The sequence below is a fragment of the Mobula birostris genome, chromosome 2, assembly GCF_030028105.1.
Source record: "Mobula birostris isolate sMobBir1 chromosome 2, sMobBir1.hap1, whole genome shotgun sequence".
Classification (NCBI taxonomy): Eukaryota; Metazoa; Chordata; class Chondrichthyes; order Myliobatiformes; family Myliobatidae; genus Mobula; species Mobula birostris.
Window position 1 is genome coordinate 207,171,990 of NC_092371.1, and position 979,284 is coordinate 208,151,273.

Sequence of the window (979,284 nt, forward strand, 5' to 3'; positions counted from 1 at the left end):
GCACAGATGTAGACTCTAAGTACATTTCCAGTGTGCTTGTTTTCTGTTAGTATGTAGCAAGTGTGCTGAGAATGGGTTCAGAGTTAGTGGCATGTTCCTTGTGTGAGATGTGGAAGGTCTCAGAGACTTCCATTCTCCCTGATAACTATATCTGCATGAGGTGCATCGAGCTGCAGCTCCTTAGAGACTACAATAAGGAAATGAAGTTACAGCTCACTGATCTTTGGGAGAATGGGGAGATGATAGATAGAAGCTACAGGGAGGTACAATAGTCACCCCTAAGTTGCGGGACACAGGTTCCTGGGTGACTGTGAGGAGGGGGAAAGGGAACAGCAGTCAGAGCAGAGTAACCCGGCGGCAATTCCCCTCCATAATAAGTCTACCGCTTTGGATACTGTTAGGGTGGGGTGGGGGGAAATGGCCAACCAGCAAGAAGCCGCAGCAGTGAGGTCTCTGCATTAGTGGCTTGGAAGGGCAGGGGCCAGTTGCAGTGATAGCTGGTTCAGGGAACAGAAAGGAGGTTCTCAGATTGAGTCCACAGCTTTCTTAAATGGGAGGGTGAGCAGCCAGAGGTCGTTGTCCATGTCGGTACCAATGACATGGGTGGGATGGATGCAGCGGTACAGCAAAGTGAATTCTGGGAGTTAGGTGTTCAGAAGTTGGTGCTGGAGGGAGAGCTTCAGAATTTTGAATCATTGGCTCTCTTCCAGGGAAGGTGGGAACTGTACAAAAGGGTTCATTTGCACCTGAACTGGAGGGGCTAATATCCTAATAGGAAATATTAGGATTGCTTTTGACAAGGTCCCACACAGGAGATTAGTGTGCAAACTTAAAGCACACGGTATTGGGGATATGGTATTGATGTGGATAGAGAATTGGTTAGCAGACAGGAAGCAAAGAGTGGGAATAAATGGGACTTTTTCAGAATGGCAGGCAGTGACTAGTGGGGTACCGCAAGGCTCAGTGCTGGGACTCCAGTTGTTTACAATATATATTAATGACTTAGACGAGGGAATTAAATGCAGCATCTCCAAGTTTGCAGATGACACGAAGCTGGACAGCAGTGTTAGCTGTGAGGAGGATGCCAAGAGGATGCAGGGTGACTTGGATAGGTTGGGTGAATGGGCAAATTCATGGCAGATGCAATTTAATGTGGATAAATGTGAGGTTATCCACTTTGGTGGCAAGAACAGGAAAACAGATTATTATCTGAATGGTGGCCGATTAGGAAAGGGGAGGTGCAACGAGACCTGGGTGTCATTGTACACCACTCATTGAAAGTGGGCATGCAGGTACAGCAGGCGGCGAAAAAGGCGAATGGTATGCTGGCATTCACAGCAAGAAGATTCGAGTACAGGAGCAGGGAGGTTCTGTTGCAGTTGTACAAGGTCTTGGTGAGACCACGCCTGGAGTATTGTGTGCAGTTTTGGTCCCCTAATCTGAGGATAGACACTCTTGCCATAGAGGGAGTACAAAGAAGGTTCACCAGATTGATTCCTGGGATGGCAGGACTTTCATATAATGAAAGACTGGATCGACTAGGCTTATACTCACTGGAATTTAGAATGCTGAGGGGGGATCTTATTGAAACGTATAAAATGCTAAAGGGTTGGACAGGCTAGATGCAGGAAGATTGTTCCTGATGTTGGGGAAGTCCAGAACGAGGGGTCACAGTTTAAGGATAAAGGGGAAGCCTTTTAGGACCGAGATGAGAAGATACTTCTTCACACAGAGAGTGGTGAATCTGTGGAATTCTCTGCCACAGGAAACAGTTGAGGCCAGTTCATTGGCTATATTTAAGAGGGAGTTAGATCTGGCCCTTGTGGCTAAAGGGATCGGAAGGTATGGAGAGAAGGCTGGTACAGGGTTCTGAGTTGGATGATCAGCCATGATCATACTGAATGGCGGTGCAGGCTCGAAGGGCTGAATGGTCTACTCCTGCACCTATTTTCTATGTTTCTATGAAAGTTTGCACAGAAATGGGGGTAAAGCTAGAGTTGCAGAAGTATGTGGACTAGAGCATCAAGACAGATAGTGGAGTGGTTATGGAGAAAGATGTTGTTAAGCCTACATACAAGTTCAGGAATCAAAAGGTTGAGCATGGTGAAACTAATATTCTGAGCTGCATACAGTTCAGTGCCAGGAGTATTGTAGGAAAGACAAATGAGCTTATGGCATGGATCAGTGCATGGAAAAATGACATTGTAGCCATTAATGAGACTTGGTTGCAGGAGGGACAGGACTGGTAGGTCAATGTTCTGGGTTCCATTCTTTAGACATGAGAGAGCAGGAAGGATTAAAAGAGGAGGGATAGCATAATTAGTCAGGGGAAGTATCACTGCAGCGCTCAGTCAGGGCAGTCTAGAGAGCTCGTATAGTGAAGCTTTATAGGTAGAATTGAGCAATAAGAAAGGTATGACCATGTTAATTGGATTACTTTACAGACCAACCAACCATTGGCAGGATTTAGAGGAGCTGATTTGTAGAGAGATCGCAGACTGTGCAAGAAACGTAAGGTTGTGATAGTAAGTGATTTTAACTTCTATATATTGACTGGGACTCCCACACTGTAAAAGGGCTGGATAGAAAATAGTTTTGTCAAATGTGTTCAGGAATTTTTTTCTTAATCAGTACATAGAAGTCCCAACTAGAGAAAGTGTAATGCTAGATCTCCTTTTAGGATTGAGACGGGGCAGGGGACAGAAGCTTGCATAATCAGGATGAGATCCTAAATTGGAGAAGGGCAGTTCTGGTGATATTACAAAAGCTCTGATAAGGTGGATTGGGGATAGTTTTTCTTCTGGCAAATATGTACTTGGTAAATGGGAGGCCTTCAAATGTGAAATTTTGAGAATACAGTGTTTGTATGTTCCTGTCAGAATAAAAGACAAGAATAACAAATTTATGGAACCCTGGTTTGCGAAAGATACTGAGGCCCTGGTTAAGAAAACGAAGAGTTGCACAGCAGGTATAGGCAGGCAGGAACAATAAGGCACTCGTGGAGTGTAAGAAATGCAAGAGAGCACTTAAGAAGGAAATCAGGAGCACTGAGCGTGTATAAGGAAGTCATGGTAAAAGTTTTGAAATTTGGAAAATGTGTTTCTGGCGATATTTTGGGAATTGAATACTACTGGGACAATTCACTGTGGATTGTTTTCTTGATTCTAAAAAAAGTCTTAATTGATTGAAGGTTCCAGGAGGGGACAGTTGAAGGGTCCCATGGTATTGATGAGAACCTGGAATAGCATAGAACTTCGGATAAACTCTTAGTTACTTCAGCAGTATCAAAATAAAGCAGATGGAGCAGTCACGTCTCCCAAGGGATTCAAAATACAGCCGTGATTTGAAAAAAAACATAAAGCTGCTCACTAGTCAATATTTTTGTGAGATCAGCAAGGGTTTAAACTTCGTTTTTACCATATCAGTTCAGAGCAGTTGTCAAGTTTGTTAGCATCAGTAAAGTATAATTCTTGGAGGCAGCTTAACAAGTTAGCTCTACACCTCATTGACTTTATACCATCTGCTGGTTAAAAATAAACCCACAACTGTTCTGAATATCATGTTAGCCTGTGAAACTGTTTCATTGTTTGGATTTTTAAAATTGTAGTTGGATGATTTCTTTAGTTTGGCCTGTTCCAGGAAATTTTAAATCTGCCGGAAGGAATTATTATTTTAATCTCCACTTCCAGCTAAATTGTGACTATCAGATGGACTGTTTGACTTTGGTGGGGATATGAAATGGTGGCAGTGGACTGACACCCCAAGTAGTCTGACTTTCTATTCTGATAACATAGGGTAAAGACTTGCACATTTAATTAACTTCCTCTCCCACTTCTGAGCCCTCCTAAAAGCAGCATCAGAGCTGACCCTTGGGGAACTGAAGCCTGCAAACTCCATCTTCTATTCCATGTTTACGTGACACCCGTTTTTAAGTCCCAGAACAGCTGACAGACTATGGAAAATCACAGACCATATTTATTGCCATTATAACAATCAGGTAATTGAACATCGTACTTTCAATTTGCCACTGATAACTCAGAGAACTTGACTATTAACTGCATTCTGACATGGTATTTTTGGTTCAGGAGGAATTGGGGATTGGCAATGAATATTGTCATTAATAGTGATACCCACATTGTTTGAATACGTAGCAAGAAAAGCCAGCTGGCATAATGCTTTACTGCAGGAACTCTGTTTACCATCTGCTGCATTTATACGCTGACACATCTGCCAGAAATACCCAACCACCAATACCAGGACTATAGGATTTAAGTGCCAGCACTAACACCTCTGGAAGCATTGAATGCCACATAGACAAAATTTTCTTGAACAACCACCAATAAAATGAAACATTAAGCTGCCTGCCCACAAGTTTGTTTGTGCAAGGCAATATCGACACAGGCTATCCCTGACTTCAGCAAAGGCCCTCAGACAGGAAGCCCGTCACATATTAGTCTTTGGGAACCAATTACAAATACTGAGTATAAAATGAAAATACTGGGAAAGATCAGAAGGTCTGGCAGCATCTGTAGAAAGAGGAACAGAGGTAATTTACTGGAACATGAATTGCACATTAATCCTGGTTTTATTTCCATAGATGCTTTTGGACCTGTTGAGTGTTTCCAGCATTTTCTGTTTTTGTTTCAGAATTTTGGCATCTATGGTTTTTAGAATGATGAAACCTGAGCTTGTCTGGCACCAGAAAAGGCAGCAATACAGGGTATAAAATTTTATAACATTTTCCCTAGAGAGGATTTCACACACCTGCATGCATGCCTTTGAGGCTGGAGGAGCAATGCTAACAGCACTGGAACTGGGAAAGAATAGGAGCAGCTGGGGGAGAAGGAGCAGAGTACTGTTCAAGCATACAAAGCAACAAAAGATACAGCTGTTACCACAATGAGTAAAGGGAACACAGTTTACAAGGGAATCTTTCTGCCATAACTGGAGCCCTATATCAGTCATTAGCATCACCATTGTCAGGGATGTTCGCGGTTTAACTCTGGGCTTATTTAGACACCTGAAGGTAATGACACTGATATATCACAGGTTCCTGTGCTCCTCTACATTATTGGAATGATGGTGGTCCCCTTCTCTTAGAGGTACACACGTGTCATCTTTCACTTGGGGAAAAAGACGTTGGAATTGGTTTAATATTGTCACACATACTAAGGTACAATGAAAAGCTGTTCTTGCATGAAGTCCTACAGATCAAATCATTACACTTGTTTCATCAAAACAAGTGGGATGGCACAGTAAGATAGTGGTTAGCGCAACACACCACTGTCTGTAAGGAGTTTATACTGTACATTCTCTCCGTGACCACATGGGTTTCCTCCAGGTGCTCTGATTTCCTCCCACATTTCAAAGGTGCATATGTTAGTAGGTTAATTGGTCACATGGGTGGAATTGGGTGTGAACGCTATTACCAAGGAGGAGGTCCTTTGGAAGCTGAAAGGTGTGAAGGTAGATCAGTCACCTAGAGAAGATGGATTAAACACCCAGCATCTTGAAAGAGGTAGCTGACGAGTTTGCTGATATATTAGTAGTGGTCTTTTAACAATTACTAGATTCTGGAATGGTTCCGGAAAATGGCAAATGTCACTTGTAGGTATTTACAGGAATAAATGAAATAAAATAAAATTTTATGAAAACTATACATAAACAAACATTGACAACTATCACGAGCAAAAGGAGAAAAACTGTGCAAATAAAAACTACGGAGAACATCAGTTGTAAAGAATCTGTAGTTTGTAGAATCAGTTCAGAATAGTGGTGAACTAAGATCTCCATTCTGCTTCAGGAGTCTGATGGTTATCAGGTAATAACTGCTCCTGAACCCGGCGGTGAGGAAGCTGATGCATCTGTAACTCTTGCCCGATGGTAGCAGTGAGAAGAGGACATGGCCCAGATGGTGGAATCTTTGCTAATGGCTGCTGCTTTCTTGCGGCAGCATTCTATGCGAAGGTACTAAATGGCAAGGAGCGTACCTCCTGCGCTGGACTGGGCTGTATCCACCACTTTCTGTAACTATTTTTGTTCCTGCATGTTTGTGTTTCCATACCAGGTGGGTATTCTCTACTATGCATCTACAGAGGTTTGTCAAAGTTCTAGATAACATGCCGAATCTGTGCAAACTGCTAAGAAAGTAGAGGTACTGTCTTGCCTTCTTTGTGATGACACTTTGTGATGGTCACAGGATAGCTTTTCTGATATGTTGACACCAAGGCGTTTAAAGTTACTGACACTCTCCACCTCAGATCCCACAAAGTGGACCGGCTCATGGACCTCTGTCTACTTCATCCCGATGTCAATAATCAAAGCCATGGCGCTACTGACATTGAATGAGAGGTAGTTGTTGTGGCACCACACAGCCAGATTTTCAATCTTTCTCCGATGTACTGATTTGTCCCCACTTTTGATTCAGCTGACAACAGTGGCGTAATCAGCAAACTTAAATATATCATTGGAGCTGTACATTATCACACAATAATAGGTATAAAGCAAACAGAGCAGGGGGCTAAGCACACAACCTTGTGGTGCACCTGTACTGATGGTAATTGTGGAGGAGAGGTTGTTGCCAATCCATACTAAGTGGGGTTCGCCAGTGAGGAAATCAAGTATCCAGTTTACAGGGGGATACCCAGACCCAGATATTGGAGCTTAGACATAAGTTTCAAGGGGGTGATGGTGTTGAATGCTGAGCTTGAGCCAATGAATAGTAAGCTGATGTATGCAGCTTCATTGTCTAGGTTTTCCAGAGCTGAATGAAGACCCAGTGCAATGGCATCCGCTGTTAACCTCTTGTGATGGTAGGCAAATTGGATTGCAACCAGGTCACTCTTCGGGCACAATTTGATAAGCTTCATGACCAAGCTCTCGAAACATGACATTGCAGTGGATGTAAGTGCTACTGAATAATAGTTACCGAGGCAGACCACGTTTGCTCAAAGCAGGTGGGTACCTCAGACTGCCAAAGTGAAAGGCTGAGCCCGTCCATAAATGCTCCAGCCAATTGATCAGCACAGATCTTCAGTACTCAATCAGGTACGTCATCTGGGCCAGATACTGTACTTTCTATGGATTCACCTTTCTGAAGAACGTTCTCATGTCAGCCTCAGGGTCTGGGTCATAGGGGCCTATGGGGGCTCACAAATGGGTCTCCGTGTTCTGTTGGTGAAAGCAAGCATGAAAGGCACTGAGCTCATCTGAGAGAAACTTTGTTGCTATTTATGTTATACAGTCCTGATGAAGGGTCTCAGCCCGAAATGTCAACTCTTTACCCTTTTCTGTAGATGCTGCCTGGCCCAGCATTTTGCGTGTGTTGCCATTTATGTTGCTTGGTTTTGCTTTGTAGGAAGTGATGCCATTCTGGCCCTATTATAGTTCTCACGCATCCCTGTTATACGTTTAATTAGTCCAGAGTTGCCACTTTTGCACATGAGATGGTTTTCTGGAGGTCATAACTCTTGTATTTTCCTGATCACCAGTCCTAAATGCCAATCCAGCCCACAGCAGATTGTGAACCCTTTGGTTGATCTAAGCCGTTGGGTTGTGGAACACTGAATGATTTTGTGGGGATACACTCATCCATCCATGTCTTTATAAAGTCTGTGACACCTGTCGGGTATTTGGTCATGTCCTTTGATGGGTCCTTGAACATGGCGCAGTCCACCAACTCAAAGCAATCCCATTACCAATTCTCTGCTTCCCATGACCACCTATTTGTTATCCTTAAATTTGGTGCTTGCTCTTTCGTCTCTGCCTATACACAGGTAGCAGGACAACAGTCTTTTTATTTACATTACCTTCTTAGTATTAGCACTGTTTACTTCATTTGATTGGTTAGGGAAATTCATAGTTGCTAGTCATGTTCGCTCAATTCTTAGATGTCCTGTTACCCAACCTGTGATGTTATCATTCAAATACTTACTCTGGAAAATATTTTCTCTCTTCTCACTGCTACCAGCAGGCCAGAGCTGCAGGAGTCTTGGTTCAAGTGCGGGAGTAGTTGTTGCCCAGCAGCCATCGACATACTAGACCAGCTGCACTCGCCTCAGCACTAAACTGGCTCCATGTCTGTTGACTCGCCTGTAGCTGTGGACTCACTTTCAGGGATTTTGCTGGTCATGTTCTCTAGCTTCAAACTGATGAGATGAATATTGACTGTTCCTTCTGATAAAAAAAGTTTTCCATCCCTCTCTCTTCTTCTTCTATTCCCTCCTCTTCTCACCTGCCTATCACCTCCACCCACCCCTACCCCCTGAGTCCCCTCTTCCTTACCTTTCTCCTATGGTTGCCTCTCCTCTCCTATCTGATTCTTCCCTCTCCAGCCTCTTACCTTTCCTACCAACCCAGCTTTGCTCATCATCTTCTAGTACCCTCCTTCTCCTCCCCTTACTTTTTTATTCTGGCATCTTCCCCCTTCCTTTCCAGACTGGCCCAAAACATCAACCGTCTATTCATCTCTATAGATACTGCCTGATCTGCTAAGTTCTTCCACCATTTTTTGTGTGTTGTTCTGTGTATTATTTACTTACTTTTTTATTGTTAGCACAATTTGTTCTTGTTTCGCACATTGGATGCTTATCAGCCTTTGTTATGTAGGGCTTTTCATGGATGCTATTGTGTTTCTTTGTATTGTGGCTGCCAGCAAGTAGATGAATCTCAACGTTGCAATGGGTATACATACTTTGATAATAAACTTATTTCACACTTCAGTTTTTGAACTTTGAGCATGCAAGATCAAGCCTAAAGAAAGGCAAATGACAATAGATTTGTTCTTACAATGAATTGAACTATTATGAACAATTAAAGAATCTTTTCCATTTCAATAATATTTTGACCTCAAAACACCAAGTATTTTGTAATTAGCTTCTTGCCTGTTGTATTATTTTCCCTTATGTTATATTGTACTTTCAAAACACTCTTTATTTTAACATGAAACTGAAATTATGGTGCAGTCCAAGAAAACACCATTCAAATATCTGTGAGAATCTCAATTTGCTTCCAAATTAAAGTCAAAGTCTCAAAAGTAGAAAATGGGTTTCAACTTATCAACTCAATTTTGTTTTATTTAGAACAGATTGGATTTGTGTGTGGTTTTCATGGATGAAGATGAGTAATTAAAATATTTGTCTCTTGCCTTTGGCATCCAGTTTCCACATAGAGTAAAATTGCTGAATCTGTGAGCTAAAATCACAGGTCTGTTTAGGTCAAAAGTCAAGGTTTTAAAATAAGTTCTTAAGCTAGAACCCAAGCCAGAATGCATGATCCCACTTCCTGTTTCAACAGACCTAAAATGGACTGTAGATAGTTGATCATTTTGATAGGATAAGATAGCAATTTAAATATGACAAATGACATGGCTTGCTTTGTCAACCAAGTTTCTTAGACCTTATGAAAGCAAGAAAGTGAAGTGGAACCCACCCACAACCTTCCATCCTCTGGTCCCACCTTCTCTCCTTGATTGTGGCCTTGTATTGCAGGCCTTGTATTGAAGGAATTATTTTGTGAATATTAATTTTGTTTCTCTCTGCATTTTCTGAGGATCTTTTACACCACATTAAATTTGGGAAAAACAAACAACTCTTTCCAATGTAACTTTTGGACTGTTCATAAGGCAAAGAAACAAAGTTTCCTTCACTCCCTGCAGCAATACCTCATCTGTGCTTTAGAACTTCTCTGGTTGACCAGCTGACATCCAAACGCGCTGAACAATTCTCACGGGAAAAATATAAATCCTCTTACTCCACGTTGCATTTCATTTTGTGCTATTGGATTTTTCATTAGACAATTTTAAAAAAACTATTATTTGAGTCATGTAAAGGAATTAGCTTAGCTATTACAGAATAATTTCAATCTAAAGATAACCCTAAATGGAAACTCAGAATGAATTGAGGTTTTCCTGGAATCACTTTTGTGATTAAATTATTATTTTTACCCTCCACTTTGCTTTGTACTACACACACCACAAACGTAGGAACTATAACATTTCTGGGAACTATAGCATTTCTGTAAAGTAAATACACTGAAACCTTTTCGATGGCTGGAGTAAATTAAACATGAAGAAGATCTGATTTGTATTAGATTTGAATTACAGCATACAAAGAGTTATGTTCCCTTCCTTTAAGCTGTAATTGCTATTTTTAATGATGCCAATTTGGAAAATACTTCTTCAGCTCTACTACATAATAAAGCAATTTCAACTTATTAAATATAAATTAGGACTAATGTAGATTGCCAAAACCCGAGGGTAAAGACAGAGCTGTCTATATAGTTTAATAGATACTTTGTTTAACTGGAAAATGTTTGACAAACATTTTAAATGTTGGTTTTATCACGTGTACTTGATCCATTGAGCTATTTTTTAAATAACACTTGGATCTAAATTCTGCAAAAAAATTAATTAAATGTGACTTTGAATTTAGCTTGTCTTTGTAAAAGTACTAGAGATGACTGCCAAGAAATAATTTGATAGGGAAAAGAGCCAAAATTAAGCTGGGAAAAGAAGTTCCACAAACAATACTAGTAACACAGACCTCCAAGGCAAAAAATATGACATGAAATGGTTTTGATATTAATCTCAATTTAGTTACATTTACTTACACTGCCTCTGCCTCTGCGCTTAAATCACAGGTCAATGATGTCAAATGCATCAGGTGTAAACAGCAGCAACTAGAGCAAACGTGTTTGCAGAAATCTCAAACTCAATTCAAAGTGTTTTCTTTTCCCTCTTCAATGTGCAGATGGCAAGCACATTTGGAGCATCATTTTTTAATTAAATATCTCAAACCCTAGTCATCTAATCTAAGGAGATTAGTGGAACACAACAGCATTTTTATATAATTGTTACCATATCAGCTGGAACAATCCTGAAAGTCTGGATAATCAATGGTTGCAGGGAAAACTGTGATCTTTTTTCTTTTTTAAAACCACAGTGCATTTCTGCAGCAAATGTGCAATGCTACAGTGGAGAACTGCTTCCCAAATGTTGCATCATTCAGAAACAACCAAAATTAATAGTTAATATATTTTATACCAATTCCATCTGACTCCGTTTAATGTTCTTATCCACATATTTGCTTCATGGAGCCTACTGAGAGGGTGAGGTGGTATCTATAAGAACTCATCCTGTTATTTATTTAGTTTCCTTAAACAATTTTTCACACAGCTATTGTTGTAACTATTTTACCTAAGTGATTGTGGGGTATTCTTGTCATTCCAATTGTCACATGCTAACAATAATTCAGTCATATGTGGTTATCTATTACAACTAGAGAACTGATTTTTAGTATTAGTTTGACATCTAAATTAGGGCTGTTAATTACAGGAGTGATAAATTAATGACAGAATCTAACCAGCAATGCTTTTAAAGGAATCTTGCCACTGGTCCAACATCACCTAAGGATTCTGTTTTCAAAATATTTGTATTCATGCAACATCATTAGTAAAAAAAATAGAGTTCGGTTTTCCTTTGCACATTAAGCCGGTACAACACTCAGATAGTCTGGTGGAGCTTGGGCTGCTAAGAGGGAGTGCATGAATCAGCATACAAAGAGCCAGATACCAAACCATCAGGATTTCCAAACAATAAGCGAAAGTCAAAAAAAATCTGCGGATTCTGGAAATCTAAAATAAAAGAACTAAAACTGCTAGCAATGTTCAATTGCCCACATCTGGAAGAAGTGAAGCAAGAGGTAACATTTCAGGTCAAGACTGTCCAATTTGAGATTGCCCTGGTGGAGGGTCTCCTACCTGAAAAGCTAACACTGATTCTCTTCCCAGAGATGCACCTGACCTGAGTATTTACAGAGGTTTCATTTTACTTTTGCTTTGATTTACCAGACAAATGGCAATGGTTTATTGAAGCTTTACCATAAAAGACAGACACAAAACCTGAAGAATACACAGTGTCTATTTCCATTTTATTTAATTTTATAAATAAAGGTTGATCTGCATCAGTGTTAGCTACATTCAGAGTTTAGACAATTTATTTTGTTGCCTATTTAACATGTTAATGGAGCAATAAATATATTAGGGATTGTATATTACATTTTTAAAATGCTGATGATGATGCTTCGCTTATTTTTGAACTTGGTTGCAGCCAAAGGCAACTTCACAAATTGGATCCAAAATTAGCTTTCTGATAGCAGTCCCATAGAAGGCTCCCAGCATGAAACATCGACTATCTATTCATTTCCATAGATGATGCCTGACCTGCTGAGTTTCTCCAGCACTTTGTTTGCTTTGAATAGAAGATACAATGTGACAGTAGTGTTTTTGGTTTTGAGTCTGGACAGTTTTTTTTGAGTCCAACAGTTTGGACATGAATATAGGAAGCATGATTGTTAAGTTTGTCAAAGTTTCACATATATATGGAGGAGTTGCTGCATCTGGGAAATTATGGACACTCACACACTGCCCTCACTGGGAGAAGTGAAGTTGGGAGCTGGATATTTTCTTACAATAAAAGTTTATTGAGAATTTATTAGACTAAATCTACACCACTTGGTCAGAAGTCGCACAGTTCCTCGATAATGCCAAGAACTATATATTTTCTATTGAAATTAAAAGCACAGAAACTGAAGCTATCAGAAGGATAGATTCAAACTTAATTTTCAAAATATAAAGTTATAGTGACATTGAGTCAAGCATACCAATCACAGATGTAGGGAACAAAATGCAAAATTAGAATGGCAATAACAGATCAAATAAAAAAAATAACATTGTTATGTACGTGAGCATTTATTTCACTTGTATGCAGCACAATCATCATATAAGTGATTTATGGCACTTCTGACTCCCACCCATGGACAAGCAGTTTGTCTTCCTGGACGGGAATTCTCCTTTTACATCTATTCTGCAGGCAAAGCTGGAGAAATAAAGTCATAGAGCATTATTTTTGTGGCATTGGTGAAGATGATTGAATATTGAACAAGGAATTAAATGAGGAGTGATTTGAAACTCAATAATGAAAAGGACTTCATTATTAATAACTTAATAGGGGATAGTTGGATATGTTTCTCAAGAAAGAGGGCCAACAGAGAGATGGGAGTTGTAAGAATGAGAGTAAATAAAAATTCTCCATGGAAAAGTAACCTGTATTGTTGAAGTTTTCACTGTCCTGGGAATGTTTATGTTTTACAAAGTGTTAAAGGTAAGGTCTTATTGTTCTTGTATTATAACTGTGGAATTTCACAAATTCAACCATTTTGTACTTGCCCTACACAAGTAAATAAGATGGTTTTAATAAGCCTCGTTGTTTGAGATCATGTACAGTAATCAATAAATTACTAAATTTTTAGGTTTGATTGTGTAAAACTTTGGCATTACTGATCCTTCGAAAACAAGCCTGTTTATCTTTGACTGTATGATTCTCATGGAAAATAAGATATAAAGGCAATTTGTATAAATCTAACTCTGATTTGGTGCAGACCTTGGCATCAGTTATGCTCACATTGCACTATATTTTCCGCCTTCAATTTTGCCTTTGTTCAGTGTTCAGTCAACATCTCTCAATACCACAAATAGGGTTTTGGATGATGAAACTGCTGTGTGAACTAATTTCTCCCATTTATCTGGTGAAAATGCATCTTGCAGTTAAAGGAACAATCCAATTAGGAAACAGTTCAGCAAATATTTTTCGATCTGTAAAAGAGCAAGTAACAGAACTACAGGCACCAGATTCTATGGGTAAAATTAAATTGATTATCCTTATCATCAAAGTAGAAGCTGAGCAAATATCGTCATAAGATCAGAACTGGGACCATTTGCAAATGATTGCACCATAGCTAATTCCATTCATAACTACTTAGTAAATAAAGTAGCTTAAGCCTGCATGCAGCAAGTCCTAAATAACATTCAGGCCAACAAGCAGCAACCATACCAGCTTCCTTCAGTTATCATTATCACCTCCATTATCCTGTCTGAGTACTTTACCAAAATCCTGAGTGTCATCAATGACCTGGAACTAAACAAATAATAAGGATTGAAGGATTGGCTCTTATAAGTACCAAATGAATGGGTATTCATTGGCACTAAACACAAGTCAACCTTCATATTAAGAATTGTCTTGTAAATTAGGGTGTCAGTGAAGAACTCACACAAAAGTGATGGAATTGCTCAGCAGGTTATGCATCATTACTACTGCAGTTGTACAAGGCCTTGGTGAGACCACACCTGGAGTATTGTGTGCAGTTTTGGTCCCCTAATCTGAGGAAAGACATCCTTGCCATAGAGGGAGTACAAAGAAGGTTCACTAGATTGATTTCTGGGATGGCAGGACTTTCATATGATGAAAGACTGGATCGACTAGGCGTATATTCGTTGGAATTTAGAAGATTGAGGGGGGATCCTATTGAAACGTGTAAAATCCTAAAGGGATTGGACAGGCTAGATGCAGGAAGATTGTTCCCGATGTTGAGGAAGTCCAGATCGAGGGGTCACAGTATGAGGATAAAGGGGAAGCCTTTTAGGATCGAGATTAGGAAAAACTTCTTCACACAGAGAGTGGTGAATCTGTGGAATTCTCTGCCACAGGAAACAGTTGAGGCCAGTTCATTGGCTATATTTAAGAGGGAGTTATATATGGTCCTTGTGGCTAAAGGGATCAGAGGGTATAGAGGGAAGGCTGGTACAGGGTTCTGAGTTGGATGATCAGCCATGATCATACTGAATGGCGGTGCACGCTTGAAGGGCCGAATGGCCTACTCCTGCACCTATTTTCTATGTTTCTATTACAGATTTTATGTTTCAGGTTTACATGTAGCAACTTGCTTTCATTTGAAGCCTATGGATCTAACTAAATCAGTAATATGGATATAAGAAGCTAACAACCTGAATGCAAGGGATGAGGCATTCCTAATGCTACATTCTTCCAGATTTTAAAAATTCTTTCATTCTACTCTGCTGGATCATTATTCCCTTCTATTGTAAGTGTTAAACAATTATGGTATATAAATGAAATGGGTATAAATGAACAGTATTATGTTGGAGTGTTCCAATCCATTTCTAAATGAACACTGGAAAAACTTCTGTAGCCTCATAGGCTGCCCATTAGATCTTGGGCATTTATTATGAAGTTGCATTGTAGGACAAGCATATATTTTATGATTCATTATCTCTCTTCTTATTGTCATAAAAAAATCAAAACCTTTATTCAAAGGTCTTGTTCTGATAATCACAGGCCTTATTTTTACGTAAACAAGGAAATCCTGTAAAAGGGGTGGTGAATTGTGATAAAATGGGACTGAATTAAGTAAAGATAATTTAGACGGACACTTTTGTCACTGATAGTAGAAGGATTTGTAAACAGCCAGGGGATTGTAAAGAAGAATGCGCATGGGGCGAATGTAGAGGAAAAAATGTGACAACGCATGAACAAATTGTTGAATAGAGAAACCAAAACAGAGAATGTTGGATACATCAGTGTCTGAACTGGAATAGCTTAGGATAGATTTGAAGTCATCAGCAAACAAAGCTTGAGATATTATGATGAAAGTACCTCAGTATTGCCAAGGAAAACAAAAACCCTATTGGTCTTTGGAAATCAAAAAACAATTTGCACTTTGAAACCCCTCTGCCATTTACTTAGTTCATAGCTGTCCTTCATCTTCATCATCATTCTTCTGCTCAAGCCTCAGTTCCCTTGATGATCTTAACTCCTTGAAATCTATGGATCTTTGTTTTGAAGAAATTCAATGACTGGACCTTCACATCCTTCCAGGAGAGAGAGCACCAAGAACTCATCAACTTCTGTATAAAGGAATTTCTTCTCAAAGGCCATTCAATTCTGCAAATGTGACTCCCATTCTGTATTTCTTACCCAAGGAGACATATCCCCTGCATCCATCCTGTTGAGACCTGTGAGAACTTTGTACATTTCAATGAGATCTCCTTCTCAGTCGTCTGACCTTTAGAGAATATAAACCCAAGCCTCTCCATTTTCTTCAATGAATCTGCCTTTCTGGTAAATTATTGCTGCACTCTAATTCTGGCAAGTTTATTGATTTTATATGTAGATAAGGAGACCCTTTTAACTGCTCACTTAAAAGAATGAACTCTTCAAATTCAATGAGGTGAAAATACACTACAAGATAATGTAAGAAATAAATATATTTTCAGTTGCGGCACACAAGGTGTGACTGCCAGCTCTGAGTTCAAGACTACAGTCACACTCAGTGCTCCATGGAATTCCAACATTCCTCTCTGGACTTGGGTTTACCTGAATACATACTTTAAATTGTTATTGCAACCAAAGGAAAACACTCTAACCTCAAATACTTAAGGGCTCAGGTAGAAAATAGTCCAGTTTACTTGTACTCCAGTCTGCTGAATGCAGTTAGACTAGTTGTGTTGAAGCACAATGTAAAAGCTTCAAAAGCCTCATTCACAGATGAAATTCCTGTGTGTGGATAACTATGAACATCTGGAAGAGATCTACCAAGCCTGCACTGACCTCTTTCTTGGTTTATTACTCAAGCCAAAACACAAAAGAGAAAACTGCAATTTGGAAAGATTGATCAGGATAAAAAGATTGAGTCTAACTTTTAGGATCTTTCCCACCTTTATTCCATTAAGCCAGATATCAATAACTACACCTGTGATGCCTAATTCATGCTTATATAGTTATTCCTAACTAATATCCAACTTGCAAGTCTCTTGTGTGCTTCTACATCTTATCCATACAATCTGATTAAATGTATGATCATACACTAGATTGTCTTTTTAAGTTCACCATAAAACTCTCTCTGAGACCAACCATTTGGACTTGATATAACTTCATGTGATCATCTTTGATTTGTGTCAGTTCTGTTTATTTGTGTTTCTGTGCATTATTTTTAGTGTTCTTTATGAAATCAAAGGAGTAATGAGATAACAAGTCTTTGCTGCTATTAGAGGCATGATCAGAACCCACTGAGGTAATAATCAAGGAAATAAAACAGTTTAACCTTTCTGTATCCTTAAGATACTGAGAAATGTTGTCAATTCAGCACTAAACAACCAGCATTTCTCACCAGGTTGCTGAGTTTCAAACTCTACAATGCCTATGTGAGTCCTAAACTCATTGTTGTAGTTTTACAAAGTGTAGATTGACATGGATTCCATTGGCAGAGCATGAAATTGTTACGGCAGATGTTGGAATTTATTTACCAAATCTATCCTCTGATTTGTTTAATTGGTTCATTGATTGTTGATAGTTTTTAAAAATATGTTTTTGTATGTTTCAGAGATAATATTTCATGTCTGACAGCAGGACTCATTCAGCTGTGAATCTCTTTTCCTGCTGTTCAGTGGACAGTGCCTGTTTGAGATCAGGATACTGTACCTCCGGACAGCAAGTGAATGCCAGCAGATCAGGCACAATAAATCACTGGTGAGCATGAGCATCTCAGCACTAGCAGCAAGTTCGAGCCCATTAGACCCAGAGGTACTTGCACAAGTTAAACATATTGCTAAATCAGTGTAATATTTTTTTGGCATTCAATGTATATCTCACATCTGAATCTAAAACATTAAATTGAAAAAGGGAGTTTCCATTCCATACTCTGAATACCACAGTTGGACCTCACAGGCTTCAAAGTAGGTGTTGTAAAATTTACTGATTAATCAATTACATCTGCAACATTCTAAGATGTTGAGGCTAATCACTATTTATACAGATGCCTTTTGGGGTACTTTTGAGATTACATCATTTTCCTTACAGTCCAACTAGTCCCATATCACTTACATTGAATCACAGATGAAATCATACATGGTTAAGTCATTACATCTTACCTGGCAAAAAGTGAGAACGGAAACAATCAGCAAAGTGAAATATAGTTGTTGTACTGAATAGATTCATATCTTCGCTGAAGTGGGTTAAAAGTTTAATAGAAATTCTTCAATTAAACTTATCTTGTTACTTATTTAAGTTTTGAAAAAAGCCATAGACCAATGAGCCTGAGGTTGAGGATGAAAATGAAACGATAAAAGACCACACTGAATGAAACCAGTACACTTCTGGTTCAAAATGTTTATCCAGAATATATTAAAGTAACTTTTCCCTGTTTTAATATATTGAAATAAAAGAAAAAGATTGTTGCACCTCATCAAAAGTTAGGAAATACTCAGAGCAGGCAACTTGATAAACTTCTTTGGGTGTGAAATGTTACATTTCACATTGTTGCTTAAACCCTTGCCAAAAATAAATTGGATTGTGAATTGTTTTATCTTTACAAGAAATTATGTGTCTATAACTGATGGGATTAAATTTAGTTAATCATCTTAATAAAAATATAATAAAAATGTCGATTTTGCCACTCAACTGAATAGAAGAAGAAGGCATTCACTCCTACTGGAATGTATTATTAGAACTTCATTCTATAAGTATTAACTAAACCAATGAATACTGGCAGGATAATAACCACGGGAATAAAATACATACTTGGCAAGGATCTCTTCTGGACACCATCAGCATTTCTAGTCTCAGTATAACTCTTGAACATAGGGGCTATAAAACAATTAATTTGGCTGGTGATCCCATAATGCGCGATGCTCACTGTTCTTTGAATGTGTGAAATCTGCAGTGAAGATGAGAGCAATGCTTTTTGGGAGAATGTCAACCAATCTCACAACAGATGTTCTTTGGGATCCAACAACACGCTAATGTTGATTAGTTGAGTTTGGCCTCATTCTATCTTCTGTTCCAAAATATGGTGAAGACGATTGTAAATCATTTAAGTGCCATTTTTCTGAATTCTTAACAGCTGGGCTTGTTATTAACAAGCACCTGGCTTCTGTTGTTTCATTATAATTCTATACAATGTCCTACTGGTATTGGTATTACGATCATGCACAACTAATTTTTCAATGGGTGATTATTACTTCCATAAAGAAAATAGTAGTTAAAATCATATTTTTCAATAAAGGTACTTTTCAAATTGAAAACTTACACTTGGCTATACTTCTACTCTCAGTAAATAGGCAGAATCTGAAGACCGTAGCACCAGTGGTGAGGACAGCAAAGGAATCATCAAGGGAGGCAGAGGAGCATTTATAGGACAGCTTTACAGGATTGTTTTGAATCACCGGACTGGACCAGGTTCAGATTTGACTGAACGACACCAGCTGTCTCAAACTTCATCTGTGTGGATGAGTGTGTGCCTTGAAGGACAAAGCTTTTCCCAAACCAGAAGACCTGAGTGAACCAGGATACTTGGAGCCTGCTGAGGGCTAGATCTGTGGCATTCAACATCTGTGATTCAGATGCATGCAAGTTGTCCAGGTACAACGTACAGAAGACCATTGTGAAAGCAAAAAAAAAGTATGAAATTAGTGACTCAATCATATGCATGACAGCTGTGGTAGGGTTTGCATGCCTTTACTTCCCATAAAGTGATACCTAACAACATAAGTGGAAGGGCGATGGGATCTAGAGTGATAGGTCAGATGATGGAGCAGTTGGTGTAAAGGTAGAGAGACTGTGAGGAAGGATGGGCAGTGTATAGGACACCTTTACTATCATTTGCATGGATTGAAATATGTATTTTAGTTTGAGAAGTAACTGGGGACAAGGGTGATGATAAACAGGAAAAATTCTGCAGATGCTGGAAATCCTGAGAACAAACACAAAATGCTGGAGGAACTCAGCAGGTCAGGCAATATTTATGGAAATGAATAAACTGTCAACAGTTTGGGCTGAAACCTCTTCTTCAGGACCGGAAGTAAAGGGGGAAGACGCCAGAATAAAAAGGTGGGAGGAGAGGAGAGAGGATAGCTGGAAGGTGATAGGTGAAGCCAGATGGTAGGAAATGTAAAGGACTGGAGAGAAAGGAATCAGATAGGAGAGGAGAGTGGACCACAGGAGAAAAGGGAGGAGGAAGGGAACCAGGGTGAGGCGATAGACAGGTGAGATGTAAGAGGCCAGAGTGAGGATTAGAAGGGGGGGGGGTGAAATTATTTTACCGGAAGGAGAAATTGTTATTCGACCATGGTTGGAGGCTTCCCATATGGAATGAGAGATGTTGCTCCTCCACCCTGAGGAATGTCTCATCATGGCACTAGAGGATGCCACAGACCAACATGTCAGAATAGGAATGGGAATCAGGTTTAAAATGTTTGGTGACCAGGAAGTTCTTCTTTTGGTGGATGGAGTGAAGGTTCTCCCGACAGATCTCACCAATATAGAGGAGGAGGCATTCGGAGCACCAAACACAATAGAAGACCCTAGAAGATTCACACATGAAGTTTTGTATCACTTGGAAGGACTGTTTGGGGCTCTGAACAGAGGTGAGTGAGGAGATGAATAAGCAGGTGTAGCACTTTGGCTGCTTGCAGGAATAAGTGCCAGGAGGGCGATGAACTTAAAACATAGATTTTCTATGTTTCTATGGATCAATATTTGGAGCTATGATGTGATCATTACAAACACTTGACTGTCACAAGGGCAAAAGTGGCTGCTAGGTGTTTTGGGATTTAAAAGTTTTGAAAGGGACAGGGAGGGGAGGAGGTAAAAGAGATGGGAGAGTAAAATTGCTAATTAGGGACAGTATCACAGCTGCAGAAAGGAAGAAAGTTATGGAGTGATCGTCTGCTGAGTCAGTATGGATGGAAGTCAGAAACTAGAAGGAAGCAGTCACTATAGTCAGAGTATTCTACAACCATCTGCACCTCCCCCCACCCCCCACCTCCAAACAAATAGCATCATGGACACTGAGAAGCAGATTAGTAGGCAGATTTTTAAAATTGCAAAATTAATAGGGCTGTTGTCATTGGTGACTTCAACTCTCCTAATATTGATTGGCCCCTCCTTAGTGCAAAGAGGTTTAGGTGGGACATAAATTGTTAGGTGTGTCCAGGAAGAATTTCTGACACAATATGTGGACAAGCTGACTAGAAAGTATGCCATTCTGGATCTAGTACCAGGCAATAAATCTGATCAGGTTTGTCCTATTGAGACAGAGAAAGGATAGCAGGGTGAAGGAATCATGGTTGACAAGAGATGTGGAACATCTAGTCAGGAAGATAAGGAATCATACCTAATGTTTGGTAAACAAGGATCAGATAGAGTTTTAAGGTAGCTGGAAAGGAACTTAAGAAGGGACTTTGAAGAGCTAGAAGGGGACATGAATAGGATTAGGGAAGATTCCAAGGCATTCCAGAAGAACAGTAGGATGACTAGAGTGAGTGTAGGACTGATCAGGGAAAAAAAAGGAAATGTGAGAGGAGGTAGAGAAGGTCCTTAATGAATACTTTACTGCAGTATTCTCAAGTGAGAGGAACCCCTTGTCAAATGTGACGGCAAAAGTCATGTAACATGTCCAAATTAACAAAGAGGCAGAGTTGTAACTTTTAAAAAACATTAGGACCAGACATATACGCCAGGATACTACTGGAAGTGATGGAAAGGATTGCTAGACGTTAGTTATGATCTTTGTGTGCTCATTGGCCATTGAAGTTGTTTCAGAAGATTGGAGTTTGTCAAATGTTATTCCTTTGTTCATGAAAGACAACATAGATATTTCTGGGAGTTATAGACCTGTGAATGTCACATTAGTGGAGGGCAAACTATTGAAGAGGATTCTTAGAAACAGGATTTATGAACATTGGATGAAGCATAGACTGATTAGGGAAGTAAGAGCAGTGGTTGTGGTGTATATGGATTCTAGTAAGACATTTGACAAGGTGCCCTGTGGTATGCTCAGTCAAAAAGTCCATAAGCTTGGGACCCAGGGAAACTTGACTGCATAGATTAAAAATTTGCTTTCCCACAGAAAGAAGAGGGTATTAATAAATGGAGCATATTCTGCCTCAAGGTCCATGGCTAGTGGTATTTTGCAGGGATCCGTTCTGGGAACCCTGATCTTTGTAATTTTTATAAATAACCTGGATGAGGAATTGGAAGGGGAGGTTCGTAAGATTGCAGATGATACTAAGGTTGATAGTTTTGTGGATAGTGCAGAAGGTTGTCATAGATTGCAGTAGGACTTTGACAGGATGCAGTGCTGGTCTGAATAGTAGTAGATGGTGTTCAATCCAGAAATATATGACGTTACAAACAAGAGAAAATCTGCAGATCTGGAAATCCAAGCAACACCGACAAAATTCTGAAGGAACTCAGCAAGCCAGGCAGCATCTATGGAATAAAGTACAGCCAACATTTCGGGCTGAGACTCTTCTACAGGACTGGAGAAAAAAAGGGTGAGGAGTCGAAGTAAGAAGCTGGGGGAGCGGAGGAAGAAACACAGGGTGATAGGTGAAACCTGAGGAGGGGGAAGGGGTGAAGTAAAGAGTTGGGAGATTGATTGGTGAAAGAGATACAGGGTTGGAGAAGGAGGAATCTCATAGGAGAGAAATAAAGGCCATGGAAGAAAGCACAGTGTGCCCATTCAACTTATCTTTGCCCTTCATTGTTTTATAAACCTCTCTAAAGTCTCCCCATCAGCCTTCTTTGATCCAAACTGTCTGCTCTCTCCTTGTGGTCGGAGTCGGGGTCTCGTTTGATATCGCCGGCATGTGTGGTGGGCTTTGTGGCAGCGGTGCAATCTGGTGCATGATGGTGGAGAGAGGGAACTGTGGATTACCGTGGGTATATAGATATCAAATAGTTAAATTAAATGTAGCCCCCTGGCACTGCATTCAGGGTCGCTCAGCTCGCTGTCATTTAGGGAAACAGCCCTCGGCCCCGCTAAACTGGGTAATTAGCTTGTGTGAATGCTGTGCGATGTACCTCACTCCACCCATATAACAGACAATACACCAGATACGATTAAATGAATTACAATTTATAGATATTACTGGAACTATATAATTAATAGAGATAAAATATAAAAGGAAGATTAAAGGTGCCACACTTATCAAAGTTCAAGTCTTCGTGCACAAACAGTTGGAGCTCAGGACCCTTCTTCTTCACCCTGCAATCCCCTCGGACCACTCCAACCTGCCGCCTGGACCAACGATGGTGGTCAACCAGACGTTCCACACGAGTCCATCTCCATCTCCTCTCCTCGCCGAACACCCTGGACCTCGGAATCCTGCTTGGGGTCCGACCCCGTTAACCGACTCACAGCACCTTGTCCATCCTCTCTCTCTCTCTCTCGCACCTTCTCCCCCAAAACCCACGCATCACAATAACTTACACACTAGAAAGAATAACATCTATCCCAATTGGTTCTTTCACTCTATTATCACCAACCTAACCCAAACAAACTTCTAGCACAAGAACTTTATCAGCATTTATTGATGGAAAGTATTCTTAGAGATGGTATATATAATTTTCTGGATAGACAGGGTCTGATTAGGAACAGTCAACATGGATTTGTGCGCAGAAGGTCATGTTTGACAAATCTTATTGGATTTTTTGAAGAGGTTACTAAGGAAGTTGACAAGGGTAAAGTGGTGGATGTTGTCTATATGGACTTCAGTAAGGCCTTTGACAAAGTTCCACACAGAAGGTTAGTTAGGAAGGTTCAATCGTTGGGCATTAATATAGAAGTAGTAAAATGGATTCAGCAGTGGCTAGATGGGAGATGCCAGAGAGTAGAGGTGGATAACTGTGTGTCAGGTTGGAGGACGGTGTGTAGCGGTGTGCCTCAGGGATCTGTACTGGGTCCAATGTTGTTTGTCATATATATTAATGATCTGGATGATGGGGTGGTAAATTGGATTAGTAAGTATGCAGATGATACTAAGATAGGTGATGTTGTGGATGATGAGGTAGGTTTTCAAAACTTGCAGAGAGATTTAGGACAGTTAGAAGAGTGGGCTGAAAGATGGCAGATGGAGTTTAATGCTGAAAAATGTGAGGTGCTACATTTTGGTAGAACTAATCAAAATAGGACATACATGGTAGATGGTAGGGCATTAAAGAATGCAGTAGAACAGAGGGATGTAGGAATAATGGTGCATAGTTCCCTGAAGATGGAACCTCATGTGGATAGGGTGGTGAAGAAAGCTTTTGGTTTGCTGGCCTTTATTAATCAGAGCATTGAGTATAGGAGTTGGGATGTAATGTTGGATTTGTATAAGGCATTGGTAAGGCCAAATCTGGAGTATTGTGTACAGTTCTGGTCGCCGAATTATAGGAAAGATGTCAATAAAATTGACAGAGTACAGAGGAGGTTTACTAGAATGTTGCCTGGGTTTCATCTCTTAAGTTACAGGGAAAGGTTAAACAAGTTAGGTCTTTATTCTTTGGACCATAGAAGGTTGAGGGGGGACTTGATAGAGGTGTTTAAAATTATGAGGGGGATTGATAGAGTTGACGTGGTTAGACTTTTTCCATTGAGAGTGGGGAAGATTCAAACAAGAGGACATGGGTTGAGAATTAGAGGACAAAAGTTTAGGGGTAACATGAAGGGGAACTTCTTTACTCAGATAGTGTGGTAGCTGTGTGGAATGAGCTTCCAGCAGAAGTGGTTGAGGCAGGTTCTATGTTGTTGTTTAAAGTTAAATTGGATAGATATATGGACAGGAAAGGAATGGAGGGTTATGGGCTGAGTGCAGGTCGGTGGGACTAGGATAGGGTAAGAGCTCGGCACAGACTAGAAGGGCCGAGATGGCCTGTTTCCATGCTGTAATTGTTATATGGTTATATGGTTAAAAGGGAGAGGGGCACCACAGGGAGGTGATGGGCAAATAAGGAGATAAGGTGAGAGAAGAAAATGGGAATAGGGAATGGTGAAAGAGGGGGTGGGGGTGGCATTACTTGAAGTTCGAGAAATCAATGTTCATGCCATCAGGTTGGAGGCTATCCAGATGGAATATGAGGTGTTGTTTCACCAACCCAAGTGTGGCCTAATTGCGAAGGTAGAGGAGGCCATAGACTGACATGTCAGAATAAAGATACTTTTTAAAAGATCCTGAAGAGATACTGGATTAATACCATCCTCAAACCCTTAAGGAAGCTCGATCACAACTTATGCAGGTCAAAGGTAACCTGGGACTCAAGACGGCTGGTGATTACAGGATTCCCTGTGAATGCGGACCAGTGTATATTGGCCAAACAGGACACACAGCAGAAACCCTCATCAAGGAGCACAGGAGGTGGATCCATTTGGATTACCTGGAGAAATCAGTGGTAGCAGAACATTGCATTCTCAATGGCCATGGGATTGACTTCAACAGCGCCAATAGCTTTTGGGACAGCCTCGTGAAAGAAGCCATTGAAATAAAACAAGAGCAAAAGAATTTTAACAAAGAGGAAGGTCCCGCTCTAAGTAAGAGCTAGCATTCGATTGTAAACAAAGTGGGACAGTGGAAACCTGATTGGATGAGGACAAACCAATGAGGAGGGGTGGACGACAGGGGTATATATATATAGGACTTTATTCCTTGGAATGTAGTAGATTGAGAGGAAATTTAATAGAGGTATGCAAGATTATGGGGGGTATAGATAAGGTAAATGCAAGCAAGATATTTTCACTAAAGTTGGGTGGAATTACAACTCGAAACCATGTGTAAAGGGCGAAAGGTGAAAAGTTTAAGAGGAACATAAGGGGAAAGTTTAAGAGGAAAAAACTTCTTCAGTCTGAGGGAGGTGAATGCGTAGAATGAGCTGCCAGTGCAAGTGATACATGCAAGATGGATTTCAACGTTTAGGAGAAGTTTGGATAGGTATGATAGTAGGGATGGGGAGGGCTATGGTCCAGGTGCAGGTTGATGGGAGTAGGCAATTTAAATTGTTCGCCAGGGACTAGATAGCTGAAGGACCTGGTTCTGTTCTGTTTTTTTTTCTATGACTATGGGCCCTGGCAGAGATATTTAAATCATCCATAGCGACAGGTGAGGTATCCGATGACTGCAAGCTATCTCATATTGTTCCACTGTTTAAGAAAAGCTCTAAAACTAAACCAGGAAATTATGGGCTAGTGAGTCTGACATCAGTAGTGGTAAAGTTATTGGAAGGTATTCTAAGGGACCGGATATATGAGTAAGGACCTTTTTCTGTGCTATATTTTTCTATGACTCTGACTCAGTGATTCTTTGCTGCTGACTGAGTTTTCCATCTGCTTTGGAAAGGAATCAATCATACCAATGCCCAAGAAGAGCAGAGTGAACTGTCTGTATCAAATGAATAGAAGCACTCACATCTAAGGTGATAATATTTTTCAAGAGCTTGGCTATGGCTAAAATTGACTCTTGTATAAGCAAGGAACAAGATCAGCTGCAAATTGTCTTCAGCACATGCAATCTCACTAGCTCTCCACTCTGCTTTGGAGCACCTAGTCCTCAATAAAATATACAACAGGCTGCAGTTTATAGATTACAGCTTGGTGTTTCATATTGTCATCCCCTCAGTACTAATCACCAAGCTTCTAAACCTGAGCCTCTGTACGTCCCTCTGCAAATGTATCCGTGATCTCCTCATTGCAAGATAGCAGTCAGTATGGATCAGTGATAATACATTTTCCTTGGTGACGATCGAGACTAGCGCACCTCAAGGATACATGTTTAGCCTATTGCCATACTCCCTCTATACTATGTGGCTAAGCACAGATCAAATGCCATTAATTAACTGGCAGAAGACAAACCTGTAGTTGGTAATATTTCAGATGGTAACAAGGAAGCATACAGGAGTGTGTTACTTCAGCTGGTTTAGTTGCAACAAATGTAATCTAAAGATTTTAGTGGTTTTGTAGGCACAGTTGTATTCTCTGATCCAAGTACAAGGCTTTGCGGGCAAGTTTGTGAATGATATAAAGAAACGTGAAGGGACAGGACTGTTAAGTAGGCAGGAAGTCTGTAGAAGGACTTAAAGACAGATTGGGAGAATTGGCAAAGAATCAACAGATCGGATATAGCGTAGGGAATTCTATGATCATGTACTTGGGTAGAAGAAATAAAGTCATGGGTGATTTTCTAAGCAAGGAGAAAATTCAAAAATCAGAGTTGCAAAGAGGTATGGGACACATCATGCAGGTGTCTGTAAAGGTTAACTTGCAGGTTGAGTCAGTGGTAAGGAAGCCAAATACAATGTTAGCATTTATTTCAAGCAGTTGAGAATATAAAAGTAAGGATGTAATGCTGAGGCTTTATAAGGCATTAGTCAGAATGTAAGAACATTAGAACATTAGAAATAGGAGCAGGAATAGGCCATCTGGCCTGTCGAGCCTGCTCCGCCATTTAATAAGATCATGGCTGATCTGGCCATGGACTCATCTCCACTTACCCGCCTTTTCCCCATAACTCCTAATTCCCCTACTATACAACAATCTATCCAACCTTGTCTGAAATACATTTACTGAGGTAGCCTCCACTGCTTCATTGAGCAGAGAATTTCACATATTCACTACTCTCTGGGAAAATAGTTTCTCATCTCTGTCCTTAGATCTACTCCTCTGAATCTTGAGACTATGTTCCTCAGTTCTAGTCTCACCTACCAGTGGAAACAACTTTCCTGCCTCTATCTTATCTATCCTTTTCATAATTTTATACGTTTCTCTAAGGTCTCCTCTCATTCTTCAGAATTCCAGCAAGTACAGTCTCAGGCAACTCAACCTCTCACCATAGTCTAACCCCCTCAACCATGTCTGCAGTATTATAAACAGTTTTGGGAACCTTATCTGAGAAGAGATGTGCTGGTTTTGGAGAAAGTCCAGAGGTGGTTTATGAGAATGATTCCAGAAATGAAAAGGGTTATCGTATGAGGAGCGTGTCATGGCTCGGGCCCTGTAATCGCTAGAGATGAGAAGAGTGAAGGGATCTCATTGAAACCTATCGAATATTGAAAAGCTTAGATAGAGTGGATGTGAAGACGATGTTTACTGTACTCTTCACCCTCTGCGTCTGGAAATGATTCAAAATCTATATCAAGCCACTTCTCTTCCAGGACTGGCTCTGGATTTCCTTTAGGTACTACAACACTCAACAGATGTGCCAGCAAGTTGGCCAGTGATAGGCTGCCATCCTCCTTGTTGCCAACCAGCTGCAGTGCAAGCAGTGGGAGATTATTTTCCACCTGATTGCTGGAAGCTCTATCTTCCTGACACTGAATTTTTTTTCTCTCCAAAAATACTTTATTCAGAAGTATTACAAAATAAAGTTATATACATATAAAAAAACATTCGTTGACCCTGAGTCCTTATTCAATAAATCAAGTTATTTACAATAAAATTATGCGTTGACTCTCTGTTCATTTACAAATGAAAGATGTTTACAATCAACCGTTCATTTACTCTCAACCCTTGGTCAAGAGTTAAGACTTATTAACAATAAAATTATCAACAATAAAGACAGGAGTTGGTTCTAATGCTTTTTCCAGATTAACAATTCCACCCACTCCTTGGGCACCATGTTGATTATCTGTCCACACCACTGATGAGGGTTAGTCTCCTCCCCACCCAACCCCTCACACTCCCACAGGTGATGAACCTTAAGCTGTGGTAACGTCCCCACCGGGCCTTTGCGGTGGCTGCACCAAGCTTGAGTGCATCCTGCAGCACGTACTCCTGCAGGCGAGAGTGAGCCAGTCGGCAGCATTCAGTCACGGACATCTCAATGTGCTGGCAGACCACCAAGTTTCGGGCAGACCAAAGCGTGTCTTTCACCTAATGATGATCTGTCAGCAGCACCGGATGTTTGTCTCCATGTGCATTGCCGGGAACAGCCCGTAGATCACGGAGTCCTCGGTAACGCAGCTGCTGGGCGTGGATCTTTGTACTGTCCCTTCCATTCTCCTCCACACCAGTGTGAAAAGAGGTGAGCCACTGACTCCACCCCATTACAGTCCTCCCGTGGGCAGTGGGGTGCGGAGACGACATTCCGGGTGTACCAGAGGGATCTGACTGGGAGGGCCCCTCTCACCGCCAGCCAGGCGAGGTCTTTGTGCCTGTTGGTGAGATCTGGCGATGAGGCATTTTGCCAGATGAACTGGACGGTCTGCTCAGGGAGCCACCCCACTGTGTCCATCACGTCCTTCTCCTGCAGTGCCTGCAGGACATTACATGCCGACCACTGTCTAATGGCCTTGTGGTCAAATGCGTTGGCCTTGAAGAATTTTTCTACGAAGGACAGGTAAGGAGGCAACGACCAGCTGACAGGGGTGTTGAGCGGGAAAGGGGCCAGACCCATCCTTCATAGCCAGGGCGACAGGTAAAACCTGGGCACATAGTGGTATTTTGTGCCCACGTATCTGGGATCCACACACAGCCTGATGCAGCCACACACGAAGCTGGCCATCAGGGTGAGGGTGACATTGGGGATGTTCTTGCCCCTGTTGTCCAGGGACTTATGCATGACAGTCTGTCTCACCCACTCTATCTTGGATCCCCAGACGAATCTGAAGACAGCTCGGGTGATTTCCGAGCTGCAGGAGTGGGGGATGGGCCACACCTGCACCAAGTACAGCAGCCCTGAGAGCACTTCATACCTGATGACCAGGTTCTTGCCCGTTATCGACAGGGAGCGCCCTCCCCACAGTCCCAGTTTCTGTTTCACCTTGGCAGTCCGCTCCTGCCAGTTCTTGTCGCACGCCTCAGCCCCTCCGAACCAGATCCCCAACACCTTCACGTGGTCAGACCTGATAGTGAAGGGGACGCTGGATCGGTCGGGCCAGTTGCCGAAGAGCATGGCTCCGCTCTTCGTGCGGTTGACCCTGGCCCCCGACGCTAGCTCGAACTGTTCGCAGATGCCAATCAACCTGCGAACTGACCTCGAATTAGAGCAGAAGACGGTGACGTCGTCCATGTACAGGGAGGTTTTAACTTGGATCCCACCACTGCCTGGCAGTGTCACCCCTCTTATGCTCTCATCCCTCCTGGTGGCTTCGGCAAAGGGCTCCATACAGCACACGAACAAGACAGGGGAGAGGGGACAGCCCTGCCTAACTCCAGACCTATGGGGAAGCTGTATGTTTCCCTCCCGTTGACCTGGACTGCACTACGGATGTCTGTGTAGAGCAGTCTGATCCAATTCCAGACTCCCTCTCCAAATCCCATTTTGGAGAGCACGTCCGCCATGTACGTGTGCGATATCCGGTCGAAGGCCTTTTCCTGGTCCAAGCTGACTAGGCAGGCAATCACCCCCCTGTCCTGCACGTAGGCGATGGTGTCCCTCAGCAGCGTGAGGCTGTCTGAGATCTTCCTGCCTGGTACAGCACAGGTTTGGTCCGGGTGGATCACCTGTCCCAGAGCAGACTTGACCCTGTTGGCGATAGCCTTGGACAGGATCTTGTAATCCATGTTCAGGAGTGATATGGGCCAAATGAAAAATGCCACATCCCTGGATACCACAGCCTCCACTGCTGTGCTGGCTGGCCTTCCAGTAGAGACTAACAGGGGACAACAAGGAACAGATTTGTCTGGTAGCTCTGGTAACAAAGAAGATTCTGAGTATATATACAAAGAGGCAACAATCGATACCTTGACAACACCAAGCAATGTCACAATGGCTTCATACCTGGCATTATGACTTCATCAAGACCCAAGGGAAAGGGGACAGCTTTCCTCGAAACAGAATCACTAGCTTGTGCCTAACAACCAAAGGGGAGAACTACCTCTGAAGAAGGGAGAGGTAGGGAGTCAGAATGAGGAAAAGGGTGGGTGGAGTGACAGACAGAGAGAACGTGACAGTTGCGGAAACAGGACAACAGCCAGAGATGGGCAATTCAGAGGCATCATTCCCAAACTTGGGATTTTTCAAAGGACTGTTGCAAAAGAACTAAACACAACCATGTTGCAGTGAATGAGACTGGACATCAAACAATCTGACAACACAGGTTATAAGCAAAAGGATAGAACCAACACCCACTCATTAAGACCCAAACCTCAAGTCATAATAAACAAAGTCCTAACACAAAGCACTGTCCTTCACCTAATCCTCAATTTATAATCATCAGCTCCAAATCCCTAAACACTTACACCATCTCTGATCAGAGATGTAACTTGTTTATCTAACCCTAATCCCTAACTCTAAATATTGTTCCTAACCCATAGATGACCTGTGGAACTAACTCCTCCTTAACACTAAATCTTGACTCATAACTCAATTTATAACACTACTCCTTATCACTAACCCAAATCCTGCCCCTGACCCAACGCTCAACTTGAACCTGACCCGATAACTTGTTTTACCTGGATTTTCCGAAGGCCTTTGACAAAGTGCTGCACATGAGACTGCTGAACAAGATAAGAGCCCGTGGTATTACAAGAAAGATACTAGCATGGAGAGAGCATTGGCTGAATGGCAGGAGGCAAAGCGTGAGAATCAAGAGGGACTTTTCTGGTTGGCTGCCAGAGTCTAATGGTGTTCCACAGGAGTCAGAGTGGGACTGATTCCTTTCACTTACAGTATATGTCAAAGATTTGAATGATCGAATTGATGGTTTTGTGGCCAATTCTGTGGACAACCTGACCATAGTTGCAGGAGCAAGTAGCATTGAAGAAACAAGGAGTCTCCAGAAGAACCTAGATAGATTAGGTGACTGGGCAAAAAAGTGGCAGATAGAAATGTGGCAGTGGTAGGGAAATATATGGTCACCTACTTTGGTAGAAGGAATAAAGGCATAAGCTATTTTCTAAACAGAGATATTTCAAAAATCAGAGATGCGAAGGGACATGGGAGTCCTCCTGCTGGATTTCCTCAAGGGTAACTTGCAGATTGAGTTGGTGGTAATAAAGGCAAATGCAATGTTAGTATTCATTTCAAGAGGACTAGAAAATAAAAACAAGGATGCAATGCTGAGGCTTTATAAGGTATTAGTCAGACCACACTTAGAATATTGTGAACAGTTTTAGGGCCCTTATCTAAGAAAAAATGTGATGGTGTCCAGGGGAGGTTCAAGAGAATTATTCTGGTAATAAAAGGGTTAATGTATGAGGAGAATTTCATGGCTCTAGGCCTGCACTCTGTTAAAGTTTAGAATTATGAGTAGAGATCTTATTGAAAACTATTGAATATTGAATAGAGTGGATGTGGAGGGGGTGTTTTCTGTAGTGGGGGAGTCTAGGACCAGAGGGATCAGCCTCAGAATAGGGAGACATCCACTTAAAACAGAGATGAGGAGGAATTTCTTTAGCCACATGGTAGTGAATCTGTGAAAATCATTGCCACAGATGGCTGCGGAGGCCAGGTTATTAGGCATAATTAAAATGGAGATTGATAGGTTCTTGATTAGTTAGGGCATCAAAGGGTTATGAGAAGAAGACAGATGAATGGGGTTGGGAAGGATAATAGAGGAGAAGACACAATGAGAAGAATGGCCTAATTCTGCTCCTATGCCTCATGGTCTTATGGTATTATGGTCTTTGAATGACAATGATAAAACAACACTAACAAACATTGATTAGTTTATCCCTTCGCCAAAAGGGCAATTACTTGACCTATTTTTTTATTGAAATTATTTAGTATAGTGATACATTAATAACCAATTATTTACAACAGAATTACAGTAAAAATTATTTACTGTAAGGCATCTCTACTAAACTTGAAGAGTCAGAAAGCTTTAGGTCCTTTCTCAGCTGTTGCTGCAGTGTGTTTCTGACGCCTGCCTTCCAGGTTTTAAAACACACTGAAGAGCATCGAAACAATGCCTCAATGGCTGCCGGAGGATTGGTTTTGGACACTGCCCTTTTCCTCGATTGATGGGAAAGCTCAATTACTGATCACAGAGGGTGTCGGGGGAGGGAGTTAATTGAAAACAGTCTCCTACTTAAGGTGGTAGCTACCCTTTGACATGATTTCACAGCCCAGCAGGGAGCAGTGGCAGAAACGTTCTCACCATCCTGGTACGAGAGGGAAAGCAGCCAGAAGTCATGATACATGTTGGGACCAATGACATAGGCAGGAAGAGGAATGAGGTCCTGAAGTGTGAGTTTCGGGAATTAGGCGGAAGGCTGAAGAACAGGACCTCAAGGGTGATATTCTCAGCACTGCTGCCAGTGCTACGTGACAGAGATGGTAAGAATTGGAGGAGATGGTAGTTGAATGCATGGCTGAGGAGTTGGTGCAGGGAGCAGGGTTTTAGATTTTTGGGTCATTGGGATCTATTCTGGGGAAGGTGGGACCTGTACAGATTGGATGGGTTGCACCTGAACTCGAGGGGGAGCAATATCCTTGCAGGTAGGTTTGCTAGCATGGATCGGGAGGGTTTAAACTAATTTGCGAGGGGGATGGGACCCACAGCGATAGAGCAGTGAAAGAAGTGCATGGAGTAAAGCCAGATCTAACATACAGAGAGGCTTTGAGGAAAGAGAAGCAGAATAAACAGTGTAAAGACAGTAAGGTAGAAGGGCTGAAATGTGTGTACCTCAATGCAAGAAGCATCAGGAACAAAGGTGATGAACTGAGAGCTTGGATACATACATGGAATTATGATGTAGTGGCCATTACAGAGACTTGGCTGGCAGCAGGGCAGGAATGGATTCTCAATATTCCTGGATTTCAGTGCTTTAAAAGGGATAGAGCGGACGGAAAAAGGGGAGGAGGGGTGGCATTACTGGACAGGGATACTATTACAGCTACAGAAAGGGTGGGTAATGTAGCAGGATTCTCTTTTGAGTAAATATGGGTGGAAGTCAGGAACAGGAAGGGAGCAGTTACTCTACTGGGGGTATTCTATAGGCCCCCTGGTAGCAGCAGAGATACAGAGGAGCAGATTGGGAGGCAGATTTTGGAAAGATGCAAAAATAACAGGGTTGTTATCATGGGTGACTTTAACTTCCCTAATATTGATTGGCACCTGATTAGTTCCAAGGGTTTAGATGGGGCAGAGTTTGTTAAGTGTGTCCAGGACTGATTCCTGTCACAGTATGTGGACAGGCCGACCATGAGGAATGCCATACTAGATCTAGTACTAGGTAATGAACCGCGTCAGGTCACAGATCTCTCAGTGGGTGAGCATCTGGGGGACAGTGACCACCGCTCCCTGGCCTTTATAATTATCATGGAAAAGGATAGAATCAAAGAGGACAGGAACATTTTTAATTGGGGAAAGGCAAATTATGAGGCTATAAGGCTAGAACTTGGGGGTGTGAATTGGGATGATGTTTTTGCAGGGAAATGTACTATAGACATGTGGTCGATGTTTAGAGATCCCTTGCGGGAAAAGGGATCAATTTGTCCCGGTGAGGAAGATAAAGAATGGTAGGGTGAAGGGACCATGGGTGACAAGTGAGGTGGAAAATCTAGTCAGGTGGAAGAAGGCAGCATACATGAGGTTTAGGAAGCAAGGATCAGATGGGTCTATTGAGGAATATAGGGAAGCAAGAAAGGAGCTTAAGAAGGGACTGAGAAGAGCAAGAAGGGGGCATGAGAAGGCCTTGGCGAGTAGGGTAAAGGAAAGCCCCAAGGCATTCTTCAATTATGTGAAGAAAAAAAGGATGACAGGAGTGAAGGTAGGACCGATTAGAGATAAAGGTGGGAAGATGTGCCTGGAGGCTGTGGAGGTGAGCGAGGTCCTCAATAAATACTTCTCTTTGGTATTCACCAATGAGAGGAAACTTGATGATGGTGAGGACAATATGAGTGAGGTTGATGTTCTGGAGCATGTTGATATTAAGGGAGAGGAGCTGTTGGAGTTGTTAAAATCCATTAGGACAGATAAATCCCCGGAGCCTGACGGAATATTCCCCAGGCTGCTCCACGAGGCGAGAGAAGAGATTGCTGAGCCTCTGGCTAGGATCTTTATGTCCTCGTTGTCCACGGGAATGGTACCGGAGGATTGGAGGGAGGCAAATGTTATTCCCTTGTTCAAAAAAGGTAGTAGGGATAGTCTGGGTAATTTTAGACCAGCGAGCCTTACGTCTGTGGTGGGAAAGCTGTTGGAAAAGATTCTTAGAGATAGGATCTATAGGCATTTAGAGAATCATGGTCTGATCAGGGACAGTCAGCATGGCTTTGTGAAGGGCAGATCGTGTCTAACAAGCCTGATAGAGTTCTTTGAGGAGGTGACCAGTCATATAGATGAGGGTGGTGCAGTGGATGTGATCTATATGGATTTCAGTAAGGCATTTGACAAGGTTCCACATGGAAGACATATTCAGAAAGTTAGAAGGCATGGGATCCAGGGAAGTTTGGCCAGGTGGATTCAAAATTGGCTTGCCTGCAGAAGGCAGAGGGTGGTGGTGGAGGGAGTACATTCAGATTGGAGGATTGTAACTAGTGGTGTCCCACAAGGATCTGTTCTGGGACCTCTACTTTTCGCGATTTTTGTTAACGACCTGGATGTGGGGGTAGAAGGGTGGGTTGGCAAGTTTGCAGACGACACAAAGGTTGGTGGTGTTGTAGATATTGTAGAGGATTGTCAAAGATTGCAGAGAGACATTGATAGGATGCAGAAGCGGGCTGAGAAGTGGCAGATGGAGTTCAACCCGGTGAAGTGTGAGGTGGTACACTTTGGAAGGACAAACTCCAAGGCAGAGTACAAAGTAAATGGCAGGATACTTGGTAGTGTGGAGGAGCAGAGGGATCTCAGGGTACATGTCCACAGATCCCTGAAAGTTGCCTCACAGGTGGATAGGGTAATTAAGAAAGCTTATGGGGTGTTAGCTTTCATAAGTCGAAGGATAGAATTTAAGAGTCGTGATGTAACGCTGCAGCTCTATAAAACTCTGGTTAGGCCACACTTGGAGTACTGCGTCTAGTTCTGGTCACCTCACTGTAGGAAGGATGTGGAAGCATTGGAAAGGGTGAAGAGGAGATTTACCAGGATGCTGCCTGGTTTAGAAAGTATGCATTATGATCAGAGATTAAGGGAGCTAGGGCTTTACTCTTTGGAGAGAAGGAGGATGAGAGGAGACATGATAGAGGTGTACAAGATAATAAGAGGAATAGATAGAGTGAATAGCCAGCACCTCTTCCCCAGGGCACCACTGCTCAATAGAAGAGGACATGGCTTTAAGGTAAGGGGTGGGAAATTCAAGGGGGATATTAGAGGAAGGTTTTTTACTCAGAGAGTGGTTGGTGCGTGGAATGCACTGCCCGAGTCAGTGGTGGAGGCAGATACACTAGTGAAGTTTAAGAGACTACTGGACAGGCATATGGAGGAATCTAAGGTGGGGTTTTATATGGGAGGCAGGGTTTGAGGGTCAGCACAACATTGTGGGCCGAAGGGCCTGTACTGTGCTGTACTATTCTATGTTCTATCTGCTTTTGGAAGGTATTCAAGATCAGGAGAAGATAGTTTTGAGGAAAAAGAGAGTCTGCAGAAGGACTTAGACAGATCAGGGGAATGGGCAAAGAAGAGTCAGATTAAATATGCTGTAGTGTAGGCAAATCCATGGTCATGCACTTAGGGAGAAGAAATAAAGCATTGACTATTTTCTAAATGTGGAGACATTTCAAAAATTAGAGGTGCAAAGGGATATGGGAGCTCCTGTGTTGGATTCCCTAAAGGTTAACTTGCAGGTTGAGTGGTAAGTAAGGCAAATACAATGTTAGTGTTTATTTCAAGAGGACTAGAATATAAAAGCAAAGATGTAAAGGTAAGGCTTTATAAGGCATTGGTCAGACCATGCTTAAAGTATTGTGAGCAGTTTTGGGCCCCTTATCTGGGACGTCCTGGCAATGGAGAGGGTCCAGTGAAGGTTCACGAGATGATTCCAGTAATGAAAGTGTTAATGTATGAGGAACATTTGATGGGTCTGCCCTGTACTCACTTGAGTTTAGAAGAATGAGAAGGGGATCTCATGAAACTTATTAAATATTGGAAGTCCTAGAGCTGATGTGGATAGGATGCTACCTATATTGATAGAGTCTAGGACCTCAGAAAAGAGGGATGTCCCTTTAGAAGAGAGATGAGAAGGAATTTCTTTAGGCAGATGGTGAATTCCTTGTCACAGATGGTTGTGGGGGCCAAGTCTTTGAGTTTATTCAAAACTAAGGGTGATCGGTGTTTGATTCATAGGGGCATTAAAAATTATGATGAGAAGACAGGGAATAAGTTTGGAGGTATAATAAATCAGCCACCATGGAATAGTGGAACAGACTCAATGGCTCCTAATTTTGCTTATGATCTTATAATCTTCTGAGAGACACAGGCATAGAAAAAATGACACTTGCATAGCAATCAATATGCGATGTATAACTCTATGAATTTATTCATAGATCCATGGAGGTATACAGCACTGAAAAATCCACTTGCCCCAACTCTTCTGTACCAATCAAGTTGCCTAGCTATGTTAATCCTCTTTGCCCTGCATTTCGCCCATAACCCTCCAAATCTTTGCTATGTACGTACCTGTCAAAATGCCTTTTAAATATTGTGGTTGTACCTGCCTCTACTATCTCCTTTGGTGCTTACTGAAGATACCTATCACCCACTACATGAAAAATTTAGCCCTCAGCCTTAGCTTATCAAATCTCTCTTTATAACTCAAGCCCTTCAGTCCATACAACCTTCCGATGATTCTCTTCTACATTCTCTGTAGTTTAAACTCATTGATCCTACAGTACGACAACCAGAACTGCATACAAAATCTGAAGCACAACTCAACCTGTGATGATGTTACACCTCTTCTGTTCAATGTTGAATACACACAGAAGCACATCCGAAATAAAGCCTTCTCATCTTCTGGCACTTGTCAAAAGATGATATAGTAAAAATCAAGAAGAACCAAGGATTAAGACTTTTCACTTGTTTTCAAGCTGGCTATGTCCAGACTTTTGAAATCGTTGCTATTACATCCAAATATGGCATCACAATAAAAATAGAAAATGCTAGAAACATTCAACAGATCAGACAGCATCTTTGGACAAGAAATAGTTAATGCTTTAGGTCAGTGACTGACTAAATTCAGATTCAGACTCAGATTTACTTACTGCACATCGAAACATACACTTGCATCAACAACCAAAACAACATAAGGACGTGTTGAGTTCAGCCTGCCAGTGTCACCACACATTCTGGTGCCAGTACAGTATTACATGCCCACCATGTTTGCAGAATACACAAGCAACAACAGAACTCCAGCAAGAAAACAACAACAAAATCAAGCCCTGATCTCCCTCCCACCCACCCACTTGAAGTTAAAATTTATTCAGGGTATATACATGTCACCACATACAACCCTGAGTTTCTTTTTCCTGCGGGCATACTTAGCAAATTGCAGGACAGTGACTGTAAACTGCAAATATCAGGAACTGTGAACAAGCTGTGCACATGCAGATATAAGCAAATAACAATAAATGATGAGTCTGAAATACCAATATAACAAAGTCCTTAAATGAATTCTTAAATGTGTGTAGCTATCCCCCTTTGTTCAAGAGCCTGATGGTTGAGGGTTAGTAAGTGTTCTTGAACCTGGTGGTGCAGGTCCTGAGGCACTTGTACCTTCTACCTAATAGCAGCAGTGAGAAGAGAGCATGGCCAAGGTGGGGAGGATCTTTGATAATGGATGCTGCTTTTCTACAGCAATGTTCCATGTAGATGTGCTCAATGGATGGGAGGGTTTTACCCGTGATGTACTAGGCTAAATCCATTACCTTTTGTCAGATTTTCTGCTCAAAGGCATTGGTGTTCTCATACCAGGACATAATGCAGCCAGTCAGCACGCTTTCCAGAACACATCTGTAGAAGTTTGCTAAATTCTCAGTGACATGCCAAACCTCCGCAGTCTCCTGAGGAAGTAAAGGTGTTGTCATGCTTTCTTTGCAATAATATTTATATGATGGGTCCAAGGCAGGTACTCTGAGATAGTGACACCCATGAATTTAAAATTATTGACCCTCTCCATCTCTGATCCTCCAATGATTACTTGCTCATGGCCTTTGGTTTCTCTCTCCAGAAGACTACAATCAGTTGTTTGGTCTTATTGACATTGAATGAGAAGTTGTTGTTACTACACCTCTCAGCCAAGTTTTCAGTCTCCCTCCTGTATGCTGATTCAACGCCCCCTTTGATACAGCCCACAAGAGTGGTGTTGTCAGGAAACGTGTATATGGTGTTGGAGCTGTACTTAACTGCACAATCATAGGAGTAAAGCGAGTAAAGCAGGGGGCTAAGTACACATCCCTGCTGTGCTCCTGTTCTGATGGAGATTATGGAGGAGATGTTTTTGCCAATCTGAACTGACTGGGGTCTGCAAGTGAAAAAATCCAGTATCCAATTGCACAAGGGGGTATTGAGGCCCACGTCTTGGAGTTTATTGATTAGTTTTGAGGGGATGATGGTGTTAAATACTGAACTGCAGGAGACAGACACATACATAGTCAGTCCTCTAATAGGATTACTGTAATCCTATTGGAGTACTGTGGGCAGTTTTGGGCTCCTTATTTAAGAAAGGATGTGCTGACGTTGGAGAGGGTACAGAGGAGATTCACTAGAATGATTCCGGGAATGAGAGGGTTAATATATGAGGAACGTTGATCCGCTCTTGGACTGTATTCCTTGGAGTTTAGCAGAATGAGCAGGGACCTCATAGAAACATTTCGAATGTTAAAAGGCATGGACAGAGTGGATGTGGCAAAGTTGTTTCCCATGATAGGGGAGTCTAGTGCGAGAGGGTATGACTTAAGGATTGAAGGGCGCCCATTCAGAACAGAAATGCGAAAAAATTTTTTTAGCCAGAGGGTGGTGAATCTATGGAATTTGTTGCCACGGGCAGCAGTGGAGACCAAGTCATTGGGTGTATTTAAGGCAGAGATTGATAGGTATCTGAGTAGCCAGGGCGTCAAAGGTTATGGAGAGAAGGCGGGGGAGTGGGACTGAACGGGAGAATGGATCAGCTCATGATAAAATGGCAGAGCAGACTCGATGGGCCGAATGGCTGACTTCTGCTCCTTTGTCTTATGGTCTATACCAGCCTGACCATTATTCTGAAGATAGTTCTTGCTGTTCTTAGGAGGATGCAGGTTAATTGTTATTTAAACTTTGCTCATTTTACATTAATATTTTAAAATATCTCTTATAATCCAACATAAATTATTTTAATTGTTATTTATTATATTTATTTTAATAATTTTAAAACAATGCTAAAACAATATCAATACCATGGATGGTGTTGCGAAACCTTTCAGCTTTGACAAGAGCAAAGGCTCCACTCTCAGCCTTGCCCTCTGTAACAAAAAGCTATGTGTCCAGGAGCAGAGCCTCAGTTATTTACCATAGAAGCCTCACTACATCTCGGCACCCGGTTCTTCATTACTACAATTAGTTTTAATTGTCATATGTACATCAAAATCTCAAAACATACAAACGCATAATTCCGTCATTGACACACAAACTTATTACAGACAGCTGCAGGAATTATACCCGGGACACTGGCTCTGTAAAACATTACACTAACCGTTACACTACTGTGCTTCCTCCATATACAGTACTGTGCAAAAGTCTTAGGCACACATATATAGCTAAGGTGCTATATATACTGATATTTGAGTACACCAGTTCCTCTTGTCCTTACCAATTTTTGAACAGTTGAAAGCTTATTTATACTTGAAGGCAGGACCAAGTGTAAACTGAAGTTAAGCCACACATTTGCTTGAGGGCTCAGAATCATTCTTCAAAATGAATACCATGACAACTGAAGAAAATTGAGGGCTCCTCTTGAAATGAAAACGTTGGGGTACGATGGAATGAACAGTCCATCATGAAAGATATTTTTCCATGCCTCATTTCTGTGAGTCGAACAATTTTTCTGCAGTTTCTTGATGAGACTAGAATTGCAGGTGATTGTGTTGTGTTGGCTCTTTTACCACAGCCAGAGTGCATGACTGTCCATTTTTGCAGTGCTTGAGTTTATTAGCCACATCAGCTATAGCAAGGCATCAAACATTTGTTGAACAGGATTTAAAGAAGAGCTGATAATTTTGACTTGTTTTTTTTCTTTAAACCATCACTGGGTAATTTTGGTATTTTATTGACAGATGTGTTGTTTTGCATTAGTCCCAGCTTTGCTGCAGATCATTTGACTCAAAGGGTGACCCAACATGTTATTTCTCATCAAAAACCTAGTGCATGGATGAAGCTGGAACTCAGTATAAACTAGAAAATCAGTTATAAAAGAGCAAGTCAAGAGTTAATCCCAAGGTCACTCAATGCTGGGCAGAGCCAACAATTAATGCTCAGATTAAAAACTGTAGATTATTGTCCTGTCAGGCCAGCTACTGATATACAAAAAAAACTGAAGGTAATGCTTTACAGGAGGAAAGTTTGCTCCTGAACTGCAAATTGGAAAAAAGCTTCTAGTTGATGCAATGCCTCTGGCCAATCTTTTAGAAAACTCAAAGAAAATATGACACATTTATCTGGCTTCTGCCCTGCGGCAGGTTCTATGTACTTCAGAGCAAACCCTGCTCAGAAATGGAACTACTGTTCAAAATGTATCACATCTGAGCGTGCAGAGAATTTCCAAGAAATTTTCATCCAAGCTTTGGCATGGATGGATAAAATTCATCAACAAAACCTTGCTGTGGAAATCTCATATGCTGTCTGTGTTCTGTACCCCATGGAAATCCAGACAATGGAAAGAAAAATACCAGCACCTGTCTTTAATACGTGGATGGTGCTCAACATCCACTGTTAGCTGAATTTTCGGATAAGGCAGCTTCCAGAGCTCTCTGTACTAATAAAAGGATTCATTTGGTTTCACTGTCAATCATTAATGTTGAAAGGATGCTTGCCAGTTTACTCACTTCATGCTGGACTCTAACCAACAACAGCGGGATGTTCCTATCAATGCTGAAAGTTGAGCTCCTTCAACTGACTTCATGTTGTTTATTTATATATAATCTCCTGAGGTGAACTTTTTTTGGAAAATGTAATTTAAGAATAAACATAACTTGCTATAAATCTCTTTTGCTTCCAGTATTGTGGCTGGTCCGCAATTTTAGAAGCAACATTTCCAAGGAGTTTAACTACATTTCCAATGGAGCTGCTTCAACTAGTTATATTGGCAGTTCTGAAGAGAATCATTGACGTTCAGCCCCTGGAAGATTAGAATAGACTGGTTTTACCCCGCTAGCTCTGCCATTAGTCTGTGATGAGCTGAGGGAGAACTGCTGGTTGATTTATCCCTCTGTTCCTTCACTGCATTCCATTTATTGAAAACTGGAAAAAATGCAAATGGTGGAATTCTGTAGTAAATAGATAGTCTTGGAAACAATCGGCCGGTTATCTGGTTTAGGAAAAATTACCTGAAATATTAACCCTCTTTCTTTCTCCACCAATGCTGCCTGACTTACTGAATGTTACAACTACTCTCTGTTTTCTTTATTAGATTCCAATATGCCAAGAATCTGCCCCTGCAAATACACAATAACAAGACTTGGTGAAGGATCACAACCTCTATTCTGATCTCCAAGCAAGAGATTCAGAAGAAAAGTGTATGTTCTGGTATTTATTTCCCTTATTTTGTTTTTAATGTTTTCAGTTTATTTCTTTGTTTTTAATGAAACGGTCTTCTAAAATTATTTTTAAAATATTTTATGATATTTCAATACCTTTTAACTTCATTTGTAATGTTACAAAATCCCACAGACATTAGTAAAAGGCAAGAGTCCATGGGGAGTGTGGTCTCAGCCTTTCACTACCTGATGCCTAAATGATCCTCGAGGTACTTCACTGTTCAAATCCAGATCAGGATACTCTGATGAGTGTCCCACTCACTCAAGGAATATTGTTCTTTCACAATAAAATTATCTGCTTTACTCTGTTTCATAAAGACCAATCTGAAGAAAAATTCAAATAATATGGTTATAGCACATTCGCATCTGAACTGTTTCCAAACTTGTTTCATAATTATGCTGTCTGTTTCATGTTTGTATCATTCCTTATTACTAACTAGCAATTTGTTCTCTGGTACAATGTTAAATAATCATTGAGTATAAAAGTAATTCAGACCTTAGATTGACTATTTCTGTCAAACTTGGAGACACAGTCAGTTCATATCAAAGATCCTATGTCGAAAGGCAAACAGAAGATGGACTGGTAGTCTTGTCATAAAAATTGCTAAGTTCCATTCATATTATTTCTGTCTGAATTTATTCCAGATGAATGGGATGAATTTCTCTTCCCTTTGCCAACAATAATGGTATTAATGGACTAAGTTTGGTTATTCTTCATTCAGAAGCTTTTCTACAATGCAAAATCAACCAAAATTCAAAACATTGGCAATTTTTCAGAGGACTGACTGGTGGTGTGCAAACTGAAACTTACTTCTAAAACAAAAATTATAATTTACTGCAAATTTGTTTCAATTCACAGCCAAATCTAAAATATGTGAAGTACTAAAACATGTCATAGAAAATTATTTTGTGCCGATCTCTCTAACCATTCCTTCTTCAAACTAGTTTAGGAGTGTTGGATTTCTTGAGAAACATTAACAGATCCTCCTTATTTGTCAAGAAACCTAAGATGCACATCTAGGCCTGCATAGTTTGGACTGGCATGCACGTTACATACAAATATGTACATATCAATAAATATCTATCTATCTATCTTTCTATATATATGTGTGTATGTGAGTAGTGAGGAGAGGCTGCTCATGGGGTAAAATTGCAGTCAACAGAATGAGTTGCAACATAAAACGTGGACAAAATCAAGAAGGGTGAACACGGGACTGAAGGTGTTGTATTTGAATATGCACAGAATACAGAATAAGGTAGATGAAGCTTGCAGCACAGTTGCAGATAGACAGGTATGATGTTAGGCATCACTGAATCATGGCTGAAAGAAGATTACAGCTGGGGGATTAATGTCTAAAGATACATCTTGTATCAAATGCACAGCAGGAAGGCAGAGGGGCTGGTGTTTCTCTGTTGGTAAAAAATGAAATCAGATCATTAGAGAGAGGTGACATAGGGTCAGAAGGTGTTGCATCATTGTGGATAGAGCTAAGGAACTACAAGGGTAAAAAGACCCTTAATTGTCAGGTTTCTTGACAATTAAGGAGGATCTGTCAATGTTTCTCAAGAAATCCAACACTCCTAAACTGGTTTGAAGAAGGAATGGTTCGAGAGACTGGTACAAAATAATTTTCTATGACATGTAAAGATATGGTCTAGAAATTACAATGGGAGATAGAAATTTCATTGCAAAAGGGAAATGTTCCAATAGTCATGGGGGACTTTAATATGCAAATAGATTGGGAAAATGAGGTTTGGACTGGATTCCAGGAGGTGAAATTTCTAGAGTGCCTACAAGATTGCTTTTTAGAGCAGCTCGTGGTTGAGCCCACAAGGGGATCCGCTATTCTGGATTGGGTGTTGTGCAATGAACAATTAGAGAGCTTAAGGTCAAAGAACCCTTAGGGGAAAGTGATCATAATATGATTGGATTCACTGAAATTTGTCAGTCTTTGTGCAGACTTTTTCATTGATTTGTTTGTATTTTTTGTTCTACAGCAAATAACCACAAGAAAATGAATCTCAGGGTGATATAAGGAGACATATATTGTACTTTGATAATAAATATACTTTAAATTTTGAAATTTGATAATTGTAGCATTTTAAAACACATGCTAAGGGAGGTGTTATTGCAACTGGCCTATAGTGTCCTGATTTCTGTCATCCTTTCCTTATGAAGAAAGGAATTAGTTTTACTATTTTCCAATCTAATGGAACATTTTCCCAAATCAATGGTATTTACGATCATCTATCTCAGTAGCCACTTCTTTTAGAACCCTAGGATGAGGTTCATTAGAGCCAACAATTAGCTTGGTGTCACTTTCCCAGTAATTATTGTTTTCTTGATTTCCTCCCCCCTTTTAATTTTTGACTTCGTAAAATTGGTTGCAAGTGATTTTTTTCCAAGCTACATATTGTGACTATAGTTTTATTAGTCTAAAACAGTTCTTTGAATAAGTTAAGCCTTTGAGAATTAAACAATCCATCTAACTTTGAAAATAAGCATACAGTTTCCTGTATAAAATCAAATCAAACTAATATTTTAGGAATGCCAAATAAAGGAGTAAGACTGAACCACTGAACATCTCCATATGCAGCGCATTTTCTGCGTAAAATCAGAAACAAACTATAGCTATTTACATTTTTATGCTGTGATTGAAATACAGCTACAGACCTCACATCATTAAAGGTAGGCGGGTCTTGCAACTGTATCTTCAGACATCTCCTGTTATATGTCTCTGCTAATAATAAAACAGAGTGGAAATTTTAAAATAGAAATCCTCACGAGCAAGACTGATTTATACTTTTTACGCGGATTGTGCTATTCAAGAATTATTGCAGTGATATTGCACACCTGGTTGAGATTATGATATGAACAACTGTATGACTGCCAGTACTGAAGACTACAGGAAATGAGGTAAGTAGATTTTTTTACATTTTTTCATTTATGTATTTTGAAATTCTTTTATTAGAAATAAGCATTAAGTATTTCAAATTATTCTTTTCCTTCCTTGAGGATGAATGTGATTTGATTCAGAATCCGATGATTTATCATGTTGAGAAAAAAATTAACAATCTCTATTGAACCTTTCCAACTAATCTCAGGGTTAAATCAGACCAAAGAGAGTAAGGTTTAAAAACGCAAGCACAACTTGGATATACCTTGGACTGTAAATTATTGCGACATTTAAATGTGTCTTACCAAGGGAAGGATGTTCTGCAAGTGGCAGTCAGTGGGAGGTTTGGTTCGTGGGTTAAGTGAGCTGCAAATCAAAAACCCAAGCAAATCTGCACCTTTGATCTTTCCTTCCTTTTAGCTTAATTTTTTCCCCATTTTGCCATTCTTACACTTCTGTTTTTTTTTTTGCTACTGGCATGTTAACTTGAATGTAGTCACTGACTTTTTATAGAATTTCAGATTCTAGTTTCAAAGCATGTGTTTCTGATTTAGATTATTCCACAGATGGGATATGCAACCCAAAGACTTGGAGGGCAACACTGAAAACTATTCCTTTAAAGAACGATGTCTATTTTTTTCTTATTGGAGATGTTTGATGTACTTAGGTATGTACAAACATTACAAAATTATAATGGGAGAAAACATGTCTTTTTTGCAATATATTAGAAAATAATAATAATAAAGATTACAGACATGTGCAAGGATCACTCATGGTATTGAACATCTGGCCTCAATGCCAAATTCTCACTGTTCTTTAAAACAAAGTGAGCTAACATATAAGATTATAAGAATCTTATATCTGATAACATATAAGATATAAGATTCTAAAACAATGGAGGAACAGCCACCTATGGCAATGAATTCCAAAGGTTCACTGACTTCTAGCTAAAGAAGTTCCTCCTCATCCCTGTTCTAAATTCACATCTCTCTAGTCTGAGACTGTGCCCTCTGATCCTAGACTTATCCGCTAGAGGAAACATCCTTGCATCCTCTATCCAGAAATTTCAATATTCAATAGGTTTCAATGAGATCCCCCCTCACACTTCAAAACTCCAGTAAATACAGGCCCAGAGCCATCAAAATGCTCCTCATATGTTAACTCTTTTTTTCCAAAATTATTCTCCAATGTCAGCACATCTTTTCTAAAATAAGGGCCCCGCAATTGCTCATAATATTCCAGATGCAGTCTGAACAATGTCTTCTAGTCCCCTTGAAATGAATGTTAACATCCCAGTTGCTTTCCATACCACCAACTCAAACTATAAGTTAACTGCAGGAAACTCTTCACGAGGACTCCCAAGTCCCTTTCCATCTCTGATTTTTTAAAATTTTCCCCCTGTTTAGAAAATAGTCTACACCTGTATTCCTTCTACCAAAGTGATTGATCATACAATTCCCTGAACTCTATTACATCTGCCACTTCTTTAACCATTCTCCCAATCTGTCTAAATCATTCTGTGGACTCCCTGCTTCCTCCACACTACTTGCCCTTCCACCTATCTTGTCATCATCCGCAAACTTGATCACAAAGCCATCATTGCTGTCATCCAAATCATTCACATATAGCATGAAAAAAGTGGACCCAACATCAACCCCCGTGGAACACCACTCTTCACTGGCAGCCAAACAGAAAAGGCTCTCTTTATTCCCACTCCTGCCAGTCTGCCAGACTTCTATCTTTGCTAGTATCTTTCCTGTAATACCATGGGCTCTTATCTTGTTAAGTAGCCTCATGCATGGCACCTTGTCAAAGGCCTTCTGAAAATCCAAGTAAACAACATCCACTGACTCTTTTTTCTCTATCTTGCCTGTTATTTTCTTAAAGAATTCCAAAAGATTTGTCAGGCAAGATTTCCCCTTAAGGGAACTATGCTGACTGTGGCCTATTTTATCATGTGCCTCCAAGTACCCCAAAACCCCATCCTTAATAGTGGACTCCAGCATCTTCCAAATCACTGAAGTCAGGCTAATTACAATCTTTTTTCTGCCTCTCTCACTTCTTAAGGAGTGGAGTGGCATTTGCAATTGCAAAATCTTCCGGAACCATTCCAGAATCTAGTAATCCTTGAAAGATCATGATTAATTCCTTCTCATCTCTTCAGCTACCTCTTTTAAAACCCTGGGGTGTAGTCTATCTGGTCCAAGTGATTTATTTTACTTCAGACCTTTCATCTTCCTAAGCATCCTCTCCTTAGTAATACCAACAACACTCACTTCTGCCCCCGACACTATCAAATTTCTGGTATGCTGCTAGTATCTTCCATAACGACAACTATTGCAAAATTCTTGTTAACTTCTGGCACTATTTCTTTGTCCCCCATTTCCACCAATCCAGTATCATTTTCCAGCAGTCTGGTATCTGCCCTTGCCTCTATTTTACTCTTTCTGCAGTATACTGTATCTGAAAAAAAAAACTTTTGGTATCCTCTATTATATTATTGGCTAGATCCCTTCATATTTCATCTTTTCTCTCCATATGGTTTTTTAGTTGCCTTCTATTAGTTTTTAAATGCTTGCCAATTATCTAACTTCCCACTAATTTTTGCTTTATTGTCCTCTCTTTTACTTTTATATTCTCTTCGACTTCCCTTGTCTGCCACGATTGCCCCATCTTCCCTTTAGGATACTTCTTCATCTTTAGAATGTATCTATCATACACCTTCCAAATTGTCCCTAGAAACTCCAGTCATTGTTGTTCTGCCATCATTCCTGCTAGTGTCCCCTTCCAATAGACTCTGGCTAGCTCTTCTTTCATGCCTCTGTAATTCCCTTTACTCCTCTGTAATAATTCACTTTTAGCTTCTGCTTCTCAAACTACAGGGTGAATTCTATCAAATTATGATAAGTAGGAGTTCCTTTACCTTAAGCTCTCTAATCAAATTTGTTTCAGTACACTACACCTAATGTACACCTTTCCTCTAATGGGCTCAAGCACAATCTTCTCTAAAAAGCAATCTTCCAGGTATTCCCTCTCAAGGGATTCACAGCCAACCTGATTTTCTCAGTCATCCTGCATATTGAAATCCACCATGACGATTGTAACATTGTTTTTTTTTACTTTCCTTTTCTACCTCCCATTGTAATTTGTATCCCACGTCCTGACTGCTAGTTAGAGGCCTGTATACAACTCCAATCAGGGTCTTTTTATCCTTTCAGTTTCTTAACTCTACTCACAAGGATTCTACATTGTCTGATCATATGTCACCTACTTCTGAGGATTTGGTTTCAATTTTTATCAACAGAGCCCCCCTCTGCCTAGCTGCCTGTCATTTTGTTACAAGGTGTATCTTTGGATGTTAAGCTCCCAGCCATGATCTTCCTTGAGCTACAACTCAGTGATGCCAACATCATACTTGACAATCTCGAATTGCGCTACAAGATCATCTACCTTACTCCGTAAACAGTATGCATTCAAATATTACACCTTCAGTCTTGTATTCATCACCCTTTCTGATTTTGACCCATGTTGCACTTCAACTTATCTTACCAAATGCAAACTTACCCTAACATCTGCCTGCACTTCCTCACAATCTCATTACACACTGCATCTATTTATATACCAGCAGCCCAATTATAAGCCCTATCATTCTAGTTCTCACACCCTGCCAAATTATTCAGCCATAGATCCCAAATCCACACATTGAACAACAGGCACAAGGAGACACTATCACTGCAGGTTCCTCTCCAAATCCCACAAAGTCCTGTTTCAGAATAACACTCAGTGGCCATTTTATTAGGTACATTTATACACCTGCTCATTAATGCAAATATCTAATCAGCCAATCATGTGATAGCAACTCAATGAAAAAACAAATCACTCAAAAATGGCTGAGGTTCACTTGCTGTGCAGAGCAACATCAGAATGGGGAAGTAATGTGATCTAAGTGACTGTGACCGTGGAAAGTTTGCTGGTGTTTGACAGGGCGACTTGAGTATCTCAGAAACTGCTGATCTCTTGGGATTATCATGTACAGCAGTTTCTACCTTTTTTACGCCATGGATGCCAACCATTAACTGAGGGGTCTGAGGACCCCAGGTTGGGGTCCCCTTTTCTAGAGTTTACAGAGAATGCTGCAAAAAAACCCTAAAAAATATATCCAGTAAGCTGCAGTTCTGTGATTGAAAATACCTTGTTAATGAGAGAGGTCAGAATAGTTGAAGCTGACAGTAGGGCAACAGTTACTGAAGTAAGAACACGTTGCAACAGTGGCATGCAGAAGAGCATCTGTGAACACATTTGTTGAACCTTGGGGTGGATGGGCCACAGAAGCAGAAGATCACAAACACACATTAAGAGGCCACATTATTAGATACAAGAAATACCTAATAAAGTGGACACTGAGTGTATACTACTGTTCCTTCATCACTGTTGGTTCTAAATGATGATTTTCCAAAGTAGCTCTGCTGTTGGATGGGTGCCATCCCGAATCCGGGGTGGGCGGCTATGCACCTCTCTCTTCTTCGATCTTGCGACAGCACCAAGTACAGCCTCTCCTCCAGTTAATTCTCGCTGGCTGCCTTGGCATCGCCTGCCACCACCCCCGCCGAACTTGAACCCGAGGCCGTGTCGGCCTGCAGCCGCAGCTGCTTCTTCTAGCTTGGCCCTTCCTTAGGCCGAGGCCTTGGGCAGGTCCAGGCACACAGTGCAGCGCCCAAGTCATCATCTCTTCTAACTAGGTGCATAGCATACAATTCGTAGATACGTGGTGAGGCTTTAATCTCGTCCATGGAAGATGGCCGATGGCTCAAGGAGCTCATCCGCCCTTTGTCAGGTCTTGTTTTTTTTTAGTCCTGCTGGGTGTCCTCACACCCTCCTCACCAGACTAAGTCCGGTGGGGGAGCCGGCCCAAGTCGCCGACCACTCGACCACGGCCCCCCGCCAAATCTCTCTGAGCGTCCAGCACCCAACCGAAAACCATGGTCGGTATATATGAATGTTCATTACCAGCACCAGAGAGAGGATCAGAGTTAGCATCACAGGTTGATGACATTGTATCAGACACAGGAAGAGTTAGATGCAGAGAAAGCTGGGGCAGAAAGGAATGTCAGGGAATGCCAGTAATAGAGCTGAAGACAGGAGATATTAAATGACAAGAAGGGGGAAAATGGAGGCAGGAAGATAGTGATATTGTGCAAAGAAGGAAAAAAAAAGAGATCAGCCCTGAGGAAATGTAGGTTGGAGAAGCTGAATACTTCTTCAATATTACCAAAATAAAATACTCTGAATGCTGTGAAACCCTGCTGGTTTTCTTGGCTGCGTAAGTCTAGAGAATACACATGCCAGTCCCGCCAAACCAGTGAGATTGAGCTGGCTCTCCTACCCCAAACCCCGGGTTGTGTGGATGCTGTGTAATTTGCTATCCTATTATAACTCAGTGCCAAGATATAACAGACAGCACACGGCATACAATTAAAGGAATTATATTTATGAATCTTAACTTAACTAATGGGTTAGTAAAGAAAAGAAGGAAAAAAAGATTAAAAGGGCCCATTATAATTAAACAGTCAAATATGCACAAGTTGGAGCTCAAATCCACCAAAAGTCATATTTACCATTCCTCAGTATACCCCATCACCTTGCTCCATCAAATCACGATCCCCCACCGGATTGAATCTTACGACTGGTTCTCTCCAATGTCTTCTGTCTTCATCTCCCACTGAACAAAAAAAAACCAAGATCAACCTTAGTGTCCCTCACAAAACCTCCCGGTTCCACCATCCTAATTGGATGACACACATCCCTCAGCATCCCTTATCTTCAACAATAATCCAAACAGACTGAAAGCCAAACAGACTGCTCTTACAGAACTGCTAAAATTAAGTACCCACAGCATAGCAGTAAAACTGTGAACCAGGGTGTTAAGCTATAAATCAGAAGTGGTAATTTATGGGAACACTGGTTATCTGAAATTGTTGCACTTAATGTTGGACCTGGGATGTTGTGATTGTCATTCAAAATATAAGGTAATGTTCCAATTTGCCATATTTCAGATTCAGCACTAAGTTCAGCAATTTCAAGTCATCACATTTCCTCTCATATCCCAACAACACATGGGTTGGTAGGGTAACTGACCATTAGAAATTGCCCTTAGTGTTTAGGTATGTGGTAAAATCTGGTGGGAGGGGGGAGTTGATGAAAAAAAAGCAGTTTAAAATAGCATTATTATAAATGTCAGCAGTATTCAGTGGGCTGATAGGCCTTTTTCTGTGACTGTAGCACCACTGGCAAGTATATTTTCCAAAAAATTACAAGTATTCTGAGTAGACTGCCAAAGAAAATGAGGCAAATTTGGTATCAATTCTGCTTAAATTCAGGACCTGGCTTCTCCCCTTTGTTTATTTTCTGGTGGAAGACATCTATTTGGCACTTCAGATTCACTTAAATTTAAAAGAAGCCGATTTGTGTGAAATAGAACAGTGGAGAAGAAAAGTTTACACTCCAAATCATTTCTTTCCCTCTGCAAGCCTTAAGAGAACAGAAGCATGTTCTTTAAAGCCATTCAGACCAGAAAATCACACATATTCTCAAAAATTTATGACAAAGAAAACTGACTACCACAGTGACGTGTCGAAAAATACACAGAGCACAAGTCTGTTTCACAATACTTCAAAGCAGCCACAAGAATGAAGGAGAACTTTAGTTTTCCTTTTATTTTGGCCGTGTATTGCTTTCATGGAGTTGCGGTACCACCTGTGCAACGTACAGATTCTGGTGGCTTCTAAGAAAGTTGCTTTGGGGCTCTGGATTATTTTTTTTTAAATGTCTGCAAAGTTTTACTTGTATCGAATGTTCTCAACAGAGGTACTCGCTGCCATAATCAAACTTCACCTCTGACACTGGGATGGGTGAAGTTTCATCTGTAAGCTCTATAATTTCATTTCACTGTCATCGTGCTTTTAGGTGCCGTTGGGTGGCAAGACCAAAATTAACCACCTCAAAAATATAGAATATCTGTTAATCCTAGCTTTCAGCGCCACAGCTTACTGCACTGATGAAGGAGCCCACCCACACTGGAGACATACATGGCTCCTACTATCCTTGCATGTTCTTATTTATGAAGACCTGCTGCTTCTCCTTTACCTTCAGCTTTGGTACATTCTTGACCATCATTCTTTTCTCTGTGGTTATCAAAGGTCCAGATTTTGTTGTTTAAAAAATGAATGCTAATTTGATGTACCAGCTCCAACTGCTTAATGGTCTGTTGCCCATCAATAGATCAAGAATAGGGATGATTGCATGTGCTGAGTTCCTTTGTGACTAATCAGAAAATGAAACAGCCCATACCAGCCTGCAGCAAGACCTAGAAAGCACTCAGTTATACTCAAATTATAAGCAAGTAACATCACCCTCAGAAGTATGACATATATGTGATGAGCCCATTAACCTGTTCCTGTGCTGTATGTAAAGTACCAGGCAAAGGCCATCACCAGTAAGAGAGACTCTTGTCACATACACTTGCTATTCAGTGGCATTACCTTTACTACCATCTTCATCTGTGGGGTCAACAGTGAAAAGCGCAAGTTAGAAGTTGTGTATCCTGAGGCAAGAGACTCACATCTTGACATTCCAAAGCCGTTCCACTATCTAGAGAATGGTCAGGAGCAGATTGGAATTCTTTCTACTTGCTTGGATGAGTCCCCTTACAAGAAAGGCAAAGTTGACACCATCGAGGACTTAGCTGCCAGTTTGATTAACACTCCATCCACCACCCTAAACATCCATTCCCTCTGCCATCAGTGCGACGTTTATCAGCAAAATGCACAGCAGTTACTCACATAGCCTCCTCTGTCAACACTTGCCAAACCCTCATTGTCTATTACCTAGAAGGGCAAAAGCAGAAAGCTCATGAGGACATCAAACTGATGTTCAATCTGGGAAAGTGTGAGGTGCTGCTCTTTGGGAGGTCAAATATAAAGGGAAAATATGCAGTCAATGGCAGGATCTTTAATTGCAGTGATGGACAGAGAGATTACAGGGTCCAAATGCATAGCTTTCTGAGAGGTCCACACTAGTAGATGGGGTGGTAAAGAAGTCAAATGGTTTTTGTCCCTTCATTGGTATAGGCAGCCGGCCGGTGATGTAGTGGCGACAGCACCAGACTTCATGGCGAATGCTCCTGAGAACGAATCCAGCCACCCCCTCGCACACTTTCCATCTGTGCCCAGTTCAGCGTCAAGTTAGCAACCCGGCCTGGTGGAAAAAAACAGTCAAATGTTACGGAAATGGCAAAAATGACACCCCATGTGCCACAAGGCATGAAAAGGAACAAAAACATTGGTATAGGCACTGAGACATTTTACAGCTATGAGCTATGTAATGCTTTTGACAGTCTTCACTTTGGCTATTGTCTGTACAGTACAAAAGAGGTTTACGAGAATCCTACCAAGATTTTGGCCAGTGGCGTATTGGAATCTGCACTGGACTTTGAGGTGGTGGTCCCACGTTCGAATCCAGCTGGCTCTTTACATGCATTCCATCCGTGCAGGGTTCAACTCCCAACTAGCAACTCAACCTCTAAAGAAACGGCAAGGTAGGCGGTCGACGCACCAGAAGTGAAGGATAGGAATATAATAATTAGCAACACCTAGATTAGAGGGTATGAGCAATAAAGAGAGGTTAAACAAACGTGTTTTCTCTGCTGAAGCATTAGATGCTGAATGGAGACTTGATAGTGAATAAAGTTATGAGTGGTATAGTTAAGGCAGATAGAATCATTTCTTTTGCCCAGTTGGACATCTCAGATACTGGAGGATATGCACTTATCCTGAGAGGGGGAAGTGTAAAGGAGATCTGTGAAGCTTGTTTTTAATAAAGAGCGTAGTAAGTGGCAGGAATGGGCTGTCAGGAGTAGTGGTAGAAGCAGACAAGATTGTACCATTTAAGGGGCTTTTAGATAGAAGCTTTGGTATGCAAGCATTGGAGGGATATGGATTATGTGCAAGCAGAAGAGATTTACATCAGTTTAGCAATGTGATTAGCACGGAGATCATTCAGCACTGATATCACAGAAGGGCCCATTCGCCTACCAGCCCCGACTAGGAGTTGACGATGCCATCGTCTACTTGCTGAACCGTGTCTACGCCCACCTGGACAAGCCAGCAAGCACTGTGAGGGTCATGATTTTTGACTTCTCCAGTGCGTTCAACACCATCCGCCCTGCTCTGCTGGGGGAGAAGCTGACAGCGATGCAGGTGGATGCTTCCCTGGTATCATGGATTCTTGATTACCTGACTGGCAGACCACAGTACGTGTACTTGCAACACTGTGTGTCCGACAGAGTGATCAGCAGCACTGGGGCTTCACAGGAGACTGTCTTGTCTCCCTTTCTCTTCACCATTTACACCTCGGACTTCAACTACTGCACAGAGTCTTGTCATCTTCAGAAGTTTTCTGATAACTCTGCCATAGTTGGATGCATCAGCAAGGGAGATGAGGCTGAGTACAGGGCTATGGTAGGAAACTTTGTCACATGGTGTGAGCAGAACTATCTGCAGCTTAACGTGAAAAAGACTAAGGAGCTGAGGTACCGGTGACCCCTGTTTCCATCCAGGGGGTCAGTGTGGACATGGTGGAGGATTACAAGTATCTGGGGATACGAATTGACAATAATCTGGACTGGTCAAAGAACACTGAGGCTGTCTACAAGAAGGGTCAGAACCGTCTCTATTTCCTGACAGACTGAGGTCCTTTAACGTCTGCCGGACGATGCTGAGGATGTTCTACCAGTCTGTGGTGGCCAGTGCTATCATGTTTGCTGTTGTGTGCTGGGGCAGCAGGCTGAGGGTAACAGACACCAACAGAATCAACAAACTCATCCATAAGGCCAGTGATGTTGTGGGGATGGAACTGGACTCTCTCATGGTGGTGTCTGAAAAGAGGATGCTGTCTAAGTTGCATGCCATCTTGGTCAATGTCTCCCATCCACTACATAATGTACTGGGTGGGCACAGGAGTACATTCAGCCAGAGACTCATTCCACCGAGATGCAGCACAGAGCGTCATAGGAAGTCATTCCTGCCTGTGGCCATCAAACTTTACAACTCCTCCCTTGGAGGGTCAGACACCCTGAGCCAATAGGCTGGTCCTGGACTTATTTCATAATTTACTGGCATAATTTATATATTACTATTTAACTATTATGGTCCTATTACTATTTATTATTTATTGTGCAACTGTAACGAAAACCAATTTCCCCCGGGATCAATAAAGTATGACTATTACTATGACTATGACTATTCCTGTGCTATATTGTTCTTTGGTCTATCTCAGCACCACTAGGCTCCTCCCCAGTATATTAACCTGAATTAGAAATACATCACTGTATCTTCATTAGGACTTCATCTAAATCCTGGACCTCCTTTTCCAACAAAATACAGGATGGGGTATAATTAGCAAATTTTTAGATCACAAAAATTGGTCTTGGCATTGGGGGTGAGTAAGGTAGTCTAAGGACACAGCAGAACATAGATCAGATGGAAAGATGGGTACAGCAGGTGAAATTTAATCCAAACAAGTGCGATGTAATGCAGTTCAAGTAGTCAGATTCTGTCAATACACAGAGTAAATGGCAATGATTAAAGGAACATTGAGGCAGAGAGAGAGTTTAGGTTGCAAGTCCATAGTTCACTGAAAGTGGTGACATAGGTGGATAGAGCAGTGAAGAAGCCATTTGGCATGTGTGCCATATTTGACCAAGGCATTGATTATAAGAGTTGGAACATCACATTGCATATGTATGGAACATTGATTAGAATGCACTTAGAATATTGAACACAGTTCTGGTCAATTTATGACTGGCAAGATGTGGTAGCAATAGAGAGAATGCAGAAGATATTTAATAGGATGTTACCTGGAATATAGGGTGCGGGATACAGTAAATTTGATTTATTTTCGCTGCAACATAGGAGGCTAAGAGATGACATTATAGAGATTTATAAAATTATGAGGGATATAGATGGGATAAAGAGTCAACGTCACTTTTTTCCAGGGCAGGGCAGGGGAGGGGAGTCTAGAACTGGAGGGCATGGATTTAACTGGTAAGTGGTTTACTGGTACAGTGGAATGCTTTGTTTTGCAGCCATCCAGACAGACCATTCCAAATATAAGTATATCTATGTCAAAATCAATGATAGAATGCAGAATATATTTATAGTTACAAACAAACTGCCATGCAGTTAGATAAATAACATGCAAGGCAGACTGAAAGATCAGGAATTCATCTTTATGAATTACCAATACTATTCAGGAGACATATAGCAGAGGGATAGAGCCTGTTCTTAAAGATGGTGGTACAAGGGGTGACAGGAGTAGAGCTTAGGAGACGAAAGCGCTTATCGGAGACTCCTCTGCTTGCACCTTCGGAAACAGTTCTATTTCTATCTTTAATATCTCTATTTTCCCTTTCAGGATTCTTTCGAAGACCCTGACCTGGAGTTACACACTGACTTTGGTTCTTTGCGGGAATGGGATCTGCTTTCGGGGTCTCATGACTGGCCGTTATTCGATATACCAAGGACACAGCATAGAAGACTAGTGCGCCTTCAGGGTTTTGGGATCTTGTGGCTCTGGAGGCAGGCAGACTCGAGGTCGGTGCCTCTGCAGGAATTCGGTGTGTCGTGGGAGATGGAAGATCTCTGGCTGTGTGTCTAGAGACCCAAGTTCTTTGGGTACAGACCTCGGAAAGAGCGATACAACGGACTTTTTACGATGATTAACATCGTAAATCAGCGAGTTGTTTGTTATGTCTCCCTTTCGCTGTGAAATGGAGACATCCCTTTTTCCCTTATTATGGCGAGAGAGAGCCTGTAGCATGTCAAATTACCGGGTGAACAAGAAGTCTTTGAGGTACTGCAAGTCTGTGTCTTCATTGATGTTTTGCTGCATGCTTCAGTGCTCGGTGGAGGGTGCCAAAGCTTTTCTTGGTAGTGGGGGAGGGGGGATCATTGCTTTGCTGCTGATTACGCGTGGGAAGGGGGAGCTGGAGGCGGCTTTGGGGTTCTAACATTTAACTGTCATTCATTCTTTGGGCACTCTGTTTTTCTGGATGGTTGCAAAGAGAAAGAATTTCAGTATGTATACTGTATACATTTCTCTGACATTAAATGTACCTCTGAAATTTTGAAACATGTTTTCAAATTTTTGTATATTCTACCTGATGGAACAAGGGGACAAAGAGAATTTGCAGTGTGGGAGGAGTCTTTGATTATTTTAGCTGCTTTCCCAAGAGGTCTAATTGGGGAATATTTAAAAGCGATCTGAGGGATAAATTTTTTACATAGAAAGTGGTGAATATCTGGAACAAGTTGCCAGAGGAAGTAATGAAGGAAGATACAATTACCACGCTTTAAAGGCATTTGGATTAGAATTTAGTTATAGAGGAATTATGTGTCTAATTATGGAATCGGTGTAGAAAGGAATCAAGGTTGGCATGAATGAGGTGGGCAGAAAGTGCCCATTTCTGTACCAAAAATTGTGAGAACCCTTCACAAAAGGACTCCAGCAGTTCAAGAAGTTAGCTCAGCACCACTTTGTCTAGACAACAGCAATCAGTATAATATCCACTTCCCAACAAATAACTAGAATTCTTGAGTGAGGAAGTTTACATTAGTCTTGGAATAGTTAAGCATTGATTTACTAGAATCATATCTGGAATTCAGGATTAACTAACAGGAGATTATGGAAAGTAATTCCGCATTCTCTAACATCTGGAAGTTTAAAGATAAATCTGATACAGTTTTCATGATATTAGACAAACTGATAGAAGAGGCAGAGAAAAATGATCTTTGCAGGCTGCAGTCTCAGCCTGGGTTGGTTGGTCTAAGAACAGGGGTGGCACGGCAGTATAGCAGTTAGCATAACGCTATTACAGTATTAGCAAGCCGGGTTGAATTCCCACCTCCGTCCACAAGGAGTTTGTACCTTCTCCTCATAATCGCGTAGGCTTCCTTGGGCACTCCCGTTTCCTCCCACATCCCAACGATGTATGGGTCACAACTGTGTAATTGGGCAGAATGGGCTCATTGGGCAAGAAGGGCTTGTTGCTGTGCTGCATAAATTAATGTATCATTTTTTAATGCATGCATTACTAAATGACAATAAGAGAGGACTACGTGTCTTCATATCATTTTAAATAATTTAAAAAAAATTAGAGGGCAAGAATTTAAAGAGAGAAGTCGTAAAACACTTTCACAGCAATAGTAAATGTTAGAGCTAACTCCTGCAAACAATAATTGGTGTTAGTCAAATAATTGGATACAGGAGAAGGGATGTATGTATGGAGCTATTTCACAAAATAGCCAGAGCTGTTTGAACAGGAACCCAGGTTCAAGTGAGTGAAGAGCACTTGTTCCCATGATCTTACCAATGTCATGGAGTTGATCTATTATTTATTCTTGCTTAATGCCACCAGCAGAGAACAGTGCCTAATGCAATGTATACACAGTGCTTTATTAAGGATGAGAAAGTAGTAGACTTCAAGAGTCAACCATTAAAAGAAAGATGCCTGAAAATTGAATGACTGATGGTCTCCAACAGTCTACTCTGCAAGAAATTAAGAGAGTAGAGTGATGCTATAGAGAGCAGAGTTACCCGTAATATGGAGCATTAATACATTGACATTTCTAAGTATGTCTGTTCATCAGCATTCCTTTTGATATAGCATATAGCTGTATTAAGCCTTTTAAGCCAGATTTGATCATTTGCACTGTGGATCCTGATTTTTGAACTAGATGTATCTTCCTCTATGAGCATGTCTAAATTCTAGATGGAAGAAAAATGGCCTTACACCTTCCATGCTGAAGTCTTCAAAGAAATATTTTACAAAATTGCTAAGGGAATATTTGAAACAGTTCTTTATGGTTCTCACCAGGCTGATAATTAGTGTGTATATATTTTTCTAATATTGTAAAGTAATGCTAACATTACTGTTGTTCCTGTTAAATTACTAACTAGGCTATAAAGGTGAAAATTACCTTCATATTATCCAACTTAATGCAATGCAATGCTGAGTTAGAACCTGTTCTTCAGAGCTATAGGTCCCAACCAAAGCCACATCTCCATTCCAGAAGAACTGAATGTTACCTAAAATTGTGGCATCTATTATCTTGCATGATTCTCATCTGGTATCTTTGAACATAATTTATTCATTAAGTTGAAAAGTTAGAAAATTCCAGAGCTAGCCATCTCTTTAGAAGATCTTAAATTATATAGTTAGGCTTGATTTGAACTCTACCAATCACCCATCCAGCCACGAGTTTGCATTTGGATATGTTTTGTAACATGGGATGACTACAGAATTTAAATTTGGTCAAAGCCCCATAATTTCTTGGTGCTTCCAACACTAACCAAATAAAATACTTGGACCTCTGTTTCTTCCTTGTTGCTTTTTATTGAGCTTTGCTATAGAATTGAATTTTCACTGAAGACCCAAGTTCATCTTTAGATCTCAATATGTTTACAAATCTTTTGTCTGAGGCAGACAGCTGGCAAAGCAGTGGGGATAAATCTGCTGCAGTGAAGAAGTGGAGGGATGAATAAATACGTTTGCACTTAATTTTGGTCCATTTAGTTTTGATTATGTATAAGGAGTTAACTGCAGGGAAGCAGGTCACCTACAGGCCAAATGTCCCAACCAACAGCTGCTGGGAAACTGCTAAGACCATTGAGCATTGGGAGGAACGAGACAGTAGTAGCCAATACTCCCAACCCTACAGATTCCGGTGTTATGCTGAAGACAGAGATCTCCTGAGGAAAGAACCAGTGAAAGGTGGACTCTGGGGTATCTAGTAACTTTCTGGAATTGGGGACAGCCCACTGACTCAACATAGCTCTGCAGGAGCTGAGTCAGCACATAACCGCAACTGTGCTGGACAGACGTCCCCTCTCTTGGGTCATACAGGAGATGTTGACTTTGCGAATGAGGATAGGGAAGCCCTAACAACTAAGCCTGAAGGAACCAATTGCTAAGTCCCATTTAAGGATAAGACTTCTAAACCTAGATTCTCAGAGTCTTGTCCCAGGAGGACAAAGACAATTCCTAGGGCCTTGCCATCGTCTGAGGATACAGATGAAGATTTGGACTCTGATTTGGTTAAGTCTCTGGAGTCGGATAAGGACTCCAATTTGGACTCTGTTTCAACAAGGGACTCTAGAGAACCTAGAGAGGAGACTATGGAGTCTGCTGAATTGCCACAGTACCTAGGGGGTCATCCTCAGAAGGATGTTCAGGGATGGTTGCAAAACCTGAGCCAGTCAAAATTCCCTCCATCTACAAGGATTTGAAACAGGTCCTCACTGTTAAGAAGCTTCTGGATTCATGATCTGTTCAAGGTGAACAGTAGTTCAGTGTTGACTGGATAGAGTTTGGACACGAGGTACGGTGCTAGGCTCCTAAAAGGGGCATCCCAAGCTCGACACTGATCCATAATTAACGTCAATGTCTTCCTGAGCAGTCAGCACTGACAGAGGTTCGCAGCAGGAAGGAGGTCCTATTACAGGACCCCGCCAACCACACCAGCCTCTGGGGTTTAGACACTCCAGTTCTTCTGAATATAGATAGCTGATGCAGTCCCTTTAAAAATTCTGACCTGCTCCATTAATTGGAGGCCATGTTTTGGCTCCAAGATTTGGATATTTAAAGAACTTAAATTTGGTTCAGGATTTCTGGATTTCTGTCTCATTTGATTACTTGTCTAGTCACATGAAGTTCTCATCAAGCATTTAGTCAAAAACCTTGTTCTCATTTCAGTCTTGAAATCTAGTCTCGGATACTCCAGCACTTGGGTGCTTACCATCCTTGCCCAGGCCTCTCACCACACAACCCAGCCCATGTCTTTTGCTGAGTTATCCATTATATCTAAACTTTCCACCACCAGTTCTGGTCAAAGACTAAGTAGGAGGAAGTGATTCTGATCCCCGTTGATCAAGGATAGAGCAGTGCTCAAACCCGAAATGGAAATGGTCCAGAGGAACTCACCTCATCATCCTGAATAATCAGTGCCTGTGTGCCTTATGCAAACCAGTCTAACATTGGTTTGCTCTTTCAATTCACGTGCAAAATAAAAGAACAGAAAACAAGAGTTAACTAAATAGTTAAGCATTTTGATTGGATGCTTCTGTCTGAAGACAACCCTGCCACTATAGCCTTCTATTCCCAATGATCAAATTCACCCTTCTGTTAACAAAGGCTCTGAGCCAGAAATACTCACATGTGCTCTTTGTTCTTGGTTAAGGCCAGAATTTTATGGCCTCCATTCTTATTCCAGAATTCTGAGATTTTTACTGATGTTTGGGGATTGCTTTACACTATTCCATCCATTTATAATGAGGGCCATTAGTTCATGGTGGCTGAATAATCAGGTTCAGTATTTTACAATGTGGGATTATGGGATTTCCTGGGATTTCATTCTGGTTACTTAATATCAAACTTCGTTGTATGTTACTGTATGAGGAATTACAAAGAACACAATATGAAGTACACATTGAGTAATACGTACTGAAAACTGAAATTAAAGGATTCAGTTTTAGTCAGTAATTATTTAGTCAGCTAGGATAAGGTTTCTACTTTGAGTGCAATTGAAAAATTGCAACTAAAATGTACTTGAAATTTTACTGATTAAGTTACAATTTAAGTTGCCGATAACTTTGCTTAAATTCACAGACGTAAAATATTCGAATAATGGGAGCTATTTGGGATGCATAATAGAATTAAATGTAGTTACTTTCACATTATTTTTTGGTTAAGAATATTTAAGTGAGCCATAATGGAGGTGTTTCGATGGTGCATTTGAAAATATGTTTACTATCAAGAATTCATTCACTCATACATTACGTGTGTGTCGTATGACATGGGTGATCATGATCTTGACCATAATTGTTCTTGGCAAATTTTTCTACAGAAGTGATTTGCCATTATCTTCTTCTGGGCAGTGTCTCTACAAGAGGCATGACCACAGCCACTATCAATACTCTTCAGAGATTGTATGCTCAGTGTCAAGTATCAAGAATAAGGCTTTTTAATAAGAGAATGCAGTCTTTTCCTGCAAGTAACTTATTTTAAAATGATTAAAAGTTATTTTAACAATGTTAGAAAACGACCTGGATGAGGGGGTAGAAGGGTCGTTTGGCAAGTTTGCAGACAACACAAAGGTTGGTGGTGTTGTAGATAGTGTAGAAGATTGTCAAAGGTTGCAGAAAAACATTGATAGGATGCAGAAGTGGGCTGAGAAGTGACAGATGGAGTTCAACCTGGAGAAGTGTGAGGTGGTACACTTTGGAAGGACAAACTCCAAGGCAGAGTACAAAGTAACTGGCAGGATACTTGGTAATGTGGAAGAGCAGAGGGATCTGGGGTACATGTCTACAGATCCCTGAAAGTTGCCTCACAGGTAGATAGGGTGGTTAAGAAAGCTTATAGGGTGTTAGCTTTCATAAGTCGAGGGATAGAGTTTAAGAGTCACGAAGTAATGATGCAGCACTATAAAACTCCAGTTAGCCCACACTTGGAGTATTGTGTCCAGTTCTGGTCGCCTCACTATAGGAAGGATGTGGAAGCATTGGAAAGGGTACAGAGGAGATTTACCAGGATGCTGCCTGGTTTAGAAAATATGGATTATGATCAGAAATTAAGGGAGCTAGGCCTTTACTCTTTGGAGAGAAGGAGGATGAGAGGAGACATGATAGAGGTGTACAAGATAATAAGAGGAATAGATAGAGTGGATGGCCAGCGCCTCTTCCCCAGGGCACCACTGCTTAATACAAGAGGACATGGCTTTAAGGTAAGGGGTGGGAAGTTCAAGGGGGATATTAGGGGAAGGTTTTTTACTCAGAGAGTGGTTGGTGCATGGAATACACTGCCTGAGTCAGTGGTGGAGGCAGATACACTAGTGAAATTTAAGAGACTACTAGACAGGTATATGGAGGAATTTAAGGTGGGGTTTATTTGGGAGGCAGGGTTTGAGGGTCGGCACAACATTGTGGGCTGAAGGGCCTGTACTGTGCTGTACTATTCAATGTTCTATAAAGAATTTAAATAAAATTGAAAATCTGGTTTTGGGAACATGCGTAGAGTTTGAAGAAACTTCCCTAATAGATGCAGTCTTTAGAAACTTATAACTACAACAGGGAGCTTGGCTAGTTTTATGGATGGAACCAAACTTATGCACATTGAAACATGAACACTGCAAAACAAACCACTTTTCACACAATGTGACTCCCCTCAGTTCAAAATACCCCTATATTTCAGATTGCTTCATTTATTTCATAGAATTTCCATTTATTTCCATTTATTTTCATTTATTTCCACTTAAATTGCATTTGTTGTCAAAGAGGACAATGTTTGACCACGTAGTCCAGTGGCTCTTCATCTTTTTGTACAAAACCCCATTTATTGAATAAAATATATGTCTCCCAACACCCCATTAAGTAACTGATACATAAGGAGCTACTTCTTTCAGGGTATTAAGTCTGTACTAGAAACTCCCAAAAATTCCCAACAACTCTTTGGCTGGAGTACCAAGAACACAGGGTATATTTTTAACTTGTGAAGAATCAAATCAGATTGCACAATGACTTGTCTGTCCTTGGCCTGCTCTACTGGCATGATAAGGCCAAAAGCAAAGCTGAAAAATACTTCATATTCTGACTGAACAGTCTACAGCTCACACTGGATTTTCCACTTCCAGGTAATTGACTCGCACCTGTCCACCTGGGTTCTCAGACCTTTGTTAATCTGTGTTAATCTTTTCCATGCACGCCCTTCATCCTCCATTATCCAAAATCATTCCCTAAATCCATTATCCTGTAGAGTAATGTATTAGTGATGGATGGCATATATTGTTCATAACAGAAACTGTTCTACATAATTCACAAACACTGTTACTGAGTTGTTGTGTCCATTTTAAGAGACAATGTCTGATGTAATGCTGACAGAGCAAGGCAGCTACCTTTGGTTTGTTTGCAAAAGGCTGTGGCTTTTGTTAAGCACATAAAGTGACTTTCGCAGGATTTATTCACAAAATCTGACAATCCTTCCCCCAGCTGACTCCATGCAACTATCTGTCTGGGTTTCTTTTCCCTTAACCTTCCTCTCCTAGTCCCTTCCCTACAGGCTCCATCTGTTCTTATCCTGCCTTCATCTGTTTCCACCTGTAACTTTCCACCCTCTTGTCACTATTTTCCCATCCCCACCTTCCATTGTTTTGACTTTATCTGTGTTCACCTATCTCATTAAAGCATAAGATATAGGAGCAGTAGGAGGGCATCTGGCCAATTGAGCCTGCTCTGCCATTAATTAAGATCATGGCTGATCTGACCATGGACTTATCTCCACCTACCTGCCTTTTCCCCATAACCCTAAATTCCCCTATTATGCAAAAATCTATCCAACCGTGTCTTAGATATATTTACTGAGGTAGCCTCCACTGCTTCATTGGGAAAAGAATTCCACAGATTCACCGCTGTCTGGGAAAAGCAGTCCCTCCTCGCCTAAGTCCTAATTCTTCTCCCTCAAATCTTGAGGCTACGTCCCCTAGTCCTGCTATCAACTAACACTTCTGTATTTTATCTCTCTGCACCTTCTCCCCTTCCTGGCTCCACCTGACCATCTCATTTGGTCAACCAGCTCATTTGGTTGGTCTATCACCCACTAGTCCCAGTCTTTCTTCTATACTAGACACCTGTACATTCACAATCCAAATGCAGGATCTTACCCTAAAGCGTCAAATATCCCTTTGTTTCCACTCATGCTGCTTGGCCCACCGAGCTCCTTTAACAGTTTGCTTTTTTTTTGTTCTAGTCTCCAGTACCTATAGTCTCTTGTGTCTCTACATTTACTTTGTTTTGCTTCCAGACAAACTTTGAATTTGTACAGCTTTCATAAAAGCTAAAACAAGAGGTCTCAAATGAAAATGCAATGCATGGAAACAAATTTCTCATAGTTTTCAGAGAGAAGCAAGTGATGAATAAGTGCCTGCTAAAATAATAAAATAATTCACTGGAATGTTAATGTTCATTTGTTGAGTATTATTTTTTTCCACATAATTGCTTTACAAATCAATGCACCACAGTGAGAACAAATAAACTTAAAAATATAACAAACAAGTAAACAAAATAACAATGTCATAGATGGTTTCATCCGTGTGAGTTGTTTAATTATGGTGATTAACTCAATATTTCAAATTGCTTACTAACAACAACAATTTTCATTCCAAACATTTATTTCTTGTCCCTCAACCAAAGCAGCAAAATAGAGTTGGCACTTCTCATTGGTCCATTCCATCACCCCAGCTACCGCAGCAAAATAATAATGCGGTTTGTTTGTTCAAAACGTTGTGTTCAGAATCAGAAGACAGCCTTGAGCCAGAAATGTTCCAAACTCTGTGCTTTTTTTTAATGTGACTGGGATTACATTTTGGGACTGTATACAATTCCTATGCCATGCTGAATTTTTGGTATATCTGAAGCATTTCCCTCAGGTGTGGATATTTAATCCCATTCCACCTGCCCGATGAATCTCCCAATGGGACACATTCAGTCTATCAGCCACACTTATCTCCTACCAAAAAGTCACAAATAAAACTTAAGAGAAGAGAAAATTGGAATTCTGTTCTGATACTCAAAAGTTATCATGTAAGTTCATCAGGCCAGCCAAGGGACAATTTTGTTTATTTTGTGTTCTGCAACTTGCAGAATATTCTAGATTTCCATCAAATGTTAATTCAGTTTTCTCTGCTAATCAGTATTTTGCTATTAAGGATACATGATGGAACATAAAATTGTAATGTTGGCATTCATTCATTTTATATTTTCCTGTAATACGTGAAGTCATGAGAACATTGTAGCTTTGGAAATGTTTCTTAACCTCAAGGTATTGTATGTATGTAAAGCTATTCTGTACTCTGCTCAGAACAGCCCACGAGTAATCCAGATCAACATTACAGTTTCTTCTGGAACATGAAATTCAGGCCACACTCCAATGGCAAAGAACTGAGACGCCTGTCTCATTGACATCCATCTAAAATCTACTCTGTCAATGTCAATAAACCTGAATTGCAGGAGCATTTTTAGTGCAGTTGTACAAGTGATGGAAACATTGTGCAGCTGTGTTGCAAGTTGCAGAACACAAAATATACAAGACTGTCCCTTGGCTGCCCTGACTAACTTACATGATTAGCTTACTTATTTTAACTATGATGTGTAGTACAGATTGGCCAAAAATGTGAAATGCTGTCATACTGATTCTTTAAATGCAAGTCCACCACGCAGTCCTTTATCTAACATTAATATGATAGATTTATTCATTAAGAAGGAAAGTGAAGTAGTCATTCTGAAATGAAGGTCTGAAATCTGAACAAAGAAACTATGAAGATATTAGGACTGAATTGGTTAAGATTGATTCAGGATCTTATTAAATAAAGTGGTTACAACAATGGAACAAATAGAGGAACTGAAACAGTTATACATGTCTGATACATATCCTTTCTTGCAGCAGACTGCTTGTTGCTTCGTTGTACATTTGTACCTGGTGTAAGAACGTAAAAAGAAAAGGGACTCGACTATAGCAAACCAAAGAGATAAGGACAGTGGTTAATCCGAAAGGGAGTTGTTTATGAGTGCCAGACAAAGCAGCATATCTAGAAACTGGGTAATTTCAGCAAAGAAATCAATTAATGGAGCAAAAGCAGGGATACAAAAGTTTTCTACAAATTTGTAAGAAGAGAAAGGTTAGAAGTCAATTGTAGGTCCCCTAAAATCAAAAAATGAGAGAATTCATAATGGAAAACAAAGAAATAGCAGAGCAACTAAATAGATGAATGAGAGATCACTGAAGAGGACACAAGTAGCTTTCCTGAAATGTAAATGAACCAAGAAACTAATGAAAGTGAGGAACTACAGGAAATAAGCATTAGTGAAAAAAAAGTTGAAAAAATTAATGACACTAAATGCAATAAGTTTGCAAGGCCTGATAATTTGGTCTCAGACTACTAAAATAAATGGCCCAAGAAATTGTGGATACATTGGTTAACATTTTCCACAATTCTAAAGATTATTTATTAGTTTTCAGTCTTCAAAATATAGATTATGTAATCCTACTTTAATAAATGAGGGAGAAAGAAAGGGAAAGTAAGATTGGTTATCTTAACTTCAGCAATTGTTGGTGCATATTATAAAGGATGAAATAATAGGACACTTTGAAAATATCAACAGGATTAAGCAAAAACAACTTGTATTTCTGGAAGGCGTATCATGTTTAAAAACCATCTGGATTTTTGAGAATAAATCTGGTAGAATAGATAAAGGAAAACCAATACATAGGATGTACTTGGATTAAATATGTGGTAAATAGTTAGTGTACTAGACTAAGTCACATCATTTTGGGATTAGAGTATTGACAGACAGGAAACAGAGAGGAGGAATAAGTAGGTTATTTTTGCGTAAGGTCGGAGGAAATGTGTTGCGTGCAATTCAGCTGTTCATTTACTGTATGTACCAGTGATTTGGATGAGGATACTGAACATAGTATTTCAAAGACTGCTGATGACATTAAGCAGAGCAGAGATGTAAATTTGTGGAGGATACAGAAAGACTTCAAGATTGATTCAATAAACTGAGTGGACAAAAACATGACAGATATAGTATAACAAACAAGAGAAAATCTGCAGAAGCTGGAAATTCAAGCAACACATACAAGATGCTGGACAAACTCAGCAGACTAGGCAGTAGCTATGGAAAAGAGTATAGAATCCTGATGAAGAGTCTTGGCCAGACTGTACTCATTTCCACTGACACAGTATAACTTGGATGGATCTTGAGATATCCTTGATAAGTAAAGAAAGGCTCCATATTGCTTAAATAGTGCTAGATTTGGAAAAGATGATCTACAGAGACTCTGGTCTTCTTGTTCTCCAACCACTGAAATCAAACATGCAGATACAACAAACAGCTAAGAAGGAAAATTCTGTTCTTCATTATAAGAAGATTTGACTTCAGGTCTACTACAATAATACAGGAACTGGGTGAGTCTACAACTTCTTTCACTTATTCAAACATAGGCTCCAGCACAAGCTCATGATATTCACAGCTCAAACTTAGAGCAAGCTAAGTAAAAATAATATTTATGATGCCTCAGATGGCCATGGCAGGGAACTCATGCTGTATTGGGAATCTTGGGACAGGAGCAAAGATCTCCCTTTCAGGAGAAGTTTACCAATTGACATCACATTCTACTTAGATTTCTCTAATAGGCAGTCGATTTTGCACACTCAAGTTTTCAAAGGATGCCATTGCCAAAATATGAGTCATTCTGTGGGAGACTCTCAGCCTGGAAAGCTGCCTCAGTGGGTGACAAAATGTTATTGATGCTCATCCTCCACATAACTGGACCCTTCAAAGAGTCTATCATATTGCTGCCTGTGTTCTCTGAACTTGCTGATCACTGCTGCTTCAGAGAGGGCTCTGGACAAGTGTACTTGTGAAGAAATGATTTTAACTGCATAGAGTTCAGGTGGCCAGGGGATCTCAGGCTCTGAAACCTGCTAGTAATTCTCATCAGAAAAGACAGCCTTAACTTCATTTATGTGTCTACCTGAGTTCCCATTAATAACCCTAGTTTTTCCACCCTCAGCAAAGGTTTCCACTTCTCAATGTGCAGTTTATTGGAGATCATAAGAAGTGTTTACTCCATGTTTCTAGGAAGCACATGTCATTCTTAACCCTCAGGGAAATCACACTAACAGACATAATTCCTACTTCAGTGGTTGGTAAATGGTTGTTTAGTTGGTTGCTTAGTTGGTTAGTTGGTAAGTTGATGGAGAAGATCCTGAGAGGCAGGATTTATGAACATTTGGAAAGGCATAATATGATTAGGAATAGTCAGCATAGCTTTGTCAAAGGCAAGTCGTGCCTTACGAGCCTGATTGAATTTCTTGAGAATGTGACTAAACACATTGATGAAGGTAGAGCAGTAGATATAGTACATATGGATTTCAGCAAGGCATTTGATACGATACCCAATGCAAGGTTTATTGAGAAAGTAAGGAGGCATGAGATCCAAGGGGACCTTGCTTTGTGGATCCAGAATTAGCTTGCCCACAGAAGGCAAAGAGTGGTTGTAGACGGGTCATATTCTGCATGGAGGCTGATGACCAGCGGTGTGTCTCAGTTCTGGGACCCATTCTCTTCGTGATTTTTATAAGTGACCTGGATGAGGAAGTGGGGGGATGGGTTAGTAAATTTAGTGATGACACAAAGCTTGGGGGTATTGTGAGTAGTGTGGAGGGCTGTCAAATGTTACAGTGGGACATTGATAGGATGCAAAACTGAGCTGAGAAGTGGCAGATGGAGTTCAACCCAGATAAGTGTGAAGTGGTTCATTTTGGTAGGTCAAATATGATGGCAGATTATAGTATTAATGGTAAGACTCTTGGCAGTGTGGAGGATCAGAGGGATTTTGGGGTCCAAATCCAGAGGACACTCAAAGCTGCTGCGCAGGTTGACTGTGTGGTTAAGAAGGCATACGATGTATTGGCCTTTATCAACCATGGGATTGAGTTCAAGAGCCAAGAGGTAATGTTGCAACTATATAGGACCCTGGTCAGACCCCACTTGAGTACTGTGCTCAGTTCTGGTCACCTCACTACAGAAAGGACATGGAAACTATAGAAAGAGTGAAGAGGAGATTTACAAGGATGGTACCTGGATTGGGGAGCATGCCTTATGAGAATAAGTTGAGTGAACTTGGCCTTTTCTCCTTGGAGCGACGGAGGATGAGAGGTGACCTGATAGATGTGTATAAGATGATGAGAGGCATTGATCATGTGGCTAGTTAGAGGCCTTTTCCTTGGGCTGAAATGGCTAACATGAGAGGGAACAGTTTTAAGGTGCTTGGAAGTAGGTACAGAGGAGATGTCAGGGGAAAATTTTTTATGCAGAGAGTGGTGAGTGCATGGAATGGGCTCCTGGCGACATTGGTGGAGGTGGATACAATCGGGTCTTTTCAGAGTGTCTTGGGTAGGTATATGGAGCTTAGAAAAATAGAAGGCTAGGTAATTTCTAAAGTAAGTACATGTTCGGCACTGCATTGTGGACGGAAATGCCTGTATTGTGCTGTAGATTTTCTATATTTCTAAGTTTCTATGAATGAAACATTGTGGTACTCATAGCCTCATCCTGCAGCTCACTAGAAGGGAAGTATTGTTGGAATTAGCTACAAGGAACTCCCAAAGGGAAAAATCTCATCAAGAGCATAAAGAGTCTCCTCACATTCCACCTATTAATTGTCATAATACGCAGCCAGAAGAGCTTAGATAACATCCAAAGGTCCCCCACGGTATGTTTTTCAAGTTCATCTGAATTGATATTAACACAAAAATAAATCTGAGTACTGAAATGACTACCTTAGTATTTCTTGATGAATGGTATTTCACTGAAGGAATTTATACCTGTAAAATTTCTGCTCTGTAAACAGGAATATGCATATCATCCTGACACATCTTGCTAGGGCATGAAGTTTCTCTCTGCATTGATCTACTGTATTGAGATTGTTGCATCTGGAAAAAAACCAGTGCAGCCACCTCCTGCCTAACCCTTCCTATGGTAGGCTTATTGAGTCTGCCTGGCAGGGAACTGATTTAATGTGGAAGGCATTTCTCTGTCTCCTTCTTAGCAGTTGATGCGCTGCTGCTGCTGTTTGGCTACACATGCATGGTGACTTCTTTTAAACAGAATCTGAACATATTTGAAATGGGGTGAGTTGCCATTTGAAATTATGCTGGTCTTGTTTCAGTAGTTATCTCTGAGTACAAACCATAGAAATTATGTTTTAAACTTCCTTTTGGCTACTTTCAGCATTTTTGCAGGAGATCCAATTAAGTATTGGTTGTAAATGAAAATATATTGTAACACACAAAATATCAATGGAATCTAATTTTATTCTTGTCTTTTTTTTCATATTCTGCTTGTGAGAGATTGGATGTTTCTTATGCTTTTTTCCAGTATGATAGAGTAATAACTCTGAAGTTTGTGGCTGTCTACAATTTAAAATGTCACTGGAGGAGCAAAGCTGCAAAATTTATTTCAGGACAACAAAACTCATGGAAGTATTGTTTGTTGGCTGTCCATCATATCCAACGATGACAGAAGACCTGCACAGGAGAGTTTTTAAAGTGGAGAGGTCATTGCACGGGGTCAGTTCCTCTCTCTCAACCTGAGAAGTCCGGGTCCAGTGGTATGAGTCACAAAATAGGGTCTTTCTTCTTTGCAGTGGGTGACCATGACTTCCTCTGTGCCTTGTCATGCCCTGCGGTCGCCATAAAGCATTGCAGAACTGCCTTCCTGGCCTTTGGATCTCACTGTTACCACCCAGTCCGCTGGAGCTGAGTTCACGAGCTAGGGCAGATGTGTCCCTAGCTCACTAGGGTATGAGGCCCACCAGCTATCATCATCTGTTTTATCCCGCTTGTCAAAGTGGTGCAACAGCGTGTGGCTGCTGTCACATGCCGACAGCTACTTGGAGCCACAGGTGAGTGCTGAAAGGGGCCCAATGGTGAGTGAACTGTCCAGAATGGACATGATCCCCTTCACCAGAGATGCAGCCTTCCGTGGACACCCCAGGTATCCTGCTTCAAAACATCTACCTTTGCCCTTGTACCTAAAAAGTAAGGTGTCTGAATGACTGGCGTCCTGTCACACTCATCTTAATAATAAGCAGTGCTTTGAGAGGCTGGTCAAGGACTACATCTGCAGCATGCTACCACCCACAATGGACCCCCTACAATTTGCCTACCGATGCAGCCGATCGACAGATGATGCAATAGCCACAGCTCTACACACCATCCTTACACATCTGGAGAAGAAGGATGCTTATGTGAGAATGCCATTCTTGGACTATAGTTCAGCATTCAACACCCTAGTTCCCTCCAGGCCTTACAAGAAACTCAGAGACCTCAACCTTCACCATGCCTTGTGCAGCTGAATCCTGGACTTCCTGTCAGATTGCCAGCAGGTGGTAAGAGTGGTCTCCCTCACCTCTGCCACTCTGACCCTCAACACAGGTGCCCCTCAGGGCTGTATCCTAAGCCCCCTCTTTTACTCTCTATACACCACGACAATGTTGCCACCCATAACTCCAATCTGCTAATTAAATTTGCTGATGATTCTACATTCATTGGCCTTGTCTCAAATAATAATGGAGCAGCCTACAGAGAAGAAGTCATCACCATAACATAGTGGTGTCAAGAAAGCAACCTCTCCCTCAATGTTACAAAAACAAAGGAGCTGGTTGTGGACTACAAGAGGAATGGAGACAGGCTAACTCCTATTGACATCAATGATCTGGGGCTGAGAGGGTGAACAGCTTTAAGTTCCTGGGTGTACACATCACTGAGGATCTCACGTGGTCTGTACATACCGGCTGTGTTGTGAAAAAAACACAACAGTGCCTCTTTCACCTCAGATGGTTGAAAAAGTTTGGTATGAGCCTCCAAATCCTAAGGACTTTCTACAGGGGCACAATTGAAAACATCCTGAATTGCTGCAATTCTGCCTGCTATAGGAACTGTACTTCCCTCAATCACAGGACTGGTGCGGACAGCCCAGCACATCTGTAGATATGAACTTCCCACTATTCAAGACATTTACAGAGACAGGTGTGTAAAAAGGGCCCGAGGGATCATTGGGGACCAGAGTACCTCAATCACAAACTGTTCCTTCTTCCACCAGGCCATCAGACTGATTAATTCACACTGATACAATTGTATTTCCAGGCTATATTGACTGTACTGTTGTACATAATATTTATTACAAATGACTATAAATTGCACATTGCACATTTAGAAGAAGTAATGTAAAGATTTTTACTCCTCATGTATGTGAAGGATGTATGAAGTAAAGTCAATTCAATTTAATTCATACAACCCCATATAAGTATTATTAAACTCCTAAAATCGTTAAATAAAACTTATGCTGATTGGGCTTGATGGCCTTAAAGAAAATGTTGATTTGAATAGGAATTAAGGAAGTTGCTGAAGTTGCTGCTCTGATTAAAATGGTGAGCTTTGCAATTTACAGATAATGTTTGTTGAGAAAGTTAATCAACCGTACATAATAAGTGTTGTAAGTGGAATATCTTATTGTGCCTTTTATTCTGTGCATGTCAAATCTGCCACTGAGTTTAGTTTGAAAATGTATTTGCTCATGACTATGTCTAATCTTATATATTTCATTGGTCACCAATAACATATCTTTAATTTTTCACAGTATTTGATAAAAGTCTATCCACTGTCTCTTGAGTTTTTTATTATCTTCATTAAATTGTACTTTATCCAGCACTAAGCTAGTTACTTTAGCTGTGATCCTGCAAGCTGACTCTGACTTGTGATATCAGAGCAAAGCGTGTGCAGAATGCTCAATTAGCCAGAATGCATTGATGTTCACCAATGAATGTAGTCTCGTGAATTCTTTTGTGGCTATTAATCAAGTTCACGGGGACATAAGTGCAAAAGTGTTTCCAGGTAGACTTGATGACTGTTATGTTTTCTTGAACAATGAAATTCTATATAGTCAACTTTGATCTTATTGACAGGCAGAGCAAACAATATAGGGTCTTATTTTTATCTCTGTTTTTATCTCTTATATTTTTATCTCTTATTAGGGTAGGCCAAAAACAAAATTTATTTTGTGCTGTGGTGTGCAAACCAGCTGATATATTGAATGAGTCGCACTGTTTTTTTCTTCCAAAGGAATCCCTTTACTTTATAATTCAGTCCATGCATGACCCTGACAAAGTTTGTGTGGTTATTATTAAAGGAATTTATGTTAGACAACTGCTGTGGGGGCAGAGGCGGAATCTTGTATTTGACCTTAGTGTGTTGGTGATGCTAAAAAGTCCAAATTTATTGTACTCTTCCATTTGTTATATATCTTCATTTGTCTTGAAAAGATTGTGTCCTTCTCCTCAAGCCACTGTGGTAGTCTGTTAACAGGAAAGTGCAGAGCTCTCAGATAAGGAAATCCAATGTATCACAATATTGAAGAAATTTTACCTCTACCTGAAGCTGGATGGTGTACAATTCTATAAGTAACAGGCATCTGATTGTATGGTTTGTTGTGTGTCTGTAGGTGAAGGAGGATGCGGGGGAAACACGTACTGCTAAAAAGTTAGTCATTTTTCAGTCGGTCAATGGGAAGGGTATTGAATCCAGTGACTGGCTTGTACCATACAAACTCTTCTGTTCTCATTGTTACCTTATTAAGTGCATTCCTCTCCCTGAAAATCCCATTTATTCTTTTTTTAGTTCTAAGCTTGACTGTTGCAATGCATTCCAGACAGATCAACGATTTTCCACAGTCCATATTTTAATACACACTGTTCAATTTACCCATGTGATTGTTGGCCTCCACAGCCTCCTAATTAAGCTACACTTCATTTTTTGTTATTGCTCTTCACTTTCCTTTATGCTTGCCATTCTTTTGCTTTCTGTTTAGAGACACATATTTTCTAATTACTGACATCACTGAATTTAATTGCTTCACCATTGCTAGACATACCTTCAGATGCCATTCCTAAAATTCTCTTCCCAATCCACAATTTTTCATCAAATGGTAAATTGTACAAACCACTAAAATAATGGCACAGGTTAATAAACATACAAATTACTGAAATTCATCTGAAAGAAGTAGATGGAAAACTAGGGAAGTTATGTTTCACATGTATTGAATCATACATCACACCAGATTTGGATATAGTGAGACAGGATTTGAAAAGATATCATTAGGCAGCTATACCTAGCAGGAAACATTGAACAGGCTGGGGTACTTCAGCTCTAAAATTACAAAAGCAATTGATAAAATAGAAATAATGATAGGAGAGGAAAAGGGAAGAAAGTTAGTGTTCATCTTCATAGAGCTTCATTACCTCAGTAGACCGCTCCACAGAATCAGCCTAACTTGCTGAATGTCTTCAGTATTTTCTGGTTTCCTTTCAGATTTCCTGTGTCTGTAGTTTTCTTTTCACGACGAAAGGGAGTGCCTGCGAGAAGCATAATGCCTGACTTGTGCAGGTTGAGCTGAGTGATCCAGTTCCGTGTCTAAGAACATCTTTACACTTTGTACCAAGGGTATTGCCAAGTACACAGTTGAGAAGTCAATCACAAGATTTGGATGCTTCCGTGCAATTCCTGATTGCCACTATATAATCCAGTGAGAATTAGAATCAGGATTCACATCACTGGCACTTGTCATGAAATTTGTTATTTTGCAGTGGCAGAACATTGCAATACATAGTATTAGGGACTATAAATTACAATAAGAAGTATATATTAAAAAAATTAAATAAATCATGCAAAAGGAGAGGGAAAAGTACTGAGAAGGTGTTCATAGTCCATTCAGAGATCTGATGGCAGAGGGAAAGAAGGAGCTACTGAAACATTGAAGGTGTGTTCTCGGGCTTCTGTACCACCTCCTTGCTGGTAGCAATGAGAACGGGCATGTCCTGGATGATGGGGATCCTTAATGATAAATGCCACTTTTTGAGGCATTGGCTTTTGAAGGTGTCCTGGGTGCTGGAGAAGCTAGTGCCCATGAAGGAGCTGGCTGAGTTTACAATTTTCTGCAGCTTTTTCCAATCCTGTGCAGTGGCCCCGTCCATACCAGATGGTGATGCAACCAGTTCAAATGCTTTCCGTGGTACGTCTGTAGAAATATGTGAAACTTTGGTGAGCTACCAAGTTCCCTCAATCTCCTAATGAAATAAAGCTGCTGTCGTGCCTTCTTTGTAATTGCATCAATATGTTGGGCCCAGAATCGAACCTCAAAGATGTTGGCATTCAGAAACTTGAAAGTGTTCACCGATTTCATTTTTGATCCCTCAATGAGGACTGGTACGTTTTCCCTTGACTTCCACTTCCTGAAGTCCACAATCAATTCCTTGGTCTTACTGATGCTGAGTGCAAGGTTGTTGCTGCGACATCCCTCAACCAGCTGATCCACTCACTTCTGAACGCCTCCTTGTCACCATCTGTAATTCTGCCCATAATAGTTGTATCATCGGCCAATTTATAGATGGTGTTCAAGCTGTGCCTAGCCACACAATCATGGGAGCAGAGAGGTGCATCCTTGAAGTGTGCTGTTGTTGATTGTCAGTGAGGAGGAGATGTTATTTCCAATATCATCTCCCAACAAGGAACTCGAGGATCCAGTTGCAAAGGAGGTAAAGAGAGCCAAATTTTGGAACTCATTGATTAGAACTAAGGGTATGACTGTGTTGAACGCTGAGCTGTAATCAATAAACAGTAGCCAGATGATCCAAGGTTGAGTGGAGAGCCAGTGAGATTGCATCCACTCTAGAGCTGTAGAGCTACTAGCATCAAAGGTAAACAGAGTTAGAAAGTCAATTTGTTCAGTATTTTCAGTTTGGAGGTAAGAATATAAAAATTAAATTTATGTATCATCAGCAAATATCCCTCTTAGGAGCATAATCTTACAAAGTTTAACACCAAGCAATATGTTAAGGCCTGTGGCAAAAAGCTAGCTCAGAAAGGTAGGTTTTATGAAACAATTCAGCAGAGGAGAAAAAGAAGAGTTAAAATGGAAATTTCAGAGCTTTCATTTTAAGTAACGAAATTCATGGATGGATTACACTTCAGACAGAGTTCCCAGACAGTTAATGGCTGTTATGATTGTGAATGATGATACACATCGGTTCCTCATGTGGGATAAACTTTTGGGTATCTACGGTCATTTTTTCTCCTTGGGCTTCTCTCCTATGAGTGTAACAAGGACATCACCACAGCAATAAGCTTTGCAGAGCTCAGCAAACCAGAGATATGCAACAATGAACATTCTCCTGCTGAGCAAACACGAATTGGCACCAGGACCCTCTGCATGAAAGCATATTTGTACAAATTGCAAATTTGTTTTCTTGCATCTAGCGAAGAAAAAAAAAAGAGGCTCAAAATGTCCAAATCACTGCTTACAAGTCTCACAAGTTCTGTTGACTTAAACTCCTGCAACTGCTCTTTGATCCTGGCCTGTGGTACTGCCTATGTCTAGAGTTCTCCCTGTGACCATGTGTGTTTCTCTCAGTGCTCTGATTTCCTCCCATGCCTCAAAGAAGTAATGGATTGGTCAATTAATTGGCCACAGTAAATTGCCTCTAGTGGAGGTGGGAAATGTGGGATGAATAGATTACAAGAAAAACTAGTGACTGAATGGCACTGCTCTGTGAGCCTGCATAAAATTGATGGACTGAATGGCTTCCCGTATGCCATAAAGCAATATGAGATTATGTTTGAGTCTTTCCAGTTCAAGGTTTCTGAGCCACTCTTTCCAGTCTCTGTCAGACCAAGCCTGGAGGAGCACCTGGCCAGAGATGCGGTCATTTATCCAGACTAACACAGTGACTGGTGGAATTGCTGGCTTGATCTCTCCTATTGCATTATTAACTAGGAAGGCCATGCCAGGGAAGCAGTAGGAGGTGTGTTCCCTATCCCACAACCTAACTACTATGACTGGCTCTACATTCCCTTGGCTGCTGCCAAAGCGACAGTGGAAGTAATGTCCACAGTAGAGTTCTGGTGGGTCAAGTTGCCATCTGTGTTCCTTGGGATCTAGACTTAGCATATTGAAAGCCTAGTGGGAGGAGGATCCAAACTGGAAACTGCATGATTGTATTACGTTGGACATCTCTTTTTTGACCACTTTGTGTACTTCTACTTTAACACCGTGAATCATCTGAACATACCCAATGTTTCAGATGTGGCAATAAAGAAACCACTATTACTTAAGATAAACAGTGAGTCTATGTAAGTAATGTCAGGAATGTACAAGGACTAATCAAGAGCAGTGGGAATGTAATACCAATTAATGCAATTACAATTGGATTGAACATACTGTATGGGTGACTAGGCATACAGGACGTCTATATATTTTACAGTTTGTAGATTTCTTGCAGTGGTCTCTGCAAATAGGTCAGTCTGCCAGTTAGTCCTTGTACTGCTGAGAAGAAAAATCTGCACACTGATTCATCCAGATCTGTGTGTTTCAACCTGTGTGTAGATAATGGAGTAAATAACTGTACCACTTAGTCTGTTTACTGCAGCAGCATTGAATTTAGATGCTGCTAAGATTGTCATAGCCATGCCTAACCTAATGCCATTTGGCGTGTATTCCAAGACATCTTCATTCCTTTTCCTCTGGAAAAAAAAATTGGCTTTGCATGTTTAATGGGACAGAGAAGGGGTTTAGAATTTTAAATGCTGTATTTAAAAACTTTACATCTGTACCATCATAATGCTGAAGAGTTCAGAGTACTTAATAAACATTGTCCATTACTCTAGTGACTACACAGAAGCAAGGAATGTCCTGATTGTAGAGTCTACTGCACAGCAATTATTTTCTATTGCAAAAGGCAAGAAGTAAAGAAACTATGTTGAGGCACGTTATCTTGAGTGACTTGCCAGAAAATGCTGAAGACACAAATCATTCACTGAAGGAGGGATTTCAAAGTAACTTGAACAGAAACCTTGCAAAAAGGATGTCAAATTGTCTGAATGGTTTAAATTAGTAAAATCAGTGCCAGATATAGAAAATACATCTGGAGTAAAAGGTACTGTGTGAATAGAATTGGAATACAAAGCACTTATCAGAGCAGAACATTAGACTGAAAACCACCAACAGAGAACCTCTCGATAAGCAGAACTGAAATTAAAAAAGGGAAAATTTGTAGATGCTGGAAATCCAAGCAGGCAAAATGGTGGAGGAACTCAGCAGGCCATGCAGCATCTATAGAAACATTGGTTAGAAATGTTTATTCTTTTCCATTGAAGCTGCCTGGCTTGCTGAGTTCCTCCAGTATTTTGGGTGTATTGCTTAGAACTCAAATTAATACTATTTTATTGTGCTGGAACCCAATACTGAAAGCAGAATATATTTCTCCAGTAAAATGCTAAATAATGCAAAAGAAACTTCTCCTGCTGGCTAATCATTTAAAATCATCACCTATGCAGAATCTGGAAGCCATTGTAGTGTTGATAATGATGTTTCTCAATGCAAATTTGTTATAACCATATGCACCATGATGGTAAGACAATCATAAACTTCTGTAGAGCAACTAAAACATAGAATTAATCAAAAGAAAAACATGAAGCTGGGAATAACATGTCTAATTCGCTTTTAATTTAAGTGAGTTGCGCACATAGGACATGCTGCCATAATGACATGCCATTCACCTACTTCGGACATATAACCTGTGATAAATTATACACACAAAAATAAAGAATGTTTAATCAAACAATATAATTACACACACACACACACACATATATATATATATATATATATATATATATATATATATATATATATACACACACACACACACACATATATATATACACACACACATATATCTCAAGCAATATTACTGAAATGTTTATATCCACACAATATACAGTATACAGACCTCTGAGGATCTAACCTGGTCCCAACATATCGACACAGTTATAAAAAAGCCAAGAAAGGGACTATACTTCATTAGGAGTTTTAAGAGATTTAGTATGTCAACGAAAACACTCAAAAACTTCTATATATGTACCATGGAGAGCATACTGACAGGCTGCATCACTGTCTGGTATGAGGGGGGGAGCTACTGCACAGGACCGAAAGAAGCTGCAGAGGATTGTAAATCTAGTCAGCTCCATCTTGGGTGCTAGCCTACAAAGTACCCAGGACATCTTCTAGGAGCAGTGCCTCAGGAAGGCAGCACCCATTATAAAGGATCTCCTGCACCCAGGGCATGCCACTTTCTCACTGTTACCATCAAGTACGAGGTACAGCTTCTTCCCCTCTGCCACTCAATTCCTAAGTGGACATTGAACCCTTGAACACCATCTCACTTTTTAAATATATATTATTTCTGTTTTTTGCACAATTTTAACCTATTCAATATAGGTATTCTGTAACTCATTTATTTATTTATTTTCCTTCTATATTATAGATAGCATTGAAGTTTTGCTACTAAGTTAACAAACTTCATGACACATCCCGGTGATAATAAACCTGATTTTGATTCTGATTCTGATTCTATATAATACAACTACTCTATAGACATTCACAGATTTCCAACAGAGCACAGGTAGCTCGAATGAGCGACAACACGAGATGAGACGTTCTCCAAAACTAGGATCCCGCAATAGTGTTAATAGAACATGAAAATATGAACAATTCACCAATCCAAGTGCTAAAAAACCCCTGGAACCCAGTGGTCTCCAGCTCCCTGCTCAGCTCTCCAGGCCGAGGATTTTTTAGCACTTGGATTGGTGAATCATTTATATTTCTATGTTGTTTATGTTTATAGATACATTATACAATATAATACAACCATATATAGGCATTCACAGAATAGTGAACTTTAAATTGTCCCATTCAGGCTTAAAGATATAATTGATGTGGAGGATTTCTTACTCTTGTGGGTAATGTGATTCAGCATTTCTTTGTTTTTCTAAGCTCACATATGATGTGATGGCATAATTATGTAGGCCATTCACATACTTGTTACATACAACCCACAATGAATTATGTAAACAAAGAAAGCTTAATCAAACAATATATTTACAATATTACTCAATTATTACTGAAATATTAAATACATTGCACACCCCCCTGTTTAACTATAAATTCCAACCCAATACAGAGTGCATATCAACTCAAATATGCTACATATTGCTAGTCATATATATTGCTAGTCACAGTATACTACATAATATAACTACTATATAGATATCCACAGCATAAGTAAATTTTAAATCGTCCCATTCAGGACTAATAATGTATCATTGTGAAGGATGTCTTACTCTTGTGGGATAACATCTTTCCTGACAAGGGGAATCACTCTGCTTGGCAGGTGAGACCTGTGGGTGTGAGACAATCTCAGCTTCTGGGACCTTCTCCATGGTGGCTGTAGGACTTGTCTCTGGGACTGCATGCAGGAAGTGGTTGTGACAGCTCTGAGCACTTTTCTCCTCTCTCAATTGACTCCGCTCTCCTCAACTGATCGATGTTGTCTCCAGATGACATCAAACGCAAACTCCACTGTGTCCAGTACCAACTTTAAATTATCCCTGTAGTTTTTTTGTTGCCAGGACTGCTTGACCAGGAGTGAAACATTGAACCTTGTTGTTTGAGAAGTCCTCAATTTGTCTCAGCTGTTTGCCCTGCATACTCCAGCTGACATTGGGTTTGAGGAGATCCAACGATGAGTGAAAATGATGACCCAAGAACAGAATAGCTGGTGAGTCGGTGATTATGGGGTGTGCAGCACTGTGATATGCAAAGAGGAAATTTGCGAACTTCTGATTCAGTCTAGTGTGTTCTGTTAACATTGTTTGCAGTGCACTCTTTAGATTCTGGATGAACCATTTTTAGCTGGGTGATGCAGTATGTCTTACTCCATTCATTTTCAGCAATGGCTGAAACAGTTTCATAACTATGGTCCATTGTCACTAACTAAGTGTTCTGAAAACCAGTCCTTGAGAGAGACTTCTCAACATATCAATAGTGTGTGAGGCTTCTGGCCACTTTGTAGCTGCATCGACTACTAACAAGAAAATTGTTCCCATCAATGATCTGGCAAAAATCCACATGAATCCTCTGCCAGGGCATTCCCAGGGATTGAGAGGTGCTGCTCCATGCATTTTCTGGGTGTGTTGGCATCCCAAACAATGCACGGCAAACTGCTCAATCTGCTGATCTATCAGACAAAGCTTCAAACCAATGCTTTCATTTTGACCATGCCTAGATGACAAGCATTAGCTCGTCCAATACTTTAGCTCTCAGATTGATGGTACAGTTCTTAATCCTCACATAAGGCAACCACATCGAGGGCAAGTTCATCCAAGCACTGGTAAAAATGAGGGAACTAGAAGTTCTGGCTGAACATTCCAGCCATTTTCGGTTGCCATGAAGAACTGAGAGAATGTGGGGTCTTTTCTGCTTTCCCTTTAGATCATTTCTGCCATAGAAGGGAGACTTCCAATTTGCATTAGGTAGAATCCATCAAGCGGAATGTCCTCTTCTGTAAATTTTTCAGATATTTCCTCTTCCAAGGGTAAACAGGACAATCCATCAACATTTTCACGATTAGTTGTCCGCTAGAATTTGATCTTGTAATTGTGTTCTCCAAGAGACAGAACTCATCTCTGCATTTGTGCTGCTGCTGTCAATGAAACAGCCTTCTGTGGAACGAAAATGGACACTAATGGTTAATGATCTGTAATGAGGGTAAATTCTCTCTCATGCAGGTACTGGTTGAAACATTTTACATCCCAATGCAGACTCAAGGCCTCTCTGTCAATCTGTATGTACTTTTTCTCTGCAACAGTAAGGGAGAGTGATACAAAGGCTGTGGATGTTCACCTCCATCACTCATAACATGAGACACGACTGCACCCATACCACAAAGCGAGGTATCACAGGCAAGCTTCACTGGATGAGGTGGATCATAATGTGTGAGTATAGTGTCTGACATCACCATGTCCTTTGCCTTTTGGAAAGCCACTTCGCACTGTTTTGCTCTGTTGTAATGAGTTCAGGGAGTGGAGCACAATAGCCAGGTTTGGCAGGAGCCTGTTATAGCAATTGACAAATCCAAACTTGGATTTGTGATACAATGTGACATCCTTCGGCCGTGGGGCACACTTTCTCAGCACACTTTTATAATCCTTATGCGTCAATAGTACGACCACAATAATTGATGCTTGGTTTAAAGAATTCACATTTGTAGTGTCATCACAGATCCAGAAAGTCCCATCCTTCTTGGCTATTGGGACCACTTGCATTGTCCATCAGCTCCATTCAACTCTGGAAAAAATTCTTCAGTCTCCATGTAATCTAGCTCACTGGCTATGTTACCATGGTTAGCATAAGGAACCGGATGGGCTTTGCAAAACTTGGGTGTGGTATTTTCATTCAACACTATTTTACTCTTGATACGTTTGAGGTTTCCAATGCATCCTTGGACCATGCTACGTCATCATCTAGTACCTTTCCTAGTTCGCTTTCAGTTAATTCTATTGCAGGGGATATGACATGCAAATGGTAGATAGATCTCCAATCAATTTATGGTTGTCTAGGCCAATCGTGTCTTCACAATATTGGCTTTCCTGTTGTTATCACATACAAGCCCAATGTGGCCTGATGGTTGTGGTACTTCACTGTTACAAATGTCATTCACACAAGATTAACCTTTTCTCCAGTATAAGTTCTTTGTTGCATATCTGCAGGCTTCAGTTTAGTATCTTTGAAATGCTGTTGAGACGCATTTTGTGGAATGACTGGAACAGCCGAGCCAATATCCAATTCCATTTTAATTAATTTGCCATTCACTTCTGGTGTAATCCACATTGCTGGCCACATGCTAGTTAATCTCAAGACTATCCAGTCCTGTGTCACTCTTATCATTATCAGATTTTTTTTCAACAGCATGCAGGTAAGTGCTATTTTTGAAACTGTAACCTGACTTTTTATCTTTTTCTCTTTATTTATTTTTGTCTGTCCAACATGCTCCTGTATGCGTTCTACTTTGTTGCATTTTTGTAACTTTTGTCTGTAAGCCTGCATTGGTCTGGCGTATGTGAGCTCCAGCCACAACAGTAGCATAATTTGTTTGGCCAGGCAGATTTTTGTTCAGATGTTGCAATTTTGTTCATGCACACTTACATTCCTGACTGCAGCTCATTTGTGTTTCTATCTTCTATTTCCATTGATACAATGATTTCAACTGTTCTTTTAAATGTGAGTTGTGCTTCAATTAGGAACTGTTTTTGAATGCTTTCATGTAAGATTCACACAAACTAAATGATCTTTCAGTGCATCATTAAGCCCATCACTGAATTCACAATGCTCAGGCAAACTCTCCAAATCAGCCACATAAGCTGAAATCAAGACTGCTTTCTTTTTTATGCCCCCTATGTAACTTCAAGTGCTCTGAAATACTTTCACAATATCAGCAAAGCGCATTTTGGCTGGTTTCGATAGGTACATATATTGTCAGAGAAATGTATACAATATATATCCTGAAATTCTTTTTCTTCGCAAACATCCACAAAAACAGAGGAGTGCCCCAAAGAATGAATGACAGTTAAATGTTAGAACCTCAAAGCCCCCCCAACTCCCCCCTCCTAGGCATAAGCAGCAGCAAAGCAACACCACCACCCTTCCCCCACCAGCAAAAGCACATCGGAGCAGTTAAACTTCTAAGCAAACGTATTCTTCCATCTATTGCACTCAACAAAACTGGCACTCACTTTTCATTGGCTATTTCATTTGTTTTTAAAAACAACTGATCAATTCATTCTGTATACATATTCCTTTGCAATCAAACATGTCTATCTTTCCAAATTAGCCAGCAATTTCAATTTTTATTTATTTATTATTATTATCACCTGGTACTCACTGTTTAAGAACTTATAAATTTTGTCCATTTTCTGCTTTTCTTTAACTGAAGAGACATGTACTGTGTTTTTTTAACTCAACCGTCTCTCTTCTTGAGAAGGAAAAAAGCACAGCGCTTCAAAAGGTAGGTAATCATCTCAGGTTTGTTTTAGAATTTACTCACTGTGACTCTAAACCATAAAACTAATCAAGAAAAACACAGAGCCTGGGATAATGTATCTATTTCATTTTTACAGTTAGTGGAGTGCACACGTATGACATGGTGTTATAATGACATATGCCATTCACATACTTCTTACATATAAACTGTAATGAATTAGATAAACAAAGAATGCTTAATCAAACAATATATTTATAATATTACTCAAATATTGCTGAAATATTAATTACACAACAGTGACGATATTCCCAGATTCCCAAAATATTGAGGGCTGAGTGCCATTTGAGGCATTTAGCATTTTCACCTCTGCCTCTACAGCAATAACTCTGAAATTGTGATAGACTATCCAGTGCAGATCAGTCTGTTAACAAAGCAATCAGCATAACACTGAACTGCACCAAAGCAAGATGCTGAACCTGCCCAGTTTCTTGGGTTCTGGCAATAAAGAGAGCAGCCATTGTTTACATATTGCTCAACAGCAAGCCTACCTAATCAATTACAGTTGCAAAGATTAATAGTTGCAGTGTACAGAAACTGAACCACATTAACTAGAGACTTCTATAGTTGACACTTCAGGGTTGTTAAAGTTATTCAGGGATGAAGCTGGCCATTTATGATTGGAAATAATGAATGTTGTATATAAAAATATGGGGCTGATCTCCTGTCAGGGCATTGCACCCAGGAGCATGCTGAAAGAAATAGTGCACACCCAGTGATACACAGTAGTAAGTTCAGCAAATTGGCTGGTCATTGGAAGGCCCCCGTAAGAAATTTGTTCAAATCCTCCATGACTGAAGAGGTACTGTGAATTCATTCTGAAATGTATGCATAATTTTGTTAAAAACACCAGAACAAAGCTTTCTATGCTGACTCACAACAGTAGACAGAGTGGCCACAGGAAACTTCAGTTTTGTGACCTTAATCTTACTGTTTCCCCTCCTTCCCAAGGGATGTACTTAAACACACCACATTATTAAACTGATTTCAAAACAGTCCATTTTTCTTCTGTTTATTTTCCAGTTTCGCTTTTTGGTAATCCTCCTGTGGTTTGGATTGTAACATTTGAATAAATGAAAGCATTTGTCATCCGTATAAATTTTCACAAGCACAAATCTTTTCAAAAATCCCATAATTAGCAATGCATGAAAATAGTTGTACTGACAAGGCTTATCCTATAAAATCTTTAGTTTAGTATTCTTTTTATGAATGTATATAACTAGCTCTTCAAAACTGTACAAGCTTGAATTGCAATTCATTGAAAATTTAGTAATAAAATTCCTTCTAAAAATGAAAGGAAGGAAGTGGTGTTTTATATCTTGTACAATTTAAACTTATGATAGATATTTCAGCTGTTTATAGAGAATTTCATCAGGCAAACATTTAAGTTGTAAATATGACCTTCTCTTTCATCTTACATATTTACTGCCTATTTGTAGAGTTCAGCCCCATCAACATGGTACATGTGAGTCGAAAGAAGTCCAACCTTCCCTTCAGTTTCTGTGTGGTTCTTATTGACTCCTGGATGACCTTTAGGCCATTGTGAGAAAATATAACTTTAATGAGTACAGTAGGATTATCTTATTCCAATAAAATAGTCTGGTTCTTGGTTTTGTCTGGGAGTTGGCATACAAACATGTGCCAGAGGTGATAGAATTCAGTTTTTTACAATTCCTGGTTAGATCCTTTTTTGTGTCTTTCATTGGTTTCTGTAATGTAAGTCCAAATTGATGTTGAATGAGAAAGAGCCAAATGTCTACTTAATCATCTGCAAGCTGACTGAAACTGAAGCATTTATGACGCTTCAATGGGACACGAAGAGCTTAACAAAGAGGGAATTTTATGAAGGAGCTCTTACAAAATTTCACTGCTGTTCAAGGAGCAACAAGACGTCTGAAAGCAAGCTACAGAGTCCACTGGCAGCCACCAAGTCACATTAAAATTAACGATGTTTGTTCTTTATATGTTTGAATTGTTGTACATGAAAGTATAGATACCATAGAGATCAGTTGCTGCAAGAGAGAAACCATCCATACTCATCATTATGCCATTAACCATATCTGCACATGTTGTCAAAGTTAACTGAATCCATAAACTCCAGCCCAGCAGGCAGATTATTACAGAGCTGTGGTATTCATTGAGAAGACAACTGAGAACAGCTGAAATCATAATGGTGGCGCTGCCTCCATTCTCACCTTCTCTAAGTTCTTAATGGAGTCACTTTCCATCAGCAAGAATTTTAAGCAACAAACAATCTGCTGGAGGAACTCAGTGGGTTGAGTAGACCTGGTGTGAAGAACAATGTCAGTGTTTTGGGTCAAAAGCCTGCATTAGGATTAATGGTGGAGAGGGAAGATGGCCAGTGTGAAGAGGAGGTGGGAGGTGTTCTGACATGGATCAGTGGATGATTGCATTGGTATACTAAGGGTCAAATGATAACAGGTAGATTGAATCAGGTTGGGGAGGAAGACAAAAAGAAATGGGCTAATGAAACCAAGTTGAGGAAATGGAGAGTGAATATGGGGACAGCTAAGAGGCTGGTAAACAGGAACAGGAAACTCGTGCTGGTACATGGATGGCAAAGGGGTATTCCACAATTCTTCATAATCCTGTCAACAAAGAAAAGACATATTTGCAGGGTGACCAAACGCTTGGTTAAATGGAATGACTTTACAGAGAATCTTAGACTGCATGGAGGGAATTCTTAAAGGATCAGGTTAAAGTTGATGAACATCAAATTCAGAGACTGGACTAACAACTCATATGCACCATGGTAACTGTGGGATTTAAATTCAGATTACTAACCAGGAATATTAAAAATAAACAATAATTAGTAATGATGACTGGAAAGAAATTACCTGAATGTTTATTAAAATTAATCTATTAATCTGGGGAGCAAATCTGTAATCATTGCCCGGTTTGGCCATTATGTGACACCCCCACATCACTGGTGACCTTTCCTAATGGTGAAACAAGATTTACCCAGGGACTGTAAGGGAGCAGTTTGAAAAGGTCTATGTAAGGTACTATCCTGTGAGTATGACTGTGTGGTTCTCTCTACAATGTCTTCATTCTACCATTATTATAATGTACAAAGAATAAAACTGGACAGACTGTTTTATTTGACCTTGGCACCAAGTTCAGATATGACAAATTTGTTTCCAGCTCTGTCAACCTTGCAAGGTCCTCTCCACAGCTGGGACAGGTGTCTAAATTGGGTGTGCCATCCCAGAAAGGTATCATCCAACAGCCTAACATAGTGATTATCACAGGATCACATTGCACAGTCATTGCATCAGTCTGTGCCACCACAATCCCCACACAGAATGACCCACCAGAGATGAAGCAAAGTGGTATTCATGTAGGAGGAGATAGCCCTTGGGTTCCAGACCCAATATGGCCTCATGACATCAGGCCAAGATGGGCAAAGATCTCTTCCTAATTACCTCCAACCATCTTCCCTCAGTTCCTGGATTCAATGAAAGTGACAAGGCTACAGAATATTCTCTGAATAGGGACTTCAGTGCTATTGCCAAGAGAGGCATTGTAGCATCCTAAGACCATGTTGACTTAATGCTGATGGAAGTGGCTGTGAAAGTGGGTGTGTGGCAGGTAGTGAGTGAGCCAACACAATTCTTACCAAACTATCTCTGGCAGATGTCCAGAATGGCATTTGCACAAGTGACCAATTATTGCAGGGACTAAGTTCCATCTTCGTACCAAATATATCCTCCACTGTGTTGTACGACATGAGAGTCAAGATATGTTAGAGAGACTTGGAACAAATCCGGCAGCTCGCAATGTGAGCTTCCATCATGGAGCAAGAGCAGCAGCAGAGTATAAAACATCACATTCTATAACCTTGTAGCCTGGCATATCATTACACCAAAACCTGATGGTCAACCATGGTTCAGTGAGGAGTGCAAAAGAGCAGGCTGAGAGCTGCACTAACCATCTCTAATACTAATGAAGACCAACATAGCAAAGGTGCAATATAAGACTATATGTATCTGCCAAATGGCATACAAAAACAGAGCTAAACAATCTCATAACCAAAAGATCAAATGAAGTACTGCATTCCTGCCACATCCATTCATAGACATAAGTGGGTAATTAAACTACTATTAGAAAGCGGAGGCTCCAAGAACATTTCTATTCTTGCCAACGACAAGAGCCAGCATGAGAGTGCTGAAGTCAAGACTCAAGCATTTGCAACCATGTTCAGCCAGAAGGACTGAATTCATTCCACTCTCTTCTTGAGATCCACAACATTACAGAATCCAGTCTCTTCAGCTAATTTGATTCAGTCCATATGATGAACATGTTCAGACACAGCCAGCAAAGATCCTGAGAGCAGGCAATTTTCCAGCTGTAATACCAAAACAGAAATTGTGGAGGATTGTCCTGTTATGTCCTATTCACAGAAAGCATGAGGAATCCAACCTAGTTAACTGTCGCTCATTCCATATATTTTCAAATATCAGCAACAGAATGTGTCACTTAACGTGCTAACAAATGGCATTTACGCACCAACGTGCACTTTGTGTTTACCTTGACCACTTGGTTCAAGACCTCATCACCACCTTGGTCTAAGTATTTCAGAGCCAAGGTGAAATGACTGTGCCTAATGTCAAAGAAACAGTTGACTTATTTTGGCATCAAGAATCCTTGGTACAATGAAAATCAATGAGCATCCAGAGAGAACAATCTAGTGGTGGAGTTGTAATTTACAGAAAGCAGGGCAGTTGTGGTTGTTGGGAGCTGTTCATAAAATACAGCATTACATAAGCTCCTCGACAGTACCTGAGGCCCAACTACTACCAGATATTTCAATGAGTCAGTGCAAAGTTCTACTGATGATTGCGCAATGACCAATTCCATTCACTCTCTGAGGACCATAGGTGCATCTAGCAAGACAATATTGTTGCATGAATTTTAGGTGGCAAATAATGCTCATGCCAAGTAAATGACAGAATCTTCCTTGAAACATCTCCTTCAAGAAAGAATGTAACTCTCTTTCCTTGATATTCAATTTCATTACCATTAATAGCTACCACGTTATCAACATCTTGGCAGTCATTGTCAACCAGGAACTCATCTGCAGAAGGTGTACAAATACTGATGCTTCAAGGGCAGGTTAACAGCTGAGGTATCTTGCATTCACCCCTTGACCCTCCAAGCCTTTACATTATTTACAAGGTGCAAGCCAAGAAAGTGATAGAATTTGCATGAATGAATATCTTGCCAACAAATGCGGTATCGTCCAGGATAAAGCAGCCTGCTTTAGCCATCTTAAATATTCATTCCTTCTACAACCAAAGTACTACAGCTGTGGTGGTTATCATCTACAAACAACATTCAGCTCTTGTGGCTTGGTTACTCTGACAATATCTCCCAAGCCTGCAGCTTTTGTTTGCATAGGATAAGGGCAACAGGCACATTGGAAATATTCACTGTTCTCTAAGTCACATACCATCCTCACTGAGAAATACTGTATATCACACTTCATCAACTTCACTGTCTAAATCCTGGAGCTCCCTCCTCTGCAGGACTGTGGAAGCACCTTCATCAGATTTCACCAGGACTGCAGCGATGGTAACTGCCTGCCACTAACTTCTCAAGAAGAGCCGATATTTAGGTACATGGATCAAAAAGGTTTAGGCGGAAATGGGTCATCTGCAGGCAAGTGGGACCAACTGATGTGGACAACTTGTTTAGCATAGGTGGGATGGGCTGAAGGGCCTGCTCCTGCGCTGCATTATACTGTCTCTGAGGGACTCAGGGATGAGTACTTAACATTGTCCCTGCCAGTGATGCCAGATCCCACAAAATGGATAAATGAAAAACGTGATCAACTTTCCACACTCTCTCCACCAGAACAGCACAACGTCTCTTTCAGGATGTTTTGAGAAGATATTGGACACTTGTGGGAGTTGCATTGCTACATTCCTTTTTATTGTTATAGCTGTTCATGGAGCCTCACTGAAGAATTGGAGTATCTTGTTTGATTCCTTTCCAAAAGGAAAGGTGACACTAATGGGAGAAAAAGAATATGATCCAGGAGCATTTGTTTAGATCTTACTCATCTTGTCCACTTTTTTAAAAAAAATGCACTCAAGTAATATAATCTATAATAAGTGACAAAATGTGGAACAAAAGTAAAGGGATGTTCAATCGAGGGCAGTTCAATACAGTCTTGGGCACTACTCTACTGATAATGAAACTCAAATCTGAAATGCCTAGTTTTAGATGTACTAATAGGTTTAAATATACGCACGTAAAAGAAGTACAAAGTGTCTGCTCTATATCTTACACAATCCAACAATCCACATAGTGCAATCAGTCATCATAATGTCGTAATGTAAGATGTCGGTTAACCTGGAAGCAATGAAGAACTTCAGCGTAATTGCACTGAAACTGCACTAGAACCCAATTAGACTTCCGGCTGTTCTATGTGAAACTAGTGTTGAACTCATGACCCCTTTTTTAGTAAGGGGTAAGAGTTCATCAATTTTATGAGCTTCTAAGTGTGACTCCGATTACTACAGAGTGATTCATTAGGTTCTGTAGATTATCAGGGCACATAAACACATCCTCTCTTCAACTAAAACACCAGGGGTACATTTTACTCCATTAAGGAAATAATTGTTTGATTTAGAATGAAAGTATAGTGAAAGAATTTATATGTGTAGGGAAGGAAATTTATGTTTATGAAATAAGTACTTGGGTCGTATCCTGGAGTTAAAGGAAATGGACAGAATTTTTTTGAAAACACAGGCATACTATCGCACTGTAAAACTAATCAGTAGATAAATATATCCACTATATTGAGGCTTTCCATTGCTCTGGATTGACCATGGTTGTTGCTTCCTAACTGTCTAGGTAATATACAAGCCAATACGCAAACCAGGGCAGTACGATCTGGAGAGCAAGCTGGTACCCATGCAGCTGTCTCCCCCTCTCCATGCAGCTGTCTCCCTCTCTCCATCCAAAGGAACAGCAGAGCTTGATCCAGTTTGACATCAGCAGCATCAGACTCAGAGTTGCCAGTCAGTGTTGAACTCAACATAGAACCGTCTTAGAGACACCAGCTCTGGATTTTTCCCTCAGCATTTACTCACAAAGCCTTCCCCATGAATGGTTATAGCCTCAAGGCAGTGGAAGTTAGAGATCAGAGTTTTCCTTTTGCTAGATGAGCTGCCAACCGCAGCTGACAAGCTCCATCTGCCCCAAGTGACTGGTTCTAAAGTGCCAGCATTCTCCTGTCAGTAGAATCAGTTCCACCGGGCTTAGTAGCTAAGCCACATGTGAAGGCCAGGAGCTGGACATGGTTGTCAGTGGCTTTCTGAGATGCACGCTATTGGAAGCATTTAATAGGGAGTGGGAGCATATCCCTACTACCTTCCCCTGGCCATGACAACCTTAAGGAACCACATCTACTATACAACAGAGCAAAAATTAACTTTAATAGCATTCTAAGATTTTATGACATTAAAGAATAAAACATAGTTTAGTACTTGGCTCAATGTGGGGATTCAGATGACATGACATAACCATGGTCATGACAGAAGGGACTGTATGAGAATATATGAGTTTCCATCAGCTGTGTTAAATGGTAGTAATTATATTCAGCTTTGGAAGTGGAACCAATTTTAAGTAATGTTTCAAAATACTTGGAATGAAGTACTTTTACAGTCATTGTCAGAGTTTCACAAATCAAAGCTAGTCCTGTTTAATACAGATTATTTACTCATTTATGCCTAATTTGGATTTGAATGCAAGTTCTTGAGGCTTCTCTATTTATTGGTACCAGACCAGAATAGAAATGTAGAAACATAGAAAACCTGCAGCACAATACAGGCCCTTTGGCCCACAAAGCTGTGCCGAACATGTCCTTACCTTAGAACTACCTAGGCTTACCCATAGCTCTCTATTTTTCTAAGCATCCAGGAGTCTCTTAAAAGACCCCATCGTTTCCACCTCCACCACCGGCAGCCTATTCCACGCCCCCTCCACTGTCTACGTAAAAGACTTACTGCTGACCTCTCCTCTGTACCTACTTCCAAGTACCTTAAAATTATGTCCTCTTGTGCTAGCCAATTCAGCCCTGAGAGAAAGCCTCTGACTAGCCACATGATCAACGCCTCTCATTAACGTGTATACCATAAATGTTTTCATATTTATAAAATCTGTATTTGGTTTGTCCTGACGAAGGATCTCGGCCTGAAACGTCGACTGTACCTCTTCCTAGAGATGCTGCCTGGCCTGCTGCGTTCACCAGCAACTTTGATGTGTGTTGCTTGAATTTCCAGCATCTGCAGAATTCCTGTTGATTGGTTTGTTCTGGGACTACTTTGCATTATAGTAACAAATAATTAACAAAGATGAAGTACATTTTCTCCCCCTGCTGCCAAATTAGCACAGATTTTGAAAGATTTTGGTTCTTTTCCAGTTCTGCACAAAAAAATAGTTTGCGCTCTGGTACAGATTTGCAGGCTGATCTGTAAAATCACACCTGCCCATTACTTACTAAGAGTTCCTCTACATCTGGAAGAGAAATGGTTTGATCATTAAGTGGCTGGCCACCATGAAAGGGTATTACTTTCAATCGGCACATAGAAGTCAATTAGACTCTTAAACTGCAAGCGAATGTGATGTCTGTCTGCTATACTTGTCTTTTGGTCACAGAATACTTTGGGATCCTGCTGAGGGGTAAATGCTCTTTTACAGCTTTAGCTGCAGTTATTGTGTAAACACAGTAAAGTTTTATGAGAAAAATCACTAGTTTACCAGTGAAATTGACAGCTCTTTGCCTCCTTTACAGAAAACAGGTATGGTATAAATGAGTAAATGTGTATTTTATTAATTTTTTGTGTATGGCTATCATTAGAAATATTCAGAAATCAACAGAACTTCTTGACATTAGTAAATCAGGAAGGCTTATTCCACAGCTGCTGGGCCTCAGCAATGATAGGAGAACTAAACATCTAAGGTAAATACTTACTAGTTTCTTCTGATCAGTCATCCAAAGAAGAGTGATGGAGTAGAAAATAGCACTTCATATGTGTGTAGGCAGGGTGTTACAGGATGGTTTCTGTAAGTCTTAAAAAGTTTCATTTGAGAGATGATATGTTATGTGAAATGTTTTGAGGACCTAAGTGAAGATCAGTCAAAAAACTAAGCCAATATATTTAGTTTCCAAACCAGCGACTCAGAGTATAAAAAACATCCTTGGTGTCAAGGACATGGATACATTTTAAATTAACAATGAGGATTATATAATTTGGAAGTAAAAATTCTAACTTACTCACATATGTGAAAGAAAAAAGTTCATCATTATCCACAATTTATGATGACTCTTCTGCTTGGATAATTCAGTGATATCCCTTTATTCTGATTAAGGAACTAAATGGAACCAATCCCTTTTATTAGTTTGTTTTTCTCTATCTTCATCCGAAATATCTAATTACAGGATGTGAATTGATTGTTCATGCAAATCACCAGTCTGCTGATCCTGATTAGCAACATTTTAATAACATAACATGTTCAAAGCTGCCTGTGTCTCCATTCAAATTTTAGTCATCAACCAAAGCACATGGAGTCCATTACTTGCTGACAATTAGAACAGGTCTCAACACCAAAATGCCTTGGTGTATTTGCTCAAGATGATTTTGAGCCTTGATGTGAGCTAATTTCAGTAAATATTCTAAGCTCCAAGTCTACTGGGTACTGGCGCCCAAGAGGAGATGAGACCTGGGGCGAATTAACTAAGATCATATTGAATGTGGAGTTGATTTAATTACTCTTCATGCTGTCATCATGTTCACATGTCTTCAAAGTAAATCCATACAAAGAAAACTAAGGAAAGTACCATGCAAGAGTATGTGGAAAGGCTTCAAGGGATTTTGTGCTAATCAATTAGAGCTAACAAATAGATTTTTTAATGGTCTGTTGACAGAGAAGCACCATTATTCATTTGATCAGATTAACAGCAAGTTTTTCCTTCCATTTTTTTTTAAAGGAACTGACTTTTTAGATTTAGATTTAACATTTTTAAAGAGGCCTTTCTTGAAGAACAATTTCAAATGGACAGCACAAAAAATAAATCCTACTGAGAATGTAAATCCCTTTCTAGTGAATTGGCTGCATATTATACCACCCATCCAATATTTTGTCTTCCATTTCCTTCGCATCCAAATGTATAGGCACTGTTTTCCCAAAGACCACCAAGACTATATAGACTGCAGATCATAGTATCAATTCTATTGAAAACAGACCTCCCTTACGAAGAGTCCCGGTCCTTGAAATTCAACCCAACTTCTCTTTCCACAATTGCTACCTGACCTGCTGAGTGTTTCCAACACTTTTTGTTTTTATTTTTCTCACTGCCAGATATACTGAACATCTGAAAAGCTTTATATGCAGGACTGTTCAAGTTGAGGCTCAGCTTCCAAGAGTTTCCTGTCTACTTTCTCAGATGTTTTGAAAGATAGCAACTGGAGGAGTCTAAACCAATCATTAGCTCTAGCTAATTAGAGTAGGTCAATCGGAGATGAATAAAATTCCTAGAAACCATAGCTTGTCAGCTGCATTGTACTTGGCTCTCAGACCTGCTAGAAGTGTACAAAGCAGTGTTTACAGTGGCAGTAGATCAGAATTAATGAAGTACGGTATTGCCCTCATCTACAAGCAGAGGGAAAAAAGCAGAAATTGACAGCCAATTTAAATGCTTAATGATCACTACAAAATTCCATCCAATGTTGCTAATACAGCCAAGTTGAATTAAGGGCTGGTAATTCATTCAGTTTAGATCTGTGCTGTACTTGTCAGATTGTTCTCCAGTTGTCTTGAGTCCAAATTCCCACCCCCCGCCCAACCCTTCACTGGGGATTTGTTTATGATGTTTCTTTGAAAGACCACTTCTGATCTCCAGGTGAAATGAAAGTCTTGTCAGTTGACTGCTGCAATGCAACACCAAGAATGCATTTATTCGCAGCTTAAGAATGCACTTATTCCAACAAAACCGAAGGGTTCACTGCAGTCATAATCCTGGCTTTCACTTCAGTTTGGCTGTAAACTCCATCGACCTCTTAGTGCCCTTGTTACCTGCCCCAGGTTTGAATTATATTTCCACAGACAAAGCATTGTCAGAATAATTATCAAAAAACATGACCTCATTTGTACTGTGATTGACTCTGGTGCCCAGATGAGGTCATCGATGCTCAAAGATCTACAAGGTGACAGTTGATCCATGTCAATTATGTCATTCATGCACTGAAAGACTTTGAAGTGAGTGTTTGAAACTGTTATTTACATCTTTAATAGGTTTTCTTTCCTTGATAAAGCCACTGTTTAGGAGAAACCAATTCCTAGATTTTCAGTAACTGAACCAAACCTCACCCAGCCAAGCATTTAAATATCAAACAATATCACTCATTTCAATTCACAGTACATGAAACAAAATTAATTTCATAATTCTAGTTAAGTTAAAATGCCTTTTAAAAAGCTCAATTGACTTAGAAGCAAACATTATAATTAAATTCCTTCAGTTAGTCCTGACGAAGGGTCTCGGCCTGAAACGTCGACTGCATCTCTTCCTACAGATGCTGCCTGGCCTGCTGCGTTCACCAGCAACTTTGATGTGTGTTGATTATAATTAAATATTAACTTTGGAGCCTCTACTCACTGTCATTCTACACAGACACAGATAAAAGAAAGCTTGACATTCACTGGAGTTGCAACTTCAACTTCAACTTCAGTATAAAATTCCTTCCAAGAACAAAGAAATTCACAAATTAAGAAAAAAAACACATCTTCATTCAACAAACATTTGATCCATAAAAAAACATAACTGTCAGCTTGTGAGTTTGGGAAGCCACAAAACGCTTCTACCAGTTAAGTCAACTATAAAATGAATACATACTACAAGGATTTCAAAAGAACAGAAACAAGTGCAAATGAACACTTCCAACAAATAAGATTGCAAAAAGTTAACAGCATTCAGCTATCTGCATAACAGTGAAGAATACTGAACACAAACTATAGACACTTTTTGACAATGCAGCATTACACAAGGAAGATTCATTTTCGAAACCACTGCATCAAAATATTCCTCAAAGTTGAAACACAATTATGCATGCTTTAAAGAGACCTTTAAAAGCTAAGGCTTTACACCAAAGGAATCACTATCAGTGAATCTTTCAATTGCTCAAAGTCCACACCCTCCCCCTATATACCCACACTGCAAAGCATTTCATATACTAAACACATATACTAAAAAAAACCCCTTGTTTGAGGTTTAAATACTTTATTTACATCATAAGTCGTTCAGAGACTGAGCCTAGAAAAGTTCAATTGTCCACCATCATATATCTATTGATCTATTGTGTTAGGTATTCAGTGTTGCTGAGCAGAGAGATTTTGGGATCCAAGATCATAGCTCCTTGAAATTAGCTACACAGGTTGATAAGGTTGTTAAGAAGGCTTATGGAAGGCTTGCTTTTATTAGTTGAGGCATTTTCAGTTCAAAAGTCAGGAGGTTATGTTGTAACTTTATAAAACTCTGGTTAGTCCACATCTGGAATATTGCATACAGTTCTGGTCGCCCTACCATAGGAAGAATATTGAGGCTTTAGAGAGTGTGCAAAAGAGATTCACCAGGATGCTGCCTGTTTTAGAGGGCAGGTGCTAGCATGAGAGGCTGGATAAACTTGGGTTGCTTTCTGTGGAGCATCAGAGCCTGAGGGGAGATCTGATAGAGGTTTACAAGATTATGAGAGATGTAGCCAGAGTGGACAGAGAGTATCTATTTCCCAGGGTAGAAATGTCTAATACCAGAGGGCATGCATTGAAGATGAGAGGGGTAGCTTCACGTGGAATGTGAGAGGTAAGTTTTTTTTTAACTCAGAGTCATGGATGCCTGGATTGCACTGCCTTGTAGGGTGGTAGAGGCAAATACATTAGAGGCTGTAAGAGATTTTTGGATAGGCACATAGATGTAAGGAAGATGGAGGGATATGGACATGGATGCTTTGCTGCACACTTGAGTGCTTGGTGGGGGGTGCCAATGCTTTTTTGCTGGTGGGGGAGGGGGGTCGTTGCCTTGCTACTGCTCGTGCAAGGGTGGGGGAATTGGGGGAGCTTTGGGGTTCTAATATGTATCTGTCATTCATTCTTTGTTTTTGTAGATGTTTGTGAAGAAAAAAGAATTTCAGGGTGTGTATTGTATACATTTCTCTGACATTAAATATACCTATTTAAACCTATTGGTGTAGATAGAAGGGGTGTTACCAGGTTCAGATATGGCCCAAGTGTGGAGTGAGAGACACTAAAGCAGGTCGATAGTTCACAGACTTTAAGGCAAACAGTGTTAGAGGGAAAATAAACAATAAATGCTTGGCCAAATGGGGCCATTAACTAAAATGGGAAACAAAGCCTACACTGCAGCTGAAAAGAAATTCTAAGCATTAAACAAATACCGCTCGTCTTCAGAGTCAGTTGACTCGAAAGTCCAGTTTCTCAGGGAAGGCTGAAAGCAAACACGCAGCGAAGCGTTGCTGTGCTCTTCCCAAGTCTCAACAAGCACTACGATGACAAGTATGGAGTTAAATACTATCGTGATTAAATAATAATTAGCCATCACATGCAAAATCATAAGCGCAATTGCCGTATCTACCCTGCTGCTGAATCCATGGTTGTGACAAGGGATAGTGTTTGGGTGTTTTTGATTTGCTTTTTAGCTGGTTCAGCAGAACATTGCAGGCTGAATGGCCTGTCTCTGTGCTGTATTGTTCTATGTTCAATGTTCATAGCTCACACCATCACCACCACCATCCCTTCAGCTCTTGTTGATTACAAAATCCGTATGCTCTTAGATGGTCCTGGCCCTGCTATCACTAATGTAAGCTCCACACAATGTTCAGATGTCCAAGCAACACAAACAAAATGCTGGAGGAACTCAGCAGGCCAGGCAGCATTTATGGAAAAGAGTACAGTCAACAGTCCAGGCTGAAACATTGACTACTCTTTTCCATAGATGCTGCCTGGCCTGCTGAGTTCCTCCAGCATTTTGTGTGTGTTGCTTGGATTTCCAGCATCTGCAGGTTTTTTCTTGTTAATGTTCTGATGTCAACAGTTTACAAGGCTTTGCTCAAATGTGTCAGAAATTTACTTCATTGAGAGGCAAATTCTGGACTAATGATTATCAGGAGATTGATCAGATTGACAGAGATCATAGAAAGCCAAAAGTGGCAAGTGATAAGTGTAGACGTAAGGGTAGTCTGTGCCTGATAATTTTATTGCGTCCATTAATGTTTATAAAATCAAATGGTTTGTTCTGAATACTTTTGACAAACGTATATACTTTCTTTGTTAGGAGTGCTAAAATTCCTGTCAAACGTTTCACAAAAGCAGTTCAAATCATTTTCAAATGCAAAATCCTACATGACATGGAATCACAGTGGAAACATCTGAAGAATAATTCTGGTTTAGCCATTGAGCACCCAGAATTATAATAACTATCCACTCCATCTGTATGAATGGTGAAGTTAGGGCAAACCTTCTGAATGGCAACTTCAAAATTAGATGCCATTTTTTAATTTAAACATTATATAAATTCCGTGAATTGTTCTAACTTTACACATAGACCACCTTGGACTAGAATTTGTCTTTTACGCTGACTATTCAGTAAGGGTTCCTCTTTGAGTGCCCATCTTGTGACTTTTGCTGACACTATGCAGAAATATCTGTCAATAGGTTTGGGCTCCCTTCTTAAGTTACTAATGGATGTCACTGAGGAGGCTCACACATGAACTCCAGTAATTTGACAAAGATTTCAGAGACTAACTGGCATCTTTGGAACCACATCCAACATAAATTAGGACCAGATAGGGAGGAGGTGCTCTTTGCCTCACCAATAAGTCTTTCAGGGTATTGAATTTTTAATTTTCATTAAATCAAGTAAGAGTTAACACATGTTGTCATTCATTGCATAGAATGCACTACTTTCATGTTGTGCAGGATAGCTGAGAACTTCTCCAAGGCAAGATAAAATATAGCCGAGTATATTTGTCATTAACTCTATGTTACCCTCCCCCTCTTATTTTAAAGGGCATCTTCAAAGCGGATTTTGTCACAAGATAGTTACTTAGAAACTCAATGACTGTTGAAATACCATGGCAATATTTTTCCTCAGACCACTCAATGAACATCCATTGTTGATAATAACAGGCTCCCATTTCTTAAGAATTACTTATAAATTAAACCAGAACAGGAAAACTACATTGTGCATACATGTAACATAAAATGACTGAAATCAGAGCGTCCCAGACTTACTGTACTAAAAAAGGAACTCAATATTTGGTTGTTACAACTTCTGATGTCAGATAGCTACATTGATTAGGTTACAGACCTGAAGTATAATCTAGCCTGTTTTCTGCATATCAAGCATAGAAAGCCAATACATGGTCAAAACGAATTCTAACAGACAGATGGAGACAAATTGAACGATTGGATGAACTTATAGTTAAGATAAATAATTATATAGAAATTCAACTTCTGGAAATTCGTGTTGAAATATCATTGAATAAATGTCAAAGAATTTGCCTTGTTTAATGAAAAGGAAACAATTCTTGTAATAATAAATAGCAATGTGGCTGTAAAAGTTTATGTTGTGTGAAATGCTCTAATTGATGTCAGATTTCTGAACAATGTTTAAAGGACCGATGATGTAGCAAACAGAGGTTGGGATTGGAAATTAACAGAGTTTGGACAAGGTGAAAGTAGGAAGTATTAGGGAAGTAATGTTTTCTGTTCAAAAATATATAAATTGAACAGTTTGCAATTAACATCTGTAGAAGATATAAAAACTAAAACTCATATTGCCAGTAAATCTCAGGGTTCTCACATGCATAGTTTTCAGCTAATTGGGTGTAATCGGAATTTACTGCATAACCTTTCTACTATAAATGCAAAATAAAACTTTATTACTCTTGTAAAATACAAGCTGTGCATTCTGATGCTCCTGTGCACTGACGACTTTAATCATTCCCTCCACACTGAATTAAATGAGTCAAGCGAGTGCTTAGCTACTTTCCAGATATCTGTTTAAGCACCTAAAATGCTGAAAGGGAAGCAAAAGCAATAAAGGAAATATGATAAAGTTTAGTTTAAGGAAATTAAAGCGGAGAATATCAAAAATATATAACAGATTCAGATCAGCATTTGAAGCAGATAAGTATATTAATATGTCAGAAATGGAATTCCACTTGATTGCATGTTCTGGCTGGTCGGTGTTACTAAATGAAAATTTTCCTGATTAATCACTGCTGCTATTTCTGATTGGCTATCCCCAAAACACCCATGCCATTTAATTTCTCGCATACTTTTTAATCTTAGATTTGTCCTGCCTTCATAATGTTGTATGTGGTCCAGGGAAGACTAAATAAATATTGTTTTACTGCTGTACTTTATTGAAACTCTTGGGAATGTTCATGCCCTATCCAAAATCTTAGTTCCCATAATAGTTTTTGATGTTAACATTCAAAATGGAAACTGCCAATAGAAGAACTTGTAATATGAGAAACCTGGTAATTATTTCACTTGAATTACTTACTGAGGAATTCAGTATGAACTTGAAAATTGGATACTGTTGCTATGCCGGAAGGGCCTGTTCCATGCTGTATCTCTAAATAAATAAATAAACATTTAAATGATGGCTTGTATCAATGCGGTCACTATCACTATCACAGGCAGCCCCAATGCATTTTATTGACCATAAATTTTATTTTGAAGTGCAGTCAATGTCAAATGCTAAATTGCTTCTTTCCCACCTCTAAGCAAATCCATTGGATCTATTTTGGGAGACAATTGTCAAAAGCTTATCTAACATTACTTTGAGGAAATCAATCAGCCACGGTAAAATGGTGGAGTAGACGCAATGGTCAAATGATTTAATTCTGCTTCTATTTCTTATGGTCTTATAACATTTACATGAGTGTATGAGGGATTTTCTTTTCAATATACATGGGCTCCCACCAGAGCTTAGCACCAGATCATGATTAGAAAAACATCTAAATTTCTAATTGTTTTAAAAGAAATTAAATTAAACGGAAGCATCTAATTGTCATTTTACCTTATTCACAAAGATTGTGAAAATTCTGTCACTTAATGAATCAGAATCAGATACAGGTTTGATGAATGAACTCTTCTCAGGCTTCCAGCTGGGTACAAGTATTGATTATAACCGACGTTATAATAACCCTTAAGAAGATGGCAGAGTTTCTCATCGAAACATCAGTTATAATCAATACCTGCACCCGGCTTGAAGCCCCAGAAGAATTTATTTGTCATATTCACCAGGAAAGCACTGGATCTTTTTTAAGATTTGCGCTTATTATCATTGTCTTAAATGACGTGAAATTAATCGTTAGGCAGTAAAGTGCAGAAACATAAAATTACTCTAAATTACCAAATAAATAAGTAGCGCAAAGAAAAGGGAATATGAGGTAGCGTTTATGGGTTCATGGACTGTGCAGAAATCTGATGACAGAGGGGAGAAGCCTGCTTCTGAATTGTGAGTCTGCCTCTTGCCATCCTGCGCGTTGGAGTCTCTCTACCAGGCTACAACGCGAACAGTCAGAATGCATTCCACCATACTTCCATAGACAAAATACTGAAATGCTCAGGTAGAAGTGGGTCATAACCATAGAAACCTTAGAAACTACAGCACAGAAACAGGCCCTTTGGCCCTTCTTGGCTGTGCCGAACCACTTTCTGCCTAGTCCCACTGACCTGCACACGGACCATATCCCTCCATACACCTCCCATCCATGTATCTGTCCAAATTATTCTTAAATGTTAAAAAAGAACCCGCATTTACCACCTCGTCTGGCAGCTCATTCCATACTCCCACCACTCTCTGTGTGAAGAAGCCCCCACTAATATTCCCTTTAAACTTTTCCCCCCTCACCCTAAACCCATGTCCTCTGGTTTTTTTCTCCCCTTGCCTCAGTGGAAAAAGCCTGCTTGCATTCACTCTATCTATACCCATCATAATTTTATATACCTCTATCAAATCTCCCCTCATTCTTCTACGCTCCAGGGAATAAAGTCCCAACCTATTCAACCTTTCTCTGTAACTGAGTTTCTCAAGTCCCGGCGACATCCTTGTAAACCTTCTGTGCACTCTTTCAACCTTATTTATATCCTTCCTGTAATTTGGTGACCAAAACTGAACACAATACTCCAGATTCGGCCTCACCAATGCCTTATACAACCTCATCATAACATTCCAGCTTTTATACTCAATATTTTGATTAATAAAGGCCAATGTACCAAAAGCTCTCTTTACGACCCTATCTACCTGTGACGCCACTTTTAGGGAATTTTGTATCTGTATTCCCAGATCCCTCTGTTCCACTGCACTCCTCAGTGCCTTACCATTAACCCTGTATGTTCTACGTTGATTTGTCCTTCCAACATGCAATACCTCACACTTGTCAGTATTAAATTCCATCTGCCATTTTTCAGCCCATTTTTCCAGCTGGTCCAAGTCCCTCTGCAGGCTCTGAAAACCTTCCTCACTGTCTACTACACCTCCAATCTTTGTATCATCAGCAAACTTGCTGATCCAATTTACCACATTATCATCCAGATCATTGATATAGATGACAAATAACAATGGACCCAGCACTGATCCCTGTGGCACACCACTAGTCACAGGCCTCCACTCAGAGAAGCAATTCTCTACCACCGCTCTCTGGCTTCTTCCATCAAGCCAATGTCTAATCCAATTTACCACCTCTCCATGTATACCTAGCGACTGAATTTTCCTAACTAACCTCCCATGTGGGACCTTGTCAAAGGCCTTACTGAAGTCCATGTAGACAATATTCACTGCCTTCCCTTCATCCACTTTCCTGGTAACCTCCTCGAAAAACTCCAACAGATTGGTCAAACATGACCTACCACGCACAAAGCCATGTTGACTCTCCCTAATGAGCCCCTGTCTATCCAAATGCTTGTAGATTCTGTCTCTTAGTACTCCCTCCAATAACTTATCTACTACGAACGTTAAACTCACTGGCCTATAATTTCCCGGATTACTTTTCGATCCTTTTTTAAACAACGGAACAACATGAGCCACTCTCCAATCCTCCGGCACTTCACCCGTAGACAGGGACATTTTAAATATTTCTGCCAGGGCCCCCGCAATTTCAACACTAGTCTCCTTCAAGGTCCGAGGGAACACTCTGTCAGGTCCCGGGGATTTATCCACTTTAATTTTCCTCAAGACAGCAAGCACCTCCTCCTTTTCAATCTGTACAGTTTCCATGGTCTCACTACTTGATTCTCTCAATTCCATAGATTTCATGCCAGCTTCTTTAGTAAATACAGATGCAAAAAACCTATTTAAGATCTCCCCTATTTCCTTTGCTTCCACACAAAGCCGACCACTCTGATCTTCAAGAGGACCAATTTTATCCCTTACAATCCTTTTGCTCACAATAACATTTTCCCATGACCCACCTCATTCATTGTGGTTAACTGAATCCTCTTCATTGAACCCCTTCTGGTAACACTTTGAAAATTTGCAACCATTTGTTGCATATGGAGATTTCTCCTCAAGTCATCTCTGATATCTTTGCTGATCTGGCTTCTTTGGTTCCTGGTCCCTCCACTAATGGAAGCGCCTCCTCCCGATTCACCCTGTGTGTACTCTTCGTTACTTTAAAAGTCTGGAGAAGGATTGCCAGCTAATCTCATTTATAGCCAGGAAAAAATCTGCAAAGATGTAGCATCATTAAAATAATTCAAAGGTTGAACTGTTCAACCTTCTTCAAAAAAAAACTAAACACAGACCTGCAAATGCCTGCTGCTTCCTTCAGGATGTGAATGCGTTGTTGCACAGAGAAATTTCTAAGCAGCACTTTGTTGCAATGAATTCATCTCTGTGAACAGTTTGCAAGACAATTTTTCACTGTACATGTGACAACAATAATAAAGCAAACCAATTTCCGTCAGCAGTCTGTTGTGAGATCTCTGTTTAATGACACCATGTTGCCTGCCAGTGAAAGTTATTGTTGGCTTTATTTCGCCAAAGCTCCCAAGTAATTTGGGTGATTTTTAATCCAATCCAGGCAGTACTGTTCTTAAGAGATACCTCAACTACTTCTACAGGCAATTCCATTCAAGCTTTTAGATGCTTTGTAATTTGCTTAAACAAATCCAGCAAAGTCCCTCCATAAATACGCAAGTTGGCCAACCAGTAAATGAAAGCCCAGACATTGCTTGTCTTTCGCTCCTTGTCAATCTGAGCAGGAGCAAGTCAGCCAACATGACAATGAAGCTATGAATTTGTTCTTGTTTCAATCCTTTTTCCATAACATAGTTTAATGTTGCCCTGTACAGAATTGAGATCTATGATAGACATTTCAGCTTTTACAAAAAAAATGTAAATTGAAGTTCAAAGTTCAAAGTAAATTATCATCAAGGTACATATACGTCAGCAGACCTGAAATTTGTTTTCTTACAAGCGTTCACAGTAGACTAAATAAGTACAATCAAATCAATGAAAAACAACACACAAAGATCATTCCAAATTCGGGATTTAGGAACTAATAGCAGCAGGAAATGAAACCTTATTTTGTGGCGAGGTTCAATTCTAGTCAGAACTTCTCAGAAAAAAAAAAGAATAGCCTATGCTTATGTGGAGAAAGACCTGGAAAATATTCAGGAATATTCAGGCAAGTAGCCTTCACATTATACACATCAGACAACGTCCATTTCCAGTAAAGGGGCCCAGCCAATTTCCCTTGATATCCAATGACAATACCATCGCTGAATTTCTTTTCATCAACATTCTGCTGGGTCACCAGTTAGCAGAAATTAAATCTTATTTGTGACATAACTGTTGTGCCTGCAGTAAAAAACAAGAGTGCATCTTCGAAGGTAAGTATATTATTACCAGGCTCACAAAAACCTTCCCCCTCATCTGCAAGATACTAGTCAAGTGTGCGGAGGAATACTCCCCTTGTCTTGAATGAGTACAGCTGCAACAATATTAAAGAAGCACATTACCATCCAAGGCAAAACAGCCTGCTTGATTGGCATTCCCTCCTACATCCCAATGAGTGGATTAAATATTGCTGGATCAGAACTACTGGCATTCAGTCATACACAAAAGATAAGTCCTGGACTTCTGCTAAAGCACTGCCAAGAGAACTCAGTGGAGCACAGTTTTGCTCCAACTCCTCAGCATTAATTGTTATTCTGTTCTTAGGTTAGGCCAGAGCAGAATAAAATCATAGGTTCAATTCATCTGAATGAGGAACTTAAGTGCTTTTAAAATAGTTTGCTTTCATTTAATGGTTTTAATCATCTTGATTTTCTGTTCTCCAATTTACATCATTTTTCTAGTCTCTTAGTGCCTCTGAATGTCAGAAACATTGAAAACGTATTTATTTGCCACTTTGACAATGAGGGTGGTTTTTTAAGTAAGACTTCAAGATGAAACCACACAAGGCCTCACCGCTAGGACCTTATACCCCTTGTGATCCAGAGATCTACAGCAAAATTCCACCCATATCCCTGTGTTGGTTAGGTACAGGTAAGGGGTGGAGCAGAGATGATGATTTTGTGTCATTCTAGAGCAGTGGTTCCCAAAGTGGGCAATATCAGCCCCTCCGGGTGTAGTGACAGTTTCTAAGGAAACCATAAAGATAAAGGGGATGGTGGGGAAGAGATCTCCTCAGTCGCAAGAGAGAAAGCTGAGGGATTACAGGATTAATTTAAAAAATAAATTACTTATTATAAGCAATTGATCCTCAGTGCCTCATAATTGATTATAATGATCACATAATCGCCTCATCTCTAGCTAACCCACCATTCTCTTAGGTTTTGCTCAAAGTGCGCTATTGTTGTTGAAAAGAAACATAACACTTTGTATTGAGCATATCATGTGAAATGTGTACTGAAGAAATCATGTTATACCCAGGCCCAGCCCACACATTATTGCTATTCACTACTGGAATACAAAGTTAGTTTGTATGATTTCCATACTCTAATCACGTACTGACAATTCCTGTGAATTAGGATATGTTGTTCAATGGTGTAAAGATCAGCATCAGCCCTTTGAAATGGTCTTGAGTGCTTTTTTCTAGCCCAAAGCCCAACCAAGATATCACTGCCCAACTTTATGTACCTTCAGGCAGAGTCAGACTCAGAGGGTCAAAGAGCTATGATGACATCTTAACTTTCCCTTTTATTGATTGCAGTACTTGAGGTTGGACTGAAACGATAGGCAATTTACTATGGTTGATAATCCATAATGAAAATGGCAGGAGGGGGCCAAAAGGAAAACAAGTGTAGACCATATACTGTAGAGTATCTGAAAAATGGATTTATACCAGGACCAAGCAACCAACAGCATCCAATAAGTCTGTTGTGTGAAAAAGCTTTCTCAAATAAGGCAATGAAACAATCCAGACTCCTTGAACACTTGAAGAGAATACGCACTGATAAAGCAAACAAGAACCTGGCTTATTTTCAGTCACTTTGTGAAAACTTTCAGAAACTGAAAGCACTTCAAAACATGTTTGCCAGTACCTCACAACAAAACAGTGATGGCTTGCGTGCTTCGTACAGCATTTCATTGCTGATTGCTGAATCTGGAAAGCCCCATTAAATTGGAGAAGAACTGACTCTGCCAGCAGTAAGGGAGGTTCTGAGTACAGATTTGCATAAGTCTCCAGACCAAATAATTTAAGTGATTCTATTCAGCATTAACTCTGTTCGAAGACAAATGGACAAAGTGTCTGAGAATGTGGAAGACACATTGTGCAACATACAAATGTTTGTACTTAAGAAAACAGAATTTGCTCTGCACATAAATGAGTCATCTTTGCCAGGCAACAAATCTTTGCTTCTTGGTTATGTTCACCTCCTATAAGATGAAATCATGGTTCAAGAGCTGTTATTTGCAAGGGGAATAGAAACAGATATGAAGGGAGAGTCAATATGTTGGATTGTTGAGAAATTTTTCAAAGAGAAGGACATTCTGCTCACAACATTCTTGCTTGTACAACAGATAGGTCACCACCAATGACAGGACACCACCAAGGGGTTATACTCTTTTGAAAAAAGCTGCATCTAACATATTTTCCATTCACTGTGTAATTCACAGAAAACATCTTGTCGCAAAAAGCCGAAGTGCCAGCTGCACAAACCATTAAATACCGTTATCACAGTGGTAAATAAAATCAAGCCCCATGCATCAATTTTTGTATATTTCAAGAGCTTTGAATTGAGAACGATGACCGGTTTAAATGCTTGTTGTTGAACACACAAGTTAGATGTCTCTCAAAAGCAAACCAACAGAGACAATGTACATATAATGCTGGAGGAACTCAGCAGGTCAGGCAGGATCCGTGGAAATGAACAAACAGTCAATGTAGCAGGCCAAGACCCTTCTTCAGGAGTAGAAAGGAAGGGGGAAGATGCCAGAAGTAAAAAGCTGGGAGGAGAGGAAGAAGGATAGCCAGAAGGTGATACGTGAAGCCAGGTGGGTAGAAAAGGTAATGAGCTGGAGATGAAGGAATCCGATAGGAGAGGAGAGTGGACCATAGGAGAAAGGGAAAGAGAAAGGCTACCAGGGGTAGGTGATAGGCAGGTGAGAAGAGGTAAGAGACCAGAGTGGGGAATAGAAGAAGAGTGGAGTGAATTTTTTTTTACCTGAAGGTGAAATCGATATTCATGCCATAAAGTTGGAGGCTACTCAGATGGAATAGAAGCTGTTGCTCCTCCACCCTGAGGGTGGTCTCATCATGGCACAAGAGGCCATGGACTGACATGTCAGAACGGGAATGAGTACGGAATTAAAATGTTGGGCCACCTGAAAGTTGTGCTTTTGGTGGATGGAGAGGAGGTGCTCAATGAAGTTGTCCCCCAATTTATGATGGGTCTCACCAACGTAGTGGAGGCTGCATCAGGAGCATGAGATACAGTAGATGACCCCAGTAGGTTCACTGGTGAAGTGTTGCCTCACTTGGACGGTCTATTTGGGGCCTTGAATGGAGGCAAGGGAAGAGGTGACTGGGCGAGTGCAGCATTTTGGCCGCTTGCAGGAATAAGTGCTGGGAGGGAGAATAATGAGGAAAGACAAATGGACAAGGAAACCATGGTGTGTGTGATCCCTGCGGAAAGCAAAAAGTTGGGGGAGGTAAAGATGTGCTTTGTGGTAGGATTCCTTTGGATATGACAGAGATTGCAGAGCATGATGTGTTGGATGCAGAGGCTCATAGGGTAGTAGCTAAGGACAAGAGGAACTCTACCACAATTAAGGAAGATGGGTGAGCCCAGATATCCAGGAAATAGAGAAGATGCGAGTGAGGACAGCATCAATGGTAGTGGAAGGGAAAGCCTGATCTTTGAAGAAGGAGGACACCTCTGATGTTCTGGAAAGGAAAGCCTCATCCTGAGAGTGGCTGCAGTGGAGATGAAGGAACCGGGAAAAGGGAATAGCATTTTTACATGAGACAGAGTGTGAAGAGGTTTATTCAAGATAGCCTTGGGAAAAGTAGATTTATAAAAGATGTCAAACAGCTTGTCTCCAGAGATGGTGACAGAGAGATTGAGAATGGGGAGAGAGGTGTCAGAAGTGGACCAAGTGAATTTGAGGGCAGGATGAAAGTTGGAGGCAAAGTTGATGAAATTGACGAGCTCAGCATAAGTTGTCAAAGCAGTACAAATGCATTTGTCAATATCATGTGGAAGGGTTGGGGAGCAAGAAATCCGGGCAAGGCTTGGAATATAGATTGGCAACAAAAGGGCAGGTATTTGTCCCCCTTCACCTGCATCTTCACCATTTTTACTGACCCTCTCCTCGCTAAGATGAAGCATTCTGTCCACAACAAGGGCCTTACCTTTGACCCCTTTCAACCGCACTGAGTGAGTTCTACGTGTCCCATCCCAGTGCCCATGGCTTCCCCTCGAGTCTGGAGAAAGTGGGAGGAGCTAGAGGAGAGATATTTTAGGGTGAGGACCAATTCTGCCAGATGGAGGAGGGTAGTGGTTTCTTTTATTGAGAAAGAAGCAAAGAGCTTTAAGGCCTTCTCAATAGAAAAAAGTGTATAGGATTGGACATCCATGGTGAAAATGAGATGTTCAGGGTTAGGGAACTGAAAGTTAGTGAGGGGATCAAGAGCATGAGAAGCATCACAGATGTATTGGGAAGGGACTGAACCAAACTTGATGGAATGAAGGTATGAGGACATTAGTTCAAGGGGGCAGGAGCCGGCACAGACAACGGGCCTGCCCAGACAGCCAGTTTTATGGATCTTGCGTAGGAAGTAGAAGCCAGCAGTGCAGGGTAGGGGAACTATTAGTTAGATGAGTGTTCTCCAGAGTTGATGATGTCGGAAACAGTTTTCTTTTGGTCTGGAATGGGATCTTCTTCAAAGGGTAGGTACGAGGAGGTGTCTGCAGATTGCCACCTGGCCTCAGCAAGGTAGAGATCAGTCTGCCACACTACAACAGCACCCCTTTGTCTGTGGGTTTGATGGCAAGTTTGGGATTGATGTGGAGAGAGTGGAGGGCAATGCATTCAAAGGAGGTAAGGTTCGAGAAGGAGAGAGGAGTGCTGAAGTTGAGGCAGTTGATGTCTCACCAGCAATTAGAGATGTAAAGAGCCAAGGCAGACAGAGAACCAGAATGGGGTGAACAAGAAGGGAAGGGGGATTGGAGATGGGAAAAGGGATCATCGGTGTGGGGTAGGGAATTCTCACTAAAGAAGTGGGCTCAGAGATGGAGGCAACAGAAGGAGAGTTCAGCGCCATGGCGGGCATAGAACTCACTTGGTGTGGGTGAAGTGGTTCAAAGGCCCTTGTTGTGGACAGAATGCTCTGCCTCAGAGACAGAAGGGTCAGTGGGAATGGTAAAGATGCAGGTAAAGGGGAACAAAGATAACTGTCTGACACACTTCTATGCACTTTCTGAAAATGGGATGAAATTCTTTGAAGACTAGAATGCTTCATTCAGTAATCAACTCAAGAATATTAGGCATGACTGCTTATTTGTCAGAATTACTTGCAAAGTTTAATGAAATCAATCTTCAATTGCAAGTATACAATGTGAATTTTATAAAAGTCAAATCAGTCGTCTCCACTTTTCTGCCCAAGTTAATCATATTTAAGTGCAATATTGGCTGCTGCAACCTCTTCCAATTTTGCAGCCTTTTAGCTAAAGACAATCCTCAAGTATACTGTGCCCACCTGGGTGAGCTGCATAACAACATATCAGAGATATTTCAGGATCTTCTCTCAATCCAAATTGCATATTGGGTAAAAAGTCCACTCCTGAACAGTTGCAGTGAAGAATTACCAGGTAGGAATGAGGAAGAACTGATCTCGCTACAAAATTACTTTGAGCTGAGTCCGAGGTTCAACCAATTTTATCAAGATTTTTCGGTGCACAAAGAAATCTCTGAACAATATCTTGCACAATGAATGTTCTTTATTTCCTTCACAACATAATATGAGCATGGTTTCGGTGCAGTTGCCTAACTTCTTTTAAGGCAAAGAAGCAGGCTGCAAATGACTGAACATGGGGATCTGAGACCCCTTCTGAGTGACGTTCAGCCTGATTTGAGAAGCTGATATCACTGCACAAAGCTGATCCACCTCACTGAAAGGTGAAAAGGCAACAAATTTATGAATAGTTGGATTACTAATGCACACTCTAATATTATTGATAAAAACGTTTCACTGTAATTAAATAAAGAAATAATTTCATCTCTCGCTTTAAATAGATTCATATAATTTTGGCAATTATTTGTCACTGCTTTGAATTTGCAGTTCACTGTGCATCGTAAATCAAAATGCTTCATAGTTTTTTACGTAATAGCTGGGAAGGTGGGGGGTTGGTGGTTGCTGAGGATGTGGTCTAGGAGTCAAGGGAATGGAAATCCAAAAAGGGTCTGGAAGCCACTGGTCTAGCAAGAAGTCTCCTACTCATTCTATGCTTCACTGGGCTACCTGTGGTTGTACTGCAGTGATCTGGCAACACCTCTGAAACTCATTGCTACCTCTACCGCTCTGAGAGAAAAGAGTGGGAGTTTCATAAGAGGCCACCATTTGCAACTGTCCTTCAAAGAGCCCTATGATGTTGTTACATAAGCGCTGCTCCAGTTGTCCATAAAATAATATGAGTAGCTTTGTTTGTTTCCATTATTCAAGAGTGTTCTTGGGCAATATTCCCTCTAAATTTTAAGGACCAGTGTGCGCAAAAATCTTGTGCTGTGCAAGTTTTTTTGCCCAGTGGCAACAACATCTGTGCACTGAATAATTTCTTCAATAAAAACAGTATAAATAAACCAGCTCTAAAACCCGACGACAAATCATCGAAAGCTCCAAGCTGTCAACACAGTCCACATCAGAAACCGCAAAAGGGAAAATGTGACTTTGTACGATCGTGAAATATACTTAACATGCCAACGGGGTAGAGAGTGGCAACCTTTTGCGTGGAGTTTTAAGTCCTTTGTGCGCTAGTAGCAGAAGATGTGTGGGCGTGCGCACCTTAGAGGAACATTGTCTTGAGCATTTGTCTCTGGGAAAGCAGCAAACACAGCATTATGTAAAGTATTTGTCTCCTTGAGTGTTTTCTAATTGCATTGTTTTCCTTTAAATAAAAATAAACTTCTCCGTGCAATAAACCCTGGATCACTAATGCTCGTTACATTCTTCTCCAAATCACAGTCCATCATGACAGGGTCTAAATATAGGAACACTCTCCCCACAGCTCTGCTGGGAATGCCTTCACCAGTGTGGCCACAGCAGTTAAAGGGTAATTAGAATGTGCTGTACTGTCATTACCCACATCAGTCATGTGAATTAAAGTGGCCAGCATTCAAAAAAAGCAGAAAAAGGTTATTCACGTTATACATTGACCAGGTTATTATAAGAAATTAAATCTCATATATGAGTGTAGATATAGAAATACTCCTACGCAAACATCAAAGTTTATACTATGCTACCTTTGGCTTCCTAAATACAGAAATTTAGTTCTGGTTCAGTTTAGATCCGTCCCGGACTAATACACATAATTCAGTAATCTAATCTGAAGAGAACTGGAGTCTGAATCTATTAGTTTTGTCCTGGGCCTAGTCTATCTTAATTTTCCTCTCCAGATGGGAAAAACTATTATGTCACATTTTGGCATGAGAAGCTTCAAGCAGCTGTGTCAGACTTTCTGATAAACTTAAGTGCATTGTGATCTCACGTGGGACAAAGAGGAGGCTCTGATCTTTTTAGCATATGGAGATCAGGCCAGGCTTTAGCAAACTAAGAATTTGGCTGTCTTTTTGCTGATTTCAGCTATTTCTAATCAAAACATTCAGGTCAGTCTGATTTTAATGCAGTGGAAATGAAGCAGTAACATTGAGTAATTATGATAATTGAACACATTAGCCTTTTGGGCTGGAAATTAGAAATCATTGCAGAAAAAAAGGGCACCTATCTTAGGTGTTTTCTAGATGCCACTCGCCTTTTGTTTGACTGTGGACAAATACACTCTGTGGGCACATTATTAGATACCTCCTGTACCTAATAAAGTGGCCACTGAGTGTATGTACATGGACAGCTGCTGCTGCAGCCCACTCACTTTAAAAGTTGATGTGCTCTATATTTAGAGATTGTCTTCTGCACACTACTGTTGTAATGCATGTTCATTTGAGTTACTGATCTTTCGGTCTGACCTTGAATCAGTCTGGCCATTCTGCTCTGACCTCTCTCATTAACAAGGCATTTTTGTCCACAGAATTCACGCTCACTAGATGTTTGCTTTTTTTCACTTTTTGCAACATTCTCTGTAAACTTCAGAGACTACTCTGCATGAAGTCAAGTCAAGTCACTTTTTATTGTCATTTCAACCATAACTGTTGGTACAGTACACAGTAAAAACGAGACAACGTTTTTCAGGACTATGGTGCTACATGAAACAATACAAAAACCACACTGAACTACGTAAAAAAAACACAAAACTACACTAGACTACAGACCTACCCCAGACTGCATAAAATGCACAAAACAGTGCAGGGATTACAATAAATAATAGGCGAGACAATAGGCACAGTAGAGGGCAGTAGGTTGGTGTCAGTCCAGGCTCTGGGTATTGAAGAGTCTGATGGCTTGGGGAAAGAAACTGTTACATAGTCTAGTCGTGAGAGCCTGAATGCTTCGGTGCCTTTTGCCAGATGGCAGGAGGGAGAGGAGTTTGTATGAGGGGTGCGTTCGGTCCTTCATAATGCTGTTGCTTGACGAATGCAGCATGTGGTGTTCTCAGATCAGTAGTTTCTGAGATACTCAAACCACACTGTCTGGCACCAGCAATCATTCCATGGTGAAAGTCACTTACATCACATTTCTTCCCTATTCTGATGTTTGGTCTGAACAACAGCTGAACCTCTTGACTACATCTGCTTGCTTTTATGCATTGAGTTGCTGCCATATGATTTACTGATTAGGTACTTGCATTAATGAGCAGGTGTACAGATGTATCTTATAAGGTAGCCACTGAGTGTATATACCCCACTATATACAGTATGGTTTCAGTCTGAGCAATCTATGTATTCACTATTAATGAAATAAAATGTCAGAATATTCCGTCTACTCAAGAAACAAAACTGGGTGGCACAGATGGTTTGCAAACCAATCAAAAATAAGTTGAAATTGGGAAGATGGTGACCAGTGGGGTGCCACATAGGATGATGCTGGGTCATTCACTTTGCTTAGCAGAACAGGAAAAGCTGAATATTTCTTAACCTTCTGGGAATCATAATAAATAACAATGCATGTGTGACAAGCAGTTAGGAAGAAAGATATCTTTCATTACAAGGTGTAAATTATACATAAGAAAGATTGTAAGGAGTTTGCTGAAACAATATCTGGAATAGTGTGTGTTGCTTTGCTATACATACATCACATAGAGTCAATACAATGTAGATCCACCTGTTTAGTTTCAATGATGACAGGGTAGTACAGGGAAGAGGAATTCAATGTGTGTGCCCTATTCTCAATAGAGTAGAAGAGTGTCAGATAATCATTTTAAAATTCAGGATTCAACATACATACATACATAAAGACATGAGACAATAGATGCTTTGTTGTTCACCATATGTATGTCCTCCACGAGGACCACAACCTTGTCCTGGTTTAGAGGCTTGCATGCCTCAATGACCCAGAGTTATGCTGGCTGGAGCCAGGGCTTTGTGCTTTGGCTTCTGGTAGGGTCACCTATGCCAAACAGGTCGAAGGGTAGATGCCAGACTAAGAGCGGTCCACTGGTCCTCCAGGTTTGGGGGTTCAGATCAAGGCTAACAACCCTGACTGGTAAAACAAAATTGTTACGGAAACAGCAATCAGAAATCCTTCTACATCTGAATGCAAAGATATTCCTGAGTCTCCACCCGGTACTTGCATGACTGACAGCAGTGAAAACCGAGAAGAAGCTACTGACATGATGAAGGAATCCCAGGGATGGAGGATCTTCATTGCTGCCCTAAATGTCAGTAGTGTAATGGGCAGTAAGTAAGCAATATATATATATGAAATTGACAGGAGAGATGCTGAATGATTTGTTCCTCAACCTAGAAAATCTAGAATTATAAGTATGCTACACAGTAAAGACTTGGCCATCTAATCAATTTTGTTAAAATATACAAAAAGAATCCAAAGAGTGGATACAGATAACCTGTCTCCACATGTGGGAGAACCCAGAATGTAGAAATTATACATTATACAATTTAAACTAGATCTAGGGTTTTCAGGAATGAAGGTTCTTTCCACTGGTAGGTGAGACTAGAACTAGGGGACATGTGTTCAAGATTCAAGGGAATTGATTTCTGATAGAGATGAAGAGGAACTGCTTTTTCCAAATCTATAGAATTCTCTTCCCAAGGTAGCAGTGTGCACTATGTCATTAAAGATACTTAAGAGCAACACACACAAAATGCTGGAGGAACTCAGCAGGTCAGGCAGCATCTATGAAAAAGAGTACAGTTGAGGTTTTGGGCTGAAACCTTTCAGCAGGAGGATTAGCCCCGAAACATCAACTGTACTTTTTTCCACAGATGCTGCCTGGCCTGCAGAGTTCCCCAGCATTTTGTGTGCGTTGCTCGGATTTCCAGCATCTGCAGATTTTCTCTTGTAGGTGAAATATATTTAAGACACAGTTTGATAGATTTTTGAATATTAGGGACATTAAGGTTTATGGGGAAAAACCAGGTGGAGCTGAGTCCATGGCTGAATTAGCCACAATCTTATTAAATGGTGGAGAAGGAAGGACAGACCATATAGCCTACTCCTGCTACTATTTCTTATGTTCTTATATTCTTTCTTGAGTGCTATTTATCAGAAATTTGAAATACTTGATGCCTTGTCAATTACAATTTTCAGTCCTAAGATTAATGGATTTTTGTTGAGCAATGGAGTCAAGAGACGTGGAATAAAACTGGTTGTTTCAATTGAAGGTATAGAATAATCATGTTCTGGTTTGAAATATTGAACTGATCTTTTCCTTGATAATGATTATCTTGATAGATAGCTGTCCAGCCATTAGAATTATGGTTATAATTTTGTTTTATCCTTGAGCCACGTATTGGAAGCATCAGCCATGTCTCTAAGAAAACAGTCAGCCTTTGCCTAGGTTGGTTTGTTCTCCCTTCCCTTACAGTGACGTGGATTCCACTGGTAACAAGGTACTATACCCTACCTTTGGGATTTAGGACAAGGTCATAGCAGGGACAAAGCAGCAGGGGGATGTTCTGGACTATTTAGTTTGCATTTACACACATTCTCTGAAATTTAGATTATCTGGATTTATGTTAAATGAACATGTGAATAGATTAAAGCCAGAGAGCACCATGTAATAAGAGACTCCAACGTCTTATTGCAGGAAAGAAAATAATTACAGATATTTAAAATCATAAAATTAAAAGGAAGAATGAAAGTTTACCAAGATACAACAAGCAACTTGCTTACAATAAAATAAAACTGGATATTCTGGTTAAAGAGCAGACACTGAGCTAGACACAACGAGCCAACTGGTCTCCTGTGCTGTAAGTCATGTGCTCTAATGTTAAAGCAATATATGAAGTGATGTGGGTACTTCTGGGGGATTTGGCTATATAATTATACTGCTTTCTTTTCTTTAATTTGCCAAGTCAGTAAAAATTAAGCAAGTGGAAAAAGTTTTGGAAGAAAATTAATGAGCTATTATGAGAAATACAATTTTAACCTCCTAATCTACTTTTTTCATATGAAGTGAGAGAAGTACATTATAAAGTAGGGATCACACTTTGTCTAAAATTGCAGGAAATTGCATTTGAACAGTATTTGAAAAAATATATACACATAAAGGAAAATCCCAGATTTTCCCTGTTGTTCATTTTCAGCCTTAAGGTAACGGTGACTTTTTAACAAGGGATGGAGCTCTCCAAGATGACAAACATCCAATAGCAATATTAATTGATCTCTGATTGGCCTTGGGACCTATTTAGTTCTCTTTCCTGCAGAGAGTATTAAGCAGACAGGTCAGGAGAGCAGAGAGACAGTACAATGATATTCCATGTCCTACCATGGATGTTAAACACAAATCATGGCAATATTAGGAAAGTATATATTTTATTTGTGACATTATTTCCACAAAGCTGTCAGCATTATATGTATTTATCCATGATTTTTATGTTAATATTAACCTGCATAACAAAAGTTTATGAACAAGTATTGTGCTGTACACTGATGTATTTAAATGTGAAACACCTCGAAAAGTTTCAAAGATGTGATGAGCTCCGTCATTATCGAAAGTATTTTATTTTTCTTTCAGTAGATAGTGTAACTAATGCAGAATAACAGTCAATGATGTCTTCTGTACAGATATTGTACTGGGAAATGAGCAAACATAAAATTATTCTACATCACCACTGTAAGTCTTCACAGAAGAGTATGAGATTTGTATTTTTAGAGTCAAGTGAAATGAAAGCACACACAACATCATTGCACTCTTGAATAAAAAGCATAAATGTGATAATAAAGAAATGGTTTCCAAAACTGAGCCATCTACTACTTGCAGTTAATCTCAATTCACACTTGAGCATTTTCAGCCAAATGGAAATCCGCCCATGATAGACAAGAAACTGAGGTATCTCACATCCAATTCCTCTACTGGACTCATCAATGAGCTCACTGCCAGGACACTGATGTACTGTAGTCAGAGGTCCCTTGACTCCCTGTCATTATTTGAAAGGAGTTGTCAACCTTGTGGGAAATGGAAAGGACAGGTGTGTGAGTAATTTTACTTTATTTGATTTCAACTTAACATTTCTAATCATTCATATTGTGAGATGTTTTGCTTTATTTTGATTATGTTTAACCTCTTTCAAAATATCCTGGGGCCTACTCACCACTCAGAGCCCAATATGCTCCATAAAACTCCTCTAAGGAACAGGGCATCAACTTGGCCTGGCTCTGACTTGAGAAAGTTCAGGTGGCTGAGCACTGAGACCAGAGTGTCTGAAACATTTTTAATTTGGGAATCTCCCTTGAGATTGTAAAATTCCCCCGGCACTGTCACAATTTCGGAAGGGGAAAGGCTTTTGGGGGATTCTAGATCCATTAGATTAACTTCAATTTTGAGGAAGTTACAGTACAAGAATCTGTTATTTTGGACAGAATTGTTGTGTATTCATTCGTGTAAGATGGTCAGAGAGAGCCATTGTGACTTTTTAAAGGACGAGATATATCTACCAGACCTGATTGAGTAAGTAGCTAATGTGGAATAGCTCAATAAGTGTGTGAATATGACTGTCAGAATTCTTCATAAAAATTAAGTGCACGCCACAATGCAGGCAATCTGGTAGGGTAGATATGGAAGCAAAGAGGAAATCAGTATGTATTGACAAGTGATATTAATATACTGAGATAGACAGATGTGATGGGTTTTGTCTCTCAAGGATCAGTAGTGTAGCGATTTCTTTTTATTCTGTGTAATAATTAATAATTCAGATAGAACATAGAACATACATTACAGCACATTACAGGCCCTTCAGCCCACAATGTTGTACCAACCATGTAACTTGCTCTAGAAGCTGCCTAGAATTTCCCTACCACATAGCCCTCTATTTTTCTAAGCTCCATGTACCTATCCAAGTGTCTCTTAAAAGACCCTGTGTATCTGCCTCTACCACCTTCACTGGCAGTACATTCCACACATCCACCACTCTCACTCTCTGCATGAAAATATTACCTCTGACCCCTTGTACCTACTTCCAAACACCTTAGGACTATGCCCTCTCATGTTAGCCATTTCAACCCTGGGAAAAAGCCTCTGGCTATCCACATGATCAATGCCTCTCATCATCTTATACACCGCTCATCCTCCATCACTTCAAGGAGAAAAGGACAAGTGCACTCAACCCATTCTCATTAGGCATGCTCTCCAATTCAGGCAACATGAGGGACTTGAATTGTACATCTTTTATAGGTGGTACAAAAAATCATGTAGATAGCAACAGAATGTTTCCAAGCAACATTGAGCTATTATGCGGGGAAAAATAAACTCTTGCATTTATATTGTGCCTTTCATTAGCCCTAACAGTATACTTGGAACACCTTACAGACATTTGAAGAGTAGTCACTGTTACAATGTGCAGCTGGCCAGAACAGTGACAGATAGAGTTCAATGTGAGATCATATGTTTTGGATCTAAGAAAGATAAATTTTTATTTAACTGGCAACTAGTTAGAAAATGTGGATGAGCAGAGAGATTAGTTTTATTGCCTTTTAATGGTGTTAAAATAACATTCAGTGCTATCCTAATTGTTACTACAAGTCTCATAAAAATCAAGACTGCAAGTTTGCCAGGTTTCCCAATGTAACACTAGTGTCTTGACTTTACTTTTGTGTTCTGTAATTATCTGCCAGTATTTAGCCTTTCAGGTGTTGCTATGAATTACTGTATGCTGAAAAGATCTAAGCATGAAGGAAGACTGCTCTTGGGATTGAGAGAGATCTGGACAGGCTGGTGAAGAACAGTGTATATGGCAGGCATGTCCTTTGAGGAAGGTAGCCATGGACACTTGTGAATATAATATTTCAGTAATATTGTAAATATATAATTTGAATAGGAAGTCTTTGTTTAAATGATTCATTACAGATTATATGTAAAATTATATGAATGGCATACATCATTACGCCACCACATCATTAACTGCGCACCTCACTAAAGTAACAATGAAGTAGACATGTTTCTCCCGTGTGATGTTGCTTACTGAAGTGACTGTGTATTTCAGCTGTAGTGCTCTAAACGGAAATACAGTACTCGATGATTCCCATCAGACCTGCATGCCATAAACAGCGCCATTTAGGGGAGCAACTCTTAGATTAGGAAACTGGGATTGACCATGATCTTGATGTTTCTGAGCAAAGCAAACATTTGAAGTCAAAGAAAGCACAAACATGTCAGTGTGAATTGAGAATAGAGTTTAAGAGTTGCCCCAAATAGTACAGTTTCAAAAGGTAGAAACCTTCTTGCTTGATTTAATATCTACTATATTAACATATGTCTAAAACTACTTCATAACATTCCTTCCTCTTGGCCCTGGACAGAAATGTGTCTCAGGAAGGCCAGCCTATAAAAGTATCGAATTAAGTAGGGCAACAGAAAAGCCATTCCAATCAGTTCCTCGATTATTAACCTATCATGGCCCTAGGTTGATCTACATCTACACTATAACCCCTGACTGACTATCTACAAGTCGAAGCAGAGGTGGCAATAAACCATTGCAAAAATTTGATCACATCCTCTTCTTGTCCTCTCAATGTCAACCTGTCTTTAAAATGCAGATTTGTCATTCATGTCCTTGTTGCCTTGTTCCCTGCTATCCCCTGGCTGTTTACATATCCTTATCTTCACTTCTTCAATATCTGATAGCTAAAACTCAGCAGTGGCTATCAATAGTTACTCTGTGGGCAGGGGCCACAGCAAAGTAACTAAGTTTCAGGTTCACAGGCAACAGCTTACTTTCTATGCCATGATAGTGAATTGTCAGAAAAATCTGCCAACAAATCTCTCAGTCCCTTTGATTGATCTACAAGAGGGTTTAGGTTTGTCTCTATTGAAAAAGCTACAAGGACCGCAGCAGTGGCATCCCCTCCCAGACCTCTCCAGTCATGGGGAAGGGTACATCAGTTATCAACTCTGATGACCGTGTGTCCACTAACATATCATATTGCCAACCCCCTAATGCAACTTTTGTATACATCCGTAGGTGACCAGTACTGGCAATGGAGGATACTACCTGCCATTCGTCTGACCTGGATACTGTCCTCACCAGCTCTATAATCTGGTTGGCAGTCAAATAGGACAGAGAGGGAGTTGCTCTCATTTCTGCCCATTTTGGTGAGTGACTCTCACACCTTCTTCCATTTTTAGGACACTGCCTCCAATGATGGCCCAACAGGGACAGCTGCAACATATCATCTCCTTTATATATCTATTTTGGCAGTTTCTTGCTAGGTGCCCCGATTGCTGGTGCACAAAGCAAGTTCTCTGTGTCTTCGCAACAGTTACATCCACTCCAGCCATTTTATGACCTATCTTCCCCCTGATCTGGTCTACCTCACCATGGTAGGTTGATCCCACTTCTGTTCCCAAATTTAAAACTTCCCGGTGGGCTGAGCTCAGGCCTTCCTTTAGTATTTGCTGAAAAATTGGATCATAACTCCCTGGATTGTCCAACCCTGAGTACTCTTTATATCCCTAAGGACGTAACTTGGACGCAACATATTGATGCAGCTATAAAGAAGGCAAGACAGCAGCTATATTTTATTAAGGGTTTGAGGAAATTTGGTTTGTCAACTGAAACACTTGAAAACTTCTACAAATCTACTGTGGAGAGCATTCTGAATGGCTGCATCACCATCTGGTATGGGGATGGGGTGACTGCACAATAACGAAATAACTTGCAGAAACTTGTAAAATTAGACAGCTCTATCATGAGTATCAGCCTCTATAGTATCCAAGACATCTTCAAGGAGAGGTGCTTTAGGAAAGCAACAGCCATCTCTAAGGGCCCCCACCACTCAGAACATGCCCTCTTCACACTGTTATCTTCAGGAAGAAGGTACAGAAGTGTGAAGGCACACTTTCAATGATTCAGGAATAGCCTCTTCCTCTCTGCCAACCAATTTCTAAATGGACATTGAACCAATGAACACTACTTCTATTATTTTGCACTACTTATGTTAACTTAACTATTTAATAAACATCTATACTAATGTAACTCAGTATTTTTCTCTATATTTAATTATCATGTATTTCATTGTACTGTTGTAAAGTTAACAAATTTCACAACACATATCGGTGATATTAAACCTGATTGTGATTCTGATATGCTTAATGTTTATGCTTTCATATATCCATGGTGGTCTTTGGAGAAAATGAGGATGTTGTTGAGGTAGACGAAGACGTATCTGCGTAGCACGCCTTGGAGGATCTCATTGACATTACAAGATGGTGCCAGAAAACCACAGCGATGTTCTGCAGGCTACAGACAATATTTCTGCATATACCCCTTTCAAGTTACTCACTACAAACTGAAGCATGTAATTTCTTTTTTTTTTGCATGTGCGCACATGCGTGTGCATCTGCATGCATGTGTGATATTGGCAGGACGATGTCCTTTTCGTGCCTTTACACGGTGTGGAGCGAGCGAGAGAGACTGTGTGGCTCGCCACTCCTCACACAGACATTTCTCAGTATTTTTCCCTTTATTTTACGAGGTCAAGTTGTGATCTCGACACTCAACCCGGCACGGATGGAAAGCGTACGCGGGAGCGAACCGGGCTGGGTTTGAACCCGGGAACCTCCGTTCCAGAGTCCGGCGCTGATGTCATTATGCCACCAGCCGGCCCACCAGCAGCATGTAATTTCCCTGTAAACATTGTACTGTACTTACAAATCAACTTAATGATCTACAAATCTCATGGTTATCTGAAGGACTCCGCGAACCAAGCAGGTACTGCACCTTTAAACAGACGAAGGTTCGTTGCACTGGCTGGAAGTGAGTCAGGACTGGGGAACTCCAAGCCAGGCTGAAATGCTGAGGGATGAAGACCCCTCTAGCAAGCATCTTGCTAGCAAATGTGAATCACTGGAGGACAAAATTGAGGACCTGAGGTAAAGAATGCCATATCAGAGTGAATTGAGAGATTGTTGTGTTCTATGTTGGCATGAGCGAGGAACTGGCCAAAGTTGACTGGAAAGGGACATTGGCAGGAAAGACAGCAGAGCAGCAGTGGCTGGGGTTTATGCGAGAAATGAGGAATGTGCAAGACAGGTATATTCCAAAAAAGAAGAAATTTTCGAGTGGAAAAAGGATGCAACCATGGTTGACAAGAGAAGTCAAAGCCAAAGTTAAAGCAAGGGAGAAGGCATACAAGGAAGCAAAAATTAGTGGGAAGACAGAGGATCGGGAAGTTTTTAAAACCTTACAAAAGGAAACCAAGAAGGTCATTAAGAGAGAAAAGATTAACTATGAAAGGAAGTTAGCAAATAATATCAAAGAGGATACTAAAAGCTTTTTCAAGTATATAAAGAGTAAAAGACAGGTGAGAGTAGATATAGGACTGATAGAAGATGATGCTGGAGAAATTGTAATGGGAGATAAGGAGATGGCAGAGGTACTGAACGAGTATTTTGCATCAGTCTTCACTGAGGAAGACATCGGCAGTATACCGGACACTCAAGGGTGGCAGGGAAGAGAAGTGTGCACAGTCACAATTATGACAGAGAAACTACTCAGGAATCTGAATAGGCTAAAGGTAGATAAATCTCCTGGACCAGATGGAATGCACCCTCGTGTTCTGAAGGAAGTAGCTGTGGAGATTGCAGCGGCATTAGCGATGATCTTTCAAAAGTTGATAGATTCTGGCATGGTTCTGGAAGACTGGAAGATTGCAAATGTCACTCCGCTATTTAAGAAGGGGGCAAGGAAGCAAATAGGAAATTACAGACCTGTTAGCTTGACATCGGTGGTTGGGAAGTTGTTGGAGTCGATTGTCAAGGATGAGGTTACAGAGTACCTGGAGGCATATGACAAGATAGGCAGAACTCAGCATGGATCCCTTAAAGGAAAATCCTGCCTGACAAGCCTATTACAATTTTTTGAGGAAATTACAAGTAGGCCAGACAAGGGAGATGCAGTGGATGTTGTATATTTGGATTTTCAGAAGGCCTTTGACAAGGTGCCACACATGAGGCTACTTAACAAGATAAGAGCCCATGGAATTACAGGAAAGTTACATACGTGGATAGAGCATTGGCTGATTGGCAGGAAACAGAGAGTGGGAATAAAGGGATCCTATTCTGGTTGGCTGCCGGTTACCAGTGGTGTTCCACAGGGATCAGTGTTGGGGCTGCTTCTTTTTACGTTGTACATCAACGATTTGGATTATGGAATAGATGGCTTTGTGGCTAAGTTTGCTGACGATACGAAGACAGGTGAAGGGGCAGGTAGTGCTGAGGAAATGGAGAATCTGCAGAGAGACTTGGATAGATTGGAAGAATGGGCAGAGAAGTGGCAAATGAAGTACAATGTTGGAAAGTGTATGGTTATGCACTTTGGCAGAAAAAAATAAACGGGCAGACTATTATTTAAATGGGGCAAGAATTCAAAGTTCTGAGATGCAACGGGACTTGAGAGTTCTCATACAGGATACCCTTAAAGTTAACCTCCAGCTTGAGTCAGTAGTGAAGAAGGCGAATGCAATGTTGGCATTCATTTCTAGAGGAATAGAGTATAGGAGCAGGGATGTGATGTTGAGGCTCTATAAGGCGCTGGTGAGACCCCACTTGGAGTACTGTGGGCAGTTTTGGTCTCCTTATTTAAGAAAGGATGTGCTGACGTTGGAGAGGGTACAGAGAAGATTCACTAGAATGATTCCGAGAATGAGAGGGTTAACATATGAGGAACGTTTGTCCGCTCTTGGACTGTATTCCTTGGAGTTTAGAAGAATGAGGGGAGACCTCATAGAAACATTTTGAATGTTAAAAGGCATGGACAGGTGGATGTGGCAAAGTTGTTTCCCATGATGGGGGAGTCTAGTACGAGAGGGCATGACTTAAGGATTGAAGGGCGCCCATTCAGAACAGAAATGCGAAGAATTTCTTTTCGTCAGAGGGTGGTGAATCTATGGAATTTGTTGCCACGGGCAGCAGTGGAGGCCAAGTCATTGGGTGTATTTAAGGCAGAGATTGATAGGTATCTGAGTAGCCAGGGCATCAAAGGTTATGGTGAGAAGGCAGGGGAGTGGGACTAAATAGGAGAATGGATCAGGTCATGATAAAATGGCAGAGCAGACTCGATGGGCCGAATGGCCTACTTCTGCTCCTTTGTCTTATGATCTTATGGTCTATGTCTACGTGGCTTTCTCTGGGCATGCCAGATACAGTGATCAAACTGGAAGGCTCTCAATTTACCATATGGACTGAATTGCTGATTCGGAAAATGCAAAACGTGAAGTTATGTCCTTCATGATAAATTCTCAGTGGTGCTCTGATGTGATGGCTTTATTGTACACAAGTTCCCCTCAACCTTGAACACCTAAAGGTCAAATGCTATCCATTCTATTTACCAATGGAGTTCTCCTCCATAACCCTGACTATAGTTTACATACCACCAGTGGCCGACTATAATCTAGTGCATGAGACACTGCATGATGCTGTCTCCAAAGCAACTGTCCATCCTGACGCATAGTCTGGGACTTCAGCCAGGCTTGTTTGAAGAAAGCCCTGCCCAGTTACCATCAGCGTATACCCTGTAGCAGAAGAGTTCCCAACACACTAGACTACAGTTATACTAAGATAAGGGATGCCTACTGTACCATGCCCGGACCACATTTTGGTAAAGTGGATCATTTGGCTGACCTTCTACTTGCATACAGGCAGAGGCTAAAGAGGAAAGCTCCACAGATTAGAACAACGAAGAGATGATCACAGGAAGCAGAGGAGCAGCTACCGGACTGCTTCAAGTCAGTAGATGGGGCCGTGTTCAAGAACTCATCTGTGGATGTGAATGAATACACAGGTTGTCACAGACTTCTTTAAAACAGCTGTAGATGAGAGTGTCCCCTCAAAATCATTCAAAGTCTTCCACAATCAGAAGCCCTGGATGAATAATGAGATCTGCAATCTGCTGAGGGCCAGATCACAGGCATTCAAATCTGGTGACAAGAAAATTATAAGAAGTCCAGGTACAATCACGTGAAAGCCCCTCAATGGTGAAATGGCAATTCTGGACTAAACTAGAATCAACGATAAATGTTCAACAATTGTGGAAGGGCTTGAATACTAATACCTCTTATAAAGCTAATTCAAGCAACATTGCTGACACCTGGGCTTCTCTTCCAAATGAGCTCAATGCTTTTTATACTCACGCTGACTGTCAAAACATGGAGGAACCACCACAAATTCCCACAGCCCCCCAGTGATCCTGCGATTTCAGTGTCTGAGGGCAATATGGCAGCCGCTTTCAGGACGGTGAACCCAGGAAAAGCATTTTGCCCAGACGGAGTATCTGGCCAAGAACTAAAGACCTGTGCTCATCAACTGGCTAGAGTGGATACTGAAATCTTTAACCCCTCACTTCAGCAGTTTGAGGTACCAACTTGCTTCAAGCAATCATCAATTATACCGGTCCCTAAGGACCTGGTAACCTGCCTCAACGAATATCCAATAGCACTTTTACATCCACAGTGATTAAGTGTTTTAAGAGGTTGATGATGAAACACGTCAACTGCTGCCTGAGACGCGACTTGGATCCACTCCAATTAGCTTCCCAGAGCAACAGGTCTACAGCAGATGCCATATTATTGGCTCTTCCCTCATCCCTAGAACATCCAGACAGCAATGATGCATACATAAGGAGGCTCTTTGTCAATACCATCAGATTTCAATACTATCATCCCCTCAAAATTGATCAATAAGCTCCAAGACCATAGCCTCAATACCTCCTTGTGCAATTGAAACCTTGATATCCTGACTTGCAGACCCCAGTCAGTTTGGATTGGCAACAACATCTCCTCCACAATCTCCATCAACACAAGTACACCACAAAGCTGTGTGCTTAGCCCCCTGCTCTACTCGCTTTACACTTATGACTGTGTGACTAAGAACAGCTCCAATGCCGAGTTCAAGATTGCAGACAACACCACTGTTGTAGGCCAAACTAAAGGTGGTGATGAATCAGCATGTAGGAGGGTGATTGAAAGTCTGTATCAGTGGTGACATAGCAACGGCTTCTCACTCAATGTTAGTAAGACCAAGGAGCTGACTATTTACTTCAAGAGATGGAAACCAGAGGTCCATGAGTCAGCCCCATCAGGAGAGCAGTAGAGAGGGAAAGCACAAAACATTCCTCAGTGCTATTATTTTGGAGGACCTATTCTGGGCTGAACATGAAAGTTCAATTACAAAGAAAGCACAGTAGCACCTCTATACCCTTAGGACTTTGCAAAGATTCAGAATGACATCTAAAATGACAAGCTTCTATAGATGTGCAGTGTAGTATATTGACTGGTTGCAGCACATCATGGTATGGAAACACCAATGCAATGAAAATTCTACAAAAAATAGTGAGTAAAGCCCAGTGCATCACAGGTAAAACCCTCCCCAGCACTGAGGACATCTACGTAGAACATTGTTGCAGGAAAGCAGCATCTATGATTGGGGACGAGGGCATGTTTTCTTCTCAAGTTGCCATTGGGAAGAAGGTACAGGAGCCTCAGGATATACACCAACAGGTTCAGGATTAGTTATTATCCTCAACCATCAGGCTCTTGAAGCAAAGCGGATTACATCACTCAACTTCATTTGCCCCAACGTTGAAATATTCCCACAACCTCTGGACTCACTTTCAGGGACTCTTCATCTCATGTTCTTGATATTTATTACTAATTTATTATTGCTGTTTCTTTCTTTTTGTATTTGCCCAGTTTGTTGTCTTTTGCATATTCGTTGAACACCCAAGTTGCTGTGGTCTTTCAATGATTCTGTTATGGTTATTATTCTATTATGGATTTATTGAGAATGCCTGCAAGAAAATGAATCTCATGGTTGTATATGGTGACCATGGAAACCATAGAATCTACAGCACAGAAACAGGCCTTTTGGCCCTTCTTGGTTGTGCCAAACCACTTTCTGCCTAGTCCCACTGACCTGCACATGGACCATATCCCTCCATACACCTGCCATCCATGTATCTGTCCAATTTATTCTTAAATGTTAAAAAAGAACCTGCATTTACCACCTCGTCTGGCAGCTCATTCCATACTCCCACCACTCTCCGTGTGAAGAAGCCGCCCCTAACGTTCCCTTTAAACTTTTCCCCCCTCACCCTTAACCCATGTCCTCTGGTTCTTTTCTCCCCTTGCCTCAGTGGAAAAAGCCTGCTTGCATTCACTCTATCTATACCCATCATAATTTTATATACCTCTATTAAATCTCCCCTCATTCTTCTATGCTCCAAGGAATAAAGTCCTAACCTATTCAACCTTTCTCTGTAACTGAGTTTCTCAAGTCCCGGCAACATCCTTGTAAACCTTCCCTGCACTCTTTCAACCTTATTTATATCCTTCCTGTAATTTGGTGACCAAAACTAAACACAATACTCCAGATTCGGCCTCACCAATGCCTTATACAACCTCATCTTAACATTCCAGCTCTTATACTCAATACTTCGGTTAATAAAGGCCAATGTACCAAAAGCTCTCTTTACGACCCTATCTACCTGTGACGCCACTTTTAGGGAATTTTGTATCTGTATTCCCAGATCCCTCTGTTCCACTGCACTCCTCAGTGCTTACCATTAACCCTGTATGTCCTACGTTGGTTTGTCCTTCCAACGTGCAATACCTCACACTTGTCAGTATTAAACTCCATCTGCCATTTTTCAGCCCATTTTTCCAGCTGGTCCAAGTCCCTCTGCAGGCTCTGAAAACCTTCCTCACCGTCTACTACACCTCCAATCTTTGTATCATCAGCAAACTTGCTGATCCAGTTTACCACATTATCATCCAGATCATTGATATAGATGACAAATAACAATGGACCCAGCACTGATCCCTGTGGCACACCACTAGTCACAGGCCTCCACTCGGAGAAGCAATTCTCTACCACCACTCTCTGGCTTCTTCCATCGAGCCAATGTCTAATCCAATTTACCACCTCTCCATGTATACCTAGCAACTGAATTTTCCTAACTAACCTCCCGTGCGGGACCTTGTCAAAGGCCTTACTGAAGTCCATGTAGACAATATCCACTGCCTTCCCTTCATCCACTTTCCTGGTAACCTCCTCGAAAAACTCCAACAGATAGGTCAAACATGACCTACCACGCACAAACCCATGTTGACTCTCCCTAATAAGCCCCTGTCTATCCAAATGCTTGTAGATTCTGTCTCTTAGTACTCCCTTCAATAACTTACCTACTACTGACGTTAAACTCACTGGCCTATAATTTCACGGATTACTTTTCGATCCTTTTTTAAACAACGGAACAACATGAGCCACTCTGCAATCCTCCGGTACTTCACCCGTAGACAGCAACATTTTAAATATTTCTGCCAGGGCCTCCGCAATTTCAACACTAGTCTCCTTCAAGGTCCGAGGGAACACTCAGGTCCCGGGGATTTATCCACTTTAATTTTCCTCAAGACAGCAAGCACCTTCTCCTTTTCAATCTGTACAGTTTCCATGGTCTCACTACTTGTTTCCCTTAATTCCATAGACTTCATGCCAGTTTCCTTAGTAAACACAGACGCAAAAAACCTATTTAAGATCTCCCCCATTTCCTTTGGTTCTGCACAAAGGCGACCACCTTGATCTTCAAGAGGACCAATTATATCCCTTACAATCCTTTTGCTCTTAATATACTTGTAAAAGCTCTTAGGATTATCCTTCACTTTGACTGCCAAGGCAACCTCATGTCTTCTTTTAGCCCTCCTGATTTCTTTCTTAAGTATTTTCTTGCACTTCTTATACTCCTCAAGCACCTGATTTACCCCCGTTTCCTATACATTTCATACAACTCCCTCTTCTTCTTTATCAGAGTTGCAATATCCCTTGAGAACCAAGTTTCCTTATTCCTATTCAATTTGCCTTTAATCCTGACAGGAACATACGAACTCTGCACTCTCAAAATTTCCCCTTTGAAGGCTTCCCACCTACCAATCACATCTTTGCCAGAGAACAACCTGTCCCAATCCACGCTTTTTAGATGCTTTCTCATTTCTTCAAATTTGGCCTTCTTCCAGTTCAGAACCTCAACCCTAGGACCAGATCTATCCTTGTCCATGATCAAATTGAAACTAATGGTGTTATGATCACTGGAACCAAAGTGCTCCCCTACACAGACTTCTGTCACTTGCCCTAATTCGTTACCCAACAGGAGATCCAATATTGCATCCCCTCTAGTTGGTCCCTCTATATATTGATTTAGAAAACTTTCCTGAACACATTTTACAAACTCTAAACCATCTAGACCCCTAACAATATGGGAGTCCCAATCAATGTATGGAAAATTAAAATCCCCTACCACCATAACTTTATGTTTCCTGCAGTTGCCTGCTATCTCTCTGCAGATTTGCTCTTCCAAGTTGCGTTGACTATTGGGTGGTGTGTAATACAATCCCAATAATGTGGCCATACCTTTCCTGTTTCTCAGCTCCATCCACAAGGACTCAGTAGACAAGCCCTCTAATCTGTCCTGCCTGAGCACTGCTGTAATATTTTCCCTAACAAGCAATGCTACTCCCCCACCTTTCATTCCTCTGCCTCGATCACACCTGAAACATCGGAACCCTGGAATATTAAGCTGCCAGTCCTGCCCCTCCTGTAGCCAAGTTTCACTAATTGCTACAACATCATAATTCCACGTGTCAATCCATGCCCTCAACTCATCCGCCTTCCCCGCAATACTCCTAGCATTGAAATATATAGAAGATTTTTACCACCACTCACCACCTTTCTATCAGCGGATTTGCTTAAACTTTCAACATCATTTACTTTCACCCCAGCCACACTGTCAGCTCTGGTACTCTGGTTCCCATCCCCCTGCAAATCTAGTTTAAAGCCTCCCCAATAGCACTAACAAACCTCCCTGAAAGGACATTGGTCCCCCTGTAGTTCAAGTGTAACCCGTCTCTCTTGTACAGATCCCACCTGCCCCAGAAGAGGTCCCAATGATCCTGAAATCTGACATGTATGTTCTCTGATAATAAATTTACTTTGAACTTTAAACTTTGATGAAAGCTTGGAAAACGCTGAACTGCTGGAAAGTCTGGAAGGCATCATTAAGTCTTCATAGTCAACAGTGATATTATATAATCATATAACCATATAACAATTACAGCACGGAAACAGGCCATCTCAGCCCTTCTAGTCCGTGCCGAACTCTTACTCTCACTTAGTCCCACCGACCTGCACTCAGCCCATAACCCTCCATTCCTTTCCTGTCCATATAGCTATCCAATTTAACTTTAAATGACAAAATCGAACCTGCCTCAACCATTTCTGCTGGAAACTCGTTCCACACAGTTACCACTCTCTGAGTAAGGAAGTTCCCCCTCATGTTACCCCTAAACTTTTGCCCTTTAACTGTCAATTCATGTCTGCTTGTTTGAATCTCCCCCACTCTCAATGGAAAAAGCCTATCCACGTCAACTCTATCTATCCCCCTCATAATTTGAAATACCTCTATCAAATCCCCCCTCAACCTTCTACGCTCCAAAGAATAAAGACCCAACTTGTTCAACCTTTCTCTGTAACTTAGGAGATGAAACCCAGGTAACATTCTAGTAAATCTCTGTACTCTCTCAATTTTGTTGACATCTTTCCAATTATTTGGTGACAAGAACTGTACACAATACTCCAAATTTGGCCTTACCAATGCCTTGTACAATTTCAGTATTACATCCCAACTCCTATACTCAATGCTCTGATTTATAAAGACCAGCATACCAAAAGCATTCTTCACCACCCTATCCATATGAGATTCCACCTTCAGGGAACTATGCACCATTATTCCTAGATCGCTCTGTTCTACTGCATTTTTCAATGCCCTACCATTTACCATGTATGTCCTATTTTGATTAGTCCTACCAAAATGTAGCACCTCACAGTTATCAGCATTAATCTCCATCTGCCATCTTTCTGCCCACTCTTCTAACTGGCCTAAATCTCTCCGCAAGCTTTGAAAACCTACTTTGTTGTCCACAACTTCACCTATCTTAGTATCATCTGCATACTTACTAATCCAATTTACCACCCCATCATCTAGATCATTAATATATATGACAAACAACATTGAACCCAGTACAGATCCCTGAGGCACATCACTAGTCACCAGTCTCCAATCTGACAAACAGTCATCCACCACTACTCTCCGGCATCTCCCATCCAGCCACTGCTGAATCCATTTTACTACTTCAATATTAATACCTAATGATTGAACTTTCCTAACTAACCTTCCATGTGGAACCTTGTCAAAGGCCTTACTGAAGTCCATATAGACAACATCCACCACTTTACCCTCAGCAACTTTCCTAGTAACCTCTTCAAAAAATTCAATAAGATTTGTGAAACATGACTGTCCACATGACTTTTATGAACTTGTTTTTCCTTTTATACCCTCTGGCAGATGCAGAACAGGCTGTATACACGCTCTAAATCCAGTTTGGTGAAGATCTGGCAATGTGGTGTCTTTCAAATGCACTATTAATCAAGGATGAATTGTAATAATTCTTAACAGTGATTTTATTGAGTCCACAGTAGTCAAAAAAACAAAGATTCCCATCTTTCTTCTTGACAAAGAAAAATCCTGCACCGGCTGATGAATGGAATAGCTGTATGAAACAGTGCTGTAATGCTTTGGCAATATAGTCGTTCTTTTGCAGGGAATGGGGTGAACCCAAGCACAGGACACTGGCACGGAGTTTGAGTTAGGATGCAGACGAGGGTGTGAGAGTGGCTGGAGCTGAACGGCAAATAGGAGGATGAACAGGAAAGCAGGAGGCAGGCAAAACTTATCTTGACATGGAGTGTAGAAAGGCAAGTGGTAGACAATACTTTTCTTGACATGGAGATACAGAGTTACACAGGTAAACCTCAGTACTGAAGTAAAACTTAGAATACTTAACTTGACACGGAGAAACAGGAGTTACACAGGTAATCCTCGGTACGGAAGTAAAATTTAGAACACACAATCCTAAGCGGCTGGAAACGTTAATTACCACACTGTCTAAAACAACGATCTGGCAACGAGTGGATGCAAAGCTGGGGTTTTTATGCTGCAGGTCTTGATGACAAACAGGTGTGCTGCCATCAAAGGGAATTAGGAGAAAATGGGGAATTAATGGTCAGGACCGTGACATATTCATGGCTGGGTCTCAGGAAGGGAGAAGGAGAACAGACCTCAGGGAGGAGTGGTGCCCGAGACGAGGTCGTTCATGTTGTCGTGTGGTCTGTGAGACGGTAGAGCGCTGCCCTCCTTTTACTGAGAGGGATGGGCAAGTCATGGGAGTTTGGTGAGCATGAGGGCTTCCTCTGTCACCACGGATTTATGGGGTGAGGTCAGCTGAGGTTGTAGGTATGTGGGTCCCCAACTCAGCTGTGAACGAGATGGCCAAGTCAACTGAGGATTGTGAGTGGAGAGACAGGAGTAACCAACAATGAGAGGAGTTTTGTGAGAGAAATTGGATGGACTCGCTGTGGTGTCCAGTGCTCATGAGAACAGGTTGTACGTGTACTTGAACTATCCCAAACGTCAAGGGACATCCATCAACGGTCGTGATACTCAAGGGGTGAGAGAGAGGATCGGTAGGGCATCCAAGCTGCACACGCAGAGACCAATCTGGAAAGTTGCCTGCTGCACCAGAATCCACCAGAGCCTCTCAAGTTCATAGAGCAATTGGAGTGTGGAGGAGACCAGAGAGAGTAAGTTGGGCAATTGTGCTGCAGTGGTCATTTGATGAGCGGGCAATGGGTGGCTCTGCAGTAAGTGCAAAAGTTGTTCCTCCACCAGTGCTCACGCTCTTGGGGGGAGGGGCAGGGTTAAGGAAGCGCTCCCTAGCTGTGTGTGTTTTGGAGGCATTACTGATTAGGGTCCTGCAGCCTGAAATTGTTCTGGGTTAGGAACTGAGGTTCTGGCAGATGATCAGAAAGGTCATTCTGTAAGGTGTTTGTCAATTCAAAGGGCCAGAGTGATTGGGCTTTTGAGTCAATAGATACCTCCTGGCTGGACAGCTTGTCATTCAAGTGCTCAGAGAGTCCATGATAGCAATATGGAAGTAACACTTCCACATTCCAGTTGCACTCTGGCGTGACGGTCCTGAATTCCACAGTGTAATCCAGCACTGAGCATTAGCCTTGCCACAGGTGAAATATCTGATCTACTGTTTCTCTTCCACTATCTGAATGGTCAAAAATCCAGTGCATCTCTGCAGTTAGATTCCTCATCATTATTGCAAATAGTGGTTTTATTATCCCAGTTAGCGGTGGGCCAGGTCACCAGTCAGAAGAGAGTTAATGAGGTGAATTTTGGCTTGCTGCATAAAATACAGAGATGGCTGGAGCTCGAAGTGCAAGATGCACTGGTACAGGAACTTGCAGCATTGTGTTATGGATCCATCAAAGCGTTTGGGCACTGGGATCGGCTCCAAGGGAGGAAATTGATCAGCGCAGGGATGCTGTATCAAGACGAAGAGTTGGTTGAGAGTGGCAAGCAGATGGTCAGTCTTTTTCTACTGCTTTGGGATCGCATGGTTCTGTCAACAGTTATCTTCCTTTCGGCAAGCATACACTGCTGGGTCATTCATTGGCTCACTCATCCTATCTGGAAATGCAGAGGAGGCTTGACCCAGATGCATTATCGCAAAGATGATTTAATTGTGAGTAATAACTTTAATAACAAACTGCAAAATAATTAGCAAAATAATTAATTGGAATCATGGGAGGAATAGAATACATAGGAGTGAATTTGTGTTACTGCTTGTAGAAAACACCAGTTAAATCCGCCTGGTGTGGTGTATTAATTTCCTGATGTATCAGTTTAAGGCAGGAACTGTTGATCTTAGATGGATTATAACTTAGGAAAATATCAGGACTGAAAGGCTTTAAACTTAAGGATAGCTCCTATTAATAATTAAATTGAATTGAATTGACTTTATTACTTACGTCCTTCATACACATGAGTAAAAATATTTATGTTACCTCTACATTTAAATGTGCAATGTGCAATTTATAGTAATTTATAATAAATAGTATGTACAAGAGGAGAGTCAATATAACATAGAAATACAGTTGTGTCAGCATGAATTAAGCAGTCTGATGGCCTGGTGGAAGATGATGTCCCAGAGCCTGTTGGTCCTGACTTTTATGCTGCGGTAACATTTCTCAGATGGTAGCAGCTGGAACAGTTTGTGGTTAGGGTGACTCAGATCCCCAATGATCCTTAAGGCCCTTTTTACACTCCTATCTTTGTAAATGTCTTGAATAGTGGGAAGTGGTAGTGGAGGATTGCTTCTCTGAGTGGAGGCCTGTGACTAGTGGTGTGCCACAGGGATCAGTGCTGGGTCCATTGTTATTTGTCATCTATATCAATGATCTGGATGATAATGTGGTAAATTGGATCAGCAAGTTTGCTGATGATACAAAGATTGGAGGTGTAGTAGACAGTGAGGAAGGTTTTCAGAGCCTGCAGAGGGACTTGGACCAGCTGGAAAAATGGGCTGCAAAATGGCAGATGGAGTTTAATACTGACAAGTGTGAGGTATTGCACGTTGGAAGGACAAACCAACGTAGAACATACAGGGTTAATGGTAAGGCACTGAGGAGTGCAGTGGAACAGAGGGATCTGGGAATACAGATACAAAATTCCCTAAAAGTAGCGTCACCGGTAGATAGGGTCGTAAAGAGAGCTTTTGGTACATTGGCCTTTATTAATCGAAGTATTGAGTATAAGAGCGGGAATGTTATGATGAGGTTGTATAAGGCATTGGTGAGGCCGAATCTGGAGTATTGTGTTCAGTTTTGGTCACCAAATTACAGGAAGGATATAAATAAGGTTGAAAGAGTGCAGAGAAGGTTTACAAGGATGTTGCCGGGACTTGAGAAACTCAGTTACAGAGAAAGGTTGAATCGGTTAGGACTTTATTCCCTGGAGCGTAGAAGAATGAGGGGAGATTTGATAGAGGTATATAAAATTATGATGGGTATAGATAGAGTGAATGCAAGCAGACTTTTTCCACTGAGGCAAGGGGAGAAAAAAACCAGAGGACATGGGTTAAGGGTGAGGGGGGAAAAGTTTAAAGGGAATATTAGTGGGGGCTTCTTCACACAGAGAGTGGTGGGAGTATGGAATGAGCTGCCAGACAAGGTGGTAAATGCGGGTTCTTTTTTAACATTTAAGAATAAATTGGACAGATACATGGATGGGAGGTGTATGGAGGGATATGGTCCGTGTGCAGGTCAGTGTGACTAGGCAGAAAATGGTTCGGCACAGCCAAGAAAGGCCAAAGGGCCTGTTTCTGTGCTGTAGTTTCTATGGTTCTATGGTTTAAGTTCACATCTACAGATGCACTGGGCTGTCCACACCACTCTCTGCAGAATCCTGTGATTGACAGAAGCACAATTCCCATACCAGGCATGATGCATCCAGTCAGGATGCTCTCAATTGTGCCCCTATAGAAAGCTCTTAGGATTTGGGGGCCACACCAAACTTCTTCAACTGTCTGAGGTGAAAGAGGTGCTGTTGTGTCTTTTTCACCATGCAGCCGGTATATACAGATGATGTAAGATCCTTGGTGATGTTTATGTCAAAGAACTTAAAGCTGTTCACACGCTCAACCCCAGATCCACTGATGTCGGTAAGGGCTGGCCTGTTTCCATTCCTCCAGTAGTCCACAACCAGCTCCTTTGTTTTTTTGCCATTGAGGGAGAGGTTGTTTTTTTGAGTCCACTGTGTTAAGGTGATGACTTCTTCTCTATAGGCTGCCTTTTTATCATTTGAGATTAGGCCAATCAGTGTAGTGTCATCAACAAATTTAATAAGCAGACTGTAGCTGTGGGTGGCGACACAGTCATGGGTATTCAGGGAGCTAAGGAGGGGCTTAGTACACAGCCCTGAGGGACACCTGTGTTGAAGGTCAGGGGGGCAGAGGTGAGGGTGCCCACTCTTACCACCTGCCAGCGATCTAACAGGAAGTCCAGGATCCAGCTACACAAGTCAGGGTGAAGGCTCAGGTCTCTGAGCTTCTTGTCGAACCTGGAGGGAATTATGGTGTTGAATGCTGAACTGTAGTCCAAGAACAGCACTCTCATATAAGCATCCCTCTTCTCCAGATGTGTAAGGACAGACATGTAATACCTGGAAAACTGAAAAAAAGGAAACTAGTCAACCTCTATATGGGAAAACAGGAAATAATTCCCACGTTCCACTCTTTCCCTGCAACACTTCAATGTTGGCTTCTTTGAAGAATTATATTTTTCCCTTTAGGAGGCTTCATTGGAACTTAATCCAACATCCTCTCAGTGCTTGCTTCCCAAATCCTGACTACTCATCCTGTAAACAGATTTTCCTTATACTGTATTCTATTGCTGATTCTCTTGACATCATATATAATCTCACTTCTCTGGTTATTAGCCTTTCAGTAATTGGAGATAATTATTTATTTTATTGATCTCACCCATTCATGCTTTTCAAATCTTTATCAAGTCTCTTCTGCCACCAGAGAACAAATCCTGCTTTTTAATTCTATTTACATAATAATATTCCCTTAAATATAAAAGTGAATCTATTTGAGATGTTTGAAGTTATTTAGAAACTTGGTAGGGCAAATGGAAACAAGCTGGCTTTCCTTGTTGGGAAAGTTCATAATCAAGGATATAACCTTATAAGTAGCACAATGCCAACCAAAAAACATTTATTCACAGAAGCCTTGTTGGAATTGTTGGACTCTCACCCAGAGGATGGAAAGCAACTGAAAAGTTTGAAATTCTGATCAACATGCTTAATATTCAAGGCAGATCAATGAGATTAAGATGAAGATGTACTATGATCTAACTCAGGGACAGCTGAATGGTTATCTTCTCTGTTAAAAATATAGCTGCTGAAATTTTTCTGGCATTGGCCAAGCCATCAATCTTCTGATAAAAGATATTTGTCTGAATAATCCAAAAGCAAATGACTGTGGATGCTGGAAATACTCAACAGATCAGGTAGCGTTTACGGAGAGAGTTAAAGGAAGTTAATGTTTCATGTCGGTAACCTTTCATAATATCTGATTAAAGATTTCTGTGTTTTGTTTTCAGATTCTCATTCCAAATTAATTTCATTCCAGGAATATAAATGTATCCCACTGAGTAAAACAAAAATATTGAAAACAATTCCCTTCAGTTCCCAATGGTCCACCAGAAATAACATAACTGTGTACCTCTATTCATAGCTCAAAGGTACTGGATGTGGACTTCCAGCTGCTGTGGTGTTGGACAACTTACAGCAAACCACTCAAACACACATAAATATTTATTAAGCCGTTCTTAAGCCTTTCCAAAATGACATATATTTTCACAACTAAACCAAAACCAAAGCTAAATTCCTCTCCTCCATCCTTGGATCTTTGGTCTGGCTTCAGTCAAAAAAAAAATAGAAAATGTTTTACACACTTAACATGTTAGGCAACATTTGTGGAAAAAGGAGCCGGGTTAACATAATCAGGCCAGAGAGCCTTTTTCAGTACTGGAAAAGATTCTTCAACCTAAAACTTTAACACTGTTCCTCCATCCACAGATGTTATCTGACCTGCTAAATCTCTCTGATATTTTTTGATTTTATTTCAGATATCCAGCAAATGCAGTTCTTTTTTAATTTTTCCATTCTATTCTAGCTTAATCCTCTTCCAACAGGTCTGCACTGTTGATAATAGTCAACGGGTTCTGAAGTGAATGCCACGACAAGATGTTGAAATCTGTTTCAATACATGAGTACTTTAATACAAAGTCAAATCAGAATTCTATTCAGTACTGATGCCCCAGCAAAATATGGCCTCTCTTTTTGTGAATTGTTTTAGAGAATAATTACATGTTAACAATAAACTTCCTTCAGCTTTTCAGCATGGCCTGTTCTTCATCAAGTTACGGTATTGTTGCACTGTTGTAACTATATGTTATAATTATGTGGTTTTTGTTAATTTTTCAGTCTTGGTCTGTCCTATGTTTCTGTGATATCACACCGGAGGAATATTGTATCATTTCTTAATGCATGCATTACTAAATGACGATAAAAGAGGACCGTGTGTCCTCATAATCTAATCTGATCTATTTATGTTATAGTCAAAATGAATCTGTAGTTAACTTTTCAGAAAGTAATGAAAGCTTTTAGAGCACAGTCACCCTAATGCCATTTATCCTGCTGCCCCTAAAAAGCAGCTGTGCAACTATCAGAAAATTGATCAATGGTCTGCTTTCTGAATATTTCATGCAATGCCCAGACAACAACGATGAGTGTATACAATGGAAACAATGATTTGGTAGCTCTTCTTGCTACCAATGTAATCGGTGAGTATGGCTCTCACTGGAATGACAGGAATGATTTGAATTTCAGGCAACACTTAAATTATTCAATTCCAATGAATTCTATCAGTGTTCACTCAGGTAAGTTTCACAAAGGCTTATCAGAATTCAAAACTTCTTGTTTGCATTTTGACACAAAACTCAATTACCTGACTTTATTGGAATTTGATCTCAACTTGACTACTGTCTGAATACCAGGAGATCATTTTTTATCTTATACATGAGCCTTGCTGCTTGGATGTTCTTAAACAGTACATAGAGGGCCCAACTAGAGAGAGTGCAACACCAGATCTCCTAGTGGGGAATGAGACAGGGCAGATGACAGAAGTTTGCCTAGTGATCATAATGTCATTAGTTTCAAGGGGATTATGGGAAAGGATAGTCTGGTCCTAGAGTTGAGATTCTAAATTGGAGAAAGACCAATTCTGATGGCATCAGAAAGGATCTGGCAAGTTTGGAATGGAGCAGCTTGTTTTCTGGAAAAAGTGTACTTGGTAAATTGGAGGCCTTCAAAAGAGAAATTTTGTTACTGTAGAGTTTGTATGTTTTTGTCAGAAAAGAGGCAAGGATAATAGGTTTGTCGAACCTTGCTTTATGAGAGATATTGAAACTCTGCTTAATAAAAGAGGGGGAAAAGCATGTATAGGCAAGAAGAAGCAAATTAGGTACTTGAGGAGTATAAGAAGTGCAAGAGAACGCAAGTGTAAAATCAAGAGGAAAAAAAAGAAAGCATGAGGTTGCTCTAGCAGACAAAGTGAAGGACAATTCCAAGACTTTCTACAGACATTTTAAGAGCAAAAGGATAGCAAGGAACAAAATTATTCCTCTGGAATATTAGAATGGATATCTATGCATGCAGCCCAAAGAGATGGGGACAGATCTTAAATGGATTTTTTGCATCTGTATTTACTCAGGTGATGGACACAGAGTTTATAGCAGCAATGCAGTCATGGAGAGTGTACAAATTACAGAGGATGTGGTGTGTGCTGTCTTGAGACAAATTAGGGTGGATGAATCCCTGAGGCCTGACAAGTTCCCCCTCAGACCCTGGTGGAGGCCAGTGGAGAAATTGCAGTGGCACTGGCAGAGGTATTTAAAATGCCCTTTGCCATGGCTGAGGATGACTAAGGAAGGCTCTAAGAATAAGCTGGGAAACTATAGGCCAGTGAGCTGGCATCAGTAGTAGATAGGTTACTGGCAGGTATTCTAAGTGAATGGATATATAATTATTTTGATAACAGCGACTGATTAGGGATAGTCAACATGACTTTGTGCGTGGTAAGTCATGTCTAACCAATCTTATAGAGTTTTTTGAGCAAGTTACCAGGATAAATTGATGAAGGCAAGGCAGTGAATGTTGTCTATATGGACTTTAGCAAGGCCTTTGACAAGGTCTTGCATGGGAGGTTCGTCAAGAAGGTTCAGTTGTTTGGCATTCAAGTTTAGGTAGTAAATTGAATCAGACATCGGCTTCAAGGAGAAGCCAGAGAGTGGTGGCATTTGGTTGTCTCTCTGAATGGAGGCCTGTAACTAGTGCTGTGCTGCAGGAATTGGTGCTGGGTCCACTGTTGTTTGTCACCTACATCGATGATCTGGATGATCAAATCTAGATGAACAAATTTTTGGATGACACCATTACTGGGAATGCAGTAGATAATGGAGAAGCCTATCAAAACTTGTAGTGGAATATGGACCTGTTGGAAAAATGGGCTGAAAATGACACATGGAACTTAACGCAGACAAGTGTGAAGTGTTGCATGTTGGGACAACAAACCAGTGTAGGACTTATATGATGAAGGAAGGGCACTAAGGAGTGTGGTAGAATAGAGGGATTTGGGAATACTTACCTATAATTCATTGAAAGTGGTGTCACAGTTAGATAGGGTTGTAAAGAAAGCTTTAGCTCATTGGCATTACAACTGGAAATAGAAAAGGCTTGTCAGAAGGGCAGTGTTATGATAATTGTGGGGGATTTTAACATGCGAGTAGATTGGAAAAATCAGGTCGGCACTGGATCTCAAGAGAGAGAATTTGTAGAATGTCTGTGAGATGGCTTTTTAGAACAGCTTGTTGTTGAGCCCACTAGGGGATTGGCTGTACTGGATTGAGTATTGTGTAATGAACCGGAGGTGATTGGAGAGATTGAGGTGAAGGAACCCTTAGGAGACAGTGATCATAACATGATTGAGTTCACTGTGAAATTAGAAAAAGAGAAGCCGAAATCTGATGTGTCGGTGTTTCAGTGGAGTAAAGGAAATTATAGTGGCATGAGAGAGGAACTGGCCAAAGTTGACTGGAAAGAGACACTGGCGGGAAAGACGGCAGAGCAGCAGTGGCTGGAGTTTATGCGAAAAATGAGGAATGTGCAAGACAGGTATATTCCAAAAAAGAAGAAATTTTCGAGTGGAAAAAGGATGCAACCCGTGGTTGACAAGAGAAGTCAAAGCCAAAGTTAAAGCAAAGGAGAGGGCATACAAGGAAGCAAAAATTAGTGGGAAGACAGAGGATTGGGAAGTTTTTAAAACCTTACAAAAGGAAACCAAGAAGGTCATTAAGAGAGAAAAGATTAACTATGAAAGGAAACTAGCAAATAATATCAAAGAGGATACTAAAAGCTTTTTCAAGTATATAAAGAGTAAAAGACAGGTGAGAGTAGATATAGGACTGATAGAAAATGATACTGGAGAAATTGTAATGGGAGATGAGGAGATGGCAGAGGAACTGAACAAGTATTTTGCATCAGTCTTCACTGAAGAAGACAGCAGGATACCGGACACTCAAGGGTGGCAGGGAAGAGAAGTGTGCACAGTCACGATTACGACAGAGAAAGTACTCAGGAAGCTGAATAGGCTAAAGATCGATAAGTCTCCTGGACCAGATGGAATGCACCCTCGTGTTCTGAAGGAAGTAGCTGTGGAGATTGCGAAGGCATTAGCGATAATCTTTCAAAAGTCGATAGATTCTGGCATGGTTCCGGAAGACTGGAAGATTGCAAATGTCACTCCGCTATTTAAGAAGGGGGCAAGGAAGCAAAGAGGAAATTATAGACCTGTTAGCTTGACGTCGGTGGTTGGGAAGTTGTTGGAGTCGATTGTCAAGGATGAGGTTACAGAGTACCTGGAGGCATATGACAAGATAGGTAGAACTCAGCATGGATTCCTTAAAGGAAAATCCTGCCTGACAAACCTATTACAATTTTTTGAGGAAATTACCAGTAGGCTAGACAAGGGAGATGCAGTGGATGTTGTATATTTGGATTTTCAGAAGGCCTTTGACAAGGTGCCACACATGAGGCTACTTAACAAGATAAGAGCCCATGGAATCACAGGAAAGTTACATACATGGATAGAGCGTTGGCTGATTGGCAGGAAACAGAGAGTGGGAATAAAGGGATCCTATTCTGGTTGGCTGCCGGTTACCAGTGGTGTTCCACAGGGATCAGTGTTGGGGCCGCTTCTTTTTACATTGTACATCAACGATCTGAATTATGGAATAGATGGTTTTGTGGCTAAGTTTGCTGACAATACGAAGATAGGTGGAGGGGCCGGTAGTGCTGAGGAAACAGAGAGTCTACAGAGAGACTTGGATAGATTGGAAGAATGGGCAGAGAAGTGGCAAATGAAGTACAATGTTGGAAAGTGTATGGTTATGCACTTTGACAGAAAAAATAAACGGGCAGACTATTATTTAAATGGGGAAAGAATTCAAAGTTCTGAGATGCAATGGGACTTGGGAGTCCTCGTACAGGGTTCCCTTAAAGTTAACCTCCAGGTTGAGTCGGTAGTGAAGAAGGCGAATGCAATGTTGGCATTCATTTCTAGAGGAATAGAGTATAGGAGCAGGGATGTGATGTTGAGGCTCTATAAGGTGCTGGTGAGACCTCACTTGGAGTACTGTGGGCAGTTTTGGTCTCCTTATTTAAGAAAGGATGTGCTGACGTTGGAGAGGGTACAGAGAAGATTCATGAGAATGATTCCGGGAATGAGAGGGTTAACATATGAGAAACGTTTGTCCGCTCTTGGACTGTATTCCTTGGAGTTTAGAAGAATGAGGGGAGACCTCATAGAAACATTTTGAATGTTAAAAGGCATGGACAGAGTGGATGTGGCAAAGTTGTTTCCCATGATGAGGGAGTCTAGTACGAGAGGGCATGACTTCAGGATTGAAGGGCGCCCTTTCAGAACTGAAATGCAAAGAAATTTTTTTAGTCAGAGGCTGGTGAATCTATGGAATTTGTTGCCATGGGCAGCAGTGGAGGCCAAGTCATTGGGTGTCTTTAAGGCAGAGATTGATAGGTATCTGAGTAGCCAGGGCATCAAAGGTTATGGTGAGAAGGCGGGGCAGTGGGACTAAATAGGATAAAATGGATCAGCTCATGATAAAATGGCGGAGCAGACTCGATGGGCCGAATGGCCTACTTCTGCTCCTTTGTCTTATGGTCTTATGGTCTTATGGCATTCGGGAATCAAAGTACTGAGTACAGGAGTTGGGATGTTACACTGAAGTTGTGTAAAAAGTTAGTGAAGCCTACCTGGGAGTATTGCGTGCTGTTTTTTTTTATCACCGTTCCTTTTCCGTTTTGTTATGAAAGAGGAGAGAGGTTTAGGGGTTGATGTTCAGGCCATGTTTTTGTGTGGGGGAGGTGTTGCTTGTCGGTGGGTCGAAGTTCCTGTTCCATTTTATGTGGATGGAGGGGTAGTCAATGATTGGGATGCCAATGTTTTTTGTATAGGGATGTTCCTCTTTTTTGATGTTCCTCTCTGAACAACTTTCGTGTCCTTTCTTTGTTTCGTAGCTATCAGGAAAAGACAACTTTCAGTGTTATATATAAATACATGCTTTGATAATAAATGAACCTTTGAATCTTGGAACATGAGGGGAAGCGTCTTCACTCAGAGCATGGCGAGAGTGTGGAACGGTCTGCCAGTGAAAGTGGCGGATGCAAATTTGATTTCGACTCTAAGGAGAATCTTGGATATGTACATAGTCAGGAGGGGTATGGAGGGCTATGGTCTGGGTGCAGGTCAACAGAACTAGGCAGATTAATATTTGGCATGAACTAAATGGGCCAAAGGGCCTGTTTCAGTGCTGTAGTGTTGTCCGATTCTATGATTTTATGATTCTGAAGTTCTGAAAGCAAATGGAGCCATGTGTTTGTTGCTTCTGTTGAAGGAAATTTATTTCTCACTTAGTGGCCTTGCCAGTTTTACAAAATACTGCTTGATATGCCTTTAGTCAGCATTGTAATTGTTGAAAATTTAGGCTCATTTCAGAAAACCTCTGTGTAATTTCCTCCTCAAAGTGATCCAGAGTTTAATCCTTTTATCCCCTCCTGAGTTTTCTCTTGCGCATTAAAGATGGTTGCAATCTAGCTTTGTAAATGTCCCAAGTAATTGTTCACTGTTCACTGATAATTTTATTGTCTAAATCCAGTACTTAGCAAACCACAGAAGAATGTCTACTATTTTTAGCACTCTTTGGAAAATCTTTTCTTCGTGAATGTATTCCATTTTCTTCAAATTTTAATTTAGATCAGATAAAAAAAGATTGGCTCTATTTTCAAAAATCCTTAATTTCAAAACCTCTGAGTATGCAGTAATCATCATTTATTGGTATGTTACAAATCTACCAAATAAATAGGAAAAATGACACTGGTCATCAACGATTCTTCCTCTGATTTAACTTCTGCATAACTCTTGAAACATAGGAAAGCAGTGAGTTAGGAACATCACCTTGGTCCGACAATAGTCATTTATATCGGGCATTAACTATAATTCTAGCATCCAACAGTGACTTTTCACAAGAATCATGTGAATTTTTCTGGTGTGAACATCACGATTTTGATCATTAGAAAAACTGAATGATACGTGTGTACTACACACAAATTTCTGGCGGATCTCAGCAGGTCAGGCTGCATTTATGGAAATGAATTAACAATCAATGTTTTGGGCCAAGGGTGCTTCCTGACCTGCTGAGTTCAGATAATATTTTGCGTGTGTTGCTCTGGATTTCCAGCATATGCAGGATCTTTGTGCTTATGATCATTGTGCACTACCCATTTCTATATTCTTGAATTAGTGAATAAAAGGACATCTTGTCTATAATTAGTATCCATTCTCTGCTTTTGGTCGACATGAAGCTCTTACCAGTCAATCTGAACAAGTGCTTAAACACGTTGAAAACACATGGCTTTAAACCAAAATAAACTAACATTGCACACTCTGTGAAATGGCAACATTTAAAATCCTACAGAAGAGCACAAATCATTTGTTGATGGACTCAGAGAAAAGTAGGTGGGATCACTTCCAGTTTCACTCACATCTACTGTGATGACTTGCTTTGAGAGGTTGGTCATGGCCAGAATCAACACCTGCCAAAGCAAGGAGCTAGGGCCAGCTGCAATTTGCCTGTCACTCCCTAGGTCTACACCAGATGCAGCCTCACTGGCTCTCCACTTGGCCTTCAATCACCTGGACAATAGTAATACCTATGCCAGACTGTTGTTTATTAATTACAGCTCAGCAATAAACACAATCTATACCTCCCTCTACAAGTGGATCTTTGACTTCCTCATCAGGAGACCACAGTCAGTGCAGATTGGAAATAACATCTCCTCCTTGCTACACACATCAAAGTTGCTGGTGAATGCAGCAGGCCAAGCAGCATCTGTAGGAAGAGGTGCAGTCGACGTTTCAGGCCGAGACCCTTCGTCAGGATTAACTGAAGGAAGAGTGAGTAAGGGATTTGAAAGTTGGAGGGGGAGGGGGAGATCCAAAATGATAGGAGAAGACAGGAGGGGAAGGGATAGAGCCAAGAGCTGGACAGGTGATAGGCAAAAGGGGATACGAGAGGATCATGGGACAGGAGGTCCGGGAAGAAAGACAAGGAGGGGGGAGGGACCCAGAGGATGGGCAAGAGGTATATTCAGAGGGACAGAGGGAGAAAAAGGAGAGTGAGAGAAAGAATGTGTGCATAAAAATAAGTAACAGATGGGGTACGAGGGGGAAGTGGGGCCTTAGCGGAAGTTAGAGAAGTCGATGTTCATGCCATCAGGTTGGAGGCTACCCAGACGGAATATAAGGTGTTGTTCCTCCAACCTGAGTGTGGCTTCCTGCACGCATGCAGAACTCGTTGACTTTATTAACTTTGCCTCCAACTTTCACCCTGCCCTCAAGTTTACCTGGTCCATTTCCGACACCTCCCTCCCCTTTCTAGACCTTTCTGTCTCTGTCTCTGGATCAGCTTATCCACTGATGTCTACTATAAGCCTACTGACTCTCACAGCTATCCGGACTATTCCTCTTCTCACCCTGTCTCTTGCAAAAACGCCATCCCCTTCTCGCAATTCCTCCGTCTCCGCCGCATCTGCTCTCAGGATGAGGCTTTTCATTCTAGGACGAGGGAGATGTCTTCCTTTTTTAAAGAAAGGGGCTTCCCTTCCTCCACTATCAACTCTGCTCTTAAACGCATCTCCCCCATTTCACGTACATCTGCTCTCACTCCATCCTCCCGCCACCCCACTAGGAATAGGGTTCCCCTGGTCCTCACCTACCACCCCACCAGCCTCCGGGTCCAACATATTATTCTCCGTAACTTCCGCCACCTCCAACGGGATCCCACCACTAAGCACATTTCTCCCTCCCCCCCCCTCTGCTTTCCGCAGGGATCGCTCCCTACACAACTCCCTTGTCCATTCGTCCCCCCCATCCTTCCCCACTGATCTCCCTCCTGGCACTTATCCATGTAAGCGGAACAAGTGCTACACATGCCCTTACACTTCCTCCCTTACCACCATTCAGGGCCCCAAACAGTCCTTCGAGGTGAGGCAACACTTCACCTGTGAGTCGACTGGGGTGATATACTGCGTCCGGTGCTCCCGATGTGGCCTTTTATATATTGGCGAGACCCGACGCAGGCTGGGAGACCGCTTTGCTGAACACCTACGCTCTGTCCGTCAGAGAAAGCAGGATCTCCCAGTGGCCACACATTTTAATTCCACATCCCATTCCCATTCCGATATGTCTATCCGCGGCCTCCTCTACTGTAAAGATGAAGCCACACTCAGGTTGGAGGAACAACACCTTATATTCCGTCTGGGTAGCCTCCAACCTGATGGCATGAACACCGACTTCTTTAACTTCCGCTAAGGCCCCACCTCCCCCTCGTACCCCATCTGTTACTTATTTTTATGCACACATTCTTTCTCTCACTCTCCTTTTTCTCCCTCTGTCCCTCTGAATATACCTCTTGCCCATCCTCTGGGTCCCCCCCCACCCTTGTCTTTCTTCCCGGACCTCCTGTCCCATGATCCTCTCATATCCCTTTTGCCTATCACCTGTCCAGCTCTTGGCTCTATCCCTCCCCCTCCTGTCTTCTCCTATCATTTTGGATCTCCCCCTCCCCCTCCAACTTTCAAATCCCTTACTTACTCTTCCTTCAGTTAGTCCTGACGAAGGGTCTCGGCCTGAAACGTCGACTGCGCCTCTTCTTACAGATGCTGCTTGGCCTGCTGCGTTCACCAGCAACTTTGATGTGTGTTGCTTGAATTTCCAGCATCTGCAGAATTCCTGTTGTTTATCTCCTCCTTGCTGACCATCAATACTGGTGCACCTCAAGAACGTGTGCTTAGCACACCAATCTACTCTCTCTACATCCATGGTTGTGTGGCTCGGCGCAGCTTAAACACCATCTATAAATATGCTGATGACACAACTATTTTTGGCAGAACTTCAGATGCTGACGAGGAAGCATACAGGAGCGAGATAGATCAGCTAGCTGAGTGGTGTCACAACAGCCATCTTGCACTCAAGGCCAGTAAGACCAAGGAATTCATTGTGGACTTCAGGAAGAGGAAGTCGAGGGAACACACACCAGTTCTCTTCGAAGGATCAACAATGGAAAGGGTAAGCAGTTTCAAGTTCCAGTTTCAACATCTCTGAGGATCTATCCTATGCCAAGCATATTGATGAAATTACAAAGAAGGCACGAGAGCAGCTATATTTCATTAAGAGCTTGAGGAGGCTAGTATGTCACTAAAGACTCACATATTTCTACAGAAGTACCATGGGGAGCATTCTAACTGGTTGCATCACTGTCTGGCATGGAGGTGCCACTGCACAGAAAGCTGAAGAAAGCTGAAAACTCACCAGCTCCATCATGGGCACTAGCTTCCCCAGCATTGAGGACATCTTCACAAGGCGATGCCATGAAGAGCACATCCATCATGAAGGACCCCATCACCCAGGACATTCCCTCTTCACATTGCTACCGTCAAGGAAGAGATAAAGTATGCTGAAGACACACACTCAACATTTCAGCTTCTTCCCCTCAGCCATCAGCTTTCAGAATCACAGTACAGTAAACAACCTTGCTGTTTTTTTGCTCTTTTTGCATTGCTTATTTAATGTTGTTTATACATTTATTTATTGTCATTTATAGTTGTTTTTTTTATATTAGTATGTATTGCAATGTACTGCTGCCACAAAACAACAGATTTCACGATGTACCGCATGCCAGTGATATGAAATCTGATTCTGATTTATATCTCAAGAAAGTAACAATGAGTAACTTTGAGATACGTAATTTGCCACTGGGGACCAAAGCTGAGTTTTAAAATTAGAGAAGATTTAAATGTAAGGATAATTTGGTATTTTGTTCATGAGTGGAAAATGTGAACTGATGAGAGAAACAAATTCTGAATAGGGGAAGATAATTGGTCACATTTGTTAAAAGTTGATACGCTCTATCTTTCTGTCCGATGTGACTAACATTCTTAGTTAAAAGATAAGTAAGTATTTTTTCTCCTGTACTATATTTTTTTTTTGCAGTTTTAGAAACATAGAAATATAGAAATAGCTACAGCACAATACAGGCCCTTTGGCCCACAAAGCTGCGCCGAACATGTCCTTACCTTAGAAATTATCTAGGGTTACACTTAGCCCTCTATTTTTCTGAGCTCCATGTACCTGTCCAGGAGTCTCTTAAAAAACCCTATCGTATCCGCCTCCACCACCGTTGCCAACGACCCATTCCACGCACTCATCACTCTCTGTGTAAAAAACTTACCGCTGACATCTCCTCTGTACATAAGACATCTCCTTTGTACCTAATTTTCTTCATTTCAATTGAATAATTCTTATGCACTAAAACAACGAAAGGTACCTTTTTCTATTTACTCTGTCCATCCCTTCAAAGAATCCTTGGGGATCTGTGAATTAATAAGATTGTAATTGCCAATTCAAGTGCCATGAACACACAGCTCATCATTTGATTGTGTTTCTACTAGCAGACAGTCTTGTTCAAAATAAATTTGATCTGTGAAGATCTGAGTCATGTTGAATGGCTGACTTGAAGAATCTTTGGCCTTGGACAGAGGAGAACAGGTGAGATCCATAGTAATAGGGCTTATCATGTCCATGCCACTCATCAAGCACCTATTCATAATCTCATCTACCAATTCTAGGTCTCCAGTCTCCTCCGGTGTTTGGAGTACTCACCAAAATGCTGCTTAAATGCTGTGAATGTCCCTGCATCCACCACTGCCTAAGATATTCCAGATTCCAACCACACTCTGGCTGAAAAAGCACTTTGTCCAATACTTTTCAAATTTCCTATTAACAAAGGTTTTAGGCACTTCTATGATGGGGGTGTTTAATATTTTCTGCCCTATTTAGATTATTAGATTAGATTATGAGGACACGCAGTCCTCTTTTATTGTCATTTAATAATGCATGCATTAAGAAATGATACAATGGTTTTCCAGAATGATATCACAGAAACACATGACAAACTGACTGAAAAACTGACAAAAACCACATAATTATAACATATAGTTACAACAGTGCAAAGCAATACTGTAATTTGATAAAGAACAGACCATGGAACGGTAAAAAGTCTCTAAGTCTCTCGAAAGTCCCATCATCTCACGCAGACGGTGAACCTCCAGCGCCGCAAACTTGCCGATACAGCATCCTGGAAGTATCCGACCGCAGTCCGACTCCGAGTCCGTCTGAAAACTCTGAGCCTCCAACCAGCTCTCCGACACCGAGCACCGAGCACCATCTCTGCCGAGCGCTTCGACCCCGACCCCAGCAACAGAAAGGTAGGCAAAGCCGAGGATTTGTGGCCTTCCCCTCCGGAGGTTCTCAATCACACAGTAGCTGCGGCAGCGAAGCGGGCATTTCAGAAGTTTCTCCAAGTATTCCTTTGTGCTTCTCACAGCTGTCTCCATCAAATCAGGAATGTGCACGGCCCCTAGTTAACACATATCGATATCATTCAGAATGGGCACGCGTGCTGCGTCGCGCTGCCATCTTCTCCTCCCTCTGTTTTACACCCTTCATGATTTTGTTCATCTCTAACAGGTCTTCCTTCAGCCTTGACTGGTCCAAGAGAAACAAACGTAGTCTCTCTTAGTAAATGAAACTCACTTTCTCAGGTAACATCCTTGTGAATCTCCTCTGTCTAGTCTCCAGTATATTCCTATCCATCCTATTGCGTGGAGTACCAGTACTCTATATGATACTTCAGCTCTGGCCTGACTACCATTTTGTAAAGTTGTGTCATATCCTCTTTTATATTTCTGTGCCCCTGCAAATGAAGACGAGCATCCTGTATGCCACATTTACCACCATGTCTACCCATGCTGATACCTTCAGTAATCCTTATACACCACAGTGCCTCTATTCTCAACCAGCCATAGGGCCTACCATTCACAGTGCATATCCCACTCTTATTAATGTTCACAAGATGCATTACCTCATAAATTTCATTTTCCATTGCTCTGATTATGTTAACAAAAGGCCTATAATAGCTTGTAAACATTGAATTATCTTGGGGTTGGAGGTTAGTTGTGTCAGAGTGACTGAGTATAACTAAAAGGCTTGCATTTGTATATCTTTCAAAATAATTCTTCTGAGGAGAATTCTTAGGGAGAGGGTTTATGAGCATTTGGAAAACCATATCCTAATTGGGGAGAGTCAAGGTGGCTTGTACCGTGCAACTTGTGTCTTACTAACTTGGTGAAGTTTTTTGACAGTGACGAGGGTGATTGAAGAAGGTAGAGTTGTGGATGTTGTCTAAGTGGATTTTAGTAAGCCATTAGACAAGTTCCCCCATGGGATGCTTATCCAGAAGATTAAGATGCATGGGCCCCATGGTGAATTGGCCATTTGCCTTCAGAATTGGCTTACACATGGGAGACAGAGAGTAGTGATTGAAGGGACTTATTCTAGCTAGGGGTCTATCATTAGTGGTGTTCAGCTAGGATCTGCACTGGGACCTCTGCAGTTTGTTATATATATATATGAATGAAAATTTAAATGGATGGGGTGGTACGTTTGCAGATGATAGGAAGATTAGTGATGTTGTGGATAGAGTAGAAGACTGGCATAGAATACAGTAGGATATAGATCAGTTGCAGATATGGGCGGAGAAATAGCAGATGGATTTCAACGTGACCAAATGTGAAGAGACAGTTTTGATGAGCAGAGTGATCTTGAGGTCCAAGTTCTTAGTTCCCTGAAAGTGGCTACACAGGTTGATAGGGTGGCGAAAATAGCAGATGGCATGTTTGCCTTTATTCGTCAAGGCATTGAGTTCAAAAGTCAGGAAGTTATGTTGTGGCTTTATAAAACACTAGTTAGGCCGCATCTAGAGTATTGCATACAGTTGCTCTATTATAGGAAGGATGCTGAGGTTTTGGAGAGGGTGCAGAAGAGGATTCTCAGGATGTTGCCTGGTTAGAGGACAAGAAATTGCATAGATTTGGGTTGTTGTTACTGGAGTGGCAGGAGCTGAGGGGAGATCTAATGAAGGTTAATATGAGTATGAGAGGCATAGAGAGAGTAGATAGACATCACCTTTTTCCCAGGGTTGAAATGTCTAATACTAGAGGGCACGTATTTAAGATAAGAGCAGATAATTTCAAAGGAGATATGAGAAGCAAGTTGTTTTACACAGAGAATGATGGGTACCTGGAATGTGCTGCCTAGAGACATTAGCGGCATTTAAGAGACATTTAGATAGGCACATGAATGTGAGGAAAGTGGAAAGATATTGACATTATGTAGGCAGAAGAGATTAGTTTAGTTGGCCATTTGATGACTAATTTAATTAGTTTGGCACAACATTGTGGGTTGAAGGGCCTGTGTCTGTATTACACCATTCTATGCTCTATAAAAAATTTCAGAGAACATCTAAGGACTTAACGGGCAAAGAAGTTTGTTTGCAGAGTGGTCACTTTTGTGAGGCAAGAAATTATAACTAGTTTTGCACAAAGCAAGCTTCATAGGACAGCAATGTGATATTGGTGCAATAACCTGTTTCAGTAATGTCGACTCTGAATGACTGGGATTCAATGGAGAAATCCTTTTGTTCTTCACACTTTTCCAAAGAACTTATAACATAGTAACACCTTCCAAAGTTAGCTGTAAGGATTTGTGGAGTTATTTTCTGGTGTATATATAAATACTATTTTTCACTTTGTGTTGCCTTTCCTGATATTAGAGATTGCACAGTCTAATGGCATTTTCTCATCTTTTTTTTTTCTGTGTTAATTTCTGGAAGCAGAGAAACATCACCTGAGAATAACTCAGCTATCGAGTGTTGGATTTAAATTTTTCAAGTTAGTTGGAGGTAATGATATTTAACAACTTGAAGTAAGCGTCCTGAGTCTCTGTGTTGCAAACATTCAATGCAGAACCTGGCACATGTGGTATTGGCAGCATTACTTTGTGCTAAACTAAAGCAGGCACCATGTGTCAAAGGTTACCTGGACAAACAGCTGTCTGTGCACATCCAAAGGTTTTAAATTTTATCACAGTAGCATGCAACATAGTGCTCGAGCCTTCAGTTGAGTCAGTCGTTATCGCCATTCATGTACACTTTTATTGCCTGCTGCATTAAGCAGATAGCATCTGAGCACTGGGTGACAGTCAGTGAACAAATTGATCCCATAGGAGAAATGACCCAGACCTGAAGTCTCCTCTACTCACAAATGGCAGTATTAATTGGGATGTTTGTTTATTATTAGGCTCTTTGCTTTCCTTGTTTATTTGATTTAAATAGTCATTTAAATTTCACGATGGGAGGCATGTACGCCTTGAACTGAAGTAATTCCCTGTGCAACATTAATGGATTAAACATGTTTTTCGCTGTATCATGTTGTAGAAAAGGTCGCAAACTATTATTATTGTGTAGAATATTATTTGAAGGGTAATGTACAAGGGAATTTTTTTCCAACCAGTTTAAAATATTTTGCTGTCCTTTGAATTTGATGGGACACATGATATTGTCAAAGTTACAATGACATAAGCTTTCATCTCAGCTGTAATTTGAAGGTGGTGAGGAAGCAGTAAATTTAGTATCAATTGTTAGAGATCTTAAATGTAAACATAACACTTATATTTATTGAGTCATTTATTGCAAAATACTGTATGGAAGGAGATACAGTATTCTGTATACTATAGAATTATCATGAAGCACTTTATTTCTCTAATAACTTGTCACCAAGGGTCAGTTTAGATTTCCTTCAGAATCATTCATCTCTAGATCTCATCACAGCTTTGGTCCAAACATTAACCAGGGAATCAAATGCCTGCGATGAGAACAGTTGTCAAGTCATCAACATAAGAAGATAAGAAATTGGTACAGGAACAGGCCGTTCAGCCTGTCAAGCCTGTTTGGCCTTTCAGTCCTCAATGACCTTCTACTTCAGCCCCATTTTCTGACCTATCCCCATAGGCCATAAGTTTCTCTAATGTCCACAAATCTATCAGTCTTGGTTTTGAACAGACAAACATCCATAGACCACAGGGGCAACAAACTCAAAATTCACCACCCTCTGAATGAAGAGTTGTTCAGTGCTAAATAGCCTACCTCTTTTTGTGACTGTGAATGAACCACTGGAAGATTGGAGCTGTAGATGTAGAAGATCTTTGTTCAACATGACAAGCAGGCAATCTGGAAGAAATGCTCAGAGCATTTCTGAAGAAATCTCAAAGGTTATTGAGGTTTTATACTCTTTAACTACAAAAATAACAGCAAGTTATTGAATGCAGCTTCAGTGTTTACAGGTTGCTTCAACATCTGGGTGCAGACATGTGCCTCCATAGAATTAGATGAAAATGCATTTTGATTGAAAAGACGTCTTTAAATATTCAAACTTCAGTGAATGACCAACAGAGTTTTGAACATCTAACACTCAAAACATATTTATATTAGCTAGATAGATAAATACTTCATTGATCCTCACTTCGGGAAGTCTGACCACCTGGTTGTACTTCTACTCCCTGAGTTTAGGCAGAGACTGATGACTTCAGCACCGGTAGTGAGGACCAAGGAATTATGGACAAGGGAACCACAGAAGTGCCTACAGGACTGCTTTGAATCAGTGGACTGGACTGTATTCAGGGAATCATCTTTGAACCCAGATGAGTATGCTGCAGTTGTTACCTACTTCATTAAAACCTGTGTGGATGAGTGTGTGCCTACAAAGACTTACTTCCCAAACCAAAAGCCGTAGATGAACCAAGAGTTACGATGTCTGCTGAAGGCTAGATAGAACCATAGAACCATAGAACATTACAGCACAGGAACAGGCTTTTTGGACCTTCTTGGCTGTGCCGAACCATTTTTCTGCCTAGTCCCACTGACCTGCACATGGACCATATCCCTCCATACACCTCTCACCCAGGTACCTGTCCAAGGTTTTCTTAAATGTGAAAAGTAAGCCTGCATTTACCACTTCATCTGGCAGCTCATTCCAGACTCCCACCACTCTCTGTGTGAAGAAGCCCCCCCCCCCAATGTTCCCTTTAAACTTTTCCCACTTTTCCCTTAACCCATGTCCTCTGGTATTTTTCTCTCCTCGCCTCAGTGGAAAAAGCCTGCTTGCATTCACTCTATCTATACCCATCATAATTTTATATATCTCTATCAAATCTCCCCTCATTCTTCTATGCTCCAGGGAATAAAGTCCTAACCTATTCAACCTTTCTCTGTAACTCAGTTTCTCAAGTCCCGGCAACATCCTTGTAAACCTTCTCTGCACTCTTTCAACCTTATTAATATCCTTCTTGTAATTTGGTGACCAAAACTGCACACAATATTCCAAATTCGGCCTCTCCGTAACATTCCAACTCTTATACTCAATACTTTGATTTATAAGGGCCAATGTACCAAAAGCTCTCTTTACGACCCTATCTACCTGTGACGCCACTTTTAGGGAATTTTATATCTGTATTCCCAGAACCCTCTGTTCTACTGCACTCCTCAGTGCTCTACCATTTACCTTGTATGTTCTACCTTGGTTTTTCCTTCCAAAGTGCAATAACTCACATTTGTCTGTATCTGTGGCATTCAAGTTTGGCAACCCAGGTATAGACCAGAAAACCAGGTATGATTTGCAGAGGGCTATTTCAAGGGTGAAGAGACAATTTCGAACGAGTTTGGAGGTAACATCTGATGCACAGCAGTTCTGGCAGGGTCTGCAAGACATTACTTCCTACAAAGCGAAACCCAATAGCATGAATGGCAGCGGTGCTTCACTACCAGATGAACTCAACGCCTTCTATTCCCGCTTAGAAAGGGAGAACACAACTACAGCTGTGAAGATTCCTGCTGCATCTGATGACCATAAGACCATAAGACAAAGGAACAGAAGTCGGCCATTCGGCCCATCGAGTCTGCTCTGCCATTTTATCACGAGCTGATCCATTCTCCCATTTAGTCCCACTCCCCCACCTTCTCACCATAACCTTTGATGCCCTGGCTACTCAGATCTCTGTGACCCTGTGATCTCTGTCTCAGAGGTCGATGTTAGGTTGTTTTTAAAGAGAGTGAACCTTCGCAAGGTGAAAGGTCTATATGGAGTACCGGGTAAGGTTCCTAAAACCTGCGCTAACAACTAGCTGGGAGTATTCAAAGACATTTTCAAACTCTCACTGCTACAGGCGCAAGTTACCACTTGCTTCAAAAAGGCAACAGTTATACCAGTGCCTAAGATGAATAATGTGAGCTGCCTTAATGACTATCACCTGCTAGCACTCGCATCTACAGTGATGAAATGCTTTGAGAGGTTGGTTATGTCTAGACTAAACTCCTGCCTCAGCAAGGAACTGGACCCATTTCAATTTGCCTATCGACACAATAGGTCAACAGCAGATGCAATCTTAATGGCTCTCCACACGCTTTAGACCACCTGGACCACACAAACTCCTATGTCAGGATACTGTTCATCGACTATAGCTCAGCATATAAAACCATTATTTCCACAATCTTGATTAAGAAGTTGCAGAACCTGGGCCTCCCTTTGCAATTGGATCCTCGACTTCCTAACCAGAAGACTACATTCTGTATGGATTGGTGATAACATATCCTCCTCCCCGGCGATCAACACTGGTGCACCTCAGGGGTCTGTTGTTAACCCACTGCTCTACTCGCTACATACACATGACTGTGTGGCTAGGCATAGCTAAAATACCATCTATAAGTTTGCTGACGATACAACCATTGTTGATAGTATCTCTGATGGTGACGAGAGGCGTACAGGACCGAGATATGCCAACTAGTGGAGTGGTGTCGCAGCAACAACTTGGCACTCAACGTCAGAAAGACGAAAGAGATGATTGTGTACTTCAGGAAGGGTAAGACGAAGGAACACATACCAATCCTCATAGAGGGATCAGAAGTTTGAGTGAGTGAGCAGTTTCAAGTTCCTGGGTGTTAAGATCTCTGAGGATCTAACCTGGTCCCAACATATCAATGTAGTTATAAGGAAGCCAAGACAGTGGCTATACTTTATTAGGAGGTTGAAGAGATTTGGCATGTCAACAAATACACTCAAAAACAGCTATAGGTCTACCATGGAAAGCATTCTGACAGGCTGCTTCACTGTCTGATGGAGTGGAGGGGAGGAGTGGTGTCTACTGCACAGGACCGAAAGAAGCTGCAGAGAGTTGTAAATCTAATCATCTCCATCTTGGGTACTAGCCTACAAAGTACCCAGGACATCTTCAAGGAGCAGTGTCTCAGAAAGGCAGCCTCCATTATTAAGGACCTCCAGCACCCAGGGCATGCCCTTTTCTCACTGTTACCATCAGATAGGACGTACAGGAGCCTGAAGGCACATACTTGGCGATTCAGGAACAGCTTCTTCCTCTCTGCCATTCGATTCCTAAATAGACATTGAACCCTTGGACTTTATTTAATATACTTGTTTAATATACAGTATTTCTGTTTTTTGCTTGTTTTTTAATCTATTCAATATACGTATACTGTAATTGATTTACTTATTTATTATTTTTTTCTCTTCTATATTATGTATTTCATTGAACTGCTGCTGCTCAGTTAACAAATTTCACGTCACATGCCAGTGATAATAAACCTGTTTCTGATTCTGATCCCAAAGGAAATTACAGTGTCACAGTAGAAGTGTTGAGAGATGTCTCCCTGGATGTACAAACATCCCAAATATTGATTGGCAGAACAAGTGGAATATCTCCTTACCAGTGAGTCAAGTGACAGGATAATTAGGCTTTTTTTCCACTGATGCTGGGTGGGACTACGACAGGAGGTCATGGGTTAAAGGGAAAAGTTGAAGGGGAACATGAAGGGAGGCTTCTTCACTCAGAGGATCGTGAGAGCATGGAATGAGCTAGCAGCGCAAGTGGTGCATGTGAGATCGATTTCAACGTTTAAGAAAAGTTTAGGTAGATACATGGATGGTAGTGGTTTGGAGGGCTATGGCCCGGGTGCCGGTCAATGGGAGTAGTCACCTGTGTTGTACTTTTCTATGACCCTATGACTCTAATTCCTTCCTTGATCTCATCCTTTGGATTTGTAGAGCAGACTGGTTAAGGTTAACATAAATGTTCACCTATTGCTTTGCCTTGCATAGTTAATGTTCACAAAACCAGAACGTCCACATCTAATGGCTGATTTCAATGTCCTTAAAGAATTGATGGATGTTAAATAGTGAACAGGTTTTGTTTTGAAGACAGGTTTTCCTTTGCATCCACATAATTCTTGACAGATGCCCCATGTTTAATAATCCATATCATCATTAAGTTTGATGAAGATTTGACTGAGTGTAGCATTAAGAAGCCCAAGTGAAATGGAGGTCAGTGGAACCAAAGGGAAAATTTATAGCTACAGTCATGATGCAAAGGAAAGCGGTGTAGTTTTTGGAGGTTGCTCCTCTCAACCCCAGTACATAAATGAATGGTGAGTAACAGTTATGTCACATAAATGCCAGACAATAAGTACTTTCAGCAAGAGAGAGCTTACCTTTACATTCAATAACATTATTCACTTCCAAGCTCCTACCAGTAACGTTCTGGGGGTCACCACTGACCAGATGCAGATTGGACCATAAAGAGCATCACCATAAAAGCAGGGCACACATCATTTCAACAATACTTGACTCCATCCAGAATCAAACATCTACTTGTTTGCAATCCCATTGAACTCTAAATATTTATTGCCACAAGTGCAGTGTGTACCATCTACAAAATATCCTGTTGGTATCTGCTCAGGCTGCTCCAACAACACTTTTTATACTCATGATCTTTACCACTAAAAAAACACACCACAGTCATTTAGAATCACCATAACCTAAAGGTTCTCCTCATGATAGAACATATTGATTTAAAATTAAATCACCATTCCTTCATTATTGATGCCCTATTTTTTGTAGCTACTCAACAGTGCTGTGGAGATACCTTCAACAGAAGTTCACAGAGTGATTTTTGGGTTTAGGTCGTTTACATTTAGCAAATGTCTTTGCTAACCAGTCTTCTGCCTTTGAATATGTATTGTAGATTTTATTTGGAGTACAGGTCTGAAACAGACGTTCCCAAAAGCTGTGAAAAGTCTTTTCACCACACAGCCGGTATGTAAAGACCACGTGAGATTATCGGTGATTTTAATGCCGAGGAATTTAAAGCTGTTTACTCTCTCAACCCCAGATCCATTGATGTCAATAGGGGTTAGCCTGTCTCCATTCCTCCTGTAGTCCACAACCAGCTCCTTTGTTTTTGCGACATTGAGGGAGAGGTTGTTTTCTTGACATAACTGTGTCAGGGTAATAATCTCATTATTATTTGAGATTAGGCCAATCAGTGTAGTGTCATCAGCAAATTTAATTAGCAGATTGGTCTATGGTGTGCGTGTGAAGAGGGAGGTGTGAAATTTGTATGTAGTTTCAAAGAAAGCATTGACTATACTTTGTAAATATGAAATAGTCCTTTATGTTTAACACAATAGATTATTAGATTATGAGGACCCTCAGTCCTCGTTTATTGTCATTTAGAAATGCATGCATTAAAAAATGATGCAACGTTCTTCCAGAATGATATCACAAGAAAAACACAGGACAAACCAAGACTAAAACTTACAAAACCACATAATTATAACATATAGTTATGACAGTGCAAAGCAATACCATAATTTGATAAAGAGCAGACCATGGGCACGGTAAAAAAAAGTCTCAAAGTCTCGGTAGCCTCATCATCTCACGCAAGCAGCGGAATGGGGAAACTCTCCCTGCCATGAGCCTCCAAGCACTGCAAACTTGCCGATGCAGCACCATTGGAAGCACTCAACCACAGCGGACTCTGAGTCCATCCAAAAACTTTGAGCCTCCGACCACTCCCTCTGATACAGCCTCTCAAAGCACCATCCTCTGCCGAGAACTTCGACTTCGCCTTGGCCGCTGAGCAACAAGCAAAGCTGAGGACTCGGGGCCTTCCCCTCCGGAGATTCTGGACCACACAGTAGCAGCAGCAGCGAAGCAGGCATTTCAGAAGTTTCACCAGATTTTCCTCCATGCTCTCACATCTGTCGCCATCAAGTCAGGATTGTGCACGGTACCCTGAATCAAGAGGTGTGAAGGTTGTACATAGTTTCAAAGAAAGCATTGTCTATAGTTTGTAAATATGGAATTGTCCTTTGATGTTTGGCACATAAAATATCAAGCCCCACGATGGGCCAGGAGACCTTTCTACTGAAAGCATCTCCATATGATACCTGTGGTACCTTGTTTTGTTGAATAAAGTAGCTGCTTTGTATCTACGAGTAATTTTCTCCAGCAACTTCATTCACACAACAACACTAACGACCTAAAGATTCATTTTCTTACAGACATTCACAGGAAAACATAGAAATACAATAGAATCAATGAAAAACAACACACAGTGACAAACAAAGTGCAACTTTTTTTTTAACTCTTCGAAGCTTCAGCAGAGAGGCTTCAGTCAGAAAAAGCAAAAGAAACGGAAAGTTCCAGGTAAAGTCTTTTTTCCTTTTCTTCTTTACATCTGCACAGTTAGGACAGTAGAGATGTCATGCAGGGTAGTTGAATGCTCCTCTTGGCGGGGTGTGAGAAGGGAGGAAGGTCGCCAGTGTTCCTGACAACCACAGCTACGAGAAGTGCATCCAGCTGCAGCTTCTAACAATCCATGTTAAGGAGCTGGGTCTGGAACTGGATGAACTCCAGATCATTTGGGTGGCTGACAGGGTGATAGATAGGACATACAGAGAGGTAGTTACACCCAAGGTGCAGGACACAGGAAACTGGGTGACAGTTAGAAAGGGAGAGTGGTTAAACAGTCCGTGTGGAGTACACCTATGGCCATCTCCCTCAACAACAGGTATACCTCTTTGATTACTGTTATGGGGGATGACCTATTTCTATGTTTTCCTGTGAAGTCAGAAAGGTTGGGTCTCTGGCATTGAGACTGCCTCTGTAGCTCAGAAGGGAGGGGCAGAGCTGCTGAGGAGCAGAGTGTTCTGAGCTGCATATATTTCAATGCAAGAAGTATTGTAAGAAAGGTGGATGAGCTCAGGGCATGGATCAACCCCAGGAATTATGACATTGTAGTCATTAATGAGATTTGGTTGCAGGAGAGGCAGGACTGGCAGCTCAATATTACGGGACTCTGTTGTTTTAGACGTGACAGAGCAGAAGGTTTAAAGGAGGAGGTGTGGCGTTACTAGTGAGAGAAAACATCACAGCTGTGCTCCATCAAGACAGACAGAAGAACTCGACTATTGAGGCAATATGGGTGGAAATAAGAAATAAGAAACGTATGACCACGTTAATATTACAGACCACCCAACAGTCCTAGGGACTTAGAGGAACAAATGTGTAGAGAGATTGCAGACTATTGCAAGAAACATAAGGATGTTATGGGAATCCCATAATGTAAAAAGACAAGATGGGATAGAGTTTGTCAAATATGTTGAGAAAAGTTTCCTTATTCAGTACATAGAAATCCCAATGAGACAGTGTGTGATACTGGATCGGCTGTTTGGGATTGACACAGGGCAGGTGACAGAAGTTTGTGTAGAGGAATATTTTGCATCCAGTGACTACAATGTCATTAGTTTCAAAGTAAATATGCAAAAAGATAGGTCTGGTTTGAGGGCTGAGATTCTAAACTGGAGTAAGGCCAATTTTCATGGTATTGGAAATGATCTGGTAAGTGCAGATTGGGACAGGCTGTTTTCTGGCAAAGGTATACTTGGTAAGTAGGAGGCCTTCAAAAATAAAATTCTGAGAGTACAAAGCTTGTACATGCCTGTCAAAACAAAGGGTAAAGATAACAAGTGTTGGGAACCTTGGTTTTCAAGAGATATTGAGGCCCTGGTTAAGAGAAAAAAGGAGGTGCATTACATTTATAGACAAGTAAGAATAAATGAGATGCTAATGGAAAACAAGAAATGCAAGAGAATATTAAGAAAGAAATCAGGATGACTCAAATAAGGCATGAAGTTTCTCTAGCAGGCAAGGTGAAGGGGAATTTTAAGGGATTCTGCAGACATGTTAAGAGCAAAAGGATTGCAAGAAATAAAATTGGTCCTCTGGAAGACCAGAATGGTAATCCATGTGTAGAGCTAAAATAGATGAGGATTATCTTAACTGAATTATTTCCATCTGTGTTTAGTCAGGAGATGGATACAGAGTCTATCGAAGTGAGGCAAAGCAGCGTCAAATTCATGGACCCTGTACAGAAGAGATATTTGTTACCCTGAGACACATCAAAATGGATAAATCCCAGGCCCTGGCAAGGTGTTCCCCCAGACCTACGGAAGGCAAGTGCAGAAATTGCCAAGGCCCCAGCAACAGGAAAGGTACTAGTGAGTCTGATATCATTTGTGGGAAAGTTATTGGAAGGTATTCTAAGGGTCCTGATGAGTATTTGGATAGACATGGACTGATTAAAAATAGTCAGCATGGCTTTGTGCATTGTAGGTCATGTCTAACCAATCTTATAGAGTTTTTGGAGGAAGTTACCAGAAAAGTGGATGAAGGCAATTTGTCCACATGGACTTTAGTCAGGCATCTGATGAGATCCTGCATGGGAGTCTGGTCAAAGAGGATCAGCTGTCTGGCATTCAGAATAAGGTAGTAAATTGAATTAGACATTGGCTTTATGGGAGAAGCCAGAGAGTGGTTGTAGAGAGTTGCCTCTCTGACTGGAGGCCTGTGACTAGTGGTGTGCTGCAGGGATCGGAGCTGGCTCCTTTGTTGTTTGGCATCCATTAGGACGATAATGTGGTTAAATGGATCAGCAAATTTGCAGATGACTCCAAGTCTGGGGGTGTAGTGGACAGCGAGGAAGACTATCTTGGCTTGCCAAGGGATCTGCATCCACTGGAAAAATTGGCTGAAAATGGCAGATGGAATTTAATGCAGACAAGTGTGAGGTTTTTCACTTTGGTAGGACCACAGTAAGTAGCAGGGCACTGAGAAGAGTGGTAAAACAGAGGGATCTGGGAATACAGGTCCATAATTCATTGGAAGTGGAGTCACGGGTAGATAGGACAATGAAGAAAACTTTTGGCCCATTGGCCTGCATAAATCAATATATTGAGTGCAGGAGATGAGATGTTATGTTGAAGTTGTATAAAACATTGGTGAGCCATGATTTGGAGTATTGTGTGCTGTTTTATTCACCTTCCTACAGGAAGGATGTAAACAAGGTTGAGAGAGTACAGAGAAAATTTACAAGAATGTTGCCTGGTCACGGACCTGAGTTATAAGGAAAGGTTGAAAAGGCTAGGACTGTATTCTTTAGAATACAGGAGATTTGATGGAGGTATACTAAACTGAGGAGCATAGATTGAGTAAGTGCAAGCAGGCTTTTTCCACGGAGGTTGGGTAGGACAACAACCAGAGATCATGGGATAGGGTGAAAGGTGGAAAGTTTAAGGGGAACTTCTTCAGTCAGAGGGTCATGAAAGTGTGGAAAAAGCTGCCTGCACAAGTGGTGCATGTGAGCTTGTTTTCAACGTTGAAGAGAAGTTTGGATAGGTACGTAGATGGTAGGGGTATGGAGGGCTATAGTCCTGATGCAGGTCAATGGGAGTATGCAGTTTAAATAGTTTCAGCATGGATTAGTTGAGGCAAAGGGCCTATTTCTGTGCTGTACACTGTGGCTTTATGGCTCTAAATAAAAATGAGAATAAACAGAGACATAATGCTGAGAACATGAATTGTCCAGTTCTTGAAAGTGGGTCCACAGGTTGTTGAATAAGTTCAGAGTTACACTGAGTGAATTTATCAATGCTGGTTCAAGAGACTGCTGATTGAAGATGGAAAATGGATTCAAAAGTTAATTTTCTGGATGAAAGTCCCAACCCCTATAAAACTCTTAAAAGGAACCTTATACATTGTAGGCAGTGCCTACCAACCACCTTACATTTGTATATGAAGGGTCCAAATCATGGCTTCTATTTTTTTTCTGTTAAATTTTAAATTGTAATCCAGAGCAAGACCTGGATATGGTCCACTTCTAATTCTCAGGAGCTGCTGGTGCTAAAGAGGTAGATATCAACACAAGATGAGCCTTTTCAAATAATCCTGTGAAACCAGTCAAAGCAAGTCAGCTTCCCTTTCAGCACAATGTCCTTGTTCAACCTGCCAGTCTCCCCCTGGGTGTCAGGCAAGTGGCCTGGAAAGTGTGCTTTTTAAATGGGTGAGCTACCTGTTACAGATACAATGGGCAGCTGGGAAGGTGTGGAGTGGATGTGGGGGAGGGATGTGGTGAGGGGAAGGTTCTCCCAGCTGTATTTATTAAAACCCAAGGCCCCACATTTTTGGCTGGCCTTGAGCCTCCCATTTGGACCACAGGCTTCCTGTGAGGTGCTCACTTTGGGGCAGGAAGCAGGCCTGAAGCGATTTCCACCTAATAGTTCTTTTTCAAACATAATAAACAATGGTTTTCCCAAACCTGCTGTCTGCAAATTGGCAAAACTTCTCTGTCATTCAGATAAATTCTGCTTGAAATGTAAACGATGTATGTCAGCATGCTTCTCTATATCAAATTCATTTTTCACCATTGGAGAAGTAGACAGTGCTGGGTCACAGAAAAGACAGATCAGATTAAAAACAGGTGGTCAGTTTTTAAGAACATGTTAAAATACTGTCTAAGTGTTGACCCTGCTTGACAAAAAACTGTCCAGATTGATATTGAAATGCTAAAATCAAATTCAACAGGATGGCTATGGAATAACATTCTTATGGAGTAGCTGTGATCTTTGAGAGTTCTGATACTTCCAAATACTCTGGCAAATAAACACAATCATAACTACATGGTGTAAGTTCCATTAGGGCAAATGTGAAATGTAGAAGATGACAATATGATGAAAATTAAATGGCATGTACTTAGATGAGGAAGAATAAAAAGCTCAAAAGCTGTTTTGAAGGTAGTGAAGTTAAAATAGAAAAGGTTATCAATAATTTCACGTGTAACCATAATACTGTGAAATGGGAAGTTTTCCTGTGTTTCCTTATTCACATTGGATTTGCGCTGCTTGCGCATCAGGGATGAGTTTTTTTATCCTTTCTTCCATCTGTCCTTAACAGGAGGGAAAATGCTGTGTGGAAATTTAAGACCCTCCTACACCAAACCCTCCCCCCACCCCACCCACAGTCCCCAACCCCCTTGCAATCATCCACTTTCCATTATTTCTAAAATTGGCTGGGTTTTATGGGATAATTAATCTTGGTAACTGAAGATCCTTGCTGAATCTGATCAAATCACACAATTACAACACCGATCCTACCACCTGATAAATGCCAGTCTCTGCTTCCAAATTCTACTGCAGGCAGTACAGATTCAGAACTGTTGCTTGAAAGGATTGCCATCTAAAACTACAAAGCATGCATAATCAGTTGCACCCATTAGTGCAGATTCTGAAATGTTAAAAGCCCTGCTTTGTAGTTTGTTAATTGGGGATGTTCCCAGAGGGACAAGTGGAGGAGCAGGACAAAGGAAACTCCTTTGGATGGGAGTTTAACAGAAGGAAGCATCTCAAATAACACATAACATAAATTACAAATCAAAGTCGAGATACTTCTGCACTGATTCTCTGAGGAGCCAGTGATACCGTTGTATCATATTTATCTAAAAGACCATTCACATTGACACAACTTAAACACTTGTCTCAATATAAATCTGGAGAGTCCTGATTAAAGTTAAAACCACAAGACTGAAAGATATAGGAACAGAATTAGGCCATTTGGCCCATCAAGTCTACTCCACCATTTCATCATGGCTGATCCAATCTTCCTCTCAGCCCTAAATTCCTGCCTTTTCCCCATATCTCTTTATGCCTTGACCAATCAAGAACCTATCAATCGCTGCCTTAAATATACATAAACACTTGGCTTCCTCAGCTGTCTCTGGCAAAGAAATCCACAGATTCACCACTCTCTCTGGCTAAAGAAATTCCTCCTCATCTCCAGTCTAAAATGACATCCCTCCATTCTGAAGCTGTGTCCTCTGGTCTTAGACTCTCCTACCATAGGAAACATCCTCTCCTTATCCACTCTATCAAGGCCTTACACCATTCAATAGGTTTTAATGAAATCACCCCTCATTCTTCTGAATTCTAGTGAACACAGGCCCAGAGCCATATGACAAGCCATTTAATCTTGGAATCATTTCTGTGAACCTTCTTTGAACTCATTCCAGTTTCAGCACAGTTTTTCTAAGATAAGGGGCCCAAACCTGCTCACAATACTGCAAGTGAGACATCACCAGTGCTTCATAAAGTCTCAACATTACTTCCTTGCTTTTATGCTCTAGTCTTCATGAAATTAATGCTAACATTGCATTTTCCTTCCTCATCCCAGAATCAACCTTCAAATTAGGAAAGTTTAGGAATCCTACACAAGGACTCCCAAGTCTCATTGCACCTCAGATTTTTGTACTTTCCCTCCATTTAGAAAATAGTCTTTCCAATATCCACTTTTGCCTCACTTTTACACTTAATGTACCCGAAGAAACTTTTGGTGTCCTCTTTAATATTTTTGGCTAGCTTACTTTCGTATTCCATCTTCACCTTCTTCATCACTTTTTTGTCACCTTCTGTTAGTTTTTAAAAGCTTCCTAATCCTCTAACTTCCCACGAATTTTTTGCTCTACTATATGCCTTCTCTTTGACTCTTATGTTAGCTTTGACTTCTGCTGTTAGCCACGGTTGTGTCATCTTTCTTTTAGAATACTTCTTCCTCTTTGGGAGATCTATATCTTCTGCCCTCCCAATCGCTTCCAGAAATTTCAGCATTGCTGCACTGCCACCATCCTTGTCGGTGTTCTTTTCCAATCATTTCTGGGCAACTCCTCGCTCATGTCTCTGTAATTCCCTTAGCTCAACTGTAATCCTGATACATTTAAGTTTAGCTTCTCCTTCTCACATTTCAGGGTGAAAGCAATCATATTATATTCACTTGCCCCTAAGGGTTCTTTTACTTTTAAGTTGGCTGATCAATTCTGGTTCATTGCACAGCACCCAATCTGGAGTAGCTGATCCCCTTGTAGGCTCAACCATGAGCTGCTCTAAAAAGCCATCTCTTAAGTACTCTAGAATTTTCCTTTCCTGGAATCCAGAGCAAACCCGATTTTCCCAATCCACCTGCATATTGAAGTCTCCATGACTATTGTAAGATTGCCCTTTTGACATGCATTTTCTATCTCCCATTGTAATTTGTAAGCCACATCCTTACTACCTTTTGGGTGTCTCTATACAACTCCCTTCGGGGTCTTTTTATCTTTGCAGTTCCTTAGCTCTGTCCAGAACAATCCAAAACCTTCTGATTCTATGTCACCCTTTCTAATGATCTGATTTTATTTTTATCACCCTCCCCCTCTGCCTTCCTGCTTGTCCTTTTGAGACAATGTGTATCCTTAGACATAAAGCTCCCAGCTATAATTTTCTTTCAGCCATGACTCTGTGGTGCCTACAATGTCGTAACTGTGCTACAAGTTCATTTACCTTATTCTGTATACTGCACACATCCAAATACAACAGCTTCAGTCCTGTTTTCACCCTTTTCCATTTACTCTTCCTTTTATGTTGCAACCCATCCTGTTGACTACAATTTTGCCCTATCAACAGCCTCTCCTACCTACACACCGCCTCTGTTTGTAAACCAGCTACCTCATCTTCAGCACTATTATCTGCATTGCTGACAATACTTCTTGCATTGAAATACATGCAGCTTAGGATCACTAGATGCAGCATGCTCAACCATTTGATACCTAACTTTGCATTTGCCTCCATAACTTCTCCACTAACTGTTCTGGCATTCTGATTCCCAGCCCCCTGCAACTCTAGTTTAAATCCCACCATGCAGCATTAACAAACCTTCCCACTAGGATATTAATCCTAGTCCAGTTCAACTGCAAACTCTCCTTTCTGCACAGGTCCCACCTTCCCTGGAAGAGAGCCCAATAATCCAAAAATCTTATGCCCTCCCTCCTATACCAACTCCTTACCCACGTATTAAACTGTATACTCTTCCTAGTACTGGCCTCACTAGCATGTAGCATAGGTAGCAATCCTGAGACCATAACCTTTGAGATCCTACCCTTTATTTTAGCACCTAACTCCCTGAAGTCCCTATGCAAAACCTCGTCACTTGTCCTACTTATGTCATCGATTACTACATGTACTACGACTTCTGGCTGTTCACCCTCCCACTTAAGAATGCTGAGGACTCAATCCAAGATATCCCGGACCCTGGCATCTGGGAGGCAACATACCATCTGGGAAGCTCATTCTCACCCACAAAGCCTCTTGTCCGTTCCCCTAACTAATGAATCCCCTATCACCACAGCGTGCTTCTTCTTTCTCCTTCCCTACTGAGTCACAGAGGCAGACTCAATACCAGAGACCTGACCACTATGACTTTCCTCTGTTAGGTCATCCACCGCACCCACCCTCCCTCCCCCCCCACACCCTGACAGTATCCAAAGTGATATTTCTGTTGTTGAGGGAGATAGCCACAGGGGTACTCTGCACTAGCTGTTCATCCCCTTTTCCCTTCCTGACTGTCACCCAGTTTCATGTGTCCTGCACCTTGGGTGTAACTACCTTCCTGTATGTCCTATCTATTACCCCTTCAGCCTCCCGAATGATCCGGAATTCATCCAGTTCCCATCTCCAACTGCCTAACACAGACTGTTGGAAGCTGTAGCTGGATGCACTTCTCGCAGCGGTAGTCATCAGGGACACTGGAAGTTTCCCTGCCTTCCCATGTCCCGCAAGAGGTGCATCCCACTATCCTACCTGGCATCTCTACCGGCCTGGTTCAGCAGATATAAATAAGGGAAGAAAAAAAAACTTGAACGTTTCCTGTCCTTTGCCTTCTCTGACTAAAGCCTCAAAGTGCTCAAGCCTCAAGATCACCACTCTGATTCTGTCCACTTAGACGGCAGCCATTGCACTTGCCCCTGCCTTCCTTTAATTTGCTCTTGCTAATCAACCCCAAATGACAATTGGTCACTAGGCTCTTTTTTGTTATAGCAACCCACTGCTGCCCTTTGTACTTGAGTACTTGATTGGACCTTATTGAAGTCCCCTGCTCTTAAAATTTCTGATGTCCGATTGGAGACAGAATTGGTTGCTTGTCAGCTCTGGCAGGGTATACAGGTGATCAGTTTCTCCAAGGTGAAACCTAACTTCATGAATGGCTTGATGCTTCACTCCCAGATGAGCTCAAAGACTATTATGCACACTTTGAAAGGGAGAATAAAACTACATCTCTGCAAATCCCTATAGTGACCCTGTGATCTCTGTCTCAGAGGCCAACATCAGCACATCCTTCATGAGAGAGAATCCTCCCTCATCAGGCCTGATGGTGTACCTGACAGAGCATTAAAAACTTGTGCCAACCAGCTGGCAGGGATGTTCAAGCACATCTCCAATCTCTCACTGCTGCAGCCCAAGTTTCCTACTTCATTCAAGAGGGTGACAATTGTTCCAGTGCCCAAGAAGAGCAGAGTGAACTGCCTCAACAACTATCGACATGTTGTTCACATCTTCTCTGATGAAGTTCTTTGAAAGGGTTGTCAAGGCCAGAATCAATTCCTGCCTAAACAAGGACCTGGATCCGCTGTGATTTGAGAGAGAGAGACAGAGATTTCATCACAAATAATAGACTAAGACAACTGTGCTGCTCCAAATAGTGTCATATGAGGTTATTCTTACCTTCGGCCTTCAGGCTATATAATGAGTCGACCTATAGCTGGGGAAGTGATCTTGTAATCTTTGACTTGTAAATCTTGTACATCTTATTTTTAAGGTAACTTATTTTTGTTCTTTCTTACCTTTCTTCTAATATTTGTATATCTGTGAACTTGTAATGCTACTGTGACTCTGCAATTTCCTTTGCAATCAATAAAGTGTCTATCTATCTATCCATCAATACATCTTCAATGTAAAACTAAATTGCTTTCTTTCTTTTCAATTCTAATCAAGAGTTTCAGTCACAAGAAAAAAAACTGTTCCTCTTTCTAGCAATCCTCCGGCCATATTAAGTGTTTACTTGTGGGTTCCTTCATAATTAGCAGGATGGAACTAATGTGTGATGACCAAGAGCATATCATGCAATCCCCTGTTTGGCTAACCACAGTTGTCATTTGCAATTATCCACTGCGACATTTGCCATCCCAGGCTTGGCTGCTGGGAGAGAGGGCCAAGGCCTACACATCTAGACTGAAGATCTTCTGAAGGTTCTGAATTAGAGGATATATACTAAAAGAGAGAAAGGCAAAGCTTTCAGACTGTTTTTTTTTCCTCTGGAGCAGCAGAGGCTGAGGATAGACCTAATACAAGTTTATTAAATTATGAGTGGTGTAGGTAGAGAAGACAGCAAGTACTAAACTCCCAGGGTCCAAATATCTAATACTTGAATGCATCCATTTAGGGTAAGAGGGGGAAAGTGGAGAGAAGGAGGATGAGAGGAGACATGATGGAGGTGTACAAGATATTAAGAGGAATAGATAGAGCGGACAGCCAGCACCTCTTCCCCAGGGCACCACTGCTCGATACAAGAGGACATGGCTTTAAGGTAAGGGGTGGGAAGTTCAAGGGGGATATTAGAGGAAGGTTTTTTACTCAGAGAGTGGTTGGTGCATGGAATGCACTGCCTGAGTCAGTGGTGGAGGCAGATATACTAGTGAAATTTAAGAGCCTACTAGACAGGTATATGGAGGAATTTAAGGTGGGGGCTTATATGGGAGGCAGGGTTTGCGGGTCGGCACAACATTGTGGGCTGAAGGGCCTGTACTGTGCTGTACTATTCTATGTCTAAAGTTTAAAGGAGATGAATCAAATGAAGATCTTGGGCAAAATCTGATATAGATAACAATAAGCACCCTCACTAAAAGAGGTTTATATTGCAGCCTTACACTCTCCAAAGACCATTTATTCTCCATGGCAATTTAAGTTGCCAATATTCACTATTTGCGTAGTGGGCATTCCCCCTCTACCAAGTGATACAAGTTTAAATTTACATACAATTATTAAAACACCTTTAAGACTCATAGAGAATTTCTGTCTTTTAAAAGGTTTCCAAATTACAAATGATTTCTAAAATACACAGGATTTCCAAAACACAGGTACAATTCCTACAACTGAAAAAGACATGTGGTTGTGGATGAACAGGTCTCTGTCACAGAAACTAAAGGCAGAGGAATGGATGTAGTCACCTTGCCTTTCTGTCATTCTTCATGTCATTCCTTGACCATTCCTAACAAGCCTGACTTCTCTCTAACATTGATAGTGTTTTTGCTATTTTGTGATATCACGTGCATGCACAATTTATTTCAGTTACATTCATCAAGCCAAGTGAATGTATTGTTCAATTAAGCTGAAGTGGACCCCATTGATTTTTCTTGATGAAATAATGGGCCAACAAGGACCTATTGTTTACTTGTTTACAACAAGAGGCTGAGCAAGGAATATTAGTTGGAAGTTTAATTTATCAAACATATCTCATTGACCCCTGGAAGAGTTACCCGCTGTGTTAGAAAGCTGAGCTTGGCAAATAAGCTTCCCAGGCACTGAAATGCACTGCCAAGTGTGGTGGTGGAGGCAAATACAGTAGAAGCATTTTATAGGCTCTTAAGACTTGAACATGCAAAGAATAGAGGTTGTGGACACTGTGTAGGCAGAAGGGACTAGTTTAGTTCATGTTTAATTAGTTCAATTCAACTTTGGGGGCCAAAGGGCCTGTTCCTGTTCATTCTGTCCAATATTATATTTCGTGTGCAGCTGCAGATTACTACTGCATGTTTTAAATGTAATCTATACTCAAGCACCAGTTTGGATGCTTACATTGAATGTTATGTCTTCCTGCAAATTGGTTCAGATCGGAAAAAGTGTCCAGTTATTAAGATTTATGTATGAAGGTCATACTTCCTCTGCAGTAAAATAAATGCATGGAGTCATCATTGGATTAGAATCTTCATGAGGAGAGGGCATAAATAATGTCAGGGAACGGGTGGGGTAGACCCAAGGGATGACTTGTTCCAAAGTTATTTGGCAGCTGTACAGTGAAGACAGCTTTAGCTAAATAATCTGCAGACATCTGCATTATTAGTCAGATACCTTCTACAAGAACTCATATCTACTCAAAAATATTCATGGAAATTAACATTGCAGAAGTATAAAATATGAACACATAAGCAAGAGAGCTAGGAGAAGACATCTGGCCCCTCGCATCTGCTCTGCCATTTTATAAGCCCTCAGTCCCACTTCAAGTTCTATGGGAACATTGTTTATACAAAAGCATTCAAACAACATGATAATTTTGCCGGAGTGCTAAAAATGATTGGATCAAGGTAACTGTTTAAAGTGTCCCTTTACATTCTATAAATTGATCCCACAAGTGACTGTGAAAGAAAAGTATTTTGCATCATTCAAAGCCTCATCAGATTGTTGTGAACAGCAAGCAGATAAAAGCTGGGGTCTATAACTCTCAAATTGGAACAGTTTCTTGATCCATGGACGTCGTAGGCGTTCTGACTCCCAAGGGCAGCCATTCAGGGCTCATGTGGGATATGATATCATGTTCCATTCATTTTTCTTCATGCTATGATTCAGATGGTCTGCAGTAAAGTCTGGGAGGTATATCTGTTTCACCACAGGTAGGATGTGAACTTTCCAATATATTATCTCATCCATCCGATGTCTTTGCTCCATCCACTTCCAGCAGGGCATTTATGGCCAGCAGGTCCCCTTTGCATTCTTTCCTCAAGCTTATTTTGTAAGTCAAATGAGTTACTGTTTTTGTGATGGTCCACAATAAACCAGAGGGGAAAAGGATCTTGTGCTTTCCCGGTGCATATGGCGCATAAATTCTTAGAGCAAGACCTTTGTCTTTGTTGAAATTCTTATTCCCTAGTCTTATTTCAATGGCTTCCTTCACCAGGTGGCACCAATAGCCATTGGTGTGGCACAGTAGTTCTGTGCCGTCAAAGTCAATCCTGTGGTCATTGCGAATGTAATGTTCTGCTGCCACAGGTTTCTCTGAGTAACCCAAACTTCGATGTTCCATGATGCAGGCTTCCACTGTGCACCCCATCTGGCTAATATACACTGTTCCGCATTCACAGAGATTCAAGATAAGACTAGAGAATAAGAATTTCAATGAAGACGAAGGTCTCACTTTAAGTAAAAACTGGAATACAGTTTTAATCTAGGTGGGATTGATTGGCTGAGGATTAATCAATCAGGAGAGATGGACAACAGGAAGTGAGTATACATACCATTGGACTAGACATGCCTAGGCATCATCCCTGAAGAAGAGGGTGGAGTTTGTCAACAAAATGTTGGTTATAAATCAACACCTGGACCCAGCTGGAAGCCCAAGATGAGTTTATGCGAAACTAGAGGGAATTCTTCTTCATTTCTGAGGCAGGAGTGATACTGACTTACTTAACCTACTTATACTGATGAATGAAGGGTAAGAGTTAGACTGCGAGCATAAGGTTAAGCACTGGCACAACTGTGCCAATGTAATTCTTAACATAGAATTTTGAGCATTAAAACAAAATAAGTGGAAATGAAATGGAAAGGAAAAGATATTTCTATTGCTGAGAGGCGCGCCTCTACAAATCATGTTAAAGGCAATCTTTTCACTAGGGTTGCATTTGTATTGAGTGGAAACTGCTGAGCTGTGTTCTCACAGTTTGCATTGCTACTTCCTTTATTTGTGAACTTCTTTCCCCAATGTCTCTGCAGCTAAATCAAAATCAGGTTTATATCACTAGCATAGTGTATGTCATGAAATGTGTTGTTTTATAGCAGCAGTATATTGTCATCCATAATAATAAAAGACTATAAATTGCAATATGAAATATATATATATAAACTGAGTTAAATAACTAGTGCAAAAAGAAAGCCAAAAAAAAAGTGAAGAATTGTTCAGGGGTTCATTGTCAATTTAGAAACCTGATGGTTAGGAGAGGAAGCTGTTCCTGAAATGTTAAGTGTGTGCCATTAGGCTCCTGTACTTCCTCCTTGATGGTAGCAATGAGAAGAGGGCATGTACTGGATGTTGGTGTCCTTAATGGTAGATGCTACCTTTTTGAGGAATTGCCTTTTGAAGGTATCCTCAGTACTGGGGGGCTAGTGCCCATGATGGAGGTGGCTGAGTTTACAACTTTATGCTGTCTTTTCTAATCCTGTACGGTGGCCCCCCCATACTAGATGGTGATGCAACCAGTTAGAATGCTCTCCAGGGTACATCTGTAGAAATTTGTAAGATCCTTTGGTGACATACCAAGTATCCTTAAATTCCTAATGAAATATAGCCGCTATCGTGCTTTCTTTGTAATTGCAACAGTATGTTTGGCCCAGGATAGATCCTCAGGGATGTTGACACTGTAAAGCTTGAAACTACTCACCCCTTGATGAGAACTGATGTGTGCTCCTTTGACTCCCTCTGCCTAAAGTCTACAATTAATTCCTTGGTCTTATTGACGTTCAGTGCAAGGTTGATGCAACACCAGTCAACAAGCCAATCCATCTCATTCCTGTACAACTCCTCTTCGCCATCTGAAATTCCATCAAGTCAAGTCAAGTCAAGTTTATCATCATATACATGTATATAACAATACTGTATTATGTACATAGAAACCGGATGTTTCTTCAAACCAGGGTGTAAAGCACAACAGTACACATAACACATGATAACTTATGAAGGTACGAATAAAATCCACAGATGGATCACATAGAAAAAGCAAACTAAAGTACATTAATATTAAATATTGTAAGGTACGGAATAGATTAACCAGTGACACTGAATACGATGCGGCAAGGAGTTCAGAAGCCTAGTAGACTGGGGGAAGAAACTTTCTAATTCTAACTGCTCTTGTTTTCATGCATCATAGTCTCTTGCATGATGGTAGAAAGTCAAAGAGGATGATAAATGGATGGATGGGCAGGTTCCTTGATAATACTAAGGGCCCTGTACATGCTTGCATCAATCTTCTTAGGAAGTGGAGGTGCTGCTGTGTCATCAGCAAATTTATAGATGCCATTTGAGCTATGCCTAGCTACACAATCTTGGTGTACAGGGAGTAGAGCAATAAGCTAAGCATACATTCTTGAGCTGCGCTGATGTTGATTGTCTGGGAGTAGATATTATTTCTACTCTGCACTGACTGTGGTCTCTCGATGAGGAAGTCAAGGATCCTGTTGCAGAGGGAGGCACAGAGACCCAGATTCTGGAGCTTGTTGATTAGAAATGAGGGTACAATTCTGTTGAGCGCTGATCTGTAATCAATGAACAGCAGCCTGACATAGGTATTGCTATCGTCTCAGTGATCAAAGGCCAAGTGGAGAGCCATTGAGCTTGCATCCGCTGTAGACCTATTGTGGCAATAGGCAAATTGCAGTGGGTCCAGATCCTTAATTAGGCAGGAGTTGATTCTGGCCGTGACCAACCTCTCAAAGTTCTTCATCACAGTAGATGTGAGTGCAACTGGGTGATAGTCATTGAGGCAGCTTGCCATGCCCTTCTTGGGGATAATTGTGACCCTTTTGAATCAGGCAGGGACCTCTGAATGCAGCAGTGCAAGATTGAAGATGACCTTGAACACTCCCGCCAGTTGGTTGGCAGAGATTTTCAGTGCCCTACCAGGTACACCATCATGGCCTGATGCCTTGTATCTGAAACCTTACCAAATGAGACCTTGCCTCTGCATTGTCATAATGTTGCATCCCTTTTTTGTCACAAAAATATGCCTTCCCCCGGCCCCCTAACCTACTTAACCAGGATTGGTCCCATGGTTAAAGCATCTGGTGATCACAGCTCTAGGCTTTTCTGTAGTGTGGTGAAAATCTCCGCACTGTGTAGGGTGAAATATAATTGACTAATTTTTTAAGCAAGTGAAAAAGAAGATCCACTCTGCATATGTTGTAAGTAATTTCTTATAAAAATATTTTCACAAAAATTGGTATAGAAACCAATATTTCATTCCAGAAATGTTGGAGGAATTTGTGTAATCAAGCATCTAATTAGTTGCCTTTCTACTCTTTGCTATTATTAGTACATTTCTATGCAATGATTGTTTAATTTTTTAATACTATGCTTTGAGTAATTTGATTAATATATGTTAAATAATATACAACTGAACTTCACAATGAGCATATCAATCAATATATTAAACTTGGTCAGAATGGAATTTTATTTCACTGCAAAAATTATTGGCTGGATATGGAGTTAATTGCACAAAACCAGCAAGGAAAATTTGATTTAAAGCTAAGAAAATTTCAGACTAAATATCTCCATCATTATTTTTGACTTGATGATTAACAGTAAGGAGTGGTTGAATTTAAACAGTCTTTTTTTTAACTTCGTGATTCCACACTTAGTCACCTACTGTGGGTCAAGCGAGATGGAAATTGATCATCTCAATACAAGGATGGTGGGTGGCAGTTGTGGATTGAAGGTAGGCGGTCGAGGAGATTAGTGGTAATAGCTGTGATGCACTGCAGTCTTTTCCTATTACTCCCTAATACCTCTGATTAATGCAGATCAGAAATGATTTTGCCACTTCCTTCAGCTAACGTGAAGGCCAGGTTTGGTAGATACTGGCTCAGGACATCAAAGGCAAGAACTTGGTGCCCCTCACAATGTTGTTGTAAGCAATCTCTGAATGTCCTCCCCGTGGAATAAATGAGTTTCCCAGGTGCTCCGGTTTCCTCCCATTGAGTAAATATGTACTGGATAAGTTAATTAGTCATTATAAATTGTCCCATGATTAGGTAAGAGTTAAATCGGGGTTGCAATCGGCTGCTGGACTGGAAGGGCCTACTCTGTGCTGTAACACTAAAGAAATAAACACATTAATAAGCTGCTACTCTCTCTTTAATACTGTGCATGTCATGCACTCAAACCAAACTGCCAGTCTGAGAAACAATGTCTGCCAGAAGCCTACTTGATTGAGTACAAATTTATCAGAACTGTCATGCATCAATTACAATATACAGATTCAAAGCTCTTGTGCTGTGGAGAGTGTGATCCATCATCAGGGCACAGTGAAAGAGGATTTGAATCTACTGATTTAATTAAAAACACATGTTTCACATTCCTGCACTTGGAGTTAGTCCCATTTTTTTCCTAGGCTGCAAAGTCAGAACTTTCCCTCAGATGATGTATTTAAAAAGTACATAAGAGAGGAGCAGCAGGAGACGAATTGACCTATGGAGTTTACTCCATTATTTAACAACATCATCCCTGAACTTCTAACTCAACTTCCCCGTCATATCTTCATATCTTTTGATTCTTCTAATATCCAAAATCAGCTGATTTTTACATGGACTCAATGACTGAGAATGACAGCCTTCCAGAATAAAGAATTCTAAAGGTCTACCACCCTTTCAGTGAATAAATTTCCCATCATTTCACTATCAATTGGCCTGCTCTTTATTCAGCCTCTAGTTCTCAATTCTTCAGGCAGGAGAAATGCTTTTCCCATTCTTTGCCTGTTGAGATCTTCAAGAATGTTGAAAGTTTTAATGAAATCACCTCTGATACTTCCAAACTTGAGTGCATAGAGGCGTAGTCTTCTTTTTCTCTCCTCATATGACAAACTGTCATCTCAAAAGTTAGTATGGTGAATTTTTACTATGCTCTCTCTAGATCAAATCTTTCCATTTTTAGGTTGGTTGGTTGGTGGTTGTCTCTCGGGGTCCGAGGAAGACTAAGCATTGTGCAGTCATCTGTGGATACGCATGTGGCTTTGAAGGCTGAAGGCCAAAGGACACATGTGGTTGCAGGTTGGACATGGAATGGCGGTTGTTAGAACATGTGCATACACAGCTTTCTGGAGTTGGTCTCGTGCTGCTGCAAGGCGCTGATTTCGGTCATCCTCAAAGTCAGATGCAGCTTTTCTGGTCAGGGCGCACCACACAGCCCTGTCGGCTGCAGACTCCTCAAGTTGTCGAGGCTGGGGGTCTGCCCATTTGATGTATGATTTCAGATTGTCTTTGAATCTTTTTTTGGGGTGGCCCTGATTGCGACTGCCATGCTCAAGCTCACCATAGAGCAGCCGCCTGGGGATTCTTGTTTCACCTATGCGGATTACATGGCCAGTCCAGCGTAGCTGGGCCTGGAGGATCCTTGCCTCAATTCTTCTGCTGTTGGCTCTGTCAAGGACTTCCTGGTTGGTGATTTGGTCCTGCCATCGAATCCTCATGATCGACCGCAGAGAGCGCATGTGAAACTGCTCCAGCTGTTTCATGTGCCTGCAGTACAGGGTCCAGGTTTCTCAGCCATACAGGAGAGAGGTGAAGACCACAGCCTTGTACACATTGAGCTTGGTTGAAAGCTGATTGTCTTTGTGCTCCAGAACTTTGACATGGAGTTTCCCGAGTGCCTGGCTGGCTTTCCGGATCCTTGCTACGATCTCTTTGTCACGGGATCCGTCACTGGAGATGGTGCTTCCTAGATTCTTGAAGCTCTCCACATTCTTCAGGACAGTGCCGTCGATGGTGATGCATGGCTGAGGAGGGTGACTGTTTGGTGCAGGTTGTAGGAGAACTTCTGTCTTACCGAGGCTGATTGTCAGGCCGAACAGCTTTGAGGCTGCAGAGAACTTGCTGACAATCATCTGCAGGTGGTTCTCCTGGTGGGCCATGAGGGCACAGTCATCTGCAAACAGGGCCTCAGTCATGAGCCTCCTCAACATTTTCGTCTTTGCAACAAGGCGTCTCAGGTCAAACATCAATCCGTCTAGGCGATATCTTATGTAAATACACAGGTCTAGGTCCTTAACAGCATGCTTCAGCATTTGGGTGAAGAAGAGGTTGAAGAGCACTGGTGCTAGAACGCACCCTTGCTTCATGCCATTTGAGATGTTGAAAGTCTCAGATGGGGAACCATCTGAGAACACCTCTCCTGTCATGCCATCATGGAGCAGGTGGATGCGTAGTGAATTTCTACGGGCAGCCAAGCTTCCTAAGGATGATCCACAGTGCCTTTCTGTTGACCGTGTCAAACGCCTTCATCAGATCAATGAAGACAGAATATAACGTCATGTTCTGTTCCAGGCACTTCTCCTGTATCTGTCTCGCTGCGAAGATCATGTCGACAATGCTGCGTTTGGGACGAAAGCCGCATTGCGACGCAGGAATGTTCTCTTCTGACACTGTTGGAATCAGCCTGTTGAGGATGAAGTGGGCGAGGATTTTTCCGGCAATGGAAAGTAGTGAGATGCCTCTAGTTGCCGCAGTCGGTCCTTGAACCTTTATTTTTGTAGAGGGTGATTATTGTTGTGTCTCTGAGGTCAGGAGGCATCTCTTCTTCTTCCCAAATGCTAGTCAGGGTGCTGTGGAAAGCCTCAAGTGATTCCTTGTTGAGTGCCTTGTACATTTCAGCAGGTATTCCATCCTTGCCACTGCTCATCTGCGTGATAGCCTTCTTGACTTCATCTATTGAGGGAGGAATATCTAGTTCCTCGTGAATAGGCTGTTGGGGGCTTTGGTCCAGAGCAGACTGGTCGACCGTTGAAGGGCGGTTCAGGAGCTGGCTGAAATGCTCTTTCCATCTGTGTTGGATGCTCTCTTTGTCCTTCAGCAGTGTGGTTCCATCAGTGGACAACAGTGGAGATGAGCCTGATCTTGAGGGGCCGAAGATCATCTTGATGGAGTTGAAGAGGTGCCACGAGTTGTTGATGTTGGCAAAGCGTTGCACCTCTTCAGCTTTCCTATCCCATCACAGGTCGTGCATCTTCGTGAATTTCCCATTGGGCATGGGCCTGAAGGGACTTGAACTGCTCTTTTTTGAGAATGGAGCTTGGGTGGTTTTGCCACTCCATGAATGCTTTGCTCTTCCTGGCCAGGAGATCTTTGATGGCACTGTCATTCTCGTCGAACCAATCTTGGTGGTTCCGGTCTTTGGGGCCGAGGACTGATTTTGCTGTTTCCGTCACCATCTCTCTAAACTGATTCCACTTCTGGGTTGGCCCAACAGTTAGTGGTCCATTGGCAGACAGCTTCTCATCAAGGGTGGTCTGGAACTTGCGAAGATACAGAGGCTCTTGGAGTCTGGCAGTGTTAAAAGCTGTTCTGATGAACTTAGGGCGCTTGGGATGGTGGGGAGCAATAGGTCGCTTCAATGTGGTGTGGACAAGCCTGTGGTCAGTTCAATACTCCGCTCCTTGCATGGCTCTGGTAATGAGGACATTCTGGATGTCTTGGCGATGTACTATAATGTAGTCGATCATGTGCCAATGTTTGGATCTTGGGTGCATCCATGTTGTCTTGTACTTGCTTGCCAGCCTGAACACTGTGTTTGTGATGAGGAGGTCGTATTCTGCACATTTGCTAAGGAGCAAGAGGCCTTTGCTGTTCATATTGCCCATGGGATATTTGCCTAGAACCCCTTCGCAGCAACTGTGATCGCAGCCTACTCGGGCATTGAAGTCACCGAGCAGGATTAGTTTGTCGTTGGCAGGGACTGAGCACAGAACAGAGCTAAGGTCTGCATAGAACTGTTCAATGGTCTCGTATTTGCTGGTCATGGTGGGGGCAGAAGTGCATGACATTTATGCTGACTGTTGTGTGACGTTTGTGGCTGAGGGGCAGACGTAGCCACATAAGCCTTTCGTTGATTCCCACCGGCAGGTCGGAGAGTAGTTTCAGGAAGCTGAACTTGACTCCATGAATCCCCTCTTCAGCTTGAGCTTTTCCTTTCCAAAAAAAATTGTAGCCGCTGGTGGTTTCAGTCAGGGATCCCTCCTCCCCAAGCCTCGTTTCACTTAGAGCTGCGATGTCGATGTTGTAGCGTGCAAGTTTCTTGGCAACAAGGGCTGTTCTTCTTTGGGGTCTTGCTGAGTTCTCTCTGTCCATGAGCATGCAGACATTCCATGATCCTAACAGAAGTTTCTTTCTTCTCCGTTGAGTGTAACCACATTGGTGGATGAACTGCCAGCCACGGCAAGCTGGACAGTTACCTGTCTGTAGGGCAGGCAATGTTTAGGCCACCTATTTTAGGACCCTGCCTATCAAAAGGTGAGCAGTGCTGTCCTGAAAAGGGCTGCTCAGTCGCCACTGGTGCCGCTGCCCTGGGTACAGAGAAGAAAAATCACTTGTCCAAAGGCCGCCTACATGCGGGTTTGTGACTACAACTCCCAGTGGTCACCTCTGCCTGTTGCTTCACCGCTCCCCCATCACCGTAAGACTTGTAGAAGACTGGTAGGAATTGGAAGTTGGGAGATGAATGTTGCATAATGTAACAGTGTGTGAAAGATATGAAAGTGGAAAAGCCTTGCAAAGAGACGATCCCACTCTCTCGGCCTCAGAAGTCAGGATCCAGTGGCACGAAGAATCGTTACGTCTGGCAACTTCCTTGGCTGCATTGGATGGCCGCCTCTTCTTAAGTGCTCTGCCGCGCCCTACACTCTCCACAATGCGCTGCTGCAACGCCTTCTCAGCCGCTGAACACCCGGGCTTTCCTCCGCCTGATCTACCGAAGCAGTCTTCGCATGCTGGGATGAGCAAATTCCTGTCTCACCAAGGGTTTCAGACCTGTTGGCTACCCTCACCTGGTTTAGCCGGCCCGTCAAAGCCGTTGCCTGGGGTGTGGCCGCTGTCGCATGCAAACAGCTACGAGGAGCCACAGGTGAGAGTTGGGCGTTGGTGGGGACCAATAGATGCCAAGCCACTCCAAGGAGTGCGACAAACCCCCCCCATCTAGAGGTGCTACCCCTCCCATACAACCCATACACCTCCTTTAGGTATGGAATCAAATATATACATAATGCTCCAAGTATGCTCATAGTCAGATTTTGCTGTCATCATCATCATTATGTTTCAAGTCCTATGATGTAAATGATCATGGTCACATTGCTAAATAGGAACATATACAATACTGTGCAAAAGTCTTAGGCACATGTATATCGTAATTTTCTGTGTTGTGCTGTACTTCTGCCAAAAAAAAAACAAACTTCATGACATATGACGATAAACCTAATTCTGATGTGGGTGTCTTTTGTGGACTGAGAGTACAAAGGGAGCAGGGAGAGTGGAATCCTGGTTGGGAAAAAGGGAAGGGAAAGGGAAGGGAGCACGAAACATTCTGCAATGATCGATAAACCACTTGTTTGGAATCAAACGACCCTGCCTGGTGTCTCAGTGGTAGGTGTGTCTGCACCTGTGCCACTCCTCTTCCACCTTTCCCTAAACACTCTTAAGGAACTCCACCCTCACTATTCGCAACATCCAGATTTACAAACTCGTTCTCCACTCCACATTGACAAATACAAAGTCTTAGGCACCCTAGCTACATTTAGGTGCCTCAGACTTTCGCACAGTACTGTAAAATGCAGATTGAGAGCAGAAGGAGATTATGGCTGAACCCATTTTAGTATTAACTTTGGGCTCGTACTTACAATCCAGTAAACATTCATCTTGTTTTCCAAGATTTACCCTACTTTTGAAATCAGTTTATTATTGTCACATGTACTGTGATACAGGTCTCACAATAGTTGTTGAGATGCGTCTTGTGTGGTGGTGTGGTGGGTACTTTTGTCGCTCTTACTTTCAGCTTCCGCTGCTGGCTAGCAGTCTCACGAAAAGGAGAGCTGAATGTGTGAGTTTCTCCCTGCCAGTATATAGCCTTTCCAACAGCAAGCCTCATGTATTGCCTCCTCGCTGGAGACACATGGAAACCGAACTCCTTTCGGACTCAGGCTCAACTACAGAGGATGGGGAGGAGGTCTGGCCCCTGCACACTGCAGGCATGCAGGCTCACTGGTGCGTGGACACACCCTGGTGCTCTTGAGCCAGATCCTCAGCTAAGGGTAAATCGCCCTACTTCCTTGTGGGTAGTCTCTGGAGAGATGAAAGCTATGGGCTACGGGAGTAAACTCAGACAGCAAATCCAAAGTGGAGCCCCTAAGGCAGCTGAACATCACCGAACATCCTTCCAGCGGCTCCTGCAGCCAAGTTGGTACCAGACATATTGCTTCATAAGCTTTCCTTTAGCCTACGCTTGTGAGGCCGAGAGGGGGATCTGGATGATTGGGCATCTCAGGATCTCCATATCTTCCGCCCAGACTTGTAATGATGATCATCATCACCCATTGTCCTTTGAGACAGACGGATGCCAGCCAACTATGATACAGTGGAAAACTGGTCTTGCTTATGCTTCATACAGATCAGATCAATTTCACAATGCACTGAGGCAGTACAAGGTTAAAAAAAAATCCAGAATAAAATGTAACAACTACAGACAACCACCAGTGCAGGTAAACAATAAGATACAAGATCATAATGAGGTAAATTGTGAGATCAGGAGTCTATCTTATTGTACTAGGGAACTAATCATCGATCTTATACCAGTGGGATCAGCTCTCCTTAGGCTTGGTGATTAGAGCTTTAAGATTATGCTGGCTGCTTTACTGAGGCAGGGAAAAGTATAGACAGAGTCTGTAGAGGGGAAGCTGTTCTCCATGATGTGTTGAGCTACAGCTCCCTGCAGTTTCTTGCAGTCACATGTAGAGGAGTTGCCATACCAAATTATTCTACCCTGCATCAATGAAAGTTGGAAAGGGTTGTCGGAGAAACACCAAATTTCTTTAGCCTTGAGGAAGTGGAGATGTTGGTGAGATTTCTTGGCCATGTCATCTGCATGATTGAACCAGAACAGGATGTTCATTCCTAGGAACTTGAGCTTAATACCACTGATGTTCACAGGAGCACAGCCCTCCTTCCTGAAGTCAATTACCAGCTCCTTTGTTTTGCTGACATTGAGGAAAAGGTCACTCAGCCCTCTATTCCTTTCTATACTCTGAGTCTTTGTTATTTAAGATACGGTCCACTACACTGGTATCATCTGTAAACTGAGAAGAATCTGGCCACGCAGTCATGAGTGTACAGGGAGTAGGGAGCTTCTTTGCTCCATTACCCTTTGAAGACGAGAATTCCAAAAACTCATGGCCCTCACCTCTGCATTAAATGGGACATCATATATTTTCAATCATTTATTGTTACATGCTCCAAGAAGAGGCATCTTTTCCACATTCATCCTGTCAAGACTCCTCTGGACAAATCATTCTCATAGTATGTATTTTCTTAAACCTAATTACTCTTTGTTGGCTGGAAAAGACTTAATACATAATTTGTAGAGAATAAAGTAAAGTCATGCATTCAAATAGTTTGTGGCAAATGTTTAGATGCTTTAAAGAATACATTTTATATGACTTGGGATGTCGTTTAATTCTGAGAACTCTGTGAGTAAAGGGTAACCAGACATTTGAGGTATGATTTATTTTCAGATTTATTTGATCTGATTTATCTGAAGCATGATTTATCTTCTAAACTTAAAGAAAAAGCAAACTTCACAGTTAATCATCAGCATCTCAAAGTGAAAGATAGGGTGCATTTTGAAATTTGTCATTACTCTCTGTAAGATAACCCTGAGTATAATACTGTGCAACAGAGGACCTTAAAAAAAAATTGGACCTTCATCAGACATTCATTGTTTTTTAGCATTCCAAAAAAAAAAATTCCTATGGAGGAATTCAAACTGTTGTATATATTCAGCCAAGGATTTGTGGTAATTTATGGATTGCAAAAAAACAAGAATTGTAACTCTTTGCCACAAAGTTAAAGGCAACTGATGTAAATTGGCTACCATCTCATCCTGTGCAAAATTTAGAGGATAATTCTCCAATCACTCATTTGTCATATATTTCCAATAGCTATTGTTATTCATTCACTGTGAACACAAATGACTGATCAGCAGCACAGAACAAGGGAATATTCCACACCGACAAACATCCTGAGAGGTAAATTAAAGCCATTGTGATCTAATATGTGTGGTTTGAACTTCAATAATAGTACACTCTGCAGATCATTGCTTTGTCAGACGCTTCCTTGTGAAGCAGAAAATAGAACTGATCTCTTCACCTCTGCATATTATCAGATATGTTTCATGTTCAAGCATCGCCGGATTTGTCCTTGTCACATCTATAACAAGATTGCCCGGGTCAGAACAAACGAAAAGTCCCACTCACAATACATAACTCCTTTTCGTTGCTGATTTTTCATGGCATGTTTCTGCTAGTTGCTGATTTTTACTTAAATTTCCAGTGGAGGATTTCCTTTTCCCTCTGAGCAGTGTAATCCCAGCAAATGAGTCAGGCCAACACAAACCACAACCATGTTCTTACCATGAAATCTGACAAAATTATGCTTCGTTTTCAAACCCACCCTCTATCATAGCTTGAGGCTATGAACTAATGTTAGCACACCAGGGAATCTTATTGGGAGGTACAGTATATTGTGGGCAAGGATTGCAGGATTTGCTTCTTGCAGGATTAGCCTTTTTCCACTCCACTAATGTAAAGTGATCCTCCAAAGTAGAGGTACATCGGCAGCTGGAAAGACAAAGGATAACAAAATGGGGAACATTAGTGGCATAAACAATGGAAAAAGCCAGAGTGTTAATATGAATTGAAGTGAGTCATGAATATTACTATGTGTGGTGATACAATGAGAAATAATGAGTGTTTCCTGAAACTCGGACTGAAGAGGTTGGGCAGCCTGAACTGTTACTGGAGTCATTTTCTGGAGAAGACATGAAGTAATGTTCATACCCATGAAGTGGGAATGAAAGACTAATAAACAGTTATCAGTTTAGGAAAAGGTTTTTGTTAATATATATTTATTCCTAGATCCCTCTGTTCTAAAGCATTCTTTAATGCCCTACCATTCACCATGTATGTCCTGTTTTGATTAGACTCCTTCTTCTCCGGTCCTTTGTCTTTTCCACATCACCTCCCAGTTTCTTATTTCACCAGTTGTCCCCCACCCACCTGGCTTCACCTATCATCTCCTAGCTTGTCCTCCTCCCCCACCCCCACCTTCCTATTCTGGCATCTTCCCCCTTCCATTTTAGTGCTGATAAAGTGTCTCAGCTCGAAATGTTGACTGCTTATTCATTTTCATAGATGCTGTCCCACTTGCTGAGTTCCTCTGACATTTTGTGTGTTGTTCTGAAATCCGAGCATCAGTAGAATCTCTTGCGTTCAAGATTATTTAATTGGACTTGCATCTGGTACATTTTCACTTTGTATAGTAACTTACCTTTAAACATAAAGTTGTCTACCCCATCAGTTGTTGTTTCCCTGGACTGGGTTGGGTGTTGTGTCTGTTTTCTCAGACAAGTGCAAGGCTTAGTGGACTGTCATTCTTCAACAGCCCTATAGGATTTTCACTATATTTATCATTGGTCCTTACTTTACCTACCTCTTCTTAAGTTGTTAGTCCTGCTTCATGAACCTGTATTTTTGGTTAATTGAGTCAAACTTGTGGTAGTTATGTCTCCAGAAGGATTGGCAGTCTTATCCTGCTATTAAGAACATGCTTAGAATGAATTCTGACACCTGTCACACTCTGAGACAATTCTGGTGCTATCATAGCAAAGTTGCAATATTTAATGCTCATCAGTGTGGGGCAGACAATGGCAAGTCTTATTTATCAATCTGGTGATGGAATAGCATAGGTCAGAAGTTTTTGATACTTAAACTATGCTGCTTCACCATGCCTAATTTTGTGTGATAGTTATCCACTGAGTTAGTGACTATGCATCAATGTTACTTTGAGGATCTTACATCCACTTGTTAAACACACTACACTAGGAACTATACTGTGTTTGGAAAATTAGTAAGGTTGTATTTATGAGTGGTAACTAATGGTAAAAGTCCAAGAAAATCGTGCCATATTTAAATATGTTAGTAAATGTGGCCTTCTGCTTTATTTATGAAAGGATGTTAAAATTGAAACAATCTCTTGAAAATGTTGGCAATTCTGACTGAGAACCAGTATTTTTATTAGTTAGCTTTCTTTAACGTAGCATTAGTATGTACAAATGAGCATAGATAAGAGGAAGTCTCCTGAGATCCCCACTACCAAACAACAATTCTCTGATCTTCCGACTTTGCTTTGAAACAGGAATATACTTAAATCTGCAATTTCCGCTGGTTTTATTCAGAGTAAAACTGGAGCATAGTATTAAATAAGGATAATCTGCATGTCCAGATTGTCATGATGTTATTTTAATGTTGTGATCAGCAATAAGTGCAGAACAGGCAGCTGGGATCAAGTGAAACCCTTGAAGAGTACAAGGGATGTGGCAAAATTACTTCAGAAGTAAATTAGGAGGGCCAAAAAACTTCATGATCTTCTTGCAGATGAGGTGAAGGAGAGTCCTTAAAGATTCTATATTAAAAGCAAAAGGGTAACTAGAGAGAGAATAGGCCCCATTAAGGATCAGTTTGGTCAACTATATGTGGAGCCAGGGGAGGTCAGTGAGGTCTTAAATGAATATCCTTGTCTCTGTTTACCATGAAGAAGGCCATGGAAGCCAAGGAATTCTAAAGTGAATAGTGACATCTCGAAATGTATCCCATTACCACAGAGGCATTCATGAAGCATGTAAAAGTGGTTAATTGCCAGGGCCCAACAAAGGGCATCCTAAGACATTGTGGGAATCTGGGGAAGAAACTGCTAGGGCCTGGGCAGAGACTTCTGTACTGTCCTTGGCCTCATGCGAGGCACTGAAAGATTAGAAGGTGGCTAATGTTGTGACTTTATTGAAGAAGTACTACAAGAACAAACTGGGGAACTACAGGGCAGTGAACCTAACACTAGTGGTGGAAAAGTTAATGCAGAGGATTCTGAGATACAGGATCTAACAGCATTTGGAAAGGCAAGGACTGATTAGGCATTGCCAGCATGGCTTTGTGCATGCAAAGTTGTGACTGGATATTCTAGGACTGTTTCCCTTGGATTGAGAAGACTGAGAGGTGATATCACAGAGGTTTATAGAATCATGAGAGGCATAGATAAAGGATATGGTTAGTGTGTAGTGTAGTGGTTGTTGTAGGCATAGAACGAGCTACCAGAGAACGTGACAACGGTGGAAAATTAAAATGTTTCATGGTCATTTAGACAGGTACATAGATAGAAAGGTTTTAAAGGGACGTAGAGCAAATGGGACTAGCTCAAGTAGGCACCTTAATCTGCACAGGCCAAAGAGCCTGTTTTTGTGCTGTATAACTACCTGAGCCCATAAGTTGTAAAACTTGAGATGGTGTTTCAGATGTATATCCCTGGGAGGTTGTTATATCGATCTGCTTTAAGTTTTAAATAGAGAAGTTTGGAAATACATTGGCGGTACATAAGTAACAGAAAGAGAATGTCAGTCCTGGTTTTGGTTAAGCCCTGGACTTCCAGCAGCTTGTTGGAAGCCACAGCAGGCTGAGGTCTCATCGTGTCAAGTATAATCAACAGCTGCATTGCACTGTTGGAACACCTAGTTTAAACCAGGGCACAGAGCTCGGATAGGAAACTCTTAGGCTCTGTAATGAGATGATTTACTGGAAGGGTTGCTTGGCTGAGTGCCTAAAGGTTCACTATCCAAATGTGTTTTATGACTATTGTGATACTTATTAAACCTATAGCCAAATTTATCTTCTCTTTTCAGAAGAAGGAAATTATATATTTGAGCATTTTCTGTTTTGCTTTCAACATTTGTACATATTAGTTTTAAATCCCAGTTTCTCTGTGAAAAAAGTGAGAGTATTTGCTATTATTATTATTTAATTATTAATGGTACATCAGTAGCTATACCTATTTGATTATATTATTAGTAATAACAGACTAATATATAGAACTTAGAATATTGAACAGCACACCACAGGAACAGATCTTTAAACCCAGTAATTCTGTGCTAAACACAATATCAAATTAAACTGAATCTCTTCTGTCTGCACATGATTCATGTCCCTCCATACCCTGCATTATTCATGTGTCTGTTTAAAGATATCTTAGTGATTAGCTGTGTGATGAGCAATCACAGAGCTAAAACAAACAGTGATATATATTGAAAGAAAAGAATGTGACACAATTTCCTTTCATGCATTTTCTTAAAGTTCACTGCTTTCCAGTGAAACCAGAGGACCCTACATTTGGAATTGTAGATATTTGTAATTACATATTTTTGATTCATTTGCAGAGAATTTTTGGTCCTTGCATTCCTTTGGATACACCATGGTTCCTGCTCAGATATGAACATTCAAGTTTTCTGCTGAGCACGTCTAATCAATGGAATTCTCCGTATTCACTGTCAGCGCAGATTATGCCTTCCAGTAGGAATAAAATAAAAGGCTATGCAGGGCATTCTTTGGTGACCATCTGGGAGAATATTTTTCGTGTTTCTATATCAGCTACTTTTATAGGAAGGAGGTCACAGATGAGAGTTTTACTGAGGTGGTCACACCCAAGGTACAGGCTTCAGAGAGATGGGTGTCCACCAGGAGAATTAAGAACAATAGGCAGCCAGTGAGTAGTTTCTCTTTGGCCATTTCTTTTACAGACAGATACACCTATCTGGGTAGTCAGCACAGTGTCTACCTCTGAGTCTCAAATGGAAAGGATCCAGCCAGATAATGAAAGGAGACTCGACAGGGAGGGGGACAAAGTTCAAAATACATATATGATACCTGAGATTCATTTTCTTGCAGGCATTCACAGTAAATAAGAGAAACCCAACAGAATCAATGTAAGACTGCACGCAACAGGATAGACAACAGCCAATATGCAAAAAAAAAACAAACTGTGCAAACGCAAAAAGAGAAAAAAAAGAAATAATAATACAAAATTAATTAATAAGCAATAAATATCGAGAATGTAGATTGAAGAGTCCTTGAAAGTGAATCCATAGGTTGTGGGAGCACTTCAGTGATGGGGCGAGTGAAGCTGAATGAAGTTATCTGCTCTGGTTCAAGAGCCTAATGGTTGAGGAGTAATAACTATTCCTGAACATGGTGGTGTGGGTCCTGAGGCTCCTGTACCTTCTTCCTAATGGCAGCAGTGAGAAGAAAGCATGGCCTAGGTTGAGGGGTTCCTTGATGGTGGATGCTGTTTTCTGCTCCATATTGATGTGCGCAGTAATGAGGAGTGATTTACCCATGATGAACTGGGCCACAACCACTACTTTTTGTAGTCTTTTCTGCACAAGAGCACTGGGGTTTCCACATCAAGTCATGATGCAACCAGTCAATCTATTCTCCACCACACATCTATAGAAGTTTGTCCAAGTTTTAGATGACATGTCGAATCTGTGCAAACTTCTAAGAAAGTAGAGGCGCTACCTGAGTAATGGCACTAACATGCTGGGCCCAAGACCAATCCTCTGAAATGATAACACTGAGGAATTTAAAGTTGCTGACCCTCTCCATCTCTGATTGCCCCGATGAGGACTGGCTCATGGACATTCGATTTCCTCCTCCTTGGTCTTGCTGACATTGAGTGAGAGGTTGTTGCTGTGGCACTACTCAGCCAGATTTTCAATCTCCTTCCTCTGTGCTGATCCATCCCATTTTTGATTCGGCCAACGACAGTGGTGTTGTCAGCAAACTTAAATATGGCATTAGAGCTGTGCTTAGCCTCACAGTCCTAAGTATAAAGTGAGTAGAGCAGATGACCACGCACACAGTCATGCGGTGTACCTGTGCTGGAGGAGATGTTGCCAATCCAAACTGACTAGGGTCAGCAAGTGAGGAAATTAAGGATCCAGTTGTACAAGGAGGCCTAGGACAGATAGGATATTCTATAGCTACAGAAAAAATGCCAGGATGATGTAGTGCGTCAGGGACAAGGATATTGCTGAGCAGCAGCAGAAAATTCTTAAGTGGGAGGGCAAACATCTAGAGGTTATTGTACACATTGGTACAAACAACATAGGCAAAACAAGAAATGAGTTGGTACAAAATGAGTATAAGGAGTTAAGTACGATATTAGGTCCTTGAGGGTAGTCTTCTCCAGATTACTCTTGGTTCCACATGCAGCTGAGTCCAGGATAGGCCAGATGAAAGTCCGGCTGAAGAATTGGTGCAGTGGGCAGGGATTATTGGGTTATTGTGATCTCATCTGGGGAAGAAGGGACAGCTTGCACTTGAACCAGGGGAGGATTAATATCCGAGAGGGGAGATTTGCTTTTGCCACCAGGATGAGTTTAAACTAGATCGGCAGGGGGCTGCTGCTCATGAGACTGAAGTCAGTGAGAAGATAGGAGTCCATGCAGCAACCAAGGATTGCAAGCCTAGCAGTCAGGGCAGGCGTGATTCCAGTAAAAGGCAGGTAACAACCCTGCTTCAAATTACATCTATTTCAATACACGCAGCTTAATAGGTAAAACAGATGAACTGAGGGTGTGGATTGCCTCAAGGGACTGGGACATTGTGATCATAATGGAAACATAGCTGAGAAAAGGTCAGGACTGGCAGCTCAATGTTCCAAGATACCAAAGCTTTTGGTGTAACAGAGGAACATGTAGAATAGAATTGAAAGGAGTGTTGTCTTTTTGACAGGACAGGACATACAGCAGTGGTTAGAGAGGATATTTTAAGGGATCATCTAATGAGGCTATTAAGATAGAATACAAAAATACAAAGGGGATTGTCACCTTGGTAGGGCAATATTATAGATGGTACAATAGTCATCGAGAACTTAAGGAGGGGATGTGTCGAGATTTTTGCAGTGTTTCTAAGACAGTTTCCTCACACAAATAATATTTGCTTTGTCATCCACAGTTGAATTTCCAGAAGATTAAAGGGTGGCTATTGTTTTCCTATTGTTTAAGAAGCATAGCAAGGACAAGCCAGGGATCTACAGACTGGTGCATCCTGACTTCAATTGTAGGGAAGTTACTGGAGGGAATCTGAGGGACAAGACCTACCATCACATGGATTTTCAAGGCCTGATCAGGAATAGACAGCATGGTTTTGTGAATGGAACATTAAGTCTGACAAATCTTTTTCAGTTTTTTGAAGAGGTAATGAAGGGGCTAGATTAAGGTAAGGCAGTGGATATTGTCGATATAGTCTTTAGTAAAGCAAGGTCTTCATGACCTAGAAGTGTAGGTTGTATAAGATCCAAGGAAAGCAAGTGAAGTGGATTCAGAATCAACTCAGAGGAGGAAATGAGGTGGATTCAGAACTGCTTAGTGATGAGAAGCAAAGGGAGATGGTTGAAGATTAATTCTCCAATTGGAAGCCTACAGGGGTACCCCAAGGGTGAATGTTGAGACCTCTATTATTCATTATTCATGTAAATGCTTTAGATGCGAATGCTCACAGCGCAATTAGCAAGTTTGTTGTAGAATCTAAATTAGGAGGTCAGGTTGATTGTGGAGTAGGATACAATGAAAATGACGATTGACAATGCTGGATTTTCAATCATTGGAGAGTAGGAGAATGAGGGGTGACTTCATAAAAGTTTAAGAAATCATGATGGGTCTGGATAAAATAGATGGCTATAGTCTTTTCTCCAAGGTTGGAGAGTCCAATAGTAGAGAGTATAGATGCAGATAAGAGGAAACAGTTAAGAGATCTGGGAGGTAACTTCCGTACACACAGCATAGTGAGTACTTGGAATGAGCTGCCAGAGGAAGGTACAATTGCAATATTTAAGAGGAATTTGGGTAGATCCTGTATTGGAAGAGAGGGACTTGGAAGGTTATGAACTGAATGGGGACAACTGGCACTAGCAGGGAGGATGTTGTGCTCAGAATGGACCAGTTGGGCCAAAAGGCCTGTTTCCTTGCTGTATGAGTCCATAGCTGCCCAAGGATATTTTTAACCTTGTGTCAATTAGTGCAAAATTATAAGCATAGTTGTTTTGTAGACAGTTTCATTTAAGGCCCTACCACCCTTCAGAATGAAGAAATTTGTGTCTCAACAGATGGGGCAGGCTTGAAGCCAGGCCCCCGGGCAGTTTTCTAAATCAGTGCACTGCCAACCCTCAATATTTTCAATTTGTGCAACAGCGCAAAGTTACGTAAAAGCTGCCTGGAAAATCTGAGATTTATTTTAGTGTCAAGATTGCTGTTTAGGTTTTTGATCTGGAATAGAACAGGAATTTGCCACAGAACCTACCATTCTGAATTTGTTAATTTCAGAAAATATTTCTTTAGTATTTTAAAATTAAACTTTCCTGAAAGTTTGATCTCTTGTCCATTTAGAAAGTTGAAGCAGGGGAGAAAGTATTCCATGCTGCTACTTCCGCTATGAAGTTACAGCAGTTCCACACAAACTTTTATGCAAAATCTGAAAAGTAATGTCTTGACCAGTGTCTTCTTTTCTCTATGCAATAGAGAGATATTGCCACAAAATACATGCAGAAAAACTCATTCTCAGCTACGCATGAGCTCTCCCAAGGGATGTAAAAGTGTAAGACTGCTGCACATTAGCACTGAATCTGACTGCTACCATGATCCAGCATCTATCCAAATTCTGTCAACATACTCCTATTACATGAAGAATACTTAACTAAAGATAGGCAGTAATAGCAAAGTAATGAATTGTACATCTGATTTAGAATACCATGAATATTTAATTGCACTATCTGCTCCAAAGAGTAAAAATTTCAGTATGTGTGATTTTGGAAAGCATAAATAATGGTATTTTTAAACCAAGGTAATGCACCACAATGTTCATTCAAAATGAAACTAAAGGAAGTTTGAAGTCAAAGTGATACATGTAAAAGTAGTCCCTCAGTTTTTGAAATGTTTGGGAATGACTAAAACTCAAACAGCAGGTGAAGTGGTCTGGAAACAAAACAAAAAAAATACATGTCGTTAATTAGCAAACTTAGCTGAGAGTTTGAGGTTATGCAAAACAAAATTTACTGATTGTGATTTTACCTGTGCTGCTCCCTGGGAGAAGAAAGGATTATCAATCAATGGTGAATGAGATCCTATCAGGGAAGGTCTTATTAGTTGTGGGTGAAAAATATTCTATTAGTAACCATCTGCAGGCAGGCAGTTTTTCAGTAGTTGCAAACATAATGGGCCCAGATATTGAGACACATCTGGTTCCAATATTTATTGGAAAAAATCCCACCCCCAACTCCATGGAGTGGAAAGAAGGAACTGTTTTCACTTTGTGGTTCTGACTATTTTTTTCACTGGCCTAAAAACCACCACACATGTATTCACTGAACCGTTAAAAAAAAACTTCTGCGTTCCATACTGTATTGACAATTAGATTATGTTGTTTCCAAATGAATGTATTATTAAGTTTCTGATTTTTGAAGAGTTGGAGAGGAGTTGGTTTGTTCTTATGTTTAAGTTAACTAAATGGTTAAAATATGATCATTATCCATTTAATGATATGACTGCAGGAGCAAGCAGCCTGGTAGCTGTAGTTTCCAACTTTTGGACTCCAGACTGGGAAACCCCCAATCTTCATGTTTTTTTTTCCACAGAAGCTCACCATAACGCTACAAGGCTAGTTCTGACTGAGAATTATAATTCAGCTTATAACATGGAAGATTATTTTGCCAATCACAAACAACATCAATAAGACGGAGAAAAGCAAAACCAACCAAATTTCTGTGGGGAGAAGAAAATATTTCACATTGTCTTCTAGCACCTCAATGACACTGAAAGATCTGTTGAATTTACTGTGGCTGTGAAAGCACATCAGAAACTTGGACTCCTATAGCAAGTGACTTCCCAATGACTTTCCACCACCTACAAGTTCCAAGTTCATCACAGGCGGACATGGCTCCAGTAAGTAAAGTGCATTTGATGACTGGATATGGCTTCCTCAATACTACTTCCTAAGATTGCAACACTCTCACTTTGAAGGATGTGGTGTTGTATCCATTGTGTACAAAACTCTCTATGCAACTGTAGGAACAATTGAACTGCCGCAGTTCCAGGAGGTGACTCACTAACCCCTTCTTAAGGGCAAACTGGTATAACTGATAATACCCCACTGTATTATCAATAAGAAACAAACAAACTGGATGGAGGGAAAATAACTGCGATTATTTCAGAATTAAAAATGTGATTTATGATAAATTATGTTTCAACTGTTAAGACACCTTCATAATTGAAAGTATTTTGTCAGCCAGTGATTGTTTTCTGACATTCATATTCTATGTGTTACAGTTCTGCAGTGTTTTAAAGGCTCATCCTTGCTAGTCATTCTTGATATTATCACACACATCAGTGCAGATGATCCTGTGTTTCCAGCCAAACTCTCTCGTAACATTATTGTATGCCCAGTCCCAACCTACTGCTCCTGCTGCTAAAATATTCTTTGTACAGTGTACATCTGACGCCTAATACCAGGACCAGACTGACAGAGTTGTTGGAGGAAGTACTTTTATTTTCCCAAATCATATATGTGTGTCCTTTTCTTCCATGGACAATATGTTGTTGACTTGATAGGTGTGGGAGGAACTAGCATGAGGTTGGCCCAGTCCTTTCAAAAATACTATTTAATCTACTTCCTTTGTGAATGCTGCTGAAAGATTCTGGGAAAAACAGATTTTAATATCCATCCTTAGATACTCACCATAAGACATAGAAGCAGAAATTGGCCACTGAGCCCACTGAATCAACTCCACCATTTCATCATGGCTGATCCAAGATTGCATTCAACCCTTTACACCTGCCCCCTCACCATATCCCTTGATGTCCCAAACCAATCAGGAATCTATCAGCCTCTGCTTTAAGTATACTGTATGGGCTCAGCCTTCACAACAGTCTGTGGCAGATTCACAGATTCACCCCTCACTGGCTAAAAAATAATCCTTCTTATTTCTGTTTTAAAAAGTTGTTCCTCAATTCTGCGGCTGTGCCCTCTGTGCATTCTGGATACACTCACCGGAAACATCCTTTCCTCATCCATCTTATTTAGTCCGTTCAACATTCTATAGGTTTCAATGAGATCCCCCTACATTTTTCTAAATTCCAGTGAGTACTGACCAAGATTGCCAAACGCTCATCATATGTTAACACCTTCATTCCAGGAATCATCCTCATGAACCTCCTTTGGACTCTCTCCAACGACAACACATCCTTTCTGAGATAAGGAAAGCAGGATGATAATGAACTCAAAAATTGTGCTCATTGTTATTTTGTAACTTTTCAAATGTTCAGCTACATTTTTCTGAGAATTTAGTATTGCAAAGAACCCAGTATAACATCAAGTTACTTTGCCTATTATCTTCAGTCTGAATGCTCTCAGTCTGTGTTCAAGCATTAGACTGAGTTACACTTATATGGTTAACCTGTATTATATGGATGTCTCAAAGACTTCACAGCTAACTAATTAATCTGAGTAGTTGTCAAGTCAAGTCACTTTTTATTGTCATTTGGACCATAACTGCTGGTAGAGTACACAGCAAAAACGAGACAACGTTTTTCAGAACCATGGTGCTACATGAAACAATACAAAAACCACACTGAACTCCGTAAAACAACACAAAAACTACAGACTCACCCAGGACTGCAGAAAATGCACAAAACAGTGCAGGCATTACCATAAATAAAAAACAAGACAATAGGAACAGTAGAGGTTGGTGTCAGTCCAGGCTCTGGGTATTGCAGAGTCTGATGACTTGGGGGAAGAAACTGTTACATAGTCTGGTCGTGAGAGCCCGAAAGCTTCAGTGCCTTTTGCCAGATGGTAGGAGAGAGAAGAGTTTGTATGAGGGGTGCATGGAGTCCTTCATAATGCTGTTTGCTTTGCGGATGCAGTGTGTGGTGTAAATGTTTGTAATGGCGGGAAGAGAGACCCCGATGATCTTCTCAGCTGACCTCACTATCCACTGCAGGGTCCGAGATGGTGCAATTTCCAAACCAGGCAGTGATGCAGCTGCTCAAGATGCTCTCAATACAACCTCTGTAGAATGTGGTGAGGATGGGGGGGTAGGAGATGGACTCTTCTCAGCCTTCGCAGAAAGTAGAGATGCTGCTGGACTTTCTTTGCTATGGAGCTGATGTTGAGGGACCAGGCAAGATTCTCCGCCAGGTGAACACCAAGGAATTTGGTGCTCTTAACGATCTCTACGGAGGAGTCGTCAATGTTCAGCGGAGAGTGGTTGCTCCGTGTCCTCCTGAAGTCAACAACCATCTCTTTTGTTTTGTTCACAACCAGAGACAGGTTGTTAGCTCTGCACCAGTCTGTTAGCCGCTGCACCTCCTCTCTGTATGCTGACTCAACGTTCTTGCTGATGAGACCCACCACGGCTGTGTCATCGGCGAACTTGATGATGTGGTTCGAGCTGTGTGTTGCAGCACAGTCGTGGGTCAGCAGAGTGAACAGCAGTGGACTGAGCACACAGCCCTGGGGGGCCCCTGTGCTCAGTGTGATGGTGTTGGAGATGCTGCTTCCAATCCGGACTGACTGAGGTCTCCCAGTCAGGAAGTCTAGGATCCAGTTACAGAGGGAGGTGTTCAGGCCACTAGGCTCAGCTTTCCAATCAGTTTCTGAGGAATGATTGTGTTGAATGCTGAACTGAACTCTATGAACAGCATTTGAATGGACGTGTCTTTTTTGTCCGGGTGGGTTAGGGCCAGGTGGAGGGTGATGGCAATGGCATCATCTGTTGAATGGTTGGGACGGTACGCGAACTGCAGGGGGTCTACAGAGGGAGGCAGCAGGGTCTTGATGTGTCTCATGACGAGCCTCTCGAAACACTTCATGATGATGGATATGAGTGCAATGGGACAGTAGTCGTTGAGGCAGGACACTGAAGACTTCTTCAGCATGGGGACGATGGTGGCGGCCTTGAACCACGTAGGAATGACAGTGCTGCTCAGGGAGATGTTGAAGATGTCAGTGAGAATCTCTGCTAGCTGGTCTGCACATCCTCTAAGCACTCTGCCAGGAATAGTGTCTGGTCCAGCAGCCTTCCGTGGGTTGACCCTGCACAGGGTTCTCCTCACATCGGCCACGGCAAGACACAACACCTGGTCATTTGGAGGAGGGTGGTCTTCCGGGCCGCCACGTCATTTTCTGCCTCAAAACGAGTGTAGAAGTTATTCAACGCATCTGGGAGGGAGGCATCACCAGCACAGACAGGTGATGTTGTCTTGTAGTTGATGTCCTGAATGCCCTTCCACATGCATCGCGTGTCGCCGCTGTCCTGGAAGTGGCTGTGGATTCGCTGGGAGTTTGCATGCTTTGCCTCTCTGATGGCCAGGGACAGTTTGGCCCTCGCTGTTGTTAGAGCTGCCTTGTTGCCTGCTCTGAAGGTGGAGTCACGGGTCCTCAGCAGTGCACGCACCTCCGCGGTCATCCATGGCTTCTGGTTAGCGCAAGTAGTGATGGTCTTGGCCACAGTGATGTCATCGATGCACTTGCTGATGTAGCTAGTCACTGATGCCGCGTACTCCTCTAAGTTGATCACTCTTTATAAACAAACACAGTAGCTAAGTGTAATCAATCTTTGGAAAAAATGAATGTGTTTCGTAGAAATAGAGATGCTGCCATTTTGGCAGGAGTCAAAGTAAGGAAGTCCCCATTAAATACATTGGAGAATTCAGGATGAACATCTTTATCCAGAGAATTATTAGAACGTAACATTTCTTGCCACAGGATTTGTTTGAACAAAGTAGCACAGATGCATTTAAATCTCTATTTAGAAGAAAGGATATTGTGAAAAGATGAGAACAAGTCAGGTTAGAGGCAGGTCATGATGAGTATTAATGCTGATTTGGAAAAATATGACTGAATAGCTTATTTTTGGTACAGTAAATTCACTTTTATATCTTCTTGGAATGGCACAAATTTGGATGCATGCCACGTTTTGTGGCTCAATTCCAATCACTGTAGGTTATTACCGAGTGCATGAAAGTCCTTCCTTTTCAGAATCCATCAGGGATCACATGGAATATTCTTCAATTACTCCAAAAGAGAGTAAACATAAATCCAATCTCTTCATTATCTACAGTACAAAACTAAGCAAATCAGTTCAATTTTTCAATTCTAAGTTTTATGGTCAACACAAGTTGCTTCATATCCTAATTTACAGTTTACCTCAAACTATATGAGAAAATTAAATCACTTCAATGGCATTTGATCTGGCTCTTGAAAATAATAGTTGACAAATCTCATCACAATTTTTCAATCCTTTTTCAAATGTGAAAATGATACTGGGAATTTGGGAAGACAGCCAATGCAACATCTTTGTTCAGAAAGAGAAATGAGATAAGCAAGTTGATTCAAAATCCTTAAAATTACAATTAGATACTTATGCCAGTTCTAAATCATCATTAATAATTACCTGCCAACACAGATCTATAAAAACAGGTCCAATATTCAATAATGTTCAGCATTAGGAATGAAAAGTGATACTAAAATGAATTCCACAAAGACTTACAGTAGTTTTTTTAAAATAATGTGGATTTCAAGAAATTACATAGAACATAGAACATAGAATAGCACAGCACAGTACAGGCCCTTTGGCCCACAATGTTGTGCCGACCCTCAAACCCTGCCTCCCATATAAGCCCCCAACTTAAATTCCTCCATATACCTGTCCAGTAGTCTCTGAAACTTCACTAGTGTATCTGCCTCCACCACTGACTCAGGCAGTGCATTCCATGCACCAACCACTCTCTGAGTAAAAAACCTTCCTCTAATATTCCCCTTGACCTTCCCACCACTAACCTTAAAGCCATGTCCTCTTGTATTGAGCAGTGGTGCCCTGGGGAAGAAGCATTGGCTATCCACTCTATCTATTCCTCTTATTATCTTGTACACCTCTATCATGTCTCCTCTCATCCTCCTTCTCTCCAAAGAGTAAAGCCCTAGCTCCCTCAATCTCTGATCATAATGCATACTTTCTAAACCAGGCAGCATCCTGGTAAATCTTCTCTGTATCCTTTCCAATGCTTCCACATCCTTCCTATAGTGAGGCGACCAGAACTGGACACAGTACTCCAAGTGTGGCCGAACCAAAGTTTTATAGAGCTGCATCATTACATCGCTACTCTTAAACTCTATCCCTCGACTTATGAAAGTTAACACCCTATAAGCTTTCTTAACTACTCTATCCACCTGTGAGGCAACTTTCAGGGATCTGTGGACATGTACCCCTCCACACTACCAAGTATCCTGCCATTTACTTTGTACTCTGCCTTAGAGTTTCTCCTTCCAAAGTGTACCACCTCACACTTCTCCGGGTTGAACTCCATCTGCCACTTCTCAGCCCACTTCTGCATCCTATCAATGTCTCTCTGCAATCTTTGACAATCCTCTACACTATCTACAACACCACCAACCTTTGTGTCATCTGCAAACTTGCCAACCCACCCTTCTACCCCAACAACCAGGTTGTTAATAAAAATCACGAAAAGTAGAGGTCCCAGAACAGATCCTTGTGGAACACCACTAGTCACAATCCTCTAATCTGAATGTTCTCCCTCCACCATGACCCTCTGCCTTCTGCAGGCAAGCCAATTCTGAATTCACCTGGCCAAACTTCCCTGGATCCCATGCCTTCTGACTTTCTGAATAAGCCTACTGTGTGGAACCTTGTCAAATGCCTTACTAAAATCCATATAGATCACATCCACTGCAATACCCTCATCTATATGCCTGGTCACCTCCTCAAAGAGCTTGATCAGGCTTGTTAGACACGATCTGCCCTTCACAAAGCTATGCTGACTGTCCCTGATCAGACCATGATTCTCTAAATGCCCATAGATCCTATCTCTAAGAATCTTTTCCAACAGCTTTCCCACCACAGACGTAAGGCTCACTGGTCTATAATTACCCGGACTATCCCTACTACCTTTTCTGAACAAGGGGACAACATTCGCCTCCCTCCAATCCTCCGGTACCTTTCCCGTGGACAACGAGGACATAAAGATCCTAACCAGAGGCTCAGCAATCTCCTCTCTTGCCTCGTGGAGCAGCCTGGGGAATATTCCGTCAGGCCCCGGGGACTTATTCGTCCTAATGTATTTTAACAACTCCAACACCTCCTCTCCCTTAATAGCAACATGCTCCAGAACATCAACCTCACTCATACTGTCCTCACCATCATCAAGTTCCCTCTCATTGGTGAATACCGAAGAGAAGTATCAATTGAGGACCTCGCTCACTTCCACAGCCTCCAGGCACATCTTCCCTTTATCTCTAATCGGTCCTACCTTCACTCCTGTCATTATTTTGTTCTTCACATAATTGAAGAATGCCTTGGGGTTTTCCTTTACCCTACTCGCTAAGGCCTTCTCATGCCCCCTTCTTGCTCTTCTCAGTCCTTTCTTGCTTCCCTATATTCCTCAATAGACCCATCTGATCCTTGCTTTCTAAACCTCATGTATGCTGCCTTCTTCCACCTGACTAGATTTTCCACCTCACTTGTCCCCCATGGTTCCTTCACCCTACCATTCTTTATCTTCCTCACCAGGGCAAATTTATCCCTAACATCCTGCAAGAGATCTCTAAACATCGACCACATGTCCATAGTACATTTCTCTGCAAGACATCATCCCCGCACGTTCTAGCCTTATAGCCTCATAATTTGCCCTTCCCCAATTAAAAATTTTCCTGTCCTCTCTGATTCTATCCTTTTCCATGATAATGCTAAAGGCCAGGGAGTGGTGGTCACTGTCCCCCAGATGCTCACCCACTGAGAGACCTGTGACCTGACCTGCTTCATTACCTAGTACTGGATCTAGTATGGCATTCCCCCTAGTTGGCCTGTCCACATACTGTGACAGGAATCCGTCCTGGACACACTTAACAAACTCTGCCCCATCTAAACCCTTGGAACTAATCAGGTGCCAATCAAAATTAGGGAAGTTAAAGTCACCCAGTTATTTTTGCACCTTTCCAAAATCTGCCTCCCAATCTGCTCCTCTGTATCTCTGCTGCTACCAGGGGGCCTATAGAGTACCCCCAATAGAGTAACTGCTCCCTTCCTGTTCCTGACTTCCACCCATATTCAATGTACTCCCAATTACCTTACCCTACACAGGCCCCCTCAGAATTCACTAAAACCAGCATTGTGAGCCTGTCTGGAGCTCGAACAAGCCACCCAGTGCGGGTCCTGTGTTCCATGGGTGGAGGAAATGCAGGTGCCTCTGGCTCGTCCAGAGGTGCATTTGCACACGCTTGGTTATGTGGTGACGCAAGGACATGACAGCAGAACATTCCAAATCTTGCTGGGCCAGTTTAACGTGATCTACTGAAATGCATTCAGGTTTACCCCTCTTAACTAAGACAAAAGTATTTCCTCCTTGTTCCAAAATGTTAAATGGGCCATGGTAAGGGTGCCTAAGGGGACATTGTTGTGTGTGATGGAAGATGAAAACAAACAAGGCGGAATGTAGGTCAATAGGAACCCAACAGTGATGTATGTCATGATGGAAGGACTAGACATCAGTCTGTGGGATTTAGAGGAACAAATTTGTAGCGAGATTGCAGACTGTTGCAAGAAACACGAGTTGTTTTAGTAGGTTATTTTAACTTTCCACGCTTTGACTGGAACTCCAATACTGTAAAAGGATTAGATGGGATAGAGTTTGTCAAATGTGTTCAGGAAAGTTTTCTTAATCAGTACATAGAAGTCTCAACAAGAGAGTGTGTGATGCTTGATCTCCTATTAGGAAATGAGACAGGGAAGTTTGTGTAGGGGAACACTCTGCATCTGGTAATCATAATGCCACTAGCTTCAAGGTAATAATGGCAAAATATAGGTCTGGTCCTTGGGTTGAGATTCTAAATCGGAGGAAGACAATCAGGAAGGATCTGGCAAGTATGGATAGGGGATGGTTTGTTTATGGCAAAGCCATACTTGGAAAGTTGGAGGCCTTCAAAAGTGAAATTTTGAGGGTGAAAAGCTTGTATGTACCTGTCGGAATAAAAGGCAAGGATAGCAGATTTAGGGAGCAGTTTTCGAGACATGTTGAGGCCCTGGTTAAGACCATAAGACATAGAAGAAGAATTAGGCCATCTAACCCATCGAATCTCCTCCACCATTCAATCATGGCTGATCCTTTATTTTCTCCTCCTCAACTCCAGTTCTGGGCCTTCTCCCCATAACATTTGATGCCATGTCCAATCAAGAACCTATCAATCGCTGCCTTAAATATACCCAACAACCTGGCCTCCACAGTTGCCTGTGTTAACAATTCCACTAATTCACCACCCTTTGGCTAAAGAAATTTCTCTGCATCTTTGTTTTGAAAGGGTTCCCTCTATCCTGAGGCTATGCCCTTTTCTCCTAGACTCTCCCACCAAGGCAACACCCTTTCCACATCTACTCTGTCTAGGCCATTCAACATTCAAAAGGTTTCGATGAGATCCCCCCTCATTCTTCTAAATTCCAGTGAGTACAGACCCAGAGCCATCGAACATTTTTCGTATGATAACCTTTTCCTTCCTGGAATCATCCTTGTGAACCACCTCTAGACCCTGTCCAATGCCAGCACATCTTTTCTAAGATGAGAGCCGAAAACTGTTCACAATACTCAAGGTGAGGCCTCATCAGTGCCTTATAAAGCCTCAGCATCTCATCCTTGCTCTTGTATTCTTGACCTCTTGAAATGAATGCTAACATGGCATTTGCCTTCCTCACCACTGACTCAACCTGCAAGTTAACCTTCAGGGTGTTCTGCACAAGGACTCCCAAGTCCCTTTGCATCTCAGATTTTTGTGTTTTCTCCCCATTTAGAAAATAGTCCACACATTTATTTCTACTACTGAAGTGCATGACCATGCATTTTCCAATATTATATTTCATTTGCCACTTTCTTGCCCATTTTCCTATTCTGTCTAAGTCCTTCTGCGCCCTACCTGTTTCCTCAACTACCTGCCCCTCCACCAATCTTCATATCATCTGCAAACTTGGCAACAAAGCCACCTATTCCATCATCTAAATTATTTATATACAGCATAAAAAGAAGCAGTCCTAGCACTGACCCCTACGGAGCACCACTGGTCACTGGCAGCCAACCAGAAAAGGATCCTTTTATTCTCAGTTGCTACCTCATACCAATCAGCCAATGCTCTAACCATGTAAGTAACTTTCCAGTAATACCATGGGCTCTTAACTTGGTAAGCAGCCTCATGTGTGGCACCTTGTCAAAGGCCTTCTGAAAGTCCAAATATACAACATACACTCCACCTCCTTTATCTATCCTACTTGTAATCTCCTCAAAGAATTGCAACAGGTTCTTCAGGCAGAATTTTCCCTGAAGGAAACCATGCTGACTTTGTACCATCTTCTCCTGTGTCATCAAATATTCCATCATATCATCCTTAACAATTGACTCTAACATCTTCTCAACCACTGAGGTCAGGATAACTGGTCTATAATTTTCTTTCTGCTGCCTTCCTCTTTTCTTAAAGAATCGAGTGACATTTGAAATTTTCCAGTCCTCTGGCACCATCCCAGAGTCCAATGATTTTTGAAAGATCATTTCTAATGCCACCATAATCTCTAAGGCTACCTCTTTCAGAACCTGAGGGTGCAGTTCCTCTGGTCCAGGTGACTTATGTACCTTTAGGTCTTTCAGTGTTTTAAGCACCTTCTCTCTTGTAACAGTAACTGCACCCACTTCTCTTCCTTCACACACTACAACATCAGGCATACTGCTGTGTCTTCCATAGTGAAGACTGATGCAAGATGCTCATTTTGTTCATCAGCAATCTCCTTGCCCCCCGTTATTATTTCTCCTGCCTCATTTTCTAGCGGTCCTATATCCACTCTCATTCTCTTTTATTTTTAACATACTTGAAATAACTTTTAGTATCCACTTTGATATTATTTGCTAGCTGGCTTTCAGATTTCATCTCTTCCCTTCTAGTGATTTTTTTAGTTGCTTTCTGCAGTTTTTTAAAAGCTTCCCAATTTTCCATCTTCCCACTAATTTTTGCTCTGTTATATGCCCTTTCTTTTGCTTTTACAATAACTTTGACTTCCCTTGTCAGCCATGGTTGTACTATTTTACCATTTGAGTATTTCTTCAGTTTTGGAATACATACGGGCATCCTGCACCTTCCTGATTTTTCCCAGAAACGGACACTATTGCTGCTCTGCTGACATCCCTACCAGCAGCTTCTTCCAACTTACTTTGGCCAACTCCTCTGTCATACCACTGTAATTTCCTTTACTCCACTGAAATACTGTTACATCAGACTTCACCTTCTCCCTATCAAATTTTAAGTTGATCTCAATCATATAGTAATCACTGGTTCCTAAGAGTGCCTTTACCTTACGCTCCCTAATCACCTCCGGTTCATTACATAACACCCAATCCAGCGTAGCTGATCGCCTGGTAGGGTCAATGACAAACTGCTTTAAAAAGCTATCTCTTAGGCATTCAACAAACTCACTCTCTTGAGATACGATACCAACCTACTTTTCCCAACCGACCTGCATGTTAAAATCTTCCATGACTACCATAACATAAGAAGAAAAAGGAGGTGCAAAGCAAGTATAGGCAGGTAGGAACAAATGGGAGTTTAAATGGTTCAGCATAGATTAGATGGGCTGAAAGACCTGTTTCTGTGTTGTAGTTTTCTATGGATCTATGATTCTAACCTAAGTTGTAACTTAAAGCTGTTAATAAGATGGATCAGAAGATTAATGTTAAGGAAGGAAAAGGAGCACTCACATTAAAGGAGGGATGTCAATAGTGTTGCCTAACTACAGTGTTGGATCTATTTTGACTCTATATACTGTATAAAGAGGGATTAGGGCATGGGAAGCACTTTGCTGCCAATGGGAAAAAACAAAGAAAAGCACACAAAGGAACATGTTGGTATGGGAAACAGATGTATCTTAATAACAAATGTGTGGTGATGTATATTGGTAAACAAAACAAGGAATGATCGTACATACTTAGTTTAGAACTAGACTTCTAAAGGTTAAGGTTAAAAGGTGAAATACTTAAAGGGAACATGAGGGGGATCTTTTTCACTCAGAGGATGGAGAGAGTGTGGAATAAGCTGCCAGCTGAAGTGGTGAATACAGGTTCAATTTCAGCATTTAAGAGAGATTGGAATAGGCATATAGATAGGAAGGCTTTGGAGGGCTATGGTTCAGATGGAAGTCTATGCAGCTAGGCAGTATAATGGTTTAACATGGACTAGATGGGCCAAAGGGCCTGCTTCTGTGCAACATTGTGTAAACAACGTTATCTTTGAATATACTAGTATATAGAGATCATGCCATAAATGTTGATGGACAAGAGAATGGAAGGATTACTTGGCAGATTAGTGTACTGACAATCAAGGTTGTCCTTCTGTGACTTTAATTACCTTTATTTCAGATTTTCCCCACAATTTGGAAGAGTTTCACTGGTGCATCCAGTGCAGAGCACAGACACTAGTCATTCACATCCGACTGAATATCAACTCAAAACTCAGAGCCATATCTATGTGCAACAGAATTCAAATCATACACTCCAACTGAGAGATGAGCAGAAATGCCATTACTCCTCAAAAGCATACTCTACATGACTGCCTGTGATGGAGTCCTAGTATTATCAGTAGAGACCAGTTACATGGATTAGTTTCGTCCCTCGCTTCAATAAGGATGCTGGCTAGGAAAGTTTAAAATCTACTATCCATTTTCAAATTGGATAGTTTCCAATCAACACATTTTACTTTAAATCGATTTTAAAGTCATTCAAGGGTCCCACTGGATGTGGGAGGAGGCCTGATATAGTTCTGGAATTCTTCATTGGTGCTACAAGAGTTTAATTGAAGAAGAAATGTTTCGCGAGCACTGAAATCCATATTTAACTCTTCCTTACCCCTTGCATTCTGAAACCCCACTGCAGACTGTCCCAAAGCTCTTGCCTTAAACTTCATTCTGCTCTCAACCAATTTTTGTTCTTTTGCTGATACTCACCAGCGTAGTATAGTAAAATAAGGTCCAATAAATTAATTCAATTGAGCTTGATAGCTATCATCCATTTACACCCACCTAGGTATCTGACTCAACATGGACCAACTGTATATGTGCAGGCAGGTTTGATCGAGCTGCTCGGGAGGGTTTAAACTAATTTGGCAGGGGGATGGAAGCCGGAGTGATGGTGCTAAGGATAAGAGCATTTGATGGCAGGAGATAGAGACTGAGAGGTAAAGTGGAAAAGCCATGATGAAATGTCAGAGCAGAACCGATGGGCCAAGTGGCCCAATTCTACCCTATATCTTATGGTATGTTGAGTTAAAAATGCCCCACCCCCATTGGGCTGAACAAGGACAGAACAAGGTTCAAAGTTCAAAGTCAAAGTCAATTTATTATCAGATTACAGATATATCACCATATACAACCTTGATATTCAAATTCTTGCATGTAATCACAGTAAGTGCAAAAAACACAATAGAATCAATGAAAGACGCCACCCAACAGGACAGACAAAAAAGCAATACGCAATAAAAAATAACAACCTCTACAAATACAAAAAGAGAAGAAAAAAGAAATAATAATATTAATAATATTAATAGATAAGTAAGCAATAAATATTGAGAACATGAGATGAAGAGACCTTAAAGGTGAGTCCACAGGTTGTATGAATCATTCCTGTTGATGGGACAAGTGAAATTGAGTGAAGTTATCCCCTCTGGTTCAAGAGCCTAATGATTGATGGTTTTAAATAACAATAAGTAATCCATAGGACCATAAAACTATAAGACAAACAAGCAGAATTAGGCCAGTTGGCCCATTGAGCCTCCGCCACCATTTCATCGCAGCTTATTTATTATCCCTCTCAATCGCATTGTCCTGCCCTTTCCCTATAACCGTTAATGCCCTTACTAAATATGAACCTACCAACCACCACTTTAAATGTACCCAATGACTTGGCATTCAGAGCCATCTGTGACAATGAATTCCAAAGATTCACTGCTGTCTGGTTAAGAAATTGCTTGTCATCTCTGTTCTCTCTATTCTGAAGCTGTGCCCCTCTGGTCTTAGACTCACACACTGTCAGCGATATCCTCTTCCACTCTATCATTTGATAGGTTTCAATAAAAACTTCTTCATTCTTCTAAACTTCAGCAAGTACAGGCCCAGAGCCATCAAATGTTCCTCATATGTTAACCCTTTCCCTTTCATTTCTGAATCATCCTTTTGAACCTCCTCTGAACCATCTCCAATGCTAACACATCTTTTCTTAGAATATGGGACCAAAAGTGTTCACAATACTCACAGTGTGGTCTGACTAATGCCTTATAAAGTCTCAGCATTATATTCTTGTATTAATATTCTTCTCTTCTCAAAATGAATGTGAACATTGCATTTGTCTTTCTTACGACTGGCTCAATTTGCAAGTTAACCTTTACAGAATCCTGCACAAGGATTTGCAAGTCCCTTTGCACCTCTGATTTCTGAGCTTTCTCCCCATTTAGAAGTTTGTCAATGCTTTTATTCTTTCTACCAAAGTGCATGAACATACACTTCCCAACACTGTATTCCATCTGTCACTTCTTTGCTCATTCTCCTAATCTACTGTAATTAAGTCCTTCTGCAGACTCCGTACTTCCTCAACACTACCTGTTTCTCCTCTGTCTTCATATCATCTGCAAACCTGGTCACAAAGATATCAATTCTATCATCCAAGTCATTGACATATAGTGTTAAAAGAAGTGGTCCAAACACTGACACACGTGGAACATCACTTGTCACCAGCAGACAGCCAGAAAAGGACCCATTTATTCCTTTATTCCCACTCTTTGCCTCTTGCCAGTCAGCCAATCTTCTATCTATCTTCTTTCTTTCCTGTAATACAATAGGCTCTGATCTTGTTTAGCAACCTTATGTATGGCACCTGTCAAAGGCCATCTGAAAATCCAAGTAAATAACATCAACTGATTCAGGGTCTCGGCCTGAAACGTCGACTGCACCTCTTCCTAGAGATGCTGCCTGGCCTGCTGTGTTCACCAGCAACTTTTATATGTGCTGCTTGAATTTCCAGCATCTGCGGAATTCCTGTTGTCAACTGATTCATATTTGTCTACCTACCTATGAGTTCCTCAAAGAATTCCAACAGATTTGTCTGGCAAGATTTCCCCTTAAGGAAACCATGCGACTCCAAGTACCCCGAAACCTTATCCTTACTAATGGACTCTAACATCTTCCTAACTACTGAAGTCAGGCTAACTGACTTATTATTTACTTCCTCTTCCCTCCCACCTTTCTTGAAGAGTGGAGTTATATTTGCAATTTTCCAGTACTCCAGAACTAGCGATTCTTGAAAGGTCGCTGCAGATGCCTCCATAATCTCTCCAGCTACCTCTTTCAGAATCCTGGGGTGTAATCCATCTGGTCCAGGTAACTTATGAGACCATAAGATATAGGATCCGAATTTGGACAATCGTGTCTGCTCCACTATTGCTGATCCACTCTTCCTCTCAGCCCAAATCTCCTGCCTTCACCCCTGTGTCCCTTCATACCCTGACCTATCAAGTTTCTCTAAATCTCTGCCTTAAATACACATAGAAACATGACCTCCACAGCTGCCTGTGGCAACGAATTCCACAGATTCACCATTCTCCGGCTAAAGAAATTCCTCATCTCCATTCTAAAAGGATGGCCTCTATTCTGAGGCTGTGTCCTCTGGTCTTAGACTCTCCCACCATAAGAACCATCCTCTCCACTCCACTCTATCAAGACCTTTCACCATTTAATACATCTCAATGAAGTCACCCCTCATTTTTCTGAATTCCAGTGAATACAGGCCCAGAGCCATCAAATTCTCTTCATATGACAAGCTATTTAATCCTGGAATCATTTCCATGAACCTCCTTTGAACCCTCTCCAGTTTCAGCACATCCTTTCTAAGATAATGGGCCCAAAACTACTCACAATTCTCTAAGTGAGTCCTCACAAATGCTTTATAAAGTCTCAACATTATATCCTTGCTCTTATATTCTAGTCCTCTTGAAATGAATGCTAAATTATCTACCTTCAGACCTTTCAGATTCCCTGGCACCTTCTCCGTAGTATTGGCAACTGCACTCACTTCTGTCCCCTGACACTTAAATTTCTGGGATCCTCCCTATCTACTGTTGGAAATCATACCAGGCTGCTCCCAATCTTGGTATCTAATTTGATTTGTATCTTATCTCCATGTTAACACTCAGATCAGCTGCTTCTAGTTTAGAAACATTACTTGACTGTTCATCTTGGCTGAAAGCCTAATCATCTAAATCAAAGGTTCCTAACCATTTTTGTCATCGATCCCTACTATTAACTGAGGGGTTGGGAACCCCTGCTCTAAGCTCACCCGATCCTATGTCTTTCTGGCTTTCATTCCTTCTATTCTCCACAAACATCCATTCTTCAGAATTCTGCTGCCCACGCCCTAACTTGTGTTTGGTCCTATTCATCAATATCCATCATTTGCTGTAGCACTTTGTTGAGCATTGACACTGTTAAAATGTGTATCCTTATTTTCATATCCTCCCTATTTCTGAGGTCTACTCCAAGCCTATACCATGCCAATATACAGTATCTGTTCTCCTTCACATTGTTCCTGGGAAGGCTTTGAATTTATTTGTTCCATCAATGATAACCTTGCTTTCACCTCTCAAAGTCCCAAGCTCTATAATTACCTCACTAAGACACTCTGGTTCTTTACAACCTCTTTCCAATGAAATACTGCTTAAGCCCTTCCTTTCTGAGCAGCCTTTTGGATATCGTCCCAAAATAAACTAATGATAATGCTCCTGTGAAAAACCCAAAATAATCTTGCCATTTTAAAGCCACTGTATATGAAAGAGAGCTGGGTGAAATGATTATGCATTTGGAGTTTCTGTGATTATTGTATCTTCACCCGTTTCCTTGGGTTGGAGACTGTTTGCCATGTGGGCTCAGATCAAAGCTACTGAACAATAAGTTTCTTCTCTGATAGAAATAATTGTGCAAGAGTATATCAAGGGCAATTAATTACTGCCCACTTAATGGTACTGCAAGTGAATGTTATCTCTCCTGACCCTGAAGACTTATGTTGATTATATCCCAAGTGACAGATATTTTGCTATCCCAACACTAGAAATATCCAGTTTACTCCAGAAGCCAGAAGGGCAGTTCTAGGAGAACACTGGGTGCATCTATCTCCCTCCCAGAAAAGTTATCGTGATCTAAGTAACCACCTTCATGTAGTACCTTTTGTTTTTAAAAATTTCGAGTTCATTTTCTGGAAGGTCAAGACCACAATCACAGCCAGAAGGTCGAAGGGCTGATGTGTGACAACATGGCCAGAGATTAACCTATGCCAAGGTGTACAGATGCAGTAACACTCACCATAGGAAGGTCCGGCATCTGGCACCACACTCTTTCACATATTAAGTCTTGCTTGGAATTATCAGAGGGCACAGTATACTACCAAAAATCTACTTTTTAAAAAAAATTTGGACTACTTATAAGATCACTTAAACAGCACACACAAAATGCTGGAGGACAGGCTGTACTTGATCTGGTATTGGGAAATGAAACTGGTCAGGTGTCAGGTCTCTCAGTGGGAGAGCATTTTGGAGATAGTGATCACAATTCTATCTCCTTTACCATAGCATTGGAGAGGGATAGGAACAGACAAGTTAGGGAAACATTTAATTGGAGTAAGGGGAAATATGAGGCTATCAGGCAGGAACTTGGAAGCATAAATTGGAAACAGCTGTTCTCAGGGAAACATATGGAAGAAATGTGGCAAATGTTCAGGAGATAAATGCGTGGGGTTCTGCATAGGTACATTCCAATAAGACAGGGAAAGGATGGTAGGGTACAGGAACTGTGGTGTACAAAGGCTGTTGTAAATCTAGTCAAGAAGAAAAGAAAAGCTTATGAAAGGTTGAAAAAACTAGGTAATGATAGAGATCTAGAAGATTATAAGGCTAACAGGAAGGAGCTTAAGAATGAAATTAGGAGAGCTAGAAGGGGACATGAGAAAGCATTGGCAGACAGGATTAAGGAAAACTTCAAGGCATTCTACAAGTCTGTAAAGAGCAAGAGGATAAGATGTGAGAGAATAGGACCAACCAAGTGTGACAATGGAAAAGTGTGTATGGAACCGAAGGAGATAGCAGAGGTAATTAATGAATACTTTGCTTAAGTATTCACTACGGAAAAGGATCTTGGTGATTGTAGGGATGACTTGCAGTGGACTGAAAAGCTTGAACATGTAGATATTAAGGAAGAGGATGTACTGGAGCTTTTGAAAAGCATCGTTGGATAAGTCTCCGGGACTGGGCGGAATGTACCCCAGGCTACCGTGGGAAGCGAGGGAGGAGATTGCTGAGCCTCTGGCAATGATCTTTGCATCACCAACGAGGACAGGAGAGGTTCCGGAGGATTGGAGGGTTGCAGATGTTGTTCCCTTATTCAACAAAGAGAGTAGAGATAGCCCAGGATATTATAAACCAGTGAGTCTTACTTCAGTGGTTGGTAAGTTGATGGAGAAGATCCTGAGGGACAGGATCTATAAACATTTGGAGAGGCATAATATGATTTGGAATAGTCAGCATGGCTTTGTCAAAGGCAGGTTGTGCCTTACAAGCCTGATTGAATTCTTTGAGGATGTGACTAAACACATTGATGAAGGTAGAGCTGTAGATGAAGTGTATATGGATTTCAGACGGGAATTTGATAAGGTACCCCATGCAAGGCTTATTGAGAAAGTAAGGAGGCATGGGATCCAAGGAGACATTGCTTTGTGGATCCAGAACTGGTTTGCCCACAGAAGAAAAAGAGTGGTTGTAGATGGGTCACACTCTGCATGGAGGTCAGTGACCAGTGGTGTTCTGGGACCCCTACTCTTCATGGTTTTCATAAATGACCTGGATGAGGAAGTGGAGGGATGGGTTAGTAAATTTGCTGATGGCACAAAGGTTGGGGGTATTGTGGATAGTGTGGAGGGCTGACAGAGTTTACACTGGGACATTGATAGGATGCAAAACTGGGCTGGGAAGTGGCAGATGGAGTTCAACCTAGATAAGTGTGAGGTGGTTCATTTTGATGGGTCAAAAATGATGGCAGAAAATAGCATTAATGGTGAGACTCTTGGCAGTGTGGAGTATCAGAGAGATCTTGGGGTCCGAGTCCATAGGACACTCAAATCTGCTACACAGGTTGACTCTGTGGTTAAGAAGGCATACGGTGCATTGGCCTTCATCAATCGTGGGATTGAGTTTAACAGCAGAGAGGTAATGTTGCGACTATATAGGACTCTGGTCAGATCCCACTTGGAGTACTGTGCTCAGTTCTGGTCTCCTCACTACAGGAAGGACATGGAAACCATAGAAAGGGTGCAGAGGAGATTTACAAGGATGTTGCCTGGATTGGAGAGCATGCCTTATGAGAATAGGTTGAGTGAACTCGGCCTTTTCTCCTTGGAGTAACGGAGGATGAGAGGTGACCTGATGGAGGTGTACAAGATAATGAGAGGCATTGATCATGTGGGTAGTCAGAGGCTTTTTCCCAGGGCTGAAATGGCTAGCACGAGAGGACACAATACTCGGAAGTAGATACAGAGGAGATGTCAGTGGTATGTTTTTTTATGCAGAGAGTGGTGAGTGCGTGGAATGGGCTGCCGGCAGCGGTGGTGGAGGCGGAAACGATAGGGTCTTTTAAGAGACTCCTGGATAGGTACATGGAGCTTAGAAAAATAGAGGGCTATTGGTAAGCATGGGTAGTTCTAAGTTAGGACATGTTTGGCACAGTTTTCTGGGCTGAAGGGCCTGTATTGTGCTATAGGTTTTCTATGTTTCTAACTCAGTAGGTCAATAGGAAATAAATAAACCATCTACATTTTCGACTGAGACTCTTCTCCAGGACTGGAAAGGTAGCGGGGAGACACCAGTATAAAAAGTAGGAGGAGGACAGCTAGAAGATGATACATGAAGTTAGATGGGTAGGAAAGATATAGGGCTAGAGAGGATGGTATCTGATCGGAGAGGAGAGTGGACCATGGGAGAAAGGAAGGAAGAGGGGATCTGGGAGAAGTGATGGCCAGGTGAGAAGAGGTAAATGTCCAGAGTGGGGAATAGGAAAAGAAGGGACAGGGAGGGAAAAATAATTTTACCAGGAGAAATTGATATTCAGGTTGGAGGCTATTTAGACAGAATATAAGGATTACCTAATGCCTGTTGATGGTTATTACATTTATATAATTTGGGATATTGAATTATATTTTATTCTGTCTAATGTTTGTCTTTACTTATGATTTTTAATTTTGTCTCATTTTATGACTATATTGATTTATCTTTAAACCTGCATCTTAATGTATGAATAAAGTTATTTATTATTATTAACCCCACCAGTACATATTCACTGAAAGCAGAAACTTGTGCCCCTTATGAAATGAATTAAAGGAATTTCTACCAAGTTAAAACAGTTTCTGCCTGATTCCAGTTTTTGTTAACAATGCAATAGTTTTGGCCCCAAACATTGATCAGTTTCAGAAGGACTGTGAAAAGGTGGGAATTTGCTAAGAATTAGCTGGTCTGCTTCATTTGCAGAAACTAGCAATTTGCCTGCAAGCAGGAGTGCTGATGGCAAAGGGTTGCCAGCAGATGGCAGGAGACTTAAAATGCTTGTGGAGAATGCTACTATGCTTATTTTGCTCATCAGTGTAACATAAGACATTATCTTTCTTACAATGTTAGCTGAGTTTATTTTGACCATTTTCAGGAGGTCAATGTTAGACAATTTGAATCAGCATCTGGTTCAGTATCACTGATCTATATTGTGAAACTTGTTTTGTGTGCAGTAGTACAGTGTAAACGTAGAAATCACTATAAATAACAGAAGTCAATAAATAGTGCAAAACACAAGTAAAAAGGTAGTGTTAATGGGTTCGTGTACCATTCAGAACTGTGATGGTGGAGAGGATGAAACTATTCCCCAATCATTGAATGTTGGTCTCCATATTGCTGTACCTTATCCTAGATGGAATGTTGCATATGGAAGGGCCCTTAACTTTAAGGATGGATGCCAACTTCCTGAGCGATTGCCTCTTGAAGATCAACTCAATGTGGGGAGGGCTGAGTCTGCGATCTGTTGAGTCTGTTGAGTCTGTAAATCTCTGCAACTTCATTTGATCATTGTCTTGGAGCCTCCCTACCCAGCTACGATGAAACCAGTCAGAATGCTCTCCACTGTCCATTTGTAGAAATTTGCAGTGACATGCCAAATCTCCTTAAATTCTAATGAAATAGAGCCACTGCTGCACCTTCTTTATAATTTTATCAATATGTTAGGTCCAGATAGATGTTGACTGCCAGGAACTTGAAGCTGCTCACCCTTCCTGCTGCTGACCTCTCAATGAGGACTGATGTTTGCTCTACCAGCTTCCCTTTCCTAAAGTCCACATTCAGTTCCTTGGTCTAGCTGATGTTGAGTGCAAGGTTGTTCTTGTTTGTCACTCAACCACCCGATCTATCTCACTCCTGTACAGCTCTTCATTGTCATCTGAATTCTGCTAAAAATAGTAGCGTCTTTGGAAAATTTATAGACAGAATTTGAGCTGTGCCTAGCCACACTGTCATGAGTCTACTGAGAGTAGAGCAGTGGGCTAAGCATATATCCTTGAAGTGCACCTGTGTTGATAGTGAGCAAGAAGGAGAAGTTATTACCACTCCACACTGATTGTGGTCTCCAGATAAGGAAGTTAAGGGTGCTTAGTGATTTTAATAGTTAGCAGCAAAATTATATTTCATTTTCTGGTGTTTAGCATCAATTACTTTGGCTAAAATGTCCCATCTGGACCATTTTATTGCAACGTGTAAACATACTGAAAGTTGCACTTGCCCTTTTAATCAGACCATTAGACAAAGGAAAAAAACTAGAATGAGAAGGATTAGGGATTGAGACTTAGATCCCATAATTCTGGGGACCACTTTGTTAGAAGTGAAGGAAAATATTACTTACGCACACAGGATGTAAGCCACCTACATAATGTATTCATGGATTAAAGCCCATTTAATGTGAAAAATGTGCTCTCTTCAAATGACCTTGTTAAGCCTCAAAATACGAAACACAGACATACATAGAAAAAGCACTCATTCTACATGAGGGTGAAGCAACTAAAGAAGCATAAAAATTTGATAAACAAGTCTTACCTCAAAACTTCCCTTATTTAGTAATTTAGAAAGACCTTATATAATGCACAGTTGTTATCGCTGACACTACCTTAGCTGCCAGTAGGCTGGGGTCAACTGACGTACTGGTTTGTGGCAATTTCTTTTGGAAAAGAGATCATGTGGAGAAGTTAAGGTTATCTGGATATCTTCAAACCAGGATGACCTTCTGAGAATGAATCTCCTGGTCATCGGAAGACAGTATTTGAAAATAAGTGTGGTTTGGAAAGAAGTTCCAGAAATAATTTCTGTCTGAACTTATCCATCAAACCAGCAACAAAAGCATTGTGATATCACCCAGTCAGTATGCAACTTAGGGACAAGCTGTACTAAAATTGTCCCTGTGTGTTGTTGCAAGATGGATTCTTCTCAATGGGCAGCAATAAAGTGTTTTGAAAATATAGAAGGAACTACATTCACAAGTAATATAAAATACGCTGTTTCTGTAATAAAACTACTTTCATCTCAGCACATTTACGTATGTTTAAGCACTTACCTTAGGGAGTACATTCAGCAAGTGCAGACTTCTTTTTCCATTTAACATACTCTTAAATGTTAGCTGTCACTCTCACAGAGGCACTGTTAGCCACCCTGATGATTTTGTTGTGTATACCAAGTACAGATGGCGTCCAGCAGAAATCATGCAGAGGAATTTCATGAACTGCTCTAGGGATTGCACAATGGATCCCCGTGAAATTAGCAAGTTCCTAAAGCCCACATCAATTCCAAAGTCTTCATTCACAAAAGAGGAATTCAGTTTGCAGGCAGTCTGATGTGACACTAGATCCATTGAGAATTGCTTCATTGAAGTTCCTGGAACTATAAAGGGATTCAAAGAATAGAAGGAGAGAAGCTATTTCCCTAGTTGTGAATCCATAACACAGAAGCATGATTTTAAAGTTACAGCTAAGTGAAACCAGTAAGTAATTTTTCACACCAGTATAAATCTGGAGCATTCTTCCCTCAGTTGTTATGCCTGCGGGGTCAAGACTGAAATCATTTTGGTTTTATTTTATAGCATTATGAGGTGAGTATGGAAGGAGGCAAATAAATAATAAAATTCATCCAATACCCAGACCAGATGAACTGCACCTTAGGGTTCTGAAAGAGGAAGCAGTAGAGATTCCGGAGGCATTAGTAAAGATCTTTCAAAAATCATTCAACTCAGGCATGGTGCCGGAGGACTGGAATATTGTAAATGCCACACCTGTAGTGTTCTGGTGCAGTGTGCTGAAACTCTGACTAAACACCAAGTTAAACTGGAGCCAATAAAGACAGAGTCGTAGTAAGGTTAACTATTTACTGTTCACTCTTCCACATTCACATCGTATGGTGAAAACTGTTGATAAAAAAATACAAACATATACAGCAGCTGTTTCATTCTGGAGACCACGCACGCTCTCTTCTCTTAGCGAGAGTCTCCAGCCGCCCCGAGTAGTGGGTGAAGGGGTCGCATCAAACCGCCATCGGGCCCAAGCCCACCCCGTGTTGTTTGAAATTGAAAAGCCGGCACGCGCGCCGCCCCAACCGCTGCTTCCTTAACAGAAACCGCGTCAATATTTTTACTCCAAATACATTCTTATGAACTTACGGTGTTACTTCTATAATGTTTCTTTGTGGGTAGACACGGAGCTCTTCACGATCACGCCGCACACATGGCACCCACCTTCACACCTTCTCCGAACCAAGACGCGGCGAAACCGGAGGTGACGTCATCGCATGCGGCGATATACCATGGACAATGAATTTACCTTTGTTATACTGTAACTTAGTTATCGACCTTTAACTTTAACTAGAAAATAGTTATAAACAAATCATTTAAAACATAGACCCAACAAAGTCAAATAAACACCTTCAGGGCAACACAACACCACTCTTAAGAAAGGAAGATGGCAGCAGAAAGGAGATTATAGACCAGTTACCTTGACCTCAGTGGTTGGGAAGATGTTGGAGTCAATTGTTAAGAATGAGGTTAAGGAGTAGTTGGTGACACAGGACAAGATAGGACAAAATCAGTATGGTTTCCTTAAGGGAAAATCTTGCTCAATAATCCTGCTAGAATTCTTTAAGAGTATTACAAATAGGATAGACAAAAGGGATGCAGTGGATGTTGAATATTTGGACTTTCAGAAGGCCTTTGACAAGGTGCCACACATAAGGCTGGTTACTAAGTTAAGAGCTCGTGGTATTATAGAAAAGTTACTGGCATTGTTAGAGCATTGGCTGGTTGGTAGGATGCAGTGAGAGGGAATAAAAGATCCTTTTCTAGTTCGCTGCCAGAGACTAGTGGTGTTCCGCAGGGGTCGGTGTTGTAACCTCTTCTTTTTATGTTGTATATCAATGATTTAGATGATAGAATAGATGGCTTTCTTTCCAAGTTTGCAGATGATATGAAGGGGCAGGTAGTGTTGAGGAAACAGGTAGGCTGCAGAAGAACTTTGACAGATTAGCAGAATGGGCAAGAATGTGGCAAACTAAATACAATGTTGGAAAATGCATGGACATACACTTTGGTAGTAGAAATAAATGTGCAGACTATTCTCTAAACAGGGAGAAAATCCAAAAACCTGAGATGCAAAGGATCTTGAGAGTCCTTGTGCAGAGGACCTAAAGGTTAGTTTGCAGGTAGGGTTGGTGGCGAGGAGGGCAAATGCCATGTTAGCACTCATTTCAAGAGATCTACAATACAAGAGCAGGGAGGTGATGCTGAGGCTTTATAAGACACTGGTGAGGCCTCATCTCGAGTATTGTGAACAATTTTGGGCTCCTCATCTAAGAAAACAAGTGCTGGCAATGGAGAAGCCTCAGACGAGGTTCACAAGGATGATTCTGGGAATGAAAGGGTTATCATACGAGGAACATTTGATAGCTCTGGGTCTGTATTCGGTGGAATTTAGATAGATGAGAGGAGATCTCATTTCAAATATTCAAATGTTGAAAGGCCTAGACAGGGTAGATGTGGAAAAGATGTTTCTCATGGTGGGAGAGTCTAGGACAAGAGGGCACAGCCTCAGGATAGAGGGGCATCGAGTTGAAACAGAAATGCAGAGAAATTTCAATAGACAGAGGGTGGTGAATTTGTGGAATTTGTTAACATAGCCAACTGTGGAGACCAGGTCATTGGGTGTATTTAAGGCAGAGCTTGATAGGTTCTTGATTGGACAGGTCATCAAAGATTACAGGGAGAAGGCCGGGGAGGGGGGCTGAGGAGGAGAAAAATGATCAGCCATGATGGAATGGTGGAGCAGACTTGATGGGCCAAATGACCTAATTCTGCTCCTATGTCTTATGGTCAATATAATGGCAGAGCCTACTCCATCATCTGAATGGCCTCCTCCTGTCCTTGCATTTCTAGATAATTCACTACTTGCCTTAGGATGTTGGAGTAAAATAGGTGAACAAAAGAGGCAACAGAAAAAAACATTTTTACCAGACTCCAGAATATCTTGATAATTATGCAGATGTGCTCAGAACCCTGAATTTGTCAGATGTCATACCTACAAACTTTGTTTTAGAGCAGCACTTTACCAGCACCTCGTATGATAGACTTTTAAGAATTGCTGAGGACTGATTTGGGAAATACATAATGCATTTGTAATAGTAAATCAAGGAGATTAGATAAATGCAGACATGAGGAAATCTGCAGATGCTGGAAACTCAAGCAACACACACAAAAAGCTGGTGGAACGCAGCAGACCAGACAGCATCCAGAGGAAGAAGCACAGTCAACGTTTTGGGCTGAGACCCTTCGTCAGGACTAATTGAAAGAAGAGATAGTAAGAGATTTGAAAGTGGGAGGGGGAGGGGGCATCGGAAATGACAGGAGAAGACAGGAGAGGGAGGGATAGAGCTAAGAGCTGGAAAGTTGATTGGCAAAAGGGATACAATGCTGGAGAAGGGAGAGGATCATGCGATGGGAAACCTAGGGAGAAAGAAAGGGGGAAGAGGAGTGCCAGAGGAAGATGGAGAGCAGGCAAGGAGTTATTGTGAGAGGGGCAGAGAGAGAGTAAAAAAGGAATAAATAAATAAATAAATTTTATTTAGAATAAACAGTGTAAAGACAGTAAGGTAGAAGAGCTTAAGTGTGTGTAGCTCAATGCAAGAAGCATCAGGAACAAATGTGATGAACTGAGAGCTTGGATACATACATGGAATTATGATGTAGTGGCCATTACAGAGACTTGGCTGGCACCAGGGCAGGAATGGATTCTCAGTATTCCTGGATTTCAGTGCTTTAAAAGGGATAGAGAGGGCGGAGAAAGGGGAGGAGGGGTGGCATTACTGGTCAGGGATACTATTACAGCTACAGAAAGGGTGGGTAATGTAGCAGGATTCTCTTTTGAGTCAGTATGGGTGGACATCAGGAGCAGGAAGGGAGCAGTTACTCTATTGGGGGTATTCTGTGGGCCCCCTGGTAGCAGCAGAGATACAGAGGAGCAGATTGGGAGGCAGATTTTGGAAAGGTGCAAAAATAACAGGGTTGTTATCATGGGTGACTTTAACTTCCCTAACATTGATTGGCACCTGATTAGTTCCAAGCGTTTAGATGGGGCAGAGTTTGTTGTGTCCAGGACGGATTCCTGTCACAGTATGTGGACAGGCCGACTAGGGGGAATGCCATACTAGAACTAGTACTAGGTAATGAACCAGGTCAGGTCACAGATCTCTCAGTGGGTGAGCATCTGGGGGACAGTGACCACTACTCCCTGGCCTTCAGCATTATCATGGAAAAGGATAGAATCAGAGAGGACAGGAAAATTTTTAATTGGGGAAGGGCAAATTATGAGGCTTTAAGGCTAGAACTTGTGGATGTGAATTGGAATGATGTTTTTGCAGGGAAATGTACTATGGACATGTGGTTGATGTTTAGAGATCTCTTGCAGGATGTTAGGGATAAATTTGTCCCGGTGAGGAAGATAACGAATGGTAGGGTGAAGGAACCATGGGTGACAAGTGAGGTGGAAAATCTAGTCAGGTGGAAGAAGGCAGCATACATGAGGTTTAGGAAGCAAGGATCAGATGGTTCTATTGAGGAATATAAGGAAGCAAGAAAGGAGCTTAAGAAGGGGCTGAGGAAAGCAAGAAGGGGGAATGAGAAGGCCTTGGCGAGTAGGGTAAAGGAAAACCCCAAGGCATTCTTCAATTATCTGAAGAAGAAAAGGATGACAAGAGTGAAGGTAGGACCGATTAGAGATAAAGGTGGGAAGATGTGCCTGGAGGCTGTGGAAGTGAGCAGGGTCCTCCATGAATACTTCTCTTCAGTATTCACTAGTGAGAGGGAACTTGATGGTGAGGACAATATGAGTGAGGTTGATGTTCTGGAGCATGTTGATATTAAGGGAGAGGAGATGTTGGAGTTGTTAAAATACATTAGGACGGATAAGTTCCCAGGGCCTGACAGAATATTCCCCAGGCTGCTCCATGAGGCGAGGGAAGAGATTGCTGAGCCTCTGGCTAGGATCTTTATGTCCTCGTTGTCCACGGGAATGGTACCGGAGGATTAGAGGGAGGCGAATGTTGTCCCCTTGTTCAAAATAGGTAGGAGGGATACTCCGGGTCATTATAGACCAGTGAGCCTTACATCTGCGGTAGGAAAACTGTTGGAAAGGATTCTCAGAGATAGGATCTCTGAGCATTTAGAGAAACATGGTCTGATCAGGGACAGTCAGCATGGCTTTGTGAAGGGCAGTTCATGTCTAACAAGCCTGAAGAGTTCTTTCAGGCGGTAACCAGACATATAGATGAGAGTAGTGCAGTGGATGTGATCTACATGGATTTTAGTAAGGCATTTGACAAGGTTCCACACGGTAGGCTTGTTCCGAAAGTCAGAAGGTATGGGATCCAGGGAAGTTTGGCCAGGTGGATTCAGAATTGGCTTGCCTGCAGAAGGCAGAGGGTGGTAGTGGAGGGAGTACATTCAGATTGGAGGATTGTGACTAGTGGTGCCCCACAAGGATCTGTTCTGGGACCTCTACTTTTCGTGATTTTTCTTAGCGACCTGGATGTTGGGGTAGAAGGGTGGGTTGGCAAGTTTGCAGATGACACAAAGGTTGGTGGTGTTGTAGATAGTGTAGGGGATTGTCAAAGATTGCAGAGAGACATTGATAGGATGCAGAAGTGGGCTGAGAAGTGGCAGATGGAGTTCAACCCAGAGAAGTGTGAGGTGGTACACTTTGGAAGGACAAACTCCAAGACAAAGTACAAAGTAAATGGCAGGATACTTGGTAGTGTGGAGGAGCAGAGGGATCTGGAGGTACATGTCCACAGATCCCTGAAAGTTGCCTCACAGGTGGATAGGGTAATTAGCAAAGCTTATGGGGGGTTAGCTTTCTTAAGTCGAGGGATAGAGTTTAAGAGTTGCAATGTAATGATGCAGCTCTATAAAACTCTAGTTAGGCCACACTTGGAGTACTGTGTCCAGTTCTGGTCGCCTCACTATAGGATGGATGTGGATTTACCAGAATGCTGCCTGGTTTAGAGAGTATGCATTATGATCAGAGATTAAGGGAGCTAGGGCTTTACTCTTCGGTGAGAAGGAGGATGAGGGGAGACATGATAGAGGTGTACAAGATAATAAGAGGAATAGATAGAGTGGATAGCCAGCGCCTCTTCCCCAGGGCACTACTGCTCAGTACAAGAGGACATGGCTTTAAGGTAAGGGGTGGGAAGTTCAAGGGGGATATTAGAGGAAGGTTTTTTACTCAGAGAGTGGTTGGTGCGTGGAATGCACTGTCTGAGTCAGTGGTGGAGGCAGGTACACTAGTGAAATTTAAGAGACTACTAGACAGGTATATGGAGGAATTTAAGTTGGGGGCTTATATGGAGGCAGGGTTGAGGGTCGGCACAACATTGTGGGCCGAAGGGCCTGTACTGTGTTGTACTATTCTATGTAAATAAATAAATACAGGATGGGGTAAGAATGGGGGGGGGGAGTGTCGACTCAGACCATGAGAGGCCTACGTCGGGCATTTTCATGCCTTACAAGGCGCAGATTGGAAGTCTGTGTGGGGCGCCACTTCTCGCACAGACTAGAGCAATGTGTGATTAAGTGCCTTGCTCAAGGGCACAAACACATTGCCACAGCTGAGGCTCGAACTAGCGACCTTGAGATAACTAGACGAACGCCTTAACCACTTGGCCACAAGCCCAACACAACTGTAGGAGGGGCATTAATGGAAGTTAGAGAAGTCAATGTTCATGCCATCAGGTTGGAGGCTATCCAGACGGAATATAAGGTGTTGTTCCTCCAACCTGAGTGTGGCTTCACCTTGACAGTAGAGGAGGCCATGGATAGACATATCAGAATGGAATGGGATGTGGAATTAAAATGTGTGGCCACTGGGAGATCCTGCTTTCTCTGGCGGACATAGCGTAGGTGTTCAGCAAAATGGTCTTCCAGCCTGCGTGGGGTCTCACCAATATATAGAAGGCCGCATCGAGAGCACCGGACGCAGTATATCACCCCAGCCGACTCACAGGTGAAGTGTCGCCTCACCTGGAAGGACCGTCTGGGGCCCTGAATGGTGGTAAGGGAGGAAGTGTAATGGCATGTGTAGCACTTGTTCTGCTTACAAGGATAAGTGCCAGGAGGGAGATCAGTGGGGAGGGATGGGGGGGATGAATGGACAAGGGAGTTGTGTAGGGAGCGATCCCTGCAGAAAGCAGAAAGGGGAGGAGGTAAAGATGTGCTTGGTGGTGGGATCCCGTTGGAGGTGGTGGAAGTTACGGAGAATTATATGTTTGTCCTGGAAGCTGGTGGGGTGGTAGGTGAGGACAAGGAGAAGCCTATCCCTAATGGGGTGGCAGGAGGATGTGGTGAGAGCAGATGTGTGTTAGATAAATAATAGTTTCTTTCCTGGCTAATCTCAAGCAAATGCAGCAATTGATCATTGCAAGCACGAGGATAGAGGAAACAGAAATCAGCAGGATTTAAACTCCAACTTTCTAGATGTCATCTGGGAGGACTGTCTCATAGTTTCTAATACAGGACATTACAGACAAACATCTGAATGCAGAATGAAACAGTCTAATTGAGAAGTTTGGCTGCAAAATTTCATTGAGTGAAGTAAACACAGTTACGAATTTGTCTGCTGACCAATATTGTGAACTTCAAACTGAATTCTCAGTCAATAACAGCAAGGTCTCTAATTTGGCAACAGCACTTTTAATTCACTTAATTATTTTTCCAGGCATAACTTATTAAAAGTTTAAGAATCTTTGAAAATGCATACAGGTTGTAGAAATGGCTGCAATTCAAACTCTACATAAGTCATGCATGAAATAAAAATCCTAAATTTTATGTCAAAAACATCGATAGAAACAAGCCAAAACAGAGGAAATTATTTTAGTTGACCGAATGTTATAGCCAGTGATTATATTTTCTGATAGCTTTCCAAGATAATTGCATCCCAATAGAGATGACGCGAGTTAAGCAAAAATACTTGCCAAATTGTTACAAAGGCGTCTGGGACATTATCCATTCTGTTATTTTATGCAAAATGTGTAAGGAACATGACTCCCATATCTAAAACTCAATTTATGTTTTGATGAGAAACTTACTGTTGCCCGATCTTGTTGGCAAACATGCATTCAAGACGTGCTATCTGGAAACTGTTGAAGAAGTAGTAGAGAATACTACAATGCCATCTGGTGGAAATATCTTAAATATTTGTCTGTATAAACTAATAATCAACCTTTGCCTCATCAATCTAAAAATGCTCCATGTCCAAAAAAAAACTTGTTCTGCCAGCCTTCACAGAATTTGTAAGTTGAATATTTGTCTTAGCCATCTTTAAATCCATTCTTAAAAAAGACACATTGCTCTGACAAGCACAGATGTCTCCACAGTACATATATACCATTCTCTGTTCAATGTTTTCTGATTTGCAATTCATTAGTTTTACTTAATCTGACTTGAGACTGAAGTAATCAAGATTACTTTCGGATAAACGTACTGCAAATCCCTCTGAGAACTGCCCACCCATCACTTTGGCTTTGACCCAGCTGTACAATAACTGCAACTGACAATAAGATGTTCCCTGGCTGCTGCACAATTAACTTGGCCGTGATAAGGTGCAAAGAACTGTAAAGACTTTGGCAAGTTGGAAAAAGAACTGGTAAAGGTTCTAGCGGATGTATACAATAAACTTTAAATGGAAATTCATTGACCTGGAATGTTAACTGTATATTCATTTCCACAGATGCTGCCATTTCTCCTCAATATTTCCAGTATTTCCTGTTTTGATTCAATTAAGTAAATAATTAAATGTGTTTTCACCATGAGTTAATTACAACTTTGTACTGTATTTAGCATGTTCTTCTAACCATGCTCAACTCTTTAGTGATACATGTTTGTCATAGTGTAACATTTATTTCATTGAGACACAGCATAGAGTAGTCCCTTCTGGCCCTTCTGGCCCTTCGAGCCGCAGCGCCCAGCAATCCCCTGATTTAACTCTAGAGTAATCACAAGGCAACTTACAATGACCAGTTAACCTACCAATGGGTATATCTTTGAACAGTGGGAGAGAACCGGAACAACCAGAATGCAATGCAACAAAGTCACAGGGAGAACATATATACTCCTTAGAGGCAGTGGCAGGAAACGAACCTGGATTGCTGGTACTGTAAAGTGTTGTGCCAACCACTATGTAACTATGAAAATTGTCGTGGAAAACAGCGCAGGTGACCTGGGAGCAACCCCACCATGTCTGTAAGATGTTTGTACAATCTCCCCGTGACTGTATGGGTTTCCTCTGGGTGCTCCGCTTTCCTGCCATATTCCATAGAGGTACAGGTTCGTAGGGTAATTTGGCACATGGGTATAATGAGTGGCATGGTCTCATTGAGCCAGAAGGGCCTGTTACTGTGTTGTATCTCTGAATGATTAGTGTCAGTGTCAGTGTTCCATAGTAATTTGAATGCTCCCGCACTTTTCATTGTAAGACCTTTCATTAAGTTGTATATACAGGTAACATTTAATTGTTTTGCTTCCTCTCAAAATGGAATCAAAGGAGACTTTCTTTTTAGTCCCTGTACCTATTATTCTTTTTCTTCACTGAGCAAAATTTAAAGCTATCTCCTCACATTTTTTTCTCTTAATGTCATTTTACTACCCTGCAAAACCTGGCACATCAAATAAAATTCTGTGAGTGATGAGCCAAAGTAGAGAATTTACTAGAAATGGTTTCCATTTAAATTACTGAAATACCTCTTGCATCAATGTATGAAACACCTAAAAGTACTAGAGCTCTGTTAGTAATTGTAACGGCCTGGTATGCTTCCCTTTCAAGCCCATCTTCTGACCAACCAATTTGTTAAAACATACTAGTCACATTTAATCAACTACTAATCATGGCATCATTAATTTTCACAAAACAGCCCATTAGAGTGTTCCAACAGAAATAGATGTGTCTCCTTGGAACTTCGCACATAGCTTCCTGTAAATTAATTTTCAAATAATGTTGTGATATTCTTGCAAAAAGCGTAATTATAATTTCCACTTCTGAAGCAAATGTGCTTAGAAAATGTCATACAATCTTTCTATATGTCCAACGTTGGCTAGGGGCTCTGGTTTTAGATATACAATCACACATTACATACAAATGCTGCATTCAGCAGTTCTCCGGGTTTGTTATTTTTGTACTGACTCCTAAATAATATCTTTATGAGTATCACTGATTTTTGCACATTATGCTACATTTTAAAGTGCATAGAACATTATTGGCATGAACTTGAGCAGTAACGTTCCAAGCAAGTCCAAACCAGATGTGTGTCATCATGGAATGACGTCTTTAAAGAATTGATTTTAAATCAGCTGGAATTCATATCATGTACTTATGATTTTAGCAGAAGTATACTGGAAGCATATATGGGTGCATATAGCAAGCAGTAGTTTTCTTTATAAATAAAGGTGGCAGAGGGAAATGAAAGCAACATGTTGGGATGACTGCCATTGCCTGGCAAGCTCAGTACATTGTAAAGTTATTAGTAATGCAGTCATAGCTGGGCACCTAACAGAGGTTACAAGCGGTGTACAAAATGAGGCGTGCTATCACAATGGTGTCTGTTGCAATGCATGCTTTATCTACAGATGTAGTCATTTTAATTTTTGTTTTATAATGAAACACAGAGTTTAAGGATGCATGTTATGCAGAAATGAATGTTGTTTGGCAGTTTTGTCAAATCTGTATAAAAGGGTTGTTCCCAAAAATACAGAAATATTCAAAAAGCATAAAAACTTACCTTGTAAATAATGGAAGAAGAACTCTGAAACAACTGGCACGTACAAACTATGAACCTCAGCCTGACTTGAAATTAGCAAACCCTTTTACCCTTTACAACATGGAAAATAGAATGAATCTCTCTTTCGTATGTTTAAAGGATATACAGAGTCCAAAGATCTGTTACTGAATTCACTTTGGTTCCTCCTATTAAATGGATGTTTTATCCTTTGTGTTCATACCATCCCTCCAGTATATAAGTTTTCAAAGCTCCATACATATTTTGTTCCAGCTTGTATCCCGACTTTGAATTCCTCCAGCAACTGTAGCTCTCACTGCTGCCCAAGTGTTCAAATCCTCCATGCATTCAGAATTGCCATAGAGTCATAAAGCGTAGAAACAGGTACTTCCACCCAACTTCATGCCAATTCCTTATCTTTTCTAACCCATTTTGCCCATTCCCCTCTACTCATTTCCTATCCATGTACCTGTCTAAATGGCTTTCTAACTTCATCTGACAGTTTAGTCTATGTGTATGTAATGTGTGGAAAATATGCCCCTCCAATCTCCTTTAAATATTTCCCCTCTCTTCCCAATCCTGCCCTAAGGGTAAACTTTCCTACCCTGAGAAAATACTGCGACTATCTACCCCATCAAAGCCCCTCATAGTTTCATAGACCTCTATAAAATGTACCCTCAACTTCCAGTCTATCCAATATCTCTTTTAAACTAAATCCCTCCATTTCAGGCAACAATCCGGTGAATTCCTTCTGCAATCTTTCCAGTGCTAGTTCATCCTTTCTACAGTGTGTCAGCCAGAAATGATCACAATATTCCAAATGTGGCTTAACCATGTCTTCCAGAGGTGCAACATGATGCCCCAACTCTTACATTTAACACTCCTGCATTTGAAAGCAGACAAGCTAAACACCACCTTCACCATGCTATCCAATGTGTTGCCATTCTCAAGGAGCTATGAACTATGGACTTGCATTCTTTAGTCTTGTTGTACCTCTTTTTTTCTAAGGTCCCCACCATTTACCATATATGTCTAGTCAACATTAGATGACCTAAAATGCATTAACTCACACTTGTCTGGATTAAATTCCATATGCCCTTACTCTCCCCAACTTTCCAGTGATCAATACATCTCTGTATCCCGAAGCAACCATCCTCACTATCTACAATCCTACCAATCTTCATGCCATCTTATCAAACCACACACATGCTCATTGAAGCCATTTGTACAAAAAACAAACAAAGGTCCCTGCCCAGATCCTAGTTGGAAAAATACATCTCCATTTGGAAAGCGGTGAAATGATCGGACAAAGTCAGCATGGATTTGTGAAAGGAAAATCATGTCTGACGAATCTCATAGAATTTTTTGAGGATGTAACTAGTAGAGTGGATAGGGGAGAACCAGTGGATGTGGTATATTTGGATTTTCAGAAGGCTTTTGACAAGGTCCCACACAGGAGATTAGTGTGCAAACTTAAAGCACACGGTATTGGGGGTAAGATATTGGTGTGGGTGGAGAGTTGGTTAGCAGACAGGAAGCAAAGAGTGGGAATAGACGGGACCTTTTCAGAATGGCAGGCGGTGACTAGTGGGGTACCGCAAGGCTCAGTGCTGGGACCCCAGTTGTTTACAATATATATTAATGACTTGGATGAGGGAATTAAATGCAGCATCTCCAAGTTTGCGGATGACACGAAGCTGGGTGGCAGTGTTAGCTGTGAGGAGGATGCTAAGAGGATGCAGAGTGACTTGGATAGGTTGGGTGAGTGGGCAAATTCATGGCAGATGCAATTTAATGTGGATAAATGTGAAGTTATCCACTTTGGTGGCAAAAATAGGAAAACAGATTATTATCTGAATGGTGGCCAATTAGGAAAAGGGGAGGTGCAACGAGACCTGGGTGTCATTATACACCAGTCATTGAAAGTGGACATGCGGGTACAGCAGGCGGTGAAAAAGGTGAATGGTATGCTGGCATTTATAGCGAGAGGATTCGAGTACAGGAGCAGGGAGGTACTACTGCAGTTGTACAAGGTCTTGGTGAGACCACACCTGGAGTATTGTGTGCAGTTTTGGTCCCCTAATCTGAGGAAAGACATCCTTGCCATAGAGGGAGTACAAAGAAGGTTCACCAGATTGATTCCTGGGATGGCAGGACTTTCATATGAAGAAAGACTGGATGAACTGGGCTTGTACTCGTTGGAATTTAGAAGATTGAGGGAGGATCTGATTGAAACGTATAAGATCCTAAAGGGATTGGACAGGCTAGATGCAGGAAGATTGTTCCCGATGTTGGGGAAGTCCAGAACGAGGGGCCACGGTTTGAGGATAGAGGGGAAGCCTTTTAGGACCGAGATTAGGAAAAACTTCTTCACACAGCGAGTGGTGAATCTGTGGAATTCTCTGCCACAGGAAACAGTTGAGGCCAGTTCATTGGCTATATTTAAGAGGGAGTTAGATATGGCCCTTGTGGCTATGGTGATCAGGGGGTATGGAGGGAAGGCTGGGGCGGGGTTCTGAGTTGGATGATCAGCCATGATCATAATAAATGGCGGTGCAGGCTCGAAGGGCCGAATGGCCTACTCCTGCACCTATTTTCTATGTTTCTATGTTTCTATATGACAAGCCAATTGTGGATCCAGTTTGCCTCAATATCTTAGATCTTATATGCCCTAATATTCTGAACCAGCTTACTATATCAAAAGCCTTGCTAAAGTCTATGTATACCACATAAACTGCCTTCCCTTCATCAATTTTCTTCATAACTTCTTCAAACAACTCAAATAGATTTATGAGTTTCATGGCTTATCCTTTCTGCCCTTCGTAAATACAGGAAAAATGTTAACCTCCAGTTTTTAGTACCTCACCCATTGTTAAAAATGATGCACAAATCTCTGTGAGAATTCTAGCAATTACTTTCTTCCCATTGCACCTTAAAATAGATTCCTTCAAGTTTTTGGGATATGTCCACCTGATTGTGCGCATGAGTTTCACTGGCACTTCCACTTCTCTGATATGCTCTGTCAGTGAACAAATTCCCTAATTCTCTTCTCCCTATTGTATTCATTCAGGATGACACATGTATTCCCTGGCTCCACACAAAGACCTACTCTTTCTTAGATACCCTCTTGCTTTTAATATATGTATAAAAGGTTTTTAATTCTGTCAGCCAAGACAATTTCATGTCCTCATTTTGACCCTAAATGCTTCCTTAAGATTTCTCCTACATACGCAATAAATCTCAAAGGACTCACTTGATCGTGCTTCCTCCTACTTCTTGGTCAAACGCTCAATTTCCTTTGCTAACCGTGGTCCCCTAATCTTACCATCTTTTCATCTTAGCCCTACAGGGACATGCTGACTCTGAATTCTTACTATTTCACTTTTAAGTGCTTCCCACATATTAGATGTTGTTTTTCCTTCTAGCAGCTGATCTCAATCTATTTTAGTTAGGTCCTTTGCTATACTCTACTGTTGAAGGTAGATTTTAATTCCAGTTCTAACCTCATCCTTCTCCAGGAATACCTTAAAACTTACCAAACTATAATTGCCATTATCAAAGGGTTCCTCCACAGGCACTTTCAAAACTTATCTATCCTCATTCCCTGAGTAAGGTCGAGTACAGTTCCTGCCATGTAAGGGTCTCTTCCTTTTGCTTTAAAAACCCTTCCTTTATACATTTAACAAATTCCACCACATCTAGGCTGCTTCCACTAAGGTAATCACAGTCAATATTGAGAAAGTTAAACTACTACAACTTAATTGCTTCTATATACTACACTATCTGTCTACATATCTGTTCTTCCATAACCTGCTGACTATTTGGTGGCATTTTCTTTAATTCCATCAAAGTCATTGCCCCTTTCTTACTCCTGATTTAGACTTATCTAGTTTAATTTGCTAGTCCTTAGAGGATATATTTCCATTACACCTGGAAAATACTATACCCAGGAACAATGAGTTGCCATTCCTGTCCTTCAATCAGCCACGTCTCTGTGATGGGTCCAATATTGTTATCCCACATGTTGATCCATGCTCTCAGCTCATCCATCATGCTTGCAAGAAATCTTGCATTAAAGTAAATGCAGTTAGCCTTCAACCCTCTTATGTTCCCCCAACTGTCTCCAGATGCTCTGCCCACTAAACTTGCCTGCTCCATTCACTACATATGCTTCTGTTTCACCTTCCGCTCTGCTGCTCATTCATTTAGGGTGCCATACCCTTATATCTTCAACTTAGACCATCCTAAGGAGCACTGGCAAACCTTCCTGCCAAGATATTAGTCCTCCTCCTGTTTACGTGCAACCATGGGTCACCTGTACAGGTGTTCTGGTCACCTTTTCCCTGAAGAGAGTCCAATTATCCAAACAACTGAAGCCCTGCCCTGCTCTTTAATTGTTTTACCTTCCCATTTCTGATCTCACTACCTTGTGGGACCGGGAGTAATCCTAAAATTCATTTAGGACTTGCATGGCTACAGGCACTTTTGTACAAGAAAAGACATTATGACAAGCCTTAAAACACTAATTATCTCTGCAACACAGTGTCCAGTTCTGTGCATTGCCCTGTCAGAAACATGGGTGGGAAGAACAATGCCTGCTCACAACACAGCTAAGAATAATCTTAACAGCAGTGGGGCTAATGGAGCTGCTGCCTCACAGCACAAGAGACCCAAGTTCAATCCTGACCTCCAGTGCTACTTGTGTGGTCCCTGTGAGAAGGTATGTTGGTTTCTTCTCTCGTGCCAGAGACAAACGGGTTTTCAGGTGAATTGACCTTAGTACCTACATGAGTGGTAGAATCGAGAGAGAGTTAGGAATATAGAATAAGTGTAACTGGGTGCTTGGTGGACTCGGTGAGCCAAGTTAATACTCTATGAAGAATCTAAAGCACTTAGGTCCATTGTTGTAATAGCAAGCAATATATATATATTATATTGTATATAAAGTATATATTTTTAAAGACAAAGTATTAATTTATCTTCAACTTTATTCCTTGCAGACTGGACTTGCATATCCTGGCTCTGGTCAAAACAGGCTCAGGATCGAAGATCAGATTTCCCCGTGTAGGTGCTGGGGAGCTCAACAAGTTGTGTTCGGTTGTTCGATGCCACACTGGATATAATAACAGAGTGCAGCCCGGAGGTCACTGGATGAGCTCTGCCAGACTTCAGCTTCCTAAACTCATTGGCACTTATGCTGAGGTACTCTGGCAGTCTGCACAGGGTTTGATCCAATGTTTTCAGGTAGCTTAACTGACAGGGTCTGGATAAGACCAAACTTTGGATGAGCAGTTTCACATCTCAGAAAGCATATGTCCATGTGGAACCTCCCCTCATCAATCCATTTGCAGACTGGCTCCGTGCCTGCTCATGACACGTCCACGAGGAAGCACGTAAATGAGAAAAAGGAGGGAGCCAAAGATCAATCTTAATGCAACCCGTAAGATAAGAATATCGCAAAGGAAGCTTGCTGATTGAAATGTACTGATTTTGTGTAGTGGAAGGAAGGCACAGGAGGAGGATTTCAAAGTCCTCAGTATGTTGATGAAGGAAGGAAAGGGACCGGGATGCTTTTATCCTAAGGGAATACACCAGCTGCCTTTCCGATGGATAACTGATCAGTCCTGAGAGTTAGTCAGTTTTCTGTAGGGGAATACTGTGCCCTTTATGTAGTGGCATCCAAAGGCCCTGAATACCATCAGAACTGTGGGCTTTCACAAAAGAAAAGAAAAGTAAAACACATGTTCTTATATAGCTACTTTTGTAACTTAAGGGCATGTTGAAACATTTAAAAGCAAATGAAATATTTTTCAAATGTAGGATATGCAACAAGCAATTTTTGCATAAGCATTCACAAGCAGTAATGTGAAAATCGCCAGATAATGGGCCAAAATAATGGCTATTTGGAGAATTATTTTAAATCAAAACACTGGTGTTAACTTGTCATTTCTTCAGTAAGTATTTGAAAGGCAGATGAGTTCTCCGTTTAACACTTCATCTGAATAGAAGATACAGAAGCCTGAAGGCACACACTCAGCGATTCAGGAACAGCTTCTTCCCCATTGCCATCCGATTCCTAAATGGACATTGAAACTTTGGACACTACCTCACTTTTTTTTAATATACAGTATTTCTGTTTTTGCACATTTAAAAAAATCTATTCAATATGCGTAATTGATTTACTTGTTTATTTATAATTATGTTTTATTTTATGTATTATTTTTTCTCTCTCTGCTAGATTATGTATTGCACTGAACTGCTGCTGCTAAGTTAACAAATTTCATGTCACATGCCCGTGATAATAAACCTGATTCTAATTCCAACAGTGTATTGGTTATTTAAAACCACCCACCATAACCCCAGATGAGTATCGGTCATGTTAGAACTCTTTCCTTATACATTCACAATATTTTTTTTACTGATGGATCTTCTGAAAATATTGTATCATTAGAAATGCTGAAGGACTTCACTTGCATTCAGTGAATTACAGCTACTGTTTTGTTATGCAAACAGCAAAATTTTTCAAACTACAATGAAGTGAATGGTAGTTGATCTGCTTTGGGTTATACTATTGAATTTGAATGCTGGTATGCTTGTCTCTTTGTAGGGTTGTAGGTTCAAGTGCTGAGACATGTATGAAACAGTCTCAATGTTTCAGTGCCGTACAAGACACTTTGTTGACTGACATATTCCACTAAGATCATCTGCCTTTCAAAGCTGAAGTGAAAGATCTTATGATTGTTTAAATAAAAGCAAAAGCAGTGGACTTCTGCAGATGCTTTCATGACCATTGACACCATCTAAGATTGATGGCTAGGACAATCCTCAGATGTTCTCAAACACTGCTGACATTACTTTACCAGAAATACAAGCAAGAAGCAAAAGTTTCTGTTGGATGTCGAGGAAAGACCTGCAGGAGCAGGAGCTCCTGTCATAAGTCATACTACCATTTGTGAGAACAAACAAAATGTTGGAGGAACTCACTGGGCCGAGCAGCATCTGTGGAGGGAATTGGACAGTCAACGCTTTGGGTTGTGACCTTCCATCTAGCCTCTTCACCGTTTGTGTGGCCTTGCTATGCCTAGTTTGGTTTCCACATTCCACTAAATTGAAACAGTTGCCACAGTAAGAAGAAACCTTTTTGACCAGAAAGAGTTATTGAGATGGAGAACAATGCAATATTCTATCTAATTTCCTCCAGGTAAAGATCAATGACTGGGATCACTGAATGACATTAGAAATCAGTTGTGACTTGAGGATATTCCAGTGTTGCAGCAACCTCACAGTTTGAAGGACCCAAGCTTAAACTGGATCTTATATACTGTGTGCACCGTCTGCACATTCTCCCCTGACTCCATGGGTTTTTCTTGGCTGCTTCAGTTTTCTTCCACATCCCAATGATGTGGGGGAGGTTAATTGGCTACTTTGAATTGTCCCTTAATATAAGTTAGTGGCAAGAAGAATCAAAGGGGAGTTGATGAATCTGTGAGAACATTGCAGGGAAAGTACATGGGGAATGGGATTGCTCCCGTGAGATCTAACATGGACTTAGTGAGTTAAATGACCTCTGTCTGTGCCTAGAACGAAGAAAGGAGGAAAAAATTGTAATTTTAAAGATCTGTGTGTACTTATATTTGGAAAATGGATTGCCAAAAGACAAGCTTTCTTATATATATTTGTAAAGCAATGATTCCCAGAAACTATGTATCATCATTTTGATTCCCTGGGCGTTGTAATAAGTTGATAGAAAGTTCACTGGATGTCTTTGTTTATGTGTTTCTGATGTTTGGATCTGTCAATGTTTAATGCTTTACAGTGCTGGCAAATAAGGCCGGCATTATGGGACTCTCAGGCACCATAATGATCAAATCCTCTCTCTCACAGCCTGTTAAGCACCAAGCTACAATATAGAATTTCCACTCACCTCAAACATTTTCTTCACCATGCCATCATGAATAAGATGTGTAGCCCTGACTACTTCAACATTTCTTCACGTACTATAGTTTCCCAACATGTCTGTACTGATCTCAATTCCCTTTTTAAAGGTACGTGGGATTCACCTGTTTTGCTGGCAGTTTCCTAAGCCAAACAAGAGAGGCATAAAACATTGCTGTATAAGGGCCTGGACCAAGGGCTGCACTGCCGAGGTCTATTGCTGCTCTAACTGCCTACCTTCTTACACAGACATACTGTAGAAGTTAAAGCTGACCAAAACAGAGTGATGATTTTTCTCTTTATATGACGATTACAGAATCAATTATTTTAGATTGAATCCAGAAGAATGTAATTCTATTGCAAAGAAATATATGCCTGGAGTTTACCTGTGGCCAGAAAATCATATTCCTTGGGTGTAAATCTAATCCTCCAGTAAACTTCACTTTCCGTAGGACAAGAAAGAACACCCTTTCTGCTCCTATACTATTCCCCAACAAAAATTCTGTCATTTTTTTCCCCCACTAGTAGAGTCATAAGACTCACATTTTCATGTCTATCTATTCCACTATCATGTGGTCTACATAATAACAACATCTAACAGACAACATTTAGAGAAGTACTGTACATCTGTACGTGAATAGGAGGTGCTTCGAAATATATGAGCCAGAAGTGAACAATGGGACTAGCTTAGTGGGCACCAGGGTCAGCATGAATGACATGAGCAGAATGGTGTGTTTTCATGTCATAGTACTCTCCCACATGGTATAAAGATAAAATGGGAAAATGTGATTGAATTTTAGGATCAACTATGATCGCATTGATTTCTGGAATGAGTTCAAAACTCCTTATGTCCAGTTCATTTTTTTGTGTTTTTTTGATCTTTTGAGACACAATATGAATTAAGTAACATATTATTCATACAGGTGCAGGATAAGAGAGGAATGTATGTATTCCTTTGATGGTGGTAAAAGAGAGTGCAAATTCTGCTTAAAATTTGGATAATTTCACTTCAAGGAACATGTGAAGGCTTTGGCAATGGTTTGATATTCTCTGCTGGCTCCTTGGAAAGAATTCCTTGGCACAAAAATTCAAGATTTTTGCACCTTGAATGTCACACTAGAACTGAGGTCAAATGCTCTCACAACATACTGAACCCTTGGGAAACTGATAACTTGCAGCAATATTATTAGTTTGTGCTTGTTACTGTAAATTAACTATTTTAAATGCCTTGTAAACTGAATGTGTGTTTAAAAACGCAAACACGAGGAATTCTGCAGATGCTGGAAATTCAAGCAACACACATCAAAGTTGCTGGTGAACACAGCAGGCCAGGCAGTATCTCTAGGAAGAGGTACAGTTGATGTTTCAGGCCGAGACCCCTCGTCAGGACTAACTGAAGAAAGAGCTAGTAAGAGATTTAAAAGTGGGAGGGGGAGGGGGAGATCCAAAATGATAGGAGAAGACAGGAGGGGGAGGGATGGAGCCAAGAGCTGGACAGGTGATTGGCAAAAAGGGTATGAGAGGATCATGGGACAGGAGGCTCAGGGAGAAGGAAAAGGGGGGTGGGGGGAAAGCCCAGAGGATGAGCAAGAGGTATAGTCAGAGGGACAGAGGGAGAAAAAGGAGAGTGAGAGAAAGAATCTGTGTATAAAAATAAATAACCGGTGGGGTACAAGGGGAAGGTGGGGCATTAGCAGAAGTTGGAGAAGTCGATGTTCATGCCATCAGGTTGGAGGCTACCCAGACGGAATATAAGGTGTTGTTCCTCCAACCTGAGTGTGGCTTTATCTTTACAGTACAGGAGGCCGTGGATAGACATGTCAGAATGAGAATGGGATGTGGAATTAAAATGTGTGGCCACTGGGAGATCCTGCTTTTCCTGGCGGACAGAGCGTAGGTGTTCAACAAAAAGATCTCCGACCTGACGAAGGGTCTCGGCCTGAAACGTCAACTGTACCTCTTCCTAGAGATGCTGCCTGGCCTGCTGCGTTCACCAGCAACTTGAATGCGTGTTTCTTGTTATCTAAACAAACTGCTTCTTTCAAATGACGTGTACATTGAAATCGCAAATGCAGCCGCCTTTGTTGTTAGAGCAATGTCAATGCTCCCAAGTGCTTTGAAGGGTCTTACGTATCATGAAACCTCAGTCTAGAAGCTGTGAACTTTGTGTGTTTTCTAACCTCAATATGAAAAAGTTCAATTCCTCACTTTCTATTTCAATATCTTGCTGATTCCTTTGTTTGTTCACCAATTAAAACGTGGTGCATAGGAAATGACAGCCAGTTTGTGCCTGGCTGACAGAGTAGAAAGTACAGAAGACAACATCTGAGACACATCACATTGCTTGTTCTTCCTTGAAGTTACAATTAAAGTTAAATAAACAACCAACCAAAATTTTTCACCATGTAAATCCCATGATTAGACTGTTTTTAAAGCACAGAAGAGTTCCACCCTCATTTCTTCATATTGTCTGCCAAGTATAGACATAAATAAACCCAGTGAGGTTGTTCATCAGCCCAGTAATCTCAACCACCAAGTCCCACATGGACTGCCTGCACTATTAAATGTGGGGAAATCAACATTAGCAGAACATTTATATCATCCAGGAATAAATTTCTCATCCTACATCAGACATATATAGGCAGTTATTTTTGTTTATTTCAGTATAATTGTCAGGAAATATGGAGGAAGCTTGATCCAAACGCAAAGCAGTGGAGACAATTTAGTGATGAGCGATAACTTTAATAATAAACTGCAAACTAACAAGTCACAGAACAAGAGAGAACAGATTAACTGGTTAAGACAACAAGGTAGGCTAGGAGCAACTGGTTGAGGCTGGGTGGTTCGATAAGAGATCAAGGGCTGTGGATGAGAGTTGTTTTAAATAGGCTGCAGGTGATTCCTGTTAGCTGGGTGTAGACTGGAAGGTGTCTGCCTTTGCAGGCCCAGAAATAATTCTGTGTAAAAGCATTCTGAGGCAACATTCTCTGATTCCAAATTCCATAAAATAATTTAGATAATTTTAATTTCACAGTAGCATGCACAAAATATTGGCAAACACAAGCTTCACTATGCTCTGCTAATCCTGAATGTTTGGTGCTATCTTGCAGTGAAACAGATACTGTTGTTAAAAATGTTCTTGCTGCCAAGCTGATTATTATCTGGGCTGATTTGTAAAAGCTTAACAGTAGCAGTTATTTGATGGTTAGTTTATGGTAACAATAACCATTTGTAGCATTTGTAAGTGGATGAGGTTCTAAGGCTTCTTATTTTACCCGACCAATTACTTGGTATCCATCGTGGAAATGGGTTTTGTGCAGTGGGGTAAAATGGGCCTTCAGATGACATTGTGAAGGTCATGCCTTGTTAGTTTCATTTTACTTCCCAAGCCAAGTTAAAATTATAGTTCAAGAGAAGGACATTTCCCATGGTATTGTGGCAATGATTGTGTGACCCAATCACTCATTTTCTGAAATCATGTTCCCAATGGAAAATCTTGTCTCCCAGAACATCCATATTTCAGAAAATATCCCCAAAGGGGTCTGGTCTTAATGATATTATTCATGCCTCCTCAATCAAGTACATCAAAGTTGGAAAAGATTTAAGCCTGGATGATTGGACTGTGGATGAAAGAAGCAAGCTAAAATGGGACTGCGGGGGTGGGGTGGGGAGGGGATGCATGGTAGCTTTGTCCAGAACCATGTGGGAATAATTTCCATGCCTTTAGAGCATTCAAGGGAAGAGACACAAAAGAAGTGGAGAACCCAGAACTTTGCTGCAATTGCACCAGTTAACCTCTTGTAATCACAGGAGTTGCCTAAAACATCAGTTTACCATTCTTGTTATCTCTTATGGGTTCAACATTCAAAAGAGTAGTTCTCGAGGGCAACCACTGTCAAAGGAGTGCAGTGATCTCAGGTGACCTAATGTTAAGTTCCCCATCTTGGAAGTGGGAAGAGACACCATCATCCTCTGCTGCTTGCTTATACAGCAAAGAAATTAGAAAATAATCCGAGTGATTGGTGAAGGGGTTGGGGGGGGGGGAGAGTCAAAAAGGAAATGGAAAGCTTCTTCTGCAAATGCTGAGAATTTGGTCTTCTAGAGCAGAGTCATGGCAAGATCTTCAGTAAGAGTGCAGCTGAGTTGAAAACTCAGTCAGCTCCATCATGGGCACTAGCCTCCCCAGTATCCAGGACAACCTTTAAATGATGATGCCTCAAAAAGGTGGCATCCAATATTAAGGACTCCCATCACCCAGCACATGCCCCCTTCTCATTGCTGCCATCAAAAAGGAGGTACAGGACCCTGAAGACGGACACACCCACACACACACACACACACACACACCCACCCACCCATCCACACAGAATTTAGGAACAGCTTCTTCCCTTCTTCCATCAGATTTCTGAATGGACCAAGAACCCACGTACATGACCTCATTTTTTAATTTATTGTTTTTTTTTAATGTATTGTAATGTACTGCTGCCACAGAGTAATATATTTCACGACATATTCCAGTGATATTAAACCTGATTTGGATTCTGTGATTATTCCACTGAAGAAGTGTGCAAGAAGTCTGTTTTTTTATCCATTAATGTCTTGCTTCCTGATCAAATATCATGGTGACACATAATCATACATCTATAACTTATTGTTGTCAAACACTCTGAAATGTGTATGGTTTATGTTTGTGTGCAACTGTTACTTTAACGATGATGAACCCACAATGTCCTTGAGAAATCTGTGTCGCATGGTCAACCACTGGAACCATGCTTCAATTATACAGTTGAGAGGCCACAGGCTTGTATAAAGATTTGTATAAGTGCGCATGCGCTGGTTGTGCATGCAGTCTGTTACAGCCGTTCCCACCAATATTCTTACCTTTTTCTTCTTACTTTTTAAACTTACGTTATTTTTTGTATTTTTTTTTCTCGGTAACATGTTGAATCTGCACCCTCTCTAACATGCTGGTGGAGAGAGTTTTATTTGGGTTTTTAGCGCTGGAAATAGTTACATTCCGACACGTCTCATTAGCGGGACAGAAGCATGGGCGCATTGTTTATTCCAGGAACCGGCTGCTTGCGCTTATGCCAGTCGGTTTAGCGAGCTGAGCTGCGGACACCCCGGCTGAGATCTGGAGGAAAACACAAAGAGGATGCAGAGGGGGAACACAAAGGCAAGGGAAGAGGACCGGGTCGAGACAACAGAGACTTATGGAGAAGAGGAGTCCGGTGGGTTATAAAATGGACTAGTTCATGGCGCTAGCCAGGAGTCAGAGAACATTTCGGAGTGTTATGTGTTTTACTGGAACGGGGCTGCACGAGGACATACCTGATCAAATCTTTTCCATGGATGGCTTCCAGACCGTTCGGGCTGACCGGAAGTGCACTGAAAGCGGTAAGCTTAAAAGAGATGGGTGCTTACTGTTCTGTTTAACAATGGATACTGCAGTCCGGGTCATATTACGATCGAGGAACGTGATTGTAGACCGGATATTGAACTTTTTGCTGTTGGACTCTGGCCATATTCCACCAAGATACAACACTAGGCGTCACGGGAGGTTGTTCCTGCCTGTGGCCATTGAATTTTGCAGCTCCTCCCATGGAGGGTCAGACACCCTGAGCCAATAGGCTGGTCCTGGACTTATTTCCATCTGGCATAGTTTGCATTTTGTTGTTTGATTGCTTGTGGTTTTTGTATTGCTATATTTATGCTCTATTCTTGGTTGGTGCGGCAGTAACAAAACCCAATTTCCCTCGGGATCAATAAAGTATATCTATCTTGTCTCCCTGATGCTCCCTATCCGAGTGTGTTATGTAATACTTCACAATATGATCATAGGAAAAATCACCTTGAGGGCAGCCACAATGAGGCTAGCCTCAGGGTGGAGGAAAAAGACCTTATATTCCATCTGGGTAACCTCAAACCTGTTTGGATGAATACTGATTTCACCTTTCTGTGAAAAAAAATTTCCCTCCCCCTCCACTCTTCTCTTCCACACTCTGGCCTCTAACCTCTTTTCATATGCTTATCACCTCCCCCAGGCCCTTTTCTCCTGTGTCCACTCTCCTCTGTTATCACATTCCTTCCTCTCCAGCCCTTTACCTTTCCTACCCACCTGGCTTCACCTATCATTTTTGAACTATCCTCCTTCCCCTCCCCACCTATTTTATTCTGGCATCTTCCTGCTTCCTTTCCAGTCCTGAAGACAAGTTCGAAACGTTCACTGTTTATTCATTTCCATAGCTACTGCCTGACCTGCGGAATTCTTCCAGCATTTTGTGTATTTGATAGTGAAAATCCAATTCAACAAGAATGAATACCTCTTGAAGAGTCTGTTCAGGTGTGACTGATGAGCCTGTGACTTAAAGCCTGCCAAAGCAGAAGGATGAAATTGCCACTACTGAAGTAAGATTTATAAATGGTGCTCAAGACAAGATGTCAGAAACAGCACAGCTGGGTTGCTTCAGAAGTCTTTGTTAATATGATAGAATCCTAGAGGCATTTACCATTTAAATTGAAAATTAAATATGTTTTTCAATGCCAAAAACATTGGTATTTTTTGTCTATGAGCACTACAAAATGTTGTTATCTTTGAATGAAAGAAAGACATGCTAACTGTGAAAGGGGGCTTGGACTCTTAGATAACACAAAGTTCAGTCATTACTGTTGCATAGTACAGCACCATCTGAAATGTTTAATATACGAATCCAATATACATAACTGGATACCAGATGAGGCAATCTATAAGGGCGTGGAAAATTTGAGGGACCACGCAAAACATTTCAGTATTAGAAGATGCCTGGAATAAGTCTTAAAGGACGTTGATATGTGGGCTAACTGATGAGTCTATACAGGTTAAACTGTAACCAAGCCCCACTGGTCGAAACAATGCCTTACTGCACATGTGCTTATGAGAAATGCTCAAAACTGGAAAAAAAGGGCAGACCAAATTTGGAAAAAACAGTTTTGGTCAGAGATTAGATCACAGCATTTGAGCAATGATGTGTTTAAGCACCATGCCCGATGTGGAAAAAGACACGCAAATAGATGGATTTTCCTTCCTAAGTCCCATGGTCCACTCTTGATCCAACATAGTGACGCAGAGTAAGTGAACGTGAAAAGAACTGCCGATGCTTGAAAACTGAAAAAGTGGGGAAAAGATTTCGGCAGGTCTGACAGGATATTGAAAAAAAACAGTTAATGGGACTGTCCAACTTGGGATTTTCCAGTATTTTCGCTTTTTGTTTCAGCAAAGTGGAGATGGTATACAGCAACCCAAGTAAAAGTACAACACAATACAAGATTAAGTAGTACTAGTGAGGATCAAAGAATCACCATGAATCTCCATTCAATGTTACCTCAGGACTGGTGGGCTATCACAACTATGTGAAACCATGTCGCATGACTAACTACTATAACTACTAACACAAGTAGGTCTGCAGAAGATGCTTCATGTCCGATGAGAGTCCACCACAACCATCACAAATTTATTTAATACTCCATGTGACTTAATCTATATCATAATCCATGGTTCAAGTAGAACTCAATAGTCTATCTTGAATTGGAAACTCCTGACTAGTTTACCGCTGCATGCCTTGCTGCCTTATGTGTGGGTATAACACACATATAGTTCAAGGTATATATTTTATGTGCTTTGCAATTAATTTTATTTTGCTCCAATCTCATAATGCAAAAATATTTTGAAGTAAAATTTCTATGCTCTGTTCTTTAGCTAAGGATCCTCCAGCACAACCTACAACATGGCAGTATTTGGTCTTTATATTTAAGCATTGTCAAATTTTCCAGTTGCCTTCACTTGTGCTTTATTTATATTATTCTTGAAATAATTCCCTATAACAGCCATGGAAGTGCTCAACCCTAGTTGGCTATGTATCATGATGTTCACAGCCTTCAGGATGATCTCATTTAGCACCAGTGACCCGGACCTTAACAACTCTGCCAGTTGGCATCTGATTTAGGTGCATCTCCTAATTATAGAATACTAAAAGAAAAGGAAAAAACTGAAAATGCTGGAGATCTGAAATAAAATTATGAACTGTTGCAAATACACCACAGACTGGTCAAATGCCAGGAAATGGCAGTCTATAATGTTTGGGGTAAATTAGCTTCCATTTTGTCAACTTTCTAATGCTTGATTTTAAGACTTCTGAAAACATTTTGATCTTGCCACTTCTTGTCCTTCCTTGGACTTTGCCAATATTGGACCCCTTGGGAATTTCAGTTTGCAACACTCAGGATGCTAAAAACAGTATTAATTAGTTATTTGTTCACCTCTAAATCTGACCCTACCAATTCTGGACTATTTACTTCCTTTGCTTCTAATTACTTAAGGTTGATAGGGCCACTGTTAGCCAAAAAATACAATGTCATGTGGTTAACGATTGCAACATGTAATTTTGATTCTGACATTCAATGATTTTCTGCAATTATAGAGCTCCACAATTCTTTTGACCTTGTTTCCCAACTTGGTCTTAACTTGGGGCTACTGGAGGGACCCAATTTGTAGGTATGGTCTGTGTAAACATTGAGTGAACAAACCAGGAAACTGAGCCAAAGTCAGGATAGGTCAAAACGGCAGAGACGGAGATATGGTCTTACCATGAAAGGTAAATTATTGGGACAACAGTCTATTCAGCTATTATTTCATGTTGTTGAATTCCTGTGCTTTATGGAAAGTTTAACAATCCATTTCTATGCAAGGCAACTATAGATATTTTCACCTTACAAAAAGTGACAACATATCTCTGGACTCATTCACTTTAGTTGTTTTGCCTTAAAGTAAAATAAAATGCATCCTCCTTTTTTAATCAGGAAATTATTTAAGAAAAAGGAAAATCTATCGTCACACATTTAAGCAGCCTTAATCAGGACTGAACAGAACGAGGCACTTTAGGAGGATTTTTTAAATCTTATAACCAGTTGGTAAATTTATGAGAAATTAGGTTTGACTGGAAGCATTCAACTCGAATCAGTCTTCATGATATGCTAATAGGAAAAGAATATTAAGAACAACAAACGTAAAGCAAGATTTTGGTGTAAACTCTTTTAATAGCTAGTTTGTGGCAGTAATTGAATTTGTTTGCACACATTCCCTTACTCCCCTTGGAAAATGAGGTCACGGTATGGTTCAGTCCTTGCTTTTCACTTGACATGCACAACCAAGTGCAGGAGGGCAAAGGTTTCCAGATAGAATTAAATGTTTTCAAACAAACAATGACATTTTGCTTCTGAAAATCTGAAAATATACTGAGGAGCCAGTTTGAACAATGATCTCTTCATAAGCATTGTTTTAAGTTTAGATTGCACATTTGTCTATTTATAAATATAATTTTCCACACTTGGTAACTCAGTCAATAATTTGTGGTCAAGGATCACTTACCTAAAATGCTTTGTCTCCTGAAAACGCCTGAGCTGCTGGGCCCTTCAGGCATTTCTTGTTTTAATTAATTAATTATGGTTTGTGGTTTGTGTTTATTTTTCATTCCCATTTGAAGCCAGAGCAATAAGAATAAGGTAGAAGAAGTAATAACTAAATGGATGGTATGGCAGACTCAAACAATGTTGACAAAATCAGATATTTGGTTCAATCTTTTACATTTGGGTGCAGAGCAATTAAATGGAATGTGTATCCATCATCCTGTTAATATCAGGAATTAACTGCATCAGACAGGGGTTTATGCTAACCATCAGTATGATAGACTGCCACTGGAAGAAATATTGTATTTAACCTGCTAATATAGTGTCAGACAGAGATGGGCACCTATACAGGCTGCTCAGCCCAATGAGTCAGGCACATTTTGACAATTAACATACTTTTTCCCAATATTTTCCCCATGTCGCCATCTATCCATTGTCACCATGACCCCCTCGTGACCCTCAGGTTCCTCTCAAAACATTAATCCACCAAACGCAAAATCTTTGGGACACAGGAGGAAACAACTAAAGCTTGCAGTCATAGGATGAATGTGCAAACTCCACAGAGGTAGTAGCATGGAGGTCAACTGGGTCAGTAGAGATATGAAGTAGTGACTCTATTTATGCATTATGAACTGGCGTAACAGTTAAGTAATAGGTCCAGCAGCCAATATTCTAGGCCACTGAGGCCAGTAAGTTTGAATCCCGGCATATCTACAGGTGGAATTTAAGTTTGAGCCATTGCACACTTGTGAAATGTATTCTTCTTAAAATACAATGAGGCTTCAGAGCAATTGCCATGAAGTACGAAAGATCCACTGATGTCCTTCAGGGAAAGAGATTTGTCATCCTTTCCTAATTTAGCCTGAGACACTAACATAGTTGACTCTTCAGTTCAGAGGCAATTGGCAGAGGGCAATAAATGCTGATAGTACCAGTGATGTTTGTCAATAAAAAAAAAAGGTACTCTAGTGGGGTATTACATATGGGCTTTGGAAGTTTGAGGAGAGTGCAGTGAAATCTGTAAAGGCAATTAGCAGCACTAAGAGGATGCAGAAGAAAATGTTTAGAATACTGCGACTCTTGACTTCAGATAAAAAGACAAAAAAGAAATCCAGCAGACACTTATAAAATAAATCTACAGTGTGAAATTGACAAGACTATAACTATTGGTTGGTCATTCTAAAGCAACAGTTCATAAATAATAAATAGCCAATGTCTGTTGAAATGTAAGTTGATGTCTTAAAATTTGAACAAAAAACTTCTGTCACCAGTTGAAAAAACTGAAGTTAATGTTAATGTGGATCCTGGGTCCAAGTACATTCACAACCTTTTCAAGTTTCTAATACTTTATTTTTCCTTTAATAGTAAATTCACAGATTTACTTAAAAGAATGGTATTATTTCCCCAAAGCTATATAGTCCATGGCATGCATCTTAATAAAAAAAAGTCCATTGGGTTTGTAAAATACTTTGCTCTATATCAGAAAATAGCATTCTGAGAAGTTTGGTGTTTTTCTTAGATTATCCTGACACATTATATTATTCAATATAGTTTTCCAAATGTTTTGTTTTATTGTAGTTTTAAAATCAAATTATCGTTATTGCATTGAATAAAATCCTGCTTTGAGTCTACAGTTTCTTCATCTGAATTTTCTCAAATTCTGCGATCAGATGTATTTGACCTAAACTTCTTTCAGGAAAACCATCTAAATTTGGAAGTGTGAACTTTGCAAATTGTGGTAATCGAGGATATTGAAACCAGTTTTCATATTCAGCAGAAATAAAAAAGATACATTGCTAATTCTGGAAAATTTAAATAAAACCAGAAAATGACAGCAAATACACAGCAATCCAGAACTTCAAAGAAGGTGGGGGTTAATGTTTTGGGTGTAGATCCTTCCATCAGACCTTGTCCCCTGTACTACTGCTGCTAATTACAACATGTTAGTGTTTCCTCTTTGCTCCCTTTTAAGGTCTCTAAAATTACAAATCTGTGAGCTCTTTGTTATTTGGAGATTTAACCATTCAACATTTCAACTTTATTTATTTATTATTCTGACTTTTCAATTTCAGAAGGGTGCTTGTGCCACCTGATTAATGACAGTGGGAACAATATTTCCAGACAAATAAATAAGAAGTGGCATATACGTGGTGGTAACCAAAACCAAAGGTATTGTTGTTTAATGTCTTCAGACTTTATAAGCACACCAGGGCAGGGTTTCCTGGGCTTAGCCATGGCACAATAAATTTATGGTGGAAGCATATGTCTAATTTTCATCAGGTTATGCAGAGAAACTTGAGGACTCCGATTGCCTGATTTTCCCATATTCATCTCTACCTAGTGCAGGAAATTTTACCCAATTTATTTTTTGAAAAATAGAAAATTACATGATGAACCATTGAGTTTCAAATATGTATTCTCCTGTCATATCAACCACAGGTACTGGTCATGTGAAACACAGAATGTCCACAGGACTTTCTGTATTAAAGCATAAAAGAGTGAACTTCTTGACATCGAGATTCCAGTGACAGTCAATAAAGAAAGCAGGGCAGTCAAACCAAAAAGAAAAAAGTTTTCAACAGAAAGAAAGATATAGCATAAACTAATCTGAGCAGAAGATATGTAAGAGCATGATGTAATGATAATAGTAATCCAAAAGTCTAAAGCTGCACGTAACTCAAGTAGGGTACAGCAAAACATGTTCAGAAGGGACCCATAAGGATTCCCTGAATGTCATTATTTGCACATTTCTACATATTTAACAAACCTGTTGTATCTATTAGAATATGTTCGGGGAGTAATCTTTGTAGTCTTAATCCTACAAATGTAGGGAACAGTAAAAAGCAAACTATAAACTTAGGATTTGGCTGACCTTAGAATGTTTCTTATAGTCATGCTCCTGGAAGGCAGCGTATGTGTGTAATTTCAAATGTGGGAGCAATTTTACTTGTAATGAAGCAAATCTCAGTAGATTTTGCCACTGATTTGTTCATTCTTTCATCATACCCTGTACAGCATACACTAACATATTACATGAAGGTTCACAAAAGGGCCAATTAAGACAGGATTAATCATGCTGTAAGAGCAACTATGTAGCAACAAAGATTATTTAAAAGGTACATTAAATGAAGACATAATAAATGTAAATAAAAAACACATGGACCCTGAACAGAAAACAACAAAATTTAACTTGACGCTAATTAAAATGTACCTAAAGATTAAATTTCTTCTATATTGAAATGTCAAATGGGCACTATATTTTTACCAATACCAAATCAGTTGTTACAAAAAGTAAGCACAAAATTTGGGCATTCATGTTTTCAGGATTTTCTCCTTTTAAGAAGCATTAATAGTAAGGGCTGTCAAAGACATGGGGAAAAAAACTGGTGGAGTGATTGTGGAAAAATAGGGCATGTAGAAAAACGAGTGAGTTATGGTTCGTAGATCTTCAGATATGCTTTCACCAACCCCAAGGTATATAGAGTGGACAGTGGCAACAATAAGGCCACAGATTAGGGCTTCTGTGAATTGAAACTATTAGTGGACAAAGGTATCGAAGTATATTCAGAATTGCGGGCAATAAGTGTATTTTGAATTGACCAGGAGAGCTTATAAGTATAAAACCATTATCCAGACAGACGTACTTCAGATCACACGATTCAATGCTTTTCATGTCATGATCTCCTCTTTTTTGCTGAGGGTTATAAATAAAAGATACAGGTTGCCTCCAACTTTCCTCCAGTTTTTCTTGGTAATTAAATGATGAGTTTGGTTCACTTGATGATGTCATTGTGAGAACAAAATATTAGGAGATGAGAAGCAGAAAACTTCCTGGAAATAATAGGTTGGGAGTAAATAAGGAGCTCAAAAATGATAGTAACACTGGAGAAGAACTAGTATTAGAAAATTACTCATGACTTGGTAATGTAAATTTAGGATTTTGATAATGTGGTTGCACTAGTTATCATCTTTCTAAATTCTGTAGATTCTACAACAGCTCCGAGAAGATAGCAAATATAACTCTAGTATTTAAGAACAACATAAACGATGAACTAGTTAGCATTGCATATGTAGTAAGTGAAAATTGTGGAATCTGTTATTAAGAAGGTAGTTCTACAACTCTTGCAAAATAAAAATAGGATTGGGCAAAGTCAGTATTAATTTCTGAAGGGAAATCCTGTTCGACATTGTTTTGAAACTTTTTTTACAGTTGTATCTCATAGAATTGATAAGTGCTGAGTGATGTAATTAGCCTTTTCAAAACCCTTTGCAAAAATGCCACAAAATCAACAAATTTAGAACAGTTAATGTCGAGATAATCACTGGCATATTCTGAGCATCAGACAGAGAGCAGGGGATTGGAATAAATAGATCGTATTCAGGTTGATATGCTGTGAACTGTTGGGTGCTTCAGCTACTTGCAATCTAAATCAATGATGTGGGTGAAGTCATCAAATAATCTTCAGAAGTATTGTAGATATACTGGCAATTAGATGGGCAAGGACCCAGACAGAACATGAAATACATTCCGGATGTAATGTGGAATAAAGTGAGACAACCTTCTTTTGATGGAAAAAAATCTAAAGCTATAGTTTTAAATGGAATATGGAATATATTGTTGAACAGTATAGCACATGGACAAGCCCCTTGGCCCACAATGTTGTGCTGAACCAACTAAATTAGTAATCAAAAGCCTAACCAAACTATTACCTTCTGCCTAAACATTATCTATGTCCTTCCATTTCCCACACATTCATGTGCCTATCTAAGAGTTTCTTGAATGCCTCTATTGCACTTGTCTCCATTAACACCATATGCAGCACATTCCAGCCACCCAAAAAAAGCTTGCCTAACACATGTCCTTGAACTTACCCCCTCTCACCTTAAACACATACATTCTGGTATTAGATAGTTCAACCCTGGGAAAAAGATACTGGGCTGGAGTACTTCATCTATGCCTCTCAAAATCTTATAGACATCTATCAGATCTCCTGTCAGCATCCGCGGCGCCATAGAAAACAAACTAAGTTTGCAAACCTCTTGTGCACCCTCTCCAAAGCCTCAACATCCTCCCTTATAAAGAGGCAACCAAAACTGAGTACAATATTCCAGATGCAGCCCAACTAAAGCTGCAACATTATCTCACAACCCTTGAACTCCACTCCTCAACCAATAATGGCAAGCATGCTATATGCCTTATTTACCACCTATCAATCTGTATAGCCAGAGAGAGATGGTGAAAAATTGAAAAGGCTTTGTGTTTAGAGGGAACTGGCTGTCTTTGTACTTGAATAACAAACAAGTCTCATCTCATGAAGGCCCTGCATAATTGTAACAAGGCATCCTTGTTCTTGAACTCAAATCTTAATGAAGCCAGCATATCATTACCTTTTCTACCCCCAACCCCATTCACACCCCCCGCTTCAAGAAGAGGAAGTCAGGGGAACACATATCCATCCTCATCGAGGGATCAGCAGTGGAAAGGGTGAGCAGTTTCAACTTCTTGGGTGTCAACATCTCTGAAGGTCTACATATAGATGTAATTACAAAGAAGGCACAACAGCGGCTATTTTTCAAGAGGAGTTTGAGGAGATGTGGTATGTCACCAAAGACTCCCATAAATTCGTACAGATGTATGGCAGAGTGCACTCTTCTTGGTTGCATTACCATCTCGTATGGAAGAGCCATTGCACAGGATCGTAAGAAGCTGCAGAAAGTTGTAAACTCAGCCAGCTCCAGCAAGGGCACTAGTCCCCATTACTCCCCACCCCCCAACAGCATGAAGGATGCCTTCAAAAGGTGGTATCCATCATGAAGGACCCCCATCCACCAGGACATGCCCTCCTCTCATTGCTACCATCAAGGAGGAGGCACAGAAGTGTGAAGACACACACACACTATTTCAAGAACACATTTTACCCTTCTGCCTTTAGATTTCTGAATGGACAATGATCCCATGTAGAAACTACTTTTTTCTTTGCTGTCTTTTTGCACAACTTATATATTTATTTTTTTTATAAAATATATATTTTCTATTGTATTTATAGTTCTTTACTGTTATGTTTTGTAATGTACTGCAGCTATAAAACAAACTTCACAACATATGCAATTGATATTTAAAGTAGATTTTGATTCTGATTTCTTAACTGTTGGTTGCAACTGCATATTTACTGTCAGTAACGTGTGTACAAAGTGTTTTTGTTCATCAACAGTTACTTCAGTGATAATAAAGCTGATACTGATATCATTTAAATAATCGGCCACCTTTGTCTTCAAGCAACACAGTGGCAGAATTAATAGAAACACCATCTCACAGCTCTAGTGACTCGGGTTCAATCATGACCTGTAGTGGAGGTTGAAGCTCTCCCAGTGAGTGTATGGGTTTCTCATTTATCCCCATCATCAATCCTTGCACAGGAGTTGTGTCTGTACAAGTATCTATCAATTAAATAAAAGCACGCACACAGGCAGTAAGGTTAGCTCACATATTCGCATTGCAGAGAGAGATCAGATCAATGTGCATACGTAGACAACGGATCAATAGGCATAGGTAAGTTATCAGTCCATATGTAATGCTAAGGGGAGTCATTGCTCTGAAAGAAATAGATCCATACATTACAATTCCTCCCCCTTTAGATTGATGTATATGTAACAAAACATTGAATTTCCCTTTCACAAACCATATTCAAATAAACATGCTTTCAAAATAACAATCCATAACTAAGTTCACTATACTAAAGATTCAGTCTTTTGGGTGGCACTCTGTTTCTTTCAGGATAGCACCTTTGGACCTGTGGAGTGACATCAGGTTTGGCAGGTGTCTTGTCAAAGGTAATGTTCCCAGTTTCCTGTGTCTCGTGGCTGTTGGTGGCGTCATCACTGAGTGGTAATTCCAGTGATTGTAATGCGTCCGTCTTGTTGGACGCAATCAGCTCAGGTGTGTTCTTCAGTTTAACGGCCAGTATATGGTCCACATGATCTAAGGTCTCCAACATCCATTGTTTTCATCAGTGGTTCAGTTCTTGTAGCTATCCTACTGGATGTTTACTTGTCTTCTTGGTAATTACATGGTAGGATTTCCTGTCCTACCTCGAAGCTCCTTGTTGGTTTACTTGGCAACTGCTGATCTGCTTATTGTGTACTTGTCACAATGGGGGTGTTGGGAACGGACCCATTCATACTTCCCTTCATAGATTGGTTCTCAGAGGGTCTATGAGAGAGTTAGAGTCATTTTGGGGTTTAGGACATATACATTTAATAATTGACTTTGGCTACCCATCTTCACATCTGACAATGTATTGTGCATTTAATTCGGAGTGCAGCTCTGAACAATGGGTTCCTAAAAGCTGTGAATCCCAGTCCAGATGATGCTGATTAAAATTCATCTGGATGTCTGTAGTGGGGAGGTGAATCAGGAGGCGTGAAGGTAGTTTCAAAGAAAGCATCATCACACATTGTAAATATGAAGTTGTCCTTTAATGTTTACCACATAAAATGTCAAGCCCCATGTTGGGCTAGCGAGACCTTTCGACCAAAAGCATCTCCATACAATGCTTGCTGTACCTTGTTTTGTGAAATAAAGAAGCTGCTTTTTATCTACCAGTAATTTTCTCCAGTGACTTCATTCATGCAGCAAGAGCAAGATCTCAGATTCCTGTTCATAAACAGCATTACAGGTGTTTGATTTGTTGTTGCATGAACAGAGTTCCAATCTACAAAAAGGAAGTTCTCCACCTTCTGCTGTAGAGAAATGTCAACCTTGTCCATAGCTTTAATGGACCTCTTGAAGGTTTGGATAAACCTTACAGCTAACACCTTCATTGCTGGGTGGTGAGGAGCTGAGTTGAAATGTTTGATGCAATTTTTCTTCATGAATAGTCTGATCTCTTCTGACATGTATTGTGGTCCGTTGACACTAACAATTTGTTCAGGCAAGCCATTTCTGGTGAAGATACCCTTCAGAGAGGAAACAGTCTTTTCTGATGTGGTTGGCTTCATTCGTATGAACTTGAGCCCTTTCAAATGAGTATCTACATCAATCAGAAACATGAATGGCCCAGTGACGTCAAATTGCATGCTTTGCCATGGTGAAGACGGCCACTCATACAAGTGTAATGGTGCCTGTGAGCGTGCATTTTGAACTTTCTGGATCCCAAGCAGCTTTAGATCAAGTCTTCAATCTGTCTATTCCCAGCCACCACACATAGCTCCGGGCGAGACTCTGCAACTTGACTGTACCCAGGTGTCCTTCATGCAGATTCTTTAACACTCTGGTGCACTGTTTAGAGGAACCCACGGCACGAGATCCACAAATCAACATTCATTGACATACTAACAGTTGGTTTTGTCTGAGAACTCTGGAAACGTAGGATGACCATAAGCTGGCCATCCTTGCATGGTGATGCCATAGACTTTTGACAATATCAGGTTTGTTTCTCTTTGTATTTTAGAATTTGTTACTGGCAACTGATCTACCAATGTTGTGTGGAATACCTCTGCTGGGTCACAGTATGAATACTTTACTTCTTCAGTTACCAACAGTGGAAGATATGACAACCTGTCAGAATTGCTGTGTTGTTTCGTACCCCTGAACTCTATGTCATAAGAGTGGGCTCCTAGGAACAGCGCCTAGCATTACAACTGGGTAGAAGTCATCACTGGGATTCCCTTCCTGGGATTAAAAATGCACACAAGGGGCTGATAATCTGTCACTAGCATAAACTTTTGTCTGTAGAGGTAGTGGTGGAACTTCTTTATTCCCCATACTAGACTAAGGGCCCATCAGTCCATCCATGCGTAGTTACCTTTTGCACTCATCAGTGATGTTGAAACAAATGCAATCAGATGTTCAGATCCATCTTCCATAGTGTGTGACAAAAGGACACCAAGGCCCTACGGGGACACATTGCATACCAGTCTGATAGTAAAAGAAAGGTCATATGGGTGAGAAGTTTGTCTGATGTTATTAGTCTCTTTGCTTCCTTGAATGCTCCTGCACGCCTTTCTGACCATTCCCACTTTGCTCCTGTCTGAAACAGTGCATTCAATGGGTGCAGCACTATAGCAATGTTTGGGAGAAATTGGTGGTAGTAGTTTACAAAGCCCAAGTGTGACCTGAGTTGTGACACATTTTCCAGTTTGGGTGCCTGTAGCACTGCTTCAACCTCCACTCAACCTGGGGAGGATTCCAAGTTCCAAGTTCCAAGTTCTACAGTTCAGCATCCACTTTAGGACGTAATGCGTAAGGCACTGGATGTTCTTTATGGAATCTTGGTGTTGCTATTTCATCCAGTTCAATTCTGGCCTTTATGCCTTTGAGTTTACTAACACCCTTCTCATTAGCATTAAGTCTTTCGTTAATGCTATTATTTGGGCTGCACTTTCCTGTTGATGACACATTGAGAGCTTTGATTGTGTGACAGCTCGTTAGATTTTTCTCAACCATTCACATCCGGAAAGTGTTGTCCCTCCACTTTCCAACACAGAAAGTGCTTACTGCTGAGTTTTGCCACTGTATGTCACGTTCACTTTCGGTTTGCCTTTGGGAGACAATTATTCCCCTATGTAGGTCTTTAGCTTCACTGAGCTTTTTTTTAATGTGAACATAGAAAACAGTCTGTTGTAGTCAGCCTCTGAAATTACAGACAAAGCTGAACCCGTATCCAACTCCATTTTCAGTTTTACCACCTGACATATCTATTGCGATTCACATAATTTTGTGATCTTCTTCAGTAATGCTATGCACTTCTAGGCATGACAACTCACCTTTGTCAGTCTCTGTATTGTCTAATTCAGTTGCATATTGAGTCACTGTATGTATTTGTTTAGCTTTGTGTTTGAAACTTTTCACTTTGTGTGCTTTTTTCCTTTGGTTGTGTTCTTTGCCTGACTTGCACATGCTCTCTGTGACCTGCCTGTGACACTTTCTGCAAACTTTTATCTGAACCAACAATCATTTGCATCATGACACAATATTCCACATTGATAAAATATTTAGCTTTTTACTATACTCAGGGACATTTTATGCCTTTCACATTCTAAACTTTTTTTTCTGTCGTTTCTGAAGTTTTTCTGTAGTTCCTTTACTGTAGTCTCTAATGATATTGCCATGGCCAATGCCTGTTCTAAGGTTATGTCTCTTTCTGACAGTAGCCTCTGTTGAGTGCTGTGATTATGCCTGCCACATATAAGCTTGTCTTTTAATGCATCAGAAAGTCTATCTCCGAAGTCCCAGTATTGGGAAAGTTTGCACAGTTCTGCAATGTATTCAGAAATACTTTCATTCCTTGACTGGTTCCTTTTGTAAAATCTAAATCTTTCAGCTATTACTAGTGGTTTAGGGCTCAAGTGATTTTGTAAAGTTGTAATAATTTCATCAAATGTTTTGCTGGCTGGCTTTTCAGGAGTTACTAAGTTGTGTAAAAGTCTGTATGTCTTAGCACCCATTAAGCTAAGAAGTGTGGATACTTTCTTTTTCTCATCCACATCATTCACATTACAGTACAGTTAAACTTTCCTGATATAAGATTCCCAGTTCTCAGTAGCACTCAAATTCATCAAATTTCCTGATTAAGGCCATCATTATGTTATTTTCACTTTAACTTTGCCAGTTGTGCATCTTTCACTGTTACTCACACATCCCTTTGTTAGGATTGTGACTGCCTTCTCCATACTGTTAAACACTTCCTCTCGCTGTCTCTTTCTCTTACTCTGAAGTCAGTCATCCTGTAACTGTCAGCGCAGTTGGAGATATTCACTGACATTCAGGTTCATACTTGTCACCAATTTGTTGTGTCTGTGTCATTACTCTAAAAGACATAGATCCATACATTACACCCCGCCCATTGATGGCTTCACAGTTATCAATTTTATACTACATCTACCAAATTTTTCCTCAACTTGTTCAATTTAACCAAGGCAACTCATATGGATTTGCATCATTCAACATCTCAGTGGCATCCTGAACAATGGTGATCTGCTGAATTTTGCAGAAATGATTCCATGGTTTTAGAAAATGTTCTTGGTGTTTACTCCCTCCTGCTTCCACCAGCTTCTAAAGGCTCGAGTTTTTCATTCAACAATTGAGTTCATGTGTTTTCTATTTTACACGAGAGATACATTGATGATTTAACCATGACTTACATTGGCAAAGAGGTAAAATCCAGTTCTTGAGAAGGTTTACTTGTGTTCTGAATGAAATGAATCTTTGTAGTGTGTACATTGGCACAACACTGCTGATTCTACAAACATTCATGCTTAGAAACAAGCACCAGAATTGTTTCGTGGTATCAGTTGCATTGATCTACCCCAACAAATTCAGCTGAAATCCTGCACCTGTATGGAGAAATATGCAGATGCCACAGCTCCATTGTCAATGGTATGGGACCCTTCTGAGTAGAAATTCATGAAGAGAATTTTCTATAATGTCCATGTGCAAACAGAAAAGTCCCATTCTGTCCCTTACCAGTTCTAATGAAGGATCCCACCCTGAAACATCAAATGTTTCTTCACCTGATTGAATTTTTTGAGGACCTGACTGAATTTTTTGAGGATATGACTCCATATTGAATTTTTTGAGGATGTGATTCCTGATTGAATTTTTTGAGGACATGACTAAACACATTGATGAAGATAGAGACATAGATGTAGTGCATATGGATTTCAGCAAAGCATTTGATAAGGTACCTCATGCAAGGCTTATTGAGAAAGTAAGGAAGCATGAGATTCATGGGGACATTGCTTTGTATATCCAGAACTGGCTTGCCCACAGAAAGCAATGAGTGGTTGTAGATGGGTCATATTCTGCATGGAGGTCAGTGACCAGTGGGGTGCCTCAGGGATCTGTTCTGGGACCCTTACTCTTCGTGATTTTTATAAGTGACCTGGATGAGGAAGTGGAGGGATGGGTTAGTAAATTTGTTGATGATACAAAGGTTGGGGGTGTTGTGGATAGTGTGGAGGGCTGTCAGAGGTTACAGCAGGACATTGATAACTGCGCAGAACTGGGCTGAGAAGTGGCAGATAAATTGCAACCCAGATAAGTGTGAGGTGGTTCATTTTGGTAGGCCAAATATGATGGCAGAACATAGCACTAATGGTAGGACTCTTGACAGAGTGGAGGATCAGAGAGATCTTGGGGTCCAAGTCCATAGGACACTCAAAGCTGCTACGCAAGTTGACTCTGTGGTTAAGAAGGCATACAGCGAATTGGCCTTCATGAACCATGGGATTGAGCTCAGGAGCTGAAAGGTAATGTTGTAACTATATGGGACCCTGGTCAGATCCCACTTGGAGTACTCTGCTCAGTTCTGGTCATTTCACTACAGGAAGGATGTGGAAGCCATAGAAAGGGTGCAGAGGAGATTTACAAGGATGTTGCCTTGATTGGGAAGCATGCCTTATGAAAACAGGTTGAATGAACTCAGCCTTTTCTCTTTGGAGTGACAGAGGATGAGAGATGACCTGATAGAGGTGTACAAGATAATAAGAGGCATTGATTGTGTGGATAGTCAGAGGCTTTTTCCCAGGGCTGAAATGGCTAGCATGAGAGGGCAAAGTTTAAAGGTGCTTGGAAGTAGGTACAGAGGAGATGTCAGGAGTATGTTTTTTAACAGAGAGTAGTGAATGCATGGAATGGGCTGCCGGCAGCAGTAGTGGAGGCAGAAACAATAGGGTTTTTTAAGAGACTCCTGGATAGGTACATGGAGCTTAGAAAAATAGAGGGCTGTGGGTAACCTTAGTAATTTCTAAAGTAAGGACATGTTCAGCACAACTTTGTGAGCCAAAGGGCCTGTATTGTGCTGTAGGTTTTCTATGTTTCTATGTTTCTATAACTGTCTACACCTATGCCTGTTTGTATAATTACACTCTATCTTGTCCAGGTTCTGCGTAAGATGGGAGCTTGCCACGTTTTGCCTTATAATAACTTATCTACTGCTTCAAATTTTACTCCATTACATAGTTGCTCTCAAGAATATATTTTCATAAATTTATTTATCAAGATTTTTTGGTAAAATTTAAAAATCATACCACCAGAGGCCATTTTTCATTTGTGTCATCAACAAAAATGTAATATTTCTTCAGTTAAATTTCTTCAGCTTTTGTTGGGCCCACTAGGGGATCAGCTGTGATGGTTTGGGTGTTGTGCAATGATCCGGAGGTGATCGGAGAGCTTAAGGTTAAGGAACCCTTAGGGAACAGTGATCACAACATGATCGCGTTCACATTGAAATTTGAGATGGAAAAAAACAAAATCCAATGTGTTGGTGTCTCAGTGGAATAAAGGAAATTACAATGGCATGAGAGGGGAACTGGCCAAAGTTGACCGGAAAAGGACAGGAAGGAGAACAGAGCAGAAATGTCTGGAGTTTATGTGAAAAATGAGGAAAGTGCAAGACAGATACATACCAATAAGAAATTTTCAAGGGAAGAAGGATACTACTGTGGCTGACAAGTGAAATCAGAGCCAAAGGAAAATCAAAAGAGAGGGCATACAAAGAAGCCAAAGCTAGTGGGAAGGTAGAGGATTGGGAAACTTTTTAAAATTTGCAGAAGGAAACCAATACGGTTGTTAGGAAGGAAAAGATGAATTATGAAAGGAAGCTGGTGACTAATATCAAAGAAAATACTTAAAGCTTTTTTATATAAAGGGTAAAAGAGAGTCAAGGGTAGGTATAGGACCAATACAAAAAGACGCTGGAGATATTGTAATGAGAGACGCAGAGATGGCAGAGGACTGAATGCGTATTTTGCAACAGTCTTCACAGTGGAAGTTGTCTGCAGTATACCGGACATTCAAGAGTGGCAGGGAAGTGAAGAATGTGCATTGAAAATTACAACTGAGAAGGTGCTCTGGAAGCTTAATGGCCTGAGGGTGGATAAGTCTCCTGGACCTGATGGAATGCACTCTTGGGTTCTGAAGAAAGTATCTGGAGAGATTATGGAGGCATTAACGATGATCTTTGCAAATGTTACTCTGCTATTTAAGAAGGATGGAATAGCAGAAAGGAAACTATAGACCTGTTAGCCTGACATCAGTGTTTGGGAAGTTGTTGAAATCGATTGTTAGAGATAAGATTACGGAATACCTGGAGGCACATGACAAGATATGGCAAAGCCAGTATGGTTTCCTGAAAGGAAATTCCTGCCTGACAAACCTACTGCAATTTTTTGAGGAAATTACAAGCAAGGTAGACAAAGGAGATGCAGTAGACATGGTGTACTTGGATATTCAGAAGGCCTTTGATAAGGTGCCACACATGAGGCTGCTTAGCATGATAAGAGCCCATGGAATTATAGGGGAGTTACGAGCAAGGGGAGGAATACTGGCTGGTCAGCAGAAAAGAGAGAGTGGGAATAAAGGGATCCGATTCTGGCTGACTGCCGGTTACCAGTAGAGTTCTACAGTGGTCAATGCTGGGACTGCTGCTTTTTACGATGTATGTCAATGATTTGGACTATGGCATTAATGGATTTGTGGCTAAATTTGCCAATGATACAAAGATAGGTGGAGGAGCAGGTAGTGTTGAGGAAACAGAGAGCCTGCAGAGAAACTTAGATAGTTTAGGGGAATGGCAAAGAAGTGGCAAATGAAATACAATGTTGGAAAGTGTATGGTCATGCACTTTGGTGGAAGAAATAAATGGGCAGACTATTATTTAGATGGGGAGAGAATTCAAAATGCAGAGATACAAAGGGACTTGAGGGTCCTCGCCAAGATACCCTAAAGATTAACCTCCAGGTTGAGTCGGTTGTGAAGAAGGTAAATGCAATGTTGGCATTCATTTCTAGAGGTATAGAGTATAAGAGCAGGGATGTGATGTTGAGGCTCTATAAGGCACTCGTGAGACTACACTTGGAGTATTATGTGCAGTTTTGAGCTCCTAATTTTAGAAAGGATCTGCTGACATTGGAAAGGGTTCAGAGAAGATTCACAAGAATTATTCCAGGAATGAAAGGGTTACTGTATGGGGAACATCTGGCAGCTCTTGGGCTGTATTCCCTGGAGTTCAGGAGAATGAGGGGGGATCTTATAGAAACAGTCCAAATGTTAAAAGGGTTGAACAGATTAGGTATGGCAAAGTTATTTCCCATGGTAGGGCATTCTCGGACAAGAGGGCACGACTTCAGGAATGATGGGCTTCCATTTAGAACTGAGATGTGGAGAAATTACTTCAGTCAGAGGGTGGTATATCTGTGGAATTTGTTGCCGCGAGCAGCTGTGGAGGCCAAGTCATTGGGTGTATTTAAGGCAGAGATAGATAGGTTCTTGATTAGCCAGGGCATCAAAGGGTATGGGGTGAAAGCGGGGGAGTGGGGGTGACTGGAAGAATTGGATCAGCCCATGATTGAATGGCAAATCAGACTCAATCGGCCAAATGACCTACTTCTGCTCCTATATCTTTTAGTCTTATGGTCTAAATGAGTTTTATTTTCCAGCATCTTATTGTATGTATATTTTTATATACAGTACATGGTATATAACTGTTTTGTAAACACAAGAAATACTCAGATGCTGGAAATCCAAAGCAGATTACATGAAAAGGAAATGAATAAACAGTCAATATTTCAGTCCGAAACCCTTCTTCAGGACTACAAAGAAAAGGGAAGATACCAGGGTAACAAGGTAGGGAGATGAGGAGACAGGGACGAAAGCTAGAAGATGATAGTTAAAGGCAGGTGGGTGGGAAAGGTGTTCGTCCATCATCGATGTCGATGAGGACCTCGACACCATTATGATGGTGTCGAGACTAGCGCGTGATTTGGATTTAAGTGAGGGAGAGTTGCGTAGTGACAGCCTCACTCTCTCTTCCCAATTTCCATCTGGATCCAGTGACAAGATAGAGTCAAGATGGCTGGAGATGGGACCAGGTGCAGTGGATGACCAGGATGTCTTCTGTGTCTTGTCCTGCTCTACACATTCCACGACGCTTGCAGAGACCGCCTTCTTGACTGTTGGACCTTCCATAGGTCCTGTCTGCTCAATTTGTCAGAGCCTGTCTTCACATGCTGGGATAGACAACTCCCTATCTCACCGAGGGTTTGAGACCCGTCGGCTACCCTCACCTGGTTTAGCCGGCTTGTCGAAGCCAGTGCCCAGGTTGTGGCCGCTGTCGCATGCAAACAGCTACGGGGAGCCACAGGTGAGAGCTGAGTGCCAAGTGGGGACCAAGGACGGACAAACTGCCCTGAAAAGGACGCGACATGTTCCCCCACCAGAGGTGCTACCTCTTCCTGACACCCCATGCACCCCAGGTGGGAAAGGTAAAGGGCTGGAGAAGAAGGAATCTAATTGGAGAGGAGCATATATCATAGGAGAAAGGGAAGGAGGTGGGGCACCATGAGGGATGGGTGATTGGCAGGTGAGTATTCAGCATATAACTGGAGTGTTGGTGATACTGTGCTAGAGCCATCATATGTACAATGAGTTGGCAAATCAAGGCCTCGTGTTTACTCGGCTGATATTAAAAAGCCTACACTATTGCACTATTTAGAAAGTAACAAGGACATTATTTAGGGCTACTGACCAATATTTATCCCTAAACTTAGAATACAAAAGATTGTTATCAGCAATTAATTATTTGGTGTTTGTAGAGATTACTTATCTGAAACTTTAACACTTTTTTCCTGTCTTTATGTAAATCAAAGTCAAACATTTAGAACATGCTCGAAATAAGAAATTTTTTAAATATCAGATAATACTGGAACCCTCTGCAGGTCTGGCGTCTTCAGCAGAGATTGACTTCGTGTTTCAGACCGAGAAAGTGTCTCCAACCTGAAACATTCACGTTGGTGTTCTTTCCACAGATGTGCCTGATCTTCTGAGTATTTCCAGTACCTTCTGTTGAAATTTGGTACTAATTTTTAACATTTGTGCAATCTTATTCCCATCTCTTTTATCTACACCTTATAAAACTTTACCATTTAATCCAGATTTCTGCTGCTTATTCTGCATCTGAAGTCACTTGTGATCTCCAGTAACTTCCATTGACGTAGTTACAAAGCTTTTTGCTCTTCCGTACAAATGCTATTGCTTGTTGAATATCTGTTCCTCTGCTTACATTCTATGCATTCATATACAATTACAGAACGGAAACAGGCCATCTCGGCCCTTCTAGTCCATGCCAAACTCTTACCCTATCCTAGTCCCACTGACCTGCACTCAGCCCATAACCCTCCATTCCTTTCCTGTCCATATCTATCCAATTTAACTTTAAATGACAACATAGAACCTGCCTCAACCACTTCTGTTGGAAGCTCATTCCACACAACTACCACTCTCTGAGTAAAGAAGTTCCCCCTCATGTTACCCCTAAACTTTTGTCCTCTAACTCTCAACCCATGTCCTCTTGTTTGAATCTTCCCCACTCTCAATAGAAAAAGTCTAACCACATCAACTGTATCAATCCCCCTCATAATTTTAAACATCTCTATCAAGTCCCCCCTCAACCTTCTACACTCCAAAGAATAAAGACCTAACTTGTTCAATCTTTCTCTGTAACTTAGGAGATGAAACCCAGGCAACATTTTAGTAAACCTCCTCTGTACTCTCTCAATTTTATTGACATCTTTCCTATAATTCAGTGACCAGAACTGTACACAATTCCCCTTCCTTTCAGCTCAACTTCTATGGATTATCAACCACAACCCTTTCTTCTATATACAAAAATAATCTAAGGTCATTTCTTCACCAAACTTTGATAGCTCATTTTGTCATTTGTTTCCCTTTTGTCTCTTTGAAAATATAGTACTAAAATTAGCGAACATTTTCTTGCAATAATCAGTAAAATATAATTTGATTTCCTTTCCTGTGAATATTGAGTTTTGAAGTGATGCATGGAGGTAATCATTAGAGAAGTGTTTCGTAAACTACTGCCGTCAACAACATGATTCAGAAACTAAGGCACACATCGGACATTATTTTCTGTCCAATTATTTAAGTAGCTGAAAAAGCATGCGAAGCCTAAATACTCACAACGGGAGAAAATCTGCAGATGCTGGAAATCCAAGCAACACACACAAAATGCTAGAGAGATTCTAGAGGCAGCATCTATGGAAAAGAATACATTTGAGGTTTCGGGCAGAGACCCTTCAGCAGAACTCACTATTTACTGTGTGTTGAGCCATACCATTGGAAGTATCTTAATCATAGTCATTGCAATATAGAATGTTATAGAGTTTCACATAACATTCATGTTATCACTGATATGATTTTATTGAAATCCATGCAAATATCTTTGGGGGTGTGTCCTTTTCATTTATTCAAGTACCTTTTATATCATTTTTGTTTTCTTAAGAAATGGGACGCCATGGTAGCGTAGCAGCTAGAGCAATATCATTATAGCTTGGGGCATCGGAGGTTCAGAGTTTAATCCCAGCGTGCCTTGTCAGGAGTTTGTCCATCCTCCCCATGGAAAGAGTGGGTTTTCTTTGGGTGCTCTGCATTCCTCCCACAATGCAAAGACAAACCGGTTAGTTGGTTGATTGGTCACTATAAATTGTCCCATGTTTAGATTAGGGTTAAATCGGGGTTTGCTGGTTGGCTCGTAGGGCTGGAAGGGCCGATTCCGCACTGTACCTCTAAATAAAATAAAATAAAATTTCTCCCCACTTGTGATGATTCCTTTGTAAGATCAGACATTTCTCTATATTATTGTTGCCATGATATAACTGTGCTGAATTTTCCAGCAATAGAAATTCCTCTATATTACAAAATCATTTCAAGCTTCTCCAGCATGAGGTGCAATGTCACCTTTTCAGTTTGAAGGAAAACAGACTTACAAATACTTCATACAATGCCACGAAGAGTTCTTTTTTTTTAATATCTGAGATGATGTGAGAAGGATATTGCACTTTATTATGTTGATGATAAAAAGTAGAACAATGATGGAAGTATTCAGCCAAAGTGAGCAGATGTATATATATATTGCTGTGTGTGGACAGAGCAGAGAGATAGAGATATGCAAGATGTCATAATTTGATTGATAGATTTCAATTTCCAGCTTCTTCTGCCAACAGCAGTTGAATGGACAGTATTTTGTCCATGCTTTCAACATTTCAAAGCTCACAATGTCAGCCACTCACAGGAATTGCAACTCAAATCAACAGAAAAATATTGCACAATTGTGAGTGTTTCCCTCTTCCTCTGTTGGAGACCTCTGTAATGAAGTACCACTCAGCATTAATAGTCATGTACACTGCAATGAAGTTGGCAAATTTTAGTAGCAAGCAGTCATGGAATTACCTTCTGTTTAAGAGGTCTGGGAACAGTTTGATTCCCAGATGATCTGGAGAAAAAAATGGAAACAAACACAAGGTGTTCTTGTATTCTATTATTGTGCTTGCCAACATGACTTTCCTGGTGATTAAAATGATTGGAAAGAATTCACAGGCTGCAGATCTAAAAGCAATATGTGACTACAATTACTGAATTAAAGCCAGCCCTCTCTTGAAGAGAACCTCAGATAATGGTAGAGGAGGCAAAATTATTGATATAATTTGAATGTCACTCTATGCTTTACTGTGCTATGAGTAGTTCACCTTAAGTAAGGTACATTACTTGGTTGGTCACGCTTAATCTCATTAAGATATTTCTCTTTAAAAAATTTATCAGACAAAAATTCTAATGGCACTATTCCACCACTGGGCTTTTGTGGTATCATAGTGATATATTTTTATTTAAAGTTGTAAAAAAAAGGTTCTACTTTGAAATGCTATGTGTAAACATTAAACCCAATACTAGATTTAAAGGAAGGGCTTAATTAAGATACACATGCAGCATCTAGCTTTCTTGGCACTGAGAAAGTGTAAATAAAAAAGCATATGTGAACTGAAAAGGAACCAAATGATAAAGCAAAGTTTATGAAGTCATTGAGGCCCGTCTTACCATGAACTTTTTGTGGAAATGATTGATGTGATATTTTTATAAGAATAGAAGTTTTGCATTCCTTTTTAGGGACATATCAAATACAATTAATTATGAAACACTGAGGGAAAATGTATTATTGTGGATGATGAAATACTTATACATAATTAAAAGTACATATTTTCAAGAATGATCCCATTCACCAGTCAGCACTGATTAAAGCTCATTTACTGGCTTTGCCACATATGGGTTCAACAGTACATTCCCTTCATTAACACAAACCAAAGGGCACTAAGAAAAACAGGTTAAATGTGAAAATAGTTACTAACCCAGAGACCATTAATCATTACCTTATGTCACATCAGAATCAGATGATCAGTCGCATTCTGTAATTTAGATTGTAGCTGGTAGAAAGAGATTTTTAATGTGCAGATGTCTTAACTCTAAACCACATAGAACCTTGGAACAGCTGGATCTGAAACAGATGCATTAACAATCCATAGCAAAATAAGATATATTACAATTAATACACAAAGTAAAAATCTCAAAGTCATTATATATGGGGGTAGGGGAAGGAGGAATGTGCCAGATTTTTGAATTAAGCTTCCTTTTGTATTAACAATCCAGATATGGACTATTGATGAGATAATTGATCTAATGTGCCTCCATTGGCAATTTCAGATTTAATCATTGATCACCTGTACATTGAAAAAAGTGGTGAATGTGTCAATTGCTCTAACAGCCAACAAGCACAGGGATGTGCTGGAGGCAGCCCACAAGTCTTGCCATATATTCCAACGCCAACACAGCACACCCACAATCTTCATCAGAACAACACAGGCAGCAGCAGCAGCAACAACAACAAAACAAAACAAGACGACACAAGGAAAACAAGTTCCTTTTCCACTCACACAACATTGCCAGAATCAGAATCAGGTTTATTATCACCAGCGTGTGTCATGAAATTTGTTAACTTAGCAGCAGCAGTTCAATGCAATACATAATATGGAAAAAAAAAATAAAATAATGATAATAATAAATAAAACAATCAATTACAGAATATATATATTGTATAGCTTAAAAATCATGCAAAAAACAGAAATAATATATATATAAAAAGTGAGGTAGTACTTAAGGATTCAATGTCCATTTAGGAATCGGATGACAGAGGGGAAGAAGCTGTTCCTGAATCACTGAATGTGTTCCTTCAGGCTTTTTTACCTCCTACCTAATGGTAACAATGAGAAAAGGGCATGCCCTGGGTGCAGGAGGTCCTTAATAATGGATGCTGCCTTTCTGAGACACCGCTCCTTGAAGATGTCCTGGGTACTTTGTAAGCTAGTACCCAAGATGGAGCTGACTAAATTTACAACCCTCTGCAGCTCCTTCCACTCCCGTGCAGTAGCCCCCCTCTATACCAAACAGTGATGCAGCCTGTCAGAATGCTCTCCACAGTACATCTATAGAAGTTTTTGAGTGTATTTGTTGACATACCAAATCTCTTCAAACTCCTAATGCAGTGTACTCACTATCTTGCCTTCTTTATAACTGCATCAATATTTGGGACCAGGTTAGGTCCTCAGAGATTTTGACACCTAGAAACTTGAAACTGCTCACTCTCTCCACTTCTGATCCCTTTATGAGGATTGGCATGTGTTCCTTCGTCTTACTCTTTCTGAAGTCCACAGTCAGCTCTTTCGTCATACTGATGTTGAGTGCCAGGTTGTTGCTGCGACACCACTCCACTAGTTGGCATATCTCACTCCTGTACACCCTCTCGTCAGCATCTGAGATTCTACCAGCAATGGCTGTATCATCAGCAAATTTGACCTATACCTAATCACACAGTCATGGGTATAGAAAGAGTAGAGCAGTGGGCTAAGCACACACCCCTGAGGTGCAACAGTGTTGATCATCAGCGAGGAGGAGATGTTATTACAAATCCAGACAGACTGTGTTCTCCCTGTTAGGAAGTCAGGTATCCAATTGCAGAGGGAGGTACAGAGGCCCGGTTTCGTAACTTCTCAATCAGGATTGTGGGAATGATCGTATTAAATGCTGAGCTATAGTCAATAAACAGCATCCTGACATAGGTGTCTGTGTTATCCAGGTGGTCTGAAGCCGTGTGAAGAGCCATTGAGATTGCATCTTATTGTGGCGATAGGCAAATTGCAATGGGTCCAGGTCCTTGGTGAGGCAGGAGTTCAGTCTAGTCATGACCAACCTCTCAAAACATTTCATCACTGTAGACGTGAGTGTTACTGGGCGATAGTCATTAAGACAGCTCACATTATTCTTCTTCGACACTGGTATAATTGGTGCTTTTTTGAAGTAAGTGGGAACATCCGTCCATAGCAGTGAGAGGTTGAAAATGTCCTTGAATGCTCCCACTAGTTGGTTGGCACAGGTTTCCAGAGCCTTACCAGGTACTCCATTGGGACCTTCCACCTTGCGAGGGTTCACTCTCTTTAAAGACAGCCTAACATTAGCCTCTGAGACAGAGATCACAGGGACATCAGGTGCAGCAGGGATCTTCACAATTGTAGTTATATTCTTCCTTTCAAAGCGGGCACAGAAGGCATTGAGTTCATCTGGTAGTGAAGCCTCCAACGCCAGGACAGGCCACCTCTGGGCCCTCAGTCCATGGCAGCAGACACTCAGACTCACAAACATTGAGCCTCCAACCACCAGTCCCTAGCCTAGGCTCACAGACAATGGGCCTCTAGCATTTATCTCCTTCATCCTCACTATTACCAGCTACTTCATTAACAGCTCATTCCACATACAATGACAATTTCCCTCAGTGATGTGTTAGATCTGATGAAGCACCTAAGGCTACGTCCACACTAGACCAGATAAATCCGTAACCGAAGCTTTTTCTCTTCGTTTTGACCCTCCGTCCACACTGAAATGGCATTGTCCTCCCCTGAAAACGGAGCTTTTCTAAAACAATCTCCAGAGTGTTTAAATCTGAAAACGCCGGTTGGCCATTGTAGTGTGTACGGGGTAACCGGCTAATTTTAAAAACGCTGTCATGATGTGCCAGAACAAATGGTGGCGGCAGCGCAGCATTTCATTGTTTTCTTGAACGCAACCTCCAACACCACAACAATATCTGACAATAGATGTGTAACAGCCTAATGTAACATCGTATGGAAATACAAGATAACACTGATGCAGAAATGTTTTATATATTTAACATGGTGCTTTATTAATGTATTGCTTGTGCGAACATTCAATAGATGCAATTGTCACTTTTGCCCAGTAACTCGTTTTATTGCACATGTTAAATACAGCAAAATAATACAAAGACATGGCAAAAGTAAAGGCAAACAAATGAGGTAACAGCAAATTTCACTTTTGCCCAGTAACAAGCCTTATTGCATTTAGTTGTAGCTGTCGTCCCTTTCATCGGTGAAGAGACTACGGCTGTAGGAAATGTTTCTGGACAAACGCGCACCAAGTCTTTCATTTGGCAATTTCCTTTTAAGTTTTTCTAGTCTGTAACTGGACAAACGCGCACCAAGTATACTATTTCCTCTTCGCTTGTTTTCTGTGTGTCCTGTGCATGCCCAGTTGGAGGAGATTTGCCCAAATAACCATTTTAATGAGGACAGAGGTATTTTCAAAAACGCGTGCTGTGGACACCTATCGTTTTTACGCAAAACCGGCATTTTCAAAATTATCCGGTCTAGTGTGGGTGTAGCCTAAGTAAGGTACATTATTTGGTTGGTCATGTTTAGTCTCATAAAGATCTATTGGTAACAAATGCATTTCCATGATTTTTTTCTTTAAGCATTTCAGAAATTAATCTCTATTCACATCAAAATATGAATGATTTAACTGGATTATTTAAAATGTGATGGGCATTGCAATTTTTTATTTTGGTAATTCAAAGAGCTTTACTATCACAAATGTGTAAGTGCTAAAATGGTGTTTTGATGCAAAGCCTTTTTCAAAACTACTTTTGTATATCGCTATGTTTAAGTCTGTTTGACAGATGTTACAAAAAACAGTTAAGTTATAGCAAGCATCTGTAGGCAACCTGCTCCCTGATTTTTTAACAATTTCATTCAGAATTTAAAACTTCAGGGCTGCTCTGTTAAACATCTGCCCCTGTTCCATCCAAACATTCTGCACAACACCATCTCTGAATGTGCAGCCAAGATAAAGGTAAAATTAAATGAATGGCTGATGCAAACCAACTTCCGTCCATACTGCATTTATCAGAATGTCATCATACATTGTGATCAGTGACACTGCATTACGCAATGTTGAATTTCACAGCAAAGATACACAAAACAACAAATCCAGAATTATCATTCCTTGTACCAGAGACACTCAAAGATATCAGTTTAAAATATTTGACCAACTTGTAACTATTTTTTCTTCAAATTCTTCAGAAATACATTTGTTTATTAGTTGGAGTAAGCAGGGGAACTGGGGGGCATGATCCTCCTCTGAATAAGTATTTTCCATCTGCTATAGAACAATGAGTCATTGCCAAGATTAAAGAACAATCAAACTCACTCTGTACTTGATTAACAATAATGATGTAATTTGCAAGTAATGTTTCAGATTTATTCAACACTTGTGGAATTAACCCTTTAAAATGGTAACACTGAATGAGCAGACAGTATGACAGAGTCATATTGTCACTTTCAGCTTCTCAAGATATAGAAAAGTAGCAATGATTGTTTAATAACTACAGAATAGCTTCAGTATAACCCACACAATGACATTCAAACGAACGCCCCAAACTTTGTGGTAGCAACACAAGTAGGTCAGAAGATTCCTTGTTCACAAAACACCCTGGTTCCGTTGGCTGCGTAAGTCTAGGGAAGGCAATCTCCAGCCCCGCCAAATGTGGGAGATTGAAACGCAAGCCCCCCCCCTCCCAAGACCCCCTGTTTGTGTGGTTGCTGCATAATTCGTTACCCTGTGACAAATAAGGACCACAAAATAACAGACGATACACCCCATACAATTAAAGGATTTAGCTTTTTAATTCTTAATTTAACTAAAGGGTTAGTAAAGAAAACGTAAAATAAGAAAAGAGCCCATTTTAATGAAACAGTCTAATGTGCACAAGTTGGAGCTCACGGTTTCCCCTTCAGTGATCCTCCTTCAATCTCCCCAAACTTTGCCGAATCATGGCCCCGCTCTGGGTTGAGTCCTACAACCTCTCCTCTCCAGTGTCTTCTCCCTTCATCTCCCACCAAACAAAAGACCCAGCTCACACCGGTGTCAGGCACACAACACGGAAAAGCACACTCCCTTCATTGGACGGCTCACATTCCAAAGCACCTGTTATCTTTGACATAACCCAAACACTGCTTCTACAGAAAGACTATTACGTTAGCAGCCTTTCCCAGGGTGTTACATTCAATTCTTCATCCATCTGTATTGATGAGTTAAGATCTGATGGTCCACCATTTAGACCATAAGACCGTAAGTGATAAGAGCAAATTAGACCATTCGGCCCATTTTTCCTCTCAACCCTAATCACCTGCCTCCACCCCTTAACTTTTCATACCCTGACTAATCAAGAACCTATCAACCTCTGTCTTATGTACACCTAATGATCTGGCCTCCATAGCCACCTTTGGCAATGAATTCCATAGGTTCACTACCATCTGACAAAAAAAACTCCTCCTCATCTCTGTTCCCTGAAGTCTGAGGCTGTGCCCTCTGGTCCTAGAATCTCCCCAATATAGGAAACGTACTCTCCATATCCAACCTATCTAAGTGTTTCGACATTCGTAAGTTTCAATAAGAACCCCCTTCATTTTTCTAAGTTCCAGTAGGTACAGGCCAAGAACCATCAAATGCTCTTCACACAATAACCTTTCCATTCCTGGAATCATTCTCCAGAATCTCCTCTGAATCCTCTCTAATGTCAGCACATCCTTTCTTAGATAATGGGCCCAAAACTGATGATAATACTCCAAATAAGGCATCACTAGTGCCTTATAAAGCCTCAGCTTTACGCCTTGTTCTTATATTCTCGTCCTTTCGAAATGAATGCTATCATTGCATTTCCCTTCCTTACCACCAACTCAACCTGCAAGTTAACCTTTAGGGAAACCAGCTTGAGGACTCCCAAGTCCCTTTACACTTTATATTTTTGAATTTTCTCCTGTTTGGAAAATAGTCTATGCTTTTGTTCCTTCTATCAAAGTGCAAAACCATGCACTTCCCAACACTGTATACAATCTGCCACCTCTTTGCCCATTTTCCTAATCTGTCTAAGTCGTTCTGCAGCCTCCGTTACCTCGCACAACCTGCCTTCTTTGTATTGTCCGCAAATTTGGCCACAAAGCCATCAATTCCATCATCCAGATCTTTGATATTTAGTAAAAAAGAAGTGGTCCCAATACTGATCCCTGCAGAAAACTACTAGCTACCAGCAGACAATCAGAAAAGTCCCTCTTCATTCCCACTCTTTGCCTCCTGCCTATTGGCCAATGGCCTATCCATGCAGTATCTTTCCTGTAATACCACAGACTCTCATCTTAATAAGCAGCCTCATTTGTGGCACCTTGTCAAAGCCCTTCTGAAAATCCCAGTACACGACATCCACCAATTCTTCTTTGTATATCCTGCTTGTTATTTCCTCACAGAATTCCAACAGATTTATCAAGTAAGGTTTCCCCTTAAGGAAACCATGCTTACTTTGGTCTATTTTATCATGTGCCTCATCCTTAAAAATCGATTCCAACATCTTCCCAAACACTGAGATCAAGCTAACTGGCCTAAATTTCATTTCTTCAGCCTTCCTCCCTTCTTGAAGAGTGGAATAACATTTGCAATACTCCAGTCCTCTAGAACTATGCCAGAATCCAATGATTATTGAAAGATCATTACTAATGCCTCCAAAATCTCTTTCAGAGCCCTGGGCTGCAGTCCATCTAGTCCAGATGACTTATCTACCTTCAGGCCTTTCAGCTTCCAAGCACCTTCTCTCCAACATTAGCAACTGTACTCACTTCTGCCCTCTTGAACCTCTGGCATTCTGCTAAAGTTTTCCACAGTGAAGACTGATACAATATTTTCACCTGCTATTTTCTTGTCCCCCATTACTACTTCTTCAGTATCATTCTACAGCAGTCTCATATCTACTCTCACCTCCCTATTATTCTTTATATATCTGAAAACACCTTTGGTATCTGCTTTGATACTATTGGCTAGCTTACCTTCCTATTTCATTTTTTCCCTCTTTATGAATTTTTAGTTGTTTTCTGTTGGTTTTTAAAAGCTTCCCAATCCTCCAACTTCCCACTAATATTTGCTCTATTATATGCCCTCTCTTTTGCTTTTATGTTGTTTTTGACTTCTCTTATCAGCCACGGTTACATCATCCTGCCTTTAGAGTACTTCTTCTTTGGATTTAAGATAAATAATTGGTTTTATTATTTCTTTGTGCCATATGAAGGTTCTCAACCTGAAGTGTCAACTCTTCATTTCCCTCCATAGGTGCTCTCTGACTTACTGAGTTCCTTCAGAACTTTGTGTGGGTTTATGACTTCTATTGCTTGCACATGGAGTCAGAGTCCAGTAAATCAATTTCACCTGCTGCACCTGTCTTGGAGGGTGAACATTGTAGACAAGAGTTTGTGAAATGGGACCCCAGACTGGAAGAACTCTGGTCACCTGGTCCTTATTCTGCATCAATAAAGAGTTTTACACTTAGCTTATTGGACCTTTCTGGTGACTGCTTGCATCTACTAAGCTTGCTAATTTTCATTGGTAATGGAGTTAAGGTTCTCCCTAAAATTTTACAGAAATTATTTTTCCTTGCAGTGAGATCTCATCTCAGTGACAGGACCTGCAATGACATATGTTTGTGAAAAGCCATTCCTATCTTCATCGAGATAGGGGTTTCTACCAACCATTATCTATTTACATACACTGATGCTCACCAGCTGTAAATCAGTGGGGCTCATGATACAGCAGGAAAGACTAGTGTACCAGATACCTCCGAGATGTGTCTTCTCGTAAAGAAGCAGAGAACATTTGACAATGATCTGTAACCAAACTGTATACTTACATATTCTGATGATCAGTTGTTCAAACTCCAGCTATTATCATTTCATACATGAGGATTCTGCTATATTGGGACATCTGTCTCTGGTGTTCTACCCAAGACAGGTTCTGACTCAAGTTTCACATGTGAATTTTCAGAGCCACGTACTAAGAAAAAGTAGTTAAGCTAGCATTCCATTTTTCATGATTGTACTTCCTTAAGTGTCTTCTCACAACTACAAAATACAGAGATGGGAAAATTGTTATTTAACCAAAATAGTGACAGTCAAGTTCAAAGTCAAGTTCATTATCACACACACTAGTACATACTGTATATACGCAACTGCAATTTAAAACTTGCTTACTCATAGCATCAGATAAGCAGCATCCACAAGAAAAGTATAAATAATTTTTTGCAAGAAAGAACACCACTAGAACAAAAAAAAAGCCAAATGTAGTGCAAATGGACAATGTGGTCATAATGTTCCAACATTGAGGTTTTGATTAAGATTACGCAGGTTGGTTCAAGAACCCAATGGCTGAAGGGAAGTAACTGTTGTTGAACCTGGTGGTATGGGACATTGGATATCTCTACCCACAGCCTGATGGTAGCTGTAAGTAAATGACATGGCCCTGATGGTGTGGATCTTTGATGATATATGTCACCTTCTTAAGGCAGCACTTCATGCAGATAGTACCGATACAATAAATATGCAATCAATAAAGTTTAAAAAAATTATCTGATCCCCATCCCAGGTGTTATATATTTATTCTCTTAACTATTTAGTGATTTAATCTTCCTAGCTGGAGTTTATAAGCTGTACTCTGCCTTTGTTATAAGACACATTACCTAAAATTCTCCTGTATTATTCAATTTTTGCAAGGTTTGCAAAAAGTGCCTTGGCTTATGCAAAAGTTCCCATGAAAGTCTGCTGATATTTGGAATGCCTTGGGTCTCTGGGGAGTGTGAACTGTAAGAGGCCTACACTTATACCCACTCCATCTAAAGCTGTACTTCACTGACTTTGTGGCTTTCAGCTACTTCCTCCTATGCCTGCTACTTAGGATTATAAATTTTGTTAAACAATTGATTGCTTCTTGATAATCAATTACAGCCCAGATTTTGTTGGATTATATTAAAACTCAGCTCCAAAGTATACATTCTTCAGTCAGTTTTTGATGAAGTTATTATTACTTTTACCGCTATGTTTTTCAGCTACTAATTAATCACCATATTTCAGAATGACAAAAATTTTTATATTAGATTTCCATTCTGCAGAGAAAAGAATAACATGATTAAATGATTAGAAATCCATGATGTACAAGTAATCTAAGAAGTGACTACTGCAGATGTTAGCTGTTAATTTCATTCTGAGTAATCATAGAAAGAGACCTTTTTTTTAAAAACTTTAGTTTTGGGAAAGGAAGCCCCTCTATTGTTCAAAATTTATTAGGGAATGGTGACATTTAATTGAGTTCGAATTTTCACTGGACATTTGAAACTGAGTATTTTACCAGCTCCAAACAGAATAAACAGTCTTAAATATACTTTTTTAAGTTAAAGCTGAATTTATTTGTTATTTATTTGTTGAGATGCAGATCTGCATCGGTCCCCCTCGCCCTTCGAGTTGCGCCACCCAACAATCCTATAGTTAATCCCAGCCCAGTCACAGAACAATTTACAATAACCAATTAACCTACCTTTGGGCTGTGGGAGGAAACTGGAGCACCCGGAGGAAACCCACACTGTCACATACAAACTCCTTACAGGCAACAGCTAGAATTGAACCCAGGTTACTGGTACTGTAAAACATTGTGCTGATCACTATACTACCATCCCACCTAAATTGTTAAATATGAGCCCTTTGCAGTTACCATCAGGATTAGTTTGCATTGTTACATCCATCATATTCTGCCCTCCGGCTAATCTGGTCCATAAATAGCAATTGGTGCAAAATAAAAAAACTGAATTACAGTAAGTATATATGTATATTAAATAGTTAAATTAAGATAAGTCATGCAAAAAACAGAAACTTTTAAAAAGTAGTGAGGTAGTGTTCCTGGGTTCAATGTCCATTTAGGAATCAGATGGCGGAGGGGAAGAGGCTGATCCTGAATTGCTGAATGTGTGCCTTCAGGCTTCTGTACCTCCTTCCTGATGTTAACAATGAGAAGAGGACATTTTCTGGGTAGCAGGGGTCCTTGATCATGGAAGCCACACTTCTGAGGCACAGTTCCTTGAAGATGTCTTGGATACTACAGAGGTTAATACCCATGATAGAACTGACTAATTTTACAGCTCACTGCAGCTTGAGAGCTGGAAGTGCACATATTACATGGATTCATGGCTGCCTCACCTTGTCCTTTGTCTAAGTGTGCTATCTGCAGCCACCCTTGGAATGCAAGAGGCAAAATAACAGTGAGGGCAGTACAGAGACAATTATAGCATGCATACGCTTTACGTATAGTTGGATAAACTCTCTTACATGCTGTGAACCACCCTGCAATCTCTCATGTAGTTTCATCTTAATAGATTCAAAGATTAGCTGTTTTTCAACATATTTCATGGTATATTATATTCCCAAGTGTGCAATCAGTTTCCTCAGCTATTTCCTCCAAGCAGATTTCATCAATTCTGCACTTATTTACACACATGTAATCACCCACTATGATGATGGCTTCATTCATCTTATTTTTCCCATATGTTATTAGACATTGTCCACAGACCAGAGATACTTTCCACTCCATTATTAGTTTCAATTCAAGCAACACAAACAAAATGCTGGAGGTACTTAAGTCAGGCAGCATCTATGGAGAGAAATAAACAATAGAAGTTCCCACTATCTGTGTGTGTTGCTAAGATTTCCAGCATCTGCAGAATCTTTTACGCCATACTTACTCAATCCAAAATTGCTTGTTAAGCCATTCAGTTATTTTGTTCCTTCACCCACGTCACAAGGGGCAAGATAGACAATAAATATTGGATTTGCCAGTGATATCTAAATAAAAACAAATAAATAATTGAAGTGTTATTTCTTTTACAATCACATAAATTTTGTCTCAAAACATAAAAACATTGCCATAATGGCAAAGGGAGATGGGTGGGAGTGTAAATTTGGATCAAAACCTGTTGCTGTGGAAGAAAAGCTTTATTCCAGCTGAGGCTGAATTAAATAAAAGGGTTTGTACACAACGACTCATAACAGTCAAGGAACAGGGGTGAAAATGTTTTTAATGAAAAGAGGAGGAAAGTATGTTGAGATTCTGGCTATTGTTTTCTAAAGTGATGAAGAGATCCAACTGAAAACAGAATTATGTCTGATACTGAGATCACTTGCTCATGAGACGTGGTCCTCAAAGTGCCAGTCCAGGATACTCAGGTGTCTCGGAGCCGGAATCAATCTCAAATGATGCTTAAGCATAAACCATCATTGATTAAACATTCTAAAAGTTTAATTTGGATAATATCTAATGGAATGAATGTGTTTTAAGAATTCTGAATATAATAATAACTCATGTATGAACTCAAAAGCACAAAACAGAAATGTATCATTAGAGAAAGCTGTTAGATTTTATTAAAAAAGCTTAATATTATCAATTCACTCTAATGTTTTCAGTTCTGAATTTGTACATTTGTGTTCAGTTAACCAATTTTGGTTGCTAGTACATGGAACCTGATCATTGGCATCTGCATTTTTCGGCTAAAAAGAAGAAAGTCATTTTGGGATTTGCCGCCTGATTACTCTCTAATGGCTCCTGCTGGCAGATGTGAATGAAAAGACATTGAGAACAAGAACTGTGCTCAGATGTGATATTTTCTACCATGGAGTGGGCATAAGCTCTCATTGTCCTGACTTCTTCCTGGATAATGGTGCCAGAGTGTTTTTGCCTTGTTCAGAACTAATTCAGCATGAAGAAAATAGAAAAGGAGGTAGAGATGTAATGTGTGAGAGCAGTTGTTAGTGATTTAAATCAGCCAATTGGAATATTCAACATTCACATGTCTATATATAATGTAACTGAGTGCATATATCAAAACTATAAAGGGAGAAATGGAAATCAATATCATACGTTTAAGCTTAAAATTATTTTTTTTTTCTTTCATAGGCTATCTAGTATTTCACCTGAGGCAGGAAGATACTTAATAAATGTCACCACCTTTAAATGATGAATTCCTGAGTTGTAAGCATAAGCTTTTATTGAGCCAGTTCTATTTTCTAAATGGTATAAACAGAAACTCCAGTGTTGCTAATTTCTAGACAGCAATAGCATATAGATCTGCACAAAGTGTGTGTTTCTTTTTAAACATTTGTACTGTATACCTGCATTCAAATTTTGAATTGTGCTGACAAACTTGAAGAAAGTCCATTCATCCTGTGATAAACTGACGGATACAGGCCTGTGATTTGATTTATTTACTGACACTTATGCCACTTTTCAACTCTGTCACATATTAGCAAGTGAATCATATGTCGTGCTTGCATCTGTTCATTAGATATTTTGTTTAAAGTCAGAATAAAAGCCCTTTTATTGAAATATGATACCTACCCTCTTTGTCCAGTCCAAGTTCCATTTCTTTCAACTTCAAGATGTTTAAGAATTGTGGCTGTTCAGAAAATCAGGGAAATATGATCCACATGCATTTCATCCGCTATATTTTGTTATGAGAAGCTTCAAAAATAGTCATCTCCTTCTGAATGAATTTGCCTCAGTTTTTTTTTTCCGCATATATGCTTTGGCAAGTTATTCTTATCAGTTCTCATTTATTCTCATTGCTTAGGAAATACCACTGATTATTATGGTAAACCCATGGGTTCTCCAATTATTTGAATGGTCATTATTTGCCAGGTTTGTATGCAGTAACTAAAAGGAGAGTATGTATTCTTTACTCTTCTAAGCCAGCAGAAAGACTCAAACTGCAATTTCTTTGCACCGGAACTTACAGAACTTTGTGGCCTACCTATGTTGTATTATGCAAACACTGCCGGTGTCACATCAATTACCCCACTCTTGCTGTGATTTAGTTGTCACTTTTTGCAAGTAAGCAGGTTCAATTGACTACTGTTTATAATAAAATCATTTCATCTACACTCTACATCAATAGATTGATTCCTGGGATGGCAGGACTTTCATATGATGAAAGATTGGATCGACTAGGCTTATACTCGTTGGAATTTAGAAGATTGAAGGGGAATCTTATTGAAACATATAAAATCCTAAAGGGATTGGACAGGCTAGATGCAGGAAGATTGTTCCCGATGTTGGGGAAGTCCAGAACAAGGGGTCACAGTTTGAGGATAAAGGGGAAGCCTTTTAGGACCAAGATTAGAAAAAACTTCTTCACACAGAGAATGGTGAATCTGTGCAATTCTCTGCCACAGGAAACAGTTGAGGCCAGTTCATTGGCTATATGTAAGAGGGAGTTAGATATGGCCCTTGTGGCTAAAGGGATTAGGGGTATGGGGGGAAGGCTGGTACAGGGTTCTGAGTTGGATGATCAGCCATGATCATACTGAATGGCGGTGCAGGCTCGAAGGGCCGAATGGCCTACTCCTGCACCTATTTTCTATGTTTTCTATGTTTCTAATATTGTGAATGGAAATTGTTTCTAAATCTAAACCAACAGAAGATGTAATTGTATAGTAGGCATTGCAACTATTCACCAACATTGTGATGTAACATGCAACTTCAATAATGACCACGCTTACATAATGCCATAGCCAGAGGCTTCAATGAAGGTAATTCAGAATCCAATCTTAAAAGTGATTTAGGCATTACCATCTTAAGAACACAAAAATTATCACACTCTGTTGATTTGAATGAGACAAAGGAAACAATTTGCTTTAAGTTTTCAAATTAAGCTTGACTTTCTTTCCCATGGCATATTAACATAGTCTTCTGTCAGTGCAAATGCAAAACATATCTGACAAATTCAAGAGAATGTTGCAGTGTGAGTAGAAACTATAGCAAATGAAATGCAGGTTAGTATATTTTGGACGAATTTGCTAAAACTTTAAAGCCCCCCATCGACCACCCACGGTAAAAAGTAGTCAAGGATGCTGTGCATTATTTTTCCTGAAATCTGATGCACATATAAAATCATGATTAATATCAATGCAGTTATATCACAGCAAAACCTGAATGATTTTAAGGTGGTTTGTGAAGTGCCATTCAGGCCTAGAAGAAGGGAATGACATCTTTTACCCAAAAATTGAAGGAAATAAAATTGAAGCTTGCACCAAGATTATGAGGATGAAGAGTCTGTAACATCAAGCTCAGGTGGTTTAAAATGGTTTAATTATAGTCAGAGCAGGAAAAGTAGTTGTATTTGCTGATCCAACCACTTTCTGAACTAACAACTACCACTGCCACACTCATTAACTTTGCTCAGTATACTTCAAAGTTCAAAGTAAAATTTATTATCAGAGTACATACATGTCATCATGTACAACCCCGAGATTCTTTTTCCTGCAGGCATACTCAGCAAATCTATAGAACAGTAACTGTAAACAGGATGAATGAAAGAGCAAGAGCATAGAAGACAACAAACTTTTTGCAAATGCAAGTATAAAAATTGGAATAAATAATGAGAGCATGAAATAAAAAGTCCTTAAAAGTGAGATCACTGCTTGTGGGAGCACCAGAAATAGAATGAATGTAATTATCCTCTTTTGTTCATGAGCCTGATGTTTGAGGTGTAGTAAATGTTCTTGAACCTGGTGGTGCGAGTACTCAGGTTCTTGAACCTGGGTGGTGAGAATTTTGATGATAGATGCGGCTTTCCTCCGACTTCATCACATCACACTTTAAACCTTTTCGCCCATAGAAATGCTGCTCACTGGATTTTTTTTTGTTTTTCGCACCATTCTCTGTAAAATCTAGTGTGAAAATCCCAGGAGATCAGTAATTTCTGAGATACACAAACCATCCTGTCTGGCACCAACAGTCAATCCACTATCAAAGTCACTTAGATGATATTTCCTCCCATTCGGAATATCAACTGTACCTTTTCATGATGTCATCATGCTTAGTCACTTTCCTTGTGATTGCAGGACCCTGTTGGATTTCGTTAATGTGGGATGCTACAAGTCCAATTCACTGGTTTATTGGCGGATGGCAGGGGAGCTGGGTGGCCTCAGTTATAGTGAGGACTGGGCCTCAAGCTGTCCAATTGCCTGTTTACATCCGCCCAGGAGAAAGAAATCGGAGTCAGTGCACTCTTCCAGAGGTGCTGTGGCACAGCGTCCAAGCTGGACTCAATGCTGCCCCAGTATTCACTCAACAGAAGACAGGCTATATTGTGTTTCCCTGCAGATTTCTACAACATTCATGGACTCAGGGTATTGGACTATATTTTGTTTTGTGTGAATAAATTGTACAAATAACTTATATGTGCTTTGTGCTGTATATAACTGTTTTGAACTTCAACTCTGGAGTAACACTCTTTTGATTGTCTGACAACTAAACTTTAACTATGAACTATGAACTACTTGCCATGGACTTGTTTTGGTGGTAGGTGAATTGCAGTGGGTCGAATATGTGTGGGAGGCTGGATTTAATACATACCCTGACCAGCCTCATGCTAGTGGATGACTGAGCCAAAGTGTGACGGTCAGGAAAACACCCTGTTGTTCTCTTAGGTACCAGATGATGGTAGTCTCTCTAAAGCAGGTGTGAAGCTCAAATTGAAGCAGGGATAGGTTAGCAATGACTGCAAATACCCCTTCCATTGACGTGCTTAGTATCTGAGAACACAACTAGGGACACCATCCAGAACTGATGCTTTCTCCGAAGAGCTAATTTTGCATCTGCAATGTTGACTGGGGATCCAGTTGTCTTGGAGACCGTCAAGGAGGGTGGTGACATTCAAGTCTCCTTCTGTTCAAAACATGCATAGAATGCATTCAGCTCATTGGGAAGGAATGCACAGTTGTTGACAATACTGTCTGATTTCATCTTGTAGCCTGTTATAACATGTAAGCTCTGCACAAATTACAGTGGTTTGGGACTCTATTCTGGACTGATATCTCCTGGCATCCCTGATAACTTTATGGAGATCATGTTTTTCTGATTTGAATGCTGCAGACCCAGACTTCAGTGGGGAGTGGATTTCTCAGTTAATCCATGGACTTTGTTTTGGGAACACCTCCATTTTTCTCTTTTTTCACAGTTCTCAACACACCTGCTCATCAAGTTTGTCACAGTGGTGATGGTCTCATCTAGGCAGGCTGCTGGACAGAAAGAAATTACATAGAAGCTCATGTTTTTCCTCAGACAAGCTTTGGACGACTTTCAGTGTTGGATCTTTATGTTTCAACTGTCTGTATGCAAAGAGAAGGAGGCCTGGTTGTCTGATTTGCCAAAGTATGTACGGGGGGGGGGAGGGGGTTGTGTAGATGTGGGTGTGTAGACTACCTGGACTGGCATTTAATTGTCTGAACCTCACAAAAGGAACCAGGTCCCACCATGGTGAATCACTCTGGGACTAGATTTCGCTGCTGGAGAAGCCATTCTCAACCTCTCCAAATCAGCTCGAAGCTTAGAGCAATCCAGCCTCGCCCGGCTCTCAACACCCTGCCTGTCCAGTCTATCCAAGCTGGCTTTTCAATTGTCCAAACAGCGTATGTAGCTCGAATTTAGGACCCAGGCCTCACTGTGGCAAGTCACTCAGAGCCCAGCACTTGCCGCCCAGCAATTTGCTTCGGACCTGGATTTTGCTGCCAAAGAAGCAATTCTCAACCTCACCAATTTGGCTTGGTCCTTATAGTGATCAACCCTTGCGCTGGGGTACATTGGAACTTCTCCGCCCTGACTTCTCCCCACTGAATCATCCATTCCAACCAGCACGGCTCCAACTCCAAGTACATCGATCTTGCAGTGCACCAGCAGGGCACATCTCGCAAGTTCACTTGTCTCTTCATTATCTGAGGTGATACTTTACCATAATTTACTTCAAAAAAGTGTTATCAATAATGCTTTTAATCAAATTCATTTGCTTTTGAACCACAAGTAAGCAGTCGCACATTTTCCGTAGCGCTATCTTAAACCAGAAAACTTTGAGTAATATTGTAAATATATTGCATGATTAGGCATTCTTTAATGTTTATATAATTGATTGTAGTTATATGTAGGAAGTACTTGAATAGCAAACATCATCATACCACCACATCATATCTGCATGACTTGCTATAGAAACTGAGACATGCTCTCCTGGGCTCCCGTCTTTTTGCATTCTATTAATTTTTTTTCCAGTTACAAAACGTAACAGTTTGGGCCTTTGGTGGGACAGGAGACATGCTGGTAGTACTTTGTTTAAGCACTCTTGAACTTCCTCATGTTCCTCAACTTCCTCAACACAATCTTCAAGTCTATCACCTCTTAGACAGAACTGTCATTCTGCCAGTCTCAAACACCACTGTGAGAGGGATTTCAAAAGGAAAGCTCATCACTAACTTTTCATGGCAACTAAAGAAGGACATTAGCCTTAAAATATTAATCAAAACAATATTGATAGTTCAACAATTGCTTTAATTCATTGAAGTTCGAAGTGATTTGGTGTATCATCAAACACCCTTACAAATTTCTATAGATGTGCAGTGGAGAGCATTCTGACTGGTAGCATCACAGCTTAGCATGGACGCTCCGATGTACAGGATCACAAGAGACTGGAGAGGGTTATAGACACAGCCCAACCCTTCCCTCCATCAACAACAGCTTCAAGCAGTGGTGCTTCAAGAAAGCAGCATCCATCTCTCACTATCAAGGACATGCCCTCTTCTAATTACTAACATTAAGGTGGAGTTACAGGAGCCAGTAGTCTCATATTCAATGATTCACCTCTACCATCACATTTCTGAAAGTTGTGTGAAACCCATGTACACTACCTTATCATTCTTTATTTTGCACAGTTTATTTATTTTTGGACATTATATATTTTTGTGTCTTTGCAACGTACTACAACAAAACAACATATTCCACATCACGTATCAGTGATGATAAATCTGATGCCCATAAATAGCAAAAATTATTGAGATGTCTTATAATGGGCATGGTAGTCTGATTTTTCTTCCACTGTTGGGGTCCATGTCATGCACTGTGGCTCTCATACAGATGTTTATGTCTCAGTGTAGGCTCCAATTCCCATGCAATGATTTAACTCTGATTGAACTTTCTATCTTTTCCCTCCTGCTTTGCAATCTGCATGTTTATTGGAACGTGCTATAGCTAAGCGCATATACAATAAATCAACTGTTCACATGGGCAAACTCAATCAATAGAAATCTTCAGCAACAGGCTTACACAAAGTTTCTTGCAACTGTACCTGAGGGTTGAGTGTCCTCATAGCAAGATTCAACATATTAAAGTTGTCATGCTCAACTTCGTTTTCTGAGGATCGCGCCTCAACACACATTTCAATCAAAGAAGGATGCTAAGAAATGGAAATTAAATGGACTAGTTAACAATCCCATGTGATTGAACTTCCAAGACAGCTCTTATACTGACTGACAAGACTCATATGGCAGGAAAATTTTAGAGGCTCCCATATCCCATACTGTGAGGGTGGGGGCCTCTGGCACTAATCAAAGAAATCTCCATTCATTAGGTGTGTCTGATTAGACTTGCTGCACTTCTGATTAAGAACATTCATTACTAATGAACCATGGACTCTCTATTCCTCAGGTGATATTAGTTAAGCCAAAAGTATTATGTTATTTTAAGTCTGCTATGTTTAAATAGAACATAGAACATAGAACATAGAACATAGAACACAGCACAGTACAGGCCCTTCAGCTCACATTGTTGTGCCGACCCTCAAACCCTGCCTCCCATATAACCCCCCACCTTAGATTCCTCCATATGCCTGTCTAGTAGTCTCTTAAATTTCACTAGTGTATCTGCCTCCACCACTGACTCAGGCAGTGTATGCCACGCACCAACCACTCTCTGAGTAAAAAACTTCCTCTAATATCCCCCTTGAACTTCCCACCCCTTACCTTAAAGCCATGTTCCCTTGTATTGAGCAGTGGTGCCCTGGGGAAGAGGCGCTGGCTATCCAACTCTGTCTATTCCTCCTAATATCTTGTACACCTCTATCATGTCTCCTCTCATCCTCCTTCTCTCCAAAGAGTAAAGCCCTAGCTCCCTTAATCCCTGATCATAATCCATACTGTCTAAACCAGGCAGCATCCTGGTAAATCTCCTCTGTACCCTTTCCAATGCTTCCACATCCTTCCTATAGTGAGGCGACCAGAAATGGACACAGTAATCCAAGTGTTGACTAACCAGAGTTTTATAGAGCTGCATCATTACCCCACAACTCTTAAACCCTATCCCTCGACTTATGAAAGCTAACACCCCATAAGCTTTTTTAACTACCCTATCTACCTGTGAGGCAACTTTCAGGGATCTGTGGACATGTACCCCCAGATCTCTCTGCTCCTCCACACTACCAAGTATCCTGCCATTTACTTTGTACTCTGCCTTGGAGTTTGTCCTTCCAAAGTGCACCACCTCACACTTCTCCGGGTTGAACTCCATCTGCCACTTCTCAGCCCACTTCTGCAACCTATCAATGTCTCTCTGCAATCTTCCCACCTTTATCTCTAATCAGTCCGACCTTCACTCCTGTCATCCTTTTGTTCTTCACATATTTGAAGAATGCCTTGGGGTTTTCCTTTACCCTACTCGCCAAGGTCTTCTCATGCCCCCTTCTTGCTCTTCTCAGCCCATTCTTAAGCTCCTTTCTTGCTACCCTATATTCTTCAATAGACCCATCTGATCCTTGCTTCCTAAACCTCATGTATGCTGTCTTCTTCCACCTGACTAGATTTTCCACCTCACTTGTCACCCATGATTCCTTCACCCTACCATTCTTTATCTTCCTCACCGGGACAAATGCATCCCTAACATCCTGCAAGATCTCTAAATATTGATCACATGTCCATAGTACATTTCCCTGCAAAAACATCATTCCAATTCACACCCGCAAGTTCTAGCCTTATAACCTCATAATTTACCCTTCCCCAATTAAAAATTTTCCTGTCCTCTCTGATTCTATCCTTTTCCATGATAATGCTAAAGGCCAGGGAGCGGTTGTCACTGTCCCCCAGATGCTCACCCACTGAGAGATCTGTGACCTGACCCGGTTTGTTACCTAATACTAGATCTAGTATGGCATTCCGCCTAGTCGGCCTGTCAACATACTGTGACAGGAATCCATCCTGGACACATTTAAGAAACTCTGCCCCATCTAAACCCTTGGAACTAATCAGGTGCCAATCAATATTAGGGAAGTTAAAGTCACCCATGATAACAACCCTGTTATTTTTGCACCTTTCCAAAATCTGCCTCCCATCTGCTCCTCTGTATCTCTGCTGCTACCAGGGGGCCTATAAAATACTCCCAATAGAGTAACTGCTCCCTTCCTGTTCCTGACTTCCACCCATATTGACTCAAAAGAGGATCCTGCAACGTTACCCACCATTTCTGTAGCTGTAATAGTATCCCTGACCAGTAATGTCACCCCTCCTCCCCTTTTTCCTCCCTCTCTATCCCTGTTAAAGCACTGAAATCCAGGAATATGAGAATCCATTCCTGTCCTGGTGCCAGCTAAGTCTCTGTAATGGCCACTACATCATAATTCCATGTATGTATCCAAGCTCTCAGTTCATCACCTTTGTTCCTGATGCATCTTGCACTGAAGTACACACACTTTAGCCCTTCTACCTTCCTACCTTTACACCCTTCATTCTGCTTCTCTTTCCTCAAACCTTCTCTATATGTTAGATCTGGCTTTACGCCACACACTTCTTTTGCTGCTCTATCACTCCAGGTCCCATCCCCCTTGCAAATTAGTCTAAATCCTCCTGAACCATGCCAGCGAACCTCCCTGCAAGGATATTGCTCCCCCTCAAGTTCAGGTACAACCCATCCAATCTGTACAGGTCCCACCTTCCCCAGAAGAGATCCCAATGATCCAAAAATCTAAAACCCTGCTCCCTGAACCAACTCCTCAGCCACGCATTCAACTGCCATCTCCTCCAACTCTTACCATCACTGTCACGTACCACCCTTGAGGTCCTGTTCTTCAGCCTTCTGCCTAGTTCCCGAAACTCACACTTCAGGACCTCATCCCTCTTCCTGCCTATGTAATTCGTGCCAATATGTATCACGACTTCTGGTTGCTTTCTCTCTCGTACCAGGATGTCGTGCACCCGGTCAGAGACATCCCAGACCCTGGCACCCGGGAGGCAACAAACCATGCGGGTGTCCTTCTCACGTCCACAAAATCTCCTGTCTGCTCCCCTGACTATAGAGTCTCCAATGATGACAGCTCTCCTCTTCTCCGTCCCACCCTTCTGCACCACAGGGTCAGACTCAGTGCCGGAGGCCCTGCCACCGTGGCTCACACCTGATCGGTCATCCCCGCCAACAGTATCCAGGACGGTAAACTTATTATTCAGGGGAATGGCTACAGGGGTGCACTGCACTACCTGTCTATTCACCTTTGCTTTCCCCCCTCTGACTGTCACCCAACGACCTGCTTCTGGCAGCCTAGGTGTGACTACCTCCCTGTAGCTCTCATCTATGACTGCCTCATTCTCCCTTGCGAGTCGAAGGTCATCCAGCTGCTGCTCCAGATTCCTTGCATGGTCTTCCAGATTGCCCAGCTGCATGCACTTCTGGCAGATATGACTCTGCGGGAGAGGGGAGTACCCCCAAGACTGCCACATCTCACATGAGAGGCACATCACCGTCTCAGGAGGTATTGTAAAGACTAACTGGGAACAAGCTCGTCCTCTGCCTCTTCTCGTCGAAGCCTCTTGAGTCAAAGCCTCATAGCTCCACTCCTTCACTGGCCCACTTACTCACTGGCTGCTTTAGTGTAGTATCTATACTTAAAATATAAAGACATAAGAGCAGAACTAGCCCATTGAGTCTGCTCTGCCATTTCACCATGGCTGATCGATTTTCAATCTCAACCCTATTCTCCTGCCATCTCCCCATAACCTTTCACATCTGACTGATCAAGAGCCGATCTATTTCCGCCCTAAATACATCGAATGACCTAACGTGTAGCTGCATGTGGCAACAAATTCCACAGATTTTCCACACTCTGCTTATAGAAATTCCTCTTCATCTCTGTTCTAAATGGATGTCCCTCTATTATGGGGCTGTGTCCACTGGTCCTAGACTCCCCCACCATAAGAAGTATCCTCTCCACATCCAGTCTATCTAGGCCTTTCAACATTTGATAGGATTCAGTAAGATCCCTCTCATTCTTCTAAATTCCAGTGAGTAAAGGCCCAGAGCCATCAATCACTCCTCATACAATTAGCTTTTCATTCCTGGAATCATTCTCATGAACCTCTTCTAAACCCCCTCCAATGATAGTACATCCTTTCCTAAATAAGAGACCCAAAACTGCTCACAATACTCTGTGACGCCTCATCGGTGCCTTATAAAGCCTCAGCATTATATCCTTGTTTTTGTATTCTAGTCCTCTCAAAATGAATGTTAATAATGCATTTGCTTTCCTCACCACCGAGTCAACCTGCAAATTAACCCTTAGAGAAGCATGCATGAGGACTCCCAATTCCCTTTGCATCTCTGATTTTTTTAATTTTCTCCCCATTTAGAAAATAGTCTAGGCTTTCATTCTTTTTTATCAAAGTTCATGACCATATACTTCCTGTCACTGTATTCTATCTGCCACTTCTTTGCCCATTCTCCTAATCTGTCTAAGTCCTTCTGCAGTCACCAGCTTCCTCAACAATATGGTCTGCTTACTTTTGCATTCTAACAAAAGCTTCCATAATGGAAAGACTTTTATCGCAGTGCCTGAGAACCATTTTTTTCTTCTTTAATTTTCTTCAAAGATATCAAAGGGGTTTTCCACAGAACTAAGACCCTTCTAGATATTTAATATTTTGAGTTTCATCATAACAAATGCTTTACAGATGTTTGCTTATTTCGTTGTTTCCTGGCTCTATATGACTGGACTGTGGTTGTCATTTATGAAGACTAATTTAAAGAATTAATTTAATGCCTCTGCTATTTCCTGATACTCTCAATCAATGATTTTTAAAACTTTCTGTGGATTCAGGAGGCATCTGCCTTTCATCCCAAAAACAATGTCTGCCACACAAAGGAAATCCACAAAGCCATCATTTATCAGTAGAAAACAATTATAGACAACAATGGCGATCATCTGGATATCTATGCTTGAAATATCTATCTTCTCTTGCTTGAAAGCTATATTATGTACCGATGTTTCCAACTTAACTCTTTAAGAATCAGAGATCTTTCATCATGGCATTATTTTTCAAAGTGCTTTGGCAAATATTGTGCCCGCCAAGAATGGAAGTGAGTAGCAACAAACATGAAGCAGATTTAGAAGAAAAGCTAGGGAAAGTAGCCAAAACCATTGTCAAACAGTGTGGAATTTAGAAAGAGTTATAGATTAGGAGTATTGTATCAAGACAGCTGAATTTGGAAAGAAAATTCAAGAGTGCATGTATGTAATGAATTATAGATTTATAACTGACAAAGGATCAGAGAAATATATCATGCTGATGGATTTTTTTCTATTTGTTGTGTTTCTAATTATAACTACAAAATTTCAACATGGAGAAATCGATATATGTGAATTTGTGTGCATTTAGACAAAATTTGTGAATTCCACTGATGAATAAAAACTGGTGTAAGAGATTCAACCTTGGTTCCGCAGCTTGCGCTGCACTCATAGATTGAGGAGCAATAGGTACTTCAATATCTTGAGCAACTATGCTATGATGAACGCAGTATTTGTTTACACAGACCAATGATCATAACTAGAATGAAATTACTGAGACAATTAAGTGATGGGATTGGAAACTTTAAGAGAGAATATCTGAAGCATAAATCTTGTAACATCCAACCTGGGACATTTATGCAAACAGTGCACTCCATGGAAGTATTTGTTATGTGCAGTGAACTCAAATAGGAGGTCAGGTAAATGTAAACTCATTTACTGTGCTTAAGTCGGCCATCTACAACAGGCTGACAAGTGTCAAATTTGAAAGCTAGACCTCAATAGATTTATTAAATTGTAAAATAACTACATATACCAGACAAAGGCTTCATAGGTCACTGCCAAACAAACAGACCAAACTAAGTACATATTCTGGCCTGGGTGCATTAAAGCCCCATTCCATTGTAATTAAGGGGCCCATTTAGCCTTTGTTCACTAATATCCCTGTAGTCTGGTAAAACTGTAGAACTTGCCGCCTGTTTCTATCGGATCAACATAATCATGCTATACATTTTTTTGATGTACAGCAGCATAATTGTATTGTACAATACCAGAACAGTTGCTGCTTGATATCAGTATATGCATACACTCACTGCAAAGAAGCTTATAACACAGAACTTATTCTGGATCCATTCCACTTGACTGTTTCCATAAATCCCGAGCAATGTTTACCAGATATCAAATGTAATCCAAGACAAACATAAGCATTTGTCAGCTAAATCATAGAATTAGAGCCTAGGTGTTCTGCTTATTTGTCTTGGGCGGTGAGAAATCTCCATTCAGTGATTCCAGGGCGAAGTGAGTTTTTTTTGCAGTGTATTGAGGAAAATTGCCTTTAGGTGCTAATGCCGTAATTTTCCACTGACTGCTATTTAACGTAATATGTTAGAAACAGGAATAATATTCATAAACAATACAATTATACTACAAGTAACAGTAGGAAAGACTTCACAAGCCTATGGTGTGCTGTAACAATTCCTAAGACAGGATAAAAAAAAATTCTTTGTACTTACATAAATCAAGTCTTGCTAATGCAAAAATGATGAAAATAACAGGTTGTGATTGAGTCCGAAACCACTATCAAAAGGTTGATTCAAGAGAACTGTGAGATGATTTTAGATATCACGTTATTAGGCTGTTGTCAGGGGAGAAATTTATTTTTGCTGCATTTCTGCCCACTTCTCTATTCATTAAATATCTGTCTCAGCTTCCATAATACAGTGGACACAACAATGTGTTTGGAATATAATGCTCGCTCAGCATCAAAACCATAATTCCAATATTTACATCTCACATTTCCTGTAGAGCATTGGTACAGTACAATGAGAACAAAGGGAGTTTGCAATATAATGTGAAATAATCAAAACCAACAAGCAAGATTTGCTGATTTTTTATAACTTTACACTGTCAATTTTTATAATGATTGCACACCTTTAAAGTTCTCCCGTTACTTGTAATAACAAATACAATTTTAACCCTTGTTTATTTATAAGTCAAATATTGTTCCACACTGTAAATATTGTTGCACTATACTGTATACACATTTAAATACATATGTATTGTATTGAGAATTGTTTTATGGTGAAGAAAGTTTGCTATCATTTCAATTGAGTGTCAAAGAGAAATTTGTGTTATTGAGTCAAGTCAAGTCGCTTTTTATTGTCATTTCGACCATAAACTGCTGATACAGTAAAATGAAACAATGTTCCTCCAGTACCATGGTGCTACATGAAACAACACAAAACTACACTAGACTAAGTGAGATAACACAAGGCTACACTAGACCACGTAAAACAACACAAAAACTACACTAGACTACAGACCTACACAGGACTACATAAAGTGCACAAAACAGTGCAGGGCAGTATAACAAATAATAAACAAGAAAATAGGCACAGTAGAGGACAAATTACAATATAATAATAAATGATGTAGATGTCAGTCTAGACTCTGGGTATTAAGGAGTCTGATGTCTCAGGGGAAGAAAGTGGTGAGACTTTATATTGAGACTTTGAATAAGAGTAGTAGAATGAAGAGCTAAAACAGAAAATACTAGAAATATTGAGACAGCTGGGAGATCTTGTTGTTTTCTGAACATTAACAGCATCCACAAAATTAAAAAAAAAATCAGGGCTTGAGTCTCAAAGTGACAAAAGATTACTTCGGTAGCTCTGCAGCAGAAGATACTTCTAAAAGTACATATTAATGCTGGTGTGTTTGATCATTAGCTTCTGTTGTATTTGTCTTATCTTTCCATTTACCAATGCACCACAGAAAGTAACTTATCTAGTTACATTACGGCTTGGCACTGCTACTGCTCCTGCTTCCCCAGCACAACAAGTTGGATTCTTGACCTCACTGTTTGTTTACCTGTACTGCACTTTCTCTGTAGCAATATTTATTTTAAGTAAATATGAAAAGCTCTAGTGTTGAGTATATAAAAATAAAATTTGCTTCAGCTGAAATAATTAATAATTCTGGACTACATCCCAGCAAACGAGATCATGTGCCACAAGATCCACTTGTCAGAGTCCTTCCCAAGCAACTGTAAGGAAATAGAGGTTGAATTCCTCGTGACTGGCATCCTTGGGATCTGACTGGTTCAAGACCACAGAAAATCCAGACAACAGAAGCTATCCCCAATCATGTCCATCTGAGCAGAACAGTTCTTTTTTTTCAAGTGCGGGCCCTCCCCAGGAAACATATGGGTTCCAAGAACTGTCTGTAATCTGAAGTTTTTGTGAGTCAGATATGATGCCGGTTGAGATTGCAAAATTTGCACTGGTGGGTTAATTAGCTACAGAATTGTTCAAATCATAGTTAATTGCAGATCTTAGTATTTCATAATATGCTGCACCACAGGAATTGCCAGACCATAGAGTTTAAACCTGTGCACACTCTAAGAAAAAAAGTATCCAGCCACTGGGAACAATTTCCCAGGCTGAAACTAGGCTCCTCCTGTTTCTATGAAATATATCTGGGTCAAATGTTCAAACACCTTTATGTATCACTGCAATGATTACACTTCTCAAACAAGTACCAAGTAATGGACAATTTCATATCACAATCCTTCGCTGAATCACAACCTTACCAACCAGTAAAATCTGTATAGCTAATGTAAAGCTTTCATCTTATCATTCTGGAATGCATGCAAACTAAAACCAAAAATTAAGGAAAGTATTAATTCACTGTGGTAGTAAGCCTTCTTTATACACAGTCAAGTAGAGTATATCATGTAAGTAGAAAAACAGTATTCCTTTTTTAGCATACATTACAGCTGTAAAACTTTTACTCTGTCAAAGTATGCGTATCTACAGAAGCATTTGAGCATATAGAACAACATTGAGCTAGGACACCAAAGCCCAATGACCACTTTGAAGTCCTGATTTATGAGCATAGACCTTCTGATCAGTCATGCTTGCATATAAAATTGTTAATGCTTATATAACACACGCAAGAATTTTTATGTAGGCAGTGTTGCAACTTTGAATGAGCTACACAGAGACCAAAGCTGCAGATATAACAGGTCTCTATTCAACACAAGCAGACACACAGGTGGATGACCTGGTAGGAAAGTCTTATGGTGGCATCTCCCAGAAATTAAAATTCATCAAGCATTTCAACTATTTAACAACATTGATAACTGCAGGCAACTGAGTACTATTTCAATATTGTAGAGTTTACTTCAATATTTTGATTGTAGATAAATAGTTCCATAGAATTACATCTTAACTGACAATATTCTGAATAATCTTTGCTGTGACAAAGTAGTTCATGTGGATGGGCAAAAACTTCTAGGATTAAAAAAAAATCAAGACTAAAACATAAACACAAGAGATTCTGTGGATGCTGGAAATCCAGAGCAGCACACACAAAATGCTAGAGGAACTCAGCAGGTCTGGCAGCATCTATGGAAAGGAATAAAGAGTCAACAGTTTGTGCCAAGACCTTTCATCAGGACTAAAACATCATTTATTTATACACAGTATTGTGAGGGTTGTGATGTCCATAATTGTGTCTGATGTGCTGAATAGGAAAATGGCCAATCGAAAACCTCCCTTAAATTTTGTCAAATAGTATGAAATATCTTATTTCAAGACGTCTGATGATTGGTTCATGTGGACCAATTAAGATTAAGCAATACATCTGGCCAGTGCAGCTGAGAATATCCCATGGTCATATCAGTTTCCAGAGTATATTCCTTAAGTAGCCTCCTGCTGGTAGTTGGTAACCGGTTTCCTTTGCAGTGTTTCTTTTTCAGTCTATGTACCATAATTTCAACACTGACTATAACTTATAGGTTACATCTGAAAACAGTTTGAAGGTTGAATATTATTTGTCCTAATGGCAACACTCTGTAATTCCTGATGCATAGCTGCTTCTCCCTAACCCATTTCTGTGAAAACTATCTGATGTCATTAAAGGTATTTTCATTAAAACCAGCAAGTTCAAAGTTCTGTATACAAAATAGAATAATGGAAAACTGAGGCAAATATCTATTTCGGAATCAGAATCAGCTTTAATATCACTGGCTGCAATACGATGCAATACAAATAATAGAGAAAAAAATTGTGAATTACTTTAAAACCATTAGACATGGGAGCAGAATTAGGCCACTTGGCCCATTGAGTCTGTTCTGCCATTCAATCATGACTGATCCTTTTTTCCCCTCCTCAATCTCATTCTACGGTCTTCTCCCTGTAACCTTTGATGCCATGTCCAATCAAGAACCTATCAATCTCTGGCCTGGCCTCCAAAGCTGCCTGTGATAACAAAATCCACAAATTCAGCACCTCTGCCTAAAGAAATTTCTTTGCATCTCTGTTTTAAATGGATGCCTCTCTACCCTGAGGCTGTACCCACTTATCCTAGACTCCCCCACTATGGGAAACATCCTTTCCACATCTACTCTGTCAAGGTCTTTTAACATCTGAAAGGTTTTAATGAGATCCCCCTCATCCTTCTAAACTCCAGCGAATATATTCCCATTCCTCATATGATAGCCCTTTCATTCCCATAATCATCCCTGCGAACCTCCTATGGACCCCCTCCAAAGCCAGCACATCTCTTCTTAGATGAGGAGCCCAAAGCTGTTCAAAATACTCAAGCTGTGGCCTCACCAGTGCCTTATAAAGCTTCAGCATAAATCTGATGGTAGAGGGGAAGAATTATTGATTGTTGATAGATTTATTAGATTTGCAGGGGGATGGGAACCACAGTACCAGAGCTGACAGTGTGGCTGGGGTGAAAATAAATGATGTTAAAAGTTCAAGCAAATCCACTAATAGAAAGGTTGTGAGTGGTGGTAAAAATCTTCTGAGGTGTATATATTTCAATGCTAGGAGTATTGCGGGGAAGGCGGATGAGTTGAGGGCGTGGATTGACACGTGGATTTATGACGTTGTAGCAATTAGTGAAACTTGGCTACAGGAGGGGCAGGACTGGCAGCTTAATATTCCAGGGTTCAGATGTTTCAGATGTGATCGAGGCAGAGGAATGAAAGGTGGGGGAGTGGCATTGCTTGTTAGGGAAAATATTACAGCAGTGCTCAGGCAGGACAAATTAGAGGGCTTGTCTACTGAGTTCTTGTGGATGGAGCTGAGAAACAGGAAAGGTATGGCCACATTAGTGGGATTGTATTACAGACCACCCAATAGTCAAAGAGAATTGGAAGTGCAAATCTGCAGAGAGATAGCAGGCAACTGCAGGAAACATAAAGTTGTGGTGGTAGGGGATTTTAATTTTCCATATATTGATTGGGTCTCCCATACTGTTAGTGGTCTAGATGGTTTAGAGTTTGTAAAATGTGTTCAGGAAAGTTTTCTAAATCAATACATAGAGGGACCAACTAGAGGGGATGCAATATTGGATCTCCTGTTAGGAAACAAGTTAGGACAAGTGACAGAAGTCTGTGTAGGGGAGCACTTTGGTTCCAGTGATCATAACACCATTAGTTTCAACTTGATCATGGACAAGGATAGATCTGGTCCTAGGGCTGAGGTTCTTAACTGGAAGAAGGCCAAATTTGAAGAAATGAGAAAGGATCTAAAAAGCGTGGATTGGGACAGGTTGTTCTCTGGCATGGATGTGATCGGTAGGTGGGAAGCCTTCAAAGCAGAAATTTTGAGAGTGCAGAATTTGTATGTTCCTGTCAGGATTAAAGGCAAGATGAATAGGAATAAGGAAACTTGGTTCTCAAGGGATATTGCAACTCTGATAAAGAAGAAGAGGGAGTTGTATGACGTGTATAGGAAGCAGGGAGTAAATCAGGTGCTTGAGGAGTATAAGAAGTGCAAGAAAATACTTAAGAAAGAAATCAGGAGGGCTAAAAGAAGACATGAGGTTGCCTTGGCAGTCAAAGTGAAGGATAATCCAAAGAGCTTTTACAGGTATATTAAGAGCAAAAGGATTGTAAGGGATAAAATTGGTCCTCTTGAAGATCAGAGTGGTTGGCTATGTGCGGAACCAAAGGAAATGGGGGAGATCTTAAATAGGTTTTTTGCATCTGTGTTTACTAAGGAAACTGGCATGAAGTCTATGGAATTAAGGGAAACAAGTAGTGAGATCATGGAAACTGTACAGATCGAAAAGGAGGAGGTCCTTGCTGTCTTGAGGAAAATTAAAGTGGATAAATCACCGGGACCTGACAGGGTGTTCCCTCGGACCTTGAAGGAGACTAGTGTTGAAATTGCAGGGGCCCTGGCTGAAATATTTAAAATGTCGCCGTCTACAGGTGAGGTGCCGGAGGATTGGAGAGTGGCTCACGTTGTTCCGTTGTTTAAAAAAGGATCGTAAAGTAATTCGGGAAATTATAGGCCAGTAAGTTTAACGTCGGTAGTAGGTAAGTTATTGGAGGGAGTACTAAGAGACAGAATCTACAAGCATTTGGATAGACAGGGACTTATTAGGGAGAGTCAACATGGGTTTGTGCGTGGTAGGTCATGTTTGACCGATCTATTGGAGTTTTTCGAGGAGGTTACCAGGAAAGTGGATGAAGGGAAGGCAGTGGATATTGTCTACATGGACTTCAGTAAGGCCTTTGACAAGGTCCCGCATGAGAGGTTAGTTAGGAAAATTCAGTCACTAGGTATACATGGAGAGGTGGTAAATTGGATTAGACATTGGCTCGATGGAAGAAGCCAGAGAGTGGTGGTAGAGAATTGCTTCTCTGAGTGGAAGCCTGTGACTAGTGGTGTGCCACAGGGATCAGTGCTGGGTCCATTGTTATTTGTCATCTATATCAATGATCTGGATGATAATGTGGTAAATTGGATCAGCAAGTTTGCTGATGATACAAAGATTGGAGGTGTAGTAGACAGTGAGGAAGGTTTTCAGAGCCTGTAGAGGGACTTGGACCAGCTGGAAAAATGAGCTAAAAAATGGCAGATGGAGTTTAATACAGACAAGTGTGAGGTATTGCACGTTGGAAGGACAAACCAACGTAGATCATACAGGGTTAATGATAAGGCACTGAGCAGTGCAGTGGAACAGAGGGATCTGGGAATACAGATACAAAATTCCCTAAAAGTGGCGTCACAGGTAGATAGGGTCGTAAAGAGAGCTTTTGGTACATTGGCCTTTATTAATCAAAATATTGAGTATAAGAGCTGGAATGTTATGATGAGGTTGTATAAGGCATTGGTGAGGCCGAATCTGGAGTATTGTGTTCAGTTTTGGTCACCAAATTACAGGAAGGATATAAATAAGGTTGAAAGAGTGCAGAGAAGGTTTATAAGGATGTTGCCAGGACTTGAGAAACTCAGTTACAGAGAAAGGTTGAATACGTTGGGACTTTATTCCCTGGAGCGTAGAAGAATGAGGGGAGATATGATAGAGGTATATAAAATGATGATGGGTATAGATAGAGTGAATGCAAGCAGGTTTTTTCCACCGAGGCAAGGGGAGAAAAAAAACAGAGGACATGGGTTTAGGGTGAGGTGGGAGAAGTTTAAAGGGAACATTAGGGGGGGGCTTCTTCACACAGAGAGTGGTGGGAGTATGGAATGAGCTGCCAGACGAGGTGGTAAATGCGGGTTCTTTTTTAACATTTAAGAATAAATTGGACAGATACATGGATGGGAGGTGTATGGAGGGATATGATCCGTGTGCAGGTCAGTGGGACTAGGCAGAAAATGGTTCGGCACAGCCAAGAAGGGCCAAAAGGCCTGTTTCTGTGCTGTAGTTTCTATGGTTTCTATGGTGTGCTTCAGGCTTCTGTACCTCCTTGTTGATGGTAGCAAGAGAAGAGGGCATGCCCTGGGTGATGGGTATCTTTAATGATATACACTGCCTTTTCGAGGCACCTTTATGCTCAGCTTTTCCCTATAGAACAACTGAATCAACAAACTCATTCGTAAGGCCAGTGATGTTGTGGGGATGGAACTGGACTCTCTGATGGTGGTGTCTGAAAAGAGGATGCTGTCTAAGTTGCATGCCATCTTGGACAATGTCTCCCATCCACTACGTAGTGGACTGGTTGGGCACAGGAGTATGTTCAGCCAGAGACTCATTCCACCGAGATGCAACACAGAGTGTCATAGGAAGTCATTCCTGCCTGTGGCCATCAAACTTTACAACTCCTCCCTCGGAGGGTCAGACACCCTGAGCTAATAGGTTGGTCCTGGACTTATTTCCTGGCATAATTTACATAGTACTATTTAATTATTTATGGTTTTATAATTATTTAATTATTTAAGATGCAACTGCAACGAAAACCAATTTCCCTTGGGATCAATAAAGTATGACTATGACTATGACTATGACTATTTCCTCAAAAATAATAATGACTCATATACTTGACCAACTTTCACCAATGGCAAGCTGGAATAAAGAACTACTCAAATTTAAACATTATCATGTTATCATTTTTGTTTATAATTGAGATTTTCTGTTCAAAATTGGACTAAATAGAAAATCTAAAATTTTTGTGTAACCTTTCTGATATTAAAAGGAAAATTCTACCTTGAAGCACAATTTTGAAGATCTTCGAGAGGAGATTTGAACACACTAAAATGACTGAAAGACAGAAATATCTCATCATTGCACATATTGTTGTAGGAACTTCAACAATGACTTGGATGGGTCCAGACTTCATGCATTTGTGTGAAACAGGTGGTATTGAGTTAGGATACGATTTTACAATTCTCCAGTTTTTAATTCCAGTAACCTTAATTGCACCAATGAATTGTTATGGTAGCATAATTCAGACTAATTTCAAAAGAAAAAGTAACTTGTTTAAAATGACTTTATTTAAGTTGATTCGGTCCAGTAAATAGTATATTAATGATTGCATCTCAATAACTCATGGCATTCCAAACCCCAGAACACTTTACACAATTTGTTGAATACTTGGCACTGCCTCAATGTGATATCATTAAAACAACCACTTAGGGTAGTGGGAAACTATGCAGAGATTTTATTTAAACAGGCCCCAATGTTGTTAGTGCACTTGTTTTCTTATAAGATTTTAATTATTGCTAATTCTTTCCATACATTGCAGATGGATATCCACAGACACATTTTGAATATATTTTGATATTTTAGTAAGAAATAATAAGTTTGTTTATCTTAGGGAAATCAGCTTGACCAGTCTAGTAGGTTTCTATTGGGAAGACATCAAATGAATGTTAAAGGCCATATCTCCATGAAGACTATTGCAACCAAGTAAGACCCCAAAATTGAACATTTCAGAGTAGTATCATATCATATTGAACATGCATAATTATAGCACATTTCAATGCTCTTAAAATGAAAAAAGTATAGTGCTTTACCTTTAATATTAGAATTTTCCACATCCACTACATATTAGCATCAATGACAACACTCAAGAGGTTTGGAAGCACCCAGACAAAAAAACTTGAGTGGAATTCCATTCACCAGCAGAATGTCTGCTCTCCGCACCACTGGCAACTTTCCCTAAATCTACGATCTCAGCACCTAGGGCATATCGTGACCAGTTGTATACATCTAAAGTGTCACAGTGGAGCAACAATAGAGCTGTTGCTTCGCTGTGCCAGAGACCCTGGTTTCAATCCTGACCTTGGGTGTTGTCCGGGTGCAGTCTGCATGTTCTTTGTGTGACCACTAAGACTTCCTTTGTATAGTCCAGTTTCCTTTCAAATCCTAAAAATATGTGTGGTGAAGTTAATTGGCCACTGGAAGTTGTCCCAAAGTGAATAATAGGATCTGGGTAGAGAAAATGAGAATGTGGGGGAAGTGGAAATATGCCCATTTGCCTCTATAGATGCTGCTTGACCCATGGAGTTGCTCCAATTCAGCAGCTATAATCTGATTCTAAGGGTAGAAAGACCCTAATGGGAGTTATCTACAGGCTCCCAAACAGTAGTCTGGATGTAGGGTGTAAGTTGAATCAAGAGTTAAAATTGGCATGTCGCAAAGGTAATGCTACAGTTGTTATTGGGGACTTCAACATGCAGGTAGACTGGAAGAATCAGGTTGGTACTGGACCCCAAGAAAGGGAGTTTGTGGAGTCCCTCCAAGATGGATTCTTAGAACAGCTTGTACTGGAGCATACTAGAGGGAGCGCAATTCTAGATTTAGTGTTGTGCAATGAACCAGATTTGATCAGGGACCTCGACGTAAAGGAGCCATTAGGAGGTAGTGAACATAATATGATAAGTTTTAATCTACAATTTGAGAAGGAGAAGGGAAACTCGGAAGTGTCAGTATTACAGTTGAACAAAGGGAACTATGGTGCTATGAGGGAGGAGCTGGCCAAAGCTCAATGGAACAATACCCTAGCAGGGATGACAGTGAAACAGCAATGGCAAGTGTTTCTGGGAATAATGCAGAAGGTGAAGGATCAGTTCATTCCAAAGAGGAAGAAAGATCCTAAGGGGAGTAAGGGGAGGCCGTGGCTGACAAGGGAAGTAATGGACAGTATAAAAATAAAAGAGAAGAAGTATAACATAGCAAAGACGAGTGGGAAGCCAGAGGATTGGGTAACTTTTAAAGGGCAACAGAAGGTAACTAAAAAGGCAATACGTGGAGAAAAAATGAGGTACGAAGGTAAACTAGCCAAGAATATAAAGGAGGATAGTAAAAGCTTCTCTAAGTATGTGAAAAGGGAAGAAATCGTGAAGACCAAAATTGGGCCCTTGAGGAAAGAAGCGGGTGAATTTATTATGGGAAACAAGGAAATGGCAGACGAGTTGAACAGGTACTTTGGATCTGTCTTCACTAGGGAAGACACAAACAATCTCCCAGATGTAATAGTGGCCAAAGGACCTAGGGTAATGGATGAACTGAAGGAAATTTATATTAGGCCGGAAATGGTGTTGGATAGGCTGTTGGATCTGAAGGCTGATAAGTCCCCGGGACCTGATGGTCTGCATCCCAGGGTACTTAAGGAGGTGGCTTTAGAAATTGTGGACGCATTGGTAATCATTTTCCAATGTTCTATAGATTCAGGATCAGTTCATTTGGATTGGATGGTGGCTAATGTTGTCCTTCTCTTCAAGAAGGGAGGAAGAGAGAAAACAGGGAATTATAGACCAGTTAGCCTGACTTCGGTGGTGGGAAAGATGCTGGAGTCAATTATAAAAGATGAAATTACAACACATCTGGATAGCAGTAGCAGGATCAGTCGAGTCAGCATGGATTTACGAAGGGGAAATCATGCTTGACTAATTTTCTGGAATTTTTTGAGGATGTAACTATGAAAATGGACAAGGGAGAGCCAGTGGATGTAGTGTACCTGAACTTGCAGAAAGCCTTTGATAAAGTCCCACATAGGAGATTAGTGGGCAAAATTAGGGCACATGGTATTGGGGGCAGAGTACTGACATGGATTGAAAATTGGTTGGCTGACAGAAAACAAAGAGTAGCAATTAACGGCTCCCTTTCGGAACGCAGTGACCAGTGGGGTACCGCAGGGTTCAGTGCTGGGACCGCAGCTGTTTACAATATATATTAAAGATTTAGATGAGGGAATTAAAGGTAACATTAGCAAATTTGCCAATGACACAAAGCTGGGTGTCAGTGTGAAATGTGAGGAGGATGTTATGAGAATGCAGGGTGACTTGGACAGGTTGGGTGAGTGGGCAGATGCATGGCAGATGCAGTTTAATGTGGATAAATGTGAGGTTATCCACTTTGGTGGTAAGACAGGAAGGCAGATTATTATCTAAATTGAGTCAAGTTAGGAAAAGGGGAAGCACAACGAGATCGAGGTGTTCTTGTACATCAGTCACTGAAAGCAAGCATGTAAGTACAGCAGGCAGTGAAGAAGGCTAATGGCATGCTGGCCTTCATAACAAGGGGAATTGAGTATAAGAGCAAAGAGGTCCTTCTGCAGCTGTACAGGGCCCTGGTGAGACCACACCTGCAGTACTGTGTGCAGTTTTGGTCTCCAAATTTGAGGAAGGGCATTCTTGCTATTGAGGGAGTGCAGCGCAGGTTCACAAGGTTAATTCCCGGGATGGCGGGACTGTCATATGTCGAAAGATTGGAGCGACTGGGCTTGTATACTCTGGAATTTAGAAGACTGAAAGGGGATCTTATTGAAACATATAAGATTATTAAGGGATTGGACACGCTGGAGGCAGGAAGCATGTTCCCGCTGATGGGTGAGTCCAGAACCAGGGGCCACTGTTTAAGAATGAGGGGTAGGCCATTTAGAACGGAGTTGAGAAAAAACTTCTTCATCCAGAGAGTGGTGGATATATGGAATGCTGTGCCCCAGAAGGCTGTGGAGGCCAAGTCTCTGGATGCTTTCAAGAAAGAGATGGATAGAGCTCTTAAAGTTAGTGGAATCAAAGGTTATGGGGATAAGGCAGGAACTGGATACTGATTGTGATCAGCCATGATCACAGTGAATGGCGGTGCTGGCTTGAATGGCCGAATGGTCTACTCCTGCACCTATTGTCTATTGTCTATTGTCCATGTACCATGGAGAGCATTCAGACAGGCTGCATCACTGTCTGGTATGGGGGGTGGAGGGGATACTGCTCGGGACCGAAAGAAGAGGGTCATAAATTTAGGTCAGCTCCACCTTGGGTACTAGCCTACAAAGTAACCCAGACATCTTCAAGGAGTGGTGTCTCAGAAAGGCAGCGTCCATTACTAAGGACCTCCAGCACCCAGGGCATGCCCTTTTCTCACTGTTACCATCAAGTAGGAGGTACAAAAGCCTGTAGGCACACACTCAGCGATCAGGAACAGCTTCTTCCCCTCTGCCATCCAATTCCTAAATGGACATTGAAACCTTGGACACTACCTCACTTTTAAATATATACTATTTCTGTTCTTGCATGATTTTTAATCTATTCATTATATGTATACTGTAATTGATTTACTTATTTATGTATTTATTATTATTATTTTACTTTTTCTTCTTCTATATTCTGGATTACATTTAACTGCTGAGGCTGTTAACAAATTTTACGACACATGCTGGTGAAAATAAACCTGATTCTGATTTTGATGTGTCTTCTGAAGGGAATAAAAATTTGATTAGAGTAGGATTAGTGTAAAATGGGTGATTGATGGTTACCATGGACTCAGTGGGCTGAAGGGCCTGTTTCCATGCTATCTGATGCTATGACTCTATGTTTCATTGCAGCATTCTATGCAGCATTTCAAGTTAATGTTAAAATTCTTGATTTTGTAAGAGTAGCACCGTACTCTGCAACTCCCAGGTGCTCAATTATAATGTCCAAAGAAAATACAACAACCTCATTTTCCTACAATTCGCTTGTTACATCGGGAAAGTACTGAAGCAAACAATAAAAGCAAAGGAGCTAGAATTATTGGAGAGTATTTACAAAACATACTGCAGCAATCCAACCAGAGATCTTGGCGCAACTTTCTCGAGGGCAATTGGAAATGGCAATCATTGCCACCTTGGCTGTGGCATACAGACTCTAAAAATGAACGAGAGAACTTTCAAGTTAATTAAAGTGGCACGAGTCATGAATAAACTTGAGAAGATTTTATTTAGCCAGAATGTGAGGATTAGAAGCCCATCAAAATTAAATATTCTGCAGACAGCAGTTTAATGAGGATCTGATGAACATCCCATCACAAAAGAACATTTACTCTAAGGGAACAATTGGCAGAAATATCATGAAGCAGAATGGCTATAGTCCTACTGGGATTATAAAAATGTTGATTGTGGAATGCAACTGAAGTTGAATAATTTGGACTAATAAAGAATTTTCCACTCAATTGCTTTCCAACATTAGGGAAACATTTTACTGTTTCCTCTTTTTGAAACTATTACTGATGACTATTTCTTTCAGGAGGTTAAATAAATGAGTGAGAATGTTTGACACTGTAAATTGTTCAATCGTTCTAAGCAAAAGTGTGTTAGATCAGTTAGGAAGTCTCTTCTTTCTTTCATTCCATGTGTTTCTAGATACATATAATCATATCTGGACTAAATGATGCCATGACGTTGAAGTGAGCTAGAATCTGAACAAATTTTGATAGCCAAATGAACTCTCACATGAACTAGAAAATACAACTATTTGTTATAAGCTACCCTGCAGAATATACAGGCTTCTATGCATGGAACACTAGCAGCTCAAAGTAGGTGTAATTTATTTAAGACCTCTTCAAAGAGTGACTCAGCATATTGTTGTAACCCAAAGAGCAATTAGTCATGTTACTAGACAAAATCTTCAAAGGGTGGAAGTCTTAAAGAATACTATTCACAACCATTTTTTAAAACAAAACTGCTAATCATTTGTCATTATTCTGGCAGAAGGCTATCGGAACCCGAAAAATGGTTGAAAATGGTTGCTTAAGCTGCTTTCCCATATTTTTTGTCACTTGTAAGCGAGAGTTTCGGAACCAAGAAATGTGGTTTATGGGATCAGTATGGTATCGGGTGCACAAAGTAGCATAGTGGTTAGCATAGTGCTATTGCAGCTGTAGTGGCCTGGGTTCATTTCCCACCGTGGTCTGTGAGAGTTCAGACATTCTCCCCGTAACAACATGGGCTTCCTCCAGTTGTTCTGATTTAATTCTCCATTCCAAAGAACGGGTTAGTAGTTTAGTTCGGTTCTTGGGCATAATAGGATGGCATGGGTTCATTGTCATGTTCCAGTGTATCTCTAAATAAATAAAATACAAATAAATTTTACAATGAATTCTCTTGCCATGCATCAATATTGGTTGCTCTGCAAAATCCCCTGAATAATGTGGGAAAGAATATCGTAAACAACGATGTTTCAGAGTGAGAACCTTCATCCTATAATCTTATGATCTTATCAGCCACAATTCTGATGAAGGGCTTTAGCCTGAAATGTCAACTGTTCCTTTCCCTCCATAGATACTGCCTGACCTGTTGAATTCCTCAAGCATTTCATGTAGCTCATGATTTCCAGCATCTGCAGAGTTTCTTCTTTATCTGATTCCTTGGCTCAGTACGTTACAAAATTCCTGTGGAATCGATGGTGCACCGAAGTCCAAAATGTGTTGATGTATTTTCTACAGCTGACAGGTGACTCCTTATGGAAACACCAACTCATTATCTGTGTGTTCTAGCCCAAAGGGTAAAAATGGAAAACAAGGTTAAATCAATAGCAAAATGATGTACTATTGTTGAAGATATAGTCTGTTTGGAACTTTTGCAGTAAGTAAGAGAAAACTAACTAAAGTTAGAACAGGCTTTAACATCACAGCTTTTATTTCATTTTGCTTCGAGGAATCTGATTTCAATAGTCAATTACCTTCGATCCATGATGTTCCTTTCAAACTTTCAAGTACATTTAGGAAATTGAAAACAGAGGAAAATATGTAAAGAATATATGGAGTTCAACTGAAAGTTCTTATTTATGTCCAAGTACCTGAAGTTGCTGATATTAATACAGTGAGTAGCTGGGCAAATAGGATCAAAGGGCTTCTCCTGCCTAAAGCAATCTTTGTGTACGTACATCTACATGTTATGGATGTTCTGATATAGAACTCCTCCAACAATGAGGCAACAGAAATAAGTATTACTCTTCCAAAAATCCAGCCCATGGAATCTTGCAAAATCCAAAAAAGTACCAAATGTAAACGCAGAAATAGAAGAGTTTTCTGGGCTGTAAAGCTGTCTGCTACACTTTTATGCAACTCTTGGGCCCATTCCTTTATTCATGTACAGTAACACTCCTACAAATGAAATTGCAATGTATTAAGTTGCAGCCTTGATATTTCATTTTTATCCCATAAAATTGATGGCTCTGAATTTGTACAGTTTTTTGAACATGGAATTAGTGAGATGTCTGAAGAAATGACTATAATGGCTATGGTGATTGACTTCTTGCTGATTTACACTTTTTATAGTGGCCAGGTTGTGGCTTTCTGTACAGATGTGCTCAATTAAAGTGTTCCAAGTTGCTGTTATTCTCATTGAAGTTGTACCTAGGAGAGATACTTGAATTTGCGCATTGAAGCCAGTGCACATAATTCGCCACCCTCACAAGTTCCATTGTTAATGAATCCAGAGTTGAATGGTGACGAATGCCAACATGCCAGCTGAGCCAGAAGTTGCTCTACCACAAGGCAGTTGAGTCTTGAGTTAGCTGTGGTGGACATCTTGCTGTCATTGCTATCTGAGAGGCCTATCTCATCCTCTATCATTCTGTGTCCAATCCAGTTCTGTCCCCGTGTCATCTGAAATGCAGAACTATAAATAAGGCTTTAAAAACTATGGATTTCACATCAGAATGAGAATAATTAGAACAGAAATATGTTTAAAATAAAGGTGAAGAATTTTCTGTTTGAAAGATTTATGTCCTCCTGGTGGGGGGATGACATAAGAACATTGCCAGCACTCAAAGTTATCTTAATTAGTGGTAGAGGTTGTGGCTTTGTGAGATGCTACTGGAAAAGCCTGGGCAATAACTGTGATATTTTTTGTAGATGTCACATACTGTCTGCTGCTGGTGGAGGGTTGAATGTTTAGAGTGATTGATGGGGTGTTAATAAAATGCACTGCTTGAGTCAAGATTCTCATGAGCTGCTGATTTTGCACTTTTTCAGGCAAATAGAGCGTATTCTGTCATTCCCCTGACGGGCTTTGTAGATGGCAGAATTACCTTGAAATTTCTAAAATTGAATCACTCACCTCAGGACACTCTACCTCTGACATACTTCCTTAATACCTTATGACATAGGAACTGTTGTTGCATGAATGATGTCACCGGAGAAAATTACTCGTAGATACGATGCAGCTTCTTTATTCGACAAAACAAGGTACAGCGGGCATTATATGAAGACGCTTTTGGTGTAAAGGTCTCCTGGCCCAACGTGGGGCTCGATATTTATTTGCTAAACACAAAGGACAATTCCATATTTACAACGTATAGATAATGCTTTCTTTGCAACTACATACATATCTCACGCCTTCTGACTCGCATCCATCCCACAGATGCCAGCAGTGTCTGGACTGGGTTCCACAGCTTTTAGTTCCAAATTAAATCCACAATACATTAATAAGGAATGGAAGACTACTAGCCAAAGCCATTTGAATGTAAGTGACTTAAACCCAAAAATCACTCTAACAGGAACCATTTCTTCCATAAAGCCCACACTGGCCCACTGTGTAATCCCATTCCTCATTAACTTTCTCTGTCATCATTGTCTAATCAAGTTCTCCCCCCCCCCCCGCTTACAGATTTCCCACTCACCAACAGATTAGAGCCTATTTCTCGTAGCTAATTATCCACCCAAGATGCAGATAGGCTGTGGGGGAAATCCAGTCACAAGAAGTATGTGTAAACTTCATACAGATGAAATCAAAAGTCAGCATTAAACCTGGGACACAGGAGCTATGCTATTCAGGTTTCTGGATGGTATGACCCAACAATGGCACTTAGCAGTGGCCTATTCCTGAAGGATCAACTTTATTCACCGTATTGGTATTCCTGAACACATCTTTTGGCACATCGGGTGGCAACCTTGTCATTTCTTTAGCATTTTGCCTGTTCTTTACAAGGCCAGGTTGCTAGCTCGACGCTCAAACTACTATGGATGGAAAGCGTGCACAGAGCTGATCAGATTCGATCCCAGGTCCATTCACTGCAAGGTCCAGTGCAGATGCCACTACACCACCAGCTGGCCTTTCTGCATGTACATTTACATGCATTAGGAATTTGCTGTGGTATGTTGGCACAATATGCAACAGAGAAACAGAATTCAACATCTATAAGGAATAAAGAATTATATAAAAATAAAGTTAGAGGTTAAGGTTGTATCGGTCTTCTTGTATTGTTTCACTTGCAGAGAAGTTGCAAATGGAATTGAAACTTGTGCAAACATTCCCATTTCTGACCTCATGAAGGAAGAAAAATCAATGATAAAGCAACTCAAATGTTGGACCTAGGGCATACTGCTGAGGAACTTTAGCAATGATGTCCAGGAGCTGAGACACTTGACCTTCAACAACCAGAAACAGCTTTCAATGTAGTGTTTTCCCTGTGAAGTCTATTAACCAGTTTTACTGAATACCCTGATGCCACAATTGGTCAGGTGCTCCTTTGATGCCAATTGCAGTCAATCTCATCTTAACTCTGGAATTCAGCTCTTTGGTCCCTGTTTGGAACAAGTCTGCAATGAGGTCTGAAGCAAGTGGTCCTGTAAAACCAAAACTTGACATTAGTGCATAGGTTAATCTGAGAAACTGTAGCATAACTGATGACAAGTTTCCAACATTTTGCTAATGAATGATTGATTGATTGCAATTGGATTCATCCTACTTTTCATGAGAAAGATATATTTGGGCAATATTCTGTCATTGACTAGATAGTGGTGGTGTATTTATATTAGAAAAGCTTAGCTAGAAGCACTACTAGCTTGAGAGAATAGGTCATCAGTATTACTACTTGGATTTTTTCTGGTGCTGTACCCTTTACTGCATCCATTGCTCTGAAAAATTTCTTGACACCACATGGAACAAATTGGTGAAAGACAGGCTTCTGCAATCATAATGCTCTCAGGAGAAAGAAAAAATAAGTAATCTATTTGGCTAAATGTATTTGTAAATGATTCAGCCTTTTGTTCAGCAGCTACTGGCTAGGTCCTGTCATCGCGGAAGAAGATAATGTTCTTGAAAACTCCCACGATTTGCAATGAGATATGATAGGACTGCAGAGTTAAAACCTAATCCATTATTTAGCTCCCTTCATTGTGTAAAATTTCTGAAATGTAGTGTACAGTTATTCCTGTATTGTGTCTAACTCAGCTGGTGCTGCACTTGGCATGCCCTTCTGCACTTCCCATTGAACCAGAATTGATCGTATGGCAAATTGAAGGAAATGCCAGGCTGGGACTTTACAGATTATGTTGGTGTATATTTCTATTGTTGCTGCTTCGGGTCTGCAGTCCTTCATAGATACTTGGCTTTAAGCTGCCACAACTGTGGTATTGTAAAAACAGGATGGAGGAGTGTCCTTGGTGTGAAGGTGAATGACATTCTCCATGAGGGGTTGTTTCTGCCAGTGCTGTCACGGACAGATGCAATTGTCACAGGACTTTGGTGGGAGCAAAGTCAAGTGGATTTCTCTCTCATATTGAACCCCCTCACAATAATCAGCACTCAAACTACCTCAGATCCAGTCTGACAACTATGTCCTCCTGGACTTGGTGAACTTGGTCTGTGATGCTGCTACCAAGAAATGTTTGGTGATGGACACTCCTCAATGCACTACTGTTCACTGTGTAAGATGTATCCTGTTTGGTCCTTCCAAAGTGCAACACCTCACATTCGCCTGCATTAAATTCCATCTGCTATTTTTCAACCCATTCTTCCGGCTCATTCAGAAACCATTGCAACTACTGAGAGTCTTCCTTGTTGTCTGGTACATTCTCAATCTTGGGGTCATCTACAAATTTTCTGATCTAGTTAACCACATTAACATCCAGGTCACTGATGACCAACAACAACAGACCCAGCATCGATCCCCACAACACTCCACTACTCACAGGCCTTCATTCAGAGAGGCAATCATCTACTACCACTCTCTGGGATCTCCCTCAAAGCCAATGTCTAATCTAATTTATTACCTCATCTTGAATGCTGAGCAACTGAAACATCTTGACCCATCTCCCAAGCTGGACCTTGTCAAATGCCTTGCTGAAGTCCATATAGACAACATCCACTGCCTTGCATTCATCAACCTTCCTCATAAAACTCTGTAAGATTGGTTAGACATGACATACCATGCACAAAACCTTGCTGACTATCCCCAATCAGTCCCTGTCTATCCATATACTCATATACTGTATCCGGTCACTTAGAATACCTTCCAATAACTTTCTCACAGCTGATGTCAGGCTGACTGAGCTATAATTTCCTGGTTTATTCTTAAAGGCTTTCCTAAACAGTGGAACAACATTAGCTATCCTCCAATCCTTTAATACCCACCTGTTGCTAGTGATGATTTAAATATCTCTGCTTGGCCCCTTGCAATTTCTGCACTTGCCTCCCACAAGGTCTGAGGGAACACTTTGTCAGGCCCTGGGAATTTATCCACCATAATTTGCCTAAAAAAACAAACACCTCCTTCTCTGTAATCAGTACATGATCCATGACCTCACTCTGCTTTGCCTCACTTCTATAGACTCTGTATCTGACTCCCAAGTAAATACAGATTTTAAAAAATCATTTTAAGATCTCTCCCTACTCTTTTGACTCCACACATAGATTACCATTCTATCTTCCAGAGGTCCTATTTTGTTCCTTGCAATAAGAACATAAGAAATCAGAGCAGGCGTGGGCCATCTGCCCATCGAGCCTGCTTCACCATTCAATAAGATCATGGTTGATCTGGCCATGGACTCATCTCCACCTACCTGCCTTTTCCCCATAACCCTTAACTCCCCCACTATGCAAAAATTCATCCAACCTTGTCTTAAGTATATTTACTGAGGTAGCCTCCACTGCTTCATTGGGCGGATTAATTTTGCCCCCAACATATCTGTAGAAACCCTTGGGATTCTCCTTCACCTTGTCTGCTAGAGCAACCTCATGCCTTCTTTTAGTTCTCCTGATTTCTTTCTTAAGTGTTCTCTTGCATGTCTTATACTCCACAAGCACCTCATTTGTTCTTACCTGCTTATACCTGTTAAGCAGTTCTGTTTTTGTCTTAACTAAAGCCTCAATATCTCTCAGAAATCAAGGTTCTCTAAACCTGTTATCCTTGCCTTTTTTTCCGACAGGCACATACAAGCTTTGCACTTTCAAATTTATTTCACTTTTGAAGGCCTCCCACTAATCAAATACATGTTTGCCAAAAAAAAAGCCTGTCCCAATCTACACTTGGCAGATCCTTTCCGATGCCATCAAAATTGGCCTTTCTCCAATTAAGAATCTCAACCCGAGGATGACATCTATACTTTTCCATAATTACTTTGAAACTAATGTCCTGATGGCCACTAGGTAAAGCATGTTTCCATACATAAACTTCTGTCATGTCCCATTCCCTAATAGGAGATCAAGTATTGCACATTGTCATTGGGACTTCTATGTACTGATTACAGAAACTTTCCTGAATACATTTGACAATCTCTATCCCATCTAGCCCTTTTACAGTATGGGAGTCCCAGTTAAAATATGGAAAGTTAAAATCACCTATTGTAGCAAACTTATGTTTCTTGCACCAGTCTGCGATCTACAGATTTGTTCCTCTAAATCTCATGGATTATTGGGTGATCTATAATATAACCCCAGTAACCCATAAAGCCTCACTAGACGAATTCTCCAGTCTGTGCTGACTGAGCACTGCCAGGACATTTTCCCTTATCAGTAATGCCACTCCTTCTCCTTTAATCCCTCCCACTCTCTCGTCTAAAATAATAGAAACCCCAAATTTTGAGCTGCCAGTACTGCCCCTCCTGCACCCAAGTCTCACTACCATGTCATAATTCCATGTGTTGATCCATGCCCTGAGCTCATCTGCCTTTCCTATAATACTTCCTGTATTAAAATATATGCAACTCTGAACATTAGTCCCACCATGCTCAAACTTTTGATTCCTGATTTTGTCTGAGGTCTTAACAACATGTCTCCATAACCACTCTACTATCTGTTCTGGTATTCTGGTTCCCATCCCCTGCAACTCTAGTTTAAACCCCCTCCTACATTTCCCCCCCTCCATACTGTACTAGCTAACATTCCTGCTAGGATATTAGTCCCCCTCCAGTTTAGATGCAAACTGTCTTTTCTGTACAGGTCTCACCTTCCCTGGAAGAGAGCCCAATGATCCAAAAATCTGAGCCCTCCCTCCTACACCAACTCCTTAGCCTTATTAGACTTTGTTCAAACTCTGAAACTCCCACAAAGCGCTGCTTTTTAATGCACACGCACCCGCCTGTGTGAGTCTCCTCTTCTCTGGCTCTTGATCCCTGATTGGCTGTTGTTCAGTGCAGCCGCATGTCTCCTCGTCTTTATATTACATTTGGTCTTGGGCCATCACAATAGTTGAACTTATTTCTCACCCCTCTGAGACTACAACACCTGCAGATCTTGACTAAAAATTGCATTTGGAAGAAAGTATAGAGAAGTCTTGATCCCAGTTCCTACTGTTGATCGAAGGGTTTTGCTGCCTTGCACCTTTCCCATAAGGTTCTGCTATTAGTTTGACTTCCTTCTATTAATGACTGTTCAGTATGTATCCGGAAAGTAACTTTCTGATGTTGGTCAAAACAATATTCCCCTTAACTTCCCATTGTACAACTTTCCCTTTGAGATTCTGTAAGCATTTAGACTAAGCAGCAGCTGTATATTTTGACGTAACAACTCTTCACAGGATGGTGACCCAAGGTGGTCATAAACATTTTAATGAGCTGACATCGGAAGTTCACAAGAGGTCAGCATTTTAACCTGTTAAAGGCCTGAAGAGCCATCTCACCAATGATTTTGGAGCCATTTTCTTTTCCTCTGTTAAGATCAGGGCACTAACCGACCTTTTTCTCACTTCTTATTGAGTAGCTCCAGCTCCTGTTGAAACTGAGCTACTGTAATATCACCCAGGGAGCTTAACTCCCCATTGCCAAATCACATTTGAACAGGCAGTGATCCACAATGATAACCTAACTTATTATTGTGTCATTAAGTTAATAAAGCATTCCAAGTCTCTTTGCAGCAGCAATATCAAACAAAACTTGACTCCGGGCTTCAGGCGGAGTTTTTAATTATGTTCATGGCCTTTAACATCAGTATCAGTGAACAAGGTAAAACCAACCGCAGTGTCCCAGCCATTTTTCTTTGCTTACATACTCCCAGAGGATCAATGCCGATTTTCTCCCACCCCAGTCTGTGAAGTTCTATGCTAGCTTGCAAGACCCATATGGATTGTTCAGACTCTCGCGCTGGTTGGATCACACGTGAGTGAGGGGACATGTGAACGCATTGGGAGGTGATGGGTTCCTTACACATTTGTGCTGAGCTTCCACATGTTCCCAATGTCTTTCACAATGCTCCCAAATTTTGAATATTTATGGCTGTGGCTCCCCATAGCACTGAGGATATTACAATTTTCCAAGGTGCATCTGTCTGCTTGTAATCTCTTACCTCTTGCCATGAAACAGCTTGGAAGCCTGATGCGTGTGATATGAACAATATAGCCTATCCATCAAAGCTGGGAAGTGTAATCAGTGGCTCAGAGTTCTGGAGGTTGTCCATAAAGAAGACTAGCATTAGTTTACTTATCCTGAAAGACGCTGGGTTAGCAGAAACAGCAGCACCCTTCCAGGGCTTTAATGGTCTGTTGTAGATAGTCCATGTCTCAGATGCATACACAGAGCTGAGAATCACAGCTGTTAAGTAGACCACAAGTTTTCTACTGGGTTAGAGGCCTTGAATTCGAAACAATTTGTTTCCCTTAGATGGTCGAAGGCTTGATTAATGCACTGAAATTTCATCATCCTGCCTGCTTCCCACTATTCAGGACACTTACAGCGACAGGTGCGTAAAAAGGACCCGAAGCATCACTGAGGACCTGAGTCACCTCAAGCACAAATTGTTTCAGCAGCTACCATCTGGGAAATGGTACCAGAGCATTAAAGCCAAGACCAACCGGCTCCAGGAGAGCTTCTCCCACCAGACTGATTAACTCATGCTGTCACAATTGTATTTCTAAGCTATATTGACTGTCCTGTTGTATATTTTACTGTGGTGGTGGTGGTGGCATCCGTTAGTCTCGTGAGACGATGGATCTGCGCCTGGAAAGTCTTGCTTCAGTCTGTGGTAGAGCAGAATCCAGTACATACTACTTACTACAAATTTCTATAATTTCCACATTGCACATTCAGACAGAAAAGTAATGTAAAGATTTTTTTCTCCTCACATATGTAAAGGATGTAAGAAATAAAGTAAATTCAATTCAATGACTGCCAAGATATGGAAAACGATTGATATTTTCCTGGGTCTCATAATGGGTATTCATTGTCGGGGGTGGTGGTGTGCAGCAAGGAAAGGTTGATAAAGGATTACTTTTTCCTAGGCTTCAGTGAATAAGTCAGTAATAATCAGGAACTCAACATTAAAGTGTATTTAGACAAACATCCTCAGAATACGGCAGCTAAGTGACTGAAGCTAGACTAACTTTGCTTCTGGAGGGGTAGAAATTTTAAGTTCATATCCCACCATTCTGCGAAAGTCACTGTCAACAACAAATCTTGCTGTTCTAGTTGAGACTTTATTCATCAATGAAGAAATTAATTAAGTACATTTCTTTGACAAATGCCTAAGTCCAAAACATTTAAATAAAGAAAATTAAGAAATAGTGGGCCCTGTGGGGTGGAATTCAAAGAATTGGCAAGGCTGGGCTGCAGTTGGCCACTGCCTGTTGTTTGGAAGCATTTGCCTTATTCCCTGTGAAGCAGAGGGAGAAAGATTGGAACCACCAGTGTTCAGCTGGTGAAACTGCCATTAGTCCCATTCAGATCTGGCAAAAGAAACAAGATTCCATTAATTTCCTTGCAGAAATCTTGCCTGACAAATCTGTTGGAATTCTTTGAGGAAATACAGGCAGGATAGAGGAAGGAGAGTCAGTGGATGTTGTTTATTTGAATTTTCAGAAAGCTTTTGACATAGAGCCACACATGAGGCTGCTTAACAAGATAAGTGCCCGTGGTATTACGGGAAAGGTACAAGTAAGGATAGAAAGTTGGTAAACTGACAGGAGGCAAAGAGTGGAAATAAAGGGAGCCTTTTCTGATTGGCTGCTGGTGACTCATGGTGTGCTGTAGGGGTTGGTGGTCAGGACCACTTTTTTTCACGTTGTACTGAATGTCAATATTTTGGCTTTGAGGCCAAATTTGTAGACAATACAAAGATAGGTGGAGCCACAGGTAGTGTTGAGGAAGCAGGGTGTCTGCAGAAAGAATTTGACAGTCTGGGACAAAGAAGGCAAAGAAGTGGCAGATGGAATATAGAAACATAGAAACATAGAAAAACTACAGCACAATACAGGCCCTTCGGCCCACAATGCTGTGCCAAACATGTACTTATGTTAGAAATTACCTAGGGTTACCCATAGCCCTCTATTTTTCTAAGCTCCATGTACCTATCCAGTATCCACCTCCACCACCATCGTCGGCAGCCCATTCCACACACTCACCACTCTCTGCATGAAAAACTTACCCCTGGCATCTCCTCTGTACCTACTTCCAAGTACCTTAAAACTGTGCCCTCTCCTGTTAGCCATTTCAGCCCTGGGAAAAAGCCTCTGGCTATCCACACGATCAATGCCTCTCATAATCTGATACACCTCCATCAGGTCACCTCTTATCCTCTGTCACTCCAAGGAGAAAAGGCCAAGTTCACTCAACCTATTCTCATGAGGCATGCTCCCCAATCCAGGCAACATCGTTGTAAATCTCCTCTGCACCCTTTCTATAGTCTCCACATCCTCCCTGTAGTGAGGTGGCCAGAACTGAGCATAGTACTTCAAGTGGGGTTTGACCAGGGTTCTATATAGTTGCAACGTTACCTCTCGGCTCTTAAACTCAATCCCACGGTTGATGAAGACCAATGCACCATATGCTTTCTTAACCACAGAGTCAACCTGCGCAGCAGCTTTGAGTGTCCTATGGACTCAGAACCCAAGACCCCTCTGATCCTCCACACTGCCAAGAGTCTTAACATTAATACTATATTCTGCCATCATATTTGACTTACCAAAATGAACCATCTCACACGTATCTGGGTTGAACTCCATCTGCCACTTCTCAGCCCAGTTTTGCCTCCTATCAATGTCCCACTGTAACATCTGACAGCCCTCCACACTATCCACAACACCCCTTACCTTTGGGTCATCAGCAGATTTACTAAACCATCCCCCTACTTCCTCATCCAGGTCATTTATGAAAATCACAAACAGAAGGGGTCCCAGAATAATCCCTGAGGCACACCACTGGTCACTGACCTCCATGCAGAATATAACCCATCTACATCCACTCTTTGCCTTCTGTGGGCAAGCCAATTCTGGATCCACAAAGCAAGGTCCCCTTAGATGTCATGCCTCCTTGCTTTCTCAATAAGCTTTGCATGGGGTGCCTTATCAAATGCCTTTCTGAAATCCATATACACCATATCTACTGCGCTACCTTCATCATTGTGTTTACTCACATCCTCAAATATTCAATCAGGCTCGTAAGGCACAACCTGCCTTTGACAAAGGCATTCTGACTATTCCTGATCATTTTATGCTTCTCCAAAAGTTCATAAATCCTGCCTCTCAGGATCTTCTCCATCAACTTACCAACCATTGAAGACTCACTGGTCTATAGTTTCCTGGGCTATCTCTACTCCTTTTCCTGAAGAAGGGAACAACATCTGCAAACCTCCAATCCTCTGGAACCTCCCCCCATCCCTATTGATGATGCAAAGATCATTGCCAGAGGCCTCCTCTCTCGCCTCCCACAGTAGCCTGGGGTACATCTCATCCGGTTCCAAAAGCTCCAGCACAACCTCTTTCTTCTATATGCCCAAGCTTTTCAATCTGCTGTAAATCATCCCTACAATCGCCAAGATCCTTTTCCGTAGTGAATACTGAAGCAAAGTACTTATTAAGTATCTCCGCTATCTCCTTTCGTTCCATACACACTTATCCACAGTCACACGTGATTGGTCCTATTCTCTCATGTCTTATCCTATTGTTCTTCACATACTTGTAGAATGCCTTGGGGTTTTCTTTAATCCTGTCTGTCAAGGCCTTCTCATGGCCCCTTCTGGCTCTCCTAATTTCATTCTTAAACTCCTTCCTGCTAGCCTTATAATCCTCTAGATCTATATCAATACCTGTACCTAGTTTTTTGAACCTTTCATTAGCTCTTCTGTTCTTCCTGACTAGATTTACAACAGCCTTTGTACACCACGGTTCCTGTTCCCTACCATCCTTTCCCTGTCTCATTGGAACGTACCTATGCAGAACTCTACACAAATATCCCATGAACATTTGCGAAATCTCTTGCATACATTTCCCTGAGAACATCTGTTCCCAATTTACGCTTCCAAGTTCCTGCCTGATAGCTTCATATTTCCCCTTGCTCCAATTAAACACTTTCCTAACTTGTCTGTTCCTATCCCTCTCCAATGCTATGGTAAAGGAGATATAATTGTGATCACTAACTCCAAAATGCTCTCCCACTTAGAGACCTGACACCTGACCAGATTCATTTCCCAATACCAGATCAAGTACAACCTCTCCCCTTGTGGGCTTATCTACATATTGTGTCATGAAACCTTTCTGAAAACACCTAACAAACTCCACCCCATCTATACCTCTCATTTTAGTGAGCTGCCAATCAATATTTGGGAAGTTAAAATCTCCCACCATGACAACCCTGTTATCATTACAGCTTTCCAGAATCTGTCTCCCTATCTGCTCCTCGATGTCTCTGTTACTATTGGGTGGTCTATAAAAAACACTGCGTTGAATTATTGACCCCTTCCTGTTTCTAACTTCCACCCACTGAGACTCAGTGGACAATCCCTCCATGACTTTCTCCTTTTCTGCAGCCGTGACACTATCTCTGATCGGAAGGAATATAGTGTAGTGAGGTGCATTATCATGCACTTGCCACGAGGAATAAAGGTGTCGACCATTTTCTACATGGGGAGAAAATTCAAAAATCAGAAGTGCAGAGGGACTTGGGAGTCCTCGTGCCGAATTGTCTAAAGGTTGAGTCAGTGCTAAGAAAGCCATTCACGTCAAAAAGACGAGAATACAAAAGCAAGGATGTAATGCTGAGGCTTTACAAGGCATTAGTCAGTCTGCACTTGGAGTATTCTGAGCAGTTTTGGGCCCCTTATCTAAGAAGAGATGCTCTGGCATTGGAGGGTCCAGAAGAGGTTCATGAAAATGATCCCAGGAATGGTCCAGTTAACATGCGAGGAGCACTTGATAGCTCTGGGCCTATACTCACTGGCTTTTAGAAGAATAAGAAGCATTTCAAGCATTGAAAGATCTGGATAAATTGGATGTGGAGAGGATGTTTCTTATAATGGGAGAGTCTAGGACCAGAGGGCACAACCTCAGAATAGAGGAATGTCCATTTAGAACAGAGATGAGGAAAAATCTGTGAAATTCATTGCCACAGATGGCTGTGCAGGCCAAGTTACTGGATACATTTAAGACAGAGTTGGACAGGTTCTTAATTAATCACAGCGACAAAAGTTATAGGGAGAAGGCAAGAGAATGAGATTGAGAAAGATAATAAATCAGCTATGATGGAATGGCGGAGCAGACTCAATGGGCTGAATGGCCTAAATTGCTGCTATGTCTTATGCGCAGAGGATTAGAAGACAAGTTACTTTTTCAAAAGATGTACTTCCTTATTTTAATATGTGTATGAAGGTCCTCAGTCATCCAGGTCATTGCATATCAAGCAGTAGTAAATCAAGTCCATAGGACCTGCTGTGTTGCCTACAAGATGTTTTGTCACTCCTCTGAGAGACTTCTTCAGTTCTGATCCATGGTGGGTAGTTTTCCAGTTTATAAACTCTGTGAGTTGTTTAATGCTATAGCAATCACAAGAGGGTTGTTAAGTGTCGTAGAGGTAATGAGAAGCTCACTAGTCTTATCTTCACATGAATGGAGGTGAGAACCGTTTTAGAGACACCCGGATAGGGAAGTTTGGACTGCATCATAAGTAGAAACCTCTCGGATGAGTGCCGAAATTACTTCTAGACAACACAGTGAGTCTAGTTGCCTTGATTTACAGCTGCCTTACTTTAATGTTCTAACATCTAAAATCTCATTTTCGCTAATGTTTCAATGTTCTTAATTACTTACCTCAGTCTGAAAAGTTTTGAATTTCTCTGAATATCCGCAACATTTAAAAACTATTAAGAATTAACTGCCTCTCATCCAGCAACCAAAACCATGCCTGTGGTTCAGTTTTCCTGGCTTCCAGAGTCCACCAGGTGCAGGGCCTCCTTGCTATGCTGCTGAAAGCAGGCTGCTGGACAGGACGTGCAGGGCCAACAAAGCTCCACGACCACAGAGGGAAAACCACAACACCAACAAATGACGCAGACCACTTGTCAACAAGTTAAAGTTACAACTCCAGCCCAAGCCAGAACACAGAAAGTAAGGCCAAGTCGATGAACATTGAATTCTTTTTTTTGGCAAATGTCAGGATTCCCTTTATCAACTACAGTTTAGCAATCAATACTATTGTACCCTCAAAACTAAATCACTAAGTTTCAAAACCTTGTCCTCAATATCTTCCTGTGCAATTGTATCCTCAATTTCCTCACATGAAGAGCCCAGTCTATTCTGATTGGTAACAACATCTCCTCCACAATCTCCATCAGCAGTGGTGCACCACAAATCTGTGTGCTTCGTCCCCTGTTCTGTTCATTTTACACTGTGACTATGTGCCACTTCAATGCAATACTTACGTTTGCTGATGACACAACTGTCATAAGCCAAAACAAAAGTTGTGATGAATACGCATATAGGAGGGAGAATAAAAACCTGGCTGAGTGGTGCCAAAACAGCGACCTCTCTCTCCATGTCAGCAAGACTAAAGAGCTAATTATTGATCTCAGGAGGAAGAAACCAGAGGTTTGTGAGCCAGTCTTCATCAGGGGATCAGAGGTGGGGAGGGTCAGCAACACTAAATTCCTCAGTGTTGTCATTTCAGAGGACCTGTCCTGGACCCAGCATGTAAGTGCAATTACAGAGAAAGCATGGCAGTGCCTCTACTTCCCGAGGAGTTTGCGAAGATTCAGCGTGACATCTAAAACTTTGACAATCTTGTATAGATGTATGGAAGCGAGTATATTGACTGACTACATCACAGCCTGGTATGGAAACGTCAATGCCCTTGAACGTAAAATCTTACAAAAAGTAGTGGATACGCTCAGCCCACCATGGGTAAAGCCCTCCCCACCACTGAGCACATCTACACAGAGCATTGTCGCAGGAAAGAAGCACCCATCATCCGGGATCCCCAACACACAGGTCATGCTCTCTTCTCACTACTGCCCTCAGGAGAAGGTACAGGAGCCTTAGAGCTCTCACCACTAGGTCTGGCAACAGCTACTACCTCTCAACCACTGGGCTTTTGAACCACAGGAGACTTACACAATTTCACTTGCTCCACCACTGAAATGTTCCCACAACCTGTGGACTCACTTTCAAAGATTCTTTATCTCATGTTTTTAATATTTATTGCTTATTTATTATTATTTTTATTAGTTTTTCTGGAATTTGTGCAGTTTATTGTCTTTTGCGCATTGATTGTTCACCCAGTTGGTATGGACTTTCATTGATTCTATTATGGTTGTTAGATTTATTGAGTACACTTGCAGGAAAATGAATCTAGGGGTTGCTTATGGTGACATGTATGTACTTTGATAATGCATTTACTTTAAACGTTGAACTTCGAATTCTTTTGACCAGTACTATTCCCTAAAGGTTAACTTGCACGTTGAGTCTGTGGTAAGGAAGACAAATGCAACGTTAGCAGTCATTTCGAGAGGACTAGAGTGTAAAAGCAAAGATGTAATGCTAAGGATTTATAAAGCATTGGTCAGACTGCACTTGGAGATTCACGAGCAGTTTTGGGCCTCTAATGCGCTGGCATTGGAGAGAGTCCAGTGAAGGATCACATGAATTATCCCAGGAATGAAAAGGTTAATGTTTGAGGACTGTTTGATGCCTGTACCCACTGGAGTTTAGAAAAATGAGGGGGTCTCATTGAAACCTAGCGAATGTTGAATGGCCTAGATAGAGTGGATGTGGAAAGGATGTTTCCTATAGTGGGGGAGTCTGTGAAGACAGGGCACAGCCTCAGAATAGAGGGACATATCTTTAGAACAGAGATGAGGGGGAATTTCTTGAGCCAGAGGGTGGTGAATCTGTGGATTTCATTGCCACAGATGGCTGTGGAGGTCGAGTCACTGGGTACATTAAAAGTGGTTCTTGATTAGTCAGGACATCAATAGTTATGGGGGGAAGGCAAAAGAATGGGATTGAGAGAGATAATAAATCATATATGATGGAATAGTGCAGCAGTCTCAATGGATCAAATGGCCTAATTCTGCTCCTATGTCTTATGGTTTTATAGAATGATTTTTGATATGGCTGTTACAAATGTGTATATAAATTGACCAAAGTGAAGTGATACAGTAGTGAATGAGGAAAGGATATGATCTGGACATTACAGTGGGAATCAGTGACTAATCATGAACATCTACTGTTTACTGCACTTGCTTATTTCAAGACCACTCAAGGTTTGTGCATGCTATGAGCATGGAGGTTGTGAATGAGGGGGTAGGCATGGGGACAAAGAGAGATCAGATCCGGAGGTGTGCAGTGAGAAGGGAGCTGGAAGAATGAATTGGATATGCCCTAAGTAAGGGATGGAAGAGGCAGACAGACAGCAGCTAAGGATTAGTAAGGTTGTCTTGGAATCAGCAATGATTTCCCAAGAATTTAGGGGTTAGGTGTGGGACAGGGGAGGGGTGAAAGGAAAATGTTGCAAGTGGACGGTGAGATGAATGCTTGGGCTGTGTAGGCAACGGGCTCCATTATGGCTCCCAAGCAATCAAGGGGTCTGCAGATATTGCTGAAGAAGTTTTGGGGAAACATGGAACTGATGCATTGTAAGAGCAGACTTTACAAGAATTTCAGGGATTGGAAATTCTGGCGTTCAGTTTGCTGGAGGTCCACAGTATCTGAAGGTTGCAGCCTGGACAGTGCAACGTGATAGGAAGCCCATGCATCATGATCAGCTCAGGGAAGCTGACTCATTTAATTTAATACTTATTTAACAGGTTTACTGATGGGGTGTTGCATGGGGAAGTCCTGAGATGTCCAATAGTCATCACTCCAGGGAGAACTTGGTTCAGCTTCCCGTTAAATCTGTCTGGACTTGCAAGGGTGTCTCACACCTCATTTCTCTCTGATGATTTTCAATTGCATAACATTAAATACAGTGAGTGTTGTGCAATCAAATGTCTATAAGACCATAAAATCTTAAGACATACAATTAAGCCAAACTATTTACCAAAATAAGTAGGTTATACTCTTTAATATCATTGCCAAAGTGGGTGATAGTTAATGCCCCAAATATGTTATCATCATCATCCCATGTACCATCAATCTTTAGGCTATGACACTCAGAGGCTTGTGCTAATACCATTATTATTTCTTTATAACCATATGTGCCATCTTAAATATTTGTGCTACAGTATGTGTTGTGTGTGACTCAATGTACTGTCTTTTCCACCTTGACCCTGGAGGAACACTGTTTCATTTAGCTATCACAAGTGTATGGTTGAATGATAATTAAACATAAACTTGAACAATGCCCCCTTATCCGCTTGAAAAATTTATCACATGCATATCACAACAACTTTCTGATTGTCCTGCATGCAATACACATACAATCATCTAAAAATACTGCTTTAAGGGATAATGTCTGAATAGCATGATGGAATGGAAATCCAGATTTTGCTTATTTTTCCATCCATTTTCAATATTCTACTAAAGTATCTCCAAACCACAGGCAGTATCTCATCAAGCCCAGGGTGAAGTTTTCTAAATTCCATTCATGATTTACAGATTAGCCTAATAGATGTTAAAAGTTGTAAGAAGCAGTAGAATTGAATTCAATGTTGTTTTTATGTATGTATAGCAGGTCATAATGTTTTCCTGAAGCAAGCTTCTTTGACCTCACAATGCACTGATCTCTTGCCTCACAGCCACGTCCATAATGTGTTGCATTCGGCTCAGATGTACTGATCTGGGGTTTGCATTATGATCTATGCTATAGAAGAAAATGTTTATCATAAAATTCTGTTTTAAATTAAAATAAATAATGCATTGAAGAACTACTTCAAAACATCATCCCCAACTTTCCCCTTAGCACTTTGGCGCAAATATATAATCCATTGGCATAATTTGACTTTCCATTCAGTTTTTTTGGCACACATTGCCTTTGTGGTGTAATCTACATTTTTAGCAGATTTTCCCATTAATAACAGTAACTTTATCTCCACTGTGTTATTAATTAAGAGTGGATATTGTTTTAGGCAGTGTGTTATTTACAGCCGGCCATGAACTATTTTAACATCATCTCCTCATTCCTCATCAAAGATGTTCATTCAATCATCTTGCAGCTGGTCTTAATAATGTCCCAGATAGAAGAACTAAATTATCTTCAGCAAGCAGCTGTCACAGTGATGGAGATCTATTTTGAATGTATACCACTAACTGCAGGGAAAAGAGGAGAATGTATTCTCTATAGTTTTTCTACAAATTTTCTAGTCATTAGTGAAAGGTACATCAAACAGTTTTTGACCAATTATATAAGTTCACTCTTTGCAGACTTAAGGGCTATTTAACAAATCCATCCACATTGAATTGATACTGTGTTTCCCATAGCTTGAATACTACATCCTTAAATGTTTTTCTGACACCGCTTGGTTTTCTTCATCTAAGTAATTAAGTCACATTGTCAGAGTATTGGTCAAAAGGTCTTTAGGTTGCCTGTTGTTTTTACCCAAGAGAATAAAAGAGCTGCATTGCTAGACTCAACAGGGCTGATGTATTCCTATTTGGTCAGTTAGACGTAGTACAATTGGCACACATACTAAAACAACACCCAATCAACAATTTGAAATGATGCAACCTATTTGGCCCATCATGTGTAAAAGAGCTGTCCAATTACATAAATTTTCTCCCACTTATATCACTTTTGCCAAACTCTTTTGTTCTGGCTTAACCACAATATTCTTGAGAGGATTAAGTGTAAAGGAAGTTGAATTACATTCTAGGCTATGGAATATGCCGTGTGCCATTCAGCTGAAGTCCTTGTCAGCGGCTAATGATCTGACGGCAAACTTGCAGGCAGCTCGTTATTCAGCAAGTCCAAAAACTCTGTTGAACTCATACAGAACCAAGTGGTCAACTGGTGGTGATAGCAGAGTAGGAAAAGCAGATAACGGAAGCAGGGAGTGTGGGGTAGGAAGGGTCTGGACTTGATATTTCCAGGGATCTAAAGAAATATTTATGCTTCACTAATGCTAGAAGGCTTTACTGCTGAATGCAGCATGTTACTGCTGAGTGTAACGTGTTACTGCTGAATGCAGTGTGTTACCCAGCATGTTACTGCTGAATGCAGCATGTTACTGCTGAATGCAACGTGTTACTGTTGAATACAGCGTGTTACCCAGCATATTACTGCTGAATGCAGCGTGTTACCCAGCATGTTACTGCTGAATGCAGTGTGTTACCTAGCATATTACTTCTGAATGCAGCATTATAGCCAGCCTGTTACTGTTGAATGCAACATTATACCCAGCCTGTTACTGTTGAATGCAGCGTGTTACCCAGCATGTTACTGCTGAATGCAGCGTTATACCCAGCATGTTACTGCTGAATGCAGTGTGTTTCCCAGCATGTTACTGCTGAATGCAGTGTGTTTCCCAGCATGTTACTGCTGAATGCAGTGTGTTTCCCAGCATGTTACTGCTGAATGCAGTGTTATACCCAGCATGTTACTTCTGAATGCAGCATGTTACCCAGCCTGCAGAAAGAAGGTGGTCTTAGACACATTTTGAAGATGACAGGCTCACCTGTCAGGATTTCAGCAGCAGAGCTCCCATGGAGCTCAGCCATGGAAAGGTTCTGTCATTCATCTTGCAGATTACTTTCACTGTCCGGAAAAGGTGCTCTCCTATATTGGGCCAAGAAAGTTACTGTATGCGTTCTGCAATATCATTAAGCACACTTTGTATATTGATTGATGTCACTGCTGTACACCTCATGTCCTCTGTACACAAGAACATTGGAGGCACAAACTCTCCATTACACACCACACCTACAGCTTACACCATCTACACACCTACAGTTTCACCACCTGAAAACTCCAGCACCTCACCCGCTTAACTGCATGGAGTTAATTTTTATGCTGCTACGTTTAAGGTTTGCTTGTTGCACCAGGCAGACTTTCCCATTTTGTTTCTCATGGCTACCCATTCATGGTTATTCACCCTCATTCACCTTAGAGGACAAGATTAAGGAGAATCCCAAGTGCTTGTACAGATATATTAAGAACAAAAGGATAGCAAGGGACAAAATTGGTCCTTTTGAGGACCACAGTAGTCATCTACACGTGGTGTCAAAAGAGAAGAGGGAAATCTTGAATGGATTCCACCTGGGTAGCTTTCAATCTGAAGGCATAAATATCAATTACTCTTTCCAGTAACAGTTTTTTCCCACCGCGCCCCCCCCCACCCCCAGCTTTTTCTATTCCCCACTCTGATTTCTTAACTCTTCTCACCAGCCTATCACTGCCACCTGAGTCCCTTCTTCCTTCCTTTCCTCCTATGGTCCACTCTCCTCCCCTATGAGATCACCTATCCCCTTCTATCTTTTTCCCCTCCTCTCACCTTTTTACTGTGGTGTCTGCATCCTTCCTTTCCAGTCCTGACATTGGCCACTCCAGGCCATTAACTTTGTTGTCTGCAACATCGACTGTTTATTCATTCCATAGATGCTGCCTGACCTGCTGAGTTCCTCCAGTATTTTGTGTGTGTTGTTTTGTAGAATTTCTTATGTTTTTATTTTTTGCATCTGCATTTACTCAGGAGACAGACACAGAGTCTATAGAAGTGAGGCAAACACCAGTGAAGTCATGGAGCATACAGATCACAGAGGAGGAGGTGTTTGCTATCTTGAAGCAAATTATAGTGGATAAATCCTCAGGGCTTGACAAAGTACTCCCTCAGCCCTTGTGGGAGGCAAGTGCAGAAATTGCAGGGGCCCTAGCAGAGATATTTAAAATGTTCTTAGCCACGGGTGAGACGCCAGAGGATTGGAGGATGGCTAATGTTGTCCCGTTGTTTAAGAAAGGCTCTAAGAATAAGCCAGGAAATTATAGGCTGATGAGCCTGACATCAGTAGTGGGAAAGTTATTGGAAGTTATTTTAAGAGGCTGGATATATACAGTGCCTATAAAAGGATTCACCCCCAGCTTTGGAAGTTTTCATGTTGTTTTACGACATTGAATCAGTAGATTTAATTTGGTTTTATTGACACTGATCAACAGAAAAAGACTCGTTCATGTCAAAGTGATAACAGATCTCTGAAAGTCATCTAAGTTAATGACAAATATAAAACACAAAATATTTCGTTGTATAAGTATTCACCCCCTTCAAGTCAGTATTTAGTAGTTGCACCGTTGGCAGCAATTACAGCCTTGAGTCTGTGTGTGGATCAGTCTCTATCAGCTTTACACATCTGGACACTGCAATTTTTCCCCATTCTTCTTTACAAAACTGCTCAAACTCTGTCAGAATTCACGGGGATTGTGAGTGAAAAGCCCTTTTCAAGTTCAGCCACAAATTCTCAATTGGATTGAGATCGGGACTCTGACTTGGCCACTCCAGGATATTAACTTTGTTGTTTTTAAGCCATCCCATTGGCTTTATTCTTGGGGCCATTATCTTACTGGAAAACAAATCTTCTCCCAAGTCGTAGTTCCTGACTGCATCAGATTTTCTTCCAGGATTTCTCTGTAATTTGCTGCATTAATTTACATTCACAAGCCTTCCATGCCCGTTGCAATGAAGCATCCCCACAGCATGATGCAGCCACCACCATGCTTCACGGTACGGATGGTGTGTTTTTGATGCTGTGCGGTATTTGGCCTACACTAAACATAGTGTTTAGGCTGATGGCTAAAAAACTCAATTTTAGTTTCATCAGACTATCGAACCTTCTTCCAGCTGACTTCAGAATCTCATACATGCTTTCTGGCAAACTCTAGCTAAGATTTAATAGAACATAGAACATTTAATGTAATTTTTTTTCAACAATGGCTTTGTCTTTGCATTCTCCAATAAAACTGCAATTGGTGAAGCACCTGGGCAATAGTTGCATGTACAGTCTCTCCTATCTCAGCGACTGAAGCTTGAAACTCCGCTGTGTCATATTTTTTTCCATTTCTTAATGATTGACTTGACTATATTCCAGTGACTTGGAAATTTTTGTTGTATCCACCTGCTGGCTTACACTTTTCAATAACCTTTCCACAGCGTTACTTGAAGTGTTCTTTTGTCTTCATGATGTTGCTTTTGCCAAGATACTGACTCAGCAGCAGTTGGGCCTTCCAGATACAGGCGTATTTTTACTACAATCAATGGAATCACCTTGACTGCACACAGGTCTCCAAAAACAGATCTCCATTTAACTGATCATGTGGCTTCCAAAACTAAATGGCTGCATTAGTGATGATTTGGTGTGTCATATTAAAGGGGAGTGAATGCTTATGCCATCAATTATTTTGTGTTGTATATTTGTAATTAATTTAGATCACTTTGTAGAAATCTGTTTTTGCTTTGACATGAAGGAGTATTTTTTCTGGTGATCAGTGTCAAAAAAGCCAAATTAAATCCACTGCTATTCAATGTTGTAAAACAATAAACCTGAAAACTTCCAAGGGGGGAATGAATACTATTGAAAGGCACTGCTAGTATTTGGATAAACAAGGAGTGATTTAGGATAGTTAACATAGCTTTGTGTGTGGTACTTAATGACTGTGACTCATCCAATTCTTATTGATTACATTCATTTCAATATTGGCCTTCATTAGACTATAAGACCGTAAGATACTTGAGCAGAATCATGACATTTGGCCCATCAGGTCTGCTCCACCATTTCATCATGGTTGATCTAATTTTCTTCTCAGTCCCAATTTCCTGCCTTCTCCTTGTATCCCTCCATGCCCTGACCAATCAAGAATCTATTAACCTCTGCCTTAAGTATACATAAAGACTTGGACTCCATAGCTGCTTGTGGCAAAGAATTCTGCAGATTCAACACCCTCTGACTAAAGAAATCCCTCCTCATCTGCATTCTAAAAAGACACCCCTCTATTCTGAGACTGTGTCCTCTGGTCTTAGACTCTTAGGAAGCATGCTCTCTATCAAGGCCTTTCGCTATCTGATGAGGTTTTAATAAGGTCACCCCTCATTCTTCTGAATTCCAGTGAATACAGCCCCAGAGCCATCAAACGCTCTTCATATGACAATCCATTCAATCTGGGAATCATTTTCGAGAACCTCCTTTGAACCCTTTCCAGTTTCAGTACATCCTTTCTAAAATAAGGAGCCCAAAACTACTCGCAATACTCCAAGCAAGACCTCATCAGTGCTTTCTAATTTCTCATTAGTTATCCAATAAGTGTATTGTTGTCTCTTCATGAACAGTGTCTATTCCATTTACTTCAATCAAGCAAATGTCAGTGAGCATAGTGATCTGTAAGCTATTGCCACTGGCATTAAAAATATTAAGATTTTACTTGGTCTCTCTAATGGCGTCATTTGTATTTCTCTACTCCTGGTTCAAATTTTCGTTCCCAGCAATGATCTCAGACACTAATCCAGAATACCAGCTCAGAATTTTTTCATTGCCTTATATTGGCTAAAATGTTGCAACTTTCTAAATCTTATTATATTTGTCTGTGCCTGAGAATTCCAAACATTGTTGATATCTATAGATTTTTTGCTCGTTTGTCCGTTAACACTATCATATATGTGCTGAAAACTGTCACTCTGCAGGAGAATGATTCTCTCTGTCGCACTTTGCAGCTTCTTCCCAAGGGTCCAGTCTCCAATACAAGTTTCCTGATAAAAGGAAAGGTTGGTATGAAGTGAAAGTTATGTGTGACATTTTATGATGGTGTTTTTCAGAATAATTGTTTTTCACTCTCAGTAAGTGCGTCAACCCATGTGAGGGCTTGAAACTATTCTTTGCAAATTATGTGAAATAATTAACCGATTTGATAGGACAAGCTCAGAGGTGGCTGGATATTTGAGAATGGTAGCTTAGAAACTAATGAAGACTCTCGGTTGCTTATGTGTCTGCTCAATATTTCCTTTAATTAGGAAGGTTCTTGGTTTGTTTTGTTTTTATTTTGATCAATTGGACATTATGTATTTTCTGCCCTATGCATTTGTGAATCTCTGGAAAATGCAATTTATAAAAGCAGGTTGCAATTTTTAATTATATAAATCTAATAATTCTCCAAGTTAAATAGGTTTATGCGTTATATGATCCTGTTTCACTAAGCCATGAAAGATTTGTACAAGAATCCTTGAAAATGTCATGCCTTTAAGGGAAACCTGCAGAAAACAATAACAATGAGCCAGAGTTTGCTGGTGCGATGTTCTTTACTCTAGGTTTAAGCTTGAAAATGTCTTTATACTTCCAATTTAGTTTCAACAATCAGCAGTTTAATAAAAAAGAAATTATGAATTCCTAAACTATTTTTGCGGTTTAATGGATAATTAACGTACAAATGCAATAACAACATGAAAATGGTTAAGACAATAAGCACAAGATGCCACTTCCAAAAGCTAACAGAATTGCAAAGCAAATAAGACAGCAACTTTCCAGTAATTTCCAGTTCAGGAGTGCCTTTTCTTCATAACACAGTGCTCTCATTAAGGAGCAGTGAGCATCATTTGAAAGCTGTTATTTCTTTCGGCAAAATCTTCTACCATTTCTTAACAGTAAGAGCTCTGCCAACAAAATTGTCACCGCCGTGTCCGTATCAGCAGTTCTTTCAGATCTTTGGATATAATTACTTGACTTCAGTCAGTTGAAGTAGTTGAGTGCAATTATGTTAATTATTACCCAACCATTAAAAAAAATCATTTGTAACTATAGCCATTTTCAAAGTTAATCAAGGCTCCAAATCAAAGTTGTTCTATTGAGCCTTTTTTTATTTTAAGTGTATAATTTTGCATATATCAGGAAAGTAAATTGCCTGTGTTTATGAATTATATATTTTTTTCCAGTTTGAATATTGTCATTGAGATTCTTTGTACAGTTAAAGAAAAAAAAAGTTCATCAGGCCTTTTTCCAAACAATTAGTTGTGCAGCAGCAAAATCTACAGAGATTCTATTTAAGTACCTTATGCTGAAGTTACTGGAGGTAATTGGAAGGAAACTTGAAGAAATTCTGGATGTTAAAAGTAATCTTGGGGGGATTAATGAGGGAACTGTCTGTCCATGTTGAATCTTCCAAAAATAGGAACTCTGCAAGTTTCAAATAACAACTCCATCTCCAGCTTTAGTAGCCATAATGTGTTGTCATAGAAGTTGACATCATTCCAATATACTGCAGAAAAAAATGCAACCTAAATGTGTCTGCAATAGAATCCTTGGCAAAGCACCAAGCTGAGTTCTGAGGGGAAGTGGAAGAAAATTAAAGCAAGCAAAGTATGAGAAGAAAATAGCAGCTGATTTAGGAGTGAACCCATAAGCCTTTGAGGCAAACAGGGAGTGAGAGGAGGCATGAGAATGACGAAGGATAAAAATGACCCATGCATAGAAGTAGTGATTTGTTTGGCCAGAGGAAGAGTCTGAGTAGAATGCATTTTAAGTTGCTGTGGGGGGGGGGGGGGGAGTGGGGGGGTGGTGGGTAGAGATAACAGCAGGATTTGCCATAATTGTCCAGTTCCCCTTAGGTACAGTGCAGTGGCCAAAAAAAACCTTAAAATCTTGTTCAAAATTAAGTGTAGGGACATTCCAGATAACAATACTGTATTCCCCTCACGTTGATCTCAACTGGAGAAAAACTATTAGGAACAAAATTACATAGAACATAGAACATAGAACAGTACAGCACATTACAGGCCCTTCGGCCCACAATGTTGTCCCGACCCTCAAACCCTGCCTCCCATATAACCCCCCACCTTAAATTCCTCCATATACCTGTCTAGTAGTCTCTTAAACTTCACTAGTGTATCTGCCTCTACCACTGACTCAGGCAGTGCATTCCACGCACGAATCACTCTCTGAGTAAAAAACCTTCCTCTAATATCCTCTTTGAACTTCCCACCCTTACCTTAAAGCCATGTCCTCTTGTATTGGGCCAGGCAGCATCTCTAGGAAGAGGTGCAGTCGACGTTTCAGGCCGAGACCCTTCGTCAGGACGTTAGTCCTGACGAAGGGTCTCGGCCTGAAACGTCGACTGCACCACTTCCTAGAGATGCTGCCTGGCCTGTTAGTCCTGATGAAGGGTCTTGGCCTGAAACGTCGATCGCACCTCTTCCTAGAGATGCTGCCTGGCCTGCAGTTAGTCCTGACGAAGGGTCTCAGCCTGAAACGTCGACTGCACCTCTTCCTAGAGATGCTGCCTGGCCTGTTAGTCCTGATGAAGGGTCTTGGCCTGAAACGTCGATCGCACCTCTTCCTAGAGATGCTGCCTGGCCTGCAGTTAGTCCTGACGAAGGGTCTCGGCCTGAAACGTCGACTGCACCTCTTCCTAGAGATGCTGCCTGGCCTGCTGCATTCACCAGCAACTTTGATGTGTGTTGCTTGAATTTCCAGAATCTGCAGAATTCCTGTTGTTTTTCCTCTTGTATTGAGCAGTGGTGTCCTGGGGAAGAGGCACTGGCTAGCCACTCTATCTATTCCTCTTAATATCTTGTACACCTCTATCATGTCTCCTCTCATCCTCCTTCTCTTCAAAGAGTGAAGCCCTAGCTCCCTTAATCTCTGATCATAATCCGTACTCTCTAAACCAGGCAGCAACCTGGTAAATCTCCTCTGTACCCTTTCCAATGTGTCCACATCCTTCCTATAGTGAGGTGACCAGAACTGGACACAGTACTCCAAGTGTGGACTAACCAGAGTTTTATAGAGCTGCATCATTACCTCGCGACTCTTAAACTCTATCCCTCGACTTATGAAAGCTAACACCCATAAGCTTTTTTAACTACCCTATCTACCTGTGAGGCAACTTTCAGGGACCTGTGAACATGACCCCTCTGCACCTCCACACTACCAATTGAGGAGGAAAATGATAAATGGAGATACTGAAGATTGGAATTGATAAAGGAGAGCCAGCTCAGTTTCATTGATGGCAAATGGCAGTTGACTAACCTGACTGAAGTCTTCTGCCTAGATAACAGAGACATTTGAAAGATGTCATCTGCAATGTTTTCAAAAGGTTTTTCATTAAGCCACACACTAAGAGCTTAATAAGACTGAAGCCTGAACGGATTGAACAATTAATTATATATTGATGGGAAATAGGCTTCAAGACATAAAGTGGAGTGTTTTATGCCTTGAAGTAAATTCAAGATGTATAATATTCTGCTATGCCTTGTCCACACAAGGACTGGGTATTTATTGGTTGATTTACATATTGTAGGATTGTGGACTATAGCATTCCCCAGCGGTTATTGCAGGAACCTTCTGATTTTGTGAGTATATTAGTGGTTTAAATATACTGTAATCATGCAGGGTAATATTTGGAAATTTGCAGATGACACCAAGTACTGAAGAGTAGTGAACCTTGAGGATAGGAGTAGACTGCAAAAAGTCATGGATAGGTTGCTGAATGGACAGGCAACTAACAGATGAAATTTGTTCCGTGGTGAAGTGATACTTTGGCAGGAAAAATAAGAGGGAATAAGAGAGACTAAATGGCACAACTCCAAAGGGTGTGCAGGAGCAAAGAGACCTCAGTGTACATATGCATAAATCTTTGAATGTGGCAGGGGACATAGGTAAAATAGTTAATAAAACACATGGAGTCCTTGGCTTCATAAGTAGAGGTATCAAATATAAGGAAGCAAGTTCTGTTGAATTAGAACACAACATCTAGCCAGCAGCTGGAGGACTACATCATTTCTGGTCACCACATTTCAGGAGGAATATGAAGATGCTTAAGGGGCTGCAGAAAAAAAAATTACACTTGTTCAAGGGATGAGGGATTTCAGCTGTGAATTTTTTCAGAAGAGTACCATGGTATCGTAGCAGTTAGTCCAACACAATTACAACCTGAGGCATCAGAATTCAGAGTTCAATGCCTGCGCCATCTGTAGTTCTTCCCATGAGCGCGTGTGTTTCCTCCAAGTTCTCCGGTTTCCTCTCACATTTCAAAGATAGAGCAGTTACTGGATTCATTGCTCATTATAAATGTATCCTGTGATTAGGCTAGGATTAAACCGATGGGTTCTGGGTGGTGCGCCAGAAGGGCCTGTTCCACGCTGTACCTTCAGAGAGTTCCAACATTTTTTATACCATGGACCAATCCATTCAGCAAGGGGTCCACGGACCCCTGGTTGGGAACCTCTTCTCTAAATTAGTGGAGGTTCAGAAGAGATTTTACAGACGTTATTAGGTACTTGGGTTATGACCAAAGGAAAAATGGCTGGAGTCGCTTAGCGCTTTAGTGCAAAGGTGTTTGTTTGATGCATCAAAAATCAAACTTACAAAACTGAGTGAAAACAGTGAAAAGAAAACTGCCAATACTTACAAAAGTATATCTATGAGAAAGCAAAATAATAGCTCCATACTTTGTCCAGTGCAAACTCCTGACAACCTTGATCTCTCTCTCACTGAGGGCGATGACCTCCTTTTTATTTGGCACCAGGACATACTGTACCATCTTTAATTACCAACAAAGTTAACTTAAGACTACACATGAATTGGAATTAAGTAACATGAAGCCAATCAGCTTGGCTTAGGACCCAATATGTGAATATACCAGGGAAGATACTGAAACGTGCCCACTCAGCGCTACGACAGGAGAATGACCAGGTGACGTTTGTGTGTGTGCAAATGCGTGTGTGTAAGGAATGTGTTTACTGAGTGCTCTCCGTCACATTACCACCATCATCTCCTGCGGCAACAATGCTCGGCAGCTGAGTCAGGTAGTTTGCTGTAACATTTCCTCTCTCCACTGTATGGTGTACACACAATATGAAGGGTTAGAGCTCCAGGTAACTCCAGGTCACCCTGGCTTTACAGTTCTTTATTGTCTGAATCCATATCAACACTCAGTGGTCTGTGTAAAGGTCAAACTCCCTGCCAAGGAGAAGAGGGAGGCTATATCTTTGGCCCACTTAATTACCAGACATTCCTTTTCAGTGGTGGAATAGCTAGTTTCCCTTGGGAGGAGTTTTCGGCTCAGGTAAGGGATAGGTCTCTCTTCTGTAGGTTATCCTTGTACCAACGCTGCTCCAATGCCTACTCCTGCGGTATCCACCTGGACAAGGAACTTTTTATCAAAGTCAGGTCTCTGAAGGACTGGTGAAGAACACCTGTGGGCGTTAAGGGCTTGAAAAGCATTTTCACACTCACTCGTCCATGTCACTGGGTTACTTACGAGCTTCCCGGTAAAATTAGTCAGGGTTTCAGCCAGAGAGGTGCATTAGGGAGTGAACCTGCAATACCACACTACCAGACCCAGAAGGAAAACAACAGGAATTCTGCAGATGCTGGAAATTCAAGCAACGCACATCAAAGTTGCTGGTGAACGCAGCAGGCCCAGAAGGACTTCACTTCCCTTTTGGATGGAGGGCTTCATCTAGATACAGTCGTACCAATACTGTGATAGATCTGCATCAGGTAGATGGATAGGGTTAAGATAAGGTGAACTTAACATTCGCTTTCTGAAATAGACACGGTTTAGGAACAGTGTTCACCAAAAGTTTCAACAACGGCACTGTTACCAAGACATTTTGGTGGTGCATTTTGAAGTATTTCACCGAGAAAACTACATGTTCTTTGGCTCATGGGCTTGAAGATAGTTTTACCTGATACCTTGGCCCAAGGTTCTTCACAAAGAACGTTCAAAAATCATGATTATTTGGCCCATACAATTACCAACTATGTAACAAGTCACAATATTTGTAAAGTCTCCTTGCTGAAGCAAGAAACTTATGATGGGCCAATAATAGGGGCATAATATCAATGTAATACCAATGTAGGGGCATAATCCATTGCAAAAGCAGAGAACAGGAGACATTTGCCTAACATCTGTGTCACCTACATCCCCCACCTCTCACTCTATCATAAGCCAAGGCAGTATCGGTAACAAAAGCATGATTAACTGGACACCACTGAGAAGGAATACTTGGAATTGTTGGCATAGGAACGTCAAATGCACTGTGTAATAAACCCTGACTAAAGAAAGACATACTACACTAAATGTGTATTCCATTGTTTTTATTTGATACAATTCGAAAGATGTATATTTACAGAATCAACTATTCTTGCTTGCCAATTCTAAGTGTGTGTAAATAAAGAAGAAAACATTTCAACAACTTGTCTAAGATTATCTTGAATGCATTACACATTGTATGTGCCTTGCTTTGCAAGACTCTATTGACAATAACAATTTGGATATGTTTCCCATTAAGTTTATTGTTTGGAGATCTCTCTTATTCCTGTTTTCACAAAAATAACCCTAGAAAAAGGTGTCTCATGTTTTCATGCCATTGAAAGGGCATCTGCCGTACAGGTAATCTCCAAGAGTTTGGCATTTAATATTTCAAAATTACAAACAAAGTAATGCTCCTTTTAAATCCAGAGAACTGTATTTTCTTTTCAGTATAACCAGAGGCAGTACAGAGACATTTTTCATTCACAGTGTCTTGGGTGACTCGGGAAAGTGCGCAAAAATCAAGGGATTAAGTGGATCGCAGAAGATACACTAAATAGCAGATATATTTGATAAATAGTACCAGACTGAACATAATCCTTGCTGTTGCAAGTTATAATTATTTGTTGGCCTTCTGTGTTAATCATTGTTCCTTGTAGGTTTCATTATGTTTTGCAGGTCGCTTCTTCATTTGTTGATGAGTTGGAACTTCAGGTCTCCATCTCCAGCACCTGTGGAAATTCTCTTTTTTTTGTTTTGGAGAGTTGAGGACAAACCAAGGTCCTTATGATCCTAGAAGAGGCACTTGCAGTGATTCCAAAAAGGGATCAGCACATTCACAAAAAAAAGTACTGACATGCTGACTGAAGTTTCAAAAATTCAGCATCTGATGTTACATGAAAAATGTTGGTGTAGTTACATGGGTCATAAGTCCCCATCATGTCCAGACATCTTTCTTTGGCCCCCATCACAGATTCTGAACTTGTTCCATTTATTCTATTCCCTACCCAGATACTGTCTCAAGCTCAGTAGGGTGGGTGCTTTGCAACTTTTGTTCTGTGCTCACCTTAATCCAGTGCTCACTTCCAGGACGCTGCTTATACCTTGTCATCATCTGACCCAAACAATCAAATGTTCTGCCAACAGTTTTCACATCTTCTAGTTTCTGTTAACTTTAGCTCTTCCAAAACACCTGCATGCAATACCTTCATCTCTGGTCAACCTACACGTGCAAGTTAAAGCTCTCAGTGTTATATTTTAAACCATTTTGTCTCTTTTTTTTACTAAAATCCTTCAAGCTCTCCATTTATGTAGGGTTTTTTTTTCTGCACCATTGTCCACCCTTTTCACTTTAATTCATCATTGGGATGTCCAGGGAGGGGTGACACCTCTGGTGAAGGGATATTCTGGACAGCTCACTCACCTTTGGTCCCCAGTGGACACTCAGTTCTCACTGTGTCTTCAAGTGGCTGACTGCATGCAACAGCAGCCATACCCCTGCACACTGCTTTAAAAGGCCGGCTAAACCTGGTGAGGGTAACTGGCAGGTCCCATAGGAACAAGCCTGTCCAAGCATGCAAAGTCATCTCCGGTGGACTGGGCAGGTAAGATCTTCGGTGAGATCCAACAGCCAGAAAGGTGGTTCTGCAATGCTTTGTGGAGTGCATAGGGTATTGTAAGGCAAAGAAGAAATCACGATTATCCACTGTGACCAAAGAAGAGCCCAGTTTGTGATGACTACTTGTAACGCTAGACCCAGACGACCAAGGTTGAGAGAATGGAACTGCCCCAGGTTTTCCACCTTAAAAACTTTCCCGCACAGGTTTCTGGCATCGTCCGATATGACTAACAACAATCATCATTCCGACCAAACCTTCAGATTCATGCTCAGTTCTGTCCCTAAGTCCCTCCACCACATTTTCCTCCTGAAGGATCTTTCATGAATTTCCTTAGTTGGGAACTATTTAAGGTAAAGCAGTACATGCATAAAGTGGATTTGCCTCCAACAGCCATGATTTAGAGATCAAGAGGGACATTAAGGCAAGACTGAACACAGATGCTAGGGTCAAAGCAACACGCACAACACGCTGGAGGAACTCAGCAGGTCGGGCAGCATCCATGGAAACGAACAGTCAAGGCAGTACTGAAGCAAGCCAGTTTAGCTAGCTGGTGGAAGAGCTTAATTCCACTCATAATGCTGATGAATGGGTTGATGTCTTTTAAAATACTCTGTCCGATGTGAGCAAATGAACATTGCAATTTTATTAATTCTACTGGGAGGAATGTGAAGAAACAATGTCAGGTTATTTGTATTATCTGACTCAGCTTCTAAATGGTGTAATGTTAGTGGAGACCCTAACAGCTGCTCAGTTAATAATGAATTTTGTGAACTCTGTCGATGTGCCAGCAATTGCATCTTGCTCCAAGGCATTGTTTTTTGCTAATTTATTCACTCTGAGAGAGCCGGAGAATTAATGGATATTTATTTATTTCCTCTCTAAATCTCCAGCACTCAGATGGAGTGTTATGGTTACAGTGGGGTGGAACTTTAATCCTCTCCGCACCTTGCCGACTCTTTAGCATTTGTCTGCTTTTGCGAGGCCAGGTTGTTAGCTCGATGCTCATCTAGAACAAATGGAAAATTTGCAAGGAACTGGCCAGATTTAAACCCAGAACTGCCGGCTTCAAAGTTTGGTGCAGAAGTAGCATAGAATAGTACAATCTAAATGCCAATCTATTTATTAGCTTACCAACCAAGACAGAAAATAGTAACTATAAAAAATTCTAGGAGCAGAGGGGAAATAGCCAATCACAATACATGAGCCAAAAACCAGTCAAGAGCAGCAACCCATATCACTAGCTAAACAGAAACTTTAGTTTTCCCACCATGCCCACCTCTATTGAATACTAAATAAATATCTTCAAACCTTAAAAAGGTATTAACCCAACATATAAACTGCAATGCCAAGAAATCTGCAGTGTCAGTGCAGTCTCCATAATCAATGTGATTACAAATTTTATTCTGGCTTCAAACTATTCATATGTGTGTCTGTACATAGTCTTGAAAGTGTAATTAAAATATAAGCAAATGGTACCAAAATATCAAGCTTTAACTTTATTTTAAAAATAAATGCTAATAACCCGGAGAGCTATTTTAGCTGGAGCCAGGGCTTTATGCTTTGGCTCTTGGTTGGGGCATCCATGCCAAACAGCACAGACTAAGAGTGGACAACTGGTCCTCCAAGTTCGGGGGTTCAACTCAGGACTAACAATCCTGACTGGCAAAACAAAATTGTAATGGAAACAGCAATAAAAAATATTTCTACATCACTGGAAGACCTTCATTGTTGTTCTAAACGCCAGCAGGCATAACAGGCAGTAAGTAAATGCATTTTGCATAAGCTTAAATGCTATCATTAGTTCAGAAACCCATGACTGGCTCCTGAAATAAATGGATTTATTTATTTGAAGATAAATGAATCAGGACAGGACACTAGATTCCAGCTCCACATTGTCTGCGTAGTACTTCGAAATGAAGCTGAACCATGATAAAAGTCTGAAAGATTCAGGGTGACACATATGAAATGTATTTACCAAATGGATCACATTCAAAGTGGGGTCATACAAGTCCTCCATTAGATATCAGGGTAATCAACTGAATTGCCAGGTGTCCTCTCACTTCTGAGTACATACTCTTCTTTGTATTCCAGTACTCGTCCAAAGCAGAGGGCATAACCCAGATGAATAGACCCATGCAGAACCCAGGGAAATATGCAGTCGAGAGTAGCTATATTTGGCAAGTTACTGGAAGTTTGCATTTGCCCCCTTACAGCATATAAAACATCCCATGCAGAGTGTCAAGAAAAGCAGGAGAATTTCCCTAATGTCCTACAGCTATTGTTTGTCTTTTGGCTATTACCACACAATCATATTATCTATCCAGTATCAATCTATTTCATCAACACTGAGCAAGGAATATTACATTTTCACAAATTGTTGAGATGATGGATATTTCTCCTGGGCAATTACTATATAAGATATCGCCATCCAAACATTCAACAACTTTGCTTTGAATTCCTTTCTCTCCTGAAGTGGAGATTGAATATGACACATCATTTATAAATTTAAAAGGGAGGAAGATAAATATGAGAAGCCTAGTTATAAAAACACTTAAGTCAATAAGTAGAGTTGACAAACATTCATTATTAGTTACATCATGTATATGCAGTATGCATGGCTTGCAAATCACTTGTGAAATGCAGTTTCTGGAACAGCAGTAACTTCTTGTTTTTTCAAACAAAGTTAACAAAATAAAGTGTTAAATATGCATTTTATCAACATTATCTTTTCTCAGTTATGAAATCTAATAACCCAGTGGTCTAGTGAAATTCATTTGATCACACCTTTGGCATCTCCTCACTATTCTTCAGTTATTACAGAAGACAAAAGTATGAAGCCTCATTATTTATGTTTCATTAACTTAACAACAGATCTTGCAGTTTAGTTCTTTGTATAGGCAGCTCTTTAACTGCAAAAATTAGAGGAGAGATTTGGGCAGGATCCCAGGAGAGAATCCAGACCACCAATAACATGACTAAGGCCTGAACTAAATTGTGATATTGATGGAGGTCCTGATTCCATGATATCAGGCCTCAGACTCTTTGGATTTACTACTTCATGTTCCTGAGGTGTCCTAAGGAGTCAAACCTCCATCTCCAGTCCTCCCGCAGACTCTGACCTCTATTGTAATGGCTCCAATGGCTGCTGATTTCCATCTCTGCTGCTCTTGGTATCTCCAGCCTCCATCTGCACTGCCCCCACAGTCCCTGACCTCCATGTCAATTGCAATCGTTAGTTGCTGGCCTCTTGCCATAGCCAATTCTGTGACTCTGGTCTCCATCCTAGCCACTCTCATGATCACTGGCCTCTAGTTTAACAGCTCCCAGGATCGCCAATTTTGCCAGGTTGTCTGACCTCCATTTCAGCCACATGCAAACGTTGCCATCAGCCTAGCCAATCCCAGACCCCAGATTCACTGGTTTTGTCTGCTGACCCTGTAAACCAAGCCAATCATACACTATGTCTGAGTTTCCCATGAACTGCAGCACTTCTAAGGATGTGTTATGAGGAAAAGAAACAATTACTGAAGAAAAATTCTCCATGTACATAATTCAACAGCATAAGTTTAATAATTTACAAAATATAGAAGATTGATTTGTGGCTTAAGCTGATTTCTCTCATGAGTTAGGTACACCTGGGGCATAGATAAGAGCAATCAGCAAGCAGATTAGAGGAGAGATGTAGACGGGTTATATTCTGCATGGAGGTCGGTCACCAGTGGTGTGCCTCAGGGATCTGTTCTGGGACCCCTACTCTTTGTGATTTTTATAAATGACCTGGATGAAGAAGTGGAGGGATGGGTTAGTAAATTTGCTGATGACACAAAGGTTGGGGCTGTTGTGGATAGTGTGGAGGGCTGTCGGAGGTTACAGCGGGACATCGATAGGTTGCAAAACTGGGCTGAGAAGTGGCAGATGGAGCTTAACCCAGATAAGTTTGAGGTGGTTCATTTTGGTAGGTCAAATATGATGGCAGAATATAGTATTAATGGTAAGACTCTTGGCAGTGTGGAGGATGAGAGGGATCTTGGGGTCCAAGTCCATAGGACACTCAAAGTTGCTGCACAGGTTGACTCTGTGGTTAAGAAAGCATACAGTGCATTGGCCTTCGTCAATCGTGGGACTGAGTTTAGGAGCCAAGAGGTAATGTTGCAGCTATATAGGACCCTGGTCAGACCCCACTTGGAGTACCGTGCTCAGTTCTGGCCACCTCACTATAGGAAGGATTTGGATACCATAGAAAGGGTGCAGAGGAGATTTACAAGGATGTTACCTGGTTGGGGAGCATGCCTTATGAGAATAGGCTGTGTGAACTCAGCCTTTTTTCGTTGGAGCGACAGAGGATGAGAGGTGACCTGATAGAGGTGTATAAGATGATGAGAGGCATTGATCGTGTGGATAGTCAGAGTCTTTTTTCCCAGGGCTGAAGTGACTAGCACAAGAGGGAACAATTTCAAGGTGCTTGGAAGTAGGTACAGAGGAGATGTCAGGGGTAAGTTTTTTTTAAGCAGAGAGTGGTGAGTGCATGGAATGGGCTGCCGGCAATGGTGGTGGAGGTGAATACGATAGGGTCTTTTAAGAGACTCCTGGACAGGTACAAGGAACTTAGAAAAATAGAGGATTATGGGTAGGTAATTTCTAAGATAAGGACATGTTCAGCACAGCTTTGTGGGCTGAAAGGCCTGTATTGTGCTGTAGGTTTTCTATGTTTCTATGAGGAATAAAAGCACTCAGCCAGAGAATGGTTAGGCGACAGGAACTCACTGCTTGAAACACTTGTAGGAGTAGAACTCCACTAATCTCATTTAAGTATGAGATGCATATTTGAAAGCCATAATGAGCAGAAACAGAGAGTGATTGCTGGAAGGTGGGATTAGACTTGGTATGCCTTTCACAGGTACGAACGCACACACACATATATACACACACACACACACACACACACACACAATAAACAGAATAGCCACATTCTACATTGCCACGATTGATGTCGCCCTCACCTGCATTTCTTCCATTTCCCCCATCTTCCAAGTTCACCCCATCTTCCTGCCACCTTAATAGTGATAGAGTTCGTCTTCTTCTTACCTACCAGCCCAACAGCCTCTGCATCCAACATGTTATCCTTCTCAACTTATGCCATCTCCAAAGGGATACTACCACTAAATGTATCTGGCGCCAAGATGAAGCCACACTCAGGGTGGAGGACCAAAACCTTATATTCCATCTGAGTAACTTCCAACTTGATAAGGCATGAATATCAATTTCTCCTTCCAGTAGAGAAATTCCACATGCCACCACCCCCTCCCTACTATCTATTCTCCACTCTGTCCTTCTACCTCTTCTCCCCTGCCTATTACTTCCCCTTGATGCCCCTCCTTCCTCCTCTTCCCCTATGGTCCACTTGCCTCTCCTGTCAGATTCCTTCTTCTCCACCCCTCGGCCTTTTCCACTCATCTGGCTTCACCTACCACCTTCCAGCTAGCCTCCTTCCCTCCCCCCCCACTTTTTTTATTCAGGCATCTTCCCCCTCCCTTCGCAGTCCTGAAGAAGGGTCTTGGCATGAAACGCTGACTATCTATTCATTTCTATAGATGCTGCCTGACCTGCTGAGTTCCTCCAGCATTTTGAGAATGTCGCTTTCTATGTTGTAATTTATTTTTCTTTTTTTTTCTATTTTATGCCTTTGGACTCCTGCAAATAACGTAAATTAATACTTTGAAATATTACTTTCTAACAACCTTTTCAACAAAGTGAGGCATATTTTTGAAGTTCTTTGTCACTTAGAGATAATAGAGTTTGGACTTAGGTCCGTGTAGCACCAATGCATAACATAAATACACATTCTTTCAATTTTATTTTGTGTTAAAAGAAGGTGGCCAATGAGAGATACCTGAACTGCAGCCTAGGTAAACATATAAATCACTGCATTTTCAGTAACAGAAAATTGAGAAAAGCAAAAATAATTCTTCTGAAGCCATGTATAATACATTATAGGATCAAGTTCCTGATGCATTAATGAGATATGATATTTTCAACCATGATCTGGACCAGCCTTCTCAGCTTTTTGAGAAATAAGATGCGATTAGATTCCTACCACTGTCAGCTTCTTTATGCAGGGAGGGTGAGCACCAGCAGTCCAGTCAAGAATAGCAGGGAGGAATTACCTAGTTGATCTGACTCAATTAACATTGTCAGTTCTGGAAATTTCAAGCGTCCGACAAACCAAGACATTGCCTAAAGGAGTTTAAGGTCTGCAAGTCATAAGTTCACTCATAATTCTGTGAGTGAATGCTTCCAGATTGTACAGCAAGGGCAGTGAGTGCTGAAAAGTATTGGTGAAATATACATACGCAAAGTAACTTACTGGCCTCAGGTGATTCTGTAGCATCCAGTGTTTTTTTTTGTTTATCACCTCACAATCATATCTCGATTAAAACCAGCTTTGTCTCAGCTTCCAGATAACACATTGCATGATACACAGTATAACTAAATACAATATTTCAACTGAAATGCTCAGAACAATATAAAACTATTGTTATTGGATATCCCTTTACAGTACTTAGACAGCGATTTTCCATTTCTTGTTTACAACATGATATTGACCACCTTGACTTCTCCACTCACATCACGCATCCCAACCCTACCCCCACTGAATATGCAGCACTCCACTCACTTTCCGCTAAACCCAACTTCCTAATTGAAGCCACACACAAGGCTGGCAGCAATGTGATCTTGTACACTTACCTCTGCCTTGCAGGTGCTAGTCAGCTCCTCATATCATGACTTCACGAACAAACACAAGGTCACTGCCTCCCACTTCAAGCCCACCAGTCCAATAAGATTCTCACTCTCTTTGTTCACCTTTTCCATTTCCACTCCCTTCCTCCGTGTTTCTGACGTTCATCACCATCTCCCACCTGGTTGCCTTTGGCTATCACCCACATATTTACGTAGCTACCTAGCAGACTTCTCTGTTTCATCTTCTTTATCCCTTACCCCACTATGTTACATCTTCCCATTGTTCCTCGCTTATCTGATACCACTTAGCACCTACCACTCCCTGCCTCAACTCTTCCACTTCCCCTCCCCTGAATGGCATCACCAAAACATTTTTTCTTATTTTACATTTCCACCTCTGTCACAATTGTAACCCTCTGTCCCCAACCCTCATCTAATTCCACCCTTCACCTACAAATTCTGCCTCACTCCTTCCATTCACTTGTAAATACTGGCTACCTTCCCTCTATGCTCTCCATTCTGACATTGGGTCTTGACCTGAGACCTTGACCATCCCTTTGCACTCACCCACTGAGTTATTTCAGCAGCTTATGTTTTTTTCCATATTCTGGCATCTGTAGTCATTTTATATCTCTGGTAGTATTTGGTCTGTTTGCGTAGTGATGTTGAGGAAGCACTGTCCATCACATGACCTCTTACCAGATTAGGTTCTTCCAGTTTTGTTGTGGATGTAATGAGCCTTTAAGAGTCTTAGCAATGTTATCTATGTAACAGAAGGACTAGTAAAGAGGATAACGGTCTGATCCTGTGTTACCAATGTGAACAATCATTTTAATTTTATTTAATTTATTTAGAGATACAACGTGGATCCTAGCCACCCACCTATTTTAGCCCACAAGCCTAATCACAGGAAAATTAACAATGAAAATTAGCCTGTTAACCAACCTTTTGGACATTGGGTGACATGGAGAATGTACAAACTCCGCACAGATGGCACCAGATTTGAACTCTGAACTCTAGCACCTTGAGCTGCTATTGTGTCGTGCTAACTGCTATGTTACTGTGGTACACTGTCGATGGCACCTACCAAAATTTCTGTGAATCATTTCAGTGGCTTCATTTTCATGCCCCATTGTGTAAGAAATTAAACTTCCCATTTGTACCAGGAAGATCTTAGAGGAGAGAAGATCTGAAACTTCACTTCCAGCTGCTCACCGTAGTGTCAAATGGTTGACAAGCAGGTGCGCGATGGGTCAGAGTTTCAATTGACTGGAATTAGCCCTCATTAGTTCTGCATATACTCTGTTGAGTGGAAAAAATTAACTGCTTTCAGAAAATAAAGGGGAATTCCAAGGAGTGAAATGTATGAACCTTGCTTCTGAATGGGGAAGGAGTTAGAAGGCTACCCGTACTGGTTATTTTCATGTATAATATCTGGCCCATTCTTAACTGTCCTTGAGAAAACAGTGGTGGGCCATTGCCTTAATAACTGCAGTCCCTCTGGTGAAGGCTGTTATGTTATTCTCCTCTGCGCATTGTGGTACATCAGACAGCAAGCTTGCAATTTCTTTAGCATTTTGTCTGTTTTTTATGAGGTTGAGTTGCTAGCTCGATGCCCAACCCAGCACGGATGAAAAACGTGCAAGGGGTTGGCCAGATTCAAACCCAGGACCACTTGCCTCGAAGTCTGGTGCTGAGGCTGCTATACCCCCGGCTGACATTCTGGTGAAGGTGCACCCACAATTTAGTTAATGGTTGGTGGCGGTGTAGCAGTGTGTGAAGAACGTGGAAAGGCTTCAAGAACACAGAGGCAGAGGCAGATAACTTAATCAAGGACAAGACAGATGGAACACATATAATGCAAAAAATGTGACAGAAGAAAAGTAGAAAGACAGAGTATTTTTAAATGGTGAGAGACTGAAAACTATTCAGATAATTCCAGTGCACAAATCTGAGAAAATTAAGATGCATTTGCAAATTGGGAGGACAAATGCAATGAGGCCTTTGATGCAAGAGGAACTGAGTACAAAATTAGTGATACCCTGTTCTAATAAATTGTTCTTTTGTGAAGGTGCGTCATGAATCTTATGTACAGATCTGATCTTTGTTACGGTGGATGGACCTGTGATTGAGTGAATGCTATAAAGCTTCAACTAGATTACAACAAAGACTCTGCCATACACCCCCACACCAATTCCACCCCCTGCTCTATACACAGATTTTGTTTGACAGATTGCCAAATTAATTTCTGGAATAGTAAGTTTGACGTATGAGGAGGGATTAAATAAATGACATGGTGATATGACCTGTGATATTCTGTCTTGCTTAACAACTCACTAAGATCCAATTTTTGAAAGCCATTACCAAAATTTGTGTGAACTGGGGGTAAAGGGAGGGTGTCTTTCGACTAAATCATGTAAAGTACAACACTAAGTCTCTTCAGACGTCTGTTTCCTGGTGAACTCTTGATGTGAGATAACAGCAAGCTGCTTTATTCCATTTTCACCATCCAAATCCACCCAATAAAGTATTCACCCAATAAAGTATCTGGACCGCTGCAAATCTCTGATATTTAGAAATCAGTAAATCATTCAAAATAATGCAGATAATGCCAAGAAATTAAGCAAAGTCTGCAGTTATAACAGTAATGAGGTTCTACCTTCTTCCTGATTTCATACTGAAAAATCTGACAACTGACATTGAACATATTACCGCAGAGAAGTTTTGTGGGCTGGGAGGTACGGTGCAGTTAAACAAAGAGAGGGAAAGATGGCTGTTTCCATCAATATCCATTGGAAGGGAGACCATAGGATTCAGGCTACTCCATCACAACGCAGAACATCTGCTGCCAGCCTCCAGCAGCATCTGCACTACCATAAAGACAAGGGTGTCCTGACAATCACACCACTAACCCTATACAGGCAGCCTTATCACACTGAGCCAGATGGAAATTTATTGTTAGGTTCACACCAGATTTCTCATCCAGCAGTGCAGCCAGGAATACTTCATATATTAAAGTCATAATACCTTTTGGGCACTTTCATTTCTGAAAATGCACCCTCAGCAGTAGTTGAGTTACTAGTGTTTTGAATGGAAGCCGTGTTAGCAAAGAAACAGTGGTTCTAGAAATGAAATGGTAGATTTAAAAACACAAGTTGAAAGTATGTAAAAAAAACAGTAATATTATTTATTAGGCAAGAGAAAAGAAAATGATTGGTTGATACACACACACAAAATGTTGAAGGAGCTCAGCAAGTCAGGCAGCATCTATGGAGAGGAATAAACAGCCAATGTTTCGGACTGACACCTTCATCCAGATGTGCTCCTCGAGATTTTCATCATCTCAGAATCTCTCGTGGTTAGAAAATGATTGGTTCTGAATTTTTCGTTATTTACATAATGGTGCCAAAGTGTCTTACTTCAATGGTCTAATGCTCTAATTTTAACAATGGCTCAGTTTTCAGTGGAATTCAGTGAAACAATTAAGATTTCAGTTTAAAATATCTATCCTGGGATCAGTGAGGCCTAATACCTTAATTTTCTGGCCACATTGAAATGCCATCAATGGACTTCAAACCTGCTTCATTTTTCAGGAATTTTCAGGAGACTTGCCATCATTTCTAAAGCACAAGTCATGAACATTCTCCATTTGCAGACCAATGACCTTACGGAATCTCTACTCCAGGACAATGCAGAGTGTGCCTAGGCTACTCTCAAACCTATAACCTCTACCACAAAAAAGATCAGGGCATAGGAAGACCACTACCAAATTGCACACTTTGGTGATCCAGAAATATATCTCTGATCATTCTTCATGGGTCAGTATCTTGGAACTTCTGACCCAACCAAGAAGTCAGCTTACTGAGGGCAACAAGAGATGAGGTATAAATACTTAACTTGCCAATGAGACCAGTTCACAAAAATTAAGCTAAACAAAATGGGAAGTGATCTATATTTGCAGAGCACAAAGGGCACATGCGAAAAGCAACACTAGGCTGAGTCTCCATACTGTCCAATAACCATATAACCATATAACAATTACAGCACGGAAACAGGCCATCTCGGCCCTTCTAGTTCATGCCGAACGCCTACTCTCACCTAGTCCCACCGACCTGCACTCAGCTCATAACCATCCATTCCCTTCCTGTCCATATATCTAACCAATTTAACTTTAAACGACAACATCGAACAACATCAACCACTTCTGCTGGAAGCTCGTTCCACACAGCCACCACTCTCTGAGTAAAGAAGTTCCCCCTCGTGTTACCCCTAAACTATTGTCCTTTAACTCTCAACTCATGTCCTCTTGTTTGAATCTCCCCCACTCTCAATGGAAAAAGCCTATCCACGTCAACTCTATCAATCCCCCTCATAATTTTAAATACCTCTATCAAGTCATCTCTCAACCTTCTACGCTCCAAGGAATAAAGACCCAACTTGTTCAACCTTTCTCTGTAACTTAGGAGATGAAACCCAGGCAACATTTTGGTAAACCTCCTCTGTACTCTCTCAATTTTATTGACATCTTTCCTATAATTCAGTGACCAGAACTGTACACAATACTCCAGATTTGGCCTTACCAGTGCCTTATACAATTTCAACATTACTTCCCAACTCCTATACTCAATATTCTGATTAATAAAGGCCAGTATACCAAAAGCTTTCTTCACCACCCTAACCACATGAGATTCCACCTTCAGGGAACTATGCACCATTATTCCTAGATCCCTCTGTTCTGCAGCATTCTTCAATGCCCTACCATTTACCATGTATGTCCTATTTTGATTAGTCCTACCAAAATGTAGCAGCTCACATTTTTCAGCATTAAACTCCATCTGCCATCTTTCAGCCCACTGTTCTAACTGGCCTAAATCTCTCTGCAAGCTTTGAAAACCTGCTTCATTATCCACAACACCACCTATCTGAGTATCATCTGCATACTTACTCATCCAATTTACTACCCCATCATCCAGATTATTAATATATATGACAAACAACATTGGACCCAGTACAGATCCCTGAGGCACATCGCTACACACCATCCTCCAATCTGACACACAGTTATCCACCACTACTCTCTGGCGTCTCCCATCCAGCCACTGCTGAATCCATTTTACTACTTTGATATTAATGCCTAACGACTGAACCTTCCTAACTAACCTTCCATGTGGAACCTTGTCAAAGGCCTTACTGAAGTCCATATAGACAACATCCACCACTTTACCCTCGTCAACCTTCCTAGTAACCTCATCAAAAAATTCAATAAGATTTGTCAAACATGACCTTCCACGCACAAATCCATGTAGACTGTTCCTAATCAGACCCTGTCTATCCAGATAATTATATATACCATCTCTAAGAATATTTACCATCAATTTACCCACTACGGACGTCAAACTCACAGGCCGATAATTGCTAGGTTTACTCTTAGAACCCTTTTTAAACAATGGAACCACATGAGCAATACGCCAATCCTCCGGCACTATCCCTGTTTCTAATGACATTTGAAATATTTCTGTCAGAGCCCCTGCTATTTCCACACTAACTTTCCTCAAGGTCCTAGGGAATATTTTGTCCGGACCTGGAGACTTATCCACTTTTATATTCCTTAAAAGCACCAGTACTTCCTCTTCTTAATCATCATATTTTCCATAACTACCCTTCTTGTTTCCTTTGTCTTACACAATTCAATATCCTTCTCCTTAGTAAATACCGAAGTAAAGAAATTGTTCAAAATCTCCCCCATCTCTTTTGGTTCCGCACATAGCCATCCACTCTGATTCTCTAAGGGACCAATTTTATCCCTCACTATCCTTTTGCTATTTATATAACAGTAAAAGCCCTTTGGATTTATTTTCACCTTACTTGCTAAAGCTGCCTCGTATCTTCTTTTAGCTTTTCTAATTTCTTTCTTAAGATTCTTTTTACATTCTTTATATTCCTTGAGCACCTCATTAACTCCAAGCTGCCTATATTTATTGTGAATCCCTCTCTTTTTCTGAATCAAGTTTCCTATATCCCTTGAAAACCATGGCTCCCTCAAACTTTTAACCTTTCCTTTCAAACTAACAGGAACATAAAGATCCTGTACCATCAAAATTTCACCTTTAAATGACCTCCATTTCTCTATTACATCCTTCCCATAAAACAAATTGTCCCAATCCACTCCTTCTAAAATCCTTTCGCATCTCCTCAAAGTTAGCCTTTCTCCAATCAAAAATCTCATTCCTGGGTCCAGTCCTATCCTTCTCCATAATTATATTGAAACTAATGGTATTGCGATCACTGGATCCGAAGTGCTCCCCAACACATACCTTCGTCACCTGCCCTGTCTCATTCCCTAACAGGAGATCCAACACTGCTCCTTCTCTAGTTGGTACCTCTATGTATTGCAATGGTAACTCGTGAACTGTATCCGTGAAGGAGAAGGAGCCATGGTCATGTTTTCATATGGTCCATGCCCTTATACCCTCATAAGTTTCTTTTTGATTGATATTATCTTTTTGGACTCATCTTGCCGAGTTAGGTTCTCCCTGTGTCAGCCGGTTTCTATCCGACAGAAATTAAAGTCACGTCCCACAGGTATGACTAGGTCATCATGCACCTCCTTCAGCCTGCAGACTAGTGGTTGGTTTCAAGCTATTGCATCAGTGGGAATGTGGCCAAGGTCAAACTTGAAGTCCTCTTAATCCAATAACAGAACTATGAGAATGCAGGGGAGGGTGATGAAGAAGAGAATATGTTCTCCATATGATATCTTATGGGGGTTCCTCCCAACAAGATCAGTGGCTTACTGGTTTTCTTCATCAATAAGCTTCACAGATCTTACTTAATTAAAAACCCAACAGTATCAAGAGCCCAAAGCACTGCCAAATGACACCCACAAGGATGGAGCATGCATTCTACATCAGACAAACAGAAAAAATGCTGTACATTTCTTAATAGTATACATTGGAGGTTTGAAAACATGCAAAGATAGGCCTTCGTTGTATGGTGGATACACAAGGAACCAAACATAGGTTTCAGTTGGAACCATTCACCCTGAACCTTTCTTGATCTACATGACTCACCATACATTGCAATTACCCAAGAATAATCACTTGGGAGAACTATTGGAAGCCTTCCATCAGTTGAGGATCTTAACTCCACGAAAAAAAAATCTTTCTTTAGAAAAGGACTAGCCGGGAGGACAACTGGAGAAAGAAAAATGGAATGCTTGTCAAAATAGATTAGTAACATTCATAATCTGCGAACCATTTACTTTTGGTCATTGGGTTGGAACAGATTTATGCATAAGTCTCAAGGTAATTGTGCAGTACCTCGGGATTCATGGCTGTTGCATACAGACTCACTGAAACAACAGGAACAAGAAAGAAACGAGGAATGTAGAGAAGTTTTTTTTAATCAGTTTTTCGCATCTCACACACCCTAAAATTATGGCTTTTGTTTTAGACCCGTACAAGCTGATTTAGGCTTTGTGATGCATGAGGCCATTCATATCGAAAGACTTAGAAATTGTGAATAACAGATGTGGAAGTGACTATACAACAATGATACAAGTGGTGGTTTCAAATTATATCATTGGGCACAAGAGTAAAATTTATGCAGTTTATATCCATCATTTGAACCCTGAAGTTTAAAACAGTCTTAAACTACTCTTTTATGACTGTTTTTGTTTATGATATTCTCTGTTTCAATTTGATGTGGAATTTTATTTTGTTGTCATCCTGGCAGTGACCAAGCATGTGAGTGCCAGCTGGTGGAAAAGTCATGTCCAAAATTCAGAAAGATATTCAAGCAAGAGGATTAATGGCTATGATGTAAGTGCTGTAGACTTACTGAAAAATAAGCTGCAACTAACTGCCAGGAAATTCAACGCCCAATAGGTATGGCATGTTCATAAATTAAAGATATTTCTGACAATCATTTCAAGTAATATTATAGTGCCATTGTACATCAATAAACTTCTTTTTATTAGCTAAACCATGAAGTATACCAGCAGTGCAGAGGTTTAGTCAATTTTCAGGACAATGCTGAGAAACAGATGGAATGGATCTCCGCTGCCATCTTAAGGGCAAGTCCTTTTTTTTCATAAAATTTAGACTCGGCGATGTAAATCATGTTTTAAATGAAAGAACAAGATTTATATTCCTAACATAAATGTAATCATATCCTGAAAATAATATTTTACCTCAAGCATTAGTAGTGCTGCATTGTGCATTTAACTAAATGCTTCAAGTTGGTATTTATATATTATTCCATTCAGTATTCATTTGGATTTAATTTATAGTTTTGTTGGCTTGGACAGTACTGGGTTTACCACTGGTTGTGTGAGAGGAAGTACTGCTTCTGCACATTCATTTTCAGCTTTCAGTAAAGAAATAAAATGGGTAGATAGGACAGTGGACAGCATTCATTTTTTTTACATTCAAGTTCGGTCCATTTTTTCCCACCATTTACTTAAGAATGTTGATGTTACAGTAGCTCAATAGCTCAATGTAATACCAGAGAAGATCCACAGTATACAAACTGAAATTCTCAGAAGTGAGAAGTAAGATTCAATGAACTTCCTTACCTTAACTTCAGTGGCTATTACCTACTTGCAATACCAGAAAGAAGAAAAAAATTCATTCTGAATTGCTGAATTGCTTCTCATTTCTGATTGAACTCTGAGAATCAGGTTACTGCAGGTGGTTCTATGTCCCTCGGCATCAACTATTTCCTTGTGCTTTACTTGTGTGACTCTTTTTAAAAAAAAATTGGCTTGGTACCTTCACAATTTCCTCTTTTTCTGTTGTAATACTTAAAATGAATGAAGTGTAGAGGCAGGTACTTGGCTTAGGTGATTCCAGACAGACAATCCATTGAAACCAAATGTTTCCACCCCCAGTTTAACAGCAGAGGTTTTGCAGTAAGTTATATTTTATTCTCCATGCAGATAATGATATAAAATAATATTTTAACCTTTGAAGTACAATGTAAGGGACAATTTTTCAGCTTTCAATTTCCTTGTCATCTTGGGTGTTCACAAAACTTTGACGGCCTATTGAATTCACAGGTTCACCATCAGTCCAACTGCATTCAAAGATTCAGATCAGACAAAAGATTTCTGGACTAAGTTTTCTTTACATAATAATTAACAAGAGATGACAGGCAACAGCAACATTCCAAGCAAAATTTCTGGACTGTTAACAAGCATGCACGAATCTAACCCATTACCCAAAACTCAGGCAGCTCCCCTAGGCCTCACTTGTCTCACTATCTGTTAAACACATCTATTCCATTACAAATTACCTTCGATGCTCTAGTAAATGACCATAAACAAGCTATTATATATTCTGACACCCTAGATACCACGTCTAGCTGCAATCCAACAGTGCTTTCCATCCGACAAAGAAGGAATTTGCCCCTACTATAGTGCCCAATGTTGGTTGGTGCATATTTAAATACATTTATGAATCTCACTTTTAATGAAACACTGCAATTTCTGGAAATCGTGTGGTTAGGTAAGCCAATATTGGATTCAACTTTCTGACAAACAGGTGTTCGGGGAATCACAAAAATCAGTTAGAAAAGGTAGCTCATTTTTTTTTCTGGAAATCATATGACCTGTAAGTTCAGTCAAGTGACCAGAAGAAGATCCCAATTTCCAATTTAGCTTTATATTTCTCCTCAGGTAAGCTATTTATCAAAGAGAAAATTAAAAATAGTTGTGAAACCCTGCTGCTATAGATTTACATGTAAACAAGAAAGTTGTTAATCTATAGCAATTAGCAGAAATTTAAAAGTGGCAGAATATCAGTTTCACTTTCTATAATGTCAATTTGAAACCAGATAATGACCAGAGATTTAAAGCACCCTGTTTCTCCTTACTGTTAGCAACTTTGTTGACATCAACAAAGTCTATCAGAGCTTACAGTGAGATCCAGACCAACTGATGAAATGGGCTGAAAAATGGCAGATGGAATCTCCTGTCTTCTCCTATCATTTTGGATCTCCCCCTCCCCCTCCCACTTTCAAATCTGTTACTAGCTCTTCCTTCAGTTAGTCCTGACGAAGGGTGTCGGCCTGAAACGTCGACTGTACCTCTTCCTAGAGATGCTGCCTGGCCAGCTGCGTTCACCAGCAACTTTGATGTGTGTTGCTTGAATTTCCAGCATCTGCAGAATTCCTGTTGGATGGAATTTAATGCAGACAAGTGTGAGTTGTTGCACTTCGGTAGGTCCAACCACAGCAGGTCTTACGCAGTGAGCAGTAAGGCACTGAGGAGTGCGATAGAACAAAGGGATCTGGGAATACAAGTCTATAATTCATTGAAAATGGTGTCACAGGTAGATAGGATCATAAAAAAAGCTTTTGGCACACTGCCCTTCACAAATCAAAGGGTCTCAGCCTGAAACCTGGACTGTTTATTCCTTTCCATAGATGCTGAGTTCCTCCAGCATTTTGTGTATGTTGCCTTGGATTTCCAGTATCTGCAGATTTTCTTGTGTTATTGAGTACAGAAGATGGGATGTTATGTTGAAGTTGTATAAGAAATTGGTGAAGCCTAACTTGGAGAAGTGGGTGCAGATTTGGTCACCTACCTGGAGGAAAGATGTAAATAAGGTTGAAAGAGTATAGGGAATGTTGCCCAGACTGGAGGACCTGAGTTATAAGGAAAGATTGAATAGGTTAGGACTTTATTCCATGAAACGTAGAAAATTGAGGGAAGATTTGATAGAGGTATACAAAATTATGAGGGGCATAGATAGAGTAAATGCAAGCAGGCTTTTTCCACTGAGGTTGGGTAGGACTACAACAGGTCATGGATTAAGGGTGAAACATGAAAAGTTTAAGGAGAACATGAGAGGAAACTCCTTCACTCAGAGGGTCATGAGAGTGTGGAATGAGCTGCCAGCACAATTGGTGCATGCAAGCTCAATTCCAATATTTAAGTGACGTTTGGATAGGCACAAGGATGGTAGGGGTATGGGGGCAGTGGTCCTAATGCAGGGCAATGGGGGTTGGCAGTTTAAATGTTTTGGCATGGACTAGATGGGCTGAAGGGCCTGTTTCTGTGCTGTACTTTTCTATGACTTTATGACTCCTTGTCATAAGCTGGAGATTTGAGTAAAACGAATAAAACTGAGAAAAAGATTAGATGGAAGATCTCTAGCAAAATAATTAATGAACAGAATGTTCACTAGACTGGTGGGCTGGAGAGGACCACAGTAATTTTTGCAGACACCAGACCAAGGCTACAATTACCTCAATGATTTGAAAAGGGAAAACAAGTTAAAAGGACTATCACATTACACACATTATTTGCACCACAGGATTCTCCAATGAATTACTTTCACTTCTTAAAAGTGTACATATTCCTCATGTAGACAACCACAGTACGCTATTGAACCATTATTCTTCCAAATAATGCATGCATGGAACTCCTCTCAAACTACCAGATGGTGAGCACTTTCCTGAACAAGATTACTTACTGCTGTGGCACTTGGGAAGTAACCTTGAAAAGATCCAGGGAGCAAATCCAGGATTAGGGCAAGTCTTTCTACACAAAGGTGTGCCAGTTAGTAGGTTAGTAGGTACATTGTTAATTGTCCCATGATTAGGCTAGGGTTAATTTGAGGGTTGCTAGGCAGTGTGGCTTAATGGGCCAAAAGGGCTCTTTTCATGCTATATTCTAAATAAAATAAATAATAATTCTCTTTCTTTGAATGGTAAGCTGTGAAGCTGCTGTACAGACATCCTGTCTGGGCTACTGATAGCTGGAGATGGCTGTTGTAATTGTGTACAAGGTATTGGTAAGGTGATAACATGAGCATTTTTGGAAGGTCTATGCTCATTATTAACACCGTCCATCATTTGAAGAGGATGGTGTAGAAGTAGACTGAACCCTTTATTTCTGGGGCTCTCTCTTTCACACCATTATTCATTCTCCTTTCACATTCATTAGTTCAGATAGGATCTTAGAGTTGGGTTGGGGGAAGATAAAGTATTTTGTTATGGGGTCCAACCACAGAGCGTAAAGGAGCCCGCAGGATGCAAGGGAAATCAGCGCCAGGGCAATTTCAGAACAGAAAAGAGTTGGCAGGGTTGAAGGATAATCAGCACCAGACAAGGGAGGAGGAGCCTCAGTTGGTCTATGCAGAGAAACAACTGACCTTGCCTGAGGAGACAATAGATTCAGATTAATTTATTTTGCTCTAGAGGGAATAAGCATTGGTGCTAATCTAATCAAAGTCCTGACAGAAGGTATATCTGCAAAACAAGACCATTAAGCCACTTGTAAATGACACATCGTATCTGAAAAGTTCTGTTTTGAATTTATTAGATGTTCCCTTCCTTAAGTGCCATCAACAGATGTGACTGGGTGGGTAGATGTGTGAATATTGGGTCAAGATGTAGTTGGGTTTGGCTCCCCTGGCTTCCAGCTGAACATTGGCACTCAGACAAAGTAATGCTGACAATGGAATTATCCTGAGGTAATTGGCTACTCACTGCAAAGAAGGAAAGGAAAGAATGTTTTCAAATTCTCTTGCATTTAGTGAATGCCATATCCTTCCCAACATGAACAGAATACATACAAAAGTGATTAAAATAATTTAGCAATCTATTCCTTCCTTTTTTCCTTGACCTTTGTATTCTGTCTCCTACCCAAAAGCTAAATGCCAACCTTTAAGAATTTCTCTTAACACAAAGTGATTCCAAGAACAATTAGAAGCTAACAATACAGTCCCCAAGCACTCTGGATTTACTGGTGAACAGCTCTGGTTAAATACCCTACTTCAACTAAAATAAACAGTCTTTGCAGAAACCTTTTATCAAGACCAATGAAAAGGGTCAAGTAGTACAAAGAAATATTAACAAATGATTAATCAATGCAAATTAAGATCCAATTTAAAATAGAAATATCTATCTCCTGGCTTTGACTTTCTTCAAACTCAGTGGCGTGTCATTAACCACTTCAGAACAACAACAGGTCACTGAGCACGTCTCTTCTACAAATTAAATTAAAAACATCTAGTCTCAATGCAGCTGGGGCCATACAACCCAAACTATAGGCTATGTAACAAATCACTGCAGTCTGCACTCTTTCAGCAATGACACAGTGAAACAACACAAACTCTCCTTTAAGGCCCTTTTGTGGCTCTCAGAACTCAACATTGACATTTAGCTCCTGAACATATTGCCTTACACAAGAAGAATGTGACATTTATCTAGATAAATTGGTGATGACAAATGGGGAGAGAAAAAAATCACCATGGAGTGCAGGCAGTGGCTACTAATATAGATAACATTCTCTCTTCGTACTGTTTATCAATGAAATCCTTCCACTGATATTTCAGAATTTGCTACTAACAAGCTATGTGGTCAGATGATTAATATAAACAAGGCTTTAGTTTAGAATGGGATCAGGATTAATTAAATGAACTAACTAATTAATGCCAGATGGAGTTTAATGTGGACAAATGGGAGGTAATAGACACTGGAACATGAAACCCATCCCTTTCATAAAGGTGTGGAATAATAAAGATAGAAAGGCATTTGATCATTTAAGTTAATGTATCTGGTCAATGTGAAACTGCTGGCAACAAAATTAATCAAGTACTGGAATGCATCACAAGGGAATTCGATTATAAATCAGAACAAATTATTTTAATCCTGTGGAGATGAGGATATATTTGAAACCTCATTAAACTTGAGACCCCTGCCTCAAAGTGGCGGCAATGGGTCAGTGAGATTGGAAAATAAAAAGGAAACAGTAACTAGAGCATTAAATTATGAAGACAGTTCAACAAAACTGATCCATTTTCTTTAGACAATATAATTGACAAAGGGACACAACCTCATGAACCAACATACTCTTAATGGAATATTACTGACAGGACAATATCAGAGCAAGACATTATTTGTCAACCATTATTGACAATTCAGTGTACTTGGCACCAATCATTGCAGTGCAGATGATTACTATCTCAGGTTGGCTTTGGACTAAGGTTGCATCTCTTCCATGATGGTACGTGTTACCTCCTCCATGATGTTCATTTCATGGCAATGAGTGAGGCCAAATGTCTTACCATGGCAATATCTTAAAAACCAGCAATAATATGTGGGGTTAAAGGTACTGCTGGGAATTATTGGTATTATTACTTTCACAGAATCAGTCTTTATCCCAAACACAATCGTTATTCAAAATTAACAAAGAATGTCGGTGATTTGTGATGAAAACTTTGCATTTTGTCATAGCTAATTATTAAAATATTGTACAGTTGCATTGAAGCTGCCCTACAATGAACAACAATGACTGTGTTAAAGCAATATTAATATTAATTAAATATAGAATCTGCGCACCCCACATCAAATTTGCCCAGGTGTGGAAGGCTGGCTCACCAAGTGTCCACCTCCTGGAGTCCAGCAGCATGGAGCAACGAGCAGGAGCTGCCCTTGAAACACTCCTGAGAGCCAGCAAATCCGGTAGCAAAGTGTAGGTAATTTTAATATTTTTAAAAGCTGTGGGAGATTGAAGTGATAAAAGAAAATAAAAAGAAATAACACTGAATTAAAAAGAACATTTTTTGAACTAGTTTTTTCCTTTGTCCTAGATATCTCTGCCAGACAATCTCCTCTGAAGTCCACAGGGCCTTGTCTCTATCATTAGTTTAAAGGTTTTAACCTAATTTGGGATAAGGACTCAGTGGGATAATGCAGGGGTCCAGCAAAACAGGGGACTGCAACTGAAATCCATGTGAAGGTCACACAGCAAACCAAACTGCCAGATATGGGCTTTTAATCGCAAGTCTCAGACAAGAACTAAGGGTCAAAATTCGACAAACACCGTATTTGTGAAAACTGAAACATAACCGGAAAGGTTCTGAAAACCCTTCATTTGAACTCTGTTGAATTGTTACAAGCCTGAAATATTGGCATCAGAAGCAGAAGTCACTACTTAAAAGTAAGAGGCCATCCATTTAAGACGGAGGTGAGGTAAAAACTGTTTTCTCAAGAGGTCATGAGTGTTTGTTCTCTTCCTCAGACTAGGATGGAAATCCTACTTTGTATTTTTTTTAATCTAGAGGTAGATGGATTCCTCATAAACGAGGAGTGAGGGTAAATGGGAGCATTGAGTTGATGTTACAGTCATATCAGCCCTGATCTTATTGAATGGCAGAGCAGGCTCAGTGGGGAAAGAGCCATACCACCTCTGCTCTTACTTAATGATCGTATATACTTCCTCCTTTCATATCATATCTCCTGAGGTTGTAGACTGTTTTCACTCTAAATGGCAACGTTCTGTCAGCTCTACTCACTACAACAAGCATGTTCCAACTCGTATGTATAATGATTCACAAAATCAAAAATGCATTCATGAGAAGTTTATTGCAGAACACTTCAGGGAAAGAAGCACCCATTGAGGGAGCGAACAGAGATGTAGGAAGAAAGCAGGGGCACTTCAAAGGCTGGTGGTAATCAGCTTTGTAAGGTGGGACTTGGTTTGGGTCAGATGTGTCTGCTTCTTTCTTCCTGTTGAAATTTAAAAGCATTCCAATATTGCTTGGCCTCAAAGCTCTAAAATGTTTTCAGGAAATTATTCCCTTTCCATTCTACTCTCTTAAGTTGAAATGTAAAACTATAAGCTGTAACGTCTAATTGAACTAATAATTCTTTCATTGAGTTTGCTGGATTTATGACCATGGATTTAAGTTCAAAGGATTATTCTCTCTGAAATTCTCATGAACTTCAGTAAGTTTGTGTATCGTACCTCATTTATCAACAACTCACTGAGCAGTCACACCATTCAATCTATATTTTTCATTATTAAAATGACTAACCACTTGTTTGTTGCACGGCTATGAGAAAATTTTCTAAACAAAATTATACATGTTTAAAGTAAAGTTTAAATGTAACATGATATTGTAACTGGAATGTTAGCATTATTGGTGTAACTAATATGCATCAAATTTTCTTTATTATTAATATCTTAAACATCCATTCAATTTATCTTTATTTGCAAAATTAAAATCAAGAACATTAATTTCCCATTGGAGGTGTCTATTTCTATTATTAGAAACATTTTTGTATTCAAGTTTATCCCTTTTATTTTCCTTTCAGGAAATTGTCACATCTCAAGTCTGACAAAATTGTTCTCTGAAAGATAAAGCACATTTGAAAGAATATTGAGCATCAAATTTTAAAACGTGCATGTCCCTTATAGAGTAAAAAAATCCTTCTTGATAGGACAAGAACCAGATTAATTCTTTACTTGTAACCTAGGTTATAAAATGTGATAAATGGTATTAGTTTTCCTGTATCAGTGAAGTTTGCTGGATACTGCTGTATTAAAGACTCAGTTCAAAGATACAATCCATCCCACAACTAAAGCAGATAAGAGTTCAGCACAGGTTTATCATCACTTCCTTGTGTAGTTTGAGTTTGTGCTTCTTGTTTCATGCCGGGGGTGATTTAAAGGGGAATAAAATTGACAGATTAACAGTTAAAAGTTAATTATTAATTAGCTGGAAAAGTTACTTATGATGAAATAAATTTCTTAAAATCAGTTTAGCTTTATCTCTGTGAAAGTATTTTCTTTACAGAAAAGCTACTATATAGTTTTTGATTACCAATAATACAAGGCAACAGTTTAAATTTAACCCTACTTAGCTACAGCAACAAAGAATGAATTGCATTCCACTGAGAAATCATCAGTTGATTTATGATGTAATAACATTTATCAGTGCCTTGTCATACTCTGTTGAACATAGCCATCCAGGATTAACTCTTGTCACACTTTGTCATTCTCACCGACAACATCTGCAGCCATAAACCTTTCCACACAAAAGATGAAAGAGTTGCTTTTCATTTCACCAGCAGTAAATATTATGCACATAAAGTTGCAAAAACAAAACAAATTTGCTACAACATATCAAATTAATTATGTTTTGGTACTTATGCATATTATTGCAAACAAGTTCACACTATCCAATTATTCCCACAATCGTACTGAGTGAACTTATTGCAGAAATATTATTAAGTGTGGGTGGGTTCTCAATTATCACTTTGTAGCTGTGTAATTGGGCAGATTTCAGGAAGGAGAATTAATAGTGTTAATTAGAATGATGGCAGTATTGAATCACAGTTCAGCTGCCCGTTAACACTGGCATGCACTGGACATTGTTTGAACTGGGAGAGATATTCTTGGTTGAATTTGATTCTATAGGAGATGTGTGTTTCCAACTTCTTTGTCAAACCAAACATAACTAGTAATGAATAACAATCATAACCACAAAGCTCTTGTAACTTATTAGGAGTTGATATCAGTTAAAACTCTTTCTCATGCATGATATGATATGTCCATTTTCTGGCAACAACCTTTTCTTAGCAATTTAAAGTACTTTTTTTAAAAAATACAAGTAGAAGATATATACTTTTAATAGTTCTCAGAAAAAAAAATTATGACCACTGTATTTTGAAGGTATATTGTGTATCTCAAGTCCAAACGTAAATGGTGATCATTAATAATGCTTTTCAGTAATTTCTAAACTTTTCTAAAATAATACTTAAGGAACAGGATGAACTTTGGGGAAAATAGCTACAAAATGTGCATGACAATTTCATGTAATCCTTCAGTTTGGGATATCTTTGAAATGAAGACTTGAAAGTTTGTATGGCTACAATCACATGCAATTGACAATTATTTATTTTAGAAGCATAGAAGCATAGAAAAACATATAGCACAATACAGGCCCTTCAGCCCACAAAGCTGAGACAAACAATGTCCCCACCTTAGAACTACCTAGGCTTTACCCATAGCCCCCTACACTCAATGCTCTGATTTATAAAGCCCAGCATACCAAAAGCTTTCTTCACCACCCTATCCACGTGAGATTCCACCTTCAGGGAACTATGCACCATTATTCCTAGATCCCTCTGTTCTACTGCATTCTTCAATACCCTACCATTTACCATGTATGTCCTATTTTGATTAGTCCTACCAAAATATAGCACCTCACATTTATCAGCATTGAACTCCATCTGCCACCTTTCAGCCCACTCTTCCAACTGGCCTAAATCTCTCTGCAAGCTTTGAAAACCTACTTCACTATCCACAACACCACCTATCTTAGACATGCAAAGATCATTGCCAGAGGCTCAGCAATCTCCTCCCCTGCTTCCCACAATAGTCTGGGGTACATCCCGTCTGGTTCGGTGACTTATCCAACTTGATGCTTTCCAAAAGCTTCAGCACATCCTCTTTCTTAATATCTACATTCTCAAGCTTTCCGGTCCACTGCAAGTCATCCCTACAATCTTCAAGATTCTTTTCCACAGTAAATACTGAATCAAAGTATACATTAAGTACCTCCACTATTTCTCCGGTTCCATACACACTTTTCCATTGTCACACTTGATTGGTCCTATTCTCTCATGTCTTTTCCTCTTGCTCTTCACATACTTGTAGAATGCCTTGGGGTTTTTCTTAATCCTGTCCGCCAAGGCCTTCTCATGATCCCTTCTGGCTCTCCTAATTTCATTCTTAAGCTCTTTCTTGCTAGCCCTATAATCTTCTAAATTCATATCATTACCTGGTTTTTTGAACCTTTCGTAAGCTCTTCTTTTCTTCTACTAGATTTACAACAGCCTTTGTGCACCATGGATCTTGTACCCTACCATCCTTTCCATGTCTCATTGGAACGTACCTAATCAGAACCCCCCACAAATATCCCCTGAACATTTGCCATATTTCTTCGGTACATTTCCCTGAGAACATCTGTTTCCAATTTATGCCTCCAAGTTCCTGCCTGATAGCCTCATAGATCCCCTTACTCCAATTAAATGTTTCCCTAAGTTGTCTGTACCTATCCCGCTCCAATGTTATGGTAAAGGAGATAAAATTGTGATCACTATCTCCAAAACGCTCTCCCACTGAGAGACTTGACACCTGACCAGTTTCATTTCCCAATACCAGATCAAGTACAGCCTCTCCTCTTGTAGGCTTACCTACATATTGTGTTAAGAAACCTTCCTGAACACACCTAACAAACTCCACCCCATCTAAACCCCTCACTCTAGGGAGATGCCAATCAATATTTGGGAAATTAATATCTCCCACCACAACAACCCTGCTATTATTACTCCTTTCCAGAATCCGTCTCCCTCTCTGTTCCTCGATGTCCCTGTTACTATTGGGTGGTCTGTGAAAAAACACCCAGTAGAGTTATTGACCCCTTCCTATTCCTAACTTCCACCCAGAGACTCTGTAGAGAACCCCTCCATGACTTTCTCCTTTCCTGCAGCCGTGACACTACCTCTGATCAACAGTGCCACGCCCCCACCTCTTTTGCCTCTCTCCCTTTCCTTTCTGAAACATCCAAAGCCTGGCACTTGAAGTAGCCATTCCTGCCCCTGCACCATCCAAGTCTCTGTAACGGCCACAACATCATAGCTCCAAGTGCTGATCCATGCTCTAAGCTCATCCGCTTTATTCATGATACTCCTCGCATTAAAATAGACACGTCTCAAACCATCAGACTGAGCGCATCCCTTCTCTATCACCCGCCTATCCTCCCTTTCACACTGTCTCCAAACTTTCTTTATTTGTGAGCCAACCTCCCTTTCCTCCGCCACTTTACTTCAGTTCCCAACCCCCAACAATTCTGGTTTAAACTCTCCCCAATAACTTTAGCAAACCTTCCCGCCAGGATATTGGTCCCCCTCAGGTTCAAGTGCAACCCATCCTTTCTGTACAGGTCACACCTGCTCCAGAAGAGGTCCCTATGATCCAGGAATCTGAATCCCTGCCCCCTGCTCCAATCCCTCAGCCACGCATTTATCCTCCACCTCATTCTATTCCTATACTCGCTGTCACGTGGCACAGGCAATAATCCCGAGATTACTACCTTTGAGGTCCTGCTTCTCAACTTCCTTCCTAATTCCCTGTAGTCTGTTTTCAGGACCTCCTTCCTTTTCCTACCTATGTTGCTGGTACCAATATGCACCATGACCTCTGGCTGTTCTCCTTCACACTTCACGATATCGTGGATGTGATCAGAAACATCCCAGACCTTGGCACCTGGCAGGCAAACTACCAACCGTGTTTCTTTCCTGCATCCACAGAATCGCCTGTCTGACCCTCTAACTATAGAGTCCCCTATCACTGCTGCCACCCTCTTCCTTTCCATGCCCATCTCAGCCACAGGGCCAGACTCTGTGCCAGAGGCGCAACCACTGTTGCTTCCCCCAGGTTGGCCATCCCCCCCCAACAGTACTCATGCAGGAATACTTATTGTTAAGGGGGACAGCCACTGGGTACTCTCTCGTACCTGCTTCTTGCCCTTCCCTCTCCTGACTGTTACCCACTTCTCTGTCTCCTGTGGTCCCAGAGTGTCTACCTGTCTATAGCTGCTCTCTATCACCTCCTCACTCTCCTTGACCAGACAGAGGTCATCGTGCTGCAGTTCCAGTTCCCGAACACGATCTCTAAGGAGCTGCAGCTCGACACACTTGGTGCAGATGTGGTCGTCCAGGAGGCCATGGGTCTCTAGGACTTCCTACATCTGACACCAAGCACAGAAAACTGGCCTCACACACATACTCTCTGTCTTTATTTTGTTGAAAAACATACAAAGCAAAAAATAACATGCTCTTTGACAATCCAATAATTGAAAAAACTTGGTCAATCACTCTCAAAGTACAAAGTACATAGTAAATTTATCATCAAACTACATATATGTCACTATATACAACTCTGAGATTTGTTTTCTTGCGAGCATGCGCAGTAAATCCAAGAAACACAATTAAAGACCACACCCAACAGAACAGGCAAACATGAAGGGTCATTGAAGGTGAGTCCATAGGTTGTGGGAACAGTTCAGTGATTGGGTGAGTGAAGTTGAGTGAAGTTATCCCCTATAGTTCAAGAGCCTGATAGTGTGGTGGTGTGGGTCCTGAATCTCCTCCTGAAATCAATCATCATCTCCTTGTTCTTGCTGACATTTAGTGAGAGGTTGTTACTGCAGCACCACTCAGCAGATTTTCAACCTCCTTCCTATAAACTGATTTCTCGCCACCTTTTATCTTTCAGATAGTGACAAAAACATTGTTTTAATTAACTGCTGCATCTAGTAAACAATTAACTGCTAGGAAAAGCTTCCAGCACTTTGAAAGTAAAGCTAATCTGTGATAAATTAACTGATTTGAAATTTGTGCAAAAACATGCATATCCAAAGTGAGGAAACTGATTGCACTCCCTGCATGATCTGAACCCCGAGCACAGTTCTGTCACGTTCATAACCGTGTTGGTATTCACCACCCATGTTGTGTGCTGATGATTCAGAGCTACCTTGTAGGTGGAACAGAGCAACTAAAATTACTCTGTCGGAGAAAAGAGGAACATAATTATCTGAGGAACTTGGGTAGGGACTATTATGTTTTGGATTTTCAAAACATTAAATTAGTTTGAAGGAAGACACGGAATTCTGAAATGTGACTCTAACTTCATGCTTGCTTTGAGTGAGGTAAAGGTATATATCCCATCGTAGTGTCATGATGTATTCATTTAACATATTTAAAACACATTATGAATTATTTAAAGAAGCAAGAATGCTTAATCATCCAATACAGACATGCAAGATCACTTAAATATTACTGAAATATTAAATGCTCCTTCCTGCTCACCTATAAACACCAACTCAATATACAGTGCATCTCAACACAGTATACTATATAATATAATACCACTGCTATACAGACATCCACAGCATAATAAATTTTAAATTGTCGCTTTCAAGCTTAAAGATTGAATCACTGTGGAGGCTTTCTTAGTTGGGATAACATCTTTCCTGACAAGGGAGAATCACTCTGCTTGGCAGGAGAGACTTGTGGCTGTGAAAACCATCTTAGTTGAACCTCAGACTGCAAAAAGTAGATCTGACATCTCTGGACACCTTTCTTCTCCTTCCTTCTAGTTTGAACATCTCGATCTTGTGAAGGTGCATTTAGTTCGCTGGAGTAATCTCTTAGTAATCCTTCTATTGCTCCTTTTATGATCTGATCTCTCCTTTGGTCTCCTCAGCCACAACATCATCTGATGAATCCCCTGTTTTCGTATCTCCATTGACTCTTTTCTTTTCGGCCTTCCATTCACCCAGCTGGGCACTGGTCTTCGCATTACTTTTACAAGCAGATTTTTGTCTCCCACTTGAAGTTCATGCAATAACTTCAATGCACGCAGAGCAGATTCTGGTTCTTTATACTCACAAAAGCCAAATGCTTGTAACATTCTCTTGCAGCTTAGAACCAAGCCACAGTTCACAAGTAACTACCTGATTAACACATTGGAACCTTTCTCAGATATGTTGACTACAAAAACTCTTGTAGTCAGTAAACTGTTTTCATCACTTTCACTATTCCTCTGAGCAGCATGGTTCTTCCATAATACAATATGCTTTCCAACCAGAGGCACAGAGGTTGGTGCCAACATCTTTTAGTCCTCCATTGGGCCACGTTTCCTGAAGGCAGATTTGGCATTATCCTGAAGGCATGGAGGCAGAATTGGCATCATCCAGTACCTTTCTTAATATGCGTTCAGCTGGCTTCATTGCAGGATATGTGGCATGAAAACAGTGGACAGATCTCCAAACAAGTTGTAATTGTCTCAGCCAATCATACTCCACAATGCTGATCCTCATGTTTTTACCACATACAAGTTCAATGTGGCTGTCGTATTTCACCAGCATTATATTTTCTCCAGTAAAGTTCTTAGTTGTATATCTGCAGGCTTCAGTTCCGTATGTTTGAAAAGCCTCTCAAACTCATTTTGTGGAATGACTGAAATGTCCAATTCCATTGTAATTAATTTCCCATTCACTTCTGATGTAAGTCATATCTGAGATTTTAATATTGTAAATCTCAAAGCAACACAGTACTGTGCCAATCTCATCATTATCAAACTTTTCATCAAAAGCATTCAGATTAGTTTTCTTTTTGAAACTGCAACTTAACTTTTAAGCTTTTCTCTTCCCCATGAAGACTATTATTTATTGTCTGCCCCGAACAGGCTCTTTGTGTGTGTCCTACTTTGTTGCATTTTCTGCATGTTACATCTTTATATCTGCATTGGTCTGGTGTATGTGAACTCCTTCCACAAAGGTAACCAAATTTGTTAGTTCAGATTTCTGTTTAGACATTGCAATTTTGTTCACACTCACTTTCATTCTTGACTGCAACTCAATAGCATTGCTGTCTGCTGTTTCCATTGATACAGCTATTTCAACGGGTCATTTAAATGTAAGTTGTGTTTCAGTTAGGATCCATTTTTGAATGCTTTCTTGTAAGATTCCTTAAACTAAACAATCTCTCAGTATGTTATTACGCCCATCATTGATCTGACAATGTCCAGGCAATCTCTTCAATTCAGCCACGTATGCTGAAATAGACTCCCCTTCTTTTTGATTCCACTCATCACATCCTGCAATCAACAATGACTTTGGTTCTAAATGTTCCTGCATTACTTTCACAACATCAGCAAAGCTCATTTCTGCTGGTCTGGTTGGAGCCGTTAAAAATCAAACCAAGCTGTATGCCTTTAAACCCGATACACTCAGCAAAATTCATTCTTGTTTCTCTTTGATGATTTTATTTGCTTCAAAATATTGTTCAATTAGCTTAGTATACATGAGCCAGTTCCCCACTAAGCAATCGAATATGTCTATCTTTCCAAAGTAGCCAGCCATTTCTGAACTTCTTTTATGATTACTATCACCCAGTACTCACTGTACATGAACCTGTGAATTCTTATATTTTCTGCTTTTTTAAAAAAAAACATGACTGCCTCTGCACATGCTGCACTGTTTTTTTTTTTACTCACCATGCTTTTTCTTTTTACTTGAATGTTTCACTGTGCATTAACAATTCATGGGCCATTTTTAAAATACCTCATCACCACCGTTAGGTGTTGTGAAATCAAAACATTAAACTAATTCAAAGGTATGCACAGGAGTCTGAAATTTGATTCTATCTTCATGTTTACTTTGAGTGAGACATGCACATATCCAATGGTAGCATCATGACATATGCAATTCACATACATAGACATATAACCCATAGTGAATTATTTAAACAAACATGAATTTCTTAATCTCTCTCCCTCTCTCTCTCTCTCTCTCTCTCTCTCTCTATATATATATATATATATATATATATATATATATGATTATTCAAATATTAGTGAAATATTAAATACACAACAGGGACAAGTACTCCAGAGAGCAAATGTGGAACCTACTCGATTTAGTTGACCACACCTAACAAAAATTTGATCTACTCAAAATGATGAAATTCCTTCAATGGCAATGATAATGCAGTCAATTGCCACTTTATTGGGTACAGCTCTACATCTGCTCATTAATGCAAATATCTAATCAGATACTGTTGTAGCAGCAATTCAATGCATAAAAGCATGCAGACATGGTCAAGAGTTTCAGTTGTTCAGACCAAACATCAAAATGGGGAAGTAATGTGATATAAGTGACTTTAACTGTGGAGTAATTGTTGGTGCCAGATGGGGTGGTTTGAGTATCCCGGAAACTGCTGATATCCTGGGATTTTCATAGGTCTAAAGTTTACAGAGAATGTGTGGAAAAAAATAAACATCCAATTCTGTAGGCAAAAGCGCCTTGTCAGAGACAGGTTAGAGGAGAACAGACAGACTGCTTTAAGCTGACAGTAACTCGAATAACCACACATTACGACAGTGGTGTGAAGAAGAGCATCCTTGAATGCAGAACATCTCAAACCTTGATGTGGGTGGGCTACAGGAGCAGAATTGGCCACTGAGTATATGTTGAAAATAGCGTCAGTCAAAAAAATCTAGCAAAATCAAATGATTTGATTGAAATAATTTAACATATCATGCTCTTTTTCTTTTAACTTAATTTGGGTTCAAATTTAAATAAGATCTGATCATTAAATCATCAAGAGTCTGTATGTTGTTGCGATGAGGCTCACCAAATCACTGCTGCTCATTTTCTTCTCTTGATGCTACACTCTTGCATAGAAAACACCCTAGAAATAAGATTTCTCCAAAACAGGAATATGAAATCAGCATTGAATAACTACCATCTTTTCCATTGACCAGTAGGTCCACAGGAGACCCAGTCTGTGTTAAACAAGGCAATGTCAATATGGAAAAACTTCCCTCAATCTTCCTCTCTTCTGGATGTCATCAACAAGATTTCTATTGCAATGGAATTACTCTTCAAAATAAATAGAAAACTGTACTGCCTATATCACATCTTGCATATGTGCACATACAGAGGCAGAGCTCCAAGTTGTGATCCAGTCATTTGTGAAGCAGAGAACATTAGAGTTTAGTAATAGTTCAAGCCATGATATCTGTGCTGACCATGGTACCAGTTTAAACTGCACATCAGACTGCATGTGGTCTGTATCCCCTCATTCCACACCAGCTCATGTGCCTTTCTAAATGTTCTTCAACATTGTAATCCCACCAGTTTCCACCACCTTCCCCAACAGTATGTCCCAGTCACATGCCACTCTCTATGTAAAAAAAAACTTGCCTCAAAGTTCAAAGTACATTTATTATTAAAGTATATATACATTATACAACCAGGAGGTTCGTCTCCTACAGGCAGCCACAAAACAAAGACACCCAAAAGAACCCTGTAAAAAAAAGACTGGCAAACATGCAAATGCTGAGAGAGAATAAAAAATCAAATCGTGTAAGCAATAAAAGTAAGCAAATAGCATTTAAAGGATCAAAAGTAAATGGATCAAAGGTTCATTTAGTGTCACTGTATTATTCATACACAACTCTGAGATCAGTTTTCTTCAGATAGCCAGGAAACAAAGAAAGAATGTGAAAGTCATCCAGAGAGGAACATCAAACCCACCCCCACCTAAAAAAAGAATGCCATTCCAATCATTAATCCCCAAACCCCACTTCCCCATAGAAAACAGAACAAGAAAGGGAAGTCCCTTTCTTTGAAGGAGGACATCTCATTAGTTCTGGAATGAAAAGCCTCATCCTGAGAGCAGGTGTACTGGAGACAGAGGAAATGAGAGGAGGGGATGGCAATTTTACAAGTGACAGGTAGGGAAGAGGTAGCTGTGAGAATCAGTGGGTTTATAAAAGATATCAGTAGATAAACTGTCTTGAGAGAGAGAGAGAGAGAGAGAGAGAGAGAGAGAGAGAAAGGGGAGGGAGGTGTCAGAAATAGACCAGGTAAATTTGAGGGCAGGGTGGAAGTTGGAGGCAAAGTTGATGAAGTCAACAAGCTTGGTATGGGTGCAGGAAGCAACACCAATGCAGTTGCCGATGTAGCATAGGAAAAGTTGGGGAATGTAGGCTTGGAACATAGTCATTTCCACATAGCTGACAAAAAGGCTGGCATAGCTGGGACCCATGCAAGTGTTTGAAGGAAGTGGGAGGAGCTAAAGGAGAAATTATTGAGAGTGAGGATCAGTTCCGTCAGATGGAAGAGAGTGGACTGGTTGGATCTGGTCTCCAAATGAAACAAGGGCCATATCTGCCCCTACACCTCCTCCCTTAACCCTCATTAAGGGCTCCAAACAGTCCTTCCAGGTGAGGTGACACTTCCCTTGTGTGCATGTTGCAACATCTACTGTATCTAGTGCTCCCGGTGTGAGCTCCTATATAGTGGGGAGAACTGACATAGATTGGGAGACCACTTCACCGAGCATCTACACTCCATCTGTCAGAAAAATCAGGATCTCCACCCATTTCAATTCTACTTTCTATTCCCATTCCAACATGTCAGTCCATGGCCTCCTCTACTACCACAATGAGGCCACATTCAGACTGGAGGAGCAACGCCTTATATTCTGTCTGGGTAGCCTCCCACCTGATGGCATGGACATCGATTTCTTGAACTTATGGTAATTGCTCCCTATTTCACCATTCTCCTTTCCCATTTCCCTTTCTTACCTTATCTCCTCACCTTCCCATCACCTGCCTCTGGTGCTCTTCCCCCTTTCCTTTCTTCCATGGCTTTCTGTCCTCTCCTATCAGATTCCCTCTTCTCCAGCCCTTTATCTTTTCCACCAATCAACTTTCCAGCTTTTACTTCACCCCTCTCCCTCTCCCAGTTTCACCTATCGCCTACCACCTTGTACTTCTTTCTCCCCTCCCCCCACCTTCTTACTCTGACTTCTCTTCTTCTTTTTCCTGTCCTGATGAAGGGTCTTGGCCTGAAACATCGACCGTTCACTCTTTTCCATGGATACTGCCTGGCTTACTGAGTTTCTCCAGCATTTTGTGTTTATTTGATTTCCAACATCTACAGATTTTCTGTGTACGATCAATGCCTATGGCAGACCCAGGGTGATTCATGAGTTGGAATTCAGAGTTCCCCCAACAACAGCGGAAACAAGTCCCCCAGTGACTGCAACAATTGAGTGCTGACTAAGAATCATGAGCCCTGAGATCTTTGTGGAAATCTTACTACGTAGTATTTAGTGTGGATTATTTGTGCCTTCTGTTTTATGACAATAAATGAGGCTTAAGTTACTTTGCTGTGCTTGTACGCGTCCTGGACACTGGAAACGGTTGGGGCTTTTGGGTCTGATCAGCCAAGCCCATTACACAGCCATGATAATGTGGAGCAGACTCAATTAGTCAAATGGCCTTTCTGCTCCTATTTCTTATGGTCTTATGTTTTCAGTACCTCATTGAAAAAGTGTCAATATTCCATTGATTCATGGGAACTTCTGACCATAGCCTTTCAAAATACAGCACGATTTTGGGATGGCATGGGAATTTGATTCCGTTTATGGGAAAGCACAAAAGCCCAGCATGAATGCACATGAAGGAAAGCTTCCTGAGATGCTGTGGAAATGCCTGGCGCATTGTTAAGGAGCACAGGAAGTCTCGCTGCAGTTTCTCATAGGATTTCAGGCAGAGCTAAGAACACACTCTTAGTAGTCTGGAAGTGCAGTCTATGTGACTTAATGTTTTAAAGATGTTCCTTGTCATTCTCCACGGATATTTGAAGTCACTACTCCTGAAAGGAAGCATCTTATAACATTTATTTTTATGTCTTGCACTGTACCACTGTTGCAAAATAACAAATTTCTCAGCATTCAATATGTCAGTGATAATAACACTGATTCTGGCTGAGTTAGTCTGTTTCCTTTCATATGAATCATCTAAGATTTATGTTAGTTAAAATCTTTTCTTCAGTCATCTTGGTCTGATGAAATATGTAGTTTAGACTACGGGAGAAGGCTTTAGAAAAGTGTAACCATTTATAGAGCTATAGTTTAAAAAAAAAACGAGTAAGGCCTGTCAGGACTTGTCTGTGGAGTTGGAGATCATGGAGAGTTGAGGTGGCCATTGTTGTAGTGGGCCAGGGTTAGAGTGAGAGGCTTTGGTTCAACAGGTTTCAGAGAGAACAGGTAGAGGCTCTAAGTAAGTTATTAGTAAGTTTATTTTTCTCTTTCTTGTCTATTAGCATGTAGTTAGTGCATTCAGAATGAATCCTTACTGCTATGTTCTTCGTGTGAGATGTGGGGACTCTGTGACAGACATCTCCAGTCTCCCTGATAACTACATCTGCACAAACTGAATCGAGCTGCAGCTTCTTAGAAACTGTGATAAAGAACTGGAGCGACAGTTGGATAACTTTCGGAGAATAATAAGTGATAGTTTGGAGCTACAGGGAAGTAATCACCCCTAACTTGCAGGAGGTAGGTAGCTGGATGATTGTCAGGAGAGGGAAAGGAAATGGGCAGCCAGTGCAGAATACCCTGTGGCCATTCCCTTCATGAATACGTATACCACTTTGAGTACTGCCAGAGGAAAACTTACCAGAGGGAAGCCAAGGTGGCCTCGTCTCTGGGACTGGGTCTGGCTCTGTGGCTCAGAAGGAAAGGCAGGTGAAGAGGAGTTCAAAAGTGACTGCGAATTATGTAGTTAGAATAATAGACAGGAGATTCTGTGGATGTGAAAGAGACATCCAGATGGTATGTTGCCTCCCAGGTACCAAGGTCAGGGATGTCTTGAATCAGGTCCACAACATTCTAAAGGGGGACGGTGAATAACGAGAGGTCATGGCACATGTTGGTACCAATGATATAGGTAGGAAAAGAGATGAGATCCTGAAGAGAGAATATATGGATTTAGGTAGAAAGCTGAAAAGCAGGAATCCAAGGGTAGTGATCTCTGGATTGCCGCCTGTGCCATGTGGCAGTGAGGGTAAGAATTGGATGATTTGGCAGATTAATGCATTGCTGAAGAATTGGTGAAGGTGGCAGGGTTTCAGATTTCTGGATCATTGCAATCTCTTCCAGGGAAGATAGGACCTGAACAAAAAGGACGGGTTACACCTGCACTTGGGTAGCACCAATATCCTTGTGGGCAGGTTTTCCAGAGATACTGGAGGTGTTTTTGAATTAATTTGGCAGGGAGATGGGAACTGGAGTGATAGGGACAGTTGATATACAAGCCGATGCAGTGTGCAATGAGACTGTGAGGAACGACACATTGGCTGATTGGCAGGTGGCAAAAGAGTCAGAATAAAGGAGTCTATGCTGGTTACTGCTCGTTACAAGTGGTGTTTCACATAAGGCATAGATGCAGAATCATGATATTCATCCCATCGAGTCTGATGTACCGTTCCTTCATGGCTGACTTATAAAGAACAAAATTAAATTGTGTTAGAGAACTCAAATTAATAAGATAGAAAATCCACCAGTCTGGCACCAACAAATTCTCGAGTATGTACCTTTTCAGATTTTACAGTAACCTGTTACCGGATCTCTTGTGAATTGGAGGAAAGTCATACTATTAGTGTCTTCTTGACTTGATTAGTATGGAATGGTATTTTGTTGGTGCTTAGTCATTGGTGCTTTGGCTTTAATCAACGCACTTCTCTGCTAGAACCTTTAATTAAGCTAATTGATTATGGTTAATGATTTCTGTGCTCAGTGAAAACTCCTCACCTACAGGTGTTATTAATAAAGCCAGCTGCATTCATCCCTTCTAATGAAGTCTGAACCAGTCAAAGTCCAAAATAATGTTTTTTCACTAAGAAGAAGATAGAACAACACTTAAAGCTAAAACTTTATCGTCTGGAATTAGGAAGTGCAGATACCTTTAATATTTTTTAGGGATTTGTCTTGATAGAAGACTCGTGTAGTGAACACATATTAAGGAAGTAATAACCAAAAGAAAAAAAGTGCTAAATGTTCTGAGGTGTTTAATAGGAAAGAATGGGGAGCTGATAGGAAATCCTTGAAAGTAATATGTATATATAGGATTAATAAGATCAATACTGGATTGCAGAAGTATGGTATATGGATCAACATCACATTGTGTGCTCAATAAACTGGATATAATTCAAAGTCAAGCATTAAGGTTAATCGGTGGGGAAATGAGGACAACACCAGTGATGGCAATGCAGGTGGAGTTTGGAGAGGCACCTCTGGAAATGAGAACACAGCTTGTGTTAATATACTGGTTAAACTTACAAGGCATGGAGAAGATCATCCAACTACACAGCTTTTAGATCCATGCTGGGAAAAGGAAAGAAAGCAAATCAGAATTTTTACATGGACTATTGAAGGAAAAGCAGAAAGGACAGGAATTAGTAAGAAGACAGCAAGTGATATAGTTCCTTTACCTGCGCTGCTTCCGTGGTTGTGTGAAGCACCAGAGGTGGATCTTAAATTATTTGAATGAAGATAGAAATATAGAGAAGTGATTTTAAATTAAGATATAAATGAATCTTTTGTAAATCTTCCTGTCAAGACAGTGCCTGTGTATAATGCTCTTTTGGTCGGCATCTTCTGATTAAATCATGAAACCACGTATTTCACTTCTTTTGTATCTTTTACATTTGTTTCTCATCTAGAATGTGATTCTGGAACTGTTGGAGCCAATGATTCACAGTTTAGAGGATCGTTCAGATGCTTCAGCACTCTCCAGTCTCTGAGGGGGTTCCGAGAGGCAGAGACAATGTATGGGAACCTCGTAGCAAGAAGTTGGTGAGCCGACGTTCGACTCCATTTCACTTCTTAAAGGTTCCATTGTTCACTGATTAAAGCGAAGAGGACGACGAAAAGACCGGCTGCCTGCCTGCCTTTTTGTCGCTGGGGGATCACTCTGCTATGGAGAGGGGAGATTGCCTTTTCATCGCTAGTGAGATCACTCTGCTATGGAGCAGGGAGACTGCCTTTTTATCACTGGTGAGATCACTCTATTATGGAGAGGGAGAACGTTGCCCAGGTTTCATACGTTTTAGATGTGGACTTAGACTGTGGACTTTTGGCAATCTAATGGATTCATGGCTATCTGGAGAAGAAGAATTTCAGAGTTGTATACTTTAATAATAAATTAACCTTTGTACTTTTGAAATAATTATTAAGGATATTTACAAATGTACATAAATGCTTCAAAAATGATAATAGTAGATTAGGGGTAGGATTTGTAGTGCCTGGTTTTAACATGAGGATAACTGATGATTTCTCAGTGAATACAGGTGAAATGACAGATATACTATTAGCTTTACAGTGGGTTGAGAAAGTGAGACCAATGAGAGTTGTAATATTGTCTGATTCAAGTACAACAATCAGGTATCTAAAAGATTTACATTCAGAGGCAAGACCAGATATTATGTGTGAGATAATACAAACTTTTATAGACTTAAAAAGATGGAACTCTGTATATTTTATGTGTATTCCAGCACATGTTGGTATTAGTAGGAATCAGAGGAGGCAACTGTTCGAGCTGAAGTGGACATTAAAATGAATTACAATAAAGGAGAAATAAAAAAGTATTATTAAAAGTGGAAATCAAAAAAAAAGTGGAGAAAACAATGGGATAAAGAGAGAATAGGAAGACATCTTTATAATATCCAGAAAGAAGAGGGATGGTCAAGGAATGCAGGAAAGAACTGGAGGGAGGAGGTGATAATCCCTTTTCCTCTAATCCACTCTCCTCTTCTATCAGATTCCTTTTTCTCCAGCCCTTTACCTTTCCCACCCACCTGGCTTCAACAATAGCCTTCCAGATAGTCTTCTTCCCTTCCCCCCACCTTTTTATTCTGGCATCTTCCCCCTTCATTTTCAGTCCTGAAGAAGGACCTCGACCTGAAATGTCAACTGTTTATTTCCCTCCATAGATGCTGCCTGACCTGTTGAGTTCTTCCGGAATTCTGTGTCCGTTGCTTTGGATTTCCTGCATCTGCAGACTTTCTCATGTTTATGATAATATCTGATTGAGGTTTGGGAGCACAAGGTTAAATAGCACATTGTTTTTAATGAAGAAACACAATAATGAGAGGTGTGAGTATTGTTAACAAGAAATTGTGAAGCATGTACTAGTGAGGTGTTCAATATGAGGTGGAAACAATAGGGTCTTTTAAGAGACTCCTGGATAGGTGCATGGAGTTCAGAAAAATAGAGGGCTATTGCTAAGCCTTGGTAGTTCTAAGGTAAGTACATGTCCGGCATAGCTTTGTGGGCCAAAGGGCCTGTGTTGTGCTGTAGGTTTACTATGTTTCTAATATATAATCAAGAAAGGGGACGTTTGATTTTAAAACTATCACAGAATAAAATACAACTTAACATTAACAATATGTTGCAGAAAGGATCACAGGATTATTGCTTTAAATATATATGCAGTTCCTTAAGAATACAGGTTTTTTAAATAGAATTGATACAAATATAAATACATTGGATTTGGATATCATGTCCCACACTCCAGTTCAGAAGGTGGTGGTAATGCACCTTAAAGCTGTTTGCCAACCACAATGAAACCTCAGAAGAAGCAGAATAAGGAGTTTTTGGCTGCTTTCAGGAAAACAAAGTGGTGTATTGTCATTGCTGGGCTGGCTCTCAGACCACATGCAGCTGAATTGGAGTTGCAGCAAAAGACTGAATCTGCTTTTGGGAGTTTGCTCACAGGCAGGAAGCAGGGGGTAGAAATGGCAGGAATTGACTGTGAAGATGGAGGTAGCAAACTGGAGATGGTATTGGGTGATAGAGTTGTATGGAGGAAGGTGGATGGTAGGTTTCTGAAAAACAGAAAAATAAGTGGCCGATTCAGGATTGTGGTGGCTTATTGCCCAGTGATGAAGGCAGTAAACAGGATTTAAATAAAAAAAAGGAAAGGAAGAGTTTAAAGTTTTGTTGAGTCTTGAATGTGAACATGTTTCTGATATCAAACAAATTAGATTAACTAAGGATTTGAAAAAGGCATTAGGAGATATTGTGTGCACAAAACAAACATCTCCATAACATGTATTTTAGATACTGTACATATACATCATATAATTATATTTGTCACAAATCTCCACATAATATTTTAATACTTTGTAAAGATGGTAAGCAATGTGAGAAATCTTTGGGGTTAAAAGCTGTGGGAGGAAGGAAAGTAACTCTGAGTAAAATGACAGTGGCTTTGGTGAGTAATCTCTGAAGCACCTCTAGATGGACCAAGTTAAAAAAAACGTAAGTCATGGGAAAATTTGTTGTCATAAACTATTAGAAGAGCCTTTTGGCAGAGTTGGAGCAGATAGTTGGTTAAATTTGATGGCAAAAAGGTTACAGAATAGGGTTAATTTAGGTTCTATGAGTTATATGGTTCAAGTCTCTGTGCTGCTCCTCTGAGATGTTTTCAATTCCAGAAGTTTAGCCATGGAGCAGGTGTGTGTAAGGATGAAAACCAGTGTGATAGTTGTGGTGGAGAACATGATTATGACAATTATGGAGAAGGCGTTAGGTGAAATTGTAGCAACTGTGGAAGAGAACATAGCTCTACTGATACAGGGTGCCTCACATATTGAGAAAGCTGTGGAAATGCTGTGTGTTCGAGTGGAATGTATTGAAAAAGTACACCCTGATTATGTACTTCTGTGCTCTGATTCATTCTTGGTCTTGATATCTATTAAAACAGGTATTTCTAATTGTAGGCCAGACATTCTTCTTGATATTGGACAACATCTGTTGAAGCTGCAGCATCCGGGCCTGTGTATTCAGTGCAATTCATATGGGTTCCTGCCATGTTGGCGTTGAAGGAAACGAGGTGGCATTGATTTTAGCCATGCAATCACTTAAAATTAAGGATATAAAGGTAGTGTACCTTTGCATAAGGGGGAGATTAAAGCCATAATTAAAAAGTTACTGGGGCAGCAAAGTTGGAATAAGGAAAAGAAAGGGAGATATTTAAATAAAATTCTAAGGATGGTGGGAAATCAACAGCAAGATGGGTATAAAAGGGGGGAAAAGGTTATATTTACATATTGGACCTACTAGGTTGAATGATTGCCTGTTCACAATTAATATGCTTGATACAGGCATTTGTAGGGAGTGCACTTGTCAATAAATGGTACAGGATATATTGTTTGAATGTAGTTCCTGAGGTACAAAGGAAACATCTAATTTCTAAATTGAGATTTTTGGTACAGACACTGTTCAACATTGTAAGTTTGTTAGGATATTACTGCCATCATAATGTGTATAATTGTGTACTTGACTTTCTGAAAAGCATTAGACTTTTTGATACTATTTGAGATTATTTGGGGGGTGGTGGATTTAGTGGGCATACTTCCTGCCTGTTTGCTCTGCACTCCAATTCAGTAGATGATGGTAATTCACCATATGTCCTTATGTTGGTCTGCCAGTGCCATTAAACTTTACAAGAAGATCTGACTGTTGTTTTCTCTGTAGTTACATCACTCCTTCACTGTTGTCTGCTTTCTTTATTATTGGAATCTGGTTGGTTTTGTGAAATTTTGGTGCTTGAAAATAGCCTTGGTCTGTAAAAGCAGCAGCAGGTGAGGAGTATAAAGTGAAAGAGTAAACACTTCTGGTTTCCTCCTATGTCACAAAGGTGGCTCAGGCAGTTCATTTGCCACTGTGAGTGAGTAATAGATTTCAGAGGAGGTTGATGGAAATGTGGAAAGGAGAGGTTACAGGGAGAATTAACAAGAGCTGGATTCCTGTGAAAATTGGCACGGACCTCAAACTAAAATGGCCTTCCAAATTAGCTATAAACATGGATGCTTTAATGAAATATAAATACCAGCACTAACTGGTAGGCTAAATGGCCAGTTTACTTGCTATATAATCTATATGTTATCCTTGACCTTTTACAGATATTGACCACAATTCCTCTCTAGAAGGTCACTGCCAGGTAAATTACTCCTCAGAAAGTCATTGATAGGACTGTGGTTTAATAAACAGACTTAAGGCAAGGAGAGAGCTTGCTTTTCAGTCATCACTCAGGATATGTCCTCCCCTGCTAAATGCACTTCCTCGGTGCAGCACCAGCACGGAAATATTTGAGCCCTCATCTGGCAGCTGGTAGTAACCAGCCTTTGTATAGCATACAGTATTGACTGAGTAGTTTTTTTTCACACAGCAAAACTGTACAATTTTAAAAGTCTCTATAAGCAGGCAACAATGCTTGCAGAACAGGGAGAAAAGAAATTGAAGTTTCAATTCCAATTGAGCGTTGCATCTGCAAGACACCACTTATAGACAGCATCTTATAGATCTGACATGTATTGATGCAGCTTGTGATCAGGCATTGAGTGGCAGTGCATAAAATGTTTAAAAGACCTGTGCCTGGAACATTGTTTTCCAGTCCCATGCATTTGAGTTTCACAGTGCTATGTAATCCAACTATTAAGCCAGAAAGACACTTTGTGGCGGAACAGGCAACTGAGATGTACATTATGAGGTACAACAGCGCCATCTGTAGTGAGTATGCTGAAAAAAAGAGTGAAACAGGAGCCTCAAGGCGAGACAAAACTCACAAAATTGAGAATGGCGATCAGTAGCTATGCAAATTTTAAATAATTTGTTACATTGCTTTCTGAAAATCTTAACCACCTTTAAATTCTAGATTTTATCATTTCTTGGGAAGAGGATGCTGCAGGGATGTTGGGCATTTAATGCCCATACCTAATTACATTTTGAATTAGATTCACATTTATTTATCACGTATACAGCAAAACACACAGTGAAATGTATCATTTGCATTAACAACCTAACCTAGAGGAGGCAGCCCACAAGTGCCTCCACGAACTTTGGCAGCAGCATAGCATTCCCATAGTGTTCATCAGAAAAATACAAACAACAGCAAGTAGCATATTGATTTGCATAATATTTTGTTTCAATGGGATACTTAAAGAGGCTTTAACCATTTTTTCTTCTCTTTCTAAAATTTGGTTGTCTACTTGATGAAGGAGGAACAAAAGTTGACGATGTTGGAATCAATGCAATGGAAAACAAAGATAACAGAAGTTACATAAAGAAGTGCCAGTAAGAGACCTTCCTAAACCACTGTAGACCTTGTTAGGAAAGCATTTCCATGCCACTATTTGGCATCCTAAAATAGGTTCTCAGTTACTATGAAGAAAAAGTGTTACATTTTCAAGTCAGGGTGGTATGTGTCTTGAACAGGAATTTGCAAGTTGTGGTGTACCCTACCTTAGAAGTAGAGACTATGGGCATTGGTAACGCTGTTGGTGAATCCAGGTAACAACAATGCATTTTGTAACAGAGGTAGGCATTGCATCTATGCTTGAGAAAATGAATGTTTAGGAAGGTGGATAGGGTGCCCCCTACGTATTTCTTTCTTGAATGATGCCAAGCTTCTTGTTGCTGAAGCTGCCCTCCTTTAGACATGTGAATAATATTTCTTCACAACTGACTTGCACCTTCTGGTTGGCAGAAAAGCTTTGGAGTGTAAGGAAGTGAGTCATTTTTGCACTACCTAATTTGAACAACAGTGAACATCTTATTAAAGGGGAGATGCTGCTTAATAGTGTTGCAGTTGGAGATGCTTTAACTTCCATTTTACTATTAGGGGTTTTCATGTACATCTTCACTTGCCATTTAAATGTAAATGATAATATGAAACAAATTGATAAGTAGAGTTGTTTTTTACAGAGCTTGTGCTTTGGCAGAAGCATAGTGGTGGTACTTAGCGAAGCCACTATTGGAAGACGTAGTTGTAGCATTAAAAGACTACTGAGGCTATTTCCATTGTAAATATGGAAGAACTAAATATGGAACGATCAGGTTTAGCATTACTGGCATATGTTGTGAAATTTGTTGTTTTGCAGCAGCAGTACATTGCAATATATATTATTAATAATAATAATAAACTATAAATTACAATAAGAAATATATATTAAAATTAAATAAATAGTGCAAAAAGAGAGCCAATTAATAAGGTAATGTACAAATGGTACATGGGTTTATCGTCCATTTAGAAATCCAATGCTGGAGGGGAGGAATTCTTGAAACATTGGATATGTGTCTTCAGACTTCTGTACCTGTGAAGAGGGCATGTTCTGGATGATGGGACTCCTTAATGATGGATGCTGCCTTTTTGAGGCATCGCAATTTGAAGATGTCCTTGATACCGAGGAAACTAGTGCCCATGTTGGAGCTGGCTGAGTTTACAGCTTTCTGCATCTTTTTCCAATCCTGTGCAGAGGCCTCTCCATTCCAGACAGTGATGTAACCAGTTAGAATGCTATCTATGGTACATCTGTAGAAATTTGCAAAAGTCTTTGGTGACGTAGGAAGTCTCTTCAAACTTCCAACGAAATATAGCCGCTGTCGTGCATTCTTTGTAATTCTTTCCAAGGTTTTTTTTTTAATTATCATGGTATAATGTAATTATTAACACCAAGAATTTCTGCAAGTAATCACCAAAAAAGGCATTTTAATCAGCAGATTTTTGAAATATTACAAGTATACAGATGTTTGCATTGTCAAAATTACAAAGGATAAAAAGAATCTTGGACAAGGAAGAATGCAATGAGTAGTGATAATAGGACTTAAAATTTTGAGTCTGATCTAATGTGTTGAAGTTATAAATACTAACAATGGGCCAAAGGAAGGAGGCTGCATGAAGCAAGAGTAAAATTTGGAGTGCTGTTGGATTGGAAGGAATTAAGTTAATGGGGAAGAATTTAACCAAAAAGGATGAAAATTGTATCTAACAAGACTGTAAGTGGAAGAATGGATGATTGAACCTAGGTGCAGAGTTTAGAATGCACTAAAATTAATGGTAGCGATGAACAAGATGATTTATTGGTGAATCAAGTTTTTAAAGTGACAAGCATGAATAACGGTATCATTAGTAGCTGTGCTCTTTCTGCAATGTGGGGGTGTATTGGCTATATTGTGGAAACTGGAAACCTTTCTTCGGCTCAACGATGCAAAAGATTGTGAGTAATCTCGTTTAACTGCAAATAATAGCTAGGAAGAGAAAAATCCTACTAATAGAAGAGAGTGGACCTCACAGCAGTACCTGTGCCATGCTCTTTTCTCTCATCCCAAACTTTAGTTGGTGAAATGACTTGTCAAGACTGAGCATTCAAAAGGGAACTGTGGCAGTTGTGAGGAGATTGAAAGATGGTAGGAAGTTTGTAGCTATTTATCATTAGTGCATTGGGGGTGTTCCCCATCATTAAATTGTGCCCCCCTGCATGTGAGATGTTTGGGCCAGAGTTAGTGTATCCTGGGAGACAATGTTGCATCCTAGAGATGAGGTGATTGGATGGGTAAAAGTGGTATCCTTGAAGCTACAGTGCAGGAGAGTGATTGGACCATTAATCGAAAAGAGGGGTCAAAGGAATTGAAAATCCAAGGAGGGTAATACTGCCATAAACACTGTCACATAATTTAATTTAAGTCACTTCATGTTTGTAAGGGACACTGACCTGATGTTAGATTCAGTCAAGACAGACTTTTCTCAGGAAGGTGTCAAATACTCATAAACAATATTGGAGAAAACTTTTGTCAGTGGACAGAAGTTGTTGAACTTTGGGGTGTTTTGCATTGAGGAAGACTGATGACCTCACCAGTGTTTGTATTTTGCATCACTGAAATGAGGGGCAGCCATAGTGCAGCAAAGAATATAATGGGAGTCCAGTGAGTCATGTAGATAAGCTAAGCTTGAGATGGTGAAGACAAGTACATTTATTCTACAATAAAAGAATTGAAGTGAGTTTAGGTCTATTGGACATACAGTAGGGAGAGAGAACATATAGCTTGAATTTGGGCTAATACAGGAGTTGTGAGTTCCTTGTGCAATAAAGAAGTTAGGATTGGAGGAGCAATGTACATTTTCAGTTGGCTAAAATGAGGCACAGTTTTTTTTTATCTCTGGGGTTAATTTTGAATATCTGGATGAGTCTGATAAAGCTTTAGGGTGAGCAGTCTATTGTCAGTAAATTAAACCAATTGATAATTAGGTGCAAATCTTCAGAACAAGGGTGTGCAGACTTAGAGGAACTTGACATAAGAGTAGATTTTTTGTTGCTGGAGCTGTCAGCCTGCAAATTCCCTGTTTTCTGACTTTGTGTGTGATCGGATGCTTGTCATTGTTTTAGTAGTGAGGAGGGAAGTGTTAAACCTGGGAGAGTGAATAATTGTCAATTGCAATTTACCTTTTGCCTTTTCTGTGGAAAAATGCCAAGTTTTTATTTTGTTGCAATGTGGTTTTTCCCTACTAACTGTTACATAAAGCTTAAGTTTGTAAATAAGTTTTCTTAATAATTTTTTATGCAGTGTACAATCTGTTATTCCATGCCAACTGACAATTGTGTATGGGCAGTGTTACACAGCATCAGCTCAAATTGAGGTGTCTTTAATCAGGACATCACAACTTTCTTGTTTGGCTGAACCCCAAATCATCCCGATCCTAGATGCATATTGTTTATGAAAGGTGACCTTTTCGTCACTGAGTCCCATGGCTGTTAGTAAAGTTGGCTAACAAGCTAAGTTTTCATATGAGACTTGTGAGGTGGTTGCACTTTTGACACTAAAAAGGGAAGCTGTGTTGTCAGCAACTTAGTGAGGAAAAGGGTTGAGGGAGCAGGTGTCTAATGGACAAATTGAGTTTAGCGAAGGTCTCTTGTCCAAAGCTAGCCATTTAAAGATATAGATTATAAAGATTAGCTTCATTTGTTACACATTGATTGAAACATACAGTGAAATAAGTTGTTTCTGTCAATGACTAACGCAGCCTGAGGATATGCTGAAGGCAGCTTGAAAGTGTTGCTACGCTTCCAGAGTCAACATAGCGTGCACAGCTTACTGATCCTAAGTTTGCAATGTGGATAGAATCTGGAACACCCAGAGGAAACCCATGCAGGCATGCAGAGAACATACCAACTCCTCACAGACATTGGTGGGAAATGAACCCCACTCTTCCAATTGCTGATGCTGTAAAGTGCTATGCTAACTACTACGCTATTGTGCCAATCTATTTCTTGTGGAGGCTACCAAGTATGGATTAATCCTAAACTGGAAACTAATATCATTAGTTGGGGCTATGGTACAAATGATTTTCTTTACATTTTGTCCTTTGTTGTGCTGAAGTACACTTCTCTTGAAGGTGAAGATAGTAAACGTTCAATTCTCCAGTCCTTTTGGTATTAGGTCCTTTCTCAGTTGATCCAAAAAATATACAAGAGTTAACGGTGATCTAAAGGGCATTACTTCTCCTTCTCATTCTAACAGTATAGATACAATAGCCTGCTTAGATGCAGCAATAATGGCTACTTTTATAACAGCTCTCCGAAATTATTATTTTGTGGCCTGGCTACAGCTTTGCATGAGTTAGATCATTGGTTGATATTAATGTGGTGTCATTCACAATTGCACCCATAGAAAGCTCTAACACATTGATGTCTCATTTCCAAACTGAATGTGACAGTGATTTTCTGCCTTGCAAATATGAGACCTCATATTCATTTAATACAAGCACAGACCAATGCTGTAAATGTGCCTCAGAAACAACTGAGCATGGGAGTAGTATCACAACTTCATGTTGTGGTAGCGTTCACTTCTATTTGCAGCTGGAGAGACACTCTCCAAATCACCTCTGCTTGATGATTGCAGCATTAATCTAGCTAGTCGTCCATCTTTTATCTTCTGTAAACCAAAGTTGCTTAAAACTCTGAATCCTGTCCTTCATCAAATACATCTTGCTCGAGGCCAGAAGTAATTCGCTACTTTAGATCTTAAGATCTGTAAACTAGGATCTCCTTTGTGTTTAAATGTCTTCACAACACTCTCCTTCCTAGTCTCTGAAGCTTTTATTTCTCACTCCAGTATTATTGTATTCTCTGCTCCCAACTACTGAAGCTCCTGTATTCAGCATTCTGTGCCTAACGTGTTGAAAGTCTCTCCATTGATTACACCATCTTTGGCACTTGGCATTTAACCATAAAAAATAATTTGCCACAAAACTCACCTATTTGTACTTTTTCTTTGTTTGGCTCTCTACTCAATTTTACTTTGTGCCTCAATAATATCTTTTGCTCTAATCACTTCTGTCTTTAAGAAAATACACGTACAACACATAAAACACATCTGAACAGCTGTTTAGTAAATAAGGTGTAAAAGGATATTTCCTAACGCAAGCAATTGAAATTCACATAGAAAATCATCATGTCAGCATGGACAAGATAGGCCAAATGGTCTGTTTTTGTGCTGCATGATTCTATGATCTTTTCTTTATGTTAGACCAAACTATTCTATTGTTATCAGTTTTTGTATTCCTTACTATTTCACTTATTTTAGAACCAGATCCAGCACTGTTTTCCATTGTAGCCTACATTCATCAAGCAGATTTAAATACTGGCCAGATCAATGAAAAGGGAATGCTGTCCAGAAAAGACAATCATCAGTATTTTGGACATAAATCTACATGTACTGTATGTCTTCAAGCTTCTAGACATCTACCACTTTCATCCTCCTCTACACTAACTCCTCTCCTTGGTCTTCTTCACAATAAAGCTGTCAACACACACCTTTAAGGAAGACACACTGCAAACTTCTGGACATCAAATTCAACACTTTTATACCTTACGACAACCACCTTTTCACAGAAATATTGGAAATGATTCTGCTGTTTATATATTATATGATTGCCTTCCACACTATTTTTGTCCTTTTTATTTCTTGCTTCCCTTTTCTATCTGTTTCAACAGAATGTCATTTACTGATTAATCTGAAATGTTGGTTTTGTGTTTTTTTTTCCCTCTATTACTGCTACGTGGCCAATTTCCAAAGTTTTGAGCAACTGAGTGTATTGTCGTCCAACTCTACATTTTCTTCTAATTTGTCTGTAGAAGTCTTACATCTATATGCTTTCTGCTGTCCAAAAGAAAAGCCAAAACTGACCATTTTGATCTAAATGTAGAATTTCCACCTTCCTCTTTGCTCTATTATACTGTCATCTTTCATAGAAACATCAGAATGTTGTGCTATTTTATCCCCATTGAGTATTTTCCAACTGGAACATTTACCACCAATCATGCACAAATCCAAGGTACATACTAATTGTGCTATTGTGTTGTATCCCAAAAGTAATTAGTATCTCAAGCATTCACTGTGCATTCACATCGTTTGAATCTGTCTCGGTTCTTTTAATCCATATCATTCTGATTTAATCCTAATTTTTTTTCTGTATTTAACCAGTAACAGTGATCTTTCTCCTTAACTTAGGACAGGATTGAAGTGTTAAGAATGGCCATGTGTTCTCCCCATTAGCTTGCCAATTTTCAGGGAAAGATTGTTTTGCATCTTAACCTTTATTGTGCTTGGTGTAGGGGAAAAAGAATAGTAAAAGCTAATAACTAGTAAATAGGAATATGGATTGTGCTCATGTGGTAACAGGGAGCCACCAACAAAGCCTAGATAAACAGACATGAAATACAGCAGTGATGACACCCAAGTTTTGGGAACTTGTGTTATAGTGTACACCCATTGCTGTAATAGAAAACTGGATTCCTTTTAAAATGTGGATATATTTTATTCTGCACTCAGTACCTACTCTGTTACTTAAGTATTTTTAGAGCTTTCTGTTATCAAAATGTAGTTTTACTAGTAATCCTGTCAACTGAGAATATACAGGAAAAACCGTACCAAACTCATGTTCAGGCAGATCAGTTTTGACTGTTCTCCTGCTGCACACCAGTTTTTAATAAATTTTAATAAATTGTCTGTTATTTTCAACACCAACTCCGTGCACCCTTTTAGTTTGCTCCTACAGTGCTGATATGGGTTATCTTGACCAGGGTAGTTGAGTTGATATGAGGACAAAATGCCATTAGGATGGAAATGGAAAAATACTTGATCTGATAAAATTGCTCTGATATCACTTTCTCCATTTTCTCCCATTTCTCACTTGATTTATTGACTTAGTTTGTAAATGGGCAATTATCAGGGTCGGAAGAAGCAGTATAAAATGATTGCTACCACATTATGAACCATTCATTCCCTACGGCTCAGAGGAGAAAAAGACAAAAGTAAGGAATATGTGCACCTTTTTATTACAATTCAGGCTCTAAACTAGTTAAAACGGAAATTTTTATTTCTTGCAGTCAGTTATTTGTCTTCACAAAAGTTATGTTGTTTGATCGTATCCTGCTTGGTAGTCAGTAACCTTCTGGGGACTGTGTCGTAGTGGTGACGTTGGGCCAATACCACCAAAGAGCATCCCCTTATCCAATTCTGGACAATGCAGATATCTGCAAGAAATAAACGAGTTAAGGAAGCAGCGTTTCAAGTCAAAGCATTTTCTCTAATATTGCTGAAAGTTGAATAGAGCTTGTGTATCTCGTGTTTCCTTGTTTAATAAGTGTTCTGCTTTCCTTTGAACATTTTTAAACATTAAACAGCACAATTGTTTTTCAGAAAATACACTAGTTAGCAAAGTTCATCATGCAGTGCGACAACTAATACTTGGCCTAACCTGGACCATGCTTGTTTTTCAGGATTTCAGGTGGACTATGCAGGGGTGCAGCAGGCAGATGATGCCAGGTAAGGGAGGACAGCAAGCGTGGAGTTAGAAGACTCTGGCTGGGGAATGATAGATTGAGGTAGAGGATTAAGATTAACAGATGGAACTAGGTGGGAGGAGTAAAGTATGAAGATGGGGACACTGCTGGAGGGAGATGAGCAAGAACACGAAGAGCTATTAATGCTGGATTCAGATAAGGAGATGTGAATGGGAGGCAATGAGAGGTGAATGATAGTTGGAACCAATATAGGGTGGGGGCAGAGAACCTGTGTGTGAAGTGGCTGGATGGAGCCATAAGGGGGAAAGGGACAATAATGGAGGGGAGACTGGAATTGGAAGAGAGATAAAAATGGGATCACCAGAAGATCAGAAGGAAGGGGGAGGAACGAGGGGAAAAGAGAGAAGTGCGGTAGGTGGGAGTTGACTTCGAATAATAAAGCTCAATAATTGTGGCACTGCAGATGCTGGAATTAGTAGTAACAAGATGAACTCAGCAGGTCAGGAAGGGTTCATGGAGGGAAATAGACAGCCAATGATTCGGGTCATGATATAAACTCCTCGGGCTGTTATTAACTTTTGCAGTAAATTTGCAATGTTCATTGGAAAGTTAGAAACTGCGTTCTGCCAACTAGTCAAGTAGTCCCCCACGCTAATTATCATCATCTGAGTGAGTCAGATGGGTGTTTTCCTTCATCAACTTGAATTCTGACATGTTTATTCACCTCTTCTGGGAGATTACATGGTTTTCAGGTGCACTGACAGTGTTTTGGGTGGGATATGCTGAGATTGTTATAATTATTGTAATTATCTGAGGTGTTCTTGCTGAAACAATCACTGTCCACTGTCACCTGGACATTGTGCTTCCTTAGCTTGAGGATATGGTGATTGTATCTGATACCTAAACAATTGCTGTTCTTAAAAATAAGTTAGTCCATCTCATTTCTATGTTAAGGGTACCTGCTGGATATTAAAACGAAGCTTATTACTCTGATCCTTGACATTGCACATTTAGACGGAGACATAACATAAAGATTTTTACTCATGTATATGAAGGATGTAAGTAATAAAGTCAATTCAATTCAACTCAATACTAGCAATGCTACTCACGGGGGTTTGTTCATGGCAACACGTGTATCTCCTCTAGGAGAGATGCACACAGCAGCTTCCAAATTATCTTTGCAGAGACTTTCTAAGCACGCCCGTGGCCACGAAATGTAGTTAGGAGAAGGGCAATCATCTTTGTCTTGTTGGCTGTTTGAAGATTGTTCACAATAAGAGTTAGTTCTTTTTTTCCCAATGCCTGTTTATTATCTTCACTTTTCTCTTGATATCTCAATGGACATAACTTTATTTCCGTAAATCAGTTTCATTTAATTCACTGGGTCATTATTGTACAGCTCAACATCTTAGCCTTATTGCATGTATAAAAGAAATTATTTTTACTGGAACAAAATAGCAAAATTAACATCCTTTGAATCTGTAAGAGATAAGCTTATTGGGGAAAGATGTTGGATGGCTTTTCTGTCCACTTAACTCTATTCCACTAGCCAATATTTCAGTTGCAAGACTCTTTGATAAAGGATCTGAAATATTAACTCTGTATTTCTTTCCAAAGTTGCGACCTGACATGCTGACTTCAAGCATTTGCAAATCCTTGAGTATTTTCATACTCTATTCCACTAGATGGCATTGGTGAATCAGTTTATCCTTTGTAACAAAAATCTGCCAAGTTTACCAAACAGATTTTAACATATTGCATAATATAAAAGTTTTTAACCTGCAAACCAAGATTAATAACCTGTAAATCTGTGCTCATGCACATCTCTAATCTTCTTCGCTTGATGCTAGACTGAATCTCAGGAAACACAGTGCCTCTCAACCTATGGAAGCCTCTTCCACATTGTAATTCCCTTAAATCCAGTTTTTGGACAGATTTTGTGTTTTCTCTGTGGTTTCAAACATAGTTGAATTGAAGCTAGAGTTTAGCATCTTGAAGTGTTAATTTTGGGAGATGAATACAAATTTTATTGACAAAAATTAAGTATCACTTGAGTTCCCCTGCCATTTCATGTAATTGGTACAAGTCAACAGTGTGATGTCAAATTGATTAAGACAATGATGCTTTATTTTTAACTTGTATGGAACAGCTTCAAGATAGAGGTGGGAAGTAAGGAACATAAACAGAAAATGTTTTGGAATGCAATGCAATGGGCAGATTTTAATGTCTGCTGATATCACAGTTAATTGATTCTGTAAGTGTCTAGCTATGTCCTTACATAAATTAACAGGCCATTAATGTGTCAATTGTTATAAACACACTGTGGTAAACCATATATATTTTGTAACTGGGTTAACTGTCTGGACACGCCCCTCTGCTGGCTGCCCCTGTGGCTCCTCCCACAGAGCCCTGAATAAAGGTGTTTTGCCTTGCCCCTCCCCGTTCAGTCCGGGGGCAGACACTGACCATGGAAGTCGTATTTTACTGCGAATAAAATTGAAGCACCTTCAATAATTCCAAAAGCCTTTCAGTATTTACCCTACTTCAGTCTTTTGGACTGAAGTCAAGTCAAGTTTATTGTCATTTCACTATATACATGTATATAACATATATAACCAAATAAGGTATGTGGAAACAAGGCAGCATTTCTCCGAACCAGAGTGTAGAGTAGTATACATAGCACACATTACACACGATAATTTATGAATAAAATCTATAGATGAATCACACAAAAATAACAAACTAAAGTGCATTAATATTAAATATGAATACAAAACAAGTTAACCAGTAACACTTCGAAAACGATGTGGTGAGGAGCTCAGAAGCCTAATGGCCTGGGGAAGAAACTTATCAAATACCTTATCGAATATATAAACTATTTTCTCAAGCATTAATAAAAGTACTTGGAAAACAAACTGAATCTTCCACAGATCATCTAAAAATCAAAGCAGAGTATTATGTAAAAGTAATTGTTTCACCTTCTCTTCTATCCACTTCTGCAGGTGGAATTTCCGCTGTATTGAGACATGCAGATAAAAACAATCTAAAATAATATTTATAGAAGCACATACACACCAATTTCTAATTTTTTTGATCCAGTTCCAGTGTACATTTCATTCCATTAAAAAAGGCTCCACTCTCAGGCTAAAAAGAAGCACTGTGTGTTTATTATTCATATCTGCCTACTTCTTTGAATGTTAAATGGCATCTGTAAAAGTTGCCCAGCAAATCTGGGAAAAGCCTCCAGAACTGCATGTTGCTATTGACTAATGTAAATAAATGATGGTTAATTTGGAACTGTGTTGTACGCAGGCACCATCTTTGAACCTTTGAACTTCAATGATCATTTTTAAAGAACTACTGTATATTCACACTTCCATCAAGCCTTGAATATTTTCATTTTTAAATTATTGAGATGTTAAAGACACGAGTGAAAATATAACCACAAAATGATACTTTATGTGTAACCTTCAATTAGTCTCCCTGGAAATTTCACCCATACACAGGAAGGAACAATTATAGAAACAGCACGTAGAAAAGTCTGCTTTAATAAATGAGAATGGGCATACAATTCATTCTCTTGCCCATGCTGCTCCACATTTTAAGCTAAATCCCAGAAGTGTTTGTAGCTGTCATTTTGCTTACAACCACCGGACTCTGTCTTTGCATGTCACAAGCTATTCCCATTACAGGTCAGAATTTAAGCTGCTTTTTGAGATTATCTTCAGCCATAGAAAATTCTTTGTGCTGCAAAATATAGAACAGTTGGCCTGTAAGCGATGAGTCACCAAGGAATGGAGGAAATAGGAAAATAATAAAAGGATAAAATTAACTAAGCCTGAGAATCAACCAGGCTTGGCGCTCTCTCACTGTTTCTGATTCACGTCCTTTTTTCGCTGTCTCCTTGATTTTGAGCAAACCCTCTCCACACAAAATGGATTTTCTATTAACTATCCTGGGATTGGGCAGAGGCTCCGTGTTCATTAACCTAGCGATATTCATTAGGGCAGCATCAATGTTCCTGAAGCTTCCAGTTGGACTGTACATCACATCAGCACTGCCTCATAATATTGAAAGTACATAATGCACATTCTGGACAGGTTTGCCCTATGTCATAGGCCCAAATTTCATATCACAATTGTGTTAACTAAATAGTAAATGCAACTATAAATTGCTTCTAATTTTTGAAAGAAAATATCTTATTTGCTGATGCTCCTTCATCTAGTTTGTGTATGAATAGGTTCACAAAGTATTAGGTTTTCTATGCATCCCACTTTGGCATTTTTTGGAGGTCCATCTTTCTGCAATATTTCTGCTCAGACAAGGGAGAAGCTCCACAATCCTACCACAGAAAAGTAACTCTGTTCCTAAAGTTTTCCAACTTTAGTATTCTGCTGGTCTTGCTTGTTGCTTTCTTCTCTCAAGCTCTGCTTTAAGGTTTTGTTCTCTGTCATTTTACTCCCTATCGCAACATTATCCAAACAAATAAATGCCGCAGAATTTAAAGCTCAAAGTTTCAAATGCACCTGGTGTGATATTACATATTGTGTACTTATCATTATAATTGCTTAGTGTATGCAGTGCTCAGCTGGTGGACATTTGACCTCTTGAACTTACTACTGTGGTTTAAAACTAAGAAAACAATTGGAATTATCCCAGTCCATCTGGACTGATCCGAGGCATTTTGAAGCATTTTTTGTGGTGATTTTTGTCAGAGCCCACTGACAACCTATTTATTTATGTTCAATAATATTGTCGTTCTTCTCAACCAGTAGCAGTTCAAATGAGCTTAGTTAACTGTGGGAGCAACCGTAGACATCCTTGCTCATCCGGTCCTCACTGGAAGTGTTTTTAAGTATGTTTATGTTAAGGATCGAACTTTCAAGTGATAGGTATTGCACATGTTGCTGAAGGATCCTCACCACTACCGTTTATATGTCTTGCTTAAAAGGGATAAGGTTAAGTATGGAGAACACATTTTTAGGGGTTGCCAGGGTCTCGGCTCAGTATCCTTGAGATGCATGATGTTGGTAACTTGATTTTGACTTGGATTCATTGTGTACTCATTAAAAGATGTATGAAGTCTAATTTCCAGCTAATTCTATTAGACATCAGAATTTGCCTTCCATCTACTGTAAAAAAAAAACAATTATTTAACTGATGTTATGACGCACTGCAAGCTTGGCTTCTCCACACTGTTAACAAGTGGAGTTGTCAGCCTTGGCTGGATTTATACAAAGACTCCAACTCTTACAGCATTTTCCCGGTATTTGTTGCCCAACCATCCATTCTCATAACAGCTGGAAAGATGACCAGACTCTTCAATACTCCAGGAGATATTCCCATCGCCAGAAATTTTTTTTGTAATTCATAATTTCCTTTCAATGCACTTATGTTTTTTTTTATCCTGGGGTACTCCCTGCAGAATCCTCGGATTAATCTACAAATCTTAGAGATGCCATAACAATCCAGGAGGATTGGCAACCTTTTAGACTTTGGTCATCAATGGGAAGCTAGAAACTTTCCAGTTTGAAGACAAATGTTCAAATAACATGTAACTCCAAGGAACTAAACATCCTCATAAACATAAGCCAATAATAAGAGGCATGTTTTAAATCACAGTGTATTTTACTTGGCAGTAAACATAAAGTAACAATTAAATTATTGTCTCAGCTGCTTTGGCATACTTCCTGAGAGGTGACACATATTGATAGTAAGAGAAAAATGCATCTGGTGAAACATCACTTTCCGTTAAACATAAATGTTAATTGACCATTAGAGAACTCAAGCTTTAGGATAAAATTAACTCTTTTTTTCTTACTAACGAGAAGATAAATGGTTACAACTTTCAACCATATTGGATGCCAAAGCAGCAGTTGAAGATTTATCTTCAGTTCAGTGATTTGGCAGGTATTAAATAAAGCACAGAGCAACTTAAGTATAGTCATTTACAAAATTACTTCTGCTTAACAATCATATAGTCACTTAAAATTAGACCTCTTTAAAATGAAATTAGGACTTGGATAAAAATTAAAACCATATAGATTAAAAACTAGAAAAAATAAATTGAATTTCAAAAGTCAATCATTCCTCAGATCTGTAAATATTATCTGCCCTGAAAGTCCTCTTTTTCTCCCAGATCTCTGAAGCTTGGTTTTATTACAGATTTCTGGTGTGTTGTGTGGAGTAAGCTACCTGCAGAAATGCATAAAAATAAAGGCAAGTTATGCATGTTAAAGCACTTTATTAAATAGTGTATAATAAAAAATCATTGCAGATCCTGGAAATCTGAAATAAAAATGAAATACTAGAACTGCTCAGGAGACACAAATGGGGAAAGAAGCAGGATTAGATCAATAATTTCTCAGTACCAGAGTGGAAAATAAGCATGTTTTAAGTTAAAAGGGAGTGCAAGGAGAAGCAAACCAAGGTATTGGTATTGCTTTGTTATTCTCACATGTGCTAAGACATAGTGAAAAGGTTGTCTTGCATATTGTTCATACAGATCAAATTATTACACAGTACATTGAGGTAGAACAAAGGAAAACAATAACAAAGTATAAAAGCTGCAGAGAAAGTGCAGTGTAGCTAAACAATAAAGTACAAGGTCATAACAAGGTAGATTGTCAGCAGGTTAAAGTGATCAAGAAATATTACTGGTGCTTTCTAAAGAAGGTAGTGAAAGCTGCTCTGGCTGGAGGAGTGTATGTACAAGATAAAGAATGATGATAAGAGAGAGAAGACAAACCAACACTGGAAATGAGATGTAAACCCTTATTTTATTTCTTCATGGGATTTGGGTATTGCTGGTATTTATTGGAAAATCCTTTGAAAACTAGTGATGAGCCATCACTTTAAGAGGTTGCAGCCTTTTTGGTGAAAATACTGACAGTGAAAACCTTTGGCAAACACCTGCAGTGCACCTTATAAAGCATAGACACAGCTGCTGTGTTGTGCAGTGGTGGGAGAGAGTATTCAAGATATTTGATTGCCAAGCAAGGAGGCTACTATATACAGAGTGGTGCTGAATTCATATACAGCGGATTCCGGTTAATTGGTCCATCAGTTAATCAGGGCAGATGCTTATTTGGGTCAATGCTTAAAGAACAAAAACTAATTGAGAAAAAAACAAGTATTCCCTTCATTTATTTGGAGCACTATGCCACTTAATTCAGACAGGCTGCTGCCAAACAGTTTCTAACTAGCATCAGGTGCATGAAGTTCTGTGGCCATTACATGCTACATTGTGTTTAGAGCAAACAGTTTGCAAGTAGTATCAGTTACATGTGTTTGTGTTCAAAACCATTGAATTTTGTCACTGACAGTTGTTGAGAAATAAGCAAGACAACTTAGAATTATTTTGCTCACTGCAGTTTCAAGCATTCAGAAATGCCAGAGACGGCCAGAAGTGAAAATGAAACAATTTCACGACTTCAAGTTAGGAACTGCGAAGAATTTGAAGACATCACCAATCATCTTGAATGTTACAATGAAAATGGAGATATATAGGATGTAATCATTGAAAGCATTGAATGAAGACAGTCATTTAAAAGCACCCATTTTGTTCATTGACAGTCAATCAAAAGTACACAGCAGCATGTTGGTTGTCTGTCGCATCTAATGATGATAGGAAATGTGCGGGAGAGTTTTAAAGTGGAAAAGCCATCACACTGGGGCAGTTCCACCCTCTCAACCTCAGAAGTCCAGGTCCAGTGGTACAAATGGTCATCACAAACTGGGGTCTTCCTTGGTTGCCGTGGATAACCTCTATACCTTGTCCTGTCCTTTGCTCTCTATGGAGCACTGCAGAACCACCTTGTTGCCGAATGCATCTCACGGATGAACTAATCCACCCAGTCCGCCGGAACTGACTTCACATGCTAGGACAGGTATGTCCTTATTTTACTAGGGTATGAGGCCTGCCAGCTACCCTTCCCTGGTTTAGACTGCCTGTCAAAGCAGCAAACAGGGGTACAGCCGCTATCACATGCAAACAGCTACTTGGAGCCACAGGTGAGAACTGAGTGTCAGGTGGGGACCAAAGGTGAGCGAGCTGCCCCAGAACAGACAACACGAGCCCCTTCACCAGAGAAGCAACCCCTCCCTGGACACCCCATACACGAGAGCATACATCCATCAATGACTAGGAACTGCAGAGTTTTTATAGTACTGTAGTAGCAATGACATGTTCTCACTTGTTCTGTACTTCATTTAAATAGATAATTTGTTACTCAGTTAAAGGGTATTTTGACTTTTTTTATACCTTCTTTAACTATTTCCATAAAACCAGCTAATTGGAGCAGCCACGTAATTGGGCCAAAATGTACCGCTAGATTTGTCCGAATTAACGAAAATCCAGTGTTTTATGGAACTGCACTCATCTCCTTAGGCAAATGCAGAATTTTAACTGCTGATGTAGTATAAAGCTTTGGGGGCAAAAAGTAACTCGGGTTGCTGAGTATCTAATTTTCCTTGTAAAGGTTGTATTTATGTGGCCGGTACAATGGTTAATTCAAGATACTGATGTGACTGCAGCAATGTTGAATAGCCAAGGAAAACTGACCAAACTGGAGATAGACATTATCTCTCAACTGTACAGCACAAATGTTACTTGAGACTATTAGCTCAAGCATAAAATGGAACTAGATCTTGCACTACCATAAGACATAGGAATAGAATTAGTCTATTCAGCCCATCGAATCTGTCTGTCATTCCATCATAGCTGATTTATTATCCCTCTCAACCCCATTCTCCTGCCCTATTCCCGTAACCTTTGACACCTTTAATAATCAAGAAACTATCAACTTCTGCTTTAAGTATAGCCAATGACTTGGCCTCCAAAGCTGTCGGTGGCAAAGATTTCCATAGATTTACCACACTCGAGCTAAACATTCCTCCTCATCTCTCTTCTAAAGTGACATCCTTCTACTCTGAGGTTATGCCCTCTGGTCTTAAACACCTCCACAAAGGAAACATTTTCTCCACCTCCACTCTATCTAGACCTTCCAATATGTGATAGGTTTCAACGAGATCCCTCCACATTTTTCTAAACACCAGTGAGCATAGGCCCAGAGCTGCCAAATACTCCTGATACGTTAAACCTTTCATTCCCAGGATCATTCTCGTGAACTGCTTCTGGACACTCTCCAAAGCCAGCACTTTTTTTCCCAGATAAGGTGCCCAAAACTGCTCACAATACTCCAAGAGCAGTCTGAAAAATGCCTCATAAACCCTCAGCATAACATCCTCTTCCCACCATCACCTGTAAAACTGCTATTCGATGGAAATAAGGCAAATAAGTGAGGTCATGGAACCTATACAGATTGAAGAGGAGAAGGTACTTGCTATCTTGAGGCAAATTAGAGTAGATAAATCCCCAGAACCTGACAGGGTACTCCCTCAGACCTTGAAGGAGACTAGTGATGAAATTGCAGGGGCCCTGGCAGATGTATTTGAAATGTCAGTATCTACGGGTGAGGTGTCGAAGGATTGGGGGATAGCTCGTTGTTCTGTTGTTTAAAAAAGGCTCTAAAAGTAAGCCGGGAAATTATAGGCCAGTAAATTTGATGTCGGTAGTAGGTAAATTATTGGAAGGAGTACTAAGAAATAGGATCTACAAGTATTTGGACAGACAGGGACTTATTAGGAAGAGTCAACATGGCTTTGTGCGTGGTAGGTCATGTTTAACCAATCTATTAGAGTTTATTGAGGAGGTTACCAGGAAATTGGATGAAGGGAAGGCAGTGGATGTTGTCTACATGGACTTCAGTAAGGCCTTTGACAAGGTCCCGAATGAGAGGTTAGTTGGGAAGATTCAGTTGCTAGGTACACATGGAGAGGTAGTAAATTAGATTAGATATTGGCTCAATGGAAGAAGCCAGAGAGTGGTAGTGGAGGATTGCTTCTCTGAGTGGAGGCCTGTAACTAGTGGTGTGCCACAGGTATCAGTGCTGGGTCCATTGTTATTTGTCATCTATATCAATAATCTGGATGATAATGTGGTAAATTGGATCAGCAAATTTGTTGATAATAAAAAGATTGGAGGTGTAGTGGACAATAAGGAAGGTTTTCAAAGCTTGCAGAGGGATTTGGACCTGCTGGTAAAATGAGCTGAAAAATGGCAGATGGAGTTTAATGCAGACAAGTGTGAGGTATTGCACTTTGGGAGGACAAACCAAGGTAGAACATACAGGGTAAATGGTAAGGCACTGAGGAGTGCAGTAGAACAGAGGGATCTGGGAATACAGATACAAAATTCCCTAAAAGTGGTGTCACAGGTAGATAGGGTCGTAAAGAGAGCTTTTGGTACATTGGCCTTTATAAACCAAAGTATTGAGTATAAGAGTTGGAGTGTTATGGTGAGGTTGTATAAGGCATTGGTGAGGCTGAATTTGGAGTATTGTGTGCAGTTTTGGTCACCAAATTACAGGAAGGATATAAATAAGGTTGAAAGAGTGCAGAGAAGGTTTACAAGGATGTTGCCGGGACTTGAGAAACTCAGTTACAGAGAAAGGTTGAATAGGTTAGGACTTTATTCCCTGGAGCGTAGAGAAATGAAGGGAGATTTGATAGAGGTATGTAAAATTATGATAGGTATAGATAGAGTGAATGCAAGCAGGCTTTTTCCACTGAGGCAAAGGGAGAAAAAAAACAGAGGACATGGGTTAAAGGTGAAGGGGGAAAAGTTTAAGGGGAACATTAGGGGGGGACTTTTTCACACAGAAAGTGGTGGTAGTGTGGAATGAGCTGCCAGATGAAGGGGTAAATGCGGGATCACTTTTAACATTTAAGAAAAACTTGGACAGGTACATGGATGAGGGGTGTATGGAGGGATATTGTCCAGGTGCAGGTCAGTGAGACTAGGCAGAAAAATGGTTTGGCACAGCCAAGGAGGGCCAAAAGGCCTGTTCTGTGCTGTAATGTTCTATGGTTTTATGGTTCCATTCCCTTGTCTCAGTGCCTTTGTTTCTGCCGCATCTGTTGCTAGGATGAGGCTTTCTTGTCCAGCACCTCAGAGATTTCCTCCTTCTTCTATGAATGAGGTTTCACTTCCTCCACCATTGAAGCTGGTCTCACCCACATCTCCTCCATTTCCTGGACTTCCATGCTCACCCCATCTTCCCACTGCCTTAACACGGATACAGTTCCATTTGTCCTCATGTACCACCCCATGAACTCTGCATCAGACATGTCATTCTCCCCAACTTCCACCATCTTCAACAGGACCCTATCACAAACAGATATTTACCTCCTCCTCCCCCCCCCACCACCACCACTCTCCGCCTTCCACAGGGATCAATCCCTCCGTGATTCCCTTTTCCATTTGTCTCTCCCCCGTATCCTGGCACTTATCCCTGCAAGCAGAAGTGCAATAACTGCTCATTCATCTCCTCTCTCACTGCCAGTCAGGGTCCCGAAAGGTCCTTCCAGCTGAGGTAACACTTCACCTACGAATCTGTTGGGATTGTCTACTGTATCCAATACACCTGATATGGACTCCCCCACATTGGTGAGATCCGACATAGAAAGGGGAACTGCTTTGTTGAGTCTCCCATTCTTCCATCTGCAGAAAGCCAGATTTCCCAATGGCCAGCCATTTTAATTCAAACCCTTATTCCCATTCCAACATGTCAGAACATTCTCTCCTCTTCTGTTATGATGAGGCCACTCTCAGGTTGTAGAAACAACATCTCATATTCTATCTAGGTAGCACCTGCAGAATCTCATGTGTTTTGAATTACATCCTTGCTTTTATATTATAGTCCTCTTGAAATGAATGCTAACATTGCATTTGCCTTCCTTACCACAGATTCAACCTGCAAGTTAATATTTAGCAAATCCAGCATGAGCACTCCCAAGTCATTTTGCACCTGATTTACAAATTTACTCCCCATTTAGAAAGTACTCAATGCCTTTATTCCTTCTACCAAAGTGCATGACCATCCATTTCCCTACACTATATTCCATATGCCACTACTTTGTCCATTCTCCAAATCTGTCTAAATCCTTCTGCAGCCTCCCTTCTTCCTCAACATATTGTCCACACGCTTGGCCAAATAATAATCAATTCAGCTCAACCAAATCATTGTCATATTATTTGAATAGGAACAGTCCCAACACTGATCCCTGCAGAACACCATTAGTCATGAACCAATCAGAAAAGGACCTCTTTATTCCCACTCTTTGCCTCCTGTCAAGTCAACAAGATGAGTTGTTTTATTTTCTGAGGAGTTGAAATTATACTGAATTATACTGAATTTCAACACTGCCAATTAGATGTTTCCTATATAATGTATTTTTTAGGAAATATATGGGCATATTTTTCTAGTTTTTAAAACAATTCAAGCACTTACATATAAAAAAAATTAAATGTTATAACCGTTTTTAGAATGCATTTGATCAAGTACAGTTTGCCTATTTTAAAGCTGATTAATAGCAAAAAGTTCTGGCATGTAGATGAAAATGACGTGTTTTCTTTAAAAATAGCATGGAAGTTACAAACTGCTTTAGCTCAATTAACAGCATTTGTTGGAGTTCAGTAATCTGTTTGAACCTTGGTCTTTACAGTGTATGAAAGAAAATTGCTTCTTGTCATGTAAAGTCAGCTGATAATGTCAAGCAATGTGTTTAAATGACAACAATTGCCTACATACAGGTAGATAACAAGCATATAATGCAACGTAGTTTAAAAAGCAAGATGTTAGAACAGAGGAATGAATGGAGGTGAGAGAATGTTGATCATTTGGTAAAAGGTGCCAGTCATTTAAATGGTTATTAACAAAATGTCAATTTGCTAAAACTGTTTAATATCCAAATACTGATGAAAACCAAGCTCATGGCAAATGCCAATGGTGCCATCACAAAAGACATCTCGGTCCATGATCAGAAACTGAGACAGTGCAGCAGTTCAAATACCTGGGGGCAATTATCAGTGATGAAGGATCAAGACCAGAAGTTCTGGCAAGAACCACACAGGCAATGACTGCACTATCCAAACTCAAGACAATATGGAGGGACAGCAACATCACCATGAGGTACAAGATCAGACTCCTGCGTGCATTGGTATTTTCCATCTTCCTGTACGCATGTGAGACATGGACCCTCACAGCAGAGCTACAGAGGAAGATACAGGCATTGGAAATAAGATGCTATCGCAACATCTTGGACATCTCATACTTGGACCACATCACAAACCAGCAAGTCCGCAAGACCATCCAGCACCACATTGGTCCCCATGAAGACCTTCTCACAACGGTGAAGAAAAGAAGGCTGAGATGGTACGGCCATGTAACAAGATCCAGTGGCCTTGCAAAGACCGTTCTACAAGGAACTGTGGAGGGGAAAAGAAGGAGAGGTAGACAGAGGAAAAGATGGATAGACAACATTAAAAAATGGACAGGGAAAACATTTGCGGTGACCCAGGCTCTGGCACACAACCGCGACAGATGGAACAGACTAGTGCAAAGCTTGTCATGACGGCGCCCTGACGACTCCACCAGGAGTTAAGGGCGAAAGGAAGGAAGGAAGGACTGGTGTGTACACCAGGTCTACAGGATTAAGACACATCATCCAATCTCACGTGTTCTCACAAGCATCAGCTCATGCTAAGCCAACCTGAAATGTTCCCTATAGAAACATCTCACTGTTCTCAGCTCTATTTGGTAGTAAAGAAAATTATTATTTACTTTTTTTATTATGGGTGGGGTCAAAAGAATCAAGGGGCAGCTCTGCAGACCTTTTTTTTTGCATACCATAGATTCGCCATTCCTGAACTGTGCACTAATGTTCCTAGGCCTGTGTTATCATTACCCTGCCCAGCACTCATAGTACAAGTTCTATGTTGGTTTGACTTTGTAAACACATTGAAGCAATAATGAAAATGGTACACTAGCGATTTTACTTTAAGACTTTCAGATTTGTTATTCAGCAAAGACTTGCAAATTTCCACAGTTGCATGTTGTAGCATTTGAAAGCATCACAGCCTGATATGGTGGCTCCAATGCTAGAGATTGCAAAAGGCTACAGAGGGTTGTAGACTCAGCTAGTTCCATCACGGGCACAACCCTCCTCATAATCAAGGACTTCTCAAGGGTTAACGCATCATTAAGCAAACTCACACACTTGTAACCTCCATCAGCATGGAGATATGGGAGCCGGAACATGAAAACTCAATGACTCAGGAACAGCTTCTTCCCCCTTGCCATCATATTTCTAAACTGTCCATGAACATTATTTCATTGCTCCATTTTTATTGCACGATTTATTTTGCAATTTATATTAATGTTCATGTCTTTGCACGGTATAATTACAGGACAAATTTCATTTCGTATACAACAGTGATAGAAAATCTGATTCTGATTAGTCTCCTCAAACTTATTTGTAAGATTTCTAAAAGGATGCAGGGATACAAGGGTACAATTTGCTGTAAGTGACAGGGTGGACTGGGATTCATCCAGAGAGGCACAGCATACAAAACCAGGGAAAGTGAACGGAACCCTTCTACAATACTGCTGGTAATTATTAACTAATTGTAGAGAGATGTGGAAGCACTCAGGAAAGACCAGAAAATATTTACAGGAATTAATGAATGATTCCTGGGTCGGATTACAATTACTGTACATGGACAGAATGGAGATGCTGGGACTGTTTACGAAGAGAAGACTCGGGTGAGAGCGAATGGAAAATGATTAAGACAGCATGGAAATAGGAAGGGTTCGTGATGGGATAGAGGATTAGAAGTTGCAGGTACAAATTAAAGTGGAAGATTTTTTTTATATAGCACATAGTTGTAATCTAGAATGTGGAAGCAAGTTTCATTATAGTCATTAAGGAATTGGATATGGCGAAAATAAACTTGCAAGACTATAGAGAAGAGCCCAGGAAGGTGGAATTAGTGGGTGGCTCTAGTGGAGAGCTGTACATAATGGGCCAGATAGCTGCCTCCTGTTCTGTATCAATATTATCTTCATATGTATTGTTCTTTAGCAAAGAAACCAATGTTATAATGGAGTAGACGTCCACTGTGAGTGGATACACATCCATATGCCAAAGCACCAGCTCTGGTCTCACAGCAAATTTAGATGTTGGCCTGGCCGCCTTTCACCAAAAGATAGAGCAGCTGTGCACTGCATTTTACTCTACAGTAAATGACTGCACATCCATCAAATGTGCAGACTGATCCAAAGCAATAACATAGCTGTATTTTATCCTTAAAGGAGCTACTCTAATCAGGAAATACTACTGGTAATCTTGTGATTTTTTTTCAAATACACAAAATCTTACTGGCCAACAGGAATGGGAATAATTTTCAGATCCCGTACTAGATGTAGTATTGTGAAGCTAAATCAATGTGAAGAGGTTTACAATAAAGATAACAAAATTTAACTGGACAGGGATCTAACAATTAAATTTTCTTGTTTCAATCTGAACTAGCAGCTTCCAATATTGATCATTGTAATTTCTGTTAAAGTCTAGTACAATATTATGATTCAAACAGCTGTAGTGAAATAGGGAATATATTGATTTAAAACCTCAGTATTGAAGTTTGCTGCATTGATCGGTTTCTCTATTGAAGTAATGTTAATCAACATCCAATATTGCTGTTTGTCACTTTTTGAGTCAAACTCTACATATGATGTCAAATTAAATCTGTATCCTCAAGCTACTACAAAACAAACTACTTTTGTGATGCATCTGCAAATTTACAAAAGTAATAGAAGACGAGTGGCTATTCCAAAATGCCCATTGTTTGGATAGTGACTCCGTCATAAAATGATGTAAACTGTTTAAATATTTGAATGACACTTAGCTTGAATAATCTTGGATTGATATTTTTCTAGATCAAAAATGTAATCATCTATCCATCTTCATTTGTGTAAGCATATTAGTTTAGAGCAGTAATGGACCTTGCTAAGCACTATGGAGAATTACCAATACTAATTGATGCTCCAGTAAGGATGGAGGTAAAGTACCAATGGCCCTATACATATGGGCTTGATCAAATGCAGTACCATAAGAGCTGATTTAAATTCCTAGAGAAAAGAATCAATTTCTCAGCATAGTAATACAACACATTTTGGGAACAAATAAAACAACAGATACTGGAAATGTGAAATGGATAAAAATGCTAGAAACATTTGATGCCTATGCAAACAGAATGGAGAAAACATTTCATGTGAAAAACCCTCCATCAAAACTGGAAAGGAGGGAAACGCTATTATCAACTTGCAGGAATGTGGATACCATATCATGAATACTCTTTTTTCTAAACAATCTTCCTCTAATTTTATGCGACATAAAAATGGTTTGCTTATTTCCAATATTACCCAATCTGCTACGTGTTTTCAACTTTCTATTTTGGAGGAATCTTTGTAGTTGGTTTGAAGATCTTATCCATTTATTTTCCATTTTGCCATCATAAATATAAAAATGTTTGGACCATAAATGTTGGACTAGATATTAAATAGTCTGAAATTAGGCCAATTTGTTTATCTGTGCAGAAGGAGCTCTCAAAGTTGTAAAAACAATAAATGTATGTTTCATTTGGTGGAAGTACCTCAAAACACAAACATAGTTGAGACTCTCATTTTGATTTGACTAAAGGAACCATGTTGGATGATTACCAAGCTTCAATCCAAATTTGCTCATGGGTTTATATATTTTTGTACTTTCATTCACTAATATCATCGTTTTAGGAAATGTTAACCTTGTAACTATAGCAGACAGGAGTTAAAGCTCAATAAAATTTGTATGGAATCTGTTAGATTTCATTAACAGTCAATACTCTAAAAATTGGTATTTTTTAAACAAATGGAACCTGCATTTAGTAACATTGTGTAAGACTTTCCTTTCATTATTTGCAGCATTGTTCCTGATTTCTAGTTTTGCTGCAATTCAAAAGCATATTTTTACGAGCAAGAAAATTTAATATTTCTTAACATGGAGATACAAATTCTGTTTTCATTTGGATTACATATTAATATTAACTCAAAGGCAGGGGTGCAGCATAGTTTAAATAAAGGAAAATTAACATATCTGGGATAATGAATGTTTGGAATTCATTGAATTGCAAGGAAGCTACTTGCAGGGGTAACAACTGTAATTTTTGGCAAGAAACTATTGAAAGATCCAAGGGGAAAGTAAACTTTAAAGTCTGTGCCTTTTGAGTAGGTTAATGTTTGGAAATAATTCTTGGACTTTCAGTGGAATTTTAATTTGGCCTCCTTAGTTGTACTTAAGTATTTAGAGTCACACCTCGTGCATTAACCACACTAGTCACTAGTGGACAAAACTCAAGTAACAATTCTGTATAAAACGAATTCTTTGGGCATGTAGGACATTTCTTATCCTTCCTTCAATGCATTCTTAAAAATTCCTCAGGAGTGAAATTGATAGTAAAAGTCTTCTTTTCAGTGACATTTGTACTAAAATAAAGTCATCTTCATGCTATTGGATCTGATTTACAAATACTTTTTGCCCTTATGCACTATCAACCAATCAGGAAGCTGGAATATTTCCACTGCTCTCTAACGCATGACACAATGCCAGAAATTCAACTACATGACTAGCAATCTGTAGACTGAGCTCTAATACCACAATAACAAGTTTAAAAACATAATTAAATGAAAACTTCAATTAAATTTAATTTGTTTACTAAGATCCTTATCAAAAGATTGCCAACGTACCTAGTTTAACCCAATCTTATGGGACTCTTCACTCTCTATCAATAGGGCCAGCAAGCCAGTTAACTATGACCAATTACTGAGCGTTATGGAGAATACGGACAAAATCATACAGAGTTATCATGATGACACATCCCATGATATTACCAGTCACACAAGAAACAGCAGATCCTCAAATCTGGAGTGAAAAACAAGCTGCTGGAGGAACTTAGCAGGTCAAGAAACATCTGGGGATGCTAAAGAATAGTCAACATTTGGGCAGAATCTGAAACCAAATCTCATCTTTCCCTCTGCCTGCATAAATGTTGTTTTACCTGCTGAGTTCCTCCATCAGTGTGTTACATTATACTGTAGTCCCATTACTGTAGTTACATTACTTGACAGAGCCCATGATAATACCGTTTTGCCAACCAACACCACTTGCATCCCCACTGGCCACGTCCCACTCGAAAGTGAAGATTTGAAATAAATAATAACTGTGATTTTCCTACTACACCTATTGCAGTCTATTCATTTCTGCATTCAGGAGGCCTCTATTTTGGAAAATGAATATGATCAGTGACACAGGGTAAGTGTATCTGGAATATTTTATTACAAATTTACAGTAAACAATAGTATAAGCAACCAACTTCATGAAATTAAACTAATTCACTAAATTCATTTTCAAATAATCTATAAAATCATTTTAAATTAGTCAAATGATCTTGCATCATGTAATACTCACATATTAGGTAAAGAAGGGAATGTGTCTTCCTCTTTTCCAGGCAGCACAAAATGATCTACTCTGGGTATTATGCCTGTCTTGTCTTTGTAGTTCTCCCGGTGTTGCTGAGATAACTAGTGAAAGTACATTTCATTAACAGTTCAATAAAGATGGAGCTGTAAACTATCCAATGTTATTCCTTACTCATTGTTTGCCTATGAGCCAGTAATATGCCCTAGGTTGTCCTAAGTAATTTGTTTTTCTGTAATATTGCTTGGCAACACAGTTGTACCCAACTTCTTTATTCCACCACTTCTGTTTTGCAATATAATCAATTGTTTTCTCACATGCTTTATAACTACATTGATCACTGCTTGAACTGTGGTGTCACTGGTTCCTGTTTGACATTGTGAAATAATTCTCTGATTGTTGAATAATTCTCTAACAATACTGTGTAGTGTCAAGTTGAACAAATGATATTGATCCTTCTTGGCACAGAAACTGTGGCTGACACAATAGCACAACTAGTAGAGCTGCTGGCTCACAGCGCTGGTGACTTGGGTTCAGTCCTGACCTTGGCTGCTATCTATGTTCATTTACTTGTTCTCTCACGTAACCGCATGGATCTCCTTCCCACATCCCAAAAATGTACAAGTTGTTTGGTTAATGCTTAACAGACAGGGCAGGCCTTTGAGGCCGCTTCTCTGCTGTTTGACTTTAATTTCTTCATTCCCAATTGGTAGAATTTTAAACAGATTTTGACTTAATAATGAGTCCTCATTGAGGAGGTGATGTACCAAATAATCTGTAAATTCCAAATCAATGGGAATGTAAGTAAGATTCATCAGTAAGATGAATCATGCATCTCAAACTAAAATGTCTAAGGTTATTATAAGTCATTTAACTGCCCAGTAGTTCCTGAAAGTGTGACTTAAGCACAACCAGCTACTTTTTCCAGTGACCATTCCTCTAGTCCTAGGGGGCTGGGCGAACTGCGCCTCTTTTGTGTTGTAAGGTAAAAACGATCATCTCAACCTTCAACACAAACAACATCCGCCTATTGCCTCGATGCACAGAGTTGGCATCACAGGCAAGCAGCTACGAGATCTCCATCCTGGGGATCCAAGAACACCGTCATGTACACCCTGATGAAGAGATAAGGTTCACAGAGGTAGAGGGGATGCACCTCATCACCTCGTCTGCATGGAGACAGCCGACGACGATGTCAGCACAAGGTGGAGAAGGGCTGATGTTGAATCGCAAGACGAAGGAGGCACTGAGGGGCGTAGTCTCAATCAGTGACAGTATCCTTACTGTGGAATTTTACGGAAACCCAGCGACCTCTGTCATCATCTGTTACTCCCCGCACAACTGCAGCAAGGAGAAGGAGGTGGAGGCCTTCTACAGTAAACTTCATAAAGCTGTCACTTCAATACCGGCACATAACTTCCTGGCTGTGCTCGGCGATCTCAATGCCCAGGTTGGACTGGAAGATGTTCCATACTCATACCAAGACCTTACCAACAGAAATGGACAATATCTAGTTGATTCCATCCAAGAACACAGTCTCATTGCCGCCAACACACAATTCAAGAAGCGAGCTGGTAAACTGTGGACATATGAAAACAGAGCCTCCATCTACAGGAAACAGCTCGATTACATCCTCGCAGGAACAAAATGGCGTAATTGTGTGATAAACACAGAAGCCCACAGCACCTTCAACTTGGCCAGTTCTGATCGCAGAGTAGTGTCAATGCAAGTGAGACTGAGCCTGCGGCAACCCAATGCCACAGGTCCCAAGGAGAAGGTAGACAGGAAGGCATTCACCTCACAACCTGTTCTTCAAGCTCAGTACACAGTGGAGGTGAGAAATCGCTTCGGCCCACTGGAAAGGGGGGAGGAAGAGACTGCCACCAACCACTATCAATGGCTCATAGACACCTGCACAGATGCAACAAAAAGTTTGCCTACTGTGAAACGAATCAAGAAGAGCCAGATCTCAAAACATCCTGATGTCGTCTCAGCAAGAAGTGTGGTCAATGCTTGTCATGCCGAACTCAGGAGGAGCAAAACGGAAGAGCGAAGAGACAAGTTCAAGACAGCAAAGAAGAATCTCTTTGCCACCTACGACCAACTGAAAGAAGAGGAACTAGCTGAGAGGATTAGAGAGGTAGAGGCTGCTAATGAAGACCAGCAGCATGGAGAAGCATGGCACCTAGTCAATGAGATCAGTAGACGGAAGAAGTCCCCATCAGGTCAAATAAGTGGTAAAACAGCAGAGGACCATGTCCTGACATGGTTTACCCACTTTAAGAACCTGCTGGGAAGGCCTCCAATGATCAGGGAAGAAGAAGAGGACATACCCATGATACTAACGCAAGTTGACATCGATGACGGCCCATTCACCATTGAGGAACTGAAGAAGGCTAAATATGCACTCAAGCAGGGCAGGAGCGCTGGACCAGATGGGATACCACCAGATGTCCTGAAGAACTGCGACCTGGATGACATCTTGCTGGACATATGTAATACGGCACTGATGAAAGGCGACAAACCAGAACAGTGGTCACTCTCAAACATTATCCCAGTCCCCAAGTCTGGATCCCTCACAAAGACTACCGCGGTATCAGCTTGACCTGCATCTTAGTAAAGCTATACAATCAGATGATCTTGAACAGGATTTGCACTGCCATTGACCCTAAGCTAAGATTCAATCAGAATGGTTTTTGGCAGAAGCACACAACAGTAATGCAAATACTTGCTCTCCGTAGAATCATCGAGGAGGTCAAGAAGAACAACCTACCAGCCGTGCTTACTTACATCGATTTTCGCAAAGCTTTTGACTCCATTCACCGAGGTAAAATGCTGAAGATCCTGAAAGCTTACAGAGTGCCATACCATCTACTGAGAGCAATAGAGTCCAGCTATACCAAAACCATGGCGAAAGTTGTATCACCAGAAGGAGATACAGCAGTGTTCGAGCTCCTAGCTGGTGTGCTGCAAGGAGACACTCTGGCACCCTACATCTTTATAATCGTCCTTGATTACGCTCTGCGTCAAGCTACCAAAGATCATGACAAGCTTGGTTTTACCATAAAACCAGGACGAACCAAAAGGGTCAGACCAGTTACACTCACAGATCTCGATTTTGCAGATGACATAGTTCTGCTCTCTGACCAGGTGGAGGAAGCACAGCAGCTACTGACAAAAGTGGAAATTGAGTGCAATAAAGTTGGACTTCACCTAAACGCTAAAAAGACAGAGTACATGGTGTTTAACTGCGACGAAGGTACTCTTACGACCATAGAGAATGATACCATTAAGAAAGTCTTTGACTACAAGTAGGTCGGGTCAAGAATGATGAGTTTGGAGAAGGAGATAAAGATACGGAAGGCGCTGATGTGGAGGGCTATGAATGACATGAAGGAAATCTGGAAGTCGAACCTGACCAGAGGGGTTAAAAAGAGGATCTTCATAGCAGTCATACAGTCCATTCTCACGTATGGATGTGAGATGTGGACACCCACCAAGACTATGTGAAAGACTCTAGATGGTTGCTATACACGAGTGCTCCGGATGGCTCTTGACGTGAGTTGGCAACAGCACATGACAAACGTCGAGCTCTATGACGACCTACCAATGCTCTCCACTAAAATCGAGGCAAGAAGACTGCAACTAGCGGGGCATTGTCTACGCCACCCCGAGCTACCTGCCAGCCTAGTCATCATATGGGAGCCCAAGCACGGGAGGATGAACCCTGGGCACCCTCCCAAGACTATGGTCAACACGCTGTTAGAAGACAGCGGCGCGGCTAATGTAGATGAACTGAACACACTGATGAGGGAGAGGGAGTAGTGGACAGTCCGTCATCGTGCCCAACGCCGGCCCCCTAGGCCTGAGTCAACGTAGTAGAAGTGGTAGTATTCCTCTATTACAAGCTGAAAATAAGTTGCATTGCTAATTGCAGTATTTTTTCCTACTTCAGCTCAAATAATTCATTGGTAAGTGCCTGCAGGCAACAAGACCTCGATAACATTCAGGCAGACCCTGCCAAGTAGCTAGTAACATTTACACCACACAATTTCTGATCAATAATCATTTCCGGCAAAAGAAATTCTAACCACCTTTGCTTAATAGTCATTAACAATAACTTTGCCAAAACCCACACAATCGACATCCACAGTTATCATCGACTGATAAAATAAATGGCTGGGTATTCTGTGGTAAATAACTCTCCACCTGACTCCCATTACCCTCCCACCATCTATGTGTGGCATGAGAGTTAGATACAAAACTTTCAATTTGATTTTTGTTTAAATAGGTGAGTTCTCAGTCTGGTCTCCCCAGGCTTTTCTTCTGGTTAAAAATTATTAGAAATTATTTTCCCTTATTGAGTAAGCCAAAATTAAGCTTCTCCTTTAACTTAAGAAAGTGCAGCATGTTTAACAGTTTTTGTTGACCTAAGCAGAAAATAACTGTCAATTCACCAAGAGCTTGATTTGTACTTCTAGCCCTCATTTTGGCATGTACTGCTGTATTACCCATGAATCTTTGCAGCCCATTTACTTTTCATTTTGTGGCATTACAAAGTGGTTTTAGCTCTTCTGATAAATGGGTAACGAAATCGGCTAGTTTGACTCTTGGCCAAGAATGTGAGAACACCAAGAAGGTGGCCCCACAACGCTATCAGCGCCGATATAACTGCAAACTTCACAAACCATGAAAGACAACTTGTGCCGTCAGCAAGAAAACTTAAATTTTAAATCTTTCATTTAAAGAAAATCTTGGCAAAGGACTGTGTTGTCCAAAGCTTTTAATAAACATAATGTTTCAGTTGGTTCTGAGCACGGGGGAGTCATCCGGAACTTGATGTATATTTATAAAAGACACCAGCAATGTCTGAGGAAAATCACGCAAGGGTCTGCACAGGATAGGCAGTAGATAATGCACATCCATACAGACTGCCTACTCCATTCTAACTAATTTGACACTTCTGTGCAAAAGGTATAATTGTTCCATTAGTTTCTCAGATATTTTGTTACCTTATTAAACAACTTCATTTCTTCCTCTCTGTCGAAATCCACATCATATCGAGACCATTGTGGTGCATATAGCCACCTATTCCTGTTGCGCATCCTATTTTCTATCACAAGAGATGGGTTGTTGGAATAAATGGTTGGAAATTGCCCTCCTTTGCTGTAAGGACTCTGACTTGTATTCAGAGCTGACATACGGAAATCTTCAAAGTATTTCCTGGTGGTGTTTCCATAAGTATCGCCATGTGTAAAGTTTATTGTTGGAACAAAGCCACGGTATCTGGAATCAAGAACATAATGTCAATAGCGTAAAATGGATGGATTATTACAGTACAGGAAGGGGCCTTTCAACCTATTGTGTCTGACTAAGTAATCCCATTGCTCCTGCTCCCCCGTTTTTTTTTCCCTTAAACCCTGAAAATTGCGCTCTCTCAAATGCCCATCCAATTTCCTAGTGGAGACAATAATTGATTCCTTATCCACCAGCTATACAAACAATTCCAGATCTTAAACAGTTTGGTTCAGTCCATAAAAAGTCTCAAGGATGAAAGGACACCGTCCCAATTATTTGTCATTATACATCAATGAATGAGGGAAACATGGTGATCCAATCAAACGTCCTATTGCAGGCAGATTGTCAGGTTGAGATCTGAGAGCTCTGGAATGGAGAATAATTCACCCCAGAATGGAACTGGAAAGATTTAGCCAAAAAGTCAGAACAGAGGCAGCATCTTGTGGAATTTGGGTGGGAAATAAATGAGTTATGAGTTTCTTTATACCATGCATGTTTTTATTTCTGGTGTCTACATTGCTAGAGCTAGCGGGAAACATTGATGCTGAAAAACCTGGCAGGGAGGGAATTAAGAGTTTTGGTTAAGTTGTGCTCATCTCCATGCTGACAAAATATTAGCCAAGATCTGGATGCCAGCACAAAGGCAGTCATGTCAATCTCAGCACAGAATTCAGATAGCACTGCCACATTACAGACAATACTTTTCTTAAAATCTTGAAATACTGAACAGTAACAATTCCTTTCCCTTTACATCGTGCTCAATCGCAAACAAAAACCGCTAATTTAGTGGAGTAGGTATTGCCCGTTGTGATGGAAAAGTATGTGTTGATTAACATGGTGTCTATAGTTTGCACTTCGTGCGCTCACCTATTTTGAAAGGCTCTTCCAACCATAAAGCATATGCTGAAAGGCTGACCAGAAAATAATGAGTACCAAATTACAAATACAAAAGACTGAAAGTCATAACATTTATCACTAGAGAATTATGAGCAGTGTGAAAATGCCAAAATTCCAAATATTTTGACAGGTTAAAGAGCAAAATTTTGCTTCTACGGGTTGCAATAACATTCCAGATGGGTGTAATTTGTTGATTCGTTGATCTGGAGAATTTGATGCATCAGAACTGAACATTAGAAACACGGGAAGATTGTGCATAAAATATCCTTTATAAATAAACATTTCAAATTGATTTGACATTGGACGCCAAAACTAGAAACATAGATTTCGTTCTGTATAGGAAAGGTACGTCGCATCCGGAGTTTCTCTGATTAGAAGACAATTACCCTCCACGCCTCTCTGACATAGTGGGGAACCGCATACAAGGCAAGTTACAGCAGTGGTTTGCCATTGCTTTCTGCCGGGTGAGTTTCCAAAGAGATCACCAGCTCGTACCCCAGCATGGATAGAAAGCATGCAGGGGAGCCGGCTGGATTCGAACTCAGGACCTTTAGTCCCGAAGTCCAGCACTGATGCCACTATGCCACCAGCCGAGTCTTCATTCTGTATTGGAATGAAAATTAACCCTAAACTATTACAATTTTACAATGTGATTCAGAAAAATGAAATGAATTGGCTGTACACTGCACTCAAATAGAATGATTAAAGTCATATCAGAACAAATGGCTTAAATTTTGACTAAATGTGTTGACGGCTTCTAAAGCCCACCTGGAATTTTACTACTTTTAATTAAAAACACAAATGTGATTACAATGTTCTGAATCTCTGAGTCCCCTTCCATAGCAAACAGTGTCATCCCTCAGACGAAATAGAGAAAATAATTCATGAAGATAGATGAAAAGATAGAAATTTATCTTCAGTTACAGTCAGCCCATTACAGCAAGGACGTCAAAGCTTTGGAGAGGGCACAGAAGAGTTCTACCTGATGCTGTATGGATTAGAGGGCATGTGCTATAAAGAGCAGCTGGACAAACTTGGGTTGATTTCTCAGAAGGTCAGGGGAGATCTAATTGATGTTTAAGATTATGAAAGAGATAGACAGCCAATATTTTTCCCAGGGTTGAAATATCTAATACCAGAGGGCGGGTATTTAAGTTAACTTCAAAGACAATGCATGGGGCAAGTTTTTTCAGAGTGGTGGGTTCCTGGAATGCAATGCCTGGGGTGGTGGGGGTGGCAAACACAATAGAGGTGTTCAAGAGGCTCTTGGGCCCAGATGTACAGGAAATGGAAGAACATGGATTCTGTGTAGGCAGATGGGGTTAGTTTAGTTGGGTATTTAATCACTAAATTAAATTAGTTCAGCACAACACTGTGTGGCAAAGGCCCTATTTCTGTGCTGTTCTGTTCTGTGTTCTAGGGTTGAAACAAATCAGCAAAAATGGTTTAGATTCCAGGTCATTTAACATGCCAAGAAATTTTAAGAGAATGTAATCTTTTAATAAAAGACAAGTATTTTGAAGTTATGTTAAATGTAAAATGAGTTCTCAGTGAATTATCGGTGCATTTGTTACAAGTAAACTCGATGTAAGTACAACTCTAATCCACTGCCAAAAGTACCCATTGCCCGAAAAATATCCAATAGCACATGTTTAAACTATGTAAAGCCTCTGTCTTTGTAAATCAGTATATTCCAAAGGTCTTGGAAACAATTCCACATGTTAAACATCCTGGTATACTGGAGGCACTTGAACAACTTATTCAAACATTCCTTTCCATCATCTCTAGCTTAAAGAAATTTAGTTTGCTATTGCCAGTTGTCAAGGGAGCGGAGGTTAAATTTCTCTTATGTTCAGACTATTCAGCCCTTTGTGTCAATGCCAGCTCTCCAAATGATTCCATTACCCTGTAACTATACCCCCTTGCATGCCTATCAGCTCCCTGATTCTCCTATACTGAGAGTAATTTACAGTAACGTATTAACATACCAACTATCATACCTTTGTGATGTGGGAAGAAACAAAAGCACCCTGAGGGAAGCCTAAGCAGTCACAAGACGAACATGCAAATACTGTCCAGGTCAGGATCAAACATAGCTCACTCAAGCTTTGAGGCCCTGCCCTGTCAACCAAACTCAATGGATTTTCCTTTTCTACAGTATCTTTCCTGCCTGATAGAAATCAGTATTATACTTAGTGCTGCAAACTAGCAGTGCTGGTTTTCTTGACAGGCTCACTTTCTCTAGAACTGATGACTTCACTTTTCCAAATGATGTAAAGGAGCAAAGGGACTTTGAATTAAATAAGGAGCTGATGAAAACTCGAGGATTAACTTATGTAGGGAATTTAATCAAAGGTAATGATTTTTAACAGAACGGTCTAAAACTAGTAGACACAAATTTCAAGTAATTGGTAGAAAGGTTAGAATAGAAATGAAGAAAAGAAAACACTATCACCCATGGAGTGTAACAGGATCCCATTGCCCAAAAAAAATAGCAGACAGGAAGTCCATCAAATTTAGAACTAGCATCCTTAATTTTCAGACAGAGTGCTGGAAGACAAAATTAAGCTCCTTGATCAGTTTCAACAGGTACAAATGGCATATTGTAAATTTTCTGATTGTTATTTTACTCTGTATAAATGGTTTCAATAACCTATTTAATGACTCCAATTTTTCCAACTTTTTACCTCTTACTAATGCAATGGGTTACCACATTTACTTCATAGCTTTATTTATTGATATTGAAGGCACTTTATAACCATATAATGATTACAGCAAAGAAACAGGCCATCTCGATCCTTCTAGTCTGTGCCGAACGCTTACTCTCACCTAGTCCCACCGACCTGCACTCAGCCCGTAACCCTCCATTCTTTTCCTGTCCATATAGCTATCCAATTTTACTTTAAGTGACAATATCGAACCTGCCTCTACCACTTCTGCCGGAAGCTTGTTCCACATAGCTACCACTCTCTGAGTAAAGAAGTTCTTCCTCATGTTACCCCTAAACTTTTGCTCCCTAACTCTCAACTCATGTCCCCTTGTTTGAATTTCCCCTACTCTCAATGGAAAAAGCCTATCCACATCAACTCTATCTATCCCTCATAATTTTAAATACCTCTACTAAGTTCCCCCTCAACCTTCTATGCGCCAAAGAATAAAGACCCAACTTGTTCAACCTTTCTCTGTAACTTAGGTGCTGAAACCCAGGTAACATTCTAGTAAATCTTCTCTGTACTCTAATTTGTTGACATCTTTCCTATAATTCAGTGACCAGAACTGTACACAATACTCCAAATTTGGCCTTAACAATGCCTTGTACAATTTTAACATTACATCCCAACTCTTATTCTCAATGCTCTGATTTATAAAGGCCAGCATACCGAAAGCTTTCTTCACCACCCTATCCACATGAGATTCCACCTTCAGGGAACTATGCACCATTATTCCTAGATCCCTCTGTTCTACTGCATTCTTCAATACATTTACCATGTATGTCCTATTTTGATTAGTCCTACCAAAATGTAGCACCTCACATTTATCAGCATTAAACTCCATCCGCCATATTTCAGCCCACTCTTCTAACTGGCCTAAATCTCTCTGCAAGCTTTGAAAACCTACTTCATTATCCACAACGCCACCTATCTTAGCATCATCTGCATACTTACTAATCCAATTTACCACCCCAAACAATTGAACCTTCCTAACTAACCTTCCGTGTGGAACCTTGTCAAAGGCCTTAGTGAAGTCCATATAGACAACATCCACCGCTTTACCTTCGTCAACTTTCCTAGTAAACTCTTCAAAAAATTCAATAAGATTTGTCAAACATGACCTTCCACGCACAAATCCATGTTGACTGTTCCTAATCAGACCCCATCTATCCAGATAATTATATATACCATCTCGAAGAATACCTTCCATCAATTTACCCACCACTGACGTCAAACATATTTCGACTTGTTAACATTTAATTTTCATGTTTCTGAACCCATTTCCCAGTACCTGATGGGCTTGGCCATTATCCTGATCAAAAGTTTTCAAACAGATTGTTGCTGATCCTGATGCAGGATCTTGGCTGGAAATGCTGATGATTCTTTTGCCTTTACAGACCCACAAGTTCCACCAGCATGTTTTGTTTGTTCCAGATTACAGCATCTGCAGTCTCCTTTCTCCAGCCTCGAGGTCATCAGCAATGGTCAAACTTTATAAATTCCCAATCAATTATATCAAAAGCCAATTATAAGGGCTGCAATACTGATCCTTCAGATACTGCACGTCCTGCAGCATTCCAGTTTAGCAACATGCATGACCAAGTCCATCTTTCACTTTGTGGTAAATGAAAGTCTATTTTAATGATTTTGTGATAGGTTTTTTGTCCTTATGTGTGGTCTCTGTCAGTCGTGGTCGACCAGGGGTACTGCGTCTCTGGTAGTCACTGGTTTGTCGAGCAGCGTCGACTGTGGCTGTTGAGGTCGATCCTGGAACGGCAGGCTCTGCTACAGTTGCCGCATGTGTAGGGCATCGTGGAATTGTTGTCCACTGTCCGCCGTGCTCTCCACTTCTCAAACTGACTCAGGATCACCCTTTCGCCTTGCTCTAGGTGTTGCTGAAGAGTACCTCGCCATTTGTTGCGGTCATCTGCTGTATCCTCCCAGCACTCTGCGTTGATTTTTGAGGCTTTCATGTTGTGCTTGCAGAGGTCCTTGAAGCGAAGCTGGGGTCTACCAACGTTCCTCTTGCCTGTTGCTAGATCTCTGTAGAGGATGTCCTTTGGCAGTCTACCATCCTTCATACGATGGATGTCGCCCAGCCAGCGCAGTCTGCGTTGTCTTAAAAGCGTGAACATTGTGGGAAGTCCAGCACGGGAGAGGATCTCAGCGTTTGGACCTCAGACCTTATACTGACCACCCATGTAATACTGCAGTAAAGGTTTTAATGTCGTCTAGATAATCAATATCTTTACCTTTTGGTCTCTATGTCAAAAGTTTTCAAACCTTCTTACTGATTTCTACGTTAGTCTTCTCATGACAAGCCGAAATGGCTCCCATCACTTAAACTTCTAAAGGGGTTATAATGACCTCATGGATGAATCTTTATTTTGTAATGCATTCTTGCCAAGGTTTTGCTCAAAAGATGCTCAAAAACAAGAGCAACGGTATAAAATAATTTGTTAGCAGTTTATGCTAAATGGCACAAAATATTAACACCTGGGTGTTGTACCTTCATGATCAACCCATTCTTTGTGTCAGCTCTGTCCAATTAATCCTAATTCTTTGCATTTTCCCTCAGTTATTTGACTAATTCCCTTTTTCAAAAAAAAATATAGATGGATGATAGAAATATGGAGGGCTATTTGGAAGGGAAGGATTATATTGACCTTGTGTGTTAAAAAAGTTGGCACCACATTGTGGGCTGACGCTGTACTGTGCTGTATTGTTCTATGTTTGTTTAAAAGAAGTTTGGATTGGTACATGGATGTAACAGTACAGAGGGCTATGGTCCAGATGTAGGTCAATGGCAGTAAACAGTTTAAATCATTCAGCACAGACTAGATGGGCTGAAGGGCCTGTCTTGTGTTGTATTTTTCTACGATTCTACCCCATCAGACAATGCATTCCAATCCAGAACCTCTGCTCAACACAAAATAATCTGCAGATGCTGTCTTGATGAAAGGTTTTGGCCCGAAACATCGACTAATCTTTTCAACTGATACTGACTGACCTGCTGAGTTCCTCCAGCGCATTGTGAGTAGAACCTCTGGTTCCTGGCCATGGTAAGTGTGAAAACTATTTCTTCTTCTTGAGCAATGCACACAAAATCTTCTTCTTGAAATGTTCAATTATTCTGAATATTTTCATTATTTTTATCTGTTTGATCTACATAACAGCTATCACTGCAGAGGTTGAAAAAAAGCAACCTCCATTAAATTACAAAAGTCAGTATTTCTTTCTGCAAATACTTATTCCATAAATGGAATTTGTCCAGAGCAGTGTTAGTTGCCTATCAATTTGTTAATCATACCTTTGATAAATCATAAATACAAGAGAGTCTGCAGATGCTGGAAATATTGAGCAACACACTGAAAATGCTGGAGGAACTCAGCAGATCAGGCAACATCAAGACTTGGTCTCAGCTGGAAAAGTTAACTTTTTATTCTCCTCCATAGATGCTGCCTGACCTATTAAGTTACTCCAGCATTTTGTGTATGATAGTAGGACAAATGGTGAGAATGGAGGAGGTATTTTTGATAGGTAACACCATGAATTTACTTAGGTAATGTAATTGTTCAATACTTAATGAATAATTAAATTTATAACCATTTAAACCAATGGCTATAATCTAACACTAAGGAACCTTCTAACTGGAATCTAAGAGTGGGTATTTAGTGTATAGCTTACTGATGGAATCTAGTTTCAATCAACAGATGCTAAACCTTTCATTATTAATAGGTAAGGTAAAATTTTATGATTATTCTCGACCAGAGCACGACAAATCTGGATAAATGTGGGAATGACTAAAAGACTGAAAATTTCAAAACAGCGGTGGTTTCTGAAGCATTATCAGCTACAACATGAATATTTAGCATGACCGAACATTTGGTAAAACTTCTGAACATTAGCTTTTATTAACATACCCAAAATAGTATTTTCAATGTGCTCTTTAATCTGGTATTGTATTCGCTGATTGCACAATATAACCAATAACACAAAGCCTGGCAATATTAACAAACACGAGAAGATCTGCAGATTTAACACTCTGATTTCTTACCCCGGCATTAAGGCGGGAGGAATATATGTAGCATTGTAGTTAGTTATGAGAGTTCCAGCACTCCGGGAAGCCATGACTCCAGAAAGGAAATGTTGTTTACCACAACGACCTGCTTTTATTTATCACTTTTTCTTACGCCCGCGACATTTCCCTGGGAGAGCTGTCAATCAGCGCCGTCCTGTGTGTAACAATCTGTAACCAGGCAACCATACCGCGCTGCCCGCAGCATTACAGGAAGAGAAATTCTCCCTGTGCTGCGGGCTGGCATAGCCAGTATGTCTCTGCCGTCGCTTGCCGCGCTCATTGCAAGTTACATTGCTTGCATGTGGATATGTTTAACAAATCCTCTTTTTTTTCCAAATCGCTGTAACCTGTATCACTTTGTTTAATTTTCAGACCGATTAGTATTGCAGTATCAAATAAAAAATATTGTTATTGCTAATCAATCAGTTTAAAGGGGAATTATAAAAATTCTCGGCTGATTCTGATTTTGACATGAATACATGCTATACATATTCATAATAGCCTTCTGAACTTGCGCTTAAAATTTAAACCTTACACGCTAAAATAGTAAAATTAAGCTAAAGCTAAATACCCAAGAAACTACTGGGAATTTTATTTTATTTTGAGAGTTGGGGGGAAATCAGATCTCATTTTATTCCAAATACGCGATTTTGTATGCTTCAGTAGAATCGCCTTGTGTTTCCAATGAAGGTTATTTGCTCAAATACAATTCTTGAACAGTATATAAAATGAGGCAATTATAAACCTGGTTGGTAGCATTTTGCCAAACACCAAGTTCTTGGATAAACCTACTGTGAAAACTCTACTGGAGTACCAAGTTACATTGTAAATCCAGCCTCCAAGTTACCAGTTGCCAGTAGGTGTAATGCTAATTTTAGAAATTAGAAAGTTATCAATCATGTTGTACTTCCTTTAGTACAATAATATTAATGCAGCACCACAGTAGGCATACCATCTGTTGGCTTGGATTAAAAATACTCTACCTAGAAACTTGGATATCCAGTACTCTTTTTTTTGCTGTATGTCTGAGATTCATTTGTTATCTGAAATATGATGCAATTGCAACCATTTCTAGATGAAAAGCACTGGGAGTGAAAGTCCATCTGGGTTCAGATTTGTCCTTGTTTACCTGATTTGATGTAGCTTGGGTGCTATTGAAGTTTGCAAAGAAGCCAATAAACAAGAAAGTTTATTAGTGTGCCTTACAGTTGCACTACAGATTATTTACAAGGGTGCCAATGATCTCTAGACCACAGAACTATTCAAACTTTTTTGTTTACTCGAATTGCACATATGCTTTTCAATGTATTCAACATAATTTGCAAAATGTAACTCAATACTTACAGAAGAAATATAGAAATGACAATATTTTGTTATTTATAGGTTCAACCAACATGCGCTCTGAGAATCATTACTAATTTTTATCATTCAGTGATATGTTTGTCCTTGCCTGTGTGCCTTTCTCATGGTTATTTTCCTTCATTTCATTTACTAACAAAATGTATTTTATATTTAGTTACTTGTTTGTCCCACCTACTTATAATGTTTTCCTTAATTTACTTTGGTAGAAAGAATAAAGATGTGGGCTATTTTCTAAGTGGATCGAAAATTCAAAATCTGAGCTGCAAAAGGACTTGGGAATCCTCATGCAAGGTTCCCTGAAGGTTAACTTGAAGGTTGAATCAGTGATAAGGAAGGCAAATGCAATGTTAGCATCCATTTTGTGAGAACTAGAATACAAAAACAAGGATGTAATGCTGAGACTTTATAAGGCATTGTTCAGATTGCTCTTTGAGTATTTTGAGCAGTTTTGCAGCTCTTATTTAAGAAAAGATTCACTGGCATTGGATGGCATTGGAGAGGGTCTAGAGAAAATTCATGAAAATGAATCCAGGATTGAAAGTCTTACCATATGAGGAGCATTTGATGGCTCTGGACCTAGTCACTGGAGTTTAGAAGAATGAGGTGGGAATCTAATTGAAACCTATCAAATATTGAAAGGCCAAGATAGAGTGGATGTGAAGAGAATGTTTCCTATAATGGGAGACCACAGCCTCAGAATAGAGGGACATCTATTTAGAAGACCAGAACCATAAGACCATAACATATAGGAGCAAAATTAGGCCATTTGGCCCATCAAGTCTGCATCACCATTTCATCATGGCTGATCCATTTCCCTCTCAGCCTCATCCTGACTTTTCCCCATAACCCTTCATGCCCAGACTAATCAAGAACCTATCATCTTATATGTTCCAGTCCTCTTAGAATGAATGCTAACATCACATGGTAACAAATTCCACAAATTCACCATTCTCAGGCTAAAGAAATTTCTCTGCATTTCTGTTTTAAATGGATGCCCCTCTATCCTGAGGCTGTGCCCTCTTGTCCAAGACTCTCCCACCATGGGAAACATTCTTTCCACATCTACTCTGAATAAGCCTTCCAACGTTCGAAAGGTTTCAATAAGAATCCCCTCCCAAACCTTTCAAATTTCAGCAAGTACAGGCCCAGAGCCATCAAATGTGCCTCATATGATAAGCCTTTCATTCCCAGGATCATCCTTGTGAGCCTTCTCTGAACATTCTCCAACGCCAGCACACCTTTTCTTGGATGAGGGGCCCAAAACTGTTCACAATATTCAGGGTGAGGCCTCACCAGCGCCTTATAAAGCCTCAGCATCACATCCCAGTTCTTATATTCAGAACCTGTTGAAATGAATGCTCACATTGCATTTGCCTTCCTCACCACCGACTCTACCTGCAAGACAACCTTTAGGGTGTTCTGCACAAGGACTCCCAAGTCCCTTTGCATCTTAGATTTTTGGATATTTTGGCTGTGTAGAAAGAAGCCCGCACATTTATTTCTAATACCAAAGTGCATGACCATGCATTTTCCAACATTGTATTTCATTTGCCAATTTCTTGCCTATTTTCCTAATCTAAGTCCTTCCGCTGCCTACCTGTTTCCTCAACACTACATGCCCCTCCACCAATCTTCGTATCATCTGTAAACTTGGCAACAAAGTCATCTATTAAGTCATCTAAATCATTTATATACAGCGTAAAAGGAAGCAGTCCCAACACTGACCCCTGCTGAACACCATTTGTCACTGGCAGCCAAACAGAAAAGGATCCTTTTATTCTTCCTCGCTGCCACCTACCAATCAGCCAATGCTCTAATCATGCCAGTAACTTTCCTGTAAAACTATGGGCTCTTAACTTAGTAAGCAGCCACATGTGTGGGACCTTGTCAAAGCCTTTCCAAAAGTCCAAATATACAACATCCACTGCATCCCCTTCACCTATCCTACTTGTACTCTCCTCGAAGAATTCCAGCAGATTCCTGTGTCACTAAGTACTCCATAACCTCAACCTTATCACTTGACTCTAACATCTTCAGAACCACTGAGGTCTACCCACCCAGCAGTGTCCATAATGATTTTTTTTCTGTCATTTTCTTTGGCCTGGCCACTTACAAGTCCTGCAGTGATAGTAGACTACAGCTAATGACTTTTTCTGCTGACCTGACAGTTCATTGTACTTTACATATATTGTGAGAGGATGCTAAGTCAAACCAAATAGTAATAATTAATGTGAGCATGCTCTCAATGACAGCAGTGTAGAATTACTCCAGTATGTTCTAGAAAGAATTGGATTTTACCAATTTCACCATCAAGTTGTTTGGCCCTTTCAACTGCTTCTGAATATTGTAACTGCTTTTCCAACATTTGGTACTGTTTCTGACTAAGTTTCCCTCAATGAAATTGGAGGAAGATTGAAGCCATTGTCTCGGATCTCTACCATAGTAGAAGGGGAGGCACAGTAACTTGCTTCTTATTTTCAAGCATTTAACTCGGATTCCCGAGCAGGCATTAATGGCAGCATGGTGATGCAGATAGAAATTCCAATATCTGGTGGTCTGAATTGATCATGATTTCTGGTGTCTGCATGAACAGGTATAATCAGCAAGCAACTGGCTCCACCCCAATCAGGCCTTAGGTGTTGAGTGAAGAGCTCTAAAACTAGTAGTCTGAAAATCTTGCATGTAGAGTGTGGCTCTGATGGAAAAGGTAAGGAAATAGACTCTGTGCATTAGATCTCTCATGTGACATGTCTGACATGGAGGGTGGGGCTGGATTAGATACCTGGCGGCAATAGATCATCTCAATCAGAATCAGGTTTATTATCACCGGCATGTGACATGAAATTTGTTAACTTAGCAGCAGCAGTTCAATATAATACATAATCTAGCAGAGAAAAGAAATAATAATAAATAAAATAAAAACATAATAATAAGTAAACAAGTAAATAATTACATATATTTAATAGATTTTTTAAAATGTGCAAAATCAGAAATACTGTATACTGAAAAAAAAGGTGAGGTAGTGTCCAAAGCTTCAATATCCATTTAGGAATCGGATGGCAGAGGGGAAGAAGCTGTTCCTGATTCACTAAGTGTGTGCCTTCAGGCTTCTGTACCTCCCAACTGATGGTAACAGTGAGAAAAGGGCAAAATCCTGGCTGCTGGAGGTCCTTAGTAATGTACACCGCTCCCTAAAGATGTCCTGGGTACTTTCCAGGCTAGTGCCCAAGATGGAGCTGACTAGATTTACAACCTTCTGCACCTTCTTTCGGTCCTGTGCAGTAGCTCCTCCATACCAGACAGTGATGCAGCCTGTCAGAATGCTCTCCATGGTACAACTATAGAAGTTTTTGAGTGTATTTGTTGACACGCCAAATTTCTTCAAAATCCTAATAAAGTATAGCTGCTGTCTTGTCTTCTTTATAACTACATGGATATGCTGGGATGAGGTTAGGTCCTCAGAGATCTTGACACCCAGGAATTTGAAGCTGCTCACTCTGTCTACTTCTGATCCCTCTATGAGGATTGGTATGTGCTCCTTTGTTTTACGCTTCCTGAAGTCCACAATCAGCTCTTTCATCTTACTGACATTGAGTGCCAGGTTGTTGCTGCGGCACCACTCCACTAGTTAGCATATCTCACTCCTGTACGCCCTCTCGTCACCACCTGAGATTCTACCAGCAATGGTTGTATCGTCAGCAAATTTATAGATAGTATTTGAGCTATGCCTAGACACACAGTCATGGGTATATAGAGAGTAGAGCAGTGGGCTAAGCACACACCCCTGAGGTGCACCAGTGTTGATCATCAGCAAGGAGGAGATGTTATCACCAATCCACACAGACTGTGGTCTTCCAGTTAGGAAGTCATGGATCCAATTGCAGAGGGATGTACAGAGGCCCAGGTTCTGCAACTTCTCAATCAGGATTGTGGGAATGATGGTGTTAAATGCTGAACTATAATCGATGAACAGCATCCTGACGTAGGTGTTTGTATTGTCCAGGTGGTCTAAAGCTGTGTGGAAAGCCATTGAGATTGCATCTGCTGTTGACCTATTGTGTCGATAAGCAAATTGCAATGGGTCCAGGTCCTTGCTGAGGCAGGAGTTCAGTCTAGTCATGACCAATCTCAAAACATTTCATCACTATCTATGTGAGTGCTACCGGGCGATAGTTATTAAGGCAGCCGACATTATTCTTCTTAGGCGCAAGTATAATTGTTGCCTTTTTGAAGCAAATGGGAATTTCCACCTGTAGCAGTAAGAGGTTGAAAATGTCCTTGAATACTCTCGCCAGTTGGTTGGCACAGGTTTTCAGAGCCTTACCAGGTATTCCATTGGGACCTTCTGCCTCGCAAGGGTTCACTGTCTTTAAAGACAATCTAACATCAGCCTCTGAGATGGAGATCACAGGGTCATCAGGTGCAGCAGGGATCTTCACAGCTGTAGTTGTGTTCTCCTTTTCAAAGTGTGCAAAGAAGGTGTTGAGTTCATCTGGTAGTGAAGCATTGCTGCCATTCATACTATGAGGTTTTGCTTTGTAGGAAGTAATGTCTTGCAAACCCTGCCAGAGTTGCCGTGCATCTGATGTCACCTCCAAGCTCATTTGAAATTGTCTCTTCACCCTTGAAATAGCCCTCTGCAAATCATACCTGGTTTTCTGGTACAGGCCTGGATTGCCAGACTTGAATGCCACAGATCTAGCCTTCAGCAGACGACATACATCCTGGTTCATCCACAGCTTTTGGTTTGGGAATATGCAGTAAGTCTTTTTGGGCACACACTCACCCACACAGGTTTTAGTGAAGTTGGTAACAACTGCAGCATACTCATCCAGTTTCAAAGATGAATCCCTGAATACAGCGCAGCCCACCGATTCAAATCAGTCCTGTAGGCACTCCTGTGCTTCCTTGTCCATACCTTCTTGGTCCTCACTGCTGGTGCTGCAGTCTTCAGTCTCATAATCATAGTCATACTTTATTGATCACGGGGGAAATTGGTTTTCATTACAGTTGCACCATAAATAGTAATAGAACCATAAACAGTTAAATAGTAATATGTAAATTATGACAGTAAATTATGAAATAAGTCCAGGACCAGCCTATAGACTCAGGGTGTCTGATCCTCCAAGGGAAGAGTTGTAAAGTTTGATGGCCACAGGCAGGAATGACTTCCTATGACGCTCTGTGTTGCATCTCGGAGGAATGAGTCTCTGGCTGAATGTACTCCTGTGCCCAACCAGTACATTATGTAGTGGATGGGAGACATTGACCAAGATGGCATGCAACTTAGACAACATCCTCTTTTCAGACACCACCGTGAGAGAGTCCAGTTCCGTCCCCACAACATCACTGGCCTTACGAATGAGTTTGTTGATTCTGTTGGTGTCTGCCACCCTCAGCCGGCTGCCCCAGCACACAACAGCAAACATGATAGCACTGGCCACCACAGACTCGTAGAATATCCTCAGCATCGTCCAGCAGATGTTAAAGGACCTCAGTCTCCTCAGGAAATAGAGACGGCTCTGACCCTTCTTGTGGACAGCCTCAGTGTTCTTTGACCAGTCCAGTTTATTGTCAATTCATATCCCCAGGTATTTGTAATCCTCCACCATGTCCACACTGACCCCCTGGATGGAAACAGGGGTCACTGGTACCTGAGCTCTCCTCAGGTCTACCACCAGCTCCTTAGTCTTTTTCACGTTAAGCTGCAGATAATTCTGCTCACGCCATGTGACAAAGTTTCCTACCGTAGCCCTGTACTCAGCCTCATCTCCCTTGCTGATGCATCCAACTATGGCAGAGTCATCAGAAAACTTCTGAAGATGACAAGACTCTGTGCAGTAGTTGAAGTCTGAGGTGTAAATGGTGAAGAGAAAGAGAGACAAGATAGTCCCCTGTGGAGCCCCAGTGCTGCTGATCACTGTCAGACACACAGTGTTGCAAGCACACGTACAGTGGTCTGCCAGTCAGGTAATCAAGAATCCATGATACCAGGGAAGCATCCACCTGCATCGCTGTCAGCTTCTCCCCCAGCAGAGCAGGGCGGATGGTGTTGAATGCACTGGAGAAGTCAAAAAACATGACCCTCACAGTGCTCGCTGGCTTGTCCAGGTGGACATAGACACGGTTCAGCAGGTAGACGATGGCATCCTCAACTCCTAGTCAGGGCTGGTAGGCGAACTGGAGGGGATCTGAGTGTGGCCTGACCATAGGCCGGAGCAGCTCCAGAACAAGTCTCTCCAGGGTCTTCATGATGTGGGAGGTCAATGCCACCGGTCTGTAGTCATTGAGGCCGCTGGGGCGCGGCGCCTTCGGCACAGGGACGAGGCAGGACGTCTTCCACTGTACAGGAACCCTCCGGAGCCTCAGGCTCAGGTTGAATACATGGCGAAGTACTCCACATAGCTGAGGGGCACAGACTTTGAGCACCCTGGTACTGACACCATCCGGTCCTGCAGCCTTGCTTGGGTTGAGACGTTTCAGCTGTCTTCTCACCTGTTCAGCTGTGAAGCCCACCGTCTCTGCCTATACTCAGGGAGTAGAAGTACAGCCAGGTGATCAGGCTTCCCGAAGTGAGGGCGTGGAATAGCACGGTAGGCATTCCTGATGGTGGTGTAGCAATGGTCCAGTGTGCTGTTTCCTCTGGTATTGCAAGTGATCTGTTGATGCCGTTGCTTAGTGATTTTTTTCAGACTGGCCTGGTTAAAATATCCCAAAACGATGGTGAAGGCATTAGGGTGTGCTGTTTCGTGCATGTTGATCCCACTACTCAGATCACCTAAAGCCTGCTTGACATTGGCCTGAGGTGGAATATAAACTGCTACCAAAATGACCCCAGAGAACTCCGGTGGTAGGTAAAAAGTACTGTTAGATATTCCAGGTCTGGTGAGCAGAATTGGGACAGTATTGATATATTTGTGCACCAAGAAAAGTTAATCATGAGGTATACTCCTTCTCCTCCGCTTTTGAGAGACTCTGGATCCATCTTGACGGTGTATAGTAAACCCGCTGATCTGAATCGCTGCATCCAGTACGGAAGGGGTTAACCAGGATTCTGTGAAACAAAGGGCAGCTGAAGTCCTAATGTCCCTCTGATTCAGCACCTTGGCTCTGAAATAATCGATTTTATTCACCAGGGACTGCACGTTCGCCAACAGGATAGTCGGTATTGGGAGTTTAAAACCCCGTTTCCTTAAACGCACTTGTAATCCGCGCTTCCTCGGAGGTGTTCTCCGTGGGCAGTCGATGTTGTTCCCCTTGGCTTTAAGCAGCGATAGTTCGTTTAAACGCATTAAGACATCTTTGTTAACTGTACTGACTTTAGAAGCAGTTGTGCTTTTTAACTGTATCAGGCTGAAATGGGAATATTTAATCGTATCCATTGAGAGTACCGCTGCTACTCCAGTCATAGAAACGTAGAAAACCTACAGCGCAGTACAGGCCCTTCAGCCCACAAAGCTGTGCCGAGCATGTCCTTACCTGAGAAATTACCTAGGGTTACCTAGTTGCGTCTAGGCGCCCCGGAATCTAAGCCACGTGGAGTGCAAATTAACAAAAATGTCTTAATGAGTTATTGAAGATTGATTTAAAACAAGCTAGTACATAAACCTCACAAAAAATTATTACAGTCCAAAGTACTTGTTATTTTTTAACATAAAATAGTGAGCAGAGTCTCAGTGTTCTGTTGAAAAGAAGGCAGAGAGGTTGCTGGGGTAATGCTTTGATGATGCTGAGAAAGGGATTGAGATGGGCAGGATGAAGCCAACAGCCAGCAAGTGCCTTCTTTATGATAATTATACAGAGTAGTACAGAAGAATATGAACATACAAATTACTCTTAGGCCCTTCAAATCTGTTCCATCATTCATCATGGTGGAATGTGGAGTTGAGATTGCAGTCATGGCTGATCACGAAGGGTCTCGGCCTGAAACGTCAACTGCACCTCTTCCTAGAGATGCTGCCTGGCCTGCTGTGTTCACCAGCAACTTTGATGTGTGTTGCTTGAAAGCAACCTCACTTCCTCATTGTCACCTGCCTTCAGTAGCCTTATGTAGGGAAAGTGAAAGAGTAGCCCCAGCAGAAGATGAGTGGAGAAGGTTCTGATTTTGCTTTTAATATGAGAGGCTGATGGAAACTCTATCTCCTTGGTGTGGCTGAATCCTCAGGCTGTCCAAATGCAGCAATGAAATAAATAGACATTCCACCAGCTCACACTAATGTTAACAATCATGATCATGTTCTTCTGTAGCACAATATCATCAGGCACTTGAGTCCAACATTGCATGTTTTTGAAACCCTGAGCAGGTAGATGAGCAATACATGCTATTTGCAAAGCTAGATAGGCAATTCCATAATGGTGCAGCTTCAAACATATTCTGCGGAAGTTTGGGTATTTGATATTGGCATACTATGTTTTCTGAACTCCATCATGAACTCAATTGAGAACATAGAACATAGAAATCTACAACACATTACAGGCCCTTCAGCCCACATTGTTGTGCTGACCATGTAACCTACTCTAGAAACTGCCTAGAATTTCCCTACCACATGGCCCTCTATTTTTCTAAGCTCCATGTACCTATCTAAGAGACTCTTAAAAGACCCTATTGTATCCACTTCCATCACCACCACCGACAGTGCATTCTACGCAGTCACCACTCTCTGTGGGAAAAACTTACCCCAGACATCCTCTCCGTATATATTTCCAAGCACCTTAAAACTATGCCCCCTCAGGTTAACAATTTCAACCCTGGGAAAAAGCCTCCGGCTATCCAACAATCAATGCCCCTCATCATCTTATACACCTCTATCAGGTCATCTCTCATCATCCGTTACTCCAAGAAGAAAAGGCCAAGTTCACTCAGTCTATTCTCATAAGGTACGCCCTCCAATCCAGGCAACATCCTTGTAAATCTCATCTGCACTCTCTCGATAGTATCCACATCCTTCCTGTAGTGTGGTGACCAGAACTGAACACAGTACTCCAAGAGGGGTCTGACCAAGGCCTTATATAGCTGTAACATTACCTCACGGCTCTTGAACTCATTCCCATGATTGATGAATGCCAACACACCATACACCTTCTCAACAACACTGTCAACTGGAACAGCAGCTTCGAGTGTATATAGACATGAACCCCAAGATCTCGCTGATCCTCCACACTGCCAAGAGAACTTTATATTTTAAAAAATCATTGAAAGCTGAATGTGCAGAAGAATGCTCAGAATAAAGCAACCAACACATGCAGTGAGAAAATAGATAAATTGATTTATTATTGTTACATGTACTCATGTACAGTGAGAAAAACTTGGGCTGTACACCGATCAATTCATTACAACGGTGTATTGAGACAGTACAAGGCAAAGCAATAACAGAGTGCAAAATAAAGTGTTATAGTTAGAGAGAGTGCAATGCAGGTAGACATTAAGATGCAAGGTCAGAACCAGGTAGATTGTGAGATCAAGAGTCCATCTAATCATACTAAGAAACCATTTAATAGCCTTGTAAAAGCAGGACAGAAGCTGCCCTCGAGTCTGGTGGTATGTAATGCAATGAGATTTCCATCAGTCAGGGTCGACCACCGATGGTGTATCCTAGCTGTCTAGATACGCAAACTGGAGAGAAAGCTGTTGCCCGTGTAGCAAGCTCCCCCACTCCATGCAACTGATGAACCCAAAGGAACGGCAGAGACCAATACAGTTTGGTACCAGTAGCGTTGCAGGAGCTGCCAGTCAACATTGAACTCAATGTTGGACTGCTTTAGGGATTCCAGCTCCGAATCTTTCCCTTGGGCTTAATTCCAAACCTTCCCCATGAGTGGGTATAGCCGCAAGGCAGCAGAGGTTTGAGATCAGAGTTCTCCTTCTCCTAGGTGAGCTGTCAACCACAGATGACAAGGCCCATCTACCTGAAGCAACTGATTTTAAGGCGCCAGTAGCCCACCTTTGCCCTTTCTCCTGTCAGTAGAAACAGTTCTGACAGGCTTAGTAGCTAAACCACACGTGAAGGCCAGGAGCTGGACTTGGTTGTCAGAGGCTATTTGAGTCACAAGCCATTGGGAGCATTTAATAGGTAGTGGAAGCTTATCCCCATTACTACCCTTGCCTATAACAACCTTAAGGAACCAATGGTATGTGCTTTCAGGCTTTTATATCTTCTACTTTGTGGGAGGGAAGAGAAGAGACAATCTCCAGGGTAAATATTGTCATGGTCCGGTCTGTAAAGTCCGTATTGCGGTTCACGGTCCGGTCCATCGACCCTTGCTCCAGGGTTTCCTGTCTACCCTGTTTCTGTTCTTGGTGAGCTCTAATTGAGTCAGCTGATGTTCATTGGGGCTGGCTGCATAAATACCTTCAGAGACCAGGGTGTGGCTGCTGGATTGTTCTTGTCCTTACTCCTTGTATCCCTTCCTCTGCCTTCTGTTTCCTCGCCTGAAGCCCTGCCTTGTCTTGCCGGTAACTCTCGCCTCGCCTGAAGTTCTCATTTCGCCTTGCATTGCTTGAAGCTTTGCCTGGTCTTGCTGGTAACTCTCACCTCGTCTCGCCTTCAGTCTTGTCCTGGAGCCACGCTGTACCTAGCTCCCTTCCTGTCCCTTGCCTCTGCTGGGTAAGTCAGGCTGTCTTGCCATTACCCTGCAGCTGGTTCTGTCCCTTCCTGTCCCTAGCCTCCGTTGGGTAAGCCAGGCCAAATTACCGTTACCTACAGTTGGTTCTGTCCCTTCCTGTCCCTTACCTCCATCGGGTGGTGATCCGCACCCTGCTCAGGAGTACCGCGCCCTGCCCAGGAGGAGCCTCCAGCTTCCAGTCTCCAGCCAAGTCTCCAGCCTTCTGCCTCCTGCCAAGCCTCGCCTCAAGTCTCCAGCCTCCTGCCAAACCTTGTCTCAAGTCTCCAGCCTCCTGCCTCCTGCCAAACCTCGCCTCAAGTCTCTAGCCTCTAGCTTAAGCCTGAAGACTCCAGCCTCCTGCTTCCTGCAAAGCCTCACCTCTAGTCTCTAGCCTCAAGCCTGAAGACTCCAGCCTCATCCTGCCTGCCAGCCAAGCTTAGTCCTTGCCTAGTTCTGGGGTCCGAGCCAGAGGCAAGACCCAGGTACTGGGTCCTTGTCCAGTCTCTGGATCGGAGTCCAAGCCCGGGCTCCTAGGTCCCTTGTCCAGTCCTGTTCCGGGATCCCGGTTTTCGTGTCCATGTCCTTGCCCTCACCCTGTATCCTAGTCCTGTCCCTAGTACTTCAGTGTCTGTGTCTTGCACTTGGGTCCGTTCCCAGCCACCGCCTTATGACAAATATGGTCTTTGATACTGTCTGCTTTACTGAGGCAGTGAGAAGAGTAGACAAAGTCGATGGAGAGGAGGCTGGTGTCATTAATGTGCTGAGCATGTCTGCAATTCTCTGCAGTTTCTCTCAGTCATGGGCAGAGCAGTTTCCATACCAAGACATTATGCTTCTAGATGTGCATGGATAAAAATTGAAGGTTGAAGGGGTCAAGCAGAAATCTTTTTAGTCTCCTAAGAAAATAGAGGTGCTGGTGAGCTTCCTTGGTCATGGCATCTACGTGGTTGGAAGAGGACTGGCTAATAGTGAAGTTCACACCTAGTAGCTTGAAGATCTCAACCCTTTTGACATCAGCGTTGATGTAAACAGGAGCATTTACACTGCCCCCCTCACCATGCTCTTTCTGAAGGGAATGAACTGCTCTTACGTTTTACTGACAATGAGGAAAAAGCTGTTTTCATGACATCATGTCACTATGCTCTCTCTGTCCTTCCTCTACTCCGACTCATCATTATTTGAGATATGTCCCACTATGGGGCAGCGGTGCTGAGAATAACTGTGACAGAGCTGTTACTGCCTTTCCTACTGATTCTGGTCTGTTACTCAGGAAGACAAGGATACATTTGCAAAGGAAGAATTAATTCCCAGGTCTAGGAGTCTAGAGATGAGTTTGTTTGGAAATATTGTATTGGAGATAGACTGGTAGTCAATAAACAATAGTCTAGCGTGGGTGCCCCTACTGTCCAAATGATCTGGAGATGAGTGTCTGCCATGGACTGGTTTTGGCAATAGGTGAACTGCAGTGGGTCAAGGTTGTCAGGGAGGTTGGAGTTATTCTCTCTGATGACAAGTCTCTCGAAACACTTCTTGATGGTGAATGTCAGAGCCACTGGACAGTAGTCAGTAGAACACAATAAACAGAAGTGATCAATGGAGGTTGAAGTAAATCCTTTTTGGTTTTTGTTGTGTATGTTACACAACAAAACTATAAATAAAAACACTAGAACCTGGAGCTAAGTTAACAGGGCTTTTTACTTACGGGACCCGAACTGAACACATATATACAGATCAATACGTGCCTAATAGCGCATACTCAATAACGTGTTACTACGACATAAAATAGTCCCATATTATACAGTAGGCTATATGGTACACTCCTCCCCATTTAGTTTAAAAGTGTATCAACTGTTTTTTTTAAGTTAACAGGGGCACTACGCTAAACAAATACTGTATCTGTACCCTTAATATACAAATGCCCACCAACTGTTTAATTAGTAACATAATAATATGAAATTATAACAAAGTAATCTAATAATAATAATTATAACTGAAGTCTCTGGGGGGCCCTTCTCTGCCTCTCTGGGTAATGTCTGCCCTGCAACATTTGATTTGGGGAAGTAATCTCTATAAGTACATCAGGCGGGTCCTCAGCGCTGACAGGCTCATCTGTGGGCGAGGCTGATGTGGTCACATCAGGACTGTTTGCTTCTATGTCCGGGGAGTCTGGGCAAGGTGTTGTTGTGTTTTTCACCTGAGCATCCAGGATTTGATCCACATGATGTCTCCATACGTTCTCTCCCACCTGTACTCTATACATCAGTGGGCCGTCTATGGCGGAAATTGTACCCGGCTGCCACTTTTCAGTCCGGTAATCCCGTGCAAGAACTGACTGTCCCACATTGAAGCTCCGTGTTGATTTAGCATTCAAGTGTTCGAACTGTCTGTTCTCCACATCACGCCATACATTTGGTTTGAGAAGATCCATGCGGAACCTCAGGTTCCTGTTCAGAAACATCATCACTGGAGTCTGGTTAGTGGTTGCATGTACTGCAATACGATTGGCAAGGAGGAAGCTGTCTATCTTGTGCTGTAGTGATGGATTTTAACTATCCCTTGCCTTAAGGGCTTTCTTGAATGTCTGTACAAATCTTTCTGCCAAGCCATTTGTGGATGGATGGTAAGGGGTTGATGTAAAGTGCTTGATTCCATTGTTCTTCACAAAACTTTGGAATTCTTCAGAGACAAATTGTCGTCCATTGTCTCTGCAGATTTGTTCTGGTATGCCATTCCCGGTGAACATGGTCCTCAGAACTGTAATGGTCTTTTCCGATGTGGTTGTCTTCATTTTGATGACTTCTGGCCATTTGGAACGTGCATCAATGGCGATTAAAAAGATAGAGTCCATGAATGGTCCAGCAAAGTCGATGTGCATTCGTTACCATGGTGATGAAGGCCACTCCCATAGACGGAGAGGGGCTTGTGGTGGTGTGTTCTGGAACTTTTGACATCCAGAGCAGTTCTTGGTCAAGTCCTCAATCTGTTTATCGATCCCTGGCCACCACACATAGGCACGGGCAAGACCTTTCATCTTCACGGTACCCAGGTGCCCCTCGTGCAGTTCCTCCAGCACTCTGGTGCGTAGCTTGGGAGGAATCGCAACTCATGAACCACACGTTAGTGTTCCCCGACACACTGACAGCTGCTCCTTCCTCGTTGAGAAGGCTGAAAACAGTGTGCTACCATGTGCTGGCCACCCCTTTACCGTGATGTCATACACTTTTGACAATGTAGGGTCATTGTGTGTTTTCCTTTCAATAAGGCTGCTTGTCACTGGCAATTGTTCAACACTTGTTGTGTGAAAGACCTTTGCTGAATCCATTTGTGTAGTTATCTCTGAAGTCGGCAGTGGTAAAACATGACAAACCATCTGCGTTGCCATGTTTCTTGGTCCCCTTGTGTTCAATGTCAAACATGTGACCTCCTAAGAAAAGAGACCATGGCTGCAGCCTTTGTGATGTCATCACTGGAACGCCTTTTCTTGGGTTGAAGATTGACACGAGAGGCTGATGGTCAGTCAACAGGGTAAACTTTTGACCGTACAGGTAGTGACTGAATTTCTTGACTCCCCACACGAGGCTTAGGGCCTCTCTGTCAATCTGTGCGTAGTCGCGTTCAGCTGAAGTTAGCGTTCTTGAGGCAAAGGCTATTGGTCTTTTGGAGCCATCTGGAAACGTGTGTGATAACACAGCTCCTGTCCCATGGGGCGAGGCATCACAAGCTAGTCAGATAGGTAAGGAGGGGTCAAAGTGTGCGAGCACCCCATCTGAAGTTATGAGTCTTTTAGTTTCCTGAAACGCTTTCTCACAGCTCTCAGTCCACTTCCAATATGTCCCTGCCTATAATAATGCACTTAGTGGGTGTGGATAGGTTAGGCAAGAACTTGTGGTAATAGTTCACTAGTCCAAGATACGCTCTCAGCTGAGACACATTTTCAGGTGGTGGTGTCTTAAGCACGGCTTCTATCTTGTCTTGAGGCATGTGTGAGCCATCCTTGCTGATCACACGCCCACAGTATGAGATTTCCTTTTTGAAAAACTTACATTTCTGTCAATTAGCTCTGAGCCCATATTCTCGTAACCTGGTGAGCACTTGTTTTAGGTTAGAAAGATGTTCATCGTCGTCTTTGCCGGTGACAATGATGTCATCCAGGTAACACTGAGTCCCTGGAATCCCTTGCAGGACCTGGTCCATTGCCCTTTGCCCTTTACCAGACTGCAGGTGCTGATGCTGTCCCAAACACCAACCTGTTGTACTGGTAAAGTCCTTTGTATGTATTTATTGTCAGGTATTTCTTGGATGCTTCCTCGATTTCCATTTGAAGGTAAGCCTGGGTCAAATCAATTTTTGTGAAATGTTCCCCTCCTGACAGGGAAACAAAGATGTCCGCAATACGAGGTAGAGGATACTGTACTGTGCGGAGAACTGGGTTAACCGTCACTTTAAAGTCACCATATATGCGCACCTTGCTCGGTTTTCCTGGTTTTGTGCTGGAGATTTTCTTCATCACTGGAACAATAGGCGTGACCCATTCACTCCAATCCACCTTTGACAGGACCCCAGTCTGCTCCAGATTTTTCAGCTCTGCCTCTACTGTAGGATGGATTGCATATGGCACTGGTCTGGCTTTGTGAAATTTTGGACGTGCATTTTCCTCAATCTCAATCTTTGCTTTCATGCCCCGAAGTGTTCCTATTCCTTTCATGAACACTTTCTCAGAGTAATGTAAGGTCTTTTTCACACAGGAGCTTCTTCAGTGCATCCCACACACTAACCTATCCCTCAATGCGTCTGATAGACCAGCTCCAAATTGATAATGTTCTGATAATTTGCGCAATTCAGCACAATATTCAGAAATGCATTCGTCTTTGCTCTGATTCGGTTTATGGAATTTATATCTTTCAGCAATGACCAGTGGTTTGGGGTTTAAATGCTGTTGGAGAGTCCACTATTTGCTTCAACGTTTTGTCAGCTGGCTTTTCAGGGGTTAACAAGCTCCATAGCAGGCTGTATGTTTTAGCGCCTATTACGTCCACACTAGACTGGATAAATCCGTAACTGAAGATTCTTCTCTTCGTTTTGACCCTCCGTCCACACTGAAACAGCATTTTGCTCCCCCGAAAACAGAACTTTTCTAAAACACCTTCCAGATTGTGTAAATCTGAAAACGCCAGTTGGGCGGTGTAGTGTGTACAGGGTAACTGGAGCTTTTTAAAAACGCTGGCATGACGTGCCGGACAGATGGTGGCGGCAGCGCGGTATTTCATTGTTTTCTTGAACGCAACCTGTTCTTTATAATGGTCGAGGATGTTGTTCTATTTGGTTTGGCACAATTCCCAGTCCACATTCTCCACTGCTCTGCTGATTTTGTAGTCGTTTGCAACTCGCGGAAGCAGCTCGACTTCATCGTCTGTCCAAACGAAGAAGTTCGGTCTGCTTTTTCCAGCAGAGGTTTTCTTTGTATTCCTCGAAGACATTGTTGAAAACTTTCTTTCACTGTTGTTGCAGGTACTCTAGTTTTTGACCAATGGAAATAGCACAAAGTCGCCACGGAAACGGAAATAGTATACCATTTCCTCTTTGCTTGTTTTCTGTAGATGTGTGCTGCGCATGCCCAGTAGGAGGAGATTTGCCCAAATACCCGTTTGAATGTGGACAGAGGTATTTTCAAAAACGCCTGGTGTGGACGCCTATCATTCTTACGTGAAACTGACGTTTTCTAAATTATCCCGTCTAGTGTGGATATAACCTAAGTAAGATGTTGGCTTTCTTTTCTTCATTAACATCATCAGCATCACAATACAACTCTATTCTTTCAATATAAGTTGCCCAGTCTTCAATGCCACTATCAAATGCTGTAGTGGTTCCAATTAATACCATCCTTGTTGTGTTAATTTAGCCCCAGTCCCTTGTTTTCTTTTTGACTCACGTGACCTTTTTTTTTTGCTAGCGTTGCGAGCGTACTCTGGCTAGCTGTGTGTGTTGCTCCTTTTTTTTTTATCTCCCTTCTGAGGCAAGCAGACCCTCAACCCTGGGGTTCAGCGCCGGCTGTGGTCTCGCCTGGATGTGCCGCAGCTCCAACTGCATCTTTCAGTCTCCTGACGTTCCTGACTCTGGCTGAACTCCCGCTTCTTTTCAGACTCACGGCCTCAATCTGCCTCTTCTGAGTGCCATTATCAATTAAAACACGGCATTTTGATACAATGGAGGCTCATTAACTTCGTCGCCAATTTGTTGTGTATGTTACACAACAAAACTATAAATAAAAATGCTAGAGAGTGGAGCTAAGTTAACAGAGGTTTTTACTTACGGAACCCGAACTGAACACATATATACAGATCAATACGTGCTTAATAGCGCATGCTCAATAATGTGTTACTACAACATAAAATAGTCCCATATTATGCAGTAGGCTATATGGTACGGTTTTCAAAGTAGGTGTGTGAGTCTTCTGATTCATTGAAAGGGAAGGAGTTGCAGGAACTATGCTGTAAAACTGAGAGTTGACAAATCTGTCCTGTTAACCCATTCCTTTGATGTTGCATTCTGCTCACTCAGCTGTTTCCAAGCGTTGTGCAAACCCAAATCTTTATTCAGAAGGGGCAAGTTGAGGATAACGCTGACTACTATCGCTAGGGATTCCTGCAACATTTCCTGTGGTTTATACAGGCACCATCAGTGGCTCTCTTGGAACTGTGAGCATTTCACATCCTACACCAATATAATATCACATTCAAGGACACTTAAGTGCCTTTTTACAATCAGCCAACTTAAATTGTACCTACAAAACTTTGGTGTTGATCTTCATTATTTATGAGGTTTATTTTCCATATCTTTCTTAGGAGATCTAAGGAGGGAACTTTTCACACAGTAGTCGGAGCCTGGAATACAAATTCATATGACATTTATGGAGCATTTAGACAAGTACTTGGGTTGCAATGGTATATGAAGCTATGGACTATGCAGGTAAATGGGGTCAGTGTAGATTGACACAGTGGGGTGGTATGAATGTGGTGGGCCAAAGGGCCTGTTTCTGTACTGTATAACTCTATGATGATTCTCTGAACCCATTGAGTTCACCTGTTTATAGCATACACAGGTATCATTCAATGTGGCATCTGGCAAAGATCAAAACAGTGAACGAAAGCTACTGTTGAAAGTGTCATCACCCCTGATGGCTTGGAGGAGCACAGCTACAATTATATATGTTTGATTACATGCACTCAGTGGCCACTTTATTAGGTACAGCTGTACACTTGCTTGTTAAAGCAAATATCTAATCAGCCAATCATGTGGCGGCAACTCAATGCATGAAAGCAGGCAGATATGGTCAAGGGATTCAATTGTTGTTCAGACCAAACATCAAGTGGGGAAGAAACGTGATCTAAGGAGCCTCAGGATTTATACCACCAGGTTCAAGAACAGTTAATACCCCACAACCATCAGGCTCTTGAACAAAGGGAAGAAATACACTCATTTGCCCATATATTGAAATATTCCCACAACCAACAATCTCACTTTAAAGACTCTTTACCTTGTGATTTCATGTTCTCGTTACTTTATTGCTCTTTATTTACATTTGCATTTGCACAGTTTGTTGTCTTCCGCACTCTGGTTGATCTTTCATTGATCCTGTTATAGTCACTGTTCTATAGATTTGCTGAGTATACTGCAGGAAAATGAATCAGGTGACATATAAAATTAACTTGAACTTTGAACTTTAAGTGACCTTGACCATGAAATGATTATTGGTGCCAGTTAGGGTGGTTCATGTATCTCAGAAACTGCTGATCTCTTGGAATTTTCCGCACAGCAGTGTCAAGAGTTTACAGAAAATGGTGCGAGAAACAAAAAAGAATCTAGTGAGTGGCAGTTCTGTGCATGAAAATGGCTTTTAAATGAATAGGCCAGAGGAAAATGGCTTGTCTGGCTCAGTGTATGCAATTTATGTAATAACATATATCACTGCATCAATTGTTAGCCAATTTTTTTCCCCTAAATATATGGATTATATTGGAACTTTTAACAATAAAGGCACCATACATTGATCCTGTGTGCACTGCATGAATATTCAGGTTTTGCAGTCAGGCACTTCACATTAACTGATGTTAAAGAATGGGAGCCCTCATATATGGCGTACAAAGTCACATGGATCCCTACCATTTTGTGGAAGCCAACTATTTTGTAAAATACCAGTAGTCTCTGCCACTTACTCAATGCTGGCCATCATTGTCTGTTGGTTCCACAATGATGAACCAACATCAAACCAACTAGGATGAACCAGGCCTGTAAAAACATGCAAAGTGTTCTGGGTCTGAGTGATGGCTGTGCAGGCAATACCTATAGTCTCCCTTAGTAAATCAGAGGTTGAGACAAACATTGTCTTTGTGAGGCACACAGTAAAATTACTGCCAGTGAGCTGAAACCCTCACTTCTATGGCTGAAGTTTGAGAGTGAGCAACTTGCTCTCTGCCTCCAGTTTAATAAAGGCACGAATGTCAGGGGTAGGATGAGCCAATTTAAACCATTACTGAAGTAAATAAACAGGGAATTCCCTGCAATCTACTGATATTATTACATTATTTTAATATATTATTGTAACATACCAGAATATATGGGAGAAGTCCAAATGGCTTAAGTGCAAATTTTTTTAAAAATGACCATAAAATTGATGGGAATGTACTGAAGAGGGCTGGAAGAACAACTACATTGACAAAGGTCCAAAAACTGTACAAATAGCAAGATATAATGGCAAATAAATCCAACTGCACTTGCAGTGATAAAGTAACGGCTAAAGAAAGTACAATCTAGCAAGTCCTAGGAAAAGCATCTGTACATCCCTCTGCAAATGAATCATTGATTTCCACACCGGGAGACCACAGTCAGGACAGATCAGTAATAGTGTTTCCTCGCTGATAATCAACACAGGCGCATCTCAAGGAAACGTGCTTAGCCCGCTACTCTACTCACTCATGACTGTGTGACTAGACGCAGCGCAAAAACCGTCTATAAATTTGCTGATGACAGCACTGCTGTTGGCAGAATCTCAGATTGTGATGATGTCACAGGGGGGACGCTGGGAGCTGACCCAAAAGCAAGACACAGACACTGAAGTACTAGGAACAGGATTTAACTCGAGAGCTGGGACAAGAACAGAGACTTGGGCTAGGACATTGGCTAGGCAAGTGGGACCAGGACAAGGAACTGGGAACTAGGAGCCTGGGCTTGGACTCTGAGCCAGAGACTGGACAAGGGCCCAGAACCTGGGTCTTGACTTGGGCTCGGACCCCGGAACTAGGCGAGGACATGACGTGGCTACAGGATTGGACATGGCTTGGGTACTTCAAGGCGAGGACATGACGAGGCTTGGGTTCTTCAAGGCGAGGCCATGATGAGGCTTGGGTTCGGACTCCAAGCCAGAGACTGGACAAGGACCCAGAACCTGGGTCTCGACTCGGGCTCGGACTCCGGAACTAGGCAAAGACATGACGTGCTCTTGGGAGACAGGACTAGTCGAGGCTACAGGACAGAACGAGAGACTCCTGGGCAAGATGAGGGAACTCCAGTACAGGACGAAGCACATGGACAGGACAAGAACACGAAGCTTTGACTTGGTGCTCAGGAACAGCCGAGCCTTGGACTTGGGACAACAGGAACCTCGGAACCTTGGACTTGGGACAACAGGAACCTCGGAACCTTGGACTTGGGACAACAGGAACGCAGAACACAGAGCCTTGGTCTTGAGGAGGACAGGAACACAGAGCCTTGGTCTCGAGCACAGGAACACAGAGCCTTGGACTTGAGAGACAGGAACATGGAACACAGAGATGGGACCCCCTCCTTGGGAATAGGACGTAGGGCCGGGATTCATACACAGAATGCTGAACACGACGAGATGGTTCCCAACACTAGGTAGCGGCAAATGGCCAGATCTACCTAGCGAAGGCGTGGACAGGAAGACGGTTCCCAACACTAGGTAGTGGCAAATGGCCGGACTATCTAACGAAGGCGTGGACACAGAGACGGCTTCCAACACTAGGTAGCGGCAAACAGCCAGACCTACCCAGCAAAGGCGTGGACACAGAGACAGTTCCAACTCAACGATAGACAGTTCCTTATCTTGACACAGCAAGGCTCCGGTCTCACTCCGGTGGTTGAATTTGACAAGGTTGCAGGCAGGGCTCCAGACACAGATTGCAGGCAAGGCTTCAGAAGGACAGGGAAGGGAAGGGAAGGGAAAGGAAGGGAACAGTCAAAGACAGTCTGACTTACCCCACAGAGGCGAGGACAGGATACTGACAAGATGAACCAGCAACCACACTCGAACCCAGGGCCACTTATATTCCCAGCCCCAAGGTGAGCATCAGGTTCCTATGATCAAGCCCAGCTGAAACAAGGGACAGCTGGAAGACCTGGACTCCGGAGTCCACGGACCGGAATGTGAACCGGAACGCGGACTTCACGGACCAGACCATGACAGATGAGGAAGCATACAGAAACAAGATAGACTGGTCAAGAGGTGTCACAACAACAACCTTGCAAGAGCAGGGAAATGACTGTGGACATCAAGAAGAGAAAGAACACACTCCACACCTCACTGAGGGAACAACTGTGGAACATAAGCAGTTTGTTCCTGGGCATGAACATCTCAGGAGTTACAACACATTGATGCAAGAAAGCACAGCAGCAGCTAGAATTCATTAGAATTTTGTGAATATTTGGTATTTCATCAAAGACTCTAGCAAATTTCTACAATTGTACAGTGGATAGCATTCCGACCAGTTGCATCACATCCTGATATGGAGGATCCAAAGTGCATGATCACAAGAGGCTGTAAAAGGACGTAAACTCAGCCAGCTTCAACACGGGCAAAACTCTCCACACCACTGACGACATCCTCAAGCGGTGCCTCAACAATTCAGCATCCATCATTAAGAATCCTGTCCATCCAGTGCATGCACTCTTCTCATTACTAGCATCCGGGAGGAGCCTGAAGCTGCACACCAAGTGTTTTAGCTTCTTCCCCTCTGCGTCAGATTTCTGAACAGTCCATAAATACCACTTCATTATTTATTTATTTATTGGAATTCATCATAATTTTTATGCCTTGCATTGTAAAACAACAGATTTCACAACATGTATCAGTAATAATAAACCTGATTCTGATTCTGAGTGGGTGGTGTAAGATTCTTAGTGGACAAAGTAGGACCTATAGAATGGTGAAGCTTACTCATGAGCAGCATTTAAAAGTCAAGTAGAGTTAGCCTGATTATGGAAAAGGACAAAAACAGCTCAGGAGTGAAAATTTTAAATGGAGGAAGGTCACATTTACTGACCTGAGATACAATCTTCAGATAACCGGCTGGAAGCAACATGGAAGCAAATTAAATTCAGAAGCAGGCAAGATAAAGATATTAAGGATTCCTATGAAATGTTACCCCATTTAAAGGTGAAACATTCACAGATAAAGAGGATAAGGCAAAAAAGGGGACATTATGCAATTAGCAAACTGTGGAAAGTCTATAATTTGGAGAAAATTTTAAAAAAGTAGATTATGAAGGCAAAGAGGTTTCATAGAAAAATACAAACAGGTAGTGTCAAAAATGTCTATTGCTTAATAAATGCTTAAAGGGAAAGAGGAAATCAAAGAAATAACGTTCTTTACTAAGGTCAAAATGAAGATTTCAACGTGGTTGCAGAAGAGCAGCAGATGCAAACAGATTCAAGTAGATACTTTGAGTCTACCTTTATTGAAGGGGGATAAAAAATATTGACACTGAGAAAGAAAACTGTGAAATATGTAAGTAAAATAATTTATACTATGGTCTTCAAGTCAGGGGATAAGAGTTGAGCATGTCTGTTCCTAGCTTTAGGTGCCCTCACGGTATCTATCCTGTCAATCCCTCTAGACGTCCCAACCTATTGCTTTTCTATTCTCTAGTGTATATAGATTAATTTTCTTCACTCTTTCAATCCAATAACATATCTAGTGAATCTACATTGCACTAACTCCAACTAAACATATTCCATCTTCAAGTACTTTAGTGCTTTAAAAGGGATAGAGAGGGCGGAAAAAGGGGAGGAGGGGTGGCGTTACTGCTCATGGATACTATTACAGCTACAGAAAGGGTGGGTAATGTAGCAGGATCCTCTTTTGAATCAATATGGGTGGAAGTCAGGAACAGGAAAGGAGCAGTTACTCTACTGGGGGTATTCTATAGGCCCCCTGGTAGCAGCAGAGATACAGAGGAGCAGATTGGGAGGCAGATTTTGGAAAGGTGCAAAAATAACAGGGTTGTTATCATGGGTGACTTTAACTTCCCTAATATTTATTGGCACCTGATTAGTTCCAAGGGTTTAGATGGGGCAGGATTTGTTAAGTGTGTCCAGGACGGACTCCTGTCACAGTATGTGGACAGGCCGACCAGGGGGAATGCCATACTAGATCTAGTACTAGGTAATGAACCGGGTCAGGTCACAGATCTCTCAGTGGGTGAACATCTGGGGGACAGTGATCACCGCTCCCTGGCCTTTATAATTATCATGGAAAAAGATAGAATCAAAGAGGACAGGTAAATTTTTAATTGGGGAAAGGCAAATTATGAGGTTATGAGGCTATAAAGCTAGAACTTGTGGGTGTGAATTGGGATGATGTTTTTGCAGGGAAATGTACTATGGACATGTGGTCAATGTTTAGAGATCTTTTGCGGGATGTAAGGAATAAATTTGTCCCGGTGAGGAAGATAAAGAATGGTAGGGTGAAGGAACTATGGGTGACAAGTGAGGTGGAAAATCTAGTCAGGTGGAAGAAGGCAGCATACATGAGGTTTAGGAAGCAAGGATCAGATGGTTCTACTGAAGAATATAGGGAAGCAAGAAAGGAGCTTAAGAAGGGACTGAGAAGAGCAAGAAGAGGGCATGAGAAGGCCTTAGCGAGTAGGGTAAAGGAAAACCCCAAGGCATTCTTCAATTATGTGAAGAAAAACAGGATGACAGGAGTGAAGGTAGGACCGATTAGAGATAAAGGTGGGAAGATGTGCCTGGAGGCTGTGGAAGTGAGCGAGGTCCTCAATGAATACTTCTCTTCGGTATTCATCAATGAGAGGGAACTTGATGATGGTGAGGACAATATGAGTGAGGTTGATGTTCTGGAGCACGTTGATATTAAGGGAGAGGAGGTGTTGGAGTTATTAAAATACATTAGGATGGATAGGTCCCTGGGGCCTGATGGAATATTCCCCAGGCTGCTCCACGAGGCGAGAGAAGAGATTGCTGAGCCTCTGGCTAGGATCTTTATGTCCTCGTTGTCCACGGGAATGGTACCGGAGGATTGGAGGGTGACAAACGTTGTTCCCTTGTTCAAAAAAAGTAGTAGGGATAGTCCGGGTAATTATAGACCAGTGAGCCTTACGTCTGTGGTGGGAAAGTTGTTGGAAAAGATTCTTAGAGATAGGATCTGTAGGCATTTAGAGAATCATGGTCTGATCAGGAACAGTCAGCATGGCTTTGTGAAGGGCAGATCGTGTCTAACAAGCCTGATAGAGTTCTTTGAGGAGGTGACCAGGCATATAGATGACGGTAGTGCAGTGGATGTGATCTATATGGATTTTAGTAAGGCATTTGATAAGGTTCCACACGGTAGGTTTATTCAGAAAGTTAGAAGGCATGGGATCCAGGGAAGTTTGGCCATGTGAATTCAGAATTGGCTTGCCTGCAGAAGGCAGAGGGTGGTGGTGGAGGGAGTACATTCAGATTGGAGGATTGTGACTAGTGGTGTCCCATAAGGATCTGTTCTGGGACCTCTACTTTTCGTGATTTTTATTAACGACCTGGATGTGGGGGTAGAAGGGTGGTTTGGCAAGTTTGCAGATGACACAAAGGTTGGTGGTGTTGTAGATAGTGTAGAGGATTGTCAAAGATTGCAGAGAGACATTGATAGGATGCAGAAGTGGGCTGAGAAGTGGCAGATGGAGTTCAACCCGGAGAAGTGTGAGGTGGTACACTTTGGAAGGACAAACTCCAAGGCAGAGTACAAAGTAAATGGCAAGATACTTGGTAGCGTGGAGGAGCAGAGGGATGTTGGGGTACATGTCCATAGATCCCTGAATGTTGCCTCACAGGTGGATAGGGTAGTTAAGAAAGCTTATGGGGTGTTAGCTTTCATAAGTCGAGAGATAGAGTTTAAGAGTCGCGATGTAATGATGCAGCTCTATAAAACTATGGTTAGGCCACACTTGGAGTACTGTGTCCAGTTCTGGTCACCTCACTATAGGAAGGATGTGGAAGCATTGGAAAGGGTACAGAGGAGATTTACCAGGATGCTGCCTGGTTTAGAAAGTATGCATTATGATCAGAGATTAAGGGAGCTATGGCTTTACTCTTTGGAGAGAAGGAGGATGAGAGGAGACATGATAGAGGTGTACAAGGTAATAAGAGGAATAGATAGAGTGGATAGCCAGTGCCTCTTCCCCAGGGCACCACTGCTCAATACAAGAGGACATGGCTTTAAGGTAAGGGGTGGGAAGTTCAAGGGGGATATTAGAGGAAGGTCTTTTACTCAGAGAGTGGTTGGTGCGTGGAATGCACTGCCTGAGTCAGTGGTGGAGGCAGATACACTAGTGAAGTTTCAGAGACTACTAGACAGGTATATGGAGGAATCTATGGGAGGCAGGGTTTGAGGGTCGGCCTGTACTGTGTTGTACAATTCTATGTTCTATGTATGTTCTATGTTCTAAGTACAGAGATCAAAGCTACACACAACGTTCTAAATAAGATCTTGCCAGAGTGCTCTACAACTTCTGCCGTATTTCCTAACTTATCTACTCTAAATTTTCATAATAAATCTTAATGTAGCATTTGATACGCTAATTGTATCTTACTATTTGATTTCTAAATCTTGTAAACCAGTGATTCTCAACCGTTTTTTTGGCCACGGCCCCCTTAGGAGCTCTTCTCCGGTTCCAGGGTCCCCCTTTCAGAGATACAACACGAACAGATAGACAGAAAATCATTTATTATTGAACACCAACAAAACTTGAACATTCCGACATACTGGACAAAACTTAAAAAAAGACTGTATGAAATTAAACATCTATCAGGCCTAATGCAATCATTGAGCTTGGTGCTTTTCTGCAAGCTTCATGATATTGGGCTCCAAATTAGACAAGGACAGTCAGAGATCACCTCTTGTTGCAATATCAATTCTGTTCTTGGATTTTGTCAAGGAAACTGCGTTGCAGAATCCACTCTCAACCAAATATGTTGAGGGAAAGGCAATAAAAAATCTTTGGACTATTTCCCACAGTGTTGTAAATTTATTCGGCAGATCTCTCTTGATCCAAAAATCTTTTTGAAACTGACTGAATTGACAATGTGCAGTTATATCACTCTCTTGAATCAATCAAACTTGCTTGAATTTCTGCCTCAACTTGGGTGGGTTGTACTTCAAATGGATTCAAAATCCAATCCAGGATACCGAGATTTAACAGGTCATTAATTTCTCTAATTTCTATGACATTTGAGTAAGCATTTGTTTCAACATTGGCCTTCTCTCGAAATTATCTCGAAGATTTTTAAAGAAAGCTAAGTGCTTATCCTTCTTCTCTGGATGCGAGGTATCCAAATGTTTTTTCAATTTGCTTGGCCTCATGCTTTCATTTGACAATTTAGTAATGCAGTTCAAACACATGGGCAAAGATGAGTTTTGCGGAGATGCGATGAAACCATACAATAAGTATTCCACTGAATACTGCCGACACTTTTTTTTCACCAAGGAACTCATGGGTAGAATTATTTCTGAAAATAATAAGCTCACGAAATACAGATACATTACTGACAAAAAATGCTGTTACCCGGAGCCAGGGATTTTCTTTTGGTGACTTCATACGCAGTAATAAACACTTTTCACAACCTACCTTAACGTATAATATATCCAAACACATATACTTTAAGTTACTAGGCTAAAAAAGGCCTAGCAAGACATGCTGATCTTCAGAGAATGAAGTACGGCGATAATGGATGCAAGAACCCTTGATTGAATACGTTGACCCGGTGCAGTCTGATTCGCGACTGACTCTGAAGTGAGGCTGTGAGGGAGGAGCTTAAGCAATGAATTTACCAGGTGTGCCAAATTCAAACAGTGAGTTGGAAAGATGTTATAAATAGGAGGGAAACTGTTGACTCCAATGAAGGTTGCTGCTTGGGTATTTCATCGGTTCAGTTACCAGGGCCCCCATAAACCCTTGGGGCTCCCCTTCTCACAGTTTTCAGTTGGTAGCCTCCTTCAAATGTGCCAGGGCCCCCGAGAGAATGGCTGTTGTAAACCACTGTACACGGATATGTATAGCCCAATAGTCATTGACTTGTTACATTTTAAAATCTATTCTGTCTTCTGTTCTTTATCAGAGTATTAAAATATCAAAGCATTTCCAAACATCGTCACAGATTACCACACATTGTAGATTTTGCCCGATTGGTTACTAATCATGTAAACCTCTCAATCCATGTGCTCATCAACCTTTACAGATGTCTGTAAATATGAATTTATTTTCATCCATGTCATTAGAATGGTAAATAGTTGATTTTACAAGATCAATCATACCTGAAAAAAAGGCCATTAACCCAACTTGTTTGGGACTTTGTTGGTGCCGGACTAGCAGATTTTCTGGACCATTGAGTATTATTCTACTTTACGGTCCATGTTCTTTTTATGCTCCCATAAATTTTTCAGTGAACCAACTGAGTTTCAAGGGAATGCAGAAAACAGAACCATGTGAACTTAAGTTAGAGGAAAGCAGGGCCTAGTGACAGTGACGTGGAGGAAAGCAGGACATGCAGGTACTGGGGTATGTTAAAGGAATCAGCTCCAGTAAGTTCATCATTAGATAGAGAACTGCCACAATTTTACTCCTTATCTATTGTTTTCCAAATGTCAACTAACCACTACCCATGATAATTTTACTCCAAACCCAGTGAGTTTTTAACACCTTTACAAAGTAGCATTTTGGAATCAGAATCAGGTTTAATGTTATTGACATATGTCATGATATTTGTTATTTTGTAGCAGCAGTACATTGCAATACATAAGAATACATAAATTACAATAAGAAATAAATTTGAAAAATATTAAATTAACTAATCAGTGTGAAAGGAGAGCAAAACTTATGAGGTAGTATTCATGGGTTTGTTCATTATGAGTGGGCCAGTGTTGGAGTATGGAGTTAAAGGTCTCAGCCTCTGAATTTCCAGCATCTGCAGATTTCCTCTTGTTCGTGAGTTGAGAATTTGGTTCACTGAGTCTTTGACAAGGAGTGTCTAGGCCATAGGTAGATTTTTTTTCCATTATTTATTCTTTCTTTATTTCTTATTGCACATTTAGAGCAGTGCGGATGCCAGACAGGATTCTAGAATGCTCCTCTTATGGGATGTGGGACCTCAGTGCCCCGATGTCTACACCTGTAAGAAGTGTGTCCAGCCACAGCTTCTAGCAGTGGAGTTTTCTGGCAAAGGTGTACTTGGATAGTGAGAGATCTTCAAGAATGGCATTTTGAGAGTACAAAGCTTGTATGTGTCTGTCAGAATAAAAGGTAAAGATAACAAATGTAGGGAACTACATTTTCAGTGCTGTGCTTCTCTATGAATCTATGACTCCCTAAAATCTCTCTTCAGGATCTCCTCATTATTCCTATCTGTGCCATTGGTACCAATGTGTACCAAGACTTCTGGCTGCTCACCCTCCTCCCCTCCTAATTTAGAATGCCATGGAGCCAAACTGAGACTTCCCTGACCTTGGTGAGACACACACACACACACACACACACACACACACACACACACACACACACACACACAGAGCACCTGGCAGGCAACTATCATCGGGCTGTCTCTATTGTGTCTACAGAATCTCCTCTCTAATCCTCTACTATGGAATCTCTATCATTACTGCAGTCCTCTTCACCTCTCTTCTCTTCTGAGCCACAGCGGAAGGCTCGGTGCCAGAGACCCAGTCGCTGCAGCTGTGCCAAGGTAAGTCACCCCCTCAACAGTATCCAAAGTGTATATTTATTATTAGGGGAATGGCCACAGGGGTACTCTTCACTGACTGCCCAATTCCCTTCCTTCTCCTGACGGTCACCCAGTTACCTGCCGCTTGCAACTTAGTGGTGATTACCTCCCTGTAGCTCCTACCTATCACATCCTCAGTCTCTCCCATATGTGCCGAAGGTCATCGGGTTGCAGCTCCAGTTCCTTAACACGTTCTCTGGGACTTTCGGGGTTGAGTATGGAGCGAGTCGGTGTGTGTGAGTGTGGCTCCCGATTTTTATTGAAAATCTACCTACTTATCTTTGCCGTATGCTCAAGATAACTGAATATTTACCATTGCGAACAACGCGGGACATAGCTGGACATTGAAATGGCAAGTAGAATGTACCTTCGAAGTAAAACTGTGGAAAAAGATAGCGAAGCCTCGAGCAAGAAGACTGATGTTACAGTAATGGTGCTGTTGCATGCTGCTGGACCTGGACCCGGACCTGCGCTGCCCGATGACTTGGAGAGGCTTCATTTAGTACTTATTTCTGACATGACGCGAGCAGTGCATTCTGCCTTAAAAAGAGAACTTGAAGATGCTTTATCACCAGTGAATGCTACCATGGAACAAATTATGTCTTCTTACGAGTCACACGACGAACACATTCGTGAGGTTGAAGATGGCCTGAATGATTACAGTGACCAACTGGTGAGCGCCGAAGCCGCCATTGCAGTGTTGCAGAGCGAAAACGCATTTCTGAAGAGAAAGCTGGATGATCTCGAAAATCAGTCACGGAGATCCAATTTGAGAGTGGTCGGCATTCCTGAGAATTTGGAAGGTTCGGACCCTGTTAAGTTTATGACCCAGTTTTTTGACGAAGTGCTTGGGACAAATTTTTTCCCAAGGTCTCTCATGCTTTCGCGTGCTCACCGAGTCGGACGTAAACCATCCGGTGTCTCTGGAGCCAAGCAAACGAGACCAAGAACGTTCCTGGTTTGCTTTCACTCCTTTCAAGATAAGCAACGCATCATCAATAGACGGAAGCAGGAGCTGTATTTCCGCGGACACCACGTGTTTTTTAATGAAAATTTTAGTGCGGAGCTGGGTAAAAAACAAGCAGCTTTCAAGGAGGTGAAATCCCTGCTTTACGGGAAAGGGGTCAGGTTTGGCCTCTTGTATCCTGCCCAGCTCCAGGTCATACATGAAGGTAAAAAGCATTATTTCAATACACCAGAGGCGGCCAAAGAGTTTTACCATTCGCGCTGGGGAGAAGAAGAACGAGAAGAGCAATGACTTTTTTTTAGGTTATTCATGCAGCATTGAAGGGGCTTCATGCCGAGGCAAACTGTTAATTTCCATAATCCACTTCTTTGTTCATTTTTTCCAGTTTAATTTGTGGAACGCGATCGGGTCGAACTGCTATGCTGCCGAAACTGATTAACAAAAACTTTCAACCAGCAAAGTGTAAATATTTGGGATTTGTATCTCGGGTGTTTAAGTTGCCCAGTGCTTTTTTTTGTTTTTAATGCTTAGCTTGACCTGTGTCATCTTTACCCTATATGTTATATTAAAGGTTAGTATAAGTGATAGGATAAATGTTAAGGAGGGGAGCCACCCTAGATTAGATTGAAAGTTGGGCTGTATGGGGAACGCCTTGGAAGTTTTTTGTTGGGTACTGCCTGCGATCATCCTCAATTGGGGAGATAGATCTAGGTTTCGGGGGTTAATTGGGTTTTTTTGTTGTTTGTGTAAAGGGGTGGGGGAGTGTTTTGGGGGATTACCATGGCAGTTTATTCTTTTGTGTGTTACGGATTGATCAGACTTTCTTTTCATTGTACGTTATTATGTGCAACTTATACCCTCGCACTGTTTTGGATTGTAGGCCCTGTGTGTCTTTTAATATGGTTAACGTGAGTGCTGCTGATGGAGGCCACCCTGTGAGGTTTATTTCTTGGAATGTAAAGGGGCTCAATGGTCCGGTTAAAAGAGCTAAAGTTTTCTCTCATCTGAAACAATTAAAAGCAGATATACTATTTCTACAAGAGACACATTTAAGAGTGGAGTACCATAATAGACTTCGTAAAGCATGGATTAGTCAGGTTTTTCATTCCAGATTTAATTGTAGGTCCAGGGGGGTGGCAATATTAATCACCAAAAGAATGCAGTTCACACCATCTGATGTAATCAGTGACCCTAATGGTCGCTTTATTATATTCTCTGGCTCTCTCTTTCAGATACCTGTTATTTTGGTAAATGTTTATGCTCCTAATTGGGATGATGTCCAACTTGCAAATAAGGTTTTGTCATTAGTACCTAACCTGAATACACATAAGCTAATCTTTTCCGGAGATTTGAACTGTGCTATTGACCCACTGCTTGATAGGTCTTGCCCCTAGGGGAACATTTTTGGTATGGCAAAGGCCTTCTTGATGTTTATGCAACAAAATGGTTATATGTATCCTTGGAGATTTTTGAATCCATCAGTTAGGCAATTCTCTTTCTTTTCTCATATTCACCACTCCTATTCCAGGCTAGACTATTTTGTTATAGGTAACTCCTTGATACCAATGATTAGACAAATTGAATACACTGCTATAGTTATATCTGATCACCTGCCCGTGAAACTGGACCTATGTTTTCCTTTAAATGTTAGAGAACGGCCTCTGTGGAGACTTAACCCCCTTTTGCTTTCTAATGAGAAATTTTGTAGTTATATATCGGCTAACATTGACACGTTCTTCGAGACTAACAAAACTGAGTCGGTATCATACTCTTTACTTTGGGAAACTTTAAAAGCTTACTTGAGGGGTCAAATAATATCTTATACTTCACATGCCAATAAAGAGTGTAGGAAGGAAATGCAAGTGTTATTGCAATCTATTTTGGACCTGGATAGAAAATACTCTGAGGCATCCACAGCGGAATTATATAAAAGCCGGGTTGATTTGCAAGCGAAGTTTAATCTTCTATCTACAAACCTATCAGAACAATTAATTCTTAAGACACGTGGCCTCTATTATGAATATGGTGACAAGGCGAGCCAGCTTATGGCTCATCAGTTGAAATGTCAAGCTGCATCACGACTTATTCCCCAGATAAGAGACACGCACCAAAACTTGACAAGCAATCCAAAAGAGATTAATACCATCTTTGCAACTTTTTATTCCTCTCTGTATGCCGAGTTCCCCTCAGATAAAACACGTTCTCTGAGGAGCTGCAGCTCAGTGCACCTGGTGCAGATGTGGTTATCTGGGAGGCTGGAGGTCTCCCAGAATTCTTGCATCTCACACACAGAAAAAAACACAGATCCTGGACCCATTCTCATTGCACTAATTGTGCCATAACAGACAAGGAATGAAGAATAAAGAAAAAAAGGAAACTTAGCAGATACTTACTTTGCCCAAGCCTGAACTTGCCAAAGCCTGATGAGCCAAAGCCTCTCCAACGTTTGTCCACTCACAGAATGGCTGCTCCGACAATGTCTGCACCACTTGCCCCGCCTTATATTTATTTGTCCTTTCTAATGAATCCTGATCAATGATTCAGTACTGTGTAACTCTGAAAAACTATAGTGAAACGCTGCCTTTTTAATCTTGAGTGTGAATCTAAGTGAAAACAGAGCTCTCTTCTCATGCTCATGCTCACTGATTAGGCACAGTCCTAACTTCCCTATTTTAAAAGGGCTGGATGGGAAAAAGCTTGATAAATGTGTTCAGGAAAATTTCCTTAATCAGATCATAGAAGTCCCAGCTAAAGAGAGTGCAATACTAGACCTCCTATTAGGGAATGAATTTGGCATTCAACACCATAATTCCCTCCAAGTTCAACATGAAGCTCAGAGACCTTAGCCTTCACCGTGCCTTGTGTAGCTGGATCCTGGACTTCTTGTCAGATTACTAGCAGGTGGTCAGAGTGGGCTCCCTCACCTCTGCCCCACTGACCCTCAACACAGGTGCCCCTCAGGACTGTGTCCTAAACCCCCTCCTCCACTCTCTGTATACCCATGACTATGTTGCCATACACAGCTCCAATCTGCTAATTAAATTTGCTGACGACACTACACTGATTGACCTAATCTCAAATGATAATGAGGAAGCTTACAGAGAAGGAGACATCACTCTAACACAGTGGTGTCAAGAAAACAACTTCTCCCTCAATATCGCAAAAAACAAAGGATCTGGTTGTGAACTACACAAGGAATGGAGACAGGCTAACTCTTATTGACATCAGTGATCTGGGGTTGAGAGGGTGAACAGCTTTAAGCTCCTCGGCATCCACATCATCGAGGATCTCACATGGTCTGTACATGCCAGCTGTGTAGTGGTAAAAAACACCACAGCACCTCCTTCACCTCAGATAGTTGAAAAAGTTTGGTATGAGTCCCCAAATCCAAAGGGCTTTCTACAGGGGCACAATTGAGAGCAGCCTGAACTGGCTGGAACCGTAATTCCCTCAAGCGCAGGACTCTGCAGAAAGTGATGTGGTCAGCCCAGTGCATCTGCAGTTGTGAACCTCCCACTAATCAGGACATTTACAAAGACAGGTGTGTAAAAAAGGCCTGAAGGATCATTGGGGACTCGAGTCACCCCAACCACAAACTGTTCCAGCTGCTACCATCCGGGAAACGGTGTTGTTTATCCATGACATCGATGGTGGTGATGGTGTCGAGACTAGCACTTGATTTGGATTTAAGTGAGGGAGAGTTGCGTAGCGTCAGCCTCACTCTCTCTTCCCAATTCCCATCTGGATCCATTGGCAAGACAAAAGTCGAGACGGCTGGCTTTGGGACTAGGCGCAGTGGATGTCATGCTCTACACGTTCCACTATGCTTGCAGAGACTGCCTTCTTGACTGTTGGACTTTCCATTGGTCTCGTCCACTCAATCCACCAGAGTCTGTCTTCACATGCTGGGATAGACAACTCCCTATCTCACCCAGGGTTTGAGACCCATCGGCTACCCTCACCTGGTTTAGCTGGCTTGTCGAAGCCGTTGCCCGGGGTGTGGCCGCTGTCGCATGCAAACAGCTACGGGGAGCCACAGGTGAGAGCTGAGTGCCAGGTGGGGACCAAAGGTGGACTAACTGCCTTGAAAAGGATGCGACATGTTCCCCCACCAGAGGTGCTACCCCTCCCTGACCCCACTTAATTCTTTCTGCATGTCACTTTCAATTAAGACAGGCTCAGGCTGAGACACCACTGATTCCTCTGGATGAGGTCGTTTTCTGACTAAAAGTGGATCCATTTTTCACGCCGGCCCAAGTAATGCACGTGCCAGGCCCACGCTAGCTTGTAAAAGCACAATGTGTGTGTGTGTAGCATCCATTAGTCTCACGAGACCATGGATCTGTGCCTGGATGTATACTATCAGTCTCTCGCGTGAATCAGTGTGAGTGACATCACCACCTTAAGTGGTCTTAGATCAGTTTAACTAATCTGAGGACAGCAACGGCAGGACATTGACAACGAGCGAATAAGCAGAAGTGTAGAGTGGATGTGACCTTAGACCAACACAGAGACAGAGCTTATAACTTTATTGCTGCATGGGTGCTATGGTAATTGGGGGCGCTGTTTCACTAGATCAACTGGAGAAACAAGCTGTATTCAAAATTATGCAGAGAAAGCAAAGCAGCTGCAATTTGTATGTGAGATTTCAGTTACTTTCTTGGTGGTGCTATGATATGCCATTGTAATTTCTGCTGAGACTATTGCACCAGCTAGCACCACCTCAACACTGCCCCTGAAAAGGATAGGTCTGTCTTTCAGGTTGAGATTCTGAATTGGAGAAAGGCAAACTTTGATGGTATCAGAAAGGATCTGGCAAGTGTGGATTGGGATAGATTATTTTTGGCAAAGATGTACTTGGTAAGTAGGATGTCTTCAAAAGGGCAATTTTGAGAGAACAGAGTTTACGCAGTATATTCCTGTTGGAATGAAAGGCAAAGATAGCAGGTTTAGGGGACCTTAGTTCCTGAGAGATATTGAGGCCCTGGATAAGAAAAAGAAGGAGGTGCATAGCAGGTATAGGCAGGTAGGAACAAATGAGGTACTTGAGAAGTATAAGAAAGCATGAAAACACTTAAGAAGGAAATCAAGAGGAAAAGAAAGTCATGAATTTGCTCCAATAGAGAGGTGAAGGAGAATCCTAAATTCCTCTGCAGATATATTAAGAGCAAAAGGATATGAAGGGACAAAATTGGTCCTCTGTAAAGTTACAGTGGTTATCTATGCGTGGAGCTGAAAGAGATGGGGGAGTTCTTAAAAGGATTTTTTGCATCTGTATTTACTTGGGACATGAATAGAGTCTATAAATGTGAGGCAATGCAGCAGCAAGGGCATGGATCCTATACAGCTTATAGAGGAGGGGATGCTTGCTGTCTAGAAGCAAATTAGGGTGGATAAATCCCCCAGGCCTGACAAAGTGATCCCTCGGACCCTGAGGGAGATGTGTAGAAATTGCAGGGGCCCTAGCAGAGATATTTAATAGGTGAAGTACCAGAGGATTGGAGGATGGCAAATGTTGTTCTGCTCTTTAAGAAAAGTTCAGGGGTAAACCAGAAAATTATGGTTTGGTGAGCCTGAGATCAGTAGTGGGAAAGTTATTGGAAGGTATTCTAAGCGACCAGTTATATAAGTATTTGGACTGATTAGGGATAGTCCACATGGCTTTGTGTGTGGTAGGTTGCCTCTAACCATTATAATAGAGATTTTCAAGAAAGTTACCAGGAAAGTTGATGAAGACAAGGCAGTGGATGTTCTCTACGTGGACTTCAGCAAGGCCTTTGATGAGGTGCCACTGTGAAATTTGGTCAAGTAAGTTCAGTTGCTTAGCATTCAAGATGAGGTAGTAAATTGGATTCGACATTGGCTTCACAGAAGAAGCCAGAGAGTGGATGGAGATGTTTGCCTCTCTGTCTGGTAGCCTGTGACTAGCGGTGTGACATAGGGAATCAGTGCTGGGTCTGTTGTAGTTTGTCATCTGTATCAACAATCTGGATGACAATGTGCTAAACTAGATCAGAAAATTTATGGATGGCACCAAGATTGGGGGTGCAGTGCATAGCAAGGAAGACTCTCAAAGCTTCCAGCAGGATTTGGACTGACTGGTGAAATGGGCTGAGAAATGGCAGATGGAACTTAATGCAGACATGTGTGAGGTATTGCACATTGGTAGTAGCAACCAGGGTAGGTCTTACATGGAGAGTGGTATGGCACAGAGGAGTGTGGTAGAACAGACAGATCTGGGAATACAAGTCCATAATTCCCTGGAAGTGGCATCACAGGGTACAGAGGTTTGTAAAGAAAGCTTTTGGCACATTGGCCTTCATAAACCATTGTATCAACTATAGGAGTTAAGATGTTGGTGAGGCCTAATTTGGAGTATTGTGTCCAGTTTTGTTCACGTACCCATAGAAAAGATGTAAGTAAGATTGAAAGAGTGCAAAGAAAATGTACAAGGATGATACCAGGACTTGAGGACCTGAGTTATAGGGAATGGCTGAATAGGTTAGTACTTTATTCCTTAGAACACCGAAGACTGAGGGGAGATTTAGTAGAGGTATATAAAATTATGAGGGGTATATGCAAACAGCTTTTTATACTGAGGTTGAGTGAGACTATGGGTTATGGATGAAAGGTGAAATGTTTAAGGGAAACATGAGGAGAGCTTCTTCACTCAGCGGGTGGTGAGATTGTGGAACAAGCTGACAGCGAAAGTGGGGGATGCACGGTCGATTTCAACGTTTAAGAGAAATTTGGATGGGAGGAGTACGGAGGGCTATGGTCCTGCTACAGATTGAGGGGACTAAGCAGATTAATGGTTCAGCATGGACTAGATGGGCCAAAGGGCCTGTTTCTGTGCGGTTATGTACCATGACTCTATGACTCTAACTTTGAACTTTCATTTCAAGCTGAGAGGTTCTAGAACCTAACTCTTCCCCCATTTTGATCTGGGGATCTGTTCCTAGTGCTCTCAATTCCTTCACCGTCCTCCTTCAGTGCCATCACCTACTTTAGCTTTCTTGGCTGCCACAAGACCTTCTGTTTTCATTCAGCTGTCATAGTTCTCCCACAATGAAGAGGGATGCAAAATATTTGCCCAATGCTTTAGCCAATTCTTTATTTCCCCGGATAGGAAAAGGCCCAAAGTAGAATGCATGCTGTGCCACACTAACCCCCAATGCACCAAGAAACCCTTTCACGATGTGTATATTGGAGGTGTATTTGCAGCAATTCCACACCGCATATCTACGCCCCCAGCAGCTGGATAGACTGAACTGACGTCTGTTGAATGGTTGTAAATACGATCGTGGGGCAGCTTTAAAACATGTCAGCGATATCCGCTCTGGTAATGAAGCTCCTGAATAATTTAGGGATCCCGAACAACACAACGGATGATCCACAGTGAGTTGTACACGGGGGAGGAGACTCCGGGAGCTGGTTCTCCCTGCCGCTGCTCAGCACTGTGTTGTAACTGAGCGAGGAAAGCGAGTCAGAGTCCAGCGGCACCTGCTCCGGGAGCAACACTGACCGGAGTCAGCATGGCTCTCACAGTGCACCTGAAAACCGTCACCAACCTCCGGGGGAAAGGCGACCGCATCGCAAAAGTGTCCTTTCGAGGTAAGTGGAGCGACCCTTGCCCTGTGCGCTTACAGAGCATCGCGCCGCATTTGGATGGAGTGTTGTGATTGCAATGCGATGCCAGATCATCGGAGGTGGCACCAGAGGTATACAATCCAGGTGTCGGCTCGACAGAGTGAGCCGACTTGTACTATATCGGGCTGTGAGCCGGGCGAAATCCATTCAATGTTGGCACCAAATTATGAAAAGTTGTGTTGCCCGGAGCGGCACCGCCGCGTTTATGAACTGAAAGTCGGTCTGAATTAATTAGTTATGCTAATCGCGGTATATTATGATAATCCATCTATCATCCTGTGTATGCTAACTCCGGAATATTGTGGCATTGCCTCCTTACAATTACTTCTTTTAAAAAGTACTGTAATAATTATAAATGTTGCATAAAAATCTGTGCAACCACGCGACATAAGTGCAAGTTGTGCCCGATGTTGGTCACAGCAGAGCTGGTCCATATTTCAAACTATTGCGCATGGGAACATGCACAGGAATCCTAAGACACAAAAAGCACCATCTGCGTCCATAGCCATTGTCGTGGTTGCTAGCGAGGCAGGCGAACTGAGGTGTTAGGGCCGGAATTGTTGAAGTGCTGGTGAATCAGCTGGTGCCCTGGCACTGACTCCCGCCTTCCCCGTTATAGCGGGCGAGTGCCAAACCAACTGCGTGAGCTGGAGGGATCGAAGGAAAATACTTAAGTGTGTGCCTGTGAATTATTTTTAATTCTTCCGGGTGCAGCCATAAAACCGCTCTGTTTCTAAGTGTATGAACATGGCATTGGCGATGTTACTGAGTCGAGCCTTGCTTCTTAGGTTCTTCAGTCTACTAATATCATGAAGCTTTTTACTTCAATTAACTGAATGGTTTAATGTTGCCATTGAAATAGCGGAGGGGGAACATATCCCCAAAATCTAACGTGACCAGTCATAATTCTGAACCCAAGTAGCGCTATGAACTGTAGAATTCCCTCGTTTTCCTTTTCTTCTTTATTAAAAAGTGAACATTATGCAAACATTCAGTGGGTCAGGCTGCAACTAAAGAGAGAAAGAGAGTTCACGTTTCAAGTCGATTCCTTTTCTGATTCAGTTGATGGACATGAGAAGCGGCGAGAAACACCATTCAAGTGTTATTAAATAATCTTTATACTTATTGGGCACTGGCTGAATATTTATTTTAGAAATATGTATAATCATTTCAAGAAATCCAGTTTAACTGTATTGATTTGATCAAAAAAAATACTCCATTAAGTTGAGAGTGACTGCCATTTTGGTGAACCCTGGAGGATAAGCAAAATGATTTTTTGATCTAATTTTTGATGCTGAAATTATATTACATTTCTTCTTGTCTGACAGGGCTAGTTGTTTTGAGAGACCTGAATTATACCGAGAGCTGGGAGTTGACCTGTGGAGGTCTGGGGCTCCACAGACCCCAGCGGTTAATCTAAATGGATAAACTGTGGCTAATTAAATCACCAGATTATATGGATGAAATTGCAGTTATGGAAGTAACTTTGGGCTTAAGAATATAATTGAAGTTTAAATAGAACCAGATATAGCTGCCAATGTACAAAAGTCGGCCTCACATGAGATACACAACCTCATTTAGTGAGGTCTGTTGGTGGATAAATATCACAGGAGAACACCTGCAGACTTCTGCAGATGCCTTTTACCAACATTATCAGTCTATGAATTGGAGGTGGAGCTGCATGTATGACCGACAGAAAACAGAGGAACAAACATCATCAATTTATTCAGTAAACAATCTGTTTAAGGTACAGAGGAAATAAATTACACCAACTTCTCCCAGTAACAAAATGAGAATTTGCTCACATTCCCTCCCTAAAAAATAGTGGTTAAGGAACATCTATAGAACAACCAAGCCTATGAATGTGGTGTAGGGAGGGGCGGGGGGGGAAGAAGGAGAAAGGGGAAGAGTGGGGGATGTGGAGAAGTGGAGAGAAGAGGGCGCCCACTTGGCCTTAATGTGAGCTCTCATTAAACCTCCCACCCACAACATCATTAAGCCTGCTATTTTCTGATTTTTTTTATTACCGTCTGACTCCAGCCAACTTCAGACTATGTATTCTCAAAAAAACTTTATTCTCACCATGAACAACAGTAAGATATATGTAAACTCTCACACACATGTAATTTCTTTGTGTCATGCTATATCATTCTGTGCTTGCCGACATACAGTACATTTATTGTTAATTAAGCAATGTTTCAATTTCACAATCTCACACTTGTTTCAAATCTTTGCATAAAATTGGCTATCACTCCAATGTAATCTCCTCCATTTCTGTTGCTATCTAAGATATCCACAACCTTTCAGTTCTATCATTTTGATTATTCATAGCTTTTATCTCCTCCTCACTTGCAACTGCACCATTATTTGGTAAAGTGCCAAGCTCTGGAACTCCCTTCCCAAATGATTCTACCTCTGCAGCTCTCTCTCTCCACTGCTGAGACACGATTTAAAACTATGCCTTTGATTAAACTTGTGACCATCTTCCCATGCGCAGCATCAAATATTTTTGAATATTCTACTATGAATCACCTTGGTACAGCTTACATAATTAAAAATGCTCTACAAATATAAGTTTCTGTTGAAATGTGGCACTTTGTACAGTGCTATATTGCTTCAGTCCTGCCCTAATGTGTGGGAATCAAATGTAAATTCTTCTGTAACTGAATGTTGTCATCAATCTCCACTCAGTCCGAGGACTGGCTTACAACTTCCAGTAGCATTTACATCCAATTCTTCATGTCCAATCCTAATCTGACATATCATCTGTGCCCCCACCCCACCACCCTGTTTCAAACAGGAAGGCCAGAGTAAGCTTGAGGAACAGATGAGCTTGTTGCAGCCTTCAGGACTTAACAATACACCCCCTTTTCTCCTTGCACCATAATGGGCCAGTTCTACTGTAAGGCTATTCATCTGTAACTTTGATTAAAATGTCCTCTCTCCACACACACACACACACACACACACACACACACACACGCACAAACACTTCTGGGGTGCTGGGGATTTCCGGCTTTTTCCCTTTAGTTTCAGATCTCAGCAACAGCTCTGACCTGAATTTCACAGCTTTAATATGTCCTTTTGCCTGTCTTATCTTCTTCTGTCACCTTAATTAATTTACCTGCTTGCTCCATAAACATTAAAGCATCTCAACTACCCCAGTAACATCATATTCCATTTTGGCATATCCATCCTCCCTGCTCCATCCTCTCTGCTCTTAACTGGTTTCTTTTCCTCTTTCCCAGTTCGGACAATGTGGATCTAATCTGAACAGTTCACCCTGTTTCTCTTTCCACAGATATTACCTAACCTGCTCATATTTTTAGCATTTTCTATTCTCAATTTTATTCTTCTGTTTTGTAGGTGAAAGTGTTACCAAACTGATATCAAAATGACTGAACACAGGAGAATGTCTCTGGGATCCACCTAATCACCAGTGCCTTTTTTATGTGTTTCAATTCTTATCAAGGTGATTTTGTATTTAGTGCATTTCAAGGTTTCAAACACTTGGATAATGACTCACACTACTTGGTTTTAACATATTCCGTAATCATATTGAAGAAAGACTGTGAGGTTATGTTCGGCAGCATCTATGGAGGAAAATGGAAAGTCAACATTTTGAATTGAGATTGGACTAAATGAAGAGTCTCAACTCAAAACATGAACTGTCCATTACCTTCCATAGCTGCTGCCTAACTGGCATAGTTCCTCCAGCATTTTGTGTGTTGCTCCAGATTCCAGCACCTGAAATCTCTTGTGTCTTCTTAGGTTGTGGTGCTTTGGTTGATTTGAAAATAATATGAAAAAAATTTAGATCGATGTAATTGTGTTCATTTTACCAGGGCCTTAAAACCATTATTACCCCTAAATATTTCTCAGTTTCCCATCAGAAATACTTATTACAGTTGTAATATCTATGAAATTACTTTTTATTCTTAGTTCATTGTTGTACACGTATTGTTGAGTTCCATGCAACCAAGCGACTCAGATTCTGAGTGAGCAATTTGAAATTTGAAAAACACTTGAGCCAACCCCCCAGGCTTTAGTCAGACTGAAAATTAAAGAGAAGATTTTCATGAAAATGTCTTTAAAATCAATGTGAGGAGATTTCACTTAATCGGAGTTTAAGCACAATGAGCATGTAACCTTTAAAACATATTTTACAACTTGACAAAACACAAAATGAAGGATGTGAAGCATATATTCAATTCACATAAGATAAAACTGTTAGTAAGTATGAACATATAATGTATCTCATAGGCATATAACAACTTAATTTGCAATTTACATTTTTGTGTTTGTCATTATCACTCCACATATTGTTCGAAGTATGTATACATTTTACAGCCTTGAGATTCATCTCCTTACAGGCAGACACAAAAATCCCATTGAAAAGAGAACACAGTCAAACACCCAATGTACAGAGAGAAAAAAACAGATAGTACAAACAATAAAAACAAGCAAATGGCATTCAAAACTGAAGATACTACTGTTATTTTCTAACACTACTGTCACATCTGCTACTATTGTTACAGATAATGAAATGTTTCATTTCTTGTTTTTAAGAGACCTTCCTCTCTTTCAGAAAAGAAGAAATCTAAGTAGCTTTTCCAATTTTAACCTCTATACAATTGACCAAAAAATAAGTTAAGCAAATTTTGACATGGTTGTTTGCAGAAGTTATGAAGCTGTTTTAAAAGAAAATAATACATACAGAAGGTTGCAATTTTTTGTATTGTAAAAAAAACTGCTGTCACTTTTTGTTACGTACCAGTTAGTGAAATTAAAAAAATTGGAGTACTTCTCTTTGAAGATTCAAATTGCAGGCTGAAAAATACATTTGTAAAAGTCACTTTCAATAATTTTATTCTTATACAAAAATATTTTACTCATTTAAGGGATATGCCTGCTTTTAGCTTGGTCCAGTTAAATTTTAGCTAATAGTGATCCACAGTGCTTTTGGGGAGAGAGATCCTGGATTTAATGATGAAGTGGTGATATACATTTCCAAGTCAGAATAGTGAGTGACTCACAGAGGAACTAGCAGGTGGTGGTGTGTCTATGCACCTGCTGCACGTCCTCCTTGGTGGTAAAGGTCACAGGTTTTGGAGGTGCTTCCAGGGTACCTTGGGCAAGAAACTGCAGCACTCTTTGTAGATGCTACATACTACAACCACTGTGTGCAGGTGGTGGAGGGAAGGTTTTGGTAGCTGGTAGGACACTAATCAAGCTGGATACCATCTTTGACAGTGCTGAGCTTCAAGGCTATTGTCGATACTGCAAGTGGAAAGTATTCCATAATATTCATGAGTTGCAGAAAATGGAATAGTTATGGTGTATTCTCAACATTACTACGGTGACAACTCTTCATGGGTACTACATTGATGCACAATTTTTTTTAAGATCTTGGAATCATGAAAGCAATAAGTGCAAGTGTTGCTTTTTTCATAGTTATGATATTGCTAACCATCCTTAACAGATTTCATTGAGTTTGATATCTTTAGGGGTCTTACTGTGACCTGAGCAGTTTTAGCCAGCAGTGATTTGTTTTAGACCTGTGGCAAAATATACTTCTGGAAGGTGTTGCAGACATTAGATCCAATTAAGTGTCTCTCAGGCAACACACATCAAAGTTGCTGGTGAACGCAGCAGGCCAGGCAGCATCTCTAGGAAGAGGTACAGTCGACATTTCGGGCCGAGACCCTTCGTCAGGACAAACTGAAGGAAGAGTGAGTAAGAGATTTGAAAGTGGGAGGGGGAGGGGGAGATCCAAAATGATAGGTGAAGACAGGAGGGGGAGGGATGGAGCCAAGAGCTGGACAGTTGATTGGCAAAAGGGGCATGAGAGGATCATGGGACAGGAGGCCCAGGGAGAAAGAAAAGGAGGAGGGGGGGGGAAAAAACAGAGTATGGGCAAGGGGTATAGTCAGAGGGACAGAGGGAGAAAAAGGAGAGAGAGAGAGAGAGAAAGAATGTGTGTATATAAATAAATAACGGATGGGGTACGAGGGGAAGGTGGGGCATTAGCGGAAGTTTGAGAAATCAATGTTCATGCCATCAGGTTGGAGGCTACCCAGACGGAATATAAGGTGGTGTTCCTCCAACCTGAGTGTGGCTTCATTTTTACAGTAGAGGTGGCCGTGGATAGACATATCAGAATGGGAATGGGACGTGGAATTAAAATGTGTGGCCGCTGGGAGATCCTGCTTTCTCTGGCGGATAGAGCGTAGGTGTTCAGCGAAATGATCTCCCAGTCAGCATCGGGTCTCGCCAATATATAGAAGGCCACATCGGGAGCACCGGACGCAGTATATCACCCCAGCTGACTCACAGGTGAAGTGTCGTCTCACCTGGAAGGACTGCCTGGGGCCCTGAATGGTGGTAAGGGAGGAAATGTAAGTCCCTGAATGGTGGCCACACATTTTAATTCCACGTCCCATTCCCATTCTGATATGTCTACCCACGGCCTCCTCTACTGTAAAGATGAAGCCACACTCAGGTTGGAGGAACAACACCTTATATTCTGTCTGGGTAGCCTCCAACCTGATGACATGAACATTGATTTCTCTAACTTCCGCTAATGCCCCACCTCCCCCTTGTACCCCATCTGTTACTTATTTTTATACACACATTCTTTCTCTCTCTCTTTCTCCTTTTTCTCCCTCTGTCCCTCTGACTATAGCCCTTGCCCATCCTCTGGGTTTTTCCCCCCTCCCCCTTTTCTTTCTTCCCGGACTTCCTGTCCCATGATCCTCTCGTATCCCTTTTGCCTATCACCTGTCCAGCTCTTGGCTCCATCCCTCCCCCTGCTGTCTTCTCCTATCATTTCGGATCTCCTCCTCCCCCTCCTACTTTCAAATCTCTTACTAGCTCTTCTTTCAGTTAGTCCTGACGAAGGGTCTCGGCCCGAAACATCGACTGTACCTCTTCCTAGAGATGCTGCCTGGCCTGCTGCATTCGCCAGCAACTTTGATGCGTGTTGCTTGAATTTCCCGCATCTGCAGATTTCCTCGTGTTTAAGTGTCCCTCAGCCCTCCTTCATTTCTCAAGCAGGACCTTTCATTGCTCTGATGCCTGCTTTCTTGAGGTTGCTGCACTATAACCCCATTGATTGTTTTGTGGTTGAACTGCTACATTATTGCACTTAGTAACCGCTCCTCCATATTAATTCATGTGATTTCCCCACTGCCTGGGTGTTAAAGTGACTGTATCAGCACACTCACTCCAAGTTGTTATTGTTCCCCTCAAAAATCTGGTTAATCGTTGACCAGAGAAATTTCTAGCCTATCATTTTTATTTGTATTCATAAAAGTTATTCTCAAATTTATTCAGCATATGGAATAATATTTAATAGAAATACAGCCATTGGGGACTCTGTCAATATATCCCAGGGTATATAGTAGAATAGGAAGTACTTATAGAGCCAAGTAATGCAGCTGGACAGGTAGTCTCCTGGAAAGGCATTGTGCCATGGATGTGTGGCAATCCAATGCATTCTGCCAACTTGAACAAATGGCCCACTGATTGGTGGACACCAGACGATGGTATTTAGATCCTAGAAAAATATTCTGTTATGCATGTTAATTTGGACTAAGAAGGATTTAAAAAAAATAAAATTAGTGGGAAGCAAAAGAATAGTAATAAAAACATAGTGTGTGTGCTCAAATTGAATAATCATTGCTGACCTCTTTAAACCAAGAAGAGTAGAATCATTTCAAAAAGATTTTAAAAAGTCTTGGAAAATTTAGAAACAGATAATTTAAACTGAATCTTTCTTAGAACTTAGAGACTGAGGTTCATTTCATAATTCATTTAATTTTCATTTTTGGGATCAATCCTGGATGTTGGTGAGCTTTTTGGCACTGCACTCACCCAGACAATTGGAGAGTACACCATCACAGTCCTGAATTCAGCACAGCTTCTGACCCATTCTTGAAGCCATGGTATTTATGTGGCTGGTCCAAATGAGCTTATGATTTATGATAACATTGTTGAATGTCAAGGGTAGGTAGTTAGATTTTCTTCTGTCGTACATGATTACAAGAGCATATCAGAGGATAAGTATCCTGTGGCAAGTGACTCACCTCCTGACACCTCAATGCTGTTAGCTAGCACTTAGATGATGCGAATGTTATGTGCCTGAAGAGTTAGGAATGAAACTGAACTCTGTGCAATCACCTGTGAGCTTCCTCATTGATGGAAGGACAGTCATTTGTCATTCCGAGGGACTCCTGCAGTAATTTCCTGGGGCTGGGATGATTAACCCCCAACAACTGCTGACATCTCCCTTTGTGAGAGGTGCACCTTCAAGCACTGGAGTGTTTTACTTTCTTTGAGGCCCATTGACTTCAGTTTTACCAGATTTCCTTGATGCCACTCACAGCACTGTGGTCCAGGGCGATTACTCATACTTCACCTAGTGTCTGGACCAAAGTTGTGAAAGGTCCAGAGCAAAGCGATCCTGACAAAATCCAGACTGGGCATCAGTGAGAAATAAGTGTCACTTGAATGCACTTTTGATGATACTTCACTTCATTTTGTCATTGATTGAGAGTAGACTGGGTGGTTATTAACTAAATCAAACTTGTCCTGATTTTATATGACCAGGGTAAACTACAGTGATTTTCCACAACTCAGGAAAATGCCAGTAAAGTAATTGTACTGCAACTCCGTGAGGTGCTGCTAGTTCTGAAGTACTTAAGTACTACAGTTGTAATTTTTGCTTGATTCCACTGTCTGTATTTTATCCATTGTTCTCAGCCAATATCATCTCAGTGGTATTCCTGTTCTGTCCAGCGCATTGTTGTTAAAACTGGATCATTAGATGAGCGGAGACACAAGACACCACTATCAGCGTCTCCACTAAGGAATGAGATCAAAAATGAATGATAACTATCTAAATATGAACATACCTGAAATGATCAGCCCATGCAAATCAATTGCCTTCTCTGACTGCTTCCCCTATTGTAAATTGTTGGAGACTTCACAACATATCTCATTCAACATATTTTGTTAAAAATGAAATGCATAAACAATACATCATAGTGAAATAATTACTATAACCTATTAATTTCCCTGCCATTTTATAAGCCTCCAATAATGAATATATTTACCAAAAATTTTGTGTTAAGTTTAGGCAAATTTTTTCCTGAGTAAGTAAGTACAAACTGAATTGTAAAGATGCACAAAGAAACAGACAAATTGGTTTTGTGTATACCAGCTCAGATACTGTATTGATTATATTACTGGGCTAATGTTTTGCATTGGTGTCTTTACATTGCACTGGTTTCTAATGTTAAAGGTATTAAATATTTCTAATCATCTGGGTATGCTCTTTGACTGCTCATTAATCTATTGCTATGGTAATGGAAACCCTTTTCCTGTTTCAAATAACCACCTGGATATGTTTTAACGGAGAAGATAGTTTTCTCATTGTTCTATGGTACATTACTGAACTATGTTAGACTAGATTGTATCAAATTCGGTGCTAGCAGCATGTTTTAAGTCTAATAAATACATACAATAAATTGACAATTCCAAACTCTCGCAGTCTACCTATATATTAATAATCCATAATGCAAAAAATGAATCTTATTGTCAGTATTCCAAAAATATACTTTAGAAACAATCCAATATACAAAAACTAACTTTTTCTGTAAAAGGAGGGTATTAGGAATTTACTTGCTAGAAGTACAAGGAGCTAGGCAGCAAAAGCATTGATTAACATTAACCTAATTCTTCCCTCAAGAGTTCTTTCATCTGAATCAAGTGTAGTATTTAATTATTAATCCCCTTAAAAAGGCAAAGTATATTTCTTATGTTAAGTATGGAATAGGTTGTTTTACCTTTTCAAAACAAAATATAATTGAATTCATTTATTTCCCAAGTACCAGATAGAAGCACCTCAATCCCCATTGAGTGAAAGTGGAGGAAGGATAATGATGGATAGTTGGCAGCAGTATATGAATGCAACAATAAATTAATTGCAGAAAGAGGTACAAAAAGAGAAAGGAAGACTGGGTTAAGAAAAAGGAATAAAAGAGATAGAAAGTAAAGTTACATAAAATTAAATTGAAAAATTTGACAATTTAGTTTCCCAAAACGACTCTCAAACAGATATCCATAACTATTCACTTACTAGGGAAGTGTGTTGACGGATTGACATTAATGAACATCATATGGTTACTTGAGCTGTTAACTGCAATTTCATATTAACTAGTGAAAACACTTTTATTAAAAGGATTAATGCTCATTAAAAGGATTTCTTGAGAAGTTTCAAGTTACAATAACCAGCGCATTGTTTTGTTAATTCCAGAATACAGCATCTCAGAAGTGGGCTTGATAATGCATTTTATTGAAATATTTTCCAATGGGCTTATTAAAGCAGTTCATATTTTCCTGATCTTAATCTTCAAATTGGCAATTGCATTTATAATATAAATTAAATGCTGCCACATTCAAATTAGTTATGAAGATTTTATTTGCCTTTCAATCATAGTCAAAATGTATATATAGATTTGGACATTTAACTATTGTCACACTTTACTCATTCAGAATATCCTGATCCAAATTAATAAACTGCTAATTGTAACTTTGAACAGAATAATACAAATTAGAAACATAGAAACATAGAAAATAGATGCAGGAGTAGGCCATTTGGCCCTTTGAGCCTACACCACCATTCAGTATGATCATGGCTGATCATCCAACTCAGAACCCTGAGTTCCCTCCATACCCCTTGATCCCTTTAGCCACAAGGGCTATATCTAACTCCCTCTCAAATATAGCCAATGAACTGGCCTCAACTGTTTCCTGTGGCAGAGAATTCCACAGATTCACCACTCTCTGTGTGAAGAAGTTTTTCCTAATCTTGATCCTAAAAGGCTTCCCCTTTATCCTCAAACTGTGACCCCTCGTTCTGGACTTCCCCAACATCGGGAACAATCTTCCTGCATCTAGCCTGTCCAATCCCTTTAGGATTTTATATGTTTCAATAAGATGCCCCCTCAATCTTCTAAATTCCAACGAGTATAAGCTTAGTCGATCCAGTCTTTCATCATATGAAAGTCCTGTCATCCCAGGAATCAATCTGGTGAACCTTCTTTGTACTCCCTCTATGGCAAGGATGTCTTTCCTCAGATTAGGGGACCAAAACTGCGCACAATACTCCAGGTGTGGTCTCACCAAGGCCTTGTACAACTGCAGTAGTACCTCCCTGCTCCTGTACTCCAATCCTCTCGCTATAAATGCCAGCATACCATTCGCCTTTTTCACCGCCTGCTGTACCTGCATGCCCACTTTCAATGACTGGTGTATAATGACACCCAGGTCTCGTTGCACCTCCCCTTTTCCTAATCGGCCACCATTCAGATAATAATCTGTTTTCCTGTTTTTGCCACCAAAGTGGATAAGCTCACAATTATCCACATTAAATTGCATCTGCCATGAATTTGCCCACTCTCCTAACCTATCCAAGTCACCCTGCATCCTCTTAGCATCCTCCTCACAGCTAACACTGCCGCCCAGCTTCGTGTCATCCGCAAACTTGGAGATGCTGCATTTAATTCCCTCATCAAAGTCATTAATATATATTGTAAACAACTGGGGTCCCAGCACTGAGCCTTGCGGTACCCCACTAGTCACTGCCTGCCATTCTGAAAAGGTCCCGTTTATTCCCACTCTTTGCTTCCTGTCTGCCAACCAATTCTCTATCCACATCAATACCTTACCCCTAATACCATGTGCTTAAAGTTTGCACACTAATCTCCCGTGTGGGAACTTGTCAAAAGCCTTCTGAAAATCCAAATATACCACATCCACTGGTTCTCCCCTATCCACTCTACTAATTACATCCTCAAAAAATTCTATGAGGTTCGTCAGACATGATTTTCCTTTCACAAATCCATGCTGGCTTTGTCCAATGATTTCACCGCTTTCCAAACGTGCTGTTATCACATCTTTGATAACTGACTCTAGCATTTTCCCCACCACCGATGTCAGGCTAACTGGTCTATAATTCCCTGGTTTCTCTCTCCATCCTTTTTTAAAAAGTGGGGTTACATTAGCCACCCTCCAATCCTCAGGAACTAGTCCAGAATCTAAAGAGTTTTGAAAAATTATCACTAATGCATTCACTATTTCTTGGGCTACTTCCTTAAGCACTCTGGGACGCAGACCATCTGGCCCTGGGGATTTATCTGCCTTTAATCCCTTCAATTTACCTAATACCACTTCCCTACTAACATGTATTTCCCTCAGTTCCTCCATCTCACTGGACCCACTGTCCCCTACTATTTCTGGAAGATTATTTATGTCCTCCTTAGTGAAGACAGAACCAAAGTAGTTATTCAATTGGTCTGCCATGTCCTTGCTCCCCATAATCAATTCACCTGTTTCTGTCTGTAGGGGATCTGCATTTGTCTTAACCAATCTTTTTCTTTTCGCATATCTATAAAAGCTTTTACAGTCAGTTTTTATGTTCCCTGACAGTTTTCTCTCATAATCTTTTTTCCCCTTCCTAATTAAGCCCTTGTCCTCCTCTGCTGGTCTCTGAATTTCTCCCAGTCCTTAGGTGAGCCACTTTTTCTGGCTAATTTGTATGCTTTTTCTTTGGAATTGATACTATCCCTAATTTCCCTTGTCAGCCACGGGTGCACTACCTTCCTTGATTTATTCTTTTGCCAAACTGGGATGAACAATTGTTCTAGTTCATCCATGCAATCTTTAAATGCTTGCCATTGCATATCCACCATCAACCCTTTAAGTGTCATTTGCCAGTCTATCTTAGCTAATTCACGTCTCATACCTTCAAAGTTACCCTTCTTTAAATTCAGAACCTTTGTTTCTGAATTAACTATGTCACTCTCCATCTTAATAAAGAATTCCACCATATTATGGTCACTCTTACCCAAAGGGTGCCTCATGACAAGATTACTAATTAACCCTTCCTCATTGCTCAATACCCTGTCCAGAATAGCCTGCTCTCTAGTTGGTTCCTCGACATGTTGGTTCAAAAAACCATCCCGCATACATTCCAAGAAATCCTCTTCCTCAGCACCTTTACCAATTTGGTTCACCCAATCTATATGTAGATTGAAGTCACCCATTATAACTGCTGTTCCTTTATTGCACACATTTCTAATTTCCTGTTTAATACCATCCCCAACCTCACTACTACTGTTAGGTGGCCTGTATACAACTCCCACCAGCGTTTTCTGCCCTTTAGTGTTATGCAGCTCTACCCATATCGATTCCACATCCTCCCGGCTAATGTCCTTCCTTTCTATTGCATTAATCTCCTCTCTAACCAGCAATGCTACCCCACCTCCTTTTCTTTCATGTCTATCCCTCCTGAATATTGAATATCCCTGAATGTTGAGCTCCCATCCCTGGTCACCCTGGAGCCATGTCTCTGTGATCCCAACTATATCATATTCATTAATAACAATCTGCACTTTTAATTCATCCACCTTGTTACAGATGCTCCTTGCATTGACACACAAAGCCTTCAGGCTTGCGCTTACAACACTCTTAGCCCTTATACAATTATGTTGAAAAGTGACCCTTTTTGATTTTTGCCCTGGATTTGCCAGCCTGCCACTTTTACTTTTCACCTTACTACTTTTTGCCTCTATCCTCATTTTACACCCCTCTGTCTCTCTGCACTTGTTCCCGTCCCCCTGTTGTAAACTAACCTCCTCTCTCCTAGTCTCTTTAATTTGATTCCCACCCCCCAACCATTCTAGTTTAAAGTCACCTCAGTAGCCCTTGCAAATCTCCCCGCCAGGATATTGGTCCCCCTAGGATTCAAGTGTAACCCGTCCTTTTTGAACAGGTCATACCTGCGCCAATAGAGGTCCCAATGATCCAAAAACTTGAATCCCTGCCCCCTGCTCCAATCCCTCAGCCACGCATTTATCCTCCACCTCATTGCATTCTTACTCTCACTGTCGCGTGGCACAGGCAGTAATCCCGAGATTACTACCTTTGTGGTCCTTTTTCTTAACTCCCTTCCTAACTCCCTATATTCTCCTTTCAGGACCTCTTCCCTTTTCCTACCTATGTCATTGGTACCCATATGTACCACGACCTCCGGCTCCTCACCCTCCCACTTCAGGGTATCTTGGACGCGATCAGGAATATCCCGGACCCTGGCACCAGGGAGGCAAACTACCATCCGGGTCTCTGGACTGCATCCACAGAATCGCCTATCTGACCCCCTTACTATCGAGTCCCCTATTACAACTGCACTCCTCTTCTTCTCCCTACCCTTCTGAGCTACAGGGCCGGACCCTGTGCTGGAGGCACAGCCACTGTCGCTTCCCCCGGGTAAGCTGTCACCCCAACAGTACTCAAACAGGAGTACCTATTGTCAAGGGGCACAGCCACCGGGGTACTCTCTATTACCTGACTCTTTCCCTTCCCCTTCCTAACCGTGACCCACTTGTCTGCCTCCCGTGGCCCCGGCGTGACCACCTGCCTGCAACTCCTCTCTATCACCTCCTCACTCTCCCTGACCAGACGAAGGTCATCGAGCTGCAGCTCCAGTTCCCTAACCTGGTCCCTTAGGAACTGCATCTCGGTGCACCTGGCGTAGATGTGGATGTCCGGGAGGCTTGGAGACTCCAGGGCCTCCCACATCCGGCACCGAGAACAACAAACTGCCCTCACACTCATACTGTCCCTCTCCTCAAATAACAACAAAAAATGAATACCAAACCTTCCTCGCCTCGCCTGTTTCCGCCTAAGCCCGTTGAGCCGAAGCCCTTAAGCCTTCACTCTGCTCCCGGCTCACTCCGCAGCCCGCAAACTACGCTGCCCGCTGTATGAGGCTCTGTTTCTTTTAAGTCTTTGCACTTCACTGCCCGACGTCACACGCCTGTGCAGTCCCGCCTCTCTGAACGCCAATGGAAAAAAACCCGAAAAATTCAAAAATGGCTTCCTCCGCACTCCCGCTCCGATTCTCAGACTTCCTTCTTCGAAACACATCTACATATGCTGGAGAGCTGAAATAAAAACAGAAGTTCCCAGAAACACTCAGCAGATGAGTAGCATTTGTAGAGAAAATGTTGCCTAGACTACTGAGTTTTAGACAGTATTATTTAATTAAACTGAAATTATAAATACCATTGAATCTATATTGTAACAATGCTTTCTAATACAGTATTGTGTTTTGGTCTTTCCTGACTGACATTTTTGTTTTCTGCTAAATTTTAAGGCCTTTCGTTTTACACAAGAGTTCTGGAAAACTGTGAAGATGAGGCACAATTTGATGAGGTAAAATTATCTTCTCAATTATTTTATTACTTTAAAAATCTGTTCTGGCCCTTTGTCTGTGCCTGAATATTAGAGACCACTACAAAGCACTCCAGTCTCTGACAGGAGGTGAGGTTGCACCCTCTTGCCTTGACTCTTGCTAATACTGTCTGAGGCCTAGTGAGGGCTGAGACCATGCCACACAGGGTCAGTGAGCAAGCCACTGCATCTGCTTGAGAAAAGTGTGCAGACAGAGATGCTGAGCAGCAAGTCCAGCCAGTGAGCCAAGTCCAACTCAATCTAGTTCAATGCAGTTTACTGAGAGAGACAAAAATGCAAGATAACAGATGGAGGTCGAAGCCATCAGGCCCCTCAAGCCTCTCCCATTGTTCAATATGATCACAACTAACCTATATAAGAGCCTATCTTTTCAATAACAATTCTTCAATAACTCTCAATTCCTCAAATTTTCAAATACTTATCCACCTCCACCTTAAAAATATCTAATGATCTGGCCTACACCACCCTTTAGCACAGAGAATTCCAGAGATTCACTACCCTCTGAGGGAAGAAATGCCCAAGAGCCTCATTTTATACAACTGCCCCTTGTTATGTAGTTATCCCCTTGTCTGTGGCTCTTCCACTCATGACCTTATCTCAACATCTACCATTTGGACCATATATATTTGAAAAAATGTCACCCCTTATTGTTGTAAACTCCAAGGGATATAGACGCAAACTGTCCAGCCTCTCTTTATAGGCTAATCCTAGTAGCCTGATGAATCTACTTTGGATCACCTCCATTGCCACTACATTGCTTTGGGGTAAGGGGACCAAAACTATGCACAGTATTCCAGATGTGATCTCACCAACTGTCAGAAAACCACCCCAGCCTTAAACTCCATCACATTTGCAATAAAGGCCAACATGCTGTTTGGCTTCTTAACTGCATGCTAGATCTCTACTAAAAGGATCACCTCTGTTTAATATAGCCTTCCTATTCTATAGCTCTCCTGATAATGAAGATGTTTTACTTTATTAGTTAAGTGGTGTTCCACTGTAGATTTTCTGAAACATTGATCACAATATGTTGTCACCAGGACTGCACACAGCATTCCTAGAGAGGTTGAGCATAGCTTGTGCAAAAACAGAATATTGTACCTCCTCATGTGCTCAAACATCTCCACGAATATGTCCAAAAATCATAACTATACCAGCATTTAGTTTGTGCTGTGCTCCCTTATATTTGAACGTGCACACAGGTGTCTTTTCTTTTACAATTAATTAACTGCCTTTCCTTGAAAAATATATGAAAGTTCATGAGTCTCTCTGTCCGCATGCAAATTACTACACTTACCAAAGTCAGCAACATTTGGCAGTTTCAAGCCCCATCTCCCAACACTTTATTATCCATCTGCTCTGTTTACTTGCACTTACGCTTTTGCATTAGCTGTAGGTTTACAGATCATAAACCCAACTTCATCCAGATCACTGAAACTATCACAAAGTATCCAAATCTACCTACAGCTGCATGGTGTTTAGTGTGTTTTTCAAACCAGTGTGATTTATTGCCATTGATACCAGAGGCTCTGATCTTTAAAAATCTGCTGTGTGATTGAGATATTGAATTACGTTTGTTCTATTTACCTGCTGAACTTCCTTCGTACATTATTGGTGTCACTTCATCAAAATGTACAATTAATTTTATAAAATGTGCCATTGTGTTTGTTATCCCTGACTGATTGCCTATTTCAATTTCCAAAGATGGATTCAATCATTTTACTATTATTGAAGTCCAACTCCTGAACCTGGAGATACCACACCCAGACTTACCTGCGTTGTTCCATATTTATACTGACACTCATTTCAAAACTGCAAAGACAGTTATTGGAAGCAGTTATTCCTCCAGCTTTTGTGGCTGTTATAAGTACCAAGGAGACTAAAGGATAGTAACAGTTTTAGACAATTAAAAACATTGAAATTCTGCTTCATAGGAGTTTTGGTACTGGGAAACTTTGGAGTCATTGATTTAAAGTAATTCTGGTCTTTAGTGTAATGGCACAGAAAAAGGACAATTACTTTATTTCTCATGTGCAAATCATATATGAAAACATAGACTAAGTTCCACAAGCAATCATCTGAGGGTGTAAATGCACCCATTGGGAAATCTCCTGGCACAATTGATCTTGTTTTTCAAGTATCCGTTGTGCACCTGATGATATCAGCATTAATCAGCCACTGTGTTTGGTGCTGCAGATACTAAGCACATCTTTCCCTCCCCCCACCCCCCGCTTTCCGCAGGGATCACACCCTACGCGACTCCCTTGTCTATTTGTCCCCCACATCCCTCCTCACCAATCTCCCTCCTGGCACTTATCCGTGTAAGCAGAACAAAAGCTACACATGCCTTATACTTCCTCCCTCACTACCATTCAGGGCCCCAGACAGTCTTTCCAGGTGAGGCGACACTTCACCTGTGAGTCGGCTGGGGTGATATACTGCGTCCGGTGCTCCCGATGTGGCCTTCTATATATTGGCGAGACCCGACGCAGACTGGGAGATCGTTTCGCTGAACACTTACGCTCTGTCGGCCAGAGAAAGCAGGATCTCCCAGTGGCCACACATTTTAATTCCACATCCCATTCCCATTCTGATATGCCTATCCACGGCCTCCTCTACTGTAAAGATGAAGCCACACTCAAGTTGGAGGAACAGCACCTTATATTCCATCTGGGTAGCCTCCCACCTGATGGCATGAACATTGACTTCTCAAACTTCCGCTAATGCCCCACCTTCCCCTCGTACCCCATCCATTATTTATTTATATACACACATTCTTTTTCTCTCTCTCCTTCTTCTCCGTCTGTCCCTCTCACTATACCCCGTGCCCATTCTCTGGGCTCCACCCCTCCCCCTTTCTTTCTGGCTAGGCCTCCTGTCCCATGTTCCTCTCATATCCCTTTTGCCAATCACCTGTCCAGCTCTTGGCTCCATCCCTCCCCCTCCTGTCTTCTCCTATCATTTCGGATCTCCCCGTCCCCCTCTCACTTTCAAATCTCTTACTAGCTCTTCTTTCAGTTAGTCCTGACGAAGCGTCTCGGCCCGAAACATCGACTGTACCTCTTCCTAGAGATACTGCCTGGCCTGTTGCGTTCACCAGCAACTTTTATGTGTGTTGCTTGAAATTCCAGCATCTGCAGATTTCCTCGTGTTTGTGACATAAAATCTTATCACTGGTTCTTCTGCCACTAATTTCATTCTTTTTGTATTTGTGCATATAGCTACAAGCTGCAATTTCTGCCTTATTAATCATATGCACTTTTCAATTTTCCAAGAACCTTCTCCCTAGTGATGGCAACTTCATGACTACTGACACCTGGAACTTCCACCATAAGGCTAGTGTCTTCCACAGAGAAGAGTGATGCAAAATACATATTCAGCTTGTCCGCCATTTCCTTGTCCCCATTACTACCTCTCCAGCATCTTTTTCCAGTGGTCTGATATCCACTATTGCCTCTCTTTACTCTTTCTGCGGAAACTTTTGGTATCCTCTTCAATATTATCAGCCAGCTTACTTTTAGATTCTATATTTACCTTCCTAATTACTTTTAATTGCCTTCTGTTGGTTTTTAAAAGCTTCCCAGTCCTCTACCTTCCCACTAATTTTTGCTCTATTATATGCCCTCTCTTTTGCTGTTATGTTGACTTTGATTTCTCTTGTTCGCCACTGTTGTGTCATCTTTCTTTTATATACTTGCACTATAGGAATTACCCTCATGGAATCTAGCGCCAACCTAATTTTCCCAAACTACCTGCATATTGAAATCACATTGCCCTTTTGGCATGCATTTTATAGTTCCCATTGTAATTTGTAGATCACATCCTTCCTACTGTTTCGGGGTCTGTATATAAATCCATTCAGAGTCTTTTTACTCTTGCATTTCCTTAGTTCTATCCACAGTGATTCATCAGATGATGCTGTGGATGAGGAAACCAAGCGGAGAGATTTCATCACAAAAGGAGCAATAAAGGTTCAAATGTTCAAAGGTTCATTTATTATCGAAGTATGTATCTATATACCACTCTGAGATTTGTCTTCTCCAGGTAGCCACAAAACAAAATCATTCAGAGAGAAAAACATTGAACCACCCCCATACTAAAAAAATGGCAAGCTGATCATCAACCCCCCCCATTCATCCTTCCCCCACACAAAAAAGTAACAATATGGAATAAGACATTGACCCCAAACTCCCCTCCTCCCACACAAAAAAACCAACAGAATGCAACAAGAACATCAACCCCCAAATCCACTCCCATTGCACAACAAAACAGAAAGGAATGGTCAATATTCCTGGATTTCAGTGCTTTAAAAGGGATGGTAGGGGGAAGGGGAGGAGGGGTGGCATTACTGCTCATGGATACTATTATAGCTACAGAAAGGGTGGGTAATGTAGCAGGATCCTCTTTTGAGTCAGTATGGGTGGAAGTCAGGAACAGGAAGGGAGCAGTTACTCTATTGGGGGTATTCTATAGGCTCCCCGGTAGCAGCAGAGATACAGAGGAGCAGATTGGGAGGCAAATTTTGGAAAGGTGCAAAAATAACAGGGTTGTTATCATGGCTGACTTTAACTTCCCTAATGTTGATTGGCACCTGATTAGTTCTAAGCGTTTAGATGGGGCAGAGTTTGTTAAGTGTGTCCGGGACAGATTCCTGTCACAGTATGTGGACAGGCCGACTAGGGGGAATGCCATACTAGATCTAGTACTAGGTAATGAACTGGGTCTGTCACAGATCTCTCAGTGGGTGAGCATCTGCAGGACAGTGACCACCGCTCCCTGGCCTTTAGCATTATCATGGAAAAGGATAGAATCAGAGAGGACAGGAAAATTTTTAATTGGGGAAAGGCAAATTAAGAGGCTTTAAGGCTACAACTTGCGGATGTGAATTGGGATGATGTTTTTGCAGGGAAGTGTACTATGGACTTGTGGACAATGTTTAGGGATCTCTTGCAGGAGGTTAAGGATAAATTTGTCCCAGTGAGGAGGATAAAGGATGGTAGGGTGAAGGAACCATGAGTGACAAGTGAGGTGGAAAATCTGGTCAGGTGGAAGAAGGCAGCATACATGAGGTTTAGGAAGCAAGGATCAGATGGGTCTATTGAGAAATATAGGGAAGCAAGAAAGGAGCTTAAGAAGGGGCTGAGAAGAACAAGAAGGGGACATGAGAAGGCCTTGGCGAGTAGGGTAAAGGAAAACCCCAAGGCATTCTTCAATTATGTGAAGAACAAAATGATGACAGGAGTGAAGGTAGGACTGATTAGAGATAAAGGTGGGAAGATGTGCCTGGAAGCTGTGGAAGTGAGCAAGATCCTCAATGAATACTTCTCTTCGGTATTCACCAATGAGAGGGAACTTGATGATGGTGAGGACAATATGAGTGAGGTTGATGTTCTGGAGCATGTTGATATTAAGGGAGAGGAGGTGTTGGAGTTGTTAAAATACATTAGGACGGCTAAGTTCCCGGGACCTGACGGAATATTCCCCAGGCTGCTCCATGAGGCGAGGGAAGAGATTGCTGAGCCTCTGGCTAGGATCTTTATGTCCTTGTTGTCCACGGGAATGGTACCGGAGGATTGGAGGGCGACGAACGTTGTCCCCTTGTTCAAAAAAGGTAGTAGGGATAGTCCGGGTAATTATAGACCAGTGAACCTTACGTCTGTGGTGAGAAAGCTGTTGGAAAAGATTCTTAGAGATGGGATCTTTGGGCATTTAGAGAATCACGGTCTGATCAAGGACAGTCAGCATGGCTTTGTGAAGGGCAGATAGTGTCTAACAAGCCTGATAGAGTTCTTTGAGGAGGTGACCAGGCATATAGATGAGGGTAGTGCAGTGGATGTGATCTATATGGATATTTGGAAAGGCATTTGACAAGGTTCCACACGGTAGGCTTATTCAGAAAGTCAGAAGGCATGGGATCCAGGGAAGTTTGGCCATGTGGATTCAGAATTGGCTTGCCTGCAGAAGGCAGAGGGTGGTGGTGGAGGGAATACATTCAGATTGGAGGATTGTGACTGGTCGTGTCCCACAAGGATCTGTTCTGGGACCTCTACTTTTTGTTATTTTTATTAACGACCTGAATGTGGGGGTAGAAGGGTGGGTTGGCAAGTTTGCAGATGACACAAAGGTTGGTGGTGTTCTAGATAGTATAGAGGATTGTCGAAGATTGCAGAGAGACATTGATAGGATGCAGAAGTGGGCTGAGAAGTGGCAGATGGAGTTCAACCGGAGAAGTGTGAGGTGGTACACTTTGGAAGGACAAACTCCAAGGCAGAGTACAAAGTAAATGGAGGATACTTGGTAGTGTGGAGGAGCAGAGGGATCTCGAAGTACATGTCCACAGATCTCTGAAAGTTGCCTCACAGGTAGATAGGGTAGTTAAGAGAGCTTATGGGGTGTTAGCTTTCATAAGTCGAGGGATAGAGTTTAAGAGTCATGAAGTAATGATGCAGCTCTATAAAACTCTGGTTAGGCCACACTTGGAGTATTGTGTCCAGTTCTGGTTGCCTCACTGTGGGAAGGATGTGGAAGCATTGGAAAGATTATAGAGGAGATTTACCAGGATGTTGCCTGGTTTAGAGAGTATGCATTATGATCAGAGACTAAGGGAGCTAGGGTTTTACTCTTTGGAGAGAAGGAGGATGAGAGGAGACATGATAGAGGTGTACAAGATAATAAGAGGAATAAATAGAGTGGATAGCCAGCGCCTCTTCCCCAGGGCACCACTGCTCAATACAAGAGGACATGGCTTTATGGTAAGGGGTGGGAAGTTCAAGGGGGATATTAGAGGAAGGTTTTTTGCTCAGAGAATGGTTGGTGCGTGGAATGCCCTGCCTGAGTCAGTGGTGGAGGCAGATACACTCGTGAAGTTTAAGAGACTACTAGACAGGTATATGGAGGAACTTAAGGTGGAGGGTTATATGGGAGGCAGGGTTTGAGGGTTGGCACAACACTGTGGGCCAAGGGGCCTGTAATGTGCTGTACTATTCCTGTTCTACATTCTAAAACACAGAATATAGAAACCATAAGTCTGAAAAAGTCCACAATCCTTAAGCGTAATAGTCCAATCCATAAATGCAGTCACGGTAACATCCTACAACATCATCAAAAGAGAGAGAGATCACATGAATGCAGAGCCCCGCCTGCCACAGCGACCCACCACTGACAGACTCCTTCTCCAGCAGCAGAGGGATACCATCTGTGATCAACAGGCAGGCAGTCGGTGCTGAACCCTCGCTCACCTGCTGCAGTCACCTTGATGACTCTTTCTTCCTCGATATTTTAATTGGTGATTAATGGATGCTTTAATTGGCATAATGGAGTTAAACATCAACTCGTGTCGCATCTCTAAGTTTCTTCACATCAAGCCCATTCGAGTACGCTCTTGCTTCCTGGAATCTTCTCTCTGACAGCGAAGCACTGGATCTTTCAACCTATCTCCAAACTGGCAATCTCAGGCTCTAACAGCTCCAGAAGGATTAATAAGATAATACTCCAGTGAACTAAATGTACTTTCACAAGATCAAGATGCTCAAACTAGAAGAAAAAGAAAGGAAGAGATGGAGAGAAAGATGTCTTGCACACAGCATTAGTGTTTGGTATTGAAGATACATGAAATCTTATTACTGGTTCTTCTACTGCTAATTTAATTCTTTTTGTATTTGTGCATCTGGCTACATCATTGATTTGTGCATCAATAAGATGCCTTATTGATCATCCTACACTTTTCTGTAGTATTCAGTAAGTCATAGCATTGGACTCAAGCAGGACAAATAATCTTCTAGGACGCTGCTTGAACACCATGAGATCATCATGTTCTTCTTCATTTTCCCTTATTTCTCTGGCATTATCTATGCAACTATCTGTTGCTTCTATGGCAAGAGTCCCCTCAAGATATAAAGCATATCACAAAGTTCTGTTATGGCATAGAAGCAGAGTTAGGAGCTTTTCTTGCAGTTCTTTTTCAGAAGTGCATGCATCTTGCTCTAATGTACAGTTCTGAGCATAAAACACTATACGCCCATTAATATAATTTTAATGAAATTATTATCTCTTTTGTGGGGTAACTGAATCAGTATGAGGACAATTCACAGTGCATGACTAACACACCGAAAAGAACAATGTCAGACTTCCAAACATTTTATCATATTGTTTTTCATTTTAGACATTGAATCTGCTGAAGGCATTTCATAGTACACACTCAGAATTTCTATACTGGAGTTTCTTTCAAGTGTATTTCACATGGTCCTATTAAAGACACAGACTCCAGCGATTTTCAGCGTAAAGTGCTAATTCAGGCTGTTCTGGATTTTGCAGTTTATAGAACAAGAGCAAGATAACTGTGTTATATGGAACACGCTAGTATCAGAAGATTTTCCATTATTGCTAATTACATTTTCTTGGTAGAACTAATATTTAAAATAATCCCAACTCCTGAGAACATTCCTCTGTCTTGGGGCAAATCTGAATCACTAATATATGACTGTTGGGCTGTATGACTCTTTTCTGTCTCCTAAAATATAATAAGATAATGTTAATAAGGCATTGCAGAAGGAGTTTGGACAACACAGTGTCTTGTTTCATGTGTTTTACAATTCGATTTGAATGGAAAATCAACCACACAGGAAATCGGTGAACTTGTTCAAAATTCCATGAACTGTATTTTCCTCCAGGATTCCCATACATCCATACAATTGACGTTTGAATAGCATCTCTTCACATGTTACTTCTATAATTTAGGTTAGCACATATGTGGGAGATACCCGACCAGTTAAGTTCAGCTACTCTTAGGGACCAGCTCACGTTGTAGGTTACAGCCCCACCCAAATCCTTCAAACTTTACCCAACCTCCCTGTAGTAATGATCTTTACCTTAACACTTCACCCACAGTAGCATACTAACCAACATCCAAGAATAACCAATCTTTCCCACACTTCTACCTTGACTCATTTACTAATAGCCCACTTAACAACTCAAAATGGATGTCTGAGTGTGGTGCATTTGGCTTCAATTGCTGCTGAACTGTGAAATGGGTTCTCAAAAAAAATTTATCAATTTGCCCTACACAAACATTATAGCATCACTCCAGTTCTAGACAATTGACTGGTAGTGAATTCCTTTCTACTTGGGAAGGACTGCTAAAATTTGTGCTGTGGTAACATCAGTTCCAACTGAGACAACACCGATGTGGTTTGCCCTGATTTATCTTATCAGCCCAGCTTTTGAAGTCAGCAGTGAAACAATATTAATCTGTATCTGAGGAGAAATCCTGAAGTTACTGTAATTTTCAGAGTGTTGCTGCCAGATAACGGTAGTTTTGCCAATAACATTCCATTCTTTAGGAAGAACACATTTAGATTTTCTGACTCTTTTAAAAGGAAATTACATGTAGATATACATAAAATGTTGGAGGACAAACAATAGAAAATCTGCAGATGCTGGAAATCCAAGCAACACACAGCAAATGCTGGAGGAACTCAGCAGGCCAGGCACCATCTGTGGAAAAGCGCAAACAGTCAACGTTTTAGGCCAAGACCCTTCATCAGGACTGGGTAAAAAAGATGAGAAGCCAGAGTAAGAAGGTGGGGGACAGGAGAAAGAAATACAAGGTAGTAGGTGATAGGTGAAATTGGGAGGGGATGACTGGTGAAGTTAAGAGTCAGGTAAGAGATAAGATTGATCTTTTATAAAGAGGTAAGACTAGTGAAAGAGATAAAGGACTGGAGGAGGGGAATCTGATCGGAGAGGACGGAAGGTCATTGAAGATGCATGGAATATTTCTATTAAGTGAGAAATACAAAAAACTTGGTATTCAGAAAGAGCTGGATTCCTTGTATACAAATTATTTGAAGTTAACATAGAGGTACAGCAGAAAAATAGAAAGGAATTTGGAACATTGACATTTCCCAAAGGAATTTAGTGTATGCGAATGTGATTTCTTGCTCCAGTTGTATCAGGCCATAGTAAGATCACAATAAAATATTTTGTACAAATCTTTTCTAAGTAATGATATACATAGGATAGTTGGAGTACAAGGAAGATTCTTGGGATTGTGGATTTAAGGAGATATCGGACAGTGTTTAGAATAATGATCTCATTGAAATTTCCAAAATTTTTATAATGCTTTACAGGGAATGATAATGTTTGGTACCAGGAATTGCAGTCTCGAAAACAAGGGTTTGGCCATTCAGAACCTTAATGTGAAGGAATTTCCTCAAAGATCCGTAGTGACTCAGTTGTTACGAAACCAAGTCCTATATCTCCTATTTATCTCAATAGATTTTTAGTTGGTGAGGTTGTCAATTAGTATGGGGTAATGAAGGGAAGTGGCACTCCCTGACATAACATTTCCACCACGACCTTATTAAATGGCAAGAGTAGATGTTATGGGCTTAATGTCTTTGTCTGGCTTCTATTTCTTAAGTTCCTATAATTCATAGCATTGGTTTGAATTCAGCTTAATTAAAAAAATAAAATTTCTGTATCAACATTTTTTCTGGAAAAGCAGTTTTAAAACTAACTTTCAAATCATACACAATTTATTAAATAAATCAATTTCTTAAGAAACAGCCCTGAGGCATTTTGTGATTTTTGCTTTCTGCTGACATCGGGGAAATGGTGAGATATCAAATCACTCGTGTTTAGGAAATAGTCAGCTTTGCAATCCAAATGACAAACTTACAACAGTGTTTCTGTACCATCCTCATTTTTCTTCAAAGCTTTAGCTTTGATACCAACATAGTGCATATCTATGCATATCATGTCCTTTAGCAAATATGAAACCCCCAGTGAATGAAACAGCCTTCTGGGGAACAGGGCATATAATGTCCATGTCCAACACAGTAAAATCTGGTAAATGAAGGAAGAGGCCATTAAAAAGGAAGTGCAAAATATTTTTTGTAGAACTAGGAAGAGCAGAGTGCTAGTTCTTTCATTAGAATAATTCTGCATTTAGTCACCTCTTCCCTGACAGACCAAGCCCAGCAAATATGTAAGCTCATGATCAAAGCATATACATGAAGAAAGAAACAGAGTTGAAGTTTCAGTTTATGAACTTTCTCCCAAAGTCAAAATACTGCAAATACTGTGCATGGAATACCTGAAACATGAACTTTTCTCTCTCCACAGTTACTGCCCAACTTGCTGAGTATTTCAAGCAGTTTCAGTTCCATTTCAGATGTCCAGCAACTGCTATAATTTGCCCATGAATTTGCTATCATTGGTTCAGGACATGCACCCCTATTAAAAAGAGCATGTTAAAGTTAGACAAAGTAACTTTCACCCGGTATACCTTTAACACCGGTCTTTGGACAGGGTTTTTGAGTCACCAGTCTGAAAGAACCAGTGAAGCCTAGCTACCATTCCAGCCAGTCACTCAATGGTTAAAAGCTGACTATTTAGTGCTGATATTTCACATGCAGAAACATACTCCGCTGCAATGAGTGAACTAGCTGTAATTCTTTAACTTGCCCTTAAGATAACGTAACCAATGGAATGTAATATTTTCATCTTTTTTCTACTAATATCAGTAATTTATGAAGACTGAGGAAAGAACACTTGAGCATAGTTGCTACAGCTGGCAACACATGAGTCATAATCCAGTAATACTGGAGAACTTGTGTTTTCAGAAATAACCTCAAGGAAGCAATACCATGTAGAGCACATTAATACAAAGCTCTGCTTAAGTGATTTTATGTTGCCTGATTAATTTTTGAAAGCACTGTGCTTCCTGTAAGAGCAGCAAAAGATTAATATGTTGTGCATTTTGAGACCATTTTACCTGTAGGATAAGATGTAAAATGTAATTACTTGAAATACTGTGATTTATCTTTGTGCAATTTTTATTATTAGGTAAAGTTTATTGACACTGCTAAGGGATTTGTCTCCTTTTGTATTTTCTTTACTTTAACTCTGTATTTTTGAAATTATTACATTTACATGCACTTCTGGAACAACAATATTGTTTTGTTAAAGGATATCTGCAGCAACGTTTTCTTTTAAAATGTGCTTTGATTTAAAAAAAAACAGCAGACTGCTAAGCAACCAAGCGCATTGAAATTTTTTCAACAAGCCCAGAAAGAAACCGTACAATCTTCTACCACTTTAAATGTTTTATAAAGACTGAAATAATGACTGGACTATACAGATAACATTAAGCTTAGTACCAGAAGAGCATCAGAAAACATCTTCAAAATCAATTTTCTTATTATTTTAATTGCATGAAATTTTACATAACTATTTGAGGGAATGACACCATTGCATGGTAATTGTGGTTTAATATGCCATTAGAAACCGTTATAACATTGAAAGTATAAAAAATTCCCATAATCAATAGTAAAACATACAAATGCTTGAGGAACTCAATAGGTCAGGCAGCATCTATGGAAAGGAATAAACCCTTCAAGGGTCTCAGCCCAAAACATTGACCCTTTATTCCTTTGCATAGATGCTGCCTGACCTGCTGAGTCCCTCCAGTATTTTATGTGCGTTAATCTGGATTTCCAGCATCTACAGAAACTTTTGTGCTTCACATGATCAATGATGTCATGATGATCCTTCATTTTAGCAAAGAAAAAGAAAAAAGAATTTAATCTAAATGATGAGAGTTAAAGTACAAGAATCAGGAGTCAGTGATCAACTCCTTGGGCCTTCTTTAATAAGAATCAACCTTGCCTCCCAACCACTTTCCAGTTCTCTCTCTATATCCCTCAGCTTCTTCCAATTGAAATGTTGAATATCTTCTGGAGATCTCTAGGCAAGTCTACCTCCACAGCTTTGTGAAGTTAAGAATTCTTAAGAGTCATGACAGTAAGAGAAGAGGAAATGCTTTACTAACATTATAAATGGACATCTCCTTACCTTGAAAATATGTGTCATAGTTCTATATATACCCATTCAGAGAAGTGTATAAGATGATGAGAGGCATTGATCGTGTGGACAGTCAGAGGTTTTTTCCCAGGGCTGAAATGGCTAACACGAGAAGGCACAATTTTGAGGTGCTTGGAAGCAGGTACAAAGGAGAAGTTTTTTTACGCAGAGAGTGGTGAGTGCGTGGAATGGGCTGCTGGCAACAGTGGTGGAGGCAGATACGATAAGGTCTTTTAAGAGACTCCTGGATAGGTACATGGAGCTTAGAAAAATAGAGGGCTGTGGGTAACCCTAGGTAATTTCTCAAGTAAGTAAATGTTCAGCACAGCATTGTGGGACAAGGGGCCTGTATATTGCTGTAGGTTTTCTATGTTTCTATCTCGGCATCCATCCTATTATTTCTCCCTAAGAATATGTCATATATTTCTCCCTAAGAATCTCATATCCCATATCCTGGCGGGAAGGTTTAATAGAGCTGTTAGGGAGGGTTTAAACTAATTTGGCAGGGAGATGGGAACCGGAATGATAGAGCGGAGGAGGGGGAAAACAGAAATAAACCTAAGATAGTGAGCAGTAAAGATGTCAGGAAAAACAGGCAGGTGATGGGGCAAATTTGTAGCCATTGGGATGAGTTGCAGTGCAATAAAGTTGCAGTGAAATCAAAGCGAAAAGTACCAAATACTGGTCTTAAGGTGTTATACTTAAATGCACGCAGCATAATGAATAAGGTGGATGATCTTGTTGTACAGCTACAGATTGGCAGGTATGATATTGTGGCCATCACTGAGGCGTGGCTAAAGGATGCATGTCTCTGGGAGCTGAACGTCCAAGGATACACGGTGTATCGGAAGGATAGGAAGGTAGGCAGAGGGGGAGGCGTAGCTTTATTGGTAAGAAATGATATCAAATCATTAGAAAGAGGTGACATAGGATCAGAAGGTGCAGAATCATTATGGGTTGAGCTAAGAAATCGCAGGGGTAAAAGGACCCTGATGGCAGTTATATACAGGCCTCCAAACAGCTACAGTGATGTGGACCACAAATTACAACAGGAAATAGAAAAGGCTTGTCAGAAGGGCAGTGTTATGATAATTGTGGGGGATTTTAATGTGAGTGGATTGGGAAAATCAGGTCAGCACTGGATCTCAAGAGAGACAATTTGTAGAATGTCTACAAGATGGCTTTTTAGAACAACTTGTTGTTGAGCCCACTAGGGGATCAGCTGTACTGGACTGGGTATTGTGTAATGAACCGGAGGTGATTAGAGCGATTGAGGTGAAAGAACCCTTAGGAGGCAGTGATCGTAACATGATTGAGTTCACTGTGAAATTTGAAAAAGAGAAGCCGAAATCCGATGTGTCGGTATTTCAGTGGAGTAAAGGAAATTATAGTGACATGAGAGAGGAACTGGCCAAAGTTGACTGGAAAGGGACACTGGCAGGAAGGACGGCAGAGCAGCAGTGGCTGGAGTTTATGCGAGAAGTGAGGAAGGTGCAGTTATATTCCAAAAAGGAAGAAATTTTTGAATGGAAAAAGGATGCAACTGTGGCTGACAAGAGAAGTCAAAGCCAAAATTAAAGCAAAGGAGAGGGCATACAAAGAGGCAAAAATTAGTGGGAAGACAGAGGATTGGGAAGTTTTTAAAAGCTCACAAAAGGAAACTAAGAAGGTCATTAAGAGGGAAAAGAGGAACTATGAAAGGAAGCTGGCAAATAATATCAAAGAGGATACTAAAAGCCTTTTCAGGTATATAAAGAGTAAAAGACAAGTGAGAGTAGATATTGGACTGATATAAAATGATGCTGGAGAAATTGTAATGGGAGATAGGGAGATGGCAGAGGAACTGAACAAGTATTTTGCACCAGTCTTCACTGAGGAAGACATCAGCAGTATACTGGACACTCAAGGGTGGCAGGGAAGAGCAGTATGTGCAGTCACATACACAAGTGTTGAAGCCAATTTATATGTAATTAGTTAGCTATTTATCACTTATTTTGAAGCCCTATTGGGATCTGTGTTTTCTCTTTTCAATATGAAATTGGAAAGTATTTCAAGTTTCTTCACAGCCTCTTATATATTTATTTACAACTAATAGAATTTATTATATATTGAGAATAAAATACTAAATTTCTATTCAATATGAACATAAGACCATAAGACTTAGGAGCAGAATTAAGCCATTCAGCCCATTAAGTCTGCTTCACCATTCCATCACAGCTGACATACTATCCCTCTCAATCCTATTTCTCCTGCCTTCTCCCCATAACCTTAGATGCCATGACTAATCAAGAACCTATCAACCTCCGCTTAAAATATACCCTATGAATTGACCTCCACAGCCATGTAGCAATGAATTCCACATACTTAATACACTCTGGCTAAAGAAGTTCTTCCTCATCTCTGTTCTATATGGACGTCCCTCTATTCTGAGGCTGTACCCTCTTGTCCTAGACTCCTCCACTATAGAGAACATCCTCTCCACATCCACTCTATCTAGGCCTTTGATTTGCAATTTTCCAGTCCTCCAGAACCATTCCAGAAAATGATGATTCTTGAAAGATCATTACTAATGCCTCCACAATCTCTTCAGCCACCTCCTTCAGAATGCTGGATGGAGTCCATCTGGTCAAGGTGACTTATCTATCTTTAGAGCTTTCAGTTTCTGAAACCCCTTCACCTTAGTAAAAGCAACACTCACTTCTGCCCCCGACACTGTTGAATATCTGGTATTTTGCTAGTATTTTCTACAGTGATGACTGATGCAAGATACTTATTAAGTTTGTCCATCATTTCTTTGTTCCCCCCCCCATTACTACATCTCCAGTATCATTTTCCGATGACCCAATAGCCACTCTCACTTCTCTTCTATTCTCTCTTTCTCTCTCTATCTATCCTGCACCATCCAAATTGCTCCCAGCCACTGAGCTTCCCAGTCCTCTATTTCCCACTAACATTTGCTCTATTATATGCCCTCTCTTTGGTTTTTATGTGGAGAGAATGTTTCCTAAGATGAGCAGGAATTTCTTCAGCCAGAAAGTGGTGAACCTCTGGAATTAATGCCACAGGAAGCTGTGGAAGCTAAGTCTTCATGTATACTTAAGGCAGAGGTTGATAGATTCTTGATTAGTTGGGGTGTGAAGGGATACTGGGAAAAGGCTGGAGACTGTGGTTGAGATGGAAAATGGATCAGCCATGATGAAATGGTGGAGTCGGCTCGATGGGTCAAATGGCTTAATTCTGCTCCTGTATCTTATCATCTTATAAGTTCAAAGTTCAAAGTAAAATTTATTATCAGAGTACATACATGTCACCACATAAAACCCTGGTATTCTTTTGCAGTGGGCATACTTAGAAAATCTATAGAACAGTAACTGTAAACGATGGACAGCAAACTGTGCAAATACAGATATAAATAAATAGCAATAAATAACAAGCATGAAATAACAAGATAAAAGAGTCCTTAATTGAGTGTAGTTACCCCCATTTGTTCAAGAACCTGATGGTGGATGGGTAGTAACTGTTCTTGAACCTGATGGTCTAAGTCCTGAGGCACTTGTACCTTCCAACCTGATGGTAGCAGCAATAAAAGAGCATACCCTAGGTGGACAGCGTCTTTGATGATGCATGCTGCTTTTCTACAGCACCGTTTCGTGTAGACATGCTCAATGGTTGGAGGGTTTTACCCATAATGTACTGGGACAAATCCACTTCCTTTTGTAGGATTTCCCACTCAAAGGCATTGGCGTTCCCATACCAGGCCATAATACAGCCAATTAACACACTTTCCACTGTCTATTTATAGATGTTTTCCAATACATGCCAAATCTCCACAGATCCTGAGGAAGTAAAGCTACTGTCGTGCTTTCTTTGCAATTATATTTATATGTTGCATCCAGGGTTGGTCCTCTGAAATAGTGACACACAAGAATTTAAAGTTATTGACCCTCTCCACCTCTGATACTCCCTTGATTAATGGCTCATCAATATCTGTTTTCCCTCTCATGAAGTCTACAATCAGTCCCTTGGTCTTATTGACATTGAGTGAGAGGTTCTTGTCCAAGTTTTCAATCTCTCTCCTGTCTGCTGATTCAGCACCACGCCCACAGCAGTGGCATCATCAGCAAACTTGTATATGGTGTTGGAGCTGCACTTAGCCACACAGTCATAGGTGTAAAGTGAGTAGAGCAGGGGGCGAAACACACATCCCTGTGGTGCTTCTGTGCTGATGGAGATTATGGAGAAGATGTTTCTGCCAATATGGATTGGCTGGGGTCTGCGAGTGAGGAAACCTGAGATTCTACAAACAATAATGGTGTCATCGGCAAATGTATAGATGATGGTAGCCATGCAATCATGAGTGTAGAGAGAGTAGAGCAGTGGGCTAAGGACATATCTATGAGGTGTGCCTGTGCTGACTGTCACCGAGGTGGAGATTGTAACTAATCTGCACTAACCAGACTGTACTGCAGCCCTCCCCCTCCTGTCTTCTCCTATCATTTTGGATCTCCTCCTCCCCCTCCCACTTTCAAATCTCTTACTAGCTCTTCCTTCAGTTAGTCCTGACGAAGGGTCTTGGCCTGAAACGTCGACTGTACCTCTTCCTAGAGATGCTGCCTGGCCTGCTGCGTTCACCAGCAACTTTTATGTGTGTTGCTTGAATTTCCAGCATCTGCAGAATTCCTGTTGTTTGTACTGCAGCTGAAGCCTTAGAGGAGAGAAGTCAGGAAGGAAACAATATTGTCTGAGGTAGAGTAAAGGAAAAATACAGCATGGCCTTTTCAGCCCACTGGGTTTGAGCTGACCAGAACACATCCACTTTTATGTTAATTCTGTCCATTTGTTTTCCCCACGTCCCCATCAACGTCTGCCTGACTTTCCCACACTAGAAGCAATTTACAGCGTCCACTTTACCTACCAACAAAATCTTTGATAGAATTGGGGAAGAAATCCATGTGGACACAACACTGGAGGGTGGAATTGAATCTAGGTCGATGGAGCTGTGAAGTAACAGGTTTAGCTGTACCATTCTACAAGGACGAAGAGTTTCTCTTTAGAATTGTGAAGTTGAAGATGAGGGAAATAATGCCACTGACTACTGGTAAGATTGGAGAAAACAGTTGAGTTGATGAGGTCATAATATGAGCATTGGCATTTGTAATCCAAATTATGTTTTTAATTTCTTCTATTTTCCATTAATTACAACTTAATTTGAAATCAAGTGTGATCTGGAAAAAAAAGTATAAAAATTAACCTGGCATGATGCCCACATGTAAAAATCCACTTTTTTTTTTTCCCTGAATGACTTACCCCATAGTGTCTTCTTCTACATCAAAGACATTGTTCTTCTTGTTATTGTGTTTAAATCTGCCTACAGGTGCACCACTATAATACAGTTCCTCCCCATTTCAAGTTGAGTAATAGTAATAACAATGGACTTCCAATTGTTGAGGATATTTTTGCCAGAAGCGTTTTGAGGATATAGTTGATATTATTCAGAGACAGAAGTCAATTTTCCCTCATTTCCAAACTTTAAATTCAGATAGGTCAGTAAAGCCATGTGTTTTTCTCAATTTCACACAAAGTGAAAATTGTGCTATTGGTCTGAATCTCCAACATGCTAAATTTTCATTCTGATTTTGAAACTGTTTAGGGATTCTCACCAGATGCTGAGGATGCCTTGTTTTCTTTCTACTTGGCTGTGCAATATTTCATTGAAGATTGAATGTAATAGGACCAGATCTTACACATTAAAATAGCTTTAAGATAGCTGTCTTGTATCACAGTGGGGAGTATTCAAAGGGGCTCCCAATTTAAGAAGTGTAATGGTTGCTCTCTGGATCCACTTAACCATCTCACTGCGTCCTTATAAAATAATTCATGTACTTTGTTCTTATTCTGACCATTCACATGATCAAAAAGCCATTTCAGTGCTGACCATCCAATAACATACATGGGCCAAATTTGTTTGAATTGATAAACTTGATTGTTAGCTTTACATTTAGTTTGAAAACTGCCATTTTAATTGTGATCAGATAATGCTAGAAGGAACATTTAGCACGGTAATATAAAGATCATACAGGGTATTCTTGTCTGTAGTAACTGGCCACCCAGGTTAAACTAAAAAAGGAATCCAAGCATCATAAGTAGAGCTATATAATAAAGCATGTGGACTCCTGGGATTAGTAAAGGAACACAATGAGTAATTTGGAAGAGATTTCTTTAGAGATTGATGACAATGTGGAATTTACTGTCACACTAAATAATAAGTTAACAATAAATAGGGAGAAATACTCTAGTGAAAACATGGGAAGTAATGAGCTAGGAAGTTTGTTCTAGCCATAAACTCTGGGATATGGATGCTGGGCTGTTGTACATGGACATTTGGCCATCACTGTGTGGAATTAAATTGTGAATTGGATAAGCATTCAAAGGAGCCATTATTTAGACTTCCGTGCATTTTGTGTTATTGCCAGCAATTACATCATTCTGCAGAATGGTATGCAAGATTGTTGTTCATCAGCTGCATTCAGCCTCCTGCTGACTGAATGCAGTTAATGGACAACTTAGAAGTGTTGTAAACAGTGAGGAAGATAGGAGCCTTTCTCGAAAAGATGCAGTTGAATGGCAGATAAGTGGCAGATGAAATTTAATACTGAGAAGTGTGACCTGATGAAGGAGAGCAAATGCAGACTAAATGGTACATTTCTGAAGGGTCCGTAAGAACTGTATTTGTGCAAAATCATTAAAGATGCAAGGGAATGTTGATTGTTTAGTAAAGCAACATGCCCTTCCATCTTTAAGGATTATGCACAAGTACTAATTCTGTTTTCCATCAATCAGCCCACCTTGGTGTTTCAAGTGCTTATCTAAGTAAATGTGAGAATTCTTGCTCCACTATCCATACTGGATGTGCATTATAAATTTCAACCACCCTACAGCTGAAAAATCATTATTCAAATCCCCTACCCCTTACTTTCAAACTACATAGTATTGTGTTTGAGACGCCTCTGCTAAAGGAAAAGTTTCTCAACTTTTACCCTATTTATGCCTCTCATAAGTTTGCTAATTCAATCTGGTTCTACCCCAGCCTTCTACACTCCTTGGAAAACAAACCCAGCCAAAGCATGCTCTTCTTATAGCTGAAAGACCCTATCTCAGGTAACATCCTGGTATATCTGCTCTGTACCCTCTCCAGTGTAATCACATGCAACAACCAGAATGACACACGGTACCCTAGCTGTAGTTGAGTTCATGTTTTATATTGTTGTTTCTCTCTGTGCCTTGTGGCACATTGGGCAGAAACTTTGCCAAGTCTTTAGAAATTTTTTTTTTACAAGGCTGAGTCGCTAGCTCAATGCTCAACCAAGCACAGATAGAAAGCATGCAAGGAGCCTGTTGGATTCAAACCTGGGACCACTTACCTTGAACTCCAGCAAAGTTGCCACTACACCACTGGCTGACTTAATATTTTATACTGTATAATTCTACCATAATCTTAATCTTATACTGCAGTTAATGAAAGCAAACATCCTTCTTAACCACCATATGTACCTGTGCTGTTGCCTTCAGGAATCCTTGATGATGCATACCAAGGTCCATCTGTTCCTCAGTATATCTCAGGGTCCAATCTTCGATTTTGTCTCATTCATCCTCCCAAAATACATCACTGCACACTTTCCAGGATGAAGTTCCATCCGTCTATTCCCTGCCTGTCTTACTAAGATCATCATTCTCACTATCAACAATACCACCAAAACTTTTGTCAACTACAAAGTTACTAAACATACCTGCTGCTTCCATATCCAGATTATTAATTCACATAATCAACAACAGCAAGTACAGGCACTTCAGATGCAGGAATGGATGTAGAATGGTTCCACGAATGTCAGATTTCTGCTGTATGGATGGAAGGTTAATTCTTGAGAAACAAAGAACATGGAGAGGATATTTAATGGAGATATATAAAGCCACGATAAATTTAAACAGGGTAAGTGAAGGAATCATGTTCCCATCAGCAGGTTATTGAAGGGCTGAGCTTACAGATTTAAAAACTGGGCAAGATGTATGAGAGGGTTGTGAAGAAAGCTAAATGAAAATCAAATAACTGTAAACGAAATCTAAAGCAAATCCAAAGGTGCTGAAAATAATATTTCTGATAAGGGTTGCAAATCGGAAACAATGATTGACTGTGTCTCTTTCCACAGATGCTGCCTGTCTCGATGCATTTTTCGAGCTGTTTTATCAAAGCCTATTGATTCTTTAATTGCTTTCTCTTGATCGGTTCAAGATAAATTCAGTAGATAAAGGCTTAGTTTTGCTGACAAATATCAGAAACAATTAATTAATCGAAATGTCATTGGACATCCATCTTGTTGCAATTTAATTTGAAAGAAATTGACATAATCCTCAAAGTGACCAGTAGAATGGAAGCATGTGGTGATAGCACCAGTTTTAAAGCCAGGTAAGGACGCGTCTAGTCCTAGTTCATATCGGCCTATAGCTTTAATGTCAGTGCTTTGTAAAATTATGGAACGAATGGTCACCAACAGACTTGTTTATTTTTTGGAAAATAAGGGACATTTTGTGGCCTATCAAAATGGTTTTAGAACTGGAAGATCAACAATGGAATCTGTTGCCCTTGTAGATCATGATATTAAAAAAGTGTTTCAAAATAGCGAAGTAATGGTAAGTGTATTTCTAGATATTGAAAGAGCATGTGACTCACTATGGAAGGATGGCTTATTAATTAAACTCTATGATGCAGGAATTAGAGGTAGAATGTTTAATTGGATCCAAGATTTCCTTAAGGAAAGGACAATTCAAGTAAGAATAGGCGGAACAAGCTCCAAGTCAGTTAAAATAGGTAATGGTACCCCTCAAGGAAGTGTCATTAGTTCAGTTCTTTTTAATGTCATGATAAATGACATCTTTGATCAGGTAGGGGCAGGATTTGGCAAGTCATTGTTTGCAGACGATGCTGCAATCTGGAAAAGAGGAAGAAACATCAAGTATATATTAAAGCAGGTACAAAAGGCTTTAAGATCAGTTGAAAACTGGGCTAATAAATGGGGTTTCAGGATTTCTGCTTCTAAGTCCAAATATATGATTTTTGGCTTTAGAAGAAAGATTCCTGATTGTGAATTGTGTACATATGATTTTCCACTAGAAAAAGTCAAGGTATTCAAGTTTTTAGCTGTCTGGTTTGATGAAAGACTTACTTGGAGGGTTCATATAGATAAAACAATTGGAAAGTGTGAGAAAGTTTTAAATGTTATGAGAAGTATTGCTGGATGCGTCTGGGGAGCAGGGTGGGAAACTATGTACTTAATATATCTAGCTATGATTAGATCAGTTATAGATTATGGTTGTATTGCTTATGGTTCCGCTGCTACGACAGTGCTTGGAAAACTAGACACTGTGCAGTCCAAAGCACTTAGACTCTGTTGTTTTTAAACGCAAACAACAGGAATTCTGCAGATGCTGGAAATTCAAGCAACACACATCAAAGTTGCTGGTGAACGCAGCAGGCCAGGCAGCATCTGTAGGAAGAGGTGCAGTCGATGTTTCAGGCCGAGACCCTTCGTCAGGACTAACTGAAGGAAGAGTGAGTAAGGGATTTGAAAGTTGGAGGGGGAGGGGGAGATCCAAAATGATAGGAGAAGACAGGAGGGGGAGGGATGGAGCCAAGAGCTGGACAGGTGATTGGCAAAAGGGGATATGAGAGGATCATGGGACAGGAGGTCCGGGAAGAAAGACAAGGGTGGGGGGGGACCCAGAGGATGGGCAAGAGGTATATTCAGAGGGACAGAGGGAGAAAAAGGAGAGTGAGAGAAAGAATGTGTGCATAAAAATAAGTAACAGATGGGGTACGAGGGGGAGGTGGGACCTTAGCGGAAGTTAGAGAAGTCGATGTTCATGCCCTCAGGTTGGAGGCTACCCAGACGGAATATAAGGTGTTGTTCCTCCAACCTGAGTGTGGCTTCATCTTTACAGTAGAGGAGGCCGTGGATAGACATGTCAGAATGGGAATGGGATGTGGAATTAAAATATGTGGCCACTGGGAGATCCTGCTTTCTCTGGCGGACAGAGCGTAGCGGACAGAGCGCAAAGCGGTCTCCCAGTCTGCGTCGGGTCTCGCCAATATATAAAAGGCCACATCGGGAGCACCGGACGCAGTATATCACCCCAGTCGACTCACAGGTGAAGTGTTGCCTCACCTGGAAGGACTGTTTGGGGCCCTGAATGGTGGTAAGGGAGGAAGTGTAAGGGCATGTGTAGCACTTGTTCCGCTTACACGGGTAAGTGCCAGGAGGGAGATCAGTGGGGAGGGATGGGGGGGGACAAATGGACAAGGGAGTTGTGTAGGGAGCGATCCCTGCGGAATGCAGAGAGAGTGGGGGAGGGAAAGATGTGCTTAGTGGTGGGATCCCGTTGGAGGTGGCAGAAGTTACGGAGAATAATATGTTGGACCCGGAGGCTGGTGGGGTGGTAGGTGAGGACCAGGGGAACCCTATTCCTAGTGGGGTGGCGGGAGGATGGAGTGAGAGCAGATGTACGTGAAATGGGGGAGATGCGTTTAAGAGCAGAGTTGATAGTGGAGGAAGGGAAGCCCCTTTCTTTAAAAAAGGAAGACATCTCCCTCGTCCTAGAATGAAAAGCCTCATCCTGAGAGCAGATGCAGCGGAGACGGAGGAATTGCGAGAAGGGGATGGCGTTTTTGCAAGAGACAGGGTGAGAAGAGGAATAGTCCAGGTATCTGTCTTTCTCACCCTGTCTCCCCACTGATCTCCCTCCTGGCACTTACCCGTGTAAGCGGAACAAGTGCTACACATGCCCTTACACTTCCTCCCTTACCACCATTCAGGGCCCCAAACAGTCCTTCCAGGTGAGGCAACATTTCACCTGTGAGTCGACTGGGGTGATATACTGCGTCCGGTGCTCCCGATGTGGCCTTTTATGTATTGGCGAGACCCGACGCAGACTGGGAGACCGCTTTGCGCTCTGTCCGCTACGCTCTGTCCGCCAGAGAAAGCAGGATCTCCCAGTGGCCACACATTTTAATTCCACATCCCATTCCCATTCTGACATGTCTATCCACCGCCTCCTCTACTGTAAAGATGAAGCCACACTCAGGTTGGAGGAACAACACCTTATATTCCGTCTGGGTAGCCTCCAACCTGAGGGCATGAACATCGACTTCTCTAACTTCCGCTAGGCCCCACCTCCCCCTCGTACCCCATCTGTTACTTATTTTTATGCACACATTCTTTCTCTCACTCTCCTTTTTCTCCCTCTGCCCCTCTGAATATACCTCTTGCCCATCCTCTGGGTCCCCCCCCACTTGTCTTTCTTCCCGGACCTCCTGTCCCATGATCCTCTCGTATCCCCTTTTGCCCATCACCTATCCAGCTCTTGGCTCTATCCCTCCCCCTCCTGTCTTCTCCTATCATTTTGGATCTCCCCCTCCCCCTCCAACTTTCAAATCCCTTACTCACTCTTCCTTAAGTTAGTCCTGACGAAGGGTCTCGGCCTGAAACGTCGACTGCACCTCTTCCTACAGATGCTGCCTGGCCTGCTGCATTCACCAGCAACTTTGATGTGTGTTGCTAGACTCTGTTGTGGAGCTTTTAGAACAACATCAGTCCCGGCATTATGTGTGGAGATGGGAGAAGTGCCTCTGCATTTAAGATGAATTCAGTTAGGCCTGCAGTATTGGGCAAAGCTAAATGGATTCAATCACAGATGTCCACCACAGTGTCTTTTGCAGGGGAAGTAGGAGCCAAAGTAAAATTATAAGATACCCATTTTTAGATTTGGTTAATAACTGGGCTGTGAAATTGAAACTGACTGAGGAAGACATAGCTGACTAAATTTGCTTGCCACCCATCCCTTTTTGGCTCTTTCAAGAACCAGAGGTAGACCTATTCCTCCTTTTTCAACTTCAAGAAAGCAGTGCAATTTCATCAGCATTGATCACAAATGAATATTAAAATAATAAATGGGGATCTTATCTGAAGATTTTTACTGATGGTTCAGTGGACCCAGAGAGCAGTAGGGCAGGGTTTGGGATGTATGTGTCTCAACTTGGAGTTAAGATTGGTCACCAGGTTTCAGATGGTGTTTCTGTCTTTGCAGCAGAATTATTAACAATCCTCTGGGCCTTATGGTGGATAGAAGACTCTCAACCACGTAGGGTTATCATCTGTTCGGATTCTGCTGCTGCCTTAGAGGCTATAATAGGGAATAAATCAAAAGCTCGTCCTGACATAGTTATTGAGATTCTCTTAGTGTTGTTTAGAGTAGGGAAGATGGGTTGTGCAGTTAGATTTTCATGGATACCTGGGCATGCTCGGGTGGAGGGAAATGAAATTGTGGATGGCATTGCAAAGTCTTCCTTACAGAGCAGGCAAGTAGAAATTAGAGTTCCCCTAGGGAGAGCAGAATTGAGAAGTAGGATTAAAAAAGATATAGAAAAGAAGTGGCAGGAGGATTGGAAAAATGAATTAAGGGGCAGGCATTATTTTTCTAGTCACCCACTAGTTAAAAAGGTCTTAGACTGTTACCTTTTAAGTCATAGAGATATGGTGAAATTAACAAGACTTAGGTTGGGGCATTGTGGGTTAAACTATTATTTAAAGGTAATAGGAAAACATCCTACTGGATTTTGTGACTGTGGTAGTCCAGAGACAGTCCAGCATGTTGTGCTGAGCTGTAATCGATACAAAATTGAAAGAAGCATGTTGTTCAAGAGGCTATCTGGCTTAAATTTATTTTGGCTTTCTATTAAATCTTTGTTTGGCCATCAAGAGAATCAACATCTGATTGAAGAGTTTATTCAGTTTATACATGAGATTAGGTTGTATTCGAGAATTTGAGTTCCTTGAAGTTTGATAATCAATTATACATCCTGCAGGGGCTGTAATACGCCTAGATGCGTCTAAACAGCTGGAAATAGAAGAAGAAGAAGAATCCTCAAAATGTTTCACCCTTTCAGATGAGTTTCTGTGGTGTCAGTTCAGGTGCCCTTCTATAAAGATGAATAGGAGTACCCTAGACTCCTAGTCAACACAGGAATTCCACTGGAGTCAAGATCTTCCATAAGTACTTCCATAATCCTCACTCAAAGTGATATAATTTTACGAAGTGTTAGTCTCATGTGGTCCATCTTAGACCCATTAAAAAATATGTAGTAAAGACCTTTATTTTGGACTGTGGTTACAAAGAAAGTAAGGACTTGAATTTGATTTGAGGGGATGGGTGGGACTTATTGCATTGAGTGAAAGTGCAGGATCATTGGTCATACATTTTCCACCAACAAAAAAAACACTTTTATTTGTTCAAGCCTATATCTTAAGTCAATGAGTGATTTTAAAAGAGCATCACAGAAATATAAACTTTGCATGGCACCATTTAATTAATTTTAGTAAACAGTAAGTGAATAGGGTTATTTAAATATGAGATTGAATAAACACTGGGTAAGCACAAAGAACAGAAAGTCTGCCTTGTGTAGGGACACTGAGCCCCAGAAATATTTTGGTGTATTGAAGACCTTTAAAAACATTTGCTGGTGTTCTACATTTGGGACACGCACAGCTGTTTATTGTTGAAACAATTATGCAAATGTACAATTAGAACACTTCCTTGCATGGCTGTGCAGATTCCAAGCCCAAACAACTGGGAACATTCCAGAGGCGCTTTCTGGTAAATTCATAGTTGTGACAACATTGCAATCATCAACAAGGCAAACACTGCAGCCTCGAGATAAGCAAATTCTCTTCAGAAGCACTAAGTGAAATGAAAGTTTTCATCTGCACATCCTGTGAAAAGATAAATTCAAATTACTGAATGAGCAAGTACTGGGAAAGGTCAGGCATTTTAAATCCTTTCTTTTGTTAGAGTAACATTTGTAAATTTTTTAAAGAGCACAAGCAAACAAGAATTTTCAAAGTTAAATGTTTTGAATATGTACCTAGGATATTAAAATGTTTATATTTTTAAACTTGTATGCATTGATACATAGAGCTATAAGATTAGTAAATCTGTGACTACTGTGAATTTGGACAAAAAAGTAATGGCTCTCAACCAATCCTATCTGATTTCCACCAAAGTTAATGAAAAGGGGCATCCATGGATCCATTAATTTGGGATGGTATAATGGACAGTTATTTTATGAATAGTGAACAAGGAGTTTATAAACAGTTAATCAAAGAAAATTCTACACTATAGCACAGGAACAGACCCTTCGTCCCATAGTGTTTTGCTGAGCATGATGCCAAATTAAACAAAATCTCTTCTTTACATATTCCATTCCCTCTATGTTATGCCTGTTCATGTGTCTCTTAAATACCATTTAAAATACTGTTATTGTGTCTGCTTCCACCACTACCTCTGGCTGTAGATTCCAGGCACCTACCAGTCTCCATAATGTTTGGGGAAAAAATGCCCTACACCTTATTCAAATGTCCCCTTTACTTTAAATGCATGTACTCCAGTACTTGACATTTCTAACCTGGGAAGAAAATTTCAACTACTTATTTATGCCTTCCAGTCTCATAAACTTCTATCAGGTCTCCACTCAGCCTCCAATGCATGAGGAAATAGCAACCCAAGTTTATCCGACCTCTCCTCATTGCTCATAGCCTCCAAATCCAGCAAATATCTTGTTAAGTTTCTGTACCGTTTCCAAAGCCTCTGCATCTTTAGTGTAATAGTGCCAACAGAATTGCACTCATTTGTCTTTATGGAACTGAAACATGATTTAGAAACATAGAAAGCCTACAGCACAATACAGGCCCTTCAGCCCACAAAGCTGTGCCGAACATGTACTTCAGAAATTACCTAGGGTTACCCATAGCCCCCTATTTTTCTAAGCTCCACGTACCTATCTAGGAGTCTCTTAAAAGACCCTATCGTATCTGCCTCCACTACCGGCGCTGGTAGCCCATTCTCAGCATTTTTTAAAAAAACACTTACCCTGACATCTCTTCTGTACCTACTTCCAAGCACCTTAAAACTGTGCCCTCTTTTTATGCTCATACAGCCTACTCTTATGGGAGTAGGCAGTTTAAATGGTTTCAGCATGGACTAGATGGGCTTGAAGAGCCTGTTTCTCTGCTGCACTTCTCTAAGACTGCATTTCAATACACTGATTAATGAAGGGATGGATGCCATGTGTCAGATTTATCATCTTGCCTACTTGTGTGGCAGCTTTCAGAGATCTGTGGACTAGAACCCCAAGAAATATTTGTATAACGCTGCTGTTAAGGGTCTTGCTATTAACTGAATACTTGCCCTTTACACTTGAACACCCAAATTAAAACACCTCGTTTTCTCACTTTGAACTCCATTTGACATTTCACTGCCCATATTCTTAACTCATCTGTATCCTGCTGTATTGTCTTGTAGCCCTCTACACTGTTTAGAACTATACATATATAGTCACGGCGCATCTCATTCATCTTAATCTTCTGCTTCATTTTATCAGTCTGTAATTTCTTTGATTATCCTAATTTCCCTTCTTGAATAAAAGAACCACATTGGTTACTCTGCAATCATACCAGTTGATTGTAAGGATACAAAGCTCGTTGTTAAGGTCCCAGCAATTTCTGTCTAGTCTCTTTCAATAACCTGGGATATTTCCTATAAGACCCTGGAGACTTACCAATCTTAATACTCATTAAAAGACGCAGCACCACTTCCTTTCTGATCTTCCCAGCTCACATTAGCGGAGTTTGTAATTACCAGCATCTTCATTTTCTTCAGGATTGGTTTTGATTATTTTTAACTTCCAGCTTTTGTATAATAAATTCCTCTCTCTTCATTGGTGAACTCTTATAAGTAGTTATTATTGGCAAGACTCCTTTCATCAACCATCCCAACCCAATTTTTCCTCAGAAACTGTGGTATTCTTGTGATGGTTCACTTGTTAGCACAATCAGCCGGACTGCAATGGGTTCAAGTTATATTGTAGAAATGTGAAAACTGAAACTAAGACTGATGCTGCAGTGTAATACTGACTGAATTTTTCACTCTGGTGGTTGCCATCTTATCAGTGAAATTTTAAGGACTGAATTCTCCCTCTGATAGATGAAAGGAGTCAAACAACACCACTTTGAAGAAGAATAGGAAAATTATCAGAACAAATGTTTATCTTGACTAAGACAAAAATGATTTGAAAGCAGGCGTCCCACCCTGCAAAAACTCATTTCAGGGAGGTAGCACCCCCAACCCCTGCAACCCCATTCTGGCCCCCCCCCCCAGTCAACCTCCAAGGGTGTACGTAATACTTCGTTTAGTGATTTTGTCTGATCTGTAAACCAAGTTGGGAATATGCAGAAAATGTGACATTAAAATGTGTACTTATATATCATGTTTATTCTGCTACAACTTTAAGCAAGTCTACAGGGAGTTTGGCCTCATCACGTAGGACATCAATAGAGTACTGTAGCTCCTTAGCAGCTAGCCAGCTAGTGTAAATAACATTAGCTATGCTAATGAACGAATGACACCTGTTAAACCCACCTCAACATGTCTTTTACATTTTAACCCAGCATGGGCAATAGAAAAGTCACTGTTGCAAACAGTGCAGCGAGCAACACTGTCATTATATTTGAGGTCAACTGTAAAGCCCACCCACAGAGAAAACTGATAGGTGTACTTAGTATGAAGAGAGACCAATCAGGATGCTCCTCCTCTCCCTCTCCAAAAAATGGATTTCCGGGATATTGTATATAATTTCTGGGTATCAGAGAGCTGCTATCGATATGCGGGGTCCGGGAAAGGTGGGATGTCTGTGAAAGTATTTGTTCATTATTGAAAGACTATTTAGATTGTTGCATATAAATTAACTAACATTTTCTGCATCTCTAAATGATTACACTTCAGAAAGCACTTAATTTGCTTTGTTTAATTGGGCTGACTAAATGTCATTTAAAGCCTAAAGCAAATGCAATGTTTTTTTGTTTCTTTCTAATTAAGTATCTTCACTATATTAATACTAGGTGTAGGAATGAGCTCGCAGTCTAAGTGATGCTGCAGGAGAATTGTAATGTCATAATATAGAACATAAAATGTTTTGATCTACCCCATAGGTCAGGTTACATCTATAGAGAGAGAAATATGTAGCAAGAGCATTCAATGCCTTCTTCACCTACACTTATCTTTTCCAGATGTAGCAGACTAATCAATTAACTTTGCATGTCCAGGGACCAGACTAGGGTGTGAGCTGAAAACCCTGTAGACCCTGATTGCATTTGGCTGTCTGATGAGAGACTGGTAAGAAATTCAAAGAGATTTGCATAATTAAAAACTAAAAGTTATTCAGTGAAATCAAATCATGCATTCTATACACTTCAAAACAAAATGAGGTAACACAAATAATCCACTCAGCTGTGCACATCAGTCCCTGCAGGATCCAATCAAATGCCTCCAATCCATTTCTCCAGCAGGTTTCAGTGCTGAATTCTGGAATGGAGTGAGAAGCAGTTTCTGCTCTTATGTCAAAGAAAGTTCAGAAAAAATTGTATTATCAAAGTAAGGTTGATGTTCTGGAGCATGTTGATATTAAGGGATAGGAGGTGTTGGAGTTGTTAAAATACATTAGGATGAATTAGTCCCCGGGGCCTGACGGAATATTCCCCAGGCTGCTCCATGAGGCAAGGGAAGAGATTGCTGAGCCTCTGGCTAGGATCTTTATGTCCTTGTTGTCCACGGGAATGGTACCGTTGGATTGGAGGGAGGCAAATGTTGTCCCTTTGTTCAAAAAAGGTAGTAAGGATAGTCCGGGTCATTATAGACCAATGAGTCTTACGTCTGTGGTGGGGAAAGCTGTTGGAAAGGATTCTCAGAGATAGGATCTATGGGCATTTAGAGAATCATGGTCTGATCAGGGACAGTCAGCATGGCTTTGTGAAGGGCAGATAATGTCTAACAAGCCTGACAGAGTTCCTTGAGGAACTCCAGGTATATCGATGAGGGTAGTGCAGTGGATGTGATCTACATGGATTTTAGTAAGGCATTTGACAAGGTTCCACATGGTAGGCTTATTCAGAAAGCCAGAAGACATGGGATCCAGGGAAGTTTGGCCAGGTGGATTCAGAATTGACTTGCCTGCAGAAGGCAGATGGGCGTGGTGGAGGGAGTACATTCGGATTGGAGGTTTGTGACTAGTGGTGTCTCACAGAGAATTGGTTCTGGGACCTCTACTTTTTGTGATTTTTATTAATAACCTGGATGTGGGGGTAGAAGGGTGGGTTGGCAAGTTTGCAGATGACACAAATGTTGGTGGTGTTGTGGATAGTGTAGAGGATTGTCGAAGATTGCAGAGAGACATTGATAGGATGCAGAAATGGGCTGAGAAGTGGCAGATGGAGTTCAACCTGGAGAAGTGTGAGGTGGTACACTTTGGAAGGACAAACTCCAAGGCAGAATACAAAGTAAATGGCAGGATACTTGGTAGTGTGGAGGAGCAAAGGGATCTGGGCGTACATGTCCATAGATCCATGAAAGTTGCCTCACAGGAAGATAGGGTAGTTAAGAAAGCTAGTTAAGGTGTTAGCTTTCATAAGTCGAGGGATAGAGTTTAAGAGTCACAATGTAATGATGCAGCTCTATAAGACTCTCTTTAGCCCACACTTGGAGTATTGTGTCCAGTTCTGGTCGCCTCACTATAGGAAGGATGTGGAAGCATTGGAAAGGGTACAGAGGAGATTTACCAGGATGCTGCCTGGTTTGGAGAGTATGGATTATGATCAGAGATTAAGGGAGCTGGGGCTTTACTCTTTGAAGAGAAGGAGGATGAGAGGAGACATGATAGAGCTAATCAAGATATTAAGAGGAATAGATAGAGTGGACAACCAGCGCCTCTTCCCCAGGGAACCACTGCTCAATTCAAGAGGACATGGCTTTAAGGTAAGTGGTAGGAAGTGGTAGGGGATATTCGAGGAAGGTTTTTTACTCAGAGAGTGGTTGGTGCGTGGAATGCACTGCCTGAGTCAGTGGTGGAGGCAGATACACTAGTGAAATTTAAGAGACTACTAGACAGGTATATGGAGGAATTTAAGGTTGGGGGGTATATGGGAGGCAGGGTTTAAGGGTTGGCACAAAATTGTGGGCCAAAGGGCCTGTACTGTGCTGTACTATTCTGTGAAATATGTTCACCATATACAACCCTGAGATTCATTTTCCTGGGGGCATACTCAGCAAATCTATAGAATAGTCACCACAACAAAATTAATGCAAGATCTACCAGAGTGCAGAAGACAACAAACTGTGCAAATGCAAATATAAATAAATAGCAATAAATAATGAGAACATGAGATAGAGCATACTTAAAGTGAGATGACTGGTTGTAGGAAAATTTCAATGATGGGGCAAGTGAATGTTACTCCCTTCTATTCAAGAGCCTGATGGTTGAGAGGTAGTAACAGTTCATGAACATAGTGTTGTTAGTCCTGAGGCTTTTGTACCTTCTCCCTGATGTCTTTAGCAAGAAGAAGGCATGACCTGAGTGGTGCAAATCTTTTATGATGGATGCTGCTGTCCGACAACATCATTTCATACAGATGTGCTCAGTGATTGGGAGGGCTTTACCCGTTATGTACTAGGCCACATCCACTACCTTTTGTAGGATTTTCTGTTGAACGACGTTGGTGTTTTGATACCTGGCTGTGATGCAGCCAGTCAATACACTCTCCACTCCACATCTGTAGAAATCTGTCAAAGTTTGTGTGTTCCTGTTGAATCTCCACAAACCCCTGAGGAAGTAGAGGCACTGCTGTGCTTTCTTCACAATCACACTTGTATACTAGTTCCAGGACAGTTCCTCTGAAATAGTAACACCCAGGAATTTAAAGATGTTAACCCTCTCCACCTCTGATCCTCCAATGAGAACTGGTTCATGGACTCTGGTTTCCCTTCTGAACTCTATGATCAGTTCCTTGGGGACATTGAGTGAGAGGTTGTTGTTATGACAGTACTCAGCCAAATTCTCACTTCTCTCCTTTATGCTGTTTCATCGTCACCTTTGATTCGGTCCACAACAGTGGTGTCACCAGCAAACGTGAATATGGCATTGGAGCTGTGCTTAGCCATGCAGTCATGGGTGTAAAGCGAGTAGAGCAGGGGGCAAGGCACACAATTTTGTGGTGCACTGGCACTGATGAAAATTGTGGAAGTGATTTTGCTGCTAATCTGAACTGACTGAGGTCTAGAAAACCAGGATCCGATTGCAGAAGGAGATATTGAGGCCAAGGTCTTGGAGCTTACTGGTTAGTGTTGAGCAGGTGATGGTATTGAATGCTGAGCTGTAGTTGATAAAGAACATCTTGATGTATGCATCTTACTGTCCAGATATTCCAGGGTTAAGTGAAGTGCCAATGAGATGGCATCTGCTGTGAACCTATTGTGTCGGTAGGCAAATTGGAGCAGGTCCAAGTTGCTGCTCAGTCAGAAGTTGTTATGTTTCATCATCAACCTCAAAACACTTCATCACTGTGGATAGAAGTCAAACTGGGCAATAGTCACTGAGGCAAGTCACAATGCTCATCTTGGGCACTAGTATAATAGAAGCCTGCTTGAAACAGGTGGGTACCGCACATGGCTAGAGCGAAAGGTTGAAGATCTCAGTGAACACACTGGCCATTTGGCCAGTACAGGTCTTCAGAACATGGCCAGGCACCCTGTCTGTTCCAGATGCTTTAAATGAATTTACCCTACTGAAGGCAGACTGTACATCAGCTTCGGAGGCTAAGGTCATAGGATCATTGGTGGATATAGGGGTTCGCCATGGTTTCTCCATGATCTGACATCAAAGCAAACATAGACGACATTGAGCTCATCTGGAAGTGAAGTCCTGCTGATTCCTATGTCGCTTGATTTCATTTTGTAGGATATTGTATCATTCAAGCCCTGCCACAGCTGTCAAGCGTCCCTCACTGATTCAAGTTTGGTCTGGAATGTCCGCTTCACCTGTGACATGGCTTTCCAGAGATGCTGGTGTCCGAACCATTTGGGACTTGTATATTTGGCTGAGCATTCACTGAATTCAGGAGTGAGCCAGGTGGCAGATTCTTGGCAAATCCTTGCAGAACTGCCACCTGTTGGCCAACTCATTTTGGACCAGAGTTGACATCTCAGGTTTTTCCTGCCATCTCAGATTCCACTGGACATCTTAGGCTGATGACTTTTCACCTGATATACAGTGCCTATAGAAGGTATTCAACCCACTTGGAAGATTTCATAATTTATTGTTTTACAACATTGAATCACTGTGGATTTAATTTGTCTTTTTTGACAAAGACTCTTTCATGCCAAAATGAAAACAGATCTCCACAAACTGCTCTAAATTAATTACAAATATAAAACACAAAATAATTGATTGCATAAATATTCAGTCCCTTTCATATGACACACCACATCACCACTGGTGCAGCCAATTGGTCTGAGAAGTCACACATTTAGTTAAATGGATATCACCTGTGTGCAGTCAAGGTGCTTCAATTGATTGTAGTAAAAACACACCTATATTTGAAAGGTCCACCTGCTGGTGAGTCAGTATCCCGGCAAAAACTACATAATGAAGGTAAAAGAACACTCCAAGAAACTCTGTAAGAAGGTTATTGAAGCACACAAGTCACGGATATAAGAAAATTTTAATTTCACTGAATATCTCTTGGAGTACTGTTAAGTCAATGTTCAAGAAACAGAAAGAATATGGCAAAGCTGTACATCGGCCTAGAGCAGGCCCTCCTCAAAAACTGAGTGACTGTGCAAGAAGGGGGCAAGTGAGGGAAGCCACCAAGAGACCTATGACAGCTCTGGAGTTTCAGTGGCAGAGATGGGAGAGATTGCACATACTACAACTATTGCATGGGTGCTTCACCAGTCACAGCTTTATGGGAGAGTGGCAAAGAGAAAGCAACTGTTGGGGGGGAAAAAAAACTCACATGAAATCTCAGCCAGAATTTCCCATGTGGATGACTCTGAAATCAGCTAGAAGAAGGCATTATGGTCTGATGAAATCAAAATTGAGCTTTTTGGCTATCTGTCTAAATGCTATGTTTGGCATAAGACAACACCGCACATCATCAAAAACACACCATCCCTACCACGAAGCATGGTGGTGGCTGCATCATGTTGTGGGGATGCTTCACTGCAAAAGGCCACGAGAATGTAGAAGGTAAAATGAATGCAGCAGCATACAGGGAAATCCTGATGCTGTCTACAAGAGCACTGTGATGGGAGAAGATTTATTTTCCAGCAGGGCAATGACCTCAAGCATAAAGCCAAAGCTACACAAGAATGGCTTAAAAACAAGGTTAGTGTCCTGGAGTGGCCAAGTTGGTTCTAGACTTCAATCCAGTTGAGAATTTGTGGCTGGGCTTGAAAAGAGCTGTTCATTCATAATCCCCACGCAACCTGCCAGAGCTTGAGCAGTTTTGTAAAGGTGAATATGGGAAAAATTGCAATGCCTAGATGTGCAAAGCTGATAGAGACTTATCCATATAGACTCAAGGCTGTAATTCATAGGTACGTTTAATGTCAGAGAAGTGTATATAATATACATCCTGAAATGCTTTTTCTTCGCAACCATCCACAAAACAGAGGACTGCCCCCTAAGTATGAACAACAGTTAAATGTTGGAACCCCAAAGTGCTCCCGCCCCCCCCCCCAGCTCCCCTCTCTCTCGGGTGTAAGCAGCAGCAAGCAACAATGCCCCCCGCCGTCCCCCGAACAGCAAATAAAAAGCATCAGCACCCACCACCAAGCACTCAGGCATGCAGCAAAGCAACAGCAAAAACACAGATTTGCAGTACCCCAAAGACTACTTGTTCACCCAGTATTCGACATATCACAGGCTGTCTCCCTAATAAGAGAGAAAGCGATATCTCTGTTTCACAGTGAGAAGGGAGACATAACAAACAACTCACTGGTTTACGATGTAAAAAATCCATTGCATCGCTTTTTCTGAGCTCTGTGCCCAAAGATCTCAGGTCTCTGGGCACACAGCCAGAGATCTTCTGACTCCCATGACACGGCGATCTCCTGCCAGGATACTAACACTCGATCCACCCGTCTCCAGAATGTTACACTGAATGTGAGCAATGTTCCTCAATGGAATTGAGGTCTTGAATTGAGCAATTAATGTCAAGACAGCAGTTTGGGTGTTACAGTGGCACAGTGAGAGGAGATGTTGACTCAGAACTCCAGCTGTGTTCATTCAATACCTGGAGATATCTGTGTGGACTGTGGGAAGTTCGTCTGTTCCTCTTGTGACTGTGTGGGTCTCCCTCCCCACAGTACTCGTGCTTCCTCCCACATCTGATAATAAGTGGTTTGGCAAGGTTACTGGCCTCTGTAGATTGTATCATCTGTGTAAATCAGACATAGGTGAAAGTTGACAGGAATATGTGAACAATAAAGTGCAGTTAGTGTAGAGTTATTATGAATGATAGTTGGCAGAGATTCTGTGAGTTGAAAGGCCATTTGCACGCGATGTAACAATAACAGCGGCTTTTGGTATCTTCTCTCATAGAGAGACAATTCACCTCTTGTCAGAGTTTTACAGAAATTCCAATGTGCCCAGAAAACAAATGAATTATGTATATCATCCGGATGAAGACTCATAAAATGTATCCTCTGTATTGTCCTCTTCTTTTCCCTTATTTACCCTGTGAATGATTCCTCCATTTCCCTATTCCTCAGATAGAAAGTGTGTTACAATACAGCCAGATTTAACTGAGGAAACTTTACAGGAAGGAAGTATGTGAATTATTTGAACTAAGTGCATTAGTCACAGTCATCGCTTGTTTGGGAAGAAACATTTAAAATGCTTGGTAGCTCTAATCCTTGGGCCCTTACTGATTTATGGCTTTACAAAAGAACAGCTTTAAGACTGCAAAGTGAATTTCAAACAAGATAATTCCTGTTAAATTTCTTTAGTCTAACCAATATCTAAATTGACCCTGTTCTTCATTTTTGGTTCACAGTAATATTTTGCAAACAAAAATATCCAAAGTACATTGTTGTATTGCTGATTCAAACTTCCTGTTGATTCTCTTACTAAATGTTGTTGTCTTTAAAATACTGATTACCTGGTCAATATTGCTGCTGTGTGAATACTTTATATTAGATATAAAGTGCTTTTAGATTTCCTGAGATGAAGATGGACTATATAATTTTGAATCTCTTTCCTGTATTCACACCAAATATAACTGTAATTGATTTGCAAGTGTATATATTGGATTGAAGAAAATATGTTTTAAAATGATCCACATGGTTGTAATGAAAAGATTACCTCCACAGGCAAGCCCAGCCATTTTATGACAAATACAAAAGCTGATTTTATGAGCAAAACAATCAGGGAAGTCCTATGCACTGGGTGAAATATAAATCAATATGTTGTCAAATTTCACCCAGAAGAGGTACAAGAATAATTTTAACCTCCAAAAGCAAATGGTTTGGATTAGATGTGAAGTAGAATTTTTAAATTTATCTCAGTCCATCACCTCTGATTGCAACAAAAGCTGTATTGGAGATCTGTGGAAGGTAGCGCCTTTGAAAGAGGTCATGAAGGTGCTGCAAAGTATTGCTTTGTATTACAAACTAGGCAGGTACAACTAACTCAGCAGCTAGAGGGAGCTCGTGTAATCCCAAAATGGCTTGAAGGACGAGAGCAAGTGTTCCACTTACATCGCGCTCCCCTACGCACCAACATTACACTATCTTCCCCAGCAAGAAGAGAAGGAGTGTTCCACATCTATCCTTTTTCCCCTCATGAGGAGTAAAAGTGGTTTACACCTACCTCACTCTGCTCCACTGTGTCCATCAGGAGTACGTGTGCTTGATACAAACTAATTCATCCCCAGGAGAAACTGGAGCCCTCAGCACCCCCAACCCTTTCCTAGGAAGAGCAGGCACGACATGCTCATCTCCCATTCTCCTCCTCTTTCCTCTCTTCCTCCCATATCCTCTATTGTTCCCTGCACCCCATCCACCCACCAAATTTCTCGAGTCATTCCTTTCTTTTCAGTCCCTCAACCACCAAACTCTCCAGGCTCTATATTGATATTTCTTCCACTTCCACCCCACCCATTCCAATTTTTTAATGTATTGACAAATAAAGATCTGCTCTGTTTCATTCTGCTGCATGGTGCCTGCATTGTGTGTTACCTATTTGATGCAGAGGAGCAATCTTCTGAGGGTTCTTCAGCAGGGTTTCCCAAAATCTCTGGCTTTCAATAGCATTTCAGCTGCTTCCACTTCCCACCTGCCTCATTTACTTCAGCAGGAGTGCATTACAAACACATCCATTCACTTCAATAATGAAGCTTTTCCTCTCACATTTTTTTATATTTGTTTATCATCTTCATTCTCCGTTCTCTAGTTCTTGACCCTTTCATGAATGGGAATGGCTTCTTTCCATTTAATTCATACCTTTGAAAATTTTAAGTAACTCGTCAGTCTGTTCTGTCTGAAGAAGAATAACACAACTTCCCCAATAAGCCAAAGGCAGCTATCCCTGGTATCATTCCAGTAAATATCTTCTGCATCATCTTTGAGGCATTCATGTTTATTCTAATGTGTGCTACACAGAACTTGGTAAAAGAATTAGATGAGATCTATCAGTGTCCTCTAAAAGGTTTGAGTGATTTTCTTTTCTTGTAGCCCTTGCCTTAATTTCTAAACTCGGGGTGTCAAGTGTGCTTCACATTCTCTTGACATTTTGATTAACTTACAATATGTGCCTCAGATCTCGGTTTCCGCAGTCCTTGTAAATTTGTTGCCTCTAGGTTATATTGACCCGCTTTATCAATCTTAATGCAGAAAACTACAAAGTGTTACACTTAAGTTTCAACCTTCATCAGTATATCTGTATCCTCTTGAGTGCCATTGTACTTGTACTTCCAACTAGTTTTGTTTCTTTTGTTTACAAATTTGAAAATGTTGTCCTCAACACCCAAGTATAAGTCAATATATTACTCAAAGGTGTGGATCACAAACCTAACTGGAGATCATTTAATGGAACTGCAGGAGATGGGCAAGATCCTCAGTATTTCTCTTCAGTTTTTAACATGAAGAAGGACATGATGACTTCAGAACTTGAAACAGTTAATAGGGAATTATTAGGAATAATCTCCATTACAGCATCTAATGTACTGTATGGCTTAAGATATATATCTTATATATAGAGTACATTTGATGCTGTAATGGAGATTATTCCTAATCTCCATGTGTGTAGATATATATATGTATAGATATATATCTATGTGTGTGTGTGTGTGTGTGTGTGTGTGTGTGTGTATATATATACTCTTGATCAAGTGTATGCAAAAAAAACTAGGAGGCTAGAGAGGTTGTTGCGGGAGCCCTGGATGAGATATGTACATCATCATCAGTGATGGGTGAAGTGCTGGAAGACTGGAATGTGGCTAATGTGTCTTTATTTAAGAAGGACTGCAAAGAAAATCTGGGTATAATAGACTAGTAACCCTAACAACTGTGGTATGTAAGTTACTAGAGGGGATTCTGAGGAATAAGATATAAAATCATTGGGAAAGATGGGTTGATTGGGGATAGTCACCATATCTTTGTGCATGGGAGATAATGTTTCACAAATTTGATTTTTTTTTTGAAGAAGGTTGATGAGGTCAGGATGGTAGATGTGGACCATATGGATTTCGGTAAGATCTTTGATAAGCTTCCACAGGGTAGGCTGCTATTGAAAGTTGCATCACATGGGATATTTTAGATATTGTCTTCTATTTTGGTCACTGTAGAATAAGAAAGATATCATTAAGCAGGAAAGAGTGCAGAGGGGATTTACAAGTATGTTACCTGGATACGGGGGAGTGAAATATGGAGAGAGGTTAATTCTATGGGGTGCTCTTGTAGATGTATATAGAATCATGAGGGTCAATGTGAAAGTTTTTTTTCCCCCTCAGGACTGGGGAATCAAGAACTACAGGGCGTAAGTTTACAGTAAGAGGAGAGAGATTCAATAGGAACCTGAGAGGCAACTTTCTCATGCAGCAAGTGGTCAGTTTATAAGATGAGCTGCCAGGACAGATGGTTGAGGCAGGTATGTACATTAACAGCATTGAAGAGGTACCTTGGCAGTATATGGAGAGGAAATGTTTAGAGGACTATAGACCAAACGCAGGAAAATAGGAGTACTTTAGATGGTTAGCCTGAACCTATTTGGCCACAGGTTCTGTTTCAATGCTCTATAACTCCGAGAGATTGCAAAGCTCTGAGATACAAAGATACCTGGATGTCTGTGCGCATGACTCTCAAAAGACTAGCATGCCAGAAGAGTAAATAGGAAAACTAACAGGACATGTTTTATTGCTGGAAGAATTCAATACAACAGCAGATAGTTTGTTTCAGTTTTAGAAGCTATTGATGAGGCCATCAGTGAAGAACTTTGAATAGTATTGATCTCCTCATTTAAGAAAGGATGTAAATATGTTGGAAGTAGTTCAGAGAAGATTACTGGACTAATACTTGGAATGAATGAATTTACTTACAACAAAACGTTGGACAGGGTAAGCTTGTATCTGCTAGAATTTAGAAGAATGAACAGGATTTGAAGCATATAAGATCATGAGAGGTCTTGACTGTGAAGAGGGGGCTGCTTGTGGGAAGAGCTCAAACTAGGCATCACTCTAAAAATATGCAAGAAGCCAATTAAGACAGATGAGGTAATTATTGCTTCAGAAACAGTTGTAAGTCTTTAGACCTTTATTCCTCAATTGTGACAAAAGAAGAGACTTTAAATATTTTTTAAATGTGTAGCAAATTCTTGGAAAGCAAGGAGATGCAAAGATATTGAGGGTAGGTTGGAATGTAGAGTTGTGTTATTATCACATCAGCCTTCACATTGAATGATGGAGCAAGCACAAGAGACCATGTGACTTGCTCCTGCAAATTTGTATATTCGTATGTAACATTCATGCACACTACATCACCCAATTCCCCTCTATAAATCTCTGCATAATTTCCCCAATCAATCTATATTTGTCTAATTGACTACTAATACCACCCCAAGTAATTGTTACAAAAATCTCATCACCAAACTTCAGTTCACAAAGAACAGAAAATATGCAAATGCTGGAAATCCAATCAACGCACACAAAATGCTGGAGGAACTCAGCAGGCCAAGCAGCATCTATTCTTTATCCTGCCGAAAGGTTTCAGCTCGAAATGTCGACTGTGCTTTTTTTTTCCATAGAAGCTGCTTGACCTGTTGAGTTCCTCCAGCATTTTGTGTGTGTTAATCAAACTGCAGCTGACTGCTTTGTGATTTCAAGGTTACCAATTTAGTACAACTTTTCATTCTTCAGGTGCCATCCCTGAATCTACAGATATTTGAAAGATTATGGCTCGTAATCTTCTCAATTTTCATGCTTTATTTCCCTTTATATTCTTTTTAATTATATGAAAGTTCACATTTATCTTTTTCCAAACTCCCAGGATGCTCAAAAAATGCAAACGTCTTTATTCCAGTGATGCTGATAGACAGTCTGATTTTACTTATAATACCATCAGTATTGAACAGGTCCTTCAGCAGAAACATCATATGCACCATTTGAAATGATTTTTATGTGACGTCAGGCATTCAAAAACTATCATAAACACAAGAAATTCTGCAGATGCTGGAAAACCAAAGCAACAGGTACAAAATGCTAAAGGAACTCAGCAGGTCAGGCAGCATCTATGGAAAAGAATAAACAGTTGATTTTTCAGGCCAAGACCCTTCTTCAGGATTTTATTCAGAACCTATGTTATGAATGTCGGAAGCACTGGAGGAGATTTATTATTTTCTGTGCAATATCCAAACCCAGATGTAGTTAAACCCCAGGTGAGCTACACTAGCTACCACTGAAGTTGTTTGTGAATTTTTACAAAGTCTTCATGCTGTGGAATTAAAAGTTTTCAAGTTGCCACTCTTTACATCATATTACAGATTGACATGATGTAGTGGATTATGAACTTCCAGATATGCATACTAGGGGCAGATTTGTTAGTTGTCTGATTTAATAAGGAGCTAGATGTCAAATCACAAGTGAACAAACAATTTCAGTGCCTTCAGACAGCAGTACCAATTATGTAGCATGCTAACTGATGTTAAAAAGCCCACCTCCAAATTCTCTCTTTATCCATGAACAACTGAAGGATCTTAGAACAATTAGTGGATACCATAGTAACAGTGCAAACACAAGCATCCAGAATTAAAGGTACAATTTATATTGAGTTATAATTTTGCATTTTGCCAAATCTTTCCTACAATGATCAGCCTCCAGGGTTGGAGAGGATGAGAGGATTTTAATTTTGCATCAAAATTAGGATTCCATTCCATCTACTCATCCACTGATGGTGGAGAAAACACTTGGGTGGCTTACAATCTAGATAGTTGGGTAAAATTTTCAAAGAATTCAATTAAGACTTTCCACCAGATTAAGCCTTTTGCATGCAGTCAGACCTAATATTAGCTGTACTCTTATCTACAATCAGTAGCTGTGCCTTTAGGTGCTACTCCTTGTGCTTGACAGTCACTATGTAGCCTCCTTTTACTGGAATGTTCTCTCCAGTACAGCCAGTCACTTTTAAATTCACTGAGTAGATCTTGCTCTTTGACAGTCTTGTAATCATGCAGGAATAATAGATTTACCTGTGCTCTGGTGTCAAGTTTGAATGGAATTACTGCCTCATTCACAGTCACTGGAACAATCCATTCTGTTTTACTAGCACCAGCAGTCTGTAGAGAATCTGCAAAGACTTCCTCAATTTCCTCATCAGCAGTGTGCACCTTCATCTTGGTAGCTGTTAGCTTTGCAGAGCTTTGCAAAATGATTCCTCTTCCCACAATTATTGCAGGACTTCCCATGAGCAGGACACCTCTTCGGCATCTTTCTACCTTCACATTTGCTGCATTTACAGATTGAGCATATCTCTTTGGTTTGGGGTTGCATTGTGACACGCCTTGTGCTCTGCCCCTCTGTTTTCACAGCATGTACTATTTCTGCCCTCAAATACTCCTCAAATTTTGTCAACACGAATGTCCAATGTAAAGTCTATTTCATCAATTTGAAAGATATTATAGATGTTCAAAGCATCTTTGCCAATTACGTGTAGAAAGATAGGCGCTTTAAATTTTTCCTCTGCCCCATCAGCTCTGCTCACTGCTAAATGTATATTGAATCACTGCTTGAAGTATTTCCAATTATCAGCTAGATTGCCAGTAAATTGTAGAGCTGCTGGAGGACTTAAGTTATCCACTACAGAATTTTTCGAGCTTCTCTTACCTGGTATTCTCGGTGAATCCAATGAACTTCGGCAGCTTCAAAACACAATGTGCTCTCTGAGCAGCAGCCACTCTCTGTCCAAACATAGCATCTCTTTCTGAGAGGTTGGGGGTATTTACTTAGACTTTATGCTGACTTCTGACACCATGTTATCCAATCCCACTTCTGACACCAGGTTATGTTTATTCTTAATAAAAGACAAGCTTGCGTGGGTTTTCAATGTTAACAGGAGGTAGTCATCACTTCTAGCGCCACGCTTTAGCCCGTCAAGAACATGTGTGTGCCCCATTCATCATCACCTCAACTTTCCAGGTGACCCACCTGCATTGCACACTGGGAACTGAAGTACTCTATAATGTACACACATGATAACACATTAGGTGCTGCTGATTTATAACCAAGGAAAGCTGCAAAATTCACTTTTGTGGATACAAATGTGAACTCCATCAGCAAATTACTTGAGTTAAAACTCTGCATGCAATAAAGAATGCTCAGAGTGTAATCATGATGCTCTGAAATTAAAACATGGCAGAGCATGTATCCAGAGATGGGCCTGAGGAATTCATATCTTCTGCCAGAAAACCTCTTGCCACGTTCCACAACACTGAGCGGTTGAATTTGCAAAGCTCCTTCAAGGCAGTAAACCATCCCAGGGTATGTGCTTTAACATGTTTGTTTATGCTCTTCATGGATTCACTGCAGTATTCAATAGCCTGAAAAAAAATAATACTATGGAAGCATTTTATATCTTTGTATTCAGTTCCCCGTTACTGTAGTCAACAGCTGTTTTGGTTTTCTATTGTATGATAAAATGAATATGTAAGTTCCTTAGTACATCAGCTGATTAAGTATGTATTATATAACCTGCAAATGACTATAAGCATTTACTGCCATGTAATATTTTCAATTGTGAATTAAGGTTAAATACTTCAGGTTATACTGTTGGGTTGATGTTCTGGAATTTCTGGACTCTTGTAAAATATTTAAGTGTACCTTTTACTGAATATTTTCTTAGAGACAGAAATGGATTCTTTAGCCCATTGTACTCACACAACCATCAATCTGATCATATTTTATTCTCCCCACCTCCAAAGATTATTGCGCTTACATATTGACTAAGAGCAATGGTCAGTCCCTTTACATTTCCTTTCCCAGATCCCATTGTTCTACCGCACTCCTCAGTCCATAACTCATTAAAAGAGGCGTCACAGGTGGATAGGGTCATAATGAAAGCTAATGGCACATTGGCCTTCATAAAACAATGTATTAAGTACAGAAGATGGGATGTTATATTGAAGTTACTATATATAAGACATTGGTGAGGCTTAATTTGGAGGAGGACATTAGAAGGGCCTTCCTGAAGATAAATCCAAGGAAGGTGACAGGCCCAGATGGCGTCCTGGGAGGGGTTCTCCGGGCCTGTGTCAGCAAACACTCCAGCTAGCTTGCTTACATCTTCAACTGCTCGTTGCTTCAGTCTAAGATCTCCTTGTGTCTTAAGAAGGCAACGATAATCCCAGTGCCGAAGAAAAGCAAGATGGCATGCCTGAATGACTATCGACCTGTGGCTCTGACATCAATTGCTATGAAGTGCTTCGATTGGTTATGGCACACAACAACCACAGCCTACTGGTCAACCTTGACGCATTGCAATTCGCCTACCAGAGCAACAGGTCAATGGCAGATGCCATCCCTCTGGCCCTACATTCCTCCTTAGAACACCTGAAGAATAAAGACGCATATGTAAGGCTCCTTTTCATTGACTACAGCTCTGCCTTTAATACCATCATTCCAAAGAAACTGATTCCTAAGCTCCAGAACCTGGGCCTTAGCACTTGGATATGCAGCTGAATCTTCAACTTCCTCACAGACAGGACCCAGGCTGTAAAAATAGGGGACAAGCTCTCCTCTACAATCACTCTGAGCACCGGTGCCCCACAAGGCTGTGTACTCAGCCCCCTGCTGTACTCACTGTACACCCATGATTGTGTAGCCAAGTTTCCATCAAACTCAATATACAAGTTTGCTGATGACACAACAATTGTTGGCCATATCTCGGGTAATGATGAGTTTGAGTACAATGAGTCTGCTCCACCATAGCATCATGGCTGATTACAGATCCCACTCAACCGTATAACTTTGATGCTCTGACCGATCAGGAAGCGATCAACTTAAATACACTCACTGACTGGCCTCCACTGCAGTCTGTGGCAAAGCATTGCACAGATTTACTACTTTCCGGCCAATAGGAATTCCTCCTCACCTCTATTCTGAAGGGTTATTCCTCAATTTTTAAGCATTCTCTAGTTCTGGATACCCTCACCATAGGAAACATCCTCTCCAGATCCACCCTATCTAGTCCTTTCAACATTTGGTAAGTTTCAATGAGATCCCCATGCATTCTTCTAACAGGCCCAAAGCTGCCAAATGCTCCTTGTAGGTTAACCCCTTCATTCCTGGAATCATTCATGTGAAACTCCTCTGAACTCTCTCCAATGAGAACCCACCCTTTCTGAGATATGGGGCCCAAAACTATTGACAATACTCCAAGTGCAGCCTGATGAGTGTCTTATAAAGGTCCAGCATTATCTCACTGCTTTTATATTAAATTCCCCCTGAAATTAATGCCAACATTGCATTTGCCTTCTTTACTGCAGACTCAACCTATAAATTAACCTTCTGGGAGTCTTGCACTAAGTCCCTGTGCACCTCTATTTGAACCTTCTCCGCATTTAAATAATAGTCTGCACTATTGTTTCTTTTACTAAAATGCATCATCATACATCTCCCGACACTATATTCCATCTGCCGCTCTTTTGCCTATTCTTCTACTCTATCTAAGTCTTGCTGTAATAGCATTGCTTCCTCAACACTACCTACCCCTCCACCTATCTTCGTATTGTCCACCAATCTTCGTGTTATCTACAAACTTTGACACAAAGACATCAATTCCATTATCAAAATCATTGACAAACAATGTGAAAAGTAACATTCCCAATAGTGACCCTGGAGGAAAACCATTTGTCATCGGCAGCCAACCAGAAAAGGCCCCTTTTACTCACTGCCTCCTGCCTGTCAGCTATTCCACTATCCATGCCAGTATCTTTCCTGTAATACCATAGGATTTTTTAACTTGTTAAGGCAGTCTCCTGCAAGGCACTTTATCAAATGCCTTTTGAAAATCTAAGTAAATGACATCCACTACCACTCCTTTTCCACCCTACTTGTTACATCCTCAAAGAACTCTTAACGGATTCGTCAGGCAAAATTTTCCTTTACAGAAACAATGCTGAACTTGACTTATTTTATCATTAATTTCCAAGTACACTGAAACCTCATCCCTACTAATAGACCAACGCTTTCCTAACCACTGAGGTTAGACTAACAGGCCTATAATTTCCTTTCTTTTGCCTTCCTCTCTCCTTAAAGAGTAGAGTGATATTTTCAATCTTCCAGTCCTCCAGGACCATACCAGAACCAAGTGATTCTTGAACAATCGTGACCAATGCATCCGTTATCACCTCAGCAAACTTATTCAGAACTCTGAGATGTAGGCTATCGAGTCGAGGTGAATTATCTAACTTAAGACTTTGTGTTTGCCTATCACTTTTTAAAGATCCATGTAGATCACATCCACTGCACTACACTCATCTATATTCCTGGTCACGTCCTCGAAGAACTCTGTCAGGCTTGTTAGACATGATCTGCCCTTCACAAAGCCATGCTGACTGTCCCTGATCAGACCATGATTCTCGAAATGCCCATAGATCCTATTTCTAAGAATCTTTTCCAACAGCTTTCCCACCACAGATGTAAGCCTCACTGGTCTATAATTACCCGGACTATCCCTACTACCTTTTTTGAACAAAGGGACAACATTTGCCTCCCTCCAATCCTCCGGTACCATTCCCATGGACAACAAGGACATATTGATCCTAGCCAGAGGCTCAGCAATCTCTTCCCTCACCTGTATGGAGAAGCCTGGGGAATATGCAGTCAGGCCCCGGGGACTTATCCATCCTAATGTATTTTAATAACTCCAACACCTCCTCTCCCTTAATATCAACATGCTCCAGAACATCAACCTCACGTATATTGTCCTCACCGTCATCAAGTTCCCTCTCATTGGTGAATACCGAAGAGAGGCATTCATTGAGGACCTCGCTCACTTCCACAGCCTCCACACACATCTTTCCACCTTTATCTCTAATTGGTCCTACCTTCACTCCTGTCATCCTTTCGTTCTTCACATAATTGAAGAATGCCTTGGGGTTTTCCTTTACCCTACTCGCCAAGGCCTTCTCATGCCCCCTTCTTACTCTCCTCAGCCCCATTTTAAGCTCCTTTCTTGCTACCCTATATTCCTCAATAGACCCATCCTGATCCTTGCTTCCTAAACCTTATGTATGCTGCTGCCTTCCACCTGACTAGATTTTCCACCTCACTTGTCACCCATGGTTCCTTCACGCTACCATTCTTTATCTTCCTCACCGGGACAAATTTATCCCTAACATTCTGCAAGAGATCCCTGAACATTGACCACATGTCCATAGTACATTTCCCTGCAAAAACATCATCCCAATTCACACCTGCAAGTTCTAGCCTTATAGCCTCATAATTTGCCCTTCCCCAATTAAAAATGTTCCTGTCCTCTTTGATTCTATCCTTTTCCATGATAATGTTAAAGGCCAGGGTGTGGTGGTCACTGACCCCCAGATGCCCACCCACTAAGAGACCTGTGACCTGACCCAGTTCATTACCTAATACTAGATCTTATATGGCATTCCCCCTAGTCGGCCTGTCAACATACTGTGACAGGAATCTGTCCTGGACACACTTAACAAACTCTGCCCCATCTAAAGATGTTAGAGTCAATTGTTAAGGATGAGGTGATGGAGTACTTGGTGACACAGGGCAAGATGGTACAAAGATAGCATGATTTCCTTCAGGGAAAATCCTGCCTGAAGAACCTGTTGGAATTATTTGAGAAGATTATAAGTAGCATGGACAAAGGGGATGCAGTGGATGTTGTATATTTGGACTTTCAGAAGACCCTTGACAAAGTGCCACACATGAGGCTGCTTACCAAGTTAAAAGCCTGTGGTATTACAGGAAAGTTACTAACACGATTAGAGCATTGGCTGATTGGTAGGAGGCAGTGAGTGGGAATATAAGGATCCTTTTCTCGTTGGCTGCCTGTGACTAGTGGTGTTCTTCAGGGGAGGGTGTTGAGACCACTTCTCTTTATGTTGTATATAAATGATTTAGATGATGGAATAGATGGCTTTGTTGCCAAGTTTGCAGATGATACAAAGATTAGTGGAGGGGCAGGTAGTGTTGAGGAAACAGGTAGGATGCAGAAGGATTTAGACAATTAGGAGAATGGGCAAGAAAGTGGCAAATGAAATACAATGTTGGAAAATGGTCATGCACTTAGATAGTAGAAATAAATGTGTGGACTATTTTCTAAACGGGGAGAATATCCAGAAGTCTGAGATGCAGAGGGACTTGAGAGTCCTTGTGCAGAACACTCTGAAGGTTATTTTGCAGGTCGAGTCGATAGTAAGGAAGGCAAATGCCATGTTAGCATTCATTTCAACAAGTCTAGAATACAAGAGCAAGGATGTGATGCTGAGGCTTTATAAGGCACTGGTGAGGCCTCACCTCGAGTATTGTGAACAGTTTTGTGCCTCTCATCTTAGAAAAGATGTGCTAGCATTGGAGAGGGTCCAGAGGAGTTTCACAAGGATGATTCCAGGAATGAAAGAGTTATCCTATGAGGAACATTTGATGGCTCTGGGTTTGTACTCACTGGAATTCAGAAGGATGAGGGGGGATCTCATTGAAACCTTCTGAATGTTGAAAGGCCTGGACAGAGTAGATGTGGAAAGGATGTTTAGCATGGTGGGAGAGTCTAGGACAAGAGGGCACAGCCTCAGGATAGAGGGGCACCCTTTCAAAACACAGATGTGGAGAAATTTCTTTAGCCAAAGGGTGGTGAATTTGTGGAATTTGTTGCAACTGTGGAAGACAGGTCATTGGGTGTATTGAAAGTAGAGATTGATAGGTTCTTGATTGGACATGGCATCAAAGGTTATGGGGAGAAGGCCAGGAACTAGGGTTGAGGAAGAGTTTTTTTAAAAAAAAGAATAATCCATGATTGAATGGTGGAGCAGACTCGATGGACCAGATGGCCTATGTCTTATAGTCTTACTACATGCCTTTTCCAGATCCCTTTCTCATAGTTATAGTCATAGTCATACTTTATTGATTTTACATTTATTGCAATCTCAACCCCACATTTTGGCTGCTACTTGGAGGCCTATATATCATTCCCATCATGGTATTTTTTACCCTTTCAATTTCTTAACTCCACCCACAATAATTCAGCATTCTCTGACCCTCTTTCACCTTTTTCTAAAGATATAATTTTATCTCTTACCAACGGAGCCACACCACTGACTATGCCTTCCCGCCTGTCATTTTGATACAAAGTATATCCTTTGATGTCCCTATTATCCAGAAATCTGAATCCCCTTCCCCGCTCCAATTCTTCAGCCACGCATTTATCTTCACGTCATTTTATTTCTATTCTCACTGTTACGTGGCACAGATAGCAATCCTGAGATTTCTACCTTTGAGGACTTGCTCATCAGTTTCCTTCCCAACTCCCTTTTTTTTTTTTCAGGACTTCCCTCCTTTTCCTGCCTATGTCATTGGTACCAATATATACCACGACTTCTAGCTGCTCACCGTCCCTTTTCAGGATATTATAGACGTGTCCAGAAACATCTCGGACCCTGGCACCAGGGAGGCAAACTACCAACTGTGTTTCCTTTTCCCATCCACCGAATCACCTATCTGTCCCCCTGACTATAAAGTCCCCTGTTACTGCTGTCATCCTCTTCGGTTCCCTACCCTTCTGAACCACTAGGCCAGACTGAGTGCCAGAGGCACAACTGCTGTTGCTTCCCCCCCCCCCTTGGTAACATCCACCCTCCCCAGCAGTACTCAAAATGGAGTACTTATTGTTGAGGGGGACAGCCACAGGGATGCTCTCCACTATCTGTTGTTCTCTCTTCCGTCTCCTGACAGTCACCCATTCATCTGTCTCCTGTAGCTTTGGGGTGACTACCTCCCTATAGCTCCTGTCTATCACTGCTTCACTTTCCCTAACAAGCCGAAGGTCTTCTAGCTGCAGCTCCAGTTCCCTAAAACGGTCTCTTAGGAGCTGCATCCTGATGCACCTGGCCATCAGGGAGGCTGGGAGTCTCCTGGAAGTCCCACATCTGACACCCAGAGCAGAACACTGGTTCTGTAGTGATGCCCCCTATTCTCTCTAGGGTTAAATGAGGAATGAACTTAACTTGACTCCACCTGTTCTCGCAGAAGCCCAGTTAAGCCAAAGTATTACTACTCTCTCTCAGACCACTCCGATGACTGCTCCCATGATGAATGCTCCACTAGGTGGTACCTCTCTTTTATAGTGACTGGGTTTTTAAAAGCTCTCTGTTAGATCTGCACTCTAGTCAACAGTCGATTGGAGCAGTCAGTTTAAGTGGTTTTGGCATGGACTAGATGGGCTGAAGAGCCTGTTTCTGTGCTGTACTTCTCAAAAACTAGTTGTGCCACTCAATCTGTGTGATTCAGTGTTGTTTGGGAGAGTCAGTGAGGAGGGGATTGTCTTCTATTCAGAGCTGCCACTGCGAACCAGTTCATAGAAAATAATCAGTACATTCTTCTCTGAATTTATAATTGAAAACATGTTTGAAGTTACTTTGTATTTTTCATCTCCTCTGTGGGTGATGCATACTAATTGTTATGATTGATGCTATAATTATGAGAAATTGAGATTAAATAAATTACGATTTTAAATTGGATTTTGTATCCTACCTATTTGGTACTTTAATAATTTGTATATTACCAAAAGTACGTTTGTAAGTTTGCTAAAATACAACTAAGTTAGTAGTTTCAGCAGATTTGAAAAAAAAAATGCACAGAGCTGAACAATCACTTTACAGTACTCTGTTGTTTGTTTTGCACTCTAGCCTTCTTGACCTTGCCTCCTTTATCTTTAAACACTAGCTGGATTTGCCATTGAATTGTAGAAGAAATTGCACTGAAAATTGAAGCACTGATACCATTATTAGAAATGTGAGATAAATGTTAATGCAACATCGATCAAATATTTTACATAGAAAGCAGTGATTTTAAACTGATAAATCTCTTTCCATCACGATTATGTGCTTTTAGAGATTTTTAAAAAAACACAACAAAATCATTTGTTATCCCTCGTCTTACCTCTGTTCTGTTCTTTCAGTTTCTGTTCTGTGCTATTTCTCACCTCATTCTTTTGATTCGACATTAATTGACTCAGATTCATCAATTTGTTAAAAGTTAATTAACGTTGCCTGCTGAAGGATGTACTACTCCTGCAAAACTTGGGCACTGTGTATTCAAGCCATCATTTTCTACTTTACTTAAAAATTAGTTATTGAAGCATTTAATGTGATATGATACTGCCTTTCATCCATTTGAACATTTTGTTCTAGTTTAGGCCTTTATTATACGTGACTCGTCGAACTGAAAAGCCTGTGAAACATTTAGTCAATACCACAAAATGCCAGCACAACCATATCTATCAGTTTCAATATGTATCTTCAGCAACAGAGTGCAGTTAAACCACACAATCTCAAATTAATTTAGTTCTATGGCTATCATTGAGGGCAGAGTTTTTTTCCCTCATCTTCAACATGCAACATGTAGAAAATAACTGTGATATTGTTATTCTGGGGTCTCTTAACTCCCCTTATTCTAAATCTATTCCCTTCAGCATATGTTATCTTGTTCAACTTGCATTTTTGATTTGTCTGTATTAAGTTTATTTTGCCATTTTTCTTTCCAAGCACAGAATGTAATTCACCTTACTACCAACCTTCTCTAGATCTGTTGTTCTTCATTTCTTTCTCTCAATATTGACAAATTTCTAACTTGTTTTGGCATCCATGTTATTAACAATGGGAGTGAGAAACAGCAAACTTCAAATAGCTAATATTATTCTATTTAATTTAAATCAAAAATATTCTCTCCCATTTATAATTTCCCATTTTTCAATTTTCTTAGGTTTCGGTTAAATTTGCATTAATTTCTAGAACTATGACTGAGCATTTTAGAAAGTCCAGACAAATGAAGGCCTATCAATAATTCTATGATTATCTTATTTGCAGAACTGAGCAAACTTATCTGGGCATTTTTTTAATATTAAAAGCAATTTAGTTACTTGCAATCCTGTAATAAATCCAGTAAATTTTCCACTGTGCGAGTTAGTGCCTTGCAATCTTCACTGATCCCCTTTATTACCCAAAATGTATCCAAAAATGATTGGATTTGCACTCATCATATCACAATAGAGCTGCTCCTGTCATGCAAAAAAATTATTTGTAATCCATAACTTAATACAAGCTGATTAAGTTTCATTTTGAAGAACAGTTCAAGAAAGTTGAACTGTTCAATTATTTACCTTTATTTCTTTCCTTTATTTGCTCTGTATTTTTAAAGAAGTATAAACATCCTCCTGAACAGATGAAGACAAAAGATAATGTGTAACATTATAAATACAAGAGAATCTGCAGATGCTGGAAATGCAACACACACAAAATGCTTGAGGAACTCTGCATCTCAGGCAGCACCTATGGAACTGAATAAAGAGTTGCTGCTCTGGGCCAAGACCCTTCCTCAGGATTGGAAATGAAGGGGAAAGATAACAGAATAAAAAGATGGGGGTTGGGAAGGAGAACTATCGAGAAGGTGACAGGTGGCTCGGAAAAATAAAGGGCTGGAGAAGAAGCAATCTGATAGAAGAGGGGAATGAGCCTTGGGGGAAAAAGGAAGAATGAGGAGCACCAGGGGGAGGTGACAAGCCGCTGTTGAAAAGAAGTAAGAGGTCAAAGTGGAGAATAGAAGAAGGGGGAAAGGAAAAAGTGAAATGTTGTTTAAGTATTTCTTTACCCTTTCCCCCACCCACTTTCACTTTCCACAGAGATTGCTTCCTCCAAGATTCCCTTGTCCATTCATCCATCCACACTAATCTCCCTCCTGGCAAATACTACACCTCCTCCATTCAGGGCCCCAAACAGTCCTTCCAGGTGAGGCAACACTTCACTTGTGAATCTGTTGATATCAATTGTTGATGTTATCCAGTGCTCCCTATGTGGCCTCCTCTACATTAGTGAACCCCGACATAAACTGAGGGTCTACTTTGAGCACCTCCACTTCATCTGCCAAAAGTGGAATTTCCCAGTGGCCAACCATTTTAATGCCTATCTCCATTCTGTTCTGATATGTCGGTGCATGGCTGCCTCTTTTGCCACAACAAGGCTACTCTCAGAGTGGAGGAGCAACACCTCATATTCCATTGGCATCAGCATCGATTTCACCTTCTGGTAATCACTACCCCTCCTTCCCTCTTCGACTCCCTTCTCTGGCCTCTTACTCTTCTCTTCATCTGCCTATCAGCTCACCCTGGTGCTGCTGCTCCTCCTCTTCTTTCCTCCATGTTCCACTCTCCTCTCTAGCCCATTGCCTTCCCACCCACCTAGCTTCACTCATCACTTTGTAGCTGGTCATACTTCCCCTCCCCACCCCTGACTTTTTATTCTGGTGTCTTCCCCTTCCTTTCCAATCGTGATGAAGGGTCTCTGCCCAAAATGTCGACTGTTTATTCATTTCCATAGATACTGCTTGACCTGCAGATTTCCTCCAGTATTGTGTGTGTGTGTGTGTGTGTGTGCGTGTGTGTTGCAAGCTGAAAGGTGATGGGTGAAGGCAGGTGGGGGAGGGGGTGGATAGAGACCTTCTCCTCTAATTACACTATAGTTATTCCCATGTCCCATTCCATTTCTTCACTCAGGATTCAAATTTAATTATGTGTATATCGAAACATACTGTGAAATGTGTTATTTGTGCCTGCAAGTATCGCCACACGTTCTGGCACCAACTCAGTGTGCGCACAGTGCTCAGCAGAACAAAACAAAACAGAGCACGACAAGTAACAAAACAACAGCAAAACAAAACCTGATCCTCCCTAACACCCACCCACCCATGCATCCATACCATCTTCTAACCACAGGCCACCTCCAGCTTCCAGCTCCAGTGGATATGGACTCTGGTTCACAGACATTGGGCTTTGAATTCCCCAATTGTCTCGCAAAGATCTGCAGACTCAGGGTTCCAGACCTTGAACCTTGATGTCCAGTTGACCCTCGAGCCCCAATCCTCGGCATTGACCTCAGCTATTCCTGAATAGCTATATATTTTGATTCGTTATTCTTACAGAATGGCCATCTGTATGTTGTCTTTTGGTGCAACCTCCTTATGAATTAGAAATCGTCCTTAGAACATTTAGGGCTTTTCCACTGATAGGTTCTGTAACCTTCCAAAGTACAGAACAGTTCAATGTAAATTTCAAAGTATAATTTATTATCGGACTACGTAAATGTCACCACATACAATCCTGAGATTCTTTTTCCTATGGGTCTACGTAGCAAACCTATAGAACGGTTACTGTAAACAAGATCAATGGACAAGGAACTGTGCAAATGCAAATACGAATAAATGGCAATAAATAATGAGTATGAAACAACAAGATAAAGGAGTCTTTAAAGTGAGACCATTGGTTGTGGGAACACCAGAAGTAGAAATAGTGTCGTTTAGCACCTTTTGTTTATGAGTCTGGTATTTGTGGGGTGGTAACTGTTCTTGAACCTGGTGGTGCAAGTCCTGAATCACCTGCACCTTCTACCTAATGGCAGCAACGAGAAAAGAGCATGGCCTGGGTGGTGAGGATCTTTGATGGATGCTGCTTTTCTATGACAGTATTTCCTGTAGCTGTGCTTAGTGGTTGGGAGGGTTTTACCCACGATGTACTGGGCTGAATCTATTACCTTTTGTAGGATTTTCTGCTCAAAGGCACTGGTGTTCCCATCCCAGACTGTAATGCAGCCAGCCAGTGCACTTTCCACCACACATCTATAGAAGTTTGCTGATGTTTTTGATGACACACTAAATCTCTACAGACTCCTGAGGAAGTAGAGGCACGGCCATGCTATCCTTGTAATTATATTTATTTTTATAAGATTCCAGTCCTGTAGTATTCCATAGCTATATGTTTTAATTCTGGATTTTCCAGGTTTGTATTTCAGTCCTGTTAGGGTCAGGAGGATAACTCCAGAGTGGGAAGACAAGACTGAGAGATGAGCCATGTGGAGGTGACAGGCAGGTGAGGGGAAGTGGAAAGATGACTGAGATGAACCATGCAGAACTGAGAGCTGGGAAGAAATTGACAGCACAGCTGATGACACTTTCAAAAAGCTGTCTTACTGAAGGTTTCACCCGGTGAGCAGAGCTGATAACACAGAATGATAAAATTACATGTTTGGTTGAGTGATTGCTCAACAGCAATCCTGCAGTCTATATCAGCAAGAACAAGGAATTGATTGTGGACTTCAGGAAGGGAAGGCTTCATTGAAGGGTCAATGGTGGAAAGAGCGAGTAACTTCAAGTTCCTTGGCATTGGGCTCCCCGAAGATCTATTCTGGGGCCCAATACATTGATGTAATCATGAAAAAGGCATGGTAGCAGCTATACCTCGTTAGGAATCTGAGGAGATTTGGTAGGTCACCAAAAGCTTGCAGATTTCTACAGATGTATGTTGGAGAGCGTTCGAACAGGTTACATCACCACCTGGTATGAAGGCTCCAATGTGCAAGATCAACATAAGTTGCAGAGCGTTGTAGACACAGCTTGCTCCAACATGAGTACAAACCTCCCCAACATCAAGGACATCTTCAAGAGCTTGTGCCTTAAGTTCCCCGCCTTATGCAGCTGGGCTTCCTGTCCTATTGCTGACGGGTAGTAAGGATGGGTTCCTTCACATCTGACCCTCAACACGGGCTGCCCCAGGGTTGTGTCCTGAGTTTCCTCCTCTACTTCCTTTACACCCACAACTGTGCTGCCACACTCAGCTCCAATCTGCTGATCAAATTCACAGATGACATGACATTCATCGGCCTTATTTCTAGTGGTGACAAGACAGTTTACAGAGGAGAGGTTAACACCCTGACACAGTGATGCCAAGATAACAACCTCTTCCTCAGTGTCCAAAAAACAAAAGAACTGGTCGTGGATTACAGGAGGAACGGAGACAGGCTCACTCCAATCAATATCAATGAGACTACAGTTGAGAAGGTGAGAAGTTCCAAGCTCCTCGGTATACAAATCACCAAAGATCTCACTTGGACTGTACACACCAGCTATGTAACAAAAAGCACAACAGCATCTCTTCCACCTCAACCAACTGAACATGAGCCCCCAAATCCTCAAGGCCTTCTACAGGGGCACCATTGAGAGCATCCTGACTGACTGTATCATCATCTGGTATGAGAACTGCACCAACTTTGATCACTTCCCTCCGTTGAGGATATTTACAGCAGCAGATGTATAAAGAAGGCCCGGAAGATCATCGGAGATACCAGTCACCCCAACCATAAACTGTTTCAGCTGCTTTTGTCTGCCAAACTGTACCGCAGCACTAAAGCCAGGACCAACAGGCTACAGGACAGCTTCTTTCTACAAGCCATCAGACTTATAAATTCACATGCCTGTACATTGTGACGGAATCATAATGCAAAGGTTTTTACGCCCTCGCATTGCAGGATGGATGTAAGATTTAAATAAATTCAATTAAGAAGGTGACATCATCTGCAACAAGCGAAGCAGCCAGTGAGTGAGCGGGCCAGTGAAGGAGTGGAGCTTTGAGGCTTTGACTCGAGAGGCTTCGATGAGAAGAGGCAGAGGACAAGCTTGCTCGCAGTTAGTTTTTACAATGTCTCCTGAGACGGTGATGTGCCTCTCATGTGAGATGTGGCAGTCTTGGGGGAACGCCCTTCTCCCGCAGAGTCACATCTACCAGAAGTGCATGCGGCTGGGTGATCTGGAAGACCGTGTAAGGAATCTGGAGCAGCAGCTGGATGACCTTCGACTCATAAGGGAGAATGAGGCAGTCATAGATGACAGCTACAGGGAGGTAGTCACACCTAGGCTGTCGGAAGCAGGTCGTTGGGTGACAGTCAGAGGGGGGAAAGTGAAGGTGAGCAGACAGGTTGTACAGAGCACCCCTGTAGCCATTCTCCTGAATAATAAGTTTACCATCCTGGATACTGTTGGCAAGGACGACCGACCAGGTGTGAGCCACGGTGGCAGGGCCTCCGGCACTGAGTCTGACCCTGTGGTGCAGAAGGGTGGGACAGGGAAGAGGAGAGCTGTTGTCATTGGAGACTCTATAGTCAGGGGAGCAGACAGGAGATTTTGAGGACGTGAGAAGGACACCCGCATGGTTTGTTGCCTCCCAGCTGCCAGGATCCGGGATGTCTCTGACCGGGTACACGACATCCTGGTATGAGAGGGAAAGCAACCAGAAGTAGTGATACATGTTGGGACCAACGACATAGGCAGGAAGAGGGATGAGGTCCTGAAGTGTGAGTTTCGGGAATTAGGCAGAAGGCTGAAAAACAGGACCTCAAGTGTGATGTTCTCAGGATTGCTGCCAGTGCTACGTAACAGAGATGGTAAGAATTGGAGGAGATGGCAGTTGAATGCATGGCTGAGGAGTTGGTGCAGGGAGCAGGGTTTTAGATTTTTAGGTCATTGGGATTTCTTCTGGGGAAGGTGGGACCTGTACAGATTGGATGGGTTGCACCTGAACTCGAGGGGGAGCAATATCCTTGCAGGTAGGTTTGCTAGCATGGTTCGGGAGGGTTTAAACTAATTTGCGAGGGGGATAGGACCCAGAGCGATAGAGCAGTGAAAGAAGTGCATGGAGTAAAGCCAGATCTAACATACAGAGAGGCTTTGAGGAAAGAGAAGCAGAATAAACGGTGTAAAGACAGTAAGGTAGAAGGGCTGAAATGTGTGTACCTCAATGCAAAAAGCATCAGGAACAAAGGTGATGAACTGAGAGCTTGGATACATACATGGAATTATGATGTAGTGGCCATTACAGAGACTTGGCTGGCACCAGGGCAGGAATGGATTCTCAATATTCCTGGATTTCAGTGCTTTAAAAGGGATACAGCGGGTGGAAAAAGGGGAGGAGGGGTGGCATTACTGGTCAGGGATACGATTACAGCTACAGAAAGGGTGGGTAATGTAGCAGGATCCTCTTTTGAGTCAATATGGGTGGAAGTCAGGAACAGGAAGGGAGCAGTTACTCTACTGGGGGTATTCTATAGGCCCCCTGGTAGCAGCAGAGATACAGAGGAGCAGATTGGGAGGCAGATTTTGGAAAGGTGCAAAAATAACAGGGTTGTTATCATGGGTGACTTTAACTTCCCTAATATTGATTGGCACCTGATTAGTTCCAAGGGTTCAGATGGGGCAGAGTTTGTTAAGTGTGTCCAGGATGGATTCCTGTCACAGTATGTGGACAGGCCGACCAGGGGGAATGCCATACTAGATCTAGTACTAGGTAATGAACCGGGTCAGGTCACAGATCTCTCAGTGGGTGAGCATCTGGGGGACAGTGACCACCGCTCCCTGGCCTTTATAATTATCATGGAAAAGGATAGAAACAGAGGACAGGAAAACTTTTAATTGGGGAAAGGCAAATTATGAGGCTATATGGCTAGAACTTGCGGGTGTGAATTGGGATGATGTTTTTGCGGGGAAATGTACTATGGACATGTGATCGATGTTTAGCGATCTCTTGCAGGGTGTAAGGGATAAATTTGTCCCGGTGAGGAAGATAAAGAATGGTAGGGTGAAGGAACCATGGGTGACAAGTGAGGTGGAAAATCTGGTCAGATGCAAGAAGGCAGCATACATGAGGTTTAGGAAGCAAGGATCAGATGGTTCTACTGAGGAATATAGGGAAGCAAGAAAGGAGCTTAAGAAGGGGCTGAGAAGAGCAAGAAGGGGGCATGAGAAGGCCTTGGTGAGTAGGGTAAAGGAAAACCCCAAGGTATTCTTCAACTACATGAATAAAAAAAAGGATGACAGGAGTGAAGGTAGGACCAATTAGAGATAAAGGTGGGAAGATGTGCCAGGAGGCTGTGGAAGTGAGCGAGGTCCTCAATGAATACTTCTCTTCAGTATTCACCAATGAGAGGGAACTTGATGATGGTGAGGACAATATAAGTGAGGTTGATGTTCTGGAGCATGTTGATATTAAGGGAGAGGAGGTGTTGGAGTTGTTAAAATACATTAGGACAGATAAGTCCCCGGGGCCTGATGGAATATTCCCCAGGCTGCTCCACAAGGCGAGAGAAGAGATTGCTGAGCCTCTGGCTAGGATCTTTATGTCCTCGTTGTCCATGGGAATGGTAACAGAGGATTGGAGGGAGGCAAATGTTCCCTTGTTCAAATAAGGTAGTAGGGATAGTCCGGGTAATTATAGACCAGTGAGCCTTACGTCTGTGGTGGGAAAGCTGTTGGAAAAGATTCTTAGAGATAGGATCTATAGGCATTTAGAGAATCATGGTCTGATCAGGGACAGTCAGCATGGCTTTGTGAAGGGCAGATCGTGTCTAACAAGCCTGATAGAGTTCTTTGAGGAGATGACCAGGCATATAGATGAGGGTGGTGTAGTGGATGTGATCTATATGGATTTTAGTAAGGCATTTGACAAGGTTCCACACGGTAGGCTTATTCAGAAAGTTAGAAGGCATGGGATCCAGGGAAGTTTGGCCAGGTGGATTCAGAATTGGCTTGCCTGCAGAAGGCAGAGGGTGGTGGTGGAGGGAGTACATTCAGATTGGAGGATTGTGACTAGTGGTGTCCCACAAGGATCTGTTCTGGGACCTCTACTTTTCGTGATTTTTATTAACGATCTGGATGTGGGGGTAGAAGGGTGGTTTGGCAAGTTTGCAGATGACACAAAGGTTGGTGGTGTTGTACATAGTGTAGAGAATTGTTGAAGATTGCAGAGAGACATTGATAGGATGCAGATGTGGGCTGAGAAGTGGCAGATGGAGTTCAACCCGGAGAAGTGTGAGGTGGTACACTTTGGAAGGACAAACTCCAAGGCAGAGTACAAAATAAATGGCAGAATACTTGGTAGTGTGGAGGAGCAGAGGGATCTCGGGGTACATGTCCACAGATCCCTGAAAGTTGCCTCACAGGTGGATAGGGTAGTTAAGAAAGATTATGGGGTGTTAGCTTTCATAAGTCGAGAGATAGAGTTTAAGAGTCGCGATGTAATGATACAGCTCTATAAAACTCTGGTTTGGCCACACTTGGAGTACTGTGTCCAGTTCTGGTCACCTCACTATAGGAAGGATGTGGAAGTATTGGAAAGGGTACAGAGGAGATTTACCAGGATGCTGCCTGGTTTAGAAAGTATGCATTATGATCAGAGATTAAGGGAGCTAGGGCTTTACTCTTTGGAGAGAAGGAGGATGAGAGGAGACATGATAGAGGTGTACAAGATAATAAGAGGAATAGATAGAGTGGATAGCCAGAGCCTCTTCCCCAGGGCACCACTGCTCAATACAAGAGAACATGGCTTTAAGGTAAGGGGTAGGAAGTTCAAGGGGGATATTAGAGGAAGGTTTTTTTACTCTGTGGTTTCTGCATGCATATTGAAGAAGCTCCAAACTTAAGTACTATATTAGTCAAACTGCATCCCATCTGTTACCATCGTATAAATATGTCCCTCAGGCTCACCTAAATCATCCTGCCTTTTCAATTGTGTATGCTGCAATTCCTCTCAAAGTCATTTAACAGCACTGAAGAAGATATTTAAACTATTCAAATGTTGAGAAGAATTATATGGGAAAAGTTGATGAAGTATTTCAGCAATTTCTCATTTCTGACTATATATACTACTGAATTCTGACCACCTAATTTCTCCCTTGAAATAGTGCAGCAGAAATATTGAAAATTCAAATTTCAGAGCTCTGTCTGTCTGTACCTTGTTTTACGGCGGTTGGCATCCAGCTTAATGGTGCATTACCGCCACCCTCTGCTCCAGAATGTGCACTAGACATACATTCTAAATCCCTTCACCCAATTGCGCGCGCGCATACACACAGACACACACACCTACACTTCACCCTCCTATCTTTGACCATCCTAGTATCCTATTCCTGTTTATTCATCATATTCTATAAAAAACCCCTGTACCCCTTAAAAACGCCAAAAATACCCGGACTTGTGCTCTCTCACCCATGCCCAGCAACCCTTTTAATGTGAATTCCTGCATCCCCAACTCCCTTCATTTATTTCTCATCACCTCTCTCTGTATCCCATACTTCCTGCAACACAAAACTACATGTTCTACTGACTCCTCTTCCTGACATTCCTCACACAATCCTGTCTGGTGTTTCCCTATCATTTTCAATGTTTTGTTTAATGCACAATGCCCCAGCCTTAACCTAGTCCACACAATTTCCTCTCTTCTGTTTCCATTACCTACCCTAGTAACTGCAACACTTTTGTATTTGATATAAATGCCTCCCTTTCCCCTCTCTGTCCCATCTTTCTTGCCACATTCGGTTGACTTTTTCCCAGATTACACACTTAACCTCTGCTTTACTGATACTAATGTGCATTTCCACATTTTCTTTCTTTAACGCCCTCTTTGCCAACTCATCCACCCTCTCATTCCCCTTCACCCCTACATGTGCTGGAACCCATAGAAATTTTACCTGACCTCCCTGATTTGCAATTCTTGTAACTAACTGAAGGACTTCATAAAGTACATCTTGCCGACTGTTTGTGTGAAAAGACCTTAAACTTGCTAGAACTGAGGATGAATCTGAACATATCAATGCTTTGGCTTGTCTGGCTTTCTGCACCCATTGCAACGCAACCAACACTGCCAGCATCTCCACTGTAAATACCCCTAACTTATTAGATGTTCTTCTGCTGATTCCAATTTCTTTTGCTGGTATTACCACCCCAAACCCTGTCACTCCTGTTTCAGGTTCCTTCGCACCATCCGTATAAATGTGAGTATAATCACTGTACTTTTCCAACACATGACAGTTAAATGCATTTACCAAGTCTGTTTTATATCTTTCCTTCCTTTTTACCTCTAACAAATGCCAGTCTATGTCAGGCCATACAAGCTTCCATGGAGCTACAACCAGATAAACTACTGAAGGACTTATCCTCAGATCAAATACTCCACGTTCTTTTGCGATATCATTCCCTACCCGACTAAGAGTATCCCTCTGAAACCTCCCATTTTCCCAGCACTCCTGCAACACTCCTTTAGTCTCTGATGTCTCCAGGGAATTTAGCTCTGTGTTAATTGACTTAACTGCTTATAAACCTGTCAATGAAACAGATTTAATTCCCATTGAGTTTTAATCCACAGAGAACTGAATTCAGGTGGAGAATTGAAGTCACTGTCTACTGGTGGCAAAGAGAACTTTTGTGATAATGATGTTTTTTATGAGACTTTAATTTCTCTTTCTCAATCTATGGCCATTGAAAAGAAAGAAGTAAATAGCTCTTTAATAGAGCAGTGAATTGTAGAATAGCATAGGAAGGATAGTGGTGAATAAGTAAAAGCAAAAATTAGAAGTATTGTGAAGTGTTATTATTCTCTTAAAGCTTAAGGGTAATGCACTGGGCCAAATCCTGCAAACTGAGAATGATAGTTCCAAAGGGTATGCTGCTTACACCCTGGGCATATATTAACACCATAAGACACACGAGCAGATATATGAAGAGATGCAGAAGTCCCAAGATTTCTTGAGGTCAGAACTGGCAGCTCCTGCTGTTCATTCTGTCGATGGACTCTCCATTAAGTCTAGTGAGAATAGATGATATATTTATCTACTTTACTTTTTTCATCTACAATTGGCACGTCTTTCTCTGTATTCCTTATGCTATCAAATCTCTTGGAATATTTCAATGCCACTCACGGTTCCCAAAAGCAAAATGTGAATGAAGCATTTCTTTTCCGATCTCTTTATTAATATCAAAATATTGAACATAATGGAATATTAATACAGAGCTATTGGGATTACATTGTTAATAATTAGCATATATAAATAAACTGAGTTTACACACAGATATTAAATCTCCCAAAATCTTACAGAATACAAATATAATATAAGAAAAAAGATGCAAAAATAACATGAAAAAAGAAAAAAAAAACAAAACACCCCAATTTGGGGGGGGTGGGGGGGGAAAGCATTTGCAAGGCTTTTATACAGGACCCAATCTCTGGCTATCCACTGATCGAAGAACACTAGAGTTGGTCCTTCACTACAAAATCTTTGGAGTGACTGCACTGAGCTTCATTGCTACACTCATCTCCTTGCACTAGAACACCAAAGTTTTAGCATACCAGAGTGCATGCTTCAACAAGTTAATTATCTTCCAACCGCAGCTGATGTTTATTTCAGTATGCATCCCTGAAATCGGGCGGGTCAGAGTCTGTTATTATACAACTGCTTGGGGCTGCACAGAACCATATGCATTCACAACAGGCGCTCAGCTTTTCATTAGGACGACTAATGTAGCAACAGCGATTTGAATCGAAATCATGGAGATTCATGGAGCAAACACATAATTTTTGTAGTAACACAGAAAATACTGGAGGAACTCAGGCCAGGGAGCATTATGGAAAAGAGTGCAGCCGATACCTCGTCTCCAACTGTACTCTTTTCCATAGATGCTGCCTGGCCTGCTGAGTTCCTCCATCATTTTGTGTGTGTTGCTTGGATTTCCAGCATCTGCAGATTTTCTCTTGTTTGTAGTAATACCTTATTAGAAGTTGTTTTAGTGAAAACCTGTACTTTGTATTGCAATAAAAGTGAACTGCAATTTATCCTTTTAATTAGACAGAAATGTGTTAAACCACAACATCATTCACTTCAGAGAAATTAGCACAAGGCAAGCTCTCATTATTGGTTTCATCAATTGACACATGATTACTTGACAATTGAAAATCCTTATTTAATAGAATGGTGGAGCAGTCTGAATGATTGCACTGAGAGTAGTTTCCATTCTTCTTCAGCTGCTGATTAGCTCAATTGAATCTAGAGAAACCATTACAAACTCTGAGGGTAATATTACACAGATGAACAAAAGTACAACTTTCAACTTGGTAGGAGAATAATGGAAATATACATGGTACAGTCTGCCTGTGCACACTTCAGTTTCCTTGTATAACACCACTGAAGAATAAGCTCCAATGCTTGAAGTAAACCATCTACTGTATATTTTTATGGTTATTTTGAATTATTTTGGGCATCTGAAACCTGGCGGAGCCCATCCCTCTCCAGGTTTGACCACAGCTGATTTCCTCCAACTAGGTGGTTTGCCTTGGTCGTGAACACATGGCCGTTATAGTTCATCTGAGAAACTTTCTGTCCCGGCCGGTGACTTCATCATGGAAGTCATTTTCCCAGTGGTGCCGTGTTAACACCATCCCCTCACATGGTTTAGCTGCCAGCTGAAGCGGTTCACCAGGGTATGGAGCTTGGAGCCAACACGTGAGAGATTTAGGAGATGGATGAGGACCAGTGATGCCCGTCCACTAGGGTTGCCAAATTTCTCAGTCCCAAATAAGGGACAAAAGTAGTACTTGTGTTTACCCCGAGAAAGACTACCATGACCATGAAGCCTTTCGTGGGCACCTGTGTGCGCATGCGTGATGTGCACATATGTGACGTGTGCATGCGTGTACATGCCAATTTTTTTCTGCAAATCGGTTTTGACTTAATCTTTCTGATTCTGATACACTGTACATACATTTCTACTTTATATAATGTGCACTTATATTCCTGCTTTTACTATATGTTAGTGTTATTTTAGGTTTTATGTGTTATTGGTATGATTTGGTAGGTTATTTTTTGGGTCTGGGAACGCTCAGAAAATTTTTTCCATATAAATTAATGGTAACTGCATCTGTGCTTTACACCATTTCAGCTTACAAACGGTTTCATAAGAACGCTCTACCTTAGCGGGGGAAATACGGGACAAGGGTGGTCCTGTATGGGACAAATCAATTTAGCCCAATATACGGGATGTCCCAGCTAATATGGGACAGTTGGCAACCTACCGTCCACCCTGTCTGGTAGGGAGCAGCATGCCAGACATCAAAGGTCCTACTCCTATCCAGAGCCCCCATACCTCAATATTTATTTATCTCCGCCTTAAAAATATCTAATAATCTGACCTTCAGCAGAGCACTCCAGAGACTTCTACACTTTCAGTGAAGAAACTACTACACACCTTAGATGATAGGCCCCTTGTAGCTATGTCCCCTTGCTCGTAACTCTCCCACTTGTGAAAGCATCTAAATATCTACTCTGTCAATCCCACTAAGAATTAGTCATGTAAATTTCCTTTAGACTGCCTCCAAAGTTGCTGTATTCCTTTAGTTTTACCAAAGGAGACCAAAAGTTCCTCGGGGTCAATATCACAAATGACCTGACAATGTCCAACCAAGCAGAGTTCACTGCCAAGAAGGCCCACCAGCACCTTTAGTTCCTGAGAAAGCTAAAGAAATTTGGTCTGTCCCCTAAAACACTCACTAATTTTTATAGATGCCCCATAGAAAGCATTCTTCTAGTGTGCATTACAACCTGCTATGGAAGTTGTCCTGTCCAAGACGGAAAGAAGCTGCAGAAGATCGTGAACACGGCGCAACACATCACACAAACCAATCTTCCATCCTTGGGGACACTTTACACCGCACGCTGTCGGAGCAGTGCTGCCAAGATAATCAAGGACACGACCCACCCAGCCAACACACTTTTTGTCCCCCTTCCCTCCAGGAGAAGGCTCAGGAGCTTGTAGACTTGTACAGACAGATTTGGGAACAGCTTCTTTCCAACTGTGATAAGACTGCTGAATGGATCCTGACCCGGATCTGGGCCGTACCCTCCAAATATCTGGACCTGCCTCTCGGTTTTTTTGCACTACTTTATGTTCCATTTTCTACGTTCTATTTATGATTTATAACTTAAATTTTTAATATTTACTATCTATTTGTACTTCAGGGAGTGGGAAGCGCAGAATCAAATATCGCTGTGATGATTGTACGTTCTAGTATTAATTGTTTGGCGACAATGAACCATATAACCATATAAGGTTTATTAAAGTATGAAGTTAATAAAGAATAAAGTATCAATGTAAAATCAAGTGACTAATAATTGTTTGACCCCATACGTTAAAAATAGTTAGCAGCAATGGGTTTAGGACAGAAACAGTAGAATTTTGAGTAATTGGAAATAAATGTAGGTAATTAGATCTACATTTCAGAATTATATGAATGGTTTGGACCAAGTTCAGTATGTGCAGTTATTGTCAATACACTTAGTGATGATACAAATGCAACATGGTAATGCAGGAGAGAGGACAGTAAGAGAAAGAAGGCTGATGGATAAAATTTAATGCAAAGCACCATGCAGTGATCCAACTTTGCAGAAAGAACGAAGAGAGGTGTTTTAAATACAATGATACACTTTCAAGGGATTACAGGAAAAGAGAGAACCAAAAGTGTGCTGATGCATCTTTGAAAATGGTAGCAGAGTTTGAGGAAAGCCTCTTTGACCCTTTGCTTGAAAAAAAAGGACTGCAGTACAGAAGTTAGAAAGGTCTGTCTAAATTTCTATAAAGTGTTCCTTGAACCGCAGCTGAAGTAATCTATTTCTGGGTATTTCTGTAGGAAAAATGCTATGACCTTGTAAAACAAGGTGGCACCATGTGCAGCGGCATGGTAGCATAGCAGTAACTGTACTTCCTTTACAGTGCTGGCAGTCGCTGACCACTGCCTGTCAGGAGTTTGTATGTTCTGCCTGTGACCACATGGGTTTCCTCTGGGTCTTCCAGTTCCATCCCATATTCCAAAGACATGAAATTGGGCTTTTTAAGTTGGGGGCATGCTGTGTTGACGCCAGAGCCATGTGGGCTGCCCACAGCAGAGTTCTCACTGATTTGATGCAAACAACAAATTTCACTGTATATTTTGATGCATGTGCGACAAATAACTCACCTTTAAAGTTGGAATTTAGAAATCAAACACTGGCTATTTCTGATGCACACCAGAAAGACTGACTGAAATTGTTAAATTCAGTGTGGAATCCTGAGGGATGTAATGTGCCAAGTCACAAAATGAAATGCTATTTCTCAAACTTGGGTTGGGCTTCATTAGAATAGCGTAAGAAGCCAAGGACAGCAAAGCCGCAGTGGGATTTAGATAGAGAATAGAAATTATCTTCAATTAGAAGCTGATGGCCACCCATGCAGCCAGTACAAGTGTTCCACACAGCTATCACCCAATTGGATTCTCTAATGTTGCAGCAACTATATAGTGCACACCACCGCAATACACTCAATTGGAAGAAATACAAGTGAGTCACTGCTTAACCTGGCAATGTTATTTTAGCGTACTTAAAACTTTTTGGATTCAAATTAGTTTGTCGTGACAAGAATTTACTTCAGCAATGATCCCTGATTGATGGGTTTGGTTTCTAGTCAGGTGCAAAACACTTTAGAACCTATTTTATAAGAGAAGTGTATTATGCATAGTTATCATGGGATAACAGAGGATGAGCCTTTACCAGCCAGGAGAGATTGTACAGAATTTCCCACTCCATTGCTGATATATGATTAACTGGATATTAAGTTCAAAGTAAATTATATTACCAAAGTGCATATATGTCACCATATCCATTCCTAAGATTCATTTTCCTGTGGGCATAATCAGCAAGTCTATAGAATAGTAACCATACAGGATCAATAAAAGATCAACCAGAGTGCAGACAACAACAAACTGTTCAAATGCAAATATAAATCAAAAGCAACAAATAACAAGAACATGAGATAATGAGATGGAGTCCTTAAAGTGCAATCATTGGTTGTAGGAACATTTCAAGTGAGTGTAATTGAGGGGCAGTAATTGTTCTTGAAGCTGTACTTCCTACCTGATAGCAGCAGCAGTGGGAAGAGAGCGTGACTGTGGAAGTGGAAATCTCTGATGGATGCTGCATTCCTACAACAGCATTTCATGTAGATGTGCTCAATGGTTTGGAGGGCTTTGCCTATGATGTACTGGGTTGAATCCATTTCCTTTTGTGGGCATTGGTGTTTCCATACCAGGCCATTCTGCAGCCTGTCTATATGCTCTCCACTACACATCTATAGAAGCTTGTCAAAGTTTTAGATGCTATGCTGTATCTCCACAGACTCCTAAGGAAGTAAAGGTGCTACCATGCTTGCTTTGCAATTGCACTTGTGTGCTGGGTCCAGGACAGATTCTCTAAAATAGTAACACCCAGGAATTTAAAGTTGCTAACACTCCCCACCTCTGATCCTCCGATGAGAACTGACTCATGGGCCTCTGGTTTCCCTCTCCTGAAGTCCTTGGTCTTACTGACATTGAGTAAGAGGTTTTGTTATGGCACCACTCAGCCAGATTTTCAATCTCCCCCATGTATGCTGGTTCATCACCACCTTTGATTCGGCCCACAACAGTGGTGTCAACAGCAAACGTGAATATGGCATTGAAGCTGTGTTTAGCCATCCAGTCATGAGCGTAAACTAGTGGAGCAGGGGTCTAAACACACAGCTCTGTGGTGCACCTGTGTTGATGGAGATTATGGAGGAGGTTTTGATGCCAATCCAAACAGACTGGGTTCTAAACATAAGGAAATCCACCATCCAATTGCATAGAGGTATTGAGGCCAAGGTCTTGGAGTTTATTGATTAGTTTGATGGTATTGAATGGTGAGCTGTAGTCAATAAAGAGCATTCTGGCGTATGCATCTTTGCTGTCCAGATGTTCCAGGATTGAGTGAAGAGCCAATGAAATGATATCTGCTGTGGACCTGCTGCTCCAGTAGGCAAACTGGAGCAGATCCAAGTTACCTCTCGGGCAGGAGCAGAAACGTTTGGCCACCAGCCTCTCAAAACACTTAATTACTGTGGAGAGAATGACTCCTGCCCCATTGTACTTGAGACAGGTCACTGAACTCTCCTTGGGCACCAGTATCATTGAAGCCTGCTTGAAGCAGGTGGGTACCACACACTGCCGAAGTGAGAGGTTGAAGATCTCAGTGAACACACTGGCCAGTTGGTCAGCACAGGTCTTCAGTCACAACCAGGTACCCCTTCCGGTCTAGAAGCTTTCCATGGATTCGCCCTCCTGAAGGCAACTTGGCCCCCACAGCTGCCTGTGGCAAAGAATTCCACAGATTCACCACTCTCTGGCTTAAGAAATTCCTCCTCATCTCATTTCTAAAAGGACACCCATCTATTCTGAGGCTGTGTCTACTGGTCTTAGACTCTCCCACCATAGAAAACATCCTCTCCACATCCACTGTGTCAAGGCCTTTCACCATTCAATAGGTTTCAATGAGGTCACCCCTCATTCTTCTGAACTCCAGTGAATTCAGGCCCAGAACCATCATATGATAAGCCATTCAATAGTGGAATCATTTTTGTGAACTTCCTTTGAACCCAGTTTCAGCACATCTTTTCTATAAAATAAAGGGCCCAATACTGCTCACAATACTTCAGATGAGTCCTCATGAATGCTTTATGAAGTCTCAACATTACAACTTGCTTTTATATTCTAGGCTTCTTGAAATTAATACTAGCATTGCATTTGCTTTCTTCACTTAACCTGCAAATTAACATTGAGGAAATCCTGCACAAGGATTCCCAAGGCCCTTTGCACCTCAGTTTTTTGAATTATCTCTTCACAAAAAATAGTCAACCCTTTCATTTCTTTTATCAAAGTGCATGACCATACACTTCCCATCACTGTATTCCATCTGCCATTTCTTTGTCCATTCTCCTAAACTGTGTAAGTCCTTCTGTAACCTCTCCACTTCCTCAAAACTACCCGCCCCTCCACCTACCTTCATATTGTCTGCAACTTTACAATAAAGCCATCAATTCCATCATCCAAATCATTGACATATAACGTAAAAAGAATCGGTCCCAACACAGACCCCTGTGGAACACCTCTAGTCCCTGGCAGCGAACCAGAAAAGGCTCCCTTTATTCCCACTCTTTGCCTCTTGCCAATCAGCCACTGCTTAGGTTCATATGTTATGTTCAATGTGATAAGCATTATGATCTGATCAGAGAATCAGAGATCCACTGAGGGCCTGGTTTATCATTCGTCAAACGTGGAATTTACTACTGAGTGTGCAACTAAGCATACAAAACAGGGATTGTAATTGCCATTTGTATATGCCAGAATTATATTGTGGTGATGCATTTAACTTCAATGTGTCTGAGCTGTGAAGATGTAACATCAACCAGGTTTGCAACAGCAATTATTATCCCATATTGCTCACTAGCAAAAGGTCTGTGCATGGTTATCTACCCAGGACCAGACTTTGTGCTTAGGCTAATGTGAAACGATGTGCTAGAAGGTCTGAAGAATAAAAATTAGCTGTTTGAATAAGGTATGAAAGAATTGTCAGTTGAATTACAATCATAGAGATGGGAATCATTAAGTATATCTGGCTCTATAACTTGCAATTAAAATTGTTGATTTGCACAGAATCAGTGGTTATGTAGAAGGTTCCAGCACTGATGGAGGCTGTTCAACCAATATTTTTTTCAGACAGCTTTTTGTTTGTTCACTAATTCCAGTACAATCTCTCCATAGTCCCACTCAATTTGTCATTTATACTGTGTATTTAATCTTCCCTGGGAACAATAATGGGCTCCACTTTTAATCTGTAGCTTTTTGGTCCAGGAAATTTACCCCCTGAAGCATTTATTAAAATTAATGGCAATTATTATTGGACAACTCATCACTGATGTAAAGGTCTATAGTTTATAACAATCTAATCATAAAACTTAAGTTTGGAAAACTTTCTTGGAGTGCATGATTTATGAATTCTAATGGCAGGTATGTACATTTTGTTTATAAATTGTTCTTAAAATATTCCAGGATATGGTTTTGAATTTGAGCATTTTAGAAGCTTAGCAATTGTTTGTATCGTATGAGTCAGATTACTGAGTTAGAACTAATGATATTGATGCCTGCCACACCAACATGATGCCACCTCTGACTTGCATAGCTTGTGCTACCTGGAAAGATAAGGGGAGCAGTCATGCAGTAATGCCAGCACTGAAAGCTGTCCCCCTAAGGTCACACACCAGTTTTGACTTGGACATAGATTGCCCTTCTTTTTTCATCACTGGGTCAAAATCCTGGAACTCTCAACCTAACAATAATCTGAAAAGAAATTCAAAAAACGATAGATGTTGACATGGTCCCTTGGTATGACCTTCACTTGGTTGTCTACCTGTACCATACTTTGTCCGAAGCTGTTACACCTTATTCTGAATTCTGTTGTTGTTTTACATTGTTCTACCTCAATGCAATGTGCAATGAATTGATCTGTATTAACAGTATGCAAGACAAGCTTTTCATCATACCTTCTGGGTGAAAGAGAAACAGGGATTTCCTGATGGTGGCTGATGGAGTAACAGCAACCTGCCGTTGCTCCAACTCTAACTATCTTACTACTTGCAACCTGTCTTGAAACTTCTTTTTTATTTTTTCATTATTGCTATAAGGGTTGCCAGAGGTACTAAAAAGGATGATCTCCCTGCTTCTTTGTATTCTCATATGGATTTGCTGCAAAGTCATACATGAGAAGCTTCTGAGAAGTTTCAAAAATTCAGCTCTGAATTTAAACAAATAGATGCTAAATTGAATTCTATTCAACAAACTCTTAATGAACATGATAAACATATAAAAACAATGAAGCAATTTTGTCATCTCTGGAAACGGAAGTGGATGAATTGCAAAAGCTTTGTGAAAAGCAATTGGAGTCTAACGAAAAGTTAAGACAGAAGATTATCAACCTAGAAAATAGAAGTAGAAGAAACAACCTACAGGTTCTGGGTCTCAAAGAATTGATCAAAAGTAATCATCCTACGGAATTTTTTGCAAACTTTTTGCGAGAATTATTTCCGGAAATTTTGGTGTCTTTGCCTATGATTGATTGAGTTCACAGATCTCCCGTGTTTAGACCTCCTAAGAAAGATAGACCAAGATCAGAATTAATCTGTTTTCATGAATTTAAAACAAAGGAACTGTTAATTCGCGAATCTCGTCGAAGAGGCATGATTGACTATAATGGTTGTAAGATTAGAATTGTCGAAGATTACTTGCCTGAGGTTATGCAGGAAAGAAGTTACGTCCGAGTTTTTTAACAAGGGTTTCAAGCCTTCCCTTTGCTACCCAGCTCGACTCAGAATCATACTTAAAAATGGATCTTTCGAATGGTTTCATTCGACTGTTGAAGCACAAAGGTTTTTAAAATCCAAAGGCTAGCTGTTTAGTTTGTCCTTGCATGAAGACACAAGGTTAAATGAGGAACTTTTAGTTCACAAATCCCGTTGAAGGGGCATGATTGGTTATAGGGTGGAATATTAAGATTCTCGGAGATTATTTGCTTGAGGTTATGCAGGAATGTGCTAAGTTTAAACAATAAACAAGCTTTGTTGGAATTTTTTTAAGAAGGGATTCAACCCAGTTTGTTGGAGAACCTCATTAGAGATAGATCCTTCAAATGGTTTTGTTTAAATGCTGAAGCACAACGGTCTTTTAAATTTGAAGGCTAACTGCTTAGTCTGTTTTTCATGAAGATATAAGATTAAATGTTTAATGTCTTTCTGTGTGAATAATGGTATCTTTTACATTTGGGAAATCTTTGTAACTAATTTCCTTTTGTATTTTTAGTACTGTATTTTTGATACTCAAGAACTGAATTTCTTGTTTGGATATTGTTTAGTCTAGGTGAAAATAATTGGAGCGAACACCAGGTTTTTGGGGGCATTGTCCATAGTTGTAGATGCTGACTTTCTATTGGTTGGTCTTTCTTTGAGAGGTGGGCAGGGGTATGTTTTTTTTTCTCAGAAGCTGTTTTCGAATTTTTAGCCAACTTGTTGCTTGGTTACCATTTCTCAAGGTTTATGAGTTGGTTTTAACTTACATTTTAACTCTTCCTTTAAATAATATTAAAAATGGACCAAACTATTAATTTACTCAGTTTTAACATGAAAAGGTTAAATCACTCTGTTAAACGTAATAAGATTTTTGCTTCTATTAGGAAATTTAAGGTCCCTATTATTTTCTTACAAGAAACTCACATACACAAGTGTGATAATCCATACACTTGGAACGGACGTTTCAAGTCACATTGGAACGGACTTTGTTTTCATTCTTCTTTTCGGCAAAATCTAGTTGAGTTTTGATTCTTATAGATAATACACTTTCCTTTTTCCAACATAAAGTAGTGTCTGATACTAATGGACATTTTGTTATATTTTCAGGAAAACTCAATAATAAATTATAGTATTTGCCAATGTGTATGCCCCAAATGTAGATGATCCAGGATTCTTTGAGTGTTTTTTTTTGTTTTTACCAGATCTGAGTCTTTATTCTTTGGTGATGGGAGGAGATTTTAACCGTTGGCTAGACTCAATTTTCGGCTGATCATCTTCCAAACCAGTGTCTCTTAATAAATCAGCTTTGTTTATTCGATCTTTTTTATTGAAGTGTGGTATTATTGATGTTTGGCGTTTTTTATATCCTTTAGATAGGGCGTACTCGCTTTTTTCCCATGTTCATCATGCATGTTCCAGGATTGATTTTTTTTTATTGATAGTCAAATGATTTCATCAGTTTGTTTCTGTGAATATAAAGAAATTGCTGTTTCTAATCATGCTCCTGTATTTCTATCTTTATATCTCCCTGGTCTTCCTCAAACAAACAGACTTTGGCGTGTTAATACAACTTTGTTATCTGATAAGGAATTTTTTAAATTTCTAGAGAGGCATATTATTTTGTTTTTTGAAGAGAAAAGGGAAGAGACTTCTAATCTTATTGTATGGGATACTTTCAAGGCCTATATTAGAGGACAAATTATTTCTTATACTGTGAGTGTTAAGAATAAAGCTAATAAAGAAAGAATTGAATTAGTCAATCACTTGAAACAATTAGATCAAAAATATACAATAGCTCCAGATCCTGTTTTACATAAAAGACGTGTTGAAGTTAAAACTATATAGGATCTCCTGCTAACATATCCAATTGAAACTCAACTTCTTAAAGATAAAACTCAATTTTATATTCACGGAGATCAAGCAGACAAAGTATTGGCCAACCAGTTAAAAAGTTCTGTAGTTAAACGACGAATTAAAGAAATTTGCAAAACTAATGGTGATAGGACAACTGATCACTCTGAAATAGATGATACTTTTAGAGAATTCAATTCTGAACTTTATAGTTCTGATTCCCCTAAAGATAATACTGTAATGAATAATTTTCTAGATCAATTAAATATCCCTGCACTTTCTGCAGTTAATTGCAAACAGATAGATGAACCCATTTCTTGCAAGGAAATCACCAAGGCTATACATTCATTACACTTGGGGAAGGCTCCGGGTCCAGATGGATTTTCTGGAGAGTGTTATAAGGCTTTTTCTTCATTAGTTATACCACAGTTACATATAGTCTTTTTGGATTCTTTCAAATTGGGTAGCTTGCCTCAATCTTTCTATGAAGCTTCTATTTCGCTTATCCTAAAAAAGAACAAGGACCCAACTGAATACTCTTCATAGAGGCCAATTTTATTACCTAATGTTGATACTAAAATCCTTTTGAAAGTTCTGGCTTGTAGGATTGAAAATACTTTATCTTCTATTATTTCTGATGATCAGACTGGATTTATTAAAAACCAACATTCCCATTTTAATATATGCCATGTATTAAATGTTATTTACTCTCCATCTTAAATTACTTTATCTATCTCCTTATGCTCAAGTTCTTACTAATCTTCAAAATTCCAAACCATTTAAACTTCACCGCGGAACTAGACAAGGCTGTCCTTTGAGTCATTTGTTTTTGATCTAGCTTTAGAACCCTTTGCCATTGCTTTTCGAGAATCTAATGATATCTGTGGTATTTTAAGGAGAGGTATTACTCACAAAATCTCACTTTACGCTGATGATATTTTGCTTTTTATCTCTACTGTTGAGACCTCATTACCTTGCGTACTTTCTTTACTCTCCCGTTTTAGCCAGTTTCCAGGATATAAATTGAACCTGCATAAGAGTGAACTATTTCCTTTAAATAATTTGGTATCAATTAATACTAATCTCCCTTCTAAAATTGTAAGGAATCAAATTACTTATTTGGGTGTAACAGTCACTAAGAATTACAAACACCTGTTTAAAAAAAACTATCTTCATTGAACCATGTAAAAAGGATATCATTAAATTGGTCACCTCTTTCAATATCGTTGATTGGATGAATTAATTCTATTAAAATGAATATTCTACCTAAATTTAAATATTTTTTTCAGGCTTTACCCGTTTTTATTCGTAAATCCTTTTTTGACTCTCTTGATTCTATTTTATCCTCCTATATATGGAAAAATAAATGCCCTCGTTTAAATAAAGTTCATCTTCAAAAATCTAAAAAGTCTGGAGGTCTGGCCTTATCTAATTTTAGGTTTTATTACTGGGCAGTTTATATATGATATCTTACATTTTGGCTATATTATATTAATTGCGTACACTGTCCGGTATGGGTTTCTTTAGAAGCTAACTCTGTTAATATATTATTTCTCTTCTTGGATCCTTACTTCCTTTATTTGTAAGTAAACTAACTGATAATTTAATAGTTAAACATACTCTGAGGATCTGGATACAATTTAGAAAACATTTTGGTTTATTGAGATTTTTTCCTTTCAAATCCCACTTATTCTAATTTTTTTAAACCCTCCATGACTGATTTAGTTTTTAAAGAATGGGACAATTTAAGTATTAAATGTTTTTGGGATCTGTTTGTTAGAGGAAATCTTCTTTCATTTGAGCAATTGTCAGCTAAATATAGCTTGTCCAAAACTCACCTTTTTTTAGATATCTACAAATCAGAGGCTTTCTAAGATCTCAATTATGCACATTTCCTATAAGCTCAGATAAGAACTTACTAGACGTAAATTTTAGTTTGACACCTTTTCATAATGGTTCAATATCTAATATTTATGGTATGTTACTGGAGACGAGGAATGTTCCTTTAGACAAAATTAAGAATCTCTGGGAACAAGATTTACAGACATCAATATCTGAGGAAACTTGGAATGAAATTTTCAAACTGGTTAATACTGCACGTTATGTTCTCGCCATTCCCTCATACAATTTAAGGTGATAAGTGGAGTCCATATAACTAAGGATAAGCTATCTTGTTTTTATTCGGATATATCTCCCTGCTATGATGGATGTAATAATGGAGAAGCTTCATTAATTCATATGTTTTGGACTTGTCCAAGTCTTGAAAAATATTGGAAGGAAGTTCTTCAAACTTTTTCTTTACTTTTCAAAGTCAATTTTAAGCCGAACCCTCTGACGGCCCTATTCGGTATTGTTGCAGGACAAGGTATCAAGCTGAAGACATCTGATTTACATATTTTGGCCTTTAGCTCTCTTGTAGCTAGGAGGGCACTCTTGTTTAAATGGAAAGATGTTTCTCCTCCTACTCATGCACAATGGTTATGCGACATTACGTCATGTTTAGATGTAGAGAAGATTCGTTGTTCAATTTCTGAATCTCGTCAAGACTTTCAAACATTGTGGGGACTTTTCCTGAATTATTTTCAAAAACTTCAATTCATTGTTTAAATTCAGATGTTGGCTATTATTAATTTTTATTATACGAGAAGGTATTTTACCTTTTTTCTCCTTAATAAACAGATTCGGTCTTGGTAGGGGTTAGACTCTTATTTTTGTTATAAATTAGTATATTTCAATATAACTATTGATTAACTTTCATGAATACGGGGTAATAAGATTGTTATTATGAATAGATATAATGTAATTGGTAGTTTTTTAAAATCTTTTTTGACCTTTATATATACTTTCTTGTACTCTGTGTTCTTCTATGTAGAAACTAATAAAAAATATTGGAAAGAAAGAGAAACAGAGTTAATGTTTTGGGTCTGAGATCCATTCTCAGTATTATGGAAGGACTTGGACCACATTGCAGCTGTTCACTCTGCCTTCTGATTACTCACCAGCGCATTCCTAGTGTTTGGGGAAAAATGTGTCCTCAGTCACCGCCAAATCATAGAAAATCTCAACCCTGATAATAGGAGGCTGCATATGTATATAGGCTGTAACCGCATTGACTATTGCATTCAAGATTGAAGATTGCTTACTGTCATTCTTCAGCATGCAACTGAAACGAGAACAAAACAATTGTTACTCAGATTCCAGTACACAATTTAAAAAAACACAATGTAAGTTTTAAAACAAACCTGTGAAACACAATGTATGAGTAACTATATGAGTGAATTATGAAGAGGCGGTCTGGATGCTTGTTTTGCAGATATTGTAAAGCTCTCTCAATACATCTTTGCCATTAACACCCCATGAGGTGGGGGAAATGCAGGATTTCCCCAACAGAGAGTTCCTATCCACTTGAAACTGAGCATCCACCACCCCCAATCCATTCAGTTTGTACCATATTACTGATAGCTACTTATTAATACACTTCAAATGTCACTGTGAATGTTATTGTGATGGTCATTTATCACTTGCATGAGCCTTGTCTTCAGTAATCAATATACTGCAATGCTCATAATTTCCTTTTCATACTCAGTTTATGGAATTACTTTGACAAGTCTTACTTATTTCAATCCCTTTGTTTAATTGACAGACATTCCAATGGCCTGTTGCCAGCAACATTAATGGAACTGAAATGCTGGAGATCCAAGTTTTCAACTACAGCAAAGTCTTCACAAATAGGTACAATCTATTAATTTGGATTAATGCACAAGGTTTGACTTTACTGATCCACTTCTGTCTTTGCTCAGTGGAGTTAGTCAGACGTATAGTGAACCAGGTTATTGGATGTGTCTCCTGACACAAAATATTATAAAACTACAGTTGATGTTTTAGTCCTGTGTTTATGCACTTAAGAAAGGAATAATAATAACTGTTGTCAAGTGAAGTCGTGGATTCAGAAAACATTTAAAGTCATAATGCACTGAACATGCAAAGTAAATTATGGTTGGATCTGATCTCCACTGTTGACAATGGGTGACAGGTCAATTGCTAATTCCTCAATCTCTTGGCTTTACATATTACCTTCTCTATATTAAGAAATTTTCATCTCCCAACAGATAACTGTGTTACATCAGTATCAAAGGTAATGAAGAAAGTATATTTTACTGCAGGACACAAGTTATAAGTTTTAAGACTCTTGGTGCAGATCACTGAATGGCAGACTTGGAGGTCAAATGTTTGCATGCTTGCTTAAATATCAGGATTTTCCATTCTTTCCTTGTAGTGTGGAAAAATGATGTGACCACAACTAAAACAAATGCTGAAGTCCAGTGTGGGCTCCTTAGTTCACAAAATATGCTCAGAGAAAACTGCAGATTTGTGCCTTCACTCACTGTAATTCAATACCAGGTAGCCCTTTAAACCAGCTATGGGTAGATTTCTCTCTTTCAGTGTTAGACCAGAAGAGATAGGAGCAGAATTTCACCATTTGACCCATCGAGTCTGCTCTGCATTCAATCGTGGCTGATCCTTTTCTCCCTCCTCTGTCCAACTCCCCAGCTTTCTCCCCATAACCTGTCAAGCCATGTCCAATCAAGAACCTATCAAGCACTGCCTTCAATACACCAAATGACCTTGCTTTCACAGCTGCCTGTGGTAAGAAAATCCACAAATTTACCATCTTCTGGCTAAAGAAACCTCTCCACATCTCTGTTTTAAATGGATGCCCCTCTATCCTGAGGCAGTGCCCTCTTGTCCTAGACTCTCCCACCATGGGAAACATCCTTTCCACATCTACTGTGTAAGCCTTTCAACATTTGAAAGGTTTCAATGAGAGCCCCCCTCATCCTTCTGAATTCTAGAGAGTACAGTCCCAGAGTCATTAAACGTTCCTCATATGATAATCCTTTCATTCCAGGAATCATCCTTGTGAAACTCCTCGGAACACTCTCCAATGCTAGCACATCTTTTCTTAGATGAGGAGCCCAAAACTGTTCACAGTACTCAAGGCGAGGCCTCAGCTGTATCTTTTAAAGCCTCAGTATCATATCCCTGCTCTTGTATTCAAGACCACTTGAAATGAATGCTAACATTCCATTTGCCTTCCTTACCACTGACTCCACCTGCAAGTTAACCTTTAGGTGCTCTGCACAAGGACTCCCAAGTTCTTTTGCATCTCAGATTTTTGAATTTTCTCCCCATTTAGAAAATAGTCTGCACATGTGTCTCTTGCCTATTCTCCTAATCTGTCTAAGTCCTTCTGCATCCTAACTGTTTCCTCAACACTACCTGCCCCTCCACCAATCTTCCTATCATCTGCAAACTTGGCAACAAAGCTATCTATTCCATCATCTAAATCATTCATATACAGCATAAAAAGAAGCGGTCCCAACACCGACACCTGCGGAACACCACTAGACACTGGCAGCCAACCAGAAAAGGATACTTTTATTCCCACTTGCTGCCTCCTACCAATCAGCTAATGCTCTAACCATGCCAGTAATTTTCCTGTAATACCATGGGCTCTTAAACTGGTAAGCAGCCTCATGTGTGGCACCTTGTCAAAGGCTTTTGTAAGTCCAAATATACAATAGCCACAGTCAGAGGAAATAAAAGGAACCTTAATAGAAGCTTATCCAGAGCCAATGCCTCTTCCAAGCTGAAGCCTCCTTTAAGCCGAAGTTGACACCACTGGCCTACTCCCTACTCTCACCATTGGCCTACTTCCGACAATGGCTGCCCTGTTTGTCTCTTCTGTACTTTTAAGCCAGCATCGCTGACCTGTGAGAAACCCCATTGCTGTCTCTACTTTCCAACTTCGGAGGCAAGACTGGATTGTTGCTGAAACTAGACTGTGACGTGGAAGAGATTCATAAGTATCGAAAAATGAAGCTGAATTGTTTTTGGATCAGAAACAAGAGAAAATCTGCAGGTGCTGGAAATCCAAGCAACACACACAAAGTGCTGGAGGAACTCAGTAAGTCAGGCAGCACATATGGAAAAATGTACAGTTGACGTTTCGGGCCGAGATCACCCACCCACCAATTGTCCACGAGAAAGAAAACACTGAGAAACTAACCGAAACCATTATAAGGTATAGTCCTGCCAAAGGATCTCTGCCCGAAACATCGGCTGTACTTTTTTTTTCCATAGGTGCTGCCTGGTCTGCTGAGTTCCTCCAGCATTTTGTGTGTTGCTTCTTTTTGGGTGGCTGTTCAAAGGTTCATTTTATTACAATACAACTCTGATATTTGTCTGCTCCAGATAGCCATTGTATACAGAAAGACCATGGAGACTGATGAAAGAAAGAGCATCAGCTCCCTAATTCCCGGCACAAAACAGAATGGAAGCAAAACTCACAAACCCCAAAATCCCCCCTGCCCCACAGCAAAAAATGGCCACGTTAGCAATTACTGACCCCTCCCCCTGAACTCACAGAAAAGAACAGTAACAGTAGCATGGAATCACCAAACCTGCCTCTTACCCACAAATATTAACAGATCTCCCACCTGCCAATCATCCACAAGAAAGAAAACACCAGGAAACTGAAGGAAGCAAATATAAAGTACAGTCCATAAATCCCAGAATATTGGAAACTGCTTTTTCTCTGTATTAGAGGAAAGCAACAGCACGAGCATGATCCTTTCGTAAAGAGTGACCACTGACCTGGCTCTGAATGCCACTGGCCCGGGTCCAAACACCACCAACCAAATGTGCTGAACTAGGGCTGGACAGACTGATTCAGCTGCTGACTACCTCTGCTGGGAGCCATCACTGACCCCCCTACGCATTCACCTTGATGTCTCAGTCTTCCCTGCTGCTTCAAGATGGAGTTGTTCATGACTCCACGCCTCGTCTCTGGTCTTTTCCATGAGCCAGCATGCATTCTCGGACCTTTTCAGCCCCGTCTCTGACTTGCAGGAGGTAGCTCTTTGGACACAGGATAGCGCTGGATCTTTCAGTAGAGATTCACACCCTACGTCACAGGCCCTAACCGTTTCCGTAACACAAACATGACAAAAAGAACAAGCAGGAGGCATGGAAAAAGTGAAATAATTGGATAGATCTGCTGTCTGGAAGATGTCGCAACAAAGAATTGTTGTTCATTGGCACCATATTGACCAGAAATCTTCACAAGCGATAAGACACAAGCACCAAGTGTAAGACATGAGCAACAGCAATATCAAAAGATGTTCTGGAAAATTACCAATATTCAGTTGTTCTGAAGCAGTTTTGTCATTTGCTACTCTTTTCCAGGTGGGGTTGCATCTGTAATCGTATAGGGACAGTCATACCAGAGTTTAGGTTGTGACATCCTGTTTCTGGTAGATTTGTTATCTCCAGGTATACATAGGATGTATTGTAATTGCTTCTGGTCAGGCTGTCAGAAGTTATTGTTCCTTATACAATTTATACCAAATGTTCACATGCTGTTTCAAGAAACATTGCAGGAAGGCCTTAAAATTTCTTCATACTCACATTTGTATCTCAGATATATTTTGAATAATATAAATGTGCACCCTCCTCCTCTTTCTTATTTAATATTGAGGTTGCATTTGAGTGGCAGAGAAAGCAGAATTTCTGTCATGCAGGTGGGCACTGTGGATGCAGAGGTCAGGTTGCTGACCCAGATCCAACAACGCCTTCAACATATTTTTGGCGAACCTACTTCTAAACATGTATAGAACCTGGAAGGTAATGGGCATAAGCACAGATCCAATCACTGATCAAAGGTTGCTTCAAAAATCTAGGGAAAATGCCAGGTATGTTAAAATTGCCTCAATATTTAAATATCCAGTCAGATAAATACCTTAATACTTTTGTAAACATCTGTTTACCTTGAACAAATAATATGTTTGCAATGACAAGTCTTGTGAGACTTTGCCAAATATTATACAAATAATATGACTGAGCAAAAATATATTTAATAAAGTTAAATATTTCATCTTGTAGTACGATTGCAAGAGAATAGATTGAATACTGGTTGTCACATGGAAAATAAAACATTGGGATAAATGGTCCTTTCAGGCTGGAGGAATGTAGTGTAACTAGTGGTTATCATGGGGATCTTGGAGTCAATAATTTACTGTTTACATTAATGACCTGGAAGAGATAGCAAAATTAATGTTTCAGGTCTGCCAAGGATAGGAAAATAGGTGGAAGAGCATGTTGTATTGCAGAATTACAATATCCTCATTACGATACAGATAGATAAGAGTAATTAGGTGAAAACTTGCTAGATAGAGTTTATTGTACAGAAGTGTGAGGTCTTGCAATTTGTTAAAAGTAATCAAAAGGCTGATTATTTTCTAAATGAAGAGAGAGTGTAAGTATGTGACATTTAGGGAGATCTTGTGCATGAATCACAGTACATTAGCAGATAAGTCCAACAAGTAGATAAAAAGACAAACCGCATGTTGACCTTTATTATGAAGGGGTTTGCACACTAAATGTTGGAAGAGCTGTGTGGGTCATGCAACATCTCTGGAAGAAAAATGAACAGTCGATACTTTGAACCAGGACTCAGATCTTCTGAGGCTTTGTTAACTATTGTGCAATGGTGGTTATGATTGTTATAATGTAAAACATTTCAGCTTGTAATATAATTGCAAGGGAATGAATTGAAAACTGGCTGTCATATACAAAACAGAGAATTGAAATAAATGGCTCTTTTTCAGGCTGGAGGAAAGTAATTCGTAGTGTATCCTACTAATGGCCTGAAGAAGGGTCTCAGCTGGAATCATCTGCTGTTCATTTTCCTCCATAGATGTTGCCTGACCTACTGAGTTCTTCCTGTATTTTGTGAATGTTGATCCATAGTTCCAGCATCTACTCCCTCTCCTGTCTCTCTGTTATGAAGGGATTGAAGTTTAAGGAAATTTTGTTATAGATATGAACAGCGAGACCACATCTGGAATATGATATACTGTACATAAGTTTGATCCTTCTATATAAAAATAGACTTAATAGCATTGGAGGATGCCCGTGAACATTTGTCAGGCTAATTTCTGAGATAGCAAGGTTACCCTATCAAAAGAGGATAGATGGTTTGTATTGTTATACAGCTTTCGCCAGTGGCCAATCCAGATATTGGAAGTTTGGAGAGGATGGGACTTCAAACAGGTCCACTACTCAAGGAGCGCGTCAAAAAATTCCTTCTGTTCTTTATATCTGCTCAGCTAGGACAATAGAGATGTCGGGCAGAATAGTGCAATGCTCCTCTTGCAGGATGTGGGAAAGCAGGGATATCTCCAGTATCCCTAACAACTACAGCTGCAAGAAGTGCATCCAGCTGCAGTTTCTAACAAAACTGTGTTAAGGAGCTGGAACTGGGTAAGCTCCAGATCATTTGAGAGGTTGAAGGGGTATTAGATAGGACATATAGAGAGGTAGTTACACTCAAGGTGCAGGACACAGGAAACTGGGTGATAGTCAGGAAGGGCAACGGGTTTAAGGAGCCAGAGAAGAGTACCCATGTAGCCATCCCCTCAACAATAGGTATATCACTTTGGATACTGTTGGAGGGGGGGGATGACCTAACAGAGAAAAGTCACAGCGGTCGGTGTCTGGCACTGAGTTTGCCTCTGTGACTCAGAAGGGAAGGGGTAAGAAGAGGCATGCTATAGTGATAGGGGATTCATCTGTTAAGGAAATAGACAAGAGAATCTGTGGGCAAGAACAAGATTCCCGGATGGTATGTGCCAGGGTCCAGGATACCTCAGATCGAGTCCTCAGAATTCTTCAGTGGGAGGGTGAACAGCCAGAAGTCATGGTCCATGTAGGTACCAATGACGCGGGTAGGATGAGTGACGAGGTTTTGCATAGTGTGTTCAGGGAGTTAGGTGCTCGGTTAAAAGGCACAACCTTGCTAGATAGAGTTTATTGTGCAGAAGTGTGAGGTCTTGCAATTTGTTAAAAGTAATCAAAAGGCTGATTTTTTCTATTCTTGCCACATGCTAGAGAAACTAGAACTAGGAAGATTGTATCAATTAACACATGGCTAAGGAGTTGGTGTAGGAGGGAGAGTATAAGATTTTTGGATCATTGGACTCTCTTCCAGGGAAAGTAGGACCTGTTCAGAAGGGACGGTTTGCACCTAAACTGGAAGGGGACTAAAATCCAAGCGGGAAGGTTTGTTAATACTGCATAGTGAGGTTTAAACTAGAGTTGCAGGGGGATGGGAACCAGATGCCAGAACAGTCACGGAGAGACTGTGGAGGCAGATATTGGTAAGACCTCAAAGAGAATTAGGAATCAAAAGGTTGAGTGTAGGGTGAATACAGGACTGAAGGGGTTGTATTGTATCTGAATTGCACAGTTTACATAATAAGATAGACGAACTTGCAGCACAATTACAGATTGGCAAGTATGATGCTGTAGGCATCACTGAATCATGGCTAAAAGGTTATAGCTGGGAGCTTGATATCCAAGGATACACATTGTATTGATAGGATAGGCAGGAAGGCAGAGGGGTGGCATTGTTCTGTTGGTAAAAGAAAAATTAATCAAATCATTAGAAAGAGGTGACATAGGGTCGGAAGGTGTTGAGGCAATGTGGATAGAGCTACGGAATTGCAAGGGTAATAAGACACTGATTGGAATTGTATATAGACCCCCAAACAGTAGTAAAGATGTGGGCTACAAACTACAATGCCAAAAGGGCAATGTTATGATAGTCAAGAGGGCTTCAATATGCAGGTAGGTTAGGAAAATCAAATTGGTGCTGGATTACAGGAGAGGAAATTTCTGGAGTGCATTTAGAGCAGCCCATTGTTGAGCTGACAAGAGGATCAGCTACTCTGGATCGGGTGTTGTGTAATGAACCAGAATTGATTAAAGAGCTTAACATGAAAGAACACTTAGGGGCAAGTGATCAAATTCACCCTAAAATTTGAGAAGGTGAATCTAAAGTCAGGTGTATCCATATTACAGTGGGGTAAAAGGAATTAGAAGCATGAGAGAGAAGTTGGCCAGAATTGATTGGAAAAGAACACTAGCAGGAATGACGGCACAGCAACAATGGCTGGAATTTCTGGAAGCAATTTGGAAGGCACAGGATACAGTGGCATGCAAAAGTTTGGGCACCCCTGGTCAAAATTTCTATTACTGTGAATAGTTAAGTGAGTAGTAGATGAACTGATCTCACAAAAGTCATAAAGTTAAAGATGAAACATTCTTTTCAACATTTTAAGCTAGAACAGTGTATTATTTTTGTTTTGTACAATTTTAGAGTGGAAAAAAAAATGAAAGGGCACCCCAAGAGATTTGAGCTCTCAGATAACTTTTACCAAGGTCTCAGACCTTAATTAGCTTGTCAGGGCTATGGCTTGTTCACAATCATTGTTAGGAAAGGCCAGGTGATGCAAATTTCAAAGATTTCTAAATACCCTGACTCCTCAAACCTTGTCCCAACAATCAGCAACCATGGGCTCCTCTAAGCAGCTGTCTAGCACTCTGAAAATTAAAATAAATGATGCTCATAAAGCAAGAGAAGGCTATAAGAAGATAGCAAAGCGTTTTCAGGTAGCCATTTCCTCAGTTTGTAATGTAGTTATGAAATGGCAGTTAACAGGAATGGTGGAGGTCAAGTTGAGGTCTGGAAGACCAAGAAAACTTTCCCTGAGAACTGTTTGTAGGATTGCTAGAAAGACAAATCAAAACCCCCGTTTGACTGCAAAAGACCTTCAGGAAGATTTGGCAGACTCTGGAGTGATGGTGCACTGTTCTGTTGTGCAGCGACACCTGCACAAATATGACCTGCATGGAAGAGTCAACAGAAGAAAACCATTCCTGCGACCTCACCACAAAGTTCAGCGTCAGAAGTTTGCAAAGGAACATTTAAGCAAGCCTGACGCATTTTGGAAACAAGTCCTGTAGACTAATGAAGTTAAAATAGTACCTTTTGGCCGCAATGAGCAAAGGTATGTTTGGAGAAAAAAGGGTGCAGAATTTCATGAAAAGAACACCTGTCCAACTGTTAAGCATGGGGGTGGATAAATCATGTGTTGGGCTTGTGTTGCAGCCAGTGGCAAGGGTAACATTTCACTGGTAGAGGGAAGAATGAATTCAATTAAATATCAGCAAATTCTGGAAGCAAACATCACACTTTGTGTATATAAAAAAAAGCTGAAAATGAAAATAGGATGGCTTCTACAACAGGATAATGATCCTAAACACACCACAAAATCCACAATGGACTACCTCAAGAGATGCAAGTTGAAGGTTTTGCCATGGCCCTCACAGTCCCACGGCCTAAACATCATCGAAAATCTGTGGATAGACCTCAAAAGAGCAGTGCATGCAAGATGGCCCAAGAATCTCACAGAACTAGAAGTCTTTTGCAAAGAAGGAAGGGTGAAAATCCCTCAAACAAGAATTGAAAGACTCTTAGCTGGCTACAGAAAGCATTTACAAGCTGTGATACTTGCCCAAGGGGGTGTTACTAAGTACTGACCATGCAGGGTGCCCAAAACTTTGCTTTGGGCCCTTTTTCTTTTTTGTTATTTTGAAACTGTGAAAAATGGAAATACAAAAAGAATCTTGCTTAAAGTATTAAAGAAATGTATCATCTTTAACTTTATGCCTTTTGGAAATTAGTTCATCTTTTACTCGCTTAGCTATTCACAGGATCAGAAATTTTGACCGGGGTGCCCAAACTTCTGCATGCCACTGTACGTATATCCCAAAGAGGAACTATTCAGAAAGTAAGATGACACAACTGTGGCTAACAAATGAAGTCAAAGCCAACATAAAATCCAAAGAGAAGGTATATAATAGAGTAAAAACTAGTGGGAATTTAGAGGATTGGGAATCTTTTAAAAACCAACAGAAGGCAACTAAAAAAAGTCATTAAGAAGCTAAAGGTGGAATACGAAAGTAAGCTCGCCAATAATATTAAGGAGAATACCAAAAGTTTCTTCAGATACACAAAGTGTAAAAGAGAGTGCATCCATAAACCCTTAGTAAAGCACAGAGCCAAGCGACGAGCTGATCTGGCCCGTCCGTCACCTCAGGCCTTGACATCCTGACCTTCTCAATCTGGCCGATGCCTAAGTTTTCATCCAAACATCAGGTTCAGTAGTTGCGATGCACTCTGGGACTTGGACCCCCCTGCCTCAACTTGGCCTGTACCCCAGCTTTCCAATTTGGCCTGGCACCCAAATATTATCGTCCAAACATTGGGTTCAGGCACTTCGATATGGTCTGGGGCCTGGACTCTGCTGCCTCAATTTGGTGCAATATTCAATGTGCATAATGCAGTTATCTAAACTCGTGTAAAGTTCATTTTAAAAAATTACCTTAAAAGTAAATAGTTTGGCAGTGACCACTGATGAACTTACAGGTTAGCAAAGAATACTATTCACTTGCAAGAGATTGAATAAGATTGAATAAGCCCTTGATACATTAGGTTTTCTGTACAGAGCAAATTCAGTAAACAGGAGGAAATTACATGCAGATTCCTCCTGACCTGGGAAGTATTTTTTTTAATGAAGATGCTGAAAAGATAATTTGCATAATAATTCAGTAAATATATACAGGTACTATGAACCACTGTAGTTAGGTTTCAAATTAAATAACCAAATTGCTTTGATTTGAAACATAATCCTAGAGCAATTTGATAAAATTAAAGTAGGCCTAATTACAAAATACACCCATTTTTACCCACTATCCTTAGTCAATTGCTAGATTGTAGTTCAATTTTAACTCACTGAAGATAACTGTTAGAAGAACATATCATTTTTTCATTATATTTGGGTTGTGTAATTAATTTCTTAATAAATTGTATCCAAAATCATCAAAGCAAATATTATCTGAAACTCGATTGTGATTTTTTTTAACCTGGAGACTTACTCAGTTTTCTTTATAAGGATACACAGTTCATAGCGATTCTATCAGGTGTCGTGCAGCAGATAACTAGTGCACAAAGCTTGCATTCTGAATTGAGGCGAATCTGCACAAAATCTTATACACAGTGGCGGAACGTGAATAAACATTTTTTTAAAGTCTGAGTCAGAAAATGCAAATTTGTACCCTGAAGGTTATGTATATACCGTGGTTTGTTTTTTTTTTTCTGCATTGGATTCTACACTTGAAATTTGGTTCCTCTGAGGTCAATGCATTTCAAGAAGTGGAGATCTGTGTGTGTGTGTGTGTGTATATATATATATATATATATATATATATATATATATATATATATGTGTGTGTGTGTGTGTGAGTTTTCATGCATACAAATTATCAAGTAGGTTTATTTCCCAGATCAATTGAAATGCAAATAACAGTCTAAAAAAATTCTACTTGTTTCCTCAATTTCACTTTTTCTTCGCAAAAAATCTTGATCTTTCCAACATAGTCTTCAAATGCAACACAAATGCAAAATCCCCAACTCATTTGTGGGCCATGTCAGGAAATGTGGGTCAGAATAAACAAATGCATAAGCTCATGTCTATCCTCCTAATCAGTGGACACAATGCTGTCATTCATGTAGTGGATATATACAATTTACATTTACGGTAAGATGGTAAGCAAATAAAGAATTCTATCCCATTCATGGAAAATCTATCATGCCTCATTTGTTTGAACCAGCTTCTATAAGAAGTCTGTACAACCACCTGATTGTGAAAACAATTTCATTGACATTGGTGTTCACAGAGAAGTTGATAGTACAGTTTGTGAACTGTCAGTGCATCCCCTTTTATAACCCATAATGCAAATTTATATTTCACTGAACTTAATCACAACAAAAGCCAAAAAATAGTGGATGAAGGTTTCAGAGTTCAAAAATACATGTTGTCGCTCTATATCAACCATGTAGTTACAGCTTAAAGGCAGACAGAAGACGCCTCCTAATGGCGAAAAATACTGAACAGCTATTATTTCGAAAACATGGTTCAAAAAAAATTCACAGTCATGAAGTCCCACCAAGCATAAGTCAGTGCTGCTGTTTGTTATGTAAAGAAAATGTAGCACTAGTCTTTGCTCATAGCTACCTGTTGTACTTTATAAGGTGTTGTAATTTGTTGTGACATGCTGGACTGGCTGGTGTAGTGCTTGGGAATGGGTGACAAGTGATACTTAGTTTTTCTTCCTTAAATAAAGCCTTTTCACTCTTGGTAACCAACGCTGCACATCTGTCATCGTTTCTGTCTGATGCAGTAATTCTATTGTCTACCGCTTAGCTATCTTATTCTTTTCCAATTACAGCTCCACATTTATGACCTGGTTTAATTTCTGACAGGGAAACTAAAGTTACCAGCTATTCCATTAATATTTCACAGGCACTGTTCCTCTTGCTGAACAACAGAAACAGAAATGGATGCAGTATCAAATGGACTCAGATTTAATTATTGAATCTGATAGGATACCAAATCCAATGTGTCAACAGCTTTTGGGTTTCAAACACCGTGGGATTAGTTACTTGTGTAGAAAATCCCTAACTCATCCAAGGTACATCTTCTGAGAGTATCTGCAATAAGACATCGATGTCATCATTCCAATCAATCCTGAGATATGATGTTCAGATCTTCTGCCACAGCCTGGCTGTTGGACATGTTTACAAGTTTGCCACTTTCCCAGTATCTATACATAGAATCCCTTCAGAAATACAGCTTGCTGAGGTGCAAAAGTATTTTCTGCAGCTGAAACAGGAAGATGGCATGATGAATCTGACAATTTTAAGAAGTTTTTTTAACTGAAGATTGGGTGAAAGATCTTTCCAAACTCGGTTGGTAAAATTTCCTCTCAATGAAGCTGATTGCTGCCATTTTCTGATGCTGCCTTTTTGAGGCAATGCCTTTTCAAAGTGTCCTGGATGCTGGGGAGGCTAGTGCCCATGATGGAGCTGGCTGAGTTTACAAACTTCCTGCAGCTTTTTCTGATCCTGTGCAGTGGCCTCTCCACACCAGACTGTGATGCAACCAGTTCGAATGCTCTTCACGGTACACCTGTAGAAAGTTTTGACGGTCTTAGGTGGTACCAAGTCTCCTCAAACTCCTGATGAAATATAGTCATCGTTGTGCCTTCTTTATAATTGCATCAATATGATAGATCTCTGGAGATGTTGGCACCCAGGAACTTGAAACTGCTCACCTTTTCCACTGCTGGTCCCTCAATGAAGACTGGTATGTGTTCCCTTGACTTTCCCTTCCTGAAGTACACGATTAATTCCTTGGTCTTACTGACAATGAGTGCAAGGTTGTTCCTGTGACACCAGTCAACCAGATGATCGATTTCGTTCACACCCCAAAACCCTTCCCTGCACCTCACTAAATCCTCTCCTTACACAGAAACCCTCACCCTCAAAGCTCCTGGTGCCTTCTAGCTATTTGTGCTGTTGGAGCACCCAGCAGTCCCAGCCTGGTTCACACTAACACCTACAGTACATTACAATTGTGACTGAACTACAGATGAGGATAATTCTCATAATTGATGTCAATTGACCCAGAAGAAAAAGTGATCTTTGAGAAAAGGCCTCAGTGCAACTATGGAGCACTGTTCTTTAGTTACACTCATACTGGGATCCCAAGAAACTCAAAGGTCAGAAGAAATGGAGTAAGGATCAGAATTCCAGAATGTACAATGCATTGGTGAATTCATGTGGACATCAGTAAATTAGAAAAAAGTAGAGGGAAGATACAGGAAGCAGCAATCACTTAGTGAGAAAGGCATTGTTTAGTAGCAACGAGTGATGAGATTACTGGAATAGTAACTATCCAGGAGACTTGACCACTATGTTACTATTCAATAGGAAAATGAGACATAATAGGAACTCTGGTACTGACAGATTTTATAGGTGTATGAGATTGTGAATCATTCAACTTTATTGCAGATGGTCACCAAATATACCAATGAACTCTGACTCTCACCCTCAACGTATATTACAGTTAAAGGATGGCACTCAAAACTCCAATCCAGAAACAGCTGTTCCACCACACAACTGTAAGTGCATTAATCTAAATTATAGATGTCAAGGCAATTACTTCCCACATAATTACTCCTATAAAGAAACCAAGTGTCACACACGTCAGAGGAAAAGACACCAATCAGAATCAGGTTTAATTTCACTGGCATGTCATGAAATTTGTTAACTTTGCAGAAGCAGAACAATGCAATACATGATAAATATGCGTAGAAATAAATTATAAGTATATATGTATACTAAGTAGTTAAATTAAAAATAGTGCAAAAACAGAAATAATATTTAAAAAGTGTGGTCAACAAACTCAGATATCTTGGCAGCCTAATAACAAATGATGGCAGGTGCAACATAGATATCAAATACACTGCGAAAGAAGCTTTCCAAAAAATGAAGACCTTATTAATAGACAGAAAAATGAGCACTTACACTAAAAACAGAATACTGCAGTGCTACATTTATTCTATCCTGACTTATGGAAGTGAATTCTGGACCATTTCCCCAGCAATTGAAAAGAGACTAGAAGCAGCTGAATTATGGTTCTACAGGAGAATGTTAAAAATACCATGGACCACACACACACATCAAACGAAGAGCTTCTCAGAAGAGCCCAAGCAGTTCGATCACTCATACCAACAATAAGAGAAAGACAACTCAGATTCCTAGGAGACATCATGCGGAAAGATGAACTAGAAAAACTCAGTCTCTGAAAATATCGAGGAGAGCAAACCTGGAGGAAGACCTTGGCTTATGTACATCAAAAGCCTAGCCAGGTGGCTACACATCGAGGAAATGGAAGTCATTCAAAGAACGAGGGATAGATCTATATGGAAAACCGGTCACCAACATCCGCATTGGATATGGTACCTAGTCAGACAGGCAGGTGTTGTTCATGGGTTCAATATCCATTTAGAAATTGAATGGCAGAGGGGAAGAAACTGTTCCTGAATCACTGAGTGTGTGTCTTCAGGCTTTCCCTACCTCCTTCCTGCCAGTGACAATGAGAAATGAGGGCATGTCCTGGGTGGCAGGGATCTTTGATGCTGGACACAGCCTTGCTAAGACACCGCTCCTTGAAAATGTGTTGGATACCACAGAGGCAAGTACCCATGATGGAGCTGACTAATTTTTCAACTTTTTACAACATAGTTCAATCCTGTGCAGTCCCCTCTCCCCGTATCACACAGTGATGCAGCCAGTCAGAATGCTCTCCACGGTATATCTTTAGAAGTTTTCAAGTGTTTTAGGTGACAAACCAAGTTTCCTCAAATTCCAAAATAAAATATAGCCATTGTCTTGTCTTTTTTATAGCTGCATCAAAATGTTGTGAACAGGTTAGGTCGTCAGAGATATTGACCCCCAAGAACTTGAAATTTCTCACTCTCTCCACTTCTGATCCCTTTCTGAGGGTTGTTTTGTGATCCCTCATTCTACCTTTCTGAGGTCCACAATCAGTTCTTTGGTCTTTTGTTACATCAGAGTAGAGCTCATATCTGTATGTGAGATGTCATAAAGAAGTGCTGTTTTCAAAGGTTTAAAGGTCCAACTTAATGTCAGAGAAATGTATACAAAATACATCCTGAATTGTTTTTTCTTTGCAACCATCAATGAAAACAGATAAGTGCTCCAAAGAATGAATGGTAGATAAACATAAGAACCCTGAACTCCCCCCCCCCCACCGCCAGTTCACCCCCTCCCACATGGAAGCAGCAGTGAGCAACAATCGTCCCTCCCCCACTGGCAAAAAAAAGCAAGCATCAGCACCATCACCAATGCAATATTGGAAGAGTAAAGGAAGGGCTGCAATTAGTGTGAAATCAACAACACATCAGACCTGAGCTAGACCAGGCAGACTTTAATGTGTCGAACATATGCACCACAAGTGATGTTAGTGTGAAGCAACAAGACTTTAATGTCACTGTGGTTATCAGGTGCAAGTCATATGTAAAGCACATTATTCAGTGGCTGATTATTCAACTACCGTACATGCAACTAGGAACATTTATCCAACCACCCTCTGAGAAACATGATCATTCTTTAATCTTACTTAGGCAAAATTTGAACTTAGTTTCAAAGCCCTCAGTTACCAAGATTTGTAGCTGACAAAGCTATTGAATGCAACACTAGACTGACACTGTTTTGACAAGGATTTGTCCAGAAGACCCAAACATGCCTTTTGTGTATTCATACAGACATCAAAATATCCTTCTGATAGTTTTGAGTTTCTGCATGAATCCTCAGAAGGCATCTTTACGGATATAGTTGTGAAAATGCAGTGAAGTCTCCAAGGGTACCTCCACAGTATACAAGAAAAAGGGCACATTATCAAACCTGATGTTATAACCCATCCACTACAAACTATATACAAACCTTTTGCATCAGTCTTCACTGTGGAAGACACTAGCAGTATGCCTGATGTTGTAGTGCATGAAGAAGAGAAGTGGATGCAGTTACTGTTACAAGAGAGAAGGTGCTCAAAAAGCTGAAAGACCTAAAGGTACATAAAGTCACCCAGACTAGATGAACTGCACCCTACGGTTCTGAAATAGGTAGTGTTAGAGGTTGTTGTGGCATTAGAAATGATCTTTCAAAAATCATTGGACTCTGGCATGGTACCAGAGGACTGGAAAATTGCAAATGTCACTCCGTTCTTTAAGAAAGGAGAAAGGCAGCAGAAAGGAAATTATAGACCAGCTAGCCTGGCCTCAGTGGTTGGGAAGATGTTAGAGTCAATTGTTAAGGATGAGGTGATGGAGTACTCAGTGACACAGGACAGGATGGTACAAAGTTAGCATGATTTCATTCATGGCAAATCCTGCCTGACGAACTTGTTGGAATTCTTTGAGGAGATTACAAGTAGGATAGATAAAGGGAATGTAATGCATGTTGTATATTTGGACTTTCAGAAAGCCTTTGACAAGGTGCTATACATGAGGCTGCTTGCCAAGTTAAGAGTCTGTGGTATTACGGGTAAGTTACTAAGATGGTTAGAACATTGGCTGATTGGTAGGAGGCAGCAAGTGAGAATAAAAGGATCCTTTTCTGGTTGGCTGCCTGTGACTAGTGGTGTTCTACAGGGGTCAGTGTTGGGACCGCTTCTTTTTATGCTGTATATAAATGATTTAGATGATGGAACAGATGACTTTGTTGTCAAGTATGCAGATGATACGAAGGTTGATGGAGGGGCAGGTAGTGTTGAGGAAACAGGTAGGATGCGAAGAACAAACAGATTTGGAGAATGGGCAAGAAAGTGGCAAATAAAATACAATGTTGGAAAATGAATGGTCATGTACTTTGGTAGTGGAAATAGATGTGCAATCTATTTTCTAAACGGGGAGAAAGTCCAGGAATCTGAGATCCAGAGGGTCTTGGGAGTTCTTGTGCAAAGCACCCTGAAGGTTAACTTGCAGGTTGAGTCGGTGGTGAGGAAGGCAAATGCAATGTTAGCATTCATTTCAAGAGGTCTTGAACAGGGATGTGATGCTGAGGTTTTATAAGACACTAGTGAGGCCTCACCTTGAGTATTGTGTACAGTTTTGGGCCCTTCATCTTAGAAAAGATGTTCAGGCATTGGAGAGGGTCCAGAGAAGGTTCACAAGGATGATTAGAGAAATGAAAGTGTAATCATACGAAGAACGTTTGATGACGCTGGGTCTGGACTTGCTGTAATTCAAAAGGATGAGGAGGGATCTCATTGAAACCTTTCAAATGTTGAAAGGGCTAGACAGAGTAGATGTGGAAAGGATGTCTCCTATTTTGGGAGAGTCTAGGACAAGAGATCACAGCCTCAGGATAGAGGGGCACCCTTTCAAAACAGAGATGCAGAGAAATTTCTTTAGCCAAAGGGTGGTGAATTTGTGGAATTTGTTGCCACATACAGCCAGTTTGTTGGGTGTATTTAAGGTAGAGATTGATGGGTTCTTGATTGGACATGGCATCAAAGGTTACGGAGAGATGGCTGGGAACTGGGAATTGAGGAGGAGATTAAAAAAAAGAATCAGCCATGATTGAATGGTAGAGCAGACTCAATGGGCCAGATGGCCTAATTCTCCTCCTATGTCTTGTGGTCTGTGGTCTGTGGTCTTGTAACCTGTGCCTTATTCCTTAAAAAGTCAAGTGGAAGGAAGAACATGCTAAACTTGGAAAAGGTAGAGATTTGCAGTCAGCCTGTGGATAATTCCAATAACAATGAAACTTAAGACGGATATGACAGAATGTACAGTGATAATAAAAATAAATTAGGTAATTTATGATGTGTAACTTCTGCCAACATCTCAAGACCTGCATGTAGAAATGGCTGGAGTATAGCTCTTCACGTAATTGGATTTATCACAGACGCATGTTCAGCTAGGTCTGAATGAGAAAAATTAGTTAAATTTCATTGTCAAGATACTCAAGTTTGTATTTATATATTGCTGTACAGAGTTAACTCTTCATGTTAAATCCTCAATGTGAAATTTAAATAATCCATTTATATTTTTGTTAAACCAAGATTTGTGGACCTTGGTTCAAAAGCAGATTATAATAGATTACAGTAAGAGCAAAGCTGATACCATATTGAAGTAAAAAGAATATGGCAGAGCTCAGATCTTTACTCAGGTCTTCATTCAGTATTAATCTAGATTCTTAGTAGGTAAAGCTGCGGGGATGACATTGTAACACCTTCCTAAGAAGATGAGAGGGAACCTGGACAGCTCATCACCAATCAGTACTGTATATTTGATTGATATATTAACATATTGAAGAGTGAGCCTCTATTGGCTATCCAGATATGATAAGGTCTCTGTGAAGTGTGGATCATGAAGTAGGTTCTCTCATTAGCTATGTTAATTATGATAGACAAGGAAAATAAACAGCGTATATGAGAGGTGATTGATAGGTTTGTGGCCTAAGGTAGGAGGAGTCAATTTTAAAAAACCTAGCACATTTATTTTTCAACATAGTCCCCTCCTACATTTACACACACAGTCCAGAGGTCGTGGAGCATACAGATCTTGGGCATCCAGAAAGTGTCCACAGCAGCAGTGATTGATAAGTTTGTGGCCTAAGGTAGAAGGAGATGAGTTATATAGCTCTCGTTACATGCGCATGCAAGTCAACTCTTTGAGTGATTTTGCAGAAAGTTTGGTTAATAACTCATCTCCTTCTACCTTAGGCCACAAACTTATCAATCACCCCTGATGAGTTATTAATTGATGTTATTAACCTCAAACCCCCACACACAAAAAATTAGAAAGATCGAGCAAAATCAGAGAATATAAAAAACTATAAGACCAAAAGAAAAAAATCTATAGTCCAAATCCAAATCCATATCCAAAACAAGAAAACCTGGGTAGCATTCTCCGGACAAGGCAGCAGGCTCTTCCCTCTCAGGTCGCAGAGCGATCAGCAGCAATCAAAAAGCAGGTACTGGCCGTCTCCTTCCATATTCGCCTTGATATGTCAATCTCCTTCATCACTTTAATCAACGAAATGGAGTCAAACGTTCACTCACACCCATCCCAGGCTCGCCATCTCTGCCTGCTGGAATCCTGTCAGAGACTTCAAAGCTCTGGATCATCCAAACAATCTCAAAACTGCAAATCACAGACTCTAATAGTTCCAGAACCACATTCGACACAAAAAAAATGTAAAAGGCATGATAGAAATGAAATATCTGGTTTCATAATCTATACAGAAGATGTTGATTGAAGGAGCATTGTACACAGACACCATCTTGACTGGAAGTCTTTCCTCGCTTCCCTACTGTTACTTTTTTCTCATCATTTTGAAGTTTAAAAATGCTAAAAATTCCAGTTATTAGCATTTGACATATCTGAGCTAACTCTCCTGTTTTAGCATACACTTCTCCCAGTGCCTATCAATATTTACTGTATTATTTTTGAAAGCTTCTCAAAAAACTACTTTCCTTTTATGACCTGAAACATAAATTAGAAAAGCAACAACTTGGTCTTCATAGAAGTTCAGCTATTTTAATATAGTTTGCCTTCATAATTAGGATTTTTCTACAACTGAAAATGACCTATAGTGCCAAATACAAGTTGGTGTTAGGGAGCTATATATATATAAACAGTTTGCATGATGACCTGGCCATATTTAATGGTGGACAAAGTAATATAATAACTTAAACAGTTATTAGATTATGGTACAATGATTAATTGTAATTTTTAATTACAATGCACAACATTTTTAAGGCAGGTGGATGGCGGTAGGAAGGCACAACTGCAGTGAACTCATATCTCTTATTAAAACCCTTTCTAATGGAATATATGCCAATAACAATAAACCAGTCTGCTGGTTCCAGGCTACCATCTTCACCAGCTCACGTGCCTTGCTGAGCCATGAGATAACCTAAGTTCAGGTTGTAGACCAGGTAAGCCCAAAATTGCAGGAATTCAGAGTACTTACTGTGGGGCTGAGAGTATGAGAATGCTGCCCCGAAGTGTACTTCACAATCTGTCATCAGTCCTCAGAAATTTCAATCACCATCTTAACCAGTTACAGACTTCTGATTTCTGTAATGGAAAAGTCTGAATAATGGCAATGTGTTAACAGAATGGTAAATCTGTGGACCAACAAAGCTAAGTAACAGTCTTTGGAATTTGTTGCCACAGGAGGCTGTGGAGGCTAAGTCATTGGATGTAATTAATGCAGAGGTTGATGGATTCTTGATTGGTCATGGCATGAAGAGATACGGGGAGAAGGCAGGAGATAGGGGCTGAGAAGGAAAATGGATCAGCCATGATGAAATTGCAGAACCGACTCGATGGACCCAGTCACTGCTCTCCTACCAGTGTGTCCCCCTCAATAGTATCCAAAGTGGTGTACTTATTATTAAGGGGAACAGCCACAGGGATACTTTGCACTACCTGTCTATTTCCCTTCTTTCTCCTGACAGTCACCCAGTTAACTATGTCCTACCTCCCTGTAGCTCCTATCTATCACTTTCTCAGTCTCTCGTCTGAGCTGAAGGTCATCGAGCTGCAGCTACTTTTCCTTAACACGTTCTCTAAGAAGCTGCAGCTTGTGCATCTGCTGCAGATGTGGTTATCCAGGAGGCTGGAGGTCTCCCAGAATTCCTATATCTTACACACAGAACAAAACACTGACCCTTACTGCACTAACTGTGACCTAACAGACAAAGAATGAAGAATAAATATGGCAAGACAAAGAAACTTACCAGATACTTACCTCACCCAAGGCTAATGAGTCAAAGCAACTCACAATAATGGCTGTTCCAAGAATGTCTGCTCTGCTTGTGCCTGCCTTTTTCTTTATTCGCCCTTTCTAATGAAACCCATTCAATAATTGGTCACAGTCCAACTCCAAAAAACTGCAGCGAAGTTCTGCCTTTTCCTGCCATCCAGTCATCATCTTTTGCATACCAAGGATTTTTGTATACCACTCTGTTTGTAAGTAAGTTAACCAAGGCAGGAGCAATTTAATTACTATCTCTACTCTAGTTGCTGCCATATTTGCATCTTTGGCTTTATTGGAAGTAATTCCAATGTATTGAAATGTGCCTAATATTGTTCAGCTCAATATTAACCATATAACAATTACAGCACGGAACCAGGCCATCTCGGCCCTTCTAGTCCGTGCCGAATGTTTACTTTCACCTAGTCCCACCGACCTGCACTCAGCCCATAACTCTCCATCCCTTTCCTGTCCATATACCTATCCAATTTTTCTTTAAATGACAATATCAAACCTGCCTCTACCACTTCTACTGGAAGCTTGTTCCACACAGCCACTACTCTCTGAGTAAAGGAGTTCCCCCTCGCGTTACCCCTAAACTTTTGCACCCTAACTCTCAACTCATGTCCTCTTGTTTGAATCTCCCCTACTCTCAATGGAAAAAACCTATCCAAGTCAACTCTATCTATCCCCCTCATAATTTTAAATACCTCTATCAAGTACCCCCTCAACCTTCTACGCTCCAAAGAATAAAGACCTAACTTGTTCAACCTTTCTCTGTAACTCAGGTGCTGAAACCCAGGTAACATTCTAGTAAATTTTCTCTGTACTCTCTCTATTTTGTTGACATCTTTCCTATAATTCGTTGACCAGAACTGTACACAATACCCCAAATTTGGCCTTACGAATGCCTTGTACATTTTTAACATTACATCCCAACTCCTATACTCAATGCTCTGATTTATAAAGGCCAGCACACCAAAAGCTTTCTTCACCACCCTATCCACATAAGATTCCACTTTCAGGGAACTATCCACCATTATTCCTAGATCTCTCTGTTCTACTGCATTCTTCAATGACCTACCATTTACCAAGTATGTCATATTTTGATTAGTCCTACCAAAATGTAGCACCTCAGACTTACCAGCATTAAACTCCATCTGCCATCTTTCAGCCCACTCTTCTAACTGGCCTAATTCTCTCTGCAAGCTTTGAAAACCTGCTTCATTATCCACAATGCCACCTATCTTAGTGTCATCTGCATACTTACTAATCCAATTTACCACCCCATCATCCACATCATTAATATATATGACAAACAACATTGGACCCAGTACAGGTCCCTGAGGCACATCACTAGTCACCATTCTCCAATCTGTCAAACAGTTATCCACCACTACTCTCTGGCATCTCCCATCCAGCCACTGTTGAATCCACTTTACTACTTCCATATTAAAACCTAACGATTGAACCTTCCTAACTAACCTTCCATGTGCAACCTTGTCAAAGGCCTTACTGAACTCCATATAGACAACATCCACCGCTTTACCCTTGTCAACTTTCCTAGTAACCTCTTCAAAAAATTCAATAAGATTTGTCAAACATGGACTTCCACGCACAAATCCATGTTGACTGTTCCTAATCAGACCCTGTCTTTCCAGATACTTATATATACCATCTCTAAGAATACTTTCCATTAATTTACCCACCACTGACATCAAATTTACAGGCCGATAATTGCTAGGTTTACTCTTAGAACCCTTTTTAAACAATAGAACAACATGAGCAATACGCCAGTCCTCAAGCACCATCCCTGTTTCTAATGACATTTGAAATATTTCTGTCAGAGCCCCTGCTATTTCTACACTAACATCCCTCAAGGTCCTAGGGAATATCCTGTCAGGACCTGGAGACTTATCCACTTTTATATTCCTTAAAAGCGGCAGTACTTCTTTCATCATCATAGTTTCCATAACTTCCCTACTTGTTTCCCTTACCTAACACTATTCAATATCCTTCTCCTTAGTGAATACCAAAGAAAAGAAATTGTTCAAAATCTTTCCCATCTCTTTTGACTCCATACATAGCTGTCCACTGTGATTCTCTAAGGGACCAATTTTATCCCTCACTATCCTTTTGCTATTAATATAACTGTAGAAACCCTTTGGATTTATTTTCACCTTACTTGCCAAAGCAACCTCGTATCTTTTAGCTTTTCTAATTTCTTTCTTAAAATCCTTTTTACATTCTTTATATTCCTCGAGCTCCTCATTTTCTCCATGCTGCCTACATCTATTGTAGATATCTCTCTTTTTCTGAACCAAGTTTCTGATATCCCCTGAAAATCATGGCTCTCTCCTTTCCTTTCCCTTCAACCTAACAGGAACATAAAGATTCTGTACCCTCAAAATTTCACCTTTAAATGACCTCCATTTCTCTATTACACCCCTCCCATAAAACCAAATGTCCCAATCCACTCCTCCTAAATCCTTTCACATCTCCCCAAAGTTAGTCTTTCTCTAATCAAAACTCTTAACCCTGGGTCCAGACCGATCCTTCTCCATAATTATATTGAAACTAATGGCAATGTGATCACTGAACCCAAAGTGCTCACCAACACATAACTCCGTCACCTGACCTAGCTCATTCCCTAACAGGAGATCCAACACTGCTGCTTCTCTAGTTAGTATCTCTATGTATTGCTACAAAAAACTATCCTGCACACATTTTACAAACTCCAAACCATCCAGCTCTTTTACAGTATGGGCTTCCCAGTCCATGTGTGGAAAATTAAAATCTCCCTCAATCACAATCACAACAATGTATTGCTACAAAAAACTATCCTGCACACATTTTACAAACTCCAAACTATCCAGCTCTTCTACAGTATGAACTTCCCAGTCCATGTGTGGAAAATTAAAATCTCCCTCAATCACAACCTTTGCTTACTACAAATATCTACTATCTTCTTACAAATTTGCTCCTCCAATTCTCGCTCCTCATTAGATGGTCTATAATACACCCCTGTAAGTGTTACTACACCTTTCCCATTCCTCAATTCCACCCAAATAGCCTCCCTAGATGAGCCCTCTAATCTGTCCTGACAGAGCACCGCTGTAATATTTTCTCTGACAAGCGATGCAACACCTCCCCCTCTTGTCCCTCCGATTCTATCACAACTGAAGCAATGAAATTCAGGAATATTTAGTTGCCAATCACACCCCTCCTGCAACCATGTTTCACTAATAGCTACAACATCATACTTCCAGGTGTCAATCCATGCTCTAAGCTCATCCACCTTTCTTACAATGCTCCTAGCATTAAAATAAATTCATTTAAGAAACGTTCCACCTCTTACTCTCTTTTTATCACTAACGGTGCAAACAACTTTACTATCTTCTATTTCTTTCTTCTCCCCTACATCTGTTCCTACACTCTGGTTCTCCTCCCACCTTATATCTAGTTTAAATCCACTGGTGCCTCTCTAGCAAACCTACCTGCAAGAATATTTGTTCCCCTCCAGTTCAGATGTAAACCATCCCGCCGGAACAGGTCCCACCTTCCCTGTAAAACTGCCCAATTATCTATAAATCTGAAGCCCTCCCTTCTGCACCGTGTCTTCAGCCACATGTTGATCTGTGCTATCTTACTATTTCTAAACCCGCCTGCACGTGGCACTGGTAGCAATCCTGAAATTACTATCCTGGAGGTTCTGTCATTTAACTTGGTGCCTATCTCCCTAAACTCACCTTTCAGGACCTCCTCACTCTTCCTACCCATGTCATTGATCCCTACATGGACCACGACATCTGGCTGCTCACCCTCCCTCTTGAGAATACTGAGAACTTGATCCGAGATATAGCCGACCTTGGCACTAGGGAGGCAACAGACCCTCTGGGATTCTCGATCTTTTCCACAGAACTTCTTATCTGTCCCCCTAACTATCGAATGCCCTGTCACTACTGCTCTCCTCTTTTCCCTCTTTCCCTTCTGAGCTGAGGGTCCAGTCTCGGTGCCAGAGACACAACCACTACAACTTGTCCCTGGTTGGTCATCCCCATCAACAGTATTCAAAATGATATACTTGTTATTGGTGGGAACGGCCACAGGGGTGCTCTGCTCATTCTGTCTATTCCCCTTCCCTCTCCTGACAGTCTCCTAGCTACCTGTCCCCTGACTCTCAGGGGTGACTATCTCCCTGTAACTCCGATTATTTCTGCCTCTGCCTCATGAATGATCCGAAGTTCATCCATAGAGTGCATTAGCAAGGTGTTCCTCTTTGATGTTTTAATGGTAAACAACTATTTAGACTAAATAGATTTATCACATAGTTAAATAATGCAATTATGAAAGATAAAATAACATGTTAAACACACACATAATTTAAGTATGGTATCATATAGATCCTAGCCTGATTCTGAGATAGGCATTTTCAAGTGTCAGTGGAGACTCAATCAGGTTTAATAACAAGAGTAAAACAGAACGGAAAACAAATCTGTGTTCTTCTCCATTACAGCCAAGATCCCTCACCTGAGTCTATCCAGTTTGCCTGCATTTGACACATCTCTTGCTCTTCTCTCTACTACCATTGGAGAGAGGTGAAGTTTGGGAGCAGATATGGCACTGCAGCCATTGGGCTCCTGCACTGGTTTCACTCACCTTAGAGCTGAGCTGACTCCTCAGGCTGTGGACTCACCTTCAGCACTCTGCAGCTCATAGTCTATTTATTATTCATCCACTTTAGATTTTTGTGTATGAGAGAGGGGTTGAGGGCTTGATGTTATTTGTCACTTGGCTTTTTTTTGCATTGGAGGGGCTTGGGGGTTAGGGGTTTGATGTTTTAGCTGCTGTGTCCAGGTGGACAATCCGCTTTGTGCAAGGGAGGGGTTCAGAGCTCCGAGGTTTGCAATTTTTGTTTCTTTTCCTTTTTCGGGTGGGAGGGGGTTGATGTCTTTTCTTTCAACAACTTTCTTGGATTTCCTGTACTTTCATGGCTACCTGGAGAAGACTAATCTCAGAGTTGTATTCTGTGTACATACTTTGATAGTAAAATGAACCTTTGAGCCTTTGAAGTAAAATAATACATGTAGAAGCTTGGACTTGAGTTAACTGCTCATTAGAATAGAACAAATACAAAAATAGTACAGAGAGAAATATTTGAAGATCTGTAGTAAGCTAAAGTATAGAAACAAGTAGTATACACTTAATGATTAGTTCACTAAACATGGGAATGATAGTCTTGACTGATCTATAGACTGATCTATAAAAGATAACTACTGACATCTTTTATAAACCCACTGATTCCCACAGCCGCTTGGATTATACCTCTTCCCACCCTGTCGCTTGTAAAAATGCCATCCCTTCTTTCATTTCCTCCATCTCCACTGCATCTGCTCTCAGGATGAGTCTTTTCATTCCAAAACCAATGAGATGTCCTCCTCCTTCAAAGAAAAGGGCTTTCCCTCCTCTACCATCAACACTGCCCTTGACTGCCTCTCTTCTACTTCGCAGATGCATGCCCTCACCCCATCCTTCCTCTTGTCCTCACCTACCACCCTACTAGACTCTGCGTCCAACACGTAATTCTCTGTAACTGCTGCCATCTCCAACTGGATCCCACCACCAAGTACATCTTTCCCTCCCCTCCCCCCAGGTTCCACTTTTCGCAGGGAACGCTCCCTACACGACTCCCTTGTCCATTCGTTCCTCCCCACTGATCTTTCTCCTGGCACTCATACTTGCACAGACTAATGATAAAATAAGTCAAGGTCAGCATGCTTCCTGTAAAGGGAAATCTTGCCTGACAAATCTGTTAGAACTCTTTGAGGAAGTGACAAGCAGGGCAAACAAAGGAGAGGTAGTGGATGTCATTTACTTAGATTTTCAGAATGCATTTGATAAAGTGCCTTACATGAGGCTGCTTAACAAGATAAAATCCTATGGTGGTATTAGGGAGGGAGGGAGGAAGATTAACTGACTGACTGTGGTATGTCGAATTACTGGGTGAATGAGTAATCGTTGGGGTACTGCAAATCTGTGTCTTAATGCTTTCTACACACTTGAGTGGTTGGTGGATGGTGCTGATGCTTTTTTGCTGGTGGGAGTAGGGGATTCGTTGCCTTACTGCTGCTTGTGTGTGGGAGGGGGAGCTGGGGGAGGAGCTTTAGGGTTCTAATGTTTTAGCTGTCTTTCATTCTTTGGGGCACTCTGTTTTCGTGGATGCTTGTAAAGAAAAAGAATTTCAGGATGTATATTGTATACATTTCTCTGACATTAAATGTAGCTATTGAAACCTACTGCAATATACTGCCATGGAATGGCTGACATGCAGGAGGCAGTGGGTGGAATAAATGGGGGCCTTTTCTGGTTGACTGCCAGTGACTAGTGGTGTTCCTCAGGAGTCATTATTGGGACCACTAATTTTCACATTGTTTGTCAATGATTTAGATAATGGAATTGATGACTTTGAGGCAAAGTTTGCGGATGATATGAAGATAGGTGGAGGGATAGGTAGTGCTGAGGAAGCAATGCGATTGCAACAGGACCTAGACAAATTGTAAGAACGGACAAAAAAGGCAGATGGAATACAGCGTTGGGAGATGTATGATGATGCATTTTGGTAAAAGGAACAATAGTGCAGATTATTATCTAAATGAGGAGAAGGTTCAAACATCAGAGGTGCAAAGGGACTTAGGAGTCCTTGTTCGAGACTTCCAGAGGAAGTCTGTGACAAAGAAGGCAAATGCAATGTTCATATTTATCTCAAGGGCAATAGAATAAGAGGAGATAATGCTGAGCCTTTATAAGACACTAGTCCAGCCGCACTTGGAGTATTGTCAACAGTTGTGGGCCTCTTATCTCAGAAAGGATGTATTGTCATTGCAGACAGTCCAGGGACAGTTCGCGAGGATGATTCTGCGAATGAAAGGATTAACATGTGAGCAGCGTTTGGTGGCTCTGGACCCGTACTCACTGGAATTTAGAAAAATGTGTGGGGAAATCATTGAAACCTACCAAATGTTGAAAGGACTAGATATTTAAGGCAGAGATAAATATGTTCTCGATTAGCCAGGGCATCAAAGGGTATGGGATGAAAGCAGGGGAATAGGGATAACTGGAAGAAGTGGATCAGCCCATGATTGGATGGTGGAGCGGACTCGATGGGCCAAATGGCCTACTTCTGCTTCCATATCTTATGATCTTATGATAGAATGGAGAGGCTGTTTCCTGTGGTGGGGGTATCCAGAACTAGAGGGCACAACCTCAAATGTGAGGGATGACCTTTTAGATCAGAAGTAAGAAGGACTTTTTTTAGCCAGAGAGTGATGAATCTGTGGGCTTCCTTGCATTTTATTCATCTAGACATATCTGTAATATACAGATTCCAGACGTGCTCATTTTAATATCAAATAATGACATGTAACGTGAGATCTCCCAACCCATTGTAAGGTCATTGGTGACACCAGAAAGATAAACTTTGCTGAAACCTGAGAGCTTGTGAATTATAAAGCATCTAAGAGTAAATTGTGCAGCAACAAATGCTGAATATTTTATGCTGGCCTTTCTGTATCTGCTCATTGGCAAAAACCTGATACACTGATGCTTAAATAATTTACATACCAGGGGCTTCCAGGTACAGGGTAGGTGCCAAGAAGCTGTTTCCTCTACATGCACAAGAATTAGAGGATATAGGCTGACTTATCTCAGAATAATTTCACCTGAGTTATAAGGAAAAGTTGGATAGTGAAGGACCTCATTCCCTTGAGTTCAGGACAATGAGATATCTTTTAGATGTATGGGAGAATGAGGTATCTTTTAGATGTATGGGAGAATGAGGTATCTTTTAGAGATGTACAAAATTATGAGGAACATAGGTGAATGCTTGCAGACAATTTTCCCCTCAGGTTGATAAGACTAGAACTAGCAGTCATTGGTTAAGTATTCAATGGGAGTTTGAGGTGGAAATTCTTCACTCAGATTGTAGTACAAGCTGCCAGCAGAAATAGTCCTCATCAGTCCTCATTGAGGGGTCAACAGTGGAATAGGTGAGCACCTTCGAGTTTTTGTGTGTCTACATCTCTGAAGATGTATTCTCGGCCCAGCACATTGATGCAATCATGAAGGAGGCATGCCAGAGTCCATATTACATTAGGAGTTTGAGAAGGTTTGGTATGTTACCAAAGACTCTCAGCAAATTTCTACAAATGCATCATGAGGGCATTCTGACCTGTTGCAGCATCATCTGGTGTGGAGGCACCAATGCACAAGATCAGAAAAAAGGTTGTAAAGGGTTGTAAAGTGCTTTATTAATGCTGAGGCTTTATAGGGCACTGGTGAGGGATCACTGGGTTATTGTGAGAAGTTTTGGGCCTATTATCTTAAAAAGAACGTGCTGACACTGGAAAAGGTTCAAAGGAGGTTCACAAAAATAACTCCAAAATTGAATGGCTTGTTTGAAGAATGTTTGATGGCTCTGGACCTGTATTCATTGGAATTCAGAAGAATGAGGGGTGACCTCATTGAAATCTATCAAATGGTGAAAGGCCTTTATAGAGTGGATATGGAGAGGATGTTTCCTATGGTGGGAGAGTCTAAGACCAGAGGACACAGCCTCAGAATAGAGGGGAGTCATTTTAGAATGAAAATGAGGAGGAATTTCATTAGCCACAGAATGACTCCTCATTAAATCCTTTACAACCCTCTGTTTTTTTCTGATCTTGTGCATTGTGGAGCTCTTCACCACAGGCAACTGTGGAGGCCAAGTCTTTATGTATATTTAAGGTAGCGGTTGATTGGTCAGGGCATGAAGTGAAATGGGCAGTAGGCAGGAGATTGGGGCTGAGGGGAGAATTGGATCAGACGATGAAATGGCAGAGCAGATTTGATGGGCCAAATGGCCTAATTCTGCTCCCATATCTTATGGTGTTATGGTAAACTTGGCCAGCTCCGTCATGGGCACTAGCCTCCCCATCATCAAAGACATATTCAAAAGGCAGCGCCTCATGTGGGAAGCATCCATCATTAAGGGCACTCACCATCCAGGGCCTGCCCAGTTCTCATTACTGTCATCAGGGAGAAGGTACAGGGGCCTGAAGACACACATTGAATGTTTTAGGAACAGCTTATTCCCCTCTGCCATAAGATCTCTGAATGGTTTATCAACCCACAAACAATGGCTCGCTATTTTACTCTCTTTTTGCACTATTTATTAATTTTTTTATTTATTTCTTATTGTAATTTCTAGCATCATTTATGTTTTGCACTGTACTGCTGCAAAGCAACAAATTTTACAGCATATATCAGTGAAAATTAATTAAATTCTGATTCTGGTAGATTCTAGGTCAATTGAGACACTTCACAGAGTTTAGGTAGGTGCATGGATGAGAGAACTGGTGACTTCAACCATGCTACCACGGGGTGTCACAGCAGCACAGCTGTTTTATTTATTGAGATATGCGTGGAGTAGGCCCTTCTGGCCCTTTAAGTCAGGCAGCCCAGCAATATCCAGTTTAACCCTAGCCTGATCACAGGACAATTTACAACAACTAATGAACCTGTCCCACCTGGAAAATGGTGCCCCATACACCAGAATGGTTTATTTTTACATCAGCTCAGCTTTTAACACAATCATCCTTCAGAAGCTGGTGGGTAAACTGTCCTTGTCAGTTCTCCACACCTCTCTCTGTAATTGGATCTTGGACTTCTTGACAGAAAGGCCACAGTCAGTCCGTGTTGGCAGAAATATCTGTAGATCTATCACACTGAGCACCACCTCACCCAACCTCCCAGGACTGGCTGCTTGAAACTGATCTATGAATCATGAAGTTCGCTGAGGACGCAACAGAGTTTGACCTCATCAACAATAATAATGAGACGGCATATAGAGAGGAGCTAGAACAGCTGTACAAATGGTGCACAAAAACTTGAGTCTCAACATGGACAAGACCAAAGTGATGATTGTTGATTTTAGGAAGGTGCACGCTAACCATTCCTCACTGCAAATAAACGACTCCTCCATGGAAACAGTTAGGGTTGCCAAATTTCTCAGTTTCTCAGATTGCACATGGCAGTCAGCCTCACCTGGTCTCTCAACACCAGTTCTTTGGTCAAGAACGCACAGCAAATTCTCCACTTCCTGAGGAGACTGAGGCAAGCAAGGCTCTCCCCACTTCCCACCCCATTCCAACCAATTTTTACAGGAGCACCATTAAGGGTGTCCTGACTAGCTGCATTACCACCTTTTATGGGCATTGCAAGGCTTCTGACCACAAATCACCACAAAAGAATGTGAAGCTGTTGAGATGATCAAAGGGATCTCTCTTCCATCCATCAGAGATATTTTTCTGGAGTGCTGTGTATGCAGGGCCCTTATCATTGTCACTGATCCCTCCCATCTGGCCAACAATTTCTTTGACTCCCTACCATCAGATAGAAGGTACGACAGCATTAGGACAAGAACTCTTCGGATGGGAAACAGCTTCTTCCTCCAGACTGTCAGAGCATTGAACTCCCTGCTGCCACCCAGGTCTCATCATGTATGAAGCATGAGTAGAGTTATAACTACACTTGAACTTTTGACCTAAATGCACCTTATTATTTGTTAGTTTATTTGTGGTAATATTACTTTGTGTGTGTTATATGAACTATGTTGGGCACCTTAGTCTGCAGGAATACTGTCTCATTTGGCAGTATACATGTGTACGGTAGTATGACAAACTGAACTTGAATTTGAACTTGAGAATTATGGAGGACTATGGTCCAAATATGAACAGAGGGAACTAGGCAGAGGACCAGGCTGGCATGAACTAGATGGGTCAAAAAGCCTTGTTTCTATGTACTCTGTACCTTTAATAATGGTTTGTTCATTTTGGACTCATTTGAGAATTTCTTCTTAGAAAAAGATATTTGAAACTCATCATACTTGGCAGGGAGTGATCTGTACTATGAAACAGATTTTACAAAGCTTAATCAATTTTCGGGTGTAATTAACAACGTTCTCAGTAAGTCCATTGAGTAGTGGGACAAATCATCTGTAACCCTGAAGGAGCCTATTCTGCCAATTGTCTCCAAGCTGTTAAAACTAAAAGAATTTCTCAGCTCCCAGTCTGCAGCCTTCCAGGTTACACTTACAAATGCTCATTGAACACATTATAAACATGAAGATTTCTTCCTCCACAATCTTCTCCCTACTAGCTTCAGCCTCACACTTCCCTTGGATTTTACTACCCTTTAGTCTTTCAGATAATACATTAACTGCAAGCAATTATTATTAACCTGTCTATTAAACTTTCTGCTTGAGGAAATAGGTTTTTCCTTTCCATAACCTTGAATAAATCATCAGTTCTCTCTGTTCCTTTGCACTTCACACATCTTGACAAGTTTTGTGTATTTCTGGGTTCCTTTGCCCAAAGGTGCTGCTTCATTCTTTCCTAGACCAAAGAATGGTTGTCCATTTTCTGCACTCCTGATTTATCCATTGATACTGTCTCATTTGGCAGTATACATGTGTACAGTAGTATGACATTTATACATGAATATTCAATATTCAGGAGGGATAGACATGAAGGAAGGGGAGGTGGGGTGGCGTTGCTGGTTAAAGAAGAGATTAACGCAATAGAAAATAAGGACATAAGCCGGGAAGATGTGGAGTCGATATGGGTAGAGCTGCGTAACACTAAGGGGCAGAAGACGCTGGTGGGAGTTGTGTACAGGCCACCTAACAGTAGTAGCGAGGTCGGAGATGGTATTAAACAGGAAATTAGAAATGTGTGCAATAAAGGAACAGCAGTTATAATGGGTGACTTCAATCTACATGTAGATTGGGTGAACCAAATTGGTAAAGGTGCTGAGGAAGAGGATTTCTTGGAATGCATGCCGGATGGTTTTTTGAACCAACATGTCGAGGAACCAACTAGAGAGCAGGCTATTCTGGACTGGGTTTTGAGCAATGAGGAAGGGTTAATTAGCGATCTTGTCGTGAGAGGCCCCTTGGGTAAGAGTGACCATAATATGGTGGAATTCTTCATTAAGATGGAGAGTGACATAGTTAATTCAGAAACAAAGGTTCTGAACTTAAGGAGGGGTAACTTTGAAGGTATGAGACGTGAATTAGCTAAGATAGACTGGCAAATGACACTTAAAGGATTGACGGTGGATATGCAATGGCAAGCATTTAAGGGTTGCATGGATGAACTACAACAATTGTTCATCCCAGTTTGGCAAAAGAATAAATCAAGGAAGGTAGTGCACCCGTGGCTGACAAGAGAAATTAGGGATAGTATCAATTCCAAAGAAGAAGCATACAAATTAGCCAGAGAAAGTGGCTCACCTGAGGACTGGGAGAAATTCAGAGTTCAGCAGAGGAGGACAAAGGGCTTAATTAGGAAGGGGAAAAAAGATTATGAGAGAAAACTGGCAGGAAACATAAAAACGGACTGTAAAAGCTTTTATAGATATGTGAAAAGGAAAAGACTGGTAAAGACAAATGTAGGTCCCCTGCAGACAGAAACAGGTGAATTGATTATGGGGAGCAAGGACATGGCAGGCCAATTGAATAATTATTTTGGTTCTGTCTTCACTAAGGAGGACATAAATAATCTTCCAGAAATAGTAGGGGACAGAGGGTCCAGTGAGATGGAGGAACTGAGCGAAATACATGTTAGTAGGGAAGTGGTGTTAGGTAAATTGAAGGGATTGAAGGCAGATAAATCCCCAGGGCCAGATGGTCTGCATCCCAGGGTGCTTAAGGAAGTAGCCCAAGAAATAGTGGATGCATTAGTGATAATTTTTCAAAACTCGTTAGATTCTGGACTAGTTCCTGAGGATTGGAGGGTGGCTAATGTAACTCCACTTTTTAAAAAAGGGGGGAAAGAGAAACCGGGGAATTATAGACCGGTTAGCCTAACGTCGGTGGTGGGGAAACTGCTGGAGTCAGTTATCAAGGATGTGATAGCAGCACATTTGGAAAGCGGTGAAATGATCGGACAAAGTCAGCATGGATTTGTGAAAGGAAAATCATGTCTGACGAATCTCATAGAATTTTTTGAGGATGTAACTAGTAGAGTGGATAGGGGAGAACCAGTGGATGTGGTATATTTGGATTTTCAGAAGGCTTTTGACAAGGTCCCACACAGGAGATTAGTGTGCAAACTTAAAGCACACGGTATTGCGGGTAAGGTATTGGTGTGGGTGGAGAATTGGTTAGCAGACAGGAAGCAAAGAGTGGGAATAAACGGGACCTTTTCAGAATGGCAGGCGGTGACTACCGCAAGGCTCAGTGCTGGGACCTCAGTTGTTTACAATATATATTAATGACTTGGATGAGGGAATTAAATGCAGCATCTCCAAGTTTGCAGATGACACGAAGCTGGGTGGCAGTGTTAGCTGTGAGGAGGATGCTAAGAGGATGCAGGGTGACTTGGATAGGTTGGGTGAGTGGGCAAATTCATGGCAGATGCAATTTAATGTGGATAAATGTGAAGTTATCCACTTTGGTGGCAAAAATAGGAAAACAGATTATTATCTGAATGGTGGCCGATTAGGAAAAGGGGAGGTGCAACGAGACCCGGGTGTCATTATACACCAGTCATTGAAAGTGGGCATGCAGGTACAGCAGGCGGTGAAAAAGGCGAATGGTATACTGGCATTTATAGCCAGAGGATTCGAGTACAGGAGCAGGGAGGTACTACTGCAGTTGTACAAGGCCTTGGTGAGACCACACCTGAAGTATTGTGTGCAGTTTTGGTCCCCTAATCTGAGGAAAGACATCCTTGCCATAGAGGGAGTACAAAGAAGGTTCACCAGATTGATTCCTGGGATGGCAGGACTTTCATATGAAGAAAGACTGGATGAACTGGGCTTGTACTCGTTGGAATTTAGAAGATTGAGGGGGGATCTGATTGAAACGTATAAGATCCTAAAGGGATTGGACAGGCTAGATGCAGGAAGATTGTTCCCGATGTTGGGGAAGTCCAGAACGAGGGGCCACAGTTTGAGGATAGAGGGGAAGCCTTTTAGGACCGAGATTAGGAATAACTTCTTCACACAGAGAGTGGTGAATCTGTGGAATTCTCTGCCACAGGAAACAGTTGAGGCCAGTTCATTGGCTATATTTAAGAGGGAGTTAGATATGGCCCTTGTGGCTATGGGGGTCAGGGGGTATGGAGGGAAGGCTGGGGCGGGGTTCTGAGTTGGATGATCAGCCATGATCATAATAAATGGCGGTGCAGGCTCGAAGGGCCGAATGGCCTACTCCTGCACCTATTTTCTATGTATATTTCTATGTATACCTGTTTGTCATCTTTCTCGCTATCAAACACACAGCCATTTTGTATCTTCTGCCTATTTTCTAATCATCATTCCTAAAGCCTATAACATATATACAACAGAAAATGGTGACCCCCCCCCCACATAACTCAGAATAAAAATACCCTTTCAATCACAGAAATATGCAGCGACAAACATTTATTTCTTCTCACCCACAAGCCAAAATTTTGATCCAATCTGGTTCTCTTTCTTGCAAACATTCTTGTGGGCTTTTATTTTTCTGATCAGAATGTTATGTACAACTTGCCAGACACTTAGCTAAATCAGTGACTCAAACATAATAACCTCTTTGCTATTCTCCTTGTTACCAACATGAAATAGTCAACTTTATCAGATTATATCTACCCTTAACTAATCCACAATGACTGTCTGCCTCTCAAAATCCATCGCCCAAACTGAGCTGGGTTTGATCTGCTGCCCACCTGCACTATCCTGGTCAGGTATAGAAAACCAAACAAGCTCTCTCCTCTGGGAGCTGAGTCCAAGACATGGTGAGGTGCCAGAGGCCCAAGACATGGCTGGAGCTACACCTCACCTCCAGTCAGAGCTAATTGGCATTAGCAGAATTGTGTTGAAACCATTAAATATATATATATATATAATTTCAAAAGAAATGTAAATGAGTTGAATGTGTTAAAATACAAATAAGTAATACAATAAAATGAAGCTTAAATTGCTTGTATTTTTCCTCTTCAACTCCTGGTCAGGAATTCCTATTTAAGTGGAGGAGAGGAATAAGCAATGCATTAATACCTCATTCAGCTGATCCTGAACATACCATGGCTTCCTAAAAACCCCAGACATACTTACCCACAAGGTACAGCCATTAATATCTGACACATGATATTTTACACTGCCCTCAAATTTTTTGCTTACCAATGGCTTTATACAAATAATCTCATTCTCCTTCTATAGACAATGGTCCTGCAGTTGAGCCTTCTATTCTTCAGTCAATGTTTAAAAAAGAATTAATAGTTGAGGTAATTGATTCTTTTGGATTAATGTTGCATATTGTCAATACCTAACTGTATAATGTGACAAGTATAAGTTATCAATATTCTGTTGGCCTTCTCACCCCCTCTCTTCTCCTCCTCAGTCTTGCCCTGCCCATCACCTATTCTGGCTGCCCACCTCCTCCCTTGTATTCCATGGTCTATGTCCTCTCCAATCAGATTTTTTCTTTAGTTCCCCTCTTCCACCTATTACATCCCAGCTTCTCACATCATCCCTCCTTCACCACCTTTCCCTCACCTAGACTCCCAGCTTGGTCCTCCCCCTCATCCACCTTCTTATTCTGGGTTCAGCCCCCTTCCTTTCCAGTCCCGGTGCAGGGTCTAGGCTCAAAATCAAGAGTTTATTTTCGTACATAGATGTTGCTTGGCCTACTGCATTCCTCCATTATTGAGTGTGTGTTGATTGGTTTGTTCATTTGGTTTCTCTGATCAAAACTGAGGGCTTTTATCTGACCCTCCCTCCCAGTGTCAATGAGTGCGACAGGCCTAAGGAGCCTACCTGTGCACACTGGTATTTTTCTGCAACATTAATCACAACAAACTGCATATTCAGTTATTCCTCATGTCCCTCCATATTTCCAAATCAATTATTCTTAAGAATTTGCACATTCTAGTTCAACAATTTATTGTGCCAAAAAAAATCCCTGTTTAATTTACTCACTGAAATCAAATTTCTTCTTTCTTCTTCTACCCAATCTAAGTGAAGAAGGTACTCCCTCCTCTGACCTAAAAGCAAATGTACTGCAAATATTGCCGGACACCTGATACGAAATAGCAAGTTCAGGAAATACTCAAAAGGCCATGCAGTGGATGTACAGAGCAGGCCAGAATTTAAGTTTCAGGCCAGTGAAATGGGAAAAGTTAAAGATAAAGCAAGACACAGAGAATTGTGGTTGAGAATGGCAGGGATATAGAGGATGGGGTTGAGGACTGTGCAGCAAGAACACAATGCAAGGCTTGTGACAGGCTGGAGAACAGGAGTGGTTAACAAAAGATAGTGCTGGGAGGGGTGTGAGTAAAAGAAGGTGCATAGTATTTGAAATTACCAGAAGAGGAAAAAAAATGTGAATGCTGGAATTGTGTGATACCAAGGCTGAAACTGCTGATAACCTTAATTGTTCATCTGCTAGTCAACTCAGCTTGTGGGTGAAATAGCAAAGTAATATGAATTCTGCATTAGATTTTTTTTAATTTCCTGAGATATGCTCTACAATCACAAACAAGCCCAATTAATCAAGGACTTGAGGAGGAGAAAGATATTCAATGCAAAGTAGAAAAGACAGCATAGCTCCTGAATTAGTGAAAAGTCAGAGAATGAACCTTCAACAACAGTCCAAACAGAGCAATTTGAGAAGAAACAAGATAGCCAGAAACAATGCTCCAGAGAGATGATGTAACTTGCTTAGAAGTTTAAAATACCAGACTTTGTCAAAAGCAGTGACAAGCATTTCATGAAAGTGCTTAACAACAGAGTTCCAAAAGGATAGAGTGGGAAATAAGTCCCTTAATGCTAGAAACAATTAGGTAACTCAGGGAATCAGCAGAGCTTTGATGGGCTTAATAGCTGTGTTCTTTCTTTGTATGATTCTATAATGCTATGAAATCATTATTGAATTCATTGCAAATTACTGCTGTTCAGGCATTGTGAATTATTCAGTGACTTATTGAGTTGGTTTTGAACTGTCAAATAGCTGATAAGAAGCAATTTTATTGTCTCACTAGTCATTCACATCCTTCATTTCATGTTAGTTTTTGTCAGAAACAAAATGTACATCGATTAGTGGAAGATCACAACTCTGAACCTTATATAGGAGCAGGCAGAAATTTATTTTTTTATCTGTAAATTTCTCAGATTTCCCATTATTTGAACACTTAGGACTGTGGTTTGTAATTGCTAATGAGATTCAGAGGAACCGAAAATAATAATTGTATGGAGTAAAATAAATCAATTCTGTAAATGAAAGGAGCAACATGATTAATTACAGGTGAATGGGACTAGATTAGCTAATTCAATCAGACTAACCCAGTTCAACACCATCAAATAATGCAACCCTAAAAGTTTACAAGCAAATGTAGAATAAATATTCCCCTAATCTCACCCTAAGTATTCCAGGTTAAATAACATTCAAACCTTACAAACTTACTTTCCTTTTTGAAGTTGGAGTTCTTTTGTACTAAGGCTAGACTCTCTGGTTGTCTCTCTGATTGAAGGCCTGTGACTGGTGTGCTGGCTTGAACGCCTCTCTCCGAGTGACAGTAAGCAGGCAACACCGCAGCTTGAGACCGAGTCCTCACTGTGACCAAGGCCACACAGCTCCTCTGCCATCGGCCCCTGCTCTCAGCCAATAAATCAGTAAATCGAACTTGCAGCATTCCACATTAACAATGCCCAAAAGAGTCTGGCGATCTCAAGAAAAATGACCAAGATGGTCACTCACCATTAGACTATACACTTCCTTCATCAAACAAAGAATGCTTAATCAACAACATATTTACAATATTACTCAATTATTAAATACACAACACTCCTCCCTGCTTAGCTATAAACTCCAACTCATTATAGATGCATCTCAATTTAGATACATATACTATCTAATACAAAAACCATATAGAGAAATCCACAGCATAGTAAATTGTAAAATTGTCCCATTTAGCCTATAGATTTAATTGCTGTGGAGGTTTTCTTACTCTCGTGGGATTACGTCTTTCCTGCCAAGAGGGATCACTCTGCTTGGCCAGTGAGTCTTGTGGCTGTGAAACAATCTCAGGTTTTTGGGGCCTTCTCTGAGGTAATAGTGTGGCGCTTGGTCAAATGGTTAGGGCGTTGGACTAGCGAACTGAAGTTCGTGGGTTCGAGCCTCGACCGAGGCAGCATGTGTATCCTTGAGCAAGGCACTTAACCACACAATGCTCCAGTCTACCCAGCTGAGAAGGGGTACCGGCAAAACTGCTGGGGGTTAACCTTGCGATAGACTGGCATCCTATCCGGGGGGTGGGGATGGGGGGAGTCTCATACTCTCAGTCGCCTCGCGTCATGGAAACTGGGATAAGCACCGGCCTGATGGGCCACAAGGCTCATGACAGACCTGAATCTAATCTGTGGTAACAGAAGAAAGTGGTTCAGATAGCTCTGGACACCTTTCCTCTCCTTTTCTCAGGTTTTCTGTCTGAATTTACATCAATCCTTGCTTCTTTCTCTCTCTTACCTTTCTCATGTTCCTTCTCCCTTTCATGCTTTTCTTTTTTTTCATTCTTATTCTTTCTCTCTATCTCTTCTTTTCAACTTCTTGTCTTACTTTTTCTTGCCTTTGTATTTCTTCTTTCTAGGATGTGCATCTTGATCTTGGGAGGGTGCATTTAATTGACTGGAGTATTCTCCTAATAATCCTTCTATTGCTCTCTTTACAATCTAATCTCTCTCCTTGGCTTCTCCCCAAATACATCATTCCACAAATCCTCTGCTTTCATAACTCCACTGACTCCTTTCTTTTTGGCCTTTCATTCATCCAGCTGGGCTTGATCTTTGCATCTACTTTTATAAGCTGCTTTTTCGTCTCCCAATTGAATTTCATGCGATAATTTAATACACACAGAGTAGTTTTTGGTACTTTATACTCAAAAAAGCTGAATGTTTGCAATTTTCCTGAATCTCCTTGAACTCTCTTCCAACTTGAATTGAAGCCACTTTTTGCAAATAACTATTGAATTGACATATCAGAAGCTTTCTTAGATATGTTACCTACAAAAACTGTTGGAGTCAGACCACTGCTTTGTCACTTTTACCATTCCTCTGAGCAGCATAGTCCTTCCTTGGTTAGTATCCAATAGACATCATATCTGTTTGCCCTTTTTTGGGCAATGGTTCATGGTTTACAGCATGGAGACAGATGTAGCATCATCAATACCTTCCTTAATTCAGGTTCTGTTGACTTTATAGCTGAGGATGAATCTCCCATCAAGTTGTAGTTGTCTCAACCAATCACACCCCCACCATCCTGGCTGTCCTGTTTTTACCACATACAAGTCCAACATGGCTTACTGGTTGTTGTATTTCACTGATTTCACTGTAATGGATGTCATTCCCACAGGAGTTATCTTTTCTTCAGTATAAGTTCTTAATTGGGCATCTTCTGGCTTTGGTTCAGTAGCTTTGAAATGCCGTTATAACTCATTTTGTGGAATGGCTGAAACAGCCGACCCAGTGTCCAATTCCGTTTTAATTAATCTGCCATTCACTTCAGGTGAAAGCCATAAGGCTTTCCTCTTGTTAGTTTTCAAACGTGCGAAGTACATTCATTATCAAGGAATGTACAAATTGTTGTAAAGCTCAAGGTTTACACATTACAATTTCACATTGTAAATCTCAAGGTTACCGGTCCTGTGTCACACTCATCACTAACAAATTTTTCATCAACATCATGCAGATGAATACTCTTTTTGAAACCGCAACATGACTTTGTATCTTTTTCTCTTCCCTGTGCTGTCCATTTATTTTTGCCTGCCCAACTTGCTCTCTGTATGTTTCCATAAGACCATAAGGTATAGAAGTAGAATTAGGCTATTTGGCCCGCGAGTATGCTCCACTATTTCATTACGGCTGATCCAATTTTCCACTCAGCACCAATCCACCTGCCTCCTTCCCGTATCCCTTCATGTCCTGACCAACCAAGAATCTATCAGCCTCTGCCTTAAATATGCATAAAGACTTGGCTTCCACAGCTGCCTGTGGCAACGAATTTCACTCTCTAGCTAAAGGAATGCTTCCTCATCTCTGTTCTAAAAGGATGCCCCTCTATCCTGAGGCTATGTCCGCTAGTCTTAGACTCCCTCACCAAAGGAAACATCCTGTCCGCATCCACTCTATCAAGGCCTTTCACCATTCAATAGGTTTCCATGTGGTCACCCCTCATCTTTCTGAATTCTGGTGAATACAGGCCCAGAGCCATCATTTCTTCTAGCAAAGTGTATGACCATACACTTCCCAACACTGTATTCCATGTGCACTCTCCTAATGTCCAAGTCCTTCTGTAGTCTCTCTATTTCCTCAAAGCTACCTGCCCCTCCACCAATCTTCATTGACATATAATGTAAAAAGAATCGGTCCCAACACAGACCCCTGTGGAATACCACTAGTCACTGTCAGTCAGCCAGAAAAGACTCGCTTTATTCCCACTCTTTACCTCCTGCCAATCAGCCACTGTGATATCCATGCTAGAATCTTTCCTGCAGTACCACGGGCTTGTAACTTGTTAAGCAGCCTCATGTGTGACACCTGGTCAAAGGCCTTTCCCACTTTCTTGACACATTTTCTGCAAATTTCTCCTTTAAATCTGTATTGGTCTGGTAACACAATTTGCTCGGCCAGGCTGCTTTATGTTTAGGCATTGCAATTTGTTCACACTCACTTTCATTCCTGACTGCAATTCAATTGCATCTCTGCCTGCTGTTTCCAGTGATACAGCAATTTCAAATGCTCTTTTACATGTAAGCTGTGCTTCAATTAGGAGATGCCTTTGAATGCTTTCTTGTAAGATTCCACAAACTAAGTGATCCCTCGGTGCATCACTAAGCACGTTACTGAACTGACAATCTCTTTAATTCAGCTACATAGCCTGAAATGGACTCCCCTTCCTTATAATTCCATTTATAAAACCTAAAGCTTTCTGCAATCAACAAAGATTTTGTTTCTAAATGTTTCTGCATTACTTTCACAATATTAACGAAGCTCATTTCAGCTGATCTGGTTGGAGCAGTCAAACTTCAAAGTAAACTTTTAAATCCAAAGCTCTCCCATCAAAATTAGCACTTGCTTCTCATCAGCTATTCCACATGCTTTAAAATACAACTTAATTTGCTCAGTATACATGAGCCAGTTATCAGTGGAGCAATCAAACCTGTCAATCTCTCCAATATAGCCAGCTAATCAGCTAATTCTGCTCTTTTTATAATTATTATCACTGTGCTCACTGATAATGAACATGTGGATTTGTTCTTTCTCTGCCTTGTTTTAATTCAACCAAGTTTCTCCCCTTGCAAAAAAAAAGTGTGCTGCGCTACTTTTTTTTAACTCAACTGTTTCTCAGTGCATTTTTTTTAAACTCAAGCATCTCACTGCACTTCAACAGGTAGGGTATGGTCTCGGGTTCATTTTAAAAGCACCTCATCGCCACTGTTCTGTTTGTGCAATCAAAAACATTTTTAAAAGAAAGACAAGGGAGCTGAGAGACATGAGTACGTTAGTTTCATTTTGTGAGGCATGTACTTATCACGTGGTAGCATCATGACATACGTAATTCACATATTTTTACATATATCCATAATTATTTAAACAAACAAAGAATGCTTAATATTACTGAAATATTAAACACACAACACCTTGGATGTGACATCACAGGTAGGTAGAGTTGTAAAGAGAGCTTTTGGCACATTGGCCTTCATAAATTAAGGCATTGAGTACAGTGTTGGGATGTTATGTTGAAGTTGTATAAGATGTTGGTGAGGCTGAACTTAGAGTGTTTTGTGCAGTTCTGGGAACCAGCCCACAGGAAAGATATCAATAAGCTTGAAAGAATACAGAGAAAACTTACAAGGATGTTGCCAAGACATGAAGACCTGAATCACAGGAATAACTTTACTCCCTAGAGTGTAAGAGAACAAAGGGAGATTTCATAGAGGTATACAAAATTATGGAGCGTATATAGGGTGAATAAGTGCAACTTTCTCACCTAGATTGGGTGAAACTAGAACTAGAGGTCATAGGTTAGGGTGAAAAGTGAAATATTTAAGTGGAATCTGAGATGGAACTTCACTCGGAGGGTGGGGTGAGTGTCAAATGAGCTGCCAGTGAAAGTCATGGATGGGGGCTTCAACTGTAACATTGAAGAGATGGATGAGAGGTAAATGGACAAGAGGTATAGAAGGCTAGGATCTGGGTGCAGATAGATAGGACTAGACAGAAAACTAGGACAGAACAGACCAGATGGACTGAACAGCCCTTTTCTCTGCCATAGTGCTCTATGACTCCATGAACTTAAATCAACCTAGAAATTAAATCAAGTTTAAAGCAATAAGTTTGTTCTGTGAATGAAAGAGTGAAACCTTCCTTCAGGTCATCAAGTACAGTTGCTCAGATGAAGTAAATTTGAGCTACATTAAAAGAGCTTTCAAGTTGTATGTTCACAGTAACCAGGAGCTATGTCAAATCTCTATAAATTAAAGGAACACAGAAATTTAAAATGAAATTGTAACTGACTGCTTTTCGTGTACAAAGCTGAGTGGCATACTAAATACCCAGTAGTGGATACAGAACAGCAAAGCCCTCTACACTATTAAGCACATCTCCAAGAAGCAATGACACAGGAAAACAGGCCATGCTCTCTTCTTACTGCTGCCATCAGGAAAGAGGCACAAGAGCCTTAAATCCCATATCACCAGGTACAGGAACTGTTACTACACCTCACCATCAGGATCCTGGACCAGAGTGGATCAATTCACTCACCTCAACACTGAACTGATACTCCAACTGATGGACTCACTTTCAAGAGCTTTACAAAACATGTTCTCAATATTTTTTTTTCATTTTTGTATCTGCACAATTTGCTGCCTTTTGCACATTAGTTGTTTGTCTTTGTTTAGGTGTAATTTTTCATTGGTTGTATTGTGTTCCTTTGAATTTACTGTCAATGCCTATGAGAAAAGGAATATATTTACAGTATGTAGTGACATAAACGTTCTTTGTAATGAACTTTGAACTGCAGTAGCTCCCTCCACATGTACAAAAAATATAAGTTCAAATTCAAGCAACACACATAAAAGTTGCTGGTGAACGCAGCAGGCCAGGCAGCATCTCTAGGAAGAGGTACAGTCGACGTTTCAGGCCGAGACCCTTCGTCAGGACTAACTGAAGGAAGAGTGAGTAAGGGATTTGAAAGTTGGAGGGGGAGGGGGAGATCCAAAATGATAGGAGAAGACAGGAAGGGAAGGGATGGAGCCAAGAGCTGGACAGGTGATAGGCAAAAGGGATACGAAAGGATCATGGGACAGGAGGTCCGGGAAGAAAGACAAGCGGGGGGGGGGGGAACCCAGAGGATGGGCAAGAGGTATATTCAGAGGGACAGAGGGAGAAAAAGGAGAGTGAGAGAAAGAATGTGTGTATAAAAATAAGTAACAGATGGGGTACGAGGGGGAGGTGGGGCATTAGCGGAAGTTAGAGAAGTCGATGTTCATGCCATCAGGTTGGAGGCTACCCAGACGGAATATAAGGTGTTGTTCCTCCATGTGGATGTGGCTTCATCTTTACAGTAGAGGAGGCCGTGGATAGACATGTCAGAATGGGAATGGGATGTGGAATTAAAATGTGTGGCCACTGGGAGATCCTGCTTTCTCTGGCGGACAGAGTGTAGGTGTTCAGCAAAGCGGTCTCCCAGTCTGCGTCGGGTCTCGCCAATATATAAAAGGCCACATCGGGAGCACCGGACGCAGTATATCACCAGTTTGAACAGTTTGAGGTTCAAATTCAAGTTCATTGTCATTGAACTGTACTCACGTATACTGCCAAACGCAACACTGTTCCTTTGGAACTAGATGCATAACAGAATACGTATATCTCATACACATAACACAAAGTAATATTACCACAAATAACTTAATAGATAATAAGGTGTATAAACGATACAAGTTAAAAGGTTCAAAAGTATAATGCTGCTGGCGTTTCATACATGGTGAGATCTGGGTAGTGGCAGAGAGGTCAGTAGTTCTATGGCCTGGGGTAAAATGCTATTTCCCATCAAAACAATTCTTGTCCTAATGTTATGTGACCTCCTGTCTGCTAGTAGGGGGATCAAGGAGATTGCTGAACAAATGGGAGGGATCACTGACAATGCTAAGAGTCCTGCATGTGCAGCGCTCCTGATAAATATCTCTAATGCCATTCGAGGCTTTATTGGAAGCTAGAAAATAGCTTACCTACTGTACTACATGATATTAGAATTCATTGCAATTGTAAATGTAAAAATTTTAATATCTCTGAGAACCACTTTCACCTGCTTTCATGATTGATAATGTGATATCTTTAAACTGAGGCTTGTGTGATTCTTTTAATCACTGCAGATTTCATTCCCTATTAAAGGATAACAGTCATCATGCAAATGTGAAATTGGAGTAATTAAATTTGTTGTTTTTATACTTCTACTTCTGTTAGTTGAACCCTTTAGTTACATTTGCACTGTGGTTTTAATTCTGTGGCCATCACCTCAGGTTATCTCCAATCACTGTTGCAATATATTCATCTACCATGTAATTGGAATTGTTATGTGTTATACTTTTTATTTTGTGCAGAACAATAGACAAGCCATGTCTCATTATAAATGAATGTGCGCATGACTAGTATATTATTTCCTCATAAAGTTTAAGTATCTTGCTTTAACTGCCTGAGACACCACAGAAACATGAAGTGGAACAATTTCTCTTTCATTAGTGCTGATGGTGAAGAATAATGCAAAGTGAACAAACTACTCTTTCAGATCAAGTTCATTATTATCTAACAGAGTGGGACTTAAAAATTGGAGACGTATAAGCTCTGTTACCATTTAAAGGACTGACCACAAACATTTTCATTGTGGGTCAATTAACACAAAATTTTTGTGGGATTGCTCTATGAATTCATATAGTGTAGGTTCAGTGGGGGACAGGGAAGTATGAAATACAAGATTTCAGTAAGGCATTTGATTAGGTTCCTCATTCAGAAAGTAGCGTGGCATGGGATCCAAGGGGACATTGCCTTGTGGATCCAGAATTGGCTTGCCCACAGAAGGCAAACAGTAGTTGTAGACAGGTCATATTCTGCATGGAGGTCAGTGACCAGTAGTGTTCCACAGGGATTTGTTCTGAGACCCCTCCTCTTTGTGATTTTTATAAATGACCTGGAAGAGGAAGTAGAAGGGTGAGTTAGTAAATTTGCTGATGACACAAAGGTTGGGGTGTTGTGGATAGTGTGGAGGGCTGTCAGAGGTTACAGCGGGACATTGATAGGATGCAGTACTGGGCTGAGAAGTGGCAGATGGACTTCAACCCAGATAAGTGTGAAGTGGTTAGTTTTGGAAGGTCAAATTTGAAGACAGGATATAATATTAATGGTAAGACTCTTGGCCATGTGGAGGATCAGTGAGATCTTGGGGTCCATGTCCATAGGACAGTCAAAGCTTCAGAACAGGTAGACAGTGTTGTTAAGAAGGTCTTCATCAACCATGGGATTGAGTTCAAGAGCCATGAGGTAATGTTACAGTTATATAAGACCTTTGTTAGACCCCACTTGAAGTACTGTGTTCAGTTCTGGTCACCTCATTACATGAGGGATGTGGATACTATAGAGTGCAGAGGATATTTACAAGGATGTTGCCTGGATTGGAGAGCATCCCTCATGAAAATAGGTTGAGTGAACTTGGCCTTTTCTCCTTGGAGTGACTTAGGATGAAAGGTTACTTGATAGAGGTGTATAAGATGATGAGAGGCATTGATCATGTGGATAGCCAGAGGCTTTTTCCCAGGGCTGAAATGGCTAACACAAGGGTGCATAGTTTTAAGGTGCTTGGAAGTAGATACAAGGGAGATGTCAAAGGTAAGTTTTTCACACAGAGTTGTGGGTGTGTGGAATGCACTGCCAGTAACAGTGGTAAAGTCGGATAAAATAGGATATTTTTAGAGCCTCTTAGATAGGTACATGGAACTTAGAAAAACAGAGGACTATGCACTAGGGAAATTTTAGGCAGCCTCTAGAGTAGGCTACATGGGCAACACAACCTTGTGGGCCAAAGGGCCTGTAATGTGCTGTAGATTTTGTATGTTCTATGTTCTATTTTTGTGAAGGAAAGATCGTATCTAACAAGCCTGATAGAGTTCTTTGAGGAAGTGACCAGGCATATAGATGAGGGTAGTGCAGTGGATGTGATCTACATGGATTTTAGTAAGGCATTTGACAAGGTTCCACACTATAGGCTTATTCAGAAAGTCAGAAGGCATGAGATCCGGGGATGTTTGGACAGGTGGATTCAGAATTGGCTTGCCTGCAGAAAGCAAAGGTTCGTGGTGGAGGGAATACATTCGGATTGGAGGGTTGTGACTAGTGGTGTCCTACAAGGATTGGTTCTGGGACCTCTACTTTTCGTGATTTTTATTAACGACCTGGATGTGGGAGTAGAAGGATGGGTTGGCAAGTTTGCAGACGACACAAAGGTTGGTGGTGTTGTAGATAGTGTAGAGGATTGTCGAAGATTGCAGAGAGATATTGATAGGATGCAGAAGTGTGCTGAGAAGTGGCAGATGGAGTTCAACCCGGAGAAGTATGAGGTGGTACACTTTGGAAGGACAAACTCCAAGGCAGAGTAGAAAGTAAATGGCAGGATACTTGGTAGTGTGGAGAAGCAGAGGGATCCCGGGGTACATGTCCACAGATCCCTGAAAGTTGCCTCACAGGTGGATAGGGTAGTTAAGAAAGCTTATGGGGTGTTAGCTTTCATAAGTCGAGGGATAGAGTTTAAGAGTCGCGAGGTAATGATGCAGCTCTATAAAACTCTGGTTAGGCCACACTTGGAGTACTGTGTCCAGTTCTGGTCACCTCACTGTAGGAAGGATGTGGAAGCATTGGAAAGAGTACAGAGGAGATTTACCAGGATACTGCCTGGTTTAGAGAGTATGGATTATGATCAGAGATTAAGGGAGCTAGGGCTTTACTCTTTGGAGAGAAAGAGGATGAGTGGAGACATGATAGAAGTATACAAGATATTAAGAGGAATGGATAGAGTGGATAGCCAGTGCCTCTTTCCCCAGAGCACCACTGCTCAGTACAAGAGGACATGGCCTTAAGGTAAGGGGTGGGAGTTTCAAGGAGGATATTAGAGGAAGGTTTTTACTTGGAGAGTGGTTGGTGCATGGAATGCACTGCCTGAGTCAGTGGTGGAGGCAGATACACTAGTGAAGTTTAAGAAACTACTAGACAGGTATATGGAGGAATTTAAGGTGGGGGGTTATATGGGAGTCAGGGTTTAAGGGTCGACTCAACATTATGGGCTGAAGGGCCTGTACTGTGCTGTACTATTCTATGTTCTAATTAGATCATTAATTAATTCATCCTGGAGGCAAGATTAGTCATAGGTTTAGGGTGAATATGTAAGGGGAATCTGAGGAGGAGCTTCTTCACTCAGAGGGTGGTGTGAGTATAGAACGAGCTGGCAATGGAAGTCATAGAGGGGAGGTTCAACTGTAACTTTTGAGAGAAGTTTGGATAGATGCATGGATGAGAGGTATGGACGGCTATGGTTCAGGTGCAGATAGATAGGACAAGACAAAAAAACTAGGCCAGCACAGATTAGATGGGCTGAACAGCTCATTTTTCTGCCATATTGCACTATGGTATCATGAGTCTAGACCTGGAATTTAAGTAAAGCACAAAGGAAAAGTACATTCTGTGAATGAAAGCAGGATGCAGTCCTTCAGTTCATGTTTTCTACATAATCCTTTAGATTATGTTTTTGTCAAATGGAATAAATTTGAGCTATGTTGAAAAAAAAAATTCAAGTTATCTGTTCACAATGACGAGGAACTATGTCAAATCTCTTTAAATTTAACATTTAATGAACCACATTGCGGGTAGGGCTAACAAAAGAAATGTTTTATTAAGTAAATCTTACAAAAAACAATGACAGAAGCTTGAGATGCATTCCATCCAGTTTGTACAATGCTCCTTAATCCTGGGGTCATCATTTTGTGATGCAAACAAGCAGAGACTCTGTTCTTATATCAACATTTCCCAGGGCTGATGTTAGATTTCTTGAAATCAATTTTGGGTTTAAGGTTCCTCTGCAAAATTTTGTTTGATCTCATGAGAAGAGTTAGCTTCTAGATCCTGTTAATATTTTGTGTGTGCCTACCTTGCAAATCGCTTGCAGAAATTTTTTACTCAGAATACTTAGCATACTGTGAGCATCTGGACTGAAAATATTATTCACCTGAGAGGTCATATTAATGAGACTGGGTAGTGTTCCAGCTCCAACACACTTGCACTGACCAACTTTGACCAGCAGCCATCCGGACGTTGAAAGTTTGGAGAGGAGGGGACTTCAGTCAAGGGGGAGGGTGGGGAATGACCTAACAGAGGAAAGTCTCAGTGGGCACGTCTCTGGCACTGAGTTTGCCTTTGTGACTTAGGAGAGAATGGAGAAGAAGAGGCACACTGTGCTAGTAATGGATTCATTAGTTAGAGGAATGGACAGAAGGCTTTCTGGGTGAGAACAAGATTCTCAGATGGTGTGTTGCCTCCCAGGTGCCAGGGACCGTTATATCTCAGATCGAGTCCTTAGTATTCTTAAGTGGGAGGGTGAACAGCCAGAGGTCGTGGTCCATGTAGGCACCAATGAAATGGGTAGGCGAGTGACAAGGTTCTGCATAAGGAGTTCAGGGAGTTAGGTGCTAATTAAAGGGCAGGGCCTCCAGGGTTGTGATCACAGGATTGCTACCCATGCCACGTGTTAGTGAGGCTCGAACTAGGAAAATTATACAGTTTATTACGTGGCTAAGCAGTTGGTGTAGGAGAGAGAGCATAAGATCTTCCATGGAAGATGGGACCTATACAGAAGGAACGGTTTGCACCTGAACTGGAGTGGGGGTATTATCCTATTGGGAAGGTTTGTTAATGCTGCACGGTGAGGTTTAAACTAGAGTTGCAGGGGAATGGGAACCAGAAGCTGTTGCTAGTGAGCAGAGACTGTTGATAGGGCAAAATTGCTGTCAACAGGATGAGTTGCAACACAAAAGGTGGACAAAGTCGAAAAGGGTGAATACAGGACTGAAAGTGCTGTATCTGAATGCACGCAGTATCATGGCTGAAAGATTATAGCTGGGAGCTCAATGTCCAAGGATGCATATTGTTTCGAATGGATAGGTAGGAAGTCAGAGGAGGCGGCATTGATGTGTTGGTAAAAAATAAAATCAAGTCATTAGAAAGAGGTGACCTAGGATCAGAAAGTGTTGAATCATTGTGGATATAGCTAAGGAACTGCAAGGATCAAAAGACTCTGATGGAAGTTGTTTTCAGACCCCCCCCCATACAGTAGCAAGGATGTGGCCTACAATTTACAATGAGTGATAGAAAACGCACACCAAAAGGGCAATGCTACAATAGTCATGGGGGACTTCAATATGCAGGCGAATTGGGAAAATCAGCTTGGTGCTGGATTACAGAAGGGAGAATTTCTAGAGTGCCTACGAGACGGCTTTTTAGAGCAGCTCATGGTAGAGCCAACTGGAGGATCAGCTATTATGGACTGGGTGTTGTGCGATGAATCAGAGTTGATTAGAGAGCTTAAGGTAAAAGAACCCTTAGGGGAAACTGATGATAGTATGGTCGAATTCATCCTGAAATTTGAGAAGGGGAAGCTAAAGTCAGATGTATCAGTATTACAGTGGAGTAAAAGGAATTACAGAGGCATGAGAGAGGAGTTGGCCAGAATTGATTGGAAAAGAACATTGGCAGGAAAAGTACAGCTGAGCAGCAATGGCTGGAATTTCTTGAAGTAACTGAGAAGGCACAGGAGATATACGTCCCAAAGAGGAAGAATTATTCTAAAGGGAAGACGACACAACATTGGCTAACAAAAGAAGCCAAAGCCCACATAAAAGCCAAAGAGAAGCAATAGTGGATTTCGGACTTCTGGAAAATGATACTGGAGGTGTAGCAATGGGGACAACAACATAGTGGATGAACTGAAAAAGTATTTTGCATCATTTTTCACTGTGGTAAATAATGGTAGTATGGTGGAAGTTCCAGGTGTCAGGGGGCATAAAGTGTGTGAAGTTATCGTAACTAGAGAGAAGATTCTTGGGAAACTGAAAGGTCTGAAGATAGATAAGTCCTGGACAAGATGGCGTACACCCCAGATTTCTGAAAGAGGCAGTTGTAGAGATAGTGGAGGCATTAGTAATGATCTTTTAAGAATCACTAGATTCTGGAATGGTTCCAGAAGATTGGAAAATTGCAAATGTCATTCCACGTTTCAAGAAAAGAGAGAGGCAGAAGAAAGGAAACTACAGGCCAGTTAGTCTGATCTCAGTGGTTGGAAAGATGTTGGAGTCAATTATTAAGGATGAGGTCTCAGGGTACTTGGAGGCATGATACAATAGACAATAGTCAACGTGGTTTCCTCAAGGGAAAATCATGCCTGACAAATCTGTTGGAATTCTTTGAAGAAATAACAGGCAAGATAGACAAAGGAGAATTGGATTTGGCAGCGATGCATAAATGAATGATAAGATGCAGAGATACGAGGAAGCTGAAATGATGCATGTGGTTAAAGTGATAAGATCCATAAAGCATGAATAATCTGGTGATATTCATTTCCTGGATCACAGTCAGGTCTCTGATGGTTTTTAAAAATGTTTGTGTTACCTATTATTATTCAAGCAAGTACAAATTATATACAGATTATATAATTGAAAATGATCACTGACATTTCCCCTATTATTATTATTATAGAGACTCTTCATTTTACAAGTCTAATTTTGGTTGGGCCTAATATATAGGATGCAGATGGGATGCAGAGAAGGGCTGAAAAGTGCCCATTCCAGAAAAGTGTGAAATAATACACTTTGGAAAGTCAAACATAAAGATTGAGTACATGGTTAATAGCAGGATTCTTAGAAGTGTGGAGGAACAGAGGGACATTGCAGTCCATGTCCATAAATCCCTCAAAGTTGTGTGCAAGTTAATAAGATGGTTAAGAAAGCATATGGTGTGTTGGCCTTGATTCGTCAGGAGAAATGATTTCAAGAGCTGCGAGGGAATGTTGCAGCTCTATAATGCTCTGGTTAGACCACATTTAGAGTATTGTGTTTAGTTCTGGTTGCCTCATTATAGGAAGGATGTGCAAGCTTTAGAGAGGCTGCTAAGCTGATTTACCAAGATGCTGCCTGTATTAGAGAGCATGTCCAAGAAGGGGAGATTGAGAAAGTTGAATGAGCTAGGTTTTTTCTCTTTGAAGTGAAGGAGGATAAGAAGTGTCTTGATAGAGAGGTATAAGAATATGAGAGGCACAGATGGAGTGGACAGCCTGTGCCTTTTTTTCTGGGGTAGAAATGGCTAATTCGAGAGAGCATAATTTAAGGTAATTGGTGAAAAGTACAGGGGAGATGTCAAAAGTAGTTCGTTACACTACCTCTGAGGGTAGTAAATCTGTGGAATTCATTGCCACAGACAGCTGTGGCAGCCAAGTCATTGAGTCTATTTAAAGCAGAGATCAATAGGTTCTTGATTAGTAAGAGCATCAACAGTTATGGAGAGAAGGCAGGAGAACGGTGTTGAGAATGGTGGTAAGTGCTTGTGTGCACTGCCCGGGCTGATGGTAGAGGTGAACACATTAGGGAATACACGCAAAATACTGGAAGAACTCAGCAGGCCAGGCAGCATCTATGGAAACACGAGGAATTCTGCAGATGCTGGAAATTCAAGCAACACACATCAAAGTTGCTGGTGAACGCAGCAGGCCAGGCAGCATCTCTAGGAAGAGGTACAGTCGACGTTTCGGGCCGAGACCCTTCGTCAGGACTAACTGAAAGAAGAGCTAGTAAGAGATTTGAAAGTGGGAGGGGGAGGGGGAGATCCAAAATGATTGGAGAAGACAGGAGGGGGAGGTATGGAGCCAAGAGCTGGACAGGTGATTGGCAAAAGGAATATGAGAGGATCATGGGACAGGAGGCCCAGGGAGAAGGAAAAGGGGGAGGGGGAAAAAACCCAGAGGATGGGCAAGGGGTATAGTCAGAGGGACAGAGGGAGAAAAAGGAGAGAGAGAGAAAGAATGTGTGTATATAAATAAATAATAGATGGGGTATGAGGGGGAGGTGGGTTAGTGGAAGTTAGAGAAGTCAATGTTCTCTCTACAAACTGCAAAACATTCACAGCTAATGACAGATGAAATATCATTCCTTGTTTCCACAGGGGAGCAATTGGCTGGAGAGTAAGGAACATATCATTAATAAGGCTGTCCATTTTAAGCAGTATAAAAATAGAAGAATTAAGAGAGTAATGTTTATTACAAATATAATTATGTGAGACTATTTTTCACTGAATTTATATTCTGATGCTCGGGTCCCTTCTTGTGGGAGGCTATTAGTGCTTGAGTCAGACTTAGCCAAGGCTAGTTGACATTGTGTTTTTCTGTGCTCAGCCAATTTGAAGTGCATCCTTTTCACCTTTTCCTACAACTTCTGTTTCCATCAGTGCCTACACTTCACTTCCATATCAAGTCCAACTCTTGCCTCAGGTGATAAAAATAGGGCAGAGATTCACTGGAGATCATTTTTGCCACATAGACTAAAGCGATACAGGTTGCATAACATTAATTTAGTATGCTTTGCCACCACACTGCTGAGCTGAAAGATGAAATTTCTGCAGGACACTATTACCCATTGAAAACCATGAATGAATATGTACACTTGGTTACATCAGATGCCCGTGATATATATTTTTCTTCTAATTTTAATTAAATCTGGCTAATAAGATATAAAAAGAATGTAAAAGGAATTTCAAAGGGATGCCTTGTTTTGAATAATGAAATTTATTTCTATTCTATGCTGCTGTAAGAAGATTGTTTAAATATATGGCTTGGATTCTAATTCCTCGTTATTTTGTTCCCTGCCAGTTAACATCACATCACAATGCACATGCAATAATGTCTTGGATAGAAACCTAAAATTTCCTCTTCATGTTGCTCCACCTAAAATTTTGGGATTAGACTGAATCAAGCATTGATTATTACTGCTTTCCCTATTTACAGATTCAGTAAAACTACTTATGCACGATAAAATATGTAACTATTCATTTCATTAGCAGCTAACTATCAATAGTTTTAAAAGTGGGTACCTGAGTGTCAATGGATGCAATAAGATTTTGTTTAATTTGGCTGTTAATCTTAAAAAAACTTTTCTTAAAATACCTTACAGTACTATTCCATACTGAAGAAAATTTATTTAGAACTATATTGATTTGACCTTAAACTTTTCATTCAATTAAAAATAGAAATATGTAAATATATTTTATGTTCAAAGGGACTTCTTAGAGGAAAATAATCTGGAGGGTATGTGAATGTTAGTCTTAGTCTACTCAAATGCTGGTCCTTAATTTGGTCAGTACAGTACAACTGTCTTCCATCATCCCTGGAACATAAATCCAATAAATAGTCCATAAAGGAAATACATAGATTTTACTTTTATATTTATTGAAAATAGCATTACATTTTTCAAATGCAGAATTTACATCAGAAATTCAATATAGTCAGAGATATTTCTTGATAACTTAAATGTATCAAGGATAAAAATCTTATTCAGTCTGATAAAGGCAGAACTTATTACTCAGCGAACAGTGCCAATAAAAGGTATTCACCCCCTCCCCCCCCCAAGAAGTTTTCATGTATTATTGTTTAACAACATTGAATCATAGTGGATTTAATTTGGCTTTCTTGATACTGATCAACAGAAAGAGACTTTTTCATGTCAAAGTGAAAACAGATCTCTAGAAGGTGATCTAAATTAATTATAAATATAAAACACAAAATAATTGATTGCATAAGTATTCATCCCCTTCAATATGACATGCCAAATTATCACTGGTGCAGCCAATTGGTCTGGGAAATCACATAGGTAGCGATCTGTTTTTGGAAACCTATGTGCAGGCAAGGTGTTTCAATCAATTGTAGTAAAAATACACCTGTTTCTGGAAGGTCTAACAGCTGGTGCGTCAAGATCCTGGCAAAAACTACACCATGAATGCAAACAACTCTGTGAAAAGGCCTTTGAAAAGCACAAGTCCGGAGCAAGAACATTTCCAAGTCACTAAATATCCCTTGAAGTACGGTTAAGTCAGTCATCAAGAAATGGAAAGAATATGACACAGCTCTAAATCTGTCTAGAGCAGACAGTCCTCAGAAACTGAGTGGTCATGCAAGAGAAGGACCTATGACAACTGTAGAGGAGTTACAAGCTTCAATAGTTGAGATGGGAGAGACTGCATGTACAACTGCTGCCTGGGTGACTCACCAGTTGCAGCTTTATGGGAAGGTGGAAAAAAGAAAGCCACTGTTGCGAACAAAACTCACATGAAATCTCGGCTAGAGTTTAACAGAATGTATTTGGGAGACTCTGAAGTCAGCTGGAAGAAAGTTCCATGGTCTGATGAAACCAAAATTGAGCTTTTTGGCCATCAGACTAAATGCCATGTTTGGCATAAACCAAACACCACACATAGTAAAAAAAACACACCATTCCTGCCATGAAGCATGGTGGTGGCTGCATCATGCTGTGGGGATGCTTCACTGCAGCAGGCCCTGGAAGGCTTGTGAATGTAAGTTAATGCAGCAAAATACAGTGAAATCCTGGACAAGAACCTGAGGCAGTCTGCAAGAGAACTGCAACTTGGGAGAAGGTTTGTTTTCCAGCAAAACAATGACCCCAAGCATAAAGCCAAAGCTACACGAGAAAGTTAATGACCTGTAGCATCCAAGTCAGAATACAGACCTCGATCCAATTGGGAATTTGTGGCTGGGCTTGCAAAAGGCTGTTCACTCATGATCCCCATGCAATCTGACAGAGTTTGAGAAGTTTTGTAAAGAAGAATGGGGAAAAATTGCAGTGTCCAAATGTGCAATGCTGATAGAGACCTATCCACACAGACTCGAGCCAAATTAAATCCATTATGATTCAATGTTGTAAAACAATAAAACATGAAAACCTGTAGAAACTTGTTTGTGGATCTACTTTAAAAAGCAAATGACAAACCCAATCCTCAGTTATAAATGAATGAGTACTTGGTGTTATGGTGACTCAGTCACAGGACAAAGGCTTGAATCTCACCATGGAAACTTGGCACTTCAGGCAAAGAGGAAAGTTATGTTTTTATAGAATTGGCTTAAAACACAACTTGGTTTATTAATATCCTTTGAAGGAAATTCACCATCATTCCTCAGTCTGACCTTGCATTCCAGGAATTATTAAGTTAAAATAAACAAGCAAACAAGGTAAAGAGAACAAAGCAGCAAAGAAAGCAGAATATAAATAGATGGGAATTGGAAACAGTGATTAAAATCGTGCATAGAAGAAGTCTTAAACATCAGTTTCTTCTATTAAAGAGACCAATAATTGCAACATAATGTACAAACCAAAATAGAAGTTCATATAAAAATCTTTAAATGTGTTTGGAGTGACCTGATAATCCTCACTTCATCCATTTAGTTAACTTGCAGATCTCACAGATATCTGCAATAAATATATGCAACAAGCTAAATATAAAATGAATGACGTTGTATTTTCATGATTTAGTGAATAAAATAAGTAGTTCTTTCTACAAGTATGGGTTTACATCAGAGCTAATTTAAATGTTTGAAGGAAATGAGTGGAGTAGCTGAACAAACTTTTCATGAACAAGTAATCACCAGAAGTAATGAAGAATATATGTTTGACAGATATGCAGGACAGATAAAATGAAAAAAGTATTATTCATGTATTTTAAAATATTTTTAAATAATAAAACACATAACAATTTTAAAACAATTATAAAATCAATTAAATTGATGGAGGAGAACTCCTTTGACTAGGCCACACTGGCACAAACTGTTTAAATAGATTTGCAAATGAGTAGAAAGAAGTTGTCAAAACTTTTCACCAAACTCCACGAGGAATTCAGCAATGTTGTGCACTCATGGCATTACCCATGAGAAGCTGCGAGCAAATTTTGAACTTCAAATGCATACCAGATAACCTGGGGCAGCCTGAAGGCTCAAATAGTAGAGTTGTCACTTCAGAGTTCCAGGTGCTGAGCTCAGTCCTGCTGTCAGTGTGCAGTTTCCACAATGTCTAGTGACCTTTGGGTTTTCTCCAGCTGCTCCCATTTCCTTCCACATCCCAAATTCCCAAGGGTTGGTAGGTTGACTGACCACTGCATATTACCCCTACTTTGTCAATGAACGGTGAAGTCTGGAAGGAGTTGATGAGATTGTGCAGGGAATAAAATGGTTTGGGGATAGAATTCTATAAATCAGGGGTTCCCAACCTGGGGTTCACAGATCCCTTTAATGGTAGGGGTCGTTGGCATAAAAAGGGTTGGGAACCTCTGCCATAAATGGTGCTTGATGGTTGGTGCAAACTCAGTGGGCTAAGGTTCCATGCTGGTATCTCTCTGTGTAATTTTTACCTTGCTTAATGTAGTTATTGTCTGTTTTTTCTCAATAGTTCTGTACAGCAAACTTTAAGTTGACTTATTTTTGGAAATATGTGATGACTGCATGATATAATCTGCACTTATTCCTTGCTACTACTTGGAATGGATTCAGGGAAAACTGATGTTTCCTTTAATTATTTGCAGGCTAATTGGGACATTTGGGATGGTGTTACAAAAAGTGGTGGAGGAAGGGCAACTGGAGGTGTCAGACACGTTAATAGATGACAACAATACCTCCATCAGAGTAAGTTTCTAGACATTTTTCTCCTTTCTCGATACTTTTCTCTCATCCTGTCTCACCCAATGTTTCAGTAGTGCAAACAGAATGAAAACTAGTTTCCAATGAAGTGACTAGGAAACCTAGCTGAGATGATTTGTTGGAACTTTTGGCAGACAGAAGTCTGTCCATGGCCTGCTTTACTGCCATGGTCAAACCACACTCAGGTTCTGTGTGGGTAGCCTCCAACCAGATAGCACAAACATTGACTTATCTGACTTCCGGTAATTTATCACTCTTACTCCTTCACTCTTTTTCCATTCCCCTATCTGTTTCCCCTCTCACCATCTCTCTTCCCTTCACCTGCCCAACATCTCCCTCTGGTTCCCTTCCTCCTTCCCTTTCTTCCATTGTCCTCTCCTATCAGATACCATCTCATTAGCATTTTGCTTCTTCTAACAATATCTTCCCAGTTTCTTACTTCAATACCCCTCCCCCACTCACGCACCATTCTCCTCAGCCGGTTTCGTCTATCACCAGCCAACTTCTACTGCCTCCTGTCCTCCCTCCTCCTTATTTTGGTTCTCCCCTTACTTTCTGGTGCAGACAGAAGGTCTCAGCCTGGAACGCCGACTGCTCCTTCCCCTTCATAGATGCTGGCTGACTTATTCAGTCCCTCCAGCATTTTGTCTGTGTGTTGCTCTGGATTTCCAGCATCTGCGGAATCTCTTGTCTTTATAAATAAAATATTCACTGCCTTCTACCCCCCACAATAATCTTGTCCTCCTTCCAGCCACTCTCATCCCATCTTTATTGATTTTAGGTTTGCAGTGAATCAGGGACCATGGTCAAATAAAAGATCATGAAAAAATATATTAAAAGATTAATTTTAATTGTTTCTAAACACCACTCTCATTATCCAGGCCTCCATGTCTTCAAAGCCTTGATCTTCAATTCATAAATGCTCTCTTCTACTTTCTAGTTCACAGTCCCCAAGGCATATTCCAGCTCTTTTCTGCTGTAGCCTCTGTTTGAAATTTGCAATCTTGTTGTAGCATGACTAACAATATGCTGCTGCACTGTCAGCTATTCTCACTGCAATGCAAAGGGGCCAAATCATGCTCTATCTAGCATGCTTCCTGGACACATTGCTTTCAAAGTTCCCTGCCAGATTCCCCTCTTCAACCCCCCTCTTCAACCCCCCTCTTCAACTCCCTCTCTCCGCACTCCTCCCTCCTCCCCCCTCCCTCCCACCCCTCTCTCCCTCACACATAGTTAGCACAACTATCTTTGAAGGCACTCTCAGGCCCTCTCAGCCCTCCCCCCCACCTACCCCTTCCTCCCTGCCCCCTCCTCCCTCTCCCCTTACCCACTCCCCATCTCTTCTTCACTCTGCTCTCTCCCTCTCTATCCCCTCTACCCCCCTCTACCCACCTTTACCTCACCTTACCCCCTTACCCCCCACTACCCCACTCTAACCACTCTCCCCTTCCCTCCCTTTTGCCCCCTCCACTCTGACATCCACCAGTCACTCCTGCCCCCCTCCTCCCCCTCCCCCCACACATAGTTGCCACAACTGTCTTTGAAGGCCCTCCCCCTTTACCCTCTCCCCCCCTCTCCCCCCCCTCTCCCCCCCTCTCCCCCCCTCTCCCCCCCTCTCCCCCCCTCTCCCCCCCCTCTCCCCCCCTCTCCCCCCCTCTTCCCCCTCCCTCCCCCCCTCTTCCTCCTCCCCTCCCCCCTCCCCCCTCTCCCCCCCTCTCCCCCCTCCCCTTCCCCCTTTATCCCCTTACCCCATCTATCCCATCACCCTCTCCCCCCTTCTTCCTCCATCCCTCTCCACCCCACTTACCCCAAACCCACGTGTTCTAATCATGTTAATCCCCTTCCAGTATGGGACTTTGTCAAACATCTTCTGAAATTCAAATATGCCCAATCTAGTTCCAGTTCAAGTTTAATTGCCATTCAACTATATACATGTATACACAGCCAAACAAACCAGCATTCCTCCAGGGCTAAATGCAAAACACTTTACCAACAGTCACACACAGCACAGAACACATAGCACAAATGATTACAGCAGCAGATAAAAATACAGTCATAAAAAAATAGTATTAGCAGAAGGAGTGGCATGGCTTGTGGAATGATGGTGTATGGAATTTTGTCCCGGAGCCACAATTCTGCAAGATGAAGGATGCAGCAGTTCCTCATCTGGTCCTAATGCAGCTGCAGATGAACACAATCCAGCTTGTTTTCCACCGAGCGGACACTGGAGAGCAGCACCATCGGGAGGTGCTAGCCCCGAACCCAGCATGGATCCCTGCATGCCCACAGAGACCTCTGCTCTCTCCCACACCATTTCCAGCATCTCCTGTCCAACTCAGCATGGGTCCCTGCATGCCCACAGAGACCTCTGCTCTCTCCCACGCCATTTCCAGCATCTCCTGTCCAACCCAGCATGGGTCCCTGCATGCCCACAGAAACCTCTGCTCTCTCCCACACCACTTCCAGCATCTCCTGTCCTGAGCGAGTACATTGGGCGACAGTGTGGCATGAGGTCATTGTCTGCCATCCACAGGTTCCTCTGAGTCACATCTTTAAAGAACTTCAGAAAATTAGCCTAATATGATTTTCCTTTCATAAATCAATGTTAGCTCCACTCAGTGCTGTTATACTGTCTGCTATTACATCATTATAAATTTCAGTATTTTCCCTACCAGCGACATTGGGCTAAGAACTAAGTGTCTTCCTGACTTCACTCTCCTTAAATTCCTAAATAGAATTTTTCAAATGCAACTCTTCAATCTACAGGAATAATTCCAGAAGCTTTGCCACTTATTTATCATTTGGAGGATGATAAATCAAGTGTACACTATATCTAAAACCATGTCTTCTAAAATTCTGAGATGTAAGTCATTGGTTCTTAGAATTAGTCAGCTTTCAAACTCACCAGCTTTTCTAGGACTGCTTTATATACAATTAGTATTTCCTTTGGTTTCTCTCTTTCATAAGACCATTAGTTCTCTCATCCATCTGACAAACTTTATGTGTATTACTCCAAAATGACATAGAGAGTTATGGTCAAATTCCTCTACCATTTCCTTATTTTCTAAATATAACTTTTGCTGATCTTCCATTAGCCACAGATATTTTACTTTTTCTCTTAGTTATTTGTGCCCAAATTAATGTTTTTACAACCTATATATTATTTCTTTAATAGTAATTATTAATTTGTCAATGAAGTTGTCACATTTTTTTCAGGCTTGCATTTCTTTGTCCTTTTTCACCTTAAGAGTGTCTGTTTTAGTCTAGTCACAAAGATCTGTGGCCAGATCTTTGAAGCTGGTTAAATAGAATTTGAGCTTTGACAGGAGAATAGCCAGGAGAATAACGCCGATGTTGTTTTGTTTGTTGTGACTATGGTTTATGAGAATTTAAAATAGACTGTATTTGTAATAACAACCCCGTGTTTTAAAGTGCCCATATATATCTTGGACTGGAGTCGGTGGTGAAGAAGGCAAATGCAATGCTGGCATTCATTTCTAGAGGTATAGAGTATATGAGCAGGGATGTGATGTTGAGGCTCTATAAGGCACTCGTGAGACCACACTTGGAGTATTGTGTGCAGTTTTGGGCTCCTTATTTAGAAAGGATATACTGACATTGGAGAGGGTTCAGAGAAGATTCACGAGAATGATTCCAGGAATGAAAGGGCTATCAAATGAGGAACTGGGCTAAGAAGTGGCAGTGGACCCAGATAAATGTGAGGTGGTTCATTTTGGTAGGGCAAATATGGCAGAATATAGTATTAATGGTACAACTCTTGGCAGTATGGAGAATCAGAGGGATCTTGGGGTCCGAGTCCATAGGACACTCAAAACTGCTGCGCAGGTTGACTCTGTGGTTAAGAAGGCGTATGGTGCATTGGCCTTCATCAGTCGTGGGATTGAGTTTAAGAGCTGAGAGGTAATGTTAAGAGCTGAGAGGTAATGTTGCAGCTATATAGGACCTGGTCAGACCCCACTTGGAGTACTGTGCTCTGTTCTGGTCGCCTCACTACAGGAAGGACGTGGAAACGATAGAAAGGGTGCAGAGGAGATTTACAAGGATGTTGCCTGGATTGGGTAGCATACCTCATGAGAATAGGTTGAGTGAACTCAGCCTTTTCTCCTTGGAGCGACGGAGGATGAGAGGTGACCTAATAGAGGTGTACAAGATGATGAGAGGCATTGATCACGTGGATAGTCAGAGGCTTTTCCCCAGAGCTGAAATGGCTAACACGAGAAGGCACAGTTTTAAGATGTTTGGAAGTAGGTACAGAGGAAATGTCAGGGGTAAGTTTTTTACGTAGAGAGTGGTGAGTGCGTGGAATGGGCTGCCAGCGACTTCGGTGGAGGTGGATATGATAGGGTCTTTTAAGAGACTCCTGGATAGGTACATGGAGCTTAGAAAAATAGAGGGCTATGGATAACCCTAGGTAATTTCTAAGGTAGGGACATGTTCGGCACAACTTTGTGGGCCGAAGGGCCTGTATTGTGCTTTAGATTTTCTATGTTTCTATGCATCTAGGCCTTTCAATATTCGATAGGTTTCAGTGAGATCCACCTTCATTCCTCTGAACTCCAGCAAGTACATACCCAGAGTCATCAAATGCTCTTCATATGGTAACCCTTTCATTCCCAGAATCATTTTCATGAACCTCTTTTAAACCTTCTCCAATGTTAACACTCCCCTTCTTAGCTAAGGGGTCCAAAAGTGCTCACAATACTCCAAATGAGGCCTCACCAGTGCCTTATAAAGCCTCAGCATCACCTCCTTCTTATATTCTAGTCTTCTCGAAATGAATGCTAACATTACATTTGCCTTCCTCACCACTGACTCAACCTGCAAGTTAACCTTTAGGGAACCCTGCATGAGGACACCTAAGTCCTTTTGCACCTGGGATTTTTAAAATTTTCTCCCTGTGTAGAAAATAGTCTATGCTTTTCTTCCTTCTTACAAAATGCATGACCATACACTTCCCAATACTGTATTTCATCTGCCATCTCTTTGTCCACTCTTCTAATCTCTCTAAGTCCTTCTGCAGCCTCCTTGATTCCTCAACACTACCTGCCCCTTCACCTATCTTCATATCATTATTAAGGAACCCAGGACATGTCCCCTTCTCATTGCTTCCATCAAGAAGGAGATGAAGTTTTAAGAACAGCTTCTTCGCCTGCACCATCAGATTTCTGAATGGACAGTGAACCCACGTATAATACCTGACATTTTTTTCTTTTTTGCTCTCCTTGTGGACTACTGGTTAATGTATTTATACCTGTAATTTATAGTTTTTATTATTCTATATTGCATTTTACTGCTGTGGCAAAATACAGCAGACTGGGAGATCACTTTGTCAAGCACCCTTCTTCCATCTGGCATAGCAGTCAGTGGCCAGCCATTTTGACTCAACTTCCTATTCCTACATTGTACTCAGCTGCCAAATTGAAGTGAAATGCAAATTAGAGGAACAACACATCATATTCTGTTTGCTAGCCTCCAATCCGTTGACACCAATATCAATTTCTGTAACTTACAATAAGCACTCCCCTTTGTTTATAAGACCGTAAGATGTTGGAGCAGAATTTGCCCATTTGTTCCAATGAGTCTGCTCCACCATTTCATCATGGATGATCCATTTTCCCTCTCAGCCCCAATCTCCTGCCTTCTCCCCGTGTCCTTTCATGTCCTGACTGATTAAGAATCTATCAATCTCTGCCTTAAGTATACCCAATTACTTGGCCTCCACAGCTGCCTGTGGCAACAATGTCCACAGTCTCACCACTCTCTGGCAAAAGAAAATTCTTCCTCATCTCCTTTCTAAAAGAATGCCCTCTATTCTGAGGCTGTGTCCTCCGGTCCTAGACTCGCCCACCATAGGAAACATCCTTTCCACATCCACTCTATTGAGGCTTTTCACATTTGATAGGTTTCAATGAGATCACCCTTCATTCTTCTGAATTCCCATAAGTAGAGGCCTAGAGTCATCATATGCTCTTCATATCACAAGCCTTTCAATCCCAGAATCATTTTTGTGAACCTCCTTCGAACCCTCTCCAACTTAAGCACATCCTTTCTTCGATAAAGGATCCAAAACTGCTCACAATACTCCAAGTGAGGGCTCCACGTTGCTTTATAAAGCCTCAACATTATATTCTGATTTTTATATTCTCAACCTCCCAAAATGAATACTAACATCACATTTGCCTTCCTCACCACAGTCTCAACCTACAAATTAACAATTAGGAATTTTGCATAAGGATCTCCAAGTCACTTTGCACCTCTAATTTTTGTATGCTCACTCCATTTAGAAAATACTCTACACTTTTATTTCTTCCATCAAGGAGCATGACCATACACTTTTTGACACTGTATTCAATCTGCCACTTCTTTCTAAACTGTCTAAATCCTTCTGTAGCCTTTCTGCTTCCTCAAAACTGCTTGTCCCTCCACCTATCTTTGTATCATCCAGAAACTTTGCCACAAAGCCATCAATTCTGTCATCCAAGTCATTGACATGCAGCGACATGCAAAAGTTTGGGCACCTCTGGTCAAAATTTCTGTTACTATGCATAGCTAAGCAAGTAAAAGATGAACTGATTTCCAAAAGGCATAAAGTTAAAGATGACACATTTCTTTAATATTTTAAGCAAGAAACCTTCTCTATTTCCATCTTTTACAGTTTCCATAGAAACCATAGAAAAACTACAACACAGAAACAGGCCTTTTGGCCCTTCTTGGCTGTGCCGAACCATTTTCTGCCTAGTCCCACTGACCTGCACACGGACCATATCCCTCCATACACCTCCCATCCATGTATCTGTCCAACTTATTCTTAAATGTTAAAAAAGAACTCGCATTTACCACCTCGTCTGGCAGCTCATTCCATACTCCCACCACTCTCTGTGTGAAGAAGCCCCCCCCCAAATATTCCCTTTAAACTTTTCCCCCTTCACCCTTAAACCATGTCCTCTGGTTTTCTTCTCCCCTTGCCTCAGTGGAAAAAGCCTGCTTGCATTCACTCTATCTATACCCATCATAATTTTATATACCTCTATCAAATCTCCCCTCATTCTTCTACGCTCCAGGGAATAAAGTCTTAACCTATTCAACCTTTCTCTGTAACTGAGTTTCTCAAGTCCCGGCAACATCCTTGTAAACCTTCTCTGCACTCTTTCAACCTTAATAATATCCTTCCTGTAATTTGGTGACCAAAACTGAACACAATACTCGAGATTCGGCCTCACCAATGCCTTTTACAACCTTGTCATAACATTCCAGCTCTTATTCTCAATACTTTGATTAATAAAGGCCAATGAACCAAAAGCTCTGTTTACGACCACTTTTTGGGAATTTTGTATCTGTATTCCCAGATCCCTCTGTTCTACTGCACTCCTCAGTGCCTTACCATTTACCCTGCATGTTCTACCTTGGTTTGTCCTTCCAAAGTACAATACCTCACACTTGTCTGTATTAAACTCCATCTGCCATTTTTCAGCCCATTTTTCCAGCTGGTCCAAATCTCTCTGCAAGCTTTGAAAACCTTCCTCACTGTCCACTACACCACCAATCTTTGTATCATCAGCAAATTTGCTGATCCAATTTACCACATTATCATGCAGATCATTGATATAGATGACAAATAACAATGGACCCAGCACTGATCCCTGTGGCACATCACTAGTCACAGGCCTCCACTCTGAGAAGCAATCCTCCACTACCACTCTTTGGCTTCTTCCATCGAGCCAATGTCTAATCCAATTTACCACCTCTCCATGTATACCTAGCGACTGAATTTTTCTAACTAACCTCCCATGCGGGACCTTGTCAAAGGCCTTACTGAAGTCCATGTAGACAACATCCACTGACTTTCCTTCATCCACTTTCCTGGTAACCTCCTCGAAAAACTCCAATAGATTGGTTAAACATGACCTACCACACACAAAGCCGTGTTGATTCCCTAATAAGTCCCAAATGCTTGTAGATTCTGTCTGTTAGTACTCCCTCCAATAACTTACCCAATACTGACGTCAAACTTATCGTCCTATAATTTCCTGGATTATGTTTTGATCCTTTTTTAAACAACGGAACAACATGAGACATTCTCCAATCCTCCGGCACCTCACCCGTAGACACCGACATTTTAAATATATCTGCGAGGGCCCCTGCAATTTCAACACTAGTCTCCTTCAAGGTCCAAGGGAATACCCTGTCAGGTCCTGGGGGATTTATCCACTTTAATTTGCCTCAAGATAGCAAGCACCTCCTCCTTTTCAATCTGCATTGTTTCCATGATCTCACTACTTGTTTCCCTTAATTCCATAGACTTCATGCCAGTTTCCTTCGTAAATACAGATGCAAAAAACCCACTTAAGATCTCCCCCATTTCTTTTGGTTCCGCACATTTCAAAATAACAAAAAAGGAAAAGGGTCCGAAGCAAAAGTTTGGACACCCTGCATGGTCAGTACTTATTAATAACCCCTTTGGCAAGTATCACAGCTTGTAAACGCTTTGTGTAGCCAGCTAAGAGTCTTTCAACTTTTGTTTGGAGGATTTTCACCCATTCTTCCTTGCAAAAGTTCTGTGAGATTCTTGGGCCATCTTGCATGCACTGCACTTTTGAGGTCTATCCACAGATTCTCAATGATGTTTAGGTCAGGGAAAAACCTTCAGCTTGCGCCTCCTAAGGTAGTCCATTGTGGATTTTGAGGTGTATTTCGGATCATTATCCTGTTGTAGAAGCCATCGTCATCTCATCTTCGGCTTTTTTACAGACGGTGTGATGTTTGCTTCCAGAATTTGCTGGTAATTTGATTGAATTCATTCTTCCCTCTACTAGTAAATGTTCCCCGTGCCACTGGCTGCAACACAAGCCCAAAGCATGGCCGATCCACCCCGTGTTTAACAGTTGGAGAGATGTTCTTTTCATAAAATTCTGCACCCTCTTTTCTCCAAACATACCTTTGCTCATTGCAACCAAAAAGTTTATTCAAAAGGTTCGAAGGAACATCTAAGCAAGCTTGATGCATTTTGGAAACAAGTCCTGTGGACTGATGAAGTTAAAATCAAACTTCATCGAGAATCTGTGGGTAGACCTCAAAAGAGCAGTGCGTGCAAGATGGCCCAAGAATCTCACAGGTCTTTTGCAAGGAAGAATGGGCGAAAATCCCCCAAACAAGAATTGAAAGACTGTTAGCTGGCTACAGAAAGCGTCTACAAGCTGCGATACTGGTCAAAGGGGGTGTTACTAAGTACTGCCATGCAGGGTGCCCAAACTTTTGCTTCAGGCCCTTTTCCTATTTTGTTATTTTGAAACTGTAAAAGATAGAAATAAAAAAGTTTTCTTGCTTAAAATATTAAAGAAATGTGTCATCTTTAACTTTATGCCTTTATGCCTTTTGACCAGGGGTGCCCAAACTTTTGCATCCCACTGTATAACATAAAAAGATGCGGTCCCAAAAGAAGCGATTGTATGATCTTGCCTTCAGAATGCTTCTTCCTCTTTAGGATGTATATATCCTGCACCTTCTGAATTGCTCCCATAAATTTCAACCATTGCTGCTCTACTGTTACCTGTGCCAGTGTTCTTTTCCAATCAATTTTGGTCAGTTCCTCTCTCATGCCGCCGTAATTCCCTTTACTCCAATTTTAGATGGATACATCTGACTTTAGCATTTCCTTCTCAAATTGCAGGATATTATATCTATTATATTCTGATCACGGGCCCCTAATACTTCCTTTACCTTAAGCTCTAATCAGTTCTGGTTCATTTCACAACACCCAATCCAGAATAGCTGATTCTCTAGTGGGAAAAACGAAGAGCTGCACTAGGAAGCCATCTCAAAGGCAATCTAGAAATTCCCATACTTGGATCCAGCACCAGCCTGATTTTCCCAATCTGCATATGGAAGTCCCCCATAACTATTGTAACATTGACCTTTTGGCATGCATTTTGTATCTTCTGTTGTAATTTGTAGACCACATCTTTATGACTGGTGGTTTATTCCCCCCACCCCCTTTGTTTTCCCTTGTCCCTCCAGCCCTATTTCCCCTCTCCCTGCCTCACAACCTCTGCATCAACCTTTTTTCCTTGGAGCATCGGAGGATGAGGGGTGACCTGATATTGGTGTATAAGATGATGAGAGGCATTGATCGTGTGGATACTCAGAGGCTTTTTCCCAGGGCTGAAATGGCTAGCACGAGAGGGCGCAGTTTTAAGGTGCTTGGAAGTAGGTACAGAGGGGATATCGAGTTAAGTTTTTTAACACAGAGTGGTGAGTGCGTGGAATGGGCTGCCAGTGATGGTGGTGGAGGCGGATACGATAGGGTCTTTTAAGAGAGTCCTGGACAAGTACATGGAGCTCAGAAAAATAGAGGGCTATGGGTAACCCTAGGTAATTACTAAGGTAAGGACATGTTCAGCACAGCTTTGTGGGCCGAAGAGCCTGTATTATGCTGTAGGTTTTCTATGTTTCTAACCGCACCTTCCTCCCTTGGGTTCCCTACCCTCCTTCCCTTTAATCCATGTTCCACTGTCCTCTCTTATCAGATTTCATCTTTTTCAGCCATTAAAATAAACCATAGAACCAAAATTGTAAACTTCATCCTTTGTGGGAGCTTGGCCAACTCACCTGCCTTGCTTGCCGGCAAGATACAACAATTTGACTTCATAAATGATTAATTGATGGCAAGTTGCTTTGCGATACCCTGTAGACTAAGAGACACCACATACAGTGCCTGTGGAAAGTATTCATCCCCCCCTTGGAAGTTTTAACGGTTTATTGTTTCACAACATTGAATCACAGTGGATTTCATTTGGCTTTTTTTGACACTGATCAACAGAAAAAGACAGCAGATGGATCCAAGAACATTTCCAAGTCACTGAATATCTCTTAGAGTACAGTTAAGTCAATCACCAAGAAATGGCAAGAATATGGCTGAGCTGTAAATCTGCCTAGAGTAGGCCATCCTCAAAAACTGAGTGACCGTGTAAGAAGTGAACTAGTGAGGGAGGCCACCAAGAGACCTGTGACAACTCTGGAGCAGCTACAAGCTTCAGTGGCTGGGATGAGAGAGACGACACATACAAAACCTGTTGCCTGGGCCCTTCACCAGTTGCACCTTATGGGAGAGTGGCAAAGAGAGAGCCACTGTTCAAAAATAAACTCACATGAAATCTTGGCTAGAGCTTGCCAGAAGGCATTTGGGAGACTCTGAAGTCGGCTAAAAGAAGGTTCTATGGTCTGATGAAACCGAAATTGAGTTTTTTGACCATCAGACTAAACACTATGTTTGGCGTAACTCAAACACCACACATCATCAAAAACACACTATCCCTACCATGAAGCATGGTGGTGGCTGCATCATGCTGTGGGGATGCTTCACTGCAGGAGGCCCTGGAAGGTTTGTGAAGGTAGATGATAAAATAAATGCAGCAAAATACAGGGAAATCCTGGAGTAAAACCCAATGCAGTCTGCAAGAGAACTGTGACCTGGGAGTAGATTTGTTTTCCAGCAAGACAATGACCACAAGCATAAAGCCAAAACTACACGGGAACGGCTTCAAAACAACAAAATTAATGTCCTGGAGTGGCCAAATCAGAGTGCAGACCTCAATCCAATTGAGAATTTGTGGTTGGACTTGAAAAGAGTTGTTCATTCATGATTCCCATGCAATCTGGGAGTGCTTGAGCAGTTTTTGTAAAGAATAATAGGGAAGAATTGCAGTGTCCAGATGTGCAAATCTGATGGAGACCTATCCACACAGACTCAAGGCTGTAATTGCTACCAAAGGTGCATTTACTAAATACTAACTTGAAGGGGGTGAATACTTATGCACACAATTATTTTGTGTTTTATATTGGTAATTATTTTAGATCACTTTGTAAAGATTTGTTTTCACTTTGACACAGAAGACCCTTTTTCTGTTGATCAGAGTCAAAAAAGCCAAATTAAATCCAATGTGATTCAATGTTGTAAAACAATAAAACATGAAAAATTCCAAGGGAATTGAATGTTTTTAAAGGCACTGTAAGTCTCCATTGGCTAGATGAGATATACCTCAAGTTACTATGGGAAACAAGAGGAAAGATTGTTGGGGTGTTGACAATGACTTTTGCATCATCCCTAACTACAGGAGTAGTACCAGAGGACTGGAGGATGGTAATTATTGTTCCATTGTTCAAGAAAGATAATAAGGATAATCCTGGGGATTATAGACCAATGGCTCACACATTAGTGGTGGGCAAAGTAATGGAGAGGATTCTTAGGGACACGGTTTATGAGTAGTTTTTACCAATTTGTAGAAATCTGTTTTCACTTCAACACCAGAGCCTTTTCTGTTGACCAGTATCAAAAAAGCCAAATTAAATCCACTGTGATTCAATGTTGTAAAACAAAAAAACATGAAAACTTCCAAGCGAGATGAATACTTTTTATAGGCACTGTTAAGGGCAAGATCTTTCTAATGCATTTATTTCACTGTTTTTTTACCTTTTTAAACCTCACAAGTAACCGCCACAAAAAAAAAGGGAAATGCTGCATATCTGAAACAAAAACATCACTAATGTAATGCATAACGCAGCAGTAAGAATCAAATCACATCCATGCAAAGCAGTGCATACAAAATGCTGGAGGAACTAAACAGGCCAGGTATCATTAACGTGATCAGTCGGCGTTTCGGTAAAAGACCCTTCATCAGGACTGGAGAAAGAGATGAGAACTCAGAGTAGGAAGGTGGGGGAGGGGAGGAAGAGGTACAAGGTAGTGGGTGATAGGTGAAGCTGGGACTGGGAGAGGGGTGAAGTAAGGAGCTGGGAAGTTAATTGTTGAAGAGATAAAGGGCTGGAGAAGGGGGAACCTGATAGGAGAGGGCAGATGGCCATTGAAGAAAGGTAAGAGGGAGGAGCACCAGAGGGAGGTGATGGGCAGGTAAGGAAATAAGGTAAGAGAGGGGAATGGGGAATGGTGAAGGAGTGGGGGCAATTATCAGAAGTTTGAGAAATCGATGTTCGTGCCATCAGGTTGCAGGCTACCCAGACAGAATATAAGGTGTTGCTCCTCCAACCTTAATGTGGCATCGTGGCAGTAGAGGAGACTATGGACTGACATGTCGGAATGGGAATGGGAAGTAGAATTGAAGTGGGTGGCCACTGTGAGATCTCGCTTTTACTGGCAGATGGAGCACAGGTGCTCAGCGAAGCAGTCTCCCAGTCTTCGTCAGTTCTCACCAAAGACCTCACCAGGAATACCAGATACAGTAGATGACCTCAACAGACTCACAGGTGAAGTGTCACCTTACCTGGAAGGAATTTTTGGAGCCCAGAATGCTAGTGAGAGAGGAGGTGTAAGGGCAGTGTGGCACTTGTTCTGCTTGCAAGAATAAGATAGTTTAGGGCAGTGCTCCCCAATCTCCAGGCCGCAGACCGATACATTGTCACGAAGCATGCAGGGGTGCAGCGGTGGCTGGGACGCACCCAGCACATCTTTAAGAAAAAAACCGAAATAAACAAGCTAATTAATTAGGTGACACAATCGGCAATCGCCTCTGATCTGGGCCGACGTTTACGTGCCGAGCGGCACCTAATTAATTAGCTTGTTTATTTCAGCTTTTTTCTTAAAGATTTGCTGGGTGCATTCCGGCCACCGCTGCATTCTTTGCAGCAATGTATTGGCCTGTGGCCCGGAGGCTGGGGACCACTGCTTTAGGGGAAAGAGCAAAGAAGTGGCAAATGAAATACCATGTTGGAAAGTGTATGGTCATGCACTTTGGTGCAAGAAAAAAAATGGGCAGACTATTATTTAGATGGGGAGAGAATTCAAAATACAAAGATGCAAAGGGACACACATAAAAGTTGCTGGTGAACGCAGCAGGCCAGGCAGCATCTCTAGGAAGAGGTACAATTGACGTTTCGGGCCGAGAAGGCTTTGTCAGGACTAACTGAAGGAAGAGTTAGTAAGAGATTTGAAAGTGGGAGGGGGAGGGAGTGATCCAAAATGGTAGGAGAAGACAGGAGGGGGAGGGATGGAGTCAAGAGATAGACAGTTGATTGGCAAAAGAGATATGAGAGGATCATGGGACAGGAGGCCTAGGGAGAAAGAAAAGGGGGAGGGGGAAGCCCAGAGGATGGACAAGGGGTGTAGTGAGAGGGACAGAGGGAGAAAAAGGAGAGAGAGAAAAAGAATGTGTGTATATAAATAAATAACAGATGGGGTACGAGGGGGAGGTGGGGCATTAGTGGAAGTTTGAGAAATAAATGTTCATGCCATCAGGTTGGAGGCTACCCAGATGGAATATAAGGTGCTGTTCCTCCAACCTCAGTGTGGCTTCATCTTTACAGTAGAGGATGCCGTGGATAGACGTATCAGAATGGTAATGGGATGTGGAATTAAAAGGTGTGGCCACTGGGAGATCCTGCTTTCTCTGGCAGACAGAGCGTAGATGTTCAGCAAAGCGGTCTCCCAGTCTGCATCGGGTCTCGCCAATATATAAAAGGCTGCATCGGGAGCACCGGACACAGTATATCACCCAGCCAACTCACACGTGAAGTGTCTCCTCACCTGGAAGGACTGTCTGGGGCCCTGAATGGTAGTGAGGGAGGAAGTGTAAGGGCATGTGTAGCACTTGGTCCGCTTACACGGATAAGTACCAGGAGGGAGACCGGTGGGGAGGGATTGGGGGAACGAATGGACAAGGGAGTCACATAGGGAGTGATCCCTGCGGAAAGCAGAGAGAGGAGGGAGGGAAAGATGTGCTTAGTAGTGGGATCCCGTTGGAGGTGGCGGAAGTTACAAATCTTGGGAGTCCTTGTGCAGGATACCCTAAAGGTTAACCTCCAGGTTGAGTTGGTGGTGAAGAGGCAAACGCAATGTTGGCATTCATTTCTAGAAGTATAGAATATAAGAGCAGGGATGTGATGTTGAGGCTCTATGAGGCACTTGTGAGACCACACTTAGAGTATTGTGTGCAGCCTTGGGCTCCTTATTTTAGAAAGGATATACCTGTACTGACATTGGAGAGGGTTCAGAGAAGATTCACGAGAATGATTCCAGGAATGAAAGGGTTACCGTATGAGGAATGTCTGGCAGATCTTGGGCTGTATTCTCTGGAGTTCAGGAGAATGGTGGGGGGGGGGGGGGGAGGAATCTCATTGAAACATTCCAGATGTTCAAAGGCCTGAACAGATTAGAGATGGCAAAGTTATTTCCCATGGAAGGGGAGTCTAGGACAAGAGGGCACGACTTCAGAATTGAAGAACGTCCATTTAGAACAGAAATGTGGAGAAATTACTTTAGTCAGAGGGTGGTAAATTTGTGGAATTTGTTGGTACAAGCAGCTGTGGAGGCCAAGTCATTGAGTGCACTTAAGGCAGAGATAGATAGGTGGATAGGCTGTTGATTAGCCAGGGCATGAAAGGGTATGGGGAGAAGGCAGGGGAGTAGGGATGACTGGAAGAATTGGATCAGCCCACGTTTGAATGGCGGAGCAGACTTAATGGGCTGAATGGCCTACTTCTGCTCCTATATCTTATGGTCTTAAGTACCAGAAGGGAGATCAGTGGGGAGGATGAATTTACAAGGAAGTCATATATGGAGTCATCTCTGCTGAAAGTGGTTGGCAGGGTGGGGAGAGGGAAAAGTGTGCTTGATGGTAGGAGCCCGCTGGAGATGGCGAAAGTTGCAGAGAATTATGTGCTGGACGCGGAGTTCATTGGGGTGGTAGGTGAGGACAAGAGGAACCCTATCCGTGGTGGGGTAGCAGTAGGATGGGTGAGGGCAAACGTGCACAAAATGGAAAAGATGTGGGTGAGGAAGGTTAATTGTGGAGGAATGGAAGTCTCTTTCTTTGAACAAGGAGGACATCTCATTAGTTCTGGAATGAAAAGCCTCATCCTGAGAGCAGATGTGGTGGAGATAGAGGAATTGAGAGAAGGAGATAGCATTTTTACAAGTGACAGGGTGGGAAGTGGTGTTGGAAATGGCCCAGGTAAATTTGAGGGCAGGGTGAAAGCTGAAGGCAAAGCTGATGAAGTCCACAAGCTTGGCATGTGTGCAGGAAGCAGCACCAATGTGGTCATCAATGTAGCGTAGGAAAAGTAGAGGAGTGATACCAGTGTAGGCTTGGAACATAGACTGTTTTACATAGCTGACAAAAAGGCAGGCATAGCTGCGACCCATGCGAGTATCCTTGGCTACAACTTTTGTTTGAAGGAAGTGGGAGGAGCCAAAGGAGAAATGATTGAGAGTGAGGACCAGTTCCGCTAGATGCAGGAGAGTGGTGGTGGAGGGGAAATATTTGGGTCTGGCGTCCAGACGTAAGTGGCGAGCTTTGAGGTCTTCCTGATGGGGGAGGGAGGGGTATAGGGACTGGACTTCCATAGCAACTTCCCAGCTCTTTACTTCACCCCTCCCTTTCTCCCAGTTTCACCAATCATCTACTACCTTTTACTTCTTCCTCCCCCACCCCCATCTTCTTAATCTGACTTTTCATCTCTTTTTCTAGTCCTGATGAAGGATTTTGGCCTGAAATGTCGAATGTCTACTTGTTTCCATAGATGCTGCCTGGCCCGCTGAGTTCCTCCAGCATTTTATGAGTATTAATTTGATTTCCAACATCTGCAGATTTTCTCTTGTTTGCGGTCCAGGCAAGCCAGACTTCCTTCATCATCAATTGTTGCTCCCATTACAGTCAACCTGATCCCATACTCAAACCACCTTTCTATCTTGTTTGCACAAATTAAAATTATATTAAATCAATACAATGTACTGTAAATGATCTCCACAGTCATTGTGCTTACAGCTTGAATATGGTATGTATACTTGAGTACCTGGATTTTTAATTGGGTCTCATAACTGATTAATTGTTCAAATCCAATTAAAGAAGTTGAGATGACCTCATCTTTATTTGAAGCTGCATAGTTTTTCAGCTCTGAATGAGGAGAACACGATACCAATTTAACTGCTGCCTAGAAAAAGAGGAATTGTTCACTTTTGTCAGTAGCTACATTTTTTTTCTTTTTGCAGTTTCAAATAGTCATACCTTTTAGTTTAGTAAAAGTTTTCTTTTTAAATCTCTAAACAGTCCTAAATCAAGCCCTTGGGCATTACATACTGAAAATTGAATAAGCCAGTTTTCTCAGTAACACCTTTCTTCCTCCCCTCTCCCTATCCTCCTACTACCTCCCATTTTTGTCGCCCTCCCTCTCCCGGTTCCATTCAATAACTGCCCTATATTTCACCAGTCAGCTCTCCCACACCCAACTCTCCTCCTACATTATGCTGGTCCCTTCTGCCTTTCACCTTGCCAATGATGGTTCCTATTATCCTCTTCCTTACTTATCAGGTTCCAGCACTTTGCATGCCAGCTCACCACCCTCCAGCAGCTGTCTCTGCCTTCACCTTCGCCTATCCATCCACTGTCCTAGCACTGTATTTCTCCTTTTTGCCTACCTCCATCTACCATCCACTTTTCTTTTGTTTCCCATCTCCACACCCCCCCACTTTTAGCTAGTTCTTTGTGCCCATCACTTTTCAGCACCACCCCGAAACACCAGTCCACCAATCTCTGACCATGGTACACCACTCACTCTTTCTTTACACTGGCCATCTCCCCTCTCCACTCTTAGTCCCAATGCAGAGTTTCAACCCAAAATTTCAACAGTTCTTCTCCAGAACCCCCACCCCCGCACCTCTCCTCCCCACCCCCGCAAAGAGATGCTGCTCAACCCACTAAGCTCCTCCAGCTCAAGTTCTTTGTGAATGTAGATTCCGCCATCTGTTGTCCTCAGCAGTTTCACTTGTATTTAAATTTATGTTACCTTTTTAGTGCATTTCTCATTACTCAGAATCCTGGTTTTAAGAGCAAGGACGAAAGCATGACTTAATAATGCTAAAGCCTATCTAGGAGCAAAGGAAACAATTTAAATAGACTCGATTTCATACCTAGCTTTTAGAGACCTGAATGTTAAAGGATAAAGGGAACAGAGGAGAAAATGAAGAGTTCAAGATCTTGGTTCGTTAAAAAAGACATTCAAAGTAGGAGATCCAAAGTTAGTTTTCTCTGTCTTTCATAATTAATGCCAGTCTATACACTGCTCATTGGGTAAAATTTATGCTTAATCACAATGTGAATATAATCTGCAGCTTCAGTAGACTCACATCTGAAAAGCAGAATAGAACACAACGTTGCTGCTGTTATTGCATAGCCGAAGGTAAATTACCACTTTTTTTTCTGGTCTTGATCACATTGTATTTATCTATAACAAAACTGTCATCTTCAACAAATTTAATCCCACAATCCCAGTTTGGGAACTATGCTTAAAGGTTGAGAGAAGCAAAGTATTGGATCCAGTATTACAATCCATTCCAAGAAATCAATGGATTTACCCTTTGGATTTGTGCTTCCATAACAAAGAATTTCTTTTGAGGCAATCAGAATGTGAAAGGAGTTATTCCAAGGCGAGTTTTGTATGGCATAGCAAACTTATTGGCCTCTGATGATTATAGTGTATCCAGTTAGAGGAGATTTAACAGCTGGCCATTGGACAGAAGGAATCAATGTTCATCATTTCACTAGAATCAGAGAGGATCTGATTCAACTGGCATACATTACCTTTGATTAGTCTTCAGATCATAATCTGTTGTATCTAATGCACATTAGCAGACATCAAAAATAGGTTGAGAAATTTATAGACTTTCCACATTCCCTTTTGCTTTTTGATAGACTCCATAATTCTACTGCACTTTATTATCTGGAACTGTTCTTTCCTCAAAGCAGCTTGTCTGGGTTTACCCATGCTTTTTATGCCCATTATCAGCTGGAAGACCTTGCATTACATTTGGATTCAAACACATGAAAATATTTTTAAAGTGCTAATATTTTTCCTTTCCTGAAATGGTACAAGTTGACAAGTGTGTGGCAATATACTGTAGCCTGCTGCAATATTCTGCATTGGCAAAATAGAACTAGTGAATATTAATAGCTAAAACTTCAATCTAAAAAAGAAAAAGACAATTTTTATAATTTTCTTTAAGTAATGGTACTAATAAATCATGTCTAAAGTGTCTTAAGTAAGATATTATGGTATTTGAAATAAGTGTGTTATTTAAATTGGAGATGATGCTTAATAATAAATTTCAGTTAAGTTTTAAGTTTGTACCAGCCCCACATTGAAGAACACAATTTAGTGTGAAAAGTAGAAGAATATTTTCATATCACACCTGCTGTTTGCTCAATGACTGTAAAGCATGAGTAAAACTATAAACCATCTTGGCATCTCCAAGATGATGCTGGTGAACCATGGCAACATTCTGTAGGCTGCGTACAATATCTACTTCTAAGTATAACTCATTTCAATTAATCCCAATGTAATTGGCAGCATGTAGTTTCCCTTTAAGAAATGTAATTTTAAATCAACTTAATGAACTACAGATTTCATGATCTTCTGAAGTAATCGACGGACATAACACTCAAGCAAGAATGTGTGGCACCTTTAAGCAGACAAAGGTTCATCGCCATGGCCAGAAGGGGAGGGACTCCAGGCTGGGCTGAAACACAAAGAGTAAAGGTTGCTTTATACTTGTACATATGGGCTACACCGTAACCTACGCCGTAGGCCTGATTTATACTTTTGCGTAGCCCTGTGCTGTAGCGAGCATGCATAGTTGTGTCTGCGTCGCTCTGCAATTCACCACCAAAACGCTAGTTGGCATTGGGGTTTCTATGCCACTGTGTTGAGTTTCTTTGTGAGAGACACGGACGAGGAAATGCATTTCAAATATTTTCGGATGTCGGCAGGTAGATTTGACGATTTGGTTCATTGTCTCCAACCATTTATTTCACATCAGTGTACAGACATAGCGGAGAAAAGTAACCGGAAATGCGTATGGGGAAATGCGATGCTACCAAGTGGACCAATCACAGTTGTTGCGGTCTGCATCGCCGCGACGCATCAGTTACATTTTTAGGGAGGTGCACGTCACCCTATGGCGTAGGGTGCGCTGTACCTATGGCGTACATTTGACACACAAGTATAAATCAGCCTTAAGACCCCCTCGACCCAGTACCTTGTTAGAAAATGTACAGTCGCTGGAGATCAAAATTGAGGACCTGAGAGCAAGATTGTGTATCAAAGTGAAACGACAAAGTTGTCTGTTTTGTGTTTTACCAAGAAGTGGCTTACTCAGAGTACACCAGATATGACGATCAGACCCGAAGGCTTCTCGATGCACAGAATGGACTGTACTGCTGATTCAGAAAGGCAAAATGTGGGGGTCTGTGTTTCATGATAAACTCTGTGGTGCTCTGATGTGGCAGTTTTGTCATACTCTTGTTCCTCCAACTTTGAACCTAAGGATCAAATGCCAACCATTCTATTTTCCAAGAGAATTCCCCTTCGTGACATTGACCACAGTTTATTTATCACCATTGGCTGACTATAATCAGGCTTTTGATGCTGTCGCCAAACAAGAAAAATTCGACTTCGACATATTTCAAATCATAGTCGGGGATTTCAGTAAGGCTTGTTTGAAGAAATCCCTGCCCAATTACCATCAACATATAACCTATAGCACCAGAGGTCCCAACATACTAGACCAACTTCAATACTAAAATAAGAAATGCCTACCATTCCATGCCCAGATCACACTTTGGGAGATCTGATCATTTGGCTGTGCTTCTCCTAGCTACATACAGGCAGGGGCTAAAGAGCAAGGACAACAAAGAGGTGGTCACAGGAGGCAGAGGAGCAGGTATGGCGTTCCTTCGAGTCAGTGGACTGGGCCATGTTCTAGGACACATCTCTGGATTTGAATGACTACACCATGATTGTTACTGACTTCATAGAAATACTTATAGATGAGTGTGTCCCCACAGAATCATTCAGGGGCTCCCCCAAATAGAAGTTCTCGTTGAACCATGAGATCCACAATATGCTGAGGGCCAGATCAGAGTTATTCAAGTCTGGTGACTAAGAAAGTTACAAGAGGTCCAGGTATGACCTCCAGAAATCCACCTCACAGGCAAAGTGACAATTCCAGACTAATCTTGAATCGATCAAGGATACTCGACAGTTGTGGCAGGGCTTGAATGCCTTTGCCTCTTACAAAGTGAAATCAAGTGACAGGTCACTTTTCTTGAGGAAAATTAAAGTGGGTAAATCCCCGGGACCTGACAGAGTGTTCCCTCGGACCTTGAAGGAGACTAGTGTTGAAATTGCGGGGGCCCTGGCAGAAATATTTAAAATGTCGCTGTCTACAGGTGAGGTGCCGGAGAATTGGAGAGTGGCTCATGTTGTTCCGTTGTTTAAAAAGGGATCGAAAAGTAATCCGGGAAATTATAGGCTGGTGAGTTTAACGTCGGTAGTAGGTAAGTTATTGGAGGGAGTACTAAGAGACAGAATCTACAAGCATTTGGATAGACAGGGGCTTATTAGGGAGAGTCAACATCTCTTTGTGCGTGGTAGGTCATGTTTGACCAATCTATTGGAGTTTTTCGAGGAGATTACCAGGAAAGTGGATGAAGGGAAGGCAGTGTATATTGTCTACATGGACTTCAGTAAGGCCTTTGACAAGGTCCCGCATGAGAGGTTAGTTAGGAAAATTCAGTCGCTAGGTATACATGGAGAGGTGGTAAATTGGATTAGACATTGGCTCGATGGAAGAAGCCAGAGAGTGGTGGTAGAGAATTGCTTCTCTGAGTGGAGGCCTGTGACTAGTGGTGTGCCACAGGGATCAGTGCTGGGTCCATTGTTATTTGTCATCTATATCAATGATCTGGATAATAATGTGGTAAATTGGATCAGCAAGTTTGCTGATGATACAAAGATTGGAGGTGTAGTAGACAGTGAGGAAGGTTTTCAGAGCCTGCAGAGGGACTTGGACCATCTGGAAAAATGGGCTGAAAAATGGCAGATGGAGTTTAATACTGACAAGTGTGAAGTATTGCACGTTGGAAGGACAAACCAACGTAGAACATACAGGGTTAATGGTAAGGCACTGAGGAGTGCAGTGGAACAGAGGGATCTGGGAATACAGATACAAAATTCCCTAAAAGTGGCGTCACAGGTAGATAGGGTCGTAAAGAGAGCTTTTGGTACATTGGCCTTTATTAATCGAAGTATTGAGTATAAGCGCTGGAATGTTATGATGAGGTTGTATAAGGCATTGGTGAGGCCGAATCTGGAGTATTGTGTTCAGTTTTGGTCACCAAATTACAGGAATGATATAAATAAGGTTGAAAGAGTGCAGAGAAGGTTTACAAGGATGTTGCCGGGACTTGAGAAACTCAGTTACAGAGAAAGGTTGAATAGGTTAGGACTTTATTCCCTGGAGCGTAGAAGAATGAGGGGAGATTTGATAGAGGTATATAAAATTATGATGGGTATAGATAGAGTGAATGCAAGCAGGCTTTTTCCACTGAGGCAAGGGGAGAAAAAAAACCAGAGGACATGGGTTAAAGGTGACGGGGGAAAAGTTTAAAGGGAACATTAGGGAGGGCTTCTTCACACAGAGAGTGGTGGGAGTATGGAATGAGCTGCCAGACGAGGTGGTAAATGCAGGTTGTTTTTTAACATTTAAGAATAAATTGGACAGATACATGGATGGGAGGTGTATGGAGGGATATGGTCCGCGTGCAGGTCAGTGGGACTAGGCAGAAAATGGTTCGGCACAGCCAAGAAGGGCCAAAAGGCCTGTTTCTGTGCTGTAGTTTCTATGGTTTCTATGGTCACAACAGGGCTTCACTTCCAGATTATCTCAATGCCTTCTATGATCGCATTGAATGTCTAAACATGGATAAACCATCACTAACTCCCACAGCATCTGATGTTCCTATAATTTCTGTCTCTGATGCCGAGGTGAGAACATCCTTCAGGAGGGTGAACTCACGGAAAGCATCCGACCCAGATGGGCTACCTGGCCAAGTGCTAAAGACCTGTCCTGGTGGACTGGCTGGAGTATTCACTGAGATCTTTAACCTCTTGCTTTGGCTGTCTGAGGTACCCATCTGCTTTAAACGTGCTTCAATTATACCAGTGTCTAAGAAGAAGGTGGTAACCTGCCTCAATGTCTATCTTCCATTAGCACTTCATCCACAGAGATGAAGAGTTTTGAGAGGTTAGTGATGAAACACATCCACTCCTGCCTGTGAAGTGATTTGGATCCACTCCAATTTGCCTACCAGCACAACATGTCCACAGCAGATGCAATTTTATTGGCTTTTCACTCAATACTGGAACATCTGGACAGCAAAAATACGTACATCAGGTTGCTGTTTATCAACTACAGCTTGGCATTCAGTACTATCATCCCCTCAAAACTAATCCACAATCTCCATCAGCACAGGTACTCCACAATGCTTTGTGCTTAGCCCCTGTTCTACTCACTTTACACTTATGACTGTGTGACTAAGCACAGCTCCAATGCCATATTCAGGTTTGCTGACGACACCATTGTCATTGGTCAGATCAAAGGTGGTGAAGAGACAGCATATAGGAGGGAGATTGAAAATCTGTCTGAGTGGTGCCACAAGGAGATAGGAACTGAGCGATAAGCCTGAGGCTCGGGCAGTTGGTACACAAGCAGGGACAGTGTGTACAACTGTCAGGAAGGACAGGCAGATGAGTCAGTGGGATGAGCTGCAGTGTGCAGGAGGTTAAAATCGAAAAGAGTGATGAGTACAAGATCGAAGGTGTTATATTTGAATGTTCACAGTGCACAGAATAAGGTCGATGATCTTGTAGCGCATTTAGTGATTAGCAATTTTGACATTGTAGGTGTCACTGAGTTGTGTCTGAAATTATAGTTGGGACCTTAACATCTTAGTGTATATTTTGTACCTAAAGCATAGGCAGAGAGGACAGTGTGGCTCTGTTGATAAAAAATAAAATCAAATCCTTACAAAGAAGCAGGATGTGAGTAGAGTTAAGAAACTGCAAGGGTAAAAAGATCTTGATGGGAGTTTTATACAGGTCTCTGAACAGTAGCCAGGATTACAGTGGAGGATTGAAAATGCATGAAAAGGGGGCAATGTTACAGTAGTCATGGAGGATTTCAGTGTGCAGGTAGATTGGGAAAATCAGGTTGGTACTGATTTTGAATCCCAAGAGAGACAATTTGTAGAATGCCTACAAGGTGGCTTTTTAGAGCAGCTTATGGCTGAAGCCACTAGAGATCAGCTATTATGGATTGGGTGTTATGTAATGAACTGGATTTGATTACGGAGTTTAAGGTAAAGGAACCCTTAGAAGACAGTGACCATAATAAGTTAGAATTCACCCTGCAATTTGAGAGTGAGATGCTGAAGTCAAATGTATCAGTATACAGTGGAGTAAAGAGTATCACAGTAGCAAGAGAGAGGAGCTGGCCAAAGTTCATTGGAAGAGGACATGAGCAGGGATGACAGCAGAGCAGCAATGGCTGGAGTTTCTGGGAGCAATCTGGAAGGTGCATGGTAGATACATCCCAAAGAAGAAGAGAATTCTAAAGACAACATGACACAACCATGGCTGACAAGAGAAGGCAAACCAACATAAAAGCAAAAGAGAGGGCATATAATAGAGCAAATAATAGTGAGTAGTTAGAGGAACCAGAAGCTTTAAAAACTACAGAAGGCAACTGAAAAAGCAATAAGGAGGGAACAGAAGAAATAGAAAGGTAAATTAGCCAATAATATCAAAGAAGAATCTGAAGGTTTTTTCAGATATGCAATATAAACTGTAAAAGAGAGGTGAGAGTAGATTTTATCTACTGGAAAATGACACTGGAGAGGTAGTAATGGGGCACAAGGAAATGGTGGATAAACTGTAAGTATTTTGCACCAGTCTTCACTGTGGAAGGCACTAGCAATACACCGGAAGTTCAAGACTGTCAGAGGGCAGAAGTGAGTGCAATTGTTATTACTGGGAGAAGGTCCTTGGGAAGCTGAAAATTCAGAAGTTAGGTAAATCACCTGGACCAGATTGACTACACCCCAGGGTTCTGAAAGAGGTAGCTGAATAGATTATGGAGGCATTAGTAATGATATTTCAAGAATCACTAGATTCTGGCATGGAACCAGAAGACTAGAAAGTTGCAAATGTCACTCCACTCTTCAAGAAGAGAAGGAGGCAGAAGAAAGGAAATTATAGGCCAATTGTTAGGGATGAGGTTTCAGGGTACTTGGAGGCACATGGTAAAATAGAAAATAGACAATAGGTGCAGGAGTAGGCCATTCAGTCCTTCGAGCCAGCACCGCCATTCACTGTTATCATGGCTGATCATCCACAATCAGTACCCTTTTCCTGCCTTCTCCCCATATCCCTTCACTCCGCTATCCTTAAGAGCTCTATCTAACTCCTTCTTGAAAGAATCCAGAGAATTGGCCTCCACTGCCTTCTGAAGAAGAGCATTCCACAGAACCACAACCCTCTGTGTGAAAAAGTTTTTCCTCAACTCCATTCTAAATGGTCTACCCCTTATTCTTAAACTGTGGCCTCTGGTTCTGGACTCCCCCAACACTGGGAACATGTTTCCTTCTTCTAGCGTGTCCAATCCCTTAATAATCTTATATGTTTCAATCAGATCCCCTCTCATCCTTCTAAATTCCAGTGTATACAAGCCCAGTCGCTCAAATCTTTCAACATATGACAGTCCCACCATCCCGGGAATTAAGCTTGTGAACCTATGCTGCACTCCCTCAATAGCTAGAATGTCCTTCCTCAAATGTGTGGTCTCACCAGGGCCCTGTACAACTGCAGAAGGACCCCTTTGCACCTATACTCAACTCCCCTTGTTATGAAGGCCAACATGCCATTAGCTTTCTTCACTGCCTGCTGTACCTGCATGCTTGCTTACAGTGACTGATGAACAAGGACACCAAATCTCATTGTACTTCCCCTTTTCCTAACTTGACACCATTCAGATAGTAATCTGCCTTCCTGTTCTTGCCACCAAAGTGGATAACCTCACATTTATCCACATTAAACTGCATCTGCCAAGCATCTGCCCACTCACCTAACCTGTCCAAGTCACCCTGCATTCTCATAACATCCTCCTCACATTTCACACTGCCACCCAGCTTTGAGTCATCTGCACATTTGCTAATGTTACTTTTAATCCCTTCATCTAAATCATGAATGTATATTGTAAATAGCTGCGGTCCCAGCACCAAGCCTTCTGGTACCTCACTAGTCACTGCCTGCCATTCTGAAAAGGACCCATTAATCCCTACTCTTTGTTTCCTGTCTGCCAACCAATTTTCTATCCATGTCAGTACCCTACCCCCAATACCATTTGCTCTAATTTTGCACACTAACCTCCTATGTGGGACCTTATCAAAGGCTTTCTGAAAGTCCAGGTACAGTACATCCACTGGATCTCCCTTGTCCATTTTCATAGTTAGATTCTCAAAAGATTCAAAAAGATTAGTCAAGCATGATTTCCCCTTCATAAATCCATACTGACTCGGACCTATCCTGCTACTGCTATCCAAATATGCCGCTATTTCATCTTTTATAATTGATTCCAGCATCTTCCCCACCACTAATGACAGAAATAGACCAAAGTCAGCATGGTTTCCTTAAAAGGAAAATCTTGTCTGACAAATCTGAAATCAATTCTTCAAGGACGTAATAAGCAGGATAGATAAAGTAAAATCGGCGGATGTTGGATACTTGGATTGTCAGAAGGTGCCACATTTAAGGTTGCTTAGCAAGATAAGAGCCCATGGTATTGCAAGGAAGAAACTAGCATGGGTAATGTATTGGCAGGAAGCAAAGACTGGTAATAAAGGGAACCTTTTTCTGATTGGCTGCCGGTGGCTAGTGGTGCTCTGCAGGGAGTGATGTTGGGACTGCTTTATTTTATGTTGCCTACCAATAATGTGGATTGACATAAATTATGGTTTTGTGCCCAAGTTTATGGGCGATACAAGAGATAGGTGGAGAGGCAGATAGTGCTGAGGAAGCAGGGAGGCTGCAGAAGGACCTAGTTGGGTTTGGAGCATGGTTCAATTAGTGGCAGATTGAATACAGCGTATGGCCATGCTCTTTGGTAGAAACAATAAAAGTTTAGACTGTTTTTCTAAATGGGGAGAACATTTTTAAAAATCTGAGGTGCATCAGGACCTAGAAGTCCTCAGTCAGGACTCCCTAAGGTTAGTTTGCAGGTTGAGTTAGTAATGAGGAAGGCAAATGCAACATTAGCATTCATTTCAAGAGGACTAGGATATAAAAGCAAGGATACATTGCTGACGCTTTATAAGGCACCAGTGAGGCCTCACTTGGAGTATTGTGAGCAGTTTAGGGCCCCTATCTAAGAAAGAATGTGCTAACATTGGAGGCGGTTCAATAGAGGTTCACAAAGATGACTCCAGGAATGAAAGGCTTACCATATGAGGAGCATTTTATTTCTCTCTGCCTGTACTTGCTGGAATTTAGAGGAATGAGGGGGGATCTCATTGAAACCCATCAAATGTTAAATAGGCTTGATGTGAAAAGGATGTTTCCTGGAGTAGGGGCGTCTAGGTGCAAGAGCCACAACCTCAGAGTAGAAGACGTCCATGTAGAATGGAGAAGAGGAGGAATTTCTTTAGTCAGCTGGTGGTATTCATTGCCACAGGCGGCTGTGGAGACCAGATCATTGCATGTATTTGATGTGGAGGTTGATAGAGTCTTGATAAGTCAAGAGTTGAAAGGGTACAGGGAGTAGGCAGGAGAATGAGATTTAGAGGGAAATGGATCAGCCATGATCAACTCACAGAACAGACTCAATGGGCTGAATGGCCTAATTTTGCTACCACGTCTTGTGGTCTAACAACAATAACCTCTTACTCAATGTCAGCAAGACCAAGGAGCTGATTATTGACCCTAGGAACAGCTAACCAGAGGTCCACAAGCCAGTCCTCATTGGGAGATCAGAAGTGGAGAGGGTCAGAAACTTTAACTTCCTCAGTGTTTTCATTTCAGAGGAACAGCCCTGGGCCCAGAACGTAAGAGCGATTACAAAGAAAGTACGGCAGCACGTCTGCTTCCTTAGCAGTTTACAAAGATCGAGCATGACATTGAAAAACCTTGTTTAACTTCTATAGGTGTGTGGTGGAGAGTATGTTGACTGTTTGCATCACAGCCTGGTATGAAAACACCAATGTCCTTGAATGGAAAATCCTACAAAAAGTTATGAATATGGCCCAGACCATAAGAGGTAAAGCCCTCTTCATCATTCAACACATCTACGTGGAGTATTGTCGCAGGAAAGCAGCATCCTTCATCAGTGACCCCCACATCCAGGCCATGCTTTCTTCTCACTGCTGCCATCAGGAGCAATGTACAAGAGGCTCAGGACTCACACCACCAGGATCAGGAACAGTTATTACCCCTCAACCATCAGGTTCTTGAACCAGAGAGGATAACTATACTCAGAACAACATGAAATTGTTCCCACAAACTTTGGAGTCACATTCAAGGACTCTTCATCTCATGTTCTCAATATTTATTGCTTATTTATTTATTATTTTATTTTTCCCTTTCTTGTTGTATTTTCACAATTTGCTGTTTTTTTGTTGACTAGTTGTCCATTCTGTTTAGGCAGTCTTTCATTGATTCTATTATGGTTATTGGTTTTTATTGAGTGTGCTCGCAAGAAAATGTATCTCAGGATTGTTTATGGTGACATAAGTGTACTTCGATAATAAGTTTACATTGAGCATAAGAACATAAGACACAGAAGCTAATCTGGCCATTTGGCTCATCGAGTCTGCTAATTTATTATCCCTCTCAATCCTGTTTTCCTGCCTTCTCCCCATAATCTTTGACACCTGTATTAAACAAGAACCCATCAACCTCTGCTTTAAATATACTGAATGAGGAGGCCTCCACAGCCAGCTGTAGCAATAAATTCCACATATTCAGCATCCTCATCTCTGTTTGAAGGTGACGTCCTTGCATTCTGAGGCTGTGCTCTCTGGTTCTAGACTCCCTGGTTACTGGAAACATCTTCTCAACATCCATCCTATCAAGGTTTTAATGAGATGCCCCTAATTCTTCTAAACTCCAGAGAGTAAAGGCCCACAGTCATCAAAATGCAATCTGACCAGTGTCTTATAAAGCTTCAGCATTACATCTTTGCAATTAAAATATAATCTGCCAGAATTGGGATGATGTTTTTGCAGGGAAATGTACTATGGACATGTGGTCAATATTTAGGGATCTTTTACAGGATGTTAGGGATAAATTTGTCCCAGTGAGGAAGATAAAGAATGGTAGGGTGAAGGAACCATGGGTGACAAGTGAGGTGGAGAATCTAATCAGGTGGAAGAAGACAGCATACATGATGTTTAGGAAGCAAGGATCAGATGGGTCTATTAAGGAATATAGGTTAGCAAGAAAGGAGCTTAAGAAGGGGCTGAGAAGAGCAAGAAGGGGGCATGAGAAGGCCTTGGCAAGAGGGGTAAAGGAAAACCCAAAGGCATTCTTCAGTTATCGAAGAACAGAAGGATAACAGGAGTGAAGGTAGGACCGATTAGAGATAAAGGTGGGAAGATGTGCCTGGAGGCTATGGAAGTAAGCGGGGTCCTCAATGAATACCTCTCTTCGGTATTCACCAATGAAAGGGAATTTGATGACGGTGAGGACAATATGAGTGAGGTTGATGTTCTGGAGTATGTTGATATTAGGGGAAAGGAGATGTCAGAGTTGTTAAATACATTGGGACGGATAAGTCCCCGGGGCCTGAGTGAATATTCCCCAGGCTGCTCCATGAGGTGAGGAAAGAGATTGCAGAGCCTCTGGCTAGGATCCTTATGTCCTTGTTGTCCATGGGAATGGTACCGGAGGATTAGAGGGAGGCGAATGTTTTCCCCTTGTTCAAAGAAGGTATTAGGGATAGTCCGGGTAATTATAGATCAGTGGGCCTTACGTCTGTGGTGGGAAAGCAGTTGGAAAAGATCCTTAGAGATAGGATCTATGGGCATCTAGAGAATCATGGTCTGATCAGGGACAGTCAGCATTGCTTTGTGAAGGGTAGATCATGTCTAATAAGCCTGATAGAGTTCTTTGAGGGGGTGACCAGGCATATAGATGAGGGTAGTGCCGTGGATGTGATCTATATGGATTTTAGTAAGGCATTTGACAAGCTTCTATATGGTAGGCTTATTCAGAAAGTCAGAAGGCATGGGATACAGGAAAGTTTGGCCAGGTTGATTCAGAATTCTTCAGAAAGCAGAGGGCCGTGGTGGAGGGAGTACATTCGGATTGGAGGGTTGTGACTAGTGGTGTCCCACAAGGATCTGTTCTGGGACCTCTACTTTTTGTGATTTTTATTAAAGACCTGGATGTGGGGGTAGAAGGGTGGGTTGGCAAGTTTGCAGATGACACAAAGGTTGGTGGTGTTGTAGATAGTGTAGAGAATTGTTGAAGATTGCAGAGAGACATTGATAGGATGCAGAAGTGGGCTGAGAAGTGGCAGATGGAGTTCAACTCAGAGAAGTGTGAGGTGGTACACTTTGGAAGGACAAACTCCAAGGCAGAGTACAAAGTAAATGGCAGGATACTTGGTAGTGTGGAGGAGCAGAGTGATCTGGAAGTACATGTCCACAGATCCCTGAAAGTTGCCTCACAGGTAGATAGGGGAGTTAAGAAAGCTTATGGGGTGTTAGCTTTCATAAGTCGAGGGGTAGAGTTTAAGAGTCGCAAGGTAATGATGCAGCTCTATAAAACTCTGGTTAGGCCACACTTGGAGTACTGTGTCCAGTTCTGGTCGCCTCACTATAGGAAGGATGTGGAAGCATTGGAAAGGGTACAGAGGAGATTTACCAGGATGCTGCCTGGTTGAGAGAGTATGGATTATGATCAGAGATTAAGGGAGCTAGGACTTTACTCTTTGGAGAGAAGGAGGCTGAGAGGAGACATGATAGAGGTATACAAGTTATTAAGAGGAATAGATAGAATGTATAGCCAGCGCCTCTTCCCCAGGGCACCACTGCTCAATACAAGAGGAAATGGCTTTAAGGTAAGGGGTGGGAAGTTCAAGGGGGATATTAGAGGAAGGTTTTTTACTCAGAGAGTGGGTGGTGCGTGGAATGCACTGCCTGGGTCAGTGGTGAAGGCAGATACACTAGTGAAATTTAAGAGACTACTAGATAGGTATATGGAGGAATTTGAGGTGGGGGGGTGGTTATATGGCAGGCAGGGTTTGAGGGTCGGCACAACATTGTGGGCTGAAGGCCTGTACTGTGTTGTACAATTCTATGTTCTATGAATAAATGTGAGCATTAATTTAGGTATTATTCATTTTCATTCAATCAATATTAAGATCATATAAGTATTGTATTTATATCCATGCTTATGAAACTATATGCAGATTGACTACCTAGATTCATCCTGCTTAAAATCCTTTATCAGTGATTAGAGAAAGAATAATGTGTTTCTTGCTCTGTCTTGCAGTTCCTGGTGTTTATTTTCTCCTTTCTTTTTGTCTAGACCTGTGTCTCCATTGGAATAAAGTATCAGGCAATAGATGGTACGGTTGGAGTCTGGAACGAAAATGACTTCTTCGAAAATCCAAGCCAAAGATCAGAGCAAGAGGCTGCCTTTCATTTTGAAACAGATAGTTTACTATCTGATGGTGGCCAGAGTCAGGGATCAGGGGCTTCAGCAGGCAGATCTCACCAAAACCTCTTAGGAGAAAAGAAAAAGTAAGTAAACTTACTTTTAAATTAGAGCAAGGATTGTACCTTTGGAACTGTATATTTTAAAGAAGACCTACTTGGGGAGTATACAGCATGAAAACTGTTTCTTTGTCCTACCAAGTTCATGTCCACAGTCTATCACCCATTACACAAATCCTTCACCGGTTCCATTATTTTCTTCCCACAGTCTACCATTCACTGCCATGTTAAGGGCAATTTAGGGCAGCCAGGCTGCAAAACTTTAGGATGTGGGTAGGAAACCAGAGTGGAAACATGCAGAGATGGAAAGAATGTGGAAACTGCACATGAATGATAACAGAGGTCTCTAATGAACCTGAATCGCTGGGGTTTGTGAAACAATGGTTCTACTACCTGCATCATCACTATGACATTCACTCAGTCATTTCAATTTAATTTTCACTTTGAAGAAATCTCATAGTCAAAATTTTTCAACAAACAACCAATATTTACTTCCAAAAAATATGTATGTTAATAATTGTTCCATATCTTACCATTTTGTTCCAGGAAAGTGAAAGGTAAGGGAGGAAAATTTCTTTTGCTGCATTTTGTCACTAATGAACGGTGTACTACTTTTCTCAGTAAAATAAAAAACCCAGCCAGTTCTTATCAACTGAATGATTTCAAACGTAAAGGGGAATCCCTGGTAAATGTGGAATAAATTTCATCACTCCCACAGTTTTTTTTATTATTTGTTATCTTCATTTCACATTTACTTATCATCTGCCAACACTTTGTTTCACAAAGGGATTTTAGTTATTGAATTTGATTATTTTTTGCGTGTTTCAGTTGAACTAGATGTAAGCACAAGTTTTCACACAATGATAAAAATCAAGCAAAGGAGATCAGGAACTGATGGAAATTTCTGTATAGCAAGACTGTTCCAATTGTACAGAAGTTCTTTGGAGAAGAGCCACTTTCATTGTTCCAAATAGAGTTTTTTTTTTTGCAGATAATATGGAGTAATTCACCATATAGAATAGTGTAGGTGAAATTTGAAAGAATTTGAGTGAACTTTGCAAACTAGAATAAAACTATGTGCAACATTGGTATCAATATTGGGGAAGGAGAAAGCTGTTCTCCAGCTGAACCATAGTGAGACCTGCATCCTTGCAAATCACACCACTGGGGCTTTAAACTAAATAGTAGGTTTGGGCTCAACAGATTGCAAAAGTATGCATAGAGCAAAAAGGGAAGGAGAGTGCATGAAAGGTTACTGAAGTCTCCAGAATAATAAAAAAAAGACAAAGTTTGGAAAGGATGAGAATTTAACTTCAGGCAACATGGAGACAAATTTAAGAGGAAGGGAGGTGAATATAGGACTGAAGGGGGTATTTTTGAATGCATACAGTATGTGAACAAAAATAGATGAACTTACAATGCAGTTGGAAATTGACGCTGAGGGCATCACAGAGTTGTGCCTGAAAGAAGATCACAGCTGGAAGCCTAACTTTCAAGGATACAGATCCTATCAAAAAGATAGCCAGGTGGGCAAAGGGTCTGGTGTTACTCTGTGGCAGAACATGAAATCAAATCCTTAGCAAAACGTCGTCTAGGATCAGAACATGTAGAATTCTTGTGGATAGAATCTCGAGGGTAAAAAGATCTTAAAGGCAGCAAACTACAACAGAAGATAGGAAAGGCAGGTAAGAAAGACAATTTTACAGTGGTCATAGGTTATTTCAGTATGTAGGTAGACTAGGAAAATCAGATTGGCGTTGGATCCCAAGAGAAGGAATTTGTAAAAGGCTTTGTAGGACTGTGGAAAGTTAAAAAGTGAGTGGAGATTGGGATCTGGCTCATTCAGGATCTCTACCGATCACATCAGTATAGGTGTGGAGATCATGAGTGAGCCCGAGAGGTGGAAAGCAGTTGTTTGTCTATGGCAGTGGTCCCCAACCACTGGGCCGCGGACCGGTACCGGGCCGCAAAGCACATGATACCGGGCCGTGAGGAAACGATATGAGTCAGCTGCACCTTTCCTCATTCCCAGTCATGCACTGTTGAAATTGAACATAGGGATGCCAACTGTCCCGTATTAGCCGGGACGTCCTGTATATTGGGCTAAATTGGTTTGTCCCATACAGCACCGCCCTTGTCCCGTATTTCCCCCGCTAAGGTACAGCGTTCCTATGAAACCTTTCGTGCTGAAATGGCGTGAAGCGAAGAAGCAATTACCATTAATTTATATGGGAAAAATATTTGAGCGTTCCCAGACCCAAAAAATAACCTACCAAATCATACCAAACAACACATAAAACTGAAAATAAGTAACACTAACATATAGTAAAAGAAGGAATGATATGATAAGTACACGGCCTATATAAAGTAGAAATAATGTATGTACAGTATAGTCAGGAAGATGAAGGCAAAACCAATTTGTGGAGGGGGGGAATCGGCACGTACGCGCATGCGCACGTCACGCATGCGCACACAGGTGCCCACGCAAGGATTCATGGTCATGGTAGTCTTTCCTGGGGTAAAGTATCCCGGGATTTGACTGCTACTTTTGTCCCTTATTTGGGAGTGAGAAAGTTGGCAACCCTAACTGTAAAAGACATGTTGAGATGAGTTTAATCCTATTTGAACACCCCCCCCACCCCCACTGGTCAGCCGGTCCGCAAGAATATTGTCGATATTAAACCGGTTCATGGTGCAAAAAAGGTTGGGAACCCCTGGTCTATGGTACTGAAGGATAAGTGGTACTTGTAGAAATTGGTGCCAACAAAAGTCCGATATTTTGAGAAGCAGAAGAGGAAAGTATTAGAAAAAAAAATAAAACAAGCAGCCAGCTTTTAACTGGTTTTCTTGTTTATGGTGGGCTGAAAAAAATATTATTTCTTGAACTATTAAGTGCCAGTAACATCAGCAGTGAAACTGCATTGGTGGATTTAATGAGCCTAGCAGTATGAGACATCCAAATGAATATCAATGGAAACAGTCATTAACCCAAATAACTTAAGTAATTGCAGCATAATAGCTCCAATTTTCTCCTAATGTCATTCACTAACTTCTCATAGCCACCCAGACACTTCCTGCTGATAATATTCATTATTTATTTTTGTCACTTCCTCTTTGTGCACTTAAAGAACTATATTTAAGTGCACAAAGTGTGCACAAATATGCTGCTTTGTATCAACATAAATAAAAGTTCAGATTCTCTGGAGTTGCTGTCTTACTGTTTAAAACTGGATCCCCTACTCTAAACTAGCTGAGTACATAATATTTATAATCATCGTGTTGCCAACAGATGATTGTGTGTGCACATTACTGCGAGCCTTAATGAATATCTAGTTATTCAGAAGTGAGATATTCTGAGTTTTTCAGAAGGCTCTTTACAATATTACTTACGACAGAGTTTAATTTCCTTCTGTGCATAACAAACTTAAAATTAATTTCTGGGCTATTTTAACATAGTTAAAATACGTGGTTAAGGTATTGTATTTAAATGTTGCACAAAGGAATTTATTTGAATATAGATCATGGTTAGAACATAACTAAAAATGCATACCCATCATCAGGAAGTTAAGCTAAGTAACTACAAAACTTTCAGAGTTTGGACAATACTTACAAGGCATTTACTCACAAATTACCCTGAAGAAATCCTAATGTGCTTTCAGATGATGTAATCATTTTGGATGTGATGCTTTCACCTGCTTGCTAACAAATAACTGAGTAGAGCAAACTGCACCACAGGGTACCATAGAACAATATTACAGTCGAGTCCAGATTCCGTGTAATATGGTAATAAAGGGAAACAAAACATTTCTGCTGACGTAGCGGTTTTGTTGTGCTTGAAGGTTTAATAGGGTTTTTTTTCTGCTCTGCAGAGTTAATTATATTCATATAAGTCTTCTTTGCGTGCACCTACACCACCTACTTTTGTATAGGCACATGCACGTAGTCCAGCAAGTCCACAGCCAAAATCTCTTCAGTAGGCTTCCACAAAAGATAACAGAATGATGACTATGTAATTGTTTTATGTGTAGTTCATTGAAGGTTAAACATTAATCAAAGTTCAAGGAGAAATTCAATGACCCTTCAAAGTATTGCCATTCATTTCGAAATTAGAGGCTTTCTCTGCTGTTGTCATAGTGTAGGATTCAATTCCGACTAAGACCTCTAACTCATGGAATGCACCCTGTGATTAGTACCTATTGGCATACATGTCTTAAAAATACCAGAAGTACTGAAAAGAGATGAATTCTCAAATCTAGAGGACTGGTTTTATATTATCGCAATCAGTTGAAAATTGCCTCAAAATTTTTGTAGCAATAGAAGGTAATTTGCCTTAGAAAGGTTAACAAATAATGATATTATGAATTCTTCTCTTTGTATTGTGTGAATTCCTTCTGCTTTATACATTTCAATGATATAATTAATCAGGAGGTCAATAAACTAACATTTCTAGCAAAGAGCTTGCTAAGATCTATCAAATCCTGCATGATATGAGGGCTTTGAAACTTAATATTGACAACGGTTAGTTTCAATGTTATAAATGGTGATAATCATTTTGCTAAAAGAACTTCCATTGCTCTTTTGGATGAGTTTGTAATGAAAAAATGTGTCATTGAGATAAGTGGCAGTTGTATTTACATTTGGAGTTAATACCATGAATTCTATCGAGGAATTCATCCCAGACTGCTTGGAATATGCTGGGCAGCTGAAAAGGAACACATTTACTGAAGTGCAAACACGAGGAAATCTGCAGATGCTGGAAATTCAAGCAACACACACATAAAATGCTGGTGAATGCAGCAGGCCAGGCAGCATCTATTGGAAGAGGTATAGTCGACATTTCGGGCTGAGATCCTTTGTCAGGACTAACTGAAAGAAGAGATAGTAAGAGATTTGAAAGTGGGAGGGGGAGTGGGAGATCCGAAATGATAGGAGAAGACAGGAGGGGGAGGGATGGAGCTAACAGCTGGAAAGTTGATTGGTAAAAGGGGGCTGGAGAAGTGAGAGGATCATGGGATGGGAGGCCTAAGGAGAAAGAAGGAAGGTGGGGGGGGGAGGACCCAGAGGATGGGCAAGGAATTATAGTAAGAGGGACAGATGGAGAAAAAAGAGAGAGAAAGAAGTATATTAAAAATAAATAAATAAATAAATAAGGGATGGGGTTCAAGATGAAGCCACACTCAGGTTGGAGGAACAACACCTTATATTCCATCTGGGGAGCCTCCAACCTGATAGCATGAACGTTGACTTCTCTAACTTCCGTTAATGCCCCATCTCCCCTTTGTAACCCATCCCTTATTTATATTTTTTTTAATATTTTTTTTCTCTCTCTTTTTCCCATGCCTCCTTACTTTCTCAATAAGCCTGCATGGGGAACCTTATCAAATGCCTTGTATATAGATGTAGTGTATATCCATAGACACTACATCTACTGCTCTTCCTTCATCAATGTGTTTAGTCACATCCTCAAAAAATTCAAACAGGCTTGTAACACATGACCTGCCTTTGACAAAGCCATGCTGACTATTCCTAATCATATTATGCCTCTCTAAATGTTCATAAATCCTGCCTCTCAGGATCTTTTACATCAACTTGCCAACCACTGAAGTAAGACTCACTGGTCTATAATTTCCTGGGCTATCTCTACTCCCTTCCTTGAATAATGGAACAACATCCGCAACCCTCCAATACTCCAGATCCTATCCCCTCCCCATTGATGATGTTAAGGTCATTGCGAAAGGTTCAGCAATCTCCTCCCTCGCCTTCCGCAGTAGCCTGGGGTATATCTCGTCCAGTCCAGGGTTCAAAAATTATAATAAAATGCTTAAATAATAGTGTTATAATAACATATCTGTAATTAAGGCACTATAATAGAACAAAGCTGGAAGCATAGATAATCAAAACAATGATGTGACTTTATAATTCGCATTTTTGTTAAGCTATACTAGGGAAATGCTGACTCAATGCAAATCTTTGCCATGCGTGACACAATGAACCAAACCACATTCACCCTTGGCGTGGGTTTGCAAAGATCCATCACCGGCTGTCTCCTTTTCACACCTCCATTATCTTAAGCCTGTTTATCTGACCTCTAGCTGTGGTATGGACTCAGCACTGAGTTTGGAGCAGTTACTGATAATTGTAGACCACAGAATTTGCTTCTGGTACTTTAGCTTTGATTGGTGTATCCAGTGCAGTCTCACTTATTTGAATAGGTTTGTCATTTTTAATTTAAAAAGTGAAGGTTAAGTTTTTTTGATTTCTTTTAATTCCACTTCACATTGAATGTTTTTCAATTAATTTATAGTGGCAAAATATGTTGACTTTTTAATTACTTAACATAATTTTATTTTGATTAAACATATTTCAGTTGTTTCTATATGATACCAATCATCTATTGAACTGGCCTTTGGTAAAAATTATAATAAGTACTTTATTGACCCCGAGTCGGAAATTCTTTTGTTACAGCAGCAACATTAAAAACACACAGCTGTGTGCAGACTTAACTAATAATAATGTACAGAATAATGATGTGCATAAATAGTGTACGACAAAATAAAGCAGAGACTATTGTACTATGATGTGTGTTCTCCTGTCGCACTGAGGTGAACACAAGCTCTCTGGGGCTAGGACCTCAGATTGCACTGTCTGAGACCCAGTCACTGATCATGTAACTCACAGCCTTGGCGGTTTGTTGATGAGCAGCAGGGTATTGGAAGCTATGCAGCCACAGAAAGTCGGTGCAAGTGTAGGACTAGTGTGGGGTTACATTCCAGGTACAGATTGCATCAAGCACTACTCTAACCAATAAACAATTGCCATTGCAGCCTCTAATGTTGTCTGATCTCAGGACTGATGGTGATGGAAACTGTCACAATAGTGAGGAAGAGAGTGAAGTAAATGCAAGGCCAAACAAGGGAGGAGCAGCCTGATGAGTCTGGCCCTCTTAACTGTGTGTGTGTTTCCTCTATTCCTCTGCTGAAAATTGTTTAAAACGGTTTCATGACCAGTCTATCCGTTAAATAAATCGCTACAATGCCTTTTATTATGCTTTTTCGCATTCTAGAGTTTGATAGTTTTTTTTTGATACCACAAGCTATTTCAATTCTTTTTGTTGGTCTCATGGCAGTTTAGCACAACCTTGAGCTTTGAACACATTACTGCTGTATTTCATTTGTCTGTTTATTGTCATGTCTTCTTCGCATTTGGCTCTAGACTGACTCAAATTGCCTTTCTTCAGATATATAATTTATAAGAGTAAAACACAATTGGATGAGGTCATCCATGCCAGTGCTAATCCCATCTTCAACAAATATCTATGTTTTTCAGTAGGGTTGATGAACTGCGGTAGGACTACTGGGGTCAGTCACTATTACTTTACACTTGCACAGGCACTGATGGTAAAGCCCACTCCTGAGCAATTAAGCCAATGGAGATCAGTGATTCATGTGGCTACTGTGATCCAACTTGGGAACTCTCTGACACTGCAATCCCCTGTATCAATGATCTCTTTCTAAATCACAGCAATCACGCCAATTAACTTCCCACTGTTCCCTTCCTTAGCATTGAACTGATTGAAATTAACAAACAAATATAAAACATGATTACATCTTTCCTGTAGATCTGCTTATTTACCAAATGTCTGGTCATGCATCCTTTTTTACTGTTTCTAATAAGGTTGATTGATTTGAAAGTGTCGATTTGACTGCATGTACAACAGTATTTTAATTTTCTGAATGATAAATTGATTGCTGATATACCTCTTTGCAAATGATTGAATGTAAATTGAATATGAAACAAACAAATTTCACAAAAAAGAGCCTGATATTGTTGTGCTACTTTAGGTTGATATGATAAAAGTTTAGACTTCCAATTACCACAAAATGAAAACCACAATCTTTGAATCACAGAACACCTACAGATCAGGAGGTCAAATCTATATCAGTTCCATGTAATAATAATCCAGTGAATACCACTCCTTGGCCTTTCCCCTGCAAATCCTGTTATTTCAGATATTTAACCAGTTTAGACCATAAGACCTTAAGACGTAGGAGCAGAAGTAGGCTATTCAGCCCATCAAGTCTGCTCCGCCATTCCATCATGGCTGATCCCGAATCCCACTCAACCCCATACACTTGCCTTCTCACCATTTCCTTTGATGCCCTGACCAATCAGAAAATGGTCAACTTCTGCTTTAATTAGACCCACAAACTTGGCCTCCACCACAGACTGTGCAGAGCATTCCACAGATTCACTATTCTCTGGCTAAAAAAATTCCTCCTTACTTCTGTGGTAAAAGGACACTCCTCAATTTTAAGGCTGTGTCTTCTAGTTCTGAATACCTTCACCAAAGAAAACTTCCTATCCACAACCACCTTATCTAGTCCTTTCAACATTCATTAGGTTTCGATGAGATCCCCCTGTATTCTCCTAAATTGAGTACAGGCCCAAAGCAACCAAACGCTCCTCATATGTTAACCCCTTCATTTTGGAATCAACTTCATGAACCTCCTCAGGACTTTCTCCAACGACAACACATCCTTTCTGAGATAAGGGGCCCAAAGCTGTTGACTATATTCCAAGTGTAGCCTGACTAGTGTCTTATAAAGCTTCAGCATTATCTCCTTGCTTATATATTCTATTCCCCTTGAAATAATTGCCAACATTGCATTTGTCATCTTTACCACAGACTCAGCCTGTAAATTAACCTTCTGAGAGTCTTGCATGAGGACTCCTAAGTCCCTCGGCACATCTGATGTTTGAATTTTTCCCCATTTAGATAACCGTCTGCACTATTTTTCCTCTTAACAAAATGCATTATCATACATTTCCCAACACTGTATTCAATTCCATTATCATTAACAAACAACTTGAAAAGCAGTCGGCCTCATTTTTGCCCATTCTTCCAATTTGTCTAAGTCCTGCTACAATTGCATTGCTTCCTCAGAACTACAGACTCCTCCACTTATCTTCATATCATCCGCAAACTTTGCCACAAAGCCATCAATTCCATTACCCAAATCACTAACAAACAATGTGAAAAGTATTGAGAAAGTAAGGAGGCATGTGATCCAAGGGGACATTGCTTTGTAGATCCAGAACTGGCTTGCCCACAGAGGCAAAGAGTAGTTGTAGACAGGTCAAATTCTGCATGGAGGTCGGTGACCAGTGGTGTGCCTCAGGGATCTGTTCTGGGACCCTTAATCTTCGTGATTTTTATAAATGACCTGGATGAGGAAGTGGAGGGATGGGTTAGAAAGTTTGCTGATGACACAAAGGTTGGGGGTGTTGTGGACAGTGTGGAGGGCATTGATAGGATGCAAAACTGGGCTGAGAAGTGGCTGATGGTGTTCAACCCAGATAAGTATGAAGTGGTTCATTTTGGTAGGTCAAATATGATGACAGAATATAGTATTAATGCTATGACTCTTGGCAGTGTGGAGGATCAGAGGGATCTTGGGGTCCGAGTCCATAGGATGCTCAAAGCAACTGCGCAGGTTGACGCTGTGGTTAGGAAGGCATACGGTGTACTGGCCTTCATCAATTGTGGAATTGAATTTAGGAGCCGAGAGGTAATGTTGCAGCTATATAGGACCCTGGTCAGACACCACTTGGAGTACTGTGTTCAAATCATAGAAAGGGTGCAGAGGAGATTTACAAGGATGTTGCCTGGATTGGGGAGCATGCCTTATGAAAACAGGTTGAGTGAACTCGGCTTGTTCTCCTTGGAGTGACAGAGGGTGAGAGGTGACCTGATAGAGGTGTATAAGATGATGAGAGGCATTGATCGTGTGGATAGTCAGAGGCTGAAATGGCTGCCACAAGAGGGCACAGGTTTAAGGTGCTTGGGAGCTGGTACAGAGGAGATGTCAGGGGTAAGGTTTTTATGCAGAGAGCGGTGAGTGCGTGGAATGGGCTGCCGGCGACAGTGGTGGAGGCGGATATGATAGGGTCTTTTAAGGGACTTTTGGATAGGTACATAGAGCTTAGAAAAATAGAGGGCTATGGGTAAGCCTAGTAATATCTAAGGTAGGAATATGTTCGGCACAACTTTGTGGGCCGAAGGGCCTGTACTGTGCTATAGGTTTTCTATGTTTCTAAAAGTAGTGGTCCCAATACTGACACATGAGGAACACCACTCATCACTGGCAACCAACGAGAAAAAGCCCCCTTTCATCCCACTCGCTACCTCCTGCCTGTTAGCTATTCCTCTATCCATGCCAGTATCTTTCCTGTAACACCATAGGATCTTATCTGTTCAGCAGCCTCATGTTGGCACCTTTTCAAATGCCTTCTGAAAATCCAAGTAAGTGACATCCACTGCCTATCCACATCCATTGTCCACCCTGCTCGTTACTTCCTCAAAGAACTCTAACAGATTTGTCAGGCAAGATTTCCCTTTACAGAAACCATGACGTATTTTGTCATTAGTTGCTAAGTCCTCTGAAACCTCATCTGAAACACCACTGAGGTTAGGCTAATTGGCCTATAATTTCCTTTCTTGTGCCTTCCTCCCTTCTTAAAGAGTGAAGTAACATTTGCAATTTTCCAGTCCTCTGGGACCATGCCAGAATCAAGTAATTCTTGAAAACTCATGAACAATACATCAGTCACCTCTTCAGCAACCTCTCTCAGGAGTCTGGGATGTAGTCCATCTGGTCCATGTGACTTATCCAACTTAAGACCTTTCAGTTTGCCTGGTACTTTTTCCTTTGTAATAGCAATGGCACTCACTCTTGCTCCCTGACACTCACAGATCTCTGGCACACTGCCAGAGATCTTCCACAGTGAAGATGCATGATCTCTCAATACTGAAATTAAATCTATCCAACACTAAACTAGGCATTTAATTCCAGATTCAGTCACTCATTTTGTAAAACAAAAAGATTATTTTCCACTTTATTGTCATGGTAAATAACAATTAATATTTACAAATCTTCACATTGAGAAAGCAAAATGACAAGGCAGACTTTGTAAATTAAAAAGTTGGCTGATTGAGGGTGGGATGTGGTGGTGGGAAGAACAGGATCAGGTAGGGCAATCATCATAATGGAGAATTTCAAACTCGTATTCCAATATCTCTATCAATCCTGCTCTGGAACCCCACAAGAATGGGAGAAAGCAAATACATTAGTGTCTGAATATTCTTTGCAAGGAAATGCATGGCATACTTTCGCTGTTCTCCATAACGATATCTCATTAGGTCCCTGGTCTGCAATATACCAGCCGATTTCAATACCACCTGCTTTGATAGTGAGCATAACAGAAAGAATTGATCACAGGCAAATTCACAGCACTGAAATCTCATATTGGTAAAAGAAAAGGAAATGGTTCTGAAGAGGCTCCCTGGGTTATGAATCACCTAACATACAAAAATCTGACTTTATATAAAACGTTCCATACATTTTTAAAATCATTTTGGAACTAGTAATAATTAAATGTTTCATGATATTCAGTAATGACATAATATCGTATAGATATATGTATTCTATTAGTTCAATCATAAGTAGCAGTAGGGCAATTATTCAATGAAATGAAAGAATAATGGCAAGTGCTAAAGAGCCATAAAGTAGGGGTAATTGTAGAAAAACAACATTTCCATCTTACAGAGAAATCAGTTTACAGACTCCTCTCAGGAACAGAACACTTACATAACCTGGAGACGGCTTGTACTTCAGGAAGCATCTAATGGATTGCCATCATTATATTAAAAGTGGAAAATTAAGCAGGTGGGCAGAAAGCGGGCAATCAACATTGCGTTTATAAAAAAATGCTGCAAACATATCTTTCTGATCCACATATCCCTGCCTTCAACACTATATTTCCAAGCAAACTCATTTTCAAACTCCTAAACCTGGGACGCAATGCCTCCTTTTGCAACTAGATCCTTGGCATTGTGATCAGCAGACCACAATCTGCAAGATTAGGGAGCAACATGGCCGCCTTGATTTTTCTGAACGTTGGCACCCCACAAGGCGATGTCCTCAGCCCTCTACTCGACTCTCCCTACAGTCATGGCTGCATCAGCAGATCCTGCTCTGACTCTGTCCACATTTCGGATGCCACCATAGCAATGGGCTGTATCTCAAATAGTGATGAGTCAGAGATAAAGAGCCTAGGGACATGGTGTAATGAAAACAACCATTCCCTCAGGGACAACAAAACAAAAGAGCTAGCCATTGACTTCAGGAGGGTGGGGAGTGATACACATGCTCCTGTTTACCATCAGTGTTGAGAGTGATAAGAAGCTCATGTTTCGAGGAGTAAACATCAACAGTATCCTGTCCTGGTTCAAACACATTGAAACCACGGCACAAAAGCTCACCAGTGCCTCTACTTCCTCGGGAGGCTAAAAGGAATTTGGCATGTCCTCTTTGGTCTTCACCAATTTTTATTGATCCACCATAGAAGGTATCCTAACTGCATGCATCACAGCTTGATATCGAAACTGCTCTGTCCATGACTGCAATAATCTGCAGACGTTGCGAACACAGCATTAAAACCAGCGTCCCCTCCCCTCGATGGGCTCTGATACTTTAGTAAAGCAGCCAACATAATGAAAGATCTCAGTATAAGACTATTGAATAAATCCCAGTATGATAAGATTGATTCTTGACATCACAATCTACCTCATTGTGCCTTGCAGTTTACTTTCTACCTACATTGCACTTTCTCTGTACTATAATACTTAATTCTGCACTGTTGTTGCTTTCCCCTGTTCTACTTCAGTGCACAATATAATGAATACTTCAGTATAGATGGTATTCAAGGCAAGTTTTTCACTGTACCTCGGTACATGTGACAATAATAAACCAATCCAATATTCCATGATTCCTGGATTATTCCTGCTTGCATCATTTGGTTTATTACCTTTTCATCTTCATTTTCGACAGAACTTTATGACTAATTCCACTTTCTGCTATACTATTGGTTGACTTTTAGTAATACTCATCTTTTCATCATCTTCGCTGTTATATCGCAGGCAGAATATTTCAGCTCCAGTCGTGACAACACTTATAAATTCTTCATTTTTTCATTTGTTGTAAACTCCTTTGGAACAATGTGAGATGTCGAATAACACTAGTTAAATAAAACATAATGCTGAAAATCAAAGGCTGACGGTATTGGAAAACTGAATTACAAACATTAAATGCTGGAGGCACTCAGGGTCAGGCAGTATCTTTGGAAAGAAACATAAAAATAATATTTCAGGTTAAAGTCTATCTTCTAAGTACTTAAAAGGCCCAGGTAAGATGGTGGCATGCTCGGGTGCAGTGATCACTCTGCATCGAATTAAAAGTTTATTTGTTCATCTTGTATGTCTTTTTTATGATTGCAAGTCAATGCTGGAAACTAGGAACATCAAGAACTGCAGTGCGAGTGATTGTCTTGGAAGTTTTATCGCGATCGCAAGACCCTGTTGAACATTAGACATAGAAAAAAACCTACAGCACTATACAGGCCCTTTGGCCCACAAAGCTGTGCCGAACATGTCCTACCTTAGAAATTACCCAGGATTACACATAGCCCTCTATTTCTCTGAGCTCCATATACCTGCCTAGGAGTCTCTTAAAAGACCCTATCGTATCCGCCTCCACCACCATGGCCGGCAGCCCATTCCACGCACTCACCACTCTCTGCATAAAAAATTACCTCTGTAATCTCCTCTGTACCTACTTCCAAGCACCTTAAAACTGTGCCCTCTTGTGCTTGCCATTTCAGCCCTGGGAAAAAGCCTGTGACTATCCACACAATCAATGTCCCTCATCATCTTATACGCCTCTAACAGGTCACCTCTCATCCTCCGTCACTCCAAGGAAAAAAGGCCGAGTTCAATCAACCTATTTTCATAAGGCATGCTCCCCAATCCAGGCAATATCCTTGTAAATCTCCTCTGCATCCTTTCAATGATTCAATCCTTCCTATAGTGAGGTGAACAGAACTGAGCACAGTACTCCGTGGGGTCTGACCATAGTCCTATATAACTGCAACATTACCTCTTGGCTCCTAAACTCAATCTGCCAATTGATGAAGGTCAATGCACCGTATGCTTTCTTAACCACAGAGTCGACCTGCACCGCAGCTTTGAGTGTCCTATGGACTCGGACCCCAGGATCCCTCTAATCCTCCATACTCCCAAGAGTCTTACCATTAATACTGTACAATATTCTGTCATCATATTTGACCGACCAAAATGAACCACCTCACACTTGGCTGGGTTGAACTCTATCAGCCACTTCTCAGCCCAGTTTTGCATCCTATCAATGTCCCAGTGTAAACTCTGTCAGCCCTCCACACTATCCACAACATCCCCAACCTTTGTGTCATCAGCAAATTTATTAACCCATCCCCCCACTTTTTCATTCAGGTCATTAATAAAAATCATTAAGAGTAGAAGTCGCAGAACAAATCCCTGAGACACACCACTGGTCACCGACCTCAATGCAGAATATGACCCATCTACAACCACTCTTTGCCTTCTTGTGGGCAAGCCAGTTCTGGATCCACAAAGCAATTTCCCCTTGCATCCCATGCCTCCTTACTTTCTCAATAAGCCTTGCATGAGGTACCTTGTCAAATGCCTTGCTGAAACCCATATACACTACATCTACTGCTCTACCTTCATCAATATGTTTAGTCACATCCTCAAAAAATTCAGTCAGGCTTGTAAGGCATGACCTGCCTTTCACAAAGCCGTGCTGACTATTCCTCCAGAGGAATATTATGCCTCTAGAATATTATAGGGATATTAAGGAGAAGCATATTATGCCTCTCCAAATGTTCATAAATCCAGCCTCTCAGAAAGGATCTTCTCCATCAGCTTACCAACCACTGAAGTAAGACTCACAGGTCTATAATTTCCTGGGCTATCTCTACTCCCTTTCTTGAATAATAGAACAACATCCACAAACCTCCAATCCTCTGGAACCTCTTCTGTCCACATTGATAATGCAAAGAATATCGCCAGAGACTCAGCAATATCCTCCCTCACCTCGCATAGTAGCCTGGTGTACATCTTGTTCGGTCCCAGTGACTTATCCAACTTGATGCTTTCCAAAAGCTCCTGCACATCCTCTTTCTTAATATCTACATGCTCAAGCTTTTCAGTCCACTGCAAGTCATCCCACAAATCGCCAAGGTTATTTTTCATTGTGAATACTGAAGCAAAGTATTCATTGAGTACCTCTGCTATCTCCTCTGGTACCATACACACTTTTCCACTGTCACACTTGATTGGTCCTATTCTCTCAAATCTTAACCTCTTGCTCTTCATATACTTGTAGAATGCCTTTGGGTTTTCCTTAATCCTGTCCACCAAGGCCTTCTCATGGGCCCTTCTGGCTCTCCTAATTTTTTTCTTGAGCTCCTTCCTGCTAGTCTTATAATCTTCTAGCTCTCTATCGTTACCTAGTTTTTTGAGCCTTTCGTAAGCCCTCCTTTTCTTGTCTAGATCTACAACAGGCTTTGTACACCATGATTCCTGCACCCTAGCATCCTTTCCCTGTCTTATTCAAACGTACCTATGCAGAACTCCACACAAATATCCCCTGAACATTTAAAAGTTGCTGGTGAATGCAGCAGGCCAGGCAGCATCTCTAGGAAGAGGTACAGTCGACGTCTCAGCCCGAAACGTTGACTGTACCTCTTCCTAGAGATGCTGCCTGGCCTGCTGCATTCACCGGCAACTTTTAAGTGTGTTGCTTGAAATTCCAGCATCTGCAGATTTCCTTGTATCCCCTGAAAATTTGCCACATTTCTTCCCTACATTTCCCTGAGAACATCTGTTTCCAATTTATGCTTCCAAGTTCCTGCCTGATAGCCTCAGATTTCCCCTTACTCCAATTAAACGCCTTCCTAACTTGTCTGTTCCTATCCCTCTCCAATGCTGTGGTAAAGGAGATAGAATTGTGATCACTATCCAAAATGCTCTCCCACTGAGAGATCTGACACCTGACCAAGTTCATTTCCCAATACCAGATCAAGTACAACCTCTCCCCTTGTAGGCTTATCTGCATATTGTGTCAAGAAACTTCCTTGAGCACACCGAACAAACTCCACCCCATCTAAACCCCTCACTCTAGGGAGATGCCAATCGATATTTGGGAAATTAAAGTCTTCCACCACAACAACCCTGTTATTATTACACCTTTCCAGAATCTGTCTCCCTATCTGCTCCTTGATGTCCCTGTTACTATCGGGTGGTCTATAAAAAACACCCAGTAGAGTTATTGACCCCTTCCTGTTCCTAACTTCCACCCACAGAGGCTCTATAGACAATCCCTCCATGTCTTCTTCCTTTTCTGCAGCTGTGTCACTATCTCTGATCAACAGTGCCACACTCCCACCTCTTTTGCCTCCCTCTCTGTCCTTTCTGAAACATCTAAAGCCTGGCACTCGAAGTAACTATTCCTGCCCCTGAGCCATCCAAGTCTCTGTAATGGCCACAACCTCATAGTTCCAAGTACTGGTCCACGCTCTAAGCTCATCTGCTTTGTTGATAATACTCCTTACATTAAAATAGACACATCTCAAACCATCAGTCTGAGCGCGTCCCTTTTCAATCACCTGCCTATCCTCCCTCTCGCACTGTCTGCAAGCTTTCTCTATTTGTGAGCCAAACGTCTCTTCCTCCGTCTCTTCAGTTTGGTTCCCACCCCCCAGTAATCCTAGTTTAAACTCTCCCTAATAGCCTTAGCAAACCTCCCTGCCAGGATATTGGTCCCCCTGGGATTCAAGTGCAATCTATCCTTTTTGTACAGGTCACTTCTACCCCAAAAGAAGAAATCTGATTCCCTGCCCCCTGCTCCAATCCCTCAGCCACGCATTTATCCTCCACCTCGTTCTATTCCTATACTCACTGTCGCGTAGCACAGGCAGTAATCCCGAAATGACTACCTTTGTGGTCCTGCTTTTCAATTTCCTTCCTAACTCCCTGAAGTCTGCTTTCAGGACCTCCTCCCTTTGGTAACATCAAATACTGCAAGTCCAGTTCACCGATTCTTTGGCAAGACTGACGGCAGAGGAGTTGTGCTACCTTGGTTGTGGCAGGACTAGCCCGCACCTCAGAGTCACCTGTTGCACCTGACCAGAAGAGGAGACGAAGAGGTGGTGTGGAAAAGCCTCTGTGGGGCATGCTGAAATCCATACTTGGGTTGGGGTCTGGCCCCTCCTGTCAATACTGCCCTCCAATGTTTGCTCAGTGCTGCCCTCTGGTGTTTGCTTCATGGAAGAACAATCTGGATAAGGACAACTTGCTATTAGTTCTGCAGTCATGCCACTCTGGGACTTGGGCTATGTAATTACTATTTTTTTTTCTCTGTGGCTGTATGTTTTTCTGAAATCATAGCTATATGTGCTATTTGTGCTAGCTGCTGTGTGCTGTTGGTCATGGGTTTTGCGCCTTGGCTGACCCCAGAAAAACACTGTTTCATTTAGTTATATTCATGTATAGTTGAATGATAATTGAACTTGAACTTAAGCGTTCCTGCATTTTCTGTTTTGTGGTTGTTTCGTGCAAGCTGTGAAGTGTGCCTATGATTCCTGTGGAATTATCCTATGTATGCGATGGTGAAGTCAACCAGTGAATAATTGAGATGAGCCCTGATTGACAGCAATTGTTGGTTGGTAAGGAGGGAAAGAAAGAATGGAACTTGTGAGGTTTATCATGCTGTTGGTGGGATATAGTTCTTTATGTTGGGATATTTAATTTTTAGGACCTTCTAGAAATGTCTCAGGGAGCTTACTATTAACATTGTCCACATTATGATCCCCTTGTATTCTGCAGAGATTCAGAAGTATTCTGACACTTTTTAGTAGGGCTTATCTGCTCCCCTCTTCAATTCCTCCCAGGTCACTATTAGGAAATTTTGAAGACTGATGGTTCCCAAAACATGTCACACAGCGTCAACCACCTTAGAAGAATATCCACCATTTATTCCAGCAACAATAGCCTCCCTTTAAAGTGTATAGGCTAGCTTTATTTGGAACCAACCTCACAGATCTTGAACATATTGCTGAAATGCACAGCTGCTGTACACAAAATTCATTTCTGTGCCAGCTGCACAAACAACTTCAACATCAATGACGAAGAAGAGAGAATCGTCAACAACACACATAAAATGCTGGAGAAACCCAGCAAGTCAGGCAGCAACTATGGAGGGGAATAGACAGTTAATGTTTCAGGCCAAGACTTTCAGTCATGATGAAGGGTCTTGCTCTGAGCATAAGTTGTTTATTTCCCTCCATAGCTTGCTGAGTTCCTCCAGTATTTTTGGAGTGTTGCTGCAGATTCAGATTCTAGCATCTGCAGATGTGATCAGATTGACAAGTCCTAACTGAGCCCGTCTGAGTCTATCAACTCATCTCATTGTAATCTTGTGTAGGAAACAAAGTAGGGTGAAAGAACTAAGAGGGATGAAACAATCCAAAAGAAAAAAAGTAACCACTTTTTAAAAGATTTTGAATGACATTTGATTTGTAAAGGAATGAGACTCCATCATTTAAAACATCAATTTTTCCTCCCCAAGAAATAATTTTTCAAGTGATTCAGATTTATTGTTGTTTTAAAATTCCTTTGTGTTTGAATGTGCCAGCCAGAAGTTCCTGTGGTATTTTGGTGTTCAACTCCTGAGTAACTTTCAAAAGTTGAAGGATTTCACTTAGGAAGATAGAGATGTGGTGTTGCTGATTTTCCTTTGTTCTTCACCACGTTTACTGCTGCTTCCCGGGGTAGCTGTAGTTAAAGGCACTTCCAATGGAAGGGTGGGCCTTAGTGAGACTTCCTCTCTGTTTAATCAGCTCATCTATAAATCTGCTGAAGGTCTCAAAGGAAGTGTGAGTTTTCTTTTTGATCTTCTGTCCCTTTCATGAGGTTCTTTGCTGCCCCTTCTGAAGCTACAGATTGGTGCTATTTGCGGTGCTACTCTTGGGCTTTTGCAGGTGTATTCTTTGACTGAGAGCCTTCCATACCAATTCATTGACCCCAGCATCAGAAGACAGGTCTGGTGGAGTCCCTGTGGGAGCTCCACCCTGAAGTACAAAATTCTGCTGGGTATCTAAAAATGGAAAACACGACTAATAATTCATTGTATTGAAAGTAAATCAAAATCCTAATTTGAGGAAGTAAGGTAATTTTCTGTTCCTAGAGGTTACATTCAATTAAGTTAAAACACCAATTCAAAACATAATAATACTAATGACACCCCAAACGAATCACTTTCTCAACATTAATATTTCTTTTAGCTAAGCCTTAAATTCCAGTGAAGAAATTTGGTGAGTTGGCAATGGGATGAGCTAATTGAAGGCAGAAGCAGGCCTCTGCCATAATTGTTTAATGGTGTGCAGTACAGTAGGATGTGTATGCTGACGATATAATCCTAACACCCTTCAAGAGAGACAAGTGTTGAGCAAATCCAGGTTACTAGTCAACCTGTTTGTGTGACATACAGGTGAGGCAGTAATTGTTTGAAACAGGTGTTTTGAAAAGACAGGACCCATGAGAATTAGAGTCATTGAATATTTAAATAAAATTACACTGAACAGCTGCGTTTAACACTTACAATGCCCTGCATATATCTCTCTTGATTAATTGAATAATTGCACAAAGTACTAGACAGACATTGGAATGGTGTTCATCTTTCAGCCCCATCCTATATAGACTGCCTTGCTATTGAGCATTCACCATTCCTTGTAAGTAATTAATTATCAATAGTAATGCAAAACAAGTAGATTTTCATACATGGTATTGTTAATTAGTCAAGATTATATAAAGAATTCCAAAATATCTCACTCACAAAGGAGTGTAACTGTTCAAATTTTTTCCTCAATTTTATTCTGTAGTTTTATAATTCTGACAACCATCGAGAAGTATAGGAAAGCACCACAACTTAACAATTTTAGTACTGCATTTATCAGAATAATTAATTTAGTTTCAACATATTTAAAAATTTCCAATGCTGTCTCTGTTTTTCAAATACAGATATTTAAGTTGAGAGCCACCTTCTTGTACCACTGCAGTCCTTCTGGTAAAGGAGCTCCCTCAGTTCTATTGGGGTGGGGGTTGGCGTGTTAGGAATCAGTAATAATGAAGAAGCAGCATATGCTTCCAGGTCAAGGTGCCATGGAGAGGGGAACCTGCAGGTGAAGGTGTTCCCATGTTCCTGTTGCTCTTGCACTTCGTGGCTTTAAAGGACACAGGTTTAAGAGATACTATTAATCGAATTATAAATGGTTTACATTACTGCAGTTTGTGTAAATAGTGGAGGAAATGTAAGTTTAGGGTGGTAGATGGTGTTCATGTGCTGGTCCTTGTCTGAGATGGTGTCGAATTTCTTGACCGTTATTGGAGTTGTACTCATCCGGGAAAATGGAGGGTATTCCACCCATTGGAATACCCTGCATTTTGCTGTACTTTGCCAGTGGTGGAAAGGCTTTAGGCTAACGGGAGATAAATCTCTAACCACAAAAATACCCAACTACTGATGTTCTCTTGTCGTCACAGTATTTCTGTTGCTAGTCCAGTTGAGTTTCTGATGGTGACCTCTAAGTCACCCATGGTTAAGGGCTCCTTGATGGTATTGCAAGTTGAATATCAAGAATGGGCAGATAAACATTCTTGTTAGAGACGGTCAATGTCTGCCACTTTTGCAGCATAAACATGGCATTCCCTTAACAGCCCATGTTTGAGCCTTGCCTAGGTCCAGGAGTATGCTAACAGGAGTGACTATTTTAAGTGTTTTGTTTTATAATTCACTTACATGGACAACTTGCAGAATGAAAATCTACCTGAATGTAAACTTTAATTGTAGCTTCCTGAAGCTTAAGTTGTCTATCTTAGTATGCCATTAGGAGTCAAACATTATCAGGGCATAAATCAGGCTGGATTAACACCAGTCAGTATTATGTGAATTGACTGACTGATGGAACATTTCAGGATTGTTAATCAGCTAATGTGAGCAAAAGGAAAAGAAAAAAATCAACCTGGAATTTTGTTAACTAGTGACCCCTAGTGGTAATGAAATAGCTCAACACGTTCAAGAGATAACTGGATATTAAACTACAGTATAAGAGATCACTGGGTTGTGGATGATCTGACTTACATAGAATATGTAGCACAATACAGGCTCTTCAGTCGATGATGTTGTGTTGACCAATATAAACCTATTCCATGATTAATATAACCCTTCCTTCCAGTATGCCCATAACTGTCTTGCGTCCATGAGACTGTCTAAAAGTCTCTTAAATGTCCCTATTATACCACTCCCAGAAGTACATTCCAGGCATCTACCACTTTCTGTGTAATATATCTAGCTCTGACATCTCCCATAAACTTTCCTCCATTACTTTAAACAGATGTCCTCTGGTATTGGCCAGGGAATAAGTCAATGGCTGTCCCCTATCTATACCTCTTATAACCTTATACAGCTCTATCGAGTAGCCTCACATCCTCTTTCTAAAATCCCAAGAATCCTAAAATACAGAGAATCCATTGGCCTTATTTAAAATCCATATACACCACATCTACTGCTCTACCTTCATCAATTTGTTTTGTCACCCCCTCTAAAAAGGCAATCAGCCTCGTGACACATGATTTGCCTCCCAAAAAACTATGCTGACTATGCCTATTAAGACTATGCCTCTCCAGATGCTCATAAATCCCTAAGAATCCTCTCCATTGGTTTTAACATAGAACATAGAATAGTACAGCACAGTACAGGCCGTTCGGCCCACAATGTTGTGCCAACCCTCAAACCCTGCCTCCCATATAAGCCCCCACCTTAGATTCCTCCATATACCTGTTTAGTAGTCTCTTAAACTTCACTAGTGTATCTGCCTCCACCACTGACTCAGGCAGTGCATTCCACGCACCAACCACTCTCTGAGTAAAAAACCTTCCTCTAATATCCCCCTTGAACTTCCCACACATTACCTTAAAGCCATGTCCTCTCGTATTGAGCAGTGGTGCCCTGGGGAAGAGGTGCTGGCTATCCACTCTATCTATTCCTCTTATTATCTTGTACACCTCTATCATGTCTCCTCTCATCCTCCTTCTCTCCAAAGAGTAAAGCCCTAGTTCCCTTAATCTCTGATCAAAATGCATACTTTCTAAACCAGGCAGCATCCTGGTAAATCTCCTCTGTACCCTTTCCAATGCTTCCACATCCTTCCTATAGTGAGGTGACCAGAACTGGACACAGTAATCCAAGTGTGGCCTAACCAGAGTTTTATAGAGCTGCATCATCACATCGCGACTCTTAAACTCTATCCCTCGACTTATGAAAGCTTAACACCCCATAAGCTTTCTTAACTACCCTATCACCTGTGAGGCAACTTTCAGGGATCTGTGGACATGTACCCCCAGATCCCTCTGCTCCTCCACACTACCAAGTATCCTGCCATTTACTTTCTACTCTGCCTTGGAGCTTGTCCTTCCAAAGTGTACCACCTCACACTTCTCCGGGTTGAACTCCATCTGCCACTTCTCAGCCCACTTCTGCATCCTATCAATGTCTCTCTGCAATCTTTGACAATCCTCTACACTATCTACAACACCACCAACCTTTGTGTCATCTGCAAACTTGCCAACCCACCCTTCTACCCCCACATCCAGGTCGTTAATAAAAATCACGAAAAGTAGAGGTCCCAGAACAGATCCTTGTGGGACACCAATAGTTACAATCCTCCAATCTGAATGTGCTCCCTTCACCACCACCCTCTGCCTTCTGCAGGCAAGCCAATTCTGAATCCACCTGGCCAAACTTCCCTGGATCCCATGCCTTCTAACTTTCTGAGTAAGCCCACCACTAATGTGAGATTCACTGATCTGTGATACCCAAGATCACCTCTATTACCTTTCTTGAACAATGGAACAATAATTACCATCCTCCAATCTTTTGGTACTACTCCTGTGGCTAAGGATGATACAAAATTCATTGTCAACATCCCAACAATCTTTCCCCTTGTTTCCCTGGAGACTTGCTGTATATTTTTTGAAAGCTCCCAACATTGCTGTTTTCTTAACCTTGACATGCTCCAGCAAATTAGCCTGATTTACATAGTTAACTCACCTTCATCAAAGTCTCCCTCACTGAAGCAAAGTAATTATTAAAGACACGTTGGGGTTTTTCCTTAATCCTAATTGGCAAGGCCTTCCCACGTTCTCTTCTAGCTCTTCTAAATTCCCCTTTTAGGTCCTTTGTGGCTATCTTATAAATCTTAAGAGCCCCAACTGATTTTTTTATTCCAAAACCTTAGGTATGCTTCCTTTTTCCTCTTGGCTAAATGTTCCACCACCCTTGTCAACCATGGTTCCCTCACCCTGCCATCCTCTCCCTGCCTCAGTGGGGCAAACCTATCCAGAACGCAATACAAGTGCTTCCTAAACAACCTCTACATTTCTGTTGTACATTCCCCCAGGTACATATGCTCGTAATTTGCACTCCCAAATTCCTGTCTAATACGCTCTCCCAATTAAATCCTTTCCCATATCTTATGCATTGCCATGTGAAAGGTCAGGGAGTTGTGGTCATTATCTCTGAAATGCTTACCCACCAAGAGATCCATCACCTGACTAGGTTCATTGTCTATTACTAGATCCAGTATTGTCTCTCTTCTAGTCAGTCTGTCCACATAGTGTGTCAGCAAACCGTCCTGAACACACCTTACACATTCCACGTCGTCTAAACCTCTTGCATGAAGGACCATGTTTTTGCACCTTATCAAAAGCTGCTTACTTATCTGCCCTTCAGTGCCCCTGTTACTATTAGCAACCTATAAACTACTCTTGAGAGAATCATTGCTCCTTTATCTGTTTCTGATTTCCACCCATACTGACTTAGCAGATGATCTTTCCATGATGTCCTCCTGATCTGCAACCATGATACTATCCCTGATTCACAATGTTGCCACTTTTCTTCCCTTCCTACTCCTTCTGAAACATCTAAGCCCCACAATATCAAGCAGCCAATCCTGTCCTTTTAACAGCCAAGACTTTATATTGACCACAGCGTCATAATTCCATGTACTGATCCATGCTCTAAATTCATCACCCTTGTTCTTAGTATTTCTCACATTAAAGTAAACACGTTTTAACCCATCCAACTGATGGCATTTATGTCCTATCCACTGCCTGTCTTCTTCAGTCTCCCTGGATCTGCCTTTACACCAACTGCTCCAACATTTGAACTAACATTCTGGTTCCCATCCCCCTGCCAACCTAGTTTATTTCTCCCCACAACCCTGAAAACCTATCTTGGAGAACTCTAATTTGAGACAATTCTTCTATGCACTTTTGAAGCATTTTTCAAGATAGTAATAATATTAAACTCTTCCGTCATGGAGACACAAACGTTTTCAGATGGTGGAATCTGGAAATACAAGCAAGTCTGCTGGGGGATCTCAGAAAACTGAGCTGCATCTATGAGGAGAAATGTTGATAATCCTTTCTGCATACAAATGCCTTTTGACCAGCTGAGTTCTATGGGCAAATATTTTTTGATGTATAGATAAATTATTTATGTATACCACGAGTTTAATTAAGAGTAATGTGTGGGTTACTATGAAATGAAAGAATTACAGCAACTGTATATAGAGCAATAAAATACTAGTAACTTTAGAAAATGTTCTTGATTCAGAGAGAAATCAAGTTGCAGACAGTTTTCAAGAACAGAACCTGATTAACTGTGTAGCTTTTTACAAAATTTACCAGAGCTGTTGATTGTGAAACAGAATCTAATGCATTCAATGATTTTTATGTCTTAAACCAATTTAACCAATTCTGCATCAACATTTCTCTGGAATATGTGAAAATTAACAATTTTTAGAGGTCCTAATTAAATTTATCAAACTATTTGATGGACATAGTATAATAGAAGTAGACAAAAACTGAAAAAAAAGAGAATGCAACTATTTTGAAAATTCAAGATCTGAAAATCTGCAATATATTAGGCAACAAAATAAATGTGCATATTTGTTTATATTAATGATAAAATAATACATAAGATTATTCCCTTCAAAGAAAATCACGGAAAAGCGAAATTATTTAAAAAATTACCTCTGCACAAGAGGCCACAAGTGATTCTCTCCTATTAACAACACATCAAAATTCTTACACAAACGCTCTTGAGAATTCAATCAGGTGCGTTCGAAGATAACTCTGACTGGCAGCTAAGTTGTTTGTTGACAGCTTCCATAAACTGGAAAAAAGATTATTTTCTTCTAGATAACTGAGAAGGAAGTAAAAACTGACTTTCAAAGTTTAGAATATTTTAATGTGTTCATAAATGGTTATAGAAGAGAAAATTAATCTATTATCGCAAAGTAACCATTTCACAAATGTAATACTCTCACTCACCACCTGTAAATTCTTGTTGCATTTTGCTGCAAAATGTGAAATTATTATTAAAAAGCCTAAAACAATTATTGATTTGTTTAAATCACTAGCTTATCTCAACAAGAAAGGTAATTGTTTTGTAAATGATCAGCTAAATATTTACAGAACAGGAAAATGTGCAGTTTGATACACTAAATTAATTTGTCCATCTAGCCTTTAGAGTTATGTATAAGCATAACTATTTGAGAAAAGGATTGTTTGGTCCCCACCACCTTTCGTTCTGTTGGTATTCATCACAAGCAGCAACCGGAGCTAACAATTCCAAACATGATATCCCCTGAAAGGTCATTAATATAAAAATTTGATATCTGCTGGAAAATCACGTGTCAACATGCAGTCACTCTCTAGTAAATTATTGATATGTTCCTAGCGATGACTCAACAGTAGGTTGCTTGGCAACAAGAGTAATCAAATTGATCGGGCAGTCATTCTGATGTAAATGAGTCAAATAACCATGCTTTTGTAGTTTTGCAAATTTCTATGAACTTGGGCAATGGTGTTAGAAATAGTAACTGTCCATTAAAAACAGCCACAAAAGAAGATTTCTTGTCTTAGATGGCACAATTGCAAGAATATCTTGTGTATCACCACAATCAGTTCTCAGTTGTGTTGCTGCAACCTGTAGTGCACTTACACAACATTTGGATTTCACCGAGTAGAGAACCAAATTAAGTTTGATTGACAAGAGTCTTGAGACTTGGATAATTTTCATAATGGACAGAAGATATTACAGTAAAGTGAGAAGATCTTAAGGTAGTGACCCCTTAACACCAGTCCTTGTGTATGACAAAGAAAAGGTGCACAAATACATTCCTTTAACCATTTAATTGCAATTCCCTCCCCTTAGTAATGGGAACTGAGGATGCTCAGAAGGTGCTTCTTTCCCTTCATCAATACTTTCACTGGAATCTTTAGCTGCAGTTCTTTGTTAATCACAAGTGACTTGAGATATCAGCAGTTGATCTCCAGTTTCCTGTCCTGTTTTTTCTCTTTTCCTGTAAAGTTCACAAAAAGGAATACTTGTACTTAGGACTGAGCTGAGCCCCATGACTGGTTGAAATCTGGAAATGGTAGTCCTCTGTTTCGGTAACAGTTCCTGCATTCTAAAGGCAAGATGACACGACCAGAGAAGTCAAAGCTAACATAAAAGCCAAAGAGAAGGCATAGAGCAAAAATTAGTGAGAAGTTAGAGGATTGGGAAGCTTTCAAATACCCACAGAAAGAAACTAAAAAAGTCATTAGGAAAGTAAAGATGGAATATGAAAGTAAGCTAGCCAGTAATTTTAAAGGAGATACCAAAAGTTCCTTCAGATACATAAAGTGTAAAAGAGAAGCGAGAGTGGGTATCAGACCACTGGAAAATGATGCTGGAGAGGTAACAACACACATAAAATGCTGGAGAAACTCAGCATGCTAGGCAACATCTATGGAAGAAAGTACAGTCAACTGTCCGAAAAAGTCCATAAGTCTGAAAAATTGCAAATGTCACTCTAATCTTCAAGAAGGGACAGAGACAGAGAAAAGAAACCATAGGCCAGTTAGTCTGACCTCAGAGGTTGGAAAGATGTTGGAGTCAGTTATTAAGAATGAGGACTCTGTGTACTTGGAAGCACGTGTTAAGATAGGCCATAGTTAGCATGGGAATTTTCCAGAGAAAATCATGTCTGACAAATCTGTTGAAATATCAAGCAAGATAGACAAAGGAGAATCAGTTGATGTTGTGTTTAGCCTTTGACAAGGTGCCACACATGAGGCTGCTTAGCAAGTTATGAGCCCAAGGAATTACAAGGAAGATTCTTACATGGATAAAGCAGTGCTGACTGGCAGAAGGCAAAGTTTGGGAATAGAGGAAGCATTTTCTGGTTGCTGACTAATGGTGTTCCAAAAGGGTCTGCGTTGGGATTGACTCTTTTTACATTACATGTTAATGATCTGGATGATGGAATTGATGGCTTTGTTGCAAAATTTTCAGATGATATGAAGATAGGTGGAGGGGCAGGTAGTTTTGCTGAAGTTAAAAGGCTACAGAGGACTTAGACAGATTAAGAGAGTGGGCAAAGAAGTGGCACTGGAAAACAGTGTTAGGAAGTGTATGGTCATGCACTTTGGTAGAAGAAAATGGAAGTGTTGACTATTTTCTAAATGGAGAGCTAATCCAAAAAACTGAGGCACAAAGGGACTAGGGAGTCCTTGTGCAGGGTTCCCTGAAGGTTAACTTGCAGGTTGAGTCTGTGGTGAGGAAGGCAAATACAACGTTAGCATTCAATTCAAGAAGCAAGGATGTAATGTTGAAACTATAAAGCACTGGTGAGGCCTCATGTGGAGTATTGTGAGCAGTTTTGGGCCCTTTAGAAAGGATGTGCTGAAACTGTAGAGGGTTCAAAAGAGGTTTACGAAAATTTTTCCAGGTTTGAACGGCTTGTCGTACAAAAAGCTTTTGATGACTCTGGGCCTGTATTCATTGGAATTCAGAAGAATGAGGGATGACCTCATTGAAAGCTATCAAATGGTGACAGGCCTTGATAGAGTGGATGTGGAGTGGATGTTAAATATGGTGGGAGAGTCTAAGACCAGAGGACACAGCCTCAGAATAGAGGGGCTTCCATTTACAATGGCGATGAAGAAGTATTTCTTTAGCCAGAGTGTGGTGAATGTGGAATTCGTTGCCAGAAGCAGTTGTGGAGGCCAAGCCTGTACATATATTTAAGGCAGAGGTTGATAGATTCCTGATTGTTTGGGGCATGAAGGGATATGGGAAGAAAGCAGGAATTTGAGGCTGAAAGGTAAAATGGATCAGCCTTGTCAGAATCATGGAGCACACTAATTCTACTCCTATGTCTTATATTCTTATGGTTATGGTCTTATATAGAGAAAAACAGAGTATAATCTGCCCCACTAGTTTTAGTCTGTGAGCCAGCAGGGTTGGTCGGTACCATCTGAGGGGAATAATGCTCATAGTGATTTTTAGCGAGGTATATATATCTGGAGTTAGAAACTATGTGATAGCATTGCACCAGTGGTAGCTTTAATACTTCAAATAAGTAATCACTTTTTGTATATATTCCATATTAACATCAGTACAGCCGAAAACGTTACCCACACCCCCCCGCAAAAGGTAAAAAACCTCATTTGGAGAGATTTTTGGAGTTTTATCAATGTCATGATATTTCCCATATTGTTGTATCAAATCAAAACAATCATAAGCTTTTGTCATAGCATATAGAATTACAGTACAATAATTCAAATGTGGGGTTCCACAGGGCCATAACCTAGGCCGTTTTGGTTGTAAAATGAATATATTTAATCAAAGACTGCTTTCCATACTTTCACAACCTATTAATAATCATAATAATTTTCCAAGTCTTCCACGTCTTCCACATCTTCATCTGAACTTTCCACACTCTCTGAGGTGGATGCCTAGTTCTCACAGTCTGCCAGTCTACACATGTCAGTACACATGGGGCCATTTACAACACACATACATCTTGGGAGTGAACATTTTTTTGGACAGTTACAGGCCAGTAGATCCAGGACGGCATCGGGTGCTTGCTGGCCTTCCATCCAGTGCACAACCAACTGTTCAGCTTCCTCTTCTCTCTCCATCTTCCATCCTCTGCCAACAGGGCTTGGCACTTGTGGGTCCTTCTCCAAACATCATCTCCATATACCAGCCTGGTAGTTGGCTTGCTGTGCATGTTTTGTTAAGCAGTCCTTGCATGGTGGGAGTTAATGACTTTCGATTTCACCTTTTTTGGCACAGAAAAGGTGATACCTGAGCTCATTGACCTTGGTGGTCGATGCTTTTGGGGTATACAGGAAACATGTAAATGCCTCCAGTTTGTCCATCAGTTCTGGGGAGAGGTCCCATTCCTGACCAAACTCTAAGAATGTGTCCTGAGTTTCCCTGTTGCTGGTCAGAAGTTTTAGGGCACTTGTCTTCCCTTTGCCTGCAAAAGCGCTTACAGTGTCACCTCCTGTATATGCGTGCAACCCGATGAGAGCCCTACAAACCTCTATGCCAACAGTGGCAGCAACCTTCCTGATGTCTACAAGCCTTGTACAGGTTCTAGTGCCACACTTCTGGAATAATGGGGGCTCAATCTTGTCACAAAATGCTAAAGACATGATAAAGACATCTGTGTCTTCTGAGCAGATCACTACAGATTGGTATCCCTCTCTTGTGGCATGGGCAGCATGGAGAAGTAGGTGGCCATCTGCTTCTTCTTGTTGACACTGAAGAGCTGACACCTCCACACTGTCTTGAGATGTAATTCTGTAACATTTATCATTCACAGTTGCATACAGAATCTTCTCCTGTAGCTTTGCTCTGTACTCCGCCTTCCTCCATTCATGGACTATGAAGCTAATGAGACTATTTTTGTTACTGACTTTGGTCAGGAAGCTTCTCCACTGCCTCACCATCGGTGTGCCTGTGATACCTTACAACTCATGACCAGTCTGTTCACCCAGTAGAGATCTTTCACTATTCTTGATAGAATTCTCCTTATATGTGTTGAACACAACATCTATTCTGTTACTCTGACTGCCTTCTCTCACAGCCATACCCAGAATTATTGTGGCAACATCTCTGAAAGTAACTTGATCACCTTTCACTCTTTGGACCAAGTTCATTCCATCAACCACTGTAGCAGGGTTTCCTGGTAGTTGCTCTTCTACTGCTACATTTTTTTGCAAGGTTGTGGCTAAAGTAGCTTTATTTGTCTTTCTCAGCAATCCTTCTGATGTGGACAGGGCCCAGGGCAATGGTCCAAGGGGATGAGAATGGATGTCCTCCATACGTAGACTGCGCCCTTGTGCCATCACTATGATGCATCCAAACAAAGACCTGTCTGCTTTCAAGATGATTACCCTCCCATTTGATTTCACTTCTCTCTTCTTACACATATCACTGAATGTTTTCAGCTTGTTGGTTTTTATTGGGTCATGAAATTTCTTTGCTGGTGGGTCTTCCTCTAGTCTCTCATTCTAGCTCCAGCTTTCAGGCTGAACTGTGATATGCCTCCAGGAGTCTATGTGTCTTTGTTCACTGTGGCTTCAATAGCCTGGTCCACAGGGATCTGCCCAAAAAGGTTGTTACTTGACAGCTGCACTGAGAATTGGCCTGTCTTGAAGGCCTCATACACAGAAGGATTCTTCTCTAGGAGGTTCATCATCTGAGCAAAGTAAGGGGACAGGTACCTGACATAATTCATAGCTAAAGCACCATGGGATCATGGTTCTTACAGCATGGAGGTGCAACTCCCAGACCTCCTCACAGAAAGCTACCACCGCTTTGCAATGCTATCACATATTTTCTAGCACTAGGGGTGTATACCTTGCCAAAAATCACTATAAGAATTATTCCCCCCAGATGGTACCGGTGGCCCAAATTTGGGGTCCTGGATCATGGACTATTTATTCAAGGTGTTCCTTTCTAGTTGTTGGAGCAGGTGTGGTGGTCTCAAACTGGCCATCAGATTTAGACTATGGCTTCTGCTATTTCATTGCAGCAAGCTGCATAGTGATGAGTTGCTTCCCACAGACAGAACAGGGGCCAAAGCAAATAGTTAGCAGCATTCTTGTCAGCAAATTATGAAGATTATGGAGCATTTCTCCAGATAACAAAAGACAGTATAATTTTTATTAGAGACTAGGCACTAAATACTCTCAGGACCCCACAGTTTACTTGCCGCTTGAGTGGGTTATCACTTCATCATTGCTTCATGGCATGTTAAACAAAAGATCATGCCATTTATGATCACACTTTGCCAAAAAGTATAATTTAATGCTTTATTATTTTTGTTCAAAAAACATGTTTAAAATCATATTTTTAACTGAAATGTATTGATCCCAAAGAATTGAATTGAATTGACTTTATTATTTACATCCTTCATGTACATGAGGAGTAAAAATCTTTACATTAAGTCTCCATCTAAATGTGCAATGTGCAAGCTACAGTAATTTATAACATATAATTTATGATATATAGCAATTTATAAGCAGATATTACTTATATCAGTATTCTACTTTTTTTAGTTATGTTTAAGATCAAAGTTACTTCCATATAGTAATTTTAATATCTTTAACATTCAATGACATCATCCCCTTAAAACTAGTTAATAAGCTTCAAGACCTTGGCCTCAAGAATTGGTTCTTCGATTTCCTCACTTGCAGACCCCAGTCAGTTCAGATTGGCAACAAAATCTCCTCCACTATCTCCATGAGCACAGGTGCACCACGAAGCTGTGTGCTTAGCTCCCTGCTCTACTCACTTTGCACTTATGACTCTGTGACTAAGCACAGCTCCAATGCTATTTTCAAGTTTTCTGATGACATCACTGTCTTAGGCTAAATCAAAGTTGTTGATGAATGAGCATAGCAGAGGAAGATTGAAAATCTGACTGAGTGGTGCCATAACAACAACCTCTTACTCAATGTTAGCAAGACCAAGAAGCTGATTGTTGACTTCAGGAGGAGGAAATCAGAGAACCATCAGCCAGTCCTCATTGGAGGATCAGAGGTGGAGAGGGTCAGCAACTTTAAATTCCTTGCTGTTATCATTTCAGAGGATCTGTTCTGCGTCCTGTACATAAGTGCAATTATGAAGAAAGCTTCTACTTCCTTAAGAGTTTGCAAAGATTCAACATGACATCTATCTATCCTGTAGAAGTGTGGTGGTGAGTGTACTGTCTAGCTGCATCATAGCCTGCTATGGAAACACCAAATGTCCATGAATGGAAAATCCTACAAGAAGTAGTGAACATGGCCCTCCCCACCACTGAGCACATCTACACAGAGCATTGTCGCAGGAAAGCAGCATTGATCATCAGGGACCCCACCACCCAGCTCACGCTCACCTCTTGCTGCTGCCATCAGGAAGAAGGTAGAGTAGCCATAGGACTCAGACCACCAGGTTCAGGAACAGTTATTACCGTTCAACCATCAGGCCCTTGAACCAAATGGGATAACTTCACTGAACTTCACTTGCCCCATCACTGAAATGTTCCCGCAACCTATGGACTCACTTTCAAAGATTCTTCATCTCATTTTCTTGATATTTATTGTTTATTTACTTATTATTACTTATTTCTTTTTGTATTCGCACAGTTTGTTGTCTTTTGCACTTTGGTTGAATGCCTAGTTGGTGCAGTCTTTCATTGATTTTATTATGATTATTATACTATTATGGTTTCATTGAGTATACTTGCAAGAAAATGAATCTCATATATGTACTTTGATAACACATTTGCTTTGAACTTTGAACTTGATTAAAACTTCAATTCTTTTAACATACATCAGTTACTATTTCCTCATACCAGTGAATTTGGAAAAAAACTGTGTAAGTTCTAAAATTTATAAAATTGTAGTTCAATTGTTCAAGGAAATAACTATTTATGCTTTGACAATGTCTTCTGTGTGTGTTTAAAAGAAGTGACCCCCATGATACATTCCTTAACAACCAAGATACAATTTCAGCATAGTATTGCATTCAATTTCCATTTTAGAAAATTTTCTAATGTTAAGAACATGTTCAACAATGAATATAAAATTGTTCCTAAATATCACAGAATCTATGGATGTTCTTTGTTTCACCTTAGAACAGAAATGTAAGAGACAAAAATTTGTTTCATAATTACTGCACTCAAGGAAGAAAACATTGTTGCATAACTGTAGAGCTTTCTCCAAATAGGAAATCTCACCATAACTATCTCCTTCAAAGTCTAGCAGTTATAATGATTTACAGTCATCTTATATTTTCTGCAGCAGGACTTTATCTGCCCCAATTGATTTATTTATTTAACTGGTTTATTTTTAAAACTGCCAGCAGAACCTGAAACCTCACCAAACCCACTCCAAAAGTGAACCATGCCTGTACTCTCTGCTTGAGCTAAAATATGCTTTTGAACATTGTAAATTTTAACAGCTTTGATGTTGAGATGTCATTTAACTTTGTGAATGTCATAAGTTCAAGAAGTAGAATGAAGTGGCCATTAATTATGCCAATTTGATGATAAACCCAATTATACTACAACGGCTAATTCCAAGAAATCCAAGTCTTAAGAAAACTGTACTGCACTACAAATGTTGGAAAATTTGGAATTTTTCATATTGCATACTGAGAAAAAAAGCATATGCATTTTAGTGACTTAATGGAAAAGTAAAACAGTCCATCTAAATAGGAAAAGATATAAAATATGCATCAGATAATTATGGGGCCATTTGGCCATCAATCAAATGAGCCTCAAAATGAACTTCATAATTCAAGATTTTGACTTGATGTGGCCAAGTGGTTAAGGCGTTCGTCTAGTATTCTGAAGGTCGCTAGTTCAAGCCTTGGCTGACGCAACGTGTTGTGTCCTTTAGCAAGGCACTTAACCACACATTGCTCTACGACAACACTGGTGCCAAGCTGTATGGGTCCTAATGCCCTTCCCTTGGACAACATCGGTGGCGTGGAGAGGGGAAACTTGCAGCATGGGCAACTGCCAGTCTTCCATACAACCTTGCCCAGGCCTGTGCCCTGGAAACCTTCCAAGGCGCAAATCCATGGTCTCATGAGACTAACAGATGCCTATTACCCTTCCCCACACAAATGCTGCTTGACCTGTTGACTGTCTCCAGCAGATTGTTTGTTGAGCCTCAAAATGTTTCCTTGATTCACACAAATCCGATTCATTGGATTGTTCACTGTAGTCAAGCAAAAGACAAATGTTTTCTTTTTTACAGAGGATTGTTCATTTGGTATGAAGCAAAGGATATTGCAATGCTAAACATTTTGACTGGTTTAATAGCCAGTGACCTTACAAAAAATTTATAATTATGAAATGCCGATTGAAGACATTCACAGGGTTAAGACAGTGAAACCAATAAATGTGCAATTACCATTTCATAGAATGGAAGTTGAATTCTTTTTCTCTTTTTGTATGCTAACAAAGAATCTATAGATCCCAGGTATTTGAAGGGCAGATGTGTTTTTTGTAATTTGCTGAACAAGCAATGTAGACAAAAGGGGACTCTCACGTTACTAATGCTACTTGAATAGGTACATATGTCAGACCATAGTCTTTTATTATAATGATTTGAATTGATGCAGTATTTACAGGAAAAGGGGATATTTAAGCTAAGATTGTTGTAAATGCATACGAGATGCAAACAAATTTTAAAAATTAAATTTCCTATATTATTTATATTAATTTCTTACATTTACATTATTAACCTATTCAGCCAGATAGGTTAATAATATAGATTAAGACCATGTAGGTTGTATTAATCTCAAAAACAGCAGCTGATTCTGGGAATGAAGCACAGTTCATTTGGCAATGAAACCTTTGTAACCCAATTCATGGATTGGGATATTTGATGAAAGGCTCCTCTTTGGGACAATTAACGCAACCAGAGTGAAAGGCTTCTCCAACCTATTATTGAAGGTGTTTTGTAGTGAAAATTGTTGTGTAACTAATTGTGTAATCAGTGGGAGATGGAGTGAATAAATGCTTGTATTCAAAGATATAAGTAATTGGAACATAGAATATCCATATTGCTTTTGCATTTGGTGATTGTGCCCAACTAACTTTATTGAGTATTTTGATAATGAAGTAGTGAGCATCATTGAGGAAAATGTGATTGGTATTGTTATAATTTGAGATCATTTAAGAATGAAGCTCATTAAATAAAATTGGCAACAATAGATAAAAATTGGCAAAGTTACTGGAAGTAGATTATTATTCTGGCTGACAGTAATATACAGTGGAGATTCCAAAGAATCAAAGTTCAGAAGTTCAAAGTAAGTTTCATATCAAAGTACACATATGTCATGATATACAACCCTGAGATTCATTTTCTTGTGGGTAATCACATAACTGAATCAATGAAAAATCACACCCAACAGGATGGACAACGACCGAAGTGCAGAAAAACCCAACAAACTGTGCAAATACAGAAAGAAAGAAATAATGAATTTTTCTCCTGTTCTGATGAAGTGTTTTGGCCCCAAACTTCAACTGTACTCTTTTCCATAGATGCTGCCTGGCCTGCTGAGTTCCTCCAGCATTTTGTATGTGTTGCCTGGCTAACTAAAGAGTACTTTATGCAATAGGAGGAAGGTATGGCTAAGCAGAATGGCTTCTTGAAGCAGAAATTGTAAGATTATGGAGATGAGGCCTTGGTTTAAAGGAGGTTTCAGTGAAAGAGCACAGGAAAGAACATACCAATTTTGTTTTTGATTTGATTTGGTGCAAGCAGGGTGGCAGTAGGCAGTGGATCGCTCCTTCTGCAAGTTGTGGGAATTCAGGGAACCTCATGGTCTCCCTGGTGATCACTTCTGCAGGAAGCACACCCAATTCCATCACTCAAGGAACTGGAGCTGGAACTAAGTGTACTCAAGCCATCCAGGAGGCTGAGAACCTCATAGATAACATCATTACTGAGGTGGTCACACCCAGGGTACAGGCTACAGATATATGGATGAGTTCGAAGAATTGTAAGGAGGAGTAGGCATTCATTTCAGGGATCCCGCTATGGCCATTCCTCTCACAAACAAGTATATACTCTTGGATACACTTGAGGGTAATGTTCTTTCAGGGGCTAGCAGCAGTAGTCAGATCTCTGATGCTGTGACTGGCTCTGAGGCTCAGAAGGGAAGGATGCAGTCAGACAGGGCAATAATGATAGCAAGCTTGATAGAAAGGAAATATAGGAGATTCTTTGGTCTCGTAAGAGATCTCATGATGGTATGTTGCCTTCCAGATGCCAAGGTCAAGGATGTCTCTAAGCAGATGCACAGAATTCTCAAGGGGTGTGTCAACAGCCAGAGGTCATTGTAGATGTTGGTATCAATAACATAGGTAGAATAAGAAATGAGTCTTTAGAATGTGAATAGGTGATAAGGTAAGAGGTTAAAATGAAGGACTTCGAGATTAGTAATCTCCGGATTATTCTGCCACGTGCCATCAAGGTCAGAAGTAAAGGGATTTGGGGCTGAGGAGCTGGTGCAGGGAGGCAGATGTTCAGATTCTTGGACCCTTGTCGAAAAAGGACAGGTTGCATGAACCAAAGAGGGAAAATTTGCGAGTAGGGCTGGGAGGTTTTAACTGGATTGGCCAGAGGATGACACTGAGCAAGAGCAACCCATGGGATAAAGCGGTAACCAGTGAGAGGGAGTCGTAATTAGAATAGCCAGGAGCAAAATAAAGGCAGGGACGGGAAGACTCATTCCTTCAACTGCATTTATTTCAGTGTTTGAGGAGCATGTTAGAGAAATTGCTCATAGTTATAAGAATAATAGGGCTGTACTAGAGGAAGATTTTAACTTCCACAGTGTTGACTGGGCTATCTAGAACGTTAAGGGCATGGATGGAGTGGAATTTATGAAATATGCCTAAGGTAGTTTTCTGAGTGAATAAGTAGAGGGCCCTACTTGGGAGGCTGAAATACTGGGCTTGTTAGGAATAAGGCAGGCAAGTAACTGAAGAAGCAGTCAAGGAGTGCTTTGGCTGTAGTGACCATAATGCTATTAGTTTTAGGATAGTGATGTAAAAAGATAGGTCAGGTCCATAGGTTAAGGATGAAAACTGGAACGGGCTGATTTGGTGGAAATTAGAAGGGTATAGCAAAGATTATTTGGCTGAGTCTGTTTGAAAGGAAAAGAATGAATGGCAAATGGGAGGCTTTTAAGAGTATCCAGGAACAGCAATATCTTGCTGGGGTGAAGAGTAAATCTGCCAAGTTTAGGGAACCTTAGTTGATGAGAGATATTCAAGCTCTGGTCAAGGAAAGGAAAGCAAACATTGGGTTTGGGGGATGGAGCAAATCTCTTGATGACTATGTAAAAAAGATGAAGAATACTCGAGGGAATTCAGAAGGTCAAAGCGAGGAACTGAGATGGATCTGGCAAGTAAGGTCAGGGAAAATCCTAAAAGGTTCTACAGCTATATTAAGAGTAAAAAGGTGACTAGGGAGAGAGTAGGTCCCCTCAGAGATCAGTAGATTCACTTATGTCTTGAGTCACTGGAGATGGATGGGATATATTGGCAATTATTTCTCCTCACTGTTGACTGAGGAGAAAATTATGATTGCTTGAGAGATAAGGGAAAACAAGTGGATGTTTCAGAAGGCATTCATATTACCAGGAAGGAGATATTTGCAGCCTCTCAGACCATTGAAGAGGATAAATCCATCGGAGTGCATCCTTGGGCTTTGTGGGAGGCTAGAGAGAAAATTGTGGAAGCCCTTGCATCCACAATTATACGGTTTCATCAACTATATACAGTTCCTGAAGACTGTAAGTTGGTGAAAGTTGTTCTTTTGTTTAAAAAGGCTAGCAAGGACAAGCCAGGTAATTACAGGCTAGTCAGCCTGACATCAGTAATGGGGAAGTTACTGGAAGGAATTCTGAGAAACAGAATTTACTACCATTTGAATAGATGGAGTCTGATTAAGAGGAGTTAACATGGTTTTGTGCATGGGAAGTCTTGCTTAACAACTCTTTTAAAGATTTTTGCAGTAGTGAGCAAAAAGATAAATGAAGGTAGGACAGTGGATGTACTCTACTTGGAAGTTAGCATCATCTTTGAAAAGGTCCCACATGGTGTGAAAGGTTAAGTCCCATGATATCCAGGAAGAATTTGTTAGAAGGATTAAAATTGGTTCACAGTGTTCGCAGGGTTCGGTGTTGAGACTCTTGTTATTTATATAAATGATTTGGATGTCAATGCATAAGGCTTGATCAGTAATATACCAGTTTGTAGCTAGCTGCTACAGCCTGTTGACTTCCACCAGAAGCTAAAACTCGAATGGTGATTGCCAGTCTCTGAGTATACTGTGCGTACACTGATAGGAAATAAGTGGTTGGAGACGATGAACCAAATCATCAAATCTACCTGCCGACATCCAAAAATATTTGAAATACATTTCCTCATCTATATCTGTCAGTGGCCGGACAAGCACAGAAAATTCACCATCCTTCAGTTTCAGTTGCCATTGTTTGAAGTTTGAGTTTCTTCGTGTTGAGTTTCAACACGAAGAAACTCAACACAGTGGCATAGAAACCCCACTGCCAACTAGCGTTTTGGCGGTGAATTGCAGAGCGACGCAGACACATCAACGCACAAGTATAAATGCTTACAATGGTGTAGGCCACTTGCGTAGGCTACTACGCAGAAGTATAAATTAGCCTTAACTCCACCCCGCCATACAGGAGGATAGGTTTACAAAAATGATTCCAGGCTACAAATGGGTGAAAGACCAAAAGAACACCAGGAAAATTCCTTGAAAAATATTAATTTAGTTCTTTTCAACCACCTGAAGCACAAACTGGATCTCCATCCACCCACTACACCCAGTTGAGTCTTTCATGGTGACAGCACAGTCCACCCACCACACCTATGATTTGTTCCTTATGTTTAAAATAAGCTGTTGGCTTGAAATGTCCATATTTTTGACAGTGTGGGCACTGCACCAAGACTAACATTTTAAGTGTGTGGAAGCTGTCCAATGTGAACAGAGGCAAATGAAAACATGCTGAGCTGCTGTCAAGATAACGTATTTGTGTTCTGCTACTCGAAAGAGCTAACATAATCAATGTCCGCAGTGTCACAAGGAATCCAATAAGTTTCATGCTTGGGTGGAATTACAGAAAGCAAAGGAGTTGCTTTCTATTTGTAAAGTAGCAAGATACTGATTGCAAACACGAGGAATTCTGCAGATGCTGGAAATTCAAGCAGCACACATCAAACTTGCTGGTGAACGCAGCAGGCCAGGCAGCATCTCTAGGGAGAGGTACAGTCGACAAAGGCTCTCAGCCTGAAACGTCAACTGTACCTCTTCCTAGAGATGCTGCCTGGCCTGCTGCGTTCACCAGCAACTTTGATGTAAGATGCTGATTGCATTTGTATTTAGGAACTTAATAGGAGGAGAAATCATATGTATAAAGGGGCAATTGTTCAAAAATCCTTTGCTTGATTATTTACAAATAAATTGCTACTGTATTGTGACACATTATCACATTGCTTATGTTTTCATTACTTTTGTTGGTCATCTATTACCCAAATATCAAATTATGTTTGGAAGGAATTTCACTGAAGCTATTCGCCTTCTAACTATAGAGTGTTGATATAATATTCTAATATTTTAGCTCTACAAGGAATGCTGTGATTGGCTAGTCCTGCAATTTCAGAAATGTGTGGGTTTGTTGTAAATTACCACTAAGTTAGCATTTATAAAGATGTTTTCTGGATGATTTTGCTTTTGTTTTATTCCGATTGTATTTCATTGCTGCTTTTGAATATTTTCAGTGGGTAAACCTGCTGTGGCCACCACCAAACACACAAATGATATGATTGATTTTGTGATTGCAGAAGCAATGATAGCAAAGACAAAAAGCCACATGTCACACCGTTCAGGTACTGGCTTGCATCTTTGTAAAGCAAAAGAAAACGGAATCTCAGCTGTTTCCTCCATTCTTCCATACTGCCAGTGTCTCGTCCAAAGGGCTTAATGTTGGAATTAAGACAGTCTGGTCAAGAACCATAGGAAATGTAAATTTTGTGCATTTTATGTCTCTGTTTTTGTGTAACAGTGAGTTTTTGTTTTATGCTAGCACACTTTCTCCATTAACTAGGGCCTTTAATTTATGCAACAATTTCTTATGTGACAACTTGTCAAATGCCTTTTACAAACCTGAATGCAGCACATCTACAGGTTCTGCTGTCTCAGTTCTCCATGTCACACCCTCAAAGAATTCCAACAAATTACCTTTAATAAAACTGCATTGACTAGGTTTGATTATATCAGCTTTCCTAAACTGCTGGAGGAACTCAATGTTCAAATTACGTTTATTATCAAAGTATATATAAACTATACAGCCTTTAGATTTGTCTGCTTACAGGCAGCCACAAAACAAGGAACCCAAAAGACCAACAAATACCAAATGCACAGAGAGAGGAAAAAAGAAACACAAATTGTGCAAACAATAAAAGCAAGCAACAGCATTCGGAACAAAAGTGGGTCCAAAGACACTGTGCAGGCCTACAATTTCAGTTTGATTTCATTACACAGTGGAGGAAACATATCAAAGCTCGGAGCAGGCAGAGCAGGCCGACTGCCTCAGCCTTAGTGCAGCAAAGAATGGAGCAAACATTGAGGAGCAGTGAGCAATCCAATCCTCACCTCCAGTCCAGACCCTGCCTTTTCAATCCATCCTGCTCACTGTTTAAACATCAGGTCATTCCTTGCTCTAATACCTGGTCCCTGTCACATCAATACGCTCTAGGCCTGGACCTCACCACCATGTTACAGTCTGTACCTTACTCACTCTTCCTTCAGTTAGTCCTGACGAAGGGTCTCGGCCTGAAACGTCAACTGTACCTCTTCCTAGAGGTGCTGCCTGGCCTGCTGCATTCACCAGCAACTTTGATGTGAGCTGCTAATCAATGCCTCCCATCATTTTATACACCTTTATCAGGTCACCTCTCATCCTCTGACACTCTAAGGAGAAAAGACTAAGTTCACTCAACCTATTCCCATAAGGCACACTCTCCAATCCAGGCAACATCCTTGTAAATCTCCTCTGCACTCTCTCTATAGTATCCACATCCTTCCTATAGTGAGGTGACCAGAACTGAACACAGTATTTCAAGTGGGGTCTGACCAAGGTCTTGTATAGCTGTAACACTACCTCCTGGCTCTTGAACTCAATCCCACAGGTGAAGAAGGCCAACACACCATACACATTTTTAACAATACTGTCAACCTGCGCAGCAGCTTTAAGTGTCCTGTGGACATAGACTCCAAGATCTTGCTGATCCTCCACATGTTGAAGAAAAGTTCAAAAATCTGATTTAATATATCTGTCATTTCTTCATTTCCTGTTATTAATTCTCTGAAGGTGACACACCTACCTTCATCATCTTCCAATAGACAATAGGTGCAGAAATAGACCATTCGGCCCTTCGAGCCTGCACCGCCATTCTGAGATCATGGCTGATCATCTACTATCAATACCCGGTTCCTGCCTTGTCCCCATAACCCTTGATTCCCCTATCCATAAGATACCTATCTAGCTCCTTCTTGAAAGCATCCAGAGAACTGGCCTCCACTGCCTTCTGAGGCAGCGCATTCCACACCTCCACAACTCTCTGGGAGAAGAAGTTCCTCCTCAACTCTGTCCTAAATGACCTACCCCTTATTCTTAAACCATGCCCTCTGGTACTGGACTCTCCCAGCATCTGGAACATATTTCCTGCCTCTATCGTGTCCAATCCCTTAATAATCTTATATGTCTCAATCAGATCCCCCCTCAATCTCCTTAATTTCAGCATGTACAAGCCCAGTCTCTCTAACCTCTCTGCGTAAGACAGTCCGGACATCCCAGGAATTAACCTAGTGAACCTACGCTGCACCTCCTCCACAGCCAGGATGTCCTTCCTTAACCCTGGAGACCAAAACTGCACACAATACTCCAGGTGTGGTCTCACCAGGGCCCTGTACAAATGCAAAAGGATTTCCTTGCTCTTGTACTCAATTCCCTTTGTAATAAAGGCCAACATTCCATCAGCCTTCTTCACTGCCTGCTGCACTTGCTCATTCACCTTCAGAGACTGATGAACAAGTACTCCTAGATCTCTTTGTATTTCTCCCTTACCTAACTCCACACCGTTCAGATAATAATCTGCCTTCTTGTTCTTGCTCCCAAAGTGAATAACCTCACACTTATTCACATTAAATGCCATCTGCCAAGTTTCTGCCCACTCACCCAGCCTATCCAAGTCACCTTGAATACTCCTAACATCCTCATCACATGCCACACTGCCACCCAGCTTAGTATCATCAGCAAACTTGCTGATGTTATTCACAATGCCTTCCTCTAAATCATTGACGTAAATCGTAAACAGCTGTGGTCCCAATACTGAGCCATGTGGCACCCGACTAGTCACCACCTGCCATTCCGAGAAACACCCATTCACTGCTACCCTTTGCTTTCTATCTGCCAACCAGTTTTCTATCCATGTCAATATCCTCCCCCCAATGCCATGAGCTCTGATTTTACCCACCAATCTCCTATGTGGTACCTTATCGAATGCCTTCTGAAAGTCAAGGTACACCACATCCACTGGATCTCCCGCGTCTATCTTCCTGGTTACATCCTCAAAAAACTCCAATAGATTAGTCAAGCATGATTTGCCCTTGGTAAATCCATGCTGGCTCGGCCCAATCCTATCACTGCTATCAAGATATGCCGCTATTTCATCTTTAATAATGGACTCTAGCATCTTCCCCACTACTAATGTTAGGCTAACAGGGCGATAGTTCTCTGTTTTCTCCCTCCCTCCTTTCTTAAAAAGTGGGATAACATTAGCAATTCGTCAATCCTCAGGAACTGATCCTGAATCTAAGGAACTTTGGAAAATGATCACCAATGCATCCGCAATTTCCAGAGCCACCTCCTTTAGTACCCTAGGACACAGACCATCTGGACCTGGGGATTTGTTAGCCTTCAGTCCCATCAGTCTACTCATCACCGTTTCCTTCCTAATGTCAATCTGTTTCAGTTCCTCTGTTACCCTATGTCCTTGGCCCATCCATACATCTGGGAGATTGCTTGTGTCTTCCCTAGTGAAGACAGATCCAAAGTACTTATTAAATTTGTCTGCCATTTCTCTGTTTCCCATAACAATTTCTCCCAATTCATTCTTCAAGGGCCCAACATTGTTCTTAACTATCTTCATTCTCTTCACATACCTAAAAAAAACTTTTGCTATCCTCCTTTATATTCCTAGCTAGCTTGTGTTCATACCTCATTTTTTCTCCCTGTATTGCCTTTTTAGTTAAGTTCTGTTGCTCCTTCAAACTTTCCCAATCATCCGTCTTCCCACTCACCTTAGCTCTGTTATACTTCTTTTTTAATGCTATGCTATCTCTGACATCCTTTGTCAACCACTGTGGCCACTTTCCCCCCTTTGAATCCTTCCTTCTCCGGGGGATGAACTGATTTTGCACCTTGTGCATTATTCCCAAGAATACCTGCCATTGCTGTTCCACTGTCTTTTCTGCTAGGATATCCGACCACTTGTATTTGATGGAGAAACTATGTTTACAGGACATATATGACACTTCCTTGAGGGAATTGACATGATCTGAAAATTTCAGCTGCTATTACATATGAAGGACAAGGAACACCCTCTACTTCCCCGGCTCTTCATGCCAATTTGCAGCCCAGCAGCAGCATATGAGCACCATTTCGCCGGAGTCCAGGTCCCTCAGTCCACCTGGGACCACATTCCCATCACTGTAGCACCTACAGTTTCAATAGCTGGTGGCCAATGTATTCCTTTAAGATTTGGCTGCAGAAATTGCACTTGCTGTGCCCATTGGTAACAACTGTGGGAAGAAACAATATCCTCTTTGGTACAGTGCTGTATAGGGAAATGCAATAATCACCTTCAGTGAACCTCACAATTGAAGATCTTGCTCTTTATTTCCACAAGCTGCATTTGGTGATCCACAATGCCATTTTAACATGAACAAAGTGCTGGGATGCGACTCAGTTCATCTATTTGTTTGGGGGTGGGCGTATTATAAACTGAGAGATAAACTAAAGAACTGGACCTAAAGATTATAATCTCCGGATGTTTTCTTGAGCTATATATGAATTACTAGAACCAAGTATATTAATTATGCTAACGCATAACTAAAAGAGAAGAAGGGTTCCTTTTCTTGAAACACTGACAACATTTCTACAGTCAAGAAGAATGACACAATTGAAATGGTTTTCATTTCAGCAAGGCCCAGATTAGGTTCCTAATGGAAAGATAATTAGGTCAATTATAAGGACAGGTCTTCTAATTAATCACAGGATAAGAGACAGCATTGATCAATAACTCAAAAAAATGGCAGAATGGTAATTCTAAAACACAGTGGAAGAAAGTAAGATCATATCATGACCATGAATTATCCTCTAGGCACATCAGATAAAGGTTAAATAAGGTGGTGTGAAGCCATTAAACTAACTGGGAAAACCAATAAATGTATGGGCGAAGTATGGGAACGAAAGAAGGTCTTACTCGGCATAGTCCAAGTATAGCATCCTTTACAAAATCTACAAAATATTAGGAACATTCAGAATCACATTTATTATCACTAGCATGAAATGGGTTGTTTTGTTGCATCAGTGTAATAGTGTATAAAAGTGAATAATGAGGAGGGTGTTCATCGGCTATTCAAAAATCGGTTGGCAGAGGGGAAGAAGCTATACCAAAATAGTTGAGTGTGTGTCTTAAGGCACCTGAACCTCCTCCCCAAAAGTGGTAACATTATGAGGGCATTGCGGGATTGTGAGGATCCTTAGTAATGGATGCCAACTTCTTGAGGGAACAGGTGTGCTGGCTGAATCTACAATCCTCTGTAGCCTTTTACGATCATGTGCTTTGGAGCTGTGATGAACCAGTCAGAATGCTTTCCACGGAACATCTGTAGAAACTTGCAAGATATATCAAATCTATTCATACTCCTAATGAAGTAGATCCACTGGCATGATTGCATCAATGATTTATTGTATTTATTTAGAGATACAGCATGGCATAGGCCCTTCTGGACGTTTGAGCCTTAGCAACTTCTGACCAACATATTGGGTCCTGGAGATGTTGACGCACAGCAGATTGGAGCTGTTCATGCCTAATAGAAATAATTGCAGGCAGAAATATAATTTGTTATAATTAACACAATCAAAAGATTATCTGGATCAAGAATTTTATACATCAAGTTTGAAGCTTTAAGAGAAATATAGGTATCAGTAGAGGTTGTGCACTTCTTCCAAGCCTGTGATTATGGTCTTTGGCCCATCTCTTGGCCACAGACCAAACATTCACTTCAGTTGGCAGTTGAGCTTCATGTAATTAAAACAGCCCGGTGAGCATCACCATTGGCCCACCAGAACCATGTAGGCCCCTCAGGCCCAATTAAACCAAGACTCAAAATTCAACTATTGACAAGTATTCAAATAGTTCTTGGTGGTAATCATTTGATTTAGTGGATGGTGGTCTTTTGTGAACTTAATTCCTGTTTGAGGAAAGGAAAACTGTAAAGACATTTAACGTTTTTACCACATCTTCTAATATCAAATGACTCAGATCAGCCTCAATCAATGACAAATCCTAGAATTAAAGCTTCCAGCTCATTAGACACTGGAGGACAACAGGGAGATCGAGGGAGGCGAGGTATAACAATATGAATCAAATAATATATTGATATGATGTAGTTTGAACTATTTATTTGAGCAATAAAGCTTTTCAACTAATAATGATATGGCTTTGAAGGAGCACAGAATCCAAGTATGATAACTTACAGTTATTTCTATGTTAAAATCTGTATGGAAATGTCCAATAAACAAAGAGTGGCAGTGCTAGAAATGGGAAGGTACATGAATGTATTAGAAGCAGCTTTATCTAACATTTAAGGTAAAGCCTACAGATGGGGAAATCCAAGCAATACACACAAAATGCTTCAGGAACTCAGCAGGTCAGGTAGCATGTACGGAAATGAATAAACAGTCAATGTTTTGGACTGAGACCCTTCTTCACGACATACATGTAACAGCTTTGAGTTCAACAGAGTATTCATGCAACAGCAACAGTGTTCATTGCTGCACCCACAATTTCATTTTATCGAGAGAAGTAGACTAAAAATGTGCTGGACCAACACAATCTACAGTAACAAATTCAGAATAAACCCTCAGATTAAGAAAATTGTTCTGACTTTTAATTACTGTTAAATTCAGAACTAGGTAACAACCTTTTCTTTCTTCAATCCTCACACAACTGTTATAATTGTGCCAGGAGGTATCTATGGAAAAGAGTAAACAGTTGACATTTCGCACCGAGACCCTTCATGATGAAGCATTTAGATTTCTAGCATCTGCAGATTTTCTCTTGTTTGTGATTTGAAGCAAGGAACTACTTTGTACCATGGACCCAAAAAGAATGTACGAGATCTAGAAAAGATTATGTGTAACAGTTAATCTCGTGAGATGAACATCAATGGAGATATACACCATAGCTAGAAATTTAAGTGTAACTTCCTATGCTAACTCATCCTATGATTATCTGATTTTATTTGTAAATGTTCAAAGAACTCAGTGAACTGATTTTTGTCAGTTCCATATAGTAGTAGTTCTATATGTATTGTAGTATTTCTGTGCTCTATGTGGACTTAAGGGAGCAAATTTCAATTTTTACTGTGTTACCAAACAGGTGCAGAGTTTAGTTTGATAACATAGTAGTGGTTTGCAAGTGAAGTGTGGGTTTCAACCTTCAACCAACATGTAGAACTGTATTACGATACAACATATAGTAGTATCCTAAGAGCCCAATAGTGCTATCACTTGACCATAGCCATTGTTTCCATATGTCAGTCTTCTAATGGCTGTGGAGCCTCTGATGTGTCCAACATTGTCCTACACAGATAGGAGCTGATATTTTTCAAAAAAGCACTCTGCAGGGAACCATTTAAGGGGGAAGTGCTTTATATGAATTCAGTTATTCAGTTTTATTAGAGCAGTCCATTGTGTGAATTCAGAACAAAATAATAGCTAACATCTGTCTTGTAGAACATAACAGGATTGAAATGTGCCACTGAACATAGGGAAACTTCTATCAGACTGACTTTAATTATTCATAATCAGCAATTAATTAAGAAAGCAGCTAGAATGGAATTAATAATAAACAGCAATAAAACGTTACATCATTTACAGTTGCACTTCAGGTAAGAGTACTTTAAAATGTGTGAAACCAGTAACTTCTATTAAAGAAATAAAAATAACTGAGTAATGGATAAAAGATGAGGAAATAGTTGACTAATATTGTGATGTTTAATTTTATAAAGAAAATATGCAATATGTTTGAACTTTGGTAGTAAGTTACAATGGGATTGTTAGGATCACATCAAATACTGATGAGGAAAGTGATTTGAGTTATGTTTAAGTGCATTTTCACAGATCATTGTAGTTTCAGTAATTGTGTTTGTCACTTCTGCCCTTGAAATGGAAGATGGCACCAGTGTGAATGACTGATCTAAGCATTCTCTTCAGAGTCTCATATTCTCCACAACTCATGCAACATTCAACAAGTGCCCTCTCACAGTTCTGGTCTCTTACCTCTGTCCCACTTAAAGTGTATTTTTGGTCCCATTTTCCAATGTTGCTTTCCCTTTTTGAACGCTATCAATATTACCATCAAGATGAACTTAAAAATGAGTAAGAGGGGCAATATATTCTGAGGAATTTTTTATTTTATACTTCCCAAGGTGGGAAATTTTGACGAGTGCCAGAAATTCAAAGTGAGGAAGCAAGAATTCTAAACGGTATGTAGCATTCATGTATTGTCATTGATGAAGAAGGCATTTTATTGAGAAGATCAACTCGATCCATAAAATACAACATATGTATTGTATTTTTAATTCAGCAATGAACTACAGTGTGCAGTTGAGACAAGTAGCTCTTAATGAAAAAGCTCAAGTAAAATCAATGATGAGTGATGTGTTTCAAAGCTCTTCTAATTTGATCTGATACTGAGAGATATGCTATTCTTGAGAAATGGAGTGAATCATGTTTAATTTAGGTCATTTATTTATATAATGTACACTTTATTTGATATACAGAAACTAGAATGGTTTCTAATTACATTTCTGATTCACAATGTTGAAATTTGACATAAGCATGAAATATGCCCATTAAATATAATAATGAAAGCATTAGTTGCATGGCAGCAATAAAGTTAGTAACTAAAAAGCAGCTAAATTATCTTTGGAAAAAGTTGATTGAGCCCTAACAAATCTGCAAAAATGTTAATGCAAAGATTGATTATTTTGTTCAGCATAATTAATTTGGGACAGTAATTTAAAATTTTGTTTAATACGATCTTGTAAAATATGATATTCTATTATCTGATTGAATAGAAACATCTTTAAAATGTGATTATAAAACTGTCTTAGAGGTCTGTTTCTTATCCTGCATATCTAATCAAATATTATTTCCTAACTGTAACTTTTGAGGCTGTTTTTAATTTCCAAGGTGTGGCACTTTGGATTTTTTTAAATTTAATTTTGTTCTATATTGCATGACATAAACCAGTTAAAATAAAAAAGACTACTTATTTACTTTGAGATCAGAGTAAATGTGGGAATCTGAAAGATTATTTATTTTGCACGTCTTCTTTGGTGTTTGTATATAATTACCAAATAGTATTAACAAAAGATATTTTAACATGCATTGACCATAAGCTACTGAATTATGAGAGCAAATTGCATTTGAGCACAAAGATATGAAAATCTTTTGCTGTTGTCTGAAACTGTTGGAATGGTCTCAGCCATAATCTAATCATTAACTGCTGACTTCAAAGAATCAGCAGCAATGGATTGTTATTAATTTTCCATTGTCTAAAGGAGGGTGGCAGGGTGGAGGTACATCTCAACTAAAGGATGTGTAAGGTGCTCCTTCCTTCTGCTAGCCTGCAGGTCACCCCTGGACAAGGTGCAGCGCCTGTTTAACAAACCCCCGCACCCCTCCCCCACTGATCAGGTTCACATGAAGACATGGGAGCAGCTGGTGCATATTACAAGTCCTAGTTATGCGACCACTGACACCAGGCAGACAATCTCTGACGTGTATTAATAATGTCAGCGGTCACCTATCTGGTAAAGACACTGCCCAGAAGGAGGCAATGGGAAACCACTTCTGTAGGAAAATTTGCCAAGAACAATAATGGTCAAGACCATGATCGCCCATAGCATACGACATGGCCTATAATGAATGAATGAAGGAATGAAAGGAATTGGGTAAATGAATGTTTAAAACAGAAGCAGCATTTGCTTTCCTTTTGACACCATATAGATGTCCACTAGCACTTCAACTCCAAGGTTTTGTAAAGCAATGAAGCCTTTGTCTCATTAAAATAGTTGTCAGTCAAAACCTGACATTTCAACTTGCTGTCAGGAGATGAGTGTTCCTTACTGGCCCCATAAGAGAAAACTCAGTAGAGGCAAGATCATTTATCTAGCCACAACAAAGTTATTGTTTTCAGTTGTTAATCTTTGTGGTGGCTGGAGAAGCAATCTTGAGCAGGACTGAAATAGCCTTGGCCAGACCATCCTTCACTGCACATTTGAAAGAGGCACTTCTTCCAAGCCTCTGGCTATGGTCTTCTGTCCATCTCCTGGCCACAGGCTAAACATATGTTTCGATTGCCACTTGAGCTTCATGTAATTAAAACAGCCAGGTGAGCATCACCATTGCCCCACCAGAATTATGTATGCCTCTCAGATCCAATTAAACTGGGGACTCAAAATTCAATTATCAACAAGTATTCATATGGTTCTTGTTGATTTTCAGATAGGTGTTGATCGAGTGGGTGGTGGTCTTTTGAGAATGTAACTCCTGTTTGAGGAAAGGAAAACCATAAAGACAGTGAATTTTGTGTTCTTCTGCATGTTTCAATATAAAATGACTCAGGTCAGTCCTGAACACAGACAGATCCTACAAATCAAGGGTCATTAGACACTGAAGGACAACAGGGAGGTCGAGGGAGGGAAAGTGTAACAGTATGAATGAAGCAATGTATTGAAATAGCACAGTCTGATTATTGGAGCAATAAATGTTTTCAACTAATAACAGTATGGCTTTGAAAGAGCACAGAATTAAAGAATGCTATTAACTTATAGTTATTTATACTTTAAAATCTGTATGGAAATGTCCAATAAACAAAGAGTGGCAGTGCTAGAAATGGGAAGGTACATGAATATATTAGAAGCAGCTTTATCTAACTTTTAAGGTAAAGCCTTTCACTTCAGTTTGAGACAAAAGTTACGGAAGTCACAACTTGACCTGCTAATTCCAAATCTGAGGTTTACCATTGGTTCTTAATATTTCCAGGTGCATAACAGTTTCTTTTTGGCTATTAACACAGTTAAAATGATGTATACCTAAAAATATAATGTAAGATCTGTGGATAAAAAGGGAAAGGCATATTTTGAAAAGGCTGCTTTTTAAGCTCCAAATTAACACAATCACCTTTTCAGCTCTATAGTCCACTTTTTGTCATAGATATACCATCATCAGCATCCTAAGGGAGAACATTTACGTGCTCCTAATTCAAACAGACTGCCAATGGAAAACATGCAAAGCAGAAAAATAATACTAGGTTCCAAATTTGAAGAGAATTAAATATATTAATTTAGAGAATTAAATTAATTAAGAGAATTAAATACATTCAAATGCACTCACAGATTCCACCTCAAACAGGAAGGCATTTCCAAGCACAAAATTATACCTTCACAAGTAAAATACACTTTAAGCTCATTGTTTATTATTTGGCTTCTTGTGGCAAGTTGTTTCAGATTTAGCAATACAAATATTAGGTTCGCAAACTATAGTCCGGCTTCGAGATATTGTAGTACTTTAGTGTTTTCTTTCATTGTTCATCTACAAGATATTGCATTACCTTAAAGTTTTTATTAAAGGTATCAGTTTGTTTTCAAGTTAACCCCAAGTATGTTAAGAGCAATGTCAATTTTAACTGATTTCCTCCAACTATACATATGAATAACACACAGTTCTATCTGTCCTGATATACATTGCAACTGGTTATTTTACAGAACAGCTGGGAAAGGAGTCTTCTCTGGAATGAAGCTCGGGAAAGCACGCCATTCCAAAGATGATCACAAGAAGGGTCATGGAGGTAAAGACAACATAGATCCAAATTCCCTCCCTCCCATCACATTTGTGAAATTCCATCAGATGTAAAAATATTAGAATGTAAGAAATAGGAGCAGTTATCGTTTACAAGACCTGTTGTGCTATTCAGTATTATGGAGAACCCTATGCTAAATAGCACAACAGGTCCCACTGATTCACACATATCCCCCCATTGCATTTGATAAAAATATACAAATCAGGAGCTGGAATAGACCAAACATTCTCTGTGCCTGGTGTACCATTCATTAAGATCAACTCTACTTTTCTGACAGGTCTTTATTTTAAAAACAATGAGGGCAAACCAGCAAGTATATAACAAATGAAATATTGCTTTAAATGCATGTCATCTGCAATACCACTTGATGTATTACCCACACAAACTCTATCATATTATCATGGTATTTCCCTGGAGGAAACTTACTGGTTAATCCTGTCTCATTACACCAGCTGAGGGTTAAAAACAAAAGAGCGTGAGATTTCACCCAGGAGATGTATATAATCTGAAATGTACTGCCTGTAAAAGTGCAAGAGATGGCTGCCTTCAAAGCATTTATGAAGCATCTGGACATATACTTGTAGACTATGGACCAAGTGCTGTTAAATGGACAACACGCACAAAATGCTGGAAGAACTCAGCAGGCCAGACAGCATCTAAGGAAATGAATGAACAGTCAACGATTCAGGCCAAGATCCTTCATCAGGATTGGATAGGAAGGGGGAAGATCCCAGAATAAGGTGGTGGGGGAAGAGGGACAAGCTAGAAGGTGATAGGTGAAGCCAGGTGGTTGGGAGAGGGGAGATGAAGTAAAAAGCTGGGAGGTGATAGGTGGAAAAGGCAAAGGGCTGGCGAAGAAGGAATCTGATGGCGGAGGAGAGTGGATCATGGGAAAAAGGAAAGGAGGAGGGGCATCAGAGGGAGATGATAGGCAGGTAAGAAGAGGTATGAGGCCAAAGTGGGGAATTGAAGAAGAGGGAAGGGGGAGTGGAAAAATTACCAGAAGTTGGATGTTCATGCTATCAGGTTGGAGGCTACCTAGACAGAATATGAGGTATTGCTCTTTCAAACTTAGCGTAGCCTCATCATGGCAGAAGTTTCAAACAAGTTGAAATGAGGATAAGAATTAAAAGGGTAGGCCTCTGCAAAATTCTGTGTTTTATGAATGAAGTGGTGGAGCTTGACAAAGTGGTCCTCCAATCTACGTTGGGTCTCACCAATGTAGAGGAAGCCACATCAGAAGCATTAGATACAGTAGACGATTCGCAAGTGAAGTGTTGCCTCACCTGGAAGGGCCCTGAAAGGAGATGAGGGTGGAGGTGAATAAGCAAATTCAGCACTTCTGCTGCTTTTAGGGTAAGTGGGATTAGTTTAAATAGGCATGGTAACACAATCCACATGAACGAGTTGTGCTGAAGGGTCTGTTACCATGCTGTGTGACTCTATAACCTCTCAAGGTTGGGAATTTCGAAGGTTCACAACACAGGAGGAAATTTCTCATAAATAGGCCTGCATGTTCTAAACAGGCAAACCCTTATTTTGATACAGTTCCTTTGGGTCTTCTACTCCCCCTTCTAGAGAAACATTTTCCTGCACCTAGTATTCTTAGAATTTTGAAACAAAGACAGAAAATGCTAGAAAAACTCAGCAGGTCAGGCAGCATTTGTGGAAAGAAAAACAGTTAATGTTTCAGATAAGGGTCCTTCAGCAGACCTGAAGAAGAGAGAAATACGTCAGCCTGGGTAGCAACAAAATGTGGGTGAACCCAAAGGAATTTCACCACAACAAGGACGATCATGAAAAGATCACATATTTCATTATGCACAAGATTAAATTTTGCCACTTAATTCTAGTTTTATGTTTCACTATATTTGAATTGATATATCCATGCTATAGAAACATAGAAAATAGGTGCAGGAGTAGGCCATTCGGCCCTTCGAGCCTGCACTGCCATTTATTATGATCATGGCTGATCATCCAACTCAGAACCCTGCACCAGCCTTCCTTCCATACCCCCTGATCCCCGTAGCCACAAGGGCCATATCTAACTCCCTCTTAAGTATAGCCAATGAACTGGCCTCAACTGTTTCCTGTGGCAGGGAATTCCACAGATTCACCACTCTCTGTGTGAAGAAGTTTTTCCTAATCTCGGTCCTAAAAGGCTTCCCCTCTATCCTCAAACTGTGACCCCTCGTTCTGGACTTCCCCAACATCGGGAACAATCTTCCTGCATCTAGCCTGTCCAATCCCTTTAGGATTTTATACGTTTCAATCAGATCCCCCCTCAATCTTCTAAATTCCAACGAGTACAAGCCCAGTTCATCCAGTCTTTCTTCATATGAAAGTCCTGCCATCCCAGGAATCAATCTGGTGAACCTTCTTTGTACTCCCTCTATGGCAAGGATATCTTTCCTCAGATTAGGGGACCAAAACTGCACACAACACTCCAGGTGTGGTCTCACCAAGGCCTTGTACAACTGCAGTAGTACCTCCCTGCTCCTGTACTCGAATCCTCTCACTATAAATGCCAGCATACCATTCGCCTTTTTCACCGCCTGCTGTACCTGCATGCCCACTTTCAATGACTGGTGTATAATGACACCCAGGTCTCGTTGCACCTCCCCTTTTCCTAATCGGCCACCATTCAGATTATAACCTGTTTTCCTATTTTTGCCACCAAAGTGGATAACTTCACATTTATCCACATTAAATTGCATCTGCCATGAATTTGCCCACTCACCCAACCTATCCAAGTCACTCTGCATCCTCTTAGCATCCTCCTCACAGCTAACACTGCCGCCCAGCTTCGTGTCATCCGCAAACTTGGAGATGCTGCATTTAATTCCCTCATCCAAGTCATTAACATATATTGTAAACAACTGGGGTCCCAGCACTGAGCCTTGCGGTACCCCACTAGTCCAGTAAGTTATAAAACAGATCAGCTATTTTGGGTGGAGTGTCATCCCATTACTACTTTTTTTCATCATTTGTGCTGGATTAATGTTTCTCTCTCTTGTCATCAGAGTTCACACAGTAGCAGTGACATCATCAGTTTTTCTTCTGAGGTTGTCACTAGGCTGAATTAATATTGTGTTTCTTCAGAGCAATATTATTCTTTCTCCTATCCCAAAAGAGAAATTATTATCTTAAGGTAAAGAAAGCAAGTGGTTTCCTAATAAGAGTGTAGGTATGAAAAAGCAACGTTGTAGATGAAGTTTTTCTAAGGATTGTGTGCTAGAACAGGAACAGACATAAGCCACTGTAAAGTGCTAGAAAACTTTAAATCGAAGAGTCACATATGTATATATCACATTAAGCACAGAGGATGCAGAACTGTGAAATTAATGTGCAGTGACTATGATAAGAATCATGAATAGGAAATCTAGTGCAGAAAAAGCAATGGAAAGGATGAAAATGGATTAAGGGAGAAAAGAAACAGAAATGAATATATATACAGTTGCAAGAAAAGGTTTGTGAACCCCTTGCAATTACCTGCTTTTCCGCATTAATTACTCATAAAATAAGGTCCAATCTTCATCGAAGTCGCAATAATAGACAAACACAATCTGGCTAAACTAATAACAAACAAACTATTGTACTACTTCTCATCATTACTGAACACACCATTTAAACAATCACAGTCTAGGTTCAAAGCAGTATGTGAACCTCTGGGGTAAAGCCCTCTACAAAAGCTATTCGAAGTCAGGTGTTCCAATCAATGAGTTGAGATGTGGGTTGTAGAGGTGCCCCGCCCTTTAAAAAAGACACACAATGTCAGATTACTGACAGGGTCTGTGCTCCTTGAGAAAGATCTGTTTATGTGCACCATGCCTCAATCAAAACAACTTTCAGAGGACCTTAGAAGAAGAAATGTAGTGATAGGTGAAGCTGGAAAAGGCTACAAAAGCATTTTTAAAGACCTGAGTATTTATCATTCCACAGTAAGAGAAATTATCTCCTAATGGAGGAAACTCAGTACTGTTGCTACTCTCCCTAGGAGTGGGTGTCCTGAAAAGATCATACTAAGATCACAATGTGCAATCCTGAAGAAGGTGAGAAAGAATGGTCACAGCAGAAATCTCCAGAACTTGCTAAAATCTCTGTTCATGTTACCACTATAAGAAAAGCACTGAACAAGAATGGCTCCCAGTTCCTCCGTCTCCGCCGCATCTGCTTCAAGGATGAGATTTTCCGTTCCAGGACATCTTAAATGTCCTCCTTCTTTAAGGATCGTGGTTTCCCTTCTGCTGTCATCAATGATGCCCTCACCCGCATCTCCTCCATTTCCTGCACTTTGGCTCTCACCCCATCCTCCCACCAGCACAACAGGGATAGAGTTCCCCTTGTCTTCACCTACCACCCCACCAGCCTCCGGATCCAGCACATTATCTTCCGCAACTTCCGCCACCTTCAGCAGGACCCCACCACGAAGCACATCTTTCCCTCTCCACCCCTCTCTGCTTTCCGCAGGGATCGGTCCCTCCGCGACTCCCTGGTCCACACGTCCCTCCCCACGGATCTCCCACCTGGCACTTATCCCTGTAAGCGCAAGTGCTACACCTGTCCCTACACCTCCTCTCTTGCCACCATTCAGGGCCCCAGAGAGTCCTTCCAAGTGAGGCAACACTTCACTTGTGAGTCTGTTGGGTCATCTATTGCATCCGGTGCTCCCGGTGCACCCTCCTCTACATCAGCGAAACCTGATGCAGATTGGGGGGCCACTTTGTCGAGCACCTCCGCTCTGTCCGCCAAAACAGACAGGATCTCCCAGTAGCTACCCACTTCAACTCTGCTTCCCACTCCCATTCAGATATGTCCATACATGGCCTCCTCTACTGCCATGATGAGGCTAAACTCAGGTTGGAGGATATACCTCATATACCGTCTAGGTAGTCTCCAGCCCCTTGGTATGAACATAGAATTCTCCAACTTCCGGTAATTCCCTCCCCCTCCCTTCCCCTATCCCTATGTCACTCTGCCCCCTCCCCCAGCTGCCTATCACCTCCCTCATGGTTCCGCCTCCTTCCACTACCCATTGTGTTTTCCCCTATTCTTTCTTCACCTTTCCTGCCTATCCCCTCCCTGCCTCCCGTCCCCCACCCCTTTATCTTTCCACTTACTGGTTTTTCACCTGGAACCTACCAGCTTTCTCCTTCCCACCCTCCCCCCACCTTCTTTATAGGGCCTCTGCCCCTTCCCTCTACAGTCCTGACGAAGGGTTCCGGCCCAAAACGTCGACCGATCTTTTCCACGGATGCTGCCCGACCTGCTGAGTTCCTCCAGCGTGTTGTGAGTGAACAAGAATGGTGTTGATGGAAGGACCCCATAGAGGAAACCACTGCTCAAAAAAAAAGCATTGCTGCACGTCTCAAGTTTACAAAGACTATCTAGATGTTCCACAACATTTCTGACACAATATTCTGTGCATAGGTGTGTCAAAAGTTGAACTTTTTGGCAGAAATGCACACTGCTGTGTTTGGAGGAAAAAGGGCACTGCACACCAACACCAAAACCTCATCCCAACCGTGAAGCATGATGGAAGGAACATCATGGTCTGGGGCTGCTTTCCTGCGACAGCTTGCAATCGTTGAGAGAACGATGAATTCAAAACTGTATCAAGACATTTTGCAGGAGAATGTCATGGTAGCAGATGATCACTTGGAGCTTAATAGAAGTTGCATCATGCAACAGGACAATGATCCAAAACACAAGGTTAAATCAACAACAGAATGAATTAAAAAGAAGAAAATTTGTGTTTTGAAATGACCAAGTCAGAGTCCAGATCATAACTCAATTGAGATGCTGTTGTATGACCTGAAGAGGGCTGTTCATGCAAGGTATCCAGAAATATTGATGAACTGAAACTCTGTTTTTCTGGAGGAATGGTCTAAACTTCCTCCTAGCCGTTGTGCAGGACTGATCAACAGTTACTGGAAATGTTTAGTTGAAGTTATTGATGTACAAGGGGGTCACAGCAGTTACTGAAAGCAAAGGTTCAAATACTTTTTCCAATAAATATGTCTAATATTGGATCATTTTTTTCAATAAATAAGTGAACAAGTATGTTTTTATATTATTCATTTAATTGGCTTCTCTTTATCTAGTTTTAGGACTTGTGTGAAGATTTGATCACATTTTAGGTCATATTTATGCAGAAATAGAGAAAATTCTACGGGGTTCACAAACTTTCTAGCACCACTCTGTGTGTGTGTGTGTGTGTGTGTGTGTGTGTGTGTGTGTATATTTATTTAAACATTTCAGATGTTCCAATAACCAAAGGAGGAATCAAAAGGTAGATCATTGTTCATTGTCTGCCTTTTTATTGAGGTTCATGAATTTCATAAGGTTAGCAGCCAGGTAAAGCAAGCAATTAAAAAGTTAAATGACATATTGAACTTTATTGCAAAGCGATTAGAGTTTAGAAATAATGGAGTTCTGCTACAATTGTACGGGGTGATAGTGAAGACACGCCTGGAATATTATGCAGTTTTTGGTCCCCTCCTAACAAGAAGACTTAGTAGCATTGAAGGCAGTCTAAAGGAGATTCACTAATCTGATTCCTGGGATAAATATCTAAACAAGTTGGGTCTGTATTCTTTGGCGATTAGAAGAATGTTGAGTGTTCTTATTGAGACGTGCATGATCCAGAGGGGCATGACAGGGTAAATGTTTTCAATTACTGGGAGAACCTCAAACGATACTACTTTGTTAAATGAAAGGGAGAAAATAATTTAAAGCAGTATGTGTTAAAATGACTTTTCATGAAGGATGGTGAATTTCTGGAATTCTTAGAGTTGTGGCAGCTAGATCATTAAAAGTATTTGAGGTGGAAAGAGATATATTTTGAAAGATTGTGGAATTGAGTGCTATGAGAAGTTGAAACAGAAGACGAATTGAGACCAGCGTAAGTTAGCCATGTACGTGTGGAATGGTGGGGCAGGCTTGAGAGGCCATGTTACCTGCTTTCTACTCTTATTTACTTGTGTTCTTGAATGACGCTTCAAACTTGTGAAAGCTAATTTTCAATTTAGGAGGTTATTTTCAAGAAATTTACAATCATGATATTAAAATACTACTTCTACATGAAATGATGATTCAACTGCCTGTGGCAAATTTATTTTTATTGGCTGTAAATATTGAGAAATACTGCAAGGTGCTTTTTATTTACAAATTTAACAGTGAAGTGACACAACTCACACCAAAATGTTTGAACATTAGTATTAAACTACTCACTTGCTCCTCACTTAATATTAATGTGCCAACCTTCCCATGTATAATTTCAAATGTCATAGATATTACTCTCAAGGTGACATTGAAGTCTGGCTGGATGTTATGGAATGCTAATCTTTGAAGGAAACATTATTTCAGTAATTGTACTTGATTAGGTAAAAGTAATTACTGATTAAGCACATTAAGTAATGTGGTTTTGTCAGTTTTAGTCTTGGTTTGTCATGTGTTTTCTTGTGATATCATTCTGGAGGAACGTTGTACCATTTTTTAATGCATGCATTTCTAAATGACAATAAACGAGGACTGAGTGTCCTCATAATCTAAACAATTCTGGATCCATTTAAGAAACTCATTTAATCCTTCCAGATGAACCTGCTGTTCTTGAAACAGAAGACCTGGACAGAAAAGGCAAACGGTTTGGAGGAGTGGACCCTGACTCAATCTCACTGGCGTCTGTCACTGCAGTCACTACCAATGTTTCAAACAAGAGGTAACTGCACAATTGCAGCCACGAGTTTTGCAAATAGATTCCTTGGGGTTCAAAGGGCAACAGTAATATGGGCCTTTGCCAGTTTGTTGCTATTACCCTGGCTAGATGAGGAGGCGGACTCAAGTCCTGCCTCCTTCGTCATTTCCATTCCATTCAAATACATCGGAAAACCCATGTAGGATCCTAACCCTTCCCTATTTTTTTGGCAGTTGAGTTGGAAAAAAACAAGTTGATTCCACACTGAGACATTAACAAGATATTGCAAATAATATCTAACCCAGCATTCAAACTGTAGTGTAGAGTTGCACCTTACAGATGCTGGGTAGCAGATGACCAATACCCTCTTGGAAATTAGCAGCAACCAAAGACAGCATTGATGAGATTTCACAACGAAGAAGGCTCAATTGATAGCACATATATTACCACTAACACATTGAAGCTTCGTGCATAGAAATGGATTCTAGTCTACAAGTGTGCAGTAGATCTTAATCATAACTGAAAAACCACACAAGTTAAATGCTACTTTCTGGTAGCTGCTGTGATTTATTAATTTTTCATTTGCTAAAGTCTAAGGCATGCTTCCCTTTGGTCTATGAAATTTGAAAGATCAGGATCTGAAGAGAAATACATAAAAATTTACTTGGGCACAGGAAACCTTTAGTATTCAGGTACTTGGTTCACAAAGCGGAATTTGGCATTACAGATCAACTAAGTTGTTGAACTTGTTGTCTGAGGTGCCTTGTTGAATGGAAACCATTATTCAGTTGAGTGCCGAGAGGAACAATAAATATTGAAAATAAAAAAATTAAAAAGAAACAGTGTTAACATAATTTTTAAAAATTTAATGAAGTGCAAATGCTTTAAATATGAAGTAAAAAAAAAAGCACTGGAAACACTAAACAGATAGGCATCTGTAGAAAGAAACACAGTTAATGTTTTAGGTCTAGAATTCTTCATCAGAACTGGGAAAGGAAAAACAAGTTATTCTCAGTAGCAAAGTAGATTGAGAGAGAGATGGATGGAACAAAGAATACAGACAGCTACCTGCTTAACTTACTCCCACTCTGCCTCTTCTAAGGATTCTATTCAATTCTCTCAATGCCTCCACCTGTCACATTTGTGCTAATAATAGATTTTTCCACAAAGCTACTTCTTACTTCTTCCCTTCAACTATTGTGCAATTCATCTGTTTACAGAACATCAGTTCTCGTGTTCTCACCTCCTGAACAAAGAGAAAAAAAGTAGTTTCCCAGGTCCTTCCCTCCTACCTCACCAGTCTTCACATGCAAGTTTGAGGAACCAGTCTCACTGGCTACTTTGCAATATTCTCCAAGTTCAGCTAATTTTCACATTTTTTCTGTTTGTATCAGCTGCTGAATCAGATTTTAAATGTCCCTTGACCGCCATATTATGTTATCAGGTCATACCCTGTCATTTCTCTTTCCACAGATTCTACCTGCAATGTTAAGACTTCCCAGTATTTTCTGATGTTATTTATATAAAAAAAAAAGGTGACAGGCTATCCTTCAGCAGACTCAGGAACAGAACCATAGAACACTACAGCACAGAAAACAGGCCATTCGGCCCTTCTAGTCTGTGCCGACACATTATTCCACTAGTCCCATTGACCTGCATCCAGTCCATAACCCGCTCCCATCCATGTACCTATCCAATTTATTCTTAAAACTTGAGTGAGTCCACATCTACCACTTCAGATGGCAGCTTGTTCCACACTCCCACCACTCTCTGAGTGAAGAAGTTCCCCCTAATGCTCCTCCTAAACTTTTCCCCTTTCACCCTAAAGCCATATCCCCTTGTATTTATCTCTCCTAATCTAAGTGGAAAGAGCCTATTCACATTTACTCTGTCTATACCCCTCATAATTTTGCAAACCTCTATCAAATCTCCCCTCATTCTCCTATGCTCCAAGGAATAAAGCCCTAACCTGTTCAATCTTTCCCTGTAACTCAACTCCTGAAGACCCAGCAACATCCTAGTAAATCTTCTCTGCACTCTTTCAATCTTACTGATATCCTTCCTATAGTTAGGTGACCAGAACTGTACACAATACTCCAATCTTAGTGTTATCAGCAAACCTGCTGATCCAATTTACCACATTATCATCTAGATCATTGATATAAACAACAAACAACAATGGTCGCAGCACAGATCCCTGAGGCACGCCACTAGTCACAAGCCTCCAGTCTGAGAAGCAATCATCCACTACCACTCTCTGTCTTCTCCCACACAGCCAATTTCGAATCCAGTTTACAACCTCTCCATGGATACCTGGTGTCTGAACCTTCTGAACTAACCTCCCATGTGGGACCTTGTCAAAAGCCTTACTAAAGTCCATGTAGACAACATCCACAGCCTTTCCTTTGTCTACTTTCTTGGTAACCTCCTTGAAAAACTCTACAAGATTTGTTAAACACGATCTACCATGCACAAAGCCATGCTGACTACCCTTAATCAGCCCCTGGCTGTCCAAATGCTTGTATATCTAATCTCTCAGAACACATTCCAATAATTTATCTACTACTGATGTCAGGCTCACCAGCCTATAATTACCTGGTTTACTTTTGGAGCCTTTTTTAAACAACGGAACAACATGAGCTACCCCCCAATCCTCTGGCACCGCACCCGTGGCTAAGGACATTTTAAATATTTCTGCTAGGGCCCCTGCAATTTCTACACTAGTCTCTCTCAAGGTCCGAGGAAATATCATGTTCGGCCTGGGGGATTTATCTACCTTGATTCGCTGTAAGGCAACAAGCACCTCCTCCTCTTTAATCTCTATATGTTCCATGACACTGCTGCATGTTTCCCTTCCTTCCATATACAATATGCCAGTTTCCTGAGTAAATACTGATGCAAAAAAACTGTTTAAGTTCTCCCCCATCTCGTGAGGCTCCACACATAGACAACCACTTTGATCTTCTTGGGGACCAGTTTTGTCCCTTACTATCCTTTTACTCTTAATATACTTGCAGAAACCCTTTGGGTTTACCTTAACATTATCTGCCAAAGCAACCTCATGTCTTCTTTTTGCCTTCCTGATTTCCTTCTTTTTGCCTTCATGATTTCCATCTTTAGTATTTTCTTACATTTTCTATACTCTTCAAGTACCTCATTTGTTCCTTGTTGCCTATACCTACTATACACCTCTCTCTTTTTCTTAACCAGATCGCCAATATCCCTTGAAAACCAAGGTTCCCTATGCCTTTCAAATCCCTTACTCACTCTTCCTTCAGTTAGTCCTGATGAAGGGTCTCGGCCTGAAACGTCGACTGCACCTCTTCCTACAGATGCTGCTTGGCCTGCTGCATTCACCAGCAACTTTGATGTGTGTTGCTTGAATTTCCAGCATCTGCAGAATTCCTGTTGTTTGTTCCCTATGCCTGTTAACTTTGCCTTTAATTCTGGCAGGAACATGCAAACTCTGTACTCTCCAAATGTTGCCTTTGAATGCCCTCCATATACTGAACACATCCTTGCCAGAAAACAACTTATCCCAATCCACTCTTCCTAGATCTTTTCTCATTTCCTCAAAATTGGCCCTTCTCGAATTTAGAACCTTAACTCGAGGACCAGACCTATCCTTATCCATAATTAACTTGAAACTAATGACATTATGGTCACTGGACCCAAAATATTCACCTACACATACTTCTGACATCTGACCTGTCTGGTTCCCTAATAGGAGATCAAGTATTGCATCCTCTCTGGTTGGTACCTCTGTATATTGATTTAGAAAACTTACCTGAACACATTTGACAAACTCCACGCCATCTAACCCTTTCACAGTGTGGGAGTCCAAGTTAAAGTCCCCTACTATTACAACTTCCTGTTTCTTACATCGGTCTGCTATCTCTCTACAGATTTGCTCCTCCAATTCTCTCTGTCTATAATACAACCCTATTAGTGTGGTCACACCTTTCCCTTTCCTCAGCTCCACCCATATAGCCTCTGTAGACAAGCCTTCTGGGCTGTCCTGTCTACACACAGCTGTGATATTCTCCCTGACTGGTAATGCCACTCCTCCCCCTTTCATCCCTCCCCCTCTGTCACGTCTGAAACAACGGAACCCTAGAACATTAAGCTGTCAATCCTGCCCCTCCTGCAACCAAGTCTCACTAATAGCAATAATGTCGTAATCCCACATGTCAATCCATGCCCTAAACTCATCTGCCTTACCTACAATACTCCTTGCATTGAAATAGATGCACCTGAGAACACTTCTATCACGTACAAACCTTTGATTACTGTCTATGCATGCAGTCCTCACAAGAACTTTATTCTCCTCCACCTTCCTCTCCCCCTGCAAATCTATTTTAACCCCCCCTGAGCAGAACTAGCAAACCTACCCGCAAGGATGTTAGGCCCCCTCCAGTTCGGGTGCAAACCGTCCCGTCGGAACAGGTCCCACCTTCCCTGGAACAAGGCCCAGTTGTCCAGAAACATGAAGCCCTCCCTCCTGCACCATCTCCTTAGCCACATATTTAGCTTCATTATCTTCCTATTTCTAGCCTCACTAGCACGTGGTAAGGGTAATAATCCTGAGATTGCAACCCTGGAGGTCCTGTCCTTCAACTTTGCACCTAACTCCCTAAACTCTCTTTGCAGGACCTCCTCCTCCTTCCTATCCATGACATTGGTCCCTACATGGACCACGGCATCTGGCTGCTCACCCTCCCTCCTGAGAATACTGAGAACTCGATCCGAGATATTGCGGACCCTGGCACCAGGGAGGCAACAGACCATCCGGGATTCTCGATCTCTCCCACAGAACCTCTTATCTGTCCACCTAACTATCGAATCCCCTATCACTACTGCTCTCCTCTTTTCCCTCCTTCCTTTCCGAGCTGAGGGTCCAGTCTCGGTTCCAGAGACATGACCACTACAACTTGTCCCTGGTAAGTCGTCCCCACCTACAGTATCCAAAACGGTATACTTATTATTGATCAGAACGGCCACAGGGGTGCTCTGCTCATTCTGTCTACTCTCCTTCCCTCTCCTTACAGTCTCCCAGCTTCCTGCCTCCTGATTTTTAAGGGTGACTGTCTCCCTGAAACTCCTGTCTATTTCTGCCAAAACATCAGCTGTAACAAGCAATCTGCTGGAAGAACTCAGCAGGCCAAGCAGTATCTGTGGGAGGAAAGGAATTGTCAACATTTTATGTCAAAACCCTGCATAGAGAGGAGAAAGGGAGTACTGAGGAAGGAATCCAAGATGATGGGTATTCTGAGTAGGGGAGCATGATGACAAGCAAGTGGCGAGCAAGCCTTGCTAAGAATGTGGTCAAAGAGCCAGAAAGCAGTAGAGGCAACACGGGGAGCAGTGAGAGAGTATCTCACAGAGATTCCTCCCTGCAGGTAAAAATCAGGGGTCGTCTGCCATCAATATGAGAAAGAACTGTTTCAATAAGTTTAACAGCCTACAGCCAATTGCTTTAACAGTGCTGGGAAGAGGAAATTAAGCTACTGAATGCTCAAAAAAGGTAATTTAAATTTGGCAATGAAAATACAGGAATGAGGGAAAAGAGTCATGAACAATCTAAATCAAGGTGTGCTGTAAAAAACTGAAAGGATTGAAATCAACAGAGCAAGCCTGTGAAAATTCAATGACAGAAAGCAGGAGGGACTTCAGGAAAAGATCAATGTGTAACTGTGGGAAGATTAGCTCGAGTGTGAAACTGATTAGCTCAGTCAGAGGACTACAGCGTCCTAAAAAGATCATGCTGACTGATAACTGACTATTCAGTCTTCAGCAAGAGACAGGAGAGCAATAATGTGCCGAAGGGAGGGTTCCAGTGTCAGATGCACTTTACATCTGACCCTCAGCTTTAAACGAGAGCTGCTTGATTTTGACACTTGAATTGGTGACTGTAACCCGTTGTAAAAGATCAGCACAGATAAGTTATTAATATAATTTAATACAAGTCTATAATATAATATAAGTTATTAATATAAGTCTATCAAATGGAAGCTGTGACCAGCTGGAACTGGGAATAGCCCAGAAGAATCTGCTCCTCACAAAAGAGACAGACACCATGCTGTAAATGGTAATGATGACATACAATCACCTGACAGGTGTGAATTGTAGAGGTACAAAGAAGGGTAAATTGTAATCTCGGAAATGGAACAGATGTGAACCTTACATATTGTCAAGAGGATTTTTCGAGGTTAATGGTAAATTCCTGAAACATCAACATAGAGACTTCAGAACAACTACTGCAAAAATGAAGAAAATGAGAGAAATTAATGAATTTGGTACATGAAGAATCAGCATCAGGTTTAATATCTCTGGCATATGCTGTGAAATTTGTTGTTTTACAGCAGCAGTATATTGCAATACATAACAATAAAAACTATAAATTACAAAAAGAAATATAAAAAATAAATTCAATAAGTTGTGCAAAAAACAGCAGAAAAACCGAGGAAGTGTTCAATCACAAACGAGAGAAAATCTGGGCAAACCACTCAAAATGCTGAAGAAACTCAGCAGGCCAGGCAGCAACTATGGAAAAGAGTAAACAGTCTACGTTTCGGGCCAAGACTCGTCCTCAGGACTCAAGGAAGTTTACAGGGTTCACTGTGCATTCAAAAATCCGATGGCAGAAGGAAAGGATCTTTTCCTGAAAAATTGAGTGTGTGTCTTCAGGCTCCTGTAGCTCCTGCTTGATGGTATCAATGAGAAGAGCCCATGTCCTGGGTGATGGGGGTCCTTAATGATGCATGCCACTCTTTTGAGGCGTCACCCTTTGAAGGTATCCTGGATACTGTGCCCATGATGGAGCTGACTGAGTTTACAACATTCTGCAGATTTTTCCCATCCTATGCAGTGGCCTCTTCATAAAAGATGATGCAACCAGTTAGAATGCTCTCTACAGTACATCAGTAGAAATTTGCAAGTGTCTTTGGTGAAGTACCAATTCTCTTCAAACTCCTAATGAAATATAGCCACTGTCACGCCTTCTTTGTAATTGCATCAATATGTTGGGCCCAGGATAAATCCACAAAGATGTCGACACCCAAGAACTTGAAACTGCTCACCCTTTCCATTTCTGATCCTTGATGAGGATGGGTGTGTCTTCCCTCGACTTACCCTTCCTGAAGTCCACAATTAGTTTCTTGGCCTTACTTGAGTACAAGGTTGGTGTTGTGACACCACTCAACCAGCTCATTTATCTCACTCCTGTACATCTCCTCATCACCATCTGAAATTCTGCCAACATTCGTTGTGTCATCGGCAAATTTATAGACGGCATTTGAGCTGTGCCTAGCCATACAGTCATGGGCGTAGAGAGAGTAGAGCAGTAGGCTAAGTACACATCATTGAGGTGCACCAGTGTTGACTGTCAGCGAGGAGGAGATGTTATTTCCAATCTGCACAGACTGTGGTCTTCCGGTGAAGAAGCCAAGGATCCAGTTGCAGAGGGAAGTACAAAGGCCCAGGTTTTGGAGCTTTTTGATCAGTACTGAGGGTATGATTGTTTTGACCGCTGAGCTGCAGTCAATAAGCAGCTGCCTGACGCAAGTATTACAATTGTGCAGGTGATCGAAGGCTGATTGGAGAGCCAGGGAGATTGCATCTACTGTAGACTGATTCTGGCAATAGACAAATTGCAGTGGGTTCAGGAAGAGGAGAGATGAACTAGAGATTGGCCACATGAAGTTCAGATAGAAATGGAATACTTCATAAGTGACTTAATCAGATTGGCACAAGAACAGGAGGCAGCACCCATGGAATTATGAAAATAATAAAGAAAAAGATTAATGTGATGCTTGGAGCCAAATTGGAATAAGGAATGTCCAACAAAATGACAGAGAACAAAAGGACAGCTATTACACAAGGTGATGCCTTAAAGCAACCTGAAAGGGATTGAGAGAAAAGCAAAGTGGTTGAGGGCATGAAATAATTGTACTAAGTTGTAAGGGTTTATACAAGTTGTAATCCATTGCTCTGAGTTCTACATGTTACAGTCTGGAAATTGGATTTTGCCTGCTTATGGTATGAAAGCTGTCTGCTAAGGTTGCCTGTAGTGCTAAATCTGAAGTCAATAAAATTCATGAAACTTGCACATCTTTGCTTTTAAAAAAAACATTATTATGTTTTACACCCTGAAGACATACTAAAGCCAGATATGTACATGTGCTACTGCTCATGGTATAGGCAAAAGTGATGATATTTATTGTACTACTCTATGCATGAACTTGCCACAGGAAATAGAAAAGCACTCTCAAAAAGATCTCTCCATTCATTCTACCATGGAGCTGTCAAGTGGATGGGGAGGGATTGTGAGAAGTGAGAGCCTGGGAGGGGGTGGTGGTATGGCTTTGCAATCTCAAGCCCCATGTCAGTGGCATTAAGGAGTGTGTGGGTGGCAGTGATTAACTGTACTTTATTGCACCAGTTTTATAAAATAGCAGCTTTTTCAACATTTACAAAGCATATCCCCAGGGACATATTAAATTGTGAGATTTCATTGTTGTTAGCATGATATACTGCTCATTCAACTTATTGTTGGTCTGGTCATAAACTGTAAATTTTTGATCCATTTCTGCCGTTAACTAAGCTATAAACTCTGCACATGTTGACGATGTCATTATATGGGCAAAATATGATGGGGAATTAACATCTATGTTAAAAGGATTCAAACCGGAGAATGCTTGGACTAAAGCTCTAATGGATAGGACTTCTTTAGGAAATGTATGCAAACACTTCAACATATCCAAAACCAAACATTCTGCACTATTTTCATATAAGTAGTGATGTCAAATGGATTATCTCTTAACTAAAGTCTCAGTTTATCTATTTTACCAAAAAAGTGCATCAAAGAACATTATTGTTCCTGACTACCCTTGAAAAAAATGTATTTATTCACAGATCAAAGCCTGACATCAAAATGGAACCCAGTGCAGGCAGACCTCAAGATTACCAAGTAAGTTCCAGTGGACTTCTTTCTTTCTTTAGTACATTGGACTGGTTGGAAGGTCTGTGAAGCTGAATAATTTGACACATTAGAGAAATCGGCTGGTTTTATTCCATACTATTTCAAAAAGACTTTCTGTTGCAATCGTATTACTCTGAGTCCAATATTGTTTGTTGAAACAGTTCTCTTTGGTATAGTACTAGAGAACTGCTAGTGTACTTAGTACTTCATTACTAATGTAATTTACATTGTCAAGTGTGATTTTATATATCTGTCAATTGCCCCAATGTATTCTTCTTATTTTAGTATTAATCTGTGACTTCTTCTTGATCACTTTTATTTTGTTGTATAAGATTCTACCTTCATTTTTCAGAGCAAACTTTAGCTTTTCTCAAAAGATATCTCTGAGATTGAAAGTGACCTTAATGCTGGTTATGATGGATTGAAATTGATAACTCAGTTCCACCGGACACCAAGCTCAAACCTTCTTAACCACTTCACCCAAATGAAGTAGAAAAAAAAATCTCATGCGATTGCATTGCATTGGTTGAAGCAATTGGAGGTCATTCAGTCTAACTTGGCCAGGAAATCAACACCCTATCAATGGTTTACTCTGGCTGTATATAAACTTATAAAGCCTAAGATTGTGATTTAATTCATTATCATTGTCCATTCCTGTGTATTCCTGAAATAGGAGAGTGAGCCCTAGATTATTGTTCTATTTTCTTTTTTGTTTTATTCTGCATTACTCATCTTTGCACAGCATTGTCCAATTACAATGCTCTGATGTCTCTGTCAACTGAATCAGACAATGAACACAGCTGCACTAAGACAAAAAGGATATTGTTTTTCTTCCTCCCCCCAGCAAAACATTCTGATACAATGACACAAGACTTCTGTTAATAGAGAAAAGAGTGGGAATACTTAAAATGCTTGAAGCATACAATACATATTCTAATTTTCAGATAATAGAGTGATGGGAGTTGGAGGAGGAAATGTGGCTGGTAAATGTAAAATACTGCACTAGATAAAGTAATGAGCAACAAAGACTTAATATACTGATACTGTTTTGGTTAAATTCAGAGATTTATTTCAGAGTAGTGTTTTTGAATATAGGAAGTTATTTTTAAATCTTTATCATAAGTACGATTGATGCAATCATCCTTTCGTTCTCCTGGTGATGGGCATTAGCCACAAACCAGCTTCTATTATCCATCATAGTGATGGGATAAAAGAAGGCTTTTGCTAAACTCTTGAAGTCATTTAGCTTTTCAACAAAGTGCATTTGACTTACTACATTGTTCTGGTTTCTGTACAACAGCAAAGGAAAAAGAAAGCAAAGAGTTTGCTGCTGTATGAAGAGGCTTGAGCATTCACAGAGGTTATAAATAATTCTGTTTCTGTAGCTCAGGTAGAAGGTAGCTAATTAAATGCTTAAAATATTAAATAGCTTGGATCAGGTAAATCAAAGTATTAATTTACAACAAGACAAACTGATAGGACAGTGAAAATGAAACATATTGCCATCCACACCTTTTGTGAATCTGAGGATTGAAGTTCAGTCACCAAAGTGATGACATTTGATGTCCTTTTGTATTTAGCAAGGACATTTATGGCTGGATTGTCATCAACTGTACAGTAAAAGGGACATTAAAATCAAACATTTATGGACAAAACTGATAGCAGGTGGATACTAGATTGTGCAGTTATCACAGTACTTACTAGTTAGAGATAGTAGAGAGAAGAGTTTCAGTATGGCTTGATGCAAATATTTCATAATGTTTAATAGAGAATATTGTTGATGAATTGATGTTACAGTTCAATTTAGTGCAATATTCCAACACTGCAAAAAGATATTCAATTTAAACTTTATGCAATTAATCTAGGTTTTAGGAACATATGCATTCAACATTTGTTTTCATTTCTCAGGGCTTTAATAAAGGCAGGCATGATTCCAATAGATGTCATTAAAAATAATCTTGAATGAGTTATACAGTATTCACTTTGTATTTAATTAGCATGAAAATATATCAGATCAGTTCTGGATATGACAGTTTTGTCATAGTACCAAACAATAATAAACATGATCAGTAATTTAGTAATTTTATGAAATTCAACATATTCTCACTGGATCCATATAACAACAGTATCTGTGATATAATTATAGGAGAACTTGTTAAGTTTCATTGGCTTTTTAAATCAAATGCATGTTTTTATGGTTAAGCAAATTTATGAATGTGACCTGTGACACTCTTCCAGTCACTGCACTTTCTAAAAAGTTTGCTAATGTAAATATGTTTTATGAAATAGTCAAATCTATTGTGAATGCATAATAAAATTTAAAATAAGAAGAAACTGCTAAATATGATCATTTATACACTTCAAAATAGGAACAGAATGACCATTTATCTCAGTGGAAAGTTATAGCTGATTTTCTGCTGTGCATTTGACACGGATTGTGCTGTGAGATAAAGCACAGCACATGATGCAACATTATCAGAATGGTAAGCCAATAACAAGTGAAGTTGCACTATGTAAATCAACAGCCAAACAACATTTGTGAACACCCATAACAGGATAGCAGTGCAAGCCAACGTTGCAGAGCTACATCTTACAGCGTGTTCAAATTGGGCATAAGGAGACACCTGGCACCACAAAATCTTGGTCGATCTGAAGAAGAAAATAAAGGACAATGATCCACCCAGTGATATTGTTACAATCTTAATGCTGCTAGTGGACAATGGAATATTCAATAGTCATAAGGCTACTTTATGGTATTAACAGATGGATGAATTACACTACCTTCCGGTAAATGCAGAATGCCTAAATTCACTTCTTAGTCTCTGTTTGTGATTTAACAACTGTGTTTGTGATTCACCAACTGTGCACTGATAAAGACCACTTCATGGAATCAAATGAAGGAATTTGAATATGCAGCATTTGTCCTTGCAGTAAGATGGCGGCATATTCAACCACAGTGACTTCTATGGAGTCAAACAATGGTGTTATTGTCCTTTTTAAATATATGTTTTATGATCGCAAAACCCTACTCAAAAATTAAGAACTTAAAGTACTGTAGGTCTACTCCATCAGCAAGTTGGCCATTGGCAGAGAGACTGAAGGAGCCATACTTTGTGTGGATCATGCTGCTCTCTGCATTAGAAAGGCATCAGAGGAGTTGGTGCACAAAGGCTGGGTGCAGTTTAACAGCGAGTTATCATCTAAGTCACGTTTCTTGTTATCGCAAGACCCTATTGGGCATTGTTAATATGGAATGCTACAGTCCAATTCACTGGTTTATTGGCAGACGGTCGGGTGGGGGCTGTCTGGCCTCCATTGTAGTGAGGAAAAGGCCTCAAGCTGCAAGATCACCTGTTTACAGCCGCCCAGGAGAGAGGCATTGGTGGTGTGGCACAGCATCCGAGCTGGTGCTGCCCCCCGGTGTTCACAGAGCAGAAGACAAACTATATTGTGTTCAACTGCAGACTACCACACCATTCATGGATTCTTGGACTGTATTTTACGGATATCTTACATGTGTTATATGAGCCTTGTGCTGTGTGTGAATGTTCAAACTATTTTGCACCTTTGTACCAGAGTAACATTGTTTTGTTTGGCTGTATTCATGGGTATTCATGTCTGGTTGAATGGCAATTAAACTTGGATTTGAACGTCACTTCTGGCTGAATTTACTTCAGATTATACCTGGCACAAGAGCAGCAAAACCATTTATTTCAGTAGGAAGCAGCTGTGGGAGATCTTGAAAAGTTGTGGGTACTTTGCATACTTATGATCTAATTCAATTAACATTTTTTAAATGTTTTGAGAATGTATGTGTTTTATCTTCAGCATTTCAATTGTTAATAATTTTAACATTTTATTTTTGATTCAAAATCATTCGAGGTCTTTGACAGTTAGATTTGGAAGAATTTTCTTGGTCTACGAACAAAAGATTTTATATCCCTCTTTAGAAGCAGAGCAACATTAGGCAACATTAACTTGGGTGATTTGGCAAAAGTTCAATTTGTATTTAACCATTTAAGTAAGTGACAAGCATAAGTAATTCACCTCCAGCAACAAGTCTTTGGCAGTTCATTGGCTCACCACTCTTCCATTTTTTTAATAGTAACAAGATGCTGGAGAATAAAATATTTCTGTCATCGTGCATTAGGCCTTGTTCAACCTTCACAAGAGGATTGGTATGGGTATCAAATAAAACTAGCCAGAGCATGCAAGAATATCTTTGGAAGGGTCAAATGGCCTCTGTGGCAAAAGTAACTGATTTAATAATTCAGGATAGATCCCATTTGTCAGAACCGTCTGCTGAACACTTCATTATATTGAAAAGAAATGTCAAACCTAGCCTATTGTCCTGGATTGAGAATATTTCAAAAACACAAAATAATCTGCAGATGCTGGGGTCAAAGCAACACACAACACGCTGGAGGAACTCAGCAGGTCCAGCAGCATCCATGGAAAAGATCGGTCGACGTTTCGGGCCGGAACCCTTCGTCGGGGGTTCCAGCCCGAAACGTCGACCTATCTTTTCCACGGGTGCTGCCCAACCTGCTGAGTTCCTCCAGCGTGTTGTGTGTGTTGAGAATATTTCATACTGAAGAACATATTCACTGAACATTTTCCTAATATTTTCCCAATTGAAATTAAAAACAGAAACTACAAACTGACAATGGTGCACAACGCTTCGAATGGTTTAGATTATGAGGACACTCAGTCCTTGTTTATTGTCATTTAGAAATGCATGCGTGCATTAAGAAATGATACAATGTTCCTCCAGAGTGATATCACAAAAAAAAGGACAAACCAAAGACTAACACTGACAAGACCACATAATTATAACATATAGTTACAGCAGTGCAAAGCAATACCATAATTTGATAAAGAGCAGACCATGAGCATGGTAAAAAAAAAAGTCTCAAAGTTCCAATCGACTCCCGATAGCAGGTGGCGAAAAGAAGAAACTCCCTGCCATAAACCTCCAGGCGCTGACAACTGCCGATGCATTGGAAGTACCCAACCACAGCGGACTCTGAGTCCGTCCGTAAACTTCGAGCCTCTGACCAGCCCCTCCGACACAGCCTCCTGATCACCATCCTCTGCTAAGCGCTTCGACCCCACCCCGGCCACCGAGCGACAAGCAAAGCCGAGGACTCGGGGCCTTCCCCTCCGGAGATTCTGGATCACACAGTAGCAGCGGCAGCGAAGAAGGCATTTCAGAAGTTTCTCCAGATGTTCCTCCATGCTCTCACATCTGTCTCCATCAAATCAGGATTGTGCACGGCACCCTACTTGACAGATGCCAGATATCATTCTCCAGAGTGGCCGCTGCGAGCTGCATTGCGCCGCCATCTTCTCCTCCTCCTCTTGAGACTATTTTCAAACTAGCTGGAGATAGCCATGTTCCTTTAGCGGTTTGCCTCACTTTTTTTTTACAAAGTACCAAACTGATTTTAAGTGCTGTTGTATTGACATTATTTTCTTACTCCAGGTGAGTATTACAATTATCGAAGCAAGACAGCTAGTGGGATTGAACATGGATCCAGTGGTTTGTGTTGAGATTGGGGATGAGAAGAAATATACAAGCATGAAGGAGTCAACAAATTGTCCCTACTACAATGAGGTGAAGTATTTTTGCTTGCTATTTCTTCAGTCACTTGTGCTCACATAACTCATGAAATAGTAACTCACTCAAGCACTTGATTCCACTTCACAGTTTCTAAAGTAAATCCCCATTAAGCATTTGATAGAGCTTTTTAATTTGTTTAGTAATAAGAATGCCTATTTTAGTTCAACATTTCTTTAAAAAAAATGAATTTAAGATACAATTCTGTGGGCAGATTGTGTCATTTACTATATTAATTTGATCTACTTTCAAAGGTTAACAAAACGTTGCTTCAAATAATTCCAGCAAAAAAAATCCTGTAGCAGGGGGTATTGGTGTTACTGGAACATAATGAAGCCCATCAACAGATTAAATTTTTCACAAATGTGTCTACTAAATTAACAGAAAATCTTGAGTATTAATAGTGTTCTGCCATTGTTGCATTCTTTCATTGATCTATCTTGTAAAAAAATTTGCTTTTATTTTAATATTATTGATAACCAAGTGTCTAAAATTGCTGGTAAAATATATGGCTAAATGAAGTATCCAAGCTGTTTTCTGAGCTAAATGTTTTTACTTTAGAAGTAACTCTGAATTTATTTAAAATATTTTTAGCTGAGATCCATCAGGAATAGGTTTTAGATGATAAGAGTAAGTGATATTGCAGTTTAATCAATTTCGTTCATTTATAAAAGAGTACAAACTTGAGATAACACAGCTCATTATATCACAATTTTGAATGTCCCAGTCTCCCAAGACAATGCACACTTTATTCCAGAACCACAGAGAACCAGTTATATTTGCAGTAGAACATAATAGATCTTGTTTGAGGAAGACTTCCTGTCAACAACGGTACTACGAGGGGAGCAATAGGTTCTAGAGATTATCTGGGGTATTTAATCTACAAATTATAATTGCAGGAATTCAGAAAGATTGATTAAAAGAGCATCGGCTGGCATATGGGAAATCTATTTGTGTGTGTGTGTATGTGTGTGCATGTGTGTGTATTTATGTGTACTGTCTTGCATAAAAAAGGAGAGATTCTGAAATTAAATAAGTGCTAATTTCCCTTACTGTATAACACAAGGCCCTTACATTGTGTGTTAAAGTTATCCTTCTGACACCCACATTATATCAAGATTGCACTGTAATCCAGGTCTTCACAAGCAACCTAAGTACATGAACTCAATGTCATCACTAAACACTGTTTTGTTTATCCATAAAAACGTGTATGCTTGAATGACAATAAACTTAAAATTGACCTTGCTCATCCAATAACTAAGTATAACCATATCACAAATATTCTTTTCAATGTTCAGTGAATACCAAATGGATATCTAATAACATTATCCTTTTGTTTCTGTGTTCAGTACTTCGTCTTTGACTTCCATGTATCTCCAGATGTCATGTTCGATAAAATAGTCAAACTCTCGGTAAGAACATATATATATATATAATAACAGCATATTACTTGTTCTGTATAGAATTTTGCATATATAAGACCTTTCCAAAATCAAACTGGTAAAACGTTAATTATAGACTCTTCCAAAATCTGTTGTTCTTGTACTTGTATTGATGTGATAAATAGCTCCCATTGAGTTTACAATGGAGTAGCAAGCTGGGGGTGGGGTTACGGGAAGCTCCTAAACACGGCATGATATATTACAGAAGAATTAATTAGCTCGAGGGAGTCTTGATCATAAGCGGGCCGAAAGTCCTGAAGACAGGTGGCAGGTCAACTGATGATCCCACTGGTGATAGCACACGACTGTTAACATCTTAGTCCATGTGTATTTTTTAACTCTGACATTAAAAGATTCTTCCTAAGTTTGTTGTGATATCAGAATCAGAATGAGAATGATGTTTGATGTCACCAGCATATGTCGTGAAATTTGTTAACATAGTGGCAGCAGTAAAATGCAATAAATGATAACTATAGCAAAAAATAAATCTATCAATTACAGTAAGTGTGTGTATGTGTGTATATATACACACGCGCTTACTGTAATTGGTTGATCTTTTTTCTATATTTTCTATATTGTGAAAAAAACAAATAATAAAGAAGTGAGGTAATGTTCATGGGTTCAATGTCCATTTAGAAATCAGATGGTAATGGGGGAAAAGCTGTTCTTGAGTCACTAATGGTGTGTCTTCAGGCTTCTGTACCTCCTTCCTAATGGTAACAATGAGAAGAGGGCACGTACTGGGTGATGAGGGTCCTTAATAATGAAAACTTGTTATTGAAGGGTTAAATTTTCTCACAGCTAATTCATCATGAGTTTCCAACTGACATTCAAAAACTGTCATTGTCCTTGAAGACCACCTTGACAGATGAATCCAATGCATCCACCTCAGAAGCCGGAGTCTGAAATGGGCTTTGAGCATGATTTGCTGAGTGAAAGCTATTTAAGTGGGATCTGATGATTCAAGGATTTGATTGTTACATAGAAATAGGGTGTGACTTTATTATGAAGAATAGACCCTACAGAGGTTATGTTAGGAAACCTATTTTCTAACAAATTCTGGTGAAATCGGTCATGATTTAATTTAATTCTAAGAGCATTTCTTCATGGGAAGTGTACCTTCAAATCAGAGATGATGCATCTGCCAGAAAATTTTATAAATTTTTAAAAATTTTATTTTAAATACAAATGCAATAAACTGCAATCTCTTAGCCCTGGGCTTGTAGCACAATAGAGGACAGTTAGTGTGATGGAGGCCAACGTTCAAAGTAAGTTCATTATCAAAGTACGTATATGTCATCATATACAACCCTGAGATTTACCATTTTGTGGGCATTAACAGTAAATGCAAGAAACACAATAGAATCAATAAAAAACCATGTCCAACAGGACGGACAAGCAACCAATGTGCAAAAGATAACAAACTGCAAATGCAGGAAAAAAGATATACTAATAATAAATAAATAAATAAATAAATATGCAATACATATCAATTAACATGAGATGAAGACTCCTTGAAAGTGAGTCCACAGATTGTTGGAACAGCTCAGTGTTGGGGTGAGTGAAGTTGAGTGAAGTTATCTCTTCTGGTTCAAGAGGCTGATGGTTGAAGAATAATAACTTTCTGAACCTAGTGGTGTGGGTCCTGAGGCTCCTGTACCACATTCCTGATGGCAGCAGGAAGAAGAAACCATGGCCTGGATGATGGATTCCTTGATAATGGATGCTGCTTTCCTGCAAACAGTGCTCCGTGTAGATGTACTCAATGGTGGAGAGGGCTTTACCCGTGATGGACTAGGCTGTATCCACCATTTTTGGAGGCTTTTCTGTTCAAGAATATTGGTGTTTCCATACTAGAACATGATACAAGTAGTCAATTTCCTTTCTGCCACACATGTATAGAAGTTTGTCAAGTTTTAAATGACATGCCAAATTTTTGCAAATTTCTCAGAAAGTAGAGGCGCTGCCGTGCTTTCTTCATAATGACACTTAAGTGCTGGGTGCAGGACAGCAACAATAACACCAAGGAATTTAAAGTTGCTGAACCTTTCCACCTCTGATCCCCTGATGAGGACTGGCTCATGTGCCTCCAGTTTCCCCTTCCTGAAGTCAATAATCAGCTCGTTGACCTTGCTGGCATTGATTGAGAGATTGATATTGTGGCATCGCTTAGCCAGATTTTCATTCTCCTTCCTATATGCTGATTTGTCACAACCTTTGCTTCAACCAACAATACTGGTGTCATCAGCAAATTTAAATGTGGTATTAGAGCTGTGCCTAGCTACACAGTCATAAGTGTAGCCTAGGTAGAGCAGGGGCTAAGCACACAGCCTTGTGGTGCACCTGTCCTGGTGGTGATTGTGGAGGAGATGTTGTTGCCAATCCGAACTGACTGGGTCTGCAAGTGAGAAAATTGAGGATCCACTTACACAAGGAGGTATTGAGGCCAAGGACTTAAAGCTTATTGATTAGTTTTGTGGGATGATAGTACTGAATGCCGAGCTATGGTCAATGGAGAACATCTTCTGTATGCACCTTTGCTGTCCAAATGTTCCAGGGTTGAGTGAAAAGCCAAAGAAATGGCATCTGCTGTTGACCTGTGGTGATGATAGGTAAATTGGAGCAGATCCAAGTCGCTTCTCAGGCAGGAGTGGATATATTTCATCACCAACCTCTCAAGGTAATTCATCACCACAGATCTAACTGCTACTGGACAATAGTCATTGAGGCAGGTTACCACATTCTTCATAGGCACCAGTATAATTGAAGCCGGCTTGAAACAAGTGGAAGAACATATTACGCAGATAAACAAATCACGTATGAGCCACATATTGTATTTTGTTTATATTTAATTGGTGTGTTGTCTGTTACATGTAGTGGCGTGTGGCCAAGTGGTTAAGGTGTTGGGCTAGCGATCTGAAGGTTGTGAGTTCGAGCCCCAGCCGAGGCAGCGTGTTGTGTCCTTGAGCAAGGCACTTAACCTCACACTGCTCCCATCCACTCAGCTGAAAATGGGTACCGACAAAATGCCGGGGGTTAACCTCACGATAGAGCGGCGTCCTATCCGGGGGGGGGGGGGCAGTCTTGTACTCTCAGTCACTTCACACCACGGAAACCAGCATAAGCACATATAAGGCTCGGGACAGACTTTAACTTTAACTTAGCTGTTACATGTAAATAGGAATCTTCAAACAGAGTATGAAGGAAATGCAGGGAACAATTCCTTGATGCAAAATTAAAAGTATTATAATATCCTGGAAACAATGAAAATACATTAATATTAGTAAAACCAAATAATTTTCCTTTTTAATGCCATGGGTTAAATATAGATCTTGGTGTCCTCACTTTATACTCTAATTATAAGCAATGTTTATTGCTTGTCCGAATAATATCCATCAAAATAATTTCTCTCTCTTTTGCAGGTAATTCATTCCAAAAACCTCCTGCGAAGTGGGACATTGGTAGGCGTGTTCAAACTTGATATAGGAACCATCTACTCTCAACCAGGTAATCACACAGAATTACATGGAATCTACAACACACAAGCAAGCCTCCTGCCCCCATTGGATAATGGTACTATTTGTACACGACTCCAAACAAAATTTTCTAAACCTTTTCCCAATATTCCTTTATTCTGCATGCTTTCATTGAGTTCTGTCATTTTATTTGCAAACCCCATCCCTCCCTATCATGGAATTATCCTTCAAAGGGACTTTCTATGTCTTGACTATAAAGTTAATATTTACTGAGAAACTCTGTCGACTGCAGAAAATGGTGAGAGTTGGATTCATAGCAACATGGCAACTTGTTTGTTTCCAAACTAATAGCACTAGCTTTAGGCCATTGAACTGCTATGACAATCTCTTTTTTATATAAATAAAAGTCACATTGCAAATAAGACCATAAGACATAGGAGCAGAATTAGGTTATTTGGCCCATCGAGTCTGCTCCACCATTCAATCATGGCTGATCCTTTTTTCTCCTTCCTCAGCCCCACCTCCCAGCCTTCTCCCTATAACCTTTGATACTATGTCCAATCAAGAACCTATCAAGCTCTGCCTTAAATACACCCAACAACCCGGCCTCCACAGCTGCCTGTGGTAATAAATTCCACAAATTGACCAACCTCTGGTTAAAGAAATTTCTCCGCGTCTCTGTTTTAAATGAACACCCCTCTCTCCTGAAGCTGTCCCTTCTTGTTCTAGACTGCCCCACCATGGGAAATATCCTTTCCACATCTACCATGTCTCAGCCTTTCAACATTCAGAAGTTTCATTCATTTCCCTTCATTCTTCTAAGTTCCAGCAAATACAGACCCAGAACTATCAAATGTTCCTTGTATGATAACCCTTTCATTCCCAGAATCATCCTTGTGAACCTCCACTGAACCCTCACCAAAGCCAACACATCTTTTCTTAGATGAGAAGCCCAAAACCATTCACAACACTCAAGGTGAGACCTCACCAGTGCCTTATAAAGTCTCAGCATCACATCCCTGGTCTAGTATTCTAGACCTCCTGAAATGAATGTAAATATTGCATTTGTCTTCCTCATCACCGACCTTACCTGCAAGTTAACCTTCAGGTTGTTCTGCACAAGGACTCCTAAGTCCCTCTGCATCTCAGATTTTTAGATTTTCTCCTCATTTAAAAAATAGTCTGCACATTTATTTCTTTTACAAAAGTGCACGATCGTGCACTTTACAACATTTTATTTCATTTGCCACTTTCTTGTCCATTCTCCTAATCTGTCTAAGTCCTTCTGCATACTACCTGTTTCCTCAACACTACCTTCCCCTTCACCAATCTTCTATATCATCTGCAAACTTGGCAACAAAGCCAACAATTCCATGATCTAAATCATTGATATACAGCATAAAAAGGAGCGGTCCCAACACCAACCCCTGAAGAACACCACTAGTCACTGGCAGCCAACCAGAAAAGGATCTTTTTATTCCCACTCGCTGCCACCTACCAATCAGCCAATGCTCTAAACATATTAGTAACTTTCCTGTAATACCATGGGTTCTTAACTTGGTCAGCAGCCTCGTGTGTGGCACCTTGTCAAAGGCCTTCTGAAAGTCCAAATATGCATCATCCACTACATCTTCATCATCTATCCTACTTGTAATCTCCTCAAAGAATTCCAATAGGTTGATCAGGTAGATTTTTCCTTAAAGAAACCATGCTGACTTTATCCTATCTTGTCCTGTGTCACCAAGTACTTCATAACCTCATCCTTAGCAATTGACTCCAACATCGTCCCAACCACTGAGGTCATGCTAACTGGTCTATAATTTACTTTCTTCTACCTCTCTCCTTTCTTAAGGAATGGAGTGACATTTGCAATTTTCTAGACCTCTGGCACCAACCATGCTCGAGTCCAATGATTTCTGAAAGATTACTAATGCCTCCACAATCTCTACTGCTACCTCTTCCAGAACCCTATGGTGCAGTTCATCTGGCCCAGGTGACTTATGTACCCTTGGGTCATACAGCTTTTTGAGCACCTTCTCTCTTGTAATAGTAACCACACTTACCTCTCTTCTCTCACGCCCTTCAACATCTGGCACACTGCTAGTGTCTTCCACAGAAAAGACTGATGCAAAATACTCACTTAGTTCATCTGCCATCTCCTTGTCCCCTGTTATTTTTTTCTCCAGCCTCATTTTCTAGTGGTCCAATATCTACTCTCAGCTCTCTTTTATTTTTTACAGACTAGGAAAAGCTTTGACTATCCACTTTGATATTGTTTGCTAGCTTGCTTTCATATGTCATCTCTTCCCACCTAATGACTCTTTTAATTGTTCTTTGTAGGTTTTTAAAGCTTTCCAATCCTTTATCTTCTCACTAACTTTTGCTTTGTTGTATGCCCTCTCTTTTGCTGAATTCTCTTGTCAGCCCTGGTTGTACTATTTTGTCATTTGAGTATTTCTTCATTTTTGGAATACATCTATCCTGCACCTTCCTCATTTTCCCCAGAAACTCACACCATTTTTGCTCTGCTGTCATCCCTGCCAGCATCTCCTTCCAATTTACTTTGGTCAACTCCTCTCTCAAACCACCATAATTTCCTTTCTGACACTGAAATACTGCTAATTCAGACTTTACTTTCTCCCTATCAAATTCCAAATTGAACTCAATCATATTGTGATCACTGCCTCCTAATGGTTCTATTACCTTAAGCTACCTAATCACCTCCGGTTCATGACATAACACCTAAACCAGTATAGCAGATCCTCTGACAAAGGGTCTCGGCCTGAAACGTCGACTGCACATCTTCCCAGAGATGCTGCCTGGCCTGCTGCGTTCACCAGCAACTTTTATGTGTGTAGCTGATCCTCTAGTAGTCCTGATGACAAACTGCTCTTAAAAGCCATTTCATAGGCACTCAATGTACTCACTCTCTTGAGATCCATTACCAACCTGATTTTCCCAGTCGACGTCCATTTTGAAGTCTCCCATGACTACCATAACATTGCCCTTTTGATACGCCTTTTCTGTTTTCCATTGTAATCTATGATCCACATCTAGCTACTGTTTGGAGGCCTGTATATATAACTGCCATCAAGTCCTTCTACCCTTGCAGTTTCTTAACTCAACCCACAAGGATTCAACATCTTCTGATCCTATGTCAAATCCTTCTAATGATTTGATGCCATTCTTTACCAACAGAGCCACACCACCCCTTCTGCCTACCTTCCTATCCCTCCAATACAATGTGGACATTCAGCTCCCAGTTAGAAACATGTAACCTTGGATATTCAGCTCCCAATACAAAGTGTAACCTTAAAATACTAATTATATTTATTCACCCTAATCAGCATTCAAGATGTTCAAGATTTGAATCACCATCTTTGCAAACTTACCGTGAACTTTTCTTGTTTAAACAGAACATCAGTTCTACCATAAGTGGGCGATACTCTGCGACCCTGGTGACATCACTGCTGGGTTGAAAGGTTACGTAAAGTGTGACATTGCTGTGGTTGGAAAAGGAGATAATATTAAGACACCACATAAATCCAATGAGACTGATGAAGATGACATAGAAGGGTAATAAATTAAACTTTTACCAAAGAATTTGAAAGATTTTTAGTGTTTCTATTAAGATGACTTGAAATTAATTAAAAATTAATGTTTCTCTTTTTTCTCAAATAAAAAATGAAATGATTGGGCTGCATGTGCAAATTATGGTTCAATTTAAAAAAGTGATTTCTATCAATGTGGAGAATGTCTAACTTTATTTGTCATTATGGAAATACTCAGCAGGCCAATCAGCAAGCAATCCATATGATTTTCTCTGCAGCACTTGGCCTCATCAAGAAAGAATGGAATTCTAATCTGATCACTTTATTTCTGTTTGAATTTTGAAAAGAATTTGCATGCTAGAATGCTATCTGATCTGCACAATTTATATAGAGGTGATATTATTGAGAATATAATCATGGGGAATTTTTTTCTGACAATCTATTGCACAAGAAAATATAAAATAATTCCATTATTATCTTATTGCCATTTTAAATATCAGATTAAAGTCAACTTTTGTGATCAGGAGCCTTTTTAAGTGCTTGAATAAGCATTACATTTTAATATTGTGCAACTTTCAAAAATTTTGTTGAGTATGCTCACTTTTGATTTGTTTTGACACATGATTTACCAACAGTCAATGGCATTGAAATGTTTCATGGTGCATTTTGTAAGTGACCTTAATGTCATGAAATGGATTGTGATTTCCGCAGTATTATGTTTGCCAGTACATTGCCCTTAATAATCCTCACAAGTTACAATCTGCTGTTAGTCTGGACCATTCTGACAACATAATCATCATTTGTCACGCTGCAACAATGGACTTAAAAGTGAAACAATCAAAGTAAAATATTCAAGATGTAATGATGAAGCCATAATACAATATTTATGGTCATTATTAGCCCTGAATAGTTTGTGACTTTGTCATTCATTTTTGGTTTATCAATAGGAACTTGCTGCTTCCCGAAGGAGTGCCCCCAGAGAGGCAATGGGCTCGGTATTATGTCAAGATCTACAAAGCAGAGGGACTGCCAAAGATGAACACCAGCATAATGGCTAATATGAAAAAGGCACTAATTGGAGAAAACAAAGACTTAGTTGATCCTTTTGTTCTAGTGTCATTTGCAGGACAAAAGGTACAAAGATAAAGTAGTATCTTCACTTAGTAGTCATTTTGTTTACAGTAAAATCTATATATGTTACAATAATATTTACATTTTTAATTCTTTGTCTTACTTTCCATTACAACAAGTCGTTGGCCTAACATAGCCTTTAAATCTAAAAGCAAATTACTGCAGATGATGTTTTACTGTAAAACAAAAAAAAACATTGGAGACACTTCACAGGTCAGGCAGCATCTATAGAGAATGAAACAGCATTGTTAGTTCAGATTTCTTCAGAAAAATTCTTGCAAAAATTATTGACCTAGTAGTTTGGCCTACAAATTTGACTGCACCATTTTGGTGCTGTCAAACTAGCATTCCATATTTCCCTATTGCAACTTTAAGAAGCTCAAAAGATCACAATATTTGACTGAACACTTTAAAAAGCAATGGTCACAGTTCTTCATATAATACCACCTTGGTTCAGAAATAGCAGGCGTTAACCGAAAATCTCTAAGCTGAATTTCTCACAGTTGCTGGCATTGTGTTGCAACTGCTTGAGTCAGCCCTTTTAGGTGTCAATGCACAGCATCAGCAGCACTCTTGCAGCAACTGGAGAATGCTGTTTTCTTTATGGACCTCACCACACATTCCTAAGAGTAGGAAGCATGCACCGGACCACTTCATTCATGGAATCCTTCTAGGCAAGATAGTCCTGGCAGGGAATTCCAGGGAGATTTCTATGAATTTTGATGACACAACCGTTGTCAAAATCGCAGTTAAAATCAGCAAGACAAGTAAATTGATTATGGACTTCAAGAAGGAGAAATCAAAGGAACATACACCAGTCCTTGTTGAGGGATCGGCAGTGGAAAGGATGAGCAGTTTTAGGTTTCTGGGTGTCAATATCTCTGAAGATCTATTTTCGGCCCAACATATTGATGCAATTACAAAGAAGGTATGTCAGTTGCTATATTTCATTAGGAGTTTGAGGAGCTTTGGTATGTCACCAAAAACTCTCACAAATTTCTACTGATATTCTGTGGAGAGCATTCTAACTGATTGCGTCGCCATTTTTAATGGAGGAGCCACTAAACAGGTTTGGAAAAAAACTGCAGAGTGTTGCAAGCTAAACCAACTCCATCATCGGCATGAGCCTTCCCAGCATTTGGGATATCTTCAAAAGGCAATGCCTCAGAAATGTGATATTAAGGACCCCCTGACCTGGAAGGTCTTCTTAATACTACCATCAGAGAGGGGGTACAGGAGTTTGAAAACATGCACTCAGTGTTTAAGGAACAACTTTTTTCCCTTCCACATCAGATTCCTGAAGGAGCAGTGAAACAACCCATGAACACTACCTCACTATTTTTCCTCTCTTCTGGTACTACCTGTTTAATTTATTTTTCATATATATTTCTTATTGTAATTTATCATATTTTTATGAATTGCACTGTACTGCCACAAAACAAACAAATCCACGGCAGATGTCAGTGATATTGATTCTAAGTCTAAAACATGATTTTCAAATGTCAACTAGTGTATAATTAATACAGCAATTGATCAATATACGACTGATCAATGTCTAGTTAATGATCCAATTGATCAATATACGACTGATTAATGTCTAGTTCACTTCTGGGAAATAAGTGCTTGGGAATGTTTTAGGCGAGTTTAGTAACTTCTGCAATTGTAATGTACTGTACATACATTATTTTTTAAAATCTTCTCATTTTCTATTAGTTTATGTTTTAATTGCCGATCTACTAAAACTCAATATCCCAAGGTAACCCAAAATCAGGTCCAAAATCTGATAGTCAAAAAAATAAAAGCAAAAGAGGGCAGCATTCAAGAGCAGTTTGTAGAGTCGCCGTTCACAGAAACAGAGACACAGGTTCAATCCTGATGTGTTTGTGTGTAATTTGTACATTCTACCTAACTGTGGGTTTTCCCTGGTTGTTCCAGTATATTCCCACATCCCAAAGATGTTTTATTTTACTTTATTCAGAGAGCTACAGCCCGATGAGCTGCACTGCTCAGCAAAACCATCTATTCAAGCCTAGCCTAATGACAGGGCAATTTACAATGACCAATTAACCTAGTAACCAGCACTTCTTTGGAACGTGGGAGAAACTAGAGTGCCCAGATGAAACTTGTGTGTTCATGAGGAGGATAGACAAACTCCTTACAGACAGCCCCAAACGCTGATGCTTCGAGTTGTCATGGTAACCACTGCACTACCATCAATTAACCTGCCATCCTGTGTTCAGAATGGTAAATTAATTGGCTACTGTGTGTAGGGAATTGCTAAAATCAATAGGAAATGTTGTTTTTTGTTAAATTATTGAGGTACATAGCAGAATAGGTCCTTCAGGCTGTGCCATGCACCATTTCCCCGACTTAAATCCTAGCTCAATGACAGGACAACTTACAATGATCAATTAACCTACCAACTGGTATGTCTTTGGACTGTGGGAGGAAACTGTAGCACTTGGAGGAAACCCATGCGGCCACGGGGAGAACGTAGAAACTCCTCACAGGTGGTGGCTGGAATTGAACCCGGGTCATGAGAAGTAGATGGAATCTGGTTAATGTCCTCTCTAATGTAGCAGTGATTAGCAGACCGATATCAACAGGAGAGGGCAGGAATTATCCGAGTGAAGGTGAGTCTGGCTTCTTGGCAGAGCTGCACAGGCATGTGTGAGAACTAATAAGGGCACCTGTGGGTGGGGACTACCTTGTGGAACTCGACTTATGTGGATGTTGATCCTCTGCTTGTAAATAAGAGGGTGGAACCATATGAGGTCAAGTCTGATGAGCCCTTGCTTGCCTCTAGCAACAATTCTCCAAATATTTCCCTGGTGCTTGAGAGTTGTGCATGGCTTCACTCATGTTATTTCCATCAAAAGTCAAAACACAAGCACTTGTAAACCATTAAAATTCAAAATTAGGGAACACAACAGCATCCAGTACTTCGAGCTTCCTCTACCACTCATCAGAATCATGGCTGATCTTCTACCTCAGAAACGTTTTCTTGCATGTTCCAATTCCTTGAATCCCTTAATATTCAAAAGCCTATCAAATGGTCATTCAAAGTTAATTTTGACCATGGTGTACTTTTGAAATTGCAACAGAAGATAAGTTTTCTGTGTGAACTGAGTGCAGAGTAAACCCTGGCCTTTAAGTAACATTGTTCCATGTAACTGGCCCTCTAAGTAACACACATCAAAGTTGCTGGTGAATGCAGCAGGCCAGGCAGCATCTCTAGGAAGAGGTGCAGTCGACGTTTCAGGCCGAGACCCTTCGTCAGGACTAACTGAAGGAAGAGTTAGTAAGAGATTTGAAACATTGTTTAAATAACATTGTTTCTGAGCTTTCTGTGTAAGGTAAACTGCAACTGTCTTTTCTCAGACCAATGTGGATGAAAATTTTGCTGCTGCTGAATTTTGGGTTTGATAAAAGAGAAAGAAATCAAAGTTCTAGGATACATTGACAATGGGTATACAGTGTTAGTGGATTGTGCTGAAACAGACAGAAACATCTTGTGTTAATTTATTCAATTTTACAACACCTTCTCTTCGGTGACACAGATCAATTTCTAATCTGTTGACTTCTCGTTGCCTCAGTAAAGATTCAAATTGTATTTATGATCAAAGTATGTATGCAGTATGTAACCCTTAGATCCCCACAGACAGCCATGAAAACAGAGAAAACCATGGAACCCATTCAGAGGAAAACATCAACCTCCCCCCCCCCACCCCATGCGCAAAAAAAACATGCAGGCAGCAACAAAACAAAATGAGTGGAAAAACACAGAATATAGAACACATCAAAAATTGAAAGTTCAAAGCAGTCCAGACACATACAGTTCAGCTCAGTGTTTGTTTTCTGCAGGCTGTTCTGATTCAAAATCACCCAAAATAGCAACAAAAAAAGGAGCGACCAGACTGACAACTATTTAATACTCATATATATATTTGCTGTAATTGATTTGCCTATTTATTTTTTTACACAAGACTAAAATAATGATCAATTTTCCTGGTTGACCCTTCTGACCCTGATCGGTCTTTTATTTTCTTGCTAGGGAAAGACCACTGTCCAAAAAAACACCTATGAACCAACATGGAATGAACAAATCATATTTACTGAAATGTTTCCACCCCTCTGTACACGAATTAAGATCCAAATCCGTGACTCAGACAAAGTGAATGAGGTTGCGATAGGGAGCCATTTTGTTGACCTGAGGAAGATTGCAAATGATGGAGATAAAGGTAAGGAAGTGCTACTTATCGGCCAAATTCTCTTCATTGTCTACAACAACATCTGAAGATAAGTACAAGGATCCTGACAGTTCCTTCCATTAGATACTTAATGTATAATTCTACAGTCTGAGCTGATACAATTTCGTCCTTTAAGTCAAGAAACTGTCATGGTTTGTTTTTATAGGATTTCTGCCCACTTTTGGGCCTTCCTGGGTGAATATGTATGGCTCCACTCGTAACTACACATTAATGGATGAACATCAAGATTTAAATGAAGGTCTTGGTGAGGGTGTTTCATTCAGAGCTCGATTACTTCTCAGTATTGGCATGGAAATCTTGGACACAACCTCAACAGAAATAATGAGCTCCACTGAAGTTCAAGTTGAGTCAATACAACAGTTATCAGATGTAAGTATTATTATTGTCTGTGAAACAGTCGTGCCATCCTGCCTTTGTTCACAAAGAAGACAGATTTACAAATATTACACTGTAAACTTAAATATCCTGTCTGCAATGGAAATGATCTTCCCTTATTAGTGGAGATACATTCCCATATGAAATGAACAGATTGATATCTACAATATTAAATATCATTTGCAAAATCAGCTTCTATAAGTCGGCAGGTTAAGGCTGGAAAACAAGTATGGGTTGTTGTGACTTATTCTTTTGGTTGCTGCAAATTACATCAATAAAGGCGTCCTTAATGGTTTTCAGAGGATTTTTCATCATCATTGTTCAGAAATAGAGAGTCCAGATTCTCCTGCCCATCACTTCAATAATGGACTACTGTGACTAGAGTTATGCAGCCTTAAAAGTGAAATCATGTTGCCTATATCTTATTGGTTAGTGCAATGTTTAGTATTTGGACCATTTTATTTAGGGCTGAATTGTGTTTGCTGCGGAGAATCCTTACACAGTCCCCCACATATCTGCACCTACCCAGACCTGATATGATGGTCCTATGCTACCGGTCCACTAAAACCTCTAACTCAGTATCAAGGCTCAAACAATGATTCGATCATGGACAGTACTGAATTTACAGGAAATCAACCCTGTTTAAGCAAAGAATACAGAAGGAGGCGGCAGATGAAAAGTTCTAAGTAACAATTATACTAGGCAATGTTCTGATCTAACAGCAAGGAGTCTAACCACCTACATTTGACTTTCAATGGCATTACCTTTGCGGTGACTCTGATTTCAACATTTTGCGGGCCGTAATTAACCACAAGCATAACTGGACCGGCCACATGAAGACTATGGTTACAAGAGCAATATTCTGCAGAGGGTGACTCACTTCCCGACACCCAAAAACCTTTCCTCAATCTGCAAGCCATGTCAAGACCATGACCAGATACTTTCCATTTTCCTGGATGACTGCAACTCTTAAGAAGCTCAACAAAGCTGCCTGCGTGACTAATACCCTGTCCTTAAACGTTGATTCCTTCCACTGCTAATGGACAGTGGTTGAAGTGTGTCAGTCAGTCAGTCAGTGGGCGCCGTCCCGAATCCGGGGTTGGCAGCTATGCATCTCCATCTTCTTCGATCTTGCGTAGTATTTACTAAATGCACCACACTTACTCCCATTTGTTACTCCAAACAGTATCTCCTAAACCTGCTACTTCTGCCATCAAGAAGGAACATCGCCATCTTCAGATTTCCCACTATGTCGTGTACCATCCAGTCTTTGAAGTATGTCACCATTCTTCATTTCCACTGTGTCTAATTCCTGGAATTCCTTCCACAACCATGTTGTCAGAGCACCTTCATCTGAAACGCTGCAGCAGTTCAAGAAGTCAGCTGACCACTACCTTCCCAAGGACAGTTAAGATGAGCAATATATCCTGGCCTTGGCAATAATGCTCAAATCATAAGGCATAAGTAAATGAAAGTGGAGTTAAAGTGGCCTTAAATAAACTCTTATTTATGTTACTGAAAACAGCCATTAAATTGCTAAATCCAGTTTAAATGTGAACCTGTGCTATGGCAAGGCAGCTGTAAATATCATACCCCTCCTTCCCAAACCCACCCCAAACAATTCCCTCAGCACCCCCTCCCCGGGTAGTAGATGTAGATCCTTTGGGGTTCAGGGGCTTTAGTGATCTTCCTTGAATGAAATTACTCCTCAGCATTGTACATTTTACGAATTAAGCAGCTGAAGATTATTTAAAAATAAATTAAGAATAATATTAAACCATTACTTTACCAAGTGAGAAAAATGCTATATTCATATATTTTAATTTTTAATTACAGAACTCTACAGGAAAAATTGAGGAGTTTTTCCTCTTTGGTGCCTTCTTAGAAGCAACAATGCTCGACAGGAGAATTGGAGATAAACCAGTCAATTTTGAGGTTACAATAGGTAAGTGAGTAATCTCAGCATCTTGGTTAAGTAAATAACAAGAACTATTTACTACGTTGGTGCTCTTTGGAGAACAAAGATTGTGAAATTGTCCGTCCAACCCATCATTAACACGAGTAAATAAGATGTTGTACCATTTCACATTGTACCACCAGGTATGAAAGGGAGAGCATCTTTTCCCTCCATGGTACTCAGATAGATCATAATAAGTGGCACGTCAGCCACAAATTTTGAAGAGGATAAATAATACGAGTAGAATCACGGGTGCAACAAATGGTGTGAGTGAACAAGAACTCAAAATTTCACACTACCAATAAATTAAACAAGATCTGCTGATACATAATCACCACATTAATATAAAAATAAATCAACTTGTCCAATTGTCAGAAAATTCACAATGCAGACACTTTTGTTTAATGATTTGAAAAGAATAAGAGAGAAAAAAACAATCAGAAGGAGGTCTAACAACATCTCCTGAAATAAAACACTTTTGAACCTTCACCTTTGAAAACTGAAACATTTCCAATACCTGCAAAAGATTGCAATATTCCAAAATACACTCAGTAGCCACTTTATTAGGTGCAATGCAAATATATAATCAGTCAGCCCTGTGGCAGCGAATAAGTTAGTAAAAAACATGCAGACATAATCAAGAGGTCTGGTTGTTGTCCAGACCAAACATTAGAATGGGGAAGAAATGTGATCTAAGTGAATTTGACCACAGAATGATTGTTGATGCCAGAGTGATTTGAGTGATTCTGAAATTGCTGATGTCCTGAAATTTTCACATGAAACAGTCTCTCGAGTTTACAGAGAAAGAGGTGAAAAACAAAAATATATCCAGTGAGTGAAAATGCCTTGTTAATAAGAGAGGTCAGAGGTAAACGGGTCAAGTTGACAGGAAAGCAAGGGTAACGCAGATAACCATGCATTACAACAGTGGAGTGCAGAAAAGCATCTCTGAATGCACAACATGTTGAACCTTGAAGTGGCTGGGCTACAGCAGTAGACCATGAGCATTCACTCAGTAGCCACTTTATTATGTACAGGAGGAATGATTAAGAAGCGTTTTAATGTCTTGTGGACATGCAATCAATTATCTTTGTGGATGTTTATTCTAATTTGCACATCACTAATTCCAGCAGACAATAAGGTTTCCAACCAGTCAATCGGCTATGAGAGTTGGTCTGAAAATCAATACATCTGTTTTGTTTGGTCTAGAATTGGTTGGATAGGTAGTCTTACACTATCAGAGAAATCTTCCAACACTATAATTTCCACATGACAGCATTTAATTTTGTGCTGGGGACTGTTCACTTAAATTTTGCTAATTAATATCTACTGCACTAAATCTAAATCACTCCATAAGAGGGCTTTATCCATATTATGTTGAGGTATTCCTGCATTGATGGCCAGAATATAGAGAAATAATGTTCACATCAATAAGAAGAAAATAAATATCCTTTTCATTACGTGCATGAAATATATGTTTTGTGAATTAAACTCGGACACTCTCTTTCTGTGATGCATAAATCTCTGACTCTATGGAATCCATGGAAGTAGATCTCATGTAGTCCTTGCAATCCATATATATATGCAATATGTGAATGATTGTCCATATTAACAGCTGTGCTCCCCTTATAACCATTCTCTCTCTTTCTTTCTAGGTAATTATGGAAACCAAATTGATGGATTAAGCAAGCCAACTATTCGTAAAAAAAGAGGTGGGGGAGATGGTGATGAGGAAGAGTCAGAGCTTCTCCAAAACTCCAGTGAAGATGAAGCAGATGATGATGGGGACTTAGTTTCTGTATCCTGCACACCACCAATGAAACCTGTGATTACTGACAGGTTGGTGTTCCATAGGCCAAGGGGGATATTACTAAACGGTCCACTTGTCTTTCATGTAAAGAACTGTGTGACTTTAAGCACACAGACTTGTCCCACAGTTCATGTTTTCTTTCAGGAACAAAGAAGCTGATGTGAGGTAGTTTACTCTGGAATTTCTGAAAGGCATCTGAATATGGTACCTTGATATCAATGGAGAGTTATCGACAGTATCCTCTCCGTTCAACTGACAACATTACAATTATATTGTACTAGATGTGAAGTACAATTACTGCAGATTGCTAACTCCTAGAAGCTCAAATATCAGCTTATGAGGGTTAAAGATGACCTGGAATTCAGGACATCTGGTGTTTACAGGATTCACAGAGCAATGTGTATTGGTCAGACGGTGGAAACCCACATCAAGGAGCATTTGAGGTGTATCTGTTTGGGTTACCCAGAGAAATTAGCAGTAGCAGAATATTGCATTTGCAATGACAACAGGTTTGATTTCGACGGCACAAACTACTGTGATGCGCCAATGGCCCCCTTCGCCAGTCGGTCCCAAAAGATGGCCTGGTGAAGGAAGCCATTGAAATAAGACTAGAGAATAAGAATTTTAACAAAAACTAAGTAAGAATTGGAGTACGATTTTAAACAATGTCGGACAGGGGAAACCTCACTGATTGAGGACTAACCAATCAGGAGGGACGGACTATGGGGGTATAAATACCGCCGGACTAGACGTGCCTAGGCATTATCCCTGGTAAAGGTGGCGGAATTTGTCATCAAAACATAGGTGAGAATTGACACCTGTACCCTGCTGGAGGTCCTAGAAGAGTTTATGCATCACATATGCCAGGATAGCACTAGATCCATTTTCTAGAACAATATTCCTTAAGTGCCCTGTTAAACTATTGGCCCAGATTGTAGCCAAGATCACCTGAGACCAGCCACCAACTGCAGTGTGTCATTTTTCCAATAGCACTCTGAAGTAGTGAGAGAGGATAAATAGCTCACAAGCCTCTTATAGGACAGGGTACTGTTACAAGGATTACCCCTTAGTAATAACGATTAGACAGGCACAGAGAGAATTACTGACAAGTATTTTTATTGTCTCAACTAAAAAGCACGTGAATTTACACCTGCAAACCTACAGAGCAGCTTCACAAAATGGCAGCCCTGATTCCTTCGACCTCATGGCAAGCTCAAAGACCATTAGTTGGTCTGTCTACTTCCACTGTCCTTGATTTATTTGAATGCACTGATCTGTAGACTGTAGTTCTTTCTGGTCACCAGTCCACACAAAAATATCCTGGACTAATGACAAGCAGTAAAAATGGTAAATCAGATGATGAGTTGTCTGCAAGAAAATTTTGTTCAAGCCAATAGTCACGATCTTGTGTAATATCTGATGTAATTTCCCAGTAATGCTTCTGTTTATACACTCAGTGATCACTTTATTAGATACACCTGCTCATTAACACAAACATCTTATCCATCAATCATGTGGCCATAATTATGCATAAAAGCATACAACTCCATTTTCCTGTCTTCTCCCTGTAGCCTTTGATGCATTTACTGAACAAGAACCATTTTAAATATATCCAATGACTTGACCTCCTCAGCCATCTGTGGCAATGAATTCCACAGATTCACCACCCTCTGGCTGAAGAAAGTACTTCTCATATGTGTTCAAAATGAACATCCTTCTATTCTGAGGTTCTGCCCTCTAGTCGTACTCTCTCTGTCTGGGCTTTTCAATACTCAATAGGTTTCAGTGAAATTTTCCCCACCCCACCACCACCACTTTTCTAAACTCCAGCAAGTAATGACCAGAGCCATCAAACGCTCCTCATGGTTAGCCCTTTAATTCCTGGTAAACCTTCTCTGGACCTTCTTCAATGCCAGCATATCCTTTCTTATATATGGACCCAAAACTGCTCACAATACTCAAAATGTGTCTGACCAATGCCTTATGAAGTCTTCACATCACATCCTTGCTTTTGTATTCCAGTCCACTCAAAATGAATGTTAATATTGCATTTGTCCTCCTTACCACTGACTCAAACTACAAGTTAACCTTTAGGGAATCCTGCACAGGGACTACCAAGTCCCTTTGCACCACTGTTTTCTGAATTCACAGTCTAGCCTTTATTCCTTCTACCAAAGTGCATGACCATACATTTCTCAGCACTGCATTCTAGCTGTAACTTTTTGCACCTAATATCCAGTCCAATTCATTCTGCAGACTCCCTGCAACACTACCTGCCCCCATCTATCTTTGTATCATCTATAAACTTGGGCACAAAGGCATCAATTCTGTCATCCATATCATTAACATATAACACGAACAATAGTGAACCCAATACTGACCCCTCTGGAACACAACAAGTCACAGCAGCCAACCAAAAAAGGCTCCCTTTACTCCCACTCTTTGCATTCTGCCAATCAGCTAATCTTCTGTCCATGCCAATATCTTTCCAATCACTTACTATGTTCTTATCTTGTTTAGCAGCCTCATATAGAGCACCTTCTCAAGTGCCTTCTGAAAATCAAAATAAATATTACTGACTCTCCTTTGCCTATCCTGTCTGTTATTTCCTCTTCCAAGAATTCCAACAGATTTGTCAAAAAAGGATTTTATCTTAAGGAAATAACAGTGTTGTTTGAAAATAACACCACTACAAGTAGAGTGAATAAACTATTTTTATTAAACCAATATTGGTATTTTTGAAAAATGAAGGATTGTATTAACAGATGATACTTTTCAGTAATATTCTGTTAGTCTACCAATGAACAGCAGACAGAAGAAAACAATATGCATAATAGGAAAACCCTTTTGATATAATCTACATAGTTACCTGTTGCTATTTCATTTCAGAAATTATTTCCATCTACCGTACTTTGAAAAGAAACCTTGCACATACATCAAAAGCTGGTGGCAAGACCATCGAAGGCGACTTTACAATGCAAATATCATGGACAAGATTGCAGATAAACTGGTGCGTTATTTTTGTGTGATGTTCCCTTTCTAAAGTGCCTACTTAAACAGGGTATTTCCCATTGGCACATTACACTGAAATGTAAAAACCCTTCTGAGTACCCAACAGCAAGAAATTATAGCATGCAGCATAGCCTTTAACTGAACCCTGCAATCCAATTTCAATAAGAAATCAATTGGATAGAAAGTCTGGATAAAAAAAAGCAGCTTCTATAAAGTCTGCAGTTTTCTTCTCAGCTGCACCATACTTTGGAAGCTCTAATGCATAGAGCAGCTGATCTTGCACAGGCTGTGAAGCATACCGGGACAGCTTACGTGATTTATGACGATGCATGGAGTTGGTGGACAGTTGGAGCCACTCAAACAGAGCAAGGACATTCCAATATTCCTTCACTCATGGTCATAACAACACAAAGCCTGCTCATGACCATCATGATTAGGAGCTTATCACTCACTCCCCACTCATCTTCAGTTCAAATTTATCACTGCTTGCACACTTCCAATGGCCCATGCTCTGAATCCCATTCCATCCTACCAAACCAAATCACACACCTCATTAAATGTCAGGTTTTATACAAATGGTCCCAAATCTCCTTGCACCCTGCACTCCCACCTCCCCAACATTAGCTAGACCTAGATTTAACAAACCAGTTTCTGTGTGTTCTGCAATTCAAGATTCAAGATTCAGATCCATTTACCACATATACATTGAAGCATAGAGTGAAATGCATCGTTTGCATTAACAACCAAAACACCCAAGGGTGTACTGGGGGCAGCCCACAAATGTCACCACAGACTCTGGCATCCTTTTTCCTAAACCCTAACCTGACCCCATAGTTCAACTCTCTCTCTGCATATTTATCCCCATGAAACTACAATAGTTCACTCATCATCCAGTCCCTTTGATCATGGGTTGTAAATCCTCCACACATATAGCTTTGCAGATGACATATTATTTCGTGACAGTTGTCAGCTGCCAAAAATAAACTTTCTTCTTATGATATTTTAACTGGAACAGTCAATTAACACAAATTAACCTGATCACAAATAAATACATTAATTGTTGTTCCTTTTTCATGCCTTGTGGCGCATCGGGCAGCATTTTTGCCATTTCCATAGCATTTGTCTGGTTTTTACGAGGCCGAGTTGCTAGCTCAACACTCAACCCAGCAGGGCTGGAAAATGTGCAAGGATCCGATGGATTTATACTTGTAGTTCCGATGCCACTGCACCACCGGCCAGCAAGTACATTAATACCTGATCACAATGAAATTTCTGATTGTATTGCAGTGTTGATAGTTTTCAAAAGATACAAAATGAAGCATGCTCTAATACTTCTCAATCCCAACTATTGCTTGAGACATTTCTTCCCCTTCCTGAAATGTAACTCAGGCAATGGACTCCCCTCTCAAGTTACTCATGGTTACCTCCAGTCATTGCACATCCCAGCCAACTCAGTTATACAAAGTTAATCAGGAGGTGTGGGAGTAAAGATAGCTACATGAGATCCATTAATAAGAAGGTTAGACCAGAGCACTTAGAAAAATCTTATGACAATTGAACAGAATCAAAATGGATTTATGAAAGAGAAATTGGGAAATTTGCTCCAATTTCTTGAGGATGTTACAAACAGTGGATAAAAAACTGATAAGTGTAGTGCATCAGATTTCCAAAAGGTGCCATATAAAATGTTATTGCAAAAGTCACTGCAACATGGGTTGGAGGTAATGTATTAGAATTGGCAGGGGATTGGTTACCCAACAGGAAATAGAGAGTCAGGATAAATGGACCAATTTCAGTTTAGTTCTCAGTAACCAGAGGAATGCCACTGTGATCTTAACCATTCATAATCCACATTGTGACTTGGATGATAAAATGTACTGATGACATAAGGACAGTTGAATTAGGATGAAGGGATATGGAGAGATGCAGTGAGTAGGCAAGAAACTGGTGATGTAGGGGAATATAGGATGATCCACTTCAGAAGGAAGAATGAGAAATAAGTTATTATTTAATCTGAGTGAGACTGCAAAATACTACAATACAAAGGGATCTGCAGATCCTAGTCCTTGAAAACCAAAAGGTTAACTCCAAGTACAGTCATAATTAGGATGTGTAATGGAAAGTTGGTTTTTATTGCAAGCTGCATGGGATTTAACAGTAGGAATATGTTGGTGCAGCTTTGCACGACACTGACAAGACTGGGGCACCTGTGGGTCTGTACACAGATCTGGTCCCTACATAACAAAGGTTGTGCTATGATTAGAGGCAGTATTATAAATTTTCAGCAAGTTTGATTCAGAAGGAATGGAGAAGTGGAACATTAGTGAGGTTTAAGGGAGAATGGAAAGGAGTTGGGAGAAATGGAGTGTGTTTTCTTCAGTCTTGCCATTGTGTAATAGCTTCAATTTTTGACAACAGGAGGAAGGTTTAAATGATGTACAGGAGATCATCAAGACAGAAAAGGCACACCCAGAGCGACGGCTCCGAGGCGTCTTGGAGGAGTTGAGCAATGGATGCACGTGGGTATAAATACAATTCTCCTGGCTCTAAAATGATTGCGATGCTGTTTAATTGTCAGATGGATCAAGTTAATCCATACACATTCATTCCTTAATTAGCTAAAGAAGGCAAATGTAATTTCTTGTTGCACATTCAATGTAAGATGGCTAAATAGATTTATGTTGAAAACTTGTTATCTTAAGGAAATAACATATTATAATTTTACATTAACTTTTATCTTGTGTTTATTCTTTATACTTTTCTGCTTCAATATTTTTTTTATTTTCAGCTATATTGATTTACTTCCTGACTGTGTCTATAATTTCTGATGAATCACTATTCCTTTCTAGCTTTGCACAGTTAGGTAGGTTCATGTGGTAACACACTTATTTATGGGTTCCAAAGTGTGTGTTTAGTTCAGCTTTGAGTGACTGCAGCATTATTACAGCTAGATCTAGTCATCTTGCAGCAGGTGAAAGTTACAAAGCTCATGAAAGGTTTGGAAGGAATAAACATTTCTCCACTAGTATCACCAAGAACAGATTAAATACCCATATATCTCATCACACAAAATTCTGTATCATTCATGAATATGATACAGTAACTATATCATATGCAACACAGCAAATATCATACATCAAACAAGTAATTGACTGGAAGGTGCCTTGGTGTATTTGGAGAGCAGAAAAAGAAAGTATTTACAGATTTAAAACTAACAAAATGTATGAAATGTATCACTAGAATGAAGCTAGCCTTAATTTCACATTCAAAATACATTCTGAAGAAATTAACTTTCTTTCTAAACATCTGTGCCTGTGTTCTCCCAACAGCCGTTTTGTGTCTCTGGGAAATAAGGACCAAAATGCATTGGGGAGGACAAAGTTGGACAGAGAGCGGCTGAAGACCTGCATAAGGGAGATGGTACATAAAATGTTCCTCATCTCTTGCAAAGGAGTTATGTGAAAAAAACATTGCCGAGAAATCAAAGGCCTGTATTGCCCATGCAATTACTGTATTCAATTTTCATTGTGGCATTGCAGTTTGTACAGGAGGCAATGTAATATTATCCTATATTGCAATTTCGGTCTACCCTGATTTACAACTCAGAGTCATAGTCTCAGGTGAAGTTAGCCTTTTAAGACTAGGATAAGAAGAAATGCTCTTACTCAGAAAGTTACTTTCAGTATTTCAGAGCACTCTATATGTTCAGTTGATGAAAATATTTGAGATATAGATATGTGCACTGAGAGAATTGAAGAATGTATAGATTTGGAAGGGTTGAGACTGAGGATCAGATGTAAAGCACAGGAATAGTTTAAATAGCCTTATGCACTTACTCCTGTTCCTATTGTCATTCTTTTGAGAAAGGGCTGAAGATTCCAAAGGTTTCAAATTTCCTAATTTCTTACAACTGAAGAATTTATAGTTTAATGATTACTCTGCACGGCTGTTTGAATCCCCACCCCATTTCAATTTAACATCATTTGGAATTGTACCTGCCCATTCTCATAATATATGGCAGAGTGTCAGATAATTTCACTGCTTACATATGACTCCTCTAAAGAGACACTTGCCTGATATTTTTAAAATCATTCAACATAGAGAAAATTGCTTTTATTATACCATAAATGGTTTTGAGAAATAACTTGCTGTGCTACTTTCATAGATAATGGCTGTCAATGACCAATACTAATTTTATGTACTTAGGGTAGTCAACATAAAAATGCAGTACCAATACAGAAAATGAAAATTGCATAATATGAGTCTACTTTTTAAAGACAAAATAAACAAAAGGTCAGATTTTAATGTTTATACTAAACACTAGCACACCTGTCTGATTTCAGGAGAACATGGCACAACAAGCAAAGACGATGCGAACCCAGGTGAAGAAAAATACATTCAAGGACAAAATGAAGCAAGTTCAGAGTTTTCTGCATAAACTCCGCTTTATGGCTGAGGAAGTAAGTAAGAGGCTTTTCTGAATGCAGAATATGAGAAATATGTTCTGCATTGCCAAGAATGCAGAATAATGCTACAGATTTTAATTTTGCATTGATAATGTCATCATGGTTCTGTTGAGGAATAAAGGTAGAAAATAATCTCTCTCATTCTCTCATATTTTATGACCATTGTTCCAAAAGCCTCACACAAATAGTTGATAATGTATAATTGTGAACAGTGTACTTGTTTTTGAGTTGGAAAGAATCTATACAGATTTAAATCTCACTTGTCCATGCTGACCAAGGTGTCTATCCAAGCCAATGCCATTTACCTGCATTTGGTTCAGATCCTTCCATGCCATTTCGATCCAAGTAACTGTCTAAATGTCTTCCAAACATTGTAATTGAAGCTTCCTCTGGCAGCTTGCACCATATACCGAAGAGCTTCTTTGAAAAGGAGGTCATCACAATTAACCATTAAGGTATGCCAAGGTTACACCAACGCCAAATATTTTTTAAAGTTAATTAATTATCCAAACACTAACATAAAGACATTGTCACTTACTTGAGCTTCCTCCATTTATTCCAGTAAATATCCAATGGCTCAAGGTCAAAGAGCGAATTTTGCTTTCTTACATTCTGTGTGATTCAGTGGCTCAGTTTGGGAACTGAGAGCCATAGGTGCCCCCAGTATTAAATTAAATCTGTGTGTTACAGTTTATAACTGCATCACGGATTAAGATACCGGAAGATAGCTTGTAAGTCAAAAAAAAGCTTTGCATAAAAAATGCAACAGAACTTGAAGGCACTAATCGTCTTGAGCAACACACACAAAATGCTGGAGAAATTCAGCAGGTCATGCAGCATCTATCTAAGTCGACGTCTTGTGCTGGACCCTTCATTAGACTGTAAAGGAAGAAGCCAGAATAAGAAGGTGGGGAGGGGAAGGGGTATAAGATGGAAGGTATCTGTAATGAAGCAGCAATTGCATTTTCTTTACTAATATATTGAACTTCTACGTTAGCCTCAGCACAGCATTCCCGACATTTTCATCTGGATGTTGAGCAACAACAAAAGGATGGCATATGCTCGAATTCAATCCAAAGATATTCTGTACTCAGTAGTGGATGAAGAAACAGGCAAAGACTGTGGAAAAGTTAAGACAGTCTTTCTAAAGGTAATCTGGTGTTTCTACTGCCTGGATGACTGGGGAGTTTTAAGCTCCTGGTGGAGGGGGGTTTGGAAGAATCCAGGGAGGCAATAATAGTCTGCAGGGCAAGCTTTGGCCAGTGTTATAACACGTGTTTCCTTTGCATTCTGATAGCTATCTAACTGTATAAATACAAGGGGTCAAGGGCCAATCCAGTAACAGCTGGATGGGGAAAACTGGACCCATGTAATGATTGTAGTATAAGTAGCCATCCCAGGGGAGCAGAGGCCCAAACTTGTGCAGCTTGGAGGATGACAGCAGCAGCATGGTGGTGGGTTCAGATTCTATTTTATATACTGATGAGCCCAGCTTAAAGCCTCAGGATCTGAGTCTTAGAAAAGATGGACTGTGCTAAAATTCAGAAGTTATGAGAGGGATTCTCTTCTGCACTGTGATGCTGGCTGCCAGAGCAATTGTGACCTCATTTTTCCTCTGCAAGGTCAGCTCTGAGGCTGCTTAACAAGGATAAAATCCTATGGCATTACAGGAAAGATGCTGGCATGGATAGGGGAATGGCTGACAGGCAGGAGGCAGCGAGTGAGACTAAAGGGGGGCTTTCCTGGTTGGCTGTCGGTGACTAGTTGGTGCTCCTCAGGGATCAGTATAATGCTGAGCCGTTATAAAACATTGGTCAGGTCATATTTAGAGTATTGTCAACAGTTTTGGTCCCCATATCTCAGAAAGGATGTGTTGTCATTGGAGACAGTCCAGAGGAGGTTCATGAGGATGATTCCGGAAATAAGGGGTTAACATGTGAGGAGTCTTTGGCTGCTTTGGGCCTGTACTCACTGGTATGTAGCAGAAAGTGGGGGGAGATGCATTGAAACCTACTGACTGTTTGAAGGACTGGCTAAGGTGGATGCAGAGAGGATGTTTCCTATGGTGGGGATATCCAGTACTAGAGGGCACAGCCACAAAACTGAGGGCAACCTTTTAGAACAGAGGTAAGGAGGAATTTTTTTAGCCAGAGAGTAGTGAAGCTGTGGAATACTCTGCCACAGACTGCAGTGGAGAGCAAGTCCATGAGCATATTTAAAGCAGAAGTCGGTAGTTTTCTGATTGGTCAAGGTATCGAGTGATATGGCGAGAGGGCAGGTGTATGGGATTGAGTGGGATCCAGGATCAGCCATGGTGGAATGGCAGAGAAGACTCGATGGGCTCAATAGCCTAATTCTGCCCCTATGTCTTGTGGTCTTATGGTCAGTGTTGTTTCATATGGCATTCACACTTCTAATTGAAGTGTGGCCTGGGAGGGGCAGTTGTGAGTCTGTCCATTTGGGAGCCGGGGTTGGATCAATCTTCGTCTGGCATCTCGTGCACAGTCATTCCAACATGGGTGGCCCTGAGTTGGCATCGCCTGATGGAGTCCTTGAAGCACGCAAGCCTCCACATGATGTCAATGTGTTGATCCAGGTCGTGGAGGTGGTAAATCATTAAATCAGCTCATTAGTTTAGCCCTGGGTCTCTCCCAGTACAAGTGATCAGCTTCTGCTTTGGCAACTGGCTTGGCCCTTCCTCTAGCTCTCATCACGAAAACCTATCCCCGAAGTCAAAGGCTTTGACATTCACAGACATTCAAAAGCACTTGGGAGCTATGAGGCAATAGAAACCATGCTACAGAATAAAAATTAATAAAAGAACTTCATTAAAATTCAAAACCTGGAAACTACTGACACATATCAGCAAGTGGAACTATATTCAAAGGTTTTAAAGGTACATTTACTGTCAGAGAAATGTATACAATATACATCCTGAAATTCTTTTTCTTCACAACCATCCACGGAAACAGATGAGTGCCCAAAGAATGAACAACAGTTAAATGTTAGAACCCAAAGCCCCCCTCCAGCTCCCCCCCCCACACATAAGCTGCAGCAAAGCAACAATTTCCCTCCCCCACCTGCAAAAAAAAACATTGGCACCCCCCACTGAGCACTCAAGCGTGCAGCAAAGCATCAATAAAGACACAGATCTGCAGTACCCCAAAGACTACTCATTCACTCAGTATTCAATATACCACAGGTTCTTTCTCTCCCTAATAAGGGAAAAAGAGATGTCTCCATTTCACAGCAAGAGGGGAGACATAACAAACAACTCACTGATTTACGATGTTAAAAGTCTGTTGCATTGCTTTCTCCAAACTCTGTGCTCAAAGAACTCAGGTCTTGGGCACACAGCCAGCACCTGGCTTGCTGCTTTCGATCTTCCGTCTCCCACAACACTCCAAACTGTGGCACCGACTTCGAGTCCGCCTGCCTCCAGAGCCACGAAATCCCAAAACCCTGAAGGCACTCTAGTCTTCTAGGCCACGTCCTTGGTATATCAAATAGCAGCCAGTTGTAAAACCCCGAGAGCGGGTCCCATTCCCACAAAGAACCAAAGTCAGCGTGTAACTCCAGTTCAGGGTCTTCAAAAGAACCCTGAAATGGAAAAATAGAGATATTAAAGATAGAACTAGAACTGTTTCTGAAGATGCAAGCAGAGGAGTCGTGTTAGGCGCCATCGTCGCTTAATTAAAGGTTTAGAATCAGAATCGGGTTTTTTCTGTGTTGTGAAATTTGTCACTTTGCAGTAGACAAGACAAAAATGCTATGTTATAAAAATATATAAATAGTGTTAAAGAGGAATAATGAGATAATGTCCACGAGTTCATGGACTGTTCAGAAATTTGATGGTGAAGGAGAAAAGCTGTTCCTAAAACATTAAAAAGTGGTCCTTTAGGTAATAGCAAAGAAAAGGGCATGTGGTGAGAGCCCTTTAAGATGAATGCTGCCCTTTTCAGGCACCACCTCCTGAAAATATCCTCAATTTTGTCAGCTGCCATTTCGTCTCCTTGATTTCAAAGGTGCTGCTATCGTTGTGGCAGAATAAACTTGCAGCTGGTTTGGCGGGCAGATTTATAGCCCAAGAGCTATCGAGCAGGAGATGTTTCTGCCATATCAGGCCAGCATCGGCTCTGGATTTAAAAGAGACTTCAGTCAATCTGACATAAGCCTGGGCTGAGGTCTGCCCAGTGTCATTCAATACATTTTTTAAATAATTTCTTAGAATAATCACTTCTGGCTAATGGACAACCATCTCTGTTACACACTACTGTAGTTATGATTTTGCCAAGGTTATCATTAGTATTTCACTACTTGAGTAATTACATTAAAACTACTTACTAGCACCCCTGTAATTATTATCATTTAGCATGGAAAATTTCATAGAGTAATAAAATATATTTATCCCTTAATAACATTATTAAAATGCATCATCGGGCCATCTCTAGCATTGAAGAATGTGCATCGTTTTGAATGGCAAACCTTTTTGGAAGTGTGTTCCTACCTAAACTAGTGACAATCTTCTAAAAAAAATAATTTTCGCACATGCCATGGGAATTCTGAGCAGAGATTGTCTTTGAGAATGGATTGGGAAAACCAGGCCAGTACTGGACCTCAAGAGAGAGAATTTGTAGAACGTCTAAGAAATGGCTTTTTAGAACAGCTTGCTGTTGAGCCCACCAGGGGATCGGCTGTGCTAGATTGGTTGTTGTGCAATGATCCAGAGGTGATAAGAGAGCTGAAGGTTAAGAAACCCTTAGGGAACAGTGATCACAATACAATAGTGTTCACCTTGAAATTTCAGAAGGAGAAACTAAATTTCAATGTGTCAGTATTTCAGTGGAATAAAGGAAATTACAATAGCATGAGAGGGGAATGGGCTAAGGTTGACTGGAAAGAAACACTAGCAGGACAGACAGCAGAGCAGCCATGGCTAGAGTTTCTGCAAAAAATGAGGGAAGTGCAAGACAGATATATTCCAAATAAGAAGAAATTTTTGAATGGAAGAAGGACACTACCGTGGCTGACAAGTGAAGTCAGAGCCAAAGTAAAAGCAAAAGAGAAGGCATACAAGGAAACCAAAGCTAGTGGGAAGATAGAAGATTAGGAAGCTTACAAAAGCTTGCAGAAGGAAACTAAAAAGGTCATTAGGAAGGAAAAGATGAATTATGAAAGGAAGCTGGCGACTAATATCAAAGAAGATACTAAAAGCTTATTTTAGTATATAAAGGGTAAAAGACAGTTGAGGGTAGATATAGGACCAATAGAAAATGACGCAGGCGACATCGTAATGAGAGACGCAGAGATGGCAGAGGAACTGAAAGTGTATTTTGCATCAGTCTTCACAGTGCAAGACATCTGCAGTTTACTAGACATTCAAGAGTGTCAGGGAAGTGAAGTATGTGCAGTGAAAATTATGACTGAGAAGGTGCTCAGGAAGTTTAATGGTCTGAGGGTGGATAAATCTCCTGGACCTGATAGAATGCACCCCTCGGGTTCTGAAGGAAGTAGCTGGAAAGATTGCGGAGGCATCAACAATGATCTTTCAAGAATCGATAGATTCTGGCATTGTACCAGATGACTGAAAAATTGTAAATGTTACTCCACTATTTAAGAAGGGTGAGAGGCCGCAGAAGGGAAACTATAGACCTGTTAGCCTGACATCAGTGGTTGGGAAGTTGTTGGAATCGATTGTTAAGGATGAGACTACAGAGTACCTGGAGGCACATGACAAGATAGGCCAAAGCCAGCATGGTTTCCTGAAAGGAAAATCCTGTCTGACTAACCCACTTCAATTTTTTGAGGAAATTGCAAGTAGGGTAGATAAAGGAGACACAGTGGATATGGTGTACTTAGATTTTGAGAAGGCCTTTGACAAGGTGCCACACGAGGCTGCTTAGCAAGATAAGATCCCATGGAATTACAGGGGAGTTACTAGCATGGGTGAAGTATTGGCTGATCGGCAGAAAACAGAGAGTGGGAATAAAGAGATCCTATTCTGGCTGGCTGCCAGTTACCAGTTGATTTCCACAGGGGTCAGTGTTGGGACCGCTGATTTTCATTATGTATGTCAATGATTTGGACTATGGGATTAATGGATTTGTGGCTAAATTTGCCAATGATACAAAGATAGATGGAGGAGCAGGTAATGTTCAGGAAACAGAGAGCCTGCAGAGAGACTTGTATAGTTTAGGGGAATGGGCAAAGAAGTGGCAAATGAATTACAATGTTGGAAAGTGTGTGGTCATGCACTTTGGTGGAAGAAATAAACAGGCATACTATTATTTAGATGGGGAGAGAATTCAGAATGCAGAGATGCAAAGGGACTTGGGAGTCCTTGTGCAGGATACCCTAAAGGTTAACCTCCAGGTTGAGTCAGTGGTGAAGAAGACAAATGCAATGTTGGCATTCATTTCTAGAGGTATGGAATATAAGGGCAGAGGTGTGATGTTGAGGCTCTATAAGGCACTCGTGAGACCACACTTAGAGTGTTGTGTGCAGTTCTGGGCTCCTTATTTTAGAAAGGATATAATGTCATTGGAGAGGGTTCAGAGAAGATTCATGAGAATGATTCCAGAAATGAAAGGGTTTCCGTATGAGGAACGTCTGGCCGCTCTTGGGCTGTATTCCCTGGAGTTCAGGAAACTGAGTAGGGAGCTCATAGAAACATTCCAAATGTTAAAAGGCCTGAACTGATTAGATATGACAATTTCCCGTGGTAGAGGAGTCTAGGACAAGAGGGCACGACTTCAGGATTGAAAGATGTCCATTTAGAACAGAGATGTGGAGAAATGACTTTAGTCAGATCATGGTAAATCTGCGGAATTTGTTGCCATGAGCGGCTGTGGTGGCCAAGTCACTGGGTGCATTTAAGGCAGAGATAGACAGGTTCTTGATTAGCCAGGGTATCAAAGGGTATGAGGAGAAGACAGGAGAGTGGAGATGACTGGGAGAATTAGATCAGCCCATGATTGAATGGCGGAGCAGACTCAATGGGCCAAATGGCCTACTTCTGCTCCTATATCTTACGGTCTTATGGTCTTATTTATGAATTGGTAACAAAAATTATGGACTTCGCTATCGAAAAATGATGAATCCTGCTGCTTATTTATGTGTATTCATTGTTTTACCACTATTAAAAGTATAAAAAAGACAGATTGAAATAAATGAAGTACTTTAGAAAACTTGGTAAAAAATTATTATTGATAATCTTTACAAGGACAGTTAAAATAGGATGATTTACTATCCAGCTACTGATGTGAAGACCAGGTCTGCAAAGATCTCAACATGAATCATCCAACATTACATGTCCTCTCAACCGTGTAGCTGGTGCCAAGCTGGCATGAGAGTTTTCCTGTGAAAATATCTCACTGCTCTCAGGTTGTGAAAAGTCATTTGCTGCTCCAATTGGCAGTAAAGATAATCTTTACACTTTTATTGTGGATGGGATTTAAAGAATCGAGGTGTGCCTGCCATGTGCCAACAAAAATTTTGCACGTGCCATCTTGGGCATTTATGCCGGAGGTTTGCTACTTTTGACCATGCGAAATATAGCTTTCAAAAAGGGTATGGGGGGAGAGTCATTTTTGACTCATGGTTAATAATCTCTATTCTCAATCCCAATCCCAGAACATGACCTGAAAATGTCAGCTGGTAGTGCTGAGGTGGGTGACATCTTAGAATGAAACATATTGTCAGGTCAATGCAAGAAAAAGATCTCAATGCAGTATATTTTTTTAAAAAGAACAGGAGAACTGTTCTTTGTATTTTTTCCATCTTTATCTGATAACCAATATGGCAAATTATTTGATCTGTGTGGGAGCTTGCTGTGTACAAATTAGTTGATGTGTTTCCTACATTACAGCCCATAATTCAAAATATTTCATTGCCTCTAAAATGCTTTGGAACATTTTTAGATTTATCAGTATTGGTTTTTTTTATGCAATCAAATGTGAAGTGCACCAGAATATTTTGCTACACTCAATGGGATAAGACCCCTTAACCTTCTGAGACTCAGTTTAGGATAAGCTATAGGAAAAATGTGTGCTTTTTTATTATCCTTTACTTGAAGCACCTTATCCCACTTAAAGTGGTTAAATATTTTTGAAGGAAACTGTTAAAGGAAATGGCAGGGAGCAGTCAATTAAATATTTCAACAAGCCGCCTGAACACTGCATTGAAAATCCTTCTCCTGAAGTTTAACTTCTTTTGGTGTAAAATTCCTTCATAAACCCACTTACTGTTTAAGTATGTTTATGCTACTAATGCCAGCCAGCCTTTGAGTGATCACATTTTGTTTCCTTTCCTTTTGCACAGGAGCATTTTATATGCAATCTGAAGGTAACCTGCAGAAAGGGTTGTCAGGCTGGGATTCGGATCTCTAGCCGCCTTTTCTGCATTCACCATTCTGGACTCTTTGATGTCCTGATCATCAGGTGATTAGAATAGATTCTTCAGCCCAATTGGTTCATGCTGACAAAGGCACCCATCTGAGTTAGTGCCAATTATTGTACTTCCAGCATGTGTTGATATATTCTTTGTAAATGCTAGTGGTCCACCCAGATGAAAGGATGTCTGACAATGCTGACCAATATCAGCAAAGGAAGTCTTTAAGCATCTTTGTTTTATAAAGCACACTTCTTTCCGGAGTGTCTTTGTACCAAATCTGTTTCAATATGTTTCTTTGGACTGAGGAGGCAGTTCAGCTCATTGACTGTGTAACCTACTAATCTCCCCACATTCCTGTCAACTCTACTTATCACCAACACTGGCTAATTGGTGCACTGCTGTGCATTTACTTAAATCAATTGAAGAGACTTGCTTACACTTACTTTCTCCACAGCTTCCTGGAAAGAAAGGCTTTGGCACTGCAGGTTGGACAGTTCAGTGTAAAATAGAGGCCTACTTTTGGCTTGGCCTGAACAAGCAGAGGAAGGATTTCCTGAGTGGCCTTCCCAGTGGATATGAAGAGAACAAAGCAGTAAAGGGTCCAGGAACACAGTCAATCCCTCCTATAAGTCTGACCTACATCAGTAAGTACCAGTTCTAAATGTAATTGATTATAGTGTTTCATATCTAGATCTCAATCCATGCACCAGGGAAAAAATAATTGCAGGAAATATTCAACTAGTCAGGCAACTTCAAAGTTCATGAGGCAAACTATTTAACTCACCTCCCTGACTCACACTTCCCAAGACTCTTAACATGGCAAGAGGTATAGTTCTAATGATCATCTTTCCCATCCTGGAGACAGGCTGCAGGGCCTGTAGAGTAACTAAACTCCAGACAGCAAGAAAGCCTGTTATATCTCTTTGCATATCAGAGGCTTTCTGACATTGCAGGTCTCAGGTAATCTCAATAGATCTTTTTAACTTATTTTTTATGTAACTTATTTTTAATTCTTTCTTACTTCTCTTCTAATATTTGTATATTTGTATATCTGTGCACTTGTAATGCTACTGTCTATAATTTCCTTTGGGATCAATAAAGTACCTATCTATCTGGATTTAAGCAACTCATTTAAATAGTTAAAAATGTGTTAAACATGAACAAATAATAAAAAAGCATAAAGTTATCTTTCTCCATTGGGAAGGACACTCATTCTAATAAATGGAATTATTGTTTGAACACGTTTTCTTCCAATGGCGTTGGAGGAAAGGAAGTAAAGGTCTGCCAAAAGTTATACAGTGTATGAGTGGCCCCTGCTCAACTTCAGACATGTTGATGAAATTATCATTGCTTTAGTGGAGGCACCAAGTTCTTGAAAAGGGGAACCTAATAGTTATATCAAAACAAACTGACATCCATAATGCTTACCATTTTACCCAGTGAAATTTGGGATTTAACTTGCTTGCGTAAGTTCATTGTGTAATTTGTAATAATTTTGTTTTTTTTATTTTGTGAACCCAGAAAAACAGCTTTTCCAGCTGCGAGTTCACATGTACCAAGCACGAAGCCTGTGTGCAGCAGACAGCAGTGGTCTCTCCGATCCATTCGCACGAGTCTTCTTCTCCACCCAGAGCCAGTGCACTGAGGTAACTACCACGTAATCCAAAGGGACCTGCTTTTATGGAATGAATTTTCCAATGTAAAAACTTGCCAGTTATCTGATAATTTTCTCCAAGTCTTTCACAAGTACTGAACTTTCACAAGGGAAAGGCACCAATATAAGCAGACTGCTACTGCAATGGAGGACCCAGGCTTGGCTGCCAGGTGTAGGTACAGAACAAAAAGAGTATTCACTTGAAGACAAAGAAAGTATTCACCATTTTACCACCCTGCATCTTGGAGGGTATCAGCTGCACAGCAGCCATATATCTTTGCCACAGCTCCTCATCTAATAAGTGGCTTGAGAAATGATACTGGTTATTGGATTCACTTGTTGCCCTGTTTTGGCTTTACCAAATTACAGAATGCACATGGAAACAATGACGTCTAGTTAGCAAAAGCAGGAACACATCAAGGTGGAGTGGCTAGATTTTAGATCATTAAATTCTCAGTGTTTCTGTACTTGATGCATTTAAGAACCAAACTCCACAACCATGTTATACGAACCACCAAAGGCCTTTTCAATTTAATCTGCAGCTGAGAACTAGATGTGTCTTGTTAAATCTCCAGGTACAAACCTGCAGAGAAAGAGGTGAACATGTAGCGCATCCTCATTGCTATTTTTGTATGTGGTTTCATCAAGCTGCATCCACACCTTGTGTACACCAAGTGTCACTTCATGCCAAGTTCATAGTTACATAGCATGAACATGGGCTCTTCACCTCACATGTCCTTTCCAGCTGTAAACTACCTATCTGTGCTATCTACTTGTCCCTGGTGTTTCCTTAGAACTTCTCATTCAGTTACACCATGCCACATTTGTCCTCGTAAAACATTTTAGCCAAAAGAATGCTTCTGATAACAAGTCAATCAAGCAGTGGTTGGTGTAAAGCAGACATCCCACCCTGCAAAAACTCATTTCAGAGAGGTAGCACCCCCATTACAGGGAGGTAGCACTCCCACCCCTGCCCCTGCCCCCGCAACACCATAATCCCCTTAAGCAAGTCTACAGGGAGTTTGGCCTCATCATGTAGGACATCAATAGCATAGCTCCTTAGCAGCTAGCCAGTTAGTTTAAATAACATTAGCTATGCTAATGAACGAATGACACCTGTTAAACTCACCTCAACATGTCTGTTACATTTTAACCCACCATGGGCAATAGAAAATTCACTGTTGCAAACAGTGCAGCGAGCAACACTGTCATTATTTTTGAGGGCGACCGTAAAGCCCGCCCACAGAGAAAACTGATAGGTCTGCTTAGCAGGGGTCCCCCACCTTTTTTGCACCGCAGACCGGTTTAATATTGACAATATTCTTGCGGACCAGCCAACCGGGGTCGGGGGTGTTAATCACGACTGGAATATAGGTGATAAGTCAACTATAAGTCAGTTATAAGTGGCTAATACACTCAAATTCATTTCTAAAAGGGTTTATCTAAAGAATTTAATATTAAACACACAGCGCATATTTTCCTCGCATGAACATGGCGATAAGTCAATTATAAGTCAATAGCATCATAACATTTTAAGTAACGTTTGGATATTAAACACACAACACATATTTTCCCCGTATGAACATATAAAATCATTGCAACACACCAATATCGCTGAATCAGTGGGAGCCCTGGGCTTGTTTCCCTGCAACAAGACGGTGCCATCGAGGGGTGATGGGAGACAGCGATACTCGAAGGGGGTTCCTTATGTCCGGTCTATTCCGCAATTTAGTTTTCGTTGCATTCATTGCAGAAAATCCCGCTTCGAGAGATATGTTGGAAATGGAAGCAACGTTTTCAGTGCTTTTGTGGCTATCTCAGGATATTCAGCCTGGACTTTGATCCAGAATGCCGGCAGAGATGTTATGTCAAAAATACTTTTCAGCCTGCGGTCATTTGCAAGCTCAAGGAGTTGATCTTCCCGCGCTGACATGGATGACGCGCGGGCAATGACCTCGCGTGTGTTCAAGTTCCAACAGTGACAGGGAATGAGGCAAGGTGCAGCTGACTCATATTGTTTCATATCGCCATATCATATTGTTTCCTCGCGACCCAGTGGTTGGGGACCACTCTTAGCACGAAGAGAGACCAATCAGGATGCTCGCCTCTCCCTCTCCCTCTCAAAAAAATCGATTTCCGGGATATTGTATTTCATTTCCAGGCATCAGAGAGCCACTATCAATATGCGGGAGACTCCCGGATCTTGCGGGAGAGGTGAGATGTCTGGTGAAGTGTCATCATAGCTCTACTGGGAAAGAATACAGCGGATCCAGTGGGATGGTTTCCAAAGCTGACTGTCAAAGTTGTTTGGCAGACTCTTCACCAGTGCTGTCAAACAAACACAAAAACATTCGTTCATGAGTGACAAGGCCAACCTTTTAAGAATGTTCATGTTTGGCATGCTATCAGTCTTTGTGATAGCTGCACTGGAAGTGACATCTTTGCCAATCTCCTTCTCAGTGAGTGCTTTGTCATGAAGCATGGGCATGTCAGTGGGATTGTTGCAATTTGACCCGAGCAGCTGAATAACAGAGCTATCTCTGCTGTGCGATCTGCTCCTGGAGGCACAAGCTGCAATTATCAACTGGAGAGCTATCAAAGCAGTGAAAGACATCCCCTTATCTGCCAAATCTGACTTTTCATCCAGGGCACAATGTTGACAGTGATCAAGTGCTGCAAACTAACACACTCTAAGATCCAGAGCCACATACTCAGAGATGTGCTTAGGACTTTGCAAAGGCTGCAATTTCATGCCTTCCAGTCTGTATACTCAGTGGCTGGAATCTGTGTGAAAACTATGAACTGTTTGCTTAAGAGATGTATACAAATAATAACTAAAGTTATCTATGTTTAGTAATTTGAAAAGCAGGACTTGCAATGGAAACATTGACATAATTTTTTGTATTATATGCACCTGAAATCTTTATGAGTGGAATACATTCTAAAATTTAAAAATTGTATACCTGGAAATAAGGAAGTGACATCTTGATTGTTCTGCAAGTTGAGGCTCTGAACTCTCTGTCTTTCACACAAGGGAAATGCGTTATAAGAAAATAAGCGTCCCACATTAATTCAAGATAAGCAACATAGAACCATGAAGACATCAAACTACTTTTCAAATGAATTATGGTGTAGGAAGAAAAAAAGAGCTATTTACTTAATCCTTCTAAAATAAAATACAATACATCTCTGATTTTACCTTTCATCTATAACATTTAAAATTTAGAATGATGGGAGATGACCGTATTAAAACATTTAAGATCATTAAGAGGCATGGCGTGATAAACGTCAAGATGTTTGTACCAGTGGGAGAATCTTGAACAAGAAATTTTAGTTGCAAGATTAGTGGGCTGTCATTTAAAACAGAGGTGTTTAGGGTAAATTCTCACAGAGAGTAGTCAATCTCTCGAATTCTGTACCTCAGAGCTTTGTAGAGGCTGGCTCATTGACAATATTTAAAGATAAAGTAGATCTTTTTAAAGAATTAAGGGCTATGGAGAACTGGCACAGAAGAGGAGATGTCAACTGTGGCAGATTAGCTATAATCATATTGAATGGCAGATAGATTTGTGGGCAGGATAACCTACTCCTCCTATTTTCTTGTGTTCTTATCTTTAAAACCATTTTAGCTAATGCTAAATTAAAGGTTAGAGGTCCTGTCCAATGCAATAGCTAGCAAATTATACTGTAACTTTGACTGTAAGATTTGCTGATTAGGAGCTCAATGACTAAATTTTCTTTTTCTTCGCTGCTCTGTTATACTTTACAATTTGTAATTTCTTTTAGATTTATATAAAGTCAAAATACATGGGATCATGTCTCTTGTATTAACTTCAGCTAAGTGTTGATGGAGAAATACAGAAATGATTGCAGGAATCTAATCTTTAGCATATAACTTCAGTATTGGCGTGTGTCCAATTTCATCTTCACTATTTTGACTTCCACAGGTTTTACAGGAGACACTTTGCCCAACATGGGACCAGCTGCTAGTGTTTGACAACATTGAGTTGTATGGTGAAGCACAGGAACTGAGAGATGACCCTCCGATTGTGGTCATTGAAATTTATGACCAGGACACTGTGGTAAGGAATCCAGATACTTTATGTTAAACAGAGAGTTTGACATGCCCAGTCCATAAAAAGTTTTAATATTGTAAACTACTGGGAAAATAGGAAATTAGATCTCCCAATTAAATTAAAGAGCAATTCAGTACATGCATTTAAAAATGGTCTTATACAAAGTTTGTTAGAATTTCCAAAGGTACGTGGAATTTAATACATGAACAGGAAAATACCTTTCAACCAATAGTCTGTATTTCACAAACATTATGTTATATGGTCTGTCTCAAATTCCACCCATGGCCACTGCTGTGTACCCAGTCATACTTTGTACATCATTTATCTTTTAATCAGTTTGCCATGTTAATATGGAGCCCCAAGAAAGAATGCTGATGCTGGAAGTCTGGAGCACACACAAAATGCTGGAGGATCTGAACCTCCTGAGTCCTGATGAATGGTCTCGAACCAAGACATCGACTGTCCATTTTCCTCCATAGATGCTGCCTGAGCAGTTCAGTTCCTCCAGCATTTTGTGTGTGGCTGCATTAGTATATCAAATCAGAATCAAGTTTAACATCACTGGCGTATGTCATGAATTTATTACCTTTGTGGTAGCAGTACAATGTAATACATGATAAATATAGAAAAAAACTGTGTCACAGTAATTTTATATATATATATATTTTTATATCTATATATATATAGATATAAAATATCAAACCCGATGACCTATGTCAGGAGGGGCAAGATGTAAGAAAGGTAATTGTTGGACCTGGTTATTGAAGGCGTGGGCCAGATCAAAGTGGCAGGGTTGCATGACACTGAATCTCAAGCGATGAGATCAAAAAACACAAGAGGGCTATTAGAAACCAGGAATGACAGAAGAGCTCCATAATCACACTGTGTTCCTTATTGTTAAAGCTTTTGATCCTATTCCTAATTAAGAATTTATCCATCAATCTTTTGTCAGTAATCTCACTACAGAATTTACCAAGTATAATTTATTTCATGAGTAGTTTTACTTGTTTTCAATGTGAATGCAAGAGAGTTGAGCATCGTATAAAATGAATGACCGCTTGCTCTTGTTCATTGGTACTCTTCCCAAAGATTTTCATGACATGTCCTTCTGTGCCGTTTTACTAGCATAAGAGCCCTTTCAGGCAGACATCTTCTCAGAGGCAGGATTAATTAACTCAGAACAGGGTTTTGAGGCAAATAATTTTCATATCCCAGATATTCTTTGCATTGTAGTGTGGATTGGATACTATTGCTTTTCCTTTCCTATCATTATTCATGGTCTTTCCTTCAAAATATAAACACATTTATGTTTCCATTATAATGTTGCATTTACATGTCAACATCTTCTATTCTACAAACCAGCCTTTGAACTCAGTCGGATACTTGTGCCTGCTGTCAGTTTAGTTTAATGGTGTTCTCTATGATGACGGCAATAATGATGACCACTTAAGATCATTTCACCATCTGACAAAAATATTTCAGAACCATTCCTGCTACCATCTACTGACCATTATAACTGTGACTAAGCCACATGGTGACTGAAGACGGTAAATGTAAAGGTCTTTATTCATCAGAACAAGCGAGCATTCCCTTGGAGACTGTCTCAGCAGAGTTTCTCTGAACTCACATACAATGAGTTTCTACATTCTTAAGAACAAAGATAAACAGTAGGTCATTCAATACAATTTAAATATCTACAAACGTACATTGACATCATTTACTTCAATATTTTGTGCCTGATAAACTGAAGTGCATATTTCCAGTGGGACCACACTTTAACTGACAAAACACCTCTAAATGTTCAAGCACATTTCCTGGGATGAAGTAATTTTCATCAAGAAGCTTCTGAGGACACAAGCACTCAATTCAGTATTGGGAGGGTTGACTCTCTGGCTACCAAAACATTTAATTTACTGCAAACAGAGTAAATATGCTTATAACATGCTAAGTATTAAGTATTAAGTCTGGTCAGGAACCGTCCTAGATGTCAGTCACTGTGATGCAAAATAACTTAGCTGACAGTGCCTGATGTCTAGTCTGATGTAAGCCAATTCACATGCTCCTTTGTCTTGTATTTGGTTGATGCTTATGAGAATGTCTTGGAGTCACATCAGTTTGCAAACCATATTTGCCTGGACTCTCCAGAGAGTACAGTTTATTTACAAAGTTATCCTTTTTATTTCAAAACTGATTGCTGCTTCTGTCAGATTTGTTTAAAGTTTTTTTAAAGGCAGCTTCTCATTTGTATTAACACCTGTTATCTACATAATTACTGAAAGATGACTCAAGTCTAACAATCCTTGACACTGATCAATGAAATAACACACATGAACTGTGTTTATATTCCACTATGAAAGTAATACAACTTTACTATTTTCAGTCTGTATAGGGCAGTTGACTTTAGATTGTGAAACTGAAGCCAGAGAATGATATAACATGATTACTTTGGTGCTACATTTGCTATCATCCTCATAAGATCCCGTGTAAACTTTGATTTCCATGTACTGACATTAATAAATAAGGGCTGACTATATGTTTTTGCTTTTTTTTCCCCTCATATTCACTCTTGCTGGATGCTTTGTATGCCATGGGCTAAGTAGAGTTTGCATTCTTCAGGCTTGCTGTAGTTTGAATAGTATTAGAAATAGATTTTCATTAGATTAGATAGCTCACTGTAAAAAATGTTGCAACAACCAGAATTTCTATCTGTTATTTTCTGATTATAACTCAAGTGAAAACACCTTTAAATCATAATTATATGTTTTATGCTGTCAAACAATGTATATTTGTGCGAAACAAATATTATGAGTGCCAAATGGTTCTTTAAGATGATACTCCTATTAAGCACTACCTACTTTATTTTCATCTAATTTTCAAATCTATTTTCTTTCGATGTTTAAATCACCAGTGAATGATATTTTTGGTTGATTTTTCATTACAGTTGCTCAGTGGAACAGGAAGCAGGTCTAGCAGCCAAACATTTGGCACTTATGTAATAGGCATCCATTAGTCTGATGAGACCATGGATTTGCGCCTTGGAAGGTTTCCAGGGCGCAGGCCTGGGCAAGGTTGTATGAAAGACCGGCAGTTGGCCATACTGCAAGTCTCCCCTCTGCACGCCACCGATGTTGTCCAAGGGAAGGGCACTAGGGCCAATACGGCTTGGCACCGGTGTCATCGCAGAGCAATGTGTGGTTAAGTGCCTTGCTCAAGGACACAACACGCTGCCTCAGCTGTGGCTCTGACTAGCGACCTTCAGATTACTAGACTGATGCCTTAACCACTTCGCCATGTGCCAACACTTATGAGTGACCTAGCAATAGCCATAGGAATAAATAAACTGAACTAATAGCCTCTCTTTCCAATCTCAGGCCACCCTAATGTATTTTAAAGCAAATGGATTTTTTAAATTCAAGCCTCCATTATTTGAACTGTATTCCACCACAGTCTACAACCCTTGTTGTGCCATCACCACCAAGACGTAAATATGGCTGCTGAGAGCACCATATGATGTTTTTAGAATGAGGTATCAATCCAGATAAAGCAATCTACGTGGCAAACAGCATATAGCCCTCTGGCTAACCAGAGTAGAACACTATAACAGCTACACCTTCAGGATTAAATCCTCCATTGCTGAATTACCCCACTGGAGGAAATATCTTTTTCCATATGAATGCTATTGAATTCCTTTAGCATTTGAAACACCTCACTCAGATCACACAAATACCTTCTAAACTGAAAGGAATACCAGCCATATTTATGCATCCTATCCTCTTAGCATAACATTTTAAGTATAATTCTGGTAAGTATTTGAGCTCTTTCCTTGCAAAGCCAATATACTTAACCTGCAGTTTGATGTCCACAACAATATACATAACTGGGAATGGGAAATGAACAAATTTCTATGCAACTGAAACATCACATCCAACATTGAATTCTAGCTCCCTTGAGATGAGGGCCAATATTCCATTATGGTTATTTATTATACTTTATTACTAGCTTTAGTGGTTTGTGTACATGATAACTAAATGCCTTTGGTCTTCCAAAATTCCTGATTTCTTTCCATTGTGGATGAATAAAGCCCACCTTCTATACTTACTTAAGTCTACTTACTTAATTTAATTTCCTTTGTAAATTATTCCCAGCCCACTGTGCTTCTTAACAGTGTGTTCAATGAAGACTAAATGTATAAAATACAAATTACCAGCAAAATAAAAACAGCATCTGGGCCCGTGATTCTTCATGTAATATGATTGTTTTTATTTTTCCTGCCAAAGTAGACAGCCTTACCTTTCCATCATTATGTTCTCTTGACAGGCCCTTGCCCACCCATTAACTCTATCTACCATATATCTCTGTATATGCTTTATTGTTTATGTCCAGTTCACAATTACAGTTCCAATCTATCTTTAAACATCATCAAATTAAGCAATGATATGTTTGGTGCCACCACTTATTCCTTCCTCCTGGTCCGAAGTGTTTACGATTTACATCAAATCCTCAGAACAGATCTCCATGAAGCGCCACGCCGCATCCTGCCAATCAAAAATCACATCCAAATTCTGTCTCCTTCCTTCCAACGAGTTACTGACCCCTGCTTTAAGGCTCCCTACTGGAGTGACATTCTTTGCCATTGTAATTAGATTATTGCCCTGGAATTCCAGATTTAACATTACTCGGGAAGTACAAATCTCCTCAGGGAATACAACAGATTAAAGGGCAAGGCATAGAGATAACTAAGGTGTGCAATAAGTACAGTTTTGTCAGCATCACCCACCTAATGAAATCAATCACAAATATCCAAAAAAGTTGACAAAAATATCACAAAAGCCTTTGGCTGTAACTCTGCAAGCTTCCTCCTGAGTGGGTTTTACTATTTCTATCCAAGCCGAGCAATGCATTGTGAAGTTTTATTTGTATGCAGAGGCATATTCCAGATCAAATTTGATGCTCTCTTCATGTTTCCCATGGTGCTTTAGTTATCTAGAAATAGACGATTATTGGATCAGTTAACAAATTGTGTTTAGTACTGTCAAACAGTTCCATTGCAGGAACACTAGAGGTAAAATGGGGACAAAATGAAAATAAAGCAATTTGCTTCTTTTTCTTTTGAGGAGTATCACAAGAAAGAATGGTTAAAGTTGCTAAAGTTAGATAATATTTTCTGTAGCAAACTTATCTTTAATTTGTAAACTGTTAGTTTACCTTTACAACAATACTTAAGTTGCTGTTCCGCATGTCAGCCGTGAAGTCTTGAATCTCTCAGAAAGAATATTCCATTGATAAAGTTCCAAATCTTTTAAATGACTATTCTCACAAAACCTTTACTAGCCTGGACGATTTACTCATACCATTAAAATTCGCCATCTTCCTTTTTTGACTTTTAAAAGCAGCATTTTTCCTTCATTGCCAGCTCTTTAACTGACCTGTGTGTCATGTTCCTGGGACTACCCATCAGAATCTGAATCAGAATCAGAAAAAAGTTTAATCTTTCTGACACATGTTGTGAAATTTGTTGTTTTGTGGCAGTAGTACATTGCAATACATAATTTAAAAACTATAACTTACAGTAAGTATATATAAAAATGAAATTAAATTAGTACAAAAAGAGAAGAAAAAAAATATTGAGCTAATGTTCGTAGTTTCATTGTCCATTCAGAATTCTGATGGCAGAGAGCTGTTCCTGAAACATTAAGTGTGCGTCCTCGGGCTCTTTTACCTCATTCTTGATGGTAGCATTGAGAAGAGGGCATGTCCTGGGTGATAGGAGTCCTTTTTGAGACATCATCTTTTGAATATGCCCTTGATACTAGGGAGGCCAGTGCCCATGATGGAGCTGAATGAGTTTACAACATTCTGCAGTTTTTTTTTGATTCTGTGCAATAGTCTCTCCATTCCAGGTAGTGATGCATCCAGTTGGAATGCTCTTCATGGTGCACCTGTAGAAATTTGTAAAGAGTCTTGGGTGACATACCAGGTCTCCTCAATCTCCTAATGAAATGTAGCCACTATCGTACCTTTTTTGTAATTGCATCAATATGTTGGGCCCAGGATAGATCTTCAGAGATGTTGACACTTAGGAACTTGAATCTGTTCACCCTTTCCATCGATGAGGACTGGTGTGTGTTCCCTCAACCTCACCTTCCTGAAGACCACAATCAATTCTTTGGCCTTACTGATATCGAGTGCAAGGTTGTCACTGTGGCACCAACCAGCCAGCTGACCTAACTCACTTCCATACACCTCCTCATTGCCATCTGAAATTCTGCCAACAATGGCTGTGTCGTCGGCTAATTTATAGATGGTGTTTGAGTTATGCCTTGCCATGCAGTCACGGGAATGTGTATTCTCACCACATGACCTGCAGCCATTCAAGAAGGTAGCTGACCATTGAGGGATTTGCAACAAATGTTGACCTAGCTCCAGACACCAACATCTTATCAATGAATTTTAAAGTGTCAAGGCTTATTTGTTACTTTGAGGCAATCTGTGAAAAGCAAATGTAAATAAAACTGACATCAATGATACAAGGAACCAAATGATTAATTGTGATGGTAATGCAGGAAAAGTAAATTAATGGAATAATTCTTTTTGAGAAAATTTAGAGTATTTGAATGTACTGAGTCTTAAAGGAGCTTTAGACATAGATGCAGATCATTTTACAGCATGTCATGACTTTGGATAACTGTGCCATTAACTTTTCCATCTTATGAACACAATGAAATACCAAACAAAACAGCCTTCAAAGTTTGACATAGATCTGGTAAGAACAATTTTAAAATTAGTTTTTGATGATTGCAGTTGTTATAGTGTAGAGTGGTAGAAGAAATAGTGTAGACAATAGAAATACTTCAGTAATTAACAAATATTACAAACAAGAATTCCTAGAGCAATTGTAAAAATCAAAAACAGTAACTTAATGAGCTCTGAAAGCAAACTCTAACATCCAGGTTCCTAAAAGCCACCATGGACCCATGGTGTTTGCTCTTTCTTGAACAAGATTTGACAATCCACGTAGTCTGATGCTGAGTGTGGACAATTCAACAACTAAAATTCTCCGCAAACCTTATGCACCTATGTGTGTACTTCTCTCTTTCACTTGTATAAAGTTAGGTAATTTTTTGCAAATTGTGCTTACAGGGAAAAGCAGAATATATTGGTAGAACCTTTTCAAAGCCTGTGGTGAAAATGGCAGAAGAGGAGTACAGCCCTCCTCGATTCCCTCCTCAATTGGAGTATTATCAGATCTATCGAGGGAATTCAACAGCTGGGGACCTCCTTGCTGCTTTTGAGCTCCTGCAGGTAATGTGTAATAACATCATACTCAGGTTTGCTGCAGTTAGTTGTCCGAACAGAAAGGTTGGGCAGAGTTTCTGCACTTAATTTTCTTCTGTGACCTAATACTTTTGTGGCAGGTATTGGTGCAAAAGGAAACAATAGCATAAGCAATGGATTCCAACCACATCTGTGCCGAAGTATCATCATGACTGACCCCATGATGATATCTTATTGCAATGAGTCCGTATCAAAGCTATTTAGTTCCGCCAGCTCTGAGGAAAAAAAACAGGAACTCTCTGTGGCCTGAGCACTTGAGTGTAAAACACTCCATTTCATTGTTAAATTTAAGATTTGTGCCACTTTCTGGGAAACAAATCGTAATTGTACTGATCCACTAAAGACACTACATGATTGATGTATGGGTGAATCAATGACCATGGCTTCAGACTTGACCAAAGTTGCAAAACAGATTTCATTTCCCACAATGGGGAGTGCTTAAAATGAAGATTCACTGTGATTCCTACTGGCCGATTCCTTTGCTAATTTCCATAAGATTATTGTCTCTAGTTACCAAGCACCACCCCCACCCCAGTAGTGGAAATATTTTCACTTTATTTACAGATCAAAAGAATTAATGGTTTTGAGTATCTCTGTAAACTAATGAGGTCGGATAGTTCTTGAAGAAGCTTGGATTAGTTCCACAAATGGAATACTGTTAAAGATAAACCACACAATTTTCCACCTGCAAAAGTTAAAAAAATAGGTCATACTGGCTGGTGACATTATCTCTCATCTGAACCATCATAAAAATGGGGATGGAAGCAGCAGCAAGAAATACAGTAGACAATAGTTGAAGAATAGCCTACCAAATTGGAAATGCTTGAGCAATGCCTGATTGAACATGTTTTTATGCATCAGGCAATCCTCCCATACGTTGATACAGAAATTAGTATCATGAAAATGTGAAGTTGCCATTCATTTGTCAACCTCTCTATTTGAAAGACATTTTCTTGATGTGTGTTCTGTGAAACATAATATTCTACAACACTGAAAAGCTCCATTTTATTGAAACATTTTATTAATAATATTGCAAATATTAGTTCACTTAATCAGTGGTTTTGAATGAAAGCCAGAAATGCTGGAGATGCAACCTGAAACATTCATGTCTTGCATAATTGCCAATGCACTTTCTGTTTTGAAGATAAAATGTATCATTCAGTGATTTTGCCAGGTTGTGGCAGGTTCTTCTTTGCTAAGCTCAAACTGAATTCTTAGATTTTAATTTCAGCTGATTACTGACATACAATTTTATTCCTTCAATCCAGATTCCTCCTTCTGGGAAGCACAATCTGCCACCAATTGATGGTCCAACAGATCCTGACCGTGGTCCAATTCTTCCTGTTCCAAAGGGGATCCGCCCAGTATTAAGCAAGTACAGAATTGAGGTAGGGAGATGTTTGTCATTGTTAGAACAGAATATTAAATGAGCAATTACATTACAGTCTGATGAGCATTTAATTTCCAGACCTTTTATCCTGAGTACAGGAAAAGTCAACCACATTGTAAGAGAGACGGGATACAAATGCCAAGTGTTACTGAAGCATGTTAACCTTCCGTCAGGATTTTCATAGAAACACAAAATTGATAGAATAGAAGGAAGCCAATCAGACCATTGTGTCCATGCTGACCAAGAATGAACAACCTAATCTAATTTCACTTCCCAGTTCAAATAAACCAGCAATTTTCAGTTTACAATCAGAGCTAAGGAGGGAATGATATTTGTGTGATTTAGCAGGGGCTGGTGAGATGGAACAAAGAAGTGGACAGTGTTATATGTGTATCAGCACAAACCAGGCCATCATCTTTATGTCACTGGAAAGAATATGGTGTGCTAAGTTCAGAGGACACAGCCTCAGAATAGAGGAGCATCCTTTTCGAACAGAGTTGAGGAGGAATTCTTTTCAGCCAGAGAGTGGTGAATCTATGGAATTCATTACCACAGGCAGCTGTGGAAGCTAAATCTTTATGTATATCTAAGGCAGAGTTTGATGATTCCTGAATAGTCAGGAATGAAGAGATACAGGAAGAAGGCAGAAGAGTGTGGTTGAGAGGAAAACTGGATCAGTCATGATGAAATGTTGGAGCAGACTCGATGGGACAAGTGGCCTAATTCTGCTCCTCTATCTTATGGTCCTCTGGTGTTAAGGTGGAATGTGAGCTTGTTCCACCAGCTATATTTCTGAACACAGATGGACTATTTCCAAAAAAATAAAACTCCAACAATTCCCTAGAGGAAGGAAGAAAAAGCCGGAAAATGAATCGGATATCTCTCGCAAAAGTAGGATCATCTCTCTGAGGAATGAACAAGCATTAATTTTGTAGGGAAAAGTGGGCCTACTTTAATATCAATCTAAAACATTAACTCTGTTTCTCCCTTCACAGATGCTCCTAACTTGCTGAGTACCTTCAGCATTTACTGCTTTTATTTCCTGCTTTAACTTTAATTTTTGATGCCTATTGGTTCCAGGTGATTAAATGCACATTTGACCTCTCTGAATAAGTAAAATGGCTACAACAAAATTGCAAAATGTAATTGATCAAATGTATAGGATCCAACCTCAATATACAGTAAACCAGTTTCTCACAAGACTGTAAGTATTGCTTTTGATAATGGACATATAGATGAAGCAATTGTCCTCTTTAATTTCCTGCAGATTCTCTTCTGGGGGCTCAGAGATCTTAAGCGTGTGAACCTGGCGCAGGTTGATAGACCACGAGTTGACATTGAATGTGCTGGAAAGGGTGTACAGTCTGCGGTCATTCAAAACTACAAGAAAAATCCAAATTTTAGCACTTTAGTCAAGTATTTTGAAGTGGTAAGTACAGACTATTGCTGTTATGCATGCTTTAAGTTTGTGTAATGTTAGCAGCTGTGCGTTACGTAACATCTTCCAAATTTAGTTCAATATACTGTACTTTATTGGAGCTGAATCTCAGAAACGGAGTGCAACATGCCACCGTTCCCACATTGTAGGTCTAGTACAAGTGAACAAAGAGCCTGAAATTGTTTTATTTATACAGACTGATTGCAGGTGATGGTCATTAACAGGTTTAAAATGAAGCCACAACGTAAGCCACGTGGAAGCTCATTTTTCCCAAGGTTATGCACTTGCGTGTAGAAAGAGATGGATAGATAGGTCCACTAGATTAGTCTTTTCCACATGGATGGTGCTCCTGTGTTTCCTCTGAATCAGTCGGTGGAACTAATTACAGGAGAAACAAAGCTGAAGGCAATTTCAGGTGAAACACTTGGAAATTTCTCACCAATTCACTGAAACAAACTGGAAAATATTGGAGTTACCGTGATTACAGTTTATCATAAAATCACTCATCTATTGTCTGCAGTTTTTCATATGTTCTGGAGATAGGGTAACATGAAATTCAGCATTGATTTCATACGTGTAGTAGAAGTTTGCTAAATTTAAATGACAGAAAATTTGCCAATTCAAAATAATAGAATATCAAACAGCAAGTAAGTAGAGCAGGCAACAAAATCTAGGAGAGGTTCACAAGCAAACTGCACCAAGCTCACTGTCAGATTGAATATTGTTTGTCAAATGCTTTTAAGACCAATCTTCATCGAACCTTTGAGTTACTGCACGTACGGATGCACACGCACGCACACGCCAAGAAAAAAGAACCTTTGAGTTACAAGATATTGATATGAAAATCATTATTTTAATGCAATTTTAAATCTTTCTTTGTAAGTTGTCTGAAAAATTATGAGTAGTTGAAAATAAGGGTTACCTGAAAATTTGTCACAAAGCAGGCTAAGTCCGGTTTTCTGATGAAGATCTGGCATTGCAGAATTCTACTACACACAAGGCTCAAAGCCTCAGGTACAGAAGGACAGGCCTAGTGCTCAGTGGACTTTCACTTAGTCTTCCATAGTGGAGAGAGCAGAGTAAACTATGGAAGTTATCATTTGATTGGCAGTGGGAGATGTTGGTGCATGGGGAGTAAAGGTCAGGGATGTGTGTAGATAGAGAGTCTCTCACAAAATAGACATACATTTGGAAAAGCAGTGAGTGTGACCTGGAATTATATTGCAGATTTAGATTGAATTAATTGGGGGAGGTGGTGGTATTTAGTCTGCATTGTGACAAGTTTTCAGGATCTTGGGAATTAAAACAGGGCACTGTCAGTGAGAGATATCATCAGCACAGCAGTCAGTTGGAATGTTTGGTTTGAGACTTAACAGATTGAGGGAACTTGTAAAAGGTTACATTTGAGGGGAAAAATTTGAGGTTTGAGGCACAGTAATTCATGGCAAGGAGCATCTCTCTGCATCCATTTCCTTGAGGTAGGTTCCTGTTAAGTATTGCTGAAGCAGACCTTATGTTGGTTTGATTCCCTGCCAACCATCAAGCAGAAATTTACATCTTTATCTCCAACATTCTGATCAATGCATCCCCCAGTAGCCAATTAACCCATCAAGCTGCACGGCTTTGCAGTACTGCTGGGGACATACTGTGCATTGATGGTTTGTTCCATTGGAATTGTCTCATTATCCTAGAGAAAACCACTGGAGATGCACCTGGTCCACCTCAGTCTCAAAGACAACTGTGGCTTAAACTCAGCGAAGCAGGGTTTTCAGTGAGAACTGTGACATCTGTATTAGTGTAACCGTCCAATACCCGTGTCTTATTCTCAGATCCGCACTAGAATTCATAATAATTATCCTTTCCATTGTTTATAGGATTTACCAGAGAATGAATTGCTTCACCCTCCCCTTAATATCCGAGTGGTGGACTGCCGTGCGTTTGGCAGATACACATTAGTTGGCTCACATGCTGTTGGCTCCTTAAGGAAATTCATCTACAGACCACCTGACAGCGCAGTTCAGAACTGGGCAAATGCAGGTATGTTTATACTTAGAAAAACAGCATATTCATAGGGACGAACAGCTCTATCAATTACTAACACAGTAGATCTCCTCCACCTATTCACTCAACGTTACCACTTGGAAACGGTATCTTGTGTTTAGATCATGTCACTCTCTGAATCAGATGCACTGAACTGAGGGGCTTTGGGAAACTTCTGACGTGCACTTTTACCTAATATTGAAACATTTTGTAGTCATTCATTGGAAGCATCACAAAAGCCACCTCCAATCTTTACATACAAGTGAAAATCTACAGATGCTGGAAAACTGATCAACACACACAAAATGATGGAGGAACTCAGCAGGCCAGACAGCATCTAGGAAAAAAAGTACAGTCGACGCTTCCTGCCGAAGGGTTTTGGCCTGAAACATCGACTGTACTTTTTTTCCATAGATGCTACCTAGCCTGCTGAGTTCGTCCAACATTTTGTGTGTGTTGCTTCAGTCTTTACATCTTCAGTCAATTTTGCAAAAAGATGTTCAAGTCTGCTTCATTTTAATTGATTTACATATAGGAACTTCGAGGGGTGATTGATAAATTTGTGGCCTACAGTAGAAGGAGTCAGTTTTAGAAAAGCTACCACATTAATTTGTCAACATAGTCCCCTCCTACATTTACACACTTAGTCCAGCAGTTATGGAACATACAGATCTTGGACCTCCAGAAAGCGTCCACAGCAGGGGTGATTGGTAAAGTTCGTGGCCTAAGGTAGAAGGAGATGAGTTATACAGCTCTCGTTACATGCACATGCAGTTCAACTCTTTGAGTGATTATGCAGAAAGTTTGAAGTTAATAACTCATCGGGGTGATTGATAAGTTCATGGCCTAAGGTAGAAGGAGATGACAACTGTGTTCATCAGAATAATCTACATTTTTTCAACATGCAGAAATGCACTGTATTTCTTTTATCTATTAGACAACCTGTCAACATTTACAATTTAATGCACAGAAATGGATTACAGGAAATTTTATTTTTTATACAAAAAAATTATGTATCGATTTTGTATTCTTAGTTTTCACTTAGTCATAAACAGGCACTAGAGTTTTGGGGCAGTTTTATCTGTCTTGTACACCAGGCAGGAAACCACACTGAAAAGATAAGAGAAAGAGCAAAAATATTATAACAGTGATTCTCCAAGTCATGGCTCCAAGCTGAAAGTACAAGGATTGGTGACAAATGAAGGGCACTTCACATTACTTGAATTCAATACCTCTTAAAGGGAAAAGAATGTATAATTATGCTCTAACCTATGTAATATTAAATTCTGGATGTGTAGCCTATGTAAACTTGGTGTTGTTAAAGGGAGTGAGGAATTCAATTATCCATTCCAATTTTGTCAGAGTGGAGGCTATTATAAATAACAAAACCTAGTCTCTGTAGTAGCAGATATCCAATGTACATTTTTCCATTCCCTGGTTATTTATTACTCAAAAGTTTGAGATGGTTTAACCCTTGAATTTTTTTTTTCACATGTATGCCAGAAATCACTAGCATAAGGTGCAAATAAGCTCTAAATTTAATAACTGAAACCCGTCTCCCATACATAGCAGTCCTCAGGGATTTGCAAAACCTTCCAAAACCTGTAATGTACTATCGGAAGTATTGAGTAAAACCCAAGAACATACAATATTATTTATTATAAATCTAGTCAGAGGTATCCAAAACAATGGATAAAAATTTTCCAGTCATTTTGATGGGATTTCCCATCTCCTCTCCACCTGATTTCTTGTGTACCCAGATGGAAATATGGTTCTATCCTATTGGTGCACCTCTGAATATTCTGCTGACCCATGATGTTGCAATAGCAAAAGAAATCAAAACCATCAGAAGAGTAAGTCAGAGATGCACTTTGTACACAAAATAATTAAGATCTCCAGTTTACTCTACAAAAACCTCATCAATAATTTTTTCTCTGTCTTGACCAAATGGAGTAATATAGTGCACGGAGGGGGCCAAAAATAGTCAACTGTCTAATCTTAGAGAAGTCACAGAATCAAATGGGGGGTAAGTTGAATTTGGGAATGCTAGTGGAGCAAGATGCTGAGTGGGAGCCATCAGCACCCAGAGAACAGTTACGTTCTTGACCACCTCAAACTATGTGAGAGTATTCCATAGTGACCTTGGTTTTGAGGGGAAGTTGATGGAGTCTTAAACTTGAATTTTCAAAAATATTGTGCTGCCGAGACATAAAGATATTGATTTTGAAATAACTGTTTCCATAATATAGCGTTATTAGATAAAGTTGAAAAGATGTACTGATTCTTGGTGTAAGTGGTTATAAACTGTTTTCAGTGGTTGATAATAATCAATCCATTGTGATATTGGATCAATAAAAGGATGAATATTTTGCAATAATATATTATTGCTCCCTGCAATGCTAGTAGATTTCCCAGCAATTTCAGTTTTTTAAGTTTTATTTCTGGTCTCCAACATTTTAAGTTTTGCCATTCGTTCCATTGAAGAATCTGTGCTCTGTGAGGGTAGGATTGTATTTCAGTCCAGGGAAGATAGACTATCTTCCCAATCCCATTCAGAAGCACAACTCCTCAAAGGAGCAGTTCACAAACATCTCAAACTATGAGTGCAAGAAACTTCAGTACTTGGTCAGTATAAATAGGTGTCAAGGTAGGCTGGGGGTGAATGTTATAATGAGGTGCATCAGTTTCTAAGTACAGATTTGCATAAGTTCAGCATTCATCTTACAGTACTTTACATCATAGGAATATGAAATTCTAATTGGTCAACATGCCTGTTTTACACTTAACAATAAAACACCATCTTCTTAGTCGGTGAATAAATGATAGCTTACTTTCTCACACTTTTACATCTTTTTTATCTTACCCTTTCACCTCTAAAGGTTTTTCTGTCCATTTCCTCATACTTTTTATTCCATGTTCTATCCTTGTCTTTTCCTGTGCATCTCTCTCTCCTGGATTCCACTGGGTTTCTGTTCAGCTACATTGATGAATGGATTCTTGGCAATGGCAAATGGGGGCCCAATCTCTCACCCTGCAGGCGATATCAACATTAACATGGAAACAGAGGTTCCAGTGAAGAAAATAGAAACTGTGGTCAAGCTGGATGCTGTAAGTATGGCATTTATTTTAACCCTTACATAACCTTTTCAGTAACCAGAGGCTTTTAAAAATTGAATTGCAGAGATCACAACTCCATTGGATCAACTGACTGTGAATCTCAAGGTCTGCTGGTTATCCAATACAATAGCCATTCGCTTTATTAAATAAGACTGCTGCTACGTTACCAAGAGTCAAATCTGGAGCTTATATGGTTCTGCCATAGTTCAGAAAACTCAGGGATGAAATGGAGGCTGGAACTGTAGGCTCCAAAAGATAATTGACTATTACAGTTAAAGGATGCTCTCCTGTCCCCTTCATTAGTCACTGCTTCTCTAAACTGAGGCTTTCTCAATCACATGATATGGGTTAGTGGGGTAAGTGGATTTTGCAAAGGGACCTCTCCCACTTTCCAGTAGATTGAGCTGTTGCATTGAGTCCTTCAGACCAGGAAACTTGCAGCCCGTTTGCATGATCTCTGTGAATTAGTTCCCTTCAGCCAGGTCAGCAGTGAGGTCTCGGCAACAGCCTCCCTGTTTGAAGAAGGTAAACAGACATACAGGTTTCAAAGGCACGGGTTAGTCAATTAATTGGTCACATTGGTGTCAATGGGTGGTGCGGGCCCATTCACCTGGAAGGCCCTGTTACTATGCTGTGCCCCTAGTAAATAAAAATCAAAAATAACAAACAAAATGCTGGAGGAAATCAACAGGTCAGGCAGCATCCGTGGAGGGAAATGAATAGTCAACATTTTGGGCTGAGACACTTCATCAGATGAAGAGTGTTGACTTCAAAACTCAACTGTTCATTTCCTTCTGTCCATGTTGCCTAGCCCGCTGAGTTCCTCCTACATCTGCAGTCTTTTGTGTCTCTAATCAGTCAGGTGATTTGCAGTAGCTGATTCCAGCCAGACATATCAAAGCAGGAACTCAATGGAACAAGAAGGTGCTGTCATTAGGAATCTGCAGGTGCTTGTGTAACAGGGACAGGAGAGGTCAGTCCATGCATTTTGAATGTTGTTCTGACACTGGCAAACACTTCGGGTGTGAATTAGATCATCTCAACCACCTCTTCCTTCTGGTATCAACTGAACTTCTGTTATGAACGGTAATTCCCAGACAGCATTTAGAGAAATCAACTTTTATGAAAAGTCTGGAAGAATAAATGTTGATCAACAGCAGTGAGGTGCTCTGAGATTTGTTGGTCCATCTGTTACTCCATTTTGGCACAACTCTTCAAGTGGAGCTGCTCTATTGTTTTCGTTGAAACAATACAGCTCCAGGGAACCTCTCTAACAGTATTAACTGATGATTCAGGTGGAGGGGTAGAGTTTCAAGATGCCAGTAATTCATGTCCACAAGCTTGTTTTTATTTCAAATTTTAATTCTTTTGTAACAATTTTTGAGTGTTGTTAGCATCCAGACATGTACCAATATCCATGAGAATCTTTGTTCCATTTCTGTTGTGTTTGTCTATTTATAATTAAGGTGCAGAGAAAATTAATTTAATAAGTTTGCTACCAGGTTTGTGTTGTTGGCATCATCTCATTTGTCTGTTTTCATTCAATGACAGAACTCTGATGCTGTTGTCAAACTTGATGTGGTAAGTTTAAAATAGCATTGATAAATTCTCATGACAAAGCACACTCTTCGCAAACTTTATTAACTTGTAATTTCTTAAATTGAGAATTAAGAGACACATTTTGTCTTTTCCTTTACAACCCTATTTTGTGTAATGGAATTCTCACTATCTTATACACACCACTAAGTATAAGCTTTTCTCCTTTGTTCTTATTAATCTCCACACACTAAGATATGTGACACTGTCGTCATCGTCGTGGCTATCCCTCGAGGTCGAGGATGATGGTCTTCATTCTGTTGATCTACTTATGGGCTCTTAAGTGGCTTATGAGTCCAATCTTGGCTTTAAAAGTTCTTCCGCACCATCCTTACCACCTCAACATAATGAAGTCATGAATCATTTCAAGTCTCTGATTCCAGGACCTTGCATTACAGTAACTCCACACCTTGTCATTATATTCCCTTTTCAAACTTCAGGCTGCCAAAATCCAAGCAAAGGCATCACCAAATCATTATTTTTCATTTCTCATTTCTGAATTCGTTCATAGCTTCATACGTAGTTTTGCCCTGCTACGATATTGATATTGGTCTCTCCATTAGAACACCATGATGTGTCATGCAAATTTAGATACAGATATGAATAGATCTCAAAGCTTCACGTCTTATAGTCTAAAACCCAGTATCCCCTTATGGTCTTCAGTGAGTCAAGTTCTTTGATATATTGGAGCTGAAAAAGTAGTATCCACAGAGTGCCAGTGTCATTGATATAACTGAAGGTAACCATAAGAGAAAGTGATGTATTAACGTATCTTTAACGTATCTAGGCTCCACCAGAGACACTATCTAGGATCCCACAATAAAGGAATCTCTCTCATAGAGCCTGGGTAGCATTGGTAAACACAGCCAATGAGGCCATTACAATGAGATATAATGGTCATCATATTTGTCAGAGGTTTTAATTAGACTTCCTTCAGTTACGAGGACTGCAACATGCACTAAATGAGCAGAGACAAAAAGAAAACTTTTCTGTATGCCCCAACTAAAGAAGAGGTTTAAAAAATATCCGATGGGAGATTGATGGAAAGATACAAAAAACATTTATTAAAGTGTGACGAATTTACCACACATTCGGAATAGAAAGTATATTTCAAAGTTGGAAATGGATAACATCAAAATCACCAATGAGATCAGAAACCAGCTAAATTTGCAAACCGTTTCATTGCCTGGTTTTACTTGCGGTAAAATAATTTAGAAACAGAACAGTACTGGTCAAAATAAAAATAGCATCCAATGAAATTAAATAAAAGATTGCTGTCTCCACCATCAACTCATTATAGACGCAAGGAAAGCCTTCATTTGCTCCAGTGGATCATTACTTTCTCAGTTTGTGTGTTTCCATATCTCTAGAATGAAGATGAGAAATTGAAAAAGAAGAAGAAAAAGAAAGGAGAGGAAATAGAAGAGGAGGAGCCAGATGAAAGCATGTTGGACTGGTGGTCAAAATATTTTGCCTCCATTGAAACTCTCATGGAGGTATGCCATGATTTAAATATGTGCTTCTATGTCTATTGTAGAATATAATCTTATAAATGAATCATAAAATATATTCATCAGTTAGATACAGGAATGTAAAAGCATCCTGTGGCAAGCCTTACACAGTAATTGCATTGCATATGAATATGAAATGTTGTACCATCTAGAGTTCCTGAAATACATGTAATACAATTTGCACAGGGATTAAGAGGATATATATTTTATGCTAATTAGGGACCAATCATAGTGCAATAGTCCCTCAATATTATAAAGAGGGGTGACATTTATTTATCCACTGATTGATTTCTAATTAGATGCAATATATTGCTGGACTTTCCTACAAAATGGTCCTTGAAATGATTCCCAATACTATTCATCTAAAAAAAAACAACAGCTTAATTTCCTAGTTGCTGGTTTCTGACACGGCAATGCCAAACCCTCAGATATTCCTAGAGCTACTCTGGAGTCTACTTCATTCAGGCTTTGTAGGCTTCCTGTGGCAATGTTTAGTGGTCACATTTTAATACAGCAATCATAGTGTATACAGCTCTAGCCATACCTTAAGGAAGAGTTTGCCCAGTTCTGCGACTTTTGTTCATTAGGTATCATATCTAAAAGTAGTATTTATTTATTTCTTGATTGACTATGTTTCTTGCATCTTTCCCGTACATGAGGAGCAAAAATCTTAATGTTACGTCTCTGTCTAAATGTGCAATCATAGTAATTTATAATAAATAGAACAGTCGATGTAACAGAAATACACTAAAATCAGAGTGAGTTAATCAGCCTGATGGCCTGGTGGAAGAAGCTGTCCGGAGCCCATTGGTCCTGGCTTTTATGCTGCGGTATCGTTTCCCGGATGGTAGCAGCTGGAATAGTTTGTGGTTGGGGTGGCTCGAGTCCCCACTGAACCTTTGGGCCCTTTTTTCACACCTGTCTTTGTAAATGTCCTGAACAGTGGAAAGTTCTCAACCACAGATGCACTGGGTTGTCCGCACCACTCTCTGCAGAATCCTGCAATTGAGGGAGGTACAGTTTTCATACCAGGCAGTGATGCAGCCAGTCAGGATGCTCTCAACTGTGCCCCTGCAGAAAGTTCTTAGGATCTGGGGGCCCATACCAAACTTCCTCAATCGTCTGAGGTGAAAGAGGCCTTTTTCACCACACAGCTGGTGTGTACAGACCATGTGAGGTCCTCGATAATGTGGCTGCCAAGGAACTTGAAGCTGTTTACCATCTCAACACCAGATCTACTGATGTCAATAGGGGTTAGCCCGTCTCCATTCCTCCTGTAATCCACAACCAGCTCCTTTGTTTTTGCAACATTGAGGGATGAGACAAGGCTAAAACTCAACATTTTATTCTTACTAGCAACACACATCAAAGTTGCTGGTGAACGCAGCAGGCCAAGCAGCATCTGTAGGAAGAGGTGCAGTCGACATTTCAGGCTGAGACCCTTCGTCAGTTAGTCCTGACGAAGGGTCTCGGCCTGAAACGTCGACTGCACCTCTTCCTACAGATGCTGCTTGGCCTGCTGCGTTCACCAGCAACTTTGATGTGTGTTGCTTGAATTTCCAGCAACTGCAGAATTCCTGTTATTTGATTTTATTCTTACTGTTGATCTTCTAGTCTGTAGGGCCTATTTAGGAACACTTTACATTATCTAATGGCAGCCATCTGGAGGAACTTTCGACCAAGAGGTTTAAAAAGTTACACTGCTGAGTTGGAATTCCCTGCAGGCTGGAGTCAACACCTTTCTTACAGTCCACCTGTCCAGCTACACAGCAACGTTGATGGCCTTAGTTTCAGACAAGATGTTGAATATGAAACACACAAGACAAGCAAGAAGTCATGTTATCCTTTTATCTGTGATGTGGCTTTTGAAATTCAGAGGGTGATCTTGTGAATTTCCTTCTAGCAACTCCGACAGCAGGAAGCAGCTGCAGCCGAGGCAGAAGAGAAGGAAGATATGGAGATAGCAGCAGAGGGTAAACAGAGGGGGATGTAAACTTATTTCCTTGTCATGAAAAGGGAATGTGCATGTTGTGAAGTAGGCGTAGGTGATTGCTTTGTGGTGAAAACTCAACTGTCTGTGAACATTAATAAATGGGATGAATGAATTGATGCTAACAGTTGAAGTGCATCGATAGCTGAGAATATGTTAACAACAAAGTCGCCATTTTTTTGCAAAAAGTAGTAAAGATACTTTGCCTCAGTGTTATCCAATCAAAATTCACAAAGAGCCACAGAAGAAAACATAGACAGAAACAGAAGTTCATTTAATTGAGCAGATTGTAAGGAACGTTCTAAAAGAGGAGGGAATTCAAGAGCAACGGGCAATGTCGGCTGAAAGGAGGAATAGCAATGTTGGAATGAAAAAATTAGAGAAGTTCCTGGAAAAAAATGGAAGAATGTACAGGTTTCCAGGGGTTATGGGTGTGGAGGATATCATATAGATTTGGGTGGATAATACCAGGATTTAAAAAACACAATTAACAGATTTACACGATAGTATTGGATTAGGATCTGTTAACTGTTGGTCAAAAAGCAAGGGGTAACATCTGAAATGGATAACATGAAGCTTACTCAGGGTAAAAAAAAATAGGGGGCCAACAAGGAAGGCAATGGAACAGGTGGGCAACAGGTAGCTAAGCAAGGCTGTCAACAGCAGCTGAACTGGTACAGGAGATAGCTGATGTTGTGGGAGTGAATGTAGCCTGGTATTTTACATTTTAATTTGTGTCCATGTGTTCACAGATGTGGCTGGAGCTAGCATTGATTCATGTTATTGATCTTATCACAATATCCTATAATTTTACATTAAGTAGTGCAAATCCTACTGAATTTCTGACCTTTCTGTGTGACTTAGAGAGATAATGTAATCATTCATAAGAATCCTCTTTGGATGATGTAGAATTTCTAATGGAAGAAATTATAGGATATTTGGTAAGGATTTTCTGCAGTTATGAATTTTGTGAATGATCACCATTATATTTGGATTTATATCAGATGTGTCAACCTCAGCTGTTAATGAAAATTGTGTGTTTCTGCTTACTGCACGTGCTTTGCTTTGCCTGGTCACCTTCCATTTATATCACGACAGAATCTGTCACTCATCCACATTACTAAGCTATCATGAAAGTTGGCACAAAGTAGACATGAGGGTTATTATAGAGAATAGAACTCCTAGCTAAAAAAAAGCCAGGCAGATATAGCTGTGACTGCTTGCTATCGGAGAAGTGACCAGAAATGGGAAGACTGCTTCATAGTTCCAGGCAAATACTGTCACTGACACTCGCCCTTGTTCACAAATCTGTTGTAAAAGAACTTGTTGAAGGAGGAGTTACTTGTGTAACAATATAGCCTTAGCATGATTTTTGTTTAGCTTTTCCACTGGTGAATTAACCTGCAGCAGTGTTTTGTGTGTGATAGTTAAGATGAAAATTTGTTGAAGTGGCTTCAAATGACATGACCTTTGAAATCTTTAACAATGTAATCCTTTAATTTAGTTGCTGAAAATTTCCAATTCCAGTTCAATGGTTTCCTTAAGATTAATCAGCTTCACTATTTTAATCAATACACATTTCAGTTTGACAACTGGTGTCTACATGTGGTACTGCTGTTAATACAGTCTCTTTCTCTTTGTTTCTCCCATGTGCACACGCACAGTCAGTCTATCAGGATTTATAAAGGTAGTGCATTACATTGAACACAAACTAATCGATGATCGTTGCTGAAAAATTGCAAGAGTTAAAGTAATGCAGGCTGGTGAACCACACTTATACATTCTGTAAATGAGACACTATGCTAATATTCAAATCAGACACTCCAACTTTAACTGATTAAATTACGTCTTCAGAAAAGTTATAAGTAAAATGAGAGGTACTGAGACTATCAAATGCAAAGTTCAATACAGCATTAAAATTCTGAATCACTGGATCCATAATATGAATAATTGTTAGCTTTCTGAAATATGTACTTTTTAATTAACAGGTCCCAAAGGCAGAAAGTGACTGAAAAATTGGCCAGGAAGCATCTTGAGTATTAAATGACAGTGTGTATCCAGAATGTCCAATTTCAGGAGAAAGTCCTCTCTATAAGAAATAAAAATGAATATAAAACATATAGAGTAACAGGCAATCTTGAACTTGTCAATAACAACACCATCTACAGGATTAGCACAAGCAGCAGGCATTCATAAAGAATTTTCCATGGAACAAGTGACAAAGTTAACAAATAATAGATTTCATTATCAGTTGACTAAACTAAATGAAGGTAAAAACAGTGTTCCAGCCCAGTAATACTACATACGAGTCTCAGTAGATTGTTACCAGCTGCTTGTCCTGCATTGGGTTGGTGATAAGTCTCTCAATTTGTTTGTAGGTCCGTTGTTGCATTCAGTGTTCTTTGTTGGATCCTCATGTTCTTTGGAGCTTAGTTTTCAGTGACCAGTTTATCATTGTAGCATTAGTGGTTTGCATTAGAATATAGTTCTGGTTTGGGTAGTTTCCATCCTAGCCTAGCAGAAGTCAAAGTGTCAACTTTCATGCCATTCATGTTTGAGTGTTTTGTGCCCATCCTTCTCCCTGCTCCATATTCAGAGATCAAAACTGATGACTCTCCCATGAAAGGCACAAAACCATACAAGGGTAAAGACAAGGCCAAGGGTCAGGAGAAAGAGAAGAAGAAAAAGCAGTTGGAAGTAGTTGAAAAGAAGGACAAAGTGAAAATTGATGAATTACACGTGAGTACAGATACATTTAAATACACTTGGTTGCAAATTATTGATCTGAAAATTCTAAACAATTCAAAGAAAGTTGTGAGCTTTTACCTCAGGGAGAAACATGGAGTAATTAGCTTCAATCACATTCAAGACAGCCTGTACTTCAAGTGAGCCTCATTTATCCTTTGTGACTGAATGGATTCCAGGTGATTCTAAGGCTGCACTGATGGATCTCCGCGGTGGCTTTTCATGATCAAATGCCTTCTCCACTAATGATCATGAACATTTGGAAACAGTTAGCATGGACTTAACAGTGGGGAAAAGAATATAAAATCTAGTTGAAAATCTAGTTGTAGTTAATTGCTTTAAATTTTAAAAAATAATAATATAAGCAAGTATGAATTGACAAAGTAAAAACTTGTATTTCACTTAAATTTTTTGATGAAGGTCAGTGACCCAACCCACCCCTCTCCCCCACCCCAACCCATATCCTGATGAATGAGGTTGCCTAGGTGGCAGGATTACAACTGAGGGACTGGGGTACAAAGTGCATCCAATCCCTGAATCTAGCTCAACAGGAGACTCTAGGCAGAGTAATGCAAGGCGTTGGTGCCTACCATATTCCACATTGCAATGCACAGGAATAGAAGGTATCAAAGTGCTGACCTTTCCTTACTGGTGCCAACAAAAGGTAAGCATGATTTGTTCTATCATCTGCTGTCTAGGAATTATAAAATCAAAGAAGCATAGACACATAGAAATTCAGAGCCAGAATAGATCAGCCATTCAATATGAGAATATCTGATCTTCCAAATACAGTGCCCTATGTCTGCTTTCTCCCCATGTTTTTGATTATCATTTAATATATTTAATTAATTGGTTTCAGCTTCCTTCTGTGGTAGTGAATTCCATAGTTTGACCAGTTTTTAAGGAAAGAGTTATCTCCTCAACTCACTCCAAAATGGCCTACTCTATATCTTTCAACTACAAGACCTGTTGTGAACAAAGCCTAGTCCAGCCAGTCTACTGCTAGACTCAGATTGCAGAGTCTCTCTGGTTGAAAAAAAGTAGTTTTATACATAAGACCATAAGACATAGGAGCAGAATTAGGCCATTCAGCCCCTCATGCCTGCTCCACCACTTCATGGCTGATTCGGGATCCTATTCAAACCCATACACTTGCCCTCTCACCATATCCCTTGATGCCCCTACCAGTCAGGAATCTATCAACTTCCACTTTGAATATACCAACTGACTTGGTCTCCATCTCAGTCTGCGGCAGAGCATTCCACAAATTCACCAGTCCTTGGCTAAAAAAGTTCCTGCTTACTTCTGTTCTAAAAGGTCACCCCTCAATTTTAAGGCTGTACCCTCCAATTCTGGATAGATTGCAATAAACCATAAGATGATAAGATACAGGAGCAGAATTAGTCTATTTGGCCCATCGATTTTGCGCTGTCATTCAATCATAGTTGATCCCTTGTTCCCCTCCTCAGCCCCACTCCTCGGCCTCCTCCCCGTAACATTTGATGTCATGTCCAATCAAGAACATATCAAGGTCTGCCTTAAATACACCCAACGACCGGGCGTCCACAGCTGCCTGTGGTAATTCACCACCCTCTGGCTAAAGAAATTTCTCTGCATTTCTGTTTTAGATGGACGTCATTCTATGCTGATGCTGTACCCCTTTGTCCTAGACTCCCCCACCATGGGAAACATCCTTTCCACATCAAATCTCTCCAGGTCTTTCAGTATTTAAAAGGTTTCAATGAGATCCCCCCCCCCCATCTTTCTGAAGTCCAGCAATTACAGAATCAGAGCTATCAAACGTTCCTCATATGATAACCCTTTCATTCCTGGAATCATCCTTATGAACCTTCGCTGAACCCTCTCCACTGCCAGCACATCTTGTCTTAGATGAGGAGCCAAAAACTGTTCACAATTCTCAATGTGAGGCCTCACCAGTGCCTGATAAAGCCTTAGCATCACATCTTTGCCCTGGTATTCTAGACCTCTTGAAATGAATGCTAATATTGCATTTGCTTTCCTCACCACTGACTCTACCTGTAAGTTAATCTTTAAGGTGTACTGCACAAAGACTCCCACATCTCTTCTCAGATTTTCTCCTCATTTAGAAAAAAGTCTGTACATCTATTTCTACTACCAAAATGCATGACCATGCATTTTCCTACATTGCATTTCATTTGCTGCTCTTTTGCCCATTCTCCCAATCTAAGCCCTTCTGCAGCCTATCTGTTTCATCAACACTACATGCCCCTCCACCAATCTTCGTATCATCTGCAAATTTAGCAACAAAGCCATCTATTCCATCATCTAAGTCATTTATATACAGCATAAAAAGAAATGGTCCCAACACCAACCCCTGAAGATCACCACTAGTTGCTGGCAGCCAACCAAGAAAGGATCCTTTTATTCTCACTCACTGCATCCTACCAATCAGCCAATACTCTAAGCATGCCTGTAACTTTCCTACAATACCATGGACTCCTAACTTGGTAAGCAACTTCATGTGTGTCACCTTGTCAAAGGCTTTCTGAAAGTCAAAATATATAACATCCACTGCATCCCCTTTATCTATCCTATGTGTAATCTCCTCAAAGAATTCCAACAGGTTCATCAGGCAAGATTTTCCCCGAAGGAAACCATACTGACTTTGTCCTGTGTCAGAAAGTACTCCAAAACCTAATCCTTAACAATTGACTCCAAGATCTTCCCAACCAGTGAGGTCAGACTGACTGGTCTATAATTTCCTTTCTGTCGCTTTCTCCTTTCTTAAAGAATGGAGTGACATTTGCAATTTTCCAGTCCTCTGACACCATGCCAGAGTCCAATGATTTTTGAAAGATCATTTCTAATGCCACCACAATCTCTAACGTTACCTCTTTCAGAACCCGAGGGTGCAGTTCATCTGGTCCAGGTGACCTATGTACCCCTAGGTCATTCAGCTTTTTATGTACCTTCTCTCTTGTAATAGTAACTGCACCCACTTCTCCTCCTTCACACACTACAGCATCAGGCATACTGCTACTGTCTTCCACATTCGCTTTCCACACCACTGACTCAACCTGCAAGTTAACCTTTAGGGTGTTTTGCACAAGTACTTCCAATTTCCTTTGCATCTCAGATTTTTGGATTTTCTCCTGTTTAGAAAGTAGTCTGCACATTTATTTCTACTACCGAAGTGCATGATTTTGCATTTTCCAACACTGTATTTCATTTGCCACTTTCTTTCTTGCCAATTCTCCTAACCTCTAAGGTCAGACTAACTGTTCTTTAATTTCCTTTCTGCTGTCTTCCTTCTTTCTTGGACTGGGGTGATGTTTGCAATTTTCCAGTCCTCTGGCACCATGCCAGAGTCCAATCATTTTTGAAAGATCATTACTAATGCCTCCACAATCTCTACCACTACTCCACAATCTCTACCAATACCTCTTTCAGCACCCTAGGGTGAAGATCATCTGGGCCAGGTGACTTATGTACCCCTTGGTCATTCAGCTTTTTGAGCACCTTCTCCCTTGTAATAGTAACTGCACTAACTTCTCTTTCCTCACACCCTTCAAAATCTGGCACACTGCTAGTGTCTTCCATAGTGAAGACTGATGCAAAATACTGATTTAGTTCACCTGCCATCTCCCTGCCCCCATTATTATTTCTCCAACCTCATTTTCTAGCAGGTCTTATATTGACTCTCATCTGTCTTATATTTTTTACATACTTGAAAAATGTTTTACTATTCACTTTGATATTGTTTGCTAGCTTGCTTTCATATTTCATCCTTTCCTTCCTAATGATTCATTTAGTTGTTCTCTGTAGGATTTTAAAAGCTTCCCAATTCTCTATCTTTCTGCTAATTTTTGCTTTGTTGCATGACCTCTCTTTTGCTTTTACATTACCTTTGACTTCCCTTGTCAGCCACGGTTATATTATTTTGCCATTTGAGTATTTCTTTGCTTTTGGAATACATCTATCCTGCATCTTCCTCATTTTTCTCAGAAACTCACACCATTGCTGCTCTGCTGTCATCCCTGCCAGTATCTCCTTCCATTTTAATTTGGCCAACTCCTCTCTCATACCACTGTAATTTCCTTTACTCCACTGAAATACTACCATGTCAGACTTTACGTTCTCCTTATCAAATTTCAAGTTGAACTCAATCTAAACCATCTATGCCACTGAAAATCTGGAATTAATATGCAGTTAAATTCTCAGCTGATGGAGGTCAAGAAGGGTAGAGATCAGGGTGTTGAAACACGGGGCTAAAGATTCCAAATTCCCATTCCAAGATGATTCTTTGTATAAAGATTGAGTCAGGATAAGTTTGTTTGTGATTTCCCCATTACGTATAGAGCTCTTCATGAGTGTGTTAAAATAGATAAGACTCGAGGGTCCCAAACGTATTCTATCTATAGAATGTGCAGTGTGCACCCCAAAATAAAATCCACTGTCTGCCTGTTGAAGCACCCCAAAAGTACCATGTAGTTCTAAATGTACTTACATTGAAAAGTATTTACCTCCAACATGAACGCCATAGAATGTGCAGTAATTTGGTGTTGGATTTATTATATTACAGTACTTGAATGCAGTTGATTCACAACACTTCAGGTATCAAGTAACTGTATTTATAATAATAGGAAAACATTTGTATTTTTATAGATTTTGAATAATATCACTACCTACCAAAGGGAAGTAACTTTTAGGATTTTATGCTGATCCACTAAGAACATAGCTAGCTGGCAAGACCCCTGGAATGATTAGGACCACCCATACGATAGGATACGACAGGGTCTTTTAAGAGACTCCTGGACAGATACACGGAGCTCAGAAAAATAGAGGGCTATGGATAACCCTAGGTAATTTCTAAGGTAGGGACATGTTCGGCACAATTTTGTGGGCTGAAGGGCCTGTATTGTGCTGTAGGTTTTCTATGTTTCTGTAAGTGATTAAACAGCATTTTCAAAGGAAATTTAAGTAACAGCCTTCCATCCCAATATGCAGGTTTACCACAAAGAATTGGAAACTGAGTTTGGAAATTTTGAAGACTGGTTACACACATTTAATCTTTATCGAGGTAAAATCGGAGATGATGATGACAGTACAACAGACGATGAACGAATTGTTGGCCGCTTTAAAGTGAGTAAACACTTCAAAGTTGTTAAAGTTACAGACATTCATTTAAATAGATTTGGATAGCCATTTATGAGAAATAATTTTTGGGCAATGAGGGAAAAAGTGGAGAAGTGGAACTGACGGGATTGCCCAACTAAGCTGGTAGACACCTGATGGGTCAAATGCCCTCCAAAAATGTACCATTTTTTATAAACCTATATCTTAAGAATGCTGTCTTGCTGAAGAGTTTATTAGAAAAAAAGCAGCAAGGAAAATATCAACTTGTATTAATTGTGGTGAACGTTCAAATGTTCACAACTTAAAACTGAATTTACTTTTACATCTGGACGCAGCTGTTTTCAGCCAATGTTTAGATAATCTAAAACTAAACTTATTTATTTCAGCTTTGGTAACTAAAAGCTGTCATCCTAGACCTCATCATATGTTTATTCAATATAAACCCTATATTGAAAAAACATGCATTAATGGTATTCAGAAGGTGTGCCCTTCATATAATATCTTTTCTCTAATTACACTTTGAATTAATCTAACAGGTGAGGCAGTTGGCAAAATTGCTTACGTACTGAAATGTTTCAATTAAATAAGAAAGCTTCAACAGTACTCAAGATTATTGTCACATGCAGAGCTACGTTTATGCACGGGTACAACAAAAAAACTTACTGAAGCAGCATCACTGGAACATAGCATAATATAAGTGGCATCCATAAGAAAAACACAGATATAAATATAAAAACATAAACAAGAATGCAATTAGAACAAAAGGAGTCCATTTAAGTGTAAAGTTATCTAAGTGGTCTCAATGCTGAAATGATTAATTGTAATAGACTTCCAGTAAGATGGTGGCATGGTCAGACGCAGCAGCCTCTCAGGAGCCAATCAGAGGTGTTTCTTATGACCATAAGACTATACTGGACTCCAAGAACTTCAGGTACAGTGGGTCTACCACATCAGTGAGCTGCTTGTTGATCGGAGTAGCCAGTCAGGGTGTCAAAGGAGCTGGTTGGCAGGTAGGAGAAGAAAGGTCCAGCCGGTGGGTTGGTGAAGGAGGGTTGGCCGGCATGTAAGAGAAGAAGGAAGCAGCCAGCGAGTCAGAGAAGAAGGGGACAGCTGGCACTGGAGGTGGAACCGGCCGGTGTGGCAGAGGAGCCGGATTGAGTTTAGAGGAGCTTACCTGGGTGCAGACTGTGTTGTTGCCTGCTAGTCGAAGGCGTTGGAGCTGGTGCGAGAAGGTGGCATGCAATGTAACCGCGAGCGATTTTCTCAGATGTTTGTCTTGCGATCGCAAGACCCTGTTGTACATTGATAATATAAAGTGCCGCAGGCCTGTTTCCCTTGTTTGGTGGTGAGACAGGTGGTACAGGAGCTGCTCAGCGGTTGTGGTGAGGACTAGGCCTCAAGTCAGGAGCTCGCCTCTTGCTGCAATCCAGGTGATGGGACGGCAGAGGCGGTGTCGCATGCTTGTTTGGGGGCTGGTCACTCCTGACAATACTTCTCTCTAGTGTTCGATCAGTGAAATGACAGGCTAGATTGCCAGGAACTGGACAATCAATTTGTGGCTCAGGTTCTTGGATTATATCTATTTTTTTTTACATGACTATGTTTTCTTTCCTCACTGTTTTGAATGTGCTGTGTATGTTTTGCACCTTAGTCCCACGGAGCACTGTTTGGTTCAGCTGTATCATAGAAACATAGAAACATAGAAAATAGGTGCAGGAGTAGGCCATTCGGCCCTTCGAGCCTGCACCGCCATTTATTATGATCATGGCTGATCATCCAACTCAGAACACCGCCCCAGCCTTCCCTCCATACCCCCTGACCCCCATAGCCACAAGGGCCATATCTAACTCCCTCTTAAATATAGCCAATGAACCGGCCTCAACTGTTTCCTGTGGCAGAGAATTCCACAGATTCACCACTCTCTGTGTGAAGAAGTTTTTCCTAATCTCAGTCCTAAAAGGCTTCCCCTTTATCCTCAAACCATGACCCCTCGTTCTGGACTTCCCCAACATCAGGAACAATCTTCCTGCATCTAGACTGTCCAATCCCTTTAGGATTTTATACGTTTCAATCACATCCCCCCTCAGTCTTCTAAATTCCAACGAGTACAAGCCCAGTTCATCCAGTCTTTCTTCATATGAAAGTCCTGCCATCCCAGGAATCAATCTGGTGAACCTTCTTTGTACTCCCTCTATGGCAAGGATGTCTTTCCTCAGATTAGGGGACCAAAACTGCACACAATACTCCAGGTGTGCTCTCACCAAGGCCTTGTACAACTGCAGTAGTACCTCCCTGCTCCTGCACTTGAATCCTCTCGCTATAAATGCCAGCATACCATTCGCCTTTTTCACCGCCTGCTGTACCTGCATGCCCACTTTCAATGACTGGTGTATAATGACACCCAGGTCTCATTGCACCTCCCCTTTTCCTAATCGGCCACCATTCAGATAATAATCTGTTTTCCTATTTTTGCCACCAAAGTGGATACCTTCACAATTATCCACATTAAATTGCATCTGCCATGAATTTGCCCACTCACCCAACCTATCCAAGTCACCCTGCATCTTCTTAGCATCCTCCTCACAGCTAACACTGCCGCCCAGCTTCGTGTCATCAGCAAACTTGGAGATGCTGCATTTAATTTCCTCATCCAAGTCACTAATATATATTGTAAACAACTGGGGTCCCAGCACTGAGCCTTGCGGTACCCCACTAGTCACTGCCTGCCATTCTGAAAAGGTCCCATTTATTCCCACTCTTTGCTTCCTGTCTGCTAACCAATTCTCTATCCACATCAATACCTTACCCCCAATACCATGTGCTTTAAGTTTGCATACTAATCTCCTGTGTGGGACCTTGTCAAAAGCCTTTTGAAAATCCAAATATACCACATCCACTGGTTCTCCCCTATCCACTCCACTAGTTACATCCTCAAAAAATTCTATGAGATTTGCCAGACATGATTTTCCTTTCACAAATCCATGCTGACTTTGTCTGATGATTTCACCGCTTTCCAAATGTGCTGTTACCACATCTTTGATAACTGACTCCAGCAGTTTCTCCACCACCGACATCAGGCTAACCGGTCTATAATTCCCCGGCTTCTCTCTCCCTCCTTTTTTAAAAAGTGGGGTTATCGATGTATTGTTGAATAATAATTAAACTTGATTGTGGTGATGCCAGATCATTCAAGACCAAATGGCTGAAGAGAAGTAACTGTTCTTGAACCTGGTGGCGTGGGACTTCAGACTTAATGCTTTCTGCCCAATGGTAGCTGTGAGAAGGTGGAAAGGCCTGGATGGTGGGAATCTTTGATGACGGAATTTTGCCGCCTTGAAGTAGCATCTCCTTTTGACACTACCAATGGTGGAGAGAAATGTGTCTGTGAGATATTAGGATGAGTGCACTACTCTCTGCAAGCTTGTTGCATTCTTGTTGACTTGGATGACAATATAGATGGGTGAAATTTGCAGATGAGTCTAAGATTATTGGAGTTGTATACAATGTAAAGGACTATTGAAGAAAACAGTGGGATATAGATCAGTTATAGATATGGTCAGGGAAATGCCAGTTGGAGTTTAATTTGGGTAAGTGTGAGGTATTGCACTTTGGAAGGTGAAAGTATACAGCTAATATTAGGCCTGTTAACATCGTGGAACTACAAAGGTATCTTGGGGGCCAGGTTCATAGCTCACTGACAGCAGCGACACTAGTGGATAAGGTGGTAAAGAAGGCACATGGAATGCTTGCCTTCATTAGGAGAGGTGTTGAATGTAAGAGTAAGGAAGTCGTGCTACAGCTATGTAGAGCTTCAGTAGGGCCACACTGGGAGTGTTGCATGCAGTTCCAGTCACCCCATCATAGGAAAAAATGGAGGATGAGTAAAAGCTGCAGAAGAAGTTTATCATGATGCTGCCCAGAATAGAAGCTATTAGCTGTAAGGACAGGTTGGACAAGCTTTGATTGTTCCCTTTAGAGGCTGATGGAAGATTTTAAAAATTATGAGAAGTATTGATGGAGTACACAGCCAGAATCTGTTCCTCAGCACAGAAGCGTCAAAGACCAAAGATGCTTTTAAGGTTAGAGGGTGGAAGTTCAAAGGCAATGAGTTTTTTACAAGGAGAGTAGTAGATGTCGGGAATGGGTTAGTTACCATGGGTGGTAGTGGAATTAGGCAGTTTGGTGGAGTTTAAACATTTTTTGGACAGTCACATGAATATGAAAAGAATGGAAGGATATGGATGATAAAGAGGAAAAAGCCATTCAGTATAAATCAGCATCAAGATTGGATCACCATTGTCGGTGAATGGCCCGTCCAGAGGTGTGCTGTTCTATGTTCCATGAGACATTACTTTCTAGGAGGTAATATTTTAATTTAATAGGTGACATCAAAATGTTCCTACAAATATGTAAATGTCAGAGGAAAAACAGACCAGCCCCATGCAATGAATTGTTGGGGCAAATAGAAAAAGACTACATAATCCTCAGGGAGAATCATTAGATTTTCCATTGTTAAATGTAAAGTGCTTCAGAAGTTGCTTTTTGAAAAGGAATCTATTTGCTTGTGCAGTTCATCATTTGATGTGACTCCATTTTTATGGTGGAATTTTGAATCACAACAGAAAAAGTAATTGTGCAGGCATTTTCAAAAACTGTATAGAAGTTATGAAGCATGCACAAATTCTCTGTCTCTTGCAGCATTGTAACCATCAGGTTCAAATGAAGCACTTAATTGCCCGCACATAATTTGCAAATACTGCTGTATTCATTTGCCGCTTGAAATAAAATTTTGCTTTTTCTTAAATTTGTAAAAGAATTTACTTAAAGAACCCATCTCGAAATCCTCGGCTTATGTAGCTTTGTTAGGTAAATCAATATAGATTTTTATATATTTATTTACTTACTTACTTAATGTATCTTACACTCTTGTTATCTTTCACTTTCATGTGTTTTTTTTTAATGTGTGCAGGGCTCTGTCTGTGTGTACAAGGTACCTCTACCAGATGATATTGCTCGGGAAGCAGGTTATGAACCCACTTTTGGAATGTTCCAGGGTATCCCAAGCAATGATCTCATCAATGTTTTGGTCAGAGTGTATGTAGTAAGGGTAAGTGGTGAGCAAACAAGTCTCAGAAAAGCTGAAGAGTTTCACTTTTACGGCTGTAGACAAAACGTGAACACTTCTGCTGATCAAACATCTTAGTATTTCCTTCATCCAGATTCAAGTTGGCCTTTTATCCCATTTTAATCAATTAATTGAATTGAATTAACAGGCATCAAAGAAACCTTTGTTGAATGTGAAAGGTCCATGAAGAGTTCCCAAAATCAGTAGGTTTGGTGATCCTAGCCTTAGTGTCAATCTGAATTTCACTGATTCAGAATACTGCCACAAGGTGGCACCAGTTTCACAGACAGGCATGAGGAACATGACTCTCAAGGTAATTTTAAACTTTGTGCACTGATGGCCCAGATATAATCACATGAGCCAATTTAAAACAGTAACTTAAATTGTAATTTAATTTTAATACAATTTTAATTTAAAATTGTACCCCACAATCAAAAACACTGGAATTATCTCATAAATCTCTTTTTATGCAAGACACATCCACAATTGTTCAAAAGAACTAGTGAATTATTTACTCCTCCAAGGCTCAAGGTCTGATCTGTGAGCACAAAGTATAGTAAACTGAAATGTGGGAAGGAGAATGTTGAAGGGTTGCCATCTGCCATGCCTTCAAGACAAACACATCGTAAGCATTCACAACCAGCTATTTAAGGGATTGATTACTCTGCAGTCTCTTCCATAATTTGAGGTTTTACATTTTCATTCTTGATCATTCACCAAATTTGACTTTAGATGAATTTTCATGGATCCTTAGCTTTATCATTTAATCTGTTCTCTTAGGCTACAGACTTACATCCAGCTGATATCAATGGCAAAGCAGACCCATATATTGTCATAAAACTCGGCAAAACAGAAATCAGGGACAAGGAGAACTATATCTCCAAGCAACTTAATCCTGTCTTTGGCAAGTAAGTCATGTAGATGAGTCGAGAAAGTAGTTTTGCAATTTTTGTTGCGGCCATTTCAAGAATAAATAACTGAATTTTGGGATGACATTATAAGATCACTTCATCATAACAGTCATGGATAGGGAACATTGGAGGCTTAGTCCATGAATCCCACCAAGTGAGTCTTTGATAGCCCCAGGTTCCTAAAGCTTTTGAAATCAGGTATAAATTTTGAAGTAAGTTCAGGCACTGAGGCTGGCCCCACTGCTAGTATCTTCACTTCAGAACAGAGAAGCAAAGTCTTTGACTTGAAACATCTCTGAATCCATCTGTTTAAATCACTGTGGGCTACCCTCTCCAAGTCTCAGAGACACACTGCTAAAGAGCAGCTGTTTGTTCCCAGCACCAAGCCGACTAGGGATTTGGTACAGGATCCTACCAGAAGTTAACCAGTGGAGACAAATTTTACTCCACTACACCTTGGCGTAAAACATTCCACAGTATGTATTGCTGACTCTGAACAGATACTATGCATTACCATTTTATTTCCAGAGTAAGTACTTTTTTCCTACTTGTTGTTTAAGTTCTGATGATTTTATCCACTCATCCAGATCGTTTGACATTGATGCCACATTTCCAATGGAGTCCATGCTGACAGTGGCCATATTTGACTGGGATTTAGTGGGTACAGATGATCTAATTGGAGAAACGAAAATTGATCTGGAGAATCGCTTCTACAGCAAACACAGAGCAACCTGTGGCATCTCACAGCAATATTCAGTGTAAGTAACACTATTTATTTTAAGAAAGTTATATTTTAAATCACGATTAGATTATGATGCATAATGGATGTTAATGTTCATGTCTACTGTAGAGAGACTTTAATTTGAATCCCGTTCTTCTGTTTAATGTGACATTCAGAGGAAGTCTAGGACAATATTTCTTTATGAAATATTGAAAACGATGAGGGGTGGGGTTAAATGGTGAAAGTAGGAATTTGAACTACAGGCTAGGCCTGTCAGGATACTGAGGCCACACTCAAGAAATGTTGTGGGAATTGTTCCTGCATAAAATCTGGAGCATCAGCCAAGTGCTTGTCTGAACAAAGTGCGCGTTCAGAAGCAGCTTGCTTGTTTTGGGCATGCAAAGATCAATAGGCCTGAGAAGCAGGTAAGTTATTGATGCAATGAGAGGAAGTAAGGGATACACTCAGGCAAAGCAGAAATCTGCAGTTGTTTTGCATTTGTGTGTGGGATGATCCAGCCATTGTAACATCTTCCATGGAATTTTCCTGCATGGGGATATAAAGTGTGGGTACACGGCAATCATCCCTGCTGCTTCAGGTTTTTTTGCTCCAGGAGAGCTTTGTTCTTATTTGGAAATTATGACATCTCATGAGCTGGGCAGGGTAAAAGGGTCAGGAAGCGAGGAGTGGGATGGGGTCATGTGTGACATGGTGAAAGTAGACAAGAGTGGTAGAAGGCTGGGCTTTGGGCCTGTGTTAAAAATGCTTTTGTTTGTTTGCAATAAACAGTTGTATGTTAATAGAAGTGGAAAAGCTCATAAGACCATAAGATATAAGACCAAAAGTAAGCCATTCAGCCCATCAAGTCTCCTCCGCTATTCAATCATGGGCTGATCCAATTATTCTAGTCATCCCTGCTGCCCTTCCTTCTCTCCATACCCTTTGATGCCCTGACTAATCAAGAACCCATCTCTCTCTGCCTTAAATGCACCCAATGACTTCACATCCACAGCCATTTGTGGCAACAAATTCCACAGATTTATCTCCCTCTGACTGAAGTAATTTCTCCGCATCTCCGTTCTAAATAGACGTCCTTCAATCCTGAAGTCGTGCCCTCTTGTCCTGGACTCCCCTACCATGGGAAATAACTTTGCCATATCTAATTGTTCAGGTCTTTTAACATTCGTAATGTTTCTATGAGATTCCCCCCCCCCCTCATTTTCCTGAACTCCAGGTGTTACGTACCAGCAGCAATAGATCACAAATTGAGTCAGGTTTTACTGTTAAAACCACTAACTTTATTAGTATCTACTCAAAATATAGAAAATTAAATGAAATAAACACAAATTAACAGTGTTATGTGTGTGTGGCTCCAAACAGTCAAGCTTAGGAACAGTTCATAAAGTCTTAGGATGGCTAAGTCCAGTCCAGTAATCCACGGAACAAGTGAGGGAAGAAACTTGTAAATCCACATCAAAATGTAGAGAGGAGGCGATTACGGAGATTTCCATAGGTTCCACGCTGGAAAAAACGAAATAACAGGCACCGAAGATCTTATCCATCAAGTCATCCCAAAATCCACATAGAAATATCACAAAGGTGACAGCCACGGAATATTCCTTTAGCACAAGTGGTTACCACATAATATACCCAAAACCATGTAAGGGTTAACAAAAGTGGTTGCCACTGGATACTCCAACAGAATCCACGTATGGATCATACGAAGTGACAGTCACAGATCAAATGTGCACTGGGTGCTGTTGATCAACCCAATTCGCAGGGCATGGGAAAGTATCAGACTTTACCCATTGCTGCAACAAGCTACTCCAGTTGCTTTCTCTCTCTCCCCCTCCCCCTCCCCCTCCCCCGTCCCCCTCCCCCTCCCCCCTCCCCCTCCCCCCTCCCCCCCTCCCCCTCCCCCTCCCCCTCCCCTCCCCCCCTCCCCCCTCCCCCTCCCCCCTCCCCCCTCCCCCCTCCCCCTCTCCCCCTCCCCCCCTCCCCCCCTCCCCCCCTCCCCCCCTCTCCCCCTCCCCCCCCACCCGAAAGTCCCAGTGGTCTGTCGCAGCTTGTTATACTAATGTCATAGTCCCACCTCATTCAGGTGTTTTAAAGTGACACCCACAGTAAACAAAACCATGGTCATGTAACACATGGAATATAGCCCAAAAGCTGCCAGATGTTCCATATACGGTAACCCTTTCATTCCTAGAATTATTCTCGTGAATCTTCTCTGAACCCTTTCCAATGTCAGTATATCCTTTCTAAAATAAGGAGCCCAAAGTATGGTCTCACGAGTGCCTTATAGAGCCTCAACATCTCATCCCTGCTCTTATATTCAAAACTTCTAGAAATGAATGCCAGCATTGCCTTCACCTTCTTCACAACTGACTCAACCTGGAGGTTAACCTTTAGGGTATCCTGCACAAGGATTCCCAAGTCCCTTTGCATCTCTGCATTTTGAAATATCTCCCCATCTAAATAATAGTCTGCCCACTTATTTCTTCCACCAAAGTGCATGACCATACACTTTCCAACATTGTATTTCATTTGCCACTTCTTTGCCCATTCCCTAAACTATCTAAATCTCTCTGCAGGCTATCTGTTTCCTCAACATTACCTGCTCCTCCACCTATCTTTGTATCATCGTCAAATTTAGCCACAAATCCATTAATACCGCAGTCAAATCATTGATATACTGTACATTGTAAAAAGTGGTCCCAGCACCAACCCTTGTGGAACTCCACTGGTAACTGGCAGCCAGCCAGAATAGGATCCCTTTATTCCCTCTCTCTGTTTTCTGCCAACTAGCCAATGCTCTTCCCATGCTAGTAACTTCCCTGTAATTCCATGGGCTCTTATCTTGCTCAGCAGCCTCATGTGTCACACCTTGTCAAAGGCCCTCTGAAAATCCAAGTACACCACATCTACTACATTTCCCTTGTCTACCCTGCTTGTAATTTGCTCAAAAAATTGCAGTAGATTAGTCAGGCAGGATTTTCCTTTCAGGAAACCATGCTAGCTTTGACCTATCTTGTCATGTGCCCCCAGGTACTTCGTCATCTCATCCCTAACAATCGATTCCAACAACTTCCCAACCACTGATATCAGGCTAAGTGGTCTATAGTTTCCTTTCCGCTGCCCCCCACCCTTCTTAAATGGCAGAGTAACATTTGCAGTTTTCCAGTCATCCTGTACAATGCCAGAATCTGTTGATCCTTGAAAGATCATTGTTGATGCCTCCAGAATCTCTCCAGCTACTTCCTTCAGAACCCAATGATGCATTCCATCGGGTCCAAGAGATTTAACCACCCTCAGACCATTAAGCTTACTCAGCACCTTCTCAATAGTAATTTTCACTGTACATTCTTCACTTGGCTGACACTCTTGAATGTCCAGTATACTGCAGATGTCTTCTACTGTGAAGACTGATGCAAAATGCACATTCAGTTCCTCTGCTATCTCTGCTTCTCTCATTACAATATCTCCAGCTTCATTTTCATGTAGCTACCCTCAACTCTCTTTTACCTTTTATATTCTTAAAAAAGCTTTCAGTATCTTAGAAACATAGAAACATAGAAAATAGGTGCAGGAGTAGGCCATTCAGCCCTTCAAGCCTGCACCACCATTTATTATGATCATGGCTGATCATCCAACTCAGAACACCGCCCCAGCCTTCCCTCCATACCCCCTGACCCCCGTAGCCACAAGGGCCATATCTAACTCACTCTTAAATATAGCCAATGAACTGGCCTCAACTGTTTCCGGTGGCAGAGAATTCCACAGATTCACCACTCTCTGTGTGAAGAAGTTTTTCCTAATCTCGGTCCTAAAAGGCTTCCCCTCTATCCTCAAACTGTGGCCCCTCGTTCTGGACTTCCCCAACATCGGGAACAATCTTCCTGCATCTAGCCTGTCCAATCCCTTTAGGATCTTATACGTTTCAATCAGATCCCCCCTCAATCTTCTAAATTCCAACGAGTACAAGCCCAGTTCATCCGGTCTTTCTTCATATGAAAGTCCTGCCATCCCAGGAATCAATCTGGTGAACCTTCTTTGTACTCCCTCTATGGCAAGGATGTCTTTCCTCAGATTAGGGGACCAAAACTGCACACAATACTCCAGGTGTGCTCTCACCAAGGCCTTGTACAACTGCAGTAGTACCTCCCTGCTCCTGTACTCGAATCCTCTCGCTATAAATGCCAGTATACCATTCGCCTTTTACACCGCCTGCTGTACCTGCATGCCCACTTTCAATGACTGGTGTATAATGACACCCAGGTCTCGTTGCACCTCCCCTTTTCCTAATTGGCCACCATTCAGATAATAATCTGTTTTCCTATTTTTGCCACCAAAGTGGATAACTTCACATTTATCCACATTAAATTGCATCTGCCATGAATTTGCCCACTCACCCAACCTATCCAAGTCACCCTGCATCCTCTTAGCATCCTCCTCACAGCTAACACTGCCACCCAGCTTCGTGTCATCCGCAGACTTGGAGATGCTGCATTTAATTCCCTCATCCAAGTCATTAATATATATTGTAAACAACTGGGGTCCCAGCACTGAGCCTTGCGGTACCCCACTAGTCATTGCCTGCCTTTCTGAAAAGGTCCCGTTTATTCCCACTCTTTGCTTCCTGTCTGCTAACCAACTCTCCACCCACACCAATAACTTACCCCCAATACCGTGTGCTTTAAGTTTGCACACTAATCTCCTGTGTGGGACCTTGTCAAAAGCCTTCTGAAAATCCAAATATACCACATCCACTGGTTCTCCCCTATCCACTCTACTAGTTACATCCTCAAAAAATTCTATAAGATTCGTCAGACATGATTTTCCTTTCACAAATCCATGCTGACTTTGTCCGATCATTTCACCACTTTCCAAATGTGCTGTTATCACATCCTTGATAACTGACTCCAGCAGTTTCCCCACCACTGACGTTAGGCTAACCGGTCTATAATTCCCCGGTTTCTCTCTCCCTCCTTTTTTAAAAAGTGGAGTTACATTAGCCACCCTCCAATTCTCAGGAACTAGTCCAGAATCTAACGAGTTTTGAAAAATTATCACTAATGCATCCATTATTTCTTGGGCTACTTCCTTAAGCACTCTAGGATGCAGACCATCTGGCCCTGGGGATTTATCTGCCTTCAATCCCTTCAATTTACCTAACACCACTTCCCTACTAACATGTATTTCACTCAGTTCCTCCATCTCACTGGACCCTCTGTCCCCTACTATTTCTGGAAGATTATTTATTTCCTCCTTAGTGAAGACAGAACCAAAGTAATTATTCAATTGGTCTGCCATGTCCTTGCTCCCCATAATCAATTCACCTGTTTCTGTCTGCAGGGGACCTACATTTGTCTTTACCAGTCTTTTCCTTTTTACATATCTATAAAAGCTTTTACAGTCAGTTTTTATGTTCCCTGCCAGTTTTCTCTCATAATCTTTTTTCCCCTTCCTAATTAAGCCCTTTGTCCTCCTCTGCTGAACTCTGAATTTCTCCCAGTCCTCAGGTGAGCCACTTTCTCTAGCTAATTTGTATGCTGCTTCTTTGGAATTGATACTATCCCTAATTTCTCTTGTCAGCCACGGGTGCACTACCTTCCTTGATTTATTCTTTTGCCAAACTGGGATGAACAATTGTTGTAGTTCATCCATGCAACCTTTAAATGCTTGCCATTGCATATCCACCGTCAATCCTTTAAGTATCATTTGCCAGTCTATCTTAGCTAATTCACGTCTCATACCTTCAAAGTTACCCCTCTTTAAGTTCAGAACCTTTGTTTCTGAATTAACTATGTCACTCTCCATCTTAATGAAGAATTCCACCATATTATGGTCACTCTTACCCAAGGGGCCTCTCACGAAAAGATTGCTAATTAACCCTTCCTCATTGCTCAAAACCCAGTCCAGAATAGCCTGCTCTCTAGTTGGTTCCTCGACATGTTGGTTCAAAAAACCATCCCGCATACATTCCAAGAAATCCTCTTCCTCAGCACCTTTACCAATTTGGTTCACCCAATCTACATGTAGATTGAAGTCACCCATTATAACTGCTGTTCCTTTATTGCACACATTTCTAATTTCCTGTTTAATACCATCTCCGACCTCACTACTACTGTTAGGTGGCCTGTACACAACTCCCACCAGCGTCTTCTGCCCCTTAGTGTTACGCAGCTCTACCCATATCGATTCCACATCTTCCCGGCTTATGTCTTTCCTTTCTATTGCGTTAATCTCTTCTTTAATCAGCAACGCCACCCCACCTCCCCTTCCTTCATGTCTATCCCTCCTGAATATTGAATATCCCTGAATGTTGAGCTCCCATCCCTGGTCACCCTGGAGCCATGTCCCTGTGATCCCAACTATATCATAATCATTAATAACAATCTGCACTTTCAATTCATCCACCTTATTACGAATGCTCCTTGCATTGACACACAAAGCCTTCAGGCGCTCTTTTACAACTCTCTTAGCCCTTATACAATTATGCTGAAAAGTGGCCCTTTTTAATGCTTGCCCTGGATTTGTCGGCCTGCCACTTTTACTTTTCTCCATAGTACTTTTTGCTTCTACCCTCACTTTACACCCCTGTCTCTCTGCACTGGTTCCCATTCCCCTGTTGTGAACTAACCTCCTCACACCTAGCCTCTTTAATTTGATTCCCACCCCCCAACCATTCTAGTTTAAAGTCACCTCAGTAGCCCCCGCTAATCTCCCTGCCAGGATATTGGTCCCCCTAGGATTCAAGTGCAACCCGTCCTTTTTGTACAGGTCACGCCTGCGCCAAAAGAGGTCCCAATGACCCAAAAACTTGAATCCCTGCCCCCTGCTCCAATCCCTCAGCCACGCATTTATCCTCCACCTCATCGCATTCCTACTCTCACTGTCGCGTGGCACAGGCAGTAATCCCGAGATTACTACCTTTGCGGTCCTTTTTCTCAACTCCCTTCCTAGCTCCCTATATTCTCCTTTCAGGACCTCATCCCTTTTCCTGCCTATGTCATTGGTACCTATATGTACCATGACCTCTGGCTCCTCACCCTCCCACTTCAGGATATCTTGGACACGATCAGAAATATCCCGGACCCTGGCACCAGGGAGGCAAACTACCATCCGGGTCTCTGGACTGCGTCCACAGAATCGCCTATCTGACCCCCTTACTATCGAGTCCCCTATCACAACTGCCCTCCTCTTCCTTGCCCTACCCTTCTGAGCTACAGGGCCAGACTCTGTGCCGGAGGCACGGCCACTGTCGCTTCCCCCGGGTAAGCTGTTCCCACCAAAAGTACTCAAACAGGAGTACCTGTTGTTAAGGGGCACAGCCACCGGGGTACTCCCTATTACCTGACTTTTCCCTTTCCCCCTCCTAACCGTGACCCACTTGTCTGCCTCCCGTGGCCCCGGCGTGACCACCTGCCTGCAACTCCTCTCTATCACCTCCTCACTCTCCCTAACCAGACGAAGGTCATCGAGCTGCAGCTCCAGTTTCGTAACGCGGTCCCTTAGGAGCTGCATCTTGATGCACTTGGCGCAGATGTAGACGTCCGGGAGGCTTGGAGACTCCAAGGCCTCCCACATCCGACACCGAGAACAGCAAACTGCCCTCACACTCATACTGTCCCTCTCCTCAAATAACAACAGAAAATGAATGCCAAACCTTCCTCACCTGTTTCCGCCTAAGCCCGTTGAGCCGAAGCCCTTAAGTCTTCACTCTGCTCCCGGCTCACTCCGCAGCCCGCAAACTACGCTGCCCGCTCTATGAGGCTCTGTTCCTTTTAAATCTGTCGCCTGCACAGCCCGACGTAACACGCCTGCGCAGTCCCGCCTCTCAGAACGCCGTTGGAGAAAAAAAAAATAACGAAAATTTCAAAAATGTCTTTCTCGGCACTCCCACTCAGACTCTCAGACTCCTTCTTCTTTGATATTAGTTGTCAGCTTCCTTTCATAACCCATCTTTTCCTTCCTAATGACCTTCTTGGTTTCCTTCTGCAAGTTTTTAAAAGCTTCCCAATCCTCTGTCTTCCCACTAGCTTTGACTTCATTGTATGCCCTCTCTTTTGCTTTTACTTTGGCTCTGACTTCACTTGTCAGCCATGGTAATGTCCTTCTTCCATTCAAAAATTTCTTCTTATTTGGAATATATCTGTCTTACACTTCCCTCATTTTTCGCAGAAACTCCAGCCACTGCTGTTCTGCTGTCCTTCCTGCTAGTATCCCTTTCTAGTCAATCTTGGCCAGTTCCCCTCTCATGCCATTGTAATTTCTCTTATTCCACTAAAATGCCAACATATAGGAATTCAGTTTCTCCCCCTCAAATTTCAAAGTGAACTCAGTCATACTGTGATCACTGATCCCCAAGGGTTCCTTAACCTTAAGCTCTCTTATTACCTCTGGATCATTGCACAACACCCAATCCAGCACAGCCGATCCCCTAGTGGGCTCAACAACAAGCTGATCTAAAAAGCCATCCCTTAGACATTCTACAAATTCTCTCTCTTGAGGTCCAGTACTGGCCTGGTTTTCATGTTAAAATCCCCAACGAATATCATGACATTGCCCTTCTGACATGCTTTTTCTATTCCCGCTGTATGTAATCCACATCCCGGCTGCTGTTTGGAGGCCTGTATACAACTGCCATTAGGGTCCTTTTACCCTTGTCATTTCTTAAATCAACCGATAGAGATGCTACACCTTCCAGTCATATATCATCCCTTTCTAATGATTTAATATGATTTCTTATACACAGGGCCACACCGCCCCCCTCTGCCTACTAACTTATCTTTCTGATACACCATATATCCTTGGACGTTCAACTCCCAATGGCAGCCATCCTTTAGCCAAGTTTCAAGATGGCCACAACGTCATACTTGCCAATCTGTAGCTGAATTTCAAGATCTTCCATTTTATTTCTTATGCTGCGTGCATTCAAATATTACACTTTCAGTCCAGTATTTGTTGCTTTCTGTTTTAACTGCACCATGCCTCTGTTACCCTGTAACTCATTCCACTGGCTGTGATTATGCCTCATCTCCTGCCTGTCCTTTCTATTATCTCTATTACAAGCTATCTTCGATTTATTTCTGTTTTCCCCTTCCTCAGCCCTATCACTCTGATTCCCATCCCCCTGCCAAATTAGGTTAAACCCTCCCTAACAGCTCTATTAAACCTGTCTGCTAGGATACTGGACCCCTTTGTGTTCAGGTGTAACCCCTCCTTTTTGTAGAGGTCTTACCTCCCCCAGAAGAGGGGACATCTCTATCAGGTTGACAGAACCTCCTGTCTGTTCCCCTCACTATGGAATCCCCAATGACTATTGCATTCCTCATCTTCTTCTCTCCATTCTGCACCATGGAACCAGGCTATACCAGAGACCCGATCGCCGTGGTCGTCCTCTGTCATGTCACCCCCCGCCCCCCAACAGCATCCAAAATGAGATAACGATTACTGAGGGGGATGTCCACAGGGGTGCTCTCTACTATCTGAACTCTTCCCATCCCTTCCCTGACAGTCACCCACTTATCTAACTCCTGCAGCCTTGGAGTGACTAACTCCTTGTAGCTCCCATCTATCTCCAGCTCACTTTCCCTAAGCTGTAGGTCATCAAGTCACAGCTCCAGATCCCTAACACGGTCTCTCAGGAGCTGCATCTCAGTGCACCTGGTGCAGATGTGGCCACCTGGGAGACTGGAAGATTCCCAGGATTCCCACATCTGACACCCAGAGCAAAGAACTAACCCTACAGACATGCTCTCTATTCCTCCAAAAAAAAATGCAAGGGAAAAAAAAATGAAGTCTACTTACCTTGCCAAAGCCCGAGTGAGCCAAAGCCCTACCACTCTGCCTCAGACCACTCCTTTGATGACCGCCCCGCTAGGCAGTGTCTCCCTTTTATGCCTGAACCTTCCCTGCTCTCCGACACATGATCGGTGCGTCGGTTATAGCTGAGTTCCCGTGAAGCTTTCCCCTTTAAATTTCACTCCCAGACCTGTGTGCTGCCTCCTCTCTAGGAGCTCATGGATTCACGACTGATGTGCTGGTTATAGCTCATAGATCAATTGGTCAAGTGAGACTGTAAGCTGTAGTGTTGGCTGAGGAGTATTAGAGATACTAAAGTAAATGTCAAGAATTAGAAAAAAATTGGCAGGTGAACACTCTTATGCCAAACGTGTGTTTGTGAAAGCAATTACCAGGGTAGGTGATTGAGTCAGAAGCTATAACAATAACAATAAGAGAATGCAGGGAAAAGTTGATGGGATATGAAAAAGAGCAAGTCAGTGTGATTAAAGCCACAGGAAAATTTACAATGCCAGCATGTAGGAGAAATTCATCTTCCAGAGTGTCAACAGCAGAGTGGTCAATGGGGTTCAGTTGGTAGAAACCAAGTTCCTGTTCCAGACCACCTCATGTCCTTTTGGCAGCTCATACATTTAATAATGAAAAATCATTAGTATTAATTGAAATTAACCAGAAAAGTCTTTCCTCTGACTAACTTTTCCATCCACATTGGCAACTGCCTACCACTGTGGATGGTGAAACTTGTAAAATGATCAAGCTCATTCAAGCTCTGAAGTGCAAAGCCCCACAATAAGAATGGGCTGGATTGTGCAGAACCTGACGATTGCCTCCCACCACAGTTAGAGTACAATATTTATGTGTCAAAAAATACCCAGCATAAGGATCACAATATAAATTGGAAGTACTTTAGAGAGTAGTGCCATGACATTATTGAGGTCAGATTAACAAAGCAACACAACTGGGGTATGTTGCATTTCACTGTCAGTCATTAAGCCTCTAATGTGTACCAATGTGTTCTTCCTGTACACAGTCAAGGATACAATGTCTGGAGAGATCCAATGACCCCAACTCAGATACTAACAAAACTTTGCAAAGGAGGCAAAGTAGACGGGCCTCACTTCGGACCTGGAGGAAGAGTAAAGGTCGCCAACAGAGTCTTTACGGGCCCAACAGAGATTGAGGATGAAAATGGTATGAAGTAATAGTTAATCATTTCTGTTCCCCATCATCTCAAAACCTGATAGCTACAGGAATATGAGAAAGTATATATCCTGGACTTTTAAAATACCTCATTTTCTTTATGACAAATACTCTCATTTATTTTATTTAGTTTAGTTTTTTAAATTTTTATTTCATTTGTTTTGTTTTATTATAACAAATAGATTCCACATGTTATAAGTTTCACAGCTGCTAACACCACAGTCTCATAAATTTCCCTGTGAAGAGCACACAGAACCAATGTTGGCCAACTGCTTTAATTTCTCCTCCGCAGGAGTGAAGAAGGAGACTGACGAACACCTGTCCCTGATTGTCCTCCAGCACTGGGAGCAGGTGCCACGGGTCGGCTGCAAATTAGTTCCAGAACATGTGGAAACAAGGCCTCTGCTGAACCCTGAGAAACCAGGCATTGAGCAGGTACAGTAAATCCGGGAGAAAAGATCATACAATGTAATTTTCTGAGAGTGATCATTGAAGTATAAACAATTTAGTTTCAGATCATAGTCTACCTGGAAAATAATGATCTGTATCACCTGAGATTTCAGATATATACTCCCTGCAAGTAAGGCATTCCGCCAAGAGCACAGATGACGTAATTATCATATTTCTGTGTAGATAAGAGCAACGAGGTACTGCAAAAGCTAGATATTTGAAATACTGAAAACGCTCAACGGGTCAGACAAGCTTAACGGAGAGAGGAACAACGTTAATTCTGTCTGATCTGCTGAACATTTTCAGCACTTTCCACATCATTTCTGATTCCTATTCTTGCCCTGGCTTCAGTTAGGTTATTGAGAAATCAAAGGCTGTCATAGAGTCTGCCGGCCGTGATATTATGCTTTAGGTCAAACTATTTGAAGACTAATGTGACTTTCAAAGAAACACCAAAATAGAATCCAAATTATGAAAAAAATAACCGCTGAGAAGAAGCTAGGCCATGGAGCAGTGCAGAAAGAATTGCACAATTGTTCATGCCAGTCAGAAAAGGTCACTTCCATCTGATCAAATATTGATCTGGAATCAGCACCCGGGGTCCCCAATCCTCTACCTGCACCTAGCAATTAAGAGAGCCAATTAAACCACACTACAAAGATACAGCAGCTATCAAAGATGATATAACAACATAAAGAGCAATAAAAATCTGAAAGGCAAGTATATTTAATTTAATGGAAATTCATTATAAAACTGTAAATAAGGTTGAATCTATTTCTCTCTCAGCCATTGCTCTCCATAAAGATGAGTGCAGTTTTTGGGTCCGGTGACAGAGTTCCCAGTTTATCTGCTTGGAAATCTCTACACATTCTGGCTGCACTGTGATGTCCATCTGCAATGCAGCACATATACACTGCAGTCCTTTCATCGGTCATCAGCCAGGTGGTAGTTTACAACATCTCAGTTCGTGCCTGGCCATACTGAACTTCCATGCATAGAGAGCACTAAAAGCTAACTGTTCCACATAGGATTCATGGCTTTTAGATGGAACATTTCTATAGTAAGAGGAAGAAATATACTTATATCCTCTAAAATATTAACACAATTACATAACGTAATAATATAATGTCAATCTATTAAAAATACTGCAGTTAACATTTTTATAGATGCTGGCATTTAATTAATGTTACATCAGATTGGGAACATGAAAGATTTTACCAAAGTCAAAGAGAAAAATCAGAAAGGAGGAGACATCGTCATTGCAGTGTGTTAAGAATCTGCTGCATCTTTCTCCCTGTTGGAGAGACCTATTCCATATTCTTAGAGTTGATCCATGGATACCGATACTAGACACAAAAGACCCACCCATCAAAGATTTCCCTATATGGAGAATGTAAATAAAATCAAAATCCAAAAACTGCAAATGCCAAAAATCTGAAATAAAATTGAAAAATATGCAAGCACCCAGAAGGTTAGACAACATCTGTGGAACAAGAAACAGGGTTAACGTTTCAAGTCAAAGACACTTTATTTCCCTTTCTGACTTGGTGCCTGACTTGCTAGGTATTTCTGCATTTGATTTATTTTACATTTAAAAATATCAAACTTGGTTTCAACAATCTGTCATTAATGAATTCCATTCCCCTATGATCTTGCTAAATTTATCTCTATATTCAAATTTACTCTCCAGAAAACTCGGATGCATTACTAGCATGAGATGCCATCAAAGTTATTTGTTTTTTTTCATGGATAGAACAATACTATTTGCAGAAAAATTCTTGATGGAAGAAGTCACCTTGATCTAACAATTGGGGGAGGATAATTCTCTTGTGAGCTGTCTAACAAGTGATGATTTTAGTTACTATCCTGGTGGAAAATAGTTCAAATCTCTATAATTTAGCTTTCTACACTGAAAGAGTGGGATTCTTAATTATGAATGTATCAGGGCCCAGGATGTCTTTTGAATATTTACTGATGGCTGGAGCCCAGAATTCACTGTGGAGTTAGTTACTTTGAGATGCAAAAGAGAGCTTGAGGCCAAAGAGAAATATTTATTTATACTTTCCAAAAGAGAATTAATTGAAGCCACCAAAGTAAACCAGTCTCTGTTATTACAGAAAACTCAGTGCTGGTGAGTTGTGAATTGGACTCCAAACCTATCATTGCACAGTTCAGAAAGCATATTTCTTCTTCTTCTGCTTTTGACTTTTAATGATTCTTAGTAGTCCAACTTATAGGTGCATTACTGCCACCAACTCTACTGGACTGTGGTGTAGAGAACTGAGAAATAAAACTTTATCAAATGAAAACTAAATTATTCCAAAAATCCCTATAGTGAAAGAAAATACTGTGAATTAAATTAAAGTCACTTCCATAACTTAATAAAGTTTTAAAATGAAAACTACCTCCAAAGATTGTAGTGAAGTCTGTATTTGATTTCCTTCAACCTTATATGCTTCATGATGGAATAGAATGTGTTCAGTTGTATCATAATGATGACAAAACCTACACAACACAGAAGGATATTTCCAACAAAATATCAGGAATTAAGCGTGGTATGCCCAGTTCTAAGTTGATTCAAAATAATAGAAAACATTTTGCGAATTGGGACTGCGCTATCTATAATTAACCTGAAAGTGGTTTCTGTATAATTTCAGGGTCGCATTGAACTGTTTGTCGATATGTTTCCAAAGGACCAGCCTGCACCAGGAGCAGCAATTGATATATCACCAAGGAAGCCAAAGAAGTAAAGTATTTCATATTATTTGAGGTGTTGTCTAACATTTTTAATTCAGCACAATTGTTCTTTTTTATGCTTATTGCAATAGTTGTGAGGATATTGCTGTTTCTTAAGTTAGAAACATAGAAAACATAGAAAATATACAGCATAGTACAGTCCCTTCGGCCCACAAAGCTGTGCCGAACATGTCCCTACCTTAGATCTACCAAGGCTTTACCCATAGGCTCTATTTTTCTAAGCTCCATGTAGCCTAAGCTCATAGTGGGCCGAAGGGCCTGTGCTGTGCTGTACTATTCTATGCTCTAGCCATCCAGGAGTCTCTTAAAAGACCCTATCACTTCCGCCTCCACCACTGTTGCCGGCAGCCCATTCCATGCACTCACCAATGTCTGCATAAAAAACCTGCCCCTGACATCTCCTCTGTACCTACTTCCAAGCACCTTAAAACTATGCCCTCTCGTGCTATCTATTTCATCCCTGGGGAAAAGCCTCTGACGATCCACACGATCAATGCCTCTCATTATCTTGTACACCTCTATCAGGTCACCTCTCATCCTCCGTCGCTCCAAGGAGAAAAGGCCAAGTTCACTCAACCTATTCTCATAAAGCATACTCCCTAGTCCAGGCAAAATCCTTGTAATTCTCCTCTGCACCCTTTCTATGGTTTCCACGTCCTTCCTGGAGTGAGGTGACCAGAATTGAGCACTTTTCTCCTGAAGAGAACAGATTAACAATGAAAGAAAAAGCCTGGTGTTTGGTATTTTTAAATACGATTACAATTCATTTTAATTTACAAATGTTGTATGTACTTTATCTTATTATAGCTGATGAGTGAATTAAACTTAGCCACAACTGAAATAGGACAAAACCTCTCAAAATTTTTAGTCACCAATAACATCCTTTTATTTCTGTGAAAATCCCAGCTCAAAGCTTTTCCAACATTATTTAGGAATTACTAATCAGCTCCTGGATCCTAATTCTGAACCACCTGGTCAGCAGTGTCATGTTTTATGGCAGGTATTATCAACCAACAAGTCTGCCATTATCTTCTCTGCAGTTAATACACAAAGGCCTCAGGGTGGATATTATTTCTAAAACTGAGAGAATAAAAATAAAGTCATTATGATTAATTTTCAAGCCATACAGAGAACCTTTGTTCTCTAATCACATGATGTTCAATATGTTGACCTATTAATGCAAAAGTAAATTACTGATCAAAATAAATTATCTTTCTTACAGGTCATGACTTCTCTCTGTGCTGTGATGTCTGAGGTTTACTTTGCAAGATTTAAACTTAGCTAAACAAATAACATCATGCTCACTCTGTTTTTGTCATATTTCTTCGGCCGTTGGGTTCCTGTGTGAACCCTTGCCCATTGGAAGACAATTTGAATATTAAGCAGCAGAATCTCACCGTTTTTGGCTAATTGACGAAATGTAAACCCCTGTCGCCCAGGCCCAGCATCATGAAAATCAGAACATTTTCCTGAGTGTATCATACGTGCCTCAGAGTTCAAAAATAGAGATGACATTGTATCACAAATTACACCACCCCACAGTGCAACGATGAATTAGAAACATGGGAACATAGATTCAGTAGTGGAATATTTAATCGTTCCAGCCTTAGCTTAAGTTCAGAGAGGTTATGAGTGACATGGTTCATTATTCCTCATATCTGTTAATACCCTTGGCTTAAAAGCGGCAAAAAACAGAACAACAGATGCTATTTGTAAAAGAGAGTCTCAAATTACCACTATGCTCAGTGTGCAGTGTACATTTAATTTCAGATCTGAAAAACCTAGCTGCGTCTTCAGACTGAAACCTAGAGCTCTCAATCAGTGGACGAAATTATCCTTATTATCGTGAAAGCGTCAAGGAAATCTTTGCATTACTACATTCCAGGGATTACAATGTTTGCTTGTTTTATCTCTCAGTGTAACGTTGTTTAAGAATCCTTCCTTGTTTAACACCTAAAGTATAGTTTCTGGAATGGCCTCCGGTATTCTCTAATATATGTGCTCTAATCATATCCTTGTTTTATGGTTAATTGTTTCAGACAATTTCGGGTTAATTGTTGGAGTGTGAATATTTCTGTTGCATTTCTCCATGAAGTATTTGTGAATATGTGAATGGAATCGTACTGTGCCAAGAAGACACAGTGCCAAACATTAGTGCTGAATTACCATAAATGCAGATAATCTATTGCCCCACTAGGGGATATCCTCTAATGTTTGAAAAGAGTTGTCCCTTAGATATTTTCTTTCACTTCTTCTTCACTCAGTTATTTATTCTTGATTAACCCACTTGTCCTAATTATAAGGATGAGAAAATATGAGAAATTAAACTTTGTTGAGTTTTGTGACTGTGTAGCTATCGTTGGCTGTAGTCATTAAACATAACAATTTCTGGAATTGCTTTCTAAAACAAAATCTCAGTGATTGTTAAGCAAGATAATACAAATACTGTTTTGCAAAAAAAATTGGTGAACTTTGAAGAATCCGAAGCATGAAATTTTCTCCAATAAGAGTCTAATCAGCAGTAGAGTTTTGGGTCCAGCAAGACTACTGTCTCAACAGACAATAGGTGCAGGAGTAGGCCATTCGGTCCTTTGAGCCAGCACCACCATTCACTGTGATCATGGCTGATCATCCACAATCAGTACCCCATTCCTGTCTTCTCCCCATATCCCTTGACTCTGCTGTCATTAAGAGCTTTATCTAACTCTTTCTTGAAAGCATCCAGAGAATTGGCCTCCACTGCCTTCTGAGGCAGAGCATTCCACAGATCCACAACTCTGTGGGTGAAAAAGTTTTTCCTCAACTCAAGAAGTCAATATAGTGCAAATCAAAAGAACGTTCTGATAATACTTTGGGAAACTCACTTTGTTTCAGCTCCTCACTTCCCTTGAGCAAAGAATCCACCTTGAATTGAAAACACTTGGAAGCTTTGTAGTACCAAGTTAATACCAACAGAGAGAATGCAGCTTGATGGGTGTGCAGTCATGTTACATGTGCCCCAGCATCTTATCCTGATTTCCTTCCTCTCTGCCAGATATGAGCTTAGACTGATAGTTTGGAATACAGATGAGGTTATCTTGGAAGACGATGATTACTTCACTGGAGAGAAATCTAGTGACATTTTTGTCAGGGGGTATGTACATCTGTGTGACCTGTGTGGGATTTGAAGTGTGTTTTGGTTTGCTCATTTTTCTTTGTTGCTTTTGTTGTTAACCAGTTATGAACTGCGTGTTATTATTTGGAACACTGATGATGTTGTTCTTCAAGATGATGCTTTCATGACAGGAGAGAAGATGTCAGACATCTATGTCAAGGGGTAATGATTCAACTGCATGACTCATCTCCCCTCTATGCTGAACAATCATTCATTTCCCACCCTCCATGTCCGCAATATAGCTATTTGCAATGGAATTTAACTGTGTTTTACATCCATAGCAAGCATATTTCTAGTTCTAGTTCCTCCAGTAACTTGTGTGAGGTGTAATATACTAAGAAAAAGCAAGTGTGATTTTCTACCTTACAATGTAGCTTTTGGGAAATTTTATTGCAATAGAACTCAACTCCAGATTGAATTGACACCTCCTTCTGTAAGAATGACAAACCCATTTTGAGCTAGAATGCCATTTCAGAAGAAGACTAAAAAAGCAAAATTAAGATATAAGGTACTAAAGAGTATGGAGGAAGACAACCAATTTAGCTCAACAAGCGTGTAAATAACACTTCCAATATATTTAGGCATCTAGGAAGTATAAAGTGATGTATTTATAACCCTCAGAAGTTTTCATGTTTTCTCCTCATCAGCTATTTCACTTGCTTCAACCATTTGTCAAGTCATTGAATTAAGCCTGGTTCACATTTGAAGAATTCACCCAACATGTGTCATTCCCAGTTTTGGCTCACTGCATTCCCTCTCCCCCCGAACATCCAACGAGGCCTGTTGATTCTCCTCTCTTTTCTTTGTGCAAGTGTATCGAAACTCTGAAAGACCTCTTGGCATCCCCTCACATCATATTGAAATTAGACATATTTCAATTTAGAAGTTTGACTGCAGAATTTTCCTTGTCCTTCTCTATTACTAATCCAGACTTTATGACACAAGGTTATTCTTATTGAAGGTCTTCTTAGCTCTTTTCATTCCTCTTTGCAGGTTCAGTCCTGCCTCCTTCCTTGTGGGCAAGGAGGTATTGGTCAGTTGTTCACATATCAGAAATCCCTGTTTGTCCTTTCCATCTATCTTGATCTTACCCAAATTAGTATTAGATGTTTGCATTCTCCAAATAACAAAACACTATAGTTCTAACACAAATCAATAATTCCTCTGCAGATTTACTGATTTGCACTTCCCTCACTATCTGATGGCTAATGAAGCATTCCTAGTTGCACAATCACAAACACAAGACGATTTGCATGTGCTGGAAATCGAAAGCAACACACACAAAATGCTGATGGATCAGGCAGCATCTATGGAAAAGAGCGAACAAAAGGATCTCAGCCTAAAACATCATCTGTTTACTTTTTCCCATAGGTACTACCTGACCTACTGAGTTCCACCAGCTTTTTGTGTGGTTGCACAGTCATCCTGATTTGGCTTTTTAAATCCAACTAAATGGATTTCATCCACTTTACCATGGCAGTATTCTCAATGATAGCTCACTATGCTTTGACACATCCCAAACATGCCCTTGTCTACCCTATGGTCTTTCTTAATCTGTGACTGTTCAGTATAGCACTAATTTATTCTATTATGCTATCCAGCACTCTCATTTTATTGTACCTTAGGTAAATTTACATCAATATACTGTTGCCCATCACCTACCAAATAAGGTGAAATCATCTACATCCAAAGTAGTAGTAGTTCTCAATATACCTGACTTAATTCTTTTCTACAATATAGTCCAAGCCTTAAATAATTGTATCTCTAACCAGTGAAGCACAAATTCAATGCAGAGATTGTTATCTTCTTCTTCTTAAGTCCATGTCCCCCACTGAGTCATTGGCTTCTGACAGAGCCTTCCTCTTGCAGGGGTGGGGTCTTTGGAGCTTCTGATAGCATTCCTCTCGCTCTGGATTTTTATGGGATGGGGTTGCACACCTCATGCCTAAAAGATTGTTATCCACGCTGATTGTCAGTATTGAATGTGGTTAACTGGTTAACTCAGAAATAACATAACAGGTACCTTGATAAGGGTCAAGTCTGGCAATTTTTAATCTGAAAAGAACTAAAAATCTGGTTGGTATGGTGTCACTGCTAACTGCATTTTTATGTGCTTTAATGGTTATTTCATTCAGTGACTGCTGTATTAGTGCTTTTTTTCTTTGCAAAATGAATGCAAGCTTTCTCATGCATGACTAATGTTCAAATTAATTGTGCTTTGAAAACCGCTGGCTTATTACTATTTTTAAAAAGCTTATGACAAAATAACTGAAACATTCGCCTGTGCGTGTATGAGGGCTGCAATGTCTTTCAAGTTAATTATCTTGGATCAGTAAATTTTACTAATATCTTTATGAACTACATGAATTTTGGTTCTTATTCACTTTGTTTTGTATGCACCATTGCTCCAGGTTGTTAAAAACAGGAGTGTCCTTAGGTCACTTTCATTACTAATTCCAACAGTGCACATTGTACAAACCTATTTCATTACTAACAATATCATATAATAGCTACAAAATGTAATTCATAATGTGCCCATAGTGCCTATAAAAAGTATTCATCCCCTCGGAAGTTTTCATGTTTTATTGTTTTACAACATTACATAACAGTGGATTTAGATTTAGATTTTTTAGATTTTAGATTATGAGAACACTCAGTCCTCTTTTATTGTCATTTAGAAATGCATACATGCATTAAAAAATGATACAATGTTTCTCTGGAGTGATAGCACAGAAAACAGGACAAACCAAAGACTAAAACTGACAGAACCACATAATTATAACATATAGTTACAGCAGTGCAATACAATACCATAATTTGATGAAGAACAAACCATGGGCACGGTAAAAAAAAGTCTCAACGTCCCGAGTCGATCGACTCCCGAGTCCCCGATAGCAGTCGGCAAAAGGGAGAAACTCCCTGCCATAAACCTCAAGGCACCGTCAACTTGCCAATGCCTTGGAAGCAGCCGACCACAGCAGACACTGAGTCCATCCGTCCAAAAACTTCGAGCCTCCAACCAGCCCCTCCGATACAGCCTCCCGAGCGCCATCCTCTGCCGAGCGCCTTCGACCTTGCCCTGGCCACTGAAACATGCAAAGCCGAGGATTTCGGAGCCTTCTGCTCCGGAGATTCCGGTTACCACACAGTAGCAGCGGCAGCGAAGCGGGCATTTCAGAAGTTTTCCAGATGTTCCTCCGTACTCTCACATCCGTCTCCATCAAATCAGAATTGTGCACGGTCCCCTACTTGACAGATAACAGACATCACCATCGAAGTGGCCGAGCATGCTGCAGTCACGCTGCCATCTTCTCCTCCAATTTTATTTGGCTTACTTGACACTGATCAGTGTTTCTACCCTCACCGGCATCTTGTGTCAAAGTATAAGCAGGTCTCTACAAAGCAATCAAAATTAATTACAAATACAAAATAATTGATTGCATAAATATTCACCCCATTCAAGTTAGTATTTAGTAGATGCACCTTTGGCAGCAATTACAGCCTTGAGTCTGTGTGGATAGGTCTCTATCAGCTTTACACATCCGGACACTGCAAGTTTTCCCCATGCTTCTTTACAAAACTGTTCAAGGTTTGTTAGATTGCATGGGGATCATGAGTGATCAGCCCTTTTCAGGTCCAGCCACAAATTCTTAGTTGGATTGAGGTCTGGTCTCTGACTTGGCCACTCCAGGACATTAACTTTGTTGTTTTTACGGCATTCTTGTGTAGCTTTGGATTTATGCTTGGGGTCATTGTCTTGCTGGAAAACAAATCTTCTCCCAAGTCATAATTCTCTTACAGATACATCAGGTTTTCCTCCAGAATTTCCCTGTATTTTGCTGCATTCATTTTACCCACTACATTCACAAGCCTTCCAGGGCCTGCTGCAGTGAAGCATCCCCACAGCATGATGCAGCCACCACCATGCTTCATGAAGTAATGGTGTTTTTGATGATGTGCAGTGTTTGGCTTATGCCAAACAGTGTTCAGTCTAATGACCAAAAATTTCAATTTTGGTTTCATCAGAACTTAAAACCTTCTTCTAGCTGATTTCAGAGTCACCCACTTGCCTTCTTTCAAACTCTAGCGAAGATTTCATGAGCATTTTTTTTCAACAGTGGCTTTCTCTTTGCCACTCTCCTGTAAAGTTGTGACTGGTGAAGCAGCCAGGCAACAGTTGTTGTGTACGCTGTCTCTCCCATCTCAGTCACTGAAGCTTGTAACTCTTTCAGAGTTGTCATAAGTCTCTAGGTAGCCTCCCTCACTAGTTCCCCTCTTGCACAGTCACTCAGATTTTGGGGATGACTTTCTCTAGGCAAATTTATAGCTGTTCCATTTTCTTTCCATTTCTTAATGATTGATTTGGCTACACTTCAAGGGATATTCAATGACTTGGAAATTTCCTTATGTCCATCTCCTGGCTCATGTTTTTCAATAACCTTCTCACGGAGTTGCTTGCAGTATTCCTTTGTGTAGCTTTTGCCAGGATACTTACGCCTCAGCGGTTGGACCATCCAGATATATGACTACAATCAATTGAAACACCTTGACTGTGCACTGGTGATCTCCATTTAACTAATTGTGTGACTTCTAAAACCAATTGGCTGCATCAGTGATGATTTGGTGTGTCATATTAAAGGGAATGGGGGTGAATACTTATGCAATCAATTATTTTGTGCTTTATATTTGTAATTATTTTAGATCATTTTGTAGAGATCTGTTTTCACTTTGACATGAAAGAGTATTTTTCTGTGATCAGTCTCAAAAAGCCAAATTAAATCCACTGTGATCCAATGTTACAGGCACTGAGCACGGGTCCACGGTGCAGAAGGGAAAGAGAGAGAAGAGGGGAGTGGTAGTGATAGAGGACCCGATAGTGAGGAGAACAGACCGGAAATTCTGTGGATGTGAACGAGACACCCAGATGGTATGTTGTCTCCCAGGTGCAAGGGGCAGGGATGTCTCAGATCATGTCCACATCATTTTGGAGAGGGAGGGAGAGCAGCCAGATGTCTTGGTACGTATTGGTACCAATGACATAGGAAGGAAAAGCAATGAGGTCCTGAAATGAGAATTTAGAGAGCTAGGTAGAAAGCTGAGAAGCAGGATCTTCTGGGTAGTAATTTCTGGATTGCTGCCTGTGCCATGCGCCAGTGAGGGTGGAAACAGGATTATTTGGTGGATAAATATGTAGCTGAGAAACTGGTGCAGGGAACAGGGCTTCAGGTTCTTGGATAATTGGGATCTCTTCTGGGGGAGGTATGACCTGACCAATATTCTCGCAGGCAGGTTTGTTAGAGCTGTTGGTGAGGATTTAAACTAACTTAGCAGGGGGGTGGGGACCAGAGTGAAGGGACTCAGGATAGGACAGATAGTAAAAAAGTAAAGATACGTGCAATCAGATTGTGTGGAAGGGCAGGTAGGTGCTGGAACTTAGTTGCAGCCAACAGGCTGAGCATCAAATCATTAGGAATGCAGAGTCAGAAAGGATAGCAAATATGCTACTCAAGGTGTTGTATCTAAATGCACGTAATATAAGAAATAAGGTGGATGATCTTGTTGCAATATTACAGATTGCCAGGTATGATGTTGATATGATATCATGGCTGATGAATGGTTGTAGTTGGGAGCTGAATGTTCAAGGTTACATGTTATATCAGAGGGATAGGATGGTAGGCAGAGGGGGTTGTGTGGCTCTACTGGTAAAGAATGGCATCAAATCAGTAGAAAGATGTGACACAGGATCAGAAGATGTTGAATACTTGTGGATTGAGTGAAGAAACTGCAAGGATAAAAAGTCGTTGATGGAAGTTTTATATAGGCCTCCTAACAATGGCTGGGAGGTGGACCACAGTTTACAAGAGGAAATAGAAAAGGCGAGGCAAAGGGGCAATGTTATGGTAGTCATGGGAGACTTTAACATGCAGGTTGATTGGGGAAAATCAGGTTGGTAATGGATCTCAACAGAGTGAATTTGTTGAATGCCTCCGAGATGGCTTTTTAGAGCAGTTTGTCATTGAGTTTACTAGGGGATCAGCTATTCTGGATTGGGTGTTATGTAATGAACTGGAGGTGATTAGGGAGCTTAAGGTAAAAGAACCTTTGGGAACCAGTGATCACAATATGATTGTGTTCAACTTGAAATTTGATAGGGAAAAAGTGAAGTCTGATGTTGCAGTATTTTAGTGGAGTAAGAGAAATTACAGTGGTATGAGAGGGGAGTTGGCCAAAGTAAATTGGAAGGAGCTGTTGGCAGGGATGTCAGCAGAGCAGCAATCGTGTATGTTTCTGGAAAAAGTGAGGACGGTGCAGGACATGTATTCCAAAAATGAAGTAATACTCAAGGTTACAAAATAGTACAAACCGTGGCTGACAAGGGAAGTCAAAGCTATTGTAGCAGCAAAAGAGAGGGCACACAGCAAAACAAAAATTAGTAGTGGGAAGATAGAAGATTGGGAAGTTTTTAAAAAGATACAGAGAGCAACTAAAAAAATCATTAGAAGGGAAAAAATGAAATATGAAAGCAAGCTAGCAAATAATATGAAAGTGGATAGTAAAAGTTTTTTCAAGTAGGTTAAAAATAAAAGAGAAATGAGAGTGAATATAGGACCACCAGAAAATGAAGGAAGTGAAATAATAACGGGGGACAAGGAGATGGCTGCTGAACTAAATGAGTATTTTGCATCAGTCTTCGCTGTGGAAGACACTAGCAGTATTGCTGATGTTGTAGTGTGTGAAGGAAGAGAAGTGGATGCAGTTACTGTTACAAGAGAGAAGATGTTCACAAACCCAAAGGCACATAAGTCACCCGGGCCAGATGAACTGCACCCTAGGGTTCTGAAGCAGGTGGAGTTAGAGATTGTGGTGGCATTAGAAATGTTCGTTCAAAAATCATTGGACTCTGGCATGGTGCCAGAGGACTGGAAAATTACAAGCGTTACTCCACTTTTTAAGACAGGAGGAAGGCAGTAGAAAGGAAATTATAGACCAGTTAGCCTGACCTCAGTGATTGGGAAGATGTTAGTCAATTGTTAAGGATGAAGTGCTGGAGTACTTGGAGACACAGGACAGTATAGTACGAAGTCAGCATGGTTTCCTTCAGGAAAAATCCTGCCTGAATAACCTGTTGGAATTCTTTGAAGAGATTACAAGTAGGATCGATAAAGGGGACACAGTGGATGTTGTATATTTGGACTTTCAGAAGGCCTTTGACAATGTGCCACACATGAAGCTGCTCACTGAGTTAAGAGCCCATGTATTACAGGAAAATGACTAACATATTTAGAGCATTGGCTGATTGGTAGGAGGCAGCGAGTGGGAATAAAAGGATCCTTTTCTGGTTGGCTGCCTGTGATTAGTAGTGTTCTGCAGGGGTCAGTGTTGGGACTGCTTCCTTTTATGCTGTATATAAATGATTTAGATGATGGAATAAATGGCTTTGTTTCCAAGTTTGTAGATGATATGAAGATTGGTGAAGGGGCAGATAGTGTTGAGGAAACAGGTAGGATGCAGAAGGACTTAGACAGATTAGGAGAATGGGCAAGAAAGTGACAAATGAAATACAATGTTGGAAAATGCATGGTCATGCACTTTGGTAGTAGAAATAAACATGCAGACCATTTTCTAAATGGGGAGAAAATCCAGGAATCTGAGATGCAGAGGGACTTAGGAGTACTTGTGCAGGACACCCTGGGAGACGCCAGAGAGTAGTGGTGGATAACTGTTTGTCAGGTTGGAGGCCGGTGACTAGTGGTGTGCCTCAGGGATCTATACTGGGTCCAATGTTGTTTGTCATATATACTAATGATCTGGATGATGGGGTGGTAAATTGGATTAGTAAGTATGCAGATGATACTAAGATAGGTGGAGTTGTGGATAATGAAGTAGGTTTTCAAAGCTTGCAGAGAGATTTAGACCAGTTAGAAGAGCGGGCTGAAAGATGGCAGATGGAGTTTAATGCTGATAAATGTGAGGTGCTACATTTTGGCAGGACTAATCAAAATAGGACATACATGGTAAATGGTAGGACATTGAACAATGCAGTAGAACAGAGGGATCTAGGAATAATGGTGCATAGTTCCCTGAAGGTGGAATCTCATGCTGATAGGGTGGTGAAGAAAGCTTTTGGTATGCTGGCCTTTATAAATCAGAGCATTGAGTATAGGAGTTGGGATGTAATGTTGAAATTGTACAAGGCATTGGTAGGGTCAAATTTGGAGTATTGTGTAGAGTTCTGGTCACCGAATTATAGGAAAGATGTCAACAAAAAAGAGAGAGTACCGAAAAGATTTACAAATGTTACCTGGGTTTCATCTCCTAAGTTACAGAGAAAGGTTGAACAAGTTGGGTCTTTATTCTTTGGAGCGTAGAAGGTTGAGGGGGGACTTGATAGAGGTATTTAATATTATGAGGGGGATAGATAGAGTTGACATAGATAGGCTTCTTCCATTGAGAGTAGGGGAGATTCAAACAAGGGGACATGAGTTGAGAGTTAAAGGGCAAAAGTTTAGGGGTAACATGAGGGGGAACTTCTTTACTCAGAGAGTGGTAGCTGTGTGGAACGAGCTTCCAGCAGAAGTGGTTGAGGCAGGTTTGATGTTCTCATTTAAAGTTAAATTGGATAGCTATATGGACAGTGAAGGAATGGATGGTTATGGGCTGATTGCAGGTCGGTGGGACTAGATGAGAGTAAGCGTTCAGCACTGACTAGAAGGGCCGAGATGGCCTGTTTCCGTGCTGTAATTGATATATAGTTATATGCTTAAAGGTTAACTTGCGGGTCGAGTCGGTTGCAGGGAAGGCAAATGCCATGTTAGCGTTCATTTCAAGAGGTCTAGAATACAAGAGCAAGGATGTGATGCTGAGGCTTTATAAAGCACTGATGAGGCCTCACCTCGAGTATTATGAATAGTTTTGTGCCTCTCATCTTAGAAAAGATGTGCTGGCATTGGAGAGGGTCCAGAGGAGTTTCACAAGGATGATTCCAGGTATGGACAAGGGAAGCACAGGAGCGCCTACAGGACTGCTTTGAATCAGTGGACTGGACTGTATTCAGGGATTCATCTTTGAACATGGATGAGTATACTGCAGTTATTACCGATTTCATTAAAACCTGTGTGGGTGAGTGTGTGCCTACAAAGACTTACTGTACATTCCCAAACCAAAAGCGTGGATAAACCAGGAGGTACATCATCTGCTGAAGGCTAGATCTGTGGCATTCAAGTCTGGCAACCCAGGACTGTACCAGAAGACCAGGTATGATTTGCAGAGGGCTATTTCAAGGGTGAAGAGACAATTTTGAACAAGGTTGGAGGCAACATCAGATGCACAGCAACTCTGCAAGACATTACTTCTTACAAAAACCCAATAGCATGAATGGCAGCAATGTTTCACTACCAAATGAACTCAGCGCCTTCTATGCCCACTTTGAAAGGGAGAACACAACTATAGCTGTGAAGGTCCCTGCTGCACCTGATGTCCCTGTGATTTCCATCTCAGAGGCTGATGTTAGGCTATCTTTAAAGAGAGTGAACCCTCGCAAGACGGAAGGTCCCAATGGAGTACCTGGTAAGGCCCTGAAAACCTGCGCCAACCAACTAGCAGGAGTATTCAGGGACATTTTCAACCTCTCACTGTTACAGGTGGAAGTTCCCACTTGCTTCAAAAAGGCAACAATTATACCAGTGCCTAAGAAGAATAATGTGGACTGCCTTAATGACCTCCGCCCAGTAGCACTCACATTGACAGTGATGAAATGCTTTGAGAGGTTGGTCATGACTAGACTGAACTCCTGCCTCAGCAAGGACCTGGACCCATTGCAATTTGCCTATTGCCACAATAGGTCAATGGCAGATGCAATCTCAATGGCTCTCCACACGGTTTTAGACCACCTGGACAACACAAACACCTATGTCAGGATGCTGTTCATCGATTATAGCTCAGCATTTAATACCATCATTCCCACAATCCGGATTGAGAAGTTGCAGAACCTGGGCCTCTGTACCTCCCTCAGCAACTGGATCCTTGACTTCCTAACTGGAAGACCACAAACTATGCAGGTTGGTGATAACATATCCTCCTCGCTGACGATCAACACCGGAGCACCTTGGGTGTGTGCTTAGCCCACTGCTCTACTCTCTATATACACATAACTGTGTGACTAGGCTTAGCTCAAATACCATCTATAAATTTTCTGACGATACAACCATTGTTGGTAGAATCTCAGGTGGTGACAAGAGGGCGTACAGGAGTGAGATATGCCAACTATTGGAGTGGTGTTGCAGCAACAATCTGGCACTCAACATCAGTACGACAAAAGAACTGATTGTGGGCTTCAGGAAGGGTAAGATGAAGAAACACATACCAATCCTCATTGAGGCATCAGAAGTGGAGAGAGTGAACAGTTTCAAGTTCCTGGGTGTCAAGATCTCTGAGGATCTAACCTGGTCCCAACATAGCGATGTAGTTATAAAGAAGGCCAGACAGCGGCTATACTTCATTAGGAATTTGTAGAGATCTGGCATGCCAACAAATGCACTCAGAAACTTCTATAGTTGTACCATGGAGAGCATTCTGACAGGCTGCATTACTGTCTGGTATGGAGGGGCTACAGAAACTGCAGAGGGTTGTAAATCTAGTCAGCTCCATCTCGGGTACTAGCCTATGAAGTACCCAGGACATCTTCAGGGAGCGGTATCTCAGAAAGGCAGCGTCCATTCTTAAGGACCTCCAGCACCTAGGCATGCCCTTTTCTCACTGATAGCATCAGGTAGCAAATACAGAAGCCTGAAGGCACACACTCAGCGATTCAGGAACAGTTTCTTCCCCCCTGCCATCCAATTCCTAAATGGACATTGAATCTTTGGGCACTACCTCATTTTTTTTAACATACGGTATTTCTGTTCTTTGCTTTTTTTTAATCTATTCAATATACATATACTGTATTGATTTACTTGTTTATTTATTATTATTTTTTCTCTGTTAGATTATGTATGGAACTGCTGCTACAAAGTAAACAAATTTCATGTCACATGCTGGTGATAATAAACCTGATTCTGAAAGAGTTATCTTACAAGGAATGTTTGATGGCTCTGGGTCTGTACTCACTGGAATTCAGAAGGATGAGGGGCGGATCTCATTGAAGCCTTCCAAATGTTGAAAGGCCTAGACTTGAAAGGATGTTTCCTATGGTGGGAGAGTCTAGGACAAGAGGGCACAGCCTCAGGATAGAGGGGCATCCTTTCAAAACAGAGATGCAGAGAAATTTCTTTAGGTAAAGCATGGTGGATTTGTGGAATTTGTTGCCACATGCAGCTGTGGAGGCCAGGTCGTTGGGTGTATTTAAGGCAGAGATTGATAGGTTCTTGATTGGACATGGCATCAAAGGTTACGGGGAGAAAGCTGGGAAATGGGATTGAGGAGGAGAAAGGAAAAAGGATCAGCCATGATTGAATGGCAGAGCAGACTCGATGGGCCAGAAGGCCTAATTCTGCTCCTATGCCTTATAGTCTAAAGTTGTAAAATAATAAAACATGAAAACTTCCAAAGGGAGGGGAGTGAATAATTTTATAGGCACTGTATACTCAAAATGGTCTTTGTCCACAAGCAAGTTTAAGATTTTTGTTTGTAAATAATTGTCACAAGTTGATCATAGAATGGCTACAGCACAGAGAGGTTATTTTGCCCATCACACCTGGTGCAGCTCACTGAGCAATTATAACCAACCAGAAGAAGGATAAAAATGGATCTTCATTAGTTATTTTCATCCTCTCTGTCAGATTTCAGCTTCCTGCACCCCACACTCCTCTGTGAAATCCTTTCTGTAAAAGTCAGCAGTGACCCCTTTTCCAAATGTCTACTGTCCATGAGAAGAGACAGGATGATTCATCCTGAATTCTTCTGTTCCTCCTTGTAGGTAGCAGTCAAGCTAAGCCCAGAAGTCACTCAAATAAACTATTGCATCCTACAGTTCTGTGACATATCACATTATTTTGGAGCCATTACTTCTTCTCAATAAAATAGTAAAATATAAATGTTTTCATGTGTAGGCCACATTTTAGACACTCTCCAATTCCATCTGAATGCCAAGGACACTAAAGGAGGACTTGCTGAAAGGCTTTTGTCTGAAACGTTTATTAAATAACCAAACATTTTTCAGAAAGTATCATAACATGATTCATAAAACAATCATGTAAGTTGGTTCCCCAAGTTTGGTTTTGTTTTTGGAATTCTGGATGAGAAAGAAAACAAATATGTGAGTATTCTGACTGTTAGTTAAGTTTAGAGCATTCATTATACCCAAGCAACGAATACGTTTGGAATGTACTTCCCTACTCTACCAGCTGCAGAAAGAGGAGAAAGTCAGGAAACCTAGAGGAAATTACTTTGTTAATAATGAAAGAAGAAATAAGAACATCGAAAGAATTTTTAAAAAGTGCCATTATGTCTGTTTCAGCTATTGCAATGATGTAAACATGTCAATACCTCTCATGGACATGTGTATGTAAAGAAAATTGCTACATTGCTTGCAGCCAATTCTAGTCATGCATGAGTATGGGCAGTACATCAACCAATAGTGCCATCTGCAAAGAGGGGAGGCTGAGTTAGTGAGATTCAAATTAGTTTGAAATCTACTTTTCTATGTGCTTATCAAATATCTACTCAGATAATTTATCATTCTCAAATTCATTAACTGCATTTCTTAATATTTTATATAATATTTGAAAAATTCAAGAAGATGATTAATCACAGGATCCTGTTGTGAAACCAAGTGCTGTAAGCTGTTTTTCTTAATTGACACATGAAATGTCTTAGGCCTATTAATAATTGTTTAAGTTGTTTGACGTCATAAAAAGTTGGGAAGGACAGTATGTTCTGTAAGTCTAATTGCAGCTACACCTTTAAGTTTTGTAAGTTAATGAGCAATACTGTGTATTTTATATATTCCTACTTTAACAGTATCCTTATTGAGCTGTGTTTTTGAATTTATGAACTGTGCATTGATGAAATGAGGCACAGGATGTGAAGCTCATTAAATTTATATCCACAAGATATCCTTGAAACACTGCTTTAGGGAAAACAATAGCCATTTAAACTCAAATTTATTGGGTTGTTGGTTCCATGACAGGACAGATCTTCAGACATAACTGTCATTGGGTATCAAATAACCACAAGAAGTACATTAATACATTTCGTAATAGAATGTATAGCAGTCACTAAAATCACACTGGACTCATGACCAAATTGGAAAATAGCTATATACCATACAACATAACATTTTCTGCAAACGTGGCATTTACCACGGGGAATGCTTTTTTAATATTCCTTAGTCACATACTCATCGAAAGAGTGGCAACCTTCCCATTCATAAAAAGGCCCATTTCATAAGAGGGAGCCCTCCTGGGCACATGTAGAGTAGTCATCAACTGTCTGCACTCACAGAGAACTAGCCAAAGTGGCAATTCCCATGTTCTGACTTACCAGCTGGCCTTCTTTAAAAATCAAGGCAGATGAAATCCTTTCTCTAAGAATAGACTGCCAAGGGACATCTGTTGCACTGGTAACTCGCAAACTCGGAGATGCGAACATCATATTGACAGGTGTGTATTTGCTTCTTGTCCATTGTGACGTTGTGTAGCTAACTTCCAATGATGAAGAGTTTGCCCAAAAATGTGTAGAATTAATACATCAGCAGCTAAATTTTGGAAAGAACTCACACTCTTAGAAATGACGCACTATGGAAGGTTTCTGAGTGGTTTGCAGTGAGTTCTGAAGGTGCCCAGTAAAGTCTCTCAATGTCAGGAAAGTGGCTCCTTTAAGTAGGAAAAGCAAGAAACAGAAGAAATGTTTCAGAGGTCACAGCTTTGAATTCCAGTTTAAGTCTGAAAGGGAGAAAATGGTGTTGTGTGATTAGTGACATCTTTGGATACATGGCTGAGACGAGTAAAATGTGAAATGGATGTGCCAAATTTGTGATGAACAAGATATCTCTAAAAACAAATCTCCAGCACAACCTATGTCAGGTTCACATTAGTTCATACATCTGCAAAGTATCTCCTTCTCCACAGTCCAGTTGGGTAAATATTTTCATCCAAGAACATGAACAAAATTAATGCTAGTTCATTAGTCCAGTTTGAAACCAGGTTGTTCTTTAGACTATTCCCAACAGTGATGACTAGAAATCAAAGATCCAAGGTACAGGCAGAGATTTGTTTTAGACTGGATTTCTTTTGACTTGTATAAAGATTTGTGGTATTAACCATTCTGCTGCTGGCTGCCTCTTATAGCTGGCTGAAAGGGCAGCAGGAAGACAAGCAGGACACTGACGTGCACTATCATTCACTGACTGGCGAAGGCAACTTCAACTGGCGGTTCATCTTCCCGTTTGATTATCTAATGGCTGAGGAGAAGATCGTCATGTCCAAAAAGGAATCCATGTTTTCCTGGGATGAGACAGAGTACAAGATACCAGCACGTCTAACTCTGCAAGTCTGGGATGCTGACCACTTCTCAGCTGATGACTTCCTTGGTAAGATGAACTGTCATTTCTTTTATCATCTTGAGTATTAGATCCAGATACACTTGTACATTCATGTTTATCATTAAGAAAAACTCTTCTACTTTGAAACAGTTACATCACAGAATGAGGGAAATTAACCAATCTCCTTACTTACCCCAACTTAAAATAAATATTTGACATCATTGATGTAATGCACTCAGTTTCAGTGTTACACAGTGCAGAAATGGTCCCTTTGCCCTTTACTCCCACATGCACCATGTCCAACCCAACAATTAAGTACCAATCTATACTAGTCTGATTTACCTGTAGCCTTCTCTGCCTTGAAAGTTCAAGTGCTTTCATAGATACTACTAAAATGTTCTGGAAGCATTTGCCTCTAGCACTCTCAGGTGGTAGTTTCCTTCTGGATGTTAAAAATCCTTGGGCAATTCCCTTCTTAGTCTCCCATCCTTTACCCTAAACCTATGCCCTGTTTTTTTAAAATCTCTACCATGGGTAAAACTTTCTTGCAATCTAATTTTTCATTCCTCGGTCAGGTTTTCCTTCAGTCTTCTCCATTCCAAGGAACACAAGATCTGACTAAGGATCTAGTGCTTTCCCAGCATATATGACAAATAAACTCTTCTCAGGCTTTCAGCTGGGCATAGGTAACGATTTTAACTGACGTTTGATGACAAACTCCACAATCTTCATCAGCAGTGATGCCTAGGCATGACTAGTCGGATGGCATATATACCCCCATCATCTATCCCTCCTGATTGGTTAGTCCTCAACCAATCAGGTTTTCTCTGTCCTACCTTGCTTACAATTGAGTTCCAGTTCTTACTTGGAGCGAAATCTTCATCTTTGTTAAAATTCTTTTCCTCTAGTTTTATTTCAATGGCTTCTTTCACCAGGTGGTCCCAAAAGCCATTGGCGTGGCAAAGTAGTTTTGTGCCAGCTAAGTCAATCCTATGGCCATTACAAATGCAACGTTCTACTACTGTCAATTTCTCTGGGTACCCAAATGGTTACACCTCCTCTGCTTCTTGATGTGGGTTTCCACCATGCGTCCCATCTAGCCAGTATAAGCTACTTCACATTCACAGGGAATCCTGTAAATGCCATAGGATTGACTTCAGTAGCTTTGCTGCACCAATGGCTTTTAGGATCACTTGGTGAAGGAAGTCATCAAAATAAAACTAGAGAATGAGAATTATAACAAAGATGAAAGTTGAGGACTAGCCAATCAGGAGGGACAGACGATGGGGTTATATATATCTCCAGACTAGACATGCCTAGGTATTATTCCTGATGAAGATGGCAGAGTTTGTCATTGAAACACAAGTTAAAATTGATACCTGTACCCAGCTGAAAGCCCAAGAAGAATTTATTAATAAATCCAGACTATTCAATCCTTCCTCAGTGAGAAATGCTCCATCCTAAGCAAAATGATGGTGAATCTCCTCTGCACCCTCTCCAGAATAATCACACCCTTCCTAACTCCACAACTCCAGTTATGACTTAATCAATGTTCTATAATGTTGAACCATATCATCCCACCAGATCTGCCTATGCTGCCACTTTCAAAGGTCATTGGATTTGTACATCAAGATCTTCCTGTTCCTCACTTTCCCCTATAGCCTTATCATCACTATGTATGGACTACACTTATTAGTCCCCCAAAGGCAATCCCTTCACTCTTATCAGACTAAATTTTATCTGCCACTGCATTACCATTGTTTACCAATACTGTGCTGTCAACTTCGGCTATCCCTGTCAATGCCAACAGCACCACTAATTCTTGTGTCATCTGCAAACATTAAGACAACATCAGCAAAGATTCAATGCATATATACATCTTCAAGCCTCAGGAGCCTCAGGTTGGACTTTATTCCCTGGAACATAGGAGACAGAGAGGTGACCTTATCAAGGTGTATAATATCATGAGGTCAAAGACAGTGTGAACACATGTAGTCTTTCTTCTCAGGAAAGGTGTACTAGAACCAGAGGGCAGCGGTTTAAGGTGAGAGATAAAAGATTTAAAAGGGAGCTGAGGGGCACCCTCTTCGTGCAGAGGGTGGTATATGTACAGAATGAGCTGCCAGAGAAAGTGACTGAGGCAGGTACAGTTACAACCTTTAAAGGACAGTCGGATAAGAGGGTTACAGACCAAACGGGATGAGCTTGATGGGCACAGTGGGTGACATGGATGAATTGGGATGAAGGGCCATTTTCTATACTGTATTACTCTATGACTCCTTAATGCCTCCAGCACACCTGCTCTCTGTATTACATCCTTGTGGTCATCTTCTGTGTGTAACATTTAAGAGCCAAACAGAGAATCATCGCAAAAGCAATGTCATCTCGTGGCCTGGAGTTGTAAAACTTCTGGGTAAAATACATTACATAGGCTGTAGAGATGACCACTGCCAGATGCGTGGCCTATCCCAGAGATCAGGAAACATCTGCAGAAAGAGAAACAGAATTAACAACATTTCAGTTGAAGACCTTTTTTCCGAAATGGAAAAGAGAGAAACCCAGTTAGCTTTACTTTGCAGAGAAGATGGGTGAAGAAAAGACAGCACAAAGGGCCAATTGGACAAGGCATGGGTACCAAAGTGATTCCAATGTTACTAAAAAAATTCTGGTTAATAGGGTCAAATATAGAGAGATAACAAAGAAAAGGGGATAAATTGTCATGAAATGCAGGTCATAGTTATTGTTGAGCTTGAAATTTTAAAAAAGGGAATTAGGCTGCATCTGTAGACAGAGTAAAAGTCAGTAAATACTTTAGTTTACATAAACATTACAAATGGATAACCTTACAGTAGAATTGTACAAACGGAAAATCTCGATTACCTGAAATAGTTGAATTTGATATTGAGACCTAAAGGCTGCAATATGCCCAGAGTAGATGCCTTTTCTTGAGCTTACCACATGCCACCTTGAGACCAGTCTAGGACATCAGTCAGAGTGGGAGGTGATGAACTAAAGTGACCAGTAACTGGAAGCTCAGGATTGCTACCACGCACAAAGGAAATACTGCACAAAGCAGTCACTTAATCTGTATTTAGCTTCTCCTGTTCAGTGGAGACACATCATGAGCACTAAATGCAGTACAGTAGACTAGGGGAAATGTAATTAAATTATTTCTTCACCTAATAGAATGGTTTGATTCCCCAGATCATGAGAAGGGCTAAGTTAAAAGAGCAGACATTGCTTCAGCTATTGTTGCATGGGAAAGTGCCATGAGATGAGTAGATCAGGGCATCGTAATGAGCACAGTCCCTTTAAAATGTTGGGAGGAAAGTAGATGATTGGTTTTGTGATAGAATCTCATTGAAGGTATCAGACACCATGAAAGATGAACCATTAAATGCAAAGGACGATGGAGCAGAAAATGAAGACCCAGGAAAGCAAGTGAGAACAAAGGAGCAGAAAGCTATATGAGCTGTAGTCCAGAGCTCTTTCAAACATGGTGGAGTGGAAGCCATGGTTAAAGAGGAAGACATGCTAGGGGCAACCTGTGTGGGAAGATTTGACATTGCCGAGGGAGAGGAGTGAGGAGAATGGAATGGATCCTTACATAGAGCAGGGAGGGAGGAAGTATTTATTGAGGAAGCTGTAGGAGATAGTGAGCTTCAAATGGATTTTGGTTAGAAAGCTGTTCCCTGAGGTGGAGGCAAGGGAATAAAGCAGAAAGAAAAGAGAAGAGTCAGAGCTAGATGTGTGAACATGAAGGCACAATTGAAATTGTCAAGCAAAAGCCATGTAATTTCCAAGTTCTGTAGAAATGTAGCAAGCAGTACTAATACAGAATATCAGGGGAAGAGTTGAAGGAGCAAATTTAGTAGGATGGTGGGGATAGTCAGACTGAAACAAAAGAAACACGTAGTTTTAACACTACATAAGTTCTGGAAAGCATGCAAGAATGTTAACTTTAAAATGAGTATTAAGAAATGCAAATGAAATAATCGGGAACATTTTCCTTCAATTCAGTTGTGACTGTCCCTACTGGAATGTTTTTCCCCGACAGGTGCAATTGAATTGGATCTGAACAGGTTTACCCGAGGAGCAAAAACAGCCAAGCTCTGTACAATTGAAATGGCTACAGATGAATCTTCATTTCCCATGGTCTCCATCTTTAAGCAGAAGAGGGTGAAGGGTTGGTGGCCATTTGTTGCCAGAAATGAAAATGATGAAATGGAGCTTACGGTAGGGAGTTTTGTCTTTTTCGGGTTTAGAACTATCACTTACAAGCCAAAATTGCCGTGTGGACGGGGACGTGGATGTGTAAGTCATTGCAATCTTCAAATCAAATGCTTTTTTGGTTCCAGGGTAAGGTGGAGGCCGAGCTGCACTTGTTGACGGCAGAGGAAGCTGAGAAAAGTCCTGCAGGCCTGGCTCGAAATGAGCCAGAACCACTGGAGAAACCAAAGTAAGCCAACCATTCTAGTCTAGTTCATGTCTCCACAGTCCAGATCAACATGAAACCTGCCACTTCAAGATCCAGTTTCCCTGATAACTACATCTTCATGAAGTGTATTGAGCTGCAGCTCTTTAGGGACCATGTTGAGGAACTGGAGTTGCAGGCTGGATGACCTTTGGCTCATATGGGAGATTGAGAAGGTCACAGATAGGAGCTACAGGGAGGGCGTCACCCCTAACTTGCAGGAGTCAGGTACCTGGGTGACTGTCAGAAGGAAAAGGGAATAGGCAACCAGTGCAGAGTACTCCAAGGCCATTCCCTTCAATAGTAAGTATAGAGCTTTGGATACTATTGGGGGGGATGACCTACTGCGGGAAGCCACAGCAACTGGGTGTCTGGCTCTATGGCTCAAAAGGAAAGTGGGGGAGGAGTGCAGCCGTGATAGGGGATTCCATAATTAAAGGAGCAGAGAGGAGATTCGGTCACCTGGATGGTATGTTGCCCTCCCAGGTGCCAGGGATGTCTCAGATTGGGTCCACAGCACTCTAAAAGGGGAGAGTGAGCAGCCAGAAGTCATAGGTACCATATTGGTACCAATTCCATAGGTAGACAAAGAGAGGAGTCCCTGAAGAGAGAGTATAGGGAGTTGAGTAGAAATCTGAAAAGCAGGACCGCCAAGAGAGCACTCTCTGGATTACTGTCTGTGCTATGTGTCAGTGAGTGTAAGAATGGGATGATTTAGCAGAAGAGTATGTGGCTGAGGAATTGGTACAGGGGGCAGGGTTTCAGATTTGCAGATCACTGGAATCTTTTCTGGGAAAGGTATGACCTGTACAAAAAGATCTGGTTACACCTAACACAAGGAGGACTGATATCCTTCCAGGTGGGTTTGCTAGAGCTACTGGGGAGGATTTAAACTAAATTGGCTGGGGGGGGTGGGGGGAGTGGGAACTGGAGCGATAGGGGTTGGGGATGGGGTAGTTGGTATACAAGTCAATCCAGAGTGTAGTAAGACTGTGAGGAAGGACAGGCATTCTGATTCTGATTCTGGTGATAGGGCAAAATTTCAGTCAGTGGGATGAGGGTGAAGTATAATATGGGGAGCAAAATGGAAAAGGGTGATGGTGTGATATTTAAATGCACACAATATATATAAGGTAGATGATCTTGTAAGCACAGTTAGAGATTAGCAAGTATGACTTTGTAGAAGTGATAGCTTCTTTGCTAGTCAGGGCATCAAAGGTTATGGGGAGCAGTCAGGAGGGATAATAAATCAGTCATGATGGAATGGCCTAATTCTGCTCCTTTGTCTTATGGTCTCATTACATAGAGGCATTGGTGAGCGTTCCTGATTGTGTGGAATGTATTCTGGTTTGTGTGAGATGTGCACTTGCAAGAGTTTTAAACTGCTCGCAGTTTTCACTGCTCTGCTGCTGATATAAAGAGGGTTTGAGTTCTCTAGAAGTTAATAATCATCTCCTTTGTTTTGTTGACATTGAGGAAGAGGTTAGTGACCTGGTTCCAGGACTCAAGCTCTTTCACCTCCTCTCTGTAGGCTGTCTTATTATTGTTGGTGATGAGTCCCAGCACTGTCATGTTATCAGTGAAATTGAAGAGGCTAGGCGTGAGGAGGTTAGTTCACAACAAGGGGATGGGAACCAGTGCAGAGAGACAGAGGGGTATAAAGTGAGGGTAGAAGCAAAAAGTACTAAGGAGAAAAGTGAAAGTGGCAGGCCGACAAATCCAGGGCAAGCATTAAAAAGGGCCACTTTTCAACATAATTGTATAAGGGCTAAGAGAGTTGTAAAAGAGCGCCTGAAGGCTTTGTGTGTCAATGCAAGGAGCATTCGTAATAAGGTGGATGAATTGAAAGTGCAGATTGTTATTAATAATTATGATATAGTTGGGATCACAGAGACATGGCTCCAGGGTGACCAAGGATGGAAGCTCAACATTCAGGGATATTCAATATTCAGGAGGGATAGACATGAAGGAAGGGGAAGTGGGGTGGCGTTGCTGGTTAAAGAAGAGATTAATGCAATAGAAAGGAAGGACATAAGCCGGGAAGATGTGGAATTGATATGGGTAGAGCTGCGTAACACTAAGGGGCAGAAAACGCTGGTGGGAGTTGTGTACAGGCCACCTAACAGTAGTAGTGAGGTCGGAGATGGTATTAAACAGGAAATTAGAAATGTGTGCAATAAAGGAACAGCAGTTATAATGGGTGACTTCAATCTACATGTAGATTGGGTGAACCAAATTGGTAAAGGTGCTGAGGAAGAGGATTTCTTGGAATGTACGTGGGATGGTTTTTTGAACCAACATGTCGAGGAACTGACCAGAGAGCAGGCTATTCTGGACTGGGTTTTGAGCAATGAGGAAGGGTTAATTAGCAATCTTGTCATGAGAGGCCCCTTGGGTAAGAGTGACCATAATATGGTGGAATTCTTCATTAAGATGGAGAGTGACATAGTTAATTCAGAAACAAAGGTTCTGAACTTAAAGAGGGGTAACTTTGAAGGTATGAGACGTGAATTAGCTAAGATAGACTGGCAAATGATACTTAAAGGATTGACAGTGGATATGCAATGGCAAGCATTTAAAGATCACATGGATGAACTACAACAATTGTTCATCCCAGTTTGGCAAAAGAATAAATCAAGGAAGGTAGTGCACCCGTGGCTGACAAGAGAAATTAGGGATAGTATCAATTCCAAAGAAGAAGCATACAAATTAGCCAGAGAAAGTGGCTCACCTGAGGACTGGGAGAAATTCAGAGTTCAGCAGAGGAGGACAAAGGGCTTAATTAGGAAGGGGAAAAAAGATTATGAGAGAAAACTGGCAGGGAACATAAAAACTGACTGTAAAAGCTTTTATAGATATGTAAAAAGGAAAAGACTGGTAAAGACAAATGTAGGTCCCCTGCAGACAGAAACAGGTGAATTGATTATGGGGAGCAAGGACATGGCAGACCAATTGAATAATTACTTTGGTTCTGTCTTCACTAAGGAGGACATAAATAATCTTCCAGAAATAGTAGGGGACAGAGGGTCCAGTGAGATGGAGGAACTGAGGGAAATACTTGTTAGTAGGGAAGTGGTGTTAGGTAAATTGAAGGGATTGAAGGCAGATAAATCCCCAGGGCCAGATGGTCTGCATCCTAGAGTGCTTAAAGAAGTAGCCCAAGAAATAGTGGATGCATTAGTGATAATTTTTCAAAACTCGTTAGATTCTGGACTAGTTCCTGAGGATTGGAGGGTGGCTAATGTAACCCCAATTTTTAAAAAAAGAGGGAGAGAGAAACCGGGGAATTATAGACCGGTTAGCCTAACGTCGGTGGTGGTGAAACTGCTGGAGTCAGTTATCAAAGATGTGATAACAGCACATTTGGAAAGTGGTGAAATCATCGGACAAAGTCAGCATGGATTTGTGAAAGGAAAATCATGTCTGACCAATCTCATAGAATTTTTTGAGGATGTAACTAGTAGAGTGGATAGGGGAGAACCAGTGGATGTGGTATATTTGGATTTTCAAAAGGCTTTTGACAAGGTCCCACACAGGAGATTAGTGTGCAAACTTAAAGCACACGGTATTGGGGGTAAGGTATTGATGTGGATGGAGAGTTGGTTAGCAGACAGGAAGCAAAGAGTGGGAATAAACGGGACCTTTTCAGAATGGCAGACAGTGACTAGTGGGTACCGCAAGGCTCAGTGCTGGGACCCCAGTTGTTTACAATATATATTAATGACTTGGATGAGGGAATTAAATGCAGCATCTCCAAGTTTGCGGATGACACGAAGCTGGGTGGCAGTGTTAGCTGTGAGGAGGATGCTAAGAGGATGCAGGGTGACTTGGATCGGTTGGGTGAGTGGGCAAATTCATGGCAGATGCAATTTAATGTGGATAAATGTGAAGTTATCCACTTTGGTGGCAAAAATAGGAAAACAGATTATTATCTGAATGTTGGCCGATTAGGAAAAGGGGAGGTGCAACGAGACCTGGGTGTCATTATACACCAGTCATTGAAAGTGGGCATGCAGGTACAGCAGGCGGTGAAAAAGGCGAATGGTGTGCTGGCATTTATAGCGAGAGGATTGGAGTACAGGAGCAGGGAGGTACTACTGCAGTTGTACAAGGCCTTGGTGAGACCACACCTGGAGTGTTGTGTGCAGTTTTGGTCCCCTAATCTGAGGAAAGACATCCTTGCCATAGAGGGAGTACAAAGAAGGGTCACCAGATTGATTCCTGGGATGGCAGGACTTTCATATGAAGAAAGACTGGATGAACTAGGCTTGTACTCGTTGGAATTTAGAAGACTGAGGGGGGATCTGATTGAAACGTATAAAATCCTAAAGGGATTGGACAGGCTAGATGCAGGAAGATTGTTCCCGATGTTGGGGGAAGTCCAGAACAAGGGGCCACAGTTTGAGGATAAAGGGGAAGCCTTTTAGGACCGAGATTAGGAAAAACTTCTTCACACAGAGAGTGGTGAATCTGTGGAATTCTCTGCCACAGGAAACAGTTGAGGCCAGTTCATTGGCTATATTTAAGAGGGAGTTAGATATGGCCCTTGTGGCTACGGGGATCAGAGGGTATGGAGGGAAGGCTGGGGCGGGGTTCTGAGTTGGATGATCAGCCATGATCATAATAAATGGCGGTGCAGGCTCGAAGGGCCGAATGGCCTACTCCTGCACCTATTTTCTATGTTTATATGTTTCTATGTTGACAATGTGATTACCCTGGTGTCTGGCCATGCAGACATGTGTGAGCAGAGTATACAACAATGGGCTCAGCCAACAGCCCTGGGGATGATGGGGAGAGAGGAGTGGTTGTGCATCCTGACTACCTGAGCTCTGTTGGTTAGGAGGTCCAACACCCAGTTGCACAATGATGTATTTAGACTGAGGAGTAGGAGTTTGTTCACCAAGGTCTGTGGGACAATTTAGGGGAGGGGATAGAAGTAATGAGTTGTATGCACAATTCAAAATATAATCTGTACAGGAGAAATGATGGTTCTAATTGAATGTTCTCCATGTTGTGGTCTTATTCATGGAGTCACAGAGCAGTGCAGAGGCAGAGTACTGTACCTACTGAATCTGTGCCAGGCATCAATCACCCAATAATACCTCACATTTGGCCAGATTAAATGCCTTCTGCCTTTGTCCTCACCTGCAACTGATCTACATCGCATTGTATCCTTTTGCATTCTTCTATGCCATCCACACTTTTTATGATCTGTGAACTTACTAACCTACCCATACACTTTCATTTCATATATAATCACAAAGTGTAGTGGTCCCAGTACAAATCTCTGCAGAACATGACTGGTCACAGAGTGCCACCCAGAAAAAGTCCAATCAACCACTACCCTTGGTCTTCTGGGCAAATCGATCCTGAAAACAAATGGCTAGATCACCATGGATCCCATGCATCTTAATCTTCTTGATAAGCCTTCCATGAGGGACCTTGTCAAACATCTTACTGAAATCCATGTAGACAACATCTACAGCCCTACCTTCAGCTTTGTCACCTCGAAAAGCTTGAGTTATTAAGATACAACTTGTCCCACACAAATCCACGCTAACTGTTCCTAACATTAGCTACTCTTCAGTCCTCTGGGACCTTACTTGTGGCTAAAGAGGACATGAAGATCTCGGTCAAGGTCCCAGCAATCTCATCCTTTGCTTCTCTCAATAACTTGGGGTGCATCACATCAGACACTGTGGGCTCCCTAACACCACACAGCTTTTTCTTCATCTCAAAATACCCAAGCATGTTAGCACATTCCATATTGATCTCACTTTCCTTCACATCCTTATCCTTGACAAATACTGAAGCAAAGTACTCATTTAGGACATTGCCTACGTCCTTGGCCTCCAAGCATAATTTCCTTCCTTTATCCTTGAGTGGCCCTAGTTATCATCTTACTGTTGATATACTGTACATAAAGAATGTTTTTGGATTCCCTTTAATCCTATTTGCTGATGACTTTGCATGGTCTCTCCCAATTCCCCTCGAGTTATTTTCTAGCTTCTTTATCGTCCTCAAGGGTTCCGTTTGATTTTAGCTTCCTAAAACTTAAATACACTCATTGTCTTCCTGACTAAATTCATCACCTCCCTCAATATTAAAGCTTACCCTACCTTGCCATCTTTCTTACTGGAACATAATCTGTCCTATAACCTATGCAGTTGCTCTTTAACACCCTCCCTGTGTCAGATGTGGAATTGCTCAAAAAAACAGCTGATCTTTGGTAATTTCCCCTGCTCATTTAATACTCCCCTCAAAGGTCCTGAGCTGTACCACCTGACATTGCCCTGTCATGTTAGCACAGCTCTCATCTGATCTCCAGGTACAAACCATGCCTGACACATCGAAAAAGGCCGGAGAGCTTGTGTGTGACATTGGAAAGCTGGGCAGGGTTCTACACTGGAAGTTGTATTTAGAAGGCACTTTCATATAGACCAAATATCCACAATGTCTAAAGGGTGATGTAGAGAGGTTATTTCCAGAAGTAATATGAGAATTATGAAGGCATTGGAACCACAGGTGAACAAAACTTGAGATTAGATTTGTGAACAATGTGCTGGAAGAATTCAGTGAGTATTTGGGTGGGGGGTGGGGGGAAGGTGGAAGGAGAAGGAACAGGCAATGTGTTGTGTCAAAATCCTACATCAGGGCTGAAAGTGGAGGTGTGAGCCAGCCAGTCTAGAGGGGAAGGAGTGGTGTAACAGGAGCTCAGGGTGATTGGTGGCCTGAGGAGGGGAGTAAGATGAAGTCAAGAGACAGTAGCAGGTGGAAAGAGACAGAGAAAAGAGAGGTCGGTTGAAGACTGGAGCGTGGCAAGTGGAAATATAAAAGCTACACGTGCTGGAATCTGATCCATTAGGGGAGAGGCAAATTGCAAAAGTAATCAGAATTATTTGAAAGAGGATGGCCTAAATTTGGAAAACTGTTGATGTCATTAGTTTGCAGATGAGGCATTAGTTAAGTGATGGTGTAACTTGAAGAATCCTCTTGTGAACACGGGGAAGCTTATAATTAGGTGAATGTCCTAGATTCTGAAGTGATGTTGGAGGATAATCTGATAGAGGGAAACAAAATTATGATAAAGTGTAGAGAGGGTAGAAATTTGGAAAGTTCTTCCCATTGTGGTCTACTGGTCCATCTTCATTGCGATGTTATGAAAAGTTGAAATATTCAGTAACTGTGGACTATTTGTAGTTAGTGAAACAGCATGAACATTTCAGGGTGAGTATCTGTTAACAAAAACAGCAAGAAATGTGGTGTTTGTGACATATGTTTGGAAAAAATGCTGAAATTCTGCCTGACACTAATTAGTAACTGTATTCTTTTTTTCCTCCTGGTTTTCTTCCTGCTTATATTTTCTTCTGCAGTCGTCCTGACACAAGCTTTATCTGGTTCATGAATCCTCTAAAGTCAATCAGATACTTCATCTGGCATAATTATCGATGGCTACTTTTGAAGATCATTGCCCTTGCGCTTCTTCTCCTTCTGTTTGGCCTCTTCCTTTACTCGATGCCTGGTTACATGGTCAAGAAAATGCTTGGAGCATAGCGATCCCAAAATGGTAGGAGGTTGTTTTGTGAACTGGAAGTCCACAGCAAGTGGTGCTCCCCAGGGTCTATTGACTTTCTCATATCTACTAATGACCTTGCTCTAAATGCACATTGCAGGGTTAGTAAGTTTGCAAATGTCACCAAAATAAGTAGTTTTGTATCAGAATTTTCAGAGGGATATGGTTCAGCTAGGTATGCCACTTACCGTTGACAGTTAAGTGCATATATATCATTCACTACTAAATTCTGTCTTTTGTATTTCTTTATTGCTGCTGTGGACAGTCGACCAGACACATCTTTTATATGGTTTCTCAACCCATTGAAATCCATCAAATACCTCATCTGCAACAGATATAAGTGGCTAATTGTGAAGATTGTCCTGGCTTTGCTATTGGTGATCATGATAGGCCTCTTTCTCTACAGCATGCCAGGTTACATGGTGAAGAAGCTACTCGGTGCATGAATCACCATTCCTTGTGGATTACCAATGACAGATGATTATATTTAAAAATCAATTCTCAGTGTGTGAATGTTAGCAGATAAGGGTCTAAAAATTTCTGGCGAGTCACTTTTGCAAACTTTATCTACACCTCAGAAATCCATCATTTTTTTGTGTGTGCAGTGTCCAGCTATCCTGGATCAATGTTTAAAGAACTGATTAATGTTATTTTCAGTTTTTGATTTTCATTTGTAAGTACAATGTGCTTGCATGGTTTTGAGCTTCAATAATTCTCAAAGATTATATGACTATCAATTTAGTTCAGCAATTTCAAGTTTTCTTTTGTATGTTTAAAAAAAAGTTTTGACAAATGCATGTTGTCTACTTACTGAACTACAAAAAATTGATTATAGGCAGTTTCCTTTCACTGTTATTGGCCTTGATCATTTTCACCAGAACTCAAGTTACAAAATCTACAGCACACTAGAAGGTAAATTTTCAGTCTGCTCTTGTCTAAATATACCTCAACCTGGAATTTGGGGAGGGCAAAAATCATACATCTCATGTAGTCTTACTATTAGCACTTGAAGCTAGAAAGCAGAAACACAACCCAGTAGTTGTCAACTGATGGAAGTGTTAATGTTATCGACCAACATATTCTATTCTTTGCCTTTAAATAGACATTCTTACACTCCCATTCCATGGCTACATCATGTTGCATTCATGATTTTCTGAATTCCCCACAAGAATCTAAAACATATTAATTTTCAAAAATGAGATGTTACCCAATTAACACAAATGGATCAAGACGACTTCTCTCAGTACACTGCAAACCTCCATCTGGAAAGGCAATGAGAGCAGTGTCTCTGACTGTTTTTAGTGGATCACTAAACAAAGTCTTCAGATGGAAGGAGAGGAGAGATTACAATTAGATCCACTTAGTACATACAGTGAGCATGCTAGTTGATGGAACCAAAAGGGAACAGGTATCTGCAATTCACCTATTCAGGATTTAACTATTGTTGGACTAGATATTTCTGGCCATGAGAAACAAACTCATGGAAATCCAACAAATACATGAGATCACAGGAGTATATTTAGCTGCAGCCACACTAACAGACCAATCTCTAACCTTTCAACTTGCAAAATAAAGTAGCACTTTACAAGCTTGATTGCACCGAGGTAACTGGTAGACAGCATGTCCTCCAAAATTCTCATTGCTGTTTTAATTGGTAGTTGCCTCTTTGTAAAACATTCCTTATTGTGTACATTGTGAAATTATGAAAGTACTATTTTACATCCACAAAGAAATATCAAGTTCCATTTCTGCCTTTCTCTTTGTATGGATCTTTGTGTAATTAATTTTTGGTTTCTGTTGTGAGAACAATGCAATTGAATATTGATATTTAAAATAAAGTTTTAAAAACAACTGCATCAACATGTGGCTACCCAGCTTTTGAAGGTTTATGACAATTGCATTTATTACTCATTTGGTGGAATTCTGAAATGACCAGATTACCTGCTGAACAGAAGTTGATCTTCTTCTCATTGGTCCTTGGCTTATTAGAGCTGATCTTACCCAAAGCATAAGACAGTTTCAAAAGATAGTTGCAAGGATTATATTTTCCCATTTTGTTGTGTCTCAACTTGGCTTCACTCTTGAGATGGGAGGGGGTGGTGGTGTTAGACACTATATTCAATGGTTCCATTTTATATCAGAGAATGTATACAGTATACAACCTGAAATCCTTACTCTTCACAGATATCCATGAAACAGAAAAAACCCCAATGAATGGATGACAAAGTTAGAACCCCAAAGCCCATCCCCCCAGAAAAGCATCGATCCTCCCCCTCCCCACACTTGTTCTAGCAGTGCCCTATCCCCCACCACATAAGCATAGCAAGCCCTCAGAGACCATGATCTAGAGTCCATCAAAAACTACTGTCCATCTTCAACATCTCACCAGGCTCTCTCTCTCATACTAACGAGGGAGAGAGAGATTACTCCTGCCACAGCAAGAGAGGAGGCCTGAAACTGGGAATTCTCTATTCCAGAAGGCTGACATTTAAGATTTTTGGATAAGAAATTCAAATATTCATACCAAGCAAGCAGTCCTCACATAAGTAATCTGCTATAATCTCCACAAGAGCTGACAATCCTGTCTACTTCTGCTTGTTTCCTTAACAGATAGTTGTAGAGAACAGCCACATTCTTTATTCACTTTACCACTCCATGTCACCAAGCAACCTAAGCAACAAATGCAAAATGAACTTTCTCCTGTCCAAGTTTCTGATAAAAGATTCCAGTCCCTTGTCATTGTGGTTTCTGTTGTTGATAATCATGGAATAGCATGAGCTACTTACTTACCTCATTGTTAATACTAAACTTTACAGCTCAAATTAACAAAGGCAGATTTCAACACCAGTCAACAGCGTAAGAAGCAATTCGTCAAAGCAGCATATACACTATAGTGCTAAAATGGCTCCCTTTGCAGACATGGGTGCAAAGCCTGCTTACGGAATGTGATTTATGGACTCATGTCTCCTAGTTAACTCAGTGCTCTTTGTCTCTTGGAAGAAAACATTAATCACAGCACAAAAATGATTAAAAATTATTTTCAACATTTCTCATGAATTTTAATTGACAGTTGCCAGTTATAAAATAACAAATTACACATAGAAATATAATCCCAACAGTTAGCAAAATGGTAACTATTTCTTCCAGTGCTAATTTTTAGATAACTGGCTATTAGAAAGCACACTGAAGGGTTACATTGTCCATAGGCAGCAAAAGAGAAGTGTGGAAAAAGCATATCATTGCCCAGGTACTGTCTACTGCAAGCTCCAATAAATCACTGATCACTCCCCTTATGCATTAATTGTACATGCTGAATGATCTTCCATGTTAACAGTTTATTTCTGCTCAAAATTAAATTGCATCAGTTGTGTTGGTGGAATCTCAAGCTCATTGTTCACCTAGGGGTAAAAACAAAGCACAAAATTTTCAGTTCAACAAAACATTGCTACCGGTCTGTGGATACCTTTGTTCACAGCAAGGTAAAAATTTTACTTTTTGCACCATCTGCAAACCCATTACACAGCACCAAAGGCAACACATATTCCCCGAATTATTAATAAAATTAAACAAATTCAAGAATTCTCTAAAAATCAAACAACTCACTTGACCAGTATTTGTTCCAACTTCTTATGTGGCTGCTATCACTCGACAGCAGCAGCACACAGTTGTACATCACTTATCACTTGAGAGTAAACTATTTTACCTCCAACAACAGTCCATCAACTGGCCAAGCAACCATACTGAAAACTTGACTTCATTAATGCACTTTCTTAACACCAAATAGGTATCTGCAATATATACTAGCTTCATCAATAACACACTGCATCTCAAAATGAAAATAAATGGAAAATAAATTATTCTACATGCTATCCTTGAGGAAGTAAAAAACAATACTGACAAGACATTTGTTGTTTTTTGAAACTCTGAATAAAAGAGCTGGTCCTGCAGACTAAAGTGCAAAAATGTTAACAGAAACAAAACAAAAAAAAAGCACTTGAAAATAATAATGCATTTTGTTCTCTCAGTTTTATGCATTATAGCTCTGGACCTAACAAATTGCCTCCACTCCCCTCGCCAATCTCCATTAGGATTCTAAATGCCCCAATGTGATCATGTATTAACTTTCTGAATTTGAAAAGGAACTTCGACTATTCTATAATTCTTCATCGGATTCGCCCCTCAGCTCAGAAATTCATTTAATACAATCACTAATAGTATCTAGTCAGCTATCAAGAAAAAAAAACCTTACGCACATTTACCTGCCTAACTAACATGCCAACAAAAGAAGCACTGGAGGAACTCAGCAGATCAGGCAAAGAGTAAACAGTTGATGTTTTGGGTCGAGACGCTTCTTCAGGACTTCCTAACTGTTTGCAGTAGCTGGAAGTGAATTTTGTCCAACTGATAAACACACCATGACATTCTGTACATTAGCTCATCTCTCACCATTCCAAATTCTTTCTATTAAATTATATAACAGACAGTTTGAAGACTCAAGGAATGCCAATCAGTTTGGCACCGTTTCTAACACTCAAAGAAATAGACCTGTTAAATTACTAATATAAAGCAACATGTGCCTAAGGCTCAGCAGTTCAGTCAGCATCTGCAGAGAAAGAACTAATAATTCTGCATCAGATCAATGAACAAAGTTCATCAACCTTAAATGTTTCTAATGAGGAAATAAAATGACCTATTAAATGCATATTTGACACTGCAGTTTGTATCTCTGGGTGGTCATGAAGCTAAATTGCAAAATGGTAAGTGTTATCAGTGGAACTAGATCTTAGTTGCTTCACTGCCTGAAGCATGAAAGTGGGAGGTAAAAAGCATTCTGTATGATGAATCACTTACTGTAGAATGCATGTACTGTTGCAGTAACAACCTGAACTCTGCATTTTGCTGTGCAAGGCTGCTTTTCTCATTGATTAAGTCTGATCTTTTGACCAATATTTCGCTGTAAAAGAAAAAAAACATTAAATATAGTCAAGTATAAAACTTGCATTTACACAGTTGTAAAAAGCTGCAAAGAGAATTTTGCTTGATTATAACTACTCTTTATCCTTACCAGCTTCTGGGATTCCTCTGTGAACAGAGGTTGCCAAGGTTACTGTGTAAACTCTGCCTGCTATTTACACAATATTCTCTGCCAGCAAACCATGCGTGCTGTAAAATGGTGGAGTTAGAGCTTACAGATCGTGCCCAACATTTTGTTATACTTAGTCCAAGTTCTAGAAACCCAGTCGATTTAATGGGGATGGCCAAGTTGCCGGGAATGAGGGCGAGAATAAGCCAAAGTCACTTCCTCTGATCATTTCTTTTCAATTTAGGGTGCCGACATATTGGTTGGTTTTAGTCTTTTTACTGATTTCTTTTACATCTTTTGGTATGATTCCACATGTCAGACATCGTTAAGTGAGAGAAAAGATGAAGCTGAGGCTTTGTCAGAGAGGTTTCATGAGTTTCTGACCCAGCCACAAGGACAGGTATGTAAATTGAGGACATGTCACCAAACAGAACGTCAGCTGAGATGCATCAGGATCCAGATCAGGGAAAATGGGGAATGCTGACAGAGAGCCCAACTCAAGTTTTGCAGTGGCAAATCTCCACAATACCATGAGTGCAGAAACTGAATTATATTTACAAAGATACTCTTTCATTTTCCTTTAAGGATCAGAACAGTACCAGTGATTCAAACAACAAACATTGTGCTCAAAGTTTATTTGTGTACACAGCACAATTTCTATATATAACTATAAATTGCAAGTAAATTGGTAACTAAAACATTTAAGAAACTAACAGTTACAATGTTTTAGCATGGCAAGTATATATATGCAGCAAGCCTACTTTTTAAAAATGCTCAGGGTTGGGACATTGATACGAGTCAGCCCATCGGTAGGCCAAGGATATATCATCATACATGTATAAACAGAATAACAAGTTCACTGTCAGGACAAGACTTGAAAGCTAAAATGTTCCATTCCTCTTTAAAGGCTCTTATTGAGAATGGTTTAATGTTTTTTTTGTTGGTGTGTGGCCAAGTGGTTAAGGCGTTCGTCTAGTGATTTAAAGGTCACTAGTTCGAGCCTTGGCTGATGCAGCGTGTGTGCCCTTGAGCAAGGTACTTAACCACACGATACTCTGCGACGACACTGGTGCCAAGCTGTATGGGTCCTAATGCCCTTCCCTTGGACAACATCGGTGGTGCGGAGAGGGGAGACTTGCTGCATGGGCACAACTGCCGGTCTTCCATACAACCTTGCCCAGGCATGCACCCTGGAAACCTTCCAAGGTGCAAATCCATGGTCTCATGAGACTAATGGATGCCTATATATAACGTTTTTTTTAAAAACTCCACTTAGGTGACAGAGTTAGATATTGCATAAGAACTAACTTAAATATGTGTCAACGATTTCATACGCATTCTGTAACTTATAGTATTGCCACAAATCACATAAATGAGATTTATAAAGCTTAATAAAGGAAAATATGGGTGAATCAAAAATTGAAATTGTTTCCTGTTCATTTTAATGGTCAAATTTAACTCGTAACATTGTTTCATTAGACATTGTGCTACACCCAAAATGTAAAATACTTACAAGTACTTGCCCAAAGCATCCTCCAGACAATCCCAGACCTTCAATTTGCTCTCAGGAATTACCTTTGCCATTGCATTCCAGTATGCACTATCTTGAGAGCTATCCCTCTCCTTCACAGTTGACGTTTGGGTCTGGGTTTTATCCCTTGAGAAAACAAACCCAGTAAAACATTGCTGGAAATTTCTATAACCTTAGGTTTAAACCTTTAAAATTGAGAATTGATTAGAGAGCTTAAGGTAAAAGAACTCTTAGGGGAAAGTGATCATAATATGATTGAATTCACCCTGAAATTTGAGGAGAAACTAAATTAAGATGCATCAGTATTACAGAGGAGTGAAGGGAATTATAAAGGCATAAGACAGGAGTCGGCCAAAATTGATTGGAAAAGAACACTGGCAGCAATGACTGGAATTTCAGGAAGCAATTCATAAGACACAGGATATATATACACATCCCAAAGAGGAAGAATTATTCTAATGGAAAGATGATGTAACCATGGCAAAAAAGTGAAGTCGAAGCCAACATATGAGAGAGAGTGAGAGAGCGAGAGAGAGAATATAATAGAGCAAAAATTATTGGGATTGAGAAGCTTTTAAAAACCAACAGAAGGCAACTAAAAACATCATTAAGGTAAAAATGGAATACAAAAGTAAGCTAACCAATAATATTAAAAAAGATACCAAAAGTTTCTTCAGATACACAAAGTGTAAAAGAAAAGCGGCAGTGGATTTTGGACCGCTGAAAAACTATGTTGGAGAGGTAGCAATGGTGGCCATTGAAATGGCAGATGAACTAACTATTTTGCATCACACTTCACTGTGGAAAACACTAGCAGTATGGTGGACGTTTCAGGTATCAGGAGGCATGAAGCATGTGAAGCTACCATAACTACAGAGAAGGTTCTTGGGAAACTGAAAGGGCTGAAGGTAGACACGTCACCTGGACTAGATGCTGTACACCCCAGAGTTCTGAAGGAAGTTACTGAACAGATCATGGAGGCATTAATAATGAAACTTTAAGAATCACTAGATTCTGGAATGGTTCTGGAAGACTTGAAAATTGCAAATGTCACTCCACTCTTCAAGAAGGAAGAGAGGCAGAAGAAAGGAAACTATAGGCCAGTCAGTGGTTGGGAAGATGTTGGAGTCAATTATCAAGGAGGAGGTCTCAGGTTACTTAGAGCCACATGACAAAATAGGCCACAGTCACATGGTTTCCTCAAGGCAAAATCTTGCCTGACCAGATCTGTTGGAGTTCTTTGAAGAAATAACAAGCAGGATAGACAAAGGAGAATCAGTCAATATTGTGCATTTGGATTTTCAGAATGCCTTTGATAAGGTGACACACGAGGCTGCTTAATATACATTTAAGGCAGAGGTTGATATATTCTTGATTGGTCAGGGCATAAAGGGATACGGGGTGAAGGCAGGAGATAGGGCTGAGAGGAAAAGTGGATCAGCCATGATGAAAGGGCAGAGAAGACTTGATGGGCCAAATAGCCTAATTCTGTTTGTATATCTTATGGTCTTATGACCAATCTCAAACAGAATAAAAAAAACAATAAAAACACCTGCCCATATTTTCTGAGTTTTGATGAGAATATCAAATGGGGTTAACTTTCAAACTGCTTTTTGCTTTTATGAACACATGGGATTATATTCATGAGATATGCCCATCACAGGATAGGCTAGTATTTGATGGCCATCCCTAATTGTCCTCCCGAAGGTGGAATTAAGCCACTCCTCGAACCGCTGAAGTCCGTGGCATGAAGGAACTCCCACAGCACTTAGTGCACTAGGGCATTAGGAGTGGCGTGCTAGCCATTTGAGAGGACCATTAATACAAATGCATTGCTGAACATATGGAATTTCATTCATATTTTTGGATGTTGGCTTCATTCACAAGGTAAGCATTTGCTGTCTATCCTTTACAGGGGCATGAGAAGCTAGGTGCATGTTAAACTGCAGGTACTGCTGCAGTGTTGTTAGGTAGGAAATACTAGGATTCATACCCAGTGACAATAAAGGAGCAGTGATCTATTTTCAATTCAGGATATTGTAAACTTAGAAGAACGTTAAAGTGTGTGCTTTGTTCTTCTTGGTGATGTGAGAAGTGCCCATTGTGGGATGTAGACCCACATTTTCAGATCACTGTTACAGTCCTCTAGATTACTAGTCTAGCAATACAACAGCAATTCCACTGTATTTTTCTAATGACACCAATTTCAATAGAAAAATAAAATGTTGTATCCACCATTCACTTCTAGAAAACTGGTAGCCAGAACTAAAATAATAGAATCAAGAATGTAAAAGAAGACCTTCAATAGAAACACAGTAAAATAAAACCTCTGAATGAACATGAACATTCATTAATGCAAGGCTGTATGCTGCAATGACAGAACAGCATGCTTGTCAAAAGGCTTTTAAGGAATTATCTAAAAACAATAGACTCAAGGATTTGTAATTTTGAAGTCATGCCAATGATCCCCAAATGCTTCCTAAAATAACTAAGTTTCAGCATTTTCTACCATATTACTGCATTACATCTATGATTGGTAATGCGCTTCATTTTAAGCAGTTGCTTTTTTTGTACACACATCAAAGTTGCTGGTGAACGCAGCAGGCCAGACAGCATCTCTAGGAAGAGGTACAGTTGACGTTTCAGGCCGAGAACCTTCGTCAGGACTGACAAAGGGTCTCGGCCCGAACCGTAGACTGTACCTCTTCCTAGAGATGCTGCCTGGCCTGCTGCGTTCACCAGCAACTTTGATGTGTGTTGCTTGAATTTCCAGCATCTGCAGAATTCCTCGTGTTTGTGTTTTATTTGTAACTGACTTTGCAAGAACTTTACTTAAGAGGATTACTAATTCCCCCGCATGACCAAAAAAAACTGACTAGTTGAACTTAATGGCAAATAATTAGATAAACTTTATAATCAAACACCAAGGATGTTTCAAAAAAATTGTGCAATAATAACACTGGACCTTCTTGAAAAAACCTATGTACATTTTGCTAATTAAATAACATGGTACCAAGTCACAGCAAGCACTCAAGTGAACAGTGATGTATGTTGAAAATGTGAAACTAGCTTCAGCCCCTAATAATGATCCCTTCCCTCCCATCTCCTGCATCAGGGTTTTCTCAGTTTGGGTGGAATTTAAAAATATTGCTGTTTGAATAAAGGATCTCGGGCTGCTAGAGTACATATTCCCTCTCTTAGATTTCCCGTCCAGAAGACAAAGGTAGAAAGAAGAAAGTACTAAAATGCCTTTAAAGTCCAATGATGATCAAGGCTTGAGATGTAAAAGTCACTTACATTGCTTGCCGATTTTCCTCAAGAAAAAGTCTTAAAGTTCTGAGGACGACATTTGGGTGAACAAGTTGTAACTGCTGCCAGGACTGCAAATCTTCACAGGCTTTGAGCTTTTTCTCTTCATCTTCAGTTATGCATACTTCTACTTCCTGACCTTTTTCAGCTTGCATTTCTGCTAATACTTCTTCATCAAGCTGCTGCAACAATACATCTGTCTCCTAAAAACAATTAATACATCTACTTACAGAACAGAGGAATCAACACTGATCTTGAAATATCAATATAGCATTGCACTAAATTATCAGTTTACTCTAAAATAGAGCTCATGTTCTTACATTCAAAATATTACACGTTCAACTTCTCTGTACATCTTTTTACTTCCTTTATGTAACAGTTAGTCAAAGTGATGTATATTAATTTCAAATATATTATTCCCTTGTGAAATTGTGTGAGGGGCAATTACAATAAATGCCCATCAATCAGTGTCACAGTTAAAGGTAAATATTCTTAGCAAAACCTTCATTGGCCATGAAAGATTTATTATGGAACTACTAAATATGGTTAGCAGCATGAGGAAATCTGGAAGTATAAATTCCTAGAACCAAAACATGAATGCGATTTCACTTCTTGACCATTTTTTAAATTTGTTCTATTGCAAATTCTCTTTTCAATTTCAAGGTCCCTAAACTAACCAATCAAATTGAAGTAACTTTTGAAAAAAGGAATATATTCAGCATTTCAAAAATCAGGAGCAATGATCCTTCATGAAGTTCCCCATCAACAGCTTTAGTGTCACCAAGTACATTGCTTATTTCCACATCATTAATCATATCAGGTTCACTTTCATTTCATTACACTATTGCCACACATTATACCCATTTCTTAGTTATCTAGAGAAACAACTATCTATTGCTTCCTTGCCAACTTTCCAACCTGCAAGCTCACAGATCTTAATTCTCTCAAATTTCTTAGTAAACCATACAACAGAGTCCAGCAAACTCATGTCCACCACCTTCATCCTCAATTTACTCTGGCTACTTACTTTGGAAACTCTGTTAATCTGCAGCACTTTCTTGTCTTTCAACCTTCCAAGTCCCATCTCCTACTGAGAGTGCTTCTCAATGCCACAATCTGTTTTCTGGGAATTTCTCCTTTACTTCACACATCCTCCAGCTTGACTGAATCATCTCAAGCCTCCCATTATTGCCATTCATTCTTTCCTTCATGCCTTATTAAAAATAGTTTGGATTTTGCTTCTTGTGTGTTCAGCATTTGTGATCAATTTCTCAAGCCAAATTTATCATTCCAGTTATTCTCCCTCGCAGGAAACAACCAAAATGATAATAGCACTATTCCGCAGAAGTCATGGTCCAACCTTGTCATCCTCAGATGCGATCGTGAGCCTGTACTCCATCCTCCACAAACTTCATATTATCTAAAAAGACCACTTCCTATATTCTTCATCATTGGTACCATAGCTCAATTTCTACCCTGCTCTTTTTGGCCTAACCCTATAATTATTAGTACTTTAAAATCAATGGCTTTGTTTAGCGGAACGATTCTTTGCGACTTTGTATCTTCCAATCCCTGCAACCAGTCCATCCCCAACAATAATTGAGGGTCTGCTTGTTTTTCTGTCTTGAGCTTTTTACAAATAACTTCCTGAACTCAACTCTTGGACTAAGCTTTAAACTAGCTCTCTGGATATTTCTGCTGAACGGTCAATAGTTTAAAAATTGAACCTGTTGCTCTTTCTACGGATAGTGGCAGAGGTGCTGTATGTTCCTGACATTTTCTCTATTTGATCCTAATGCTTCCCTCTGAGTTCTTAATTTCTGTCTTACTGCATTTCTGAAAGGTCCATCACGTGCAATGCAATTGTTCATTGTTAAATCTCCTCTAACAGCCAATGGTGCATGAGCCAATGCTCTGTGCCTCAATAAACCACAGCAATGATTCAACTTTTTCAGTAGGTAATGAAAACAAACATACACTTCTGTATATGCTTCTGTATCTTTGGGACATCCACACAAATGTAATTTAACTTGGAAGTCCCGAAACTGCTATCAGGTATTCAGTGCTTCTCCATAGGCTGTATTGTCCTTGCAACAATCAAAGTCAGAAAATTGAGAAAAAAAATTCTCTACTTTTTCTACTCTCCCAATGCCTCTGAGGAGGCTGGAGAGAGCTGAACTATGCACATCTATACTGTCCTTCCACTGATGTGCAGTAGAGAGCATCCCAACACGCTGCATTACTGCATGGTATGGAAACTGCACTGCGGCAGACAGGAGGCTCTAGAACAAGCAGTCAAAACCTCTCAACGCAACACCACCACCACCCTACCTATTATCAAGGACACATACACAGAAAGGTGCCAGAAAAGGGTCAGTACCATCATGAAGGAACCCACACACCACACTGATGGAGTGGTTATCCCACTCCCATCAAGGAGGAGGCTGCGTGGCATCCAAGTCAGTACCGCCAGACTCAAAACCAGTTACTTTCCACAAGCAGCAAGGCTGATGCACACCTCCACCCACTAACCTACACCCACAACACCCTATCTATGTGTATACACGTGTATTCTTGCTACATTGGATTCAGAGTAACAATTATCTTGCTCTCCTTTTCATTTGTGTGCAGGAAATGACATTAGACAATCTTGAGTCACCATGCACCTTAACCTTACACATGACCTAAATATTTAGTGTTTCATAAAAAGTTCAAAACAGCTTAAAATTGAGCAATGTCTGCTTTGACAATTATTCTTGACTGAATGACATATCAGAGACCTAGTTTTCTGATGTCCAAGAACAATTGTTACTGGAAATGGGAAAGTCACTGCCGCAGGGGTCACTATATCAAGTGACCAACTTACTCTGAGCTCATCAGCAAGCATGCTGATTCCTTGCCTAAGGCGGACTACAGCCTACTGTGAGCTGATTCCAATCTCCTTCCATTCTGCTGGGATATAGGAATCCACTCCACCGTTTGTCCTACTATATACATCATTAGAAAAATGCATTGGAAGTCCACAAATAAATGCCCAGTCTCCTAAAAAAAATTTCCATCTGGTTGAGAATAACTCCTTAACAAAGGCTTGAAAAAAAAAACTGTTGTATTTGTACAGCACTACTATGTTTGGGACACCGGAATACTTCCTAGACTCACTGAAGTGATGAAGGAAACACCAATTAATTTTTACATCGGTGATAACTATGAAGTAACCAAGGCAATTTAAGAAATACTACACACTTGGAAATCCCCTCCTTTGGTCACTATGATCTTTCAAGTCCACCCAGACAGCAAGTCAGTTAGTTCAATGACTTTTCCAAAAGGTGGCAGTTTTGAAGGAATTAGCAATTTCCAGCATTACATCCAAATGTTAGAACAGAAACTTGAATAGGCCTAGTGTGCTATAAAATTCCTGTAAATGCGATTCCATACTATCCTTTCTTGAAAGTGATAATGATCAAAAGTTTGTCTGTATCAAAATAGTTATCTTACCTTATCCAATTCATATTTAGATGTTTCTGAATTCTTTGTAAAAAAGTCTGTCAGCTTGATGATGTCATCTGCATTTTCAATTCCCAAAGCCTGTGTATGGTGAAAATGATTTACAATTTCAATTTTAATCTTCAAATCAGAAATATCTCAAACAGATGTCCCACATTTCTCTCCCTCTAGAAAAAGAACTAATTTAGTTTTTACTGCAATTTGGTCCCATGTAACACAAAGGCAGTCAGGCTCTCCCTTCCTCCCTTACCCTAGATAAAATTACTCACATTTACTCACACCCATACCTCCACCTGATTTATTCTTGCAGAAGAATTTCAGTAATTATCCAGACACCTTGGGATTTGCATTCACTCCATATTGGGCCAGGTGTTCACTGAATCAACAAAAGTGTATTTCATGCTTTGCCAAATATTTCTAATAGTAATGAATGATCACCGAATTAACCAAGCTGGCAAAGAGTCCACCTTTTATTCAATCAACCTGCTTAAAAAATCTGATCTAGTTTTGTAGTCAGACAGAAAACAGCAGCAGCTTCACCAAGGATTGATCCAAAGCTTCAGTCCTTGAAAGGCAATCATGCACGAGAACTGCACACTAATATTGTGCTGTTTTGGAGAAACTACACCACTTTGTTCCAATGCATTTACATTCTTATGCGAGTCGAAGAAAAGTCCGTCGTGATATTTTGCTTGTCACTGCACTCAACAGCAACAGTTTAGGGATCCCGTGTATCCACTGAAATGAACCTTCAGTGAACCTCTTAAAAAAGGAAGGCTGTCACACATTTTAAATGCAGATGAATGTTTTTATACAAAATAGAAAGCAATGCGAGGCAGGATGGTGGCACAAGAATAGGAATGCTTTCACATATGATGTTGCAAATATCTAACATGTAAAAATTGATAGGAAGAGAGAGATGTTGCACAAGGACAACGAAAAGGTAAAGCAAATACATGTCTAAAGTGGTGACACAAAATCTCCCCCATAGTGCCGAGAGAAATGTAATGATCCCATATGTCTGATATGTTCAAAAGAACAAAACACTCACTCACTCACACTTTGGCTTATTCATCAGACCTGCATCACTCAGCAAACAATAATCTCCAGAGATGAACACATCTGCTCAACAGTCATACTGCATGTCTGACATTTTCTCACGAGCTCACTATCAGCGCAACCTTCACCTCCCATTCCTCACACACCTCCAGCTATAAAACCATGAAGTACTCTGGAGATACTAGAGGAGGTAGCACTTAATCACTGGCTGCAGCAATAGACTACAAGGGGCTTTGCTGTGCCCTCTGTCCTCACTAAAACCATACACTTGTGCTCAAAAAATATGATCTGGTCAACCCAGCAGAGGCACGATCTGACTGTCTTGCCCAAAGAACAAGGACTCGTAGCTACCTTGTTCTATGAGTAGCAAAAGGTCAAGCTATTCACAAATAATCATCTCGGTTGCATAAATGACCTGAATTGTGGCACAGTGCTTAAAACCATGAACTCAGCCATGGAACTAAATGATGAAAATTCACCAATGATGTCCAACACAATTTTTTTTTTAAAAAAACACAGGAACAATATTTTAATTAGACAAAACTATATAGAATTGGAGACTACTGTTATTGACTGCATCATGAAACAGTAAATCCTCAATTATAAAGTGAAAATGGGTCCTTATAAATTTGATGTAAAGCATAAAGGCTGCTCAGAAATGTTCCCATAAAAATCTTAAATTCTTACAGCAAATATGGAATCAAGTTTAATTAGTGATCCTTCCTCTTGCTTGAGGGAACCAAGAATTTTACGAAGCTTGCCTTCAATCAGGAATCCCTGTCAATAGGAGGAAAAAATGCCATTTTAAATTCTAAATACAGCATTGTAAAAGCAATTCTGTAGAAATGAATACATTCCCTGTGAAATTAAGATCAAGCACTCATATGTGGTACAAACATATCCTGCATTAAGTCATTGTCAAGCGAAAACACTGTGGCAGCATCTAAGTTCTTGTAATTGGAATAATTAATGCTCATTTGTGTAATGACAAAGTGCAATTGGAGACAATGTTGCCTCTTCTGAGGGCATCGTAGATAAGGGTCACTGTTTAAAAGTAAGTGGTCACCCATCTAAGTTAGAAATAAATTGAAATTTCTTCTTTTGGAGGATCATGAGCTGATGAAATAATTCTCCTCAAAAGGATACTATAAGATGACTTTTTGGCTACATTTAGAGCGGAGGTAGATAGATTAGAAGATTTTAAAGGCAGAGTTTCACAGCAGGTTTTTTCTGATTTGAGGAGTGGCCAATCAGCAAGTGGTGGTGCGTAAAAAGAGCTACCTTTCAGTCAGGTCTGTGTTCAAGGTTTGAAAAGCAGAGCTTTTAGCCAGTTTTCTCTGAGTTGGACAATCCACATCAGGGGTGTGTAAAAAGAGCTACTTTTTAAATCAGGACTGCAATCTAGAGTTTGAAGGCACAGTTTTGCGGCGGTTTTCCTGATTTCAGGAGCAACCAAACAGCAAGAGGAATTAATTTGAAAGGGCCAATAAGAATAATTCAAGTGCAAATGCAGTAGCCATTGTCTTGGAGGGTTACAGTCTTTGCAGTGGCTTTGGCTCATCAGGCTTGGAAGAGGTACATTGTCTTGTAAGTTACTCTCTCTGTCCTTATTTGTTCATTCTGCATTTGTTAGGGCATAGTAGATTAGTAGGAATGGCTCCAGGGCAGTGCTTGTACTCTGCGTGGGATGTGGGAAGTCTAGGAGTCTGGACACATCTGCACCAGGTGCACCAAGCTGCAGCTCCAGAGAGAACATATTAAAGAACTGGAGCTGAAGCTCGATGACCTTTGACTCATACAGGAGAATGAGGAGGTGATAGACAGGAGCTACAGGGAGGTAGTCACCCCTAGGTTGCAGGAGACTGGTAACTAGGTGACTGTCAGGAGAAAGAGAGGAAATACACAGCCAGTGCAGAGTACTCCTGTGGCCATTCCTCCAATAAGTGTGCAAGTTTAGATACTATTGAGGGAGATGACCCACGGGGAGCCACAGTGATCGGGTCCCTGATCGGGTCTGCTGCTATGGCTCAGAAGAGCAGAGAGGTGAAGAGAACTTCAGTGTTGACAGGAGATTCCTTAGTCAAAGGTACAGAGATGAGATTCTGTGGCTCAAAAGAGACATCTGGATGGTATGTTGCCTCCCTGGTGCTAGGATCAGGGATGTCTCAGACTGGGCCCATGGCATTCTCAAGGCGAGGGTGATCAGCCAGAACTTCAGTGTATATTGGCACCAATGAAGTAGGTGACAAGATGAAGAGAGATTTTAGGGAGCTAGTTAGAAAGCTGAGAAACAGTGCCTCCAGTGTAGTAATCGCTGGATTGCTGCCTGTGCCACGTGCCAGTGAGGGCAAGATTAGGATGATTTGGCAGGTGAATGTGTGGCTGAGGACCAAGTGTAGAGGGCAAGGCTTCTGATATATGGATCATTGTGACCTCCTCAGGGGAAGGTATGACCTGTACTAAAGGGATGGTTTACATCTGAACCCGAGGGGTTCTAATATCCTTGCGGGCAGGTTGGCTAGAAATGTTCGGGTGAGTTTAAACTAATTTGGCAGGGGGATGGGAACCAGAGTAAAGGTGCTGAAGATGAGGTAGTTGGTTTACAAACAGAGGCAAATTGTACTGAGACACCAAGCAAGGAGCGGCTGATGATTGGGCAAAATTGCAGTTAACAGGATAACTTGCAAAGTAAAAGACGGACATAATCGAGAAAGGTGAATACAGGACTAAAGGTGTCATTTTGTATACTGCACACATTCATATATGACACCTTTAGTCCGGTATTCACCTTTTTCAATTATGTCCACCTTTTACTTTACAACTTATCCTGTCAACCGCAATTTTGCCCAATCACACATTCATATACTAGGTCAATGAACTTATAGCACAGTTGCAGACTGGCATGTAAACTGAATCATGGCTAAAACAAGATTATAGCTGGGAGCTTACTGTCCAAATATAAACATTGTCGTGAAAGGACAGGCAGGAAGGCAGAGCAGGAGGCATGGCTCTGTTGGTGAAAAATAAAATCAAATCATTAGCAAGAGGTGACATAGGGTCAGAAGGTGTTGAATCATTGTGGATAGAGGCAAGGGTGAAAAAAACCCTGATGGGAGTTATATACAGAACCCCAAACAGTAGTAAGGATGCGGCCTATAAATTACAAAGGGAGATAGAAAATGCATGCCATAAGAACAATGCTACAACAGTAATGGGAGATCTCAGTATGCAAGTAGATGAGGAAAATCAAGTTGGTGCTGGATTCCAAGAGGAGGGATTTTCTAGAATGCCTACAAGATGGCTTTTTAGAGCAGCTTGTGGTTGAGCCCATTAGGGGATCAGCTATTCTGGATTGGGTGTTGTGCAATGATCCAGAATTAATTAGAAAGCTTAAGATAAAATAACCCTTACAGATCATAACATGATCGAATTCACCCCGATAAAGTCAGATGTATCAGTATTACAGTGGAGTAAAGGGAATTACAGAGGCATGAGAGAAGAACTGGCCAGAATTGATTGGACATATAATAGAGCAAAAATTAGTGGGAAGTTAGAGGATTGGCAAGCTTTCAGATACCAACAGAAGACAACTAAAAAAGTCATTAAGGTAAAATTGGAATACAAACAATAATATTAAAGAGGATACCAAAAGTTTCTTCAGATACACAAAGTGTAAAAGAGAGGCAAGTGTGGATATTGGACCACTAGAAAAAAATGCTGGAGAGATAATAATGGGGGACAAAGAAATGGCAGATGAACTGAACAAGTATTTTGCATCAGTCTTCACTGTGAAAGACACCAGCAGCATAGCGGAAGTTCCAGGTGTGAAGTGTGTGAAGTTAGCATTACCAGGGAGAAGTTCTTGGGAAACTGAAAGGCCTGGACCATATGGTGTACATTCCAGAGTTCTGAAAGAGGTGGCAGAAGAGATTTTGAAGGCATTAGTAATGATCTTTCTAGAATCATTGGATTCTGGAATGGTTCCAGAAGACCAGAAAATTGTAAATGTCATTCCACAGTTCAGAAAGAGACAGAGAGGCAGAAGGGGAAATTATAGGTCAGTTAGGCTGACATCAGAGGTTGGAAAAGTGTTGAATATGATTAAGGAAGCGGTTTCAGAGTACTTGGAGCACATGATAATATAGGCCGTAGTCAGCATGGTTTCCTCGAGGGAAAATCTTGCCCGACAAATCTGTTGTAATTCTTTGAATAAATTCAAGCAGGATAGACAAAGGACAATCAGTCGATGTTGTATATTTGAATTTTCAGAAACCCTTTGACAGGATGCCACATGAGGATGCTTAACATGGTATTACAAGAAAGATTCTAGCATGGATAAAGCAGTGGCTGATTGGCTGGAGGCAAAGAGTGGGAATAAAGGGAGCCGTTTTGGTTGGCTGCTAGTGACCAATGGCATTCCACGGGAGCAGATGTTGGGACCAATACTTTTTACGGTATATGTCAATGATTTGTGGCGGGATTACTGCTGTGCCACATGACAGTGAGTATAAGAATAGAATGAGGTGGAAGATAAGTATGTGGCTGAATGATTGGAGCAGGAGGCAGGGATTCCGACGATTGGATCATTGGGATCTCTTTTGGGGCAGGTGTGACCTGTTCAAAAAGGACGGGTTGCACTTGAATCCCCGGGGGACCAATATCTTGGCAGAGAGATTTGCTAAGGCTTTCGGGGAGAGTTTAAACTAGAATTGCTAGGGGGTGGGAACCGAACTGAGGAGATGGAGGAAGGGGCTGTTGGCTCACAAACAGAGAAAGCTTGGAGACAGTGCGAGAGGGTGGATAGGCAGGTGACCAAGAAGGGATGCGCTCACACCTATGTGTGAGATGTATCTATTTTAATGCAAGAAGCATCATGAACAAAGCAGATGAGCTGAGATCGTGGATCAGTACTGGGAGCTATGATGTTGTGGCCATTACAGAGACTTGGATGGCTCAGGGGCAGGAATGGCTACTTCAAGTTTCAGAAAGGACAGGGAGGGAGGCAAAAGAGGTGGGGGCGTGGCACTGTTGATCAGAGATAGTGTCACGGCTGCAGAAAAGGAGGAAGTCATGGAGAGATTGTCTACGGAGTCTTTGTAGATGGAAGTCAGGAACAGGAAGGGGTTAATAACCCTACTGCGTGTTTTTTATAGACCACCTAATAGTAACATAGACATCGAGGAGCAGATACGGAGACAAATTCTAGAAAGGTGTAATAATAAGAGGGTTGCTGTGGTGGGAGATTTGAATTTCCCAAATATCGACTGGCATCTCCCTAGAGCGAGGGGTTTAGGTGGGGTGGAGTTTGTTAGGTGTGTTCAGGAAGGTTTCTTGACACAATATGTAGATAAGCCAACAAGAGGAGAGGCTGGACTTGATTTGGTATGAGGAAATGAACCTGGCCCATTGAGCCAGCTCTGCCACTTCATCGTGGCTGATCCACTTTTCCTCTCAGCCGCAACCTCCTTCATGGCAAATGTCAGAGAATCTTGTCTACTCAAAGTAACTAAACTAATATTTTAAGTAGGTTTAAACTGACTTATAAAAGGAACACAGAACCATTCATGGGAATTTTTTTCTAAAAACAAATAGCTTTTTTAAAAAAATGTTGCTAGTGTCCTTGCCTTGCAAGAAAGTTGAATTTTAAGGTGTTTATTTGGCAACCCTTACATGAGCACCAATAGCAAAAATATTGTCTAACGAAATCCAGGTACAGTACATAACCAATTTCTCCTAAATCCCATTGGATTTTGGAAACAAAACATTGCAGATTAGAGCTCTGAATACACAATACAACACAATAAAAAAATGTTACATTGTCAAGGCAAACAAGAGAAAATCTGCAGATGCTAGAAATTCGAGCAACACACACAAAATGCTGGTGGAACGCAGCAGGCCCGGCAGCATCTATAGGATGAAGTACAGTCGACGTTGCTTACATTGTCAAGGATTTTTTTAAAAAGCTGATCAAAGATTTTTAATCAGTACCAAGGCTAGGAAGATTAAACTGAAATGCAGTTACTCACAGTTTCATCACACAATACTTCCAGCAATGTTTTGACTGTGTTCAATGAGATTGCTCCAGGTTTTCCACCACATAATGCCATTGCCTTGTCCTCGATAGCTGAATAACAAGTGTTTTGGAAAATGGCATTCCATGTGTCTGATTTGTCCCCTTTTCCTGCTCCTTCCTGTAAATCTGCCAAAAAAATGTTTGAACAGTGTGAAGGTCACAATTTTCCCCATTCAAGAACAACACAGGCTGGAGTATTAATGCACAGAATTGTAGAATTATAAAATATAGCTGCAGCAATGTCACTCACTTTCTAGATAAATTTTTCTTTTCAGAATTCAGAACTAAGACAAGGTGCAAGCAAGATACAGAATGGTCACAGCATTCCCTAAATTGAATAAAGTTATTTGGGCAAGATAAAGGGACGAATGATTCATGGATAAGAAAAATAGATGACATTTTAAAAAATGACTGATATTGCAAGTTATTAAAACTGAATAAATTGAATTATTGAAAGTGGGTAACAGTCAGGAGAGGGAAGGGGAAGAGTCAGGTACTAGAGAGTACCCCTGTAGCTGTCCCCCTGAACAATAAGTACTCCTGTTTGAGTACTGTTGGAGGCAACAGCCTACCTGGGGGAAGCAACAGTGGCCGTGCCTCTGGCACAGAGTCTGGCCCTGTGGCTCAGAACGGTAGGGAAAGGAAGAGAAAGGCAGTAGTGATAGGGGACTCTATAGTTAGGGGGTCAGACAGGCAATTCTGTGGATGCAGGAAAGAAACTCGGATGGTTGTTTGCCTCCCAGGTGCCAGGGTCCAGGATGTTTCAGATCGCATCCACGATATCCTGCATTGGGAGGGAGAATAGCCAGAGGTCGTGATACATACTGATACCAATGACATAGGCAGGAAAAGAGAAGAGGTCCTGAAAACAGACTACAGGGAGTTAGGAAGGAAGTTGAGAAGCAGGACCGCAAAGGTAGTAATCTCGGGATTACTGCCTGTGCCACATGACAGTGAGTATGGGAACAGAATGAGGTGGAGGATCAATGCGTGGCTGAGGGTTTGGAGCAGGGTTCAGGGATTCAGATTTTGGGATCATTGGGACCTCTTTTAGGGCAGGTGTGACCTGTACAAAAAGGACAGGAGGCACTTGAATCCCAGGAGGAGCAATATCTTGGTGGGGAAGGTTTGCTAAGGCTACTGGGGAGAGTTTAAACTAGAATTGCTGGGGAGTGGGAATCAAACTAAAGAGACTGGGGAAGAGGCGGTTGGCTCACAAATAGAGAAAGCTTGGAGACAGTGTGTGAGGAAGGATAGGCAGGTGATAGAGAAGGGACGCGCTCAGACTGACGGTTTGAGATGTGTCTATTTTAATGCAAGGAGTATTGTGAACAAAGTGGATGAGCTTAGAGCATGGATTAGTACTTGGAGATATGATGTGGTGGCCATTACAGAGACTTGGATGGCTCAGGGACAGGAACGGTTACTTCAAGTGCCAGGTTTTAGATGTTTCAGAAAGGACAGGGAGGGACGCAAAAGAGGTGGGTGCATGGCACTGATGATCAGAGATAGTGTCACAGATGCAGAAAAGATGGACGTCATGGAGGGATTGTCTACGGAATTTCTGTGGGTGGAGGTTAGGAACAGGAAGGGGTCAATAACTCTACTGGGTGTTTTTTATAGGCCGCCCAATAGTTACAGGGATATTGAGGAGCAGATAGGGAAACAGATCCTGGAAAGATGCAATAATAATAATAGAGTTGTCATAGTGGGAGATTTTAGTTTCCCAAATATCGATTGTTTAGATGGGGTGGAGTTTGTTCAGTGTGTTCAGGAAGGTTTCTTGACACAATATGTAGATAAGCCTACAAGAGGAGAGACTGTACTTGGTTTGGTATTGGGAAATGAACCTGGTCAGGTGTCAGGTCTCTCAGTGGGAGAGCATTTTGGAGATGGTGATCACAATTCTATCTCCTTTACCATAGCCTTGGAGAGGGATAGGAACAGGCAATTTAGGAAAGTGTTTAATTGGGATAAGGGGAGATATGAGGCTATCAGGCGGGAACTTGGAAACAAATGTTCTCAGGGAAAAGTACGGAAGAAATGTGGCAAATGTTCAGGGGATACTTGTGTGGCGTACATTCCAATGATACAGGGAAGTTACGGTAGGGTACAGGAACCGTGGTGTACAAAGGCTGTAGTAAATCTGGTCAAGAAAAGAAAAGTTTACGAAAGGTTCAAACAACTAGGTAATGTTAGAGATCTAGAAGATTATAAGGCTAGCAGGAAGGAGTTTAACAATGAAATTAGGAGAGCCAGAAGGGGCCATGAGAAGGCCTTGGTGGGCAGGATTAAGGAAAACCCCAACCCTTCTACAAGTATGTGAAGAGCAAGAAGATAAGATGTGAAAGAATAGGACCTATCAAGTGTGACAGTGGGAAAGTGTGTATGGAACCGAAGGAAATAGCAGAGGTAGTTAATGAATACGTTACTTCAGTATTCACTATGGAAAAGGACCTTGGTGTTTGTAGTGATGATTTACAGTGGACTAAAAAGCTTGAGCATGTAGATATAAAGAAAGAGGATGTGCTGGAGCTTTTGGAAAGCATCAAGTTGGATAAAGTCACTGGGACCGGACGAGATGTACCACAGGCTACTGTGGGAGGTGAGGAAGGAGATTGCTGAACCTCTGGCAATAATCTTTGCAACACTAATGAAGACGGGAGAGGTTGCGGATGACTGTAGAGTTGCGGATGTTGTTCCCTTATTCAAGAAAGGGAGTAGAGATAGCCCAGGAAATTATAGACCAGTGAGTCTTACTTCAGTAGTTGGTAAGTTGATGGAGAAGATCCTGAGAGGCAAGATTTATGAACATTTGGAGAGGTATAATATGATTAGGAATAGTCAGCATGGCTTTGTCAAGGGCAGGACGTGCCTCACGAGCCTGATTTTGAAGATGTGACTAAACACATTGATGAAGGAAGGACAGTAGATGTAGTGTATATGGATTTCAGTAAGGCATTTGATAAGGTACACCATGCAAGGCTTATTGAGAAAGTAAGGAAGCATGGGATCCAAGGGGACATTGTTTTGTGGATCCAGAACTGGCTTGCCCACAGAGGGCAAACAGTGGTTGTAAACGGGTCATATTCTGCATGGAGGTCAGTGACCAGTGGTGTGCCTCAGGGATCTGTTCTGGGACTCGTACTCTTCATGGAAGTGGAGGGATGGATTAGTGAGTTTACTGATGACACAAATGTTGGGGGTGTTGTGGATAGTGTGGAGGGCTGTCAGAGGTTACAGCGGGACATTGATAGGATGTAAAACTGGGCTGAGAAGTGACATGGAGTTCAGCCCAGATAAATGTGAAGTGGTTCATTTTGGTAGGTCAAATATAATGGCAGAATATAGTATTAATGGCAAGACTCTTGGCAGTGTGGAGGATCAGAGGGATCTTTGGGTCCAAGTCCATAGGACGCTCAAAGTAGCTACGCAGGTTGACTATGTGGTTAAGAAGGCATACATGGTGCACTGGCCTTTATCAATCGTGGAATTGAATTCAGGAGCTGAGAGGTAATGTTGCAGCTATATAGGACCCTGGTCAGACCCCACTGAAATACTGTGCTCAGTTCTGGTCACCTCACTACAGAAAGGATGTGGAAACCATAGAAAGGGTGCAGAGGGGATTTACAAGGATGTTGCCTGGATTGGGGAGGATGCCTTATGAAAACAGGTTGAGTGAACTCGGCCTCTACTCCTTGGAGTGACGGAGGATGAGAGGAGACCTGATAGAGGTGTATAAGATATTGAGAGGCATTGATCGTGTGGATAGTCAAAGACTTTTTCCCAGGGCTGAAATTGCTGCCACAAGAGGGCACAGGTTTAAGGTGCTTGGGAGCAGGTACAGAGGAGATGTCAGGGCAATTTTTTTTTATGCAGAGAGTGGTGATTGCATGGAATGGGCTGCCGGCAATGATGGTGGAGGTGGATACAATAGGGTCTTTTAAGAGACTTTTGGATAGGTACATGGAGTTTAGAAAAATAGAGGGCTATGGGTAACCCTAGTAATTTCTAAGGTAGGTACATGTTCGGCACAACTTTGTGGGCCGAAGAGCCTGTATTGAGCTGTAGGTTTTGTGTGTTTCTATGTTTCTAGGACCAATTATCACCTTCTCAGCATATACTTAATCATTTGTAGAGACATTGGAGGTGTCATTCCCATGACATTTATTTATTTAACCTGCTTGTTCTGGCCTTCGGGCAATTCATTTATGTTTTTCTATGTGGTTAAGGAAATAAAGACTTTATTTTAATGAGCAGTTTCTGATCTGTATTAGGTCACTTCCCGTGCAGCCAGGAAGTAGCAAGTAGAAAAGCACTTTGACTAGCAGTAGGCCAGAGGTTGACGTTAAGAGCAAAAGTTTCTATCTAAAGCTATCCTGTTGTTTCCCCAGCAGAAGCATTGGCTGTAAGTTGATGTTATATTGTTTAGGTTAACTTAAAGGCATCAATAAGCTTTTGTTATTTTTGAGTTTATTAGACACTAATTTAGATGTAGTGTCTACATTATTTACCTGTAGTATTTACAGTGCTATAAAATGTATTCACCCCACTTGGACGTTTTCACATTTTATTGTTTTACAACATTGAATCACAATTTGGCTCTTCTGGCACTGATCAGCAGAAAAACTCTTTCATGTCAAAGTGAAAACGGATCTCTACAAAGTGATTTAATTAATTACAAATATGAAACACAAAACAATTGATTGCATAAGTATTCACTCCCCTTTAATATGATACACCAAATCATCACTGGTGCAGCCAATTTGTTTTAAAAGACACATAATTAGTTAAAAGGAGATCTGTTTTAGGAGACCTGTGTGTAGTCAAGGTGTTTCAATTGATTGTAGTAAAAATATACCTGTTGTTGGAAGGTCCAACGGCTGGTGAGTCAGTATCCTAGAAAAACTACAGCATGAAGACAAAAGAACACTCCAAGCAACTCCATGAAAAGGTTATTGAAAAGTACAAGTCAGAAGATGGATACAAGAAAATTTCCAAGTCACTGAATGTACATTGGAATACATTGAAGTCAATCGTCAAGAAATGGAAAGCACATGGCAAAGCTGTAAATCTGCCTTGAACAGGCTGTCCTCAAAAACTGAGTGACGGTGCAAGAAGGGGACTAGTGAGGGAGGCCATCAGGAGACCTATGACAACTCTGGAGGCATTACAAGTTTCAGCGGCTGAGATAGGAGAGACTACGCATACAACTGTTGCCTGGGTGCTTCACCAGTCACAGCTTTATGGGAGAGTGGCAAAGAGAAAGTCACTGTTGAAAAAAACTCACATGAAATCTTGGCTAGAATTTGCTGTCAAAAGGCACGTGGGAAACTCTGAAGTCAGCTGAAAGAAAGTTCCATGGTCTGATGAAACGAAAATTGAGTTTTTCGGCCATCAGACTAAACGCTATGTTTGGCATAAACCAAACACCACTCATTATCAAAAACACACCATCCCTACCGTGAAGCATGGTGGTGGCTGCATCATGCAATGGGGATGCTTCACTGCAGCATACCCTAGAAGGCTTGTGAAGGTAGAGGGTAAAATGAATGCGACAAAATACAGGGAAATCCTGGAGGAAAACCTGATGCAGTCTGCAAGAGAACTGTTTCTTGGGAGAAGATCTGTTTTCCAGCAAGACAACGACCCTGAGCATAAAGCCAGAAGTACACAGGGATGGCTTTAAAACAACAAAAGTTAATGTCCTGGAGTGGTCAAGTCAGAGTCCACACCTCAATCCAATTGAGAATTTATGCCTGGGCTTGAAAAGGGCTGTTCACTCACAATCCCCATGCCACCTGACAGAGCTTGAGCAATTTTGTAAAGAAGAATGGAGAAAAATTGCAATGTCCTGATGTACAAAGCTGATAGAGACCTACCACACAGACTCAAGGCTGTCATTGCACTCAAAAATGCAACCAGTTATTTTGTGCTATATATTTGTAATTAATTTAGATCACTTTGTAGAGATCTGTTTTCACTTTGACGCGAAAGAGTATTTCTGTTGATCAGTGTCAAAAAAGCCAAATTAAATCCACTGTGACTCAGTGCTGTAAAGCAATAAAATAAGAAAACTTCCAGTAGGGGGTGATTACTTTTTATAGGCACTGTACTTGTCCAAACCTTGAAATATTTACCTGCAGGAAACCTAACTAAATCCTTACTTATGTTTACTTGTGTGAATAGAACAACACAGCAACTGCACTACATTTTATTGTTTTCAGTTTCACTCCTTATTCACCATGTCATGTCAATGAGTGTGCAATAAAACCAAGGAGCTAGGTCACTGTACCCTGACTCTCAATTCATTTTTGAATGGAATTTGACTGACTGTCGAGTTGATGTCAAACCTGGGTGAAAAATTAACCAAATTTCAGAATTCCAGATGTTGGGAGAACTAATTAACCTCTTCATCGAGGCCACCATTTGACTAACCACCACACTGAAGATTCTTGGGATTTGTCAGATTGATAACTCCCACAAAGATAATAGTTGTAAGTTGTACTTATTAGAGGCCAATCAGCTAGCACAGAACATCACTGCTGGACTTCATCTAAGCAGTCCCCAATGCCAAATATTGTGTTATCTTCAACTATTTTATCAACTACTTTTCCTCTATCATATTTGAGAGGGCTACTGAGGTGACTTCAAACTAGAATGGTTGCGGGGGAGGGAATCAAATTAAGGAGACTAGAAGAGAGGGTAAAAGGAAGAAAAAGATAACAAAGTTTGCTCCATTAAGAATAAACAGAGAGTGGGAGGTGGAGTGTTTCTTAAATGCATCTATTTTAATGCTAGGAGCATTGTAAGAAAGGTGGATGAGCTTAGAGCATGGATTGATACCTGGAAATATGATGTTGTAGCTATTAGTGAAGTGTGGTTGCAGGAGAGGTGTGATTGGGAACTAAATATTCCAGGATTTCATTGCTTCAGGTGTGATAGAATAGGAGGGGCAAGAGGGGGAGGTGTTGCATTGCTTGTCAGAGATTATATAACAGCGGTGCTCTGTCAGGATAGATTAGTGGACTTGCCTAGGGAGGCTATTTGGGTGGAATTGCGGAATAGGAAAGGTGTTATGACGCTTATAGGAGTGTATTATAGACCACCTAATGGGGACTGAGAACTGGAGGAGAAAGTTTGTAAGGAGATAGCAGATATTTGTAGTAAGCATAAGGTTGTGATTGTGGGAGATTTTAATTTTCCACATTGTCTGGGAAGTCTATTCTGTAAAAGGGCTGGATGGTTTGGAGTTTGTCAAATGTGTGCAAGATAGTTTTTTGGAGCAATACATAGAGGTACCAACTAGAGAAGGAGCAGTGTTGGATCTCCTGTTAGGGAATGAGACAGGGCAGGTGACGGAGGTATGTGTTGGGGAGCACTTCGGGTCAAGTGATCACAATACCATTAGTTTCAGTGTAATTATGGAGAAGGATAGGACTGGACCTAGGATTGAGATTTTGGATTGGAGAAAGGCTAACTTTGAGGAGATGCGAAAGGATTTAAAAGGAGTGGATTGGGACAACTTGTTTTATGGGAAGGATGTAATAGAGAAATGGAGGTAATTTAAAGGTGAAATTTTGAGGGTTCAGAATCTTTATGTTCCTGTTAGGTTGAAAGGAAAGGTTAAAAGTTTGAGAGAGCAATGGTTTTCAAGGGATATCAAAAACTTGGTTCGGAAAAAGAGAGGGATCTTCAATAAATATAGGCAGCTTGGAGTTAATGAGGTACTCGAGGAATATAAAGAATGTAAAAAGAATCTTAAGAAAGAAATTAGAAAGGCTAAAGGAAGGTACAACGCTGCTTTGGCAAGTAAGGTAAAAAATAAATACAAATGGTTTCTACAGTTATGTTAGTGGCAAAAGGATAGTGAGGGATAAAATTGGTCCCTTGGAGAATCAGAGTGGACGGCTATGTGCGGAGCCAAAAGAGGTGGGGGAGATTTTGAACAATCCCTTTTCTTTGGTATTCACTAAGGAGAAGGATATTGAATTGTGTAAGGTAAAGGAAACAAGAAGGGTAGTTATGGAAAGTATGACGATTAAAGAAGAGGAAGTACTGGCACTTTTAAGGAATATAAAAGTGGATAAGTCTCCGGGTCCAGACAAGATATTCCCTAGGACCTTGAGGGAAGTTAGTGTAGAAATAGCAGGGGCTCTGACAGAAATATTTCAAATGTCATTAGAAACGGGGATGGTGCCGGAGGATTGGCGTATTGCTCATGTGGTTCCATTGTTTAAAAGGGTTCTAAGAGTAAACTTGGCAATTATCAACCTGTGAGTTTGACGTCAGTGGTGGGTAAATTGATGGAAAGTATTCTTAGAGATGGTATATATAATTATCTGGACAGAGAGAGCCTGATTAAGAATAGTCAACATGGATTTGTCTGTAGAAGGTCATGTTTGACAAATCTTATTGAATTTTTTGATGAGGTTACTAAGAAAGTTGATGAGGGTAAAGCGGTGGATGTTGTCTATATGGACTTCAGTAAGGCCTTTGACAAGGTTCCACACGTAAGGTTAGTTAGGAAGGTTCAATCGTTAGGCATTAATATCGAAGTAGCAAAATGCATTCAGCAGTGGCTAGGTGGGAAACGTCAGAGAGTAGTGGTGGATAACTGTGTGTCAGATTGGAGGACGGTGTGTAGCAGTGTGCCTCAGGGATCTGTACTGTGTCCAATGTTGTTTGTCATATATATTATTGATCTGGATGTTGGGGTGGTAAATTGGATTAGTAAGTATGCAGATGATACTAAGATAGGTGGCGTTGTGCATGATGAGGTAGGTTTTCAAAGCTTGCAGAGAGATTTAGACCATTTACAAGAGCGGGCTGAAAGATGGCAGATGGGGTTTAATGCTGAAAAATGTGAGGTGCTACATTTTGGTAGGACTAATCAAAATAGGACATACATGGTAAATGGTAGGACATTGAAGAATGCTGTAGAACAGAGGGATCTAGGAATAATGGTGCATAGTTTCCTGAAGGTGGAATCTCATGTGGATAGGGTGGTGAAGAAAGCTTTTGGTTTGCTGGCCTTTACTAATCAGAGCATTGAGTAGAGGAGTTGGGATGTAATGTTGAAATTGTATAGGGCATTGGTAAGGCCAAATTTGGAGTATTGTGTACAGTTCTGGTCACCGAATTATAGGAAAGATGTCAATAAAATTGAGAGAGTACAGAAGAGGTTTACTAAAATGTTGCCTGGGTTTCATCTCCTAAGTTACAGAGAAAGGCTGAACAAGTTAGGTCTTTATTCTTTGGAGCGTAGAATGTTGAGGGGGACTTGATAGAGGTGTTTAAAATGATGAAGGGGATTGATAAAGTTGACGTGGATAGGCTTTTTCCATTGAGAGAGGGGAAGATTCAAACAAGAGGACATGAATTGAGAGTTAAAGGACAAAAGTTTAGGGGTAACATGAGGGGGAACTTCTTTACTCAGAGAGTGGTAGCTGTGTGGAACGAGCTTCCAGCAGAAGTGGTTGAGGCAAATTTGATGTTGTCGTTTAAAGTTAAATTGGATAGATATATGGACAGGAAAGGAATGGATGGTTATGGACTGCATGCAGGTCGGTGGGACTAGGTGAGAGTAAGAGTTCGGCACGGACTAGAAGGGCCGAGATGGCCTGTTTCCGTGCTGTAATTGTTATATGGTTATATGTTATATACTGTAGTCAGAAATAGGGAGGCTTGATCAATGATTGCACAATATTCAATTCCATTCACAGGCCCAGTTCAATCCTGCATGCAGCAAACTCTATCTGGTCAGGCAGTGAAAAATGGCAATTGACATTCAGACCATCTTCAACAAGAGAATCAAGCCACCTATCTTTGACATCTGGTATTAGCCTTCAGTCAATATTGGAACAAAATTTAACCGAAAACCATGTTAATACTGCAATAGAGTTGCTCAGACACTGGTTATTGTGTGGCGAGTAACAAGTTTCCTGAAACTCAAAACACTTTCCAACACAGGACACCAATCAAGAGTGCCAACAAATATTCAGTGTTTACAAGATTATTGGAGCTCAAACTACAAACCAATTCGGATACCACTCAGGACAAGGCACTGCACTTGACTGGCATTCCACTTACCAGTCTAAATATTCAGTCCCCCTGTCACCAGCACACCACGAATCATCCCTCATTGTTACAGTGTCCATATACTGAAAGTCCATCCTTCACATACTATGGTTGAAAGGAACAATTCACTACTAGATTACCAAAGGCAGTAAAATGAAGGGGATAGTTCTAGCCTTGCCAGCAATGAACAGTTGCCAACCAAAGAATAATTCTTTTTTTTTTTATTTTTTATTGAAATGTACAAAATATGGAGTACAGTTTCTTCAAAATCTTTTTATTTTTTCATTCTTTAGGATGAAGAAATTGTGAAGCGATAAGCCACTTCAGTCCTTCTTGTTTAGATCCTGCAAAACCTTTGGTAAAGGTAACAAAATGCAAGCTTTCTAAATTAAATGGAAGGGTAGATTGCGATGAGATCCTTAATTCTGCAACAGAATTCAGAAAGACTGGATGAAAATCTGGCAAATGGTTTAATGTGAGAACATGCAAGGTTATGTTAGGGCAATCAAAAGGTGGATTATTACCTACATGGAGAGTAACTGCAAATGACTACATTTCAGAGGAATCTAGGTGTTCTAATACAGGGATCCCCAACCTTTTTTGCACCACGGACCGGATTAATATTGACAATATTCTTGCGGACTGGCCAACCCGGGGGTTGGGGGTGTTCATGTGGGTTAAACTCCCTCAACATGTCTTTTATGGTTCGAGTTGCCAACTTTCTCACTCCCAAATAAGGGACAAAAGTAGCAGTCATATCCCAGAACACTTTACCCCTGGAAAGACTACCATGATCATGAAGCCTTGCGCGGGCACCTGTGCGTGCATGCGTGACGTGCGCATGCACGTATGTGCCAATTTTTTTCCCACAGATTGGTTTTGCCTTCACCTTCCTGACTATACTGCACATACTATATTTCTACTTTATATAGGCTGTGTATTTATCATATCATTCCTGCTTTTACTATATGTTAGTGTTATTTGTTTTTGGTTTTATATGTTATTTGGTATGATTTGCTAGGTTATTTTTTGGGTCTGGGAACACTCAAATTTTTCCCATAGAAACTTATGGTAATTGCTTCTTTACTTTACACCATTTTGGCACGAAAGGTTTCATAGGAATACTCTACTTTAGCGGGGAAAATACGGGACAAGGGTAGTCCCGTATGGGACAAACCAATTTAGCCCAATATACGGGATGTCCTGGCAAATACGGGACAGTTGGCAACCCCATGTTCAAGTTCAACAGTGCGTGACAGGGAATGAGGAAAGGTGCAGCTGACTCATAATGTTTCCTCACGGCCTGGTAGCACATGCATTACAAATGTTATCAGGCACGTACAACAAGTAGTTTGGAAGACAAACAGCTTGTTGGCTTTTATTGCTAAGGGTTGGAATTTAAGAACAAAGGATGCTTTGTTACAGTTGTACAGGATGTTGGTGAGGCCATATCTAGAACACTATGCACAGTTTTTGTCTCCTTTGGTAGAATTAAAGGAATACAGCAACTTTGGAAGTAGTCTAAAGGAAATTTACATGACTAATTCTTAGTGGCATTGACAGAGTAGATGCTTAGATGCTTTCACAAGTGGGAGAGTTACGAGCAAGGGAACATAGCTACAAGGGGCCTATCATCTAAGGTGTGTAGTAATTTCTTCACTGAAAGTGTAGAAGTCTCTGGAGTGCTCTGGTGAAGGCCAGATTATTAGATATTTTTAAGGTGGAGATAAATAAATATTGGGGTATAGGGGGCTCTGGATAGGAGTAGGAGCTTTGATGTCTGGCATGCTGCCCCCTACCAGACAGGGTTGCCAACTGTCCCATATTAGCTGGGACATCCCGTATATTGGGCTAAGTTGATTTGTCCCATATGGGACTGCCCTTGTCTTGTATTTCCCCCGCTAAGGTACAGAGTTCCTATGAAACTATTCATAAGCCGAAATGGCATGAAGCGCAGAAGCAATTACCATTAATTTAAATGGGGAAAATTTTTGAACGTTCCCAGACCCAAACAAAACCTACCAAATCATACCAATAACACATAAAACCTAAAAAAAACACCAACATATAGTAAAAGCAGGAATGATATGATAAATACACACCCTATATAAAGTAGAAATAATGTATGTACAGTGTATCAGAATCGGGAAGATTAAGCCAAAAACGATTTGTAGAAAAAAAAGGCACGTACACGCATGCGTACATCACATATGTGCACATCACGCATGCGCACACAGGTGCCCACGCAAGGCTTCATGGTCATGGTAGTCTTTCTCGGGGTAAACACAAGTGCCACTTTTGTTCCTTATTTGAAAGTGAGAAAGTTGGCAACCTTAGTGGACGGGCATCACTGGTCCTCATCCATCTCCTAAATCTCTCACGTGTTGGCTCTAAGCTCCATATCCTGGTAAACCGCTTCAGCTGGTGGCTAAACCACGTGAGGGGGTGGTGTTAACATGGCACCACCGGGCAAATGACTTTCATGATGAAGTCACCGGCCCAGACAGTAACTATAACGGCCATGTGTTCACGACCAAGGCATGCCACCTAGTTGGGAGGAAATCGGCTGTGATCAAACCTGAAGAGAGATGGGCACCATCAGGTTTCAGATGCCCAAGACACGCCGCATGATGAACACACCAAACTGGTGCCAAGCTTGTCATGACGGCACCCCGACAACTCCACCAGGAGTTAAGGGCGCAAGAAGAAGAAGAAGAAGAAGAAATAAATATTAGAAGTTTCAATGTATTGAGAATTATTAGGACATGGAACAGAAGAGTAGTTGGAGGCCAGCACAGATCAGCCATGATCATATTGAATGCTGAGTAGGCATGAGAGCCCGGTGGCCTTCCCCAGTTACAGTTTTGTTGTGTTCTTCAATGGTGCCAATCTTTAGATGATTTGAACTGCAATTGCCTAGATAAATGTATAATATTGTGCCAGCTCCTGATCTGTTTCTTTAAGATGGTGGAACCACTTTGAAATGTCAAAAATTGAGTGATAAAGGACAGCGCACGCAGCTCTCTGGTGAAATGATATCGTATTTGTAAGTAGGATGCCGTGCACAATCCTGATTTGATGGAGACAGACATGAGAAGCAGAGGAACATCTGGAGAAACTTCTGAAATGCCCGGTTCGCTGCCGCTGCTGCTGCACAATTAAGAATCTCTGGAGGGAAGGCCCCAAAATCCCCGGCTTTGCCTGCTGCTGGCGACCGAGGCTGGAGTCGAAGCGTTCAGCAGAGATGGTGCTCGATACTCGGTGTCGGAGGGCTGGTTGGAGGCTCTTAGTTTTCGGACGACTGTGTTGGACTGTTGTCGGGCATGGCAGGGAGAGTTTTCTTCCTTCTCCCACCTGCGTGAGATGTGGGACTTTCGAGAGACTTTGAACTTTTTTACTGTGCCCATGGCCTGTTCTTCATCAAGCTATGGTATTGTTGCACTGTTGTAACTATATGTTATAATTATGTGGTTTTTGTTAGTTTTTCAGTCTTCGTCTGTACACCAGAGGAATATTGTATCATTTCTTAATGCATGCATTATTAAATGACAATAAAAGAGGACGTGTCCTCATAATCTAATAATCTAATTTAATTTGCCGCAGAAAGTTTTTGACCTGCTCCAGTATCCACAATATTTACACACCTGGTCCTCTTCAATTGTTGTTCAACAGTAATATTCAACATTGATGATAGAGATTCGGCAATGCTTATGTCAAGGAAAAGTGACTGGACTGACCTACTGGAGTGACTATTTCTTGATAAGTACACTAGTCCAACACTATTGACCTTTTCCAGATATTGCCTGCTTTACTAACTGAAAAGTTGTAAATGGAGTTGAATATCATCACTTCTAAACTTACGATGAAGAACAGGAACATCTTAAGGTACAGAGAAGGAGGGATAATTTTACTTTCATTTCTAGTTTTTACACAAGGGATCATCTCAAAGGCAAGTCAAAATTAACTTATACAGAATACTATGTATATTACACATTTTTTACATAAATCATCTATCTTTCTCCACACCTGATGACATTATATATCCGAATGGCTATCCAAATATTGCCTTAGATACTTGATAAATGGGTTTACAGACCAAGTTTCATTCTCCTACCTCCAAGAATAACTTCTTCTGCCAGCTGGACAGCTGACTTCTTCTTGGTGCAAGACACAATTGGCCCAACATTTTCCATGAAACACAGTTCTGGCATCGTCCAGCTCAATCCAAGCTGCTGATGGTGAATTATCCTATCAGCATCCAGAGCCTTTTTGACTAGATTCTTTGCCTCTTCCTCGTTCATAAGCCAAATGCCTTCAAACCTTTTTGCATCAACAGCAGCAAAATGTCTGATAAAAGAAAAACACTGATTTCCACATTTTAAACTACTAGAAGGAATGTGTTAAAGAGCAATTACTTTTGTTTTAATGATCTGGAATACTGACAAAAGCTACGACCTAACTCTACTTAAAATTGAAGCAATTTAGTGCTGAGCTTATTTCAAGATGTATATTCACAAACACAAGAGATTCTGCAGATGCTGGGAATCTAGAGCAACACATGCAAAATGCTGTAGGAACTCCACAGATCAGGCAGCATTTACGGAGAGGAATAAAGAACTGCCAAGACTCTTCCTGATGAAAAACACAATTTTCTTGTTCAATAGGAATGTTGAGGAACTGGGCATTATCCACAAGGCAAGCAGTTATTGGTCACTATTAATAGCCAATTAAATTGTTAATTAGGGGAATGGTACAACTGAAATGAAAACAAACAATGATGTAAACACTCATCAGGTCATTCAGTACGTTCAAATGAAAACAAAAGTTATTGTTCAGGTCAAAATACAGCCTATGACCAGATCTTCAGCTCCTCCCCTGGAGATACAGGTAGACACAAAACAAGGCACAGGTGGGTGGGGAGAATTGAACCACAGTTCCAAGCTTGCATGCAGATTAAACTTCATGGCAAAAAGACAAGAAAGACAGCTGAACAGAAAGTGTCACTCAGCGAAGAAGAAAACATTATTTTTTTCTTTTATGTTTGAGGTGAAGTTGGAGCAGCTTGGGATGCAGGTTAAGGATGTGATTAAATGTAACCGCAAGCTAAAAGATGAAAACCTCTGTAACCTTGATATGATCAAACTCGATTCGGTATGACATGGTTAACCCTTTAAACTGTGCTCCAGCTATATGCAGTCTCTAGACTTGACAGAACAGTGACAGGATTACACTTGTCAAATTGTATTTTTTAAAAAAGTAAAAAATCTACTGAAAACAAGGATGGGAAGGAAAAGTTAAAGAAACCAGTAGCTTAAGAATATGTTCACATCTGGCTATCAATTTTTCTAAACGTCAGATAGGAAGAGAGACTGAAAGAGTATAACAAAATTTCTCTGGTGAAGAATATAAATGAGTACACTAAAAAGCTGCAGAAAGTTTCCAACTCGGCCAGCTCCAACATGGGCACAAACCTCGCCAGCACTGAGGACATCTTCAAAAAGTGATGCCTCAAAATGGCAGTATTAAAGACCGCATTATCACCACCCAGGACATGCCCTCTTCTCAATGCTACCGTCAGGGAGGCATTAGAAGAGTGCAAACACACATACTCAGCACTTTAAGAAGAGCTTCTCCCCTCCGCCATCAGATTTTTGAATGGACAATAAACCCATGTACAATACCTCTTTTTTTTTTTTTGCTCTCCTTTTGCACTACAAGGATGTGATCGGTAAGTGGGAAGCCTTCAAAGGAGAAATTTTGAGAGTGCAGAGCCTGTATGTTCCTGTCAGGATTCAAGGCAAAGTGAATAGGAATAAGGAACCTTGGTTCTCAAGGGATATTGCAACTCTCTATAAAGAAAAAAGAGAGTTGTATGACATGTATAGGAAACAGGGAGTAAATAAGGTGCTTGAGGAGTATAAAAAGTGCAAGAAAATACTGAAGAAAGAAATCAGGAGGGCTAAAAGACATGAGGTTGCCTTGGCAGTCAAAGTGAAGGGTAATCCAAAGAGCTTTTACAGGTATATTAAGAGTAAAAGGATTGTAAGGGATAAAATTGGTCCTCTTGAAGATCCGAGTGGTCGACTATGTGCGGAACCAAAAGAAATGGGGGAGATCGTAAATGGGTTTTTTGCATCTGTATTTATTAAGGAAACTGGCATGAAGTCTATGGAATTAAGGGAAACAAGTAGTGAGATCATGGAAACTGTACAGATTGAAAAGGAGGAGGTGCTTGCTATCTTGAGGCAAATTAAAGTGGATAAATCCCCAGGACCTGACAGGATATTCCCTTGGACCTTGAAGGAGACTAGTGTTGAAATTGCAGGGAGCCTGGCAGATATATTTAAAATGTCGCTGTCTACGGGTGAGGTGCCGGAGGATTGGAGGGAGGCTCATGTTGTTCCATTGTATAAAAAAGGATCGAAAAGTAATCCGGGAAATTATAGGCCGGTAAGTTTGACATCGGTAGTGGGTAAGATATTGGAGGGAGTACCAAGAGACAGAGTCTACAAGCATTTGGATAGACAGGGACTTATTAGGGAGAGGCAACATGGCTTTGTGCGTGGTAGGTCCTGTTTGACCAATCTATTTCGAGGAGGTTACCAGGAAAGTGGATGAAGGGAAGGCAGTGAATGTTGTCTACATGGACTTCAGTAAGGCCTTTGACAAGGTCCCGCATGGGAGGTTAGTTAGGAAAATTCAGTCGCTAGGTATACATGGAGAGGTAGTAAATTGGATTAGACATTGGCTCAATGGAAGAAGCCAAAGAGTGATAGTAGAGAATTACTTCTCCGAGTGGAGGCCTGTGACTAGTGGTGTGCCACAGGGATCAGTGTTGGGTCCATTGTTATTTGTCATCTATATCAATGATCTGGATGATAATGTGGTAAATTGGATCAGCAAATTTGCTGATGATACAAAGATTGGAGGTGTAGTGGACAGTGAGGAAGGTTTTCAGAGCCTGCAGAGGGACTTGGACCAGCTGGAAAAATGGGCTGAAAAATAGCAGATGGAGTTTAATACAGACAAGTGTGAGGTATTGCACTTTGGAAGGACAAACCAAGGTAGAACATACAGGGTAAATGGTAAGGCACTGAGGAGTGCAGAGGAACAGAGGGATCTGGGAATACAGGTACAAAATTCCCTAAAAGTGGCATCACAGGTAGATAGGGTCATAAAGAGAGCTTTTGGTACATTGGCCTTTATTAATCAAAGTATTGAGTATAAGACCTGGAATATTATGATGAGGTTGTATAAGGCATTGGTGAGGCCGAATCTGGAGTATTGTGTGTTGCTGGAGTATTGTGTTCAGTTTTGGTCACCAAATTACAGGAAGGATATTAATAAGGTTGAAAGAGTGCAGAGAAGGTTTACAAGGATGTTGCCGGGACTTGAGAAACTCAGTTACAGAGAAAGGTTGAATAGGTTAGGACTTTATTCCCTAGAGCGTAGAAGAATGAGGGGAGATTTGATAGAAGTATATAAAATTATGATGGGTATAGATAGAGTGAATGCAAGCAGGCTTTTTCCACTGAGGCAAGGGGAGAAAAAAACCAGAGGACATGGGTTAAGGGTGAAGGGGGAAAAGTTTAAAGGGAACATTGAGGGGGGCTTTTTCACACAGAGAGTGGTGGGAGTATGGAATGAGCTGCCAGACGAGGTGGTAAATGAGGGTTCTTTTTTAACATTTAAGAATAAATTGGACAGGTACATGGATGGGAGGTGTATGGAGGGATATGGTCCGTGTGCAGGTCAGTGGGACTAAGCAGAAAATAGTTCGGCACAGCCAAGAAGGGCCAAAAAGCCTGTTTCTGTGCTGTAGTTTTTCTATGGTTTCTATTTATTTCATTCAAATTCTCTTTACTATATTTCTTATTGTATTTTATAAATTTTTATGTATTGCAATGTACTGCTGTCACAAACAACAAATTTTGCGACATACAGTATGCCAGTGATACTAAACACAATTCTGAACCCAAATGCACAAATAAACTTCTTGAAAATTACAAAGAAACTAAATACAGGAGTTCGTAAACCTCATTTTCTTCTGAAGGTCCTTGTACAGTTCCACGGTTCTCTTGTATTGGTCAGTTAAGGACTGGTTCTCTTCTCGATACATTTTCTCTTGTTTAGCCGATTTTGCCAATAGTCTATTCAAAACATCACGTAACCTGTGAAGAATTCAAGAAAGGAAATACTTACTTAGAGGGGTCTTCATAGTGCTCTACAATTCCCACATTTTTGGTTCACATTGATCATGTGGATAGCCAGACGCTTTTCCCCAGGGCTGAAATGGCTAACACGAGCGGGCATAGTTTTAAGGTGCTTGCAAACAGATACTCGGGGAATGTAAGGGGTAAGATTTTCCACACAGAGTGGTGGGTGTGTGCAATGCACTGCCGACAGCAGTGGTGGAATCGAATACAACAGGGTCTTTTAAGAGCCTCTTAGATAGGTACATAGAGCTTAGAAAAATAGAGGGCTATGCGGTAGGGAAATTCTAGGCAGTTTCTAGAGTAGGTTACATGGTTGGCACAACATTGTGGGCTGAAGGGCCTGTAATGTGCTGTAGATTTCTATGTTCTATGTTTTTTCATACTTGTAATGCATTCCTCTTCAAATCCTTGTCTTGCCCTAGACTTGGCAATCTGTAGCTATTTTTAGTTCAAGTACTTTTGGAAGCTACATTGATCATTGGTGCCTTTCTACTCTCCTTCAATATTCAGAAACTTCCGGGATAACAGGACAATATACCATAAAACATCACCTTGAAAACCCAGTTGACAACAATTATGTATATTGGTCCTCAAGATAAAATGTCTCACCAATCAATACTTCACTTTGTTTAATGAGATTATGCCCAGTATTCAGATATCCTGCCTTAAATTCCCATGACTAAATACAAGAGAACTTTACTACTTTATATTCTGTTTCATTTTGCTTTAAGACATGTTGGATTCTGATGTTTAAATCCAAGGTTCATTTAGAAGTCAGGACAAGGCATAAAGCTTGTTGCTTCGTGATCATTTTGTTAAGAGTTGATAGAACAAAGAGAACAGGAACAGGACAGTGACAGGTGGTCTTGCCACTTGACGAAGAGAGGATCTAGAGAAAAGAAAGATGGCGCCTAGCAAAAGCACAGCTACTTTTATTAGATTAGAATAAAAGTATTCAGAGATTTAAAAATTCCACTCTAATTAGAAAATTAGAATTATTCAATACTGCAATAATAAGTTTACCAGTGGGAAAATACTAGCCACATAATGACAAACAAAAGTTTTTAAATTATACTTTGTATAGCCACTAGAGGCACATTAAATTGTTATGTATACATGGTGTGAGGCCTCCGTCAGTCAGAGTTGGCCATGGATAGTGTACTGGCTGTCTAGATATAGCTTTAAGTTCTGTCTAGCTTCAAGTTCCTCGGGGTCAATATCACAAATGACCTGACTTGGTCCAACCAAGCAGACTCCACTGCCAAGAAGGCCCACCAGCACCTTTACTTCCTGAGAAAACTAAAGAAATTTGGCCTGTCCCTAAAACCCTTACTAATTTTTATAGATGCACCATAGAAAGCATTCTTCTAGGGTGCACCACAACCTGTTATGGAAGGTGTCCTGTCCAAGACCGGAAGAAGCTGCAGAAGTTCATGAACTCGGTGCAGCACACCACACAAACCAATCTTCCGTCCTTGGACTCACTTTACACCGCACGCAGTCGGAGCAGTGCTGCCAGGATAATCAAGGACACGACCCACCCAGCCAACACACTTTTCGTCCCTCTTCCCTCCGGGAGAAGGTTCAGGAGCTTGAAGACTCATATGGCCAGATTTGGGAACAGTTTCTTTCCATCTGTGATAAGACTGCTGTATGGATCCTGACCTGGATCTGGGCCGTACCCTCCAAATATCCGGACCTGCCTCTCAGTTTTTTTGCACTACCTTACTTTCTATTTTTCTATTTTCTATTTATGATTTATAATTTAAATTTTTAGTATTTACTATCGATTTGTAATCCAGGGAGCAGGAAGTGCAGTATCAAATATCGCTGTGATGATTGTACGTTCTAGTATCAATTGTTTGGCAATAATAAAGTATAAGTATATACAAGCCTGGACAGTACGATATGGAGACCAAGCTGTTGCTCACGTAGCAACTCCCCCTCTCCATGCATCTGATGAACCCAAGGTACCAGCAGCATCACAGAAGGTGTCAGAAAGGACTGAACTCAATGTAGGACTACCTTTGGTACTGATTTTTCCTTCAGGATTTACTCCCGAAGCTTTCCCCATGAGTGGGTACAGACGCAAGGCAGCACAAGTTTGAGATCAGAGTTTTTCTTCTCCTAGACGAGCTGCCGCAGCTGACGAGTCCCATCTGCCCAAAGCAACTGGTTTTAAGGTGCCAGTAACTCACCTTTTCCCCTTCTGCTGTCAGTGAAAATGGTTCCACTGGGCTTCGTAGCTAAACCACGCATGGTGGCCAGGGGCTGGACTTGGTTGTCAGAGGCTATTTGAGGCGCACGCCATCGGGAGCATTTAATAAGTAGTGGGAGATTCTCCCCATTACATAGACTGGTAATCCAAGTTGTCCTATTCCATTGTGCCTAGTCTGTGGCAAACAACTTGAAAATGCAGCAATGGCTCCAGCAAAATTGAAAAGACAATTCTGATAAGGTTAATGACGAAGAAACTTCTGAGACATTTCACTGTACTAATGTAACAATGGACACAAAAAGGTTTGTTGTTACAATGAAAGTTACTTATCAATGGGTTTTACATGGACTGGTGATCTAAATTGTCCTAGTCCACTGTGTCTAGTCTATGGCAAACAACTTACAAATGCAGCAATGTCTCCAGCAAAATTGAAAACACACTTAACTACAAATAACAACTATATGACATGTAGAAGTCCTGATTATTTTAAACGGCTATTGAAATCTCAAAGCAAACAGAGTAAATCATTTGTTAATAAAGTCACAGTCAGTAAAAGGACTCAGGAAGAAAGTTAATTAGTAATAGAACTTATTACCCAGAAAAGTAAAAGTTGGTGAGAAGCTTATAATGCCAGCATATAAAATTATAGTGGGTAGGGTGCTAGACAAAATACAGTACAAGAAATTGAAAAGGTTTCTCTCTCAAACAGTATGATAAGTTGACACATTGATGACATGACTCATGACGCTGAAGAGGTTTTTGTGATAAACTAGAAAACAACAACTTCTTTATCCAGGTTGATAAATCAACAGATTTCATCAATAAATGTCATGTTGTAGCATTTGTAAGATTTGTAAATGATGGTGAAATTCATGAAAACTTATTCTGTTTTAAAGAGCTGCCCAAAACAAGCAAAGGCCAAGACACATTTAATGATTTGTCTTCACATCTGGAAATAAAAGGTCTGTCTTGGAGGAACTGTGTTGGCATCTGTACTGATGGTTGGCTCCATGAGAAGTTTTGCTTCTCTTGAAAACAAAAATCCAACACACTGTTTTCTTCACAGAGAGGTGTTGATGTCAAAAACCCTTTGAGATGAAACATAAAAAGTTCTGGATGATGCTACAAAAATGGCTAACTTTATTAAACAAAGACCAGTTCACTCAAGGATGTTTAAAAAACTGAAAACCTGGACAAAGAGCATACAGAAATCCGGTGGCGTAGCAGAGGAAAAGTTCTCAACAGGGTGTTTGAGCTGAAAGGTGAATTGCACGAGTACATTCTAGAAAAGAGTAGTACAGATTTTGCTGAGTGCTTTGAAGATGAAGGATGGCTGCAGAAACTAGCCTCCCTAGCAGACATTTTTCAGCATGTTGAATAAGTCTCTGCAAGGCCTTGGAGAAAATATTTTGACTTTGACTGACAAGATTCTTGGATTTAAAAGGAAACTGAATCTTTGGGGAAAAAAATCATGTTGCATATGGAAATCTTGAAATGTTCCTACTTTTGCTTGGGCTTGAGAGTGAGGAAGGATACCAGAAAGTCTCAAGTCTTATCGAAAACCACCTGGAAGAACAGCAGAACAAAATTGAACAGTATTTTTCCTCCCTTTCAACATGTAGGGCTCTCAGTATACTAAGTGGACTGTTAACTGTTGATCGCTTATTACCAACATGGCTTCTCTGAAGTGTTATATTAAAATGGCTTCTCGTAATGTTAACTGCTGAGCAAGGGGTTCTCTGTAACTGCAATGTTTGGGATATACAGGGAGATAATGGAAATTGTATTCATTTGTTAGCCAATGGAAGTCATGTTCTGTTATCTTGTATATGTGTGCTGAGTTGAGGAGCGCGGGCTTTTCCGGAGGCAAGCGGAGAGGACAGACGTGTGTGGAACGGACAGCGGTTCCAGGGCGGCGGATACCAGACCTCGGGAGTTCGGAGGGTGGCCGGAGCCTCAGAAGGACGTGCGGAGGGAATCAGAGGCGTGAGCTCCAACGTATTAAAATCCTATGTGCACAAGACTGATAAGTTACTTATGTGGTGCCTATTTTTTGGTAGTTATTTCTACTAACCCATCACCAAAAATTTGCTATAAAGTATAATTCTTTACTCGCACTTGGTATATTGTTTCATATTTGTGTTGTGGCCGTTCATTGGGCGACTCACACCTTATCCGCACCAAAGCAATTGCATTGTTTGGCGGGGTCGACAGCTATTTACCCTAGGCAACGGTGGGTCAGTGGGGCAAAGACTGTTACAAACACAAGAGTATAATTGAGTGAGGGACCCTCTCTCTGAATCTTCTGCTCAGCCTGAGAAATTGACTTTGAGAGAAGAGGAAGAACTTTGTGAAATACAGTCTGATCATGCACTCAAGATAAGATTTAATGATCTGCTGATGGGCAAGTTCTGGATTTCTGTGAAAGAAGTGTATCCAGCCATTCATTGGAAAGCAATGAACATTTTGCTGCAGTTTTAAAATTTCTTACATGTGTGAGCAAACTTTTTCTTGTTTAGCAAGCATCAAAAGCAAAGATAGAAATCACCTCATTTCAGTTGAAGGTGAAACTTGTGTGTACTCATCTCAAGTTTGACCCAGAATTTAGTATTTGTGCAGCAAAAACCAAGTGCAGGTTTCACATGCTAGGCCTATATTTGAGCCTGATCATGTCACTTAGTAAGATTTTCTTTCCCCCAAAGTTTTGTACAAAATTGTGTCTTAGGCTATATTTTTATTCATATTGCTTTGGCTTATAGTTTTTAGTAACTTTACTATTCAACATTGTCAATAAATTTTCATGTTATAAATAGCATTGATTAAAATCAATTTACAATCTTTATTTAAATTAAATCTACCAAGCCTGCCTTTAGAAAAATTAAAACCCATTTTCGCTTAAGCCTGTTATTTAACAAGTTTGCCTTATATGTTTTTAACATTTATGAAAAAGGAAAAAAAAAAGAGTTAGTTTCAAGAAAGTAAGCCAAACTTAACTACCGTTGTTTTTGGATTATTGTATCTACAACTTACTGATAACGCTAATGTACCATGAGCTGCAGATATAACAATTTTTATGCAGGGGTTCCCTGAGACCTGAAAATTATTTCAGGGGTTCCTCCAAGGCAAAAAGGTTGAGAAAGGCTGGGGTAGAAGATTGGCAAAGAATACAGCTCAATAAAGATCAGTTGCAGATCAGTGGCAAATGGAGTTTAACCCAGATAAATGTGAAGTACTGCACCTTGGTAGGGCAAATGCAAGGGCAAGATAATCAACAGTTTGCTGAGCAGTGTTCTTGAGATCCAAGTTCAGAGATCATTGAAAGTGACTAAACAGGCAGATAAGGTGGTTAAGGAGGCTAATGGAATGCTTGTTTTATCAGTCGAGGCATTCAGTTCAAAAGTCAAGAAGTTATTGCAACTTTATAAAACTCTGATTAGGCCAGATCTGGAGTATTGTGTACAATTCTGGTCACTCCACTATAGGAAGGATGTTGAGGCTTTGGAGAAGGTGCAGAAGAGGTTTACCAGGATGCTGCCTAGTTTAGAGGGCATGTGCTATCACAAGAGGCTGGATAACTTGTTTTCTCTAGAATGCCAGAGGCTGAGGGGAGATCTGATAAGAGTTTTACAAGATTATGAGAAGCATAGATAGACTGGACAGAGAGTTTCTATTTCCCAGGGTTGAAATGTCTAATACCAGAGGGCATGTATTGAAGTTGAGAGGGGGTAGGTTCAAAGGAGATGTGAGGGGCAAGATTTTACACAGAGAATCGCAGGTGCTTGGAATGCACTGCCTGGTATACTGGTAGAGACAAATACATTGGAAGCTTTTAAGAGACATTTGGATAGGCACATGTATGTAAGGAAGGTTGAGGGATACTGACATGGTGTAGGTAGGAGGGATGAGTGCTTAGGTGTTTTTGATTTGCTTTTTAGCTGGTTTGGCACATCATTGTGGGCTGAATGGGTGATCCTGTGCTGTACTGTTCTACATAAAAGTTTTTAGTGGTTTGAATGTGTATCGAAGACAACACGTGAATATTCCATAACATGTTCAGTTAAAAATCACCAAGGATAAATCATCAAGCCCCTTATAAACCAGTGTAATGTCTGAGGTATCTGATATAGCTCTGCACAAATACTGATTGCAATATCACTTCTGATTACTTGCTTTGGATCAGGAGAAAACTGTCTGAAACAGCACTCTTTGGGCCTTCCCAGCCTGCCCGTTGCAACTAAATACAATGTGAGACACAACATTTACCCACTATCCTTTTGAACCACAATATTAAACGATAATAAAAGTAACAATTCAATCACAAGATGGGATATTAAGACCTAAGATGAGAAAACAAGACTTGGAGTATTTACCCTCAGCGTACATCTTTTGCACTAAACATGTTTTTGATCAGTAAAATTCTATGTAAATTAATGTAACCTTGCAATCTTTCTCTTCAGTTGCAATTTGGTGATTGTGTTCTCCTCATCACGTTTCTTTAACACCTGGAAGTTATATTCAAGTTTCTCTTGATTTAGTTGATATGTAGCTTTCATCTGCTCCAGCTGCTGCTGTAGAACCTAAGTAAATATTAATCTTTTTAAATGATATGCCTTTGTGCATAGCTTACAGAAGAGATGTAAACTAATTAATATTTTTCATGCCTAACAAACAAGTTCTAATTGAGACAAATGTACCTCTGTTGCTATGTGCACTACGCTTTGTTTAAAAAAAAGCCATATTAACCAGCTTCGTCTTCAATTTCTCTGTGCTATTCTGTCTTCAATGTCAATATCAACAGTAGATACACAATATACAGTAATAAGTTGAACATGATTGATCAGATTCCTTAATGTTGTTATAGCCCAGGTGGTAATGGGGAAAGCTCCCACCATCTATTAAATGTTCCCAGTGGCATGCGCCTCAAACAGCCACTGACAACCAAGACCAGCTCCTGGCCTTCACATGAGGCTTAGCTACTAAGTCCAGTGGAACCATTTCTACCAACAGGATAAGGGGCAAAGGCTAGTTACTGGCATCTTAACACCTGTCGCTTCAGACAGATGGGGCTTGTCAGCCATGGTTGGCAGCTCATCTAGGAGAAGGAAAACTCTGATCTCAAACCTCTGCTGCCTTGTGGCTATACCCACTCATGAGGAAGGCTTTCAGAGTAAACCTTGAGGGAAAAATCCGGAGCTGGAGTCCATAAGGCAGTCCTACATTGAGTTCAATGCTGACTGGCAACTCCTGCGACGCTGCTGGTGCCAAACTGTATCGGTCTCTGCTGTTCCTTTGGGTTCACTAGATGCGAGGAGGGGGGAGCGTACTACATGGGCAACAGCTTGCTCTCCATATCGTACTACCCAGGCTTGTGTATCTAGACAGCTAGGACACAATATCCGTGGTCGACTCTAACCGACGGAGGCCTCGCACTCCCACTCATTTGTCGTGTACCTCAGCACAGGCCAATTTTAACTACATAGACACTTAAAGACGGGATAACGACTATCATTTTTAATACCTGCAGGTACCTCAAGTACCCATGTCAGGATGCTGTCCATCGACTATAGCTAAGCATTTAATACCATCATTCCCACAAACCTGATTGAGAAGTTGCAGAACCTGGGCCTCTGCAATTGGATCCTTAACTTCCTGATTAGAGGACCACAATCTGTGTGGATTGGTGACACCTCCTCCTCACTGACTGTCAACACTGGTGCATCTCAGGGGTGTGTGCTTAGCCCACTGCTCTACTCTCTATATACCCATGACTATGTGGCTAGGCATAGCTCAAATACCATCTATAAATTTGCTGATGATACAACCATTGTTGGTAGAATCTCAGGTGGTAACGAGAGGGTGTACCCAAGTGAGATATGCCAATTAGTGGAGTGGTGCCGCAGCAACAACCTGGCACTCAATGTCAGTCAGACAAAAGAGCTGATTGTGGACTTCTGGAAGGGTAAGATGAAGGAACATATACCAATCCTCATAGAGGGATCAGAAGTGGAGAGAGTGAGCATTTTCAAATTCTTGGGTGTCAAGATCACTGAGGATTTAACCTGGTCCCAACATATTGATATAATTATAAAGAAGGCAAGACAGCAGCTATACACTCAAAAACTTCTACAGATGTAACGTGGAGAGCCTTCTGACAGGCTGCATCACTGTCTGATATAGGGAGGTGGGGAGGTTACTGCACAGGGACAAAAGAAGCTGCAGAGGGTTATAAATCTAGTCAGCTCCATTTTCAGCACTAGCCTACAAAGTACCCAGGACATCTTGAAGGAGTGGTGCCTCAGAAAGGCAGCGTCCATTATTAAGGACCTCCAGCACCCAGGGCATGCCCTTTTCTCACTGTTACCATCAGGTAGGAGATACAGAAACCCGAAGGCACACACTCAGCGATTCAGGAACAGCTTCTTCCCCTCTGTCATCCGATTCCTAAATGGACATTGAACCCTTGGACACTACCTCACTTTTTTAAAAAATACATAGTATTTCTCTTTTTTGCATGATATTTAATCTATTCAATATACGTATACTGTATAAAGTATACAGAATAAGATTTACTCATTTTTTTTTCTATATTATGTATTGCTTTGAACTGCTGCTACTAAGTTAACCAATGTCACTTCACATGCCAGTGATAATAAACCTGATTTTGATTCATCTAATATCTAATAGCATTATGTGAAAGTATTACTTTATCCAGAAGCACCTTCAAAAAAAAAAAAAAAAAAAGGACTGCAAGTACACTCTCTACATACAAGCACATGGTGTGGCAGTAAATGCTAAGGGCACAAAGAGAATTGCTGAGACTCAGGAAGATTTCTACTCCCTTGGGCCAGATACACTGTATACCACGAGGGTGAGAATTCTGTAAACTGTACTTGTTTATTCATTTAGAAATACAGTGTGGAACAGGCCCTCCTGGCCAATGAGTTGCACTGCCCAGCAACCCACTCATTTAACCCTATACAGGACACTCCATATAGTCAGTGGAAGGCTCTTTCCTCATCCACGGAGTCACTTGGTAAGCAATTCCCTTATTCATACATCAACAAAAGCAAAATGGGAATTTCAATTTGTGGGCAAACCACATACCTCTACATCAGTCTGCAACTTCATTTTGATCATATTGTATTCCTCCGCATCTTGAACCCGCACCTGCTGAAGTTGTTTCTCGTACTCCTCAGCCTTCTCCATTCTAACAATAAAATACTCCGCCTGAGAAAATTAAAAATAAAACACGGCATATTGATTGTGAAAAATAAGCAATTATTTCCTGGCAATTTTTCTTTGTAGAAAAGTTATATTTCTGATCTTTTACAGTCCTGTACATTTATATTTTCTACAAAATGATGCGCAAATTGGAAAAAGCAGTGGGGGAGAAAAACAAGCAAAAATTTTAATAATGTTATTTTGAACAGTATTGTCCAACAGTACAGATCATACTGCGGATTTGTGCCCAAATATTGTCAATCTATATCAGTGCCTCTTAGGATAACACAACATATGCCCGTCTGTCTCATCGTCTCCCTTGCACCCTATTACCTACCTACACTGCACTCCCTCTTAACTGTAACTAACACTTTATTCTGAATTCTGTTATTGCTTTTCCTTCTGTACTATTTTGATATATTTGTGTCTTGGAGCAACCTGCATGATTAGCATGCAAGTCAAAAATTTTCACCTGATCTTGGTACATGTGACAATAACATACACATTGCTTTGGAGTACAATGGAAATTGTGTCTATTCATGACCCGCGTGTATCTACGAACCTAATACCCTCACAAGACATTGTAAAGTAGGCAGATGAGGCTGGGTTTGACAAGGCAGGCCAGAAAGATTTGGTAGTTATTGGAACGAGCTTACAAATGAGGTCTATCAAGATCATGAACAGAGATCATAAAAGAATGTTCCAATATTGCACTGGCACTGAAATAACCGTATATAACGAGGCTTTCAGAGGTCATATCTGGATTTAGTGTAGGTCTCTGGGTCTCCAGTTCTCAATGCCACATATCTAGCCCTCAGACCATGAATCTCCTGGGTCATGGTGAGCTTCTGGTTTGGGAAGTCCTGAGATGGTTTTGTGGGCACCTGTACTCGACCAGCAGGTCTTACATCAAGAGTAAATGGGAGGCGAGTGTTGATATTGGACCACTGGAAAATGATACTGGTGATGTTGTAATGGGGACAAAGAAATGGCAGATGAACTTACAAGCACTTTGCATTAGTATTCACTGTGGAAGATACAAGCAGCTTGCCAGACTTCTGTGAGTGTCAGGGAGCAGGAGTGAGTGCCATTGCAATTACAAAGGGAAAAGTACCAGGCAAACTCAAAGGTCTTAAGGGGGATAAGTCATCTGGACCAGACGGACTACATCCCAGAGTCCTGAGAGAGGTTGCTGAAGAGATAATGAATGCATTGGTCAAGATCTTTCACTTATTTCTGGCATTGTCCCAGAGGGCAGGAAAATTGCAAATGTCGCTCCACTCTTAGGGAGGAGGCAAAAGAAAGGAAATTACAGGCCAGTTAGCCTAACCTCACTGGTTGGGAAAATGTTGGAGTCTATTATTAAAGGATGAGGTTTCCGGGTAATTTGAGACTAATTATAAAATAAGTCAAAGTCAGCATGGTTCTTGAGAAGGGAGATCTTGCCTGACAAATTTATTGAGAGCTCTTCGAGGAAGTAACAAGCAGGGTGGACAAAGCAGAGGCCGTGGATGTCACTTACTTGGATTTTCAGAAAGCACTTGATAAGGTGCCACACGAGGCTGCTTAACGAGATAGAATCCTATGGTGTTACAGTAAAGATACTGGCCTGGAAAGAGGAAAAGCTGACTGGCAGGAGGTAGCAAGTAGTACTAAAGGAGGCCTTTTCTGCTTGGCTGCCAGTGACTAGTGGTGTTCCTCAGGAGTCAGTATCGGGAACGTTACTTTTCCCATTATCTGTCAACTATTTAGATAATGGAATTAATGGCTTTGTGGCAAAGTTTGCAGATGATATGAAAATAGGTGGAGGGGTAGGTAGCACTGAGGAAGCAATGCTATTACAGCAAGACCAAGACAAATAGGAAGAATGGGCAAAAAAGTGGCAAATGGAATAAAGTGTTGGGAAATGCATTTCAGTAAAAGGAATAATAGTGCAGACTCTGATCTAAGGGGGAGAAGATTCAAACATCAGAGGTGCAAGGGGACTTAAGAGGCCTTGCGCAAGACTCCCAGAAGATTAATTTACAGTTTGTGTCTGTGGTAAAGTAGGCAAATACAATGTTGGCATTTATTTCAAGGAGAATAAAATACAGAAGCAAGGAGATAATGCTGAGGCTTTACAAGACACTGGCCAGACCACTCTTGGAGTATTATCAACAGTTTTGGGCCCCATATCTCAGAAAGGATGTGTTGTTATTGGAGAGAGCCCAGAAGAGGTTCATGAGGAGGATTCCAGGAATGAAGGGGTTAACATATGAAGAGCATTTGGCAGCTTTGGCCTATACTCACTGGAATCTAGAAGAATGTGGGAGAATCTCATTGAAACCTACCAAACGTTAAAAGGACTAAATAAAGTGGATGTGGAGCAGATGTTTCCTATGGTGGGGGTAACCAGGAAAAGAGGGCATAACTTCAAAACTGAGGGGTGACCTTTCAGAACATAGTTGAGGATGATTTTTTTTTAATATAGCCAGAGAGTAGTGTATCTGTGGAATGCTCTGCCACAGACTGCAGAGGAGACCAAGTCTGTGATATATTTAAAGCAGAATTTAATAGTTTCCTGATTGGTCAGGGCATCAACGGATATGTCGAGAAGGCAGGTGTATGGGGTTGATGATAGAATGGTGGAGCAGACTCAATGGGCTGAATGGCCTAATTTTGCTTCTCTGTCTATGGTCTTGATGAGGTCTCTGACAACTGTGGCACTCATTCCGATCCACAGGTACAGAGTAATCCTGTATGTGCTCCTCCACCTCCCTTCACCATAACTTCATGGTCATTGAAGACATTATGTCTTTAGCCATTTAATTTCAGATTTGATAATCAAAATTTTATGTTATTATTTCTGATACTTGGATTGATGCGCTTTAAAGTCTTTTCGACTACAAACTTGTGAGCTCTGGATTGTGAAAGTGTTTTTAAGCAGTGAAACTGAAGTGAAAGGGCATCTGGAGAAATTAAAAATCTTTGTGGTAATTAGATTACTAATTTTAAACAGCCTTGACATTCTCTTTTAATTAAATTTCAAGTATAGTAAAGTGAACACATAAAATGTCCTTCAAACGCAATCACTAACCAAGCAACAATGATGTTTAGCTGCCTCCATCACTGGCTATCTTGTCAACTTTTTAAAGCCTTATGAATTTTTTTTTGCAGACCAACACCTGATCTAGACACTCATTTTTGTCATGGGACCTTCAGTCAACTCTCTCACTAATTTAAAATCCTGCTTGCAAATTTTGACTATAACCAATATTAATTAACAATCTCGCAGACACGAGGAAATCTGCAAGTGCTGGAAATTCAAGCAACACACACACAAAATGCTGGTGAACGCAGCAGGCTAGGCAGCATCTATAGGAAGAGGTACAGTCGACGTTTCGGGCCAGGACCAATATAATAATCTATATTGTTTCAATTTAAGTACATTAAATGCACTTCAAAAATTCTTAATTTTTTTCTGTAAGTGGACATTAAATACTATATATTCACCTCTTTGTCTTTTCGTATCTGCGTTTTCTTTTCCCACATTAACAGATTATTTTTCATCAGTTCATGGCGTTCCAGCTGAAAGGCTTTCTGTTAAATATAGAGAAATGAAAATAGATGTGATCCACAATTTAAATCTATACCATTCAAAGGCATGCATGCTAAATCATTTTACAAATAGATTTTTTATTTTAATAATTATCAGGACTGTTAAAGAAGAAGGATTTGTTCGCAGAAAAGAACACAAAGGATTGACAAAGGAAAATAATCAAAGCTCTTTGAAAACTGACGTGAAAATCTGTTAATACTAAACAAAAAAAAAACAAAAAAATGGCAAACTAATACCTGAGCCATTTATCAGAACTGTAAAATTGGGAGGAAATGGGAATCTGGAATTTCACATTACCAAAGTTATGAATAAAAGTATGGAGATCGGAATAGTCAAGTATTCACCCATTCGGTGTTGCATTGTGCTATACGGAGTTTCAAACTGAGCACAGGTGAATCAGTACCATTTTGTTTCAATACGTACATTTATTGTCAGAGAAATGTATACAATATACATCCTGAAATTCTTTTGATAGGTTTGGATTCCTCAAGCTATTCCCTTCGTTATCTCATTTGCCTGGTCTCTGATATGATGAGCAATTCACCAATTCAATTTGCCTCAGGACCCCTGACATGCAGAAAGCCCATAGGAAATGCTCCGTCAACCTGTAAAGCAGATGGTTACAGATCTCAAAAGATCAGAGAAGAATAAGTGCCCCTATTCAGTAAAAAAAAAAGCAAGCAGAAAGCAAGAAGCTATAGGGTTAGGTATTCTAATTTGTTATTGGGAAAATGTAGGAATGTATCATTAAGGTAACAATAACAGGATTTTTACAACATCATAATACAATCAAGCTGGGTTAAAATGATTTTGCAAAAGTACAATCACGTTTGACTGATTTATTACATTTCTTTTACAGTATAATGAGTAGGTAGACTTAAAGAAACCACCTGGACATTTGGATTTCCAAAAAGATTCCAAAAAAATATGGGAAGTTAATGCAACCATTGCACCAGAGAATGGTCAGTTCTAGGCTTCAGCTAGTTTCAACTTAAATCAATATATTAGATTAAAGAATCAAATGTTCTGCAAAATATTAATTACTCAATGTCAAAAGGTGAGCAAGCATATTGTGATGAAAATAGCGTTCTGTATATCGGAAAGATTTTGACAGAAGTAGGAATACAGTAATGTTTAAATGGAATAAGAATACTGAATCACATGGAGCAGAAGGGTTTGGGAACCTTGTATTCCAAATATCAAAGACAGCACACAAGTACTGCAATCCAGTAAGATGGCAAGTACAGCATTGACAGTATTGGCTGAAAAGGATGAGCCTTAAAAGAGCACAGCATTTTGGATTTCAGAAAAATAAGAGGTTTCTGATTCTTAGATATCTGATTCAGAGGGGCTTGACAAGACGATTTTGAACGATATTGTCTGTTGTTGTATTATCTAGACCTAGGGTCCATAGTTACAATATAAAGGGTCACTCACTTAAAAGAGGAGGACTGTGACTCTTCAGAAGTGTTCACCCCAGAGAACCTTAGCAAATATATCACAATATATATTGAAGACCAAGCCACACAGTTAATTGGTCTGTAAAGCAACCAAGGGTTATAGGGAAAAGGCAAGAGAATGGAACTAAGAGTAACATCAGATTAATCACACAAGTGGAGCATTCCATTGCATCTTACTGTGTGATGGACCAGTGCCTAGCAGCCAAGTGGAGTCAACAGCAAAAGTAGATAGCTCTCTTATTTATATAGCTAGGCAATAAATTGTTTCAAGCATCTTTATGTGTCACCAGTTCCTCAAAGATTGTGAACTTCAATCTGAGAACTTATATAAATTCAGTTAATATTAAAACTTACAAATGATACAAGGGGTGAGTGATAAGTTCGTGGCCTAAGGTAAAAGGAGTAAATTTTAGAAAACCTAATACATTTATTTTTCAACATAGTCCCCTCTTACATTTACACACTTAATCCAGTGGTCGTGAAGCATACGGATCTTGGACCTCCAGTAAGTGTCCACAGATGGGTGATTGATAAGTTCGTGGCCTAAGGTAGGAGATGAGGTATACAGCTCTCGTTACATGCACATGCAGTTCAACTCTTCCAGTGATTACGCAGAAAGTGTGAAGTTAATAACTCATCTCCTTCTACCTTAGGCCACAAACTTATCAATCACCCCTGATGAGTTATTAACTTCAAACTTTCTGCTTTTTCACTCAAAGAGTTGACCTGCACGTGCATGTAAAGAGAGCTGTATAACTCATCTCCTTCTACCCGAGGCCACGAACTTATCAATCACCCCTGCTGTGAACACTTCCTGGAGGTCCAAGATTCGTATGCTCCATGACCGCTGGAATAAGTGTGTAAATGTAGGACGGGACTATGTTAAAACATAAATATGCTAGGTTTTCTAAAATTGACTCCTTCCACTTTAGGCCACGAACTTATCAATCACCTCTCGTATTTTTCTGAAAATTCAGACTTGAAGCACTTTAAACACCACTGATAATCCTTTGAGAATTAACAAGTGCTAAAAAATTGAATATTTTTAAAAACACTTTCCAGCATCTTGGTAAGCCTTCTTTCTGCTCCTACTCCAAAGCCTCCACATCCCTCCGATAATGGGCAACCAGCCTCCACACCCCTCCGATAATGGGCAACCAGAACTGAACACAATACTTCAGATGAAGCCAAATGTGAATGGAATTACATATTGTGCTGCAAATACCTCTGCTTCTGATCCCATTGAGGTCATTTATGAAGCAGCAGGTAGTTGGTAGTCATGAAGCTAAGATAACTGACATCCAAGCACCACCTCATACAAGGTACACTCCAACCATGGAAGTTTTCACGATTGCCATTGATTTCAGTTTTACCAAAACACTTCAACGCCATCATCCTCAGTAAAAATGTTGCCTTGATGTCATGAGCAGTTACTCTAATCTCAACAATGGAATAAACTTCTTTGGGCCAATGCTGTGATCATTCTGGACCCAGCATGTCCTTGAAAGAACCAACCGGGCATCATTGGCAGATTACTGGAGATAGAGTTCAGTTTGACAGAATTGTTGATAACACATTCCCTCAACTGGCTGATAACTGGGCTAACAGCGACTGGGCAACAATTAGCCAATTTGTATTTGCTCTGCTCTTTGCAAGCAATAAAGCTCTGAGCAATTTGTCCACACCGTCAAGTAAATATCAGTGTTATATCCACAATGGAAAAACTCATTTGGGCACTGTCAATAACTTACATATTTTAACACTCCAGAAATAGTACATGATCTAGCAATGCCCATAATTATTTTGGAAGTGCAAAATCAACAGACTTTGTACAAATTACCTGGAATTAAGAAAATAATGATGTGTAATTTTTCTCAGTGAAAAAAGGGTATCAAAAGCCTTTAAGCCAACCTCTCAACCTTTTCACGACACTTAGTCACTTTAGAATATATTGTATGAGATCCAACAGGAATCTACAACTAACTACATGGTAGTAACAAGATATTATTTTTAAACTGACTTCGATCAAGATATTTGGTGGACCACACCACAAGGAATAACCTTTTTGCTGCTGCTTTAAAAAAAGGGAGGAATAGATGAGGTCACAGTTTAACAACCCAAAGGAAGTGTGTTCTCAGAAATATTAGAATACACTTGTGTTCAAGTATATGGGATAGGACCTGAAGTCACCATCTTCTGATTCTGACTTAGCTGAGCAAAGGAAATAAACTAAACACGATTCATATTCTGTGAATGATTTTTAACTGTGATGTTGCAACCCTCCAGAGATTTTAAATCAGCTTTTAACATAAAATGGACAATCTAGAATATCAGTAATATAGGATATCTGGGTAGTGGCTCCATATGTCACTACTACAGGGCGTGACAACCCTGCCTTACACGAGTCCCGGGCTCAGCTGGCTCCAGCTGACAGTACCCGGTATGGGCCCCTATCCAGGGTTATGGATCCCACTGCCTTGTGGGTATCTTCGGGAGAAGAGAAGGCTAAGGAGTAAACCCTACACAAATCTGGAGTGGAGCCCCTAAGGCGGTTGGATGACGTATCATGTCACCTCCCGGCAGCTCCTGCAGCCAAGCTGATGTCAAATGTACTGCTTGGCATTCCTTTGGACCACATCCACGAGGCCGAGAGGGGGATCTTGATGTCTGGGCAGCCCAGGATCTCCATATTCATCGCCTAGGTCTGCGCCCCAGAACCGGGCGCATCCATTGTCTACTTAGACAGACAGAGTCATTATATATTATTATATTATATAGGATTTTTGCATTGCAATCTATTACAACTGCCTGCAAATCTATGGACAAAGATGAGGACAATGCTGGTTTTGTTCCCTTATTTATCAACATTAAACATACTGCTTATATTTTATCAGAGGTTAAATATAGCTTCCCTGTCTGTGTTTGAACACAATTTTCTTGGCATCCTTCACATAATATAAAAGTGCTATTTGAAGTTTGCCAAATCACACACACAAAAAAACTCATTCTGCAGGAACTCAGCTGCTCTGTATTATCAGATTAGATGCTTTATTTTAATCAGCTGTCACTTTCTGAACAAATACAAGACTGCATTGTGAAATACACCACCTTTTTCACAATCATAACCAGGCCCTAACATGTGTAATGACTTTGGATTGCAACTCCTGTCCTAGTAATGTCTCAACAGATCAACAGCAGATAGAATTTCTCTACTCTTCACTCGGTTCTGATCCATCTGGCCAATAGGAACTCATATGTCAGGCTGCTGTTCGTTGACTACAGATTAAAGAACTGGGCCTCTGCACTTCCATCTGCAACTGGATATCCAATTTGGCAGAGCTCAATTAGCAAGGATTGATAACAACATCGCCTTGCTGGTCATCAACACAGACCATGTTCTTAGCCCCTTGCTCCACTCTCTACACACACAACTATGTGGCTAAGTATGTCTCCAATGCCACCTTTAAATCACTGGTGACACTATTGTTGTTGGATGAATCACAGGTGGTGATGAGTTCCCTTACTAGAGTGAGACAGGCTGCAGCAATAACCTCTCACTGAACATCAGCAAAAATCAAAGACAGCAGTAGACCCAGCCCATTACATCACAGGCATATTCCTCCATCCACTGGTAGTGTCCACAGGAGACAATGGCTCAAGAAGGCAACACCTATCAAAGATTCCCACCATATCTCACTTTCACACAGCTGTTACTGGGCAGAAGGTACAATAGCCTTAGATTCCACACCAGCAGTTACAAGAACAGCTACTTCATTTCAACCATTCAGTCCTTGAACCAACCACTAAAACCATCTGGGCCTGCATCTGCTTCTAGAATTGCTGGGGTTTGGGATTGAACTTAAGAGATGGGGGAAAGGGTGGTTGGCTCACAAACAGAGAAAGCTTGGAGACAGTGCAAAAGGGAGGATAGGCAGGTGATAGAGAAGGGATACTCTCGGACCGATGGTTTGAGATGTGTCTATTTTAATGCAAGAAGCATCATGAACAAAGCAGATGAGCTTAGAGCGTGGATCGATACTTAGAGCTAAGATGTGTGGCCATTACAGAGACTTGGATGGCTCAGGGGCAGGAATGGTTAGACCATAAGATCATAAGACAAAGGAGCAGAAGTCGGCCATTCGGCCCATTAAGTCTGCTCCGCCATTTTATCATGAGCTGATCCATTCTCCCATTTAGTCCCACTCCCCCGCCTTCTCACCATAACTTTTGATGCCCTGGCTACTCAGATACCTATCAATCTCTGCCTTAAATACGCCCAATGACCTAGCCTCCACTGTTGCCCCTGGCAACAAATTCCATAGATTCACCACCCTCTGACTAAAAAAATTTCTTCGCATTTCTGTTCTGAATGGGCTCCCTTAGAGTGCGAGGCTTTAGATGTTTCAGAAAGGACAGGGAGGGAGGCAAAAGAGGTGGGGGCGTGGCACTGCAGATCAGAGATAGTGTCACGGCTGCAGAAAAGGAGGAAGTCATGGAGCGATTGTCTACTGAGTCTCTGTGGGTGGAAGTTAGAAACAGAGAGGGGTCAATAACTGTACCGGGTGTTTTTTATATACCACCCAATAGTAACAGGGACATTGAAGAGCAGATAGGGAGACAGATTCTAGAAAGGTGTAATAACAACAGGGTTATCATGGTGGGAGATTTTAACTTCCCAAATATTGATTGGCATCTCCCTAGAGCAAGGAGTTTAGATGGGGTGGAGCTTGTAAGGTGTGTTCCAGAAGGTTTCCTGACACAATATGTAGATAAGCCTACAAGACGAAAGGCTGTACTTGATCTAGTATTGGGAAATGAAACTGGTCAGGTACCAGGTCTCTCAGTGGGAGGGCATTTTGGAGATAGTGATCACAATTCTATCTCCTTTACCATAGCATTGGAGAGGGATAGGAACAGACAAGTTAGGAAAGTGTTTCATTGGAGTAAGGGGGAACATGAGGCTATCAGGCAGGAACTTGGAAGCATAAATTGGGAACAGATGTTCTCAGGGAAATGTACGGCAGAAATGTGGCAAATGTTCAAGAGATATTTGTGTGGCATTCTGCAAAGGTACGTTCCAATGAGACAGGGAAAGGATGGTAGGGTACAGGAACTGTGGTGTACAAAGGCTGTTGAAAATCTAGTCAAGAAGAAAAGCTTACGAAAGGTTCAAAAAATTAGGTAATGATAGAGACCTAGATGATTATAAGGCTAGCAGGAAGGAGATTAAGAATGAAATTAAAAGAACCAGAAGGGGCCATGAGAAACCCTTGGCGAGCAGGATTAAGGAAAACCTCAAGGCATTCTACAAGTTTGTGAAGAGCAACAGGATAAGACGTGAGAGAATAGGACCAATCAAGTGTGACAGTGGAAGAGTGTGTATGGAACCAGAGGAGATGGCAGAGATGCTTAACAAATAGTTTGCTTCAGTATTCACTACGGAAAAAGATCTTGGCGATTGTAGGGATAACTTGCAGTGGATTGAAAAGCTTAAGCATATAGACATTAAGAAATAGGATGTGCTAGAGCTTTTGGAAAGTATCAAGTTGGATAAGTCTCCGGGACCGGATGAGATGTTCCTCAGGCTACAGTGGGGAGCGAGGGAGGAGATTGCTGAGCCTCTGGCGATGATCTTTGCATCATCAATGGGGACGGGAGAGATTCCGGAGGATTGGAGGGTTGCAGGGTTGCAGATATTGTTCCCTTATTCAAGAAAGGGAGTGGAGATAGCCCAGGAAATTATAGACCAGTGAGTCTTACTTCTGTGGTTGGTAAGTTGATGGAAAAGATCCTGAGAGACAAGATTTATGAACATTTGGAGAGGCATAATATGATTAGGAATAGTCAGCATGGCTTTGTCAAAGGCAGGTCATGCCTTATGAGCCTGATTGAATTTTTTGAGGGTGTGACAAAACACATTGATGAAGGTAGAGCAGATGTAGTGTATACGGATTTCAGCAAGGCATTTAATATGGTACTCCATGCAAGGCTTATTGAGAAAGTAAGGAGGCATGGGATCCAAGGGGACATTGCTTTGTGGATCCAGAATTGGCTTGCTCACAGAAGGCAAAGAGTGGTTGTAGGAGGGTCATTTTCTGCATGGAGGTCGGTGACCAGTGGTGTGCTCCAGGAATCTGTTCTGGGACTCCTACTCTTTGTGATATTTATAAATGACCTGGATAAGGAAGTGGTGGGATGGGTTAGTAAATTTGCTGTTGACACAAAGGTTGGGGGTGTTGTGGATAATGTGGAGGGCTGTCAGAGGTTACAGTGGGACATGGATAGGATGCAAAACTGGGCTGAGAAGTGGCAGATGGAGTTCAACCCAGATAAGTGTGAGGTGGTTCATTTTGGTAGGTCAAATGATGGCAGAATATAGTATTAATGGTAAGGCTCTTGGCAGTGTGGAGGATCAGAGGGATCTTGGGGTCCGAGTCTCAAAGCTGCTGCGCAGGTTACTCTGTGGTTAAGAAGGCATACAGTCCATTGGCCTTCATCAACCATAGATTGAGTTTAAGAACGAAGAGGTAATGTTACAGCTTTTTAGGACCGTGGTCAGACCCCACTTGGGAGTACTGTGATCAGTTCTGGTCACTTCACTATAAGAAGGATGTGGAATCTATAGAAAGGGTGCAGAGGAGATTTACAAGGATGTTGCCTGGACTGGGGAGCATGCCTTATGAGAATAGGTTGAGTGATCTCGGCCTTTTCTCCTTGGAGTGGTGACAGATGAGAGGTATCCTGATAGAGGTATATAAAATGATGAGAGCCATTGATCATGTAGATAGTCAGCAGCTTTTTCCCCCAGAGCTAAAATGAATAAAATGAGAGGGCACAGTTTTAAGGTGCTTGGAAGTAGGTACAGGGCAGATGTCAGGGGTAATTTTTTTTTAAAACGCAGGGAGTGGTGAGTGCGTGGAATAGGCTGCCGACGACAGTGGTGGAGGCGGATACGATAAGAGTCTTTTAAGAGACTTCTGGATAGGTATATGGAGCTTAGAAAAATAGAGGGCTATGAATAACTTGAGGTAATTTCTAAAGTAAGTACATGTTCAGTACGGCATTGTGGGCCAAGGGGTCTGTATTGTGCTGCAGGTTTTCTATGTTTCTATGTTTTTTTAACCATAATCACTACAATATTATGACTACTTTGATCACTATGCACTAAAATTAGTCTTGCTTTTTGGTCTAATTATGTTCATTTTTATAGAAAGATATGCATAATGTATGTTTTTCCTTTGGATGCTGCTTATATGATGGAATTTGCTTGTGACGCTGCTGCAAGTAAGCTTTCCATTGCACCTGGGCATACACATACTTGTAAATATGACAATAAACCTATCTGCACAAATGGAAGAGAAGAAAAAGCATTTTAAGTTTAGCACCTCTATCTCCTTCATTTCCATTCTGTAGGACTTGGTTATGGTCTTTATTTGACCTTCCATACGTTCCAACAGCAAGTCAATATCTTCAGCTGATTTCTTTAGATCCTTTACATAACGATCATCACTCAGCTTTAGCTCCTGCAAAGTCAAATCAAATAAAAATTAAAACATTCCCCATTTGCAGAATATTTATTTTACCTTCAAACAACTTTTTAAACAAAAGTTGCCCAAACATAATAAAACTGTACAAACAGCATGTTAACATAGCAAAGCAATAATCATAAAATTGTAAACACATGAGATTCAGCAGATGCTGAACATCCCAAGTGACACAAAAACTGCTGGAGGAACACGGCAGGTCAGGCAGCATCTATGTGAATAGTTGATATTTCAGGTCAGGACCCTTAATCAGAACTGAAAAAGGAGGATAAACGGCATCAGATTAAAAAGATGGGGCGGGGGGGGGCGGAGAGAGAAGGAGGACCAGCTAGAAGGTTATATGTGAAACCAGGTGCAGGGATATATGCCTGGAAGGATATTAGTGGGGAAGGACAAATGGACAAGGGAATCATGGCGGGAGCAAGCCCTGCTGAAAGCAGAGAGTGGGGTTAGGTAAGGATGTATTTGGTGGTAGATGGCTTAAGTTATGGAGAATAACGTGCTGGATGAACTTTCAAAATGCCAGTTGCTCTTTGTGGACTTGGGCTGTTTCAGTTAGAAAACTGAAACATAGTGGCAATGTGTCAATATGAATGGAGTCCCATCATCAACTTAAAGGTACTTGTGAAAAGTTGTCATTCATTATAAAGTTCTCATAAATATGTTGTTCACGTTATAACGCTTTACAATGTAAATGATTTCAGTTTTGAATGGCTTGTCATATGAAGAGTGTTTGATGGCTCTGGGCCTGTACTCACTGGAATTCAGAAGAATGAGGGGCGACCTCATTGAAACCTATCAAATGGTGAAAGGCCTTGATAAGAGTGGACGTGGAGAGGATTTTTCCTATGGTGGGAGAGTCTAAGACCAGAGGACACAGCCTCAGCATAGACGGGTGTCCTTTGAGAAAAGAAATGAGGAAGAATTTCTTTAGCCAGAGAGTTGTGAATCTGTGGAATTCGTTTTTGCAAGCAGCTGTGGAGGACAAGTCTGTATGTACTTTTAAGGCAGAGGTTGATAGATTCTTGATTGGTCAGGGTGTGAAGGGATTATGATAGGGGTGTGGGGGAGAAGGCAAGAGATTGGGGCTAAGAGGAAGATTGGACCAGCCATGATGAAATGGCAGAGCAGACTCGACGGGCTAAGTGGCTTAATTCTGCTCCTATATCTTCTGGTAATATACAGTCTCCACTTGGGTTTTCCTTCTTCAGCAAAACTTTGGGATTGAGGATGATTTGCTTTATCCATTTTGAGGTTCTGCAGAGGTTAACAAGGCCATTGTGGGAAACAATGACTGCTCTACGCAAAGCACAAGAAGTGTCTGATACTGTAAGTGGTGGAGTAGTTCATGAGGCAGGTGCTCCTTCACTCACTTACGAAGAAGTTTTCTTTGCTTCTTATAAATGGTCTTGAGGTTCTCAATACCATGTCAAATGCTGCCCAGAGCCTGAGCTGAAAAGACATAAGCCCTTATAAATGGGTAACTGGCAGGATAGATTGGTTCAATGACAAGACATGGGTGGCAATATCCTTTGAAATGGGGCAAAGGTAAAAAGCACAAAATCAGAGAGCATGGAAACAGGTCTCTCCACAACCAGGTCTGTACAACTATCAAGTTATAATGATAGAGTCATAGAAATGTACAGCACAGAAACAGATCTTTCGGCCCATCTAGTCTGTGCTGAACCTCCTCCCATCGACTTGTTCTCCGTACCCCTACCATCCACGTACCTGTCCAAACTTCTCTTGAATATTGAAATCGAGCTCACATTCATCATTTGTACTGGTAGCTCATTCTGCATTCTCACAACGCTGTGAATAAAAAGATAGCCCTCATGTTCCCCTTAAACTTTTCATCTTTAACCCTTAACCCATGACCTCTGGTTCTAATCTCATCCAGTCTCAGTGGAAAGAGCCTGTTTGCATTTACCCTGTCTATACCCCTCATAATTTTGTATACCTCTATCAATTCTCCTCTTAATCTTCTACATTCCAAGGAAAAGTCTTAACCTATTCAATCTTTCAGTATAGCTCAGGTCCTCCACACTAGGAAACATACTTGCAAATTTTCTCTGTACTGCTTCAAACTTATTTACATCTTTCATGTAGATAAATGACCAAAATTGCACACAATACTCCAAATTAGGCCTCACCAATGTCTTATACAACTTCAACAGAACATTCCATCTCCTGTACTCAATACTTTGATTTTTGAAAGCTAATGTGCCAGAAGATTTCTTTATAACCCTATCTACCTATGATGCCACTTTGAATGAATTATGGACCTGTATTTTCAGATCCCTTTGTTCCACCACACTCCACAGTGCCCTATCATTCACTATGCAAGATCACACCTGTCTGCATTAAATTCCGTCTGCCATTTTTCAGCCCATTTTTTTTTCCAACTCATCCAGATCCCACTGCAAGCCATGATAACCATTCTGGCTGTGCACTACATCCCAATCTTGGTGTCATCGGTAAATTTGCTAATACAGTTAACCACATCATCCAGATCGTTGATACATATTTCAAACCACAGCAGACCCAGCACTTGTCCAAGGGAACACCTTGCCAGACCCTGGGGATTTATCTACACCAACTTGCCTCAAGACAGCAAACACCTCCTCCTCTGTAATCTGTATAGGGTCCATGAAGTTGATGCCATTTTGCCTCACTTTTATAGACTCTGTCCATCTCCTGACTAAATACAGATGCAAAAAAAAATTATTTCACATCTCCCTCATCTCTTTTGGCTGCACTCATGGATTACCATTCTCATCTTCCTGAGGATCAATTTTGTCTGTTACAATTCACTTGCTCTTAACACATCTCTAGAATCCCTTCGAATTCTCCTTTCCCTTGTTTTCTAAGGCAACCATATGCCTTCTTTTAGCCCTCCTGATTTATTAAGTGTTCTCTTGCATTTCTTATACTCCATAAGCACCTCATTTGTTCCTACCTACCTACACCTGCAATACACCTCTTTTCTCCCCCTTAACCAGGGCCTCAATGTCTCTTAAAAACCAAGGTTCCCTGCATCTGTTATCTTTACCTTTTATTCTGACAGGCACATACAAGTGTTGTACTCTCAAAATTTCACTTTTAAAGGCCTCCCACTTAGCAAGTATACTTTTGATATGGGCCCCTCAGTTAGGTGTAGGGGTCCATGGCATTAAAAAAAACTCATTTGGAATCCCGGCAATAACCCATTTAACTCTCCCACACTACCCATCGACTCCTGCCAGATTCTATGACTCATGTGTGAACCATTGGTAGTTCAGAGCGAACATTTCACCTAACAATCCATGTCTTTGTGGGAGGAAGCTGGAGCACCCCAAGGAAACACATGCAGACAATGATAAAATGAAAACTCCATGGTCAGTACAGGCATCAGAATGAACCCAGGTTGCTGGAGCTGTGAGACAACAGCTTAACTAGGTATACTAAGCCAAAAAAGAAATGTCATGAACTAAGAGTCAGAATTTAGATGAAGTGTGCTTCTAATTCTGACAATAACTGAGTTCTTTTGGCAATCAAAATTGTGGAGATAAAGTACTTTATCAAGAGATAAACTTCTGCCTGAACAACTATAAGATTTGAGTCAATGAAAGTCAGAGTGACCAAACAAGCTATCACATTAAATCGATTCTTTTTTGCTCAGTGGAGGAGCAAATCCTATCAGCACATAGTCAGAAACAATTTACAAGTCATGTGCAGTTCTGTAGGCTAAAGAAGTAACTAATCAGCAATTTAGCTGATCGCAAATTAAAAATCACCCAAGACATAACACTTCTGAATTTCTGCAAAATTAATTTAAACACCAAATAAGACTATTTCCACAATTGTACAAAAACTTATTTCATCACAAGTCTTTATCACTGGAACATAAACATCCATTCTACAAGCTGGAAGAGGCTCAAAACCCAAATCCAGGATAAGGAAACCAAAATATTCTCAACTGCTCAGCTTTGTCCTAAGAGTGCCGAATAAGAGCATATGCCCACAAATTATAACCTGCACAGAGTGTGCATTTTAATTACTAATCACCCAAAAAGTAATAAAAAGTAATAAAAAATACAATGGATAAAGTCAAACTACTCACCATTAAATATTCACCCAACTTTCTAATGCATAAACAATTTACCTCCTGCAATGTATTAATAAGCTTGTTTTTTCCTTCGATTAATTGAGCACACCGTTGCTGCTGTTTCATGAGAAGGTCATGCAAATTCTGGGGAACTTTATGAGCTTTTGCTGACAACCACTTCTTTGTGATGGCCTCAAACTCTTCCTCACTTTTGATGGCTTCATTCTCCAACTTTGCAGTCCTTCAAAAAAAAACACAAAACTAAACTTTACAAACTGTAATCAAATAGCTTAGGTAAATGAGAGTAAATTTTCACCTCTCCTCCCACCTCCCACTCAACTGTAGAACACAGAACATAGAAATCTACAGTACATTACAGGCCCTTCAGCCCACAATGTTGAGCCAACCATGTAACCTTCTCTAAAAACTGCCTAGAATTTCCCTAGCACATAGCCCTCTATTTTTCTAAGCTCCATGTCCTAAGAGCCTCTTAAAAGACCCTTTTGTATCTACCTCTACCACTTTTGCAGTGCATTCTATGCACCCACCACACTGTGTGTGAAAATCTTCCCCCTCACATCCCCTCTGTACCTACTTCCAAGCACCTTAAAATGATGCCCCCTCATGTTAGCCATTTCAGCCCTGGGGAAAAAGCCTCCGACTATCCACATGATCAATGCCTCTCATCATCTTATACACCTCTATCAGGTCACCTCTCATCCAAGGACAAAAGGCCAAGTTCACTCAGCCTATTCTCATAAGGCATGCTCTCCAATCCAGGCAACATCCTTGTAAATCTCCTCTGCACTATTTCTATAGTATCTACATCCTTCCAGTAGTGAGGTGACTAGAACTGAACACAGTACTCCAAGTGGGGTCTGACCAAGATCTTACATAGCTGTGACATTACCTCACGGCTCTTGAACGCAATCCCACAACTGAGGAATGCCAACACACCATACACCTTTTTAACAACACTGTCAATCTGCGCAGCAGCTTTGAGTGTCCTACTGACACAGACCAAAAGATCTCTCAGATCCTCCAAACTGCCAACAGTCTTCCATGATTATTATAAGCTGTGTTTAAATTTGAACTAGCAAAATGAACCACTTCACACTTAGCTGGGTTGAAGTCCATCTACCACTTCTCAGCCCAGTTCTGCATCATATCGATGTCCCGCTGTAACCTTTAACAACCGTCCAGACTATCCACAACATCTGCAACCTTTGTGTCATCAGTAAACTTACTAACCCACCTTCCTCATCCAGGAGATTTATAAAAATCACAAAGAGGAGGGGTCCCACAACAGATCCCTGCAGAACTCCACTGGTCACCGACCTCCATGTAGAATATATGAACCATCTACAATCACCCTTTGCCTCTGTGGGCAAGCCAAATCTGGATCCACAAAGCAAGGTCTCCTTGGATCCCATGCCTCCTTACTTTCTGAATGAGCCTTGCATGGGGAATCTATCAAATGCCTTACTGAAATACAAATACACTACATCCACTGCTCTACCTTCATCAATGTGTTTTGTTACATCCTCAGAGAATTCAATCAGGTTCAGAAGGCATGACCTGCCCTTGACAAAGCCATGCTGACAATCCCTAATCAGAATATATCTCTCCGAAAGTTCATAAATCCTGCATTCAGGATCTGCTCCAACAACTTGTCCACCACTGAAGACTCACAGGTCTATAATTTCCTGGGTTACCTCTACTCTCTTTCTTGAACAAGGAAATAACATTTGCAACCCTCCAATCCTCCAGTACTTCTCACGTCCCTATTGATGATGCAAAAATCATTGCCAGAGGCTCAGCAATCTCCTCCCTCGCTTCCCACAGTAGCCTGGGCTATATCTCTCGTCTGGACCCCATCTTGCACAGCACCTCTTTGGTAACTGACTCAACAAATGTGGCACCTGCTTTGCTGCTCACCACCATTAGGAAGTTCCAGTTAATTTTCCTGTTTACGACTCTTCGACAAGGATCCAAATAGTAATGTGCATTTTTCTGCCAATTAAATTACTTAAAGACCCAACTCTTGTATTACAATCCAATTAAAAGTTAGAAAATAAGACATCATTTTTCTTTACCAAAAGGGCTAGCATTGTTGTTCTGAACTGCTCAAGGTGTGAAATGAACTATCGCAGTCCTCCCGGCGAATTTACATGCTTTCAGAATTTAAACCAAAGATCACAAAGGAGCAGTGATACACTTCCAAACCAGAACAGAGCGGACAGTGCTAAATACCCATGCACTCCTAACTTGCCCTTCTTTGTAGTAGAGGTCCTGAATTTGGAAGGTGCTGTTGGAGTAAACTGGACAATCTAATTAAATTTTATAGATTACGTACACTACAACCATTATGCACTGATGATGGAAAAATATTTAGGAAGGTCACCTGGTACCAATCAAGATGGCTGCTTCAGCTTGAGCTGCTTGTGAGTTGCTGACACTGCACTAATCCTTTCAAGGATCACTGGAGTTTCAACAACTGTTCTTTCAGGTTCCTGATAAATAGAGGGTGGAAAGGCCCTGGGGTATCCAAAGGACAGTCTAGTCACCCACTGCCAGAGACTCAATTTCTCATTTGCTTTTGCTACCATGGTATTTGTGTGGTTGATTTATTTGACCTTTTATTTAATGATGACCATCAGGAGATTAATGGTGGAGGGTGAGTGTGATGATAATGTCAGTGAATGTCAATGGTGGTTGGTTAGTCTCTCCCTTGTTGAAATGACATTGGTTGATATTTTTATGGTTTGAATATTATTTGCCACTTATCAGCCACGTCTGACTTGTTAACCTGAACTGGCATGCAAACATAGACTGCGTCATTTGCTGAAGCTGCAAATGGAATTGAACATGTGTAGTTAATGACGACTCCACTTCCATTCGAAATGATAAAACTGATCTAGATCATGTGACCATGTCACTATCCCAAGAAACTCCTACAGTGATGTGATGCAACTGGGATGACTGACCTCCAGCAATCAAACGACCTTTGGTGTGAGGTACAACTCCAACCACTGAAGTATTATCTCCTGCATACCCTTTGACCTCAGGTTTACTAGGGTACATGATGCTGCACACACTCCAATATTGTTTTAATATCCAAAACAGTCACTCAAACCTCTGGAATACCACTCATTGGCCTAAAGTTGTGATGATGTCCGGAGACAAATAGTTCTGATAAGACTCAAATTAGGCATCAGTGAGTAGGGTGTTGGTGACAAAGTTCTGCTTGACAGTGTAGTGGACAACATCTTTCATCACTTTGCTATTGAGAATGGGTTGCTTGGGTTGTTATTAGCCAGATTGCATTTGTCCTGCATAGTGTGAAGAGGACATAACTGGGCAATTTTCCACACATATGGGTAGATGCAGTGTCATAGATATACAAAAAAAAAATCATGATAAAAGGTACGTCAAGTTCTGGAGTGCATGTTTTCAACACCACAGCTTCATGCTGCACTTGGTCATTTGCTGTCCTGACGTTCTCTGGTCCTGTAGCCTTTACTGTATCCAGTGCTCTCAGCCATTACTTAATATCACGTGAAATGAATTAACTCAGCTGGAGATTGGCTTCTACGATGGTGGAAGCCACTAGGAACCACCACTTTGGCACTTCTAACAAAACATGACCACAAATGGTTGCCTTTTCTTTAGCATGTCCACGCTACCATTGTGATTGTTCATGGTGAATCCTCCTCTGTCAGCTGTTTGATCGTCAACACCATTCACAAAGCAGACAAGGAAAGACTGCAGGTTCTGACCTGAGCCATTGGTTGTGACTCCACTTAGCTCTGCCACTTCATGTTGTTTTTTGCTACTTAGCACACATGTAGTTCTGTTGCAACCACATTTCATATTAGTTTAGATACTTCTGGTACTTTTCCAGCTATGCTCCTCTCCACAACTTCAATGGGGTTGAATTCCTCACTTGATAGTAATAGTAGAGCAAGTAATATGCTACGGTAAGATACAAGTGACAGGCTGTGACAGTGCACACCCTAGCTCCTGCTACTGGTTTGCAGTTTCTCATGGATGCCTGGTTTCAAGACACCAGATCTGTTCTGCGTTTTTCCATTTTGCACAGTTGTGCATACATACAGCATTGGATGGTGCCCTCTCTACAGGTCATGGACTCAACATATGACAAAAAGTCAGTTCATGCTAAACATTTTCACACGTTAATCCAATGTTATAAGTTACATTCAGGAATGTATCAAGGAGTATTTGTGAAAGAAATTGAAAAACATATTTAAGACACTGAATAATTGTGCCGCTAATGGAAGAGTTTATGCTTGCTGTTAATGCACGAGAGTGACACTGCGTATCTGGAGTGACTGAAAACAGGTCAAATTTACATGGGAATCTGGAAAGTTTCTTCTTTGGGTACAGTTACTATTCACTCACCTTTGCTTCAGTGCTTCTCTTTCTGTATTTCTCCTGTGCATCTCCCTTGAGTCTTCAGCAACTTGCACGTTTGTGACAAATGACATGCCATCTCTTTGTAGCTTTGTCAGTCTCTAAAAAAATTAACAAAACCTTAAACTTACTGCACCTCATGCTGTTCCTTAGTTCGCTGAAAGAAACCACTTTCATTTTTATTAGCAAACATCACAATGAGCTTCTTTCGACAGGATAGAGGTAGTACAATGGTGGAGGAGAGAGAAATAATTAAAATAAAAGTTAAAGAATGCCAACTGCACAATTTGATAATTCTGTTTTAGTCTTTGTTCCCGTTTAACTGAATACATTCTTAATAGAACTTAATTAAATTACAAGTTTGGTATGGGTGCCTTGCATGTCAAATACAACCTTATTTTGAGTGAAACTTTGAAAGAGAATAAATAAACAGCAGATTAACAAGCCATTCAAACCAAATGGTCTGTCGCATATTTGCACCTCAAGATCCTTCCTGCACCTAGTATGATATCTGGCTAGCCTTTATACCTTTCTCCCTCACACATTTAACTACATCTCCATATTAGTGCAAGTTCCACAAACCAAACGTTCAAAGTCATTACAGCTCATTCAGCCTATGGCTATGCCCACCAAACAAGCAAAAGTACCGATCTGATTTACAAGCACTTCATCCAGAGCCATATTTATGCCTTATCAATTCAAGTGTTTCTCGAAATAATTCTCACATGTTGTGAACGCATCTGCCTTCACTATCCCTGACAGCCAGTTGCAGATTCCAACCACTGAGTAAAAGAAATTTTTCCTCAGATTCCCACGGTGCATTTCCTGCCCTTTTATTTAAGCATATGCCCTGCAGTTTGAGACACCTCCATTTTGAAGTAAAGCTTTTTATGGTCCATACTATGTATACCTCCCAATATGAACCAAACCCAAAACCTGCAGCTGCTTACCCTCACTTTTAGAATGTTCTTCAGCTATTTAGTGGTGTCCTTAACCTACCCGACGGTGGGGGGGACTCACCATTCTGAATTCACATTTATGGCTGCAAAAGCATCTATCTATACTTCACTACCTGGTCTCCTACAATTGTTGCCCTCAGTGTCTTGACCCCTTTCCCTTGTGCAACTAACTAGATCTCGGATCTGGCTGGATGCCTAAGAAACATTCAGCTCCACCACTTTCCCAAATCATGACATGATTTTGGAGTGAGATGCACTTTGAGGTTTCTCTGACAACGTGCCTCTCTCTCCCTTCATCTTGTGGCCATTTATTAGATTAGATTCAACTTCATTGTCATTGTGCCGAGTACAGATACAAAGCCATTGAGCATCTGACCAGAAATGCAAAGAATTGTGTTATTTAAAAAATAACTGCAAATAAAAAAGTGCTACAGCATACAAATATAAAAGTACTGAGACAGTACAATACAGATGCAATACTGCTTAACGCTGTGATGAGAGGTTCGGCAGTGTCACAGTCTTTCTTCTTTCATCACCTTTCCTTAAATTATAGAGTGACCACTTCTAAAAACATGCACCCCACAGAACTTAAATCCTCACCGATGCATTGTAGTGTCAACCAGGTTGTGCTCAAGCTGATCAGACTGCAAGAACTTCAGACAAATGTGGTCACCCAAACCACAAGGAGCACTTCAGAAGTCCACATGATAAGTCACATAACACTAAGGCTAGAGCATTCTTTTTACATTATCCAGTTTTTGTTCCTACATCATCTTTGACCTGCAAAAGTGAAAATGGTTACCAACCAACCACCTATCTGACTGGCACAAATGTCACACTGTTCAACTAAAGGATAATGGTGATTTCTCAGGGACTGCCCTCACAAGAGGACCCTTCACTATCAAATCTCTCAGTGACACATCAGTACTCTAATTTGTTGTAATAACAGCCTTTGGTTCCTCTGCCCCATTTTTATTTTAAAAACACTTAAACAACACTGGCCAAGATAAGTGAAACTAACCTACCTTCATTGAAAGTTTTACAATGACAATGGTCATCCTCAAGTTACCTTATTTACTTTATCTGAAATTGCAAACTTCAGAATAAAAACATATGTAAAAGTCTGTTCAAGATAGCTCTCATTACTAAGGAAAATTAAAAGGAAATGCACACTTATTCCATAGGAAAACACTGCAGTACAAGAGCCATTCATTGAAAAATCCTTGTGGTTGCTCTGGCCTCTTGTTTGAGTTACTTTTCAACATTAGTCTAGGCAGTTGAAATTAATTTTAATTGTAAATTTCTCAAATGAGGTCACCTCAAGTTACCGTGTTTACCTCTGCAGCTGAAATAGGAAGGTCAAACCGAAAACTGCAACCCACAAGGATGATTAACACAAAATAAACACAATTACAGAAACTTTTCTGTCACTTATCACAGCCTGCACTCTGCAACTACTGCACTCCAAAGATCATTGTGAAAACACTTAAAATTCCCCCAGATTTTAACTAAATACTCTATTTCTTCCACAGGTGAGCACTTCCTGCAGGCGAGCATTTCAAAGTGTGAAGGACCTCACTAAACAAAGATAGTCATGAGTCAGCACCATCCAAGTCAAATAAGGAAACTGCTTCACAGAAGATGAAAACATTCTCAACAGACAGACTGAGTATTGCTCAGACTTTTATAACTATCAGACCCAGGGAGATCCCACCTTACTCACAAGCCGGGACTTGTCAAATGACGACCTGTTTCCAATTTTGCTGGAAAAAATAGCAGCCATAAGATCGATAAAGAATGGGAAAGCTGCAGGAATGGACAAAATCCCAGCTGAGCTGATAAAACATGGAGGAGAGACAGAGACAGAGACAGACACAGACATAGTCACCAATATCTGCAACAAAATCTAGCAGACCAGGGAATGGCCAACATCCTGGACAAAATAACCATTCATCACTCTCCCCAGGAAAGGCAACTTACAACAGTGCCAGAATTACAGAACTACAAGTCTTATCAGTCATACAAGCAAAGTGATGTTGAAAGTCATCTTGAACAGACTGAAACCACAGGCAGAAGAAATAATTGCCAAAGAGCAGATTGGGTTCAGAAGCAGAAGTAGTACAACAGAACAGATATTCAAACTCTGAGTACTATGTGAGAAATACAACCAATATCAACAGGACATCTTCCATGTGATCATAGACTTCAAGAAGGCATTTGACAAGATGTGGCACGATGCACTCTGGGCCACAATGAAGAGATACAACATGGGACAGAAGCTGGTCTAAACCATTAGGCAGCTCCACACCAAAGTTAGCAATGCGGTACTTGTTCAAGGCACAGTTGGAGAGTGGTTCCACTCATCAGTTGGAATCCGAACAGGCTGCCTTTCAACAATTTCCTGGAGCAAATAATGACAGATGCCCTGGAAGACCATATCAGCATAGTCAGCATCAGAAGACAGATCATAACCAACCTCAGGTTCACCAGTGATATTGATGGGCTGGCAGGAAGTAAGGATGAATTGGTCTGCCCTGTGATAAAACATCTACCAGATATAGAAACATAGAAATAGGTGCAGGAGTAGGCCATTCGGCCCTTCGAGCCTGCACCACCATTTATTATGATCATGGCTGATCATCCAACTCAGATCCCCGCCCCAGCCTTCCCCCCATACCCCCTGATCCCCGTAGCCACAAGGGCCAATAGCATGGAGATCAGTACAGAGTAAACCTAGCTGATGAGGAACAATGTGTGAAGCCAATCATGACAAAAATCACAGTCAGTGAACAAGAACTAGACTGTCAAACAGTTCAAGTATCTTAGTGCCATTAACAACCAAGAACAATCAAAGCCTGAAGTCCTTGCAAGGATAGCCCAAACAACAGCAACACTGGCTAAATTAAAACCAGTCTGGAGGAACAATAACATTGCTCTCAGATCCAGGTTGAAACCCCTGCGCACTCGTGTTCTCTATCTTCTTGTATGCATGCAAATCATGGACTTTGACAGCAGAGCGGGAAAAGATGATGCAGGCAGAAGATACCAAATGCTTCAGAAGGCTCCTCAGCATCTCCTATACAGACCGTGTCTCAAACAATGAAGTACAGAGAACCATCACCTAGCACGAGACACTACGAAAATCTACTATCTGAGGTAAAGATGAAGAAACTGAGATGGTATGGCCACATGACAAGATCAAGTGGGCTCTCAAAGACCATTCTTCAGGAAATGGTGCAGGGGAAAAGAAAAAGAAGCAGACAGAGGAAGAAATGGACAGACAACATTGCAGAGTGGACTAGAGAGAGCTTTGCCCCAGCCCTGGCACTAACACACAACCGTGAGAGATGGAGGCAACCGGTGCAGCGCTCATCCATCCAGTGCCCCTATAACCAGGTGGGTTCCAGGGTCTGTAACTGTAACTCTATATTTAATTATAATGTATTCTGGAAGATTCTTCCACGTTCACAGTTAGTGCTTATGACTTAAGTAGCCTTATCATCTTTCCCAACACAAACTTTCTACTTCCCAGAGGAAAGAGAGTATTTCGTTTTATTCAATAAATATAAATTCTGTGTTTCATCTTAACTTCCCTTCACTCATTTCAAAAACAAGCAAAAAATGTTTCATTGGCAAGGGAACACCAGGTGGAATTATTGGCTACCACGCAGTGCAATTACATGAATTAATGTGAATGATCCCTATTACAAAGGATACAGTTGTTAACTCAAGACATTCCAAGCACCTGAACAATCAGATTATAGAGACATGAGACATAGGATCAGAAGTAGGCCATTCAACCTTTCAAGTCAGCTTCAGCTTTCAAAAGTTCAAAGAGGAGGGAGGAGAAGATGGTGGCGCGACGTAGTGCGCATGGCCGTTCCGAATTGATATCGATATGTGTTAACAAGGGGGCCGTGCACAATCCTGATTTGATGGAGACAGCTGTGAGAAACGTGGAGGAACACCTGGAGAAACTTCTGAAATGCTCGCTTTGCTGCCGCTGCTACTGTGCAATCGAGAATCTTTGGAGGGGAAGGCCCCAAAACTTTGGCTTTGCATATTGCCTGTTGCCGGGGCCGAAGCGCTCGGCAGAGATGGTGCTCGGAGTCAGAGAACTGGTCAGAGGCTCGGAGTTTTCGGATGGACTCGGACTCTGGTCGGGTGCTTCCAGGATGCTGCATCGGCAAGTTTGCAGTGCTGGAGGTTCACCGTCTGCATGAGATGATGGGACTTTTGAGAGACTTTGAGACTTTTACTGTGCCCATGGTCTGTTCTTATCAAATTACGGTATTGCTTTGCACTGTTGTAACTATATGTTATAATTATGTGGTTTTGTCAGTTTTTAAAGTCCGTTTATCATGGGTTTTTGTGATATCATTCTGGAAAAACATTGTATCATTTCTTAATGCATGCATTACTAAATGACAATAAAAGAGGACTGCGTGTCCTCATAATCTAATCTGTAATCTGGAAGACTGGAAGAATTGGATCAGCCCATGATTGAATGGTGGAGCAGACTCGATAGGCCGAATGGCCTGCTTCTGCTCCTACATCTTATGTGCACGCCCAGAGACTTGGTACTTCTACCTATTGCTATGGAGGAGCAACTTATATGCAGTGGTCAGCCTGCAACTTCCTAAAATCCACAATCATCTCTTTGATCTTGTCCACATTGAAACTCAAGTTATTGTGCTCACCCCATTCTACCAGATACTCTACCTCCTCTCTGTACGCTCTCATCATCATTATTGATCAGGCCAATCATTGTTGCGTCAATAGTGAACTTGAAGATTTACTTTGAACTGGATTTAGCAGTGCAGTCGTGTATCAGCAGTGGGCTGAGAACGCAGCTCTTGGTGGTGTCGGTGCTCAGTGTGAACAGGGGGGGATTTCAATATGCAGGTAGATTGGGACAATTATGTTGGTACTGGATCGCAAGAGAGAGGGAATTTGTAGAATTCCTATGAGATGGATTTTTAGAGCAGCTTGCATTTCAACCTACCAGGGAAAGGGAATTCTACACTGGGTGTTGTGTAATCAATCAAATTTGATTATGGAGCTTGAGATAAAGGAATCCTTAGGGGCTAGTGATCATAATAGGATAGAATTCATCTTGCAGTTTGAGAGGGATGTATCAGTATTACAGAGGAGTAAAGGGAATTACAGAGGTATGAGAGAAGAGCTGGCCAAAATTGTTTGGAAGGGAACAGTAGCAGGGATGATGGCAGAAAAAAAATAATTGCTGTAGTTTCTCAGGACAGTTGGACAGGCACACGATATACACATCTCAAAGATGAAGTAACACACACACAAAATGCTGGAGGGACTCAGTAGGTCAGGTAGCATCTACGGAAAGAGTACAGTTGATGTTTTGGGCTGAGACCCTTTAGCAGGTCTCAGCCTGAAATGTCGACTGTACTTTTTTCCATAGACCCTGCTTGGCCTGCTGAGTTCCTCCAGCATTTTGTGCGTACTGCTTGGATTTCCAGCATCTGCAGATTTACTCTTGTTTGCCAAAGATGAAGTAGTATGCTTAAGGAGATGAGGCAACTATGGCTGGTAACAGAATTCAAAGACACCATAAAAGCAAAGGAGAAGGCATACAATATAGTTTAAAAAATCGTGGGAAACTTTTAAAAACAGAAGGCAACTAAAAATAAAGAGAAAAAAGTTGTATTATGAAGGTGAGTTAGCCAATAATATAAGAGGACACCAAAAGTGTTTTCAAATATACAGTATAAATAAAAGAGAAGCGAAAGTGAATATCAGAGGCCGCTGGAAAATGACGCTGGAGAGGTAGTAATGGGGCAAAAGAAATTACAAACTGAATAAGTATTTTACATCAGTCTTCACTATTGAACACTAGTACTATATCAGAAATTCCAATATCAGGAGGCAGAAGTGAGTATTGTTGCTATTACCAAGGAGAAGATGCTGGAAAGCTGAAAGGTCTGAAGGTAGATCGATTACCTGGACCAGATGGACTGCAACTCAGGGTTCAGAAAGAGGTAGCTGAAGAGACTGAGGGGGCATTAGTAATGATCTTTCAAAACTCACTAAATTCTGGGATGGTTCCGGAGGATTGGAAAATTGCAAATGTCACTCCACTCTTCAAGAAAGGAGAGAAGCAGAAGCAAGAAAATTATAGGCCAGTTAGCTTGACTTCAGTGATTGGGAAGATGTTGGAGTTCATTAAGGGTGAGATTTTGGGGTACTTGGAGGCACATGTTAAAATAGGCCAAAGTCAGCATGGTTTCCTGAAGGGGAAACCTTGCCTGACCAAACTGTTGAATTTCTTTTGAGGAAATAGCAGGCAAGATAGACAAAGGAGAGTCAGTGTATGTGGTTTAGTTGGACTTTCAGAAGGCTTTTGACAAGGTGCTGCACATCAGGTTGCTTTACAACAGCCCATGGTATTACATTAAAGAAAATAGCATGGATAGAAAATATTCTAACTGGCAAGAAGTAAAGAGTATTAAAAAGGGGGCTTTTTCTGGTTGACTGCCAGTGATTAGTAATGTTCTGCAGGAGTCAGAGTTGGGTCCTGTTTCCTCTGAGCTGCGCGACTATGCAGCCATGCAGTAACTGAAATTCTCTCAAGCACATAGCTGTTGTTGCCATGCAGCTGGAATAAAGACAGAGGAGAAAAAGTTTATGAAACATGAACAATATTCTTTGTTGAAATGCATTTCATTATGCCCTTCATTAATAAATAAAATGTATGGGATTTTCCATCTTTATTCTAAATATTCATAGTTTGCATTTTACAAAAAATAAAGTGGCACACATTTCTCATGTTGTGTAAAAATTTCCTGCTCTGAGCAATGGTTGGTCCACTCAGCTGCACATAAAATTTAAAGGGAACATTGGCATTGGGACCGCTTCTTTTCATGTTATATGTGAATGAGTTGGATGACGGAATTGATGGCTTTGTGGCAAAGTGGGTGAAGCAAACAATACATATGGAGGGGTGAGTAGCGTTGAGGAAGCAGGGAATCTGCAGAAGGACAGGCAGATTGGGAGAATGGGTAAAGAAATGGCAAATGGAATATAGTGTGGGGAAGTGTATGGTCATGCACTTTGGTGGCATAGATTCTTTTCTAAACGTGGAGAAAATTCAAAAATCAAAAGGTACAAAGGGACTTGTGAGTTCTTGCGTAGGGCTCTCTAAACATTTACTTGCAGGTTGAGCCAGTAATAAGGAAGACAAGGATATCATGCTGAGGCTCTATAATGCATTGGTCAGACCATACTTCGAGTGTGAAGCATTTTTGGGCCCCTTATCTGAAAGATGTGCCAGCATTGGAGAGGGTCCAGAGGAGATTCACAAGAAAGATTCCAGGAATGAAAGGATTAACCTACAAGGAGCATTTGATGGCTCTGGACCTGTACTCCCTGGAGTTTAGAAAAATTAATAGGGATCTCATTGAAACCTATTGAATGTTGAAAAGTCTGGATAGAGTAGACGCAAGTAGGATTTTTCCTATAATGGGTGAGTCGAGGAACAGAGAGCACAGCCTCAGACTAGAGGGACATCCATTTAGAACAGAGATGGGGAGGTACTTCTTTAGCCAGAGGGTGGTGAGAGTGGAATTCATTGCCACAGACAGCTGTGGAGGCCAAGTCATCGAGTATATTTAAAGGTGAGTTTGATAGTCAGAGTGTCAAAGATTAAGGGGAGAAAGTAGGAGAATAGGACTGAGAGATAATAAATCAGCCATGATGGAATTGTGGAGCAGACTTGATGGACTGAATGGCCTAATTCTACTCCTATGTCTTAAGGTGATGGAGCTACAGATGTTGCTACCAACAGACAGATTGGAGTCCTTATCAAAAGTCCAAGGTCCAGTTACAGACAGGGGTGTTAAGCCCCAACAAAGACAGTTTATCCAACAGATTTATCAGTCAAGATTTCCTCTTCAGGAAACCATGTTGACTTCTGCTTATTGTATCATGTGCTTCCAAGTACCCTGAAACTTCATCCTTAATAAGAGACGGTGCAACCACTGAAAATGCAAAAAACTGTCCTCAAATTTCCTGCATTTCACCTTCTCCCTTCTTAAAGACTGGAGTGTCATTTGCAATTTTCCAGTCCATTGGAACCATTTCAGAATCTTATGGTTCTTGAAATATGCTTCCTCTTAAGAACTTCGGGATACATAATCCGTCTGGTCCAGGTGACTTTCAGTTTCGTAAGCACCGTCTCTTTAGTAATGGTGACTGCACACATTTCTGATCCCTAGTACTGCTTGTTGTCTTCCAGAGTGAAAACTGACAGAAAATGCTATTCAATTCATCTGCCATTCCTTTGTTCCCCATTACTACCTCTCTAGTCTCATTTTCCAGCAGTCCGTTGTGAACTCTTGCCTCGCTTACTCTTTATATTTATAAAAACTCTCTGGTGCCCTCTTTTACATAATTGGCCAGTTTACCTTCGTATTTCATCTTTTCTCACCTCATTTCTTTTTGGTTTTTAAAAGCTTCCCAAATCCTCTAGCTCCCCACTAGCCTTTGCTAAAATGTTTGCCCTCTCTTTTGCTTTTATTCCATCTTTGACTCCACTTGCCAGCCACAGTTGCTTTGTCCTGTTTTTAGAATACTGCAGCTTTCTGTGGGATAAACTAAATCTGTGTCTTCAAATTATTCCCAGAAGCTCCTTTGCTGTGCTATGGTTAACCTTGCTAATGTCCTGTGATCAATTTTGTTCTGCTCCACTCTTATCCCTCTGTAATTCCTTTCACTCCACTCTAATACCAACACATCCAATTTTAGCTTCTCCCTCTGTAACTGCAGGGTGAATTCTATATCATGATTACTGCATCCTAAGAGTTCCTTTACTTAACCTCCCTAATCAAATCTGGTTCATCACACAACACCCAAACCAGAATTGCCTTTTCCACCAATTGTCTCATCCTCAACCTGCTCGTAAAAATATATTTTCTAGGCATTCTACCAATTCCTTTTCTTGGGTTCTAGCAACACCCTGATTTTCCCAATTTACCTGCTGGAAAAGGCAGATCAATGGTTAAGGTTTTGGGGAAGAAAAAGAGAAAACAAAGATAATGTCATAGAGAATCAGGAGGAGGCCATTGCCTCTTTAACCCATTTGTCTTACACCCATTATGTATCACTGGGTTCTTGTCATTTCCAATAATGTAGAACTACCAACCACCCCATCTCACCGATGGCAGCATCTACAGGATCCACACTACAGTACTTCTTCAGAACCTAGGGAATTAGAGTAGAAGCAAATCATCTCAAACCCAAGGGTTGCTGAGGAAGAATGTCAAACTAACCTGGCGCGAGTCCAAAACTTGTTTGCAGCTTTTACTAAGTTCTTCTTTGTCATTACCTCCTTCTTTCTTTTCATTTTCACCCCTGGCTTCCCTGGAATATTATTTAAAATATCCATTATGCATAATTGGTGTTAAAAGTTTAACATACAAACCAAAGGAAGAGGGCAAACAACAGGGAAGGTAGAGAGAAGGGAATGGAATAATGGCTGAGGGGAAGGTAGGGAACTGGGGGAAGCAGGAAGAGAAAATGTGAACAGAAGAAATGGGAAGGGGAAGCAAATGCCAAAAGAGAGAAGAGGGGAATGAAGAGGATGAACAAAAGGGAAAGAAAAGTACAAAGAAGGGGGCATGGAAGGGAGGGAGGGAGAGAGAGCATGGTAAAGAGAGAGAGGCACACACAAAAGTGAAGAGTGGTCAGATAAACCAGAAATGGCAATGTATGGAGCTAGTGAGGAGTGAGGCTCAATGTTTATTTTTTAGATGGAATGTGAGAAACTGGGAGAACTAGGTGGGGGGGGTGAAACTCAACAGACAGGCTGGGGGGTTGGAATTGAGATGCATCGGCTCTCACCGTCGTTTCTCCTCATGCCTCTGGGCAATCCGGAGTCGGCGAGCGGCTATCCTCTCTTCGGGGTCTTCAGAGTCCACACTGGGGACGGGCAAGGGCTCGGCTTTGGTGGAGGCCATGATATGCCGGGGGCCCGGGGTCTGTGTCGAAGGGAGCAGGAAGCGCGTGTGCTCTACCTCCGCTGCCGCCGTGAGTCCGGTTGCTCAGAGACAGCGGCACAAATACGGGTGACGTAGAGCGCCCTGCACCGAGCCCCTAGAATGAGGTCGCTCTCCACTTGGGAGGATGAACAGAGACCCGGGGGGAGAGGTATTCACAGCGGGCAGCAGGTAGAGGCAATAAATAGCGAAGGATGAAATAGTGAAGAGTTGTTCAGTAGAAGCAGAGGGAATAGATTATGACAAATGAGAAAGTAGAGAACTTTAAAAGACGCAAACTTCAGCAGCAGCTGTACACTGGTTGCTCGCTCCTCACATTTAAAAAGATCTACTAAACAAGCTCTTTAATTGCCAATAAAGGCTGCGAATTTAGGATTGGTAAAAAGATTTAATGTATAGGGGAAATTGTTGATCACTATGCGAGGAAGTGAAGCACTTGTTTCTACGCTTTGTGAGCATGACCTTTCAGCGCGTTCGGACTTTATTATAGATTACCGGGAACTCAACTGTAAATAAGGACTTCGAGGGATAGATTAAAATATTCCCGTTAATTTATGTTAATATTCGAGGAAACAAGATGACAAATTGTTCTCGTTTTCCAATTTTATTCAACTTTCAAGTCATCTTTACAATAAATAAATGGCACTATAGTGCCTTACAAACTACGAGCTACCAGATACCTTGGTCAACAGCACACATTCTCTTCTAATCAGTGTGAAGTGAATATAGTAAACTATATTCTATTGAACCAGTGCCTGATGGCTATTTGCTCTGACACTGCATATACGTTTGTACATTGTATTGTGCCCAGTCATATGCAGTTGAACAAGAGACAGCGAAAATGCGATATCAACTAAATTGATATAGCCATCAGCAGTTGCGAATTTAAAATACAGTATTTCAGAATATTGCGTTATCTTCATGTTTACAAAATGCTAAATTTATTAACCTCATACTATTCAAGTATATGCTTTTTTGTTATGAAGTTGATCTGTACAGGAAAGAGGCCCTTTTAAAATAAACCAGAACCTTAACATCAAATTGGCAATCTTTGAGAGACATACCTTGATGGAACAAATAATTTCTTTTTCATTTCCAAGACCAAATTTAATTGATTCATGTTGACTGAAGAAAAAAATTAGACAATCTGAAACAAAATTTTGCCCTACTTTGACTGCTTGACACAAAATTATTGTGCTGGAAATTTAGCATCACAAGGTGTCTTCATGTATTACAACAACCTGAATCCAAATCATTTTTTTCTTCTTTCAGCTTCTTACAGTTCACAGGTTTGAATTTGTGAAGCTTATACTCAATACAGTCTGGTTGTAAACAATTTTATCAAAAATAGAAGACAATATTCTAACGGTATTGGCCTTTAGAAATTACATTAGTACTAGTTACAGTTAAGATATTAATAGCAGTCATTCCTGTACCAGTCATCCCATGACGTTTTCCTATCGCTAATGAGGTAGAATGGGATTTACAAGCCATAAAGGCAGCAAGGGATCATTTGGTCTTTCAAGCTATATCTCCATTCAAACATTAAATCACATGAAGTAACAAAATATCTTAGTCTTACTCTGATAATTCTTAGATTGCAAGAATAAAATCACCTACAGCACATAATAATAAATTAACCATACACACATAAAACTGACTATTCATTACACACTTATTTAATTCTCCAGCTGCATTTTAATTTGACAAAAGGCCTCATTAAAAATTTAATTTTTGTAAATAAATCAGCCATATATAGATAGCATACTGCCAACCTAGAACTAAGTTATCATTTTGAAATGCACATGCACTTTCCCAAAACTGAGTTTTATTCTGCAGAGCTGTCGATAACGTTACATGGTTGACATCTCTAACAACCATCTTTAAAAACAAATTTAGAGATTAAACAGTACAGAATCTAACATTTAAAATGTAAAATATTTCCTTCAAAGCTACAAACACAGTTATAGTAAGAGCTCCTGTTTTAGTCAATATGAAGTTTCTGCTTTCAGAAGCCAGAAACGCTTCATCATAAAAACAGGGACATCTTGAAGAATCCCAAATTAACTAGTGCATTGTGTAAGTTATGCATTGAGAGACACCACCACATCACCTTCAAAAATACTAGCAAGAAGGTATATTACTATTGCATCTGAAAACGGAATTTATTTCCTTTCTTACAGCCACAGTCATACAAAACTTGCAGCCTGCCCCGACATACACTACCGATGTTAAACTGGGGAGAATGTTAATCATAACAAAAATATTTGACCCATTAATACTTTCACTATTTCTTCAACTTTCTAAAGATCTCAGAAAATTATCTCTACGGCCATCCTTCTGCAAGTCCAGTATGCTTTCAAATTCAAATGAGATGCAATGCAAAGTTCACATTTCAATTTAAACATTGTTCACTTAAGACTGCTATAGACAGTAACATGATTCTCTGGAATGTGTGGTCAAATAATAAAAAAAAGAATAATATTAAGTGACAAGGGATCTGAAAAGCAAAGTGAAAAAATATCTAAAATGTTTGTACATGGTATTACTGAGCAAGCATTTACCAAAAGGCAGCATTAGAATCAGGCACACACAACTTCTGAATGAAATTCTTCTCAATATTTAGCAAATTTTATCAGCATAATTAGATCAAAACATTTGAAAAATTAAGTACTCTCTTATAAAGAGAAATTTGTGATTTTGTAACTCAAATCTTGAGTGAATAAACAAAGAAAACACAATTTTTTAAGTACTTGACCCTGACTAAATATAACTAACTTGAACTCTAGCAAGATATGTACCAACAACATGTTTGCGAAGGGTACTGAAACCAACAGAAAAGGTTGAATTTTGTTGAGTGCTTCCCCAATAAAACCATGACTAAATTTCAGATATGTCCTTTCAGTTCTTATTTGTGCAGTTACTAATGCTACAAATTAACAATGTTATACTTTCTGAAGTACTTTATATCAAAAGCATCTTACAATGAATCATAAGTGCTGTCAGAATTTAAGGCTCCCAAGGCCCCATCAAAAAATTCCATTCAAGAACAGCTGCTAAAAAAATTAATTTTGTTGACACGCTCAAAGTCCTCTTTTTCCAAGCATTACTTTCTTAAATGTATGAATGAAATTTCTATTTTGTCATAGTAAGAATTTGACATGAAGGAAGAATTGTTAGTGATTAGTAATAAATCCAGATGGATCATGATGTTCAAACTTGGTTCCTTTTCTCCCCCAAAACAGTATTTCACATGTTACATCTTGGTACAGTGCAACATTGATGCAACTTGGATGTTGAGAGAAAATTTAACAAAAGTTTATAAGCCTCCACGTGACAACTGGGAGCAACATTTATCTAATGTGTCTCCAGGGCTATGGTAATACCTACAAGCATCTCCAAAAGGACAATATAACAAAGTGTGTTAGAGGCAGCATTCTTTCCATTTGTCTCACAACTCCCTTGTTACCTAGTAAACCAGAGCAAATACAGTACTTGATGATGAGATGTAGTGGGAGAGGGTGAGGCTTTAACTTTAGGAGAAACAGTCAAAATAGTTTTAACAGATAAGATATAACAGTGGTTAATGTAGACATTACATTGCAATGTAAAAGGAGCTAAAAGTTAATATTTACTTTAGAATTAATTGAAACTTTCAGAGGCCTGATTGTTTTTTTAAAGATTGCAAATAATGAAAGCAGTTAACATAATCCACAGAAATGAAGTATTACTTAAATAGCAAAGTGCTTTATTATTCATGAAACCTGCTTTCAAATGTCAGAGAGCAGATCACAAAATTAGTTTGTTAAAGCATTTCAAATCACAAAAAATGAAACTAAAAACATTGTACTGGAATAATGTTGAGACTATCAAAAATACAGGTCTGACTATTAGCCCTTTACACACAAGTTTTCTAGAAATTACAGACAGTTGTTACTTCAGAAAGAAGAAAATTTAAAAGAGCTATGTAGATATTCTTCAGATCCACAAAAAATTAAGAGTCCGCAATGTAAATTATAGTTAATCCAAAAATTTAGCGTGGGGAAGAAAAAAAAAGTGGAAGTGCACTTGCAGGCAGCATATGGTAATTTGTCAAGAATATTCCGGTTCTCTTATAAGTTAAATCAAAACATGTACTGGTGGGGTAGGAGATTGGGAAGAGACATTACAGCTTGTGAATTTAACATTGGATTTCCACAAAATCTTGGAGATTACTAAGAACCACCCAACTACTGACTGCACAGAGAATATGAATGATAAATGCACAAGACCAATCTCTTTACCATTCCAAAACGGTATACACAAATCCTTCAAACAAATTCAATTTTAACCAGAGTCCCACAGTCAAAGATTCAAATTTTACTTGCCTCCCAATTGTTCTTTTTCACTAATTGTGCATAGCTTCTGGGCAATATCATAATCAGACAAATAAGCATGACCTTTCTAAGTGCTGCTTAAGATTTCAAAAGATGACAAAGCAGGGATCCACTCAGTTGCTGAGTGTAATATCTACACGTTCTCCATGACCACATGGTTTCCTTCAGACATATGAAAATTATGAAATATGAACACAATTTAAATTAACAGCTATTTTATGGATTACTCAGCTAAAAATTTTTGAATTATCAACTGAAGCTTAGTGGACTCAATTAAGTGCATTAATGTCTATTGTATTACATATCTACTTGAATTAATTTCTGAAAGATAACTCTTGAAATTAGCAACTGAAATGGTATGATAAAAGAATCATCTTAGTTCCATAAAATTAAAATGAATAGATACAAGATGATCAAACCACTGTGAGACCAGCCAGAATACTCTTTCCATCCTGGTTTAAATGAATAAATAGGAAGACCCAATAAACTCTACTCAAATTCAAAAGAGAATCAAATCAAATTCATGCACCAACAGCTCACGTAAAATAAGTGTGCTCATATTAACTGCTATACCATTCAATCAATATAGAATAATTTCTTCCATTCTTAAATTGTTTCTGCCATGAACTACAAAAAAACTTCAAGTATGAACCAACTGTGCATTGAAACCATTTTGGTAAATTTGAATGATCTTGCTGAACAAAAATTTAAGTGATAAATTCAGTTTCAGTGACTAAAATGCATTAGAGCTAAATTTTAGGAATTCAGTTCTAAAGATATTCACAATGTATGCACCTAAATCCAGAAAATACAGCTGCAATAATAAAAGACATGATTTTTCTGAAACAGACAAGCTCAACAGGATACAAAGATAATACACAAGTGCAATGCTTCCTTGATACTCATATGGCCCCACTTTTGTAGTTAAATGATTTTTGTGCTGATATTATTACACAGAATTTAAAATTTATGTAATGCTATCAGCACAAGTCTAATTTGTATAGTATCTTGAGACAATGTAGATACAATTGTAATTCTTAAGTAAATGAAACAGATGAACAGTACAGTCTTACAGCCAGAGACTAGAAGTCAGAAATATATCAACTTCTTAATGTATATTCATTTGGATCAGTTGAATTGCTTTAAATCAGTCAAACAATTAATGCAAATTAGGACTGCCATAATTCTATTGATCAAAGCTATATTTCAAACAGAAATTAGACTAATGTAATATGAAGATGAATATTGTTGCCATGTTTTATTATGGTAATCATTACTTGTAAGAAATACAGTACCTTCATGGAAAATAATCTTTACTAAATTGTAATCACTTTAGGAAGGACCCATCATGCCAAATTGTTACACTATCAAGCTGGACAGCTGACATAATCCCAACAAATATCACCCACCAACCCCGATGCAGTGAAATTACTAAAATGCCAAAATCCACACAGTAAATTCATTGCCTTTCCTAAACATAGTTTAGGTACAAATATTTTGCTTTTGAATCTATACAAACAATTACTGTTAGTCATGCTTGTTCCTTCCAAGTATACTTTGCTCTAAGGTTTTTAGTATACTCTTCATTCAAGCACAATCCTCCAGGAAAGAAAAATGGAGTAGAAAATCAGCATGCATTCACCATCACAAAACTGAACATATGAAAAAGTAAAAATAGCAAAATGTTTTGATTGATTTCTGAGAATTATCAATGTTCAAAATGATTGTACATTTTCATTCAATTCCCTTTAAGATTTATAATTTACTCATTCAAAAGGTATCCTTTAAGTACATGCTTGAATCACATTTTGACAATTTTCAATATATACTGTACCTCTAAAACAAATCAGTTTCCATTATCTTCATGTTTACTTAATTGGGCTATAAAATAAAATATGAACATTGCCTGATTGGTATCATGAACAAAGTGAAATTATCTTTCAAAACATGTATTTAAGAAAGAAAGCTGCACAGAACTTCTAATGAGTAAGTTACAAAAACGTAATTGTAATGCCCAAGTCTTAGACTGCAAATCTATAAAATAGAAATCTGTTGAAAGTTTTCCCAGATTTTCTTAAATACATGCTACCATCTAGGTTATTAAAGACTTCAACAGCACAATAGAAGTTTAATGACAGCATCACAAAAATAAAATCCAGTGCTAGTCGGTTGTACACATTGTTTACTTGTGCACATTCAATGTCTATTTAAATACTTAATTTAACTATTACACCTCTATTATCAGCAAATCACTTATAAAACAACTTTTGTACTCAGGAACCATCTTATTCTTCTGTTTTCTACTGATGATGGTGGTGGGCACACTTTACAGTGATGGCTGAAGCATTCACAGGCTGCTGGAATGACCAATCATTACAATATTTCAGAAGCCTGCAAACCAATTTTCTGCTCTTCTTCCTCTAGTCATTCGGTATTTGGTTTCTTCAAGGAGAAGGCGTATATGTTAAAATGTTTGCTCAGCTGATTTACCTGTTTAAGATAAAAGTAAAACACTGTACCCTGAAGTTTTTAAATACAGGAAGAGTCACATCTGTGCCAACTATCAAATGCCACTCAGTACTAATTCCATTAACCAGGACGCTGATCTGTAGCCTCCAACACCTTAGCAATTCAATTGCTTATCTTGATGATGTATAGAATTTTAGTGTACCTGTCCCTACCTCCTCTTCAGTCAGTGTGTTCCATACATCAACCACCTTCTTCGTAAAAATGTTCTTTCTCAGATTCCCACTAAACTTCTTCCCCGTTCATTCTTTTCAAGAAATTGACACTTCTACATTAATTATCATCTCCAGTCATTGGATAATTTATAAAACACAATTCCCCCCCCCCACCAAGTCATACTCTGCCAAAATTAACACTTTTTTAAAAAAGAGAAATATTTTTGCACGAGTCAGTTCATTTACATTTTCATGACAATATATAACAATGGACTCAATGCCAATCCTTACCATACACCACTACTTACCATCTATCTGACAGAAAATACCCTCCTAAACCAAGCCAATTTTGATTCCTATATGCCCTAAACATCAGGACCAGACTGGAATATTTTCTAAACTCCAGAATCAAGTTAATACAGCACTACTGCGTGGAAGAATATTCTAGAATTAAGATGAGAATGCTACCAAGATAAATTTCAGTCATTATTCAGAAGTCTTAGAATTTACCCTTCAGAATTACTTTGATGCTACTATTTAATAATTATAACAACAGCAGAGAATGAAGAACAAGACATCTACTCACCACACATACTCCATAATGAATGTGTGCAGCAGTTATTACTGTGGTCAATATAATAAGAAGATAATATTCATTGTCGTGTAGAGTACCAGAGATCACAAGGAGTACACCCACAGCCAAAGGCAAGAGAAGGCAACTGAGGGGCTGGCAGCGTGTGTTACTCATCTGGCAAACTATGAGCTTGCACTAAAAGCAGAAAAAAAAGCAAATTACATTAAGTTGCATTTCTGCAAAAAAAAGAAAAAACCTCTTTATAATCCACTGCACCTCTAAATACATGGATTTTCAAGTGATTTGAAAATGGACAGGGACACATCCACTGGTCAGGATCTATTGAAATCAGTTACTATTTGCAGCTCCATTGGAATAAGCGCAGAACTTGTAGTATGTGCCCGACACCAGTGTTTCCCAGCCTTTTTTAGCCCCACAAAACACTTCCATACTTGCCAACGCCCCCCTGAGATACAATATACTTTCTGGCGCTGCTTCCCACCCCCACCCCCATTGTGTAAAACATGCATACCATATGCTAACATGAGAAAAGTTGTTCTACTTTAAATCTGTATTTGTCTTTAAATCTAGATTACACAGTTACCTGTGTGCTGTATAGCAGCTTCAATATCAATGTGTAGGCCCTACACAAACAGAACGACATTTACTAACCTTATACAGACTTAAAATCCCATCAGAGCATAATTTACGGAAAGGCAAAGGAATTTTCCAAAATCCAGTATATACTAAAGAGAACAATTCTGGTGGTTGTATTTTATAATAGTCCACTCAGTCTAATTTTCTACTTTAATAACAAATCCAAGTTTGAAAATGTCTACCAACTTGTAGTAAAAAGACACACTTGGGATAAATATTCTTCGTTTAAATTTTGCTGAATAAAGTACGCCACGTTGATCCTGCCCTTACTCCCACACTTTAATGAAGAATCCGAATGTATTTTATGGTTTACTTTAAAACATTCAGTCACAGTAGGAAACAGTGATACAAATCAGTTAGTGACATTAATAGTGATAGATTATATTCATGCCAATAGTTGAATCTTTTCAATTCAATTCAGTCAAGATGGTGGTTTAGCTCAATTTCTATCTATTATATTGACATTGAACAAAGATATCAATTAATGATGAATTCATTGATAATGCACTAGCTTAACTTACTAACTACACCCCGCACCCCCCACCCCCCCAGCCAGGATTGCAAGAAAATGTCAATTGCTTAATAATTCTACATAGCATACAAAGTTATCAGAACTAAGGCTTTTGGAATAAAACAAGCTGTTGCAAGAGTGCCTTTCAGGCAACAGTTGGTCTTTCATCCACAGAAGACACACGTAACATGTTTTTTTTAAAATTGTTTTTATTTTGAAAGGTACTTTAGATAATAAAGCATCCCTTGGTGACTCAAAAGAGTTATCAGATAAAACTCAACACTAATCTCCATTGCATTACATTAGGTGTGAAGTTTGGTAGAACAGATGAGTTTTGAAGAGCATCTTTAGGGAAAAAGGTGGGTAGAAAAATAGAAACATTAGTCAATTCCTTGAAATAGAGAAACACAATCAAGTTAGAATGAAGTAACCAGGAAAGCTACCTAAACGAGCACTCATTAGCCATTTTGCTAGGACAAAAATCACTGGAGAATTTAAGAAACATTATTACACTGTGAAACAGATAGAATTAATAGCTTTGATGTGACCCAAAGCTGACTTTCTTGATCAGACCAAGATTCAGAACCATCTGATTCAGCCTCAGACCATGGCAAGGGCATGCAGGGAGTCAATGGTTAAATAATATTTTGAGAGAGAAACCAGCACTCAACTGGGAGGCTTTAAGCTAGATTTGCAGAGGGATGGGAACCAGAGTGCCAGAGCTGACAGTGGGGCTGGGGTGAAAATAAATGTTAAAAGTTCAAGCAAAGCTGCAAATAGAAAGGTTGCGAGTGGTGGTAAAAATCTTCTGAGGTGTATATATTTCAATGCTAGGAGTATTGCGGGGAAGGCAGACGGGTTGAGGGCGTGGATTGACACATGGAATTATGACGTTATAGCAATTAGTGAAACATGGCTACAGGAGGGGCAGGACTGGCAGCTTATTATTCCAGGGTTCCGATGTTTCAGATGTGATAGAGGCAGAGGAATGAAAGGTGGGGGGTAGCATTGCTTGTCATGGAAAATGTTACAGCAGTGCTCAGGCAGGACAGATTGGAGGGCTTGTCTACTGAGTCCTTATGGGTGGAGCTGAGAAACAGGAAAGGTATGGCCACATTAGTGGGGTTGTATTATAGACCACCCAACAGTCAGCGAAAATTGGAGGAGCAAATCTGCAAAGAGATAGCAGGCAACTGCAGGAAACATAAAGTTGTGGTGGTAAGGGATTTTAATTTTCCACATATTGATTGGGACTCCTATACTGTTAGGGGTCTAGATGGGTTAGAGTTTGTAAAATGTATTCAGGAAAGTTTTCTAAATCAATATATAGAGGTACCAACTAGAAGAGATGCAATATTAGATCTCCTATTAGGAAATGAGTTAGGACAAGTGACCGAAGTGTGTGTAGGGGAGCACTTTGGTTCCAGTGATCATAACACCATTAGTTTCAATTTGATCATGGATAAAGATAGGTCTGGTCCTAGGGTTGAGGTTGTAAACTGGAAGAAGGCCAAATTTGAAGAAATGAGAAAGGATCTAAAAGGTGTGGATTGGGACAGGTTGTTCTCTGGCAAGGGTGTGATCTGTAAGTGGGAAGCCTTCAAAGGAGAAATTTTGAGAATGCAGAGCTTGCATGTTCCTGTCAGGATTAAGGGCAACGTGAATAGGAATAAGGAACCTTGGTTCTCAAGGGATATTGCAACTCTGATAAAGAACAGAGAGTTGTATGACAGGTATAGGAAACAGGGAGTAAATAAGGTGCTTGAGGAGTATAAAAAGTGCAAGAAAATACTTAAGGAAGAAATCAGGAGGGCTAAAAGAAGACATGAGGTTGCCTTGGCAGTCAAAGTGAAGGATAATCCAAAGAGCTTTTACAGGTATATTAAGAGTAAAAGGATTGTAAGGGATAAAATTGGTCCTCTTGAAGATCAGAGTGGTCGGCTATGTGCCAAAAGAAATGGGGGAGATCTTAAATGGGTTTTTTGCATCTGTATTTACTAAGGAAACTGACAAGAAGTCTATGGAATTAAGGGAAACAAGTAGTGAGATCATGGAAACTGTACAGATTGAAAAGGAGGAGGTGCTTGCTATCTTGAGGCAAATTAAAGTGGATAAATCCCCTGGACCTGACAGGGTATTCCCTCGGACCATGAAGGAGACTAGTGTTGAAATTGTAGAAGCCTTGGCAGATATATTTAACATGTAGGTGTCTACGGGTTAGGAGCCGGAAGATTGGAGAATGGCTCACGTTGTTCCATTGTTTACCACAGGATCGAAAAGTAATCCGGGAAATTATAGGCTGGTAAGTTTGACGTCGGTAGTGAGTAAGTTATTGGAGGGAGTACTAAGAGACAGAATCTACAAGCATTTGGATAGACAGGGACTTATTAGGGAGAGTCAACATGGTTTTGTACGTGGTAGGTCATGTTTGACTAATCAATTGGAGTTGTTCGAGGAGGTTACCAGGAAAGTGGATGAAGGGAAGACAGTGGATGTTGTCTACATCAGCGGTCCCCAACCACCGGGCCGCAAAGCATGCACTACTGGGCCGCGAGGAAGTGATATGATTTGGCGATATGAATCAGCTGTACCTTTCCTCATTCCCTGTCACGCCCAGTGTTGAGCCATTACGCATGTGAGGTCATTACCCGCGCGTCATCCATGTCAGCGCCGGAAGAAGGTCAACTCCTCGAGCTTGCAAATGACGGCGGGCTGAAAAGTATGCTTGACATAACATCTCTGCCGGCATTCTGGATCAAAGTCAAGGCTAAATATCCCGAAATAGCCACGAAAGCACTGAAAATTTTGCGTCCATTTCCAACATATCTCTGCAATGAATGTAACGAAAACTAAATTGCAGAATAGACTGGACATAAGGGACCCCCTTCGAGTATCGCTGTCTCCCATCACCCCTCGATAGGAACGTCTTGTTGCAGGGAAACAAGCCCAGGGCTCCCACTGATTCAGCGATATTGGTGTGTTGAAATGATTTTATATGTTCATACAGGGAAAATATGTGCTGTGTGTTTAATATCCAAACGTTACTTAAAATGTGATGATGCTATTGACTTATATAACCATATAACAATTACAGCACGGAAACAGGCCATCTCTGCCCTTCTAGTCCGTGCCGAACGCTACTCTCACCTAGTCCCACCGACCTGCACTCAGCCCATAACCCTCCATTTCTTTCCTGTCCATATAGCTATCCAATTTTTCTTTTAATGATAATATCGAACCTGCCTCTACCACTTCTACTGGAAGTTCGTTCAACACTTACTTCAAGCTCAATTCAATAATTGACTTATCATTATGTTCATGCGAGGAAAATATGCGCTGTGTGTTTAATATTAAATACGTTAGGTAAACTCTTTTAGAAAAGGAAATTGAGTGAATTAGCCACTTATCACTGATATTCCGGTCGTGATTAACACCCCCCGAACAGAATCTCCAAAAACGATTTGTAGAAAGAAATAATACACGCATGCGCACTGGTGCCCACGCAAGGCTTCATGGTCATTGTAGTCTTTCCCGGGGTAAACCCAGCGTATTTGACTGCTACTCTTGTCCATTGACAGCCCTACCACCACCACAGCACACCCTCCCCCCGGTTGGCCGGTCCGCAAGAATATTGTCAATATGAAACCGGTCCGCAGTGCGAAAAAGGTTGGAGACCCCTGGTCTACATGGACTTCAGTAAGGCCTTTGACAAGGTCCCACATGGGAGGTTAGTTAGGAAAATTCAGTCGCTAGGTATACATGGAGAGGTGGTAAATTGGATTAGACATTGGCTCAATGGAAGAAGCCAAAGAGTGGTAGTAAAGGATTGCTTCTCAGAGTGGAGGCCTGTGACTAGTGGTGTGCCACAGGGATCAGTGTTGGGTCCATTGTTATTTGTCATCTCTATCAATGATCTGGATGATAATGTGGTAAATTGGATCAGCAAATTTGCTGATGATACAAAGATTGGAGGTGTAGTGGACAGTGAGGAAGGTTTTCAAAGCTTGCAGAGGGATTTGGACCAGCTGGAAAAATGGGCTGAAAAATGGCAGATGGAGTTTAATACAGACAAGTGTGAGGTATTGCACTTTGGAAGGACAAACCAAGGTAGAACATACAGGGTTAATGGTAAGGCACTGAGGAGTGCAGTAGAACAGAGGGATCTGGGAATACAGATACAAAATTCCCTAAAAGTGGCGTCACAGGCAGGTAGGGTCATAAAGAGAGCTTTTGGTACATTGGCCTTTATTAATCAAATTATTGAGTATAAGACCTGGAATGTTATGATGAGGTTGTATAAGGCATTGGTGAGACCGAATCTGGAGTACTGTGTTCAGTTTTGGTCACGAAATTACAGGAAGGATATTAATAAGGTTGAAAGAGTGCACAGAAGGTTTACAAGGATGTTGCCGGGATTTGAAAAACTCAGTTACAGAGAAAGGTTGAATAGGTTAGGACTTTATTCCCTGGAGCGTAGAAGAATGAGTGGAGATTTGATAGAGGTATATAAAATTATGATGGATATAGATAGGGTGAATGCAAGCAGGCTTTTTCCACTGAGGCAAGGGGAGAAAAAAAACCAGAGGACATGGGTTAAGGGTGAAGGGGGAAAAGTTTAAAGGGAACATTAGGGGGAACTTCTTCACACAGAGGTGGTGGGAGTTTGGAATGAGCTGCCAGACGAGGTGGTAAATGCAGGTTCTTTTTTAACATTTAAGAATAAATTGGACAGATACATGGATGGGAGGTGTATGGAGGGATATGGTCCGTGTGCTGGTCAGTGGGACTAGGCAGAAAACGGTTCGGCATAGCCAAGAAGGGCCAAAAGGCCTGTTTCTGTGCTGTAGTTTTTCTATGGTTTCTAACTCTGATATCACTGGACAGCAATTTTTTTTCGAAAGTGTTGCATCGCCACAATTTTTTTTATGGTTATGATAGAACACTTGAAGCTGAATGCAAATATAATTCCAGATTACTTGTATCACGTAGGAATTTGGAGAAGAAGTATTTCTTATTGAATATAATGAGTTTAATTGCAAAACTGCACTGATGCTTTGCAATAGTTCAAACTAAGCTAAAATATTTTGTTGATCATTTGTACTCAGTGCTGAGGCTTCTCACTTATACTGGCATGCAAAAGTTTGGGCGCCCCAGTCAAAATTTCTGTTGCTGTGAATAGCGAAGTGAGTAAAAGGTGACCTGATTTCCAAAAGGCACAAAGTTAAAGATGACACATTTAATATTTTAAGATTACTTTTTTATTTCCATCTTTTACAGTTTCAAAATAACAAAAACGGAAAAGAGCCCGAAGCAAAAATTTGGGCTTTGTAAACGCTTTCTGTAGCCAGCTAAGAGCCTTTCAATTCTTGCTTGGGGGATTTTTGCCCATTCTTCCTTGCAAAAGGCTTCTAGTTCTGTGAGATTCTTGGGCCATCTTGCACGCACTGTTCTTTTGAATTCTAACCACAAATTTCTGATGATGTTTAGATTGGGGGACTGTGAGGGCCAAGGAAAAACCTTCAGCTTGCGCCTCTTGAGGTAGTCCATTGTGGATTTTGAGGTGTGTTTAAGATTATCCTGTTGCAGAAGCCATCCTCTTTTCATCTTCAGCTTTTTTTTTTAAACAGACGGTGTGATATTTGCTTCCAGAATTTGCTGGTATTTAATTGAATTCATTCTTCCCTCTACCAGTGAAATGTTCCCCGTGCCACTGGCTGCAACACAAGCCCAAAGCATGACCGATCCACCCCTGTGCTTAACAGTTAGAGAGGTGTTCTTTTCATGAAACTCTGCACCCTTTTTTCTCCAAACATACCTTTGCTCATTGTGGCCAGAAAGTTCTATTTTAGCTTCATCAGTCCACAGGACTTGTTTCCAAAATGCATCAGGCTTGCTTAGATGTTCTTTTGCAAACTTCTGACAACTCTTCCATGAAGGTCATATTTGTGCAGGTGTCTCTGCACAGTAGAACAGTGCACCACCGCTCCAGAGTCTGCTAAATCTTCCTGAAGGTCTTTTGCAGTCTAACGGGGGTTTTGATTTGCCTTTCTAGCAGTTCTCTCAGAAAGTTTTCTTGGTCTACCAGATCTCAACTTGACCTTCATCGTTCCTGTTAACTGCCATTTCTTAATTACATTACAAACTGAGGAAACAGCTACCTGAAAACACTTTGCTATCTTCTTATAGCCTTCTCCTGCTTTGTGGGCACCATTTATTTTAATTTTCAGAGTGCTAGGCAGCTGCTTAGAGGAGCCCATGGCTGCTGATTGTTGGGACAAGGTTTGAGGAGTCAGGGTATTTATAAAGCTTTGAAATTTGCATCACCTAGCCCTTCCTAACGATGACTGTGAACAAGCCATAGCCCTAACAAGCTAACTGAGGTCTGAGACCTTGGTAAAAGTTATTTGAGAGCTCCAATCTCTTGGGGTGCCCAAACTTTTGCATAGTGCTCCTTTCCTTTTTTTCCACTCCAAAATTGGGCAAAACAAAAATAATACACTAATCTTGCTTAAAATGTTGAAAAGAATGTTTCATCTTTAACTTTCTGATTTTTGGAGATCAGTTCATTTTCTACTCATTTAACTATTCACAGTAACAGAAATTTTGACCAGGGGTGCTCAAACTTTTGCATGCCACTGTAAGTGTCCAACAATAATCAACCAGCATTGCTGGATTTTAGTTGTTCTGATACTGTTTCTCTATAACCCCCCAATGTCCTAGTGGAATCTTTCAGCATGCTCATCACATGCCTCATGACTTGCGGGGAAGATGTCTAAATGGGAACGCAGAAAATGAATCTTTAGTGCCATTTTGTACTTCATGGTTTTGTATGCTTGAAGCATGTTGTCAACCAGCTACATGTAGTTTGGTGTTCTGTAGTTGCCAATAAAATTTTCAACAACTTCCTTGAATGCCTTCCATGCAGTTTTCTCTGGTCCCACTATTGATGACCTGTTTGATTGTGGACCAACAAAAATGCCTTCCTTAATCTTGGCATTAGTTATTCTGATAAGCATTTGTATTAAATATTGAAATTCTTCACGAAAATTTTTGCGTGTAGTGATAGCAGATTCCATCCTTGCAGTTTTGAACACGGTAATTCTGCTTTTGCCTTTGACAAACCCAAGTCTCTGACTAGGTCAGATTGAGTTATCAGATGAGGCTCACTTGACATTAAGGGTTCAAAATCTGTATCAAATCAGTATCAGTGTTGTTTTCAATTCCTGGCTACTATTGTGCGGCACAGGACTTATGGCTCAAGGGAGATTGGGATATTCAATGGATTTCTTGTTTTTAGCAAAGAAACCAGACACACTGGTCAGACAGAAGTAGCAGTCTGTCACATGATCCTTCTGCTCTGGCCATATCATTGGGATTGATTTCAGAGTACAGGTTTCCCCGACCATCCGAAGATGGAGCGTTGCTATGAAACGGTTCGTAAGCCGAAATGTCGTAAAGTGAAGAAGCAATTACCATTTATTTATATGGGAAAAATTTGAGCATTCGCACCCAAAAAATAACCTACAAAATCATACCAAATAACACATAAAACCTAAAATAACAGTAACATATAGTAAAAGCAGGAATGATATGATAAATACACAGTCTATATAAAGTAGAAATACTTTTCTACAATCATTGCCGCACTGTTCTCCAGATCAGAGGTGATTGCCGATTGCGTCGCCTCTGATCTGGGCCGACAGTTACGTGCCGGGTGGCACCTAATTAATTAGCTTGTTTATTTCGGCTTTTTTTCTTAAAGATGTGTTGGGTGTGCCCCGGCTACCGCTGCATTCTCTGTGGCAATGCATCGGTCCACAGCCCGGGGGTTGGGGTGGTGGGACACTGGGGTGTCATCTCATCGTCGTCTATTTCCATCAGGGCAGGCAGGTCATCTTCTCCTATGACTGCTTGCCTCGATGTTGAAGGTCGAGGTTCGTTGTCTGCTGTGGCTGTGTGGAAGGTTTGAAAAACGAAAGTATGCTTGACTGCTTAGCCCCACACATTTTTCTATCATCTCACACAGTTCCTGGACGACTTCACTTTCGGTCCGTTTGCTACTGCATTCGGTTTCGATTGTTATCCTTTCCTCTTCCAATTGCATCAGCTCTTCATCTATCAGTTCTTGGTCATGGGATCCGAAAACCTCCTCAACATCATTTTCGTCAACTTCCACAAGCCAAACTCACTTTGTCCTTACTTCGTTCACCACGATTGAAGCGCTTAATTATGTCTAGCTTTACCGTAAGTGTAACACCCTTATGAGCTCTTTTAGGCTTTTCCGATACCTTAGAACTCATCTTGCTAACAGCTGCTCACAGGCATGTGTTTAAGCAATGCCCGCTAGAATGCAGTTCCAGCGGAGGAGCTTGGCTGCTCGGGGTGCACGTTGCTTTTTTTTCCATAACAGTAAAAACACCTTCTGTTAGTGAAAACAGGTAACTAATGTAGGTCTTTCATAACAGCGAGGTTTCGTAAAGCGAACGTTCGAAAAGCAGAGGGACACCTGTACCTCCGAGCCATGCTCTAAGATCAACAGCAACAAGCATGAAGAGCCCAGGCTTTGTCTTGGTTGCCAATTCTACACCCAAAGTAGAGCTCATAGGCTTTCTTATTAAGAGGAGTCATGCTCCATCTTTGAGATTTAAGTGCATACTCGCCACAAATATAACAAAATTTCGCAGCTGTTGTAACATTGGCGAGACATTTTGCGATCACATATACTCTTGACTATACAATTACTTTATTATAATGAGTACACACAATATGCTATGCACATAGAGCATGCGCCTCAACCCGATCACAACCCAATACATTTAAACACAATGCATAGAATAGTGAGTATATGATGCTTTTATAGTCTTTCTTAAACTGGTCCTGCCATGCAGCATCCGCCCTTCCTAAGCAGGCCCAGGCATGCCTGGACAAGATAGAAACTTTTCAGCTTACATTGTGGGCAACATTTTAATTGACTTGAATTTTGAATTGCAATAACAAATACAGGCCATTCCAAAAAAAAAGTGTGATAGGGAAATTTCATGGTGATTTTCATGTTCAGCAGTCTAAAGTCCATAAGGTACACCCAAAAGTATCCAAAAAGCAAATTCTTTGTTGTCCATGTTTTTTTATGATGTCAGTCTCATATATAAAGTGACACTGTTCTTTAAAGATAACACCAAGAGACAGCATCAGACTAAGAGTGAAAACTGACAAGTAGGATCTCAACTAATTAGAAGACTGAAGGACGATGAGATCATACTAGAAGTATATAAATGTTAGATTGAGACAAGTTACTTTTGTTACCATAAAGCCTGAAGTCCAGGACCTTGACAGTACTTTGGCACACAGGGAGTAATAGAGAGTTTGGGGAAAGACAGGCACAGGTTTGTGAGGTAACCTGCATGCATGAGAAAAGGAGACACTAAAGTTGGGACAGCAATTTGTAAGAAGTTGCTCAAAGTGTTTGAGCAGCAAGGCAAAATAGATCAAAAGAGGTACACAAGGATCAAATGTTAAACATCACTTTCTTTGGTCAACAAGACATGTGATGACTGGTATTTTAGTGGACATAATAATCAGAAAGCAGTTGGTGAATAAGATTTGATCAGATTGGTAAATTAGCGGAAAAATCAATGAGAAACCCGAGATGCAAGATCATGGTTAAACTGGAGATTGGATGAAGGGAGGGAAGTCACAGAAGCAACTGAACAAATAGCCAGTGTTAGTGCCAGGACTAGAACAGGTCAATTAAGACAACAGCTTGCAGCAGATAACAGATGTCAGTGTTATATTTATATTCCTGGATGATCCCACAATTGTAAATAGAAGGGTCAGATAGGGGCTACATGGACATGGAGAAATTTCACAAACTCACTAACATGAGTTAATAAGTCAGCTGTAATACAGGTTGAGTACCCATTACCTGAAATGTTCTGGGCCAGAAGTGTTTGGAATTTTTTTGGATTTTGGAATATTTTATAAAATAGCTTGGGCTCACCATCATTTCCAACTCACTACTGGTAAGCAATCTTTGTCTTAGACTTGTTCATCACATATATGTATTTAACAGTAAAAATTATTACATACCATTAATATAATGAAAATATAATGTGTGCAGGGTGACAAAAGAAACATTGGGAGAATACCTGTTAAACAGCAAACAACAGCAGGCTTTCAGTCTCCATCTACAATGCCATGTCTTAATTAAAAGGTTATTTGTATTTTGTATTTATATTTTTACTCTTTTAGGTTTTATAATGTATAAAATCTCAGCATTGTAAACTTGCTCAGGTGCTACATTTTCATCTGCGACATTTTAACAATTTAACGCTTATTTCATTTATTGAGAATCAGCGCAGAATAGGCCCTCCAGCTGCCCCACTCATCAATCCCCCAATTTAATCCTAGCCTAATCACAGGACAATTTGCAATGATCAATTAACCTACTAACTGGTACACCTTTGGACTGTGGGAGGAAACCCATGTGGTCATGGGGAAAAACATAAAAACTCCTTACATACAGCAGCAGAAATTGAACCCAGGTTGCTGGTACTGTAAATCGTTGTGCTAACCACTACGTTCGGCACAACTTTGTGGGCCGAAGGGTCTGTATTGTGCTGTAGGTTTTCTATGTTTCTATGTTACCGTGCCACCCCATTCCGAAATTAAGTTCCTTATATTTTTGCAACCAGCCTGCTGAGTATTCACAATTACCTTCAATTTTCAGTTTGATGAAATAGATCTTTACTTGCTTCATGATCAGCATAATGTTAAGCTATGTTTACTCCAACACTGACAAGTCCAGTCTTCCAATACATGATCAAGATCTTAATTTTTCATTTAATGCACAGTTTTTCTATTTCTCTTTAACATCTATTCATCACATATGTGAGACGACTTCTCAAAGTTATCTGTGGTGTGCAGAGACCTGTGCATCGCCTTGAAACTTTGTGATGTTGACATAGTTATTGTCTACAAAAGGCATTTTATCATAAGTTGCTTCACCATGCAATATAGCACAAAGCACTTGAAATATCTCGAGGTTTAGCTCAAGACAAAGCTCCCACTCAAGGAAAACTTTAACACTTTTTTTTAAGCACTTAAAAAAAATTCAGATTTCGGATAAAAGGTACTCAACCTGTACTAGAAAACCTTTACTGCAATATTACGAAATGCTGACTTACCGTAATATTAGAAAATGCTGTCCCAACTAAAAAATATAAAATTCTTGGATGTTTCTCTAGAACATCATATGGTGATATACGGACCCAAAGTAGACAGAGACCAAACAGTAATACTGGTGAAATGAATGGAAGCATGGCTTCGTAAAAAGAGTGCTGCTTCAATGTGCCAGACCTATATGCCCTAAAAATTAAGAAAACCAAAGTTCAGCAAAATATTGCAATGTTGACATAGTTATTTTCTACAAAAGGCATTTTTAATCACAAATTGCTTCCCCATGCAATATAGCACAAAACACTTGAAATATCTCAAGGTTTAGCTCAAGACTGAGCTCCAACTCAAGGAAAACTTTAAAATTTTTTAAAAAAAGTGTCATACTTTACTTTGCAAATCTTAACTTTCCATGAAATCTCCTTTGAGAATGCTCAATAGTTTGGCTAAGTTTGTATCCAGAAATAGTTTATAATACTAGCAAAACAACATTAAATATGCCAGTTATGTATCATCATTGTGCTTCACTTCAGATCCATTTTGCATTAGTTCTTAATCAATTGAATTGACTTTATTTCTTACATCCTTCACATCCATAAGTAAAAATCTTTACATTACGTCTGTGCAAATGTGCAATGTGAAATCATAGTAATTTACAATAATTTATAATAAATAGAACAGTCAATATAACATAGAATACACTCAAATCAACATGAGTTGATCAGTCTGATGGCCTAGTGGAAGATGCTGACCTGGAACTTGTTGGTCCTAGCTGTTATGCAGCGGTACCATTTCCTGGATGGCGCAGCTGGAATAGATTGTGGTTGGGGTGACTTTGGTCCCCGATGATCCTTTGGGCCCTTCTTACACACCTGTCTTTGTAAATGTCCTGCATCATGGGAAGTTCACAACTACAGATCCGCTGGGCTGTCCGGACCACTCTCTGCAGAGTCCTGCTATTGAGGAAAGTACAGTTCCCATACCAGGCAGTGATGCAGCCAGTTAGGATGCTCTCAATTGTGCCCTGTAGAAAGTTCTTAGGATTTGGGGGCCCATACCAAACTTCCTCAACCCTCTGAGGTGGAAGAGGCACTGTTGTGCCTTTTCACCACACAGCTGGTGTGTACAGACCACGTGAGGTCCTCAGTGACGTGGATGCCAAGGAACTTAAAGCTGTTTACCCTCTCAACTCGAGTTCCGTAATGTAATGCTATAATTAAAGTGTTATCTTCCCAGCCAATGCAAAAAGCTTTTGTTATCACAAAGTCCTTTACTGTATAGATACACGCAGATCTTATGCTCTTAATTTCTGAGACTATTTGAAATGGAGACTGATAATAAATAGAAAATCTTTACTGACTGGTATTTATGCATGATCATCTTATCAGTGTGAACTTGTAAATCTGGTAATTTTTGACTTGTATATCTTCCACATCTTATTTTTTAAGGTAACTTTTTTATTCTCTACTTCTATTCTAATATTTGTATATCTGTGCACATAAGTCTGTGACACTAATTTCCTTTGGGATCTATAAAGTATCTATCTACCCACTTAATTACAAAATATTAAAATATTAACTTTGAAAGTAATCAACAATTTGCTTAAAATAATCTCAAATGGAAAACAATTCAAATCAAACTTACTTGAAAACATTGTACAAACTCACAGGAAATGTGACGATAAAGGCACAACCTACAAAGCAAATTAATCCATCTTTAAGCATTAGTACAAATTCATTACACTCAATGGCAAACATTTACATTTCAACTCAAATTTAGTAACATTTAATCAAATTCCACATCGAAAGAACCAGATGCTCTGATTGAGATGACAATGAAACATCAATGATCTCTTGTGCCCAGCCACAGACATTGTGCGTCTCTCTATAATACATTGGATAGGAATTGAAGCTGGATATCATCTTCACTTTTAACATTTCCATTTACAATTATGTCAAGGAGTCTAATGTTGTGGTAATGAGGTGGTAGGATTTTCCATTACTTCAACTATTATATCCCAACCTACCTACATATATAGAGGTATCACAATATCACCTTATTTTCTCCTTTAGCTGTTTGAATTTCTTAAACCTTGCTTGCTTGACTTCGAGAAATTGACAGGAATATAAACATAATTTAAGGCTCTTATAGATGCACTTACAAGATCCAAAACTAAACAGCTTGATTGGATTTAGAATATTTAAAGTTTTCATAATTTCTGGCTGCTTGCACTCTTTAACCATCACCTACATTTACTATAACTACTTTAACCACTGCAACATCTTTTTCACTTGGAAATGTCAGGTCAAGCAAAACACAATCAAGTGTGCCCAGCTGACAGCAATCGATCCTAAATTATTGACTCAAAGTAGCTCCATTTTGCAAGGAATTAAGCAATCATTGGAAATCTGATGATACACCAGCCTTGTCTAAGACAAGGAGGCGAGGGAGGAATGTTGTGGGGCAAAGGGCAACAGTCTAGGTACCAAGCCAGAGCAATTCAAACATTGCCATGTGTGCAGCCGGTCTCTGGCATACATCTCAACAAGTGGGCCATATATACCCCTCCACACTTGATCACATTCCTTGATGGGCTTTATCAACAACTCAGCATTTGAGGAGGAACAGGATGCCAGAATCAATGGCCCACACTATGTCATCATTTGGGGCACTGTACCTTTCCGCCACTCATCTGCAGTGACAGACCAGATTCAGGGTCGTGCATGGAATTCCTTCCACCATGCCTCCCATTCCTCAACCCTATTAAGGAGTTTTTCCTCCTGGAGATGAAGTCTATGATAAGCATCCTTATGAGCAAATGCCATTGACAGGCTCCATGACTGAAGCTTGCTGATAATCATTGTGCTTGACTGCCAGGGCTGAATACTACTGTACAGCCCAGTGGCACACGCTGAAATAAAATTTTATTATCTCATCATGAACTAACCACAATATGCCTAATTACATCCTTTTAAATTCTTTGCCAGATGAAATGGTGAAGGTTTGGAATGGGAAAGCAGGACAGCTCCATTAAGTCGAATGATGAAAAGGCCTCAACAGAATGGATTTGAAGATGTTTCCTTTGGAGGAGGAGTTTAAGACCAGAGGACACAGCCTTAGAATAGAGGGAAAATGGATCAGGCACAATGAACTGGTGGAGCAACCTCAATGGGCCAAATGGCCTAATTCTGCTCCTGTATCTTATGGTCCTATGGTTGTAAATATAATCACACTACCTACGCGTTAGTCAAAAACAAAGGAAACATGAATTTACACATTTCCATCGCTCTACCCTATCTTTTCAATGCACACAAAAATAAAAAGGTAATTAAATGCATGGAACACTGGTCTTCACAAACTCTCTTGGTACAGGGTTCCAAAATGAAAATAGATAAACAAAAGTCCAACATTTTCATTAAATCCGCTTGCTATACAGTTTTATAAAGGTTTCACAATAAAAATATTTATAACATTCCTCCTGTGCCTCAAACTGAAATCACTACAAGGAGAACTGCATATGTAAACCTTTGTCTTTTTACATAAACCAAAGATACACAATAAATAAAGGAAGATACATACTCAATATCATGGTAGTAAAGAGATCTCTGTACTGGAACTTGAGGAAGATGGGTCCATACCAAGCTTCAACTCCAACAACAGCAGTTATAATGTATACAATTGAAATAGTCTGCAACAGAATTACAGGAAGATTTTTGTTATTATTTGAGGGTAATCTCATCTCTTTGGTTTGTATTCAAAATTGTATGCAACAGACACACAATATCCACATTGTTTGACCATGAACAATGACTATTGTTAACCATTTCTACACATTCTGTAAATTATTTTATCTTTCCTATGCAGCAACATCTCAATTGTTAAAAAATTATATACAATGCTAAACAGAGAACTGTGCACTTAAAAGGAGGTACCAGCAAGCATCATTAACTAGCCGTTACAGTTGCATCTAAAAATGAAATAATTTTCAATGGCTCTGTCAGCTCAGAATTATGATGATATACAAACGTTTGTATAATCCAGAAAGAGGCAATGACATGCCCATCACATCCATGCTGTTGACTCCCTAATTCTTGGCTTGTAGTCATGTAGATACAGTAGCATCTACACTTTGAGGATATTGAGGCGTGCAAGGCTCCCCGTCCCCCTTCTGACAAATTTCTACAAGAGCACCATCAAGAGTGCCCTGTCTGGCTGCATCACTGTGTGGTACAGAAGATGTTGGTATCGAACAACAAGACTCTACAGAGGATAGTGAAAAAACACCGAAAGGATCATCGGGGATCTCCCTCCATCCAAAAGCTATTCGAAGTCAGGTGTTCCAATCAATGAGATGAGATTGGAGGTGTGGGTTGTAGAGGTGCTCTGGCCTATAAAAAAGACAGACTGCTCTTCTCAAGATCGATCTGCTTGGGTGCATCATGTCTTAATCAAAACAACTTTCAGAGGACCTTAGAAGAAGAAATGTAGAGCTGTATGAAGCTGGAAAAGGTTACAAAAGCATTTCTAAAGACCTGAGTGTTCATCAGTCCACAGTAAGAGATACTATCTACAAATGGAGGAAACTCGTACTGTTCCTACTCCCCCTGGAGTGGGCATCCTGCAAAGATCAAACCAAGCAATGCTGAAAGAGGTGGAAAAACACCCAAGAGCAACAGCAAAGGACATGCAGAAATCTCTAGAGCTTGCTAAAATCTCTGCTTATGTGCCCACTATAACAGCAACACTAAACAGGAAGGGTGTTCATGAAGGACACCACGGAGGAAACCCCTGCTCTCCAATCAATCAATCAATCAGTAAATAGCTGCACATCTCAAGTTTGCAGAAGACCACCTGGATGTTCTACAATGCTTCTGGGACAAGGCTCTGTGGACAGATGAGACAGAAGTTGAACTTCCCGGCAGTAATGTACATTGCTATGTTCCTAGGACAAAGGGTACTGCACACCAACACCAGAACCTCATTCCAACTGTGAGGCAGGGTGGAAGCAGCATCGTGGATTGTGGACAGCTTGCAATCATGAGGGAACAATGAATTCAAAATGGCATCAAGACATTTACAGAAGAATGTCAAAGTAGCAGTCCATCACCTGAAGCTTAATAGAAGTTGATAATGCAACAAGACAGTGATCCAAAAGGCAAGAGTAAATCAACAACACAATGGTTCAAAAAGAAAATTTGTGTTTTGGAATGGCGGAATCAAAATCCTGGCCTTAAACCTATAGAAATGTCATGGAAGAACCTGAAGCAAGCAGTTCATGCAAAGAAGCCCACCGACATCCCAGAGGTGAAGCAGTTTTGTAAGGAGGAATGGCCTAAAATTCCTCCATGCCGATGTGCAGGACTGATCAACAGTTACCAGAAATGTTTGATTGAAGTTACTGCTGTACAAGGGAGTCATACCAGTAACTGAAAGCAAAGGTTCACATACATTTTCCAACAAATACATGCAATTTTGGATCATTTTTCTCAATTAATAAATGAACAAGTTTAATTTTTTTTGTGTTATTTACTTAATTGGGTTCTCTTCATCTAGTGTTATGACTTAAATGAAGACCTGATCACATTTTAGGATATATTTATGCAGAAATAGAGAAAATTCTACAGGGTTCACTAACTTTCTTGCACCATTGTATGTACTGAATAAGGAAACTTTCCTGAACACATTTGAAAACTCTATCCCATCTAGTTCTTTTACAGCATGGGAGTCCCAGTCAATATGTGGGAAGTTAAAATCACCTACTATAACAATCTTATGTTTATTGTAGTAGTCCACAACCTCTTTACAAATTTGTTCCTCTAAACCCCTCAGACTGTTGAGCAGTCTGTAATGTTGCCCATTAACGTGGACATGCCTTTCTTATTTTTCAGTTCCACCCGCAGCATCTCACTAGACAAGTTCTCCAGTCTGTTCTGACCGGTCACTGCTGTGACATTTTCCATGACTAACAATGCCACCCCCCCCCCCCTCCTTTAATCCCTCCCGCTCTGCCGTGCTTAAAACAACTGCTATTGAGCTGCCAGTCCTGCGTCTCCTGCAACTAATTCTCACTAATGGCTACAATATCACAATTCCAGGTATTGATCCATGCCCTGAGCTCACCTGCCTTTCCTACGACAGTTCTTGCATTGAAATATACGCAGCACAGGGCATTAGTCGCACCATGCTCAACCTTTTGGTTCTTGACTTTGTCTGCGATCTTAACAAGTCTCCACAACCTCTCGACAAACTGCTCTGGCAAAAGTCTAGACAATCTACCCGCAGCCCTGACATCATCATTGTAGTTCTCTTCTGTATCCTCCACTGCTATTATCATCTCTATGCATGCAACTTTATAATCATGGCCTTAACCATTTACTCATTACAGCACTCTCAAAGCAGGAGCATTCGACATCTCAGCCAATAAAGTATCAATTATGCCTTCTTAATCACTTTATTATCAATCTAATTATCAGGAATTTATGGGCATACACTTAAGAGATTCCTCTGCTCATAGTTTCCTCATTTATTTTATATTTTCCTATACTATATGCCTTCCCAAAAATATATTACCTCATACTTCTCTGCACTGAACTCCATTTACCAGTTTTATGTCCACCTAATCAGCTCACTGATTTCTTTCCTCGCTCTCAACAACACTGTCAATGTCGGTATCAAAAAGCACCTTAAATATTGGGACCTTAAGTCCTGACCATTTATATACATCATGAAAAGCAAATGCCTCGCATTTAACCCTTTCTGGAATAAAATTCCTGAATATAACTGCTTTCTAAATGAACTATTTTTGTAAAAACAATTTGCCACCATCTCTTGAAACACACTGTTTTTTAATTTTTTTTCAACAATTGACTTCAAACACTTTATCAAAACTCAGTGCTCTTCCTTCAATCAATATAAACTAACTTCTCAAAAAAAAAATCCATTGAAAGGCAGACATGACACTTTGTTCACAAATCTATATTGACTGTCCTTGACTAAGCAATCATATATCATGGAAGTGGGCCATTTACCCCAACTTGACAATATTGATTGTGTTACCCAGCAAGCGAGTCCCAACTGTCTGCATTTGGCCCACTCAACTCAAGAAGGCAGTATCAATCAAGAACCACCATCACCCAGGACATGCCCTTTTCTCATTACTACCAACAAGCCAGTGGTACAGTAGCCTTTAGACACACACTCAAAACATTTAGTTGGGAACAGCTTCCTCCCCGTCATCAGACTTTTGAATGGACACACCTCACTATTTATTTTGCTCTCTTCTGGCACTACTTAATTTAGTAAGTTTCTTATAGTAATTTATAGTTTTTCAAATTATTATGCATTGCACTGCTACAGCAAAACAACAAATTTGTCAACATACATCAGTGATATTAAACCCAATTCTGAACTCTCCTATCCATGTACTTATTTAGATGGCTTTTAAACATTGGTAGTGTGCCCATCACAACCATTGCTTCTGGCAGCTTATTCCAAATACGCACCATTCTTTGCGAGAAGAAGCCACCCCTGATGTCCCTTTAAAATCTTTCACCTTTGATCATAAGCCTATGCCCTCATTTATGGCACCCCCTTAACCAAAATCCCACTCAATATTCTAAATGCAGCCTCACTAAGGTCACATACTGCAACTACCAGAACCGCTGCCCTGTCTAAAGGTCAGGATGCCAAACACCTTCTCTATGAGTGATGCCACTTTCAGCGAACTATGCGAACTTCCCACTCTCCTCCCACCTTCTTTATAGGGCCTCTGCCCCTTCCCTCTACAGTCCTGATGAAGGGTTCCGGCCCAAAACATCGACCGATCTTTTCCACGGATGCTGCCCGACCTGCTGAGTTCCTCCAGCGTGTTGTGAGTGTTGCTTTGACCCCAGCATCTTCAGATTATTTTGTGTATACAACTTGAATAAAACTGTTGGATGTCTGCTTTTTTACAAGTTCACATATCAACTTATACATGAGGTAAAACTGTCAGTGTGTTTTTTCCTCTAAGAAATGATTCTGATAGAATTAATGTTATAGATGCTCAGAGATGGGCAGTATGGAAATCACAGACCCATTCTCAGAATGATTAATTAGGACATTCTGCACTGTACATGGAACACCAAAAAAAAAAATGCAAGTCCTCAATTACCTCAGAAGTCCAAATGCTCAGTATCTGAGCATTTTATAGAACCTGAAAGAAATCAGAGGGTATGGGATAAAATGCAGAACATTATGCAGCTAGGAGGGCTGTTGCCTCAAAATGCCAGTTCAATCCTGACCTCCAGCGTTGTCAGTGTGAGACTTGCGTGTCCTCCCTATGGCCACGTGGGGGCTCCCCGGGTGCTCCAACTCCCCTCCCACCCCACACCTGAAAACACACAAGTTGGTCAGATACTTGACCACTGTAAATTGCCCCTTTTGTGTGGATAGATAGCAGCTGGGCAGGGAAAATTTAAAGGAATATTGGGAGAAAGGAATACAGGATAAATTAGTGAGAGAATGGCATTGGTCTGCGAGCCAACAAAGACTCAATAGACAATAGGTGCAGGAGGAGGCCATTCAGCCCTTCAAGAAAACACTGCCATTCACTGTGATCATGGCTGATCATCCACAATCAATACCCCGTTCTCGCCTTCTCCCCTTCTCCCCATATCCCTTGACTCCACTATCATTAACAGCTCTATCTAACTCTTTCTTGAAAGCATCCAGAGAATTGGTCTCCACTGCCTTCTGAGGCAGAGCATTCCACAGATCCACAACTCTCTGGGTGAAAAAGTTTTTCCTCAACTCCGTTCTAAATGGCCTACCCCTTATTCTCAAATTGTGGCCTCTGGTTCTGGACTCCCCCAACATAGGGAACATGTTTCCTGCCTCTAGTGTGTCTAATCCCTTAATAATCTTATATGTTTCAATCAGATCCCCTCTCATCCTTCTTAATACTAGTCTATACAAGCCCAGCCGCTCCATTCTTTCAACATATGACAGTCCCACCATCCCAGGAATTAACCTCATGAACCTCCGCTGCACTCCCTCAATAGCAAGAATGTCCTTCTTCAAATTTGGAGACCAAAACTGCACACAATACTCCAGGTGTGGTCTCACCAGGGCCCTGTACAACTGCAGAAGGACCTTTTTGCTCCTATACTCAACTCCCTTTGTCATGACTCGATGGACTGAATAACCTTTTCCTATGTTCTAAGGAATAGGTCAATTGAACCGGGCAAATCTCAAAAGGTCACATGACTTCCTCACCCTTCTACTACAAGCGGTTGTGTGTTTTAATTTTCATAAATGATTCATCATCCTCTAGAATTTGAAGCAATCTTGTGGAATATGTTAGCACAGGCAGCTGCAGAGGTGTACTTAAGGTGGAGGTTGATAGGTTCCTGATTGGCTATGGCAAAGGTTACAGGGAGAAAGCCAAGCAGTGGGGTTGAGGAGGGGGAAAGGATCAACCATGATTGAATACTGGCGCAGGCTTGATGGGCCAAATGACCTAACTCTGCTCCTGTCTTATGGTCTAAAATTATCAATCTGCAAATGCCAAATTGTGAGGGACAATTGACATCGTGACAAAACACAACAAGACGTTTACAAAGTTGGACATGTAATTTGCAAATGGAGTTTAATGTGTTGCATTTAAATACACAAACCAGGGCACCAGATACCACTTAACAATAGGTTTCTGAAAGAATTCTGAGGCTCAGGTAAACTAAATCAGTAAAATCATGACACAGCAAGTGAATAATGGAGAAAAAGTCTGATGTGCATTCTCCCTCTCCTCCATCCAACACCCTACTTTTGGTAATTGTATTTTAAATCAGTCTTGTTTTTGAAATAATTCATAATAATACTGTGGAGCATCACGTGCATTTCCAGACTTATAGAGAAAACCAATTTAAGGATGGCTGTAAAAAATGGAACCAGTTTATTGCCCTGGTACTGGAAATCTGAAATGGAGACAGAAATGTTGGAAATACACAACTGATCAGACAGCATCAGGGAAACAGGTCAATCCTAAAACAAAGAAACTCTTTCTCTTTGCACAGTTTCTACTCGATCTCCTGAGTGTATAGGGCATTTTCCATTTTTTTAAAAACTGGTGACAGATATTACTATGGCCGCAAAATTCAAATCAAACAGTGGAGCGCATGACTCGAGGAATAGAACTGAAACGCTTGCAAGTTACATTAAACATTAAAACTGTGTTAATGCTGGACTATCATGGATAGTTCTGGTACCCTTCCTATTGATAAAGACATCGTGCAGATCTTTCTACAGCTTTCTAGAAAGAAAACCCAAACTGTAAATAAAAATATTCTGAATTTTTGCCTCCCTCAACTAATCAAGAATATTTATGTAGTGAACAATAGTGACTTTTGGATGAGAACACGATTTAATTCAGTTTACACCACTACCAGCAGGCTTGAATACTATCATTTCATTCAATGAAATGCACTACAAATTTAAAAATCATTGGACTTCAGCCCGCTACTAAACAGATGCTGGATAGCTTGACTTGCAAAGAAAGGTATAACCAATCAAGAAAACATGCAACTCTTCAGCATAACTCTGCAAAAGAATATTTTACTTTGAAAGTCACTTACCACTTGACTAATGTCATATCCCCAAGGAAGGAAAAGAATTCCTGTATTGTACTTCTCCCAATGGGAAAGGATGAAGGAAAACAGAACGACCCACAAAATGAGGAAAAGTGTGAAGACACTGACACCAGCCTCCCCACGTCCAAAAATAGAGTAAACAGTGACCACAAAAAATATGCATGCCCAGCTGTCCAAACCATGGTCAAAGAGTTCTCCAAGGGGAGTACTGGAGTTTGTTCGTCGAGCTTGCTTCCCATCAACTCCATCTACAAGAAATCAAGACAGGATTTTAAAAATAAATATATAGTCACATCACAATATACTCTCTTAAGGAAATTATGTTCATCGTAGAAAGCAGAGCTACCAACATATTTATACTCGGAAAAGTAACCACCTCATCTGCAAACATTAGTAAGAAGGAGAGTTTCCTGACATTCACTAAAGATCTTGCCATTTCTGTTCTAAGAAACTGGAATAGGTCATTCTGCCCCCTTCAGCCAATCTACTGTTCAGTTAGATTTTGTTTAATCTGTATCAATTCAGTTTGGTTCTCAAAATTTTATTTCTTCAGCGGTTTGCACGGGGCACAACTGAGCAAACTCGTGGAGGTCGGCCAGTGAGTACAGGTGGAAGAGTTTAAAAAGAAGACAGATTTACAGAGCAGGCATCGAAGGAGCAGGCTACAGAGTAGAGGGAGACAGAGTTGGAAGGCTTTGGCGATAAAGGGCCGAGGCGGGGTAGGTTATCTGTTTAGAATACAGACAAAGTATGTTTGTGAGGCCAGTTTTCTGTGCTCGGTGTCAGATGTGGGAGGTCCAGGAGACTCCCAGCCTCACAGACGACCACATCTGCACCTGGTGCGTCAAGCTGCAGTTCCTTAGAGACCGCGTTAGGGAACTGGAGCTGCAGCTCGATGACCTTTGCCTGGTCAGGGAGATCGAGGAGGTGATAGAGAGGAGCTATAGGTAGGTAGTCACCCCGGGACCCCAGGAGACTGAGAAGTGGGTAACAGTCAGGAGAAGGAAAGGCAAGAGGCAGATGCTAGAGAGTACCCCAGTGGCTGTCCCCCTTAACAATAAGTACTCCTGTTTGAGCACTGTTGGGGGAGACGGCCTACCTGAGGGAAACAACAGTGGTCGCACCTCTGGCACAGAGTCTGGCCCTGCGGCTCAGAAGGGCAGGGAAAGGAAGAGGGTGGCAGCAGTAATAGGGGACTCTATAGTTATGGGGTCAGATGAGCGATTCTGTGGATGCAGGAAAGAAACGCAGATAGTAGTTTGCCTCCCAGGTGCCAGGGTCTGGGATGTTTCTGATCAGGTCCATGATATCTTGAAGTGGGAAGGAGAACAGCCAGAGGTCATGGTACATATTGGTACCAACGACATATGAAGGAAAAGGGAGGAGGTCCTGAAAACAGACGACAGGGGGCTAGGAAAGAAGTTGAGAAGCAGGACCTCAAAGGTAGTAATCTCAGGATTACTGCCTGTGCTACATGACAGTGAGTATAGGAATAGAATGAGGTGGAAGATAAATGCGTGGCTGAGGGATCGGAGCACGGGGCAGGGATTCAGATCTCTGGATCATTGAGGCCTCTTTTGGGGCAGGTGTGACCTGTACAAAAAGGACAGTTTAAACTAGAATGGCTGGGGGGGGGGGGGGGGGGACCGAACTGAAGTGATGGAGGAAAAGGAGGTTGGCTCACAAATAGAGAAAGCTTGGAGACAGTGTGAAAGGGAGGATAGGCAGGTTTTAGACAAGGGATGCTCTCAGACCAATGGTTTGAGATGTGTCTATTTTAATGCGAGGAGTGTTATGAATAAAGTGGATAAGCTTGGAGCATGGATCAGCACTTGGAGTGATGATGTTGTGGCCATTACAGACACTTGGATGGTGCAGGGGCAGGAATGGCTACTTCAAGTGCCAGGCTATAGATGTTTCAGAAAGGAAAGGGAGGCAAAAGGGTGTGGCACTGTTGATCAGAGATCAGAAAAGAAGGAAGTCATGGAGAGGTTGTCTGTGGAGTCTCTGTGGGTGGAAGTTATGAATAGGAAGGGGTCAATAACTATACTGGGTGTTTTTTTTTTAATATATATATAGACCACCCAATAGTAACAGGGACATAGAAGAGCAGATAGGGAGACAGATTCTGGAAAGGAGTAATAACAACAAGTTGTTGTGGTGGGAGATTTTAATTTCCCAAATATTGATTGGCATCTCCCTAGAGTGAGGGGTTTAAATGGGGTAGAGTTTGTTAGGTGTGCTCAGGAATGTTTCTTGACACAATATGCAGATAAACCTACTAGAGAGGAGGCTGTACTTGATCTGGTATTGGGTCCTGGTCAAGTGCCAGGTCTCTCAGTGGGAGAGCATTTTGGAGATAGTGATCACAATTCTATCTCCTTTACCATAACTTTGGAGAGGGATAGGAACAGACAAGTTAGGGAAATGTTTAATTGGAGTAAGGGGAAATATGAGGTTATCAGGCAGGAACTTGGAATCATAAATTGAAAACAGATGTTCTCAGGGAAATGTACAAAGAAATGTGGCAAATGTTCAGGGGATAATTCTGTGGAGTTCTGCGTAGCTATGTTCCAATGAGACAGGAAGAGGATGGTAGGGTACAGGAACCGTGGTGTACAAAGGCTGTTGTAAATCTAGTCAAGAAGAAGAAAAAAAGAGCTTACGGAAGGTTCAAAAAAAATAGGTAATGATAGGAATCTAGAAGATTATAAGGCTAGCAGGAAGGAGCTGAAGAATGAAATTAGGAGAGCCAGAAGGGACCATGAGAAGGCATTGGCAGACAGGATTAAGGAAAACCCCAAGGCATTCTACAAGTATGTGAACAGCAGGAAGTTAAGTCCTGAGAGAATAGGACCAATCAAGTGTGACAGTGGAAGAGTGTGTATGGAACCGGAGGAAATAGCAGAGGTACTTAATGAATACTTTGCTTCAATATTCACTATGGAAAAGGATCTTGGTGATTGTAGGGATGACCTGCAGGGGACTGAAAAGTTTGAGCACGTAGATATTAAAGAAGAGGATGTGCTGGAGCTTTTGGAAAGCATCAAGTTAGATAAGTCACCAGGACCAGACGGGATGTACCCCAGGTTACTGTGGGAGGCAAGGGAGGAGATTTCTGAGCCTCTGGCAATGATCTTTACATCATCAATGAGGATGGGAGAGGTTCCGGAGGATTGGAAGGTTGCGGATGTTGTTCCCTTATTCAAGGAAGGGAGTAGGGATAGCTTCAGTGCTTGGTAAGCTGATGGAGAAAAATCCTGAGAGGCAGGGTTTATGAACATTTGGAGAGGCATAATATGACTAGGAATAGTCAGCATGGCTTTGTAAAAGGCAGGTTGTGCCTTACGAGCCTGATTGAATTTCTTGAGGATGTGCCTAAACACATTGATGAAGGTACAGCAGTAGTGTACATGGATTATAGTAAGGCATTTGATAAGGTACCCCATTCAAGGCTTACTGAGAAAGTAAGGAGGCATGGGATCCAAGGGGACATTGTGGATCCAGAACTGGCTTCCCCACAGAAGGCAAAGAGTGGTTGTAGACGGGTCATAATCTGCATGGAGGTTGGTGACCAGTTGTGTGCCTCAGGGATCTGTTCTGGGAGGCCTGTTCTGTGATTTTTATAATTGATCTGGATGAGGAAGTGGAGGGATGGGTTTGTAAATTTGCTGATGACACAAAAGTTGGTGTTGTGGATAGTGTGGAAGGCTGTCAGAGGTTACAACGGGACATTAATAGTTTGCAAAACTAGGCTGAGAAGTGGCAGATGGAGTTCAACCCAGATAAGTGTGAGGTGGTTCATTTTGGTAGGTCAGATATGATGGCAGAATATAGCATTAATGGTAAGACTCTTGGCAGTGTGGAGGATCAGAGGGATCTTGGGGTCCAAGTCCATAGGACACTCAAAGCTGCTACGTAGGTTGACTCTGTGGTTAAGGCGGCATATGGTGCACTGGCCTTCATCAATCGTGGGATTGAGTTTAAGAGATGAGAGGTAATGTTGCAGCTATATAGGACCCTGGTCAGATCCCACTTGGGAATACTATGCTCAATTCTGGTCGCCTCACTACAGGAAGGACGTGGAAACCATAGAAAGGGTGCAGAGGAGATTTTCAAGGATGTTGCCTGGATTGGGGAGCATGCCTTATGAGAATCGGTTGAGTGAACTCGGCCTTTTCTCTTTGGAGCAACGGTGGATGTGAGGTGACCTGATAGAGGTGTACAAGATATTGAGAGGCATTGATCGTGGATAGTCAGAGGCTCTTCCCCAGGGCTGAAATGGCTCGCTCGAGAGGGCATAGTTTTAAGGTACGTGGAAGTAGGTACAGAGGAGATGTCGGGTAAGTTTTTTTTCTTTTTTTTTAAAAATGCAGAGAGTGTCGTGTGTGTGGAATGGGCTGCCGGCGGCAGTGGTGGAGGCGGAAACAACAGGGTCTTTGAAAATACTCCTGGATGGCTATATGGAGCTTAGAAAAATAGAGGGCTATGGGTAAAGCCTCGGCAGTTCAAAGGTAGGGACATGTTCGGCACAGCTTTGTGGGCTGAAGGGCCCGTATTGTGCTGTAAGCTTTTTATGTTTCTAACACTGCCCGCAAATTTATCAAAATTAAACTTCCAAAACTTGTCAGAAAACGAGCGCTTCCTGATATCACCCCTCATGGATCAGCTCCAATTTACAGCCAGACACATACTTTTCTGTAGTTTTACACAACTCTGTGGATTTCAGAGTAGAATTAAAGGTGTGAACTAGTTTGATACAAGACAAAGAGCAGATTGCACAATCCATAATGATAACAACCATAAATAAAAACAATTCCAAATGTGCTGTCTATAAAACGTCATGGTTCAGAAATTAATTTATTACCTAGTGTATATGCTGTAAAGTTTAGAAGACCAGCAACAACCCATACCCAACTTGGAACGTGCTCATAACCTTCCCCTGAAACAGAAAAGCAAAGATTATGGACATCTCCTGTCAGAACATGCTTTTAGAAGCATTTACTCAACGTGCTTTCAGAATGTTGAGAAAAGTTCCAAGTGAAGACATGCAAGTTTTTGAAAAAAAAAGCTCAATTTTAAATAGTGTGACAAGTACTTAATTTAAAGCATAGTTAATTTCCATTATAAATTGATTTAAAAAATTCAAATGACATATGGAAACAAATTATTTATGCAGGCACTTCAATTGGGAAATGAGATAGCTATGCCTTGTAGCTAATCATTGAAAAATACTCAAAATTGTCTGTCTGAAGTTTTTTTTATAAACTCATTCATACGCTCCTGCTTAGCAAGTGGCAAGGAATTTTGCCTAAAATTGCCTACAATTTTCCAAGTATACAATTACTTCCACTGTGAGCATCATAAAACCATATGTAATCACAGTCAAGGAATTTTAGAAAGGTCAAGAAGAAATGAAATAGGGCTGTTGAGCAACCAAGAGCAATCATACAAATTTGAAACCTGCAAATTCATCACACTCTTAACGACACTTAAATTATAAAATACGAATAATTTACATTTTTTAAATGGATTTTAGTCTAATATTTTGAAATCACACTTTTCATCATTTATATTTTGTGCCTATTTACTCAGGGCATGTAAACCCATGCCCAAGTTGGTATTTCAATTTGGTATTCTGGTTGGTTGCTACTGGTGTACACATGTTGGACGAAACAGTTCCAGTTTATTTCAGCATCAAGTGGAAGCTGATGATGATAGAGCTTAACTATGTATTCAGCAATCTTCAGATGAAACTCCCAATGGAAGTACTGCAACATCTTGGGTTATGACGTTCATCATCACAGTACTAGTGTCCAATCCAAACTACTTGGAGGCATGCGAGACAAAATGTACTGTACTAAATTTAATATAATCTGAGGCACCAGACACTGCATGTTCCTTAAGTAGCTGTCTGTGCAGCATTTGCTCAGTTGTAACACAAATTGTGAAAAGTACAGCTATAAATGAGGTACCTATGCATAATGACATCAGGATTTGTTACCCCTAACCAGTTTTCAACCATATTATTTTTAAAATCCAGACCTTACCTGAAGCATAGAAATTATAATCAAAATAGGCCAGCATACAAAAATTAAGTACAAGCAGCATGAAACCACAGAACGTCAACAGATTTGGTGCCAACCATGTGGGTAAAATCTATAAAAGCAAAGACAAGGGTTGGTAAGTAGGGAGATCATCAATTCTCCACTGTAGATTAACTAGATTTTACAGACAATTACACAAAATCTTACTGACTAAGCTAGGCTAGCTATCACTTATTTGTTGTAAAACAATACTGTAGACTGTAGGACAGTGGATCCTTGCACAAATGTGAGAATGAAATGATGATTCTGCAATCATAGCATCTGCACTTTCAAGAAACATCTCTACATTGACTTTTTTTTTTACACATACTGTTCTTAATATAGCTTCTATCTTCAGCCTTGTGCTTCAGAGTTTTCTGCATTTTAAATAATATTGCATGATATTCAAAATTGAGCATCACCAGCACATCATCTCTGAAAACCCATGCCGTTGCTCAAAATAATTTATCTTAAACCAAGAAATCTAATATACAATTTTGTTTAATAAAATTTTTCCTGCCAAATTTTGTTCCATCTCATACCATTCTACAAGTTATTAATGTAATCTTACCTTTACTACGGAGTTCCAAAAGGGGTGCATAACATACACAGACAACGGATTGGTGTCCACTGCACTATACTGTAAAGCAATTAGAAAGAAAACTGATGCATACGTTTTAAAAATAAATCAACATTTAAATTACTTAAGTGCTCTAAATGCCAGTACAACTATTGCATTATCTGAGAAAAATTAGATTTAAGTAATCCAACTGCTGGGTTGTTTCGCTATTAGATGTTAAACTAATTGGCAATTTAACCAGCATTTTTTTTTTGAATTTTAACTCTTAGGGAGAGTTGGATTCACATTATTTGTTCTTAGTTACTATGCATAGTTCTGAAATGTGCAGGTCTAATATTTTCTATAAATCAATTAAAAGTAAAAATCATGAATAATACTTTAAGTGTTCAGGTTAAGCAGCATCCATGAAAGAGTGAGGAACAATCACCTGGATATTGGTGACTTGTCAAGTTTTATTTCAAATTTCCAGTATCTATAATATTTTAGTCTAAAAAACAAAGCTATACATCTTTCATCATAAGTCAAAGATTCCTATAAACAGCTTGCGAAAGGTGTAGAACAAGTGGTAGTGCTGAAAAATGCACCACCAAAATTAATTTCTGGTTTTAAAACTGAACACATAACAGAAGAGGAATTATGCAACATTCTCAATCATTTTTCTAGTCCCCAAGTAATTTTTTATATCTCCAGTCTGATGCTCAAAAATTTTGTGTCTATACTACTGAGAAAATGCTGGAGGAACTCAGCAAGTCAAGCAGCATTCACGGAAAGGAATAAACGGTCGACATTTTGGGCCAAGAATTTTCTTGTACGTGCTATTCTAGATTTGCAGCATCTGCAGAATCTCTTGTTTCTATACCATATTTATGTTCTGCTACATTTCTGTAATTTAAAAGCCAAATTACTTGCATTTAGTTCTCTTAACTGCTCAGAATTGTTCCCCCAAGAACAACTAATCTAACGAGCTTTATCATTAATATTTCAACTGATATTCAGATTTGAAAAGTCACAATGACTACCTTACAATTTAGTACAATAATTCAAAATTGCAACATTACATTTCTTTTAAACTAAGGATTTGGAAGAGGGGGAAAGCAGTGAGCGCCTTCAGTATGTTTCCAATAGTATTTAAGATTATTAACCTGAAAAGTAATAATGAAAATCTATGTCACAGGCAGCAACCTCCTTAAACATGAAAGATTCTATCTCCAAAATTAAACTCATGATACACAGAAAATCTTGAGCATGCACCTTTAACACCCCATCTTCAAGTAAACAGTATGAAGAAGAAAGCCCTTAACTCCGAGTGGAGTCATCGGGACGCCATCATGACAGTGGTTTTTTTAAGCAGGCTGCCTTATTTTTACGAGGCCGAGCTGATAGTTTGACGCTCAAAAAGTGTGCAAGGGAGCCGGCTGGATTCGAACTCGGGAGCCTTCGCTCCGAAGTCTGGCGCTGATGCCACTATGCCACCAGCCGGCTAAATAAACAGTATAGATTACAGTATTAATGCAGTAAGTTTATTATGAACTGTCTTATCACACACACACAGATTTTCAGCATATCACTGGGTCCAAGAACATGAGAAATTCGCCAGATTTTAGTGTTGGGAGTTTTACTTTGCAGGGAGATTTTGTTTTGTTTTGTGCACTTGATTTTAAAATAACTTCAGTGAGACATGGTGTAATTTTCATGGAATGGTTTTCACCAAATAAATGGGGCACAAAAGTAAGGTTCAGTATCGCCAATGTGAAACATCCAGCTCATTATTAAAAACCTATGCACAGCACTAATACACCCTCGGGGAAGGAAATCTGCCCTTCTCAGGCCGTCTGGCCTTTAACCCCACAAATGCAGCTTTTTTAATTGGCATTTGAAACAGCTTTTAAGGGGGTTTAAGGGGGTAAAGCAGGATCAACAATTGCAACAAAGGGGGAAAAAACAATTCTGGAAGAGCTCATTCAAGCAAGACCTGTGGAGACAAGAGATGCAAGTCGACATTCCTGTTTGAGATGCTGCATCAGATCAGAGAGGGAAAAGCAAATGTTGTTAGTGGGGGATGATGCAGGAGGGTAAAGGTGGTAAGTGAACCAGAAAGGAAGGTGATGATGGACAGACAGAACTGGAGGGGTGGCAATGTGAGGAAATAGGAGTGATGTACAATGGGAGATGAAAAATATTGAAGCGTTCAGGTGAGTGTGTTTGGGAAGAGAATGCCAGGAGTGTGGGCTGCTGGAAACTGGAAAATTCAGTTGTTCATACCATTGGGTTGCATTCCATCCAACTAGAATACAACTTCTGTTAGACCTCTCCATAAACATGGAAGTTGGTGGGGAAGAGAGAGGGAGAGTTAAAATAACATGCAACTGAAGGCTCAAATGGTTGTTGCAGACAGAATTGCAGGTGCTAACCAAAGTATTTTATTATTGACTAGCTAGCTATTTGATGCAGTCAGCAATTATAACTTGACATCAAAACTCAGTCAAAACTCTGGAAGAATGAAGCAAGATCAAAAAAAGCCTGCTTCATAGTGGCAACATAAGTTTGAATAGGTTTCCTCAATTTTGCTGCAATATGCCTTCAGCTCACGCACAGAACTTTTGGAAAGTTATTCAGTCTTGTCAGACTGAGAACCAATATATATGTTGCAGATGCTCCTCAAGGATATACTACAAAATACTTCCTTTGACTTTTGAAGACAATCTCACATGCCCATAAAACTTTCTGAATGACTACCTGCATCAAGGCAGCAAGAGTCATGGCATGGAACTCTACGACATAACCAAATAGCTCTAGCAATGTGTTACTGGAGGTTTATGACAGCTCTGCAGATAAAGTGATGCATTCCTGCAGATTTAAGTGCTGAAATTAGCTCAGCAGTTTTTGCAACATGCATGGCCAAGTTCAGCTAGAGAGCAAGGACTAACTGCAGCTTGACAAACAACAAAAAACTTCAAGTCTACCAAAGTAATGTTCTTACTGTACTCAGTGGCAACTCTATTAGGTACAGCTGTTCATTAATGCAAATATCTAATCAGCTAATAATGTGGCAGCAACTAAATGCATAAAAGCATGCATACATGGTCAGGAGGTTCAGTTGCAATTAAAACCAAATACCAGAATGGGGAAGAAATGTGATCCAAGTGAGTTCGACCATGGAATGATAATTGGTGCCAATGGTGTGGTTTGAGTATTTCAAAGTGCTGATCTCCTGGGATTTTCACAGTTTATAGACAATGGTGCAAAAAAAAAACACAACAAAAAAAAACATCCAGTAGGTGGTAGTTCTGTGGGTGTTAATGAGAAGAGTCAGAGGAAATTGCCCAGACTGGTCGAAACTGATGGAAGGCCACAGTAATTCAAATAATAGTGATGTGCAGACAAACATCTCTGAACCGTCAACACACTGAACCTTGGAGTGGATGGGCTCCAGCAGCAAAAGACCACGAACATGCAGATATGCACTCAATGTACCTCCCGCACCTATTAAAGTGGCCATTGAGTGGATATTCCTCTACAGTAGCACGACTTGCACAGATACCAAAGGATAAAGTTGCCACTATTAATTTATGAAAGCCATTATGAAAATAAGAGCAGTGTTTGTTCTTAAAATAAGATCTGTATATCCAGGTATTATATTTTCCAGATAAATATCTATCCTCCATTTTGTCCTACTTCTCTAACAGTTGCCCTTTTCTGTCATAATTCTGTGTTGTTACTTCAGACTTGCATTCTGAAATTAAGTTACTTGCATTCTCTCAAATATTCCTCTATTATTTCACTTATTTCTTTGGAGCATCTTTCTAGGACTGAAATACGTGAGTAAATTCAAACATCTGCTTTTCCCTTCGAAATGTTTATTTTGGGAGTGTAGAAAAATTATATTGAGAAGATACAGACAAGAGAAAATCTGCAGATGCTGATATCTGTGTGTATTGAAACGGTGCAGGACAAGAATGACTGCGGTTTGAGGGGACTGGATTGTGAGAAATAATTGTACACAAATGGATTACTATTTTTGGAATTCCAGAAAGAAAATGTAAATTGTAACAAAATTTTACACATCCTAAATAAAGGATGGCCCATTCCTAATAATTTGACTCCAACTTATTACACACACACACCCACACTTGCTAGGATTTTCATAGAGGAGCTTTTTTTTTATAACATCTGTTGAGAGCAGGATTTTTTATTAACATATTTACATTGAGATCCTAACTAAGTTACCCCAGAAGACAAGATGCAATGAAGTGAATGAAGGAAGGAGTACTGATCTACAAATGCATACAAATCACAGAATAACCTGGAATAATTAGGAAATATATCACTGGTCATTCACTGTTGTTCTGTCTAAATCCCGGAACCTGCTACCCAATACAGTACTTCGGAAACATCTCAACCAGAAATGTTACAGTGAGTGGCAACTCATTGTTACCAACTTAAGGACAGTAGAGACAGGCAACAAATGATATGCTTGCCAGTGATGCTCACATTCCTTAAATGGAGAAATGTTCCAAAATTCCCATGGACTCATTTTCCTCTCCATCCCACCCATCTCCTCAGTTCTGATGCTTCTTACATCATTTCTTTTCCCCTAGTTCCAATGCTTCACCATAACTTAAAACGTTTACTTGTCTGTTCCACCCACAGCTATTGTGATCTGTTGTATTATCCAACATTTTCTCTTAAAAACATGAATTATTAAGTCACTTACCTTTCAGTGCTCACCAAATGAACAAACATAATGAACAGAAATGCAAATTGTCATTGTCAAATTGACAATGCACCTTCAGATTTTTCAGTGCACAAAATGCTTCAGATTCTCACTCTCCACCCACTACAAACTGCATAAGAAAAGTCACCAAAGACCTCTATTCAATTCAGCTGACATTGTTTTCATATACTGCACAAAGGATTGCAGATTTTTAGCTTGCAAGACCAGTCAACACGCAGTACTTCAAAGGTTTCTCTATGCTCCCTTAGCCCACTCGACTCCTCCATAACGAAGGCTCCACTTTAAATATTTCCACTCACCCCATCCCCAACAACATGTCCCCACCCCACCCTATGGCCCTGTGAATCACTGGCATGGCCAGTTTTTACTGCCCATTCCTAATACATCTTGGCAACTGAGCACGTTGTTAGGCTATTTCCAAGGGTTTAACAACTTACTTGAGTTAACCACATCGGTACATCCAGAGTAGGCAAGTATGGTAGATTCTACTCAAGAATGGAATAATTTCTTTAAATTCATATGCAGAAAATAGTGGTACAGCCCAGTCCATCACAGGAAAACCCCTATCCATCAATGAGCATATCTACATGGAGTGCCGCTACAAGAAAGTAGCATCCATCAAGAACCCTCACATGATCTCTTCTCACTACTGCCATTGGGAAGGAGGTACAGGAGTCTTAGATCCCACACCACCTCAGGAACAGTTACTATTCCCCTTCAACCATCAGGCTCCTGAAACAGCATTGATAACTTCACAGAACACTGAACAGATTCCACAACCAATGGACTTACTTTCAAGGACTCAACAACTCATGTTCTCAGTATTATTTATTTATTACCTATTTTTTAAGTATTGGCACAGTTTGTCTTTTACATATTGATTGTACGTGTCTTTGTAGTTTTTCAGTGTTTCCGTTGTATTCCTTCATTCTGTGAAGAGCGCAAGAAAATGAATCTCATGTTGACATATGCGTACTTTAATAAATTTACTTAGAACTCTGACCAGAATGTATATTGTAACAATGTTATAACTTCCACCTTTGCATGACAAAACATATATTCAAATGTTATGAAATAGAAGCAAAAGGTGGCAAACAATGGCCATGGCAAGAATGATTGCAAAAATCAAGAGGCTAACATTCCATTCCCAGGACAGGGAAAATATCAACCCAAAAAATACAAAATAAAAACTGCTGTCAGTCAGGGATCATAGGCCCAAAATATAGGCAATCCAATGTATTACAAATTTGTTCTTTGAATGGAGAAAACCATGTACAAGACAGATTTGCCTTTCTTGAGGAGGCACTTCTCAAACTCCAATATAAAAGTTTAAGTGAAGTGGCCATTGTGAGAATGGCCATAAACTGAGTGGGCCAGTCTTTGAGTAGGAGGTTTCACGCTTTGGCTCATAGAGGCTTCAGCAAGGAGAGGTAGAGGCTGCAGGTACACTTTTTCTTTCAGGTTATTGTCAGGACATACAGGGAGTTAGTTACATCCAAGGTCAAGGACACAGGAAACTGGGTGACCATCACGAAGGGAAAAGGGGAAAAGGCAGCAGGTGCAGAGTACTCCTCTGGCTGTTTCCCTCAACAGGTGTACCATCTTGGATACTGCAGGGGGAAATGGCTTTGCAGAGGAAAGTCACAGCGGTCAAGTTTCTGACACTGAGTCTGGCTATATGGCTCAGAAGGGCATGGGGGAGAAGATGCCAGTTGTAGTGATAGGGGATTCATTGGTTAGTGTAACAGACAGGAGAGTCAGTGGACAAGAATGAGATTCCCAGATGGCATGTTGTCTCCTGGGTGCCAGGATCAGGGAGATCTCAGATCAAGTCCACAGTATTCTTAAGTAAGAGGGTGAGCAGCCAGAGGCTGTGACCCATGTCAGAACCAGTGATGTGGGTAGGAAGAGTGACAAGATCCTCTGAAGTTAGTTCATGGAGTTAGATGCTAAATTAAAGGGTAGGACCCCCAGGGTTGTGATCTCAGGATCACTACCCATGCCAGGTGCTAGTGGGACCAGAAATTGGAAGATTATACAGTTTAACATGTAGCTCAGGAGATGGTGCAGGAGGGAGAGCTTCAGATTTCTGGATCATTGGGCTCTCTTCAAGAAAAGGTGAGATCTATAAAGAAAGAGTGGTTTGTACCTAAATTGGAGGGGGACCAATATCCTTGTGGGAATGTGTGTGTGTGTGAGTGTACTAGAGTTTTGGGGGATGAGAACCAGAGTGCCACAACCGATAGTTAAGAGGTTGTGGGGAAGGATGTTGTTAAGCCTACATATTAAGTCAGGAATCAAACTTTTGAGCTTAAGGCACTGATCAGCACACGGAGTTCAGAGGCAGGACCGGCAGCTCAGTATTCTGGGGTCCATTGCAGAGTGGGAGGGATTGAAGGCAGAGGGGTGGCTAGTCTGGAAAATGTCACATCAGTGCTCAGACAAGACAGACTGGAAAGCTTGTATACTGAGGCTTTCTGAATGTCTGAGGAATAAGAAAGGGGTGACCACAATAATGGGATTATATTATAGACCACCCAAAGTCCATAGGATTTAGAGGAACAAATTTGTAGAGAGATTGCATACTGCTATAAGAAACATAAGTTTGTTATAGTCGCAAACAACAGGAATTCTGCAGATGCTGGGAATTCAAGCAACACACATAAAAGTTGCTGGTGAACGCAGCAGGCCAGGCAGCATCTCTAGGAAGAGGTGCAGTCGACGTTTCAGGCCGAGACCCTTCGTCAGGACTAACTGAAGGAAGAGTTAGTAAGGGATTTGAAAGTTGGAGGGGGAGGGGGAGATCCAAAATGATAGGAGAAGACAGGAGGGGGAGGGATGGAGCTAAGAGCTGGACAGGTGATAGGCAAAAGGGATACGAGAGGATCATGGGACAGGAGGTCCAGGAAGAAAGACGGGGGGGGGGGGACCCAGAGGATGGACAAGGGGTATATTCAGAGGGACAGAGGGAGAAAAAGGAGAGTGAGAGAAAGAATGTATGTATAAAATTAAATAACAGATGGGGTACGAGGGGGAGGTGGGGCATTAGCGGAAGTTAGAAGTTAGAGAAGTCGATGTTCATGCCATCAGGTTGGAGGCTACCCAGACGGAATATAAGGTGTTGTTCCTCCAACCTGAGTGTGGCTTCATCTTTACAGTAGAGGAGGCCGTGGATAGACATGTCAGAATGGGAATGGGATGTGGAATTAAAATGTGTGGCCACTGGGAGATCCTGCTTTCTCTGGTGGACAGAGCGTAGGTGTTCAGCAAAGCGGTCTCCCAGTCTGCGTCTGGTCTCGCCAATATATAAAAGGCCACATCGGGAGCACCGGACGCAGTATATCACCCCAGCCGACTCACAGGTGAAGTGTTGCCTCACCTAGAAGGACTGTTTGGGGCCCTGAATGGTGGTAAGGGAGGAAGTGTAAGGGCATGTGTAGCACTTGTTCCGCTTACACGGATAAGTGCAGGAGGGAGATCAGTGGGGAGGGATGGGGGAGAAGAATGGACAAGGGAGTTGCGTAGGGAGCAATCCCTGCGGAATGCAGAGAGACGGGGGGAGGGAAAGATGTGCTTAGTGGTGGGATCCCGTTGGAGGTGGCGGAAGTTACGGAGAATAATATGTTGGACCTGGAGGCTGGTGGGGTGGTAGGTGAGGACCAGGGGAACCCTATTCCTAGTGGGGTGGCGGGAGGATGGAGTGAGAGCAGATGTACGTGAAATGGGGGAGATGAGTTTAAGAGCAGAGTTGATAGTGGAGGAAGGGAAGCCCCTTTCTTTAAAAAAGGAAACCATCTCCCTCGTCCTAGAATGAAAAGCCTCATCCTGAGAGCAGATGTGGCGGAGACGGAGGAATTGCGAGAAGGGGATGGCGTTTTTGCAAGAGATAGGGTGAGAAGAGGAATAGTCCAGATAGCTGTGAGAGTCAGTAGGCTTATAGTAGACATCAGTGGATAAGCCGTCTCCAGAGACAGAGACAGAAAGATCTAGAAAGGGGAGGGAGGTGTCGGAAATGGACCAGGTAAACTTGAGGGCAGGGTGAAAGTTGGAGGCAAAGTTAATAAAGTCAACAAGCTCTGCATGCGTGCAGGAAGCAGCACCAATGCAGTCGTCGATGTAGCGAAGGAAAAGTGGGGGACAGATACCAGAATAGGCACGGAACATAGATTGTTCCACAAAGCCAACAAAAAGGCAGGCATAGCTAGGACCCATACGGGTGCCCATAGCTACACCTTTAGTTTGGAGGAAGTGGGAGGAGCCAAAAGAGAAATTATTAAGAGTAAGGACTAATTCCGCTAGACGGAGCAGAGTGGTGGTAGAGGGGAACTGATTAGGTCTGGAATTCAAAAAGAAGCGTAGAGCTTTGAGACCTTCCTGATGGGGGATGGAAGTATATAGGGACTGGACATCCATGGTGAAAATAAAGCGGTGGGGGCCACCTTCCTGATGGGGGATGTAAGTATATAGGGACTGGACATCCATGGTGAAAATAAAGCGGTGGGGGCCATTCCTGATGGGGGATGGAAGTATATAGGGACTGGACATCCATGGTTCCTGATGGTAGTTGATTTTAACTTTCCACATATTGACAGCAAGAGCTGGATGAGAAAAAGTTTGTCAAATACGTTCAGGAAAGTTTCTTTAATCAGTACATAGAAGTCTCAACTAGAGAGGGTATGATCCTATATCTCCTATTAAGGAATGAAACAGGGCAGGTGACAGAGGTTTGTGTGTCCTACACACTGGGGGTCCATGGACCCCTCAGTTAATGGGAGAGGTCCATGGCATAAAAAAAACATTGGGAACACCTGGTGTAGGGGAACACTTTGCATTAAGTGATTATAATAGCATGGGGGGGGGGGAGAGGAGGTATGGACAGCAAGGAGTCAATGAGATCTTTGAGTACAAGAAATGCAAGACAGCACTTAAGGAGGACATCAAGAGGGCTAAAAGAAGCCAAGAGGTTGCTCTAGCAGACAAGGTGAAGGAGAATCCTAAGGGCTTTAACAGCAAAAGTACAGCAAGGAAGAAAAATGGTCCTCTTGAAGATCAGATTGGTGAGCTATGCATAGAGCCAAAAGAGATGGGGGCAGATCTAAAATGGATTTTTGCTTCTGTATTTACTCATGAGACAGACAAGGCCTATAGAAGTGAAGCAAAGCAGCAGTGAGGACATGGACTGTATACAGATTACAAAGATGATTGCCACCTTGGGAAAAATTAGGGTGCACGAATCCCCAGGGACTATTAAGTCCCTGTGAGGGGCTAGTGCAGAAATTGCAGGGGCACTAGCGGAGATATTTAAAACATTCTTCGCCATGGATGAGGTGCCAAAGAATTTAAGGGTAGCTTAATTTAAGAAAGGCTCTAAAAATAGGCCAGGAATTTATAGGCTAGTGAACTTGATGTCAAGTGTGTAAAATATTGGAAAGTATTCTAAGCGACTCGATATACAAGCACTTGGATAGACAGGGAGTGATTAGGGCTAGTCAATATGGTTTTGTGTGTGGTAGGTCGTGTCTAACCAATTTTATGGAGTTTTTCAAGGAAGTTACCTGTAAAGTTGATGAAGACAAGGCAGCGGATGATGTCTACATGGACTTTACCATGGTCATTGACGAGGTCCCGCATGAGAGGTTGGTCAAGAAGGTGCAGTTACTTGGTAGTCAAGATGAAGCAGTAAATTGGATTAAACATCGGCTTTGAGGGAGAAGCTAGAGAGTGGTAGTAGATGGTAGCCTCTCTGACTAGGGATCTGTGACGACTGCTATGCTGCGGGGAAATCAATACTGTGTCCATTGTTGCTTGTCATCTTTATCAATAATCTGGATCATAATGTGGCAAACTGAATCAGCAAATTTGCTGTGACACCAAAATTGGGGGTGTAGTGCAAGATTACACCCATGATTAGACAAACTGAGTGCACTGCTATAGTTATATCTGATCACTCGCCCGTGAAACTGGACCTATGTTTTCCTTTAAACATTAGAGAATGGCCTCTGTGGTGAATCTGTGGAATTCTTTGCCTCAGGTTGCTCTGGAGGCCAAGTCTTTATGTATATTTAAAGCAAAGGTTGATAGATTCTTGACTGGTCAGGGCATGAAGGGACGTGTTCTATGACCAAGACTCTAAAAATGGTAGAAAGGGTGCAGAGGAAATTTACAAGGATGTTGCCTGGATTGGAGAGCATGTGGATAGCCAGAGGCATTTTTCCAGGGCTAAAATGGCTAACACGAGGGGCCATAGTTTTAAGGTGATTGGAAGCAGGTACAAGGGGGATGTCAGAGGTAAGCTTTTCACACAGAGAGTAGCGGGTTCATGAAATGCCCTGCCAGTGAAGGTGGTAGAGGAGGATGTAATAGGGTCTTTTAAGAGACTCTCAGATAGGTACATGGAGCTTTGAAAAGTAGAGGGTTATGTGGTAGGGAAATTCTAGGCAGCTTCTAGAATAGGTTGCATGGTCGGCACAACATTGTGGGCTGAAGGACCTGAAATGTACTATAGATTGTCTACGTTCACAGAAAAGGCTTGTTTGCTGGAAACAAATTCCAACTGCATTCTTAGTGAACTAATACATAAAAAAATTAAGCAAATGCATATTAAGTAAAACAGTTATTATTTCAGGCACAATTTTTAAGAAAACCATGCGACTCATCAAGGAAGCAATAACCACCTGTCGTTTACTGAAAGCAACTGTTAATTAGGTAAAGAAATCAATACAGAGGACCATTCAAGAATAAAGAGAACATTTGTCTGATACAGAGGATGTAAGGTGAGGTCATTAATGCGTACATCAGTATTTCATAAGCAGGACGTGGAGGATAGGAAGATCAGTGCCAATATATGGATATGCTCGGGCATTTTGAGGTAAAGAAAGAGATGGTGTTGGGGCTCTTAAAGAGCATTAAGGTGGACAAGTCCCCAGGGTCTGATAGGCTTTACCCCAGGTTACTGAGAGAAGAGAAGGGTTAGCTAGGGCCTTGACCAATAGCTTCGTGTCTTTTCTAGCCACAGGCGAGGTCCTAGAGGACTGGGAAGTAGCTAATATGCCATTATTCACATCAGTGGTATGGATTTGGAGAGAATTCTTAGGGATAGGATTTATTAGCATTTGGAAAACGATGGCCTGATTAAGGAGAGCCATCATGACTTTGTACGGGGAAAGTTGTATCCTACTAACTTGACTGAATTTTTTGACAAGGTGATGAGAGTGACTGATGAAGGTAGACCTGGGGATGTTGTCTACATGGATTTTAATAAGGTGTTTGACAAGGTCATAGAGAGTTGTGGGTGCATGGAATGCACTGCCTGCAGTGCTGGTAGAAGCAGATGCATTAGGAAATTTTTAAATAGGCAAATGAATGCAAGGAAAATGGAATGATATGGGCATTGTGTAGGCAGTAGTGATTAGTCCAGTTGACAAATTTGAATACCAATTTAATTGGTTCAGCACAACAGTGTGGGCCAAACCATTCCTGCGCTGTGTTCTTCTATGTTAGAACTCTGAAATTATATTTCCTCTGGATTCACTACACAATCTAGATAAGAATTTGAAAGCGAGCCTGGTACAGCAAACACCGCATTCAAGATTTAGTTCACCGGAATCAGTCATGTCAGTGGGCACCAAATCTTCCCCAATTCAGAATGATATATTTTGACATATCTGCAAGTAATCCGAATAATAAATTCATCAATTTATAAATTTTACCCGTTATGGAATATGTCATATCATGACTTTTTAGTCCGGAAAGGCAAAATAACATCTTTAGTTTTCAGAAATCTATCAAACTGACCAAGATATAATTATAGCAGTTGGAAAATGATTTAGTTTTAAAAAAATTAATGATTGCAGCAACAAGTTTATTTTTTTTAAAAAATAAAAACTGGCCATGTTCACAAGGAATATTTGGTGGTCACCATATTCTGAAATGTATAAATACTAACTCCAATATGTTAAGGGAAAAATTTCCTTTTAATCACACTATGGATGCGTGAAGCATAGCCCATTAAAAAAAATTCAAATGGACTTTACAGATTTCAGAAAGCTAAGATGGTATTTTTTTGGAAACTCACATTTTTTGTTAAACAACAAGATAAAGATGGTTTTAGAGAATTTATAAATAGAAATAAATTAACCAACTTAATTTGATTCATTTAATGGCACAGAATGAGAATTTTCAACATGGCAAATATCAAATAAATTTAATTATGAATTTCAGAAATAACACAGAAATTGCAGTAAAATAATGCCTGTTGAGATAATTGCTTATTCAGCTAATTTTCCTCCACTTTATTTATTAATCAGGCAGACACACCTTAGAAAAGCCTCAACTATCAACTCAGATACTGAGCAAATATTTTTAATAAACTTATCAAATTTTTGTGTCCCATTCCAGCTGGGTTTAGTTGAAAGCCAATTTGCCATGTTCTATAAGGATCATAGCAATGACATTATGCAAGACAAATCAAGAGTTTCTACTGGCAGAGTATACAGTGATCTGGACTTTGATCTGGACTTTAATCTGTAACTCAGGAGGAACGTCGACTCAGACCATGAGACCATAATCTGTGACTCAAGAGGTTGTAAAATCAGATTATCTCACTCTCTGACCAACTGGAAAAACTTCAATCCAAGTTTAAAATATAGTTCCCAACATACAAAATTAATCTTAACTTTTCAATGTGGCAACTGTGAAATCAAAAAGCAACCTCTAAAACCATTCCAGCTTCTTTGGTTTAAAAGAAATCTTCTAGGAATAAGTTAATTCTGCACAATGATTGTGTGGATAGCCAGAGGCTTTTTCCCCCAGGACTGAAATGGCTCACACGAGGGGGCATAGTTTTAAGATGCTTAGAAGTAGGTACAGAGGGGGTGTCAGGGGTAAGTTTCTCCACACAGAAAGTGGTGGGTGCGTGGAATGCACAGCCAGCAACAGTGGTGGAGGTGGATACAATAGGGTCTTTTAAGATGCTCTTAGATAGGTACATGAAGCTTCGAAAAAATAGAGGGCTATGTGGTAGGGAAATTCTAGGCAGTTTCTAGAGTAGGTTACATAGTCAGAATAACATTGTCACGCGAAGGGCCTTTAACGTGCTGTAGATGTCTATGTTATATGAAGATCTTTTGTACCTAGCCAAGCTTAGCACTGGCATGGATAGGCTCTCGATGGTGATGGGGATTGTGGTGGTACAGGTTTACTACACTGTACAGCACAAACTAATACAAAATATCAAACTTTCTTTCACTTTCAAATGCTGATCAACTTCTTTCAGTCCTTACATTTTCAGTTTTGCTTTGGATGTACATTCCCATAGCTTCACAATGCTTTAATACTGCAGCTGCCCAAATTACCAATTACATAATGACAATAAAAACATTAAAACTATGTGTGGTGAATTGCTCTAAGGAATCAACTCCCTTTTGAGTCATACAAGTACATAATTTCTATTATCACAGGATAAAAGTATGTTTAAAAGTACAAACTTCAAAAATTAACCTTTTAATAAATCTCTCAATACTGGTTTGGTTGAGTGTATGAATTCTTCCCAAGCAAAAAGAAAGTCTTGCATTGTGCAGTATATTGTACTTCATTACATTGATTTCAGCAGCTGCACATTGGTACATATCAACTTCCATAATACATAGCAAATAGACCTGAAACAATTTATCATGAATTAAATTCTGTTTAGGAATACCCCACACCTATCACCACAACCAATTTCTGCATTTCCTCAGAAATCAGTTTTGATTGGAAATATATTCAAAGATGTATTTTGACATTTTAAGAAATACAGCATTTCATGACTCTTTTTAAACACTTCATGGCAAATTCAGGTTTAGTAACATTTCTATTTATAAAATACACATTTGTTAATATTGCTGCAAAGAGTCTTGCATTCTTTTTATATGTTACCTATAAGAACAACCTCAAAGATGAGAAAATCTGCAGATACTGGAAATCCAAGCAACATATTCAAAGTGCTGGAGGAACTCAGCAGGCCTGACAGCATCTATGGAAAAGAGTGAAAAGTCAACATTTTGGACCAAGACCTTTCATCAGCCCTGTTTACTTTTTTCATAGATGCTGCCTGGCCTGCTGAGCTCCTCCAGCATTTTGTGTCTACTGAAACCTCACAGAGCAAGGCAAAAGCAGCATTAGAACAATTTAAATTGCAAAGAATACATAGAATATTTCAGTGTGCCCACTTAAAGAGACTGATATGAAAGTACACTGATATTTTCTATAAAATTTATTTTACAAGATCTCTGTTATGCTTTGATATAGGGACAGAGTTAGGCTATTCCACCCATCAAGTCTGCTCCACTATTCAATCATGGCTGATTTGTTATCCCTCTCAATCAATTCTCCTGTCTTCTCCCTCTAACCTTTGACGCCCTGATTAATCAAGAACCTATCAGCCTCTGCTTTAAATATGCAAAGAGCTTCCTCCTCATATCTGCTCTAAAGGCACATCTCTCTATCCTGAGGCTGTGCCCTCTGGTCCTTGGCTCTCCCACTATAGGAAACATCATTTCTACATCCACTCAAACTGGGCTTTTCAACATTGTGAACACACAAAATGCAAGAGGAACTGGCCCTTCGGTCTCCATCCAAAACATCAAACTACTCATTTTCCATAGATGCTGCCTGGCCTGCTGAGTTCCTCCAGCATTTTGTGTGTGTTGCTTGGATTTCCAGCATCTGCAGATTTTTTTGTTTGTCTTTCAATGGCAGATAGGTTTCAATGAGATTGCCCCTAATTCTTCTAAAGTCCAGCAAATAAAGGCTCAAAGCCACTAAATGCTCCTCATATGTTAACTCTTTCATTCTTGGAATATTTCTCATGATCCTCCTCTGGATCCTTTCCAATGCCAGCACACCTTCTTAGATAAGGAGCCCAAAACAGCTCACAATACTCCAAGTGAGCTCTGACCAATGCCTTATATTCTAGTCATCTCAAAATGAATGCTGACATTGCATTTGCCTTCCTTAACATTGATTCCACCTACAAGTTAACCTTCAGGGAACCCTGCATGTCCCTTTGCATCTTCAAGTTTCGAATTTTCTCCCCATTTGGAAAATACTCCACACCTTCATTCCTTCTACCAAAGTTCATGACCATTCACTTCCATACACTATACTCCATCTGCCACTTCTCTGCCCATTCTCCCAATCCGTTTAAGCTCTTCTACAGACACCCTAACTCAGCACTACCTGACCCTTCACCCATCTTCATATTGTCTGCAAACTCAGCCACAAAGCTATCAATTCCATCACCCAAATTATTGACATATAACATGAAAAAAAAATGGTTCCAACTCCCTTCTTGAAGAGTGGAGTGACGTTTGCAATTTTCCAGTCTTCCAGAACCAGTCCAGATCAGGTGATTCTTGAAAGATTATTACTAATGCCCCCACAATCACTTCAAGACTGCTTGATAAAGTGTCTTAAAAGATAGAATGTTATCTTGCCTGGAAATAATCTATAGGCAACAGCATCTATGAGAAAACAGGTAATATGTAAAGTGTGTTAGACCTGGGGAAGGTTAAAGATATGGGAAAAAAGGAAAAAGGAAAGGTCATCACAGGATTGTAAACCAATTGGGTTTGAATGCCAGTGTTAAAGTGCAAGGAGAGGGAGGGTGGTAAAGGGGTAAATAAGGGTTCAAATCAGTCAGGGGAAACTGTATTACAAGTACAAGTTTTAAACCACAGCAAGAGTTAAGTCTGGAATGCACTGCAGATTAAACTGCAGTGCATTGGCTCACTGCACAAGAGGGACAGACAATTATAACATTCATTAGAGCTCGATAATCTCTCAAAAGAATTTGCAGGGCAAATGAATGGGACAAGTTAAATTGCTTTTGCAGACAGCAGCTGCTGGCCCAACTACCAGCAACGTCCTTCCATGATGAACACAGGATAACTGAGATAAAAGTGCTGGGATCGTTAATTGCCTAGACATTTTGATTTCAGCATGATAGTCTGAAAAGGTAAAGCGCCTCTATAAAGAGTCATTACATTTTCATACCCTTTCAACAATTTTAAACTGTTCTACATGAACTTCTACAACTACGTGCTTTGCTGAGAATGATCAGCGGTCAGGTGAATCTAGTATTTCAGCACTGCTCAGCTGCTCTAAGCCGAAGTAACAACCTGATACCATTCTTAACTGTGTGTAATCACATTTAATTATTTAAGGGGATCTGGTAACCGGAGAAGAGTGGAGAAGACGAACCATTTAAGCAATGAAGACTACAAGAGAGGACAGATTATACCTAGACTCCCTTTAATGAGATGACAATGAAACTGATACCCTGCAAAAGCAAATATCTTTGCAACACACAACTTATATTGCATAGCCCTTCCAAGATCTCGCCCTTTTAAAAACACACCCACCATAAACAATTTCAATACAAAGGCTGAACTATCAATAATGGAGATTCCATTTGATCCTTTTAACATATTTAATTCCTTTCTGAATATATTTAAGTTTATGTCATGTACTTTCTCCATTACATTCTTGTGGCAAAGAATTTCACAGGTTCAGCACACTTCAGGTGAAAACAATTTCTTCCAATCCCAGCTCTAGATGTATCCAGAGGCCACGGCCCCTGATTCTGTCCACTCCTGCTGTCGGGAACACCTTCCTTTTGTAGTCTGCCTTGTCCTATTACTGTGCTTAAATGAATTTCCACAAGATCACCTCTCATTCATGAATACGGTGAATGTAGAACTAACACATCCAATCTCTCATACACCAGCGTTACTGTTCCAGGAAACAGCCTTGTAAACCTCTACCACACTCAATTTATAGCAAAATCCCACCCCAGACAGGACTAGATCTGCATCCAAAACTCAATTGTTCCTATACAAAAGCAGTCTTTCTATGAAGGTGGTAGACGATTTGCCTTTTTAATCGCTTACTGCATCTGAGCACTTGCTTCGAGTCAATGGTGTACAATTACCCAGGTCTCATTTCATCTTCTCTTTACCCAAACTATCACCATCCACGTAACATTTTCAGTGTTTATAATTTGACATAAAACATGAACTTATCTTTCCCTAGCAATCAACTGACCATCAAAATCAGGTTCTGCGAACTTTTACTACAGAGCGTGAAAGAAAATTGATGAATGCACCTCCAGTCAGTCATCAGAATTAATCATTCACAATATACCCCCAAAATATATATACATACACACACATATGAAATTAAATTAAAAATAGTGCAAACACAGAAATAATAATAAAAAAGTGAGGTAACCATTAGGGGTGGAATTCCTCTCCCCAACACATGCAATCAAGGTGCAGAGCAAAAATAGCATAAAAGGAAAAAGACAAACTTAACTCTACAACATTCAATTTCCACTTAGCCATTTAGGATGATGAAGTTACTGCACAATACAAGTTTCTAACAAAATTTATAGTGAAGAGACACAGCACTTGATGTGGAAATGAGCTAGATTAGCAGGACAGGACCTTGGGAAATAAAAAAGGAGAAAACTAAATCTATCAGAAAGACCATAGAAATACTTAAGATATTACAGGTAGTTTAGAGAAAACTTCAAATCCTGTAAGCAAGTTAAGTTATTCTCATACTTGAATACATGCTAATTACCTGCATGGGTTCTACCTTTTCTAAAGCATTGGACAAGAAGTGATTCTTGACAGTTTAAAAGTAGCTTTAATCCTCACCATGAGCTAAAAGGATTGTGGTTTAGTGATTGTCACTGCTCAACAATGAGCAACTGCTACTTAAGGAACCCCATTATAATGGGATTCCTTGAATGCCTGAGTTGTATTCTTCATCAAAAAGGATAGTTGCATTTTTGCACCTAATATCAAAAAGGTAAAAATTTTGTAGGACCTATAATTTGATTTAATCTGAAAAGTATGTGGATTTAGTATTACAATACTCTAAGTCAAAAATCTGCTGGAGCGGTTCAGCGCATCTGAAAGATAAAAGTAATTGTCATAATTTCAGGTCAAAACCTTGCATTAGTAGTGAAGAGTAGAGATGGCCAGTATAAAGTGGAGAAGGGGAGTATCAAGAAAGCTGATTGGTGAAGTGAGAAGGGGTGTAAAAATGACAGGCACATGGTGCGTGCTAGGGGAGAGGAGTAGACATGGAGACAGTGCGCAGACAGATGCTGGAGGGAAATGAAATACTGCCACTGCTGGTCTCTGATAAGGAGGAGAGAATAGTAACAAACGGCGAAGTGAGTGGCAGCCGGAACCGGAACCAGACAGTTGAGGACTCATGGCTGAACTCATCCATGTAGTAGGCACAAGGAAGGAAGGAAGGAAACAGGAAGGGGGTGGGGAAGGTACAAGATAAAAAAAGGGCCAAAAATGGGAGGACCAAAAGATAATCCTTGGGGGGGGGGGGGGGGGGAGAACAGGTAAATGGAAGTCAAACACAGTGGGTAACCTAAAACTTGATAATTCAATATTCATGCCATTGGCCTGTAGACCACTCAGGTGGAATTTGAGGTGATGGTGTTCCTGCTGCTGCTTGTGTTGGGCTTCATCCTGGCAGTAGAGAAAACAGAGGATAGACAGGCCGTATGGAAATGGGAAGTGAAATTAAAATGGCATGCAATCTGAAACTCCAGATGTCCATCCAGCCCAAATTTAGGCCTCTGCAAGATAGTTGCACAATCTGTTCTTGGTCTTACCAATGTAGAGGAGGCCACATTGAACGTAGTAGATGTGGATGGAGGAGGTGCTTCCAACTTCCATCCTGCCCTCAATTTTACATGTTCCATCTCTGACACCTTTCTCGATCTCAGAATACAGACTACATCTGACATCCTTTACAAACCTACTGCTTCCCAGAGGCATCTTAACTATAGCTGTCACTTATCAAAATACTACCTCCTTCTCTCAGTTCCTGTCTCTACTTCTTCTGTTCTCAGAATGAGGCTTTCCATTCGAGAACATCTGATATGTTCTTTTTTTCCCTTAAAAAAAAGGGGTTTCCTTCCACCACCATCAACACATCCCTCACCTGCATCTCCTCCATTTCCCACACATTTGCCCTTACCCATCCTCCCACTGTCATAACAGGGATAGTGTTTCCCTTGTGCTCATCTACCACCACACGAGCCTCCACATCCACCACATCATTCTCCATATAAACAACAGAAAGTCTGCAGATGCTGGAAATCAACACAAACAAAATGCTGGAGGAACTCAGAAGGTCAGGCAGCATCCATGGAAATCAATAAACAGTCGACGTCTCAGGCAAAGACCCTTTTACAGGACTGGAAAAGAATAAAAAGGTGGGGGGGGAGGAGGAGGAGAAGGAGGAGGAGGAGGAGGAGGAGGATAGCTTGAAGGTGATAGGTATAGTTAGCTGGGTAGGAAAGATAAAGGGATGGAGAAGGAATCTTTCATGAGAGGAGAGTGGACCATAGGAGAAAGGGAAGGTGGTGACCCAGGGGGACGTGATAGGCAGGTGAGAAGAGGCAAGAGGTCAAAGTGAGGAACAGAATAAGGGGGGGGGGGGGAGAACAGAATTTTTTTTTAAACTGGAAGAAAAGGATATTCATACCATCAGGTTGGAGGCTACTCATACAGAACACAAGGTGTTGCTCCTCCACCCTGAAGGTGTCCTCATCTTGGCACAAGAGACGGCCATGGAGCAACATGTCAGAAAGGGAATGGGAATGAAAATTAAAACGTTTGGCTACCAGTAAGTTCTGCTTTTGGTGAATGAAGCATAGGTGGTCAACAAAGATGTCCTCCAATTTACGACAGGTCACACCAACATAGAGGACACCATATCAGAAGCGCCAGACCAAATAGACAAGCCCAGCAGATTCACAGGTGAAGTGTTGCCTCACCTGGAAGGACTGTTTGAGACCCTGAATTGAGGTGAAGGAGGAGGTAAATGGGCAGGTGTATCACTTAAGATGCTTAAGGTAAGTGCTGGGAGGGACAAATAGACAAAGGAATCATGGAGGGAGAACCCCCTGTGGAAAGCAGACAGTGGGTGAGGGGAGGTAAAAATATGTTTGGTGGTAGGATCCCTTTGGAGATGGCAGAAGATGGGGAGGATGTGTTGGATGTGGAAGCTCATGAGGTGGTAGATAAGGACACAGCTTCCACTCCTCCAACAGTATCCTACTAGTAAGCACATCTTTCTCCTTCCCCCTCTATGTAGGGATTATTTTCTACACAACTTCCTTGTCCACTCAGATCTCCCAACTGCTCTCCCTCCTGGCACTTGTCACACTTGCAAGGATAAGTGCTACAACTGTCCCTCCACATCCTCCCTCACCACTGTTCAGAGCCTCAAATAATCCTTCCAGGTGAGGCAACACTTCATCTGCAAGTCTGTCACAGGCACCTATTATCTGGTGCAGCCTCAGGAGACCTGACAGACTGGGGCACAATGCTGACAAGCACCTTCCCCCTGCCCAATGCAAAAGGCAAGATCTTATAGTGGCCTTAAACGCAAACAACAGGAATTTTGCAGATGCTGGAAATTCAAGCAACACACATCAAAGTTGCTGGTGAACGCAGCAGGCCAGGCAGCATCTCTAGGAAGAGGTGCAGTTGACGTTTCAGGCCGAGACCCTTCGTCAGGACTAACTTATAGTGGCCACCTATTTCAATTCGACTTCCCATTTCCATTCTGACACGTCTGTCCATGGCCACCTCTACTGCCACGGTGAGGCCAAACTGATGTTGGATGATCAACACCTCATATTCTGTCTGGGTAACTTGCAAACTGATCCCATGAGCAGTGATTTCTCCAACTTCTGGTAACCACACCCCCACCCAGCTCCTTTCATTCCTCATTCTGATTATCCTCTCTTGCATTCTCTTATCTTCACTTACCCAACATCTCCCTCTGGTTTCCATCCTCCTTCCCTTTCTTCCATGGTCCACTGTCCCCTCCTATTAGATTCCTTCTTTAGCCCTCTACCTCTTGCACCTATCCCCTTCCAGATTCTTAATTCGCCCCACCCATCCACCTTCCCCCTCACCTGGTCTCACCTATCACCTACCAGCTGTTACTTAGAGATACAGTGCAGAACAGTCCCTGGCAGTCCAACAAGCCACGCCGCCCAGCAACCCACCTATTTAACCACAGTCCGATCACAGGACAATTTACAGTCACCGATTAACCTACTAACTGGTACACCTGTGGTTGGAAACTGGAACACCCAGAGGAAACCCACACGGTCATGGGAAGAACAAATTCCTTACAAACTGCACCCAGAATTGAGCTCCAACAGCCCAAGCTGTAATAGCGTCAGACTAACCACTACACTTACCACCACTACCCTACCCTTCCTATTCTGGCTTCTAATAGAAACATGGAAAATCTACAGCACAATACAGGCCCTTCAGCCCACAATGCTGTGCCGAACATGTACTTACTTAGAAATTATCTAGGGTTACCCATAGCCCTCTATTTTTCTAAGTGCCATGTACCTATCCAAGAGTCTCTTAAAAGACCCCATCATATCCGCCTCCACCACCCCATTCCACCCACTCACCACTCTCTGCATAAAAAAACTTACCCCTAACACCTCCTCTGTACCTACTTCCAAGCACCTTAGAACTGTGCCCTCTTGTGATAGCCATTTCAGCCCTGGGAAAAAGCCTCTGACTAGCCACACGATCAATGCCTCTCATTCTCCATCGCTCCAAGGAGAAAAAGCCGAATTCACTCAACCTATTCTCGTAAGGCATGCTCCCCAATCCAGGCAACATGGTTTTCTCTTTGTGGGGGACCTAGTACCGAGTCAAAAATTTAACACTTCCCTCGCAAATAACAATGACTAATATTGAAAAAACAGCTAACAAACTTGAATTTCACCACCCAATACCCATTTTCCACTCAAATCTTTATTGTTCAATCTCCTCTGTTGGTTGTCACAGAAATTCAAAATACAGAGTTTTGCTACAACTATTGTGAATAATAACAAGGATTGAAGCAGCCACCTACTTATATTCCAAATCCAGGGTGTTAGACATGGGAATAATTAATTGCACGCTCATCAATTCTCACTTCATTGTCCAGAGTCCTTAGGATCAAAGCTGACTTACATCCACACTGGTTTTGTGGCAAGTAAGGCAATGAAATACAAAGTAAGTGGCAGTAAATGAACGCATGGCAATGGGCTGAAAGAGAGAAAGCTGGATTAGACAAAACAGTATTCAGAGATCAGATCTACATTAGCACCATGGCAGAGACCGAAACTTACTTCATGCTTTTCAGAGTCAGGACTATATGGACATGAACTACAGGATTGGGTATCATACATACAGCACTATTCCTGTGGTGTTCCAACATCAACTAGAAATATGTCAACACAGAGAAGTTGGTTGGGTATGAGCAAGAGAGGCATTTTTAAAACAGTAAGGCCAACACCTGCGAGAGAAATTTAGCTACAGAAAATAGTGGCAGGAGATGACAGTAAATTTATTTATATATTTTAATACAATAATTTTTAAAGCATGTCACGCCCTCACCAACACACCACAGCAAATTCCTAATACATGTAAATGTATATGGCGAATAAATTTGATCATTGATCCTTTTCATATGATAATCACCAGGCAAGTTCCCTTCTTGTAACTTGTGAAATCTCAAGAATGGAATACAACTTAACAACCTTATGCACGTAATCAGTAGTAGAGAGGGCAAATTCAGTCAACTGGCAGCTCAGCAGACAGAATGCCTCCTGCTGCAGATATTAGGACCAAGTGCCTGAGGAGCTACAAATGCAACAATTATGTACTAACATTTGTATCTACATGTACAGCAGCTGAAACAATAGTTCACTCAAGAGCATTTGTCAATGCTTATCTTAAAAACAAAATAAAAATTCATCGAATTCAAAACAGAATTTCAATTACTTTTTGTTTTTGGAAACAAAAGAGACTGCAGGTGCTGGAAACCAGCACAATTAAAAAACTGGAAAAGCCAGGTCCTGGTTAGTCTTTACCCAAAACATCAACCATCTCCTTACCTCCACAGATGCTACTCAGTCTGCTGAGTTCTTCCAGCAGTTTAATTTTTCCTGCAATTATTTTTCTTCAAAAAGATTTTACAAACACATTTCAAGACACGCAACTACACTCAGTCTGCTTTAGTCAGGGCTACTGTAGAACTGATACTGAACTCTTATTCTGTTTTTACTAAATAGGATTGGTTGGTGCGAATTATACAGTCCAGTGTTTTATTTCCCAAAACTCAACTAATTTTTAAACTATTTTTGCCAGTTTTACACACACACACACACGGTCTTCAATTTAAAACTCACATTAACTATTAAAGAACAAATTAAAAATACATTTATGCCAACTAATGCTATATTTTGTAATAACTAGGTGTAATTATTTACAATTACACCTTCCAATTCATCTAAATATACTGTATGAACCTTTAACAGAAGCACCCACATGAGACAACTGATTTTTGCTGGGAGATGAAAGGTTTTGTTTAAATTTATTCACAGGAAATGAACTTCATAGACAAGACCACAATTTATTGCACAATGTCTGATTGATCCCTTTACCCAATGCAGAAAATAGTAAAATGTCGAGAGTCTAGAATCTCACATTGGCCTGAACACATTACCTTCCCGAACAAATGAACTAGTGACACTTTACAGCAACCACATTATTATCACAAGATCCTTGCAGCACTACTGTCGGGAATAGGAAAGGATTACCAACACCACCTAATAATAATAATAATTCACATATACATTGCAAAATTAGGTTTGAATACACTCATTTGATGTAAAAACAATCATTATGGTCTTTTAAAAGTTCTGACTAATTCTGAAATTAGTACAACTTAGGCTGCTATACAAAATGTTTCCAGGGACAAGTAAACATTTTAAACCCATGAACAATAGAAAGGACTGACTATTATTAAACCACATTGGCATTGTTATGGAAACATAAAAACCGACACAAGCAGTTCCAGTTCCGTAATAAAATTGTTTGATTCATCTTGAAATATCACAGCAGAACAAGAACATCAGTTTAAAATAAAAATCACCTCTTCATGCTGCATTATATTTCCAAGCTAAAATGTTTAACCAGTAAATTAATAAAACGAAGACAAGAAACAAAAAAAAAAATCAGCATGTATTCTGTGAACATCGAGATGTCACAGTAAAGTTTCAAATATAAATTGCGTCAATGAATAGAGGTGGAAGATGGTAAACAGGTGTAGGCTGCGTCTGTGACAAAATTAGTTGGAAATTCACATCAAGGTCAGATCGAAAATTGACTATGATCAGTCATATATAGACTGCTTGTGACAAAGTAAAAGGATGGACTTGTTGACAATGGAGTAGAGCACAATTGGGTGGGAGGACGTAATAACGTGGCTTGGAAGTGGTTAAAGACAATCCTTCACTTTCCCCGTGTTGCTGGAAACTGCTGCGTTTGATAATTTATACTTTGTGTCGTTAGGTAATCTCATGTCATAATCCACAAGACAATATGCAGGAAAAGTAGTTGTAAGGTAAAGAGCAGGTAAAGCAAAAAAAAGGAACAATGCAGGTTAGAAAATTGTTTTCCGTAGTCCATTAAGGTTCAGATATCTTGGCCTCATTGTTTTCAGAGCGAAGACAGTCAGGAACTAATCTTACAGAGAATTCAAAGTCTGTGGTGGCCAGTGCGATCATGTTTGCTGTTGTGTGCTGGGGCAGCAGGCTGAGGGTAGCAGGCACCAACAGAATCAACAAACTCATTTCTAAGACTAGTGATGTTGTGGGGATGGAACTGGACTCTCTGACGGTGGTGTCTGAAAAGAGGATGCTGTCCAAGTTGCATGCCATCTTGGTCAATGTCTCCCATCCACTACGTAATGCACTGGTTGGGCACAGGAGTACATTCAGCCAGAGACTCATTCCACCGAAATGCAACACAGAGCATCATAGGAAGTCATTCCTGCCTGTGGCCATCAAACTTCACAACTCCTCCCTTGGAGGATCAGACACCCTGAGCCAATAGGCTGGTCCTGGACTTATTTCCTGGCATAATCTACATATTACTATTTAACTATTTATGGTTTTATTACTACTATTTAATTATTTATGGTGCAACTGTAACGAAAACCAATTTCCCCCAGGAACAATAAAGTATGACTATGACAAAGAGTAACTTTCTAGAGAAGAAAGACTATGGACCCAACTTGCATAAGACCTAGCGGCAAAGACGGGTATCTTCTATTTTAAAGGAATAGGAGAAAGCGTTGGACTAATATGGGATGCACCAGGCGTACAGTACGAACACCTACAAGAAATTAAGAAACAAACTGCTGGAGTAACTCAGCGGGTCAGTGTTATCTGTAGATGGAAACAAACGACGTTTCGGGTCGAGATCCTTCAGTGCAAATCTAGAGCCTGTTCGGACGACTATTTTCCTTCGTAGATGCTGCCTAGCCTGCTTAATGCCCGCAGGTTTGTTTTTACAGCACCTTCTACTACAGTTTTGGACCAAACACCCGCAACAAGACGGAACAGGGTAGGGCAATGGGAGTGCGGGTATAATGTGGGGGAGAAGGGTGTGTGTGAAGAAGATTGGGAAGATGTGCCAAGTGGGTGCGGTCGGGGATGGTGTGGTCAGGAATGATATGGGACAGGGAAGGGAGAAGGGAGAGGTGTGAGGTGCGGAAGTGGGGAGAAAGAAAGAGTGGCAGCGGGTGTGGTCGGGAATGATGTGGGGGGAGTTGTGGATAAGGGTGGAGGAAGGAGGCGATTGGGATGGGGAGATGTCGGTGGAAGGGGGCTGTGGCGTTGTGTTGGAGGCTGTGGATGTGGAAGGTTGCTATGTGGGAGGGGGAGAATGAGGTGACGGTGAGGAGGGAGGCCCCTCTCCAGTAGTCACTGATTCCCTACCGCCAGTGAGCGGCATTCGACCGGCTACTAATGTGAAGTGAGCTGGCGAGGTCCCGGCAACACGTGTTTACCTTGTATTTGTCGAAGCCGGCCAGCTGCTCCTCCGTGACATACTCGTAGGAAAACATGACCGGCAGCGAGAACAGCATCAGAAGGCCCCACACCCGAGCGGCTGGTGCGCCCGCATTGATATCCGAGGCAACAAAGAGCGGACGAGCGGCAATCAGGAGTGGCGCCAACCTCAACTCCTGGCCATCCAAACACAGCACCATCTACAGGGCAGGGCGGGGCGGCTCTCCTAATGGACCCTCACTGTATCGCCTTTAAAATGAGGCAGAGCATCTTCAAACTTATGCATACACCTCACTTTCAACATCATCACTTTACCACCTTTCTGTAGGAATGCAAATTTAATTTCTAAATTATAATCAGCAACCCGATTTTCTGGTAGTATAATTATTTTAAATCAATCATTTTCTGTAAAAAGAGGTTATGATTACAAGTTCAAAGTAAATTTATTATCAAAGTACATGCATGTCACCATATACAACTCCGGGCATATACAGTAAATCCAAGAAACACAGTAGATCAATAAAAGACTATACTCAACAGGACACACAACCAATGTGCAAAAAACAACAAAATGCAGATGCAAAAGAGAAAAAATAGTAACTAAATAAGCTATAAATATTGAGACCATGACATGAAGGGTCCTTGAAAGTGATTTCATAGGTTTTAGAAACAGTTCACTGATAAGGGATGAGTGAAGTTATCCCTTCTGGTTTAAGAGGCTATAAGTTGAGGGTAATAACTGTTCTTGAAGCTGATGGTGTGTATCCTGAGGCTCCTGTACCTTCTTCCTAATGATAGACGGGAAGAGCTATTCTTGAGTCATTCTGTGTGTGCCTGCAGGCTTCTGTGACCCCTTCCTGATGGTAATACTGTGAAGAGGGCATGCCCTGGGTAGTGGGGGTCCTGAATGCTGGATGCTGCCTTCCTAGGGCACTGGTCCTTGAAGATGTCTTGGAAACTACAGAGGCTGGTACCCATGACAGAGCTGACTAACCTTACACCCCCCCCCCATACCAGATGGTAATGCAGCCAGTCAGAATGCTCTCCACGGTATTTTTGTAGAAACTTGTGTTTCAGTTGCCAAACCAAATCTTCTCAAACTGTTGATGAAATATAGAGGCTGTCTTGCCTCCTTTATAGCTGTATTAATATGTTGCATCCAGGTAAGGTCCTCAGAGATATTGACACCTAGGAATTTAAATTGCTCTCTCTTTCCACTTCTGATCCCTAGTTTTATAAGAAAATCGGCTGGTAGGTTATTCCAAGCATATTGAAGAACTTACTACAGTTCTTCTGCAGATATTGGCTGTCTCGCCTGCTTCTCTTTCTCCAGGTAATCCCAGACAGCTTGATGTTGCGATCAAGCCTCTCATCATTCCATCTGAAACCACATTTTTAAAAAATCTAGCCTACTTCAGACTTTGGTATAGTACTGTATTGTTAAAATCAGATACCAGAGTAAACTTATCATTATTCTTATGATTACTAGTAACACTGTGACTCTAAATTTAAAACTTTACCTAATAAAGGAACCATCTATAAGCCTGACTCTCTCATTCATCAAAAGACTGGTCACATCCCAGATTAATTGGAATTCATGGCGATTGAACAGTTTGAAAAACAAAAATATTAACTGCAGACACTGGAAATACTCAGCAGCACCTGGGGATAGAGAAAAACAGTCCTTTTTAGACCGATGAGATTTCATCAGAACCAGCTGGTGCTGCTTCAAACGGAAAGTTGCTGAAATCTAATCATTCATCCAATCTGTATTTGGTTTCTCCCACACAGAGGAAGTCACATGATGAGCAAGGTGAAATGGGAAAAGGAATGAATGTTGATAAATCTGGAAGTTGAACCAGAGTATCATAGAAGGAGAATATCTCTAGTGATGGGGGGCGGGGTGTATTACAGTGGATGATCAGTTTCAAAGACAAAAAGTGAAGAATGAGGTTATGTTCCATTTTGTCACTGGACAGCAATAACACACTCCTTCAGCTCCACCTCCAAGCTGTTTTCCAGCCATGAAGAGATTTTTTTAAACCCTGTTCTGACAAACAACAAAGCTCTGGAAAGTTTCATAGAAGCTACAAAATACTGAAAGGAGGCAAGATGAAGGTGGTGGTGTTTGGTATGTCAGATAGGTCAGGGTGTACAGGAGTTGGAATGTCATGTTGAAGCTGTACAAATTGTTGGTGAGACCACTTGGAGTATTGAGTGCAGTTCTGGTTGTCCAGCTCAAAGAGGAATGACATTCAGCTGGAAATGGTGAGAAAGATTCACAAGATTGCTGCCAGGACCGGAGGGCTTGAGCTTTAAGGCGAGGCTGGATTCCTCCTCTGGAGAGCAGGAATCTGAGCTATGGAGGTTTATAAAATCATGAGAGGCATAGATAAGGTGAAATGTTACAGTCTTTTTCCCGGCATCGGGGAATCTAACACGAAAGGGTATAGTTTTAAGGTGAGAGGGAAAGATCTAAAAAGAACCTTAGGCAAACTTTTTGACATAGAAGGTTGTGAGTATATGGAACAAGCTGTCAGAGGAAGGTAAGGAGGAAGGTGCTATTAGAATCTTAAAAAAGTTAGACAGGTATATGGAGAGAAGAGGTTTATAGGGATTTGAGACAAACATAATGGGACTAGCTTGGACATGCATCAGTATCAGGTTTATTATTATGTGACGTGAAATTTGTTAACTTAGCAGCAGCAGTTCAATGCAATAAATAATCTAGCAGAGAAAAAAAACATAATAGGTAAATCAATTACATATGTTGAATAATTTTTTTAAAATGTGCAAAAACAGAAATACTGTATATTAAAAAAGTGAGGTAGTGTCCAAAGCTTCAATGTCCATTGAATCGGATGGCAGAGGGACAGAAGCTGTTCCTGAATCACGGAGTGTGTGCCTTCAGGTTTCTGTACCTCCTACCTGATGGTAACAGCAGAAAAGGGCATGCCCTGTGTGCTGGATGTCCTGTGTACATACAACTACTGATACCTCAGGACACATCTTCACTGATGTTCCTGGAATCATCGGGTGTTTCAGGTCTTTCAACATCATACACCCTCCTCCAGGTGACCCAACCAGGGCTGATCAGTCCTGCGTACTTGGAGAGCTTCCTTTCAAAGGCCTCTTCCAAGCGATCTTCCCATGGGACTGTCAGCTCCAGCAGCACCACTTGCTTAGTAGACTCAGACACAAGGACAATGTCTGGTTCAGGGTGGTGGCTGCGATATGGTTGGGGAACTTCAGCTGCCGTTCGAGGTCCACCAACAGCTGACAGTCCTTTGCAGAGGTCAGGATGCCTGCAGATGTTCTTTTGGCAGGTATTGGCTGCTCCCCAGCTCTGACAAAGGCAATAGTTTGCTTGGAGGGTCGGTACCACTTTACCCACTCAACTCCTGCGCTGATAGCTTCAGCGATGGTCTTCAGGACCTGATCATTAATAATGGACGCTGCCTTTCTGAGACACCGCTCCCTAAAGATGTCCTAGGTACGCTGTAGGCTAGTGGCCAAGATGGAGCTGACTAGATTTACAACCTTCTGCAGCTTCTGTAGCCCCTCCATACCAGTGATGCAGCTTCTCAGAATGCTCTCCACAGTACAACTAGAGAAGTTTTTGAGTGTATGTGTTGATATGTATTGAGTGTGTTAGTCACTTGGACAACTTGGGCTTAAGGTCTTGTTTCTGTGCTGTAAAACTCTGACTTACTCTCAAAAAACTAGATATTCCATATGGAATTGCTAAATAAAACCTAAGCCTTCTCTTGTGTATATTTTACCCAAATTGCTATCTCAATTAATTCATTATGTCCTGTGACAGATGGTACCAGACCCAATTACTACCAATCACTGCTTTTCTTCTCAGCAGCCAGCTTTCTCAGCTGCTTTTCTTGCTCCAGTCATGCCCTCTCACTCTCTATTGCTGTGTCTATCACAAACACAATCCTCAAAGTTCATTTTGATTAGCTGACAGAGAAGAAGTGAAAAAAAGTGATTTTGTCAAGTTCAGTACTGACATAGTCTCACTGATCAGTGTATGTGCTTTCCTACTTCCGTGCTCCTCCAGACCCTCCCTGCAAAAAGCCAATCAAAATAATTGGGTGCATTGAAATCTGTAACGTGATCTTCGACAAAGGGTGTGTGGAATTTGAGAGGATCCGCTTGCCTATTTTGAAGGGGATTAAGTAAAAGTGTCTTCTGAGTTTCAGTCTATCGCATTTTCGGTAATAAGCTGTTCCTTCATGTAGGTGGCTACATTGTACTTTGTTATCTCCGCTTGCAATGAGTTGATCCCTGGGACAGTAGGCATAACAGCTGGATTGATATACAAGAAGGGTTTCTTCATACAGATTTTGTTCACATTTGTGTGTGTTGTTCATATTCCTGTCACAGAACTTTGTTTTTTAGAAGTTGTGTACATTTGCCTAGAAAGGCCTTTCACTGATGAGCCATTTCTATATCCAATCCTTGTACGTGATTTCCATTGCATTTTCACTGGATGGTCTGGGAGTCAATAAATAAGATTCAGTTGACTTCTTTGATACAAGTATCAAAGTGAAACATAAACAAATTACCCACTTTCATCCAGTTTAGTCTACTATACCATTATGAACAGTTTACTACTATCATTAAGTAAACAAAATACTCATACCTTAGTTATCAATTGTGATAAATAATTTGTAATAAAAGTTATTTTCTGTTAAAATAAAACAACCAGATAACCAATATTAT

At 40.7% G+C, this 979,284-nt stretch overlaps 4 protein-coding genes across 4 annotated transcripts; 1 reads left to right on the top strand and 3 right to left on the bottom strand.

Annotated features, from left to right (window-relative positions):
• Window positions 1–385,597: 385,597 nt before the first annotated feature.
• cimip2c (ciliary microtubule inner protein 2C) lies at window positions 385,598–417,590 on the bottom strand. The gene is made up of 5 exons (XM_072278832.1): window positions 417,423–417,590; window positions 409,472–409,745; window positions 404,451–404,563; window positions 387,155–387,298; window positions 385,598–385,775 (listed from the first exon to the last, which is right to left on the bottom strand). The coding sequence occupies exons 1-5, from the start codon at window positions 417,494–417,496 to the stop codon at window positions 385,652–385,654; spliced, it is 729 nt and encodes a 242-aa protein (XP_072134933.1). The 5' UTR covers window positions 417,497–417,590; the 3' UTR covers window positions 385,598–385,651.
• A 38,385-nt stretch (window positions 417,591–455,975) lies between these two features.
• otofa (otoferlin a) lies at window positions 455,976–830,506 on the top strand. The gene is made up of 48 exons (XM_072278846.1): window positions 455,976–456,054; window positions 471,311–471,369; window positions 549,292–549,380; window positions 606,487–606,586; window positions 638,048–638,237; window positions 664,690–664,708; window positions 689,261–689,343; window positions 696,952–697,075; window positions 705,965–706,019; window positions 711,517–711,648; window positions 713,001–713,063; window positions 716,516–716,600; window positions 719,986–720,145; window positions 721,068–721,254; window positions 725,306–725,492; window positions 725,668–725,891; window positions 727,734–727,842; window positions 729,510–729,693; window positions 732,554–732,674; window positions 735,095–735,195; window positions 736,006–736,096; window positions 737,020–737,136; window positions 738,140–738,292; window positions 745,988–746,177; window positions 747,055–747,179; window positions 751,135–751,269; window positions 758,404–758,565; window positions 759,867–759,986; window positions 761,256–761,417; window positions 763,301–763,463; window positions 766,504–766,574; window positions 768,135–768,164; window positions 769,550–769,675; window positions 771,594–771,663; window positions 774,277–774,419; window positions 779,415–779,549; window positions 784,513–784,650; window positions 785,449–785,576; window positions 786,167–786,337; window positions 797,138–797,298; window positions 797,600–797,742; window positions 800,415–800,503; window positions 803,549–803,647; window positions 817,954–818,195; window positions 822,205–822,383; window positions 822,506–822,606; window positions 829,995–830,188; window positions 830,460–830,506. The coding sequence occupies exons 1-47, from the start codon at window positions 455,976–455,978 to the stop codon at window positions 830,173–830,175; spliced, it is 5,976 nt and encodes a 1,991-aa protein (XP_072134947.1). The 3' UTR covers window positions 830,176–830,188; window positions 830,460–830,506.
• Window positions 830,507–833,249: 2,743 nt separating this feature from the next.
• On the bottom strand, window positions 833,250–910,613 carry drc1 (dynein regulatory complex subunit 1 homolog (Chlamydomonas)). Its single transcript, XM_072278857.1, has 17 exons — window positions 910,441–910,613; window positions 909,870–909,960; window positions 899,600–899,712; window positions 895,235–895,418; window positions 890,932–891,069; window positions 881,981–882,067; window positions 878,372–878,494; window positions 875,705–875,844; window positions 868,870–869,004; window positions 864,948–865,180; window positions 850,707–850,879; window positions 845,368–845,457; window positions 843,613–843,702; window positions 840,106–840,320; window positions 836,791–836,934; window positions 835,046–835,148; window positions 833,250–833,592 (listed from the first exon to the last, which is right to left on the bottom strand). The coding sequence occupies exons 1-17, from the start codon at window positions 910,554–910,556 to the stop codon at window positions 833,530–833,532; spliced, it is 2,238 nt and encodes a 745-aa protein (XP_072134958.1). The 5' UTR covers window positions 910,557–910,613; the 3' UTR covers window positions 833,250–833,529.
• A 577-nt stretch (window positions 910,614–911,190) lies between these two features.
• Window positions 911,191–974,750, bottom strand: selenoi (selenoprotein I). Its single transcript, XM_072251348.1, has 10 exons — window positions 974,550–974,750; window positions 947,849–947,917; window positions 947,242–947,350; window positions 946,059–946,133; window positions 941,177–941,439; window positions 934,146–934,254; window positions 932,211–932,259; window positions 930,578–930,758; window positions 918,239–918,421; window positions 911,191–917,461 (listed from the first exon to the last, which is right to left on the bottom strand). The coding sequence occupies exons 1-10, from the start codon at window positions 974,748–974,750 to the stop codon at window positions 917,396–917,398; spliced, it is 1,305 nt and encodes a 434-aa protein (XP_072107449.1). The 3' UTR covers window positions 911,191–917,395.
• Between the last annotated feature and the right edge of the window lie 4,534 nt (window positions 974,751–979,284).

Bases quoted from the DNA above. Each gene is read 5' to 3' on its own strand.
- drc1 (XM_072278857.1), bottom strand. From the start codon at position 910,556: ATGGCCTCCACCAAAGCCGAGCCCTTGCCCGTCCCCAGTGTGGACTCT. The intron at 891,070-895,234 runs GTAAATTGTTTA...TTGACTTTGCAG, and splicing joins TTATTAATACATTGCAGGAG to GAGCTAAAGCTGAGTGATGA. The intron at 835,149-836,790 runs GTAAGTATTTTA...TTTCTTTTACAG, and splicing joins GATGCTTTGGGCAAGTACTT to CGAAATATTGGTCAAAAGAT.
- otofa (XM_072278846.1), top strand. From the start codon at position 455,976: ATGGCTCTCACAGTGCACCTGAAAACCGTCACCAACCTCCGGGGGAAA. The intron at 471,370-549,291 runs GTAAAATTATCT...TTTAATTGACAG, and splicing joins ATGAGGCACAATTTGATGAG to ACATTCCAATGGCCTGTTGC. The intron at 797,743-800,414 runs GTACAGTAAATC...GTATAATTTCAG, and splicing joins AGAAACCAGGCATTGAGCAG to GGTCGCATTGAACTGTTTGT.
- selenoi (XM_072251348.1), bottom strand. From the start codon at position 974,750: ATGGTGCTGTGTTTGGATGGCCAGGAGTTGAGGTTGGCGCCACTCCTG. The intron at 947,918-974,549 runs GTAAACACGTGT...ATTGCTTTACAG, and splicing joins CCGGCTTCGACAAATACAAG to TATAGTGCAGTGGACACCAA. The intron at 917,462-918,238 runs GTGAGTAGATGT...TATCTTAAACAG, and splicing joins TTCATTATGGAGTATGTGTG to GTAAATCAGCTGAGCAAACA.
- cimip2c (XM_072278832.1), bottom strand. From the start codon at position 417,496: ATGGCTTCCCGGAGTGCTGGAACTCTCATAACTAACTACAATGCTACA. The intron at 404,564-409,471 runs GTAACAAAATAT...TACTTTCACTAG, and splicing joins AAATGAAGTTGTTTAATAAG to TTATCTCAGCAACACCGGGA. The intron at 385,776-387,154 runs GTGAGTAGCATT...TATTTCTTGCAG, and splicing joins GTTGCCATGAACAAACCCCC to ATATCTGCATTGTCCAGAAT.